The 933,111-nt window shown below is 35.7% G+C and overlaps 3 protein-coding genes across 3 annotated transcripts; 1 reads left to right on the plus strand and 2 right to left on the minus strand.

The window, feature by feature from the left end:
• Nucleotides 1–6,130: 6,130 nt before the first annotated feature.
• On the minus strand, nt 6,131–632,081 carry LOC150105775 (uncharacterized). The gene is made up of 28 exons (XM_090394343.1): nt 631,992–632,081; nt 617,174–617,211; nt 597,041–597,099; nt 548,937–549,035; nt 534,484–534,596; nt 506,304–508,521; nt 486,435–486,538; nt 448,194–448,278; nt 430,104–430,317; nt 393,177–393,447; nt 373,849–373,995; nt 367,184–367,325; nt 361,588–361,844; nt 332,500–332,686; nt 315,239–315,376; nt 292,415–292,590; nt 278,867–279,109; nt 246,168–246,277; nt 231,112–231,191; nt 206,713–206,869; nt 191,997–192,209; nt 157,817–157,994; nt 148,005–148,175; nt 114,164–114,338; nt 70,538–70,641; nt 45,353–45,463; nt 17,066–17,173; nt 6,131–7,630 (listed from the first exon to the last, which is right to left on the minus strand). The coding sequence occupies exons 2-28, from the start codon at nt 617,209–617,211 to the stop codon at nt 7,109–7,111; spliced, it is 6,420 nt and encodes a 2,139-aa protein (XP_090250469.1). The 5' UTR covers nt 631,992–632,081; the 3' UTR covers nt 6,131–7,108.
• Nucleotides 632,082–632,279: 198 nt separating this feature from the next.
• Nucleotides 632,280–793,671, plus strand: LOC150105776 (SLAIN motif-containing protein-like). The gene is made up of 7 exons (XM_090394554.1): nt 632,280–632,884; nt 657,346–657,494; nt 678,247–678,327; nt 717,329–717,565; nt 764,704–764,748; nt 779,142–779,234; nt 793,616–793,671. The coding sequence occupies exons 1-7, from the start codon at nt 632,538–632,540 to the stop codon at nt 793,669–793,671; spliced, it is 1,008 nt and encodes a 335-aa protein (XP_090250680.1). The 5' UTR covers nt 632,280–632,537.
• Nucleotides 793,672–794,210: 539 nt separating this feature from the next.
• Nucleotides 794,211–823,761, minus strand: LOC150105777 (uncharacterized). The gene is made up of 4 exons (XM_090394555.1): nt 823,731–823,761; nt 823,442–823,573; nt 800,843–801,000; nt 794,211–794,291 (listed from the first exon to the last, which is right to left on the minus strand). Exons 1-4 carry the CDS (start codon nt 823,759–823,761, stop codon nt 794,211–794,213), a joined length of 402 nt encoding a protein of 133 aa, XP_090250681.1.
• Between the last annotated feature and the right edge of the window lie 109,350 nt (nt 823,762–933,111).

Genomic DNA, 933,111 nt, shown 5'->3' on the forward strand with positions numbered 1-933,111 from the left:
ACAACTAGTATTTTTTGTCTGTAAGTTGTGTGTGTTCTGAAGGGCCGATTTGTCTGTATGCGGGATGAAAAAACCCTGCTACCTCCGTATGAGATCGGCTAACTCACCTTCGATTGAAATCGTCCAGATAAAGATTCCTCCCGTCGCGACGACAACTACAACTGTCTCCATCACTACACCGAACCTCTACTACCAATCAACGCCATCTACCGCCCACCACCATAACTAGTATTTTTTGTCCATAAATTGCATGTGTTCTGAAGGGACGATTTGTCTGTATTTGAGTGTATGCGGGATGAAAAACCCGAGTTTCCGGGAGAAAAAAACCCTGCCAATCACAAAACATGTTTAAGTAAGTATAATATTGCAAAAAAAGTCAGAATTTGTATTGCAAAAAGAAATAGTCCGAACAAAAACACAATATTATGTATTTTAATAGATATTTGATTGTTTTAATTTAAAATTAACAGTAATCAAAATCCAAAGTAATCAATAGTAATGAGACTTTTGATTTTGCATCTTCTCAGCCAATTTACTTAAATACGGATTATTTGTCGTGCACTTTAATAGTAATTCGGCTTTCAAACTTTCATCAGTCAATTTGTTCCTATACTTATTTTTAATGTAATTCATTGAAGAGAAAAATTGTTCGCAATTGTACATTGAACCGAAAAGAGTCAAAACCCCAAAAGCAAGTCACCTGGCATTTGAATAATTAGTTAGGAAAGAAGTCCAACATTTAAATATAATTTCCTGTGGTGTCTCTTCCATAGTTTCCTCATTTTCTTCTATTTGTGCTACCATTTCCTGAAGTTTTTGTAACCAGATGCTTTTATTCTGAATTTCCAGAAGCTCCGTTTGCAGTTCTGCAATTGATATTCCGGGAAAACCTTCAATATCTATTAATTTTAAATTGCAATTTAACGGATGTAATATAAATTTCATCATCTCCTGATGTTTTATAAAATCCTGAAATCTGCCTGTAAATGAATCTAAAATTACAGTAATCATTTAAGTGAATATTTTGCAATCAACTTTTTCTTGATTTAAATTCAATCTATAATTTTTTAGATTTTCAAAATATATAGATTTTTCTTCAGTAACGTCTTCGAAAAACACTTAGTTTCTTATTAGATATATGAAGAGCCAAAGGCTTCAATTCGGCGACATATGACTTGTTTAAGTTAAGGGATATTACATCCCATATCGTTTCTTAACCGAATATAGTAGAAACTATATAAAGTTCGCCAATTCCAAGAGCAAGCAAATACCTGGATACTGCAGTAACTGACCCTTAAGGTAGTGCAAGCTGAGGCAACTCATGTCTAAGGTGGAGCAAGCTCCGATCACTATTCTTGATATTTATCCATAATGTGAACTTAGCTCCTAGGAGCTGTATTACTGTTCTACTTTATGAGAGAAGGTCACTACCCAGACCGGTTTTGACCTTTATTGAGGTCTCATCAGTGAGTAGGTAGACCTAGTTAATACCAAGTTTGTAGCGAACGGAACTTACAACCCTGTCGTCGAATTGAAGCCTTTAGCTCTTCATATATCTATCTAATAATTTATTAGGACACCTCTCAGCAATACTCATAGAAGGGTTGTAAGTTCCGTTCGCTACAAACTTCGTAAAATGACAAAATGATTATCCAGGGGTTAAAACCTTTTCACCGAAAAATAAAACAACCATAGCCTTATACCATTTTCTTAATGCTGGCCAACGAACTACGTTTTCAGTCTGTAGGCGAGGTCGTTTTAGCCCTAACTTTTGCAGACTGAGTAGACAGTTCAGTCTGCACTGGTAACCAATCAGAGATAGTTGGTCCAAGGCTTTCACTAATTAATCAGTACGCAGTGAAGACGTCGGCTAACAAGTGCCGTCATCTCGTGGTCCCTAACCCTAACACAATATTTTTAATGTCTGAAAATAGTGTGGGTTCGACAGCTTATTTTCTTGAGTTTACGGCATAAAAAAACCTGCTTGCCCGTGCCAAAGATCGACTGACTAGGGAACCGGTCGAGAAAAGGCCTAGAAAATGTTCCTCTAGTTCGGCAACTAAATTAGAACCTTAGTCTTTCGCCGTGCGATCAAGCGTCGTAGAGTGCAAACGCTATTTATACCGAGGCTTCTTTCAGTTGCTATATTATATTTACTTCGGTAGGCAAAAATAGAAAACATGTCGAAAATATCATTATTATTACACAGGAAATCACTTCTGCAGAATATAAAACCCAATCAGAATGGCATTCTACACCACAAACCTTCCTTTACTGCATAATTTACCATCCATCATTCACACTAGGCCAGGAGTCAGGAACCGGCGTCTCTTGGCTGAACAAACATAATTAATACAAACTAAATATTGTTTTTTGATATGGCCTGTTCGTGGCACTAGATACTATGCATGTGACGTGTGTTACTCATGAAATTTTGACATGAACAACCGACAACTACGTTACATTTGAAATCTAGCTAAACGTTAACCCTGTCTAAGGTAACTAGCGCCACGGCTAAAATTTGAACTAATTGATCAGCTGTCCTGTCAAACACACCACGGTTTTCAGATATATACGGATTTGAACTGTCAAAATAAATATTCTGTTAGTTAACTTATTTATTGTGGTACTAAACTGGTGTTTAATTTAGTATCAGGGGTAATATGTTATGCACAAATTAATTTTATTATGTTGAATTTGTGTTTTTAGTAAGAACACAAATAACTGTTTACTTGCAGGTAAATTTGTGATAATAACCCTCCTAATATGAGTTAAAGAAAAAGAAAAAATAATCGAAGAAAAGTGGATTCAATAAAATGTGGATAGAGAAATTTACATTTATAGAAGTAAATGGAAATCCACAATGTTTAATTTGCCATCTATGACTTCAAAATAACAAATCAAGTAATGTCGAACGACATCTTCGAGGAAAACATTTAGACTCCAGTAAAAAATATCCTGAGGGTGATAATAGAAAAAAAGTTATTGAAGAATTACAAAAGAAAACATTGCTTCAGCAAAGAAATTTGTCAACTTGGACGAAATCTTCATCGAATACTACTGAAGCAAGTTTTTTGTTATCCCTTGAAATACAAAAGCGGGAAAACATTTTACCGATGGTGAATTTCTAAAAATTGCATGTATAATGTCTCTGAAATTCTATTGAAGGATATGAAAAATATGGACGAGATATGGGAAAAAAATTAAAGATTTACCTCTTTCGGCTAGAACTGTCAAGGAACGGATTGAAACAATTTCTGCAGAAGTTTCAAATATGCAAATTATGGATATTAATTCTGCCGATTTTATATCTATTACGGTTGATGAATCAAATGATATTTCAGATATGGGCCAATGCTACGTGATGGTTAAATATATCACATTTTCTGGTATTCGAGAAGAACTTCTTGATCTGCTAACACTTAAAGGGCACACTACAGGTCAAGATATTTCAGAAAATCTTCTAACAAGTTTACAGAATAAAAATATAAATATTAATAATATAGTATGCATTGCGACCGATGGCGCAATGCATACTATGATTGAGAAAAATAAGAAGTTTGTTAAATTATTCCACATGGAGTTATTTCATTTCATTGCATTTTGCATCAAGCAGCTGTAGTTGCAAATTCTTTGGGATTATTACCACAACTAAAAGAGTGATGGATGTCGTGCCAATGATCAATTTCATCCGATTTCAGACGCTGAATCACAGACTTTTTAACAACATTTTTATGTTGACTACCTAGTTCCAAAACTAGGTAGTCAACATAAAGATTTAGTGACATTTACATCTGTATGATGGTTATCAAGAGGCAAAGCATTAAAACGTTTTTTCAGTGCTTAAAGTAATAATAGTTTAGTAATAGGTCAAGAGCTATTAGACAGGTCTAATAGCTCTTGACCACTGTTATACATGCCAATTTCTCCATATTTTCTTAAGACATTTGGGATTCCCTGCTATTAATATAGTCAGTTTAATTTTTTGTAGTTCCTCATAAAATTGTTCAGAATCCTATTTCCTACCTTTTGCAGGGGGCATATACTGTTATGATATTTAAGTAGCTTCTATTTGTTTCTAATTTAACTGTTGTAATTCAATCATTTACAAAATTGTACTTTTGTATTCTATTTTTCCATTTATTATTGATTAAAATTGCACACACCACTAGAATCTGATATGTTGCTCCACTCACTATATAACATAGTAAAACTATCTATATCTTTTGTTCCCTTTAATTTCTTTTTTTTTTGTTGATGTTATCACAGCTATATTAATATTTTAAGTTTTAGTTGTTTTACTAATTCTAATTCCTTTGTTGTTAAACTTCGCACATTCCACAGGGACCAGGATGTCTTCAGGTTTGGCAGTTTGTAATAGCCATGAATTTCTCTTAGTCTGACCCATACAGTGCAAGACTGAGAAACTCATGGCTATTACAGATCATTTCTGCATTAAATTTTGCTGTTATGCTGCTTTTGTCTATCTTTGATTCCTACCGTTATCAGTATTTTTTTCCCCTTTTTTAATCTCTGATTAAATCAATCCTATATGGTTATATAGGATTAGATTCAGTTAGTCTTGAGCCAGCTATCTGTGATTAGCTAAGGCTGAGTTTGCTACCTCCACTTTCCAAGTTAGTTAGGGCTAAACCTTGCTCACGTTCCTTTTATTTATATTTGAATTCTCAGTGATTGGAAACTAAAGTAAGAAAATATGAAACATACTAAAAAAAAATGAGGATATGTTTCAATTTAAACCATAATAGCTACATTATGGTCTATGGAAATGATATTTGCATCCATTGCACTAGATCACCTGATGAATGGCTATTATAGGTTCAATTTTAGTTGTCGACTAGAGGAACTTTTTCCTAGGCCTTTTCTCAGCTGGTTCTTAAGATAATCAATCTTTAGTACAGAGAAATTTTATTTAATTAGCTTGATTGAAATGGTAAATTTATTAATGGCTAAATACTAAATTTCACAATTTAGTAAAATTTAGTATTTAGTAGCTCAATCAAGTAAGAAAAAGGAACTATTTTATCATTCTGATTCTCAAAATACAAAATTCTCAAGTCACAAAAAAATTTTTTTTTTTTTTCTTCAACTGCCATGGAACACCTCTCAAAACATTCTGGACTGGATTCTGAACAGATTGGGGATAAATTTTAAGTGCAAGAGTTATTTGGTACAAGCAGTGCATAATTATTCAACCTGATACATTTTTGAAGACTAATATTGGTTCCCTTCATATTTTAAGCTATTATTATAACCCTTGACATCACTCTTTCTAGTGCTGGATTTCCATTGTTACTGTTTTTAATTTCTGATCTTTCAATTTTTATGATCATTGTTGCCTATGTTGATCACTCATTCCCCACACTTTTGAATGCCTCTGGTAATATGAATTGATATGAATTCAATTAAACATTTAAGATCACACAACTAAAAACCTGTAAAAATGATTCTGTTTATTATCTGCCATTAAAACATTTACATTTTTTGCTGAAAACTGACTGAAAATATATACAAATAGTTCAGTTAAAAAATGTACACAAATAACAGCATACAAAAAATAGCAACATACAGAAACACATGTGCACATGTATTATGTGTGAGCACCAAATGAATATGTGCATGTTTCAAGTACATCAGCAATCAGAGACAGAATAACTTACATTTTTTCTGACCATATGTCTTTCATAGAGAGGAGACATTTACATAAATATTCACCATTACAGTTTCTCTATTCCTCTAATGTATAGAGCATATTAATATTTTATTAATAAAATTAACCATGAATTGGTAAAGAAATTTTTATTTACAGTTTTAAAAATCATGAAATCATTTAACATCCTGTTATAACAAAATAGAATGATTTTGTTTATATATTTTTTGTATCTAAATAGTACCTCACACTAATTTTGGGCCCTTTCTATTTAATAAACAAAAAAACAAATTTCCATGTATTTGTGGGTATTAAGTTGACATTTACAAATCATGACTAGCAAAAGAAATTAAATAGAATTAAATTAAATTAAAATTGTATATTCATGAATGAGATAGTTTTCTTTTGAAATACTGAAAAAAAAAAAAAAAAAAAAAAAAAAAAAAAAAAAAACCTGGTTGTGCATATAGAGCATGATATATAACAAATATTAAAGATCACTAGATAGATCTCATTGTTAATGAATTTAGATGATATAATTATTATTTAATTTCCAGAGAAATTAATGCAAAAGAAATATACAAGGAAAAAATATTATAAATATTCATTTAGATATTTTTCTTCTCATTTATTTGATAAGAAGTCAGTTACAACAAAATGAGAACAATCAAAAGTAGAGCATACACAAAGATGATGTTGTTTACATCATCCTTGTATGCTCCATTTTTTTTTTTTTTTTTTTTTGAAAGGAAACAATTGCTTTTCATTGTTTCACACAGCTGATCTGTTTTCATATTTTACTGAAAAACAAAACAGTTAATTATTCCAATTACATACAAATAACGGGAATTCGACAGAGTAAAATGAATGCAAGTTAAGAGAAATGGGAAAACTCCTGATTTTAATCATAATTTATATCATCAGAAATAAAACAATAAATTATTAAGTAAATCTCATTTACTTAGTATTTTCACTATAGAATTTAATTAAGAAAATAAAAAAAAAAGTCTAGTTATTTATTTTATAACCAGAAAGGGCGCAGAAATAAAAACTACCATTCGTTATCCATGTGTGAATTTGAAAACACACACACACACATGTGCACATGCACACAACACTATGGTAATTGGCTGTAGTCTTAATCTTACGAAATGTAATGAACACATAACTCTTTCAGAAAGTCTCATTTTTGCATTTATACAGCTAAATGTAATGTATGACAAATTAATTTTACGAATGTGAAGATAACAAGTCTCCCTCAGTACACGTTTGCAATATAATTACAGTTTAAAATTGGAAGAAAAGAACCACTACATCTCTTCTCTGAATGTATCTTATATAATGTTGAAAACTTTCTTTCCAACATGATGATTTATTTCACAACTTAGCATTACAGTGCTTGATAAAGAAGACAAAAGCCTGAATATAAGGAGGAAATTACTCAATTTCTGTAATTGTGACAGAGGAATGGCTTGCAGGATTACTTGCTGCTGTACCAGATTCTCCTTCCTCGGCTTCTGTAATAATAGGATGCTGCTGTCCCATGCTAGTGGAATTATAATAATAACGTGATTGGCTATTTTGTTGACCACTAACTGTTGAAAATGACTGCCTGTTACTGGCATATATGTTACTATGAATTCCTGCTGTTCTTCCATCTTGTGTTGGTGGAATGATAATAGAGACACCACTGCGATACTGGTTTGTCTGGGGTGGTGGTACAACAGTTGTCTGTCCAGTAGGAGTGATTGTTACATTTCCAATAGTAACACGTTGATTCTGATTTAATTTTTCTATATGTATTTGATTAAGTTGATTTCTTCCCATCTCACTTTTATCTGCATTTGTAGAATAAGTTTTGTAATTATTACTTGCATTAAATTGCTGACTTGTAGCACTATTATAGTAAGCTGGCCTTTGGTACCCTGCTTGCTGGTTAGTAGCTTGTTGGAATAATGGCTGAAAATATAGTGAAATTAAGAAATTAATATCTATTTTTAGAATTTATTTTCTAAATATCTAGGAATATGGAGATTCATCAATGTAAAAACAGTAAACAGATAGAGAAATGAGAACTGACAAACTACAGGGAGGAATTAGGATAGTAAGTGCTTTAGAACTCTTCTAATTTTTCCCCATTGAAAGGAAAATATGCAGAATAATTATAAGAATTCAATACCACCAGTTAATCTGAAAGTTAATCAACATGAAAAAAAAAAAATTAGGATCAATGAAAATGATCAAAATATCCTTTGATAAAAGTTACAAATTATTTCAATATAAAACACATTTTCTTCAAATCTTTGTAAGGACCATATGATGGTAATTCGAAGAAAGATATGATGTGCAAGTGTTTTTGCATAACAATTTGCAGAAATTGAAGGTGTTTTGTGGGGTGCTTAAGGGTCAAAGATATATAACTGAGAGGAGACCTCCACGTAGCCTATAAAGGAATGCGGAGAACCAAGCAGGGCTTCTGACCTAATGTTCAATCCCCCACCTTCTTGTGGTGCACCCTGTTGGGTATCTACCTGGAAACTGAACGAATGAGGATGGGCTGGCAATTTCGGATTTAGCTGACTAAATTGTATTCTTAATGGCTTAAACCAAAATACAAAATGATGGTACAGCATGACAAAATTTCATGCCAGCTGGGGTGTCGCCTGGTTAAACAAGCCCCCTCACCCCATTGTCTTTGTCAGGGAACCAGGGCGAACAGCGAAAAGTCAGCTAATGGAACAAATCTGAAAACACACCCCACCTCAACATCACCAGAGTTAAAGATCGGTACTATCAACATAAGAAGCCTGAATGGCAAAGAAATCAAGCTAGCTGAGGAATTAGATAAGTACCAGATCAACATAATAGGGTGACTAAACAAAAGACAAAAACTGGTGAGATCTTTCTGAGCAATAAATACAAAATGTTATATTCAGGCAATGACAATCAAGGAAAAGAAGAAGTAGCCGTAGTATTCAACACTAAATACGAGGCTAATCTTCTTGAATGGCAGGCAGTCTCAAGTAGAGTGAAATGAGCAAATATGACAGTGGGGAACTGGACAATGAGACTTATTTGTGCCTATGGTCCCACAGAAGGTTCTACTAAGGTAGAAGTGGAGGAATTTTTTGATGATTTAGAGAAAGTAACTGACACAATGAAAAGGGAAAAGTTGGTCCTTGTTGGGGATCTAAATAGCAGAGTAGGAAATGACTGTCAGACATACAAAAATATTTTGGGAAAATTTGGAGAAAAGAGAAAAGCTAATAATAATGGCAAATACCTGTTGGATTTGTGCTCAGGACATGGACTAGTTATTACTAACACCATGTTCCAACATAAAAATGTGCACAAATTCACATGGAGAGAAGAGGCAAGGAATAAGAAAAGTCTCATTGACCATGTTATTGTTGACAGTGATGGTTTCTCCCTGGTGCAGGACACCAGAGTGTACAGAGGATTTGAAATTGGAAGTGATCACTATTTAGTCTTGAGTAGGATAAAATTGAATTTCATATTGAAAAGAATAACATGAGAAAGTTTTAAAGCGAATAAAAGTTGAGCAGCAGACTAAAATACACAAAGATTATTGAAGAAAAAATGAGAGTTTGAGAACACGAACCAAACCTTCGATATTCAGTGGCAAGCCTTGAAGAAAACCCTGATTGATTCAGCTAGAGAGGCATGTGAGGTGAAGTTGTCTGCAAGAACAGAAAAATTATAACTGCATGGTGGACACAGGAAGTTAAAGAGGCAGTGAAGGAAAAGAAGAAAGCATATCAAAAGTTCCTGGCAAATAAGTCAGCTCGTGCTCTTAGAGAATACAGAGACAAATGTAAGAAAACCCAAAACCCTATGTAAAACTAGCTAAACAAAAGTCATGGGAGGACTTTGGCAAGAATACAGAAAAGAAATATCAAGAAGGTGGTAAGATCTTCTGGAGGTTGTTGAAAAAGTTTAGAAATGGAGGAAAGTGTACTGTAAAAGAAGTTAGAGATGATAAAGGTGACATGAAAATGGGAGAAAAAGATATCCTTGAAGTATGGAGTAATTACTTCGAAAAATTGCTAAATAAAACAAGCAGTGATAGCACAGTGGTAAAAAACACTCAACAGGCATACAGTCAGGAATACATATCCATACTTGAAGTAGAAAAAAGCAATCAAAAGCTTGAAATGTGGAAAGGCAGTAGGAGTAGATGATATACGACTAGAAATGCCGAAGTATGGTGGTATAAAAGTCTTACAGTGGCTGTACTGCATAGTCCAGAAAGCCTGGACAGAGGGATGAATTCCCAATGATGGGAGTAGGGCTCTCATGGTCCCCATATATAAAAAGGGAAATAAAACTGAATGTGAGAATTACAGAGGTATTTTCCTACTGAGTATTCCTGGCAAGATTTATGCAAGTATACTTGAGAAGAATAATGGAAGAAAAACTTGGTGAAGAACAAGCTGGATTCAGGCCAAATACAGGCTGTCAGGATCAGATCTTCATTTTACGACAAATAGTTGAGAAAGTATGGGAATATAACAAAGATCTATATTTAAGTTTTGTTGATCTGGAAAAGGCATATTACGAGGTGCCAAGAGAGAAAAACTATTCAATACGCCACAGTTATATGGTGTCAATGGGGCATTATATCAAGCAATACTTAGTCTTTATTTGAGTTGTAAGTCAGCAGTTAGAATTGAAGGAAGTACAGGAAGATGGTTTAATGTTAAATCTGGTGTGAGACAAGGATGTACATTATCCCTTCTGTTATTCATTATTTATATGGATCACATTATGAAGGAAAGTGGTATTAAACATGATATTAAAACTGGCAGTGTTAATGTCAGCTTTTTGCGGACGATGTTATACTTCTAAATAAATCCGCTACAAGTCTGCAAGATTCCCTGACTAAATTGAATAACTGTTGTAATGGAGGTCAGCAATAAAAAGACAAAGGCAATGAAAATAGGAAGAATCGTTGAAAATGTCAACTGCATTGTGAACAGAGAACTTGTGGAACAAGTAAAACATTTCAGCTACTTAGGCATGATTTTTAGTGAAGATGGTAAATTAAATATGGAAATAGACAACAGAATCAACAAATCTGGTATGGTAGAAAGTCAATTGAATAAATTCATATGGAATAAGAGAGAAATTAGTCAGAACACTAAATTAGCTGTATACAAGACAGTGTTTAAACCAGTTTTAACTTATGGATCTGAGAGATGGGTCAGAAGTAAAACACTTGACCAAAGACTAGAGACTGCAGATATGAGGGTCCTGAGAAAGATTAGAGGCGTGAACAGATGGCATCAATGGCAATATCATATTAAAAACGAGGATATTAGGAAAGAACTTGACATTGTCAGCATCCAGGAATGCATTAGCAGAGCTAATCTCAGGTAGTATGGTCACTTAAATAGAATGGGCGAGGAAAGATTAGCAAAACAAGGGTTCTCTGCCAGGTTGGCAGGAAAATGACCCAGATTAAGACCAAGATATAGGTGGATTGATACTGTACAAAGTGCCTTAGACGATAGAAATAAAATATCTGATAATGTTGGAGTCTTGACAAGTAACAGACTGATTTGGAGGAAAATTGTAGATAGGAAGTTAGTAATGATGTAAATTTTTCATGCAGTACTATCATATCCTGTATGCCCCTTGAGGATGCATGGCAGAAATTTGATGATGATGATGATATTTTGCTTTCTCAGAAAGTTTTTTTGTTGAGGTTTGTGTAAGTGTAGTGTATTTTGGTTTCTTTTAGTTGTAATTTATTCATGGGAAGAGTAAATGTACTGAGCAGCTTGTAATTCAAGAAGGAGGCTGCATTCATCTCACTGGATGGGTATTTTGATGGATAAAACTTTGATTCAAATGCTTTGTTCAAACCAATATGATTTGTAAGGAAGTGTAAAAGAGGTAACACAGTTCTTGAGAGTGTCCATTAGAGAAAGAGAGATGAGGAGAATTGTGAGTGTGCTACTGAGGAGAAAGAGAGTGAAATGGTATGATAACTAGGATGTGGAGGGAAAAAAGATGCCATGTAAATATATGGGATAAATTTGAGAGGAGTAAGTACGTGTTGGATATGGTTTGTATCTGGACTACTATGCACAGAAATAGCCTCCTGGTTTCTGAGGTGACACAGATACAGAAGAGAGTGTGCAAAACAAAGTTAAAATGATATTGGGACTATGGAATGGCCATAGATTATGTGAAAAAATTAAGAATTTGTGAACCGCAGACACTAATAGAGAGGGAAAAAAGAGGGGTGATATGATCGAGTCCTACAAACTTCTAAAATGGTCATACAGGATACCAGTGTTATTACAAAACGTGAGCTATTACAAAATATTACCCCCCCACCCCCAGTAAAAAACTCATGCTGTTTATTGCAAAGATTCTCTGTTTACATATTTTTGTACACTAGTTCTTATTAACTTGTTCAAAATATCTATCACTACTCTAGAGATACAGATAGTCGATACTTAGGCATATTTTTCATTTTATGGAGGGTGGAAAGAGGATGAGAAAACATTCACAGAAGCCAAGAATGAATGCACTCAAGAAAGAGGGGGGGGGGAGTTATTTTTTCTCTCAGAGTGGTGCATGACTGAAATGGCTTACCCCTGGAAGTGGTGAGCGCAGGTAATGTGACTGAATTCAAGAAAAAGTGTGAGAAAGCTGGTGTGGGCGATATGCCTCCCTCAATGAGTCTCTGACTTCCTAGAGGTCTGTAGTAATAATAATAATGGGCACTGCATATTTGAAGTGTAGTTTGAAATTAAATTTCCATCACATTTTTATAATACAAATCTGAACTGAAATTTTCTTAAGGAAATTTTGGCTGTAACTTCAGATTGCCATATGAAGATAAAGATATTCTGGATGCATGGAGTAGTTATTTTGAAGTTGTATAAATGAGCACTGACAGAATAGTGGAAGAAAATATTCAAGAAGAATGCAATCAGGAGTGCACATATCAGTATCCGAGGTAGAAGATATATGAACAGAAATGCTCACACACAGAGGTATAAAATTTTTACAGTGTCTGCACTACATAATTCAGAAGGCTAAGTTAGAAAGTTAAATTCTGGATGATTGGAGGGGATGTCCTCATAGTACCTATTTGTAAAAAGGGAAATAAAACTGAATAAAAGGAATTTCCCTACTGAGCATTCATAAGTGCATTTCGAAAGAGGTTAATCACTTAACATATGTACCTGAATATATTCAGGTATGCTCCCTAAGACAAAAATAAAATTTCTTGAGTTCACTCATGTGTCATGTATTTTTTCTTAATTTTAAGAATTTAAATGAAAATATTCATACGGTCAATCCCATTCATTTATTTTATGTTTTAGACATGGCTTAAGATGAAATTTAGATTTTTATTGGTAGGGTGGTGAGGGTGACATGATGCACAGTAGTTGCATGGGTGGGGCAAGGTATGAAGCTATTCAGTATTTGTCTTATTTTATAGAGAGAGTTGGCAGTTATAGTTATATAGTTGTCTCCTTGTGATTTGAAATGAAATGGAAAGATAAATGTGACGTGACTTTCAACAGTTCAATGATCTGAAATAAATGAATATCAACATAAAAACAAAGCTGATGTTACCCTCCACACTATAGCTGATGATGATGTTTGTCTCAATTACTTTGAAAGCTAATTTTCAAAGGCATGCACTATTTGCTATTTGTAATAAAATACTACTGAATATATGTTATCCTTTCTTCTAATAGCCGCAAATAAATTTATAACATCACAACAGGAGCCCAGTTTCACAGATTATATGACTAAATACCTTACTGCTATGCAAAAATAACTAAAGTCCAATGTTTGCAATTCAACATGAAACAAAAAATAATGACATCTATAAATAAAAGAAAAAATAAAGGGGGTGATAGACAACCACAATACATGTTTTGTGCAGTAAGAGTATGAAATGATACTTCAACTTTAAAGTCCAATGCAGGTAAAAGTATATCTCAAATATGCAGTTAATCATGCTTTCTTAATACGTCTAAGACATATTAATTTTGGGAAAAAAAAAAAAAAAAAAAAAAAGAAAAAGATGTAAATGCTTAGTTTATCTCTTAATGTTAAAAATGTAACCATAAAGATTTATATGTAAGAGAAAAATCTAATTATAAATAATGTATATAACACAACTATTTTCATACACATATTGAAAGGCTCAGGTGTTGTTGATTATTCGTAATAGTACTTTGCAGTAAAAATAACACCAAGAAAGGAAAAAATTTACTGCACTTTAAAATTTTAATTAAAAAATTTAACCTTCACAGATTCTGACACCATGGTTGGCCTTGATATTACTTCACTGTTCACCAATATGCCTTGAGCAGAGACCTAGACGCTTTGTTAGGCTGCATTTCCCCTCTCTGATATAATTGAATTATTTATTTCATCATTTATTCCAGTTACTTCTTACAAAAAGGAAAAATACATAAACAGGTGGATGGAACTTCTATGGGGGTTCTCTTCTTTCTCCCACACTAGCCAACTTCTAAACTGAACATTCTAAAAAAACCAAACACTCAAACCAATAGTCTGGCTGAGTTATGTTGATGATGTGTTTACTATTTGGCCTCATGGTTCAGAGACATTGGTTACATTTTAGCATAAATTTCATCAAAATAAATTTCACCATAAAAAAGAAAGCAGCAACTGTCTCTCCTTTCTAGATACACTAGTGACAAGACTTCCTTATGAAAGTCTTGTCACTAGTGTAGTGATGTCCATGTCTGCAAACCACACAGTTTTACATTATCCTTTTTCCATTTACAGAAAAGCCACACATACAGGAAAGTACTTATATAAGCAATCACACCATTACCTTATCCCAACAGTATGATATCCTTGAAACACTTACTAGGCTGGGATTTTTGCTCAAATGATAGTCCTTAAAACTGAGCTCAGTGACCTTCGCAAAACATTTTTAGGCAATGGTCACAGTCCATATAAAATAGACAAAATATTACATGCACCCCCACTCCCCATTTCTTCTGCAAACAATTCCAATTGGATGTTGTGTGCACCACCACCATTGATATGTAGTCACACAGATTTCAGGTGTGTGTGTGTGTGTGCGAAAGCAAAAGGGGACATTTCGTATATTGAGTGCAACTATATGCATGTTATATATGTGGTCTGTATGTGCTGAAAGCTGTAAATGATTTACTGATAGATTAGAGATTTATGCGCAGTATTTATGATTAGACTAGGTAATAGTGGATATCTATTATTTTAAGCATAAAATAATATTGTAAAACAGTTATTTAAAATTAAAAATAATTACTGTTTTATAGTTTTATTGTGTGTAAAAACTAATGAATGTAATAGTTTCAAGACAGTTATGGCAGAAAGAATTCATCACAGATATTCAACAGTTGAGATCAGGGGGTCTCTGTGGGAGCCAGTTAAGTGTGGTGATGTCCATGTCTGCAAACCGCACAGTTACAGAAGCAGACTTATGACATGGGTGCATTGGCTTGAAAGAGACAATGCTTAGTTCTATATAAATGCCACAAAGTAGGAAGTATTGCATTGTCCAGAATGTTCAGATAAATACTTCTCAGAGTTCAATGTTCACGGCACCACAGAGGTTCCGCACTAAACTAGGAAAAACAGGACAATACCACCACAGTGCCACCTCTGAATTTTATAGTTGGGGCTTCATTGCTCCATAACCAAGCTTTCCAAACTTCCACATCCCAACACATACATGCTCTTTGCACAAGTGAAGACAATGCTGAGTGTTGGTCAGGTAATGTGGGGCTTGCATATTACAGTCCAACCATGGAAACACATGTTGTGAGTCTTGGTTCTGAATGCTTTTGTGCAAATTCGTGTTCCAGTCAATGCCAAGTGTCAGCCATTCACTGCAGGTAGAACTTGCAGTTGACTCTGTGCACTTCCATTTCAGATTGTTGACCTGGAATGGCCCAATTTGTTAACAATTTGCCATACAAATAGGCCTGCAACATGGCATCCTATCATAATGCCTCTTTTAAACTCCGTCAGCCGTTTCACCTGGACACAGTTGCACTGATATGGAAGCATCATATTCCTCCAATTTATATTGGCTGTAAACATGTCACTCATTACATGGCAAGATGCACCTTGCCCATTGACTTCTTTCCAAGCAGTATATATATTATACAGAATCCTGCTCTAGAGTCGAAACATGGAATTTTTTCAAGCCACCCCAGTCTTTTATTATGTGGGGTGGTATCTGACACTGGTGATGAATTTCATCTCCAACCTATTGGTTAGAGACCACATATGATATCCAGTTGATCAACCAAGCCAGGAATTGCACCCGTTTTAGTATTTTCGCTAAAACATTAATACTAACATTACCAGAAATGCCTGAGAAAAACAGTAGTATTATAGGACTAGATAAGCCATCCATGAGATCTGATTATGATTGTTGATTATAGAAGCAATTTTAGGAAACACAATATACAGTTTTGATGCCCAAATTGCCAGTCCATTTTCTTTCATTTAGCTTCCAAGTTGAGACATGTTAATGGACTGCAGCATGAGAAAGTGAGTCAGACCTTTACAACTGGCTCTTTGCATTCCTTATAGCATCTAGTTTCAATTCTTAAGCAAACCCCTAGATTAGAACATGCCATCATAAAAAAACAATCTAATGTGCTGGCAGTTGTCATCATCCTGATTACCTGATGAACACTGTAGTCTTATAGGAAAAGATAAGCCATCCACCAAGAGATCTGATTATGTTGCACCATCAAAATGTAGAGCACTTTTAAGCAATCGAATACAGTTTAGTTGCCCAAATTGCCAGTCAATCCTCTTTTATATAGCATCCAAGTAGATATCTACTAATGGACTACATGAGAAAGTGAGTCAGAACTTGTAGTTGGTGCTTTGCATTCCTTATAGTCTAAATGGAGGTCTTTTCCTGGTTGTGTTTAAATTCTTTAAGCAACCCCTAGATTAAAGCATGCCTCATCTCATCTTCCTTTCCCTCTTTTGCCTTGCAGTGTCGAGGGTTTATTAACATCGGACCTCAAACCATTCACAGGATAAGGTGGCCAGCCCTACGCCCCAGTGTATCCTATGGCTGTAGTTTTGAGTTCTCAAGGCTGTTTGCCTGCTTTGCAGGATGAAAAACCCCAGGATAAACTGAGGGGGAAAAACCCTACTGTCCACGCCCAAGACTGGCTAACTTGGCTATAGCTGAAGAAGATTCTTCAGCTCCCCATGTCACCAACGGGAATCGAATCTAGGACACTCCTTCCCCAGGCATATGGTTGCGTAGTTAACACTAGGCTAACCCATGCAGACTTAAAGCATGCCATTATTAAAAAATAAAAACACTCATGAAAAATAACACAGTACCTGATTTCTCAAATTCTGCAGAATTACAGAGGTCTGCTGAAATGTAGCACCTGAGGTTACAATGAGCCTTTCAAGGTCTGGTGGAACAGGTTTATTCTGAGCAATAAGCTGGGGAGAAAAAAAAAAAAAAAAAAAAAAAAAAAAGGATTTCAATAATAAGCAAATACATAGAAACTATTTAAAAAATAATTTGAATTAATAATGATAGTGTTTACAATACACATTTTATGAATTTCCTTTTATTTTTAATAGAAAACAGTTTCATAATTGCCACTATCTAGGAAGTCACACTGTGAAACTCTTCAGGTGTAAACATGGGAGAGCTGCAGCAAACCCAATCATAGCATTAAGGAGCTCTTCATTAGTTCACTGCAAATGAACATTAAAGTCACGATGCCAGTGATAACAACTAGTGATTAAGCTTAACTTATTCATTTCCCTAATGCTTATGCAACCATAAAAAAAGAGTATAGACTGAGAATGCTTCAGTAGTAGCTCTGCAAATTATCCTATATTCTAATGGAAAGTGGTTAGCTTTCTGTCAATCATGGTTATCTGTCTGTTAATCCATTTGTTCGTATGGGAGATAATGAATATATTACTTGATGTGAAAAATGACAGTACTGAGGATGAAATTGAAAAGCAAAACATTTTTGATAATAACAACTACTTTACATTTGTATCATTCAATGCTCAAGGTAATATTCAACTGTACTGAACATAATGTTATTCAGACAATAGAAAAAGAAAGGATTAGTGACAATTACAGTAGACATCTCATAATCAGTAAAAATAAAAACATGAATCGAAAGAACCAACGTAAAGCAAATTTGGTGCAATTAATGCAAAAATGATCAAAATACAGCATGGAGTCTAAAACAAAAACAATTTTATCAATGATATCAAAATTAGGCTCCTATTTTTGAATAATTTGCATGTTGCTGAGGAAATAACATACTCACTGTACAAGTACAAAAGTTTTGATCAAAAGTAAAAGACTAGCAATTTATACAGTTTTTAAAAGTGTAGCTTTTAAATTCAAAAGGCACTGGCTACTGTGAGTATGAGTTTCAGTATCTTTTGAATGATTTGCTTGTTACTCAAACACACCATTTCTTTACTGTTCCTGGGGCAGGAAAAAAATGTTTTCATAATCATTTTAAAAAGTAACAATAAAGCTGTGCAATATGTATCACAATTATGTTATATAAAGGGGGGGGGATATATATTTTAAGTGGTTATCATCCACGAAAAGTTATTACTAAACCTATAGTACAGGATTTTTTTTCAATTTCATATATTTTTACACTTTTGTCTGGAAATAATGCTCTAGAGACCTTTCCTTTATTGTTACACGGTAATCAGCATTCATTTCACACAAATTATGGAGACTACAACCATGATAAAAATAATTATTTTATGACAAATCCCGTAAATACTATGATCAATCTGGCTATTCTGATCATGCCCTGAATACTCTACATAGAACTGACTGGAAGATTGAGATTGTTAGGAAGTCGAGATTGCACAGGTCCCCTTAAAACGTGATATGAACGTAAATTTAAGGGGCCTGTGAAATTCTTATCAACCACCCTAATCTTAACAAAAAATAATGATGGTCTAAAAATCCAAGATACATTATGAACAAGAGAAGGAAATTTGAAGAAAGAGAACTTTTTGCTACTTTATGGTGAAAACAACTCGGATATCATCTGCATGAATTTGGAACAGGTTTCATCATTAGGAAAAAATTGTATTCATCTCTGATCAAAAATATCAATAGCAACCTTATGAGTTTCTCCAAATCTTATTGAGGCTTGTGTCCAATGATGAGTGTTCAATGGCTACGGTGCTTCACAATATAAATGACACCAGAGAACAGAATAAATAAACAACTTATTGAATTACTAATATTTCAGATTTTACTAGTATTTTCAAAACACAAAATTGCAGCTTTGGTAAAATATCAGCAGTCAATTAGATGGTTGCAGAAATAGTTGAGATAGTAACTGAAAAGAAATCATCAATGCCCTGTACAGATAAGGAAATATATAAGGACATATTCTAGTGAAGTATAATACTTCACTAGAATCTTGAGTCTTTTGAGCACTGCAAGGTTTTCTAAATGAAGAAGAGGAATTATAGTGTACTGTCATGAGCAAAGTTATTATTACTATTACTATTACTATTATTACGGGCAACTCCAGGGAGTCATTGGACTCATCGAGGGAGGCCCCAAATCATATTCATCACAACTATTTGACATTCATACAGTATCTATCATACCTCGCCTTAAACTCATTCACTGTCACAGCATCCACCACAGACTCAGGGAGCACATTCCACTCATTCACTACTCTAAAAGTAAAGAACCCAGCTCTAACACCTTTACTAACCACACTTTTGCCCAGTTTCCATGGATGTCCCCTAGTCCTCCCAAAACCAGCCCTGTTCTCAAAAATATCTTCTGAATTAATTTTATAGAAACCCTTCAGTAATTTGAATGTCTCAATCATATCTCCCCTCCTCCGCCTATCAACCAATTTTTGCAACCCACAAATCCTCAACCTGTTCTCATACGGTTCATTCCACAGACCTGCTATCATCTTGGTCACTCGCCTCTGGATCCTCTCCACCTCCTCCCCATCAAGAAGAAACCTAGGTGACCAAATCTGAGCACAGTAGTCTAGATGGGGTCTTATCAAGGCTCGATACAGAGGAACAATAACCTGCTTGTCATCGTATTCTTCAGCAACCAAGTGATTTGATGAGCTGTTTTGGTCACTTTTGCAATGTGTCCCCTAAATTTCAATTCCTTATCTACCAACACTCCTAAATCTCGTGCCTCATCAATTTCCTGGAGCACGGTTCCACCAATGCAGTAAACTGCAGCCAATCTTTTCACCCCAAAATGCATAACCTTACATTTTGCCACATTAAACTGACATCCATTCTCCTTAGCCCAGACCTCCAATCTATCCAAATCATCCTGCAAAATTTTGACGTCATCTGCATTCACTATTGCCCTACCCAACTTCGCATCATCCGCAAACAAATGAACTGTTCCTCTCAGATCATTTCCTATATCATTTATGAACAAATTAAACAGCAGTGGTCCAAGAACAGATCCTTGTGGCACACCACTAGTCACAGGCCGTCTTGTGGACTCTACTCCCGAGTAAACCACCCTCCTATCCATCTCACCAACCCTATGTCCATTCCCATATGCTGCAATTTACTGATTAGAATTCCATGTGGAATCCTGTCAAAGGCCTTGGCAAGGTCCAGTAGAATCACCGTAAACCCATTACCCTTATCCAGTTCAGCCGTCACTGTGTTATAATACGTGAGCAAGTTACTGAGGCATGACCTACCCTTAACAAAACCATGCTGTCCCCGATACAGTATCCCATTTTCTTCTATCCAATCTTGTATTTTCCTCTTGACTATTTTCTCTAAGACCTTGACAATGATTCCTGATATGCTAATCGGTCGGTAATTTACTACAGCAGTCTTGGAACCACCTTTATGCAGTGGAACTATTTTCCCCTCTTTCCACCCGCTCGGGACTAACCCAGACCCGAGACTCAAATTAAACAAAATGGTCAAGGGTACTGACAATTCTTTAGCTGCTTCTCGTATGACACGAGCTGGTATACCATCCAATCCCACGGATGTATTTAAATTGAGGTTATGCAATAGACTACTCACTTCTACTTCATTCACCACAATTCCCGTATAATCTACTGGTTTATTCGTTTCTGCAATGTCACCACCTGGATGATATACTTTTGCAAAGTGCTCACTCAGTAACTCAACTATCTCAACTGATTCAGTTACCTCCCTACCATCGGCATTCTTTAAAATCAATCTGCCATGTACATTTTTCCTTTTACTTGCTACATATCTAAAAAACTGTTTAGGATTCTCTTTAGCCTGCATGGCCAATGTTCTTTCGTAATCCTTTTTTGCTTTTCTTACCACACTCGTCACCCTTCTGACCTGTGCTTTATACCGTTCATGTGCCTGCCGGTCACCCTTCTCCTTAAATTCCCTCCATAGTTGTTTCTTTTTTTGCAACTCAAGCTTAATGGTGTTATTCATCCATTTAACCCCTACTTGATTTATTATTCGGACTCTAGGTATACAGTCAGCCATTGCTTCATGCAAGGACTTCTTAACTACCTCCCATGCACTATCAACTTCTAGTCCTTGCAGTTGTATATGCCATGGCACTGAACCAATCAAACTCCTAAGCTTGTCATACTTTCCAGCCCGATAATTCCACATGTACCCTGTCTTAATTGAAAATTCTACACCTTTAGCCACCTCCCAAGTTAAGACCCTATGATCACTCTCACCGATTGGTGGCAATGTCGTCATATTTGTTACAGCCAAATCCTCAGATGTAATTACTAGGTCAAGCACTCTCTGACCCCTAGTATTTTCCATTACATGCTGTCGCAGATAGTTATCCCTTAATAACCGCATAAAATCCAGTTCCTTCCTCCCGTGTGTCCTCTCCTCACTCCAATCAATGCGACCATAGTTGAAATCTCCCATAATAATCACCCTCCTTCCACCCATATCTTCTATTTGCTTGTGCATATTGTCACCACCATCTTTTCCATCACCTGGTCTATAACAGCACCCAATTGTATATTTAGTTCTGCTAGCCACAATCTCACACCAAATGGCCTCAAATGTGCTCTTTTCTCTATCCTGCAATTCAACTTCTATTCTCCTTGGCTGGAGCTCATCAGCTATCATCAACAATACTCCTCCCCCCATTTTATTCTCTCTGTCATTCCTGAACACACTATACCCATCACATTCAATCCCACTAGTTATATCATCTACAGTCAGCCATGTTTCACTAATACCTATAACCTGTGGTCTGGAAGTGCCAACCATGGCCAAAAACTCTTCCTCCTTGTTCCTAATACTCCTAGTATTAGTGTACATGAATTTAAGACCCCCATTAGCCCCAACCCTACCTTGATGCCTTATATTAACTATCCCACTCAGATTTGTTGTCCTTATTTGCTCTGGCATATCATATTCATTCTTACATTCAACTGCCTCCATAAGGACTGAATCTCTACTCCCCCCCCTTAACAAATCTAGTTTCCCTGAATTTGCACATCCACTACATTCAGCAACACTTTCTCAAGTCTTCTTACACCGTAACCATTCAAATGCAAGCCATCCATCTTATATAGATCCTTTCGCCCATCAAACTCACTCCACACATCCACAAATTCCACACCACTCGTCATACATAACCCACGCATAAAGTCATTTGCAATTATAGCCCTCCTTTTAAACATTTCACTGTCATACCGTGGCAAAAGACTAATCATTCTAACTCTCTCACTCTTTTCTTTTGCTACCTCAAACAATTCATTCAGGTCTTCTATCATTTCCATTTTATCTCCTTTCAAATCATTCGTACCTGCCACAACAATCATTTCTTTCACCCTTTCCTTTTGCTCTCTAATAGACGAAGTTACGTCCTTTATGGTCGCACCAGGTTGGTACGATTTTGTCAAATCCTCTACTAACACACCTCGTACTAACGAGTCTCCATACAGCACTCTATCCTTCATTTTGTTCATGTTCACATTCATACGTCTATTTTTCCTGTCATACCTTTTATTATTGGTTGGTTCATTCAGTCTACTTTTGTTCATGCACTCTAGCTACTGTTTTGCTCTTTCTATCGCACTATTCAACAACGCGATCTCACTCAATGGATCTATCTCATCTTTTTTGTTCTCTAAGAAACCATTTATACTATCATTCACACTTTCTACATTCACACTCTCACAATTTTCATGTACAACCTTGCCGTTTCTTGTCATATCCCTGTTTCCTTCATTCTGAAGGTTGACAAAAATATCACACTCACGATCCGAAATACACTTCAATTCCGCATTCTCCCTACATTTTCTACACACATTCAATCCTTTATTATCATCTAACCACACTCCGACCGCACTCCGCAAAGCGTACATTTCACAGCTAGTACACTGACTCATTTCTTTTATGCTACCGTTCTTTGATAACGATGGCGAACCTTCATTACTGACTGCCATTTTCCTTCGCACAGGTGCCATTACTTATCTGTGACGTGTTTTGTCAAATTATACCCTAATCTTTAATAATTATTCAATTAATAAATAAGAGGAAAAAAAGTACAAACATCAGAACATTTAAGTACTAAATATAATTAAATAAAATGAAATATAACTAAATACAGTAACTTAGCTTCGTTTTGTCTTCCACCGTTACGCGTTCGATTCCGACGGTACCAAAATATATTATATCGTGACAGCAACTAACTTCCAAAAAACAACCACTGAAGTACACTCGTATTCAGAGAAACAATTTAGCACTCAAAAACGTAGAAAAAGGGGAAAAAAGCGGACTATTCACCGATTAAAAATCACTTTCTTCTGCACAGCTCAAATTCACCGCCACGTGCTACGGCGACGCTAGCGTCCAAGTTATGAATAGGATTGGATTGTCATTAAGCAGGGGGCGCACCAGTAGTGTCCTGCGCCTGTGTGCAAAACTTTAGTTGGTGCCTCTATTCCCCCCACCCCCCCAATAAAAAAATCACTTAAAAAAAAAAAACGTTTTTTTAAAGTATTTCCTCCTCTTTGGCACCTGTGTGCATCACACACATTGCTGGCGTGCCCCTATCATTAAGGTCATTAATGCATAGGAGGAAGAATGTAGGTTATATCACAGAGTTAAAGGATACTCCATCTTTGATAGAAAACTTTATGAAGCAAACATGTCACCATGACATGGTGGCATCAGTAACTTCGGCCACTAGAGGGCCATAAGGTGTGTAGTGTTGGTAAGGAACTGCGGAAAAGATGTGTATTTTGAGTAATAATTGGCAATATTGCTTGAATTTTAGTGTTGTATTATTTATTTTTGAGAATGAAGTGTGTCTGCATAATTTATTAATTTGTTAGATTTATTATTTATTAAACAGAACACAATGGGGGTACTCATGAGGTCAACCACACAGGTATCGACCAGTGCGATGGCAAGTGTAAATCAAGTGGCAGTAACAAAATAGACTTTTCAAAATTGATCCGATGTCATGAGTGTAACATGCATGCATGGCAAAGTGTAAGGGATGTGTTTTTTGTGGAGACAATGGATGAAAGATGAGGGGAAAGTATGGATTTGTAGGAAGTGCGATTTATTATTAGACCATGAGGCAATGAATGTGAAACAGACTGAAAAGATAAAAGAATGCAAGAATGTCAAAGAGAAAGTTGGTAAAAGGAAGAATATAAAAGTGAAAGTTATGATAAGGGGGAGTGAAAGAAATGAATGAGGAAATGGAAGTACAGTGCAGCAGAATGAGAAGTTGCAAGACTATGGGAGTGACAGAGAGTAAAACTGTCAGCCTGCAAGATTTGTTGAAACGTTGAAAATGAAATGAGGAATATGCAGAGTGATATGAGACAGTTAGTGGAAACTAATGAAAGTATGCAAAAGAATAGAATGAAAGAATTAGAGCATTAGATAATCAGAGAATCCATATGGTCTGCTATCCAGGAGGGAGAATGAACAGGACAATTCAGGCACTGGACATGAGAAAATGAGCAAGAGAACTAGTGGTAGCAATGGGAACAATTGATTTAAGTGGACACAGGGAGTATGCAAGGGCAAAATATCAGGAGGTTATTGAGAAGCGTGAAAGAAAACACTGTAGTGGGAAAGGTTTTCAGTGTGTTTCTGAGGTATGACAATGAAGAGTTGAGATAGAGAGCTGGAATCATGAATGGTATGCTAGCAGAGCTGTGTGAGGAGAATGGAATAATTACAGTAGACTCTCAACTATCCAGCTTAATGTAGCGGAAGGGCAGGCTGGATAACACAAAAGCCGGAGTTCTAGGCCTACCTTTTCGCACAAATGTGAAAAGGTAGGCCTAAAATGAAAGAGTCAAAACTTAGTTTTTAGTTTTTGAAAAAGTCCTTGATAGATGACTGCTTCACCCTTTTAGCCCTCTTCCAAGACGCAATGTCTCTCCACTTATGCAAGCAGATAATATCAGCTGGCGTTGCTTCATCCTGCTCACTAATGTACTGCAGCGTTGAATCAATCGTCTTGAACCCTTCCAAATGTGGGATGAGATTCTTCCTGTCAACTAAGGATACCTCCTCCTCTTCTTCTCCCTGCTTGTGTCACCATTTCCACAATATCGTTGTCAGTTATTTCATAAACTTCGTTGTTTGACATCCATTCTGTAATGTCCTCTGCATTGACATCGTCACAGCTTGGTACATTTTTGAGCAACGAAACAAGTTTATCGTTTTCATCTTCCACTTCGGTTTCACACACACAGGTTGAAGGTTGAAATGTCCACCTTCATGGTCTAAAAGAATTTTCCAAGACTTTACAAGTGATATGTTTCGAATCTCTTGCCATGCTTCGGCCAACCATCTTATGACATCAAGCAAGTCAATCTTTTTCAGAGTGGTTACGCAGTCTTCGTTATTATCAATCGCTGATATCAATGAACTGAAAAGACGCCGACGATACTTTGTATTATGCACATGGCACGTAGGAGGATTGTAGCAGATGCCCACTTGCAATGCCTTGGCAAAATAAATTACAGTACGTATTCCTCATTTTATCACGGAGAATTACTGTATTATTATAATTCTCCATGATAAAATCCGGGCTCCAGATAGTAGACTCCAGAAGTCTATCCATCATGCCTGTATACAGTAGACTCCAGAAGAGTCTACTGTATACAGGCATGATGGATTGCATTCAAATGGCTTTAGAGTGAGTGTACTGGAGAAAGTGTCGCTAAATGGAAGTACAGCATGTGTGTGCAGCATTGAAAAAGTTCAAAAGTAATAGATGACGGCTCTCCAAAAGTGTACAAAATTGGAATATCGCTATAGTGGATGGAATTAATTCTCCCACACACTTATTATCGAAACACCTTGCCAGTTAACTGAATACAACTGTATTCAGTTCATTCCTTCACGAACAGTTTAAGTTGTTTTGTATCTCTTTTATACACCCTGACGAAGCCAGACAGCTAAGTTGGCGAAACTTGTTGGTGTTTATTACTTAGTATCAATTATTAAAATCCTTCAACCACCACTGGCTTGGGTAGGACTGGTTATAGACCTAAAATGAACTGCTGTGTTTGTTTGTTTACAAATGTCAGAAATAATGGGGATGAAATGGTTTCAGTGATCGAGTTTATTTGTCCCTAAATCATTGGAGTAAGTGAAACATAGTTGAATGAAGATGATGTAAAGTAAATTAATGTTGTTACTGTTATACTTTTTTGTTAGTTATGTTATTATTTTCCTCAATATCTATGTTGTGCCTTTTGTATATTTTTTTTTTGTCTTTATCATTCCATGTCTACCTTACTTCTACTCTGAATCCTTCTGTTAAGTGCTCTTTACCTTGTTCTAATTTAAGCTGATTAATTTAGTCCCCCCTTGTAATCCTTTATACTTCCTACAAGTGCTAGCACTGTTAGTGAAAAGGCCTCTGAAACAGGCAATTCACGTTTACAGTTAACTATCTCCCACACTATGTAATTCCGGGAAATTTATATTATTTTTCGACTGCACCACCCTGAATTAGTTTTATAGCATGAGAAGATTTGTTAAAACACTTATAGAATAGATTACTTTCTAAACCAAACCTTAAACCTTAAACCAAACTAAGCATTTTTTTCTTTTGTTACATAATATGGACAGTTGGCCAACAGACCTAAAATGAAGATTAAAGTCGTTACATTGACTAACGACACAACTATATGGTTCTCCCAAAGTGCACAAAAATGCAATGCCTGTAATTAATTAGAGGTATTCCATTCCATATTCAGTACTCCGTTAGTGGATGTAACGACTTTAATCTTCATTTTAGGTCTGTTGGCCAGCTCTCCATATTATAACAAAAGAAAAAAGAGCTATGTTTAGTTTGAAGAAAAATAGCGAAATTATCATCTAAAAAGCAGATAAAGGTAACTCTACAGTTGTCTTAAACACCAGAGATTACATGAAAAAGATCACAGACTTACTCTCTGACACATCTACCTATCGTGCATTAGATTCAGACCCCACAGGAAAAAATCACAAACAAACAACTTGTTACATAATATGGACAGCTGGTCAACAGACCTAAGACGAAGATTAAAGTTCTTACATCCACTAATTCTGCGACTATATGGCTCTCCAAAAGTGCACAAAAATGGAATACCTCTATGCCCTATAGTGGATTGAATTAATTCTCCCACATACTTATTATCGAAACATCTCGCCAGTGAACCAAATACAACTGCATTCGGTTCATTCCTTCATGAACAGTTCAAGTTGGCGAAACTTGTTTTTTTACTTAGTATCAATTATTAAAATCCTTCGGCCAATACAACCCAGTTTATGTTAATTCTTGCATTCATTAGATGGTCGAAAATAATATAGAATCAATAGAGGAAAATAGTATTTCTGGTTTAGTATAACATGGAAGTTGACAGGAAGATATATTTAGTTGGACTATAGGCTAGGGAATGTGGAGACTGCTGATAAAGAAATGATGAACAACTTAGATTAGTGAACAAAGGAAGGGTAACTATTATGGGCAATTTTAATTATCGTTGTATAGATTGGAATGAATAAATAGCATTTAGGAATAAGGAAAATGAATTTCTTGAGAGATAACTATCTCAGGTAGCATGTCAAGGAGGACATGCAAGGACTGAGAGAGAATCTGCATTACAGGGTTACCTTTTAACTATATCATGGCCACCATTTTATAGTAGCTCAAATACAGCATTTGCTGGTGGTACAGAATTGTTTCTATATTGCAGGATTAATTAATTTTTAGTCTTACCACTGAAAGGTTTTGTTTTCCTCTTGCAATCAAATGCAGAGGTTTTAGTCTCTTTCCTCCTGAGATAATAGTACCAATTCTTCCAAGGGTGTAAACTATAAGAATTTATGCTGTATGGTGGAGGGAAATATTTAATTGTAGTTAAAGAAGTGGAAACAAGAGATAAACTACTATAGGGTTTTGCATTCGAGGATAGCACAGTAATTCTGTAATGGTGGGAAGACAGGTTAAAACAGTCGAGAGTAAAATCGAGAGATTGAACAGTAATAAAATTCTTATCCAGACATTCTCGAAATGGGATAAAATCAGTAACATATGAAAAGGAATATCAGAAAAAGATCAAAACTGGTTTTATGGTGAGATCACCTGTACAATGGATATGAAGATGCCCATACCAAATTTTGTTAACATCGATGCAACTCGAGTTATGGTGAACTATCCCAGAGTACAGAGACAGTGCCTGTGTGGTGCTTCATACAATCAATTGGGTGACAACTGCCCCAAAACTAAATGTTTCAACTGTATAGAAATCAGACATATTGCTACTCAGTGTCTCAAACCCTGTCAGAAATGCTAAAGTTCTGAACATCGCATAACCACCTGTCCTTGCAGAACTTTTGCTGAAAGAGTAGGAGCACCAGTAGAGCCAATTAAAACAGCATATATATTGAAGAGTTCCCAGATCTTCCAATTCAGTATAGTCAAGACAGCACTTTTAAACAAACTATACCTGACAAAATCAGACAAAAATTAGCTCAAATATTTCAGAACTGCAGGAGCCACTTTCCCAGTCAAATATGAATGGAACAGCATTAGTTGAATTTACCAATAATGAATCTAGTACAGCTTAACAGATACAAGACACAATGCAAACAAATGAAACTGTTAAACAAGAAGAAACAGAAAAGCAAGTAAGACATCTGAAAGAACTCAATATGCAGACTAGATCAAAAAGAAAAGGTGAATTAATAAAAAAAATTGAGGATAAACAAAAAAATTAAAAGATGTATCAAAAAAATAAATAAACTAAATCTAAAAGAAGAAGAAATTATAAAAAATGTTGGAAGTTTTTCCCCTCCACTTGGTTAGACTATAATAAATTTAGTTTAATCCTTTATCCAAGTGTAAGCAAACAAAGTTTGTGCCTGAAGTATCTTCAGGACCGAGGCAACTCGTGGTAAAGGTGGACCAAGCTCTCATCACTCCTAGTCTTAGTATCTCTCATAATGCAAAGCACATCTCCTTGCAGACATATATAATGCTCTTGCATTAAGGGAAGGGCCACTACCCAGACCCAGAGGTGGTGATACTAAGGTGGAAGCAATGGAGAAGTCATATTTACCTATATATACAGGTAAATATGTAGGTAATCTACCGTATTTTCTGGTGTATAAGATGCACTTTTTTACCTTAAAAATTCATCTTAAAAATGGGGTGCGTCTTATATAATGAAGGTAAAGATTGTTTCCTTTTTTCAAAGTCATACGCACTTCCTTTTATGTTCCAAGATCTTTGTAGGCGGTTAATGGTGCAATCAAATTGATGCGTGACCTTCACGTGACTTCTAGCGCGTCATTGGCTAAGAACGGGGAGTCCCTATTCAAGTTTCATATCTTATCCGAGTAATCAGTTACCAATGTTTATCAGTATTGAGTTGACATGTTGAGATATTTTGTTTTCAGTTTGATATTTCCCTGTAGATTTTAGTGATGGAAAAAAAACAGGCGACATTCATATACTTCAAGTTACAAATTGCAGGTTGTAAAATATGCGGAAGAACATGGGAATAGGGAGGCTGAAAGACATTTTTGACCTCTGCCCACAGAAAAAGTTTTTTTTTTTAGGTTTTTTCCAGAAAATTGTATTAAATTTCTTGAGTGCATCTTATACACTGGAAAAGACGGTATATAGGTAAATATGACTTCTCCATTGCTTCCACCTTAGTATCACCACATCTGGGTCTGGCTCCCACTGATGAGACCTCAATAAAGATCGAAACTGGTCTGGGTAGTGGCCCTTCCCTTAATGCAAAGCATTATACATTATACTGCAAGGAGATGTACTTTGCATTATGGGGAGATACTAAGACTAGGAGTGATGAGATCTTGGTCCACCTTTACCATGACTTGCCTCAGTCCTGAAGATACTTCAGGTGCAAACTCTGTTTGCTTGCACTTGGATAAAGGATTAAACTAAATTTATTATATAAAAAATATAAAGATGAAGAAGGTGGTGGATCGTCAAATGAAGTCTCTTCAGGCTCAGAAGAGTTTATGGATGATGAGGAACCATCTAATGCTAATAAAGTGGAAGATTCAATTAAAGAAAAAATAATAAAGAAAGTTTTCTCGGTATGATTATCATCTGCATGAAATTGAAATAATGGAAAGCAACTGTAAAAATCTGGAAAACAATTTACAAGAAGCAGGCTACACAAGTGCTCCTTCACAGATTGAAGACCTAATCAGGTTCATCAAAAATCTAGAAGGTAAAGACTTACCAGTGACACTTCAGTAATCATATTATCCCCTTTCTGCATTGCCTCATTAAATGTACAAGGATTCCACACGCAAGTTAAACAAGAAGCTTTATGGAAGCTTATGCTACGCAATAATATCAGGATTTTGTTTCTAAAAGAAATATACTTCTGTATATATAAAAATATAAAAACTAAAGAGGAGTTTCTCCAAATTGGCAACTCTCATCCTTTCACCTAAGGAGGACAGATTCTCTCCTTTATCACATCCAGGAGTCTATGAAGTGCCCTGTTCATGTCATCGAGCCTACTATTGACTGACAGGAAGAATTGTGGACATCTGCCTCAGTGAACACAAAAAATATATCCGGCACTTTCGCTAAGTCGGGTCTGGCAGGCCATGCTTTGGATACCCTAGCACACAGGATCAATTGGAAAAAAAAAAGTACTGCACAGAAGCTTCTACAAGTCAGAGAGATTGTTCTTGGAATCAACAGAAGCCTTAAAACATATTCCAAACCTTAACAAGTATGGCTGTATAAATCTACCAAAGAATTGGGAGACAGTCACCCTAAGACCAAATTAATACCTGCTTTCCCTCTCTTGCCCCCCCCCCCCCCCAACTTAGACGGCACCTAATTAGGACTTTAGTCTATGTTGCACGCTACAATTGTTCATACTAATCCCACTGTTACACTGGACTGTGGTTGTCTCGCTAATGTAACAAACTTTGTTTGTGTGCTCTGAAGTTGCTGGATAGAATACCAGCGAAATATTAGCAATTAAGTCAATAAATAGTTATTTTCTTATGAATCAGCGTTTGCATCTATACCATTAAAATCCAATCAACATGTGTGACGAACACATAAGCCTTTCCACATCTTTGATCAAGTGTTTTATTTCTAACCCAGCTCTCAGATCCATATGTTAAAATTGATTTAAACACTGTCTTGTATATGGCTAATTTAGTGTTTTGACTAATTTCTTTCTATTTCCATATTTAATTTATGATCTTTACTAGACATTGTGCCTAAACAGCTGAAATGTTTTACTTGTTCTATAGTTTAACTATTCAGGATACAGTCGATGTTTTTCATGTTTTCGTCTATATTCATACCAAGTTTATTACAACAGTTATTCAATTGAGTGAGGGAATTTTGCAGACTTGTACTGGATTTATTCAGAAGTATAATATCATCTGCATGAAGTAAAGAGCTAAAATTAACATCACGAATCTTGATATGACACTTAATGCTACTGTCCTTCATAATGTGATCCACATATATATATAAAGCGTCTGTAACTCAGTCAGGACATCTGCATCATGTAGATTGGCATGTCGGAACACGTGTGCATTTAGCAAAAGATCTTGAACTCTGTGTCCACTTTGAATATGATAGTAAAAAACAGGTCAAGCATTGAACTCAATGCAAAGTAATCCGGCGCTATGTCAAAAAAAAAAAAAAAAAAAAAAAAAAAATCAACAATTAAAGAATTTTTTAAATAGACAAATGTAAGTAATTGTAAATTCATTTATTTTTCAGTTACTAAATTTTGTAATCTAGTATGTAGACTCACATACTAGCAGTAAGTCATCTTTTAGCCTTTTTTTAATGTTTTTTTTTTACATTTCTTGCTATTTCCACTTTTTTCCATCAGTCCCCTGAAAAGTGTAAAAAAGGGGTTTTACTGTATATATATATATGTGTATGTATATATATATATATATATATATATATATATATATATATATATATATATATATATATATATACAGGGTGTTCGGGATAAATTTGACAGTTTCGTAAGGAAAAAGAAAATCTTCTTTGTATCTATTAAATTTAATGAATTGACAAAAAAACATTACAGGCAGAGTTAATTACAATACTATCAACAAGATTTACTCAAAATAACCACCATTAGCATCGATCACAGCTTCAATTCTGCTTCGGAACCTCGAACAAGCTGATGCTACAGTCTCCCTGGGAAGGGCCGCAAAAACTGTTTTAATTTTATCCATTAACTGGGCTTTTGTATTACTGGAAGTGCGATTGGTGTCTTTTTCAACTGCGCCCCATACAAAATAATCCATGGGGTTAAGGTCTGGGGAGTTTGGAGGCCAAACATTTGGACTGGTGAAGTCGTAGAAATTTTCAGACAACCATTTTTGACTTTTCCCAGAGGTGTGGCAAGGGGCCGAATCCTGCTGCCATACATACGGCCTACCATTGGCTACCCTTGTTATCCAGGGCTTGACTACAGTTAGCAACTCCACGAACAAAGCCCGAATTCCAATGCCAGGGTTCTTCAACACCTGTTCCTGCAGATTTGCGAGGAATTCTGCTGTACGAACGCAATCAGATCGTCTGCTAGGGATCTTTCTTCTTGCTACATCCTCGTAGTCACCATTGCAAGTCTCTAGTTCATGCCTGATTGTTTTTACTGTATTCAGGGAGCATTGGGCAGCAGTCGTAATATCCTTATTTTGATGGCGGGCACGAATCATCATGATACAAGTTATTCTCTTCCATGATTCAGGTGGGTTCCAGCTATCCATCCTTTCTGACATCTTGTATATGAATGAAGAAGGGTCCAAACTTTTAAATGAAGAGAAGTGTGTGTTAATACATGTAACTTACGGAAAAATATAATTAATTATAAATATGTCAAATTTATCCCGAACACCCTGTATAATGAATAACAGTGGAGACAATGTACACACTTGTCGCACACCTGATTTAACATCAAACCATCTTCCTGTATCTCCTTCAAATTCTAACTGCTCAATTACAGCTTAAACAGAGAACTATGTGTTGAATGTTCCATTTATTATTATTAGGTGACACCTACAGGGAGTCCAAAGACTCATCAAGGGAGGGCACCTACTCTACTACTCTGTCTCCACTCAATCCACCAACTACAACAAACTACAACTACACCAACACCATCTACCAACCACAGACAATCACAAAAATCCATGTGCATGGAGAGCGGATACGTTAACCACTCGGCCAACCAGGCTGACACCATATAACTAGCATTTTGAAGTGCTTTCCTCTTGGTACCTTGTCATATGCCTTCAACATCAAGAAAAACTAAATACTTGTTATATACCCAAGATTACTATTTGTCTTAAAAATGAAAATCTGATTCTGACAACCTCTATTTGACCTGAATCTAGCTTGTTCTTTACCAAGTTTCCATTCCACAATTTTTCTTAGCCATTTCTCATGTATATGTGCATAAATCTTACCAGGAACATTTAGTAGGGAAATACCTTTGTAATTCTCGCATTCAGTTTTATTTCCCTTTTTATAGATGGGTACTATGAGAGGTCTATACCAAGAGCACGAATTGTCTTAAAAGCTTAAAAAGCACATATTTGATTTGACTTGGGGGAGGGAATCAGAACTGGATAGAGTTAATGCACTGTCTCTCTCTCTCTCTCTCTACACCCAACAAGTTGTTAGTTTGAATCCCACTGTCGGTGTTTGGGTTCAGGTTGTAAAATGAATTTCATCGTCCTATGTGACATCACTGCACTGCTTATTGGAAGCCTGAAATTATTGTTTGTCTTGACCAGGCCTTCTGAATTATGCAATGCAGCCATTAAAACTTTTATACCTCCATATTTCAGCATTTCTGGCTGAATTTCATCTACTCAAGCTGCTTTTCCACATTTCAGGTTTTTGATGACTTTTTTCTATTTCAAGTATGGATATATATTTCTGACCTCATTCCTTTTGGGATTTTTCTACATTATGCTGACAATGCTTATTTCATTTAGCAGTCTTTCAAATTACTCCAGACATCTAGAATATCATTAATCTTCAGTTTTCATGTCACCTTTATCATCTCTGATTCCTTTAACAGTACTTTTTCCTCCATTTTTAAGTTTTTTTCAATAGCTTCCAGAATATTTTGCCACCTTTCTGATATTTATTTTCTATGTTTTTACCAAAGTATTCCCAGAACTTTTGTTTAGCTAGTTTTAGAGTTTCACTTTCTTACATTTTTACAAGAGCAAAAGTCAACTTGCTTGTGAAGAAATTTCAATATGCTTTATTCTTTTCCTTACTGTCTCTTTAACTTCCTGAGTCTGCCATGGAGTTCTGATTTTTCTATCCTTACAGACAACCTCACCACATACCTTTCTGGCTGAATCAATCAATGTTTTCTTCAGGATTAGCCAGTGAATCTCCAAAGTTTGGTTCTTGTTTTCAATTTTTCATTTTTTGTTCAATAATGTTTGTGCATTTGAGGCTATAGTTCACCTCTGAAAGCTGCCCAACCTTGATTCATTTTAAAACTTTCTTATACACTCTTCTTTTCAATATGAAATTTAATTTTATCCTGCTCAAAACAAAATAGTGATCACTTCCTCTTTCAAATCCTCTGTATACTCTTGTGTCCTGAACCAGTGGGAAAATATCACTGTTAACTATAACACAGTTAGTGAGATTTGCTGATTTCTTGCATCTTCCCTCCATGTGAATTTATGCACATTTTTATGTTGGAACATAGTATCAGTAATAACTAATCCATATCCCGAACAGAAATCCAGAAGGCATTTACCATTATCATTTGCTTTTCTTTTTTCTCCAAATTTTTCCAGAACATTTCTATATGTCTGGTAATCATATTCTAATTTGTTGTTTAGATCTCCAACGAGGATCCACTTTTCCTTTTTGTTTGAGCCAGCTGTCTTCTTTGATGTCTCAAAAAATTGCTCCACTTCATTCTTGGTAGAATCTTCTGTGGAACCATAATTGCAAATAAGTTTCATTGTCCAGTTCCCTATTCTGATATTTGCCCACATCACACTACTTGATATTGCCTGCCATTCAAGAAGATTATCCTCATATTTAGCATTGAATACTATAGCTGCTCCCTCCCTGATTGTTATTGCTTGAATATAACATTTTGTATTTGCTAAGAAAGATATCACCTGTTTTTGTCTTCTTTGTTTCAGTCATGCCTATTTTGTCAATCTGGTATTTATCCAATTCTTCTGCTAGTTCCATATCTTTTCCATTGATGCTTCTTGTGTTGATAGTACCAATCTTGAATTATGTTGATATCGAATTGGAATATGTTCTGGAATTTGTTCAAGTAACTGACTTTTTGCTGTTTTCCCTGGTTCCCTGATAAAAACATTGGGGTTCTTGTTTAACTGGGCAATGACTCAGACAGCATCAAATTCTGTCATGTTTCACCATCATTTTACATGTGGTTTGAGCCAAGAATACAATTTGGTTGGCTAAATTCCAAATTGCTAGCCCATCCTCATTCATTAGTATCCACATAGATACCTAACAGGGTGCACCATGAGAAGGTGAGGATTGGACATTAGGTTAGAAGCCCCAGTTGGTTCTCTGCATTCCTTAAAAGGCTATGTAAAGGTCTCCTCCCAGTTATACAGCGTTGACCCTTAAGCACACCCCTGCAGATAATGTTATAGTTCTAAATAAATCCAGTAAACTTTGAGGGATTCCTGAAATAAACTGAATAACTTTTGGGGAAAAAAAAAAGTATGAAAACCAGCAATTAAAAGACAAGACAATAAAATAGGCAGAAACAGTGAAAATATTAACTACATTCTGAATGAAGAACCTATAGAACAAGTGAAACATTTCAACTATGTAAGCAGAATTCTTAGGAAAAGTGGCAAATTAAATATGGAATTAGACAATAGAATTAGCAAAGCTGGTATGGTAGGAAGTCGAGTGAATAAATTTATGTGGAATAAGAGGGAAATTAGTCAACCACTCTAATAGCTATATACAAAACAGAGTTCAAACCAATTATAACTTACGGATCTGAAAGGGATTGCTTAGAGGCTAAAGCCAAATAATTGAGAGGAGACCTCCACATCACCTATTGGGAATGTGGAAAACCGAATGGGGCTTCTGACCTAATATCCAATCCTCACCTTCATGTGGTGTGCACTGTTAATAAGTATCTACTGGGTACTGAACAAACAAAGATGGGCTGGCAATTTGGCACTTAACCAAATCATACTCTTAAATGTCCCAGCCAGCCCGAGATTTAATGCCTGCTTTGGGGGGGGGGGGGGTGCCTGGTTAAACAAGGCCACTGCTGTTTTTGTCAAGGAATCAGTTACTGGAAAAAGCTCCAATTCATTATCTAGAAAAAGAAGAATAAACATCAGAAGAACTGAAGTTGAAATCATCAATATAAAAATTAATGGATAGGAAATCAAACTTGCAGAATTGGAAAAGTACCATGTTGACATAATTGGCATTACTGAGACAAAAAAAAAAGACAAATAACAAGTGAGATCTTACTAAATAAAAAGTACAGAATGTTATTTTCAGGCAATAATGATAAAGGAAAGGAAGGAGTAGTGATGGGATTCAGCAATAAGCATGAAGATAAACATCTTGATCAGAAAGCAGTTTCAAGCAGTTATGTGGGCAAACTTCAAAATGAGGAAGTGGACAATGAAACTTATTTGTGCCTGTAGTCGGACAGAAAATTCTTCGAAAGAAGTGGAGGAATTTTTTGAGAACAGGCAGCTCACATAAAGAAAATGGAAAATTGGTCCATGTTGGAGAGCTGAACAGCAGAGTAGGAAATGAATCCCACCATGCATATAGGAATATTTTGAGAAAATTTGGAGAAAAGGGCAAAGCTAATAATAATGGCGAGTATTTACTGGACTTCTGTTCAAAACATGGACTAGTCATTACTAACGCCATGTTTCAACATAACAATGTGCACATGTTTTCAAGGGAGAGAAGATACAAGAAATAAGAAAAGCCTCATTGCCTATATCATTGTTGATAGAGATAACTTCATGCTGGTTCAGGATAGAAGAGTATAAAGAGTATCTGAAATTGGAGGTGACCATCACTTAGTTTTAAGTAGGATAAAACTAAATGTATGTATGTATGTATGTAAGATTACAGTATGTAAGAAAGTTTTAAACAGAATTGCAGACTCAACTACAGAAACATTATTGAAGAAAAAATGAAGCAAATTGAAAAAAAGAACCAAACTTTGGAGTCTCCATGGCAAACTCTAAAGAAGACATTGTTTGATTGCTTAAGAGAGGGAGGTAAGTGGTGGCATGAAAATCAGCAATAAAATGACCAAAGCTATGAAAATAGGCAGGAGTACAGAAAATTTCAGCTGTAATCTGAACGGAGATTCCTATAGAACAAGTAAAATATTTCAGCTATTTATATGGTATGAAAGGACAGAAAAAGAAGAACTCCATGGTGGAAAGAAGTTAAACAAGCAGTCCAGGAAAAGAACAAAGCATAAAAAAAGTTCAAGCAAATAAGTTGGTATATGCCCTAAAACAATGCAGAGCAAAATGTAAGGGAGCTAAGCTATGTGTATAAGTAGCTAAACAAAAGTCATAGGAAAACTTGTAAGAATATTGAACATCAATATCAGAAAGATGGCAAAATGTCTGGAGGCTATTGAAGAAGCTAAGAAATGGAGAAAGAGTACTGTAAAATGAATCAAAGATGATAAAGGTGAGATGAAAACTGAAGATAAGGATGTCCTAGATGTATGGAGTAATTAATATTATTACTATTATTATTTAACACCTCCAGGGAGACCAAAGACTCATCAAGGGAGGGCACCTACTCTACAACTCTTTGTCTCCACTACGCCACCAACGACAACTACCTTCATCATCTACACCAATAACGCCATCTACCGCCGACCACCACCACCACCATTAGTATTTTCACAGATAATCACAAACATCCTTGCCCATGGCAGGATTCTAACCTGCAGCCTTTTGGCTAGAGAGCAGATATGCTAACCACTCAGCAATTACTTTGAAAGACTGTTAAATGAATCAAGCAATGACAGAACTGTACTAGAAAATTTTCAAGAGGGTTGCAAGGAGGATTATATATCAATACTTGAGGTAGAAAAGTCATCACAAACTTGAAATGTGGAAAGGCAGCTGGGAGTAGATGATATTCAACCAGAAATGCTTATGTATGGATATAAAAGTTTTGCAGTAGCTACAAATTCAGAGGGTCTGGCCAGAAGGCTGAATTCCAATGATTGGAGTGAAGCTCTCATAGTACCCATCTATAAAAAAAAAAAAGGAAATAAAGCTGAATGTGAGAATTAAAGAGGAATTTTTGAAAAGAGGTAGAAAGATTGTGGAAGAGAAACCTGAAGAAGAAGAGGGGTTCAAGCCAAATAGAGGTTGTCAAGATCAGATCCCCACTTTAAGACAAATAGTTGATAAATTGTGGGAATATGACAACGATCTATACTTATAACATAGAATAAAAGCCAAAAGGCTATTTTTCTGGCAACCTTAATAATAATGAAGGGGATACAAATCCTTTGATGTTTATCTGCCAGTAAGCGAAACTCTAAGAACTAGGACTAAGATATTGAGTTTCATACCGAAAAACTATCGGCAAATCCAAGTGTAAGTAACCACATGGTAGTACAACACCAAGGCAACTCGTATCAAAGGTGGAGCAAGCTCCCTCACTATCCTTGATATTTTCTCATAATGTAAAAACACAGCCCCTAGGGGATGTAATACTGTAATTACATTATGAGGATAGGTCACTACCCAGACCGGTTTCAACCTTTTTTGAGGTCTCATCAGTGAGTAGGTAGACCTGGAAGATAACAAGGTTTAAGTGAAAAGAACTTACATACCATCACTATATGAAACCGGTCTGGGTAGTGACCTCTCCTCATAATGTAATTACAGTATTACATCCCCTAGGGGCTGTGTTTTTACATTATGAGAAAATATCAAGGATAGTGAGGGAGCTTGGTCCACCTTTGTTACGAGTTGCCTTGGTGTTGTACTACCAAGTGGTTACTTACACTTGGATTTGCCGATAGTTTTTCGGCATGAAGCTCATAGATCTTAGTCCTAGTTCTTAGAGTTTCACTTACTGGCAGATAAACATCAAAGGATTTGTATCCCCTTCATTATGATCTACACTTAGTTTTGCAAATCTGGAAAAGGCATATGACAAGGTGACCAGAGAAAATCTTTTCAGAACACTACAATTATATGGAGTGAATGGAACATTATACAGAGCAACACATAGTCTATATTTAAGTTGTCAGTCGGCAACTTAAATATAGACTATGTGTTGAATGAAGCAATTCAGGAAGATGGTTTGATGTAAATCAGGAGTAAGACAAGAATGCATATTAGCTCACTCTTATTCATCATCTATATGGAGCACATTATGAAAGAAAGTGGTATCAAGCCTCATATTAGAATTGGAGATATCAAACTTAGCTCTTTGCTTTATGCAGATGACGATGTACTCCTAAACACATCCAGTGCAAGTCTACAGGATTCTCGCACTAAATTGAATAACAGCTATAACAAATTTGGCATGAAAATCAGCAATAAAAAAAAACCAAAGCTATGAAAATAGACAGATGCATAGAAAACTTACGCTATATTCTGAATGTAGATCCTGTACAACAAGTAAAATATTTCAGTTATTTAGGCACAGTTTTTAGTGAAGATGGCAGATTAAATCTGGAAATAGACAACAGAATAACCAGAGCTGTTATATGAAGCCAGCTGAATAAATTTATATGGAATAAGAGAGAAATTAGCCAAAACACCAAACTAGCAGTGTAGTGTTTTGGCTAATTATTATAGAAGACAATGTTCAACCCAGTTTTAAGTTATGGATCTGAGAGATGGGTTAGAAATAAAACATGTGATCAAAGACTAGAGACAACAAATATGAGAGTCCTGAGAAAGAATATGGGTGTGAACCGATGTTACTAATAACAGAATCATATTAAAAACAAAGATATTAGGAAGGAACTTGACATTGTTAGCATTCAAGAACGTGTCCGCAGAGCAAATCTACGGTGGTATGGTCACTTAAATAGAATGGATGAGGAAAAGTTAGAAAACCAGGTATTTGATACCTAAATGGCAGGAGAGAGAGAGACCCAGAGGAAGACCAAGGTTTAGGTGGATTGATTCAGTCAGAAGTCTCTTAGAAACCCAAAATGTTAGATATGACAATGGAGTGCTCACAAGTAATATACTGATTTGGAGGAAACTGGTGATAGGAGATTAATATTAATGTAAACTTAATCATGTGGTGTTGTCATTATAACCTGAAAACAACTTAGGGTCACATATCAGAAAATTGATGATGGATCTGACAGCTGGGTTAGAAATAAAACACTTGACTTTAATATGGCAATATCATATTAAAAATGAGGATATTAAGAAAGAACTTGACATTGGTGGCTAAGGAATATGTTTGCAGAGAGTAAATCTCAAGTTGTAGTCATTTAAACAGTGACTGGAAGAATGGGAGAGGAAAGATTAGCAAAACAAGTGTATTATGCCAAGATAGCAGAAAAATGATCTAGAGGAAGACCAAGATCCAGGTGGATAGATACAGTAAAAAATGCCTTAGAGACAGAAATATAAGATCTGATAATATTGGAGTCTTGACAGAAAACAGATTAATTTTGAAGGAAATTGTTGATTGGAAGTCAGTAATGATGTAACTTTTCATGCAGTACTATCAAATATGCTATACATCCCCTTAAGGTACATGTCAGGAATTTGATGATGATGTGTTTAAATAACTTGCTCACATTTAATAATGTTAATCGAGTAGTCAGACAAGGAGAAGCAATACATCACAATACATTTGATGTTTGCTCAGGCTTTGACAGGATACAGCATGAAAAACTTATAAAAGTTAGCTTGGATAAAAGGACTGCTGACTGATAGATATCAAGAAGTGGTATATGGGGGGTTGTGTGCCTGCAAGATTTAAGGTGACTAGTGATATACCCCAGAGATCAGTCCTTGGTCTATGTTATTCAATCTTCATATTAACTGATATTTGTAATAAACAATATTTAGAAGGATTTGACAGGAGACATATGGCTATTTGCTGATGATGCAAAGATATGTAGGGTAATTCGGGAATGCAATACTTGCATCTGGACTCAATTATTTGAATAGGATGGAATTATAGGCATGTGAAAAAAAAAATCAGTTCATCAGTGTGGCATGATGAAATATCAAATGGCATATTATATTGGTAGGATTATGCTAGAAGAAACTGATCAAGTCAGAGACCTCGAAGTGTTAGTAGATAGGAAGTTTAAGTTCAGGGATATATAGCAGAGATTGCAAATAGAACTTAGAGGATAATTGCAATGCAGAAACAAACATTGACATGTAAGGATAAGGAAGTCATCTTGCCTCTTTACAAGGCTTTGATATGACCTCACCTGGACTACTGTATGCAGATCTGATCTCCGTTTCTGAGGTGATGCAAATACAGTGGAGAGGATGCAAAGGAGATTGGTGACAATGATATCAGAACTATGGAATGCTGATTAGGAGGCCAGACTGAGAATTTGTGGACAAAAAAAAAAAAAAAAAAAAAAAAAAAAAAAAAAAAAAAAAACAGTAAGTGGGGGGGGGGGGGAGGTGATATGCTACCAGAGACAAACTTTTAAAATGGTGACACAGGATACCAGTGGATAGAACTGTTCATTTTATCGAATGTGGGGAGTGGAAGAAACAGTATCCATGAAAGATAAGAATGAATGTACTCAAGAAAAGGATGAAAGTGGATTTTTCACACACAGAACTGTGCACTGGCTTGCTTTTGGAGGAGGTGAATGCAGGAAGTATAAATGAATTCAAGTGTGTGGTGTGAGTAATATGTGAGCTTCCTCAATGTTTCCCTGACTTCCTGAAGATTGCTGTTATAATAATAAGAAGAAAAGTCAAAAATACAATTCTAAACATTTCACAAAAGGAAAAAAAAATCAGTGTTTAAAAGCAGAGATCATATTAGGTAAAAAAAAAAAAAAAAATCACAAGATAAAATAATAGATCAGGTGACACAGTTTAATTGTGTAAAGTTACTTGTTTATATTTCTGAGGAAAAAATAAATAAATTGCAGAACATATGTGGAACAATTAAAAGGATGCTAAATTAAAAAAAAAAAAAATAGACAAGACAAGAAGCCAAACTTAAATTTTATAAAGTAATGGCCTCCTCTCTCTTATACGATTCAGAAATATGGAACTAAACTGTTAACAAGCAAGATAAAAAAATATGCAGGTAACAGAAATGACGTTTATAAGAACAATTAAAAGATGAACAAAATTAGAAGAAAGAAATGGAAAGAACATTTATATAGGAAGAAAAAACATTAGCTACCAAAAAAGTAAATAAATACAGACCAAAGGGAAAAAGAAAGAGAGATGAAGACCAGCTACAAGAAGACCAGTAAAGCTGTACAAGCAAATGTTTAATCTTTGTTGAGAAGACAAACATTTTATTAAACATTTTATAAAATAAACATTTTATTTTATTAATGTGCAACATAAAGCTTAGTGGAAATTGAGCTGCCCCTGTATACAACTTAACCCATAAAGATAAGCATTAATTTTTATTTGCTAATTTAATTTTTTTAGAAAGAATACATAAAAAAACATACCTATATTTCTGAATAGTAAAAAAGACTGCATATTTTTTTCTTTTCTTTATGTTGAGCCTATACACGAGAGGTTGGTTAATCTACCTATAGCACGTTAGTATCATGTATGGGTAGTGGGTTGGGAAAGGAGAAACTTCTTTACACTTGATTTAAAAGCTTGTATATTGTATTTCTTGGGAAACACATCAGACTGTTCCATAATGCAGCAGTAGCAGGGATGAAGGAGGAGGATAAGAAATTTGTTCTGTGGGTTTCAAGGTGCACTGTGAAGGGATATTGGACAGCTACATGTGTTCCAATGGACTTAGTACTAAGTGGGGGATTTATTGATGCTATTTCAGATGAATATTTGCCATGGAAATATTTATAGAATACATATAAATACAGAAACCAAGAGCTTGTTCAAATGGGAGGAGTGAGTTGGTAAGAGATGAATTATTAATCAATTTAACTGCTCCCCTCTGTATCGAGTCAAGCATTTTGAGGGAGCTCCTAAGGACACCCACTCCAAATGTCAGAGCAGTATTAAATAGTTGGGCAGATTTGTATAAAGTTAACAGCTGTTCAGAGATGAAGTGATGTCTTGAGCCAAAACCAGCCTTTTGTAGAAGCAAATGCCTTCCAACTTTTCTGCCCAAATCAGAGAAATCTCAGCCTGGTTATAAAGTCACAAAGTCAAATGAAATTAATGCTAGCAATATGTAAGCCATTTGGAAGCACATTCTTCCACATTGTGCACATGATTTTAGAGGCTTTTCAAATGAATCTAAGTTAATTAAATCTCATTCTGAGAAATTCAGTGATTCTGCCCTGCTAAATTTAGATGCATATTCTTCAGGTAGATCCTGAAGAATATGAAGAAAATTTAATCACTGACAAGCTCAAAGAGATCTCACAAAAACAATTTGAAAATATTTTTTTAATACAATCGAAGTTTTACCATTATACCTAACTTCTTGCTTGCCAGTTTCATGGAGTGCACATGCTCACCGAGAAGTTTCATGTGTGATTGACAGCTGACAAGAACAGTGTTCCGTATCAGAGTAACGGGGAGAAAACAAGACAGCATTTGGGAGGAAATAAGAACACAGGCTGGCAGATATTTAGATTCGGAGGAACAGTTAAGAAGTTTATGTGACAGTTGGAGGAAAATTAATAGTAGATTCCGAAAAGGGAATCGTAGAGTTATGAAATTTTAAAGATTTAAGACTGTCAATAAGTGTTAGTGAATAAAAGAAGAAATTGCTATTTACGTTCTAATGGAATGTTTGAGGAAACGCTAATTAGTAGATTCCAAAAAGGAAATCATAGAACTGTGCGTTTTTTTAAAGTGAGTTAAGACTGTCAATAAGCATTAGTGAATAAAAGAAGAAATTGCTATTTACATTCTAAAGGAATGTTCGAGAAAACACTGATTAGGAAGAATTAATGTGTGCTACATGCTATGATATGACAGGATCCTTTCTCATCATATGCTATGATGAGAAAGGATCCTGTGAAAATGAAGAATAAAGTCATATATCTTCAGAAAAGGGCCTTGACAGAGAAAGAAACTGGCTATGAACATTTTGTCATTTTGAAAACAAAGTGTTTAGTCTAGTCTTAAGTGTAAGTTTATTTTTGAAAAGGCCTTGGATCCAATTAAATTTGTAGTTAGTTATGTAATATTTTTTGAAGTGTGTGTGTGTATTGTTTTTGTTTTATTAAATGTGTTTATTTTGTATTTTGGTTATGATTCAATGATTTTTTGGATAATGATTTTCTGAAAGAAATAGTAAAAAAGAGGTCATTGCCTCAATCGGAGTGAACCCTTGTGCAATAAATATATAGGTATACTTGGAAATAGAAAAAAAATAATTGTTGAACAGAGATCATCTCTATGACAGGATTAATATTAAAAAATAATTAAAAATCCTATATTTAAACAATGGCACAGCCAGTAGGATTAATATTATGATAACATCCTCTATATAAAAATCACTAATTATTACACCATCATATCTTTCCTCTTCTCAAAAAAATTGTTTCTATTTTCACCTCACAAAAGTATTCTCTGCCCACCCTTAATAATAATACATATAAAAAAACCTGGGCTGGGTTTTTAGAAAAGATTCACATACCCCTTGCCTCACCAATAATTCTACCACATTGCTCTATCCCCACCTTTTCCGAAATCTCCTTTCAATCATACTCCCGACAAACAGCAGATGAATGCATATTGCCACACGCCAGGATGCTGCTGAATAAGAAAACAGCCAGCAACATCCTACAAAGGTATGTCCGAATCTTCCTCTTATATTCTTCATATTTATCTATGTAACACTTTAGTAATGTCCTAAAACTGAGTAAAAAGCTAATGATGTTATATAAAGGGGCAGCACTCCTAAACAAAAATATGCTAAATAGCCATAAATTTATTATAAAAACAGACCTCATGTTTTGTCTTGGTTGCATCCCAGTAACGCTGTTGATAATAACTTCTTAGAGTTGCTAATGCATTCTGCAGTGATGCTCTCAGTTCTGCCTGACCTATATTAGGATTCTAGATAAAAAGTAAATCATATGCATGAAGATATTTACTCAGTCCTTTAATGTATACATATATAAACAATTAATTTATCATATATATATATGTATATACAGGGTGTTCGGGATAAATTTGACAGTTTCGTAAGGAAAAAGAAAATCTTCTTTGTATCTATTAAATTTAATGAATTGACAAAAAAACATTACAGGCAGAGTTAATTACAATACTATCAACAAGATTTACTCAAAATAACCACCATTAGCATCGATCACAGCTTCAATTCTGCTTCGGAACCTCGAACAAGCTGATGCTACAGTCTCCCTGGGAAGGGCCGCAAAAACTGTTTTAATTTTATCCATTAACTGGGCTTTTGTATTACTGGAAGTGCGATTGGTGTCTTTTTCAACTGCGCCCCATACAAAATAATCCATGGGGTTAAGGTCTGGGGAGTTTGGAGGCCAAACATTTGGACTGGTGAAGTCGTAGAAATTTTCAGACAACCATTTTTGACTTTTCCCAGAGGTGTGGCAAGGGGCCGAATCCTGCTGCCATACATACGGCCTACCATTGGCTACCCTTGTTATCCAGGGCTTGACTACAGTTAGCAACTCCACGAACAAAGCCCGAATTCCAATGCCAGGGTTCTTCAACACCTGTTCCTGCAGATTTGCGAGGAATTCTGCTGTACGAATGCAATCAGATCGTCTGCTAGGGATCTTTCTTCTTGCTACATCCTCGTAGTCACCATTCCAAGTCTCTAGTTCATGCCTGATTGTTTTTACTGTATTCAGGGAGCATTGGGCAGCAGTCGTAATATCCTTATTTTGATGGCGGGCACGAATCATCATGATACAAGTTATTCTCTTCCATGATTCAGGTGGGTTCCAGCTATCCATCCTTTCTGACATCTTGTATATGAATGAAGAAGGGTCCAAACTTTTAAATGAAGAGAAGTGTGTGTTAATACATGTAACTTACGGAAAAATATAATTAATTATAAATATGTCAAATTTATCCCGAACACCCTGTATATAGGAACACCCTGGTCATATGACACGTTACGTTCCAGATCATTGCCATATAGCAAATTTCATAGCAAAGAAAATATATGCTTCGTCCGCCTTCCTGCCACACACTTATAGTTGCAATGGTTTAATAACATTTGTAAGAAGTCATATAATGTGTGTGTAAATGTAAATAAAGCATTTATTTATGTCAGATATATAAACAAAAAATTTCAAATAATTTTCACTATTGAAAAAGTTCTTGTAGATAAGCTTATACATTGATCAGATATACTTCTAATTTTTTACGAAATTACAACATGAAGTAAATTATAAATTATAAAACTCTCAGGGGACCCTGTAAACCCCTAGAGAGCACGTCCCCTGGGTGGCAGATAGGAGAGCCCACCATGTGTGTGTGTGTACATGCGCGAGCGTTTGTGTATATACATATATATGGTGGGGGTAGCCGAATATACTGAATAAGGACTCGTGGACCAACAGGGCCATCATCTTGATTGTAAGGGAAGCGGCACTCCCATGGACCCCTAGCTGGATCTATCCTCACCTTCTCCTACCTTGAGGAAGACCCACTTACTTTAATCTTTCCTATAAGGCCTTGTCAGCCAACTCTTCTTATTTTATGACCCTTATGCTATTAGAGTACTCGAGGACCATGGGGTCTTTTCATTTCTGGCCTTACAACTATGCCCTCTCTATAAACCTTACTATATTTCTTCTATAATCTACTCTTTTCCCTTCAATATACCCTATTCCTCCTATGGGTTTAAATTCGGAAGAAGGCTAGTTCAGAAGCCTTAAGGTAGCAGCCCTACCACTGAAGTATTCCATCGTTAGGCTAGTCCCCTGACATGGAGAACATAATCCTACTTGTAAGCTGACAGAAAAAGATAATCGGATTGAATCTATGGGAAATGACCCTGGAATGGAAAAAGTAAAACGAAAATGGAAACGACAAAATATAATACACATAGCAAACTGGAATGTAAGAGGAATAGCATATAAAGAAATAGAATTAGACCAGTTATTAAATGAAAGAAATTTTAAAATAGCAGTAATCACTGAAACAAAAAAGAAATTAAAAGGAACTATGAGAACTGAAAATTTTAATGTGATATACAGTGGAGTCGACAGAGACCAAAGAGCACAAGCAGGAGTCATGATTTGGATTCATAACTCCCTTTCAAAACAGTTAAAACATTATAAATTATGGAATGAAAGAATAATAGAAGCTAGAATAAAAATAGATAGAGGCTATTTAACAATAATTGGTTTATATGCCCCAGAAAAAGGAAGAGAACAGGATAATATTGATTTTTATAATCAGCTACAAAACATATATAATAAAATAAATAAAAATGATTATATAATTTTAGCAGGAGACTTAAATGCAAGAATTGGAAACACGAAAATTAATAATAATATAGGAATACATGGAGAACACACTCTAAACAGAAATGGTAAAAAATTGATTGACTTTGTAGTTTATAATAACCTAAAAATAATGAATTCCTTCTATAAACATATAGACATACATAAATATACTTGGGCAGCAAGAGGATGGAAATCAATATTAGATTACTTCATATTAAATGAAAAGACATCAAAATTTTCACTAGATGTTAGAGCTCACAGAGGATGTGAAATAATCAGTGACCACTTCCTTGTTAAAATAAAATTAAGATTACCACCTAAATGGCTACAAGTAACAAGAACAGAAAGAAAAATTGAAACATTTGCTTATAAAACTAGACTATTGAATGACACAAATGTACAATGGCTATATGAACAAAGAATTAACCAATATCTAGATAAAATAAAACAAAATGAAGAAAAAGAAATAGAATGGCTTAATATAAAAACGATACTAAATGCAGCAGCAAATGAAAGCTTAGGAAAGGCCAAAAAATTCAATAAAAGAAAAAAACTGAAGATCTGGGATGATACAATCAAAGAAATAATCAAAAAGAAAAAAGAAGCCTATCACAAATGGTTAAGCAGTAAAAGATTAGAAGATGAAATAGAATATAAAAGAATAAGAGCTATAGCTAAAAGAGAAGTGAGAAAAACACACAGAAAATCATGGAATAAATTTATTTCTAATTTAGAACATGATTTATATAAAATAAGACCCAATGTATATAAGATTTTGAAATGCTTTACCAAAGAAAACATAAAATTAAACACTGAATTGAAATTAGAAGAATTTCTAAATTACTACACAGAATTGTGGACAGACAAATATTTTAAAAAAGACAACTGGCAAACAAGTAACGAAAATTAAAAGGAAATAACTGAAGAAGAATTAGAAATCAGCCTGAAAGAAACAAGAAACGGAAAATCACCTGGAGAAGATAAGCTAGGTTCAGAACTATATAAATACACAGGAACAAGATTCTCAAAAGACTCATTATTTTTAAATGAAATTTATTCAACTGGTATCCCCCCAATAGAATGGAAAAAAGCAATTGTGATTCCTATCTTTAAGAAAGCTAATAGAGATGACCCTAAAAACTATAGAGGTATCAGTATACTAAATTCCTATTACAAAATATATAGCAGAATCTTAAATAACAAACTAATGAAATATTCCGAAAACTTTATTCTAGAAGTACAGAATGGATTTGGAAAAGGACGATCATGTATAGACCCAGCCTTTTGCCTAAAATTAATAATAGAGAAAAGAAGAGAATATAATTTAGAAAAACACATATTGCATTTATTGACTTTGAAAAAGCATTTGACAAAGTTAAAAGAAACATATTATTTAACATATTAAAAGAAAGGCAAATACCAAATAATATCCTAAAAGCTATCACAAGTATATATGAAAATAATCAAATACAAATAAGATTAAATTACGAGCTATCATATACAAGAGAGATAAACCAAGGGGTCCGACAGGGATGTCCCCTCTCAGCAACTCTTTTTAATATCTACTTAAATGAAATAATAATAAAATGGAGTAAAAATTTATCAAGGAATTAAACTTTCACCTACAGTTAACTTAAACACTCTCCTCTTTGCGACGACCAAATAATAATTACAAATTCTGAAGATAACTTACAGAAAGCTATTTTAAATCTAAATGAGATATCCAACGATTATGGTATGATAATATCAACGGAAAAATCAAAAACTATGGCCTTTAAAGGACAAGATCCAGCAAGAACTAAAATAGTAATAGATAACAAGATCTTAGAACAGGTGAATTCATTTAACTACCTAGGATGTATGATCACATATGAAAATGAAAAAGATATAAACGAAAAAATTGCAAAATATTTAAAAATAACAGGTGTAGTTAACTCTATATTTAAACCAAACCTAGTTCAAAAACCAGGGCTAAAAGTATACAATACATTAGCCCTACCAGTCTTAATGTATGGAAGCGAAATCTGGACAATAAAACAAAAAGACAAACAAAGATTAACAACAGCAGAAATGAAGTTTATGAGAAAAACTGAAAAGTATACCCTATTTGATCACAAAAGAAACGAAGATATTATGAAAGAATTAAACCAAGAACCAGTAATAGAAAAAATTAAAAAATATAAACATAAATGGATGGAACACATTCAAAGAATGAAAACAGAAAGATTACCAAAACAAGCCTTAAAGTACAAGCCATTAGGAAAAAGAAAACCAGGACGTCCTCTTAAACGATAACTTCTAAGGCTGGAACAGGCCATGCTAGGCCTAAATCCTTGATACGTATGATGATGATGATAAATTATAAAAACCATAAATCACTGTATATTTCTGCATTGTTACACTGCAATATTCAGGGATCGCAAAACAATATGTGCAGGCAGGCACTCACACACTAAGCATATGAGGCTGAAGAAAGGCAAATGAAGTTGATCATAGATTCCTAAAAGATGCCCCCTAGTAGACTAAACTGGATTGTCTTGGCCATTTGGCTGATGATATTAGAATGTATGCTTTCCAAATTTGGGGCAATCTCATGCACCCAAATTTGTTGAGTTTAAGGAAAGTCTGATTCAAGGAATCATTTTTCATGCTTATACTTGCTGTGGTGTGATAAAGTGATCTTCTTCCCGGTGTGTGTCCACTGGACACCCGGTAGACGTCCAATGCATGGTTAGCAAGTCCTGAGTGGCTTTAATGGTGAACCAGATGTTCAGATTCCAAACAGAATGCCAGAAAACTCGAACTACTCCCAAAACATCCTAGATCTGTTCCTCTCCAACAACCTTCCAAATACACAATGAATGTAGGGAGTCATTATTATTATTATGTACTTACTATTATTATTATTATTATGTATTATGTACTTACCAGCTACACCAACGCCATCTATCGCCGACCACTACTAGTATTTCCAAAGACAATCAAAAACATCCATGCCCACGGCGGGATTCGAACCCGCAGCCTTTTGACTGGAGAGCAAATACGCTAACCAGTCATCATCATCAACTTCATCAAATTCCTGATATGTACCCTTCACGGGGTGTACAGGATATGATAGTACTACATGAAAAACTTACACTATTGTAAAAATAATCATAATTAAAATTCTGAATATTTTTACGAATTGTAAAATGTTTATTAGTTTTGTTTTCATAACACGCATTGTCGGCACTTGCGATGTGCCCGTTATGGAAATTGTTTTGTCAAAAGTGATATGTAAAGAAGTGAAAAAATCGATGTACTTACCAGATTTGATATTTGTATTACTTACAAGAATTTCATTGTAATTTAAAATTATCAAAGTTGTGTTTTATGAAGACATTCTCTTGTTGCTAACGGAGACAACGTGCCAGCCATTACACCTAGTTTCTCGCTTGCCATTTTCAAGGAGTGCGCATGCTCGCCGAGAAGTTGGACGTGCGATTGACAGCTGACAAGAAAAGCGTTCGGTATCTGAGTAACGGCTGTAAACAAGATAGCGTTCGGAAGGAATTTAGAACACAGGACGGCAGATATTTAGATTCAGAGGAACTTAAGTTTTATTGTGACAGTCGGAGGAAAATTAATAATATATTCCGAAAAAGGAATCGTGGAACTATTAAGTTTTAATGTGGATAAATAAAATGGAAATATTGCTATAGGCGTTTTAAAAGGAATATTGGAGGAAACGCTAATTGGAAGATTTATAGAATTCCGAAAAAGGGAATCATAGAACTGTATTGGAAGAGTTAAGACTGTCAATATGCATTTAGTGAATAAAAGAAGAATTTGCTATATTTACGTTCAAAACGAAGTTTCGAGAAAATTCTGATTAGGAAGTTTCATCTGTATTAAGGACGCTGGATCTGACTATTATTTCTACTGAAGAAAAGAGACAGAATTAAGTTCGGAAGAATTAATGTGTGCTACATGAGTGACGAAAAAGGATCCTGTGAAAATGAAGAATCTGGCTATGAACATTTTGTCATTGTGAAAACAAAGTGTTTAGTTAAGTGTAAGTTTATTTTTAAAAGGCCTCGGATCCAATTAATTTTTGTAGTTAGTTATGTAATATTTGTTTGAAGTGTATATATATATATTGTTTTTGTTATATTAAATGTGTTTATTTTGTATTTTGGTCTTGAGTCAGTGATTTATTTGGATTCTGAAAGAGTTAAGGTCATTGCACCAATTGGAGTGAACCCTTGTGCATATAAAAATATATAGGTACACTCGGAAATAAATTAAAAATACTTGTTAGAAACGGAGATCATCTTTATAGTAGGATTAATATTATGATAATATCTATGAATATCACCTATATTAAATAAATACCAATTATTAACAATGGCGCAGTCGACGACAAGATTGGTTGTGACTTAACTTTATTTTAGAATCCAGAAAGTAAATCTCGACTCAAGTAAAATGGCTACAGGAGATAGCAATTTTAGTTGTGAAGTTTCTTCAATTAAAGATGAAGAATTTTTTAGGTTAATTAATTCAACTTTAGTAATACCTTCTTTCTCAGGTGATAGTAGTGAAAGTGTAGAAACATTTTTCAGAGATGCAGAAAAAATTGGAGATTTGAGAAAATGGTTAGATTTTCATTTGTTGATTATATTTTGCAGTAAATTATTGGGCAAAGCCAAAACATTCTTAAACACATCTCCTTTACTAAAAGACACTGACAGTTTATGCAACTTTTAAAAGTTTGCTAATATCAGAATTTTCAAGTGTAAGAGAATTAGGGCCTAACATTTGGAAAATTCATCAGTGCATTCAAGGTAATAGGGAGTCTGTTTCAGATTATTATCACAGACTTTGGAGAATTGCTCATGAATTTAATGTTTCATCTGAAGAGAAATCCTCTTTGGAATGGTTGCTGTTTGATCAATTTAGACTTGGCCTTAAAGATAATTTGAAAGAAACAGCATACAAAAAAAAGGTTAAAAATCTTGAACAGTGTTTTGAAATTGTTAAGGATAGGGAAGAGAGACTTGGAGATATATTTCATTCTGAAAATAATAAGCAAAATTCTTTTCAGTATAATCAAACTCATTCTTCTGGTTGCAGATAAAGTGAGAGAAGGAAAGTTTCATAAATTAAAAGATGCTAATAAAAAGAAACAGTCTAAGGAAACTTCTGTGAATTTCACTGAAGATATTCCAGAATCTGACTTCAAGGCAATTACAAGATTTGGGAAATTAGAGGAACTGAAAACATTTCTTAGTGAAGAAATAGAAAGACAACAGAGACCAATAGTACAAGGACAGGAATTTCTGTTTAAAATGAGATCTGATTTGACAATATCCAAGAATCTTACAGATAATCAAACTTTATATCTTGTAAATCTAATGGTATTGACAGGAATAAAGCATCTCATAGGAGATATGTTCCAAAATGCTTTAGATGCAATAAACCGGGTCATTTTGCTAACGACTGTTATGTTAGAGATAAATCTTGTTTTCAAAATAAGAAATCAGAGAATAAAGAAAAATCTGGAAATAGTTATTATTCCAATATCATACTGACAAGGACAGAAATGTCAAACTATTCACTAGACATGGGTAAAGCTAAAGACAGCTCCAACCCTAAAAGAGAGTTTGATGTAGCATTAGCTCCTTATGCTAATGGAGGTAATCCTTTGACAGTTCTACAAGGATTTATTGAAGATGTGCCTTGTGAAATCTTACTTGACACAGGTGCACATATTTCACTCATTTCTTATAGCTTGTTTAACAAAATTAAATCTCTAATTCCAAATGATATTTCAGTTTTAAGCTATCCAATTAAAGGGAATATTTGAATCAGAAATTTCAGCTGATAAAAACATTCATAAAAATCAATGTTTTTATTTCAATCAGCTGATTGAAATAAAAACATTGATTTTTTTTATCAGCTGATAAAAAAATCAATGTTTTTATTTCAATTCCTTGTTTTCCATTGAAAGTTTGTCATCCATTAATAGTTCTTCCAGAATCCTCAAATCCAAATGTACAAGTAATATTTGGAATTGATTTTCTGAAACATCATGGTTTTGCATGTAATTTTGTTGATAATACAGTGTCCTTGTGTGGGACTAGAATGCTGTTTGGACAGGAAATCAAGTGACAATGGAAAAATTAGAGCAGTCTCCAGAAGTTTTTCAAGACACTGATGATAATGATCACGTTTTTGATATTGAGACTCTAAAAAATAAGGAACCTAGTTCACAAATTTGGGAAAAGGATAAGATTGTCCAAGCTCAGAAAGATGATCCCATACTCAAAACTATCTATGAAGCAGTATTGAAGGGTGAAACTCAACTGGATACATTTTTAAACCTGGAAAACTTATATATTGATAAAGATGGGTTACTCTTATCTAGACAAATGGAAGATTGAAAGTGAAAATATTGGCACCAACTCAAATGATTCCTTGGATTATGTACACTTTCCGTGATTCAGACTTGGCAGGACACCAAGGATTTTCTAGAATTTGGGAAAGAATAAAGGATTATGAAGACATACTCACATATGTCAAATCATGCCATAAGTGCCAAATAAGATCCCCTTTCAGAGGAAAAGCTCCATTATAACCATTTCCAATTCCAACTAGACCTTTTCAGGCTGTTGTTATTGATGTGGTAGGTCCACTGCCAATTACTAAAAAAGGCAATAGGTATATTCTAGTAGTCACAGACATGCTAACTAGATTTCATGAAGCAGTGTCAATGACGGATCAAACTGCAAAGACTATTGCAAGAAAGTTTTTGAATATGATTATTTGTGGATATGGAACTCCTCAGACCTTACTTTGAGATCAAGGAGCAAATTTCACATCTGAACAGTTATGTAAATTACTCAACGTTAGGAAGATTTTTACAACACCTTACCACCCGCAGTGTAATGGTATGTGTGAAAGGCTGAATAGAAATATAAAGCAAATACTTTCCAATCTGGCAAACGTTAAAATGAATGATTGGGACACATATATTTTTCAAGCATTATTTGCATGTAGATCTGCTTTTCATTCTGCTATCAAAGAAAAACCATCTTTTGCTTTATATGGCTTTGATCCAATTTTTCCTAATGAACTTGTTTCAGTCATTCCTAATACAGGATATAATGACATAAATGAGTATCTGGGGACAGTTGTTGATAAATTTTCCACTACTCACAGATTAGTAGGCAAAATAAGTAGATTTAGTGCTCAGAAAACTAGGCAGTATATAAATCGTTTTAATAAGTATAAGTCATTTGCACCAGGTGATTTAGTATTGTTAGATGATAAATCTAGTATAAAAAGAGTTGGGAAATTAGGAAGGAAAGCTTTAGGTCCATATAGAATTTTAGACAAATTTTCTCCTGTGAATTTTAGGATTCAAGATATCAAAATCCTAGTAAAATTTTAAGTGTACACTCTGATAGGTTAAAAAGGTACTTTTTAGGGAGCAGAAATTTAGTTACATTAGGAGACAATATGAATAAAATATTGAAAGATGAGCATACTTTTCCTAGTACTAATTGTGCATCTCATTCACAATCAAATAGTAAGAAAGGGAATAGTTTTAAAGCTCATAATTCAAATACACAGCAAAGGAGAAAATTTAATTTGGGTAAAACAAAACCTAATGCAGAAAATTTTAGAAATCCCAGGGTACATAATTCAGACAATGTACAATGTAAGAGTGATGATGATCAAACTGACTCTAACATTGATGAAATAGTAGCAGAATATCATAGGTTAGTTAATTTGGAGTTAAGCTAGAGGAATGTGAAAATACCTCTATTTTAGTTAATAAGGATAAAGAATCTCAGAAACCTGTAGAATTTGATTCTGATAGTGATGATTCTGCAGATTTAGGGCATAATTCAAATAGTTTAAATGAAATATTTGAAAAAATAGAAATGAGGTTTGTAATTATAGTAAATTGAAAGAAGAAAATTCCGAATTATCTCTAGCATCAGATGATTCTGAGAGTGTAAATAATGATCAGCAAGAATCACGTTATTTTTTAAGATCTAGGAATAAGCATTGAAATTTTTGTTTAGATATAGGTTAAATATTTAAAACTTTTTTTAAAAAAAATTTTTCAGAGAAAGATGAAACTGATGTAAAAATAATCATAATTAAAATTATGAATATTTTTATGAATTGTAAAATGTTTATTAGTTTTGTTTTCATAACACGCATTGGCGGCACTTGCGATGTGCCCGTTATGGAAATTGTTTTGTCAAAAGTGATATGTAAAGAAGTGAAAAAATCGATGTACTTACCAGATTTGATATTTGTATTACTTACAAGAATTTCATTGTAATTTAAAATTATCAAGTTGTGTTTTATGAAGACATTCTCTTGTTGCTAACGGAGACAACGTGCCAGCCATTACACCTAGTTTCTCGCTTGCCATTTTCAAGGAGTGCGCATGCTCGCCGAGAAGTTGGACGTGCGATTGACAGCTGACAAGAAAAGCGTTCGGTATCTGAGTAACGGCTGTAAACAAGATAGCGTTCGGAAGGAATTTAGAACACAGGACGGCAGATATTTAGATTCAGAGGAACTTAAGTTTTATTGTGACAGTCGGAGGAAAATTAATAATATATTCCGAAAAAGGAATCGTGGAACTATTAAGTTTTAATGTGGATAAATAAAATGGAAATATTGCTATAGGCGTTTTAAAAGGAATATTGGAGGAAACGCTAATTGGAAGATTTATAGAATTCCGAAAAAGGGAATCGTAGAACTGTATTGGAAGAGTTAAGACTGTCAATATGCATTTAGTGAATAAAAGAAGAATTTGCTATATTTACGTTCAAAACGAAGTTTCGAGAAAATTCTGATTAGGAAGTTTCATCTGTATTAAGGACGCCGGATCTGACTATTATTTCTACTGAAGAAAAGAGACAGAATTAAGTTCGGAAGAATTAATGTGTGCTACATGAGTGACGAAAAAGGATCCTGTGAAAATGAAGAATAGAGTCATATATATCTTCGGAAAAGGGCCGTGACGGAGAAAGAAACTGGCTATGAACATTTTGTCATTGTGAAAACAAAGTGTTTAGTTAAGTGTAAGTTTATTTTTAAAAGGCCTCGGATCCAATTAATTATTGTAGTTAGTTATGTAATATTTGTTTGAAGTGTATATATATATTGTTTTTGTTATATTAAATGTGTTTATTTTGTATTTTGGTCTTGAGTCAGTGATTTATTTGGATTCTGAAAGAGTTAAGGTCATTGCACCAATTGGAGTGAACCCTTGTGCATATAAAAATATATAGGTACACTCGGAAATAAATTAAAAATAATTGTTAGAAACGGAGATCATCTTTATAGTAGGATTAATATTATGATAATATCTATGAATATCACCTATATTAAATAAACACCAATTATTAACACTATCACTAAATTCCTGTCTACAATTTTTCTCCAAATCAATCTGTTAGCCTGTCAAGACACCAACATTATCAGATCTTATGTTTGTACACTTTTTATTGTATCAATCTGCCTATATTTTGGTCTTCCTCTGAGTCTTTTTCCTGCCAACCTGGCAGAGAACACTCGTTTTGCAAATCTTTCCTCTCCCATTCTATTTATGTGACTGTACTACCTGAGATTAGTCTGCTAACACATTCCTGGATACTAAATGTCAAGTTCTTTCCTAATATCCTCGTTTTTAACATGATATTGCCACTGATGCCACCTGTTCATGCTTTTCAGGACTCTCATATCAGTGGTTTCTAGTCTTTGGTCATGTGTTTCATTTCTAACAGCTCTCAGATTCATAAGTTAAAATTGGTTTGAACAATGTCTGTCTTGTATACAGCTAATTTAGTATTTTGACTAATTTCTCTCTTATTCCATATAAATTTATTCTGTTCACTTCCTACCATACCGGCTTTGTTGATTCTGTTATTTCCATATTTAATTTACCATCTTCACTAAAAATCGTGCCTAAGTAGCCGAAATGTTTTACTTGTTCCACAAGTTCTCCATTCACAACACAGTTGACATTTTCAATGATTCTGCCTATTTTCATTGTCTTTTTATTCCTAACCTTCATACCATATCTATTACAACAGTTATTCAATTTAGTCAGGAAATCTTGCAGACTTGTAGCAGATTTATTTAGAAGTATAACATCATCTGCATAGTGTAAAGAGTTGAGATTAACATCTTCAATTTTGATATCCAGTTTAATACCACTTTCTTTCTGAATGTGATCCATATAGATAATAAATAACAGAGGTGATAATGTACATTCTTGTCTGACACTGGGTTTAACATAAAACTATCTTCCTGTACTTTAATTCTAACTGCTGACTTACAACTCAAATAAAGACTAAGCATTGCTTGATATAATGCCCCACTGACACCATATAACTGTAGCGTTTCGAATAGCTTCTCTCATGGCACATTGTCATATGCCTTTTCCAGATCTACATAATTTAAATACAGATCTCTGTTATATTCCCATAATTTCTCAACTATTTGTCATAGATCCTGACAGCCTCTCTATTTGACCTGAATCTAGCTTGTTCTTCACCAAGCTACCCTTCCACAATCCTTCTCAACCATTTCTCAAGTATACCTGCATAAATCTTACCAGGAATACTCAGTAGGGAAATATCTCTGTAATTCTCACATTCAGTTTTATTTCCCTTTTTATATATGGGTACTATGAGAGCTCTACACCAATCATCTGGAACTCGTCCCTCTGTCCAGGCCTTCTGAATTATGCAGTGCAGCCACTGTAAGACTTTTATACCTCCATACTTGAGCATTTCTGGTCTAATATCATCTACCCCCCCCCCCCCCACTATATTTCCACATTTCATTCATTTGATGGCCTTTTCTACTTCAAGTATAGATATGTATTCCTGATTGCTTGCCTTTTTCGTGTTTTTTCCTACTGTGCTGTCACTGATTGTTTCATATAGCAATTTTTCAAAGTATTTACTCCATACTTTAAGAATATCTTTTTCTCACCAATATCAGTTTTCATATCACCTTTATCATCCCTAATTTCTTTTACAGCACTCTTTCCTCCATTTCTGAACTTCTTCAACAACGTCCAGAATATTTTGCCACCTTCTTGATATTTATTTTCTATGTTCTTACCATGACTTTTATTTAGCTAGTTTTACACAGTGTCTAGCTTTCTTACTTTTGTCTCTGTATTCTCTAAGAGCAGAAGCTGACTTATTTGCCAGGAATTTTTGATATACTTTCTTCTTTTCCTTCACTGCCTCTTTAATTTCTTGTGTCCACCATGGAGTTCTGATTTTTCTATCCTTGCAGACAACCTTACCACATGCCTCTGGTGAATCAATTAGTGTTTTCTTCAGGGCTTGCCACTGAATCTCCAAGGTTTGGTTCCTGATCTAAAACTCTTCATTTTTTCTTGAATAATATTTGTGTATTTTAGTCTACAGTTCATATATGAGAGCTGCTCAACTTTTATTCACTTTAAAACTTTCTTACATGTTCTTCTTTTCAATATGAAATTCAATTTTATCCTGCTCAAGACTAAATGGTGATCACTTCCAATTTCAAATCTCTGTACACTCTGGTGTCCTGCACCAGGGAGAAAACATCACTATCAACAATAACAAATTATCTTTGCTCTTTTCTCTAAAGTTTCCCAAAATATTTTTGTATGTCTGACAATCATTTCCTACTCTGCTATTTAGATCCCCAACAAGGACCAACTTTTCCTTTTTCATTGTATCAGTTACTTTCTCTAAAGCATCAAAAAATTCTTCCACTTTTACCTTAGTAGAACCTTCTGCTGGACCATAGGAACAAATAATTTTCATTGTCCAGTTCCCCATTCTGATATTTGCCCAGATCACTGTACTTGATGTTGCTTGCCATTCAAGAAGCGTCAGATTTTGTGTTCAATATTATAGCTACATCTTCTTTCCCCTGATTGTCATTGCCTGAATATAACAGTTTGTATTTATTGCTCAGAAAAATCTCACCAGATTTTGTCTTTTTTGTTTCAGTCACCCCTATTATGTCGATCTGGTACTTATCCAATTCCTCAGCTAGCTCTATTTCTTTGCCATTTAGGCTTCTTATGTTGATAGTACCAATGTTGAACTCTGATGATGTTGAGTTGGATGTATTTCATGATTTGTTCCAGTAGCTGACTTTTCAATGCCCTGGCAAACAGCGAAATGTCAACTACGTGGACCTTGTTCAGCTGGGCTGCGCCCTAGCCAGCATGAAAATCTGTCATGTTGTACCATCATTTTATATTTTGGTTTAAGCCAATAAGAATACAATTTGGTTGGGTAAATCTCAAATTGCCATCCAATCTTTATTCATTCAGTATCCAGGTAGATATCTAACAGGGCACACCACGAGAAGGTGAGGATTGGTCATGTAGTGAGTCCTTCTAGGTAATTCTGACCACAATCTAGGTCATCTCCTACCCGCCCCCCCCACATAAGAATGCTTACTCAGCCACTCATATACAAGAGTAGTTTAAGATTATAACAGTGCCAAGTGGGACAGCTTCCGTGACCTCTATGCCTCATTTCCATGGTTGGACTATTGCTATATTATGGCCTTCAAATCCAAACATATGCACCAATCTTACAACTAAAGTAATCCACACCGGCATAGAAACATCCCCCCCCCCCATCACTACTGTGAACTGCCATTTCCTAACTAAACCCTGGGTCCCCAAAAGATTTGCCAAGGCTGTGCATACAAAAAACCAAACATACCACAACTGGCTCAAATCAAGAACTCCATCCTCCTTTAGAGCTTATACTCAAGCCTGAAATAGATGCAAAAAAAGAATCAATGCTTCCAAAACAGAGTTCAAAAGAGCAAAAAGCAGGAAACTAGCAGCCTGTTCCCCCCCCCCCCCCCCATCATATCCAGATGGCTCCATTGCATCACCAACAGAAAAAGCCAATCTCCTGGCTTCTCACTTTGCTTCCAATGCATGCATAACTGACAATGGTAAATGCTCAACATATACAATGCCCCTATATCTTTTTTTGCTAGAAAGAGATCAGAAAAATAGTGTCCAAATTATACACAAAAAAAGTTTCTTGGCCCTGATGGCATTCCTAGAGTTGTGCACCAGAACAGACTCCTATCCTAAGTCACCTGTATATACTCTCTTAGTCCACTGGTATCTATCCCACTACCTGAAAATTGGTCTATATTCAACCCATTCCCAAGAAGGGCGACAAGTCACTGCCATCCAATTCTCGCTCACCTCAGTCCTGTCTAGAGTAATTGAAACCACCTAATAAACAACTGCCTGTATGGATTCTGTCACTGCTGATCAACAGATCTGCTCACACGTGTTACCCATCTGTGGACAAATGCCATGGAGAAGTTTGGCGAATCTCAAGTGGTTGCACTTGATATCTAAATCTTTTGACCAGGTCTAGCACAAAGGCTTACTAGGCAAACTACCATCAATTGGTCTGTCCCAGGATGTCTGTAGTTGGACTGCCAGCTTTCTGTCTAGACGTACACTATGTGTGTGATGGTGGTGGTGGATGGCTCCTTAACTTCCCACTATTCAACTAATGCTGGGGTTCTACAAGGTTCTGTCCTCTCACCAAACCTCTTCCTGCTGTATATCAATGGCCTACTTCAGTTGACCTCCAACCCAATACACAGTTTTGCAGCTGACATCACATTGCACTCCTCCCCTTTCATTTAATAAACCTCACTCTACACAACTCACCTCAACCTACAGAATACCAACCACTCAATTCTCCAAGCCATCCTCCAGTGGTGTTCAGAAAACCTTATCAACTTCAATGCTAATAAAACCCAGTTCTGTCTTATCTCTCATAAAAAAGAATCATCTTCTCTCAGTATTATTTTTGACAACACCCAAATTTCCAGACAATTTGAGATTTATCTTTTTGGAATTAGTCTGACATCAAGCCTCTCCCGGCATGAATACATCACATCCATTGCATCCTCAGCTTCTAAAAAATTAGGATTTCTCTTTCGCTCAAGACATTACCTCATCACTGAACAGCTGTTAACTTTATACAAATTGGAATTCTGCCCAACTATTGAATACTGCTCTCACATATGGGAGTACTGCTCTCCCTTAAAATGCTTGACTCAATAACAGAGGAGAGCAATTAGACTTATTAATGACCAATCTCTTACCAATTCACTCCTCTCACTTTCACAGAGTGAAAGTGAGAGGAGTGAATCGGTAAGATTTTTTCATCCCACAAGCAGGAAAACCGACCCTGTGAATACACATGAATACAGCCAGGAATACTTAGAGGCATAGGGGTGACCATCCTATCCTCGTACTTCGGTTACGAAATCCAAGCATGCTTGGAAGGTTGGGCCTTAAAGGCTTGTTAAAGCCATTGGGATATGATAGGATATATTTGGGGGGAGGGACACTGCAGCAAGTACAAGTATGAAAGATTATTCCTTGAATCAACTCTGAAATAATTCCCAAAAGTCAACAAATTTGGGTGCATGAGACTGCCCCAAATTTGGGAAGCATACATCCTAAGACTGTCAGCCCAGTGGCCAAGATAACCCAATTTAGCCTACTAGCAGACACCTTTTGGGAATCGAGGACCGACTTCAGTTGCCTTCCTTCAGCCTCATTTGCTTAGTGTGAGTGCCTGCATGCACTATCATTGATTTGTGATCCCTGAAGTTGGCAATGTAACACTGTCGAAATGTAGGTGGTTATTAATTAAAGTTCTTATAATTAATAATTTAGTTTACATTGTTATTTCCTAAAAAATTAGAAGAAACTGTTGGCATGTTCTCTTAAGACAAGTTCTGAATAACTTGTCTTAAAGGAACATGCCAACCAGTTCGGCATCAATCTGCACCATTAAAATTTTTCCATTTCTGCAATAAGACTGTCAAGTTTACAGATAACTGTAGTATTAATTAGCATAGCACTTTTTGTTTCACTAAGAACTTTATCTTTGTTTTAAACAACTGTAACAACAATAATGCGAGATAAGTTTAGCCTGCAGCCTATCTCAGTATTTGATACACCATTGTCAATGAAGTTAATAATTTTAATCTTAGTATATAATGTATCTAACAGGTTTATGTGTTTAGTTTTTCACTGGAAACAACAGCACCCTTACTTTGAAGTTTATCTGCTATTATTCACAACAATAAAATAAAATAATAGTTATAAACTGTTAATAATTCACAGTGAAAGAGCAAACACAAAGAGATGTACTGAGCAACAACGTCATAAAAACTGCATATTGGCTGATACACAGGAGAATCGTGTCACTAAAATCATCATATGAGCAAATGCAGCATCGTATAAATGGGCATGAGTCATATGTCTTATAAACGGATCATTGTAAAGCAAAGCATTATAAAGCAGGGTATCACATATATTAATCTTGTATATGTGTATGATAAGCATGTTTAACCATTCAAGTGACCTTATGGATGAAATACATCAAATAATTTGTTTGATGTATTTCTTAATAAACAGTTCTTAATGTTTGCAATATTTAATATAACAAAACTTAGTGATACAGTATTCATAGCTGCAGAAACAAACATGCAAAGGTATAATATATTATACACATTTCCTAAGAATGTGTGAATGAGTATGTTTGAATTAGAGATTGTAGAACCAAAGTACATTAACATATGGGAGAAAGAAGTTTAAAAAGCAAAAGAGAGAGAGAGAGATAACCTACTGATGCTTCTATTTTCTCTTTTTTTTTTTTTGGAGGTTGTAGTCCTCATGGAACATTATATGACGGAAGTAAGAAAAACTATACCATGGGGGAAGAGAGAGAGAGAGAGAGATGAAATGAAAGAGAAGCTGTCTAGGTGATGGACTGCAAATGGATGTTACTAGCAACTACTTTCATTTTTATAGATTGTAAGAAATGATTTCATTAGAACAATAGAAGAAGCATAAACAAAAACTGAACACCTGTCAGAAAGTGGGTGAAATGATACTGCAGAGAGAAGTGATCAATTAATCACAATACATTATTCTGGATAGCATCAAGAATTTTAAGATTTTTAGTGTACTACCCAAATGTAACAATGGGTATTTTTAGCATTGACAGTGTGACACTGTCAATGCTAAAAAATGAATTGCATAAGTAAAGCAGATATTAGATCCAGCATTATTTCAAAGCCGAATGTAGAAACTATGAAAGTTTCATAAAAATAAATTGACCAGAGAGCTTACAGGAATATACTCACCCGCATTCACGAGTTGCCTTAGTGCAGAATACTTAGAAAACAGAGGCACTGCTCAAGTGTCTATTCGCTTTCTATCAGTCCATTTTGATAAGGTTTCACTGGCCTGACAGCTGTTTTGAACTGGCTGGTTCTCCTCAGAAAACTCTCGTTCAGTACTATGGAACTTGAAATGTCGGAGAGGAGTATTTTTTGTAAGCAAACTCTCAGTCAATGCATAAAAGTATTTACTAAAAGGCTTCAGTTCAGTGATGCAAAATTACGTGCATTCCCGTAAGCTCTCTGGTCAATTAATTTTTACAAAAATTTCATAGTTCCTACATTCAGCTTTGAAATAATTCTGGATCTAATATCTACTTTAGTTATATAATTTTGCATCACCAAACTGAAGCCTTTTGGCTCTTTATTTCAGTGAATTATATACTTATTTATAAATGGCAAGTGTATTTAAGAACATGAGGGAAGGATATGTTCGACTCACTGAATTGATTTGCTTTAAAATCCTTCATATAAGTGAAATATGCTTTTGGATGAGGATGATATACAGTGTTTTCTGGTAAAGCTGTTGTTGTTGTTGACATTTTCATTTTTTATAACACACGAGCAATTATGAATATAATGTGCCAAGTTAATGTTTAAATCATACAATAATGCCTACAGTAAGTGTAGAGCCTGTATTAGTTCTTTTATTTGCAGTCCGAAGGGGATGTGTATGGCAGTCTCTCTCTCTCAAGTATTGTATAATTTTCCCAACAAGGACAAAAAATACTTGTCTATATGAGATGATCTCGCAGGGATTTTATTTTGGTTGCATACTACAAATACAGTTACAGTCCTTTAAACGTGAATGGTGGCTAAGGCTAGGAACAAGTGATGCCTGGAACGCTCCAGTTGCAATTCTAATTCTAATTACTTTTGAGATCCAATCAGCAAGATGTGGTCTCTCAGATAGAAGCATAGATTTGGGACCTATAATTGAGCCGACAGCACCCAAGCTATTCACTTCATTGTTGGAAATGTTATTTAGAGAACTGAACTTGGATAATTATGGTTTAAACATCTGAGGCAAAAATTTAAGCAATCTTAGATTTGCCAATGACATAGCACTCTTCTTCAAAAACAGCTCAGAACCGGAAACAATGATTAGAGATCTAAGTAATAAAATAAAGCATATGGATTAAACATAAATTACAGCAAATATAAACTAATGACTAACCACACAGAAATCCCAATAACTGTTGAAAAGCAGCAAAAGTGTACACAAACAGTCTTATGTAGAGACAATCTGAACATAATGGCAAAAATTCTAGGTGCAGAGGTGGTCAATGGTCAATTTTCTGTTTAAATGTTTTATTGAACTTTATGTGTGTGTGTGATGCATCAACGTCTCAAACTATAACATGCCATAACAAAAGTTAAAACTAAGAAAAATCTACATATAAGAATAAGTTAAAATTGATATATATGAAAAATAAAATTAAGATTAGTAAATCAGAATACATAGTTCTCATATGTTATACAATTACACATAGTTCAATTTCTGGTAAGAATTTAAAAGCAATGAGTATTTATAGTGCATTAGATAGAATCTTCCTGAATGATAAATAACCAGGTTTCAACTCAGAGATTTTTTTTATTAACGCTACATGTATTTCCTTGACTTGTTTCTTTATATGGCTGACTACACCTTCAGGAGGTTATGTAACATAAGTAAGAACCAACAAAAAACTAAACATTTCCCAATAGCTACTATTTCTATAAACTGAAAAGACTGGAATGATAAGTTAATCATGGGTATTATCAGGTATGTTACATGCTGTTTCTACATTGTTGTGTAAACTTTGTATGTGATTGCTGGCATGGCAGAGTTCTTGAATGTTACACATATTAATGTGTAACAAATGGGGAGATTATGAGAATAATCTCAAAAATAACAGGTGACTGCATTCTACCATGCAGCGGCTGAGTAATAGAAGTTATCACTCAGCGTCATCTTCCAACAGGACTCAGCCCCTGTTATTTTTGTTTGTGTATCAGACTATTAACCATTATAATGATACAGAAAACCTATCTGACTGCCAAAAAACAGGTAGACTATGCAGCATTAGGACATAACAAAAGAGTTGAGGTCTGTGAAGGCACATCTCTGCTGTAATCCTGTGAGAATGCAGGAAGTTATGTGAAGTGTACTAACTGATGACCTGTGGGTGAGAGCCTATTGTCGTTCTACTGGACACTTCCTAACACCACAACATACGGCAGAGGGTGATCAAATCAAAGGCCCTTCTCTGGCAGTATGCAAAAAACAGACAGAGATATCCTCTTCACGGATGAGATTTTCACAATGAAGAGTCATTTATCTGCCAAAATGATGTATGCCCTGGATGGTTGCACATCACATGCCATAGCACCATGATTCAGAGAATCATCACTCAGCATCAGTGATGATTTGGTGGGAGATTGATGTTGTCATAGATAAAATTAGGTGTTGTTCAGGGGTCTGGAATCTGTGGTAACAGCCTCCTGAAAAAACACCTAGCTTTACAGTAGGCAGTAGATCTTCCCCTGCACACAAGGTGGGAACCACACAACCTATCTGGAAGTCCTGATCTGAATCTGATGGACTTCAGATTGTGGTCGAAGCTTGAGATAGTAGCCCACAAGAAACGAGCATGCAACGGTAGCGTTTCTGTTGGATTTTGTGCGTGCCACCATCAATATGTGGCCTCATAGACTTCGGGCATGTGTGAAGGCAAAAGGGGAGCATTTTGAAGACTGAGTGTTGCTATATGCAAGTTATACACGTGGTTTATACATGCTGAAAGCTGTAAATGATTTACTGATAGGTTAAAGATTTATTTGCTGTTCAAGTTGTAATGGTATTTATAATTTTATAATTAAAGATATTAATAATAATGTATTTATTGAAATATGATAGAATGAAGCTATACAATAGTAGTAGTGTGTTTAGTATCATCTGTGAGCTGCTAGCATTTATCTAACCTGATGTCTAAAGCTTGCAGTAATGCTTTTATTGAAAAAACTAAAGTATAGAAGTACGACATTAATGTACATACCCCCCCCCCCCCAAAAAAAAAAAACACTACCCATTTGTGTGAATTGGTAAGGATTTATTTTATTCTGGTAGCATATAGTGAGGACAGCTGCTGACATCACAGTGATAAAGGTGGTTCATTTACTTCAACATAAAGACTAAGAATAAGCAACATCCAAAAATGCTCTAGTTGGAGTTTGGATATAATGGATTTGATCCAACCATAGGCTGGAAGATCAGCAACCATCTGCATGGAAGAACATAAAAAGTACATCTGTAATATCATGACTATGGTCAGTCAAGTCTAGCAGATCATGCTTTGGATAATTGATGGGTAAAAACCACAATGCACCATCACAGCAAGTTTAGAAGTGTAAGAATTATTTTTTTTAGAATCTGCAGCTGCCCTTACAAACAGCCAAATCTTACTAAATATGGATGCATTAAACCTCACAAAATATGGAAAAAATTAATTGTAAGGATCTAATATTACAACTGAGACTTTAAAGAGATCTAGCCATTTAGGTCTAGAGTCCAACTTTGTGTGTGTGTGTGTGTGTGTGTGTGTGTGTGTGTGTGTGTGTGTGTGTGTGTGTGTGTGTGTGTGTGTGTGTGTGTGTGTGTTAATTCATACTGTACTTTCTGAAGTTGTTTCTGTAACTGAGGTGAAATATTGGAAGAATTAAACATAGGTTTTAATCCTTTCCTGGTGTTGTTTTCTCTCCATTAAGCCTCTAATGATGTTCATCTTTCTTTGGCATTTATCTGGAAACTGATATATATGAGATAGAAACATCAATTTTCATGTGTCCCAAGAACTGTACTTCTGTTGCAATGGAGATGACGCTACCATCTTTTGTCATTCCTGTAACCGAGTCATGGAAAGACTGCAGGAAGTTTTTGACCATTTTTCAAACTGGGTACTTGTAAATAGGGTTCAGATTTTCACCACAGAAAACTGTCAGCATGCATTTTCACTATAAACATGGTGTCATTCTGATCCAGAACTAAGACAAGGAACTATAAGACAGCAAAAATGCATACAAACAAACAGCTTCCTGCAGTGAAATCCGAAATCCATTTACATGTACGTAGTTAGGAATATCAGCTTGCTGCAGCTCAAGATTTGGTTAGATACCAAGTTTTTATTAAAGAAAGGTGGGTTTCCTATGAGACCAAAGATGTCTAGGTCTTTCAAGACAATCCTCCAGGCTGTGTCATATGCATTAAGAAGCCATTTCTAATGGATGCTTTCAGTCAGATTAAGTAATCAAGAGTAGAATGATATTTTCAGAAGCCAAACTTGAGGCTTGGAAAAAAGGTTGCCTCTCTCCAGAAACCATCTTCTTCTTCAATCCATTGAAGAAGAAGAAGAAGATGGTTTCTGGAGAGAAGGGTCACAACGAATTAATGCAGCTAGCACATCACTCCCCTACAAGCAAGTATTTGTGGCTGTAGATCTGTGTGTTCATTGGGGGCCAGTTTGCCTGTTCTATGGGAGAAAAAACTCTCTACAACCATATGAGATGACTAACCATTTAATTGAAAAGATCTTATAAACGTTCCTCATGTCATAGACAGGATTTGAACCCATTTCTTTCTAACCAAAGGGCTCGTCTATACCAAATGAGCTATGGTGGCTTGTCTAGAACAAACAAACAAAAAAAAAAAGATGAGAATTAAACAATTTTTCCCCCCAAGATCTTGCAGGTGAATAACTGGTCAGAAGAAGAATCAGATAGTAATTTGTTGGTATTTCTAAGTCCTTAGATGGCTGTGGAAAGGCAATAATAATTGCCTTTTGCTAAGATTCCAGAAATTCATTCTCACAAAAAAATTCATTTCAATGAGCAGAGCACTTGATCCATGGAGGATAGTGAAAGAACCATTTCATAATGCATGTTTTATACTCATTCAATCCAGTTCAAGGGATTGAATGAGTGTAAAAAAACAGACTCCACCTGTGTGTGCATTATGACCATAAATATTTTAAAATGAAAACAGGAGAGTTTCAAAGGGTTCATTTTATATGGAGATTAGTTTTATTGCTCACTTACAAGGCATGCTCAAGAAGAGATTGAACTTTTGCTATAAAGACTTTATTGCTAGTTTTACAACATTTTATGCACTATCTCCTTCGAAGTAGTCCCATCTTCTGGCGATACACCGTTCTAATGTATCTTCCCTTGTTAGAATGCACTTTCTGTGATTGGTATGCAGTTCTCTTATTGCATTTTCCTAAATCCTTCTATGGTTTGGAAACCGACATCCTTTCAAAGTGGTTTTAAGTTTGGAAAACAGGAACAAGTCTGCTGGGGCTAATTCCGGAGAACAGGGTGGATGGAGCACAATGGATGTCTGATGTTTTGCCATACAGATAACTGCGCATTGTTGTAGTGCAGCATCATCTGGTTTTCCCACAATTCAAGCCTCTTCCTGCACACAGTATCCCTTGAATGCACAAAAACTTCCTAGTACAACTATTTGTTTACCATCTGACCACATGGTACAAATTCATAATAAACAATGCCTTTCCAATCAAAAAACACAACCAACATCACCTCGATCTTTGACCAACTCATCCATTGATGCTTAAACCACTCATAGCACTGCATTCAGCTCATACAATCCTCCCCCATATGCTTGGTTAAGCAACTGAAATATTTCTGTAAAATCTTTACCAAGTTTGCAGCAAAATTTCACACACACACACACACACACGTTGTTCTTCAAGCTCTTTCATTGTCACTAATCCAATGAACAACTTGTGCTGACTTCAGTGGATATAACTTGATGACTAATGCTCATAGCAGAATGAGGCAAATGGCAATTTGTTGTCAAACCTGCTGCTAGGTGCGCTTAGTGATCGCAGTGCATTCTCTGTGCCAGTTGGCGTGCTATTTAAAAAGTTCGGTCTTTTTTTTTATATGATTTGCGGTTCTAAGAGTAATCCTCAATTTGTGGTCCTTAATACTTGGGCTCCTTCTCTCAGACTGACTATGCAGATGCCACTGACATTTTGCAGTAGGTGATTAAGATATTGCACATCCTGAAAGCAATATAATCAAATTTGGTTCTGTGTGCTACTTAGTGGTTGTTCTACAAAACAACATTACTGAATGGAGTTGCTGGATTTCTTTAGTATATCTGGTATATTATTCAAAGATACTGCTCAAGCTATAAGGAAGATGAAGAGGTGGAGAAGGAGAAAGAAAGTTGGAACCATGCTTTTGAAGCCTTGGCACCAATTATATCTTAACTAGCAAAGTGGTAGCAGTGTCATCACACTGAGTATCAGGATCATCTAGCATCTGAAGTTGTTTATATATATATTAAAAAAATATTTCAGTTTAATGTCAAAGAAATATATTATTTTGATTAGAACTGAAATATATTTACCTTTTGCTTAATATTTGCTATGATCTTTGCGATTTCAGTCTTATAATCGAATATGGGTACATTAAACTGATTTCCTCTCATATGTGAAGTATTAGAATTTAGTTCTGAAATATAACAATATTAAGGAATTGTGAATTTCCCACTTCACAATATGTAACTCATATATAATACTGTTGAAAAGAAAAAATTTAAAGGAAACATATTTCCAAACTCCATCAAAAGGTATATATTTAATATAGGATTATACACAACAGCAATCTAGTATGTATTTTTAATATAAGATTATATATATATATATATATATATATATATGGGTGTATAGCGTGATTGTTGCAAATTGTGCTACGTTTTTTTTTTCTCAGTAACACAAGTGTTCTTCAGTGGTGCTGCATTTGGGCTTTAGTTGTATATTGTGTTATTTTTTGGGTTACTGAGAAGGCGAGGTCAGAGTCAGATGCATCTGAGATGGAAGAGAAGTTTTTGTTATTTAGTATAGTACATATAGTTTGTACTCATAGTATAGCATAAGTAAATTAGCTTACAGGTAGAGTGTATAATATAGTATTTAACATTGAGATGTAGTAGGTCCTCGGCACTAAGTTAATGATGACGGCAGCTGCAGCTCCGATTACAAATGGCATGTCACCAGATCCTCCTTTCATTCAAGGACTCTATTTTGCACAACATAATAAAGGATTTTGTGGCATGTATGCATTGCAGTAGTTGGATATGTGGCAGGTGAAAAAAAAAGGGGGGAATGCGTATATGTGTAAAATGTAGGCAATGGGAGGAGTTCAGTGAGTTAGATGTTATGATATCCGACCAAGTTGCATCAGGAGGTGGAGAATCCCAAGAGACGAGTAGTGTGACAAGTGAGAATAACGAGTGAAATATGAATGACAAAATAAGAGTGGGGAGTGTGCAAGACTTGAATGAATGTGAAATTTACGGAGATGGTCTTGATTGAGAGGATGAAGCAAGTAAGAGTGACTAACTTGCAGAGAGAGAGAGAGAGAGATGAGTTGAAAGAGCAGATGGAATGTCTTCGGAATTAGCTAAGAAGTATGAAAGATGAGAGTAGGCGAATGGAAGTGATGAATGAAAGGCAAAACAGAGGCGGAGTAAGAGAGAGAGAGAGAGAGAGAGCTATGGGAATGATAGAAGAAGAGAATAGAAACAGGTGTTACACCTTTTGGCAACTCGTATAAGTAAATATGACCTCTCCATTGCTTCTGCCTTAGTATCACCAATTCTGGGTCTGGCTTCCACTGACAAGACCTCAATAAAGATCAAAACTAGTCTGGGTAGTAGACCTTCCCTTAATGCAGAGCATTACACATGTCCGCAAGGAGATGTGATTTGCATTATGGGAGATACTGAGACAAGAAGTGATGAGAGCTTGGTCCACCTTTACTACGAGTTGCCTCAGTCCTGAAGATACTTCGGGTGCAAACTCTGTTTGCATATACTTGGATAAAGGATTAAACTAAATTTATTATAGTCTAACCAAGTGGAAAATAAACTTCCAACATCTTTCTCTAAATCCAGAGTAATTTAATAATGTGGTGGTACACCTTTTGGCAACTCGTATAAGTAAATATGACCTCTCCATTGCTTCTGCCTTAGTATCACCAATTGGGTCTGGCTCCCACTGACAAGACCTCAACAAAGGTCAAAACCAGTCTGGGTAGCGGCCCTTCTCTTAATGCACAGCATTATACATGTCCGCAAGGAGATGAGCTTTACATTATGGGAGATACTGAGACAAGGAGTGATGAGAGCTTGGTCCACCTTTACTATGAGTTGCCTAGGTCCTGAAGATACTTCAGGCGCAAATTCTGTTTGCATACACTTGGATAAAGGATTAAACTAAATTTATTATTGTCTAACCAAGTGAAAAATAAACTTCCAACATCTTATTCTAAATCCAGAGTAATTTAATAATGTGGTGGTACACCTTTTGGCAACTCGTATAAGTAAATATGACCTCTCCATTGCTTCTGCCTTAGTATCACCAATTCTGAGTCTGGCTCCCACTGACTAGACCTCAATAAAGGTCGAAACGGGTCTGGGTAGTGGCCCTTCCCTTAATGTATAGCATTATATATGTCCGCAAGGAGATGTGCTTTGCATTATGGGAGAGACAAGGAGTGATGAGAGCTTGGTCCACCTTTACCACAAGTTGCCTCAGTCCTGAAGATACTTCAGGTGCAAACTTGTTTGCATACACATAAAGGATTAAACTAAATTTATTATAGTCTACCAAGTGGAAAATAAACTTCCAAGAAACAGTAGAAGAGAAGCAATGAGATAGAGAGGTATGGGAATGATGATAGAAGAGGAGAGAATAGGAGCAGTAGAAGAGAGGGAATGGGAGAAAGGTATTAAGGATAGAAGAGGAGAGAATAGAAACAGTTATGGGAACAATAGAAGAGGAGAGAATGGAAACAGTCAGAGAGAGAAGAAATGAGAAGAATGCGAGAGAGTGCTGGAACCAGGGATAGAGTAATGTCAGCACAGCAGGTAAGTAAGAGAACACTGAGAGAAAGAGTAGAGGAGGGAGGGAGGGTGAGGGATGCAGGTGAACAATCAAGGAACAGAGTAGTAACAGGTGTGATGTATGGAGACTTGATGATCCATAGTGTGCAAGATAGGATGCCAGAGGAGTGTTTGCCTGGAGGAACAATAGAAAGTGTGGCTATGGCAATTAACCCCTTAACACACTCAACCGAGTTAACTCAGGTCCAAGAAACCGAATTTTTTCCGTTTCATCCCATGTTTTAGAATTTATACTAAATTTTGACTAAAACATTATTATTTTCAAGATTTTTTTGTTGCCTGAAGTAAATGCAGTTTAGTTAACCTTTTTTTTTTTTTTTTTTTTTTTTTTTTTGCAAAAACAGACATTTTTTCTGTTTTTTTCCAAGATTTGTTAATGTTCTTTTGGGTATAAAGAAAAGAAAGAATAACAAAATTGGCTTTCTGATTTTTAATTGGTGCATTAAGGGATTAAGCAGGGTGAAAGGGTGGATGAAATGATTGTGATGTGGGCATGTATGACTTGAGAGGCAGTGTAAATCAAGTGGAAAGAGATCTGAGATTCATGCCTGAGGTTGTATAAAAGAAAATGCAGAGAGGAAAGATAATGCATGTGTTACCCAGGTATGATAATGAGGAGCTTAGCAGAAGAGCAGTAATGATGAATAGCATAATAGTCAGAATGTGTTAGAAGAGAGAATTGTAATATATTTGAATTCTTGGAGGATATATGAGGACAAAAAGGAATATGCAAGAGACCACTTGCATTTGGATGAGGAAAGGACGTAGGCCTCTTGAGAGATTGCTGTTTTCTGAACGAGTCAGTGTGTCAATGCAGGGGGGAAACTAGAGTTCCTAGGTTGTATGGTAGCAGGGGTAGCCTCTTGCGGGAATGGGTGCTTGGGGGGGGGGGAAACATCAGGTAACATTGAGTCCAGTGGGGTCTGGAGGGGATAATGATAAATATAGAAGCAGTGACATTTTTATGCTTTATACTAATGCCAGAAGAATCCGGAATAAAGAAGATGAATTGGTGGCAATGATAGCGTCAGTCTGGCCAAAGATTATTGGGATCACTGAGATGTGGTTGATGGAAGATGATATAATAACAGGAATAGGAGTAGCAGGATACAACATTTTTTTGGAAGGATAGGAGGGTGAAAATGGATTGGTGGTGGGGTATTGCTTATGATAAGTGGTGACTTATGCCTCTAAGAGCGGAGTTTTGGAAGGCAGTGACACTAAAGGTTTTGAAAGCATATGGTGTGAGGTAGAGGTAGGCAAGACAGGATATTTAGTGGGGTGTTGCTACAAGCCAAGGAGCACAGAGGGTGGAAAGCAGAGATGTCTAGGCAGTTGAGCTTGGCATGTGCAAGAAGAATGATTGTTATGAGAGATTTTAACTACAGCAGTATAAGCTGGGAAGATGAAAATGCATATAGTAATAAGGAAATGGAATTTCTAGAATTCTTGAGGGACAAATGTCTTAGGCAACATGTGACAGATGGAACATGAGGTTCAAGAGTTTTTGAATTTGGTCATAGCATCAGAAAAGCTGATAAATGAGATGAAACCCCCCCCCTCACAGTTGGAGAGAGTGACCATGTGCTTTTGACATGGAAGATAAATAGACATGCAGGAGTATAAAACGTATGTGGAATTATTATAAGGCAGGCGATTATAATAGTCTTAGATATCAACTTGGGCAGTTCCATGGGGGAGGGGAATTGGAAGGCTAGGACATCATTAGCTTGGGAAATGGTGAAAGAATATTTGTTATCTGCAATAGTACACTGTATTCTGCACGTGAAGAAGCAAACACAATTTGGTGTAAAGTGGATGACAAACAATATCAAACAGGAACTGCAGGTGAAAAAGAGATTATGGAAGAGATATAAGGAGAGGGGTGGAGAGCAGATGCACAAAGAATATAAGACTCAGGCCAGGAGAGTGACTAGTATGGCGAGGAAAGCAAAACTGGAATACGAGAAGAGATCAGCACTAAGATCCAAAGAAAATCCTATGGAATTTTTTAGCTATGTGGCCAGTAGGAGGAGAAATGATTGTGAGATAAAAATGGGAATAGAGTGACTGATGCAGAGGACACAGTGGAGTTGTTCAATGAGTGCTTTATTGGAGTATTTCATCCTGGAGAAGGCTTTAATACTAGAGGGGTAGGGAAGGTTTAGAGGTGCAAGAGAAGAGTGTGTTCCAAATACTGATTACTCTGGATGTCAGTAAAGCAGTGGGACTGGATAGTATTTCACCATGAGTTTTGAGAGAATGTGCTAAATAACTGATAGCCCCTTTGCCTGGCTTTTCAATGAAAGTCTGGCTACGGGAAGTGTACCCAAGGAATGGAAGGAGGATAAGATAGTGCCATTGCATAAGGGTAGTAGCAAACTGGAAGTGTCTAATTATAGGCCAGTTTGTGTGTCATCAGTAGTTGTTAAGATCTTGGAGAAATTAGTGAAGGACTATATACAGCATTGGGCAGATGAAGGTAATGTTATCTGTGAGAATCAACATGGATTTGTTAAGGGGCACCCGAACCAAGCATCGCTTGTGGCGGCAAAATATAAAGATTTAATATTAAATCTCTGTAACCTTTAAAAGGCACCACAAAGACTTCCCGCTTGGGGCACAAAAATACCTTAAGACGGGCCTGATTATGAGGATCGGCTAAGGGAATGTGGACTGCAGAGTTTGGTGGATAGGAGAAGGGGAGAGGTGATATGATCAAGATTTTTAAACTGTTGAGAGGCAGTTACAGGGTGGATACTGAGGAGTTCTTTCACTTGGTGGAGCAGCGGGAAGGAGTGATGACAAGGGATCATCCCTGGAAGGTAAAAGGAAGCTGTGGGCAACTGGGTGAGGAGAGGTTTCTTTGGATGGAGGGTGGATGAACCATGTAATGCATTACCTGATAGAGTGGTGAGAGCACGAACGGTCAATGAATTCAAGGAGGGGTATGATAGACTTTGTGTTTCCTAGGAGAGATCTCCTGTGATAAGTCTCTTGACTCCATGGAGGACTGAATAATAATAATAATAATATATATATAATGTATTAATCAAGTATGTATCTTTAATACAGGATTTATGCAGGTGTGTCTCACTCATACGATACACTGCTTTCCCCCCATATGTAGATGCATATAATTTTGTAAAATGTATATATCCTTTAATAGCTTTTGTAATATATCCTTGTAATATATTTTCACTATCTTGCTTTTGTCTTTGGTCTCTTCATCATTATTTAACTATCATTAATATGGTCGGCCATCTTAACTTCCAACTGCCACCATGTATATGCTTATAACTATATCTTATCTCTCACGCTCTATAGTTTAGCAAATTTATTTGTTCATCGACTGCACCAGCTAGACTATATGTTGAGTGTGAGAGTATAATGTGGTGGGGGAAAGGACAGGAGGGCATCCTTGGTAGCTGAGAATGAAGGCTACCAAGAAGGGTGTAAGGGCTAGATTTTTCTCTCAGAGAGTGGTGCGTGATTGGAATGGATTGCCATTGGATGTTGTGAGTGCAAGCGTGTGAATGAATTCAAGAATAAGTATGATAGCTGGTGTGTGTAGTATGTGGCCCTCCCTCGATGAGTCTCTGACTCCCTGGAGGTCTCTCTTAATAATAATAATAATAAGACGTTAATCCAAAGACAATGTAGGTATCTTAATCGTATTCTTATTCCCTGCTTTAATTTATTCTATCCTTAAATCAATAGTGGTAAATAAATAAAAGTCATATACCCTTCTCTTACGCAGGTTTGAATTTTGTAGAGAGTGCATTGACCAAGTACAGTTCAGTTTACAACCCATTTATTTAAGCCTAAAAAGTATTTACAATATACACACAAAGTAGATACAAATTTTTTACTACTCTAAACTTGAGTTCTGAGCTAGTTTAAGATCTAAACATAACATTACACAATTATGACACACACACACACACACACACACACACACACACACACACACACACACACACACACACACACTGGTTAAGCCTAATATCATTTCTCATGCAATGTCTTACAAACATATTACATACCTTCAGTAATACAATTACTTACAAATTCCTTTTTGCCGACAGTCCTTCAACATTAATCAAATGTTCCACAAGAATCTATTTTTCTTCACTTACTGTGTTGCTCCTTTCTTAGCATTAATTTCTTTCCCTGCTCATGAAGTCGACTGTCCCTTTCTGTATTACATCCTTGTTATAGCAGTGATATACAGCTTCTTTCTTACCTGACAACTTGGTACAATGTTTCCCTTGTGGCAGCGATCCAAAACAGACGACGGACGAAGCTTCTCTTTCAGTTCCCGACCACAAATAGCAGTATTCTTCAGGTAAGAGAACACCTTGAGATGAACCAATGAAGCTTCTCTTTCACTTCCTGACCACGAATGACAGTGATCTCAGGTAAGAGAAAGCATTGAGAATCCTGAAAATAAAATTGCTTTCTGATGAGGTGCCTTATATAGGCCTAGATTTCTGTTTTGCACATACATGCATTTCTCGAAACTGGTTACGTGCTCACTTTCAGGCATGTCAATGTCACTTTTTGCGTGCTTTTCGAATTTTCTTAGCACCTGTTGACCTTTGGATACAATGATGTCATTCTTTGCAAGTCTCAGTAACTTTCCACTTACTCAGTAACTTACAGTAATCCTCTTAATTCTTTACTAATCTTACTGTTAGACTTGCTGAGTAATACAATTACTTACAAATTCCTTTTTGCCGACAGTCCTTCAACATTAATCAAATGTTCCACAAGAATCTATTTTTCTTCACTTACTGTGTTGCTCCTTTCTTAGCATTAATTTCTTTCCCTGCTCATGAAGTCGACTGTCCCTTTCTGTATTACATCCTTGTTATAGCAGTGATATACAGCTTCTTTCTTACCTGACAACTTGGTACAATGTTTCCCTTGTGGCAGCGATCCAAAACAGACGACGGACGAAGCTTCTCTTTCAGTTCCCGACCACAAATAGCAGTATTCTTCAGGTAAGAGAACACCTTGAGATGAACCAATGAAGCTTCTCTTTCACTTCCTGACCACGAATGACAGTGATCTCAGGTAAGAGAAAGCATTGAGAATCCTGAAAATAAAATTGCTTTCTGATGAGGTGCCTTATATAGGCCTAGATTTCTGTTTTGCACGTACATGCATTTCTCGAAACTGGTTACGTGCTCACTTTCAGGCATGTCAATGTCACTTTTTGCGTGCTTTTCGAATTTTCTTAGCACCTGTTGACCTTTGGATACAATGATGTCATTCTTTGCAAGTCTCAGTAACTTTCCACTTACTCAGTAACTTACAGTAATCCTCTTAATTCTTTACTAATCTTACTGTTAGACTTGCTGAGTAATACAATTACTTACAAATTCCTTTTTGCCGACAGTCCTTCAACATTAATCAAATGTTCCACAAGAATCTATTTTTCTTCACTTACTGTGTTGCTCATTATTGTAATATGAGCAACACAGTAAGTGTTGCTCATATTACAACTCACGTACCACATTATTGTAACAAAGGCTGAATACAACAACTTACTAAAAAAAAAATACTATTTCAATGTTATTTTAGAAGGTTTTTCACTTGGCTATACTATAAATTAAAAATACCAAAAAAATATATACTTGGTTTAATCCTTTATCCAAGTGTAAGCAAACAAAGTTTGCACCTGAAGTATTTTCAGGACTAGGGCAACTCATATAAGGAAGCTAAGACTTCACATCACTTGCCTTAGTATCCCACAATGCAAAGCACATCTCCTTGCAGAAATGTATAATACTATGCATTATGGGAAGGGTCACTACCTAGACTGGTTTCAATCTTTATTGAGGTCTCTTCAGTGGGAGTAAAATCAGAGGTGATACTTAGTCCTTATAAGGACTGGCTTAAAGGGGTGAAGCAAGAATGCTTTTCATCTTCCCCGTTATCTGTAGAGGACAGTGTAGGGATAAGGTGTTATCAAGCCATTAAAGCTCTGATCATGGCAGGAGGGTAACAGCAATAGCCGAGCCTCAGTTAGAACCTCATTGGCTACAGCATTGCCATCCATTATCCTCCCAGGGTTTCCAGGTGAAACAAAGGTCGAATTAATGCAGAAGTTATATTTTCATATACGAGTTATCAAAAGGCGTCACACCTTATTATTAAATTACTCTGGATTAGAGAAAGATGTTAGAAGTTTTTTCACTTGGCTACACTATAAATTAAAAATACCAAAAAATTATATACTTGGTTTAATCCTTTATCCAAGTGTAAGCAAACAAAGTTTGCATCTTGAAGTATTTTCTGGACTAGAGCAACTTTGTTTGCTTGTACTTGGATAAAAGATTAAACTAAGTATATAATTTCTTGGCATTTTGAATTTATTTCAATGTTATATTTCAGTCTTTTTAGTACATTTTCCTGAATTAAAAACCATGTAAAACTGAACATGATAAGTTATGAAATTACTTATCATGAAAGATTTTACAATATAATGGTTTAATAACATTTTTAAGGAAGTGCATAACTGACATAAAAATGCTTTATTTATGTCAGTTAAGCAAACAAAGTTTTGTTTGTTGTTTGCAAAAAACAAAATTTTGTTTTGAATAACCATTACAAAAGTAAAAGTGCAAGTTAAGTTTGGCTTGCACCCTAAGTATTTGATACACCACTGTCACTAAATCCAATAATTATAATCTTAGTATCTAATGTAATAGGTTCATGAGTATCCTTACTCTGATTTTTATGTGCCTTTATTAACAACAATAAAATAAAATAATAGTTATAAAAAGTTTATAATTTAGAGAAAAACACAAAGAGATGTAGCACATAACACTGTCATAAACAAAGTGAGTCCACAAAACCTGTGCATTAGTGGATTCGCATCAGCCATCACATTGTTAAAACCTTTTCCTTTTATTTATTAATGAAATGCCATCATAAAGGAAAATGTCACAAGGCCTTACTGTATATCAATCAAGTAAACTGCAACAGAACAGCACACTTATGCTGTAAGTGATAACAAAGTTAGATGGTGGTCCACAGGCTATGATATTCCTAAGGAGGAATATGCTATTATCTATTCGTATCTAAAATGATGGTAAAAAAAAAAAAAAATCATTATTTTTGCATTCTTATGTTTAGGCTAAGAGGTATATATATCTTTCTCAAATAAGTGCTACCTGCTCTAATTTTTCAAGAGAAAACAAGAGCAAATAAATGTCCTTTATGAAAAACTGGATATCATCATCTCATCAGAATTACAGGAGACAAGGACTTACTAAAAGAGTTAAACACATTTTTAATGGCATATGTTGATATTATTATTATTATTATTGTTCCGGGCAACTCCAAGGAGTCGACAGACTCATCGAGGGAGGCCCTAACATCATGTCAAGAACAACTATTCGACACTGACACAGTATCTATCATACCCTGCCTCGAACTCATTCACTGTCGCAGCACCCACAACAGACTCTGGAAGCTTATTCCACTCATTCACCACTCTCCAAGTAAAAAACCTAGCTCTAACACCCTTGTCAACCACGCTCTTGCCCAGCTTCCACATGGCCCCTAGTCCTCCCACCACCAGTCCTATTCTCAAAAATATCTACTGAATTAATCTTGTAGAAACCTTCAGTAATTTGAATGTCTCAATCATATCACCCCTCGTTCGCCTATTGTCCAATCTCTGCAACCCACAAATCTTCAACCTATTCTCATAAGGTTCATTCCACAGACCTTTCGTCTTGGTCACTCGCCTCTGGATCCTCTCAACCTCCTCCCCATCAAGAAGAAACCCTGATGCCCATATCTGGGCACAGTAGTCCAGATGGGGTCTTATCAAGGGTCGATACAGAGGAACAACAACTTGTTTGTCTCTGCATGTTAAAGTATTTTTCAGAAGCCAAGTGATTTGATGAGCTGATTTAGTCACTTTTGCAATGTGCCCCCTAAACTTCAATTCCCTATCCACCAACACTCCCAAATCCCTGGCCTCATCAATCTCCTGGAGTACGGTTCCATCAATGCGATATACTGCTGCTATTCTTTTCACCCCAAAGTGCATAACCTTACACTTTGCCACATTAAATTCACATCCATTTTTCCTATCCCAGTCCTCCAAACTATCCAAATCATCCTGTAACATTTTGACATCCTGTGCACTCACAATTGTTCTACCCAACTTTGCATCATCAGCAAACAAGTGAACACTTCCTCTCAAATCCTTTCCTATATCATTGATGAACAAACTGAAAAGCAGTGGTCCAAGAACAGAGCCCTGCAGCACACCACTAGTCACAAGCCGTCTTTTAGACTCCACTCCTGCATAAACCACTCTCTGGTATCTTTCCTTCAACCACCCTCCTATCCATCTCACCAACCCTATATCTATCCCCATCTGCTCTAGTTTACTGATTAGGGTTCCATGTGGTATCCTGTCAAAGGCTTTGGCAAGGTCCAGTAGTATCACTGTAAACCCATTACCCCTATCCAGTTCAGCCGTCACTACCCTTCACAAAACCATGTTGTCCCCCATATAACATCCCATTTTCATCTATCCAATCCTGTATTCTTTTCTTGACTAATTTCTCTAAGACCCTGACAATGATTCCTGATATGCTAATTGGTCGGTAATTTACAACAGCAGACTTGGAACCACCTTTATGCAGTGGAACTATTTTCCTCTCTTTCCACCCCCTCGGGACTAACCCAGACCCGAGACTCAAATTAAACAAAATGGTCAAAGGTGCTGACAATTCTTTAGCTGCTTCTCGTATGACACGAGCTGGTATACCATCCAATCCCACGGATGTATTTAAATTGAGGTTATGCAATAGACTACTCACTTCTACTTCATTCACCACAATTCCCGTATAATCTACTGTTTTATTCGTTTCTGCAATGTCACCACCTGGATGATATATACTTGCAAAGTGCTCACTCAGTAACTCAACTATATCAACTGATTCAGTTACCTCCCTACCATCAGCATTCTTTTAAATCATTCTGGCATGTACATTTTTCCTTTTACTTGCTACACATCTAAAAAACTGTTTAGGATTCTCTCTAGCCTGCATGGCCAATGTTCTTTCGTAATCCTTTTTTGCTTTTCTTACCACACTCGTTACCCTTCTGGCCTGTGCTATATACCGTTCGTGTGCCTGCCGGTCACCTTTCTCCTTAAATTCCCTCCATAGTTGTTTCTTTTTTTTTGCAGCTCTAGCTTAATGGTGTTATTCATCCATTTAACCCCTACTTGATTTATTATTCGGACTCTAGGTATATAGTCAGCCATTGCTTCATGCAAACACTTCTTAACTGCCTCCCATGCACTATCAACCTCTAGTCCTTGCAGTTGTACATTCCATGGCACTGAACCAATCAAACTCCTAAGCTTGTCATACTTTCCAGCCCGATAATTCCACATGTACCCTGTCTTAATTGAAAATTCCACACCTTTAGTCACCTCCCAAATCAAGACCCTATGATCACTCTCACCAATTGGTGGCAATGTGGTCATATTTGTTACAGCCAAATCCTCAGATGTAATTACTAGATCAAGCACTCTCTGACCCCTAGTATTTTCCATTACATGCTGTCGCAGATAGCTATCCCTTAATAACCGCATAAAATCCAATTCCTTCCTCCCGTGTGTCCTCTCCTCACTCCAATCAATGCGACCATAGTTGAAATCTCCCATAATAATTATCCTCCTTCCACTCATTTCTTCTATTTGCTTGTATTGTGCATACTGTCACCACCATCTTTTCCATCATCTGGTCTATAGCAGCACCCAATTGTATATTTAGCTCTGCTAGCCACAATCTCACACCAAATGGCCTCAAATGTGCTCTTTTCTCTATCCTGCAATTCAACTTCTATTCTCCTTGGCTGTAGTTCATCAGCTATCATCAACAATACTCCTCCCCCCATTTTATTCTCCCAGTCATTCCTGAACACACTATACCCATCACATTCAATCCCACTAGCTATATCATCTACAGTCAGCCATGATCACTAATACCAATAACCTGTGGTCTGGAAGTGCCAGCCATGGCCAAAAACACTTCTTTCTTGTTCCTAATACTCCTAGCATTAGTGTACATGAATTTAAGACCCCCATTAGCCCCAACCCTACCTTGATGCCTTATATTAACTATCCCACTCTGATTTGTTGTCCTTATTTGCTCAGGCATATTATATTCATTCATACATTCAACTGCCTCCCTAAGGACTGTATATCTACCCCCCCCCCTTAATAAATCTAGTTTCCCTGAATTTGCACATCCTCCCCTCCCCCATTCAACTTCTAGAGATGACTTCTTGTTCTGGTCCTTCCAGCCAAGTGCTGAAATGCCCCCCCCCCCCTGCATCAATCCTCTAAAATCCTTTAAGTAACTTAAATGTTTCTATCATATCCCCTCTTTTTCTCCTATCAACTAACTTTTGCAATCCACACATCCTCAATCTATCTTCACAGGAAACATTCCACAGACCACTCATCATCTTGGTTACTAGCCTCTGAATCTTCTCCACTGCTTCCACATCCCCCAAGAAATCCAGGAGACCAGAGACTTGAGCACAGTAATCCAGATGTGGACATATCAAGGCCTTAGAAATAACAACTTCCTTATTTCTACTTGTAAGTGTTCTTCAATAGCCAAGTACTCTAATGGGATACCTTAGCAATCTGTCCTCTAAACTTAACTCTTCGTCTACTACCACCCCTAAATCTCTAGCTTCCTTTATTTTGTGGAGTACAGTGCTATCAATGTGATACACAGTTTGCAATCTGTTTATCCGAAAATGCATAACTTTACATTTCTCCACGTTGAACTGACACCCAATATCTTTTGCCCATACTGGCAGTCTATCTAAATCTTCCTGCAAGCTCTCCACATCGTGATTAACTAATATTCTACCTAATTTTGCATCATCAGCAAACAACGGAATATTTCCTTTCAAGTTATTTCCTATATCATTTATGTACAAATTAAACTGCAATGGTTCCAGTACTGAACCTTGCTCAGTACTGTTTTCACCTCAATTCTGCTCCCCCCCACCATATACCACTTTTTGATGTTTGTTCAGCGGCCACCCTCTTATCCACTTAACCAGTGTCATATCCATCCCCCATTTGTTCTAATTCGCATAACACTTCCATGTGGGATTCTGTCAAATGCCTTTGCATAATCCAGAAGAATCACCATATAGTTATGATGGTACCTTGATTTGCGAGCATAATTCATTCCGGAAACGTGCTTGTAATCCAAAGCACTTGTATATCAAAGCAAATTTACCCATAAGAAATAATGGAAACTCAGATGATTCGTTCCAAAACTCAAAAATATTCATATAAAAATGATTAATACAAAATACATCTACCTTCGTATATCTTTTTATATTTTAATTATTTAAATGTAATATTCATAAAGTGTAATTTTAAAGTCAGCTCTGTAGTAGTCAGCTCTGCCCAACCCGGGGCAGAGCTGACTACTACCGGGTGCGTCCCCAGGTGGCGGATCGGGGAACAGCCTTCAGATATGGAGGTTAGCTGCGATATAAGCAGCCGTGGACCAATAGCGACTGAGCTATCAGGGCGTGGGGGAGCAGAAGTGGCAACTCTGTCTCACTTAAAACCTCACAAAGCCCAATGACAACTCGGTGACATGGTGAGTAGTGCCACCATTAAATAAGTACCTGCTGGGGTCACCGCCCCTGACATTGGGAAGCAGCATTGTCAGTACTGACACAAGGTTGAAGTCAAATGATGACGGAAAAGCTTGTGATCAGAGATTTGCAGATGGCAATATGATTATATTGTGTACGTCTGTAATACTGCGGAGCAGAAAGCAAATGGAAAAACTACTGCTCTACCTATCTCCAGAACAACCATCATGGCGAGCAAACCCTTACAATTGGCCTCAAGTTCCCGGCGTCCCTTAAATGGGACAGGGGTGCGAAGAATCTCCAGGCTCAAAATGGTGTCCACTTTTAAAATTGCAACTTGGAATGTCAGAACTCTGTATGAAGCTGGCAAATTAAGAAATGCCACAAGAGAAATGAAGAGGCTGGGCATCCGGATTTTGGGAATTTGCGAGACAAGATGGCCAGGATCTGGAAAGTGTCAACAAGATAATATGACAATGTATTACTCTGGGAATGATGAGAACAAACATCGACATGGTGTAGCTGTAATAGTAGATGAAGAAATCAATAAATCAGTAATAAATTGGATTCCATTTTCTGAAAGGATAATGCTGTTACAACTTAAGGGAAACCCCGTTAACATAAATATCATCCAAGCTTATGCACCCACAGCTGACAAAAGTGAAGAAGATGTTGAAGAGTTTTATGAACACCTAAAAGAGATTAAAAACCTAACAAAGAAACATGATATATACATAGTGATGGGTGACTTCAATGCAAAAGTGGGAAGAGGGGGTGATGGAGAAATTGTTGGCGAACTTGGCTTAGGCACCAGAAATGACAGAGGAGATCACCTAGTCCAGTTCTGTCAGGAAGAAGATCTAACAATAGCAAATACCTGGTTTAAACTTCCACCCAGAAGACTATACACTTGGAAATCGCCTCAAGATAACCAACATAATATTGTCAGAAATCAAATTGATTATATACTAATAAATAAAAGATTCCACAGTAGTATAAAGAGTGCAAAGACTTATCCTGGAGCAGATATCTCATCAGACCACAATCCCATAGTTGAAGAAGTACGTCTTAGATTAAAATCAGCTAAAAAATCACAAAAGAAGAAAAAGAAAATTGATGTAGAAAAACTGAAAGACCCGAACATAAATAAAAGTGCCAAGACACAGCTTAACCTGCGATTACAACAGATTAACATAGAAGAAAATAAAAGTGTGGAATCTCTTGGGGGTGCTTAAGGGTCAAAGCTGTATAACTGAGAGGAGACCGCCACATAGCCTTTAAAGGAATGCGGAGAACCTACCAGGGCTTCTGACCTAATGTCCAATCCTCACCTTCTCGTGGTGCACCCTGTTGGGTATCTACTTTGATACTGAACGAACGAGGATGGGCTGGCAATTTGGGATTTAGCCGACCAAATTGTATTCTTATTGGTTAAACCAAAATAAAAAATGATGGTACAACATGACAAAATTTCATGCCGGCTGGGACGTCGCCCGGTTAAACAAGGCCCCCATTGTTTTCGCCAGGGAACCAGGGCGAACAGCGAAAAGTCAGCTACTGGAACAAATCTGAAAACAAACCCCAACTCAACATCACCAGAGTTAAAGATTGGTACTATCAATGTAAGAAGCCTGAATGGCAAAGAAATGGAGCTAGCTGAGGAATTAGATAAGTACCAGATCGACATAATAGGGGTGACTGAAACAAAAAAGACCAAAACTGGTGAGATCTTTCTGAGCAATAAATACAAAATGTTATATTCAGGCAATAACAATCAAGGAAAAGAAGGAGTAGCCATAGTATTCAACACAAAATACGAGGCTAATCTTCTTGAATGGCAGTCAGTCTCAAGTAGAGTAATGTGGGCAAATATGAGAATGGGGAACTGGACAATGAGACTTATTTGTGCCTATGGTCCCACAGAAGGTTCTACTAAGGTAGAAGTGGAGGAATTTTTTGAGGCTTTAGAAAAAGCAACTGACACAATGAAAAAGGAAAAGTTGGTCCTTGTTGGGGATCTAAATAGTAGAGTAGGAAATGATTGTGAGACATACAAAAATATTTTGGGAAAATTTGGAGAAAAGAGCAAAGCTAATAATAATGGCAAATATCTGTTGGATTTCTGCTCAGGACATGGACTGGTTATTACTAACACCATGTTCCAACATAAAAATGTGCACAAATTCACATGGAGAGAAGAGGCTAGGAATAAGAAAAGTCTCATTGACTATGTTATTGTTGATAGTGATGTTTTCTCCCTGGTGCAGGACACCAGAGTGTACAGAGGATTTGAAATTGGAAGTGATCACTATTTAGTCTTGAGCAGGATAAAATTGAATTTCATATTGAAAAGAATAACATGTAAGAAAGTTTTAAAGCGAATAAAAGTTGAGCAGCTCTCAGATGTAAACTGTAGACTAAAATACAGAAATATTATTGAAAAAAAAATGAAAGAGTTTGAGAACAGGAATCAAACCTTGGAGATTCAGTGGCAAACTCTGAAGGAAACATTGATTGATTCTGCCAGAGAGGCATGTGGTGAGGTTGTGTGCAAAGATAAAAAAATCAGAACTCCCTGGTGGACACAGGAAGTTAAAGAGGCAGTGAAGGAAAAGAAGAAAGCATATCAAAAGTTCCTGGCAAATAAGTCAGCTTTTACTCTTACAGAATACAGAGACAAATGTAAGAAAGCTAAACAGTGTGTAAAACTAGCTAAACAAAAGTCATGGGAGGACTTTGGCAAGAATATAGAAAATAAATATCAAGAAGGTGGCAAAATATTCTGGAGGTTGTTGAAGAAGCTTAGGAATGGAGGAAAGAGTGCTGTAAAAGGAATTAGAGATGATAAAGGTGAAATGAAAACAGGAGAAAAAGATATCCTTGAAGTATGGAGTAATTACTTTGAAAAACTGCTAAATGAAACAAGCAGTGATGACAGCACAGTGATAAAAAACACTGACCAGGCATGCAGTCAGGAATACATATCCATACTTGAAGTAGAAAAAGCCATCAAAGGCTTGAAATGTGGAAAGGCAGCAGGAGTAGATGATATTCGACCAGAAATGCTGAAGTATGGTGGTATAAGAGTCTTACAGTGGCTGCACTGCATAGTTCAGAAAGCCTGGACAGAGGGACGAATTCCCGATGATTGGAGTAGAGCTCTCATAGTACCCATACATAAAAAGGGAAATAAAACTGAATGTGAGAATTACAGAGGTATTTCCCTACTGAGTGTTCCTGGCAAGATCTATGCAAGTATACTTGAGAAACGGTTGAGAAGAATTGTGGAAGAAAAGCTTGGTGAAGAACAAGCTGGATTCAGGCCAAATAGAGGCTGTCAGGATCAGATCTTCACTTTACGACAAATAGTCGAGAAAGCATGGGAATATAACAAAGATCTGTATTTAAGTTTTGTCGATTTGGAAAAGGCATATGACAAGGTGCCAAGAGAGAAGCTATTCAATACGCTGCAGTTATATGGTGTCAATGGGGCATTATATCAAGCAATACTTAGTCTTTATTTGAGTTGTGAGTCAGCAGTTAGAATTGAAGGAAGTACAGGAAGATGGTTTAATGTTAAATCTGGTGTGAGACAAGGATGTACATTATCCCCTCTGTTATTCATTATCTATATGGATCACATTATGAAGGAATGTGGTATTAAACCTGATATCAAAATTGGAGATGTTAATGTCAGCTCTTTGCTTTATGCGGATGATGTTATACTTCTAAATAAATCCACTACAAGTCTGCAAGATTCTCTGACTAAATTGAATAGCTGTTGTAATAGATATGGTATGAAGGTCAGCAATAAAAAGACAAAGACAATGAAAATAGGCAGAATCATTGAAAATGTCAACTGTGTTGTGAATGGAGAACCTGTGGAACAAGTAAAACATTTCAGCTACTTAGGCACAATTTTTACTGAAGATGGTAAACTAAATATAGAAATAGACAACAGAATCAGCAAAGCTGGTATCGTGGGAAGTCAATTGAATAAATTCATATGGAATAAGAAAGAAATTAGTCGGAACACTAAATTAGCTGTATACAGCTAATTTAGTGTTCCGACTTAATCAAGTCGGAACACTAAATTGTTCCGAGTGTTCCGAGCTAATCAAGTGTTTTACTTCTGAGAGCTGGGTCAGAAGTAAAACACTTGACCAAAGACTAGAGACCGCAGATATGAGAGTCCTGAGAAAGATTAGAGGCGTGAACAGATGGCATCAATGGCAATATCATATTAAAAATGAGGATATTAGGAAAGAACTTGACATTGTCAGCATCCAGGAATGCGTTAGCAGAGCTAATCTCAGATGGTATGGTCACTTAAATAGAATGGGAGAGGAAAGATTAGCAAAACAAGTGTTCTCTGCCAGGTTGGCAGGAAAACGACCCAGAGGAAGACCAAGATATAGGTGGATTGATACGGTACAAAGTGCCTTACACGATAGAAATATAAGATCTGATAATGTTGGAGTCTTGACAAGTAACAGACTTATTTGGAGGAAAATTGTAGATAGGAAGTTAGTAATGATGTAATTTTTTCATGTAGTACTGTCATATCCTGTACACCCCTTGAGGGTACATGGCAGGAATTTGATGATGATGATGATGATGGAATCTCTTTGGAATAGCTTAAAGAATGCCATCGTAACAACAAGTATTGAAGAAGTAGGTTATGTGAATAATATAAAACAACAGGAATGGATGACAGATGAGATTCTTTCTCTTATTGATACAAGAAGAATGTATAAAAACAAAGACCTAGCCAGGTATACAGAAACACATAACATCATCAAGAAAAAAATAAAAGAAGCCAAGGAAAATTGGATGAAAAATTTATGTACTGAAATTGAACTGCTTCAGAAACAACATGATAATTTCAATCTGTATAAGAAAATCAACGAAATTTCCGGAAAACTGAGGAAAAAGCAAATAGTGTCTCTAAGAGATGAAAATGGAAAAATAGTTCTAGAAGAAGAGAATAAAGCACAGATTTGGATAAAATATGTAACAGAACTTTTCAATGATACTAGACAGAAGCCTATAAATATAAAAGATAACATTCAAGGACCAGCAATCATGAAATGCGAAATAGAGAATGCTATACAAACAAGTAAAACAGGAAAAGTCAGTGGACCAGATGGTGTGCAATCAGAATTTTTAAAATTAATCGAACCAGATAACATCAAACTTCTTGAAAAACTATTTAATAAAATATATGAAAGTGATGAATTTCCATCAGATTGGCTCAAATATACATTTATCACTATCCCAAAGAAACCCAAAGCGAATTCCTGTGGTGACTTCCGACTTATTAGTCTAATGAGCCAAACATTAAAAATATTTTTGAAAGTAATTCAGAATCGCATTTATAGAAAAAGTGAAGAAACTCTAAGTGAAACACAATTCGGCTTTCGGAATGGTTTTGGTACTAGAGAGGCCCTTTTCTGTACCCAAATATTGATACAAAAATGCATAGAAAAACAGAAATCTGTCTTTATGTGTTTCATAGATTTTGAAAAAGCATTCGACAAAGTCAGACACACCAACTTAATAGAAATCCTTCAACAAATAAGGCTAGACGAACAAGACATAAGACTAATAACAAATCTGTATTGGAATCAGTCAGCTACCGTTCAATTAGACAACATTACCACCAGTGATATTAACATCAAAAGAGGAGTGAGACAAGGATGTGTGCTCTCACCACTCCTGTTCAACATATATGCAGAGGTAATCTTTAAAAAAGCATTGGAAGAATGTCCAGAGGGAATCACAATAAATGGAAAGATTGTTAACAACCTACGATATGCAGATGACACCGTGCTAATTGCAGATAACATTATGGATCTCCAAAAACTCATTGACAGAGTATACATAGAAAGCCAAAGAATGGGAATAAATATAAACATCAACAAGACAAAATACATGATCATCAGCAAACATCCAGCCTCATCAATGAAACTGACACTCAATGGGAAAAATATTGATCAAGTGTCAAGATATAAATATCTTGGTTGCTGGCTTAATGAACGGTGGGATCCAGAAATAGATATAAAGACAAGGATTGAAGTTGCACGGCAGTCCTTCATGAAAATGAGAACACTATTCTGCAATAAAGACCTAAACATGGAAGTCAGATGCCGAATGCTGAAATGCTACGTGTGGTCTATTCTGCTCTATGGAGTTGAAACATGGACATTGAAGGCGATAACCATCAAGAAAATCGAAGCCTTTGAGATGTGGCTATACAGAAGAATGCTAAAGATATCATGGACAGAAAAAATTACCAATGAAGATGTCTTAAAATCCATTGGCAAAGCTAAACATCTTGTACAAATAATCAAGAAACGAAAAACATCATATCTTGGACACATCACGAGAAACAGCAAATACCAACTTCTACAAACTATTTTGGTAGGAAGAATTGATGGCAAAGGAACTAGAGGAAGAAAAAGAATATCATGGTTTGACAACATCAAGACGTGGACAGGAAAGAGCAGTGCACAACTGCTCAGATTAGCACAAGAGCCCGGTTTGTTCGCCAAGATGGTCGCTGACCTTCGATAGAAGATAGCACAATAAGAAGAAGAATTCATAAAGTAATTGAATTTATTAATTACGCTACAATTACATATTACAGAAATTGTATTGGGTAGGACGACTGTCATTGTCACTAACGGAATCACTGCTATCTGTTGACTCTTTTTCTTTTTGTGTGACTTTAACAAGGAACCTATCCAATGACACTTGCTTTTGCCTCCTTTTGAGGATTTCACGGAAATATGACATTGCATTAAGTTTAAGGGAGATGGTAAATCCCGTATTATTCTACAGCCGGGTACGAAACTCAGATTGAAATTCTGGAGTTTCATGCCGAAAAAACTATTGGCGAGCCCAAGTGTAAGTAATCACTTGGGTAGTACAACACCAGGGCAACTCGGAGCAAAGGTGGAGCAAGCTCCATGAATGTCCTCAATGTAAAACGCAGCTCCTAGGAGATGTATTACTGTTTTACATTATGAGAAGAGGTCACTATCCAGACCGGTTTCAACCCTTTTTGAGGTCTCATCAGTGAATAGGTAGACCTGGAATATCAAGGTTTTAAGTGAATCGAACTTACATATACCTCTACTAACGAACTGCTAAACTGGTGTACTTATATATTGTTATTACTACTATAACAAGCCAAAAGGCTATTTTACTGGTGACATAAGTTAAGTTTAAGGGAGATGTGCCATTTCCCTTAAACTTAACTTATTCCAGGTCTACCTATTCACTGATGAGACCTCAAAACGGGTTGAAACCGGTCTGGGTAGTGACCTTTTTCTCATAATGTAAAACAGTAATACATCTCCTAGGAGCTGTGTTTTACATTATGAGAGAATATTAAGGACAGTGACGGAGCTCGCCGATAGTTTTTCGGCATGAAACTCCAGATTTCAATCTGAATTTCATACCTGGCTGTAGAATAATACGGGATTTACCATCTCCCTTAAACTTAACTTACGTCGCCGGTAAAATAGCCTTTTGGCTTGTTATAACATTGCATTGTCATTAAACAGATTCATCGCTCACATTGCCACAGCCTTACTCAGGTGTGCTTTTCTACAAAATTTTGCACTGTTTCCCACATTTTACACACCTCCCTAGACTTCTTATAAAATCTTGCGATGGCGGCCACTTCCATACATTGTTCGTGCTTCCTGATGATTTCCTTCTTAACTTCCACTGTAATCATCTCCTTCTTCTTACCGCCTTCCTTTCCAACCCTTTTCTTCATTGGGGCCATCGTCATAGTACAGTTACTAAAGAACAGTCACTACATTTGGACACAAAATAAAAAAATGCTTTACACACATACGTGTCACAACGCTAGCACGAATGTTGACTATACGAATGAGGTATGCCGACTGAGACCGAGCATGCGAGACGATTACCAACAGTCCCGAGCGGCTTGTGATCACGTGAGGCTCGGCAGACAAAGCGTATAGGTAATACTGTACTCATATTGCAAGACCTCGCTCGTTTATCAAGTTAAAATTTATTAAAAATTTTTGCTCATCTTGCAAAACACTCGCAGACCAAGTTACTCGCAATCCAAGGTACCACTGTATTTCCTTTATCCAACTCTGCTGCTACTCTATTATAAAAAGATAGTAAATTACTAAGGAATGACAGACCCTTCACAAAGCCATGTTACCCCTCATACAGTATCATACTTTTATCAGCCCATTCTTGAATTCTCTTTTTGACCAATTTTCCCAGTACTTTTACCACAACACCTGAGATACTGATTGGTCTATAGTGTGCTAGTGCAGTCTTAGAACCCCCCTTATGGAAGGGAATTATTTTGTCCTCTTCTGCCCCCTTGGAACTCTACCAGAGCTAACACTTAAATGTAAGAGCCTAGTAAGAGGCATTGCCAGTTACCTGGCACATGCTCGCAAAACCCAAGCTGATATCCCATTTAATCTCCCATAGCTGTATTTACATTGAGATTCTGCAATATCCTAAGAACCTCCAATTCATCCACCTTTGTTCCCACATAGTAACCTCACTAGGATGATATGCAAAGTGTTCACTCAGTAATCTGACTATTTTATCTGATTCTCTCACGTTGTGACCATCGTCACTCATTAGGTTAATCTTCCATAGCCATTCTTCCTCTTACTTGCCACATAATGAAAGAATTCTTTGGGATTTCCTTTGGCCTGCTCTGCTAGATTCTTCTCATTATCTGATTTTGCCTTCTTTGTCATGCTGGTCAACTTTCTTGTCTGAGCCTTGTAAAGTTTCATGAGTCTGCTGGTCATCATTCTCTTTATATACCCTCCACAGCATTTTCTTCTTCTGCAGCTCATGCTTAATAATGTTACTCATCCATACAACTCCTACCTGATTAACCCTCCTTATCTTAAGTATACAATTTAATATTGCTTCCTCTAGATGACCCTTAACTATCTCTCATGCATTACTAACATCCTTACCCTGCAGTTTTATGCCATGGTACAGATTTAAGCTTCATCTTAAGATTGTCATAATCACCTGACTTGTAGTTCCACATACACCCCCCCCTTCTTGACAGAATATTTCTCATGTTGTACAATCTCCCAAATCAAGGTCACATGGTCATTTCCATCAATTGGAGGCAATGTGATCACATTGGCTATGAATACCTTTTCTCATCCTATGACCATGTCCAATACTTTCACACACACACACACCTAGTTCCCTCCCTTCCCTCCATCACATGCTGCCTCAAGTAATTATCTCTCAGTAGGTGTGCAAATTCTATTTCCTTCCTGCTATATGATCTTTCCCTCCTTCCCAATCTAATTACTCAACCTGTACTCATAGTAATTTGCCAATGCATGTTTTTCAGATCATCCATGGAACTCCCTGGCTTATAGCAACAACAACTATATATTTTGTCGTATTGGCCTCAATCTCAAACCAGACTGCTTCAAATGAACAGCCATTTTCTTGCCTATCTCCTATTATTTTTGGCTGCAATTCATCTGCTATCATCAGTACCCCCCCCCCCCCCCCCATCATCATCATCATCAAATTCTTGACATGTACCCTCCAGGGGTGTACAGGATATTATGATAGTACTACATGAAAAATACACCATTACTAACTTCCTATTCAACAATTTTCCTCCAAATCAATCTGTTATCTGTCAAGACTCCAACACTCAGATCTTATATTTCTTTCTGTCTTCTAAGGCACTTTTTAGTGTATCAGCTCTGTAATAGAAAAATCTAGTCTGAATCCTTTTCTTAACTACACACACACACAAACCTAACTTCCGTGGATATTCCTTGTCCCCTCTCCAGTTTCCATGTAACGAAAAATTCTAACTGGCATCTCATAACAACCTTTCAGAGGTTTAGTAAGTCTTTATCATATCACACTGTCTCATCTGTTCAACAGTGTCTGCAGCCCACATATCCTTATCTGTCCTGATAACCTACAATCCATAATCCTGATATTGCCTTTGTAACTGTTTGCACCTTCTCCACAGTTTCATTATCTCCCTCGGAACCCAGAAAACCAAATATGCTTTTCAAAAGTCAGGTATGATCATATCGAGGCCTTGTAAACAGGAAAGATGAACTCTTTATCCTTACATGTTGATATATATTTTAGCATCACAATTTATCTTCTAAGTTGCATTTGAACTTTTTATATATTGTACTGAAATCCATGGCCAGATCAATTTCTTCCATGCATAATCCCACAAATATACTGTATGTCACTAAAAATCAAAGTGCATAACTTTAACATAAGATTATCATTTGCCCAAAGTTCCAACCTATTCAAGTCATTTTGTTTAGTGCTGCATATTGCCGCCCTTATTTTGCATCACGAGCAAATACTGAAAATCTTCTGTGAGGTCCTTTCTGATATCATTAATGCATAGACTGAACGAACTTGGCCCAAAGACTGATCCCTAGGAAACAACACCAGCCATATTAAATCAGACAGACTTCCCCTTCTGATACCTGTATGTCAGCCATCAATCCATAATCCTATAAATTGCTGATATTGTGGCAATGTGTAGTAGTGTTGGATTCTGATTATGCAGAGATTAGAGTAATTATTATTTGCTTCAGAATCCAACATGATCTTTCATCACAAAGGCTAGACTTGTAAATATTATTTAATGTAAACAACTTATTTTATAATTTAATATTCATATAACTACTTTAATTTTGTCTAATATCTAATTATTTAATCAAAGATATATGTATTAATAGTGAAAATACTGTATTAAATATTATTAAGCTATTTTAGTTATTACTATGTTAATATTATAAGAACTTGTATTTGATAATTTAACTGCGCATTAATTGAAATGTAAATATTCTCTTTTATTCCTATTTGTAGAAGTTTAACGTTATGTAATAGCTCAATTTTATTATGTTTTGTTGTCATGGAGACGCATGTAAGTAAGCGAGCACGTTTTTGGAACAACACGTAAGGAGAAAGCTTATTGAAAACAGTTTTAGTTAAAGAAATTACGAGAAGAATTTAGGCGGGAAGAATGGATATAAAAAGCGATGAACGCTGAGATTAGATTATTAAGAGAGAGAAAAAGGAGAGGATTGACATTAGGTTGGAATCGGGGCATTCAGGAATCACAGTGCGATAATAGCGAGTCAGCAAGTCACTCAAGCAGCTAAATAAAGTCTACTAGTCGAGAGGCAGTTAGCTAATAAGTTGTAGAATAACAATTATAGCTACGGAAGACAGCTGAGTGACTACTAAATAGACTAGCAATACTTGAGTTGATATTTAATTTCAGGGCCGACCTGTCAAGGATACACAGAATCTTGAAATAAAGCATGGAGTTACTAGAATAGTAGAGGCTGTAAAATTGAAGTTTACCATTAGCTGTGTTTAGAATTGTAGTGTCTAAAGAATTAATTGAATGCCGGAAGAGTGAACAATGTGTATGTAAACCTCAAGTTAAGGAATTATTGTGTGTTGCCTTATTTCATGAGTGATCAGTAGTACTTCATGCAAGAATGTTTGTTTATGTGTATTGTGACCAATGATTAATTCAGTTATTGCCTAGAAGATTTATTTTAAGGAGTGCCGTTTATTATTTAAAGTGTTTACAGTTATTAAAAAGTGTATGCACATAAGTAGATGAAGAAAGAAGATTATCGGTAAGAATATTCCAACTATTAATATCCCTGTACAGAGATGTGAGTGTGTTTCTTCCTAGAATTTCTTTATATTAACAGTAACTATTGCAGAGACTAGCTCAAGTGTAAATTTAAAACTGTTTGTTTGTGAAGAGGTCCTACTGCAATTTCATTGTATTTGAAACTTAAGGAACTGTGAGAAAACTGTAATAGAGATAGCAGAATTACCATTGTCTGAGTTTGTATGACTGTATTGTCAGGAAGGCTGAAGTGTTTCTAATAACTTAATTAGTGATTTGAAGTTAAGTGTAAAATTTGTGATTTTAAAATTAAATGTTTGTTTTTGTTAATCAAAAGTTGTATTTTGCCTGAATCTCTTTTACTGCACCATTCATAAAATATTCGAACCAAAGCGGGAGTGATGAATAAGTTAAATATACTCGGCCAGTATAAATATTAAGGAGAAATAGTTGAGGGTTGATTTATCTTCAATTCTTGAACTAATTCAGATATAGAGTAGCGCAGTCTATAAATATAAATTTTGTCTATATTTGTATTAGAAATCAACTAGCAACTATTTTTTAGGTTAAGAACATCGTAATAACTAAATGTCGGATCCAAAGTATAGAATGACAAGAAGTAGGATCCAACAGTAGAACAATAGTGGTTAAGATAAGCAGTTAAGAGAACAGTCAATAGTTTGCTAAAGTATATTGTAATGTAGCTTGTATTTTAGTGTATATATAATAACCTACTATATTTAGGAAGTTAAGTGGCTCCTTGTTGAGCAAGTTGAATTTACATGACTTTGTTAGTGCAGTACTGTGTGAGATGTATTCATTGCAAAAGTTGAATGATTTGTGAAAGGAGAGCAAATCTAGTGAGTGAGTATCTATATATGTATAAAGTGTTTTGAGAGAGAGAGAGAGTGCCATTCATTATGTAGGAATTATGGAGCCAAAAATATGTAGGAGCAATTATTTTACTTAAAACTAAGACAAATTAATGCTCGACTTCTATATAAAGGTCATCATCAGGAATGCATATACAGTAAATTACTATTTGTCCGACCACTTGCTGTTCTGATAACAGTCAGATAAATAAAGTGCAATTACGTGGTCCTGTACCAGAAGTCAGTTGCCATGCAAGGGTAGTTGGTTTGAATGACAGGTAAGCAGTAGATTACTGTATATACACTAAAACACAAGCTATTTTACAATATACTTTAGTAAGCTATAGCATACGGTTGACTTCTGGTGAGGGAAAGAAATAGAGGAAGAGGTAAAAAATAAATAACAAAAAAAAAAAAATAAAAAAAAATATAAAAATAATAAATAAAAAAAGTTTAAAGAATATATATATGTATGTATGTAATAGATTAAAAGTAAAACTAGACCAGTCAAGTTAAAGTTCTCTGCAGTCCTCTTATTATTATTTCCTGCAAGTTTTTTTCTTACGATTATTGCAAAAAAAAAAAAACAAAAAAAAAAAAAAAAACAATAAGCAGTGTCTAATACAAATTTCAAAACATTTAAACTTTGCTATTTTTGAGATGTACCCTAATGAAATTCAAATAATGTTATGGCAAGAAAGTGACAGAAGGAAAAGAAATAGATGAATTACTCAACAATCACTTTGCAAAATATGTATTATTCAGGTGGATATATAGTTTCTGATTTTGTGTGTGTGTGTGAGAGAGAGAGAGAGAGAGAAGGAATTATGAAAATGAGGATTAACAAACTGAAGATGTCTGGATAAGATATTAGTCTGTGTACTACAAAAATGTGCAATGCAAGAGGGGAGCTGGTAGTGCCTCTGATCAAGCTGCTTAATATAACTCTCAGCTCTTTTAATGGCCTGAGTGGAAGGAGGAAAAAATACTTCCATTAGAGATTGGTGCTTTTTTTTTTAATAGTATGCAAGGGGTATGGGAATATCAGCAGCATTATCAACAGTGACATGATATACAAATGTTGAACATTTAGATATTTGTGATATCCAGCATTTTTTATACATTTACCTAGTATGCAGGTAAGCTTAGTTATTTGCTAAAAAAAATTTTTCTATAGCAAATATAAAAATAATTTTTTTTTTTTTTAAAGAGTACTGTGTGCATGGGAAACTTCAGAGAAAAGGGGCAATGCTAATAATAATGGTAAGTATTTGATGGATTTCTGCTCAAGATATGGACTAGTCATTACTAACACTATGTTCAAACATAAAGATGTGCACAAGTTCGTGTGGAGAGAAGACAAGAAATAAGAAAGCCACACTGACCATGTTATTGTAGAGAGTGATATCTTCATGCTGGTCTGGGATATAAGAGTATACAGAGTATTTGAAATTGGAGATGACCATCACTTAGTTTCAAGTAGGAAAAGACTAAAATATCACATTCAAAGAACACATGTGAAAATTTAAAAAAAAAAAAAATTAAAGTTGAGCAGCTTTTACAAATAAGCTGTAGCTATACAAACATTAGTGAAGAAAAAATGAAACAGTTCAAAAACAAGAATTAAACCTTAGAGTCTCAATGGCAAACTCTGAAGAAAATATTCAGCTAGGGAGGCATGTGATGAAGTGAGTATAATATAGAAAAATAAGAATGACATGGTGGACACAAGAAGTTAAAGAAGAAGTCCTAAAAAAAAGAAAAAAAAAGTATACTGAAGGTTCCTAGCAAATAATTTTGCAGATGCCCTAAAAGAATACAGGTAAAAATAAAAGAGAGCAATGGAAAGACTTAAATAAGAATATAGAAGGTAAAATATATCAGAAGGTGGCAAAATGCAGGCTATTGAAAATACTTAGAAATGAAGGAAAATTACTGTAAAAACAATCAAAGATGATAAAGGTGACATGAAAACTGAAGATAAGAATATTCTAGATGTATGGAGTAATTACTTTGAAAGACTTAAATGAAACAAGCAATGACAGAAACAGTGGAAAGCTGTTTCTGTCATTGCTTGACAGAAACAGCTTTCCACTCACACATAGGATTACATATCAGTACCGAAGGTAGAAAAACTCGTGAACAACTTGAAATGTGGAAAGACAGCTGGAGTAGATAGATAATATTCAACCAGAAATGCTCAATTATGGAGATATTAAAGTTTTGCAGTGGCTACATTGCATAATTCAAAGGGCATGGTCAGAAGATCGAATTTCAGATGATTAGGGTAGAGCTCTCATCATTCTCATCTATAAAAAAAAAGGAATAAATGTGAGAATTCGAGAGGAACTTCTCTTTTAAGTGTTCCAGGTAAGATTTATGAAGCATACTTGAATAGAGGCGGAGAAAAACTGGGAAAAGAACAAGCTGGACTCAAGTCATTAGAGGTTGTCAGGATTAGATTTTCACTTCACAAATAGCTGAAAAATCACAAGAGCATGACAAGGATCTGCACTTAAGTTTTGTAGATCTAGAAAAAAGCATACAACAAGGTGACCAGGAAAAAGTTTTTCAAAACACTACCTTTATACGGGATAAATGGAACATTCTACAGGGAAATATAGAGTCTATATTGAAGTTGTAAATCATCTGTTAGACAAGAATGCACATTACCTCCACTCTTATTCATCATTTATATGGTTGACATTATGAAAGAAAGTAGAAGTGGATATATCAAATGGAGCTCTTTGCTTAATACAGATGATGATGTACTCCTAAATGCATCCAGTGCAAAATTCCAGGATTCTCTAACTGAATAGCAGCTGTAACAAATTGGGCATGCAAATCAGGAAGCAACGAAAAGACCAAAACTATAAAAACAAGCAGGAATATAGAAGATTTCAGAGGCATTCTCATTGGAGAGCCTACAGGACAATTAAAATATTTCTGCTATTTAGACACAGTTTTTAGGGAAGATGGCAAATTAAATTTGGAAATAGACAACAGAATAAGCAAAGGTGGTATGTTGAGGAGCTAGTTAAATAAGATTATATAAATAAGAAAAAAATTAGTCAAAACACTAAACTAGCAGTAAACAAGACGGTGTTCACACCAGTTTTAAGATATTGATCTTTGAGAGCTGGGCTAGAAATAAAACACTTGATCACAGATTAGAGACCATAGATATGACAGTTCTTAGAAAAATTATGGGTCTGAACAGGTGGCATCACTAGCAGAATGATATTTAAAAATAAAGACATTAGGAAGGAACATGATATTGCTTGCATTCAAGAATGTGTGTGTGTGAAGGGCTAATCTCAGGTGGTATGATCACTTAAATAGAATGGGAGAGGAAAGGTTAATAAAACAGGTGTTTGATGCCAAGATGGCAGGAAAAAGACCCAAATGACCAAGGTTTAGGTGGAGTGATTCAATCAGAAGTGCCTTTGAAAAATGAAATGTTAGATAAGACAATATTGGAGTGCTAAGAAATAATAGACTAATTTAGAGGAAAATTGCTGATAGGAGATTATTAATAATGTAAACTTAATCATGTAGTGCTGTCAAAATAGCCTGAACACCCCTTGAGGGTATATATCAGGAAATTGATGATTATTATTTATTTTTAGTAAGCATGTTTGCTTTTCACAAGGGCTCACTTTAGTAAGTAAGGGAGCAATGAACTCAAGATACCTGATCCTTACTTCACGTAATATATATAACTGTTAAGTTATCTATAGACTGACTCCTCCTACCATTCTATCCATTTGACTTTTTTTCTTGTTTCTTACTTCCAATACTACTAGAATGTTCAATGTTTTACTATTTCTTTTCATCTAATGCAGTGAGAATCTGCCTTTTTCTCTCTCTCTCTCTCTCTCTCTCTCTCACACACACACACACACAGAGTATTTGCCTCAACTAGTGGGCTGAATTCCCAACCTACCTGGTCAGGATGGGATGAATTGGGACCAAACCTCTCCAGATTGTAGGCATAGGTTTCTTTGGTTAAGCAGTTCACATGCAATGTACAGAGCTATAGATGGGTACTCTTGATACTGTCTGTAAAGACATGGAAAGGTATAGAATTGACATCCTGGGAATTACAGAAACCAGATAGAATGGAGAAGGTCATTTCAGAAGACTGGATGGCAAGTTAGTTGTTTATTTAGGAGGTGATTCAAAGCATCTTGGAGTAGCTGTGGTACTGAGGAAAAATCAAGAGCTATTCTTGGTTATAATCCCATTAATGACAGGATACTTTTTTTTTTTAGACTTAAGATTCATCCTACCGATGTGTCAATTGTGGTTGTTTATGCCTCTCATACTGATAAGCCTGATGTAGAGAGTGAGGAGTTCTATAAAAACCTACAGACTGTTTTCTGTCATCAAACATCAATTAATGCATACTAAGGAGAGAGAGAGAGAGAGAGATGTACTTTTCATCTTAGGGGAATTCAATGCAAAAGTGAGAAAGACTATGAAAATTAGGCCTGGATGTGGAAGGTTTTGTCTGGGAGAAAGTAATGCCCATGGTGAAAGACTATTGGAATTTTCCCATGCTAACAGATTAATTATTACCAATACTCACTTCTTTTGTACACTAGTGAACAGAAGAAACATCAACATGGTTGGATGCTCTGAAAAAGAGTCAAGTTAATAATAGAGGATACTGCAAAGAAGTATCTAGGTCCAATTAGAAGACTAAGCGACCCATAGATTTTAGATTGTGATCTGTTTGAAAGGAGGCAGTTCAAGAAACAAAGAGACACAGGAATTGAATAATATAAGAGGTTAAATAGGGAGGTCAGAAAAGCAATCAGGTATTTAAATAGATAGGACAGGTAAAATATTATGCTAATAAATGTGAAGAGATAGAGTTCCAGATGAGGAGGTACAATTATAAAAGGATGTTTTGTTTAATTCATTACCTTAAGCACACAAGTTTAAGCCCAAATTAACAGAAGTATTAACAGTATTAACAGAAGAAGTGGAAATCAAAAGCAGATGAAAAGAGTACTGTGAGGATATGTAGAGCTAAGAGAATAAGGAAATGGAAGAACCCTCTTACCAGGAAAATTCAGATTTGAAACTACCTACATCATGCATGAAGGTGGTTTCAAATTAGGCATGAGGTTCAAAGAGCAGTTAAAGAGGTAAACAACAATAAGGAACCAAGTACAGATGGAATCCCAGCATAGTTAATTAAGGCCACAGGGGTTGGAGAGATGAGTGTTTCACAGATATGAAGGATTGCAAAATTATAGAGCAATTAGTTTAATCTCACATGCAAGCAAGATTTTATTAAAGATCATACTAAACAGTATTGAGGCCAAAGGAAAACCTGATGTACCTGCTTGTATCAGGTTTTCCTAAAACCTGATGTACAAGCAGGTTTTAGAAAAGACAAGGGTACCAGATATCAGATCCTTTGCCTTAGACAGATCATTGAGAAGTATAAAGACTTTAGACTTCCTTTGGTAATGTGTTCCATAATCCATCTCTTTTGGTAATGTGTTCCATAATCCATCCTAAGCTTTTGATTCAGCATGTGAAATTGTGGGAGGTAATAAAAATAATGGGCTTTCCTCAACATATTATCAGGTTGACAGCTAAAGCCACAATAAGAACAGGTGTTGAATTATCTGATTGACCTCAGGTAGGGAAGGGAGTTAGGCAAAGATGACTACTTTCTTTCCACTTGTTTAGATGCTGCGGACTGAATGCGTGTAACATTGGAATTAGAATAGGGGAAGATGGATAAGTAATCTGAGATACAGTGATGATGCAGTATTCTTTTATAATGAAAAGGAAGAACTAGGACAAATCCTTGACTGCATTAATTAGATCAGCAAGAACTAAGGAAAACTCAACACTAGCATGACAAAGATTACGGTTCTCAAAGGAAATATAGACAGAGAAGCTTTTGAAAAACAAGTGCACTTTAATAGAGAAATAATTGAGGAAATCAGCAAAAACAAGTACCAGGAATCCATCATTAATGTATCACTGTTCAGAAGACATCAGAAGAATAGGAATGGCTAAAACAATAGTCAGACTTGCTTAAAATATGGAAGGATGGATCTATCTACACAGAAACAAAGCTGAGGATTCTGGATGCAACTGTTTTTATTTATTTATTTATGATTATTAGTATTTTTAACAGCAACTTATGGATGTGAAGCATTGATCCTAAAGAAGTCAGATAAGAAAAGGATATTGGTTTTTAAAATGTGGTGTTGCAGGAAACTGTTGAGGATCTCATATTGAAAGGCAGACAAATGGACAGGTGCTAGAAAAGATTGATAGAACTTAAATCTCCTTAAGGGTGCTGACAGAAAAAAGCTCAAATACTTTGAACACATTGAAAGAATGAAGGATGACTTCTCAAAATAGTAAAAGTAGAGAAAGTTCCTGGAAACATAAGTTTCAATTAGGTGAATGGATGATGCATCTGAGTGACTAGTTAGATGTGTTAGAGCTGCAAAACAAGTATGGACTGCATTTCTTATGTGAGCACTTCAAGTATAAATTAGTGTCACAACATCACTCAAAGGATAAGTACTGAATACAAAAGTATTAAGGCATGATATAGTAAAACAAACAAAAGTCAACTTCTAGTTATTCTTACACGTGTATAACATGTGCAGGAATAACAGATTTAGGAAAAAGGTTGGTGTTTTACTTTTAATATACCAATGATTTGGAGACAGCCAAACAAAGCATGCAACAGATACTTCTGTTTAACAAATATATCATTATCAAGTGAAAGCATTTATGAAGTTTTAAATTATACTAAATGATAAAAAAAAATTGCTGTTTTTTTTTTGTTTTGTTTGTTTGTAGGGTAGCAAGGTATTTTGTCAAAATAAATAAATAAATAAAACACAAGTAGTTTGTTGATTTCAAGAAAATATTACTGTTATCATCACATCATCAAATATTAAATTTGATCTTGTGAAAAACTTTTGGACCTGCAATCCAATACCTAACCTTTCAAAAATTTCAGATGAAGGTATATTTGTTGGACCTCAACTGGAAATCATTATGAAAAGCTGTTGAGTGGTTTTTAGGTAACAATAAAGGCAAACATTATAAAGAACTGGTTGATGGATTGAAGGTTCAAAGCTAGACAACTTGAGGGAGATCCTTACATGGCCTGTAAGTTATGTAAAAAATAGACTGGAGCTTCTAATATTAATACTCATCTTCCCATGATGTGTCCCATTACTAGGTATGGGACCTGGATACTGCAAGAATAAGGATGGACTAGCGATTTAAGATCTAGCCAATTAAACTGCTGTCTGTATTGACTAAAATCACACAATTATAAGATGGAACAATATAATCAAATATAACTTATGTTCAGGCTTCACTTCGCTCAATCAAACAAAACTGCTGTTTTCAGTTTTAATTAGGGAGCTAAGACAAACATACTTTACTAATGTACTATAGGTTTACAACCTTTTATTGGTGGGGGTCACATTAAAAATAGACATCAGCTACTGGAACAAACAACAGAATAAGATTAGCCACTGCAAAGAATAAGATGATATACTGCTGGTCTGATTGGCTGAGTAGTTGGACTATCTGCCCTCCACCCAAAAGGCTATGAGTTCGAATCCCGGTGTGGGCATGAATGATTGTGATTGTCTGTGAAATTACTAGTGACGTGCGGTAGATGGAGTTAATGTAGTTGCAGTTCGTTGTAGTTGGTGGATTGAGATAGAGGGCTGTAGCGTAGGTGCCCTCCCTCGATGAGTCTTTGGACTCCTGGAGATGTCACATAATAATAATAATAATAATAATAATAAAAGGATGAATCTGTAGAAGTGAATGCTAAACATGAAGATAAAACTTCTTGAATGGTAATCAATTTTAAGTGATGTGGGAAAATTTCAAAATGAGAATATTTTCCAATGAACCTGTGACATAATCATCAGGTAAATATAAGCAGCAGGAACTAATTATGAGTATGAGTAGTAACAACTAATTATTTAATGATGCATAAAGTGGTACATATCTTGTTTGAATTATTTCCTTTTACATTAAACATGGAGTGAAACTTATAGTCTAGCTTAAGAGTGGAAATGAACAATTCAAACACAACAGAATTTAATCATTTAACAATTAGTTAACTGTTTAAGGCAAGTGGCACACATTAGGTAGAGAAAATTTGACTAAAACATACTGCAGTTGAGAATAAGAATATCCCAATTTCACTTAGATATCATCATTGTGATTTAAATTAGGACAATGCAAAGCTATGGAGTTCTCCTCAAACAAGTGTTCATGCTTAAAATTACTTCTATGGGATTTTGTGTTATGCTGATTTCATGTTCTATGAGACCAAACCTTTGCAATTCCTCATACCAGATATAGCATTGCTAATTTCCTTCTCCACAGAGTGACCAGTTCGTCCAAAATATGAAAGTTGAGTAGTTCAAATTTGATCATCTTTTCCTTGAAACATGTGAAACACTAAGAAATCATCCAAACCTGAACCAATTGGACTGCATGCCAAATATCCAAGTTTTGGGAAGTGATTACTATTAATTGTTCATAAGTTTTTTTTTTTTATTTTCAACCTATGTAACTCTACATTGTTCCTCTGAACTCTAACAGCGCAATATCATATACTTCAGCTGTGACTGACACACAAGCTAATATACATGATTGCAGATCATTTTGATATACATTATTTTGATTCATCTTTTGAATGTAGTTAACGCCTTATTTCCCTGACAATGTCTACATAATGTTGGATGAAATACATTGGAGTTTTTGAATAAATTTTATGTATTTTTTGTTACATGTGTGTAAGGAGTGAAACTTATTTTATTATTACTCTGAGATCCCCCTTATTATTATCCACTGAAATATTAGCTTTTCTTTTATGAAAATTCTAGTTTTTAAAGTGGTAACTATTTTGCTTGTACAACAGTTGGAAAACTTTACATATAAAGCATGTGATTTTGCATGTTGGTGACAAATTTGTGCCTTATTCCTTTCTCTCTTTCAACGAATTGACTCTTATTGGCACATTGCCAGCCAAGGGTCTCGCATCAGTGGTTGGACAGTAACTAGAAATTTAGTTAACAGGTATATATATGCAGGCAAATGGCAAAATTTTCCTCAAAATTCTTGTACCTGCACAAAAATGATAAAAGCATTAAGAGAATGGGAACTCTTCTCTAAACAGTCCATGGTTCCTGCCTTATTTTTAAATGTTCTGCCAATTTGAACTGTTTACTTTTATGCTGAAAATGGACAATATGCTTCATTTGAAATATCTGCGTAATATTTTATGTTTGGTACTATCATGATTATTAATCTAATTCACAAGCTTAGGTGCTGGCATTATTCATAGTTTATTTTAATGGGACAGCAATGGGCTCCCTCCCCTCTTTCCCCTTTAGCTAATTTGTAAGGAACACTTTGAGAACAAAATACTTACTTACAAAGTGTCACCGCCCTTACAAATCCTAAGGGTGGTGACACTTTGCTGATGATGTGTTTGCCATTTGGTCTCACAGACATGACACTTTAGATTCTTTTGTAAACTTACCTTAATAGCCAACACTCCAAGATTTACTTCATAGCAAAAAAAAAAAAATATATATATATATATATATATACTGTTTTCCTTTTCTTGATGTATTAATCACTTGCCTTTCAGATGATTCATTATCTTTTTTTTTTATCATTATCTTCTACTTTCCCCTCCCCAACCACACAAGAACAATACACCACTAAAATATAACCTTCACACAACACGTCAAACTGGCAACTCTGATTCTCTCTCTCTCTCTCCTAAGGACAAACTTCATCCTCTAGCATATCCTGGAGTATGTGAAGTTCCCTGTGACTGTGATTTAACCTACTATGAGCATACTTCTATTAACAACTCAATCATCTTTGCCATACTTTCTCGGGCAATGGCTACAGGTGCTACAAAATAGATAAAATACTGCATGGCCCTTCTACTTTCCCCTCCCCAACCACACAAGAACAATACACCACTAAAATATAACCTTCACACCACACGTCAAACTGGCAACTCTGATTCTCTCTCTCTCCTAAGGACAAACTTCATCCTCTAGCATATCCTGGAGTATGTGAAGTTCCCTGTGACTGTGATTTAACCTACTATGAGCATACTTCTATTAACATCTGCCTTGGAGAACATAAGAAATACATTTGCTACTATTATTATGGCAAGTCTGGACTGCAGATCACGCTTTGTACATCCGTTCACACAGGAGATTAGATAGAAAAAAATCAATGTGCTTTATAAAAAAAAAAATACAAACTTGTTGCCTACATCGGACAAACTTCAAGGAGTTTGGAAATCAGACAAAAAGAACATGTTGGTGATGTAAACCACAACAAAATTCTTCTGGCATAGCACATCATTTCTATACGTCTAACCACATGATAGAGTGGCAAAACAGCTCCATGCCATATCTGGATGACGACTACAGACATCGTTTATTCAAGGAAGCCGCAATAGTGTTAATAACCGGTGGAAACCTCAACAGAAATCAGGGTGCAATCCTAAACAGTTCATGGAAAAACCTGATCCTCTCTCTAAATCCATCTGAACTACAGCTAGTCAGTAATCACATTATACGTTTACAACAAACATGCATGCGTGATAATGAATAAGAACAATAAGTCCTTTCAGTCTCTGTCACGCGAACGTGTAACCTTAGCTACTAGTTTGTTTACAACATTTTTATGTTCCTTTCAATTTGCATTTACAATTTTTTTATGTCTTTCTGTAAACGCCTTGAAAAAGCTAGACAGTTTGCTGGCAAAACTGGTAGGCTATAATGTAAGATGTTTGTAAAATGGTCAGTATTAAATATAGTTTGTATTTTTAATTATTAAACGACCAAATATTTTATAAAGCACTGATTAGTTTAATCAGTGCTTTATAAAAGTTGTTACAAGTCAGAAAGATTATTTTTAGTCAGTCATAGCTATGAAGCATTCTCCTAACTTGAACAAGTATGGTTGCATTAATTTGCCACAAATTTGGGAGAAGACTGTTATCTAAAGATCAACTCATACAAAGCTGTAATACTTCTATTTTACATAGGGCAATTGACAAAAGATCTAAAGTCAGAGGACTTTAGATCTTTTGTCAATTGCAGTTTGAATTGTTTCACTTAATCACTGCTGTACATAAACTGTAACAAGTTTGCTCTGAAGATGCTGAATTGAAATCCAGCAAAATATAATCCAGTTAATAAACACAAATTTTGCACTTTAGTTTGTTTGGCATTGTAATACTGTGTTATTTATGTGTATTCACTTACTCAAAATGGAACAATGGACAATGAGAATTATTTGTGACTACAGCCCCAGAGAAAATTCCACAAGTAGAAGAATTTTTGGGGTCAGTAGCAACAGCAGCAGACATAAAAAAAGTGGTTCTTGCTGACTTCAGAAACAGAGTAATTAATGAATTCCAAACAAATAAAAACGTTTTGGGAAATGTAAGCTAATAAAGTACAGCTGACTCTCACTATAGCAAACACCATTATAGTACACTCACTACAATAAAACTACTGAAAAGTTCCAGCCAAAACCTAATAGATAATATTATAATAAAAGAAATTCATTATAGCAAATTGGCCGCTATAACAAACTATTCCTGCAGTTTCTACAAGTTTGCTACAGTGAATGTGCACTATATTATCAACACTATGTTTACATAAAGATGCTAAAATATGTTGATTATGTTTTTGTTGATATCATCAGACTGGCTCAGAAAACAAATGTATACAATGATTTGATATAAGAAGCAATTACAAATTTTTGAGCAATATAAAAATCAATATCACAGTGAAAATAAAAATATTTAACAAGGTTTGAAAAAAGAATCAAATTGTGTTCAGATGTAAAATGTAAATTAGAAAAAGTGCATGTATTTGAACAGTGAAGCATGTGATGAAGTTGCCTGCAAGAACAGAAAAACCACACAGATATGGTAGACGCAAAAAGTTACAGAAATAGTTTTGGAAAAGAAGACTGTACTGAAAGTTGGAAAGTAAGCCAACTTATAACGAATCAGCTCGATCAATTTATAACAACCTGCCATAAAATGGAGCCAGGATATTACTGAATTCTTCTTTCTTTCTTAATTCTTGTAGCAAAGCCGCTTTCAGTGTGAGCGTGTGTGTGTGTACTTATCCTTGACCTGATATCAAAACTAAGGAAAGTAGATCAACTACAATATAAGCTACTCAAGATTTTGATCTATTCTCAACTGCTTATTTGGGAAATGGATATCTGAAGTTTGTCGCAATGTTTAAGGAACTGTCTGTCAGACTATTATCAAACATGCCTAGCATTTTTCACACTTGTAATTACATGCTACATTGCTGAGAATCTCTTTTAAAGTCAAGATATTTGATGGGGCAGCTGGTTTTTGATTTGCCTGTTACTTGTTCTCTGGTTTTAATATCATCATCATCATCATCAAATTCCTGCCATGTACCCTCAAGGGGTGTACAGGATATGACAGTACTACATGAAAAAATTACATCATTACTAACTTCCTATCTACAATTTTCCTCCAAATCAGTCTGTTACTTGTCAAGACTCCAACATTATCAGATCTTATATTTCTATCATCTAAGGCACTTTGTACCGTATCAATCCACCTATATCTTGGTCTTCCTCTGGGTCGTTTTCCTGACAACCTGGCAGAGAACACTTGTTTTGCTAATCTTTCCTCTCCCATTCTATTTAAGTGACCATACCATCTGAGATTAGCTCTGCTAATGCATTCCTGGATGCTGACAATGTCAAGTTCTTTCCTAATATCCTCATTTTTAATATGATATTGCCATTGATGCCATCTGTTCACGCCTCTAATCTTTCTCAGGACTCTCATTTCTGCGGTCTCTAGTCTTTGGTCAAGTGTTTTACTTCTGACCCAGCTCTCAGATCCATAAGTTAAAATTGGTTTGAACACAGTCTTGTATACAGCTAATTTAGTGTTCCGACTAATTTCTTTCTTATTCCATATGAATTTATTCAATTGACTTCCCACGATACCAGCTTTGCTGATTCTGTTGTCTATTTCTCTATTTAGTTTACCATCTTCAGTAAAAATTGTGCCTAAGTAGCTGAAATGTTTTACTTGTTCCACAGGTTCTCCATTCACAACACAGTTGACATTTTCAATGATTCTGCCTATTTTCATTGTCTTTGTCTTTTTATTGCTGACCTTCATACCATATCTATTACAACAGCTATTCAATTTAGTCAGAGAATCTTGCAGACTTGTAGCGGATTTATTTAGAAGTATAACATCATCCGCATAAAGCAAAGAGTTGACATTAACATCTCCAATTTTGAAATCAGGTTTAATACCACATTCCTTCATAATGTGATCCATATAGATAATGAATAACAGAGGAGATAATGTACATCCTTGTCTCACACCAGATTTAACATTAAACCATCTTCCTGTACTTCCTTCAATTCTAACTGCTGACTCACAACTCAAATAAAGACTAAGTATTGCTTGATATAATGCCCCATTGACACCATATAACTGCAGCGTATTGAATAGCTTCTCTCTTGGCACCTTGTCATATGCCTTTTCCAAATCGAAAAAACTTAAATACAGATCTTTGTTATATTCCCATGCTTTCTCGACTATTTGTCGTAAAGTGAAGATCTGATCCTGACAGCCTCTATTTGGCCTGAATCCAGCTTGTTCTTCACTAAGCTTTTCTTCCACAATTCTTCTCAACCGTTTCTCAAGTATACTTGCATAGATCTTGCCAGGAACACTCAGTAGGGAAATACCTCTGTAATTCTCACATGCAGTTTTATTTCCCTTTTTATATATGGGTACTATGAGTGCTCTACTCCAATCATCGGGAATTCGTTCCTCTGTCCAGGCTTTCTGAACTATGCAGTGCAGCCACTGTAAGACTCTTATACCACCATACTTCAGCATTTCTGGTCGAATATCATCTACTCCTGCTGCCTTTCCACATTTCAAGCCTTTGATGGCTTTTTCTACTTCAAGTATGGATATGTATTCCTGACTGCATGCCTGGTCAGTGTTTTTTATCACTGTGCTGTCATCACTGCTTGTTTCATTTAGCAGTTTTTCAAAGTAATTACTCCATACTTCAAGGATATCTTTTTCTCCTGTTTTCATTTCACCTTTATCATCTCTAATTCCTTTTACAGCACTCTTTCCTCCATTCCTAAGCTTCTTCAACAACCTCCAGAATATTTTGCCACCTACTTTATATTTATTTTCTATATTCTTGCCAAAGTCCTCCCATGACTTTTGTTTAGCTAGTTTTACACACTGTTTAGCTTTCTTACATTTGTCTCTGTATTCTGTAAGAGTAAAAGCTGACTTATTTGCCAGGAACTTTTGATATGCTTTCTTCTTTTCCTTCACTGCCTCTTTAACTTCCTGTGTCCACCAGGGAGTTCTGATTTTTTTTATCCTTGCACACAACCTCACCACATGCCTCTCTGGCAGAATCAATCAATGTTTCCTTCAGAGTTTGCCACTGAATCTCCAAGGTTTGATTCCTGTTCTCAAACTCTTTCATTTTCTTTTCAATAATATTTCTGTATTTTAGTCTACAGTTCACATCTGAGAGCTGCTCAACTTTGATTCGCTTTAAAACTTTCTTACATGTTATTCTTTTCAATATGAAATTCAATTTTATCCTGCTCAAGACTAAATAGTGATCACTTCCAATTTCAAATCCTCTGTACACTCTGGTGTCCTGCACCAGGGAGAAAACATCACTATCAACAATAACATAGTCAATGAGACTTTTCTTATTCCTAGCCTCTTCTCTCCATGTGAATTTGTGCACATTTTTATGTTGGAACATGGTGTTAGTAATAACCAGTCCATGTCCTGAGCAGAAATCCAACAGATATTTGCCATTATTATTAGGTTTGCTCTTTTCTCCAAATTTTACCAAAATATTTTTGTATGTCTCACAATCATTTCCTACTCTACTATTTAGATCCCCAACAAGGACCAACTTTTCCTTTTTCATTGTGTCAGTTGCTTTTTCTAAAGCCTCAAAAAATTCCTCCACTTCTACCTTAGTAGAACCTTCTTTGGGACCATAGGCACAAATAAGTCTCATTGTCCAGTTCCCCATTCTCATATTTGCCCACATGACTCTACTTGAGACTTACTGCCATTCAAGAAGATTAGCCTCGTATTTTGTGTTGAATACTATGGCTACTCCTTCTTTTCCTTGATTGTCATTGCCTGAATATAACATTTTGTATTTATTGCTCAGAAAGATCTCACCAGTTTTGGTCTTTTTTGTTTCAGTCACCCCTATTATGTCGATCTGGTACTTATCTAATTCCTCAGCTAGCTCCATTTCTTTGCCATTCAGGCTTCTTACGTTGATAATACTGATCTTTAACTCTGGTGATGTTGAGTTGGGGTTTGTTTTCAGATTTGTTCCAGTAGCTGACTTTTCGCTGTTCGCCCTGGTTCCCTGGCGAAAACAACGGGGGCCTTGTTTAACCGGGCGACGTCCCAGCCGGCATGAAATTTTGTCATGTTGTACCATCATTTTTTATTTTGGTTTAACCAATAAGAATACAATTTGGTCGGCTAAATCCCAAATTGCCAGCCCATCCTCGTTCGTTCAGTATCAAAGTAGATACCCAACAGGGTGCACCAAGAGAAGGTGAGGATTGGACATTAGGTTCAGAAGCCCTGGTCGGTTCTCCGCATTCCTTTAAAGGCTATGTGGAGGTCTCCTCTCAGTTATACAGCTTTGACCCTTAAGCACCCCTGGTTTTAATATAAGAATGTAAAAATGTAATATTTTGAAACCCTTGATAATGCCAAAGGGACTTTAGCAAAATGTTGACACCTTAGTTTAAATTAAATCAGTTTTTAAAATAAACATAAAGAAATTAGAAAATTTTCACACTTGTAATTACATGCTACATTGCTGAGAATCTCTTTTAAAGTCAAGATATTTGATGGGTCAGCTGGTTTTTGATTTGCCTGTTACTTGTTCTCTGGTTTTAATATAAGAATGTAAAAATGTAATATTTTGAAACCCCTGATAATGCCAAAGAGACTTTAGCAAAATGTTGACACCTTAGTTTAAATTAAATCAGTTTTTAAAATAAAGACCCATAAAGAAAATTAGGGAAATTAGTAACTGGCAGAGCCACATTACAATTGAAAACTGAAAGAACTTCTCTACATTATTATTATTATTATTATTATTATGGATGTATAAACAATTAATCAGAAGTGATGGGATCATTTTAACACCATACATGATGAGTATTATCAAAATAACTCTTTAAAAAAATAACAAGAACAGAAGAAGAAAAAGCAGGTGAAAATTTGAGGCAATGTAATTGAACTATTTTAGTAGAAAGAAGAGCAAGGAATGTTCAAATTAGATACTTAATAATATTCAGAAGAAAATTTCTGGTAAAAACTCATAATGAAGTATCTATTTTTTACATAATACATTTTTGATTGTAATGTATTATAGCATCCTACCTCTCTAGGATAAGCAAGGGTAGTGAGTGATACAATTACAGTGATTTTTCAATTATTCAACCTTTAAATAATTGAATGGATCACTTCAACAAATTCAACACGTGAATGGATCAGTATGTGTCAACAAGATTGTGCTACATCACCATGTAAATACACCTTTAGTTATCTGAGCTTTAAATTATGTGACTGACAAACTGATATTTTCTGCTGCAATCAGAAAAATGACAGATTACTACATCACTGTAAATATATTAACAAGTTAAACAAATAAAACATACCAGCTCCAGCATCTTGAATTATTCCTTCCTTTTCAGCTTCATATTCTGCCCAAGCTGCTCTGCGCTCCTCTTCAGTCAGATCTTCCCCAGGATTATTCTGAAGAAGAGAATCATGCTCATGGTATGTCACAATCCATTCTTTATGACGAATTAGTAATTCTGCCAGCAAACGATCCTAAATATGATTAAAAATTACATATTTACAGATATATATATCTGTAAATTCAGAATATTGTAGTATATATATATATATACATATATATATATACTACAATGCAATGCATCTACTGTAACTCAGAATAGACTTTTACATAATCTATGAGATTCTATAATTTTTCTTTCCTTCCTTCTCACTTTTCAGTTATTTTTTTTATGCTGCATATATAAAAGAATTCCTTTGTTATCTTCATTTACAAATACAGTAACTATTCTGCTCAGCCCAATATAATTTAATGTTGTTTCAATATAGCACACATGATTCCAGAAAGAATTTTTTTAAATGAAAAACAAACATAAAATAAGTAAAACTACACTAAAAAAAAAATTCAAAATTCAAGTAAAAATAATCTCATTTCACTGAATATTTAGAACTCATCCACTCTGCTATCTTTGTTTACACTTACTTGGACCATAAGGTTCAAGCATCTCTTTTTTTTTATGTCATTCCCCACTCTGAAAGCTTGCAGACTTATTTTTTTTCCCCCCAAGGATATTTAATAACAGGAAGTTGAAATTATACACCAAGAAATAAGTGAACATGCACTACTTTTCCACAGTCTCCAAATGTATTGATGCAAATGTCCCAACGACAGATCAGTTTATAAGTACTGAAGAAGTCCATGCCCACACCCAGACTGGGAACCAACATCGCACCACCTGATTAACTTCCTCATCAGTAGTGAAATGCCTTCCGGAAAGGTGTTTCTTAAAGAGGACAAACAAATGGAAGTCTGAAGGTGCTAAGTCTAGGCTGTAGGGAAGGATGTGGTAGAGTTTCCCAATGATTATTAGAGTGCAACCACTCATGAGTAGTATGAGCAGTGTATGTGTGTGTGTGTGGAATAGCACTGTCAAAATAAGAGTGCTTGTCAGGAGTCCTGGTTGTTTGCTTCAAATGTTGGACAAACATGTCACTGGTCATGGAGCCTCGTTTGCTCTCTGGAGTAAAGAGTGATGGCACGTCTCCTGTGATTAGGTGAGCAAGAAAATCCTTGCCTTTGTCACTGTATCATAACAGATTCTCCAAACACATCCAAATGCATGTTGCCTTGTGCTCCACTAACAATTGTAGGACACAGATGAGAGCACACCTTTCAAAAGCCAAGGATATCATGAACAATTTTTCAAACAGTGGACTTACTCAAGGTTCAATTTCACACAGTTGCACTTGCTGGCCTTCAAGAATGATGCCTGTTGGCTGCTTAAACTAATAATCATCATCCTATTCATCCTTACTTCAGTCTTTTATGAATCTAGAAAAATCTATCACATTATCTACCTGATTGCTGATGTTCAAACCAGCTACTGCTTGTTAAAACAATTTTGGGATGCAGAAATTATATGATAGTGCCCTCTCCCATACATGGGATATTCTGCAACCACAGTGGTCATTTACGTTCATATTTGGTTCACTGCATTGTTCACCAGCTTATAAGAGCCAGTGATTTGTGAGCTAAAAAATGCAACAAACCTAACCATGATATGAAGATTATGGCAGGTATATGGAATACTTCTTATGAGAATAGAATGACAGTCTGTGGTCTGTACTATTGTGTGAACAATGGTTAGAGTGGATTTGCCACAAAGGGATCTTTGACTTCATGGAGATGTCCAAGAAATAATAATATTAAAATTTTAGGGTGTTCCGATCTTTTCATCTTAATTTAATTCTTTGCTGCCTACCAAGTCATAATGCATGTTCACATCATTTGCCTCTCAGTGATAGGTGGAACTGAGTATTCTGTACGTGTTGATTAATTTTAACGGTACAGATGAGAACACAGACTGATAAGAAAATAACTATTTATTAACTTATTGCTGATATTTCACTGGTATTCTATCCAGCATCTTCAGAGTATAAAAAGTATGTTATAGTATGTGAGACAACTGCAATCCAATATAACAATGAGACTAGTTTAAACAATTTGTAACATACAACACAAAGCCTAAAGTCCTAATTAGGCACCATCTATGTTGAGGGGAAAAAAAAAAAAAAAAAAAAAAAGTATTAATCTGGTCTTAAGATGATTGTCTCCCAAATCTTTGGCAAATTTATACAGCCATACTTGTTGATTCTAGGATTCCTTTTTTTTTTATCCACCTAAAAATATTTTAGAAACCATACCTTAAAAAGTTCAGACATTATGGTGAGTTTTGATATCATCTCACTATTCACAAATGCAGTATTAACTGAAACCCTTGATTTACTAAAGTCATACTTTCCTCCTGATATATTCCAACTATTTAAATTCACAGTACAGGCAAGGTATTTTACATGGAAAGGGAAAATTTATAAACAATTAGATGGGACAGCAATGGGCTCCCCCCCTTTCTCCCCCCAGCCAACTTCCACATAGAACACTTGGAAAAGTTAACTATCAATACAGCCATGCTCAAACCAAAGCTCTGCTATGCTATGTTGATGATGTGTTTGTAATTTTGACACATGGCCCGACACATTGGATACATTCTTATCATATTTAAACAGCCAACACCCTAAAATCCACTTATAGAAAACCCACACATACAGGGAGATACTTACACAAACAATCACATCATCGCCCATCTCAACAATATGGTATCCTAAAAACACTAACCCACAGAGCTAGAGCGATTTGTTCCAATGATATTACTCTCACTGTTGAACTCACTCACTCATTACATCACACCTTCTTATCTTAATGGCTATAATCCCCATAACATAGACAAAATACTAAATGCTCCCCCAGAAAGCCCCCCCCCCTTATGTCTACCACAGAACACTACAACAAAAACTGCCACCATCCCATATAATAAAGGCACATCTGAAAAGATATCTAGAGTGCTGAATAAACATTGACTACACACAATATTTAAACCGTATGTGAAATTGGCAACCCTCATCCATTCACTCAAGGACAGGATCTCTCCTTTATCACATCCAGGAGTTTATGTGATTGAGCTTACTATGGACACACAGGAAGAGCTTTGGACATCCATCTCAGTGAACATAGAAAATACATCCAGCACTATTGCTATGGTAAGTCAGGTCTAGCAGAATATGCTTTGGATACCTCTGCACACAGGATCGAGTGGAAAAAACAAAAGTACTGCACAGAAGTTTTTATAAGTCAGAGAGGTTGTTCCTGGAATCAACAGAAGCCTTGAAACATACTCCAAACCTCAACAAGTGTGGCTGTATAAATTTGCCAAAGATTTGGGAGACAGTCATCTTAAGACCAGATTAATACCTGCTTTTTTTCTCTCTCTCTCTCTGGATTTTTTTTTTCCCCTTCAACATAGATGGCATCATAATTAGGATAAACTTCAACATAATTAGGACTTTAGTCTTTTGTGCTGTATGTTACAATTGTTCAAACTAATCCCATTGTTATACCGGATTGTGGTTGTCTTGTGTACTGTAACAAACTGTTTTTGTGCTCTGAAGATGCTAGATAGAATACTAGCGAAATATCAGCAATAAGTTAATAAATAGTTATTTTCTTGTCAGTCTTTGTTCTCATCTATACCATTAAAATGAATCAACATGTACGACCAACACATAAGAATTCCTACATGTTTGAGTATTCTGTAAACATGCTTACACTTTCACTCTTTTCTGGTTTCCATATTTATAATATGAAAACCATAAAGGTTATGATATATGAATTCAAGAGTGCAATGTGAGGTTGGGTAATTAACTTCTATTCAGCGTGAAAAAGTATACTGAATAATAATTAAATGTATTTATAGACTTTAAGAATAATGATTTTTGCTGCATTTAAACTGAAATGCATTTCAATATTTTACTTACACTGCTTAAGAAAATAGTTGGTTGGATGGTTTGATGTTTTATGGGGCAAGGACAGATGTGGACATATTGTGCTGGTAAATAATCATAGCAGTATACAAGTTAAAAAATAGTAAAATATTAAATAATTAGATACAGAGAAAAATGTATATAAATGCATTTCTAAGAAGAAGAAAGGTGTAGAAAAACAAGTACAAACAAATGGATAAAAAGCAGTTGTAAAACAGTCAATGAAGAAGTTAAAAAATTCATAAAACATAAATAAAAAAGGTATTAAAAGGGTATACACGAGAAACAACAGCTATAAATAGAAATATTGTAAAGGATCTATATACAGTAAAATATGTTAATTGTTTTAAAAATTTTAAATTTATAGGGCTCAGACAAATTATAAATATGGCCAAAATAATAACTTTGCTCATTCATGAAATGAGGACAGTCATTTAAAATATGACAAATGTTAAGTTTGGCATTATAAAACTCACACACACACATGCATGTTACCACCCCTCAGTAGGAAGGAATGTGCAAAGATTAGACTGACTGCCATCATTTCATTACAGGCTTAGTTTGGTAGGGCTGATTATTAGCCTCTCTCTATTCCAAAATGATTGCCACTAGGATAGAAGTTTGTGTCTGATAATTTGCTGGTAGTCAGTGTATGGGACAGGCAGAAGGTGGATGTTTGAGAAATGAGCAGACCTAACTGCAGCATCTGCAGGCCCTCATTTCCCTCGATCACAACATGGCTTGGAATCCAACAAAAGCATATATCTAAGTGTAGCTTCCATAATTGAAAGAGGTGGCGTTGGATTCAGGAGAGTACTGAATGTTTTTGTAGCTACAGACTTTTTATTATCTGAAGAGAACTTTGTGTCTCAATATAATAGGCACCTTTGTTAGCAATGCAAACTGATGTACTTTAGTGCAAGTTCTATTGTGCACAGATCAGCTGAAAGTTGGCAGAAGATCCCACTAGGTCCTCTAATTTTGAACCATCTGTATTGATAGGAACAAAATCAGAGTATTCAATTTTATTAGCTTCAAAGAGTTGCTGATAGACAACTAGAGAAGTGGAAAATTTTGGTAGCTTACTGAAAGACAAGCTACATGTATGCATTACAACTGCCATGGTGGATTTTTTAATGGTATCTGGGCTATGTTGTTTACTACAATCTTTAGACCTTATAGGAGAGCATAGAAATACATAACATGCAAAATGCTCCAGTTGCTATTTTGACAGCTATCACAGTGTACTCTCAATGGCAAAAGCATAGACTTGGGACCCATAATCAAGTTTTGATCTTATCAATACCCTGTACAAACAAAGCAAAGAACACTTGTCAGCACCCCCAGAAGGTGGAAGACAGGATGCATAAAATGTTCGCTGCTTTATGGATTGTCTCCTAACTGACTTATGTGAGAGAGGAAACTGAGTTTGCTGTTAAAAATCAGTCTCAAGAATCTTGCTTATGGCACAACTGGAATTAATGATTGTCCTAGTCAGAGTTCTGGGTCAGGATGAAGACCACATCCATGGAAAAATACACACAAACTGTCTTAAGCTGTAAAATTCTGAACCCATTTACAAGTGTCCATTTTGAGAGATGGTGAATGGTTCACTGTCACTGTCTTTCTATGATCCTTATATTACATGAATGGCAGTCCCTGACATAGAGGACATTACTTACTATTGGAGAAAATTGTTCTGTAATCAAGTTGACCTTGATTGCAAAAAGCATGACACTAAAACTGAACCTTGTGGGCTTCCTCTTCTTGGTTATAGAAATCAGAAGAGAGCACTTCCTACTCAGACTTGTAAGATTAGATAAGTTCTTGAAAAGAGGGAGATTCTCTTGAAGACCAAAATTATGTAGGTCTTTCAGTATTCCAAATCTCCAAGCAATGTTGTATGCCTATTCAATATCAAAGAAAGCTGATACTGGATTCTCATGTTCCAGGAAGTCATCTCTACTGGATGCCTCCAGTCAGACTAGATAACGAGTAGTAGAATGATATTTTCGGAAGCCAGATTGCATTCTGGAAAAAAAAAAAAAAAGTTGTTTCTCTCCAGAAACCACAAAAGACAAGAGTTAACCATTTTTTCGAGAATCGTGCACAAGCAGGTAGTCAGAGAAATTCCACCCATTTCTCATCTGTCCAGGATGAGTTTCCTGATTAGGGAGTATAGGTTAATTAATGTAAGTCACCTTTCCATTCCTTTGCTGCATACTTCTAGGGATAAGTATTTTATATCTGTAGAAATGTGTGTTCATGGGGTCGTGTCTGTTCTTAGGGATGAACAACCCAAGTTTCAGGGAGAAAAACTCCACTAACTCCATATGAAAGACTGGCTAACTCACCACTTGATTGAAAACTCCTGATAAAGATTCTTCAAGTCACAGATGGGATTAAAACCTGGGTCTTTTCAACCAAAAGGTTCAGCTATACCAACTGAGCTATGGAGGAACATTAGAGCATAACTGAATAGTAGTTATTTGGGAATTTTGGATACTTCCCAGGAGCCAGTCACCGTACTCAATTTTCCATCACTATCTGTGATGGGGTGTATAAGTGCCCATGCAGGAACGTGTATATCACAGGAAAGTGATTACTCCCAAATAAATTCTCATCAGTTTCATACTGGAAGAGTAGGAAAAGGGAGGACAAGCAAACAGTTAAGGCATGAAAGTTAATTTGGGTAGGCATTGTTGGATTCTGAATATATAGAGATTGGAGTAATTATTATTTGCTTCAGAATCCAACATGATCTTCCATCACAAAGACTAGACTTGTAAATATTATTTAATGTAAATAACTTATTTTATAATTTAATATTCATATAACTACCTTAATTTTGTCTAATATTTAATTATTTAATCAAGATATATGTATTGATAATGAAAAGACTGTATTAAATATTATTAAGCTATTTTAATTATTACTATATTAATATTATAAGAACTTGTATTTGATAATTTAACTGCGCATTATTTGAAATGTAAATATTCTCTATTTATTCCTGTTTGTAAAGGCCTCTCAGGGGACCCTGTAACCCCTAGAGAGCGCGTCCCCTGGATGGCGGATAGGGGAGCCCACCATGTGTGTGTGTGTGTGTGTGTGTATATATATGGTGGGGTGGTCCGAATATACTGAATAAGGACTTGTGGACCAACAGGGCCATAAGGGGCAATCATCTTGATTGTAAGGGAAGCGGCACTCCCATGGAACCCTAGCTGGATCTATCCTCTCCTTCTTCTACTTTGAGGAAGACCCACTTACTTTAATCTTTCCTATAAGGCCTTATCAGCCAACTCTTCTTACTTTATGACCCTTGTGCTATTAGAGTACTCGAGGACCATGGGGTCTTTTCATTTCTGGCCTTACAACTATGCCCTCTCTATAAACCTTACTATATTTCTTCTATAATCTACCCTTTCCCCTTCAATATACCCTATTCCTCCTATGGGTTTAAATTCGGAAGAAGGCGAGTTCAGAAGCCTTAAGGTAGCAGCCCTACCACTGAACTATTCCATTGTCAGGCTAGTCCCCTGACATGGAGAACATAACCATACTTGTAAGCTGACAGAAAAAGATAATCGGATTGAATCTATGGGAAACGACCCTGGAATGGAAAATGGAAACGACAAAATATAATACACATAGCAAACTGGAATGTAAGAGGAATAGCATATAAAGAAATAGAATTAGACCAGTTATTAAATGAAAGAAATTTTAAAATAGCAGTAATCACTGAAACAAAAAAGAAATTAAAAGGAACTATGAGAACTGAAAATTTTAATGTGATATACAGTGGAGTCGACAGAGACCAAAGAGCACAAGCAGGAGTCATGATTTGGATTCATAACTCCCTTTCAAAACAGTTAAAACATTATAAATTATGGAATGAAAGAATAATAGAAGCTAGAATAAAAATAGATAGAGACTATTTAACAATAATTGGTTTATATGCCCCAGAAGAAGGAAGAGAACAGGATAATATTGATTTTTATAATCAGCTACAAAACATATATAATAAAATAAATAAAAATGATTACATAATTTTAGCAGGAGACTTAAATGCAAGAATTGGAAACATGAAAATTAATAATAATATAAGAATACATGGAGAACACACTCTAAACAGAAATGGTAAAAAATTGATTGACTTTGTAGTTTATAATAACCTAAAAATAATGAATTCCTTCTATAAACATAAAGACATACATAAATATACTTGGGCAGCAAGAGGATGGAAATCAATATTAGATTACTTCATATTAAATGAAAAGACATCAAAATTTTCACTAGATGTTAGAGTTCACAGAGGATATGAAATAAGCAGTGACCACTTCTTTGTTAAAATAAAATTAAGATTACCACCTAAATGGCTACAAGTAACAAGAACAGAAAGAAAAATTGAAACATTTGTTTATAAAACTAGACTATTGAATGACACAAATGTACGATGGCTATATGAACAAAGAATTAACCAGTATCTAGATAAAATAAAACAAAATGAAGAAATAGAAATAGAATGGCTTAATATAAAAACGATACTAAATGCAGCAGCAAATGAAAGCTTAGGAAAGACCAAAAATTCAATAAAAGAAAAAAACTGAAGATCTGGGATGATACAATCAAAGAAATAATCAAAAAGAAAAAAGAAGCCTATCACAAATGGTTAAGCAGTAAAAGATTAGAAGATGAAATAGAATATAAAAGAATAAGAGCCATAGCTAAAAGAGAAGTCAGAAAAAGACATAGAGAATCATGGAATAAATTTGTTTCTAATTTAGAACATGATTTATATAAAATAAGACCCAATGTATATAAGATTTTGAAACACCTAAATGCAGATACCAAAGAAAACAAAATTAAACACTGAATTGAAATTAGAAGAATTTCTAAATTACTACACAGAACTGTGGACAGACAAATATTTTAAAAAAGACAACTGGCAAACAATTAACGAAAATGAAAAGGAAATAACTGAAGAAGAATTAGAAATCAGCCTGAAAGAAACAAGAAACGGAAAATCACCTGGAGAAGATAAGCTAGGTTCAGAACTATATAAATACGCAGGAACAAGATTCAAAGGAAGACTCTTATTATTTTTAAATAAAATTTACTCAACTGGTATCCCCCCAATAGAATGGGAAAAAGCAATTGTGATTCCTATCTTTAAGAAAGCTAATAGAGATGACCCTAAAAACTATAGAGGTATCAGTATACTAAATTCCTGTTACAAAATATATAGCAGAATCTTAAATAACAAACTAATGAAATATTCCGAAAACTTTATTCTAGAAGTACAGAATGGATTTAGAAAAGGACGATCATGTATAGACCCAGCCTTTTGCCTAAAATTAATAATAGAGAAAAGAAGAGAATATAATTTAGAAACACATATTGCATTTATTGACTTTGAAAAAGCATTTGACAAAGTTAAAAGAAACATATTGAAAGTTTATTTTTCACTTGGTTGGAGTATTATAAATTTAGTTTAATCCTTTATCCAAGTGTGAGCAAACAAAGTTTGCACCTGAAAGTATCTTCAGGACTGGGGTAAGGTGATACAACACCAGGGCAACTCGTTGCAAAGGTGGAGCAAGCTACCAACACTCCTGTCTCAGTATCTCCTATAATGCAAAACACATCTCCTTGCGGATATGTCTAATGTTATGCATTAAGGGAAGGGCCACTACCCAGACTAGTTTTGACCTTTATTGAGGTCTCTTCAGTGGGAGCCAGGCCCAAGCTGAGATACCAGGCAGAAGCATTCGCAGGTCATCTCTACCTATAGGAGTTGCCAAATGGTGTGCCACTCTTTTTTAATAAATTACTCTGGATTTAGAGAAAGATGTTGAAAGTTTATTTTTCACTTGGTTAGAGTATAATAAATTTAGTTTAATCCTTTATCCAAGTGTGAGCAAACAAAGTTTGCGCCTGAAAGTATCTTCAGGACTGGGGTAAGGTGATACAACACCAGGGCAACTCGTTGGTAGCTTGCTCTACTTTTGCAAAGAGTTGCCCTGGTGTTGTATCACCTTACCCCAGTCCTGAAGATACTTTCAGGCACAAACTTTGTTTGCTCACACTTGGATAAAGGATTAAACTAAATTTATTATATTAAAAGAAACATATTATTTAACATATTAAAAGAAAGGCAAATACCAAATAATATCCTAAAAGCTATCACAAGTATATATGAAAATAATCAAATACAAATAAGATTAAATCACGAGCTATCATATACAAGAGAGATAAATCAAGGGGTCCGACAGGGATGTCCCCTCTCAGCAACTCTTTTTAATATCTACTTAAATGAAATAATAATAAAATGGAGTAAAAAATTACATCAAGGAATTAAACTTTCACCTACAGTTAACTTAAACACTCTCCTCTTTGCAGACGACCAAATAATAATTACAAATTCTGAAGATAACTTACAGAAAGCTATTTTAAATCTAAATTAGATATCCAAAGATTATGGTATCATAATATCAACGGAAAAATCAAAAACTATGGCCTTTAAAGGACAAGATCCAGCAAGAACTAAAATAGTATTAGATAACAAGATCTTAGAACAGGTGAATTCATTTAACTACCTAGGATGTATGATCACTTATGAAAATGAAAAAGATATAAACATAAAAATTGCAAAATATTTAAAAATAACAGGAGTAATTAACTCTATATTTAAACCAAACCCAGTTCAAAAACAAACTAGACTAAAAGTATACAATACATTAGCCCTCCCGGTCTTAATGTATGGAAGCGAAATCTGGACAATAAAACAAAAAGACAAACAAAGATTAACAACAGCAGAAATGAAGTTTATGAGAAAAACTGCAAAGTATACCCTAATTGATCACAAAACAAACGAAGATATTATGAAAGAATTAAACCAAGAACCAGTAATTGAAAAAATTAAAAAATATATAAACATAGATGGATGGAACACGTTCAAAGAATGAAAACAGAAAGATTACCAAAACAAGCCTTAAAGTACAAGCCATTAGGAAAAAGAAAACCAGGACGTCCTCTTAAACGATGACTTCTAAGGCCGGAACAAGCCATACTAGGCCTAAAACCTTGATACGTATGATGATGATGATGATGAAAGTTTAACATTATGTAATAGCTCAATTTTATTATGTTTTGTTTTGTTGTCATGGAAACGTATGTTAGTAGCTTGCACGTTTTGGAACACCACGTGAGGAGAAAGCTTATTGAAAAGAGTTTTAGTTAAAGAAATCACGAGAACAATTTAGGCGGGAAGAATGGATATAAAAAGCGATGAACGCTGAAATTATATTATTAAGAGAGAGAAAGGAGAGGATTGGAATTAGGTTGGAATCGGAGCATTCGGGAATCACAGTGCGATAATAGCGAGTCGGCAGGTCACTCAAGCAGCTAATAAAGTCTACTAGTCGAGAGGCGGTTAGCTAATAAATTGTAGAATAACAATTATAGCTACGGAAGACAGCTGAGTGACTACTAAATAGACTAGTGATATCTGAGTTGAGATTTAATTTCAGGGCTGACCTGTCAAGGACACACAGAATCTTGAAATAAAGCACGGAGTTACTAGAATAGTAGAGGCTGTAAAATTGAAGTTTACTTAGCTGTGCTTAGAATTATAGTGCCTAAAGAATTAATTGAATGCCAGAGGAATGAACAACTGTGCATATAAAATCAAAAGTTAAGGAATTATTGTGTATTGCCTTATTTCATGAGTGATCAGTAGTACTTTATGCAACAACGTTTGTTCATGTGTATTGTGACGGATGATTAATTCAGTTATTGCTTAGAAGAATTTATTTAATGAGTGCCGTTTACTTTTTAAAATGTTTACAGTTGTAAAAAGTGTAAATGTATCAGTAGATGAAGATAGAAGATTATCGGTAACATTATTCCAACCATTAATATTCCTATACAGAGAAGTGTGTGAGTTTCATCCTAGAATTTCCTTATATTAACAGTAACTATTGCGGAGAATTAGCTAAAGTGTGTATTTAAAAGTGTTTGTTTGTGAAGAGGTATTACTGCAATTTCTGTTGTATTTGGAACTTAAGGAACTGTGAGAAGACCGTATTATAGAGACAACAGATTTACCATTGTATGAGTTGAATGATTGAATTTACCTGAGGAGTTAAAATGTTTGTGATATCTTAATTACTAATTTAAACTTAAGTGTAAAATTTTGTGATTTTAAAATTAAATGTTTATTTTTGTTTATCTAAAGTTGTATTTTGCCTGAATCTCTTTTACTGCACCATTCATAAAATATTCGAACCAAAGCGGATAAATTAAATAAGTCAAATATACTCGGCCAGTATATATTTTAAGGAGAAATAGTTGAAGGTTGATTTTTCTTCAATTCTTGAACTAATTCAAATATAGAGTGGCGCAGTCTTTAAATATAAATTTTGTCTATATTTGAATTAGAAATCAACTAGCAACTATTTTTTTGGTTAAGGACATCGTAGTGACTAACATGTCGGATGCAAGGTACAGATTAAGAAGAAATAGGATCCAACAAAATGGTGCAGCCGACAGGATTTGAATTCACTGACAAAGACTGTAATATTAAGTATTAAAATTTGTAATAGTAAAAGGAATTTAAAGATAAAATTAAGTGAATCAAGTGAATTGGTTGTAAACTAAATTCAGGCAAACAGAGAAATTATTTTAGGATTCTATTTTTTTAAAAAAAGTTATTGTTAATAGAGTAATATGGCTGTTTCATCTACATCTAAAATGGAAGATAGTGAATTTTTTCGTTCTGTGAACTCACAACAAGTTTTTCCCCAGTTTTCAGGTGAAGAATCAGATAATGTAATGTTTTTTTTGCTTATGTTGAAAAACCTTAGAGAAATAGCAAATTGGACGGATTTTCAACTGTTAATTTTACTCAGAAGTAAATTAATAGGCAAAGCTAGAACATATTTTAACTCATCTCCAATTCTCAAGGATACATTTGATTATCAAATATTTAAGGAAAATCTTATTTCTCAGTTCTCAAAATTAAGAAGTGTTGGCTCAAATTTATGGAAGTTACAGAGAGTCTTACAAAAAGATAAAGAAACTGTTACTGATTTTCACAATCGTTTATTGACACTAGCCAACAGTTTAAATGTGACTAATGAGGATAAACCACACTTAGATTGGGCTGTATTCCAACAATTTAGACAAGGTGTTAGGCAAGAATTAAGAGAAACAGCTTATAAGAAGAAAATTTCCACCTTAGAAGAGTGTCTCAAAAGTGTCAAGGAAAAAGAACAAATGTTAGGAGACCGTTATCCCTCATCCAGTGTAGGTCTTGTTAATGTTGTAAATAAGACTGGTTGTTCCCTGAAACAATCTGAAGTTGAAAAGAAAAATAAGGATGAAAAAGGAAAGGGAAAGAATATTGGAGAAAGTCCAAGTAGTATTAATTGCATAACTGAAGGTAAAGAGCAATTTGACAAAAGGCTGATGACAGAAGTGCAGACCCTAATTCACCAGGAAGTAAATAGGTTAAATCAGCCAATAATGGATAGTCTTAATGAGGTTGTGAGACAATTATCAGCTATTACTTTGAAGTCTTAAGAAAACCAAAACCCCACAACTGATAAAATTAATGAGATAATTAAACATGAAGTGGAAAAACAAAATCAACCCATTTTAACTAGTCTAGATAAGGTAATTCAAGGGCTAGATACTGTTAAACAACGGATGTCTATCATCCCTCAATCTAAGACAGAGACAAAACAAAGAGATCCTCCAAAATGTTATAATTGCAACAAAGTTGGACATTATGCCAGGAATTGTTTCCATAACAAGGGAAACTACTCTAATAGCAGATGGGACTCAAAATTTGGATACATACCTCACAGAAGAAATAATAGAATCCAGAAACACCAAGCACCTAATGAAAGAATGATGAGAATTAGAGGAGATATCCTGGGCTCTAAATGTGACATCTTATTAGATACAGGATGCAATACCTCTACCATTAGAATGGATTATTTCTTAACCCTGAAGAACAAATTATGGAAAAGCACTGCCAAGCTGAGAGAACCTGTAAGAATTAATACTCTCTCTCTGACTCGAGCTTCATTGCATTTGAGAAACTTCATGCAAAGATACAAAGATTTACCTACCAGAATTTGGACTGTGTGTGTGGTAAGATTTACTTGTTGTCCCCACTACATCCAACTTAAGCTCCCACATTATTTTAGGAACAAATTTCTTAGCAAGGTATCAATTCTCCTGTGATTTTTTTAAGAGGGAAGTATCCCTGATGAACAAGAAGAGATGTACCAGAAGAAATGGAAATCATGATTATGATAGAACTAGACACCAGACAAAGCAGTTTAAATTGCCATATGAATTAGAACCATTTAAGGAAAAGTCACCTGTAAGTCAATTAACTAAAAATGATGATGATGTGAATTCTGATGTGTTTTATCAGACTGAAACACTACAAGATACTAATGAGCCATCACAACAACAAATATCCATGCAAAATTCAGATGTTGGCACTAATGATCAACAAATAGTTAAGGCAAATTTTGTCAAGGTGACTGCCTTAAGTAGTAAAATTAGAAATTTGGAAAGTCAGTGGAGATACAAAAGAATGAGTGATCACAGAAGGAGGACTAAAGAAACAAATTACCAAGATGATAGACAACTGTGGATAAATAATAGTGACAGAACTTCTGCCCTGAAAGGACAATATCACATTAAAAGTGTAGCAATCAAAATTCTCCCTATGATAAAAAATGGAGAAGTGCAGAAAGGTAAATGCATAGACTGTAATAAAAAATTTAATCATGTTCAAACAAAGTGCTGTTTAAGATCTTGGAAGGGAGATAAGAAGCCAGTTTTCTCCACTTGTGAGTCTAGTGTGAAAAATTTTTCAAAGGAAGAGTAAGCCTTTGTTGGATTCTGAATATATAGAGATTGGAGTAATTATTATTTGCTTCAGAATCCAACATGATCTTCCACACAAAGACTAGACTTGTAAATATTATTTAATGTAAATAACTGCAAAAGTTCCTGGCAAATAAGTCAGCTTTTACTCTTACAGAATACAGAGACAAATGTAAGAAAGCTAAACAGTGTGTAAAACTAGCTAAACAAAAGTCATGGGAGGACTTTGGCAAGAATATAGAAAATAAATATCAAGAAGGTGGCAAAATATTCTGGAGGTTGTTGAAGAAGCTTAGGAATGGAGGAAAGAGTGCTGTAAAAGGAATTAGAGATGATAAAGGTGAAATGAAAACAGGAGAAAAAGATATCCTTGAAGTATGGAGTAATTACTTTGAAAAACTGCTAAATGAAACAAGCAGTGATGACAGCACAGTGATAAAAAACACTGACCAGGCATGCAGTCAGGAATACATATCCATACTTGAAGTAGAAAAAGCCGTCAAAGGCTTGAAATGTGGAAAGGCAGCAGGAGTAGATGATATTCGACCAGAAATGCTGAAGTATGGTGGTATAAGAGTCTTACAGTGGCTGCACTGCATAGTTCAGAAAGCCTGGACAGAGGGACGAATTCCCGATGATTGGAGTAGAGCTCTCATAGTACCCATATATAAAAAGGGAAATAAAACTGCATGTGAGAATTAGAGAGGTATTTCCCTACTGAGTGTTCCTGGCAAGATCTATGCAAGTATACTTGAGAAACAGTTGAGAAGAATTGTGGAAGAAAAGCTTGGTGAAGAACAAGCTGGATTCAGGCCAAATAGAGGCTGTCAGGATCAGATCTTCACTTTACGACAAATAGTCGAGAAAGCATGGGAATATAACAAAGATCTGTATTTAAGTTTTGTCGATTTGGAAAAGGCATATGACAAGGTGCCAAGAGAGAAGCTATTCAATACGCTGCAGTTATATGGTGTCAATGGGGCATTATATCAAGCAATACTTAGTCTTTATTTGAGTTGTGAGTCAGCAGTTAGAATTGAAGGAAGTACAGGAAGATGGTTTAATGTTAAATCTGGTGTGAGACAAGGATGTACATTATCCCCTCTGTTATTCATTATCTATATGGATCACATTATGAAGGAATGTGGTATTAAACCTGATATCAAAATTGGAAATGTTAATGTCAGCTCTTTGCTTTATGCGGATGATGTTATACTTCTAAATAAATCCGCTGCAAGTCTGCAAGATTCTCTGACTAAATTGAATAGCTGTTGTAATAGATATGGTATGAAGGTCAGCAATAAAAAGACAAAGACAATGAAAATAGGCAGAATCATTGAAAATGTCAACTGTGTTGTGAATGGAGAACCTGTGGAACAAGTAAAACATTTCAGCTACTTAGGCACAATTTTTACTGAAGATGGTAAACTAAATATAGAAATAGACAACAGAATCAGCAAAGCTGGTATCGTGGGAAGTCAATTGAATAAATTCATATGGAATAAGAAAGAAATTAGTCGGAATACTAAATTAGCTGTATACAAGACTGTGTTCAAACCAATTTTAACTTATGGATCTGAGAGCTGGGTCAGAAGTAAAACACTTGACCAAAGACTAGAGACTGCAGATATGAGAGTCCTGAGAAAGATTAGAGGCGTGAACAGATGGCATCAATGGCAATATCATATTAAAAATGAGGATATTAGGAAAGAACTTGACATTGTCAGCATCCAGGAATGCGTTAGCAGAGCTAATCTCAGATGGTATGGTCACTTAAATAGAATGGGAGAGGAAAGATTAGCAAAACAAGTGTTCTCTGCCAGGTTGGCAGGAAAACGACCCAGAGGAAGACCAAGATATAGGTGGATTGATATGGTACAAAGTGCCTTAGACGATAGAAATATAAGATCTGATAATGTTGGAGTCTTGACAAGTAACAGACTGATTTGGAGGAAAATTGTAGATAGGAAGTTAGTAATGATGTAATTTTTTCATGTAGTACTGTCATATCCTGTACACCCCTTGAGGGTACATGGCAGGAATTTGATGATGATGATGATGATGATGATGTAAATAACTTATTTTATAATTTAATATTCATATCATCATCATCAAATTCCTGCCATGTACCCTCAAGGGGTGCAAAGGATATGACAGTACTACATGAAAAATTTACATCATTACTAACTTCCTATCTACAATTTTCCTCCAAATCAGTCTGTTACTTGTCAAGACTCCAACATTACCAGATCTTATATTTCTATCATCTAAGGCACTTTGTACTCTATCAATCCACCTATATCTTGGTCTTCCTCTGGGTCGTTTTCCTGCCAACCTGGCAGAGAACACTTGTTTTGCTAATCTTTCCTCTCCCATTCTATTTAAGTGACCATACCACCTCAGATTAGCTCTGCTAACGCATTCCTGGATGCTGACAATGTCAAGTTCTTTCCTAATATCCTCATTTTTAATATGATATTGCCATTGATGCCATCTGTCCACGCCTCTAATCTTTCTCAGGACTCTCATATCTGCGGCCTACCTTAATTCTGTCTAATATTTAATTATTTAATCAAAATATATGTATTAATAATGAAAAGACTGTATTAAATATTATTAAGCTATTTTAATTATTACTATATTAATATTATAAGAACTTGTATTTGATAATTTAACTGCGCATTATTTGAAATGTAAATATTCTCTATTTATTCCTGTTTGTAAAGTTTAACATTATGTAATAGCTCAATTTTATTATGTTTTGTTGTCATGGAAACGTATGTTAGATAGCTTGCACGTTTTGGAACACCACGTGAGGAGAAAGCTTATTGAAAAGAGTTTTAGTTAAAGAAATCACGAGAACAATTTAGGCGGGAAGAATGGATATAAAAAACGATGAACGCTGAAATTATATTATTAAGAGAGAGAAAGGAGAGGACTGGCATTAGGTTGGAATCGGAGCATTCGGGAATCACAGTGCGATAATAGTGAGTCGGCAGGTCACTCAAGCAACTAATAAACTCTACTAGTCGAGAGGCGGTTAACTAATAAATTGTAGAATAACAATTATAGCTATGGAAGACAGCTGAGTGACTACTAAATAGACTAGCGATATTTGAGTTGCGATTTAATTTCAGGGCCGACCTGTCAAGGACACACAGAATCTTGAAATAAAGCACGGAGTTACTAGAATAGTAGAGGCTGTAAAATTGAAGTTTACCGTTAGCTGTGCTTAGAATTATAGTGCCTAAAGAATTAATCGAATGCCGGAGGAATGAACAACTGTACATATAAAATCAAAAGTTAAGGAATTATTGTGTATTGTCTTATTTCATGAGTGATCAGTAGTACTTTATGCAACAACATTTGTTCATGTGTATTGTGACGGATGATTAATTCAGTTATTGCTTAGAAGAATTTATTTAATGAGTGCCGTTTACTGTTTAAAGTGTTTACAGTTGCAAAAAGTGTAAATGTATAAGTAGATGAAGATAGAAGATTATCGGTAAGATTATTCCAACCATTAATATTCCTATACAGAGAAGTGTGTATTACTGGAATTTTTTTTGTATTTGGAACTTAAGGAACCGTGAGAAGACTGTATTACAGAGACAACAGATTTACCATTGTATGAGTTGAATGATTGAATTTACCTGAGGAGTTAAAATGTTTGTGATATCTTAATTACTAATTTAAACTTAAGTGTAAAATTTGTGATTTTAAAATTAAATGTTTGTTTTTGTTTATCTAAAGTTGTATTTTGCCTGAATCTCTTTTACTGCACCATTCATAAAATATTCGAACCAAAGCGGATAAATTAAATAAGTCAAATATACTCGGCTAGTATATATTTTAAGGAGAAATAGTTGAAGGTTGATTTTTCTTCAATTCTTGAACTAATTCAAATATAGAGTGGCGCAGTCTTTAAATATAAATTTTCTCTATGTTTGAATTAGAAATCAACTAGCATCTATTTTTTTGGTTAAGGACATTGTAGTGACTAACATGTCGGATCCAAGGTACAGATTAAGAAGAAATAGGATCCAACAGCATATGGAAGAAGACGTTGCTTTCTTTGTTTAGGTTGAAGAGATTATTGATGTCAAGATATGTTCAACAATTTGTCCTCTGATGCTTGTTCGAACACTGTGTTGTGTCCATTTAAATCCACCATTAAAAGTAAGGGAATGGCAATTTATCAGTCTTGAATTTTTTTCTTTTTAGAGAATCGAGGACAGCCATTATCCAACATTTCCTCCTCATCAGGAAAAATATCCAAGGTATCATCATACTGTACTCCTTCTAGGGGACTATGTGCATGTATTATTTTATCTTCTTCAGGGACAACAGAAATATCCATGTTATCTGAAGATGGTAATGTACGAGGGTTGGTTGAAAAATTTGGTAAATTTCCAATAGAAGGCAGTGCAATTCATTCATTCATACCAGCGTCAGCACGTATCTTTTTCATGACCCCGTGAAAAACACGTGCGATGCGTAGTTCTCATTTGGCAAACATTTAAAATGACCATGTTCACATTTTTCATAAGAATGTTGAAAAAAACGTTTCGTGTGGTGATAAAACATTTTTATTTGAAGAAATGTATGGCTGTGCAGATCAAAGCCGAGTTGAATGCAGTTCATTAGGAATCTGCAACAGCATTAAAGACGATTTAGTTTTGGATAAATGAGTTTAAATGTGGTCGTAAGTCCATCAAAGATGAAGCATGCTCCGGATGCCAACTGTGGTCATTACAAAGGAAATGATTGACAAAAATCTATGGTATTGTTATGGAAGACCGCCGAGTGAAAGTGTATGAGATTTCTGACATTTGTATATAATATTCTGAGGGTGTATAATATCCTATCCTGCGCGAAAAATTGTACATGAAAAAGTTGTGTGCATGATGGGTGCCGCAATCGTTAACTGTTGATCAAAAACGAATGCGAAAAGACATTTCAATGGAGTGTTTGGAGATGTTTAATTGCAATTCACAGGATTTTTTTGCATTGATTCATGACTGTAGACGAAACTCGGATCCACCACTATACACCTGAGTCCAAGCAGCACTCAAAACAGTGGACAATGCCCAGTGAAAAAGCACCAAAAAAAAAAAAAGCAAAGATAGTTATGTCAGTTGGGAAGATGATGGCCACTGTTTTTGGGATTCCCAAGGAATTATCATGATAGACTATTTGGAAAAGGGTAAGACAATTTGTTTATTTATTTATTCATATGGAGTTTCCTCCCTTTTCCCCCCCATCCCTATTGGGGCGAGTTGAGCCCCCCCTTATGGGGGATTAAGTATTTATGGCTGTAGATCTGTGTGTTCACGAGGCCAGTTTGCCTGCTTTGCAGGATGAAAAATCCCAGAGAAACTGGGGGGGAAAACCCTGCTGTCCATGCCCAAGACCGGCTAACTTGGCTATGGCCGAGGAAGATCCTTGAACTTCTCACGTCGATGCCGGGAATCGAACCCAGGACACTCCTTTCCCAGGCATATGGTTGCGAAGCACAAAGCCACTAGGCTAACCGTGCGGACAGGAGTCTATTATGCATCATTGTTAAAGAAGAACTGAAGGACAAAAATGCCAAGATTGGCACACAAAAAAGTGCTCTTTCATCCAGACAATGCACTGTCCTGCACATTGGCAAAATTGCACAAATTGAGGTTCGAATTGGTTCCACATCCACCGTATTCCAAGGACTTGGTCCCATGTGACTTCTTTTTGTTCCCAAACTTAAAAATTTGTCTTGGTGGGATGTCATCAAGGTGCTGTCAATGACTATTTTGCACAATTTGACAAATCTTACTTTTTAGATGGGATGAAAACATTGGAAACTCTCTGGACCAAATGAGTACACCTTGATGGTGACTATGTTGAGAAATAGAGGCGATTTTTTCCAAAAAAATGTTTAACTTATTTTTTTACCAAAATTTTCAAACAACCCTCATATTAGAGGGTCTTGAGTGAATGTTTATCTTTTTTTGTTAATGGATTTTTGTGTAGCAGGACCATAACTGGTATGTCCTCAGGAGTGAGTCCATACCAACTGATCTCTTTTGTTTGCTCAGAGGAGATGACACGCAAGTCAAATAGTTAACAGATGTTGTAAGTGTAAGAAAGTGGGATTGGCATATGGGTTTGGATCACACTTACACTTTCTGATGGCTACTGCCTCAGCATAAGAGGGATTACCAGATGTTGCTGCCACTTTTGTAGTATACTCTCTTCGTCTCCTAATTTTTAATACTCCTGGCATTTGTAATGCATTCCATTCATTATGAATACCTAGCTCCTACTACCACTCATGCATTAATGCAAATGGCAGTATGGTAGTAGAATCAATCTTTCAAATTAATAATAAAATCACTTTGCACTAATAAAAAAAAAAAAGGTAATAAGTGACTACTGTCAAATTGCTGACCTACTGCCCTCGCCTGTGTCATCAAAAATAATTAAAAAATCATCAATAATTAATGTCTTCAACAACTGCAAAAATGGCAACTAATCAGTGACCACCCACATGTATTTTGTTAAAATTTACAGCAGAGATCCTACTGGATCTCTGCCTTGGCCTATACATCACACACACCTCTGGACACATGCCATGGTAAGGTTTGAAAAAACTTGTACTGTTGTATTTAACATATAGTTTGGCAGAGAGAGCTTCTCAGAAAATGCATGCTTAGACTCAGGTGCCAGCTTACACCCATAATACAATTTAATGGAATAATGACAGCACAAAGAGAAATAATAATAATAATTATTATTATTATAGGGCACCTCAATCGAGTCCAAAGACTCATTGCAGGAGATCCAATCTATCCACACAATCTATCATACCTCTTCTTGAACCCATTAACAGACAAAACACTCACAACTGACTGTGGCAATCCATTCCGCTCATTCACATCTCTCCAAATAAAAAATCTACTCCTCACACCCCTACTAACCACACCTCTATTCAGCTTCCAGGGATGACCCCCCCCCCCTTGTTCTGGTCCCTCTAGCCAAGTGCTGAAACATTTTCCTTGCATCTATCCTATAAAATCCCTTTAAGCAACTTAAATGTTTCTATCATATCCCCTCTTTTTCTCCTATCAACGAACTTCTGTGATCCACACACCTTCAATCTATTCTCATAGGGAACATTCCACAGGCCATTCACAATCTTGGTCATTTGCCTCTGAATCCTCTCCACTGCTTCCTCATTCCCAAGAAACCCAGGGGACCAGGCTTGAGCACAATAGTCCAGATGTGGGTATATCAAAGCCTTATAAAGAGGAATAACAACTTCCTTATCTATACTTGTTGATGTATTCTTCAATAGCTAAATAATCTCATGGGCTACCTTAGCAGCATGTGATCTAAACTTTAACTCTCTGTCTACCACCACCCGTAAATCTCTAGTTTCATCTATTTCTTGGAGTACAGTGCCATCAGTGGTATACACAGCCTGTAATCTGTTTATCCCAAAATGCATAGCATTATATTCCTCCAAATGAAACTGATATCCATTATCTTTTGTCCATACTGAGAGCCTATTTAAATTGTCCTGCAAGCTCTTCACATTGCCTTGATTAACTGCTACTCTGCCTAATTTCATATTATCAGCAAAGAACTGAATATTTCCTTTGACGTTATTTCCTATATCATGTACAAATTAATCAGCAATGGTCCCAGCACTGAACCTTAAGGCACATCACTAGTCACCTGTTTTCACCTCAGTTCTGATTCTCCACTTTTTAATATCTGGTATATTTGATATCTGATGATATTGGAGTCGTGACCAATCTCCTAGAAGCCACAGTCCTTCACAAAAATAGACACATGGACTGGAGCAATGTCATCAATTAGGCAAACACTATGACTCAGCATTCCCCATCTTTTGGTATCATGCAGTTTTTGCAGGATTGAAGCCAATCAAGAGAATTCCCTGGCAATCCCATAAGATTGTTGCCAAGATCTTCTTGGCGGAAAGAGTGACCTTGGCTTTTCTCAGCAGCTCTTTGCCTAGTTTATGCCACTCCATGGATTCCCTTTTGGAAAGAAGACCATAATAAAGGACTATGGTTTCATCCCCAGTGACAATGAATTCCAGTGCTTCTCTCTGATTCCCTTGGCAAAGCTCTTAAAACTTGCAAGAACAGGTCACACGATGCTCTTCTGAACTGAATAGAGAAGTTGGGGCACCCATCTTGCACTAACCTTTGTCATGTGAATGATGCAAAAGACAGCCATTATAGAAAGACCCTACCTTGCTGAGATTTCTTTAAGCTTCACTGGTCTGTCATTGAGCAGTTCCTCCTCAACAAGAGAGACATTTTCTTCAGTTATCATTTCCACAGGGCAACCATCACAAGGATCATATTCGATTTTCTCTCTCTTCCTAGGTGAAACTGTTTAGCCCATTCATTCACAGTGGAATATGAAGGAGAACACCATTCAATTGCTGTTTGGTAGCACTTTGGAGAAAGCCCTTCTTTGGTGAAAAACCTTATCACATTGCAGTATTCAATTTTTAACGTTATAGCCACTTAGCATGCTACACGTTAGTCAAATGAGTGCCTCCAACTGAATGACACAAGCAGAGTTGAAATTGGTACACCAACCTCCTCATACATGATGCTATCTGTTTTAAAATTCAATAGAATTTTAAAATTATGAAGTTTTAAAATTGGTATGAATTTTGTATGTCAGGGAGGAAACTTTTGGAACCTACCTCATAACTTTTTCCTGCAGTACTATGATAATATCCCCCATTCTCAAAGATATTAATTTGATGACAATAATGATTTAATTTTAGAGGTAGCAGTTACATGCATTTAAAATTGTAAGTTTGCAATGTCCTTTCTTTAATAAAAGGACATTGCAGGAATTAGTAAAATTGTCAAGCTATGCAAGAATACCCATTCTGATATTTATAGAATACCACATATGTAAGAATACCACATAAATTACACTGTTTATATTTTCCAAACCCTTATCTAAATAACATTCAAGGAGAAGAAATAAGCATATGCTAGTGTCAGTGTGTTGTTGCCGTGCTGAAAATAAAGTGCTTGTTTTTCTTTCTCAGATAAGTGAGAAAGAAATAACCATTTCAAAAAAAAAAAAAAAAAACTTTATATGAAAATAATCACTCATCAGTACTCTGCAAACAGTTTAAATGTAAGAGAAAAACTTTTAATATTAATTATTATAGCATTAATAGGTTACAATGTAATAAAAGAGAGCAGTCAGACTTTAGGAATGAAAACTATCGGGTAATAACAATGAGAGAGATGAAAGAGTACTTGTAGTATTCAACACTAAATATGAGGCTAATCTTCTTGCATGGCAGGCAATATCAACCAGACTGATGTAGGCAAATATCAGAATGGGGAACTGGACAATGAGACTTATTTGTGCCTAAGGTCACATATGTGCCATTATATGTGCCACAGAAGGTTCTTCTAAGGTACATGGAGTAATTTTTCGAGGCTTTAGAGAAAGCAACTGACACAACGAAAAAGGAAAAGTTGGTCCTTCTTGGAGATCTAAATAGCAGAATAGGAAATGATTGTCAGACATACAGAAATATTTTGGTAAATTTGGAGAATAAACATTATTCTCCAAACTTATTAGCAATAAATTTGGAGTATTTGACATTATTATTAGAAAGCTAATAATAATGTCAAATACCTGTTGGATTTTTGCTCAGGACATGGACTGGATATTACTAACACAACACTGGATATTACTAACACAACATGGATATTACTAACATAAAAATGTGTATAAATTCACATAGAGAGAAGAAGCATGAAATAAGAAAAGTTTCACTGACTATGTTATTGTTGATAGTGATGTTTTCCCCTGGTGCAGGACAATAAGTGTGTACAGAGGATTTGAAATTAGAAGCGATCACTATTTAGTCTTGAGCAGGATAAAATTGAATTTCATATTGAAAAGAATAACATGTAAGAAAGTTTTAAAGCTAATAAAAGTTGAACAGCTCTCAGATGTGAAATATAGATCAAAATACACAAACATTATTCAAGAAAAAATGAAAGAGTTTGAGAACAGGAACCAAACCTTTGAAATTCAGTGACAATCCCTGAAAGAAAACACTGATTGATTCAGCCAGAGAAGCATGTGGTGAGGTTGTCTGCAAGGATAGAAAAATCAGAACTCCATGGTGGACACAGGAAGTTAAAGTGGCATTGAAGAAAAAGAAGGAAGCACATCAAAAGTTTCTGGCAAATAAGTCAGCTTGTGCTCTTAGAGAATACAGAGACTGTAAGAAAGCTAAGCACTGTGTACAACTAGCTAGACAAAAGTCACAGGAAGGTTTGGTAAGAACATACAATAGAAAATAAATATCAGGAAGGTGGCAAAATATTCTGGAGACTGTTGAAAAAGCTCAGAAATGGAGGAAAGAGTGCTCTAAAAAGAATCAGGGAATCTTGCAGACTTCCACCAGATTTATTTAGAAGTAAAACATCGTCGGTTTCGATAGATGTGTAAATAGCCTTTATGCTGGTGATATTTTACTTCTAAATAAATCTGGTAGAAGTCTGCAAGATTCCCTGACTAAATTGAATAACTCTTGTAATAAATATGGTATGAAGATCAGCAATAACAAAACAAAGACAATGACAATAGCCAGAAGTATTGAAAATATTAACTGCATTGTGAATGGAGAACCTACAGAACAAGCAAAAACATTTCAGCTACTTAGGCACGATTTTTAGCAAAGATGGTAAATTAAATATGGAAATAGACAATTGAAAATTTACTTCTAAATAAATCTGGTAGAAGTCAATTGAATAAATTTATAAGTAATTAGAGAGAAATTAGTCAAAACTAGTCTAAATTAGCTGTACATAAAACAGTATTCAAACCTATTTTAACGTACGGATTTGAGAGCTGGGTTAGAAATAAAATGCTTGACCAAAGACTAGAGACCACAGATATGAGAGTCCTGAGAAAGATTAGGGATGTGAACAGAAGGTATCATTGGCAATATCATTAAAAACAAGAATATTATGAAAGAACTTGATGTTGTTAGCATCCAGGAATGTGTCTTTTTCCTTCCATTTTGGAAGGAAAAAGACCGAATGAAGACCAAGATATAGGTGGATTGATATAGTAAAAAGTGCCTTAGAAGACAGAAATGTAAGATCTGATAATGCTGTTGTCTTACAGATAACAGATTGATTTATATGAAAATTGTTGGTAGGAAGTTAGTAATGATCTTCATGTATAACTATCAAAACATTTGGCACACCTCTTGAGGGTACATATCAGGATTTTAATGATGATAATTGAATCTTTCATATGGTATATCACATATAACAAACCAAATAATATGCTTTGTTAATTTCTGCTGACAGGATGACAATTAATTGAAGGTTTTTAGATACTAGACAACGCAATAAACCTTACTGCACTGAATGCTGAACATCACTGACTCTGAACTTAAGTTACACAGTTGTCAGCGTATGTAATATATAGGTGGGGTGATACGAGATTACTCGTAGTTGGTGTATGAAACAAAATCCTGTCTGATAAGTGGGCTACGAGATTACTCGAAGTGAAAGTGCTTGGTGCGAGGTAACAAACTATGCCCGAGGAGCGTGGCAGCGAACGTGTTAAAGCAGTGGTTGAAACAAAAAGAAAAGACAAATGCAGAGCAATGAAGTTTTAGAATCTGCATTAAGTGAATCATATCTGGAGATTTATTTCTACATTGCTATGAAATCTTTTGATATTTCGCCATATTATGGGAATAAGTGAAAATTAAGTCTATTTGTAAACCATGTTATGTAAAATATCTCAATTCATTATTTCTGAATAAGAAATTTAAATTACATTTTAAAGCTTGTATATTAGTTGTTTTTAATTCATATGCAAGGTTTAAATGTAATTTTTAAGTTACATTATGAGGAAGCTATAGAATTTATGAGTTGAATTTTAAAGTTTATGTTAATTGTTTTCCATACTGAAAAATGATGAATTCAGGTAGTGAATGAACTTAGTTACGAGCATACAGAGATAGACTTAGTTTTCCCTTTGATCTATTCTTTTCATTATCCATACAATTTTCTTATTTTTATTAAACCTTCAAATAGTCCCCATCTACCTATTCTATAGGTGAGGGAAGAAGCAGAAGCATATAAACAAACATAAATTTTAGATTAAGACAGCCAAATTAAAATTTGCTCTGAATTCATTATTTGCATTTCTTTTTTGGCCTCTCTGTAAAAGAGGCAAAAGGAGAATGCCTGTGTCAAGTATTCAGAGCAAATGTGTGATTAAGCAGGGTTGCATTTACCATAAGGTGCAAGCTGATGCCTCACTCTCTATGGGGCCACATTTTAAAACCTTACTCGTCACAAAGAACAAAATGAAAAACAACCTAGTTATAGTTGCAAAATAAAATACTTATTTTTAAATATTAAATTCATAATATAAAAACTAGAGGCAGCTGAAAAATTTGTGAGGCCTCCCGCTTCCATTTGAAATACACTGTATTCCGATGTATTCTGCACTACAGCTTGAGGCAATTAGTGTGATTTCTAGGGAAATGTTCTCTCTTGTCTTTCTCAATAGCAGTGAGAGTAATCTAAACCTTTTGCTTTTCCTCCAGCTAAGAGAATTATTATCGAGTATTTCTAAGATGTATTTCAGAAATAGCAACCAGCAGCAGTAGAAGAATTAATATTTAGAATTCTTTTTTTTTTATTTTAAAAAAAGAAACAAGTATAACATTATTCAACTTTCTTTTGTGTGGTATGCATATAAACAATAATATAATTAAAGAAGTTGCAGTTTTATGCAGTTTTACTGAAAATATAGCATAGTATTTCTAAAACTAAGAATAATTTCAGCAGACCACTGAACAATTGATTTTAGATTGCAAAGAAATGGTACAAAATTAGAAGCTTTGACGGTACAACAACATTATTGCTTTATTACTTTTGTCAAAACGGAAAACTGAAGTAATAGATTTTGAATATTGTCTGAAAGCTTTCAAACCAGTAGAAATTTAAAGCAGTTATTTAATTGGGTTCCATGAGAGGAGAAGGTGGTGAGGGAGATGTAGTAGAAAATCTTCAAAATGAGCATAAATTTTGAATCATTCTGTATAGGATATCCTTCATATTATATTTTCAACATATCTACAGTGGTTACGCACTGGATATTATAGTAATGTGCATCCTACAAAAAAAAAAAAAAAAAAAAAAAAAAAAAAAAAAAAATTGCAATATTAAGCAAAAGATAAAGGCAAAGAGTCTCTGCTAAAATATCATTGGGTATAAATTTTTATACTAATAAAAGACTTACAAACGGAAACCCCAAGTAATGCAGTTTAACATCATTTGTTGTTCATAAAAAAAAAAAAATCGTTCCTAATGTGATGATCCATATAATAGTATTTTGCAAGGAAAGAAAGCAAAATGTCATATTTATTTCAATAAATGCTATTTAAAAAATATAAATATTTGACATAATATTTTAAATGAAATAAACATTTGAAAATTAGCGAAAAAAAATTCTATATTGTCAGTAAAGTGAAAGAACATAAAGTTGTCTTGTTCCCTTGCACTGATTTGAAGACTAAAATAAAGCAAATTAGCAAATTTACTACTACCAATTCATTGTAAAGGCGGATCTCTGGTCATTTCAGGGTTGATTATTTTTGCACATGTGAAATTCGTTTTTATTTTTGGGAAGAGAGATAATAAATAAATCGTGCAGAAAAAAAAGGGCAAATATCACAGGACAGTAAAGGAAATTCCAAGTAACACAGTACACGTAAAACAAGTGACACAAAGGTCGCTTAACGTTCCTACCTTGGCTGGTTAGAATGCAACCACATTCGTATGCATGCATAACAACTGATAGTTTAGTTACCATTATTTGGCTAGCATTCTTAAAGCAGTATACAAGTGTTTATAGCTAATTATATGGTTAAAGGTAGTTGTCGCAGTCAGTAAGAATATATTTTTCAATGAATTTATTATTCTTATTTTACTGTTAGTCATTTATTTTAACAAAACCAAGATACTATTGTTTCTAGTTTTGTATTTTTTTAGCTTTTAACATAATTATTTGTTTTATTTATTTATATGCTTATTTTGAATTTAATAAATATTTATTTCGCTTTTGATAGTATAATACATATAATATTGCCAAGAAAGTTTGAATCCGGAGCTAGTAAAAGAAAATGACTCAGAGAAAAGGATAAATAGTCAAAAGGGGACAATTTTGTTTTTCTTATGTTCTTCTGAAAATGAAGGAAGTGAAGAATTTCATAGAACTGAAGTTGTACCTCAAACTTCTTGGAATGAAAGCAAACGAGACGGGAACAGGAGGAGATGAAAGTGAAAATGAAGACATAAAAATAATATGCAAAACATAGAAAGAGAAACAAATCAAGAGGATTTTGAAGAAAATTTTCAATTGGAATCTGTACTTACCAGCAAGCAAACTATCTCTTATCCTGCCGATATACCAGTGTGGCCAATTAGTATTAATGAACAATTTATCGAGCATATTTTAATAAATGTGCCTCAGAATGTTGGGAAAATCTAAAATTTAAAAAAAAAAACAGTAAAAGAATCATATTTTTACTGTAAAAAGGCGAGAGGCATTTAGAGGCAATACAAATGAGAGTGGCTAATTTTTTCAGAAACCAGCAAAACAATTTACTGCTTTGTTTGTAAATTGTTTTTTTAAGTCAAATAATAGCTTAATGAAGGAGAAATGACTGGAGAAATATAACACAAACCTTATGTGATCACGAGCATTCTATTGAACATATACAAGCGATGTGCACACATCACAAAAGAAAATCAAGTTCTGTAAATAGTCAAATTGATTCTGAATTGATGAAACAAATATAATCTGAAGAAAATTATTGGAGAAAGGTTTTAAAAAGAATAATAGCTACCATTAAGTTACTGAGTAAACTAGAGCTAGCATTTAGAGGCAATACAAATGATATATTTTTCTGATTCTTGCAGAAATTATTTATCGTGCTTACATTATTTAAGTGAATTTCATGATTTTTAAAAACATCACATGAAAATGTATGCCAACTGTGGTTCTGGCAGATCAAATTATCTCTCTTACCACACTTGTGATGAATTTATAGCATTGATAGCTCATAAAACAAGAGAAATATTAATATCAAAAATTAAGGAACCCGCTCATTTTGCAATAATACTCAATTCAACGCCACATGTTGCCCATAATGACCAACTAGCTATTATATTTAGGTACATTACTGCAAATTCTGACATTAGAGAAACATTTATTGGGTTTATCAGTATTACACAACATAATTCCTTATATTTAGAAGAGATAGTATTAAAAAAATTAGAATTATCTTTGGAGATAAAAATGTGTAGAGGGCAAAGCTATGAATGCTGCCAATATGAAAGGTGTCTATACAGGTTTACAAGCTATGTTGAAAAAACACAGTCCCTTTGCACATTATATACCATGCTCTAGTCATTCTTAAATTTAATTGGCAACTATGCTGCGGGATCTTGTCCGGAAGCAGTGCAATATTTTTGTTTTATTCAAAATGTATATAATTACTTTTCATCTTCAACAAGAAGATAGAGTATACTCCTTAAACATTAAGGAAAAAATCTTTAACAGTGAAAAGACTAAGTGAAACGAGGTGGTCCGCAAGAGCTGATGCTATATTGACTTTAAAACACGGATATAAACAAATTAAAGAGGCATTACTTGAACTATCTATTTCTCCTCATGAAAAACCTATTTCTAAATTAGAGAGCTCATCATTGGTTGAAAATTTTGACAATTTAGAAACAGCAATTTTAAAAGTTGTGTGGCACAAAATTTTGCAACGAATAAATGCTACTAGTAAATCTCTACAGGATCCTGATATGGATTTGTTGTTAACTAACAATTTGTTACAGTCTTTAGCTGGTTTTATTTTAGATATAAGAAACAGTTCTGCTGCTTTAAATGAAGAAGCAAATTTATTAACAGATGAGACAAAATTTAAAGATGAGAAGGAAAGAGTGAAAAAACAAAAACAAAAAATGTGTGATGAAGTTTCACAATTTAACGATGAGATTATATATTATTATTATTATCTGACCTCCAGGGAGTCCAAAGACTCATCGAGGGAGGGCACTGACTCCACCACTCAAATCCACCAACAAACTACAACTGCACTGATGCCATCTACTGCCCATCACCAACACCACTAGTATTTTCACAGACAATCACAAACATCCATGCCCACAGTGGGATTCAAACCCGCAGCCTTTTGGCTGGATAGCAGATCCGTTAACCACTCGGCAATATTACATGGGAAAGAAAATTCCATTGTTAATACTTTTAACATCATTTGCGATAAGCTAATTTTGAAATTAACGAAAGAGCAAAAAAGCTATTTAGATATATTAGACATGTTTGACATTTTTTTGAAGAAAGATATAGATCAAGACAAGTACAAGACTAGTATTAACAAAATTTTACAAACTTATGGGACTAATATTGACTCAGAAAACTTTATTGATGAAGTTAAGCAATTTTTAATAATGAGAGAGGAAAAAAATTCTTCAATTAAAAATAGTGCACATTTATAAACGATGGGTTAAGGTCTACTTTTCCGAACACAAAAACAATTTTAAAAATATTTTTGATGATGCCTATTTAAAATGCAAGTGCTGAATGCTCATTTTCAGTGTTGAAACGAATAAAAAGTTCACCAAATAAAACAAGCAACCTGTCATTATTATGCATTGAATCAGATTGGACTTGATAATTATGATGACATTATAGATATATTTGTTAAAACCAAAGCCAGAAAAAAAAAACTTTTAGTTTTTTTTTAAAATTTAAATTTGAGCTGATTTATTTTTATAATTTTTTTTAAATGCAAAAATATATGTATGCCAATGTTGTGTTATTTTTATTTTATTAAAATGAGTTATTATGGAAATGTCAACTTTTATTTTCAATAAACTTAAAAAAATGAGTATGAATTTGATTACTGAAAGAGACTTGTTCTTTTGAGGCCTCATAATGATGTTGCACCTAGGGCCTCCAAATGTATAAATGCAGTCCTGTGATTAAGATAATATCTTTTTTTTTATGAGAGTTACATTTTAAAAAAGTAGCTGATTTGTTGCTTTCCCATATCGTCCACAAAATGATTTATTCTGTAATGAGCTAGGGGTACAGAAATATATTTACCAAAACTTATAGGTGATCATATAAAATAACTAATAAAAGTGAATAAGGTTTTAGCAAACCAAGAGATTTAACAAATTTACTAACTTTCCAGGAGATTATGCATAACCACTGTGAATATTATAATTATTGAAAATAATGATATCCTAGATGTCGAGATTAATTATTTTGAAACATGTTAAACGAAACAAGCAGTGACAGAACTATACAGACTAAACAGATTTTCAAGAGGAATACAAAGAAGGGTATAAAATTTTCTATCAGGTATAACCAATATTTGATAGAAAAAGTCATCAAAAACTTGAAATGTGGAAAGGCAGCTGGATTAAATATGGAGGTATAAAAGATTTGCAGTGTAGAAAGAAGGTTGTATTCCAGATGATTGGAGTACAGCTCTCATAGTTCCCATCTATAAAAAAAAAAGGAATAAAGCTGAATATGAAAATTACAGAGGGATTTCTCTACTAAGTGTTCCAGGTAAGATTTATGCAAGCATATTGAAGACAAGTTGAGAATGACTGCAGAAGAGAAATTTGGAGAACAAGCTGGGTTCAAGGTCAAATACAGGTTGTCAAAGTCAGATTTTCAAATACAAATAATTTCCTAAGACAAATAGCTGAGAAATTGTGGGAATATAACAAGAATCTGCACCTAGTTTTGAAGAACTGGACCAGACAAGGTGACCAGAGAAAACAATGCAATTATATGGGGTAAATGGAGCATTATACTGAGTAACACATAGTCTATATTTAAATTACAGCTATTAGAATTGAAGGAAATACAGGATAACGGTTTAATGTTAAATCAGCTGTAAGACAGGAATGTACATTATCTCCACTCCTGTCACTCTTATTCATCATCGATATGGATGACGTTTATGAAAGAAAGCAGCATTAAAGCTGATATTAAAATCGGATATATCAAACTTAACTCTGAACACATTCAGTGTTCAAGCCAATTTTAACTTATGGATCTGAGAGCTAGGTTAGAAATAAAACACTTGAGACTTCTGATATGAGAGTTCTGAGAAAGATTAGTGGGGTGAACAGATGGCACACTCATAATAAAAATGAAGATATTAGAAAAGAATTGACATTGTCAGCATTTAAGAATGTATATGCAGATTAGGTGGTATGGTCACGTAGAATGTGTTAGGAAAGGTTAGCAAAAAAAAGATGTATGATGCCAAGCTGGCAGGGAAGAGACCTAGGGGAAGACCATTGTCCTAAGTGCCTTAGAAATGCACATTTTCCTCCAAATAATAGACTAATTTGGAGGAAAAGTGTTAATAGGAAATAATAATAATGTAAACTTAATCATGTAGTGCTGTCATAGTTGATCTAGGGGAAGACTATTGTCCTAAGTGCCTTAGAAATGCACATTTTCCTCCAAATAATAGACTAATTTGGAGGAAAAGTGTTGATAGGAAATAATAATAAAGTAAACTTAATCATGTAGTGCTGTCATAGTTGCCCAAACACTCCTTGAGGGTAAATATCAGGAACTTGATGATGATCTAAATGTAATGCCCTTGCTATTGAGAAACTAAAATTTTTCACGATTTGATTTAAAGAACTCAGGGTGAAAAAGTAAAATAAAAGTGATGTTTTTTATGGAATAAAGTGTAGCAAAAAAAAAAATGGTCAAAATTTAGGACCAATGAACACAAAAAATTACCTTTGGCACTAATGGTGTAGGCCTTTTGCTTTGCTTTTCAGGATCAAAACTATAAAGTTCTGAAAGATCAGCTGCATTAAAATGTCTTTCAATTTGTTGTTCATCTATAACACGGCGGGATAAAGACTGCTTTGTGACCTGCCGATCATATATTTTTTCTTCCATTGTGCCCTATAATTAGAAAATAATGTAAACATTTTTCACAAGGAGAAAACAATAACTCTGAGAGTATACTTACAGAATCTAGAAAATTCTCTGCATTACAGAATCTAGAAATAAAAGCATGAAAAATATGATACAGTAATCTGCATAATCAAGATACTAAAACATGACATATATATGTCTTTGTCAATATTTTTTTCCCCTTACCATTACAGCAATAGTATTGACATTGTAAGAAAAGACGTTTATTGTTGAGCATAATTATTTTTGTTCATACAAAATAGTAAATGAGCAATGGTCGAATCCTATAACATTCCATTTCACGTACAGTATTCCAACAGGAACTCTGCAATAGGTGGAGTCTATGCTCGTCCCTATGCCGGTCCTTAGCCCGGTTAAAAGAGGAAGGTTGAGCAACGGGCTAATCACCCGTCCTCATAAAAAACCCATGATTACAGAAACCTCGAGTGAAGCAACAAGAAATCCCTGGGCAGAGTGCTAAGACATGTGTTCTCCCAACACACGAAGATTTACAGGAGGGGAGCCAACATCTATTATGCAGGTGGGGCAAAGCCTCATGGAACCCCACTTGCGGATGAAGTCAATCACTCACCCTAAAATTAAACTTAAAATTGAAACATGGAATGTTTGCACAATGTACCAAATTGGAAAAACTAAGCAGATAGTCAATGAGATGAATAAATACGGTCTTGATATCTTAGGAATTGTTGAAACAAGATGGACAGGTTTCAGTGAGATAAGAACAACTGACAAATATTGCATATTGTATTTGGGAAATGATGAAAGACATGAGAAAGGAGTTGCAGTGATTGTAAGTGAGAAAACAAGGAAAAGTCTGATGGAATGGAACCCAATAAATAACTGAATAATTAAAGTTAGATTTTTCTCCAGGTTCATGAAATTGACCATTGTACAAGTATATGCACCCACAAATGTTGCCGAAGAAATGGAGAAAGCACAATTCTATGAACAACTTAAAAAAGTGATTGATAAAGTCCCTAAACATGACTTGTTAATTTTGATGAGAGACATGAATGCTAAAGTAGGAAAAAAAAAAAGACAAAGGATGAACGTGCTATAGGAAACGAAGCAAGTGGTGAGCAAAATGAAAATGGAGAACTTTTTACATCCTTCTGTGAATTAAATAACCTCATTATAGAAGGTAGTATAGTTCGCCCACCGTTTGTAGGTCCCTGCTTCGCGTCTTTCCAAGAATAGTCAATTCATGCTGAAGGGGAGAAAGAAATGAAGGACGTCCGAATTGGTCGCCAACACGCGAAATCACGTGTTTTAAAGGTAAAAATTTCCAACTGTTATACAAGCAACATAGTTAACTACAATAATCATAAAAGAGAAGTTAATTTTCCGACCAGTAATAATAAACAACTCATCCCACTATACGGACTGATTACTCTATTATCAGAATGGATTCTCCTTTTTCTGAGATGCGCAGAAGTGTCGAAGGATCTCTAATCGGTGGGCGAACTATATCTTTAAACATAAGGAAATTCAAACTAACATGGATCTCCCCTGATGGAAAAACAAAAAACCAGATTGATCACAGTGCTATACGTAATACTTTCAAGAGGACGTTACAAGATGTAAGGGTTAAAAGAGGAGCTGATGCAGCTTCAGACCATTTTCTGCTAACTGCAATAGTTAAATTAAAACTAACAAGAAATTCAAAACTAAAAAAGAATAAGAAAATTAATTATAACATTGATAAACTGAAGGAAAATAAAAGAAAAGAGAAATTTACCAATGAACTGAAGAATGGATTCTCAGTTTTGGAAGAATCAAATGAAAATTATGAGGAAAATATGATTGAAGCCAACTGGAAAAAGTGTAAAGAAGCCTTCAATAAAACTGCAGAAGATATTTTAGGAGTGACAAGTGGGAAGTCACACAAAGAATGGATTACAGTAAAGACATTAAAACTAATTCAAGAAAGGAAGAAGATAAAAGAGAAAATAAACAACTGCAAATCAGAAAGATTACATGGAGAATATCAGAAGCAATACCAAGAAGTACATAAGATGGTAAAGCGCTCCGCCAGAAATGACAACAGAAACTACTATCAGCTGTTGGCTGAGGATGTATCCAGTATTATTTGCTCAGAGAGCGAATGATACTGGAAACCTTGGAGAATTTTTGGAAAAGATTTTACATCAAAACTGGTGTTAAGCAAGGTTGTGTCATGTCTGGAATGCTTTTCATCATTGTCATAGATTGGATAATGCGGCATTCCCTGAAAAACCTGAAAACTGAAATAAGATGGAACAGCGACATCACATTAGAAGATTTGGACTATGATGACGACATTGTACTACTATCATCTAGATTTGAAGACACGAAATTAAGACAGCAAAGTTAGAGGAACTGATAAACAAATAGGCTTACACATCAATGAGAAGAAAACCGAAATATTAAAAATGAACAGTAAAAAGAATAACCCAATCTTTATAAATAGTAGAAGTGACAAACACTTTTAATTACCTCAGAGCAACTGTCAACACAGAAGGTGGTACCAATGAAGACATTGCAATAAGAATAAAAAAATCTTGCTATGCATTTAAAACTTGACAGAAAGTTTGGAAATCATCCAATATAAAAACAAAGGTGCAAATTTTTAACTCAACTGTTAAATCTGTATTACTTTATGGAGTGAATCATGGAAATTAACCAAACAACAAGAAAATAAAATAGATGCCTTCCAAACAAAATGTCTTCGCAAAATTCTCAAAATTTACTGGCCAAATAAAATCTCAATACTTAAAATTTACAACAAACCAAAACCAAACCCATTACAATAGAGTTAAATAAACACAGATGGACATGGATAGGCCACGTATTGAGAATGCCAACATCAGAACACATAAGAATAGCATTGACATGCTGCCGGATGGTAATCCAAGAACGAAACAAACTAGGATGGTCGAGCTGGGGGAAAGCATGAGAAGCAGCACTGGACCGAAGAAGATAGCACACTAAACTCGTGGCCTCATGCACCTTATAGGTGTAAAGAGCAATAAGTCAAGTAAGCCATTCCAATAGGAGGGTGCAACCTCTCCAGGAGACTCATTTTGAGGTTCATAGAAATCCCATACGTTTCATGTTCTCTTGATCTTACATCACTTGATACCTTTGTTTGGAGTATGTTGAAGGAATGGGTATTCCACAATGACCCACCTTCAAACCTTGATGAACTAAGGGATAAAATAACACGATATGTTCAACAGATGTCCCAACCCTTGTTCTTCAAGATAACAGAGAACCTTTGCAAGCACTATGAAGCCTGTCTTAAAAGACAAGCTGCCCATTTAAAGCCTGTAATCTACCATCGTTAATAGTTTATTTGAACTAAGATTCCACTGATAGTTGTGAATGTACATATCATGTTGTAAACATATATTTCTTTGTTATTAAACCCAGTTACTCCATAACATATTATTCTCCATAACAGATTGAGACTTTTAAACTGTTGCGAGGGTGGTTACAGAGTCGACAGTGGGGAGTTCTTTCACTTGTTGAACAGCGGGAAGGAGTGATGACAAGAGGCCATCCCTGGAAGTTACGAAAGGAAACTGTGAGCAAGAGGGTGAGGAGTGGTTTCTTTGCATGGAGGGTGGTTGAGCCGTGGAATGCATTACCTGATAGAGTGGTGAGGGCGAGAACGGTCAGTGAGTTTAAGGAGTGGTATGATAGACTTTGTATTTCTTAGGGGGGAACCTCCCCTCGATGAGTCTTGACAGACTTTATGTTCTTAGGAAGGACCTCCCACGATGAGTCTTTTGACTCCATGGAGGCCTGAATAATAATAATAATAATATATCATTGTCGTTATTCAGTACTTTTTTTTTTATTGTACCATACAGTATAACAATCAAAGCATTATGTCATATCCATCTCTAATGAACCATAATGAAACTTCTTCCCCTCTTTCACCATTAAATAGACAATATTCACTCCAATTTAAACAGATAAACAACTAATACTATTAGGACACATTATATTATGCTTGACAAGAAATTATATTCTTTTTTTAGTCCTTCACAAGTAGTCTACTTGTATATAAAGCCTGTTGCTTTTACACCAGTTTTCTCAATGTCTCATAATGCAAACCTCATGGGAACAGTCATCACTACTAAGACTCATTTCGACTTTTATTGAGGTGAAAAAGTAAAGGAGTCAGATGCTTTTTGTATTTAGAAAGAAACATTCCAGCCGATATCAAATTTTTGGCTAGGTGGTGTGGACCACCTACATTATGCAGTAATCACCAAGGGAAGATAAAATTCTGTCTATTTTCACTATTTGAGGTTTTTTAAATTGTTCCATCCTCTTAGTTCAATGTGGTCTTGTTGTCAATTGCAGGGATGACTAGAGAGCAGTCCCAAGCAGAGAAGGCCAACCACCTGAGTAACAGTCATCTTTGTGCTTTAGTTTTTGGTTGTTCATTCATCTGCAGGAAACCAGTGAAAAAGGAAAACTGATAGCCTTTGGCTATATGATGATTTAAAAGAGCTGAGGCCTTTCTCCCTCTCTCTCTTTTTTTCATACTATCTATGTATTTAGGAGAAAGAAAAGACACATAGACAGTATGAGAAAAAGAAAAAGAGGGAGGGAGAAAGGCCTTAGCTCTTTTAAATCGTCGTATAGCCAAAGGCTATCAGTTTTCCTTTTTTTACCAGTCTCATTTAGATGAATGAGCAACCAAAAGACCAAATGAAACTAAAGCGGAAAGATGACTGATACTCAGGTGGTTAGCCAGCCACTGTTTATTATTGATCAGGTACTTATATTTCACAAATGAACAAGGTGCTTTTACTCTCCTCATAAGCATTTTTTTTTAAGATTATACCATCATTATGTCTGGAGTTTATATGATCATATATATGATCACTCCCACCAGCAATTTTAGGACATACATAAAATATCAAAAATGTTAATTATTAATAATTCATTTTCCAGAATGAAAATTTTCTATTCACACCTGCTCTTTCTCTCCCTTATATTTTACATTCTCACATGTATGTATGGCACGTTAATGATAGTTAATATATTTACACTGTGTAGTAATTCAAACATACCAACCAAGTATAGCATTCTCCAATTACTGTTTTCTAATGTCCTAAAATAAACACATTAGTACCCCCCCCTCTGCCCCAACCTTTGGTTACATTCGAAGAACCAACACAATGTGTCATGTATCCACGTGGTATAAGTATGGTGGTATAAAAGTCTTACAGTGGCTGCACTGAACAGTTCAGAGGGACGAATTCCCGATGATTGGAGTAGATCTTTCATAGTAGCCATATATAAAAAAGAAAATAAAGCTGAATGAGAATTACAGAGGTATTTCCATACTGAGCATTCCTGGCAAGATCTATGCAAGTATACTTGAGAAATGGTTGAGAAGAATTGTGTAGGAAAAGCTGGATTCAGGCCAAATAGAGGCTGTCAGGATCAGATCTTCACTTTACGACAAATAGTCGAGAAAGCATGGGAATATAACAAAGACCTGTATTTAAGTTTTGTCGATTTGGAAAAGGCATATGACAAGGTGCCAAGAGAGAAGCTAATCAATATGCTACAGTTATATGGTGTTGTTAAATTCTGACCTTTCTTTTACTTTTCTTTAATTTATATTTTATTGTTGTTCTTCTGCTTATATCACTTATCTTATTCACAGTTTAATCTATCCACACAATTTGGCTAATTCTTAGAAAGATTAAGTATATTAAATAAATTGACAAAGGGTAGACTTTTGAATAGAGCCCGATCCTCAGCAATGATGGTCTGGAGTTACCTCCTATTCAGGTTCTGGTAAATATTTATTTGAGCTGCGCAAGCCAGATCCCTAGGTCTGAAATTCCTCTTAACCAAGGAGTAACCCTTAGAAAATATACGAAGTAAATCAATCTATTAGTTATTCTTTATCTCAATCTTATCTATCTCTCTTAAAATACTTTAGTTTGCAGTCGTGGTCTCTGTCATATAATTCACTCTCGCTCAGATTCAAATATTAGCAAGCGGTGCATTGGATTCAAATCAAGGCACAAAACAGGTTAAGATAATCAAGATACATTTATTAGATTCTAAAGATTACACATTTACAATAAAAAATACCCAGAGTTATCCCAAGTTATAAGGTTAGACATAACAACTGTAATTCACATATAACATCTAAGAATAGGTTCATTTCACTACACAAAATTCTAGCTAGCATCCTTTAAATATCTATACTTATCTTACACATATTCTTGAAATATTCACATCGATAATTCTATAGATCATTACTTATAGCAAATTAACTACTACTCATTCACATAAATACTAAGGAAACAGCCATTAGATTCTAAACACTGGTATCTAAATCTCACTTATAGTCCTTCCTACAAGTTTAGAGTTATATAACCTACCATCTCGTTTCTTCCATAACACATTATTCCATTCTTTCTTAACAAAGGAATTATAAAGGGTTTTACATTACCACATTCCTGTAACTTATTCCGTCTATATAATTTCCCTCCGAATGTTTGATCTCGTCCTTGGTGATTAACTCACGGGCTAGGTTTGGCTTTCATTGTTCTGTCCTTTCATCGCATTCTCGATTGGAAACAGCATGGATTGAATCGATCCACGTGGCGGTCAGTTTCTTCAGGTTTTACTCGGAAAAGTACCTAATATTTCTTTGTCTATTCCTTCCACCCGACATCGCGAAACGACAGCAGAGAATAGCTGCCCGCTATCGACTAGATCTCGAACTGAAACTCTTCCCGACTCAACCTGAAATTCTCCAGCAACTCCAGATGAAAAAACCTAAAAAGCCCTGAACAAGGGGGACAAACCCATTTTATACCTCATATGTCTAGCGCCCCCCCCTTCACTACCAAACCTTTCTGCCCGATACTTTCCTTTTGTGCCCAGCTCCTATTTTCATTTCTATCTTCCTGGAATATTTCGTACGCGTGCCGCGTCTTCCCGGAAAAACACTGCGCGTACCGTAAACATGTAAGCAATTTGCCGTCGGCTATACAATTTATCCGAAGTTGTCATTAATGGACTTTGATCCTTCGTTATTATGCTCTAACATATATCTTATAGAGAAATTTCTTACATTATAATCTTTTTACAAAAAAAATGACATCTTTCACCTTTAATTAATATAACAAAGTTTGTATTAGCATAATTCTATAAAGAAAATTGGTATCTTCACTTATTTACAAGCATTTCCCCTTTTAGTTTTTTTTTTCTTGTTAAATTCTGAATGAGATATTTCTTAGTAAAATTATTTTCATTCAAAATTCAACAGTGTCAATATGGCATTACATCAAGCAATACTTAGTCTTTATTTGAGTTGTAAGTCAGTTAGAATTGAAAGAAGTACAGGAAGATGGTTTAATGTTAAATCTGGTGTATTTCTGGTAAAGAAGGATGTATATTATCCCCTCTGTTATTCATTATCTATATGGATCACATTATGAAGGAAAGTGGTATTAAACATGATAACAAAATTGGAGATGTAAACGTCAGCTCTTTACTTTATGTGGATGATGTTATACTTCCAAATAAATCCGCTACAAGTCTGCAAGATTCTCTGACTAAATTGAATAACTGTTGTAATAGATATGGTATGAAGTTCAGCAATAAAAAGACAAAGACAATGAAAATAGGCAAAATCATTGAAAATGTCAACTGTGTTGTGAATGGAGAACCTGTGGAACAAGTAGACCATTTCAGCTACTTAGGCATGATTTTTAGTGAAGATAGTAAATTAAATATGGAAATAGACAACAGAATCAACAAATCTGGTATTTTAGGAAGTCAACTGAATAAATTCATATGGAATAAGAGAGAAATTAGTCGGAAACTAAATTAGCTGCATACAATAGCTGTATACAAGACAGTGTTCAAACCAGTTTTAACTTATGGATCTGAGAGCTGGGTCAGAAGTAAAACACTTGACCAAAGACTAGAGACCGCAGATATGAGAGTCCTGAGAAAGATTATAGGCATGAACAGATGGCATCAATGGCAATATCATATTAAAAATGAGGATTACGAAAGAACTTGACATTGTCAGCATCCAGGAATGCATTAGCAGAGCTAATCTCAGGTGGTATGATCACTTAAACAGAATAGGTGAAGAAAGATTAGCAAAACAAGTGTTCTCTGCCAGGTTGGCAGCAAAATGACCAAGAGGAAGACCAAGATATATGTGGATTGATACGGTACAAAGTGACTTAGACGATAGAAATATAAGATCTGATAATGTGGGAGTCTTGACAAGTAACAGACTGATTTGGAGGAAAATTGTAGATAGGAAGTTAGTAATGATATAATTTTTTCATGTAGTACTATCATATCCTGTACACCCCTTGAGGGTACATGGCAGGAATTTGATGATGATGATGGTTGGTCTTTGTTTTTTATTGAGGTCTTGTGTAGAATTTTGTAAATAGTGTTTTGGCTGTATCCATTTTTTTGAAAAGTATTGCTGATCACTTTAGATTCATTTTTCAGTGACTGTTCACTGGAGCAGATCTTCAGAGCCCTGTTTTTTTGGGTATTGATGACACCTAGTTATTGTGTTGGTAGGAGTTTATGTGTATATATTGGCCAGTATGTGTTGGTTTTCGGTAAATAGTGAAGGAAAGATTGCCCGAGGGAAGATGTGTGACAAGTGTATCTAGAAACGGCAGTGTGTTATGTTTTTCAATTTCAATTGTGAACTGCATACGTTTGTATTGCTTGTTTAAGTGTCTGGTGGCCATGGAATCAGATCGCGAAAACATCGTCAACGTATCTAAGCCAGACTTTGGGTTTTAAAGGGGAGGAACCTAAAGCAAGTTGTTCTAAATGTTCCATATAAAAGTTAGCAATCGAGGGTGTGTGTGGGGGGGGGATAATGGCGAGCCCATGGCTGTGCCTTCTTTTTTGTAGGTGGAAAGCGTTTTGCCATACAAAATAACCAGAACGTAAAACATGCGCAAAGAGCACCATGATATCTGGAGGAAATTTGGTAAAAGAAGTATTGTGTCATCAATTGGGACATCCATAAAGAGGGCAGAGACATCAAAGACTAATAGATCATCTTTTTCTAATCTTTGATGATGTTTATGAAGTGTTGTGTGTTTTTGATATAGGAGGAATGATCTACCAGCTCCTTGAGTGTTGCCGCTAATTTTTTGGCTAAGTGATAAGTCAGGCTATCAATCCCTTTGACTATAGGTCTTAATGGTGTGTTTTCTTTGTAAATTTTCGCTTAAATTGCCACACACATATACGGTAGAAGCCGAGGAACTATCATGCCATGAATTCTCCTGAATGACTCATGGCATGATAGTTGCCCAGCAGCGAAGAGAAGCGATGTCACATTTCCTTACTACAGGTAGCTTGCCTGTGAGGAAAGGGTTATCTATGTTAACACGAAATCCTCCTGAGTGATTCTTGGCATGATAGTTGCTCATTGGGAACAAGAAGAGAAAGATGTCACAAAGAAAAGCCAAAGGCAATCTAATAAGCTTAATTTCATTAAGAATGAGTATAAGAAAGAATATAACTACTGTAATTAGGCAGACTTAAATATCCGAATAATTAGCATAAATAATAGAATATAAGCTTACTTGTGCTAAGAATCTATATACATAAACAGGTTTCACTTGTCCAAATCTATATACTCTAAAAATAGCCTGAACGTCATGTGTAGGATTCCAGGATGCATCCATAATGATAACTCTATTGGCTCCTACCAGATTAGTTCCTAATGAACCAGCTTTTGTGGAGATCATAAAGAGACGAGCCCTAAACAAAATAGCATTAAAATAAGATTATAAATATATGAAAGAAAATGATACTGTACATAAAACATATAATAAATAAAAATAAAATAAAATGTAATTTTAAATTTTAAACATACACTTTTAAACATAATACTAACTATATTTAGAGTAAAGCAAATAACATAAAATGGTAATGTGTATAAGACTTTAAAAAAAAAATGGACATGATTTATTAGTCCAAATATATGGGCAGGGCCGTGCCAACCCGAGGGTGCACCGCACACGGCCTGCAACATTGATAGGGCAGCATTTTACGTAGCTAATATCTAATTTGGATTATACAATGCAGTATTAGGGGCAGCCGATAAAAGTTTGCCGCCCGGGTGCAAATACCATTGGTATGCCCCCGTATGTGAGTTTGTGGTGATATAAGGTAATATTTATGAATAAATACAAAATAAAGGAAAATAAATAATGAGAACACACATTTAAACTCAAATATAAATAAATGTACACTCTAAGACAAATCCACCATCAATTAACTTGCAATCAGGGAAATGTAAGAAATCCAATTCCATCTGCATTAATTTGAAATCAGGGATTTGTATTGCAACACCAATATAGCAAAAGCAATTGTACTCATATTAAGTCATGGCAGTAAGAAACAAATACTGGGGTGCATCACTGACTATTTTATTACAAGAATAATTAAGATAAGATTTGACCTACTGTAAATGGTTTTAAGTTGACCATCATCATCTGTTTTTTAATATGTTCTAAAATAAACACATTAGTACTCCCCCCCCCACTCCCAATCTTTGGTTACATTCGAAGAACCATCACAATATGCCATGTATCCACATATGCAAGACTGAAATTTCATGGTTCATGTAAAATGTTCAATATTTAATTTTATTTAACAGAGTAGTCAAAAGAACATAGCCTACTAAACTTTAATCATTAAATCCAATTAATCCTCCTTGAAGTGACAAGGAGGCTTGTGTGCACTAAAGACTTCAAGAGCCATTCCAGCAGTTTAACTCTTGAGGTTCTGGGTTAGTGAAAAAAAAAAAAAAAAAAAAAAAAAAAAAAAAAAAAAAGAAGAATATTTTACATATAAGAGATTTTAAATATCTTCACAGGAGATATAAGTAGGTTCATTGCAAAGAAACATTGAGATTCATGAACCCTGAAGGAATTCAGACTAGGACAGAGAAATATATTACTTTTCTCTCTTAATAATAGTAATCAAATACAAATATACAAGTTCTTCAAGTAACTAACCATCATGGAGGTCTGACGAGATTGAATGTCTTCCTTTTCCAGATGTGTCTGCCCTGACTACTGCTTAATGCCAATTCAGTTTAGATCTTGTTTAATATTATCAATCCACCTCATTCAGAGCCTACCACTTTTCTTAATACCTTCTGAATTTCCCAACTGAATATCTGCATTCTGACAACAGCTGAACCATCGTAGTCTTTTCTCCTTCATGCACAGTGCTATGAGGTGGCTGACCACTCTTCTAATGTATCTCATCATTATTCATGAAGTCCAACCATCTTAACCTCAAAATACTCCTTACACATTATTAATTGAAGCAGCAACTCTCCAATTATCACTCTTACACTGTCCACGTCTCAGCTCCATAACACAAAACAGAGAGATCTAAACTATTGTAAATTTTAAGTTTTATTTTTAGTGATGTGTCCGTCTTTCCCAAATAATTTTCTGAACATTTCTGAAGACATTCCTAACATCTCTAATCTTCTATTCCTCACTTCACCAATAACAGAACATTTAACTCATCTACAAAAATAACTGAGGTGAGAGACTTGCACTATAACACATCTTCTAAGAAAGACAAAGGGCTCATTTTTATCACCTGTTTTGTTTACTGATAAGCAAACATAAACGACCCTCAGCATAATCAATTGCAGTAATAAAGGAGCTCATTTTCTCACATTTCTCCTGATATTAATAAGGACAAATCTAAGGACGAATCATCAGCATAATCCAAATAAGATATTCTAAGATTCTTAGACCACTTTTTTTCATCCCTTGTTCCCTTGCAAAGTCTTCTTCATCACAAAATCAATTACAAGGCTAAATAGAAAAGGTGACGGAACACACCCTTGTCTTACTCCAGTTGTTATTTTGAACCATTCACTATATGCTTAATCAACTTTAACACAAACTCACTTCTATCATATAAAGCAATTATAATGCTAATAAGTTTGTCAGGTTTTTCATAAGCCCTTACAATGTTCTATAAAATTTGCCTATCGCTGAAGCAAAAGCCTTTTTGAAGTCAAAAAACATGTAATGACAGGTTTCTGAAATTCTAAACATTTCTCAAGGATCTAATTCAGTAAAACAGGTCTTCTTCTCGTTTTGGCAGCTTCTTCTCTTTTTGAATCCACCTTGCTCATCTCTAAATTTGCTTGTCAACCAGTCCTTTATTCTGTTGAGTATGATAACGCAAATGACTTTACCTGGAATAGACAATAAACTGATTCCTCTATATTCTCACACACTGTACAATCTCCTTTCTTAAAAATGGGCGCTATTATACTTCTAAGTGAAGTTTCTGAGTACTTGACCACTTTGATAGAAAATTACATGATCTCAGCCAGTCAAGTCACTATACTCTCCCTATCTCCTTTTAGCATCTCAGCAGTAATCTCATCATATACTGGTATTTATAAATTTTAATTTACTTATGGCTAATCTGACCACAGATAGTATAATGGGACTGATAATCAAATTGGGCAGTGGAACTAGCCTGTTCACTAAAGATAACTGGATCACAAGACTGAATATTGTTTAAATATCAATGTCAATAATATCAAAATGCCCTGTCCACCTTGGCACGGTGGCATTTTGCCCTTTAATCATGTTCTAATTTTTATATTTTAATGACTTCACTCAATTCTCCCTCTTCCTATGTATCTTATTAATAACTTATAAAATAGTCTACTATTTTATAAGTAATATATAATTATTCTCTCTAGCTGCATTCTATGCTTTCTGTGCCAAGTTGTTAAACCAGGAGTTTATTTTCAACTGTGCTTTTACTTGTTTATCAATTTCCTATGTGTGTGTGTTTGAATGCTGCTTCTGCCGCCTCTTCTACATTCTCTTCTTTCAGAAATTAACTGCATTGCTTCATTGCTCAAAATTATGTTTTTGCTTCTCTCTCTCTCGTCTCCTAAAACAGACAGACTAATTTCATGCAAGGCCTTGAAGTCATACCACACACCCACTTTCTACATGATAATCTTGTTGGCAAGCTCTTTCATAACATCTGAATAACTCATCCTAAATTCTAGCAATATCAGCATGCTCAATGCTTCAGTGTTAAAAGAGACAATGGTGGACATTAGAGTACATTTTGGAAGATTCAACTGCAATGTACTCTTAACAAGGTAGTGGTCAGATCCCATATCTGCATTAATGTATGTTCTAGTGTTCTGCACAGATCTTGCTCATTTACAATTAAGTAGAACATAATCATATTCTTGCAGATAACATCAGGCAAAACCCAAGTGTACTTGTAAATCTTCTGCTGCTTGAAATAGGTGTTGGTTTGTTATATTTGAAAATCAATTGTGCCAATTATGTTATTCTGTCAATCGACTTACATTATGCAATTTCCCACCTTGTCTATATATCCAACCTTTTTTGTCATAATCAATCATGGAGAGTAAGATAACAATATTTATATATAAATTTATTTCTGTTTAGTGATTGGTTAGAATGTTTCATATTTGTATCCATGATGGTGCATTGACTTCAAAGATTAACATATTGTGTATTCTAAAGAATGAAGCTCAAATATATATATAAATAAAAAAATTACACACACACACACATATATATATTTTGATTTCCCATCCATGACATGAGGAACTTTTATCTGGTCTCTTTTGACTAAAAGGTGAATTAACCGGTCTCATACAGAGGTGGATGTTTTTTTTTTTTCCTGGTAACTTGGGTTTTCCATCCCTCAAAACAGGCAAACCGGTCCTGTGAACACATAGCTACAGTCACAAATGCCTATGGTATGGCAAGAAAGGCAATGGGAAACCACCTTGCTACTATAATCACCTCCACAATTATAGTAGCATATTGCTACCCCCACCAAAAGGTTGAAGGGAAAATACAACAGCAAATCCTTGGTATGTCCACATCTGGATTATTGTGCTCAGGTCTGGTCTCCTGGATTTCTTGAGAATGAGGGTAGTAGAGGAGAGGATTCAGAGGTGAGCAACCAAGATGGTGAGTGGCCTGTGGAATGTTCCCCAATAATAGGTTAAGATTAAGGGTGTATACGGAGTGCAAAAGTTGGTCGATAAGTGTAAAAGAGGAGATATGATAGAAACATTTAAAGTTACTTAAGGATTTTATAGGATGGATGTAGAGGATATGTTTCAGCGTTTGGCTGGAGGGAGCAGAAGAAGAAGAGGTTATCCCTGGAAGTTGAGTAAAAGTGAGGTTAGTAGGGAAGTGAGGACTAGATTTTTCACCTGATGAGTTGTGAATGAATGAATGAAATGTGTTGCCAGAGTCAGTTGTTAGTGCTTTGTCTGCGACTTCAAGGAGAGGTATGATAGATTGCGTGGATAGTTTGGGTCTTCTGCGATGAGTTTTTGTTCTCCATGGTGGTACCCATACAATAAAAATATAATAATCTCCTGAACAAAACTTCTTTATGAATTTTGGGGATCCTGCCGATCCTTCTGTATAAAGAATGGTGACATCCCCCCACCCTGTTGAATGTATTATCAAAAAAAAAGTGGTATATTAATTGCAGCTTTGATTTTCCTGCTTCCAATTCTGATTTTCTTTTTGGTGTTTCAATGTGGTTTCATGAGATAGTTGGAGATTGTTAAGGGTTCCTAATAAACAACAGAATGAATGCCTACTCACTGGCAAGTATTGAGTGAGCTTGAGAAGTGAATGCCAAGGCTACCCCATACATTATACAACAGCAAACCTTGTGCCATGTCCCTGGACGATAGGGAAGGAAAATTATCGCAACACACTTGTTCATTGCCTACCATCCAGGCCAGCCCATCTTGCTGAAAAAGAGACCAAAACAATACTAGACTAGACAGTACAGGAATTCTTCTCCATCAGTCGAACTGCATGGTATGGCAAACACAATAGTAAGGCATTATATTCCAGTGATGGTGGTGTGGAAGACAAGGATAGTAAAATAACTTAGGAGTGGTAGAACCAAAGAATATGGGAAGAAAAGCATTGAAAAAGAGCTGGTACCATCATTGGGATGTCCTTTCCACTATGAATAGGTGCTTCACAATGGAGAGATAAGCAAAGAGGTTGAGACATTCCTCATCTGCAGTGATTTGGTACAAATTTTTCATATGCTTACTAGAATACTCAATAATCCTAACTACACACCCATAAGTTCAAGTTCCCTTCCTGACTAGTGATTTCCAAGTATACTTCGAATAATGTTTGTACTTTGGAAATTTCAGGCCACTATTTAGTTGATTTCTTCTCGATGGAGTGACACTCATACAGCCACTCACACTCATGCATTGTCAGGCATTATAAGAATGCCAAATTACTTCTAAGTCTGCCTCATTTCCTTGGTTTGTCGCACTGCACTAAACATACTGAAGCCTGAAATAGCTGCAAGCAAATTATCAACACATCCAAAACTGATTTTGAAAGTGCTAAAGAGAGCAGGAAATTTGCATTATGTCTAAATGGAAGTCATGTTTCCTGTCTTGCCAAATCTGTTGACTGTGACTTTCATGCAATTGTGTTTCGCCTTCTTTTGCACTTGGATGGTTCTATTGCATCAATATCCACAGTAATGCAATTTTGACTTCTCACTTTTCCTCAGATTCTTCCGCAGATGATCTTAGTCACAGTTCTTCTACAATTCCACACAGCCAGGGAAGCAAATCATTGCCATCAAATTATAATTTAAAAGTCATAATCAACTAATCATATCAACATAAAAGCATATCAACTAATAAATGATCCAAATATGGATTTTTTTCACTGTTGTCAACAAGGGATCTTCTTGCTTATGTTACTCACCTTTGGAAAGGAAAAGGTTAGTAGGAAATCTCAAGTGAACGCTCATGATATTTTCATCATCACCAAATTCCTGACATGTACCCTGAAGGGGGTGTATGATAGTACAGGATATGATAGTACTACATGAAAAATTTACACCATTACTAACTTTCTATCTACAATTTTCCTCCAAATCAGTCTATTACTTGTCAAGAGTCCAATATTATCATTATCAGATCTTATATTTCTATTGTCTAAGACACAGTGTACCATATCAATCCACCTATATCTTGGTCTTCCTTTGGGTCGTTTTCCTGCCAACCTGGCAGAGAACAATTCTTTTGCTATTCTTTCCTCGCGCATTCTATTAAAGTAAACATACCACCTGAGATTAGCTCTGCTAACGCATTCTTGGATGCCGACAATGTCAAGTTCTTTCCTAATATCCTCGTCTTTAATATGATATTGCCATTGATGCCATCTGTTCACACCTCTAATCTTTCTCAGAACTCTTATATCTGCGGTCTCTAGTCTTTGGTCAAGTGTTTTACTTCTGACCCAGCTCTCAGATCCATAAAACTGGTTTGAACACAGTCTTGTATACAGCTAATTTAGTGTTCTGACTAATTTCTCTCTTATTCCATATGAATTTATTCAATTGACTTCCTACCATACCAGCTTTACTGATTCTGTTGTCTATTTCTATATTTAATTTACCATCTTCAGCAAAAATCGTGCCTAAGTAGCTGAAATGTTTCACTTGTTCCACAGGTTCTCCATTCACAACACAGTTGACATTTTCAATGATTCTGCCTATTTTCATTGTCTTTGTCTTTTTATTGCTGACAGTCATACCATATCTATTGCAACAGTTATTCAATTTACTCAGAGAATCTTGCAAACTTGTAGTGGATTTATTTAGAAGTATAACATCTGCATAAAGCAAAGAGCTGACATTAACATCTCCAATTCTGATATCATGTTTAATACCACTTTCCTTCATAATGTGATCCATATAGATAATGAATAGCAGAGGGGATAATGAACATCCTTGTCTCACACCAGATTTAACATTAAACCGTCTTCCTGTACTTCCTTCAATTCTAACTGTTGACTAACAACTCAAATAAAGACTAAGTATTGCTTGATATAATGCCCCATTGTCACCATATAACTGTAGCGTATTGAATAGCTTCTCTCTTGGCACATTGTCATGTGCCTTTTCCAGATCGACAAAACTTAGAGACAGATCTTTGTTATATTCCAACGCATTCTCGACTATTTGTTGTAAAGTAAAGATCTGATCCTGACAGCCTCTATTTGGCCTGAATCCAGCTTGTTCTTCACCAAGCTTTTCTTCCACAATTCTTCTCAACCGTTTCTCATGCATAGTTGCATAGATCTTGCCAGGAACACTCAGTAGGGAAATACCTCTGTAATTCTCGCATTCAGTTTTATTTCCCTTTTTATATATGGGCACTATTAGAACTCTACTCTAATCATCAGGGATTTGTCCCTCTGCCCAGGCTTTCTGAACTATGCAGGTCACGTGATATCTCTATCACACAAAGAAATAGCCTCAGGGTAAAGCCAAAATTCAATGTGACAGAGTCCTCGAAGGTTACCTCTCTTAAAATCCCAAGAAATTTTTATTTTTAGACTGCGCCACTTGGAATTATTAGATTAAAGATAATAACTCAATCAAGAAGTAAGTTAGAAGATATACTCATGTGACCTACGGTTGCAATCGTAGCCTTAACCTTACTCAATTAAATTCCCACTCAGATCCGTAATAAGTTTCACATGCGCCCGATATCTAGGCTGGTAATTACCAGCCTAGATATCGGGCGCATGCTTCTGCTGACTTTTTAACGGCATGGTCTGCCGTTACTTTCCGGGAATCTAGGACAGGGTTACCTGCGGTAACATCGCCCTAGTCTACAGGTATCGTTCGGCCATCCCCGAACCAGCTGGTGCTGGTTCGGAAATCCGAGAACTCCACAAGATGAAAAACAACAACAAAAAACAAACAAACAAGAGAATGTGTCGGGAGGGAGGGGTTCCCTAACCCTTTTATATGTTCACCTTATCAGAAAAAACAAACAAACAAAACTTCGCTGTTCATCCAGCACCTCGATTTCTTGTCACTTGACCTCATGACGTCCGTTCTCTCCTGCTTGTTTACCCCACGCACCAAGCACGCGACCGCTTGAGGCAACAGACTGCTTTTCTCCCCGAACTTCGAGCTCATTTTCTTTTTCTTTTACAAGTTATTCTTACATTGAATTTAATATCAACACAAAACATAACTCTCTTAATTTACACTTTATCTCTGGCAAATATGCTTTATACATATTTATCTAAATTCCCTTTTTTTAATTATTATTATAAAATCCTCCTTGAGCTGATTAATTATCTCTTTCTTCTTAAATTAATGTATTCAATATTTTCTAAATTTCACAACGATACCTACTTAGAAACAAGTATGTTTACTTAATTATTTTCCAGGGTTTTTACTTCTTTGCTCGTTATACCATGATAAGTGGAAATTTAACATTCTTAACTTATCAGGGTATAACAAGGGGGGCCTTGTTTAACCAGGCAATGCCCCAGCCGGCATGAAATTTTGTCATGTTGTACCATCATTTTTTATTTTGGTTTAACCAAGAAGAATACAATTTGGTCGGCTAAATCCCAAATTGCCAGCCCATCCTCATCTCGTTCATTCAGTATCCAGGTAGATATCCAACAGGGTGCACCACAAGAAGGTGAGGATTGGACATTAGGTCAGAAGCCCTGGTTGGTTCTCTGCATTCCTTTAAAGGCTATGTGGAGGTCTCCTCTCAGTTATACAGCTTTGACCCTTAAGGACCCCATGATATTTTCAAGATGTGATTATTTTTGAAATAGAGGCTTATTTTAAGTAATCTCCCATCATATGGTGTGACTTCTAACCTCTGCAAATGGGTTGTTATCTTTCTCTGTGATTGCACATTATGTGTGGTGGTGGATGGATATTTATCCTCAAACACTGTAACTAATGGTTGCATTCTGCAAGGCTCTTTCATGTACTCTCTTTTATATATGAATGACCATCTCCAACCTATTGCAAATCCAAATACACAATTTAGCTGATGGCTCAACACTGCAGTTGTTTTAATCAACTAACACACTGAGAAAAAAGAGCACACTACACAGATCATCAAAAATTTCCAGAACATCAGCTTCAATAACATGAATTTTGATCATCAAATTACCATTCAATGGGATTCTGAAAATCTTGTTAATTTTAACACAAATGAGAATCATTTGTGTATCATTTCTAGCAAAAACTTTCTTCCTTCCTTTTTTTGTGGCAGGTGTCCAAAGCATGGTCAGCAGGTCCTGAGTGGCTGGAATGGTGGAAATGGATATAATCCTTATGTTCACGATTTGCTGACCATGCTTTGGACACCCGCCACAAAATATGCTGGAAGAAAGCTACCTTACTTCACCACAGCAAGTATAAATATGAGAGATTATTCCTGGAATCAGCCTCAGCTCTAAAAAAATCTCCAAACTTCAACAAATTTGGATGCATGAGACTACCTCAAATATGGGAAGCTTGCATTCTTAGAACATCAGCCCAAGAGCCAAGATTATGTAATTTAGCCCACTAGGTGGCACCTTTTAGGACTCTAGGACTGACTTCACTTGTTGTCTTCAGCCATATTTCTTCAGTGTTAGTGCCTGCATACACATATCATTAATTTTATGTTCCCTGAAGATGGTAATGTAACATTACCTAAATATAGGAAGTATTAATTAAAGTTTTTTTCAATTAATATAAGAGTATATATTAATTTTTCAATTAATATATACATTGTCTTTCCCTAAAAATTGACAGTTATGTATCACCAGCGTATAAGTTTATCTACAAGAATAACATCTGACAATATTGGATTCCTGACAGACAGCAGATTAATTTGGAGGAAAATTATCAAAAGGAAGGTCCTTTTCATCCATATTACTCTTTTCAATGCTTTTCTTCCCATATTTTATCGCAATAGTCCATCGTTAATTCATCGCAAGTAGTAATAATATACCTTTTTCATATTGTACATCATAAGAACCTGTACACTCCCTGAGAGTTAGATAATGATTGTAACTATTGCTGCATGAACATTCAAATCATTAGCCTCTGTAGAATCAATTAATACAAATGAATAAAAGAAGTTGAAAGAATTGTTTTATTTTTCAAAACATTTCAATCAGTATTTTTTAAATATTAATATAACAGTATTAAAAGAATTTTTTTCCAATACTAGCAAATGAATTAATATATTATGCTGAATTTTGCATTGCAGCTAAAGTTTTTAACAAGTGCTATGAAAATTATTTTAATATGTGACTCCTTTTTCAATAGGGATGGGGATTCATGCAGTCATGTTTTTTTTTTTTTTATATATATATATATTTTTTTAAATGTTGGGCCCATGGTCTATACCTATATAGAACTGTCTAAAAATTCTCATCTTCAATTAAACTTTAAATGCTCCTTGCATCCTAAGTGGATATTTTTAATCATAGTGGTCCTGTATGGATCACATGACTGCATGAACTTTGGAAATGTGGAAAGAAAGTGGCACTCAACCTGATATGAAACTTAGCTCTTTGCTTTATGCAAATCATGACATATATAGTACTTTGTACTATATAAGTTTAGGATTCTCTGAATGAAATAAATAACAGGTGGAGCAACTTTGGCATAAACACTACCAATAAAAAGACTTAAAGTAAAAAAAAAAAAAAACTGACAGGAACAAGGAAAATTTCAACTGCATTCTCAATGGAAAACCTATAGAAAAGGATTGATCACCAAGAAGGTCCCTGGAAAATGGAAAACAGAAATATAAGATCTGACAATACTGGTATGTTGATAAGTAATAATCTAATTTGGAGGAAAATTGTTAATAGAAGATTATGATAACACAAACTTAATCATGTAGTGTCATAAGAAATAAGAAACAAATTAGTATCTGAGAGATACCAAAAGGAAACCTGGAAGACTGGCCTTAAGGTGGGAAGACCAATGATCAAGAAAGGCTCAAGACGGAATAGCTGGACTCTTTACGACCTGCAGTCATGGAGAAATTCTGACTGAAATCACAGGTAATCATGGAGTACTACCAAAGCATCTTGTACACCTCATGAAGGTGCATTTCATGAAATTAATGATGATGGTCATGATATATTTACTATTTCCTTACCATATATCAGTAGAGTTTCATCACAAATAGGTAATTTCAACAAGTCAACATTAGAATCATTTTTAAACTCGTTCACATAGAAAATTTCAGCTGTATGAATGGAGAGCTTGTAGAACAAGTAAAATATTTAAGCTAGGCACAGTTTTTAGGAAGATGGCAAGTTAAATCTGGAAATAGACAACACAATAAGAAACCTGGTATGGTGTGGAGCCAGTTGAATACATTTCTATGGAATAAGAGTGAAATTAGCCAAAACACTAAACCAGCAGTATACAAGAGAGAGTTCAAAGCAGTTTTAAGTTATGGGATCAAAGATTAGCCACAGAAATGAGAGTTCTTAGAAAAATTAAAGGCCTGAACAGATGGTATCAATGGCAGAATCATATTAAAAATGAAGACATTAGGAAGGAACTTGACATAGTTTGCATTCAAGAATGTGTGAGCATGGCTAATCTAGGATGGTATGGCTACTTAAATAGAATTAGTGAGGAAAGATTAGTAAAACAATTGTTGATGCAAGATGGCAGGAAAAAGACCCAGAGGAAGAACAAAATGTTAGATACGACAATATTGGGGTGATGACAAGTAATAGACTAATTTTGAGGAAAATTGTTGATAGGAGATTACTAATAATGTAAAGTTAATCATGTAGTGCTGTCATAATAGTCTGAACACACCCTTTGAGCATACATATCAGGAAATTGATGATGATGTGTCAATGTGAAATTTCATTATGAAACGATTGCATTATCCTTAAGTTACCACAGACAACAGGGTGTGCAGCAGCTAGGTTCTCGTTCCTGCATCCTGTTAGTACCCATTAGGGGAAGCTAAAGCGGCTATCAACCAAATGCAAGTGATCGAGCTAAAATGCTCCCAAATTCCTGCTCTAAAGGATCCCACCTGAAGTCATGCTTAAAAATAATATCATTTAATATTGAAGGTTTCTCACGTGTCAAGCAGGATCTCATTGCAAATATAATGACTGTGATGTGCTCTGACTGCAAGAAACTCACAGAGGGGAAGGTGATGGCAGACGTTACATCCATGGCATGAAACTCATCAAAGAGATACCCATGATAAATATGGTAGTGCAATATTTACTAAAGAAAACTTAATTCCATCATCCATTGACTCAACAAACAACAGAAACATTGAGATTATTACAATCACATTTTTATTCTCCTTCCCTGACATCCTCCTCAATAATAATGCATACATGACGAATGTTGTATTAGGTGACTTTAACAGCCATAGTATTAACTGGGGTTACACAAAGTCCAATGAAGATATGGGCTGAAAACCTTTCTCTAAACCTGATACATAATCCAAAAATCCCTGCATCTTTCAACAGTGGCAGATGGAAGCGAGGCTATAATCCGACCTCATATTTGTTAGCTCAAAAATATCCGACATTTGTGTTAAAAAGGTTTAAAATCTCTTTCCTTTCTTTTAGAGTTACACGGTGATCAGCATTCCTTTTAAAAATTTATGGAATTTACAACCGTGTTAAAAAAACTTTTTTATTATCCTGACGTTTCGATCTTCACATCAAGATCATCATCTGGAGCATACATCAATATACAAGACAAGCTGAATTACATTATTAACTATAAGCTAAAGAAACAATAATTTGATCACATGTTATTCTAATGGCATGACCTCTAGTGAAAAAAAAAATTACATCAAGCTAAATTCTATTTACGATGACAGGAATAAACATTCTTTCAGAAGCAATGATGTCCTATTTTTAGTATTACAATTCTTATTTTTGCTTTTAAGATACTGGATTTTCTACAGTCCCGTTTATAGTTGTTCTTAGTGAGGAACGTTCCCTGGGTCGAATATATACCTTCCACATGTTTGGGATTTTTAGACCATTAGGGAAAACTTACCACCAGGGAAGACTGATACACTTGTCACATGTCTTCCCTCTAGCAATCTTTCCTTCACTGTTTACCTGAAACCGACACATACGGGACAATATATACACATAAACTCCTACCACCACCCAACACAAAAACTAGGTGTCATCAACAAACTAAAAAACAGGGTGCAGACGATCTACTCCAATGAACAGGCACTAAAAGATGAATTTAAAATTATCTTTAATACTTTCCAAAAAAACGGATACAGCCAAAACACTATTAACAAAATTCTCTACAAAACTTCAATGAAAAACAAAGACAAACCAGACTACAGTAAAACTATAACCATTCTATACATTAAAGGAACATCAGACAAAAAAAAAACAGAGTACCATGAAAATACAACCTCAAAGCCACCTTTAAACCTCCTGCAAAATTAAAAAGCTTACTCAACTCATCCAAAGACCCCACTCCCTCCACTAGCCCACCCTGGAGTATACCGGATTTATTGTACTTGCAACATACCATATATAGGAGAAACAGGATGCACAATTCCTATCAGACGAAAAGAACATAAATGACACATTAAATATAATAATTATGGTGAAGCTGGCCTTTCTGATCATGCCCTGAATTCCTTACACAGAATTGACTGGAAAAACACTAGCTGTCTACATCACACTAAAACATGGTATGAACGAAAATTCAAGGAAGGATGTGAGATTATTATCAACCACCCCAATCTGAACAATAATGATGGTCTAAAAATCCCAAACATATGGAAGGTATATATTCGACCCACGGAACATTCCTCACTAAGAACAACTATAAACAGGACTGTAGAAAATCCAGTATCTTAAAAGCAAAAATAAGAATTGTAATACTAAAAATAGGACATTATTGTTTCTGAAAGAAAACCATCTGAAAGAATGTTTATTCCTGTCATTGTAAATAGAATTTAGCTTGATGTAATAAATTTTTTTTTTTTCACTAGAGGTCATGCCAGTAGAATAACATGTGATCAAATCATTGCTTCTTTAGCTTACAGTTAATAATGTAACTCAGCTTGTCTTGTATATTGATGTATGCTTCAGATGATGATGATCTTGATGTGAAGATCGAAATGTCGGGATAATAAAAGTTTTTTTAACACGGAAATTTTAAATCTCATTCCACATACTCCACATAGACCTATAATGCTTCAATGCAACCCAGCCATTATGCCTAACACAGTCCCTTACAGACGACGATTTAATTTCAAAAAAGCTAATTGGAAGGGTTTCATGGAAGATCATGACCGCTGCATAGAACCAGTCCCTGCAAACCCTCGAGAGTATCCCCAATTCATAAAATACTGTGGAAAAATCTCCACCAAACACATTCCCCCCCCCCCCCAGAGGATGCTGCGTAAATTGCATTCCAGGCCTTTCCAGTGACATACAAGCCCAGTATGCTAATTACTTACAACTTTACAACCCCCCCCCCCCCCTTTCTCAGAGGAGACTATCCATGCAGAAGAAAAATTATGCTCCAAGATAGCAGAGGAAAGGCATGGAACTTTATCAACAGAATTAGAAGGATTTCACCAAGCCATATGAGCATCCACAGGTAACAGCTAATCAAATTGCTCACCAGCTGCTGCTGAATGGAAAATTTCCTAAAAAGCACCAAAAAATAAGTTACTTAGAACCCCAAATGAGGAGCAAAATATGATTAACTCAGATTTAACCATCACTTAACTCAATGCTGCCATAAACCTATTAAAACCTGGAAAATCTGCAGGCCTTGATGATATCTGTAATGAACAAATTAAACATTCTGGATCCAGGACTAAAGAGTGGTTATTAAACCTATACAACACTTGCCTCAGAACCATAAGGATACCAACTATCTGGCGGTATGCTAAAGTGGTGGCCTTTTTGAACCCAGGGAAAACTCTAACCGAATCAAAAAATTACATTACAGACCTATATCACTATTCAGCAACCTCGAACAACTTGAGACTATCGCCTTGTCCTCCTGATCCAATCACTCTTGGTAAATAGATGCTTTTTTTTTTTGCACCTGGGAGATAGGAAGAGCAGCTGGCATGCCCCCCCCCCAAGGCTTCCTTCCCCCAGGAAAGTGCGTTATCACTATTACATTTCAAAATCTATGCTAATGATCTCCCCATCTTTCCAGGAACTAGAAATTTTATCTATGCTGATGACCTTGCCATTAGCTACTCAACCAAAAAATTCCAAGTCCATTGAAACTACCCTATCATTTGCCTTAAATAGTCAACCCACATATTATAGCAGTAATCAATTAAAACCAAACCCCTTGAAAACCCAGACTGGTCCTTTCCACTTTAACAATAAGGAAGCCAACAGGAAGCTACGGATTTCTTGGGAAGGCTCTAATCTAGAAAATTCCTGGAGCCCAATCAACCTCAGTATGACTCCCGATCGCACTCTTCATATAAAACACACACAGAAAAAACAAAGGCAAAAGTGAATGTAAGAAACGATATACTAAGAAAGCTTACCTCCTCCAAATGGGGTGCAGACCCTAGCACATTGAGTTCTTCTCTTGGCCCTTTGCTATTCTTCTGTTGGATATGCCTGCCCAGTACGGTCCAGATACTGACATGCTGAAAAACTTGACCCAGCATTGAATGAAAGCTGCTGCTGCTTAATTACAGGATGCCTGAAACCAACACCACTAAGAGACCTGTAAACTTTTGCTGGTAATGCACCCCCACCCCTTCAAATTGAAGATCTGCATTTGCAGCTGACGAAAGAAGCAGAAAAATTAATAATGAACGCCACCCACTATTCAGCCAGACCACAGTGCCCCAAAGACTAAGATCCTGACATAGCTTCCTAGCAACTATTGAACCATCTAAAAACCCTCCAGAGACAAGACTTCAACAATGGCTTGCACTATACCCTAAAAATAATACTGGTATTCCAACAGCAGAACATCTTCCATGTGGTGCCCATTTGGACTGGAATACTTGGAAAAGCCTCAACAGACTTCGAATGATAGGATGCTGCAAACAAAACCTCATCAAATGGGGCTAAGATAATTGTGAGTGTGGGACAACCCAGTCCATGGAACACCTTCTTTCTTGTCCCCCCCTTCTTCAATCACTTTGCACAAAAGACGAACTTATATCCTGCACAGAAAGAGCAGTTGATTGTGCAAGATACTGGAGGAACATCTGACCATATTTATTGTATATAACTTTTGTATACTTTCTTTTTCCTTCATATTTTACTTATCATTCCCTGTATAATTCACCTACCAAATTTAAGCTGTTCTGATTTGTAATGTATCCTAATTTGTTGTAAATAATGTTGTATCACTCGTGTTTGGATACGAAATAAATAAACCACAGACAACAGCATTTAAAAATGTGATAGAATATACTGTACAGAGCGAGCGAGCGAGCAGTATGCTCTTCCTATCAAGGTGGAATTTCCAGCAAAGTTGGCAGTTTGGACTATTATCATGGTGTGAAGCAAATGAAAAACAGAAGTAATGGTTAGACAATAAGAGTTTCAGAACTTGTACTTTTTTCAAAACTTTGGAAGTTGTGAATCTTGTATTTAATAACAGCAGAGAAATGTCATGCACTGGTCAAATCATTCTTCAGATGTTGATATAGAATTCCTACCTAAATGAAAGATTTTATCAGCAAAATTTGCAGAAAACAAAAGTATGGCTATTTTTGAGGACAAAGCTCAACATTTTAATGTTCCAAGGCAATTATCAACTATGGGATAAAATGCTAGTAAAAAGTATGTTCTCAAAAGGCTTGCACATTTTGCAAGTGATTCTAAGAGATAGCTATTGTGATATTTTCCCACATTAAACCAGCTATAACTATTTTAGTTTTCCTATATGCTTCAATTTGTTTTAGTAACAACTGTCTTATTTGGTAATCACTACAACAGTAGTGCAGCATAAAAAGTTAAAGGACAAAAAATTCTAATGTAGAACATTAAATACAAAAAAAAAAAAAAAAAAAAAAAAAAAAAAATAATAATTAAAAATGTAATCATCATCATCATCATCAAATTCCTGACATGTACCCTCAAGGGGAGTACAGGATATGATAGCACTACATGAAAAAGAAAAATTTACACCATTACTAACTTCCTATCTACAATTTTCCTCCAAATCAATCTGTTACCTGTCAAGACTCCAACATTATCAGATCTCATATTTCTATCGTCTAAGGCACTTTGTACCGTATCAATCCACCGATATCTTGATCTTCCTCTGGGAAGATCAAGATATAGGTGGATGGATATCTTGATCAATCCACCTATATCACGTTTTCCTGCCAACCTGGCAGAGAATACTTGTTTTGCTAATCTTTCCTCGCCCATTCCGTTTAAGTGACCATATCACCTGAGATTAGCTCTGCTAATGCATTCCTGGATGCTGACAATGTCAAGATCTTTCCTAATATACTCGTTTTTAATATGATATTGAAATTGATGCCACATGTTCACACCTCTAATCTTTCTCTAGTCTTAATTGTCAGCTTTATAGTTCAACATAAACCCTTTCTTCACAGTGAATTCCACATGTTTGGCAACTTCCCAGAACAAGACTGCATGGTCACTCTCCCTAACTGGAGGCAGAGTGTCCACCCTGATTATGGATATATATATCTTCTGATACTATTATCAGAGCCAGGACTCTCAAATCCCTGTCCCCTCTATAACATGTTGTTTCAGGAAATTATCCCTAAGCAACTATACAAATTTCGCTTTCATCTTTCCATGCTCCATTTTCTCTCTCCAATCTATGTCCCCATGAGTTAAAGTCTCCTATAATAATCCTGTACTCATTGGGCTAATCTGCTTATACATGGCATCTATATCTTCCTGTGGATCCCATTGATCTTTAGCAGCAATCAATAATACATTTTGTCCAACTGGCCTGTATCTCACACCAGAGAGCCTCAAATGAACAATCTTCCTCAGAACTAAAATCCTCTTTAAGTTCTAATTTTGTTGGTTGAAATTCTTCTACAATCATCAGTACCAATATCAACAGTAGCAATACCCCCACATCCTGTCCTGTTCCCTCTGTTCTCCATGAAAATACAATACTCTTTATATTCTATCCCTGTAACTATACCATTTTCTGTGAACCAGGTCTCACTGATGCCTATAAGTTTTGGTCAAGTTGAGCTGACCAATGCTAAAAACTCATCTCCCCTTATTCCTGATACTTCTGGCACTCGTATACATGCATTTCAACATCCTCTTGGATCCACAATTACCCATGTGTAATGTCATTACCAACCCATTTGAATCTGAAAACCTATGAAATTGCATTCGGCATTGCATGATCATTTCTGTAAACATGCTCATTTATCACAAGGATAGCAAGATGCAAGCTTGATTGCATATCCCCTAATATATCTAATGTCCCTGATTTTGCACCTCCAAACTCTCTGTGAACAACACTTTCTCCAAACATCTGACTCCAAAACCGTTTGCATGTAGTCCACCTGGCATATATAAGTTCTTTTGCCCATCAAATTTACTCCATACATTAATAAACTGCACACTATTCCTCCTGCACAATCTTCTTATTGACTCATTAGCAATCATGGCCCTTCTCAACTCTGTCCTATCATACAAAGGCAGCAGACTCACAGTTTTTACTTCCTCAATCTTCATTTTCACTTCTTTCAACAACTCTTTCATATCTTCTCTCATTGCATATTTCTCCCACTTTCAAATCATTTTGTTCCTGCCATAACAATCATCGCTTTCACTTCTTCCTTCTGCAAACTAACAGCTTCACCAACCTCCTTGATTTTCGCACCTGGGAAACATGCTTTTGTCACTTGCTCATTAAGTATGCCTCTTATCATTAAATTCTCATCCTTCCCCCATACCTTCTCCTTATTTTCAGTTTCTTGCACTTTCATATTTCTGAATTCACTTTTTCTTTCATTCTTCCTGCCCGGTGTGCCACATGACAATCATTTCTCCATTTGTTCTAGCTCCCATTTTGTCCTGTGAAGGATGCAACATAAATGCACTATTCAATCCTTACTGTCACTTCATCACTTACATTCCTTTCATACTCTCATTCTGTGCACTACCATTCACTATTTCTGCATTCTCCAGCACACATTCACTATCTTTTTTTTCAATAGTCAATATTCATCACTTCATTTTCCTGCTTTCCACACAACTCACATTTCTTATAGTGGCACACGAAACATTTACAACAAACTCTTTCTCCATTCTTGCTTTTGACCACAACCCGCTCACTCTTGACAATGAACATATTGAACATACACTACATTGTATAAAATCTCTCATGCAAAACGCAGTAAACAAGGAAGCCTTGACCACCATCATTCATTTCTCCATTTGCTCTAGCTCCCATTTTTGTCCTGTGAAGGATGCAACATAAGCGCAATATTTCACTCCTTACTGTCACTTCATGATACATTCCTTTCATACTCACATTCTATGCACTACCATTCACTACTTCTGCATTCACCAGCACACTTATGCTATCTTTTCTTCCATCATCAATATTCATCACTTCATTTTCCTGCTTTCCATATGACTCACATTTTTTGCAGTGGCACACAAAACATTTAACCAATGAATACATTGTATAAAATTTCTCATGCTAAACTCAATAAACAAGGAACCCTTGACCACCATTTTTCTTTATATAGTTATATCTAAAATACGTAAGATATAACTAAAACTGTAGAATATATGCAGCACTGCTTCTGCTCTGTGCTACACTAGTACCACCTCAACCTACCAAAATCCAGAATAATACTACTGTAATAATAATAACAGGAGTAATTTGGAGTGCTTGATTAAGAAATCTTGAATGTTAAGCATTGGGATTCACAAATTTAGCATATCTTTCACTTATCAGAACTCATCTAGTGGAAAGCTTTTAATGAGACATCATATCCCTGGGAACCATTAAATTTGGCACACTGCTTCCTAGTAAATTAAAACTTCTGCATTAGCTGCTTTCCTTACTGAGAAATAATCAAGTTATACAGTATACAGGCAAATTTAGTTTTCTTTTATGCATGATCATCCACCTCTCTCCCAAATTTTATTTCATTTATTTGTTTTTATTAATCTTTCTTTCATTTTTCTAACTTCCTTCAGGAATTCAATAAGTAGAGCAATGGTGTGATGCCAGGCAATGAAAATTACCTGCCACTGAAAACCTTTTAGGAACATCCAAGCCAGAGCAGCATTTTAACTCACAGCCTTTTGGTTGGAAAAGATGTTCAACAGAACAAAAGAATATTGAGTGAAAGGAAAGGAGAATGAAAGTCACGCTTAGAATCAAAAATTTTCAGGAAAGCTTTCGGTGAACTACTCCTAATATGAGAAGAGCATTTCAACGCTGCAAGATTTGGGATCTGTACAGGAGAGAAGTTGTGTCTTGAATGGAAAGATAACTTTTTTTTTTTGCACTATTTCACTCCTTCTGTCACTTCATCACTTACATTCCTTTCATACTTTCATTCTGTGCAATACCATTCACAGAAGTCTATTGATGTGATGTGTTGGTGCAAGGAAAGGAGAAATATAAGTCAAAGAAAAGAAATCTTATACTACCTGGAGATCTGGGTATTATCAAAGGTAAGAGGAAGTGAAAAGTAAGATTTTTCTCTTAAGAAAGCATACAGGACTTTGTTCTTGAAGCACTGAAACTGGCAAGGTTATCTTAACTCAACATTGGAGAATAGCAACAATACCAGGATTTTAATGTATTGTTTATGGAAAAATTTTGAAGCATGAAATATTTCAGAACTACAGAATTTGTTAAATGAAAAGGTGTAATGGAGCATACTGTTATCAGAAAAACAGGAAATTGTTCATGTATATGGGAAAGAGTTTGAACAAAGGCATAGTCCAAACTCTTTCCCATATACATAAATTAATTAATGACCACAGAATTAATCAACTACATACTTATAACTTATAATGGGTGGAGGACGTACAATACAATGGTACTTTGCCAAATAAGTCTCCATGCCAGACCCAACAAATACTCTGAAATGGTGTAAATGCAATATTCTTTTTTATATATAATTTGCTTTTTATTGTAGTTTCTTAGAATAGAAACTAGAGCACTATTCTCTCTGTTCCCTGTAATCTCACTCAGCAACAGTATTACAAAACTGCTAAAACAGGCAATAAAGCAAATAAAAGGTTAATGAATATATTCATGTGCTTCTTTGTTTATAACATTTCAAACTGTCCCCCCCCCTCTCTCTCTACAAAAAAGATACTCAAACTACTTCTACAGTATCAGTTTTGCTTATCGTATTATTAATTTCAAAATTTTACTTACCATCAACATCGATTTTCTGATATGTATCCTCAAGGATACATATCAGATACCAAGAATACATACAAGATACCATAACAGTATTATATGATTAAGTTTACATTATTACTGATGTTCTGTCAACAATTTTCTTCCAAATCATCCACCTATCACTTTTTGGCATCCCATTATTATCAGATCTATGTTCCTTAAAGGTTATGTGGAGTTCTCAACCTAGTTATCTAAATTTGATCCTTAAGCATTCCCATTCTCTAAATATTGGATCTATAGCTGGAATATTTTATTTGTTTTATAGGTTCAACATTCAATTTAATTAAAGATTCTAAAGACTTGTAATGGACATATTCAGAAGCAAAGCATTATCTGGATAAAGTGCACAGCTGAGACTGAATATTTCTAATTATAACTGTGAAGTTTAATGCACTCTTCTTCATACTATAACATACACAGATTATGAATAACACTGGAAATAGTGTGCAACAATGTCCTACACCTGATTATCATCAACTTCCTGATGTGTACTCTCAAGAGGGTGTTCAAGCTACTATTATAGTAACACATGATTAAGTTTACATTATTGTTAATCATCTTTAAACAATTTGACTCCAATCAGTTTATTTCTTGTCAGCACTCCAATAATGTAATATCTAACATTTCGTTTTCCTAAGGCACTTCTGCCTGAATCAGTCCACCTCACATTGGTTTCTTCTAGGATCTTTCTTGCCATCTTAGCATAGAATGCCTGTTTTGCTTAACTTTTACCATTCTATTTAAGTAGTCATACCACCTTAGATTAGCTATGCTCGCACATTCTTGAATGCTAACAATATCAAGATCCTTTCTAATATCTTCATTTTTAATTATGTCATTTATACCATCTGTTCAGGCCTCTAATTTTTCTAGAAACTCTCATATCTTTGATCTCTAGTCTTTGATTAAGTGCTTTATTTCTAATCCAACTCATCATCATCATCATCAAATTCCTGCCATGTACCCTCAAGGGGTGTACAGGATATGATAGTACTACATGAAAAAAATTACATCATTATTAATTTCCTATCTACAATTTTCCTCCAAATCAGTCTGATACTTGTCAACACTCCAATATTATCAGCTCTTATATTTCTATTGTCTAAGGCACTTTGTACCGTATCAATCCGCCTATATCTTGGTCTTCCTCTCGGTCGTTTTCCTGCCAACCTGGCAGAGAACACTTGTTTTGCTAATCTTTCCTCGCCCATTCTGTTTAAGTGACCATACCACCTGAGATTAGCTCTGCTAACGCATTCCTAGATGCTGACAATGTCAAGTTCTTTCCTAATATCCTCGTTTTTAATATGATACTGCCATTGATGCCACCTGTTCACGCCTATAATCTTTCTCAGGACTCTCATATCTGAAGTCTCTAGTCTTTGGTCAAGTGTTTTACTTCTGACCCAGCTCTCAGATCCAAAAGTTAAAACTGGTTTGAACACTGTCTTGTATACAGCTAATTTAGTGTTGCGACTAATTTCTCTCTTATTCCATATGAATTTATTCAATTGACTTCCCACCATACCAGCTTTGCTGATTCTGTTGTCTATTTCTATATTTAATTTACCATCTTCAGTAAAAATCGTGCCTAAATAGCTGAAATGTTTTACTTGTTCCACAGGTTCTCCATTCACAACACAGTTGACATTTTCAATGATTCTGCCTATTTTCATTGTCTTTGTCTTTTTATTGCTGACCTTCATACCATATCTATTACAAGAGCTATTAAATTTAGTCAGAGAATCTTGCAGACTTGTAGCGGATTTATTTAGAAGTATAACATCATCCGCATAAAGCAAAGAGCTGACATTAACATCTCCAATTTCGATATCATGTTTAATACCACTTTCCTTCATAATGCGATCCATATAGATAATGAATAACAGAGGGGATAATGTACATCCTTGTCTCACACCAGATTTAACATTAAACCATCGTCCTGTACTTCCTTCAATTCTAACTGCTGACTTACAACTCAAATAAAGACTAAGTATTGCTTGATATAATGTCCCATTGACACCATATAACAGCAGCGTATTGAATAGCTTCTCTCTTGGCACCTTGTCATATGCCTTTTCCAGATCGACAAAACTTAAATACAGATCTTTGTTATATTCCCATACTTTCTCGACTATTTGTCGTAAAGTGAAGATCTGATCCTGACAGCCTCTATTTGGCCTGAATCCAGCTTGTTCTTCACCAAGTTTTTCTTCCACAATTCTTCTCAACCGTTTCTCAAGTATACTTGCATAGATCTTGCCAGGAACACTCAGTAGGGAAATACCTCTGTAATTCTCACATGCAGTTTTATTTCCCTTTTTATATATGGGTACTATGAGAGCTCTACTCCAATCATTGGGAATTCGTCCCTCTGTCCAGGCTTTCTAAACTATGCAGTGCAGCCACTGCAAGACTCTTATACCACCATACTTCAGCATTTCTGGTCGAATATCATCTACTCCTGTTGCCTTTCCACATTTCAAGCGTTTGATGGCTTTTTCTAATTCAAGTATGGATATGTATTCCTGACTGCATGCCTGGTCAGTGTTTTTTACCACTGTGCTGTCATCACTGCTTGTTTCAGTTAGCAGTTTTTCAAAGTAATTACTCCATACTTCAAGGATATCTTTTTCTCCCGTTTTCATGATACCTTTATCATCTCTAATTCCTTTTATAGCACTCTTTCCTCCATTCCTAAGCTTCTTCAACAACCTCCAGAATATTTTGCCACCTTCTTGATATTTATTTTCTATATTCTTGCCAAAGTCCTCCCATGACTTTTGTTTAGCTAGTTTTACACAGTGTTTAGCATTCTTGCATTTGTCTCTATATTCTCTAAGAGCACAAGCTGACTTATTTGACAGGAACTTTTGGTATGCTTTCTTCTTTTCCTTCACTGCCTCTTTAACCTCCTGTGTCCACCAGGGAGTTCTGATTTTTTTATCCTTACAAACAACCTCACCACATGCCTCTCTGGCAGAATCAATCAATGTTTTCTTCAGAGTTTGCCAATGAATCTCCAAGGTTTGATTCCTGTTCTCAAACTCTTTCATTTTTCCTTCAATAATCTTTGTGTATTTTAGTCTACAGCTCACATCTGAGAGCTGCTCAACTTTTATTCGCTTTAAAACTTTCTTACATGTTATTCTTTTCAATATGAAATTCGATTTTATCCTGCTCAAGACTAAATAGTGATCACTTCCAATTTCAAATCCTCTGTACACTCTGGTGTCCTGCACCAGGGAGAAAACATCACTATCAACAATAACATAGTCAATGAGACTTTTCTTATTCCTAGCCTCTTCTCTCCATGTGAATTTGTGCACATTTTTATGTTGGAACATGGTGTTAGTAATAACCAGTCCATGTCCTGAGCAGAAATCCAACAGATATTTGCCATTATTATTAGCTTTGCTCTTTTCTCCAAATTTTCCCAAAATATTTTTCTATGTCTGAGAATCATTTCCTACTCTACTATTTAGATCCCCAACAAGGACCAACTTTTCATTTTTCATTGTGTCAGTTGCTTTTTCTAAAGCCTCAAAAAATTCCTCCACTTCTACCTTAGTAGAACCTTCTGTGGGACCATAGGCACAAATAAGTCTCATTGTCCAGTTCCCCATTCTCATATTTGCCCACATTACTCTACTTGAGATTGACTGCCATTCAAGAAGATTAGACTCGTATTTTGTGTTGAATACTATGGCTACTCCTTCTTTTCCTTGATTGTCATTGCCTGAATATAACATTCTGTATTTATTGCTCAGAAAGATCTCACCAGTTTTGGTCTTTTTTGTTTCAGTCACCCCTATTATGTCGATCTGGTACTTATCTAATTCCTCAGCTAGCTCCATTTCTTTGCCATTCAGGCTTCTTACGTTGATAGTACCGATCTTTAACTCTGGTGATGTTGAGTTGGGGTTTATTTTCAGATTTGTTCCAGTAGCTGACTTTTCGCTGTTCGCCCTGGTTCCCTGGCGAAAACAACGGCGGCCTTGTTTAACCGGGCGACGCCCCAGCCGGCATGAAATTTTGTCATGTTGTACCATCATTCTATATTTTGGTTTAACCAATAAGAATACAATTTCGTCGGCTAAATCCCAAATTGCCAGCCCATCCTCGTCCGTTCAGTATCCAAGTAGATACCCAACAGGGTGCACCACGAGAAGGTTTGATTTTTTACACAGCTTTGACTCTTTAGCACCCCTCTAATCCAACTCTCAGATCCATAACTTAAAATTGTTACCCAACAGGGTGCACCACGAGAAGGTTTGATTTTTTACACAGCTTTGACTCTTTAGCACCCCTCTAATCCAACTCTCAGATCCATAACTTAAAATTGGTTTGAAAACTGTATAGTATACTGCTAGTTTGGTGTTTTGGCTAATTTATTTCTTCTTATTCCATATCACTTTATTCAACTGTTTAAATTTATTCCCCACCTTACTAGCTTTGCTTATTCTGTTGTTTTACACCTGATTTCATCTCAAAACATCTTCCAATATCTTTTTCAAATCTAGCAGCTAGCTTACAACTTAAGTTAAGGATTTTACACACACACACACACACACACACACACACACACACACACACACACAATTGTAGCATGTTGAATAGCTTTTCACTCAATAACATATGCCTTTTTCCAGATTTAAAAACTTAAATACAGGTATCCTTTGCTTATCACGGCGAAATTAATTGCAGCAATCCCTTGATATACGCGGCAAGAGTTTTGATGAAACGCGCCTTTAACCCTGAGGAGCTCACAGCTGATCTGATAGATACAAGCAAAATACTTAATATAAATATTCTCACCCAATTCAGTGTATAGCTTGGAGGTCATGAGTAGCTGTGCATTCATATGTTGTTAGGAGTGATATTCTGCACTGTTTTTGCTGTCAGTTTGGTTTAACACATGTTATGTAAAGGTTTGTGATATTTGACAGTAAACTATCTGAGAGATACTGCAACACCTCCGATGTCAGTATAGTATGGTTTAGTTTTTTTTTTTTTTTTAATTCTTTGTTCAATAATTTTTAGACTGTAACTGAAAATAAATAAACCATCTTGTATTACAATAGAGAGCCAAAGACTTATTTATCATACATGATCTCTAGGAGATATGCTTTACATTTATACAAAATACTAAGCAAAAGTGATCTGGAGCTTACTCCACCTTTACTACGGTTGCCCATTACGTTGGTTATGTTTGCATCCACCAAAACTTTTAGTTTCTATATATTCAGCACAAAACTCTTGTAGTTTCTATATTCGGCTATGAAATAACGTTGAATTCAATATCCACTTAATTTGTACCATCATGTATTATATTTGCAGTGTTTTTTCTTTAAGATTAATTGCTTGTTTGCCGAGGTCTGGAGAGTCATTTTGCTTGTTATCATAGAATTTATGCCAATAAGAAAAAAAAAACTAAAACTGTTCAAACGACTCTTGATAACTTCTTTTGATAACAAATTGCAGTAAATAATGTAGGTACAAGTACATACTCCTCACCCTTCCTCTCTACATGTCCGAACCACCTCAGCCTACTTTCTTATATCTTCTTGCCAATTGGTCTCACCTTAACCGTCCCTCTGATGTAGTCATTCCTTATCCTGTCCTCCTTTGTCACACCACTCATCCATCTCAACATCCGCATCTCCGCTACCTCCATCTTCCTCTTCTGTGCCTTTGTTATAGGCCACATCTCCGCACCATGGAGCATCGCCTGCCTCACCACCATCTTATACAGCTTTCCTTTCCTCTTACAACTCGCTCTCTTGTTGCACAGGATCCCACTCATCTTCCTCCAATTCATCCAACCGCATGTTATTCGGTGCTGTATTTCCTCATCCAAGTCACCATTCCTCTCAACAACCGACCCAAAGTACTTGAATTTCTTCCCTGAAATTAGCCTTTCACCCTGGAGTCGTATGGCCATATCCTCGTCACTCCCCACTGACATATATTCAGTCTTCACCTGGTTAATTCTCATGCCTCTCTCCTCCAATGCCTTTCTCCACTCTTCCAGGGTATTTTCAAGCTTCTCTCGGGATGATTCGCATAGAACAATGTCGTTGGCAAACAGCATGCTCCATGGTGCCTCCTTCTTAATATCCTCCACTAGTACATCCATGACCAGGTCAAAGAGGTAAGGGGCTCAGAGCTGACCCTTGGTGGAGCCCTTCTGTCATGCCGACACTATACCTGACCCGAGTTTCTGTTCCCTCATACATCTCCTTCACCAACCTCACGCACTTCTCAGACACCCCTTTCTTCCTCATACACCTCCATACCTCCTGCCTGGCCACTCTGTCATATGCCTTCTCCAGGTCTATAAACACCATGTGCAGATCCACTTGCATCTCTCTATATTTCTCCATCTTAGCCTTAGCACAAATATCGCATCCGTTGTCCCTCTTCCTGGCATAAATCCAAACTGCTCCTCACCAATTTTCGTTTCCTGCCGTATCCTTCCTTCAATTACTCTTTCCCATATCTTCAATGTGTGTGTGTGTGACATCAGCTTGATCCCTCTGTAGTTGCCACAGTCTTGAACATCTCCTCTTCCTTTGTAGATTGGGAGGAGAATACTTTTCCTCCATTCCTCTGGTATCTTTTCCTGTTGGGCTATTTTCCTCATCAGATCCCATAGCATATCCACGCCCTCACTGCCCAAACTTTTCCACACTTCCTCAGGTATCTGGTCTGCCCCCACAGCCTTTCCATTCTTCATTTTTCTTAGTACCCAATCCACTTCCTCTCTACTTATGTCTTGCACCAGTCTCTCGTTTGCCTCTCCATCTTCACACCTCTCTCTCGGATTCTCCTCATTTAGTAGTTTATGGAAATATTCTTTCCATCTTCCTCTAATTTTGTCCTCCTCTTGTAATACTACTCCTGAGGCATCCTTTATCTGCTTGACTGATGTTATGTCTTTCGAGGCCTTATCTCTGGCTTTCGCTATTCTCAACAACTGAGCTTCACCACCGTTTCTCTCCAGTTCTTCAAAACCTCATCAACTGCCCTCACTTTCGCCCTTGCCACAATTCTCTCTTTGCATTTTACTTCGCTAATCTATATGCCACCTTGTTGGCTCTAGTTCCAGTCATGTCCCATTTTTTCTTTGCCTCTTTCTTCTCCTTGATCTCCAACCACCTCCTCATTCCACCACCATGCCTCCTTATCCTCAGGCGGTCCACTTCCTGATGTTATACCAAGCACCTCTCTTCTCCAATTTTTCTAATATTCCGACTATTAACGTCCCACCATTCTTCCACATCTTCTGGTAACTTCATTTCTTTCAATACCTTTTCTTTAAACTTATTCCTTGGACCTTCCTCTTCCAATTTCCACCACTTTATTCTCCTCTGTATTTCAGTAGAATTTCTCTACTGAGAAACACTCAGTAGAGGAATTCTACAATTCTAACACTTTTATTTCCCTTTTCACAGATGGGAACTCCAATCCAATCATATTAAATTAAACTTGACCAGGCCCTCCTAAACTGTGCAGTGTAGCTGAAGTAAAAACTTTTACATCTTCATTTCTGAGCATTTGAGATGGAAGATCATCTACTTTGGGTAGTGATATGTACTCTGCAAGTATTTGTTCCTCTTGAATATTTTCTGCATGACTTTAAATCTTTTTAGAACATTTGTACATATTTTATCCTGATAAAACTAAATAGTGATTATTTCATATTTCAAATCCCCTGTATGCATATCCCATTCAGGATGCAATCTCTTGTATCCTGAACCAGTGTGTGAACATATCACTATTTATCAGTGATACACAGTAACACAATAAATAACACTTTTACTAAGTCTCATGTATGCTCTTCACATGAAGTCATGCATATCTATTTTATGTAGAAACATGGAGTTAATAATGACTACTTCACTGTTCTGAAGAGGAATTTAGTAAGTATTGATCATATTATTAGCTCTGCTGTTTTCTCCAAATTTTCCAAAAACGTTTATAAGTCTGGTATTCATTTTGTACCTGTTCAGATATCTCCAACAAGAACCACCTTTAACTTTTTCTTCATGTTGGTTGGTTTCAAAAATGGCTTGAAAAATTCCTCTCCATCCTTATTAATAAATATAAACTCTCAGCTTACCATTATGTCAATCTCACCCATAAAAGAATGCAAATCTGCAAATCCAGAAATCCTGCTCTAGAGATCTAAACAAAGGTTAATAGTTATGATGTTTCTTTCTGTTCTTGCTGAGAAGGAGATTTCCTATTTGGTATATTCAAGGTCAATCAAAGAAATTAAGTGTACCGTATGTTCTTTAAATCTGCAGGACCTATCATTCTCTCTACTGCAAACTGGCTTTCATGTTCTCCTCAGGATAAACTCGATACAATATCCTAGAGAAGCATGTAAGTGCCATGCTCATATGATCTGTCATGGAATAGTTGAAGATTAAAATTATTAAAGATTACCAAGAGCTGACATATCAGTTTGCCACATATGATTTCATCCAGGGGGGTGCTTAAGGGTGAAAGCTGTATAACTGAGAGGAGACCTCCTCATAGCCTTTAAAGGAATATGGAGAACCGACCAGGGCTTCTGACCTAATGTCCAATCCTCACCTTCTCATGGTGCACCCAGTTCGAGTATCTACCTGGATACTGAACGAACGAGACAAGAATGGGCTGGCAATTTGGGATTTAGCCGACCAAATTCTATTCTTATTGGCTTAAACCAATATAGAAAATGATGGTACAACATGACAAAATTTCATGCCGGCTGGGGCGTCGGCAGGTTAAACAAGGCCCCCGTTGTTTTCGCCAGGGAACCAGGGTGAACAGCGAAAAGTCAGCTACTGGAACAAATCTGAAAGCACACCCCAACTCAACATCACCAGAGTTAAAGATCAGTAATATCAACATAAGAAGCCTGAATGGCAAAGAAATGGAGCTAGCTGATGAATTAGATAAGTACCAGATCGATATAATAGGGGTGACTGAAACAAAAAAGACAAAAACTGGTGAGATCTTTCTGAACAATAAATACAAAATGTTATATTCAGGAAATGACAATCAAGGAAAAGGAGTAGCCATAGTATTCAACACAAAATACGAGGCTGATCTTCTTCTTGAATGGCAGGCAGTCACAAGTAGAGTGATGTGGGCAAATATGAGAATGGGGAACTGGACAATGAGACTTATTTGTGCCTATTGTCCAAAAGAAGGTTCTACTAACGTAGAAGTGGAGGAATTTTTTGATGCTTTAGAAAAAGCAATTGACACAATGAAAAAGGAAAAGTTGGTCCTTGTTGGGGATCTAAATAGCAGAGTAGGAAATGACTGTCAGACATACAAAAATATTTTGGGAAAATTTGGAGAAAAGAGCAAAGCTAATAATAACGGCAAATACCTGTTGGATTTCTGCACAGGACATGGACTGGTTATTACTAATACCATGTTCCAACATAAAAATGTGCACAAATTCACATGGAGAGAAGAGGCAAGGAATAAGAAAAGTCTCATTGACTATGTTATTGTTGATAGTGATGTTTTCTCCCTGGTGCAGGACACCAGAGCACACACAGGATTTGAAATTGGAAGTGATCACTATGTAGTCTTGAGCAGGATAAAAGTGAATTTTGTATTGAAAAGAATAACATGTAAGAAAGTTTTAAAGTGAATAAAAGTTGAGCAGCTTTCAGATGTGAACTGTAGACTAAAATACACAAAGATTATTGAAGAAAAAATGAAAGAGTTTGAGAACAGGAACCAAACCTTGGAGATTCAGTGGCAAGCCTTGAAGAAAACCCTGATGGATTCAGCCAGAGAGGCATGTGGTGAGGTTGTCTGCAAGAATAGAAAAATCAGAACTCCATGGTGGACACAGGAAGTTAAAGAGGCAGTGAAGGAAAAGAAGAAAGTATATCAAAAGTTCCTGGCAAATAAGTCAGCTTGTGTTCTTAGAGAATACAGACAAATGTAAGAAAGCCAAACACTGTGTAAAACTAGCTAAACAAAAGTCATGGGAGGATTTTGGTAAGAACATAGAAAATAAATATAAAGAAGGTGGTAAGAATATCTTACCACCTTCTTTATATTTTTGAAGAAGGTTAGAAATGGAGGAAAGAGTGTTGTAAAAGGAGTTAGATATGATAAAGGTGACATGAAAACAGGAGAAAAAGATATCCTTGAAGTATGGAGTAATTACTTTGAAAAATTGCTAAATGAAACAAGCAGTGATGACAGCACAATGATAAAAAACACTGACCAGGCATGCAGTCAGGAATACATATCCATACTTGAAGTAGAAAAAGCCATCAAAGGCTTGAAATGTGGAAAGGCAGCAGGAGTAGATGATATTTGACCAGAAATGCTGAAGTATGGTGGTATAAAAGCCTTGCAGTGGCTGCACTGCATAGTTCAGAAAGCCTGGGGAGAGGGACAAATCCCCGATGATTAGAGTAGAGCTCTAATAGTACCCATATATAAAAAGGGAAATAAAACTGAATGTGAGAATTACAGAGGTATTTCCCTACTGAGTGTTCCTGGCAAGATCTATGCAAGCATAATTGAAAAATGGTTGAGAAGAATTGTGGAAGAAAAGCTTGGTAAAGAACAAGCTGGATTCAGGCCAAATAGAGGCTGTCAGGATCAGATCTTCACTTTATGACAAATAGTTGAGAAAGCATGGGAATATAACAAAGATCTTTATTTAAGTTTTGTCGATTTGGAAAAGGCATATGACAAGGTGCCAAGAGAGAAGCTATTCAATACGCTACAGTTATATGGTGTCAATGGGGCATTGTATCAAGCAATACTTAGTCTGTATTTGAGTTGTAAGTCAGCAGTTAGAATTGAAGGAAGTACAGGAAGATGGTTTAATGTTAAATCTGGTGTGAGACAAGGATGTACATTATCCCCTCTGTTGTTCATTATCTATATGGATCACATTATGAAGGAAAGTGGTATTAAACATGATATCAAAGTTGGAGATGCTAATGTCAGCTCTTTGCTTTATGCGGATGATGCTATACTTCTAAATAAATCTGCTACAAGTTTGCAAGAGTCTCTGCCTAAATTGAATAACTGTTGTAATAGATATGGTATGAAGGTCAGCATTAAAAAGACAAAGACTAATGAAAATAGGTAGAATTGTTGAAAAAGTCAATTGTGTTGTGAACGGAGAACCTGTGGAACAAGTAAAACATTTCAGCTACTTAGGCACGATTTTTACTGAAGATGGTAAATTAGATATGGAAATAGACAACAGAATCAACAAAGCTGGTATGGTAGGAAGTCAATTGAATAAATTCATATGGAATAAGAGAGAAATTAGTCGGAACACTAAATTAGCTGTATACAAAACAGTGTTCAAACCAGTTTTAATTTATGGATTTGAGAGCTGGGTCAGAAGTAAAACACTTGACCAAAGACTAGAGACCGCAGATATGAGAGTCCTGAGAAAGATTATAGGCATGAACAGATTGATGCCATCTGTTCACACCTATCTGTTCATCAATATTATATTAAAAATGAGGATATTAGGAAAGAACTTGACATTGTCGGCATCCAGGAATGCGTTAGCAGAGCTAATCTCAGATGGTATGGTCACTTAAATAGAATGGGCGAGGAAAGAATAGTAAAACACGTGTTCTCTGCCAGGTTGCAGGAAAACGACCCAGAGGAAGACCAAGATATAGGTGGATTGATACGGTACAATGTGCCTTAGACGACAGAAATATAAGATCTGATAATGATAATATTGAAGTCTTGACAAGTATTAGTCTGATTTGGAGGAAAATTGTAGATAGGAAGTTAGTAATGATGTAAATTTTTCATGTAGTACTATCATATCCTGTACACCGCTTGACATGTCAGGAATTTGATGATGATGATTTCATCCAGTCACAGGTTCAGTTTAGTAAAACTGAAATCCTTTCTAAAAACCATTATCTAATAGTAAGACAGTACAGAAAAAAAAGTGAAACTCGACACAAAGTGATTCTGAAGAATAGTAACTGGTTTAAACTTTCCTTTTGGGAGTTACATTTAAAAACAGAACACAAGTCTTATTTAACACATTTAATACTCTTATTCCTAATGTAGTCTAGAATGAGCTCTGCTACTGCAATGTCATGCACGCATGCACACACACACCCACACGTTGCTATATTTTACTCGCCTGCACCATTTGTGTATTCAGCTACGTTTCTGGACAGTCCAGAAATTTGACCATGAATAATTTTGTTAGAAATTTAAAGTGCTAATGTAATTTTTACTGGTTTTGTCTGTTTATCACTTAATATAAACACATAAGAAAAGTGCAGATAATAATTAATGAAGGAAAAGGTCTTTTAAATATAATAATTTAATGCAATTTAATTTAAAGAAGATTTTAAACCAGCATTAAATTTTAATTTCAGTCATTTATGTAGTTGGTATTTCTAATTTTCAGTCACTGAAAGAAAGACAATATACCTCTGATTTTCTGGATCATTAAAAATATCAATCCAGCATTTTCGAAGATCAACACTTGTAGATCCGTCTAAACGAAAATAATCAATTCCTGAATCCCAGTTGCCAAAACCATCTGTTTCAAGATTCTCTGGGTTCTTTTGATTTTCCTGGTCTATATAAGCAAGTAGATCTTCTATGAGATCCAAGGTTAAAAGACTTTGACTAAACAATAAACTGCAATAAAATAAAAAGTGAAAAATGACAAGTATGATATTTGCATTTTATTATGAATTTTACTTCAGTATTATTTTATTTATTAGGAATATTCCTAGCGGAGTAAGCAATAAAGGATACCAGCATTAGTGTAGCTTAGAATTAATATTACAAAAGGTCAAAAGGTTCATTGTACAAACAATATGATGACTGATACCAAATTCACAAAGAATTATATACCTAATAGGTAAATAGTCCTGTATGAATTTTGTCTTGAACAAAAATCATCTATTATCAGCTATCTAGGCAGACTCAAACTTGTGTTCTCTTTGCATGACAGCACATGATTTTCATTTTCAATGCCCAGCTTGAGATCACCTCCATCTTGTTTGTTAGAAGTCTGAAGTAACTTGATCTGATCGCACAGACGTACCAGATATACAAAATATGGATGGTGAACCAGTTACATATGAAGAAATAGAATATGCTCTAAATTAAATGAAAACAGGTAAAACACCAGACCCTGAACAGATCCCTATCAAATTGTTAAAGAAAGTAAATGAAAACACACTTAATGACCTAAAGGTTATTTTTAATAACATCTATGATACCGGATACAATCCCCGATGATCTAAGGAAATCCATCTTTGTCACTATTCCCAAAATTCCAAGAACTTTTGAATGTTCAGAATATAGACCAATAAGTTTAACAAGCCATGTTACAAAATTACCTGAGAATAATCCTAGAAAAAATAAAAGGCACTTTGTTGGTAGAAACCTCAATCAGGTTTTCAAAAAGACAAAGATACAACAGAAGGAATTTTCAATTTGAAAACATTGTGTGAAAGAAGCCTTGATAACCAGAAAAGCATATATCTTTGTTTTATTGATTACACCAAAAGCATTTGATTCAATAGATCACAAGAAATTAACACATACATTTTTGAAAATTATGGAGAAAACTACTGTGTTTGAGTAAAACTTTAGTTTAATATAACTAAACTCTACATTCGATGTTTCAACTTTATATCAAGGTCATCTTCTGGAGCATATGCACTATATACAGAGAACAAGCTACACTACAATCTATCTGGTTTGTTAAAGTCACTGACTAACCGTTAAAACAATTGTTGGCCTGACCTCTAGTGAAAAAAAAAAAGAAATAAAATAGAATATACATCAATGCTAGAATCCTATTATTAATATTATCTGTTGGTTGTAGAATTCCATTGGGTACAACAACAAGTCTATGTATATATATTCTTCTTCTTCTTCTGCAGCTTCTCCCACTTAAGTGGGGTCACTGTTTGTAATGAGTCTCCTCCACACCTTCCTGTCTTGGGCTGTCACCACATCCAAGTTCTTCATCTTCAAGTCCTCTTCTACCAGCTCCCTCCATCTCTTCTTTGGCTGCCCACACTTCCACCTTCCTTGCACGTCCATCTGCATGACCCTTCTTCCCACATATTTGTCCTTCCTCCTCATCACATGACCAAACCATCTCAACCTTGCCTCCTGTATTTTCGCTCCTAAGTTCGTAACTTTCACTGTTCCCCTGACATAGTCATTTCTCAGACGATCCTTTCTGGTCACACCACACATCCACCTAAGCATTCTCATCTCTGCTACTTCCATCCTGCTGATATTATTTTTCCTCAGGGCCACAGTTTCTATAGCATATGTCATAGCTGGCCTCACTACTGTCCTATAAATTTTGCCTTTCAGATTGATCGGCACCCTCTTATCGTATAACACTCCAGCCATCTCCCTCCAGTTCCTCCAACCCGCTTGTATCCTGCATCCCACTTCCTTCTCAGCTCCTCCATCTTCTTCCACTGTTGAACCTAAGTATCTAAAGTCTCTCACCTTCCTGATGACATTTCCTTCCAGCTCCAGATCTGTTTCCTGGCCGCCGCCCACTGTGCAACACATATACTCCGTCTTACTTCTGCTCAGTTTCATACCTCTCTCTTCCAGTACTTTTCTCCATCTTTCCAGTTTAGTTCCTGCTTCTTCTCTTGAATCTACACACAACAAGATGTCATCTGCACACAATTGCAAAACATTGTCCAAGGTGCATCTTCTCTCACCTCCTCTATGCGTGTATGTATATATATATATATATATGATAAATACTAATATTAACTCGGAGTTGGGATATGTTCATTTTTTATATAAACTGACTAAAAATCTGAGAATTATAAGAAATTGAGATTTATTGGATACGTAACATGTTTCGTCGGGGATCAACTTCATCAGGCGTTAAGAACATAGAAAGCTATTAAAAGACACTGAAAAAACATTGAGACACTCTAATGCTACAAATTTGACTGTAAATTACAGTTATTATGAACTTGAGCTATAGTCCGTATTAAAGTTCCATTGTTGTACACCTGTGCGTGTATGGTTCTGAGATCGCCAGTATCTGATAGTAGAGCTGAAAGTCAGGCAAATTATAGCTGAGATTATTGTACATATGAAGGGGGTCCAAGGTAATTTCTTTTAACTCGACAATGCAGCGTTCTACCTCATCGTAGCAAATGTGCAGGTTTGAAGTTGTTGTCCAATTTACTTCATGTTGGCAGCTTTCATTATTTGTGTTTATTGAAAACAGGACATGGCCTGATAGGGCAGTAGCCATGGTTCTCTTGTAAGCAATGTCTCTCTGGTGTTCCTCAAGACATAGGAGGGTAGATTTCTCCGTTTGGCCATAGTAAGGTTTTCCGCACTCACATGTGATTTTGTATACACCTGGGAATTGTAGCAGGTTGTGAGTTTGTTTGTAATTGCTGAAACTTGATCTTATTTTTGGAAGAGTCGAGAAGCATGTTTGAATGTTAAACTTCTTTAAGATTCTACTCAGTTTTTTGGATAGTGTGCTGTTATGACAAAGAGATATAACCTTTGGAGTCGTCCTGTGTCTCTACGTTGACTGTGGAATAATTGTTTGTTAATACTTTTTAAAGAGTAGCCATTGCTTTTAAAGGTCCATTTAAGATGTTGTAGTTCTTTTTTTTAGTTCTTCTTCATCTGACAGTACAGAACTTGCACGATTCGCTAGAGTTGATATAATACCCAACTTCTGCGCTGGATGGTGATGTGAGGATGCATGCAGATATCTGTCCGTGTGTGTTGGCTTTCTAAATATAGAGATTTTTATGGACTCGGGTGTCTTGGTGAGTTTAACATCTAGGAAACAGAGGGAACTATTTTCTTCAATCTCCATGGTCAATTTGATATCTTGATGGAGGTTGTTTAAGTGGTTGAGAAAAATGTGAAGATTCTCAATACCATGTTCCCATATGAGGAATATATCGTCCACATATCTAAGCCAAATTCTTGGTTTTAAACTAGAAGAGGAGATTGCCTTTTGTTCAAAATCCTCGAAAAAAATGTTGGCTAATATAGGAGGAGAGGGGGCTTCCCATTGCTAATCCTTTGACCTGTTTATAAAGTTTACCTTCAAATTCAAAATAGCCAGAGTTTACACAGTGAGATAGTAGAGAGAACATTTTATTTGAAATCTTGTTCTTTAAAATATGGAGAACATCTTGTGTCGGAATGTTGGTAAAGATTGCTACCACGTCAAAGCTCACCATGATGTCAGAAGACTTGAGTTTTAAGTCCTTGATTTTAGAGACAAAATCTGTTGAGTTTTTAATATAAGAAGAAGATTTTCCTGCATAAGCTTTTAACGATGATGCCTGATATTTAGATAACCTGTAGTTGGGTGAATCAATGCTGTCTACTATAGGTCTCAGTGGGAAGTTTTCTTTATGTACTTTAGGGAGACCATATAGCCTTGGAATGAGTGAGTGTAAAGAACGGATGGAAAGACGTGTACATCGCGGAATTTCTGTGGTCTTTTGTAGGAGATTATTGGTTCTATTGTGTATTTCTCTTTCCCCTTATCAGCTTTTAAGATGACGATGTCCTTGTTATTCCTTAGATTTTTAATTGCAAGTCTCTCACCAGGGGATATATATCAGAAGGAGGTTTTGCATTGTTGATTGCAAGAATTGCTTCTATATGAATATGAAGTAAACTTGCTTCTGCGGTAGGAATTAGCGAAGCTGCTTTCTCCAACTTAGTTAAAAGTAGTTCTTTGGGAATGTATTTTGGTGCCAGAACAAAATTAAAACCCTTTCCGAGAATTTGTTCTTCATCAGGACTTAGGACGTGTGACGATTTGTTAATCACCAAATTTTTAAGTTTGGTATGACAATTATTTAGAGTAGACCATTCTTGTGATGACCTGAGTAAGTTGAACTTTCTGATGAGCTTGTGTTTGTTTAAGTTTTTGAGATCATAATGCGTGGTGTGTACTTAATTCTTTAATATAATTCCAAGATTCAAGGTCTAAGCAGGCTGCTAATTGGTTTTCTAATGATGTTTTTTCTGTGAAAATAAAAGATAAATTGCTTTTTGTATCGCTAATCCTCCTCCTCCTCCTACGTCTCGAGGAACATCAGAGAGACATTGCTTACAAGAGAACCAGGACTACTGTTACGTCCCCCCTTTTCTATTGTTGTTATTTCTATTTTATGGTTAAACTAGGTCTCTTTCTTCCCTTATTTCTATTATATCTTATTTTTTTCTCCGTATTTTACTATAAGGATATGGTTCGTGGGTTAAAAGCAAAGAGATTCCCACCAGACAATGGCAATTCCTTTGTTTCCGAGCTAATGCTGGTTCTTACTTCGAACTCAGGGAAAATTTCTATTTAGCTGCGCCACCTTAAATTCTAGATTTTCAAACAGTGAAGAATCAAAGAACCAGTACCGAGCTCTGAACAATATCCTTAATTTATGAATCTTATATAAACTAACTCAAGTCTCAAATTTATCACTATCTTAGTCTGCAGTTGTGACCTCCCTTCCAAAATACCTCCCGCTGTGGTTCGATTTTTATGAGGGGGTGCAGTAGAAAATGATTTCAGGCAAGGCAATTGTTAAATCAAAAGAAAATATTTAATTATGCACTAAACAAATTACAAATCATGAATAATTCAGACATACATTTACTTCAATATCAATTTCAGTTAAATCATAGACACTCAATCTCTCAAATTCTTTCTTGACAAGCTTAGGTAACACTTCCACGTGGCACTCGAACAAAGGTGAAACAAAGGCTAATGTCTCAACACTATTAAGATTAACTGTTTCATGCATTAACTTCAATGTCAATTTCAGATAAAATATATATACTCAATTTCTCTAATTCTATCTTAAACAAGAATAGGTGTCAAGTCCACAATAATTCTCAAATCAAGGTAATGCAAAGATAAATGATACAATTCTACTAAGGTTATGCACTTCACAGACATTCAGGTCATGCTCTAATTTCTACATTCATGTCTTGGAATTTAGTCTGACTCTCTAAACTAGGTTTCTAGAGTCCTTATGCGAAATCACAATATTCTAGTCTTAAACGTTCTATTAAGGTTACAATCACTCTTCTGCACACTTTCATTGAACAAAGAAAAGGTTTCTACATTACCACTCAGTTGGGAACTGCTGGATCATCATACGCATCTCGATACAGCTTCACCTTCAGATTTGTTTCTGGTTCCGTTTCGACCTACAGTTTCCTTCTCGTCAGATTCGGGCTTGCCTTTCACTGGTTACCAGGTTTAAGCAAAGCTCGACTGTCTATACTGTATACTGGACCTCAGCTCCACTGAATGAATTTTCTATCGGCAGATTCTCAAGGACTGCTCGGCATTCTTTCCTCGCTTGTGGCTTGATGCTTTGCCCAAGAAACTGGAATGAACATCGGAGCACGGAGAGACTGGCTGGCAAGGGATTCTGGCTGGAGATCCGACGAACGAAAGAAAAAAGCCCCGATCCGGCTCTGCGTTGCCTTTTTAAACTCACCTGCCCCTACACTTCCAAACTACGTCATATCCTTTTCCTTCCTTGCTCACTTCAAAGTACAACTCCCTTCACTAGCGCCACATTCTCTCCTAGTAATCACTTTGGTGGTAGTGGGGGGGGGGGGGGGTTAGTCGCATGCCTTCCCTTCACGGTCAATGCGTACTCTGGCGCACATGCATTGCCTCTGGTAATCGATCTTTGATCTATTAGATCTTCACTCAGTGGTGCACAAACACATGTTATTTTTAACAAAGCTTAGGCAGTGGACTTAATTACAACAAAATACAATATAATATTAAGGGATAAATAACAGAATTCTAAAATTACTAAATTGTCTGGCAGCTTTACATTAAATTTAACCTGCTTGACATATCAGTATGTGCAAAGCTTAAAAGTGCATGTTAAGTTCTGAAGAAATTACAAGTTAACTACTTTTAGTTTTATTCAGAACTTAACACCACTGCCCTATCAGGCCATGTACTGTTTTCAATAAACACAAATAATGAAAGCCACCAACATGAAGTAAATTGGACAACAACTTCAAACCTGCACATTTGCCACGATGAGGTAGAAAGTCGCATTGTCGAGTCAAAAGAAATTACCTTGGACCCTCTTCATATGAACAATAATCTCAGCTATAATTTGCCTGACTCTTTCAGCTCTACTATCAGATACTGGTGATCTCGTGGATCCACACAGGCACAGGTGTACAACAACAGAACTTTAACAGTTATTATGAACTTGGACTATAGCTCAAGTTCATAATAACTGTAATTTACAGTTGAATTTATAGCTTTAGAGTGTCTCAATGTTTTTTTCAGTGTCTTTTAATAGCTTTCTATGTTCTTAACGCCTGATGAAGTCAATCCTGACGAAACATGTTGTGTATCCAATAAATCTCAATTTGTTATAATTCTCGGATTTTTAGTCAGTTTATATAAAAAATGAATATGTGTGTATATGTACACACACACACACACACACACACACACACACACACACACACACACACATTTACAATATGATTATACATATACATTCCAATCAGTTGGTATGGAATGGTTTCTAATAGTAGCTAGAAGTTGGCTAGAGTCCTGACTTATGCTGGATCTTATGTATTAGGTAGGCTGAATGTGTGCCATCCAGATTCTTGGAATGTTCATGCTGCCATTGTTGTTGATATTTGGGTGGTTTATCAGAATTTCGTAAGCTTGCTCAAATTTCCTTTCGTACCAGGTTTTTTTTTTTTTTTTGAAAAGAGCGATGCTTTTCCAGTCGATTTGATGTAGGGTGTTGAGCGCTTGATCTGAGAGGCCTGCTTCACCAAAATGGTTATATTTAATGTGTCTTATGTGTTCTTTCTTATGTATAGGGATTGTATGTCCTGTTTCAATAATGTACAGTAAGTTACCGGTGCAGTGGACGCAACAGACTCCAGGATGTGCCAAGGGAAGGAGAGGATCCTTAAAAGAGTTGATACGGTTTTAAGTTTAGTAGGTGACATTGAGGTTATAATAGTGTAGGATTCTGTTGAATTTTTCTGATAACCCTTTAATGTATGGGATGGTTATGGTTTTACTATAATCTAGATTCTTTTTTTTTTAAGGTTTTATGAAGTATCTTATTGATAGTATTTTTGTTATAGCCATTATTTATGAATGTGTCGCTGATGATTTTTAGTTCTTGCTTCAGGGCTTGCTGGTTAGAGCAAATTGTTATGAGCCCTGTTTTTGACTCCATATTTTTGTGATGGGTGGTGGTATGAATTAGCATGTATGCATTGATCTGTGTGTGTGTTGGTTTTCGGCAGACCGCGAAGGATAGGCTGCCTGAGGGGAGACATGTGACTAGGAACGGGAGTGAGTTCTGATTTTCATTTTCGATGCTAAATTGCATGCGTTCATGTTGTTTGTTCAGGTGGCTAAGGAATGTATTTAGCGTTTGTCGCCCATGCGGCCAGATAGCAAACACATCGTCAACATATCTAAGCCATATTGTAGGTTTTATAGTGGCGGAATCAAGAGCCCTTTGCTCAAATGTTTCCATGTAAAAGTTAGTGATGGGGGGGGGGGGGGGGATAGTGGGAAGCCCATGACCGTACCTTCTTTTTGTAGGTAAAATTTGTTTTGCCACAAGAAGTAACCGGACTGTAGTACATGGGCAAAGAGGGCTGTAATGTCGGGGGGAAATTTGTTCTGTAGTAAGAGAATTGTAGTTGTGTTCATTGATGAGAATTTTTGTGAAAAGGGCAGAAACGTCAAAATTGACTAATAAGTCGTCTTTGTTGAGTGTTATGTTTTTAATTTTGTTTATAAAGTGTTGTTATTCTTTATGTAGGAAGGGAAATGACCTACCAACTCCTCGACGCTAATTTCTTGGCTAACTGGTAACTAGGGCTATTTATTCTTTCCATAATAGGTCAGAGCAGCACATTCTGTTTGTGTATTTTGGGGACACCATATATTCTGAGGGGCGGGTGTAGTGGGGTATGAGTTTTTTTAATTGTGTCTGGCGGCCAAGAAGTGACGGACTTGAGTAGTTTCTCTGTTTTATTTTTTATCCTGTTTGTTAGGTTATAGTTTACCAGCTTGTAATAATCGGCTACTAGTTGATTCATCTGACGTGTGTAAGTTGACCTGTCAAGGACGACAGTGGCATTGCCTTTATCCAATTTCGTTATTATTATGTCTTGGTTGGCTTTTAACGACTTTATTGCTGCTAGTTCCATTTTTGTGAGATTGTTATCTATGGTTTTCTTATTGTTCAGGACATTACTGGTTTGTAATTGTATTTTATCGGATATATTGTTGGGTAGAGACCCAATGCCTCTTTCAATGTGGTAAATGAAATCCAATGATCACATGGTTCTTGCTTACTGGTGGTTGGTCGCTCCATGTCTCCCTAGTTTGCTGTTCATTGTTGGAGGTGTTTACCTCGGGGCGGAGATCTTCTGATTGGTTGGATTCTTGTGATTGGCAGCCATATTTTGCAGTTGTTTCAAACTGTGAAATTTGGCCTTGAGTTTTTTTTTTTTATTATTATTATTTTCTAGGGTATACGTGGCCAAATTGTCAGTAATTCTTTCCAGTATTTGTAGAATATCTGGATTTATATAGCTCGATAGTTCAGATTGCAATTTTTAAACTAAATTTTGAGTTAGTGCTAGGTTTTGGCAGGCTGTTTGTATCTGTTCTCTAAGCATTGCTTTCTCTGTGCGGTCATATATGCAGAGTGCTTTAGCGGATGTAAATCTCTTTTTCAACTTGATGCAGATAGGAATAAGGTTATTATCTCTTGTACAAAAGGAAATTTAAGGAAGCCTGTGAAATTCTGATAAACCACCCAAATATCAACAACAATGGCGGCACGAACATTCCAAGAATCTGGATGGCACACATTCAGCCTACCTAATACATAAGTCAGGACTCTAGCTAACTTCTAGCTAGTATTAGAAACCATTCCATACCAACTGGTTGGAATGTACATGTATAATCATATTGTAAATATGTGTGTGTGTGTGTGTGTGTGTGTGTGTGTGTGTGTGTATACACATACACACACACACACACACACACATAGCTTTTTGTTGTTGTGCCCAATGTAATTCTACAACAAACAGATAATATTAATAATAGGACTCTAGCATTGATGTATATTCTATTTTAGTTATTTATTTATTATTTTTTTTTCACTAGAGGTCAGGCCAACAATTGTTGTAACGGTTGGTCAGTAACTTTAACAAACCAGATAGATTGTAGTGTAGCTTGTTCTCTGTATATAGTGCATATGCTCCAGAAGATGACTTTGATATAAAGGTCGAATGTAGAGCTTAGTTATATTAAACTAAAGTTTTACTCAAACATGGTAGTTGTCTCCATAATTTTCAAAAATGTACTTGGATCACCGTGCAAGCCTAAAAGAAAAAAAAAAATTAATACATACCCTACAGAATAACAGGAAGGACAAGATCTACGTATAACTACAAATATATACTGGAATCAAATGGCTCAATAAGATATAAAAATGCATATTCTGACAACTTTGAAATCAAAAAAGGAGTAAGACAAGGATGTGTCTTATCACCCTTACTGTACAATATATATACAGGGTGTTCGGGATAAATTTGACAGTTTCGTAAGGAAAAAGAAAATCTTCTTTGTATCTATTAAATTTAATGAATTGACAAAAAAACATTACAGGCAGAGTTAATTACAATACTATCAACAAGATTTACTCAAAATAACCACCATTAGCATCGATCACAGCTTCAATTCTGCTTCGGAACCTCGAACAAGCTGATGCTACAGTCTCCCTGGGAAGGGCCGCAAAAACTGTTTTAATTTTATCCATTAACTGGGCTTTTGTATTACTGGAAGTGCGATTGGTGTCTTTTTCAACTGCGCCCCATACAAAATAATCCATGAGGTTAAGGTCTGGGGAGTTTGGAGGCCAAACATTTGGACTGGTGAAGTCGTAGAAATTTTCAGACAACCATTTTTGACTTTTCCCAGAGGTGTGGCAAGGGGCCGAATCCTGCTGCCATACATACGGCCTACCATTGCCTACCCTTGTTATCCAGGGCTTGACTACAGTTAGCAACTCCACGAACAAAGCCCGAATTCCAATGCCAGGGTTCTTCAACACCTGTTCCTGCAGATTTGCGAGGAATTCTGCTGTACGAATGCAATCAGATCGTCTGCTAGGGATCTTTCTTCTTGCTACATCCTCGTAGTCACCATTGCAAGTCTCTAGTTCATGCCTGATTGTTTTTACTGTATTCAGGGAGCATTGGGCAGCAGTCGTAATATCCTTATTTTGATGGCGGGCACAAATCATCATGATACAAGTTATTCTCTTCCATGATTCAGGTGGGTTCCAGCTATCCATCCTTTCTGACATCTTGTATATGAATGAAGAAGGGTCCAAACTTTTAAATGAAGAGAAGTGTGTGTTAATACATGTAACTTACGGAAAAATATAATTAATTATAAATATGTCAAATTTATCCCGAACACCCTGTATATAAATATATATATAGTGAGCAAGTTTTTAAAAATATTTCAGAACTGAAGGGTGTAAAAGTGGGGAGTAGGAACTTCAACAACTTCGGGTATGCAGATGACACAGTCCTTATAGCTGAATCTGAAGATGATCTTGAAAACTCAGTCACAGAAATTTACAACAGAAGCTTAGAATGGAATTAATTATTAGCCTAAAGAAAACAAAATGCATGATTATATAAAAAAAAACCAATAATAAGAAACTAAACATAACTGTAAACAAAAAAAAAATTAAACAGGTTCAGTCTTTTATATATTTGGGACAAACATTTACAAACAGAGGAAATTCCCTTTAAAGAAATAAAAAGAATAGAAACAAGAAAAGCCTTTATTGATATGAAAACTGTTCTAACATCTAGAGACATTGAAACTTGGACTCTAAATAAAGAAGCAGAGAAAAAATTAGAAGCTTTCGAAATGTGGACCATCAGAAGAATGTTGAAAATACCATGGACAGAGAAAACGAAAAATGAAGATGTTTTAAAGAAAGCAAAAATGAAAAGAACATTAATGAAAATAATTAAAGAACAAAAACCTAAATATTTTGGACATCTAACTAGGCAAGAAGGCATTCAAAAATTAATATTAGAAGGGGAAACTAGATGAAAAAAGAGGGAGAGGTAGACCCAGGAGAATTTGGTTTGAAGACATTAAGGAATGAACTGGCTTAAATGTTGCAGAACAGCAAAAGAAAGAAAACGATTCTGTGACATGGTTGCTAACCTCTTTCTAGGGGATCCTTCTTCATTTTTTTTTTTCCAAGTTACTTCTTCTTCTTCAAGAAGAAGAAGTAACTTGAAAATGTTTCCATGTTTGTTCTATAGAGCAGGGTTCTTGATTATCTAACCTGTAGACCCTGTCCTAATAAGCATACTATATGTTTAAATCTTTCATTTCTATAAATTTTGCTAAGTATTGCTATGTTTTTCTTTAGAAATTACCAAAAAAAAAAAAAGTGTCAGAAAGAACACATCAGAAATATAGTACTCTATAAATTCAACAAAAGGAAAACACTAATGCAACCACACAAACAATAAAAAGTTTTTAGCGAGAAAGTTATAGAAATTTAGGGACTGGTTTACAGCTTAACTGACATATTCAAGCTGGGCTGTTCATTTCAAAACAAATGATAATTTCTCACTAGGTCTGCAGAATTAATATGAGTTATTTCATCATTCATCTGCCACTTATAATTGGCACGAAACATTATCCCAACTTAACTGGATTTTTTGTACATTTTGTTTCACACAATCATAGTCTAATAATCATGTATGTGCACTTCATGTATAATTTATGAAATGACTCATTACAGATGAGAAATGGTAGTCTTGAACAATATTAGGCATTAATAAATTAAAGACTTAATTCTGTATGTTAGTCAAGTAAATAATAGTTTAATATCTGACGTTTCACCAACTGATATCTGTCAGCATTTTCAAAGGATACACTGGTAAGCAATAGAAAGTAAAAAACTAGGAAACTAACCGACAATTCTAAAAATTATATAAAGTTATCACTGTGCGTGATACAATGATATAAAACGCGTGTCGCATGTGCAACGTTTTATTTGTTGAGAAATAAAACCCACGAACACATGCATCTGCAGACACAGGACACTCTGTGAGGCATAGGGCTAACCACCTCATCCATGACTTATGGTTAAGAAATCCAAAAATAGTTGGAAGGTCGTGGGCACTTAAGTGCCTGTTAGAACCATTGATAGAATTAGTATCAGTGTTGCTGCTGATATGAACACACAAAATTTTCATTGTGTTTCCCTTCTTATTTTTGTCTTTTGATGTTGGAGTACTTACATGAAAAAACATAATAGTTATCTACATCAGTAATTCCCAACCTATTTCCACTTTTATACCCATTTATACCCATTTCTATAAATTGTACCCCTTGTTTTTAAAATAGCTGTTTTTAAATGCTGACACTTTTGTTCAGTGTCTACTTAATGTAAAATAATGGAAATGAGGTAATAATAATAATAAAATAATAACTGAAACTATGCTAATATTAAATAAAAAAAACTGCTTGAAAAGAATTGCAAAGACAATGCACTTACTTATACTCAGTCAATCAAACTGAACCGATCAAACAGTTTGGCTACGGATGTATTTATATTTTTGGAGAAGTTCTAGAAATGTCACAAATGGAAGTTAGTGGAAGGTTTGTTATTGCAAAGGTCATTTCTTAGTAATACACGATTGTTCTGGAAAGGAGGATAGGTGACAAAAGTGATGCATGAACTGTGCGTAATTATTGGTAGAAGAGTGGTTCTCATATTAGAGAATCATCATTCTCTAATATGAGCTAGTTTTTGGAGTGCTTGTTTTTCTGCCATTACTAATTATGTTTCGTGTACCCCTGGACATAGCCCCAGGTGGTACGTGTACCACCAGTTGGGAACCAATGATCTACATCATTACAACTATTAAGGATTATATCACATTCGAAATATTGAAAACGTGAAGTGAATTGAATGTGTATCGAATAAGCACCAAGAAGGTACCATATTTGCTGGCATATAAGACGCACCCCCTTTTTTGTACACATTTTTTAGGAAAAACTTTATCACTGAATATTATAATGAATTTACAGTATTACAAATATAAAGTAATAAGTAGGTATACTTTCAACAAATACCTAATCTTCTTTGTCAAAACTCTGAAATTCATCTCCAGAGCTAAATGAAGAGACACTTGAAACCTCTTCTAAATCAGAATCTGAGTCCTCATACAACAAATTGTCCTCTGTACCATCCAGTGCATTACTAATGCCACACTTCTGATTGCCAGGCAGTCTTTTATCACGTTTATCAGTGAGAAAAATGTAGTCAGGAATTGTAATATGTCTTTGTGGGGGTGTGGCGAGTTTCTTGTAGAGCAACGATGTCTATTTTGTGGCCTGGGAAGGATATTATTTAGTACCTCTGATTTTGATCTAGTGAATCCCCCTCAATATTCAACTGGAAGATAGTCAGGCAATTCCTGATGCTCTTGTTTGGTTGTGTTCATTCATTTTTAAGGTGACTGAAATGATTTGGAGACTACAGTGAACTTTTCGAAAATAACCCTCTGCCTAAGTCATGGACACAAACCTTGTTGACTAGGGCAACGTTCGAGCTGGTATGCCTACTTTAATACTGTGTTCTCATTTCTTATAGTGTCCAGGATACCATAATTAGCATTTATATCCCAAAGCGAGTTATTACTCAGAAGTTGCTACTTTCTTGCCAATGGCCGCTGCAGGCTGGAATCAATCCCTGAAACAGAGGCTCTTCCTGTCTTGGAGCAGATGCATGTGCAGCTGCACCTTATTTAGTGGACAGTTGCTGCAGTTGATCGTTGGTTACCTCCCCAGGGGCATGCTTATTTAATGGCAGCATAGGGTGACCTATCACAATATCATCTTAGGGTTCTGTGTAATGTGTGTTTTGAGATATAAGTGTATATGTGAGTATATGCATTCAGACATAAGCATGTGCACAAACATACTTTCTTACACACCTTTATGAGAATTTTACATTTTATTTGAAATTAATTATAAATATACTTAGAATTAAACAAAACACCTACTTACACTTTGTCACCAATAGTTGCACATTCTTTTAAAATATCAAAAAGAAGAACAATTTTCCCACTCAACTCCAATTTGGTAGCATCTTCATCTGCAACAAACTGATGATACCACTGTTTTTTTTCTTCTTTCTGTGGTAATTCTATAAGTTCAGCTTCACCTATTATTTGTGCATAAAATAATTACATATAATTTTTCATCCAGATAAATTAAATTTAACCAGCATTTTAAGTACACCCCTTAAGAATAAATGTCAGAAATCAATAATGAATATTTAATTCTTTTCATCTGATATAAATATTGCTTCAGTGAACTACTGAGAAAATTCTTTAATTAATACTTTCCATCCATTCTACCCCACCCAACATAAACAACAGAAATGTTCTGAAAAATCTGAGGTTGAATTCCATTAACATTAAAGTAATTAAACTACCAGAATCCTGATATTATAGGTATATGAACCTAATATTACACGAGTAAATGACACAAACAGAATTTTCCTAGTTATTTTAATTTTTTTATATTTGGAGAGTAGAATTGTGTTAACCTTTGATTTATATTTCAAATTAGAAAAAAACTAGAAATCATGATACAGAATTAGCAATTATTTCTCACAATTCTCTTGCTGCTTTTCAAAATACACATGCAGTTTTTGACATGAAACTTTTATATGAATTAACTGATTTCATGAAAATAAATATTTATTATGGTTCTCTATATTGAATACAACATTTAATATATACATATATATATGTGTGTGTGTGTGTGAATGATACATATCTCAAATGGGTTAATAAACAGAAAGCACACTTCATTTAAAAAAATAAACAAAGAAAGAAATGGTTAAATTAATTGGTGAAATAACCAACCATGGCAATAAATTCACAGACAGAACTAAAGATTTAACTGATTTAACTGCTGATCATCTAACTTTGTTCTTCCTGCACAAGAGAGGTTACAGCTGTATTTAATCTGGTATCCCCTGAGTAAGCCAAAGGGAAGAAGGGATTATTGGATAAGCTAAATAAACTGTTTAATTTCTTGGAGAGATGGAGGGGCAGGGGAGGGGTTGTTGTTTAAACTGCATTTGTAAAGAACCCCCAATTTAAACATTAGATAAAAAGGGGTTATCTGAATTTAAACTGTATACTTAATAAGACTGTCGGTAGTTTAAACAACTACCGACTGCCTTATTAGGTATACAGTTCACAAAATGCTTTAGCACTTATTAGATTTGCTTTGTTTATCTGATCTTTGTTAATAGTATTTGGTGGCCACAAAGACTAATTTAAGTAACTGAATTATTTAATTTTTAATGGTTAACACTGAGGCAGCGACTATTTTCAACTCTAGGTTGAAATGAGCTCTTAATTTATAGTTCAGACTTCAAAATCCATTTATATCTGCAATCAAAAGGAAAAATAGGACTATAGTCTATTCCAAGTTCACTACTCTTATACTCATAAATCCCCTCCAGTCACTTGGGTTGTCAAAGTTCTAGCTATTTAATTTATCAACCTGATTAGTTGATGCAATCTTTTTATTTACTTTATTTTGCTGGAGACTAGGCTACAATTATCAGTTGAATAAATCAATTAGCACATACAGATTTTTCTGTAGTGAGTAGTAGTTTAGCTTGTTGAGTATATATTTCAGTTAATTATCTTGATGTTGATGATAATTAATGCAATTAAATAAGCAACTAAGATATGAGGCCAGCAGATTATGTCTGTTAAAGACACACGTTCTCCAGCTAGTTAGTCTGCTTTTGTAAGATGAAAAATCCGAGTTGTACAGAGGAAAACTCTACCACATCAATATGAGAATGAGGTGGTAGGGATTTCTGTTAAAAAGCTTTTATAAAGGTTTTCTTATATCTTATTGATACAGTTACTGAAATGTCCTTAAAACTGCAATATAGAGGCACTGAAAACCTTGAGATGAAGGTTAGCATTTTGAGTAACAAAGATGATTTCAAATCACTCGGTATTCCACAATCCCAATATCATTTTTAACACTCTCCTTTGCACTTCCTCCGTACTGTATCAGAATCACCATAAAAACCAGGAAACCAGACTTGCATGCAATAGCCCAAGTGAGGTTTTATCAAAGCAGGGGTGGATTAAGCTGAATCGGGGCCCCCAGCAGTAAAAAAAAAAATTATGGGGTCCCTAAAAATGTCCACATTTGGAAAAGTTGACATTTCTCTTGCAGCCTGGTACACTTGGTTGCACTGAATTTGTCTTCTTTTAAAAATAGTAGATGTTCCAATTCATCATCAAAATGCATAATATCAGTATCATTCATATTATAGATCTCTTTTAATTTTTCCAATTAGCTTGGGGGGTGGGGGGGCTGGCGGCCACCTGGTCCAATACCCACTTGATCCACCTCTGTATCAAAGCTTTGTAAAGAGGTAAAAATGACTTTCTTATATTTACACATCGAGGTTTGTTTCAGCATTGCAATTATTTTCTAAGTTGTATTTGCAATCTTTGCTAAATGATTCTTGAACTTCAACTTCCTATCTACTAAAACTCCAAAGATTCCTAGCCTTATCATTTTCTTCTAGCATAATTCCACCAATATAATACAACATTGGATATTTAATCACACCAAACTTCATGATTTTATGTTTAGTACATTGAACTGATAGCCATTTTCACATGCCCACAATTTCAGCCTATTGAAATCATTCAGCAACGATAGGTCTTAGCGGGGTGTTTTCTTTATGAATTTTTGGTAGCCCGTAAATGGCTACCAAACATGGCCCGAAGATACAATAAAAAAACTGTTCCCTCATTACGCGCGCTCCCCTAGAATTTATGGGCTACCAAAAATTCATAAAGAAAACACCCTGCTAAGACCTATCGTTGAAGGAATTGATAGCCCGAAGTATCACTTAGCCAAAAAATTAGCAGCAACACTCAAGGAGTTGGTAGGTCATTCCCCCTCCTATATCAAAAACACACAACACTTCATAAACATCATCAAAGACATTACATTAGAAAAAGATGATTTATTAGTCAGTTTTGACGTCTCTGCCCTCTTTACGAATGTCCCAATCAACGACACAATCCTTCTCCTACAAAACAAATTCCCTCCAGATATCACGGCGCTTTTTGCGCATGTATTACGGTCGGGTTATTTTGTATGGCAAATCGCCTTCTACTTACAAAAAGAAGGCACAGCCATGGGATCGCCATTATCTCCCCTATTGCTAACTTTTACATGGAACATTTTGAGCAACTTGCTCTAGATTCCTCCCCTCTAAAACCCAAAGTCTGGCTTAGATATGTTGACAATGTTTTCGCGATCTGGTCCCATGGCCGCCAGACATTAGACACATTCCTTAGCCACCTAAACAAACAACACAAACGCATACAGTTCACAATTGAAATTGAAAAACACAACACACTTCCATTTCTAGATACACTTGTCACACGTCTTCCCTCGGGCAATCTTTCCTTCACTGTTTACCGAAAACCGACACATACGGGACAATATATACACATAAACTCCTACCACCACCAAACACAAAAACTAGGTGTCATCAACACGCTAAAAAACAGAGCTCAGATGATTTGTTCCAGTGAACAGGCACTGAAAGACGAGTTTAAAATTATCAGTAATAACCTACAGAAAAACGGATACAGCCAAAATACTATAAACAAAATTCTCTACAAAACCACAATAAAAAACAAAGACAAACCAGACTACAGTAAAACTATAACCATTCCCTACATTAAAGGAATATCAGACAAAATAAACAGAGTACTACAAAAGTACAACCTCAAAGCCACCTTTAAACCTCCTGCAAAATTAAAAAACTTACTCAACTCATACTTACTCAACACTGTCAAAAAACAGAGCTCAGATGATTTGTTCCAGTGAACAGGCACTGAAAGACGAGTTTAAAATTATCAGTAATAACCTACAGAAAAACGGATACAGCCAAAATACTATAAACAAAATTCTCTACAAAACCACAATAAAAAACAAAGACAAACCAGACTACAGTAAAACTATAACCATTCCCTACATTAAAGGAATATCAGACAAAATAAACAGAGTACTACAAAAGTACAACCTCAAAGCCACCTTTAAACCTCCTGCAAAATTAAAAAACTTACTCAACTCATCCAAAGACCCACTCCCTCCACTAGCTCACCCTGGAGTATACCGAATTTACTGTACTTGCAACATACCATATATAGGAGAAACAGGACGCACTATTCCTATTAGATAAAAAGAACATAAATGACACATTAAATATAATAATTATGGTGAAGCTGGCCTTTCTGATCATGCCCTGAATACCTTACACAGAATTGACTGGAAAACCACCAGCTGTCTACATCACAAAGAGCATGGTATGAACGGAAATTCAAGGAAGCCTGCGAGATTATCAGCAACCACTCCAATCTGAACAACAATGATGGTTTAAACATCCCAAACATATGGAAGGCATATATTCGACCTTCCTCACCAAGAACAACTATTAACAGGACTGTAAAAAATCCAGTATTGTAAATCAAAAATAGGAATTGTAATACTAAAAATAGGACACCAATTGTTTCTGAAAGAAAACCATCTAAAAGAATGTTTATTTCATTGTAAAAATAGAATTTAGCTTGATGTAAAAAAAAAAGTTTTATTTTATTTTATTTTATTTTATTTTTATTATTATTATTATTTTTTTTATTCACCAGAGGTCACGCCAGTAGAATAACATGTGATCAAATCATTATTTCTCTAGCTTACAGTTAATGATGTAACTCAGCTTGTTCTGTATACTTATGTACGCTCCAGATGATGATCTTGATGTGAATATCGAGACGTCGGGATAATAAAAAAGTTTTTTTAACACGGTTGTAAATTCCATAAAAATTAAAAAAAAAAAAAAAAAAATCAGCAAATAGATGTATGTCACATGTCAAATCCTTTCCAGTGTTATTAATGTACAGATTGAATAACAATCGACAAAGTCTTTCATGCTGTATTCTGTCAAAAGCCTTAGCAAAATCTAAAAGTATCATGGGCATATTCATTACTCTTGTCTAACTCAATAGTAACATTATTATAGACTGTGAGCAAGTTACTCAAATATGAACTTCCCTTGGTAAACCCATGCTGTTCATTGCAAAGTACAGTCTCTCTGTCAATCCATTTCTGTATGTGAGCTCTAACCAACTTTTCCAAAATCTTCACCACCACTCTAGAGATACTGATAGGTCAACAGCTGGATACACCAGCCTTTGCACCACTCTTGTACAATGGGATTATCATACATTCTTTCCACTCCTGTGAAATCCTCCCTGTTCTAAGACTGAAATGAAATTCATAGCCTGGTCAAAGGAATAGCCAGTTTGGCTGAACACTCTTTTAGCATCCATGCTGATATCCCATCATTCCTTATTGTGGAATTCTTATTCAGTTTGTGCAACAACTCTAATTCTGCCTCATACACCTGCAATTCTTCATCCAGTGAAGAGGTAGCAATGAGTACAATGTTGTACACATCATGCTGATATCTTTTTAGCAAAAACAAACCCCTCGTTAGTTGAACAACCTCTTCTGCATTGGTTACCCTTACATCACCTGCATTCACCATTCATATTACAGAGTTATTCATTCACATGTTTGGAAAATTAATGTTTCTCATTATGATTACTCTTTTTACACCCATCATGTTTACTTGGTGATGTATTTCGTCTCTAGCAACTGATCCACTAGGTCTGTAACAACATCCCACTATGAATTTGATCTTGTTAGACTACGCCTTACATCAGATGACTTCAAATATGAAAAACTGTTACTAGTATTGCAGTTATGGATCTCAACTCTAACTGGATTCATGTCATCTAATATCATTAGTAGCACACCCTGTCCTCTCCTATCCTGTCTATCCTTTGTAAAAATACTGTACTGAATTCCGCTCTGAATACTGTTTTCACTTGATTGCAGTATGTGGGCTTTTCATAGCCAGGTCTCACTAATGCCTACAATATGAGGCTGCAATGTAGTGACCAAGGCAACAAACTCTACCCGTTTGTTTCTGATACTCCTAGCATTTGTGTACACAGTGACGTAATAAGTTTTTTTTTTTTTTTTTTAAATAATAGTCTGCCTGACACAGTTGGACAACTTGCAGATCTTTGTTCTATCTAGTCTTATTTATGCATGCATCTTTGCACATGATAAATAGGTCTGATTGGATGAACACAAGACTGTTCTCTCCTAATAATCATTTCGATAATAATACTCATTCCCTTCATTAACACAGTTACATAACACCGTCACTCTTACACACAGATTCTCACTATTCCTGCCATCATAATTCACTTTCTTCTGACTATCTGTGTTAGGTCTCATACTAATTAATAATTTTTCAAGACTCCTGATACCAAACACATTCAAGTGTAGACCATCCCCCTCTTATAAAAATCCATTCTTCCCTGAAACTCACTCCACACATCCAAAAACTCATATCCATTCTTTCTACACAGAATAGACATCAAATCATTTGCCTTTATTCTTAATTCCTTTGTATCATATCTAGGTAATACACTTACAATTTTCACTTTTTCTCTCTTCCCTCTTGCTTCTTCCAACAACCTTCTCATATCCTCTCTCATATTGAATTTATCGCTAGTTAAGTCTTTCGTACCTAAGAGAATTATGATCTCTTTTGCTCTTCTTTTCTGTTTTTTCCCCCCACTTGCATATGCTATATTTTTAATTTGTTCTCAGGGAAAATTGGAAGTTATAACCCGCTCACTCATCAAGGCATGTTTTATGATAAAGCTGGCATACCAAATAACGTCCTTCTTATTACAATCACATTACTTATCTGGTATTTGTTACACATGCTAAGTTACTTGATTCCGTGTGTTGATCGCTTTTACTGCTTAACTTTCTTATTCTCCCTGTGTTTCTCTGAATGCTGCTCAAATTCCTGCATCATTTGTCTCTAGTAATGCAATTTAACCTTGTAATATCGTCTTAGCATGAAAAGCCTTCTTGTTCTCTACTTCGCTGTTCTTGATAGCATTCTGTGTTAGTTTCATCTGTGTTTTAAGTGTCATTTTACAGATGAATTTAATATTGCCATATCACAATAAAAATATGTTAAAAAACTATTCTAAAATCTACTCTAATTTTCTAAGGGAAAAAAAAAACACAATAAAACAAATAAAAATCACCAATTTTACACAAGCATTAAATACATCCAAATTAGATTAGATTATTTTATTTTGTAACAATTCAGAACCAGAGTGAATATATCACTGTCGATAGCAATGTTTTGTCTTAACGTAATATGCATATCTTTATATTGGAACATGGTGTTAGTAATTATTAGTTTGCATCTTGAATGATAATTGATCAAGTTCTTCCATTATTATTAGCTTTGCACTCTTCTTCAAAACCTTTGTTTTTCCTTTTTAATGTACATGTGCCCACAGAAGCTACACAAGTGGAAATAAAAGCTGGATTCTATGAAAAACTGATACTAATTCCTGAAAAAATTCCATGACAGGATATAATCATTTTATGAGGAAATTTTTCATGCAAAAATTGGAAAAGAATATATAAAGAAATTATTGGAAAACAAAGCCTTCATGAAGAGAGAAATATTAATGAGAAAATATTGATTAATTTTGAAGCATCAAGAAATTTAATAATAAGCAGCTCTATGTTTATGAGGAAGAGTATACACAAAAAAAAATATGGAAATCTCATGATGTATATACATTCCATCAAACAGTCCATACCATTATCAGTAAAAGATAATAAGAATTGCATTCAGAATAGATGAGCTGAGTGTGATAGTGACCATTTTCTAACTGGTGCTATCCTTAAGGTTAAAATAAACAGTATATATTTTGCAACACATACAAATCATCTGAGATACAATATTAAGGAAAAACTAGATAAAACTGAAGAGAGAAGAAATATGAGGGTGAATTAAAACAAAATTTGAAAAAATATGCAGCTGAATTCAAAGTAAAATATAGTGTAAAAAATGGTTTAAAGAAGAATGTGAACTGGCAGTAAAGAAAAAGATAGAAGCATTTGGATTAATAACCCAACTGATATTCATGCTGCTCAGAGATACAAAGCAAGCAGCAAGGAAGCCAATAAAATAATCAGACAACAGAAAAGAACATTTTTACATAAACAGATTGAAGAAATTCAGAAATACACTCAAATGGACAAAACATTAGAGATACTTACCTAATAGCTTGTCAGTCCTCCTCTAGTGCAAATAACAGCCTGTAGTCTCTGAGGCACTGACTCCACCAGATACCAGAGGTAATTCCAGCCATGCCTGTTGCAGCATTGTCCACAACTGTGCTTTAGACGTCGGCCTCGGATAAGTGGATCTGATGTCTCGTTCTATGGCATCCCAGTGGGGAAGTGCATTGTCGTGCAGAAACACATCATCAGCTGCAGGATGTGCCAAGGCCATGAAAGTGTGTAGATTAGAAAGATTAACCAGCACATTCTGGTAAATCGCAACATTTAAGGACCTCTCCAGGCTCATTAAGGGACCTAATGTGCCACATGAGAAGCCCCCCTCCCCCAACCATCACAGAGCCGACACGACAGAACAATGGCCTCATGCAGTCAATGTCACCCACTTGTCAGCTTGGTACAACTGATGGCGGGATTCACCAGACCACTCTGCAGAGGTCGAGTTTTGATGGTCCCGACACAGGGCAAGGTGCAATGCCTAATGACGACCTGTCAACAGTGGTACACAATTAGGGTGTCAGCTCCTGTAGCCCATGGTATGCCATATCATTAGCTTGCTGATGCTGCTTGGACCACTGACATTGAAACTGGATGTGATTTGTGCTGCCATTACCCTGTGGTTGATCTGTACATGCCTGGACATTCTACGTTGATCCCATTCATCAGTGGCATGTGGTTGGTCAGTAATTGCTCACTGGATGCTGGTATGCCTGTTGATGGTATACTCATGGTAGACCCTTGGTACGGTTGCCCTCAAGAACTCTAGGGTTCTTACCACATGGGCAATACAATGACCCATCTGTTTTGCACCAATAATACATTCATGATCAAAGTTGCTAAGATCTTCACATTTACCCATGTTCGTCGATTGTGAAACACTGTTGGGAAGCTGCCTATTTACCATCTACATTCAGTTTGGGTACATTTCACTTTGCATAGAGGAGCCAGTGTCAACTTCTCATTACCCATATCTCTAATGTTTTGTTCCACTGAGTGTACTTTACAGCAAATAATCCTAAAAAAATTTTCTATGATATTAGAAATCAATAAAGCAACAGTAACAAACAATATTAATGGACAACACTACCCACAAGAGATGAAATAGTAAACAGGTGGAGAGAGTACTTTAACAAATTACTAAACTGTAATGAACTTGCTGAGACATCGGGTACCTTTTGGGTGGTAATTTAGAATTTGTTTATGTATTCTGCTTCTATTCATTCTCAGTACATGTTCTTTTCATTTTTCTCTATAGCATATAACTGTTTCATTTAGGGAGTTTGTAATTCCAAGTTTATTTCTGATTTCGCTGTTTTTCATTTTATTTATTATTGTGACTCCTTCAGTTCTGCTTAGAAATTTCATTTCGGATGATTCAATTCTTCTTTCATCTGCTTTTTTTGTTGTCCATATCTCATTGCCATAGCCATAAAGTAAGGTAGGTTTAGCTACTATCTTGTAGATTCTTATTCGTGTGTTTTTGTACATAATTGGGTTTAAAGACTTTATTTATAATGCCTGTCATTTTTAAAGGTTTTGATAGCTTCAGTTCTATATCAGCTTCATTTTCATAACATTGTGTGTCCTAAATATTTGAATATATTTACTTGCTCCATTATTTTGTTGTTTATTACTATTTTGCTTCTTATTGAATTAACACCTTTGAAGGCCATGACTTTTGTTTTGTCTGTTGATATTTCCATACCATATGTTTTTATCAGATTATTTAGACTGCATAATGATTTTTGTAGTTCATCTTCACTGTTTCCAAGGAATATTTGGTAATCAGCAAAACGAAGAATAGCTAATCTGTTATTATGGTTTATCTTGAATCCTCCTATATTAGTTATCTTCCATTCGTTTATGATTTTATCTATGTATATATTAATTAAAACCTGTGTGAGAGTGCAACCCTGACATACTTCTCTATTTATTGGTTTCCAGCTTGATGTAAATTATTGTGCTTCACAGATATTTTCTTATTTTGGTATATATCAAATAAGACTCTAAAGAGTTGGTTTGGTATTTCATATTCTTCGAGGATTTCCCATATTTTCTCTGATAATTTTATCAAATGCTTTGGTGTAATCTATAAAAGCTGTGTGTGTTTCTATTTTCATTTCTCAGTGTTTGTTGATTAGTAATTTTAACATAAATACTTATCATACGTATCACCAAAAAATATTTAATCTTTCACTACCTGAAGTAGAATAAATTATAAAGTAGCTCAAAGACAACAAAGCAATCAGGTACTGATGAAATAGTAGCCAAATTCATCAAATTTGGGAGCCTCTACAGCTCAGTTCAGTTTTGATGATGTCTGGGAAAGACCTGTGTTTGTCTAGGATGTAAAGAACCTTTATTGGGCATTTTCAATTGAAGGTGAATTAGCTGGTCTCATATGGAGGAAAGGTAGAAGTGGAGATGTATGTGGCGAACATGGACTGGGAACAAGAAATGAGAGAGGACTAAAAAAAAAAAAAAGAGCAAATAATCACAAACACATGGTTTAAGCTACCATCCCAAAGGCTGTATACTTGGCAATCACCACAGGATAATAATGGGAATATAGCCAGAAACCAAATTGATTATTTGCTAATTAATCAATGATTTTGAAGCTCTATAAAGAGTACAAAAACCTATCCTAGTGCAGATATTGCTTCTGATCATAACCTACTGGTGGCAGAGTTAAAACTTGGACTGAAAGCTATACTTAAGAAACATCAACAAGAAAGGTTTGATTTAGGAAAATTAAAAAACACAGAGATAAGACACAAATTGAGTCAAGATCTGAATCAAGTGCTAGCACTTATCAAGAATGATGACATCATGAGGGTTGATGAATCATGGGACAAATTAAAATCTGTCTTCATAGAGAAATGTACCAATACCTTGTGTCCTAATAGAGCAGTAAAAAAGAAAGATTGGATAACTGATGAAATTCTTTCTCTCATGGATCAATGTGGATCATATAAAAATCATAGTCCAACAAAATATAAAGAGGTTCAGAAAATTATTAAACATAAGATCAAAGAAGCAAAAGAAATCTGGATGAATGAAAAATGTAAAGAAATAGAAATTCTACAGGAAAAGCATGATAATTTTAATCTACACAAAAAGCTGAAAGAGACCTCAGGTATATTTAAGAAAAAGCAATTCTGTATCCTTCGAAACAAAAAGGGAGAAATAATATCCGAAAAGATTACAAAACACAAGAATGGATGAAATATATAGAAGAACTCTTTACTGATAACAGACAGAACCCAGAAAATACTTATGAACATATGGAAGGTCCAAGCATTCTAAGATCAGAGGCAGAATGTGCACTAAACTCAGCTAAAAATGGTAAAGCCTTAGGCCTGGATAGAATACCAGCAGAAATAGTCAAGTTATTAGAAGGTGACAACATTATATATTAGTAAAGCTATTTAATAAGATCTACGATACAAGCATAATCCCTCAAGACTGGTTATAGTCGACCTTCATCATGCTACCTAAAAAAAAAAAGCAAATGCAAAAACTTGTAATGACTATAGAATGATCAGCTTAATGAGTCATGTTCTCAAAATGTTTTTGAAAATAATTCAAAAAAGAATATACGGAAAATGTGAAGACACCATCAGTAATACCCAATTCGGCTTTAGAAATGGTTTGGGAACAAGAGAGGCTCTTTTCTGTTCTCAGATCTTATTCCAAAAATGTATTGACCAAAACAAGGAAATACTCATAGAATAAAAGCCAAAAGGCTATTTTTCTGGCAACCTTAATAATAATGAAGGGGATACAAATCCTTTGATGTTTATCTGCCAGTAACATTTTTTCGGTATGAAACTCATAGATCTTAGTCCTAGTTCTTAGAGTTTCACTTACTGGCAGATAAACATCAAAGGATTTGTATCCCCCTTCATTATTACGGAAATACTCATTTGCTTCAAGAAAGCATTTGACAAAGTCCAACATTCTAAAATGATTGCACTACTAAAAAGAATTGGATTAGATGGTAAAGACATCAGGATCATTGAAAACTTATATTGGAACCAAAAGGCATCTGTTCAAGTTGATGACATTATTACAGACTCCATTAACATCAAATGAGGAGTAAGGCAAGGATGTGTGCAGTCACCTCTTCTTTTTAACATATACTCAGAAGCCACATTTCAAAAAGTCTTGAAAGGAAGGGATTAGTGTAAATGGTGAAATGATCAGTAACATCCGATATGCTGATGACACATAATATTCAGGATCTTCAAAATCTTTTGGAACTAGTGAATGAAGAGAGTGAAAAAATGTGATTAAAAATAAATATCACCAAAACTAAATTCATGGTCATAAGCAAGAAACCAATTCTTAATTCAGCACTTTCTTTAAATGGGAAACAAATAGAAAGAGTGGAGAAGTTTAAATATCTCAGATGCTGGTTAAATGAAGATTGCAATCCAGAAATGAAAAAAAAAAATTTTTTTTTTCTCTTGATGAAATCAACACTGTGTAACCGCAGTTTAAATTTATAGCTTAGAGTACGCATGGTTAAATGATATGTATGGTCTGTACTGCTGTACAGTGCAGAAACTTGGACCTTGAAAACAACATCAATAAAAAGACTTGAAGCCTTTGAGATGTGATTACAGACGAATGCTAAAAATCCCATGGATAGCAAAAACGTCCAATCAGGAAGTACTGGAACAAATGGGGAAATCACGTGAACTTTTAGATACCATAAAAAGAAGGAAAATTACATATCTTGGTCACCTACTTCCTAATGAAAAATATAAGATACATCAATTATTTATAAAAGGGAAGATAAATGGAAGAAGAGGACAAGGAAGACAAATAAAATCTTGGCTGGCAGACATCAGACAGTGGACTGGCACGAACTCTGAGAGACTGCTCAGAGTGGATGAGACGCGCTCAAAATTTGCCAAGGTGGTTGCTGACCTCCGATAGGAGATGGCACTCAAAGAAGAAGATATGGAGGTATAAATTTATTTAGTTTAATCCTTTATCCAAGTGCAAGCAAACAAAATATGCACCTGAAGTATTTTCAGGACTGGGGGGAAACTCATGGTAAAGGTGGTATGACTTCACATCACTTGCCTTAGTATCCCATAATGCAATGCACATCTTGCAGATATGTATAATGCTATGCATTATGGGAAGGGTCACTACCTAGACCAGTTTCGACTTTTATTGAGGTCTCTTCAGTGGGAGCCACACCCAGAAATGATATTAAGGTTGAAGTAATGCAGAAGTCATATTTTCATATACCAGTTGCCAAAAGGTGTCACACCTTATTATAAAATTATTCTGGATTAGAGATAAATGTTGAAAGTTTTCCCACTTGGCTATACTATAAATTAAAAATTCCAAGAAATTATGACTTCGCATCACTTGCCTTAGTATCCTTTCTCCAATCCAACAATCTAATCTTGAGGAATGAATCATATACATAAACATAAACTTACATTTACTTGTTCTATAGGTTCTCTACTGAGAGTGCAGCTGAAGTTTTCTATATTCCTACCTATATTTTCAGGTTTTCTTTTAACTGCTGATTTTCATACCAAATTTATTATAGCAGTTATTCAATTTAGTTAGGGAATCTTGCAGACTTATACTGAATTTATTTAGAAGTATAACATAATTGAGCCTCCATAGCTCAGCCAGTATAAACAAAACCCTTTGGTCAGAAAGACCTAGGTTCGATTTCCATCCATGACACGAGCAACTTTAATCTGGTCTCTTTCGACTAACGATGAGTTAGCCAGTCTCATATGGAAGTAGTGGCTTTTTTCACTGGAAACTTGGGTTTTCCATCACTCAGAACAGGCAAACTGGCCCCCACGAACACAGAACATACATGGATCCATGAATACTTACAACAACGTGGAAGAGAGAGAGAGAGAGCGTCCTCAACATAATCCTTATGCCCGTAGTTGATTTTCCATTAGGAAATTAACCATGAGTTAACCATGAGTCACATCGCGGTAGTAAACCTTCTGGATGGGGATGATGCATAATGATGATGACAACATCATTTGCATAAAGTAAAGAGCTTAGATTAACATCTCCAATTTTGATGTCAGGTTTAACACCACTTTCCTTCATATGGAATCCATACAGATGATGAGTAACAGTGGAGAGTATATCCTTCTCTCTCAGCTAATTTAACATTAAATCATCCTCATGTACTTCTTTTAATTTAAACTGATGACTTACATCTGAAATACAGACTAAGTATTGCTTGATGTAATGTCCCATTTATGCCATACAACTGTGGTGTGCTGAACAGCTTTCCTCGTGGTATCTTGTAATATGCCTATACATAATAAATAACGGAAAAACTCACGTAGAAATATTATTTAATAGTATAATTTTCGCCTGTGTGTCACAGGCATCTTCAGTACAATTAAGCTCAAAATTAAACACTAACTGACAATTCCAAAAAGCGCCACCTAAGTAGCTGGTGTAAGATAACTAAAAAGGTCAATAACTTTCCTAAAAAAAAAAAAAAAAAAAATTAATACAATAAAAAGTTAGGAAAGATTAGCTGATTTGTAAAGTACTATCTCCCATAAAGGGGATAGACGTAAGCCGTCGGATCTGTTTAAGTTAGGAGAATGAAGTAGAGTTTCACATGCTTCTTTATAAAGGCGTTCCATGAGAAACTGACTTTTGTGAAGAACTCTTGTCTTTCTCCAATGAACTCTGTGTCTAGTGAAGATGGCATGTTCTGCAAGTCCAGACTTTTCAGGTTTATAGTATTCAATATAAGATTGGTGTTCTTCTAGCCGAATGGAGGCAGATCTTCCCGTTTGTCCGAAATAACATAATCCACAAGAGCACGGAATCTGGTAGACACCTGGATGATTAAGATGTGGAAGCTTGTCCTTTGGAGAAGCAAGAAAGGTGGAGATTTTTCTAAACGGTCGAAAGGCAACAAAAATATTCAGTGGTTTTAAAATTTTTGCTATACGTTCACTGATGCCTTGTATATAAGGGATAGTAATGCGCGTTATTTCCTCTGTGTTTGAAGAGGGAGACATATTAAATCTACTCAAAGTTCTTTTAATGAAGCAATTCTTATAGCCATTAGATAGAAAGGAAGAAGTTATATATCGTATTTCTTTCTGTAAAAGATCGTCTGTAGAACAAAAGGAGTGTGCCCGATGAACCAGTGTTTTAATAGTTCCTGCCTTTTGACTGGGATGGTGATGAGATTCCGCATGGATATAATGGCCTGTATGAGTCTTCTTTCTATAAACTGAGAAATGTAGGTTACCATCTGGTTGGCGAAGAATTAGAAGATCTAAAAAGGCTAACTGCTTATTTGATTCTACTTCTAGGGTAAACTTGATCCTAGGATGAAATGCGTTTAACTTATTGAGAAATTGTTGAAGTTCATCAGAAGAGCCATTCCATACAGCAAAAATGTCATCGACATATCTGAACCAATGAGTAGGTCTGGGAGAAATATTGTCAAAGATACGTTGTTCAAAATGTTCCATAAAGAAATTGGAGATAGCAGGAGAGAGAGGATTACCCATTGCTGTTCCTTCAATTTGTTGATACAACTTATTTTTAAAAGAAAAATAACCAGAATTTATTACAAAATCAAATAAGTTTACAATGTCTGAAGGAAATTCCTGTTGTAGTAATTCAATACTTTCCGAAAGAGGCACATTTGAAGTTTACAATGTCTGAAGGAATTTCCTTCAGACATTGTAAACTTATTTGATTTTGTAATAAATTCTGGTTATTTTTCTTTTAAAAATAAGTTGTATCAACAAATTGAAGGAACAGCAATGGGTAATCCTCTCTCTCCTGCTATCTCCAATTTCTTTATGGAACATTTTGAACAACGTATCTTTGACAATATTTCTCCCAGACCTACTCATTGGTTCAGATATGTCGATGACATTTTTGCTGTATGGAATGGCTCTTCTGATGAACTTCAACAATTTCTCAATAAGTTAAACGCATTTCATCCTAGGATCAAGTTTACCCTAGAAGTAGAATCAAATAAGCAGTTAGCCTTTTTAGATCTTCTAATTCTTCGCCAACCAGATGGTAACCTACATTTCTCAGTTTATAGAAAGAAGACTCATACAGGCCATTATATCCATGCGGAATCTCATCACCATCCCAGTCAAAAGGCAGGAACTATTAAAACACTGGTTCATCGGGCCCACTCCTTTTGTTCTACAGACGATCTTTTACAGAAAGAAATACGATATATAACTTCTTCCTTTCTATCTAATGGCTATAAGAATTGCTTCATTAAAAGAACTTTGAGTAGATTTAATATGTCTCCCTCTTCAAACACAGAGGAAATAACGCGCATTACTATCCCTTATATACAAGGCATCAGTGAACGTATAGCAAAAAATTTTAAAACCACTGAATATTTTTGTTGCCTTTCGACCATTTAGAAAAATCTCCACCTTTCTCGCTTCTCCAAAGGACAAGCTTCCACATCTTAATCATCCAGGTGTCTACCAGATTCCGTGCTCTTGTGGATTATGTTATTTCGGACAAACGGGAAGATCTGCCTCCATTCGGCTAGAAGAACACCAATCTTATATTGAATACTTTAAACCTGAAAAGTCTGGACTTGCAGAACATGCCATCTTCACTAGACACAGAGTTCATTGGAGAAAGACAAGAGTTCTTCACAAAAGTCAGTTTCTCATGGAACGCCTTTATAAAGAAGCATGTGAAACTCTACTTTATTCTCCTAACTTAAACAGATCCGACGGCTTACGTCTATCCCCTTTATGGGAGATAGTACTTTACAAATCAGCTAATCTTTCCTAACTTTTTATTGTATTAATTTTTTTTTTTTTTTTTTTAGGAAAGTTATTGACCTTTTTAGTTATCTTACACCAGCTACTTAGGTGGCGCTTTTTGGAATTGTCAGTTAGTGTTTAATTTTGAGCTTAATTGTACTGAAGATGCCTGTGACACACAGGCGAAAATTATACTATTAAATAATATTTCTACGTGAGTTTTTCCATTATTTATTATGTATAGTTATGTCTACTCACGGTTTACCTCTTTTAAAACTTATTGTAATATGCCTTTTTCAGCTATATATATATATATATATATATCCGATTCTCGCCGATATATTTCTCAACGATTTTGAAGAAAAAGCTATTAACTCCTTTCACTTTAAACCAAAAGTCTGGTACCGCTATATTGATGATATTTTCCTCATCTGGGAAGACGGTGTCAATAACCTCTATTTATTTTTAGACCATCTAAACAAGTGCCATGAAACAATCTCCTTCACCTTTGAATTGGAATCAGATGACTGCCTTCCCTTTTTAGACCTCAAACTTACCTGATGTGCTGAGAGCATTAAAATCTCAATTTTTAGAAAGCCTACTCATACTGATAGATACCTTCATGCTTTCTCCCATCACTATCGCCCACAAAAATGTGGTATTATTTCCACCTTAGCTCACCGAGCCAAATCATTACTTACAGAAGAAACAGAAATCGAAAATGAACTCCTTTTTCTTAAAAAAACTTTTATTAACAATGGTTTCTCTCCAAAGAAAATTGACAAATTTCTTTCCCCCAGGCACTCAACTACTTCTGAAGATCCCTCTTCCCCAAGAGCTGTCATCTCCTTGCCTTACATCAGCTCTCTCTCACCAAAACTGGCCAAGATTCTCAAGAAATTTAACTTCGAAACTTGCTTCACTACGCTTCCAAAACTTCATTCATTACTTAGCAAACATAAACAGAAACATCTTCCTACTCAGTTTCCAGGAGTGTACAAGATTTTGTGTGATTGTGGAAAGCCATACTATGGGCAGACTGCCAAATCCACCCTTCTACGTTTGGATGAACACCGTAGAGATATCTCCTATAACAGGACTAGAGCTAGCGCTCTCTCTAGCCACATTCTCTTTTCAGCTAACTCAGACGAAGGCCGCCAACACATTGTAAACTGGACTCAAACTTCTAACATCCATGTGTGCTACGATGAACTTGAAAGAAAGATTGTCGAATCCAGGGAAATTTCTCTAGATTCCTCTCATATCAACAACAGCTTGAGTTACAATCTCTCTGATGCACACGTTGCTTCTGTTCAGTACTGGCGCACTCGTGACAGCGCGTAGTATATGTTTGTTTGGAACTCATACTCGCATTTGTGTTTCAAACATGCTACTGTCTTTTTATACTTGTTCTGTTATTACAATTTTAAGTCTCTGTAATTTTTTTATATATTTCTTTGATTGTGATACCTGAGGATGTTGATCTATTCAACGAAACTAGTAAACTAGTAGTATCTTTTTAAATATATCTTGTCATCTTTTTATCTCTCGATAACAGTCATTAAAGATTTATCATCATCATATATATATATATATATATATATATATACACACACACACACATACACGGTATATATCCTTGTTATATTCCCATGATTTCTTAATTATCTGTCTTAATGTGAAAATCTCATCTCGACAACCTCTATTTTGCCTGAATCCAACTTGTTTTTCTCCAAGCTTCCTTTTCATAATTTTTGTTAGCTGTTTCTCCAGTACACTTGCATAAATATTACCAGGAACACCCAGTACTACCCATACATGGTACTAGGATACTATAGCTTGATTAATCAACCTCTAATGTGTTCTTAGAAAATACATAGAAAAATGTACCTCTGAAATTCTCACATACAGTTTTATTTCCTTTTTCATTGATAGGTACTATGAGAGCTCTACTACAATCATTTCGAATTTGACCTTCTGATCAGGTCTTCTGAATTCCACAATTCAATTACTGTAAAACTTTTCTACTTCCATATTTGAGGATTTCTGGTCAAATACCATCTACTCCAGCTGCCTTTCCACATTTCAGGTTTTTGATGGCTTTTTCTAATTCAAGTATTAATATCTATTCCTGACTATGTTTACTACCGCCATGCTGTCACTGCTTGTTTATCTAGCAGTCTTTCAAAGTAATTAATCCAGATATCTAGATTATCTTTGTCTTCAGTTTTCAAGTCATCTTTATCATCTCGGACTCCTTTTTACAGTGCTCTTTTCTTCATACCCAAGCTTTTTCAACAGCCTCCAGAATATTTTGCCACCTTTCTGATATTTATTTTCTATGTTCTTACCAAAGTCTTCTTCTCATGACTTTTGTTAACTAGTTTTACAGAGTGCTTCATTTTCTTACATTTTTCTATGTATTTTCTAAAAGCACAATAGAGGTTGGTTAATGTATTATAGGTAGTCTTTCCCCTTATGTTTTTCTCAAATAGTTTACATTTGCCTATATATTGTATTTGTTAGGAAACACATAAGGGGAAGATTGTTCCACAATACAGCAGCAGTAGTAGAGATGGAGGAGGAAAAGAAACTTGTTCTGTGAGTTTTAAGGTGTACTATGAAGGGATGTTGGGTAGTAGCTGCACATATTCCAACAGAATTAGTGCTAAGTGGGGGAATTATCGATGCTATTTCATACGAACATTTGCCATGGAAATTTTTATAGAATACACATATCGCAGATAATAAACATGAACTGCTGTCAATGTTGTTATTATCATATCAGAAAATGTAGGAATTATGGATGCTAGTTCATTGTTATTACTGTGAAAGTACTATTGAAAAGACAATGTAGAAACAGATCACTGGAGATAGTAGTTAGAGTGAGTCTGTGAAAGAAAGATTATCACTGAGCATGTTAATATTCTCTTCAGGACAACCATCAAAAAATTTTGGGAGGATTTTAGTTATTCATCACTCCAAATATGACAATATTATTCCGAGGATGGATTGATTTGGGATTTGTTTGGAGTTACTAGCTGACAAGAGCCAAGTAATAAACTGAGAAAAGAAAAAAAGTTGTCTGGAAAGTGAGAAAGGTATGGTGTGGCGTGGTGTGAGGTACTGTCAGCAAAATTCTATAGTTTTGCTGACAGGGTAGGAGAGTAAGCTTTCCCCAGATATATATAGGGGAAAGCTTGCTCTCTTTTTCCTATATGTATTCTCTCACTGACTTATAATAGTCCGTGCGGTTAGCCTAGTGGCTATGCGCTTCGCAACCATATGCCTGGGGAAGGAGTGTCCTAGGTTCGATTCCCGTCGGTGACGTGAGGAGCTGAAGGATCTTCCTCAGCCATAGCCAAGTTAGCCAGTCTTGGGCATGGACAGCAGGGTTTTTTCCCCAGTTTATTCTGGGGTTTTTCATCCTGCAAAGCAGGCAAACTGGCCTTGAGAACTCAACACTACAGGCCATAGGATACACCGGTGCATAAGGCTGACCACCTTATCCTGTAAACGGAGTGAGGTCCGATGATCAATGAACCCTCGACACCGCAAGGTAAAAGAGGGTATAAGGAAGATGATGATGATGACTTAAAATCCTATCTACAGTTTTGCTGACAGTGTACCATTCCCCCTATTCACCTAACAAATCCTTAGCACCTAAAAAAAACAACAAAACTAGTTACCTTTAGTGCTCCCAAAATTCTTGCTTTCTTTCTCAGGACAAAGATGAACAGAGTCAGGGGTACACTTGCATTTGTGGAGAAATTATTTATGATGAATGAATTTTCAGAGTGTTGTCTTCAATTAAAGCACTATGATATTCGCAGTTCATCAAATAGTCAGCTGTGCTTGTTGACATTTAATTTGATTATGTTTAACTTTGATTATTTTATTGTATTTCCATCTTTGTTATAATTTGTTCAGCATTTGTAGTAAAAAATTTATTGAGTCTGCTGACATACACGAAAGCAATAACTAAATTAAACTTGGCTGGAATTACAGAAATTAAATAAAGCTGATAAACTACAATTTCTGAATGCCAATTGTCATCATAGGACAGAACAGATAAAAAGAAAAATACATATTTTTTTAAAGTTGTAAAAAGAAGTAATCTTTCAGGCATGAGCTGTGGACTAAAGAATACAAATATCTCTGGAGATTAAAAATATAAATAAATAATAATAAAATTAATGATTGTGCTAGGGAAGCAAGGGGTGAAGTTGGATAAAATAGACATAGCAGACTTTTACTTAGTACTTGCAATTTACAGATATAGTGTATTATATCTGTAAACTGCAAGTACTCTATGCTGATTTGCCTGTTTGAAGGTTAAAAATTGAACATACTTTTACTACTTGTAAAATGGGAAATATGACTTCTGTACTGATTTAACCTCAGCATCTTCGTGGGTCTAGCTCACTCTGAGAAGATCTCAATAAAGGTTGAAACAGAATTTGGTAGTGTTCCTTCCCATAATGAACAAAATATACATGTCCAAAAGGAAGTGCCCTTTATTTTAATGAGATATTAAGACAACTGAAGTGAAGTCAACAGTCTCTGTATGCAAGTAGCCTAGTTGTGAAGATACTTAATGCACAAACTTTGTTTGTTTACACTTGGCTATAGGATTAAAATGAATGAGAATATAATTGAACATCTATTATAATTTATTCCAATTTACTCGAAAACCTGACTTTCCAGAAAAGAAAACCCCTGTTATCATAACATGGAACTAGCTAACCCACTGTCACCTGAAGAGTCTTTATAAAGGTTCTTCATAACATCCTAGATGGTTGAATTGAGGTCTTTCCAACCTAAGGTTAGATATTCGATATTGATAGTACCTAAGGGTACTATCAATATCGAATAATGTACAGAGGCTCTAGTTTATATACAGGGTGGCCATAAAATAACTTTCCCTCTTTGGAGGTCTGTAGCTAAAACTAATAAACAGAATGAGATCAAATTTTATAGTGAGACTTTCGAAAGCATGGGGAAATGATTTCCGCGAAAACAAGATTTAGTACCAAAAGTCGCCAATAGGGGAAATTTTGGCACTGGTGGAGCCGAAAGCAGTCAAATATTTGCAGTAAACGTAGGTAAAAAGGATTATGCAAATTTTACTGTGCATATGTGACAGCAGCACCACCAATTCTACATAAAAAGGGATTAGGAACGTTCAGGCAGCTATTTGAATGACTGATGAACTGTGCTCAATATGTGTCCTACCTTGCCTCAGCATGCTTTACTTGCTAAGTTGTTTTACCTTAAACAGTGCAATGCTGTAGCGATCCTTCGGGAATTTAGAAGGCTTCATAACCTGCGTACAGGTCCTATGTCAGCTGTAGCACTGAGAGCTATGATTAAGAAGTTTGAAGAAACTAGATCACTAGGAGTTAAACCTGGCAGAGGACAGAAAGCAGTGCAAGAAGAGACAGAAACAGATGTTGCTACTGCGCTGTTTGACGACAAAGGGACCAGTACTGGTCCAAGCACTCGTAAACTTGATATGGCTTATGGTACAGTCTGAAAAATCTTACGAAAAATGTTTCACTTCTATCCATATTATCATTGTAACGTGCCACATATCGAGCTGGAAGGAGTGACCATTGAAATGTTATCATCCCATTTTATCTGCCTTTAATGTAATTATCTGCTGTTTTCAGATCCACCAGCGCCAAAAATTCCCCTATCAGCGACTTTTGGTACTAAACCTTTTTTCGTGGACATCATCTCCCCATGCCTTCAAAAGTCTCAATATAAAATTTGGTCTCATTCTGTTTATTGGCTTTAGCTATAGATGCCTCGAAAGAGGGAAAGTTATTTTATGGCCACCCTGTATATATATATATGTAGAAAGTTTTTTTACCTTGGGTATAATATATGTTAAAGATACCAAGTTATTTAAACCTGGTTTTTACTCCATTTCCCAAGTAAGCAAACAGACAAATAAGTCATTGAAAGTTTATTTTTCACTTGGTTAGACTATAATAAATTTTGTTTAATCCTTTATCCGAGTATGAGCAAACAAACTTTGCACCTGAAAGTATCTTCAGGACTGGGGTAAGGTAGTACAACATCGAGCAATTCGTTGCAAAGGTGGAGCAAGCTAACATCACTCCTATCTCGGTATTTCCCGTAATGCAAAACACATCTCCTTGCAGATATGTATAATGTTATGCATTAAGGGAAGGGCCACTACCCAGACTAGTTTCGACCTTTATTGAAGTCTCTTCAGTGGGAGCCAGGCCCAAGTGGAGATACCAGGCAGAAGCATTAGCAAGGTCATCTCTACCTATAGGAGTTGCCAAAAGGTGTGCCACCTTTTTATTAAATTACTCCGGATTTAGAGAAAGATGTTGAAAGTTTATTTTTCACTTGGTTAGACTATAATAAATTTTGTTTAATCCTTTATCCGAGTGTGAGCAAACAAAGTTTGCGCCTGAAAGTATCTTCAGGACTGGGGTAAGGTAGTACAACATCGGGCAACTCGTTGCAAAGGTGGAGCAAGCTAACATCACTCCTATCTCAGTATCTTCCATAATGCAAAACACATCTCCTTGCAGATATGTATAATGTTATGCATTAAGGGAAGGGCCACTATCCAGACTAAAAATAAACTTTCAACATCTTTCTCTAAATCTGGAGTAATTTAATAAAAAGGTGGCACACCGTTTGGCAACTCCTATAGGTAGAGATGACCGTGCTAATGCTTCTGCCTGGTATCTCCACTTGGGCCTGGCTCCCACTGAAGAGACCTCATTAAAGGTCGAAACTAGTCTGGGTAGTGGCCCTTCCCTTAATACACAACATTATACATATCTGCAAGGAGATGTGTTTTGCATTATGGGAGATACTGAGATAGGAGTGATGTTAGCTTGCTCCACCTTTGCAACGAGTTGCCTGATGTTGTACTACCTTACCCCAGTCCTGTACTTTCAGGTGCAAACTTTGTTTGTTCACACTCGGAAAAAGGATTAAACAAAACTTATTATAGACAAATAAGTCAAGTTTGCGCTTGCATGTAATGCAAGTCTAACTGACCCGTAAAGTAGTACAAATCTAGGCAACTCGTGGTAAAGTTGGAATAAGCTCTGATCACTATTCTTAATATTTACCCTTAATGCAAAGCTCATCTCCATAATACTTTTCCTAAAATAATTTTAAACTATAATTATGGCAGTGTTACTAGGATATGACTGACAATGTTCTTGTGTTACAACATAAATATGTATTCAGACATCATTTGTTTATGGAAAATAATTTCATGCATGTATCAACAACAACTGATTGTAGAATATTCTTATATTAATAATGTTCTATACAAAAGTCAGATGTAAAATTTCCTTACCTAGTCTGGTTCTGCTTCTTGTTGTCCAAGTTTTGACAACTTCTTCACCATCTGAACTATCACCATCTTTAGTTTTATTTCTATGAGATAAATTTTAATTAAATTACTAAACTCCAAATATTTCTATATGCATTACACTATGAAGCCATATTTCTAGATACAGCAGACACATACTATAGCAAACAGAATATAACAAACCATGGAAAAATCCCAGTCAAAGTCCAAAGCCAAAAAAAAAAAAAAAAAAATCGTAAGAATAAATGAGAGAAAGAGGTAAGCAGATAATTTTTTATGGCGATTCTATGATAAAGAGAATGCTTTATGAAAGAGCTACTGGCATGGAAATTGATATTAGTAATACAAAGCAGAAAGGAAAGGTGAAATAATTGATTAACTTGGCTGGAACCAATAACATAAGAGGTAAGAAGTATTGTATGATGGAGGATGTGAAAAAGAACAGTGAGAGGCTGAAGTTTGTGAGTCTGCTACCATTCTATGATAGAGGCTAAATGAGAAAGGATGATGATAGCTAATCAATCAATATGCAGGTTGTGCAGAAGGAATGATGTAGAGTTTGTGGACCTATGGCCTGAGTTTGATGGACAGAAAGATTTGTACAATTCCGATGGACTGAACTTAAATGGATTCAGAGTCAGGTGTCTAGCAAAAGCTTTGTTTGCTGAGAGTGTGGAAGTGCAACGTCTGGAAAACTAAAGAAATTAAGGGCAGATGAGTGAGTATGAAAGCATCCTTGAAGTGAACGAGTGCGCGAATGAACAAATAATGTGGAATCTAGTTTCTCACGCAGCAATATTGAATGGGGTAGTCAATTCAGGATGTAAAGGTGGTTGAGGGAACTGCACTACAAGAAACTGATGATGATTTGGGAGCAGTAGTAGATAGAGAGTCGAAGTTTAGAGGACATATTGCTAAAGTAGCCAGCGTGGCTCACAGGATTACTTGGTTATTGAAAAACATGCGAACAAGCAGAGATGGGGGGGGGGTTATCAATTCTCTTCATAAAGTCTTGATATGACCACATCTAGATTACTGTACTGAGATCTGTCATCAGGGTTTCTTGGGGGGGGGGGGGATGAGGAAATAATGGTGGAGAGGATCCAAGGTGAGTGGTCTGTGGAATGTTTCCTATCAGGATAGACTGATATTGCTATTATTGGACGTTATTATTGTTATTGTACAGACACATCCATGAACAAGAGGTCATCCTGGAAGGTTGGTAGGAGTGTCGTTAGCAAAGTCACAAGGACTAGATTTTTCACTTGGAGAGTGGTGAATGAATATTGTCGTGCTTTGTCTGTGAATGGTTTCAAGGAGAGGTACGATAGACACTGTGTTGATAGCTTGGTTTCCCATGATGAGTCTTAGGACTCCATGGATGTGTCTGTACAATAACAATAATAACGTCCAATAATAGCAATACTATTTTAAGCTAAGCTCAAAATCCTCACAAGAATGAGTTTGAATTTCTGAAACTCTCAGAAAATGATGTCACAATCAGTAGACAAAAGGAAGCACAGGAAAAACACTAAAAACAACACAATTTTTGTGTATGGCAGGAACAAAAGAAACTTTCTAACAGGAAACAGAACAAATGGAATCAAGGGAAATAAAAGGAATGGCAGGAAATCATACACCGATGACAGAACAGAAAGGATGGACAGTAAAACATAAAAACAATATACTAATAAGTAGAAATCCAAACAATAATGGGCAACATAAAATAAAGAAGAGTATGAAATTATGAAAATGCAGAAATAATGTTACATTTTGAAGTTTTACGTTGGTTTAAATTAAGGCCACTTATCTGAAATCTTCACACTGAACTAAATGTTCAGACTGTACCATTAAAAACAAAAATTCTAAATCAGAATACTTTACCCCATAGATAAAGACTCTTTCAAACACAAAATGAGCTGTTACACTGCATATTTTGTAAAATTTTTTAAATTTCAGTTCTAAGAGAACAGTATAGATTTGTCAGCTGTCCATCAGTGGGTCTCTCTTCAGTCTGAAAGCAGACATGTTCACACCAGCTATGACAATCCTCCCCCCCCACACACAATCCCTTTAGCTGATTAATGCTGACTAATATTCATCATCTCTACTTCCTTCCCTCTTTGTAATTGGAGATGACAATAACAAAGTTGACACATTGCATAATTTTCAAGTTATTTTTGAATGCAGGTGGTAAATTTGATTGTAGTGATAAAGACTGTGCATATTTAGTTCATTATGAAGAATTGAATAATGCCAGATAAGTGACATTAATTTTTAAATTGCTCTCACTTATCTGAAATATTAATTTAATATTACTAAATAGCATTTCAAAATGTAAACATTAACTCCATATTTCATTTTTCATAATTTTATACTCATATTGTCTTTCTATATACAGGGCAATTCAGAACTCTTGGGCCAAACTATAAGAAGTGATAGAACACACCTAAACAAGCAATTTTCATCATACAATGCATGGTCCGATCTCAAGTGGCGAAGCACTAGGGGGTTAGCAAATGAAGTCACTACTGTGTCAGGAAATGAAGAAACACAAGAATGACAGAGGAGATTTGAAACAATTGCAGAAATTACAGAACATAAATTAAAGAAATTTATTGAACAAATTAAAGAAATTTATTGAACAAATTACAGAAACTGCTCAAAAGGATGACCGTCAACATTAATGCAAGCTTCATACCTTCGACATAGTGATTGGCATACATTGGTGAAAACACCAGGCATTTCTCGTACAGCAGCGGCAGCAATAGAAATCCTGGCAATAAGGTCAACATTGGAATTGATAGGGCTATCACGGATCAGGCCTTTCATATGGCCCCCATAGGAAAAAGTCCAGACATGAGAGATCGGGTGATCGTGGCGGCCAAGCGATGGGACCACCCCGACCAATCCATCATCCTGGAAATGTTGCATCCAAGGTGTTCCGCATATTCATGCTGAAATGGGATGGCGCTCCATCAAGTTGGAACCACATGTGTGTTTGAATGTTTTCTGGAATAGGGTTCAGTAATTCTGGCAAGACCTCTTGTAAAAATATGAGATACATTCTCCCATTCAGTCGTGCTGGTAGAAGGTATAGGCCAATCAAATGGTCATGTAGGATTCCAGCCCAAACATTTATGGAGAAACGGCACTGTTACGAATGTGGACATGTGGCATGCAGATTTCTGCTCACCCACACATGATAATTGTATAATTGTGGGTATTAAAAATGTCCTCATGTGTAAAGTTGCATTCATCAGTGAATAAGATGTGTGCATCAAAGTCCAGCTGCACTGCAGTCTGCTGCAGGAACCACTGTGCAAAATCCACAGGTGTCAAGCGTGCACCCTCTGTGCATGGTAGGGGTGTAATTGTTCATCTCATAGAACTTGCCACACCGTCGATTGGGACGAGTTCTATGGCATGGGAAATTGCTCGCATGCTATATTTGGGATGATCGGCAACGTTACGTAGAATTTCCTCCGTAATACGTGCTGTCCTCACACACACACTCCTTGCATGCCCTGTATCCTGCATGTCGCAGACAAAGGAGCCCATTTCGCACAGATACCAGTGCAATTGCTGAAAGGTTTTACAATCAAGCACGTGTCTGGTTGGAAAGCGCTCTAGATACAGTCTTTGGGGCTTCCCTCGCATTCCCGTCTGCAGCTCCGCAAATGAAATGCATGTCAGCTTTCTCCTGATTTGTAAAAGAATCCATCCTTTTTGCACTCCACAGTAGAAATAACGACCACTGCAAAAAACCAGCGCTTATAAGTGTTCACTGGAAAGCACCCTCTAGAGCTTCACCACTTGAGTTCGGACCATGCATTGTATGACGAAAAGTGCTTGTTTAGGTGTGTTCTATCACCCCTTAAAGTTTGGTCCAAGAGTTCTGAATCACCCTGTATATATACTCGTATATCCCCAATTATTGTTTCATTACTGTTTGCATTTGTACTTTTCATATCATTTTCTGTGCTTTATATAGGGCTCATGCCAATCGTTTGTGTTCTATTGTCAATGTACAATTTTTCATCCATTTATTTTGTTATTACAAGCAATTTAATTTTTTGTATTTCTTGTAATTTTCCCTGTGTATTTTCTGCAATTTCGTTTGTTTAGGTATGAGTTCTGCCATATAAACACAGTTCTATTATCCATATATGATTTTCTATCATTTATCTGCATTGTATTTTCTGTTTTTCATGGGAAAAGAATGTCAGATCAATCTTTTTTCCACAAATTTGCTATGATGAACCTTGCTATGATGAATCTCTCATTCCAAGGAGTTCGCTACAGCAAGTCTACAGTATACTATCTGTAGATGATACTGTAAACAAGAATAACAAGAATTGATGTCCTGATATTAATCAATAATCAAGAAGTTTTATTTATATATTACTTTTTTTTAAATTACTGAAATGAATATTTATTTTGTACACATACTGATCATGAAGGTATAAACTGAATTCTATTTTAACTATATAGCATGGAACAAGAGTAGGATTAGAAATAAAGCAACTGATCCTAGAGTACACACCGCAGATATGAGGATTCTGAGAAAAATCAAGAGAATGAACAGATAGCACCAGTGACAGAATCATATGAAAATACAGTAAACTCTCATTATGGCAAATACCATTATAGATCATTTTCTCACTGTAACAAACTACTGATGAGTCCAACAAAAACCCCCATAGGCAATAAATTATGAAGAAATTCACTACAGCAACTATTCCAGTGGTGGTCCCTACCAGTTTTCTAAGTGAGAGTTGATGGTAGTAAGAAGGATCTTGCTATTGTCAGCTTTCAAATGAATAAACAGAGAGATAATGTAATGTGGTAAGGTCACTTAAACAGAATTAGATAGGAATAGTTAGGAAAATAGGTGTTTGATCACATGACAACAGGAAAATGACCTGCAATTACATAAAAGAAATAGGAAAAATGATGCATTTAAAAGAGCCTTGGAAAACCAAAATATGACTTGACAATAGTCATCATGACAAATAAGAGAGTAATGTGGAGAAAAACTACCGATTGAAAGTTGGCCATGATGTAAACTTGATCATGTAGTGATCAAGAGTACATATCAGGAATTCGATGATATTAATAAACAAGAAACTACGTTATGTGTTGAAGGATGTTAGTACATAATGTTGATGACAGAGCAACACAGCAAGAGAGAGAGAGATGGGGGGGGGGGGAGTTTAATAGCTCCAACTTTTCTGACTTTAGATTAAACAAACTTCTTGTACATCCTTCAATTCTAACTACCTGAATTACAATTTAAGTACAGGCTACAATATTACTCTATATTATGAACATCTTTACTCTTGGCATCAAATCATATACCTTTTCAAGAGATATAGAACTCAAATAAAATGGCCTATAGTGGAATAAATGAAGGAATGCACAGCAGCTTGTTTTCTTGATATATCTAAAGCATTCGACTGTGTTCATGACCTATTGCTATTGAAAATGTCCAAATACGGCATTAGGGGAATTACTAATGACTGGTTCAGATCCTATCTTAATAATAGAAAACAATATACCAGCTATGATATATTTAAAAGCACAACAAACATAATAAAATACGGAGTCCCACAAGGGTCAGTACTAGGACCCATCCTATTTATAATAAATGTTAAATGATCTATGTAAATACAAACTTTTTGGCAAAACGATATCCTTTGCTGACAATACAGCTTTAGTATACACCGAAACAACCCTCGAAGATCTAAAAAATTGGATTAATAGCGATATGTTAAAACTAAGTATATGGTTTAGCAACAACGGATTTAACATTAATACCGACAAACGAGATATATGTACTTTACATTAACAGACAAATTAGATCACAGTATAACTATAAAATGGCATGAAAGGAAATGTAGTGATACTCTAAATTGTAAATGTAGCTTAATCAAAAAAACAAAAACCTTCAGGTATTTGGAGGTCTTCATATCGACAGCAATTTGAAGTGGAACTCCCACATCACTTTCTTAACAAATAAGTTTAGGTTCATAATTAACAAAATATATACATTAAAAAATTTGTAAGTGCAGCATTCTTAAGATGTTTATACTATTCTTGGGTAAATTCTTCACTGCAATATGGCATTATCTGTTGGGGTGGAGACTATTATAACAATCTGCTTCCATTAATAAGAATACAAAACAGAATAATTAGAGCCATAACTACTACCGACTTCACACACTCAATCAATGATCTGTATATCATTCATAATATTCTACCATTTCAGAAACTATATCTCTATGGTTGTCTGTTATATGCAAAAAGAAACACTGAAAGTTTCTTGTATATAATGTAGACTATGGATTGCACTGCAGTCGAAACACGCTGGAAGTACCTAAGGCTAACAAAGAAATTTTTGATAAATCTTTCGAGTACATTGCGACGAGTAGCTATAATAAACTTCCGAATGAAATTAAATCTATAACCTCAGAATATGTATTCAGAAAAAGATTGAGAAATGATCTTATGGGATTAAAGAATGTTGACAATTATTTTAAACGTATAGTATAAGAGATCATTATAACTCATATATCATAACCAATTAAGGTATTGATTTACAAATTGGTTCATTCAATTAGGTATTAAAATATCAACAAGTACATTATTATAAATGGTAAGGAAGCCCTCTTAGATGCAGTCCCCTGGACTCTCAGTGTCTGATTTGAGCTAATTACTTTTCTAGTAACCAGTATGGCTATGGCCCTTGGTTACACATATTTGCATTAACTAACTTACATTACTCTAAACCAGTTACTTATCATAACTATGAAACCATTTGAAATATATTATATTCTACTTGCATATATGAGAAAACTTTTTATTAACCATAATAAAATAATAGCCAAAATAAGTGTTAGTACCAACAGAATATGATAGTAATACTTGAACTTTATTTTGTAACATTGTACTGTGAAATATTGTCATAATTATACAAGTTGAATAGTATAATATGTATAATTTGTATACGTGATGTGAATAATAAAAACTGTTAAATACAGGTCAATGCTATATTCTCACAACTTAGTATCCCATAATGCAAAGCACACATCCTATCAGATGTGTATAATGCTATGCATTATCGGAAGGGCTACTATCCAGCCCGGTTTTGACCTTTATTGAGGTCTCATCAGTGGGAGCCAGATCCAGAAGTGATATGCATTATGGGAAGGGTCACTACCAAGACCAATTTTGACCTTTATTGAGGTCTCATCAGTGGGAGCCAGACCCAGAAGTGATACCAAGTTGAAGATACATAAGTTATGACTATTCAATTATTTAAGGAATTTGCAACGTATACTGGAATATTAATTAAAAGAAACTTTAATAAATACTTCCTATATTTCAGCCATGTCACATTGCCATCTTCATGGGAACATACAACTATGACATGTGCACGCAGGAACTACAAAAAGCAAATGAGGCAGAAGATAAGAAACTACTGTTGTTCCTAAAGTCCTAATGGTGCCCCCTAGGTGGCTATATTGCATTGTCTTGGCCATTGGGCTGATGTTCGCATGATGTAAATCTCCCAAATTTGGGGCAGTCTCATGCACCCAAATTTATTAAGATGTGGAACGTTTTTTAGAGCTGAGGCTGATTCTATGAATAATCTTTCGTACTTGAACTTGCTGCGGTGTATTACTTTGGTTTTTCTTCCAACGTATTCTGTGGCGGGTATCCAGAGCATCGTCTGCAAGCACAGAGTGGCTGTACTGGTGAAAACAGATGTAGTCTTGGTGTTCTGAAATCCTGATATTCGCTGTCCTGCCTGTCTGGCAAAATTAGAACAGTTTACAGCTGCAAGGGACCTAGTATCCCCCCCCCCCAGGTAGGTGCAGTGGAAGTGGTTGATCTTTGGTAGAGTGAATAAGGGATGACAACTTTTTATATGGTTTGTAACAAGAAGTTAGGTCACATTTTTTAAGGATTTTAGTTATTTTTTCAGAGGTGCCTCAGATGTAGGGAATGGTGATAGATTTAATGTAATCTTTATTGTGTGTGTGTGTGTGTGGGGGGGTTACTGGTTTTAATATTTTTTGGATTTTTTGAGGGGTTGTAGCCATTGGCTAAGAAAGTATTAAGGATGTGATTCAGTTCCGTAGTTAGGGCATTGTCATCTGAACAGATTTTGCCCTGTTATAGAGTGTTTTAATAACCCCATATTGTTGTGAGGGGGGGGGTGAGATTGCTGGAGAATGTGTCTGCCTGTATGGGTGGGTTTTGTATAAACAGAGAAAGCCAAGGATTCATCAGGCTGGCGAGTAATTAGAGTGTCTAGGAAAGGGAGGCTGTTGTTTTACTTTTTCCAAGGTGAACAGGATTCTGGGGTGTTGGTTGTTTAAGTGTGTTAAGAACGAGTGGAGTGTATCTGAGCCATGTGGTCAAATAGCAAACACATCATCCATGTAACAAAGCCAAATAGTGGGTTTTGTGGGGCAGAGTTTAAGGCTTTCTCTTCAAAAGTCTCCATAAAGAATTTGGCCAAGGGTGGGGAAAGCGGTGAACCCATAGCTGTCCCCTCTATCTGTTTGTAGAATTTTCCTTGCCAAACAAAATAGCCTGAGTTCATTGTGAACTGAAATAGGGCTGAGATATCGAGAGGAAATTTGGTTTGGATGAGCTCTAAAGTTTCCTTCAGTGGGACATTTGTGAATAGGGAGGAGGCATCAAAACTGACCATTATGTCAGTATGTTGGAGTGAGAGGTTTTCTATACTGGATTGAAGTGGGCCGAGTTTTTTATGTGTGATGGTGTGTTGCCAGTATAGTGTATGAGCGCTTTGGCTAATTTATATGTGGTTGAATCAATGCCATCCACTATGGGACGTAATGGCACATTTAGTTTATGTATTTTTGGAAGTTCATATAATCGGGGGGGGGGGGGGGGGGGGGTCTAGAGTTAAAAGGTTTTAGTTTGTTGGTAACTTCACAGGCCAAGAAGAGACCTTCTTAAGGAGCCTATGGAATGTTCTAATTTGAGAGCTGGTAGGATTATATTCAATAAAGAGGTAGGTAGTCCGATCTAATAATAAAGTATAAACTTACCTGTATAGTCCTTTTGGTTGAAAATCACAGTGGCATTTCCCTTATCCACTTTGGTTATTACTATTTCCTTGTTTTTCTTCATTTCTAGTAGAGCTGTATATTCATCTTTGGATATGTTGGCTTTTGGTGGTCTTGCTTTGGTGAGAACACCGGCTACATCCAGTCTGACATCATTGGGGATATGGTTTGGAAGGTTGGGGATACCACGTTCTATTTGGATCATTATTTCCTCAGCAGGTATTTTATTTAGGAGATAAGGCAAAATTGTGGCTGCATGCAAGAGCGGTGAGTGCTTCAAGCTTCAAAACAATGGAAGAGAGGTTGGACTACAGTGTTGAGTGGTTGCTGTGGTAAGGAGGTAGAGTTCTTTTTCAAATTATCAAATTTCTTGATGTGCCGACTACGTATTTTATCAAATTCTTTTGTTGCTGAAGCGCACGAGACATCATAGAGAATCGTCCAAAGGTCGTGGTTCAGCGTGCTTGAAAGCTCTACATCTAGTGCCCATAAAGCTTTATTGTCGTCAGCTTGTAAAACATGTGTAGCATTAATTTGTTCTCGTAGCGGGGCGAAGCTAGCGCGGTTATAAATCCGAAGAGCCTTCTATGAAGAGAAACAGTGCTTAAATTTAACACAATATGGGATTACCTCATTATCCCCGCAGTGTTTTAGGAAGGTCAAACGATTTAGTTGTCTAGATATTTATAAAACTCATAAAATGAGTTTTGATCTTCCATTTTTTTTCCTCTTCATTTGTAATAAAGAAAATGAAGGAATTATCACATTTCGAATGAAAAATAAATTAGATTTTATTTTTCTACTCAACAGAAGTTATTTTTTATACTACTGAGATAACCCGGGCAAATTTCCTATAGAAAAACGATTAATTTATAAATATGTAAAACAAAATAAAATTAGCTAACAGGAATTTGTTTTTCTAAACAAACACCATTTAAGGCAAAATAAAAAAAACACGAATAAATTTATTGCCTGTATATGGGAATTAAAGCAGAAGTCACAGATAGTTGAAGAATGTTTTTCCACTTGGTTAAAATTAAATTAAACTTTTCAAGAAATTATATTCTTGTTTAATCCTTTATCCAGGTGTAAGCAAACAAAATTTGTATGTGAAGTATCGTCACAAGTATGCTACTTGTATAGAGGCTGATGACTTCACATCAAAGGATTAAATATCATCATCATCATCATCATCATCATCATCAAATTCCTGCCATGTACCCTCAAGGGGTGTACAGGATATGACAGTACTACATGAAAAAATTACATCATTACTAACTTCCTATGTACAATTTTCCTCCAAATCAGTCTGTTACTTGTCAAGACTTCAACATTATCAGATCTTATATTTCTATCGTCTAAGGCACTTTGTACCGCATCAATCCACCTATATCTTGGTCTTCCTCTGGGTCGTTTTCCTGCCAACCTGGCAGAGAACACTTGTTTTGCTAATCTTTCCTCTCCCATTCTATATAAGTGACCATACCATCTGAGATTAGCTCTGCTAACGCATTCCTGGATGCTGACAATGTCAAGTTCTTTCCTAATATCCTCCTTTTTAATATGATATTGCCATTGATGCCATCTGTTCACGCCTCTAATCTTTCTCAGGACTCTCATATCTGCGGTCTCTAGTCTTTGGTCAAGTGTTTTACTTCTGACCCAGCTCTCAGATCCATAAGTTAAAATTGGTTTGAACACAGTCTTGTATACAGCTAATTTAGTGTTCCGACTAATTTCTTTCTTATTCCATATGAATTTATTCAATTGACTTCCCACGATACCAGCTTTGCTGATTCTGTTGTCTATTTCTATATTTAGTTTACCATCTTCAGTAAAAATTGTGCCTAAGTAGCTGAAATGTTTTACTTGTTCCACAGGTTCTCCATTCACAACACAGTTGACATTTTCAATGATTCTGCCTATTTTCATTGTCATTGTCTTTTTATTGCTGACCTTCATACCATATCTATTACAACAGCTATTCAATTTAGTCAGAGAATCTTGCAGACTTGTAGCAGATTTATTTAGAAGTATAACATCATCCGCATAAAGCAAAGAGCTGACATTAACATCTCCAGTTTTGATATCAGGTTTAATACCACATTCCTTCATAATGTGATCCATATAGATAATGAATAAGAGAGGGGATAACGTACATCCTTGTCTCACACCAGATTTAACATTAAACCATCTTCCTGTACTTCCTTCAATTCTAACTGCTGACTCACAACTCAAATAAAGACTAAGTATTGCTTGATATAATGCCCCATTGACACCATATAACTGCAACGTATTAAATAGCTTCTCTCTTGGCACCTTGTCATATGCCTTTTCCAAATCGACAAAACTTAAATACAGATCTTTGTTATATTCCCATGCTTTCTCGACTATTTGTCGTAAAGTGAAGATCTGATCCTGACAGCCTCTATTTGGCCTGAATCCAGCTTGTTCTTCACCAAGCTTTTCTTCCACAATTCTTCTCAACCGTTTCTCAAGTATACTTGCATAGATCTTGCCAGGAACACTCAATAAGGAAATACCTCTGTAATTCTCACATTCAGTTTTATTTCCCTTTTTATATATGGGTACTATGAGAGCTCTACTCCAATCATCGGGAATTCGTCCCTCTGTCCAGACTTTCTGAACTATGCAGTGCAGCCACTGTAAGACTCTTATACCACCATACTTCAGCATTTCTGGTCGAATATCATCTACTCCTGCTGCCTTTCCACATTTCAAGCCTTTGATGGCTTTTTCTACTTCAAGTATAGATATGTATTCCTGACTGCATGCCTGGTCAGTGTTTTTTATCACTGTGCTGTCATCACTGCTTGTTTCATTTAGCAGTTTTTCAAAGTAATTACTCCATACTTCAAGGATATCTTTTTCTCCTGTTTTCATTTCACCTTTATCATCTCTAATTCCTTTTACAGCACTCTTTCCTCCATTCCTAAGCTTCTTCAACAACCTCCAGAATATTTTGCCACCTTCTTGATATTTATTTTCTATATTCTTGCCAAAGTCCTCCCATGACTTTTGTTTAGCTAGTTTTACACACTGTTTAGCTTTCTTACATTTGTCTCTGTATTCTGTAAGAGTAAAGGCTGACTTATTTGCCAGGAACTTTTGATATGCTTTCTTCTTTTCCTTCACTGCCTCTTTAACTTCCTGTGTCCACCAGGGAGTTCTGATTTTTTTATCCTTGCACACAACCTCACCACATGCCTTTCTGGCAGAATCAATCAATGTTTCCTTCAGAGATTGCCACTGAATCTCCAAGGTTTGATTCCTGTTCTCAAACTCTTTCATTTTCTTTTCAATAATATTTCTGTATTTTAGTCTACAGTTCACATCTGAGAGCTGCTCAACTTTTATTCGCTTTAAAACTTTCTTACATGTTATTCTTTTCAATATGAAATTCAATTTTATCCTTCTCAAGACTAGTGATCACTTCCAATTTCAAATCCTCTGTACACTCTGGTGTCCTGCACCAGGGAGAAAACATCACTATCAACAATAACATAGTCAATGAGACTTTTCTTATTCCTAGCCTCTTCTCTCCATGTGAATTTGTGCACATTTTTATGTTGGAACATGGTGTTAGTAATAACCAGTCCATGTCCTGAGCAGAAATCCAACAGATATTTGCCATTATTATTAGCTTTGCTCTTTTCTCCAAATTTTCCCAAAATATTTTTGTATGTCTCACAATCATTTCCTACTCTACTATTTAGATACCCAACAAGGACCAACTTTTCCTTTTTCATTGTGTCAGTTGCTTTTTCTAAAGCCTCAAAAAATTCCTCCACTTCTACCTTAGTAGAACCTTCTGTGGGACCATAGGCACAAATAAGTCTCATTGTCCAGTTCCCCATTCTCATATTTGCCCACATTACTCTACTTGAGACTGACTGCCATTCAAGAAGATTAGCCTCGTATTTTGTGTTGAATACTATGGCTACTCCTTCTTTTCCTTGATTGTCATTGCCTGAATATAACATTTTGTATTTATTGCTCAGAAAGATCTCACCAGTTTTGGTCTTTTTTGTTTCAGTCACCCCTATTATGTCGATCTGGTACTCATCTAATTCCTCAGCTAGCTCCATTTCTTTGCCATTCAGGCTTCTTACGTTGATAGTACCGATCTTTAACTCTGGTGATGTTGAGTTGGGGTTTGTTTTCAGATTTGTTCCAGTAGCTGACTTTTCGCTGTTCGCCCTGGTTCCCTGGCGAAAACAACGGGGGCCTTGTTTAACCGGGCGACGCCCCAGCCGGCATGAAATTTTGTCATGTTGTACCATCATTTTTTATTTTGGTTTAACCAATAAGAATACAATTTGGTCGGCTAAATCCCAAATTGCCAGCCCATCCTCGTTCGTTCAGTATCAAAGTAGATACCCAACAGGGTGCACCACGAGAAGGTGAGGATTGGACATTAACATAAGGATTAAACAAGAATATAATTTCTTGGCAAGTTTAATTTCCAAACAAGTGCAAAAAGTTTACATCTCTCTCTCTCTCTCTCTCTCTCTCTGATTACAGTGTATTTTAATAATAAGGTGATACACATTTTACTACCTGTTATGTGAAATATATGATTTCTGCACTGATTCAGCCTTGGAATCTTTCTGGGTCTGGCTTCATGGATGGCCTCCCCCCCCCCCTTTCCTCAGTGGAGTGGTGGGGGCCTTGTGCAATGTAAGTTTGTTTGCTGCCATGTAGAAATGATGATGATTGGCATCATGTAGTGGGTTCTCACCTACTGCTGTGTACAGATGTAGCTTGGTGTTGTGGGAGACTTGCATGTAGCTGTGTGGCTTGAGATTCTGCTCAGGGTTTTGAAAGATGTTAAGAGACTATTGAGATTTTTAAGAGCTTTTTTTTTGAGTAATGTGTGAGATATTTTTTTATTTTTAGGTCACCTATGAGTTGTTGTAATCCCAAGGATACTGAATAAATGAAACCCTGAATAAACATTGAGCCCAGTATGGATAGAAGCCCTTATCATAATGCATAGCAATATTCACTTCTGAAGGAAGTGTGCCTTGCATTATTGGATACTAAGTCACCATCTTCTACATAAAAATACCCAGTCATGATACTTCACAAGCAACTTTACTTGCTTACACTTGAAGAAAGGATTAAAAAAAAAAAAAAAAAAAACATTTATTTGCAAGTATTATTTACTTCATAACTGTGAAAAATCTTTCTATGTTCAATATGTGGAAAAGAAGTAAAAACCCAAATCTTCTTTATCATATAACCAAAAAAGATCAAGTATTTTGGAAGAAGACAGAAAAGACATATGTAGACCATAACTGGTTTAAATTTGTTAGAAAACTGACAGAAGCTTCAAAAATACTACAAACATTTACTGAATGCAATAAGAACCAAGGTATCATCCTGGTTATTGCTCATCAAATATTTCATGAATATTATGTTGAAAATGTGATAATCCTATCTTGACATACATCAATTGTTAAACCATTTTCAACAATTGATTCCATTACAGTTAGCTATGATACAGTAAATGTCTGTTGTAATTTAACTTATCAACAAGCTCTCTTGTAGGAGTGTACAAAAAGGTATACCAAACAAAGACAGAATTGTAGAACTAATTAAGTTTTGTTATGTAATCATGTCATGTAATCAGAGAATTAGTCACATGTTCCTTAAACTGGAACTCTCAAGAATTTTAACATAACCAAAAAAATCCAAGAAGTTAATCAAATCTTTTATTTTGTGGTCAAGAATAAGCTTTTAAGGTGAAATGCTTTGAAACGGTATTGCTTCAATTTTAATAATAATTTGTAAAAAAAAAATAAAAACTCAAGTAGTTAAAATATGATGAATGCTTACACTAGTATACCATACACTTATGTGTTTGTGTGTTTTTAATTTTAATTATTTTTATTTTTATTTTTTTTTTACCCTTTGCTAGTGCTGGGCTGTGGATTATCAAGACAGGTAACTTCTTCATCTGACTCATTGTCATCAATAAATGAAGACATAGAAGAATCTTCATCATCAACAAAATTCCTCTGCAAAATAATAAATAATTAATGCAAATACAATAAGGAGGTATTAATAATAATACCATAAATAATAATCAAATACAACAAGCATCTTAATAGCAAATTTGTTGATTTCCGAGTTGATTAAGATTAAGCCTAAGAAAAATAAAAGTTTTAAAACTATCATCACCATCATATTCTGATATATATCTCCATTATATATATATATATATATATATATGTGTGTGTGTGTGTGTGTGTGTGTGTGTGTGTGTGTGTGTGTGTTTGAATGTTGACCACACACATGAAAAGTCACAAGACCTATAATGCTATGCCACGTGTGGGCAAGTGATTAAGGAAAAAAATGTAGCCTGTTGAATGTTTCTTAAAGAGTGGGAGGTTATACTCAGAGAGAAAAACAGTATGGGGAGATGATGATCTCCCCATACTGTTTTTCCCTCTGAGATGATAGGTACTATATCATCATCAAAAGATGATGATATAGTACCTATAGAACATGCACAGTGCTGAAACAGAACACCTATGATAAAGCGACTGAAAGAAATCTGTGAGGGAAGAGGGTTGTCTATTAAGCAGTTGCCCTCTTCTGAATATCATCAATATTTCTTAGTGAAGTCTTGAATGTTCCACTTAAAATGTGGGAAGAGTACTTCAAAATTGGATGGATCTGAGACTTAAAAAGTTTTAGGAGATGAGAGTAAGAGAAGTAATGTTTAGAAATGAAAAGAACATCAAGTTTTTTAGAGGCTAAGGAGGCTATGTAAGTAATATGTTTGTACCAGGATAAACTAGATGTGACAGACAACCCAAGAAGAGAAAGTTGATCTTGAAAGGAAATGTAAACATTATCAAAAATAAAAAGGGACGAGGTAGGATTTTTCTTGGAAGTAATCAGGCAGGCTTGAGATTTTTTAGCATTGAAATTAACTAAGTTGTCTTCACTCAATTTCAGGATGTTGAGAAGGTCAGTGTTCATGTCACTGGTTACAGAAGATCTTGAGGTACCTGACATTAGGGTACTACAGGATTTATTGAATGAGGAAGAGTATTGTCATTGATGACACTAAGAATAAGATTTGAAGTCAAAGAAAGATCATTGATGTAAAGAAAGAAGAGTGTGAGTGAGAGCCCAGAACCCCGAGGCACTGATGGGGAAATCTGATTAGAGGAAACCATCCACAATGACATACAATAAACTACTAGTGAGGTAGCTGGGATCATTACATGATTTAGTTTGCATTATTACTAGCTTTTGATTATTTTCTTTCCAGATGAATCTGTTATTTATCAGATCTGCAATTCTGTTAAGTCTAACATTTTTGTCTTTCTTCAAAAGCACTAACCAGAATTAACTGATTGATATGTGGTTTTATGGAGCAAGGACAGCAAAGGTAATACTGTGCAAGGACACACGTTACCACAGTACACCAGGTGCCGTTAGATAAATAAAGAAAGGAATAATTAAACAGAATAATATAAAATATATGTCCAAAGTTTAGTATCTATAATGTGATAGCTACATAAACAAATCCATAATCAAATGTCTTTGAATAAATTAATGTTTTGTAAAACTCTAAAAATATAGAATCTCTCTAAGTCCGATAACATCTGGCTGAATGTATAGGGTTAGATAGGTTTATTACATAAACACTTCCATGTGATTGGTAGTTCCTCATCTCCCTTGTTTGTGGTTCACTACTACTAGATTGACATGCCATGGAAGAGATATCCTGATTGGTTGTATTTATATGTTTGGTATTCAAAATTTTCCATTGTTTTAATATATGAAATTTAGCTATAAGTTTTTCTTTATTACATTCAAGAATAACTTTCCACAATACTATGGAGAACAACATTTAAATCAAAATGGAAACAAATTGAGGGATTTGTCATTATTTTATGAATTAAAAATCACAAACACATTTTTCAGAAAAAAGATATCCATAAATATACTTGGAATGTCAGAGGACTATAATCATTAATAGACTATATAATTGTTAACAAAAAAGCTATCTTCACAAGTAAGAGACAACAGTTTGTCGAGGGGCAATGATATATATTCAGCTCATTATCTGGTAGTCTCCAAAATAGCAATACAAGGAAAATGGAAATCACAAAAACTATGAGAATCTAAAGAAAAGAAAAATGTAGGGAAAAAAAAAACTATAAAAATTACATACTCCACGAAGACAGTATTAGGAATCTATATCAAAATCGACCGACTCAATACTCATCTCAAATTCTTGTTTCTTCTGACATAAATGAAGAATGGATAAATATAAGCAAACTGATAAAGCCAACATCAGAAGAGGTTCTTGGAACAAAAAGAAAGACCAGAATTAAAAGGACTGAAAATCAGAAATGATGAAACAGCTATAGAAAAAAAAAAAAAAAAAACTCACAAGCTACACACTTGCAGAAAAATAAACTAGAAGCTTCAGCAAAAGCTTACAGAAATAAAAGAAATATTGCAAAAAACATTGTAAGGAAAGTTCATCAAAAGAAAAGCTCAAACACTGCCTCCACATAGCCTTTAAAGAATCTTGGGATAAATCTATCCCAAGATTCTTGGGATAGATTTATCAGTAATATTGAAAATGATTCACATAGCCACCAAACACATTGCTTATAAATTAAGGAATACTTGAATAAATCAAAAAAAAAAAATGTAGCTAAATTTTTGGGAATCTCAGAAGAAGAAGAATGGATACAACATTACAAACAGCTATAGTACAATCCATCCCTAAGTAATGAAGAAACAGAAAATAAAAATGTAAGTAATACAGAAATAGACCTATTGGAGATGATGGCATTAGAAGAAGCTTCAACAACAAAAAATAGAAAAGTAGCAGGGACAGATGTAATTAGCTCAGAGTTAATTAAACATAGTGATATTTATTGATATATATTCATGAATATATTGATTTTAGTGTGAATACATTGATTATGTAATCAATGTAATTTTTTTTTTGAGTAAAACTACTCAAAAAAAAAAGATGAGAATTTAATTTACAGACTCAACTAGCATTCATAGATTATGAAAATGCCTTGGACTGAGTTAACAGAAAAAAAAATTATATATATATATAGAGAGTGAAAGATGATCTAATAAGGAAGTGTAGTAAACTCAGGAATAAACATCAATCAACATACAACAGTAAACACAATACTTTTTGCAGATTATCAAGTAATTATACCAAAATCAGAAGATGATTTAAAGAGATTTGCTCACCATCTAAAGCATTTAATTAGTGAATACAATTTACAAATCTCATTACAGAAAACTAAAACTACGGCATTTTGGGGTAAATATCCCACACAAAACAAAAATAGTAATTGAAAACCAAACACTAGAACAAGTAATGCATTTTCAATATTTAGGATATGACATAACATTTCATATAGATAATGAATATGAACAAGTTACACTATTTCGAAGTAATCTGTAGTACTATAAGATGAACAACAAAAGGCAAAACAAGGAAGAACACAATTAAAATTTTATAAAGTCATGGCATTATCAACAATACTTTATGGTTCAAAAAGTTTGACACAGAGGGGGAAAAAAAAGCTAAAAGTAGAATAAAAGCAGTCGAAATGAAATTTTTTAGAGCAGCTAAAGGCTATACAAGAATGGATAGATTATGAAATTGGAAAGGAATTACAAATACAAGTAATAAATGATAAAATAAAACAACACCAAGCAAATTAAAGAGAACATATACAAAGAATGGGGGAGGGCTACCAAAAGAAGTAACAAAATATAAACCAAAGGAGAAAAGAGACACAGAAAGACCTAGAAGGAGAATTAAAATATAGATCTTAGGATTCCAAAAAAGGATTTTAGCCTACATATCTTGAAAGGGGGTGCTTAAGGGACAAAGCAATATAACTGAGAGGAGACCTACACATAGCCTTTAAAGGAAGAATGCAGAGAACCGAACAGGGCTTCTGACCTAATGTCCAATCCTCACCTTCTCATGGTGCTAGGTACCTACATGGATACTGAACGAACGAGGATGGCTGGCAATTTGGAATATATCCGACAAAACAGCATTCTCGTTGGCTTAAAGCAAATCATAAATGATGGTACAACATGACAGAATTTCATGCCAGATGGGGAGTCACCCAATTAAACAAGGCTCCTGTTGTTTTTGCCAGAGAACCAGGGCAAATAGCGAAAAGTCAGCTACCGGAACAAATCTGAAAACACGTCCCGACTCAACATCACCAGTGTTAAAGATCAGTACTATCAACATAAGAAGCCTGAATGGCAAAGAAATGGAGTTAGCTGAGGAATTAGATAATTACCAGATCGACATAAAAGGGGCAACTGAAACAAAAAAAAAAAGAGAAAAACTGGTGAGATCTTTCTGAGCAATAAATACAAAATGTTACATTCAGGCAATGACAATCAAGGAAAAGAAGGAGTAGCCATAGTATTCAACATGAAATACTTTTCATATTGCAAAGAATAACATGTAAGAAAGTTTTAAAGTGAATAAAAGTTGAGCAGCTCTCAGATGTGACTTGTACACTAAAACACACAGATTATTGAAGAAAAATTACAGAGTTTGAGAACAAGAACCAAATCTATGAGATTCAGTGGAAGTCTTGAAAAAAAAAAACTCTGATTAATTCAGCCAGGGGGGGGGGGGGGCATGTGGTGAGGTTGTTTGCAAGGATAGAAAAATCAGAACTCCATGGTGGACACAAGAAGATAAAGAGGCAGTGAAAGAAAAGAAAAAAGCATATCAAAAGTTCTTGGCAAATAAGTCAGCGTGTGCTCTTAGATAATACAGAGACAAATGTAAGAAAGCCAAACACTGTGTAAAACTAGCTAAACAAAACTCATGGGAGGATTTTGGTAGGAACAGGAGCCTTGTTCAAGAAGGTAGCAATATATTCTACAGGTTGTTGAAGAAGCTCAGAAATGGAGGAAAGAGAGTTGTAAACGGAATTAGAGTGATAGAAGCGACATGAAAACTGGAGAAAAAGATATCATTGAAGTATGGAGTAATTACTTTGAAAAATTGCTAAATGAAACAAGCAGTGATGACAGCTCAGTGATAAAAAACACACAACAGGCATACAGTCAGGAATACATATCCATACTCATCATCATCATCAAATTCCTGCCATGTACCCTCAAGGGGTGTACAGGATATGATAGTACTACATGAAAAAAAATACATCATTATTAATTTCCTACCTACAATTTTCCTCCAAATCAGTCTGTTACTTGTCAAGATTCCAACATTATCAGATCTTATATTTCTATCGTCTGAGGCACTTTGTACCGCATCAATCCACCTATATCTTGGTCTTCCTCTGGGTCGTTTTCCTGCCAACCTGGCAGAGAACACTTGTTTCGCTAATCTTTCCTCGCCCATTCTGTTCAAGTGACCACACCACCTGAGATTAGCTCTGCTAATGCATTCCTGGATGCTGACAATGTCAAGTTCTTTCCTAATATCCTTGTTTTTAATATGATATTGCCATTGATGCCATCTGTTCACACCTATAATCTTTCTCAGGACTCTCATATCCGTGGTCTCTAGTCTTTGGTCAAGTGTTTTACTTCTGACCCAGCTCTCAGATCCATAAGTTAAAACTGGTTTGAACACTGTCTTGTATACAGCTAATTTAGTGTTCCGACTAATTTCTCTCTTATTCCATATGAATTTATTCAATTGACTTCCCACCATACCAGCTTTGCCGATTCTGTTGTCTATTTCTATATTTAATTTACCATCTTCAGTAAAAATCTTGCCTAAATAGCTGAAATGTTTTACTTATTCCACAGGTTCTCCATTCACAACACAGTTGACATTTTCAATGATTCTGCCTATTTTTATTGTCTTTGTCTTTTTATTGCTGACCTTCATACCATATCTGTTACAACAGCTATTCAATTTAGTCAGAGAATCATGAAGACTTGTAGCAGACTTATTTAGAAGTATAACATCATCCGCATAAAGCAAAGAGCTGACACTAACATCTCCAATTTTGATATAATGTTTAATACCACTTTCCTTCATAATGTGATAAATATCTCACACCAGATTTAACATTAAACCATCTTCCTGTACTTCCTTCAATTCTAACTGCTGACTTACAACTCAAATAAAGACTTAAGTATTGCTTGATATAATGCCCCATTGACACCATATAACTGCAGCGTATTGAATAGCTTCTCTCTTGGCACCTTGTCATATGCCTTTTCCAGATCGACAAAACTTAAATACAGATCTTTGTTATATTCCCATGCTTTCTCGACTATTTGTCGTAAAGTGAAGATCTGATCCTGACAGCCTCTATTTGGCCTGAATCCAGCTTGTTCTTCACCAAGCTTTTCTTCTACAATTCTTCTTAACCGTTTGTCAAGTATACTTGCATAGATCTTGCCAAGAACACTCAGTAGGGAAATACCTCTGTAATTCTCACATTCAGTTTTATTTCCCTTTTTATATATGGGTACTATGAGAGCTCTACTCCAATCATCGGGAATTCATTCCTCTGTCCAGGCTTTCTGAACTATGCAGTGCAGCCACTGTAAGACTCTTATACCACCATACTTAAGCATTTCTGGTCGAATATCATCTACTCCTACTGCCTTTCCACATTTAAAGCCTTTGATGGCTTTTTCTACTTCAAGTATGGATATATATTCCTGACTGCATGCCTGGTCAGTGTTTTTACCACTGTGCTGTCATCACTGCTTGTTTCATTTAGCAGTTTTTCAAAGTAATTACTCCATATTTCAAGGATATCTTTTTCTCCCGTTTTCATGTCACCTTTATCATCTCTAATTCCTTTTACAGCACTCTTTCCTCCATTCCTAAGCTTCTCCAACAACCTCCAGAATATTTTGTCACCTTCTTGATATTTATTTTCTATATTCTTACCAAAGTCCTCCCATGACTTTTGTTTAGCTAGTTTTACATAGTGTTTCGCATTCTTGCATTTGTCTCTATATTGTCTAAGAGCACAAGCTGACTTATTTGACAGGAACTTTTCATATGCATTCTTCTTTTCCTTCACTGCCTCTTTAACTTCCTGTGTCCACCAGGGAGTCTTGATTTTTTTATCCTTACAGACAACTTCACCACATTCCTCTCTAGCTGAATCAATCAGAGTTTTCTTCAAGGCTTGCCACTGAATCTCCAAGGTTTGATTCCTGTTCTCAAACTCTTTCATTTTTTCTTCAATAATCTTTGTGTATTTTAGTCTACAGTTCACATCTGAGAGCTGCTCAACTTTTATTCGCTTTAAAACTTTCTTACATGTTATTCTTTTCAAAATGAAATTCAATTTTATCCTGCTCAAGACTAAATAGTGATCACTTCCAATTTCAAATCCTCGGTACACTCTGGTATCCTGCACCAGGGAGAAAACATCACTATCAACAATAACATAGTCAATGAGACTTTTCTTATTCCTTGCCTCTTCTCTCCATGTGAATTTGTGCACATTTTTATGTTGGAACATGGTGTTAATAATAACCTGTCTATGTGCTGAGCAGAAATCCAACAGATATTTGCCATTATTAATAGCTTTGCTCTTTTCTCCAAATTTTCCCAAAATATTTTTGTATGTCTCACAATCATTTCCTACTCTGCTATTTAGATCCCCAACAAGGACCAACTTTTCATTTTTCATTGTGTCAGTTGCTTTCTCTAAAGCATCAAAAAATTCCTCCACTTCTACTTTAGCAGAACCTTCTGTGGGACCATAGGCACAAATAAGTCTCATTGTCCAGTTCTCCATCTCATATTTGCCCACATTACTCTACTTGAGACTGACTGCCATTCAAGAAGATTAGCCTCGTATTTTGTGTTGAATACTATGGCTACTCCTTCTTTTTCTCGATTGTCATTGCCTGAATATAAAATTTTGTATTTATTGCTCAGAACGATCTCACCAGTTTTTGTCTTTTTTGTTTCAGTCACCCCTATTATGTCGATCTGGTACTTATCTAATTCCTCAGCTAGCTCCATTTCTTTGCCATTCAGGCTTCTTACGTTGATAGTACCGATCTTTAACTCTGGTGATGTTGAGTTAGGGTTTGTTTTCAGATTTGTTCCAGTAGCTGACTTTTCGCTGTTCACCCTGGTTCCCTGGCGAAAACAACGGGGGCCTTCTTTAACCGGGTGACGCCCCAGCCGGCATGAAATTTTGTCATGTTGTACCATAATTTTTTATTTTGGTTTAACCAATAAGAATACAATTTGGTTGGCTAAATCCCAAATTGCCAGCCCATCCTCGTTTGTTCAGTATCCAAGTAGATACCAAGTAAAGACCAGTGCTTCTGACCTAATGTCCAATCCTCACCTTCTCGTGGTGCACCCTGTTGGGTATCTACTTGGATACTGAACGAACAAGGATGGGCTGGCAATTTGGGATTTAGCCAACCAAATTGTATTCTTATTGGTTAAACCAAAATAAAAAATGATGGTACAACATGACAAAATTTCATGCCGGCTGGGGCGGCGCCAGGTTAAACAAGGCCCCCGTTGTTTTCGCCAGGGAACTAGGGTGAACAGCAAAAAGTCAGCTACTGGAACAAATCTGAAAACAAACCCCAACTCAACATCACCAGAGTTAACGATCAGTACTATCAACGTAAGAAGCCTGAATGGCAAAGAAATGGAGCTAGCTGAGGAATTAGATAAGTACCAGATCGACATAATAGGGGTGACTGAAACAAAAAAGACAAAAACTGGTGAGATCTTTCTGAGCAATAAATACAAAATATTATATTCAGGCAATGACAATCAAGGAAAAGAAGGAGTAGCCATAGTATTCAACACAAAATATCAAGGCTAATCTTCTTGAATGGCAGTCAGTCTCAAGTAGAGTAATGTGGGCAAATATGAGATTGGGGAACTGGACAATGAGACTTATTTGTGCCTATGGTCCCACAGAAGGTTCTGCTAAAGTAGAAGTGGAGGAATTTTTGATGCTTTAGAGAAAGCAACTGACACAATTAAAAATGAAAAGTTGGTCCTTGTTGGGGATCAAAATAGCAGAGTAGGAAATGATTGTGAGACATACAAAAATATTTTGGGAAAATTTGGAAAAAAGAGCAAAGCTAATAATAATGGCAAATATCTGTTGGATTTCTGCTCAGGACATGGACTGGTTATTACTAACACCATGTTCCAACATAAATATGTGCACAAATTCACATGGAGAGAAGAGGCTAAGAATAAGAAAAGTCTCATTGACTATGTTATTGTTGATAGTGATGTTTTCTCCCTGGTGCAGGACACCAGAGTGTACAGAGGATTTGAAATTGGAAGTGATCACTATTTAGTCTTGAGCAGGATAAAATTGAATTTCATATTGAAAAGAATAACATGTAAGAAAGTTTTAAAGTGAATAAAAGTTGAGCAGCTCTCAGATGTGAACTGTAGACTAAAATACACAAAGATTATTGAAGAAAAAATGAAAGAGTTTGAGAACAGGAATCAAACCTTGGAGATTCAGTGGCAAGCCTTCAAGAAAACATTGATTGATTCAGCCAGAGAGGCATGTAGTGAGGTTGTCTGCAAGGATAGAAAAATCAGAACTCCCTGGTGGACACAGGAAGTTAAAGAGGCAGTGAACGAAATGAAGAAAGCATATGAAAAATTCCTGTCAAATAAGTCAGCTTTTGCTCTTAGAGAATATAGAGACAAATGCCAGAATGCTAAACACTGTGTAAAACTAGCTAAACAAAAGTCATAGGAGGACTTTGCAAGAATATAGAAAATAAATATCAAGAAGGTGACACAATATTCTGGAGGTTGTTGGAGAAGCTTAGGAATGGAGGAAAGAGTGCTGTAAAAGGAGTGAGAGATGATAAAGGTGACATGAAAACTGGAATAAAATATATCCTTGAAGTATGGAGTAATTACTTTGAAAAACTGCTAAATGAAACAAGAAGTGATGACAGCACAGTGGCAAAAAACACTGACCAGGCATGCAGGCAGGAATACATATCCATACTTGAAGTAGAAAAAGCCATCAAAGGCTTTAAATTTGGAAAGGCAGCAGGAGTAGATGATATTCGACCAGAAATGCTTAAGTATGGTGGTATAAGAGTCTTACAGTGGCTGCACTGTATAGTTCAGAAAGTCTGGACAGAGGGACGAATTCCCGATGATTGGAGTAGAGCTCTCATAGTACCCATATATAAAAAGGAAAATAAAACTGAATGTGAGAATTACAGAGGTATTTCCCTACTGAGTGTTCCTGGCAAAATCTATGCAAGTATACTTGACAAACGGTTAAGAAGAATTGTGGAAGAAAAGCTTGGTGAAGAACAAGCTGGATTCAGGCCAAACTGAGGCTGTCAGGATCAGATCTTCACTTTATGACAAATAGTTGAGAAAGCATGGGAATATAACAAAGACCTGTATTTAAGTTTTGTCGATTTGGAAAAGGCATATGATAAGGTGCTAAGAGAGAATCTATTCAATACGCTGCAGTTATATGGTATCAATGGGGCATTATATCAAGCAATACTTAGTTGTAAGTCAGCAGTGAGAATTGAAGGAAGTACAGGAAGATGGTTTAATGTTAAATCTGGTGTGAGACAAGGATGTACATTATCCCCTCTGTTATTCATTATCTACAGGGTGTTCGGGATAAATTTGACATATTTATAATTAATTATATTTTTCCGTAAGTTACATGTATTAACACACACTTCTCTTCATTTAAAAGTTTGGACCCTTCTTCATTCATATACAAGATGTCAGAAAGGATGGATAGCTGGAACCCACCTGAATCATGGAAGAGAATAACTTGTATCATGATGATTCGTGCCCGCCATCAAAATAAGGATATTACGACTGCTGCCCAATGCTCCCTGAATACAGTAAAAACAATCAGGCATGAACTAGAGACTTGCAATGGTGACTACGAGGATGTAGCAAGAAGAAAGATCCCTAGCAGACGATCTGATTGCATTCGTACAGCAGAATTCCTCGCAAATCTGCAGGAACAGGTGTTGAAGAACCCTGGCATTGGAATTCGGGCTTTGTTCGTGGAGTTGCTAACTGTAGTCAAGCCCTGGATAACAAGGGTAGCCAATGGTAGGCCGTATGTATGGCAGCAGGATTCGGCCCCTTGCCACACCTCTGGGAAAAGTCAAAAATGGTTGTCTGAAAATTTCTACGACTTCACCAGTCCAAATGTTTGGCCTCCAAACTCCCCAGACCTTAACCCCATGGATTATTTTGTATGGGGCGCAGTTGAAAAAGACACCAATCGCACTTCCAGTAATACAAAAGCCCAGTTAATGGATAAAATTAAAACAGTTTTTGCGGCCCTTCCCAGGGAGACTGTAGCATCAGCTTGTTCGAGGTTCCGAAGCAGAATTGAAGCTGTGATCGATGCTAATGGTGGTTATTTTGAGTAAATCTTGTTGATAGTATTGTAATTAACTCTGCCTGTAATGTTTTTTTGTCAATTCATTAAATTTAATAGATACAAAGAAGATTTTCTTTTTCCTTACGAAACTGTCAAATTTATCCCGAACACCCTGTATATGGATCACATTATGAAAGAAAGTGGTATTAAACATGATATAAAAATTGGAGATGTTAATGTCAGCTCTTTGCTTTATGCGGATGATGTTATACTTCTAAATAAATCCGCTACAAGTCTGCAAGATTCTCTGACTAAATTGAATAGCTGTTGTAATAGGTATGAAGGCCAGCAATAAAAAGACAAAGACAATGAAAATAGGCAGAATCATTGAAAATGTCAACTGTGTTGTGAATGGAGAACCTGTGGAACAAGTAAAACATTTCAGCTACTTAGGCACCATTTTTACTGAAGATGGTAAATTAAATATAGAAATAGACAACAGAATCAGCAAAGCTGGTATGGTGGGAAGTCAACTGAATAAATTCTTATGGAATAAGAGAGAAATTAGTCGGAACACTAAATTAGCTGTATACAAGACAGTGTTTCAGTTTTAACTTATGGATCCGAGAGATGATCAGAAGTAAAACACTTGACCAAAGATTAGAGACCACAGATATGAGAGTCCTGAGAAAGATTATAAGTGTGAACAGATGGCATCAATGGCAATATCATATTAAAAACCAGGATATTAGGAAAGAACTTGGCATTGTCTGCATCCAGGAATGCGTTAGCAGAGCTAATCTTAGGTGGTATGGTCACCTAAACAGAATGGGCGAGGAATGATTAGCAAAACAAGTGTTCTCTGCCAGGTTGGCAGCAAAACGACCCAGAGGAAGACCAAGATATAGGTGGATTGATACGGTACAAAGTGCTTTAGACGATAGAAATATAAGAGCTGATAATGTTGGAGTCTTGACACGTAACAGACTGATTTGGAGGAAAATTGTAGATAGGAAGTTAGTAATGATATAATTTTTTCATGTAGTATTATCATATCCTGTACACCCCTTGTGGGTACATGGCAGGAATTTGATGATGATGATGACAACAGAATCAACAAAGCTGGTATGGTAGGAAGTCAATTGAATAATTTCATACGGAATAAGAGAAATTAGTCGGAACACTAAATTAGCTGTATACAAGACAGTGTTCAAACTAGTTTTATCTTATGGATCTGAGAGCTGGAAAAGAAGTAAAACACTTGATCAAAGACTTGAGACTGCAGATATGAGAGTCCTGAGAAATATTAGAGGCACGAATAGATGGCATCAATGGCAATATCATATCAAAAATGAGGGTATTAGGAAAGAACTTGCCATTGTCAGCATCCAGGAATGCTAACGCATTCCTAGATGCTGACAAATCAAGTGTTCTCTGCCAGGTTAGCAGGAAAACGACCCAGAGGAAGACCAAGATATAGGTGGATTGATACTCTACAAAGTGCCTTAGATGATAAAAATAAAAGATCTGATAATGATGGAGCCTTGACAAGTAACAGACTGATTTGGAGGAAAATTGTAGATAGTAAGTTAGTAATGATGTAAATTTTTCATGTAGTACTATGATATCCTGTACATCCCTTGAGGGTACATGGCAGGAATTTGATGATGATGATATCTTGAAAGAAGATGTTTCCAGAATATGTTCTGAGTTATTAATGATCCTTTCAAGAACATTTCAAATATCAGGATTCCAATAACTAGAGAGTTTAGACTGCAAATTTAAAACTTGATTTTGGGCGATTGCTAGGTTTCTCTAAGCTATTTGTATTTACTCCATAAGTATTGCTTTCTCTGAACAGACATAGATTCGAAGTGCTTTGACAGAAGCAAATTTCTTTTTCAGCTTCATGCAATTACGAATATTATTGCTGCCTCTGTATCTTTAGCTTTCCATAATAATTGCAACCCTTGTGAGTAACATCTCCATGAATTATGAAAATCATTTCCTTCATAGTAACAAAGTGATTAGCACGCATTATTAAAAAATTATAGAAACAACTACCACATATTTTAATTTTTTAGAAAATGACAATGTATACTAGAATATTAATTAAAAACTTTAATCAATATTCTAGTATTAATAACTAGAATAAATATTCTAGTATACGTTGTCATTTCCTGAAAAATTAAAAGCTATGTATTATTACTATTACTATTATTACGGGCAACTCCAGGGAGTCATTGGACTCATCGAGGGAGGCCCCAAATCATATTCATCACAACTATTTGACATTCATACAGTATCTATCATACCTCGCCTTAAACTCATTCACTGTCACCGTATCCACCACAAACTCAGGGAGCGCATTCCACTCATTCACTACTCTAAAAGTAAAGAACCCAGATCTAACACCTTTACTAACCACACTTTTGCCCAGTTTCCATGGATGTCCCCTAGTCCTCCCACAACCAGCCCTGTTCTCAAAAATATCTTCTGAATTAATTTTATAGAAACCCTTCAGTAATTTGAATGTCTCAATCATATCTCCCCTCCTCCGCCTATGTATAATCAACATATAAGTTTATCTACAAGAACTACCATATAATATAATCACTCGATGTTTAGACCTCCATATCAAGATCACACATGTATAAAGAAACAAGCTAGGTTACAATCCATGGTATGCTAAAGTCACAGAATTTGGTCAACTGTTAACACTACTGAACTGACCTCTGGAGAGGAAAAAAAAAAATCAAATTCTCACTTTAGTTCTCTAAGCAATAATTTCAAATCATATCGGCCATCAACTATCCTGTTTTGTTCTAATTATGTGAGAGAATGTTGTCTCTAGCTAATATATCTCTTAATGATTTCTAACCAAACAGATGCTAATAATAATAACAGGGCTCTAGCTTTGATGTAGTAAGGTATTCTCCCACCAGAGGTTAGGCTAGTAGTGTTAATGGTTGACCAAATTACTGTAACTAATATACCATGTAGATTGTAACATAGCTTGTTTCTTTATATATATGAGTGTACTCCAGATGATAAACGTGATACAAAAGTTGAAATTCCTAGTCCAAATGGACCCACGTGTGTGTAGATGTTCTCTTTGATCCAACTTTTGCATTCCAGTCACCCATAGCACAAATAACTCAATCTTTCTTGCCTCCGACTTCCTTTATACACCATTCTATTTCATCATACATGATATCTATTTCTGCTTCCTCATTCTGTTCTGTAGGAGCATATATTTGAATGATTAGCATATCTCTGGTTTAGATTTCACTAGAATTGCCATTTACTCTATCTGATTTGTTGATTATATGGATAATGTTTTTATTAGTTTTCTTCTCTACAATAAATGCTACACACCTCTTCTTGATATTTCACCACCTGATGTATATATTTTATATATTTTGCCATTTGGAAGTTTCGACTCAAAATCTGATGATTCTTTTCAAAAAGTTTCACTTATTCCTAGAATACTGATATTCAATCTCTCTCATCACATTAGTCAATTTCCTGCATTTATTCAATTCACTTACATTCCAAGTGGCAATATTATTGTCTATATTTCACAATTTAAAATAGAACTTCGGTTAATATTTTATTTTGTTATTTGAGTGAAATAAGGGCAATATTTTTTCTGATATTTCTGCTATATTGTTTTTTTAAATAAATGGTCCCAATAAAATTAAATGGAAGTTTTATTACACTGAAATGAAGGTTATTATGGGATTATTGCTCACTGTGCTACAGATGCATCTTTGTTTTTTGTTTTTTTTGATCATGAATTAGACTGCAATTTTGCTTAAGATATTTAAATGAAGATCTGTGGATAAACAACAAGGAAATTCAAAATGAATAACATTAGGCGACTTCTATTAATTATGCACAATTATTCTCTGGTTCCATTCTGAACTAATGAGAAGTGGTAGGTGAACAGAATGCTGACCATTTTGTCTACTCTCTCTCTCTCTCTCTCAATCAATACACACGCTCTGTTTTGTTTATGCATATGAGCCTGTCTCTTCATACTTTGTTACTGTTATTGCTTAATTGTTTTTCTTAAAAAAAAAAAGAAAGAAGAACAACAAACCAAGTGAAAAGACTAACAAAGTATGAAATTCTGAAGCACTTTGAATGAATGAAAGAACGTGATATCAGGCATGATACAGGCATAAATGAGACAACACAGTGAATAATTAGAAGAAATGCTGAGAAAATAAAAAACAATTCCCGATGATTGGAGTAGAGCTCTCATAGTACCCATATATAAAAAGGGAAATAAAACTGAATGTGAGAATTACAGAGGTATTTCCCTACTGAGTGTTCCTGGCAAGATCTATGCAAGTATACTTGAGAAACGGTTGAGAAGAATTGTGGAAGAAAAGCTTGGCGAAGAACAAGCTGGATTCAGGCCAAATAGAGGCTGTCAGGATCAGATCTTCACTTTACGACAAATAGTCGAGAAAGCATGGGAATATAACAAAGATCTGTATTTAAGTTTTGTCGATTTGGAAAAGGCATATGACAAGGTGCCAAGAGAGAAGCTATTCAATACGCTGCAGTTATATGGTGTCAATGGGGCATTATATCAAGCAATACTTAGTCTTTATTTGAGTTGTGAGTCAGCAGTTAGAATTGAAGGAAGTACAGGAAGATGGTTTAATGTTAAATCTGGTGTGAGACAAGGATGTACATTATCCCCTCTGTTATTCATTATCTATATGGGTCACATTATGAAGGAATGTGGTATTAAACCTGATATCAAAATTGGAGATGTTAATGTCAGCTCTTTGCTTTATGCGGATAATGTTATACTTCTAAATAAATCCACTACAAGTCTGCAAGATTCTCTGACTAAATTGAATAGCTGTTGTAATAGATATGGTATGAAGGTCAGCAATAAAAAGACAAAGACAATGAAAATAGGCAGAATCATTGAAAATGTCAACTGTGTTGTGAATGGAGAACCTGTGGAACAAGTAAAACATTTCAGCTACTTAGGCACAATTTTTACTGAAGATGGTAAACTAAATATAGAAATAGACAACAGAATCAGCAAAGCTGGTATCGTGGGAAGTCAATTGAATAAATTCATATGGAATAAGAAAGAAATTAGTCGGAACACTAAATTAGCTGTATACAAGACTGTGTTCAAACCAATTTTAACTTATGGATCTGAGAGCTGGGTCAGAAGTAAAACACTTGACCAAAGACTAGAGACCGCAGATATGAGAGTCCTGAGAAAGATTAGAGGCGTGAACAGATGGCATCAATGACAATATCATATTAAAAATGAGGATATTAGGAACGAACTTGACATTATCAGCATCCAGGAATGCGTTAGCAGAGCTAATCTCAGATGGTATGGTCACTTAAATAGAATGGGAGAGGAAAGATTAGCAAAACAAGTGTTCTCTGCCAGGTTGGCAGGAAAACGACCCAGAGGAAGACCAAGATATAGGTGGATTGATACGGTACAAAGTGCCTTAGACGATAGAAATATAAGATCTGATAATGTTGGAGTCTTGACAAGTAACAGACTGATTTGGAGGAAAATTGTAGATAGGAAGTTAGTAATGATGTAATTTTTTCATGTAGTACTGTCATATCCTGTACACCCCTTGAGGGTACATGGCAGGAATTTGATGATGATGATGATCTTTAGTATACTTAAATGTTTTGTTTGTATTTGTTTGTACTTTTACTCATACACTTATACTCCCGTATACTTATTTAGCATTTAGTTGTAATAGTTCCTCGACACTATTTTGAATAATGGCAGCAGTGGCAGTTAAAATTGCAAATGGCATATCGCCAAGTCTTCCCCTAATTTAAGGACTCCATTTTGCATGATATCATATGGGATTTTGTAGCATGCGGGACTTGCAGAATGTATGTGTGGCAGGTGACAGAATGGGAAATACATATATGTGCAAAATGCAGGCAACGGGAGGAACTTGGTGAGTTAAAGATGACAATAACTGACCTCAATGAGACTATAACTAACCTCGTTGAATCAGAGGTGGGTGATTCTCCACGTAGAGAAAGAGATGAGTGGTATGATAGAGGGTGAGAATGGAGAGAAATATGAATAAAATAATGAAAGTGGGGAGTATGGAAAGTTTGAAGGATTGTGAAGTTTTCAATTGAGAGGATGAATGGCAAATAAGAGTAGCTGACTTGTAAAGAAAGATAGATGAGCTGAAAGAGCAGGTAAATGAACTAGGGAATGAGATAAGAAGTGTGAAAAATGAGATTAGGTGAATGGAAGAGACGAATGAGGCGAATCAGAGTAGGAGTGAGAGAGAGTTATGGAAATGATAAAGGAGGAGAGAATAGGAACAGTAAAAGAGAGGGAATGAGAGAGAGTTATGGGAATGGTAGAGGAGGAGAGAATAGGAACAGTAGAAGAGAGGGAATGAGAGAGAGTTATGCGAATGGTAGAAGAGGAGAGAATAGGAACAATAGAACAGAAGAAATGAGAGAGTTATGGGAATGGTAGAAGAGGAGAGAATAGGAACAATAGAACAGAAGAAATGAGAGAGTTATGAGAAAGATAGAATGAGAAGAATGAAAGGGAGCACTGGTACCAAGGATAGTGATGTCAGGAAGGAAGGTAAGTAGGGGAACACAGAGAGAGAGTGTTAGAGGAGAGAGAGAGAGAGAGAGAGAGAGAGAGTGAGGGATGCATGTGAGCAATCAAGGAATGGGGTGGTAAGAGGTGTAATGATTGAACACAATGATCCGTGGTGTTCAAGATAGGATGAGTGAGGAGTGTTTGCCTGGACGAATGATAGAAAGTGTGGGTATGGCAATTAAGAGAGATGAAAGGGCGGATGAGATGATTGTGATGGTAGGAACAAATGACTTGAGAGGTAATGTAAATTGGGCAGCGAGGGATATGAGATTCTTACTTCAGGCTGTACAAAAGAAGACGCAGAGAGGAAAGATGTTGTGTGCGCTGCCTAGGTATGATAGTGATGAGCTGAGCAGAAGAGCAGTAATATTGAATAACATAATAGCTGGAATGTGTCAGAAAAGAGGACTGGAATATGTGGATGGTTGGAGGGCATTTGAAGACAGAAAGGAAATGTATGCAAGAGACTGCTTGCATTTGAATGAGGAAGGATGTCGGCATCTGGAGAGATTGTTGTTCTGAACGAATCGGTGTGTCAATGCAGGGAAACTAGAATGCCCAGGGTGGATGGTAGCAAGGGGGGGGTGGCCTCTTGTGGGAATGAGTAGGGGGACAACATCAGGTAATGCTGAGCCCAGTGGGGTCTAGAGGGAATAATGCTGGGTATAGAAAGAGTGGCATTTTTATGCTTTATACTAATGCTAAGAGTATCCAGAATAAAGGAGAGGAATTGGTAGTGCTGATAGCATCAGCCTGGTCAAAGATTATTGGAATCACTGAGACGTGGTTGACAGAAAAGGATATAACAACAGGAATAGAAGTAGCAGGGTACAGCATTTTTTGGCAGGATAGGAAGGAGAAAGCATGGTAGTGGAGTACTGCTTATGATAAGTGATGACTTATATCCTCTAAAAGTGGAGGCTTTGGAAGGCAGTGACACTAATGATTTTGAAAGCATATGGTGTGAGGAAGAGATAGGCAAGACGGGATATTTAGTGGGGGTGTTGCTACAAACCAAGGAGCACAGAGGGGTGGGGACCAGGAGATGTTTAGACAGTTGAGCTTGGCAAGTGCAAGAAGAATGATTGGTATGGGAGATTTTAACTACAGCAGTATAAATTGGGGAGAGGAAGATGCATGTAGCAATAAGGGAATTTCTAGAATTCTTGAGGGGCAAATGTCTTAGGCAACATGTAATAGAGGGAAAAAGAGGTTCCAGAGTTTTGGATTTGGTCATAGCATCAGAACAGTTGATAATAATTGAGATGACATCTCTCCCACCAATTGGAGAGAGAGTGACCATGTGATTTTGACTTGGAAGATGAACAGACATGATATGGGAATGTATCATGTCTATTCATCAAAGATACGGGAACGTATGTGGAATTATAAGGCAGGTGATTATAATAGTCTTAGACATCAACTTAGGGAAGTTTCATGGAGGGAGGAATTGGAAGGCTGGGATATCATCAGTGCTTGGGAAATTGTGAAGGAATTTTGTTTGTAAGCAGCAATAGTAAGCAGTATTCCACAAGTGAAGAAGATAGCACAATTTGGAGGAAAGTGGATGACAAACAATATTAAACAGGAACTGCATGCAAAAAAAAAGAGATATAAGGAGACAGGTGAAGAGTAGATGCATGAAGAATATAAGATGGGCCAGGAGAGTGACTAGTATAGTAAGGAAGGCAAAACTGGAATATGAGAAGAGATCGGCACTAAGATCCAAAGAAAATCCTAGGGAATTTTTTAGCTATGTGGCCAGTAGGAGGAGAAATGATTGTGGAAGAATGACACTATGGGATAAAAATGGGAATAGAGTGACTGATGCAGAAAACATAGTGGAATTGTTCAATGAACACTTTATTGGAATATTTCATCCTGGAGGAGTCAATTTGAATACTAGAGGGATAGGGCAGGTTCGAGGTTTAGAGGTGCAAGAGGAGAGTGTGTTCAGTACTCTCGCCAGTAAAGTTGTGGGAATGGATGGTATTTAACCATGGATTTTGAGAAAATATGCTAAAGAACTGACAGCTCTGTTGACCTAGCTTTTCAATGAAAGTTTGGCTATGAGAAAGGTACCCAAGGAATGGAATGAAGGTAAGATAGTGCCATTGCATAAGGGCGGAAGCAGACTGGAAGTGTCTAATTATAGGCCAGTTTGTGTCATCAGTAGTTGTTAAGATCTTGGAAAAATTAGAGGGACTATATAAAGGGGCACTCTTGCTTAAGTAATATGATTGCCTTTTATAATAAAGTTACAAGAGCAGTAGATGAGGGGAAAGGCATATACTGCCATTTTAATCTCAGCTCTTTGCATATGATGTTATACTTCTAAATAAATCCAGTAGAAGTCTTCAAGATTCCCTGACTAAATTGAATAACTGTTGTAATAAATTTGGTATGAAAATCAGCAATAACAAGACAAAGACAATGAAAATAGGTAGAAACACTAAAAATATCAACTGCATCATGAATGGAGAACCTATAGAACAAGTAAAACATTTCAGCTACTTAGGCACACTTTTTAGTGAAGATGGTAAATTAAATATGGAAATAGACAACAGAATCAACAAAGCCAGTATGGTAGGAATTCAACTGAATAAATTTATATGGAATAAGAGAGAAGTTATGTGAAACATTAAATTCACTGAATACAAGACAGTGTTCAAACCAATTTTAACTTATGGATCTCAATGCTGGGTTAGAAATAAAACTTGACCAAACACTAGAGACCACAGATATAAGAGTCCTGAGAAAGATTAGGGGCATGATCAGATGGCATCAATCATATTAAAAATGCAGATATTAGGAACTTGACATTTTCAGCATCCAGTAATGCGTTAGCAGAGCTAATCTCAGGTGGTATGGTGTCACTTAAACAGAATGGGAGAGGAAAGATTAGCAAAACAAGTGTTCTCTGAGCCTTTTCCCTGCCAGGTTGACATGGAAAAGACTCAGAGGAAGACTATGATATAGGTGGATTGATAATGTAAAAAGTGCCTTAGAAGATAGAAATATAAGATCTGATAATGTTCGAGTCTTGACAGATAACAAATTGATTTGGAGGAAAATTGTTTATAAGAAGTTATAAGTTTGACATGTAGTACTATCATAATATCCTGTATCCCCCCCCCCCTCCCTGCCTTGAGGATGCAAGTCAGGAATTTGATGATGATGATGACTTAACACAACAGATATTTGGATTATAAGACCACAGGTTTAATACATATGTACAAATTCGTCAACTAGTTTCGCTAGCAAAACTGACTAGCTTTTCAAGACTAAACGGTGCAAAAACTAATAAATGCAAAAAAAACTAAGGAATGCAGTAATGGTTTACAACGGTTAGACAACAAAATTGGAAGGCACCACGTGACATGGTATGCATGAAGCGATATACTTCAGTCATTATTATAAATATGCGTTACATAGTTTTTAGCATACTGTAGTTCCACTAAACTTAATGAGTTAATAAGATTAAGCTATCCAAGACAAACATAATGGCAAGTCTTGATGTTGTATCCTTGTTTACAAACGTACCAGTTCAGGAAGTCATAGACATTATAAAAGATCTCTTTCCTAATGATATCACACAACTTTTTATTCACTGTCTTAAGTCTAATTTCTTTAAAGTCAACAACATTATATATCAACAATTAGAAGGCCTAACAATGGGCAGTCTCCTTTCACCACCATGTGCGGACTTGTTTATTGAGAAATTAGAAAAAGATATTCTAGCTAACATTACTCCAAAACCAACAGTCTGGTGGAGATAAGTTTATGACGTGTTTATTATCTGGAGAGAAAAAATAGAAAGCTTATATGAGTTCTTAGAAAAAAATCAACTCTTTTCAAAATAAAATTTACTCTAGAGTTAGAATGCAATCATCAATTACTTTTTTGGATATTCTTGTCAAAAGACTAGAGAATGAAGATATTAAACTTACTATATATAAGGAACCCACTGATACTGGATGGTATCTCCATTATTCTTCAAATCATCATCATACACAAAAATGCAGCATCATCCATATGCTACAAAACAGAGCCCACAACATAGTCACATTCTCGTAGACAGGCTTATACGTTGGATATGCATTTCTAAATCACATAGGGAATTGAACAACATAGATCCGAATATAAATTAAATTATACTTTAATAAATATTTCCGATATTCCGGCAACGTCACGTTGCCATTTTCAAAAGCAATTTACAAAAAAGGCACGTGCATGCAGGCACTACAACACAGTAACTGAGAATGAAGATATGAAGCTATCATTCTCCTAGAAGTCCTGATGGTGCCCTCTAGCGGGCTAAGTAGGTGTTCTTGGCCATTGGGCTGAAGTTCTGCTGATGTATGCCTCCCAAATTTGGAGCAGTCACATACAACCAAATTTGTTGAGGTTTGGGGAGTTTCTTAGGGCTGAGGCTGATTCCATAAATAGTCTTTCAAATTTGTATTTGCTACAGTGTATTACTGTAGCTTTCTTCCACCGTATTCTGTGGCGTGTATCCAGAGCATGGTCTGCAAGACCAGAATAGCTGTACTTGTGAAACCGGATGTAGTCCTTGTGTTCAGAAATTCTGATATTCGCTGTCCTTCCTGTTTGGCCGAAGTAGGACAGCTTACAGCTGCAAGGGACCTGGTACCCCCCCCCCCCCCCCAAAAAAATCCAAAAAATATTAAACCTACAAACCACAGCCCCCTCCACAACAAAGATTACTCTAAATCAATCACCATTCCCTACATCCGAGGCACCCCGGAAAAAATTACCAAAATTTTAAAAAAACATAACCTCACCTCCTGTTACAGGCCTTACAGAAAATTGGCATCCCTTATCCGTTCCACCAAAGACCAACCACTTCCCCTAGACGTACCTGGTGTATACCAGGTCCCTTGCAGTTGTAAACTGTTGTACTTTGGCGAAACAGGAAGGACAGCGAATATCAGAATTTCTGAACACAAGGACTACATCCGGTTTCACAAGTACAGCCATTCTGGTCTTGCAGACCATGCTCTGGATGCACGCCACAGAATACGGTGGAAGAAAGCTACAGTAATACACTGTAGCAAATACAAATTTGAAAGACTATTTATGGAATCAGCCTCAGCCCTAAGAAACTCCCCAAACCTCAACAAATTTGGTTGTATGCGACTGCCCCAAATTTGGGAGGCATACATCAGCAGACCTTCAGCCCAACGGCCAAGAACACTTGCTTAGCCCGCTAGAGGGCACCATCAGGACTTCTAGGAGAACGATAGCTTCATATCTTCATTCTCAGTTACTGTGTTGTAGTGCCTGCGTGCACGTGCCTTTTTTGTAAGTTCCTTTTGAAAATGGCAACGTGACGTTGCCGAAATATCGGAAATATTTATTAAAGTATAATTTAATTTATATTCGGATCTACGTTGTTCAATTCCCTAAGTGATTTAGAAAAGAAAAAACATAGTCACAGACGAAGAAAACCTATGTACAGAACTCTCTCACATCTCCAAATCTCTTTCTCAAAATGGGTATCCTCTAAACTTAATTAATAAAATGCTCTATAAAAACAACCTTCAGCAACAACGTATAGCAACTCAGTATATATATCAAAGTCTCCAATAAAATAGCTAGAATTTTAAAATCTTATAACATCAGAGTGGTGTTTAAACAGACCGCTACCACTAGACAGTTTTTAAGATCCCCTAAAGACAGTGTACCTTTTTTCAAATATGATATGCAGGTGTCTACCTTGTACATGTGGACTATCATACATAGGCCAAACTTTGAGAAGCTTAGAAATTAGACAGAAGGAACATGTCGGAGACGTTAATCATAACAGAACAGACACCTCAGGTTTGGCACATCACTTCTCAACTTCAAACCATGCTATAGATTGGGATAACAGCTCAATGCCATACATGGAGGATGATTACAGATGTCGAATATTTAAAGAAGCTGCAGTGGTCCTACGAACAGGAAATAATAGAAACCAAGGAGTAATATTAAAGGGTATATGGAAAAATCTTATTAACTCATTAAGTTTAGCGAAACTACAGTACGCCAAAAACTATATAACACGTATTTATAATAATGACTGAAGTATGTCGCTTCACGCATACCATGTCACGCAGTGCCTTCCAATTTTGTTGTCTAACCGTTGCAAACCATTACTGCATTCCTTTGTTTTTTTGTATTTATTAGTTTTTTTCACCGTTTAGTCTTGACAAAGCTAGTCAGTTTTCCTAGCGAAACTAATCAACGAATTTGTACATATATGTATTAAACCTATGATGATGACTTATTATCCAATATTTAACTGAAGTCAAATTATCATCGTCAGGGATTATTACACTTATATTAGACATGTGCACCCAGGAACACTTCAGAAATAAAGAAAAACAGAATTTTCTATAAAAAAAATAAAGAATACAGCATAACTGTAGGACTTTAGGTCTTCCTGTACCTCTCCAGTTTTTCTTCTTTATTACTCAAGTGTGCCTGTGCGCACATGCCTAACACAAATGTATTAATCTCTTATGATGCTGATTTGACTTCTGCAAAATACAGGATAATAAGTAAATAAGTTTATTTACTTATCCTAATTTTTCCTGTTTATTTTTGATTACCCTACCTATCTTTGCATCATCAGCAAATACCTGTATGTTACCTGTCAAATTCTTCTTGATGTCATTAACGTACAGATTAAATAACTATAGACCAAGCACTGATCCTTGTGGTACACCACTGGTTAATTTAATTTTAAAAATCATCGCACTGAAAAAAACACATGAATCAAGTGACATAGAAGATGAATGGGAAAATTTGAAACAAATTCTCACAAAAGCAGCAACAGAAACCTTAGGAATAAAGCACAAATGGATTAGAAAAAGAGGACTAGACTACGAGACTGGAATAAAGAAATAGAAAATATAATAAAAACCAAAAAGAACAGTTACCAGAAATGGCTAAACTCCAAAACAATAGAAGCAGAAATAGAGTATAAAAGAAATAGTGCAATTGCAAAACGAGAAGTAAGGAAAAAACATAGAGAAAGATGGAACAATTTCGTAACAGAACTAGAAAAGGATTTATTTAAGCCACAACCCAAAACCTATAAAGTAATAAAATACATGAATAAAGAAATAAAAGAAAAGATAAAAATACAAACAATAGATTTAGAAAAATGGGTGACCTATTTCCAAAATCTCTGGACAGATGAGAACAATGAATTAAAATTTTATAAGACAAAGAATGACCTAATAGAAAATATCACAATGTTAGAACTGAAAAATATAATAAAGAAGATGAAAAATAGGAAAACGCCAGGAGAAGACAATATAAATATAGAACTATACAAAAATGCAAGTGAAAAATTTAATGAAAGACTTCTGAAATTTTTTAATATGGTTTGGATGTCTGGAAAAACCCCTAACTCTTGGAAAAAAGTACTGGTCATCCCAATCTATAAAAAAGGAAATAAAGACAATTGCAATAATTATAGGGGAATTAGCCTGCTGAATACAGGATATAAAATATATGCAGGAATATTAAAAGAGAAATTAAGCAGCATTGTAGAAAACAAATTACTAGAAGAACAAAATGGCTTCCGAAAAGGCCGATCCTGCATAGATCCAATTTTTACTTTAAAATTATTAATAGAAAAGAGAAGAGAATTTCAAAAAGAAACACATGTGGCATTTATTGATTATGAAAAAGCGTTTGACAAAATTAGTCGACAAAAATTGTTTAAAATATTAACCGATTTAAACATACCAAACCAACTTTTACAATCTATTCAAGAAATATATACAGGAAATAAAATAGCAGTTAAATTAGAACACACCTCAGAATGGAAAGATATATCAAGAGGAGTACGACAAGGATGTACTCTCATACTTCTGCTTTTCAATATATATATAAATGAAATATTAACAATCTGGAAACAGCATAACCCATTTGGTATACAAATGACCCCGCAAATGAAGATAGATACACTACTATTTGCAGATGATCAAATAGTATTAGCTACATCAGAAGATGACTTACAAAGATCATTAAAATCATTAAATGATATCTCAAAGCAATATAATATGACAATATCCAAAGAAAAAACAAAAATAATGGCATTCAAAGGAGAAAACCCAATAAAAAGTGCAATAATGATAGATAATAAAATACTAGAACAAGTAAACACTTTCAGATACTTGGGATGTGATCTATCATACGAAGAAGAAAAAGACATAGACACTAAAATATCAAATTTGTCAAAGTAAATAGCATAATAAATAGTATATTTAAGCCATCCCTGGTACAAAAACACACTAGAATCAGACTATATAATGTCTTGTCAAAACCAACTCTACTATACGGAAGTGAAACATGGACCATGAAAAGGAAAGATGAAAAATGAATTCAAACAGCAGAAATGAAGTTCCTCAGAAAAACAGCTGGATATACCAAGTGGGACCACAAAACAAATGAAGAAATCTTACAATCCCTAAAAATCAAACCAATTAATTACTACATAAGACAGTATAAACAAAAATGGCTAGAACATTTAAATCGAATGGACAACAACAGACTACCAAAAATATTATACAGATACAAAATAAGTGGAAAAAGAAGAATCGGAAGACCAAGAAAGAGATGGCATGAGACCGGAACAGGCCACATGGCCTATATTCCATGATAGGAAGAAGAAGAAGTAGAAGAAAAATCATCGCACTGAAATGCAGTGCTACATACTATAGTCTACTAGAGCAATAGGCCAAAAAAGGGCAAAGCCAAAATATATCAAGATCTATCCCAAGCCAGTAACAGATATTTTGGAAATCATTTATTGGTAACGCCAAGCCACCTGTGTGCCCTGCAAAGCTCTAAGCGACAAGACTTTAATGCTGAAGTAATGCCTATAGAAGTCAAGTCACTGTAACTCTCATTGCACCATACACCATGAAGGGAGATGGTAGCACTAGTGAAACGAGGAGCTGCTGCAAACTCCTCTTCAATCTGTAGAGCAAGATCTATATTCTGCCAATAATATGAGACCTTGTATCTATGACTAACAACAAGTGGGTGCCCAGTACCCACTATCTGTGCATCAATAACCCAAAGAACTCTTTCATCCTTCTTTACAATTAAATCGGACTTTCTAATACCAGCTGTAGTCTCCTAACCTTTGTTTTTCAACCCGTTATTTAATAAGGAGACGGCATCGTGCCACTTCACCTGAATATCACGAGTTCAAAAACAACATTGGGCAATATGAGAAAGGATTTCAGTGTAGCGGCAACCTGCCCTACACTTAAGTCACCTCTGTGGCTGCGAGTTGTGCAGGCCCTCATGAGCAGGGCAATGCTCCTAGCCCTGATTAAGGAGTAGTACCTTCCCATACCCATTGATGCTGGGGAGGCACTAGATTAGATTGATAAAGTGATGCACCATCAACAGAGCTATATATCTGAGTAGTCCATTTCTTATGCTCTGCCGATACAGTCTCTATCAGTTGACCTTGATACTTGGTCTGCCATATACTACATCAAAGGTCTTCCTGGATAACAGGACAATGAAATGCATCTGTGCAAATTTGAGAAGTAGATATTTCTAATTTCTTAATTCTATTATAACGGAGGCATGGGATAAGCCAGCGGAGGGAAGGAATACCAAGTCTACCTCCTTCACCATGGCATGAAGATACGCAACAGGAGTATCTAAAGGAAGCCTAAGCCAAGAATAAACAACAGAGCAAATAGCCCTATCCATACAGGAGAGTACTGAGACATAGGTAAGTCTGAGTATCAACTCATGATAGTACCTAGGGAGCAAATAATTTGAAAGGAGGAAAAGCCTTTGCTGGGGTTTGAGAGGAGCTTTTCTTAAAGATGACAAAGCATTTTTTAATGAGAAGGGTACAGAAGACCGTCCTTTTGGTGTAAAGAAGATACCAAGGTATCTCCATTTCTCCAGGATAGTAAGGCAATGCAATGGCCTATCATGCAGGAAAAACTCAAGATTTTCAATCTTTAACTTCTTGTCATGCCCCAAAGGGACAAGTGCTAATGAGCAGGACTTCTCTACATTTATGGTAAGGCCTCTAACATGAAAGAAGTCGACTGCCTGGTCAAGAGTTCCTGCAGGTCTACCTTAGTGAAGGCCATGAGAATAAGGTCGACTGCAAAGGCCATAGCATTAAAAGAAGAAGCATCAAGAGAGAATCAATATGGTTAGATATAGAATGAAGAAACTCATCAGTGATGCAGCTGAAGAAAAAAGGGGATAGAGGGTCACCTTGGTGAACACACTGAACTGCAGGAACAGAAGTCGCACAGGCTCCAATATTAATAGTTAAAGAATTATTAGGGTATAATTCTGAAACATATGGAAGAAAAGAATCTGGACAGCCTGCAATAGATAGTGCTCTTAAAATAGCAGGAAGAGAAAACTATCAAAGGCTTTCTGAAGGTCCAGGGAAGCCATAAACAAAGGCTTAAGAATTCGGCGGGAATTGGAAAGGAGGGCAGAAAGAATATAGATGTTCTCAGCACAGTCATCCGAAGGGACAAAGGCTCTCTACCGAACGTCATGTTGAATATACTTTTGCAGTCTCTTGACTAACACTTTATAATAAAGTTAAAGAAGAACAGAAGAAACTGTAACAGGCCTGTAATTTGCAACACTAGTTCTGTAAATAAGGTGGAATAACTTTAGTTGATAGGAAAATGTTCTGAAGATCTTGAAGGATCTCAATGGGTACTTTCCTTAAATGTGACATTGGAAAGCCATCAGGGCCAGAAGCTGATACAATTTCTTCATGTGATACTGGAGAATAAATGGCTGATTCAGGAACAGACCCAAGCACACAAGGCTAGTTTTGATCAGGTAAATGCGGTGGTGGAGTGGAGAAGACAGTACTCCAAAATTCCACAAAATCTTTGTGCTGATCTTCGGAGGGAGGTGGAGATACCCCATCTAGTATAGTCTTTGCACACATCCCACAATTCTTCTTATATAAGGCCTGCATTTCTGCATAAGCTTTCTTCCTCAATCGCCTACATGAAGGCAAACTTCAAGGCTGGGTTGTTGAGGTTGATGCTGCTGCTCAGAAAATATATTTTGGATATAATCCTGAAGTTTGCTAGTGATATCATGCCCATTTAAATGAGCATGAATAATGTCTTTAAGAGTTGTATTATTATATTCTGTTAAAGGTCGACGGTTTAAAGCTGATGCTAACTTGGAAATCAGAGCCTCTGTTGCTAAAATTGGTTGTTGAAAATCAACTTGATGTTGAGTAGGAACAGAAGGCGGGGTGCGAGGTATGGAGTATTACCCATCAAGCCATTTCTAGAAAGTTCTGTAAGCTCATTAACAAGATATCTGTAGCCTGCTAGTCTTCGATGATTTTTAATATGAAAAGTACGATGAGGCAGCACATCAGTCAAAGTTCCTAACACCTGCTGCCACCAAGTGAACTTCATGGATATCAAGAATATGTTCATCCTCCAGCATGCTTTAATGTACTCAGTGCAGATAGCAGAGTTCGTCTCAACAGGATGTTTAGAAGAACGATGCACTCCAAGTCTAACAGAAGAAGTAAAGGCATGATTACATTCAGGGCAGATAAAATTATGAATGTCAGAAATTGCCAACCTGCTAGAACATTGATGATTTGTACCAGTAGAAATTAGTTTATAACAATTCTTGCAGGCACATCTATGATGTTTAGAAACGTTGAAGGGATGGGAGACAGGCACATCATCAAACAAATCCCGAACATCATAATCAATCTTCAGGTTTCCTGAATCTAACCAATCAGAGTCAGACTGGCTAGTTTCTTGATTATTGCAAGTGAGAAAACTACCCCATCCTGGGGTGCTAGCTCGAGATGGGAGGAATAGCATAATGAGCCAGTTAGTCACCCGAAGGTGTCCAGGGTATGCCACGAGGAGGCCGCTCATTTCCACACTTGTCTGGCATCTTGGACCAAAAGGTGTGCAACCAATTCTACTAAGCTTCAGAACACCCAAATCTTGCAAACTCACATCCCCTATATACCACTTTTTTTTTGACGTCTGTCAGTCAGCCATCCTCTTATCCACACTAATATTTTATAATCAAAACCCACATTCTCCAATTTGTATTCTGTGTGTAAAAAAATTCTAAAAGTATCATGCTGTATCCATTCACCTTGTCTAGCTAAATGGTAACATTATTATAGATTGTGAGCAAGTTGCTAAAACATGACCTTCCCTTATTAAAAACCCATGCTGTTCATTGCAAAGTAGAGATTCTCTGTCAACCCAATTCTGGATGCAAGCCGTAACCAAGCTTTTCAAAATCTTCACCACCACCCCTGAGATAATGATTGGTCGATAGTTGGATTATTGGTCTATGCACTACCCTTGTGTAATGGGATTACCATGCATTCTTTCCACTCCTGCAGAATCTTCCTTGTTCTGAGACTCAAATTATATAGCCTGGTTAAAGGAATAACCAGTTCAGCTGAACACTCTTTAGCATCCATGCTGATATCCCATCAATCCCTATTGCTGAATTCTTATTCAGTTTGTGCAACAGCTCTAATACCTCCTCTTCACACACCTGAGTTTCTTCATCCACTGAAGAGGTAGCAGCAAACTCAATATTGTATACACCAGCTTGATAGCTTTTAGCAAAATGCACATTCATTAGATGAACAATCTCTTTTGCATCTATCACCCTAACACCATCTGCATTCGGTACAGTTATTATTTTCTTTTACTTGCAGCACATCAACAAATTCTCTGCAGTTATCTTTAGATTGCACAACCAGTTTCTTTTCATACTCAGACATATCTCATTCATGGTGTCTTGATTTCAATTAGTTTTTATCACTTACAGACGCCTTAGTGTGCAAGCCTGTAGTTATATTTTACATTTTAAATTTCATATTTTCCTTGAATATCACAAAAGAACATCCATTTTAGCATGTACTGGTCCACACCAAATTTGATCTAATGGACCATGATACAATAAATTTCCATGTTAACAAAAGGCAATTAACATTGCCTCTATTACAGCCACAGAAATACAACAACATATTTAAAATGAGAATACAACTGAAATGAATACTGGAACGCTTCATTTATTATGTTCCTGTGTTCATTGGAGATGTGAATAATTTATGAATATTGCTATTCATAAATTATGTCCAGGTTTTTATTAAGAACCATGCCTTACAGGATAATAAAACTCAGTGAAACTCATTACAGGATAAGATAATGAAACAACAAATTGAAATATCGAGTCTGATATTTGCTGTCTCCATGTTTTTATGTGAACAGTACATTCTGTTTCTTTAATGGATCCATTTCTGAGTGAGTACACAGACAAAAACATGTATGCACAGAGAAATACAAGATATAATAGACTAGCTCTTACAAATGAGTACAGCTCTCATTATTGTCATCTCAGATAAGTAGTGTAAAACAACATAACTGCTTACACATTATCAGTTTTTCCCCACACATATTTTGATAAAAAATTAGATATGTAATACATGTCTGTGAAAGAGATTTATATTCAAATTCCATATGGGATGACAGGAATTTTATGTATGCTAGTTTCTTGAATATATATACACTATTCTTAGAGAAAGAAGCAGGATTTTCCTCCAATGCGAAACAGCCAACCTTGTTTCATTTACACATTTACAGACATAATGAAGAAAATATGCCATTGATATTCTGGAAAGAGTGCTTAAAAATATTAAAAAGATCACCAATAAACAGATGCTAACCCAACAACAGCTAAGTTAACACTGATTTTATAGAGTGACAAGGCAGATGATGATTAATATATAAAACACATAAATAAAATAAAACAATTTATGAAAGGAATGCAATTTGTGTATTTTTTTAAATATGACAATTCCATCCAAAAAAAAAAAAAAAAAGCTGCAAAACTATTACACATTTAGCATTTCATGTGAGCTAATAGTCAAGCCATCTAATAAGTGGTGATCTCATACAAGGTGATGAAAAGTAACTGCCACCTAGACATTCACAAATCCATGCCACAGCAGGATTTGAGTCCATGACCTGGAGGTTGAAAAATGTGGATACTATCCACTTAGATTACCATGTCAGAATTCAGCACAAATTTCTCTCTTTGGGATGAAACATTTTGGAAGAAAGAAGATATATGTAATGTGTCTTCTATATAATGAGTCCTTCAGAATGAAGGATTCATTATATAGTGAATCCTTCATTATATAATAAAGAATTCACTATATAATCCTTCATTATATAACAAATCCTTCTATATAATGAATCCTTCAGAATGAAGGATTCATTATATGAATCCTTCTGAAGATCCCTTGATACTAGGGCAAAAATTTTATATTAATAAATATATACATAAGTTAAATCTGTTTTATCTTATTTATTAAGAAAGAAAATATGAAAAGGTGAGAAACAAACTAGATAGTTAAAACAACCTACTTTCAAAGTTTCATTCAGTTAGGAGACAGATATATATAAATGCAATTTATTATCACATATCATTTATGGTGTTTAAAATGTAATATTACTTCTTTTTTTTTTATTACTTACCATTGCTTTATTATCTAATCGAACTTGATTAAGATACAGCGAATATGGATGAGTCCAAATAAGTTTCAGCATATTGAAGTCTGCAAAGAGTTGCCTCCCAACATAGCCATTAGCAGTACGTCCACGTGCAAGATTATCAAGGTAATATCGATATAATTTAATCTGAACATCAGAAAGCTTAATGCTGATAACATATTCTTGTTTTGTAGGCAGGAAAGTTGTTAAGCAGGCATAATCACATCTCTAAGAAAATAAAAACTTAATTATTCAATTATAGTGTAAAACAGCAATTATGAATCCCAACAATAATATAATTTAAAAAACAACAAAATGCTATTATAATGTCTAAATGTTGAAATAGTGAGACTGCTCTGGAGTAAATAACTATTAAAGATATTAACTAAATGAATATGTTTTATGTTAAAAACAACATATTAAATAAACATTTTCAAATCAGTCTGACAACTTAGTGGACATTTTAAACTGCTTTTTGCTTTATGTCCTTTTATACTTTTTTACTAGCATTATATCACTATGAATTAGGACAGGAATGTGTTCCTGTCTCTGTTGTGAAGTTCATTTTTACATTTTTTTTTTTTTTTTTTGGGATGAAACTTGTTTTAACTTTTATTTCTTTTTTTCCTATGGATTTATATTCAAATATTATTATTGGATATCTTTTCCCTGGACATTTTCTTATTCACTTATGAAAAATACACTCTCTGATTGCTTTGGTATTAAATGATAGTTTTTGCTCTCTTAAGGTTTCTGCCTGGTCTGAGAAAAGAACCAAGTAGTTTGAAACAGCTATTAGGCTAGTGAAAATCATTATCAAATACACTAATAAAGGGTGAATATATACGTATTCAATGAGATAGTTTTTGCTTTCTTCAGCTTTCAGTCTAGTCTCTGAAGAGAACAGTAGGCTTATGCACTCTAGTAGTTTGCCTGCTGCTTTGACAAGCCAAGGCTTGTCTTGGTGGTAGTACTTGCTTCTGGTTGTGCAGGACTGAAGTTTGGCTCAGTGATCAGATGGAGCACAGAGATTCATAACAGATCCAGTTTTGGAGCTACTTGAGAGAGAGAAATGATCTTTTAGGTCACTCACAACCTAAAATGTGCTATAAAAGTGGCATTATATAATACTTTATAAACAAACTGAATTGCCTGTTCTCTGAAGAGAACCAACTAGTTCAAAACAGCTGTCAGGTCAATGAAACCTTTATCAAATGCAGTCATAAAGGTCAAATATATATAGATGCATAGACAGCACGCATGTCTTTTAAGTAGTGCAAGCTAAAGCAACTCTGATGATGAGTATTATATTCTCATAAGCTCTCTGGTCAAAATTACAAAACTTCCAGTTTCTATATATATTCAGCTCGGAAATAAGGTTGGATCTTTAATATTCCCTATTATTGCTATATAATTTATATCACTGAAATGAAGCCATATGGCTCTTTCTTTGACAATAGTTCTTTTTTTATATTTCTTTACTTTGTTTATAATTGCAGTCACAATACATTATATATATATATATATATATATATATATATTAGGGTTACCAAGTAATTTTAAAAACTTGGTTATTTTATAAGTTATATAAAACACACACACACACACACACACACATATATATGCGTGTGTGTGTGTGTGGTTTAATAAAATGGTTCAAGAGAATGAAACTCTTGAACCATTTTATTAAACCTTTAGTTGATCTGATTACTGGAATCAAAGAAAGTTATGGCTGTTTTACTCCAGTGAGTGGGATAGGAGAGGAAAAACCATGGTAATTCATTAAAAGTTTAGTCCATGACTTCCTAGAGATCTCTCTTAATATTCGTCTAATTTGGCATATAAGAGAATTGTGACAAATTTCTTGTTGGATTGATCTTCAATATGTGAAGGGTATTTCTTGTACTGTAGTTTTTTAACGTTGCCATTTCAAATTCAACACATTTGTACAGTCACTCAAATTTAAATAAATTTGGGATTCTTTTTCACTTTAATGTTGACAATGACATTTTCAGGGTTTAACACAGTAAAATCACCAATGTAATATTTCTCATATTAATGTTGTCCATTTTTTTTTTTTTTTTTTTTTTTTTTGTTTAGCTATAACTTATAAAACTGTAAGCACTAAATTAATTCCCACAAATCTGCTACAAAAATTCATGACTGTTTGCACAAATTCAAGTGACTGCTATATCTTTATAGTAGATACTAAAAATATTATTATTATTATTATTACATGACATCTCCAGGAAGTCCAAAGACTCAATGAGGGAGGGCACTTGCTCTACAACTCTCTATCTCCACCACTCAAATCCACCAATTACACCAATTACAACTAGCTGCAATGCCGTCTACTGCCCATCACCACCACCACTAGTATTTCCACAGACAATCACAAACATTCATGCCCATGGCAGGATTCAAACCTAGTCTTTTGGCTGGAGAGAATGAATACGCTAACCACTTGGCCAACCAGGCATATGTCTCTGCAACTTGCTGATATCAGCATCAGTACATCCATACGGTGAAGCCTAACAGTAACTAATTAGATCATATAATTCAAAAATGATTAACTCTAAGTTAGAAATTCAAAAAGCAAAAGTTTTGTACATGCAGTTACTAGCATTTTTGACTGATATGTGTGTGAGAACATGTGTACGTGCACATGCACGCATGCACACACACACACACACACAGTTTAGAAGGAACATTGGTCATAACCATGACCATCTATCCTTTGTTTTGAGATAGAAACCTTCATTCAACAGTGGAATTACAACTACCTTTTATATAATAATTACAGGTAACCCTCGTATAATGCAGATGTTAGGTTCAATAGAAATGCCGCGTTATATAAATCATGTTATACGAGACTTAGATCACTTAGAAAAAGTAGGGTTAGGTTCCGAAATCGTATTTTTTTTTAATTATATAAACAACAATGACATATCCAACAAAACAATATTTTTATTTAATTCAGATAATTCATGTAAGTTAAGAAAACATAAACTATGTATACAAGCTGAATTTTGTTTTACACAAGACAGCAGCTATAAAGACGTGAATATGATTGGTGCGGTATTAACAAAAGATCGCACAACCCAAAGACAAAAGCAACCGACAAGTGTTGAGTTGAAATGCTAATTCTCTTCAATCGAATTCCATAACATCTGAAACTGTCATAACAATATTCACTATTAGTTTTAAATTCACAACAGGGTGTCATTTATCGTTCCGATAGAACTTCTAATTACTGACTGGCTCAATTCACACAAATGTTTCAACCCTTGGATGAATTTTATGGCTTCTTAGCAGGCGAACTCACACATTCATTATATGGCATGTTTAAATTCTTGGTAGTCTTTTATTTTAAGTTAGCCTTTGTGATCTGTCATAATGACATAGAGAATTTCAAATGCAATAAAACAAACACTTATTTCATAATTGAAAATTTGGACAATAGTTTTTATTATTATTATTATTATTTCGTATCCAAACACAAGTAGTACAGTAGTAAGTAAGTGGTACAACATGATTTACAACAAATTAGGATACATTACAATGAGATCAGCTAAGATTTGGTAGGTGACTTATACAAGGAATAGTAATTAAATATGAAAAAAAGGAAACTACAGATAACTTATATACAATAAACATGGTCAAATGTTCCTCCAGTATCTTGCACAATCAAATGCTCTTTCTGTGTATGATATAAAGTCTTCTTTTGCACAAGGCGATGGAAGAAAGGGACAAGAATGAAGGTGTTCAATGGACTGGGTTGTCCCATACTCACAACTGTCTGGGCCAGTGAGGTAGCCCCATTTGATGAGGTTTTCTTTCCAACGCCCTGTCATCCGGAGTCTGTCGAGGCTTTTCCAAGTATTCCAGTCCAAGTGGGCACCACGTGGAAGATGTTCGGCTGTTGGAATACCAGTATTATTTTCAGGATATAATGCAAGCCATTGTTGAAGTCTTGTCTCTGGGAGGTTTTTAGGTGGTCCACCAGTTGTCAGGAAGCTATGACGAGAGCTTAGTCTTCGGGGTACTGCGGTCTGGTCAAATAGTGGGTGGCGTTCATCATTCATTTGTCCGCTTCTTTCATCAGCTGAGAATGCAGATCTTCGAATTGAAGGGGGGGGGGTGCAATACCAGCCAAAGTATACAGGTCTTTTAGTGGTGTTGGTTTCAGGCATCCTGTAATTAAGCGGCAGCTTTCATTCAATGCTGCATCAAGTTTTTCAGTATGGCAGTATCTGGACCATATCGGGCAGGCATATTCAGCAGAAGAATAGCAAAGGGTCAAGGCCCTAGCACACTGAGAAATCTCAGTGTGCTAGGGTCTGCACCCCATTTGGAGGAGATGAGCTTTCTTAGTATATTGTTTCTTGCATTCACTTTTGCCTTTGTTTTTTCTATGTAGATTTTATATGAGAGGGTGCGATCAAGAGTCACACCGAGGTAGATTGGGTTCCAGGAATTTTCTAATTAGAGCCTTCCAAAGAAATCTGTAGCTTCCTCGTTGTTAGCAGTAGTTTATAGTTATATACCATGTTTCAGTGCAACATATGGTTTTGCTTAAGGCTATACAGCATAGTTTCTCTGAGAGGGGACGTGATTTATTAGGTAGCGCCATTTTTATTCCATCTGTCTCTAATTGCACTATGTGTTGAGAATGACACAGACTGCAAAAGCCTCTGTATAGTATCTTATTCAGTGATACAAAAATTCGATACTTATAACTACTTGCGCAATACGGGCAGACACAAATTTAACGAAGGTAAAATTTGATTTTTAAGTCTCACGGATAAAAAATATGAAAAAAATAAAGGGTTACTAGAAATTGTAGACTGTTATACGAGGGTTACCTGTACTACTTTCTTTGGGTGCAACTCATCAGCCATCATCAACAGTAGCCCCCCACCCCCCTTTCTTTCTTCTCTATCCTCCCTGAAAATACTGTATCCAACACATTCAATTCCAGTAACCACATCTTCTACTGATAGTCTAGTTTCACTAATGCCTACAACTTTTGGTGAGATTGCACTGACTAATGCCAAAAATTGCAGATTCCTTTTAGTTCTTTACCAGCTTTAGAACTGATATACATTCTACCTAATTTCAGTAGTCCCATGCCAATTTTTATCCACTCTATTCTTCAAATTATTCTGCAAAAAGATCAACAAATATACATTCAATGCATAAGTTTCTCCCTCTTACACTCAGCCTTTTCAATTTGTTTCCCTGCCCAATTACTTCAACTTGTTCAGAAAACAGTAACTTCTTCAAATGCTTATGATCTTCCATGTTCAGATGCAACCCATCTCTTGCATACAGCTGTCTTTTGTCTTCAGACACACACTCCAGACACCAACAAATTCCAGATCTCTATTTTTGCACATTCTTGCAATCATATCATTCATTATCATTGCTCGTCTACTTAACTAATAATTGTCAAAATGAGGCAACACATACACACACACTATCCTCCCTTTGACACTTTTCTTCTACATGATATCTAACAATGTTCTTAAATCTTTTGCTACACGATTAATACTGCTACCACGCAGGTCATTTGTACCCACCATAACTATCATCTTTTCTGCATCATGCCCTCTCTTTATTGCTAAAGTCCCTCTCTCTATTGTTCTGCCAGACAAGCACTCCTCAGGCATACCTCTCTCCATACCCTTAATCATTGAATCACCATATATTATACCACTCAATAACTTCATTCAAACCCAAACAAGTGTCACTCACGGCCTCATTTTCTACACTATTCAGCATGAATCTCCCAGTTTCATTACTTTCCTTTCAACACTCTTTCACTTACTCCCTCACTTTCACAACATCTCATTTCTTCTAGACTGCTTGTGCTTTCATTCTGTTGACTCCCTGTCAACAGAATGAAACAGCTGGAACAGATTCTTAGGCCTCCTGCCTAACACAGCTAAGGCAAGCCAACAGTACCCACAGAGGGTACCCTTCGTAGAACTTCAGGTTTCAGTCTAATCTTTTTCACTTACTGTTTTGTGCAAATTTGTGTAGGTTTTTGCAATTTTAATATTGTTTTCCTCAAAATGTCTCAGTGATTAAGATGAAATATAGAAGTGATGAAAAACTATTATTCAAGACAAGGAGAGGAACTGAATTCAAATAATGAAGTTTTGTTTACAGAACTGTAAAGCAGAGAGTTCATCTAAGTATTTTCTCTTCATGTTAAACTTTCTGGAGCAGGAAACTTGAGAATTATTTAAACTGAAGCTACAGAGTTATGATGACATTCTTTGTTTGCAGAGTGTTAACTTTTGAGCCACAGTGAGAACTATCAAAACTGACTATACTATAGCTGTTTGATACTAGAGAGTATTAGTAAAGGAATCTTTTCCTTTGTTTGTTGTTAGAGGATTTTTTTTTTTTTAAATTCTTGAAATAAAATGGGCGAGTGTGAGGGAAAAAGTGTATATTTTATAATTTAGTAAATGTCAATTATTATATTTATATATATTTGTAATAATTAAACTTTTTTTTTTGTATTAAACAATTCTCTTGTTTTATTTAAGAGATACAGATATGTGAATGTAATATATCACAATAAATGATAACTCAGGAGGGTATAAACCTAACCAAGTTCCAAGTATATACCATTTATATATAATAATATAACTACTTAATATTTAATACTTAAATTTATATGGAATATGAGAGAAATTGGTCAAAACACTAAATTAGCTGTATACAACACAGTGTTCAAACCAATTTTAACTTATGGATCTGAGAGCTGTGTTAGAAATAAAAACACCTAGACCAAAGACTAGAGACCACTGATATGCGAGTCCTGAGAAGGATTAGAGGAATGAACAGATGGCATCAGTGGCAATAACATATTAAAAATGAGGATATTAGGAAAGAACTTAACATTGTTAGCATCCAGGAATGTGTTAACAGAGTGTTACGACATTGTTTTCTCTAAAAAATTTTAATGCTTTCCTTAATGTAATTTCCTTGCCTATGCTGTGATCTATCCCTTCCAGAATTTTCTAACCTTAAACTCCAAATCACCCCTTTGTAATTTCCTTATGAAGGGGAAAATTAGCCACCAACTAAGAGTGAATTCTCTAGACCTTCTTTCTGGGACCATCTCCTTTTCAGACACTGACAAATTTGTTTTTTAAAGCTACACCAGTCAGAGTCCTAGGACAGAAGAATCCTTGTTCAGGGAGACCTTCCCAGAATTTTAATGCTTATTTTATCTTACTAAAGTTCTACAGCATCTGTAGAATTCTTAGCTTGCAGTCGTGACTCTAACGTTCTAAATTCCCCTTTCTTATTCCTTTCGTATAGGTTCAGATTTTATGAGTGGTAAGTTGGTCTCATGCTCAGGTAACACTCAGGTTTACATAACAAAACATGTTTATTAGGATCTTAGAGTACTTACAATTAGATTCAAATACACACAAGAATTTAATCAATTAAACACTAAATCGAACTGGCGAATACAAGTGAACATTCTAATAAATAATCAACAACTCTAGCCTCTAAGTTAATCAATGATACACATAACATTCACAAAAATTGCAAAAATTTCTAATCAGGTTCTATCTACAATTCTAGCTCCTCACATTAATTTGGTCACACACATGAGCATAAGTTTTCAGACAACCAGTCCAATGAAAACACCTATCAATTGCTAAGAATATTAGTCATTCAAAGTTCCCTAAGTATCTGTCCATAATTTCCTTTCCACTAGAAACTGATTTGCCTTTCCTTCTAATACTATTGGAAAATAAGTAAAAAAGTTCTGTACGTTACCATCACTGTGTCTGATTACCATCTCCGCCTGGTCTGTCTCCTTTTGTTGGATAAGACCCTACATTTCCATCGGCTTGCATCCACGTGGAGGTCATGTTGTTCTCTGCACTTGGCGATGCTAGAGTTCGTCTCGATCTTTTGTGGGTCACTATGGTCAGCATTCCTGCCTTTGGGAACTAACTTTCCACTGCCTCATTCAGGTAGGATTTCTATCGACGGCCCGAGACAGCAGACGCCGACATCTTGCATACTGCCCTGGTACTCAAGCATTCACGGGGAAGAGCTCGCTGCCCGACATCGTAGCACTTTCTTCTATTGGTCAGCAACCTCAGGTTCACACGAGAACAGGAACAAAACTCGAGAGAGAATGAAACTCGTGCGAATCCTCCTTTATTCTATCTCCGTTATGCCCTCTTTTCTGCTGCAGAAATCTTCACACAGCACTTTCCCTTGTGCCCTTAAGCTGTTTCATCATAACTCTTCTCCTCGAGGAGCGCTCTTTTCAGGGAACCCAAGCTCAATTTACCTTCCGCGTAAGCCTTCACCACAGGCATTACGCTAAACTGGGTGGCTAGCATGCGACCCTAGAACTTTTGTTTCATTTCACATAGAATACATTTTGATCGCTATAACTTACAAAACGGAATTTCTATTTAGACAAACAAACCTCAATTTTTATTTTGTACTTCACATTAAAGTTATTCATTTATGCTCCCTTTCACAATTTGTTTCCTTACTATAGTACAAGTATCTCTTAGTTGTTATTTTATTCTTGTTAATTCTTGAATGAAATAATTTTTTTAATGAAAATTTCTCATTCAAGATCTAACAAGAGCTAATATCAGGTGGTATGGTCACTTAAACAGAATGAGAAAGGAAAGATTTGCAAAACAAGTGTTCTCTGCCAGGTTGGCAGGAAAAAGACCAAGACCCAGAGGAAGACCAAGATATAGGTAGATTGATACAGTAAAAAGTGTCTTAGAAGATAGAAATATAAGATCTGATAATGTTGGAGTCTTGACAGGTAATAGATTGATTTGGAGGAAAATTGTAGACAGGAAGTTAGTAATGACGTCAGTTTTTCATGTAGTACTATAATATCCTGTACACCCTTTGAGGGTACGTATCAAGAATTTGATGATGAGGTTTTTATAGGTGCAGGCAATCAGCCTGCACCTATAAAAACCTTATTATTTTCACATTATCACATTATTTCATTATTATCACACACACACATTATTTTAACAGAACAAAGAGAAAAACTTCATGCTACGCAAAACAAGACTGATGTAGTTTTATATGCCAAATACAATTTATGTTCGGAGATCCATTTCTCACCTAAACAGCTAGTCTGTTAGAAGCAAGAGGATGCATAGGCATACAAGTGAGTTTATTTTTAAGATAATGCGTTAAATGGCAGATTTTCTGGTAGGTTTGGAAGTGACAACTTGGTGGAACTTTTTGAGAATCCTGGTAATATGTTTAGAGACATCTTACACATCAGGATTAGGGATTATACATATTTCATTGATATGGCAGATAAGTTTGACTGCTTTATGAACATCAAGGATAGTAACACTTTGTCGCTGTTGTTGATGGGCTTTTATTGTTTCATTTTTGAAGATACACTTAATTGTGGAATAAAGACAGCTGATTTTCTAAAGAAATATTTGTAGAATCTCATCAACCAGTACATCTTTAACAAGAAATCTTAATACTTAAGCAAACAATGTCCTTAAATGGGTATGATCCAAAAGTCATAAAAAAAAAAAAAGAACATTTCTCTTCTCATTTGCCAAATTCATTATGCGATTGGTACCGTATGCCCACAGATGCGAGACCCTTCAACACTTCTGCGCATGTCAAAAGAAGGAGAATCCATTCCAATATTACAGTAATCGATGCGTTTCATGGGATGATTGTTTATTATTATACATTGGAAAATTAGCTTTTCTTTTATGAAAATTCTAGATCTTAAAGTGGTAACTATTTTGCTTATACAACAGTTGGAAAATTTATGCATAAAGAGCGTGACTTCACGTGTTCATACATCCTTTATTTCTTTCTTCCCTTCAGCATGAATTGACTCTTCTTAGCATGTTGCCAAGGTCAGCTTTATGAAGTGCAAGCATACAGTACTTTCAAATATAGTAAAAATTTGTAAGTTCTAACTGATTGCTGCTTCACAACCTATCAACAAAAACTTCCAATTATTGCCTCTGTTAAAGAGTGAGCAATAAAAATGAAAGACTGGCCAAAGATCTTTCAAGAAACAATCTTTGAAGTTTGAAGAAACAGATCTCTGAACATCAGAGATTATATTTATCTTAAAAAAAAAAAAATCAAATAAAACCCTAGGGGAAATTGAAAATTTTAAGTGTATAGAATACTCCCCACCCTTCTTTTAATGCCTTTAAATACTTTCAGTTTCCATAGCTTCTAATGTTCCAGTTTTAAGTTAGTACACACAAATAGCCAATTATATAGAGACAGTTAAAATCGGTTGATTTTTTAATTTCTAGCTGTTCTCAGTACATTTAGAATGATGATATTCTCATATTAAAATGTCTGCTAACAACTAAAAGTTCAACTCGCATATTTGCATTAAAATTTATGGAAAACCACAGGTTTTCTAAGTCAATATTGTTATGAAAGAATGGGATGTCACAGAGTCAGCACTGATCGTGTAAATATAGTAAAGTTTTGGAATGATGACTTTAAAAAAGCTTTTAGAAAATTGTTCTTGAACTGACTTAATAGAGTCATGTATGTATGTATGGCCAATTAAAACATGATTTCCCAAACCGAACCTTTCAAAAATCTTTTCCATATTCATATTTCAGAACAAAATCAAAATGCTTTATATATTACATTACTGCATTTAAAGTTAACAGTAAATTCACTCATTGTAACAACATCTAAAAATGTTTTGGCCAAGTAACAATGCTTCAATAAAGGAAATTTGTCCTTATCAGACCATTCATGATTTAAAAACCTATTCCACTGGTCCCTACCACTTTCTGGTGAGATCTGTCTATTATCTAATAAAATTCATCATTATTAATAATTTCAAATGAATGTATGATGGCTATACAAAGATTTCCATTCACTGCAAACTTGAGAGCAAGCGTGCCAAGTGACTTTTCTTTTAAAATGATTCATCTTGATAACAAACAGTAGTTGAATCAAGAGAACTGCTACATATCTTAACTTCATTCATCATTGAAAGGATGAAAACAAACTGTCAAGACAGATAGTATGGTATCCCCCTCTCACTTTTTTTAATGTATATCTCACACACCAAAGGCTGAAACCTATACTACATTAATATCATGTATTATGGGTGGAGAAACACTTAGGTAATCTGGAAATCCTGCTTTAGAGACCAAATGCAGAACTTCTTCAAGCCACTTCAGGTTTCTAACAAGTAGAGTGGGAGTGGTCACACAGAGGACAATGAAATTTATTTACTATCTAAAGGCATTCAAAAACAGTTATGTCTACAGTAAGATTCAAGTTTACATGCTTTTGGGCCAAAAGCAGACATGATGCTCACGCTCACTAGATCAATTGGCTTGCAGGTGGAGAAAAAAAATTTTTTTTCCTTCTTTTTTATGTTATAACTGTTATCTCAACTAAAAGCATCTAATCATCTGAAACACGAGCCTAGTAATGTCTACCCCTAAATAAGTTAAGTTACAAATTTAATTCAACTTTTAATTGCTAAAGTACAGAGAGAAAAAGCGAGAAGCCAAAAGAGTTGTTGCACATGCGAAGGCCATGGCATATCAAGACCTTTATGATCAATTAAAAACAAAGGAAGGACAGAGAAAGATTTATTGATTGGCAAAATGTAGAAATAAGGCATCAATGGACATTGTACATGTGAGGCAGATCAAAGACTCTGGAGGAAGGGTATTAAGGAAGGATGTGGATATAAGAAACAGATGGAGAATATACTTTGAAGGGCTTTTGAATTAAGAAAATGCAAGGACTCACAGAGAAGATGGGCAGCCTAATCAGGGGATGGTGCAGAACATTAGTAGAGTGGAAGTGAAGGAAGCCATAAAGAGGATGAAGAATAGAAAATCAGTAGGCCCTGACAGAATCCCAGTGGAGGCATGGAAGGCACTAGGAAAAGAGGGAATTGACTTGCTGTGGGACCTGTTAATAAAAGTTTGTCAATAGGAAAATGTATCTGAGGAATGGAGGGAAAGTACTCCTGTCCCCATCTACAAGAGTAAAGGAGATGCCCAAGACTGTAAGAATTACAGAGGAATAAAGTTGATGTCCCACACAATGAAGATCCTAGAGAGGGTTCTTGATGGAAGACTGACGAAGGAGGTGGAGATTGCAAAGGAGCAATTTGGCTTCATGCCTGGTCGATCGACGACAGATGATGGAAAAGTTTCGAGAGAAGCAACGGGAGCTACATCTGGTTTTTACTGAGCTGGAGAAAGCTTATGATAGAGTGCCCAAGGCAAAGTCTGCAAGTGTTTGAGGGAGAAGAAGGTACCGGAAAAATATGTCAGGTTGGTGCAGGAGATGTACAGAAATGTGAAGTCAAGAGTTTGAAACTGCCTGGGAGAGACAGAAAGTTTTCCAGTGACAGTTGGTTTGCATCAAGGGTCAGCATTAAGTCTGTTCCTGTTTAATACTATGATGGAGGTGGTGACAGAGGAGGTGAGAAAAGACGTGCCTTGGACTATGTTGTATGCAGATGACATCATGCTGTGTGCAGAAGAAGTGGCAGCTATACTGGAAAAGAGAGGTATGAGACTGAGCAGAGGTAAGATAGAGTATATGTGTTGCAAAGTGGTTGGCAGCCAGGAGCCAGATCTAGAGCTGGAAAGAAATAGCATCAGGATGATCAGTGACTTTAGATACTTAGATTCAACAATGAAAGAGGATGGCGAGGCTGAGAAGGAAGCGGGATGCAGGATACAAGCAGGATGGAGGAACTAGAGAGAGAGATGGCTGGAGTGCTATGCAATAAGAGGGTACCGATCAATCTTAAAGGCAAAATCTACAGGACAGTAGTGAGACCAGCTATGACGTATGCTATGGAAACTGGGGCTCTGAGGAAAAGTAACATCAGCAGGTGGAGGTAGCGGAGATGAGAATGCTTAGGTGGATGTGCGGTGTGACCAGAAAGGATCGTCTGAGAAATGATTATGCAAGGGGAACGGTGAAAGTTACGAACTTAGGAGCAAAGATACAGGAGGCAAGGTTGAGATGGTTTGGTCATGTGATGAGGAGGGAGGAAGAGTATGTGGGAAGAAAGGTCATGCAGACAGATTGCAGGGGAAGAGGAAGCATGAAGGGCCATAGAAGAGATGGAGGAAGATGGTGGAGGACTTGAGGATGAAGAATTTGGATGTGGCTACAGCCCAAGACAGGAGGTTGTGGAGGAGACTCACCACAAACAGCAACCCTACTTAAGTGGGAAAAGCTGCAGAAGGAGAAGAAGACTGATCTGCTAAAGCAAGTTTGACCAAACTGCTAAACTAGATAAACTTCCTATTAGTTTACTGATAGATAACTTAGCAGAAACTTCACTTTAAATACCTAATAAAGATTTCTAGAAACTATCTCAATAAAATAGAAGCTTGGCAAGGTTAGAAAATGTTTTAATTTCTTATCCAGCTACAATTTACAAGTGTTGCTTAAAAGTAGGATTCATTAATTTCTAAAATAATACTTGCTTTCAGATAAGTTACTGACCTGAACACAACCTTCCAATAATTTATGTAAGATATGAACTCTTTTTTTCATCAGTTTTACATCATATGCTGTTGAATCAGCACACTGACCATTACTAATAGGATTAATGAATCTATTTCTAAATTCATTCCTTGTGCCTAACAGATGTGGCTTCACAAAATGCAACATACAGTGATCTGTGAATGCAAGAAAGAGAGAAAAAAATGAGTAAAAAAAAAACATTCAGCAACAGTAAGCTTTTTTTAATAACAAAATATTACTATAATGAATTATATTCATTCATGGTTCAGAAATTTAACATTGATACAAGTCCTTAAAAACATTTCTAAGTTTACAAAATGTGCATCCTGACAATGAAGGTGAGTATCCAACATGCCAGAAACAATTATTTATTTGTTTCTGGAAAATCTTAATATAGGCAGCAAGGAAAAAAAAAAAAACATGATTCCTACTCAGATCATGTCTGCAATTATGGTTGGCTTTAATCAGACAATTTATGTTTGTTGAGGGCAAACTTCTGTTTAGTAGCTTGACTAACATTTTTTTTTTTTTTTCCAAATTATAAGACCAATATGACTAAAGTATAAACATATAATAACAGTTTTAATATTAACATTTAATATCTTTCTGTATTTCTTTATTGCAATAATATTTCCCAATGTATAAAATGTATTAATTCTCTAATAGTGACATGAGAATCACATATTATTACATAGTTATAAAATACAAGGCAGGTTCCATTTCTGGCCTGATATATAAAATTCGTGCCAATTTTAAAACAGCATGACAGACAGCACCATCTATAGGGAGCTAGTGTACCAGTTTCAACTCTCTACCTGATTCATTCAGTTGGAGGCACTCGTTTGACTTACACGTGGCAAGCCAAGTGGATGTAATGTTAAAAATTAAGTACTGTGCTGTGATCAAGTTTTTCACCAAAGAAGAGCTTTCTCCAAGCGAAATCAAACAGCAATTGGATGGTGTTTATTGGGAAGCTTCTCCTTCATATTCTGCCATGAAGGAATGGGCTAAACAGTTTCGTCTAGGAAGAGAGAGAGAGAGAGAGAGAGAGCATCAGAGATGATTCTTGCGATGGTCAGCCTGTGGAATTGATGACTGAGGAAAATGTCTCTCTTGTTGAGGAGGAACAGCTCAATGATAGACAGCTGAAGCTGAAACAAATCTCAGCAAGGTTGGAGCTTTCTTTAACAACCATCTTTTGCATCATCATGAGAAGCTTCACACGATGAAGGTGTATGCCCCCCCCCCCCCCGACTGCGCTCTTCAATTCAGAAGGAAGGTATAGCATATGACCTGTTTCCACAAGTTTGTAGAGCTTTGCCAAGGGAATTAGAGAGAAGTGCTGGAATCCATTGTCATTGGGAATAAAACCATGGTCCTTTATTATGATCTTCTTTCCAAAAGGGAATCCATGGAGTGGTGCACATCATCAAGAAAGCCAAGGTCACTCAGTCCACCAAGAAGATTATGGTAACAATCTTTTGGGATTGCTGGGGAATTCTCTTGTTCGAATTCAAGGAAAGAAATACCACTATGAATGCATCATTATTTAACATCATACCATCTGCCTGTACTTCCTTCAATTCTAACTGCTCACTTATAGCTCAAAGGTGATAAATTTTTTATGAGAGAGGACTTGAAAGTATTGTTAAAGGTAGCGAAAGAAAAGAGTGACAGAGTTAGAATGGTGAGTCTGTTACCGCGGTATGACAGAGAGGAGTTTAGAAGGAGGGCCATAATCGCAAATGATATTATGCGCAGGTTATGCGGACGGTGTGGTGTGGAATTTGTGGACGTGTGGAATGAGTTTGATGGGCGAAAGGACTTATACAAGATGGATGGACTGCATTTGAATGGACTTGGTGTGCGGAGACTGGAAAAAGTGTTGCTGAATGAAGTGAAAATGGATGTGCAGAACCAGGGAAACTAGAACTACCAAGGAGGGGGGGAAGTGGATATCCAGACATCAGTGAGACAGTTGAGTGTAAAAATGTATATAATGTACCTGAGCCAGCAATAAGGACAAAAAATGGGAATGGGATATTTAGAATAACGCATCAAGATAGGGGTGGGACAAAGGGAACACTGCAATTCATGTATACTAATGCCAGGAGTATTAGGAACAAGAAGGAAGAATTTTTGGCCTTGATTGGATCTTCCTGGCCACAGGTTATTGGCATTAGTGAAACATGGCTGACGGAAGATGATACAGTTAGTGGGATAGAATGTGTAGGTTATAGTATGTTTAGGAGGGACAGAGAGAATAAAATTGGGGGAGGGGTGTTATTGATGATAGCTGATGAACTGCAGCCAAGGAGAATTGAAGTATTGCAGGCTAGTGAAAGGAGCTCATTTGAGGCTATTTGGTGTGAGATTGATATTGGCAGAATAAAATATACAGTTGGGTGCTGCTATAGACCAGGTGATGGAATAGATGGAGATGGTATACATAAACAAATTGATGAAATGAGTGGAAGGAGGGTAATTATTATGGGGGATTTCAACTATGGTAACATTGATTGGAAGGAGGAGAGGACACATGTGAGGAAGGAAATGGATTTTATTCAATTATTAAGGGATAACTATCTGAAACAGCATGTAATTGAAAATACTAGGGGTGTGAGAGTGCTTGACCTGGTAATAGTATCTGAGAATTTGACTGTAATGAATATGACCATGTTGCCACCTATTGGTGAGAGTGATCATAAGGTCTTGACCTGGGAGGTGGCTAAAGGTGTGAAATTTGTGATTAAGACAGGGTATATGTGGAATTACCGTGCTGGCAAGTATGACAAGCTTAGTAGATTGCTTGGATCAGTGCCATGGCATGTACAACTGCAAGGGCTGGACGTCGATAGAGCATGGGAAGTGATCAAAGAGCATTTACAGGAGGTTATGGCTGATTGTATACCTAAGGTCCGAATAGTGAAACAAGGAGGGGTTAAATGGATGAATAACACCATTAAGCTTGAGCTGCAAAAAAAGAAACAACTATGGAAGGAATTTAAAGAAAGGGGTGACCTGCAGGCACACGAACGGTATAAAGTACAGGCTAGAAGGGCAACGAGTGTGGTAAAAACAGCAAAAGCCGATTATGAAAGGAAACTAGCTATGCAAGCAAAAGAGAATCCCAAACAGTTCTTTCAATATGCTGCAAGCAAGAAAAAAACTGTACATGGCAAAATGATTTTAAGGAATGACGATGGTAAAGAGTTCACTGAACCAGTCGATATAGTGGAGTTACTGAGCGCGCACTTTGCAAAAGTATATCATACAGGTGGTGACGTTGAAAAAATGAAGGAACCATTAGTTTATATGGGAATTGTGATGAATGAAGTGGAGGTGAATAGTCTATTACAGAACCTTAATGTGAATACATCTGTGGGATTGGATGGTATATCGGCACGGGTCTTGCATGAAGCGGCTAATGAATTATCAGTGCCCTTGACCATGTTGTTTAATCTGAGTCTCAGGTCTGGCTTAGTCCCGAAGGCGTGGAAAGAGGGGAAAATAGTTCCACTGCATAAAGGAGGATCCAAAACTATGGTTGCAAATTACCGACCGATCAGCATATCAGGAGTCGTTGTCAAGGTCTTAGAGAAAGTAGTCAAGGGAAAAATACAGGAATGGATTGATGAAAATGAGATACTGTACAGAGGACAGCATGGCTTTGTGAAGGGTAGATCATGCCTCAGTAACTTGCTCAAGTTTCATAACAAGGTGACGGCTGAACTGGATAAGGGAAATGGGTTTACAGTGATACTGCTGGACCTGGCAAAGGCGTTTGACAGGATACCACATGGAATTCTAATCCGTAAACTACAACATATGGGAATGGATATAGGGTTGGTGAGATGAATAGCTGGGTGGTTGATGGAGAGATATCAAAGAGTAGTTTATTCAGGAGTAGAGTCCAAAAAACGGCCTGTGACTAGTGGTGTGCCACAGGGTTCTGTTCTTGGACCACTGCTGTTTAATCTGTTCATTAACGATATAGGGAATGGTCTAAGTGGGACAGTTCATTTGTTCGCTGATGATGCAAAGTTGGGTAGGGCGATAGTGAATGCAGAAGATGTCAAAGTCTTGCAAGATGACTTAGATAGATTGGAGTTCTGGACTAAGGAGAATGGATGTCAATTTAATGTGACAAAATGTAAGGTTATGCATTTCGGAGTGAAAAGATTAGCAGCAGTATACCACATTGGTGGAACTGTACTCCAAGAGATTGATGAGGCCAGGGACTTGGGAGTGTTGGTGGATAGGGAGATGAAGTTTAGGGGGCACATTGCGAAAGTAGCTAAATCAGCTCATCAACTCACTTGGTTGTTGAAAAATACCTTGACGAGCAGAGAAAAACAAGTTATTGTACCTCTGTACCGAGCCCTGATAAGACCTTATCTCGACTACTGTGCCCAGATTTGGTCACCTCGGTTCCTTCTTGATGTGGAGGAGGTGGAGAGGATCCAGAGGCGAGTGACTAAGATGATAGCAGGTCTATGGAATGAACCATATGAGAACAGGTTGAAGATTTGTGGGTTGCAGAAACTAGTTGATAGGCGAAAAAGGGGAGATATGATTGAGACATTCAAATTGCTAAAAGGATTCTATAGGATTAATTCAGATGATATTTTTGAGATCAGGACTGGTGGTGGGAGAACTAGGGGACACCCATGGAAGCTGGGCAAGAGCGTGGTTAGCAGGGGTGTTAGAGCTGGGTTCTTTACTTTTAGAGTGGTAAATGAGTGGAATAAGCTGCCAGAGTCTGTTGTGGGTGCTATGACAGTGAGCGAGTTCAAGGCAAGGTATGATAGATACTGTGAGAATGTTGAACAGCTGTGTGAACATGATGTTTAGGGCCTCCCTCGATGAGTCTAAGGACTCCTGGAGTAGCCCGTGGTAATAATAATAATAATAATAATAATAATAAAAATAGAGACTACATATTGCTCAATATATTGTCCCAGTGTTTTCAAGAGCTATCCTTTTGGCACCTTGTAATATGCCTTTTCCAGATCTACAAAACTTAAATATAGAACCCTGTTATATTCTCACAAGTTCTAAATTATTAATATTAAAGTGAAAATCTGATCCTGACAGTCTCTATTTGCCCTGAACCCAGATGGTTCTTCTCCAAGGATCCCCTTTCACAATTTTTCTTAGTCTTTCTCAACAATACTTACATAAATCTTACCAGGGATACTCATCATGGAAATTCCTCTAGAATTTTCATACTCAGTTTTGTTTCTCTTTTTTATAGATGGGTAATACAAGAGCTCTACTCTATTCATCTGAAATTCAACCTTCTGAATTACGTAGTGCAACCACTGTAAAAGCTTTATACCTTCATATCCATTGTCAATAGGCATTTAAGGCTGAATATCATCTATTCCAGCTATCGTTCCACATTTCAGAATTTTGATCGTTATTTTTATTTCAAATATTGGCAAGGCTCCAGAGATACAACTTAAATCTACTAGGCACAAAAATAATTCACTTGTTTAAAGTATCAGTCACCTTTATACAAATATTGTTATAAGTGATGTTTTAAAAATTAAAATTTTTAAAAAATTAAAAAAAAAGTAGTATATTCTTTAATTTTCATTGTACATTACATGTAATTATTTATAGAGAAATATCATCATCATCATCATCAAATTCCTGCCATGTAAACTCAAGGGGTGTACAGGATATGATAGTACTACATGAAAAAAATTACATCATTACTAACTTCCTATCTACAATTTTCCTCCAGATCAGTCTGTAACTTGTCAAGCCTCCAACATTATCAGATCTTATATTTCTATCTTCTAAGACACTTTTTACTGTATCAATCTACCTATATCTTGGTCTTCCTCTGGGTCTTGGTCTTTTTCCTGCCAACCTGGCAGAGAACACTTGTTTTGCTAATCTTTCCTTTCCCATTCTGTTTAAGTGACCATACCACCTGAGATTAGCTCTGCTAACGCATTCCTGGATGCTAACAATGTCAAGTTCTTTCCTAATATCCTCGTTTTTAATATGATATTGCAATTGATGCCACCTGTTCACACCTCTAATCTTTCTCAGGATTCTTATATCTGTGGTCTCTAGTTTTTGTTTGGTCAAGTGTTTTACTTCTGACCCAGCTCTCAGATCCATAAGTTAAAACTAGTTTGAACACTATCTTGTATACAGCTAATTTAGTGTTCCGACTAATTTCTCTCTTATTCCATATGAATTTATCAATTGATTCCTACCATACCAGTTTTGTTGATTCTGTTGTCAATTTCCTTATTTAATTTAAAATCTTCACTAAAAATGGTGCCTAAGTAGGTGAAATGTTTTACTTGTTCCACAGGTTCTCCGTTCACAATGCAGTTGACATTTTCAACGATTCTGCCAATTTTCATTGTCTTTGTCTTTTTATTGCTGACCTTCATACCATATCTATTACATCAGTTATTCAATGTAGTCAGGGAATCTTGCAGACATGTAGCAGATATATTGATAAGTATAACATCGTCCACATAAAGCAAAGAGCTGACATTAACATCTCCAACTTTGATATCATGTCTAATACCACTTTCCTTCATAATGTGATTCATATAGATAATGAATAACAGAGGGGATAATGTACATCCTTATCTCACACAAGATTTAACACTAAACAATCTTCCTGTAATTCCTTCAATCTAACTGCTGACTTACAACTTAAATAAAGATTAAGTATTGCTTGATATAATGCTCCATTGACACTATATAACTGTAGCATAATTGAATAGCTTCACTCTTGGCACCTTGTCATATGCCTTTTCCAGATCTACAAAACTTAAATACAGATCTTTGTAATATTCCCATGATTTCTCAACTATTTGTTGTAAAGTGAAGATCTGATCCTGACAGTCTGTATTTGGCCTGAATCCAGCTTGTTCTTCACCAAGCTTTTCTTCCACAATTCTTCTTAACCGTTTCTCAAGTATACTTGCATAGATCTTGCCAGGAACACTCAGTACGGAAATACCTCTGCAATTCTCACATTCAGTTTTATTTCCCTTTTTATATATGAGTACTATGAGAGCTCTACTCCAATCATTGGGAATTTGTCCCTCTGTCCAGGCTTTCTGAACTATGCAGTGCAGCCACTGTAAGACTTTTATACCACCATACTTCAGCATTTCTGGTCGAATATCATCTACTCCAGCTGCCTTTCCACATTTCAAGCCTTTGATGGCTTTTTCTACATCAAGTATGGATATGTATTCCTGACTGCATGCCTGGTCAGTGTTTTTTTATCACTGTGCTGTCATCACTGCTTGTTTCATTTAGCAGTTTTTCAAAGTAATTACTCCATACTTCAAGGATATCTTTTTCTCCTGTTTTCATGTCACCTTTATCATCTCTAACTCCTTTTACAGCACTCTTTCCTCCATTCCTAAGCTTTTTCAACAACCTCCAGAATATTTTGCCACCTTCTTGATATTTATTTTCTATATTCTTGCCAAAGTGCTCCCATGACTTTTGTTTAGCTAGTTTTACACAGTGTTTAGCATTCTTACATTTGTCTCTGTATTCTGTAAGAGTAAAAGCTGACTTATTTGACAGGAACTTTTGATATGCTTTCTTCTTTTCCTTCAGTGCCTCTTTAACTTCCTGTGTCCACCAGGGAGTTCTGATTTTTTTATCCTTGCACACAACCTCACCACATGCCTCTCTGGCAGATCAATCAATGTTTTCTTCAGAGTTTGCCACTGAATCTCCAAGGTTTGATTCCTGTTCTCAAACTCTTTCTGTATTTTAGTCTACAGTTCACATCTGAGAGCTGCTCGACTTTTATTCGCTTTAAAACTTTCTTACATGTTATTCTTTTCAATATGAAATTCAATTTTATCCTGCTCAAGACTAAATAGTGATCACTTCCAATTTCAAGTCTTCTCTATACTCTTTATATCCTAAACCAGCATGAAGATATCACTATCAACAATAATATAGTCAAAGAAGCTTTCTTATTCCTTGCCTCTCCATGTGAATTTGTGCACATTTTTATGTTGGAACATGGTGTTAGTCATAACCAGTCCATGTCCTGAGCAGAATTCCAATAGGTATTTGCCATTATTATCAGCTTTGCTCTTTTCTCCAAATTTTCCCAAAATATTTTTGTATGTCTGACAATCATTTCCTACTCTGCTATTTAGATCCCCAGCAAGTAACAACATTTCCTTCTTCAATGTGTCAGCTGGTACTTGCTGGGGATCTCTAAATACTTTCTCTAAATACTCAAAAAATTCCTCCACTTCTACCTTAGTAGAACCTTTTGTGGGTCCATAGGTACAAATATGTCTCATTGTCCAGTTTTCCCCATTCTGATATTTGCCAACATCACTCTACTTGAGATTGCCTGCCATTCAAGAAGATTAGCCTCGTATTTAGTGTTGAATACTATGGGTACTCCTTTTCCTTGATTGTCATTGCCTAAATATAACATTTTGTATTTATTGTTCAGAAAGATCTCACCAGTTTTTGTCTTTTGTTTTAGTCACCCTATTATGTTGATCTGGTACTTATCTAATTCCTCAGCTAGCTTCATTTCTTTGCCATTCAGGCTTCTTATGTTGATAGTACCGATCTTTAACTCTAGTGATCTTGAGTTGGGGTGTGCTTTCAGATTTGTTTCAGTAGCTGACTTTTCACTGTTCGCCCTGGTTCCCTGGCGAAAACAACTGGGGGCATTGTTTAACCAAGCGATTCCCCAGCCGGCATAAAATTTTGTCATATTGTACCATCATTTGTATTTTGGTTTAAGCCAATATGAATACATTTTGGTCGGCTAAATCCCAAATTGCCAGCCCATCCTCATTCGTTCAGTATTCAGGTAGATACCCAACAGGGTGCATCACAGGAAGGTGAGGATTGGACATTAGGTCAGAAGCTCTGGTCGGTTCTCTGCATTCCTTTAAAGGCTATGTGGAGGTCTCCTCTCAGTTATATAGTTTTGATCCTTAATCACCCCCTTTTTAACTATGTTAAGAATTGTTGAGTTAAGGATATTCAAATCTTGCAGCACTTGTGCATTTGGCTTATGTTCTGTTGAATGAGTTCTGTTAATTTTCATGGAGTATATCATCTCAAAAGCCAACAGTATCCTCTCTGCTTCTTTTTTTTAAGATACAAGTTTCTGCCCCCAGACAGCTATTGGTAGTATTATACTTATGTATAATTTTTTTTTAGAGTTGTAGGAATTTTATTGTTTTTCCACATTTTATTCAGTTTCATCATACTATGATATGGAGAGTCTGTTTTATTGTTGTATTATTTGTAGTCAAATATGCTCCTAGGTAATTAAAACCATTAACTTGCTCTATGGTTTCCTGATTAAGTATATCTGTATATCTTCTTGGTGTCTTCCAATTCATCATCTTAGTTACTAAGAATTCATGTTGGGAGCTGTGAAAAACAGCTTTCGACAAAACTATATTAATATAATTGTGCACCTACTTAAGGTGTTGGAAGAATCAAATATATAGATGTACTACAGTATTTAATTAGTTGTTAAAATTTCGATTTTTTGCATTTATAATTGGTTTATTTCGGTAATGAAATTATTTTGTGAGAAAAGTAAAATTTTATTTATTTTTTAAAATAATAGATTGTCTATTACACACGTCATGCTTATTGTATATAAAGTTAATATTGAACTCAATGAATGCACTGATTTGTTTAAAAATTTCTTTATTGGAAATTATAACTAATTTAGTTTAAATGTATTCATAATATGAAAAACTTACATGTTTTCTTACACACTTGAAGTGTGCGAGATTTACTGTTTATGTGGTTCCCATCCACAAAAGGTGCATTTGTAAACCTATAGTACATTCAAAACAATGAATGGGCCAAGGTTTTTTTTTCTTTCTTTTTTTACCAGTTTTAAATTTTTTTTTTGTATTTTTATTCATTTTTCACATAATCCAGAAACCCAACTCTAGCAACCAAACATTGAACTTTTTCAAGCCACTTCAGGCCTCCAATAAATGGGGGCTGTGTCGCACACTAGGCAATGAAATTCATCTCCCACCTAAAGACAATCACAAACATCCATGCCTGTGGTGGGATTCAAATCCATAGACTGATTACAGGTTTATTTCTTGACTGAAACAAAAACCACAAGTGTGACATGTAATGGAGAATGTGTGGAATGAAAAGAATACTATAAAACTATAATTATAATCTTCAATGTGAGAGAACTGAGGAGATTTTTCGAACCCAATAGTGGATATTTATGAAATTTTACATTTAACAGTTACTAACTGTTATATTATGACAATGATGACAGAATATGAGGAAGAAGATGCAGCAGGTTGAGTTATTTTATTACTGTTTGCTTTTCCTAGACTTTGATGTAGAAAGTAAAATAAAGTTTCGAACCTTAAATAAAAGGATGGAAGAAAGTGAAGATGAATGGTTTACATTATGTCCTTTAGAGAAAAACAGGAACCAAAATAGCAAATGTGATTCTTTAAAAAGGAACTGTGTACTGTTCAAATTATGAATTTTAGATCCAGAATTTTATTTCCAATACTCTAGAAATAAAACCTTTAATAAATTCATTGACAGCCACCTATGATCAATAACTTGATGTTGAATGAGATGATGTTTCAAAATTTAACAAAAAGTACATTATGTAAAATAAAAATAATAATGAAATATATTTTGAATGCAATTAAAATGAGGCTGAAAATTCACTTGCCACCTGTCTGTGGTCAAATGGATTTCCAGAGCCTGAGTATTGATATGTATTCATGATTGCATTCCTGTAGTGTTTTCTACCATTATGTAGTCACTGTTTGTTTCATTTAGTAATCTTTCAAAGTATCTACTCCAGACATCTAGAATATCATACAAATTAAGTGGATATTGAATCCAACATTATCTCAAAGCCAAAAAAGAAACCCTAAGATAGAAAATCGAAGAGTTTCAAGCTGAATGTACAGAAACTACAAACGTTTCGGCAGATCCAAGCATAAGCTTGGATCCGCTGAAACGTTTGTAGTTTCTGTACATTCTGTACAATAATTACTGAGATAACCAGAGACCTGGTTATCTCAGTAATTATTGGTGCACCTTTCGGCAACTCGTATGGTAAAGAATAACTTCTGCATCACTTCAACCTCAGTATTTACATTCTGGGTCTACCTACTCCCTGATGAGACCTCAAGAAAGGTCAAAACTGGTCTGGGTAGTGACCTTCCCTCCATAATGTATAGTGTCATACATGGCCGTAAGAAGATGTGCTTTACATGATGGAAAATACTAAGGATAGTGATCAGAACTTACTCCACCTTTACTGCAAGTTGCCCCAGCCTGAACCAGGTGTTGGCTTATGCTTGGATCCGTTGAAACTTTTGTAGTTTCTATACATTTGGCTTGAAACTCTTAGAATTTCTATCTTAGAGTTTCTTTTTCGGCTTTGAAATAATGTTGGATTCAATATCCACTTAATTTATATAATTTTGCATCACCGAAGTGAAGCCTTTTTGGCTCTTTATCTCAGTATCTAGAATATCTTTTTCAGTTTTCATGTCACCAACATTAACTTTAATTCCTTTTATATAGAACTGTCCTTGCATTTAAAAAGCTTTTTTCAATAGTTTCCAGATTATTTTGCCACCTTGATATTTATTTTCTGTGTTCATATCAAAGTCTTCCCAATGACTTCTGTTTAGCTAGTTTTACATAATGCTTCATTTTCATACATTTTCACTGTATTCTCTGAGAGCACATGCTGATTTATTTGGAAGATACTTTCAATGCACTCTAACTTCTTTAACTGCCTCTTTAACTTTTCGAGTCCACCATGAAATTCTTATTTTCCTATCATTACATACAACCTCACTGGATGCCTTTATGGCTGAATCAATGTTTTTGTTTTCAAATGCTTTCATTTTTTCCTGAATAATGTTTGTGTATTTGAGTCTACAGTTCATCTCTAAAAGCTGTTCAACTGTAATTCATTTTAAAACTTGAAAATTTTAAAGTGAATTAAAACACATTCTTCTTTTCGATATGATATTCAATTTTATCCTGCTCAAAACTAAATAGTGATCATTTCATATTTCAAATCCTCTGTATGCTCCTGTTGTAAAAATAATCATAATTTAAAATTCTGAATATTTTTACAAATTGTTTATATTAGTACATTTATTAGTTTTGGTTTCATAATACGTATTGTCTGCACTTGCGATGTGCACGTTATTGATGTTATTTTGTCAAAATGAAATGTAAAGCAGTCAAAAATTTATGTACTTACTGGATTTGGAGAGCTGTGTTACTTTCAGCAATTTTTATTGTAGTTTAAAATATTAAGTGTTGTATTTTGTGAAGACATTCTCTTGTCGCTAACGGAGACAATGTGTCAGCCATTATACTTAGCTTCTCACTTGCCACTTTCATGAGGTGTGCATGCTCGCAGAGGAGTTTGATGGGTGATTGACAGCTGTTAGAGAAAGGGTTCAGTATCGAGGTAATGGGAAAAACAAGAGAGTGTTTGGGGAGAAAGGAGAACGATGGCTGGCAGATATTTAGGTTAGGAGGAACTTAAGTTTTTATGCGACAGTTGGAGGAAAAGTAATAGTAGATTTCGAAAAGGGAATCGTAAATTTATGAGTTTTTAAAGATTTAAGACTGTCAACAAGTGTTGGTAAATAAAGGAAGATATTGCAATTGACGTTCTAAAGGAATGTTCGAAGAAACACTGGTTGGAAGATTAATAGCAGATTCCGAAAAGGGAATTGTAGAACTGAGTTTTTAGGTGGAAGACTGTCAATAAGTATTCGTAAATAAAAGAAGATATTGTTAATGACGTTCTAAAGGAATGTTCGAAGAAACACTGATTGGAAAGAAATTGCATGAAGTGAAAGTGTTTATACTTAGGTGAATTCAGAATATCTAAACTTCAGTGTCAAGAAGAATTAGTGTGAATCAATTAATGTCTTCAGAGTTTGTCACTGAGACTCCAGGGTTCAGTTCTTTTTTCAAACTGCTTCAAATTTTCTTCAATAATATTTGTTTGGTCAAGTCTACAGTTTACCTGTAAAAGCTGCTCAACTTTAATTCTTTTTATGACTTTCTTACATACTGTAAGAAAAATCTGTTAAAAAACTGTAATATCCATTTTTATCCTGCTGAGCACTAAGTAATCATCACTTCCAATTTCAAATCCTCTCTACACTCTTGTATCCTAAACCAGCATGAAGATATCACTATCGACAATGGCATAGTAAATGAAGCTTTCTTATTTCTTGCATATTATCTCCATGTGAACTTGTGCACATCTTTATGGTGGATCATGGTGTTAGTAATGACTAGTCCATATCCTGAGCAGAAATCCAGCAGATACTTACCATTATTATTAGCTTTGCCCTTTTCTCTAAATTTTCTCAAAATGTTCCTATATGCCTGATGAGATTCAGTTCCTACTCTGTTAGATCTCCAACAAGGACCAACCTTTTCCATTTTCGCTGTGTTGGCTGCCTGCTCACTTTCACCTTAGGAGAATCTTCTGTAGGACTATAGGCACAAATAAGTTTCACTGTCTACCCCCCCCCCCCCATTCAATTTCAATTGAAGTTTGCCCACATGACTCCAATTGAAATTGCCTTCCAATCAGGAAGTTTATCTTTGTGTTTGGTATTGAATGTTATTGCTATTCCTCTCTTTCCTTGATCATTATTGCCCGAATATAACATCTTATACTTATTATTTAGTAAGATCTCGCCTGTTTTTGTCTTCTTTGTCTCAGTAATGCCAGTTATATCCATATGATACTTTCCCATTTCTTCTGAAAGTTTGATTTTCTTTCCATTAATACTCCTTATACTGATGATTCCTATCTTTAGTTCCTCTGATGTTTGGTTTATTTATCTTCTTATAGATGATGAGTCAAAGTTTATTCGAGTGACTTACTTTTCACTATTTGCCCTGATTCCCTAAAGTAAACAGCAGGGGCTTTGTTTAACTGGGCAATGCTCCAGCCAGCATGTAATCTCATCATACTGTACCATCATGTGTGTGTGTGTGTGTGTGTGTGTATACGTATTTCTATTGGTTTAAGCCAATAGAAGTACAGTTTGGTCAGCTAGGTCCCAAATTGCTAGCCCATCCCTATTCATTCAGTATCCAGTGGATACTTATTAATAGGGTGCACCACATGAAGGTGAGACTGGATATTAGGTCAGAAGCCCTAGTCAGTTCTCCACATTACTTAAAGGTGATGTGGAGGTCTCCTTCCAGTTATTCGGCTTTGACTCTTAAACAGTCCCTTTTATAATTTCATACGCTTTAATTCTGTATTGTTATTTTCATTTGTATACCATTTTTCATGTGTCGTTTTATGATTGCTATATTTGTTTCTGCCAATCCTTTGTATCCCCATTCCCTTTGTTTTTATGTATGATTCCTGCTATATGTACAAATTCAGTTCACTACTATGAAGATCAAGCTTGAGCTTTGAATATTTATAACAGTGAGTTTAAAATAGCATTGGCTGTAACTGACTTTTCCATGATTCATTATAGTGGTGGGGTGTTAGCTATAGTGCAAGTCTACTGTCCTTTGACAAGATTTTCTCACCCCATTAAAGAAGAGCATGAAGATCAGTGTTTCAGGTTGGTTGTGAATGAGCTTGATGCTTGGAACATTTAAGCACTGCAAGACTTGTCAAATAAGAGAGGAGTAATAGAGTATCTGTAAGAAGTAGAACCACAAAAAAGATTTTAGTTCAAGAGAGCATGTGACACAAAACAGCCTTGTGCTACTGTGGATTTGCAATAAGCATCCTGTGAGGAAACTGAATGCCGAAATACAACTGGGTCAAAAGATACTGAAATGTCAGGAGCAGCTGTATGAGTTGCTGATCTTTCTGTGACAGAAATACAGAGATGGATTACTTAATCAAGGAAATTAAATGGACTGAAACTGGTGGAATCAACTTTGCTGGTCACTGAAAAACTGAAATGATTTCATGTAGTGAAAGAAAGTTTACTGCTGATGACCCATTATTTTTAAAAGGACTGAAGGGAAGATGATAGGACAATGGTTCATCCATCCACCTTCCCTTTCATATTAGGTTTAAGGGCCTGTCAACTACCAAAAATGTTAAGATCTTGGAAAGATGATTGCTGCTTATGATAAGGTAGTTAATTCAATTTGAATTCTCTGTCATGTCTATAAGAGTGTGTGTGTGTGTGTGTGTGTGTGTGTGTGTGTGTGTGTGTGTGTGTGTGTGTGTGTGTGTGTTCTGGCTGGCTGCCTTACTGTTCTGCAAGATAAAAAAAACTGAATTTTCAGGAGGAAAAAAAATCCTGCCACCTTCATATGAACTTCAGTAGAAAAAAGGCTCTTTTTTTTTTTTTTTTTTTTTTTCCCCAACTGAGACTAGTCTTGATGATGAATGACAATATCAATATTGACTTAACTATGGAGGTTCTGACAATAGTTCATTAGAAACATCTCTCTCTCTCTCTCTCTCTCTTTTTTTTTTTTTTTGCTAGTTTCTGAGCTGCAGGATGGATGACAGAATATGAGATTTGTGGAGAAAAGACTGCTGATCATGCAGGTAGGGAGTCTGTAATGGGTATATATTCTTTCTCTAGTTAATGTGTCTATGGAGTAAAGAGAATGAGCTTAATGGATGATTTTTGACACATGAAGATGACAATGAGCAGGAATCTAACTTCCAGTGTACATCCTTTTCTGAAAATCTGAAGTCCTTCACCTGGCTGGCAAAGAATGAAGAGATACAAGAAGGAGATAATTACTTAATTTCGGATAAAAATCTCCAAGTCCAGTTACTGAACTTTGCTATAATGGAAAAAAAACATGAACCTATCTGTACTCGTGATGCCATGGAACGAATGCTGTAGAAATTGTATAAATTTCTCTATGATGGAGCTGGCAATTCCAAGAAAGAGGACATGCCACCCTGTCCCTTCTACTTGTAAGATACACTGCTGGAAGTGTTTCTTGCCTCAGCAATTCCAATGGTTCTTCCAAAGGTATGCTAATGAATAAAGAAATGGTATCCAGGCTAATCAGTATATCAATAGATATAAGTGAAGTTCAGACATTTTGTAATAAAAAAATCCACTTTTTATATATATAGGAGGTGTGCCTATAAAAGCAGACAGTAAGATGAACAGTTGTTTAGCAAGCTTGTAATCAGGATAGCCAATACTAAAACTTAAAGGAATGCTTCGTTATGAATAGGCTATACCAGGGGGTGTCAACTAATGTTTGCATAAGATCTACATTGCCCATACAGATATACCTGCGATCTATCTTTTTCAAAATTGGAGTATAAGGTATAAGATTTCTAATTTATGTTTAGACAAAGAAAAAATTATCGTAATATTATTTGTTATTATTACAATATATTATTATAATTATCGTAATATTAATTAGTTATAATGCTTAAAAGAATATTGCAGCTTTTTAACCACACTGATTAAAATAAACATTTCGTTTGAACTTCCTGATGAACCAGCATTACTTATTCTACACTGCAACAAGTTCACAATTTTTGAGTAATCTGGTGTGTAATTAGTCAATGCATTTGTCAAACATGACTCCAAATGCTCGAATGTTAATGTGGTACGATATTTTGACTTAATAATGTTTATTTGTGAAAATGCCGATTCGTACAAGTATGTCAAACCAAAACAAGCATAAATATTTTCCGCACATTTTCTTAAATTGGGATACTTGTATTGAGTTAATATTTCCAAAATCTCTTTTCGTGTGCTCTTGCTTCGACGTAAACATCATTTCTTATTGTTATTTTTCTTCTTCTAGCATAACAATATGCATATCAAAAATAGAGGAAAGGTTTTCTGCTATTATTTCTGGCTTTATGTTAGTACTCATGAAGAGAATTACATTCTCAAGTTTCTTGAAATCCTGAAAGCAGTCGTCAAATTCTGCAATTACTTTCCGAATTTCACCAATATATTTATTTCCGTTGAGATTAGCAAAAGCAGAACTACTTAATTGTGCAGTCATATTTGGAAAATTACATAAATTGTTATCTTCAAGCTTCACTATCAGTTGATTCAATTTTTCTTTAAAAGCACTGATAGAACTAATCATATCAGAATTTGTTTTTCCAGGACCCTAAAGTTTCTAGGTTTAATTCATTTAATTTACTGGTTATGTCGGTCAAAAAAGCTAAATCCAATAGCCAAATATCACATTTTAACTGTTCGTATTCGTCACCCCTATCGGCAAGAAACTGTTTAATTTTTTCAATTAAATCAATAAATCTTTGAAGAAATTTGCCCTCGCTTAACCATCTGACATCAGTATGCATAAGCAGCTCAGAAGGTCCATCATTATCACTTTCTTCCATTTGCAATTTAAAAAGGCACCTTTTGCAGAGGTTTTGTCCGAATTGAATTGGAAATCTTGAAAGCTATGTTCATAATTTCTTTCATATTTAAAACTTTAGCACACAGCACTTGTTGATGTATAATACAATGATACTGTAAGAAATTAGGAAAATCTTCATCATGCCTACATAGCATGATAAAACCGTTGCGATGACCTGTTAAAGCTGGTGCTCCGTCTGTGGTAATTGACACTAGTTTATAAAGAGGCAGTTGAATGGTCTTGCTGTAACTCTTAAAACTGGTAAATATATCTTCATCCCATGTTTTCCCCTTTAATGGAATGATAGTAAGTAATTCTTTTTTAGTAGAAAAGTCTTTAAAAACCATTCTAATAAAAATAATCATCAGACAGTGGAGAATGTACAAACTAGTTCTGATCTTGCGATGTGATTAATGAATTAAGGTGTTAAGAAGAAGTTGGTTTGAGAGTAACTGGAATTAAATTGTATTTTTATTTATTGCCATGAGGGTAAGATCAGATAGGATATTTTTTGTGTTTATATCATACTGATCTTTCTTGCAGCAACTGCATTCAGAGCAAGGTAATTTGTTTGCATTTTCTTTGAGGTCATTGGCCATCTCAATCTGAGAGAATTATTCGACTGTAATGCATGTAGCAATATTTCAGCTGGATTTTTGTTTATATTGTTTTAATTTTTATTTTAAACTCTGCAGCAGAATGTAAACAGTGAGATATAGAAATATTTTTAATCATGGGTAATGTTCAATTACATCTGATTTTATAGAATGGATGGTGAATCTAATGTAAGCAATGGTGAAGCTGGATTAGAAGTAAATTTATATATAACATCATTCATGATAACATGTCACATGATGTTGATCCACTTTTATGTTTTAATAAGCTCTCTAGTTTACTACTAGAAGTGAAGGCAATTTTATACTTAGAAAATTTTAAGATATGGCTGATGGTTTTGTAAATATTTTGGACATAGAGTAATTTTAAAGTTATAAATGTTTTGGATATTTTATTCTGGAAGGAGGGAGACACAATTTTGTCTGGCACAGTTTATTAGATGTAAGGCATGTCATTTCTTGGTTTAGAGAAACGATGGATGATGAGTATTTGTATATGCTGATTAATTGATATTATAATATGACAGATTTTTTTTTATATAGTAAGGGCAATGAAAATAAAAGTGCAAATAGCTGCCATTATTTCCATCATTTCTAGATTTGCGGTATAGTGTTAACTCCTTGCCTAAAACTTGATGCTCCTAATACATTCATTATAATTTCATGATTACTCATTTTTGATAATTTATATTTATTAATCTGTTTTAAATATAGCCTATCATTCTTATACACGAAGAGGACCCCAATCCTAGTTAAATAAGTTTCACGTTTCACTATGAATATTTTTATTATGGCACTTAATGAAATGATAAATATATATTTTTTTTCATTATGCAAAAGTGAAAACATTCCAGGATTTACAAAGCCTATTAGAATAAAAATCTACATGTAATTTCTTCTGAACCAAAGTCATTTTTGGTTTTCCTGTTAACTTTGCTGGCAGGAATTCTTGGTTCATAACTGGTATCATAATTTTCCAAACTTTTCAGACTGGAGTCTTTTTAAGTTTGTAATACTTTGTATTATTAAAGGTAGGGTAGGAGGATTTTTTTTTTTATTTTTATTTTTATTTTTTTTTAAATGTCCCTTGATGGTAGGCTTATTTTGATTTCAGTTCAGCAATTCATTTACATCTTCAATAGAAACTTCTGAAACAAATCTGAAAACACACCCCAACTCAACATCACCACAGTTAAAGATCGGTACTATCAACATATGAAGTCTGAATGGCAAAGAAATGGAGCTAGCTGAGGAATTAGATAAGTACCAGATCAACATTATAGGGGTAACTCAAACAAAAAAGACAAAAAAATTGGTGAGATCTTTCTGAGCAATAAATACAAAATGTTATATTCAGGCAATGACAATTGAGGAAAAGAAGGAGTAGCCATAGTATTCAACACAAAATGCGAGGCTAATCTTCTTGAATGGCAGGCTGTCTCAAGTAGAGTGATGTGGGCCAATATGAGAATGGGGAACTGGACAATGAGACTTATTTGTGCCTATGGTCCCACAGAAGGTTCTACTAAGGTAGAAGTGGATGAATTTTTTGATGCTTTAGAAGAAGCAACTGACACAATGAAAAAGGAAAAGTTGGTCCTTGTTGGGGATCTGAATAGCAGAGTAGGAAATGATTGTGAGACATACAAAAATATTTTGGGAAAATTTGGAGAAAAGAGCAAACCTATAATAATGGGAAATACTTGTTGGATTTCTGCTCAGGACATGGACTGGTTATTACTAACACCATGTTCCAGCATAAAAATGTGCACAAATTCACATGGAGAAGAGGCAAGGAATAAGAAACATCACATTGACTATGTTATTGTTGATAGAGATGTTTTCTCCCTAGTGCAGGACACCAGAGTGTACAGAGGATTTGAAATTGGAAGTGATCAGTATTTAGTCCTGAGTAGGATAAAATTGAATTTCATATTGAAAAGAATAACATGTAAGAAAGTTCTAAAGTGAATAAAAGTTGAGCAGCTCTCAGATGTGAACTGTAGACTAAAATACACAAAGATTATTGAAGAAAAAATTAGAGTTTGAGAACAGGAACCAAACCTCGGATATTCAGTGGCAAGCCTTGAAGAAAACCCTGATTGATTCAGCTAGAGAGGCATGTGGTGAAGTTGTCTGCAAGAACAGAAAAATTATAACTCCATGGTGGACACAGGAAGTTAAAGAGGCAGTGAAGGAAAAGAAGAAAGCATATCAAAAGTTCCTGGCAAATAAGTCAGCTTGTGCTCTTAGAGAATACACAGACAAATGTAAAATCTAAACACTGTAAAATTAGCTAAACAAAAGTCATGGTTAGACTTTGGTAAGAACACAGAAAATAAATATCAAGAGGGTGGCAAAATATTCTGGATGTTTTTGAAGAAGCTTAGAAATGGAGGAAAGAGTGCTGTAAAAGGAGTTAGAGATGATAAAGGTGACATGAAAATGGGAGAAAAATGTATCCTTGAAGTAAGGAGTAATTACTTCGAAAAATTGCTAAATGAAACAAGCAGTGATAGCACAGTGGTAAAAAACACTCAACAGGCATACAGTCAGGAATACATATTCATACTTGAAGTAGAAAAAGCCATTAAAGTCTTGAAATGTGGAAAGGCAGGAGTAGATGATATTCGACCAGAAATGCTGAAGTATGGTGGTATAAAAGTCTTACAGTGGCTGCACTGCATAGTTCAGAATGCCTGGACGGAGGGACAAATTCCCTATGATTGGAGTGGAGCTCTCATAGTACCCATGTATAAAAATGGAAATAAAACCGAATGTGAGAATTACAGAGGTATTTCCCTACTGAGTGTTCCTGGTAAGATTTATGCAAGTATACTTGAGAAAGGATCGAGAAGAATTGTAGAAGAAAAGCTTTGTGAAGAACAAGCTGGATTCAGGTCAAATAGAGGCTGTCAAGATCAGATCTTCACTTTACGACAAATATTGGAGAATTCATGCGAATATAACAAAGATCTGTATTTACATTTTGTTGATTTGGAAAAGGCATATGAAAAGGTGCCAAGAGAGAAGCTATTCAATACGGTACAGTTATATTTTGTCAATGTGGCATTATATCAAGCAATACTTAGTCTTTATTTGAGTTATAAGTCAGCAGTTAGAATTGAAGGAAGTACAGGAAGATGGTTTACTGTTAAATCTGGTCACAGACAAGGATGTACATTATCCCCTCTGTTATTCATTATCTATATGGATCACATTATGAAGGAAAGTGGTATTAAACATGACATCAAAATTGGAGAGGTTAATGTCGACTCTTTGCTTTATGCGGAAGATGTTACACTTCTAAATAAATCCGTTACAAGTCTGCAAGAGTCTTTAACCAAATTGAATAACTGTTGTAATAGATATGGTATGAAGGTCAGCAATAAAAAGACAAAGACAAAGGTAGAATCATTGAAAACATGAAATGCATTGTGAACAGAGAACCTGGGAACAAGTAAAACATTTCAGCTACTTAGGCACAATTTTTAGTGAAGATAGTAAATTAAATATAGAAATAGATAATAGAATCAACAAAGCTGGTATGGTAGGAAGTCAATTGAATAAATTCATATGGAATAAGAGAGAAATTAGTCGGAACACTAAATTAGCTGTATACAAGACAGTGTTCAAACCAATTTTAACTTATGGATCTGAGAGCTGCTCAGAAGTAAAACACTTGACCTACGACTAGAGACCACAGATATGAGAGTCCTGAGAAAGATTAGAGGCGTGAACAGATGGCATCAATGGCAATATCACATTAAAAACAAGGATATTATTAAAGAACTTGACATTGCCAGCATTCAGGAATGCGTTAGCAGAGCTAATCTCAGGTGATATGTTCACTTAAACAGATTGGGGGTGAAGAAAGATTAGCAAAACAAGTGTTCTCTGCCAGGTTGGCAGGAAAACGACCCATAGGAAGACCAAGATATAGGTGGATTGATACGGTACAAAGTGCCTTAAACGATAGAAATATAAGATCTAACAATGTTCGAGTCTTGACAAGTAACAGACTGATTTGGAGGAAAATTGTAGATAGGAAGTTAGTAATGATGTAAATTTTTCACGTAGTGCTATCATATCCTGTACACCCCCTTTGAGGGTACATGGCAGGAATTTGATGATGATGATGATGATGACAGAAACTTCTGGAGTTGACCAATTTGCTATCTCAACCATAGTTATTGTTGTCTTTTCCAAAGAAAATTCAAAACCTTGGGAGTCTTCAATTAACTCTTAGTACAGTTCTTCCAAATTCTTTTGAAGTTGGATCTGACAACTTTATCCGAAGCATCCCTAATAGTTTTTATAGCACCAAAAAATGCTAATTTTTCACTAAAACTAATGGATCTTTGAGCTTTTTTCTTCTGCATTGACTGCCTTTGTCAGGTTTTCAAATGGCCTGAGAAGATAATGTCTTGAAGAAAGCAATACTGCCTTAATCCATTTGCTGAAGAAATAAAGTCACATTTGAAGGAAAGAAAATATCTTTATGTTAGGATGAGTATGTCGAATGATCAAAAGGATACCTTATATGTTATCCAAAAGTTAAAAAAAAAAAATTTAAAGGAAAAACAATCGAATAATAGAAAATTCATACCAGCCATAAAAGGGTAGGTTGTAAAGCAAGTAGTTGTAAATTGGGGGAGATACAATGTGTGTATCCTAGCTATGTTAATGGGAGCAAAAGAAATGAAACTGGATTAACCATTTTAATGGCTTTACTTTTTTTAAATGTATACTATACTATACGCTATACATGAATATCATCAAAAACCTGCCTTACATTCTTCCAACCTATTCTGAAGTGGTGTTCCAGTAAGAACAACACGCCGCTTGCTCCTGATTTGATTTGTAGCTTTAGATAATACACTAGACTCATTTTTGAGAACATGACCTTCATCACAGATTACGATATCAGGACCTACATCACAGCACAAAAAAAAAAAATATTTTAAACTAGATCTTTTATATCAGAATATTCAAAACTAATATATATTCATTACAAAAACATTCTTAGATGTATTTTATTACCTTTCATATTTAAATAAACGTTAATGAAGTTGCACACTATTATTTAGAGCCACTCAACATTCAAGGTCTCCTCGCTATCAAGTATCATACCAATCTCCAAGCAAAAAACCTGCTACCCCCACCCACCCACTCACAACTTTCTTATACCACTTCAAGGGATGATCCCTCACCTTCTTCTAAGTAAACTCTCTACTACATCAATGTGATGATACATATCTTCACTACCAAGCTCTGTAGACATCACTCTCTCATTGTCATACCCAACATTTCACAGATATGCCACTTCCTTAGTTGCTCTTCTATGAAACCTTTCCAGAATCTTTTCATCTCTTCAAAAGTGGATACATAATTTATCAGCAAATGTGGCTGATAAATAATGTATCCAAGTCTACCATCACCTTTAGGTTTCTTATCATATTTTCCTTACCTTCAATATATTTGAACAGAAACATATCATCCTTTCAAAGCCTTATACTTTGCAATATCGAACTAGCAGCCTAGCTAGGCAGTTTATTCAATAACAGTCTCATTTTGAAGATAATTTCCAATACCGACGTTTGACTGCATGCATGTTGTGCCTATGACTACCACATACTGGTCACACTGGTTATAATGTCAGAGAATTTTATTTTATTTTTTATGTAATCACTGGCATGATTGGTAGAGTAGTTAGCATATTCACACTCCAACCAACATGATGCAGTTAGAATCCTTTAGGTGGAAGATGAATTTCATCAACCAGTGTGAAACCACCACCGCACTTACCAGCAGCCTGAAGTCACAGGAAAAAGTTCCATGTTTGGTCTCTAGAGCAGGGTTTCCATATTCTCTAAAAAATAAATAAAAATACAAAGAATATAAAATTAACAGAACACAGGTGAAAAAAATCCTTTTCCTAATCCATGCACAATGCAAATGTAATATAGGTTTACAAAAGTCTTTTGTGGGTGGGAGAGTTAAGATTAAAAACATGAAAGTCAATTTTGTTTTTTGGGCATTTTCCCAGTCAAAAAAAAACTAAATGTAAAACATTTAGTGTTTTTTTTTTTTTTTTTTTTTTTTTTTTACATTTAACATGAATAAACTTAAAAATCGGACAAATATGTGAATTTAGAAAAATAAAATAAAAAACAACAGAAATAAAAAAAAGAGATAAAATGCAAAAAAAATAAATAATTTAAAATGCAATTCTGAGAAAATTTAAAACACAAGAATGAAGAATAATTCTTTCAGCAGGTATGAAAAGCCAATGAAATCTGCAAATCAACTGGACAAGCATGACTAATTGATGACGACTACTACTACTACTATTTCTTTTTATGGCTTCTACAGCCCGAATCGAGTTTTGATATCCTGGATTTGTTTCTTCAACCCTGTCTGTCTGTCAAAAAAAAAACTGGACTTTTCCACATATCCAAGTGTAAGCAAACAAAGTTTGCATGCAAAGTAATTTCATGACTGGGCTACCTGTATATAGAGGCTAATGACTTCACATTAATTGTCTCAGCATCCCATAATGTAATGCACATATGCTTACAGACATGTATAATGCTATGCATTATGGGAAGAGCTACTACCCAGAAGACCAAGTTTGAGGTAATGCAAAAGTCATATTTCCATATACAAGTAGTCAAAAGGTAATAAGGTGTGATACCTGTTGACTACTTGTATATGGAAATATGACTTTTGCATTATTTCAATCTTGGTATGAGTTTCTGGGTCTGCCTCGCACTGATGAGACCTCAATAAAGGTCGAAAAAGGTTGAGTAGTGGTTCTTCCCATAATGCACAGCATTATACATGTTTGTAAGGATATGTGCATTGCATTATGGGATACTAAGGCAACTGATGTGAAGTCTTAGCTTCCTTATATGAGTTGCCCAGCCATGAAATTACTTTATGTGCAAACTTTGTTTGCTTATATGACCAAAAATGTAATTTCTTGGCATCTTTAATTTATGGATTTCTCCAGTTTTGTTACGCTGTTGCTATCTTGACAAATTGTGTCTATCCATCTTGTTCTAGAATTTCCTTTTTGGTCTTTTAGTAATAATTTTACTACCGATTGTCTTCATAAGAATACTTCATAAGGAAATAAGAATGCCATTTTCCATTCGAAAACCACATCCTGCCCACTGCAACTTTTTGAACTTGATTACAATATTGTGGGATCTTTGTGAAGTCAATATAACTCATGCTTGTATTGGTTCTCCAGAGATCTGGTGTCATTCACTGGTCCAAATATAATTTTTCTAAGGATTTTCCTTTTAAAAACTAAAATCAAATTCTTCACTCATGCCAGTAGGTAACAACTGGAATTATTGATTTATATATTACTTTAGTATTCCAATAAATATCTTTTGAACTGAGTATGCATGAGAGAGAGAGAATAGAAAGTCTAATTATGTCTCTTTATTCAATTCTGCACCTCCACCATCTCATTTGGTTGGCTAGTGATCATTACTCCTAAATATTTAAATTGTTTCACTTTTTTTGATTTCAAGTTTCCCAATTTTCACATTTGTATCAGTTAACTGATTCTGCCCAGTATTAATCATTTTTTTTTTTTTTGATTAATTTTTAGTCCTATTTCTTGTGCTAATTTTTCTAGTTCCAAATATGTTTCTTCTGATTTCAGTTTGGTTCTTGATATGATGTTAATGTCATCTGCTTATGCTGCAATCTGCACTGAAGTGTTTATTAATGTCTTTAATATCTTTTGGCAATGATCAAATAACATATTCCAAAGCTAAGTTATAAAGTATTGGAGGAAGAGGATGTGTTAAATCATTTTGTATTTTAACCTGTGCTTCCAAATTTTCCATTATTAACCAAATAAGTTTTATTTTGAATAAGTTATTTGGTATTCTAAGGTGTATCCTAATCTCATATAATTTTCCTTTGTTAATGCTGTCATATGTTTGTTAGAAATCAGCAAAAATTTGATGAATACTTATATCAAATTCCCAAAACTTCTCTAATAATTGTTTAACTATATGTATCTGATGAATTGTGAATTTGCCTTTCCAGAAACCTCTAGAAGATAATTGGTAGACACCAACTGTCTTCTCCATAAATGGGTTTAATCTGTTCTTCAACACAGAGGTAAATACTTTATACGATGTATATAATAAAAAAACACCGCTATAATTTTCCCAGACTGTTTTATCATTCTTCTTATGCATCAGACAGAAAGAGAAAAAATGCCAAAAGAATGGAGAAAGAGCCTGATCTGACCAATCTATTAGCTAGCTCTAATTCAATAAGTGAAAGGGGAGACAGAGTATTGCATGCATTCATCTTTATATATCAACCACTTATGTTTATATTTAATGACATTATACAATATCACAAGAACAAATTAAATAAGATATTTATTTAGCAGCTGATATTTATATGATCTTTGATTCTTCATTTGGTTTTCTAGTTTGGTCATCATATGGAAATGCTTAATTAAATATTATTGTTGCTGAAAATAGAATTGTTTTTTGCTTCCAACTTCATTTCTAAGTGTTTTTTACGCATAGCCTCCAGAATATTTGTTTTGCTGTCTTTGTGATAGAAGAAGATTTTACAAATTTCAAATGTGCATTTTAAGAGTACAAAACAACTTCACAATATAAAAACAATGGCAGTCAGTGTTTGAAACATTTCATATTGTAACAGATTAAATAACTAAGTCCTAATTTGGATAAATTATGCAGAGGTTTCCAGGTGTACCCCATATACAAGAGATAAGAATAGTTGTGTGTGTGTGTGTGGAGGGAGGAAATGTTACTACTTTATCTGTTTTATAGAAGTTGTAGCCATTAGAAAAAGTAACAGAATTCTGAATCAAGATGAACGGACTAAGGAATTGAAGTCCTAATATGGTGCTTTCTAATGTTGATTAAACAAGAAGTTTACAGAGTAATTTTCAGGTATACAACAGATACAAAAAATATGAATATATGTGTTTCAATATTGTATGTCTGGATGTGTGTTGTGTGTGTGTGCGTGTGTGTGTGGGGGGGGTTAATTGTTTTGAAGAGGTTATATCCTTTAGCAAAGGGTAAGTGAAATCTGAGGCAAGAGCTGTGTCATCAGAACAAAGAGCCCTAGTTCTATGATTTCACGTTAATGATCCCATGCTGTTCAGCTGGTGTGACAAGAAGATTATTTATGTAACTATCTTCCAGCTTTCTATAAACAGAAGAAAATATAATAAACATTTTATTTATTTCATTCTTGAAGTGTTGGTAAATACTATTAAACATAAGATGAATAGCTACTAATACCTAAGCCTGACTAAAAGTATTCCATATACAAAAACTCCTTGATATAATATGATGAAATAACAGAAGAAAACTGGATATTTCTATAAAGTTTATTTTATTTTTATTTAAGTGCTGACTGAAACTGATTTCCAATAGTGTTTTTAACACTAAAACAGTTATCTATGTTAAGGAATTGCCTGCATATCCAATAATGCTCATAAATGCCCTGATCTAAAGTACAATTACTGATTCATGTTGCTTGAAGGTTCCCACTAAGCTGAGGCTTTGTAGTTAGAGTTAATTATTATAGTTCTGACATTACCTTATCATCATCATCATCATTACTGACGTCAGTAATGATGACGACGACCAATGTTTATCTTTTGCAAATTTCAAAAACTTTCATGGGGTTCATTTCATATTAAACAAATGCCTCAAAATGGGGAAAAAAAAAAAAAAAAAAAAACAACGAGGAAATCAACCAGCAAGTTTCTGAAAAGTAAATTAGGACCTTTAATCACCTAAATGGCTTTACGGATAAAATACATAGAATAATTTATGCTTCATATCCACATGATTTCAATAATATCCAAATCACATTTCAATGGCTACTTTACATACATGCCAATAAATACATCCATGTATTTTGTGGCATGTAAACACAGCACGAACAGTATAGTCATTAAAGAACATGGAAAAAATGGAGGGAAGATAACACATGTCATGAAAAGACTCTGAGAAGCATGCAAAAGATAAACATCACAAAGACAGCAAAACAAATATTCTGGAGGCTATGCGTAAAAAACACTTAGAAATGAAGTTGGAAGCAAAAAACAATTCTATTTTCAGCAACAATAATATTTAATTAAGCGTTTCCATATGATGACCAAACTAGAAAAACAAACGAAGAATCAAAGATCATATAAATGATATTAGAATTAGAGATAGGATACTACTGATAACTAGATTCAAATACTTTCCAGTTTTTTATTTAATAATTATTGAATGAGGTAACTAACAATATGTGATAATATATTGTTAGTTACCTCATTCAACGATTTTGAACACACCTATATATTTCAGAACTGTATAAAAAATAATAAAAAAAGAAATTAAAAAAAAAAATTGTAAAGCTAAAATATGTCAAGACAACTGGAGAAGATGACCAGCTCTGAAACACTAACTTAATGAAGGAATACAAGTTTTACAGTATTTATACTGTATATTCAGAAGACTTGGTCAGCAATTTGAATCTCAGATGATCTAGAGTACTGGTGTCATTGCATCAAATTATAAAAACTAAAATAAAATTGAGTGTTCCAGATAAGTGTGTATTTATTTATTTTTAAATTTCAATCCCACCCATGAAAGATTGGTAACCCAAAGTACATTTTGTGTTGTGAATACAGATTAAATTATCTGGGGAGTCAATTTCTAGAAACCAAACATTAAACCCGTTTTTTTTTTTCCTTTCAAGCCATTTTGGCCTTCCAATAGGGAGAGTGGTAATCTCACACCAAACAATTAAAATTATCTACTATGTCAAGCCTTTCACAGCCATCTATGCCAAAGCAGAATTTGAATCCAAAACCATTTAGAGTAGAAATGCTATCTATTGGCCAACCAGGCCAGCAAGATGCTAAAAAAATTATCTTCAAGAATAAAAGCTAGACTCAAGATTATAAGAATAGATTTGTACTTTAAAATGACTGCCAAGAAATTGAAAAAGATCAAACTACCTATTTTAGGTTTGGTGGATCTTGGAGAGGAATATGTATGTGAGAGTGTGTGTGTGTGTGTGTGGTGGTAGGGGCTGTTCAAAATACAAACCTATATACATAGTGTAAATGTAAGTGGAGTTTACATAATCTGAAAATCCTGCAACTGTTGCAGGCCTCCATTAATCATCACAGTGGTCTCATACTGAATGATGAAATTCATTTCACACTTTAAAATAATAAAAAAAACAACAACCATGCCTGCACTGGGATTCAAACTGAAGCCTGTTGACTGGAGAAGGTATGGCCAACCAGGCTAGTATGACTAGCTAGCAATAGTGATTATCGTGACATTAATTAAAAACTTCTGGAGGTAAAGCTGTGAGCCATAATCCAATGCTGGTCTGACAATAAATTTGCATAAAAGACTCTACTTTCATTTCCTGCACAGTATTATTTTAATTAAACACCAATCTGCTGAACTTTAGCAATTGTTTTAAAAACAGAGAAATCATCGAGGTAATGCTATTTGAATTTGGTATCAGTGAAGCACCAAAAGAAATGGGCCTGAGACACTGGCTGAATGAAGCAAAGGAAACATGGATAAGGTTATGGTGGCAGTTACAGAAAACTAACAACAACAATGTATTTGGAGAGAGAGAGAGCTAGATGAGTCCTAAGTGTTCGAAGAATGGTGAAGGTGTTATTTCTATTGGTGGATGGACAGTTTGTGTTAGATCATTACTACTATCAAATACTTCATTGCAGATCAAACTAGAAGAAATGCTGAAATATTTGATAGAAATAATGATCTAAAACAAACTGCTCATCCACCAACAAATATCGCTACCATTCTCCCCATACCGAGGGAAGCCAGCATGAATTATGAAGCCTCCAAGGAAGTTAGTTAATCTTACTTTTTTGAGTAATTACATTATAGAAAATCAACCTTCAAAGACAAGTAATCAAACAAATCAGAGTGATTATAAGAATTAGGAGAGTAATAAAAGCAAGAAATTAACACAACAAAGTGACTAGAAAATTTTGAGCCAGAGAAGATAATAAAGATGGTATTTGGATTTTAGGAATCTCTAGCATGGAATGCCCGATCTCTCAAACTATATATGTAATGCCTTTCTTGAAGAAAGAATCATGCAAAATGTAGTTTGGATAGCAGAAAGTTGTCGTTCGATAATTCTCAGAAATAATAGATCAAGTTTTGATGCATGTCAGTATTTATTTTGAATCCATGAATATTAGTGAAGTGGATGTGAAAGTTCTACCAACCCTATGAGATTATTTTTTGTATTTTTGGCTTTTGCGAGATTTTTTTGGATCACAGTGTGATTTTTTTATGATGATAGTTGGTAATTTTTCCATCTTACAAAGCAAGAGCCTACAGTGGGATTGAAAGGCTTATTAACATGATTCCCGCAAAGGGAGTACTCAGTCTCCTGTCCACATGGCTTCTGTACTACTATACTTACAGTGACCATACGTCCTTTATTTAAGAGGACAGCCCTTTATTTCACTGCTCTGTCCTTTAAATTTATTTATTTTTTTTCTAAAATGGCTTTTTGTTCTTTATTTTGTGAATTGAAATAGAAATTTGAATATTGGCATGCAGCACATGGCCCATTAAAACATGAAACTGTCATTTCACTGGCACTTGCTAGCGGAGTGACATATATTGCTGCATCATTGATGTGTATGTGTACATATTGTACTTAACTGTGTGTGTGGTGTAGAAGCTGTGGTAGGAATGAGTGGATGTCTTGAAGTTGCGACATTGCATGTTACTGGTGTACTTTGGCTCAAAAAAATCTTTAAAAATCATTGAATTTTGCTAATGTCTCCCTGGATCTAATGCCCCCACTGAACGAGTATCTTCATTAGAAAACAATATCTGAACCAGTGAAAAAACCAAATTAAAAATCGAAACATTGAAGGCATACATTTATACTAAATGCAACTTTGACATGAATTGTATACAGTTTTATGAATTTTTAAAACAGAAATCTGATTTATTAAAAAAAGTTCATTCTTGTGAAAAGTATCAAAATTAAATTTTTTAAAGTAATAATATGACTGTTTCAAATGTTATGTATATGCTTATATTTTATAATAAATATTATAAAGCTTTTTAATTTCAGTGAAACAAATAAACACACAACCTGCTTTTTTATTATGAAACAATTTCTGATTTGTCCTTTATTTTCTCCAAAAAAAAAATATGGTCCCTGTAAGTCTATACTCAGACCCTCCACCCCCAGCATGATCATACAGCAAAATTATTCACTAGCTTCTTGAGAAACCATCTGATGATAAATAATGCAATATTATTATACAAAGAAACCTGTGGAGAATTCATGACTAAACAAACACACGTAATAACCACAGTAATAAGTTTTAGTAAGTAAATATTTCATCCTAAGTATCTTAGGACATCGTCAGTACAGTCAACTGTACTTTACTTATTTACTTATTAAAACTTATTACTCTGGTTATTACATGTGTTTGTTTAGTCATAATGCAATATTAGTTTTGCAGCCTCTTGCAAATGGAAGAGAGAGAGAGAGAGGATCCTTGAATTCATTAACTTTTAATGTCAATTCATCTAGTTACATCCATTTAATGATTTGTTGTCAAATTATGTGTGCATTTGTTCACACAAAATTATAAATTTTACTGCCATATTGACTTTCAACCTTCTCTTTTAAACTGTAAAAGAGCTAAAGTCATCTGAACAATTCGTTAAAATTTTTAACCAAATTCACATATCTAACAAAAGAGAGAATTGATACTCCTAATATATCACTCTAAATCATTTATGAATATATTATCCCAGCATTTGGTGCCTTATTGGGCATCAAATACTGGGAGATATCACTAACCACCTATTCAATGCATTTTAATCAACACATAATAACCACAGAATTATACAAAATAGATTAAAAAACACCTATGAAGAAAGAAGAAATGATAGGTATAGAACAAGTTGGTTTCCGAGGAAACTATTCAACGATAGACCAGATTTTCACATTGCACCAACTAGCAGAGCTCAGCTGGGAAGACCATAAAGAACTATACTGTTGTTTTGTGGACTTTAAACAAGCTTTCAATAGCATCAACAGAGAAATCCTTCTTAAAGTTCTACTAGAAAAGCAATAGACAAATATGTAACACAATTTCCGATAAAACATTACACTAAGACAAATGCAATAATTAAAAAGGACACACTCACAATAGAACCCATAGAGATCCAAAAAGGAGTAATGCAAGGATGCCCATTATCCCCATGCCTATTCAACATATTACTAGATGAAGTTGTAAAGAAGGCAATAGATTGCCTTCTTTACAACTTAGACAATGAGCCTGGAATCGATGTCAATGGTTTAAACATAAATAATATCAAATATGCGGATGATCCCATCCTTATTGTAAGAACTCCAAATGAACTACAAAAGTTGATAAACAAGCTAAACAAAACCTGTAAAACATATGACATGACAATAAATATACAAAAGACAAAAGTGATGAAAATAGGGAGGAACAGAACTACCATCTCAGCCACCTTAAATGGAGAACAAATAGAACAGGCAGACAACTTTATATATCTTGGATCAAAACTAACAGAAACAATAGATGAACTCAAAACAATTAAACATAGAATAGCGATAGGATGAACCACCATGGGAAAATTACAGAAAATATGGAAAACAAACAAGATATCTAAGTAAGCTAAAATCAAATTATATGAATCAATAATTATGCCAACAGTCATCTATGGAGCAGAAGCGTGGACAAACATCACAGTCAGACAAGAATTATTGTATAAAAAGACAATAATAGAAAAAATTAGAAAACAACAACTGAAATGTAGAAAGTATTTTTACCTTGGGTATAAATATGTTAAAGATACCAAGCAATTTTAAACCTGGTTTTACTCCATTTCCCAAGTAAGCAAACAGACTAAAAGTCAAGTTTGCGCCTGCAATTGATGCAAGTCTAACTGATCCCACAGGTAATGCAGGACCAGGACAACTCGTGGCAAAGGTGGAACAAGCTCCAATCACTAATCTTAATATTTACCCTTAATGCCAAAACACATCTCCAAGAAGGGGATGCATGATGTTTTGTATTAAAGGCAAGGGGCCACTACCCAGACCGGTTTCGACCTTTATTGAGGTATCGTCAGTGGGAGCTAGGCTTAGAAATACCAAGATTTAGTAATATACAGAGCTTGTAAGTATTTTGCCAAAACAAGTTACCATAAGGTGTTTTAACCTTATTAAATAAAAATCTCTGGAGGAGATATAAATGTAGAAAGTATTTTTACCTTGGGTATAAATATGTTAAAGATACCAAGCAATTTTAAACCTGGTTTTACTCCATTTCCCAAGTAAGCAAACAGACTAAAAGTCAAGTTTGCGCCTGCAATTGATGCAAGTCTAACTGATCCCACAGGTAATGCAGGACCAGGGCAACTCGTGGCAAAGGTGGAACAAGCTCCGATCACTAATCTTAATATTTACCCTTAATGCCTATCCAGAGATTTTTATTTAATAAGGTTAAAACACCTTATGGTAACTTGTTTTGGCAAAATACTTACAAGCTCTGTATATTACTAAATCTTGGTATTTCTAAGCCTAGCTCCCACTGACGAGACCTCAATAAAGGTCGAAACCGGTCTGGGTAGTGGCCCCTTGCCTTTAATACAAAACATCATGCATCCCCTTCTTGGAGATGTGTTTTGGCATTAAGGGTAAATATTAAGATTAGTGATCGGAGCTTGTTCCACCTTTGCCACGAGTTGCCCTGGTCCTGCATTACCTGTGGGATCAGTTAGACTTGCATCAATTGCAGGCGCAAACTTGACTTTTAGTCTGTTTGCTTACTTGGGAAATGGAGTAAAACCAGGTTTAAAATTGCTTGGTATCTTTAACAACTGAAATGGTTTGGCCACACTTACGCATGGACGCAGACTGACTTCCTAACGTCCTAATCAATACTTTTCCAACTGAAAAAAGAAGACCTGGAAGACCAAGAATTACTTGGTTGAAATTAATAAAGAACATCTCGGGATGCAAAACATATAAGGAACTTTTTTGAACAGCAAGGAATAGAGAAGACTGGAAGATCCTGCTCAAGAGAAGACTCAAACCTGTCTTAGACATAAGAGAAGAAGACGAGGAAGAATTCTTATATGTAATACTATCCAAGACTTTGATGAAATCCAAATAAATCACATCTCCTCATTACATAAACACACACAAAAAAAAAAAGTAAGCATATATGTCATAATCAATAACTCTGGAGATGAGTCCACCAAATATCCCGAACGCAATTCCTAACTGAAAAAAGCATATCTAAAACACTAATCAGACTAAATGATCTTTAATTCTCTGCTTTATGTAATTGACAACCCATGTGAACTGGAATCATCCTAACGAATTTCTAATCAGAAGGTATCCTTTCCAACTTCAATGATTCACTTAAGACAAATGAAAGTAGACAGACTAACTCTAATTTTCCATCTCTACCTTTAACCATATTAATTAGTAAATCATTTCAGATATCAAATTCCTACTCCTGTGTTATGTCATTAAGTAACTCTTTCCTCTTAAACATAACCTCCTCTTCAAACTCAAATTATTTCCACTTTAAACTGTTAGTGTATATGTTGAATATCTCATGCCAGGCAATAAATTTTATCGTCCAATGTGAAACAATTATCGTGATTATTGGAAGCCTGAAGCAGCTTGAAAAAGTTAGTCCACGTTTGGTCTCTAGAACAGGTTCCAGATGATCTACCCTTCAGCCCAACCACACTGCTAAAGTACAAGAGGTATATGAGTGGAATTCACATATAAAGCTCACTCACTCACTCACTCACACACACACACACACACACACACACACACACACACACACACACACACACACACACACACACACACACACACACACAAACAAAATACTTATTAAATTCTTCCACAATCCTTGCTTGTTTATTCAGAAATATCCCTCATTCTGCTTAATTAATTTCGATAAAAGATTTACATATATTTTACATATATGTAAATCTTTTGAGATTAATTTTAGCAATGCCAGCTAGATGTAATTCTAATGTTTAACTAGCAATTTGGATAACAGTAGTAGTTGTAACTGATATCTTATAACTATCATCTATCCATAACTAACAAATGATTTATACCATTTCTATTCATGCTAGAGATTTTACTTTCAATGTATATTGTTGAAAAAATGACTGTTAATCCAGCTGATTCCAGATTTATTATGAAATTTAATGTCTAAGTTTATTCCTTTGTTGGAATAAACTTTGACACTAAATTACATAAAATTCTTTATCAATGCTTTTGTACCCCCCCTCCCCCCCACACACAATTCTATACTCTCACCCATACTCGTCATTCCTAGTTTTGCTGGTAATAGTACTTTCCATTTCTCTTCTTTATTCAAAAAAAAAATAAATAAATAAAAAATCATGTAGCACTCAAAGAAGCTTCAAGATCTTCCTTAACTAATGACATAAATAGTGATCTCCTCTTCAACCTCAAATGGAGTGAAGACACTTTGTGAACATCAATGCAACTGAAACTCTGGTCTGTCTTATTACCTGCAATAAAGATCTTACTGCACTCCCACTTCTTTTGATAATTTTTCAATATCCTTTCAAGATCAGTTAGGCTAAGTGTCAACATCCAGCTTATCCTGGCAGCAAAATATATCAATAGCATCCCTAAAGAGGTGTTCAGTCTCTAAAAAAATTGAATTATTTTTTGTCTAGAACTTTTCTAATCAATTCCTAACACTTCAAAAGTCTCAGATCCAACCAACCTTGTAACTGGGGTAGTTCACTCAAAACCTCCTTAAGCAGTCTTGATGATATACAGAAGAGGGTGGTCCTTTCCCCATATTCCCTTCAGTCACTTTCCAATAGCTGCTCTGTTTCTTCACTATGTCTTTTCTATAGTTACTTTCATGGATTGTTCTGGTGAACTTGCCACTACCATTCCTCCACAATCTTCTAATCATGTAAGAACTAGAATAACAGTTGGTCAGCAGCCATACACCATCCAAGTCCAAATATAGCAAACCAACTTCTCATATATTCCTTCATTTCATCCATCTCTGTTTTTTGGACACCCCCCCCCCCCCCCAACACACACAGAGTTTTTCCTGATGTGTATAATCCATGTTAGAGGTTTAATAGAATATTAACAGCACCGAGAAAGGATTAAAACTAATTTTAATACTTCCAATATTTCGTCTCCGCCACAGAGACATCTTCAGGGATTACAAAAACTTTTTTGTAACAACACACACACAAATACAATACGAAGTGAAACTAAAGTCCTATCTAGGTGTGTGTTGTTACAAAAAGTTTTTGTAATCCCCGAAGATGTCTCTGTGACGGAGACGAAATATTGGAAGTATTAAAATTAGTTTTAATCCTTTCTCAGTGCTGCTAATATTCCATTAAACCTCTAACATGAATTCTTCACAGTACTTAAGCCTCAACACACGTATGTGTATAATCCCTAACACTTGAAGATACATTAATAGATTACCTCTTTCTCCTTAATCACTTACCCACACATGGCACTGTTGGGTTAGAGGTTCTGTGACCTTTCATGTGTAAATCATTATTAAAAACAGAATAAAATAAATACATGTCAACAATCTTAAAAAACATACAACAATAGGCTTGCACTTTACTCCTCATTTTGTTAAACAGGATAGTTTTACTTTATACTACTTAGTTTTCCACTGTATCTGGCTTCATTTAGATTTCTGTGCACAGATCTGATCATCTGGCTATAAGAAAACACTGGAGAGATTGCACAAGTTGCATAACTAAGACTGACTCAGGACTTGGGAATATTCCCTTAATCTGTTCAGTATGAGGACAGATTAAGGCAATGCAGTCTATAGAGCTTGGGAGATATGGATGATATGATCAAGATATACAAGTTGGTGAGAGAAGATAGATAGATAGAGAGGATGATGAAAGAATGAGAGACCATCCATAACTGTTCAAAGGTCATGTGAGTAAAAAAAATCAAAAATCAGCCAACACCTTTTATTCCCCTATGGAGAGAAAGCAAAGCTGTTTTAGCCCTATCTAAATTTGAGAGACTGAGGGGGGGGGAGCAGTTCAATCTCCACCAGTAGCTAATCAAAGATAGCTGGCCCAAGACCCATCACTAATTATACATGACAACGGGTCAAGAGAGATGGCTGACAAGTGCAGCATGTTGTGGTTCCTAATCCTACCATCACTATATTTTAGTCTCTTTCTTTTAAGGTTACACGGTGATCAGCATTCATATTTATGAATTTAGGGACACAAAACATATGTGTTGAAAAGATTATTTTACTGATTAATAATAAAATAATAACCTGATGTTTCGACTCCTGTATTGAGGTCATCATCAGAAGGATACATGTGTATAAGAACCAAGCTACATGCTGTTGCACTCTATACAGGTAAATTACATCTACGTTGTTAACTAATCTTTTTTTCTTAGCCTGCCCTCTAATGATTAAAAAAAAAAAACTCTGCTAATGTCCTCACGTACTAGGATTCTTCTGGAATTATACAAGTTCACATTAGTAACTTCTCAATTATGTTAGAGAATTATGACTAATGTTAACACTTCTTAATTCTTAAAACATGAGTATTTCTTTCACATATTTCTCTCTATCCAAATAGATGAATCAAATCATAAATATATTAGCTTAGTTCAAGGTATTAAGAATAATTACAATCCATTAACTATCAAACATTCACTTTTCAGTTCATTATGCTCAGTCAATCAAATTGAAAATAGTTCTTAAAAGTTTAACTTTCCAAATGTTACAATAACTGATCTTATGATAGACTTCTCTATATTCTCTCTCAGTCAGCTAACACTTAATAGAACAACATAGCACTTATCACTTCGAGGGGAAACTACTTCAGTACATCTTACATCCGACCATTAATTAATATACTACCACAGCTTAGGTCAAAATATATCTGACGGAGTTAACTGTTATTGCCTCACACAGGTTATAGAAAGGACAACTCTTACCAGGTTACAGCTTCTACACATCGAATTCGCATAGGCACATTTGAAATTCTTGTTGACTTTTACCTTATGGCAACACAATTCAAAAGAAATCTTCCACTATAATAACTGAATTATAGACACAGAAATACACAAGTCTTGATGCACTTGGTTTAAGTTATCTACTAATTCCTTATTTTCTTCTATGTATCAACTTCAGTTCTGTACTATTCTTCCACTAAACATTTGGAATTAATCGTAGTATCAGAACTCCCATAGAAATAATTTGAAATGCCTATTAATTCCCGGTCCTTTCCTAGTTGATTTACGGCATACATAAATTCCCCTTCTGCCACTCGCTACCGATCTCTATGCTGTCTCCCAGGATTCTCTCTATATCTTACTTTCTTTTTCGAATTAACTCTGTTCTCCTCTTTCCCGCCAAAACCCGGTTCTGACCAGTTCAGCTCATAACAACTCGCTTCTCCCTTTGTATACAGTATTCCATGCTCCAATCACATGCTACCTAAAAATAACTCTGTTTCCTTGACAGTGACCAATCAAATCTCATTAGCAGAATTTCTTAAATTTACTTTCACTTTCATTTACAATAAATAAAATGCATATATTACAGTCCATTTAGGATACATTTACAAATTATATAAAGAATTTATACAGAATAAATAACTAAAAAAAATTACAATTATTATTTCAATAAAAAAATAACAGTAAGTATTTAAATTAGAATTTACTTAGGAGTAAAATTAGCTCAGGATATGCAATTTATGTTAAATCATGAATGAAGTATTAATAATCATAAAATTCTTGATTCGCAATTTAACAATATGAACTGTATAATGCCAGAAGAATCCTAGTACGCGAGGACATTAGCAGAGTTTATTGTAGTTTTTATCGGTATTTTTTTTTTTATCACTAGAGGGCAGGCTAAGGGAAAAAAAAGATTAGTTAACAACATAGATGTAATTTACCTGTATAGAGTGCAACAGCATGTAGCTTGGTTCTTATACACATGTATCCTTCTGATGATGACCTCAATACAGGGTCAAAACGTCAAGTTATTAAATATGAACTATGTTTTAGTGTCTGAAAGTAGTGTGGATTCTATGGTTAATTTTCTTGAATTCATGGGATGAAAAACCTAAGTTTCCAAGAGAAAAAAACCGGCTGTCTGTGACAGATCAACTAACTCAAGAAATGGTTGGAAAAAGTTCTTCCAAAAGAAAGTCGATGACTAGAACTGAACTTACAATGTTCTTCTTTCAGGCGGCCTAACACCATGGGCAGCACACACACGCACCACTTAGCTACACAGGCTTTGTCATGTGAAAAAAAAAAAAAAAGTGAATGAGTAATGAGTGGAATGCACTGCCAGAGTGGGAGTTAAGTGCTACAATGCTGAATGTCTTCAAGACAAGGTATGATACTTATTCAGAATGTGAGTGTTTGACCTCTCATGATAAGTCTTTGGACTCCATAGAAGCAATACTAATGCTACAAATGATTAATCTTCTTGAGGAACTGTTTTATTTTTCAAGAAAATTAGTCGAAATATTTTTTAATTTTATTACTTAAAAGTTATCTACTGCTACCTTTCAAAATAAATAAATAATACATAATACCTTGGGGCATACAACACTTATTACTGAGTAATTCAATAATTCCCTAAAATCTAAATAACAGGGAAATTACTAACACTTTTCATTGAGGGGAAAAAAAAGGGATGTTAAAAAAAATACTACAGTTTATAGTAGAGAAATGAAAATGCATATATTTTTAATCAAATGACAGTAATGTTTTAATATAATTTGGAAAATCAGGTAGTACAAATTTAGCAATATTTTACAGTAATAAAATAATATTTTTAATTACATACAAGACAAACAATTATAATACTGAATACTGAAAATTAAAATATGTCAAGAATTCAAAACTGATTATAACCTGGATCAACAAGGTTAGATAGAAATGTTTCTCTTAATTTTTTTGGTAATTTTCTTCCTCTGCCTTTTTCTTGAGTCAAAAGTCGAAACATATCATACCCAAGAATCATTATTCCACCTTCTTCATGCCATTCAGTCAACTGAGCAGATCTAGAATAATTGTCTTTGACATTGGATATCTGATATACCTGAAAGAAAACAGATACATCTGATTCTAAAATAGTAAGTAGTGGATAAAAAAAAAATGCTATTAAAATAAAAATTTAAAACACCAAGAGTATCTGGACTGCTACAGTTCACATGGATGTCTCACTGGAGAAACCTTAGACATATGACAATTTGCCTCTGTCTCTCTAATAATGAATTAATAATGAATGTCAGCCTGGTTGGCTGAGTGGTTAGCATATATCTACTCTCCAGCCAAAAGGCTGCAGGTTCAAATCCTGCCGAGGGCATGGATGCTTGTGATTGTCTGTGAAAATAGTTGTAGTAATCAGTGGTAGATGGTGTTGGTGTGGATGAAGGTAGTTGCAGTTGGTGGAGTGGTGGAAATGGAGAGTTGTAGAGTAGGTAACCTCCCTCGATGAGTCTTTGGACTCCCTGGAGGTGCTACGTAATAATAATGATGATGATGATTTCAGGAATTTAAAAAAAAAAAATTCTAGTTTAAGATAAATATACATCCAACCAGGATATTTGTTGTTAACATACTGCTAAGTCAACAGTATGTTAACGAATTATTTATACCAACCTGGTTTCTGACTGGAAACAACTCTGCTCTACAGTCAACAGACATGGGTTCAAATATCATGGCATGGATGCTTGTGAATGTCATTAGGAAGTAAATGCTTTTCATCAGATGGCATGAAATCCATCCTGTTTACTGAAGGTATGAAGTAGCTTAAAAAAAACAACAACAAAAGTTCCATGTTTGTCTTCTATATGATGAAAACTATTACCTAATCCTTAGCCTGTCCAACAATGGCTAAATTAACGATACATTTATTACTTAAACATATATCATATTTCTAAGTATCAAACAATGATTAAAGATTAGACTTATTTCTGTGTGTATCATAATTTAGAATATATAAGACAATATATAAGCCAATAAAATTCTTATATTTTAAATTCTTATAGGAATGTGGAATATATAAAGAAAATTGTACTAGACAAGAAATTATATTCTTGTTTTTAACCCTTTGCTCAAATATAAGCAAATAAAAATTTGCATCAATTATCTTTACAACTAGATATGAGGTTGTAGACTTCATATAATTTTTTTTTTCATATTTATTATTAATCCTATATATGAGTGGCAGAGAAACCTTTAGCACATAAGTGCCATCTGTGGGCTACATGTGAGAGCTAGGAAAGGGGAAAAAAATTGGTGTTTGCTGTTGGATTAAAATGGGAGATGATGGGAAGCTGCTGCTCACATTTTGACAGGACCAACAGCACAATGATTTGCCAATTCACTGGAGCAGGGAACATGAAAGCACTTACAGAAAAGATACAAAGCTGAAACACTGCCTCTGCAAGATAGGGGTTGAAGTGATTCAGTGAGGGAGGGATCATCTATCACTCGAACTACTTTCCTTTAGAGCGCATCAAGAATTTTTAGAATTTTTGTGTACCACTTGATATATGTGAACAGAATTCTAATGATAGGTGGGTTGTACAATGCTTAGTAACTGAACTCATGAGAAGTAGTATCTAGTGTTGAAATTAATATCTAGTTTTTATTTTATTTTATTTTATTTTTATCTGATCTTGTCTGGTAATTGTGTATTAACAAGGATAAGGATAGGTGAGATGAGATTCCTTTTGTGAGAGAAACGGCAAGACTGCATTCAGGAAGCACCAAGAATGAAGAGATTATTTTTGCTCCCATTGAAGGATGTTCATGAAGCTTAGGATGTCCGAGCATTGCATGGTGTGTCATATGAGGCTGAAAGAAGTGTACTATCATCACAAAAGCCGTGGATAGGTTCGTTTGTTTGGTGTTTTATAGTGCAAGGATGGCTCTGTCATACTGCACCAGTAAATGATCAAAAGCAGTATGCAAGTTAAAAAAATAGTAAAAATGGCATAAACGGATATAAATAAGAATGCATATAAATGTAATTCTAAAAAGAACAGTTAGAAAAACAAGTATAAAAAAAAGATGGATATAAAGCAGGTTTGTAAAAGATCAAAGGGGAAAAAAGTGTAAAAAAAATTCATAAAACATATAAAAGAAAACAAGGTAATAAAGAGTATATATAAGAGACAATACTGCACAATTAAAAATAGTGCAAATGATCTATATATATATATATATTAAAAGATATTAATTATTCATAAAAATTTAAAAACAAAAGCAACATTTGTTGAGTCTGATAAAATCTGCTGAGTGTATAAGGCTCAGACTAATTGTGAATTTTTTTTTTATTGCTGACCTTCATACCATATCTATTACAACAGTTATTCAATTTAGTCAGGGAATATTGCAAACTTGTAGCGGATTTATTTAGAAGTATAATATCGTCCGTATAAAGCAAAGAGCTGACATTAACATCTCCAATTCTGATATCATGTTTAATACCACTTTCCTTCATAATGTGATCCATATAGATAATGAATAACAGAGGGGATAATGTACATCATTGTCTCACACCAGATTTAACATTTAAACCATCTTCCTGTACTTCCTTCAATTCTAACTGCTGACTTACAACTCAAATAAAAACTAAGCATTGTTTTTAATTTCCAGATCGACAAAACTTAAATACAGATCTTTGTTATATTCCCATGCTTTCTCGACTATTTGTCGTAAAGTGAAGATCTGATCCTGACAGCCTCTATTTGGCCTGAATCCAGCTTGTTCTTCACCTAGCTTTTCTTTCACAATTCTTCTCAACCGTTTTTCAAGTATATTGGCATAAATCTCACCTGGAACACTCAGTTGGAATATACCTCTGTAATTCTCACATTTCAGTTTTATTTCCCTTCTTATATATGGGTACTATTAGAGCTCCACTCCAATCATCAGGAATTCATCCCAATGTCCAGGCATTCTGAACTATGCAGTGCAGCCACTGTAAGACTTTTATACCACCATACTTCAGCATTTCTGATCGAATATCATCTACTCCTGCTGCCTTTCCACATTTCAAGCCTTTGATGGCTTTGTTTAATTCAAGTATGGATATGTGTTCCTGACTGTATGCCTGTTGAGTGTTTTTTTACTACTGTGCTATTGCTGCTTGTTTCATTTAGCAATTTTTCAAAGTAATTACTCCATACTTCAAGAATATATTTTTCTCCTGTTTTCATGTCACCTTTATCATCTTTAACTCCTTTTACAGCACTCTTTCCTCCATTTCTAAGCTTCTTCAACAAAAAAACCTCCAGAATATGCTGTTGATTTAGATGATTGATAGTAGAGGTGTAGTGGTGGAGACAGTTGTATAGTGAGTGTCCTCCCGCGATGAGTACTCAAACTCCTTGGAGGTGTCACGAATAATAATAATAATAATATCTTATCACCTTCTTGATATTTATTTTCTATGTTCTTGCAAAAGTCCTCCAATGACTTTTGTTTTGCTAGTTTTACACAGCATTTAGCTTTCTTACATTTATCTCTGTATTCTCTAAGAGCACAAGCTGACTTATTTGCCAGGAACTTTCGATATGCTTTCTTCTTTTCCTTCACTCTTCTTTAACTTCCTGTGCCTGCCATGGAGTTCTGATTTTTCTATTCTTGCAGACAACCTCACCACATGCCTCTCTGGCTGAATCGATCAGGGTTTTCTTCAGGGTTTGCCACTTGAATCTCCAAGCTTTCTTCAATAATCTTTGTGTATTTTAGTCTACAGTTCACATCTGAGAGATGCTCAACTTTTATTTGCTTTAAAATTTCTTACATGTCATTCTTTTCAATATGAAATTCCAATTTTATCCTGCTCAAGACTAAATAGTGATCACTTCCAATTTCAAATCCTCTTTGCACTCTGGTGTCCTGCACCAGGGAGAAAACAGAAAAAGATTAGGGGCATGAACAGATGGCATCAAAGGCAATATCATATTAAAAACGAGGATATTAGGAAAGAACTTGACATTGTCAGCATCTAGGAATGTGTTAGCAGAGCTAATCTCAGGTGGTATGGTCACGTAAACAGAATGGGTGAGGAAAGATTAGCAAAAGAAGTGTTCTCTGCCAGGTTGGTAGGAAAATGACCCAGAGGAAGACCAAGATATAGGTGGATTGATATGGTACAAAGTGCCTTAGACGATAGAAATATAAGATCTGATAATGTTGGAGTCTTGACAAGTAACAGACTGATTTGGAGAAAAATTGTAGATAGGAAGTTAGTAATGATGTACATTTTTCATGTAGTACTATCATATCCTGTACACCACTTGAGGGTACATGTCAGGAATTTGATGATGATGATAATGATGATTGTGAATATGCCTAAAATAATTATTACACTCATTCATGAAATCAGGGCAGTCAATTAAAAATGACTAATGGCATGTCATCGCTCCTCAATACGAAGGAGTGTTTGAGTTAACTAAGACCTATGCAGAGTCAAGGGAGAACAACTCCCTCTCTCTTCAAACTCTGTGCAGACTAGACTGCCATAATTTAATTTCAGGCTTCATTTGATAGAGCTTATTATTAGTCTCGATTCAAGATCACTCCCACTGGGATAAAAGTTTGTGTCTGATAATCTTCCAGTAATCAGGGTATGGTACAGGTAGATAGTGGATGCTTGAGAAACAAGCTGACCTAGATGCAGTATCTGCAGCCTTGTTTCCTCTGATCCCAACAGGGCCAGGAATTAAATGGAAGTATATATCTTCCATAAATGAGAGAGGAGTGTTGAATTTGGGAGATCTCTGTATTTTTCTGTAGCTCAAACTTTTATTGCATGAAGAGAGCTTTGCAGTCTGATGTATTTTAATGCAAGCTCTATTGCATACAGCTCAGCTGTAAAGTTTTTATACTGAATGGGATTTGTGCAGATATAATGGTGTCTGGAAAGAAAGCAAAAGATCTCACTAGGTCCTTTGGTTTTAAACTGTCTGTGTAGATGGGCACAAAATTAGAGTATACCCTTCTGTGTGCTTGAACGAGCTGCTGATACACAACAGCAGGGGTGGAATATACTGGTAGCTCTTACAGAAAGAAAAGCTGCATGTTAGTATGTGCCAAAGCAGTAGCGTATTTGGTGATATAAAATAAAAGCTCTCTTATAAGCACCAGAGATATTGAGGTAGAGACAACATAACAGATATCACCAAGGCAGTTGCATATTTGGTGATATCTGTGTTATGTTGTCTACCTCAATATCTCCAGTGCTTATAAGAGAGCTTTTATTTGATAAGCAAAGGGATGGTAGTCTATGAAGTGTTGTACATATTCCCCCACTGTGGAATGAAAAACAGTTTGCTAAGTAGGAGTCTGAGAGGGATTTCATTTTTGTAGCGATAACAGAGACAGCTGTTGCCTTCTAAGTGACAAAGGTGTTTCATTTTCCTCAACATACAGACTAGAAATAAGTGAAGCTTGAAATATTCCAGTTGCAATTTTGTGACTTGCTGATGAACAGCATCTAGCCATTGTCAAGTACTATCTGGTAGAAGTAGACCCATAATCAAATTTTGATCTAATCAGTACAATCTGTGCAATCAAAGTAAAAATCAGTTGGATTGCTGAAGGAGGAAGACAGGGTTTGAAGAACATTTGTTGCTTTACTGCACTTATCTTGAAACTATCTTATGTGAGGAATGAAGAAAAGTTTATTTTCAAAATGAGTTCTGGGTCAGGAGGAAGACCATGTCAGTGGACAAAGTGCACACGAACCATCTTCTGCAGCTACTTTTTCAGGATCCTCATATTACATGAATAACAGAAGATGATAAAGTCATTCACATAAAGGACATTATTGTTGAAAGAAGATGTTCTGTTATCAAGCTGATCTTGATTACTAAAAGCATGACAGTTAAAACTGAACCTTGCGAGACTATCTCTACTTGGGTACAGTAGGAATACAGCAGTTCCTACTTGGATTTGGAAGATTAGGTTCAATAGAAAGTCCTTTATAAAAAGAGGGAGACTTCCTCTGAGACCAAAATTGTGTAGTTCTTCAATATTCCAAATCTTTAACCAGTGTCATATGGTTTTTCCATATCAAAGAAAACTGATGCCAAATGCTTGCATTTTAGTAAGGCATCTCTAACGAATGCCTCCAGTTGGACTAGACTTATATTTTCGGAAACCAGATTGTGTTCTATAAAAAAAAAAGGTACCATTTGCCAGGTATCCAGAAATATACTTTCACAGAAAATTCAGTTGTAGAGGTGCAGAAGATGATCCATGCATGATGGCAACAGATGTTTTACCATCTCATAATGAATATTATCAGGTCCAACAGAAGTTGGATGGCACTTAAGTAAAACAGCTTTCATTTCTTCTTTAGCAAATGACTTGTTGCAATCTTTGGTGCCATTCAAAGAAAAGAGAATTTGTTGTTTCTCTGCTTTGCCTTATTTTATTATTTTTTTGGGGGGGGGGGGGTAAAAAACTCAAGGCAATAAGAAAATATTCCTGATGTTTTAACAAGCCTCCTTGAGAGTGTTGGCTATTGCTGTTTGATTGGTAATTGTTCATCCACTGTATTCTAGGACAGAGGAATGGTGAGAGATATATCTATGCTTAATTTTCTGGATTTTTTTAACAGACTTGTTTACTGTTGGTTGTACTTATTATGGAAGATGTGTATTAGATGTAGGATTCCTTTTGACTCTGATGCCAGTTGTGCCGAATACCATTTTCCCATACTTTCTCAGATTAAAAAAAGCAAACATGAAAATAAAAAAAAATAAAAAAAACACACAGATAAAGAGATTGCTGAATTAACAAATGTTATTATTCAGATTAAACTTGAACTAGACTGAAAATCATATCAAATGTCAGATACATGGCTCATTGTTGCAGTGTGCTATATAAGCTCTTTCATAGACTAATTCATTAATATGCTGGTCTTTTATATACACTACCCACAGCTGACTTAACATGAGACCTTGATTTTTATCACATTGAGTAGGACATTGAATCATTTCACTCACTTCTTTACATCTACATATATATAACTGCTGAATTCTATGTACAGCAATTTAGTGAGTTGCCAGTCCTGATTAATCTGACATTTTTTTTCTCGTCACTGACATATTCTTTTTGAAGGATTTCTCCAGATCAACCCATCTATCCAATATAGCAGATTTTGAAGATTCCTGGTGATTTAAGACAGATGAGGTTTCAACAATCTTAACATGATGGATATTTTGTAGTGGTTTGAAAGGCAACTTTTAAGTTGTATTGTTTTAAAACTTTTGCTATTTTATCTGTAACATTTTTAATGGAAGATAAAGAAACAGTACCTTTGTAGTTGTCTTGTTGTATATGCTTTGGAATATGTGATGCCTACTAGATGCCACTGATAGTCTGAGAGTAAATCCGGTTCTTAGAATGTTTTTAAGATATGACATTTTTCTTTTTTTGTTATCGTCATCATTTGATATTACAATGACCTTGTCTTTCAGAGTTTTTATTATGCTTTGTTTTTGTTTAAAGACTTTCACAGTATCAGGTGGGAAAATATCTTCTAGAATTTATATGGCGTCTTCTCTTGGAACATTGGTAAATAGGCTTGTAACATCTAAACTTCCCATTATGTTTGTGGAATTGAGTTTAATGTTTACATATTTAATGAAGGCTTTGGAGTTTTTTTTTTTTTTTTTTTTTTTAATATATATACAGTGATGTTTTCTCTACATATGGAGACAAAAGAGTGGATAAATATTCACAGAGGTAATATGTTGGTGAATATCCAGTAAGTGGAATACACTCGTGTATTTTTGGAGCTCCATAAATATGTGGGATAACAGGATGTTTTGAAGTGATTTGTTCTTTGATTTCCTTAGGCTAGTCAAAAACACCACACCTGCAGCAAAAATGCACAAAAACAGTCTTCCTCATTCACTATTGTCCATTTTGAGAGATGATCAATGGTTGGCTGCAGCTGTCTTTCTATGACCCTCATATTACATGAATGACAGAAGACAGTAAAGCCATCTATATACAGAGGACATTACATATATTTGGAGGAGGATGTTTGGTTATCAAGTTAATCTTGATTGCAGAAAGTGTGACACTTAACTGAACCTTGTGGGACTCCCCTCTTCTTGGGTATATGGTTGGGGGAGAGAGAGAGAGAGAAGTTCCTGGTAAGACTAAGAAGGTTTGGTTGGTTAAAATGTTCTTGATGAAGAGAGGGAGATTCCCTCTGATACCAAAGAAGTTGTGTAGGTCTTTCAATATTCCAAACTCCAGACAGTGTCATATGCTTTTTCCATATCAAAGAAAACCAATACTAAGTGTTCACATTTTAGGAAAGCATCTCTAATGGATGTTTCCAGCCAGACTAGGTTAACCAAATAACCAAACAACCTCCTCCAAATATAAGTAATGTCCTCTTTGTGGATGACTTGAAATTTTTTGGAAAAAGGATGGTTTCTCAACATAAATAACACAAGACAAGAGTTAACCATTTTCTCCAAAATCTTGAGAGAGCTGGTCAGAGCAACTGGATGAGAGTTTATTGGGGATTTCATATCCTTCACTCACTAAGGAAAGGTAATAATGATAACAGCCTTTTGCCAGATATCCTGAAACTCATTCTCACATGCTGAAAGGGTACAGCAATTGATCCATGGCTGATGGCCATAGATGTTATCTGGCAAAAACAGTAGCTGGATGAAGTTTAAGCAAAGCAGCTTTCACCTCTTCTTTCATGAATGGCTTATCATATATTTCTATACCACTCAAAGAAAAGAGAATTTGTTGTTTTCCTGCTTTTGATTTCTGGGCAAGGAACTCGGTGTGTGGGTGGATGGTGAGGAGGGAGGGAAGACTGCCAATGTTTTAGCAAAAAATCTCATGAGTTTGTCAGTAATTGCTGTTGGGTCGACAACTGTGCATCCATTATGTTCAAGGAGACGCGACAACTGGTGGTGGGTAGTGTATAAAAAAAAAAAATTTAAAAAAAAATAAATAAATAAAAAAAACTTTAATTCCCCCAATTTCTGTATTATCTCAGACTTCTTTAATGTTGGTTGTGCTTGTTATGTGCATTGGATCCAGGATTCCTTTGGCTCTGACAATGGACATGTCTGGCTTGAGCATGTTTGAAAGAAATAAGGTTTCTGCAGAAGATACTCCATGCCTTCTTCTGAGCTTCCTCGACTGCAATGCAATTGTCATCCCACCATGGCTTAAGGAAACATGGAAACAGGCTAAAGGTTTCCACATTTTAGAATTTACAGTTGTGGCAGCTTGTGTAATATACTGTCACATGATTCACTGTATCACTGATGGAAGAGGAGCTGATCAATGCAGAATCAAATTCTGCTAGTGGTGTGAATGTAGGCCAGTCAGCATGCTCAATTTTACATTGTGATATTTATGATAAAGCAGGGTTATGCATGTGTAGAATAAAAGTGGTTATCACGAGAAAGTGATCACTCCCAAACAAGTTCTTGTCAGCTTCTCGCTTAAAAGAGTGGGAAAACGGAGGGTGAGCAAATAGTAAAGTCGATGGCAGCAAATGTTTGTGTAGGCATATGGAAGATGGTGTTGCAGCCTGTGGTTTCAGAGAAGAGATTATTGTTGTTGCCAAGCATACATTCAACAACTCTTCCTCTGATGATTGATTGGGCATTGTGTCCATTTAAATCCCTATTAAAAGTAAGTGGATGGTAACTCCAATATGATGCCATCAAGGTTGCCTTGATGGCATCATATTGCAGATGCAGCATACTGTTATTGGAGTTCAGATTGAGAGTCAGATTTTTTTTTTCATTTTCATTTTTTTTATGTGGTTCTCATCCTCCACAAAATGTTATTAGTAAATCTACAATAATTTGTACCATGGGTGGGCAAAGGATTTCTTTACCCCATTTTTATCTATGCTTTTTTTTAGTCTATCTCTGGCACAGGCAAGCAGATTTTTTATCCCGTAAACTCAAGAAAATCAATCCTAGAACCCGCACAATTTCAGACCACAAAATAGTGTTAGGATTAGGGACCATGAGATGGCAGCACTTGTCAGCCACCTCTCTTCACCAGTTAGTGTGCATAATTAGTAATAGTCTTGGGCCAGCTATCTCATTGGCTACCAGCAGAGATTGAACTTCTCCCCTCAGTCTCTGAAGGTTAGCTAAGGCCACAGGAGAATAAAAGAGCAGATTTTTTTTTAATCAATTATATATATTTTTATTTATTTTTACGTAGCCTAGAAACTCTGCTCTAGACTTTTCCCACTCTAGGTGCCACCTTTTCCAATAAGTGGGCTGGTGGCATCCAGTAATGAAATTCAACTCCCACCCAAAAACAATCACAGCCTTCTATGCCCACAGCAGATTCGAACCAGTTGGTTGGAGAGCGGATACACTAACCACTTGATCATAGCAGCTAAAGATAGCAACTGCTTCTACATTGGTATTAAATGGGACTTGCTGGACAGGAGTATGGTTGTCCACAATGGTGATACCTACATAGGCAGATCTATTCCATGTCTTTTCCAGTTCTCACAAATGATGGCTACATTTCACAATGCAAGATCATCACTTTGCTTCAGGTATGTTTCCTGCAGGCAGAAACATTTATACTTCTGCAAGACAGCCTCAATGTCATTGAAGTTTTGAGAGGATCTAAGACAATTACATTGTAGGAATGTTTTCATTATTTCTTTTTGGTGAGATTATCTGGTTTCTGATTTTCTGAGATTTTAATTCTCATTCTCCTTGGATTTTTTTCTTTTTATAAAACTATGAATGGCCAGTGTCAATCATTTCTTCTTCATCAGGAAAAATATCCAAGACATTGCAAAACTGGAATCCCTTTATGGTACTAGGTATATTAATTGTTTAATGTTCTTCTGGGGGAGACCAAAGTAATCCATGCCATCTGATGACAGGCTACTATTAAAGAGGCTGGAGATATTTCTTTAATTATTTTTTAATTACTGGATTCTCATATAGTGGAACCATTTTTGGCATGTGTGCACATATTGATTTTTGAGTTTTATGTGCTTTAAAGAGATAGCTCTAGCTCCCACTGATGACACTACTCTGGGTTGGGAATTCTTCCTATAGGAAATGTTTACTACTATCCAGATGTTCAAAAAGAGGCGAGCTGTGGATTATGGGATAATGAAGAAACTGGTGTGAAGTCAACAGCCTCTGTTTACAAGATACCATGTTGTGAATATTCCACATGCAAACTTTTGTTTACTTATACCTGATTAAAGAATATACAACGTACTATCTAAGTAAGCAAAAAAAACTTTCTATATAATAATGGCTGAAGTCAATTAAACCAAACAGTCATTTATTTTGAAAATGAATTTTTGTATACTTTTTTAAACAAAATGTATTCCAAAACATCTACATTACAAATGCATACACTAATTTAATAAGTTGATGTAGGCTTGTGGAAATGGTGATAGGCAGTGTGAATAAAGACTAAGTTTGATTCTAGTCGCCGACTAGATGAACTTCTTTGGGAATGGATATGAAATTGGTGATATAGATAAAAGGGTGAATCATGGATAGATACCAAAGCATAGTATATGGAGGAACAGAATCCAGGAGAAGACAGGTGACTAGTGCTGTGCTACAGGGCTCTGTACTTAGACCACTGCTAATTTGTACATAAATGATATAGGAAATAATTTGAAGGGAGATATTCAATTGTTTGCTGATGATGTAAAGTTGGGTAGGGTAATATTTAATTTGAATAAGCTGACATATGGGCAAAACATAATGGATATCAGTTTAATATGGATAAAATGTAAAGTTATGCATCCTGGGATACAAAGATTACAAGCTGTGTACCACACCGAGGGAACTATACTCCAGGAAATTGATGTAGCTAGAGATCTTGGGGTGGTAGTAGTAGTAGTAGACAGACAGCTGAAGTTTAGAGGGCATATTGTTAAAGTAGCCAGGGTAGCTCACAGGATTACTTGGTTATTGAAGAACACACCAACAAGCAGAGATAAGGGAGTTATCATTCCTCTTTATAAAGCCTTGATATGATCACATCTAGATTATTATGCTCAGGTCTGGTCACCTGGGTTGCTTGGGGATGAGGAAGTGGTAGAGAGAATCCAAAGGCAAATGGTCTGTGGAATGAAGATAGAGATTGAGAGTAGGTGGATTGCAAACATTGGCTGATGGGGAAAAAAAAGGAGGTGGGGGATATGATAGAACCATTTAAGTTACTTAAAGGATTTTATAAGATTGGCAGGGGAAATGTTTCAGCACTTAGCTAAAGGGAGCAGGATAGAGGTCACCCTAGAAGTTGAATAAAGGTGTTGCTAGTAGGTGAAAAAGAGGGGATATGATAGAAACATTTAAGGTACTTAAAGGATTTTATAGGATTGATGTAGGGGGAAATGTTTGTGTTCTGCTCCAACACTTGGCTAGAGGGAGCAGAACAAGAGGTCTTCCCTGGAAGTTGGGTAGGGGTGTGGTTAGGAAAGGCACAGGAACTAGATTTTTCACTTGGAGAGTGGTGAATGAATGGAATGGGTTGCCTGAGTCAGTTTTACGTGCTTTGTCTGTTAATGGTTTCAAGGAGAGGTACAACGGATATTATGATGCCAGTTTGGGTCTCGCACAATGAGTTTTAGGACTTGATAGAGGTGCCAATACAATAATAATTGTTTTCAGCAAAACATTCATATATCTCTCCAACAGATGTGTAAGAAGCTGAAAAAAATTGTATTTTTATTGCTCCAGTTAATGCTTTTCCAATAAAGAATACTGTATTAATATTGTACAGATTTTTGACAGAACCACAAAATATTGCTCTTCAGTACTTATTGCTTGAAGTGAGTTCTATTCCATACAAATTTATCATAAACACAATATTGTCTTTCCATTTGAGGGAATTATTATACACTTTTATTGCTGTGAAGAGTTTCCAACATATGTATATAATTATCATAAGATAATCATTATCCTATGTTATCCTCTCAATCATTAAGAATAATATATGCTAGTGGCCATCATATTCAATCAACTGTTTATCCCTGTCTAAAGAAAATTCATGCATTCTCACATCACATCACTTTTCACAATATCAATCATTTAATGATAGCACTGAAGACTGCATTGGAGCTGTTTCAGTTATCTGAAATTTAGAGGACATATAGCAAAACTAACCAAAAAAGCACATCAGATTACACGGTTGTTAAAAATAGAGTATCATATTCCTATCTCCTCAGTTCTGAATTGTGTCTTTCACCAATTTCTCCAGTAACTTAACCACTGCTCTTTTCTGTAATAAGCAGGGATAGGGGGTTATTGTTACCCTACATAGGGCCACATCTGGACTCATGGATTCCATGGGGAGGAAGAACTTGTGGAGAATCCAGAGGAAAGTGACAAAGATTGTGGCAGGTCTGTGGAATACTCTCTATAAGAATAGACTGATGGTCTATAGGCTTCAAAAAATTAGCTGATAGGCAGAAAAGAAGAGACCTGATTTTTTTAATTGATGGTTCCTACCCATGAAAGATTATTATACACCTAAAGTACATTTTGCATGATGCACCGGTGGGCTAATGTTTTTTTTTTTTTTTTTTGCCATTTTTATCAATTTTATTATATATACAGTAAAACCCCCGAAGTTACGTGGTAGGTGGGACCAACAAAAAGCGCAAGTTGAATTTATGTAACTCGGGGTATAATTTTGCATGTAATTTATATATGCAAACATACAATTGGGAAAGGTTTACAAAAACACCTATATTTTTTAAGAAATATAATCATAAATGTAGTTTTTCGTACATACAAAAGAGAAAGTTATTTCAATGTTGATGGTTTCATAAAATCTAATAGATTCGTCTGATGGCATAATGTCTTTTTCTTGTCATGCAAAATTTCTTCATAGCAAGCTAATGATTTTTTTTATTCCTTGCCTTGTGGCTACAATTTGTTCCTCGTTAGAATCTATGTCCTCCTAAATCTGTAAACCTTTCTTTTATGATTGTTCTTACTGTAGATTCCTATAGATCGAACTTCTTTTCTAGCTCACAAATTTTCATCCACCTTTAAAATTCATAATAATGTTGAGTTTTGTTTCCAAAGTCAATGTTTTTTCTTTTCTTGCTATCTGTAGAAGAATCGGACTTGCTTCTTTTGGATGACATTATTATTTTTTATGTGATAAAATTTTTATCAAGAACATAACATAAAACAATTGCAAGGTTGAAAGAAAGAAAATATCATAGAAAAACATTTCAATCAACACGAAAATCTTTCATAATAAATTTTTTAAATAAACAAAATTCAGCTGATTTTTTTTTTTTAGCTTGCATGATACGAAACCAGAGGTGAGCAATACTTTATGAAGAGAAAAACAAAACTGGATTATTAAATATTAAGTCATTTCCTTTTGTTAATGTTCAAATACTCTGCTAATAAAAAGCTGGAGATCGTGACATCGTTGTTTGTAGACTATAAAAATCGTGTATGAATGGAGACCACGCAAAACACGTCAGTGCTTGTTCACAGCATGTGCGACACTGCGAATGTGGCCGGCGCCTGAAAGATACGACTAGTGGTGAGGTGCGAAGCAGGATGGGAATACGTACATATAAAAACCGCGTGTCTCCGGATTCGCGTAAGTCGGAGAATGACTGTATATATATTTTGAAATTTTTTTAGGTATTTTAACAGTTCAAAAACCCTACTCTAGATTAAATATTGAATTTTTTCAAGCCACTTCAGGACTCCAATAAGTGGAGTGATGGTCTAACACTGGGTGATGAAATTCATCTCCCACTTAAAGCCAATCACAAACATCCATGCCGATGGTGATTCAAACCTGTGACCTGTTTGTTGGTTGGAGAGCAGGTTAGCTGACCACTCAACTGAGTGATGATAGAAATATTTAAATTAAATAAATTAAAGAAGGGAGAGAACAAGAGTTCACCAGTGGAAGGTGTAAGAGTATAGTTAGCAATGGTGTTAGGACATCTTTTGCTTGGAGGGTGGTGAATGTGTTGCCAGAGTAAGATGTGGATGCTTCATCAGTGAATGAGCTTAAGGAGTGGTATGACAGGCATAAGTGTACATAAACATGATTTTCTTTTGAAAACTGGAATCTATTACTAAGAGCCCATGAACAGATATGACTGACTGTTGTTGAAGTTACTTTTCAATAACTCTAATGTTATGAGAATGCCAGAAAACTGTGAAGTGGTTAACATTCAGAGCACTGCCAACTTTGTTTTGGGAGGAAGTTCTTCAGTGATAGAGTTAATTTTCATAGCAAAGAGTATCACACTTAATACAGAGCCTTGGGAACACCTACTTCTTGATGATAAAGCTAAGATGATGTACTTCCCACTCAGACTTGGAAGAGTCAGCTACGCAGAAGCTTATTATAAAAACAGGAAGATGCCCCTGAGACCTAGATTATAAAGATCTTTTAATATCTCAAAGCTGTGGTATAAATTTTTTTCCATGTCAAAGAAAAATGACACCAAATTTTGACACCAAGGTTTCAGGAATGCATCTCCAATAATTTGATAAAGTGGATAGACTTAAAAAAATTGTTTGTGTATGGAAAGGTGAGTAAGGTAAAAGAGAATAAAAAAATTAGAAATGCAAGATGAGGGAAACGAGGAGACTGAATGATCAAGAAACACAGTGTAAGGAACAAACAAAGGCATTTGATCGGGTGTGGCACAGAGGTCTGCTTAACAAACTGCCATCCTATGGTTTGCTTTCCACACTCTGCAACTGGATTGCCAATTTTCTCACTGGTTGCTCACTGCATGTAATGCCAGATGGTTTCCTCTCCTCAGATTTCCACACCAATACAGGAGTACCCCAAGGTTCTGTTCTTTTACACACTCTCTTCCTCTTGTATATAAATGACCTGCTCTCGTAGACATCCAATCCTATCCATAGCTTTGCTGAGGACAGTACACTCCAATTTCAAAATTATTTTTATTTTTCAACATCCAGCAATGCTCAAGCGCCATTATCCCATCCCTGCAGTGGTTCTAAGTGAGATCTGCAAAATATCCCCTCTACAGCTGCAATCACTTCTTGATTCAAAGAAATATGCTGACCAGCGAGGAAGAGTTTTAGTTTTGGGAAGAGATAGAAGTCAGAGGGAGCCAAATCTTGCAAATAAGATGGATGTTCCAACAACACATAGTGCAAATCCCTTAATTTTCCCATTGCCAAAACACTTCATGGGCAACTGCATTATCCTGATGAAAGATGATTTTTTTCTTCTGCAAACTGGGTCTTTTCTCACAAATTTTTTCATCTAGTCTGGTTAAAAAATCAGAATATTCCCTGGTTATTGTTTTACCCTTTTCAAGATAATTAATAAACAAAATGCCTTTAGTATCCCAAAACAGTCGATTACATCATCAGAAAAGGTCACGGCATCGCCGTGACCTTTTCTGATGATGTAATCGACTTTGTCTCCTTTGGCGCTGAACAACCAGCTTCTGGTGACTGTTTTGACTGGGTTTGGATTCTGGTGTGTTATGGCGAATCCAAGTCTCACCCATAGTAATAAATTGACATAAAAATCAGTTTTATTCTTGTTAAAACGCTCCAAGCACTGTTCAGAGATTTTCATGCAAGTGCATTTTTTTGATCTGCTGTGAGCAAGCGCAGCACCCATCTTGCAGAAAGCTTTTTCATATGCAATTCTTCATGCAAAATATATCCTGCACATTCTTTTGAAATGCGTATAGTCTCAGCAATTTCACACACTTTGACTCGCCAGTTATCTAATACCATATCGTGCACTTGATCAATGACTTCTGGTGTTGTTACACTTTTTGGACGTCCTCTTGATCCTCTGACTCGGCAGACCATTTCTTAATTGTCAAAAACAAAGGAGAAGAGTGCCCATAAACTTTTATGAACTTCGAATGAATTTCTTCTGGCGTTATACCTTCTTTTACAAAGAATTTTATAACCACACGATACTCAATTTTATCCATTTTGAGGGATACAGACACTGTTTGCTTCAGACAGCTGTATAAAACAAACTATTTGATAGAATGATTTGCAATTTCACATGGATGCTTATGACAGATGTACCAACTTAGAAAAAAAAATCTTGTCGACAGTGTTGCCATCTATGGTCGAAGCTGACAACTTTTCAGACCACCCTCGTAAAGTTCAACGCTACCAAAACTCAGTCGTGCCTGATCTCTCATAAGAAAGAGCTCACATTGCTCCTCCCCTTACCTTCAGTAATACTGAGATATCCAAACACAATCAGATTTCTCTATTCAGAGACCTGTGCCTCCAATCTTTCCTGGCACAAACTCGTTTTACCTATAGCTTCCGCAGCCACCAAAAAACTTGTCATTTTTTGCACAAGACTGTTTCACACCTTCACAGCTACTAATTCTATACAAAGCCCAAATCTGCTCAGTCATAGAACATTGCTTGCATATTTGGGGTTGAGCCCAAAATCCTCTCTAAGATTGCTTGATTCTATCCAGAAACTGGCCATCTGGTGAATTAATGATCCCTCTCTCACAGAGGTTCAATTTCTGCCTTGTGTCTCTTCTGCAGATACATTCATGGACAGTGCTCTGCTGAATTAGCTGCTTTTATTCCTCCACTCTTCTCCAAAATCAATAAAAAAAAGAGCCACTGATAACCAACACCCCTTTCACAGTGCATCTTGAAACTCAAGAACTAACTTTACTGCCTCCTCTTTCATTCCATCTACTTCTGTCCATTGGAGCAGTCTCTCCCACTCTGCCTTCCCCAAATATTACAACCCTCAGCTGTTCAAGTAAAATATGAACAGATTTTTACTTGAATCTAGCCCTCTTGCCCACACATACATGACACTAATGTGCTATAGGTCTTGTTGCCTTTTGTGCATGGATCATATATATATACATATATATAAAATCCATTGAACTATTAATAATGTTGACTCAATATTGCCTAGGCACAGCATGAGTGCATTCTTTTTTTGCAGCTCCCGCTTTATATTGCAACTCATCCATTTAATTCGTATCCTGCTGACCCCAGGTCAGAGGTACTGCTGCTACACTCTGATACTGCCTCACTCAATCTCTGACAGCTTCCCATACCATGGCATTGCACCAAATTGGCTCCTAAGTTTGTCATAATCACCAGCTTTGTAGTTCCACATAAACCCTTTCTTGACTGAAATTGAAATTTCCACATATTGTGCAACCTCCCAGGACAAGACTGCATGGTGACTTTCCCCAATCAGAGGTAGGGTTGCTACTATAGTTATAGATCTTCTGATGCTGTAACCAGAAATACTCCTTCCTATTATCTGTACACCAGTTTTTTGGTTATTAAAAAACCTGGAATGTTCAATAACTTCAAATAACAGAGATGTCTGGACAATTATTGGTAGAAAGTGCACTTGTCCTTAGGAAATGCAGCAGAGAGTGATGAGTTGGCTGTATTAATTCATCACAAACCCTTCATTAGGAGACTCTAACCATCCTAAGGGACAGATGAGAAAGGAATCTACCTGCAATTTGTATTGGGGGGGGGGGACAAGCAAATAATAGCATATTAGGGAATGAGCTGACACGGTACAGCATTGTTTCCTTTGATCCCAACAAGGCTTGAGATACAACATAGGCAAACATCAAACTGGAGCATTCTTATCTGATAGAGCAAACAAATGTTGGATCAAGCAGAGCACTAGATGGTCATAGTAGACTTCCTGAAGAGAGCTTACTGAAAGTATAAACAATATGCCTTTAGTAGTGTTTCAGTTTTATGTAATTTAATATAAGCTCTACTTGCATAGAGCTCAACAGTATAGGTGATAGATATAAGTGTGATCTGATTAGATATTATGCTGTCTTAGAAGACAGATACAGACTTCCACTAGAGACTGTCTGTAAAGACAAGTATTCCATTCTTACCTGTCTGCCAGCAGCTCTTTCAAACACACAGAACAGAATACTCTAATTTTGTACTTGTAACATTAAATTTTTGTAACATTAAACTGACAGCCATTTTCATTTGCCCAGATTTCCAGTCTATTCAAATCATTTTGTAATTGCTGAATATCAGTAGCATCACTGATTGCCCTGCCTATCTTCGTATCATCAGTAAATAATTGCAAATCTGATGATAGACCCTGATTGATGTTTAATGTATAGATTCAACAATAATGCCACAAGGACTGAACCCTGAGGTACACTACTGGTTACCTAAAATCTGGCAGATTCACATTCACTGTATACCGCTTTTTTGATATCTGTCTGTCAACCATCCCCTGATCCAAGTCAATAGATTATATGCTAATCCCATATTCTCTGGTTTACCAACAGCCTATCATGTGGTATACTATCAAATGCCTTAGAAAAATCCAACATTATCATAGTGTATCAATTCCCTTTACCCAACTCGGCCATAATATTGTAGTTAAGGTAGCCAAAATATAGAATGATGGTACAACATGACAAAATTTCATGCTGGCTGGGGCGTCGCCGGGTAAAACAAGGACCCAGTTGTTTTCGACAGGGAACCACAGCGAACAGCGAAAAGTCAGCTACTGGAACAAATCTGAAAATAAACCCCAACTCAACATCACCAGAGTTAAAGATCGGTACTATCAACGTAAGAAGCCTGAATGGCAAAGAAATGGAGCTAGCTGAGGAATTAGATAAGTACCAGATCGACATAATAGGGGTGACTGAAACAAAAAAGAAAAACTGGTGAGATCGTTCTGAGCAATAAATACAAAATGTTATATTCAGGCAATGACAAACAAGGAAAAGAAGGATTAGCCATGGTATTCAACACAAAATACGAGGCTAATCTTCTTGAATGGCAGTCAGTCTCAAGTAGAGTAATGTGGGCAAATATGAGAATGGGGAACTGGACAATGAGACTTATTTGTGATTATGGTCCCACAGAAGGTTCTACTAAGGTAGAAGTGGAGGAATTTTTTGACGTTTTAGAGAAAGCAACTGACACAATGAAAAATGAAAAGTTGGTCCTTGTTTGGGATCTAAATAGCAGAGTAGGAAATGACTGTGAGACATACAAAAATATTTTGGGAAAATTTGGAGAAAAGAGCAAAGCTAATAATAATGGCAAATATCTGTTGGATTTCTGCTCAGGACATGGACTGGTTATTACTAACACCATGTTCCAACATAAAAATGTGCACAAATTCACATGGAGAGAAGAGGCTAGGAATAAGAAAAGTCTCATTGACCATGTTATTGTTGATAGTGATGTTTTCTCCCTGGTGCAGGACACCAGAGTGTACAGAGGATTTGAAATTGGAAGTGATCACTATTTAGTCTTGAGCAGGATAAAATTGAATTTCATATTGAAAAGAACAACATGTAAGAAACTTTAAAAGCGAATAAAAGTTGAGCAGCTCTCAGATGTAAACTGTAGACTAAAATACACAAAGATTATTGAAGAAAAAATGAAAGAGTTTGAGAACAGGAATCAAACCTTGGAGATTCAGTGGCAAACTCTGAAGAAAACATTGATTGATTCTGCCAGAGAGGCATGTGGTGAAGTTGTTTGTAAGGATAAAAAAATCAGAACTCCCTGGTGGACACAGGAAGTTAAAGAGGCAGTGAACGAAATGAAGAAAGCATATCAAAAGTTCTTGTCAAATAAGTCAGCTTGTACTCTTAGAGAATATAGAGACAAATGCAAGAATGCTAAACACTGTGTAAAACTAGCTAAACAAAATTCATGGGAGGACTTTGGCATGAATATAGAAAATAAATATCAAGAAGGTGGCATAATATTTTGGAGGTTGTTGAAGAAGCTTAAGAATGGAGGAAAGAGTGCTGTAAAAGGAATTAGAGAGGATAAGGTAAAGGTGACATGAAAACGGGAGAAAAAGATATCCTTGAAGTATGGATAGGAATTGTAGATAGGAAATTAATAATGATGTAATTTTTTTTCATGTAGTACTATCATATCCTGTACACCCCTTGAGGGTACATGGCAGGAATTTGATGATGATGAGGTAGTTAAGCACATCACATATGCAAGTAGACTAGTTGTAAAGTTACTTCAAGCTTACCTTTAAGTTTGGGCATATCATTAAAACTAGAATATAATTTCTTATCAAGTATAACATGCATTGTAACTAAATGAAAATCTTTCCACAACTATCTCTCATCCATAATATTTAATAATAAGTGGATACTTTGTCTTTTTTTACTTGTATATGCAAAATATATATCTGCAGTTTGGCTCCCACTGATGAGTCCTAAGTTAGTAATGGGAAGAGAATTCTGATATAAAATTTATAATGAATGAACTAAAATATCATTTATAGAAAGTCAGGAAAAAACATAATTCTGAAACTGGCAATATGACATATAAATGTTTTACAATATTGTGTTGTGGACATTTTATTGTTCAGTCCAATAATTTTATATTTAGAAGGTAGCACTCTAGAAGATACCAAATTTTTGGCTAGGTGGTATAGATCACCCACATCATGCAATAATCACCGGGGGGGGGGGGGGGATATAAAATTTTGTTTATTTTTATCATGTGAGGTTTTTCACACGGGTCTATCTTCTTAGTTTGCTGTGGTCTGTATGGTCAGCTTGAGGAATGACTGGAGAGCAATTCCAGTTAGAGAAGGCTAAAGCATTTAACTTAGAAATGGCTAACTACCTAGGTCTTTTGGTTGTTCAGCTGCATGAGACCGGTGAAAACGAAAAATACTTTTTTCTATCTCTGCTACTACACATCTGGCTTGTTCTCTTAATACTATCAGGTTCTCTTACATCCCTATACTACTCGAGGTCTATGATGAACACCCCCTTTTATTTATTTTTTTTTCTCAATAAAGGCCGAAACTTGTCTCATAGTGAACCTTCACATAATATTTTTTGAATGCTAAGGTATTAATGTGAAGTCAACAGCCTCTGTATGCAAGTAGACAATTTGTAAAGTTACTTCATATTAATGCCCTAGGTATAGGATTAAAACAAGAATATAAGTTCTTGTCAACTATAATATGCAAAGCAGAAGAACATCAAATGCTCTTCACTTCAGATGTGTGGAAGATTACAACAGGCCACTCAAGAAAGACGACCTGAATTCTGTTTTGCTTCAGTATTAACCAGTTGCTGTAAGACCAGATGACATTTATTTTGAGATGATTAAACATCTGTTACATCCTTTATGGATGAACTGTTCTGCATATTCAGCTGAATTTTTTGTGAGAATGAATTTCTAGAATCTTCGCAAAGGGCAATTATTATTGCCAGACCACCATCTGGAAATTCGACCCTATTTATGGTTCTTTCAACACTCAAACTCTATCTTCAGACTCTCATATTGATTTCCTGTTTCGAGAACTGCAAAATGTAAAGTTTGAAGTTCTTGCTATTTGAGAAACCAAAAGAAGTACTATATTAACAGCAAAATGGAACAGTGGCAACTAAATCTTCCTAGAAGCTTCAGATAATGCTCCAAGGGTTGGAGGAGCTGGATTCATCATAAACGAAAAGCTAACAAAAAATATTTCCTGTACAATCCATTTTGAACAACTAGGAAAACTAAAATTTAAAATAGGAGAATCAGTAACGATAAAAATAATAGTAGCCTATGCACCTACTTCAACAGCTGACAAAAAAAGGAATAGAAAACTTCTATGAACACCTACGAGAAACATTACAGAAGTAAACAACATGCACTATAGTGTGTGTGTGTGTGGGGGGGGGGGGACTTCAATGCAAAGATCGCTACAGGATCTAGTGAACAAACATACATTGGACCATGGGGGAAAGAAATGAATGAGGGGAACTGCTAGCAGAATGGCTTTACATTGTGAATAGCTTTTTTTTAAAAAAAGAGAACTGGAAAAAGATGGACTTGGCAATCTCCAAACAGAGAGACAAGAAATGAAACTGATTTCATTCTAACAAATTGAAAGAATAGTAAAAAATTCCAAAAAATTATTGGAAAAACCTACTGTGATATTCATTCAGACCACCATCCAATAAGAACCGCCCTGAGAAATGCATAGAAAAAATGAAGAATATACAAGCATATAAAAATATAAGAACATACAAGCACAGTCCAACCATAAAAAATGCTCAAAACAGATAAATTCAGAAGAATTTAGAAAAAATGTGGAAGAAACTAACAGGAAATTAAAAAATGACATTGACGAAGATTTAATAAATTTTAATAATCATTTACTGAATTGCAAAGAAAGTCTCCTGTGAACTTCCTCCTATCACCTAATCTCTTCACATCTACTCTGGACAGCATCATTCAAAAAACTGACATGAAAGGTGGAATAAATATTGATGGTGAAACGTTAAATATTCTATTATTTGCCAATGATGTGGTATTAATATCTCACTTCCCGTAACTCCTAGAATTAGTGCTGAATGACATAAGCTAAAATTGCCAAAAAATTGGATTGGAAATACAACTGGATAAAACAAGATGGATGAAAAATTAATACTGTAAAGATTATACAGTCACTTCAGAATCCCACACCATTGAAAAAGTTGAAGATTACATCTACCTCGGACAGTCCATAAAAATGAATGACGACATATCAAATGAAATAACAAGGAGAAAAAGAGCTGCTTGGATGGCCTTCAACAAAATAAAATCAACAATTACCAACCAAACCATAGATATAGAAATAAGAGCCAATCTTTTCAATAGCCACATCCTACCAGAAAATTAACTTATGGCAGTGAAACATGGAACACAACTTTAAATGAAGATCCAAGCTTAATAACAACTCAACGTGCAATAGAAAGAAGAAGAATGTGCAATATAAATAAAATAGACTGCATTAGAAATCAGGAAGAAGTCTGGACTCAAAGATCTAATAAAAGCAATCTACAACAGCAAAAGTAGATATAAAGGACATCTTGCCAGAATGAGAGATAGTCAAAGTAACAAATTGGTATCTGAGCGATACCTAAGGGAAACCTGGAAGACCAGCCTTAAGGTGGAAAGACCCAGTGATCAAGAAAGTTGGAAGAAAATGGAGAAGAATGGCTGAAGACCGGAATAGCTGGACTCTTTACGACCTGCAGTCATGGAGAAATCCTAACTGAAATCACAGGTCCATCAAGATAATCAAGGTAATTCAGAAAAACAAAACAACAAATCTGACCCATATACATCAGTTGCAAGATTAATGCTAAAGAAAGATGAACATATCCCTTAACCTAGCTGCCATCTCTTGGAGTGCAGACAAATATTCATTGCACTGTTTATATAGAGCACAGATTACAATACATGAAGACTCAATTATGATTTCAAGTCTATGCTTTTTTTTTGTAAAAGACAGTCCACTTCAATGGCATTCAGTCCACCATCAGGATATTGGAATTAGAGTGTGAGCATTTTGAACATTATCTATTCGTAGCCTTTATGTTAATGTATTATGGACCACCTTTGTCATTTTAATGTCAGCAACTTGCCTTACTATATGTGACCAGAATTAAATCCTTGCCAGAACATCCTATGTTGCCAATTATTTTTTATCCATGGTGGGAAAATTTGTATAATGTATGTCATATTGTCATAAATCTCTTTGATGTGTAAATAAAAGAATTACTACAAGTTTTAGTTATAAGGATAGCCAACACTGAATGGACACCATTGTCACATCAGTATTCCATCCATACCTCTGTCTGCCAGCAGCTCTTTCAAACATACAGAACAGAATACTCTGATTTTGTACTTGTAACATTAAATTTTTGTAACATTAAACTGACAGAACAGTTTGGTTAGTAAGTGTATAGTTATGCACTTTGTCATGATTAGAGTTCCAGCAGCATATTATATTAACAGGGTTATGCTATAAGAAACTGAAGAGGCAAAGGATCTTGGTGTATTGGTGGATAAGAATTTAAAGTTCAAAGGTCACATAGCAAAAGTTGCAAATATACCACAAAGGATAATTACTATGTTGAAGTAAACCTTGACATGTAAGGATAAGGAAGTAATTTTGCCTCTTTATAAGGCTTTGATAAGACCACACCTGGATTACTGTGTGCAGATTTGGTCTCCCGGGTTCCAAGGGGATAAAGAAGCTGTGGAAAGGGTGCAAAGAAGAGTTACATAGATTATATCCAGATTATGGGATTTAGATTACGAGGAAAGATTGTGAATATGTGGATTGCAGACTTTGGTTAACAGGAGAAAGAGAAGTGATATGATAGATGTCTATAAACTTTTGAATGGATGTTATAGCATTTCAAATGATGAAATTTTTCATTATATGGAAGGCAGGAAGAGAAAACGTGGGGGGGGGGGGTCCATTATTGAATTTAAAGTTGTTCTCAGCCAAGAAAGGGGTAAGAGCTAGGTTTTTCTTCCAGAGAGCAGTGGGTGAGCGGAATTGTTTACCCTTAGGGGTAGTGAGTGCATCTAGTGTAAATGAATTTAAGGGAAGCTATGATAGCTGGGTCGGATAATTTACAGCCTCCCTTGATGAGTCCTTGACTCCCTAGAGGTCTCAGAAAATAATAATAATAATATAGAGGGTGTTAAATTCACATCAAATGGCTTAGTATCCCATAATGCAAAAACATTATAGGATTATATTGGTTTCAACAATATCAGTTTCAACCTGATGCAATGTCAACAGTCTCTATATACAGGTAGACTAGTTGTGAAGTTACTTCATGCTTATGCTTGGATATAGGATTGAAACAAGGATATAATTTCTTGTCAATGTTCTTTTGCTTTGCTTTTTAGAACTGCTACTAAAGATGTCACCTGCTACTTCCCATTTAAACAATGGAAAGAGAAATAGTGAACAAATTATTAGGGCTGATAGCAGCAAACGTTCAGATATTTCTACTGGAGAAAGGTATTACTTCTAGTGTTTATGAGGGAAAGATTATTGTTGTGAGGTATGCACTCCATAACTCTTCCCATGATGTGTGCAATACCCACTGGCTAATGTAGTCATTCAAATTTTCCAATAAGAGTATCGGGGAGGAGGGGGGGGGAACATCTATAATGAGGGTTAGGGTACACTTTAAAAAGAGATCCTTCTGAGAGATGAATGGCAACTTCTCCATAAGTGTATCCATCTCCTACGGATTACACAAGGAATATAGAAACTTACGATCCTCATCAGTCATCAAATATGTCTCTTGCATACAGAAGCTGAGTAGATAGCATATCTGCTCTGTAACCAACAGGCTGTGGGATTGAATCCCAATGTGGACACTAATATCTTTATATTAGTGTCCATGATTATCTTTAGGTGGGAGATTAATTTCACTGCCTAGAATGAGAGTACCATCTGATTACTAAAGGTCTGGAAGTGAGAGACCTCCTCCTAGGATATCTAGATTACCAAAAAATTCATAAAGTTAACATTTCACTGAAACTAGTGGTAAAATGCCTCAAATGTATAACATAAAAGCTAGTAAAACAACTGTTTTTAGCCCTCTTGGGATTTACAGGAATTCCTTCTTTCCTGTTATACCAAAAATACAAACTATTTCAAAAACAAGACAGCAAATCTTCATTTACCTCCTTTAGACATTACAGCCTACTCACATTTCACTGATGATATTTTAAATGTAGTGACTTAAAATTTTCCTCAGGATATTAACACTATCTGGATTTGCTCGCAACACAGGGTATTTCAACTGTTAATGCAATTATACAAATTAGTGGAAGGCATGGTGATAGGTTTGATATTTCATACTCCCAACAAAATGCATGCAGAACTTTAGGCAAAATATCCTTTGATTCCATCATTTCTTCATTTCTGTGTTTATTAGAAAGAAAACTAACAGAAAGACATCAATAAGAAGTTCCATTATCATTTTATCCAAAAAGTTGGGCATCATCAAAACAATAATTCATTACAGCCCTCTCAACATACAGATTGCAGTAAGATTAGTACTATTCTATACATCTACCTAAAGAAAATAATAAATAAATAAAAGTCTGAACCCTGTAAAGAAATATAATTTCTGTATTGCATTCAAATCTCATATCAAGCCTGGCCATAAAATAAGATTAATTCATAATTTTTATCATGCTTCCTTTGCTCCTCAGTCATTAGACTATATACAACAAGAGTTAGAATTCATCATATCCACATTTCTTTCTAATCATTATGGCAGTCATTTCATATAAAATCATAAAAAATGCTGATCTCCATTCTCTACATTTTTAAGGAAATGTACAACAAGGTCTCTATTCCACTTGTTCAAGGTGATTCATAGATAACAGCCAGACTTCTGCACTCTAAAAGCTTAACAAAATTCATTAAGTGGCAAGCAAGCTTCTTTGTTACATTCTCCAAAGGCCAAGTTAGATCCAATGCATTTCATAAACTCTCATGATGGAGTTTACTAGATGCTTCATGTTGACAGTTGATGCTGAACTATCATACTTTAGATCAGGGTTTCTCAAACTTTTTCTACGACGGAACACTTCACAAATCCTGAAATTTTCATGGAACACTTTGGTTATTTTGTAATGCATTAATTAACAATTAATTGGTAATTTAGCCGATTTTTAGTATTAATTAATAATGGATAATTAATTATTAATTAAATTAATTTGCGCTGATATTCATTGACATATCCCATTCTGATCACCAAATATATTTATATTATTATAAGTACTTATGAGTGAATGCAGACTTTTTCTCCTGTGTGCTGGTAGTTTCCCCTCCTTTTGTACATCCTGGAGATCTTTGTAGGCTTGAGGTGGATGACTCATTATCTGTTCCGTCACAAACACCTTCAATAAGAGATTTCTTAATACAAAATTAAACAAAGTGCCTTGTCTCTTATTCATATTCGAATTTAAATCTGTATTCCTATTACTTTTAAAAAAATCACGGCACTCCAGTTTCAGAAAAAGAACTTACACACTGCAATACGAACTTGAGAAGAAAGTATTCAGTATTAATAGATTTCAGAACCGGATACAGGCTACCTTGATCTTCGATTTCAGTGGAAAAATTTTCTTTATACTTCCTTGCTGATTGGTCACTGACATTTGCAACACAGATGTTATTTTGTTCAGTTTTGAGAACACGCTGCCCATTGTTTTAATCGGCTTGCAGGCAATTTTTATGATCAGTCATAAACGGCGGTATTCTCTTTCCTAATTGTTGAAAGATTTCAATGTGTGAAAATTAACGATAATTCATGAATAATTCCATGTTTAAAAATATGCCACTTGGTCACTGACATTTGCTACACAGATGTCATTTCCTTCAGTTTTGAGAACAGAGGATATGTCACCAATTATTATAATCCGCTTGGAAGCAATTTTTATGACCCATCATAAACAGCGGTATTCCCTTTCCCAAATGTTGAAAGGTTTCGATGTGTGAAAATTAAATACACAGATGTTATTAGGCATTCTGGGTCTGAGCTTTTCGACATATTCACGGATATTATTCTCCTCAGAATATTTCTACTATAAAATATTTATTCATGAAAAATGCTTAGAAAACTCAAATGACAAAGTCCAGAACTTCTCGTGGAACACAGTTTGAGAAACCCTGCTTTAGATAAACAAGAAGGATCTAAACAAACAAACATTTTTCTAAATGGACAAGGACCATTTGTCGATTCCAAGGAAAATAAGATTACAAGAGGTATGATGATAGGTCTTCTTACTTAATATGCAATTCCTGGCCTTTTCAATGAATATAAAGTAGACAAAGAAATTTTTTTTGTGAACCATGGTCCAAATGGAGCAAACTTGAATGTGCTTGCAGGTAGTTATTATGCTATAACAAATTACTGAAAAGTCCCCAACCAAATCTCTATAAGTAATCATACATTCCAGAAAGAAATTCACTATAGCAAATCATCCTGTGATTCTTTCAAGTTTTTTATAACCAGAGTCAAAATGTTCTAAGCAATTAATACCAATCATTATGATGCATAATATTTTCTTGAACACTGAATTATGATATAATAATGGCAAATCTAGAAAGAAAAAAAGAAATGCTTACATTCATTTCGAGTTCCTCATCATCCAACCATATTTCAAACTCTTTAACCCAGTTCAGTACTGTATTATAAGGACATATTATTAAGGCAGTATGTAAATGCTTTCTTGTGTGCTCATTCATCAATGCTGTATGCAGATAAACAATAACCTGAAGAGTTTTACCTAGTCCCATGCAGTGAGCTAAGATGCAACCAGAACCATCAGTTGTTTCAAGTCGTTTTAAAGATTCAATGGTACATTCCCACATAAATTTTACTCCTGGAAAAGAAAATGAAACAAGTATTAATGAAAAATAACAACTAATTAAACATAATTAAATTTATCAAAAATAATCACACAAGAATGCATTTTTGCAACAGTAACCTCTTTATAGTAACATAATTCATTATTACAAGAAGCAAATCTAGAGATGCTTTTCGATACCATAGAAAGTTTATTGTCATCCATGACATAGTTTTGTATTTTTTTTTTTTTCATTAAAAGTAATCAAAAAAAAAAACTGAAAGTGACATGACTTTTCAATATCCTCTCATAAATGCTATTTAATTTCTTTAGGAGAGCTTCTGACATTAATATAATGTATTTGAACATTAAACAAGTACTTATGCTTCTTTAATGTTCAATTTACTTTTGAGTCCATATGTATTTCTTTCTTTATTATATATATATATATATATATCAAATCCAACATGAGAGAGAGAGAGTTGCCATGTATGTGAGGGGATGGGTGTGATTAGGGAGGAAGAAAGAATCTGTTGATGTGTTTCTAGGGTGACAGTATACTCAGTAAAATGGTATAGAAATGGCTATTCCAAAGAACAGTAATTAGAATGAAAGAGGCTGAGAAGTTGGTCTTATAAGTCTAAAGATGAAGCATGCATGGATGTGCTGATCAGCAACTTTTCCTATTCTTATGTCTAAACATGTAAAACAAAGAAAGTCAAGGAAAGGTGGTGGTCAGTTTATTGAATCAACACTGCACCGATGAAAATATCTATAGAAAAGACATAAAGCAGACATCTACAGCAAAGTGAATGGAAGCCTGAGAAAGTAGAGACCATCTATTGAGCAGATTGCCTCGTTTTGGATAACATCAAGCATTCTAAAGGAAGTTTTTGGCATGCTAATCTAAATGTAAGAGGAGTATTCTGGGTCTGGACAGATTTGGAATTTACACAGTATTAATGCATCTCCCGAATTATTCTCAAACATTGTGATCCAGAATTAACATCATTCCTGCATCATTTCTATAATTTATTATACACATATGGTACTTATCCCAATGCAAAGAAGCAATCCCATATCCATCCTATTCCAAAAAAGGGTGATAGAAGTCTACCATCAAATTACTGACCAACTGCCATCACCTCTGTCCTTCCTTCTCCAAAATAATGGAAAAAGTCATCATTAGCAAACTCCTCCACTACTTAGAGGCTGATGAATTTAATCAGTGACCACCAGTATGAATTCCACCATTCAAGATCCACAGCTGACCTTGTAGCTTACATCACCCACCACTGGACATGTACATGGAAAGGTTCAGAAAAACTTGTGCTGACACCCTTCACATTTCCAAAGCTTTTGACCATGTGTGGTATCGAGACATGCTAAACAAATTGCCATCCTTGGGTCTCACTGCCACCATCTTTAATTGGATAGCCAGCTTTCTCTCTGGTCATTGCGAGTCATGGTAGGTGGCTCCCTCTCTCTTTGAGCTTCACCACCAATGCTGGAGTGGCTGAAGACTCTGATTTATCACCTACTCTTTTTCCCCTGTACATAAATGACCTACTCACAAGAATCACTAATCCCATCCACAGCTTTACAGATGATAGTACTCTGGCATCTCAGGATACAAGATACGATGGTGAAAAGTGTTGATATTATTGATGAATGCTTGTAGATCTGTATGGGACCCATACCAACTGCGAAAACATCACCATCAACGCTATTCAGTGAAGCAAAAAAGAACACACTCTCTTTGCTCCTCTGAATTGCAGCTCTCCCAAGTCCATCTTGAACCATAAGGATGGCTTAGGAAGGATGCTATTTAGTAGAGAGTGTTCAAATCTTTCCATAAGGGCATGTCAATGGGTAGTCTTTTCCCCAAACTAGCTAACTACATAAAAAGATTTGAACGATGCATACTGCATGGCATCCTTCCTAAGTAGTTCTCATGGTACAGGTATGCTGATGACAATGTTTTTGTGGTTTGGTATGGGTCCCATAGAGACCTACAAGAGTTCATCGATAAGATCAACACTTTAGAACAATGTATTCAGGTCACTCTTGAGTTAGAAAGCAATCGGGCTACCTTTTCAGATCTCCTATTATTTCGTCAACCAGAAGGTTGCTTTCACTTCTAAGCATTCAGAAAGAAAACAATACTGGACTTTAAATTCATCCTCTTTCACATCATCATAATCACCATTCTCTATGTTAACAGCATCTCAAAAAAAAGGTATAGCCAAACTTCTTAGATCTGTTGGCCTATAAGTGTCCTTCAGTTCTATCAACAAGACATCTACTTTTTTACTCTCAGAAAGTATGCATTGTGATGAACATTTAGATTATGTTAAGTTCCATGAGCCAGAGAAATCGGGACTTGCAAAGTATTCTATCACCATTAGGCATTGCATTCTTTGGAAGAAATTAAGGTTTTCCATAAAAGTAATAATTTCCTGAAACATCTATAAAAAGAGAGTTGCTAGATCTTGGTACATCAACTGAATTTAAATAGCAATGATGGACTTAAATTATCTCTCTTATGGGACTATTACTTTGTATTTGTAGGACAGTTAGTCCTACAAAGTAGGACTAACTGTATTACTTTGGCAAAACAGGCAGGACAGTAAATGTCAGGATTTCGGAACACAAACACTACATCCGGTTCCACCAGTACAGCCACTCTGGGCTTGCAGACCATGTTCTGGATACCCACCACAGAATACATTGGAAAAAAGCCACATTAATACACTGCAGCAAATTTAAATATGAAAGATTATTCATGGAATCAGCCTCAGCTCTAAAAAACTTTCCAAACCTCAACAAATTTGGGTGCATGAGATTGCCCCAAATTTGGGAAGCTTGCATCTTGAGAACAGCCAACAGTCCAATAGCAAAAGATAATCTAATGTAGCCCGCTAGGGGGGACACCTTTAGGACTCTAGGAACAACAATAGTTTTCTCTCTTCTGCTTCATTTGTTTTTTGTGCCTGCATGCACATGTCTTAGTTGTATGTTCCCATGAAGATGGCAATGTGACATTGCCGAAATATAGGAAGTATTTATTAAAGTTTCTTTTAATTGTTAATTGCTATACCAGTATATGTTGTAAATTTCTTAAATAATTTAATAGTCATGTGTTACCAACATATAAGCCTATCTACAAGAATCTCTCTTAAATATAGGAAGTATTTATTAAAGTTTCTTTTAATTGTTAATTGCTATACCAGTATATGTTGTAAATTTCTTAAATAATTTAATAGTCATGTGTTACCAACATATAAGCCTATCTACAAGAATCTCTCTTGAGAACAGTTTTTTTTTTCTCACAAATTCTAGAATTAACCTAAATTTAATTATTTAGTTTTTATATTTTTACTATTTAATTATATTTTTTATTTGTTATTAAATCTTGTTAAACTTATTTTTACTATAACCTTAATATAATTGGACCATGACACTCTACATCATGTATGTGCAGTTTGCACGTGTCATTGTTGAATATACCAGTTTCTGTTCATTCATGTTGTTTAATTTACAAGTCACACTGAAGATATCCTTGTCACTAGAGCAGAAATCTTATACTAATATATATATACATAAGTAATCCATTTTATTATTTATTTTATTTATTCTTATGGCAAAAGGAATACAGAACAGCTGCAGGTCAATGTCCAGTCTGGAAAGCCAATCCAAGGCCTCATATGTCACCAATGTGGATGTTTTGGCGCCTTGGGCAGTCATTCACAATATAAGTAATCATCTGAGCCACAGGAGAACAATCACAATAACGGTGGCCTAACAGCCTCCATTTATTTATTTATTAATTCGACCTTATGATTATGATCTATAGCCAATGCAAAACTTTAATATCACCTTATTTCAGCATGTCCATTTGTTTGTTTTTTAATTCAATTTAATTTGAATTTTTAACCCTCACATATCTAAATATATATATATATATATTCCTGAATGCATCCCTCCAGGATATTTTTTTGCCACAGACCATTCATCCATTTACCCTGATTAACAAGTTTTGCAAGTAATTACTCTGGACATCCAGAATTTCATTCTGTCATTCTTTATCACTTTTATGATTTTTGATTCCTTTAAATCTTCTTCATTTCTAAAACATTCTGCAACTTTGATGATATGTGCAGAAAAGCTATGTTTCGACAATAACTCATACAAACTTTTAACAGTAATGATTCAGAGCACCACATAAAAAAGATGATAAGTTTTTCAGATATTTAAAAACTTATAATCTTCTGATATATTGTTGGATTTCAAACCTGTATTTACAGGGGTAAAAAATCTTGTCATTGAAACAAACAGCATTACAAGCAATAAATTATGAAAGACTAAAATTTGAATGAACAAAGGAACTAAGATAATAATTTCTAATGTTGAATGTAAGCTAGGCCGAAGGTGATCTGTCATACTCAATAATTAATGCAGCCATACTTGGTGAGGTTTGGGAAGTTCTTCATTATGATCTAACTAAATAAATTAATTAATTAATTTAAAAAAATAAACCCTCTTGAGTTGAGCATCTCTCTACAGAATATTAAATGGAAGAAAATTGCATACAAGATGAGTCAGATAAACAATGCCTACTATTTTGGACTTGGCATAATGATAGCAGTATAAGGTTATACTGCTATCATTATGAAAAGTCAAATTTAACATCTACTTCAAGGTAAATGTCAATAGTTCATCTTTTGTCCCCAGATCTTAGTTGTATGTGGTATAAAGATTATATTTATTTAGCATTTTCACTATCTTTTCACACATCTCTTGATTTTTATATGATACAAATAGGAACATCAACAAACAAACATCATACATGTCCACTAGGAGATGTGTTTTACATTATGGGAAATAATACGGATAGTGATCGGAGCTTACTCCATTTTTACTACGAGTTGCCCATGTCATGAAAGGTTGGTTTATGCTTAGATCTGCAGAAACCTTTATAGTTTCTATTTCTACATTCAGCACGAAACTCTTGTAGTTTCTCTATTCGGCATTGAAATAATGTTGGATTCAATATCCACTGAATTTGAATAATGATACAAATAGTTTTGCATGATGTTTTATGTCACTGATGGGACAGGGTGCCCTATTTTATTCATTTTACATAGGTTGTAGCAACTGGGTAAAAAGCATGGCATTTATAATTAAGTTTTTTAAATGCAAGAACTAACAAACAAATAGTCTGATCCTTTACCATATATTCAAGTTTAACAATTGAAAAAAAAAAAAAAAAAAAAAAAAAAAACAGATTCTAATACAAATTACAAGCAGTTTTTAGTATATAGCTATATAATTTGAATATTATAACTTATTTGCCAAGGAAAATTTCAATTAACCTTCAACTTGATGTGGTTTTAACTTAGGAATTAGAAGTGGATGTATTTCTACTAATTCTTCTTTACTTTCTGGATGAATCTCCAAAACCAATTTTCTTGTTACTTCACCTATGTCATCATCCTTTTCCACTATTTGATTGTACTAATAAAATAAACAGAAAATTAAATTTATCATTAGATATTATGTCTATTTTAGCATGGATTTTCATTAAAAATCTATCAAGGAATTCAAAGTTTACAAATATAATAAAAGCTGATGGAACAGATTATATTACAGTGGAAGGAATTAGTGACTCAAATGAACAGCCACATATGCACTATCATGCATAGTACTCACTCAAAAGAAATAAGGAAACAAAACTAAAACACACACATGTATAGTAGGATTATCTAATGCCTAATCTGCAGCCATGATACTAAGATGCCGACATTTTATGAGAAATAAAATAAAATGTCAGGATTTAATTTGAAATTCAAACATGGTGGTAACATCAAGTTTTCAATATATAATTCTAAAAGTAATTATTATCCTAGACTTTGATACAAAATATAAGTAACTTTCATGACGCTAGACTGGCAGAAAGAGGTTGTTATACGAAGGTGTGGTAAAAAGTTGTGATTGTCACCATGAAGGAATTGAGGTATAACCGTGCAACTTACACATTAATCTACATATTTCCCACTAAGTGTTATTTGGTACAATGATGCTGCATCATTTGTAATCCTCTGAGAAAAAAGTCTTTCCCTTATTGCACAAACCAGTCCTCAGCTGCACATGTGGTAATATTTTGTTCCTTTTAAGTCTTTCTTTAAATTTGGGAATAGGAAACAGTCAGATGGGGCCAGGTCTGGCAAATATGGTGGGTCAGGAAGACACTGAAAGTCCAGGTTGTGTATTGTCTGTTGGGTTTCATGAGCAGTGTGAGCAGGTACGTTGTCCTGCAAAAGCGACATGCCTATGTTCAGTTTCCTGTGGCATTTTTCCTTCAGAGCTTTTAATAAACTGCTGCTGTAACAGTTTTTTGAGGTACTTGGTAAAGATTACATCATCCATATCCCAAAAGACAATGGCAAGTACCTTCCCTGCTGACTTTTGGGTTCAGAACTTCTTTGGCCATAGAGAAACTTTGTGTCTCCACTCCAATGACTGTTCTTTGGTTTCTTGGTCATAGTAATAAAGCCATGTTTCATCAACAGTCACAATACGAGCTAAAGAATTTGCACCCGATTTCTCAAAATGATCCAAAATCCCTTGAGAAGACAGCACACGTTCTCTTTATTTTGGTTCAGTATTCAAACATTTGAGGACCCACTTTGCTGATAGCTTCTGCATGTCCAGATGTTAGTGGATAATGACCCCAACTCATTCCCTGGATATCCCCAGAGTCTTTGTAATGTTTTTGGCTGGGCTATCATTCATCTGTCATCACGAATCATGGCATGCATTGCATCGACGTTTTCAGGTATGATCACTGTGGAAGGTCTTCCTGACCTGGAAGCACCTGTTGTCTCAGGATGCCAAGTTTTAAAACTTGGCTACCCCATCTGGAACTGTTGGATATGCTAGGGAACAGTCCCCTAAAGTCTCACACAAAGAATGTCAGTTACAGACTTTTCTTGCAGCATGAAAATCTTGATGATGGCTCACACCTCTGTCTCTTCAAAACCTCTGACATGTCTCTTATACATCCTAAAAGAAAAAGAACAAATTATTACAATTTGGTGAGGGTTAAATGGTTTTAAGATATGTTCTTTCTTGTGGTTATATCAGTTGCTTTAATATCATTTTTGTTCCAGGTGTTTATCAGAACTCTTCAGCCCTCCCCACAGATTTAATTCGTCACTGACAAGATGAGATGACTATTTTTTCTTACTCACTCCCAATGACTGACATCTTTGTGTTTTTTTTTTTTTTTTTCAAACATATTTTGTGAGGATCCAGAAACTGTTTTTAACCTCAAAACTCAATAAATCAGCCAGAGAAAAAAATATTTCATATCTTAATAGCAGGTAAGACTAGGAACGTGCACGTGTGTGTGTGTGAGAGAGAGAGAGAGAGAGAGAGAGAGAGAGAGAGAGAGCAGTTGTTTGGCATACTCTTATCACCTGTAAGTCTTAAGTATAATAATTTCTATTGCAATTAGGATCATTCCTTAGCTTCAGCTATTTCTTTAAAAATAAAATATCTCAAATTTAAATTGTTCTTTGAGGATTAGAGCTATATATTTTTTAACATCTGTTTTAAAAATGTAATGTAACTTCTATGTTCATGTAATATAAAAAAATATCCTTTTTTGCCTGATTAAGGAATTTACACTTACAAATACTCTATACCTACCTGAAAAAAGTATGCCAGGATTTTCCTATAAAAGAATTATCAAGTCAAACCTTTATAGGACACAAAAATGCAAAAGATCATTATGGGATACTTTAAAGTGCTTTAAAGCTACATAGATCTATGTGCAAGGGCATCTGAAGTAATTATCAAAGGATATGTTTTAAGGGATAAAAAATATATACATGGCATTTTATTAAAACTTCACAGATAACCATTCAGAAACAGTCAGTGTTCCTGATGTTGAATTTCTTTAGAACATCATAATAACAATTACTATGATTAACTGAAATAAACTATTATATGCATGGTGTAGGTTTATAATAATATGGACCAATTAATAAAATATACCTCATTCGTATTATAGCTAAAGTATACATGGTCTTGCTTAAATCAAAGTCTCTTAACTATAGCAAGTGTTTTTGTCTCCAGTAAGTTGGTATATTTTCAATTATCAGAAACTTCAGATGAAATGACCAAGTAGCTTATAACATATCCAAGACCACAATAAACATATCCTTAAAATGTGATGTAAAATAATTGATACTAGGTTTTATTAGGCCATAATAGTACAGGTGATTATACCAACTAGTTTTACCACACATGCTAGTGGCTTCTTCTGAGTTAGGAAAAACAAACAAACAAACAAAAATTACAATAAATAGAATTTAGAATAAAATAGAGAATTTGCTCCTCATACCAGTCTCTTACACAACCTCTTGGGATGTCCTCTAATTCCTCTTCCATCTAATCTATGTATAATCCCTTCCACTCATATCATATCACTTCTATTCTGCCTATCCAATAAATTTTAATTTACATTTCTTCATCTCTTTCTCTCTCTCTCATAACCAATATAACAGAGTCTAGATATTGCTTTAGTCATATATTTCAGGATCTCTTTAGAATGATTTCATCACAAAGGAAATGAGGTTACTATATCCAAACAATAGTTCATATGTGTGGTCTATATCATGCATTGAACAGTGGTACAACCACATCCTTCTATCGACACACCAGTGTTCTCTTTATCATAAGAGTAATATGCTGTGTGGTTCATACAACTCTTGGAATATGCTCTTTGTGTGCACTTCCACCAATACAGCACACCTCTGCATCCCATCATCAAATTCCTGACATGTACCCTCAAGGGGGTGTACAGGATATGATAGTACTAAATGAAACTTGCATCAATACTAATATTCTATCTACAATTTTCCTCCAAATCAACCTGTTACCTGTCAAGACTCCAATATTATCAGATCTTATATTTCTATCTTCTAAAGCACTTTTTACTGTATCAATCTACCTATATCCTCTGCATTCAAATCACTTTCAATAATAACATAATCAATAAGACATTTCTAATTACTTATGTCTTTCCACGTAAACTTATGTATATCTTTATGTTAGAACTTTTTATATTAGTAATGGCTGGTCTGTGTCCCATTTAAAAAGGTAGCAGGAACTTACCATGATTATTAGCTTTGCTTTTTTCTTTTATGACTGGGATTAATTTCCTACTATGATGTTTAGGTCTAAAAACCATTTCCTTGTATTCTTCATGTCAGCTGCCTTGAAATATTCTTCTATTTCTTCCCTAGAATGTTTTCTGTGGGACTACATGAGAGGTGAGGAAAACATCATGATATTTCTAATTCCATCACTCACTGCACTTTGTGATGCTTCTTATGATGAACTGTGTCTAACTGAGTTTCACATTTTCCAGTAGTTGATTTTTGAGTGTTAAACGGATGATTCCTCAGCCAGCATGATATTCAATCATGTTATATTATCATATTTCCATGTGATTTATCATTTAATCATTGTAGTTCATCATATTATCATTTAATTCTGAGATCCTAATTAATTAGAATTTAATTGATGATGGCCAAGTTTAAAAGCCATTGTTAATGCAAACAATTAAATTATAACGATGTTATAACAAAGCAAATTACTACAACAGAATATTTCAATTTAAATGTATAATAATAGTAAAATGTGAAGTAAAAGTGAAGCTTGATACATGTAAAGTGAAAAATGACAAAATATGCCTCAAATACTATTTGTATTTAACAGGAATAAAAGAGATCAAAGAAAGATGAAACATATTTATTTGAAAACACAAAGAAATTAGCATTAATAATGTTGGAGATTTATAAGAATTGCTTCCCCTTCACAAAATGGAATGTTGATGCAGTTATTTCTGTTTAAATTCAGTCTCTGGAGGAGAGGTTGACGGCAAATCTCTCTCTCTGTGTATTTACTTCAGTAAGAAACAGTTTTTATGGAGGACTTTTGTTTTGTCCACTGAAACATTATGACTAAGAGATCACATATCACACAACATAATGCATCCAGTAAACATCAGTATGAAATGACCTCTGTTAACTTGCCTTTTTGAAAAAAAAAAGCTAACTGCAAATTAAGCAAAAAGATGACTTGGAAACGTTAAGAATGTAGAAATCTTCTCTCAGACACCATGTACATATGAAACAGACTATGGGAATGATTTTAGTTTGTTAGCATTATTATGATATTTATTTATTTTGTTTAGGAGATAGCCACAATATAGATTAGAACAAAGGGACTGGAAGTATTAGAATAAAGGGAAAAGGAGTATGGGCATGAATTTTATTAATTATTATTATTTTTTTTTTAATCCTACAAACAAGAGGTACAAGAACCCAAAGCATATCAGTGCAGTGCATGAAGTGCAGATAAGGAATGAAAGAAGAAATCTACTGATATTTTTCTTATAGAATTGGAGATTGAAGTTGTTGGGAAACACATTATGAGCTGCTCCAGTAGACAGAGGTAGATGGTATAAAAATGGAAGATAAGCAGATTCAATGCATTTGCAGTTGTAATGAAAAAGAATGCTGGGCAGCAGCTGTTGTTGTTTTAACAGGCACAACAGCAAGTAGAGAAATGTTCGCCAATTTACTGAAGCAGTGATCATAGGCGTCAGCCTCCCCCCGTATGAATATAAGATAAATGTGAAATTAATGAGTTTTCTCATGACAATAGACAATACATAATACAACACTACATAATAATAAACAATGGAAAATTCATCAGTATTGCACTGTATGTATATTGTTTTATCCTCAAGTATAACTGTATTATTTTTTCTATCTACATTTCATTTTCTAGTATTGTCTAGTACTGATGATTAAATAAAATCCAACTGAAATTTCCTTAATTAACTTTATTACTTTTTTTTTTTTGTGTGTGTGTGTGTGTGTGTGTGTGTGTGTGTGTGTGTGTTTTCAATAATTATTGTTACTATTAACTCTTACTAGTCCATAATGCTATTAAACAAATGAATGATGTGCTATGGAGTCGAGACATTCAGCAGGAAACTCCAAAGTGATACTCCAAATGACAGTAGAGAGAAAGGTCTTATTTATGGGGAAGAAGGATGGACTTTGAATGCAAAGCAGAAGAGCTGTAGAGATGGATGGCCTACACCGAAGTATGTGTACATCTCACCTTCAAAGAGGTCAGAATCAGACCATCATGGAGAGACTGAATTTGGAACAATGATCTTTACAGTAGTACAGACCTATTCAGTGGAAGCCACAAGACAGATGGCCTTGACTTGCATAGAGAGGAGGAGCTGTGGAGATAATTTCAAGCCAGAGGGTTGGAAGAAGGTTCCTGGAATGACTGTTTACAGTGGAAAAGGAAAATGGAAACACCTGTAAAAGTAAAGGTTAATATTTTTTTTTTCTTATATTTTAATTATCATTCTTTATTATTATTATTTTTTTAATAATGCTGTTTGCTACAATAAGAGTCGACAGGATTTTTTTTCCCCTTTAAGACGCCAAGGGAAGATTCTGAGTATTGCCATCGTCGTTATACCTCTGGCATTTGCTAAATGAGTCCTTGGAAGTGTTACATAATAATAATGACAGTAGCAACATCTTTAATAGCTGGAAAGAGTTCAGGATATTCTCAAGTTACTAAACAATTTTACTAAACCAATCTCAGAGAAGTTTAGAAGGTATTGAGAGAAGATGCTAAAAAATACGACAAAAGAAAAATTTAACATGAAAAAGTAGAAATTAAAAAAACAAACAAAAAAACAGTACAGTGATTAGAAAGTTTAAAGAAAATTATAATCCAAAATATAGCGTCAAATAATATTATTAAGTGACAATAGCTTAAATGATCATCATAAGATAATTTATGCTAAAAAATAAAAATATGAAATAATGATTTTAAATGGGAGGGAGGGGGAATTATGCTAACTAACATCAATGCAATACACACTTGAAAATAACAGTAATATTTCCCTGAAATACGATATATTTATACTCACTAATTTTTGTCTTTCAGCAACACGCCGTCTTCTTTCTTTTTCATCTTGAGTTGCTTTTTTTGTTGCATCCTCAACCTTTTTATTAGACATTACTTTACGAATATTTTTCCTTCCACCCTTTGAAGTTGGGGTATCAGCATCCTTATCCTGTGAAAATAGTTAAAATAAAATTAGAAATATTTCTCTAAACAATGCAAATACAAACTGTATTTATAAAGTAAATATTAATGATATTATTTTTTAATATTTCAAAAATCCCAAAACATAAGAACTGAGCGTATATGAATTAAAGGACATGGGTTGTTTTACAATAATTTACAGTATATAAAATAAAAAAAATTATCTAGTAAGCATATTATTTTTATAGTATAGTGTTTTTTTTTTTTTTTTTTTTCCAGTCTTCATAGAGACTTTGTTCTTTCAGGAATGAGTTCAATGCTATCTGGGAAATATCCACTCAGAAACAAGTAATGACTGCACATGGGAGAGTAACTTCAGAGCTACCCTGGATTATATGGACTATACTAGCACCACAGCAAGCCTATGGCCTGATCTCAGATCATGTGGTGGGAGGCAACTTATATACTATGCTATACGAGTTGTCCAAAATGGTGCACCCATTAAGTTACTTAAATATAAAGATAAAGAGCCAACAGGCTTCATTTCGGCGATATAAACATTAATTAAATAAAGGGGATATTAGATCCCACATTGTTTTAAAACCAAATAAGAAACTCAAAGATTGAAATGATGAAGCCTCAATAAAGGCTGAAACCGGTCTGGGTAGTGACCTCCCACCATAATGTAATAACAGCATACATTTCCTAGGAAATGTGTTTTACATTATGGAAAATACCAAGCATAGCGATCAGAACTTGACCACCTTTGCTGCGAGTTGCCCGAGTTTGTACTACGTACTTGGACTACTTGCATTAGCTCACGCTAGTAGTCGCCGATACTTTTATAGTTTATTATACTATATTCGGCATGAAACTATCTGATCCCAATCTTTTGAGTTTCTTATTCGGTTTTAAAACAATGTGGGATCTAATATCCCCTTAATTTAAATAATTGTTGGAAAGTTTTTATTGAACTTAACATGTCAATTAAATTTTTATCTCTACCTTGTAACTCTAAATTTAAATTGCTTAATTCCGTACAGAAATCTACTAAAAATGATAAGTGCAACAACCATCTTTTATCACTCAATTGTGGATAAATATCTCCTTTTTCATCAAGAAAATTTTTTATATCGTTAATTAACACAAGAAATCTTTCTAAAAAATTGACTTCTGCTGAGCCAGCGAACATTATTGTACAACAGAAGTTCCCTATCATCATCTGCCTGTAATTTAAATAACCACCGTTGCAGGGCTTTTCCTCGAACAGAATTTACAATTTTAAATGTAATATCCAAAACATGTTTTGTGTTTAATCTTTTACTACACAGTACTTGGTATGTTAAAAAATCTGGATATTTGTCATTTTGAAATAATGAATAGAAGCCTGATTTATTACCTATCACTGCAGGAGCACCATCAGTAGAAATAGATGATAAGTTTAAAAAGCAGAAGTTTGTGTTGTTTCACAAATTCATCAAATGCTGAAAAAATGTCTTCTCCCCTAGTCCATCCCGATAACGGTATAATTTTCAAAAGTTCTTCTTTACTTGAATAATCTTGAAATACCATGTGAATAAATACCATTAACTGAGCAATATCAGTGAAGTTGTTTGATTCATCAAATTGTAATGAAAACGCAACACACTGGTGAATGTCTGACATTAACCTGGCCTGGAAACTTTTCTCCGGCAATTGGAATCCTTGTCTGTGGCCTAGACGTTGTCTCTCTCTCTAGCGAAGTCTCGAACTGAGAAGCTCCTTTTTGGAAGCGGGAAACTCCTCTCTCAAGCAACGTGGATCCAGGCAGCCTCTCTATCGGCAACTCTGGACTGGGCAGCCTCCTCTCTGACAGCAATTCTGGAACCGGGACCCCTTCTGCTTGCTTCACTCCCTTTTTATTATGCCTCCTCTGAGACCTTGCATGAAGTTTGGCAACCCCCAAAGAATCGGTATGAGTCTTTCATCTTAAGTTTCAAGTTCAGCACACCTTTTGTTCTCCTCCGCTTTCTTTTGATTGTAAGTTGCTGGCCATCAGAAAGTTGTTTGAACTCTTTCTGACTGATTTCGGAGATGTTTACATTTAGAGCCTGCAAGCCTTTCTCATACATACAAGTTTCAATAACAATCTTTCTATTGCAGCCATGTACAGCTTTGGCAACAAAAACATTGCCTTTGTTTTTAACTAACATATTCTTATTAAAGCAGTATATACAGTTAGCTTCAAAAGAGTTATTTACAAAAACATCTAATACAAACTATACCGAGACAAACAAAGTTCATTTTTTTACAATATTCACATGGGACTTAACATAAGTAAAAAATCAATGTAATGTGCTTTGGAATAATTAATATTTAAGCTCGAGTTTTTACACTTTGCTTATAATCATATTCACTCGGCTCGCTGTTTGACTTCCACTGATCCAAATTAATTCATTTACCCGGACTTATAAGAAAATTACTGATTTGACAATTTTAACGAAAAATAAATAAACAATAGCAATACACTTTGAAGCGAATTAAAAATAATACAAAATAATGATAAATTAAATATTATGTTTTCAGTTTTAATTAAATTTGTAAGTAAGGAGGAATACACAAGAGATCGGCCAAAAATCGCTCCGCGATCGACAGGTTGAACACCCCTGCCCTAAACAATCTATATAATGTTTCATTTGCAGCAGTGATCTTCAATTTTTCACCTCCCGAGGACTGCATTCACAACTGGAAAGACAGAATGCAGAAAAAATCTGTTGTCCATTAGAGTGAGTTAGTCAGATTATACCCTCAGTACGAGAGATGGAGGTAGGACAAAATACTTGAAAATGAATCAGGAAACAGTAAAATTTAGAGTAAATGGATAAATCGCATCCATATAAAGTTTACGATGGTCGATAGATATACACAATAAAAAAATAACGAAATATCAGTGCTAGTCAAAAGATAAAATTAAACTTATGAGATTAATATTTAATTTCATTCAATGCAATATGTGAGGCTGCAAATTATCAGAAAGTTTATTAATATTACTTCAAGGTTCATGACACACAATCTTAAAATATTACGCAAACAATCATTTGAAAGTCACGTTCTACACTTTGATTTCACTGTTTTCATTTCAAAAATGACACAGACATGGACAGTGCAAATCTCTTTAGGTTAACAAATGTATCAGGTAATACTGAACAGAAATTTAAGACTGTTTTCTTTGTAAGCATCCTTCAAAGCATAAGCAGCTTGCTGATTCAATAAATTCCATCTGAAATATTTGAGAAGAGTCTTCTAATCCACTCACATTTTATTCTACACAATTCTACTGACAAGAGGGTCAAGTGCTTTAGTTACATTTTTTTTTTGTAGTCAAAAGAGAAACCATTATTTTGTAATATTTGAGATCCTTCCAGAAAGAAAAGCACGAAAAATTATCTTAATTAAACTGTTTTGCCAAAATGTTCAACTTCTCCTCAAATGCTTTTACCTGAGAATACGTGTCTGGCATATAATGCACTGACATATTTGTCAATGTATTATAAAAATCATCTGCCATCTCTTCCAAATGCCTTGTAATAGTAGATGAGGATAAATTCACATTCTGAATACAGTGTGATTTGTCAGGACACATTTCCTCCATTACTTTTAACATACATTTCAAATTAGTAAAGAATTGTAATTCTTTACAAATTGTAAAGAATTACAATTCTTCACAAACTCACCATCACTGAACAGTCTCCTGTTCTCAGAAATATATTTAGCCATGTGGTGACTAGCATAGACAGCAGACAAGTTTTCTTTCACAACATTAAAAAAAAAAAAAATTAAATTTCTTAAGGGAATTACATTTGTTTGTTCATACATCTCCTTGAAACAATGAGTACTCTTTTTTTTAATGAGATTTCTAGTGCCTCTTGATATTGAACAATTTAAAACTCTTAATGCTTTTATGACATATTAGACAAAGTGCTTTCTCATCGTTATAAACAAACAAACATATATATATAAACAATAATCATTTGCCACTGATCATTCAAATGATGGCTTTTGTCTACTATTTTTTTTAATTCAAATTTAATGAAGTCATCTAATTAAAGGGGACTTTATTTTAGAATTATAAATTTTTAAAATCAATCTGAAAAGAAAAAATCTCTATTGACTAATTAAGTAATAATAATTTATAATAATGTAAAAAAAGTGATTAACATATCACACATTGAATCCACGACTTTTTTTATTCTCTGACTCGCGACGCAAGCGCACATATGGAAAACCTTTTCTCGTGCTACAATTATGTGATCATAAAATAATACCTTTTAGAAACAAGGATTTGTTAAACACCAAAACTAAGCTTCTGCTGCTGATATAGAACCAACTGCAAAAGCAATTTTACATAATATGACATAATGACTATGATAAGATTATTGTTCTACTATGGTGAGTTTTTTTTATGTCTCAATATCACAGATGTTGAGAGTTTATTTTTCACTTGGTTAGACTATAATAAGTTTAGTTTAATCCTTTATCCAAGTGTGAGCAAACAAAGTTTGCACCCGAAAATATCTTCAGGACTGGGGTAAGGTAGTGCAACACCAGGCAACTCGTTGCAAAGGTGGAGAAAGCTTCCATCACTTCTATCTCAGTATCTCCCATAATGCAAAGCACATTCCTTACGGATATGTGTAATGCTATGCATTAAGGCAAGGGCCACTACCCATACCGGTTTTGACCTTTATTGAGGTCTCGTTAGTGGGAGCCAGGCCCAGTAGTGGAGATACAAAGGCAAAAGCAATGAGAGATCATCCTAACCTATAGGAGTTGCCAAAGGGTGTGCAACCTTATTATTAAATTACTCCAGATTCAGAGAAAGATGTTGAGAGTTTATTTTTCACTTGGTTAGACTATAATAAGTTTAGTTTAATCCTTTATCCAAGTGTGAGCAAACAAAGTTTGCGCCTGAAAGTATCTTCAGGACTGGGGCAAGGTAGTGCAACACCAGGCAACTCGTTGCAAAGGTGGAAAAAGCTTCCATCACTCCTATGCTCCCACTGACGAGACCTCAATAAAGGTCGAAACCGGTATGGGTAGTGGCCCTTGCCTTAATGCATAGCATTACACATATCTGCAAGGAGATGTGCTTTGCATTATGGGATAGGAGATAGGAGTGATGGAAGCTTTCTCCATCACTCCTATCTCACTCCTTTGCAACGAGTTGCCTGGTGTTGCACTACCTTACCCCAGTCCTGAAGATACTTTCAGGTGCAAACTTCGTTTGCTCACACTTGGATAAAGGATTAAACTAAACTTATTATAGTCTAACCAAGTGAAAAATAAACTCTCAACATCTTTCTCTGAATCCGGAGTAATTTAATAATAAGGTTGCACACCCTTTGGCAACTCCTATAGGTTAGGATGACCTCTCATTGCTTCTGCCTTTGTATCTCCACTATTGGGCCTGGCTCCCACTGACAAGACCTCAATAAAGGTCGAAACCGGTATGGGTAGTGGCCCTTGCCTTAATGCATAGCATTACACATATCCACAAGGAGATGTGCTTTGCATTATGGGAGATACTGAGTAGGAGTAATGGAAGCTTTCTCCACCTTTGCAACGAGTTGCCTGGTGTTGCACTACCTTATCCCAGTCCTGAAGATACTTTCAGGCACAAACTTTGTTTGCTCACACTTGGATAAAGGATTAAACTAAACTTATTATATCAATATCACAGAGCATACTGACCAAGAATTTCATAGAGCATGATATATCATAGACATCTATTATTTACCAAACTGTCTATAATCTCTTTATCAGCAGATACACTTCAGAATTAACTGATAAAAGTAACAACAACAAAATCATCCACACCTGGACACAAGACACTAGGTAGGAACTCAAATATTTTGACAAACTTATCTGGCAAATAGAGTACTAATAATTTGGATGAATTTGCACTTATACTCAGCTTCATTCAGCAGGTCTTGACATGTCTCAAAATTGGTTGTTCTCAATTTTACCTTTACCTCCTCCAATCTCCATAACGGTTATATACTGAAAAGCTACCATCTGTTTCCTTTAAATGATGTTAGTGACCAACAGTCCATGTCTGTAGCTTGGAGGACTTCGAGGGAAATTTAATATAAATGATTTTAATGATCATTTATTTGCATAGGATTACTAAAAGCTGATACTGATAAACATATATAAAAATTTGAACGAAGGTAAACTTTCTGGGAGACCAAGGGTTGCATTGAATTGCTCCAGGAACTGCGGATTGGGGACTCCTGATTAATAGCATATAATTATTGATTTGAAAGGGCTTGTTGGCATTTATTATATGCCTGTCCCAGATCTTCACAACTTTATACAAATCCTTGTTATATTCCCATAATTTTGTTGACTATTTATAATGAGCATGTATTTTCTTGATCACAGAACTAATGTAAATAACTATTTGGGACCATTGATCAAGTGTAAATGGATAAGTATTTTAATACCGACTAGTTTCACCAAACTTAAGCTGTTGGCATCATCAGAGTACAAGCACTCAGGTTAAAACATATCATAAAATAGATCTTAACTGTATATTCTAAAAATTACAGTTACAAACTAAAATAGCATTGAACGTGAATAATACATGTATTGTGTATACATGATTTACTAGTTGTTGCTAATGAACTTTAATGCTATAGTTAGCATTAAAGTTCATTTCTTGTGTGTTCAGAGATCTAATTAGGGTTTTCCATATCTCTGGAAATATTAAACCTTGGTTCCTGTTAAGGTTATCTGTAATGTGTGCGACTGTGGCTGCTTCTTTAAACATTCAAGAGCGGTAGTCTTCCTCTATGTAAGGGGTACAACTTTTGTCCCACTCAATGATATGGTTTGTTATGGAGAAATGCGATGACAGGCCTGATATGTCTTGTCTGTTATTTTTAACATAACCAATGTGTTCCTTCTGCTTAATCTCAAGGCTTCTCGAAGTCTGGCCGATGTAACTTGAACCACACGAGCATGGGATATTATAGACTCCAGCATGCTTATAGAAAGGATTGATATCTTTTGGAGATCGTAGTAGTACGAATTGTTTCTATAGGTTTGAATGTCACTCTTATTTTGTGTGTTTTGAGAAGATTAGCGAGCTTGTTAGAGATACTGCTCACATATGGAATGGCGATTGTTGTAATATATTGAGTGTCTTCTCGTTCTCTTTGTGGTGGCTCAGAGAAAAGGATTTTGTTGATGAGTCTTCGTGGGTAGCCATTCAAAGTGAGGTTATTAGATATCAATGTTAATTCATCTTGGTGGTCCTTTTCATATGTTGTAATGCGGACAGCTCTTTTCTTTAGTATGTGTACTATGCTGAGTTTGTGAGAAATGTGGTGTGAGGAGCTGAAATGTAGATAACATCCTGTATTCGTAGGCTTCTTGTAGACCGATAGATTCAGAAGGCCATTAACTTGCTTCTTAATTAAGATGTCCAAGAATGGTAGTTGTTTGTCTTTTTCAAGTTCTAGAGTAAATTTAATAGAATGGTGAAAGGAGTTGATTTTATTGAGAAAATCAATTAAGTCATCTTTGTTGTGGTTCCATACAATGAAGATATCTTTTGATATCTCCACCAAATTATTGGTTTAGGATTTATTTGAGATAGAATTTTATTTTCGAGATCCTCCATAAATAGGTCAGCACAAGAAGATGAAAGGGGGCTACCCATTGCTAGGCCAGTCAATTGTTGGTAAATAGTTTTCTTCCAAGAAAAACAGTTTGAATTTAGGCAATGATTGTACACTGAGATTATATCTTGTGAAAATAAAGTGCCTAAGATGTTGATAACTTCCGCCACAGGAACGTTTGTAAAAAGAGAAGTGACATCTAAGCTTGCAAGTAGATCATTTTCAGACATAGTAATGTTTTTTTAATTTATCCACAAAATGTTATGAATTTCGGACATAACTCTCGGAGTTATGGATATGCTGTTGTAAGAGTTTAGAGAGAGAGAGAGATGCTTAGACAATAGGTAGGTGAGTTAATGCCATCTACAATGGGACATAAAGGAATACCATCTTTGTGAACTTTTGACTATTTGTCTAAAAATAAAATCGGGTACTGAAAACCTCTATTTGTTCTTCCACAGGTTTCTCATAAATGCTTTTTCTTACCTTCTCAAAGGTAAGAAAAAATTTCTCTAAGTTTTATTTCCCTGTTTTTTTTTTTTATATAGATGGCCATTAGGAATGTACTACTATCATTAGATGTTAACTTTCTGACTACAGCTTCAATATTATGCATTCTAACCACCATCTAAAATTGAGAATCTAACATTTGTTCAATCAACTCCATATTTGAGCATTACTGATGGAATTTATCTACTTCAACAGGATGGGGTTCGAATCCTGCTATAGGCATGGATATCTGTGAATATCTTTAGATGGTAGATGATTCTACTCTCATCACCCAATAAGACAACATTATCCTACTTATTGTAAGCCTAAAGTGGCTTCTAAAAACAATTTCATGTCTCTAGTGTTTCCAGAGTATCTTAACTTATAGCCTCCTACTGGGGTGGTGCATCCATAACCTCTCTAATTCTTTACTATACACTAAAGAGGGCAATCTATTTAACAGGTAACCCCCCCCCCCCCTTTTCGCACAGACTCCCTTGTCACATCCACACGTCTTTTCTATAGGTACTTAAATGGGCACTACTGTGGTGCCATTACTATTCCTTTGCTTTCTTCTCATCACAGGAACTAAGACCTAGGCAGCCACTGCTCAAAATCCATACACTGTCCAATTCCAAACATAATGAACCAACTTCTCATCATCTTCATTTATTTATCCACCTCTAAATTAAAGATGCCAAGAAATTATATTCTTGGTTTAATCCTTTATTCAAGTGCAAGCAAACAAAGTTTGCATATGAAGAAACTTCACGACTGGTCAACTAAAATATAGAGGCTAATGACTTCACATCAAGGGTGCTTAAGGATCAAAGCTGTATAACTGAGAGGAGACATTCACATAGTATTAAAAGGAATATGGAGAATCGATCAGGTCTTCTGACCTAATGTCCAATACTCACCTTCTAGTGGTACACCCTGTTAGGTATCTACCTAGATACTGAATGAACGAGGATTGGCTAGCAATTTGGGATTCAGCCGACCAAACTGTATTCTTATTGGCTTAAACCACAATATAAAAATTATGGTACAACATGACAGAATTTCATGCCAGCTGGGGCATAACATGGTTAAAGAAGAGCCCCCTTCTTTAAAGATGTTAAAGAGGCAGTGAAGGGAAAAGAACAAAGCATATCAAAAGTTCCTGGTAATTGTCAGCTTGCGCTCTTAGAGAATACAGACAAACATAAGAAAGCTAAACGCTGTGTAAAACTTGCTAAATAAAAGTCATAGGAAGACTTCAGTCAGAACATAGAAAATACATATCAAGAAGGTGGAAAGATATTCTGCAAGTTGTTGAAGAAATTCAGAAATAGAGGAAAGAGTGCTGTAAAAGGAATTAGAGATAATAAAGTTGATGTGAAAAAGAGAAAAAGATATCCTAGAAGTATGGAGTGATTACTTCGAAAAATTGCTAAATGAAACAAGTAGTGATAGCACAGTGGTGAAAAACACTCAACAGGCATGCAGTCAGGAATACATATTCATACTTGAAGTAGAAAAAGCCATCAAAGGCCTGAACTGTGGAAAGACAGCAGGAGTAGGTGATATTCCACCAGAAATGATCAAACATGGAGGTATAAAAATCTTACAGTGGCTGCACTGCATTGTTCAGAAGGCCTGGACAGAGGGACGAATATTCCAGATGATTGGAGCAGAGCGCTCAAAGTACCCATATATATATATAAAGGGAAATAAAACTGAATGCGAGAATTACAGAGGTATTTTTCTACTGAGTGTTATGATAAGATATATGCAAGTATACTTGAGACACAGTTGAGAAGAATTGGGGAAGAGGAGCTTGGTGAAGAAAAAGCTGGATTCAGGCCAAATAGAGGCTGTCAGGATCAGATCTTCACTTTACGACAGATAGTTGAGAATTCATGGGAATATAACAAAGATCAGTATTTAAGTTTTGTAGATCTGGAAAAGGCATATGCCAAGAGAGAAGCTATTCAATATGCTACAGTTATATGGTGTCAATGGGGCATTATATCAAGCAATACTTAGTCTTTATTTGAGTTGTAAGTCAGCAGTTAGAATTGAAGGAAGTAAAGGAAAGTGGCTTAATGTTAAATCTGTTGTCAGACAAGGATGTATACATTACCCCCCCCCCTCTGTTATTCATTATCTATATGGATCACATTATGAAGGAAAGTGGTATTAAATCTGATATCAAAATTGGAGATCTCAGCTCTTTGCTTTATGCAGATGATGTTATACTTCTAAATAAATCCGCCACAAGTCTGCAAGAATCCCTGCCTAAATTGAATAACTGTTGTAAGAGATATGGTATAAAGGTCAGCATTAAAAAGACAAAGACAATGAAAATAGGCAGAAATATTGAAAATATCTACTGCATTGGGAATGGAGAACTTATAGAACAAGAAAACATTTCAGCTACTTAGGCACAATTTTTATTGAAGATGGTAAGTTAAATATGGAAATAGACAGAATCAACAAAGCTGGTATGATAGGAAGTCAACTGAATAAATTTATATGGAATAAGAGAGAAATTAGCCAAAACACTAAATTAGTGTTTTGGCTAATTTCACAAGACAGTATTCAAACCAATTTTAACTTATGGATCTGAGAGGTTGGTCAGAAGTAAAACATTTGACCAAAGACTAGGGTCCGCAGATATGAGTCCTGAAGAAGATTAGGGGCATGAACAGATGGCATCAACGTCAATATCATATTAAAAACGAGAATATTACGAAAGAACTTCACATTGTCAGCATCCAGGAATGCATTAGCAGAGCTAATCTCAGGTCGTATGGTCACTTAAACAGAATGGGACAAGAAAGATTCGCAAAACAAGTGTTCTCTGTGAGGTTGGAAGGAAAAGACCCAGAGGAAGACCAAGATATCGGGGGATTGATATGGTAAAAAGTGCCTTAGACAATAGAAATGTAAGATCTGATACTGTTGGAATCTTGACAAGTAACAGACTGATTTGGAGGAAAATTATAGACAGGAAGTTAGTAATGATGTAAATTTTTCATGTACAGGAATACCTCGATTATCACGGTTATTGTTGCCACGAAAAATACCGCAATAATCGGGATAAATAATGCATATAAAATGGGAGATCATTGCCAAAGGTTTTTCAAATCTATTAAATTAAATTTTATATATGAAGTAAAAAAGAAATGTGTTAAACGTGTTAAGTAAAAAAATGAAGGTTCATTTAGAAAAACAAGATTATTCTTTAATCTTTATATATATATATATAAGGAGTACATACAATTATTCTTTCTTGGATAAAAATCGATGTAGAGTTGTCTGGTGGAATTTTTTCTTTCTTTTTCTTCATATAAACCTCGGTAGCAACGGATGGAATTTTCAATTTTCTGACGAACTTTCATTGATTGCTCGAGATTAGGATTGCCATTCAAGTTTTTCTTTAAATTTTCAGCAATTCTAAACATTTCGTCCATTTCTTTGAGGGTAAATTCCTTCGGTGACACATCAATTTGTTCGTCATTATCATTGATTTGAGCATCGTAAGCAAGTTTTCTCTCTCTCTCTCTCGAGGTTAATTAGGTCTTGATCATCCAGCTCCTTATCATGTGACTGAAGCAGGTCCTGAACATCACCATTTTCAATTTCTTTTACTCCTAGATCGAAGCCAAGCTTAATTATGCCATTGATAACATGGGTTACTTCATTTTCAAATCCTTTAAAATCATTTGCACAATGAGGAATAATCTTTTGCTACTCTGCTCTCAGGTTGCTAGACGTTACTTCACTCCATGCTTCCTTGACATTCTCAATGCAATTTTTGATATTCAATGCCTTCCAGAATTCTGTCAAAGTCATAGCTTCATCTCCTGTAGTCTTTTCTATTGCTTGTGAAAAAGTTCTTCGTAAGTAATATGCCTTAAAGGATGTGATTACACCTTGATCCATTGGCTGGATGATGGAAGTGATATTAGGTGGTAAATAAAAAACTTTTATGTTTTTGCACATATCATTCAGTGCTGTTGGATGACTAGGTGCATTATTTGATATCAACAAGATTTTAAAATCAAGATTTAATGACTTGCAGTAACTTTCAGCTCAGGACAAAAACAGTTTTTAAACCAATCCTCAAAAATAGTTTTTTGTCATCCAAGCTTTTCTATTGAATTGCCAATGAACAGGGTGAAAATTTTTATCTAAACTTCTAACCAAGCAAGGATTCTGTGAACGATAAATAAAGAGCGGCTTCATCTTGTAATCTCCAGAAGCATTGCCACATAGTAAAAGTGTTACATGCTCCTTCGAAACTTGTAGACAGGCTGTGATTTTTCATTTTTTGCTAAAAATGTTTTAGTGGGCATTTTTTTCCATAATAAGCCTGTTTCATTAGCATTAAATATCTGATCACTGGTATAATTTCCTTCTTCAATGATCTGTTGCAATTCACCAGGAAAACTAGCTGCTGCTTTTTCATCAGCAATTGCAACTTCACCTTGTACACGAACACTACGAATGCTCGATCGCTTTTTGAACCGATCAAACCACCCTGAATTTGCAGAGAAAGTTTCTTCCACTACTGACGCCGAATCATTTTCGCTTTCTAATTGTTTTCTTTTTAAAGTTTCAAACAAATTCAATGCTTTCGTTTTTATAGTCATTTGACTAAGAGGAATTCTCTTTTGGTTACAATCTTCTATCCACACTGACAATAGCGTTTCCATTTCAATCATAAGATGGTTTCTGTTTCTCGTAGTTTGGGACCCATATGAGGTCGATGCACTTTGTCCTACTTGCTTATAGTTTGCAGTCTGGTCTAAACTATGGCGAACAGCTGATTCATTTAGAACGTGCTCTCTTACAATTTTGGCTTTGGTTATGCCTGCTTCATACTTATTTATCATATGCAACTTATCTTCTAAGCTGATCACTCTACATTCTTCTTCTTGATAGCTGTATACTTGATATCATCCTTGTTTCTTTTAGCATTCATTGTAGGGGTAAATAAGAAGAGAAATAAATATCCATATGTACTTCAGGCAAAGGCGGACAGTTACTAATGAGCAGGCAGCATCGGATAAAAACGAAGCACTACAAGAGAGCGATACCTACATCTCACAGCTGTGATAATTCAAATTTGGAGTGCAATAATTAGAATTTTGGTATCAAATTATAAACTGCAATAAATCGAGAATCGCAATAATTGAAACCACGTTAATCGAGGAATTCCTGTAGTACCATCATATCCTGTACACCCCTTGAGGGTACATGGCAGGAATTTGATGATGATACAGTAAAAAGTGCCTTAGAAGATAGAAATATAAGATCTGACAATATTGAAGTCTTGACAGGTAACATATTGATTTGGAGGAAAATTGTAGGTAGGAAGTTAGTAATAGTGTAAGCTTTTCATGCAGTACTATCATATCATGTACACCCTTGAGTGTACATATCAGGAATTTGATGATGATGATGATTTCACATCACTTGCCTTAGTATCTCGTAATGCAGAGCACATATCCTTATCGACATGTATAATGCTATGCATTATACAAAGGGTCACTACCTTTCAATACAATTTCTTGGCATCTTTAATTTATGATATAACCAAGTGGAAAAACTTTTAACATCTATCTCTAATGCACAGTATTTTAATAAAAAGGTTAAGCCTCTATATCTATATATAAGTTGCCCAGTCATGAAGTGACTTCAGGTGCAAACTTTGTTTGCTTACACTCGATAAAGGATTAAACCAATAATATAATTTATTGGCATCTTTAATTTCTACTATAACTAAGTGGAAAAACATTCAACATTTATCCACCTTTTGTTCTTTGAAAAAGCTCACCCATATACTATTTTTCCCAGAAAAACTCTTTGCTCATCAATAGATTACTTCTTTCTCCTTAATTACTTACCCATATATGCCACCCAAATCACGCACTTTTTGGATGTTAACTTCGCTCAGTGCAGTTTTTGGACAGCCCAGCTTTTCGTCGTTCTCAAGCGTCTCACAATCACTTTAAATTGCTTAAACCGCTCGTAAACTTGAGTATGGGATAAGCGTTCATCACCGTATGCTTTTTGAAGCATTTGATGTGCTTCGGTAAAACTTTTACCAAGTTTTACACAAAAGTCAATTGCAGCGCTCTGTTTGAAACTCATTTTCCGATCGTTCGTCAAAACACACTGTCACTCTAGGCATTATAACTCGGCTTCTAATAAAACAAATGTCATAAACAGTTGACACAACACTAAAGAAGGTTGCCGCTTTCAACAACAAAAAGATACAACAGGTGGTACCACTAGTTTCTTCTATTTTCGAAAAGTTGGGTTTCTTTTTGGACAGGGAATGTATTATGATTTTTCTATCCTGCCACAGCACTTAATGACATTCTTTGCTGCAGGGTAGCATATCATGGTTAAAATCTAGGAGATTCTAGCTTGGACACTCTTTAGCATATTATGAGTGAAAAACATGCATAAACACCAAATTAGAGGCAAAAAGGAGTCATAGAGTGTGTAAGAGGGAAAGCTGAGATAAGTAATGCTTGAGGAGATTGAAATTTGAGTTTCTGTCAGGAAAAGTATGAGGTTATGCAGACTACAGAAGGTAATGAACAACAATGAGTTTGGATCTGCCACTATGTTTCTTATGTGAAGTAAATTCAGAGGGGTCTGAGAGGTTTACAGCTGACTACATGGGTTGCACACACTACCTATGAAGTGTTTAAGTTTAGGTTTCCAAGCTAGCTATTAGCAGCATTTGATTTTTGCAGTATTTATTCCTTTTATACAGTTGTCTTCCCATGCTCTACACCTCCATTTCGGTGTTTTTCTGACTGTTCTTGTCATTATCAAGTCAGTTTTTAATGGCACTTGCGACATTTGTCTAATAACACAGGCCTGCAAAATTCGAGTCATGAAAAGTTGTCTGGAAAACTGTTTCCGATTTATTTTTGACTGCTGATTTCAAATATCTCTTCCATTTTTCGGAAGCATATAAGGATTTTTCAAAAAATGGATCTCAATATTACAGTAAAATAGCTTTAAAACGCATTTCAATAAGTAAAATAACAGTATTCAAAATTTTTCGTAAACATTTTTGGAATGAAAGTATCAGAAAAAAATGTTTTAATTAAAGTAATTAAAGATTAATTTTTAGTACATACTTTATATTTCATTGTGGTGTCTTTTTCTTTTTACTTCAAAGCTTCTTTTTGAACTTTTTCTGTGAAATTCTTTCCATGGGTCATCTCTGTGCAACATCCAGCAATAGTCCACCATCATGTTGACATTCCACCTGCACCGATACCTTCTTTCCATCTCCTTAATGTTTTGGTGGAATCGCTCTCCTTGCTCTTCGCTGACAGTTCCTAGAATCTCAGGAAAGTAGTCTAAATGAGAGTTGAGAAAGTGCCCTTTTAAGCTCATGGAACATCCCAAATCCTTGAATTTCTGTAGCATGTCTTCCACAATCATTTTATAGTTGGGGTCCTTATGATTTCCTAAAAATTTGGTCACCACCTCTTTCAAAGGCTTCCATGCTTCTTTTTCAACAGCTGCCATTTTTTCTTCAAACAGTTTATCCTTCATAAGTTTCCTGATGTCTGGACCAATAAAAATACCTTCTTCCAATTTTGTTGTGGATAATCCCAGAAATTTTGCACATATGTATTTAAAACACTCTCCTTTTTTCGACAAAGCCTTGACAAATTGCCTCATCAATCCCAACTTTATGTGAAGCAGGGGTAAAAGAATATTTTCCTGAGCAACCAAAGTTTCATATAAAATATTTTTACTTCCAGGTTCTAATGTAACTCTTTCTGGCCATTCCTTCTTGATCCAATGTTGTTCTCGATCTCGGCAGTCCAACTCAGCCAGAAAGCACGGGTATTTGGTGTATCCACTTTGTTGTCCCAAAATCATAGATATGACATTAAGATCACTGAAACCTGTCCATCCATGATAATTGTACTTAAGTTTGCTGAGAATGAAGACTAAATTTTTGTATCGTTCTTTCAAATGCATGGAATGTGCTATTGGTACTGGAGCATACTCATTGTAATTATGGAGAAGCACACAGCTTTGAGGCTTCTTTTGTGAGGAATCAGTAAACAACCTCCAATCGGTGATTTCAATTTTACGTTGAATTTGCTTATGAGTCAGGGAATATCGCTACAGTAAACTAAATCACCTTCCTCTGAAAAGTAAGGAAGAAAATCACTTTTTTCTTAGAAAATATGCTACCTTTCAGATATATGATAACCTTAGTAGTCAATGACTAAAGTTCAACTAAAGAATCACACAGAAAATATAAGTGTCTGTGATTCATCCGTTATCTCGGTGAATCAGAATCAAAGTAGCCACCTGCACTTTTATTTGCATCTTAAGAATGAGAAGTTTCACGGAAATTTCTTTATTTAATATATAAAATATATTAAATAAATGCCTTTTCATATTTATATAAAAAGCACTTCAAAAAAGCACTTATACAACTAATTAGCTGTAAATAAAGGAGAATGAAAATAAATATCAATGAGCTGAATTTAAATCAAAATACTACTAATAAAATAATAAAATTAGAAATTGGGTAAAATTGGTGGGTGATGAAATTTTTTTTACTATTTTTTCTGAACTCAGCATCTAAAAATCTATAAGAATCAATTATTACTTCTTAGACTTTTCCATCGCAGGCCTGTGTAATCCTTGTGTGTGTGTGTGGGGGGGGGATTTGTTGTTTATGATTGTTATTAACTCAAATCAAAAACAAAAAATGATGAGCATACTGCAGGTCTTTTTTATTTTATCAATAACACAAAGTTCGTTCCATCTCTTTCTCTTATATTCACAGACCTCCAAAGTAGTGATAACCTGAAAATTTTACTGGAATCAAAGTAACATTCTTTGGTCAGTTTTCAAATGATGTCATTTAGCACCACATTTTTAAAATATATAAAATATAATTATATATATATATATATATATATATATACATGGACTTCTCATAAAAAAGTTAGGAATAATAACAGTCAAATCTGAACTGGTGTAAGCATATAAGGTCAAGGGTGAGGCGTTAGTGAGTGAAAAATATCCCGAGAGTGCCAGAACTGAATTACTGAGCTGTGCGAGTCAGGTAAGCTATAACTTAAATTGCTGTTCATGTGTGAGGGGTCCAGAACTATTTCTTTTGATTCTAAGATGCACCTTTCTAGTTTGTTAGTGCATTTATGGATATTAGTAGTAAGATTCCAGTCTCTCTGGTGTTGACGCTCTTCTAAATTAGAGTTGGCAGAAAAAAGGACATTGGAGAGGACGCTTGCATGGGTTCTGTTGTAAGAGATATCACGTTGATGCTCTTCGAGACATAGTGAGACCGACTTATCCGTTTGCCCATAATATGGTTTTCCGCAACTGCAGATGATTTTATAAACACCTGGGAACTGAAGTTGGTTATGTTTTGGGCTGGGTTGACTTAGGAAAGAAGGAAGTTTTGGAAGGGTAATAAAGTAAGTTCTAATGTTAAATTTCTTCAAAATTATCGCCAATTTTGGTGATAGAGAACTTTTACGGTAATTGAATGTGTGCAATAGGATTGGAGTCATCTTCTTGCTGAGTTGGCATATGTGGGTCTAGACGGTTTGCAATGCTTTTGACGTTTGCAAAGTGGTATCCGTTCTTTAGGAAGTTGTTTTTGAGCTGGTTAAGTTCTATTTGAAGATCTTCTTCTTCTTCTGAAATTACAGATCTCGCTCGAAGGGCCAGAGTGGAAATACTGAGTTTCTGCAGAGGGAAGCAATGAGAGGAGGCATGTAAGTATCTATCTGTGTGAGTTGTTTTTCAAAAAATCGAAAATTTGAGACCATCAGGCATCCTAGTGATCTTTAAATCTAAAAAGGCGAGGAGGCCGTTCACCTCGAGTTCCGATGTGAATTTGATGTTCAGTATGTTCAGCATATTCACTACCCATCCACCACCACAGCACAGTAATTCAATTCTGGCACTCTCGATATAGTTCCCACTCACTAATACCTCATGCTAGACCTGCCATGCGGACGACAGTTCAAATTTGACTGTTGTTATTCCTAACTTTTTTATGAGAAGTCCATGTTTTATAGTGCTATTTTTCAGTTTGTGATAATTTGTACACCTGAAGAAGTCGGCTTTCTGACGAAACTAGTTATGTTTTAATTAAAGTTTTTATTTTGCCTTATCTCGGTGTTCCTAGTCAGTAAAATTATGATTTTAAAATGTCTACAATCTGAGTAAATACCACTCATTAACGCCTCACACTAGACCTGTCACGCAGATGACAGTTCAAATTTGACTGTTGTTATTCCTAACTTTTTTATGAGAAGTCCATGTTTTATCTTGCTATTTTTCAGTTTGTGATAATTTGTACACCTGAAGAAATCTGCTTTCTGATGAAACTAGTTGTGTTTTAATTAAAGTTTTTATTTTACTTTATCACGGTGTTCCTAGTCAGTAAAATTATGATTTTAAAATGTCTATAATCGGAGTAAATGCCAGTTACAATATATATATATATATATATATATATATATATATATATTGTTTGTTTGTTTACCCTCAATCATATCACAGTCTGATGAGACAATGAGGGTGAGAAGCTTGCTAGTGTTTTCAGTGAAAGGCATGTTATCATTGTAATACTGATCACGAATTCCTTCCAAGATTTTTCTTTCCATTGAATCGATTTTGCGAGATGAAGTCTCATTAGGTGTGATAACATGCTATTCAAAGTTAATAATTGTGCATACCAAGGTTTTACTGATGAGAGGCAAGAGACAGAAAACCACAATATCTAGGATTCCACCTATACCATATTTGTTTTTAAAGTGTATTTTTGCCAATATACTCCTGAAATAGACCAAAATTTTGGGAAAACAATCGATAAATATATACATTATGCGTGCATTCTAAGTATATATTTTGTATAAATAAATAAATAAAATAATACTAATAATAATTATTATTAGGATGGTTTTTATCAAATTATACCCACAAAAACAGTAACAAAGAAATTTTTAATAATATAATAAACTCATAACAATACCTTCCCTGAATCATGTTTGCTTTTAGTTACTGACTCATCAGATGAACTTGAAAGTGCTTTAATCCGTTTTCGTTTGGTCACTCGTTCATATCTCTTCTGTTGTTTTCCAACATCTTGTCTTTTGCGTTTTCTTGATTTCTTAGCAGTACTATCAGATGAGGAAGAACTACTATGGCTATTAGAGGAAGATTCACTATCTGTGTTGTGATTAACTTCCTTCTTCTCATGTTCTTCATCTGAAGACAATATTTTCCTTTTCGCTTTTCGTTTCCTAAATCCAACAAAAATTTTAAATCAGAGCTGGCATCAGTTTAGCACAGCAAAATTTAACTGGGACTTAAAGCAAATTCTATTCTTTTTTTAACCATTCTCTATTTTTTGTTTGTCTTTTTACATACTTAAAAAATTAACGATGCACTGTATACACTGGTGTCCAAAAGCTAAGGACTATTTTTAACTTATTTTACCTGTATATGAAAAAATTTTCAGATTACAGCCAAATGTGGACAAAATTTATTGCCAGCATAATAATAAATTATATTACACAAAAAATGTGTTATAAAATTTCGTAAAATTAAATTGCAATACGTTTTTGGCAAAAGTTACAAATTTCCCAAGGATGTAGCTAAGGAATTTAACAGACAAGCTTAGGTGTTAAGCGTTATTCATAACTTATTTTTAATTACAACACCAAACAAACTATTTTATAAAAAAAGATGTTTATTAACTGGCTTATAGTTCAGTGAATTTTAAATCAGCATGTATATGTGACAATGAGCAAGTGAAACAATTCAAATTGTAACGGATAAGAGATCAAAAGTTCTAATTTGGTACCATCTAATGTTGTAAAGTCAATCATAAAATAATGGTCTCCCAAAAAATTAATGCAACCATATTTGTTCAGAATAGGAGAATTCTTCATGTCCATGGCTGACTCTAAAAATAATCTTTCTGATCTGCAATGATTTCTAAACAGCACATTGGTTTTCTTCCATCTAATCCTGTCTGAAGAAGTGTCCAAAGTGTGGTCTGCCAGTCCTGGCTTGCCATAATAATGGTAGCGAATGTATTTTTTTACGTTCTCCAAGATGAATCCTAACAGATCTTCCTGTCTGCTCATAGCAGGCCAAGTCACAGTCACAAGGAACTTCATATACTCCAGAACATGTTAGAGGATGGAGTTTATCGAAAAGCAGATCGGAGTTGATGATTTAACATGCAGTTTGAATGCCATGTTTTATTAGTACTTTAGCAATCTTTCCTGATATACCTCTGACTGAGGGAATAGGAATAGTAATGTTTTGTTCCTGTGTATTAGAGGAAGAAGAAGTAATGGGGGCCATGTAGTATTTTATCTATTTCACAGGAATTGTAGCCACTGGTAAAGAAGGTATGGCAGAGATATTTAAGTTATGTGGAAAGAGCTGTATGATTAGAACAAATGGCTCTGTATGTCAGTGTTTTTTTAACAGTTGACTGACATCGGAGGGGGGGGGGTCAACAAGTCCAATTCCAGACGACATGATCTGCAAACTACTTTATTCAATAGGAAAATGAAGAATTGCGATGCTTTTTGTGATAAAATTATTATTATTATTTTTATTTTTTGGAAAAAAAAAAAAAAAAAAACCGCTTGAGTTATCTCATAGTTGGCATTCTGAAAGAAGTACTTCTGTACACCGACTACAAATTATCTCGTATTGCCATTTCCACTGGTTCTACTTGTCACTGGGTCTTGTTTCACTGAGGCAGGTTGTGCGAACTAGTTGATTCAGTCTAGATATCATTCAGTTTTGGAGATAAAATGCCCAAGACAAACAACAATATATTTACAAATCCTGAAAATTTCCATTACCTGGAGGCCATACCACCGACTGAAAAAAAAATCATGACTAACTTAATCTTGCTGTGTTTGTATGACTAAAAAATGCCGGCAAGAAACAAGATATTGTTATCAAATTTGTGAATAAAAACCCACCTTATGTGTGGAAGAATGTTTCATGAACTTCCACGCATAAACATATTTTATATACCTTGTTTTTTGCTACTAGAAAATTTTTAGTTGAAAATGTGAATTTTTTTTTATTTTCAGAATAAATTCATTTTTATTAATGACTTGTTTCATTTCCTGCCGCTATCAAGGTTTTGAATGGACTTGCCATAGATACCCAATACGTATCGTCTTCTTTTTCAAGTAGCTTTCAGTGAGAGGGTGCGGCACCATTTCCTTCCAGTTCTGTCTGTTGGTGGCTTTCCTTTTTGTTTCTGCATAGCCATTGATCCTGTCCATGATCTTATATCTTCAATCCGTGTCCTTCGTTTTTTACCTCTTGATCTTTTTCCCATAATTTTTCCTTCTAAAACTTAATATCCTCTGTCCTGCTGAACCTTTCAGTACATGTCCTGCCAATCTCATCTTTCTCTGGATCATTTCCTGTAATAAAGACCTCTGTGTTCTCATTCTCTGTAGGACATCCCTATTTGTTGCATAATCTGTCCATGAGATTTTCAGAGCTCTCCTACAGCACCACATTTCAAAGGCCATTATCTGTTGTCTTCTTCTTCTTCTTGAATACCCAGGTCTTGCTCTTCCATACGTGAAAGGCACACTAATGTTATTATCATTCTTTTATTTATCTCGATACCCACAGAACTTCTGAGCAGATCTTTAGTTTTTCAGAAGGCATCTTTGGCTATGGCTGTTCTTATTTTTATTTCTTTATCTTACTTTCCATCTGCAGTAAAGTAGGTGCCTAAATATTTGTATTCTGTAGCATGTTCAATTTTCATATTGTTTATGAATATTTCTGGCTCAGATCTGTTTTCTTTTGAGATTTTCATAAATTTGGTATTTTTTGCATTTATATCTAATCCAAATTCTTTACCTTCTTCAATTAGTAGCTGCAGTAATTTGATTAATTTGTTTCTGTTTTCTGCTATTAGAATGGTATCATCAGTATATTTAAGATTGTTGTATTTTATATCATTGATACTAATTTCTATTTTTTGTTTTTAAGTCTTTTTCATCACTGTCTCACTATAGATATTAAATAGATTTAGTGAAAGGATACAACCTTTCTAACTCCTCTTTTTATTTTCACTTCAGTCTCAGAGTTGCACTTACTGTTTGGTGTAAATCATTTTTATAATCTTAAGTACATGATCTTCTATGTCTAATTTATCTAATATATAGAACATTTTATTATGTTTTACCCAGTCAAAGGCTCTCTGAAAGTCTATAAAGCATATGTATATGTTCCTATTTCTTTCAAGTGATCTTTCTATTAGTATTTTTAGTTCCAGGATAGCATTAATGGTTCCCATTCCTCTTCTGAAGCCTTTCTATTGTTCACTCAAATAACTGATTAAATCTCTTTCAATTTCTTTTTTAACAATGGTTAAAATAATTTTAGATGTATGGGATATTAGGCTCACAGTTCTGAAATCCTCACAAATTTTGTGCAATTATTTTTCTTTGGAATTGGTATGCAGATAGATGTTATCAAAACTTCAGGTAATTCTACTGTTTTATAGATGTCCTGAATGGATTCCACTAAATAATTATTATAGCCAATCAACACTTTCAGCAGCTCAGCTGAGATATTATCACACCAAGGAGATTTATTATTAGGAAGATTCTCAAGTATCTGTTGCATCTCCTTTCTTGTCGGTAAAGTGGTACCTGCTGCTATGTTTAACTTAAGGTGTTACCATTAACATCATCATAGAGAACGGATAAGTATTCCACCCATCCTCCATTTATCTTTTCCTTATCAATGATTATGTTCCCATCTTTGTCCTTGATGTTATTAGACTGTGTACGTTTTGCTTTTCCATTAAGTTCTTTCATTTCAGGAATGCTTCTCTGGTTTAGTTCTTATTTTGTAATTCTTCTATCTCGGAGCACTGCCTATTTATCCAGTTTTCTTTCAATCCCCTGCGTAAATGTTTCATTCTTTTATCCGATGTTTTATATATTAATCTTTCTGCTTCATTTGCTCCTCTATTCCAGGTTCTTCTTTCATCGATAAAGTCAATTACTTCTTGTGTTATCCATGGTTTTTCTTTCTTTCTTCATGTTTATTGATGTGGTTTTTTTTACAGATGTTATGATAGCTGCTTGTAGTTTATTCCACTGAGAGGGTTCATTTTCATTTTGCAACTGTTTGCACAGTTGCAAAACATTTTCATTAAATTTTGATTTTACTATTGAATTTTGTACCATCTGCAGATCCCATTTTAGGGGTTGTTTTCTTTTAATTTTTATTGTTTTTAGGCAAATATTCATCTTCATTAAGACCAGTCTATGATGATCCACAGTCAGCATTTGGTATCACCTTTGAGTTACGTATTCCAATGAAGTAACGTTTACTAACCACGATATAGTCTAATTGATTTTTGTATCCTCCATCTGGACTTTCGCATGTGTATCTTGCTGTTGCTTTTTGTTCAAAATAAGTATTAGTTATGATGAGACGTATAGTTAGCACGTATTTGTTACAAGATAATCGCAGCTGGCATCACAAATCATGCTGGCCACCAGTGGCGGCTCGTGGCTTGAAATCGTGGTGGGGATGGGGTGCAACTTTCAAAATATACATACACACCGTGTATGTGTTTGGATTAAATATCAAAATTATGGTGAAAATTTTAAAAAAAATTAAAAATGAAATATTGTTTATTATCGATAAAATTATACATCATCATCATCATCAAATTCCTGCCATGTACCCTCAAAAGGTGTACAGGATATGACAGTACTACATGAAAAAATTACATCATTACTAACTTCCTATCTACAATTTTCCTCCAAATCAGTCTGTTACTTGTCAAGACTCCAACATTATCAGATCTTATATTTCTATCGTCTAAGGCACTTTGTACCGTATCAATCCACCTATATCTTGGTCTTCCTCTGGGTCATTTTCCTGCCAACCTGGCAGAGAACACTTGTTTTGCTATATTTAATTTTATCATCAACAGTCTTATACAATTCTCTTATTTTGTATAAAAAATAATTTTAAAATTTGTAAAAAAAATAAAATTATACAGGTTAGTATAATTCAAAGTTACTTAAAAATAAAATCCATTCCTTTAATTGTAATTAAAGGAATGGATTTACAACATTACTTATGGACATTACTTATGTCCATAAGTAATGATGTGATTACTTATGGACATAACAATTAAATCCTTTAATTGTAATGTCCAAATATTTACAGATACAGAGTCAACACGAGAAGCACTACGAACACTCTACTACAGGCACAAACTGCATATAAACAACACTGGAACTGCGCAACATACAGTGTCGCATTACACTAATGGCTCGCATCTCACTACGACGTACATATGCTTGCGCGCGTAGCAATATGACACTGTGGTAAACAAAGTGCTGCTAGCATCCTTCACCCTCCTAAGTGCTACAAGATGGATTTTTATTATTTTTTATACAAAATAAGAGAATTGTATAGGACTGTTGATGATAAAATTAAATATTACAAGCAAATATAAATAAATTAATAAATATATTTATATATCGAGAAAAACTGGAGATGTTGCAGTTCCACAGTGCTTATGCACGAGCCACCCCTGCTGGTCACTATAATATAACTCATAGTGGCTGTCCAGCAGCAGCAGACCGCCAACTGCGAGATAACTTGTAGGGTTGGATGGATGATGTGATTGTTGGGCTGGATGATGATGTGATTACTTATGGATTGCTTACGCAGATTTCTTTGTGTGTGTGTGTGTGTTTTGGCTTTCTGTAAATGTAAAAAGATAGCAATCCATCTGAAAGGTGGGTGACTAATGTTTCAAGGAAAGGCAAACAGTTATTAGATTCTTTTTCTGCTGCGAAGCGAATTTTGGGGTGCTGGCTGTTTGGGTAGGTAACAAAAGCAACCAAAAATTTGGGAGACTATTATCTGAAAATAGACTCCTACACACCTGTATTACTTTTTTTTTTTTACAACATTAGTGGGTGCCAAATTAGAACTTTAGATCTTTGTCCATTATAATTTGAATTGTTTTACTTTGTGTTCTGAAGATGCTGATTTGAAATTCAGTGAAATATAAGCAAGTTAATAAATATCTTTTTTCCCTTATAAAATAGTTCATTTGGTGTTGTTAATACCATGAAAAATAAGTTATGAATAGTTAAGAAATTAATGTACAATGCTTACACAAAATGTTGTGGAGAATATTTCAGTATGGAAAATGTCCACCACTGTGAGACAGCTCTCAACAATGCTTAGCACATCTTGCAGCAAACTGGCCCCAATGCTCCTTCAGAGAAAGGCCTTGTTTTTTTCTGAAGGGGAAATTTCAAGCAGCAACGTCGTCCCCTCTATTCCATCCTATATGTGTTCTATGGGATGAAATCTGGGGAGCATGCTAGCCACTCAACTTGATTAATATCTTCAGTCTCCAGAAGCATCTCCACTGCTCATGTACAATGTGGTGTAGCACTGTCATTCATAAAAATGAATTCTTCACCTACAGCACCACAGAACAATGGAACATGATATTAAAGAACTTCTTTGCAATATCGTTCACCAGTCATAGTAGACCCTTTTTCCAGGACTTTTAGCTTAGTGTATCCATTATACATAATGTCTCCCCAAAGCATGATCCCAGTACTACCATACTATCCCTTGCAAGAACATTCTTGCGATGATGATCAAGAACTGGAGGAAAATTGGGATTTTGGAGGGTTCTGATTTGTTTGGGTTAGTAATGAAATTACACAAGGGTAACTATGGGTACAAAGGAACACTGAAATGCATGTACACAGATGCAAAAAGTATCAGGAATAAGTATGAGGAGTTTTTGGAATTGGTAAGCTCAACTTGGTTAAGTTGAACTTACCAATGCTGCTATACACCAGGGATCCACAGGAAGATGTATATGACATGTATTGACAGATTAGCACAACAAGTGTAGGCTGGACAATTATTATGGGAGACTAACTATGGGGAGACATCAATTAGAGGGAAGAAAGGGGGGGGCATGGTAAGATGGATGTGGGATTTATACAGTTGCTAAGGGATAATTACATGAAACAACATATTATAGAGGGGACAAAGGGTTTGAGGATGTTGGATCTGATAACAGCATTAAAAAAAGTATCCATAAGCAAGTAGCTCTACCTCCAATTAGGGAGAGTGAACAAGTGGTCTTATTCTAGGAAGTTACCCATACATGTGGAGTTCTCTATCAAGAAGGGGTTTATATTTGACTATATGGCTGGTGATTATGAGAGACTCAGAAGTCATCTTGGAACAGTGCCATGGCTTGAGAAGCTACAAGAAAAGAAAATGCATTGGTCAGAGACTACTTGAGAATAACACTATCAGACTGCATACTCAAAGCAAAAGAAAGCGAACAGCTACATTTGTTATCAGTAATATCACAACTAATGCCACTTTCTTTCATAGTGCAATCCATGCAGACAAACGAATAAAATGGAGATAGTGTGTACCATTGTCATATTTATACATCAAACCATCTTCCTGTACTGCTAACCTACAACTTCAATATAGACTATATACTGCTCCATATAATTGTAACATTTTGACAGGCTTTTCTCATGTCATTTTTTTTTTCAACTGCTTTTTAAATCTAAAAAATTAAGTAAGTAACAAATGCTTGTTGAATTCCCATTTCTTATGGAAGAAGACCATGAACTATTAGAGGAAAAAAAAAAAAAAGTGACGAAGTTGAATCACAGACTACAAAAAAGGAATATTAATGCAGAAATCAAGTGCTATGCAGATATGAAAGACAAAAACAATAAAATTGACTCTACCAATCAAGCTCAGAGCAGTCTGAGCTTGATTTTCAGTGATTTGATTTTGCAACAGAGAAAGAGTTTCATTAATAGTGATGAGCCACTACTCTAGGCTATTGACATTATTGCCGTAGTTCAAGAGTCATTTATCATGAAGGCAGGCACAGCATACACAAGATAGTCTGGTTCACATTGGTTTAATGTGGTGATTTGTCTATATTTGCTCAGAAAGCATGAAACCACTGAAACAACAGAAATCACACATAAAACTCTTTTGGTGTCGATGATGTCTAATATGCAAATATAGCACTTTTTTTATTTTTATTTTTTATGTTGGGGGCCCATATACGAGAAGTTGGCTGGTCAACCTATAGTACTTTAGTACCGTATATGGATAGCAAGATGGGAAAGGAGAAACTTGTTGACATTCGATTTAAAAGCTTGTATATTGTATTCCTTGGGAAATACATCAGGGGGAGACTGTCCCACAGTACAGCAGTAGCAGGGATGAAGGAGGAGGAAAAGAAACTTGTTCTGTGGTTTTCAAGGTGTACTGTGAAGGGATGTTGGGAGGTGGCTGTACGTGTTCCAATGGGTTCAGTATAGAGTGGGGGTTTATTGATGCTGTTTCAGATGAGCATTTTCCATGAAATTATTTGTAGAATATACAAACTGCAAAGACTAAATGCCTATGTGAGAGTGGGGGAGTGAGTTGGTAAGAGATGGATCATTTATCAGTCTAATTGCTCTCCTCTGTATTGAGTCAAGCATTTTGAGGGAGCTTTTAGGAGCCCCACTCCAAATCTGGGAACAGTATTCAATAGCTGGGCAGATTTGCAATTTGTATAAGGTTAACAGCTGTTTTGAAGCGAAGTAATGTCTTGAGTGGAAGAGAAAGCCTAGTTTTTGGAAGCTGAGGATGCAATGGTTGTGATGTGTTTATGCCAGGAGAGGCCTGATGTCATGGTAATTCCGAGAAGAGAAATTTCATCTTGTCTGGGAATTTGAGTGTTATCAAAAATAATACTGGGGGAAAATGGTTCTTTTTTGTAGGAAATAAGGCAGGACTGGGTTTTACTAGCATTGAAGTTGATGAGGTTATCTGAGTCCCATCGGAGAATGTCTTGGAGGTCTGAATTAAGGGAAGTTGTGGTTGATGTCCTGCAGGTTGAAGTGACTTGTGTAGGGTAAGGTTTATCAAATGAAAGGGAGGAGTGCAATGTGCTGTCACCTGCAAAACTGTGTATTGAGTTGGAGGTCAACTGAAGTAGGTCACTGATGTACAGAAGGAAGAGGGTCGGTGAGAGAACTGAACCTTGTGGAGGACTACAGCATTCGTTGGATAGTGGGAGGATAGGGAGCCATCTACCATTACACATAGTGTGCGTCCAGACTGGAAGTTGGCAATCCATCGGCAGAAATCATGAGACAGTCCAAATGATGGAAGTTTGCTTAGTAAGCCTTTGTGCCAGACCCGATCAAAGGGTTTAGAGATATCAAGTGCAACTACTTGGAATTCGCCAAATTTTTCCATGGCACATGTCCAGAGATGGTGTTACACCCTGATAACCTAAGAATGTGAAAATTTCAGTTATCATGATGTAACAGGAGAAGAAATAAAATCCCTGTATAAATAACTAAGTAAGCAAGCTTGTTCCTAAGCAGATATCGTTAAGAGCCTTTCAAAGTAACAAATACATAAAATTAAAAGAAAGAAAAATATGCTTGCATCCAAATGAAAAATATAGCTGAGATTGTTTGTTGAACTAAATAAAAAAAAAAAAAAAAAAGAGGGGGAGGAAATTTATTACAGTTGTGATATGATAAAATAAGGTTAAGTAAAGCAAAGAAGATTAGTCATAGGATTTTGAATGAGAGGCTAGTTTTTACATATGAAATAAGAGATTAAAGATTCGAGTTAATTCTTAGAAAATTTTGGAAAGAAGATTAACTTAGATTAACTCAAGGGCATAATTCCCAAATTGAGTCTTCGTCACATGTCAGTCGCATGCACACGGACCACAGGATATTTTGGCATAAAAATGCCACTCTAATTGGTCAGTGTAATCGACTCCAGGAAAGGGGAAAGAAAAGAAATTGAAGAAGGTGCCGCTAGAGTCATCGTATAAAAGGGTTAGGACCCCCCCCCCCCCCCATGAGGCCTTTTTTTCCCTCCGAGTTTTCTTCACAAGTCTTTGTATAGGTTTCACGTGGTTTTCCTGAGCGATGGGTTAGAAGTTTCTCTGTCTGACACAATAAGGAAACAAAGTGTGCGGGATTTCGATTCCGTGTTCCTATTGTAAGAAATGAGGGACACCGTTTAGTTAAAAGAAAGGAGATAATGTCAGTGTGTTTCATCATCCAGTGAGAGTAATGAGAGAAAGAAATCTATACAGAAGTCAGTGTCCACGTGGTGAGTTTTACAGCCATAGAATAGACGATCCTATGTATGTCCTTGATTGAAGCACGTTAAGTAAAGATCGTGAAAGCCCATCTTAATGCCAAAGGAACTTAGGAGTGATAAGTTATAGAAGAGTTCGATCTAGGAAGGTACAATCGGAAAAGGGTAGAAACCACTGTAGAAGACCCAAGTAAAATGGTACTGTAAGAATCTCGTATCAATTCAAATCATATGTAACTGTAATCACTGTTCAATACCAGAACAGTTGAAGGGATTAATGAGAATTATACTAGGATTTTAGTACATGTCAGACTAGAATGAGAATAAGCTTTTTACTATTAATTAATAAGTATTCATGTGCATACAGATTTATGCATGTACATTGTATTACATTTAAGAGTTTTAAAGGTCAAAAGTGTGTATTAAGCTGAGCGAAAGGATAAATTTAATCCATATTGTCATAGTAAGAAAATTAGAGTAACTGATTATATATGTCCTAGAAAGTACAGAATTATAGCGTGATCAGACCAGTAAGGGATTAGATAAAGTCAACTAGTTCTAGGACTATATATGTTTGTTTGTATAGAATCTGTTATGGCGGATCACAATCCCCAATATAGGATTTAGCCTAATACTTGTGTTTAGCTAGTTTAATTTGTATTATCTATTCTTAGTGTTGAATTGAGTTTTATTTGATAAAGAATGAATTGTACCATGTTTAAGTGTTCAATAAACTTTTCTTTAACGATAATACAGTTGTCTGAGATTGCCACTCAAAGCACCACTTGTAACAATGTACAATCCTAATCACGAGGGGGGGGGGGATTTTGTTAAATTACCAGGTAACGGTCACGATTGCATATTAGTATTCACACGGAGACATATTTTGGTAATTGCTCCTTGTTTTTGAATTTTATATCTTAAACTAAATGTCCTGAAAGGCGCAGTATAAAATAAATATTTAGGGACACTAAGGGGAGAAGAAACTTGAATATTTGTATTTGGGTGATATCTCATATATAGATAAGATCTGGATAAAAACAAGTGGAGTTTAACATGTAAGGATAGTTGAAAGCATAATAATTGTAAATTGGGACACAACAATAGGTGATATATGAGAGCAGGTCACCTGTTGATCGGCATCGACGAAAACCGAATTGGTGGTCGCTTAATAGCCGGGTACCTTCAAGGTAGAGTAGGAGTTGAGAATTATTGGTTTTCTCCATCACTTTAGATAGGATTGAGGTGAGAGAGATAGGGCAGTAGTTAGAAGGCAACAATTTTCACCCTTTTTGGGAATGGGCTGAATATAGGCTGAATTTCCAGGCTTTGGGATATATACACCAGTGGAGTAAGAGAGTGTGTACAGACGGCACAGGGTAGGAGTCAGTTCTGTTGCACAGACTTTCAGGACAATTGGAGGAATGCCATCAGGGCCAGGAGCTTTTTTTTGTGTCTAATTTTGACAACAGGTTTATGATCTCTTTCTGGTAAAAGGATACGGGAAGGGGGGGGGGCATTTGCCATTGTCAGTTATGTGTGCATTGGAGACAAAGTGTGAAGCCAGGAGATTAGCTTTTTCTGTGGGTGATGTTGCAATTGAGCCATCTGGATATGATGGGGGGGGGGGAGAGTAGTGTAGAGCAAAAGTTGCGATCAATTGCTTTGGCAAGAGACCAAAAGGCATGGCTGCCGCTAGGACAGGCTGTAAGTTTCTTGCTTTTTTGCCTGTTCAAATTTTGTTTTGGAATCATTGATAATTTTTTTGCATCTGTTTCAGGCTTCAGTATAGGCACTGAAGGAGGATGGAGTTCTTAATTTCAGTCAGTTGTGGTATGCCTGATTTTTCATTTGTACAGCCTTGGCACATCTTTTGGAGAACCAGGATTTGGATAAGGGATGGCAGTTCAGAGAAGTATGGGGAATGTATGTTATCATGCCAGTGAGGATTACTTTGGTGATATTTTCGGTGCATATGTTTGGATTGGAAGACTGCAAACAATAGTCCAACCATGGGAATGAAGCATAGTAGTCTTGGAAGCTGTCCCATTTGGCACAACAGTTATAATGCCAAACTACTCTTGTGCAGGTGTGACTGTGTAAGCTTTGTTGCATGGGGCAGGAGATGAGCATAGGTTATGGTCAGAATTACCGGGGGGGGGGGGGGGAATCACTACATTCATTGTATATTTGAAAGGGTCATTGGTAAGGGGGAGATCTAGGGTATTTGGGGAGTGATTTGGGCTATCTGTTATTCTTGTCAGCTTGTGAACAATTTGTGTAAGGTCGTTGGTGATGGCAAATATTTCAGCGTCTCTGCCTGCAGGATCTGTACAACTGGAAGAGGAAAGCCAGTTGGTGTTATGGACATTAAAATCACCTAGGAGGATGATTTCACTATTAGGAGAGTGGGCCTGGAGGAAATCAACTTTTGAAGAGAGGAAATTAAAGAGCTTGGAGTGACTGGTGGTATAAGGGGAGCGATAGAGACAGCAGATGAATTTGACTGAGTGGCGGAGGGATATTTTTAACCAAAGAAGGTCAAAGTTAGGCTATTCTAGGTTAGGTGCTCTCTGGCAGGGTATGTCAGAGCGGATATATGTGCACACACCACCCTTGGGTTGAAAAGAGTTAAATAGTGTATAGTTTGGATGGTTGAGATGGATAGTGCTGGGGGAAGGTGAAATTTGAGTTTCTATTAAGAAGAGTAGGTGGGATTTGGTTGACTGCAGATGATAGTGAACACTATTAAGTTGGAGTTGAGACCACGGATGTTGGTGTAGTCGATATGCAAGGGTCTGTGGGGCATGGCGTTGACCTGAAGGGTCTTGTACATTTCCTATGCAATGCCTGCATACTTATCTCCTTGGTGGCTACTAGTGGCGTCACTTGGTTTTTGCACTAGTTTGGTTTGTTTGTAGTCTATGGTCCAGCTGTTGTCTCAATTTTGGCATTTTTCTTCTAGCTGTCTTTGGAGTTGGTGTCTTTGTTCCCTTTGTGCAAAGGTTGTCAGGTCGAGCACTTACATGCAATTGGGGGCAACTGTCCTTTAGCTTGCTATTTATCACCGTTATTAATTTGGATGTGTTTGTCGGTGTATCACAGATCACTTTCACGAGACATGAAAAGTTCGTTCCGTTCTTTCTTTTGTTTATGGGTCTGAAAGTTGCATTCACCCGCTAGTTTGCTAACGTCTTCTTTTAAAGATTTACCATTTTCCTCTGGAAAGTTCAGAATAATGGCATTGAGTCTCTTGTTTTTGGCCTCGAGTGACGCGTGTACCATTGATGTGATTAAATCGCGGAGTTCGTTGGTGGGTATAGATGCACTTGCCATCGAGTATCTCGAGCTTTGTTTTCAACTTTCGGATTTTGGATGAGAAAGTATCGATCGTGTTATTAAGGTGTTGTTTGAGATTTTCGACTTGTTTGCATAGGTTCAGCAGAAAGAAGGCACATTGAACAGAAAAAAGGCTGGTTCAGTTCGATAAAAAGCTCGAGTGCCAATTCATCTATTTTCGTGCAGGAAGTATGTAGCTAGTTGCAACAGAAATCACATGATATACATTTTTTCCCTTTCAGTAACTTCAGTTTCGCAACTGCAACACTTCGTATTGTCTTTCGGTTTGTTGGCTATCAGCTGCGCTACACTGATGGGACTCAAAGTAATTTTTCATTGTTGGCCTTTGTTGCCGCCATCTTTACTTTGTACGATAGGCATATCGGGCGCTTTCAAGTGTCTGTTTTTTTTTAATTGTAAAAATAACTGATATGAAGGACTATGGGTACTTACGATTTGTGTAGAAGTAATTGGCTCCTTAGTACCCTCTGTATTCCATTTGCTGGTTATTTTGCACAAAAAAGATACTTGCAATTACGATAAAATTCAGGCGCACAAGTTTAACGAAACTTATTCAGGCGCCGCCTCCTTTGCATTAACGTTAGTGCACGAATGCACTGTGCTGGCAAAAGCAATGCACTCTGACATCACTGAATATTGTTACTGCCATCATTGCTTTGTGCAGTAGGTAGAGCAAGTAACTGATTATGTGAATACGTGAAATATGTGAAAATGACTATGTGAAACTCAGAAAAAATAACTATTTTCAGCACTCAAAGCACAGTTGAGACTTTAGGATACACAGTTGAGATTTAGTTTGGTGATATTGGAGAAAAATACTTTTGAAAGCAATAAAACCAATATAACCAAGCAGCAAGATGAATATTATTTACTAGGATCACTTGTTTTTAGTCTTCTTTGTCTCAGCAACACTAATTATCTCCATGTGGCACTTTTTTAGTTCTTTGGCCAGTTCAATTTCCTTTCTATTGATATTGCTTATGTTTAGGTGCCTATCTCCAATTCTTCTGACATTGTATATGTTGCAGTAGCTTTTTCTTGCTACTCCTGATGAAACTTGTGTGATCCTGTTTAATTGGTAGCACTCTTGCCAGCATGAAATTTCGTCATCTTGGACAATCATGTTTGTTTCTGATTTAAGCCAATACAGAATACAGTTTGGTCAGCTAAGACATGAACTGCAAGCTAATCTTCATTAATGTTGTGCCTCCTAAATGGGCACAACATATGATGTAAAAGTGAGCACGTGTCTTTATTTTAAGTTCCTGTGAAAATGGCAACGTCACGTTGCCATTTTCACAGGAACTTAAAATAAAGACACATGCACGCAGGCACTACACACAGTAACTGAGAACGAAGCAGGAAGCTGTTGTCTCTCCTAAAACTCCTGATGGTGCCCCCTAGAGGTCTATGTAAGTATTCTTGGCCTTTGGGCTGAAGGTCTTCTGATGTAAGTCTCCAAAATTTGGGACAGTCTCATGTAACCAAATTTGTTGAGGTTTGACACGTTTCTTAGGGCTGAGGCTGATTCCATGAATAGCCTTTCAAATTTGAATTTACTACGGTGTATAACCGTGACTTTCTTCTGCCATATTCTGTGGCAAGTATCCAGAGCATGGTCTGCAAGACAGGATGTACTGGTGAAAATGGATGTAGTCCTCGTGTTTGAAATTCAAATTCTGGTATTCGCTGTCCTGCCTGTTTGGCCAAAATAGGCCAGCTTACAGCTGCAAGGGACCTGGTATACACCAGGTCCTTGTTTGTTTCCTTGCCAGGTAGGTCTAAGGAAGGTCTATAACAAGAGGTCAAGTTATGTTTTTTTTTAGGATTTTAGTAATTTTTTCCGAGGTGCCTCGGATATAGGGAATGGTGATGGATTTAGAATAATCCTTCTTGTGAAAGGGGAGAGGGTTGTGGTTGACTGGTGTCAACATTTTATGGATTTTTTTTTTTTTTTTTTTGGGGGGGGGGGGGGTAGCCAATTGGCTGAGAAAGTGTTGAGGATGTGGTTCAGTTCAGTGGTAAGGGCACTATCATTTGAACAGATAAGTTTAGTCCTGTTGTGTAGTGTCTTAATAACTCCATATTGTTGTGTATGTGTGTGTGTGAGGGGGGGGAATTGTTGGTGAATGTATCTGCCTGTATGGGTGGGTTTCCTATAAACTGAGAAAACCAAGGTTCCATCAGGCTGACGGGTAACTAGTGTGTCTAAAACCTGAAAGGAAGGCTGTTGTTTTTCTCCTTTTCTAGGGTGAACTTGATTCTGGGGGTGTTGGTTGTTTAAGTGTGTTAGGAAGGAGAGGAGTGTATCAGAGTCATGTGGCCAAATAGTGAACACATCATCAATGTAGCGAAGCCATATGGTTGGTTTCTGTGGGACAGAGTTTGAGGCTTTCTCTTCAAAAGTCTGCATAAAAAATTTGGCCAAGGGTGGGGAGAGTGGTGAACCCATGGCTGTCCCCTCTATTTGTTTGTTTCCTTGCCAAACGAAATAGCCAGAGTTCATAGGACTGAACTGAAATAGGGCTGAGATATTGGGAGGAAATTTAGCTTGGATTAGCTCTAAGGTTTCTTTCAGTAGGGCATTTGTGAATAAGGAGGAGATGTCAAAACTGACCATTATATCAGTATGTTGGAGTGTGAGGTTTTCTATGCTGGCTTTGAAATGGGCTGATTTTTTATGTGTGATGGTGTATTGCTAGTATAGTGTATGAGCACTTTGGTCAAATGTTTAGCTAATTTGTATGTGGAGGAATCAATGCCATCCACCACTATGGGACGTAATGGCACATTTTCTTCATGTATTTTTGGGAGTCCACATATATATATGGGGGGGGGGGGGGAAATGGAATTAAATGGTTTTAACTTGTTAGTGACTTCTACAGGCCAAGAAGTGACTTTCTTAAGGAGAGCCTGTGGAGTTTTCTTGTTTTTGGTGGTCTAGCTTTGGTGAGAACGCAAGCTACATCCAATCTAATATCGTTGGCCACGTGGTTTGGAAGGTGGCGGATTCGGCGTTCAATTTGGATCATTATATCCTCAGCAGTTAATTTTCTGGGAGCAATGGCAAAGTTGTGGCTATGTGAGAGAGCACTGACTGCTTCAGGCTTTAAATTAACTGAAGAAAGGTTGACCACAGTCAGTAGGAAGTTTTGGTTCGGAGGTCGAGTTCTTTTTTGATTTCTCAAACTTCTTGATATGTCGACCTCATACTTTTTTAAATTCTTTATCAGCAGCAGTGCATGAGATGTCATATATGATTGACCAAAGCTCGCGGTTTAACATGCCAGAACCTAGCAGGGTGCTAGGTTCTGGCATGTTAAACCGCGAGAAGTGCTAGAAGTTCGAAGATCTTCTTCGAGCACCCTGCGTGCATGTGTCTTTATTTTAAGTTCCTGTGAAAATATTAGAATATAGATTAAAGTTTAATTTTTATTTATATCATTTGTATGCTGTAAATTCCTTAAGTAACTTAATAAGAATGTATAACCAACGTCTAAGCCTTTCTACGAGAATTGCTATCATCCACGGGGATTCCATCGCATGCAAGGCCCGCCACTACGGTAAAATGAAGCTGAAGCCATCAAGACAATTGAACCCTCTGACCTTCCTAAAACGCTGCCGGGATAATCAGGTAATCCCAAATTGTGTCAAATTCAAGCCCCATTTCTTGTCACGAATTTATAACCGAGCCAGCCAGGCTTTGCTACGAGAACAAATCGCCACTCGCGCTGTCTCCTAGCTAACACTAACTTAGCTATACGGTTTCTCGAAGAAGAGCTTTCTAGTACATTAAACCACGAGAATTGGTCAATCTTATACGACATCTCGTGCACTGCTGCTGCTGATAAAGAATTTAAAAAAGTACAAGGTCGACATATCAAGAAGTTTGAGAAATTAAAAAAGAACTTGACCTCCGAACCAAAACTTCCTACCGACAGTGTGGTCAACCTTTCTTCAGTTAATTTGAAGCCTGAAGCAGTCAACACTCTCTCACGTGGCCACAACTTCACCATTGCTCTGAAAAAACTACCGGCTGAGGATATAATGATCCAAATTGAATGCGGAATCTGCCACCTTCCAAGCCACGTGGCCAATGATATTAGATTGGATGTAGTTTACGTTCTCACCAAAGCTAGACCACCAAAAACTAACATATCCAATAAGGAATATAAATCGCTGCAAGAATTAAAGAAAAACAAAGAAATAATAATCACCAAAGCGGATAAAGGTAACGCCACAGTAGTACTTAACTGAACGGACTACACAGGTAAGCTTAGAGCTCTATTATTAGATCAAACTACTTACCTCCCTATTGAGTACAAACCCACCAACTCACAAATGAGAAAATTCCACAGGCTCCTTAAGAAGTCACTAACAAATTAAAACTGTTTAACTCCATACCCCCCCCCCCCCGTATATACGGACTCCCAAAAAATACATAAAGAAAATGTGCCATTACGTCCCATAGTGGATGGCATTGTTTTTTGTTTTTTTAAGTTCCTGTGAAAATGGCAACGTGACATTGCCGAAATAGAATATAGATTAAAGTTTAATTTTAATTTATATCATTGTACATTGTAAATTCCTTGAGTAATTTAATACGCATGGAAATCTTGAAGAAGGCCACAGAATTACTGATATTGCCAGAGAGTTTGAAATATCAGATAGTATTGTATCCAAGCTCTGAGTAGCATTTCAAACCAATAGAATGTGTTTCAGACATCTGCTAAGAGGTCATCCTCACTCTACAAGAGCATGAGGACAGATTTTTGGTTATAACAGCAAAATGTAATTGACAAATCATGTCAGGTCAGCTTGCAGGTTGGCTCCATTCAAGCACAGGTACATATATATCTTGACAAACTTTGGCAAGACATCTGTGACAACTAAGCCTATATGCCCGAAGCCATGTAGTCTGCAACCCTTTATCCACAGCACATCATAGAGCATGTTTTCAGCGGTGTTACATCTATATAAAAATTGGACAAGACACTAATGGGCTAATGTACTCATTACAGATGATAGTTGTTTCAGCCTTTCCTCCAATTCTAGATGACACTTGATATGGCATGAAAATGGTAGTGCTTACCATCGCAAGGATCTTCTTGAATGGCATCAATATAGTGATGTGGAATCATGGTATGAGGTGGGATTATGATTAATGGATGCACCAAGCTACAAGTGCTGGAAAAAGGAACTATGAGAGTGAATGATATTACAAGTTCTTCTATGTCATGTTCAATTATTCTGTGGTGCTGTAGGTGAAGAATTCATTTTTATGGATGATGATGCCACACCACATTGTACACGAGCTATTGTACAGTGGAGATATTTCTGAAGACCAAGGATACTAATCGAATCGAGTGGCCAGCATGCTCACCAGAGCTCAACTTCATAGAACAGTTTTGGACACAATAGGGAGATATACTCAAATATAAAGAGCCAACAAGCTTCATTTCGGCGATATAAACATTATTTAAATTAAGGGGATATTAAATCCCACACTGTTTTGAAACCGAATAAGAAACTCAAAGATTGGAATCAGAGAGTTTCATGCCGAATATAGTAAACCATAAAGTATCAGCGATCACCAGCGCGAACCAATGCAAGTGACCCTATATACTGCTGCTTAAAATTCCCCTTTAGAAAAAAAAAAAAAAAATAAGGCCTTATCTTTGCTCTGAAGTAGGAGTGTACCAGTTTACTCAAGAACTCCTGAATCACTTGGTGCTGAACATGGTATGACATTGCAGTTCAGGATGGATACCGAAATGTCTCTCCACATTTTTTGTGTAATATAATTTATTATTATGCTGGCAATAAATTTATGTCCTCATTTGGCTGTAGTTATGAAATTTTTTCATAACTACAGTAGTTCGTCCTTAGCATTTGGACAGCAATGTATAACCTACATGGAATCACAAATATCAATGCAATTTTTGAAGTAATTTTTGTACCAAACAAATTTAATTTCACTAATTGTTGGGATGTTTCAGTCTACCTTTTTTTCTATCTACTTTATCCCTTCACTGACATCTTGGAGCAGTGCCATTGCTTGAGAAACTATAAGGAAAGCATGGGAAGCAGTTTCAGGCTGCACACCCACAGCCAGGAGGATTAACCAAGCAGGGGTTACGTGGATGAGTAAGGATATAAAAGAAAACACTGCAGATGGAATATAAAGAAACAGGTAATCAGCATACTCATGACCAATACAAAATGTAAACAAGAATGGTAACTAATATGGAAGAGAGGCCAAATCTGATTCTGAGAAAAAATTAGCTAAGCAGGCCAAATTAAATCCAACAGTTTTCTCATTATGTAGCAAGTAAGAGGAAAAATGACTATGGAAGGATGACTTTAATTAATGATGATGGCAGAAAGGTGACAGAAGGGAAAGAAATAGTTGAGCTGCTGAGTGATCACTTTGCAAGTGTGTATCATCCAGGTGAAGGTTTTGCAGTTGCTGATGTAGCTGAATCTTATGTCAGTTTGAGGAAGACAAAATGGAGATGCTCAGCATACTGAAAAATATTAATATGAATACAGCACATGAAAATATCATATTCATATTGAAAATATCAATATGAATACTGGATGGCATGTCGGCCCATGTGCTACAAAAATATACAAAATTGGCATGTACATCTGATGAAGCTGTTCAATCTAAGTATTAGCTCTGGCAAGATTTCCAAGAAGTAAAAAGAGTGTAAGATAGTTCAATCACATAAAGGTGGCTCCAAGACAGAAATAGAAAACTACAGACTAATTTATATATCAGGAGTTTATTTTTTAACGTATTGGAAAAGTTGATTACAGGTAAAATCCAATAGTGGATAGATAGGGATATGATACAGTTTTGTAAAGGGTGGGTCCTGTCATAGTAATTTATACACATTTTATAATAAAGTGACAGAGGATTTGGATAAGATACTTCACGGAAAACCATTACAAAAGTTAGAGCTAATGGGAATGGATATGAAGCTGAAAGATGGATGGGGTGGGATGACTGACAGACAGACACTAGGTGGTATATGGTGGAGTGGAATCTGGAATGCGGGTGACTAGGAGAGTACCTCAGGGTTCTGTACTAGGGCCACTACTCTGATTTGTATATCAATGATATAGGGAAAAATTTAAGAGAGATACTGAACTGTTTGCTGATGATGCAAAATTAGGGAGGACAATAATTGATAAAAGTGATGTAGATATCCTGAAGGATGATTTAAATAAACTGACATTCTGGACAAAAGATAATAATTATCAATTTAATGTTGCAAAATGTAAGGTTATACATGTCGGGTAGAAAAGGTTACATATTGAGTATCACATTGATGGTAATGGAATGCAGGAAATTGTTGATGCTAGAGACTTGGGAACAATGGTGGACAGAGTTGAAGTTCAGAGGCCACATTGCAAAAAGTTGGCAAAATAGTTCAAAGGATCAATTGGATATTGAAAAGCATGCTAACAAGTAAAGACAGGGAGTTTGTTACCCCCTCTTTATAATGCTATGATTCGGCTGCATCTTGAATACTATGTACAGATTTGGTCATCTAGATTCCTTGGGAATCAGGAGGTGATTCAGAGACAAATGACTAAGCTAGTGACAGGAATGCTCCCTACAAGGATAGTTGAAACAGTGTGGGTTGCATGACAGAAATGTATTAGTTAATAAACAGGTTCATTAAGACTGATAGAAAGGGCATTTTTCAATACATAACAAATAGAGAAGGAACTAGAGGTTCCCCCCCCCGGTGGTTAGTAAGAGTGTGCAGACTAGATTTTTTTTTCTTGGAAAGTGGCAAGTGGAAATGATTGAAGAATTAGATGTAAGTGCCCTGAATGTGAAAAATTTAAGGAGACGTATGAGAGGTATTGTGTGTAAAATCATTAGTGCAAGTCTTCCAATTGCATGGAGATACCTATATAGTAATAATAATTATTATTATTTCCATTTTTCTTTTACTTATTTACTAGAAAAGTTTGTAAAAATCCTTTGGAGGATTCACATAATAAAGAAACAAAACAGCATGAATTTTAAATTGTAAATGGGATATCTACACTAAAAAATATGTGTGTATTATGGAAAGTATAAACTTCTAGTTTAAATAAACGATTATGTGGGAAGCAGTTGATGCTTAAAATCATGGCTTTAAACACCACTTGCAGTGTACTTTGGTTTAGTCTTGTACTAAACCAGTGGTCGCCAAAGTGGTCGATATCGACCCCCAGGGGTCGATTCGGGCTCAGGGGTTGATTGAAAATATATAAAACATCATTGGACGGATAATATTTAATTCGGTTAACTTGGATTACCTCCATCCTGAATGACAATGCAATTAAGAGTGAATCATAAGAACAGTGACATGAATAGGACCAGTGAGATGGAGCAAGGTCATGAAAATATGAAAATTTGAAAACATGCACATTCCAGATTAGGTTATCACTCCATTTTCTGCAGATATTGAAAATATCTGCAGAAAATGGAGTGATAACCCAATCACTCCATTCGGGCTCAGGGGTTGATTGAAAATATATAAAACATCATTGGACGGATAATATTTAATTCGGTTAACTTGGATTACCTCCATCCTGAATGACAACGCAATTAAGAGTGAATCATAAGAACAGTGACATGAATAGGACCAGTGAGATGGAGCAAGGTCATGAAAATATGAAAATTTGAAAACATGCACATTCCAGATTGGGTTATCACTCCATTTTCTGCAGATATTGAAAATATCAAATGTAACTTACAAGATGAACTTATTGAATTGTCAGTTGATCTTGAAGCTAAGATGCTTTTTAAAAATAGGACTTTAAGTTACTTTTGGACGAATATAAATGTTGTAGAAAAATATCCAAAACTTTCTGAAGTGGTACTCCCCTTTTTGCTTGCATTTCCATGGTATATGGTTGAAGCTGGTTTCAGCCATGTTAATTCCATTTTAACAAAACAAAGAAATAAGCTAGATATAGAATTCTGTGGCAATATAAGGCTGAAACTTACTAATTTTGAACCCAACATTGCTAATCTTGTCAAGAGTCACGAAGCACACCCTTCACGTTGACAACGTTAGTAAATTCTATACTAAGTTAATAAAAGTCTTATTTTCATATATATAAGGAAGATTTAGATTGTATTATTGTTATTTTGTTATCTAAATTAAATTTTATATTTTATATATTATTTATCCCTCCTATCAAATATGTAATGTTAAGAAGGACGTCAAAAACAAAAACGTATCCCTTTGACGTTAAGCCAATATAAAATGGCGGTGTTGCATTGATTTGATCGTCGGCTTGTCGAGAGCTCCTGAAAAGATTAGTAGTATTGTTTGCTTTTTGTTTCTTGGTGTGTCTGTGCAATTTTTGTGTGTTTTCTGTTATTTTAAGTATTATTTTTAAGATAAGATGGCGTACATATGGCACCGATAAAGAAAAAATGGCGGCCAGGTCGCCATGTTTGTTTAAGAGTTTGATGTAAACAAATTTATGCAATGTGCTGTCTGTGAGATGTATGCTTTGCGAAGAGCGGTGGGAGCCTGGTTAGAGGGTGATAGTGGAATTAATATGTGCAGAAAGTGTAAGGAGAATGAGGATCTCAAGCGTGTTTCAGGTGGCAAGAGTGATATCGTTAACGATAGTCAGAATGTAGAAAATGGCGATGTGATAGAGAATTCGCGGTAGTGCCAGATAGCTGTGAGAGCGTCGTTGAAAGTGTAAATGAAGGTAGAAATACATAACGAATGGATGATTTGATTGATAATGAAAATGGTGAGATGCGAGTAGTGAAATTGCGTGTTTGAACGGTGCGATACACAGAGCGAAAAGGCAACTGGAGCGTATGGAAAAATGTGTGCTGAACGTACCGACTAATAACCGGCGTAAGTCTGTGATGACAAAAAATAGAATGTTCATAAACGTCAATAAAATGAAGGAGCGGGTGCTGTGTGGGGATTCACTATTAAGAGGTGTGATAGTTGAGAGTTTGACGAAGTTGTACCAGCCGGGTGCGACCATAAAGGACATCAGCGAATCTATTTGAGTGCAAAAACAGAGGGTGAAAGAGATGATAATCATGGCAGGAACAAATGATTTGAAAGAGGACAAAATGGAAATGATAGAGGATGTGAGGGAATTACTTGAGATAGCAAAAGACAAGAGTGAGAGAGTTAGGATAGTGAGTATTTTACCGTGGTATGACAGTGAAGTGTTTAGAAGGAGGGCCATAATTGCCAATGACTTTATGCGTGGATTATGCATGGAGAGTGGTGTGGAATTTGTGGATGTGTGGAATGAGTTCGATGGGCAAAAGGACTTATATAAGATGGATGGGTTACATTTGAATGGAGTTGGTGTACGGAGGCTTGAAAAAGCGTTGATGAATGATGTGGAAGTGGATGTACAGACTCAGGGAAACTAGATTTATTAAGAGGCAGGGGGAGTGGATATGCAGACTTTAGGGAGGCAGTTGAGTGTATGAATGAGTATATTATACCCGAGCGAGTACGAAGGACAACAAATCAGAATGGGATGGTTAGTAAAAGACATCAAAGTAGGGATGGGACAAATGGGCTTCTGCAATTCATGTACACTAATGCCAGGAGTATTAGGAACAAGAAGGAAGAGTTTTTGGCCTTGGTTGGCACTTCCAGACCACAGGTTGTTGGTATTAGTGAAACATGGCTGACAGAAGATGATAAAGCTAGTGGGATTGAATGCGACGGGTATAGCGTGTTCAGGAGTGACAGGGTGAATAAAAAGGGGGAAGGAGTGTTATTGATGATAGCTGATGAGTTGCAGCCAAGGAGTATAGAAGTTGAACTGCAGGATAGAATAAAACAAAATATACAATTGGGTGCTGCTATAGACCAGGGTGATGGAATCGATGGTGGGGATAGTATGCATAGGCAAATAGAAGAAATGAGTGGAAGAAGGGAAATTATTATGGGTGATTTCAATTATGGTAACATTGACTGGAAAGAGGAGAGGGCACATGGGAGGAAGGAACTGGATTTTATGCAGTTATTAAGGGACAACTATCTGCGGCAGCATGTAGTGGAAAATACCAGGGGGCAGAGAGTGCTTGACCTAGTAATTGCAAGTGAGAATGTGGCTGTAATGAACATGACCATGTTGCCACCAATTGGTGAGAGTGACCATAAGGTCATGACTTGGGAGGTGGCTAAAGGAGTGGAATTTACAATTAAGACAGGGTACATATCGAATTACAAGGCTGGTAAGTATGACAAGCTTAGGTGTGTGTGCTTGGTTCGGTGCCATGGCATGTAAAACTTCAAGGGCTGGATGTTGATAGTGCATGGGAGGTGGTTAAGAAGTGTTTGCAGGAGGCAATTGTTGAATGTATACCAAGAGTCCGAATAATAAATCAAGTAGGGGTTAAATGGATGAATAACACTATTAAGCTTGAGCTGCAAAAAAAGAAACAATTGTGGAGGGAATTTAAGGAGAAAGGTGACCAGCAGGCGCAGGAACAGTATAAAGCTCAGGCCAGGATGGTAACAAGGGTGTTAAGAAAAGCAAAAGCGGATTACGAAAGGAAATTGGCCATGCAGGCTAAAGAGAATCCTAAACAGTTTTTTCAATATGTTGCAAGTAAAAGGAAAAATGTTCATGGTAGAATGATCTTAAAAAATGCTGAGGGTAGGGAGGTAACCGAAACAGTCGATATAGTGGAATTACTGAGCGAGCACTTTGCAAGAGTATATCATCCAGGTGGTAACATTGCAGGAATGCAATGAAGTAGAGGTAACTAGTCTATTACAGAACCTCAATGTCAATACATCTGTGGGATTGGATGGTATACCAGCTCGTGTCATACGTGAAGCGGCTAAAGAATTGCCAGTGCCCTTGACCATTTTGTTTAATTTGAGCCTCGGGTCGGGGTCAGTCCCAAGGGGGTGGAAAGAGGGGAAAATAGTTCCGCTGCATAAAGGTGGTTCCAAGGCTGCTGTTGAAAATTACCGGCCAATCAGCATAACAGGAATCATTATCAAGATCTTGGAGAAAATAGTCAAGAGGAAAATACAAGATTGGATAGAAGAAAATGAGATACTGTATCAGGGACAGCATGGTTTTGTGAAGGGTAGGTCATGCCTCAGTAACTTGGTCACGTATTATAACACAGTGACGGCTGAACTGGATAAGAGTAATGGGTTTACAGTGATTCTACTGGACCTTGCTAAGGCCTTTGACAGGATACCAATGGAATTCTAATCAGTAAATTGCAGCATATGGGGATGGATATAGGGTTGGTCAGATGGATAGCAGGGTGGTTGACAGAGAGATATCAGAGAGTGGTTTATTCAGGAGTAGAATCCACAAGACGGCCTGTGACTAGTGGTGTGCCACAAGGATCTGTACTTGGACCACTGCTGTTTAATTTGTTCATTAATGATATAGGAAAGGATCTGAGAGGAACAGTTCATTTGTTTGCAGATGATGCAAAGCTGGGTAGGGCAATAGTGAATGCAGATGACGTCAAATTTTTGCAAGATGATTTGGATAGATTGGAGGTCTGGGCTAAGGTAAATGGATGTCAATTTAATGTGGCAAAATGTAAGGTTATACATTTTGGGATGAAAAGATTAGCAGCAGATTACTACATTTGTGGAACTGTACTCCAGGAAATTGATGAGGCACGAGATTTAGGCATGTTGGTGGATAAGGAGTTGAAGTTTAGGACGCACATTGCAAAAGTGGCCAAATCAGCTCATCAAATCACTTAGTTGCTGAAGAATACGTTGACAAGCAGAGACAAGCAGGTTATTGTTCCTCTGTATCGAGCCTTGATACAGAGGAACAATAACATCTCGACTACTGTGCCCAGATTTGGTCACCTAGGTTTCTTCTTGATGGGGAGGAGGGGGAGAGGATCCAGAGGCGAGTGACCAAGATGATAGCAGGTCTGTGGAATGAACCTTATGAGAACAGGTTGAAGATTTGTGGGTTGCAAAAATTGGTTGATAGGAGGAGGAGGGCAGATATGATTGAGACATTCAAATTACTGAAGGGTTTCTATAAAATTAATTCAGAAGATATTTTTGAGAACAGGGCTGGTTGTGGGAGGACTAGGGGACATCCATGGAAACTGGGCAAAAGTGTGGTTAGTAAAGGTGTTAGAGCTGGGTTCTTTACTTGCAGAGTGGTGAATGAGTGGAATGCGCTCCCAGAGTCTGTGGTGGATGCTGTGACAGTGAATGAGTTTAAGGCGTGGTATGATAGATACTGTATGAATATAGAATAGCTGTGATGAATATGATTTGGGGCCTCCCTCGATGAGTCTAATGACTCCCTGGAGTTGCCCTTAATAATAATAATAATAATAATAATAATAATATATATAGTATATTAAGACATACAAGAAAAACTGTAACTATAAAATAAACAATCTAAAAACTCCCATAAGCATATTTTTTCCTTGTCCTATTATAATTATGTAATAGTAAAATAGAGGGGGTCGATAAAAAGTCAAGAAACTCTTGAAGAGGGGTCGACGGTCAAAGAAGTTTGGTGACCCCTGTACTAAACCAAATACAAGAGAACACTAATTCTACACAACTTACCAAGCAAATCAAGTGGCAACTGAACATCTTGAGTGGAAAAAAATAATAATAATAATTACATACAGAATGCTGTAATGCATTTTCAAATCACTACAGTTCATATCACCAAAAAAAAAAAAAAAAAATCATAGCAACTGAAACGTGTTGCAGAAGAGAAGGAAATCCAGTTAAGATCGATACTCATTCATGGAGATTACTCCAATCATTTCTCATGTGCATTCTCTTCCTCTATTATGTCTTTTCTATAAGTATTTTCATAGCAGTACTTCGCCCAAGTGAAGTTCCTCATTTCTCCATCTTCACCAAACTTGTAAAAGCATGAGCAGCAACATATCAAGCAGAAAGTCATGATACTTTGCAACTTCATAGGGTTTCTGCAGTATTAATGATTATTACAACAGGTCATGGATCACGAAAAATGGAGAGGTGGTGGGCCTTTTTCAATCATGGATAATATGCAACTAAACAAACTACATAAAGTAAATATGTGTTGAAACACATCTTTGGATTTCATCACAAAATTAAAAAAAAAACTTTTTTAATTTAATTCACTTATTAGTACATCAATCAGCACCATGCAAACATCACAAACAAATATGATTCTATTTTGAGGGGAACTGTTGCCAGAAAAAGTTATTTTTCTTATTAATTAATGCTTGAATTTCAATTATAACTGTAATAATATCTGCAATTATTCAGTAATAATTAAGAAAAGGATAAAAGGTTATTTAATTTTTTAAAAAAAAGGTTCTAAATTCAAACATGTTATCTGACATTAAAAATTTATGATCTTTGGATCTTTTCAATAAAGTTTCACCCTTTGAAGTAAGCTGAGTGATTTGGTATTACTCCCAATCCTCCATGGAGCCTGAAGACACATCAAAGGAAGAGGAAGATGAACACTCATAGACCACAATAACTATCATAACAATGCTATTAAAACTAAATCCCTTTGACAAAACTTACTAATCTGGATATGTATACACTTACAGTTTAAAATACAGTCATACCCCGACTTACCCGAATCCAGAGTTACGTGGTTTCTTATATGTACGTATTCCCGCCTCGCTTCAAGCCTCACCACTAGTCGTATCTTTCAGGTGCCGGCAACATTCGCCAGTGTCGCACATGCTGTGAACAAGCACTGATGTGTTTCGCGCGTCTCCATTCATACACGATTTTTATAGTCTACAAACCTTGCGAATGTTTAATGTTATGTTCTTAATAAAAATTTTATCACATAAAAAATAATAACGTCATCCAAAAGAAGCAAGTCCAATTCTTCTACAGTTAGCAAGAAAAGAAAAACATTGACTTTGGAAACAAAACTCAACATTATTAGGAATTTGAAGGAGGAATGAAAATTTGTGAGCTAGCAAAGAAGTTCGATCTACAGGAATCCACAGTAAGAACAATCATAAAAGAAAGGTTTACAGATTTTGGAGGACATAGATTCTAACGAATCTATTGTAGCCACAAGGCAAGGAATAAAAAAATCATTAGCTTGCTATGAAGAAATTTTGTGTGACAAGAAAAAGACATTATGCCGTCAGACGAATCTATTAGATTTTATGAAACCATCGACATCGAAATAACCTTTTTTTTTATGTACGAAAAACTACAATTATGATTATATTTCTTAAAAAATATAGGTTTTTGTAAACCTTTGGTTCCAAATGTATGTTTGTATATATATATAAATTACATGCAAAATTATACCCCGAGTTATGCAAACTCGACTTACGCGCTTTTCGTTGGTCCCACCTACTGCGTAACTTCAGGGTTTTACTGTACTTCAAGCCTCCAAGGGATCTGAGGATTAATTGTGTAAAGTCAAACACTCATAACTCACAATAAATCATATTTTGCTTTGAATATATTCAATGTTGGACACTCACTACCCACTCTGGCAATGCATTCCACTCATTCACCACTTACCAAGCAAAACATCTTTTCAATGACTTACTCAAATGACTACAGTTTCGAGGGATGACCTCTCCTTGCATCACCTATTATCTTATACAATAATTCCCCTGTATCTATATCAGAGGCTCCTCTCACTAACTTATATGTTTCAATGATATCAATCTTCTTTCTCCTGTGTGATCGAAAATGCCATATTTGCCAGATTTAGCTTCCACAGATGTTTTCTTCATCCCAAGAAAGGGGAGTGCTTTAGCAACATTGAGGACATCCAACACTGAAGGAGGCTCCAACTTCCATCATGCCTTCAAACACTTGTATGACAGATGTAATAGGCTGTGTGGAATTGGAGGGGGATTATTTTGAATCTGTGTAATTGACAATCCCAAATATAGTTCTTTGTTTTGATATAATAATTGCCTCATTACTTAACAAGCACACTGCGTAGCTCACAGTGTGGAGGGAGATATTCGGCTGATTTGCCATGATTTGAAGACCAAATCCCTTCAATTAGTTCTCATATTGCATAATCCTCACACAGTGTTAGTTATTTGCCTCTGCACTCTCTCCAAAGTGTACTTATAGCCAAGTGACCAGATCTGCGCACGGAAATCCAAATGAGATCTAATTAGTGCCTTATAGAGTTGGACTATCACCTCCTTATCCATACAATCAATTTAGTTTAATCCTTTATCCAAATGTAAGCAAACAAAGTTTGCGTCTGAAGTATCTTCAGGACTGAGGCAACTCATGGTAAAGGTGGACCAGCTCTCATCACTCCTTGTCTTAGTATCTCCTATAATGCAAAGCACATCTTGCAGACATGTATCGTATAGGTAAAAATGACTTCTCTATTGCTTCCACCTTGGTATCACCACCTCTGGGTCTGGCTCCCACTGACGAGACCTCAATAAAGGTCAAAACTGGTCTGGGTAGTGGCCCTTCCCTTAATGTATAGCATTATACATGTCCACAAGGAGATGTGCTTTGCATTATGGGAGATACTAAGACAAGTGATGAGAGCTTAGTCCACCTTTACCAACAGTTGCCTCAGTCCTGAAGATACTTCTGGTGCAAACTTTGTTTGCTTACACTTGGATAAAGAATTAAACTAAATTTATTATAGTCTAATCAAGTGGAAATAAACTTCAATCATCTTTCTCTAAATCTAGAGTAATTTAATAATAAGGTGAGACACCTTTTGGCAACTCGTATAAGTAAAGATGACTTCTGCATTGCTGAAACCTTGGTATCACCACCTCTGGATCTGGCTCCCACTGACGAGACCTCAATAAAGGTTGAAACAGATCTGGGTAGTGACTCTTCCCTTAATGCATAGCATTATACATGTCTGCAAGGAGATGTGTGTTGCATTATGGGAGATACTAAGACAAGGAGTGATGAGAGCTTGGTCCAACTTTACCATGAGTTTCCCCAGTCCTGAAGATACTTCAGGTGCAAACTTTGTTTGCTTACACTTGGATAAAGGATTAAACTAAATTTATTATAGTCTAACCAAGCGGGAAAAAACTTCCGACATCTTTCTCTAAATCCAGAGAAATTTAATAATAAGGTGAGACACCTTTTGGCAACTCGTATAGGTAAAGATGACTTCTCCATTGCTTCCACCTTGGTATCACCACCTCTGGATATGGTTGCCACTGACGAGACCTCAATGAAGGTCGAAATCGGTCTGGGTAGTGGCCTTCCCTTAATGCATAGCATTATACATGTCTGCAAGGAGATGTGTTTTGCATTATGGGAGATACTAAGACAAGGAGTGATGAGAGTTTGGTCCACCTTTACCACAAGTTGCCTCGGTCCTGAAGATACTTCAGGAGCAAACTTTGTTTGCTTATACTTGGATAAAGGATTAAACTAAATCTATTAGGCTAACCAAGTGGGAAAAAACTTCCAACATCTTTCTGTGTAATCCTTACAACTTTCACATGCCCCCCCCCCCCAAATTGCAGAGCCCCTATCCACCAAGATCATCGGATCGTTGGTCTCCTCTACTTCCTGAAGTAAAGTTCCTCCAACATAGCAATCCTCATTCTATCATCTCTGGCCAAACGGCATAACTTCATATTTGGTAGCATTGAAATGAATCCCCATTCTTTAGCCCAAAGAATTCAACAACATTCAACAAACCATTCAACAACAACAACAAATTAGAACTTCCTGACATTGCTCTTCCTAATTCAGTTTTATCAGGAAACAACTGAATATCTTCCTCCACACTGTGAGCTACAAAATGTGCCCGTTAAGTAATGAGACAATTATTATATCAAAACAAAGAACTATATTCGAGATTGTCAATTACACAGATTCAAAATAATCCCCCTCCAATTCCACACAACCTATTACATCTGCCATACAGGTGTTTGAAGGCATGATGGAAGTCAGAGCCTCCTTCAGTGTCTGGATCACAGCATGTTGAATATCCTCTATGTTGCTAAAGCACACCCCTTTCTTGGGAAGAAGAAAACATCTGTGGGAGCTAAATCTGGCAAATAGGGCATTTTCGATTACACAGATTGACTTTGAAGCCAGAAACTGCTTCACACATAGTGCACAGCTCTTTGCTCCACGATGCAGTCAACCAGTTCTGAATCAACTATTAATGAGAATGATGCAAAAATCCTGAAGGATGACTAAAACCGAGCAAGGGCAAAGGGTAACATGTGGGTCAAGTAAAATGTGCTTTGGGATGAAGAGATCATGAGCTGTACTTCACTGATGGAACTGTACTACAAGAAATTGATCACACCACAAAACTGAAGTTAAGAGTACATTTTGAAAATATGGCCAAACAATAGCTGATTAGATTATTTGAATGTAGAAGAACACACAACAAGAAAGGATAGGGAGTTTAATATTCCTTGTTTATAAGGCTGCCTCTGAACTATTGTACAGAAATATGGCCACTTGGATTTAATAGTGGATGAGTCAATGGTGGAAAGGGTTCAGACAAGATTGACCAAGACTGTGACAGATCAATAAAATAGAACAGAACTCTATGAGGATAGACTGAAGGTCTGTGGATTACAAAGTTTAGTAGATGGAAATGAGGGGATATGATAACATATAAGTTATTAAAGTTTTTGTTTTTTTTGTGGATTGACACGAAAGAGTATTTTTCAATACATGGCAGGGAGGGAGAAAACAAGGAGTCATACCTGGAAAGCATGTAACACAGTGGTTAGCAAGGATGTGAGAACTAGAATGTTGCTTGGAGTGTTTCGAGTGGATGGGATGGGTTGAAAGAAGCAATTATTGAGTGCTTTGTCAGTGAACAAGATGATGTATGAAAAAAATTATGTGAATAATGATTGTTGAAACTTCTTACAGCAAATCTTTAACTTCATAGAGATGGCTGAGAAATTAATAATAATGATAATAACCAAGTATGTTTTAATGATATATTTAATTTAATTATAAAGTATTGCTTATTCATTGCCCCAGGAATGCTGCTTTCCAGCATTAGGGAGCACACATCATCTCCATCTAACAGTCCTTCAGAAATGTTATTAAAAAAAAAATCAAAGTTCCCAATATGACTAAATAAACAGTAAATTATATCACATAAAGACTGAAGCCTATTATTAAATATTTAACTTTAATTGTCATGTGTTTAGTCAAGTAACAGTAAATAAAAGTTTTGCATTATGAAATAAGGGGGGGGGGGAAAGAACTTTGTGCACTATAGAACTTTCCATGCCAGAGCAAAAAATAGATGTTCTTGTACAGTGTCAGTATATTAACTTGTGCAAGTACAGAAACTACCAAAATACTTCAGATAGAAGCACATAATATTTCTTAACAAAATAATAGCAATAAAAAGTTAATACTGTAAAAGGGGTATTTTCAGAAGGCAAGAATTGACATTATGTATGTACTGATGCATAATATTATGTCAATTTAAATTTCACAGAAATTAATAAAAATTTATTTTATTTACTGTTGCCTATGTTATTCACTTTTAATGTAATTTTAATAGAACTGGAAAAAAAAAGTTCTTTTCTGAATGTGATGATGATGATATTTTTTAACTACCAAGTCATGATTACTTTCTGTAATTTCTTCATTATTTGTTTGATGTTGTATTACTGTTTAGCACATTTTGAGAAATAAAAGTACATCATAATATTTTTTTTTGCTGAATGAGTCCAACACTTATCACTGTAAGCACTTGTGCAGTAGGAAATAAATTCACAAGTCAACCACACATTATTACTAAGAGCATAAACAGCTTGTGTTGCAAGAGACATTTTTACAGAAATGACTTTGATATACAAAACAGGATGATCTGAAAAACCTTTTCCAAAGTTCATTTGACATAAAGACAACCATATTTTCAAAATTAATATCACTATTAGGAGTCTCTATAGCTCATTCAGTTTCAAACAATGCTCTTTGGTTGGAAAGACCTAAGTTTAAATTTCATCTAGGAAATAAAGAACCTATATATGGTTTTTAGCTGAAAGTGAGTTAGACCAGTCGTTCTTAACCTTTCAATAGTCGTGGCTCCCTAAGTATCCGAAAATATTTTTGCAGTCCCCTAGTTTGTAGTAACATAATAATACTAATTAAACTTCTTTTTTTTTTTTTTTTTTTTTTTTTTTTTTTTTTTTTTTAAATAGTGGTTTTACATACTGATTATAATGACAAAAAAAAAAAAAAATCAGAAAACAGAATTCAACTTTACTTAAATATATTTTAATGAGGACCTCTGTTGTTGAACACTCTCTACTAATTTGTCTATTCTTGCTTCAATTGTGTTACTCAATAATATTCGTATGCAGAAGTCTATTCAGAGTTGATTTTGTTGTCTGTTTTGTTTTAGTATTTACCATTGTGGAAAATCCCTTTTCACACAAATATGTAGAAACAAAAGGCAACAAATTCTGAATGACAATGGCGCAGGTGTGTATATTCCCTCCAGATATGTATTCAAACTAGGACCAAACTTTTCTTCCTGAAAACAAAACTTCCAAACAGTTCCTTGCAATATTAATCATGCATGGCTTCAATAAACTTTCACCTATCATTAACAGTTTCTTTGATTTCACAATGGGCAAAGCTGTTATAAACGAAGTTTTAACTAATGATTTATTTCTAACAGTTATTGCATTCATGAAAGACTTCTAATTTTTCAGTTCATTCTTTTTTCTTATAAAAAAATCTTCTGGTGTATCTTTATATTACTGATGCTTCTTTTCTAAATGCCTTCTTAATTTATTTGATTTCAGAGATTCATTTGAGAGGACTATACCGCAAACAACACATTGTAGTTTTTACTTATTTTACTTATTTTTTTTACATTTACAACTGGCATTATTTGATGTTTCACATGTGTTTACATCATCCCTGAATTATCACTACTTTCACGTGTTCTTTTTGAACTACCAGGTGTATTTATATTTAGGAAATCAAATAATCTTCTTTGTTTGCTCATTTTATAAGGGGGCAAATTTTAAGAAATAACAAATCGGTATTACAGTATTGAAAGTTTCGAAAAGTAATTGCACATCTGTACTAGTATTGGTTAAAACTTCAGAGAATAACTTCTATCACATGTTCACATGTCCAACAGGCAGATGTCATGACTGGCAGTGTTGCCAGCAGTGAAAAGTCGACTTGTCGCACCACCACAAAAGAAACTACTGCATTAAACAGCATAATTCAGATTACTAATACAAAATGATACAAGTTTCAAACAAAGTAAAATAAAAAGCAAAAAATAATTATTTTAAAAAATTTCAAAATTTTAAAACTTAGAAACATTCTATACCCCCCCCCCCAGTTAAGAATCACTAAGTTAGATTATCTCATACAGAGATGGCAGAGTTTTCTTCATGAGAACTCTGCTTTTTCATCTCACAAAACAGGCAAAGAATTAATAGCCATAATATACTATGCATATAGGATTAAAACAGAGCATTATTAATTAGATTTCAAAGAAGCCAAATTACTTGACAAAGACAGGCCCTTGAGCCTAATATACAAAAACAGTGGAGGAAGAATGTTAGCCAGTTCACTGGAGCAGTGAAAATGAGTGCATGAAACAATGTATCTGTGAGGTAGAAGATGAAGGGTCAGCTGTAAGTTGCATAGCTCTGTGGTGGATAGTATCAAGAATTTTTACAGAGGTTTTAGGTGCACCACCCAAAATGTGTGAGTGGTATTCTAAGGATTGGAGGATTCAGGATTTGTATTGGGTTAGTATGTGTGGGTGTAAAATACTATTTGAATGGAAAACAATGCCTGGTTGTTTAAAGACTGAGGATGTGATGACTGATTTAAATGAGTTTAAAGACTGATTGATGTGATGTGTTTAGGCCAGGAGATGTTAGAGATAAATCAGTCCAATTAGAGAAATGATCATCCTGTCTGCTTATGATTAGTGTATTACTAAGGGTAAGGGAGAGTGAGCTGAAATTTTAGTGGTACTGAAGGTGGCCAGGTTTTCAGTGCCCATCCTTCAGAATAAGATGGTATGGAGATTAATGTGTAAGGCATTGGTTGCAGATAATCTTGAAGCTTCAAATGTCTGAGAAGCATATGGACTGCTGAAAGAGTAGGATGAATGGCGTATGCTACTGTCAGCAAAACTGCATACAGGATTAGTGGTGACTGCAAGTAGGATGATCATTCATGTATAGGATAAAGAGGGTAGGTGACAGAATGGAGCACTAAGGCACTCCTGCACTGGAACAGAGCTCAAAGAGAAGGTCTGGCCAGCATTACACACAGTGAATGATTAGAGGAAACGCTGGCTATCCAGTTAGAGAGGGTTGCAGACCCTCTCTAACTGGATAGCCAGTTAAAGAGGGTCTGCAGGGGGGAGGGCATGTGGCATCAATGGTAATATCATATTAAAACAAGGATATTAGGAAAGAACTTAACATTGTTAGCATTCAGGAATGTGTTAGCAGAGCTAATCTCAGTTTTTCATATGTCAGGAATTTGATGATGTGTTCTCCTAGGTAGTTAAAACCATTAACTTTTTGATGATTTCCTTATTAAGTGTTATCTGTATGTCTTCTGAGTACCTTCCAATTTTCATTATCTATGTTTGGTTTGAATTAATAGTCATCTTTTTGGCAAGGTCCGATGACGATACACGATCGAAACGGCTCGCACCCCGTTAACGCTCTTCCCCCAGCCCTGTTTTCCATAAATCCCTTCCTTTTTCCCAAAGAAGTGCTCTTAAATATAATAATAATATATATATATGTTTTCTAATTTAATCTTCCCACCATGCTCAAACAACCCTCCCCATGTTTCCTACCTCCCCCCCCTTTATTGGCCTAACAGCAGAAGTATGGAGAACGAAGACACCCTAACATCCAAACAAGGTATGTGCAAAATTTCTTCCTCTATTAGTCTGCAGATATTTACCTCTAAAATACACTTATAATAGCCTAAAAAATTCTTGAGTAAAAAGCCAATGTATTTAAAATAAGTTGCTTCACTACAAAAACCTTGTTCAATGGGGAATTTTAACGGCCCTCACACTGTCACATAACAAAAACTGGATTACTGCACACTGCAATACTCCCTCCAAAATGCTTGTAAAAGAGTCATCCATTGTGTAGGCCAATAACACAAGAAATACAACTCTTCAATAATATGCTACTGCATACTAAACTGCAGTGGAGAGATGAAGAAACAAAACAAGTATAACATGCACATTTTGAGGCCATTCACACTAAGTGCTGTGCACAAGCAAACATCATTTGTGGAATGACTCTCATATAATAAGCTCAACAAAACAAACTATAGTGACAAAATATATTTCATTCTCAGTAAATAATTTATTAATAAAGACATATTTAAAGGAAGATATATACCATTTGCCTTTATTCTCACTATCTGAGTCAGAAATACGAGCTGCTAAGAGTTTGTCATATTTACGCTTTTTTTTTAATGGAGATTTAACGTCATCAGAACCACTGTCATCTTCAGAAGTACTGCATGCCTGCTTTGAATCATTTTCATCTTTTTTTGCAGATTTTACAGTCTTCATTTTGCTTTCTTTTGAAATGGTAATATCATCATCTGATTCTAAAGAAACATAAAAACCAACATAATTCAATTCTTTTATATATAATAATACTTGAAAAAAATGGTTTAACACATGTAAGGAAAATCAAAATTTATTAACAAATCCTATATATTTCACTCAGTAACACATGAACATCATTTATGAGGAGTCGTTAATAAATTTTGATAAATAAATAATATAAAGTAATTAAATAAACGGGTGGAAAGTGGCTAAACAGGTACAAGCTTCACAGAACAAAAGAGATGTGTGGGATTACAGAGTTAAGGACTATGGTAAATTAAGGAAACAGATTGGTGATATGCAGTGGTTAATTAGTTGAAGGGAAGAGAAATCAGCAATGCCTGGAACTTGGTCCAGAATCAAATAGTTATAGCAATAACAGATTATATTCTTAAGATTTGAAGGATAAATAAATCAGGAGAAAAATAGATGAATCTTGATATTATGCAGCAGCTTTTGAGAAAGAGGATGTTATAAAGGAGATATAAAGAACAGGATATCCATCAGCAGCCTGAGGAGTATAAGGTGCAGACTATTTCGACTATTTCTACCTGCTGTAGAAATAGTCGCAGCACACGGAAAATTCTACAAAACTAGAAAGACTGCCAACCCAATCTGTGCTGCATTTTTACATAAATTATTAGGTTTTAGGCAGTCTTAATGTTATAATCAATCAGCACAAGATCATCTGCAGAACAGACTGCTTATGTGGGTTTCTCCTGCCAAATCTTCAGGAGCTGCTCCATTTCCTGTGTGTCTGAATATATAATCAAGGGTAATAATAAAAAGATATAGTGTCAAAGAGTCTCTATGAAGAACTGTGATGGAAGCAGGAAAAGTTCTAAGTCATCTCTCCACTAACCATTACTCTTGCATGATAATTCTATTCTACTTCTGCTTTGATTATTTTCAAGGGTATGCCATAATAACCGAGAATTTTGAACTTCCTTAGTCTACTGACTGAATCAAAGGCTTTTGAGAAATCTATGAAGTTTAAGATTTTATCTCTTGCTCCTTCTAGCGAACCTTTTAAGGCAGTGGATGTGTTCAATAGTGAATAGACATATCTGAACCATATGTCGATGACATTTTTGCTGTATGGAATGGCTCTTCTGATGAACTTCAACAATTTCTCACTAAGTTAAATGCATTTCATCCTAGGATCAAGTTTACCCTAGAAGTAGAATCAAATAAGCAGTTAGCCTTTTTAGATCTTCTAATTCTTCGCCAACCAGATGGTAACCTACATTTCTTAGTTTATAGAAAGAAGACTCATACAGGCCATTATATCCATGCGGAATCTCATCACCATCCCAGTCAAAAGGCAGGAATTATTAAAACACTGGTTCATCGGGCCCACTCCTTTTGTTCTACAGATGATCTTTTACAGAAAGAACTACAATACATAACTTCTTCCTTTCTATCTAATGGTTATAAGAATTGCTTCATTAAAAGAACTTTGAGTAGTTTTAATATGTCTTCCTCTTCAAACACAGAGGAAATAACACGCATTACTATCCCTTATGTACAAGGCATCAGTGAACGTACAGCAAAAGTTTTAAAACCACTGAATATTTTTGTTGCCTTTCGACCGTTTCGAAAAATCTCCACCTTTCTCACTTCTCCTAAAGACAAGCTTCCACATCTTAATCATCCAGGTGTCTACCAGATTCCGTGCTCTTGTGGATTATCTTATTTCGGACAAACGGGAAGATCTGCCTCTATTCAGCTAGAAGAACACCAATCTTATATTGAATACTTTAAACCTGAAAAGTCTGGACTTTCTGAACATGCCATCTTCACTAGACACAGAGTTCATTGGAGAAAGACAAGAGTTCTTCACAAAATTCAGTTTCTCATGGAATGCCTTTATAAAGAAACATGTGAAACTCTACTTCATTCTCCTAACTTAAACAGATCCGACGGCTTACGTCTATCCCCTTTATGGGAGATAGTACTTTACAAATCAGCTAATCTTTCCTAACTTTTTATTGTATTAATTTTTGTTATTTTTTTTTATTTTTAGCAAAGTTATTGACCTTTTTAGTTATCTTACAGCAGCTACTTAGGTGGTGCTTTTTGGAATTGTCAGTTAGTGTTTAATTTTGAGCTTAATGTAATGAAGATGCCTGTGACACACAGGCGAAAATTATACTAATAAATAATCTTTCTACGTGAGTTTTTTTCCGTTATTTATTGTGTACCAATGGATCCAGTGACATCAGCAGGTAGTACAGTTTCCTGCAGTTGGTGAGAAGAAGTGTGAAAGGAGTTCTATAAGCACAGGTGGCAAGGATGATCCTTTTAGCATAGGATATAGTCTTGGTCTTTCCAATGTTGGAGAGCATCTCAATAAAGGTTTGACAGTTGGAAAGGTATTAATGTGACAGTGATTCTGAGAATTGTGGAGAGCTAAAGACTTCTGGGTTTTTTTTAAGAATATATTCTACAGAAGGTGAATAGATGTGTTTCATCTAAAAGAACTTGAAGAACAAGATTTTTAATGAATGGTTCCATCAACGTTTTGTTCCAGAAGTCAAATGCTATTTGATGGAAAAAAAAAAAATTTTTCTAAAGTAAGTAATCATGTATATTAAAGATACCAACCTATTTTAAACCTGGTTTTACTCCATTTCCCAAGTAAGCAAACAGACAAATAAGTCAAGTTTGCACCTGCACATAATGATTTACCTTGGTCTTGCACTACCTGCAGGGTCAGCTAGACTTGCATTATGTGCAGGCGCAAACTTGACTTATTTGTCTGTTTGCTTACTTGGGAAATGGAGTAAAACCAGGTTTAAAATAGCTTGGTTCTTTAATATACTATATACCCAAGGTAAAATACTTTCTACGTAAGTAATCATGGTTTTCATTGAGACTACCAATGACTCTCTGTGGAGTGGCTTGAAGAGTGCCGAGTAGGATTTTCAATTTGTTTTGTTCTATAGGAAACATGTAATGGATGATTTAATACTGTGGAGGAAGTCTTCAAGTAGTGTAAGAATTCTGAGAGTGTGCCAGACTACTGAGTGTCATCTGGTTTATGATGACTGCTCTTCTTCTAAGTGAAGAGGATGCTTATACATTGTACCATTTGTTGAAGTGGTTGTGTGGTTCTGTCCAGTGCAGCACGTTATTTAAAACTGCATTTATATAGAGGATCAGTTCGGGATTTCTAGTTCCCTTGTTGGATCCTACTTGTTCTTAATCTGTACCTTGGATCCGACATTTAGTTATTACGATGTTCTTAACCTAAAAAATAGTTGCTAGTTGATTTCTAATACAAATATAGAGAAAATTTATATTTATAGACTGTGCCACTCTATATCTGAATTAGTTCAAGAATTGAAGATAAATCAACCCTCAACTATTTCTCCTTAATATTTATACTGGCCGAGTATATTTAACTTATTTATCACTCCCGCTTTGGTTCGAATATTTTATGAATGGTGCAGTAAAAGAGATTCAGGCAAAATACAACTTTTGATTAACAAAAACAAATATTTAATTTTAAAATCACAAATTTTACACTTAAATTCAAATCAGTAATTAAGATATTACAAACGCTTTAGCTCTTCTGATAATACAGTCATACAAACTCAGGTATTGGTCAGTTATCTGAAATACAGTCTTCACACAGTTCAATTAACACCTAATAAAGCTTAATGTCATAAAATTCCTTAGTGATCATTCCCATTAACATCTCATAGTTTTTTGTTAGTTTCAAATACAATTTATTGGTGGCAATACCTTTTCACAAGCTTACACTTTTAAATCTACGCTTCAGCTAACCTCCGCAACAGTTACTGTTAGTATAGGGATATTCTAGGAAGAAACACACTCATATCTCTGCATAGGAATATTAATGGTTGGAATATTCTTACCGCCAATTTTCCTTCTTCATATACTTATGTGGGAACACTTTTTGTAACTGTATACACTTTAATCAATTAACGGCACTCATTTAAAAGAAAATCTTCTTAGAAATAACTGGATTAATTAACGGTCACAATACACACAATGAAACGTTCTTGCATAGATCAAACTGCTTGCACTACATCTGACATCACTTAACTAATTCAGTGTTCTACTAACAACTCTTGTACTAAGGTAACACACAATAATTTCTTAACTTGAAGTTTAATATGCACAGTTGCCTACTCCTTCGACATCAATTTAATCCTTTAGGTACCATAATTCTTAACACCGCTATCATTAAACTCAACTTTGTTGCCTCTAATTATTCCCTAGTTACTTCGTGCTATGCTTCAAGTTTCCGTGTGTCCTTGAAAGGTAGGCCCTGAAATTAAATCTCAACTCAAGTATTACTAGTCTATTTAGAAGTCTCTCAGCTATTTTCCCGTAGCCATAACTGTTATTCTACAATTTATTAGCAAACCGCCTCTCGACTAGTAGACTTTATTTAGCTGCTTGAGTGACTTGCCGACTCGCTATTATCGCACTGTGATTCCCGAATGCTCCGATTCCAACCTAATGCCAATCTCTCTCTCTCTCTCTCTCTCTTATAAATCTCTAATAAATAAATAATTTCAGTGTTCTTCCCTTTTTATATCCATTCTTCCCGCCTAAATTCTTCTCGTGATTTCTTTCTAAAACTCTTTTCAATAAACCTCACGTGGTGTTCCAAAACGTGCTCGCTCACTTACATGTTTCCATGACAACAAAACAAAATATAATAAAATTGAGCTATTACATAATGTTAAACTTTACAAGCAGGAATAAATAGAGAATATTTACATTTCAAATAATGCGCAGTTAAATTATCAAATACAAGGTCTTATAATATTAACATAGTAATAATTAAAATAGCTTAATAATATTTAATACAGTCTTTTCATTATTAATACATATATCTTGATTAAATAATTAAATATTAGACAAAATTAAGGTAGTTATACGAATATTAAATTATAAAATAAGTTATTTACATTAAATAATTACAAGTTTAGCTTATGTGATGGAAGATCCTCGTGGAAAGGATTATACGTTGGTTATGCATTTTCACTATATTATTTCAGGAAATTACAACGTACTAGGATATACATTAAAATAAATTTTAATATATTTCTATATTTCAGCAACGTCACGCTGCCATTTTCAAGAACTTAGGTACAAGATATGTGTACGCAGGCACAGCAAAACAATAAATGAGCAAGAAGTATGAAGCTATTCTTTCTCCTAAAGTCCTGATGGTGCCCTCTAGCGGGCAATGTTGGTATTCTTGGGCGATTGGGCTGAAGGTCTTCTGATGTAGGTCTCCCAAATTTGAGGAAGTCTCATGCAGCCAAATTTGTTGAGGTTTGGCTCGTTTCTTAAGGCTGAAGCTGATTCTATGAAAAGCCTTTCATATCTGTATTTGCTACGGTGTATTATCATGGCTTTTTTCCACCGTATTCTATGGCAGGTATCCAGAGCATGGTCAGCAAGACCAGAGTGGCTGTATTGGTGAAACCGGATGTAGTCCTTGTGTTCTGAAATTCTGATATTTGCTGTCCTGCCTGTTTGGCTGAAGTAGGACAGCTTACAGCTGCAAGGGACCTGGTACACTCCAGGTAGGTCTAGTGGGGGAGGTTGGTCTTTTGTTGAGCGGATAAGGGATGCCAATTTTTTGTAAGGTTTGTAACAAGAAGTTAAGTTATGTTTCTTTAAGATTTTTGTGATTTTTTCTGAGGTGGCTCGGATATAGGGTATGGTGATGGATTTAGAGTAATCCTTGTTGTGAGGGGGAAGGGGGGGGTTGTGGTTTATTGGTTTTAATATTTTTTGGATTTTTTTTTTTTGGGGGGGGGGGGTAGCCATTGGCTAAGAACATGTTGTGGATGTGATTTAGTTCTGTGGTTAGGGCATTGTCATTCGAGCAGATAAGTTTAGCCCTGTTGTGTAGTGTCTTAATGACTCCATATTGTTGTGAGAGGGGGGGGGGGATTGTTGGTGAATGTATCTGACTGTATGGGTGGGTTTTCTATATACTGAGAAAACCAAGGTTCCATCAGGCTGGCAGGTGACTAGTGTGTCTAAGAACAGAATGCAGTTGTTTTTTTCTTCTTCCAGGGTGAATTTGATTCTGGGGTGTTGGTTGTTTAAGTGTGTTAGGAAGGAGAGGAGTGCATTGGAGCCATGTGGCCAAATAGCGAATACATCATCTACATAGCGAAGCCAAATGGTTGGTTTTTGTGGGGCAGAGTTCAAGGCTTGCACTTCAAAAGTCTCCATATAAAAGTTGGCCAAGGGTGGGGAGAGTGGAGAACCCATGGCTGTCCCCTCTATTTGTTTGTAGAATTTTCCTTGCCAAACAAAATAGCCCGAGTTCATTGTGAACTGAAATAGGGCTGTGATATTGGGAGGAAATTTAGCTTGGATTAGCTCTAAGGATTCTTTGAGTGGGACATTCGTAAATAAGGAGGAGACATCAAAACTGACCATTATGTCGGAGTGTTTGAGTGTAAGGTTTTCTATGCTGGCTTTGAAGTGGGCTGAGTTTTTTATGTATGAAGGTGTGTTGCCAGTATAGTGTGAGAGAGCTTTGGCCAAATGTTTTGCTAGTTTGTATGTGGGGGAATCAATGCCATCCACTATGGGATGTAATGGCACATTTTCCTTGTGAATTTTTGGGAGTCCATAAATACGGGGGGGGGGGGTATGGAGTTATATGGTTTTAGTTTGTTGGTGATTTCCACTGGCCAAGAAGTGACCTTCTTAAGGAGCCTGTGGAGTTTTCTAATTTGTGAGTTGGTGGGATTGTATTCAATAGGGAGGAAAGTGGCACGATCTAACAATAGAGATTTCAGCTTACCTGTGTAATCTTTTTGGTTCAGCAATACTGTGGCATTCCCTTTGTCAGCTTTGGTGATTATTATTTTCTTGTTTTTCTTTAATTCTAATAGAGATTTAATTTCTTTACTGGGGATGTTGGTTTTAGGTGGTTTGGCTTTGGTCAGAACGCAAGCTACATCCAGTCTAATATCGTTGGCGACATGGCTTGGGAGGTGTCGGATCCCGCGTTCAATCCGTATCATGATATCCTCAGCAGGTATTCTTTTGGGCACAATGGCGAAGTTGGAGCCACGTGCGAGGGCGTCGAGTGCTTCAGGTTTCATACTTAGTGACGACAGATTCACTACCGTATTGGTAGGAAGTTGCGGTTTCAAGATCGCGACCTTTTTTAAATTTTCGAATTTTTTGATGTGTCGATCTCGGACTAATCTAAACTCTTTCTCCGGTGCAGTGCATGAGATGTCGTGTAAAATCGACCAAATTTCGTGGCTTAAGGTGCTTGAAAGGTCATCTTCGAGTGCCTTTATAGCTGAGTTAGCTTCACTCAGGAAACGGCGAGTGGCGGCAATTTGTTCTCTGAGTAAGGCTTGGCTGGCACGGTTATACATACGAAGTGCTTTTTGCGAAGAGAAACAGTGCTTGAATTTCACACAGTTAGGGATTACCTGGTTATCCCGGCAGCGCTTCAGTTGTCCAAATTAATCCCAGAATTCCTGGACAGACTCTGAAGGATATCCATCCATGTCTGGTGATTAGTTTTTCAGTAGGGAGTTAAATACTGTTTTTAACTCTCTAAGGTAATTGGTTTTCCTGCTTTTTCTGGGTGGCTGCCAGTATTTTTTTGGTTTCTCTCAGAAATTCTCAAATCGATTCTTGGAAGTTTCTGTAAAGATGTATGTGGGCTGGTAGTATTTTAATATTTTAGATATGATTTCATTTCGGTCTTCTGTGACTGCCATTTTGCAAAAGGATGGCTGAGTGATTGTTTAACCATGGCATTTTGCTTCTAGAGAAATGAAGTACAGCTAATATTTTTTACATGGCTTTTTTTTATATGATTTCGAAAACAAAAGCAATTCTATTTTTACACTGTATATTTTGATTTAACATGGTTCAAATGGTACTTATTTTCAAAATTTCTGTTTGAATCCAATTCTGTTAAAAAAGGGTTTTCCATTATAATTATCATTTCAAGTTTAAGTACATATGTACTTAAACTTGAATTTTGGGAAACCACCTCACTGTATCAAATATCAGGGATTTCTCTATGCTACAGAATTTAGACAAATGCCAAGTAGAACTTATATAGAAAGGGTGGCCACAACATGGCTCTTCACTGTCTACCAGAAAAAAATAAACAAAATGAGAAGAGTTGTCAACAAAAAAGAGAAACACAAGAAAAAAAAAAGAAGAGGGAGAGAAAAACAGGATTAATAAAAATTTCTGCAATATAAAAGTTTAATCCGAAACACATTAAATGAAGTTTACTTAAACAATTAGAAAAATTTTAAAGTCGAAACAATAATTTTAGTTACTTATTTACTAGTATAGGCCTTCCTTGTATCCATTTGCTTAGCAAGTTCCTTAAAATTAGGTGTGTAATTAGTCAAACCAGTTGTTGGTGAGCACCGGAAGTGTAATTAACGTGATTTGGCAGGAAGGCATAGCTTCTACACACCCATCTCCCACCTCGCCATGCACGCTCACTTACTCCCGTACCATCACATCGGTCAAAGGTTGCGGCTCTTCTAATTCTTACTGGAATTGTTTTGGCTCCAAAAGGACACGTAGTTGGCCACCAGTTATATAGCGATATCACAAAAACGTGTTGGTGGCTTTAAAGCAGCTAATGGTTGTGTGACTCTATTATTTTGCAGCAATCATTCAGGAGATTGCATATTAAAACCATTACTCATTAATTGATCCCTTAAGACTGCAATGCAATGAAAGGTCTGGATTTTAACACATTACCAGTGCAATGGAAGGCAAATAAAAAAGGTTGGGTTACAAAAGAAATTTTTAATGAATGGTTCCATCAATGTTTTGTTCCAGAAGTCAAACACTATTTGATGGAAAAAAAAAAAATCTGGACTTTAAAATTTTATTGATTATAGACAATGTGCTTGTCCATCCTGTTTTAGAGCACCCGAAGGTGGAATTTTGTTTTCTGCCACTTAATACAACCACTAGACCAAGGTGTGATCGCTACCTTCAAAACTTACTACATAAGAAGAACATTTCAATACATTTTGGATAAACTAGATAAGGATAATTTACAGACAGTTATTGATGTGGGGAAGAAATTTTCTATTTTGGATTGCATCAAATTTGCTAAGCTGGCATTATCAGAATTGAAATCATCAAATTTAAATGCATGCTGGAAAGCTACTGGCCAGAATGTGTAAAAAAGAAAAACCTTGTACCTTTGCATACAACCGAACATCCCAACATCAACAAATTAACACATGCAGTTGGTGGAGAAGGATTTGATGTATTTTTCATCTGCAGATATTGAAGAATTGATGGCTGACAAGGCTGTTAGTGATGAAAAAATAATAGCTGTCCTTGAGAATCTCAATGAAAAAGAAAAAAAGTTATGATGATGAGATTCTACTCACTGCAGGATTAATTAAAGAAGGGCTTCAAATAGCTAGTAAAATTGCAAAGTCATTTTCTTACGCATGATCCAAATAGTGAATGAGGTGAAGAGTTTAAATGTGAACTGAAGTCATGTATGGTGCAATATGAAAAATTATACAAAGATCTACTCAAAACAGGATTTCAACGATTAATTACAGAGTTCGTGGTTAAAAAAAAAAATCAACCTTCAGAATTATTGGAAATTAGTACTAATTTAGTTCCTTTTGCTGAAGAAAATGTTTCGCCATTGCAATATGAACAGGAGACAGCCAAAGTGTTTCAAGTGATGGAAGTGATTTAATTCCATCAGAAAGTGACAGTGAATAAAATTTAACTACTATCATCGGTGTATTTGGACCAAATACGCAGGTTTATTTGGACCTTTCCGAATTTCTGTTTTATTAGTGACACACTATTTACTTTAAGATATATATATATATATATATATATATATATACACACACACACACATATATGTTTTGTTTGAAAATAACTTGCTGTTCGTATCATATTTTCACATCTGGAACCATTCTTCTATTTTTTCATGTGTACTGTATTCTTTTTTACATGGTTTTCATTTACATGATTTTTTCTGGAACCAATCTACCATGTAAATGGAGAATTGGGTGTATTCAATAGGAGAGTCTAATAAATTTATAGTTGTGTGCTGCATGCAGAGCACATTCCTTTGCTGTGTATTCTGGTTATTAATCTATCATCATATTATTCTATCCTGGATTGGGCTAACCCAATCCAAGATAGAATAATATGATAGACTTTCTTGTAGCAGTTGTTGCATAAGTTGTTTGATTTTGATGTGCCTCTGTTGATTGCAGAGTTCTTTGAAAGACTTTAGTTGAGATTTCAACTAGGCCATCATGGGTTCTATCATGTCACTGGATTCGGCTAGCCCTGAGATTAAAGATTGTAGACAGGCTACAAATCTGCATCTTGCAGTAGGGTATTGTTGAACATCCAGTAGGCACTTCTCTTTTGTGGTTTGGAGAGGATGGAGAGCTGCAGTTTAACAATGAAGTGATTTGAAATGAAGAAAGGTATATGGAAGATTCCTCGAATGAGAGAAACAGTATGTTAGGATATGTATTACCTGTCCAGTCAAGCCTAATATTGTGATCTACCATCTATTTTTGTGAATTGATCTCCAGGAAAAACCTATTCTCTGCATACTGGTGCAATAAACAACTAATTCATGGTTGATGACTAAGGCTGTGGGGCTGTTGATCAGTATGTTGCGATGTTCAGCACATCAAAATTTGTCTATTTTGTCGTGGAAGGTGCAGATGAAATCACCTCCTATGTTTCAAGTCAATTGCAGAGAGATGATTCTACATGAATTCCAGAATTTTTGTTGCCAAGACATCCTGCTATGGTATGTAGATGTTGAAGATGTAGAGAATGTTGTGATTTAGCATTTCTAGATGAGCATAAATGGAATGACCTGGTACATCATCAATTAACTTAAGTTTGCATAGAGATCCATGATGGATGCCTAAGCCAACCTCGATGGTTGGATTGAGGAATGTTTCAATTCATAAGGCCATTCCCTTCATCTTGCTAGTTTAGGGTGGCATTGGATCTGCTGAGGAACTAGCTTGTTTCATATTTCATAGAGGAGAAACATATCCTCTTGCATTTAAAGGCAGGATGCATAATGTCATGACTAGTTTCATGGACAGGGAGTGCAAAGTTTGGTTTTTCTAGACTTTTTTTGGATTTCGGTGCTATTTTTCCAAACCATGGATAAGGTAGTATATTCTCCTAGCTCTACTAAACCTCTGCTTTATTCTTTTCACACTTTAGTTTGGAAATAGGTCTTCGGACTGTGATAAGCATGCAGGTCTTTATATGAACTTGAGGGCTACTAACAATTTGTGAGGAAATTCCACTGCTTAAAAAAAAAAAAAAAAAAATTCTAGTGATAAGAGGATGGATGTGTAAGGGAATTCACTTTTGGCTTCTTCGCTCTGTTCAAGTATGCTTTTTCCCCCCCTGCATATTAAAAGCTTCTGTTTGTTGCTCATCTGGTCCAACCCTGTTGAAGGAGGCTCTGCTTACAGACACCATGTTGGCTGTCTTATTGTGCTGTGTGGATCATCACTAGAAATATTATTCTTGTTAGTAGGCAGGTATTCCTACTCAGCATGATCCTCATAAGTGTTTTTCTGCTTTTAATTTGTAAAATTGGCCCTGGGTGGAATATTATTCCACCCGGGACACTGTTGAATTTCATTGACTACTCATTTCATTTTGTTCATTTGAACTTTCAGCAATTTATTTTAATTCGTTAGTTCTGTGTTTTCACTGGATAACTCCTTGATAAGTTTTTCATTGCATTCAGCTTTATTCTTGAAATCATGAACGCATGCAAAGCTGTACTCCTCCAGTGATGACTTTAAATCATTTATTTCAGGTTTAAATAATTCTTCCAATTCCCTTCTTACAGTGGAGTTATCTCCTTTAATTTCCTTAATAGCATTTAAATTTTCTAATATCTGATCCAGTGGTGTCATGTGCCTATTTTGGTTGGGTTGCTGCTGTGGCTTATGCAACCTGCACTACAAAATTCTTGTCAGTTTGACAATGTGACTGCATTTTTATCAATATATGAAAATTTTAAGAGTGCATAGCATATCAATACTCATCTTAATTGGTTTAATGCAATTAATTGTAAGATAACTTTGAATACTTTAATTTATCAATTAATTGTACCAAATCTGTGCAGAGTGGGGGACAATGTGTTTGTTTTAAGATACTGTATATTAGAAAACAATAATGAAGGAGAATGCTATATTTGATATATTTGAATTACTCAAAGGTGTAAAATTTGGAAGAGGTGGATGAGGTTTACCTCCTTTGACTACAATACCATTTCCCATTGTACATATGGGCAAACAAGTTATAAAATTATCAAAAATTATATATAAAAATGTGCCTTCCACATCAGTTCACACTTCATGCATGCAAAATCGATGAAACTCAGGAAACAGAATCACAACTCATGACAAATGATACTGGTCAATTGGATTGGTTGACACAATAACCAATCACAGCCAGTAGGTCCTATTGTCTCAGAGCTCACCCTGCCTCGCTGTCTGAGCTGTTTAAAATTACTACTAGAACGCTAAGAGTTTGACCCACTACACCATCTGTACATCTTTTCAAAGGGCTCAACGGTGCATGTATTATGAATGCACACCGGGGCTATTAACGTGAATGTGATGCAATGTTTATGCATCAAAAAGTGTCCTCTTCATAAAGCATTAGTATATTGTGTTTACTTTTTATGAATCACACGAAATCTGGAAAACAATTAGGGGAATCTTTAACAGAAATAAATGCAAAAATATAATATCGATGATACTGCTATTCAGTGGATAAGCACCGCACATCTAGCACACCTGAAATATTTGCTGCTGATCTCATCCCTGAAGTTTCTTAGAAAAACCTTCATGTCTGAAACCACTTCACTGTTATCTTTACTTAAAGCTTTAGTTAAACTGCTGCTGCTAGTATTTAGTCTATTTATAGCTTTGATGTCATTTCTGGGAGAATGATTATGACAACTATGGCATTTCCATTTTAATTTCTTCTCCTTTGAAATTTTTCTAAAATTAGATTCTGTAATATCTATACATGCAAGATGATAATATTTGTAGCATTCCAAAGAACATGGTAGTAAGTTGCTTTTGTCTATCTTACCTTTGCATTTTTTGCAGTTTATGGAGGACTTGGATAGGGACTCTGAAGAGGATTATTAGTCAGGTACCATTTGGGTAAAGTTGGCAATGTCATTGCAGCATGTGGATTTTAAGCATTATACTGCGTTAGTGGCTATGGCCTTTGTTCTTCTGGTGCAACATGGCAATGTGAATTTTGAAACATTAGTTTTTCAGAAACCACTGAATCAATTTTAATGATTAAAATGTCAGCTTTATAGATTAGCAGGTGAGCACATTTTAAAAGTAGTTATAATAAGGTGATTACTTAGATTTAAGTATGAAGCAGAAACACACACCAGTATCATATGTTCCCTGTCCAAAAGATACTCAGTGAAAGAACTTTCCAGCAGAAGGTTTGAACTTTCTGACTGTTGATGAGAAAGGATAGCAATATTTGAGAGACAACAATTTATGTGTTCAACTTTCATCTCCAGTTTTAAGAAGATTTTAAGAAGAAAAGCATTTTCTTCCCTTTGGTAAATTATTGTTCGCAACAAACTTGCAGCCTAGTCTGATTCATTTTACTAGTCAACTGATGCAGAACTCAGCGTGTATGTGTGTACAAATCTCACATAATTGTAATTTATTTGTGTTTATTTTTTTATAATATTATATATACTGAGTGAAAATTTCATCAATCATATTTAAGTTTTGTTATATATGATAAAATAATCTAAAAATTTATAGATGTATTTGTTTGCGTTTATTAATGCAGTTGTACACTTAGTATTACCACAACTGCCATGTAGTCAAGTGGCAGTAATCAAGGTGATTTAAATGTATTTAAGTAGTAAATTTGCTTAAAGTAAGTTGTAATCCTTAAGGATTTACATAAAAATTGTATATTATTGAGTATTTGTTTATATTGTGTTTATGCCATGCACTTTTTACAACATGCAACACTGTAGTAATGGCAGCCATGCTGTTACTAGAGTTCAACTTTGAATCTCAGTAACGAACATGTACATTACTTGGAATTTTTTTAGAACAGCTGTCACTGGGTAATGAAAATGCTAACAAAGAGAAGTAAGTTGATGAGTTAAATTCTGTGATCTCTGAAAAGTTTTTATATGCATCTTTATCTCTTCTATTAAGTAAACAGTTCTCTTTATACAATATGAATTTTGAGGGTAGTTTTTGGCATGCCACCACAAATAATATTTTAAGGTTGGATGGATTTTTAGATTTAAAATGTTTTAGGAGATGACAAAAATAGAAGTGTGGTTCAGCATGAAAAAGAAGTGCAATCTTTTTGGAAGCTGAAGGTGCTATGAATATGGTGGGTTAAGCAAGCATAGGCTACATGTAAAAGTCAACCCAAGAAGAGAAAAACTAATCTTGGCTAGCAAATAGAATGTTAACAAAATGAGAGAGAGAGGGTGAGCATGGTATAAAGAAATAAGATAGGATTGTATTTTGGTAGCATTAAAATTCGCTAGATTATCTTCATCCCACTTGAGAATGGCAAGCAGATGTTTAAGATAGACAAGCAGGGGAAGTGTTTAAGACATTGTTTACAGAATATCTTGAACCTTGAATTATTTGAACATAACAAAGTTCTGTAAATGAATAAGAGGAATGGAGCATACTATCATCAGCAACATTACGAATAGGACTGGATGATACTGAGAGAAGATCATTCACGTATATTAGGAAGAGTGTGGGTGAAAGCAGAGCCTTAGGGTACTCCAGTGTTGATAAAATTTGATGAGAGGAAACAATTCACATGGCATGCAATGAACATCCAGAGAGGAACTGGCAATTCATTCAAAAGGACAGAAGAAAAACAATAAGATGATAGCTTGGTAAGAATGCCACACCAACCAAATACCTTGAAAATATGAAGAATGAGCACTTCAGTTTCTCAGAACTTTCCCATGGCTTGTGTCCAAAGGTGGATAAGGTTAGCTAAGAGATCTGCATAAAGCATGAATAGCAGAATCCATACTGGTGAATAATAATTATTAGCTCATCAAGTGCCATTAATGACCTTTTTCCATTATTTTCAAGAGCAATGAAGTGAGAGAGCAATAAGGGAATAGTTAGACAGTTTTAGAAAAAAAGGCAGGATGACAGATGAGCATAATTGCTTGCAAAGGTGATACACAATGGATATTAGTTATAGAGCACAAGATTTTTGTATAACTTGAGAGGTGCCAAATGGGCCAGGATCTTGTTTGTTTCATGGCTATTCAGTATTTTTTTTTTTTATGTCATTCTGGCAAAAGATCAGAAGATGCAATATTTCATTAAATAGAGGCTTCATATTATCCAGCCTTGTCTTTTGGATATAATATCCACCATACTATCAAAAAGAAACATAGAAAGGAATAAGTTGTATCCAACTTCTGCCCTTCCATGTTCAGCAGCCATGGTGAGAGACCAGAAGGCTCAAATAACATTTGAGCAGGACATTCAAATGACATTTGGCCCTTACAAAGTCTGCTTTTGATCTGTTTATTTTATTTTAATTTTTACAGTTGTTATGGACTGTAGCATATGCTGTGGTTATTAACATTTTTAGAAGATAAGTCATGTCCACAAGTCCGTCATCTGTAAAACATGCTCTTACTCTTTTCCCAATATTCCACTATGTTGAAAGACACGATAAAAATTACAGTGTTACTGTAGCTTAAAAAACAATTACACGCATGTAAAAAATCCAACAAAACAACAAAAACTGCATATAAAAAAAAAAAAACACTTCCATGCAGACTTTACCAACATTAATAATATATTCCACCACTTACAGACATCCAAACCTGAAATCAGCAAGTATCCTTTATGATTACAGCTCACTTAAAGAACTTTCCACATCATGCATAATGCCTTCCTTCTGTAAGAAGAATGGAAGATGCACTTTTATCAGGTCTGACATCCCACCAAAGATTATCAGATGGAATATCTTCCATATGATCAGCTTTGGCTTGAAATTTCCTTGCCTCATTTTGTTGCCTTTACCAATCTCCTAATTTTGGTTACTATATTGCTGAAAGTTGATCATATATGGTCTAATAACCGAAACAGTACACTAATCATCCTTGGAGATTTAATAAACATCTATAATTCTGAGTGGTCCTCAGCCTCCCTTCTCTAACTTCACAGAACAACCTGGAAGAGAACCTCAACCTTTTTTAGGACCTTTTTTGAATCATCTCTCCTTTCAAATACACTGTAGATGTTAGTTCTCCTTTTGATAAGTCTGATGTGGCAAGCATGTTTCTTGGAAATGTGCTTCTACTGTCTTGTAGAAGCATCAAAAAATCATAGGAAATGAAATGCGGTGGTAGCTGCTTCATGCCTCCAGTAAGCGAATAGCAGTGATTTACCTAAGTTACATTTCCTCCAAACTAGGAAAGATATGTTTTTAAGGCAGCAATACTTGCCTTGCCATAAGTCCCATTTGTGGAAACAGGCCATACCACAGGAAAGCAAGGATGACTTAGTTTGAAGCAAATATCTATATATTGTGTATCACGAGAATTTTTATTCAACAAAGAATTACATAAACACTAAAAGTATTGGGTAACAATAAGGACAACAATAACAACAAGCAATAAAATACAAACACAATTAAACAAACTACATCCAAAAATTTATACTGGATATAATAAATTGATCATTTTAATTTTGACATTAATTTTACTCACTAATTTCTTTACCTACTGACATCTTGCTCCTAATTATTCCTGGACATAACAGATCCAGGATGTAGGGTGTCATGTAAAGTGTTTAGATAACATAAACAGAATGAAAGATTAGCAAAATAGGAGTTTTAAGGTCTGCAGAAGCAGTCCTTTCATTCCAATGAGTTATCTAGATACCTTTTTATCTAAGGTTCTTATTACAGTCCCTAATCCAGGTTCCTGATTTTTGTTCTGCACCAGGATTGAGCTTACAATCTTCCTTAGACTATTCCAGCAAACTCCATAGTTTCAGACCACCTATAGCAGGCCTCAATGTTCTTGTATGACTATATTCGCTTACCCATTGATATAATGAAAAATGCTGCCCATTCCAGATGAGTGCAGCTAAACTCACATTTGGTCAAAAAGCTTTTTTCTGAAAGGAAATTACTCATAGCAATAAAAAGTGAATAAATAAGCCCTTTTAGAACAAATAGTTGTCAATCATCTGATTGCATTAGAGGCATTACCATGGGTGGATTAAGAATAACGTTGTTCCAGAATATCAGCTCTAGGGAATCAGAATGGAACTTTTTCAAGCAGCAGACGCTTCCAATCATCAGAGTGGCAGTCTCATGTTAGATGATGAAATTCATTTCCCACTTAAACATAAACATCCATACCTATAGGCAGAATCTGAGAATTTGAAATCCATAGCCTGTTGGCTGGATAGTAGGAATGCTATCCACTCAGCCAACCAGTTGAGAAAGTGCTAGGTGTTTGTTTCATTAATAAAATACAAATACATATGGATTTACAACTAGTAGGACCAAAAAGAATTGTTCATTACAGCGATTTAAAAAAAAAAAAAAAACAATGCTAGCACTGGCCTTGGGCTGAGACTTCATTACATTGTTACAGCACATGAATGAGTGAATAACTGACACCATTATATTGAATGAGTTCAATATAATGATTTCAGTTAATAAGAATTTTATTCTGATAAATAACACAGAAATAGATGAGTATTGTTGTTTAGATAACTACCATAACATATTTAGATAAAAACCATACCAGAGCTATTTGATGATTCCAAAATCTCAGCGAGTACACTGTCCTTTGCAAACTCATTCCAAGATTTGTCCTTTTCTGTTTCATTCTAAGTTAATAATAATTTTAATTAAAAGTTAATAAAAACTGGAGTGTCATAAATTATTAGTTTTGATTGTACCTGAGAACAAATTTCTCAATACTTACAAATATCCTTACTATTTTTGTTATATTATAAATTATACATAGCAACTGATTTGTTATCCAGAATTTTCATTTATTTATTATTTAATTTAATTTATTTATTTCAATAATTAGTTTCAAGAATAGAATAAATTAATCTGGAAAAAGTGCTGATATATGTGGTCAACAAGTCATGAAAATTATAGCTTTGTGCATTATTATCTAATTAACTGGAATTGTATTGTCATTCCAAATCACGAAAAAGAATAATATACAGTAATTAAAATAATCAGTCCCCAGATTTGTATGTAACTCGGATCCCTGATGAACAGGCACATATGCGGTAATAATAACAATGCTATAATGGCTTATATGTGACAATAATAATACAGTGTAATACTGCAATAATAATATCCTTTATTATTATTATTGTAATAATAGGTTACAGAAACTATTCTGCTTTTTCTTTTAATTCAAACAAACAGAACATAAAAACAAACTCATACAAAAAGTTTAGATGGGAAAATTTTCTAAAAAGAATAGTAAAGGTTGCATCAATGTCTTGCTTACTAGAAGAGACATTTCTGAGGCAAGAAGGTAGACTAACATTAATCAGAAGATGATAATGGAGATAGTGCTGGAGAATCAGGATTTGATTCTGTGTCTGGAGGAAGGGAGCTTACCACTGAAGTCGGTTTCTTGAAAAAGGTATCTAGGGTTGTTTGCACAACCTTTTTCTTTTTTCATCATAAATGGTAGGAGCTTATGTTCTCACTAACTGCAAGGTAAACCTTTGTAAACCGCTGAATGTTAGGATCTTGCTCCTCAAGCTTAGCAAATCCTGCTTCAATGAGACGAAAGGCTTCAGCTAATTCTTTTGTCATAAATTTCTTGGATCTGGATCTTCTGATTCTTCATGTTCTTGTGTTTCTATCAGATGCTTCTCTATCTCCATAAGGTCTTCATTGGTTAATTCTTGTGAATGGGACTCTAGTAAGTCAATGACATCATTTCCATTGATGTTCAATTGTAGAGCACTGCAGCTATCCACCGCAGCTTTTCTAATTTCGGCGATGTCTTCTGTGAAGCCAGAAAAATCATCACAGAATTGAGGGCACAGTTAGTTCCACAACCCCTTTAAATTTTCATTGGTCCACATCCTACCAAGAATCAGCAATGTTTTTGATGACATCATGAATGTTATAATTCTTTCAGAACTCTCTCAAGGTCATCACCATTTTCCATACCTCTGATTGCGAGTGGAAATGTACACTGTAAGTAATAAGCCTTAAATGCAGAAATGACTCCCTGTCCATTGGCTGTAGTAACGATGTACTGTTGGTTGGTAAAAATACGACCGTTGCATTAGGGTGAAGGTCATCCAAAGATTTTTGGATGTCCAGGAGCACTGTCCAGCACAACAGTTCAAGAACCAATCTTCAAACATGGCAAGTGTGACCCAGACCATTAAATTTGACTTCCAAATAACAGGAAGAGCTGCTTTAATAATGAGGCGAAGTGTGGGTTTGTTTACATGTGCGAAAGAAACTAGTTCCCGAATTATTAATTTAATTATTTAGTTATTAATTATCTTTATGGGAAGCCCATTCATCAGTACAGAACGCCATAAGTCAGGATGTCCATAACCCAGGGACTTCCTGTATTTCACTACTTAATAAGATGCAGCATCTTAATAATAATAACAGGAAATTAGGAAAATAATTATTAAACAAATATAGACGCAGTACATAACAATGAAGGACAAGATGAAACTATTCACATTACACATATTAAATTATCCTTCACATGATATAATGTATGCAGCATTGCCAACCAGTGATGACTGTTGGAATAGTCATCATCATCAGCATTTCCTGATATGTACCCTCAAGAAGTACAGAATACGATGACAGTAAAACATAATTAGGCTTACATTATTATCGGATTCCTACTGACAATTTTCTTCCACATTAATCTGTTGTCAGTTCCCTAACATGATCAAATATTATATTTTAGTCCTCTAAGGTACTATTAACTGCAGCTAGAACATGGTTTTCCTAAGTTTTTTTCCCTGCAATCTTATCATCAAACAAAGCTGTTTTCCTAACCTTTCCTCTCATTTAGTGTTCAAATGACCATATATTACCTCAGAGTTTACCTTAACCTTCCTACCAGCCACAACATGTTATCATATTAACCAAAATGTGGATATGAAGCATATGACAGAGTGAGAGAGACATAGATACAAAATGCTAGCCATCAATTATCTCCATTAAGAGGCATCATAATCCTTCACACTCAGAAGAATGCGTAACTCATTGCTGCAATTTTAAATAGAGGTGCAGACTAATGGTATACAATATATTTTTATATCTCTAGCCTTTTTATTATATAATTATAATTTATTGTTAATGGCAGGACAAAGTAAATGAAAAAATTCCACCACCACACTGAATTTTTTTTAAGTGAGAGTAGAGAAGCCATTAACTTCTATGGAAAAATGGTTGTAATCAATTACTTCACATAAATCTTGTATTGGTCTAGACCAGAGGTCGGCAACCTTTTTGGAGTGAAGAGCCATTTTTAAAATTATATCTGTTAAAAAATAATTTAGGGAGCCGCACGCAGTAATGAGCAACCAATGGTCCATGGGCTGCATGCGGCCCTCTCAGGTTTTTTATGCGGTCCACGGTGTTTGTTTTGTACGCAGAATTAGTATATTTCAATTGAAAATCTATTTTATGAATGTTGATTTTTACATGTCGATTCATTTGTGCAGGTTAAAAAATTAAAATATACCTAAATAATGGAAAATAAATTAATACTTTCTTATCAAAGAAAAAGAAAATATTCTTTAATCAGATCAAACCGAGTATTTGATTTATTATTTAATTGCTCATCACTGCTTTAAATTTAGAAACTACATTGAAAAATATTATAACAGAATTATTTATTCAGGTTTTTATTTTTTATAGTAACACGTTATTATACTTGTAAAACATAGGATCATGTCACACGAAATTATATGATATTTTTAAATATTAAATAATAAAACAAACATTTCCTCCTCCTTACAAAAACATATGTATAAAATCCAATAACATACCTATTTTTTTAATATAAAATATCTGCTTAGTGCGACTTTTGCTGTTGAACTTCTTGGGACAGTTTCTCATTTGCGGCGAATACACCATAATTTTAATTTTCAAACATAACGAAAGACTCACGTTGTTTAGTTGGTTTTTCAACTTATTTTTAATAAAATTCATATTAGAAAATATTTGCTCGCAGAAATATGTCGATCTGAAAATTGATAGAAGTCCAAATGCAAATGTTTTTAGCTGAATGTAAGTGTCCGGTAAACAATTCCACGTGTCAAATACAATCTGATCTTGCTTTTTAAGATCTTTTATTTCAGACCACTTATTGCAAGGGTAGATTTTTGTCTTTCCAACTCCTCCAAGTCAGCTTCAAGATTTCTAAATTTTGAATTCCACAAATCCTTGGTTTTCAGGTCCTCTAACTCAAGTTGAAATTCAGCCTCATCAATTCCAGAAAAAGGTGAAAAATTTAATTCGGCAGGATTAATTTCAAGTGGTCACAATAAAAATGACATAGTTGCCTTGTTCTTTTTAAACTCCTGAAATTTCCCATCAAATGCAGATTGCATATTTACCACAATTTCTTTGAAAAAGGTTAAATTTATGGAATTATTATCAGCTTGTTCTTGTTGATATTTCTTCAACATAGGAAAATGTAATAATGTTCCTTTCTCTAAGTCTGTTGCAAAAAAATATAATTTTTGTTCAAACAAAATCACTTCTTCTAAAAGCAAAACTGCTGTATTTCCCTTTCCCTGTAGTTTCTTATTTAGTGTGTTTAAATGGGAAGTCATATCCACCATAAAGTAGAATTTTTGTAACCAATGAGTATCTTCCAACTGTGCATATTCAAGATCTTTTTGTCTTAGAAACAAAATCACATCAACACCTCACCTCTGGGAAGCCATCTTATTCTGTTATGCAAAAGAAGATTGGAATATTCGCAATTGATTTCTTTAAGAAGTTCACAAAATTGCCGATGATGTAGCGGTCTTGCCATTATTTTGTTAATAATTTCTACAACCAAATCCATCACTACTGTTATCTCTTTTGGGAAAGTTTGTACACAAAGTATCACTTGATGGATTATGCAGTGAAAGATGTCATGCAAAATTTTTTTTTTTAAATAAAGAAACAAAACCGTTTTTTGTACCTTTCATGCTCAGCGCCCCATCGGTCGCAATAGATATTATTTTGTTAATATTAATACCCTTACTTTTCAAGCAAGCGGTAAGAGCAGATTCAATGTCTTCTCCCCGAGTACCTGTAAGTGGCAGTATATTGAGTAATTCTTCCTGAGGTCCTTGAAAGTTTACGTATTTACAAATAAGTACAATCTGTGCAATGTCATCCATATTGCATGATTCGTCACAGGCAATGGAGAATCCTGGTGTTGAATTTAGATCTGTAACCTGCTGATTTGTTATATCTTCTGTCATTCGTATAGTTCTGTCCCTTACGATCTTAGCAGATAATGGCGTGTCTTTTATTTTTGTAATCATTTCCACTTTGTTTTTAAAATCGCAGAAAAGAAATTCGGATATTTTAATAAAACATTCTTTCACATATTCGCCGTCCGTAAAAGGTTTTCCTCGTTTAACATCATCTTGAGCGGCCACAAAACTAGCAATAGTTGTATTTCTTAATGCTTTTATCCATTAGGAAAAGGAACATTTAGTTAGGTTTACTTTGCATTGCAGCTCTTCTACTGCCTTTTTTTCTTTCATCTCCCCCATGGATATGCTTTATCAAATGTATCGTGTTTATTTAAAAAATGTCTTTCTATATTTCATTTTTTATTGTTTGAAAGCTTTTCATGGCATATTAAACACATTGGAAATCCTACTGTATTTGCTACAAATACGTAGGTTTCAGTCCATACACTTTTAAACTCCTGATTTTCTTGTTCTATCTTTCTCTTCTTTGCTGACATTTTAAATACTATAAAAATATTTTTATTTTGTTAATATTTAATTTAATGTTGAAATAGTCACGTTACCTAACACACCAGTAAATGAAAGCACTGCAACGTCCGCTACAAAACCTTTACTTATTTTAACAAAGTGAGCAGATTTACAGACCACACCTGCACTATATACGAAGACAATGGGGACCGTTCAGACAGGCAAGTGCTACCGTAGCGCTACATGTGCTAGCCTAGCGTGACGTATTTGGTTTAATAAATTAAAAAAAACATAAAACATAACTTAAGTTTAATTATTTAATTAAAACTCATGATTTTGTATTGCAAGTGTTATGTTTCTCATCGTATTCATAAAATAATCAACACAGTCCATCGTAGTAATTCTTCCTACCACATTATGAATCAAATCAGGAAGATTATTTCTTTCCATTCCCGAAGACAAAACCTCTCTCACATAAGATTTTATCTTCGAAAAAATGTTTTCTATGGGATTAAGCATGTATGAATATGGTGAAAGTAATTCTAAATGGCATGAATAATTAAAACAAATATTTGAAAAATCAGTGGATTTATGAATTCTTGCATTATCCATGATAATCCAAGATGAATGTAAATGAGGATTATTGCGTATGATTTCAAAGAGTTCAAACATGAAAGTATTAAAAATTTCAGCATCGCATGTACTATTTTCAATTGTAAAATAGCCTTGATTAAATATAAAATGTCCTGAATTTATTGCAAATGCTATATTTAGGGTTTTTATTTTCTAATTTAATAAATAACATTCATTTTGCATTATTCAAAAATAGATTGTTTAATAACGAAAAGAACCGTAATTATTCATTCAAAGAGCCGTATGCAGATCCCCACGTTAAGGGCCGCATAACATGATTTCCCTTAACATGATTTTGTGTGGCCCGCGGCAGGATAAAAACTATATTAAATTATATATATTATCAATTTCGCTATTAGTTTCGACCGCAGATTTTCTGATAGATATACTAGTTATATTCATTATTTCTGATGATGGAAATTTATATTCTGAACACTGTATCAATATTGCTTTAAAAAGATTACTCAATTTATAAAATCTACTGCTTTTCTGTGCAAGTTGTATTAGTGGAAGTGGTAGATTTCTATGAGCTCCTTAGTAACGCATCACTGAAAGTCACTTACTCTGCTCTGGTTATAGTGATCAGTTTCAGAGACTCAGTTTAACGGTTAACAGTGTTATTATTGCAGTTTGTGTTCTCTGGTCCGTTACTTCAGCCTTTGTGTACTATGAGTAAGAAACGTAAGATCTGTGAAGAAAACAGGTCATTTGAGTTTTTTTTTCTGTTTATAAACAGAAATGATAAACAATAATGACAACAAAACACAGTGTCTTGTGTGTTTGCAAGTATTGTTTATGCACAAGGAATATAACCTCAAATGCCAATACATATAGCACCATGCCGCTAAATACCAAGAATAAGAATACGTTGGACAAGTATGCTAAAATTGTACGTAATTTGAAGAGAAAGGTTAGTGCTCAGAAATTTATTTTTACTAAATCAACATCAATACAAAAAGCTCACTCTTGGCATCGTTTGTTGTAAGCGCAGCGATAGCAAAAGCAAAAAAATCATTATTTGATGGTGAATTTGTAAAACACTGTAAAAATGGCACATGCATTTGGGGAAGAGAAAATTGCCAGCGAGTTTGAAAGCATCCCACTATCAAAACAAACTGTAACAAAAAGAGTCGAGGAAATAGGTTCTCACATATTAAATAAATTAAAAAGTGTTATTACAGATTCAGCTTACTTCTCAGTGGCTCTGGATGAATCAACTGACATAACAGATACAGCCGAACTTCTAATTTTCATTTGAACTGTTTCCAAAGACTTTGTTATTAATGAAGAGCTACTAGCATTAGATTCATTGCATAACACAGCCAAAGGTCAAGACATTTATGATGCAGTTATGAAGGTTGTAAATGGTACTGGTGACATCAACTATCTTACAGCTATTGTGACAGATGGCGGCAAATCAATGCGTGGTACTCAATCATCCTTAGCTGACTCACTAAGGAAGACTGGAATCAATTGCCCTGTATTGCACTGCATTATACATCAGGAGGCTCTGTGTGGTAAAATTCTGGAGATAGAGGATGTTATGAAAACTGTAATGAAGTGTGTGAATCTAATTAAAGCAGAAATCGGGCATTGACACACTGCAAATTTCTTTCTTTTCTAAGAGAAATGGAGGCAGAATATTCCCTCTGCTTAGCCAACGTACACAGAAGTATGTTGGCTAAGCAGAGGGAACTGTTTGAAAGGTTTTTTTTTCGTTGAGAAAGGAAATAAAACAGTTTTTAGAGGAACACGAAAAGACACACAGAGAACTAAACACAAAACTATGTGATCCTCATTTTAACAGCTCGCCTTTCTAACAGACATTATACACCATATGTGAAGTTACAGGGACGTAACCAAACCATCTCAGATTTAGTTGGACATCTAGGTGGGTTCATAAGTTGAGTGAAGGTTTTTAAATTCACCCTAATCAGAGGAAACTTGGTACATTTCCCTTCCTGCAAGGAGTTGATGGAGGAGAGTTTTCAAGACTTCAAGTTTTCTGTGCCAATGTTAGACCAACTTTTGGAGCAATTCAGTAAGCGATTTTCTGACTTCAGTGACATTTGGCCACAACCGACATTATTTAACAACCCAATGAAATGCGACATTTCAGACCAGCATGACACTATTCAATTGGAGTTGTATGACCTTCAAAGTGACCCCCTTTTCCAGTCAAGGATGAGATAAGCATTGACTTTTGGAAACTGGTACCAAGAGAAAAAATATCCTGCATTGAGTGATTTCAACTTGAGAATTGTATCTATGTGTGGAAGCACATACATATGTGAATGTACTTTCTCAACTATGAGGGCAGTTAAATCGTCACAAAGCCAACTAACTGATGACCACCTTCAGGATTTGTTATGAATGTCGTCGTCATCGTTGAAAATCGACTTTGTTAAACTTGTTGCCACACAGGAACGCCCACAGTGTTCTCATTAAATTGTGTTACATGCAAGAGTGTAGTCTTAAAAGAAATAGTGCCAGGGCTCTACCTGGGAAACAAAAATCCAGAGCATGAAGTGTGGCATTATTATTATTGTGACGGCTATATGGCAGAGAGAGTGCCTTGTTTTCTGAAATGAAAATGACAAGAGAGGCAAGCTGCTATTTTTTGACTGAAAGTTGGAAATGCATTATAAGTCTTATTATTATAATTCTTATTATTATAATGAATTTAAAAATTTTGATAGTTTTAAAAAAGTACCAGGCCGTCGCCCTGCCCCGACTACACCCCTGATTTCATGTAAAAAAAACCAGAAATATGTAATTAAATTTAATTTAAATCAATCAAGTATTTTATATTGTTCTCCCAGTAGTAAAATGATTCAACAAATATGGTAATTCAATACATATAACTATTGCCTTGAAAAAAATGCAGTTTATTTTTATTTAAGTTCTATCTAAAATTGTGCGGCCCGTGACGCTACCACTCATCATATATTGGCCCTCGTATAGAATGAAGTTGGCCATGCCTAGCCTAGACAAACAAATACCAGATTTTGTTTGTTTGTTAATTTTGCCCCTAATTACACTTTGATCACCATGCATTTTTTTTTTCTATTTTTCAAGCACTTTATTGAGGATAATTACTTCAATGAAACAATTATTTTATAAAATAATTGCAAAGGTACTTATTAAAATTCAGCTACTTCTAAATTAAATCTTGTTTATTTTTTATTCATATTTCCGGTTAGAAATAACTTCACAGATTGTTCAATTTCTGCACTTGTACTATTTTGATTCATAGAAAACAAACTACAACATTTATAATACATGTTAAGCATGTAGATTTTTCAACCAAAAAAAAACGAATGTGACACATGATAACTAACACTGGGTTTAATATTTCTGTAATAGATTTCACGATTTCATATGAACACAGATGATTAAGAAAATAACTATTTATTAATTTAAAAGCTAATATTTCGCTGGTATTATATCCACCAAATATTAAATCTACCAAAGATTTGGGAGACAGTCATCTTAAGACCAAATTAATATTTATTACTTTTATTTTATTTCATTTTTTCAAACTTTCTAAGACTATTATTTGGACTACTATTTCAAAACTTTGAATTTTTTTTTTTTTTTTTTAACCTAGATGGCGCCATATTAGGACTTTAGTCTTGTGTTGCACGCTGCAATTACTTTTACTAGCCCCACTGTTACACCGGATTGTGGGTGTTTTGCATTTGTAACAAACTTTGTGTTGTGTGCTCTGAAGATGCTGGATATAATACCAGCGAAATATTAGCTTTTAAGTTAATAAATAGTTATTTTCTTAATCATCTGTGTTCATATCAAACTTGTTTGAATACCAGATCTTTGTTTTACTAATTATGTAATTAGTGCCTTCTTGTTAGTGGTATTGGACTTTCATCCACCAAAACCAGAGAAAGTTGTATTCATTACAGTCATAATTAGAGCAGTTTCAGTATCTTTCCACCACTCTAGCTATCACTTGTACCTTAGGTTGCCATCTTGTTTCTTGAGTACTGACATTGTCTGCATGTTTTTTAGGTTGTAATCAACTCTTACAGGAACAGGTCTTTTGTTCCTGTGGCAGGGTTGACAGTCTCTTATGAAGCTATGGCCATAAGAGAGAAGACAGGAAAGATGAAGTGAGTGGTCTGTCCTGAAGGAGATTGGGGGGTTGAATAATTATAGATCATATAGGATTTTCCTATTTAATTTTACTTTTAAGGGACTCTCTCCAGTTTTGGGGGACAGTTTCCCAAAAGTGGATTCTGGCAACTCAGTGGACTAGACAGTTTTGTCTTTTTTAATTTGTTTGGTGTTTTTCCTTACTGTTAAATGTTTTTGCCTATGTTATATAATTTTATTTTAAGTTATTTTAATTTATTTTTATATATTTAGTTTTTATTTTGATTTTTTATTAATTTTTTTAATTATTTAATTAAATTTATTTAATAATTATTTAATCATTAATTTTGGTTAAGGGATAATGATAACTAGCTTTTTTTCTCTGCATCCAGAGAGTTGCTCAGAAATTGGTTATTTGGGAATTTTGAATTATTTGGGATTTTTGAATCAGAGGTATGGGAATGAATTATTTTCATTCCCATACCTCTGCATTAACATTGATTATTAGGTGTATGTCAGAGGCTTGGGGAAAACACTTCTCTGAAAGTGATAGAGATATTGGTGTGCTTGTTAGCCTGGTTAACATATGCTCTGGTGGCATTATTTAAGAGTATAGTACCATAGGCTTTAAGTAAATAATGAACCTAAGAGGTTGATTAAACCTGAGCATGGGGGCAGGCTAACATAAAGATCTGTTTAGGATTAAATTATAATCAATTGTAAAAGTGAGAATTTTTGGGGATAACAAAAAATAAAAAATAATAATAATAATAATAATAGTAAAAAAATGAAATAAATAAAATAAATAAAAATAAGTAAAAAAAATGAGGGTTGTTGGGGCCATTTTGTTTACTTTTCTTGGAATTGATCATGGGAGTTTCAGAATGATGCTGCCTTCAGATAGGTAGCATAATGCAGGTGGGGCACTCCATCTTTTCCTGAAAAAAGTTTGTCCTAGTTCTGCTAACTGTAGTCTCAGGTAGTTTTTGATTGAGGCTCTTGAACTTCTTTTAACATCCTCTATTGTTTTCTTTTGTTTTTGATATGTTACAATATTCCTAATTTTCCAAATGTGATATTTAATTTCAATCAGTAGGTAGAGTAGTTGATTTTTCAAGCTTCCTTTCCCTGGTAGGTCTTGCAGGTATAGTGCTTGTTCCTTCCTGAGTGTGGGGATGTTGAAGGTGCTGCTTACATTAGCCCATATTTGTGTTGCCACTGCGCATTCATAGAACAGGTGTTCTTGGGTTTCTTGTAGGGTGCAAAAGGCACAATTTGCACTTTGAAGTATTCTCCATTTCAGGAGTTTTGCGTTTACTGGTAAGATGTTGTGTAACATCCTCCAGTTAAAATTGTGTCTGGATGGGTAAGTGTACTTGAAGTAACAGTGTTTCCATTTTTCCTTTTCTTGGGGGAGAGTGTGTCTGTTGGAATGTTACTAATTACCTGTAATATGTCCTCTTTTTTTAGTTCTTGAAGGTGCTGTTTGCTCTTCTTTGTGGTGATGATTCTTGCTCGTCTAGATATGGTTCTGTAGTATTCTGATGAAATTTTTGCCTTTTCACCACTGTGGGTTTGGCCTGTGAACATTTTGTACTTTACTCCTAGCCCGTACTGGCACATTTCATGGGAAGGGTGTGCAGTTTGCATAATCTTAATTACCTGCATAATTTTCTCTATTGAAAGCATGTCTGTTATTCTTGGGATGTTCAGACCCTCTTGTTCCTTTCTTTGGGCCAATTTGTCTTTACTGACCTTTGCCTTTTTATTGTTCCAGAAAAAGCTGTAGATAATGTCTTCCAGTCTTTTAGTTTGTAGTTTGCTGAGTGGAAATGGAGTTGTGTAGTAATTTATCAAGAGGATCATTAACTGTTTGATGATTTGTGCTTTTCCAGTGGCAGTTAGGAGTACAGATTGCCAGGTTTCTTTTATACAGATGCTGGATGTTGTTGGTGCTGGATGTTGTGTTGCACCAGCTCCTAATACTTTTATTTTTGATTTGTTAATCTGAGATCCTGCTATTCTGTTGTACTTTTCTGTTGTCTGGAAGAGAGTTTTAAGGGCAGTGTTGTTGGTTATGATGCAAGTGACATCATCAGCATGTAAAACACATTTTATTTCATGTTTCTTTGTTGGTGTTATAAATCCTCTAATTTCTGAGTTCTGTCTGATCATTTTTGCAAGCACTCAATTTGTGTTACATATAAAGCTGGTGAAACAGGGCAACCTTGCCTTACACCTTGCATTATGTTGATGTCTTCAGAGAGGTTACCGTTGATGCATATTTTGCTAATTATGTTCTTGTATAGACAGTACGTAGGAAGTGTGGGCCATAGTTATGTGCTGTTAGAGTTGCTGTTAAGAGTTCATGGTTAACTCTGTCAAAAGCTTTGCTTTGGTCAAGGGAAACCAATGTTGCATTTATTTTTTTTTTCTTGGGTGTACTGGATGATATCTCTGATTAAACTAGTTGTCTGGAAGATGTGTCTGCCTGGTATAGCACAGGTTTAATTTGTGTGTATTACTGTTTTTAGTGTTGGGCTCAGTCTGTTGGTTATTATTTTGGCTAATATTTTGTAGTCAGTGTTCAGCAAGGTGATAGGCTTCCAATTGCTGACCTGAAATATGTCTGTCTTAGGCTTTGGGATTAGGGTTATAATTCCTAGTTTCTGTGAAGGTGCTAATTCACCATCTTTGATGAGTGTGTTGTAGACTTGTGTCAGGACGGGAGCTAGATTGTTTTTAAATGTTTTGTAAAAGGTGCTCCCAAGTCCATCTGAGCCTGGTGATTTATTTACTTTCAGTGGGGAGATTGCCTGCTTTACTTCTATTTCTGTAATTTCTCTTTCCAAGTGAAATCATTTCTCCCATTCCTCCCATTCCTTCTTGTTTGATTGTTTTGTGGCATGTAGTTCTCTGTAGTAAGTTGTGAAGATTTTACTTATTTCTATAGAATCTGTAACTGTTAAGCCTAGGTGCTGTATTTCCTCTATTGCCTGTTCCTGTCGTTTTTTAATTTGGTTGTAGAAGGGCTTGGTGAATTTTATCTCTGCTGTTATGTTGGTCAACCTGCTTTTTAACTGTAGGGTGTTTAGTTGTGTTTCTTTGATTCTTTCCATTTCTGATTCATACTTTTTGATCAGGTCCTTCATTCTGGACATGTTGTGGTTGTTTGAGCCGGCTTTTAGTATATTGATTTTCTTGTAGAGTGTGGAAGTCATCTGTCTTTGTTCTTTCTTTTTGTTTTTTTCCCATTCCATTATTATTGTACGACATTTTCCCTTAAGGTTTTCCCACACTTCCATTAGGGGCTGTCTCTTCCAGTGTTGCTAGTAGATCTGGCTCTTTCATTAGAAATGGGTTCATGTGCCAGAATCCAGGCCCATGATTTGGTGGTTTGTAATTTATGTTGATGATTACCATCATGTGGTCTGATAGATTTTTACTGTTATTCACTGAGACTGTATCTGTTGAGTCTAGGAGGTGATGTAGAGTTTTACTGAGGTAAAGCCTGTCTATTCTTGTGGATACTCTTCCATTGGTCCAAGTGGGTGGGGGTTGGGTTGTATTTAGGATTTTGTGTGTTCTTCCAGGCTGTATTTCACACATACAGTGTTTAAGTCGGTTCTGCCTTGTATTCCTCTATGGGTGTTGCCTCCTATTTTACCCGATTCATCTGTTAAGCAGTTGAAGTCACCTCCAAATATGTGCTCATGGGGCCCTTCATTTTTAAGTGTCAAGGTTCTTAAAGAAAAGTGATCTTTGGTGTCCACTGTTGGGTGCATATATATTTGTGAAGTTTACTCTTTGGTTTCCCAGTTTGGTTATTACAGATATTATTCTTCCTTCTTGGTCTCGTGTGCTGGAGATGGTTTTTCCTGGAAAGTTTGCTGCCAGGATTATGGCTGTTCCCCTGGCAATATTGCTTCCTCCACTCCAGTACACTGTGATGTTGTGTATTTTTTCAATTTTTTTGATTTCTGTGAGTTTGGTGATATGGGTTTCCTGAAGGAAAAGCACATGGATGCCTTTTATTTTCATTTGGTTGATTATTTCCCCTTGTTTTTGTGGAGTTATGCAGCCCCTTGTGTTTAAGGTGCCTATTCTGAGAAGTGTTCTAACCATTGTTGAGTTTTAGGTTTTTTTTTTGTTTTTTTTTCTTCCCTATTTTGATCTGGTTCCTTTTCCTTTCACTTTCCTGTTGTTTTCTTTGGTCTTTTCATTGACGGCAGTGGAGTTGCTGTGACATACTGTTTCAAAAGGCATATCTAGAATATCAATTTCTGCTATATTTTCTCTGTTTGTTGGGCAGTTTTTTTGCCTTTTTTTGTTTCTGAAAAGGTTTCTGTTGTACTATTAGTTTTAGTGTGATCCTTGGTTTCTTGGTTTGAAGGTTGCTCAACATTCTGTGTTGCTCTATTCTGTGTCTTTGTATGGTGAACCAGGGTTGCTTTTGGGTTTGGGCATGCCTCTGTTCTGCTTTTAGTTGTATTATTTTGTTTTGAGGCTTCTCTTAGCTTGCTCTTGATCGAACTAATCTGTACCTTGGGAGTAGTTGATGAGTTGGAATGTGGGGTAGGCAGTGATTGTGTTCCACTGCTTCTCTTGGTTTTGATTTTATCATCAAGTGGGATACTTCCCCTTTTTTTCCCATCAGTGTTATTGTCTTCAATTGATTCCAGAATTATTAGCTGCTTAGGGGTATTTATAACATTTCCTACTGTAGGATCCACCTTATGTTCAATTTCTCTGGTATTTGTTATTGGCGTCCCTTCTTCTGAATTTGGTTGTTGGTCTGATTCTTTACATTGGGTGATAGTGTTTGTAGTTTTAGAAGGTGCTGGAGGGTTTGGGGTTGTTGAGTGTCTTGCATTTCCCTGTATTGAAAAATGTTGCATTCTCTTTCTGAGTTACAGTGATGAAATTGCATCTGTGTTATTGAGGTTTCCTGACTTGTGGTTGTCTCTGTTTTCTCATTTTCTGTAGGTGGGTGTGTAGTACTTCTTGTATCTTTTCCATTTAGTGTCTCCTGTGTTTCAACACTTTTTGTTGGGGTAGAATTTGGTTTGCCATTTTCAATTTTGTTATCTCTGGGTGTCTCTTTTCCTATTATGTTTGCCAGAGGTGTGCTTAAATTCTTTTTATTCACAGTGGTTGATTTCTTGCTGATTGCATCAGCAAATGTTTGGATTTGACACTGATATGCCCTATGGTCTTGAGTGCCACATTTCCTGCATGGGGCAGTGCATGTTGGCTGGGTGTGGCCAATGAGAGAGCTGTGGGAACTGCTCTCTCATTGGCACAGTTCACATGAATTAGGGCAGTCTTTTGTGAGATGGCCTTCTTCGTAGCATCTACTACATAATTTAGTCATTCCTGGGTAAGTTATCATTGGATGTCTAAAAGGTTTAGTCATTGGATGTCCAAAGCCTTGGATGTCTAAAAAGTTGGGTACCATTTTTAACATTTTAATTTTTATGTGTACAATGCCATTTTCTACTGTGGGAAAATTCTTGAACACTAGCCTCTTAATGAGTACCTGTCCATACTTTTGGAAGACAGTTTGCAGATTATCATCAGTAATTTCTACTGGAAGTCTTCTAATTGTCATGGTTATTATGTTTGATCCGACTGAGTTGACGGAATAATTTTTCTGATCGGAATAATTTTTCTGAATTAAAGATGCCAAGAAATTATATTCTTGGTTTAATCCTTTATCCAAAGGTCTGGCTCCCACTGACATGTTCCAATCATATCAAACCATGAAATCTATTACAAAAATGTCTGACGAACACATTAGCCTATCGACTGGGTTTGATAGGTAGTGATAATACAGATAGTTAAACCAACTAGTTTTGCCACACATGCTAGTGGCTTCTTTTGGGTTAGGAAAAACAAAAATATGCAATAAACGGTAAACATGAACCATTATATAACTAAAACCGAACATGTAGGAACCCATCACCAGAATGTAATAGCATCAGTTAAACTATCTACTCATCAGTGGGAGCCAGACCTTTGGATAAAGGATTAAACCAAGAATATAATTTCTTGGCATCTTTAATTTATAGTATAACCAAATGAAAAAAATTTCAAACATCTTCCTCTAATCCAGAGTATTTTACTAATAAGGTATGACACATTTTGACTACTTGTATATGGAAATATGACTTATGCATTACTTCACATTGGTATCACTTATTTGGTATTTGGTATAAAGAAATCTTTAATCTCTTTCACTGCAAAGTTCTATAGTTAGATACTGACAACAATATTTGTTTCATAACTTGTTGAAGTTTCAAGGATACTCTAACAGAAGGGATCTTGCTTGGAGAATTGCATATGACATTTCAATACCATGAAATGGAGGTACTTTAAGATTATGTAATGTGTTGGGCACATTTTTTTTTTTTTTTTCTGAAGTATCCACCACCTGTCAGCAATGGGAAGAGAATTTTGATATTTATAATTATTAATTAAAATACCATTTAGTTTACCATTAAAATAACCAAGGTTAGAAAGAAACATGGATTTGAAAACCAGCAATATGACATCCAAATGCCTTATAATATTGTATTGTGGAAATTTTATTGTTCAGTCAGATGATTTTTGTATTTAGAAAGCAGCATTCTAGGAGATATCTTGACTAGATGGTGCAGGCCACACACATTATGCAATATTCACAAGAGGGAGATAAAAATTTGTTCATTTTTGCTGTGAGAGGTTTTTTAAATGGTTCCATCCTCTTGATTCAATGTGATCTTATAGTCAATTGTAGGGATGGCTGGAGAGCAATCCCTAGCAGAGAAGACCAACTCAAGGCGGTTAATTCAGATAAGGTAACCACCTAGGTACCCATCATCTTTGCATTTCATTTTCAATTGGTCTTTTGATTCTTCATCTTTATGAGATTGGTGAAAAAGTAAAACTGATAGCATTGGACTATATGATATAAAAGAGCTGAGGCCTTTTCTCTATCTCTCATACTATCTATCTGCCTTTTCTTTTTCCTAATACTATCAGGCCATCTTACACCCCTATAGTAACTACTCTAGGCCTTTGATGAGCACCTCTTTAATTTTGTACCCCAATAAAGATAGAAACCAGTCTGGGTAGTGGCCTTTCCCATAATGCATAGCATTATACATGTCCATAAGGATGTGTGTTGCATTATGGGATACTAAGGCAATTAATGTGAAGTCATTAGCCTCCATATACAAATAGTCCAGTCATGATATTACTTCATGCACAAATTTTTATTTGCATATACTTGGATAAAGGATTAAACCAAGAATATAATTTCTTGGCATCTTTAATTTAAGTGAAGATGTCGAAAAATTTTACATCTTCACTTCATCTACTCGAATAAGTAGTAAACGGTATTGATAAAAACAGACTTTCTGTTGATATTAGGTGATTGAAATGCAAAAGTGAGAGAAAAAGAAGAACAAGCTATCACTGAAAATATGGTTTATGACTGAGGAATGAAGCAGGAAAAAAGAAGTTGGAGTTGTGTCAAGAACAGTTTCTTTATTGCAAACACATTCAATAACATAATTGTACACAAGGACTTAGTACTGTGGAGAGCATAAAACAAGGGAGTTATACAAAATGATCAGAACCATTAGTAGAAACTGGCAACCAAAACAGACCACAATTAAAGATTGATCAATTCATTGTTTCTCTAGCTTACTGTATATAATGTAACTTAGCTTGTCCTGTATATTTGTATATGCTCCAGATGATGATGATCTTACTATGAAGATCGAAACATCAGAATATTAAAAGAGTTAGGAAAGCAATGCTATCCAAGCAGCAAAAACACTATGCAGACTGTGGAAGAGTTCATGAATTATTAATAGCTAAAGCTAAATTGAAATTAAGAGCTAAGAAGAAACAAAATGACAGAATCAAATTTGATTTAAATCATGTAAATTAAGAATTTAAACAAAAGGTTAGAAAGAAATTAAAATGTGGAGATGAAAGGAAGAGAATTAGAAGAACTGCAGGAAGCAACAAAGTGTACAGTAATAGAAGAAGCAAAGAAGATTCTAAGTAATTCAACAAGAAAGGAAAATTGTAAATGGCTGTCAGAAGAAGCTATTCAAACAGTAGAAGAAGAAAAATGAAACTTCAGAAAAACAATGAAAAGGTTAGACAACTGAGTGCAGATTTCTAGAGACAGGCTAGGAAAGATAAGAAAAACATCTAAACTAAGGGTGCAAGGAAATTGAAGAAAGTAACATTACATGTAGACAAGAGATGTATTTCGAAAGATAAACAAAGTTACGGTGAAGTTTATCCCTAGATCAATAGATGCAAAAAGTAATTCAGGAAAAAGTTTGATAGAAGAAGCAATGAAAAAAAAAAAAAAATGGAAAGAGTATATCAAGGATTTGTACAAGAAAGATATTAATATTGAAGGAGAATTTTAAAGTAAAGAAATTGTTGAGAAATCCATGATAATGAAAAGTGATATCAAATATGCTCGATTGTTGAAATATGACATCAACAATGGAACAGCTTCCAAAAGAAAAATCTCTTGGAGCTGATGAAGTGTCAATGGAATTATTGAGAGCAGTTGGGAATGAGGCAGTGAATATGTTAACTGAAATTTGTCAACAGGTTTGGAAGAAAATACATTAGCCTAGAGATTGGAAAATATGAATATTCATCCCAATTCCAAAAAAAAAAAAAAAATCAAATCCCAGAGATTATGAGAATTACAGAACCATCATTTTAATTTCACATGCAAGTAAAGTTATGCTGAAAGTGAAGTCAAATGAATAAATTTACATGGAATAAGAAAGAAATTAGCTGTATACAAGACAGTGTTCAAATCAATTTTAACTTATGGATCTGAGAAATGGATTAGCAATAAAACCCTTCACCAAAGACTAGAGACCATAGATATGAGAGTTCTGAGAAAGATTAAGGAAGTGAACAGATGCCATCAATGGCAATATCATATTAAAAATGAGGATAGTAGGAAATACCTTGCCATTGTTAGTATTCAGGGATGTGTTAGCAGACCTAATCTCAGGTGGTACAGTCACTTAAACAGAATGGGAGAGGAAAGAAAACAGGTATTCTTTGCTAGGCTGGCAGTAAAAAGATCCAGAGGAAGACCAAGATCTACGTTGACTGATACAGTAAAAAATGCCTTAGAAGACAAAAGCATGAGATGTGATAATAATGGTGTCTTGACAGATAACAGAAGTTGGTAGTATTATAATAATTCTGTGAGAACATGTCAGGAATTTGATGATGCTTTCAAAGTGATTTAGGTTTTTAGTTCTCTTGTGAAGAGTTTCAAAATAAACTATAACCGCAAATATCTGCAGTTTGAATAGAAAGTAAATACCCCCCCCCCCCAAAATAAAAAAGTTAATTGCCTATATAACACAGTTGCCCCCCTTTCAAATCATTATTTTTTTTCCAAGATGACTGTATCAGTCATCTGATATAATTTATATTGAGGCAGAGATGACTGAGGTACAAACAGGTAAGGTAAGGGTACCAGATATCGGACCCTTTGCCTCAGACAGATCACTGAGAAGCATAAAGAGGTTAGACTCCCTTTGGTAATGTGTTTTGTAGTCCATCCTAAAGCTTTCAATTCAGTATGTGATATTCTAGGAGGTAACGAATATAATGGGTTTTCCTCATCACATTATCAGGTTGATAGCTAACTTGTACAGTGAGCAGCCACCATAAGAACAGGTGTTGGATTGGCTTCAGGTAAGCAGGAGAGATAAACAAGGATGCCTACCTTCTCCTTACTTGTTTAGTATCTATGTTGATAACATCAATAATGTAGCGCTGGATAAGCTTAAGATAAGAATCAGGATAGGTAGCAGATGGATCAGTAATCTGAGATACACTAATGATACAGTACTCCTTTGTAATGACAAGGAAGAACTAGTTCAAATCTTTAATAGCATTAATAAGATCAGCAAGAACAGAGGACTTAAACTCAATCCTTGGATGACAAAGATTATGGTTCTCAAAGGAAATACAGACAGGGAAGCACCTGAAAACTAAGTGCATCTTAATGGATAGATAACTGAGGAACTTTCAGCAATTTTGAATATACCAGGGATCCATCATTTTTGTGAAATATTGCTGTACAGAAGACATCAGAAAAAGATTAGGAATGGCTGAAATAACAGGAAGAGACTTATCTATAAAATTTAGAACTGGATCTATCTTCGCAAGAACAAAATTGAGAATTTTGGATGCAGCTGCTTTTTCATGGATGTGAAACTTGGAATCTAAAGAAGTCTGTAGGAAAAGAATAGCTAATTTTGAAATGTAGTGTTACAGGAGGCTGTTGAGGATCTCATATACTGAAAGAAGAATGGATGAGCTCTAGAAACAATCAGTAGAACTTGGATAGATGGTGTGTGTGTGTGTGTCTGGATTAACACACCATCCATTTAAGTCTTCAGAGGAGCATTCACTTGTGAGAGTGGTGTGGTGTGGCACATCACCGAAGAGCAGAGTGACCATACAGCATTTGATGATGCCGTCAATGAATCTATGGATAGATGGATATTGTTCATAAAAACGAAAAATACCATGGCTAAAACTAAAGCATGATGAAACACATATTTTACAAAGAAAAAAAAAAAAGTTTTTTTTTTCAGTATTGTTATCTATAAATATTTATTATAATTTTGAATGCAAGCATCTGAAAATAGGGCAAGAATAATTTTTTAAGTGCCACCAGAAAGAACAAATTATCTTGTTCCATAGCACTGATTTGAAAAATAAGAGATGGCAAATTTACTTTTATTAATATATTCATTTCTAAGACAAATTAATCTCTTGTAACATTTCAAAATAGATAATTTATACTTTTATTTTCACACCCATGCAATTCATGATTATCCTTACAAACAAAATAAATAAATTATAAAGATAAAAGTTGAAATACTAAAGGAAAATTTTTGATTAAAAAAATTCCAAGTACAACAGTATACTTTAATTCAAATAAACACGATTCATTTATTACTTGTAGAAGTTAATGGCTCTACAATCACTATTAAGGGATTAATGTCAAAGTAGTATAATCAACACACACATATAGATATATATATATATATAAAGCAAAGTCTGTTTTCAATGTTAGCTTATAAGTTGAGCACAAATTAAAGCAAAGCCTGTTTTCATTGCTAGCTTATAAGTTGAGAACGAATTGATTGATTTTGATGATGTCTTCACCAATGGATAGAGGCTATTCCAAAGATGGTTTATATGCATTGTCATTGATACATACTTCCAGATTATGGTGCACAGATTAATTTTTTTTTTTTTTTTAACCTCCTTCCATGGCCTGTACTGCAGTTTAACAATATCTGGCCACAAAATAGTGGCCAGATATTGTTAAATTCTATTGTTAGTTATTGTGATATTAAGATCTTTTGTTATTACCTGTAACCAGATATTGTTCAATTCTATTTTAGAATGTTATCTATTATTTTGTTGAATAGCAAACTGATTACCAACATGATATCACGCAGGCAGATTCAACTTGCCCATAGCTAGTGAAGAAGCGATTGTCATTACTGGGCAAGAATTTAACTGCACATAAATTTACATGGTCGCAATGATAGACTTAAACAGATATGCAAAACGCATAGAGTCCATGATGCACTCCAATATTCATTTTTATTTTTCAGAGGAGAGAGGATGGATATTACATTGATTTACCACAAATGAATCCAGGAAATAGAGAACCTAAAAGTAAAAAAACCATTTCAACAATGAATTTTTATGTTATTACATGATGGTATGGATGGAAAATTTAAATCCACTACATAGATATGGTCAACTCATCAATCGATACTGGGTTGACATGTATGCTAAAATTGAGTCCAAGGTCTCACACACAGGAGAAAGGTGACAGGCAGGCACATGAACAGTATAAAGCGCAGGCCAGAAGGGTAACGAGTGTGGTAAGAAAAGCAAAAAAGATTACAAAAGAACATTGGCCATGCAGGCTAAAGAGAATCCTAAAGAGTTTTTTCGATATGTTGCAAGTAAAAGAAAAAATGTATATGGCAGAATGATTTTAAAGAATGCCAATGGTAGGGAGGTAACCGAATCAGTTGATACAGTTGAGTTACTGAGCGAGAACTTTGCAAGAATATATCATCCAGGTGGTGACATTGCAGAAATGAATGAACCAATAGACTATATGGGAATTGTGGTGAATGAAGTGGAGGTGAGTAGTCTATTGCAAAACCTCAACGTCAATACATCTGTGGGATTGGATGGTATACCGGCTCGTGTTGTACGTGAACTTGACCATTTTGTTTAATTTGAGTCTCGGGTCTGGGTTAGTGCCGAAGGGGAGGGGGGGGAATAGTTCCACTGCATAAAGGTGGTTCCAAGACTGCTGTTGTAAATTACCAACCGATTAGCATATCAGGAATCGTTGTAAAGGTCTTGGAGAAATTAGTCAAGAAAAGAATTCAGGATTGGATAGATGAAAATGGGATATTATATGGGGGACAACATGGTTTTGTGAAGGGTAGATCATGCCTCAGTAACTTGCTCACGTTTTATAACACAGTGACGGCTGAACTGGATAAGGGTAATGGATTTACAGTGATTCTACTGGACCTTGCCAAGGCCTTTGACAGGATACCACATGGAACTCTAATCAGTAAACTGGAGCAGATGGGGATGGATATAGAGTTGGTGAGATGGATAGCAGGGTGGTTGACAGAGAGATATCAGAGAGTGGTTTATTCAGGAGTAGAATCCACAAGACGGCCTGTGACTAGTGGTGTGCCACAAGGATCTGTACTTGGACCATTACTTTTCAATTTGTTCATCAATGATATAGGAAAGGATTTGAGAGGAAGTATTCACTTGTTTGCTGATGATGCAAAGTTGGGTAGAGCAATTGTGAGTGCACAGGATGTCAAAATTTTGCAGGATGATTTGGATAGTTTGGAGGACTGGGCTAGGGAAAATGGATGTCAATTTAATGTTGAAAAGTGTAAGGTTTTGCATTTTGGGGTGAAAAGATTAGCAGCAGTATATCACATTGGTGGAACTGTACTCCAGGAGATTGATGAGGCCAGGGATTTGGGAGTGTTGGTGGATAGGGAATTGAAGTTTAAGGGGCACATTGCAAAAGTGGCTAAATCAGCTCATCAAATCACTTGGCTTCTGAAAAATACTTTAGCAAGCAGAGACAAACAAGTTATTGTTCTTCTGTATCGAGCCTTGATAAGACCTCATCTAAACTACTGTGCCCAGATATGGGCACCAGGGTTTCTTCTTGATGGAGAGGAGGTGGAGAGGATCCAGAGACGAGTGACCAAGATGATAGCAGGTATGTGGAACGAACCTTATAAGAACAGCTTGAAGATTTGTGGGTTGCAAAAACTGGTCGATAGGCAGAAAAGGGGTGATATGATTGAGACATTCAAATTACTGAAGGGTTTCTATAAGATTAATCCAGAAGATATTTTTGAGAATAGGACTGGTGGTGGGAGGACTAGGGGGCCATACATGGAAGCTGGACAAGAATGTGGTTAGCAGGGGTGTTAGAGCTAGGTTTTTTACTTGGAGAGTGGTGAATGAGTGGAATAAGCTGCCAGAGTCTGTTGTGGGTGCTATGACCGTGAATGAGTTCAAGGCGAGGTATGATAGATACTGTGTGAATGTCGAATAGTTGTTCTTTACATGATGTTAGGACCTCCCTCGATGAATCTGTCGACTCCTTGGAGTTGCCCGGAATAATAATAATACATGTATTTAAACCAAAGTAATCTTCAGGTAAAAAATTATATACATCTTCGTGATGCATTGTGCACTGATGAAAATGCTTCAATCATTGTCTTCTTCTTTCATGGAAAGCCTCTGTTATTTCCACGAAAAAGACTCAGGATGCAATGGTCTATGTTAGAGTGTATGGTGGCACTGACCATTTCATTACCTTCATGTGCAACAGTAACTGGGCAGAGATTTTGGAAAATTTGCTACTCAGTAATAAGACTTATTACAGGCATGACATCGTTGCAAGTGTTTTTCACAGTAGGCTGATGAATCTCATCACAAAGAAAGAGATTTTTAGAGTGTGGAGGTGCTATATGTATCCAGTAGAATAGAAAAAGGGGATTGGCACATGTTCGCATATTGATTTGGCTTAAAGATAAAATCAGAAGTCATGAAATCGATTCCATTATAAGTGCTAAGATACTTTCTCTTCAATATGACAAAGAACTATTTGATTTCATAACAAAAACATATGATGCACGGTCTATGCAGACCTGTTCATACAAACTCACAGTGCATGAAGTCAGGAATATGCATGAAAAGATATCCAAGATCATTTATCAATGAAACTCAAACAGGTGAGGATGGATATCCATGAAATTGTCAATGTGCTCCTTCAGATGGTGGGTGGATTGCTACCATATATAATAGCCAAGGAACATTTGAAATTGATAATCGCCATATAGCACCTTATAATTCGGTTTTGTCGCAAACCTTTAATAAATGCATAAATGTTGAAATCTGCAGTTCAATTAAATTCATCAAATATGTATGCAAGTGTATCAACAAGGGCCCAGACCAAGCTACGTTTTGTTTGCAAAATGAATGCATGTAAAGCAATTTGATAGTAGATGATTCTCACTGGTCTGATTGTCTTGGCAATGCAATAATCTCAAACTCATCATCATCTTTGCACCTTTTTATCATTATGCAGTTGGTTCACTACAACATGACTGACCCTCTATCGCTATTGTTGACTTATAAGAATCATTTTTTCAGAAGATATCTTACACCAAGAATGTTCTACTAATTCTCAGGCTCAGTTTAATGAAGCAATATATAATGAGGCATTACTGAGACTTGAATCAATTGTGAGAACTGAATCAATAAGTGACAAAAGTGTTAAAGATTTTGATCTTCCAATACCGAACAACCCTTTGCTTCTAGATACAGATTTAATCTGGGAAACCACATGCAATCTCAAAACTTCAGAATTTATTAAGTGGGCACGAACAGTCACTAACTTTAGATCAAGCTGAAGTTTTTTACGATATGTTTAACGAGCTGTGAAAATGAATTAGGGAAACTGTTTTTCTTGGCTTCTCCAACTGGGAAAACATTTTTACTAAATTTGTTATTAACTAAGTTGAGAAGCCAAGGTAAAATCACTCTGGCTGTGGCATCCTCTGCTACTCTATTGCAAGATGGTCAAACTGCTCATTCTACTTTCAAAGTACCTTACAAATGTGACTATAGTATAATTATGTGCAATATATCAAAACAAAGTAATTTGTCGAAATTATTGCAAAAGGTTTCTTTGATTGTTTGGGATGAATGCACAATGTTCCATAAAATATCTGTTGAAGTGGTCGACAGAATACTGAAGGATATCAGATCAGACGATGAAATAATGGACGGAATAACTGTTTTACTTTCCAGTGATTTTTGACAAACATTGCTCGTCAGATCCCACAGAACCAGAGCAGAACCGAATGCCTGCCTTAAGAAGTTGTCACTATGTCATGATATAGAAAAGTTTTCTCTCAAAACCAATATGCATGTCCACCTACATGGAGACTAGAATGCACATTCCTTCTCTTCAAAATTGTTAAAAATTAGCAATGGTGAAGTATAGCAAAGAGACAGAAAAATTATATTAACACACCCAAATATTGGGAAAACTATCTGAACTGCTGATGAACTGTTGTGCAGTATCTACCCATCTATTGAGAACAAAACAGAAAAGTCATCTTCTTAGTTCAGGGAGAACAACTATCCTCGCACCTCAAAATGATGCTATGTAAATAATGAATGAGTTGATTCTTAAAAGGGTTAATGGATCTGTTACTGTTTATAAATCAGTAGATTCTCCTGTGGATGTAGATGTAGTTCATTTAATCATGGAATTTTTAAATTTGTTTAATCCACCTGGAATGCCTGGTCATGAAATTCAATTGAAAATAGGTGTTTATTCTGCTACTCCAAAATCTGCCCACCCTAAACAAAATCCTTGCAATGAAACTAGGCTTCAAGTGAAATCACTGAAACAGAATATGATAGAAGCTGTGATATTTACAGGTCCTGATATCGGAGAAATTATCTTCATTCCTTTAGAATATTCATTTGCATTCAAACAGTTACAATTTCCGATAAGAATTTGCTTTGCATTGATGATTAATAAAGCCCAAGGACAGATCCTTAGATATGCTAGTTTAGATTTAAGAGGTGAACATTTCAGACATGTTCTCGAGTTAGCAGTTCTGAGAATTAAATTATTTTTGTCTAGGATGATGAAACTTCTAATATTGTTTACAAAGAAGTGTTATAATGCTCCCCATTCTACACAATGATGAAGCACCAACACCAACTACTCAAGTAAATAACCTGAAGTGAACCACTGGTGGCATAAGCTCACCTTGGCAAAGCAAGAGGGCTTAGCTAGTTATATGATAAAAGGCAGAAAGCCAGTCATGCTATCCTTGAAAAACCCTAAAGTGGTGTGAGTATTTCATCCATTTTGGCCAGTAGGGAGGTTAAGGCAAATATCAAAAATTATATCATGATTAGAACGTTTGGTTATAAGGATAGGCAGAATGAATGTAATCAGCAGTTTGGCAGATAGATATTTAAAGAGTGATACGACTCATACATTTAAGCTGTTAAGAAATATTTATTGGCTGAACACTACGCTAAGGTCAAAGGAAAGGGACATTGGCCATCTCTCTTGAAGAAGCTTTTTTTTTTTGCATGGAGTGGCTGAAGCATGGAAAGCACTGCTGAGAGGGTAGTGAGAGTGAAAACAGTGAAGACATTTATAAGACACATATTCACAAGAATAAAGAGTAATAATTTTTATTATTTCAAAAATAAAGGCCGTCATCAGCATAATCATAGGTGAAGCTAGAACCAAGAACATTAATCTTATTTACAGAGCTGAGTCATGTTCAGCAGTGCCATCATACATTGGTTAAAAATTAAAATAAGATAGCAATTAAGATTAAAATTAAAATAATTTTGAAATTCAAAAAATAACAAAATTTTGATAAATAAAGTGACTAAACGATGGAACATTATATTAACAAAAAAGGGATGGTGAAGAGGGAAACAAAGGAAAGTATGCTATCGTCTGGTACAATACTCTTTTTACATCAGTATTGGTTTAGGTATCAGCTAAACCAATTATTTAAAGAGAGTGCTGAAACAGTCTACACCACCTAAACTTAAATTGGAAACTGTCATTATTGATTGACTGATTTGTGATTTTATGGTACAAGGACAGCGAAGGTCATAATGAGCCAGGACACAGGTTAAAGCAGTCCACAGGATGTTGATAGATAAATAAATAAACAAATAGTTACAAGGAGATAAATTAGTGAATAATATAAAATATATGTACAAAGTAATAAGAAGATAAATGAGTAAATAAATTGTACGTACAAGTTTAGTATCTATAATGTGGTATCTACATATAAGCAAATGTCTTTGAATAAATTAATGTTTTGTAAAAAACTAAAAACATCATGCAATCTGTCTGAGTCTGATAATATCTGGCTGAGTGTATAGGGCTTGGCCAGATAAGTAAAAATGTCATTTCTCAATCATGAAGTGCTCAGACTCCACCAGAATATGACTAATGGTAAGACAGATGTCGCATTTCTCACACATAGGCAGGTCATCAGCCCTTGGTAAATATAAATGTGTGTGATAACTGTGACTTATGTGGAGCATAGCAATAACTTCCTCTCTTCTGTTCCTACACTGACTAGACTGCCAGTGTTTATTTTCAGACTTAATATCATGCAATTTGTTCATCAGTGCTTCCTGCCATATTCCTCTTGCCTACAGAGAATAGCAGAAAGAAGTAATCTAATCACATTTGGCTTGAACAGCTGACGGTTGTAATCGGTGGGGAAGACTGTTCCAAAGAACAGAGGTAGATGGAATGAAAGAGAATTAAGTTGGTTCGGTGAGTTTCAAGATAGACTGGAAAAGGATGTTGGTTAGCAATGTCGCTTGTTTTAATGATTTTGGAAAAGAGTACAGGAATAATAGTGGCCAATTCAGCAGAGCCCTGTCCACAAAAGGATCTGTAGAAGAGGTCCAAGGCAGAAATTGAATATCTGTGTGAAAGAGAGGGAGTGAAGTGAATATGTGAGAGAGGGATCGTTAATTATAGCCAAACTGCCTCTTTTCAATAGAATCAAGAAATCATAGGGAGGATTCTGGTGCACCACCCCAAATATGGGAGCAATATTCCAGGCTGTGTAGATTTGGGATTTATATAGAGTTAGCAGCTGTGAAGGTGTGTGTTGTGTGAAAAAGTCACAACAAGTTTTTTGGCAGCTGCAAAAGCTATAGTTGAGACAGGAAAGATGAGAGGTGCAAGCCAGTCCAAGAAGAGAAATCAGATCATGTTTGGATATCTCAGTATTACTGAAGACAAGGGGGAGGGATGTAAGCTCTTTCTTGTGAGAGATGAACTGAAAACTGGAACAGTTCAACAAATTTTTGTAAAAGGCTTAAATACCATATTGAAATTAAATTCATCCCATATGACTGGTGTGTAGAGCTTCTGTAGTTCACTGGAAGTTTTTCCACTTGATTATACTACAAATTAAAGATACCAAGGAATTATAAACTTGGTTTAATCCTTTATTCAACAAGTTTGCGACTGAACTATTTTCAGGACTGGGGCAACTCGTATAAAGAAGCTAAGACTTCACATTGCTTGCCTTAGTATCCCAAAATGCAAAGCACATATCCTTACAGATATATATGCATTAAGGGAAGGGTCACTACCCGAACTGAAACACATATACTGACTGAAAGGATATCCCTTTCAATCAGTATATTTAAAAAAAAAAAAAAAATTGCCACACACATCTACATAACATATATAAAGAGAATATCATGCTAAACTTCAATTACATCACAAGTTAATCCATTAAAATCTGCAGTTCTTTTTTGATAAATACATTTCACTTAAAATGTCTTATAATTCATTTTACCACAAACTGTTCACTCAATGACATGTAGTTTCCATGAATTGTGATTTTTTGATAAATTGCCTTGCAGTAAATTGCGTTTCCGATTAATTGCTGTTTGATTAATTGCTTTTTCGAGGAACTGCCTTTCAATTAACTATGTGCATAACTGTACTGTGACATTCAGTGCTTCTTTGTACTTACCAGTAAAACATATATACAAGGATCTGCATTTAAGTTTTATTAGAGAGCTAAATTAATTAACACACAATACAAGACAGTATTCAAGCCATTCTTAATTTATTATTATTAAATTGGTATCTCCATGGGGTCCAGACACTCGCTGTTGGAGACCCACACTAAATTTAATACACACAAAACCAATCATACCTATTTTTAAACTGATGTACTGTCAGGGCACTAACAACTAATTCTGGCAATCCATTCCACTCCTTCACCCCTCTCCATCCAAAAAATCTAGTCCACACACCCTTACTAACCACACTCTTACACACCTTTCAATCTAGATCTCTCACTATTTGTAATATAATGAAAAATTTTTCCTTTGCATCAATTTTGTAAAATCCCTTTAATATCTTAAAAGTTTCTATTCTGTCCCCTCTTTTCTTCCTATCAATTAAACTTTGATAACCATGGTATCACCAAAATCAAAGTTTAATTGATGTAAGAGTGTGGTTAGTAAGGGTGTGTGGACTAGATTGCCTGAATTAGTTGTGAGTGCCCTGACAGTGCATCAGTTTAAAAATAGGTATGATTGGTTTTGTGTGTATTAAATTTAGTGTGGGTCTCCAACAATGAGTCTCTGGACCCCATGGAGATACCAAATTAATAATAATAAATTAAGAATGGATTGAATACTGTCTAGTAGTGTGTGTTAATTAATTTATCTCTCTAATAAAACTTAAATACAGATCCTTTAATATATGCTTTACTGGTAAGTACAGAGAGGCACTGAATGTCACAGTACAGTAATGCGCACAGTAAATTTATGTTTTCAGTTATAAATGGTTAAAATTATTTCACTCTAAACAAAGAGTAAAATTAGTTAAAAATATAACCAAAAAAAAAAAAAAAAGGACCGACACATATTATAATTTAGGCATGTTAATTATTAACATGCTTTTTATCATGTTGATAACTAATGAAGAAACCATGGTAAGCAAAGGTGTAGGATTAACTGACTAGCTTCAAATAGGCAGAGTGCCTACCTTCTCCTCACTTGTTGAGCAGAAGGTAGGCATCTCTGTTAATGAGATCAGCAAGGACAGATGATTTAAACTCAACCCCAGCAAGACAAAGATTAAGTTCTCAAAGGAAAAAGAAAAAATTGAGGAAGTCAGCACATTCATCATCATCGTCAAATTCCTGCCATGTACCCTGAAGGGTATCAAGTATTAAATGAAAAATTTACATCATTACTAACTTCTTAGTTACAACTTTCCTCCAAATCAGTCTGTTACTTGTCAAGACTCCAACATTCTCTGATCTTATATTTCTATCGTCTAAGGCACTTTGTACCGTATCAATCCACGCATATCTTGGTCTTCCTCTGGGTCATTTTCCTACAAACCTGGCAGAGAACACTTGTTTTGCTAATCTTTCCCCGAACCATTCTGTTTAAGTGACCATACCACCTGAGATTAGCTTTGCTAACGCATTCCTGGATGCTGACAATATCAAGTTCTTGACTAATATCCTCATTTTTAATATGATATTGCCATTGATGCCATCTGTTCACACCCCTAATCTTTCTCAGGCTCATATCTATGGTCTCTACTCTTTGGTCAATTGTTTTACTTCTGACTCAGCTCTCAGGTAAATAAGTTAAAATGGTTTGAACACTGTCTTGTATACAGCTAATTTAGTGTTTTGACTAATTTCTCTCTTATTCCATATACAGCAATTCCTAGATTATATGCGCCTCCAATTAGTGTGTCATTTTTTTTCTATACCAAAATTTGAGTAGTGCGCCTCTAAAAATCGATTAGTTTAGTGCACCTATATACATTTTAAAAATAATTGATACAGATTTTAAAAATTTTCTATCTATATATTTTTTATGGCTAACTATTTTAAAAAATCACTTGGAATATTCCATACTTCAAGGATATCTTTTTCTGCCATTTTTCATGTCACCTTTATCATCTCTAACTAATTTTACAGCACTCTTTCCTCCATTTCTAAGCTTCTTCAACAATCTCCAGAATATTTTGCCACCTTCTTGATATTTATTTTCTATGTTCTTACCAAAGATCTCCCATGACTTTTATTTAGCTAGTGTTACAGTGTTTGGATTTCTTACATTTGTCTCTCTATTCTCTAAGAGCACAAGCTGGCTTATTTGCCAGGAACTTTTGATATGCTTTCTTCTTCTTTTCCTTCACTGCCTCTAACTTCCTGTGACCACCATGGAGTTCTGATTTTTCTATCCTTACAGACAACCTCACCACATGCCTCTCTGGCAGAATCAATCAATGTTTCTTCAGAGTTTGCCACTGAATCTCCAAGGTTTGATTCCTGTTCTCAAACTCTTTCCATTTTCCTGGAATAATGTTTATGTACTTTAGTCTACAGCTCATATCTGAGAGCTGCTCAACTTTTATTCACTTTAAAACTTTCTTATATGTTCTTCTTTTCAATATGAATTTCAATTTTATCCTGCTGAAGAGCGAATGGTGATCACTTCCAATTTCAAATCCTCTGTACACTCTGGTGTCCTGCACCAGGGAGAAAACATCACCAACAATAACACAGTCAATGAGACTTTTCTTATTCCTTGCCTCTTCTCTTCATGTGAATTTGTGCATATTTTAATGTTAGTAATAACCAGTCCTGAGCAGAAATCCAACAGGTATTTGCCATTATTATTATTAGATTTGCGCAATCTTTCTCCAAATTTTTCCAAAATATTTTCGTATGTCTAACAATCATTTCCTACTCTGCTATTTAGATCCCCAACAAGGACCAACATTTCCTTTTTCATTGTGCCAGTTGCTTTTTCTAAAGCCTCAAAAAATTCCTCCACTTCTACCTTAGTAGAACCTTCTGTGGGACCATAGGCACAAATAAGTCTCATTGTCCAGTTCCACATTCTCATCTTTGCCCACATCGTTCTATTTTAAATTGCCTGTCATTCAAGAAGATTAGCCTCATATTCAGTGTTGAATACTATGAATACTCCTTCTTTTCCTTCATTGCCCAAATATAACATTTTGTATTTATTGCTCAGAAAGATTTCACCAGTTTTTGTCATTTTTGTTTCTGTCACCCCTATTATGTCGAACTGGTACTTATCTAATTCCTCAGCTAGCTCCATTTCTTTGTCATTCAGATCATCCAGAGTTCAAGATCAGTACTATCGTTGTTGATAGTACTGATCTTGAACTCTGGTGATGTTGTTTTTTTTGTTTGTTTGTTTTTTAAATTTGTTCTAGTCGCTCACTTTTCATTGTTTTCCCTGGTTCCCCTGGCGAAAGCAATGGGGGGCTTCGTTTAACTGGGCGACGCCTCAGCCGGCATGAAATTCTGACATGCTGTACCATCATTTTATATTTGGTTTAAGCCAATAAGAATACAATTTGGTCTGCTAAATCCCAAATTGCTAGCTCATCCTCGTTCGTTCAGTATCCAGGTAGATACCTAACAGGGTGCACCACAAGAAGGTGAGGATTGGATGTTAGGTCAGAAGCCCTGGTCGGTTCTCTGCATTCCTTTAAAGACTAAGTGGAGGTCTCCTCTCAGTTATACAGCTTTGAGACTCTTAAGCACCCTGTCAGCACATTCAAGTGGCTCAAATACATCATTAATGTAAAGAACTGATATTCAGAAGACATTAGAAGATTAGAAATGGCTAAAACAATAATCAGAAACTTGTCTAAAATTTGGAAGGACAGATCTATCCTTACAGGAACGTATCTGAGAATTCTGTATGCAGCTGTTTTATGAATCGCAACTTTTGTATATGAAACTTGGAACCTAAAGAAGTCTGAAAGGAATGCTGGTTTTTGAGGTGTAGTGTTAGAGGATTGAAGATCTCGTATACTGAAAAACAGAATGGATGAGCTCTAAAAAGGATCAGTAGACTGACTTCTTAAGGATATTGACAGAAGAATGCTGAAATACTTTGACACATTGAAAGGATGGAAGGACTCCTCAAAACAGTAACAGAAGGTAAAGTTCCTGGAAAGGACTCAATGAGATGTCTAGACTGTATGTCTGGAGCAGCTGGTCTTCAGAAAGTAGAAGCTTTCAAAAGAGCATTTTTAACAGGAGGATGACCTAGTGAGGAGTGGAGTGACCATACAACATCTGATGATGCCCAATGAATCTACAAATAGATGAATTGTTAACATATCCTCATGGTTGATACAGCGATTTCCAACTTATGACCAATTCAACTTAATTGGTCGTAAGTTGAGGATGGACTGAAAATTTATTCAACTGGCAGGCTTTGCTTTTTCTGTTTAATTTAATTTGCTATCATCACTAGAAACTGTGCCTAAATAGCTGAAATATTTTATGTATTCTATAGCTTCTCCAATGAGAATGAGTACAAATAGTCTATGTTCCAGCCAATTTTCATAGTTTTGGTCTTTTTATTGCTGATTTTCATGCAAATTTTGTTAGAGCTGTTATTCAATTTAGTTAAAAATCCTGGAAACGTGCAGTGGATTTGCTCAGATGTATAAGATCATCTGCATAAAGAAAAGAGCTAAGTTTGATATCTCCAATTCTAATATCAGGTTTAATGCCATTTTCATTCATAATGCGATCCACATAAGATGAATAAGAGTGGAGATAGTGTGCACCGTTTTCCTTCACTTGATTTTATATCAATGCATCTCTTTTCTTTTCAAATATAAAATCCATTTTTATTCTGCCAAAAACTAAACTATCACTTCCTATTTCAAATTCTTCTGAAGAAGGTCCTGAATGAGTATGAAGATACACCAACAACAACATAATCAATAATTCTTTTCTTATTTCTTATATCTTCTCTTCATGTGGATATGTGCACATCTTTATGCTGGAACATAGTATGGACTAGTCCATGTTCTGATCAAAAATCCATCCTTTTCTAAAAATTTTCCAAAAACATTAATAAATAACTAATAAATTAATAAGTATTTAGTCAATAAATACCTTATAAAAAGGAAGTGGATATTAGATCCAACATTTTTAGTAAATAAATATCTTATTTATTTTGGTGCTGTTAGATGCCATAAAATATTAAGGAGTGAGTAACTGATTTTTTGCATGTGATTAGGTGTGTCAAATCAGTGAAGTCATCTTTCCCAGTGATTTCAATATCCCCAACATATCCAACTGGCTTACCTATTCCAATTCCACTAACCAAGTTGGAAGAGGATGTTGAAGTATTTGATTACAGCAAAAAGTTCTGCATCTATGCTGTGAATTATCACATACTGCACTTCTACCAACCTGTATATCTGATGACCCTCTCCACTCTCCCAAAATACCCTTCATATCCTTTTTTAACTAGTTCTTTTTCCCAGTATACTGTAAAAGTCACTTCCTAACTTACACCATAATCTTCTGAAGGTTTCCTCTGCTATAGAATGCCCTGTAACCTCATTCCATCTGATACTACAATATTGCTAAGTTAGATAACTGGAACTTCTACTCTTACTTTTTGTGCTCTTAGAACAACTTCCAATCTTCTAATCCAAACGTGTTACAGAAATTATTCTATTCAGCATGAAGGCCTTCATTCCACACTCCACTCAAAATTCACACCCACTTTCTAAGCCTGATTTAATAACAAATGTACCAAGTCAATTCAAGGAACAAATTCAGCATACCAAACTTGCAACAAAAATATCAGCTCCATAGTATATTCAGCCTGCAATGAAGCATGCAACAAATACAAAACAACCATCAGCAGTCCAAAACTGACTTTAAAAGGGCCAACCTCTACTTTCTTCCTTTTTAAATGGCAGACATGCCTTTTGGTCTTTTATAAAGGTGATTAAATGTGACTTATTCTTACCTTTCTCTCTCTCTCATCCAGATGGTACCACTTTTAAAGCACCTAAAGATAAAGCTGACCTGGCATTATTCTTCTCCTTCAACTCCTGCACAGATGACTGTGGCAGATCACAACTTACCATATCAAATAGTATGCTGCATACCTCCTGACAAGAATCATTAACAACCTAATACAAAAAAAAAAGTTCTGTTTCAGTTGATACCCATCCAACTGTGCTTAAGAGATCTGCTTGTGAACTGACTACTATCTTTATCATCTTTACAGTCTTTTATGTTCATCTGGCATTTACCCCAATATATAGAAACAGTAAACAGATATCCAACCTATTCAAAAAAAAAGGGAGATAAAAGTGTGCCATCAAACTAATGACTCAACATCCTCCCCTCTTCTTCTTTTCCAAAATAACCGAGGTCATCAATAAACAACTTCTTCACTACTAAGAGGATCAATAGATTCTGTCCCTACACATCTGCAACAAATCTGTTTGGCAACAGCATCCATACAGGACACATGCAGTGAAAAAGTCAGGTGAAATGCTGGAAATGCTCTCAACATTTCTAGAGAATTTGATTGTGTCTGACATTGAGACTTACTCGTTAAACTGTAATTCTTTGATCTACAAACTCATTGGCATCAGGTAGCCAGGTTTCTCTCTATGTCATGGTAAATGTCTGCCTGACCAATGTAGGAGTACCACCAATACAGTTTTGCTAATGACAGTACACTTCATTCCTCATTAATTCAATAAAACCTGAGGTGTTTCAAACATCCCAGGCTTCAAGATCTTCTACAACCAGTGCCTTAAAACACTGATCTCCACTATTCAATAGAATAAGCATAATTAGCCATCTTCAATGCTACCCAAATGCTTATTCCTTTTCCTACAAAAAAAGGATCTCAATTCCCTTAGACAGGATCAATTCTCTTTCTAGCATTTATCACAGCCTTTCCACATAAACACATCGATAACTTCCTTGGCCTCTAAAAAAAAAACAAGCTTTCTTTTCTGCAAAAGATGCTACTTTTCAATTATCCAGCAGACTCAGTACATCAAAATTTATCCACACTTACGATGTTTGAGGTGATGCACCAAAAGCCTCTCCAAAACTTCTTGATACTGTCAAGATTAGAGTAATTCAGCTAATAATATGTTCCATATACAACCTATGGTTTTTCAAGAAGAATGTCAATAAATTCCTTCTTTCCTTATTCTTGCCTGCATGCGATGTATAGGTTCTTCCACCTCTCTCCTTGTGAGAGTGATATAAAAAAATAAAATAATAATAATAATTAATAAAAGACATTACAGCTTTAGAGGAAGGTCGCAGACATGCAGACAGTAAATGTTGACAATAAAGAGAGTAAAAATGTAGTATAATCAATTTTGTAGTACATACCTCCCATGAATGTCTTGACTCCAAGGAAGCTAAGTTACTGTAATAGAGGTAACCCTCATATAACGTGGATGTTAGGCTCCATAGAATGCCGCGTTATATGAATCGCATTATGTGACACTCAGATCACATAGAAAAAGTAGGGTTATGTTCCGCAATCGTTTTTTTTTTTTTTTTAATTATATAAACAATAATGACATATCCAACAAAAATACATTTTATTTCATTCAGGAAATTCATGTACATTAAGAATATATAAACCATGAAACAAATACACAGTATAAACTTATAAAAATGACATATTGTACACAAACTTCATTGCAAATAAGGCATAAATGTTTTAGGCAAAATAAAATAAGGCGCATATTTTAATTGTTATCACTATCTTCAAAACTAACATTTCGTAGATGTTCTTTATTTGAGTGGCCAGATGTCGTCATCACTTGAAATATCTTGGACATCATTAGTCTAATTCTCATTGCGTACTTCGGTTGCTTTAGTTATCAAGAAGTCAGTAATAAGACCTTGCTTACCACTATGCTGAAATTTTTTATTAAGTTCATAATATGGAGCTAAAGAAATATCCCGTTGTCTCATGAATTTTCTGGAGCGCTCCATTGAGGATTCCTTATCAGAACTTTCTTGTCAAGTTCAATCCTTCTGCTAATTTCTTTAAACTGAATTCTTTAACAGATTTATCACAATCAAAATCTTCGGCAGAACATTCCCCGTTGTATGGTTCGACGTCATCTAGTAATTGTACCAGTTCCTCCTAATTTAAATCTATTTCTCCATGAATTAATTCACTAATTTCATTTTCAACCATATCAAAAGTCCTCTAAGTGGCCATTACTATAAAAATAACTTTTTACGTAAAAAACATTACATATGTATGTAACTCACCAGAAAATAAAGTGCTCAGATTGAGATTAACACACTTATGATTTTTAATGCGCTTTCCTGGCAGAAATTAGACAATTTTCAACAATAAACATTTTATACAATAAACAATTGACGTACATGCATGCTAAAGGGTATTTCCCCTAATGTAAATTGCTACTTATAACTACATGCTCAACACAGGCAAAAGCAAATTTAACTAAGATAAAATTTGATTTTTAAGTCGCATGATAAAAAATATATGAAAAGATAAAGGGTTACTACAATTTGTAGACTACGTTATACGAGGGTTACCTGTACTCATAATAATTACTGTGCAATAATAATGATAACTAATGTGTAACAAGAATTTCTAACCAGAGTCCAAATTCAAATTGCTTCTAGTCCTCTTTAATCTCATCTATCTTATTTCCCCAACCTATCCTTCCTTACCAAGAGATTATCCCAGAAATCGCTTTGTGTGAAAGGCAGTTTCAGGAATCAACAATAGGTTCTCTTTTAACCCTCAATGAAGGGCATAAAGGTATATTACCGGTTCTGCATTCTTGAATGCATGGGACTTCTGTTCACTGGAAAAGCCTTCATGAGCCTTCTTTCCTCAAAGATTATCATTTGTGAGGAAGGCTGTTCCAGATACAGCCTGCAGTTTTTCAAAAAACTAGCATATTATCAAAAAATAATATGGTTAGCTTGATCATAACAACATTCAAAAGAGATTCTAGTTATTATAGCACATGTTATAAACGTATATGATAAACATCTAAAATTGTAACACCAGCTATTTATCGATCCATACTTCTCTAAGTTTAATTCAATTCTTTTTTATTTTCAGTGGAAATGAATGTTTTGAGAAGAATGAACATTACAGTAGTTTATACAAAAGATCCATACCCTGCTAATATACTATAGATTTACAAGTGTTTGTTGGTGGGAGTCACATAAAAACAAAATAAATAAAATAAAAAAGAAAATGAAGAAGAAACTTTAAGAAGGTAACTAACTTACATGCCACGTTGATAGTAATGGTGATTTCTCTTCAGAAACCTCAGAATCTGATTCAGATACTATTGAAGATGATTTCTTTTCTTGCTTTAGTAATTTTTGCTTCCCTAAAATGACACAGGAAAGAAAAACTGAATAGTCAATATTAAGTAGTAGTTACAAAAAAAAAAAAAAAAAAAAAAAACTTGCTAAAATTCAAATTCCTTCAATTCTTGTTTGTAACGTACATGGGCTATGACACAGTGTAAAACAAAATATAGAAAAATGTGTCAAATAGCTACAATATTTTCTAAAATCTCATCAGGACTCAATCTATTACACAGCTCTCGGTGTCAGATAAGGGTCAACTTTAAAGAGTAAACATTAAATGATTAGTGGCCCCATCATTTAAAACTGATGGGGCCACTAATGAACTGGCAAACAATATACAGCCAAGCTGCTCTGAGTTGAGTCAAGTCAAGCCAACCAAACCCATATGTTTGGCTTATCTCAAAAATGGGACTTAACTTATGCAAACACTGCTTACAAGAAGCATACCTCCCCAAAATTGAAGGAAACGCTAACTAGATCCTTATGTGATATATGACTTGACTCAACTCAGAGCAACTTGGCTGTATATTGTTTGCCAGTAATAATGCTTCATTACTGCTAAATGAAGCATTATCACCATGGAAGTCTAAAGTAGAATATCTGGTCTCCAGAGCAAGGTTGCAGTTTCTGCTTGGCCTGACTTCTTGCAAATGTATGTATAAGTGAAGTAGTATAGCAATAACATGGTAATCCATGTTAGATACTAGAAGCAGCCACAGGAAACCTGTGGCTGATTCTAGTATTCCAATAAAGCCTACTGATACATGGTAATGCATCAGGAGGCTTTATTGATAAGCAACTTAATAATCTAGATGCCACTTGAACTCTCAAAGGGCTAAATTATACCTGGAGGGAATCCAAATACAGTAAAATATAGGGTATAGTCCGACCACATAAGCGAAAGCTGTTGTTGACACTGCCAAGAAGAGTCAATTCATGTTGAAGGAGAGAAAGAAATAAGGCGATGTACGAATTGGTCACCAACATGCGAAATCACGTGCTTTATACGTAAAATTTTCCAACTGTTATGCAAGCAAAATAGTTACTACTTTAAAAAACTACAATGATCATAAAAGAGAAGTTAATTTCCCGACGTGTAATAATAAACGCTCATCCCACAATATGGATTGAATACCGTATTATCGGAATGGATTCTCCTTCTTTTGACATGCGCAGAAGCGTCAAAGGGTCTCTTATCTGTGGACATACTATACTGTACAAGGCAACATAATAGATGAGAGATGGCTCAAAATATCACTATCTCATTCAGATGAACTCACTTACTGTTTCTATTGCTTTTCATATTCAGATAACCACTCTGGATCTCTTTGATTATTTAACTTTTGAAACAAGATTTTTTTTTTTTTGCAGTCCAAAATACTTAAAATAGTAGGGATGGCTTCTTCAGCTACTTCCCAACTCAGACTGGCCTCAAAATTACAGTGAAAATAAAATATTTTCTTTCAGCAATGATCTTTCACAAATACACTATCTGATCAAAAGTATCCAGACACCCCTCTGTAATTCATAAACTGACATCTAGATGTCACTACAACCTCACTTACTGGTATAAAAGGAAGCAAGGAGCTGTGTGCTGTTCAGTGATAAGAAGTATGAGCAGAATGGGTAGGTCGAGGGAGCTCAGTGACTTAGAACATGGACTAGTTATTAGTTGCCACATCAGTAAGAAATCAGTCAGAGACATTTCAACATCCCTCAAGTTGCTGAAGTCAACAGTTGGTGACGTGTTGTGAAGTGGAAATGTGAAGGCACAACCACAACAAAACCATGGTTGGGTAGGCCATGTTTAATAACAGACATGGACCATTGAGCGTCGAAGAAGGTGGTTCATGGAAATAGCCAGACACTGAGCGAAACAATCACCTGGAAGTTCAGCAGTGCTACTAACTGTCCATCCAGCACCATGACTGTACGTTGAGAGAGAGTTAAGAGGAATGGGATTCCATAGCTAAGAAGCTGCCCATAAACCAAACATTTCTCCTGTGAATGCTAAGCGCCACCTGCAGTGGTGTAAAGAGCAATGCCACTGGACAGTGAACAGTGGAAATGTGTGATTTCGAGTGATGAATCGTGCTTTACCATGTGGCAGTCTGATGGGAGGGTGTGGGTGTGGTAAATGACCAGAGAACAATTCCTACAAAAGTATATAGTGCCAACAGTGAAATTTGGAGGAGGTGGCGTTACAGTGTGGGATGTTTTTCATGGAATGAACTTGGCCCTCTTGTAACACTATACAGAAATCTAAATATGGAAGGATACAAGGACATTTTGACCCATTGCATACTGTCTATGGTAGAAGATCAATTCAGTGATGGCTATTCTATATCAGCATGACAATGCTACCTGCCATAAAGCAAGATCTGTGAGGGAATGGTTTGTGGACAATAACGTTTCAGAAATGGACTGGCCAGCCCAGAGCCGAATCCCACAGAACACTTTGGGATGAATTAGAATGCCGACTTCGCTCCAGACTAAAACGGCCCACATCATGAACTGCTCTGGCCACAGCTCTTCAGGAAGAATGGGCTGCCATTCTGGAAGAATGGCAGCCCATTCTTCCTGAAGATTTTCTTCCATTTTTTTTCTTTTCTGAATATTTTCTTCCATTTTTCCTGAGACTTTCTGCCATTCCTCCAGAATGGCAGAAAGTCTCTCCGGCAGAGTTAGAGCTATCATAGAAGCAAAAGGTGGACCCACTATTAATGTCCACTACTAGAAAGTGTGTCACAGGGAAAGTCTGATTACAGTTTCGAGTAGGTGTCCGGATACTTTTGATCAGGTAGTGTATCTATCTACTCATCAGAGTACAAGATAAACCTCTCCACTGTTTCAGTTCTTGTCTCTTCTTAATCAGTTCTCCTTCTGTGGATATCAGCATTTCTCTTGATAACGCAGATGATAACCACATCCAAACTTCCTTTTTTATGAAGGTCTTTAACTGGCTGGTCTCTCATTTGTATATCTTTTGGCACTACAATGATGCAAAATGAGTTGGGTTCCATGGAGTTATTTCTAATCTTTTCTTTAAAGGTGCTTTCCCTCTTTTGATCCAAACACCTACTCTGAGTGAATAACTGAAATAATTCTTACTGGAATGAAGTGCCTCCCCCTGTGTCCAATCAAAACACTGGACCATTATCATCCAAGACTTTGTTTTTCCAATAACTCAGGCCCATGAAAAAGCAATCTTGGCTCAAGACCAAACTTCCAGCTTTACACTCAGCCTAACTAATATTGCAGATTGAAACAGCCACAGAAAAACATGGTCATCAGCAAATCCAAATCAGATTTTGAAAGGACCAAGTGTAGGAAATATTCATGTAGTGAACAGTTCTCTGTTCACTATATGAGGTGATGAGATGTGAAGAAAGGAAGCCATTTACCATTATGTGTTATGATGTATGGCTTCCTCTCTTCACACTTCATGCCCAATGCTGGGCTATCCCAAGGCTGCATACGCTTGCCACAATTTTCCTGTTATATGTAAATTATCTTTTCTCATTAAACTCAATTATCCATAACTCTACTAATGAGAGAACACTCCATTCCTCTATTTCATTTGACAAATCCTGTAGTACTCAAATATCAAAAGCTACAAGATCCTCCATAAGCAATGCCTTAAGAACTGATCTCTTGCTATATTCCTGTGTGACAAGGCCAACCTTATCAACTTCAATCCTACTAAACACAATCCTCTTATTTCCCAAAAACACTTCACTTACTCACACTTTTGTTTACACTCAGATCTCTTTCATGGAGATCTGAGTGTAAACAAAATTTTATTTATAGGATGTTTGCCAGTAAAGACTAGAGGTGGAAGTAACTCCAAGAAGAAAGATTAGAGTTACTTCCACCTCTAGTCTTTACTGGCAAACATCCTATAAATAAACCATGTTTACTTTTCCACTTAGGACATCACTTCTCACCTGTATAATGTATGAGTATAAATCCCAAATCTGGTCCAACTCAGAATGGGATAGTTCTCAAATTAGGGGTAGTGGATCAGAAAGCTCCCTAAAAATACTTGATGCTATTCAGAAGGGGACAATCTGGTTAACAGACATGCAGCTGGTTCATGACAGTGATCATGTAGTACTCACTTGGGAAGTAGCTAAGTTTGTGAATGTTCCACTCAGAAAAAGTTGAATGCTAAACTACAAAGCAGGAAATCATGACCACCTGAGGAGTATATCGAGTTCCATGCCATTGTATGAGCTGTTGGATGGGGAGGCTATTAATCACACATGGGAAGTGATTAAAAATACTTAAATGATGCAATATCATAATGTGTCCATAGACTTCAAAGAATAAATAGGCTAGGAGTGAAATGGATATGTAATCTAATTAAGCAAAAGATTCATAAGAAAAAAGGTGAGAAGAAAAACTGATCCATGAGGAAGAAATGAGAAAGAGAGTTAGTGAGGTTTGTGTGGGACAAATGATCTAAGTGGCCATAAGGAGCATGTCAGGGCAAATATTAGGAGGTTATTGAGAAGAGTGAAAGATAACAATGTAGTAGGAAAGGTTGTTACTGTGCAGCCAAGGTATGACAATGACGAGTTGAGACAGAGAACCAAAATCATGAATGGTATGCTAGCAGAACTGTGTGAGAAGGAAATGGTACAGTTTGTAGATGTATGGCATGTGTTTGAGGGAAGAATTGAATTATACAGGCATAATGAGTTGCATTTGAATAGCTTTGGTATGAGTGTACTGAAGAAAGTGTTGCTAGATGGAAGTACAGCAATCCCTCGATTAATGTGCCTAATCAAATATAATAACCTATGGGAAAAAGTATAATTCATTCCTCAAATTTCTTTTTTGCCCCTTAATTTTTTTTTATAAAAGAATTAGGGTATACTTCAGCACTACTTAAAGGAAAACCATGAGGCTGAGAGGCAATAAAACATTTAAGAAGAGGCAATAAAACATTTAAGCAATAAAACATTTAATAAATATAAATTTATTATTCTATTTCTTAAAGAATTGAGCTAACGTAGTTTGGTGAGCATTCTGTTTCTTTATTTTCATACAAATAACAGTATGGCCCTATTGCCTCTTCTATTACTTCTGCAAAAATTTGCAGAAGTAATAAAAGAGGCAATAAATTTTACTGCCTCTCTCTTCATCAGAATCATCCTCTAAGCATTGCTGCTTAAAAACTTTGATTGCACGAAAAATATTTTCAAATTGTTTCTTTCTCTTTGGGCTTGTCAGTGATTAAATTTTCTTCATATTCTTCAGGATCTTCCCGCTGTTCATCTAAATTTAGCAGGTCGGAATCACTCAATTTCTCAGAATGAGATTTAATTAGCTTAGATTCATTTAAAAAGCCTCTAAGATCATTTGCACAATGTGCTTCCAAATGGCTCGCATATTGCTAGTAATTTTATTCGACTTTGCGACATTATAACCAGGCCAAGATTTCTCTGATTTGGCCAGAAGTCTTGGAAGGCTTCCAAAAAAGGCTGGTTTCATCGACATTAAATATTTGTTGGTCACAATAGCCCCCCCCCCCCCCCCACACACACACACTTCTTCCACAATTTTCTTCAAAATCTCTGGATAATTTGTGGCCACCTCCTTAACTGCACTTGCAGCTTTGCCTGTGATTTAAACATTTGTGTAGGCTATTTCTCTTTCTGAAATGCTCAAACCACCCAGCAATAGCATGGAATTCTTCTTTTTCATCATTGATAGTGCTTTCTTTCAAGATTGCAATGAAACTTAATGCTTTTAATTTAATCAGGTCAGTGCTTACCAAAATTCGTTTTTGGTGACAATCTTCGATCGATGTAGAAAGAAGTCTCTCTGATTCAATCATTATAATACTTTGATTTCAAGTGGTCTGAATGCATGATGAACTTGAAGCAGCTTTACCTTTCTCTTTGTATTCAGCAGCTTTGCTTAAAATTGCTCTTATAATTGATGAGATTACTTTTTGAATCTTTTTCACACTTCCACTTTTTTGCTCACCAATTCTTTTACTGATGATTAAAGGTTTCTTTAAAATAAAAAAGTAAGGAATGCAATTGCAAAGGAGGCATGAGATATGATCAGCAAAATGCTATGTAATTAGCAGACATAAATTTTGGCAGTAAATTTGGAACATAGTGGATATGAAAATAGCATAGTATGCAATTAACTTTGTAAAATGTTTTAAATCGGTAACTAAATTATTTCATCATGGTGAATGATTTTTTAAAATCTGTAACATCTATTTTTATGATGTATATAGGTGGCACACTAATCAAATTTTAGAGGCACATTAATTGTATTTGGATATAGAAAAAAATGATGCACTAAATGAAAATGCATTAATCAAGGGATTGCTGTATATTAATCACACTGCACAAGAGTGGTGCAAATATGTATCCACCTATCAACATCTCTAGAGTGGTGGTGGAAATTTTGGAAAAGTTGGTCAGGGCTTCCATACATACAAAAATGCGTTGGCAGAGAAACTATACTGTGCAATGAACAGCATGAGTGTACTAAGGGAAAGGTAATGCTTGAGTAACTTGCACACATTCAATAATAATGTTACCATTGAGATACCTTTCAACAGTTACACAGTGATCAGACTTCATCATAAAAATTATGGAAACAACTACCATGTTAGAGTAAAACTTCAGTTTAATATAAATCAAAATAATCACTCAACATTTCAACCTTCACATTAAGGTCATCATCTGGAATATGCACATATATACAAAGAAACAAGCTGCACTACAATTCACATGGTATGTTAAAGTTACATTGATTTAGTCAACCATTAAAACTATTGGGCTGACCTCTGGTGAAAACAATAGTCTTGTTATTATTCTTATCTATTTGGTTAAAAATATATTAAGCTAGAGAGCAACATGTTCACACAAAGTTACTCATATAAATATACATATCAATTAAAACAAAACAGTATGGATAGTGGCCAATAAACGCTGAAATAACTGCTTAGAGTCCTAAAGTCAGGGTTTGCTGGAAAACTTGAAGAACTAAGTGGAGTGAATGTGTGCCATCCAAATTTTTGGAATTTTTATGCCACCAATCCTGTTAAGATTAGGATGGTTGATCAAAATTTCACAGGCTTCTTTAAATTTCCATTCATATCAAGTTTTTGTATGATGTAAAGAACAATCAATTTGGTGTAGGATGTTAAGAGTGTGATCTGAGGGGTCTGCATCACCAATATTGTTAAATTTAATGTGTCATTTGTATTATTTTTTTTACACATAAGGATTGTACACCCAGTTTCACCAATATAAGGTAAGTTACAGGAACAATAGACACGATGAATTCCAGGGTGAGAAAATGGGGGGGAGAGGATCCTTAGAGGAGTTGGATATGTTTCTTAATTTAATAAGTGGTTTAAAATTGGTGTTAAGATTACGTTATAGAATTTTTTTTTTTTCCTGATAACCCTTTATTGTATTGGATAGCTATCGTTTTAATGTAATCTATATCATATGTACTGTATTTGTCGGCGTATGAGATGCACTTTTTTTCTTTGAAAATAGATCTGAAAAATTGGGTGCGTCTTATATGCCGATACTCAGTGTTTTATTATTTTCATTTCTGGAAATTTTCTCTGTTCCGAGTTTGCGATTTCTTTCTTGCTTCCTTGCAGTGTGTGTGAGAGCATTCCAGTTACTCAGTGGATGTGCATGCGCTGCCATCAACGATCACAGCTATGTTGCTGTTCGTTTAAACTTTCCGATTGTTGTCGCGGGGTGAACGGTGATAAATTTCTGCCGTTAAATTTTCTCTAAATTTTTTGGCAAATTATGGCTGAAAAACATCAGCATTGGTACAATATTGCATACAAGCTATGTGTGATTGCATATGCTAAAGAACATGGAAACAGGGGCTGCAGAGAGTCATTTTGGACCCCCCTCCCCCAACTGAGAAAATGATAAGAACTTGGCAGAATCAGGAAGAGGATCTAAAAAATGCAACTCACAGTAAACATAATCTACAAAGTGGAACTGTAAAATGGCCAGAACTTGAGGACATTAGTAATGCACTGGATGGTACAGAGGACAATTTGTTGTATGAGGATTCAGATTCTGATTTAGAAGAGGTTTCAAGTGTCTCTTATTTAGCTCTGGAGATGAATTTCTGGGTTTTGATGAAGAAGATTAAAAGGTGGGTACTCTTTCCTAGTTAGATTAGGTATTTGTTGAAAGTAGACCTACTTATTACCTTATATCTGAAATACTGTAAATTCATTATAATATTCAGTGATAAAGTTTTTTTTCCTAAAAAACATGTACAGAAAAGAGGGCATGTCTTATACGCTGGCAAATATGGTATTTTTTGAAGTTTTATGAAGAACTTTATTGATAGTATTTTTGTTATAGCCATTACTATCAATAAAGTTCTTCATAAAACTTCATCATAGAATAAACCGAATTTTATTTATTCTATCCCCAATTTCTCTTCCACAATCTTTTTAGCATCTTTTCAAATACAGCTACATAAATTTTACCTGGAACAACCAATAGGGAAATTGCTCTGTAATTCTCCCGTTCAGTTTGATTTCCTTTTATCATTTTTTAATAGATGGGTACTAATAATAGCAATCATCTGAGATTCATCTTCCTGACAAGAAACTTGAATTATGCAGTATAGCCACTGTAAAACTGTTACACTTTCATGTTTGGGCATTTCTGGATGAACATCATCTACTCTTTTTATATTTCTGAAGTTTTTAACTACTTCAAGTACTGATATGCACTCCTGATACCACTGTCCTATCATGCTTATTCAACAATTTTTCAAAGTAATTTATATATATATATATATATATATATATATATATATATATATATATATATATATATATAAATTACTTTTATAATGTCACCTGATGAAGGCTGTTATAAGCCAAAACTAGTCGTGTTTTGCTATTAAACTTTTTTACTTAACTCTCGGTTTAAGTTATTCAACTCTATTTTTAAAATATGTATTTCAACCGAGTCAATGAATCTCCATACATCTATAGCCTTCATGACGAAACTTCTATTACTAATATAAAAAGAAACTTTAAAAAAACACTGAAGAGGACAGGACTAAGCATCAACAGGTTAGTGTTCCTAAAACGTTGCAAATTCCACGTTGTCTTTCCTAAATTTATTTCCTTTAAAGAGAATATAACAACAGAATGTGCGAGAAGAGTCTATCATAAAGCTAAATTAGACCTACTGGCTGAAAGAATCTCCGATACAAAACGTACTCTTGCTTTTCTGTTCACCAAAAAGAGAACTTTAGCTCAAATACTAGAAGAATCTCTAGATAATGAGAGTTGGCATATCTTTAATATAAACTGTGAATCTCAAGCAGCTCAAATACAATATGATAACAAAATAATAGAAACTTCTCAAAACCCCACATAAACTTTGAGAAAGCCGTAATTAACAAACCTTCTCATATACTTTCAGACGAAGAAAAAAGCATCCTTAGTAGAGGTCTAAATTTTATTCCTTCTCCAAAATTTATCCCAAAAGAATCACTCCTTACCAAAATAGAAAAAGCTACTTCATTCCTCCCTTCACAAGATGCAAAACTTCTGCATATTGAATCCATCTTTATTATCAATAACGCAAAACCACCCGCAGATAACATTTCTTCAACAGAACGCAAAGCAATTAAGAGTTTAAAAAATAACAGAGATATTAATTATTCTTCCTGCAGATAAAGGCAATGCAATAGTTATCCTCAACTCTGAAGATTACCAAAATAAGATGCTTGAATTACTATAAAGTGATACCTACTCAATACTTGAGAGAGATCGAACTCGAGAACTTCAAAATCGTACCAACACGTTATTAAAAACAACCACTGAACTGTTTTAAAAACGTTCGCCTGTCTCTATGCTCTCTCCATCCTCTTATTCCATGCATATATGGAGTTCCAAAAATCCATAAGGAAAACACCGCACTACGTCCCATTGTGGAAGGTATTGATTCTCCAACATACAAACTTTCTAAACATCTTGCAAAATACCTCAAATGCTTTTCAGGCAAGTCTTCATCCTTTATCAATAACACAGCTGACTTTGTTTCGTACATTAAGGATGTGACAGTTAATGAAGATGAAATCATGGCTAGCTTTGACATAGTTTCCTAATTCACTAATGTCCCAACAGACGAAGTCCTAACATTACTCAAAGACAAATTATCCAAAAAAATGTTGGCTTTACTTACCCATTGCATCAAATCCGGTTACTTTAGATTCCAAGATACTATATACAAGCAAAATCATGGTCTGGTGATGAGTAATCCTTTATCCCCTGTTCTTGCAAATATTTACTTGGAGGATTTTGAAGCCAAGGCTATCTCTTTGCTTTAACACCCAAGGTTTGGAAATGTTATGTGGATGACATTTTCCTCATTTGGAGCCATGGACATGATTCCCTTAATGATTTCCTTAAACATCTCAATAGTTGACATCCAAGTATAAAGTTCACAGCTGAGCTTGAAACTGATAGTTCCCTGCCTTTTCTAGATATAAAACTGACCCACTCTTCTGGTAAACTTAAAATTTCGATGTATAGAAAGCCTACACAGACACTAACAGGTATCTTCATAGTCAGTCCCATCACTTCCCTCTCCAAAAACTTGGAATAATTTCTACCTTGGAACATAGAGCTCGCTCTCTTCTTGATGACCCAGATGAACTTCACAAAGAAATCAACTATCTCAAAACTACTTTCTTACTTAATGGATATTCTAAAAGAATTATTGAAAAATTCCTTCTTAATCCTCCTAGTCATCACACAGAAGAAATAAATACATTTAAAGGCAATATATCTATTCCTTACATAAGTTCAGTTTCACAAAAATTAGCCAAGGTTCTAAGAAAATATAATATAGAACTTTGTTCACTCCACTTCCAAGAATCTGCTCCTTAATAAGCCACCCAAAACCTTGTCATCATCATCTTAAATATCCTGGTGTGTACAAAATATGGTGTGATTGTGATATTCCTTATTTTGGCCAGACGGACAAATCTATTGAATTGCGTATGGAGGAACACATGAGGGACATTGCTTACAAGAGACAGTGAGCCAGTGCCTTATCAAGCCATATCCTTTTCTTGGCTGATCCTAATGATGAAAGCCCAAGTCATAGAGTCCGCTGGGACAGATCTACCAACATTTTCATTGCCATGATGAAATGGAGAGAAATATCGTAGAATCTAGGGAAATCATCCTCAACCCTGAACATCTAAATAGTAACTTGAGCTACAACCTCCCATATAGCCATTCAGCAGTAATCAGGTACTGGTGTTCATGTGATGCTGCAAGCACGCACTCTCCCAACAATACAACAAACGAAAGAACAGCTTTAAATACAACTACAACATTTTCGTACTAATTATGTATAGAGACTCTCTATGTTGTTCATAGTTTCTTTAAATTTCAGTGTTTAGTGTTTTTTCTTTTCTTTTATAATGTCACCTGATGAAGGCTGTTATAAGCCGAAACTAGTCGTGTTTTACTATTAAACCTTTTTTTACTTACTATTAAACCTGTTTTACTATTAAACCTTTTTTTACTTAACTCTCGGTTTAAGTCATTCAACTCTATTTTTACAATATATATACAGGGTGTTCGGGATAAATTTGACATATTTATAATTAATTATATTTTTCCGTAAGTTACATGTATTAACACACACTTCTCTTCATTTAAAAGTTTGGACCCTTCTTCATTCATATACAAGATGTCAGAAAGGATGGGTAGCTGGAACCCACCTGAATCATGGAAGAGAATAACTTGTATCATGATGATTCGTGCCCGCCATCAAAATAAGGATATTACGACTGCTGCCCAATGCTCCCTGAATACAGTAAAAACAATCAGGCATGAACTAGAGACTTGCAATGGTGACTACGAGGATGTAGCAAGAAGAAAGATCCCTAGCAGACGATCTGATTGCGTTCGTACAGCAGAATTCCTCGCAAATCTGCAGGAACAGGTGTTGAAGAACCCTGACATTGGAATTCGGGCTTTGTTCGTGGAGTTGCTAACTGTAGTCAAGCCCTGGATAACAAGGGTAGCCAATGGTAGGCCGTATGTATGGCAGCAGGATTCGGCCCCTTGCCACACCTCTGGGAAAAGTCAAAAATGGTTGTCTGAAAATTTCTACGACTTCACCAGTCCAAATGTTTGGCCTCCAAACTCCCCAGACCTTAACCCCATGGATTATTTTGTATGGGGCGCAGTTGAAAAAGACACCAATCGCACTTCCAGTAATACAAAAGCCCAGTTAATGGATAAAATTAAAACAGTTTTTGCGGCCCTTCCCAGGGAGACTGTAGCATCAGCTTGTTCGAGGTTCCGAAGCAGAATTGAAGCTGTGATCGATGCTAATGGTGGTTATTTTGAGTAAATCTTGTTGATAGTATTGTAATTAACTCTGCCTGTAATGTTTTTTTGTCAATTCATTAAATATAATAGATACAAAGAAGATTTTCTTTTTCATTACGAAACTGTCAAATTTATCCCGAACACCCTGTATATATATATATATATATATATATCGCCACTTAAGCTAGTGGCTTCATTTGGGTTAAGGATGAACACAAAAATAAACAACAAGCATTAAATATGAATCATTACATAACTAATGTTAATTATTTTTTATTAGTTTTTTTTTTTTGGTCACAAAAATCAACATACTCATTTTCACCTTCAGTTTTTATGTTACCTTTGATTTTTCTCTGATTCCTTTTACAGTACTCTTTCCTCAATTTCTGAGTTTTTTTCAATAGCCTTCAGAATAAGCAAATTGGTTTGGCAAGTGATCATTGTGGAGGACTTCAACTATAGCAATATAAATTACTGGCAGAGGAGAGAGCATGCAGTAATAAGGGAACTGAATTTTTAGATTTTTTAAGGGACAACTGCCTTAGGCAGCATGTGGTAAAGGGGACATGACGATCAAGAGTTTTGGATTTGGTCAGGGCATAAGAGAATCTGACTGAGATGATATACCTGCCCCCAGTTCATGAGAGTAACCAAGTAGTCCTAACTTGGAGAATGAATAGGCATGTGAAGGTAATTCAGGCAGAAGGAATTTATGTGGAATTATAAAACATATAACTATAATACATTTAGTTTATTATAAGTGTATTAAAGTGGATGAAAGAATTTGAAGGAAGAGAGGACAGTAGTGCATAGGAGATACTTAAGAAAAAAATGTTGATAGCGATGGCAGATTGTATACGTCAAATGAAGAAGATAAAGCAATTTTTAATCAAATAGATGACAAGAGAAATAAAAGGGGAATTGCAGATGAAAATGATATTATGAAAGACATATAAGCAGAAAGGTGTAGAACAGTTGCATGAAGAATATAAGGACTCAGGCTAGGACAGTGACTATTATTGTAAGGAGAGAAAAATTATAAAAATTAAAAATTAAAAATGAGGGGTGCTTAAGAGTCAAAGCTATATAACTGAGAGAAGACCTCCACATAGCCTTTAAAGGAATGCAGAAAACCGACCAGGACTTCTGACCTAATGTCCAATCCTCACCTTCTCGTGGTGCACCCTGTTGGGTATCTACTTTGATACTGAACGAACGAGGATGGGCTGGCAATTTGGGATTTAGCCGACCAAATTGTATTCTTAATGGTTAAACCAAAATAAAAAAAAATGATGGTACAACATGAAAAAATTTCATGTCGGCTGGGGCGACGCCTGGTTAAACAAGGCCCCCGTTGTTTTCGCCAGGGAACCAGGGCGAACAGCGAAAAGTCAGCTACTGGAACAAATCTGAAAACAAACCCCAACTCAACATCACCAGAGTTAAAGATCGGTACTATCAACGTAAGAAGCCTGAATGGCAAAGAAATGGAGCTAGAAAAAGCGTCAAAAAATTTCTCCACTTCTACCTTAGTAGAACCTTCTGTAGGACCATAATCACAAATAAGTCTCATTGTCCAGTTCCCCATTCTCATATTTGCCCACATTAGTCTACTTGAGACTGACTGCCATTCAAGAAGATTAGCCTCGTATTCTGTGTTGAATACTATTTCTACTCCTTCTTTTCCTTGATTGTCATTGCCTGAATATAACATTTTGTGTTTATTGCTCAGAAAGATCTCCTGATTGCCATTCAAGAAGATTAGCCTCGTATTCTGTGTTGAATACTATTTCTACTCCTTCTTTTCCTTGATTGTCATTGCCTGAATATAACATTTTGTATTTATTGCTCAGAAAGATCTCACCAGTTTTGGTCTTTTTTGTTTCAGTCACCCCTATTATGTCGATCTGGTACTTATCTAATATCTTTTTCTTATGTCACACAATAACTTATGTCACTAAAATCATTACACAGCCATTAACTTGGCTGTTTAATGATTTTTACAATGGGACAAGTTCCTGGAGAGTGGAAGGAGAGTAAGATAGTTCTATTGCAAAAAAATAGAATAACAGTATCTAATTAGAGGCTCATTTGCATTTCTCCTGGAGGTGTTATTATTTTCAATAAATTGGGCAGATGACGCAATATTATTTATGCAGGCCAGCATAGATTTGTTAGTGCTCTTGTTTTAGTAATCCAGTAATCTTTTACAATAGAGTAATAAGAGCAGTGGATGAGGGTGAGACATACACACTGCCATTTTTTTTTTTTTCGTACAAAAATCCAAGGCACTAGATTTCATGCCGCATGAAAAGTTGTTTTTTAAGTTGAAACATAGGAGTTTGGATATCAGTTTCATGGATTGGATTGGTGACTGGCTTTCTGATAGATATCAGAGAGTTGTATATTGGAGAGCAATATCAGGAAGTACAAAAGTTATAAGTGAAATTCCAGAGTTCAGTATTGATGTCAATAATACACAATAACTTATGTCAATGATATTGTCACATGGCAACAGGGAGATGTTCAGTTCTTTGTCATCATCATCATCTAATTCTTGTCATATACCCTCAAGGGTTGTACAAACATATACCTTCCAATCAACAATTTTCCTCCAAATCATTCTGTTACCAGTCAAGACTTCAACATTATCAGATCTTATATTTTTATCTTCTAAGGCACTTTTTACATTAGCAATCCACTTATATGTTGGTCTTCCACTAGGTCTTTTTCTGGCTAACCTGCCAGAGAACACTTGTCTTTGTCAATCTTTCCTCTCCCGTTCTAATTAAGTGACTTGAGATTAGCTCTGTTAACACAATCCTGGATGCTAAAGATGTAAGTTCTTTCCTAATATCTTTGTTTTAATATGATAATGCCATTGATGCCATCTGTTCATGCCTCTAATCTTTCGCAGGAGTCTCATATCTGTGGTCTCTAGTCTTTGGTCAAGTGTTTAATTTCTAACCCAGCTCTCAGATCCATAATTTAAAATTGATTTGAACACCGTCTTGTACACAGCTAATTTAGTGTTTTGACTAATTTCTCTCTCATTCCATATAAATTTATTCAGTTGACTACCTACCATACCAGCTTTGTTGATTCTGTTGTCTATTTCCATATTTAACTTACTGCCTTCACTAAAAATCATGCCTAAGTAGCTGAAATGTTTTAATTGTTCTATAAGTTCTCCATTCACAATGCAGTTGATATTTTCAATGTCTTTGCCTATTTTATTGTCTTTGTCATGTTATTGCTGATTTTCATACCAAATTTATTATGACAGTTAATCAATTTAGTCAGGAATCTTGCAGACTTGCACTGGATTTATTTAAAAGTACATAATCTGCATAAAGCAAAGATCAACATCTCCAATTTTGATATCAGGTTTAATGCTGCTTTCCTTCATAATGTGATCCATATAGATAATGAATAACAGAGCAGATAATGTACATCCTTGTCTGATACTAGATTTAACTTCAAACCATCTTCCTGTACTTCCTTAATTCTAACTACTGACTTTGTTTGATATAATGTCCCACTGACACCATTTAACTATAGCATTTTGAATAGATTTTCTCTTGGCACCTTGTCATATGTCTACAAAATGTAATTACAAATCTTTGTTATATATTACTAAACAATTTCTCAACTATTTGTCGTAAAGTGAAAATCTGATCCTGACAGCCTCTATTTGGCCTGAATCCAGCTTGTTCTTCACCAAGCTTCCTTTCATCCTTCTCAACTGTTTCTCAATAATACATGAGAAATCTTACCAGGAACATTCAGTAGAGAAATACCTCTGTAATTCTTGCATTCAGTTTTATATCCCTTTTTGCATATGGGAACTATGAGAGCTACTACAATCATCCATATGTCCAGGCTTTCTGAACTATGCAGGGCAGCCACTACAACACTTTTATACCTTCATACTTGAGAATTTCTGGTCAAATATCATCTACTCCTGCTGCCTTTCCACCTTTCAGAATTTTGATGGCTTTTTCAAATATGGATATCTAATTCTGATTGCATGACTATTGAGTGTTTTTTTTTACTACTATCACTTCTTATTTCATTATTATTACCCAGGACCCCATGAAATTAAAGATTCATCTGAGAGGTCCTTTTTATCTCTCTCTCTCACACACACACACACACACACACACAGTTCATCATACCATGCTTTAAACACACTCAAATTCTCTGCAGACACCAGAGAATTTGAGTGGAGGACACTACAAGTCAGTGTCCTCTGCATCATTCCCAGAATTTAGCAATTTTTTGAAGTACTTACTCCACACTTTCGATATGATTTTTCTATCACTCTCAGGTGAGGCATTCCAATCATTAACAAATCTGCATGAAAAAAATCTGCTTCTCACTCCCCTACTCACACTCTTCATACAGTTTCCAGGGATGACCTCTGGTTCTCCCCCGACCTCCCACTATTTTCTAAAGAAAATAGTGGGAGGTGAGGGGAGAACCAGACTCCCCAACATTGATCCTATAACAACCCCTTAATAAATTGTAGATCTGTTTCATATCCCCCCCCCCATCCTCCTATCCACGAGATTCTGTAAATTGCATCTTCTCAATCTTTCCTCATATTTAATATTCCAGAGGTCAGAAACTACCTTAGTCAGTTGCCTTTGGATCCTTTCCAACATATCTTTGTCCTTCTGAAAACCAGGTGACCAAATCTAGGCACAATAGTCCATGTGTGGCCTAATAAAGCCTTAAACAATGGAACATGAATCTCCCTACTTCTACAAGTCAGTGTCCTCCACATTATTCCCAGAAGTTAGCAATTTTTTGAAGCACTTACTCCATACATCAAGGATATCTTTTTTGACCAGTTTGTACGTCACCTTTATTATCTGTAATTGTTTTTGGAGCAACTTTTCTGCCATTTTTTGAGCTTTTTCAATAGCCTCCGCCACCTTCCTGATATTTATATTCTATGTTCTTAACAAAGACTTATCATGACTTTTTTAGCTAGTTTTACACAGTGTTCTGCTTTCTTGCATTTGTCTCTGTATTCCCTAAGAGCACAGGCTGACTTATTTGCTAAGAACTTTTGATATGCTTTCTTCTTCTTTTCCTTCATTCCCTCTTTAACTTCCTGTATTCACCATGGAGTTCTGATTTTTCTATCCTTGCAGACAACCTCACCACATGCCTCTCTGGCCGAATCAATCAATGTTTTCGTCAGGGCTTGCCACTGAATCTCCAAGGTTTGGTTACTGTCCACAAACTTTTTCATTGTTTCGAGAATAATGTTTGTGTATTTTAGTCTACAGTTTACATCTGAGAGCTGTTCAACTTTATTTGCTTGAAAACTTTCTTACATGTTCATCTTTTCAATGTGAAATTCAATTTTATTCCTGCTAAAGACTAAATGGTGATCATTATCAATTTCAAATCCTCTTTACACTCAGTTGTTTGTAGATGGTGTAAAGCTTAAGAGAGTTATTAGCAATAGTGCTGATGTTTTGGCTCTTCAGATTAATGCAACTAAATATTATGAGGTTTTAAAATTTGGAATCCGCATATGGGATGCTTCATATTTTAGTTATACTAGAAGTGGAGGAAGAAGGCAATCTTGGGTTATTGTGGATAGTTTTCAAGTTCCGAGGACATACAAAGAGTGTGAACACATCTCAGAGAATTGCTGCAATGTTGAGGAGAACACTGACCATAAGAGATAAAGGCCTGGTGGTCCCATCATATAAAGCTTTGATCAGACCACATCGGGATTTCTGTGCTCAGATCTGGTTACCGGGATTTGAAGGGAATGAAGTAACCTTGGAGAGGGTGCAGAGACATGTAACAAAAATGATATTAAGACTGTACAATATTGATTGTGAGGACACACTGAGGGAATACAGACTGCAGAGTTTGGTGAACCAAAGATTAGGGGGGGGTATATCATTAAGACATTTAAGCTGTTAAAGATTTATTATTGTATTAATACTGAGCAGGTTTTTCATATGGTAGAATGATGGAAAAGGACAAGGAGCTATCCCTGGAAGTTACAAAGGAAGTACTGAGTAATAAGATAAGAAGTAAATTTTTTGCATGGAAGGCGATCGAAGCATGGAATGTATTGCCTGAGAGCATGGTGAAAGTGCAAATGGACGAGTTTAAGGAGTGGCATGATACGACTCATATTGACCTCTCATGATAAGTCTTGCGACTCCATGGAGATCAAGAAAATAATAATAATAATAATAATATCAGTCCTTTCATCCATCACATCAAATTCACCTCATACATCTACAAACTGCACATCCTTCCTTCTACAAGTTGTCCATTTGTAAATACAACCCTCTTTCTAGATTCACTTCCACCAGATATTGACAATAGATTTACAATCTCAACAATTTCACTCTTCTTTTTTCTTCCAATAAATTTTCATGTCTTTACTCATTCCATACTGGTCACTTTTCAAATCACTTTACATACCCACCAAAACAGCATACTTGACTAAGTAGATAGCCAATTTGGCTGAGCTTGTCTGGTTAGTTATCCAACCAATAAGCTGTAGGTTCAAATCCCAGCGTGGACACAGATATTTGTGAATATCATAACAGATGATGTTCACCAACTGGTGTGATATCGCCACACCACACAAAATTCAGAAAGACTTTCTGAATTATCTAATATTCAGTCACCTCTGTTACTAATGTACTATAAGTTGATAATCTTTCATGGGCAGGATTCCCATTTACAAAAATCTTTCACCTTTTCACATTGCATATTTAACAGTATCACTGGCATCCTTTATCTTTGCACCTGAAAAATGTGACTGTCATGCTCTCCTCACATATACCTCTTATCATGGAATACCCATTCCCCTCCTTGCTCACTCTCTTTCACTTTATTTAACTTTCTTTCTAGTATTTGCTATATTGCTCACTAGACATTCCAATCAGTCAAGGACTTTCTCTTGTGAAAGACTCCATATAAGCATACTATCTCTCTCTCTCTCTCACTTGCTCATTAAAACCACATCATTATTTCCCCGATTTTCAACTACAGCTTTCATGTCATTATTCATATTTAGTCACTTTCGGCCACTCCATCATTCCTATCTACATTCTAAACTTCTCTCCAACATTTCTGTTGGAGAGAGGTTTATAAGTCAAGATATGACACTAAATAATGCAGAGATATTGAAAACTTCATTATTTTCTTATAGCAGATTGGTCTAAATTTTAATTTACATAATATAATGGCTTTTAGACCGATTTATTAGAAGCAAATAATGAATTGCATTTTTACAAAATTAAGATATATTCAGGAATTTAAACTTTCAAATATATTTTTGTGAACTTTTATAAAATAATAAAAAGAGGAAAAGTGATCCACAAAAACAAATAACTTACTTGTATTTGCACCATTACATAACTTAGTTATTTTTTTTTCTTCATCGAAGTCACTCTCATCATTTGATGATATGGAAATTTTTTTTTTTTCAAATCTAGGAAGCTTCGAAAGTCTTAAGAATTCTTTATCAGAATTATCTGAAGAAAGAGAATTTTTCTTTTTCTCTCTATTTTTTTTTTTGGATTGATGACTTTCATAAGTCTCATCAGAAACAGTAGACTCATTCAAATATTTTGAGACAAATTCAACTCTGTGATTTAGAATTTCACCACAGACATTTTCAATACAATTTATTTTTTCTATCACAACACGCACTTCACTCTTTAATTTTGGATCACTATAAATATGCTGAGTAGTTTTCATTTTTGAGTTTTCAGAAGAATCTGAACTACTTGATTCTTTATAAGAATGTTTGCCACTGCGCCTTATCTTTTTATGTTTTTTTTTCAATCTAGATAAAGGTGTATCAACATCTGAAAGTGAATCCTCTTCCTCTGATGAAAATGAAGACAATGAAGAAAAAGATGATGATGATGTATTCATCAGCTCTAAAAACATCTTTTTAGCTTTTTCATTTTCAACTGCTTCTGCAGAAATAGGATGTTTCTTCATTTCTGAACCAATCTTCTCTTCATTACTGATTATGGTATTTTTTAAATCATTTAAAAGAGACTGTACAACTAGAAATGCTTCGTCTTCACCTTTATCTATTTTAGAACTAGCTTCCATCAATTTATTATTTACATCAATCTTGTCATAAACAGAATTTATAGCAGATTTATTTATGTTTGATTTTTCAACATTTGTACCATTTCCAATTATCTCAAACTCATTAGGAATATTACATATTTTATTATCTTCTAAACCAGTAAGTTTTAAATCTTGATCTAGTGTAGTTAATACTTTTTCTTTTTCATTATAATATTTCATCTCACAATGTTCAGGAAGATTTACTTTCATATTCATTTCAATACATGCATCATTTTCATTAATTTCATGCTTATTAACACTATTTTGGATGTTATTACTAAGAGAAGCATCCACTTTTGAAAAAAATTCTGAACTTTTATTTTTTTCAGTTTCATTTTCACTATGTATATTCTGTAATTCAGGATTTCCCAAAAGTTCTGCATCCGATACTGAATGATAAAGAACTGTTTCATTCAAATCATTAGAAGGGTTTTCTCCTTTGATGAACATATCTGGTTGAGTTTTGTATGTATTAAGCACTGTATCTATCTTATCTTCATTTATGTTGCTACAATCTTCACTTATAACATTCTGAGGTTTTTCTGTTAATCTCACACCAGAGAAATCTGTCGGAAGGACATATTCTGGAGATGAATTTCCATTAGCCTTTGGAGCTTCAATTTCAGAGCTGACTTCCTCATTTATACATTTTACTAGCGAACTCTGGTGCTGATTATTTCTACCACTATTACATGAAGTTTCTGTACATACTGTATCATTTTTTTCATAAATTTTATTTGTGGTTTTTGATTGACAAAAAGTATTTTGTATGTCTGTAATTCGTTTAGTTATATCATCTTCAGAAATATCACTGCTATTATTTTTTAATGGGTGTTTTACAATGTCTATGCAATTCTGCTTCAGAGTTTCAGCTTTTAACCTTTCTCGTTGATTGTACTTATGCTTGTCAACAATACTATTAACAATTAATTTAGTTCCTTTTGAATGTTTCCGCAAAACATCCTCTAATTTGCTGACAACTTCACGTAATTCTTTTGAATTTGTTATGCTTTTCATCTGCAATTTTTTAATTCTTCGTGTTGTTTTTTCCAATAATTTCAAACAGTCATTTATGTCATCTTCCAACCACTTGAAATTCTTGAATTTTGTTACTCTGAAATCACTGTCACTATCATTTATGGTATTTAAATCAGTTCTCAAAGGACCAGCGCGCACATATTCTTTCTTTTTACTTTTCTGTTTTTTCTTTATATACTCTAAAATCATGGTACAAAATGCAATTTTACCAAACAGGGGTTCAGGATTGCATTTGTAGCATTTCCACTTAATGTTCTGAATATTTCGAACTTCACCTCTTCCAAAATTTCGACGAATACAGTCATTACAGAATGCATTACAGCAATAATCACATCCATTTAGTTTACCTCCTTGGGCACACCATCGACAGTATTTATCACCAGTCTCATCTTGTGAAAAATTTCCATCTCCATAAAATTTTGCACAATCCTACAAGATAAAACATAGTAAATGTTAATTTTTTTAATCACATAAGAGAGATAGTCAAAAAATAACTTTATTTTTCAATAATTAAGCTCAAAGAACTTCAAATTAGTAACAAGAAAAACAGTTCAGAAAAGCTCAACTTTTCAACTGGAACCCTACTCAACCTTCAATAATTGTAAAAAAAAATGTATTATAACCAAAACTATTGTTAATTTAAAACTTTATAATATAATAAAAAATAAATTTTTATAGCTACATTTATTAACTTTGGGTGTTCTAAGTAGTCTATATTTTTGTTTAATTACAAAATTTTATATTTAAATCAGTTAAATTTTAATAGGCAACTTCATATAATCTTAGAAGGGCATTTTATGGAATTGTGACAGTTTAAAACAGTATCATGACTTTTGTCTGAATGTTCTCTCAAAAATTTCACAAGAGTTAAAATATTTGATATGAGACTTAAGAAGCATATTAGCTTCTTATCATCTTAGGTCTCACTATCTGCTGTTATTATAATAGTAGCAGATAATGAATACAACCTGTCCCAGTAACTTCAAGTTCAATAGGAGGTCCACACATGATCAGTGGTGATACATCTGAGATTTTTAATGCTAAAAAGATTTTTTGTAAAGGTATTTTTTATTAAACAAAAAAAAATGTATATGTAATGTATAAAATGTAATATAGTTTATGTAATATGCTTATTTTGATTTGAAACTGGAAGAGTTTCATGAAAAACTTCGGTACTATATCATCTGGAAAAAAAAAACATTTTATCGAGCCTGCAGCTACTCGTAATTGGCAAGTGCATTTGTCAACTTTGTGTGTGTGCGTGTGTGTGTGTGTGTGTGTTTATAGTAAATGTTAATTTTTTATAGATATTATTTCTGGAAAATTTTCCATGTTACTCTGCTACATAAATAATAACTTTTATGGCTATTTTGCCTATTTTTCTTTAGGTGTATCCCTTTTATGATGTCATTGGCTTTTTATTCTAAATTAAAGATACCAAGAAATTATATATTTGGTTTAATCTTTTATTAAAGTGTAAGCAAACAAGTTTGTGCCTGAACTATTTTCAGGACTGGGGGCAGCTCGTATATAGAAGCTTATGACTTCACATCACTTGCCTTAGTATCCTATAATGCAAAGCACATAATGCCAATGATGATCACTTCTTACTCAAATCCCCTGTACATAAGATTCTGTATCTTTGATCAATCTAAACACATCACAATTAAAAATAACGTAATCAATAAGATTTTGTCTGTGCGGTTAGCCTAGTGGCTGTATGCTTCCTAACCATGTGCCTGGGGAAGGAGTGTCCTAGGTTCGATTCCCATCGGTGACGTGAGGAGCTGAAGGATCTTCCTCAACCATAGCCAAGTTAGCCGGTCTTGGGCGTGGACAGGATTTTTTCCCCAGTTTATCCTGAGGTTTTTCATCCCGCAGAGCAGGCAAACCGGCCTTGAGAACTCAATACTACAAACATAGGATACACTGGAGTGTAGGGCTGACCACCTTATCCTGTGAACGGCTTGGGGTCCGATGATTAATAAACCCTCGACACCCCACAAGGTAAAAGAGGGAAAGGAAGATGAGATTATTATTATTATTGTTAGTCACCTCCAGGGAGTCCAAAGACTCATCAAGGGAGGGCATCTACTCTACAACTCTGCTTCCACCAGTCACAATCCACCAATTGACTGCAACTACACCATCTACCACCGACCACCACCACTGGTATTTCCACAGACAATCACAAACATCCATGCCCACAGTGGGATTTGAACCTGCAGCCTCTTGATTGAAGAGCAGACATGCCAACCCTCCTCGGCCAGCCAGGCTAGCAAAAAAACTGAGATGAGATAAGATTTTTCTTGTTTTGTGTATATTCTCTCATGTGAATTTATGTACAATTTTAAGTCAGATCACCAAAATTTGTCATTAATGACTAGTCTGTATTGAGCAGAAATCCTGCAGATACCTTATTATTAGCTTTACCCTTTTCTGTAAATTCTTCCAAAATATGGGGATCAGGAAGTGATAGAGAGGATTCAGAATACGTGACTAAGCTGGTAACAAGTCTGTGGAATGCTCCCTTATGAGGATAGGTTGAAGGCATGTCAGTTACAAAGTTATTTGATAGGTAGAAAAGAGGAAACACCATAGAAACTTATAAGATTAATTTAAAGGGGTTTTATAAAATTGATACAAAGGAAATTTTCCAATACATCAAAAATAGTAAACTAGGTGTCATCTGTGTAAGAGTGTGGTAAGAGGGCAGACTAGTTTTTTGCATGGCGAGTGGTGAACGAGTGGAATGGATTGCCAAAATTAGTTAAGAGTGAATGAGTTCAAGGAGAGGTATGACAGATTTTGTGTGTATAAACATTAGTGTGTGTCTCCCACGATGGGTCTCTGAACTCCATGAAGAAAATGTATAATAATAATAAGAAGAAGAATTTCTATATGTTTAGGAACTAAAATTTAGGTTAGGTTAGTCCTAACAAGGACTAGGCATTCCTTCTACTTTATGTCAGCTGCCCTTTCTAACAGGCTACCACGGCATAGCTCTGCAAACAAACCACACGCGTGCTCTCCACCCCCCCCAAATGCCAATTGGACTGATGTCTTTCACACCATTCCTGGACCATAGATGATTGAAAAAGGGATTCTGTGTAGTAATGAATCAGGCTTCCAAAATGTGTCACTGTGATGGATCATGGAGATTAAATTTGGACACAACCATTGGTGGATGTGCCAAAAACATGATGTCTGATGGCTACCTGGACATCCTGCACAACTTCATGCTTCCTAGACTGTGAAAGTACTTCAGCAGTAACTTTTGCATGTTTTAGCATGACAATGCTCCATATCATACCGTACTACATGTCTGAGATTGCTTTCCACAAAACAACGTTGAAGAGTTGGACTGGCCAGCTCAGAGTTCAGACCTCAACTCCATTGAACACCTTTGGGATGAAGTAGATGCTAAATTCATTCCAGACCTTAGCAGCTGTCATCAGTATCAGAAATGGGGATAGTTTTTTGCAAGCATGCCCTAAAGAGTAGTAGTAGTTGTCATTCAGGCCAAAGGTGGTGGTCCCACTCGATAACAGAAATGTAATTAAATCAACTTTTGGTCACAATTGGGTGTCTAAATACTTTTGTTAACATAGTGTATGTTACAATGGAATTATCAAACCAACTGAACACTGGCTTAATGACTCGACAAAAGTGCAGTGCAAAAATGTGGCAAGTGAGTTAGCAATCAAGGAGGTGAGGGGATGACAGTTGACTGATTTGTTTTGAGAATTTCAAATCCTACAAGGTTATATAAGGTTATAAACATCTTTCTGTTATCCAACAATTAAAGCACTTCTATTAGTGTTTTCCAGTATGCTTAAGGACAGAAACCTAAAAATTTTTGTTGTCTGTTTACTGGGAAGTTTCATACATTTTTATTTATTTATTTATTTAACTTCAATTTTTTTTTTTTTTTTCCTATGTTCTTTTGGGTGGATTTTTGCTGCTCTTCCAATTTGCAGAAACATGATATGAACTAAGGGAAGTGAAGAAAAATGAGGATATAAATAGAACCTTAGGAATGATAGCTTTGGCATGGTGCATGAAAGCTATATGGAGATTTGGAGATCATTTCTTTTAAAGTCTTGGCTATTTTTTTGTATTCATGTATCTGGAATAAGAATTGTGATTTAAAGTTTTTGATAATACATAAGATAAAAAAAAAATTTATATCTTTTACTGAAAATGTGAGAATTTACGGTTTTCAAGTAAAGCACCACAATGAAAACATATAATGGCAGCCCCTTCTCTCACTTTATAACTGACACAGATACCAGAGGTATCGCATGTAATAGAGCATGCATGAGCGAAAAGAACACAGTAACTAGGAAAATAGTACATTGAAAAAAATACGGAGAATTTTGGAAGTGATAATGGAGATAGTAACCGTGAAATATTTCTTATAGAAAGGAAAAAGTTAAAAGTTATCATGTCACAAAGCATAACTAGAAAAACAGCTGTTATAGAAATAACAGCAGTTTTTGAATGTGATAGTGGATAATTCTGTATGAAGTCTTTCATTTAAGATAAGACAATTAAAGAACCTTAGATTTATCTTTTGCTTAAATAACTAAAATAATTTCGATCCAGTTAAAAGCTTTATTTATTTTTAAGTCTTACAATGAGATACTTGAATATTAAAAGAGAAATATACAGCTTGCAATCCTTGCAAGCTGTATATTTCTCTTTTAATTAATATACCTTGGCATTATTAAACTATTTTCTTTTTGGTATTCAGAAATGTGAAGACTCAATTTTCTTAATTATTGAAGATATAAGATTGTTTTAAGAATAGAACAGAATTATCATTAGCAATATATATACATCAGGAAAAAAAAACCCGAGTCCTTTGATTTCAGTAACAGAAACCACTCACAGTCAGCAGAACAACTTTCGCAGTGAAAAGAAAACACACCATCGTGTGATAAAATTTTTTCAGATGCTATGTTGATGAGGAGAAGGAAGGGAGGTGATGAGACTGCTTGTGGATGTGTCAGTCTTATGAGTAGGATTTCTGTATACTGTAAATATCCACATGCCTGGCTGGTGAGTAGACAGTGTTTTCACTCTCCAACCTAGTAGACAGTCCTTGCTCTCCAACCAATAGGCTGTGGGGTCAAATCCATGGCATAGAGCACTTATGTATATTTAGGTAACAGATGGTCTTCATTATGCAGTGTGAAACCACTAGCCAGTTTACTGGAGATAAACAGTTTTTCCAAATGCTTGGGAAAAAAATTCCATTTTTCATCTCTGAATTATCTAACCATTAGATCAATCACAGTACTAATGCATTATAGATTTATAACTTGGTAACTTGGGAAGAAAACAGTTCTGTAGATAGAACTGAAAAAACATATTTTCTAAATAATGTACCGTCAAAATGAGCATAATTCCCCAAAATATATTGTACAATTTGGTCAGTTAAATCCTTAAAATATCCATATAGATATCCCTATGTATATGACAAATACTGCATTGCCCTCTATTTAGAAAGAAAAATGGTGGAAGCAATGTAGTAAGTTCAGTATTATATAAAAATACTAAGCAACATTTTCACTAAAACATGTGCTATAATTTTGATTAATCTTGATTTGAAACAAATTGCCCAAACTTTTGCATGGTATTATTTAATTACAAAAAAAAAAAAAAAAGAAAAGAAAAGAAAAGAAAAAAACATAAAAATAAGTTCACAGGAAGAGTTTGTCTGGCTACTGTTTTCTCAGAAGATACTCTTTTCAGTCTATACAGAGCCAACTCTCACTGCAGCAAACAACACTATAACAAACTCACACACAATAACAAAATACTGAAAAGCTAAGATTGTACCCCAAAAAAAGTGAAGCAAATAGCCCACTATGACAACTATTCTTGTGGTCCTTGTGAATTTGATATAGTAAGAGAATCAACTGTATCTAGCTTTTAATGAGATCTCTACTAATCACAACATAAGTATTTTGTCTCAAGAACTAAATTCACTTGTTTGATTATAGATTTTAGAGTCCAAAATGAAATCACAGCAATGGAGTAAAAACTACACAGATATTTTCTGTTGTGATGAAAATATCTGTGTAGTTTTTTCAGAGCTTTTAATTCTGATTTAGATTAAGAGGCATCTCTACTACCTCTTTTTAAAGAAAGGGATCACAATTGCTTTTTTCCATTCTATTGAGGGTTGGGGGGGTTTCTAGATGAATAGATTTTATTTTAAAATAATAGAAGTCTTTCTTTGAACCTTATTCCTGCATATCTATATAATTCTGAACCTAACTTATCTTCTCCAGGTGATTTTCTGTTTCTTGTTTCTTTCAGGGTGATTTCTATATTATGTATGAATTCTAAATAAGGAACTGGATTTTAAGCAACTGAAAATTTATAAACTGGCCTCATTCAGAAATGCTATAATACGAGGGTGGTCTGTAAAGTTCTTGGCCTAACAATGAAAAAACGAATTTATAATTTCAAAATTATTTTTATTTTTCAACATAATCTCCCTCAAGACTAATACATTTATTCCAGCAATGCTCAAGTGCCATTATCCCATACCTGTAGCGGTTCTCAGTAAAATCTGCAAAATATCCCTCTACACACCATTCCCCAGATTTGGCTCCCTCTTGATTCAAAGAAAAATGCTGATCAGCGAGGAAGAGTTTTAGTTTTGGGAAGAGATAGAAGTCAGAGGGAGCCAAATCTGGGGAAATAGGTGGATGTTCCAAAAATTCATAGTGCAGATCCCTTAATTTTCCCATTGCCAAAACACCTTTGTGGGCTGGTGCATTGTTATGAAGAAAGATGACTTTTTTTCTTCTGCAAACCGGGTCTTTTCTCATGAATTTGTTCGTCTACTCTGGTTAAAAGATTAGAATAATATTTCCAGGTTATTGCTCTACCCTTTTAAAGATTAATAAACAAAATGCCTTTAGTATCCCAAAACACTGATGCCATGACCTTTCCTGGTGATGGAACAGACTTTGTCTTCTTTGGCACTGAACAACAGGCTTCTGTCCACTGTTCTGACTGCTGTTTGGATTCTGGTGTGTAAATGGTGAACCTAAGTCTCATCCATAGTAATAAATTGATGCACAAAATCAGTTTTATTCTTGTTAAAATGCTCCAAGCACTGTCAAGAGATTTTAATGAGAGTGCGTTTTTGTCTGCTGTGAGCAAGCGCAGCACCCATCTTGCGCAAAGCTTTTTCATTTGCAATTCTTCATGCAAAATATATCCTACATGTTCTTTTAATAATGCCTATAGTCTCAGCAATTTCATGCACTTTGACTTGCCGGTCATCCAATACGATATCGTGCACTTGATCAATTGTTTCAGGTGTTGTTACACTTTTTGGACATCCTTCACATGGATCATCTTCTGAAAAGGGAATATTCTTGTAGGCTGGTACAGCCACGTTTAAACTTGGCAGCCCATTTCTTAATTGTCAAAAATGAAGGAGAAGAGTACTCAAACTTTTATGAACTTTGAATGAATTTCTTTTGCTGTTAAACCTACTTTTACAAAATTTCATTTTAGAAATTATGGACTTTACAACCGCATTATAAATAACTATTTTAATTTCCGACGTTTCGACCTTCATATTAAGGTCATCATCTGGAGTATATACAAATATAAAAGGACAAGCTGAGTTACATTTCACACAGTAAGCTACAGAAACAATGATTTGATCACCCGTTATTCTACTGGCATGACCTCTAGTGAAGAACAAAAAAAAAACACAGATAACATTACAAATTAATTAATTATTTAGAAACTACATCAAAGCTAAATTCTATTTAAGATAACATGAGAGAAACATTCTTTCTTATAGATAGTTTTCTTACAGTAACAATGATGTCCTATTTTTAACATTATATTATATTAGATTTAGGATTCTGATTATCTACAGTCCTGTTAATAGTTAACTTTTAGGGAGAAAGGTTCCGTGAGTAGAATATGTGCCTTCCATATGCATGGGATTTTTAGACCATCATTATTGTTCAGACTGGGGTAGTTTAATCTCACAGGCTTCCTTAAATTAGCATTCATAACATGTTTTGGTGTGATGTAAACAACTGGTGCCTTTCCAGTCAATTCCATGTCAAGTGTTCAGGGCATGATCAAAAAGGCCAGCTTCACCATAGTTATTATATTTAATGTGTCATTTATGTTCCTTTTGTCTGATAGGAATTGTGCATCCTGTTTCCCCTATATATGGTAGATTACAGGTGCAATAAATACAGTATACTCCAGGGTGGGCCAGCAGAGGGAATGGGTCTTTGGATGAGTTGAGTAAGCTTTTTAATTTTGCAGGAGGTTTAAAGGTGGCTTTGATGTTGTATTTCTGTAGTATTCTGTTTATTTTATCTGATGTCCCTTTAATGTAAAGAATGGTTATAGTTTTATTGTAGTCTGGTTTATCTTTGTTTTTTATTGAGGTCTTGTTTTGGCTGGGGGGAAATAAGAGCCAGCTGGTGGCTGTGCCTTCTTTTTGCACATGAGAAGCATTTTTCCCCAAACAAAATAACATAGTACATGGGCAAAGGGCACTATGATATTGGGGAATGTCATGTCATTCACTGGGACATTCATGAAAACAGACCTGGGACATTGATTAAGCCACCACTATTACTAAAAGTATTAATATGACTTTGTTTTCTAACTATGTTATAAATTGGATATAGCTTTGATTACACATAGAAAGGATGGAAGGGGGACTTCTCAGAACAGTAATAGAAGGTAAAGTTCCTGGAAAAAGAGGAAGGGGTAGACCATCAATGAGATGGATGGATGGTGTGTGTGTGGAGTGACTGATCTTCAGAGAGTTGAGGCCGCCAGAAAAGCATACAACAGGACTACATGGCGAGGCCTAGTGTGGCACATCACCAAGCATCGGAGTGATCATATGGCAGAACCAGCAGTTTCTTAATTAACGATGCTATATACCATCTTTGGTATACAGCATCATTAATTATCATCTTTGATTATCATGGACAACCTCAGTAACACTGAAGAGAATTATGATTTACTATGTTGAGATGAAATAATTGATTACATAAATGGAAACAGATTAATACTTCAAATTGTGCCTGTGCAAAGTACATTTAGTTTGATATACACTATAGCAGGGATTCCCAAAGTGTAGGTTGCAAGCTGATTTTGGGTGGGTTAGGTTAAATATTAAAATATCAGAGTAGTTTACATGTTCATTAGAGAGTTTTACTCATCGAGAAACGTCAGATGAACAACTCAAAGTCGATTCAGTTAAAGATCACACGAGAATTACTACTTCTGTCCAGTTTCTCTCAGATTGCAGATCTATAATCAACTCTCGACAGCAATTACACTTCATTATTGTGCATAGCTCAAAAATGGAGGCGAGTAGACAAACAGGTCAAGATATGCTCGATCGAACAAATCTGTGACAACATGTCATGACGTACTTAGTATAGCTGCATGTTGTCACAGGTTAAAGTAACAGGTGCATTGATGCAAGTTAGTTGTTTGTAATTGCAACTGTTTGTAATCGCAAATAAAATTAAAGTATTTTCTTAATTTAATAATTAGTGTTATGTAAATAATAAGTGTTTCTCTAATTATTATTTTTTAATATTTACTGTAATAATGAACGAGTGGTTGATAAGCAATCTGGCAAAAATGCAAGTCGCTGTAAAGGAAACCTAAAAAGAAGGATCAGCAGAAGACGAAATGTACAATTGAAGAAAAATTGATGAAAATCCTTCAACAACTATCAAAACGACGAAAAGTAGTAAGAAAATAGGATTCTAACTACTTAAAATTTGAATTTATGTGGAATGGTGACAAAGGAGATCCATGTCTGCAGTGTGTTATTTGCTGTGAAATTCTCATGAACGAGAGTATGCGACCAAACAAATTACTTCGACATACTGGGACAAAGCATGTAGATTTGAAAAACAAGCTGCTTCATTTTTTTGAAAGCAAACTAAAAGAATTGAATATTCCAAAAAATATGCTTTCTCATTACACCAGTATTAATGAAAAAAACTATGCATGCCTCATACCTCATTAGTTTGTAAATTGCACAATCTGGTAAGTCCTCACACCATTGGCAAGTCATTAGTACTCCAAGCGATAAAAGATGCTGTTTTAGTTATGTGTGATGACAAGAGCATTTAAAGAGATTGAATTAATTCCACTTTCCAATGACACATTTGCACGCAGAATCGATGAAATGTCCGAGTGGGTAGAAGATCAGCTTATAAACAGAGTTAAGGCGAGTAAATTTTTTTCTCTGCAACTGGATGAGCCAACAGATATACAAGGTTTGTCCCAATTGATTGTTTTTATCTGTTTTATATGGAACAATGAGCTGCATGAAGATATACTATTTTGTAAACAAATCATTCAGGAAATTTTCAGAACTCTTGACACTTATGTAAAATCGAAGGAACTGTACTGTATGAACTGTGTTCGTATATCTATGGACACTGCATAGGAAATGTGTGGTAAAAACAGTGGTATTGTAATTTGGCATTGTGGTAAAAATAGTGGTATTGTAATGTTCTTAAACTAAGTCTAAATGCATCATGGGCTCACTGTAGTCTTCATAAAGAAACATCAGTATCTAAAATGATATCACACAATTTGTAAAACATTTTAAACACTGCCATGAAAATCATAAAGTTCATCAAGAGTTCATCCATTACAGTCATGCTTATTTGAAAAATGCATTACACAAAATCTTTGCATGATGAGAGATTTGTTTTAAAGTTCACTTCTTTTGGTAGATATATTTGCAAAATTAAACAAACTAAATTTATACTTACAAGAAAACGACAGAGCTGATATATTTGCAGTACATGATAAAATTCGAGATTTTACCAAAAAACTTTATTTATGGCAAAAAAAATATTAAGGACCGAAAGTATGATGTTTCGAGACATTCGAAACTTTTATCATTGAAAATGAAGTGACACCAGCTGATGACTTAATCTCTGTAATAGTTACACATCTAGACTCATTGAAAGAAAGTTTTATTATTTCAGAGAAGAAATGAAAAATTGTGAGAAAAACACCTGGATTGTGAATCCATATTGAAGTGATGATGTGGCTACTGGTATATCTATGAAGGTAGATATAGACACTTAGCCCGAAGACACTTCATTGAAAATGAATTTTGATTAAAAAATTGATACAGTTTTGGCTATCAGTTCAAAACACACACATTCAACTCTTTCTACCGCAGCAGCTTTAAAAGTTTATTTTTCACTTGGTTAGAGTATAATAAATTTAGTTTAATCCTTTATCCAAGTGTGAGCAAACAAAGTTTGCGCCTGAAAGTATCTTCAGGAATGGGGTAAGGTGGTACAACACCAGGGCACTCCTTGCAAAGGTGGAGCAAGCTACCAACACTCCTATCTCAGTATCTCCCATAATGCAAAACACATTTCCTTGCGGATATGTCTAATGTTATGCATTAAGGGAAGGGCCACAACCCAGACTAGTTTCGACCTTTATTGAGGTCTCTTCAGCGGGAGCCAGGCCCAAGTGGAGATACCAGGCAGAAGCATTAGCAGGTCATCTCTACCTATAGGAGTTGCCAAATGGTGTGCCACCCTTTTTTAATAAATTACTCTGGATAGAGAAAGATGTTGAAAGTTTATTTTTCACTTGGTTAGAGTATAATAAATTTAGTTTAATCCTTTATCCAAGTGTGAGCAAACAAAGTTTGCGCCTGAAAGTAATTTATCCAGAGTAATTTATAAAAAGGGTGGCACACCATTTGGCAGAAGCATTAGCAGGTCATCTCTACCTATAGGAGTTGCCAAATGGTGTGCCACCCTTTTTTAATAAATTACTCTGGATAAATTACTTTTATCCAGAGTAAACCACTTGGGCCTGGCTCCCACTGAAGAGACCTCAATAAAGGTCAAAACTAGTGTGGGTTGTGGCCCTTTTTTTTTAGACACAGTACTTTTCTAATTCTGCTACCAGATCCACTTCTTTTCCATTGATACTTATGTTGATGATGCCTAATCTTGAATTCTACCGATGTTATGTTGGAACCTGTTTTGGTACTTTTCACTGTTCACACCGGTTCTTGATGAAAACAGGGAGTTTGTTAAACCAGGAGATGGCTCAGCTGCATGACATTTCATCTTGTTGTATCATCATTGTCTTTTAGTTTAAAACCAATCTGGAATACCATTTGGCTGGCTAAATTCCAAATTGCCAACTCATCCTCATTCATTCGGTATCTAGATAGATACCTAATAACAGGATGAACTACAAAAAGGTAAAGATTGGGCAATTAGGTCTCAGAAATATTAGTTATTCTTTGCATTCCTTAAAAGGCTGGGGGGGGGGGAGAGTTCCTCCTAGTTATATACCTTTCAGCCTTTTTAAAAGGGATTTATGTAAAAAATTTTAAAAAGTTTAAATTAATATTTTTTAAATATTTAATTTTTTTCACATATTTTTTAAAAGAGGAACATACAGGGTGTTCGGGATAAATTTGACATATTTATAATTAATTATATTTTTCCGTAAGTTACATGTATTAACACACACTTCTCTTCATTTAAAAGTTTGGACCCTTCTTCATTCATATACAAGATGTCAGAAAGGATGGATAGCTGGAACCCACCTGAATCATGGAAGAGAATAACTTGTATCATGATGATTCGTGCCCGCCATCAAAATAAGGATATTACGACTGCTGCCCAATGCTCCCTGAATACAGTAAAAACAATCAGGCATGAACTAGAGACTTGCAATGGTGACTACGAGGATGTAGCAAGAAGAAAGATCCCTAGCAGACGATCTGATTGCGTTCGTACAGCAGAATTCCTCGCAAATCTGCAGGAACAGGTGTTGAAGAACCCTGGCATTGGAATTCGGGCTTTGTTCGTGGAGTTGCTAACTGTAGTCAAGCCCTGGATAACAAGGGTAGCCAATGGTAGGCCGTATGTATGGCAGCAGGATTCGGCCCCTTGCCACACCTCTGGGAAAAGTCAAAAATGGTTGTCTGAAAATTTCTACGACTTCACCAGTCCAAATGTTTGGCCTCCAAACTCCCCAGACCTTAACCCCATGGATTATTTTGTATGGGGCGCAGTTGAAAAAGACACCAATCGCACTTCCAGTAATACAAAAGCCCAGTTAATGGATAAAATTAAAACAGTTTTTGCGGCCCTTCCCAGGGAGACTGTAGCATCAGCTTGTTCGAGGTTCCGAAGCAGAATTGAAGCTGTGATCGATGCTAATGGTGGTTATTTTGAGTAAATCTTGTTGATAGTATTGTAATTAACTCTGCCTGTAATGTTTTTTTGTCAATTCATTAAATTTAATAGATACAAAGAAGATTTTCTTTTTCCTTACGAAACTGTCAAATTTATCCCGAACACCCTGTATATATGGTGGGTGATCCGAATATACTGAATAAGGACTCGCTGACCAATAGGGCCATAACGGGCAATCATCTTGACTATAAGGGAAGTGGCACTCCCTTAGCTGGATTTATCCTCTTCATCCTCTACTTTGAGGAAGATCCACTCACTTTAATCTTTCCTATAAGGCCTTATCAACCAACTCTTCTTATTTTATGTCCCTTATGCTATTATAGGTACTTGAGGCCATGGGGGTCTTTCCATTTCTGGCTTTATATCTATGTCTCCACTATAAACTTCTACTATAATCTACTCTTTCCCCTTCAATATACCCTATTCCTCCTATGGGTTTAAATTTGGAGGAACTCTTTCAGAAGTATTAAAGTAGCAGTCCCCTACCATTGGACTATCCATTGGAAGGCTAATCAACTGACATGGAGAACGTTATTCTATTTTTAAGCAGAGAGAAAAAGGTAATCAGAATGAATCTGAAAAACGACCCTGAAACGGAAAAGGTAAAACAAAAATGGAAACGACAAAATATAATACATATAGCAAACTGGAATGTAAGAGGAATAGCATATAAAGAAATAGAATAAGACCAAATATTAAATGAAAGAAATTAAAAGGACCAATGAGAACTGAAAATTTTTCTGTGATAAATATAGTGGATATATGGGGGAAGATTAGCTGTGTTCTTCTACTAGGACCTTGGCTGACTAGCCATCAGTCATGCTTGTAGCATGTTGAGCACAGTTAAGCCTGGGATGGATTTCCGTGGTGGGCTGGCAACCTACAACATGGTCAAATCCTGATGGAAGTGATGTCTGTGCCAATATTTCTGTGAAGTCTGGAGGGCCATACCCAGGAAGTCTTAGTATCATGCCTCCACGTGGATTCCCCCCCCCCCCCCGGAAACATGGTGTCGTAATGAGCCATGACAAAGTTGATATTGAGCAAAGAGCTGGCAGAAAGCTATAAAATGCATCTCCCAAGACGTCATATGGCCAGCGTGGGAGATTAGGCCACAACCCCTCCACTACAATGCCAAGAAAAAGAAAGAAAGGCAGTAAAGTCCATGGCCAGAATGGGCAAACACTGGATGTGACTAAATTTCCCCAACTATATGACTACTATGATCGAAACCATTTATGGAAACCGGAGCATGATGCGGTGGGGAAGCTTTCCCAAATAATAAGCAATACTGGAATAGCCCAAAGAATTCATAAACATAACAGGAATCAATACAACTCTTTTCCTCCATATAGGAACATTTAATTGTCGAACATTTAAAGAAGAGGAAGACCTTACCATCTTACAGCAAGAACTAAAACACATTAAATGGGACATCACAGGTTTAAGTAAAGTTCGCAGGCAAGATGAACATTTAATAATACTAAAAAATGGAGACTACTTATACTATTATGGGAAAACTAAAGGACAATACGGAGTTGGATTTCTAATTAAGAAAACAATTGCACACCTTATAGAAGAATTCAATTATACAGATAAAAGAATAATAGAAATTACACTTAAAATAAACTCCAAACTTAAAATCAGAATCATCCAAATATATGCTCCCATCTCATCCCATACTGAAGAGATAGAAGTATTTTATGACTCACTGCAGCACACTCTAGACAAAAAAAAAAAGAAATAGAAATCAAAACTACTATAGTAATGGATGATTTTAACTCCAAAGTAGGTCATTCCCATTCACCAAATAAAAACACAATAGCACCATACATATATGATATAAGCAGCAACTCAGGAATGGCTCTTGCAGAATTCTCTATCAGTAACAAGCTCTACATTATGAACACATTTTTTTAAGAAAACTCTCAAAAGAAAATGGACATGGAGAAGACCAAATGGAGAAATAAAATAGAAATTACACTTAAAATAAACTCCAAACTTAAAATCAGAATCATCCAAATATATGCTCCCATCTCATCCCATACTGAAGAGATAGAAGTATTTTATGAAATAATTATATACTGTGTAACAATAAAGAAATAGTTGAAAATACATCAGTACTAAATCAAGTAAAAACAGGAAATGACCACCGAATGGTGAGAGCCAAAATTAAAATAAACCCCAAATTGGAAAGAATAAAATGGCTAAACAACAAAAATTCAAGAAGTTTTGACTTAAAACTTATTGAAAACAAGAAGAAGGATTACGAAGAAAAACTCAATCAAAAACTAGACTTAATAAATATATTTGAAGTAGAAGACATAAATAAAATAAGCAAAAACCTAACGGAAGTAATAATCTCAGCAGCCAACGCATTCAAAAGCAACAAACAACAAAAACACCATAAACTTTCAGAGGAAACCTTACAACTACTAAAAAAGAGACGAAATATGAAACAAGACAAAAACTTAATTTCTAAAATAGAATATGCAGAACAATAATGAAAAAGATAAGAAATGAAATAAAATCTTATAACACTAAAAAAATAAAAAAATAAAATAAAAATTGAAAACAATAAAAATATGAGAATACTAAGAAAACATTTATCAGTTGGCAAAAGTCAAATAACTGCAATAAAAGACAAGAATGGAACTATAATAATGAACCAAAACAAATCCTAAGCAGACGAGAAGAATTTTATAAAGAACTTTATAGTGATCCTTTAATAGATAAATCAAATACAAATAACTCCTTTCCATCGCATATAGAATTCATCCTCCATTCACTTCAGATAAAACAAAACAAGCATTAAAATAAATGAAAAATGTTCTGGTGAAGATCTAATTCACACAGAATTAATTAAATGAAGAGGAAATAATATCATTCACCATGTCACAAACTTACTATTATCTATGCCTAGAAGAGGGGAATATTCCAATAAACTGGAAAAATGCTACTCTGATACTGTTATTTAAAAAAGGGGACAATGAAGTAGTAAAGAACTATAGACCAAGTAGTAGTCTCTCCAATCTGTACAAAATTCTCATAAAAGTAATACAAACAGGTTAACCCCCTCTTCTAGACCCAAATCAACCAGTAGAACAAGCAGGATTCCACAGTTGATCGTATTCATGCAGTAAAACAAATAATAGAAAACGCAGGAGAAAACCAATTGCCTCTCTGTCTAGCCTTTTTGATTATGAAAGGCATTCCATCCCATCAAAATTAATGCAATAATCAGAGCACTCCAGAATCACGGAGTTACTGGAGAATATATCGACCTCCTCCAGGAAATATACCTCACTGCAACAGCAACAATCCAACTTCACACGAGTAGCAATAAAATATCAATTGAAAAAGATGTCCGACAAGGAGACTCTCTATCACCCAAAATCTTCACAACAGTCCTTCAAGAAATATTTAATAATACAAACTGGACAAACCTTGGTATAAAAATTAATAACAGAAACTTAACACACCTAAGATATGCAGATGATATCATAATTTTTGCAAACACTCCAGAAGACCTTAATAGAATGATAGAAGATCTATATCATGAAAGCAGAAAAGTCGGTCTAAAAATAAATATAGAAAAAATTAAAATCATGTTTAATCATTTTGTAACACCAAAAAACAAAATAATAGAAAACAATTTCTTGGAAAGAGTCTCTTCATATGCATACTTAGGTCATCTCATTAATCTAAACTGTGGACTCCAAAAGGAAATAAATAGGAGAGTTCAACCTGCCTGGGGTGCATTCAGAAAATTGAAAAGCATTTTTCAAAACAATGATGTCCGACTCTGTTTAAAAAGGAAGACATTTAACCAGTGTATACTTCTAGTCATCACATATGGCTGAGAAACTTGGTTGCTGGCAAATAAACTAACAACAACTCAAAAAAAAAAATGGAGAAGTTGATGCTAGGCATCACATTAAAAGATAAGAAGCGAAACACCTGAATAACAAGCCACTCACATCACTGACATCATTCTTCACCATAAGCGACTAAAATGGAAATGGACTGGAGATCTATCAGGGCGAGAAGATGCACGATGGACCATTATAGTAACGAACTGGATCCCAAAAGAAGGGAAATGAGGCGGAGGATGTCCTAAAAGAAGGTGGAGTGATGAACTGTCAAAATTTGTTGGGAAAAATTGGTCAACGATTGCCAAGAACAGAGCAAGGTGGAAAGAACTGGAGGAAGCCTTAGTACAGCAGTGGACAGAAAATGGCTGAAAAGAAAAAAATGAAGATATAGTGGAGTTGACAGAGATCAAAGAGCACAAGCAGGTGTTATGATTTGGATTCATAACTCCCTCTCAAAACAGTTAAAACATTATAAATTATGGAATGAAAGAATAATAGAAACTAGAATAAAAATAGACAGAAGTTAATTAACAATAATTGGTTTAGAGGCCCAAGAAGGAAGAAAACAGGATAATACTGAATTTTATCATCAGTTACAAAATATATATAAGTAAAATAAATAAAAAGTATTATGTAATATTAGCAGGAAACTTAAATGCAAGAATTGGAAACACGAAAATTAATAACAATATAGGAATATATGGAGAACATGTCCACGCAGTTAGCCGAGTGGCTATGCACATCGCAACCATATGCCTGGGAAAGGAGTGTCCTAGGTTTGATTCATGTTGTTGACACGAGGAGCTTAAGGATCTTTCTCAGCCATAGCCAAGTTAGCTGGTCGTGGGTGTGGACAGTAGGGTTTTTCTCCCCAGTTTATCTGGAGTTTTTCATCCCGCAAAGCAGGCAAACCGTCCTTGAGAACTCAATACCACTATAGACATAGAATACACAAGGGCATAGGGCTGACCACCTTATCCTGTGAATGGTTTAGGTCCAATGATTAATAAAACCCTCAACACTGCAAGGTAAAAGAGGGAAAAGGAAAATGAGATGAAATGGAGAACATACTCTAAACAGGAATGGTTAAAAAATTGATCGACTTTGTAGTTTATAATAACCTTAAAATAATGCATTTTTTCTATAAACATAAAGACATGCATAATTATACTTGGGCAGCAAGAGGATTGAAATCAATATTAGATTATTTTATCTTAAATGAAAAGACAAAGTTCTCTTTAGATTTTAGTTCACAGAGGATATAAAATAAGTAGTGACCACTTCCTCGTTAAAATAAAATTAAGATTACCACCTAAATGGCTACAAATAACAAGAACAGAAAGAAAATTTAAAACATTTGTTTTTAAACTAGGTTATTAAATGACACAAATACACAATGGGCATATAAAAAAAGAATTAACCACTATTTAGATAAAATAAAACAAAATGAAGAAATAGAATGGCTTAATATAAAAACGATACTAAATACAGCAGCAAATGAAAGCTTAGGAAAGACCAAAAAATTCAATAAAAGAAAAAACTGAAGATATGCAGTGATACAATGAAAGAAATAATCAAAATGAAAAAAAAAAAGGAGCATATCATAAATGGTTAAGTAGTAAAAGATAAGAAGATGAAATAGAACATAAAAGAATAAGAGCCATAGTTAAAAGAGAAATCAGAAAAAGACAGAGAATCATCAAACAAACTTGTTATCAATTTAGAACATGATTTATATAAAATAAGACCCGATGTACATAAGATTAATCATCATCATCAAATTCCTCACATGTACCCTCAAGGGATGTAAAAGATATGATTGTACTACATGAAAAATTTACATCATTACTAACTTCATGTTAAAAAATTTTCTCCAAATCAGTCTGTTACTTGTCAAGATTCCAACATTATCAGATCTTATATTTCTATCGTCTAAGGCACTTTGTACCATATCAATCCACCTATATCTTGGTCTCCCTCTGGGTCGTTTTCCTGCCAACCTGGCAGAGAACACTTGTTTTGCCAATCTTTCCTCGCCCATTCTATTTAAGCCCATACCACCTGAGATTAGCTCTGCTAACACATTCCAGGATGTTGACAATGTCAAAATCTTTCCTAATATCCTGGGTTTTTAATATGATATTGCCATTGATGCCATCTGTTCACACCTCTAATCTTTCTCAGGCCTCTCATATCTGCGGTCTCTAGTCCTTGGTCAAGTGTTTTACTTCTGACCCAGCTCTCAAATCCATAAGTTAAAATCGGTTTGAACACTGTATTGTATAATTTAGTGTTCCGAATAATTCTCTCTTATTCCATATGAATTTATTCAATTGACTTCCTACCATACCAGCTTTGTTGATTCTGTTGTCAATTTCCATATTTAATTTACCATCTTCACTAAAAATCGTGCCAAAGTAGCTGAAATGTTTTATTTCTTCCCCATGTTCTCCGTTCACAATGCAGTTGACATTTTCAATGATTCTACCTATTTTCATTGTCTTTGTCTTTTTACTGCTGACCTTCATACCATATCTATTATAACAGTTATTCAATTTAGTCAGGGGAATCTTGCAAACTGGTAGCGGATTTATTTAGAAGTTTAACATAGTCATCATAAAGCAAAGAGCTCACATTAACTGCAGACTTACAACTCAAATAAAGACTAAGTATTGCTTGATATAATGCCCCATTGACACCATATAACTGTACCGTATTGAATAGCTTCTCTCTTGGTACCTTGTCATATGCCTTTTTCAGATCGACAAAACTTAAATACAGATCTTTGTTATATTCCCATGCTTTCTTGACTATTTGTCGTAAAGTGAAGATTTGATTCTGACAGCCTCTATTTAGCCTGAATCCCGCTTATTCTTCACCCAGCTTTTCTTCCACAATTCTTCTCAACCGTTTCTCAAGTATACTTCCATAGATCTTGCCAGGAACACTTAGTAGGGAAATACCTCTGCAATTCTCACATTCAGTTTTATTTCCCTTTTTATATATGGATACTATGAGAGCTCTACTCCAATCATCGGAAATTCGTCCCTGTGTCCAGACCACCTGAACTATGCAGTGCAGCCACTGTAAGACTTTTATACCACCATACTGGTCGAATATCATCTACTCCTGCTGCCTTTCCACACTTCAACCCTTTCATGGCTTTTTCTACTTCAAGTATGCATATGTATTCCTGTCTGAATGCCTGTTGAGTGTTTTTCACCACTGTGCTATCACTGCTTGGGTAATTTAGCAATTTTTCAAAGTAATTACTACATACTTCAAGGATATCTTTTTCTCCTGTTTTCATGTCACCTTTATCATCTGTAACTCCTTTTATAGTACTCATTTTCCTGCATTTCTAAGCTACTTCAAACTCCTTTTACAGCACACATTCCTCCATTTCTAAGCAACTTCAACAATCTCCAAAATATCTTACCAAGTTGATATTTATTTTCTTTGTCCTCCCATGACATTTGTTTAGCAAGTTTTACACAGTGTATAGCTTTCTTACATTTGTCTCTGTATTCTCTAAGAGCAAAAGCCGATTTATCTGCCAGGAACTTTTGATATGCTTTCTTCTTTTCCTTCACCATGGAGTTCTGATTTTTCTATCCTTGCAGACAACTTCACTACATGCCTCTCTGGCTGAATCGATCAGCGTTTTCTTCAAGGCTTGCCACTGAATCTCCAAGGTTTGGTTCCTGTTCCCAAACTCTTTCATTTTTTCTTCACTAATCTTTCTGTATTTTAGTCTACAGCTCACATCTGAGAGAGCTGCTCAACTTTTATTCGCTTTAAAACTTTCTTACATGTTATTCTTTTCAATATGAAATTCAATTTAACCTGCTCAAGACTAAATAGTGATCACTTCCAATTTCAAATCCTCTGTACACTCTGGTGTCCTGCACCAGGGAGAAAACATCACTATCAACAATAACATAGTCAATGAGACTTTTCTTATTCTTAGCCTCTTCTCTCCATGTGAATTTGTGCACATATTTATGTTGGAACATGGTGTTAGTAATAACCAGTCCATGTCCTGAGCAGAAATCCAACAGATATTTGCCATTATTATTAGCTTTGCTCTTTTTTCCAAATTTTCCCAAAATATTTTTGTATGTCTCACAATCATTTCCTACTCTGCTATTTTGATCCCCAACAAGGACCAACTTTTCATTTTTAATTGTGTCAGTTGCTTTCTCTAAAGCATCAAAAATTCCTCCACTTCTACTTTAGCAGAACCTTCTGTGGGACCATAGGCACAAATAAGTCTCATTGTCCAGTTCCCCAATCTCATATTTGCCCACATTACTCTACTTGAGACTGACTGCCATTCAAGAAGATTAGCCTTGATATTTTGTGTTGAATACTATGGCTACTCCTTCTTTTCCTTGATTGTCATTGCCTGAATATAATATTTTGTATTTATTGCTCAGAAAGATCTCACCAGTTTTTGTCTTTTTTGTTTCAGTCACCCCTATTATGTCGATCTGGTACTTATCTAATTCCTCAGCTAGCTCCATTTCTTTGCCATTCAGGCTTCTTACGTTGATAGTACTGATCGTTAACTCTGGTGATGTTGAGTTGGGGTTTGTTTTCAGATTTGTTCCAGTAGCTGACTTTTTGCTGTTCACCCTGGTTCCCTGGCAAAAACAACCAGGGCCTTATTTAATCAGGAGATGCCCCGGCTGGCATGAAATTTTGTCATGTTGTTCCATCATTTTGTATATTGGTTTAAGTCAATGAGAATGCAATTTGGTCAGCTGAATCCCAAACAGCCAGCCTATCCTTGTTCATTCAGCATCTAGGTAGATACCCAATGGAGTGCACCATGAGAAGCTGAAAATTGGACATTAGGTCAGAAGCCCTGGTCGGTACTCTGCATTCCTTTAAAGGCTATGTGGAGGTCTCCTCTCAGTTATACAGCTTTGATCCTTATGCACCCCGTATATAAAATTTTGAACATTTAAGTACTGATTGCTAAAGAAAACATAAAATTAAACACTGAATTGAAATTAGAGGAATTTCTATACAGAATTGTGGACAGATAAATATTTAAAAAAAAAAAAGATAACTGGCAAACAGTTAATAAAAATGAAAAAACTAAAGAAGAATTAAAAATCAGCCTGAAAGAAACAAGAAACGGAAAGTCACCTGGAGAAGATAAGCTAGGTTCAGAAGTATATAAATATGCAGGAACAAGGTTCAAAGAAAGACTCCTATTATTTTTAAATTAAATCTATTCAAATGGTTACTCCCCAATAGAATGGAAAAAAGCAATTGTGATTCCTATCTTTAAAAAAAGGTAGTAGAGATGACCCTTAAAACTATAGAGCATAAGTATACTAAATTCCTGTTACAAAATATATAGCAGAATTTTAAATAACAAACTAATAAAATATTCTGAAAACTATTTTAGAAGTGGAGAATGGATTTAGAAATGGACGTCATGTATAGACCCAGCCTTTTGCCTAAAATTAATAATAGAGAAAAGCAGAGAATACAATTAGAAACACACATTACATTTATTGACTTTGAAAAAGCATTCAACAAAATTAAAAGAAGCATTTTTTTTAACATATTAAAAGAAAGACAAATACCAAATAATATCCTAAAAGCCATCATAAGTATATATGAAAATAATCAAATACAAATAAGATTAAATCATGAGCTATCATATACAAGAGAGATAAACCAAGGAGTCCAACAGGGATGTCCCCTCTCAGCAACTTTTTTAATATTTACCTAAATGAAATAATAATAAAATGGAATAAAAATTTCCATCAAGGTATTAAACTTTCTCCTACTGTGAACATAAATGCTCTCCTTTTTGCTGAGAACCAAATAATAATTACCAATTCTGAAGATAACTTACAGAAAGATATTTTAAATTTAAATGAGATAACCAAAGATTATGGAATGATAATATTAACAGAAAAAATGATGGCCTTTAAAGGACAAGATCCAGTAAGAACTAAAATAGTATTAGATAACAAGATCTTAGAACAGGTGAATTCATTTAATTACCTAGGATGTATGATTACATATGAAAATGAAAAAGATATAAACGTAAAAATTGTGAAATATTTAAAAATAACAGGTATAATTAACTTTATATTTAAACCAAACCTAGTTCAAAACAAACAGACTGAAAGTATACAATACATTAGCCCTACCAGTCCTATTGTATGGAAGTGAAATCTGGAAAATAAAACAAAAAGATAAACAAAGATTAATAACAGCTGAAATGAAGTTTATGCAAAAAAAACTGCAAAGTATACTCTATTTAATCACAAAAGAAGCGAAGAAATTATGAAAGAATAAAACCAGTAATAAGTAATAAAAAAATTTAAAAATATAAACATAAATGGATGGAACACATTCAAAGAATGAAAACAGAAAAATTACCAAAACAAGCCTTAAAGTACAAGTCATTAGGAAAAAGAAAACCAGGACATCCTCATAAAAGATTCAACGATGACTTCTAATGCCAGAACAGGCCACTCAAGGCCTAAATCTTTGATAGGCATGATGATGATATATTGATTAAGATTATTCAATGAAAAATGTAACAGTAGTAAAGCGATATTTTTTATTCAAACCCCCCCCCCTTTTAAAAGATGCATTACAAGTGTGGGTTACGAAAAATTATCATTTTCAAAAGTTGGTCTCGAACCATAAAACTTTGGGAAGCCCTGCACTACAGGATAGTATACAGATTAGGGATTCCTTAATACAGTGGATTAATGTGTTCGATGCTGTGATCTACATTATTATTCTATGTACATAATTTTAATTTTTATTGTGTACATATTATGTTTTATGATGTAGCAATGCCATAAGAGTACCTAATAAGATTAAATAAGGACACTAGTCAGATAGTGTAAAAATATAAATAAAGTATATAGATAAAAATATATATAAAGCACAGATAAAGTATAAATAAACAAAGTAAAAATAAAGTAAAATAAAGTAAAAAAAATCTGCTACAAGTCTGCAAGATTCTTTGACTGAATTGAATAACTGTTGTAATAGATATGGTATGAAGGTCAGCAATAAAAAGACAAAGACAATGAAAATAGGCAGAATCATTGAAAATGTCAACTGTGTTGTGAATGGAGAACCTCAAACATTTTAGCTACTTAGGCACGATTTTTAGTGAAGATGGTAAATTAAATATAGAAATAGACAACAGAATCAACAAAGCTGGTATGGTAAGAAGTCAGTTGAATAATTACATATGGAATAAGAGAAAAATTAGTCGGAACACTAAATTGGCTGTATATAAGACAGTGTTCAAACCAGCTTTAACTTATGGATCTGAGAACTGGGTCAGAAGTAAAACACTTGACCAAAGAGTAGTGACCTCAGATATGAGAGTCCTGAGAAAGATTAGAGATGTGAACAGATGGCATCAATGGTATCATATTAAAAATTAGGATATTAGGTAAGAACTTGACATTGTCAGCATCCAGGAATGCGTTAGCAGAGCTAATCTCAGATGGTATAGTCATTTAAACAGAATGGGCTAGGAAAGATTGGCAAAACAAGTGTTCTCTGCCATGTTGGCAGGAAAACGACCCAGAGGAAGACCAAGATATAGGTGGATTGATACGGTAAAAAGTGCCTTAGAGGACAGAAATATAAGATCTGATAATGTTGGAGTCTTGACAAGTAACAGACTGATTTGGAGGAAAATTGTAGATAGGAAGTTAGTAATGATGTAAATTTTTCATGTAGTACTATCATATCCTGTACACCCCTTGAGCATGGCAGGAATTTGATGATGAAGTAAAAATAAAGTAAAAATATGGATAAAGTATAAATAAACACTATTGTTTACTATTTGGGAATAACTTAATCTAGTACCAACATACACTTATATATATGTATATATCTATATACATAATATATGTATGTATATAGATCCAACAAAGGCTGGAGCTATATGTGAATAGAAAACTGCCACAAGAACAGGAAAGCTTTAGGAGAGGAACTGGAGACCAAATAGTAAACATGAGATGGATTATGGAAAGAAGCAAGAGAATTTAAGAAAGAAGTATTCATCTGTTTTATTGATTGTATGAATCACAGCAGACTACAATCCATGCAATCACAGTCTCTGGAGAAACAGACAGTGTTCGAGTGGAAAAAGGGATGTGTTAGGGTTGCATACTGTCACTATCTTTTTAATATTTATAGTAAATATATTATGAGAATGGTTAACTTAGACAAAGATTCAGCTTGAATTAAGATTGGTGGCAGAAAAATAATTTAAGAAATGTAAACGATACAACCCTCACAGCAGAAACTAAAGATATGAAGCAGTTAATTCTATTGGTTAAGAGGGAAAGTAACAAAGCCGGGCTTAATTTAAACATCAGCAAAACAAAAGTGATGGCATCTGACAGTTTAAATGAATTTATAATAGAGGGAGATAAAATAGGAATTGTTGAAAGTTATGATTTACTGGGGTCCAGAATCAGAAATGCTGGTAAATGCGAAGATGAAATTAAAAGGATAGATTTTTTTGTTTAAAAAAAAAAATAAATAAAATATATTAAACCTGACGAAAATTATGAAAGATAGAGGTGCGAGTAAGACCACAAAAGTTAGAATTGTCAAAGCAATGGTATTTCATGTAGTGATGTATGGATGTGAAAGCTGGATTATTAAGAAGAGGGACAGAAAATGAATTGATTCATTTGAATTATGGATGTGGAGGAGACTATTAAGAATCACATGGACTGTAAGAATGGCCAATAAGAAGGTTTCAGAGAGTATAAAGACAGAATGTTACTTGGAGGCGATGATCGCTAAACAAAAGTTGATGTATTTTGGACATATTATGTGAGTTGATGAATCATTGGAAAAGGCAGTTATGTTGGGGAAGATTGAGGGGAATGAGAAGAAGGGGAAGACCACAAAAGAGTTGGATGGAGAAAATAAAAAAACTTACCAACTTGAACTTACAATTGCTGAAAGAAAGGACAAGAGGCCTAGTGGGATGAAGAGTCTTTGTTCACAGGATCACCAAGAGTCAAAAACAACTGGATGGCATATAACAACAACAACAACAATATAGATATTATGTGCATGTTTATACATACTTGCAAAATAAGAATTATCTCTAACACTTGTTAGCTTGAATTAGAGAATTCACTTACAAATCAATTTCAACACATTTTCAAATATATATTACTGTTTAATGAGCTACTTACACTGCAAACCAAAACGCCAAGATGATGATGTCGGTGTGCATTTTTTTGCCTATGATGATTAATTTGTTTTCCACATGATGTACATTTGATAATCAAATTTTGAATATCCTCATCTGCACAAAAAAATAAAATAAATAAACAAACAAACAAATAAATTTCACTGTTCTTATCAATTTTTTCAACTTTTAAACATGCACACACAATGTTGGAATCAGCATTGAGACAGCACTAGATTTCAGAGAAACCAAAACTGTAGGATCCTGAATAGAGTGTGAGCCATTCTATAGCCCAGATCATACTATTCACTCTTTTGAAAATATTTTCTGGTAATAGTGATAAGTATTTTGGACCATTCTAACTTCAAAAAGACCAACATTTCAGTCACCATTGTTGGATGTAGTGGCACTGGTCCAGCCCACATCAAAGATTCCAGTTCGTTCCAAAGATGCTCATGGTTTCAGATTGGTCTCTATATAAATATAACAAGTTTCTCCATGCTTTCCTCAAACCATATCACAATAGTCCCTAGAGTATGAACTGGTGCTATAATTTTAAAAGAGCCACAACTGTGTTTCATAAAACTGGCATAGTTTAGGAAGCTTTGCATTATCCCAAAGTGCTGTATATCCATTGGCATTCATTCTTCCAAAATCTACAACCAAAATTCTGTCCTACAACAAGAAACAATTCTGGACCATTAAACCTTTGGTATCAAACTTGGCAGCTGGGATGATGCACTCAGAAATAAGGGGTTCCCTAGACATCAGCCACATTCACATTTACCATTCCCTATCGCAGCCTTCCAAATAGTCAATGGACAAATCATGTTCTTTATACTACAGTTAGATTCTGTGTGACTACTGAATTTCCAATACCACTCTTCTGAGCAAATTCTTGGATTCCTTCACATTTTATTATCTTCAAATTTTCATTGTCAGGGAATTGTTGTCTATTGTTAATTTGGGGAATGTAGTCTTTTACCAGTGTCAAGAATGAAGCATATTAGTTCCTCTACATATGTTATTAAAAAAATACAAAAGTGTAGTTCCTCATCATTTCAACTTTTTTTTTAACCCTGCCAGGAGGAAATTTATATTAAATTTACATTTACATTTTTGAATCAATATTCATATTTACATTTATATTTTGACATCTATATGTACGCATTCCTATATCTACATCCATATTTATATTTTTATATCTACTTATATTTACACTATATAATCCAAACATTATGAAGTAGTTTATATTATTGCATTACAATGAATACAAGTTGATCCTATTGGCAAAATTAAATAATTCTGAGTAATACTTTTGGATAAGTCTCTGTTTTGACTCTGGATACTAGTCTCTCCAGAAGTGATGATATGTTGCATTAGGGGGCATCCGAAAGGAGTCCAGTAGCTGACAGTCATACAGTAAGTGATTGAAAGTCTGTTAAAGGTGTGGACAACAAATGCATAATAGCAATTCCAGAATATGGAATCTGCATAGGTAGTAACTTAATTTTCAATATCCTGTTAGTAGTGTGGCTAAACTTGGGGAGAAAGAAAGAGAGAGAGAGAGAGAGAGAGAGAGAGAGAGAGATGGAGTGTATTTTCAGTCAGAGACTGGTACTGATACTTGAAAAGAATTCTTTTGTTGTTGAACTGTTTTTAGATGTTTTCCATTTTTTCTTTTCACGAGCTTATTTCTTGCAAGTGTTTTTATAGCACATTTTGAGTACTTTTGGTAATTTATTTCTAACCAAACTTACAGCTTTTTTTTTTTTTTTTAAGCCAGCTAATCCACATTCTCTTTTCCTGCTATCCCAGTATATACCATGACCTAGCAGAACTTAATTTCTCGTCCATCTAGAGTGTAATTCATTACACAGACCTTGTCTGCTCTATTAAAGCTAAGTGGTTGTTCTGGTTTTTTATGCTGTCTTTAGATTAAAGGGCGTAGAGTTCTAATTCCCAGATATATGTAAGCAAATAAACTACAGCAAGTTGTTCTGCTTGGTTGTTAGCACAAGGAATGCGATCAAAAGCAGTGTTCTTGTATAAAGGACTGTCTGTAATATACTATAAAAGAACAACTGATGTTTCCTTCTGCTTTGCTCCTGTCAGTGCATATATGGTATTTGACATGTTCAGGACTTACCTTCTCCTTAATATATGTTTTCTTTAATGAATGAGGCCACCTACTGTAGTGAAGCAGAAGTTCATAGCAGTTTGGATCAATGTTGGCATTTCCATTATATCTTCCAAAAGTAACTTCATAATATAAGACAGAATTCTTGCATTTTCAGGAAAATTAGTGTTAGACCAGCAATAACGCAAGCTGACTTAAAAGATATTGTCCTGTAGTCGTTAATTATTTGTTTAATTAATTAATTAATTATTTGCAGCCAGCATGAAATTCTGTCATGTTGTACCATCATTTGAAATTTTGATTTAAGCCAATAAGAATATAATTTGGTCGGCTAAATACCACATTGCCGGCCCATACTCATTTGTTCAGTATCCAGGTAGATATCTAACAGGGTGCACCACAAGAAATTGGGGATTGGACGTTAGGTCAGAAGCCTAGTCAGTTCTCTGCATTCCTTTAAACGCTTTGTGAAGGCCTCAGTTATACAGCTTTGGCCCTTAAGCACCCTGTTAAATTTGTTGTCTATCATTAATCTTAGGTATTTTAGCTCACTGGCTACCTCTAGAACCTTCCCATATAGGAAGATCATCATCATCATAGGTTCTTTTGATTTTCTACTTGAGATGTGGAACACTTCAGATTTGGTGCTAATGAGAGTAAATTTCTTTTAAGGTGCCCACTCTGCAATTTTAAAGAGTTCTTCATTGGCCGTTATTTCTAACTGTAAGCTGTCACGTCCTCAAATCATCATCATCATGCTATCGGTGAAAGCTATGACTTTCGTTTCCGTAGTGAAAGGAAGTAATAATGAGTTGTATTTTTCAGAAACTAGTCCATAACCAGAATCTTATGGAAAGCCTCATTTGACTTATTTTGTTACAGTTGTGGTTTTCATTGTTATGGTTGCTCTTTTATCTCTAAGACAATTTTTTGTAAGGCACAGTAAGGTTTTTGGGCATTTGAAATCTCTTAATAGAGTAATTATGACTGGTCACCACAGATATAAACAAAAATATTTTGGTTTATATCAAACTGAAGTTATTACTCTAACATGGTAGTTGTCTTCATAATTTATTACAATAAATGCTGATCACCATGCAAACATGAAAGAATGGATTGCAACAGTTAGCCTTGGTATGTTTTTTTATGATACCATACTAACCTAGTATGGATGCTTGTATGTTGATTATCACTCAAATTAATGATGAGTGGAGAAAACACAGACCTAGAGATAATAATAACTAACTAAATTTATTTAGCCAATTAGATTATTAAGCCAATATTTAAAGGCATATCTTCATGGACACACAGAAATATACTAAGTAAAGGGACACCGGCAAACACAAACTGAGTGTGAAATGTGGGATCCTACAGTCCTAACTCATGCTCTTTATGAGTGTAATGACAGAATCTTGCTGAAAGTCTCAATATGATCTCCCAGATTTTTGGTAAGTTGAGGCAGCCAAATTCGTTAAAATTTGGAAAATGTTCTAATGCTATGGCAGATTCCATAAACAGTCTTGCTGATTTATATCTACTTCTATATAAAAAGGAGGTTTTCTCCCCACTGAATTCAATTATCTGTATCCAAGTTATCTGTATCCATAGTCATCTACTCCAGAACATCTGTAGCACAAATAATACACATAGTTACTATGTTAATCCAGACAGATTGCTGCTGCTCTCCTAGTTTGTAGAAGCAAGGAATACCACAGATACTAGGATGATTGAAATCTTCTGAAAAGGCATTAGCAAATAACTGGAAAAACACAAAAGTACTACACAGAAGCTCTTACAAGTCAGAGAGATTGTTCTTAGAGGCGACAGAAGACCTGAAACACACTCCAAATCTCAACAAATATGGCTGTATTAACTTGTCTAAGATCTGGGAGACAGTCATCTTAAGAAAAAACTAGTACTTTTTTTTTTTTTTTTTTTTAAGGACTCTAGTCTTATGTGATACCTGCAATTTTTTTTTTTTTCCCTTCAGATAGAGGGCACCAAAAATCAGGGCTCTAGTCTTTGTGTTGCTGCTACAATTTTGTTTAACTAGTCCGTTGATTACACCATGTTGTTATAATCTCGCGTATTGTGACAAACTGTGTTTTTGTGCTCTAAAGATGCTGGTTATAACACCAGTGAAATATCAGCAATAAGTTAATAAATTAATTATTTACTTAGTTTCTGTGTTCTAACATAGTTAAAAAATAAACAACATGTTCGAAGAACACATCAGTCTGTCCACATGTTTAAAGATATAAGTTAATGAAATTTTTCAATATATGGAAAGTAGGGAAGAAGACAAGGGACATCCATGGAAGATGGGATTGTGTGTGCTTAAGAAAGGTGGGAGTTACAGTTTTCTCACTGAGCAGTCAGCAAGTGGGAACAGTTTGCTTGTTGAAGTGATTAGTGCATCTAGTGTGAATAAGTTTAACGGAAGGTATGACAGCTGTTGTGGGTAATGCTTGACCTTCTTTGAGGTCTGATGACAATAATATTATACTATCATATATAATAATAACAAAATCCAATAATTCTGTACTAATTTCACTGGCACATTTACAATAGGTCCTAATGCAGCAATACACTCTCAACATCTCCTCTTTACTTCTATAACTGGGTAAGGATGCAGAGAATACATTCCTACACTTTTTTTTCTTTGTAAATGTTAAGATAGATGTACCAAGTTAAGCACCATCATTATTGTAAACATTATAATCTGAATTTTGACAAGTGAAGAAAATAGGTTCATGAAAAATGTAAAAGTAAATAATACAGAAAATTTAAAAATTCTAGATTGGAATCTAGAATTTTGAAAGCTATTCATTTATACATTAACTCCACACACACACACACACATACTGATAAAACCTATAGCAGATCAGTACCCAATATATTTTTGAGCTCGAGAACGAATTGCACGAGTCTATTGAACAGCGGGGGAATTTATAATCATGAGGGTATTCTATATCAAAAATTGTTGGTGTTAAATACAAAATGAATTTACTGAATTTACAGCATCAAAAATTATTCTGACTTAGAGAAATTCTACTTTATGGAATGTGAATTTCGAATGAGGGAGTAAATGAGATGGTGTAATAGTGATGCATGCTAGGAGAAATTAAAGTATAAAGTATAAATGGAATTGTTGACATGCAAGAATGATAATGGAGTGAGAGAGGTAAAAGTGTGCATGAAAGATGATGCAGAAGCAGTAGGAAACAAGAAGAAATGAACAATGGGAAGAAGTAAAGGAAGATACAAGAAAGCAAAAACAGACAAAAAAAAGTATGATGATTTACAGTGATTACACAAGCAACAAAACCATGTTTTCAGGAGATGACTGTCTTGGTCAGAACAAATGACTGAAAGGAGAAGAGTTTGGTAGAAAATAGAACATACAAAAATATTTTGGAAAAATTTGGTGAAAAGAGCAAAGCTAATAATAACGGCAAATACCTGTTGGATTTCTGCTCAGGATATGGACTCGTTATTAGTAACACAATGTTCCACCATAAAAATGTGCACAAATTCACATGGAAAGAAGAGGCAAGGAATAAGAAAAGTCTCATGGACTATGTTATTGTTGATGGTGATGTTCTCCCTGATACAGGACACCAGAGTGTACAGAGGATTTGAAATTGGAAGTGATCACCATTTAGTCTTGAGCAGGATGAAATTGAATTTCATATTGAAAAGAAGAACATGTAAGAAAGTTTTTAAAGAAAATGCAAGTTGAGCAGCTCTCAGAAGTGAACTGTAGACTAAAATACACAAATATCATTCAAGAAAAAATGAAAGAGTTTGAGAATAGGAATCAAGCCTTGGAGATTCAGTACCAAGCCCTAAAGAAAACACTGATTGATTCAGCCACACAGGCATGTGGTGAGGTCTGCAAGGATAGAAAAATCAAAACTCCATGGTAGACACAGGAAGTTAAAGAGGCAGTGAACGAAATGAAGAAAGCATATCAAAAGTTCTTGGCAAATAAGTCAGCTTGTGCTCTTAGGGAATACAGAGACAAATGTAAGAAAGCTAAACACTGTATAAAACTAGCTAAACAAAAATCATGGGAGGACTTTGGTAAAAACATGGAAAATAAATATCAAGAAGGTGGCAAGATATTTTGGAGGTTGTTGAAGAAGCTCAGAAATGGGGGAAAGAGTGTTGTAAAAGGAATTAGAGATGATAAAGGTGATGTTCTCTCCTGGTACAGGACACCAGAGTGTACAGAGGATTTGAAATTGGAAGTGATCACTATTTAGTCTTGAGCAGAATGAAATTGAATTTGATATTGAAAAGAAGAATATGTAAGAAAGTTTTAAAGAGAATACAAGTTGAGCAGCTCTCAGGTGTGAACTGTAGAATAAAATACACAAATATTATTCATGATATTCCTGACATGAAAACAGGAGAAAAAGATATCCTTGAAGTATGGAATAACTACTTTGAAAAATTGCTAAATGAAACAAGCAGTGATGACAGCACAGTGGTAAAAAACACTGGCCAGACATGCAGTCAGGAATATATATCCATACTTGAAGAAGGAAAAAAAAAACCATCAAAAAGCCTCAAATGAGGAAAGGCAGCAGGAGTAGATGATATTCGACCAGAAATGCTCAAGTATGGAGGTATAAAAGTCTTACAGTGCTGCACTGCACAGTAAAGAAGGTCTGGACAGAGGGATGAATTCCAGATGATTGGAGTAGAGCTCTCATAGTACCCATATATAAAAAGAAAAATAAAACTGAATGTGAGAATTACAGAGGTATTTCATTACTGAGTGTTTCTGGAAAGATATATATGCAAGTATACTTTGGAAACGGTTGTGAAGGATTGTGGAAGAGAAGCTTGGTGAAGAACAAGCTGGATTTAGGCCAAATCAAGGCTGTCAGGATCAGATTTTCACTTTACGAGAGATAGCTGAGAAATCATGGGAATATAACAAAGTTCTGTATTTAAATTTTGTAGATCTAGGAAAGGCATATGACAAGGTGCCAATAGAGAAGCTATTGAAAATGCTACAGTTATATGGTGTTAATGGGACATTATATCAAACAGTACTTTATTTGAGTTGTAAGTCAGCAGTTAGAATTGAAGTAAGTACAGGAAGATGGTTTAATGTTAAATCTGGTGTCAAACAAGGATGTACATTATCCCCTCTGTTATTTATTATCTATATGGATCACATTATGAAGGAAGGTAGTATTAAACCTGATATCAAAAGTGGAGATTTTAATGCCAGTTCTTTCCTTTATGCAGATTATGTTATACTTCTAAATACATCTGCTACAAGTCTGCAAGATTCCCTGACTAAAGTGGATAACTGTTGTAATAGATATGGTATGAAGGTCAGCATTAAAAAGACAAAGACAATGAAAATAGGCAGAAACATTGAAAATATCAACTGCATTGTGAATGGAGAACCTATAAAACAAGTAAAACATTTCAGCTACTTAGGCACAATTTTTAGTGAAGATAGTAAATTAAAAAGTCAACTGAATAAATTTATATGGAATAAGAGAGAAATTATCCAAAACACTAAATTAGCTGTATACAAGACAGTGTTCAAACCAATTTTAACTTATAGATCTGAAAGGTGGGTCAGAAGTAAAACACTTGACCAAAGACTACAGACTGCAGATATGAGAGTCCTGAGAAAGATTAGGGGCATGAACAGATAATATCAGTGGCAATATAATATTAAAAATGAGGATATTAGTAAAGAACTTGACATTGTCAGCATCCAGGAATGCATTAGCAGAGCTAATCTCAGGTGATATGCTCACTTAAACAGAATGGGAAAAGAAAGCTTAGCAAAACAAGTGTTTTCTGGCAGGTTTTCCCAGAGACCCAGAGGAAGACCAAGATATAAAATCTGATAATATTGGAATCTTGACAGGTAACAGACTGATTTGGAGGAAAATTATAGATAGGAAGTTAGTAATGATGTAAATTTTTCATGTAGTATTATCATATATATCCTGTATACTCCTTGAGGTTATATATCAGGAATTTGATGATGATGTTGATGAGTTTGGTAGATGAGAAAATAGCCGAATTGTTGAATGAGGCAAAAAAAAAAAAAAGAGCATAAGAGTCAAACTTATTGTCATGATCCTCTATAGAGGATTGCAAGGTTTTCTAAAGGATAAATCAGCAATCTGCTCTTATTCTAAAGTCATTTCACTACAGCAAACTCATAGGTATAACACAAATAGGTTGTTGTAGTGAATTTCTTTTAGTACAGCATTATATGAGAGTAGACTGTAAAATGGAGTAACAACAGAGCAGGAAAAAGAAAATAGATATACCCAATACTTCTGGATTCTACCAAGGCAACTGACAGGATTCATCATCATGATGTCATACATATTTAAATAAATGGGTATGTAAAACAGACTTGTGACAAGGATAGCAGAGTGGCTGACTGACAGGTATCAGAAAGTAATGTATGGATGTGCTGAATCTTAGAGAAAGTGAGTGACCATTGGATACTGTATTTGCACCACTGTTCTTCATCATCATCATCATCATCATCAAATTCCTGCCATGTACCCTCAAGGGGTGTACAGGATATGACAGTACTACATGAAAAAATTACATCATTACTAACTTCCTATCCACAATTTTCCTCCAAATCAGTCTGTTACTTGTCAAGACTCCAACATTATCAGATCTTATATTTCTATCGTCTAAGGCACTTTGTACCGTATCAATCCACCTATATCTTGGTCTTCCTCTGGGTCGTTTTCCTGCCAACCTGGCAGAGAACACTTGTTTTGCTAATCTTTCCTCTCCCATTCTATTTAAGTGACCATACCATCTGAGATTAGCTCTGCTAACGCATTCATGGATGCTGACAATGTCAAGTTCTTTCCTAATATCCTCATTTTTAATATGATATTGCCATTGATGCCATCTGTTCACGCCTCTAATCTTTCTCAGGACTCTCATATCTGCGGTCTCTAGTCTTTGGTCAAGTGTTTTACTTCTGACCCAGCTTTCAGATCCATAAGTTAAAATTGGTTTGAACACAGTCTTGTATACAGCTAATTTAGTGTTCCGACTAATTTCTTTCTTATTCCATATGAATTTATTCAATTGACTTCCCACCATACCAGCTTTGCTGATTCTGTTGTCTATTTCTATATTTAGTTTACCATCTTCAGTAAAAATTGTGCCTAAGTAGCTGAAATGTTTTACTTGTTCCACAGGTTCTCCATTCACAACACAGTTGACATTTTCAATGATTCTGCCTATTTTCATTGTCTTTGTCTTTTTATTGCTGACCTTCATACCATATCTATTACAACAGCTATTCAATTTAGTCAGAGAATCTTGCAGACTTGTAGCGGATTTATTTAGAAGTATAACATCATCCGCATAAAGCAAAGAGCTGACATTAACATCTCCAATTTTGATATCAGGTTTAATGCCACATTCCTTCATAATGTGATCCATATATATAATGAATAACAGAGGGGATAACGTACATCCTTGTCTCACACCAGATTTAACATTAAACCATCTTCCTGTACTTCCTTCAATTCTAACTGCTGACTCACAACTCAAATAAAGACTAAGTATTGCTTGATATAATGCCCCATTGACACCATATAACTGCAGTGTATTGAATAGCTTCTCTCTTGGCACCTTGTCATATGCCTTTTCCAAATCGACAAAACTTAAATACAGATCTTTGTTATATTCCCATGCTTTCTCGACTATTTGTCGTAAAGTGAAGATCTGATCCTGACAGCCTCTATTTGGCCTGAATCCAGCTTGTTCTTCACCAAGCTTTTCTTCCACAATTCCTCTCAACCGTTTCTCAAGTATACTTGCATAGATCTTGCCAGGAACACTCAGTAGGGAAATACCTCTGTAATTCTCACATTCAGTTTTATTTCCCTTTTTATATATGGGTACTATGAGAGCTCTACTCCAATCATCGGGAATTCGTCCCTCTGTCCAGGCTTTCTGAACTATGCAGTGCAGCCACTGTAAGACTCTTATACCACCATACTTCAGCATTTCTGGTCGAATATCATCTACTCCTGCTGCCTTTCCACATTTCAAACCTTTGATGGCTTTTTCTACTTCAAGTATGGATATGTATTCCTGACTGCATGCCTGGTCAGTGTTTTTTATCACTGTGCTGTCATCACTGCTTGTTTCATTTAGCAGTTTTTCAAAGTAATTACTCCATACTTCAAGGATATCTTTTTCTCCTGTTTTCATTTCACCTTTATCATCTCTAATTCCTTTTACAGCACTCTTTCCTCCATTCCTAAGCTTCTTCAACAACCTCCAGAATATTTTGCCACCTTCTTGATATTTATTTTCTATATTCTTGCCAAAGTCCTCCCATGACTTTTGTTTAGCTAGTTTTACACACTGTTTAGCTTTCTTACATTTGCCTCTGTATTCTGTAAGAGTAAAAGCTGACTTATTTGCCAGGAACTTTTGATATGCTTTCTTCTTTTCCTTCACTGCCTCTTTAACTTCCTGTGTCCACCAGGGAGTTCTGATTTTTTTATCCTTGCACACAACCTCACCACATGCCTCTCTGGCAGAATCAATCAATGTTTCCTTCAGAGTTTGCCACTGAATCTCCAAGGTTTGATTCCTGTTCTCAAACTCTTTCATTTTCTTTTCAATAATATTTCTGTATTTTAGTCTACAGTTCACATCTGAGAGCTGCTCAACTTTTATTCGCTTTAAAACTTTCTTACATGTTATTCTTTTCAATATGAAATTCAATTTTATCCTGCTCAAGACTAAATAGTGATCACTTCCAATTTCAAATCCTCTGTACACTCTGGTGTCCTGCACCAGGGAGAAAACATCACTATCAACAATAACATAGTCAATGAGACTTTTCTTATTCCTAGCCTCTTCTCTCCATGTGAATTTGTGCACATTTTTATGTTGGAACATGGTGTTAGTAATAACCAGTCCATGTCCTGAGCAGAAATCCAACAGATATTTGCCATTATTATTAGCTTTGCTCTTTTCTCCAAATTTTCCCAAAATATTTTTGTATGTCTCACAATCATTTCCTACTCTACTATTTAGATCCCCAACAAGGACCAACTTTTCCTTTTTCATTGTGTCAGTTGCTTTTTCTAAAGCCTCAAAAAATTCCTCCACTTCTACCTTAGTAGAACCTTCTGTGGGACCATAGGCACAAATAAGTCTCATTGTCCAGTTCCCCATTCTCATATTTGCCCACATTACTCTACTTGAGAGTGCCTGCCATTCAAGAAGATTAGCCTCGTATTTTGTGTTGAATACTATGGCTACTCCTTCTTTTCCTTGATTGTCATTGCCTGAATATAACATTTTGTATTTATTGCTCAGAAAGATCTCACCAGTTTTGGTCTTTTTTGTTTCAGTCACCCCTATTATGTCGATCTGGTACTTATCTAATTCCTCAGCTAGCTCCATTTCTTTGCCATTCAGGCTTCTTACGTTGATAGTACCGATCTTTAACTCTGGTGATGTTGAGTTGGGGTTTGTTTTCAGATTTGTTCCAGTAGCTGACTTTTCGCTGTTCGCCCTGGTTCCCTGGCGAAAACAACGGGGGCCTTGTTTAACCGGGCGACGCCCCAGCCGGCATGAAATTTTGTCATGTTGTACCATCATTTTTTATTTTGGTTTAACCAATAAGAATACAATTTGGTCGGCTAAATCCCAAATTGCCAGCCCATCCTCGTTCGTTCAGTATCAAAGTAGATACCCAACAGGGTGCACCACGAGAAGGTGAGGATTGGACATTAGGTCAGAAGCCCTGGTCGGTTCTCCGCATTCCTTTAAAGGCTATGTGGAGGTCTCCTCTCAGTTATACAGCTTTGACCCTTAAGCACCCCACCACTGTTCTTTAAATTATATATTAATGATACTGGGGATGGTTAACATCCAGTTATTTACTGATGATGCCAAGTTGTAAAAAGGAAATATTTGATACAGAATCTCTGCAGGATGAACTTGAGACTAATTCTATGGACAAATGAGTGTCATTGTTTAATGTTCTAAATGCAAGGTTATGCATTTTGAATTGGGAAGATTATAGGTAAAGTGTTATATTAATGGGAATATGCTGCAAATAGTCAATGAAGTTAAGAACCTGGGAGTTAATAGTAGATAGACAATTAAAAGTTATAGAGCAATGCTGCTAAGATGGTGATGGCAATACATTGCACTGGATAACTGTAATGCTGAAGAGACCACACTGCCTTGAGAAAAAGAAATTATTCTCCCTCATTTGAACTACTGTGCACAAAATATCATCACCTAAGTTCCAAAAAGATGGAAAGACAGCAAAAATTCAGGGTCAGATAATCTAGTTGATCATTTGAGGTATGTGGTCACCAAAGTTTCAGAAAGAGGAGAGGAGATATGATATAAGATTTTCCTGCTTATGGCAGGCAGGCTAGAACTTGGAGTCATTGCTAGAGGAGGAGGACTAAGGGTTTGGTCAGGAAGTTGTGAGGTCTCTCTCTTGCATGTGCAGATGATATTCTTCATCTGCATAAAGGAATTCCTGCACTTCAGGAATAAAAACAAGGAGTTTTTAGCATTGTAGAAGGCACTGTCTGAGACAATCTGGTGTGAGAGAGAGCCCAACGAGACAATGTATACTGTTACATAAGATGTGCATAACATGCAACAAAAAATCAGCGCAATGAGCAGAGGCCAAGTAATTACATCCTCCTCCTCCACCACAAATTATATGTGTAGTAGAAGAGGATACTTCAACTACAGGAACAAACTAGAAACAGAAAAAAATATATACAGAGGAAAGAAAACGGAATTTATACAGATACTCAGATATGATTACTTGAAACAACTTGGATTTGGGGGAAAACTCTGGATTTAAAAAAGCTGGATCTGTCGGTAATCAAGATAGATACCTTTCCTCTGAAGGAAGATAGCAATCACATGGTCTTGACTTTGGAGGTTGCTAAATGTAGAATTTTCAGTTAAGAAGATATAAGAGAACTACAGGACAAGTGATTGTGACGAACTTAGGAGGCAGTGAGAAGCAATGACACGGCAAAGGAAGAATTAGGCAATGCATATGAGATAGTGAAGGAGTGTCTGAAGAAAGCATTATCAGACTCTATACCCAAAGTAAGGATGATAAATCAGGTAGAAGTTAGAGGAATGAGTAGTGTCATTAAGTAGGAGGTGCAAGAAAAAGAAAATACTGTGAAGGGTTCATAAAGAAAAAAGTTATCAGCACACTCAAGAAGCAGTTGTGCACAGGCAAAAAGGGTGACCAGAATTAAGGAAGGCAAAATCAGATTATGAGAGGAAATTTGCTGAGTAGGCTCAAGAAAATCCCAAAGAGTTCTGTCACTACTATGTGGTAAGTAAAAGAAAGAATGAGAATGGAAGGATAATCTTAATGAAGATATTTAAAATATTATAGTGACAGATGTGACAAGAACTGATGTGGGAATAGAGATTAATGAATTCAAAGTACTTAGGATATGGTAGAATCTCAATGTAAATGCTACCAGGGGATTAGATAGGATATTTGCCAACATATTACAAGAATGTATAAAGGAATTGGCATTCCATTTGATTGAAGTTCCAGATCTGGTAAAATCCCTAGGGAACCGAAGGAGGGAAAAATAGTTACACTACATAAAGGATAATCCAAGACTGATGGAAATTATAGACCAGTAAGTATCTCAGGAGTAATAGTAAAGGTACCAGAGAAGTTGATTGGAGTAAAACTTCAGGAATGAGTGGATAAAAATATGATAGTCTATGGAAGATGGCATAGTTTTGTGAAGAAAATAATGGCTTAATTTACCCACTTTTTTTATACGACAATTGAGTTGAATCAAGGGAATGCTCAACACCAATACTGCTGGTTCCGAAGGTGTCTGATGGGATATGCAGAATTCTGTCACACAAATTAAGCAAATGGGAATAGATATAAAGCTGGTGATATGAGGATGGTTGACAAATACCAAAGAGCAGTACATATATGAGTAGAATCCAGGAAAAGGTATGTGACTAGCAGTGTGCTGTAGCTAAGTCCTTGGGCTACTACTAATAAATTTGTAGATTAATTTGTAATGAATCAATTTATTTATTTAATACAGTGAATTACATGACATCTGACTTCAATGGGTCAAATTAATCAAATTCCAAAATGAACACTTTCAAAGCCAGAACTAGCAACAACTCCACACAGCAATGGATGAAGGATGAAAGGAAGGTTAGGTTGGTGGTAACTCATTGTAGCACTTAAAAATAGTGATGAATCTTATCCTAAATGTATTTTCTATAGTTACCTGAAATCTTTGATCGCTGGATGCAAGAACGCGCTGTACCTACATCAATTACATGCTTAGGTTTATCTTGAAACAGATCATGAAATGGGTCAACTCGATCTACCAATAAGAAAAATAAAAAATCAAGTATTTATTGCAGTCCTCACAAAATATGTCACAGTAATGGATCATGAAATGATCAAAGCACAATTTGTGAGTCAAATATTCTTAATCAAAAAATAAATAAATAAAATGCTGACCTGGTTGGCCAAGTAGTTAATGTATGCACTCCAACCAACAGGCAAGAGATTAAAATCGAATTGTGAGCATAGAAGCTTGTGATTGTCATTAAGAGGGAGATGACTTTCATTGTCCAATGGGAGACCACTATCAAACCTAATGGAGATCTGTTGTAAAAGTTTTTTTGACTTGGTTATAAATTAAATTAAACTTGCAAAGAAATTATATTCTTGTTTAACCTTTATCCAAGTGCACACAAATAAAGTTTGCATAAAGTATTTTCATGACCAGGCTACTTGTATGTAAAAATCTTATTATTATTCATTAAATTGTGGCACTGTAATATCGTATGATTTTTCTTTTTCTAATTTATATGTATTATGTTATTATTACTTCTCATACTACACCATTGTAAATTCTTTATTGTTCTTATATTTCCTTATATTATCATTCCATTGACTACACCAGTTTAAAGAAAAATTAGTTTACGATATGTTTAGCTCACGAAGCTTCTCTACCTTAAATTTTGTTCCCCTCTTTTCTTCTTGCCCTTTATTTCTACCACATATAAAGCAGACTAATTTTCTAATTTATATGTATTATGTTATTATTATTATTAATACTTCTCATACTACACCATTGTAAATTCTTTATTGTTCTTATATTTCCTTATATTATCATTCCAATGACTACACTAGTTTGAAGAAAAATTAGTTTATGATATGTTTAGCTCACAGAGCTTCTCTACCTTAAATTTTGTTCCTCTCTTTTCTTCTTGCCCTTTATTCCTACCACATATAAAGCAGACTAATTTTCGCTATCACTGGCTATACGATTGTGATATATTCAATATCTCACATTCTTCGGCCTGACAAATTTATTTGATTTACCACTGCGCCAGCCAGGCAGAGTAATAGAGAGTGACAAATTAAATTAAAGAATTGGAATAGAGGCAAAATCTAATCAGAATTTTCTTAACCATGCAGCAAGTAGTGGCAATATCTAATTAACACACAGATCTTTTTTTTTCTCTTTCTTTTTTAAGATAGTGCATTGGCAATGATCACATCAAATTTTTGTTCAAACAAAGCATTTTATTATAAAAAGCTAAATGGTTATTTTTCTGATGAAGTTAATTAAATTAAGGGGATAAAAATCCATTATTTTACAGCCAGTAAGCGAAATTCTGAGATCGAAAACTACGATCTAAGAGTTTCATGTCGAAGAACTATCGGCAAATCCAAGTGTAAGTGAACATCTGATAGTACAACACCAAGGCAGCTCGAAGCAAAGGTGGAGCAAGTTCCCTCACTATCCTTAATATTTTCTCATAACGTAAAACACAGCTCCTAAGAGATATAATACTGCCTTACATTATGAGGAAAGGTCACTACCCAGACCGGTTTCAACCTTTTTTGAGGTCTCATCAGTGAGTAGGTAGACCTGGATGATATCAAAGTTTAAGTGAAAAGAACTTACATACCTTCACTATACGAATGCCAGATAGGTGTGCCCATATATTATAACTAAGATAAAAAGCCAAACAGCTATTTTTTCTGGCAAAGTTAATTAAATTAAGGGGATAAAAATCCCTTATTATTTTACAGCCAGTATGCGAAACTTTGAGATTGAAAACTACGATCTATAAGTTTCATGCCGAAGAACTATCGGCAAATCCAAGCGTAAGTGAACACCTGGTAGTACAACACCAAGGCAACTCGAAGCAAAGGTGGAGCAAGCTCCCTCACTATCCTTGATATGTTCTCATAATGTAAAGCACAGCTCCTAGGAGATGTAATACTGCCTTACATTATTACCAGAAACCGATCTGGGTTTCAACCTTTTTTGAGGTCTCATCAGTGAGTTTTTCTGGAGTTAGCTGTGCTGGGAGAAACACTTATTCCCCACTATTTGTCTAGTTTGTAATATCAATTTTTTTAGTTAGAATAAAATGCTTTAAATTAAGGGGATAAAAATCCCTTATTATTTTACAGTCAGTATGCAAAACTCTGAGATCAAAAACTACGATCTAAGAGTTTCATGCTGAAGAACTATTGGTGAATCCAAGCATAAGTGAACACCTGGTAGTACAGCACCAAGGTGTTGTACTACCTTTTAATTGTGTAATGCATAAAATACATTACACAATTAAAACATACACATTCTACATTCACGAAATCCTAACACACTACTTAGTATTATACAATATATACTAGACAAATAGTTGGGAATAACTATTTCTCCCGCATAGTTAACTTCAGAACTTTACCTTGTACAAATATAATATGTATATTTATGCCACTCTACTCAGTATTTTACAAAATTTAGCACAGACACTTGCTTTATACACTTACATACAATTTTTTTACATATCTACAATCCAGGAAACATCGATATGATGTGCTTACTCACAGTTCTTTATAAACAGTCCTTTACCACAAACAAAGTTTCTGCCAGGACATCTCAAATCTTTGCTTTGATCTGGATACTTCTTTAACTAGAACGTTTCTGTACTATATACACCATCGCAGTTGTTTGAGCATGAGTAGCAAACGACATCCTTCCTTCTTTCTTCTACAGCTGGCAGCTGCCTGTTGATAACAGTAGTAAGCAACTGGAGAAACACTGATTTTTGCCTTCAACATTTATCCATAGGACCCCAAACAGTCATTCTTGATTCCTTGCAGAATCAAGAACGACTGACACATGGCTGACATGCCTTGGAAACTGCCTGGAGAACTTCAGGCAGACTCACCGTCAACAAAGCTCTGATGCTAAACCATCAGGGGCCACAAGATAAGAACTACCAAACCTGCAACCAAGAACTCCTAGTCATTGCCTCTTCTGTACAGCCGGAAAGCCGGAAAAAAGACCAAAAGCCAGACTCCCCCCCCCCCCCCCCTCAGCCTCTTAAATATTCTCCATGTTCTTTGTTCCCGCTCTGAAGTGTCCGCAACCACAGTGATTCTCTCTTGAAAAAATCTTTGTTTTAGGTACTTACTCTGTTTGCAAGTTGTTGTAAACCTGTCTGTTATATTTCTTGCTGACTCACTATATTAATAAGGCATAATCCCTTTCCTCTATTTTTTCCACTGTAGTTACGCAGGTAATATCTAATACATTTCACAAAGTAGTTAATTTACTTTCAAAGAACATTTATACATTGCATTTTCTATATTATTTTTTTTACCTGTAAAGGACTTAGCATCCAGCTAAAAAAAAAAAAGCTAGTGAAAACACACATATGGAGCATTGCATTATATGGTTGTGAGGCCTGGACTCTAACAAAACAAGACATAAAAAAGTTGGAGGCATTTGAACTTTGGTGCTGGAGAAAGATGATGAAAATTAGTTGGACAGAAAAGAAAAGTAATGAAGAAGTTCTGAATATAGTTCATGAAGAGCGATCATTAATGAAACGCATTAATAAGAGAAGAAAAAGCCTAATTGGACACCATTTGAGGCATGAGGGACTGATTACAGAAATAATGGAAGGGACTGTAGAAGGAAAGAGGCCACGAGGCAGACCAACAATTTCATATATAAATAACATAATGATGCTAACTGGCGCTAAGAGTTATGAAGAGATAAAAAGGAAGTCACAAGACAGGATGTTGTGATGTGCTGCTATATTTACCAATTTTCAGATTGATGCACCAAAGAAGAGAGATATTATTTTTGATTTGACACCCTTGTAAAATCGAGCTCGACAAGTTAACTAAATTAACTTAGCGTGCGAGATTTCACAAAGGCTCAATCTTTCCTAAAAAAAAAAAAAAAACTTTTTTTCCCTTTTCCCTCATTTTCAGGAGAGGTTCATCATTTCCTTTACCATAATCTTTTTCACTTCTCACTAGGTTTGTTTTACTCTCATAAGTTATTGATATGTCTAGATTTGAGTGCCTCGCATTTTTGTTTACAACAACCCTCATTTTATATCTCTTGAATCTTGTGTGACTAATAATTAAACAAAACTCCTTCCTTGATTGCTGATCAGTCATCCAGTCAGTCTCATTCCTTCTATCCTTTTTCCTTTCTTTCCTCTGAATGTCTAGTTATGCATCATCTTGATCCATATGAAACCTTTGATTAGACTTCCTTATGGAGGTTTTCATCCATGGAAGGACTCAGGGATGATTCGGATCCTTTTGTTTGATTAATGTCTTCATTCTCTTTCCTTTGCTCATTGATTTTTTTCTTTCTATTCTTTTTAAATCATTTTCCTTTCACAACTAACAATTTGCTCTTTCATTTTCAGCTTCCAGAGTTAGTAATACTTGATCCATGCTTTTAATTGGGTCACACTTTTCTGCCATTAGGGAAATTTTGCTGTTCTGGAAGTCACAGGAAAATTGACATCTCTCTAAGAAATCTAGTCCAAGAATTATTTGGAAGTTTCGATTTGAGGTCTTGAGGGAAAAATAATTAATTCATGAGGAATGCTCAAAGAGAAACCTGGTAGTTTGATTTCTACTTTTACCTTTTGTGGTGTGCATATTTCAGCCTCCAAAATTTCCATTAAAACGATTGGTTCATCAAACTGGATAACGTTATCCAATATTCGGCTACCCACTTTATCAAAGAATGACGAATGATCATGTTATCACAGAGGCTTTGGATCCTGTGTCCATCAGAACTTCACAAGATATCTTTTCAACTAAGTCTTATATGATTGTTAATGATTTGCCAGGTCTCGTCTTGTCATTAATTTCTTGATATTTGAGCATACTTTATGCTCATGATATTTGAGTCATACTTTATTCCCCTCAAGGTGTATTTCCTTTGTTTATAACAGTTTCTGGAAAAAGTGCACTACCTTGATATAGTTGTAACATTGTGGGTTTTCCCTTCTCTCATCCTTTCTTTGTTCTCAACCTTGTTGTATGGCTTATTATGAGAATTGCCAAGTTTTAGTTCTTCCAATAGCTTAATTATTTTTTCCTGGCCTTCAATTATCAGTTGTTGTTGTCTTTCCACTTACTGTCTGATAAATTTCTTTAACGATTATAAGTTTAGAGAGTCTGTTGACCCAGGTTTAGCTTTTGCCCCTTCGCTGTGAACCAGGTTCTCTAGATTCCTTTTTCTTTCTTCCTCATTTCTTGTGAATCTATCTTTTTGCGTATTGTTTTGTTTTTGACGTTACTAGCTGTGACATTTATCTGTTCCACAGAGTGCACTTGCTTGGAATTAGAGAAGGGATGAATATCTCCAATTTCTTCCTCTCTTTCTCTAACTAAATGGTAGCACTCATCCAAGTCTTTTATCCTTTTCTTATATGCCACCTCTCTTAACTCATCTCTTAACCATAACCTAAAATTGGTAAAAAACTGCTTAGTCTAAATGTGGCTTTTCATCCTTAGAGATACTCAGACTACTAGCTAGAGTCAGTGACCTATTTTAAAATTCTGATACACTCTCTTTGTTCCCTTGCATGCACTCATATAGTTTACACAAGTTCTTAACCTTGGAATATTCTGCTATTAAGGTAACCTTGAATTTTGTATATCCCAAAGTGTCTCTCAGTATGGGGGAAGAATTTAGAAAATTCTTGGCCCTTACCTATTAGTTTATTTCTGAGAAGTATTAACAACTGAAAGTCAGACCATTTCCACCATCCTTAATTCTTCTATAAACCTGAAATAAGAGTCTATGTCATCATGATCATCTCCAGAAAATGATGGAATTACAAGATGAAGGTTTACAGTGCTGAAAAATTCCTTGTCTTCCATCATACTAGAACTAATTAAGTCACTATCATTAGTATCTACATTCATTATTTCAAAATTTATATAACAACACTCTGATCTTTTTTGCCAAAACTATCCCAATCCACGTTTCTCAAGAATAATTGTGGATTTAATCCTGTCAACTACTGTAGCATTGTAAAATTTCATATTATTATTCACTAAACTGCACAATTGTAATATCATATGATTTTTCTTTTTCTAATTTATGTGTATTATATTATTATTATTATTATTACTGTTCATACCGTGACATTGTAAATTCTTTATTTTTCTTATATTTCCTTATATTATCATCCACTGACTATGCAAGTTTAAAGAAAAATTTGTTTACAATATGTTTAGTTCACGAAGCTTCTCTATCTTCAATTTTGATCCCTCCTTTTCTTCCTACCCTTGCCCTTTGTTCCTACCGCACATAAAACAGACTCTAATTTTAGCTATCGCCGGCTATATGATTGAGGTATATTCAATATCTCACACTCTTTGGCCTGACAAATTTATTTGATTTACAACTGCGCCAGTCAGGCAGAGTAATAGAGAGTGCAAATTAAATTAAAGAATTGGAATAGAGGCAAAATCTAATCATAATTTTCTTAACCCTGCAGCAAGTCGCATCACTATATAATTAACACACACAGGTCCATAATTTTTTTTTTTTTTTTTAAGATAGTGCATTGTCAATGATCAGATCAAATTGCTGTTCAAACAAAACATTTTATTTTAATTAAAAAAATTGAGATTACAAACTAGACAAATAGTGGGGAATAACTGTTTCTCCTAGCATTGCTAACTCCCAGCACAGCCGCCATACAGAATTAAAACATACACATTCTGCATTCACGCAATCCTAACAACTATCTAGTATTATACAATACATACTAGACAAATAGTGGGGATAAAATCAGTATTTTATAAAATTTAACACAGACACTTGCTTGACATACTTATACACAATTTTTTTATATACCTACAATCCAGGAAACATCGATATGATGTGCTAACTCACAGTTTTTTCTCTTTATAAACAGTCCTTTATTACAAACAAAGTTTCCATCGGAAACTTTGCCTTGATTTGGATACTTCTTTAACTTGAATGTTTCTGTACTCTGTATATATCACTGCGGTTGTTTTGGCTTCAATAATAAAGGATATCCTTCCTTCTCTCTTCTGCAGCTGCCGGCTGCCTGTTGATTACACTAGTAGGCAAATGGAGAAACTCTGATTTCGCCTTCAGCGTATATCCATTGGATACATTGGTGGACTTGCCTCGGAAACTACCCGGAAAACTACAGGGAGACTCGCCATTGATGAAACACCAATAATAAGTCATCAGGGTCATGAGGTAAGAACTACCAAACCTCCAGCCACGAGGTCATAGTCATCGCCCGTTCTCTTCTCTTCCAGTACAGTCAAAAAAAAACTTAGCAGCCAGCCTTTTATCTCCCCCTTTCAGGCCCTTAAAAATCCTCCTCGTTCTTTGTTCCTACTCCGAAGTGTCCGTTATTACCCTCCAGCATGATGATGTCAACCAGGTTCTCTCTTGCCGAAAGATTTGTTTTAGGTGCTTAATTTGTTCGCAAGTTGTTGTGAACCTTTCTTTTATATTTCTTGCTGACTCACTACATTAATAAGGCATAATCCCTTTCTTCTATTTTTAAACACTATAGTTACACAGGTAATATCTGATACATTTCACAAAGTAGTTAATTTACATTCAAAGAATATTTATACATCTTATTTTCCATATTATTTTGATTTGACATTCATGTAAAGTCGAGCTCGACAAGTTAACTAAATTAACTTATTGTGAGATTTTACAAAATTTAGCCTTGATTTACCAAACTACCAAACCAGCAACCACGAGCTCCTAGTCATTGCCTCCAAGAAATCTAGTCCAATAATTATTTGGAAGTTTGAATTTAAGATATTGGGGAGAAAGGGGTGAGATTTTACAAAGTTTATGCATAAAGTATTTTCATGACCAGGCTATTTGTATATAGAGATGGATGACTTCATAATTGGCTTATTATTCCACAGTGCAAAGCATACTTCCTTTCAGAAGTGTATACTGGTATGCATTATGGGAAGGGTGATATGAAGTCATCAACCTCTATATACAAGTAGCCTGCTCATGAAGGTAATTCATGCACAAACTTTGTTTACTTAGAGTTGGATAAAGGATTAATCAAGAATATAATTTATTGGCAAGTTGAATTGAATTTCTGACTAAACAGAAAAACTTTCTAAAACTATCTCTGAATCATCTACAGTTTCTGAATAATAAATAATAGGATACATCTTTTTACTACTTATATATGAGAAATATATGACAGGCATTATTTCAGCCTTAGTGTGTCTTTTGCATCTGGCTGATGATACCTCAAAATTGTGGCAAGATAATTACTATGGTTTTCTTTCCTTTTTTTTCACTCTGATATTTTAATTTTATTTTGCTGGTGCTAGTGGTAGTTCCGGCCCCACAAGCACTGGATATTTAAGTAAATATTAAGATTGCTGCACACTACCATATCATAGTATTATATTATATAACTGGTAGTGCAGTTACATAATTATAACTGCACTACCAGTTAATATATCTGCATTAGGAGATTACTTTTGACCATATCATGGCTGTCATTTATAACAACTCAGCTACAGCATTTTCTGTACACTACCTCTATACTTTCTGTATATATACATGTCTATACTGACTGAGACTCCGTAGCTCAGTCAGTATAGACGAAGCCCCTTTGGTCGGAAAGACCTTGGTTCAATTCCCGTCAATGATGTAAGGAACCTTTATCTGGTTTCTATTGACGAAAGGTGAGTTAGCTGGTCTCATACGGAGACAGGGAGTTCTTTCACCTGGAAACTCAAGTTTTTCACCCCCAAAAAGGCAAACTGGCCCCATGAACACACGTGGATTACAGTCATGAATAAGCTCCAGCCATATGCGGGTCCCCAAGTGCAGATAAAATTTGGGAAGTGGGGATATTATTATTATTATATCATACAGGCACCTCCATGGAGTCCAAAGACTCTTCGCAGGAGACCCAATCCAACCACACAAGCAATCACACCTCTCCTTGAACCCATTAACAGAAAAAGCACTCACAACCATTCCACTCATTCACCACTCTCCAAGCAAAAAAACTTAGTTCTCCCATCCTTACTAACCACACCTTTATTCAACTTCCAGGGATGACCCCGTGTTCGTCCCTCTAGTGAAGTACTGAAACATTTTTCCCTACATCTATCCTATAAAATCCTTTAAGCAACTTAAATATTTCTATCATATCCCCCTCTTTTTCTCCTATCAACCAACTTCTACAGTTCACACACATTCAATCTATCCTCATAAGGAACATTCCACAAGCCACTCACCACCTTGGTCACTTGTCTCTGAATCCTCTCCACTGCTTCCTCATCCCCAAGAAATCCACGGGGGCCCAGACGAGCACAGTAATCCAGATATGGGCATATCGAGGCCTTATTAAGAGGAATTACAACTTCCATACCTCTGCTTGTTAATGTGTTCTTTAATAACCAAGTAACCTTATGGGCTACCTTAGAAATATGTCCTCTAAACTTTAATTCTCTGTCTACCATCAACCCTAAATCTCTAGCTTCATCTATTTCCTGGAGTACAGTGCCATCAATGTGATACACAGTTTTTAATCTATTTATCCCAAAATGCATAACTCTACATTTCTCAACATTAAACTGACACCCTATTTAAATCATCCTGCAAGCTCTTCATATTGCCTTGATTAACTATTACTCTACCTAATTTTTCATCATCAACAAACAACTGAACGATTCAGGTTTTTTCCTATATCATTTATGTACAAATTAAACAGCAACGTTCCCAGCACTGAACCTTGTGGTACACCACTAGTCACCTGTTTTCACCTTGATTCAGCCCTTCATATACCATTTTTTGATATCTGTCCAGCAGCCACCCTCTTGTCCACTTAACCAGTGTCATATCCATCCCCATTTGTTCTAATTTGTGTAACAGTGTTCCATGTGGTATTCTGTCAAATACCTTTGCAAAATCATCATGTATCCATTTCCCTTATCCAACTCATCTGTTACTCTATTATAAAAAGTTAGTAAATTACTAAGGCAGGCATGACTGACCCTTCAAAAAGCCATGTTGACCCTCATACAGTATCATATTTTTTATCTACCCATTCTTGAATTTCTCTTTTTTACCAATTTTTCTAGTACTTTTACCACCACACCTGAGATACTGATTGGTCTATAATTTGCTAGTGTAGTCTTAGAACCTCCCTTATGCAAAGGAATAATTTTGCCCTCTTTCTACTCCCTTGGAACTCTACCAGAGCTGAGACTTTACATTGAGATTCTGCAATATCCTGAGAATCTCCAATTCATCCACCTCTGTTCCCACATTAGTGTCTGTCACATAGGTTAAAGCACTAACCTCACTAGGAAGATATATGCTTGCAAAGTGGTTACTCAGTAACTCAACTATTTTATCCACTTCTGTCTCCTCATGACCATCATCACTCATTAAGGTTAACCTTCCATAGTCATTCTTCCTCTTACTTGCCACATAACGAAAGAATTCTTTGGGATTTCCTTTGGCCTGCTCAGCTAACTTCTTCTCATAATCCGATTTTGCCTTCCTTGCCTGAGCCTTGCACTGTTCATGAGTTTGCTAGTCACCTTTCTCTTTATATACTCTCCACAGAATTTTCTTCTTCTGCAGTTCAGCTTAATGATATTAGTCATCCATCTAACTCCTACCCGATTAACCCTCCTTAACCTAGGTCCTAAGTACACAATTTAATACTGCTTCCTCTAGATGACCCTTAACTATATCCTATGCACTACTATTATCCTTACCCTGCAGTGTTTTATGTCATGGTATAGATTTAAGCATTTTCCCTAAGCATGTCATAATCACCTACCTTGTAGTTTCACAAATACTCCTTAATAGAATATTCCTCATGTTTTACAATCTCCCAAGTCAAGACCACATGGTCACTTTCACCAATTGGAGGCAACATTCTCACCTTGGTTATGGATAGCTCTTCTGATCCTATGACTAGGTCATATACTCTCCTATCCCTAGTCTCCTTGAACACATGCTTCCTTAAGTAATTATCTCTGAGCAGGTGCATAAATTCTATTTCCTTTCTGCCATATGATCTTTCTTCCTTCCAGTCTATATCTCCATAGTTTAAGTCCTCCATAATAATCACTTGACCTGTACTCATTGTACTAATTTGCCGATGCAAATCTTCCAGATCTTCTGTAGAACTCCCTGGCCTATAGCAACAACCAACTGTATATTTTGTCTTGTTGGTCTTAATCTAACACCAGATTGCTTCAAATAAACACTACTCACCCCCCCCCCCCCAAATCCTATCTTCTCTATTTTCCCTGAAACCCTTCACATTCAATCCCTGTAACTACATCATTTGCTGGGATTTAGCCAAGTCTCATTAATCCTTATAACTTTTGGGTGCCTTGGCACAAACTCACTTGATTTCCCCCTAATTGCTTAAGTTTCCCTGAATTTGCACGTCAGCATGCTCGATGAACAAAGATCTCTCCAGACACCAAACACCATAAACCATTCAGAGGCAGTCCATCCACATTGTACAAATGCTTCTTTCCATCAAACAGAGACCACAAATTCTAAATCATTCCTTTTGCACCGTCTATCTACATATAGACTTACTGGCTATTAATGCCCTCCTCCTCAGTTCACCTCTATCATAGCGTGGTAGAGACTTACAATCTTCACCTTCATGCTCTTCAATTCTGCCTCTTCTAACAACTCCTTTACATCCACCCTCATAGAATATTTCTCACCTCTCAAATCATTGGTACCAACCAAGACAATCGTTTTTTTTTCAACTAACCTTTTTGCATCTGGATGGCGTAGCTAATATCGTGAATTTTTGCTCCCAGGAAACACAATTTTGTCATACTTTTGTTAAGTACTCCCCTGATTATTGAGTCTCCATACATAATTTTCTTTGTTTTTCTTGTTGGGGTAGGGGGAAAGCAATGCAATGGTGAACTACCCTGTAAAAAATCTCACCAGGAACAGTTTGTGGGCAATGCCTACAAAGTCACCTAGGGTTGGAAACGACCGAAATGGAAAAGACACCACCACCAACAGTTGTTTCTATATCACAGGATTATTTACTTTTTAGTGTAATGACTGGAAGGTTTCCCTTATAATCCAACACAGAGGTTTTAGGCCCCCCCCCCAGAGATAATGGCACCAATTTCTCTAAGGGTGCATACTTCAGGAATTGAAATTTCAGGATGTAAAGAATTCTTTGGGATTTCCTTTGGCCTGCTCAGCTAACTTCTTCTCATAATCCGATTTTGCCTTCCTTGCCTGAGCCTTGCACTGTTCATGAGTTTGCTAGTCACCTTTCTCTTTATATACTCTCCACAGAATTTTCTTCTTCTGCAATTCAGCTTAATGATATTAGTCATCCATCTAACAAGACAAATGACTAAGGCTTTAAAAGAGATAGTAGGGACAGCAAGATTTATTCTTTCATACCATATGGCAGAGGGAAATATTTAATTGTAGTTAAAGATGTGGAAACCATGAATAAACTACTACAAGGTTTTAATGTTCTAAGATAGTAAAATAATTCCTGTAATGGTAAAAAGCAAGGTTAAAACAGTAAAAATCACAAAATTTCAAATAGAATATATAGAAAACAATAATGAAATTCTAATTAAGATATTCTCAAAATGGGATAAAATCAGTATCATATGAAAGGGTATATCATGCAAAGATCCAAATTGGTTTTCTGGTGAGGTTACATTCACACTAGATATGAAGATGCCTATAACAAATTTTGTCAACAGTGGTACAACTCCAGTTATGATGAACTATTTCAAAGTACATAGGCAATGCCTGTATTGTCATTCATATGATCACTCTGGTGGCAGCTGCGCCAAGGCTAGGTGTTTTAACTGTATGGAGATCTGGCATATCACTAATCAGTGTCTCAACCGAAATGCAAAAGTTCTGAACACTGCATTACTATCAATCCGAATGGATCTCCATTAATTTCCAAAAGAGTGGAAGCACTGGTAGAGTCAATTAGAACAGCATATGTGTCAGAGATTGTTTGATAGCACACTAATAAATAGAGTGCTTTGGAGTTTCACACCAAGCAGTAGAATTTAATCTGTTTCTACTATGTGATCAACTCCACCTAGTTAACATGAAAAACAGCCAATGGCAGTGCTATAAGTGGACCTCACTCAAGCATTTGATAATGTCTTGGAGAAAGTAGTCAAGGGAAAAATACAGGAATGGATTGATGAAAAGGAGATACCGTACAGAGGACAGCATGGCTTTGTGAAGGGTAGATCATGCCTCAGTAACTTGCTCAAGTTTTATAACAAGGTGAAGGCTGAACTGGATAAGGAAAATGGGTTTACAGTGATACTGCTGGACCTGGCAAAGGCGTCTGACAGGATACCACATGGAATTCTAATCAGTAAACTACAACATATGGGAATGGATATAGGGTTGGTGAGATGGATAGCTGGGTGGTTGATGGAGAGATATCAAAGAGTAGTTTATTCAGGAGTAGAGTCCAAAAGACTGCCTGTGACTAGTGGTGTGCCACAGGGTTCTGCTCTTGGACCACTGCTGTTTAATCTGTTCATTAACGATATAGGGAAGGGTCTAAGTGGAACAGTTCATTTGTTCGCTGATGATGCAAAGTTGGGTAGGGCAATAGTGAATGCAGAAGATGTCAAAGTCTTGCAAGATGACTTAGATCGATTGGAGTTCTGGACTAAGGAGAATGGATGTCAATTTAATGTGACAAAATGTAAGGTTATGCATTTCGGAGTGAAAAGATTAGCAGCAGTATACCACATTGGTGGTATACTGCTGCTAATCTGTACTCCAAGAGATTGATGAGGCCAGGGACTTGGGAGTGTTGGTGGATAGGGAGATGAAATTTAGGGAGCACATTGTAAAAGTAGCTAAATCAGCTCATCAACTCACTTGGTTGTTGAAAAATACCTTGACGAGCAGAGACAAGCAAGTTATTGTACCTCTGTACCGAGCCCTGATAAGACCTTATCTCGACTACTGTGCCCAGATTTGGTCACCTCGGTTCCTTCTTGATGTGGAGGAGGTGGAGAGGATCCAGAGGCGAGTGACTAAGATGATAGCAGGTCTATGGAATGAACCATATGAGAACAGGTTGAAGATTTGTGGGTTGCAGAAACTAGTTGATAGGCGGAAAAGGGGAGATATGATTGAGACATTCAAATTGCTAAAAGGATTCTATAGGATTAATTCAGAGGATATTTTTGAGATCAGGACTGGTGGTGGGAGAACTAGGGGACACCCATGGAAGCTGGGCAAGAGTATGGTTAGCAGGGGTGTTAGAGCTGGGTTCTTTACTTTTAGAGTGTTAAACGAGTGGAATAAGCTGCCAGAGTCTGTTGTGGGTGCTATGACAGTGAGTGAGTTCAAGGCAAGGTATGATCAACTGATATAGGGCGATAGTGAGAATGTTGAAAACTGTTCAACATTCTTACTATCCATAGATACTGTGAGAATGTTGAACAGTTGTGTGAACATGATGTTTAGGGCCTCCCTCGATGAGTCTAAGGACTCCCTGGAGTAGCCCGTAGTAATAATAATAATCCCTTTCTTTACCAGATTCTCCAACAAATTGGTATGGGCAAAAGGCTGTCCATTATTTAAAGTATGTCACTTCAACTACCTGTCTTCTAATTAAAGAGTTCCCATCAGACTAAGTCAAAACTGAAAAAGGAATCAAGAAAGATTGCCCTCTTAGTCCACCGCTCTTTGCATTGACTCTTGAACCTTTCTTGCAGGAAGCTTACAATACACATGCTGTGCAAGGGATAACAGTTTCCTCAACTATGAAGGAAAATAAGCATATGCCAATGATATCGTGGGCACTATGATTAATGATTCCACATATATCTTTTTTGGTATTTTGGAAAAACTCAGCAAAATCAGTGTATTAACTGACAAGGCAATTTAAATAGCTTTTGGAAAGTGGGATCTTGGAAGCATCCCCTCTGGACTGACCTCTATGAGAGAACCTCTCACTATACTTGGAATTGTCTTCTACACTTACCCAATATTACCAGTTCAAGAACTTATATAGAAAACAGTGAAACCTTAGAAGACTGGAAAATTAGGCCACTTTCCTTTTCTTGCAAAGTCATAGTATTTAGAAATAATCTTCCCTGCTTAGTTGTACATAATAAATATTACAAACATTACAGAAGCTAAGAAAAGCAATTATATATTAAACCTGTGCAATTTTTTCTTTGGTCCAGCCAATACCAAGAAGTTAAAAAAGGAATTTCTTCAACTATCAAAGAAGCATGGTGGCTTTCAGCTTCCATTTATAAAATACTGCTATTTAAGCAATACAGCTTGAAAAATCCATAAAATGTTGCATGCCAATCACATATGTGCACACCTTCTCCAGTACTACATCGAATTTCATCTCATGCTATTTGGAATAAATGATTATAAAGGCACAAAAGCTGAGACTGTTCCTAAATACTACAGCATTTTGTGCTAACTCTAAGATTGTTACAACATTCCAGTAATAAAAGCAAAACTTGGTATAATGAAATCTTTAACCTCTTTCACCACAAAGTTTCACAGTTGGGTACTGACAATAATACTTTGTTTCATAACTTACTGAAGTTCCAAGAATACCTTTACAGGAGAGATCCTGCTTGGAGAATTGCATATGATTACCTTCCAGTAAATGCCATCAAATGGAGGTACACAGGTGTATCTCGATCCAGAGATCCAATTTGTGACATCAGTTACAGATGGACGCAGTAGAACATGTATTCTATGGATGCCCTCTTGCTCTGCATATTTAGAACAGATTATGTAATATAGTGGGCATTTCATTATTTACAACAACAGAACGGGTTCTTTTTTTTGCAGTACTGACCCACCTGTCAGCAATGGGAAGAAAATTTTGATGTTTATAATTAATTACTGTATTTGCTAGCATATAAGATGCACTTTTTTTTTCTTTGACCATATTATTCTTTGACCACATTTTTTCTTTTTCAGCTCAAGGAATTGAAAACTCAATTATCTGTAATTCCAGGAGGTCTAACTAGTCAGCTTCAACCTTCAGATGTCTGTATTAATAAATTTAAGGGATTTATGAAGGACAAGTGGAACAGCTGGATGCTGTCTTCAGATTTTGAGGTTATGCCACCAGGAAGAAGCCTAGCATTTCGCAAGTTTGAGAGTGGGCCAAAGCTTCATGGGATGCTGTGAAAACTGAGACAGTGGTTAAATCATTTAAGAAGTGTGGCATTAATAATGCACTGGATGGTACAGAGGACAATTTGTTGTATGAGGACTCAGATTCTGATTTAAAAGAGGTTTCAAGTATCTCTTCATTTAGTTCTGGACATGAATTTCTGGGTTTTGATGAAGACGATTAAAAGGTGGGTACTCTTTCCTAGATAGATTAGGTATTTGTTGAAAGTAGACCTACTTATTACTTCATCATCATCATCAAATTCCTGACATGTACCCTCAAGGGGTGTACAGGATATGATAGTACTACATGAAAAAATTACAATTTTTTCATGTAGTACTAAACTTCCTATTTACAATTTTCCTCCAAATCAGTCTGTTACTTGTCAAGACTCCAACATTCATGTAGTACTAAACTTCCTATTTACAATTTTCCTCCAAATCAGTCTGTTACTTGTCAAGACTCCAACATTATCAGATCTTATATTTCTATCATCTAAGGCATTTTGTACCATATCAATCCACTTATATTTTGGTCTTCCTCTGGGTCGTTTTCCTGCCAACCTGGCAGAGAACACTTGTTTTGCAAATCTTTTCTCTCCCATCCTATTTAAGTGACCATACCACCTGAGATTAGCTCTGCTAACGCATTCCTGGATGATGACAATGTCAAGTTCTTTCCTAATATCCTCATTTTTAATATGATATTGCCATTGATGCCATCTGTTCATGCATCTAATCTTTCTCAGGACTCTCATATCTGCAGTCTCTAGTCTTTGGTCAAGTGTTTAACTTCTGACCCAGCTCTCAGCTCCATAATTTAAAACTGGTTTGAACACTGTCTTGTATACAGCTAATTTAGTGTTCCGACTAATTTCTCTCTTATTCCATATAAATTTATTCAATTGACTTCCCACCATACCAGCTTTGCTGATTCTATTGTCTATTTCTATATTGAATTTACCATCTTCACTAAAAATCGTGCCTAAGTAGCTAAAATGTTTTACTTGTTCCACAGGTTCTCCATTCACAACACAGTTGACATTTTCAATGATTCTGCCTATTTTCATTGTCTTTGTCTTTTTATTGCTGACCTTCATACCATATCTATTACAACAGTTATTCAATTTAGTCAGAGAATCTTGCGAACTTGTAGCGGATTTATTTAGAAGTATAACAACGTCTACATAAAGCAAAGAGCTGACATTAACATCTCCAATTTTGATATCAGGTTTAATACCACTTTCCTTCATAACGTGATCCATAAGAATAATGAATAACAGAGGAGATAATGTACATCCTTGTCTCATATAAGATTTAACATTAAACCATCTTCCTGTACTTCCTTCAATTCTAACTGCTCACTTACAACTCAAATAAAGACAAAGTATTGCTTGATATAATGCCCAATTGTCACCATATAACTGTACCGTATTGAATAGCATCTCTCTTGGCACCTTGTCATATGCCTTTTCCAAATCGACAAAACTTAAATACAGATCTTTGTTATATTCTCATGCTTTCTCGACTATTTGTCGTAAAGTGAAGATCTGATCCTGACAGCCTCTATTTGGCCTGAATCCCGCTTGTTCTTCACCCAGCTTTTCTTCCACAATTCTTCTCAATCATTTCTCAAGTATACTTCCATAGATCTTGCCAGGAACACTTAGTAGGGAAATACCTCTGTAATTCTCACATTCAGTTTTATTTCCCTTTTTATATATGGGTACTATGAGAGCTCTACTCCAATCATCGGGAATTCGTCCCTCTGTCCAGGCTTTCTGAACTATGCAGTGCAGACACTGTAAGACTTTTATACCACCATACTTCAGCATTTCTGGTCGAATATCATCTACTTCTGCTGCCTTTCCACATTTTAAGCCTTTGATGGCTTTTTCTACTTCAAGTATGGATATGTATTCCTGACTGCATGCCTGGTCAGTGTTTTCTACCGCTGTGCTGTCATCACTGCTTGTTTCATTTAGCAGTTTTTCAAAGTAATTACTCCATACTTCAAGGATATCTTTTTCTTCTGTTTTCATGTCACCCTCATCATCTCTACCTCCTTTTACAGCACTCTTTCCTCCATTCCTAAACTTCTTCAACAACCTCCAGAATATTTTGCCACCTTCTTGATATTTATTTTCTATATTCTTGCCAAAGTCATACCATGACTTTTGTTTAGCTAGTTTTACAAAGTGTTTAGCATCTTGTATTTGTCTCTGTATTCTCTAAGAGCACAAGCTGACTTATTTGCCAGGAACTTTTGATATGCTTTTTTCTTTTCCTTCACTGCCTCTTTAACTTCCTGTCTCCACCATGGAGTTCTGATTTTTCTATCCTTGCAGACAACTTCACCACATGCCTCTCTAGCTGAGTCAATCAGTTCTTTCTTCAAGGATTGCAACTGAATCTCCAAGGTTTGATTCCTGTTCTCAAACTCTTTCATTTTTTTTTCAATAATCTTTGTGTATTTTAGTCTACAGTTCACATCTGAGAGCTGCTCAACTTTTATTCACTTTAAAAAGTTTCTTACATGTTATTCTTTTCAATATGAAATTCAATTTTAACCTGCTCAAGACTAAATAGTGATCACTTCCAATTTCAAATCCTCTGTACACTCTGGTGTCCTGCACCAGGGAGAAAACATCACTGTCAACAATAACATAGTCAATGAGACTTTTCTTATTCCTTGCCTCTTCACTCCATGTGGATTTGTGCACATTTTTATGTTGGAACATGGTGTTAGTAATAACCAGTCCATGTCCTGAGCAGAAATCCAACAGATATTTGCCATTATTATTAGCTTTGCTCTTTTCTCCAAATTTTCCCAAAATATTTTTGTATGTCTCACAATCATTTCCTACTCTGCTATTTAGATCCCCAATAAGGACCAACTTTTCCTTTTTCATTGTGCCAGTTGCTTTCTCTAAAGCGTCGAAAAATTCCTCCACTTCTACCTTAGTAGAACCTTCTGTGGGACCATAGGCACAAATAAGTCTCATTGTCCAGTTCCCCATTCTCATATTTGCCCACATTACTCTACTTGAGACTGACTGCCATTCAAGAAGATTAGCCTCGTATTCTGTTTTGAATACTATGGCTACTCTTTCTTTTCCTTGATTGTCATTGCCTGAATATAACATTTTGTATTTATTGCTCAGAAAGATGTCACCAGTTTTGGTCTTTTTTGTTTCAGTCAACCCTATTATGTCGGTCTGGTACTTATCTAATTCCTCAACTAGCTCCATTTCTTTGCCATTCAGGCTTCTTATGTTGATAGTACCAATCTTTAACTCTGGTGATGTTGAGTTGGGGTGTGTTTTCAGATTTGTTCCAGTAGCTGACTTTTCGCTGTTTGCCCTGGTTCGCTGGCAAAAACAACAGGGGCCTTGTTTAACCGGGCGACACCCCAGCCAGCATGAAATTTTGCATTTTGTACCATCATGTTTTATTTTGGTTTAACCAATAAGAATACAATTTGGTCCGCTAAATCCCAAATTTCCAGCCCATCCTCGTTTGTTCAGTATCAAAGTAGATACCCAACAGGGTGCACCACGAGAAGGTGAGGATTGGACATTAGGTCAGAAGTCCTGGTCGGTTCTCTGCATTCCTTTAAAGGCTATGTGGAGGTCTCCTCTCAGTTATACAGCTTTGACCCTTTCAGTGATAAAGTTTTTTTCCTAAAAAAATGTGTATAAAAATGGGGGTGCGTCTTATAGGCCGTCAAATACGGTAATTAAAATATCATTTATGGAAAGTTAGGGGGGAAAATGGATGTGAAAATGAGTAATATGACATAAATGTTTTACAATATTGTATTACAGAAATTTTATTGTTCAGTCAGATAATTTTATTTTTAGAAAGAAGCATTCTAGGAGATATCAAATTTTTGTTAGGTGGTGTAGATCCACATTATGCAATATTCACTAAGGAGATAAAAATTCTGTCTACTTTTACTATCTTAGTTCACTGTGGTCTTATGGTCAATTGCATGGATGACTGGAGAGTAATTACAGGCAGAGAGGGCAGTTAACTTCGATAAGGTTAACCACCTAGGTATCAATCATCTATGATTGGAGAGCAATTACAGGCAGAGAAGGCAGTTAACTTAGATAAGGCTAAACACCTAGGTATCATTCATTTTTGTACTTAGGTTTCAATTGATCTTTTGGTAGTTCAGTTGCATGAGACTGATGAAAAAGAAAAAATGATAGCCTTTGGTTACATGATGATGATATAAAAGAGCTTAGTTCTTTTTTCTCTCTCTCTCATACTATCCCTCTATCTTTTCCTTCTCCTAATACTATCAGGCTCTCTTGCACCCATATACTAACCATACTAGGCCTACAATGAATTCCCTCTGACTTTTTCACTTTAGTAAAAGTCGAATCTGGTCTGGGTAGTGATCCTTCCCATAACACAGAGCAATATACAATTCTGAAAAGAAGTGTGGCTTTGCATTGTGGGATATTAAGGCAACTGATGCACAAGTAGCCTGGTTGTGAAGATACTTCACATAGAAACTTTGTTTGCTTACACTTGGATAAAGGATTAAATGATATAATTTCTTGGCAAGTTCAATATAATGAAGACCTGAAGTGGCTTGAATAAATTCTATGTTTCGTCTCTAGAACAGAGCTTCCAGATTATATATAAAAACAAAAATAACTTTAAAAAAAAGAATAAATTAAAAAATAATAACAAAAATCCATTGTACTAATACACTATAGATTTTGAATCTTTTGTGGGTGGAATTTACATAAAAAAAATAATAATAACTGCTCTAATCAAAAAAGATGAAACTGAATAAAACAACTAAAATGCTGTCAAAAAAATTTGGCACAAAGTTTATTTGAGAAAAATAAAAAAAGGTATTATTATTGGAGAGATGCAAATTAAGCTTCAAGTTAATCATCAATTATATTAATGAAAGGAAAACAGGTACTAAACAAGTATGAAAAATAATTTTATTATATTCCAACAGCAGAAAACTTTTGTCACAAAGATGTTACAAAAAAAAAAATTGGTGATTTGGTGGTGAAATGACAAGGCTATATATGAAGATGAGAAGGAATAGTTAAATAGTTATTATCTGATTAATCACAAAACTGGAAGAATGCACAATCTGAAAAATAAAATCTAAGCAGATTCCATTTTTCGGTTCATGCATCAGTACAATGGCTAAGGTTTTTTTTGTTTTTTTTTTTGCAATTTAGTCTAATGCTAGCAGTTCTTCTGATTTGGCTAATATAATTGAATTATTCAATTAGAAACCAAAAAAGACTGAATCCTCCAAGGAACCCTAAGATCAGGGATTCTCAACCTATGGTACGCATACCACTGGTGGTATGTGAGCCACTGTCTTACTGGTACATCTAATTTCTTGAATTAAATATAGTGGTATGCCACTGAAAAAGGTTGAGAATCCCTGCTAAGATGATTCAAGTTTGAATGATGTAAGAGAAAATCTTTATGACTGGTGAACAATCTCATGCTACTTGATTACATGATAATAATGATAGATAATATTTTTTTTTATTTATTACGCACGGTTAGCCTAGTGGCTATGCACTTTGCAACCATATGCCTGGGGAAGGAGTGTCCTAGGTTCGATTCCTGTCAATGTGAGAAGCCATATCCAAGTTAGCTGGTTTTGAGTGTGAACAGCAGGGTCCCCCCTCCTCCCCCAGTTTATCTGGGATTTTTCATCCCAGTGAATACACATGGATGTGAATATCGTTATTTGCCACTCCTCTGCTATATCCCCTTAGGGGATATAGCAGAGGAGTGGCAAACCTGCTGTATTAATAAGCCAGTAACCCCCTCATTAGGAGGGGGGACACAACCCATCCTATAGGATAGGATAGAATTCAAGACAAACAAAAAATTCCTATGTTGGAAGTGACTGTTTGTTGTATATACTATAAATATATGCCTAAGGATGAAGGAGGTCAAAATGCTGAGTAATAATTAAATTTATTTATTCTTTAAAATGGGAACATGACAAATTAAATATGACTGACATATGATATTGCCATCTTCACTAAAAATAGCACCTAAAAAGCTAAAACGTTTTAATTATAAGTTCTCCATTGATAGATCTCTTTCATAGCCAGGTGAAACACCACTATTTTGTAGACTAAGAACTTGAAGTGGTTTATACCCAAAGCAAGAGCTCCAGTTTCCAGCACCCCTTTCTCCCCCTTCTCTTCTCACATGCAGTATGGGTAATATGCTTGAGGATGCTTTACCCTTTTTCGAGGGTAAAGCAGTAAAATAGTCTGCAGGCCAGCTACTAGTTAGGGCAAAGAACCAAACCTGATAATAATGAATGCAGAGATTCCCAATCAATTAATGCTAAATCCTGCTGTCACTTTAGTCACAGTTAATGACTGAAGGGAGACCAAGTATGGTGATATGCAGGAAAAACACCATGTTCATAAAACATTTATTGACAGGAGCCTGGTTCCCTCTGTGTGAGCTATGTAAGTGCGTCATCTCTTACTGGATGCCCATATCCTTATGTTCCTCTCCACATATAATGAACTGCTACTCAACGAAATAAGTTTTACTGTGAATCATAAAAAATCTCCCACCTGCAACGAGAACATCCTTCTTGGGGACTTCAACATTCGCAAGTCAAATTGGTTTCCCCTTCTCTAGTTTCAGTGATCAAGCCAGAATTCCAAAGTTTTTACCATTAGCAATAACCTAACACAGAGATTCAATCTCCCTGCCAGAATACCAAATAACTCCCATCAACCTGGCAACGTATTTGACCTCTTCTTAACAAGCTTTTTTTCCAAATACACTGTGAATGTCCATTCTCCTCTTTTGCAACCCAGATCACAACCTCATACAAGTCTTCATTGCCATGGAAGAACTTTCACCCAATAATTCTCAGGCTCATATCCTTTGGCTCTATAAGGGTGCCAAATGGGATGACCTCCATGACTTCTACTCTTCGTTTCCATGGTCTGACTACTGCTTCTGTTTTTCCCAATCCAAACACCTGCTCAGACTGAATAACAGTAATCCCTCACTGGAATGAAGGCCTTCCTTCTTCATTCCACCCAAAATTCCCTGCCACTATCCAAGCCTTAAATTTTGAACAACTGTGCAGTATAAGAAAAAAAAAAAAAAAAATTCAACATACTAAACCTGGCTCAAGACCAAATCTCCACTTATTGATGTCACAGCTCACATCTATACAAAAATCATCAACAAATCCAAATCCAATTTTGAAAAAGCCACATGCTACAAAACTGCCTCCTATCTAAATGGCAGATGAATCTTTTGGTCCCATGTGAAAAGCACTGAGGACAACTTTTGCCTATCCATGTTTAAATCATTCTCACATCCAGATGGTTATAATAATAACATCATCCAAAGACCAGGCAGATTCACTGAAATCACTGTCTTCAATTCTGGAAATGATGACAAGGTAAAATTCTCCCCCACTTTTCCAAGCACTGCTCTCTATATATTGGTCTTCTGCCAAAAAGAAATCAGAAAAATCCTTAATAACTTCGACACAAACAAGGCATCTGGTCCTGATGAAATTCCACTTATTGTCTAAAAGACTTGTGCTTCAGAATTAATACCTATCCTATACTGCCTCTTCAATCTATGCTATTCAGTTGGCATCTACTCTACAGCATGGAACCAGGCCTACATCCAATCAATTCCACAGAAAGATGACAACAAACCACTATCCAATTACTTTCATTTCCGTTCTTTCAAAATTATGGAAAAGATCATCAAACTCTAACCTCTACATCACCTGGAAGTTTACCAGCTAATTACTGTCCAAAAATATTGATTCTGTCACACATGATCTACAAATAATCTTCTACATTCATTCACTTAAGCCATGGAAAGGTTTGGAGAAATACACATGGTTGCTCTTGACATTTCTAAGACATATGACTGAGTAGGGCAAAGAATTCTGCTCAGCAAAACTACCATCCTATGATTTGCTTTCAACCCTTTACAACTGGGTCACCAGCTGTTCATGGAAGATGTTTCCACTCCTCAGATTTCCCAACCAAAGCAAGAGTACCCCACGGATCTGTACTTAATTCCACTCTCTTCCTCCTGTATATAAGTTAACTGCTCTCGCTGACTTCAAATCATATCCATAGCTTCACTGATGACAGTTGCCATTCCTCCTTTTCATTTGACAAAACCAGCCCAAGTGTTAGAAACCTCAAGATTTACCACCAATGTCCTAAACTCATCCCCTTAGCTTACCAGCTAATTACTGTCAAAAAAACATCGATTCTGTCACACTTGATCTACAAATTATCTTCTACATTCATCAGCTGCCTCTATACCAGTGTTTCTCAACCTTTTTTGGATCATACCCCACATCGTCTCAAATATTTTGATGCCCCCCCCTCTAGCATAATAGCCCACCAAATTCTGAAAAAGTATAATATAAATATGTACATGTACATCTAAATGCCCCTCCTGTGGGGCTTATGCTCTCACGTTGAGAAACACTGCAGTCTATACTCAAACCATGGAAAGGTTTGGAGAAATACACGTAGTTGCTCTTTCAGTGGGGGGTGAAAGCAATCTTGTAGACTTCAACACCATCACAACTCAGTTGTCCTGTCTAATCTCTTGCAAAAAAAAAAAAAAAATCTCACATCCCTTACTTTAGAATGTCCAGAACATCCAAGAACAATCAGATTTCCCTTCTTGTACTGACCTAGACTTCTACCTTTTCTGGCACAAACACATCTCAGCCATATCTCCGGCAGCTGGAAAAACCAAAAAAAAAAAATGTGTATTTTTCCATTCAAGCTGTGTACAAATCCCAAATTTGCCCAACCCTGGAATACTGCTTACACATTTGGGATGGGTCCCCGAAAATCCTCTCTAAAATTGCTTGATGCCATCCAGAAGAGAACAATGTGGTTATATGATGACTGCTCTCTCTCTCTCTCTCCCACACAGATCCACTCCAATCTTTTTCAAAGACATTTAGTTTCTGCCACATATCTATTCTATACACGACTTATACAAGATAGATGGTTTGAATCTGAACAGATTTGGTGTGAGGAGACTAGAAAAAATGTTGCTATTAGGGCGTGGGGGGGAGTGGATATGCAGACATCAGTGAGGCAGTTGAGTGTAAGAATATGTATTATGTATAATATGCCCGAGCTAGTACGAAGGACAACAAATCAGAATGGGATAGTTAGTATAAGGCATCAAGATAGGGTGGGACTAACGGGCTTCTGCACTTCATGTATACTAACGCCAGGAGTATTAGGAACAAGAAGGAAGAATTTTTAGCTTTGGTTAGCTCTTCCTGGCCACAGGTTATTGGCATTAGTGAGACAAGGCTGACAGAAGATGATATAGCTAGTGGGATAGAATGTGAAGGGTATAATGTGTTCAGTAGGGACTGAGAGAAAAAAATGGGCGAGGAGTGTTATTGATGATAGCTGATAAACTGCAGCCAAGGAGAATAGAAGTTGAACTGCAGGTTAGTGAATAACAAAATATACAGTTGGGTGCTGCTATAGACCAGGTGATGGAATAGATGGTGGAGATAGTATTCATAAGCAAATACATGCAATGAGTGGAAGGAGGGGTAATTATTATGGGGGATTTCAACTATGGTAATATTATTGGAAGGAGGAAAGGACACATGGGAGGAAGGAACTGGATTTTATGCAGTTATTAAGGGATAACTATCTGAGACAGCATGTAATGGAAAACACTAGGGGTTCGGGAGTCCTTGACCTAGAAATTGCATCTGAGAATTTGAATATGACAACATTGCCACCAATTGGCGAGAGTGATCATAAGGTCTTGACCTGGGAGGTGGCTAAATGTGTGGAATTTTCAATTAAGACAGGAATTACCGGGCTGATAAGTATGACAAGCTTAGGAGGTTGCTTGGTTAAGTGCCATGGCATGTAAAACTGCAAGGGCTGGATGTTGATAATGCATGGGAGGTGATTAAGGAGTGTTTGCAGGAGGCAATGGCTGACTGTACACCTAAAGTCCGAATAGTAAATCAAGTAGGGGTTAAATGGATGAATAACACCATTAAGCTTGAGCTGCAAAAAAAGAAACAACTATAGAGAGAATTTAAGGAGAAAGGCGACCTGCAGGCACACAAACGGTATAAAGCGCAGGCCAGAAGGGTAACAAGTGTGGTAAGAAAAGCAAAAGCAAATTATGAAAGGGAATTAGCCATGCAAGCTAAAGAGAATCCCAAACAGTTTTTTCACTATGCTGCAAGTAAAAGAAAAATGTATATGGAAGAATGATTTTAAGGAACGCCGATGGCAGGAAGGTAACTGAATCAGTTGATATAGTGGAATTACCAAGCGAACACTTTGCAAGAGTATATCATCCAGGTGGTGATATTGCAGGAATGAAGGAACCAATAGCTTATATGGGAATTGAGGTGAATGAAATGGAGGTGAATAGTATATTAAAAAACCTTAATGTGAATACAGCTGTGGGATTGGATGGTATATACCAGCTCGGGTCTTAAGTGAAGTGGCTAAAGAATTGTCAGTACCCTTGACCATTTTGTTTAATTTGAGTCTCGGGTCTGGGTTAGTCCAGAGGGGTGGGGGGTGGAAAGAGGGGAAAATAGTTCCACTGCATAAAGGAGTTTCCAAATCTGCTGTTGCAAATTACCGACTGATAAGCATATCAGGAGTCGTTGTCAAGGTTTTGGAGAAAGTAGTCAAGAGAAAAATACAGGAATGGATAGATAAAAATGGGATACTGTATGGGGATCAGCATGGTTTGTGAAGGGTAGATCATGCCTCAGTAACTTGCTCACGTTTTATAACACAGTGATAGCTGAACTGGATAAGGGTAATGGGTTTACAGTGATATGATTGACCTTGCTAAGGCCTTTGACAGGATACCACATGGAATTCTAATCAGTAAACTACAGCATATGGGGATGGATATAGAGTTGGTGAGATGGATAGGAGGGTGGTTGATGGTGAGATAGAGATTAGTTTATTCAGGAGTAGAGTCCAAAAGATGGCCTGTGACTAGTGGTGTGCCACAGGGTTCTGTTCTTGGACCACTACTATTTAATTTGTTCATTAACGATATAGGAAAGGATCTGAGAGGAACTGTTCATTTGTTTGCTGATGATGCAAAGTTGGGTAGAGCAATAGTGAATGCACATGTCAAAATTTTGCAGGATGATTTGGATAGATTGGAGGACTGGGCTATGGAGAATGGATGTCAATTTAATGTGACAAAGTGTAAGGTTATGCATTTTGGGGTGAAAAGATTAGCAGCAGTATACTACATTGGTGGAACTGTACTCCAGGAGATTGACGAGGCCAGGGATTTGGGAGTGTTGGTGGATAGGGAGTTGAAGTTTATGGGGGGCACATTGCAAAAGCGGCTAAATCAGCTATCAAAATCACTTGGCTACTGAAGAATACTTTGACAAGCAGAGATAAGCAAGTTATTGTTCCTTTGTATCGAGCCTTGATAAAACCCCCCATTTTGACTACTGTGACCAGATCTGGGTGCCAGGGTTTCTTCTTGATGGGGGAGGAGGTGGAAAGGATCCAGAGGCAAGTGACCAAGATGATAGCAAGTCTATGGAATGAACCTTATGAGAACAGGTTGAAGATTTGTGGGTTGCAGAAATTGGTCGATAGGCAGAAAAGGGGTGATATGATTGAGACGTTCAAATTACTGAAAGGTTTCTATAAGATTAATTCAGAGGATATTTTTCAGAACAGGACTGGTGATGGGAGGACTAGGGGCCATCCATGGAAACGGGCAAGAGTGTGATTAGCAAGGGTGTTAGAACTAAGTTTTTTACTTGGATAGGCGGGAATGAGTGGAATAAGCTGCCAGATTCTGTTGTGGGCGCCATGACTGTGAATGAGTTCAAGGCAAAGTATGATAGATACTGTGTGAATATTGAATAGTTGTTTTTGACATGATGTTTAGGGCCTTCCTCAATGAGGCTAAGGACTCCTTGGAGTTGCCTGTAATAATAATAATAAACTTTCACACCATCTCTGCTGAACTACCCACTATTGTTCCTCCCTTTCATCACAACAAGAACAAGAGCAGTAGCAGGTGAACACCACCCATTTAGAGTCCACCTCCAAAACTGCTGAATCATTTGCCTCCTCTTTCTTTCCATCTGCCTCTATTGTTTGCAACAAGCTTTCTCACTCTATCTTCTACAAAGACCTTCAGCTGTTTGAAATATAAAAATGTCAACAGATTTCTCCTTTCTTCTAATCCTCTTGTCTGCATACAGCACTGATATGTTATGGTTCTTGCATGGCCTTTTGTATGTGGATCAGATGATACATATATAAAAAATAAAATAAATTAAGAATGCATTTGAAGTTTTCTGTTTAATTGGGTATTTCCAGAATGTTTGTCTTTTTTTTTTTTTTAATTATGATTTTCATATCATCTCTTTTAAAAGTTAATTCATTTAGTTAAATGAATTAACTTTTAATCTTGAAAATCAGCCTATAGACAATTCAGTTAACAGTAACATCATCTGCATAGAATAAAGCATTTAGCAAAACAACACTTCAGTTGTTTGAGGAGTTAGACAACATACTAACCCACACAAGGATTGGTTAAATGAAGGTAGAATAATTGAGAGATCAATATACTTATACAGATTATGTATGTGTGAATGTACCATTTTCATTTTAAAATGAAAAGATTTATTTCTAATTATGATATGGAATACTGTTTGGTCTCTAGCTACAAATGTCCATTTGATAATATTACAGCAGTGCAAAGTTCAGAAATCATTTAGCTAATGAGGAGAAAATATTTAAATTAATTCAAAGTGTTAGTATAATTAATTATCAGCATCCACAGCAGATTTGTCTAATACCGCCTCCAAGGTTTTGCTACGCTGATGACATTGCTCTAGCCACTAGACACACCAATTTTACTAAAATGAAAGATATACTAACAAACAACCTGCAGTCCCAGATGAATACTTCAGCAAATGGAGATTACACCCAAATCCTAGCAAAACAGAAGTTTCATGCTTCCACCTGAACAATAACCAAGCTAACAAAGAACTCATGGTCTACTTCAACCACAAACTGCTAACTACAACAGATTCCCGAAATATCTGGGCGTCACTCAAGATAGAACACTATCTTTTAAACCACATCTCATTAACACAGCATCCAAGTTAAAAACAAGAAACAATATACAGGAATATCTTGTGTAGTGTGCGGTTAATTGGTTCCAAGAAGAGTCTGCGCTATGCAAAACTGCGTTGTTCGAGGTCTATTTATAAAGGTTTTCAATTTAATTTGTTTATTACAAAAATTTAGGATAATAAAAATCTTTAAAAATGAAACAAAAAATGTTATTTTTATTAAGTATAGTTTCTGGGAAATTCCCATGCTACTCCTCTTAAACACTATTAATATAATTAATGGCTATTTAGCCTGTTTTTGTTTAGGAGTGTCCCTTATATTTAATACATTGGGTAACATAACTCAAAAAGGGGGTATATATATATATATTTTAGGGCATTATGGGCGAGTATAGAAAGCAATTATGGCAGAATAAAAAATGTGGAAAAATTTGTACATACCTTGTGTTTGGTTTAAAGATGCCTTCTAAATCCAAGCTCTTCCTGAAAGGTTGTATGTAAACGGGGGGGAGAGAACATGGGGATGTGTTTGAGACACGGGAAATAAGTTTGGAAACCCAGGTTACTATTAATAATATATATATATTATTTTGTTGTGAGGAGAGGGAAGGAGAGGGGGAAAAAACGAAGGGGAAGGGTATCCTTATGTGGAAACTGGGGCAAGGGTTTACGGGGTGTGGACCGTTTCGGTCATCGTCTGACCATCGTCGGAACTTTGTGGGAAAGGCTGCAAGTTGCATCTGCTAAATTTGGGCATTTGTTGTCGCTAAATGGCCGGAGGCGTGGCTTAATTTGTAAGTTTTGGAACGTCCAACATTCGGAAATTAGGTAGGGCTGTGGACGTTGATAGAATTTCCATCGCATTTTATGGCAATAGTTTCGGATATTCTAAGCATTGTTTCGTTTTCTTGTTTGTCAATGATTATGGCTTTGTCAATTTGGGGGATGTGTTTTAGTTCAAGGGCGTGAGCTGCAATTTCTGTCTTCCCCGTATTCTGTGGTTTGTTTTTCTTTTTGATGTTGCGATGTTTTTTTGCGTTCAGATATTCTGGAATGGGAATATTGCAATCCCTGAAGTGCTCTTGTAGTCTAGTCCATAACGACCTAATTGTAGAGCCCGTGTAGGTGGACGTCACAGTCTTTTTGACAAGGAAATTTGTAGACTACGTTGTGGTGTTCGAATATTTCTTTGTGAGTGAGAGATTTAGTAGGTTTTAGGAGAGTTGCTAATTTTTGGTTTGTGGTGAATACTAGCTTATAGTCCGTGTTTTTGAAAATGTATTTCTAAGCCTTGTATGTGTTTTGGATGTATGGCAATTTGATGACCATACGTGTCAGGAAGTCTGCTTTTGTTGTATTATTGTTAAGACGAGATTTTGCCGTATAGTTCGTGTAATTTATTAGATGTGTGAGGTAGTTGCGATTTTTAAAAACCTGTGTTAAATACTTGAGTTCTGTGCTAAGAAAATTGCTGTTGGTTGAGAATTTGTAAGCATTGATAAATCGTGATAGGATGATTGATTTTTTAACGGAACATGGGTGGTATGAATTGAAATGGAGGTAGTTTCCGACGTGTGGGTTTGTGGAATATCTTCGTGGCTATTCTGTTATGGCTTCTGATTAATGTAAGATTTAAGAAATTGATGGATTTGTTCTGTTTCCATGGTGAATTGTAGTCTGTTGCTAAAATCGTTGAGGGAATGTTTGTAAGGCGGAGATGTGTGAGGGTTTGCCAATGCCAATATCCGAAACTATTGCCATAAAATGCGATGCAAATTCTATCAACGTCCACCGCCCCTACCTAATTTCCGAATGTTGGACGTTCCAAAACTTATAAGCCACGCCTCCGGCCATTTAGCGACAACAAATGTCCAAATTTAGCAGATGCAACTTGCAGCCTTGACATAGCCCTACAGTCATTCCCACAAAGTTCCGACGATGACCGAAACGGTGCACACCCCGTAAACCCTTGCCCCAGTTTCCACATAAGAATACCCTTCCCCTTCGTTTTTCCCCCCTCCCCTCTCCCCACAACAAAATAATATATATATATATTTATATATACATCATCATCATCAAATTCCTGCCATGTACCCTCAAGGGGTGTACAGGCTTATATTATACATACATACATACATACATATATATACATTAATATATAAATAATAGTAACCCGGGTTTCCAAATTTATTTCCCGTGTCTCAAACACATCCCTATGTTCCCCCCCCCCCCCCCCCCCGTTTACATACAACCTTTCAGCAAGAGCCTGGATTTAGAAGGCATCTTTAAACCAAAAACAAGGTATGTACAAATTTTTCCACATTTTTTATTCTGCCATAATTGCTTTCTATACTCACCCATAATGCCCTAAAATATATATATACCCCCTTTTTGAGTTATGTTAGCCAATGTATTAAATATAAGGGACACTCTTAAACAAAAACAGGCTAAATAGCCATTAATTATATTAATAGTTATTTTTATTAACTGAATAACAAATAAATCCTTTTAAACCGATATAAAAGTTGTAGAAAACAAACATTGCTTCAATTTTAGCATACAGTAATTTACTTTTTACTAAAGTAGTCTTTTAGTGTTCGTTGAACCATCCTTGTCTTCTTTGTCTCTTCAAGTACTAGATCTCTGTAGCATTTGATGGCATTATTGAGACTTTGTCTCACTTTGATGCTTCTTTCCAAATTCGGGTCGGCATTTATGAGAAAGTCGAGTGACCAAGATGATAGCAGGTCTGTGGAATGAACCGCATGAGAACAGGTTGAGGATTTGTGGGTTGCAAAAATTGGTTGATAGGCGGAGGAGGGGAGATATGATTGAGACATTCAAATTACTGAAGGGTTTCTATAAAATTAATTCAGAAGATATTTTTGAGAACAGGGCTGGTTGTGGGAGGACTAGGGGACATCCATGGAAACTGGGCAAAAGTGTGGTTAGTAAAGGTGTTAGAGCTGGGTTCTTTACTTTTAGAGTAGTGAATGAGTGGAATGTGCTCCCTGAGTCTGTGGTGGATGCTGTGACAGTGAATGAGTTTAAGGTATGATAGATACTGTATGAATGTCAAATAGTTGTGATGAATATGATTTGGGGCCTCCCTCGATGAGTCTAATGACTCCCTGGAGTTGCCCGTAATAATAGTAATAAGGTCGGAAGCTTAGTCGATTTTTCTCACAAAAGTTGAAAGGTCAGAAAAGGAAAATTCTTCAACCATGACATCAGTAGGGTCATCTTCGTCTTCTTCTGCTTCGTAGGCTCGTTGTTGTTCCAAATCCAAAAGGGTTTCATCATCCAGATAATTTGAATGAGAATGAATACATTTGTTCACATTGTAACGATCGAAACTTGTAAAACCAAGATCTTTGCCCATCTGCACAATTTCTGTTGAGATTTCTGTGTTACAAAAGCAACAAAGTCCTTTGAACAATGCGGCAAGATATTATGCCATACAGCTCTAATGTTGCTTTGAGTCACTTCTTGCCAAGATTCATAAATATTTTGAATGGCATCTTTTATGTTAAATTTCTTCCAAAATTCACTCAAAGTCCAAGAATCTTCTTCTGCTGCATCTTTAATAGCTTGAGCAAAAGTTCGTCTTAAATAGTAAGCCTTGAAAGTGGAGATAACGCTTTGATCCATTGGCTGCAGAATTGATGTTGTGTTTGGAGGGAAAAAATTAATCTTGACATTTTCATCTAAGTCAGTCAATAGAGTTGAATGGTCTGGTGCATTGTCTAATAAAAGAAAAAATTTAAAAGGATTTATTTAAGTTAAGGAATATTACATCCCATATTGTTTCATAGCCAAATAAGAAACTCAAAGAGTTTCATGCCGAATATAGTAAATATATAAAGTCCGGCGACATAAATAAGTTTATGTCGCCGAATTGAAGCCTTTGGCTCTTCATATAATTAATAACTTATTAGGACACCTTCTTGGCAATTCTCATAGTAGTGTATATGTAAGTTCTGTTTGCTACAAACTTGGTATTTCTAGGTCTACCTACTCACTGATGAAACCTCAATAAAAGTTGAAACCGGTCTGGGTAGTGACCTTCTCTCACTCATAATGTAGAACAGTAATACAGCTCCTAGGAGCTGGGTTTCACATTATGGGGAAATATCAAGAATAGTGATCGGAGCTTGCTCCACCCTTACCATGAGTTGCTTCAGTGTTGCACTCCCTAATGGGTCAGTTGTAACACCATCCATGTATTTGCTTATGCTTGGACCCACCGAACTTTATATATTTACTATATTCGGCATGAAACTCTTTGAGTTTCTTATTCGGCTATGAAACAATATGGAATGTAATATCCCTTAACTTAAATAAGTTTATGTCGCCGAATTGAAGCCTTTGGCTCTTCACATAACTAATAATTTAAAAGGAATTATTTTTACAAAAGCTTTTAACTTCAGCATAAAAACAAGTTTTAAACCAGTCTTCGAAAATTGAATGAGTCATCCACGCTTTTTTTATCCAAACGCCAATGAACAGGTAAATTGTTCTTTGTAAAGCCCTTAAGAGCGCTTGGGTTTTCCGCTCTGTACACTAGCAGTGGCTTCAATTTTGAATCACCTGATGCATTACCTCCTAGTAAAAGTGTCAATCGGTCTTTTGAAATTTTTTCCCCCAGCTTGTGTTTTTTCCTTCTCTGCTAGAAATGTTCACGATGGCATTCTTTTCCAGAACAAGCCAGTCTTGTCAGCGTTAAAAATTTGATAAAAAATCTGTGTAGCCTTCCTTCTCAATAAGCTTCTTCAATGCATTGGGAAATAATTCTGCAGTTTTAGTGTTAGGACTTGTGCTTTCACCTTGGATTATTACGTTATGGAATACCATACACTTTTTGAAATTGTAGAACCACCCGCGACTTGCTATATAAGTTTCACTGGTTGTACCTCATTCATTTTCGCTTTCATTTTCTTTTATTTTGTCTTATAGACTTGTTGCTTTTGCGTGGATTATCATTTGACTTAAAGGAATCTTTTTTTTGATTACAATCTTCAATCCAGATCATTAAAAGGAATTCCATATTTTCCAGTGTAGAAGATCGATTTCTCGTGATCACTTTTGACATATAAGAAGCAGTGCTCATTCCATGTTGTTTAATCTTCTCTTTGCTCTGAATAATTGTTTGTACAGATGACTCATTCATTGAATTCTCACATGCTATTTTAGCAAACAAAGTGCCATTCTCGTAACATTCTATAATTTCAAGTTTCTTCTCTAATGTTAACCACTTGCATTTTTTTGTTACTCCAACAGTGTCTTGTTTGTTATGTCTCTTTTCACTCATACTTAAATAATAAAAAAATATTAAATACTAATATTAATGTAAATAATGTAATGCCGTGAGGAAAGAACATGTCTACGTGAGAGCCAATCGAATAACTACTGCATAAACGTGGCTCTCAACTGTCACTTGCAGCAACCGGGAGTCGCCGGTCAGTGTTGACAATGTTAGTGTATGTAATAATAAAAACCGCGTTGTTCAAAACCACGCTATACAAGGTATTACTGTACTACAAAAACTATGTAGAATAACTTGGGAGTGCCTCAGCAACAAAGCTTCGCTGCGCTGCACTTTTCATTTTCATATGTGATCATACATCCTAGGTAGTTAAATGAATTCACCTGTTCTAAGATCTTTTTATCTATTACTATTTTAGTTCTTGCTGGATCTTGTCCTTTAAAGGCCATAGTTTTTGATTTTTCTGCTAATATTATCATAACATAATCTTTGGATATCTCATTTAGATTTAAAATAGCTTTCTGTAAGTTATCTTCAGAATTTGTAATTATTATTTGGTCGTCTGCAAAGAGGAGAGTGTTTAAGTTAACTGTAGGTGAAAGTTTAATTCCTTGGTGTAAATTTTTACTCCATTTTATTATTATTTCATTTAAGTAGATATTAAAAAGAGTTGCTATGAGGGGACATCCCTGTCGGACCCCTTGGTTTATCTCTCTTGTATATGATAGCTCGTGATTCAATCTTATTTGTATTTGATTATTTTCATATATACTTGTGATAGCTTTTAGGATATTATTTGATATTTGTCTTTCTTTTAATATGTTAAATAATATGTTTCTTTTAACTTTGTCAAATGCTTTTTCAAAGTCAATAAATGCAATATGTGTTTCCAAATTATATTCTCTTCTTTTCTCTACTATTAATTTTAGGCAAAAGGCTGGGTCTATACATGATCGTCCTTTTCTAAATCCATTCTGTACCTCTAGAATAAAGTTTTCGGAATATTTCATTAGTTTGTTATTTAAGATTCTGCTATATATTTTGTAACAGGAATTTAGTATACTGATACCTCTATAGTTTTTAGGGTCATCTCTATTACCTTTTTTAAAGATAGAAATCACAATTGCTTTCTTCCATTCTATTGGGGGGATACCAGTTGAGTAAATTTTATTTAAAAATAATAAGTCTTTTTTTGAATCTTGTTCCTGCGTATTTATATAGTTCTGAACCTAGCTTATCTTCTCCAAGTGATTTTCCGTATCTTTCAGGCTGATTTCTAATTCTTGTTCAGTTATTTCCTTTTCATTTTCGTTAATTGTTTGCCAGTTGTCTTTTTTAAAATATTTGTCTGTCCACAGTTCTGTGTAGTAATTTAGAAATTCTTCTAATTTTAATTCAGTGTTTAATTTTATGTTTTCTTTGGTATCTGCATTTAGGTGTTTCAAAATCTTATATACATTGGGTCTTATTTTATATAAATCATGTTCTAAATTAGAAACAAATTTATTCCATGATTCTCTATGTCTTTTTCTGACTTCTCTTTTAGCTATGGCTCTTATTCTTTTATATTCTATTTCATCTTCTAATCTTTTACTGCTTAACCATTTGTGATAGGCTTCTTTTTTCTTTTTAATTATTTCTTTGATTGTATCATCCCAGATCTTCAGTTTTTTTCTTTTATTGAATTTTTTGGCCTTTCCTAAGCTTTCATTTGCTGCTGCATTTAGTATCGTTTTTATATTAAGCCATTCTATTTCTTTTTCTTCATTTTGTTTTATTTTATCTAGATGTTGGTTAATTCTTTGTTCATATAGCCATTGTACATTTGTGTCATTCAATAGTCTAGTTTTATAAGCAAATGTTTCAATTTTTCTTTCTGTTCTTGTTACTTGTAGCCATTTAGGTGGTAATCTTAATTTTATTTTAACAAGGAAGTGGTCACTGATTATTTCACATCCTCTGTGAACTCTAACATCTAGTGAAAAATTTGATGTCTTTTCATTTAATATGAAGTAATCTAATATTGATTTCCATCCTCTTGCTGCCCAAGTATATTTATGTATGTCTTTATGTTTATAGAAGGAATTCATTATTTTTAGGTTATTATAAACTACAAAGTCAATCAATTTTTTACCATTTCTGTTTAGAGTGTGTTCTCCATGTATTCCTATATTATTATTAATTTTTGTGTTTCATCATCATCATCATCTCATCAAATTCCTGACATTTACCCTCAAGGAGTGTACAGGATATGACAGTACTACATGAAAAATTTACATCAATACTAACTTCCTACATACAATTTTCTGTCAAATCAATCTGTTACTTGTCAAAGCTACAATATTGTCAGATCTTATATTTATATATCTATCTTCTAAGGCACTTTTCGCCGTATCAGTCCACCTATATCTTGGTCTTCCTCTGGGACTTTTTCCTGACAACCTGGCAGAGAACACTTGTTTGGCTAATCTTTCCTCGCCCATTCTGTATAAGTGAATGGCTAATCTTTCCTCGCCCATTCTGTATAATCATACCACCTGAGATTAGCTCTGCTAACGCATTCCTGGATGCTGACAATATCAAGTTCTTTCCTAATATCGTCATTTAAATATGATATTGCCATTGATGCCATCTGTTCATGCCCGTAATCTTTCTCAGGACTCTCATATCTGCAGTCTCTAGTCTTTGGTCAAGTGTTTTACTTCTGACCCAGCTCTCAGATCCATAAGTTAAAATTGGTTTGAACACTGTCTTGTATACAGCTAATTTAGTGTTTTGACTAATTTCTCTCTTATTTCATATAAATTTATTCAGTTGACTTCCTACCATACCAGCTTTGTTAATTCTGTTATTTATTTCCATATTTAATTTACCATCTTCACTAAAAATCATGCCTAAGTAGCTGAAATGTTTTACTTGTTCTATAGGTTCTCCATTCACAATTCAGCTGATATTTTCAATGGTTCTGCCTATTTTCATTATCTTTGTCTTGTTATTGCTGACCTTCATACCATATCTATCACAACAGTTATTCAATTTAGTCAAGGAATCTTGCAGGCTTGTAGCGGATTTATTTAGAAGTATAACATCATCCACATAAAGCAAGGAGCTTATATTAACATCTCCAATTTTGATATCAGGTTTAATACCACTTTCCTTCATAATGTAATCCATATAGATAATAAATAACAGAGGTGATAATGTACATCCTCATCTGACACCAGATTTAACATTAAACCATCTTCCTGAACTTCCTTCAATTCTAACTGCTGACTTACAACTCAAATAAAGACGAAGTTTTATTTGATATAATGATCAACTGACAGAATACAACTGGTTGACTAGCTTCTCTCTTGGCACCTTGTCATATGCTGTTTCCAGATCTACAAAACTTAAATACAGATCTTTGTTATATTCTCATGACTTTCAACCATTTTTTCGTAAAGTGAATATCTGATCCTGACAGCCTCTATTTGGCCTGAATCCAGCTTGTTCCTCACCAAGCTTCTCTTCCACAATCCTTCTCAACCGTTTTTCATGTTGGAGGCTTAATGGATTGTATACAGCACTCAGAAAGGATTAAAACCAGAATTTAATTCATCCTATATTTCGTCTCAGTCAATGAGACATCTTCAGGGATTACAAAAAAACGAATGTAACATAAAAACAAATAACAAACAATACTAAGCCCAACCACGTGGGAGACACTAAAGTCCTATCTAGGTGCAGCGCCCTCTAAGAGCGGTTGTAGGTGGCCTGGAATGTAAAGTGGGACCTCTAGTGATAAGCATTTCTCAAATCTTAGGAAGCTTAATGTAACCATATTTTTTAAGATTTGGTTGATTCCCGAGAGCTGCTGCTGATTCTAAGAATAGTCTTTCTCTTTTGAATTTGCTGTGGTGGAACATGGTGGTTTTTTTCCATGAGATCCTGTGGGTAGTATCCAAAACATGGTCAGCCAGGCCTGACTGACCATAGTCGTGCTTGCAGATGTATGACTTATGTTCTTCCAGGCAGATAGTAGCTGATCTGCCTGTCTGTCCAAAGTACGGCAGTTTACAGAAACAGGGTACTTTCTTTGTAGAGTGGATGAGGGTAGCAAGTTTGCAGTGGGGCTTGAATGCTGTGTGTAGGTTGTATTTTTTTAAAATCTTGGCTATTTTTTCAGATGCGCCACGGATGTAGGGTATGGTGAAGCCATTTCTAAACTCTTTTTGAAGAGAAAACTGGGGAATGGGGGAGGAACTGATTATTTTTCTAATGCTGTGATCATCACTGTAGCCATTGGAGAAGAAAGTGTTATGTATGTGGTCAAGCTCAGTTGTAAGGGCAGTTCCACTGGAACAAAGACTGTGGGCTCTCTTGGTAAGAGTTTTAATAATATCATATTGTTGAGCAGGGTGGTGGTGAGAGTGTTTGTGGATGTATCTGCCTGTGTGCGTGGGTTTTCTATATACCGTGAACGAAAGTGTACCGTTGAGGAGGTGTGTAACTAAGGTGTCTAGGAAGGGTAAGCAATTGTTTGTTTCCTTTTCCATCGTGAATTGGATTCTTGGATGTAGGCTATTGAGGTGACTGAGGAAGGCTTCTAATGTGTCTGGGCCATGAGGCCAAATAGAGAACACATCATCTACATATCTTAACCAGATGGAAGGTTTGAGAGGGGCTGAGTCTATGGCTCGTTTTTCAAAATCTTCCATATAAAAATTGGTGGGCGGGCGTGGGGGGGGGGGTGAGAGGGGGAAACCCATGACGGTTCATTCTATCTGCTTATAGATTTTGTTCTTCCCCAGAATAGATGGCAAATGAAAAGCGATCTAAGATGTTAGAAGGAAAAACGTTTTTTAAGAGTGTTAAGGATCAATTAAGCAGATATTTGTAAACAATGACGAGATGTCAAAGCTTACGAATATGTCTGTGTTATTTAAGGTTAAATTTTCAATGAGTTTTTCATATAGAATGTGGAAAGTCCAGTGAGGGGGGTCAGAGAGTTGGCCAGCTGTTTTGACAGTTTGTAGCAAGGTGAGTTAGTGGCATCTACTATAGGTCTTAGTGAAGAATTGAATTTGTGGATTTTTGGTAAACCATATATTCGGGGGGGGGGGGGGGGGGGGGGGAACAGAAAGGTTTGAGGTTTTTTTGTGATTTCCGGGGGGCCAGGAAGACACTTCTTTAAGTAAGTTTTTTAACTTGTGCTTTTGTGGGGTTGTGTTCTAGCAGGGTGTAGGTAGAGCGATCCTGGAGGATAATCTCCATTTTTCGATTGTATTCCATGGCATTAAGAACGATTGTGGCATTGCCAAATTAATGCCAATTAATGACTCTCATATCTGTGGTCTCTAGCCTTTGGTCAAGTCTGGTCATTTCTGAGCGAGCTCTCAGATCCATAAGTTAAAACTGGTCTGAACACTGTGTTGTATACAGCTAATTTAGTGTTCCGACTAATTTCTCTCTTATTCCATATGAATTATTCAATAGACTTCTAGCTTTATTGATTCTGTTGTCTATTTCCATATTTAATTTACTATCTTCACTAAAAAACGAGAACGCAGTTGGCATTTTCAACGATTCTGCCTATTTTCATTGTCTTTGTCTTTTTATTGCTGACTTTCATACCACATATTGAATAAATATTGAATATAAACTGAATATATCAATTATTCAATTTAGTCAGGGAATCATGCAGACTTGTAACGGATTTATTTAGAAATATAACAACGTCTGCATAAAGCAAAGAGCTGACATTAACATCTCCAATTTTGATATCAGGTTTAATACCACTTTCCTTCATAATTTCCTTTGAATAACAGAGGGGATAATGTACATCCTTGTCTCACACCAGATTTAACATTAAACCAACTTCCTGTACTTCTTTCAATTCTAACTGCTGACTTTCAACTCAAATAAAGACTAAGTATTGCTTGATATAATGCCCAAATGACACCATATAACTGTAGCGTATTGAATAGCTTCTCTCTTGGCACCTTGTCATATGCCTTTTCCAGATCGATAAAACTTAAATACAGATCTTTGTTATATTCCCATGCTTTCTCAACTATTTGTCGTAAAGTGAAGATCTGATCCTGACAGCCTGTATTTGGCCTGAATCCAGCTTGTTCTTCACCAAGCTTTTCTTCCACAATTCTTCTCAACCGTTTCTCAAGTATACTTGTATAGATCTTGCCAGGAACACTCAGTAGGAAAATACCTCTGTAATTCTCACATTCAGTTTTATTTCCCTTTTTATATATGGATACTATTAGAGCTCTACTCAAATCATCGAGAATTCGTCCCTCTGTCCAGGCTTTCTGAATTATGCAGTGCAGCCACTGTAAGACTCTTATACCACCATACTTCAGCATTTCTGGTCGAATATCATCTACTCCTGCTGCCTTTCCACATTTCAAGCCTTTGATGGCTTTTTCTACTTCAAGTATGGATATGTATTCCTCACTGCATGGCTGGTCAGTGTTTTTTACCACTGTGCTGTCATCACTGCTTGTTTCATTTAGCAATTTTTCGAAGTAATTACTCCATACTTCAAGAATATCTTTTTCTCCCGTTTTCATGTCACCTTTATCATCTCTAACTCCTTTTACAGCACTCTTTCCTACATTTCTAAACTTCTCAACAACCTCCAAAATATCTTCTAACCTTCTTAATATTTACAACGATAATAAGCCGAAAGGCTATTTTACCGGCGAATTTGTTATTAAGAGGGAGATGTTAAATCCCTTTTTATTTTATAGCCGGGTACGAAACTCAGGTCGAATTCCATTGACATCCATAGAGTTTCAATGCCGAAAAAAACTATCGGCAGAACCAAGTGTAAATGATCACTTGGATAGTACAACACCAGGGCAACTCCATGCAAAGGTGGAGCAAGCTCCGTCACTAACTTTAATATTCTCTCATAAAGGGCTTCATGCCAGTGAGAATAACTTCTATAACTCAGTGTAGGATTGCAAAATGGAAACATTATCTGATCACAGAAAGGAGGAGTGGAAGTTCCACAGGTCATTCTACTTAACACCCTTGTATTTTTAAGGGGCATAAAGTTGAGATTGGGAAGGGCATTTTGTCGTGAGAGCTCTGCACAAGGTTATGATCTGAGTTACCAAGAGTGTTTTCTACTATATATCTGATAATACTAGTTAAGAAAAGATTCAGGAGCATGGAAAGAGTAGAGTGTTATAATTTATTTGGTTTGGTAGATGTAATATTTGCATTAAATGAGCTTAGAGCAAATAAATATTGAAAAATAAATTATTAAATAAAATGAAGAGATGCTTGTAAATAAAGAATACAGTGCAATTGGAAGATGGTACATTGTGCCCTTGATTGGAAAGACTTGAGTTTGATTCTTGTTGTGATGGGAGGAATTTTTATATAGCCTGTTTCAATTGAAGGTGAGTTAGCTAAACTCATACTACTAAGGTAGTATTTTTTTTCCTCTCAGGAATTGTTTTCATTCTGCATGCATGCAAATCAACCAAAGAATGCATGAAATTTAACACACACACACACACACACACGTATGCGTGGTACATATTTGTATCTTTCTTATTTTACCTAAATAAATAAATATATATATAAGGGGTGATTAAGGGTCAAAGCTGTATAACTGAGAGGAGACCTCCACATAGCCTTTAAAGGAATGCGGAAAACCGACCAGGGCTTCTGACCTAATATCCAATCCTCACCTTCTCGTGGTGCACCCTGTTGGGTATCTACCTGGATACTGAATGAATGAGGATGGGCTGGCAATTTGGGATTTAGCAGACCAAATTGTATTCTTATTTTTGATATTGGCTTAAACCAATATAGAAAATGATGGTACAACATGACAAAATTTCATGCCAACTGGGGCGTCGCCCAGTTAAACAAGGCCCCCGCTGTTTTCACCAGGGAACCAGAGCAAACAGTGAAAAGTCAGCTACTGGAACAAATCTGAAAGCACATCCCAACTCAACATCACCCGAGTTAAAGATCGGTACTATCAACATAAGAAGCCTGAATGGCAAAGAAATTGAACTAGCTGAGGAATTAGATAAGTACCAGATCGACATAATAGGGGTGACTGAAACAAAAAAGACCAAAACTGGTGAGATCTTTCTGAGCAATAAATATAAAATGTTATATTCAGGCAATGACATTCAAGGAAAAGATGGAGTAGCCATAGTATTCAACATAAAATACGAGGCTAAATCTTGAATGGCAAGCAGTCTCAAGTAGAGTGATGTGGGCAAATATCAGAATGGGAAATTGGACAATGAGACTTATTTGTGCCTATGGTCCCACAGAAGGTTCTACTAAGATAGAAGTGGAGGAATTTTTTGATGCTTTAGAAAAAGCAACTGACACAATGAAAAAGGAAAAGTTGGTCCTTATTGGGGATCTAAATAGCAGAGTAGGAAATAATTGTCAGATATACAAAAATATTTTGAGAAAATTTGGAGAAAAGAACAAAGCTAATAATAATGGCAAATACTTGTTGGATTTCAGCTCAGGACATGGAATGGTTATTACTAACACCATGTTCCAACATAAAAATGTGCACAAATTCACATGAAGAGAAGAGGCAAGGCATAAGAAAAGTCTCATTGACTAAGTTATTGTTGATAATGATGTTTACTCCCTGGTGCAGGACACCAGAGTGTAGAGGATTTGAAATTGGAAGCGATCACTATTTAGACTTAAGCAGGATAAAATTGAATTTCATATTGAAAAGAAGAACATGTAAGAAAGTTTTAAAGCGAATAAAAGTTGAGCAGCTCTCAAATGTGAACTGTAGACTAAAATACACAAAGATTATTGAAGAAAAAATGAAAGAGTTTGAGAACAGGAACTAAACCTTGGAGGTTATCTTCAAGGCTTGCCACTGAATCTCTTGTCATTGAGAGGCATGTGGCGAGGTTGTCTGCAAGGATAGAAAAATCACAACTCCATGGTGGACACAGGAAGTTAAAGAGGCAGTGAAGGAAAAGAAGAAAGCATATCAAAAGTTCCTGGCAAATAAGTCAGCTTGTGCTCTAAGAGAATACAGAGACAAATGTAAAAAAGTGAAACACTGTGTAAAACTAGCTAAACAAAAGTCATGGGAGGACTTTGGCAAGAACTTAGAAAATAAATATCAAGAAGGTGGTAAGATATTCTGGAGGTTGTTGAAGAAGCTTAGAAATGGAGGAAAGAGTGCTGTAAAAGGAGTTAGAGATGATAAAGGTGACACGAAAACAGGAGAAAAAGATATCCTTGAAGTATGGAATAATTACTTTGAAAAATTGCTAAATGACACAAGCAGTGATAGCACAGTGGTAAAAAACATTCAACGGGCATACAGGCAGGAATACATATACTTGAAGTACAAAAAGCCATCAAAGGCTTGAAGTGTGGAAAGGCGGCAGGAGTAGATGATATTCGACCAGAAATGCTGAAGTATGGTGGTATAAAAGTCATACAGTGGCTGCACTGCATAGTTCAGAAAGTCTGGACAGAGGGACGAATTCCCGATGATAAAACTGTGAGAATTACAGAGGTATTTTCCTACTGAGTGTTCCTGGGAAGATCTATGCAAGTATACTTGAGTAACGGTTGAGAAGAATTGTGGAAACAAAAGCTGGTTTCAGGCCAATTGGAGACTGTCAGGATCAGATCTTGACTTTACGACAAATAGTGGAGAAATCATAGGAATATAACAAAGATCTGTATTTAAGTTTTGTTGATTTGGAAAAGGCATATGACAAGATGCTAAGAGAGAAGCTGTTGAATACGCCACAGTTATATGGTATCAATTGGGCATTAAATCGAGCAATACTTGGTCTTTATTTAAGTTGTAAGTCAGCAGTTAAAATTGAAGGAAGTACAGGACGATGGTTTAATGTAAAATCTAGTGTGAGACAAGGATGTACATTATCTATATGGATCACATTATGAAGGAAAGTGGTATTAAACTGATATATGAAAATTGGAGATGTTAATGATGTTAAAAATGGAGATCGTGCTTTATTCGCACAATGTCATACTTCTAAATAAATATTTAATAAATAAATAAATAAATATAGAAATAGACAACAGAATCAACAAAGCTGGTATGGTAAGAAGTCAGTTGAATAATTACATATGGAATAAGAGAGAAATTAGTCGGAACACTAAATTAGCTGTATACTATACAGTGTTCAAACGAGTTTTAACTTATCGATCTGAGAGCTTGCTCAGAAATAAAACGCTTAACCAAAGACTAGAGACCCCAGATATGAGAGTCCTGAGAAAAATTACAGGCATGAACAGATGGCATCAATGGCAATATCATATTTAAATGAGAATATTAGGAAAGAACTTGAATTGTCAGCATCCAGGAATGCATTAGCAGAGGTAATCTCAGGTGGTATAGTCACTTAAACAGAATGGGCAAGGAAAGATTAGCAAAACAAGTGTTCTCTGCCTGGTTGGCAGGAAAACGACCCAGAAGAAGACCAAGATATAGGTGGATTGATATGGTAAAAAGTGCCTTAGACGATAGAAATATAAGATCTGATAATGTTGGAGTCTTGACAAGTAACAGACTGATTTGGAGGAAAATTGTAGATAGGAAGTTAGTAATGATGTAAATATTTCATGCAGTACTATCATATCCTGTACACCCCTTGAGGGTACATGGCAGGAATTTGATCTTGATGATGATGAGTATTAAAAATTAACTACCTGCATATGTATTTTTTGAGGAAAGAGACGGTACCATATTTGATACTCGACATGACTGAGCCAAAAATATGCAACTTGAAAAAATAATGAGGATGGAGAACAAATATAAGAGCACAGAAATATACATCCAGTAACTGAAATGAAATGTAAATAGAACCAATAACAAAGAGGATAGACTGTGGATTTTTAAAAAAGTAAAAAAAATTATATCGATATATAGATTTAGATATAAAATTAAAGAACAAAAAGGAACAAAAAAACATGCAATATATGCCAGAACATGACCATGTGCTGGCTGTTTCATGGCAATTAACATCAGATTTTACACGGAGAAAAGTAACTACAAACTTGCGACATGGTTCAAGAAATTATGTGTTAAAAAGAGTGATTACTTCGAGGGTAACAGAAAGTAATTTATCTTGTTCTATTTACACAAATGTGAGATTAGATAGATTGTTTTTATTTTAACTGCATACTAGTTGGTTCTTATTGACTGAGATACAGAGCAATGTAGTTTGGTTTCATTATCTTGGAAATCAATAATGGTAAACTTCAATTTCATGGGTTTTGTGTCCTAAAAGTTTGGTCTTGTTTTAAAACATTTTTCTCAATTATCATCATCATCAAATTTCTAATATGTACCCTCAGGGGGTGTAGGATAATTATGATAGTACTACATGAAAAAAAAAAGTTATAACATTACTAACTTCCAATCAACAATTTTCCTCCAAATTAATCTATTATCTGTCAAGATTCCAATATCAGATCATATAATTTTGTCTTCTAAGGAACTTTTTATTGTATCAAACCATCTACATCTTGATCTTTCTCTGAGTCTTTTCTTTGCCAAAGAAGAGTTGTTTAGCTAATCTTTCCTACTTTGTTGGAAGTTTTTTTCACTTGGTTAGACTAAAAATTATATATTTAGTTCAATCAGTTATCCAAGTGTAATTGGATAACTGACTGAACTAAATTTGCATCTGAAGTATCTTCAGACGCAAACTTTTGGCAACTGGTATATGGAAATGTGACTTCTACATTGCATTATTTTTCATTATTATTAAATGACTAATACGTGTAAAGTTGAGCTTGATCATTCACCTAAATACAGCGTTCTCTCAATATTTGTGGGGATGCATTCCAAGACTTACCACAAATAACGAAAATCTGCAGATAATTGTTGCCCCTTCCCAGGTTACTCTCTCTCCTCTCAGAAAAACTTTTTTTTTAAAAGTAGATGTACAACCAACTGTTTCCATCCACACACTCAGCACTCTTTTCATTTTACTTAACCCTTTATCACATACATTGAACTTTGTCCTCTTTGGCATACTAGCCCCAAAACTTCATTTTCCTTATCCTTTTCATAAATGTACCACACTGTAGACTCAGTAATGCTATATATCTTCCCTACAACCATGAAAGATTTCAGATCTTTAAATCTTAATGAAAGTTCCACTTTCTTTATCAGTGTGAAAACTTTTTCTCCTTCTCTTGGTTTCACAAAAATTGTCACATTTTGAAGAAGACAACATGTGAACACAAATGTCACAGTAAAAATACTGCAACTAACAAAAAAATTTGACTAGACCAATGTGTGCCAGTGCCTCACCAACAATGACAGTCGCACATATACAGCTGCATGTGCATGAACACAGCTAGCACAGAGTATACATAGGAAACAGACTAGACATATGACTTATACAAGCCAGATCCAGAGCAAATACACATGGGTGGTGGGACTTCTGTGAATAATTCAAACCGCAAAAAAAAGTAAGGGATCACTATTCAAAGACCCCCCCCCCCCATTACCACAAGAATATAGTCTCTCAAATGGATTAATTACCTTTGTTGTTGAAAACTTTAAGATCGTAATTGCATATTTTAGTTTGTCAGCATTTTTCATCATTTTTCTTATAGAAGATGCTAAGTTTACAGAAGAATCTAAACCAACTTGATCTTCACTTGCTTCTAACTGCCTTAACACTTGCAATTTTATAGCAAGCAAATTGCTTTTCTTTACATCTTTGATTATTCATGCTCACTATTTTTTCTAAACATTATGGCCCAAAAACAGAAATTATTTTTTAACGTTCAACCACTACTGTATGTACAATTTAATAACTCAATGCATGTATTTCATACGAAGCGCATTGAAATACTAAGAGAGTCTGTATTATTGCTTGAAGTTGGATAACTGGGAATTATGTATTGTCAGAGAATTTGAAGTATGAAGTATCATTAGATAATGATACCACATAAAAGCTGTGAGTTTTGGGAATTATCATTTTACTGAGCATTTGCAAAAGAGCACTATAATGAAACAGAAAACTGAATGTGGTAACATTAACTAGGATCACACTGTACTAAATAATCACCACTATGATCTTTTGTTGAGAAGTCTTCATATAGTTATTTGGATATTTCATGTGCAGGTGTGAACTGAAAAAGTAATTTTCTCATTCATCAGGTTAAATGAATTTTAATTACTGACTAAGATTCTTCTCTAGTCAAGTTTTGTCTTAATAATGTACTGTGAAAAACTAAGAATACTAAAACCTTTATGGTGGTTTAAAATTTTTTCATTTAATTTTAATTTTTTTTTTTTAATTAACGTGATGCAAAATATGCAAGAGCTAAGAAAGAAGTAAGAAACAGTTATAGTTATTATTAATGACTTTAAAGTTTTCTTACCTTCATCATCAGAAATTTTAATAAATGGACACTGTTTGAAAGTTTTTGATTCCTGAAGGCTACAAATAAATGGAATTTGATGTCTCATTTCACAAAATTTTTTAAGAACTATTAATGCACTTATACAAAAAATTTTTTATGAAATAGTAATGTTTATTTGAACATAAAATAAATTATTAAAAGATACAACAATGATGATAATAGAGACAGCTAACATATTTCCACCAACTGTGATGGAGGAAATTGTTTATAGATTGCATTCATTCAATAGATTCTAATAAAATACATCATATATAATTACATATAATTACATTATAAATACATCATCATCATCAATTTCCTGATATGTACCCCAAGAGTTGTTCAGGCAGCCACTATGACAGCACTACGTTATTAAGTTTACATTATTATTAACCTCTTGTCAACAATTTTCCTCCAAATTAGTCTATTACTTGTCACCTCTCCAATACTGTTGCATATAACATTTATTCTTCTAAGGCTCTTCTGACTAAATCAATTCACCTAGACTTGTCTTCTCTTTGCCATCTTGGCAACAAGCACCTGTTTTAGTAACCTTTCCTCTCCCATTCTGTTTAGGTGACCATACCACCTTAGATTGGCCCTGCTCACACAATCTTGAATGCAAATAATATTGCCAAGTTCTTTCCCAATGTCTTCATTTTTAATATGACTACCATTGATGCCATCTGTTCATGCCCCTACCAGCTATTTCCAGATTAAACTCGCCATCTTCACTAAAAACTTCCTAAATAGCTAAAAGATTTCACTTGTTCTACAGGCACTCGATTCAGAATGCAGCTGAAGTTTTCTGTGTTCCAGCCTATTTTCATAGTTTTAGTCTTTTTTTTTATTGCTGCTAATTTTCATGTCAAATTTGTTATTCTTAATTTTAATTTAAAAATATTTTGTAACAACTTCTGATATCCTTAAGCTAGAAACAGATCAACAATTGAAAATAACCAGCCTCTTCCAATAATCACACTAAAAACGGAACTGTAAATGAACTTGACATTGCTTCCACGATTTACTAAGGAAACCAACTGCGATGTTTCATATTAATTTCAGATTGTTATTAGTACAATATTATTTAATATACCAAATATGCACCATTATTTTTATGTATTTAGTGGGGGGGGGGGCTATTCCCCCTGGTGCCCCCCCCCCATGTTTCCAACTGGTAGGCCGGTTCTCCTTGAATTCTGATGACTCGAAAGGGGGTTGCCCCCCCCCCCCCCCCGGTGCCTACGATTTACCGAGGAATCCAACTGCGATGTTTCATATTAATTTCAGATTATTATTAGTACAATATTATTTAATATACCAAATATGCACCATTATTTTTATGTATTTAGTAGGGGGGGCTATGCCCCCCTGGTGCCTACACTGCCCAACCCCCTGGTGCCTATGGTGCCCCACCGTAGGCACCGCGAGATGAAATGACAATAGATTTATGTTAAGAATCCAGAAACCCTTATGCAGTATGTATTTTGTTGTACAGGAAAAGAAGATCCATAGAAGATGATGGAATTGTTTTATCATCTCATAATGATCAGGACCTACTGCACTGACATGACAGAGTAGAAGAGCTCTTTTTAATTCCTCTTTAATGAAAGAAAGTTGTACAGATGTACAAATTGATTGTACAACAATTTAAAAGTTTAGCTGCTGTTTCACAAATTCAGGATGATACAGGAAGCTGTTGCTGAGATTCTGGCAAAATTATCTCCCAAAAGTGCCTGCAATACCTATAGGATCAGCAATAACATCAATTATGTTCCAAGATAGACAAATGGTGTTTTCTATTATCTACCTTTCATTTGCTGGATTTTATCCCATACAATATTTGCACTGATGGTTTAATTAATCAAAGACGTAAATTGGATCCAAGATTGTTTTTGATTCTGACATCTAACCTATTGTGTACTGGCCTGAGCACATTTAAATGGTTATTAAGTTTGATGTGGTAGTTCATCTACAAAATATACCCCATGTTCTGTCTTGATCTTTTTTGGCTGCTTGACATTATGAATTCCACTACAGTTTGGACAGCGTGAAAATTGAGATGATGTTTTTGGAAATGTGGACATTACTGCCTGGAAGAAGGGAGTGGTCATGATTGTCAAGCATTTGCTCAATGATATGACCTCATCCATTCGTGTTGGCATTACCCCAATGAGTGTTGCCTCGCTTAAAGTCACCCACGAGAAGTATGAGCTGAGGCAGTTGCAACATCAGATTATCAAGTTTAATCTCATTTAACTCATAACCTAGTAGTAAATAAATGGAACATACATACCGTAATAAGAAATTCCACAAATAGCTAAATTGCTACTGCTTCCAGAGCAATATTAAGATGGAGATGTTTGAAAGGAATATGACTGTCCACTAGGAAAGCTACTCCAGAATGAGCTGGACCATCTCCAGTTCTGTCCTTATGAACAACATACAGTAAAATTACTTTAGGTTGGATCCTCATTGGGTTTTAAATATGTTTGCTGCAGACAGAAACAGAAAGGTTTGTGTTTCTGCAGCAGAACTTGATGTCATCAATTATTATGGCAAAACTCATGACAGTTACACTGTAGAAAATTTTCTATTGTTTTACCTTTGTAGGCTTATTAAATTTCTGAGATGCTGAGGGCTTACCTTCAGTGAGGCTTATATTTATCTATTGATTTAGCAAAGTATGGATGGTCAGTATTTATCTCTTCTTCTTCTTTAAAAATGTTTAATACATCAACTAATGGGTCAGGATCATTTAGCGAGTTTAGCTTACTTTCAAAAGTGGATACAGAAGTATCCATTTTTTCTATGGGGGGGGGAGTGTCAGGGAGTTTATCTTTATGTGAGATCCTTCCCATAATGTTCTTGACAAGTGAGGTCTCATCAATGGGATCATTTCTGGAGTTCTTTCAGGAGTCACATCATAGGTGATACAACTAATGCACTGCACAGAGAAGCACTCACGAATAAAGTTCAGGTATGAGGAAATCATCAGGTGATGGAAGAGATGAGGCTTTGAGTTACTATTGATATTTTCTTAATTGTCACATTTTCAGCACAAGAAGATTTTAGGATAGATATCATGATGGCTAGCTCCTTCTTTGCATCCTGATATGATATATTTTCTTCTGCTTTTTATCTTTTGTATTTCTTTTTCATCCTTCCATCTCTGGAATGCACAGGAGTAGGCTGGATGATCTGCCTGACAGATTTAGATTCCTTTGAAGAGCCAGATTTATTATTATACTCTTTACCACCACACTGGGTTAAGATTATAGAGCCACAACAGGCAGTTTGGGAATGCCTGTATTTCTAACATTTAAAGCATCTCAGGGATGTGCAGTTTAATAGGGCAACTAAGATACCCTGTTTTTTTTTGTTTGTTTGTTAGTTTTTTTTTACAGATGTTGGAGGTTTAGCTATATCAAAAAGTAATGAATCAAAAAAAGCAAATCCTGATACATAGAGATGATCACCTGGTCAGAACCAGGTGATCATCTCTATGTATCAGGATGTGCCTCATATCAGTCACTTCTTGATCTTTAAGTTCTGAATATATTTCCTCATCAGGAACATCACAAAGATCCCATTCTGATATTACTCCTCTAGAAGAGTTTAGACATTTATAAGGTGTTAGTGTAATTGGTATTGCATCCATTGATGTTGCAATGAGTGATTTCCTGAGCATTGCTGACATGATATTTCCACAAGGATACCACCAGATTATAGTTTTTTTTTTTTAACTGTTCTGGGAGATCCTTCCAATCCTAAACCCTTTTGAATAAAGAAGGGTGACATTTTCCATATTGGCTTTTCATCTGTACTGATAAACTGGTACGTATCACATTCTTTTTGTTGTTGTTGTTTATTTCCTTATGTAATCAAGTGATGTATCTACAGTATCAGTACTTGTTTGTGAACTCGTGAGGGGTCCTTGAAAAATCTGGATAATCATCTGAGAATGAAAAATTCATGCTCAAACAATTTTTTGTTCAGTGCAAAAGCTTCCTGCCCACCATGGATGCCCTCCCATCCATGCAAGCAATGACTGTGCTCAGGAAAGGAATGCCAGGGCTACCCTGGACGCTATACCAGCACACGCCAAGCATTAAGCCTTGACCCAGACCAGATGGGTGGCAGATTAACTACAACACCTTGCAGAAAAGCCCACCACCTGGCTGATCTAGGCTGAGCCAACTAGGAGTGCCCATCTTGTCAAATTAGTGCAAGACTACCAGGATCGCTCTTTCCAGATGTCCATGTCACACTCCATAGCAAACACAACAACAGGCTGTTTGCCGAGCAGTGTGACCCACAGACATCCAGAAAGGGGGGGGGGTGAAATCCTGTTAGTCTTAAACAAAGAGGGAAAGTGTCTGAAGACAGAGAAGGATGCTATTGATAAAGGAATAAGTGCAGCTGTGAAAAGTTTAATGTATAATTCAGGGTATGCAGATTAGAACATTAGAGGAGTGTTTGTCTGGAAAACATAATAGAGTGCAACTATGGCAATAAAGCAAGGTCAGACTGTGGATGAGATGCTAGTGATGGTAAGTAAAAATGATCTGAAAAGTGTGAATCAGACAACAAAATATTTGAGATTGATATTGATATAAGAAAATATAGTGCAGCAAAAATCGGTGACAGGAAGACAGCCTATGTACAATAATAGGAAGCTGAGAAGACGAGTAGTGATAATGAATGGCATGAATGAGAATATGTAGGAAAAAAAGGTCTGGATATCTGGATATGCTCATGGTTGGAGTGTATGTGATGACAGAGAGTAGATACACCTACCAAGAAATTTCTTGGTCTGTTTAATATATTTTACACCCAAGATAAAAAACTTTCAGCATCTTTATCTCAAGAAGGTCAAGTACCTTTTGTCTACTTGTATATGAGTTATATATGACTTCTGCATTATTTCAACCTTGGTATCTCTCCCAGATCTGGCTTCCACTGCAGAGTCCTCAATAAAGGTTGAAATCGGTCTGGTTAGTTGCCCTTCCCATTATGTATAATGCAATGCATAATGGCCCTACCCATTATGCACTGCATTATACATGCCTTAAATGGGGGGAGTGTTCTTTGCATTATGGGATACATACTAAGGAAAGTGATATGAAGTCATTAGCCTCTATATACAAGTAGCTCAGACGTGAATATATTTCACATGCAAAATTTTGTTTTGGTTACTTGGGAAAAGGATTAAAACCAAATATAAAATTTCTTGGTAGGTTTAATGTGTTTTACACCCAAGGTAAAAAACTTTCAACATATATATCTATACATATATAATCATCATCAAATTCTTGCCATGTACCCTCAAGGGGTGTACAGGATATGACAGTACTACATGAAAAATTTACTTCATTAGTAACTTCCTATCTACAATTTTCCTCCAAATCAGTCTGTTACTTGTCAAGACTCCAACATTATCAGATCTTATATTTCTATCGTCTAAGGCACTTTGTACCGTATCAATCCACCTATATCTTGGTCTTCCTCTGGGTCGTTTTCCTGCCAACCTGGCAGAGAAAACTTGTTTTGCTAATCTTTCCTCTCCCATTCTATTTAAGTGACCATACCACCTGAGATTAGCTCTGCTAACGCATTCCTGGATGCTGACAATGTCAAGTTCTTTCCTAATATCCTCATTTTTAATATGATATTGCCATTGATGCCATCTGTTCACGTCTCTAATCTTTCTCAGGACTCTCATATCTGCGGTCTCTAGTCTTTGGTCAAGTGTTTTACTTCTGACCCAGGTCTCAGATCCATAAGTTAAAACTGGTTTGAACACTGTCTTGTATACAGCTAATTTAGTGTTCCGACTAATTTCTCTCTTATTCCATATGAATTCATTCAATTGACTTCCCACCATACCAGCTTTACTGATTCTGTTGTCTATTTCTATATTTAATTTACCATCTTCAGTAAAAATCGTGCCTAAGTAACTGAAATGTTTTACTTGTTCCACAGGTTCTCCATTCACAACACAGTTGACATTTTCAATGATTCTGCCTATTTTCATTGTCTTTGTCTTTTTATTGCTGACCTTCATACCATCTCTATTACAACAGCTATTCAATTTAGTCAGAGAATCTTGCAGACTTGTAGCGGATTTATTTAGAAGTATAACATCATCCGCATAAAGCAAAGAGCTGACATTAATATCTCCAATTTTGATATCAGGTTTAATAGCACTTTCCTTCATAATGTGATCCATATAGATAATGAATAACAGAGGGGATAATGTACATCCTTGTCTCACACCAGATTTAACATTAAACCATCTTCCCGTACTTCCTTCAATTCTAACTGCTGACTTACAACTCAAATAAAGACTAAGTATTGCTTGATATAATGCCCCATTGACACCATATAACTGCAGCGTATTGAATAGCTTCTCTCTTGGCACCTTGTCATATGCCTTTTCCAAATCGACAAAACTTAAATACAGATCTTTGTTATATTCCCATGCTTTCTCGACTATTTGTCGTAAAGTGAAGATCTGATCCTGACAGCCTCTATTTGGCCTGAATCCAGCTTGTTCTTCACCAAGCTTTTCTTCCACAATTCTTCTCAACCGTTTCTCAAGTATACTTGCATAGATCTTGCCAGGAACACTCAGTAGGGAAATACCTCTGTAATTCTCACATTCAGTTTTATTTCCCTTTTTATATATGGGTACTATTAGAGCTCTACTCCAATCATCAGGAATTCGTCCCTCAGTCCAGGCTTTCTGAACTATGCAGTGCAGCCACTGTAAGCCTTTTATACCACCATACTTCAGCATTTCTGGTCGAATATCATCTACTCCTGCTGCCTTTCCACATTTCAAGCCTTTGATGACTTTTTCTACTTCAAGTATGGATATGTATTCCTGACTGCATGCCTGGTCAGTGTTTTTTTATCATTGTGCTGTCATCACTGCTTGTTTCATTTAGCAATTTTTCAAAGTAATTACTCCATACTTCAAGGATATCTTTTTCTCCTGTTTTCATGTCACCTTTATCATCTCTAACTCCTTTTACAGCAATCTTTCCTCCATTCCTAAGCTTCTTCAACAACCTCCAGAATATTTTGCCACTTCTTGATATTTATTTTCTATATTCTTGCCAAAGTCCTCCCATGACTTTTGTTTAGCTAGTTTTACACACTGTTTAGCTTTCTTACATTTGTCTCTGTATTCTGTAAGAGTAAAAGCTGACTTATTTGCCAGGAACTTTTGATATGCTTTCTTCTTTTCCTTCACTGCCTCTTTAACTTCCTGTGTCCACCAGGGAGTTCTGATTTTTTTTATCCTTGCACACAACCTCACCCCATGCCTCTCTGGCAGAATCAATCAATATTTTCTTCAGAGTTTGACACTGAATCTCCAAGGTTTGATTCCTGTTCTCAAACTCTTTCATTTTCTTTTCAATAATCTTTCTGTATTTTAGTCTACAGTTCACATCTGAGAGCTGCTCAACTTTTATTCGCTTTAAAACTTTCTTACATGTTATTCTTTTCAATATGAAATTCAATTTTATCCTGCTCAAGACTAAATAGTGATCACTTCCAATTTCAAATCCTCTGTACATTCTGGTGTCCTGCACCAGGGAGAAAACATCACTATCAACAATAACATATTCAATGAGACTTTTCTTATTCCTGGCCTCTTCTCTCCATGTGAATTTGTGCACATTTTTATGTTGGAACATGGTGTTAGTAATAACCAGTCCATGTCCTGAGCAGAAATCCAACAGATATTTGCCATTATTATTAGCTTTGCTCTTTTCTCCAAATTTTCCCAAAATATTTTTATATGTCTCACAATCATTTCCTACTCTGCTATTTAGATCCCCAACAAGGACCAACTTTTCCTTTTTCATTGTCAGTTGCTTTTTCTAAAGCGTCAAAAAATTCCTCCACTTCTACCTTAGTAGAACCTTCTGTGGGACCATAGGCACAAATAAGTCTCATTGTCCAGTTCCCCATTCTCATATTTGCCCACATTACTCTACTTGAGACTGACTGCCATTCAAGAAGATTAGCCTCATATTTTGTGTTGAATACTATGGCTACTCCTTCTTTTCCTTGATTGTCATTGCCTGAATATAACATTTTGTATTTATTGCTCAGAAAGATCTCGCCAGTTTTGGTCTTTTTTGTTTCAGTCACCCCTATTATGTCGATCTGGTACTTATCTAATTCCTCAGCTAGCTCCATTTCTTTGCCATTCAGGCTTCTTATGTTGATAGTACCAATCTTTAACTCTGGTGATGTTGAGTTGGGGTTTGTTTTCAGATTTGTTCCAGTAGCTGACTTTTCGCTGTTCGCCCTGGTTCCCTGGCGAAAACAACGGGGACCTTGTTTAACCGGGCGACGCCCCAGCCGGCATGAAATTTTGTCATGTTGTACCATCATTTTTTATGTTGGTTTAACCAATAAGAATACAATTTGGTCGGCTAAATCCCAAATTGCCAGCCCATCCTCGTTCGTTCAGTATCAAAGTAGATACCCAACAGGGTGCACCAAGAGAAGGTGAGGATTGGACATTAGGTCAGAAGCCCTGGTCGGTTCTCCGCATTCCTTTAAAGGCTATGTGGAGGTCTCCTCTCAATTATACAGCTTTGATCCTTAAGCACCCCATATATAAAAGTAATTTAATGCATATACATATATAAATTTAATACATATATAAAAGAAATTTAATGACTTGAAGCTGAGAGATACCAAAATAGAAAAAACTATTTATTATTTGAACACACAACTAGTTTTGTCTTCTTCTCATCGGATATGTAACATCAAAAGAGAAATACAAAAATATACAAGAGAAACAAAGCTATAAATTAACTTGCAAAAGTATTGCTGATATTTGAAGGTATTCTAGAAAATAGTAGTGTTGGTAATGTTCACGTAGGCATGATCTTCTAAACACCAAAGCTAGATAGCTGAAGAGTGATAATCAGATAGGTTATAGCTAAGATTAGTATTAAGATGGACTAAATTGAGGACAATTTCTGTTGCTTCCATAATCATAGTATAGTACGCCCACAGATTCGAGACCCTTCAACACTTCTGCGCATGTCAACAGGAGGAGAATCCATTCTCCATTCCGATAATGGGGTAATCAGTCCGTATTGTGGGATGAATTCTTTATTATTACACATCGGAAAATTAACTTTTTTATGATCATTGTAGTTAACTATGTTGCTTGTATAACAGTTTGAAAATTTTACCTATAAATCACGTGATTTCACGTGTTGACGACCAATTCGTACATCCTTCATTTCTTTCTCCCCTTCAGAATGAATCAACTATTCTTGGCAAGATGCCAAGCAGAGATCTACAAACTGTGGACGAACTATAGTATCTAAAATTGTTTTCCAATTTGTTTCAGATCACTGGATGAATGACAGAACCTTCATCATTAGGACGAGCAGAATTGAGAATGTGATTAGATAGTGCACTGGCTCTAGTTCTGCCAAATGTAATGTCTCTCACACGTTCTTCCATACACAACTCAATGGATTTCTCTGTCTGACCAAAATAGGGCATATTGCAGTTACACCAAAGACAATAAACTCCTGGATACTTTAATGTTGGAGGTTTAATGGATTTTTTACAACACTAAGAAAGGATTAAAAAGAATTTAATACTTCCTATATTTCGTCCTAGTCACTAGGACATCTACGGCGATTACAAAAATAACTAATGTAACATAACACAAATATCATACAATACTAAGCCCAACCACGTGGGTGACACTAAAGTCCTATCTAGGTGGAGTGCCCTCTAAGGGCGGTTGTAGGTGGCCTGGAATATAAAGTAGAACCTCTGGTGATGAGTGTTTCCCAAATTTTCGGAAGCTTAATGCAACCGTATTTATTAAGATTTGGTTGATTTCTAAGAGCTGCTGCTGTTCTAAGAATAGTCTCTCTTTCTTGAATTTGCTGTGATGGAGCATGGTGGCTTTCTTCCATGATACCCTGTGGGTGGTGTCCAAGACATGGTCAGCCAAGCCTGAATGACCATAGTTGTGTTTACAGATGTAAGACTTGTGTTTCTCTAGGCGGATGGATGCTGATCTGCCTGTCTGTCCAAAGTACGCCAGCTTACAGGAACAAGGTACTTTGTAAACTCCAGGCAGAGAGAGAGAGGAGGGAGCTGATCTTTTGTAGAACAGATAAGGGTAGTAAGTTTGCGGTGGGGTTTATATGCTGTGTGTAGGTTGTACTTTTTTTTTAGAATCTTGGCTATTTTTTAGGATGTGCCACGGATGTAAGGTATGGTGATGGCATTTTTAAATTCTTGTTGACGAGAAGGACCGGGAATGGGAGAGGAACTAATTATTTTTTTGATACTGTGATCACTGTAGCCATTGGAGAGGAAAGTGTTGTGTATGTAGTTAAGCTCAGTAGTGAGGGCGGTTCCACTGGAACAAAGATTGTGGGCTCTCTTGGTAAGAGTTTTAATAATGCCATATTGTTGAGAGGGGTGGTGGTGGTGTGAGAGTTTGTGAATGTATCTGCCTGTGTGTGTGTGTGTGGATTTTCTGTATACAGTGAAGGCAAGTGTATCATTAGGCAGGCGTGTGACTAAGGTGTCTAGGAAGGGTAAACAATTGTTCTTTTCCTTTTCCATAGTAAATTGGATTCTTGGATGTAGGCTATTGAGATGACTGAGGAAGGAGTCTAATGTGTCTGGGCCATGAGGCCAAATAGAGAACACATCATCTACATATCTTAGCCAGATAGAAGGTTTGAGTGGGACTGAGTCTATGGCTCGTTTTTCAAAATCTTCCATATAGAAATTAGCAAGGGGGAGAGAGAGAGAGGGGGGAACCCATGGCAGTTCCCTCTATCTGCTTGTAGATTTTGTTCTTCCAAGAAAAATACTCAGAGTTAATGGCAAAGGAAAAGAAATCTAAGATGTCAGAAGGGAAAACTTTTTGTAAGAGAGATAAGGTGTCAGTTAAGGGAATATTAGTAAATAAAGAAGAGATATCAAAGCTTACCAATATGTCTGCTTTATTCAAGGTTAAATTTTCTATGAGGGCTTTAAAGTGGGTTGAGTTTTTTTATATAGGAAGTGGACCTTCCAGTGAGGGGGGTCAGAGAGTTGGCCAGCTGTTTAGACAGTCTGTAGCAAGGTGCATTGGTGGCATCTACTGTAGGTCTGAGTGGGGAATTGGGTTTGTGGATTTTTTAATCCTTTCTTAGTGTTGTAAAAAATCCATTAAACCTCCAACATTATGTCTTCATAGCACTTAAGCCTCTATACACGAACTGGATACTTTAGGATGTCATATTTCAGTTAAAGAGTACCAAATAAGGAATGGAGTTAGGAAAGAAGAGTAAAAGTAGTGTGGCTTTTAAATTTTGTGAGAATTTTAACTAACTTTGGTGAAATGGAGCTGATATATGGTAGAGATGTAAAGTCTTTTACATCAATACTATCTTCAATACAGTGAGCAGGTGGTTTAAATAGTTTTTTTGATTATAGTATCTCTTGGTTTCCAGTCATTAAATTTCTTTAATTATGTCATATAGCCAAGTAAATCCATTACATTAAATATATATATATATATTTGATGTAATGTATATATATATATATGTATATATATATATAGATAGATGGTAAGCAGCCGAATGAGGAATATAAGGATCAAGCGAGGAAAATGATGACCACTACAGAAAAGAAGACACATTTTTAATTTGAGAGAGGATATACCAAATCCGGCATATATCCCAAAACCAGGAAACTGGCCTATATTCAACCCATTCCTAAAAAGGGTGACAAATCACTGCCACCTAACTACTGCCATATCTCACTCACTTCAGTCCTATCTAAAGTAATAGAGAAAATCATCAACTCCTAATCTACCTTAAAGGTACCCGGCTATTAAGCGACCACCAGTATGGATTCTGTCGAGGCCATTCAACAGGAAATCTACTCGTATACATCACCCATCACTGGACAAACGCCATGGAGAAATTCAGTGAATCCCAAGTAGTTGCACTTGATATCTTCAAAGCCTTTGACTGAGTCTGGCACAAAGGCTTAATAAGCAAACTCCCATCATTTGGACTGCCTCAGGACTTCTGCAGCTGGATTTGCCAGCTTCCTGTCCGGACGCACACTGTGTGATGGTAGATGGCTCCTATCCTCTCACCATCCAACTAATGCTGAGGTCCCACAAGGTTCAGTTCTCTCACCGACCCTGTTCCTTCTATATATCAATGACCTACTTCAGTTGACTTCTAACCCAATACACAGTTTTGCAGATGACAGCACATTACATTCCTCCCTTTCATTTGACAAACTCTACTCTACATAACTCACCTCAACCCACAGAACATCAACCACCACTGCCCTTAATTTCGACCTCTAAGCCATCTGCCAATGGGGCTCAGATAACCTCGTCAACTTCAACACTAGTAAAACCTAGTTCTGTCTTATTACTCACAAAAATGAACCATTTTCCCCCAGCATTATTTTCGATAACACTCAAATTCTCAGACAAGATGAAATTTCTCTTCTCGGAATTACCTTGACATGAAGCCTCTCCTGGCATAAACACATCACAACCATTGCATCCTCAGCTTCCAAAAAACTAGGTTTTCTCTTTCGCTCAAGATGCTACTTCACCTCTAAACAGCTGTTGACACTATACAAGTCACAAATCCGCCCAGCTCTCGAATACTGCTCTCACATCTGGAGTGCGTCCGGACAGGGTCCCTCATCAACTCACTCTCCCCACTTTCACATAGACGCTTGGTCTCTGCTATCTGTATATTCTATAAATATTTCCATGGGAAATGTTCATCTGAAACAGCATCAATAATTCCCCCCACCCTGTACTAAGCCCATTGGAACACGTACAACTGCTGCCCAACATCTCTTTACAGTACACCTTGAAAACCACAGAACAAGTTTCTTTTCCTCCTCATTCATCCCTGCTACTGCAGTATTGTGGAACAGTCTTCCCCCAGACATATTTCCCAAGGAATACAACATACAGGCATTCAAATCAAATGTAAACAAGTTTCTCCTTTTGCAGCCCATGCCCACCACCCATATACGGTACTAACGTACTATAGGATGACCAGATAACCTCCTGTATATGGGCCCAACATAAAAAAAAAAGCACTATAATCCAAGGAGAATCCTTGGATTGTAGTGCTGGATAAGCTGAATACAAAGCGACTAGCAAAGCTATTAATGTTCTTTTTATTAGAGTATTTCATCCTGGTTTTATTCCGAGAGATATGGGAGGAAGAGATTATAGGGTGTATTTAGAATTAACAGCTCTAGACATCAGTAAGGCAGTGAGAAATTTGGATGAGCTTTTGCCATGTTTTAAGGAAGATGCTAAAGAACTAACAATAACTGTTCAACAAGTCTTGTAACCAGAAGTCTCTAAAAAAAGATTGTAAAATAACTACATGAAGATGGTGACAGAATGGAGACCTGAAACTATAGTCTGTATTTCATTTGTGAATCTGAAGATTTTACAGAAAACTAAAAACTCGTATAGTTTAATAACAACTCAAACATATATATATATATAGAAATGAGGAAATTAGGGTAATATTATTTATGAATACCAGAATGAATCTGTTAAGAGGTTTTCAGTAATCTAGTTGACTTTTATAGATATAAGGGATGTACTGGATGAAAGAACGATTAAAACATGATATCATGAAGATCCATGATATCGCTGAGGCTATCTGTGTGTGTGTGTGTGTGTGTGTGCACGCGCGCATACTTTTGAACTTTCACTAACCAACACTTTCTGAAAACTACTGAGACCAAATCCATTAAGATGCAAGCCATCCACCTTATATAAATCCTTCCTTCCAAACTTACACTACACATCAACAAATTCCACACCATTCTTCCTGCACAATTTACACACTGATCCATTTGAAATCACAGCTTTGTCTCACCTCTATCATACCATGCAACAGACTCACACTTTTACTTTCTCACTGTTCTTTTTTGCATGTGCTAGTACCTCTGCATATCTTCTTGCATACCACACCTGTCATGTGCTAAACATTTTGTACCAGCCAAAATAAACATATCTTCCACCTTCACTTTCTGCACCCTTACAAAATCACTAACATCCTTAATCTTGGCACCAGGAAGACACAATTTCATCACACTCTCTTCAAGCACTCCTCTTATCAACAAATCACGATAAAAATTCAATCCTTATTCTCACACTTTCACTCTTTCATACTGTTTTCTCTCCCTTTACATCTTCCCCTTCTTTCGCTTCTGTGTCATACCATCTGCAAGGATCTCACATTTTGTTCTGTGGAGAACGCGACATACGTGCACTATCTTTTCTATTACTATCTCATCATTTTTCCACTGTTTCATACTTGCAGTCACTCACCCAGCTTGCAACATTAACTTCACCAATCGCATTTTCACGCATTTCATCTTTCAACTCACTGCTATCATTCTTCTTACTCTTCTATTTTGTTTCGTGTTTTGAGCTAAAAATATATGTATGTCATGTAAATGGATTTTCAGATATCTGATTATTAGATATTTTGTAACTTACTCAATATGTAACTTGCACATAAACAAGTAAGCTATGAGGACCTGATTCATGCAGGTATATAAGGTATCTTTGATTTGCCAAAAACACAGCCTATATTCATATAATGTAATTATGCTCTTCTCTAAATGTTATCCTTTTTGTCATGTTCATCTTTTGATTTCTATCACTACTACTACTGTTCTTAATCAAATATGACTGGATAAAGAATCTGACTGAGGTAATGAGTTTCGACTCATTAATCAAGTAAAATTTGGAAAGCTGCAAACTGATCAAAACTGGCCATTTTTTGTTTGCACTTCCATAAGTAAATGTGTGTTTAGGCTTAGGTGCTAGTTTAATGGAATAGCTACAGCACAAAGAGATATAACTAAACAGCATATTTCACCTCTGTCACGGAGACATCTTCTACAATACAATGTTATTATTATTATTATTATTATTATTACCACGGGCTACTCCAGGAGTCCTTAGACTCATCGAGGGAGGCCCCCTAAACATCATGTTCACGCAGCTGTTCAACATTCTCACAGTATCTATCATACCTTACCTTGAACTCGCTCACTGTCATAGCACCCACAACAGACTCTGGCAGCTTATTCCACTCATTTACCACTCTAAAAGTAAAGAACCCAGCTCTAACACCCCTGCTAACCACGCTCTTGCCCAGCTTCCATGGGTGTCCCCTAGTTCTCCCACCACCAGTCCTGATCTCAAAAATATCCTCTGAATTAATCCTATAGAATCCTTTTAGCAATTTGAATGTCTCAATCATATCTCCCCTTTTCCGCCTATCAACTAGTTTCTGCAACCCACAAATCTTCAACCTGTTCTCATATGGTTCATTCCATAGACCTGCTATCATCTTAGTCACTCGCCTCTGGATCCTCTCAACCTCCTCCCCATCAAGAAGGAACCGAGGTGACCAAATCTGGGCACAGTAGTCGAGATAAGGTCTTATCAGGGCTCGGTACAGAGGTACAATAACTTGTTTTTCTCTGCTCGTCAAGGTATTTTTCAACAACCAAGTGAGTTGATGAGCTGATTTAGCTACTTTCGCAATGTGCCCCCTAAACTTCATCTCCCTATCCACCAACACACCCAAGTCCCTGGCCTCATCAATCTCTTGGAGTACAGTTCTAACAATGTGGTATACTGCTGCTAATCTTTTCACCCCAAAATGCATAACCATACATTTTGTCACATTAAATTGACATCCATTCTCCTTAGTCCAGAACTCCAATCTATCTAAGTCATCTTGCAAGACTTTGACATCTTCTGCATTCACTATCGCCCTACCCAACTTTGCATAATCAGCAAACAAATGAACTGTCCCACTTAGACCCTTCCCTATATCGTTAATGAACAGCTTAAACAGCAGTGGTCCAAGAACAGAACCCTGTGGCACACCACTAGTCACAGGCCGTTTTTTGGACTCTACTCCTGAATAAACTACTCTTTGATATCTCTCCATCAACCACCCAGCTATCCATCTCACCAACCCTATATCCATTCCCATATGTTGTAGTTTACGGATTAGAATTCCATGTGGTATCCTGTCAAACGCCTTTGCCAGGTCCAGCAATATCACTGTAAACCCATTTCCCTTATCCAGTTCAGCCGTCACCTTGTTATAAAACTTGAGCAGGTTACTGAGGCATGATCTACCCTTCACAAAGCCATGCTGTCCTCTGTACAGTATCTCATTTTCATCAATCCATTCCTGTATTTTTCCCTTGACTACTTTCTCCAAGACCCTGACAACGACTCCTGATATGCTGATCGGTCGGTAATTTGCAACCATAGTCTTGGATCCTTCTTTATGCAGTGAAACTATTTTCCCCTCTTTCCACGCCTTCGGGACTAAGCCAGACCTGAGACTCAGATTAAACAACATGGTCAAGGGCACTGATAATTCATTAGCCGCTTCATGCAAGACCCGTGCCGGTATACCATCCAATCCCACAGATGTATTCACATTAAGGTTCTGTAATAGACTATTCACCTCCACTTCATTCATCACAATTCCCATATAAACTAATGGTTCCTTCATTTTTTCAACGTCACCACCTGTATGATATACTTTTGCAAAGTGCGCGCTCAGTAACTCCACTATATCGACTGGTTCAGTGAACTCTTTACCATCGTCATTCCTTAAAATCATTTTGCCATGTACAGTTTTTTTCTTGCTTGCAGCATATTGAAAGAACTGTTTGGGATTCTCTTTTGCTTGCATAGCTAGTTTCCTTTCATAATCGGCTTTTGCTGTTTTTACCACACTCGTTACCCTTCTGGCCTGTACTTTATACCGTTCGTGTGCCTGCAGGTCACCCCTTTCTTTAAATTCCCTCCATAGTTGTTTCTTTTTTTGCAGCTCAAGCTTAATGGTGTTATTCATCCATTTAACCCCTCCTTGTTTCACTATTCGGACCTTAGGTATACAATCAGCCATAACCTCCTGTAAATGCTCTTTGATCACATCCCATGCTCTATCGACGTCCAGCCCTTGCAGTTGTACATGCCATGGCACTGATCCAAGCAATCTCCTAAGCTTGTCATACTTGCCAGCACGGTAATTCCACATATACCCTGTCTTAATCACAAATTTCACACCTTTAGCCACCTCCCAGGTCAAGACCTTATGATCACTCTCACCAATAGGTGGCAACATGGTCATATTCATTACAGTCAAATTCTCAGATACTATTACCAGGTCAAGCACTCTCACACCCCTAGTATTTTCAATTACATGCTGTTTCAGATAGTTATCCCTTAATAATTGAATAAAATCCATTTCCTTCCTCACATGTGTCCTCTCCTCCTTCCAATCAATGTTACCATAGTTGAAATTCCCCATAATAATTACCCTCCTTCCACTCATTTCATCAATTTGTTTATGCATACCATCTCCACCATCTATTCCATCACCTGGTCTATAGCAGCACCCAACTGTATATTTTATTCTGCCAGTATCAATCTCACACCAAATAGCCTCAAATGAGCTCCTCTCACTATCCTGCAATACTTCAATTCTCCTTGGCTGCAGTTCATCAGCTATCATCAATAACACCCCTTCCCCAATTTTATTCTCTCTGTCCCTCCTAAACATACTATAACCCACACATTCTATCCCACTAACTATATCATCTTCCGTCAGCCATGTTTCACTAATGCCAATAACCTGTGGCCAGGAAGAGCCAATCAAGGCCAAAAATTCTTCCTTCTTGTTCCTAATACTCCTGGCATTAGTATACATGAATTGCAGTGTTCCCTTTGTCCCACCGCTATCTTGATGCGTTATTCTAAATATCCCATTCCCATTTTTTGTCCTTATTGCTGGCTTAGGTACATTATATACATTTTTACACTCAACTGTCTCACTGATGTCTGGATATCCACTTCCCCCCTTCCTTGGTAGTTCTAGTTTCCCTGGTTCTGCACATCCATTTTCACTTCATTCAGCAACACTTTTTCCAGTCTCCGCACACCAAGTCCATTCAAATGCAGGCCATCCATCTTGTATAAGTCCTTTCGCCCATCAAACTCATTCCACACGTCCACAAATTCCACACCACACCGTCCGCATAACCTGCGCATAATATCATTTGCGATTATGGCCCTCCTTCTAAACTCCTCTCTGTCATACTGTGGTAACAGACTCACCATTCTAACTCTGTCACTCTTTTCTTTCGCTACCTTTAACAATACTTTCAAGTCCTCTCTCATAAAAAATTTATCACCTTTCAATTCATTCGTACCAGCCACAATTGTTATTTCTTTCACCCTCTGTTTTTGCACTCTAATGCTCTCACTTACATCCTTAAATTTCGCACCCGGTAAGTACGATTTAGTTACACTCCCATCTATTACTCATCTTAATAACGAGTTACCATACAACACTCTCCTTCATTTCGGAAACTCGCCCACGCTGTTTATTTACGTTAGCCGAATCACTCTGGAAAGAGTTTTGCAGGTGCTCTAATTGCCGCTGCGCATCTTGTATCACTGCGCGCAGCCTAGCGATCTCACTTCCTACAAATAATTCCTCATTTTTTTTATCATTCAAACCATTTTCTCTTTCTGTATAATTGCTCTCGCTCTTTCTTAGATCACCGCTCACATTGCCATCTTGTACACCACAATTCCCTATCAATCCACTATTTTCACTCGCATTCTGGCTTTCTTCAACCATAACTGTCTCACAACCTGACACATACTTCGACTCCTCACTTTGCATACACTTTCTACAGATTCTCCCACCACTATCACTTTCAATCCATACTCCAGCCTCATTCGGGAATGCATACATTCCACACACATCACATTGGACAAATTCTCTCACATTATAGTTTTTGAACAATGCCGTCGTATTTTTGGACGCCATTATCTTACGTCGCATTGGCGCCATATTCAAATATATGAAACGTATTGTTAAAGACTAAATTAATTTACGGAATTTACACCAAAATCATACAGACACAACAAGCTACCAAATTTAGACAATATTACGTTATGATTTTTAACATATATTCTAATTTCCATTCAAAATTGTACTTAGCTTTCGGGAGCTCCCTGAAAACACGACCGTTCCCCTTGCCCTCTAGCGGCGAATCATGTTAAAATTATATTCTTGATATCTTCTATATAATTTCATTTCTTCCACAATAAGTGAAAGAAATGAAATTAGACTAGACTAAAAAATAAATAAATAAATAAAGACTAAAGTCTTATAAGGATACATCCTCTGTGGATGCTGTTGGCTAGCCCTAGCTGTTGGGCAGGGAGGTCTAAGAATTAACGTTTCACAAATCTCAGGAAGTTTAATACAACCATATTTATGAAGATTAGGCAAGGTTTTTTTTTTTTTAAATAAAATAAAATAAAATCTGCTACTGATTCTAAAAAGAGTCTTTCAAGGTTGTATTTATTGTGATGGAGCATAATATTGTCTGCAACAATTATTATGCTGTAGTGGACTGACTGACCATGCCTACAGCATAATAAACTTTAATAAACTTTAATTCTTAGGCCTCCCATCCAACAATAGCCAATAACACCCATAGAGGTCACACCTCATGACTAGTCTTTATATAGTCCAATTTGATTTCTTCCACTTATTGTTTCTTGTGTTATTACAATTTTAACTTTTTTTTTCCTGAAGTTGTCTCTGTGACAGAGATGAAATACTGAAACAATTAAACCTGCTGTTTAATTATTTCTCCTTGTGCCGTAGCTATTCCATTAAATTGTATTATGAGATTTAACTTTTATTTCTTGCTGTGTAGCAACAGAATATGATAAGCTCAGACAGAATTTATTGATATTGTTACATTATTAAATAACTGTCTTCTAGGTAATCAGTAACAAAGTTTTAACTAAGATATTTAATTGCCAAAAGTGCACAAAGAACATGATTTTAATTCTACAAGAGCATATAATAATTCTATTCAAAATTTCTCAATGGTTAAGTAATCTATGTTTTATTTATTATAGAGTACTTTAATAAAACTTTAACTTAAAAGCTATCTGAAAAAAATAGCTATTACCATTCAACATCACATTCCAGGGTGTTGTTTTCTTCCATCTGAAAATAAATAAATAAATAAATAAATAAATAAATATATATATATATAATATACATTTTTTTAAATCTGCAAGTAATCCTTGCAATAAATAAAGAACACTAATTTTTCCATCTGAGACCAGCTAAAATTTGCCATTCAAGTGCTTCATCTATGTCATCCAAGAATCTGTGAAAAAATACATTTAATAAAACTGAAGATGCTGCTGAATTATTGTTCTAATTTGTAGGACTCTTATATTTATGTTGTTGTTTATTATTATTTGATAGCTTGGTTGAAAAATAAATATGTACTTACTTTCCAAACAAATAAGTTGTGGGTTGGAATCTCATAAGAGGATGGATTTGGAAAAGTTTTTAGGCAGTATAAATGATTTTCATCACCCCAGGTGATAGCAATACCTTGGGTGATGAGCTTGGTAGAAGTGACAGATGGCTAGAAAAAGTAAATATTGGTCTACAGGGCAGGGGTGGGGGGGGGAACTAGATAATTTGGCCCACAGCCCTTTGAGGGTGGACTTCACATAAAAAAAAAAAAAAAAAAATGCAGGCTTCTTCTCTAGGGAGTCCAAGGATTCTTTAAAGGAGGAGCCCATTCTGGTTTGCATAATGCCTATCACATATTGCTTCTCAAATACATTCACCAAATATCACTAACACCAACATAAGCAGAACCGGGACTTTACACCAGATTCCCCCCCCCTCCACACACACACATGCCATGATGCAAGTGTGTGTGTGTGATCCTGGCTTCTTCCTCTGCTGAACTCACCATCTGCCAATGAGACAAAATTTCCCTTCTCCTATTTCTCAAATATTGTTGACTCCATTATTGCTATTTGCAAGTGGATCCTTATCTTCAGTACTCTCTCTCTCTCTTTCTGTCTTCCTCCTCTCTCAACCTGTCCTAAGGGATGGTGGTGGAAAGGGAGGGAACCCCACACAAATAAAAAATAAAAAAAATTAAAAAAAAAAACTATTACTCTCCCAGGTTTTGCATCATCAGCAAATAACTAAATATCCCCTCTTAAGTCTTTTCCTGTACCACTGATATACACAGTGTGTCTGTTAAGTAACAAGATTGATTTTTCACAGGACAGCCCTTCGAATAAAAGTAACAAACATATTGATAGTTTTGACTGCTAGAGTGTGTTGTAATTGCAAGTGCAACTTTTGAGTCAGGTGACACAGCAGTTTTCGTGTGGCAACATTGAAGTAAGGGTGTGTGAGTATAATGTGTCAGAAGTTGCATCATAGAGCAAAGGGCTGTGATAAAATTTTACTGTACTGCTATAGAAGTGTACCAAGACCTAAAAACAGGTTTACAGTGATGATTATCTGAGCCATGCACAGACATTCCACTGGTTTTCAACATTTAAAGAGGGCAAGAAGTCCCTGGAGGATGAACCATGCTATTAACGGTTTTTTTGATGCTGTTGGAATTATCCACTGCAAATTTGTTATTAATGGCACCACAGTAATGATCAGTATTATTTAGAAGTGATGCAATGCATCAGAAAAGAACTGTTCCACAACAACAATTATTTCTGTTGCATAAGAAGGAGCCTGCGCACTGCCCGTGAAGCAGTTTCTAGCTTTGAAGTTGATATGTGTGATCAAACCCCCCCCCTTTCAATCACCAGATTTGGCTCCAACAGACTTTTCCTCTTCCCAAAAGATGAAATGTCTTGAAAGGGTGAGTGCTTCAGCGACATTAAGGAAATTCAACGCAGCGTGACCCAGACACCAAAGAAGGTTCCTGTTCAGGACTTCCACCTTGACTTCGAACACCTGTACGACAGATGTAAACATTGTTCTGTGGAGTGGGAGGGAGATTATTTTGAATCTGTATAACTGACAATTCCAAATATTGGTCTTTGTTTTGATATAATAATTGTTGTCTCATTATTTAAGGGGCACACTTTGTACAAATTAAACAGTAGTGGCCCTAGTATAGAACCCCGAGGTACTCAGCTAGTCCTCCTCATGTTCTCCCAGAATCCATCCACTATATACTACTCTCTGGTGTCTGTCTGTCTTTCAGCTGTCCCATCCATGCTACTAGCTTCATATTCATTCCCACATGCTCCAACTTTTGTAAGTCTTCCATGTGGTATTCTGTCAAAACCCTTGCAAAGTCCAGCAATATCATGGTGTAGCCATTTCCTTTATCCAATTCTGCTGTCATGTTGTTATAAAATGTGAATAAATTACAAAGCCTTGCTGCACACTACAGAGTATCACATCCTTAGCCACTCAATGTTGGGTGGCTAAGGATGTGATACTCTGTAGTGTGCAGCAAGGCTTTGTAATTTATTCACATTTTATATCCTATATGACCTTTTCAGAAGTTTGTAAGTCTCAATCATGCTACTTTGAAAATTGAAAATTTCAGTCTAGAAATTTTAAATGCCTTCACAGTCAGTATTCCACAATCCTAATATCATTTTTAATACCCTCTCCACTGTATCAGAATCACCTCAGAAACCATGAGACCAGACCTGTGCACGATAGTCCAAGTGAGGTCATATCAAGGCCTAGTAAAGAGCCAAAATGACTTTCTTATCTTTATATGTTGGTGTTTTTTTTTTTTTTTTTTCAGCATTGCAATTATCCTCCGAATTGTATTTGCAAGCTTTGCTATATGGTCCTTGAACTTCAAATTCCTATCTAAAACTCCAAGATCCAGTGATCCATTGTTATTCAGTCTTTATATTAATGACATTAGGAAGATTTTGGTAAGTGACATACAGCTATTTGCTGATGATACAAAGATAAGCATTGTATTCAGGAATGTGGCTATATGGTATGCAGCACTTGCAGAATGATTTGAATAGGCTGGAATTGTGGACATGTGAAAATTGACGTTAGCAGTGTTAGTAAATGTGAAGTCATGCACTTAGGTGTGATCAGTTTATGCTAGTCAACTCCCTCAAATATGACAATGGATATCTCATCACACCTAAGTGCATGACTTCACATTTACTAACAGTGCTAACATCAATTTTCACATGTCCCCAATTCCAGCCTATTCAAATCATTCTGCAAGTGCTGCATACCATATAGCCGCATTCTTGAATACAATGCTTATCTTTGTATCATTAGCAAAAAGCTGTATGTCGCTTACCAATTCTTCCTAATGTCATTAATGTAAAGACTGAATAACAATGGATCACTGATTACCCTTAAATCTTGCAGAATGACAATAACCATATACCACTTTTTGAAATGTGTCAGTCAGCCATCTTATCTATGCCAATATTTTATAATCAATGCCATATTCTCCACTTTATGCAACAGTCTTCCATTCTGCATTCTGTCAAAAGCCTGTGCAAAATGCGAAAGTATCATGGTGTAGCAATTCCTCTTGTTTAACTCAATGGTAACATTATAGAATATGAACAATTTGCTGTTTTAAGGATACTTGTGACATAAGACTGAATGATAAATGCACATAAACACAAGAAAGATATTTAATTAACCAAATATTTCGGTCTGGAAATAGCAGACCATCTTCAGTGGTATTTTTAACGATCTATTGTTAGTATTCTAGCTTGTATTTTTTAAAACTGTTCTTGTAATACCACTGAAGATGGTCTGCTATTTCCAGACCAAAATATTTGGTTAATTAAATATCTTTCTTGTGTTTATGTGCATTTATCATTCAGAATACGAACAAGTTGCTCACACATGACCTTCCATTAGTAAACCCATGCCGTTAATTGCAAAGAATAGATTCTTTGTCAATCCATTTCTGTATGCAAGTCACAACCAACTTTCCAAAAATATCGTTAGTGTATACATTAAACAATAATGGTCTAAGTACAGAACCTTTACTTGGACCATAATTGTAATTCAATATTTTGTAATTAACTCAGTAATTAATTCTCTCTGGTCACAACTGAATATCACTGGAAATGGCTTTTGCTTCAAATTTCTCTACCAATTTAGGAGCTCCTAGGTCTACATTCCATGCTATAATCTTGCTCATATATATGTAGGCTGTTCATTAAGTTATAAGACTATATTTATACAGAAAATAGATTACCTTTAATCATCATCATCATTTACATGGTCTTTTTCGAAGTAACTACCGTGAGACGCGATTAGTCCACCTTCTTAAACACATGTGAAGGTCCGTTTTTTGAGAGGTTCTTTCAAAACTGCCTAAGCAGCTTTTACACATGCTTTGTTGCTTTTGAAATGGTGGCCTCTTAGTGGTTTCTTGAGCAGAGGAAACAGCCAGAAATCGCATGGTGCGAGATCAGGACTGTATGGAGGGTGTGGTAGGATATCTATGTTTGTTCTTCTGCAAAACGTCCACTACACCACCAGCAATATGTGGCCTTGCATTATCGTGGTGCAATAAGAAGCCATTCTTCAGCAATGGACGCTTCCTTTTGACGTGCTGTACCATTGTCCGTAAAACATCCACATAGCATGAGCCGTTTACAGTATTCCCAGGTTCTACAGCGTGTTGGTAAACAATGCCTTCGTAGTCAAAAAACATTATGGTCATAACTTTACCAGCCGATTTTACAGTTTTTGCTTTCTTGGGGATAGGCGAAGACGGATGCTTCCATTCACTACTTTGTTGTTTCATTGTAGTCATAGTGATACAACCAAGCTTCATCTACTGTAATGATGCGTTTTAAGAAGTTGCCGCCTTCTTGTTCCAGTCTTTCTTTCCATTCTGTGCACACATCCACTCGATGCTGCATTTGCTCCGGTGTCAAGAGTTTGGGAATCCATCGGGCACAAACACGTTTCAGTCCCAAATGTTCAGCCATGATTGAGTGAACACTTCACACAGAAATATTCAGGACAACATGCAGCTGGCGTACTGTAATTCTGCAATCCTCCTTGATGATAATCGCTGCTGTGTTGATCATTGTCTCTGTGATGAACGTTGAAGGTCTTCCCCTCACGTTCAAGATCGTCCACATTTTGCCTTCCTTCCTTAAAAGTTTTATGCCAGCAAAAAACACTTGCCCTCGACATTGCTTCATCGTGGAAAGCTTCACGTATCATGTTAAAAGTGTCCAATGCCGATTTTTGCAAACGCACACAAAATTTAATCGCATAACGCTGTTCCAAGGACGCTTCCATTTCAACGACTGGTCGTGGCTCGTAGGCGCGCTGAAACAAGCTTGCATTTAGTCACGTGACACTCTGGCACATCAGCCTGTATATGTCATCTATCAACCTCTTTTGTTAATACAGAACATAATAAAACATCTTTATTCCACAGAAATTAATATTGTGATGAGTGGTTTCGCGACAGTAAAATTAGCCTTATTACTTATTGAAGAGCCCTCGTATAAATGATCTTCACACTTCAAACCATATGCATGTGGCCAGTAGATGGCATTGATGTAGGTGATTGATAGTAGAAGTTCTGTGTAGTAGTAGAGACGGGGAGTTGTACAGTAGGTGTCCTCCCACGACGAGTCTTCGGACTCCTTGGAGGTGTCACGAATAATAATAATAATAATATGCATAGTTTGCTGTTCGTGATAAGTACATTTTATTATTCCTATTTATTATTATTATTACTATGCCTTATTCCTCCCAGGCATTTGTATTTGACAAACACTGCAATGCTCTAGCATTCCAAGCCTCAAGATATTCTAGAACTAATCCTTAAACAGTGATCTCCAGAGCATTTTTCAATGGGATGAAGGTAATTTTCTTACTTTCAATACTTAAAAGTCATCTATTTTTGCATGCAAAAAAAGGAAAAAAAAATCTTAGATCATAATTTCTCACTTTTCATAATATCCAGGTCTCTACACACCACCACGTATGTTCTTTTGGGGTTGGCACTTGTCTCTAGTAATTCTTGATACAAATACACCACAAGAAACTTCCTCAGACTACGATAAAACTGACATATTTTTCTGGGATGAACAGGATGTAGTTGAGTCTGAAGAGATGGATAAGTTAAGTGGTGATAAAGGCAACTGAGATGGTTAAGCGTGGGGGAAATCACAATCTACAAGTTGCATGGGCAGGCCCAATTAGAGACCTAAAAGTGAACTGATGTGTTTATTTACAAATGCCAGAAGCAACGTAATAAAAGAGATGAAGTGGTTTCGTTGACTGAGTTTGCCAAGAATTATTGGAATAAGCGAAACATGGTTGGATAACAATGATATTCTGACAGGAGAAAGAGAGGTGATAAGATTGAGACTTACAAACTTCTGAAAGGGTCATACAGGATTTCAATTAATGGAATTTTTCAATTTATAGAGGGTGGGAAAAGGACGAGAGGGTATCCTTGGAAGTTGAGAATGAAGGCAGCCAAGAAGGGTGTGAAGGCTAGATTTTTTCCTCAGAGGGTGGTGTGTGATTGGAATGGACTGCCATTGGATGTTGTGAGTGCAAGCAGTGTGAATGAATTCAAGAATAAGTATGATAGCTGGTGTTGTGTGTGTCTGTGTAGTATGTGGCCTCCCTTGATGAGTCTCTGACTGCCTGGAGGTGTCTCTTAATAATAATATATAATATTTTATTTTCTTTATAATATTTATTTATATATAAATTTATAATATTATTCAGTGTATATTTATGCATTGTAACTCACCAAAGAAATCAGCTGAGCAGGGGAAGCTCAACTTGTCGGCGAAATGCTTACCGTATTCACTCGAATATGACTTGCCCTCGGGTATAACTCGCACCACTGATTTTACTTTACGAAAAAAGACATCAAAATATTACCTCGCACATGAAAAATGTTTAAACACGTTCACTTCGAGGTGATAGTAACTCGTTCTCCACTCGGTTAAAAACACGCCCTCCCCAAAGCCATTATACTGCAGATGCAAGAAAAACAAGTGTAGTTTAATTGTATCCCTGAATAAGGTACAGAGACCTTTGCAGTCTATGTAATATATTTCTCAACAAACAGTGTGATTCATTAGTTAGCGCCGTTTTTATTCCAGCTGTCTCAATTGCACTATTATTGCCCCCTTCCACAGAAACTATGCTGTACAGACTCAAGTCAGCAACTGTGTTTCATTGCAACCATATGTTGCACCAGAAACACAGTATCTAACTAAAAACTATTGTCCAATTTTTCAATTACATGAAATAAGTGTTTATTTTATTGCATTTGAAATTCTCGATGTCATTATAATGACAGATCACAATCACAAAAACTAACTTGAAATAAAATTCTACCAAGAATTTAAACATGCCATATAATTACGATGACTATACATCCTTTATTTAAGAGGACAGTCCTTTATATTTATTTATTTTAGGTTATTCATTGTAGGTTATAGTGTGTTTAGGAGGGACAGAGAAAATAAAATGGGGGGGGGGGGTGTTATTGATGATAGCTGATGAACTGCAGCCAAGGAGAATTGAAGTCGTATTGCAGGATAGTGAAAGGAGCTCATTTGAGGCTATTTGGTGTGAGATTGAGACTGGCAGAATAAAATATACAGTGGGTGCTGCTATAGACCAGGTGATGGAATAGATGGTGGAGATAGTATGCATAAACAAACTGATGAAATGAGTGGAAGGAGGATAATTATTATGGGGGATTTCAACTATGGTAACACTGATTGGAAGGAGGAGAGGACACACGTGAGGAAGGAAATGGATTTTATTAAATTATTAAGGGATAACTATCTGAGACAGCATGTAATTGAAAATACTAGGGGTGTGAGAGTGCTTGACCTGGTAATAGCATCTCACAATTTGACTGTAATGAATATGACCATGTTGCCACCTATTGGTGAGAGTGATCATAAGGTCTTGACCTGGGAGGTGGCTAAAGGTGTGGAATTTTTGATTAAGACAGGGTATATGTGGAATTACCATGCTGGGAAGTATGACAAGCTTAGGAGATTACTTGGATCAGTGCCATGGCATGTACAACTCCAAGGGCTGGACGTCGATAGAGCATGGGAAGTGGTCAAGGAGAATTTACAGGAGGTTACGGCTGATTGCATACCTAGGATCCAAATAGTAAAACAAGTAGGAGTTAAATGGATGAATAACACCATTAAGCTTGAGCTGCAAAAAAAAGAAACAACTGTGGAGGGAATTTAAAGAAAGGGGTGACCTGCAGGCACACGAACGGTATAAAGTGCAGGCCAGAAGGGTAACGAGTGTGGTAAAAACAGCAAAAGCCGATTATGAAAGGAAACTAGCTATGCAAGCAAAAGAGAATCCCAAACAGTTCTTTCAATATCCTGCAAGCAAGAAAAAAATGTACATGGCAAAATGATTTTAAGGAATGACGATGGTAAGGAGGTCACTGAACCAGTCGATATAGTGGAGTTACTGAGCGCGCACTTTGCAAAAGTATATCATCCAGGTGGTGACATTGAAAAATTGAAGGAACCATTAGTTTATATGGGAATTGTGATGAATGAAGTGGAGGTGAATAGTCTATTACAGAAACTTAATGTGAATACATCTGTGGGATTGGATGGTATACCAGCACGGGTCTTGCGTGAAGTGGATAAGTAATTATCAGTGCCCTTGACCATGTTGTTTAATCTGAGTTTCGGATCTGGTTTAGTCCCGAAGCTATGGAAAGAGGGGGAAAATAGTTTCACTGCATAAAGGAGGATCCAAGACTATGGTTGCAAATTACCGACCGATCAGCATATCAGGAGTCGTTGTCAAGGTCTTGGAGAAAGTAGTCAAGCGAAAAATACAGGAATGGATTGATGAAAATGAGATACTGTACAGGGGACAGCATGGCTTTGTGAAGGGTAGATCATGCCTCAGAAACTTGCTCAAGTTTTATAACAGGGTGACGGCTGAACTGGATAAGGGAAATGGGTTTACAGTGACACTGCTGGACCTGGCAAAGGTGTTTGACAGGATAGCACATGGAATTCTAATCCGTAAACTACAACACATGGGAATGGATATAGGGTTGGTCAGATGGATGGTTCATGGAGAGATATCAAAGAGTAGTTTATTCAGGAGTAGGCGGCCTGTGACTAGTGGTGTGCCACAGGGTTCTGTTCTTGGACTACTGCTGTTTAATCTGTTCATTAACGATATAGGGAAGGATCTAAGTGGAACAGTTCATTTGTTCACTGATGATGCAAAGTTGGGTAGGGCGATAGTGAATGCAGAAGATGTCAAAGTCTTGCAGGATGACTTAGATAGATTGGAGTTCTGGACTAAGGAGAATGGATGTCAATTTAATGTGACAAAATGTAAGGTTATGCATTTTGGGGTGAAAAGATTAGCAGCAGTATACCACATTGGTAAAACTGTACTCCAAGAGATTGATGAGGCCAGGGACTTGGGAGTGTTGGTGGATAGGGGGATGAAGTTTAGGGGCCACATTGCGAAAGTAACTAAATCAGCTCATCAACTCACTTGGTTGTTGAAAAATACCTTGCCATGCAGAGACAAGCAAGTTATTGTACCTCTGTACTGAGCCCCGATAAGACGTCATCTCAACTACTGTGCCCAGATTTGGTCACCTCGGTTCCTTCTTGATGGGGAGGAAGTGGAGAGGATCCAGAGGCGAGTGACTAAGATGATAACAGGTCTATGGAATGAACCATATGAGAACAGGTTGAAGATTTGTGGGTTGCAGAAACTAGTTGATAGGCAGAAAAGGGGAGATATGATTGAGACATTCAAATTGCTAAAAGGATTCTATAGGATTAATACAGAGGATATTTTTGAGATCAGGACTGGTGGTGGGAGAACTAGGGAATACCCATGGAAGCTGGGCAAGAGCGTGGTTAGCAGGGGTGTTAGAGCTGGGTTCTTTACTTTTAGAGTGGTAAATGAGTGGAATAAGCTGCCAGAGTCTGTTATGGGTGCTATGACAGTGAGCGAGCTCAAGGCAAGGTATGATAGATACTGTGAGAATGTCGAATAGTTGTGTGGACATGATGTTTAGGGCCTCCCTTGATGAGTCTAAGGACTCCCAGGAGTAGCCCGAAATAATAATAATAATAATAATAATATTTATTTTCTAAAATGGCCATTTTGTCCTTTGTTTTGTGAATTGAAATAGTAAATTGAATATTAATGCCAACATATTTAAAGATGCAAGTCATAAATTTTACCAAACTTGCATTGATTATTTAAATAACTGGGACAGCTGTTTCATGGAAATGGAAGTATTTGAATGGGTCTTAATACGAGAAATCCCTCTGCGGTGAAGTTCGAGGAAAGGGTTTTGTTCATTTCCAGTCACTGGAACTTAAACATAAACGACGGCGAACTATTTGATGAAGTTTCGTGTATTAAAAGTTATTTCACCAGTGAAAAGATCAAAGAATGGCATTAAAATGACGTAGTAGGGTTGACTATTTTAAATATTTCGCAGATAAATATGTATCTGTTAAAAACATTTTAAAAATCATTGAATTTTGCTTATGTCTCCCTGGATCTAATGACCCCACTGAACAAGTATTTTCTTTAGTGAACAATATGTGGACCAGTGGAAAAAACCCAATTAAAAATTGAAACATTGAAAGTATGAATTTATACCAAATGGAACTTTGACATGAATTAAATACAGTTTTATGAATTTTTAAAACACAAACCTGATTTATTAAAAAAAAAGTTCATTCTTGTGTAAAGTATCAAAATTAAAATTTTTTAAGTAATAATATGATTGTTTAAAATGCTATGTATATGCTTATATTTTACAATAAACATTATAAAGTTTTTTAGTTTTAGTGAAACAAAACTAATTTTTTCACTAAATTTGTTTCAAATTTAGTGATTTGTCATTTGTTTTCTCCAAAAAAATATAGTTACTGTACATATAATGCGTGTGTGAGCTTGCCTGCCAGCTCAACCCAAACAAGCAGGAATAAAATTCAACAAAGGGTTGAAACTTTGTGTGAGTTGATCCCGCTGATAATGAGAAGTTCCGTCAGAACGATAAACGTCACCCATCATTAATGTGTTAAAACTAGAAAATATATAGCGAATGTTGTTATGACAGTTCAGATGTTATGGAATTCGGTTGAAGAGAATTAGCATTTCAACTCAGCAATTGTAGGTTGTCTTTGGGTCGCGTGATCTTTTGTTCATATCGCACCAATCATATGCACATCTTCATAGCTGCTCTCTCATGTAAAACAAAATTTAACTTGTACGTATTGTAATAATTAAAAAACAGTTGAATAATTTATAAGTGTATAAAAGAATATCACCTGTAAATCATTGACGTGCCATAGGTTCGTCATCTATGGCCTACATCATGCACATCTGGACCCATTCCATGAAAATGTTTGGAGAAACCTATGTTGTTGGTCTTGACATCTTCAAGGCTTTTGATAAGGTCTGGTATCAAGGGCTTCTCAACAAGTTACCATCATTTGGATTGCCAGTTTTCTCTCAGACAGATCCCTACATGTAATGGTGGATAGTGTTCTTTCTTCACACATTCCTGTTAATACCAGTGTCCCTCAGGGCTCTGTCATTTCTCCCACCCTCTTCCTGATTTATGAATAGTTTTGCTAATTTTTCTAATACACATGGGGCCTGATTTACACCTTATGTGCTGGAACCATTACCTCTACTTCTACATATCAAGGTCCTCCTCATTACCATAATCCATTCTGATGTTTTCACAACTTTAGCAAAGTGAGTCCCAAATTTCAGATCCCTATTCACCACTACTTGCTGATTTCTCATCTCCTCCAACTTTCTTCAAAATTTCCCCCATAATTGTATACTCTGCATGCCCTCTTGTCTAGCAAATTTCAAAATCAAACACTTCACAAGATTGAATTTGCAGCCCTACTTGTTGGATCACTCACACACAGTCTATTCAAATCCTCCTGGACCACTACATCTGCTCTGTTCCTCATAGTTCTCACCAATTTTGCATCATCTGAAAATAACTGAATATCATCAGTTAAACCACTATCAAACGTCATTAATATACACTTTACACAGTAATCCTCCTGATACAGATCCTTGTGGTTTTCCTTTTCTTGGATACTGTTCCAGCACCTTGCTGAATTACGCAACCCCATCCAATTCAATTCCATTGTCAACTTGTAATGCATAAAGATATAAATAAGAATATTTTATATGATGATTATGTAGATAATAGTGTTTATTTGAGAAAGAGATTTTGAAAAAAAATTTTTTTTTCTTCAAAATTTTTCAATATGTGTGAAATACACACATGTAATATGTAAATCTTAAATTATAAATCATGTATAATAACAGATCATGCAACAATAAATAAAAATAAATATTAGAAAACTGCAAATGCAACAACAAAATGAAATTAATTAAGAAAATTCACAATAAGGAATACAAATACAAATTATAAGCAACAGCAAGTAATAGCAGCAAATATATTAAACAAGAACACAGCACCAAAGTATTTAATAGTGTGTGTAGTTGGAAGATTAAGTAGGAAAGAGAGAAAGTTGTCTGTAGTCTATCCTCCCACAGTGGGTACTTAAGACTTCTTAGAGGTATCATGTAATAATAATAATAATCATATCCACTTAATTTTGAATAAGTTTACTTCGCCAAAGTGAAGCTGTTGGCTCTTTTCTCAGTAATAATAATCATACTTAAAGGTGGCAGGATACTGTACTAAACAGAGATAAGAATAAATTGTGAATGCAAAATTTAAAGTGGTGTAATCCAAGGATCAGTCCTTGGTCTACTGTTATGTAATCATTACATTAATGATTACATAACAGTAGACCAAGGACATAAAATCATTACATTAATAATTCATTAATGAATCATTAATGTAATGATTCATTAATGATGATGCAAAAATAGGTTAGATAATCAGGAATTCAACTGATATACAGCAGTTGCAAAATGATTTGAATAGATAAGAACTGTGGTCATACGAAAATGGATATCAGTTCAATGTCAGTAAAGTTATGCAATAAATTCAAGATGCCAAGAAATTATATTCTTGGTTTAATCCTTTATGCAAGCGTAAACAAAGTTTGGAGGTGAAGTATCTTCACAACTGAATTAATTTATGCTATACAAGTAGCCCAGTCATGAAGTTACTTCAGGTGCAAATTTTGTTTGCTTGCACTTGGATAGATTAAAGCAAGAATATAATTTCCTGGCATCTTTAATTTATAGTATAACCAAGTGAAAAAACTTTCAACATGTAAAATTATGCACTTTTGATGTGATGAAATATCCAATGGTTACACCAGCAGGTTGAGGCTTAAAGAAGCTAACAAGGCTAGAGATATTGATGTTTCGAAGTTTAGGAGCCATATAGCAACTCAGAAGACAATTGCAGCTCATGTTGCAATCCGTACATATCACTTACTTATCCTTGCATGACATATCATGGACTGACATGTAAGGTTAAACAACTGCCGCTTAACCTTACATGTAAGGAGAAAGTTATCCTTACGTGACATGTCAATGAAACAAATACTGATAAGCATAAAGAAATCATTTTGATTCTTTACAAGGCCTTAAAATGAACTCACCTGGACCACTGTGTGCATATGAATCTTTATATGGGCTTTTTCAGTTGAAGGTGAGTGAAGCTGATCCCATACAAAGACAGTATGGGTTTTTTTTTCCCTGTAATGTTGGATTTTTCATCCCGCATACAGGCAAATCAACCATGAGAATACTGCAATTTGCAGACAGAAATAATATTTGTGGTGTAATATCAGTGTTGTGTGTTGGATGAGTGAGTGGAGAAGAGAGTAAGTTAGATGTAGTGGGATGATGTGTCCTCCAGCAATGGGTCCTTTCGCTTCCTGGGGGGGGGGGGGTCGTGATATGTCTGGTCTCCCAGTTTTCAAGGTGATGTAGATACAGTGGAAAGCACGCTAAAGATGATATCAGGACTGAAATGTAGATTATAAGGAATAAATTGAGAATTTACAGACTGCAAACACTAGCAAACTGGAGAAAGATGGGGGGGGGGAGCGATATGATAGAAACCATCAAACTTCTAAAAGGGTTATTTAGGATACCACTAGTCGAACATATATTTTTTTTTTTTTATGGAGGTGGGGGATGAGGACATCCATAGAGGCTGAGAATGAATGCGGTCAAAAATGATGTAAGCTAGATTTTGATCTCATAAAGGCTTGCCTTTTGAGGTGGTGAGCGCAGGTAGTTTGAATAAATTCAGGAAAAAGAAAGTATGACATTTGATGAGGATGATATGTGGTCACCCACAAATTTCCCAGTCTTGCTAACAGAACTGCATATTAATATTTTAGTATTATTTTTATTGGAGGGGGAGAAGTGAGGTAAACCATTAGTATGCCGGTTTGTACCATAACAAACGACTTAATAGTTTTTGCTCTTGCGTGTGTGTGTGGCTGTGTTCACAATTACTGCATGGACTAAATGCCCAGACTAAACCTGATTAGAAAAGGTTTTTTTCTTTTTTTTTAAAGCAAGCACACTTTGGGTTTCAGTACTACAAAATATTTACTATCTCTGATATACATATGACAGTGAAATAATAATACACTTCTGTATATTACAGTTATCATTTCGGTATAACAGGTTTTGTGGAAATAACAAAATCGGAACACATGATATATTCAAACTGTTATATTTGCTTATCATATCCATTTAAATTCGCTACATAACCATTTCTTAATAATAATAATAACAAGATGAGAATTACACCAACAATCGCAATTTTGACTTGATATATACACATGTCATTACAATGGCAAATAGCATAAAACCAATCACTGCCTTTTCATAGAAATCCTGTTATCACCTTTAGGGCATAAATCTTGTTACGAAAATATCGGTAATAATTCAATCAAGAAAATTATACATAAACAATACTTTACCGTTAATTTCGCTGACTTCACGTCTCATACCCAATACATAAATCCGGTTGCGATTCCATCGTCCACTAACAGATAAGGCGCCATTTCTTGATATGATAGTAATAGGAAATTTTATAATACGCTATTCTCGTTTATATTATTCGAAAACTAAATGAATATTTAAATTTTGTGATAGAATATATATAATGACAGTATTTATATTTATATACTAAAATAAGTATATAAATAAATAATAATATTTTCGCTTTAGTTGATTTTGTTATACACCACCTTTTCTTAGGACTTCAGATGTTAAAGTAATTTTTACCTTTATGGTGTTCACCTGTGCCTTTCTAAGCTGTTATGTGTTTGACGTGATATTTGTTTAGACTGGGGGGGAAAATGTTGTCTCATTATATATTATTTACGTGATTTATGTTTAGAGGTAAAAATTAGTATTGATTACAATGAAAATATAATACTTCATTTTATTAAGTGAGAAACTCCGATTGTTTAAACATATGAGTAGAGACGATCATTGTACATTAACTTTCTGAGTAGTAAGTCATGAGTCTCATTATGGACGAAATGAAAACTACTGTTAATCTTGAAGAAATGAAAAAACTTCAAGATTTAGTTAGGACATTGGAAATTCAGAATCAGCAGCTCCGTAATAAGCAAAACAAGTTCTCAAAGTTAAGTAGGGAAAAGCATTCAATACATAGCAAAAATTCCACAACTATCATTATTAAGTCCAACAAGGATACCTTTACTCCAGAAGGAGGTTTTGTTTTCGACAATAAATTGCAAGCGGAAAAGTACAGACGTGCAGATAGACGTGATAAGCATATTACTCTTGACGACATTGATATGATAAACCTTGATGAACTGGAACTATCCGACGAAGAATCGTGGTAGGTACTCACATTTTTATGTTCTAGTACTATTATTACTAGTTAGCCACTTTCAGGATCTCCGTGAAATCAGACGCCTAGTCGAAAGAGGCTACACTCCAAAAGATCATATATATATGCCATGCCTTGCCTTTAAAACAGCATTGGAACATTCACCATCCACTCTGACGTTCCACACTTTTACCTTTTCAGGGTTTACCTCTCATTCTTCAATATCCTATGCAGTTTCTCCCATTTGATAAGCGTTTCTTAACCATTATGTCGTAATGATATCATCCCTTCCTATCCTATCTACTTTCCCATAAACTGGCTTTGTCCTATAGTTGCTAGCACCTGAACTCACTCTAATCTTACCTCATCACAATATCCAGATGACTAGATTATGTTCACAGAAATTTAGATAAAATCTGATTTGTGCCTTATTAGGTAGAACTATTACATCCTTTTCTCTTACTTGTCAATATCCCTATTATGGTGGCAACCTTGACAACTTTGTAATACATCCCCTGAAGCTCCCCATTCACCAGCACTTCCATTTATCTTGCTTCCACATTCTGGATCAAAGTTCTTCCAGAATGAGTCAGTAGTTCCTTTGCTCCAGGAACTTTTGACTGTATGGAGCCTAAATATTTGGCCAAAATGCATGACTTAGCAACATCGAACACATCCTTATTTATCTGCCTGAAGTACTAACTCCTCTCTTGTAACAACACATCAGCCCTTCCTGGAATTGCTTTTTGCAATTTACCTACCATTAGAAACAACTGAATAACACCTCTCATGTTCTGACTTCTTCACTGATATATAGATTAAATAATAGCAATAACAGAACTCTGTGGTGTCCTGATTGTCACCTTGTCCTTTCAAGACATTGCCCCCTCCTATCAGCCAATCATCCTTATAACTAAAGCTATCAGCTGATGTTAGTCCTCATTCTGCTCAGTTTCAACAGTAGCTTGTCATGTAGTATTCTTTTACAGCCTTTGCATAATCTAGGAAAATTACCATATAAGTATCTCCCCCTGACACACTCATCACTTTATTGTGAAATATAACTAAGTTTTACTGTTTTCAACACTGTTTTCTTCTGGAATAATTCATGTTGCCAGACTCTTGGCAACTCTTGACTGACCGAACAGCCAAATCAAGGGTATTGCTAGCTCCTTTACACAATTCCTTAGTAGACATGGTGATATTCCATCCAGTCTCACTGCTGATACTCCTCATTTCTTCCCCACTGTTATTCAACACTACTTCGAATCTCTCAACTTAAAATATGACTAAATAAACAATTAAGAAATCAGCATATGTGACTAAAACAAATTAAGAGACAGATTCACTTATGTTTAGAATATTTAATATGAAAATAGCAGGGTTTTCTCTCAGGAACTTTCATCTAGCTTTCATGTAATACTAATCTTTTTCATTTTGAACCCCGTGATTACTGAGACCTCTTGTGGGATTCATTTTATCATAATTGCATATCTAGATGTATTCACTCAGTGTGTGAGACCACTGGCCCACTTACTGGAGGCCTGAGGTGACTCGAAAAAGTTTCATGTTAGGTCTCTAGAGCAGGGTTTTTTAGAGTTTTTAAATTTTTATAGTGAATTTTATATTTATTTTCAGATAAGAGTTCTGTTAGTTTTGTAATACTTTATAAGACCTACCTGTTGACTTTAATTCGATTAAAATATTATTGGTATTTTGTTGTCAAATTAAACATATAAACTTTCTTAATATTGCCGAAATTACTTTTATTTGAGAAAATAATAAAAAAGCAAACACTAAGTCATATAAGCTATACAACGTAAAAAATCCAATCGTCTATTAGAGATGTAATTTTGTACAATATTTGAAATACTTTGTTTTAACGAAATGTACCTACAACGTCCTAGGTTTCATTGACCAGTTAAATGCTGCAAATAGTTTGTATGTTCGACAGCTCAGGAACAACACTTATAGACAACCTCTATTCAAAAATTTCCAGTTGGATGGGAACACTGAAAGAGCGACTGAAGTCCATAGTGCCATCCTTTGATACAATTTGTAGTTCTAGTTATACAGTTGGCTGCAGAGTGTCAATGGTTCCAAGTAGAAATATTGAATAGAGGTTGTCTATAAGTGTTGTTCCTGAGCTGTCGACCTCGAATATATGTACGTTCGAAGTAAAGGAGAACTTGCTCGATTTGTTCATTATATTCGTCTAAATTAGAGAACAGATCAGCAACTTCTAAAAATGTTCCTAACACTTCTTCTGGTAAAAGTGCAAGTGATTGTAACATTTTAATGTGTACTGCAAATGACTGATTGGATTCATATAGAGATTTTAGTCCACATTCATTTACTTGCGTATAATAGAGTGTGATAAGTGGAAAAAACAGCCACCAATTTCGATGTTTTCAAACATGGTACAGAAAGCATTGATTGCTGCTGTTTCAAAATCGGTCAAAATTTTTCGTGGTTGAGCTTGAGGAATTTTCTCCAGTAACATGTTCAGCATATTCATGTATATTTCTTCCTTTTTCCCTGGTAGAAGAGCCAGTAGACAAGGAAAAGTGATGCCTGAATCATATTGGACATGGATACTGTATAACTGATAATATATTTCTGGAACCACTTTAAATGTACCATCACTTTAAGTTGATCTAGAAAAGTCTTGTGACCAATTAGTATTATATGTTCTGGATCTTCTGCCCCAGAATCATGAATAATCCATTTAGAGTACTTCTCTGGTATTTCAAAATTTTTGTTATCTGGATTTGACAGACCGTTTCTGATTGTTTTAGCTTTGGATCTATTTAATTGCCTCATCATGGAGCTCTTCTTTGGTAGGCACATTTTTAATCCGTCTGATACAGTCACTAAACTGTTGGCTATAATTGCATGAGCCGTTGCGCCTGGATTCGACATTTTCTTTTCATTTGATTTGCAAGTTGTTGAGCTTCAGATTCAAAAGTCTAATCTTGGCATGGATAATCTTGTTAACATGACAGTGTCCTGAAGACGCATGGATAATCTTGTTTTCTCTTGTGGAGCAGCGATTGACAATGTAAAGTTCTAATCCACCTGATACAGTCACTAACCTGTTAGCTATAATTGCACGAGCCATTGCGCCTGGATTCGACATTTTCTTTTCATTTGATTTGCAAGTTAATGGGCTTCAGATTCAAAAGTCTTATTAACATAACAGTGATCTGAAGACCCACAGATAATCTTGTTGTCTCTGGTATGGAACAGCGATTGACAATGCAAAGTTCTAAACTTCGCACAATGCCAATAAATAGTTCCGATAGCAATTTCACGGTGACGAACAAACTCAAATCCTTTGTAAATTATAATTTGATTACCTTTTTGAGGAAAAAAGGAAGAAAATAAGACATCCAAGAGAGAATGAGATAGAAAATATACTTGTTGCAACTTAGAATGTAAGAACAATATTAAGAGCTGGTAAATTAGAGAACTTGAAGAAGAAATTGGATGTGGTTGGTCTAAGTGAAGTCAGATGGGAAGATATAGGAGATTTTGAAAGTGATGGTTATAGAATTATATATTCCTATAGAACACGGGGAAAAAATGGAGTAGCATTTGTTTTGAATGAAAAGATTAAAAATTTCAGTAGAAAAAATAATATATAAAAGTGACAGGGTGATTATGATTAAACTGAAGGCAAAGCCTGTGGACATAATGATTATACAGATATATATGCCCACAAGTGACCATGATGAAAATGAAGTAGAAGAGATGTATAATCAAATAGAAGAGATAATGGAAGAAGACAAAACTAAAAGGTGTACCATCTGGATGGGAGACTGGAATGCAGTGGTAGGTGAAAAGGTAGAGGAAAGGAATAACAGGAAGATACGACCTTGGAAAAAGGAATGAGAGAGTGAAAGACTTATACAGTTTTGTAAAAGACACAAACTAATCATTGGTAATACAGTCATACCCCGACTTATGCGAATCCGGAGTTACACGGTTTCTTATATGTACGTATTCCCATCTCACTTCACACCTCACCACTAGTCGTATCTTTCCGGCACCGGCTGCGTTTGCCAGTGTCGCACATGCTGTGAACAAGCACTGACGTGTTTCGCACAGTCTTCATTCATACACGATTTTTATAGTCTACAAACCTTGCGATTGTTTAATGTTATGCTCTTGATAAAAATTTTATCGCATGAAAATTAATAATGTCATCCAAAAGAAGCAAGTCCGATTCTTCTACTGCTAGCAAGAAAAGAAAAACATTGACTTTGGAAGCAAAACTCAACATTATTAAGGATTTTGAAGGCGGAATGAAAATTTGTGAGCTAGCAAAGAAGTTTAATCTACAGGAATCCACAGTAAGAACAATCATAAAAGAAAGGTTTACAGATTTAGGAGGACATAGATTCTAATGAGGAACGAATTGTAGCCACAAGGCAAGGAATAAAAAAATCATTAGCTTGCTATGAAGAAATTTTGTGTGACAAGAAAAAGACATTATGCCGTCAGACGAATCTATTAGATTTTATGAAACCATCGACATCGAAATAACTTTCCTTTTTAAGTACGAAAAACTACAATTATGATTATATTTCTTAAAAAATATAGATGTTTTTGTAAACCTTTGGTCCCAATTAACTAATATTTTTTATGCTTGTATATATAAATTACATTCGAAATTATACCCCGAGTTATGCATATTCGACTTATGCGCTTTTTGTTGGTCCCACCTACCACATAACTTTGGGGTATGACTGTACTTGGTTTAAACTTCCAAAGAGAAGAAGATATATATGGTGTTGAGAGTTTATTTTTCACTTGGTTAGACTATAATAAGTTTAGTTTAATCCTTTATCCAAGCGTGAGCAAACCAAGTTTGCACCTGAAAGTATCTTCAGGACTGGGGTAAGGTAGTATCCCAGTCCTGAAGATACTTTCAGGCGCAAACTTGGTTTGCTCACTTGGATGAAGGATTAAACTTAACTTATTATAAGATATACATGGAAAATGCCAGGTGATATCGCAAGATACCAGATTGATTATATGTTAATACAAAACAGGTGCAGAAACAGTCTAAAAAGGATAACAACATATCCAAGAGCTGATGTTGACTCAGACCATAATTTGCTTATTATGGAATTAAGAATACGATATAAGAAGATAAACAAAGATAAAAGCAAGAAAAGGTGGAACCTAGAAAAACTCAAAGGAGATGCAGGTAGGAAATTCAGAGAAGAACTGGAAAATAAAATAAAGAACAAAGAGAATATATCTGAAAAAACTATGGATGTTAATGCAAAATGGAATCAACTGAAAAACTGGATATATGAAACAGCTGCTGAAGAGATAGGTTTTGTGGAAGGGAAAAGAATTAAAAAGCCATGGATTACAAATGAAATGATAAGAAAAATGGAAGAAAGAAGATGAAAAAATTTAAACACTGAAGAGGGAAGAAGAAAATATAAAGTATTAAATAATGAACTGAGAAGAGAAACTGATAAAGCAAGAGAGGAATGGTTAAAAACAGAATGTAAAGAAATTGAAGAAATGGAAAAAAGGGGACGATATGATAAAATGTTTGAAAAAGCAAAAGAAATTACAAATATTAAAAAAAGCATAAGAAATCTGCCATTAGAAGATAGCAATATAAGCAAGGAAAACTGATTTATGATATTGAAATACAGGGTGAAAGATGGAAGGAATACATCGAAGAACTTACGCAAAAAATGAAAGACCAACAAAAATTGAATTGGAAGAGCAAAATGAAATCTCAACAGAAGAAAGAAGTCCTGAAATACTAAAGAGAGAAGTAGAAACAGCAATTTAGGAATTAAAAAGTGGAAAGATGGAAGGAGTGGATGGAATACCTAGTGAAATCCTAAAACAGCTGGAGAACAAAGGTATAACAGAAACATGGAAACTCTGCAACCTCGTTTACAAAACAGGAGTATGACCTAAAGATTTCACAGAGAGTATTCTTATACCAATTGAAAAGAAAAGCAATCCTGCTAAGTGCAGTGACTACAGAACTATAAGCATACTCTCGCATGCCTCTAAAGTACTGCTAAGAATATTAAATCAAAGATTGTATAATAGAGTGGAGTATTTTCTGGGGGATGATCAATTTGGATTTAGAAAAGACAGAGGAACCAGAGATGCAATTGGAGTAATGAGGACCATATGTGAAAGGAATATAGAAGTAAATAAAGAAGTTTATATATGTTTCATCGACCTTGAAAAAGCATTTGACATGGTGAAATGGGAAAATCTGATGGAAATATTATGCAAAATAGGTTTAGATTGGAGAGACCGAAGGTTAATAACTGAATTATATATGAACCAGATGGCCATAATAAAGACAAAAGTAGGAAAAACTAAAAAATGTGCGATTGGCAGAGGTGTAAGACAAGGATGCTGCCTGTCACCGACGCTCTTGAATATATTTGTAGAAGAAATGATAAAAGAAGCATTTGATGAAGAGAAAAGAGGAATCACTATTGGAGGAAGAACAATACAAAATATTTGATTTGCAGATGATCAAGCAATATTAGCTAATACCGAAGATGAACTACAGCACCTAATGCAAAAATTTGAAAATATATGCAAGAAATATGGTATGAAAATTAACGCAAAGAAAGCAAAAGTGATGAGAGTCTCCAGGAAAGCAGGAAGTATCAAGGTGATGATGAATGGAGAAAGTGTAGAGCAAGTGAGACAATACCTTGGTAGTATAATATAAGAAAATGAAAAATGTGACATAGAAATAAAAGAAAGAATTAACAAAGGAAAATATGCCTTTTATAGCAAGAAAAATTTGTTTATTAATAAAATGAATAAAAATCTAAAGAAAAGGCTTATTAAGTGCTATATTTGGAGTATGACCTTATGGGTCAGAAACATGAACAATTAGGAAGAAAGAAGCTAAAATGTTGGAGGCATTTGAAATGTGGTTATGGAGAAAATAAAGTGGACTGAAAAAATCACCATTGAAGAAGTATTACAAAGAGATGAAGAAGAAGGGAATTTACTAAAGACCATAATAAGAAGAAAGTATAACTGGATAGGACATGTATTAAGAGGAGACAGCCTACTGAAAAGAATGATAGAAGGGAAAATTGAAGGAAAGCGACCAAGAGAAAGAAGATGACTAATGATGCTTGATGATATAATGGGAACAAGAAAATATCAGGAAACGAAGGAGGAAGCCAGAGACGGAGGAAATTGGAGGAATAGAATCTGCTGAGTTATACCATTGGACCAGTCAAGAGACAGAACACTAATGATGATGATTACTAATGCCATACTCAAAATCAGCCATGGGTAAATTAAAAATTAATTTTAAAAAATTAATCACGAAATTTATTACGTCGCACGTTATACACTAGTTGTATTACGAGTCACTAAACTAGAACTGAAGAGTGCTGATGTTTTAGCTCTACTAACAGATTTCAATAAGCTGAAAAATTGGGTCAATGAATGGGGATTTTGGTTTAATGCAAGAGATTTGAGATCTTGAAATTTTGATTCACAGATGGGATGCTGAATATTGGTGGATCTGTACTAGAAGAAGTGAATAAGATAAAGGATTTTAGGATGATTGCCAGTAAAAATTTGAAGTTTAGGGCACATATCGCAAAGATGGTGAAGGTCACCAATAAGAGTGATGATTCCATTCTGTGATGGCCATATCTGAATTATTGTGCCTAGATCTGAACACCAGGAATTGAAGAGAATAAATAAACCTGGGAGAAGTTACATATGCTGATAACTAAAATGATATCAAGATGTGGATAGATTGAAGATGTGAAACTACAGAGTTTGGTCGATAGAAGGCAAAAGGGTGAAATGATTAAGATATTTATTATTATAAGTAACATCAATAAAATAATAGAACAGATAAATACTTTTATTATCTTGGATGTGAAATATATGAAGGAGAAAATGACATAAAATTAAAAACTTCAAAATTTTAACAGATTATACACCTGATAAATAGAACACTCAATCCAAATATTGCACAAAAAGAAACACACTTGAAAATATATAATACTTTAGCAGTGTCCACATTATTATATGGGAGCAAAATTTAGACAATAAACAAACAAGATAAACAAAAATAAAAACAAGTGAAATGAGATTCATGAGAAGAGCTGCAAAATACACATTGTTAGACCAAAAAAAGGAACTAAGATATTTTAAAAGAACTAAAAATAAAGTCAATTGAAGAAAAACTAAACAGTTATAAAGAAAATTGGATAGAATATGTAAACCAAATAGCCAACACTGATATCTTAAAAAAATAAGAAAATATAAACTAATTAGAAAGAGAAGGCCGGATAGACCTCAAAAGAAGATATTAGATGGATAATGAGACTGGAATAGACCAATATGGTCGATATCAGCATTATGGTGATGATTATTATTAACATCAGATCCCCATGGAGCCAAAAGACTCATCGCATGTCCACACTCATGCAAAGAGATCATCTAACCCTGCCTTAAATCTATTCACAAATGACATAAGTTCCTGCACTCACCAAACCTTCAGGCAATGCACTTTATAAACCAGCTACTGTCCATCCAAAGAACCTGCTTCTCACTCCATGAGTGAGATATTGCCAAATATATTTTTATTTTGTGTTCATTGTGGACATCCAGCACTATCGCTATGGCAAGTCGGGTCTAGCAGACCATGGTTTGGATACCCCTGCACACAGGATCAATTGGAAAAAAAAACAAAAGTGCTACACAGAAGTCAGAGAGATAGTTCTTGGAATCAACAGAAGCCTTGAAACATATCCAAACCTCGACAAGTATGGCAATATAAATTTTTGCCAAAGATTTGGAGACAGTTCTTAAGACCTAAATAATACCTGCTTTCTGTCTTTGTTTTCTGTTTTTTTTTCCCTTCAATGTAGATGGCACCTAATTAGGACTTTAGTCATTGTGTTGACTGTGTTGAGCATGTGAAACAGTGGGAAGTAATGAAAATAATGGGTTTTCCTCAACACACTATCAGGTTGATAGCCAACCAATACAGGGAGCAAGAAGCCATGGTAAGAACAGGTGTTGGATTGACTGGCTGGCTTCACGTTGGAAAAGGAGTTAGGCTGTTTACTTTCTCCTCACTTGTTTAGTATATATATGCAGAGGACATCATGCATGAATCATTGGATAAGCTCAAGACAGGAATTAGGATATTTTGTTAGATTGATCAGTAATCTGAGGTATGCTGATGATACAGTACTCCTTTGTAATGACATGTAAGAACTAGGACAAATTCTTGACATAATTAACAAGATCAGTAATAACAGAACACCTCAACTAAATCCTAGCAAGACAAAGATTATGGTTCTCAATGAACACAAACAGAGAAGCTCTTCAGAAACAAATGTACCTTAATGGAGAAAGAATTGGGGAAGTCAGCAAGTTTGAGTACCTGGGATCCATTATTAATGTGAAGAATTGCTGTTCAGAAAATCACAGAAGAAGGTTTGGTATGGCTAAAACAACAGTCAGAGACCTGTCTAAAATCTGGAAGGATGGATCTATCTGTCCCCATGGGAACAAAGTTGAGGGGTTTGGATGCAGTTATTTTTCCAACAGCGACTTATGGATGTGAGCCTTGGAACCTAAAGAAGTCAGATGAGAAACGAATATCTGCTTTTGAGATGTGGTGTTACAGAAGGCTGTTGAGGATATCATATACTGAAAGATGTGCAAATGAATGGGTGTTAGAAAAGATCAGTAGAACTTTAAGGTTCCTTAAGTATGGAAGGGGGACTTCTCAGAACAGTAATAGAAGGTAAAGTTCTTGGAAAAAGAGGAAGGATAGACCATCAATGAGATGATGGATGGATGGATGGACGGACGGACGGACCTACCTACCGACCGACCGTTGAGGCCTCCAGAAAAGCAAACAACAGGACTACATGGCGAGACCTGGGTGGCACATCACCACACGGCATCTATGGATGCCCAGTGAACATATAGATAGACAGTCTTTGTGTTGTGCATTACAGTTGTTCAAAATAGTCCCATTGTTATACTGAATTGTTGTTGTCTCGTGTAGTGTGAAAAACTGTTTTTGTACTCTGAAGATGCTGGATAGAATATCAGCAATAAGTTAATAAATAGTTATTTTCTTATCAGTCTATGTTTTCATCTATACCGTTAAAATTAATCAACATTAAAACATAGTCCTGCCTGATCTCTCACAAGAAAAAGTTTACATCACTCCCAGTAATACTGAAATATCAAAACATTATAGATTTCTCTTCTTGGACTGACCTTCACCTCCGATCTTTCCTGGCACAACAACACTTCAACTATAGCTTCCACATCCACCAGATAAACTTGGTGTACTTTTTTTGTACAAGACGTTGCTTTACACCTTCACGGCTGTTAACTCTATACAAAGCCCAAATCTGCCAGCCATGAAATATTGCTGACATATTTGGGATGGAGCCCCAAAATCCTCTCTAAGATTGCTTGATTCTATCCAGAAGAGGACAATCCTGCTAATTAATGATCTCTCTCTCTCTCACACAGATGTTCAGTTTCTGCCTTGTGCCTCTTCTACAGATACTTTCATAGACAGTGCTCTGCTGAATTGGCCACTATTATTCCTCTACTCTCCTCCAAAATCATTAAAACAAGAGCCACTGCTAACCAACACGTCTTTTACAGTCCATCTTGAAACTCACCTCCTCTTTCATCCCATTTACTTCTGTCCTTTGGAACAGGCTCCCCCAGTCTGCCTTCCCCAAAGATTACAATCCTCAGCTGTTCAAGCAAAATGTGAACAGATCACTCCTCTCTTTTATCTGCTCCACACACGGCACTAATGTGCTATAGGTTGTGTGGACCAGATAAAAAAATGAATAATTTAAAATAATTTATTCTAATTAATTAAATACTGTTCTACTTAGTTCCCTCATGAAAAGAAATAAAATTCACTATATGTAACTTACTACATGTCAGATAGAAAGGTATTATTTTCTTATTAATTAATACTTTTGTACTAATTACATATTTTTACAATAAAAGCTTATTGTAAAAAATGCGTAATTGGAAAAGAATTGAATTTTTTCACTTTTTTTTATAAATTTCTTATTACATCTCTCTCTCTTAATGCCTTTTACAATGTAGATTTTGATTTTGAATCAAATGGTTAGACAGCATTCTGTTTATTTGACAAGATTTCCTCTTTACAAATCACGAGCAAACTTTGTTTGCTTACACCTGTATAAAGCATTAAATGAATAATATAATATATAATGTTTATAATTTACATGGGGCGTATGGAGAGGTAGCTCCTTAGTATCGATGTCAGCCGCTGATCTCAGGGTCAGGATGTTGGGCTCTGGTCTTCACATACACTCAACTCTCACTTATGGCTCCAAGAAGTTGGTAGTGCACACCCTGGTAAACCGTCTTGGCTGGTGGACTAAACTAAGTGAGGGTATCAGCAATATAGAATGCTGTAAATAGGGAATGTCACCTTATGTGCACGGTCTGGAATGGCCAAGATGGCAGAAGAATCAACACTGACTGATCAAGGGCATGACAGCAAGATGTGCGGCACATTGAGAGCACACTCCTGACATCCAAGGGACTTGGGGCCAGCCATCGTGGAAGAGATCGGAGCCTCGCCCAGTATTTATCCATTTGTCAACCATGAAACACACCATGTCACAATATGAAGTTACAGATCTGGTTGAAACCCCTGCAACCATCAGCTCTTATAGCTACAGGGAAGAAGAGTTTGAAACTGGGAATTGTAAGACAAGAACTGCTAAGGTAGTGTATGAAGATAATATCTGAAACACTCCAGGGAGGATATTCTCAGATATCCCTTGTCTGAAAACCAGGAGCAATCTCTAGAAAATAGTAACACGGAACTTCAGAACACTCTACGAGGCAGGCAAATTAGATAACCTACTCCAGGAATTAGAAATGATGAAGGCCGATATTGCAGGTATCAGTGAAGTGAGGTGGACAGATACAGGCATAATAAGAAGAAAAAATCACTATAATCTACTCTGGTAGTGACTTACACCTTAATGGAGTAGCGCTTGTCCTAAGTAATAGAATTGCAAAATCTCTACAGGGATATTGGCCCATAAATGACAGAATCATAACAGCCAAAATAACTGCACAACCATTCAACCTGTATATTATCCAAGCATATTATCCAACCCAAGATCACCCCAGATGAAGAGCTGGAACAATTTTATGAAGACATCCAAACTGCAATCTCCAGTGCTAAGTCAGATGATGTTATCATACTGATGGGCGACCTAAATGCAAAAGTTGGCTCGGAAAACTCATTTTGCATGGGAAACCAAGGGCTTGGAATCAGAAATGAAAGAGGCGAAAGATTAATTCAATTCTGTGAAACCAATGACCTAATAATTGCCAACACACTGTTTAAACATCCTCCCAGAAGACTATATACCCGGACAAGCCCTTGGGACATCTATAGAAACCAAATTGACTATATAATAGTAAGCAAAAGATTCCGAAATGCAATAACACAAACAAAAACATATCCTGGAGCAGACATAGGATCTGACCACAACCCAGTGATTGCAAAAATCAAAATAAAACTTAAGATACCAAGCCAACCATTCATAAGAAAAACTTATAATTCAGACTCACTTAACAACCAAGAAGTTAAAGACTGCTTTGTAAAAGAATTCACAAAATCCCTTAACAAGTCTGACACCACAACTCACACAGAAAATAGAATGCCAGTTGATGAAATTAACATGAACTGGCAAACATTCAAGAATAGCATCAATGAAGCAGCCAAAAATACACTCCCACAATTAAAAAGGAAAAGGAATAAACCTTGGATGAATGAAAAAATACTGACATTGATGGAACAAAGATAAAAGTTAAAGAACAAACCTGAATATAAAAGCATGAATAAATTACTGATTATAATGAAGAGCCAAAGGCTTCAATTCAGCGACATGAACATATTTAAGTTAAGGGATATTATCCCATATTGTTTCTTAGCCGAATAAGAAACTCAAAGAGTTTCATGCCGAATATAAAAACTATATAAAGTTCGGCGATTCCAAGCATAAGCAAATACCTGGATGGTGCAGCAGCAACTGACTCTTGAAGGTAGTGCAAGCTGAGGCAACTCATACAAAGGGTGGAGCATGAATAAAGAAATAAAAAAAGAATGCAGGAAAGCCAAAGAGGAATGGATTAAATATAAATGTATAGATATAGAAAACCTTGATAGAAAACACAGAAGCAGAGAAATTCATGAAAAGATCAGAGAAATGACAAGCAGGACAAATACAGCAAACCACGCAAGTGTCATTAGAGACTCAAGAGACCATATTCTAATGGGTAAAAAAGAAATCATGGAAAGATGGATTAAATACACAAGGAAATTATATGAACAACAAAGAAATGATATACCTGAACAGACTGATTTAGAAGGACCATCCATTTTACTCTGTGAAGTTGAAAATGCCGTCAGAAAACTAAAACCACATAAAGCTGCAGGAATAGATAACATCTTGGCAGAATGGTTGAGGGCTCGATGAAGGAGGACTGAAATTTCAAACAAAATTATGCAATAAAATATACGAGACTGGATTTCTACCCAAAGATATTAATCACTTCATTTTCATTCCAATTCCCAAAAAAACAAAAGCTACAAGATGTGAAGAGTTCAGGACAATCAGCCTAATCAGTCAAGTATGAAAAGTCTTCTTATACGTTATTCTTGAAAGAAATAAAAGAAAAATAAACATAGAAATAAATGATACACAAAGTGGCTTCAAGGAAAATGTAGCTACAAGAGAAGGTTTTTTCAACGTCAGAACCAGAGCCGGTGCTAGGGTCCTTGCCGCCCGCATGCAATTTCTATTTAAGCACCTCTGTAACGATCCGGGGGCGTGTGGTTCTTTTACGATAATAAAAATTTAAATTATTTGAAATTTCTTAAATAAATATTGACAGAACAGCCACATGTTGGTTTGCTAAATGTAACGAACCGGGGGTGTTGACTAGGCAATCGTTAAAAACCCGAATGTTCAAAAAATTTTCGAAAGTTGAAGCAAATTTTGATAAAGCCACTTCACTTTAATCGTTTAATATAATGATACAGGGATTATAGCCTTCTCACCGACCCGAATCACTAACAAAATTAAAATGAATTTTAATTAAAGTTAAAATTTATTTGAACTAAAGTTTAAAAAATGCTTGCATTTTACAAGTTACTAAATTCTTAATAACTTGTAAAAAATATTTAATAATTTTTATAAGTGGAACTATCTTTTAGGAAAATAAAAGAAACTCAAGATATGATGAGAAAATAAGAAAATAATTCAGAAATACTTAGAACATTTAATATAAGTATTCAAAAAAAACATCTTTTCAGAATAACAGAAAATAAATTAAATTACATAAATATACTTGAAATTTTTTAAATTAAAATTTTAAGGTTTTTGATTTCATATTCACAAAATTAGAAATAATGGTCTTAACATCTAATTCCGCACATATATCATTTTCAATAGCTATTAGCGCCAAACTAACAAGCCTTTTTTGTGATATACTTGTGCTTGAGTAGGTTTTAAACAATTTTCAACTTGGAAAAGGAACGTTCACCGCTCACTACACTAATAGGTAAGGTTAATAGTATTCTTAAAGCAATTGAAAAGTTAGGGAAAGATAAATTATTGGACACAATAAAATTAAGAATATCAAAAGGGCTTTTGAATATTTAAATTATCCTTCCAAAAAATATCCCAGAAAGCGCAGAACTCTTCATATAGTTCTATTGCATTTACGTCTTTATTGTCGCAGTCCTTCAGGAGAATCTCTAAATCATCACAATTTCTTCATAAATCTTCGTTATTAATTTGTAGTAATCTATACAAGAAATTGAAATTATCATAATGGTTTTAGTTGTTCAAAACGTTCTATTAACAAACACATTGCAACGTCTAGAAGTGTATAAAACACATTCACTCTAAATTTATCTTCTGGCAATTGGGGCATTTCGTCATGATGCTTGTAGTCCAATTGTCATGTCTTCTTTCGTTGTCGAACTTCCGTACCAGTTTTAAATTCTTGCTCTCCATCCACCTCTTCATTCAGTTATTTTGCCGTGTTTAGAACTTCTTTAAAATTTGTATCTGATCAATACTCTTGTAAGAATATTTTTAAGTTTTCGATAGATTCTAAAGCAAATGTAATGTTCATATTTTTGTCTTGAAGCATTTTACTCACAGGGTTTATTTTGTTAAGTAAATCATGCCAAGTTATAAGAGAGCAAATAACTTTGTAGTCCTTTATTTTAGCACATAATGTTTTTGCTTCATGCTGAGTTTCTTTATTAAAATTTTCATTATTTAAAATTTCAAAAAGTGCATCATAAATTTCTCCTAACTGATATCGTAGAGGGCGGATTGCAATAATTTTACTTTCCCATCGCGTTTCTTTTACGAACTTTAAAAGGATTGCCCAATGTTTGTAAGAGAATGAAAATAAATTTTATATTTCTTGAATAATTGCAAAGAAACTAATTGTATCTGCATTTACTTTGGCTGCATCGTTAATGATTAAATTTAGAGTATGAGCAGCACGTCACATAAAAAGCTCGAGGATTTTTGTTCGAAAGCAAATTTTGGAGCCCATATTTTTTCTTTTTCATATTTGCCCCATTGTCATATCCTTGACCTCGCATGTCTTCAATGGGAATGTTTCATTTTTCCAGTTGTTCCATTATTCTTGCACATAAACCACGTCCTGTGGAATCTGATATATCTGCAAAACCTAAAAAGTTTTCTCTGATCTTGACAATTCCATTGTCACAGGAAACAAAGCGAATGATAAAGGTCATTTGTTCTGTTTTACTTGCATGAGGTATGCAGTCTAAAATTATGGAATAATATTTAGATTTGCGCATTAATAATAAAATTGTATCCCTGATTGCATTACTTAAAGTTTCCAATATTTCGTTTTGACTGTCTTTACTCAAATAGTGTACCCTATTGGTTCGTTGTACGGCACTTTCAACATGATTTTCCATAATGGGATCAAACATAGCAAACAGTTCGACTAATTTTAAAAAATTGCCGTTATTCCTTTCATATAATTTATCAGATGATCTGCGAAAAGCTAAATTTTGACTACAAGGAATTTTATAATTTCAATCAGGCGTTCTAAAACACTCAACCATTGTTTCTTTTCCATTTCATACATGCTTTGAGTCTGGAAATCAATAGTAGTTTTTTTTTTTTTTTTTTTTTTTTTTTTTTTTTTTTTTTTTTTTTTTTTTAATCAAGTTCCTTCCATTTTAAGAAATTTTTCATGTGAGTTAAACTAGTCTCATGTTTATGGAAAGTTGTACTTACATTTCTCCAATCGTTATAACCTTCTACAAGACTTAGTAGGTGATTCAGTAGGTGCAACAAAAGCAAAAAACAGAATTTAAAGTTTCTGAATAAATGAGCCATGGTCTTGGCAAGAGCTCCCGTTTTCCAGTTTTCTATTATAATATGTGTCACCAAATTTACGACCATATGTATCTGTGGGATATATTATATTTTTATTTTGGACAGGCCCCATTTCAATTAAAACAACTCGTAATTTTTCATCAGTATTTCCCCATTCACCTGGATCTTCTAAATTTACAGGCACTAACAATGTGTTAGTTTCGTGGTCAACTAAATCATGTTGTAGTTGACTAAATCCTGACTATTTTTCACTTAAATCATGTTCAATTATCTTGTTCAATAGTTGCAATAGCATTTTCATGCAAACTGGATGATGTGCACGGTTCTTCGACTCTGATTTCTGATGTATCGAGTTGGTTACAATCTGCATCAGAATATTTTAATATTTTAACAAATTTATTAAGAGCCCCAGTTTGTTTCTTAATATCTGCTTCTTTTGCAGCATGACGCTTACGATTTTGTGCACCGAATAACTTTTTTTTAATTTTTGATTCCATTTTATATAGTCGGCACTGCGCTACTGTCAGTAGCCTACTGAGATGTGTACCATATGACTGGCTAACGAGCAACAATTGTTTTGTACGAAAATTCGTTTCTGTGCATGAAAACCATTCGCCATTTCACTTTAGATAGATTGCAGTAGACACAACATTCTGCAGGCAAGCATTTAGCCTGCTCTAGCTGCAAAATTGTAAACAGCTGGCTGATCAAACAGGCGGCAATATACTTTTTTTTTTAATTTTTATTCGGTGTATCTGGCCTTATTTATTTTAATATTGATCATTCTAAGAATTTTTTGTTTTTATGATAAAAATTTTGTTTCTTAAAAATTAACTTATGAACCGTTCCCTGGTGGCGGCGCCCCCATCGTAGTGGCGCCTGCATGCTCTGCATGCCTGCTTCCGCTGGCCCTGGTCAGAACCATCATAGAAAGATATCTAGAAAATCAAAAAGATGTGTACCTCTGCTTCATAGATTACAAAAAGGCATTCGACAATGTACAGCATGAACAATTAATTGAAATCCTTTCAAAAATAGGCATGGATGGAAAAGACATTAGGCTATTAACTAATCTTTACTGGGAACAGACTGCATCTTTGAGAATAAATAGAGAGACCTCAGAAGAATTCCCAGTTCAGAAAGGTGTGAGACAAGGCTGTGTCTTTTCTCCGATTCTCTTTAACCTATACACAGAAGAAATATTTAATAAAATTAGTAGCCTCAAAGGAATCACTGTAGGGAACAGAAATATTAATAACCTAAGATATGCAGATGACATGGTTCTTCTATCTGAAAACAAATGTGACCTCAAAACTCTTATAGATGAAACCTTCAAGTATAGTGAACAGTATGGCCTCAGTTTCAACTTGAAAAAGACAAAAATCATGATAATTTCAAGAGAAAAGAAAATACCAAAAATATGCATTGATATAAAAGGAAATAAATTAGAACAGGTGCAAAAATACATATACCTCGGACACTTGATCACAGAGAATGGCAGGACAGAAGATGAAATTAGAAAAAGAATTGAAATCGCAATGTCAACTTTCAACAGTATTAAAAATCTACTAACATCTAGAGAATTAAATCTGAAAACAAGACTAAGAATCTCCAAATGCTACATATGGTCTACATTATTATATGGAGTAGAGACATGGACACTCTCCAATCTGAGTGTGAAAAAACTGGAGGCCTTTGAAATGCTGCGAAGAATTATGAGAATATCATGGAAAGAAAAAAAGACAAATGAAGAGGTACTAGAGATGGCAGGCATCAACAGGAGCCTGATGAAAGAAATTAAAAAGAGAAAAGTCAGATATTTTGGACATATTCAGACATAACTGCCTACAAATGACACTTCTCGAAGGAACTGTTGAGGAAAAGAGGAAGACAAAGACTGGAGTGGATGAAAAATATAGAAGGCTGAACCTATCTCTCATATGAGGAATGCAGCAGAGAGGGACAGAATAGGACATGATGGAGACACATGGTAGTCAATCTCCTGGAGGGAGAAGACACACAGGATATTTACATATACCGTTCTGTTTTTTATTACCCTTGGAATACATGTACACTATTAGAAATTAAAGATGCCAAGAAATTCTTGGTTTAATGCTTTATCCAGGTGTAAGCAAACAAAGTTTGCTCATTTAATGTGCAATTCTTCATGTTTTCAGATTTTGTTTGCTTGCATTTGGATTTGAATTAAAGGATTAAACCAAGAATATAGTTTCTTGGCATCTTTTATACTCTGACGAAATGGAAAAACTTCAGCTTGCACGCTATTAACATGTGGAATACATTCAGCAACTGGAGAAATTCAATATGTCATAGAAAGGTGTAGGAATTACCAGACTAAACATTTTCCATTGTTCATCATAACATATTGGTGAACTTCAAGCAATATAAAACATTCTCATCCAAGAGTTGTAACAAACAGACTCCTCCAAGTGTTGCAAGAGTCTGTTTGTTACATGAATATAGAATGGCAATGTTCATAAATAAAAATTGTTCATATCTCAAAATTTCATAAGTAGTAAGTTAAACAGCAGGAGACCAAGAACGGAATCCTGAGACGTGCCACAGGTTACCTTCCATTTTTGAGACATTGCTCCATCATACACAACGTGCTAGTGTTGTTCAGATGTGACTCGAGCACCATCTACAGCAACTCTAAGTCAGCCTTATATATTCACCCTTTCTTCTGCTAGCCACATAATTGGTAAAATTCCTAGGCTTTTGTTTTTATGTCTCAGGCAGTCTCCATTTTTACCTATCATTACTTTTCTAGTCTTTGTCCCTGTCTCTTATACTCTTCTTGCTATAAGAATCTCCCAAACTTTTGGGGGGAAGAGAGAGAGAGAGACAATCATTTCAATTCAAATTTGGCCGATGTAAAAGGGCTTCGCAACTTTCTTTGAAAAGGCGTTCATATTTAAACTTGCATCTGTGGAGAAGACAAGCTTTATCCCACCGGATATTGTGTTTAGATGCAAGTTTAAATATGAAAGCCTTTTCAAAGAAAGTTGCGAAGCTTTTTTACATCGGCCAAATTTGAATCGAAATGATTCTCTCTTTCTGTCAAAAGTTTGGGAGATTCTTATCTTATGTAACCATCAAAGAAATAGTTTTCAAGAAACTCAAAGATCGGAATCAGAGTTTCATGCCGAATATAGTAACTATAAAAGTATCGGCGACTTCTAGCATACGCTGAAGCACGTAGTTCAAGTATGTAGTACAAACTAGGGCAACTCGCAGCAAAGGTGGAGAAAGTTCTGATCGCTATTCTTAGTATTTCACATAATGTAAAACCCATCTCCTAGGAGATGTATGATGTTATACATTATGTTATGGTGGGACGTCACTACCCAGGCCAGTTTTGATCTTTATTGAGATCTCATCAGTGAGTAGTTAGACCAAATATGATATTTGGTCTAGCTACTCACTGATGAGATCTGAATCAAGATCGGAACCAGTCTGTATCGTGATATACATATTATTATCATTTTCTTGATCTCTAAGGAGTCACAAGACTAATCATGGGAGGTCAAGGCAAAGTCTATTATACCACTCCTTAAACTCATGCATTTCATGCTCCTGCAACTCTCCATGTAAAAAACTTACTTCTTACCTTTTACTCACCACTCCCTTTTTGCAACTTCCAGAAACGGCCCCTTGTCTTTGCCTCCTTTCCCTTGTTCTTCCATATGAAAAATCTCTTCAGTGTTAACACGATGATAACCCTTCAGTGGCTTAAATGTTTTGGTCATATCCTCCCTTTATCTTCTGTCCACCAAACTCTGCAGTCTGCATTCCCTAAGTCTATCCTCATAATCAGTATTGGACAGTCTTAATATAATTTTTGTCATCCATCTCTGCATCCTCTCCAAGGTTACTTCATTCTCTTCAAATCCTGGTGACCAGATCTGAGCACAGAAATCCAGATGTGGTCTGATCATACTTTATACAATGCGACTACCATGCTTTTTATCTCTCAGGGTCAATGTTCTCCTCAACATTGCAACAATTCTCTGAGATGTCTTCACAACTTTTGCAGTATGTCCTCAGAACTTGAAATCTCTATCTACAATCACTCCAAGATCCCTTGCTTCCTCCGCTTCTAGTATAACTCCACTAAGTGAGTATGAAGTATCCCATCTGTGGATCCCAGATGGAATACTTCTCTTTTAAAACCTTATATTTAGTTGCATCAATCTGACATCCCCATTACTTTGTCTGACATCCCCTATTCAAATCCTCTTGAAGAGCCAAAACATCAGCGCTATTGCCCAAGTTTCACATCATCTGTAAGCAATTGAACATCTCCCTTGTTCTTTGACACTATCATTGACAAAGATTGAACAGCAATGTTCCCAGTACTGAATCTTGTGGAACTCCACTTGTAACCTTAATACTCCCTGATACTGCTTCCCCATATACAACGCTCGGATATCTACCAAAGAACTTATCACTAATCCAATCTACTAACCGGATATCCAAACCCATATGTTGCAACGTAAAAATCAACTTGTCATGTGGCACCCTGTCAAATGTCTTTTGAAAAATCCAAAAAAAATGACAGTGTATTCCTTACCCTCATCCATTTGTTATTCTTTTGTCATTTGCTCTTGTTATTCTGTTGTAAAAGGTTATCAGATTACTGAAACAAGAGCACCCTTTAACAGATCTATGCTTCCCTGCATAAATAATATTGCCCTCATCTTCCCAATTCTGTATACGAGCTCTTACAACTTCTCCAAAATCTTAAGAACTACAGAAGAAATACAAACAGACTTATAGTTTACCTCAATTCTACTGCCAATCCCTTATGCAATGGTACTATCTTCCACTCTCCAGGAACCCGTTCCCTTGCAAGACTTTCATTAACCAGCTAACAACACAGTCAGTTCCTTGACACATTCATGTGAAACACATGGTGAAATTTCATCTAGTCTCCTGTTTTATTAACATTTAGCATACTCAGTATTCGGAATACATCAGAGCCTCAGTAATTCAGTTGGTATAAACAAAGTCCTTTGGTCAGAAAGACCTGGGTTCGATTCCCATCAATGACATGGGGAACCCTTATCTGGTCTCTTTGACTAAAGGTGAGTTAGCTGGTCTCATAACAGAGGTAAAGGATTTTTTGTCCCTTAGAACAGGCTAACCAGTCCTGTGAACACATGCTGCTACAATCAAAAATACATCCCCCCCCCCTGCAACCAATGGCAGGCTCAGTGACAGGCCAGTTGGGAGGAGGTTGTACTAGAAAAGGTCAAAAGTCGCATCAAAATGTAACATGCAGACCCTGCATTGGAAGTGGGACAAACATGCAGAGCCTTAGAAATATATTTCTATATTTTTAGAAATATAGCCTACTGTACCAGGATAAAACACTATAATAAAGTAAAGTGATCATTAAATAGTTCAACTATGTCATCTGCTCTGGTCAATTGATTCCCATCTCCATCCAGCATGGTAATCCATCCACTATCATTTTTCCTCCTACTCGCCACATAGCCAAAAAACTCCTTGGATTGCAGCATTAGTGTTCTGTCATGTTCTAATTTTTCTTTCTTTACAATACCAGCCTTTCCTAGCTTGAGCCCTATGTTCCTCATGCAGCTGTTCTCCACCTCTCTCTTTATTTGTCTCCAATAATCTGTTTTCCTTCAGCAATTCCCCTTTTATTTCTCTTGTCAGCCATTGGACTTCTTCACTCAAGGTATACAATCTGCCATTGCTGTCAGCAAATTTTTCTGAAGTATCTCCTATGCACTAATGTCCCTCTTCTTCAAAGCCAGCCTGGTTGGTTGAATGGTTACATATCCACTCTCCTGCCAAGAGGTTGCGGGTTTGAATCCTGCCAGAGGCATGGACGTTTGTGATTATTCTACCAACCATTTACCAGAATGTCCTGGCGCATTATGATCTTTGTTGTCTTTACACCTAAAAATCAAAAATAACTAACTTCCTTCACTGCTGGCTTCTAAGTGTATGATAGTTGCCTATCTTATAAATCCATGTAAATTCTTTCAGCGTGATACCTCCACATACCTATTCATTCTCCATGGGAGGACTACATGGTCACTCTCACCATTGGGAGGCAAGTATGACATCGCAGTCACAATCAGATCCTCTGATGTTATAACCAAATCCCAAACTCTTGATCCTTATGTTTCCTTCACCACATGCTGCCTAAGACAGTTGTACCTCAAGAAATCCAAAAATTTACTTCTCTTATGGCTGCGTGTTGTCTCCTTTCCCCAGTTTATATCGCTATAGTTGAAGTCCCCCATAATGATCACTCACTTTGCATATGCCAAACTAATTTGGTTAAACATTTCCTGCTCATCACTTGTTATATTCCCTGATCTGTAGCAACATCCCACAAAATATCTTCTTGCATAAGCATCTATCTCATATACTCTCAAAGCCATCAGTGTTATCTCCACTGATTCTCTACACTGAGAGGACACAATTCATCTCTTATCATAACACTAGACCATCATGTTTGTCCTCCCTATTCCTGCAAAAATATGCTCTACCCTTCAATTTCTATCCCTACTAGAACAATCTCCTCAGTTAACCAAGTTTCACTGATACCAACAACCTTTAGAGAGGCTGAGTCAATCAATGCTACAAACTCATTCTCTTTATTTCTAATGCTCCTAGCATTTGCATACAGAAAAACCAGTGCATTGTCAGTATTCTTATAACCATTATTACTCCCCCTCATACTTCACCTGGCTCTATAATATAGTGTACACCCTCTCATTTTTCAAGCCACTATACCCACACGAGGCCATATCTGCTATATTTCACCTGTGCAGTTTTCTAGTTTCCATGCCCCAGTGCACACACTTGCCAAAACAAGTTTCTCCAAATGCCTGCACCCCTCTGCATTCAAATGTAATCAATCTCTTACATATAATTCTTGCTGATTCTTGTGACACTTCTTTCTTTAAGCCATCAAATAATTCTGCGGTCCTACTCATGTCTCAAATTGTATCCAGTGAATAGTAATTGTAAGAGTGTAGTTAGCAATGATCTGAAGAACTAGATTTTTTGCTTGGAAAGTGCTAAATGGATGCAACAGGCTGCCACAGTCCGTCATAATCATGGTTGGGGGGGGCTTTGTTGATGAATGAGCTCAAGAAGATGCATGTAAGTATTGTGTTCTTAATGATTAGTATGAGCCTCCCAGAGTCTGGACTCCATGGAATGCTTGAGAAATAATAACCATCTTCAATAAAACTGTTTGTCAGATGAAAAATTTGAAAACATCTCTCAGTCCAAAAACAACTTTCATTGATGAATTTCTCAACAACATTCTCCTGACAGCCAATTAGGAATGATCCCAGTCCTCTGCCTCTTTTAGCTGAGGTTGCATATGGCTCTGATGCCATCCTCATTGACATTTCGACTTTTTTTTTTTTTTAAAGAAGGAAGCATAGATTCAACACTTGCTTTACAATCTAGATTTTTTGTTTAGAAATTTCGAAATGCAGATAGCAAACTAGTTGATTTTAAAGTTTCCCTGCTTATAGCCCATTGTTTTATAAAAGTGATAACAAATAAGTGACAATTATCAGGGCATCTCTATTATCAGTTGCTGGTAAGAGTTTTGCTTATATTCTTGCTTTCTCTTACTGGGGAGAGGAGAAAAAATTTCCACTTTTCATGGCCTTTATTGATCTAACCAATCTTTTGGCTCTGTCAAACAGGAAGTTTTTTGGAAAATTCTGTTAAAAATTAGTATCCAAAATTTATTTCTGTTTGTATAGACTGACATTTTGTGTTTAATGATATTGTGTCTAAATTTTATGGTGGCTGGATCATGTTGATACACCCTCACATTATGTAAGTCAGGAACACTTGACTCTATGTAAATATTTTTGAATATGCTGTTAAATTTTTTGCTATCTGTATTTCACTTTTAACAATTGGCAGGTTACTTAATCACATTTATTTATATAGGTTGTTTGCCTCACCTAAAGAAATTTCTTCAGAACAAAAATCTCTTAACTCATATAAGTGGCTCAGAAAAGATTTAGAGGATCCTGAAAATAAAGAACTGCAGTTAGCAAGGAAAGCACTTGTAAATAAATTGGATGAGCTAGAAATACGTAAGTTCATTACATGAAAATTGTGATTACTGTATTTCATGCCAAAACATTGTCTTGCTTCTTTGGGTAAAGGATTAAAAACAAGTACACTTGGTTGTCGACTTACAACCGGCTTCCGTTCTGGCTGACAGGTCATAAGTCCAACTGGTCGTGCGGCCATATATTTATTAACAGTATTCTTTAACCTTTCTAATCTTTTTATCATCTTTATAATTTATTTTTATAATCTTTTAAATTTATAATTCTGTATATTGTACATGATGTGAAAAATAATACTGTACATACTGTTCTATAAACACAAAAATACAATCTAAAATTAATGTAAAAATTAATAGAAATGAAATTTACAAAATCAATTTTTAATCTTTGCTTGTGCTGGGTTGTGGATCATCAGAGTCATGTTCTTGGGTTGAGTTAGGAGATGTTCTCTTGGTGAGGTACATGCTGAGCTTTGTTTGAACAGTTTGTTTCTTTTTTTCTTCATATATTTCACGATAACAACACACAGCATCTTAAATGATACGTTCAACCTTTGTGAATCATTCGACATTAGGGTCCATTGCTTCGAAACTGGTGAGAGCTTTATTCAGTTGCAAAAAAGAATCTGATAAACTCTTTGCAGTGAATTTCTTTTCTGGCTCCTCTTCTTCCTCTCTCGCTTTTTCTTCTGACATTCTCTGTGCTTCCAATTCAATCAACTCTTCATCCGAAAGTTCTTTTATTGCACAATCTAGCAACTCTTCTATGTCTTCTATTTCACATTCTAATTTAAGATTTTTTGCAAGTTTAACTATTTTTTCTGTAATCACTTCCAGTTCCTCTCCTCTTTCAAATCCTTCAAATGTATTCGCATAACATTTTAGACATGTTTTCCAAATTTCCGACATACAATTCTTTGTTACACATTGCCATGCGGTCGAAATATTCTTGATACACTGAAGAATGTTGTACTGCTTCCAGAAGTCTCGCAAAGATAAATCAGCATCTATCGCTTCGATGGCTTGTGTGAATGTCGTTCTGAGGTAGTGAGCCTTGAATGCTGAAATAGCACCCTGATCCATTGGTTGAATGAGAGCGGTTGTGTTAGGTGGCATAAAAACCACTCTAACATCATGTTGAAGGTCATCCAGATGAGGAGGGTGGCCAGGGGCATTGTCCATAATCAATAAAATCTTCAAAGGGATACCTCTCTCCGCACAATATTCACGAGCCTGGGGAATAAAGCAGTTCATGAACCAGTCTTCGAACAGTGCTTGAGTCATCCAAGCTTTAGGGTTTGAATGGTAGTAAACGGTCAGTGTGCGTGCTTGTTGATGTGCTTAAATGCACGAGGGTTTTCTGAATGATAAATGAGAAAAGGCTTCAGCTTAAAACTCGCGGCATTCCCACCAAGCAACAAGGTCAACCGATCCTTAAAAGCTTTGAATCCTGGCATCCTTTTTGCTTCTTGGTGTATGTAACATACAATTAGGCATGCATTTCCATTGCAAGCCGGTTTCATCTACATTAAATATTTGTTCCAGTAGATAACCTTCTTCTTTGATTAAAGAGTCGAAACTATCAACGAATTTTTGGGCTTCGTGTTCATCTGCACTTCCTGCTTCTCCTGTGACACGTACATTATGCAAAGCAAATCTTTTTTTAAAACGCTTAAACCATCCAGTACTATCCTGAAAATCCTCTGCATAATCATCTCCAGCACATGAGTTTAAACTCTGAAACAGACTTCTAGCCTTCGCTTGCACTGTGCAAAGGCTCATGGGTGAATTTTTCTGTATTAAATCTTCCATCCATATAAACAACAATTTCTCCATTTCATGGATAGGTCCCTGTCGTTGTTTGGTTAAAATTGTAGACTTCATAGGTGCAGAACCTTTCACAGCTTTCCCAAATTCTTTCTTTGTCCTTAAGTATCGTCGAACTGTGGAATGTGATAACTTCAAGTCACGTGCTGTCGTATTCACTTTCTTTCCACTTTCATTTTACACCCTAAATCAATAGTTTTCCTTGACTTCTTAGCTGGCTTATCTGTAGGTGAAGGCATTTTCCTTTTACTAGATATTTTATGGGTAGTATTTCAGTAGAATTTTAATTAATACACCACACGCAACAGATGTTTGAAAGCGACTGAGTGTATGTGAGAGATAGTTATCATATGCGGGTTATCGTACGGTAACTATTGTATCTCATAATTATCGTTAATCATAATTAATAATAAATCAAGCAGCTGCCTGATTTATTATTAATTTATTCTTTTTTTTTTTTTTTTTGTGGTCGTAAGTCGACGACCAGGCATATATAATTTCTTGGCATCTTTAATGTATAATAGAACCAAGGTAAAAAACTTTCTACATCTTTCTCTCAATCAGAGATTTTTATCAATAAGGTCTAGCATCTTTTGGCTATTATATGAGATATACATTTGACCCTTGAACAAAGCGAGGGTTAGAGGCACCAACTCCCTCTGCAGTTTGAAAATCTGCATACAACTTGACTCTCCAAAAACTTAACTACTAAGAGCCTACTGTTGACTGGAAGCTTTACAGGTAACATAAACAGTCGATTAACACATATTTTGTATGTTATATATATTATATACTATATTCTTACAATAAAGTAAGTTCACCATCATAGTTTATTTACAATTTCTAAATAGGGAAACAAACTAAGTACATAGGAATAAGAAAACGTTAATTAATATATAAAGCTTTCCAGGCATCTCTGTTTTGAGCTATTTCAGTTATTTCTCGTGGGGAGAGAGTATCTGTGCTGATAAGGTGGTTAATATAATGCCAGAATTGTTTAGTTGATCTCCCTTTCCGTCTTTGTCCATTTGAAGGAGCATATAAAACTAAGATGTCCAAGTATAGAGAAGGAGGATGTCTGAGTTGATGTCCAAGCCAATCAAGTTGACGTCTGTGTTATGTTTCAATTAAAGGTTTTTGGTTTATCTCTTCTAAAATAGTGGAATTACAAATATGATCCTTCCATGAGTAACTGAGTCTAACAATCAGGTTGTATTAAAGACATGAATGATTTAATTGCTTTTTGGGTAGAAATGTTCCATGTTTCTCCACCATATAAGAAAATAGCCTGAGATGCTTTTTAAAGTCTAATTTTTGTTTCCAAGGTGTATTTTCCCCTGATTTCCATCGGGAAAATATTCCGGGGGGGGGGTGCGGTGCTCATCCACCATATAGCAATATCACCAATATTGTTTCCAGACTTTGCGTGATTCCTAAAAGTAAACACAATATACTAATACTTCATAAAGAGGGCACTTTGATGATTGAACATTGCATCACATTCGCATTAACAGCCCTAGTGTGTGCGTTCAAAATATATACACCTTTGAAAAGATGTACAGATGGTGCAGCGGGTCAAATTCTTAGTGTTCTAGTAGTTTTGAACCACTCAGAAGGCAAGGCAGGGTGAGCTCAGAGACAGTAGCACCTGGAAGCTGTGATAAGTTATTGTGTCAACCAATCCAATTGAATGTTGTCGTGAGTTGCTGTTTTTGTTTTCTGAGTTTCATCTGTTTTCCGTCTGTGAAGTGTGAACTGACGTGGTAGGCAAGTAATATAGACAAGTTTTTAATATATAATTTTAAATAAATTTATAACTTTTTTGCCTATATTTCCAATGAGAAACAGTATTGTAATCGAAGGAGGTAAGTCTCGTCCTCCTCTTCCAAATTGTACACCTTTGAGTAATTCAAATATACCAAACCAAATATATCATTCTCCATCATTGTTTTATTCTACAATTAATTATTATTTATAAGTTATTCTACAATTAATTGCATTTAATTGTAGAATAATTATTGTGATGGAGGTGGTGAGAGAAGGTGCGCCTTGGACTATGTTGTATGCAGATGACATCGTGCTGTGTGCAGAATCAAGAGAAGAAGTGGCAGCTAAACTGAAAAGTACTGGAAGAGAGGGGCATGAAACTGAGCAGAGGTAAGACAGAGTATATGTGTTGCAAAGTGGATGGCAGCCAGGAGACAGATCTAGAGCTGGAAGGAAATGTCATCAGGATGGTCAGTGACTTTAGATACTTAGGTTCAACAATGAAAGAGGATGGTGAGGTTGAGAAGGAAGTGGGATGCAGGATACAAGCAGGATGGAGGAACTGGAGAGAGAAAGATGGCTGGAGTGCTATGCAATAAGAGGGTACAGATCAATCTTAAAGGCAAAATCTACAGGACAGTAGTGAGACCAGCTATGACGTATGCTATGGAAACTGTGGCCCTGAGGAAAAATAAACATCAGCAGGATGGAGGTAGCGGAGATGAGAATGCTTAGGTGGATGTGCAGTGTGACCAGAAAGGATCGTCTGAGAAATGATTATTAAGGGGGAATGGTGAAAGTTACGAACTTGAACCGTGCGGTTAGGCCTAGTGGCTTTGCGCTTCGCAACCATATGCCTGGGGAAGGAGTGTCCCAGGTTCGATTCCCGTTGTAGACGTGAGGAATTTGAGGATCTTCCTCAGGCATAGCCAAGTTAGCCGGTCTTGGGCACAGTCAGTAGGGTTTTTTCCGCCAGTTTATCTGGCATTTTTCATCCCGCAAACCGGCCCCGTGAACATACGCCTCTACAGTCAAAAATATATTCCCCCCCAGCGGCAGACCAGGCTACGGGTCGGTTGGGAATAGTACTAACAAGAAGTCGCATCTAAAGTAACACGCGGACCCTGCATAGGAAGCGGGAATAACGCGTAGTAGAAGAAGAAGAGGTGAAAGTTACGAACTTAGAAGCAAAGATACAGGAGGCAAGGATGGCCAAAGAAGAGATGGAGGGAGATGGTGGAGGAGGACTTGAGGATGAAGAACTTGGATGTGGCTACAGCCCAAGACAGGAGGTTGTGGAGGAGACTCACCACAAACAGCGACCCTACTTAAGTGGGAAAAGCTGCAGTAGAAGAAGTAGAAGATTCTACAGTTAATTGCATTGGACCAAGTAAGATGAGCACTGATGTACAGTACACTCTTAAAATTGTCATACATACATCGATAAAAAATGCAATCATACTTTCAAAGTGATGTGAATTTTGTAGTGCGAGTTAAGCACTGATGTACTATACACTCTTAAAATTGTCATACATCGATGTATATCATACATACATCGATAAAAATGCAATCATACTTTCAAAGTGATGTGAATTTTGTAGTGCGAGTTGCATAAGCCATGACAGCACACTCAACTGAAATGGGTTCCTGACACCACTGATTTCCATATATATCTTAGATTCTTGTGTTGATTGAGCGTTTTATATTTTCTTAATATTGTCATTTACAGTATATATTTGAACCTAAGTATTGGAAGTCTTCAACTTTTTCTAATAGTTGGTTGTATTCTTTAATGATGGGACCTTGTACTATATTTGTGAGTATTTTAGTTTTATTTGAGTTCATTGTGAATCCAAATATTTTTGCAGCTTGACATAGTTTGTCAAAGTGTTGTTTAGCCTTGGATAAAGATGAATCTATTAATACTATATCGTCTGCATAGCTGGGGTCACTGAGACAGAGGTGTTTATTGTTGACTGTTAGCATTGCACTGAATCCATCCTCAACCATCCTGAAAATGTAGTCTAGGGTTATCATAAAGAGGAAGGGAGCCAAGGTGTCTCCTTGTAGAACTCCTGTTGTTATAGGAAATTTTTCTATCATTTCTCTATTGACAAGAACACATGCTTAAAAATCTTGATAAGGTGCTGCAATTGCTTCAATCATTTTGTTGGGAATACCATAAGAATAAAGAATACTAAGCATGTTAATTCTACTAATGGAATCAAATGCCTTTGTGAAGTCTATGAAATTAAGGATAAGAGGAATATTCTTGTCTTTGGAACCTTTCAGCAATCTTCTTACACTGTGAATGTGTTATAATGTGCTTCTGTTCTTTAGGAATCCTGCTTGATTTTTTTCTTACTAGTGAGGAAATATAAGGTTCTGTATGATTAGGAATCAATTTATTTTAATTTTGAGATCTACAAGTAATAGAGTTATTCTATGGCAGTTTTTCGGTTTATTTAGGTTTCCCTTTTTTTGGTATCGGGATAATTATACTTTCTTTTCGATGGGAAGGTATTTTCCCTGTCCTGAGTGCATTATTGCATGTATTGCAGAAATTATTCTGTAGTTGGATGCCACTGTGGAGTATGGCTTCGAGTGTGATCCCATCAGTTCCTCTGGCTTTACCTGTTTTTTTTTTTTTTTTTGCTTGCTGAGTGTTATTTTGAGTTTATCAAGAACGAAGTTGTTGCAATTTCAGTATCTCAAGGGAGATATGGAAAATAAAATGGGTGGACCCTGATATCAGTGCCATACTATTGTAAATTAGTGCCCAAGGCAGAGATCAGAACTAGTTCCTTAATTTAAAAAAAAAAAAAAAAAGCTTCATGATCCCAAATGGCACTCCTTAGATCACTGCTCTCACTATAGCAATTTCCTTATATTAATTGAAACTTTTTTTCTCTCACTTGTTCTACATATTCATTTTTTGGTTGGTCATTTGTATGTGGTAATCAAAAACAATAGCAGACATGGCAATGAAAGTTATAAGTAGAACACATTCAAAAGGCTTACTTCTGCTTTAGGGATTGTTTCTACATTTTTAAATCTAATCCTCAAAAATATACAACAATGCTCTATGTGTGATAGTTGATTGGATTAGGGAGAAAGAGGAGATATGTTGATGTATATCTCAACCAGCTGTAGGTCATAGTTACAAAACAATTGGTAAGGGAAGACCCTTCTGAATAATAGAGGTAGATGGAGTGTTAGCGGATTTAGAGGATTGCTTTTTTTTTTTTTTTAAATCAAACCCCTCAAATAAAAGGCTCAGAAATCTATAATACACACTCAACTAATTGATTATGTATTTTATTATATTATAATAATATATAATAATAATACACAATAATATAGTATATTATTGTATATTTCTCTCTAATCAACAACTTGATTAGAGAGAAAGAAGGAATGACATGGCAAATAAGGGAAGGCCCTTCCAAATAATAGAGCAGAATGAGAAGTTGATTCATGCTTCAAGTTGAATATGGATGCTGATCAGCAGCTGCTTGCTATTTTACAGGTTTAGAGTAAAATGGGGAAATCATAACAGATAGTTTATTGGAGCAATCATAAAAATACCTATAGAAAGGGCTTAAAACAGAACCAGAACATGTATTAAAAAGGGGATAGGAATGAATCTACAAAAGAAAGGAAGGTATTGTCTTCTAGATAGTATCAAGCAATTTTAGGTAAGTTTTTAATGCAGCACCAAATGTAAGAACAGTATTCCATGGTTGAGCAGATTTGGAATGTACAGGCAAAATTAGAAGACTCCTTTGGAGGCTCTGAACACTATGGCTGTAATGTGTTTCTACAAGAGAATGCTAAAGATATAGGTCAGTCCAAAAAAGAGAAGTATGGGAAATAACACAAGGCTGATTTTTGTAATTCTTTTCTTCCCTTAGTCTTTGCTCTACTTCTCCCCCCCCCCCCTCTTTCTCTCTCTCAAACCACAAACATAACCGTGATTTAATGCCATATTTGTCATGTGATGCAAGTTCACATATGTCAAGAAAGGATATGTTGCTGTTCATTCTTTTTTTTTTTTTTTTAAATCTGTGCAAACCTTTGCAATTGTTCCTCTGAACTCTAATAGCATAATTCTGTCGACCCAGCTGCATCCAAGACATTAGCTAGTAAGCACATGTTTTGAATCTAGTTAGGTGTCTTTCTCTCTGATAATGTCCATGTTATACTGGAATAAATATATCCAAGTTTTTTGAATAAAATTCTATTTTTTTTTTCATATGTGTAAGCCATATAAGTATCTATAAGTCTTAGTAATTGTAGCAAGGATAGGGACTTCAGTTGAAAGAGGAAGGGACTATAGATGTAATTTGCATCAAGAATGCCTAGAGTTGTAAGTCAATCCAAGAAGTGAGTAAGTGAACTGTGATCCTTCTTGCAGGACTCTGTATGTTGTTAGTATTGAAATTGATGATGCTCCTCATTCCATTGAAATATGCTAAGTAGATTTGGCTTTTAAGGAATTAGTTTGGAGGATATCATAGCTTAGGATATTTGAGTACCACAAGGTATGTTAAATAAAAAAGAATAGATTGTACTGTTATGAGAAACTGGATAGGTTTGGAGGTTAGTAAGATGTTATGTATGTTTAGGAAGAAGAGCAACAAAAGTACACATCTAAATAAAATCACTCTCATCAATGCCGAAGTAAAGAAATGCAAAGAAAGGAAGGGATTCATTACAGTACATAGTGAATAGCTTACTAGTCACTAAAACCAGAGAGCATATTGACAATTCAATGGAAAGAGTGAGTAGTAGACCTATGTTATGGACTTGGTCATATAACCTGGAAATATCAGGAGTGACCACATTAGTGTCTTCAAACTTTTTGTGGCAGCTTGTATCCAAAGATGAGTAATGTTGGTAAGGAGATCTGCTGTGGATAGAGTGGCAGAATCCATATTGGTAGTTACTAATTAATTGGAGGGCCTCCAGACGATGGTGAAAAAGTTGATGATGTTTCCATTATTTAAAAAAAAAATTTTAAAAAAATGAAGTGAAGTGAAAGTAGATGTTCAGTGGTTCAGTTTTTGGAATGAAATGACAAGTATGAAGGTTTTTAAAAATGATGCAACTTAATTGCTAATTTTGGGAATAACACCAGAAGACTTGTTGGTGTCCAAGCTATGTCTGATCTTTCTGACAAAAGTTCAGAGGATTGGGAGAGGTATTCCTCGTTTTATCATTGGTAAAATGAGTGATACTTGCCTTGATCATCTAAGCAGAAGTTCAAGGCAGAAGTTCTTTGGGGTTTACAACCCTTGATAATGAACGAGTCTAGGTAGTCAGCCTTATCTCTTTGGATAATGTTACAACAGCACCATCTGGATGTGAAATGAAAGGGCAAAAGTTGTGTTCTGGAGTTTTGGTAAAGGACATTGAAGCTTGACGACCTTTCCTCCATTTTTTTTATATGACTCCTCCCCTCAAAAGGTTGTAAACCTTTAGTTCATTAAACAGTAGGTATGAGGTTCTTTTATTATTTGTGTATTTTTATTTAATATTTTTTATAGGTTTACAACACCAATCTCCTTCCCAAAAACCAATATATAAATGAAAAACCATGTGATTAATGTTTACTGAAGTTTTTTTTTTTTTTTTTTTACTGAATTTACTTTGATTTTTTTTTTTTTTTCATGGTTTTTCTTAGTGGTGTTTCTTGAAGAAAATGTGGTATTGGGTGTTGTGGTGTAAAACTCGATGTGGCTTAGAAATACCAAAGCGTTTTACATCGATTTTTACAGAGGTCAAGTCTCATGAGAACTGTTACAAAAATAACCTTGTTTGTCTCTATGTATTTTATGTTAAATATAAATATTAAATATAAATAACCCTATGGGAATTGATTGTATTTATTGTTTTAACTAAAATTTCTACAATATCAAAAACAAAGGCAATGCTTTGTCATTGGAAGTTTTTTATAATAACTATGTATAAGAGCACAAGAAAGTTGCTTACGATTAAGTGTGTGAGAAAGTTGTTTGCGAGCTCTGCGCATGAACACCTTCAAAGCTAGTATCAAAGAGATCTGCTAGTTTCAGAGAAGTTCTGCTGCCCAACAAGACAAAAAAAAAAAAAAAAAGAGTACACAGAGGAGAAGAAAGAAGGGTTCAGCCTTAACAGAAAGATCAAGGAGAACTGCCGATTTCTTTGGGATTTACAACCCTTGGTGCAAGATCCCAAGAAGGCGAAAATAAAAGGGGGACTGAGCCAAACATCAAGAGGAGAGTCCAGGTCCAGTTGCTGAAGGAGGAGAGGTGAGATCCAGTTGCCGAGAGAGCAGAGGCGAGGTCCAGTTACCGAAGAAAGGAGAGGCGAGGTGCAGTTATCAAGAAGGGAGACAAGCTGCAGTTACCAAGAGGAGAGGCAAAGCGCTGTTACCGAAGAGAGCCAGAAGCAGCTGGACCCAGGGGACCAGACTTTACGGTGAACCCATGCCAGAGGAAAATATGGAGAACAGCCAATGCCAAGTGCCGGTCGGATGTCCTAGTGCTGTGGGAACTCAACCGAAGCCAAAAACTGCAGAGTGATCTTCAAGCCTGTATGCTGAAACTTTTTGCCTGAGCTTTTCAGTACCAGGAAGATTACAGTCCAAGATCCGCTGATATTCTGACGGAACACCCCCTGAAACAAGACTCTCCGGATGGAAACCTAAGACCTAAGATGATAGAAAAACCATAGAGACTTTGATGCAGGACTTTTGGAAGGTGTCATGACAAAGAGCCTCTGTGAGTGTATTACATTCTTTTTGCAATCTAGGAGATATGCCATAGATGGACTGATAAGAGATAGTAATAAGAAATATCTATAAGAGAGTCCTCTGATTTGTTGTTAACTGGAATATAAATTTTAAGATAACTTGCCATAGCTAGCTAATCTCTTTATGAGTAAACTAATCTCGGCAATTTGGTTTTTTATAGGCAGAGAAGTAACAGAGTAATTACATTTAATATTGAAAAGGGAACGTTTGTTTCTTTATACCAAAAGTATAAGGATAGGTAGAGAGACAGTAACCTCCCTATCACTTATTTAATGTATTTTGTTTTTTTTTTATGTAAATAAATGTGTTTTAATTATTTGTCAATAGAGTGCCGCCTGATTGTTTATTTTACAATGCACCGTTCCTAAATGAATGCGAACTTAAGAGTGGGAAACTAGACCACAACTGTTTGTGTAAAGTCTTACTGAAGGAATTTGTGTTAGAGAAGAAAAGTCAACCAGTCATATTACTGAGTTTTATGCCAATTAAAAGATACTGGTGGCGCAGTCTTATCAAATAAATTTTCTAGTATCCATAGGCATGAAACTTGTAGTGCAAAAGGTAGACAAACTAAGTGTGCAATAGTAAGATGGAATAGTGAGAATAAGAAAGGAATAAATTAAAATAACAGTGGCTTATAAATAGCAATTAATAGCATACAAGTTTACAGTGGCTAGTTTTTTTGTTTTTTTTTCAGCTGTGGATTAAGCCATTTGGAAGCCCCTAAAAAAAGTGTTTATATATGTATATGCTATAAAGAGAACTAGGGCTTCACTATAACAAAAAATTAAACACACATAATTTGTCATTTAATATTTTTATTTCAGAACAATGCAATACATTTTTTTTCATAACTTCAGGCATGAAATATATAAAAATTAAAATTATAACAAAAGAATAAAATATTTTAAGAAAAAAAAGAAGAAATATATTTAAGCTAGAGTAAAAAGTTAAATAAATTTTTTCCTTGATTTTTCTCTAGCAAATTCATCAATTATTTTTCGAAGTATTGATGTTATTTAATACTTACTTCTTGTTCCATATACAATAGCATTGTACTGTTAAACCTTTCTTTGGACATTGCACTTCTTAGGTAGTTTTTTACCCTTTTTAAGATCCTGATGAATTGGAAATAGGAATAGTCAAAAATTTTTTTTTCATTTCTACATTTGGAAAAGTTGATGCTCAGGATTCCCTTCGAGCTCAGGGCTCCTTGCAACTGCCAGGTCCGACCCTTGCTTGATCTGCCTCTGTTTCTTGGGGAAAGCATTTCTGGTATTGGATTTTTCATGTTTTTATTTAGGTGTTTTTGTTGGGGGTGACGATTTTCACTAACTTTAAGTGGTTATATCAGGTTAGCTCTCAATGGCTAAATATCTTGAAATGTTTGCTAAATTTCATGAAATGCTTTTTAACAACTAAAATCACTGAGTATGAACAGGGATTTTGTATTGGTCACCAGTTTGAAACTTATGCCATCTAGTTTCGCTCATATGAAAACAAAATAAATTCATCATAAACATGTTCCGTTGTATAAGTCTCTGATCAGACCACATTTAGACTATTGTTCTCAGATTTGGTCCCCAGGATTTAGGAGATAAATTAACTGTGGAAAGGATGCAAAGATGGTTTCAGGACTGTACAAGGATAGTTATGAGGATCGGCTGAGGGAATGTGGACTGCAGAGTTTGGTGGATAGAAGGAGGAGAAGTGATATGATTGAGACTTTTAAACTGTTGAGAGGTGGTTACAGGGTTGATACTGAGGAGTTCTTTCGCTTGGTTGAACAGCGGGAAGGAGTGATGACAAGAGGCCATCCCTGGAAGTTACGGAAGGAAACTGTGAGCAAGAGGGTGAGGAGTGGTTTCTTTGTGTGGAGGGTGGTTTAACTGTGGAATGCATTGCTTGATGGAGTGGTGAGAGCAAGAACGGTCAATGAGTTTAAGGAGTGGTATGATAGACTTTGTTTCTTAAGGGGGGACCTCCCCTCGATGAATCTTGACAGACTTTATGTTCTTAGGAAGGACCTCCCACGATGAGTCTTTTGACTCCACGGAGGTCTGAATAATAATAATAATAAAAAAAAACAAGAATGCAAAGGTGCGTGGCATTTGTTAGCTGTCATCAGTAAAGACTGGAGATGATTGTTGGCAAAATTAAACTCAGAGATGCTAAAAGATTTAATGAGAGATTTCTAAATGTCATTTAATATAAATCCTTGGTTTCTGTGGCAAGATTCTTGTGAATGGGCAACTGTAATGGATTCTTTTAGAAGTCTAGAATAAAAGATATTTTTCTGAACACAGCATGGTTGAAATATCCCACTCTGCTGTATGGCGAGCCAGACCAGTTCTATCTATTCTCTTATGCTGAACATCTCAAATATGTCCTTTCTTTCTCTCCTCAGCTTGTCTGCCAGACTGCATTGGCATGGTATTTGATAGACTTCCTGGTGTTTGTAAAAGGGAATGCTGTCCTTAGGAGATGTGAGAAGGCTATGATCAGTTTGAATCAGCTTGAAAGTCGTTCCAATGTTATGATCTTTGAAAAGAGAAGCATATATTCCATACATTAGCAATCTATCCTAATGAATAGATTGCTAATGTATGGAATGGCAATTGAATCCCTGAACTAGACTTACTGACTTAAGGCCTGCATGCCCTTTACATCAACAATTCAACTCATTTTATCTCATACCTGTCTAATATAGGCATATCTTCTGAAATCATTGTAAGTTTTATAACATAGTATCCCTATTGCTCTGGTGGATGATGTGTGCTAGACCTTGTTGAAATTTTTTTTTCCACTAGGCATCACCAAATTGAACTGCCTCCAGTCTAATTTCTTTCGTTGGAATAATGTTTTTAACAAACAGCAATTTGAACTATCAGTGGGCAGCCTCTTATCTCCTCTATCAGCTGATCTCTTCATAGAGGATTTTGAAAAAGGTTTTTCTAGCTCAAACTACTTTGAAACCAGCTGTATGGTGGAGATACAGTGATGATATCTTCATTATTTGGAAACATGACCTCTCAAATCTACAACTATTTCTTCATTCTGTCAGTTCATTTAAACCTACAATTTATATTAGAAACTAGAAAAGAATAGTAAACTTCCCTTCCTAGATGTCCTCATCACAAAGAAACCTGACATTGGTTTTTCCCTTGAGGTATATCATAAACCTACTCACACAGGAAGCTATCTTCATGTTTCATCCCTTCACCATTCTTCTCAAAAGCTAGGTATCATCCACATCCTTGTTAAATTTTACAAAAGGAAAATCATCTGAAGATAGAACATTAGGCTCTCTCTCTCTCATTTATTTGTTCTTAATAGTTATCTCAAAAAAAGCAGTTGACACGATTTTATTTTCAAACCATTTTTCTCTTCATAATGAGATTGTTCAGTACAGGGATTCAATGATCATTCCATACATTGGCTATCGATCCATTAGATTGCTTGGCTTTTCAAAGATCATAACATCGAAGCAATTTTACAGCTGATTCAAACTGTTTTTGCATCCTTCTCAGGTCTCCTAAGGACAGCACCCCCCCCCTACCTTTTACAAACATGCAAAAGTCCAGAATTACATTCTTGTGCAGTCTGACCTACATAGTGCAGACAAGCTATGGATTTGAGATGAGAAAGAATAACATGTTGGAGATGTTGAGCATAAAAGAAAAGATAGGGTCTGATCCACCATACGTAAACTACTAACAATACATTAGACCTAGGATATTTCTACCATATTTAGAAGAAAACTTTTATTCCAGACTCCTAAAAAAAAAGAATTACAGTTATCCATTCACATGGATCATGGATCTCCCAAGAAACAAAGTACTTGTGTGTGTGTGTGTGTGTGTGTGTGTGTGTGTGTGTGTGTGTGTGTGTGTGTGTGTGTGTGTGTGTGTGTGTGTGTGTGTGTGTGTGTGAGTGAGTGAGTGAGTGAGTGACATCTAAAAATCTCTCATATGAATAAAATTTTTCTTAATTATGTTGGAATTGTAGCCATTAGATAAAATCTGGTGAATGTAGTTATATTCAGCTGTAAGAGAAACCTGTTTAGAATAGAAGTTGATAACACTTTTAAATTACAGGACTTTAAGGGGACATGACTGTCTCCACGTTTTGGTATGGCTATGTTCAACATTCAAATGCAGGGGGTCAGATTTCTTAGCACAAAAAAATGTGCCTGAATTGTGGGCTAAAATACACAGTTTCTTCTCACAGTGCATATATATTTTTCAATTTTTTTTATTTTTAATATTTATCCCAAACCCAAGAGGTACAAGAACCTATAACACATCAATGTGGTGGGTGATGTGTAGATGAGGATTGAGAAAGAAGAAACCAGCTGACATTCTTCTTAAAGATCTGTAGGTTGAAATTGTTGGGAAACACATAACGAGGAAAGCTGTTCCAGATGACAGAGGTAGATGGAATAAATGAGGAAGATGAGAAGCAGGTTTGATGAGTTTGTACTGTAAAGGAGGTGTTGGGCAGCAGCTGCTCGTTTTAAGAGGCCTAACAGCAAGTGGAAGAATGATGTTTGCCAATTCACTGGAGTGGTAACTATTGAATTACCTGTAGAAGAGACACAGGGCCAAAACATTGCATCTGTGATACAGAAGTTGAAGTGAGTCTGTGAGGGAAGAGTCATCTATGAGCCGAATTGGTCACCTCTGGATAACATCAAGAATTTTAGATGCACCACCTCAAATATGTTCATATCATATTTTAGACTGAAAATAAAAATAATTTTTAGATACAAAAATAGTCTGCGCGGTTAGCCTAGTGGCTGTCTGCTTCACAACCATATGCCTTGGGAAGGAGTGTCCTAGGTTCGATTCCTGTCGGTGACGTGAGGAGCTGAAGGATTTTCCTCGGCCATACCCAAGTTAGCTTGTCTTGGGCATGGACAGTAGAGTTTTCCCCAGTTTATCTTGGGGGGGGGGGGGGTTTCTTCCTGCAAAGCAGGCAAACCGGCCTTGAGAACTCAACACTACGGACATAGGATACACCTAGGCATGGAGCTGACCACCCTATTCTTTGCAACGGTTTGAGATCCGATGATTAATAAACCCTCGACACCGCAAGGTAAAAGGAAGATGAGATGAGATGAGAGATACAAAAATATTTATTAATTCTTTTACATATTGCAACTTGCAAAGAGTTAAGTTAAACAGCTTTACTTAGTCTTACTCGTTTTTGGCAAAATTAGTTATGTCCTAAAATTTACATTTTTAGCTATTTTATTTTTAATCAATACAATTACAAGTGATGACAAATGGTCTTGAAAAATGCAAGATCATAAATAATTTTGGTACAAAAATATATGCATATAAAGCAGTGTTTGTCTAAACAAGCAACTGATGATGTTGATACCAGTCTGAGAGCACTTATTAAATCTTCATTATTGCATAACTTGAACCCCCAACAGCTGTAACTGCCATCACTCAAAATCGCTGCACATTTGCTTTGTAAAAAAAATTACCTAATATAATGACTTCATGAATTTTTCACATTTATGTTGTGTACCAAGCACAGGACCCCCCCCCCCCTGTAATTGTGGAGCACTATTTTACTGCACAGGGCATACACCCATTAAGCCACTCTGAAAAGGGAGGGGATGGGAAAGTTTGTGAATATAATTGCATGTGTAAGTCAGTGAGTGCCTTGTATACTATGAAAGAAAGTGTATTTCTAAGCAGACTTTTGATTAATAACTATTAATTTCTTTTGCTGTTGTGAACTGGATTCTTGGTGTGGCAATTGAGGTGAAAGAAGAATCCTTCTAATGTGTGTGTCTGAGCTATATAGCCAAATGGAGAATGCATCATCAGTATATCTTAACCAGATAAAAGGTTTAAGACTGGCAGTGTTAGTGTCAGGATCAAAATGTTCTATGTAGAAATGGTAAGGGAAGATGACAGGAAAGAACCCCTAATTGGATCCTTTATCTGTTTATATATATTTGTTCTTCCAAATTAAATACAGTGGTACCTTGGATTGTGAGTATCTTGGTCTGCGAGTGTTTTGCAAAACAAGCAAACATTTTTAATAAATTTTAACTTGATAAATGAGCGATGTCTTGCAATACGAGTATTACCTATATGTTTGTCTGCCGAGCATCACATGATCACAAGAACTCGGGATTGTGGGTAATCATCTTGCATGCTCGGTCTCAGTCGGCATACCCCTATTCGTATAGTCAACATTCGTGCTAGCTTTGTGACCACGTGTGTGTGTGTGTGCGTAAAGCTTTTTTTTTTTTTTTTTTTTTTTTTGTGTCCAAACGTAGTGACTGTTCTTTATTAACTGTACTACGACAATAGCCCCAATGAAGAAAAGGGGTGAGAAGGAAGGCGGTAAGCAGAAGGAGATATTACGGTGGAAGTTAAGAAGGAAGCACGAACAAGGTATGCAAGTGGCTGCCATCGCAAGATTTTATAAGAAGTCTACATCAACGATTTGCACAGTATTAAAGAAGAAAGAAGAACTGGGGGGGGGGGGGGCTAGATGTAGCAAAAGGAGTCACGAGAGTATCAAAGCAATGGCCACGTATTCTGGAAGATGTAGAAAAGTTGCTTTTGGTGTGGATAAACGAGAAGCAACAAGCAGGTGATACTGTGACCGAGAACTTGATCTGTGAGAAGGGAAAGGCCTTGTATGCTGACCTCATAAATTAACTGCCAGGTACGTCTACAGAAAACGAAGAAGGCTTCAAGGTGAGCAGGGGAATGATTTGATAACTTTAAGAGGAGAAATGGCATCCATATTGTTGTGAGGCACGGAGAGGCTGCGAGTTCGGATGCAAAGGCAACTGAGGCATTTGTTGCCGAGTTCCAGAAGCTCATGGTTTCCGAATGTTACCTGTTGCAGCAAGTTTTTAATTACAATGAGACGGGGCTTTTTTCGAAAAAGATGCCAAAGAGGACCTACATTACAGCAGAAGAGAATACAATGCTCGGTCAGAAGCCCATGAAAGACCGTCTCACCTTCTGTTGTGTGCTAATGCAAGTGGTGATTTCAAAGTCAAGCCCCTGCTCGTGTATCATTCTGAGAATCCACAAGCCTTTAAGAAATGCAAGTTGCAGAAGAGCCAATTAAACGTTATCTTACTGTTGGAGGTCCAACAGCAAGGCTTGGGTCACTCGTATCTTGTTCGTTGAGTGGATTTACGAGGTCTTCAGTCCTGCAGTGAAGAAAAAATTGCCACTCAAAGTCTTGCTGGTTATGGATAATGTTCCTGCTCATCCTCCAGGCCTTGAGGACGACTTCCTGGAAGAATTCGAGTTCATTAAGGTCAAGTTCATTCCTCCCAACACTACTCCATTACTCCAGCCCATGGATCAGCAGGTCATTTCGAACTTTAAAAAGCTTTACACCAAGGCACTATTTCAGTGATGCTTCGAGGTGACCGAAGGAACTAACCTTACCCTCCAAGAGTTTTGGAAAAATCATTTCCACATCGTAAACTGCGTCAAGATCATCGATAAAGCCTGGAATGGGGGGGGTCACCAAGAGAACCCTTAATTCTGTTGGAGAAAACTGTCATCTGATTGCGTCGAGAGGTTTGCTCATGAACAGGAGCTGCCAGTTGTCGATGAAATTGTGTCCTTGGGGAAGACCATGGGACTGGAGGTGAATGAGGACGACATTCAAGAGCTGGTGGAGGAACATGGCCAGCAGTTTACCACCTGCAAACTGACGGATCTGCATCATGAGTAACAGCAAGAGGTTATGGAGGAGATCTCATCTGAGGAGGAGAAAAAGACAGAGACATCCCTCTCTTCAAACGAGATTAGGTAGGTGTGGGAAACAGTGCAAAATTTTGTAGAAAAGCGCCACCTGAGTAAGGCTGTGGCAGTGCGAGCAATGAATCTGTTTAACGACAATGCAATGTCATATTTCTGTGAAATCCTGAAAAAGAGGCAAAAGCAAGTGTCATTGGATAGGTTCCTTGTTAAAGTCGCACAAAAAGAAAAAGAGTCAACAGATAGCAGTGATTCCATTAGTGACAATGAAAGTCGTCCTACCCAATACAATTACTGTAATATGTAATTGTAATGTAATTAATAAATTCGATTACTTTATGTATATTACATTTAAATAATAAAAATATAAAAAGGTGTGCATATATAAGGTATATGAATATTTTTGAGTTTTGGAACGAATCATCTGAGTTTTCATTATTTCTTATGGGGAAATTCGCTTTGATATACGAGTGTTTTGGATTACAAGCATGTTTCCAGAATGAATTATGCTCTCAAACCAAAGTACCATTGTAATTAGCATGGTTGGCAGAATTGTAGAGATCCGTGATGCCGGTGAAGGTGGGAGGGTGGGGAACATTTTAAAATAATAATAGTAGCTGAGATAAAGACAGTGATTGGAGCTTACTCCACCTTTACTACGAGTTACCCCAGCATGTACCAGGTGTTGGCTTACGCTTGGACTCGCTGAACTTTTATAGTTTTCTATATTCAGCATGAAACTGCTTATATTTTCTATCTTTGAGTTTCTTATTCGGCTAAGAAATAATGTTGGATTCAATATCCACTTAATTTGAATAAATTTACCTCGCCGAAGTGAAGCCTATTGGCTCTTTATCTCAGTAATTTAGTAGTGCACCTTTTGGCGACTCGTACAGTAAAGAAATAAGCTCTGCACTACTGCAACCTCAGTATTTACATCTGGGTCTACTTACTCACTGATGAGACCTCAACATACATCTCCTTGGAGTTGTGTTTTACATTATGGGAAAATACTAAGGACACTGATCGGAGTTTACTCCACCTTTACTACGAGTTGCCCCAGCATGTACCAAGTGTTGGCTTACGCTTGGACTTGCTGAACTTTTATAGTTTTCTATATTTGACATGAAACTCTTGGATTTTCTATCTTTGAGTTTCTTATTTGGCTAAAAAATGATGTTGGATTCAATATCCACTTAATTTGAATAATAATAAGTAGTCCTTTTGAGGTTATTGTTGATGAGAGTAATATCAATACTGGGTGCTATCAGAATTATTTAAAATTAAATTTTTGTTCTGAGATTTAAAATTTTGCTGAAACTTTTTTCACTTAGTTATATTATAAATTTAATTGCCATGAAATTATATTCTTAGTTTAATCCTTTATCCAATCGTAAGCAAACGAAGTTTACACGTAAAATATCTTCAGGACTGGACTACTTGTATATAAAGGCTAATAATGTCTTCACATCAGTTGCCTTCGTATTCCATAATGCAAAGTACATTTCCTTTCAGATATATATAAAGCTATGCATTGTGGAAAGGGTCACTACCTAGACCAGTTTCGACCTTTATTGAGGTCTCATCATTGGAAGCCAGACCGAGAAGAGAAACCAAGGTTGAAGTAATGCAGAAGTCGTATATTTCCCATATATAAGTAGTGAAACCAAGTGAAAAAACTTTCAGCATCTATCTCTGATCGAGAGGAATTTAATAATAGGGTGGTACACCTTTTCATAATTGTATATGAGAAATATATGACTTCTGCATTACTTGAACCTTGGTATCTCTTCTGGGTCTGGTTCCCATTGATGAGATTCGGACTAGTTTTGACCTCAATAAAGGTCAAAACTAGTCTGAAGGAGGAGGAGGTGAGCTTTTGCATTATGGGACACTAAGCAATTGATGTGAAGTCACTGGCCTCTATATACAAGAAGCCTAGTTATAAGTACACGAACTTTGTGTACTTACACTTGGATAAAGTATTAAACCAAAATATAATTTCTTAGCATCTTTAATTTATAATTTAAATATTTGAAATGGTTAGAATTTCTGTATAAGAAGAGGTATAGACCGTAAGGCAGGTTGATTTAATTGCTTAGCTAATCTGAAAGACAAGAGGAATCTGTCATATCTTACTGTTGATAGGAGATGATTATAAGATTTTGGGTAATCCGTATGTGTTGGATATGAGAAACAAAAGGTTTGAGTTTTTTGTAAATCATTTTCCTCAAACCACATAGCAGTAGCTCTTGCAGTATATAACATGGCATATTGTTATATTGAAAGAGGTCCACTTATCTTTAAAACTGCCGCAATTTAGAAAAAATCATTACATTTTTCTCCATCAGTATTCATCCTTTCAGACCATTATTCGCCCCTTCCTTTCCACATATGCCGAGCTTCACAACTGGAGTGATGCAATCAGTCAAATGCTACAGGTATTTATGTTATGCTTATTTGGCAGTTCAAACTATGTGTACGATGATACTTGTTTCACCATTATGTCTATACATATACCAAAAAGTTTAATTGAAAGAGTTTACATTTAATAAGTGGGAATAACAACTGTTTCAATTTTTGTGTTCTTTACTTTTTTGAGTATTAATTTCATGTTAAAATTTCAGTATCACCAACAAAACCAGAAGTGCAGCTATCAAGATTACAAAGTCCTCAGAAAGTTAAACCTGCAGGTAAACAGTTTTCGGGTAAATACATTTTCTCTTCTTTTCTCAAATTATATTTACATGAGTAACTTTGTAAGTTTTTGAGAAGATTCAACAGACATTTCATTTTAATTTCTTTTCAGTATTATTTTTCATTGCAACAGTTTTACTTTTTTTTTGAGAAGAAATCAGTGTTACCATCCCACAGATATACAGTTAAAAATGGAATTGAGAACAAGAACTGCATTATTAATAGTAAATAATTTGTTTGAATATTTTTGTTAATTGCTACCATTATCAATGTATTATCATACTCTTCTTCTTCTTCTGCAGCTTCTCCCACTTAAGTGGGGTCACTGTTTCTTATGAGTCTCCTCCACACCTTCCTGTCTTGGGCTGTCACCACATCCAAGTTCTTCATCTTCAAGTCCTCTTCTACCAGCTCCCTCCATCTCTTCTTTGGCCGCCCACGCTTCCGCCTTCCTTGCACATCCATCTGCATGACCCTTCTTCCCACATATTCGTCCTCCCTCCTCATCACATGACCAAACCATCTCAACCTTGCCTCCTGTATTTTCGCTCCTAAGTTCGTAACTTTCACTGTTCCCCTGACATAGTCATTTCTCAGATGATCCTTTCTGGTCACACCGCACATCCACCTAAGCATTCTCATCTCTGCTACTTCCATCCTGCTAATGTTATTTTTCCTCAGGGCCACAGTTTCTATAGCATATGTCATAGCTGGCCTCACTACTGTCCTATAAATTTTGCCTTTCAGATTGATCGGCACCCTCTTATCACATAACACTCCAGCCATCTCCCTCCAGTTCCTCCAACCTGCTTGTATCCTGCATCCCACTTCCTTCTCACCTCCTCCATCTTCTTCCACTGTCGAACCTAAGTATCTAAAGTCTCTCACCTTCCTGATGACATTTCCTTCCAGCTCCAGGTCTGTCTCCTGGCCACCGCCCACTGCGCAACACATATACTCTGTCTTACTTCTGCTCAGTCTCATACCTCTCTCTTCCAGTACTTTTCTCCATCTTTCCAGTTTAGTTTCCGCTTCTTTTCTTGAATCTACACACAGCAAGATGTCATCTGCATACAGCATTGTCCAAGGTGCATCTTCTCTCACCTCCTCTGTTACCACCTCCATCACAATATTAAACAGAAAAGGACTTAATGCTGACCCTTGATGCAAGCCAACTGTTACTTGAAAACTTTCTGTCTGTCCCAAACAGGTCCGAACACTTGTCTTCACATTTCTGTACATTTCCTGCACCAACCTGACATATTTCTCTGGCACCTTCTTCTCCCTCAGACACCTCCAGACTTCTTGCCTTGGCACTCTACCGTATGCTTTCTCCAGATCAATAAATACCAGATGTAGCTCCCTTTGTTTCTCTCGATATTTTTCCATCATCTGTATTATCATACTGCCAATTGCAATTATAATAGCTATTAGAAAAAATTGAAATGAAATGAGATAAATATATCTGGAGATGTGTAATCTCCAGATATATTTATCTGGCATGATCTGACATGGTGGGGGGGGGGTATGTAATATATAATAATAATAAAAGTTTCTATTAAAGAAGACTGTATCTTTCAGGTGATCCTTTATTCATAAAATAGACTTAGAATCAATTTATTAAGATTCGTTTAAAGAAATTTTGAAGATTCTTTGAACAATTTTTGAAACTAGAAAGAACTGTACAAAAAACCATCAGATTGTTCCATTAAATCATGTGATCTATTGGGAACTTACTTGCTGACGAAACCAAATATAGTCTGTTTATTCTTTCCCTACTTCTTATTTCAGCAGTTTGTGTGTCCATAATAGCCTTGTCCAAGAACATAGAATCCTTTCAACTCCTAAGTGAGGTACTATTAATGAATGAATGTTCTCTTTTTGGCATGTCCTCCATTCCTTTGCCTCTCATTGGAGAGGACAATCTGGTGAATCTGACAGGTGTGTGAAGTCTTCACATATCCTTCAGATAATATTCAGAAGATCCTGGATATTCTCAAATATAAGTGTCTAGGTGTGTATTTCTGTAAGAAATAGACTTTATAATTGTATTCTGACTAAAACCATTAATTTGAAGTGTTGACATAATGCATCATTTTATTTCATCAAGCAATTATTATTAGAGCAAATATATTAGCTCTGTAGACTAGTGTTATGATAATGCTAAGCTTTTCATTATTAGATTGATATAAGTTTTATTATTGTCCTGTGGAATTTTCTGTAAACAAAGAATCGTGATCCATCCAGAATCTTGTTTGATAAAGTATTCTAAAAAAGGAGAAGAATGAATATGATCATTCCAGAAATGCTTGAAACTCAGTTTATTCTGAGGATTGATGACCAGATTGGCAAACACAACAAATCTATACCAACAAAGAGAAAGATGTTAACGAATAGTTATGATCAAAATGTATTGTGCAGAAATTTGCCATTTTTAAAGAATAGAGGAAATTGATGACAGCCTAATGTATTTGCTTGTGCATGAATTAGGAAATCAGAGCTGTGATAATTTCAGGTTAGAACTTTTCTTCAAGAGCCCTATATATATATATATCTTGTAGAGAGATATATGGGCTTGAAATTGATGACCGTCGTTTTCCAGCTGCTTTGAGGAAGTCTAATTGTGCATTGTGTAAATGAAAATAACTGATGTTTAAAATGAAAGTTAACATTGATTTTTAGTAAACTGTTCGTTACCTGACTATTCTTAATTGCCTATATTTTGAGTTGATAGAATGGCTTCTTAGTTATTCCAGCTTGGGCTTCTGTTCAGTATATAAATGAACAGATGTGGTATAAAATCAGAGATGTCGAAACACTAAACTAGCTGTACACAAGACAGTGTTCAAACCAGTTCTCACTTATGAATCTGAGAGCTGATTAGAAAATGAAACTCTTGATCAAAGACTGGAGATCACAGATATGAGAATCCTGAGAAAGATTAGTGGAGTGAACAGATGGCAGCATCACATTAAAAATGAGAATATTAGAAAAGAACCTGACATTGGTAGCATTCAGGAATGTGTTAGCAGAGGCTAATCTCAGGTGATATGGCCACTTAAACAGAATGGGAGATGAAAGATTAGCTAAGCAAGTGTTCTTTGCGAAATTGGTAGGAAAAAAGACCAATATGTAGGTGGATTGATACAGTAAAAAGTGCCTTAGAAGACAAAATAAGATCTGATAATATTGGAATGTTGATAAATAACAGGCTAATCTGAAGGGAAATTGTTTGTAATGATGTACCTTTTCATGTACTACTATCATGAGATCATGTACACTCCCCTGAAGATATATGTCAGGAATTTGATTATGATGATGATGTACGTTCTCATAATTTTGGATGGACTAGAAAAAAATGCTCTGCTTGGAACACACTTTAATAGGTTGCAAACTATATTCAAACATAATCAAAAAAAAATTTAATGAAAATAATTTAATTTTTTGGGTCAATTTTGGTCAATATTTTTGATTGTCATAAATAAGACAAATTGTCAGAAGAGCAGGAACAAAATAAATATATTAAAACCTCAACATCGGAACACATGAGAAACAACTAAAAAGTCTAGACCAAAGTTCCATAAACAGAATTCTCTGCTAAAGGAAATTCACTATAGCAAACTATTTACCACATATGTGATATAAAAGTAATGAGACTGAATTCAAATAAGCAGAAATTTGGATTAGGAAAATTCTTCTTCTGTGATGATATTTACTTCTGAAGTCACATTCTTCTAAGTGTTATGAATGCTTCAAATTAACCTGCTTAATCTCAATTTAAACTTGGAAAAACAGAAACCCATCTGCTAAATCAAAGGGAGTGGCTGAGCACTGCTTGTGAGCCAGAAATGTTAGTATGTTGATTGCTGTGTGAACAAATGCACCATGATGTAGCTGCCAACCAGACTGGTCTGGTTGGTAGGTTCATTACAAGTTCTTGCTAATGAACTTTTCAATTGGTACTGCTAGTAACAGACCTTATTCCACAGTATTGTACTAATAAGATGATATACCTATTTAATATTTGTATATTGGAAATATGTGATTTCTACATTAATTCCAAATTGGTATCTCTTCAGTGTCTGGCTCCTACTGATGAGACCTCAGTAAAGGTCATAACCAGTCTGGATAGTGACTCTTCCCATAATGCATGACATTATACATATCCATAAAGGGGATGTGCTTTGCATTATGGAATACTAAGACAATTGATATGAAACATTGTTTCATAACAATTCTTCACATGCAAACTTTGATTCTTACACTTGGATAAAGGATTTAACAAGAGCGTAAGTTCTTGGCATTTTTAATTTAATTTATAACTATGAGGGTGGTCTGAAAGGTTCTCGGCCTAACAATGAAAAAACGAATTTATATTTTCAAAATTATTTTTATTTTTCAACACAATCTCCCTTAAGACTAATACATTTATTCCAGCGATGCTCCATCACCATTATTCCGTCCCTGCAGTGGTTCTCAGTAAAATCTGCAAAATACCCCTCTACATCTGCAATCACCTCTTGATTCGAAGGAAAACACTGACCAGCGAGGAAGAGTTCTAGTTTACACCCTATTCTCCAAATCTGGAGAATACGGTGGATGTTCCAACAATTCATAGTGCAGATTCCTTAATTTTCCCATTGCCAAACTGATGAAAGATGATTTTTTTCTTCTGCAAACTGGGTCTTTTCTCACGAATTTTTTCATCTAGTCTGGTTAAAAGATTCGAATAATATTCTCCCAGTTATTGTTTTACCCTTTTCAAGATAATTAATAAACAAAACACCGATGTCATGACCTTTCCAGCTGATGGAATCGACTTTGTCTTCTTTGATGCTTAACAACCAGCTTCTGTCCACTGCTTTGACTTCTGTTTGGATTCTGGTGTGTAATGGTGAATCCAAGTCTCATCCATAGTAATAAATCGATGTACAAAATCAGCTTTATTCTTGTTAAAATGCTCCAAGCACTGTTCAGAGATTTTCATGCGAGTTCTTTTTTGATCTGCTGAGCAAGCATGGCACCTGTTTTGCCCAAAGCTTTTTCTTTTTCATTTGAAATTCTTCAGGCAAAATATATCCTACACATTCTTTTGAAATGCCCATAGTCTCAGCAATTTCAGGCACTTTGACTCACTGGTCATCAATGATTTCTGGTGCTACACTTTTTGGACATCCTTCACATAGTTCATCTTCAAGGCTGGTACAGCCATGTTTAAACTCGGCAGCCCATTTCTTAATTGTCGAAAACAAAGGAAGAGTGACCATAAACTTTTATGAACTTCGAATGAATTTCTTTTGCCGTTAAACCTTCTTTTACAAAGAATTTTATAACCGCATTATACTCAATTTTATTCATTTCAAGGGATACAGGCAACACTTTTGCTTCAGACAGTTATATAAAGCAAGCTACTTGATAGAATGACTTGCAATTTCACATGGATGCTTATGACAGATGTGCCAACTTATAAAAAAAAAAAAAAAAAATCTCTTACCATTATTATTGCCATCTATGATCGAGGCCGAGAACTTATCAGACCACCCTCATAAGTAAAAAAAAAAAAAAAACCCTTTCTATATAAAGAAAAGGGCTGTCTATGTAGTAATTTGTTTCTATGTGGAAAATATTTAATATCCCTAAAAGACACCATATTTCTAAATAATTGTTAAGGTCTATATGTTGCTTATGGCCAAAGGGTTAATTCTGATTACCCAATGATTTCCAAATCCTTATTACAGTTGATTCGCTCTTTCTCACTAAAGCAATGCTATTATAACAAACTCCCTCTCAGAAAAGTCCTGACCGATGTGACAATGCTCTAAGGGAAATTCAATGGTTCCCCTTACAGGCATGAGAAAGGCTATTACGTTTCCTAAATTGCTCCTTGGCAAGGAACATTTTAGGGATTGTTCCACTTTGTCCCATTACGCGTCATTCATATGCTGGCTCTATAACTTTCTCCCTAGTTGTGAAAATCCCTCTGACTTCTTTGACTTCTTATCACTGAAGCTTCATTTAATCTGGTCCAACTACCCAAACAGTGACGTCATCTTTCTTTTGCACTTTAATGTCTATAGTTCCAACTTCCTGTAAATGTACAAGACTTAATTTTCTTGGCATATACTAATGCCATGTGCAAACCACAGTATTCTGAGGCTTGACAGGTTTTAGCAGCCATACCTTAAGCAGTTATGCAGCTTCCTATTAAAAGCCAGTACTGCATGGTATACAGATGGATGTTAAGTATGTGATTATAATGATTTAATACAGTTGGATTACACTATGATGTTTTCTTAATTGCTTCTAATTGTCTTTGCTATTAGTGCCTAGATGATGATGATGATAGCTAATAATGCTAACAGTTTACCTAATATTTTATCTTAAATATATTATCAGAAAAGAAATTCTGGAAACCAGATATGTTAATTTGGACTTCAAACATTAATTTCTGAGCATTGATTGGCTTAAACCAAATTATAAAATGATGATACAACATGACAAAATTTCATGCCGGCTGGGGCATCTCCTGGTTAAACAAGGCCCCCATTGTTTTTACCAGAGAACCAGGGTGAACAGCGAAAAGTCAGCTACTGGAACAAATCTGAAAAAACACCACAACTCAACATCACCAGAGTTAAAGATCGTTACTATCGAAATAAGAAGCCTGAATGGCAAAGAAATGGAGCTAGCTGAGGAATTAGATAAGTACTAGATCGACATAATAGGGATGACTGAAACAAAAAAGACAAAACTGGTGAGATCTTTCTGAGCAATAAATACAAAATGTTATATTCAGGCAATGACAATCAAGGAAAAGAAGGAGTAGCCATTGTATTCAACACTAAATACGAGGCTAATCTTCTTGAATGGCAGGCAGTCTCAAGTAGAGTGATGTGGGCAAATATCAGAATGGGGGGACTGGACAATGAGACTTATTTGTGCCTATGATCCCACAGAAGGTTCTACTCAATTGAATAACTGTTGTAATAGATATGGTATGAAGGTCAGCAATAAAAAGATAAAGACAATGAAAATAGGCAGAATTGTTGAAAATGTCAACTGCATTGTGAGCGGAGAACCTGTTGAACAAGTAAAATATTTCACCTACTTAGGCACAATTTTTAGTGAAGATGGTAAATTAAATATGGAAATGAACAACAGAATCAATAAAACTGGTATAGTAAGAAGTCAATTGAATAAATTCATATGGAATAAGAGAGAAATTAGTCGGAACACTTAATACAAGACAGTGTTCAAACCAGTTTTAACTTATGGATCTGAGAGCTGGGTCAGAAGTAAAACACTTGACCAAAGACTAGAGACCGCAGATATGAGAGTCCTGAGAAAGATTCGAGGTGTGAACAGATGGCATCAATGGCAATATCATATTAAAAATGAGGATATTAGGAAAGAACTTGACATTGTCAGCATCCAGGAATGCATTAGCAGAGCTAATCTCAGGTGGTATGGTCACTTAAATAGAATGGGAGAGGAAAGATTAGCAAAACAAGTGTTCTCTGCCAGGTTGGCAGGAAAACGACCCAGAGGAAGACCAAGATATAGGTGGTTTGATAGGGTTCAAAGTGCCTTAGACGACAGAAATATAAGATCTGATAATATTGGAGTCTTGACAAGTAACAGACTAATCTGGAGGAAAATTGTAGATAGGAAGTTAGTAATGATGTAAATTTTTCATGTAGTACTATCATATCCTGTACATCCCTTGAGAGTACATGGCAGGAATTTGATGATGATGATTTTTTGCATTCTAAATACTATCATTGAGGACATCTTAGTTATTTCACTACATAATCCATCTGGCTTCTTTTTTCCAATTCCATTTGCCTGCATGGTTGGCTGGTGGGTTTTGCAACCAATGTGGTGGGTTGAAATCCCACTTTGAATATGAATGTTTTAGGGTGAATGTGTTTAAGTGGGAAATCAATTTTATCATCCAGTATTAAGACCACCACCTTATTTTGGAGTCTCTTAAAAAAGGTTCCATGTTTGGTTTCTAGAGAAGAGTTTCTAGATTATCTTAACCCTTAACCCACCTTCAGTACGATTACTAAGGCGTTAGCTGATTTTTTTTTTTTTTTAATAATCTTTCATGGCTGAGATCGATGTTAAAAAGAATTGTTATAGTGATCTAATGGATATTAACCATTTCTCCATCAGAATACCAAATAAATCACTTCAATATTCTTACACTTGAAATTATCTTAACCACTTTTCATTCCATGCACACTACAGATTGCATCTCTTCTGGGTAATTCAGACCATAATTGATTTTCTTCTCTCACAAAATGTTATTTCCTCATAGGGTGAATGTGTTTAGGTGGGAAATCAATTTTATCATCCAGTATTGAGACCGCCACCTTATTTTGGAGTGTCTTAAAAAAGGTTCCATGTTTGGTTTCTAGAGAAGAGTTTCTAGATTATCTTAACCCTTAACCCACCTTCAGTACTATTACTAATGGCTAATAATCTTTCATGGCTGAGATCGATGTTAAATAGAATTGTTATAGTGATCTAATGCATATTAACCATTTCTCCATCGGAATACCAAATAAATCACTTCAATATTCTTACACTTGAAATTATCTTAACCACTTTTCATTCCATGCACGCTAGAGATTGCATCTCCTTTGGGTAATTCAGACCATAATTGATTTTCTTCTCTCACAAAATGTTATTTCCTCATACCTTACAAAATCATTTAATTTGGCACTACCACACTACACTAAGTGGAATGATCTCTGAAACTTCTTTTCTCTGGAGCACAATATGCACCCTTTCCTGGTGCATAAGTCAGCCCAGCCTTCTTGAAGTTTGTTCCATTTCTGTCAAAAGGATTCCTGCATTCTCAGTTAGTATTTCTGCAGTCAGAAGATGGCTTACTTCCCCCCCCCCCCCAACTTTGATCACCTAGTGAAACACTACTACCTTACTGATTAGGGATGTGAAGCAAATAATGCAGTTTCAGTCCCACGAACATGGGTTCCAATTCCCCCCCCCCACACACACACACACACTTCAAACATACAGTGTGAGTGATATCTTTCGAGAGAATGCTAAACACACAGTAGAGATCTGGAGGGAGACCCTTCCAGTTTTCAGGGAGATAAAGTAGAAATGTGTCTTTGAAGGCCAGCTTCCGGAATACGACTGAAGCTGATGACAATACATTAGGAAGCTTTCTGATCAGCTGGCACATGATCCTGCTACCATCTACATTGCTAGGTTTTACCTGGAGAGGTGTTGTTATGGGATCCCTGTCAAAGCCATGTTATAACGAGGCTGGATGATTCCTTCCTTTATGGGTAATGGGTTTAAGAGTCTATCCTCTCAGCTGCATGTCCTCCTACTCATTATTTACCTTTAAAATACCACCATGATAGTAAATTCATTGTGGTATTTTAAGGGTGAAATAATGAGTATGGACATATGCAGCTTAGAGAAGATAGACTCTTAAACACATCTTCTTCACCTTCACTGTGGTTAAAATAAACAAACAGACCTCCTATTTTTGACTGAACCCAAATAGCTACACCAACCGTGACCCATAAGTATCCAAATTATGCTCTATACCAGGGGTGTTCAACCCGTTGATCGCAGAACGATTTTTGGTCAATCTCTTGTGTATTCCTCCTTACTTACAAATTTAATTAAAACTGAAAACATATTATTTTATTTATCATTATTTTGTATTATTTGTAATTCGCTTTCAGTGTATTGCTATTGTTTATTTATTTTTCATTAAAATTGACAAATCAGTAATTTTCTTATAAGTCTGGGTAAATGAATTAATTTGGATCACTGGAAGTCAAACAGCGAGCCGAGTGAATACGATTATAAGCAGAGTGTAAAAACTCGATTGTAGCTTAAATATTAATTATTCCAAAGCACATTACATCAATTTTTTACTTATGTTAAGTCCCATGTGAATATTATAATAAAATAAACTTTGTTTGTCTCGGTATAGTTTGTATTAGATAATTTTGTAAATAACTCTTTTGAAGCTAACTGTATATACTGCTTTAATAAGAATATGTTAGAGTGTTAAAAACAAAGGCAATGTTTTTTGTTGCCAAAGCTGAACATGGTGGCAATAGAAAGATTGTTATTGAAACTTTTATGTATGTATGAGAAAGGCTTGCAGGCTCTAAGTGTAAAATCTCCGAATCCGAAGTCAGTCAGAAAGAGTTCAAACAACTTTCTGATGGCCGGCAACTTACAATCAAAAGAAAGTGGAGGAGAACAAAAGGCGTGCTGAACTTTGAAACTTAAGATGAGAGACTCATACCGATTCTTTGGGGGTTGCCAAACTTCTTGTGAGGTCTCAGAGGAGGCCTAATAAAAAGGGACTGAAGCAAGCAGAAGGAGTCCCTGTTCCAGAATTGCTATCAGAGAGGAGGCCGCCCAGTCCAGAGTCGCCGTCAGAGAGGCTACCCGGATCCACGTTGCTTGAGAGAGGAGTTTCCCGCTTCCAGAAAGGAGCTTCTCAGTTTCAGGCATCGCTAGAGAGAGAGAGAGACTACTTCTAGGCTGCAGACAAGGTTTCAAATTGCCAAAAGGAAGAATTCCAATTGCCGCAGAAAAGTTTCCAGGCCAGGTTAATGTCAGACATTCACCAGTGTGTTGCATTTTCATTACAATTTGATGAATCAAATGACTTCACTGATATTGCTCAGTTAATGGTATTTATTTGCATGGTATTTCAAGATTATTCAAGTGGAGAAGAACTTTTGAAAAGTATACCATTATTGGGAAGGACTAGGGAAAAAGACATTTTTTTCGGCATTTGATAAATTTGTGAAACACCACAAAGTTCCGCTTTTTAAACTTGTGTCTGTTACTACTGATGGTGCTCCTGTAATGATAGGTAATAAAACAGGCTTCATTTCATTATGTAAAAATGATGACAAATATCCAGATTTTTTAAAGTCAGTTTTTAGAAGGATTTCTTGTATTAATTAACGATATAAAAATTTTTCTTGATTAAAAAGGAGATATTTATCCGCAATTGAGTGATAAAAGATGGTTGTTATACATAATTTTTAGTAGATTTCTGTACAAAATTAAGCAATTTAAATTTAGAGTTACAAGGTAGAGATAAAAATTTAATTGACATGTTAAGTTCAATAAAAACTTTCCAACAATACTTACTTTTATTAAAGAAAATATAAATGATCGTGAATTTAGACATCTCCCATATTTATTCAAATTTTTTGAACAAAATCAAGAAATGCTTCCCTATAATTTAAAAGAATTTATTCGTGAAATAGAATTAGTTGAGGAAGAAATAAATTCAAGATTTAAAGATTTTAATAAAACTGAAATGATTGTATCTTTTATCAATAATCCATTTCAAGAAAACTTGAACATCACAGAAATTTCAAATAAAATTAGTGGGCTGTTTGATATAAACCAAGCTGAAGTAGAACTTGAAATAATAAACATTCAGAATAGTTTCCATTTAAAATCAATAAACAATGAAGTCATTTGGAAGTATGTATATGAAAAATTCTTAATATTAACTGATATTTTGCGAAAAATTCTGTTGTGTTTCGGATCGTCATGCTTGTCAGAATCCACTTTTTCCAAATATGACTGTCAGAAAAAATCAATTAAGAAACCAAATTACAAATGATCATTTGGATGATTGTCTGCGATTGGCCACTTCTTCATATCAACTTGACTATGAAAATATTGCAAGGTCTAAACAATGCCAAATTTAACATTAACTTTTTTTCTTTTCTTTTTTTTTTTAATCAACCAGCGTTTTCTGTAACTTGTGAGTTTGTAATAAATCTGTTGTTTTTTTCTAACTTTGGTTTTCCAAAATAGAGAAATGAATATTTTATTCCAATGTATATATATATATTTTTTTTTTTTATTGTATTAAAAATAATTAAAAGAGATAAATAAATTTTTAAATACACAAATAAAGTTTTTAGTTGTTTATTTGTGCATAATCAGATATCAGGTTGGGGGAATGTGATCTATATAAGATAGTAGATCGCCGAATAACTTTTTATAGAAAAGTAGCTCACGTAGTAAAAAAGGTTGAACACCACTGCTCTATACCATGCTTTCTGTCATAAGGATAGCATGTGATTTTTTGCAGTCTGATATTTCTTGTCAAAGGATGCCAAAACTAGAATCCCTTATTTTTGTTTTGCTCTGGCATAAGGATTCTTTGTACCATTATATGAGGGTGGTCTGAAAAGTTGTCTGCCTCGATCATAGATGGCAACGCTATTGGTAAGATTTTTTTTTTTAAGTTGGTACACCTGTCATAAACATCCGTGTGAAATTGCAAGTCATTCTATCAAGTAATTTGTTTTATACAGCTGTCTGAAGCAAGGGTGTTGTCTGTATCCCTTGAAAGGGATAAAATTGAGTATTGTGCAGTTATAAAATTCTTTGTAAAAGAAGGTTTAACGACAAAAGAAATTCATTCAAAGTTCATAAAAGTTTATGGGCATTCTTCTCCTTCATTTTCAACAATTAAGAAATGCTGCCGAGTTTAAACATGGCCGTACCAGCCTTGAAGATGATCCATGTGAAGGATGTCCAAAAAGTATAACACCAACAGATATCAATGACCAACTACGTGAAATTGTTGAGACTATAGTATGTCAAAAGAATGTGTAAGATATAATTTGCATGAAGAATTGTGAATGATAAAGCTTTGCGCAAGATGGGTGCCATACTTGCCCCAGCAGATCAAAAACGCACTGCATGAAAATCTTTGAACAGTGATTGGAGCGTTTTAACAAGAATAAAACTGATTTTGTATGTCGATTTATTACTATGAATGAGACATGAATTCACTGTTACACACCAGAATCCAAACGGCAGTCAAAACAGTGGACAGAAGCCGGTTGTTCAGCACCAAAGAAGACAAAGTCAATTCCATCAGCAGGAAAGGTCATGACATTGGCGTTTTGTTTATTAATTATCTTGAAAAGGGTAAAACAATAACTGGGAAATATTATTCCAATCTTTTAACCAGACTTGACAAAAAAAAAATTCGTGAGAAAAGACCCAGTTTGCAGAAGAAAAAAATCGTCTTTCATCAGGACAATTCACCTGCCCACAAAGGTGTTTTGGCAAGGGGAAAATTAAGGGATCTGCACTATGAATTGTTGGAACATCCACTCTCTTCCTTGCTCATCAGCATTTTTCTTTCAATCAAGAGGTGATTGCAGCTGTAGAGGGGCATTTCGCAGATCTTACTGAGAATCACTACAGCAACAGGATAATGATGCTGGAGCATCGCTGGAATAAATGTATAAATCTGAAAGGAGATGTTAAAAAATAAAAATAATTTTGAAATTATAAATTCGTTTTTTCATTGTTAGGCCGAGAACTTTTCAGACTACCCTTGTATATCATTCATTTGTTGTCTCTACCACTTCTTCCTATTTCTGAAAATCCCTCTGGCTTCCTTGACCTCTTGTCAATGAAGCTTCATTTCCTGGGGTCTAATAAGCCAAACAGTGAAGTCATTTTTTTGGTCACTTTAATGTACATAATTTAAACTAACTTCCTTTTATTTTATTTTATTTTTTTAAACAAACCGGAAGAGATGCTGTAATATTCATTGTAAGCAGTAATATAAAGCAAATTGTTCATCTTCAAACCAGAATACCAGGCAACTTGCTCCATTCCTCAACCCAGTACACTGGCTTTTCTTTACCTGTTTTCCTTCTATGTAACCCTTCTTTTCAACCTCATCTCTTTTATCATTACAATACTAAATGGGAGGATCTCCTAACTTCTGCTTCTCCTTTCCATGTTTCTGTTTTCCAAATCCTGATGCTTATGGTGGTCATGTTACAGATTTTATTATTTATGTTAGAATGAAGGCCTTATTCCTCACTCCATTCAAAATTCCCACCTAATAAAGAGTCCTGTTTTTTTTTTTCCCAAGAATTGTGTCAAAGCAGTTAAAGGGAAAAAACAGCAGATCACAAATTGGTTGAGACAAAAACTCGGGACTTTTCTTTTTTTCTCAGCTTACACAAATCCTGCAGCAATTGCAAAGTATCCACTAACAAATCTAATCTTGAAAGAAATGAATACTCAAAATTTGCCTCTTTCACAAATGGCAGTTATATGTTCTGTTTCCATGAAAAGGAAGTCGAGCACAATTTCAGAGAGAGAAAGGCACAATGAAATTGTGCCTTACTCTCTCTGTCTCTCTCTCTCTTGCTTATGTTCAAAAGCTGATCTGAATCATTTTACTCTGCCAATCCTTGCATAAGATGATCGTGTCGGATCATACCCAGCTATAAAGGCAACAACATGCTGCATGTCTCCTATATGTAGGAGACATGCAGCATGTTTGATATCTTCTGATGCCTTCTACCCAAAAGACATCAGAAGATATCAAAAAGACTTCTGATCACAATGGTATTCCTTCTCCGTAATTTACTTAAAAGATGTTCTCCTGAACTAACCTCTGTTGTACACACTTGATGCATCATCATCATCAAATTCCTGCCATGTACCCTCAAGGGGTGTATAGGATATGATAGTACTACATGAAAAATTTACATCGTTACTAACTTCCTATTTACTATTTTAGTCCAAATCAGTCTGTTACTTGTCAAGACTCCAACATTATCAGATCTTATATTTCTATCGTCTAAGGCACTTTGTACCGTATCAATCCACCTATATCTTGGTCTTCCTCTGGGTCGTTTTCCTGCCAACCTGGCAGAGAACACTTGTTTTGCCAATCTTTCCTCACCCATTCTGTTTAAGTGACCATACCACCTAAGATTAGCTCTGCTAACGCATTCCTGGATGCTGACAATGTCAAGTTCTTTCCTAATATCCTCGTTTTTAATATGATATCGCCATTGATGCCATCTGTTCGTGCCTCTGATTCTTCTCAGGACACTCATATCTGCGGTCTCTAGTCTTTGGTCAACTGTTTTACTTCTGATCCAGCTCTCAGATTAAAAGTTAAAACTGGTTTGAACACTGTCTTGTATACAGTAATTTAGTGTTCTGACTAATTTCTCTCTTATTCCATATGAATTTATTCAATTGACTTCCCACCATACCAGCTTTGTTGATTCTGTTGTCTATTTCCATATTTAATTTACCATCTTCACTAAAAATTGTGCCTAAGTAGTTGAAATGTTTTACTTGTTCCACAGGTTCTCCATTCACAACACAGTTGGCATTTTCAATGATTCTGCCAATTTTCATTGTCTTTGTCTTTTTATTGCTGACCTTCATACCATATCTATTACAACAGTTATTCAATTTAGTCAGTGAATCTTGCAGACTTGTAGTGGATTTATTTAGAAGTATAACATCGTCCCCATAAAGCGAAGAGCTGATATTAACATCTCCGATTTTGATATCATGTTTAATACCATTTCATAATGTGATTCATATAGATAATGAATAACAGAGGGGATAATGTACATCCTTCTCTCACACCAGATTTAACATTAAACCATCTTCCTGTACTTCTTTCAATTCTAACTGCTGACTTACAACTCAAATAAAGACTAAGTATTGCTTGATATAATGTCCCATCGACACCATATAACTGTAGTGTATTGAATAGCTTGTCTCTTGGCACCTTTTCTTATGTCTTTTCCAGATCGACAGAAATTAAATATTTGTCACAAAGTGAAGATCTGAACCTGACTGCCTCTATTTGACCTGAATCCAGCTTGTTCTTTACCAAGCTTTTCTTCCACAATTCTTCTCAACCATTTCTCAAGTATACTTGCATAGATCTCAAGGAATAGTCAGTAGGGAAATAGCTCTGTAATTCTCACATTCAGTTTTATTTCCCTTTTTATATATGGGTACTCTTAGAGCTCTACTCCAATCATTGGGAATTCATCACTCTATCCAGGCTTTCTGAACTATGCAGTGCAGCCACTATAAGACTTTTATACCACCATGCTTCAGCATTTCTGGTCAAATATCATCTACTCCTGCTACCTTTCCACATTTCAAGCCTTTGATGGCTTTTTCTACTTCAAGTATGGATATGTATTCCTGACTGCATGCCTGGTCAGTGTTTTTTTACCACTGTGCTGTCATCACTGCTTGTTTTTAAGACTATCATTTGGAATACTATTTCAAAACTTCGAACTTTTTTTTTTTTAAACCTGGGTGGCACCATATTAGGACTTGAGTCTTGTGTTGCACGCTGCAATTACTTATACTAGCCCAACTGTTACACCGGATTGTGGTTATCTTGCTTTTGTAACAAACTTTGTGTTGTGTGCTCTGAAGATGCTGGATATAATACCAGCGAAATATTAGCTTCTAAGTTAATAAATAGTTATTTTCTTATCGATCTGTGTTCATATCATACCGTGAAATCTATTACAACAACACTGCTTGTTTCATTTAGCAGTTTTTCAAAGTAATTACTCCATACTTCAAGGATATCTTTTACTCCCATTTTCATGTCACCTTTATCATCTCTAACTCCTTTTACAGCACTCTTTCCTATATTCCTAAGCTTCTTCAACAATCTCCAGAATATTTTGCCACCTTCTTGATATTTATTTTCTATGTTCCTGCCAAAGTTCTCCCATTACTTTTGTTTAGTTAGTTTTACAGAGTGTTTAGCATTCTTGCATTTGTCTCTATATTCTCTAAGAGCACAAGCTGATTTATTTGCCAGGAACTTTCGATATGCTTTCTTCTTTTCCTTCACTGCCTCTTTAACTTCCTGTGTCCACCATGGAGTTCTGATTTTTCTATCCTTGCAGACAACTTCACTACATGCCTCTCTCTCTCTAGCTGAATCAGTCAGGGTTTTCTTCAAGGCTTGCCACTGAATCTCCAAGGTTTGGTTCCTGTTCTCCAACTCTCATTTTTTCTTCAATAATCTTTGTGTATTTTAGTCTACAGTTCACATCTGAGAGCTGCTCAACTTTTATTCGCTTTAAAACTTTCTTACATGTTATTCTTTTCAATATGAAATTCAATTTTATCCTGCTCAAGACTAAATATTGATCACTTCCAATTTCAAATCTTGTGTACTCTCTGATGTCCTGCACCAGGGAGAAAACATCACTATCAACAATAACATAGTCATTGAGACTTTTCCTATTCCTTGTCTCTTCTCTCCATGTGGATTTGTGCACATTTTTATGTTGGAACATGTGGTGTTAGTAATAACCAGTCCATGTCCTGAGCAGAATTCCAATAGGTATTTGCCATTATTATTAGCTTTGCTCTTTTCTCCAAATTTGCCCAAAATATTTTTGTATGTCACACAATCACTTCCTACTCTGCTATTTAGATCCCCAACAAGGACCAACTTTTCCTTTTTCATTGTGTCAGTTGCGCTTTCTAAAGCCCTCAAAAAATTCCTCCACTTCTACCTTTGTAGAACCTTCTGTGGGACCATAGGCACAAATAAGTCTCATTGTCCAGTTTCCCCCTTCTCATATTTACCCACATTACTCTACTTGAGATTGCCTGCCATTCAAGAATATTAGCCTCGTATTTAGTGTTGAATACAATGGCTACTCCTTCTTTTCCTTGATTGTCATTGCCTGAATATAACATTTTGTATTTATTGCTCAGAAAGATCTCACCAGTTTTGGTCTTTTTTGTTTCAGTCACCCCTATTATGTCGATCTGGTACTTATCTAATTCCTCAGCTAGCTCCATTTCTTTGCCATTCAGGCTTCTTACATTGATAGTACCGATCTTTAACTCTGGTGATGTTGAGTTGGGGTTTGTTTTCAGATTTGTTCCAGTAGCTGACTTTTCGTTGTTCGCCCTTGTTCCCTGGCGAAAACAACGGGGGCCTTGTTTAACCGGGTGACGCCCCAGCCGGCATGAAATTTTGTCATGTTGTACCATCATTTTTTATTTTGGTTTAACCAATAAGAATACAATTTGGTCCGGCTAAATCCGAAATTGGCAGCCCATCCTCGTTCATTCAGTATCAAAGTAGATACCCAACAGGGTGCACCACGAGAAGATGAGGATTGGACATTAGGTCAAATGCCCTCGGTTCTCTGCATTCCTTTAAAGGCTATGTGGAGGTCTCCTGTCAGTTATACAGCTTTGACCCTTAAGCACCCCACTTGATGCAATTCTATCAAATGCATCAATATCTTTGTTTTCTTACTGTGTCACAAATTATTATTTTGTGACACCTCCAGGGAGTCCAAGGACTCATCGCAGGAGGGCATGCTATTTTGCTAAATACATCTCACCCTCTCCACTATACTACTTAATTCTCCTACTATGATACTACTGCCTTCAATGCCATCTACCAACCATCATCAGCAACAACAGTATTTTTTGTTTGTAAATTGCATGTGTTTTGATGTCTGATTTGTCTGTATGTGGGATGAAAAACCCAAGTTTCCATGAGAAAAAACCCTGCTACATATTAGATTGGCTAACTGACTTTCAATTTATAAGGCCCATATAAGGATTCCCCTCATCATGATGAGAATCGAACCCAGGTCTTTTCCAATCAAAGGGTGCAATATTCTGCTATTCTTTCAGTTGCGCTACTGAAGCACCAGGTTCATATCTTATTTATTTAATAAGACTAAACAAAGGTATAAGCAATGTAAACTTTTAAATTAATAAATAGAAAATATACAATATTTTGGATCCAAAGCCTCTTGATTACTAAAATTTACTATCCTTGAGATTTCCTCTTTATAATTATTGAAGATTCACTGACTCACACTATTACTGAATTATTTTACAAATGAATAAATATTATTAATATTATTATTATTAACTGTCTGTCTACCAGATTGAATATCTTATATTTGGACAGCAATTCACAAAGAATAATTGTTCTTTAGAATGATTTTTTCATCAGGTCTTTTTATGAAACAGCTACAGTTGGGTATGGATATTGTCTTATTTCAGATAAGCTAAGAATAGGATGTGTAATCAAAAATTCTGTTTTACCAGTGAATACAATTTTTCGTGATATCTTACAAATAGAATGCATTGGAAAAACAAGCTCTTCTTCATTTCCAAAAACATTAAAAGCAGAATAAAGGAAAAAGCTGTACAATAGAAAATTTTTCCTTCTATTACAAGATCAAACCACTTACTAGGAAATTGCTCTGAACCCCTCCAATAGCCAAATCAACAAACAAAATTTTTGGCTCACCTGGGACAAAGATACTATCATAAAACTGAAACCCATTTTGAGAGAATCCTACATTTCTATGGCCTACCAAAATTTACAAAGTGGATTTTTGGTAGGCCATAGAAAAATATCAGGAAATTAATCTTCACCAGGAAATTATCTTTCTTACTCTGGCTAGTAGTTGCATGGAGCATTTTGAGCATGCTGCTAAAAATACTCCATGTTTAACTAAAAAACCAGAAGTATCAAAAGGTGTGTATCTCTTGACACTCCCGGTTTTTCAGTTTAGATGTTTTTCTCCAAAGAAATTAACTCTATTTATCATAGAATCATATTCATTCTAGAACCAGAAACCATTAACCCTTTTTTATGTGTGTGCCTATCATGAGATAGTTGGATGGTAATTCACAGTTTTTCAGTATATATAGAAAGAAAACTGACAAGATATGTTGATACTGTTTCCCATTGTTATCCTTTTCAAGAGTCTGGACTATCATAGCCTTTGCTCATCATGCACCTGGTATTCCACTGATTTTTTTTTTTTTTTTTTTTTTTAACAGAACTGCTGCATATTATTATTATCATCATGTTTGTCAAGGAATTAGGACTAGAATAGCCTGTTCCGGAGAAGTCATCGTTGAATCTTTTCAGGGGGACGTCCTGGTTTTCTTTTTCCTAGTGGTTTGTAATTTAAAGCTTGTTTTGGTAATCTTTCTGTTTTCGTTCTTTCAATGTGTTCCATTCCTTTATCTTTATTTTTAATTATTTCTATTACTGATTCCTGGTTTAATTCTTTCATAATTTCTTCTTTTCTTTTGTGATCGAATAGCGTATACTTTACAGTTTTTCTCATAAACTTCATTTCAGTTGTTATTAATCTTTGTCTTTTTGTTTTATTGTCCAGATTTCACTTCCATACAATAGGACTGGTAGGGCTAATGTATTGTATACTTTTAGTCTGGTTTGTTTCTGGACTAGGTTTGGTTTAAATATACAGTTAATTACACCTGTTGTTTTAAAATATTTTGTACTTTTTAAGTTTATATCTTTTTTATTTTCATATGTAATTATACATCCTAGGTAGTTAAATTAATTCACCTGTTCTAAAATCTTGTTATCTATTACTATTTTAGTTCTTACTGGATCTTGCCCTTTAAAGGCCATCATTTTTGATTTTTCTGTTGATATTATCATTCCATAATCTTTGGTTATCTCATTTAAATTTAAAATATCTTTCTGTAAGTTATCTTCAGAATTTGTAATTATTATTTGGTCAGCAGCAATAAGGAGATTGTTTAAGTTCACAGTAGGAGAAAGTTTAATACCTTGATGGAAATTTTTATTCCATTTTATTATTATTTCATTTAGATAAATATTAAAAAGCGTTGCTGAAAGGGAACATCCCTGTCATTCTCCTTGGTTTTTCTCTCTCGTACATGATAGTTCATAATTTAATCTTACTTGTATTTGATTATTATCATATATGCTTATTATAACTTTTAGAATATTATTTGGTATTTGTCTTTCTTTTAATATGTTAAATAAAATGCTTCTTTTAACTTTGTCAAATGCTTTTTCACTGTCAATAAATGTAATATGTGTTTCTAAATTTCATTCTCTTCTTTTCTCTATTATTAATTTTAGACAAATGGCCAGGTCTATACATGATCGTCCTTTTCTAAATCCATTCTGTACTTCTAAATTAAAGTTTTCAGAATATTTTATTAGTTTGTTATTTAAAATTCTGCTATGTATTTTGTAACAGGAATTTAGAATACTTATACCTATATAATTTTTAGGGTCATCTGTAATACTTTTTTTAAAGATAGGGATCACAATTGCTTTTTCCCATTCTATTGGTGGGTTACTTGTTGAATAGATTTTATTTTAAAATAATAGGAGTCTTTCTTTAAACCTTATTCCTGCATATTTGTATAATTCTGAACCTAACTTATCTTCTCCAGGTGATTTTTCATTTCTTGTTTCTTTCAGGCTGATTTCTAATTATTCTTTAGTTATTTCCTTTTCACTTTCATTAAATGTTTGCCAGTTATCTTTTTTAAAATATTTATCTGTCCACAATTCTCAATAGAAATTTAGAAATTCTTCCAATTTAAATTCTGTGTTTAATTTTATGGTTTCTTTAGTATCTATACTTCAAAATCTTATATACGATAGGTCTTATTTTATATAAATCATGTTCTAAATTAGAAACAAATTTGTTCCATGTTTCTATGCCTTTTTTTTTTTTTCTGTCTCTTTTAGCTATTGCTCTTATTCCTTTATATTGTATTTCATCTTCTATTCTTTTACTGCTTAACCATTTTTAGTGTGCTTCTTTTTTTATTTTGATTATTTCTTTGATTGTATCATCTCATATCTTCAGTTTTTCTTTTTATTGAATTTTTTGGTCTTTCCTAAGCTTTGATTAGCTGCTATCAGTAGTATCAATTTTATATTGATAAGTTTTAAAAGAGGTATACCGTGAGTAGACATATCGATACAAAATTAATTATGGAAAAAACTCGTGTACAAAGATTATTTAATAGTATAATTTTCGCCTGTGTGTCACAGGCATCTTCAGTACATATTAAGCTCAAATTAAACAATAACTGACAATTCCAAAAAAGCACCACCTAAGTAGCTGGTGTAAGATAACTAAAAAGGTCAATAAATTTTCTAAAAAAAAAAAAAAAAAAAATCAATACAATAAAAAGTTAGGAAAGATTAGCTGATTTGTAAAGTACTATCTCCCATAAAGGGGGATAGACGTAAGCCGTCGGATCTGTTTAAGTTAGGAGAATGAAGTAGAGTTTCACATGTTTCTTTATAAAGGCGTTCCATGAGGAACTGACTTTTGTGAAGAACTCTTGTCTTTCTCCAATCTTACTTAAAAGGTACTTAGTCTCGTTTAAATAATCAGCTACATGAAGCTAAAAAATCTCTTGCCCTCCCTCTTAAATAGAGAAATTATGGACATAAAAAAAATGCTCTGGAATCTGTTTTAATGGTTGGAACTTTTAATACTATAATGCGCATATCTTCGAGTTCATACCTAAAGGTCTTTAATGATTCTCGTGACAAGCTAAAATGCAAATTTGAATCGCTGGTCAGCCTACCTAGATCCAGTAATAATACTATTGATATAGATAAAGTAGTTATAAATGTTTCCGGACGTCCACTAACAGACTGTGAACGTTTTGTTTTATCAAAAGGACATGATTTCGCCGTTATGCCAAATAAGGTGCCACTTATGGATTTTTTTCATAACATACAGGGGTATTCGATCCTTATCCCAAAAACAGCCAACAGATTACATTTTGAATGTGCAAAAATTCTTTTTAATGCCAAGCCTCCTCATCCTAATCTTTCTTACTCTGAGTTTAAAGCATTGAAATCACTGAAGAATAACAATAGTTTAATTATTACAAAAGCTGATAAGGGGAAGGCTGTAGTGATTCAAGATAGGAAGGAATATGAGAGAAAAATGTCTCTTTTACTTCGCGACTGTTCAACTTATAGGCCTCTTACATCAGATCCTACCCGGAGCCAATTGAAGAGACGTAATTCTCTTATAGATAATGTATCTACATGGAATGAAGATCAAAAGAAAAAACTTAAAACCTTCTTCGGTCATCCACCTAGATTGTATGGTCTTCCAAAAGTTCATAAACCACTCATTCCATTAAGACCAGTCGTAGAGTGCATAGATTGCTCCACTTACAAAATCTCAAAATTTTTATCAAATTTACTCTCCTCTTCAACTAGAAGAACTGATACTTATATAAAAAATACTTTGGATTTCAAAAATTTCAGATCTTCATTTGGACGTTTCTGATGTCATGATCAGTTTAGATGTTGTTTCTTTATTTAAAAATGTGCCTCTTTCTGAAAGCATTGAATTACTACAACAGGAATTTCCTTCAGACATTGTAAACATATTTGATTTTACAGAATTAACAACGCATATAAAGTATATTAATTAAAGGTAACTGTAATGAATAACTTCTATATTTCGGCAACGTCACGTTGCCATCTTCAGGAACATAAAGATATGGTATGTGCACGCAGGCACTAACAAAAGCAAATGAGGAAGAAAGCAAGAAACTAATATTGTTCCTAAAGTCCTAATGGTGCCCTCTGGTGGGCTAATTTGGTTGGCTTGGCAGTTGGGCTGAAGTTCTCATAATGTAAGTCTCCCAAATTTGGGGTAGTTTCATGCACCCAAATTTGTTGAGGTTAGGAACGTTTTTTAGAGCTGTTGATGATTCCTTGAATAATCTTTCTTGTTTAAACTTGCTGCGGTGTATTATTTTTGTTTTCTTCCAACGAATTCTATGGTGGATATCTAACGCATGGTCTGCCAGCCCAGAGCAACTGTACTGGTGAAACCAGATGTAGTCTTTGTGTTCTAAAATCCTGATATTTGTTGTTCTGCCTGTTTGGCCAAAGTAGGACAATTTGCAGCTGCAAGGGACCTGGTATACACCAGGTAGGTCTAGGGGAAGTGGTTGGTCTTTGGTAGAGCGGATAAGGGATGCCAACTTTTTATATGGTCTGTAACAAGAAGTAAGGTCATATTTTTTGAGGATATTGGTTATTTTCTCAGAGGTGCCCTGGATGTAGGGGACGGTGATAGATTTGGTGTAATCTTTATTGTGGGAGGGAGGGGGGGTTGTGGTTTACTGGTTTTAGCATTTTTTGGATTTTTTGGGGGGTTATAGCCATTGGCTAAGAAAGTGTTGAGGATGTGGTTTAGTTCAGTAGTTAGGGCCTTATCATCTGAGCAGATTGATTTTGCCCTGTTATATAGTGTTTTTATAACCCCATATTGTTGTGAATGGGGGGGGGGGGGATTGCTGGTGAATGTTTCTGCCAGTATGGGTGGGTTTTCTGTAAACAGAGAAAACCAAAGATCCATCAAGCTGGCGAGTGATTAAAGTGTCTAGGAAGGGGAGGGTGTTGTTTTCCTCTTTTTCTAAGGTGAACTGGACTATTCGGTGTTGGTTGTTTAAGTGTGTTAGGAAGGAGTGGAATGAGTCTGAGCCATGTGGCCAAATAGCGAACACATCATCCACGTAACGAAGCCAAATAGTGGGTTTTTGTGGGGCGGAGTTTAAGGCTTTCTCTTCAAAGGTCTCCATAAAGAAATTGGCCAAGGGTGGGGAAAGTGGTGGACCCATGGCTCTCCCCTCTATCTGTTTGTAGAACTTTCCTTGCCAAACGAAATAGCTTGAGTTCATTGTGAACGTTTGGCAAGGAAACTGCCAAGACAACCAAATTAGCTACCAGAGGGCACCATAAGGACTTTATGAACAATATTAGTTTCTTCCTCATTTGCTTTTGTTAGTGCCTGCACATACCATATCTTTATGTTCCTGAAGATGGCAATGTGATGTTGCCGAAATATAGAAGTTATTCATTAAAGTTTCCTTTAATTAATATACTTTATATGCATTGTTAATTCCGTAAACTAATTACCACTTATGTATGACCAACGTATAAGTCTTGCTACTAGAATATTTGATTTTGTAATACATTCTGGTTATTTTTCCTTTAAAAATAAGTTGTATCAACAAATTGAAGGAACAGCAATGGGCAATCCTCTTTCTCCTGCTATCCCCAATTTCTTTATGGAACATTTTGAGCGATATGTCGATGACATTTTTGCTGTATGGAATGGCTCTTCGGATGAACTTCAACAATTTCTCACTAAGTTAAATGCACTTCATCCTAGGATCAAGTTTACCCTAGAAGTAGAATCAAATATGCAGTTAGCCTTTTTAGATCTTCTAATTCTTCGCCAACCAGATGGTAACCTACATTTCTCGGTTTATAGAAAGAAGACTTATACAGGCCATTATATCCATGCGGAATCTCATCACCATCCCAGTCAAAAGGCAGGAATTATTAAAACACTGGTTCATCGGGCCTACTCCTTTTGTTCTTCAGATGATCTTTTACAGAAAGAACTACAATATATAACTTCTTCCTTTCTATCTAATGGTTATAAAAATTGCTTCATTAAAAGAACTTTGAGTAGTTTTAATATGGCTTCCTCTTCAAACACAGAAGAAATAACACACATTCCTATCCCTTATATACAAGGCATCATTGAACGTATAGCAAAAGTTTTAAAACCACTGAATATTTTTGTTGCCTTTCGACCGTTTAGAAAAATCTCCACCTTTCTCACTTCTCCTAAAGACAAGCTTCCACGTCTTAATCATCCAGGTGTCTACCAAATTCCGTGCTCTTGTGGATTATCTTATTTCAGACAAACGGGAAGATCTGCCTCTATTTGGCTAGAAGAACACCAATCTTATATTGAATACTTTAAACCTGCAAAGTCTGGACTTGCATAACATACCATCTTCACTTGACATAGAGTTCATTGGAGAAAGATAAGAATTCTTCACAAAAGTCAGTTCCTCGTGGAACGCTTTTATAAAGAAACATGTGAAACTCTACTTCATTCTCCTAACTTAAACAGATCCAACGGCTTATGTCTATCCCCTTTATGGGAGATAGTACTTTACAAATCAGCTAATCTTTCCTAACTTTTTATTGTATTGATTTTTTTTTTAAAGGAAATTTATTGACCTTTTTAGTTATCTTACACCAGCTACTTAGTGGTGCTTTTTGGAATTGTCAGTTATTGTTTAATTTGAGCTTAATATGTACTGAAGATGCCTGTGACACAGGCGAAAATTATACTATTTAATAATCTTTGTATGCGAGTTTTTTCCGTTATTAATTTTGTATCAATTTTATATTGAGCCATTCTATTCCTGTTTGTTCATATGACCATTGTATATTTGTCATTTAATAATCTAGTTTTATAAACAAATGTTTTAAATTTTCTTCTGGTCTTGTTATTTGTAGCCATTTATATGGTAGTCTTTATTTTATTTTATCAAGGAAGTGGTCAATACTTATTTCATATCCATGTATCAACGAAATTCAGCCAATTTATGCAAAACGGTCATGGAAAATTTCTTTCATTTAATATTTGGTCTAATTCTATTTCTTTATATGCTATTCCTCTTATGTTTCAGTTTGCTATATGTATTATATTTTGTTGTTTCCATTTTCGTTTTACCTTTTCCATTCCAGGGTTGTTTTCCATGGAGTCATTTCGATTACCTTTCTCTGTTGGCGTAAAAATAGATTAATGTTCTCCATGGCGACGGATAGTCCAGTGGTATGGCTGCTACCTTAAGGCTTCTGAACTAGCCTTCTTCCAAATTTAAACCCACAGGAGTAATAGGGGTATACTGCAGGTGGGAAAGATTGGTTTATAGAGGGGGCATATAGTCCAGAAATTGAAAGATCCATAGCCCTTGAGTACTCTAATAGCATAGCTTACAGGAAAGATTAAAGCGAGTAGATCGTCCTCAAAGCAGAGGTAGAAAAGGATAGATCCAGCTAGGGAACCATGGGAGTGCCACTTCCCTTACAATCAAGATGATTGGCCCTGTTGGTCCACGAGTACTTTTTCAACATATTCGGACCACCCCACCATATCTGGTGGCTCCCCTATCCTCTACCCAGGGAACACTCTCTCTAGAAGTTACAGGGACCCCCCCCTGCGAATAAGACTTCATATTAAATCCACTTTATTTTCTAATAGGTATAACTCAGATCTTATTTCTAAGATAATAAACAACCATGGCTGCACTTATCTTTCTCCTGAGAAGTACATTTTTAGGGATGTTCTTATATTGACACCCATGAGGTTGGTTACAAAATTTATAATACAATAGGGCCATATCTGGGCAGGTGGTTAAGGACAAAGAAGAAATCTATTAACAAACAAGTTTATAGAAGAAAAGGTTGGTGTTGCGTATTTATTGGGGGGAAAACAATATCAGGAAGGCCATTCCAAAGAATAGTGGTAAATAGGATGAAGGAAGATGAGAAGGTGGTTCAATATGTATACGGTTGGGTCTCTTTTTATGTGGTAGATACATTCTACAGAAAACTGCATATAAAAAATTGCACAAAAAAGACTTAACTTAGGTGGAAAAATTAGGGATATGTTCCATAATTTTCTAAAACCACATAAAACTGAAGCAATGAATTAAAATAAACCTAACATCACATAAAGAAGTTTATAAAAATTCAAGAAAATAAGAATGCCTAAGTTTGTTTTAAAGCTTTATTCATTTAATTTTATTCAAGGGTAACATTTTTTTTTACATTTTTTCATCAGAATTATCATCACTATTAGACAATATTCAGCAATGTTTGCAAACTGGTGCGAAATCACTTTCATCACCAGAAGAGATAGTCAGCGTATGAGATCTGTATGGTAAAGGCAATGATTTTTGACAAACAGAATTAGCTTCACCCTCCTTCTGTGGTGAATTTTTTTCTGACAATGCAATCAGTGATTAAACTTTGCGATGATGATTTTACTAATTTTTTATACAGCTCGCAATATCCAGACATACAGTTCTTCAGCTCGTGTTGGAATTTTAAGGTTCGTTCAGAATTTGTGTCATTAACAAGAAAATGATTTTCCTAGTTATTGCACAGTTCAAGACCTCGAATTATATTTGTAGTCAGGGGGGGAACAGGTTTTTCTTCTGCTTCACTATCATTTTCTGGATCTTCGACGATATCTAAAGTTAAGCGATATCCAATAATATTATCTTCACTTAAGGCATTATCCACAAGCAATTCATCCACATTATGCTGGCTAAATGTATCAAAATCTTCTCCACCAATTTCATGTGCCAAAGTAATGATTTCAGCTGATAATATACAGGGTGTCCCAAAATTCACGCAAGAAGTAATTTTGATAGAAAACACAGGTTTTTAATTAAAAATTGTAATTTCTTATTGATTCATAAAGTATACAGTATAGGGTTATGCATGGAATAGCATATCGGGTAAATGGCCTCCACGGCTTTGCTGGCACATATGCACTCTTTTGTCGAAATTTTCCATGACCGTTTTGCATAAATGTGGCTGAATTTCGTTGATACAGTGCTCGATTTCCTCCTTCAAGGCGTGGGTGGTCGTGGGCTTGTTGGCATAAACCTTAAAGGAAAAAGTCCAACGGCATTAAGTCACATGATCTGGGCCGCCAATTCTGATTGCCAAAACGGGAAATTACACGACCAGGAAATGACTCATGTAGTAATTGAATTGTTTCTTGGGCTGTATGGCATGTGGCACCGTCTTGTTGAAACCACATGTCGTCCACATCCATATCTTGCAATTTAGGCACAAAAAACTGGATTATCATGTCGCGATAGCGAGCACCATTAACTGTTATTGCCTTACCAGCTGCATTTTCGAAGAAGAATGGACCGATGATGCCATCCCAAAATCCGCACCAAACAGTGACACATTGTGGATGCATTTGTTTCTCAACAATCACTCGTGGATTTTCTGAACCCCAAATGCGACAATTTTGTCGATTAACAAAGCCATCAAGATGAAAATGAGCCTCATCGCTGAAGATGATTTTGTTCGAAAAATAAGCATCCACTTGTTGTTGTTCCATAATCCATTCAACAAACTCTCTTTGCTGTGTGTGGTCAGTAGGCTTCAGTTCTTGAGTCAATTGAACTTTGTAAGCATAAAGATGCAAATCTTTCGTGAGAATACGCTGTAGAGAGCTTCTCGAAATGCCCAATTCAAGATCACGGTGCCGAATTGATGTTCCTGGACTCTCAGCAACATTCTCACGAACTGCTTCGATGTTTTCTGTTGAACGACTTGTTGAAGGACGGCCAGAGTGTATAAGATCACTAATTGATCCAGTTTCTGGTACATACATACATACATAGCCCATGGCAAAAACTTGATGTTAAAAAAGAGTATCATGATGTCATTATTCTTGTAGAGAGGCTTATATGCTGGTTAGACATGATAACTAATAATTAAGGAATTGACAGCGTACACTAGAAATATAAATTAAATAAACTTTAATATATACTTTCCGATATTTCGGCAAACATCACGTTGCCATCTTCTTGGGAACTTAATACAAAGACAAATGCACACAAGTACTACATAACAGCAAATGAGAACCAAAGCTAGAAAGTTAACGTTTTCCTAAAGTCCTGGTGGCACCCCCTGGCAGGCTATATTGGTAGTTCTTTGCCTTTGGGCTGAAGTTCTCCTGATAAATGTTTCCCAAATTTGGGGTAGTCTCATGCATCCAAATTTGTTGAGGTTTGGCATGTTCCTAAGGGCTGAGGCGGATTCCATGAATAGTCTTTCATATTTGAACTTGCTGCGGTGTATTACTGTGGCCTTCTTCCATCTTATTCTGTGGCGAGTATCCAGAGCGTGGTCTGCAAGCCCAGAGTGACTGTACTGGTGAAATCGGATGTAATCCTTGTGTTCTGAGATTCTGATATTTGCTGTCCTGCCTGTTTGACTAAAGTAAGTACAGCTGCAAGGTCATTATAATGGTCAGTTTTGACGTCTCCTCCTTATTCACAAATGTCCCCCCCTCAAAGAAACAGAGCTAATCCAAGCTAAATTTCCTCTCAATATCTCAGCCCTATTTCAGTTTACAATGAACTCAGGCCATTTCGTTTGGCAGGAAAAATTATACAAACGGATAGAGGGGACAGCCATGGGTTCACCACTTTTCCCACCCTTGGCCAACTTTTATATGGAGACTTTTGAAGAGAAAGCCTTAAATTCTGCCCCACAAAAACCAACCATTTGGCTTTAATCAAAGGAGCACTACCACCTAGTTTCCTAAGAAGGCTCCAAGCTTTTCAGCTGGAATGAGTAAAGTCTATACCTTCAACTGTATTTACCCATTTTTTCCTTCGGGATATATCCAAGTTTACTAGGAGTTCGTCTGCTGTTTTTGGGTCATTGTTTATCTGATATTCATTATAAAGTATATAGTTATGTCCTCTAGGAATACTTTACTACTTATTGGAGATATCCAGTGAATACATTTGTCAAGTTCATTTGCGTATTTATTCCAGTCAGCCTTTTTAAAATTCCAGCATGGGATAGGCTTTGATCTTACAAATGGAATGGAAATGACAATGTCAATTAATACCTGTCTATGTTGACTATGAGGAAAGTCAGTTAAGACCCTTCTCAGATTTTGCATAGGGTGACCTGAATTATTTTTGCTCACAAGACATAAATCAGGGTTATAGTCTCTTTTCCAGGCCGCCGATCTAAAAGTGCCTTTGTCTTTGGCATCAAAGACTAAGTGAAGATTATTTAGTTCGATCCAATCAACAAGTTTTTCGCCACATTCGTTGTTTCGAGCATAATTCCACTGTTCATGGTGACTATTAAAGTCCCCAATATAGATTGCGGGATGTTCAGCAATAGTAATAATTTTTTCCGGCCAAGGTGATCCGGGTGATTTCATTATAAATATTCATAATTGTAATATCTTTAACTTTTCTCACTACTGTATGTATGTTTTCTTCAATATTTTGAGATAGAAGAAACTTCTTTAAGATAATGTTGCACCAATAGCAGTGTAACCTAGAATGTGACCTCTTTTAAGGAGCTGTTCAGGATCAGCAGCATGTGTTTCCTGGACAGCAATCACATCAACATTGTTGGTTAACAATAATTTCGATAAATAATCGCATTTGGCTTTGCTAATAGATTCAATATTTAATTGACAAATACGTAATGTAGGGCCAATGTTTCTAAATTCTGGTTTCTGGAAATCACTATATTCAATAAATTCAGTAGACATCATGAAATTGGCCAGGAGATCCTTAGGATGGACTGGCTGCCTATCGCTGTTGCTCATTTAGCGCCACCCAGAGGACACATACAGCTTTAGGATCACTATGGATGCGAGCAACTTGTCCCCCACTTCTGGTAAAAAGTAATTATTAAACCACTCATTAAATACAGAAGTTATTACCCAGGCCTTTGTATTAGCCATCCAGTATACCGCAGCTGTTTTAGATCTTTGCCTTTCACTAGAGATCGATTTATTAGGAGGGATTTCAACATTCAATCACCTGATGCATTGCTACAAAGTAACAGTGTTACTCGATCTTTGCTTGCTTTAAACCCATCTTTTTTCTCAGGCTTTGCAATGTTAGTTTGACTAGGCATTTTATTCCAAAACAATCCTGTTTCGTCAGCATTAAACACTTGATTGGGAAAATATCCATCATCTTCAGTCATTTTGGCTAACTTCTCTTGAAAATTTTTGGCTGCTGCTGCAGCCTCGCCTGTAATGAAGTGCATTCCTTTTTAAAAATCCGGTTAACCATCCTTTGCTAGTTCTTTCGAAAATTCTTTAGCAGCCTGGGAAACAGAAGTAGATGGCTCCAATTGCTTCATCTGTTCATAGAATCAAAGAGCTTTTTGTTTAATTAAATAACCACTCATAGGAATTATCCTTTGAGTTAATTCTTCAATCCAAATTTCGAATGCTCGTTTTCCATTTTTTCTAATAAAGCATCTCTTGAGTATGATGATAATTTGGCACTTAGTTTTGCACCAGAAATGACAGATTTTCTTATTGTGACTTCATTCTTTTTGATTGCTCTTATAAGTAGATTCGCCTAAATTAAAATGTTTACAAATTGCCGTGGATCCCTCTCCTTTTGCTAAGTGATCTAAAATTGCAATTTTCATTTCCAAAGAAATTGCTTTTATTTATTTATTTTTTTTTTTTTTTCTCCATTGGGACAAATTAAATCTTTAAAAAAAATTAGCAAAATATAGACTTACAATAATGAAACAACAAACACTTACTCACATACAAAATTAAACTTCATGGATACTCACTGCTTACACATTATGCCAGAATGTGCTGCAACACATTGTTCATTATGTACAAGGGGGAAATCCCAAATTTGCGTGAAATATGCACTGCATAACATAAGAACCTTATAAAAAGAGACCCAACTGTACTGTTGAAGTGTGTGTGTGTGGATACTGATGGTTGCTCATAATCTTATGTGCTTAGAGGAAGGAAAGCAGAAAACAAGAATGGTAATGACCATTCATTTGAGCAATGCCCACTACTTATCATTGGAGTCTTTGAGAGAGAGAGAGGGGGGTCACCTCTTAGGCAGATTGCCGCCTCTTCTGTCTTACGGAGGTTCTGGTTGCATCATTACAAAATACAAAGTGATTCTAAATTATTGTCAGGGTTTCTGTGACCTATAATTTTCAAGCCACAAAACAACAACAAAATAAAACTGCTTACAAAATATGAAAGTGTAACTCCAAAAAGTTTTATTACCTATAGAATCAGTGCTGCAGAATGCTAAACAACTTCAACATGCATGCCTTTTGTGGCACCTAAGATGTCCAAGTGATAATCAGTTTCACCTCCAAGTTACATTTCTCCATCATTTGTGGAGTAACTGTTTCTATTGCAGCAACAATTCTGGTCTTCAGTTCATCGTGGGAGGTCAAAGGGGTCTGGTAAATACACGTATCCCAACAGGAAGAAATCAAGAGATGTAATATTGGGTGAGTGCAGAGGCCACAGAAATGGTCCACCACACCCAACCCAGGAAAATGCATGTCAAGAAATTCTCAGACAATAAGAGCGAATGTGGTGGTGTTCCGGCAAGATGGAGCAACTGGGGCAACAGATACAGCTGTAGCATGTCCAGTTAGTTCATTACTGTCACTGTTTTTTCTGCATAAAGGACCCCAAAACTTTGAAACATGACAAAACACACCAGACATTTATCTTTGGACTATCTTTTTGCGAATACTCTAATTCTATGAGGGTTTTCTGATCCTCATATTCTGCAGTTATGACTATTTACAGTCCCTGATACACAAAACATTGCTTCATCACTAAATATCCATCTCTGAAGGTAATTTTCATCAGCTTCAACTTTTGACAAAATGTCTTGGGCAAATTGGAAATGGCAAGGTTTATGTTCAGCTATAAAGCCTGCACAATCTGCACTTTGTAAGCACGGAGTTGAAGGTGGTTATGAACAACCTTCAAACAGTCGTTTGTGGTATACCTAACTGCAAAAAAAAAACTCATCTAGTTGATTTTTATGAGTATCAATAAAATGCTTCCTGGAGTCGATTCCTTTTCTGCAATTTCAAGAGACTACCAGTTGAACTACCTACTTGAAATTGCTTTAACCAAAATTGGATAGCATTATCCAAAGGTGGATATTTTCCATCCTGGGTTCTGTAATGATGATGGTGTGTTGTGATAACAGACTTTGTTTCGAAAAACCAAAGTACACACATTGATTTCTCTTGAACTGTCACCATTTTGAAGCATGACATCATATTTTCTCCCAGACATCAATGCGGTGAGTACAGTGTTGTCAAATAAAACTTTTTGAGTTACACTTTCATATTCTATAAGCAGTTTTATTTTTGTTTTCAGTTTGCAAATTATAGACTATGGAAATCCCAACAATAATTTAGAATCACCCTGTGTTTTAAGGTTGGTTGGATTTGAGATTTATGAAATGTTGAGTAAGTGAGAAGTAGAATTTTCAAAAAATAAATAAATAAAAATACAAAATTTTTGGAGGCTGGAGAAGCTGGTTGTGTGATATGTTTATGCTAGATTAAGCTAGACGTGTAAGTCACTCAAGAAGAAAAAACTGATCTTGACTGGAAGTCTGAACATTATCAAAAATAAGAGGGCATGGAGTAGAATCTATCTTCTGGATGATAAAACACAACTATGTTTTTATAGCATCAAAATTCGCCAGATTGAGAAAGGTGAGAAAATTACTGTTTTAAGACATTGGTTATGGAAGATCAGAAAGCTTGGATCATTTGAGTATGAAATGGTTTCTCAAACAAAGAAGATGAATGGAGTGCTGTCATCAAAACAATGGACAGGATTTGAAGTTAGAGAGACAAGGTCATTGTATAGGATGAAGAACTTGGGTGGGAGTACAGAACCCTGGAGTGCTCCAGCATTGATACAGAAATCTAAGAAAAGGAAACCATCCACCTTGACATGCAGTGAATGACCAGAAAGAAAGCTGTCAATCCAATCACAAAGGACACAAGAGAAATCATAAGATGGCAACTTGTAAAGACCTCAGTACAGACAATGTCAAGTGCTTTAGAAATATCCAGAGCAACCAAATGAGTTTCTCCAAATCTTTCCATAGCTTGTATGAAAAGGTTGATAAGGTTATCATGGATGTCTGCTGCAGAATAGAATGGAAGATCCATATTGCTGATTGCTAATTAACTGATGTGTCTCTAGGTATTGAAAATGAGGTTTTCAGTTGTTGATTGATTGCTATCGTCTCAACACTGTATCGCTTTTGAGAGTGTTGAGACGATAGCAGTGGGATTTTCACCCTTCTCTCTCTCTCTCTCTCTCTCTCTCTCTTTTTAGGGATTGGCTGCTGGCTTGATTCCCAGTTGTTTATATAGGTGATACAGGAGGGTGTTAATACGGCAGCACTAGTGTTGAGCACAGCTGAGGATTTTTCTGATACCCTTCTGGCAAAAGACCAAGTGATTTACCAAAAGTCCCATCACTGATGTCAAGCAGTGCTTTATCATTGAATGATGTTACCATTGGTTTTTTTTTATATGTGGTTTTTGTTTTTTGTTGTTTCTGTGGGGGAGTTTTCATTATCATTCATGATTGAGTTAATGCAGAAAACTTAGAATAGCAGCATGCAGCAATGGTGAAGGACTTATGCACATAGGGAATTCCCATACTACGCTGGTGAGTGTTATTAATAAAGGAATGATATAAAAATTATAAATTATGGAACAAAGAGAAAAATCAAAAAAACTTGGGTGGGGAAAAAGAAAATAATACATCATGAAGGGGGGGGGGGGGCTGTATGCTAGGCGACCAATATGCATATCTCTATCCCCTACACCATGGGACTTGAAATGGACCAGACCCCATGTCAACTGAACTCGAGACCAATGGGGCTAGTATTGTTTACAGGCGAGTTCCAGTTTGCTCTACAAAACGATATTACAGTAGCGAACAAATTAATCCGAACAATTTTTTAAAAAAAATTTAATTTTGCAAGAAAATAAGTACAAAAATTAAACTCCAACTTTTCCTAATAATTTGTATGTGCTCCTCTGCTCCTAATAGGTTCAGTAATTCGCTTAGGCATGGACTCTACCAATGTAGAACACACTTTTCTTATTTCTGCATCTCGAAACTATACTTTTATAATGGATTGTATTAAGTATCTTTTGTATCACAATGTAATTTTCCAATTCTCGATTTCACTGTGGCCACAAATTTTCTATTGTGTCAGGAGAGTTACCTGGCCACTGAAGCAATTGGATGTTGTCATTTTTGAGGAACTCTTTCACTTTTTTTGAAGTGTGGCATGGAGCTAGATCCTATTGAAAGGTGAGTTCTTTGTCTCTCTGGATCTGTGGGACCCTTTTCTCCAATTTTTTATGTATTGGTCACTTTTCATCATATTGTCAACAGGCACAAGTGATCCTGGACTATCATGTGTAAAACAACCCCAAGACATCTTTTTTAGCTGGGTGTTTAGAAGCTTGTTGAAAGTGGGCATGAGAAGTCTTCTCAGCTATTGATTTGTGAACATAGGATGCTCGCTCTCTAATCTTTGTACACTTTTTCTACATAGCCTTCATCAACCGTTGTTTCTTTTTTGGTCTGTGGGCAGCCCTCTCTGCTTCCAGCAATCTTCGACGGACTGTCATGTCAGATACATTAATCTCACTTGCTTTCAAGTCTCTATTTAAGTCTACAGCAGACAATCTTGGGTTCATTTTCCTTTTCCTGACTAGTAAACGATCATCTTCAATAAGATGATCGCTAAGCATAGTTTTCCTTTTCTGTCAGGAGAGAAGGTACCTGTCACCCTAAACTTCTTTAAAATCACATTAACAGTACCCAAACCAACACCACACTCATTGCAATTTATCTTGGAGTCATGGATATGTGCTGAGAAAGAGTACATATTTTTGAATGCTTTCTTGTAACATTTCTTGGAGATGGATAAATTTTATAACTACACAAAATGAATAAAACAGTACAGTTGTCAACTTGTTTACACAGTTAAAACACACAGCACTCAACCAAAATAGAGAAGTAAAACCTGAACAAAATCCAATTCACTTAATGAAGATTCAGCTTGTTCGGATTAATTTGTTTGCTACTGTAGGTGTGCTCTGATCAGGAGAGAACCAGGAACATGCTATCATCCCTCCAATATCCATGAAAGGTACACTTATGGTTTGAGGGAGGCATTTTGTTGGGTGGATGCACTGTGTATGTGCTTTCTAATGGAAACATGAATTCTGCAACTTATAAAGATGAGGTCCTAGGCCTCTATGATTGTCTGCATGTGGGTGTGATAGGGTAGACTTTTATCCTACAAGACAATAATTCTCATCTTCATTGAGTGTAGCTCTACAAGTTACACTCAATGAAGACGAGCATTACTCCAATATCTTCACAGAGAGACTCGTATATATGGACTGGCCAGCCAGGTCTACTGAATTAATCTTATTGGGCATGCTTGGGATGCTCTAAGTGGATGTGTTGCTTCTCTCAACCCCCCTCCGGAAAACCTTAAAGGACTTAGGAGAGCTTCGCAGGAGCAGTGGTTATTACCAACTGAGCTCCTGGTCACCATTATAAACAGTATGAAACATTATTATGAGCACTGCTGTGAGGGGGGGGGCACATTCCCTATTGAGGCACTTTGATAATCTCATTCTGACCTCTTGTTCTTGACCATTACCTTCAATACCCATTTTATTGAATTAAAGTATTTGTTTACAATTTTTGTAGGTGGTTTTCTCTCATACTCACACCATACTGCTTTTTTTGGAGATATTCTGATTTTTCTTTTTGTTCTTTAATTTATGGAAACACTTACCGCTTACTCTATAATATGGTTTCTTACCTCCTCTCCAACAGAGGAGGTAAGAAACTCTCTAATTATGTTGAGCATATCCAGTAAGGTGATCACCTGTAATGCAATGTTTGTGAGGGGAAAAAAGGAAGTCTGAGACTAGGGAACTCTTTTTGAGGACCCTAGAACAAGACAGTAGCCACTTTACACCTCTATTTAACAGGACAGTGTTGTTTCACCAGCCAGTAAAAGTCGTCATAACTTAGAGGGTTAGTTGACATATCATCCAACTATGGAAGATACTTATAAGATAGCAATAATCACCTTGTCATGGCGCCATTTTTGGAAACAGGTCATACCACTGGAAGGTAGTATTGACTTGACTGGAGAGGCTATATATTGCACATCACCATATCATCAATGGCCTAAAGTTCTTGTGTTAAGGATTATCAGAAAAGCTATCTAGACTCCTTCATACCTCAAATATACAGGTTTCCTTCCAACCAGTTCATAAGCTTATGATATTTCTATGCTTTATGGAGATTTTTTTTTTTTTCTGTGCTATCTAGGAATATGTTAGGTTCCTTACTTTGGTGGCTTTTATGCAGATGTCAGATCTGCATTGGTATGCTTTGAAGAGCACCATTACAATTCATTTCCATGTGTGGAACAAATCTAGTCTTGCACATTATTCTTCTAGACACAGTCTACTGGGAAAAAAAAAAATGAAGTGCTATATAAAAACTTCATTATATAAAATAAAAAAAAAACATTTGCAAATGCTCATACCATCAAATGCATGACCTGTAAGTTTGAGAGAAGAGACAGACTTAGTCTACCAAGCCATAAATACTAATTAATTTGTTAAAAAGCTTCTGCTTGTTGTGTAAGGTATGCTATAATATATATATATATATATATATGTGACCTGCACAAATGTGATAATAAAAAATGTAGCTTTTTTGTAAACTTTTCTGGCACCAAAATATAATATAAATTTAATTCTATAATTATTCTACAAAATATTTTTTGCATTAAAATATGAATAAATTAGAATCCATGTGTAGAAGCTTAAGTGCTATGAGGACATCATGTTGAAGGCTTAATGGATTGTATACAGCATTCAGTAAGGATTAAAACAGAATTTAATACTGCCTATATTTCATCTCAGTCACTGAGACATTTTCGGGGATTACACAAAAAATTAATGTAACATGCACACAAATATCACACAATACTAAGCTCAACCGCATGAGTGACTCTAAAGTCCTATCTAGGTGGAACAGTTGTAAGTGGCTGGAATGTAAGGTGGGACCTCTGATGATAAGTGTTTCCCAAATCTTAGGAAGCTTAATGTAACCATATTTATTAAGATTTGGTTCATTTCTGAGAGCTGCTGATTCTAAAAATAGTCTCTCTTTTTTGAATTTGCTGTGGTGGAGCATGGTGGTTTTTTTCCATGAGATCCTGTGGCTTGTATCCAAGACATGGTCAGCTAGGCCTGACTGACCATAGTCGTGGTTGCAGATGTATGACTTGTGTTCCTCTAGACCCAGCTGACTATGTCTTGAATACAACCCACAGGATCTCATGGAAAAAAACCACCATGTCTGCCACAGCAAATTCAAAAAAGAGAAACTATTTTTAGAATCAGCAGCAGCTCTCAGAAATCAACCAAATCTTAATAAATACAGTTGCATTAAGCTTCCTAAGATTTAGGAAACACTTATCATCAGAGATCCCACCTTACATTCCAGACCATCTACAACCATCCTTAGAGGGCGCTCCACCTAGATAGGACTTTAGAGTCACTCATGGTTGAGCTTAGTATTATGTGATATTCATGTGCATGTTACATTAATTTTTATGTGTAATCCCTGAAGATGTCTCAGTGACTGAGATGAAATATAGGCAGTATTAAATTCTGTTTCAATCCTTTCTGAGTGCTGTACACAATCCATTAAGCCTCCAACATGATGAATAAATTAAAATAGTAAAATAGCTCTAATTTTACTATTTTCATTTTAAATTAGAATCTTTTTCTTCTTCCCTCTTTTTAATAATTTCATTATTTTATAGATCATGAACAACATAGAATTATAGATACACGTACTTTTTCTCGTTCAAAAAAGAAAAGGGGTCCTGGGGAAGAAGAAATAAGTGTAGATTCACTTCCAGTGATAGATTCTCCAGATGACGATGATACTAATAATAACAATAAAGACATATCAACAAATGAGAGTATGTCACAATCTGATATCGGTCATGTAGCTGATGTTATTAATGTCAAAGAGATTGCAAGGATGCAAGAAGAAAGTAAGTTTAATTTAAATACTACTAATAATGAATATGTTGGAAAATGCCTTGCAGATAGGATCCTTTATTTTAATCCAATTTATCTTTTAAGTATCACCTTTAACAAGGAAGCAAACAGACTACACTAAATGTAAGGGTAACATATTTGAAAAAATTGATAATATGTAACATTGATGCTATGAAAAGTCAGTGAGGTGTTTTAGTTAACTTTCTTGATATTGTGCTGAAGGTATCAGTCATAAATATTCATGCAATATGACACCTGAAAGAATTTATTGCAGGTGGTATTAATAATATATATATATAAAACATTAACAGTAATTTGGTGAATTAAAAAAAGAATAGCCTCCCAAAACTAAGAGAGTTATAATTCAATGATTATTAAATTACTTAAGGAATTCACAATGTAAACTGGAATATAAATTAAAATAAACTTTAATATATACTTCCTATATTTCGGCAACATCACGTTGCCATCTTCATGCGAACTTAAGATTAAGGTACATGCAACACAGGCAACTAAAACAGCAAATGAGCTTGAAGAGAGAAAACTACTGTTTTTCCTGAAGTCCTGATGGTGACCCCTAGCAGGCTATATTAGGTGTTCTTGGCCATTGGGGTGATGTTCTGATGATGTACGTCTCCCAAATTTGTTGAGTTTGGCATGTTTTTTAGGGCTGAGGCGGATTCTATGAATAGGCTTTCAAATTTAAACTTGCTGCAGTGTATTACTGTGGCTTTCTTCCAATGTATTCTGGGGCGAGTATCCAGAGCACGGTCTGCAAGCCCAGAGTGGCTGTACTGGTGAAACTGGATGTAGTCCTTTTGTTCTGATATTCGCTGTCCTGTCTGTTTGGCCAAAGTAGGACAGCTTACAGTTGCAAGGGACCTGGTATACACCAGGTAGGTCTAGGGAAAGTGGTAGGTCTTTTGTGGAGCAGATAAGGGATGCCAATTTTCTATATGGTTTGTAACAAGAGATCAGGCCATATTTTTTTAGGATTTTTGGTTATTTTTTCAGACGTGCCCTGGATGTAGGGAATAGTGATTGATTTAGAGTAATCTTTTTTTACTGAATAATTTAAGGAAATTACAACATCAACTAGGATATACATTAAAATAAATTTTAATATACTTAAATATTTCAGCAACGTCACGTTGCCATTTTCAAGAAACTTAAGAACAAGACACGTGCATGCAGGCACAACAAACAGTAAGTGAGGAAAAAACAGGAAGCTATTATTTCTCCAAAAGTCCTGATGGTGCCCCCTAGTAGGCAATGTTGGTATTCTTGGGCGATTGGGCTGAAGGTCTTCTGATGTAAGTTTCCCAAATTTGAGGCAGTCTCATGCAGCCAAATTTGTTGAGGTTTGGATTGTTTCTTAAGGCTGAATCTGATTCCATGAAAAGCCTTTCATATTTGTATTTACTACGGTGTATTATCGTGGCTTCCTTCCACCGTATTCTATGGCAGGTATCCAGTGCATGGTCAGCAAGACCAGAATTGCTGTATTGGTGAAACGGGATGTAGTCCTTGTGTTCTGAAAATCTGATATTTGCTGTCCTGCCTGTTTGGCCAAAGTAGGACAGCTTACAGCTGCAAGGGACCTGGTATACACCAGGTAAGTCTAGGGGAGGGGGGATTGGTCTTTAGTAGAGGGGATAAGGGATGCCAATTTTTTATATGGTCTGTAACAAGAAGTTAAGTCATGTTTTTTTAGGATTTTTGTAATTTTTTCCGAGGTACCTCGGATATAGGGTATGGTGATGGATTCAGAACAATCCTTGTGTGTGTGTGGGGGGGGGGGGGGCATTGGCTGAGAAAGTGTTGAGAATGTGGTTTAGTTCTGTGGTTAGGGCACTGTCATTTGAACAGATAAGTTTAGCCCTGTTGTGTAGTGTCTTAATGACTCCATATTGTTGCAAGGAGGGGTGGTGGGATCGTTGATGAATGTATCTGCCTGTATGGGTGGGTTTTCTATAGACTGAGAAAACCAAGTTTCCATCAGGCTGGCAGGTGACTAGTATGTCTAAGAAAGGAAGGCAGTTGTTTTTTTCTTCTTCCAGGGTGAATTTGATTCGGGTGTTGGTTGTTTAAGTGTGTTAGGAAGGAGAGGAGTGCATCGGAGCCATGTGGCCAAATTGCAAACACATCATCAACATAGCGAAGCCAAATGGTTGGTTTTTGTGGGGCAAAGTTTAAGGCTTTCTCTTCAAAAGTCTCCATATAAAAGTTGGCCAAGGGTGGGGGAGAGTGGAGAACCCATGGCTGTCCCCTCTATTTGTTTGTAGAATTTTCCTTGCCAAACAAAATAGCCTGAGTTCATTTGTGAACTGAAATAGGGCTTAGATATCGGGAGGGAATTTGGCTTGGATAAGCTCTAAGGTTTTCTTGAGTGGGACATTTATGAATAGGGAGGAGACGTCAAAACTGACCATTATATCAGTATTTTGGAGTGTAAGATTTTCTATGCTGCCTTTGAAGTGGGGTGAGTTTTTTATGTGTGAAGGTGTGTTGCCAGTATCGTGTGTGAGCTCTTTGGCTAAATGTTTGGCTAATTTGTACGTGGGAGAATCAATGCCATCCACTATGGGATGTAATGACACATTTTGTTTGTGTATTTTTGGAAGTCCATATATACGGGTGGGTCTAGAGTTAAAAAGGTTTTAGTTTGTTGGTAACTCACAGGCCAAGAAGTGACCTTCTTAAGGAGTCTATGGAGTTTTCTGATTTGTGAGTTGGTGGGATTATATTCAATAGGGAGGTAGGTAGCCCGATCTAATTAAAGAGCATTAAGCTTACCCGTGTAGTCAGTTTGGTTGAGAAGTGGCGTTCCCCCTTATCCGCTTTGGTGATTACTATTTCTTTGTTTTTCTTCATTTCCTGTAGAGCTTTGTATTCACTATTGGATATGTTTGTTTTTGGTGGTCTTGCTTTGGTGAGAACACATCTATATCCAGTCTAATATTGTTGGCGATGTGGTTTGGAAGGTGGCAGATACCGCGTTCGATCTGGATCATTATTTCTTCGACCAGTATTTTTCTCGGAGCAATGGCGAAATTGTGGCCATATGTAAGAACGTTGAGTGCCTCAGGCTTCAAATCCATGGAAGAAAGGTTGACTACAGTGTTGAGTGGTAGTTTTGGTCGGAGGTCGAGTTCTTTTAGTTTTAGTGCTTGCGTACATGTGTCTTAATCTTAAGTTCCCATGAAGATGGCGACGTGACTTTGCCGAAATATAGGATGTGTATATTAAAGTTTATTTTAATTTATATTCCAGTTTACGTTGTGAATTCCTTAAGTAATTTAATAATCATGTACAGCCAATATATAAACCTTTTTACAAGAATTACAATTCAGTGATTCTTCAGTATTCTTTGTTTGAATAGTAATTAAAATAAGAATTGTCATCTATGGATTACTTCACTGATGTCATATATTATTAATGCTGTTAAAACAAGTATTGCCACCCTGATTGTTCAAGTGGATAGTATAATGCTCTTGAACCAATAGTTTTGAATCCCACTAAAGATATGGATTTTTTCAAAAGCCTGCTCTGCCAAATGCCTTGTCTTTTCAACCAAAAAAAAAAAAAAAAAGTCTGTTATTTAAATAAGAAAGTTAGGCCTTGAAAATTTCATATACTCCAAGCTAGTAACAGCTCAATTTGGAACAATGTTGAATGTTGCATCCATGTTGCTCATTTTCTAATCTGTAAATTCAGTGTAGCTGTTAGCTAAAATGGATAGAGAGGTGTGTTGGGGGTGGGTGAGTGAAAGTTCATATTAAGTTTCTTATATATAATGGTTTTATATCACAAGACAAAAATAAGAAAATAAATGATATGATGAGTATGTAGATTTTTCGACCAAAAAATGAATGTGACAAATGATAACTAACACTGGGTTTAATAGGTCATGATAATATAGATGGTTAAATCGGCTAGTTTTGCCACATATGCTAGTAGTCTCTTCGGGTTAGGATGAACAAAAAAATATAATAAGGAGTAAACATGAACTGAACCATTACATAACTAAAACCGAACTTGTAGGAACCCATTACACAAAAGTAAAAGACGAACACGTGGAGCATAGAAGCTGGTACGGGTTAGTCATTGTTCAGTAGATATGCATAATAGTTGGCAGAAAAGTTTAGTCTGACATGTGGAAAGATCTAATAAGTGACTTTGGAACTTCACATAAATCTGTTGGTTTCTGTTTGAGCGCTGTATGAGTGGATAACCATCATACTCTCTTTGCTATAGTTGCCTTCTATATAAGGCATGTAGCTCTTGTCCTATTCAATATTGTTGTGAGTGTGAAAGAAGTGGAAAGCTAGGCCTGAGCTGTGTCACGGTTGTTATTAATGTCTCCAACATGCTCTTTTTGTATAATTTCCAAACTTTTAGATGTTTGCCCTATTTAAGAAAGGCCACAAGAACGTGGAATATTGTAAACTCCAGGATGTTTGTTGAAATGGTTGTGGTCCTTAGGTGAATGTAACAGAGCTTGTATAGTCACAGTGGGCTTGAAAGCCATTCTTATGTCATGAGATTTCAGGAGATTGGCGATTTTGAGAGAAAGTTTGCTAATATAAGGAATGGAAACCGAGCCTCTGTAGTTAAATGTCAGGGATCTGTTGTGGAGCAGGAATAGAGAATAATATCCTTTGTATCATTTTCTTAGAATATCCATTGCTCAGAAATAGTTGAAGAGAATTACATTCTCTTCTACTGTTGGAGGAGAGAATATAATTCCCTTCTCCAACTCTCAAGGGGTGTTCAGGCTATTATGACAGCACTACGTGATTAAGTTTACATTATTATTATTATTGATCTTCTATCCACAATTTTCTTCCAATGGCAGCACTACAGTGTTAAGTTATCTAATATCTTCATTTTTAATACGATTCTGCCATTGATGCCATCTGTTCACTTCCCTAAGTTTTTGCAAAAACCTTCATATCTATGGTCTCTTGGTCTCTGATAGATTGCTTTATTTCTAACCCAAATTTCAGATCTATAACTTAAAACTTGTTTGAACCACTGTCTTGCATAGTGGTTTTGGACTAGTTTGGTGTTTCAGCTGATTTCTCTCTTATTCCATGTACATTTATTCAGCTGGACACCCAACATTCCAGTTTTGCTTATTCTGTTATCTAATTCTAGATTTAACTTGTCATCTTCACTAAAAACCATGCTTAAAAAGTGCTGATTCCTGTCATCGTCCCCATGATTTCTCAACTGTTTGTCCTAAAGTGAAAATCCGATCCTGAAAACCTCTATTTTATCCAACTTGTTCTTCTCCAAGTTTCTCTTCCACAATATTTCTCAATTTCTTTCCACGTATGCTTGCATAAAACATAACTAAAACACTTAGTGGAAAAATTTCTCTGTAATTCTCACAATCAGCTTTATTCCCTTTTTTTTATCATCATTATCATCAACAACCGTGGGTCCAATGCCCGTAGGTGTCTGCTGCCATCTTGATATGATTCTTCCATTGCATTCTATTTTGTGCAAGATGATTCAATTTGTGTATAGAGTTTCTGCACCATTTGATGATGTCATCACCCCGTTCTCTGTTTGGTCTTCCTCTTTTGTTCTTTCCTTCAATTATTCCAAAAAGCAACGTTTTTAGTTTTCTCTCATCATTCATTCTACATATATGGCCAAATAGATGTAGTTTCCTTTTGATTATTTTCAGGATCAAGTTTTCTTTTGGTTGTGTTCATCTGTAGATTTCCTCATTGTTCACTTTCTGTATCCAGCTTATTCTCAAGATCTTTCTATAGCACTTCCTCTCAAATGCCAATATCCTCCTTTCAGATTCTCTCAGGAGTACTCAGGCCTCGCATCCATAGAGCATACTGCTGAAGATACAGGTTTCTACAATTTGCAGTTTAGTTTCCATCTTTATAGCTCGGCTCTTCCATATTTTGTCCATGGCTTTTAAAATAGTTGTTGCTCTGGCTATTCTAATTTTTATCTCTCTTTTGGGGTCCAAGTCATGTGGCATCCAAGATATGTGAAGTGTTCCACATTTTCCAGTTGAAATCTGTCTATCGTAACTCTGTTCAGTAACTCCGTCTGAATATCATTGTTTTAGTTTTTTCAAAGTTGACATTTAGTCCATATCTTTTTCCTTCTGTGTATAGTGTTTGCAATGTCTGTTCCAGCCTTTCTACATCTTCTTGAATCAGGACGATGTCATCTGCAAAGCAGACGTAGTTTATTCTCATGCCATTTGAAATGCCTCCACCTTCTTCTTTAATCTTATCTAGTGTTCTTCCCAGATGTGTGATGAAGATGATTGGTGATATTGGATCCTCTTGTCTTGTGCCAAACCAATCTCCAGTCTCACCTGCTGTCCTGATTTTTGCTTGTGCTTGGCTGTTTATGTCTCTCAACAGGCGGATCAATTTATTGTCCACACCATAGGATTCCAAGACAGCCCATGTTATATTTTGGTCAATATTATCAAATGCTTTTTGGAAGTCCATGAAACAGCAATATATCATTTTGTTCTTTCTTTGAGCTTTCTCTGCTATTAGTCTTAGTGCGAGTATTTGTTGTGATCGTGTCGAAATCCGGCTTGCTCGTCCGGAAGATGTGCCTCCATATGCCCCCTTCAGCCATTCTGTTAATATTTTCATCAGCACTTTGCCAAGATGACTCATTAATGCAATAGTTCTGTAATTGGTGCATTCTAAAGCACTGCCTTTCTTATGAAGAACAACCAAGACTGATTTTTTCCACTCTTTGGGGGCATATCCTGATCTCCATATTTCATTACATAGCTGATGTATTTCTTTTACAACTTTTTCTCCCCCCATATTTTAGCATCTCGCCTATTATGTTGTCATTTGCAGGACTCTTGTTGTTCTTGAGATGTTTTATAGCCTTATTCACCTCCTCTTCCAAGGTGTTATTTTCAAATATCTCTGCTGGTGGAGAGATTGCTTTTAGTTCTTTGATTACTTCTGTTGCAGTATCATTTAGTTGATTTTTTTATATAGTTCGCTGCAGTATCTTGTCCATCCATGTATGATTTCTGTCTTGTCCATCAATACTTATAAGTTTGTAGACCTCTCTAGTTTTGTGTTCTCCATAGTACTGTTCAATGTCTTTGCACTGGTCCTCCAACCATTTAGCTTTATCAGATCTTGCTGCTTTCTGTACTTCATTGCATTTTTGACGGTATAACTCATCTGCTGCCTCTGAATTCTCTCTTTTAAGTTTCAGTTCTCTTTTCTCTTGTACCAATTTTAGGGTTTCCTGAGTTATTCATTTCTTGTTGATCTTTTCTCTTTCAGGAATTACTTCCTCTACTGCCTTTTTTTAGCACTGCACTCAGTCTTTCTGCTCTTGTATTTATATTTTGTTTTTCACTTGCGGTCTTAAGCTTAGTTTCCAATATGTTTTGATATGCTGTTCTTAGCCTGTCTTCATTTAGTTTTGAGATGTCTCTACTTTTTTGGAACTTTCTTTTGTACTTCTGTTTCAGTTTTAGTCTTATATTCGCAATCACTAACCTGTGGTCCGAATCAATATCAGCTCCTTGGAATGATCTGCACTGTTGAACTGAGGTTCTCCATTTCTGGTCTATTAATATCAGGTCGATCATATTCCTGTGTTTGCCATCGAAGGAGCGCCATGTCCATTTACAACAATCTTTTTGTTGGAATTTGGTATTGCAAATCATCAAGTTGTTATCTGTGGCAAATTCCAGAAGCATCTCTCCACGTTCATTTCTTTCTCCATATCCAAAATTTCCCATAACATTTTCCCATCCTGTGTTATTTTTGCCAATCTTTGCATTCCAGTCTCCTCCAACGATGAGTATATCCTGCTTCAGCACCTCATCAATTACTAGTTGTAGATCCCTGTAAAATTTCTCAATGTTTTCATCTGCACTCTCTGCAGAGGGTGCATATATTTGAATGGTTGTGATATTAAATGGTTGGGCACTGAATCTTGCAACCATTATTCTTTCACTAACTGGTTTGTATCCTATCATTGCCTGACAGGCCTTGTTACTTAGCAGGAAACCTACACCTGCTTCATGCTTACTTTCATTTCCTGACCGGAGAACTCTTCCACCATTTGATTCCCCTGACAATGTCCATCTCATTTCTGAAATACCTGATATTTCACATCTGTATTTCTTCATTTCTTCTTGAAGCAACTGCAATTTTCCATTTGCCCAGAGTGTATGGACATTCCATGTGCCAATTGATATTCCATCGTTTACAGGCCTGAGGTTGATTTTTTTGTGTTTGTTTTCAGTAACTGATTTTTCGATCCAACTCTGATTACTCGATTGGGAACATGGACCTTGTTTGACCGGGCGACGTTCGAGCCGGCTTGAGTCTTTTTTCTTGTACTTTGGCATCAGATTTCAATTGTATTTTCTTTTTACTGTCAGCACATCGACACTTATCTGACAAACCCTTAGTCTTCCTTGAAGAGCTTGGGAGAGAATCAGGAGAATATAGATTTAGGCTTAAGGCGGCCTAAGCTCGCCTTATCGCAGTGCTGTCATTGGACCTTTGTGGCATTTTATAGAGTTACTGGAGTTGTCCACTAACCCACCACGTCCTGTTAGTATTGCTGCTTCTTGTCTGGGACTGCTTATTGGCTATTCGCAGTTAGCCACCATCTCTGGTGGCCATTTCCCGATCTGCAACCTGGGGATCCGTCCGGTGGCATGTAGCTTTGCCTCTGGGGGAAAGATCCCAGACTGGATATTTTTTTTTTTTTTATAGATGAGAACTATTAGAGCTCTACTCCAACATCTGAAATTTGACCTTCTGACCAGGTCCTCTGAATTATGCAGTGTAGCCAATGTAGAACTTTATACTTCCATACTTAAGCATTTCTGGTCACATATTATTTATTCCAGCTGCCTTTTTTTTTGCATTTCAAGTTTTTGATAGGTTTTTCTACTCGAGTATTGATATGTTGTTAAATTGTGAATGAAGAATTTTATAATTATTAATACTTCATTCATGATTTAATATTAATTGCATTTCCTGAGCTAAGTTTACTCCTAAATAAATTGTAATTTAAACACTTACTGTTATTTGTTCATTGAAATAATAATTGTAATTTTTTTTTAGTTATTTTATCTTGTATAAATTATTAATATAACTTGTAAATGTAAGTGAACTGTAATATATGCATTTTATTTGTTGTTACGGAAAGTGAAAGTATTCCTAACGGACTCTGCTAATGTTATTTGATTGGCTGCTGTCAGAAAACTAAGTTATTTCATGATAGCACGTGCCTTAGCATTGAGAACTGTACAATGATCACGTGATAATTTCATAGTTTGGGTGAGAAAAAGAGAGAGGATTTATGAGACAGAGGAAGAAGGAACCAGAAGGAAAATGGAGTGAGTGTAGATGGGTAGTGAGACGTAACCTAACTTGAGATCGAACGTCGCAACAAAGATTTGGAAGCTTGTTCCGATTTTAATGAATCTTACTTCGAAGTCATAATTATTTATAGTTTCCTGTCACCTTGTAAAGGAATTTACCTGAGTGAATGGCTAATAATAATACGATGAGATTTATCATAAGACAAGTTATTACGAGCAAGAAAATATCTCTTCCAGTCTTGGCAAATAAGTTGTTGAACTCAGGGATGCTACAAATTTTGTGTCGTCTAAAGTGGAAGATTATCGAGTGCCTAGAAGTGATGTAAGAATTTTCCATAATGTGCAAGCTATGATGATCATACTGCTAAGAATATCTATTCTATAACTAACGTGTGATAGTGTTGCTTGTGTCCAGAGAACTTGGTAAAATTTCATGTTGCTGAAGCCAGCTAGTCCAGCTTGGTTGAGTGATATTATAAAACATTTCCTTGTGAAACAAAATGTGAGAAACTTTATTAAAGAAATCGCTCGTGTTTGAATGTGTTATCTCACAATGCATATGTATATTTAAGACTGAGCCTTTTAAGAACTATTTTAATCCTCTGATAGATATTGAAGTTGCCAGTTAAGTGTTGATAAAATTGAAGTTTATGATTATTCTTTGAGACTGAAAAGAATTAAATTTCAAGAGTTTAGCTGAACATTGATGTTGTTTAAAGTGAAACTAAGTTGAAATCATAATGGATGAGAATTGTGGAACCCTTATACATAAGTTCTAGCAGTAAATGATATACTCAGCTGAGTAGAATCTAATTTCTTTATAGAATGCATAAATGGTTATCTAATTGTATTGATCTTAATAGAGTTCTTGTTTCTTATGTAAGAATAATTTTGTGAGAGAATTAAATATCTTGTTTAACTTGATTCTTATGCTTGCCTAATTTCAGTTTCATTGCACCGCTCATTAAAATACGAATCTTGCAGGAAACCCTATATATAAGTATGACAAATTCAGCCTGTAGTGGGTTCTCATAGCTGTGGTGCTAATTGTTGCTTGATTCCCTCACAAAAATTGTGTGATTTCAAACATAGAGTGGCGCAATATAATAAAAATTTTCTTTATGTTTGCAAGTGGGGTCAAACAACAGCTAGCAAATATAAGGTTGGATGAAAGACAAACTCAACAATTTACTCTTTGCATTCCTCTTTTAAATGATCTAGTATGGATCTCTCACTGCTTGTTTCATTTAACAGTCTTTCAAAGTAATTACGCTAGACATCTAGGATATCATTATCTTCAGGTTTCATGTCACCTTTATCATCTGATACCTTTTACAATATTCTTTCCTCCATTTCCAAGCTTTTCTCAATAGCCTCCAGAACATTTTACCACCTTTCTAATTTTTTTATGAACAGACATGTAGAATCATGTCTGTTCATAAAAAAGTTTTTATATATATTATTAAATATATTATTTTATATATATATTTTATATATATTTATTATAGTCTAACCAAAAAGTTGGTTAGACTATAATAAATTTAGTTTAATACTTTATCCAAGTGTGAGCAAACAAAGTTTGTGCCTAAAAATATCTTCAGGACTGGGATAAGGTAGTACAACACCGGGAAACTCATAGCAAAGGTGGACCAAGCTAATATCACTCCTATCTCAGTATCCTCCCATAATGCAAAACACATCTCCTTGTGGATATGTATAATGTTATGCATTAAGGGAAGAGCCACTACCACTAGGTAAAGATGACCTCGCCATTGCTTCTGCCTGGTATCTCCACTTCTGGGCCTGCCTCCCACTGAAGAGATCTCAATAAAGGTCGAAACTAGTCTGGGTAGTGGCCCTTCCCTTAATGCATAACATTATACATATCTGCAAGGAGATGTGCTTTGCATTATGGGAGATGCTGAGATAGGAGTGATGTTAGCTTGGTCCACCTTTGCTACGAGTTTCCCGGTGTTGTACTACCTTACCCCAGTCCTGAAGATATTTTCAGGTGCAAACTTTGTTTGCTCGCACTTGGATAAAGGATTAAACTAAATCTATTACTGTCCTACAGAATAGCAGTACAGGTATCCTTTGCTTAACACTGTTTTGCTTAGTGCACAATTTGATTAATGCAGCGAAATTAATTGTGACATCCCTTTATATAGATGGCAAGAGTTTTAATTAACACTCCTTTAAATTTACTATGCAAAAACATGTAATCCTCGAGGAGTGTCATGAACATGATGATGTCATTCCTCCCATTAATCATTAAGAGTGGATATATTACAAGCTCCAATTGTTCTGCTGTATTTACAAATTACGTTCTTCGTAAGTTTTACAGCCTCTTAATCATATTGAAGAATAAGAGCAATCCCTCGACCAGGTCATTAAGTGAAAAAAAGAGGAGGAAAGTAATTACCGTAGATACAAAACTTGATATAATTAAAAGATTTCAACGTGGTGAAAGTAAAAGTAAGATTGGAAGCGAATTTGGTTTTAATGAGTCTACAATACGCCGTGATATAATATCACGGCCTAAGCTCTAAGCCTCTTTTCAAGACTTGAAGAGACTAAATATAAAGAAGACAATTCAAAATTCACAGCTAGCAACAGCTGACTTGAAAATTTTAAATCTAGGACTGGACTAAAGAATGTGAAAATAACAGGTGAAGCTGCAAGTGCTGATGAAGATGCTGCATCTACATTTCCTACTGAGCTGCAGAAAACTATTGAAGAAAATGATTATGATTACTGCCAAATTTTCAATGTAAATGAAACTGGCCTCTATTGGGAAAAAAATGCCATCTAGAATTTTTTATCAAAAACACAAGCAGTGCAGTCTTGCTATAAAGTATCAAAAGATCGCTTAACTGTTATGCTCGGAGGGAATGCTAATGGAGATTTTAAATTTTTGCAAGAGAAATAACATAGCTTTTAAAGCTCTTTTGCTAGATAAAGCACCTGGTCATCCAAATTCTCTTAATGATCTGTGTGAGAATGTGAAAGTTTTATTTTTTTACACCAAATACAACATCATTGCTACAACCCATGGACATGGGTGTCATTACAACTTTCAAAGCCTATTTTCTTAAAAACACATTCGCCTAGACAGTAGAAAAAACAATGGGAGAAAATGCAATTACACTCCAAGAATTTCGGGAAAATTTTAACATTAAACATGCAATTGAAAACTTTCATGACTCGTGGGAGCGAGTGTCTTCTAGCTGGAGCTGTTTGGAAAAACCTTTTGCCAGAATGTACTAATGGCTTAGGTGGTTTTCAAAATCCTGTGAACAACATGGTTGAAGAAAACTTTGCAATCTGCGAAGACCTTGATTTTGATGTGTTGATGCAGAAGATGTTAAAGAATTATTTGATTCAAATTAAAAAGATTTCAGTGTCAATGATCTTCTTGAAATTGAACAACCACGCATGTATGAAGACAACGAACAAATGAAATGTGAAGATGAGGTTTCAAAGGAGATAACAATCAAAGAACTGGATGGAATATTTCGTAGTTTAGAATCACTTAAGCAACAAGTATTGGATATGAATCCAGATGTTACTCGAAGGTTTACCATTCACAATGCAGTTGACATTTTCAATGCATCTACCTATTTTCATTGTCTTTGTCTTGTTATGGCTGACCTTCATACTATATCTATTACAACAGTTATTCAATTTAGTCAGGGAATCTTCAGACTTCTAGCAGATTTATCATCATCATCATCATCATATTCCTGACATGTACCCTTAAGGGGTGTACAGGATATGATAGTGCTACATGAAAAATTTATGTCATTACTAACTTCCTATCTACAATTTTCCTCCAAATCAGTCTGTTACTTGTCAAGACTCCAACATTATCAGATCTTATATTTCTACAATCTAAGGCACTTTTTACTGCATCAATCCACCTGTATCTTGATCTTCCTCTGGGTCGTTTTCCTGCCAACCAGGCAGAGAAAACTTGTTTTGCTAATCTTTCCTCGCCCATTCTATTTAAGTGACCATACCACCTGAGATTAGCTCTGCGAACGCATTCCTAGATGCTGACAATGTCAAGTTCTTTTCTAATATCCTCATTTTTAATATGATATTGCCATTGATGCCATCTGTTCACGCCTGTAATCTTTCTCAGGACACTCATATTTGCGGACTTTAGTCTTTGGTCAAGTGTTTTACTTCTGACCCAGCTCTCAGATCCATAAGTTAAAACTGGTTTGAACACTGTCTTGTATACAGATAATTTAGTGTTCTGACTAATTTCTCTCTTATTCCATATGAATTTATTCAGTTGACTTCCTATCATACCAGCTTTGTTGATTCTGTTGTCTATTTCTATATTTAACTTACCATCTTCACTAAAAATCATGACTGAGTATCTTAAATGTTTTACTTGTTCCACAGGTTCTCCATTCACAACACAGTTGACATTTTCAATGATTCTGCCTATTTTCATTGTCATTGTCTTTTTATTGCTGACCTTCATACCATATCTATCACAACAGTTATTCAATTTAGTCAGAGAATCTTGCAGATTTGTAGCGGATTTATTTAGACGTATAACATTGGCTGCATAAAGCAAAGAGCTGACATTAACATCTCCAATTTTGATATCATGTTTGATACCACTTTCCTTCATGATGTGATTCATATAGATAATCAATAGCAGAGGGGATAATGTACATCTTGTCTCGCACCAGATTTAACATTAAACCACCTTCCTGTACTTCCTTCAATTCTGACTGCTGACTTACAACTCAAATAAAGACTAAGCATTCCTTGATATAATGGCCCATTGACACCATAGAATTGTAGCATATTAAATTGCTTCTCTCTCTTGGCACCTTGTCATATGCCTTTTCCAAATCGACAAAACTTAAATACAGATCTTTGTTATATTCCCATGATTTCTCTACTATTTGTCGTAAAGTGAAGATTTGATCCTGACAGCCTCTATTTGATCTGAATCCAGCTTGTTCTTCACCAAGCTTTTCTTCCCCAATTCTTCTCAACCGTTTCTCAAGTACACTTCTGTATATCTTACCATGAACACTCAGTAGGGAAATACCTCTGTAATTCTCACAGTCAGTTTTATTTCCCTTTTTTATATATGGGTACTATGAGAGCTCTACTCCAATCATTGGCAATTTGTCCCGCTGTCCAGGCATTCTGAACAATGCAGTGCAGCCACTGTAAGACTTTTATACCACCATACTTTAGCATTTCTGGTCGAATATCATCTACTCCTGCTGCCTTTCCACATTTCAAGCCTTTGATGGCTTTTTCTACTTCAAGTATGGATATGTATTCCTGACTGCATGCCTGGTCAGTGTTTTTTACCACTGTGCTGTCATCACTGCTTGTTTCATTCAGCAGTTTTCAAAGTAATTACTCCATACTTCAAGGATATCTTTTTCTCCCGTTTCATATCACCGTTATCATCTCTAACTCCTTTCACAGCACTCTTTCCTCCATTCCTAACCTACTTCAACAACCTCCAGAATATTTTGCCACCTTCTCGATATTTATTTTCTATGTTCCTGCCAAAGTCCTCCCATGACCTTTGTTTAGCTAGTTTTACACAGTGTTTAACTTTCTTACATTTGTCTCTGTATTCTCTAAGAGCACAAGCTGACTTCTTTGCCAGGAACTTTTGATATGCTTTCTTCTTTTCCTTCACTGCCTCTTTACCTTCCTGTGTCCACCATGGAGTTCTAATTTTTCTATCCTTGCAGACAACTTTCCCATATGCCTCTCTAGCTGAATCAATCAAGGGTTTTCTTCAAGGCTTGCAATTGAATCCCCAAGGTTTGGTTCCTGTTCTCAAACTCTTTCATTTTTTATATTCTTTGTGTATTTCAGTCTACAGTTCACATCTGAGAGCTGTTCAACTTTTATTCGCTTTCTTACATATTATTCTTTTCAATATGAAATTCAATTTTATCCTGCTCAAGACTAAATAGTGATCGCTTCCAATTTCAAATCCTCTGTACACTCTGGTGTCCTGCACCGCGGAGAAAACATCACTATCAACAATAACATAGTCATTGAGACTTTTCTTATTCCTTGCCTCTTCTCTCCATGTGAATTTGTTCACATTTTTATGTTGGAACATGGTGTTAGTAATAACCAGTCCATGTCCTGAGCAGAAATCCAACAGATATTTGCCATTATTATTAGCTTTGCTCTTTTCTCCAAATTTTCCCAAAATATTTTTGTATGTCTGATAATCACTTCCTACTCTGCTATTTAGATCCCCAAGGACCAACTTTTCCTTTTTCATTGTGTCAGGTGCTTTTTCTAAAGCCTCAAAAAAATTCCTCCACTTCTACCTTAGTAGAACCTTCTGTGGGACCATAGGCAACAAGTCTCATTGTCCAGTTCTCCATTTTCATATTTGCCCATATTACTCTATTTGAGATTGCCTGCGTTCAAGAAGATTAGCCTCGTATTTTGTGTTGAATAGTATGGCTATTCCTTTTTTTCCTTGATTGTCATTGTCTGAATATAATATTTTATATTTATTGCTCAGAAAGATCTTACCGGTTTTTGTCTTTTTTGTTTCAGTCACCCGTATTATGTCGATCTGGTACTTATCTAATTCCTCAGCTAGCTCCATTTCTTTGCCATTCAGGCTTCTTATGTTGATAGTACCTATCTTTAACTGTGGTGATGTTAATTTGGAATGTATTTTAGGATTTGTTCCAGTCGCTGACTTTTCAATGTTTGCTCTGGTTCCCCTGGCAAAAACAACGGGTGCCTTGTTTAACCGGGCGATACCCCCAGCAAGCATCAAATTCTGTCATTGTACCATCATTCTATATTTTGTTTTAAGCCGAAGAATGCAATTTGGTCGTTTAAATCCTAAATGCCTTCTTCAGAACGAGGATGGGCATCCAGCTGTCCTCATTCGTTCACCCTGTTAGGTATCTACCTGGATACTGAACGAATGAGGGCAAGCTGGAGGAGAAAACTTTCACCAGGAGAAAGTGAGGATTTGACATTTGTTCATCGGCTGTCCTCATTCCTTTGAAAGCTATGTGGAGGTCTTCTCTCAGTTAGAGATCTTTGTCCTTTAAGCACCCCTTTTATGATAATAAGATAAAAACTAAAATTGTTCAAATGACTCTTGATAACTTTTTTTGATAATAAAATTGCAGCAACTATTGCAGTTACAAGCATTTTTTAAACATTTACTTTGCATTTATTTTTATCTTTCCTAAAAGAGTACCATATAAAAGGAATTATTAATACAGTAATCGATTATTGACGAATTAATTTTTACCTTTGATTATTATATTTGATTAACTCGATTTTGATATACATGGTAACATGGAGTGATTAATTAATCTCGTTAATCAAGGGATATCTGTATTCATTGTTGATATCCATATTTCTAGGAATATGTGGATTTTTAAGGGAATAAGCTGATGAAGCTGGTAGAAAAAGGACATAGCACAAATTATTCTTCTCTCACCAGAATAATGATAGATAATCCTCACCATCCACCCAGGCCTTTTCTTAATCAGTTGTTCTTTGATAGACTGAAGATGTCAGCTCTTTTCTTGGTAACTCGGACTTATCAGTATTCCCTATTCTATTTTATACTGCTCGGAAAGAAGTCAACAGACACCACTGTGTGAGGAACAAACAGCCATTACACCCTCCCTAATAAAATGTTGGATCTCCTTTCTCTGTGATCACTAGCTACGCTTGTGGAAAGTATGTCCCATAGGATTGCTGCAGTAATCCTATGGGACATACATTGCTGCAGTAATCCTGAAATCAGGGGTCTGCGGAAGCCAGTCAAGAGTGGTGACATTCATGTGTATGAACCAAGCAGTTATTTGTGCATTGTCTTGCTGAAAGAGGTGTCTCTACCAAACATTGGTCAGTTTGGTAGAGACACCTCAAAGTAGGAAGCATTGTCCAGAATGTTCAGATCCCTCTCAGAGTTGTGTTTGTGGCACCAGAAACAAAAGTCTGAGGCCAAACCAAGAAAACCAAGACCACATCACACCACCACCACCTCCTCTGAATTTTATATTTGGGAGTTCTGGTAAGAGACGTTCACTGGGCATCTGCCACGACTACACCCATCCATCTGCTCGATAGAGGGGTAGTGTGTTTCATCACTCTATAGCACAGTTTTCCATGTCGCACTGTACACGCTCTTTGCACCACTGAAGATGACTCATGTGGGGGTGTGCTGATGTTCCATTCTGTGCCGGGAAATCCGCATTCAATGTGTTGTCCAACAAATAACGGTTTTTAAATATTATCCTTCGTAGTATCCTATGGTCACATTCAATGAGTGTGGTGGGTCATCCGCTGCAGGCAGTACTTGCAGTTGACTCTTACATTTCCGTCTCAGTATGGTATCACTGATTGTTGACCTGTGGTGATCCAATTTGCCGAAAATTTAGACCTTCCACATGGAATCCTATCATAATGCCTCTGTAAAACTCTATCAGTTCCCTTCTCACAGCTGTTTCTTTTGGACATTGTTGCACTGAACTTGGGAGCATCATATTTCTCCAATTTATACTGGCTATAAACACATGACTTGTTATTTGATATGATGCAATTTGCCCATGGGAGTGTCTGTTGACTTCTTTCCAAGCAGTGTATAAAATTCTTTTATCCAGCCATTCTCATATGTCCAGAAATTACTAACTCTCAAATGCCCTCTATGCGATTTGCTTTAGCTCAAGATTTCTTTGTCTCATTTTGTTTCTTTCGTGTACTGCCTTTACCATGCTCCTAATTCTGATGACCACACTGACTTATGAAGATTGTTTCATACAGTCTAATTACTCAAATATTAAAAGAATCTTCTTAGAGATTTCTATATTCTAATTCAAACTGTTTTCCATTCTCTAACTAAACATAGTAAGCTTAAAGAAAAGCTGAATTATTTACTGCCAGTAATGATCTGATACAAATTGTTCACTTAACTACTTACCAACCAGAATACTGGATAAACCTTCCATTCTTCCAGGCACCCAGAACCTTTTCTTACTAGCTATCCCATCAAATATGCTACAGCTATTAGCTCTCCTCTTGGCATCTCTAATCATAATCTTCTCACATTTTCCTTTCTGCAGATCTGCCTTTCTCTAGCCAGTCTCAATGTGTGTTTTGTCACTAAACCAATGCCATTTGAGGAATGATGATAATGAATAAGACAAATGTATGGGCAGTAATCCTTGCCATAATGAGGACCTGCATCCCAAGCTTTGGTTCTGCAACAAGTATGCCAAGTGCAGTCCAAAATTAAAATTGATATACCTCAAGTATCTCAAAGGGAAATGTTGCTTTGCACTAACCTGCACTGTGCTGCAGGCTGCAATATCTGTAAAAATTATCAGCAAGTTCACATCCAATTGTGAAAGTCTAGATTCAGAAGACTTCCTACTTAGTCAAATATCATTTTTGCCTTCTGGGTCCCTTACAAAAGCTTTTCAACAGGACTTGCAAATCTGCTATACATTTGTCTTATTCACACATTCAGATAGTATCAACAAAACATCACCCAAATTAACCTTCTGGCATTATTCTTCTTTTCTAGTTTAGACTTGTTTAGACAAACTATGCAAATAGAATTTTTCAGTGTTATGCATTGGAACAATAACAACCTTACTTCTCCATGCCGATGTCCTCTGCATCATTGCCATAATCTTCTATACTGTCTTGATAATTTTGTGAATGTATTCCCAAAATTTTACATCCTTTTCCACTATCTCTCCAGATCTCTCATCTTTTCTAAGATATCTCTACTAATTGCATACTCATCTTTGCATCTATATTTCTTGAAATTTAAAACCTCATGCTTGGCAACATTGAACTACCAACCCCCAATTGTTTGTCCATTTAGCCAATCTGTTCAAGTCCTCTTGCATCTACTCCTCATAGTTCTTTCCAAGTTTGTATCATCATCTAGAAATGACTGCATATTACCATTCAAACCTTCCCCAATATCATTAACATACAAATTAAACAGCAGCAACCACAAAAACAGACCCCCCCCCCCTTGAATAAGCTACTAGTGACTTCTCCCCATTCTGGGATATCATTCCCTTCAGCACTACCAAACACAAGGGCGGTCTGAAAAGTTGTCGGCTTCAACCATAGATGCCAACACTATTGGCAAGATTTTATTTTTCCTAAGTTGGCATCTGTCATAAGCATCCATTTGAAATTGCAAGTAGTTTCTTTTATACAGCTGTCTGAAGCAAAAGTGTTATCTGAATCCCTTGAAATGGATAAAATTGAGTATCATGCGGTTATAAAATTTTTTGTGAAAGTAGATTTAAGGGGAAAAGAAATTCATTTGAAGTTCATAAAAGTTTCAGGGCACTCTTCTCCTTCATTATCGACAGTTAAGAAATGGGCTACAGAGTTTCAACAAGGCCATACTACCCTTGAAGATGATCCACATGAAGGATGTCCAAAAAGTGTAACAACACCAGACATCATTGATCAAGTGCACGATATGGTATTGGATGACTTGCGAGTCAAAGTACGTGAAATTGCTGAGACTATAGGTATTTCAAAAGAACGTGTAGGATATATTTTGCATGAAGAATTGTAAATGAAAAAGCTTTGCATTAGATGGGTGCTGCAGTTGCTCACAGCAGATCAGAAACGCACTCATATGAAAATCTCTGAACAGTGCTTGGAGCATTTTAACAAGAATAAAACTGATTTTGTGTGTCAATTTATTACTATGGATGAGACTTGGATTCACTATTACACACCAGAATCTAAACAGCGGTCAAAACAGTGGACAGAAGCAGGTTGTTCAGCGCCAAAGTAGACAAAGTCGGTTCCATCAGCAGGAAAGGTCATGGCATCGGTGTTTTGGAGTGCTAAAGGCATTTTATTTATTAATTATCTTGAAAAGGGTAAAACAATAACCGAAGAATATTATTCCGATCTTTAACTAGACTGGACAAAAAAATTCGTGAGAAAAACCCAGTTTGCGGAAGAAAAAAAAATCATCTTTCATCAGAACAATTCACCTGCCCACAAAGGTGTTTTGGCAATGGGAAAATTAAGGCATCTGCACTATGAATTGTTGGAACATCCACCCTATTCCCCAGATTTGACTCCCTCTGACTTCTGTCTCTTCCCAAAACTAAAACTCTTCCTCGCTGGTCAGCGTTTTTCTTCGAATCAAGAGGTGATTGCAGCTGTAGAGGGGTATTTTGCAGATCTTACTGAGAACCACTATCTTGTCAGATGCCATTTCCTTCCAGGAGGTTGACTACCGTGAGCTTCCACCATGCAGTTTTGTGCTTCTCTTTTGCATTCTTCATGGGACAAAAAGGTCCAGTCCTTAATATTTCCCATCCATTCTGTTCTTGTCTTCCTCTTCTTCTTTTTCCTTGTATCATTCCTTCTAGAAGTGTTTTTTGTAGGGATTCATGCCTTAGTATGTGCCCAAGGTAGGTGGTTTTCCTTTTCTTAATGGTTTACAACAGATTCCTATCTTCTCCAGTCATCTCTAATATTTCTAAATTAGTTTTTTAGGCAGTCCATGGAGACTCTAAGAATTCTTCTGAGGATCCACATCTCAAAGGCATTTAGTTTATTTTCACTATATTTTGATATGGTCCAGGTTTCTTCTCCATATAGCGGTGTTGACCATACGTAGCATTTGGACAGCCTAATTCTTGTTTTAGTGTGAATTTCCCTTGAGGTCAGAATGTTTTTCATGCTAATGATGGTTGATCTAGCAATTTCTATTCTTCTTAATATTTCCTTATCACACTTTCCATTCTCTGTAATTAGTTGACCCAAATATATATAACTCTACTTGATCTAAAGTGCTTCTTTTGATCTTCATATTTATGTTGGGTATTTTCCCTTTTTCTCTTGTTACCAGCATGGTTTTGGTTTTTTTGAAGTTGAAATTAAGTCCATATTTTTCACTTAGCTTTAGTGTCTCTTCTAGTAGGTTTTGAAGATCTTTTTTATTTTCAGCTAGCAGTACTGTATCATCTGCATGTCTCAAGTTGTTTATATTCCTGCCTCCTATGCTGACTCCTTTAAATTCTTCTAATTGCTGGAAGATATTTTCAGTATAGAGGTTAAACAATATAGGAGAAAGAACACAGCCTTGTCTGACACCATTCTTTACCACTATAAGGACAGGATAATGGTGCTGGAGCATCGCTGGAATAAATATATTAATCTTAAGGGAAATTATGTTGAAAAATAAAAACAATTTTGAAATTATAAATTCATTTTTTTATTGTTAGGCCAAGAACTTTTCAGACCACTCTCATACAACATGCTGAAGGGAATGTTAACCAATCTCCACTCCAGTGCACTAATTTGCTATTCAATCCCATCGATTTGATTTTAATTAATACCTTATCATATGGAAATCTATCAAAGGCTTTGCAAAATAAAAATATACCACTGTGTATGCATCTCCCTTGTGCATTGCATTTGTCCCCTTGTTATATTTAAGGAAGTTGCTTAAACATGATCTTTCTTTAGCAAACCCATGCTGTTCATCAAAAAGAATGCTGTTGTCAGTCCAGTTCTGAATGTTTGTCCTCACCTCTCTGGCACTGAAGCCACAGCTTCACGCACACAAATTGGCATATAATTTGCAGCCTTAGTCTTATCACCTCCCATATGAAGCAAAACAATTTTGACCTTTTTTTTCTTCTCCTTTAGAACTTGGCCTAATCTGAGACTCGTGTTAAAAGGATATGTCAATACTGCTGTTATTTCCCTGGAACATTCTCCCGAAACATACAGTAATATATCATCAAGCTCTATGTTCATTTCTTTTACTCATTTCTTCATATATCTCCAAATCGCTTACTCACTCATCCTCAGTGCCTCTCTCTAGTGTACTGAAGTTCTGCATGATGTCACATTCATGAGGATGAAATACCTTTTTGAATTTTTCATTTGGCATGTAGTTGTTATTCTATCACTTTCATTATCCAATATCATCCTTCCAATAATCATTCTGCTTTTATTGACTACATATCAAATGAACTCCCAGGATTTTTTTTTTTTTTTTTTAAGCTTCATTAGCTAAATACTGCTCTTCTGCTACCCTTATCAAGTGAATCACCTTTCTTGCCTGTTCTTCATGCAGCTGATTATTTCCACTCATCTTATGCTGCCTCCATAATGCCTTCTAGATTGAATGTATCACCTCTTCATCATACCTTCTTTAATATTTATTTTCTAACTTTGCCCTGAAACAGTGTTACATGCTATGGTCTCACATGTAGGACCAGAAGAGGCTTCGGCACTAACAATACCCTGTGCTATCCAACTCCAGACCTGGGGATTTGAGAAGTCATTCTGTGGTAAAGTCCTTTATGCCACTAGTGCCCTGCAAGGCATGCAAAGAGAGCATCTTAAAATCAGCCTGAAAGAGTCCAAAGCATAGTAAGTCCATATAACTCTGCTGACACCGTACACCTTTAAATGATACAGTTGCAGAGATAAATTTTGGTATGATGTGGTGTTCTTTCTGAAGTAGCCATTCCAAGTCTTGGAAGCTTTCTCATGATGGAGGTAGTGAGTGGTTGCCTAGCACCCACAACTTATATATCAATGACTAACTCATCTCCTCTCTTTCTACAAAGTCAGGTTTCTTAATCCAATGTTAGTCCTTATAGTGGGGTTCTACTGCTGTTATCCAACCTTTTTTTATTCAGCGTATTCTGCATTGTGTCTTCTGAGACATACTCCATGTGTATGATAACAACATGAGCCAAAGTATACTTCAGACAGACATTTAAAGTTGAGAACTCAAAGTTCTCACCTTTCAGTTTTTTGTGTCTGTCTGAGGGGACCAAAGAAATCATAGTCAACTTTGTCAAATTGATGGTTAAGCCTTGCACTTGAAAAAAGAAGGCGACTGCTTGGCTGAGTTCTTGTAATCCTTCAAATAGAGCATAAGGTAATCAGCAAATGTCATAGCATTAACAGTAGTTGTGTCAAGAGAGTAGCAATGTGGCTTGGAAGAGAGCAAAGAAACTCATTGACACAATTGAAAAAAATAGGAGAGAAAGAGAGAGTCTCTCTCTCTCTCTCTCTCTCTCTCTCTCTCTCTCTGTCTGTCTGTCTGTCTGTCTGTCTGTATACTCCCCTAAGTGCTGGGATGGTTATCAATTTGGAGCCAAGGTAATAATGGAATTTACAGAGTAAATCTCCAAATATGTAGATGAGAAAAGGTTTTGAACATCCTGCAAAAGACAGAGTTCAAAATATAGCTTGAATGGAACACTGTCAAAGGCCTTTTGACAGTTCAGATATGCCATAAAGAGAGGCCAAAGTTGGCATCAGAATTCAGAAAGAAGAAAGGAAAGAATGAAGATATTCTCAGCAGTGCCAACCATAGGGATGAAGGCACTCTGCCTAAATCATGTTAGGTGCAGATGTTTAGCTAACACTTTATGAAAGAGGTGTAAGAGAACAGTAACAACTGTAATTAGACAGTAGTCAGAGGATAGAGATGCATCTTTCTTCTTTGGAATGAACACTGCTTTTGACTGGTGAAGATACAATGGTAGGCATTTGGTAAACAGAAGTAGATCAATTAAATCTTGCAAGATAGGCAGAGGAACTGTTGATTCTCTGCAGCAATAAAGCCATCTTGTCCCACAGCTGATGAACTAGTCAGAAGTGAAGTGAAGATGGATGGGAAAGCTCTGCTTCCAGAATGGACCTTGAAATGGAAGGACTTAATCAGATAGGAATGGTGGTAGTAGTAGTGGGGTGGTAAACACATTCTTCCAAAATCAGACAAACTCATGCTTGATGATGATGTAATTTGTACTTTTTTTTAAATTTATTTATTACGTGACATCTCCAAGGAGTTCAAAGACTCATCGAGGGAGGGCACCCACTCCACAACTCTCCTCTCCACCACTCAACCACCAACTACAGTGAACCGCAACTACCATCATCATACATCATCGCCATCTACTGGACACCACCACCACTAGTATTTTCACAGACAATCACAAACATCCATGCCCACAGCAGGATTCTAACTCGCAGCCTTTTGGCTGGAGAGCGGATAGGCTAACCACTCGGCCAACAAGGCTATTTACTCACTGCATTGATCCTGCACAAAATTCATACCAGATTATAAGTGAACACAAAAATTTATAATCTTTAATTTTCAAAGCTAATGTTTTTGCTTCATATTTTGTACTATGGTCATCAATTTGAATATTATCATAAATTTCCACAAAATAATCTAAAACTTCTCCAATATTATATCTAAGCAAACGAAGAGCATCAATCCTCACTTCCCGTCTAGTATCAGATGAAGTTTTAAGTGCAGTTTTGGTGTACTTTTTTAGTACATCCCATGATTTCGTCAAAGCACTAAAGAAATTATAAATTTCTCGTATACTACTAAAAAAAGTCACTGTTTCAATATTAACTTGAGCAGCATCAGCAATCACCAAATTTAATGCATGTGTTGCACACGGGACAAAGAGTGTGCGAGGGTTAATATTTGATAAGTGTCTCTGAATGCCGCTGTGTTTTCCTTTCATGTTCGCCCCGTTATCATATCCTCGTCTCCGCAGATTTTTAATATCTAAATTTAAATCTTTTAATTTATCTAAGAGGTATGTGGATAAACCTTCAGACATTTTGAGAAATTTAGTTAGCTGTCCTTTCTGTTTCTCTTTTTCAAGTTCTTTTGCTGCTTTTTTTTTTTATTTTATTTTTTTTTATTTGCAGCTCTGGATAATTTTTTCGTCTCCATTATGCCCAAATTTATTCTGAAGTAAAAAATCTATTGAACAAAAAATTCAGTAAAACATAAAATATAAATGTAACTAAAAAATGAAAATAAACACTTAAAGAAATGGATAAATTTTTCTCTGATGTGTAAAGGCTTAGGTTAAATTTTGAATCTACTTACCTCAGTTTGAATTAACTACGCATTCACTGGGTGTTTAGCAATCAACAGTTTGATTAATTAAATTAAGGGGATATTAGATCCTACATCATTTTAAAACCGAATAAGAAACTCAAAGATTGGAATCAGAGAGTTTCATGCCGAATATAGTATAAAAAAACCATAAAAGTATCGGCAAATACTAGCGTGAGCTAAATGCATGTAGTCCTAGAACATAGTACAAACGGGCAACTCGTTGCAAAGGTGGGGAAAGTTCTGATCGCTCTTCTTGATATTTTCCATAATGTAAAAACACATTTCCTAGGAAATATATGCTGTTATTACATTATGGTGGGAGGTCACTACCCAGACCGGTTTCAGCCTTTATTGAGGTTTCATCACTGAGTAGCTAGACCAATTAATACCAAAGGATATAGCGAAAAGAACTTATATACTCTGCTATACGAGTTGTCCAAAAGGTGCACCCATTAAGTTACTTAAATATAAAGAGCCAACAGGCCTCATTTCAGCGATATAAACATTAATTAAAAACTGAATTCGGTTTTAAAACGATGTGGGATCTAATATCCTCTTAATTTAATTAATGTTTATATCGCCGAAATGAGTCCTGTTGGCTCTTTATATTTAAGTAACAGTTTGATTATTTATTTACAAACAGCGCATGAGGCCTGTTCCACAAAAAATGCCCAAATGTCACTTCATAATAGAGGTTAAGGCAGATACATGAGTGGGCTTCACGTCCTAACTGACGAATGCAATCTGCATGTAAAAAAGAAAGTCGGTAGTGTATGGCGCCCCAGACGAGTGCTCGGCTTGTTTAGTGCTTCTGCCAGCTCTGTACCACACATAGCGAAAAACAAATTGAAGATTTTGCTAAATGTTATTAAAAGTTGTAGTATTTATTACAATACAGGTATCCCTTGCTTAATGCAGCGAAATTAATTGCTGCAGTCCCTTTATATACGCGGCAAGAGTTTTAATTAACGCACTTTTAAATTTACCAAAATTCCACCAAATACGACATCATTGCTACAACTCATGGACATTTGCATCATTGCAATTTTCAAAGCCTATTTTCTTAAAAAGACATTCTTAAGGGCAGTAGAAATAACAACGAAAGAAAATACGATTAAGCTCCAAGAATTTGGGAAAATTTTTAACATTAAACACGCAATTGAAAACATTCATGATTCGTGGGAGCAAGTGTCTTCTGGCTGCATGAGAGCTGTTTGGAAAACCTTTTGCAGAATGCGCTAATCACTTAAGTGGTTTTCAAAATCCTGTGAACAACATAGTTGAAGAAATCATTGCAGACCTTGGTTTTGATGATGTTGATACAGAAGATGTTAAAGAATTATTGGATTCAAATTCAAAAGATTTCAGTGACAACGATCTTCTTGAAATTGAACAACAATGCACATATGAAGACAATGAACAAATGGAATGTGAAGATGAGGTTCCAAAGGAGATAACAATCAAAGAACTGGATGGAATATTTCACAGATTAGAATCGCTTAAGCAGCAAGTAATGGATATAGATCCAGATGTTAATCGAAGAATGCTTGTTTGCCAAGGTCTAGAGCAGTGGTTCTCAAACTGGGTGCCATGTCACCCTAGGGTGCCGCAAAATTTTGAATCGTTTATTTGAAAAAAGCCAAATATTCAATTGCCACAAATAACTAAATCAAAAACAAAAAAATTATATATTTTGATTTTAATGGATGAAGCGTATATAAAAATTATCATTTTTTGTATCACTCTTATATTATATCCTGGGATTTCATTAAATCACCACATGTCGTAGTAACTAGATATGTGACGGCACATAAATACTGGGGAAAATGAACTAATGAATGGTTAGTTGTCCTGCTGTCTGTTTTAGTATTTCTCTGTTCATGTGACAAGTATTATACATGATCATTTCCCCTAAACAAAAATCATGAGGCTTTTGTCATCGGTGAGAATAAACGAAGTACGAGATTAAAGTCGTTAAATTCAGTGAGTAGAGGTTTTTCTTATTGTTATATATTCCAGCTATAACGAGAGACATCGTAAACAAATGTTTTTCCTTTTTCCATCCGGGAAAAAAATTATTTACTTGAAATAAATTTTAAAATAAAATATTAAAATTACATATGCTCTTCAAAATCATGAATAATTTTTTCCTTAAAAAAAGAAGTGAAGGTTCTGACGATCAAGAAATGTCTACTTGTAGTAAAGTTAACGAACCAATTCGCACTAATAAATTATCAAAAACTGATACTTGCATTAATGAAGATTTGACTATTTTTAATGTTCAGCAACAAAAAAGCAGTAATGAAACAACAGAAACGGAAAGAATAAGTTCATGTAAAAAGGGAACAATGAAAAAGAACGTAAAAACTCGTTTATATCAAGAGAGCTATCTAAAAATGGGATTTACGTGGTGTAGTGATAAATTAATTCCCAGACTTAAGTGTATCTTGTGTGGTTTGGTTCTATCAAATGAGGTTATGGTTCCTAGCAAATTATTGCGACATTTCTCCACAAAACATGACAACTTGTCAAATAAAAATCCTGAATATTTCAAATAAGATTACAAGAAAAACAAAGTAAAAGTTTTGTAAGAAAGTTTACAATTTCCGACCGAGTTTAAGAAGAGAGTTATTTAGTAGCTGAAATAATTGCAAAGAAAATGAAGTCTCATACTATCGGCGAAACCTTGATTCGTCCGGCCTGTTCAGCAATTGTGAGAACAATTTTTGGTACTGAGGCAGAAGAAGAAATAAAGAAGATTCCATTATCAAATGATACTATGAGTAGACATATTAATGATCTGTCAGTCGATATTGAAAAGTCAGTTATAACCAAAATAATTGAATCAAAATTTTTCAGTTTGCAGTTAGATGAGTCAACTGATATCAGTGGTAAAGCACACTTACTTGTTTTTACTCGATTCATTGAAGATGATAAAATTATCTAAGAATTTCTATGCTGCAAGGAATTTGAAAAAACTACGACGGGAAAAGATGTTTTTGATATAATGAACACATATTTTAATACAAATGGTCTATCTTGGAAAACTTGTGTGGGTATATGTACAGATGGTGCACCTTCCATGGTTGGAATTACAAAAGGATTTGTTTCCTTTGCTAGAAAAGAAAATCAGAACATTATAACGACTCATTGCTTCATTCATCGTGAATCATTGGTGGCAAAGACGATAGGCTTGGAATTAAAAAGTATATTAGAAGAAAACATTCAGATGGTTAATTATATCAAGGCCAGCCCATTAAAATCTAGAATATTTGCAGGACTATGTGAAGAGATGCAATCTCATTACAAGAATCTTCTTCTTCATACTGAAGTAAGATGGCTTTCAAAAGGTCGCATATTGGATCGTTTTTTTGAACTTAAAGAAGAAATATTAATGTTTTTCCAAAATGAAGACAAACCAGAATTCTATAAATTATTACAAGATGATTTTTGGTGTTCCAAACTAGCCTATTTAACAGACATATCCGATCATCTGAACAAACTGAACTCCAACATGCAAGAAAGAAATTAGAATATTTTGACATCTACAGATAAAATTAAAGCTTTTAAAGATAAAATAAAAATGTGGAATATAAAATTAAGCACCAACAATGTAGAAATGTTCCTTAAAGTTGCCTCCAGAAAATGTAAGAACACTGATCTGCAAAAATTTATTTAGTCATTTAACATTGTTAGAAGAAAAAATTGACCATTATTTTCCAGACATTTCAGTCAATTTATACGATTGGATTCGAAATCCATTTGTAGAGTCAACATCATGAGCGAGTTAAGTCTTATAGAAGCCGAAGAATTAATTGATATAAGTAACGATCGTACGTTGAGATTGAAGCATTCAGAAATGTGTCTGAATTCATTTTGGATAACAACTATGAAGGAGTACCCCAATATAGGATTCAAAGCACTAAACATCTTATTGCAATTTTCTACATCTTATTTGTGTGAACTGGGTTTTTCTGCACTTGTAAATATTAAAACAAAGAAGAGAGAAAGACTAAAGGCCCTTGAAAATGAGATGAGAATGTCTCTCAAAAACAAGGCCTAATTTCAAAGAAATATGCAAACAACACCAGGCACATACTTCACATTAAGCTCATATTTTATTATCTGAACCTTTATAATAGCTTTTGTTTTGTATGTTTTTGAGTTGTTTGAAAATAAACTTGAAAATAAATGCTAAATATTAAAACAAAGAAGAGAGAAAGACTAAAGGCCCTTGAAAATGAGATGAGAATGTCTCTCAAAAACAAGGCCTAATTTCAAAGAAATATGCAAACAACACCAGGCACATACTTCACATTAAGCTCATATTTTATTATCTGAACCTTTATAATAGCTTTTGTTTTGTATGTTTTTGAGTTGTTTGAAAATAAACCAATTTAGTTTAAATAAAATCTGTTTTCTTTTAAACATACTTTCCTTCATTTCTTTAGTATCTGTAATATCAATTTATTTATGGATTATATATGCGAGTCTTTCAGAATCAATTAATCGGCACTTTACTCTATAAAAAGCAAATAATACTAGGGGTGCCGTGAAATTTATTTATTGATTTTAGTGTGCCACCAGACAAAAAAGTTTGAGAACCACTGGTCTAGAGAGTCATTTTGCTTGTTATCATAGAATTTATGCTGATAGGAAAAAAAAATTAAAACTGTTCAAACGACTTCTGATAACTTTTTTTTGATAAAAAATTGCAGTAACTAATGTAGGTACAAGCATCTATTAAACATTTACTTTGCATTCATTTTTTATCTTTCCTAAAAGAGTACCGTATAAAACAAATTATTATTACAGAAATCGATGATGGACGAATTATAATTTTTACCATTGATTATTATATTTGATTAATGTGACTTTGATATACGCGGTAACATCGAGGGATTAACCTCCCAACCGGCCGGTGTGGATTAAATATTCAACTCTCCCTAGCTTTTTTCATGGATCAAAACTTCTTCGGCATTCTACCTTTTATCATGCCATTACCTTCCTCCGCCGTTAATCTTGTTACGGCTATTCTATAGCATTAGTGGATTAACTGTTGCTGAGTGACCTTTGTCTCCCCTCCCCCTGTCTTTACGTCTGTTGTGTTGCTTAGAATTTCATTTACTGTCCTAAGTTAGTTGACCTTTCTTGCCTCTAAAATGATTTATTGTGTCTCTTCCCAAAAATTGAAACCAATTTCACATATGCAAAAAAAAATCAATCCTGAAATGCCCACTGATCAGCTTTTGCAATGAATCTATTTAGTGATAGTGAATTTGGTTTATTTTATTCTACAAATCAGTGCACCGGAAGAGATGCACTGATTGTTATTTCACTTTACGTATAATAAATGAATAATTTTTTTTTCGAATTTTAAAATTTTCAAATGTTTGCTTTGAAAATATTATGTCAAATATTTATATTTTTAAATAATATTTATTGAAATAAATATGTCCTTTTTCTTTCGTTTCTAGCGAAATAGCATTATATGGATCATCACATTTCAGATTTAGAAACGATTTTTTGTTATTCATAAAGACAAAATAAAAAAAAAATGTTAAAATGCTAAATTGCCTTACTCGGTTTCCGACTGTGTCTTTTTGTATCAAAAATTTATATCCAATGATATTTTAGCAGTGATTCTTCCCCTTCGTCATTTATTTATTTATTTGTATTATGCATATTACGATAATATCTAGTGCATAACTTCGTAGATATGTTGAAAATATAATGTGAAAAATATCATATACGGAATGATTCAACATTTTTGCTCATTTTGAAGATTTTCTAATGCTTTCCCCCACTCCTTATTCTCTCCTGGAACTGAATTGCATACCTACTCTAAATTTCTATACAGGTTTGAAAGCTTTTCCTGACAGCATTCAAAATCAATTACTTAATTTTACCATTTTGACAAAAGATATACGGCAATCAGATTGTATCGTGAAGCTCCTAAATCTGTTCTATTTATTTGCAATCTAAAACCAGCTGTTCTACTGCCCGCTGAAATTATGTGAAATTTTAGAAATGATATGCTATATTTTCACCATGCGAAATTGTTTATATGCATACCACACAAAAGAAAGTTCAGTAGTATTATTTGTGTTTGTTTTTCTTTTAAAAAAATCTAAATATTACTTCTTCTGCCGCTGGAAGCTATTTCTGAAATAATCTACGTCTTATAAATACTTGATAATTCTCCAAATCAGTGAACTGGAAGAGTTGCACTGATTGATCTTTCACTTTACGTATAATAATTGAATATTTTTTTTTCGAATTTCAGAATTTTCAAATGTTTGCTTTGAAAATATTATGTCAAATATTTATATTTTTAAACAATATTTATTGAAATAAATATGTCCCTTTTCTTTCGTTTCTAGCGAAATAGCATTATATGGATCATCTCATTTCAGTTTTAGAAACGATTTTTTTTTATTCATAAAGACGAAATAAAAAAAAAATGTTAAAATGCTAAATTGCATTACTCGGTTTCCGATTGTGTGTCTTTTTGGTATCAAAAATTTATATCCAATGATATTTTAGCAGTGATTCTTCGCCTTCGTCATTTATTTATTTATTTATTTGTATTATGCATATTACGATAATATCTAGTGCACATCCTCGTAGATATGTTGAAAATATAATGGGAAAAATATCATATACGGAATGATTCAAATTCTTTTTCATTTTGAAGATTTTCTAATGCTTCCCCCCCCCCCCTCCTTATCCTCTCCTAGAACTCACAGGTTTGAAAGGTTTTCTAGACAGCATTCAATGTAAAACCAGCTGTTCTACTGCCCGCTGAAATTATGTGAAATTTTAGAAATAATATGCTATATTTTCACCATGCAAAATTGTTTATATGCATACCACACAAAAGAAAGTTCGGTAGTATTATTTTTGTTTGTTTTTCTTTAAAAAAATCTAAATATTACTTCTGCTGTTGGAAGCTATTTCTGAAGTAATCTACGTCTTATAAATACTTGGTATATATCCTCTTAGCTGGAGGAAAAGCTGAAGGCTTATTGCTCTCAGTGCTATTGAGAAAGAAAGGGGAGAACACTAAAGTCGCCCTAAATTGCCTCAAGCTGTAGTGCAGAATACACCAAGAATGTCTTGTTTTCTTTTCGATTGTTGATTACCGATATCCTAACAGAAATGCTGACATTTCGTTTACATGCTTATACATTATTTATGCCAAAATAATTTCTTAATATATAATAATCAATTTCACTTTTATTATCAAAAAATTATAAATTATTTCGTACAATTATCTTGAAAAAGAGGATTTGAATTATTTTAAAAGAAAAGGTGCAATGCGTTTCATAATCTTCTTTTTTTGGGGGGAGGGGGGGGTATATACCTAATCAATCTGCGGATATTTCAGATAATTTATTTCATAAATCGTTCGTAAGACAACTGTTACAAACGTAAATCACTTGGGGAACATACCCATTCATTTTAGTGTAAAATAGTAGCAAAGGTTCAGTTACCTTAGATATCTAATCTAGAAGAAAATGTTGTCTGCTGAGATTAGAATCTTACGTGAATATTTTTTCTGACATGATTTCTCTATTCGTTATAATGTCACCAATTTCCAGATTTTTTCCCTCCTACAGACTTCATGTTTATGCAATGATTTCTTCTTTGTACTACAAGAAAAAAAATCAGATAATAGAAGAAAAATATGTAGTATTTTCTTTTCCACTGGCTGAATTTACAATGTTCTTTCTTTGTGTTTTGAAGAGAAAGTGCAAATGACTTTTTTCTTACTATTTTTGCCATTATAACATCTCATATAATTATAAGAGTGACATTTTACTGTTTTTCTCCCACACGAGAAACAGAAATAAGGTAGTAATAATATTGTTGATTCTGCCAAACTCCATTGTAGCAGAAATTTTTATTACAAAACTTTGTAATATATATATATATATATATATATATCTCAAACAAGAAATTTGGAACCCATATCACATCAATGTTGAGTGTTGGCAAGGTGAAAATGTTCCCGTTATTATTTATATATTTCATTTATTAACTAGGGGGCTATACCCCCCCTGTGTTCCGGTATGGTAGGCCAGTTCTCCTTCAATTGTGATAACTCGAAAGGGGGTCCCGCCCCTGAATTCTGATGACTCGAATTTTGAAGACTCGACACTCACGGTAGCCCCTGACTTTCAAAACGTTTCGAAAAACATGACATAAAAAGGCTTATCATTTTATATATATATATATATATATATATATATATTAGGATAACCAAGTTATTTTATAAACTTGGTTATTTTTACCAAGTTTATAAAATAACGACTTTCCCTCGCTGCTAAGCTCGGATTTCTCCCTTCGATAGCTTTCCTGAAGCCAGATCTGGAGGCATATCTCGCCTTTCCAGTTATTTTGAAATTTATAACCAAGTTTATAAAATAACTTGGTTATCCTAATATACAATATCCCCAAGTTTAAAAAAAAAAAAAAAAGTTATTACATCTATCTATCTATCTATCTATATATATATATAGGGTAGATTTTATTTCATTATTTTTTATTGTTTTGGTGAAATACTTTACCTGGAATACTCTTTCCAGTTCCTCTTATATTTTATTCCTTCGAAAATATCATTCTGTGTCATAAAAAAGTACTTAAAAATTAGCCTTCAAGATGAAAAAAGAAACAGTACATTCGGGTATCCCTCTATCAATATTTGTAGTCCTGAAAAGGACTGTTTTGATGGCCTTGAAAACAAACATTCTTTATTTCATACTGTTCAGAATTTAAAATTCTTGAACAGTGTGGAACATCTTGAAGCAAGGATAAACACACAAAGCAGTTTTACACTCAGGGCACCAGATTTTTGTTTCCTTTCTGATATTTTTTTTATTACATACATAGCATTTGCGTGCAGGTTTTTTTTTATTAGCCGTTGGTGGTAGATTTTCCGGATAATGGTTGGAGTTAGCAGCGTTCAACCTCAGATGTCTGGCAGGATTTCCTGATTTTCTGCTTGCTGAAGAAGGCGCATGTGCATGCAGCAATGCTTTCGCAATTTCTATTCTGTATTCTAGATATGTTATGGTAGACAAACATTTTTTCTTGTGCAGGAGGAAACTGTTCCAAATAACAAAATCTAATACATGTCCAAACACTTTTTTGTAATATTTTTTATGCTGTTTCCTCATTACAGAGTAGAATGATAGCTGCTGATCGCACCTGTCGACTCCACCCATAGTGTCGTTGTATGCACACACAGCAATAGGTTTTTCTTTCTTCAAACCATGCTTCTCCACGGATTCCGTTGATGGATTGTGCAGGGAAGACAGCAGAAAAACATCTCTTTTGTCTTTCCAACGTAGTGCAAAGACTTTCCCTCGCTGATAAGCTCGGATTTCCCCCTTCGATAGCTTTCCTGGAGCCAGATCTGGAGGCATATCTCGCCTTTTTGCATTTACAGTACCATAACTATCTGTACGATGCTGTAAAAGCAAATCAGCGAGTTCAGGACACATATAATAATTATCCATTGTAATGCAGTAACCTTTCCCCAGTAAAGGGTCTAGTAACTGCATTACTGCACGCATCGACAAGGGGAGATCCGAATATTTATCATGCTCGATTACAGTTTGCTTTCCCGTATAAGGTTTGAAATCCCAAAGATATCCACTTTCGGATTCGCAAAGCATAAAAAATTTTACTCCATACTTCGCTTTCTTTTTGGGAATATACTGCTTACATTTCAGTCTACCTTTGAATGGCATAAGGCTTTCATCGATACTCAAGTCTCTCTCAGGAATGTAGAGTGATCTACATTTCTGACGGATTTTCATCAGAAAATCATAAATTTTGTTGAGGACTGGGCAAGGATGTGTTGCCTGATCGTATTCCTCGTTATTCTGAAAATGCAAATACTTCATGATGAGACTGAACTGTTTTTCAGTCATAACATCACGAAACATTGGCGTGTTCAGAATCCAGTCTGTAGACCAATACATTTCGAGAGCGGGCTTTTTCACGATACCTTGCACAATCAAGAGTGCTATAAATGTAAGGAGCATGTTGATATCTATTGGGCTCCAAAGTTTACTGCGAGAATGCGGACTGTACTCAACTTGCTGATGTTGTTGGCAAGCATAAAGGTTAGTCTGTTCCACTATGAAGGAAAGAATATCATCGTCTAAAAATAGACGGAAAGAACTTAAAATATTACTGGAGTCAAAGTCTTCAGTAATTCCTGGCTTACCTATGAAGGGAAACCGTGGACAAGCTGGTGTGCGTTCAGTGGCGATCACCCATTTTCTGCACGAAGACATATCTAAAGTACAGGCAGAATCGCTATCTTCAGAGCTAGAAAGATTTCTCTCCTCATCAGTAGAACAAGAGCTGCTCGAAAGGCGAAGGCTCCAACTTTTCTGCATCCCACAGAGTTTTCTTTTCTTACCATGAGTGTCACTGCTACTGCTGCTGCTTGCCATCTTGTAAATGAATTGTGTCTTGAATATACTTACTAATTATTCTTTTCTGCCCAGTAGTTCCTTTCTGCCCAGCTCAAAGCTAATGGAGATTACTAACCCCCCAGTGAAAAACAGAACAATAGAACATGCAGCACACTAAAGAGCCTCAAGCAATATCTGAATATTTTACAGGCAGAAATTTTTTGTTTGGTTTTTCACTTTATTCTGATAATGCATTTGAAGGATGACAGTGCTTTCAAATATTAATTTCACCTATATCCGAATATCACATAATTTCCTGATTTATAATAATGAGGAAATAATATGTATATTTTCTGATTTATAATTTGCTAATTTATAATAATCACCACATAGTTTCAGTATCGAAAAATTAAAGTTATGTGGAACAATTACTAGAGAAAAATAACGAATTAAATAAAAACTGTACCTATGTTTCATAACAGTTTTCGGGTGTGTGATAGTGATACAACGGGTGGGGGGGGGGTTAAACTATCGGAGGCGAAATAAAGTTCAATTCTATTGTGAAAGGAAGTGAAATTTCACATTTGATCTACATATTTTGAATGATAAAAATAAGCAAATGTATCACTTACTTTAAAAATTGGTGAATAAAATATCTGAATTATGCAGAAAATATTAATCATAACTGTTAATTTCATTTTGTAATGACCAATTCTACAAGGAAACCAAGATTGTGTACAAAGAACAATAAATTACTATACAACATGAAGAAAAAATTTAGGGTTATGATTAAACAATTTCATGTTATTCTCTATAAAGCAAAGTTGCTCCAGCATGTCCTAAAGAAAATCTGTGAAGTATTATTCGCTTTCGATGGTTTTGTGCAAAAATAAAAATAATATAAACTGGAACGTCGGCAGCCGGTTTTATTTTCTTTTTTTTATTAAAGAATATTTCAAATAATTATCGTGAATTAATTTCTTCGAGAACAAAGAAAAATCATTTGACTAGTAAGCGATTAGAAAAAAATTCGCGCAAAAATATTAAAAAATTAAATTGGTTCTCCAAGGTAAGGCAATATTTAAGTGAAGAAATTATGCAAGATCTTTATTTTGCCCAGACATTAAAATTGTATTATAGAATAAAAAGAGAAAACAAAAATATAAATAATTTCTCTATTTTATTCTATCCTATATAACTAAAATCCAGTTATCCAGCATGGAAAAAGGAAGTGCGTTTCTTGTTATAGGCAACTGCAGCTACGAACGCGAGATAATCCGATTAACCGTTCTCTTCAGCGTGAGGGTTTATCACACTTTCTAATGGACATGACAGTCAAATTGCACTTCTTATCCAGGTTCTTTCAACAGGTGGGCTGAATCTTATCCAGATTTAGTTGGACGTCTATAGACGTCCTAGCCGGTAGGAAGGTTAATTAATCATGTTAATCAAGGGATACTTGTATATTTAGTGAACATCTACATTTAATAAATGCTAATATTAAAAGGTGTTTTTATTTTTTCTATTCCCTTCAGTACCCCAATGCGATGCATCGCATTCTACCATTAACAGCATGTTAAGCCAGCCCTACAGACATTGCCTCTGTCAGATAGTTTCTGAGTAAGGTCCAAGCAACATTGATTTCTTTTCCATTCACTTCCTCATTTCATGATATAACTGCAGGCTCTCTAAGTTTGCTATAATCACTACCTTCACTTCACACCATACTGCCTCAAAACCACTACTGGTCCCTTGCATTTCTACCTTGATTGGACATGACTCCTTTGCTACCATTAACAGCACTCCTCCTCCCATTCTGCCCTGTCTGTCTTTATGAAAAACATATATTTTCATCTCTATTACTGTCAGGATGTCAGCTCATCCAGCTGCATCTCACTCCAAGTTTTGGACAGACAGACTCAATCAAAATTACAATTTGTTCCCATTATTTTAGATACTTCTGGCATTTGTATACAAACATAGCATTTCATTTCCTTATATCCTCCTCAGGGTCTTTTTTCCTGTCATCTTGGCAGCAAAGACTTCCTTTGCCAACCTTTCTTCTTTCATTCTGTTTAAGTGACCATACTCTTTGAGATTAGCCCTGCTCACATTCCTGAATGCTAACAATGTCGGGTTCCTTTTGAAACAAGATCCCCCCCCCCCCTCACACACACACACGCTACTGTTTTAATCTGGGGAGCTATGACATCTACGCTGATTTGACATTGATTTCTATTCAAATGAAGGTTCTTTAAATAGTCTGAATTATGTTCATTGAACTGACATCACTCATAATTTGAATGGGGTTGGTGGATTATGTTTTTTAGTCTCTGCATCCAGTAATCTATTTTTATATAAGTTTCGCTCATAAAACATTATAAACTTATTGTACCTTGGTTCTATGAGTGTGCTGTGAATTAGATTATCTAGAAACTCTGCTCTAGAAACTAAACTTTTTCAAGCCTCTAACAATCAAGCTGGTGGTTATACATTACTCAATGTATAACTGATGGTTATACATTGAGTAATGAAATTCATCTGCCAAACATTTGCAAACATCCATATCAAAACAGGATTTGACTCCACAGCTTATTGTTTAAGAATGGAAATTCATCTTCCATTTAAAGACATTCTCATATATCTATTGCTCATAGTAGGATATGAACCCAGAGCTACTTGGTTAGTGAAGTGGTATATTTTCTTTACTGTTGAACAGGCCAGCACATGTGAGCATCAGATGAGAACTATGCAGCAAGCTTTCTATTGGTTCAACATATAAACAAAATATATTTTTGAAGATTGAAATTTTCCCAATAATATGAGAAAAGCCTGCACTGCGATCAGTGGCGTAGCTAGTGCTTTTGCCGCCCTTCTCAATACACACCAAAAATACTACAAAAAATTCAAAAGACGTATAGCATTTTTGATAATCTGAGGCTTAGTCACCGTCACCACTGGTCAGACTAGCGGGCATTTTCGCCACTGCTTCCTGATCACCATAAACTCCCAAATATGCCACAATATGATGGATTTGTTTAAATCTAGACTCTAGACCAGGGGTGGGCAACTTTTTTAAGTGTCCGTGTCAAAATCGCCAAATCTTTGATGCAAAATTTTCTCACGTGTCAACCGAAATTTTGGGGAACATATTATTATTTGGTGTCTTTTAAGTATGGGAAGACCTTTTCAAATAATCAAAAATCACACTGGAATGGTAAAATCAAAGAATATTGTAAGAGTGATTATTGAAAGTCATGTAAGAATGAATGTAAAAATTAGTGACAGAATTTTTATTTAAAAGTAACAGGGTAGAAAGTAAAAAATTTTACTTTCTACCCTGTTGAATAGCTTGAATATTTTTTATTTGCATTTAAGTGTAATTCTAGCTGCACAATTTAAAGATGCAATTTTTAATATCAGCAAGAGTAAACAATAATTCTGAATTTTTTTTTTTTTTTAGATCAGTCAGACATAAGTTTTTTTCAAGTTTTTCCAATATATTGCAGTGCACAATCTCATAATTGTTTTACTTGACTAAAGCACAATAAAAGAAAAGAAAATTAAAGATATAATTTTATTACTTCTTAATCCCTTACGAGTAATACATGAAAATTACAGACAAAATAAATTGTTATTTTACCTACATAATATATTAAACAGAAATTAATCTTTACCATTTTTAGCAGAAATCAAATCAAAACTAGAGAAAGAAAAATAGTGGACATTTTATTTATTTAACATCAGTGAGACTTCTGCTGCATCACTAATGGCAGATAATTTATATCAGATTTATATTTTGTAACCTGTAGATATGCATGTGCTACTAGTTTCATCTGCAAGGCTTCTCCTGTTACGGGACTTAACAAAGTTCATCACCGAGACCAATGATTCACAAGAATATGTAGATGCAAAAATGGATAATAATGCTGTTGCAAGGGTTTTTAAACATACAAAAGTTTTGGGAATAGCATTCCAAGTTCTTAGCACCACTTTTTTCGCACTTTTCTCTGTTACTCCCGTCTCTAATCGCTCCTTTTCAATATTTTCCATGTCAACTCTGAGATCAACAAATTTCTGCCTCCAAATTGAGCTACTTTGAAAATTAATAAATTGCATTTCAAAATCATCCATATTTATCCTTGAAAACATGCAAGTTTATTTGAAGATGTTTTCTTGACCTATAGTTTGAGGTTCAGGTCATTTAAATGTTCGCAAAAATCTGCAAAAGACACCAGTTTACAAACCCACATGATGTCATACATTTCTTTATAACACATTTGTTGATTAGTCAAAAAGAGATTTATCTCATCCAGGCATTCAACAAAACAAACCGTTTCTGAACAAGACCTCGATTAAGTCAACGAACATTGTTGTACATTATTAGCCCTTTGTACACCAAATCCACCTCATTCAATAGATTCTGAAATTGTCTTTTATTCAAAGCACGTGCAAAAATGTAATTAACAACCTTGGTTATTGTTTGTTTGCATCACTTCTTGAAGTTCCTTTAGGCCAGCATTTGCACATAAATTCTCCTCATGCAGGATGCAATGAAAACCTATCAGTGGATGACCATCATATTTTGCAAACAGATTTACATATCCTGCTTCCTTATCAAGCATGCTGGGCACACTATCTGTTGTGATGGAGACCACTTTTGAAATATCAATTTGCCAAATAGATAATTTGTTCATAACTGCTTTACATATTTCAACCCCACTGATATGCTCAGGTAGTGTTACAAGGTTAATCCTCTCTTCGCATACTTCCTCATCCCTACAAAATCAAGCAAAGATTGCTAACCTAGCTGATGATGATGTAATGTCTGTGCTCTCATCAACACAAATAGAAAAGAACTTACATGAAGCCAAATCTTTTGTTTGTTCTGCTGTACTCCCTTCCAACTTAAGTATCCTATCCTTAATTGTTTTTCTACTCAGACAATTCTTTAATGTGCTGAATAATTTTTACCTTTTCTGAAAGATTGTCAAAATGGAAAGGAGCACATGCTAGCTATGCTTCTTTAATATACTCCCCATCACTGAGTGATTTTCCATGTTGGGCAATAACTTTTGAAACCTCAAAACTAGCAACAACTAAGTTGGAACTAGGCCTACCTGAAATAAATTTCATCAACGTATCAGACTGTTTTTTTTTTGTCTTGCTCAGTTCATGAGAAATTAATTCTCTCTGTTCTTGCTCACTTTTATTACTTAATTTCTTATGAACAGTTTCAAAATGTCTCTTTACAGAAGAAGTCTTACAAACAACTGATTCGGAACATAAAATGCATAATGCTTTATTATCTTTCTTAATCATGCCAAATTTTTCAGTCCAGTATTCTTTGTTTCTTTGCTGGTGGTTGTGACATTCTGCTCAATCTGTAAAGAGCAGGAAGCAAATAAATAAATAAATAAGAAAGCATTTAAATAATTGTTTTCTTCATAGAGCTTTTAACTTGAATGAAAATCGGATTATGGGGTGTAAAAATGTGGACAGAGACATATAGATACTGATAAAAATTATAATTTGGACTCAGAAAATCTCATCATAATCACTCTCTGCATATACCAACCAATTTTAAACAAACCAAAAATTAGTACAATTATAAGCCGACCTACACACATGCAAATGAAAGAGAAGGGTACGCATGCAATCTAATCACATGCTGATAACACTTCATAATTCTGAAGATTGATAATACATTTCACATAGCTTTAAAAATAATTTAACATATTAGTCGAATATAACTCGCATCCCTGATTTTACTTTACTTTACGAAAAAAAAAAGAAATTGAAAAGTTTCGCGTATACCTCACACAGGAAAAAAAAAAAGGTTAAAAACGTTTCAGGGTGATAGTAACTCGCTTCCTGTAGTAGTAAATCACGTGCCCTCTCCAGTAGCCAATAGTGTCTGCAGACAGAAGTAAAAACAGGTCGTTTTATTGTATCACTGAATAAGGTACAGAGACATTTTCAGTCTGTGTAATATATTTCTCAACAAATAGTGCAATTAGAGACAATTGGGATAAAAATGGCACTAACTAATGAATCACATGTTCCCTTCCCACAGAAACTATGCTATTTAGATAGTGATGGATACCATGTTTAGTTCGATACCATGTTGCACCAGCAAACATGGTATCTAACTAAAAACTAGATGTGCAAGAGTCTGTCCCCACAGTTCAGAGGCAGCAATAAAAATAAACGGAAAGTGTTAAAATTCATAAACATGTTAAATCTAAGAAATATATAGTGAATATTTTTATGGCAGTTTCAGATATCGAATATGGTTGAAGGGAATTAGCATTTTTTCAAAAATTGTTGGCTTGCTTTTATGTTTGACTCGCGTGATCATAGCTGCTAAAGCTTTACTGGCATAGTACCTTAGCTGTCTGTTCATTAGTCATTCGTGAAGGATTGTTCGTTAAGTATCTCAAGTCTTGTAAATTACTGGTAATTTTTTCTTGAAATAATGGGAAAGAAGATTGTGCTATTTGGGTAGGATGCACACAAGGAAACTGCTCTCTAGGCAAAAAATAACAATAGCAACCATGGTGTGAGATATATATGGGGATTTTACGAAAAAAACTGAAAATTTAGTTTCCGAAAACCCCCACATATATCTCACACCACGATTTTTAGCTTTAATTTTGAGGGAGGAAAAAAGTGCGAGTTATATTCAAGTAAATACGGTATGTGTATGGCAATGTAAAGGAAATTTGCTTTTATATCTAATAAGTTAAACATATTAATTGACAATAAATACTTCCAATCCATATTTTAATGACTTACAATTTAATAAAATCCAAATCCACATATATACACACTTTAGAAAACGGATGTGTTCTTTACAAAACACGAAAAGATATATCAAATGATGGTAAAGGAGTCACGGCATGTCTGGCCCTGATGAATGATGCAACAACTGAACTGGACGAAACTTGTACATCAATATATCGCGGAGATTGGTAGGGTTTGCTTCTTTATTGCATTTTTATTTAGTATCGCTGTACTAAGTACAGCGATTAAGTTAAAATATACAAGTCAGCGAAGATGTTTAAAATGTATTTATTTATTTAATTATTTTTTAAGGTGAGCCCCCTGGGTTGCATGCCGGAAAAAAGTTCGTTGGGTGCCACGTTTGGCATGCATGCCAAGGGTTACCCCACCCCTGCTCTAGACTAACCATAGATAAAGAATACAATAAATATATTTTTAGCGGTTTCAATAACGATCCAAATGATATAAATGTGTAACAGATTAAAAAAAAACTAATGATGAATCAGGCATTGTAGCATTTTTTAAGGTTAAAAAGGAATCATGCTTGTTAATTTTTATACACGCATCAAAAGGGTTAAGCAAAAACCTAATATAATAGGAAATCGCAGAAATATTACTGGGACCCTAAAACCCTGTCGATGGCCTTAGTTATATGCAAAAATAGAAGAAGGGGAAAAAAATATATATATGTTTTCACAAATGTGTACTGACTGTGTGGTGCCTGCTGCTGAGACTCAGCGACCACGGTATAAGCAATAACCAATAAAGCCTTACCATGGGTTTTATTGTTTATTTTTAAGAATTAGAATTATAGTATGATAGGGAAATGTAACAATTTTGTTATATTTATATTTTGTTTATTTTAGTTGTAAGTATAGTTGTTAAAAACTAATTATTAATTAGTTTTTAATAAAAAGAGTAATAAAAATTACAAATTTAACATAAATGAAAGAACAAATAAAATTGTGTCTCACGTAAAACTCCCCCAAAAAAGTGCTTCCCGGGGCGGACCCCCCCCCCCTAGCTAAATCCTTGAGTGGTATGAGTGAGAATTTACCACTTTTCAAGATCTGGTGATTAGGTGAGTGCAGCACATGCAAAACATGTTGTTCCTGTCAGCATGAAAAGCATTTAAAAATCATGTCGTTTGGTGTTCTAGGACAAAAGGAAAATAATAGTAATAATAAAATAAAATCGCATATCCTCTAAGTAGATCAGAGCATGGCTATCCAGTTCTTTAAGTTGAGGTGACAGAAGTACCATGGTTAATTGCGTTGGTATGGAGTAATCTAGCAGTAGACTTTATTGCTTAAATTACTCAAACAACCATTGAGGAATATGTACAAGATTAGTATGTAATATATGAAAAAATGGTAGGTGACAACATTTTTTGCTGTTATTTATCATTTGGATAGTGGAATACTATAATAATCCAAATTGAGCATATATTATTTTATTGTTTTTTTTTTATCCTCTCCAACTAGTTTATACTCATTGTCTACAGAATAACACAGTAGTTTTTCTCTAGAATTGTCACACAGGATAAGATAAGATGCTTAGTCTGCAATGGAGTTTTTTTTTTTTAAATGAGGCAATCTAGATTATACTAATCATTGATATAAATATTGATAAATGCATGAATATAGATTGAAAACATACATCATTATCATCATCAAATTCCTGACATGTACCCTCAAGGGGTGTACAGGATATGATATTACTACATGAAAAATTTACATCATTACTAACTTCCTATCTACAATTTTCCTCCAAATCAGTCTGTTACTTGTCAAGACTCCAACATTATCAGATCTTATATTTCTATCGCCTAAGGCACTTTGTACCGTATCAATCCACCTATATCTTGGTCTTCCTCTGTGTTGTTTTCCTGCCAACCTGGCAGAGAACACTTGTTTTGTTAATCTTTCCTTGCCCATTCTGTTTAAGTGACCATACCACCTGAGATTAGCTCTGCGAACGCATTCCTATTCCATATGAATTTATTCAATTGACTGCCTACAATGCCAGCTTTGTTGATTCTATTGTCTATTTCCATATTTAATTTACCATCTTCAGTAAAAATCGTGCCTAAGTAGCTGAAATGTTTTACTTGTTCCACAGGTTCCCCTTTCACAACACAGTTGACATTTTCAACAATTCTACCTATTTTCATTGTCTTTGTCTTTTTATTGCTGACCTTCATACCATATCTATTACAACAATTATTCAGTTTAGTCAGAGAATCTTGCAGACATGTAGCAGATTTATTTAGAAGTATAACATTGTCCGCATAAAGCAAAGAGCTGACATTAACATCTCCAATTCTGATATCATGTTTCATACCACTTTCCTTCATAATGTGATCCATAAGAATAATGAATAACAGAGAGGATAATGTACATCCCTGTCTCACACCAGATTTAACATTAAATCATCTTCCTGTACTTCCTTCAATTCTAACTGCTGACTGACAACTCAAATAAAGACAAAGTATTGCTTGATATAATGCCCAATTGACACCATATAACTGTAGCGTATTGAATAGCTTCTCTCTTGACACCTTGTCATATGCCTTTTCCAGATCGATAAAACTTAAATACAGATCTTTGTTATATTCCCGTGCTTTCTCAACTATTTGTCATAAAGTGAAGATCTGATCCTGACAGCCTCTATTTGGCCTGAATCCAGCTTGTTCTTCACCAAGCTTTTCTTCCACAATTCTTCTCAACCGTTTCTCAAATATACTTCTATATATCTTACCAGGAACACTCAGTAGGGAAATACCTCTGTAATTCTCACATTCAGTTTTATTTCCCTTTTTTATATATCGGTACTATGAGAGCTCTACTCCAATCATTGGGAATTCGTCACTCTATCCAGGCTTTCTGAACTTTGCAGTGCAGCCACTATAAGACTTTTATACCACCATGCTTCAGCATTTCTGGTCAAATATTATCTACTCCTGCTACCTTTCCACATTTCAAGCCTTTGATGGATTTTTCTACTTCAAGTATGGATATGTATTCCTGACTGCATGCCTGGTCAGTGTTTTTTACCACTGTGCTGTCATCACTGCTTGTTTCATTTAGCAATTTTTTGAAGTAATTACTCCATACTTCAAGGATATTTTTCTACTGTTTTCATGTCACCTTTATCATCTCTAACTCCTTTTACAGCACTGTTTCCTCCATTTTTAAGCTTCTTCAATAACCTCCAGAATATCTCACCACTTTCTTGATATTTATTTTCTATGTTCTTGCCAAAGTCCTCCCATGACTTTTGTTTAGCTAGTTTTACACAGCGTTTTGCTTTCTTACATTTGTCTCTGTATTCTCTAAGAGCAAAAGCTGAGTTATTTGCCAGGAACTTTTGATATGCTCACTTCTTTTCCTTCACTTCCTCTTTAACTTCCTGTGTCCGCCATGGAGTTCTGATTTTTCTATCCTTGCAGACAACCTCACCACATTCCTCTCTAGCTGAATCAATCAGGCTTTTCTTCAAGGCTTGCCACTGAATCTCCAAGGTTTGGTTCCTGTTCTCAAACTTTCATTTTTTCTTCAATGATCTTTGTGTATTTTTGTCTACATTTCACATCTGAGAGCTGCTTAACTTTTATTCGCTTTAAAACTTTCTTACATGTTATTCTTTCTAATATGAAATTCAGTTTTATCCTGCTCAAAACTAAATAGTGATCACTTCCAATTTCAAATCCTCTGTACACTCTGGTGTCCTGCACTAGGGAGAAAACATCACTATCAATAATAACATAGTCAATGAGACTTTTCTTATTCCTTGCCTCTTCTCTCCATGTGAATTTGTGCAATTTTTATGTTGGAACATGGTGTTAGTAATAACCAGTCCATGTCCTGAGCAGAAATCCAACAAATATTTGCCATGATTATTAGCTTTGCTCTTTTCTCCAAATTTTCCCAAAATATTTTTGTATGTCTGACAATCATTTCCTACTCTTCTATTTAGATCCCCAACAAGGACTAATTTTTCCTTTTTCATTGTGTCAGTTGCTTTTATTAAAGCCTCAAGAAATTTCTCCACTTCTACCTTAGTAGAACCTTCTGTGGGACCATAGGCACAAATAAGTATCATTGTCCAATTCCCCATTCTGATATTTGCCTACATCATTCTACTTGAGACTGCCTGCCATTCAAGAAGATTAGCCTCGTATTTTGTGTTGAATACTATGGCTACTCCTTCTTTTCCTTGATTTTCATTTCCTGAATATAACATTTTGTATTTATTGCTCAGAATGATCTCACCGGTTTTTGTCTTTTTTGTTTCAGTCACCCCTATTATGTCGATCTGGTACTTATCTAATTCTTCAGCTAGCTGTATTTCTTTGTCATTCAGGCTTCTTATGTTGATAGTACCAATCTTTAACTCTAGTGATGTTGAGTTTGGGTGTTTGAAATTGTAAAAAAATAATATAAAACTGGGGGGGGGAGGGGACTAGTAGTACATGGGGAAATGTTCTCTATATGCTATTAATTGTTGATTTTTAGTATACTGTATGGTATTGAGAATAAGCTTTTTTCCAGGCAATTTCAGAGTGTTTAAAGGATAATTTTATCTTTATAGGTCTGCGACAGAGTTCTCCAATTTCAGCCTCTAGACGACAGTCCAGTAAGTGTGGCTATTTGTCTTTCATCTCAGATTCTTACATATTTCATTAACTTTAAAAAAACTAATTGATCAGGAAAGAGTTTAATCTCAGCTATTATTTTGGTTATTTTGTTTTCCTTAGTGTTGAAATATTCATAATATTAGCTGAAATATTTAAAAAGATGTTTGATTTTTGTTTTTATTATTAGCTCATTTTTGTTTCTAGTTGTTGATGCTGAGACTCCTCATTTTCTTTTTTTAATTTATTTAATTAAATGAAATATGCAGTAAAAAATAATGACAGAAAATATTCAGAAAGAATGCACTCATGAGTACATTTTGGTATTTGTCATAGAAATACCTATCTGAAATCTGAAATATCAAAAGACAGCTAGAATAAATGTTCAACACCAGAAATTGCCCAAATATGAATATAAAAGATTTATGATGGTTACTTTATTGCATAATTCAAAGGTCAAATTCCTGGTGACAAACTCTTGTAATATGGTCTTTAAGAAAAGGAAGTGAAACCAATTTTAGAATCACTGAAAAATTTCCCTTCCAGGTAAGTATTATACAAATTTACTTGAGAAGAAGCCAAAAAAAAGTTGTGTAATAGAAGAAAAGAAAAAATGAGTCAGGCCATTTAATGAATGTCAGCAACAGAATTTTGCTCTCCCCCCCCCCCCCACACACACAACTGGCCATGATGTCTATAGGTCAATCTGGATACAATTCTGTAACACCCATTGAATAACATGGATAAGAAGTGCAATTTTATCTCACTATTTCATCCACCTTGGCTGTGGTAGGGAGGTTAATACAAATTGTTGAGAAATCATGGATCTGTATTTAATTTGTTGATATGAAAAAGGCATATGATAAGATGCCATGAGAAAAGCTGTGCAAAATCCTACAGTTAATGATGTAAATGGGATCTTACACAGAACAATATATAGCCTATAATTAAATTGTAAGTAGTTAGAATGTAAAATGTAATGTAAGACAGAAGTACATGCTATCTTCCACTGTTATTCATTATCTACATTTGACTTGCACTATGACAAACTGAAAGCTTTAACCTAAGCCCGGAGGTACATTGCTGTGCTAAACGAAATTCCCTATAGAAAACTATATCCCTTTTAAAAAAGCTATTCTTGTGGTCTCAACAAGTTCACCATAGTGAGAAAATAGGTGGATGACATTATTAAGGAAAGTGGCATTAAACTTGATATCAAAATTGGAGATATTCTATTCAGATTCTTTAATGTAATTAAATTTCCAGTTAATAAATCTTCAGCTAAGAGCCTTCGGGTTTGAATTCTACCATGGATGTCGATGTTCATGATTGTCTTTAAGTGGGAAATGAATTTTCATTGGCAAGTGGGAGAGACAGCCATGCTTATTGGAGATCTAAAGTGGCTTAAAAAAAGTTCTATGTTTGGTCTCAGATATAATTAATAAAAGAATAGGAAAAAATCCTTGGTCCACCCACAATACCAATGTATTATAGATTTACAAAAAAAAAAAAATTATCATCATCATTTCCTATATGTACTCTCAAGGGAGTTCAGGCTAATATGACAGCAATACATGATTAACTTTACATTATTATTAATCTTATCAACAGTTTTCTTCCAAATTAGTCTATTACTTGTCAGCACTGACATATTGTCATATCTAACATTTCATTCTTTTAAAACGCTTTGGACTAAATCATTCCACCTGGATCTTTTTCGTACCATCTCAGCATCAAACACCCACTTTGCTTATCTTCTCCCATTCTATTTAAGTTACCATACTACTTTAGCCTGATCACTCATTCTTGAGCAAGCCTCTGTAGCTGTGTCAGTTTCAACAATGCCCTTTGGTTGGAAAGACCTGGGTTCGAATCCCTTCTAGGATGCAAAGAACCTTTATTAGGGCTTTTCAACTGAAGATAAGTTAGCTGGTCTCACATGGAAATAGAGTTTTTCTCCCAGAAACTTTTTTTTTTTTTCCCGCCCCTTAGAACAGACAAACTGGCCATTAGAACACACACAATTAACATACATAATATACTGGCCTTAGAGCACGAGTTGCTTCGGCCATAAATCTAAATAAACCAAACTAAACACATTCTTGAATGCAAACAATGTCAAGTTCCTTCTTATATCTTCATTTTAAATATGATTCTGCCATTGATGCCATCTGTTCAGGTCCCTAATTTTTCCAAGAACTTTCATATCTATGGTCTGAAATCTTTGATCAAATGCTTCATTTCTAACCCAACTCTACAATCCATGACTTAAAACATATTTGAACACTGTCTTGTATACTACTAGACAGTGTTCAAATATGTCTTAAGTTTAGTCTTTTGGCTAATTTCTCTCTTATTCCATATAAATTTATTCAACTGACTACCCACCATACCAGCTTTGCTTATTCTGTGTGTATTTCCAGATTTAACTTGCCATCTTCACTAAAAACTGTACCTAAATGGCTGAAGTATTTTACTTCTTCAGTAGGCTCTCCATTCCGAATGCAGCTGAAGATTTTTTTTCAGCAACAAAGACTAAAACTATTTTCATAGTTTTAGTCTTTGTTGCTGATATTCTTGCCAAATTTGTTACAGCTTTATTCAGTTTATTCACTTAGAGAATCCTGGAAACTTGCCTTGGGTGTGTTTAGGAGTACAACATCATCTGCATAAAACAATGAGCTGAGTTTGATATGATTTTGATATCAGGTTTAATATCACTTTCTTTCATAATGGGATTAATATATATTATGAATGAGAGTAGGGATAATGTGCATCTCATCCTTGTCTTTCACCTGATTTTCTATCAAACCCTTATTATTTTTATTATTATTATTTATATCAGTACTCCTTGGAGTCATATGACTCATCTGAAGGGATCCACTCTATCCATTAACACATAATCTATCATACATCTCCTTAATCCTATTCACTGTTGAGGCACCCACAACCACCTCTGGCAATTCATTTCACTCATTCACCACTCTTCAAGTAAAGAAGCTAATCTGCGCACCCTTACTAAACAACTTTCAAGTGTGATCCCTTGTTTCCCCTTACTCTCCATGAAAAATTTCTTTTCTGTCAATCTTATAGAATCACTTTTGTAATTTATAAGTTTCACCATATCCCCTATGCTATGCATGTCAGTTAAACTCTGTAACCTACACACACACACCTCATCAGTCTATTGTCATTCCACAGACTTGTCACCAGCTGTTACTAATCTCTATAAGTTACTAACCTCCTGATCCTCAAGAAATGCAGGTGACCAAATCTGTACACAGTGGTCAACATGTGACAAAATGAAAGCCTTATAAAGAGGAATGATAATCTTCCTGTATTTCCTTCAATTCTAACTGCTGACTGACAACTTACATAAAAAGTATGCTATTTCACTGTATATCCATTTACCCTATATAATTGCATCGTTTTGTAAAGCTTTTCTCTGGCCATCTTGTCATATGCCTTTCCTAGATCTACAAAACTAAATGTAGAGATCCTTGTTAGATTCCCAAGATTTCTCAATTATTTGTCTTAAAGTGAAAATCTTATTTGACAACCTCTATTTCACCTGACCATAAGTTGTTCTTCTCCAAGTTTCTCTTCCACAATTTTTCTCAACCTCTTTACAAGCATGCTTGCATAAATCGTACCAGGGACACTTAGCAGAAAAATTCCTCTGTAATTCTGACATTCAGTTTTATTCCCTTTTTTTCATAAATGGAGACTACGAGAGCTCTACTCCAGTTGTCTGGAATTCAATCTTCTGATCAGACCCTCTGAATTATGCAGCATAGTCACTGCAAAACTTTTATATCTCCATATTTTAGCATTTCTGGTTGAATATCATCTACTTCATGTGCCTTTCCACATTTCAGTTTTTTGATAGCTTTTTCTACCTCAAGTATTGATATGTACTCCTCTTTGCATTCCTCTTGAAAATATTCTAGTATGGTTCTCTCACTGCTTTGTTTCATTTAAGTCTTTCAGTAGATATCTAGGATATCTTCATTTTCAGTTTTCATGTTACCTTTATCATCTTTAATTTCTTTTACAGTATTCTTTCCTCGATTTCTAAGCTTTTCCCATAGCCTCCAGAAATCAGAAGAGCCATCAAGCAGGACAGGGAAAAGTTCTATACTAATAAATGTGAAGAGATAGAGATCCAGATGAGGAGGCTCAATTATAAAAGGATGTTTTATTTAGTTTGTGACTTAAAGCAAAATTTTAAACCCAAATTGAATGTCATCAAAGACAGGAATGGAGCATTACTAACAGAAGAAATAGAAATCAAAAACAGATGGAAAGAATACTGTGAGGAACTGTACAGTAGAGTAGATAAAGAAATTGTGGAGGACCCCTCTCACCAGGAAAATTTTGATTTGGAACCTCCTCCACTTAGGCATGAAGTTGAAAGAGCAGTTAAGCAGCTTAACAGCGATAAGGCACCAGGTGCAGATAAAATCCCCAGCAGAGTTAATTAAGGCCACAGGGTATGGAGGTATAAGAGTGTTTCATAGATTGATTGATTACAAGGATATGGGAGACAGGATCGCCTAGAGAACTGGAAGAAATCTGTTCTCATACCACAACATAAGACAGGAGATATGAAAGCTTGCAACAGCTATAGAACTATTAGTTTAGTATCTCATGCTAGCAAAATTTTATTGAAGATCATGCTAAATAGGATCGAGGCCAAAGTTGAGGCGGAGATGCCCGAGGAACAAGCAGGTTTTAGGAAAGATAAGGGCACCAGAGATCAGATCCTTTGCCTTAGACAAATCATAGTAAAATATAAAGAATTCAGACGCCCCCTGGTAATGTGTTTCTTAGACTACTCTAAAGCTTTTGACTGTGTTGAGCATGTGAAACTGTGGGAAGTAATGAAAAGAATGGGTTTTCCTCAACACACTATCAGGTTGATAGCCAACTTGTATAAGCAGCAAGAAGCCACGGTAAGAACAGGTGTTGGATTGACTGCCTGGCTTCAAGTTGGACAAGGAGTTAGGCAAGGATGTTTACTTTCTCCTCACTTGTTTAGTATATATGTGGAGGACATCATGCGTAATGCATTGGATGAGCTCAGGATAGGAGCTCATCCATCAGCATACCTCAGATTGATCAGTAATCTGAGGTATGCTGATGATACAGTACTCCTTTGTAAGAACTAGTTGACAAAGTTAACAAGATCAGTAATAACAGAGGACCTAAACTCAATCCTAGCAAGACAAAGATTATGGTTCTCAAAGGAAACACAGAGAAGCTCTTCAGAAACAAGTGCACCTTAATGGAGAAAGAATTGAGGAAGTCAGCAAGTTTGAGTTCCTGGGCTCCATTATTAATGTGAAGAATTGCTGTTCAAAACACATCAGGAAAAGGTTAGGAATGGCTAAAACAACAGTCAGAGACCTGCCTAAAAATCTCGAAGAATGGATCTATCTCCATGGGAACAAAGTTGAGGATTTTGGATGCAGTTGTTTTTCCCAACAGCGACTTATGGAAGTGAGACTTGGAACCTAAAGAAGTCAGATAAGAAACGAATATCTGCTTTGGAGATGTGGTGTTTCAGTAGGAGGTTGAGGATATCATATACTGAAAGGCATACAAATGAATGGATGTTAGAAAAGATCAGTAGAACTTTAATACTCCATAAGGATATTGACAAAATAAATTTAAAATATTTTGGACACATAGAAAGGATGGAAGGGGGACTTCTCAGAACAGTAATAGAAGGTAAAGTTTCTTTGTGGAAGGTAATGTGCCTTTCCACATTTCAAGCCTTTGATGGCTTTTTCTACTTCAAGTATCGATATGTATTCCTGACAGCATGCCTGGTCAGTGTTTTTTGCCACTGTGCTGTCATCACTGCTTGTTTCGTTTAGCAGTTTTTCAAAGTAATTACTCCATACTTCAAGGATTTCTTTTTCTCCCGTTTTTCATATCACCTTTATCATTTCTAACTCCTTTTACAGCACTCTTTCCTATATTCCTAAGTTTCTTCAACAACCTCCACAATATTTTGCCACCTTCTTCATATTTATTTTCTAAGTTCTTGCCAAAGTCCTCCTATGACTTTTGTTTAGCTAGTTTTACAGAGTGTTTAGCTTTCTTACATTTGTCTCTGTATTCTCTAAGAACACAAGCTGACTTATTTGCCAGAAACTTTCAATAAGCTTTCTTCTTTTCCTTCACTGCCTCTTTAACTTCCTGTTTCCACCATGGAGTTCTAATTTTTCTATCCTTGCAGACAACTTTACCACATGCCTCTCTAGCTGAATCAATCAGGGTTTTCTTCAAGGCTTGCCACTGAATCTCCAAGGTTTGGTTCCTGTTCTCAAACTCTTTCATTTTTTCTTCAATGATCTTTGTGTATATTTTTGTCTACATTTCACATCTGAGAGCTGCTTAACTTTTATTCGCTTTAAACTTTCTTACATGTTATTCTTTTCAATATGAAATTCAATTTTATCCTGCTCAAGACTAAATAGTGATCACTTCCAATTTCAAATCTTGTGTACGCTCTGGTGTCCTGCACTAGGGAGAAAACATCACTATCAATAATAACATAGTCAATGAGACTTTTCTTATTCCTTGCCTCTTCTCTCCATGTGAATTTGTGCAATTTTTATGTTGGAACATGGTGTTAGTAATAACCAGTCCATGTCCTGAGCAGAAATCCAACAAATATTTGCCATGATTATTATCTTTGCTCTTTTCTCCAAATTTTCCCAAAATATTTTTGAATGACTGACAGTTATATCCTACTCTGCTATTTAGATCCCCAACAAGAACCAACTTTTCCTTTTTCATTGTGTCAGTTGCTTTTTCTAAAGCCTCAAAAAACTCCTCCACTTCTACCTTAGTAGAACCTTCTGTGGGACCATAGGCACAAATAAGTCTCATTGTCCACTTCCCCATTCTCATATTTGCCCACATTACTCTACTTGAGACTGCTTGCCATTCAAGAAGATTAGCCTCATATTTCGTGTTGAATACTATGGCTACTTCTTCTTTTCCTTGATTGTCATTTCTTGAATACAATATTTTGTATTTATTGCTCAGAATGATCTCACCAGTTTTGGTCTTTTTTGTTTCAGTCACCCCTATTATGTCGATCTGGTACTTATCTAATTCCTCAGCTAGCTCCATTTCTTTGCCATTCAGGATTCTTATGTTGATAGTACTGATCTTTAACTCTGGTGATGTCGAGTTGGGGTGTTTTTTCAGATTTGTTCCAGTAGCTGACTTTTCGCTGTTCATTTCCCTGGGGAAAACAATGGAGGCTTTGTTTAACCTGGGCGATGCCCTAGCCAGCATGAAATTTTGTCATGTTGTACCATCATTTTGTATTTTGGTTTAACCAGTAAGAATGCAATTTGGTCAGCTAAATCCCAAATTGCCAGCCCATCCTCTTTCGTTCAGTATCCAGGTAGATACCGAATAGGGTGCACCACGAGAAAGTGAGGATTGGACATTAGGTCAGAAACCCTGGTCGGTTCTCCACATTACTTTAAAAGCTATGTGGAGGTCTCCTTTCAGTTATACAGCTTTGATCCTTAAGCACCCCTGATGGTTGCTTCCCATTTCAAATCCTCTGTACTGTCTTGTATCCTGAACCAGCATGAAGGTATCACTATCAACAAAAACATAGTTAGTGAGGCTTTTCTTATTTCTTCTATCATCTCTCCACATGAACTTGTGCATATCTTTATGTTGGAACATGGTATTAGTAATGACTAGTCCATAGACTGAGCAGAAATACAGTAGATACTAACCATTATTATTATTAGCCTTCCTATTTTGTCCAAAATTTCCAAAACATTTCAAAAACATTTCTGCTGTTTACACGAATATAACTCGCACGTTTTTTTTTTTCCCAAATTTGAAGTTAAAAAATCGTGATGCGAGATATATGCACGGCTTTTTGGAAACTAATGTTTTTCAGGAAAAATTAAATTGGCATTTATATTTAAATCCTCAGTATTCATTATAATTTATAATTGCTTACATTATTTATAAAATGAATTCATTTAAATTTTAATTATCGACATTATTTACGTGATCATCCCTCACCTTCATCATGTGATATATTTGAATCTTTAGCATCAATGCTTCTGTAATGAAATTAAAACAAACAGTTTCATTATTGCTTGTGCTTTTATCATTTCAGAATCATAAGATCACCTGATTTAAAAAATACTGAAGATGGGGTATGGCTTACCAACAATCTCCTATTTGCTATTGCTACGTCCTGTCTCAAGAACGGTTTCCTACTGGCTGGACTGATTGCGTCAATCTCTATGCATATGATTGGGGCAGTATTAACAAAAGATTCCCCAACTCAACGACAAAGGCAAGCCGACAATTGTTGAGTTGAAATGCTGATTCTCTTTAACCAAATTTCAAAATATTTGAAACTGCAATAATACGAAAAAATCAGGGGTGTGAGATATACGTGAGGGCGGGTTATATTCTAATAAATACAGTATATGATTGGTGGAATTCACTTCCTACTCTGTTGTTTAGATCTTCAACAAGTACTGCTTTTCCCATTTTCTTTATGTCAGCTGCCTGCTCAAGTGACTCGAAAAATTACTCAACTTTATCCTTAGATCTTTCTGTGGGACCATATAACACAAACAAGTTTCATTGTCCATTTTGCAATTTCCCTATATAACTCTACTTGAAATTGCATTTCAATCATGAAGTTAGTGTTTAGTATTAAGTTTAGAAATTAGTTGTTTAGTGTTAAGTACTCCTTCCTTTCCTTGATCATTATTTGAATATAACTTCTTATACTTATTATTTAGTATGTCTCACCTGTTGTGGTATTCTTTGTTTTCAGTGATGCCGTGATATTTTTCCAGATCATCACAAATAAATTTGTCATGAAAATCAATAATAAAATAGACAAAAAAACACCAGGTCCATTATCAGTATAGGGCTAATTGAAAATATAAAATATTTCAGCTATTTTGGTGCAATTTGTAGTGTCTAGACTGCAAATTAAATTTGGAAAATAGTTAATAGAATAAGGAAAGCTGCTGTGTGGGAGCTATTGACTAAACGTGTAGGTTTAGGAAAAATTTGGAGTACAGAGTAAAGCTAATAATAATGATAGGTACCTGCTGGATTTCTGTTCAGAACATGGACTAATTATTACTAGCATCAGATTAGCAAAACAAGTGTTCTCTGCCAGGTTGGCAGGAAAACGACCCAGAGGAAGACCAAGATATAGGTGGATTGATACGGTACAAAGTGCCTTAGACGATAGAAATATAAGATCTGATAATGTTGGAGTCTTGACAAGTAACAGACTGATTTGGAGGAAAATTGTAGAGGAAGTTAGAAATGATGTAATTTTTTCATGTAGTACTGTCATATCCTGTACACCCCTTGAGGGCACATGGCAGGAATTTGATGATGATGTTCCAGCATAAATTCATGGAGAGTAGACATGAGAAATTAGAAGAGTTTCATTGACTATGTTATTGTTTATAGCAATATTGGCATGCTTGTTCAGGGAATAAGACTATACAGAGGATTTGAAATCAGAAGCAATCACCATTTAGTTGTGAGCAGGATAAAATTGAATATCATATTGAAATGAAAAGTGAGTAAAAATGTTTTGAAATTAATCAAAGTTGAACAGCTTTCAGAGTTGAAATGTAGACTCAAATACACACGAACACTGTTAAAGAAAATAAATGAAAGAGGTTGAAAACAATGACAAAAACCAAACCTTGGAAATTCATTGACCCTAAAGAAAATGTTGATTGATTCAGCCAGAGAGACATATGGTGAAATTGTCTTCAAGAATAGTAAAATTGGAACTTCATCATGGACTCAGGAACGGACCAATTAAGGAAAAGAAGAAAGTGTATTAAAAGTTCCTGGCAAGTAAACCATCTGATCTGAGAAAATATAAGAAAGTGAAGAACTGTGTTAAATTAGCGAAACAAAAGTCATGGAAAGACCTTGGTGAGAACTTAGAAAATATTCTGGAGGTTATTGAGAAAGGTTAAAAATGGAAGAAAGCTTTATAAGAGAAATCAGAGATGATAAAGGCAACAGGAAAGATATTCCAGATTTTTGGATTGATTGCTTTGAAAGACTGCTAAATGAAACAAGCAGTGACATCATTGTGGTAGGAAAGAGTAGCTATCCTAGTGGGCAGTTATATTCTGTTCCATCATGTCCAACTTAATACCTCTGGAAGCAGTAGTGATACACCTCTCCGTAGGATTTCTTATTACAGTATGTTCAATTTATTTACCACAGAGTGCTGAGTTAAATGAAATTGATCTTGATAACCTTATCTTGCAACTTCCTGAACCCCCATACTTTTGATGGGTGACTTTAATAGTCACAATACTCAGTGGGGTAGCGCCAACACTAATAGACGAGGTCGAATTGAAAGAATCCTTGATAATGATCTGTCCCTTTTGAATAATAGACACGATACTTTCTTCCATATGTCTACCCACTCATATTCTGCAATTGATCTTACAATCTGCTCACCTTCCATTCTTCTTCTGCCCACATGGGACATTAAAGAGAACATATATGGAAGTGATCACTTTCTTGTTCTTTGCACAATTACTTCATAGGAACGGTGTTCACCCACACTGATGCCCATATGGAAAATGGACCAATTTTTCTCATCTTGCAAAATTTAATGCTGATACAATCGGTCAAACACCTATCAATGAAGCAGTAAAGTATATAACAGAGTGCATTGTCCAGGCAGCAACAGCCTCTATCCCAAAAACATCATCTCGATTTCCACTCTATCCATAGCCTTGATGGAGCCCAAAATGCCATACAGCTAAAAAAAAAAAAAAAAAGATCAACATAGAGCATGGGGTATATTTCATAGATACCCCACCATATCGAACTTAATAGCTTTTAAGTGTATTCAGACCGAAGCACGATATGTGATATGTCAGAGTCAAAAACAATTATGGATCCAATTTACCACATCAATTCATCAAATGACCACTCCAAAAAATTATATGGGATAAAATCCGGTAAATGAAAGGCATATATAGAACACACCATTTGTCTACCTTAGACCATAATGGAAGTGTTATTGCTGATCCCAAAGCTATTGTAGACACTTTGGGAGAAAATTTCGCCAGAATCTCAACAACAGCTTCATATCCTCTTGAATTTTTAATACTGAAAGAGCAGCAAGAGAAACAAAGGCTAAATTTTTCGAGCAGTATGCTTGAGCCATACTATCAGCCATTTGTTAAGGAGTAACTAAAAGAGCTCTTCTACTATCTCACCCTAGTGCAGTAGGATGAGAAGACATTCATTATGAAATGATAAAACATCTACCATCATCTTCTATAGCTCTCCTTCTCTTAATATACAACAGAATAAGGGTTTCCAGATTCTTGGCATAAGTCATTTGTCATTGCTATCCCAAAACCAGGAAAGAATCCAACACTAGCAAATAATTATTGACCTATTGCTCTGACCAGCTGTCTTTGTGAGATACCAGAGAAAATGGTTAAAGCCAGACTTCTCTGGTATTTAGAAAACAACAATCTTCTCTCTAAATTATATATTTAGTTTAATTCTTTATCCAAGTGTAAGCAAACAAAGTTTGCGCCTGAAGTATTTTCAGGACTGAGGCAACTCGTGGCAATGGTGTACAAACTTCACATCACTTGCCTTAGTATCCCATAATACAAAGCACATATCCTTGCAGACATGTATAATGCTATGCATTATGGGAAGGGTCACTATCCAGACTGGGTTTCGCCCTTTATTGAGGTCTCTTCAGTGGGATCCAGACCCAGAGGTGATAAAGGTTGAAGCAATGCAGAGGTCACATTTACCTATACAAGTTACCAAAAGGTGTCACACCTTATTATTAAATTACTCTATTAATAACAGTTTGTCACATTCTTAATTCAGGATTTAGATGAAGAGTGCGTTTTCGACAGAAGCATACATAGACGTAGCTACAGAAGCCAAGTTCTTGGGAATCTCATCTTTGACAGAAAACTTACATATCTAGCACACATTCGTCAATCAAGAGAAAAGTGCAAGAGAGCATTGAGCCTCCTTTGCACTATATCTTCTAATGACTAGGGTGCTGATTGATCTTTATTTTGCACTTATATGTTCAAAGCTGGATTATTGGTCTCGAGGCTATGGTTCTGCACTACAGGGTAACCTGCAATTGTTGGATTCCATCCATCATCAGCGTATATGGATAGCTACTAATGCCTTTCGCACATCACCCACTCAAAATCTTCATGTTGAAGCAAATGAACCGGCTCTATCACTCAGACAGAAACAGTTGTCTCTTAATTATACCCTGAAGATAAAGTCTCTCTCAGATCATCCTACATGGACTAGTCTCTTTTCTCTGCATTGGGAAGCTCAATATATGTCCTTTTGGTATGCATGTTAAAGAGACTGTGATATGAATATTGTTGGTAAGCTGTTGGTATGAATGAATGTTGACAACATTGCCTACACTAAACATGACAGCATCCCTCCATGGTAGGTTTGCACTCCATCCTGCAACCTCATTTTGTCAGCTATAGAAGTCTCATACTCCATCATCTGCCTACCTGCAATTGTTTAATGCACTCAGTGCAGTCCACTCTGATTTCTTGCTCATCTATACTGATGGTTCAAGAACTGATATCTCTGTTGGCTGTGCTTCCTGACATTATTATCTCCAACCAGATCCTGCCTGATTGCAGCAATTATACAATAGAGTTGCATGCTATTCAGCTTGCACTTGTGCATATAAATGAAAACTGATATTCAAAGTGTATAATTTTTATAGATTTATACAGATTCTCATTTAGCTCTTTACAGGCTATTTTCTCTTCTATATATAACCCACATCCAGTGCTGTATGAGGTGTTACACCTGTTTTGTACAAAATGAAATCCTTAATTTTGATGTTCAGTTGTGCTGAATTCCCAACCACATTTGAATTAAGGAAAATGAGGCTGCAACTGCTAAATCAGCTCATACTTTCTCTATGTACTGTTTGACAGTACCATATATGGACTACAGACAGTTTATAAGTGAAATGTAATTGTTCAGTTGCTTAATGTCAGTCATCATGGTAGGAAGCATTGACCAACAAATTATATGATTAAGCCTGAAATTAAGCATTGGCATTCTAGTCAACGTATTAACAGAAGAGATGAAGTTGTTCTTGCTATGCTCTGCATAGGTCATGGTAATTTTACACATTCTTATTTACTGAGGGCTGATAACCTCCCATGTGTGAAAAATGCAATACATGTCTTACTGTTTGTCATATTCTGGTGGAGTGCCAGATGTGCTGGCACTCCACCAGAATATGACAAAGAGAGAGAATTTCATTCTTCTCTCTGAAATTTCATTCAGAGAGAAGAATGAAATTTTTGCTTATCTAGCCAAGCCACATAAACTCAGATAGATGCTAGCAGACTCAGGCAGATTGCATGATGTTTTTAACTTTCTACAAAGAATTAATTTGTACAAACACATTTGACTGTATATATATATATTTTTTATATATATATATATATATATATGCAGATCCCCCCTTCGGGGGGCAGGGATTGAATATAAATTTGTTTTGAATTAACATTCCATATCATAAGAAGAAGTTGTCATAAGGCAGCACGTGTTTCATGGGTAATCCTTTAACCTACATTTCTGCATATTTTTCTGTAAAAATGTAAGTTAAGAGATTATTCACTAAATGTGTTGCCAAATAACCCATTCCATATCATATTATCACCTCTTGCAAGGGATAATGTATCCATTGCAGGAGGTGATCCAGTGTCATGGTCATATTGCTTGTTGTACTAAAAGTATGCTTGCCATATGAAAACATCAAGATGTCAGTAGATAGCAAAATGCTGATAAGATTTCAACAGCACACAAAAAAATAATAAAAGTTCCTCCATAAACACTGTTTTATAAGTTTTTCAGATGTTCTATTCTACTTTGATTGTTATTATTCCATCTAAATAACAGTTATCTTGTCCTGACTATGGCTATAAGACTTTACCAAAACTTTTGCAGAAATAGTTTTTGTAAATCATAGTCAGTTTAGTGTTATGTTACAGATCACCGTTGCTGTTTGTCTGTCAGCATCCACATATTTAGTGGATAATCCTTTGAACCACATTTCTGCATATTTTTGTGTAAAAGTATAGATCAGTACTCACTAAATATACTGTAAATGAGTTCTAATAGTGCATTTTGATGATATGCAAAGTATAATATTTTAAATGAAATAAAATCTTTTTTAATTTATAGATATTATTTCTGGAAAATTACTCCTAAACCAAAATAGGCAAAAATAGCCATAAAAATTAATAACTTTTTAATTTATTTGAATGAATTTTTTTTTATTGTATAGCAAGCAGTTTGTCTAGTCGAAGATGTTCTGGATCTTCATTATCAGATACTGAAAACCAAGACTCCCCTGTGTTTGTTAGTTCACCACTGGAAAGTAAGTATAGTTCACATTTGTATCCTTGAAATATACTCTGCATGTGTTCCCCCTCCTACTGACCAATGCAAATAACATAGTTTATTTAAAACTTTATAATTGTTTTAAAATATGAAAATAATTTTGTGTTCTAAACATAATTGTTTTGTATACAGAATCCAGATTATTCACTTAAGAGCCAAAGAGGTCTTACATGCAACACCTCCGCAAAGAAATGCAGGCAAATGTCTAACTGGCTTCTGAGTCAGTATCCGCTCCTCCCCCCCACCCCCCCCCCCCCCCACCCCCCCCCCCCCCCACCCCCCCCCCCCCCCACCCCCCCCCCCCCCCACCCCCCCCCCCCCCCACCCCCCCCCCCCCCCACCCCCCCCCCCCCCCACCCCCCCCCCCCCCCACCCCCCCCCCCCCCCACCCCCCCCCCCCCCCACCCCCCCCCCCCCCCACCCCCCCCCCCCCCCACCCCCCCCCCCCCCCACCCCCCCCCCCCCCCACCCCCCCCCCCCCCCACCCCCCCCCCCCCCCACCCCCCCCCCCCCCCACCCCCCCCCCCCCCCACCCCCCCCCCCCCCCACCCCCCCCCCCCCCCACCCCCCCCCCCCCCCACCCCCCCCCCCCCCCACCCCCCCCCCCCCCCACCCCCCCCCCCCCCCACCCCCCCCCCCCCCCACCCCCCCCCCCCCCCACCCCCCCCCCCCCCCACCCCCCCCCCCCCCCACCCCCCCCCCCCCCCACCCCCCCCCCCCCCCACCCCCCCCCCCAGGGTCCTGTATTTGATCGTTGACAAATCCATTACAAGTTTAAGAGTGTTTCGCAAAAATAAATAATTGCTATGATAAATTTGGTGAGAAAATCACCAATAAAAAGACTAAAACTGTGAAAAGATATATGCTGATAAACAAACTGAACTGCATTTTCAATAGCGAAACTATAGCATACATTATGCATTTTAAGTATTTATGCATCGTTTTTAGTAAAGTGACAAATTAATAGCTGGAAATCAGTTATAAAAAATATTTATATAAACAAGAAAGAAAACAGCAATTTGAGATTTCTATAGTGAATGGATGTATATGAATAGCAAAACTAGATTAAAAATGAGGCTTTATAAAAGAACTTTGAGTATCAATAAATCAATCAATTCAAGTATCAAATATCAATATCAGCATTTATGTAAGATGGTATGGTCACTTAAACAGAATGAGAGATGAATGATAAGTAAAATGAGAGAGAATATACTGAGAGGAAGACCAAAATAGAGAGCGGTTAATGCCATTATCAGACAGGAGAATAAGCAAGCCAGATCTGCTAACTTTGTGATTTTAATGCACCATGTACAGAATTATGCAGAAAGAAAACCAAAATTTTAAGCAGAAATAATTTTAGTAAGGAAGTATTAAATAAATCCAAAAAGTTACTAACAAACAGATCCACTTATAATAACATGGAATATACATTGATCTAGCTTTGGGAGTCTGTTCTCCAAATTTACATGCAATAACCAGCTATAGCATGCAATAATACAAACTGCAGCAATAACGGCCAACATCAGTTTTTACAACTACTTACATGCATGCTTTACTTAAATCAGTGCCGTAACCATGGGGCACAGGCTTATAAATGTTAGCACTTCATAAAAGACAATGCCACCTCTATATTCCCAGACTATATAAATAGCTAAAAGGTAGACACAGGAGACCTTTTGGCTACTTTTCATGTTGATCATCTGCACATACATAGTTGTGTGTGCATGCATGTACATACACAAATCGACATGATAATAGAACAGATATGACATGCAAACATAAAACTGCTGCTCTACTAGAGTGTTCATACATAACAGAATCACAAGTGCACTGAGAATTTTCAACAAACAGCCCAGAGAAGACTGCATGTAATTGTGAGAGGCTAATGTTAATTACAACTGTTATGGAGTCTAACAGAGACTCCACATTATAAAAATGTCTAAATTCATTTAAACATAACTAGTTTATGTTTACCTAACGTCTACAGACACATTTTTATTACCAGATTAATTATGCCCATTATATTTTTAAACTGCCCTGTCAGAATAATATTCTATTAATGTATTACAAAGAAAATGAAGCAGCAATGCTTTTTGCTTCATTATCAGCAGAAAATTAGCAAAAACACGAAGCCTACCTATACCTAAATATCAACAACACAATGACGGAAAACAAAATTTAGTTCCCAAATTAAGAAAAAAATGGTGTAGTGTACTTATTTTATCACATCTGAAACTTAAAGCATTGTAGATGATAAAAAGTATCAAGTAAATATGATGATTTCATTTTGACTCTGTTCTGATAAATGTACATTGTCTGCAATGAATAAACTGCAATCTACTAGCTGTTTGTAGTACCCAAATGTTGTTAGGTACTACAAACAGCTAATGATCATCTGAATTAAAAAAAAAAAAAAGAGAAATAAGAAAGGAGCACAATGAAAGTATACTACAGTAAAAAAAGATCTAAAAGCCATTAAAGGTTACAGCTCTAAAATAAAGGGAACATGCTGTTCATCCATCTCATTGATGGTCTACCCCTGCCTCCTTTTCCAGGAACTTTACCTTCTATTACTGTTCTGAGAAGCCCCCCCTTCCATCCTTTCTATGTGTCCAAAATATTTTAACTTTCTTCTGTCAATATCCTTAAGGAGCCTTAAAGTTCTACTGATCTTTTCTAACACCCATTCATTTGTACGCCTTTCAGTATATGATATCCTCAACAGCCTTCTGTAACACCACAACTCAAAAGCAGATATCCGTTTCTTATCTTAATTCGAAGTCTCGCATCCATAAGTCGCTTTTGGAAAAACAACTGCATTCAAAATCCTCAACTTTGTTTCCATCCTTCAGATTTTAGACAGGTATCTGACTGTTGTTTTAGTCATTCCTAACCTTTTTCTGACATCTTCTGAACAGCAATTCTTCACATTAATAATTGAGTACATTATTCCCAGGTATTCAAACTTACTGACTTCCTCAATTCTTTCTCCATTAAGGTACACTTGTTTCTCAAGAGCTTCTCTGTTTGTGTTTCCTTTGAGAACATTAATCTTTGTCTTCCTAGGATTGAGTTGAGGTCCTCTGTTATTACTGATCTTGTTAACTTTGTCAAGAATTAGTCCTAGTTCTTCCATGTCATTACAAAGGAGTACTGTATCATCAGCATACCTCAGATTACTGATCAATCTACCTCCTATCCTAATTCCTGTCCTGAGCTCATCCAATGCTTCACGCATGATGTCCTCCGCATATATACTAAACAAGTGAGGAGAAAGTAAACAACCTTGCGTAACTCCTTTTTCAACTTGAAGCCAGGCAGTCAATCCAACACCTGTTCTTACCATGGCTTCTTGCTCCTTATTCAAGTTGGCTATCAACCAACACACTGATAGTGTGTTGAGGAAAACCCATTCTTTTCATTACTTACCACAGTTTTACATACTCAACACAGTCAAAAGCTTTAGAGTAGTCGAAGAAACACATCACCAGAGGGAATCTGAATTCTTTATATTTTGCTATGATCTGTCTAAGGCAAAGGATCTGATCTCTGGTGCTCTTATCTTTCCTAAAACCTGCTTGTTCCTTGGGCATCTCTGCCTCAACTTTGGCCTCAATCCTATTTAGCATGATCTTTAATAAAATTTTGCTTGCATGAGATATCAAACTAATAGTTCTATAATTCTTGCATACCTTCATATCACCTACATCCAGTTTCACAAGTACAGCCATTCTGGTCTTGCAGACCATACTCTGGATACACACCACAAAATACGGTGGAAGAAAGCTACAGTAATACACTGTAGCAAATACAAATTCGAAAGACTATTTATGGAATCAGCCTCAGCCGTAAGAAACTCCCCAAACCTCAACAAATTTGGTTGTATGTGACTGCCCCAAATTTGGGAGGCATACATCAGCAGACTTTCAGCCCAACGGCCAAGAACATCTACTTAGCCCGCTAGTGGGCACCATCAGGATTTCTAGAAGAATGATAGCTTCATATCTTCATTCTCAGTTACTGTGTTGTAGTGCCTGCGTGCACGTGCCTTTTTGTAAATTCCTTTTGAAAATGGCAACGTGACGTTGCCGAAATATCGGAAATATTTATCAAAGTATAATTTAATTTATATTCGGATCTATGTTGTTCAATTCCCTAAGTAATTTAGAAAAGAGATGGAGACTAAAAAAAAAAAAAAAAAAAAAAAAAAAAAAAAAATTACAAAAAAGCAGTATGATGAACAACTAAAACTGCTGCCTATTTATGTAAGTGATCACTTGAGCAATCTTAATAAGCAACTGCTTTATCAGGTATAAAAGTGAGCAAGTACAATGTGGAGAAGAGAGAGTAAACTGTTCATAAAGGATGACACTACAAAGATGATCCATAAGGATAAAGATACTGGATGACCTCAATGAACACAATCAAAGAAATGAATAACTGAATGTGTTATCTAACTGCAAACAATTGAAGCAAGCTGGCTCATATGAATATGAGAGAGCACTTGTAAAACCTGGTAAAACATAACCTCTGCAAAATATTTTTTTTTTGATACCACTTAAAACTTATCTAAAAACAAACCTATGGCATGTAAATATTAAGGTCAAATTTTAAGTTAATGTTGCTATTCTCAGAAATTATGCAGATATATACTAGTGAAGTATATCTGCATAATTATCTCAGGGCTCATTTTAGTGAGTATGGGCATGGCAAACCCGAGGTACCTGATGCTGGACCATGTCTTACTTCATGTAATATACATCTGCTATATTATCTGTAGACTGGTCCCTCCCCTTCCTTCTTTCTTTCTTCTTGCTCCTTCCCCTGAGTGCTATTAGACTATTCGAGGGCTAGGGGTGAATCTTTCCTATTTTGCTGTGTTATTTTGTCTTATGCAAACAGGGTAGTACCAAACATTATAACAAGGTCAGGTCATCAAACAATGGTCATACCGCATCGTCCATCGCACGGGTTACCAAGGGCTATGGGTGAATCTTTCCTATTTTGCTGTGTTATTTTGTCTTATGCAAACATGGTAGTGCTAACAGGGCATCACCAAACACTATAACATGGTCAGGTCATCAAACAATGGTCATACTGCATCGTCCATCACACAGTTACCAAGGGATGTGTTCGGGTTTTAGGCAGAGGGACCCATTTGAAAAATATGTTACAATCTCCCTTAGAGGAAACTCCATCAATGGGCCTGCTACCTGTTTGGGGAGGTGTTTAGGGGAAGCACAAAGAAATGGTTCTGCAAAAGGACGGAAATGGCAATGACAACGGCACCAGACTATGGCTTTAGGCAACTGGAACATTTTCTCTCTGACAGGGAAGGAGAAAGAACTGGTCAAGGAAGCCAAGCGCTACCAACAAGATTTAGTTGGATTTTCTTCGACCAAGAGGAGAGGCTCTGTAACTGTTGACCTGGATGGGGGATGGGTGGAAACTCTACTACTCTGGTGTGAGCCCAACAATGTCTGCTCAGGTGGGTGTGGGGATACTCACAAGCCCCTGGCTGTCAGACTGTGTTGCTGGGTGGATCTCATTGGGGGAGGTATGTGATGGGTATGTGTGTGTGTGTTAAGACTCCAGATGAAAAACCATGACTTGGTTGTGGTGCAAGCCTATGCACCTAATCTGGAGTCAGAATACTCTGCCTTCCTAGAGGAAGTGGATGCTGCTTTTGACAGGGTGGCAGACATGGAATCAGTCCTGCTAATGGGAGACTTCAATGCACATGTTGGAAAAGATGACCAGACGTGGAGGGGTGTGTGTTTGGGAGGAACGGAGACCCTGACCTTAATGCAAATGGGTTGAAATTATCGGACTTCTGCTGTACTAACAGCTTGTCCATAATGAATACCTTCTTCCACCACGGAGAAGTCCATAAGTATACCTGGTACAGGGATACACTTAGACAAAGGTCTTTGATTGACTTATTTATAGTCTCAGCAGACCTATTTTCCTCAGTGCAGGATGTTCGTGTGAAGAGAGGGACAGAACTGTCAACTGACCTCCACCTTATTGTCTGCACTCTACGGCTTCAGAAACCAGATGCTGCCATCAATGTTGGTAGGTCTAAGCAGCTATACTGCGTGAAATTGGAGGCATTGGAAAATGAGGCTGTGAGGAAGAATTTTGCAGATGACATTTCCTCCAGGTTCAAAGAGATTCCCAGGCATACTGCAGATGTTGAGGAGGAGTGGGAGCTGTTCAGAACTGCTACCACTGCCTCTGCACTCTCATGCTGTGGCAGAAAGTGGCTTGGCATGGCAATGGACAGTGAGAAAAGGACACCTTAGTGTAACCAAGAGGTTCAAAAATGACCCGAACATGGCTTAGGGTCAGGTCACCTGAGATGCGTTTCCAGTACATTGAGGCACGAAAAGATGCTGCTGAGGCAGTAAAGACAGCAAAGCAGAATCCTTTGAAGAAAGGTTAGACTCATCCTATGCAAATGCAAACAAAAAAGGATATCCTCCACAGATGGAGGGAATACTTTGAGAGCCTTCTTAACCCAGGTCGCCCAGCAGTTGTGGACATCCAAGATGTGCAGATCGAGGCGATGACTAGTCTCACAGCAGAAGAGGTCCATTTAGCAATAAAATCACTAAACTCGGGCAAGGCTGGTGGTGATGATGAAATTTGGTCCGAAATGCTTGGATATCCTTAAATCGAGACAGCGTTCTTTGGCTGTCTCGATTTAAGGATATCCAAGCAATGGCAGACAGGCATAATAGTAATACCAGTCTTAAAGAAGGGAGACCAGAGAGATTGCAGCAACTATTGTGGCATCTCTCTGCTCAGCCTGCCTGGGAAAGTATATGCTAGGTGCTTGGAAAGAAGGTGCAGGAGCATGGTTGAGTCAAAGTTACAGGAAGAAAACAATGTGGCTTTTGTCCTGGGAAGCACAACTGACCAAATCTTCACTTTAAGGCAAGTCTTCGAGAAATCTTGGGAATATGCCAAGAAAGTCTACACATGTTTTGTGGACTTGGAGAAGGCATATGACCGGGTTCCTCGGGATAAGCTTTGGCAAGTAGTACAGGAGAATGGAGTGGATGGCCAACTATTAGCTGCCATCAAGTCCCTGTATGAATGCCCGGAGTTTTGTGTCAGGGTAAACAGCACAAAGTCTGAACCTTTCACAGTCTCTGTTGGCCTCCGCCAAGGGTGTGTGTTCTGTCACCCCTCCTTTCCATAATATTTATGGACTGGATTGATAGGCACAGTCAAGGTAGTGAGTGTGTCAGAATTGGAAGATGTAGCATTGAACGTCTGCTTTTTGCAGATGACCTCCAGTGGATCCTGGATAGGTTTGTTGCTGTTTGAGGGAAAACAGCACAAAGTCTGAACCTTTCACAGCCTCTGATGGCCTCCGCTAAGGGTGTGTTCTGTTACTCACGAGGCAGTGAGTGTGTCAGAATTGGAAGATGTAGCATTGAACGTCTGCTTTTTGCAGATGACCTAGTTCTGCTTAGCTTCCATAGATGACCTCCAGCAGACCCTGAAATAGGTTTGTAGCTGTTTGTGTCAGGGTAAACAGCGCAAAGTCTGAACCTTTCACAGTCTCTGTTGGCCTGGAATGAATCTGCAAAAAGCAGAACTAGGTCATCTGCTTTTTGCAGATGACCTAGTTCTGCTTAGCTTCCATAGATGACCTCCAGCAGACCCTGAATAGGTTTGTAGATGTTTGTGTCAGGGTAAACAGCGCAAAGTCTGAACCTTTCACAGTCTCTGTTGGCCTCCACCAAGGGTGTGTTCTGTCACCCCGCCTTTTCATAATATTTGTGGACTGGATTGATAGGCACAGCTGAGGCAGTGAGTGTGTCAGAATTGGAAGATGTAGCATTGAACATCTGCTTTTTGCAGATGACCTAGTTCTGCATAGCTCTTCCACAGATGACCTCCAGTGGACCCTGGATAGGTTTGTAGCTGTTTGTGCAGAAGCTGGAATGAAGATCAGTGTGGCCAAAACTGAAACATATGTGGTCTCAAGACAACCATCCAAGTGCACTCTACATGTGAGTGGAGTCCCACTGAGGCAGGTGGAGAAGTTTAAATCCCTTGGGTCCATATTCATGAGTGATGGAAAGTGGGACATAGCGCTAGATACTCGGATTGGCTCAGCAAGCGTAATATTGTGGGAGCTTGGCCGTTTGGTAGTATTTAAGCAGGAGTTAAGCCAGAAGGCAAAGCTGGCTGTCTTCAATACAGTTGTAAAAGTTCGATGCAGCAGAAATTTTCGTCCGCCTAGTGCATCGACCTTTTACTGAAGGTCAAACCTAGAGAACGTGTAAATATGTTTATTGTATTATCTCTTAGTGTTGTTTATAGAATATGTACAACCCAACAGGAATTAGTTTACTCCTTACAAAAACAAAGCATGTAAAACTGAAAATGCCAATGGCAACACGGTGCAGTCAGGAAGCCGTTTGATTCCCGTTTGCATAGTCAGTCGCAGGTGGCCTTCAAGGTCAGAGCAGAAAGGAACAAGTGAAATCAAACAGGAGTTCCGCAAGCTGACAGAATGGGATTAAGAACATAAGAGAGGATAGTGGCGAAAGTTCCAGAATCCACTATCAGATTAGTAACATGAAAGGAGATAACGGCAAAAGTTCAAGAAACCACCAATCACGTGATATTGTAAGGGGGGGATCCAAAACTGAACCCAAAGCATGGAATATGAAGGAGATATAAGTGAGGAATTGGGGAGTGATAAGAATCGACACCCAGAGAGAGATAGTCACCTAGTGAGTGAACCAGGAGGAGTTGCTGCCCAGAAGTGGAGGGAATCTGATGGAAGGAATCCAGAGGTCAATCTGCCATAAAGCCGTTCAAGTCTAAAAGCAAGGATGTCCCGAGGTGAACAAAGAGGAAGAACGAAATGTCCAGATGCGATTCTGCTCCTATAGTCTGTGAAAAGCCAACAATCGAAATCTCACCTGAGTTTTCCACACCGGAAAGTTGTCCCTCGCACCATACTTGCTGACCCGACGAAGCCGCTGGTACTCTGTGAACTTCGAGGTTAAGGATCCTAAAGCCCGGAGCGAAAAATAGGAACATCAGGCACCGTGACTGATAGAAATAGCCGATGATCAATAGAAGAACATTTCACGTGAGTGTGATTATCATTTGTTATAACTTACGTGTGCTGTAAGAAAGATATAATAACTGACTGTTGAGATTTTATAGGATAGCCAGAGAATAACTAATGCGCTCCTTGTCACAGAAATTAATAGTTATGTGTAGAGTGGAGTATAGCTAATTCCTGAAGAATTACATGGATTTTAAGAGTGATCTGTAACTTGTAAATAGTTAAGTCTGTGTTTTGATATAATGGATAAATTAATGTCTATGTTCTGATAATATAGATGAAGTTTAAACTAAGGTACTAAAATTCATGTGATAAATTAAGTAACATAAGTTAACTGAGTGACTGGAAAGGATTGACATGTATTTTAATCAATCAGGATATTTACTATTTGTATCTTGTTATTGTTGTGATACCAGAAGATTTGACGTGTGAGATATTAGCTTAGAAAAGTTTTATCAATTAACGGAATAGTCAGAACAATGTTTGTTATAAGAGGTATTTAGATAAACTGCATGAATTTGATTGATTTGAGATTTAACAGAGGATAGTTCCCCTGTACCTTTTGTATTGTATATTTCTTACTTAGCATTCATTAAATAAGTCCTTTGAATTTTTACAAAAATTTGTGGACTGATCTTATTTCATCGCAATGCATTGATCTGAAATAAACCGAGCCTATAAGCGGGTAATCACTAGAATCAAACTAGAGAGAGAGAGAGAGATGCCACAACTGTTAGGATTTTTGAGATTATGAATTTTTGATTAAATCATAGTTTGCCGGAAGTTTTCATAATTTCTTGTACCAATCTTGGGACATGGAGGCGCAGTCAGAAATTAATATAAATATCCATGGTCCTCAGGTATAAGAAGTACTGAATCACTGAAGGTAGTATAAGTAAAGGGACCACGAGTGAATTGTAAGAAAAAGATTATGAATGGAAAGGATACAGAAAAATAGAAAAAATAACTAATATAAAACAACAAACAAAGATAAAATATTACACAGTCTATGTCCCCATCCTCATCTATGGTCATGAGAGTTGGGTAATGACTGAAAGAAAGTGGACACGAAGGAAACCCTCAATACTCAACCGTTGCTTCTCGTTGAGAGATCGCAGTTACGTTGGTACAGGCACCTGGTCAGAATGCCACAAGAAAGGCGCCCCCCAGCAGGCCCTCTTTGCCAAGCCAAGAACTCGCTGGATAGATTATATCCAAAACCTTGGGTGAACACGTTTGGGAGTTCCACCAGAACACCTGAGTTTGGCGGCGGAGGTTCGTAACCATTGGAAGTTCCTCTTGCAACTTCTGCCCCCACAACCTAATTAGGAAAGGTGAGCCTTGAAGATGTATGTATGTACCAGTGAAGTATGGATCAAACAACTATAATCAATATTCTCTTATTAATTATGCATTGTTTCACGAATCTCGGTATTATACTCATTCGGATGGATAAATCCTATGATAAGAAAAATAGCTTACATCTCAACAAACTGATGTTAAATATGTGCTGTGATGATTTAATTTATGATATAATAATGGATATACTTATGGAGCATTCAGAGGATCAGATTTCTAACACCATTTTTCCTCAACTTCATATTTGGCTATGTTTTGTAGACGATATCTTTGTAATCTAGTCTCACTATGAAAGAGAACTAGAACTTAATTTCTAGATAAAATTAACTTCTTATATACAAGCATCAAGTTCACTATTGAGCATGAATCAACAACAGTCTCCCTTTATGGATACTTTAACACACCATAATTCTGTTGGTAATATTGAATTTTCTCTTTACAGGAAGCCATCCTTTACAGGCAGATATCCATGTATTTTTATATCATCATCCTTCACAAAAAACAGATATTATCAAAAGCCTTGTGCACCAAGCATGTACAATTTATTCTTCTGCATTCTCTTCTATTACAAGAATAAAATAAAATAAAACTTACCCTGTTGCTTAATGAATACAACGATACAGAAAATATTTGATAATTATCGTCCCTCTCTCAAATTGCAATCTCATGTTAAAAGGATCTGCATACCCTACCTTAAAGGAATATCTGAACAAACAGTAAGGATCTTTCACAGATATAATTTGTATACCACCTTAACCAGTGTTGGATTCTGATTAAGGAGAAATTTAAATTATTAATATTCCTTACAGAATCCAACTTAATCCACCATACCAAAGTCTATACTTGTAAAAAATTATTTGATATTAATCCCATGATTGTAAATTATTATTCATGTAATTGCCTTGAGTTTATTTATTAAAGTTTATTAATTAATCTAAAATATGTGTTAGCAATGATAGGACCTTGTATTGAAATATTATTCTGTCTATTTTGATTATTCCTAATTTAATATTATGAGGAATTGTATATATGTTAAATATGCCTTATGCGAACTATAATATTTTGATTTTTATTTATCGCTACCAGTATGTAAAGGTATAATGTTATGCAATATTTCTGTTTTTATTTTATTTTGTTTGTTACTATGGGGACGGGCTAGAAATAGCTAGCGCGTGCATGGATCGCGAGATATGGTATTCAACTGCAGAGAAGGAATTGACATAAGAGAGCGTGAGAAACAATTTTTTTGGGGAAAAGGAAGGGAGGTATATAAGCTGAGAGCGGAGAAAACCGGGCCTCTTCTCCTTTTCAGGACTGACCATTCTGGGACATGAGAGCATCGAGTATAGCACAGATAGAGACGAGGAGAATACTAAGGGCAGCAAAGTGAATGTAAAGGATTGCTGTGTCTAGAACTTTGGTGCTGTAATTGGACTATTTGAGGACCGGGAAAGTAATAGGCAACTGAGAATAATTCTAGAAGTTAAAGAATTACTACGTATTCCATTAGTTTCATGGAACTTTAACAGAGAAATGAAATTGGTCGAACAGTGTTAAAGAAGGAATGAGCATTTTCCTTTATCCAAGTACGTCTATACACGTGAAGTGCGACCATTAATAGTTCAGTTATCATTGAGAAGATTGATTCTAAATAGTGTTGCCATACTGTGCTAAGTAAATATAGTTATAAAGTGTATCCATAGTGAAATTGCTGAGCAAAGGGTTTATCCGGTAAGAACTGTCCAATTTTATGTTACTTCAATGCAGAGATATATGTGTAATTAGTCCTGTTATTCCTCACATTAACCATAACGTTTTTTGCTGAAATCAACCGGAGTATGAAGTATGAAAGTGTATACTCATGAAGCAGTTGTTGCCACCATTAATGTATTGAGACTTTACTGACTGTGTGATAATAGTAAAATTTTTTACTAAGAGATTTTGTGATATTGAACTCTATTAAAAGTTATTTTAATATTGTGAAAGCTATAAGTCTGATAGCAGAATGCCCATAGACTGAATCTGTAAGATGTTGTGACCAGTTAAGCTAAGACATTTATATTATCTTTTTCTCAGAATTGAATTTATATGTATAATATGTAATCCAGAATTAAAATTTTTGTTTTGATGATTTTAAATTTGTGTTTGCCTGAATCTCCTTTACTGCACCGTTTTGAAATTATCGGACCTAGCAGGAGCTTCAAACATAAGAGATAAACTCAGCCTACTAAAGAAATAATATTGATATCAAATTAGTTGATGGTTGGTTTCACTACATTTCATTAGACTAGTCTAGATATAGAGTGGCGCAGTCTAAAAATATAAATTTCTCTATATTTAATTTAGTAATCAACCAGCAACTTATTACTTGTTTAAGAACAGAGTTAAAACAAGATGGCAGATCAAAAAACAAGGAAGTACGATCCAACACCAGCCTGGAAGTTGTCATCTTTCTGAATGCCTATCAAAGATACTTCATCACCTCTATCCTTGTCCTGTGTTTATCAAATATCCTGTTCTTGTTATCTTTGCTATTTTGGACAGACTACCCATTCTGCTGTGATAGGAATCTAATAACATCAAGATTATATTAGATTTTTGGAATATGAAAGTTCAGGCCTTGCTTCTCATGTCATCAACTAGAGACATATAGAGTTCACTGGAAGCGCATAGCCACTAGACATGATTCTAGTGGCTATGCGCTTCACAACCATATGCCTAGGGAAGGAGTGTAATAGGTTCAATTCCCATCAATGACATGAGGAGCTTAAGGATCTTCCTCAGCCAAAGCCAAGTTAGCCAGTCTTGGACAGCAGGGTTTTCTCCCCAGTTTATCTGGGTTTTTTTTATCCAGCAAGCAGGCAAACTGGCCCCGTGAACACACACACGGATACAGTCAGGAATACTTAAGACAATCCTCCAGCCATAGGTCTGAATTGTCAGATATGCCGGTCCCGAGCCTGGATAAAAATAGGGGGATTGAGGTGGTTCCATACCTCCCCATAAAAGGGGCTCACGGCCGTTGAATCATCATACAAAATGAATGAAGTGGAATCATACCAAGATGTTATACTATAGTAAGTTCAAATCTAATTGTGTATTTTTTGAATCATGTGAAGCCCTACATCAGTCTTAATCTTAATTGGACAAATAAGGATGCTTATTTGTAAACCCTATAGTATATTCGTACTATAGGTAGGCTAAGGATTTTTTTTTTCTATTTTTTATTTGTTTGTAATTTTTTAAATATTTTTTTACATAGTCTAGAAACCCTGCTCTAGAGACCAAATGGAAAATTTTCAAGCCATTTCAGGGCATTCAATAAGTGAGATGGTGGTCTTGCACCAGGCAATGAGATTCACAACTAACCTAAAAATAATCCCAAACATCTATGCCTGGCGGGATTTGTCCTTGCAACCTGTTGGTTGGACAGTGGATATGCCAATTGGCCAACCAGGCCAGCAAATATAATTGGCATTAAAAAAGCAGCAAAAATGCATTCCCAGAGGCCACTGTAGTGACGGCATTGCTCTCCGAGTTGTAATTTGATCCTACAGAGAGGCCAAAGTATGTGAATCACCTCCAGAAGACAAATAAATCCTCCGAACATCTAAATGCAGTAAATGAGGATGAGATAAAGAGTGTAGTAGTAATCAGTTAAAAAAAAAAATTCAGGAATACAATATATAACAACACACAGAATAATAAATGTGAAGAAATTAGACTATTTTAAGACTAAAGTCTTATGAGGGGACACCCCTCTATGGGTGTTGTTGGCTAGGTGGCCTAAGAATTAAAGTTTTCATAATCACATTTATTTAGATCAGATTGTTTTTTAAATCTGCTCATGATACTAAAATTTGAAACACGTTTTTTTTTTTTTTTTTTTTTTCTGTTAGAATCTGAAGCAGATTTAAAAAGCCAGTCTAATCTAAATAAACATGGTTGTGTTTAACTTTTAAAGATTTGGGAAACTTTGATTCTTAAGCCTCTCATCCAACAGCTAAGGCTAGCCAGCAGCACCCATAGAGGGCACCCCTCATAGGACTTTAGCCTTAAAATAGTCTAATCTCTTCCAATTATTATTGTGTGTTATTATTACAATTTTAATGTTGTATTCCTGAAGATGTCTCTGTGACAGAGAAGAAATATCAAAATAATTAAACCTCTTATTTATTTACTTCACAGTGCAATATTCATTCCATTAAATTAATTATGAGTACCAAGGTATAACTTAAAACCATCAACACTGGAAATTACTTGCATCCCTCCTCCTATCACCATAAATGCATCAAACGATCGATCATATTAACACAATTCATCAATGCTTACAAAAATATCTTCAATCACAGTTTTAAACCAAGAAATCACATGTCTAAAAGACATCTGTTCTTGTCAATATTCCTAAATAAGTAATAAATAATGCAATTTACTCAGCTTAAAATCATGTGTCTTCTTCCAAAACTTATCTAATTCCTATCTGTTTTATAACTCTTATATATCCAAAACATCTACAAAGCCACCAAATTTTGTAATTCTAATTACAAAACTGTCATCACAAACACCAGCAACAAGCTATAAAACTCAATAAAAAAAAAAAAAAAAAAAAAAAAAAAAATCAGCTAATGCCTTTTATTCCTGTATAGGGAGTAGACGAGGTCATTTTTAAGCCATATCTAACGTTTGGAGACTGAGTGGGCAATTCAATCTCCAATGGTACCCAATCAGATATGGCTGGCCCAAGGCTATCACTAATTAAGCAGCATGCAGCGAAGAGAGACGGCTCAACAAGTGCCGCCATCTCGTGGTACCTAACCCTAACACAATATATTTAATGTCTGAAATAGTGTGGGTTCGATGGTCAATTTTCTTGAGTTTACAGGACGAAAAACCCCGCTTGGCCGTGCCAGAGATTGACTAACTCGGGAACCGGTCGAAAATAGGCTTAGAAAAATTTCCTCTAGTCACCGACTAGATTCGAAACCAAGAAGTCTTCCTTCGTGGGGTCAAGCGCTGTGGTATGCAACCGCTACATCCACTGAGCTATACAGACTCTTTTTTTTTAAAAAATCAGCTGACACCTTTTATTCCTGTACAGGGAGTAGACGAGGCCATTTTTAAGCCCTATCTAACTTTTGGAGACTGAGTGGGCAGTTCAATCTCCACTCTCTAAAAGATTAAACCATAATAGCTCAGACAGAATTGTACTATGTTATAATGTAATACACAAGCTTAACTGTCAATCCAGATGAAATACCTGCATATATTGGAACCACTTTTTGTTTTTTAAAGTCACATTTAAATGAACATTAACAAGACTGCAATATTCCTATAGCAGACTATTGACATTCCACCATTAAAAAATACACTAATGATATCAACAAAAGTCTCAGTACTGAAATATCATTGTCTGCAATGCAATTAAAGTACATCCCCTGAAATCCAAATGGTTATGCTTATTGATTTCCAAGAAAACAAAATCACATTTCTCTAAATTTCTAATGATAAGAACCAACTCAAAGGTAATTAAATAAGACAAATTACTCTGCATTACTTTCAAACCAATCAGACTTCTTTTAATATGTAATTTCTTGAACCACAGGGCAAGATCATAGCTTTCTTCTAAAATCTGATGAAGATCTCACAAAATGGCTAATACAACATCATGCTGCTGGTTTTGTACATACTGCAAGTTTCTTTATTCCTTTTCGTTCTATACATTTTTAGTACTCAAACTTTTTAGTTTTCAACTTTACATAGACTATTTAACTGATTTTCTTCATTACTGGTTCTATTCATGTTTGATTTTGGCTACTATATATCTATATAGTAGCCAAAATCAAACATCTATATATTTCAATGCTACCATATCTGTTCTTCATCCTCATCATTTTCATCAACTCAATAAGTCAAGAGACAAATGAAGTGCCATTACTTTCTTCAAAATACACATATCCAGGTGTGTCTTTTTCATCATCAATTTCAAAAATAAAAAAAATGAAATTAGTCTGAACTTAATTTTAGCCTCAGGTTGGAACACGGGTAGCTCTATTATCATAAAATCTTTGCTATTTTTTATTCATTGCCTATATTTATATATTTTTCTACTAACCAGCATGGCTATGGTCTTTGATTACATTATTTGTATTATATTTGTAGTATTCTTTGTACAATATTCTATTATTTCTTGGATTACTATAATACTTGTTGCATCACTATTTTTTTTTTTTTTTTACAATTATATCATCACTTGTACTACTTCTTCAGTCTTAATAGCTTTCAATTTAAAAAAAATGTAAATGGAAAAAATTACTTTTATAAAATGAGGAATGGAAATATGGATATTAGTTTTGTGTGTTATTAGTGAAGTCGATAACTTATATGAATGCATTACTTTATTGTTAATAAATATAATGAGAACTTTTATACCTGAATGAATAAAGAAAACAACACAATGACTTTCAAAAAACTGTGTTCTGGATTTATTATTCTACAATCATAATTTAAGAAAATGGTAATCGCCGTCCCTAAGAATTGATAAACAGAGACATGTTTTCATAAGTGAAAACTGTGGAAGGGAAACATAGAAAAGAACAATCTGGGTTTAGATGGATTGATGCAGAAAAAAATGCTCTAGAAGAGAGAAATATGAGATCTGACAACACTGGAGTCCTGGCAAATAACAGACTAATATGTAAGAAATTTGTTGATGGGAGGTTAGTAACAATATAAACCTAACTGTGCAGTTCTATCATAGCATCCTGTTCACTCTTCAGGGTAAAGATAAGTACTTAGATGGTAATATACAATTTTAATAATAAAACAGTAAAAGTTCAATCTAATTTTATTTAGGTGCTCATCATCATCAAATTCCTGCCATGTACCCACAAGGGGGGGGGGGGATGTACAGGATGTGATAGTACTACATGAAAAATTTACATCATTACTAACTTCCTATCTACGATTTTCCTCCAAATCAGTCTGTTACTTGTCAAGACTCTAACATTATCAGATCTTATATTTCTATCGTCTAAGGCACTTTGTACTGTATCAATCCACCTATATCTTGGTCTTCTCTCTGAGTCATTTTCCTGACAACCTAGCAGAGAACACTTGTTTTGCTAATCTTTCCTCGCCCATTCTGTTTAAGTGACCATACCACCTGAGATTAGCTCTGATAAAACATTCCTGGATACTGACAATGTCAAGTTCTTTCCTAATATCCTCCTTTTTAATACAATATATTGCCATTGATGCCATCTGTTCATGCCTATAATCTTTCTCAAGACTCTCATAAATGCGGTCTCTAGTCTTTGGTCAAGTGTTTCACTTCTGACCCAGTTCTCAGATCCATAAGTTAAAACTGGTTTGAACATTGTCTTGTATACAACTAATTTAGTGTTACGACTAATTTCTCTCTTATTCCACATGAATTTATTCAATTGACATCCTACCATATCAGCTTTGTTGAATATGTTGTCTATTTCCATATTTAATTTACCATCTTCATTAAAAATCGTTCCTAAGTAGCTGAAATGTTTTACTTGTTCAACAGGTTCTCCATTCACAACGCAGTTGAAATTTTCAATGATTCTGCCTATTTTCATTGTCTTTGTCTTTTCATTGCTGACCGTCATACTATATCTATTACAACAGTTATTCAATTTAGTCAGAGAATCTTGCAGACTTGTAGCGGATTTATTTAGAAGTATAACATTGTCCACATAAAGCAAAGAGCTGACATTAACATCTCCAATTTTGATATCAGGTTTAATACCACTTTTCTTCATAATGTGATCCATATAGATAATGAATAACAGAGGGGAGAATTTACATCCTTGTCTGACATCAGATTTAATAGTAAACAATTTTCTTGTACTTCCTTCAATTCTAACAGCTGACTTACAACTCAAATAAAGACTAAGTATTGCTTGATATAATGCCCAATGACACCACACAACTATAGGGTTTTGAATAGCTTCTCTCTTGCCATCTTGTCATAGGCCTTTTCCAGATCTACAAAACTTAAATACAGATCTTTGTTATATTCCCATGATTTCTCAAACTTTTTGTTGCAAAGTGAAAATCTGATCCTGACAGCCTCTATTTGGCCTGAATCCAGCTCGTTCTTCACAAAGCTTTTCTTCCACAATTCTTCTCAACCGTTTCTCAAGTATACTTGCATAAATCTTACCAGGAACACCAGTAGGGATATACCTCTAATTCTTACATTCAGTTTTATTTCCCTTTTTATATACGGGTACTATGAGAGCTCTACTCCAATCATCGGGAATTCGTCCCTCTGTCCAGGACTTCTGAACTATGCAGTTAAGCCACTGTAAGACTTTTATACCACCATACTTCAGCACTTCTGGTCAAATATCATCTCCTGCTGCCTTTCCACATTTCAAGCCTTTGATAGCTTTTTCTACTTCAAGTATGGATATGTATTCCTGACTGTATGCCTGTTGAGTATTTTTTACCACTGTGCTACCACTGCTTGTTTCATTTAGCAATTTTTCAAAGTAATTACCCCATACTTCAAGGATATCTTTTTCTCCCGTTTTCATGTCACCTTTATAATCTCTAACTCCTTTTACAGCACCCTTTCCTCCATTTTTAAGCTTCTTCAACAATCGCCAGAATATTTGCCACCTTCTTGATATTTATTTTCTATGTTCCTGCCAAAGTCCTCCCACGACTTTTGTTTAGCTAGTTTTACACAGTGTTTCGCTTTCTTACATTTGTCTCAGTATTCCCTAAGAGCACAAGCTGACTTATTTGCCAGGAACTTTTGATATGCTTTCTTCTTTTCCTTCACTGTCTCTTTAACTTCTCGTGTCCACCATGGAATTCTAATTTTTCTCTCCTTGCAGACAACTTCACCACATGCCTCTCTCTAGCTGAACCAGTCAAGGTTTTCTTCAAGGCTTGCCACTGAATCTCCAAGATTTGGTTCCTGTTCTCAAACTCTTTCATTTTTTCTTCAATAATCTTTATGTATTTTAGTTTACAGTTCACATCTGAGAGCTGCTCAACTTTTATTTGCTTTAAAACTTTCTTACATGTTATTCTTTTCAATATGAAATTCAATTTTATCCTGCTCAAGACTAAATAGTATCACTTCTAATTTCAAATCCTCTGTACACTCTGGTGTCCTGAACCAAGGAGAAAACATCACTATCAACAATAACATAGTCAATGAGACTTTTTTTATTCCTTGCCTCTTCTCTCCATGTGAATTTGTGCACATTTTTATGTTGGAGCATGGTGTTAGTAATAACCAGTCCATGTCCTGAGCAGAAATCCAACAGAGTATTTGCCATTATTATTAGCTTTGCTCTTTTCTCTCCAAATTCTCCCAAAATATTTTTGTATGTCTGACAATCATTTCCTACTCTGCTATTTAGATCCCCCAACAAGGACCAAGTTTTCCTTTTCCATTGTGTCAGTTGCTTTCTCTAAAGCCTGAAAAAATTCCCCCTCTTCTAACTTAGTAGAACCTACTGTGGGATCATAGGCACAAATAAGTCTCGTTGTCCAGTTCCCCATTCTCATATTTGCCTACATCACTCTACTTGGGACTGCCTGCCATTCAAGAAGATTAGCCTCATATTTAGTTGAATACTATGGCTACTCCATCTTTTCCTTGATTGTCATTGCCTGAATATAATATTTTGTATTTATTGCTCAGAAAGATCTCACCAGTTTTTTGTTTTGTTTTGTTTCAGTCACCCCTATTATGTCAATCTGGTACTTATCTAATTCCTCAGTTAGCTCCATTTCTTTGCCATTCAGGCTTCTTATGTTGATAGTACCAATCTTTAACTCTGGTGATGTTGAGTTGGTGTGTGTTTTCAGATTTATTCCAGTAGCTGACTTTTCGCCTTTTGATCTGGTTCCCTGGCAAAAACAACGGGGGCCTTGTTTACCAGGGTGATACCCCATTAGGCATGAAATTTTGTAATGTTGGATCATCATTTTGTATTTTGGTTTAAGCCAATAAGAATACAATTTGGTAGGCTAAATCCCAAATTGCCAGCCCATCCTCGTCCGTTCAGTATCCAGGTAGATGGTGCACCATGAGAAGGTGAGGATTGGATATTAGGTCAGAAGCCCTGGTCAGTTCTTTGCATTCCTTTAAAGGCTATGTGGAGGTCTCCTCTCAGTTATACAGTTTTGACCTGCTCATTTGAAACTTAATTCTAGGTTTCAAATGAGCATCTATTGACATACCGAATAAACAGTCCTGGGGTAAACACTGTTTAGACAAGGATAAGGCCTTCTTTTTCATAACATTTCTGGGAGAGATAGGAGAAAGAATTAAATTTTGGCACAGCTAGACAGGATTATAAACACTTCTGTTGCAGTTGATAGTAATTAAAATACCTTAATCTGTGAAATGGATACTGAATCTTGTGGAATAAATGCACAACATAATAGACCCCCCCCCCTATTACAAATGAATTCAGCATATCTTGTGAAATTTCTATTTCTGTCAGCTAAAAACCAATGGATGTGAGCACAAATACTAGACATCTGAAGAATTAAAAAACACCTAGCTAAGCAAATCCCAATTCCAATTATACCATGCTAACAGCAGAGCCAAGTTTGGTTGCAGCAGGCAATCAATAGATCCATCAGACTACACGACAACAATATAGGCTGGTGTAAGGAAGTATTTGTTTGACGCGTTTGTCTAATATTGGTGGCATAAACTTTGAATACCACAGCACACGTAAATACTGTTGCCAACCAGGTGTATCTCTTCTCATGCCCTCATTTAAATCATTTGAAGTAGTTTCAGGAGACAAAGGAGTCTTCATCATGCTTCATTCGCATGCCAATCACTAGATTTTAACCCAAAGGAGCACCAATGCAATGAGTTATTGATGACAGAGATCTACTAATTGGGCCGACATATAGTGGAATGCTTTCGGCACTTCATGAAATGTGCATTCTGCCAAGACTATTCTAAAGACTTAAGAATGCCAGTGCCTCATTTTAATGCATGAATTATTTTTCTAGAATAGGCACTGAAGGCATAAATATATAACTTTTATTTATTTATTTATATTTTATGGATATTGAGAAAACGAGAAAAGAAATTAAAAAAAAAAAAATACCTTTGAAGGATAATGCAACTTTGATTCTACATTGTGAGATTTTGTTCCCATTTGAAAGCGCATATGGCTTTGAGGTTTGGAATCCCTTAAGTATTTGCCTTTGGAAATCTCTGGGCCATATCCTTTGGCCAAATTTGGAAAGCTATGTCTCAGTCGCTCTAAAATAAAATAAAAAATGCATACAAAATTTATAATAACAGTATTGTATACTGTTTTTATATAAAAAAACAAAAACAACAAAAAAAGTCCCCCAAAAATTATGCATCTTAACAGAAATTCTGCAGAATTTCAGCTTCCCCGCTGTGCTATATTACATGAGAATTTTAAGTGGAACAGGGAGATACATATTTCCATTTCTATAAGAATTATTTCTAGAAAGTGTTTAATGCTAGATAAGCAAATTAACAAAGCTGGTATGGTGGGAAGTCAAATTAATAAATTTATATAGAATAAGAGAGAAATTAGTCAAAGTACTAAACGAGCTGTGTTCAAATCAATTTTAACTTATGGATCACATTATGAAAAAAAAGTGGCATCAAGTCTGATATTATGATTGGAGATGTCAAACTTAGCTTTGCTTTATGCAGATGATGTTGTGCTCCTAAACATACCCAGTTCAAGTCTCCAGAATTCTCTAATTAATTTGCATAACAGGTCTAACAAATTTGGCATGAAAATCAGCAATATACAAAGATCAAAGCTAGGAAAATAGGCAGGAATATAGAAAACTTCAGCTGTATTCTCAATGGAGAATCTATAGAACAAGTAAAATATTTCAGCTATTCAGGGAGCTTTCAATGAAGATGGCTGGTTAAAATCTAGAAATAGGCAACAGAATAAGCAAAGCTGGAATAGTGGGTAGTCAGCTGAATAAATTTATATGGAATAACAGAGAAATTAGCCAAAACACCAAACTAGCAGTATACAAGACAGTGTTTAAACCAGTTTTAAGTTATGGATCTGAGAGTTGGGTTAGAAATAAAGCACTTGATCAAAGACTAGAGACCACAGATATGAGGGTTCTGAGAAAAATTAGGGGAGTGAACAGATGGCATCAATGGCAGAATCATATTAAAAATGAAGATATCAGAATGGAATTTGAGATTATTAGCAATCAGAACTGGAACCAATTTGTGCAAGGATCAAATGATAGCAAATGGTGCTGTTGCAGCATAATTATCCATGGAATCAGAACTAATCTAAGGTGGTATGGCCACTTAAATAGAATAGGTGAGGAACGGTTAGCAAAACAGACGTTTGATGCCAAGATGGTAGGAAAGAGACTCAGAGGAAGACCAAGGTCTAGGTGGATTGATTCTGTCAGAAGTGCCTTAGAAGCACAATATGTTAGATATGATAATATTGGAGTGTTCATGAGTAATAGATTGATTTGGAGGAAAATTGTTGATAGAAGATAAATAATAACGTAAACTTAATTATGTAGTGCTGTCATAGTAACCTGATCACCCCTTGGGGATGAATATCAGGAAATTGATGATGATGGATCTGAGAGCTGGGTTAGAAATTAAACCCTTGATCAAAGACTGGAGACCAATATGAGACTGCTGAGAAAGATTAAGAGAGTTAAGAAATGGCAAAAATGACAGAATCATATTAAAAATTAGGATATTAAGGAGCATGACATTGTTAGCAGAGCTAATCTCAGGTATGGTAGTATGGTAGAGGAAAGATTATCAAAACAGGTGTTCTTTACCAGGTTGGTAAGAAAAACACTAAAAGGAAGACCAAGATATAGTAAAAAGTGCCTTAGAAGACAGAAATATTAGATTTGATAATACTGGAGTCTTGACAGATTAATTTGGAGGAAAATTGTCAATTGGAAGTTAGGAATGATGTAACTTTTTCACGTAATACTATCATAACATTCTGTACACCAACCCCCAGTTGTTACATATCAGGAATTTGATGATGATGATAATGATGAAGGGTTTAACGTAAATATTTAAATCAGAAGACTGGCAACGATGACCGAATTTAGTGAATTTCTTCTCTCAGTGGGAGAGGAAATCAAAAACTACGATTGTTGAAATAAAACAGAGTGTCTGGAAGGTACTCAAGATTTTCAAGTATTGGAACCATTTTCAAGCACTGGAACCAATTTGTGCAAGGATCAAATGATAGTAAATGGTGCTGTTGCAGCATAATTATCCATGGAATCAGCATAGTTGGAGCTATGAAATCTTCGAAGGGTGATGATTTGATATTCAGGAAAGTTGGATTGGAGAAAATCAGGATTACTGGGAGCAACTTGAATGAATGAGATAAAAAGATAATTCACTTGCTGATCACGCTCAGAGCTCCATGATTTGATAATCTCAGCAAACTCTCAATCTTGTGCAAATGGAAAGGGAAGAAAACATTTTCTTGAGTCGGGCAGCACATTTTTGATTAATGACTGAAGCGTTCCATCTAAACCTGCAACACTGAGTGATGTGATGGTAGACTCTGCAGGTTTGTGATAGAAGACCCAGGTGTCCCATTTCTTCAAAATCAAAGAGCAAGTTTATATATATATATATATATATATATATATATATAAATTATTTTAAATGACTGATAACGAGATGACATGGTCTATTTAAAAAGATACTACTAGTTTCATTGAATGGATTAACTTCTTCAGGTATCACAATCAAAGAAATATACAAAAAATAACAGACTTAAAAATTGCATTAACAGTACTAGTCCAAAAAAAACATTAGTACATTTTGAAAACAGTAATGTGAGCTTGAGTTCCAAATAAAAGCTGACTACGTACTGCCACGAGTGCGCCAGTATTGAACAGAGGCAATGTGCGCATCAGAAAGATTGAAACTTAGGGAGTTATTGATATGGGAAGAATCAAATGCAATTTCTCTGGACTCGGCAATCTTTCTTTCCAGTTCATCATAGCACACACAGATATTAGAAGTTTGTGTCAAGTCCACAATGTGTTGGCGGCCTTCATCTGAGTTAATGGAGAAAAGAACATGGCTAGAGAGAGCGCTGGCTCTAGTCCTTTTGTAGGAAATATCTCTACAGTGTTCTTCCAGACGAAGAAGGATGGATTTAGCAGTTTGGCCATAGGTATAGCTTTCCACAATCACATAAGATCTTGTAGACTCCTGGAAACTGAGTTGCAAGATGTTTCTCTTTAGGTTTACTAAGTATGGATCGAAGTTTTAGGAGCATAGTGAAACAAGTTCTGAAGTTAAATTTCTTGAGAATTTTAGCTAGTTTTGGTGAAAGAGAACTGATGTAAGGCAAAGAAATAAAGGCTCTGGGGGAAGAGGGATCTTCAGAAGCAGTTGAGTGACGGAGAGAAAGAAAATTTTCAATCTTATTAGGAGAGAAACCATTATTGATAAAGGTCTTTTTAAGAAAAAGGAGTTCATTTTCAATTTCTGTTTCTTGTGTTAGTTAAGATTTGGTCTGGTGTGCTAAGGTAGAAATAATACCATGTGTGCTATGATGAAGAAATAATACCATGTGTGCTATTATTACACCAGATCATAGAGGTTAAATTCATATATTTTATACAGTACCTTTCTTGGGTTGTTATAAAGTTAACATTTGGAAATATTCATACAATTTAATAAAAGCATTGGTGATGCTTCCTTGATGTTAGACGTTTTGCAGATGGGGAAGACTTTTATGCCATTGCTAAACTTTAAACTTGAAGTTGATGCTAGCTCCTGGTTTTTCTGCTGAATACCAGTGGTGAGTCCTGGAGAATCATTCTTTTTGTTTTCTTTTTGGGTGGTTTTAAAAAGATTGAAATATGTGGTATCACTGGATGTTACAGCCATTTTTGCTACTTCATCTGCAGTTCATTTCCCTTTAATCCCACATGGGATGGGATCCATTGGAAAATTATTTCAGAATCCTTATGTAGTTTGTTTATTGTTTTTGCTATGTCTCTAAGTATTTCTTGATGGCTAATGTAGCAGTTCTTAATAGCTTGAAGGGCTGATAAGGAATCTATGAAAAATATAAACTCCTTTGGGTTTTGTTTATCCAAATGTTGCAGTGCTGTGTTAATGGCTATTAATTCTGCATGGTATGAGTTGCATCCAATACTGTTAGTTGTTTTTAGTTCTATATTTTGAGAGCCATAGATGAGTATGCTATGCCCAGAATTGCCATTTGGATTTTTGGAGCCATCTGTGTAGATCTTTATCGAGTCAGGTCCATATTCCATTATTTTTGAAAGAGCTAATGATCTTAAGATTTCAGGGTTTTCTAGGCTATTTTTCTCATGTTTCCCTATTTCCAAGTTGATAATAATATTTTTCCTGTCTTGATTTGGAGGAAATGGTGGGTAGTTGGCTATTTTATTTGGACAATCTAAGGGAATTTTATTTTCCATGATTTCATGCACTGTTGATTTTTTCTTTATTCTGTTTGTTGGTTGCCAATCTTTAAAAAGTTCACTTGTTCTATGATGTGCTAGGTTGGCTCTTTTTTCTACAAATTTAGTAAGATTTTCTTGCCACCTAATTTTTTAAAAGGAACAAGGTTGGATTTGAATTCTGCTATTTTGCTAGGAGTTGCATTCCTTCGTCCACATATGATTCTAGCTGCATTTTTCAGAATTTTTATAAGCTTGTCTAAACTGGTTTGTGATGGCTGCATCCAGATAAGCAAAGCATATTCAATTATGGGTTGGATAATAGAGGTGTATGTGACTTTTAAGGTTTTAGCATTGGCTCCCCACTTTTGAGTGGTTTTCTCAGATACTTTTTTCAGATACCTGAGATACTTTTCGTGATATATAGTATTCTTTTTTGCTCTGACAGCAACATTGTTGATATGTTTATTGAAGCTTAGTGATGGATCTAGAGTAACTTGGGGTTTTCATTAAAGGTAATTAGTTGACTGTTTAGCTTAATCTTTGGCCTCCACTTTCTGAGGTGGTTATTAATGGTAAATACACAAATTTCTGATTTAGTAGGGTTAATTTATATTTTTTGTTTTTCACAGTATGAAGATAAACTTTCAATGGCTTTGTTTAAGTGATCTCCTGTTTCTAGGTTGTTGTGAGCTGAGAATAGGACCAAATCATCAGCAAACATAGCCATCTTTGTTTCTTTATTTATATTTTTATCTAAGTCGTTTAAGTAGATGGAAAAAAGGAATGGGCTCAAAATGCTGCCTTGAGGGAGTCCCTGTCTTATTTTCACTTTCTTGGAAAAAGTATTATTTATTCTAACTTGAATTGTTCTATTTCTTAGAAAGTCATAAATCCAGTTTAGAACTTTCACTTCTGTTCCAATATGACAAAGTTTGGAAAAGAGTTTCTGCCTCCACACCTTGTCAAAGGCATTTGCTAAAATCTATAAAAGCTACAATGGTGGATTTGGTAGGTTTGGTCTGGGTTAAGTAGAAAACATGGCCTCCATTTGGCCTCATGGCCTAGACACATTAGATTCCTTCCTCAGTCACCTCAATAGTCTACATCCAAGAATCCAGTTTACGATGGAAAAGGAAAATAACGAAGGTGTGTTACAAAGACACCTTAGTAACACGCCTTCCTAATGGTAGCCTTTCTTTCTCTGTATATAGAAAACCTACTCATACAGGCAGATACATTCACAAACTCTCCCACCACCACTCCTCTCAGCAATATGGCATTATTAGAACTCTTACCAATAGAGCCCACAATCTTTGTTCCAGTGAAACTGCCCTTTCAAACCAACTCAAAAACATACACAACACCTTCCTTTCCAATGGCTACAGTGACTACAGAATTAAAAAAAAATAATCAAGTCCTTTCCCATTCCTCGACCATCTCTTCAGAAATGCCATCACCATTCCTTACATCCATGGTACATCAGAAAATATAGCCAGATCATTAAAAAAGTACAACCTTCATACAGCTTTCAAGCCCCACCGTAAACTTGCTACCCTTATCCTTTCCACCAAAGACCAGTTCCCTCCTCTCTCAGTGCCTGGAGTATATAGAGTACCTTGTGCCTGTAAACTGGCTTACTTCGGACAGACAGGTAGATCAGCAACCATCCGGTTAGAAGAATACAAGTCATACATCTGCAGTCACGATTATGGTCAATCTGGCCTTGCAGACCATGTTTTGGATACAAACCACAGAATCTCCTGGGAAAAAACCACCATGCTCCACCATAGTAAATTCAAAAAAGAAAGACTATTCTTTGAATCTGCATCTGTATTCAGGAATCAACCGAATTTAAACAAATACAGTTGAATTAAACTTCCCAAAATTTGGTAAACATTAATTATCAGAGATCCCTCTTTACATCCTAGGCCACCTGCAAATGCCCATAGTGGGCGCACCACCTAGATAGGACTTTAGTTTCACTCACTATTGTATTATTTGTGTATGTTGTCACAAAAAGTTTTTTTGTAATCCCCGAAGATGTCTCTGTGACGGAAACGAAACATCGGAAGTATTAAAGTATTTTTAATCCTTTCTCAGTGCTGATAATATTCCATTAAACCTCAAACATGAATTTTTCACAGCATGAACACAAGGTTAAGTAGAAAACTTGATCAGTTTGTTGAGTGATTTCTTCTAAAAGCAGCCTGAAAATGTGGTTGTATACTATTTTTGTTTAGATAGTAATTCAAACGTTGGAGTATCATTTTTTCCATCAATTTGCTTGGAATTGAAGTCAGTGAAATTGGTCTATAACTTTCTGGTTGGTCTTGAGGTTTGTTAGGCTTTAAGATTGGTATGATTGTGGCTGTCTTCCAGTCTTTTGGAGCTTTTCCTTGTTTTAGGCTATTGTTGTATAGGCGAAGTAGCCAATCTAGGGCTAGGGAAGGAAGATGTTTGATTATAATTCCTTGTATGTTATCTGGTCCACACTGCACCTCTCAATTCAGAGATTGTAAATGGATCCCAGAATAATTTGTTTTTATATTTTGGGGAATTTGCAGCATTTTTCTCCTGTCGAGCCTGTTTTGATATTTGATGATCTTTCCTAGTATTCATCTCTAGTTTGCTTTTATTTTGAAAATGAAAGACCAATGTATTTGTGATCTCCCTGTCTCCTATTTTGATATTTCCATCTGGATCTTTTAGCGTGTTAGACTCACTTGCCTTTGATAGGCCTCTTTGTAAATTAGCAGTCAGTTTCCAAAGTTTGGTATCTTAAGTGTTTGGATTTAAGCAGTGGCAAAATTCTTGCCACCTAGTTCTTTGTAATATATTATATTTTTGTTAAATTTCAGCATTTATCTTGTTGTACTCGATCCTGGTTTCTGGAGAGCTTCCAATTTTTAAAATGTTAAATAATTCATTTCATTTAGTTATTTTACTGGCAAGTTCAAAGGTTCACCTGGAACTTGTAGTAGTTTGTTGGTAGTTTGAAATTGCCTTTTCTCCTGTAGCCCTTTGGGATACTTTGCTGCATTTAGGATAGTATTCTTTCAAGTTATGTAGTTTTTGACTAAGTCATGATGGTATGTGTGATCATTCAGCATTTTACTTACTTCATCCTTCTATTTCTTCCAATTTGCCTTCTGGAAGTTCCAATGATATTATCTTTCTTGGGTTCAGATTGATTAATACTGGGGGTATGGTTATTTCCTACTGGTTCCAAAACAGACCAAATAGCTTTGTTGTGAAGAGACACCGCATTAATATCTAGGGCATCTTTTGTACCATAAGAATGAGACAGGTAAGTGGGTTCTGCATTGTTAAGAGTTATTAGTCCTGTTTCATCTAAGAAATTACTCAGGTTTTCTCCTCTTGGGTTTATTTCCTCAGAACCCCATAAGAGGTGTTTGCTATTCATGTCTCCTAAGATAATGGAGTTTTCTTCAATGAGATGGAATAGGCTGGAGAGATTTGGTCCAGGTTTGTCGCAAGGATGATAACAATTGAACATGTTTAATGGCTTTTTACTTGGTTCCAGTATTTGGATTCCTTGTATTTCAGTTTCTTCTGCTACTATGTCTAGCTCAACAACTTTATATGACAAGTTTCGGATTAGTGTCTGAAGTCATCCTCCATTTTAGTCGGTAGGCCTGTCTTGTATGATGTTATAGTTTTTAATGTTTAGTCTGCTGGTTTATCGAAGTTTGGTTTCCTGGATGCAGATAATAGCATCATGTTTGTCAGCTACTAGTAATAGTTTGTTTAGTTTTTCTTTGTTTACTGTAGTAACAATACCATTTAAATTACATTGGATGATATTAATATTTTTTGTAATGGGTAGAATGATTTGCTCATTTCTCAACTCTGACATCATTTCCAAATCAAGAGTCGCATTGGCTGCCCCATCCGAGGTAGCATAGGTATAATCACCGAAATTTGTCTCCATGATGGGAAAAAAAAATGCTGCTGTCATTAATCATCCAGAGGGCACCATGAAGAGGTGACAGTCAGACTTTGCCCTCCTTTTTGAAAATTACATGACTGGATACCGAGGGTAAAATCTCTCGGTATCCAGTCATTTAATTTTTAAAAAACATGTCTCTTCACCGAGTAAACCAGTCTTGCCACACACATACACACACACACACTAGGGGGCTCTGCCCCCTAGTGTGTGTGTGTGTGTGGTTGGGTAAATTAAGTTGGGTAATAGTTCATCTTGATGAACTATCACCCAACCTAACTTTGCATCAAGCAAATAACTCAATATCTCACTTCAAATTATTTCCTATAGTGTTTATTTATATACAAAATAAACAGAAGTGGTCCAGGCAGAAAGCCTTGCGGCACACCAATGGTCACCTGCTTTCTCCTGGATTCTGTTACTCCATATACTACTTTTTGGTATCTGTCCACCAGCCACCTTTGTATCCATATCACCAGTTTCATATCCATTCTCAACTGTTTCAGTTTGTGTAACAGAGTTCCATGTAGTATTCTTATGTTTTGCAAACACCTTTGCAAAATTCAGCAGCGTTATCATGTAGCCATTCCCTTTATTTAACTCAGCTGTCACTCTGTTATAAAGTTAGTAAATTTCTAATGAATGGCTGTCCCTCACAAATCCATGCTCCTCCACATAGAATTCTGAATGCTATGGGGGGGGGGGAGAAGACAAAGTGTCCCCCTCATAGCATTCGGAATTCAGGAGGACACTAGACACAGATTTCATTCTCCAATGAACTCTGTGTCTAGTGAAGATGGCATGTTCTGCAAGTCCAGACTTTTCAGGTCTCAAGTATTCAATATAAGATTGGTGTTCTTCTAGCCGAATAGAGGCAGATCTTCCCGTTTGTCTGAAATAAGATAATCCACAAGAGCACGGAATCTGGTAGACACCTGGATGATTAAGATGTGGAAGCTTGTCCTTAGGAGAAGTGAGAAAGGTGGAGATTTTTCTAAACGGTCAAAAGGCAACAAAAATATTCATCCAACTGGAGAGAGTGAATGTGCTGTCTTGACCTAAAAAGTAGCTAAACATGGAATTTTCAGTTAAGAGGAGGTATATGTGAAATTACAGAAATGGTTATTGAAACGACTTGGAGACTGCTCCAAGCGGTCTATCCCTAATGTACAAGGCATCAGTGAAAGTATAGCAAAAGTTTTAAAACCACTGAATATATATATATTTTTTTTTATTTAGGAAAAAATGATGGTACAACATGACAAAATTTTCATGCAGGCTGGGGCGTCGCACGGTTAAATGAGGCCCCCCGTTGTTTTCACCAGGGAACCAGGGCGAACAGCGAAAAGTCAGCTACTGGAACAAATCTGAAAACAAACCCCCAACTCAATATCACCAGAACTAAAGAGCAGTACTATCAACATAAGAAGCCTGAATGACAAAGAAATGGAGCTAGCTGAGGAATTAGATAAGTACCAGATCGACATAATAGGGGTGACTGAAACAAAAAAGACAAAAGCACAACACACATGTAAACGCGACAGTGAGTGAAACAATATAATTGCAGAAAGACAAAAGATCTAAAGTCCTATTTTTGGCGCCCTCTAACAGAAAAAAAAAAAAAAAAAAAAAAAAAAAAAAAAAGCAGCAGTTATCCAGGAGTTTTTCTTAGGATAACCGTCTCCCAAATTTTTGGCAAATTAATGCAACCATATTTGTTAAGGTTGGGAGAATTCTTCAAAGCCATTGCTGACTCAAAAAATAGTCTTTCAGATCTATAACGACTCCTAAATAGCACATTCGTTTTTCTCCATCTAATCCTGTGTGAAGGAGTGTCCAAAGCGTGGTCTGCCAGTCCCGACTTGCCATAGTAATAGTAGCGAATGTATCTTTCATGTTCTTCCAGGCGGATGTTCACTGATCTTCCTGTTTGCCCATAATAGGCCAAGTCACAGTCACATGGAACTTCATACACTCCTGGGTGTGCTAAAGGGTGAAGTTTATCCTTTGGTGAGCGGATCAGAGTTGCCAGCTTGACATGAGGCTTGAAGGTGGTGCGAAGGCCATGTTTCACCAATACTTCGGCTATCTTTTCCGATGTACCTCTGATATAGGGAATAGAAATGGTCATGTTGTATTCTTGTGTAATGGGGGGGGGGGGGCAAAGTAATGGGCCTATGTAGTATTTTTTCTATTTTGTAGGGCCATGTTTAAACTTGGCAGCCCATTTCTTAATTGTCGAAAATGAAGGTGAAGAATGCCTATAAACTTTTATGAACTTCGAATGAATTTTTTTGGTGTTAAACCTTCTTTTACAAAAAATTTTATAACCGCACGATACTAAATTTTATCCATTTCAACAACAACGCAAACAACACTTTTGCTTTAAACAGCAGAATAAAAAAACTACTTGATCAAATGACTTGCAATTTCACATGGTCTCCAGAACAAGGTTCCAGACTAATCTGGTAGACCCCTGGATGATTAAGATGTGGAAGCTTGTCCTTAGGAGAAGGTTGTTAAGGTTGACAGTAGAATGGGCGTTCTACTGTCAACCTTAACAGAAATCAAGGCCTAATACTCCCAGAGATATGGAAAACCCTAATCAGAACCTTAAAAACGGAAGAAATGAACTTTAATACAAACTACAGAAAGTTCCTCAGCAACATCTTGCTGATCTTGTACACGCAATACATGTTTCACTCACGTTCGAAACTATTTTATTTGTAATTATTCTAGTCAGTTTTTTATAGTTATTCTTGTCAGTTTGCAGTTACGCATAATTGTGAGATTGTTTAAACCTCTATGTAAGCCCTGAAGATGCCTACAGATAAGTGTGGCGAAACTAGTTGGTTCAGTTAATAAAATTGATCAACACTTGATCGGTAAACCAAAAAATATTATTATTTAACAAAACTGTATTGTTATTTCTGTTATCTGATTAAAAAGATGGCCGCAAGGTAGCATTGGTTATTAACGCTGCTGAAAGATAAGTCATTTTTTTCATAATTTAGCTAATAATGATTGGTTTTATAGTGGTCTGTAATAGACAGAGTTATTTAGGTTTAAGTAAACCTTGTATCTTTGTTTAAATTCGATACTGTGCATGGTAGAACAATGATGCAAAGATGTTATTGTTGGGTGAATTGAATTTGCATGATTTTGTTCAATGTAGTGTGTGTGACAGATGAATTTGCAAGAAAGTTGAAGGATTTATGAAGGAGAGCAAGTGTGTAGTAAGTGTCTTGAGAGTGCCAGTTGGGAATGAAGCATGTGTTAGCAGAGAAGACAATATTGACAGTAGACTGGAAAATGATAATGTTGGAATTAATGTTAAATGTATGGTGGGGGAAGTTCAGGAGAAAGAAGTAAACTTTAATAAAGAAACAGTGCATTCGCATATTATTCTTCAAAGAATAAACTGTGAAATTGAAAATTGCAGAAATGTCAAGAGATTAGCAAGAAGTCTGAAGTAAGATTCAAGATCATGTGAATAAAGAAATCGAGAAAGAAGATAAGAAGAAAATTTTGCATGGAGATTCTATAACTCAATGAAAGTGTAACAAAATCTTGTTTTCCCAGCACAAAAATTAATATTAGTGATGTTGTTACATCCTGAAAGTGAGCGGGATTTATTCCGTACTTCCTATGTAAGAAGTGAGGAATGCCATATATTCAAAGAAAAGAAAGCATATTCTTTGTGTTTCAACTCCAGTGTCAACTATGAGAAAGGGAAAGAAGTAAAGAAATCGATGTCCACGTCGCGAGTTGTACAGCCGTTATATAGATGATTCAAAGTGTGTCCTAAGTTACGAGAGGTTAAGACCACGTAAGCATAGTTCAATTCCAAAAGGAACGTAGGAGAAACAGATTATTGGAGAGGGTATACCAAGATAGTTCGATCAGAAAAAGGTAGAGGCCCATATGGAAAATTCAAGAAAGAAAGGTACTGTAAAATATATCTCGTGTTAACTAAGATTCGCCTGTATTAGTTATCATTATTCTAATACTGAACTGTTGAAGTGACCAGGACTTTAGTATATGATAGAATATAATGAAAGTAAGCTTACTAATGTTAATATTATATGAGTAATTAAGTGTCCTGAGAATTTTGCATGTCTAATATATTGTATAAGAAAGTTTAAATGTCATAGTTATGTGTCAGTGCAGTAAATGGTTTAGTTAATCTACTTAAGTTTGGATAGTTAAATAGTGTGAATTAATCTTATATGTTCGTGTCAAATGAATTTATGTGTTGAATGTGTATGGCGGCATGATCGTAATACCCATTATAGGATCATAGCTTAATTATTTATGATATGCTAATGTCAGTTTGTAAATATTTAGTATAGCATTGAATTGAGTAATAACTAATATTTGAATTGTACCATGTTAAGGAATTTAATAAACCTTTTGTCCAATGATAAAAACAGTTGTCTGAAATTGCTGTCCAATGCACCACTTGAAAAATTACGAACCTAATCACGCGGGAAATTAATGTGTTAAGAAACGAGATAAAGTGTCACAACTGCAACATAGTTACACTTTCTGACATATTTTAGTTCTTTCTCCTTGTTTTTGCATATAATATCTTAAACTAAATATCCCAAAAGGCGCAGCATAATACAAATATTAGGGATACTAAGGAGAGAAATAACTTAGATATTAGTAAAAATTTTGGTGATATCTCGAGCATAGATAATAGTGGAACATAGATGAGAGGAAATTACTAGTTAGAATAAAAATCATAAAATGGGACACAACAATGTATCAGAATACAGAAAAGTAAGGTGAAAGAAGAAGTTGTCTTGGTTAGCACTAATGACCTGAGAGGTATTCTATGAGAGAGAGAATGTGAAGGAGTTGTTGGACAAAGCACAAAAGAAGAGCAAGAAAGAAAGACTGCAAAACTCCTGCTATGAAAGAGGCAAACTGAGGAGGAGGGCATTGCTGGCAAACAAATCAATATGCAGATTGTGCAGAAGGAATGATGTAAGGTCTGTGAAGTTTTGGTCTGAGCTTCTGTCCTTGATGGAAAGAAGGATTTGCATAATGCTGATGGATGATTTGTATAATGCTGCATTTAAATGGTTTTGGTGTTAGGTGTCTAGAAAGAGCGTTGCTCACTGAGAGTGCTGAAACACAAAGTCAGGAAATCTTAAGCAATTAAATAGGATAGATGCAGGTGAGAATGTGTGTGTTTGTGTGAGAATGGCCAACAAATGTGAAATGTAGTCGTTAAAGCAACATTATTCAATAGGGTAGTCAATTAAGGAAGTAAAAGTGGTTAGGGGACTAAAAGGATGCTACAGTTTCTATGTATGCCAGAAGTATCAGGAACAAGAGGGAGGAGTTTTTGCCATTGGTTAATGCAACCTACTCCAAAAGTTACAGTCATTAGTGAGATTTGGCTAAGAGTAGATGATGTAGTTACAGGGCCAGAATGGGAAGGGTTTAGTATTTTTAAGGAATATATACAGAAGATAGGATGGGGAGGGGGGGGGAAGGAGGAGTACACTAAATGAATTGCAGACAAAAAGAATATGAGAAGAAGGAGGAGGAGGATGGCTGTTCTTTTGAAGCAGTCTTGGTAGGAGATTAAGAACAATAAGACAAAATATATGGTTGGTTGTTGCTACAGATCAAGAGGATTCAGGGATGATACGGAAGACATGCATCAGCAAAATGAGTATAATGAGTATAATTGAGTAATTATTAGGAGATCCCGGTATGGAGATAAAGATTGGAAAGAAGAAAGATTACATGACGGAAAGGAAATGGAATTTATACACTTACTGAGAGAATATTGGAGCAAGAGTATTGGATAAGGTCAGAGGATCTGAAGAGCTATTCATAACTAATTTGTTTATTATTTTAACGGTATAATAGAACACAGAAACTAAGTAAATAATTAATTTATTAACTTGATGCTGATATTTCGCTGGTATTATAACCAGCATCTTCAGAGCACAAAAACACTGTTTGTCACAATACGCGAGACTAAAACAACATGGTGTACATTAACAAAATTGTAGCAGCAACACAAAGACTAGAGTCCTGATTTTGGCGCCCTCTATCTGAAAAAAAAAAAAAAAAAAAAAAAAACGCTATCATATATTGCTAGAGTCCTAGAAAAGTGCTAGTTTTTCCTTAATATGACTGTCTCCCAGATCTTCGGCAAGTTAATACAGCCATATTTGTTGAGATTTGGGGTGTGTTTTAGGGCTTCTGTCGCCTCTAAGAACAATCTCTCTGATTTATATGGGTTTCTGTGTAGTACTTTTGTGTTTTTCCAGTTGATCCTGTGTGCAGGGGTATCCAGAGCATGGTCTGCTAGGCCCGACTTCCCATAATGATATTTCCGGACGTATCGTTTATGTTCGCTGATGCGGATATTCACAGTTCTTCCTGTTTGACCGTAGTAGGCTTGATTGCATGAGCAGGGTACTTGGTAGACTCCTGGATGTGATAAAGGAGGAATGCTGTCCTTGGGTGAGCGGATGAGGGTGGCTAATTTGCTACATGGTCTGAATGTAGTGCGTAGTTTATGTTTAATGAGAATTCTTGAGATCTTTTCGGATGTGCCTTTAATGTAAGGGATGGTGACTGTTTTGTTGTAGTTCTCTGTGGTGGATGGTGGGAGGGGTTTCTTAGGAGTGTTTAGTATTTTGTTTATTTTTTGTGGATTGTAGCCGTTGGCCAAGAAGGTGTGGCGTAAGTGAGTCAGTTCAGCAGTAAGAGCCTTGTCATTTGAACAGATTGCTCTCGCTCTATGGGTTAGCGTTTTTAAAATGCCATATTGTTGAGAAGGATGATGGTGTGATTGTTTGTGTAAGTATCTGCCTGTATGTGTGGGTTTTCTGAAAACTGAAAATGATAAGGAACCATCTGGGAGACGTGTAATGAGTGTATCCAGGAAGGGCAGACAGTTGTTGGCTTCCGGTTCCATAGTAAAGTGGATTTTTGGGTGTTGGCTATTTAAATGTGCTAGGAATGTTTTCAATGTCTCAGGGCCATGTGGCCAAATGGCAAGCACATCATCAACATAGCGTAGCCAAAGTGTTGGTTTGAGAGTGGCTGTATTGATTGCTTGTTTTTCCAGGTGTTCTATGTAAAAGTTGGCTAGGGGGGGGAGCCCATGGCTGTCCCATCAATTTGTTTGTATATTTTCCCTTTCCATGTGAAATATCCTGCATGTATTGTGAATTTGAATAGTTCAAATATATCAGGGGGGAAGTGTGACTTCAGTAGATTGAGGGTTTCTATTAGTGGTACATTTGTGAATAGTGAAGTGATGTCAAAGCTTACTATTAAGTCTGAGCTTTTTAGGGTGAGGTGTTGTAAGATGCTTTTTAGGTGTGCTGAATTTTTGATAAAGGAGGGAGAATTGTTAGTGAGAGTGGCTAGTAGCTTTGCTAAATGTCTAGCCAGTTTGTATGTGGGACTATTTATACTGTCCACAATTGGGCGTAGGGGTGTGCCTGGTTTGTGAATTTTTGGTGATCCATAGATCCTCGGTGTTCTAACATGGAAGGGTTTGAGTTTGTTAACTGTGTCTTTGGGCCAGGAAGTGACTTTTTTTAATAATTTTCGTGCCTTATTCTTTTGTGTGTTGGTGGGATTGCGATCTATAATTTTGTATGTTGACTGATCTTGTAATAGTGTGTGCATTTTGTTTTCATATTCAGTTGTGTCCATCACCACGGTTGCATTTCCTTTGTCTGCTTTTGTTATGGTAATCTGGCTGTTGTTGTGTAGCTCTTTTATAGCCATGAATTCCTTATGTGGGATATTACTTTTTGGAGGCTTGGACTTGATTAGGATGTTGGCCACATCTAAACGTATGTTGTTAGCTATTGTTGGAGGCAGGTCGTAAATTCCTCGTTCGATGGACGCCATTATTTCGGCTTTTGGAACTTGCTTGGGAGTTATGGCAAAGTTGTGCCCTCGACTTAAAGCAGTTGTGGCTTCTTTGCTTAAGGTGAGTGACGATAGATTCACAACGACGAGGTCTTGTTGTAATTGCGGTCGTTGTATGGTGTTCCGTTGTTGTAGATTTTCGAACTTCTTTTGGTGCCGGTTTTTGACTCTGTCGAATTCTTTTTTTGCCGTTGCGTCGGTGATGTTCTCTAAGATCTGCCAAAGTTCCGTATTTAGAATATTATGCAGTGATTCTCGTAATGCGCTGATGGTTGTATTTGCTTGTGCTAATTCCAGGCGAGTGGTGTTAATTTGTTCGCGTAAAAGCGCTACACTCGCTCGTTTATAATGACTAATAATGGCGTCCATCGAACGAGGAATTTACGACCTGCCTCCAACAATAGCTAACAACATACGTTTAGATGTGGCCAACATCCTAATCAAGTCCAAGCCTCCAAAAAGTAATATCCCACATAAGGAATTCATGGCTATAAAAGAGCTACACAACAACAGCCAGATTACCATAACAAAAGCAGACAAAGGAAATGCAACCGTGGTGATGGACACAACTGAATATGAAAACAAAATGCACACACTATTACAAGATCAGTCAACATACAAAATTATAGATCGCAATCCCACCAACACACAAAAGAATAAGGCACGAAAATTATTAAAAAAAGTCACTTCCTGGCCCAAAGACACAGTTAACAAACTCAAACCCTTCCATGTTAGAACACCGAGGATCTATGGATCACCAAAAATTCACAAACCAGGCACACCCCTACGCCCAATTGTGGACAGTATAAATAGTCCCACATACAAACTGGCTAGACATTTAGCAAAGCTACTAGCCACTCTCACTAACAATTCTCCCTCCTTTATCAAAAATTCAGCACACCTAAAAAGCATCTTACAACACCTCACCCTAAAAAGCTCAGACTTAATAGTAAGCTTTGACATCACTTCACTATTCACAAATGTACCACTAATAGAAACCCTCAATCTACTGAAGTCACACTTCCCCCCTGATATATTTGAACTATTCAAATTCACAATACATGCAGGATATTTCACATGGAAAGGGAAAATATACAAACAAATTGATGGGACAGCCATGGGCTCCCCCCCCTAGCCAACTTTTACATAGAACACCTGGAAAAACAAGCAATCAATACAGCCACTCTCAAACCAACACTTTGGCTACGCTATGTTGATGATGTGCTTGCCATTTGGCCACATGGCCCTGAGACATTGAAAACATTCCTAGCACATTTAAATAGCCAACACCCAAAAATCCACTTTACTATGGAACCGGAAGCCAACAACTGTCTGCCCTTCCTGGATACACTCATTACACGTCTCCCAGATGGTTCCTTATCATTTTCAGTTTTCAGAAAACCCACACATACAGGCAGATACTTACACAAACAATCACACCATCATCCTTCTCAACAATATGGCATTTTAAAAACGCTAACCCATAGAGCGAGAGCAATCTGTTCAAATGACAAGGCTCTTACTGCTGAACTGACTCACTTACGCCACACCTTCTTGGCCAACGGCTACAATCCACAAAAAATAAACAAAATACTAAACACTCCTAAGAAACCCCTCCCACCATCCACCACAGAGAACTACAACAAAACAGTCACCATCCCTTACATTAAAGGCACATCCGAAAAGATCTCAAGAATTCTCATTAAACATAAACTACGCACTACATTCAGACCATGTAGCAAATTAGCCACCCTCATCCGCTCACCCAAGGACAGCATTCCTCCTTTATCACATCCAGGAGTCTACCAAGTACCCTGCTCATGCAATCAAGCCTACTACGGTCAAACAGGAAGAACTGTGAATATCCGCATCAGCGAACATAAACGATACGTCCGGAAATATCATTATGGGAAGTCGGGCCTAGCAGACCATGCTCTGGATACCCCTGCACACAGGATCAACTGGAAAAACACAAAAGTACTACACAGAAACCCATATAAATCAGAGAGATTGTCTTAGAGGCGACAGAAGCCCTAAAACACACCCCAAATCTCAACAAATATGGCTGTATTAACTTGCCGAAGATCTGGGAGACAGTCATATTAAGGAAAAACTAGCACTTTTCTAGGACTCTAGCAATATATGATAGCGTTTTTTTTTTTTTTTTTTTTTTTTTCAGATAGAGGGCGCCAAAATCAGGACTCTAGTCTTTGTGTTGCTGCTACAATTTTGTTAATGTACACCATGTTGTTTTAGTCTCGCGTATTGTGACAAACAGTGTTTTTGTGCTCTGAAGATGCTGGTTATAATACCAGCGAAATATCAGCATCAAGTTAATAAATTAATTATTTACTTAGTTTCTGTGTTCTATTATACCGTTAAAATAATAAACAACATGTTCGACGAACACATAAGTCTGTCCACACGTTTATTCATAACCAAGTCGGCACCATTGCTTGAATGAGGAGAGTGACCATGTGGTCTTGACTTGGGAGGTTATAAAACATGATGAATATTGTCAAGTAGTATATGTGAAACTACAAGAAGGAAGCTTGAAGATGTGCATTGTGACCGGCATGGTAGGGAAAGCAAAATCAGATTATGAGAAGAAACTACTTGAGCAGGCCAAAGGAAATCCAAACAAGTACTTTTGTTAAGTGGTAAGTAAGAGGAAGAATAACTATGGAAGGATAACCTTAAGGAGCATAGATGGTAGCAATGTACAGAAGCAGATAAAATAGTTGAGTTACTGAGTGACCACTTTGCAAGGGTATACCATCCAAGTGAGGTTACTGCTGTGAAACTGATGTGGTGAATAAATCAGGTTCTTAGGCTATAGAAAAGTCCCAAGGGAGTGGAAGGAAGGCAAAATAATTCCTTTGCACAAAGAAGGATCTGAGGTAACAAATTCTAAACCAATTAGTAGCTCAGGAGAGGTGGTAAAAGTACTAGAAAAATTGGTCAAAAAGAGAATCCAGGAATGGGTGGATAAGAATATGATACTCTATGATGGGCAGCATGATTTTGTAAAGAGTTGGTCATGAGTTAGTAATCTCCTAACTTTTTATAATAGTGACAGCTAATATGGATAAAGGGATGACTAACGATGATTCTGCTGGATTTTGCAAAAGCATTTGGCAGAATGGACAGACCAAAAGTGGCACATGGAGGAGTAGGATCCAGGAACAAGCATGCAATTAGTGGTGTGTCACCAGGTTCTGTGCAATTTATACATAACTGACATAGGAAATAATCTAAAGGAAAATATTAAGTTGTTTGCTGATGACACAAAATTGGGTAGAGTAATAGTAAAGCAATATGGTGAGCTTACAGGATGTGTAAAACAAGCTATCAGTATGAGCAAAAGATGATGGGTACCAGTTCAATGTGGAGAAACGCCTATATCGATTTTACATGGGCCATAAAATACATATAATTAGAACTGCATGTAACCTACTGTAATGTAATAAAATTTGTGATTATAATGTTAGAATAACTGAAAGTAGAACCACAAGCAATTGTAACTAAAAATATCACAGGATTAGGCTAGTAAACTGAAGGTCATCAGCCTCAAAGGACACCGGATTATATTAGTTTTGCCACCAAACCTAACGTAAGTGTCAGTGATAAGGGTACCTCCAGTAAATCTGGGAAGTTTTGGAAGGAAGGCCAAGGGACGGCAAATGATATAAAAGGCAGAGATTGAGGGGCAAAAGCTCTCTTATTTTTTGTTCCCGTGGCAAGCTTTTCGAGGAGGAGAAGAGTCGGGGGTCCCGCGAGCAGTAGTTCTGGAGATCACGGAGTGAAATATAGCCTTTTCTGCCACAAAACTGGCAGAAAAGGCTATATTTCAAGATATCCTTCCATAAAAATTCTTCAATGAATGTCCAGATCCACGTGCATGCTGATTTGTCGCAGCCAAACCCGTTCTTGACATCGCCAAAGAAATGCAGTACTGTTACAAGGGAGGAAATTGTCAGACAACTACCGTCGGATTAGTGCCCAATCACAAGTTTAAGAAAGGAGCCAGCGGAATTCAACCTTAATCATTTTGATTCAGGACTGTACAATGATATAGTGAGCTTGTAAGTAGATTGCTGTCATATTAATAGCCTAGATTGTGTGTACAGACGGTAGATGTTGATTCTGTTTAACTAATGGCATAATGTGTTGAAGAGGTCAGAAAGCCCAATGTGAGTTTGAATGTGTTTAAAAGAGCACTGTAGACTTGAATAGTGTTTGTGTTATCTAATGCTTGGAACGTGTATAGCATAATTTTGCCTTATATTATTTGTAATGAGAGTAAGGTTATGTGTGCTAAAATCCATCCATGTGTCTAATAAATTGAGTGTAAATAATTTTTTATTATTATCACGTAACACCTCCAGGGAGTCCAAGGACTCATCGAGGGAGGGCACCTAATTACAACTCTCTCTCTCTCTCCACCAATCGCAACTATCACCAACGCCATCTACCGCCGACCACCATTCTCACAAACAATCACGCCCACGGCGGGATTCGAACCCTCAGCCTTTTGGCTGGAGAGCGGATACGCTAACCACTCGGCCAACCAGGCCGAATTTCTTTGTCTAATGCTTTAAGTGAATTATTTTAATGAATGTGTGGAGAATCAGGCATGTGATATGTCCTATTTCCTTTGTATATTAATTGTCTTCGTTAGAATAAACATATTTGGTTTTGTTAATAGCTTGCCTGATCTTCGTTAGCCAATGCACTGTCTCACAAAAACTAATCGAACCTGTGTGCCTAAGTAAACTAACAGCCACAACTGAGTAATTCATGAGATAAAATTGATTTAAGGGTTATTATACGTGCTTAGCTAAATTATTCTCTTGTATGTAAAGGAAAAATAGAAAATTCTTTTACATGATCCTTAATGGCGCAGTCGTTAACAAAAATAAATTTTTAAGGATTAATACATTTGAATTATAGCTACGTAGCTATAATTCAAATGTATTAATCAAATGGATTAATACATTTGAATTATAGCTACGTAGATTAAGGATTCGGTCCCAGCCAGAGGCTTTTCCTAAGTCTACGATACTAGAATGAGTGAGAGTATACTTAACGGCATTGAAAGGGGAGGGGGGGGGGATGTAAAGCTAAGGAGATTACAAAAGGACTAAAGTGTCAAATAATAGTATTATACGTGAGTTAGAGATTAGAGCATATAGGCATTTTGTACAAGCTCAAGCAACCACGAAAGTAACGAAGAAAGAGCAGAAATACATAGAGTAAAAAGGTAACGTCATAAAATAATATAATGGCACGCAAAAAGTTAAGCAAGTTTGAACGACGCAGTTAGTAGTTGGAAGGGACAACTCATTAGATGCTGCTGGTACACTCTCCCTCGATGAGTCTTTAGACTCCCTGGAGGTGTCACATAATAACAATAATAATAATAATAATAAATTACAAAATATTACAAATGGTGCAGTTCGACATAATAAAATAATAAGTAATAAATTTTACAATGCATCTTGTGATGAACAGATTACAAGCTCTATACCACACTGATGGAAATGTACTCCAGGAAATAAATTAAGCTAGGGATTTAGGGATGGTAGAGAGAGTTGAAGTTTAGACGGCATACTGCTAAGGTAGCAAAGGTAGTTCTTAGGATTACTTAGCTATTGAAGAACACACTAATAAATAGAGATAAGGAAGTTGTTATTCCTCTTTGTAAGGCCTCTTGATTTGTTTGATATATCCACGTGGATTACTGTGTTCAGGGCTGGTCGCCTGAGTTTCTTGGGAATGAAAGTAGTTGAAAGTAGTGGAGAGGATTCAGATGTGGTTGACCAAGATGGTAAGTGGTCTGTGGAATGCTTCTTATGAGACTATCCTCATAGAGAGCATTCAATCTATATTTAGGATCTGTGGGTTGCAGAAGGTGGATGATAGATGAAAATGATGAGATATGATTGAAATATTTTAATTTCTTCAAGGGTTTTATAGGATGAATGAGGGAGAGGTGTTTCAGCTCTTTACTAGAGGAGCTGCAACCAGAGGTCAACCCTGGAAGTTGAGTAAACGTGTGGTTAATAGGGGGTATGTGGTCTAGATTTTTCACTTGGAGAGTGGGAAATGAATGGAATGGATTGATGGAGTTGGATATGAGTGATCTGTCTGTTAACGAGTGTGTAGGTAGTTTGGATCTCCTGCGATGATTTTTTGGACTCCAAGGAGTTGCTGTACAGTAATAATAATATTTCTGTATGATAACAAGATTGCTGATAAACACACTGATTTTTGCTTACATAAACATGTCAACAGATCAAATAATGTATCAACAAGAAAATGAAAACAGAGAATGAAGAATTATCAACATACGTACCACTGCTATTTCGTGAATGACTCAAAGATACATTAGAACCAAAAGGACTGGAAGGCGGACTCAAATTCTTTATACTGTCTGAAGAACTAATGCGAGTACTTAATGGAGTACTAGTTTTAGGTCTGGATATATCTGAAATATATAAAAATGGAAGCAATCAACAGAAGAAAATATTAATTTTCAGTTTGAGTTCAATGCAACTAGAATACATTTTTGAGACAGGTGTTTTATTAGGAAGCTTGAACAAATAAAAAAAAAAAAAAAATAATAATAAATTGCGTCTATGGACTTATTTGACTTAGAAAGTCATATAAATCCATAGTATTTAACCATGAAATCAAGATGCATATCTTGATTTCATATATATAATTCAGGGAACAAAAAAACAGTACACCACCCCCCCCCCCCCCCACCCCCCCCCCCCCCCACCCCCCCCCCCCCCCACCCCCCCCCCCCCCCACCCCCCCCCCCCCCCACCCCCCCCCCCCCCCACCCCCCCCCCCCCCCACCCCCCCCCCCCCCCACCCCCCCCCCCCCCCACCCCCCCCCCCCCCCACCCCCCCCCCCCCCCACCCCCCCCCCCCCCCACCCCCCCCCCCCCCCACCCCCCCCCCCCCCCACCCCCCCCCCCCCCCACCCCCCCCCCCCCCCACCCCCCCCCCCCCCCACCCCCCCCCCCCCCCACCCCCCCCCCCCCCCACCCCCCCCCCCCCCCACCCCCCCCCCCCCCCACCCCCCCCCCCCCCCACCCCCCCCCCCCCCCACCCCCCCCCCCCCCCACCCCCCCCCCCCCCCACCCCCCCCCCCCCCCACCCCCCCCCCCCCCCACCCCCCCCCCCCCCCACCCCCCCCCCCCCCCACCCCCCCCCCCCCCCACCCCCCCCCCCCCCCACAAACACCAATATTGAACAACTGCAGCATGGCTATCTGGGATGTTACAATTTTCCTCTCAAACTCATCATCACAGCGAAAGATATTTTCTGATCTATTCCAGCAAACGGAGTGACTTTGTTGGTTATCATTAGGATTATTTGAAAAAAGAATATGACTGGATAACGGCGTTGCATGAGATCTTTTGTAAGAGATATCTCTCTTATGCTCTTCTATTCTTTGTTCAATAGATTTGTTTATTTGTCCAAAGTATGGGATATTGCAATCGCACCACAATTTATATACTCCAGGGTACTTAAGGTTGTGATGAGTAGGTTTTGGATGGCTGATTAGAGAACGGATTTTAGGAAGTGTGGTGAAGAAGGTCCTGATATTATATTTTTTAAGGACTTTAGCTATTTTTTTGGAGACTGTGCTAAAGTATGGAATGGAGATGCTACCTTTAAAATTAATAGTCTCTGTTGTGCACTGTCTAGGAGGATCCAGAAGAAATTTCTTAATTGTTTTTTCAGAGTATCCATTTTGTTTAAAAGTAAGAGTGAGGTGATTCATTTCTTTTTGTAGTTCATCTTGTTCATTTAAGAGAGAACGTGCTCTGTGTCCCAAGGTTTATATATATATTGGGATAGGAGAAAGTTACATTAATCATTGGCTATATTAAGATTTCCATTGTGTGTGTATGTGTGTATATATAATTGAAATTTAATAACTAGAAATCAAGGGATAACAAAATTTCTTCAATTATGTGATATAGCCAAATAAATCCATTGCATCAGATATATATTATAAGTTTTTACTTGTAATTTTCAGAAAGTGTTAAATATTTGACTAGTTATATTCTTGTGCATAAAACATGACATGAATGCATGCATGCATGCATGCTCTTTTTTTTGTCTTATTCTCGTACTGCACTGTTTCTGCTGTTATTGTAGATTGTGCTCTTATATTGTAAGTTGATGTTAACATCAGAATTTACTACACTGCAGCAATTATTTTTCTGTAAATCTTATAACCATTATGAAATGTATATAAAATCATTAAAATGTTGCAGTACCAGAATTCTTCCATTCAGCATAAATTATATTTAAAATTTTCTGCAAAGAAAGCATATATTGTGGTCTTTTTTTTTTCCCCCTCTAGAGAGGAAGATTATCACTCTCTCCATCACAGTCACATGTGAAATCTGTAGAAACTCAACATTCCTTAACTTCACAGCTTAGGTCTCCAGGAACCCTGCCTTCTGTGATAAATCACTCCAGTCCATCACAAGTAACACATTCCCATGCTATAATACGTAAAACTATTAAAAGTGGCCTTCCACGTCCAGCTAAAGTCCATTCTTCATGTAAAGTAAAGTAAGTGTTTCATATACATATGGATTAATGCATTGATATATTGTATATATATATATATATATAATAACACACAGACAGAGTGATCCACATGGCACCCACCCAACAGATCGGTGGGGGGGGCATGGTCAACAGTTTAGAGTATTTGCCGGCACACACTTATTTTTCATTGAAAATATGTCTGAAAAACTGGGTACATCTTATACATCAATACTCAGTTTTTATTATTTCATTTCTGGAAATTTTCTCTGTTCCGAGTTACGCGATTTCTTTCTTGCTTCCTTGCGGTGTGCGAGAGCATTCCAGTTACGTAGAGTTCAGTGGATGCGCATGCTCTGTCATCGATGATCACAGCTGTGTTCCTGTTCATTTAAACTTTCCAATTGTTATCGCGGTTGTTGTGAACGGTGATAAATTTCTGCCGTTAAATTTTCTCTAAATTTCTTGGCAAATTATGTCTGAAAAACGGCATTGCTACAATATTGCATACAAGCTACATGTGATTGCGTATGCTAAAGAACATGGAAACAGGGCTGCAGAGTGGCATTTCGAGCCATCTCCAACTGAGAAAATCATAATAATTTGGTGGAATCAGGAAGAGGATCTAAAAAATGTGTACAAAAAAGGGGTGCATCTTTATATGCCAGCAAATACAGTAAATGATGTTCAATCCAGATATTCAAATAATCTGTAAAACTGCAAATAATAGACATGCAGCAATTGATTTTTCAGACTTTTCCAGTGTAGTGTTATAGTAGTCTGATATTCAGGTAATGTTTAAAACTACAATGTGACATCACAGTGATTGATCAATTTTTGGGACACTTTTTCATATGTAAGGCAAGGATTAGAGGTTCATATAATCTGTCAAGTTACAAATAATGGACAATTAAATAATTCAGTTTCAGATGTTAGGTTGGAATTTGAAAACAGTCAAATGTCCTTATTCATTATTTATAATTTTGACAAAAAAAAAAAAAGATTAACTGATTGCAAAAGGTAATATTTTCCATAACTTTCACATTTTATATATATATATATATATATATATATATATATATATATATATATATATATATATATATATGAATAATTGACAAAAAAAATTTATTCTCTGGTGTACATTTTTTAAAACGTGTATGTGTACAAGATATGGACAAATAGTCCGTAGCTTTGTTTTATCTGTTGCCAGGTATGCTTCCCTAACTTATGTCAGAAGCAACTCATGAAATTAAGATACTTTGCATCATATATTTCAAATTATATTTCACAGAAGAACAGCAAACTTTAATGATTACTGTGTAGGTATTGATTCTGTGTTAAAAGAGGGATTTTTTGGGGTAAGAAACTATTAAAGATCTCATAGTTTTAGTTTTGCAAAGTCACAAATTAATCTTTTTGAAAGTGCAGAACATTCAGAAGCATGATGAAGTATTAAAATGAATCCAGTATTTCCATGCCCAAAGAAAGCTACAAGTTCATTTTTGATAACAAAAGAATGTTGATCGTATTTTTTCAACAATAATGCAGTTGTGTTTCAAGAATTTATTATGTGCACTATTAATTTATTTATAAATTTATTAACTACACCGTGATTGAATATATCTGCATAGGAGTTTTCAGTTATCTACAATCTTGAGTAATTGTAGATATTATTAATCACTTCTTTTTTCCATTTTTGTCGAACTGCACCGTTCGTAAATATTATTAATTATTTACTTTGTTTTCTAGTTACTCTTATCTTTAATGAATTCCCCCCCCCCCCCTTTACATTGATATCAGTGTCTGCTTGAGTTTATGTTAAATTCCTTCGGAGACGGTAACCTCTATCTTTGCCTAAAATGTTCTAATCTTAAAACTTGTCTGATACTATTATTTGACCTTAGTCTGCTTGCAATCTGCTTAACTTACCCCCCCCCCCCCCAGTATCGTAAGATATACCCTTATACGTGCTAATATTGTAAAATAAGGAAAAACCTCTGGCTAAGGGCAAATCCTGAATTTAGGTTGCTAATGCTCATGTTTATTAGTTAACGACTGCGCCATCAAAGACTGTAAATTTTATATTCTTTACAAACATGAGAATTTATCACCTAAGCACACATAAGAGCCCTTTGTTCATTAATCTCAAGCAACTCTGAATTGTACAGTCGTGTCATCACACAGGTCCGATTAGTTTTTGTGAGACAGTGCATTGGTTAACAAAGATCAGGCAAGCTATTTACAAAACAAAACATGTTTATTTTAACTAATACAATAATTTTTCAAACAGCAGTGGGCATATCACTATTAAAAAAGACAAATATGCTCTGAAACCTATGACATGTTAAAAGAGGTATTTTTGGGGGTAAGAAACTATTAAAGATCTGAAAGTTTTAGTTTTGCAAAGTTACAAATTAATCTTTTTTAAGGTGCAGAAAATTGTGATTCAATTTTTGAAGTAAACTAATCACTAGAGACATTAAACAAAAAAATCTCACACTCAACTTATTTATCACGTGAAAGGTCCTTAGCCCACAAAGCCTTGCATTGAGTTGAATTGAGTTAACACAAGCAACATACAAACTTATACCATTCATTTATGCACATACAAATTAACGCTCGGCTCTCTAACTTCTTTGCTACTTACTACAATTGATTAAACAGGACTAGCATTGATTATCTACACAATCAATCTAGGTCATTAACATAGAGCAATCTACTTACTAGCTCTCAGTATCTTGCAAAGTCCTAGGGTTTTCGAGGGGTATGGGTGAGTTCTGCTGGCTCCTTCCTCATTCTTGCAAAATGGCTGCGATCGGGCACTATTCAACAGTTGTCATCTTGCAAGTTCTCTCCTTTGGAAAAGTAATACAGTTCTTCGGCAATGTTAAGAACCACTCCGGTTGCAGCATATCAGCATGCACATGAATCGATACTTTCATCGAAGAACATCTCGGAAGGTTCCTTTGAATACGGCCTTCCCTGACTCCCCTCTTGCACTGGGATCACCTACCAGTGAACTACCCAAGATCTCCCAGACAACTCCTCGAGGGACTCCCTACTCTTCTCCTCCCAAGACTCCAGAAAAATTAGAAGAAAAAAGCCCCTTCGCCTGCCAATCATGGCCTTTTATATCGTTTGCCATCCCTTGTCTTACCATTAAAACTTCCCGGATTTTTTCTTGAATTTGAAGCACCCTGACGTCACTTACGCATACTTTAGGTTTTGGCAGCAAAACTCCTATATTTCAGTGACCTTAGAGATTATTGTTTACCTCCAGCTCACTAGCATAATTCTGTCTAATCCTTTTAGTTACATATACTTTGTAGTTCTACATTCAGTCATTTTCGCAATATAATACGAAGTTTAATACATTAAAGCAAGTTATATACACTTCTGATTTTATATATTTTATGACCTATGTAAAATCGATATAGGTGAAACAAAATTTTTCTTTATTTCACCATAAGAGAGTTTACGTAATAACACATTGGTTGGCATCCTGGATGACTGACTTGTTTCACTAAGTGAATAGCACTTCCATGCTCCAACCAGTAGGTCATAGGTTTGAATCCCACTGCAGGCATAGATGTTTGTGAATGTCTTTAGACAGTAAATGATTTTCATTGCCCTGTGTGAGGCTAGTACTACTACTCTGTTTATTTGAAGTCTTAGCTTGTAAAAGTTCCATATTTGGTCTCTAGAACAAGGTTTCAGGATTATCTATTCCTCAGCCCAGTAGTCAAGAAGAAAGCGTATCACTGTTTTTATCTAGTGATTGATTATTGATTAACTTAAGGAATTCACAATGTACACTAGAATATAAATTAAATTAAACTTTAATATATATTTCCAATGTTTCGGCAACGCCACGTTGCAATCTTCTAAGGAACTTAAAATAAAGACGTGCATGCAGCCACTACACATAGTAAATGAGGATGAAGCGAGGAGGCTATTGTTTCTCCTAAAAGTCCTGATGGTGTCCCCTAGCGGGCTATGTAGGTACTCTTTGCCGTTGGGCTGAAGGTTTCCTGGTGTACGTCTCCCAAATTTGAGGCATTCTCATGCAACCAAATTTGTTGAGGTTTGGCATGTTTCTTAGGGTTGAGGTTGATTCCATGAAAAGTCTTTCAAATTTGAACTTGCTAAGGTGTATTATTGTGGCTTTCTTCCACCGTATTCTGTGGCATGTATCCAGAGCATGGTCTGCAAGACTAGAGTGGCTATACTGGTGAAAAACGGTTGTAGTCCTTGTATTCTGAAATTCTGATATTCGCTGCCCTGCTTGTTTGGCCAAAGTAGGACATCTTAGAGCTGCAAGGGACCTGGTATACACCAGGTAGGTCTTTAGTGGAGAGGATAACGGATGCCAATTTTCTATATGGTCTGTAACAAGAGGTCAAGTTGTGTTTTTTTACAATTTTGGTAATTTTTTCCGAGGTACCTCGGATGTAGGAAATGGTGATGGATTTAGAGTAATCCTTGTTGTGAAGGGACGGGAGAGTTGTGGTTTACTGGTTTCAATATTTTTTTTTTTTTTTTTTTTTTAAGGAGGGGGGATAGTCATTGGGCTGAGATGACTCCCCCCCCCCCCAAGGATGTAATTTAGTTCAGTGGTTATAGCATTGTCATTTGAACAGATTAGTTTAGCCCTGTTGTGTAGTGTCTTAATAACTCCATATTGTTGTGTGTGTGTGTTGGGGGGGGGGGGGGGTTGTTGGTGAATGTATCTTCCTGTATTGGTATAGGTGGATTTTTCTATAAACTGAGAAAGCCAAGGTTCCATCAGACTGCGGGTAAGTAGTGTGTCTAGGAAACGAAGGCTATTGTTTTCCTCTTTTTCCAGGGTGAACTTGATTCTGGGGTGTTCATTGTTTAACTGTGTTAAGAAGGAGAGAAGTGTATCAGAGCCATGTGGCCAAATTGCGAACACAACATCAATGTAGCGAAGCCATATGGTTGGTTTTTGTGGGGCAGAGTTTAAGGCTTTCTCTTCAAAAGTCTCCATAAAGAAGTTGGCCGGGGGGGGGGGGGGAGTGGTGAACCCATGGCTCTTCCCCTCTGTTTGTTTGTAGAATTTTCCCTGCCAAACAAAATAGCCTGAGTTCATTGTGAACTGAAATAGGGCTGAGATATCGGGAGGAAATTTAGCTTGAATTAGCTCTAAGTTTCCTTGAGTGGGACATTTGTGAATAAGGAGGAGACGTCAAAACTGACCATTATGTCAGTATGTTGGAGTGTAAGATTTTCTATGCTGGCTTTGAAGTGGGCTGAGATTTTTATGTGTGATGGTGTGTTGGCAGTATAGTTTGTGAGCACTTTGGCCAAATGTTTAGCTAATTTGTATGTGGGGGAATCAATGCCATCCACTATGGGACGTAATGGCTCATTTTCTTTATGTATTTTTGGGAGTCCATATATACGGTTGGGTATAGAGTTAAAAGGTTTTAATTTGTTAGTAACTTCTACAGGCCAAGAAGTGACCTTCTTAAGGAGTCTATGGAGTTTTCTGATTTGTGAGTTGGTGGGATTGTATTCAATAGGGAGGTAAGTAGCCCGATCTAATAATAGAGCATTAAGCTTACCTGTGTAGTCCGTTTGGTTGAGTACTACGGTGGCGTTTCCCTTATCCGCTTTGGAGATTACTATTTCTTTGTTTTTCTTCATTTCCTGTAGAGCTTTATATTCACTATTGGATATGTTGGTTTTTGGTGGTCTTGCTTTGGTGAGAACTTGAGAACACAAGCTGCATCCAGTCTAATATTGTTTGCGATGTGGTTTTTGGAAGGTGGCGGATCCAGCTTTCAATCTGGATCATTATATCCTCGGCCGGTATTTATCTGGGAGCAATTGCGAAGTTGTGGCCACGTGAAAGAACAATGAGTGATGCAGGCTTCAACGTAACTGAAGAAAGATTGACTACAGTGTTGGTTGGAAGTTTTGGTTCGGAGGTTGAGTTCTTTTTTGATTTCTCAAATTTCTTGATATGTCGATCCTGTATTTTCTTTATTTGCCGCAGTGAGTGTTGGTTGGAAGTTTTGGTTCGGAGGTCAAGTTCTTTTTTAATTTCTCAAATTTCTTGATATGTCGATCCGTATTTTCTCAATTCTTTATCTGCCGCAGTGCACGATACGTCATGTAAAATTGACCAAAGCTCGTGATTTAACATGTTGGAAAGCTCTTCTTCAAGTGCCCGAATAGCTTTGTTTGCATCACTTAGGAGAATACGCGTGGCAGCAATTTTTTCCCGTAGCAGAGCATAGCTGGCGTGGTTATAAATTCGGAGAGCCTTTTGTGAAAAGAAACGGTGCTTAAATTCCACATAATTTGGGATTACCTGATTATCCAAGCAGCATTTTAGGAAGGTCAGACGATTCACTTGTCTTGATAACGTCAGCTTCATTTTACCGTATTGGTGGGCCTTGCGTGCGATGGAATCTCCGTGGATGATAGTAATTCTCGTAGAAAGGCTTATACGTTGATTATACATGATTAATAATTAACTTAAGGAATTCACACTTACTTTGGCCAAACAAGCAGGACAGCGAATATCAGAATTTCAGAACACAAGGACTACATCCGTTTTCATTGGTATAGCCACTTTGGTCTTCAAGGCCAAATCTTCTGTGGAAGAAAGCCATATTATGGCTTTCTTCTACAGAATACAGTGGAAGAAAGCCATAATAATACACCTTAGAAGATTCAAATTTGAAAGACTTTTCATGGAATCAGCCTCAGCCCTAAGAAACATGCCAAACCTCAACAAATTTGGTTGCATGAGACTGCCCCAAATTTGGGAGATGTACATCAGGAGTCCTTCAGCCCAATGGCCAGGAATACCTACATAAGTTTAATTTAATTTATATTCTAGTGTACATTGTGAATTCCTTAAGTTAATTATTAATCATGTATAATCAATGTATAAGCCTTTCTATGAGAATTACTATCATCCACGGAGATTCCATCGCACGCAAGGCCCACCAATACGGTAAAATGAAGCTGATGTTATCAAGACAACTGAATCGTCTGACCTTCCTAAAATGCTGCTTGGATAATCAGGTAATCCCAAATTGTGTGGAATTTATAACCACGCCAGCTATGCTCTGCTACGGGAACAAATTGCTGCCACGCGTGTTCTCCTAACTGACGCAAACAAAGCTATTCGGGCACTTGAAGAAGAGCTTTCCAACACATTAAATCACGAGCTTTGGTCAATTTTACATGACGTATCGTGCACTGCAGCAGATAAACAATTGAGAAAATACGGATCGACATATCAAGAAATTTGAGAAATTAAAAAAGAACTTGACCTCCGAACCAAAACTTCCAACCAACACTCACTGCGGCAAATAAAGAATTGAGAAATTCAGGATCCACATATCAAGAAATTTGAGAAATCAAAAAAGAACTCAACCTCCGAACCAAAACTTCCAACCAACACTGTAGTCGATCTTCTTCAGTTACGTTGAAGCCTGCATCACTCATTGCTCTTTCACGTGGCCACAACTTCGCAATTGCTCCCAGATAAATACCGGCCGAGGATATAATGATCCAGATTGAACGCTGGATCAGCCACCTTCCAAACCACATCGCAAACAATATTAGACTGGATGTAGCTTGTGTTCTCACCAAAGCAAGACCACCAAAAACCAACATATCCAATAGTGAATATAAAGCTCTGCAGGAAATGAAGAAAAACAAAGAAATAGTAATCTCCAAAGCGGATAAGGGAAACGCCACCATAGTACTCAACCAAACGGACTACACAAGTAAGCTTAATGCTCTATTATTAGATCGGGCTACTTACCTCCCTATTGAATACAATCTCACCAACTCACAAATTAGAAAACTCCATAGACCCCTTAAGAAGGTCACTTCTTGGCCTGTAGAAGTTACTAACAAATTAAAACCTTTTAACTCTATACCCAACCGTATATATGGACTCCCAAAAATACATAAAGAAAATGTGCCATTACATCCCATAGTGGATGGCATTGATTCCCCCACATACAAATTAGCTAAACATTTGGCCAAAGTGCTCACACACTATACTGCCAACACACCATCACACATAAAAAACTCAGTCCACTTCAAAGCCAGCATAGAAAACCTTACACTCCAACATACTGACATAATGGTCAGTTTTGACGTCTCCTCCTTATTCACAAATGTCCCACTCAAGGAAACTTAGAGCTAATTCAAGCCAAATTTCCTCCCGATATCTCAGCCCTATTTTAGTTCACAATGAACTCAGGCTATTTTGTTTGGCAGAAAAAATTCTACAAAGAAACAGAGGGGGACAGCCATGGGTTCACCACTCTCCCCACCCTTCGCCAACGTCTTTATGGAGACTTCTGATGAGAAAGCTGTAAACTTTGCCCCACAAAAACCAACCATATGGCTTTGCTACATTGATGATGTGTTCGCTTTGGCCACATGGCTCTGATATTCTCCTCTCCTTCTTAATACACTTAAACAACCAACAGAATCAAGTTCACCCTGGAAAAAATAGGAAAACAACAGCCTCCTTTTCCTAGACGCACTGTTCACCCCACCAGCCTGATGGAATCTTAGTTTTCTCAGTTTATAGAAAACCCACCCATACAGGCAGATACATCCACCAACAATCCCCCCCCCCCCCCGCTCACAACAATATGGAGTTATTAAGACACTACACAACATTGCTAAACTAATCTGTTTAAATGACAATGTCCTAACCACTGAACTCATCATCATCATCATCATGCATATCAAGGATTTAGGCCTAGCATGGCCTGTTCCGGCCTTAGAAGTCATCGTTTAAGAGGACGTCCTGGTTTTCTTTTTCCTAATGGCTTGTATTTTAAGGCTTGTTTTGGTAATCTTTCTGTTTTCATTCTTTGAACGTGTTCCATCCATTTATGTTTATATTTTTTAATTTTTTCTATTACTGTTGAAAGTTTATTTTTCAATTGGTTAGAATATAATAAGTTTAGTTTAATCCTTTATCCATGTGTGAGCAAACAAATTTTTCGCCTGAAAGTATCTTCAGGACTGGGGTAAGGTGGTGCAACACCAAGGCGACTCCTTGCAAAGGTGGAGCAAGCTACTATCACTCCTATCTAAGTATCTCCCATAATGCAAAACACATCTCCTTGTGAATATGTCTGATGTTATGCATTAAGGGAAGGGCCACTACCCAGACTAGTTTCGACCTTTATTGGGGTCTCTTCGGTGGGAGCCAGGCCCAAGTGGAGATACCAGCTAGAAGCATTAGCAAGGTCATCTCTACCTATAGGAGCTGCCAAATGGTGTGCCACCTTTTTAATAAATTACTCTGGATTTAGAGAAAGATGTTGAAAGTTTATTTTTCACTTGGTTAGAATATAATAAGTTTAGTTTAATCCTTTATCCAAGTGTGAGCAAACAAAGTTTGCACCTGAAAGTATCATCAGGACTGGAGATAGGAGTGATAGTAGCTTGCTTCATCTTTGCAAGGAGTCGCACTGTGTTGCACCAACTTACCCCAATCCTGAAGATACTTTCAGGTGCAAACTTTGTTTGCTCACACTTGGATAAAGGATTAAACTACACTTATTATATTCTAACCAAGTGAAAATTAAACTTTCAACATCTTTCTCTAAATCCAGAGTAATTTATTAAAAAGGTGGTGCACCATTTGGCAGGTCCTATAGGTAGAGATGACCTTGCTAATGCTTCTGGCTGGTATCTCCACTTGGGCCTGGCTCCCACATGCAATCAGGAATACATATCCTTACTTGAAGTAGAAAAAGCCATCAAAAGCCTGACAGCAGGAGTAGATGATATTCGACCAGAAATGCGGAGGTATAAAAGTCTTATAGTGGTTGCACTGCATAGTTCAGAAGGCTTTGGAGGGACGAATTCCAGGTGATTGGAGTAGAACTCTCATATTACCCATATATAAAAAGGGAATAAAATTGAATGTGAGAATTACAGAGGTATTTCTACTGAGTGTGCCTGGTAAGATATATGCAAGTATACTTTGGAAACAGTTGAGAAGGAATGTGGAAGGGAAGCTTGGTGAAGAACAAGCTGGATTCAGACCAAATAGAGGCTGTCAGGATCAGATTTTCACTGTACAAAAAAAAGTTGAGAAATCATGGGAATATAACAAAAATCTGTATTTAAGTTTTGTAGATCTGGAAAAAGCATATGACAAGGTGCCGAGAGAGAGAGAGAGAAACTATTCAAAACCCTATAGTTATATGGTGTCAATGGGCATTATATCAAGCAATGCAATACTTAGTCTTTATTTGAGTTGTAAGTCAGCAATTAGAATTGAAAGGAGGACAGGAAGATGGTTTAATATTAAATCTGGTGTCAGACAAGGATTTGCATTCTCCCCTCTGTTATTCATTTATATGGATCACATTATGAAGAAAAGTGGTATTAAGCATGATATCGAAATTGGTGATGTCAGCTCTTTGCTTTATGCTAATGATGTTATACTTCTAAATAAATCTGCTACAAGTCTGCAAGGTTCCTGACTAAAGTTAATAATTGTTTTTCAGCATTAAAAAGACAATGAAAATATCATCTGCATTGTGAATGGAGTACCTATAGAAGAAGTAAAACATTTCAGCTACTTCTGCACAATTTTTAGTGAAGATGGTAAATTAAATATGGAAATAGACAGCAGAATTAACAAAGCTGGCATGAACTGAATAAAATTATATGGAATAAGAGAGAAATTAGCCAAAACACTAAATTAACTGTATACAAGACAGTATTCAAGCCAATTTTAATTTATGGATCTGAGAGCTGTGTCAGAAGTAAAACACTTAACCAAGAGAGTCCTGAGAAAGATTAGAGGCGTGAACAGATGGCATCAATGGCAATATCATATTAAAAACGAGGATATTAGGAAAGAACTTGACATTGTCAGCATCCAAGAATGCATTAGCAGAACTAATCTCAGGTGGTATGGTCACTTAAACAGAATAGGAGAGGAAAGATTAGCAAAACAAGTGTTGTCTGTCAGGTTGATATTGTTGGAGTCTTGACAGGTAACAGACTGATTTGGAGGAAAATTGTAGATAGGAAGTTAGTAATGATGTAATTTTTCATAGTACTATCATATCCTGATATATATATATATATATATATATATATATATACACACACACACTTGAGGGTATATATCAGAAATTTGAAGAAGATATGGTAGATAGCAGTTGAATAAATTTATATAGAATAAGAGAGCAATTAGCCAAAACACAAACTAGCAATATACAAGACAGTGTTTAAATCAGCTTTAAGTTCTTAATCTGAGACTTGAGTTAGAAATAAAGCACTTCATTGAAGACTAGAGACTCCAAATATGAGGGTTGTGAGAAAAATTAGGGGAGTGAACGAGTGGTATCAATGGCAGAATCATATTAAAAATGAAAATATTAGAAAGGAACTTGACATTGTTCATATTCAAGAATGTGTGAGCAGGGCTAATTAAGGTGGTATTGCTATCTACTTAAATAGAATGGACAAGGGAAAAGTTATCAAACCAGGTATTTGATGGCAGGAAGGAGACCCAGAGGAAGACCAAATCTAGGTGGATTGATTTAGTCAAAAGTACCTTAAAAGAACAAAATTTTAAATATGACAATATTGGAGTGCTCACAAGTAATAGATTGATTTGGAGGAAAATTGTTGTTGGGAGATTATCAGGAAATTGATGATTATTTCCTGATAATTAGTGTAAATTTATGGTATTACCTTAACAGTATGTGGGTGTACAATGTTTGTGTTTTGCAAACATTATATACAAATTTTCATTATAAATAAAATCTTATCTCCTAAAGAGAAAAGGATCCACAATCTTAACAACAGAGTTAAAGAATAACCACCACACACTAGATTTCATGTCTTCTCTTCAAAATCACAGGAATTTATGGGAATATACAAACTTATAAGGCACAGTTTCTTCTGCTCTAAACAGTAACCATAGAAATCTGATTAGCTTATGCCTGATTTTCTTTGAAATCAAAAAGATAATTTGTGTGCAGCTTTTATTAAGAACGAATGCATTTCTTCTTTCATGCGTGGGTGGTCTGAAAAGTTCTCTCCCTAACAATGAAAAAACGAATTTATAATTTCAAAATGATTTTTATTTTTCAACATATCCTGGGGTGCTTAAGGGTCAAAGCTGTATAACTAGTGGAGACCTCCACATTGCCTTTAAAGGAATGTGGAGAACCGAGCAGGGCTTCTGACCTGATATCCAATCCTCACCTTCTCATGGTGCACCATCTACCTGGATACTGAACGGACGAGGATGGGCTGGCAATTTGGGATTTAGTCTACAAAATTTTATTCTTATTGGCTTAAACCAAAATACAAAATTTCATGCCTGCTAGGGCGTTGCCTGGTTAAACAAACCCCCGTTGTTTTCACCACGAAACCAGGGTGAACAGCAAAAACTCAGCTACTGGAACAAATCTGAAAACACACCCAAACTCAACATCACCAGAGTAGTTAAAGAGCGGTACTATCGACATAAGAAGCCTGAATGGCAAAGAAATTGAACTAGCTGAAAGAAATATTGAAAAGAAGAACATGTAAAAATGTTTTAAAGCGAATAAAAGTTGAGCAGCTCTCAGATGTGAACTGTAGACTAAAATAAACAAGCACGATTGAAGAAAAAATGAAAGAGCTTAAGAACAAGAACCTAACCTTGGAGATTCAGTGGCAAGCCTTTAAGAAAACCCTGATTAATTCAGGCAGAGAGGCATGTGGTTAGGTTGTCTGCAAGGATAGAAAAATCCGAACTCCATGGTGGACACAGGAAGTTAAAGAGGCAGTGAAGGAAAAGAAGAAAGCATATCAAAAGTTCCTGGCAAATATGTCAGCTTGTACTCTTAGAGAATACAAAAACAAATGTAAGAAAAGCTAAACAGAAGTCATGGGAGGACTTTGGCAAGAACATAGAAATAAATATCAAGAAGATGGCAAAATATTCTGTAGGTTCTTGAAGAAGCTTGGAAATGGAGGAAAGAGTGTTGTAAAAGGAGTTAGAGATGATAAAGGTGACATGAGAACAGGAGAAAAAGATATCCTTGAAGTATGGAGTAATTACTTTGAAAAATTGCTAAATTAAACAAGCAATGATAGCACAGTGGTAAAAAACACTTAACAGGCATACAGTCAGGTATACATATCCATACTTGAAGTAGAAAAAGTCATCAAAGGCTTGAAATGTGGAAAGGCAGCAGGAATAGATGATATTCAACCATAAGTGCTGAAGTATAGTGGTATAAAAGTCTTACAGTGGCTGCACTGCATAGTTCAGAAGGCCTGAACAGAGGGTCGAATTCCCGATGATTGGAATAGAGCTCTCATAGTACCCAATATATAAAAAGGGAAATAAAACTGAATGAGAATTACAGAGGTATTTCCCTACTGAGTGTTCCTGGTAAGATTTATGCAAGTATAGTTGAGAAATGGTTGAGAAAAATTGTGAAAGAAAAGCTTAGTGAAGAACTAGTTATATATCAGGCCAAATAGAGGCTGTCAGAATCAGATGTTCACGTTATTACAGATAGTTGTGAAATCATGGGAATATAACAAAGATGTGTATTTAAGTTTTGTTGATCTGGAAAAGGCATATGACAAGGTGCCAAGAGTGAAGCTATTCAATACGCTACAGTTATATGGTGTCAATGGGGCATTATAACAAGCAATACTTAGTCTTTATTTGAGTTGTAAGTCAGCAGTTAGAATTGAAGGAAGTACAGGAAGATGGTTTAATGTTAAATCTGGTGTGAGACAGGGATGTACATTATCCCCTCTGTTATTTATTATCTATATGGATCACAGTATGAAGGAAAGTGGTAATAAACATGATATCAAAATTGGAGATATTAATGTCAGCTGTTTGCTTTATGCGAAAGACATTATACTTTTAAATAAATCTGCTACAAGTGTGCAAGATTCCCTCACTAAATTGAATAACTGTTGTAATAGATATGGTATGAAGGTCAGCAATAAAAAGACAAAGACCATGAAAATGGGTAGAATTCTTGAAAATTGTCAACTGTGTTGTGAACTGTGAACCTAGTACAATAATAGACATCAGAATCAACAAAGCTGGTATGGTAGGAAGTCAACTGAATAAATTTATATGGAATAAGATAGAAATTAGCCAAAACACTAAATTAGCTGTATACATGACAGAGTGTTCAAACCAGGTTTGATTTATGGATCTGATAGCTGGGTCAGAAGTAAAACACTTGACCAAAGACTAGAGGCCGTAGCTATGAGAGTCCTGAGAAAGATTAGAGGCACGAAGATGGCATCAATGGCAATATCATATTGAAAACGAGGATATTAGGAAAGAACTTGGCATTGTCAGTATCCAGGAATGTATTAGCAGAGCTAATCTCAGGTGGTATGGTCACTTAAACAGAATGGGCAAGGAAAGATTAGCAAAACAAGTATTCTCTGCCAGGTTGGAGGAAAACGACACAGAGGAAGACCAAGATATAGGTAGATTGATACGGTACAAAGTGCTTAGACAATAGAAATATAAGATCTGATACTCTTGAAGTCTTGACAAGTAACATACTGATTTGGAAGAAAATTGTAGATGGGAAGTTAAAGTTAAACATATTTGGTCATTTGAAAATTAAAGATACAAACTTATTGTTGTAATACTTACCATATTGTAATGCATACAAACATCTTACATTCTTTGCCAACCAGTTTCGCTAGCAAACTGTCTAGCTTTTTCAAGGTGTTCTCGGAAAAGCATAAAAACACCAATAAGTCCTCTCAGTCTCTGTCACGCGAACGTGTAACCTTAGCTACTAGACTGTTTACAACCATTTTATGTTCCTTTCAGTTTGCATTTACTAGTATTTTTATGCTTTTCCATCAACGCCTTAAAAAAGCTAGACAGTTTGCTAGCGAAACTGGTAAGCAAAGAATGTAAGATGTTTGTATGCATTACAATAGTCAGTATTAAAACAATAAGTTTGTATGTTTAATTTTCAAACGACCAAATATGTTTAACTTAAACAGTTTAATGAAACACAAAGTTCGGTGCATGGAAAGAGAAAAATGCAGAAGGCCAAACTTTTGAACCACCTAACATTCCTTAAACATTGCAGGGAATTCTCCATCATTCCAAAGTTCCTCATAGTCAGAGGTCATATCAACTCTATATCAGCTAAAAAAATTTATCTACGCACTTCATTGGCACTTGTAAGTGAAAGGATTCAACACACGAGGTACAAACTGAATGAAAGTGATATTAATTGCCATAGGTTCTTCGATGACATTTCTAACAATTTAGAATATATATCATATGGAAACAAATAGATCAAATGATACAATGCAGTTATGAAAAAACTTTCAAACTTTATAAAGACAAACAAATTAAGAAATTCAATTAACTTTACAAGAAAAAATATCGGACACAGAACAATCCCCTGGACGACAAAGTGATCTTTAATTTGTCGAATCATAGTCTCGCAAAAAATGAATCCGACATTCTCAAAAAAGGTTTTAGCTTTGCGATTATGCCCAAACGCATTCCTAAAATGGATTTCATCTGTGGAATTGAAAAAGACCTATATCCACTACTGCAAACGTAGACAACACTATTAGATTCAAAAGTACCATAATTCTAGCCAAAGCCAAACAGCCTATTCTCAGGACGTCTCCTTATGATAGAAAGGCAATCCTCAACTTGAAGAAAAACAAAGATATCATCATTACTAAAGCCGATAAGGGAAATTCAACAGTTATCCTTAACTGTAAAGACTATCATGATAAATTAAACGTATTACTATCAGACAACTCTACCTATAAGATCCTAGACAGAGACCCCACCATAAAAAATCATAATGAAACAAACCAACTAATCAGAAATTGTAACATTTAGCCAGAAAAAGTGAAGAGAACACCAAAATCCCACATCCCATCACTCCCAGACTATATGAGACACCTAAAATCATAAAAAGGATATATCTCTTCGTCCAATCGTTGATGGAAGGTCATCCCCAACTTACCTTTTGGCCAAGCATCTTGCAAACTTATTAAATAATAAAATAAGATCAACAGAATTCTTTATCAAGAATAATCAGCACTTTGTAAATAAATTCCAAACCATTAAGATTGCACCAACAGACATGTTAGCCAGTCTAGATGTTGTATCCCTTTTTCACCAGTGTGTACTAGTAGAAGAGGTAATAAACATCATTCAGGACCTCTTTCCTCTAGACATCACACAGATGTTTAGACACTGCCTTCAGTCTAATTTCTTCAAGGTTAACAACACTATATACCAACAATTAGAAGGCCTAGCAATGGAAAGCCTGCTATCACCATCTTGTGCAGACCTTTTCATGGAAAAACTTGAAAAAGAAATTCTCTCCACAAACTCCCCTAAACCATCTATATGTTGGAGATATGTAGATGATATTTTCATTATATGTCAAGACAGCTTAAAAAAAACTAAAATCATTTGTGAATAAAATCAACTCAATACTGTAAAGAAAGCCTATTGAGAAAGCCTACAGACACTGGAAGATATCTTCATTATACTTCAAACCATCACAGGACACACAAACTGAGCATTTTCCATATGTTGAAAAATAGAGCCCAAAAGTTTATATCAGAAGAGGAGGATACACAGACTGAACTCTCACTAATAGCCAACACATTATCACAAAATGGATATCCTCCAAACATCATCAAAAAATATCTATACTGTGACAACCCCAGACAAGAAGAATCAAGCTCCCAGCACATTTCTACTGTAGTGATCCCTTCATCAGGTCAATTTCTTATCAAATTGCCAGAATACTAAAAGCCTACAACATCAGAGTAGTCTTCAAACCACTTGCATCAGACAGGTTTTAGGATTCCCAAAAGATAAGGTACCATTCTACAAAGATCCAGGAGTATATTACATTCCTTGCTCCTGTGGTCTTGCCTACATCGGACAAACTTCGCGGAGTTTAGAGATCAGACAGAGAACATGTTGGTGATGTAAACCACAACAGAAGTATTTCTTCCGGCTTAGCACATCATTTCTGTAATGATGTGCTAACCACACAATAGAGTGGCTAAACAGCTCCATGCCATATTTGGATGACGACTACAGACATCATTTATTCAAAGAAGCCACAATAGTGTTAATAACTGGCAGAAACCTCAACAGAAATCAGGGTACTATTCTGAACAGTTCGTGGAAAAACCTGATCCTTTCTCTAAATCCATCTGAACTACAGCTAGCCAGTAATCACATTACGCGTTTACAACAAACAAGCATGCATGCATGATAATGAATAAGAACAATAAATCCTCTCAGTCTCTGTCACGTGAATGTGTAACCTTAGCTACTAGATTGTTTACAACGTTTTTATGTTCCTTTCAATTTGCATTTACTAGTATTTTTATACTTTTCCGTCAGCACCTTGAAAAAGCTAGACAGTTTGCTAGCGAAACTGGTAGGCAAAGAATGTAAGATGCTTGTACGCATTAAAATATGGTCAGTATTAAAACAATAAGTTTGTATGTTTAGATAGGAAGTTAGTAATGATGTAAATTTTTCATGTAGTACTATCATATTCTGTACATCCCTCGAGGATACTTGGCAGGAATTTGATGATGATGATGAACATAATCTCCTTTAAGACACATTTATTCACATCACATTTATTCCAGTGATGCTATAGCACCATTATCCTGTCCCTGTAGTTGTTCTCAGTACGATCTGCAAAATATCCCTGTACAGCTGCAGTTGCTTCTTGATTCAAAGAAAAATGCTCACCAGCAAGAAAGATTTTTAGTTTTGGGAAGAGACTGAAGTCAGAGGGAGTCATATCTGTGGGAATATTGTGGATGTTCCACAATTCATAGTGCAGATCCCTTATTTTTCCCATTGCCAAAACACCTTTGTGGGTAGGTGTATTGTCCTGATGAAAGATGAATTTTTTTCTTCCGCAAACCAGGTTTTTTTCATGAATTTTTTTGTCCAGGCTGGTTAAAAGATCGGAATAATATTCTCCGGTTATTGTTTTACCTTTTTCAAGATAATTAATAAACAAAACGCCAATGTCTTGACCTTTCCTGCTGATGGAATCGACTTTGGCACTGAACAACCGACTTCTGTCCACTGTTTTGACTGCTGTTTGGATTCTGGTGTGTACTGGTGAATCTAAGTCTCATAGTAGTAATAAATCGACATACAAAATCTGTTTTATTCTTGTTAAAATGCTCCAAGCACTGTTCAGAAATTTTCATGCAAGTGCGTTTTTGATCTGCATGGCACCTGTCTAGCACACAGCTTTTTCATTTGCAATTCTTCATGCAAAATGTATCTTACACGTTCTTTTGAAATGCCTATAGTCTCAGCAATTTCACGCTCTACGACTCGCCAGTCATCCAATACCATATCGTGCGCTGATCAATGATTTTTAGTGTTGTTACACTTTTTGGATGTCCTTGACATGGATCATCCTCAAGGCTGGTATGCCCATGTTTGAACTTCTTTTGTCATTAAATCTTCTTTTACAAAGAATTTTATAACCGCACAATACTCAATTTTATCCATTTCAAGGTATGCAGACAACACTTTGGCTTTTGACAGCTGTATAAAAAAAAAAACTTGATGGAATGACTTGCAATTTCACATTGATGCTTATGACAGATGTATAGTATGCTCACAGTGCGAGGCCCTTCGACACTTCTGCACATGTCACAAGAAGGAGAATCTATTCTGATAATAAGGTAATCAATCTGTCTTCTGGGATGAGTTTGTTTATTATTACAGGTCTGAAAATTTAGCTTTTCTTTTACGAACATTGTAGTTTTTAAAGTGGTAACTATTTTGCTTGTATAACAGTTGGAAAAAATGTACGTATAGTATTAACAAAATGAAAAAAGGTATAACATAAAATAAAAATTTAGCGAAATTTATTTTTAAGAAAGTTTCGTATAAAATAAAAATAATTATACAGAAAAACAGAAATTTTTTTCAAAAGAACTTAGATATTCTAAACTTACAGTTGAGAGAACTGAGACACTTTAATGTCCTAAACCGATTAATTATTTATGACTTGTTGTGACTCTTTAACAAAACCATGCAAAAAAAAACACCATTATCAAATCCTTTTAATCTTCATAGTCATCTGAATCGGTGTCCGAATCGTCATCACTTTCACTTAAATTGATTTGGCAATTTTTCACTTCTTGCCAAACATACTGAATAGCATTAATTCACAAAATTCCTTCAGTTACTATGTTTGTGCAGTATATACTGAAAAATGATTCTATGGTTTCGAGATTATTGAGGCTACCACAATGATATGGTGGTAGCCTCAAAGCTAGGAATCCACTGAAAGATTTAACACTAGAACTTGTAGACTGTACTGGATCCATCATACAAATAATAATAAAAAAATTAATACAAAAAAGCGACAACAAAAATCAAGCTGCTGCTACTACTACTAGTACACCGACAGACAAGAAAGCACATGATTTCGCGTGTTGGCAACCAATTCGTACATCCTTCATTTCTTTCTCCCCTTCAGCATGAATCAACTATTCTTGGCAAGTTGCCAGGCGAAGCTCTTGCAAGTGTGGGCGTACTATACCAACTTAGAAAAAAAAAATCTTGAAAAAATTAATCTCTTTCAGATTTACAGCACTTAATTAGAATATGTTTGCTGCATAGTGTATGAAAAGGAACTATCCATTGCTTTGAGAAAAAATATATGTATACATATCATTTTATTTACGCTACAATTCAACTTGCAAAATGTGATTTAAACCAGGAAAGAGTGATAACCAGCATGTAGGACTATGATATAACAATTGCCTGTATTTGACTTCCACAAATTCACAAAATTCCTTCAGTTACTTTGTTTGTGCAGTATATACTGAAAAATGATTCTATGGTTTCGAGATTATTGATTGGACATCAAAAATCAACACCTCTAACCCTAGTTTTGCAGTATTGTATATAACATGTACGTAGCCAATACCAATTAAATCCATGTGCATTTCGGTTTTTAATAAACTGTACACATTTTCTGTACTAGCTCTCCTCTCTCTTCCAAAATTTGTATTATAATTGTCAACAGAAAAAAGCAATGCATTTATCAACCAAGTTAAATTTTTTAATAGTTTTCATTATTAATGTACATATGGTTTGTGCTTTTTCATTTGGTAAAGTTTCCAAACTGAGCATTTTTAAGCAGATGCCTTCATTAATGGTAAAGTACTGAATCAATACTAGAAACATTTTTTCCAAACCACAGTTACTTGCATCAGTAGACACTGTTATGAAAGGAATATTATACATAGATTTAGTAGCATTACTGATGCAGTAGGAAGCAATAACATTTGTTGCAATCTATGTTGTTTTGGTTCTGGCAGATGACAAACAGTTTTCAATTTCCAATTCTTCAAACATATGTTTCAATAAGCCTGTTATACAGTTAGATGAGTTAAACTCCTGTGGTGCTTTAAAATATGAAATGCTAAAGTTGCTTCGGCTGCTACCACTTTCTCCAATTTTTAAAATTTGGAAAATCTAATTTACACAAGGGTGAGGCTTCCTTTGACCTATAAATGATTGATGCTTCTTTGATTGGTTGTGTTGTTGCAGATTGTATTTTCCTTTGTTTCCAACAGAAACTGTAGTCTTATAGTGTAGAAAGTGTTAACACTTTCAAAACATTTATATTTATCTTTCAATTCAAGAAAATGTGCATTTCTTTTACTCATCACTGTAAAATATAAAATATTTTAATAAATAGTATAATATATATATTATCCTATTTATTAAAAACAATTTTTCACATAAAAATTTATGTACTAATATTACAACTACAATTGTTCACCACCTAATCTTACAGACAAACACAAGAAGAAATTTGGGATTCGTCAGTGTAAAAGTAGAGAGAGAAATCTTTACATACTACTCTCAGTCAAAGACAATAAGAAATGAAGAGATAGAAATAACAGATGTTTGCAAAATAACAATTTTTCAAACTTCTCTACTGAAAATATTACATACCTTTTAATATTTGTTTCATTGTTGCTTGCAACTTTGTTCAAACATATGCAATTCTGTCCAATTTCAATTTATTTTACAATCACTGATATCAACAAAAGCACTGTATAGTCAACATGGCCATTATTCCTCAATCGTGGTGTCTGGCTGTCCTCCCTTGCACTTTGGTGTTGCTTTTTATCAACATTGTTGCTTGGGTTGCCAGCATGTTGATTTTGATTGAAAAAAGAGAACAATATGATTAAAAAAAAAAAGAAATGACAGAGAAAAAGATCCAAACAAAAAAGGAAAACATGTTCTCTTTAAAAGAGATGTGCTGGCAACTCTAGTACCATTTGAATTTAAGAAAGAGATGGAAATATGGATGGGCAGAATTTTTGCCCAGTAGCCTCAGGAAAAGAAAAAAACCCAGAAGACTTGTCTTTTGAACAGGGTGAGTGTCTTCTGCACTTGGCATTTTCAAAGTTAAATTTGGATTTGAATAATCTTCAGGGTGCATAAAGAAGGTTATTCATTATATTCTATAATTGATTATACTATCCTAGTTACCATCTTGCTAAATATCTTTCTAGTCTCCTTCAAAACCATTACTGGTCACATTAGTTCTTACATTAAAAACAGCATTTAATTCAAAGATAAACATAAAAAAAAAAATCTGTGGATACTGTACAATAAAACTGTGCTTTCTTTTGATGTAGTTTCCTTTTCACTAATATACCACTCCAAGAAACTTTTCAATTCATACATGCTGATTTCCCTGAAGATATTAATTTCATGTATAAAAGCAAATTAAGAGAACCATGAACAGTCATATCTTACCAGCTTGGGCAAATTATTTTAGGGAACATCTGGAAAGTTGATTCTTTAGTATAATTTTTTTCAACCTCGTATTTGGCTTTACTTCTTAGATGATATCTTTGCAGTTTGGTCACACTCAGAGACTATATAGGATAACTACAATTCCTGGATAAAATTAACTTCATCTGTTGCCACATCAAGTTCATTATTGAATGCAAATCTAACAACTGCCTTCCAGATAACAGGCACAGTGCAGCTATTGTTTAAAAATAATTCTGTAAGCTATGCCATAATAACCACAAATTCCATAAATTATCTCATTATCTCTTTGTTTGAAAAATGAATGATGCAAAATTACACAAGACATCTTTTAAGTTATAAGTATGAATCGTATACCAACTTTGGTGATCTTAGCTCTTGTGAGTTAGGTAAAACTGCCAGTAATTCTTTGGACACCTGAGTGAGGAAGGTTGAAGAAGCTTTATAGTGATGTTTCTTTTATCTTTCAGGAACTCGTGATCTCTCTCTCTAAACACACACACACACACACACACACACACACACACACACACACACACACAGTACTTTGAAATAGTGGATTTATTATTATTATAGTATAAATACTTGGAAACTTTGGAAGCTTTGCAAAGAACAAGCTAGATGCAGGTCAAATAGAAGTCATCAGGATCATATTTTCATTTGAACACAAATAGTTGGGAAATCTTAGGAATATTACATGGATTTGTATTTGTGTTTTGTAAATCTCAAACAGGTACATTACAAGTATCTAAGTCCTTGAAAAAGGTAGGGAATTCTGAACAATTTTATGAAGCACTGCAGAAACAACTATACAAATGCAATAAAAATTAGTATATATTGATATTAGAAGATCCTATTGATGGAGTTAGAAATAATCCCCTTAAATATCATCATTATCAATTTCCTAATATGTACCCTCAAGGAGTGTTCAGGTTACTATACAGCACTACATGATTCAGTTTACTTTATTATTACTCTCCTATCAACAATTTTCCTCCAAATCAGTCTATTCTTGTGAGCACTCCAATATTGTCATATTTAAAATTTTGTTCTTTTAAAGCACTTTTGACTGAATCAATCCACCTAGACCTTGGTCTTCCTCTAGGCTCCTTCTTGTAGCTATCTTGGCATCAGACACCTGGTTTGCTAACCTTTCCTTGTCCATCCTATTTTTAAGTGTCCATACCACTTTAATTAGCCCTGCTCACACATTCTTGAATGAGAACAATGTCAAGTTCCTTTCTAATATCTTCATTTTTAATATGATTCTGCCATTGATTCCATCTGTTCACTCACTAATTTTTCTCAGAATGCTCATATCTGTGATTTTTAGTCTTTGATCAAGTGCCTTATTATCATCAGATCCATAACTTAAAACTGGTTTGAACACTGTCTTATATATTGCTAATTTGGTGTTTTGGCTAATTTCTCTATTATTCCATATAAATTTATTAAACTGGTTCCCTGTACTAACTTTGCTTATTCTGTTGTCTATTTCTAAATTTAATGCCATCTTTGCTAAAAACTGTGCTAAATAGCTGAAATATTTTACTTGTTCTCCATTGAGAATACAGCTGTAGTTTTCTATATTCCTGCCTATTTTCATAGTTTTTATCTTTGTATTGCTGATTTTTATGCCAGATGTGTTGGAACTGTTATGCAAATTACTTAGAGAATCCTGGAGACTTGAACTGGGTGTGTTTAGGAGGACAATATTATCTGCATAAAGCAAAGAACTAAGTTTGATATCTTCAATATTGATATAAGGTTTCATTCCACTTTCTTTCATAATATGACCCATGTATGTGATGAATAAGAGTGGAGAAAGTGTGCATCCTTCTCTTAAACCTGATTTTTACATCAGTCCACCTCCCTGTATTTTCTTCAATTCTAACTGCTGACTGTCAGCTCACATACATACTATGTATTGCTCTATATAATGTTTCATTTAACCACAGTGTTTGACAAACTTTTCTCTGGAGACTTTGACATATGCCCTTTCCACATGTACAAAACTTAAGTACACATCCTTGTTATATTCCCAACATTTCTCAACTATTTGTCTTAAAGTGAAAATCTGATTTTTAGAACCTCTATTTGGCCTGAACCTAGCTTATTCTTTTCCAAGTTTCTTTTCCACAATTTTTCTCATCCTCTTTTCAAGTAGGCTTGCATAAATCTGATCTTGAACACTTAGTAGAAAAATTCCTCTGTAATTCTCACATTCAGCTTTATTCCCTTTTTTTATAAATGGGACTATGTGAGCTCTACTCCAAACATCTGGAATTTGGCTTTCTGACCTGGCTTTCTGAATTAAGCAGTGTAACCAAAACTACATTGCAAAACTTTTATGCATTTCTGGTTGAATATCATCTACTCCAGCTGACTTTCCACATTTCAGGTTTTTGGATTACTTTTTTTTATCTCAAGTATTGATATGCATATTTTGTTTGCATTCCTCTTGAAAATTTTCTATTACTGTTCTGTCAATGCTTGTTTCATTTAACAATCTTTCAAAAGAATCACTTCAGACATCCAGGATATTCTTAAGTTTTCAGATCAACATGATCATCTTTGATTCCTTTTACAATACCCTTTCCTCCATTTCTAAGCATTTTAACACATTCCTGATATTTATTTCCTATATTCTTACCGAATCCTTCCAATGACTTTTGTTTAGCTACTTTTACACAGTGCTTTGTTCTCATATACTTTTCTCTTGATTCTTTTAGGACATCTGCCGACTTATTTGCTAGAAACTTACAGTATGCTCTCTTTTTTTTTTTTTTCTTTTTTTTTTCCCCCAGGCTTCTTTAACCTCTGGATCTTGGGTCCACCATGGTGTTCTTATTGTCTATCTTTGCAGGCAACTTCTCCATATACCTCCTGGCCGAATCAATCACTGCTTTCTTCAGAGTTTGCAATTATTAAGACTCCACGGTTCGGTTCTTATTTCCAAACTGTTTCATTTTTAATTCAATAATGTTGGTATAATTAAGTCTACAGTTTGCTTGCAAAAGCTGCTCAACTTTAATTATTTTTCATTCCATCTGTGATGAGTCAATGCATAGATTATTCAGGAAGGATGATGTGGAATTTGTGGATTTGGGGAGTTAGTTTGATGGATGAACAGGCTTATAGAAGAAAGATGGTTTACATCTTAATGGATTTGGTGTTCAGAGTCAGAAAAAAAAAAAATGTTTAATGAAGTAAAAGTGGATGTGCAGAATGAGGGAAACTAGAGCTTTTAGGGATAAGCTGTTGAGCAGGGTGATGTGAGACAATTTAGTGTAAGAATGTGCATAAAATGCCAAAATTAGTACCTTTGATAACAAACCAGAATGTGATAGTTAGTATAAAACATCAGGATAATGGCGAGCCTAAGGGATTTTTGCACTTTATGTACATTAATGCCAGGAGCATTCAGAAAAGGGAGGGAGGAGCTTTTGGCATTGGTTATTTCATCCTGGCCAAAGGTTATTGGCAATACTGAGACCTGGCTGACAGAAAATGATATCATTATTTGGATAGAATGTGAAGGGTATAATATGTTCAGGGGGATAGAGAGAAAAGAATAGGGAGAGCAGTGTTATTGATGACAGCTGATGAACTAAAACCAAAGTTCAACTGCAGGCCAGTGAAAATAGCATATTTGAGGCCTTTTTTAAATATTGATTTCATACACAAGAGGTCGAGAGAGAGTGAGAGAGAGAGAGAGAGAGATGTATAGAAACATCATTGCCACTCATGATAAATATTAATAGTTTTTCAAGTTGTGTCTACATTCAACTTTACAGTAATGATGATCCACAATACATGAAGAGAAATATTAGTAATAATTAATTCAACTTAAATAATTTTTTCAGTGTTATGTGTTACTTTTGTAGAATAACATCTGATTGATATTATTAGTTGTTTTATATATATATATATATATATATATATCAGGGGCGAATATTCTGGGTGTGCGGTGCTCATCCATGAAATATCAGTATCACCAATATTATATTTTTGCATTTATTCCTGTTAAAGACTCCCCAAATTGTTTGCAGACTTAAAATTGAACACAATATACTAATTCTTCATTCTCCTCTTCAGGAGGGTAATAAAGCATTAGTGCTTCATGAAGAGGGCACTTTTCGCCACGTAAACATTGCGTCACATTTGCATTAATAGCCCGGGTGTGCTTTCAAAATGCATACACCTTTGAGCTTTTCGGAAAGATGTAGAGAGGGCGCAGCAGGTCAAATTCTTAGCTTTCTAGTATTTTTAAACTGCTGAGAAGGCGTGGCTGGGTGAGCTAACATTTTGAGCTCACCTAGCATCTGTGATTGTGTCAACCAATCCAGAGCATTGTCGCTTGTCACGAGTTGAGCGCTTTTCTGTATCCAATAGCTGTATTACAAACAGCTGTTACACATAACTAAGATGAAAAGCCAAACGGTTATTTTTTATCCCCCTTAGCTGTTACACATGTTTTCTGGAACTGAAAATTTGAAAGTGGATGTTAGGAGAAAAAATTTAATTGGTTTTTTCTTTTGCTTGTGCAGAATAGCATTTGTTGAGTTTGCAAAGTTTTTTAACAGTATAGAGACATTTTTATTCTAGTCTTCAGAAACAACAGACAGTAAAAAATATCTATTCCTGAATAAAAATGAATATTCTGCGTATTATAAGACATTGTTGATCTACAACAAAATACCAGCATATGTGATATTGATAAGACAGAAGAACTGCTGACACTAAAAAAAAAAAACTAATCAATGTAGGATTCCCGAAAGTGTGGATAATTCCAATAATGATCGGATGTTATGTATACTGAGTCTCAGTAAACAAATTAAAATCCTTGGAAAACGGAGCAAAATATACACTAACCAGAGAAATGCACATAACATGTGCAACAAATTTTACGAGATGATTTGCTGCTCCATCAAACCATATTTATTCCTGCTATACTCTCTATCTTCATAATTTTTTTTTTTTTTTAATTATGGCATCATAAATTCACTTATTCATGTTTAGACTTTAGATCTTGCTAATCGCTCTACCCAGCAACTTATAGGACATGCATATCATAAATAATAATTATTAATAATTCATTTACCATTAATGGAAGTGTTTCTACTCACACTTATTCTTTCCTATTCTTACATGTCTTATAAATGATGGTCCACATATTTTCATCTTTGAGTATTTCAAATATACCAACCAAATATAGCTTTCTCCTTCATTGTTGTCAAATAAATCTAAAAACAGATATTTCTCCTGCTCTGTGCAGAAGTATTCAAAATTATCCTGCAATTAGTTGCATTGGACCAATTAAGATAAGCACTGATGCACTATGCCCTCTCAAAACTTTCATACATCAATAAAAATGCAATCACATGGTCATGGACATCTGCAGGGTGGGGGGGAGGTAAAGGTGGCACTTACCCCCAGGATTGATTAAAAAATTCCACAAATTATAATCGTAAAATTGATTGAGATATGTAATCTTACACCCTCAACCCTGGGAAGCTTTGTCTGTCTTAAAATTTTATTATGGGTTGCCCTGTTTCGGCCCATGGTGGGGTAGCCATAGAACATGTGTTTTATTGCAGCAATAAAACGTGTTCCTGTTTTGGGTTCATCTTTTTCTGATTTCTGAACAGTGACTAGTTTGCCCTCTGTCTAGTGAGTCACTGAGTGAAGTGTGAATTTATAGTGAAACAAATTTAAACAGAAAAATACATTTTTAAAAGGTAAGTGTATGTAATTTAATATTATTTTACTTGTTAGTTTTTATGATTTTTTTTGCTTTTAAACTGATTTATAATTTAATTTAGTATTAATAATTAGTTGATTTTTAATAAAATATGCCAGTCAATTTTTTTATATATGAAATTGTGCTAAATACTATTAATTCTGAATACTTTTTTTTTCCAAGAATTAAAGATCATTAAAATCGATGCAAAATGAAAATAATGTATTTATAGTTGTTGTTTTTTTTTTTATGGACAGATAATTACATCAAATAAAAAAAAAAAGCTAAAAACGTTTATTGATGTAATTATCTGTCTCCAAGCTTTGCCCCCCCGGAAAATTTTCCGAGGGCGCACGCCCATGCATACGGTCTAATTGACGTGAAATTTGTAGCGTGGGTTGCATAACCCACACGGCAGCACACCCAACCAAAATGTGCACGCGACGTCACTGACATCCCATAAATGAGAGTATAAGACACCTATAAGCATGTTAGTGTCATGTGTAGGCGCAGATAATGACTGAGATAGAAAGTGGTTTTTTTTTAAGACTTGCAGATTGTAGTTATTTGGGATTTCTTCTTAAGGGAGGCTGTTCCAGAAGACAGAGGTGAATGGAATAAAAGAAGATAAATATAAGCAGGTTCAGCGTGTTTGCAGTTGCACATTAAAGGATGATGTGTGGCTGTACCTCATGTATTAACAGGTGCAACAGAAAGTGGAGGAATGATGATTGCAAATTCACTGGAGCAGTGACCATGGAAGTTCCTGTAGAATAGACACACTTCTGAAGCACTGTGCCCATGAGGTAGAGGTTGAAGTAAATCCATAAGAGAGGGATCATCTATGAACCTAATTGCCACCTGTGGATGCCATCAAGAATTTTAAAGGAAGTTTTAGATGCACCACCCAAAACATGTGAGTAGTATTCTAAGCATGGAAAGATTTGGGATTTGTAAAATAGCCTTTTGAACGAAAGAGAATGCCTAGTTACTTGGATGCTGGCTATTGATATGATGTGTTTATGCTAGGAGAGACTGGGGTTAAATGTTAGTCCAAACAGAGATATCTGCTCTTGTCTGGTGATTTTTGTATTTACTGAGAGTAAGGGTAGATGAGCTAAGATCTGTTTTGCATGAGAAAAAACAAGTCTTTGTGTTGGTGGCTTTGAACATGACAAGGTTGTCCTTACCCCATTGGAGGACAGTATTTAGATCAGTGTTTAAGCCACTAGCTGTAGATGATCTTGTAGCCTGGGATATCAGAGTACTGCATAGTTTGTTAAATGAGTAGGATCAGTGGTGAATGGAATTGGTGGTTATTGTAAGCAGGTCATTTATGTACAGGAAAAAGGGGAGTGGGTGATAGAACAGAGTCTTGAGGCACTCCAGCATTGGTAGTGAAGTTCGAAGAGAGGGGAACCATCTACCCTGACTCACAGAAAACAACCAGAAAGAAAGCTGGATAGCCAATTACAGAGGGTGGCAGGGAGAGCAAAGGATGGCAATTTGTTTAGTAGGCCTCAATGCCACACATGGTCAAAAACTTTGAAAATGTCAAGGGAACAGCACAAGTTTCTCCGAACCTTTCCATTGTACATGTCCAGTGGTGGGTGATGTGGATCTTGAATGTCAGAATCTGTACTGGTGGTCGCCTCTAGTGGAAGAGTTGGCTAATGAGCACTTTCTCCATTATTTTGGAGAGGACAGAAGTGATGGCAATTGGTCAGTAGTTTGATGGCATACTTCTATCACCCTTTTTTGGAATAGGATGGATATGAGATTGCTTCCATGCATTGGGATAAGTACCAGATTTGTATATAAATTATAGAGATGATGCCATCAGGACCAGAAGACTTTTTAGTGTCCAAGTTATTCGGTAGTTTTCTGATGATTATTTGTCGCAAAACTATAGGATCCATACTTTGCTTGGATTCCAGTATGATAGGAGATGATTTAATGGTCATCTATGCAGGAATTTGAGGGAAAGAGTGATGCCACGAGGTCAGCTTTATTTTTGGGTGAAGTAACAGCGGTGCCATCATCATCATCATCAAGTCTTTCACATAAGGCTGCATTTTTTGTTTCCATCCAGATTTACAGTTTCCGTAATCAGATAATTTTTACGGGGGGGGATTAACCTTTCGCTCAACCCCCGAAGGGGACCCCGCTATACCCACGGGGAACTGGGTCTCCATTTCTTGCCTCTTACGATACGCAGGAGTTTGGGATATTCTACTACCCACCCCAACATGGGGAAGTGGTGCCATCAGGATGAGACAAAAGTGGAAGTGCAGGAGAGCAGAAGTTGCATCTAACAGCCTTAGCAAGTGACCAGAAGGCACTGCTTCCTTTTGGACAGAAGGTGAGTTTTGTTGACTGATTTGCATATGTTTGATGCTTTTGGTATATCAAGCTGGAGCTCTTGATGCGAGCCATGTGTGGTAAGCTGAATTTTTTTCTTTTTCTCTTTGACACTTTGCATTAGAACTAGGGCTTGGAAAGTGGGAATACCAGTGAGAATAATTTCTGTGACTTGTTCACAGCATGTGCTATGGTCAAGTGAATGGAAGCAATAGTCAATCCAAGAAAAAGAGGAGTAAAATTTCCAGAGGTCACCCCGGTGAGGCCCTTTGTAGTGCCAGAGGATACGAGTTCAGGAATGGTTGGAGCAGGGGCATTCTGAAAGAGGAGACTTGTACAAGATTATGATCTGAGTTGCCAAGAGGAGAGATAACCTCTGTGGTATATCTGGAAAGGGAACTCATAAAAAGAGATCCAGAGTATTTGGAAAGTGAAGAGGGTTATATTGGTCAAATTTCATGGAAAAGAATGTGAAGAGATCTGAGTGGTTATTAATGTAAATACAGCAAATAAAAGTTACAAAATGGGGAAAGGTAACCTTGAGCCAGAGAAAGTCAAAAGCAGAGGAGTCAAAATTAACCATTTTCTGGCAGGCTATGTCAGATTTCATAGAGGCACAGGTTGTAGTGAAAAGAATTGTGAAGTGTGTAGTTTGGGCACCGGAGGTGGACAGTAGTAGATGTAGCTGCAGTCTGGGTTTCTGTCACTAATAAGATATCTGGTCTTGGAAGACTGCAGGTGATGGTGGACGTCATTTTTTTTTTTTTTTTTTATTAATGACACAGATGTTAGTAAAGTAGATGTGAAAATGTGTGTCTAGTGAAGAGATTCTAGTATTTGTATGTTGTGGCTGGTCGTGATGTGACTTTTTTTATAAGATTAGTTTATGAGGGATATTCACTTTTGTCGCAATGTGACTTACCATTTGTTAGAAGCTTCATTGGTTTGATTAGATGGAAGGATATTTAACTGCTGTACTACCCTCAAAATGGAGGAATTTTTTGGGTCTCTAAGTATGTTTTTCATGGCCTTCAAGGATATCACTCACACTAAAAATAGAAGGGGGGGGGGGAATAGAAACCAGAATCCCTTCTCTGGACACCAAACATGGCATTTGCCACTTCAGACCTCCAATAAGCTGGAACGATTAATATCTAATACCTAGTAAATCTGGTGTGAGATAGTGGCCAGCAGAACAAAATATGCAGTTGAATGAGTTACTAGTTGTTTAATAGAAACATGTGCATTAGACATAATGATTTTTGAATAACATCTTCATACATATAAGCAAAAAATAATTATAATTTATTATTCCTATATATTTCGCTCATTATTTCAAAAGCTTCTTTCAGAAAGAAGGTAAAAGAACAGGTTACAACATTTAAATTCTGAATACAAGAATGAGAGTCATGATACATGATCATAGGTACGTATAGTATGACATGTTTTGGTCACAACTGTACAATAGGAGGAAACACTATTAGAGTTCAGAGACTTTAGAATAGATTTATAATTAATATTAATTTAAAAATAAATAAAAAAATATAAAAAATTAACATTAATCACTTCCCAAAACTTAAAAATAGTCATACAGTCTATCCAATTAAGATTAGTAAGATGATATATGGCTTCACATGATTTAAAAAATAGATGATCAAATTTGAACCTACCGTAGTATAGCATCTTGGTACAGTTTCAGTAAGCTCTGTGTAGTGTTGATGGCATGAGAAGCAGGGTCTGAACCTTTACAATCTAAAATTCATATAAAATCTTGATTTTTCTTCAATTCTTATAGAAGCAGAATGGTCAGTCTGTCCAAAATAGCAGAGATGAGAAGAACAGGGTATTTGATAAACACGGGGCAAGGATAGAGGTGATAATGTATCTTTAATAGATGATAAGAAAGATGAAAACTTTCAGGCTGGTTTGAAAGTGGTACAAATTATATCTGGAAAGGCTCCTTGCTGTTTGTTCAGATGTTCCTTTAAGGTAGGGGTATTCTGATCCTTTTAACATCAAATTGCAATCTGGAAGAGAGATTATAAATGTTGGATGCTTCTATAGACCAGGAGATGCAAAGGATGATGGAGATAATATGCATTGGCAAATAAGCTCACAATGAGTGGAGTGCAAGTAATTATTAAGGGGGGAAACTATGGGTACAAGGGAGAAAGGAAATGGAATTTATGCAGTTACTAAGGAATAATTACCTGAGGCAGGATGCAATGGAAAATGGAATGTACTAGGGGGTTTGGGAGTGAAAGATCTAGTACATTGGCACTAGTCAGTGAGAGTGATTATCTTGACTTGGGAGGGGGGCTTATGCAGAATTACAAGGCTGATAAGCATTGACAAGCTTGGGAGATTGCTTGGATCGGTGCCATGGCATGTGAAAGTGCAAGAGCTGGATGTTGATAGTGCATGGAAAGTAGTAAAGGAGTGTTTGAGGGAAGTAATAGCAGATTGCATACCTAGAGTCAGAAAAAAATTAAAGATGCCAAGAAATTATATACTTGGTTTAATCCATTATCCAAGTGTAAGCAAACAACGTTTGCACCTGAAGTATCTTTCAGGACTGGGGCAACTCGTGGCAAAGGTGGTATGACTTCACATCACTTGCCTTAGTATCCCATAAATGCAAAGCACATCTCCTGCAGACATATATAATGCTATGCATTATAGGAAGGATCACTATCCAGACCGGTTTCGACCTTTATTGAGGTCTCACCAGTGGGAGCCTCAATAGACCTCAATAAAGGTCAAAACCGGTCTGGGTAGGTGACTCTTCCCATAATGCATAACATTATACATGTCTGCAAGGAGATGTGCTTTGCATTATGGGATACTAAGACATTTTCTTTGTCAGTATCTTGTTTTACTGTTGTCATTGATTGTTCGGAAGTAGTGAGCGGACTTCGCGGTGATTTCTGGGTAATGTGAAGAGAAATAATATACTGTTTTCTAAATACCACTTTCATACTGGCACTTAATGTATGAAGTTGTTAAATTTTAAAGTACATTTTAAAGAATTAACTGCCTGGATAAAATCTTTTAAATTCTGACACAATAACAGTAAGAAATCTGGAATCAAACTTTCTTATATTCTAGTACATTTCTTTAAGATCTACCTGTTAATGTGATATGATAAGTCATTGTCTCTATTTCTGCTGTTGAGGAACTTCTGTTCAATCAGTAATATGACTCATTGAACTGCTTTTTCTTTGCATTCTGGGTTTTGGAATTATTCATTAAGTAGGTATAATAATGTTAATGGAGTTGAGTTGATGGATATTTACGTAATATTATTAGCAATTTCAATAATATTAATAAAAAGATTTTTTTCGTAAAAAAGTATTTTGTAAAAATGTGGTATGACTTCACATCACTTTATGTGATGTGAAGTCATACCACCTTTGCCACGAGTTGCCCCAGTCCTGAAAGATACTTCAGGTACAAACTTTGTTTACTTACACTTGGATAATGAATTAAACCAAGTATATAATTTCTTGGTATCTTTAATTTATAATATAACCAAGTGAAAATCTCTCAACAACTGAATTTTTGAAAATTTGTGAGCCAGTTAAAAGGACACTGGGGAAAAAAAAAGGGAGAAACCAAATTTTTATAATAAAGTAACTCTCAATCTTGGAAGTTTTTTTTTCCACTTGGTTAGACTATAATAAATTTAGTTTAATCCTTTATCCAAATGTAAGCAAACAAAGTTTGCACCTGAAGTATCTTCAGGACTGAGACAACTCGTGGTAAGGGTAGACCAAGCTCTCATCACTCCTACTCTTGCTTTGCATTATGGGAGATACTAAGAGTAGGAGTGATGAGAGCTTGGTCCACCTTTACCATGAGTTCCCTCAGTTCTGAAGATACTTCAGGCACAAACTTTGTTTGCTTACACTTGGATAAAGTATTAAACTAAATTTATTATAACTCTCAGTCTGCTATTTTTCAGCAGATGTTTTTTATAAATTTAAAAAAAAATGAAGATATTAAAAGAGAATTAGGTATTTATAGCTTAAATGAACAGATGAAGGAAAATAGAGAGAAATGGAAAGAGCATTTATATAGGATCAAAAGATATCAGCTACTAAAAGACCAGTGAAGCTGGAACAGATATGTGCTTAATCCTTGATGATAAGAAGAAGAAGAATTAAGTATCTTAAGATTATGTGTTTTAAGGATGAAGAAATGCTTGCATAACCTTGTGGCAATGTTTCCAAGGTACTCTGTCTTTGTCACAAACAAAAAACTTTTTTCTCCTGGAAATTCAGACATTTATTCCCCACTGCTCTGAAAAATTGACATGGAACTTGCATCTTACACTGTTTCATAAAGCAATATGAAATCTACTAGTCTCATTCTGATACCTTCAGAATCATTAGTAGCCATGAGCTCAGCTATTGGTGATCGCTAGGATAAAAATTGGCTCTCCACTGATGTCCTACTCCCTTTGGCAAATTAAAAGGTATCATGATTTGTTTATTTTAGGACAGAAAGAAGCAAGCTCTATTTGACCGTATTTTTATTGCACAGTTGATTAAACCCTTGAACATGCACACATTATCAGCAGCTTTATGTATGGTTCATCTCCATTCACTCTCTCTCTACTGAAAACTATCACAAGAATAGATCCAAATTTCATGGCATATGGCACCTTTATGTTCCCTTGCTGTATGGGATACCTCTGTAGGTTATCTTCTAGTAGCTGACTAGCCAGTATTGACTATAGGTCTTGCTATTATGCCTTGCAGCTTCTTAGGTGTGTGTGTGTGTGTGTGTGTGTGTGTGTGTGTGTGTGTGTGTGTGTGTGTGTGTGTGTGTGTGTGTGTGTGTAGTGATATAAAAGAAAAGACCCAGCTTATTACCACATGGATTTAATCTTTTGTTTCTTCTCCTCGTACACACACACACACGCACTCATCATTTCCCTGTAACTTGTTCTTGTTTAATCTATCCTTGGCACTTACTCTTCCCTTCTGTGTACGATTTCTCTCTCTCTCTCACAGCTCACCGTAGATAACTGACAGACTAGAAAGAGTGCAGGTCTGCCACAGAGCAGCCGTCCTATTTTGCTATCCCTACCAACAGATCTTATTTCAGTGTATTCTTATTCATCTTCAAACTACAATCCCTCTTCTTTTATTAACCCCCCTCTTGTTTCATTATCTGTTTATTGGGTGGGGGGGGGTTACTGTTCAGTTCTCATACTCTTGCTACCATCTCCATGATCAACATAGAGTAAATGAGTCCGACCTATTAAACTTAGTTCATCACTCTAATCAGGAAGAGAGAAATCTCAGTTGCATTGTGAATCATCTTTTTGTTTGTTAATTTATACTATACAGACTTTCAAAATCAAATCTAGTGGAATAAGATGGTTAGCCTTTATTCCTGCTGTTTACTCTGCTAATTGCACATATGCTGCTGAGCCAAATTTATTTGTCTGTAAGAAACTTCCAAAGTATGCACTCCTTTCCAGAATTGTTTGTCACTTTTGAAGCAAAATGTTTTCTAGGTTGTGGTTTTTCCTCCATCATATTGCATGAAGGATATTAACAACATGGTTTGCTAGTTTGCTTTTTCCATATTGATTCATGAACATGCAGTTTGGGTTTTCTTGTCAGATTGACCATAATAGACAAGTTTATTGGTGGTAGATCCTTTATGGTACTGACAATGGGTGGATTTCACCTTTAGCTGATAAGGAAAGCTCATGTGAATACTGGTTTAGAGATGGTTTATTCTTGATATCTATTAACTTTTTTATTATTATTATTATTCTTTTAGAAGTTCCCCTAAAAGTAAGGGATTACTCCTATTTTGGAGGGGTAGCTTATTAATTTTTTCATTCAAGTATGATGTCATTGAAGTCTATGGCACTAGCTCTGTGTGCTGATATTTTTTTATGTTGTTTCTCTGCAGGGTGGTGGTGTGAATTAATGTTTAGGTATCTATCTGTAAGTGTGTGCAAATCTTCTGTAGATAGCATAAGAGAGTGGCATTCTGAGAGTCTGTGACTAAAGTACCTATAAATGGTAAGCAGTGGTTGTTTTCAGTTTCTACTGTAAATTTTATGTTATGGTTTAAGCTAAGTGCATTAAAAACATCTTGACTTCTGGATTTGTGTCCAAGTAATAGTAAAGAAGTCTTCAATATACCACAGCCATTGGAAGGGTTTTAGAGAAATAGTTTAACACTTTTCCTCAAACTGCATTTAAAAAGGAGAAGTGTGTGTGTGAGAGTGTGAGTGAGTGAGTGAAATGAATGGCTTGCACCTGAGTCTGTAGCCATGTCTAATTGGAGATAATTTTTCATGCTATGTGAAATAATCTAAATGCATTACTGATTTAAACAGCCTGGTGTGGTGAAGGCAGGTAGAAATTTTTTGACTTATGATTAATGTTTCTGGGATATTCTTGTATAATGCGATTGAAGCTCTCTGGTAGGTTGGAAATTATTTCGTTTACTTTCTCTGTTAATGATTTGAAATGGATTGAGTTTTTAATTAAGTGTATGTGTCGTGTCACCATTTTTACATGAATATTTGTCTAAATTATACATAAAGCTATTTGTATTATCAATTAATTGGCATATATGGTATATATTATTTTTTATGGATTTTACTAATCCATATATATGAGGAGTATGTGAGTAATGTGAATGTAATCTGTCTGACCACCATCCCTTTTGTGTTAGGCTTAGTGGCCTATTACAGCCAATTAACATGGCTTTTTAGAAAACTGGTACTGCCTACATTTTCTGCTATAGCTGTAAATTCTGTGTATTCTGCTGATATGCCATTTTTTCAGAAAGAAAACCCCAAATGTTCAGAGGAAACAACACCACTGCCATATGAGACCAGCTAACTCACCTTTGTTGCGTCTTACTTTCTACTCATATAACTATTCTTTAGTCTTTGGTCTTTTCCCCATTAAGATTCCATACAGGTATCACATGGTACCTCTGAGGGACAATGGAATTTCCTCGAGATCGAGGCAACATCAGAGTGTCTGAGATCTACCTCTCATAAAACGCCAAGAAAATTTATATTTCGCTCCACCACTTAGCGCTATTAGATTAACAATATTATCAATCAAGAGGTGATCTCAGGACAGTACTTAAATGATACCTAGTAACTTTGCAGATGTGGCCAAACTTTACTTTTCTCTAGTCTCCTGCATAGATTCATATTATTTTTATAAGAGGTGCATCGGATTCCAGAAATCACAGATAGTCTTAGTTAGATACAAAAGCAAGGTTTATTATATATCAAAAATATGTACATTCAATACTATTAGCTTAATTCCCATTTTAAGAAAGTTCCTGACAGTCAGGATAGAGTTAAAATATTACAATACTACAAATGTGCTTATAACTGATTATGCTGTAATTCTCTAAAGTAAGAATCTTATTTATGCTCTTAAATACCTTAATCATGCATGATTATCACAATCTTTCTATTTCTCAGTAGTTCTGTCAAACCACACAAGGTAGCATTTATATCTTTTACAATCCCTTTATAAATTAGCAATTCCTCACTCTAGACATATTCGTAACTTCTTATAACATATTAAGGAACTTTATCACAGTGGTAGACAGTAAGATTTAAGGGCAACCCTCTCTAAACAATAGCAACACATTCTTAATCAATATCATTAATGTTCCCTTTTCTGCTTTATCAACGTGGCACAAATCTCTCATTCACATTCGGTGAATTACAAATAAAGTCTACTTATCTGCCCTTTGGTTCTGTATCGCATCAATGGTCTACTGGAATCTGCCTCTCCTTAAATGAAATGTCCACATGCTTCAATCTGGCTTTCTATGGACTGCCGGGCTTATTTCTTCCGTGGAGATACGACCGCCGAGTTCCGCTGCTGCCTTTATCGGAATCCTCCGGTATGGAGGCACTGCCACCCTTCACCACTGCGAGACGAACACTAGGAGATCCAGGAACAAAAAAAAAGCCCTTTTTTTTTTTTTTTTTTTTCAGGGGTGCATGACCCTTATATTTCCCTCTTTTTTCTCAGTGTTTCTTGCATTTTGCAATGTCCAGCCAGCACCTCCCTCCATAATGTAATAACAGCATACATTTCTTAGGAAATGTGTTTTTACATTATGGAAAATACCTAAGAATAGCGATCAGAACTTTACACCTTTGCAACGAGCTGCCCGGTATCGTACTACGTACTAGGATCACTTGCATTGGCTAACGCTAGTGTCGCCGATACTTTATAGTTTACTATATTCGGCAAGAAACTCTCTGATTCTGATCTTTGAGTTTCTTATTCAGTTTTAAAACTATGCGGGATTTAATATCCCCTTAATTTAAATAAATAATCAATCCTGAAATGACCATAGATCAGCCTTTGCAACGAATATACTTTAGTAATAGTTAATTTCCTCCACTTTACTGACAGTATAGATTTTTTTTTCGTGAATTTTCAAATGTTTGTTTACGTTTAAAATATTTTGTCAAATATTTATATTTTTAAATAACATTTAGTGAAATAAATATGACATTTTTCTTTCTTTCATTGCAAAATACCTTTATATGGATTGTCACATTTCAATTTCAGGAACGATTGTTTTTTTTTTTTTTTTTTTTTTTTTAATGAACAACAAACGATTATAAACTGCGTTACTTGGTTTCCGATATTGTATCTTTTTTAGTATCAAAAATTTATACCTAATGGTATTTTATCAGAGACGCTTCGCCTTCTTCTTTTGCTGAAAATTGCAACAGAGTTTTTTTGTTTTGTTTTGTTTTTGTTTTTTTTTGTAGGATGCACATTACTAAAATATCCAGTGCTTAACCACTGTAGATATGTTGAAAATATAATAGGAAAGATATCCTGTATGGAATGATTAAAAATTTATGCTCATTTTTAGGATTTTTTACTGCAAACCCCCCCCCCCTCCTGTCGTGGAACTGAGTTGCATAACTACTTTAAATTTCTATAGCTTTGAAAGCTTTCAGACGGTATTCAAAATCTCTTATTTTAGTTTACCGTTTTGACAAAAGAAATAAAGCAATAATATTGTTGTATATCAAAGCTTCTAATTCTGTACTCTTTCTTTGAATCTGAAATCAGCAGTCTGCTGAAATTATTCTAAGATTTAGAAATGCCATGCTGTATTTTCAACATGTAAAACCCACACAAAGAAATTTCAATTGTGTTATTTCTGTTTCTTTTATTTTTTCAAAAAAAATCTAAATATTACTACTTCTATTTCTGCTGATTGCTATTTCTGAAATACGTCTTAGAAATGCTGGATAATAATCCTCTTACCTAGAGGAAAAGCTAAAAGTCTTAGATTACTCTTTCGAGATACACAAAACAGAAAGTTTCCTAGAAGTCGCACTAAATTGCCTCAAGCAAGAATGTTTTGTTTCGTTTTCTGTTGTTCAGATATCCTAATACAGTAAAACTGATATTTCTTTTATAGGCTGATGAAGTATTTATGCCAAAAATGATTTCTTTATTTATAGTGATCAGTTTCACTTTTATTATCTTGAAAAAAAATTACTGCTATTGCTGCTCTTGCTTGCCATCTCACAAATGAATTGTATACTGGGTATACTTTCTAATATTCCTTTCTGCTCAGTAACAAGTTGTAGACTAACGGAGATTACCAACTCCCCCCTCCCCCCCCTCCCCCCCACACACACACTACTGGGAACCAGATCAAAAGAACATGCCCAGAAGGCAGCACACTAAAGTACCTCATGCAATAACTGAATATTTTACAGGCAGAAATTCCTTGTTCTGTTTTTCCATCTTTCTGATTCATTAGCAGACATTCGAAGCATATTCTGATATTGCATTTGTAGGATGACAGTGTTTTTAAATATTAATTTCCCTTATTAGCCAACGTCACATAACTTCCTGATTTATAATAATAGGGAAATAATATGTATATTTTCTTATTTATAATTTGCAAATTTATAATAATCAAAACTTAGTTTCTGTGTCGAAAAAATTAAACGTTATGTGGAACAATTATTATGGAAAAATCACGAATGAAATAAAAACTGTACTTATGTTTCATAACAGCTTTCGGGTGTCTGGTAATGTTGCAACGGGAGGGGGGGGGGTGATGCTATCAAAGTCGAAATAAAGTTCATTTGTATTGTGAAAGGAAATGAAATTTCACATTTGATGCATTTGATATACATATTTTGAATGATAAAAATAAGCAAATGTATCGCTTACTTTAAAAATTGGAGAATAAAATATCCGAATTATGCAGTAAATATCTATAACTGTTAATTTCATTTTGTAATGACCAATTATACAGGGAAACCAAGAAAGTGAAAGTACGAAGAACAGTAGATTACTATATAATATAAAGAAAAAATTTAGTGATATGATTAAAGAATTTCACGTTATTCTCTATAAAGCAAAGTTGCTCCAGCATGTCCTAAAGGAAATCTGTGAAGTATTATTTGATTTCGATGGTTTTGTACAAAAATAAAAATAATATAATCTGGAACGTTGGCAGCCGGTTTTCTTTTCTTTTTTTAAAAGAATATTTCAAATAATTATTGTGAATTAATTTCTTTGAGAACAAAGAATAATGTTTTGTCTAGAAAGCGATTAGAAAAAAATTATCGCAAAAAAATTAAAAATGAAATTGGTTCTCCAAGGTAAGGCAATATTTAAGTGAAGAAATTATGCAAGACCTTTATTTTGTCCAGAAATTAAAATTGTATTGTACAATAAAAAGAGAAAACAAAAATATAAATAATTTCTCTATTTTTAGTCTATCCTATATAACTAAAATCCAGTTGACCAGCACAGAACAAGGATGTGCCTTTCTTGTTATAGGCAACTGAGAGGTAGCTACGAACGTGAGATAATCCGATTAACCGTTCTCTTCAGCGTGAGGGTTTATCACACCTTCTAATGGACAGGATGGTCAAATTGTACTTCTTATCCTGGTTCTTTAAACAGGTGGGCTAAATCATATCCAGATTTAGTTGGAAGTCTATAGACGTCCTGGCCATTTGGAAGGTTAATCACCTCCCATGCGCTATCAACATCCAGCCCTTGCAGTTTTACATGCCATGGCACTGAACCAAGCAATCTCCTAAGCTTGTCATACTTACCAGCCCAGTAATTCCTGTCTTAATTGAAAATTCCACACATTTAGCCAACTCCCAGGTCAAGACCTTATGATCACTCTCACCAATTGGTGGTAACGTGGTCATATTCATTACAGTCAAATTCTCAGATGCAATTACTAGGTCAAGTACTCTCAAACCCCTAGCGTTTTCCATTACATGCTGTCTCAGATAGTTATCCCTTAATAACTGCATAAAATCCAATTCCTTCCTGCCATGTGTCCTCTCCTCCTTCCAATCAATGTTACCTAGTTTAAATCCCGCATAATAATTACCCTCCTTCTACTCATTGCATCTATTTGCTTATGCATATTATCTCCACCATCTATTCCATCACCTGGTCTATAACAGCATTCAACTGTATATTTTGTTCTGCTAGTCTCAATCTCACTCCAAATTGCCTCAAATGTGCTCTGTTCACTATCCTGCAGTTCAACTTCTATTCTCCTTGGCTGCAGTTCATCAGCTATCATCAATAACACTCCTCCCTCCATTTTTTTTCTCTCTGTCCCTCCTGAGCATACTATACCCTTCACATTCTATCCCACTAGCTCTATCATCTTCTGTCAGCCTTGTTTCACTAATGCCATTAACCTGTGGCTAGGAAGAGCCAACCAAGGCCAAAAATTCTTCCTTCTCGTACCTAATACTCCTGCCGTTAGTATACATGAAGTGCAGAAGCCCATTAGTCCCACCCCTATCTTGATGCCTTATACTAACTATCCCATTCTGATCTGTTGTCCTTCGTACTGGCTCGGGCATATTATACATATTCTTACACTCAACTGCATACCCCCCCCCCAATAGCTCTAGTTTCCTTGATTCTGCACATCCACTTTCACTTCATTCAACAACACTTTTTCTAGTCTCCGCACATCAAATCCATTCAGATGCAAACCATCCATCTTGTATAAATCCTTTCGACCATCAAACTCACTCCACATGTCCACAAACTCCACACCACTCCTCCTGCATAACCTGCGCATAGAGTCATTTGCTATTATGCCCCTCTTTCTCAACTCTTCTCTGTCATACCCAGGCAACAGTTATATGAAGAACTCTATCAATAGTAATTTTGCTATAGCCATTATTTATAAATGTATTGTTAACAATTTGTATGGAGCCTCCATAGCTCAGTCAGTACAGACGAAGCCCTTTTCAGAAGGAGACCTGGGTTCGATTTCCATCAGTGACGTGAGGAATCTTTTTCTGGTCTCTTTTGACTAAAGGTGAGTTAGCTGGTCTCATACGGAGGTAGGAGGGTTTTTCACCCAGAAACTCAGGTTTTACATCTCCCAGAACATAAGCCAACTGGCCCATGAATGAACAAACACACACATAGTTTATAGATCAGTTTTTGAGGGTGTTAATGACTCCAAGTTTCTTCAAAGAATGGTGATATGAGTTAGCATGTTTATATATATATTGGCTGGTATGTGTAGTCTTGAGGTAAACAGTGAAGGATAGACTGCCTGAGGGAAGACCTGTGACCAGTGTATTCAGGGAAGGAAGTGAGTTCTGATTTTCAAATTCAATAGTAAATTGTATGCACTCATGTTGTTTTTTCAGGTAGCTGAGAAGGTGTTTAATGTTTGGAACTAATGAAGCATTTTTTTTCATTAGCAATTAGAGCTAATGAAGCACAACTTTATTTTTTTAAGGAAACTACAATGCAGACTAAATATTAATTAGAATAAATTTAATATTGCCAATATTTCAGCAAAGTCAGATTACCATCATCAGCAAACACAGCACAATTTGATACATGGATGCATGCACTAGGTAAATGAGGCTGAGGCATGGCAACCGAATTATGCCTGAAGTGCTAAATAGTGACTCCTAGTGGACTAAAATGGGTATTCTTGGTTGTTGAACTGAAGTTCTGAGGATGACTGCTTCCCAAAAATGAGGCAGTTTCAATCAGTTCTATGATACCATCTCCAAAAGATAAAATTACACTTCTGCTGCTACCTGGAGTGTATGTAACTAGTTATTCTACTTTGGACAAACTGGCTAATTTATTTCTATTAGATATTTCAGAACACCAATCCTACACTATGTCCAAGAATCGCAAAAACATTGTTAGGTTCAGTAAACATGGGATTATTAATACTAGTCTTTGGAATGACACCAAATTATTACACTATGTTCCCATAAATATCAGTATATCTTTAAAAGAACACAGAACCTCAATAGCTTATTCAGTATATACAATGTCCTTTGGTTGGAAAGACCTGCATTTGAATGCAATTTAGGATGTAAACAACCTTATATCTGAACTTTTCAACTAAAGGTGTTGGATTGTGATAGAGTGGAATTTTAGGAACTCCTATCTTATAACAATCTAACATGCATTTCCAAACAAAAAAGGAATATAAATATAGGTGATTGCCTCTGAGTATAAAATTATTGCTATGTAAATATATCAAGCAAATTTTACTATGAGAAATTAAATAAATGTGTATTTAGTACCACTCACAAAAGAGTTAAAATCAATAATGGAAGTGTAAACCTTTAGTAGAGTTTACCACCTTTGCAACGAGCTGCCCGGTATTGTACTACGTACTAGGATCACTTGCATTGGCTAACGCTAGTGTCGCCGATACTTTATAGTTTACTATATTCGGCAAGAAACTCTCTGATTCTGATCTTTGAGTTTCTTATTCGGTTTTAAAACTATGCGGGATTTAATATCCCCTTAATTTAAGTGATGTTTTCATTGCCGAAATGAAGCTTATTAGCTCTTTATTCTTAAGTTGATTATTTATTTTGGCAGTGTGAAACTTCTATTTTTGGAAAGAGACACAAGAAATAAATTGTTCAAAAAAAAAAAAAACCGATCAAATATCGTACAGTGAAGAAAATTCGAAGTAACAGAGTACATGTAAAGACAAGTGACACAAAAGTCGCTTGACCACACTTAATCCGCTAATGGCTCTCAAGTCGCCGTTAAGGGATTAACAGCGGAGGAGGGTAAATACTTGATAAAAGATAGAATGCCGATGAAGTTTTGATCCATGAAAAAGTCTGGGGTATGGGGGTAGTCTTGCTATTTCATCCACCTTGGCCAGTAGGAGGGTTAAGGAGTATTTGCAGGAGGCAATGGCTGACTGTATACCTAAAGTCCAAATAGTAAATCAAGTAGGGGTTAAATGGATGAATAACACCATTAAGCTTGAGCTGCAAAAAAAGAAACAACTGTGGAGGGAATTTAAGGAGAAAGGTTACCTTCAGGCACACGAATGGTATAAAGCGCTGGCCAGAAGGGTAACGAGTGTGGTAAGAAAAGCAAAAGCAGATCATGAAAGGTAATTAGCCATGCAAGCTAAAGAAAATCCCAAACAGTTTTTTTGATATGCTGCAAGTAAAAGAAAAAATGCATACTTCAGAATGATTTTAAGGAATGCCGATGGTAGGGAGGTAACTGAATCAGTTGATATAGTGAAATTACTGAGCAAGCACTTTGCAAAAGTATATCATCCAGGTGATATTGCAGGAATGAAGAAACCAATAGCTTATACGGGAATTGTGGTGAATGAAGTGGAGGTGAATAGTCTATTACAAAACCTTAATGTGAATACATCTGTGGGATTGGATGGTATACTAGCTCGGGTCTTACGTGAAGTGGCTAATGAATTGTCAATGCCTTGACCATTTTGTTTAATTTGAGTCTCGGGTCTGGGTTAGTCCCGAGGGGGTGGAAAGAGGGGAAAATAGTTCCACTGCATAAAGGAGGTTCCAAGATTGCTTTTGCAAATTACCACCCAATCAGCATATCAGGAGTCGTTGTCTTGGACCACTACTAGTTGATTTGTTCATTAACGATATAGGAAAGAATCTGAGAGGAACTGTTCGTTTGTTTGCTGGTGATGCAAAGCTGGGTAGAGCAATAATGAATGCACATGATATCAAAATTTTGCAGGATGATTTAGATAGATTGGAGGACTGGGCTAAGGAGAATGGATGTCATTTTAATGTGGCAAAATGTAAGGTTATGCATTTTGGGGTGAAAAGATTAGCAGCAGTATACCATATTGGTGGAACTGTACTCCATGAGATTGATGAGGCCAGGGATTTGGGAGCATTGGTGGATAGGGAGTTGAAGTTTAGGGGCACATTGCAAAAGTGGCTAAATCAGCTCATCAAATTGCTTAGTTACTGAAGAATATTTTGACGAGCAGAGACAAGTAAGTTATTGTTCCTCTGTATCGAGCCTTGATAAGACTCCCATCGTGACTACTGTGCCCAGATTTGGGCACCAGGGTTTCTTCTTGATGGGGAGGAGGTGGAGAGGATCCAGAGGCGAGTGTCCAAGATGATAGCAGGTCTGTGGAATGAACCGTATGAGAACAGGTTGAGGATTTGTGGGTTGCAGAAATTGGTTGATAGGCAGAAAAGGGGTGATATGATTGAGACATTCAAATTACTGAAAGGTTTCTATAAGATTAATTCAGAGGATATTTTTGAGAACAGGACTGGTGGTGGGAGGACTAGGGGCCATCCATGGAAACTGGGCAAGAATGTGGTTAGCAAGGGTGTTAGAGCTAGGTTTTTTACTTGGAGAGTGGTAAATGAGTGGAATAAGCTGCCAGAGTCTGTTATGGGTGCCATGACTGTGAATGAGTTCAAGGCAAAGTATGATAGATACTGTGTGAATGTTGAATAGTTGTTCTTGATATGATTTTAGGGCCTCCCTCGATGAGTCCAAGAACTCCTTGGAGTTGTCCATAATAATAATAACTTCATCAAAAAATACACATAATATAGATTACAGTAATACCATAGCTATCCCATACATTAAAGGTTTATCAGAAAAAATAAATAGAATTCTACACCATTTTTATTAATTAATGCCACTTTTAAACCAGCTATAAAATTAAAAAACATATTCAGCTCCTCTAAGGATCCTTTTCCACTCCCATTGGCTAACCTTGGAGTTTATCATACCTATTACACCTGTAACTTACCTTGTATTGGTGAAACTGGGCATACAATGCCTATCTGTTTAAAAAAAAAAAAAAAAATTAAATTTAACAATTTTGGTGAAGCAGGCCTCTCAGATCATGCTCTTAATACCCTACACCAAATTGATTGGAAAAATACATGTTCTTTACATCATACAAAAACTTAGTATGAACAGAAATTTATTAAAGAAGCCTGTGAAATTTTGATTAACCATCCTAATCTTAACAATAATAGTGGCATAAAAATTCCAGGAATTTGGATGGCATACGCGCACTTAGTTCTTCAAGTTTTCCAGCAAATCCTGACTTTAGGACTCTAAGCAATTATTTCAGTTTTATTGGCCACCATCCATACTATTTTGTTTTAATTTACTTATATTAGTAACTTTGTGTGAACATGTTGCTCTTTAGCTTAATTTATTTTAGTAACCAAATAGATAATAATAATAACAGGACTCTAGCATTGATGTAGTAAGGTTGTTGTTTTTTTGTTTTTTTTTCACCAGTGGTCAGGCCAATAGATTTCATGGTTGACCACATCAACCATTAACATACTATGTAGATTGTTGTGCAGCTTGTTTCTTGGTATATACGTGTGTACTCCAGATGATGACCTTAATGTTAAGGTCTAAACGTCAAGTGATTATTTTGGTTTATATTAAACTGAAGGTTTACTCTAACACAATAATTGTTTCCATAATTTTTATAATGAATTCTTATCACCGTGTAACTATGAAATAAAAGATATCGTTGTCATTTAACTGAAATTTGTAGAAAGATTGTCATAAGAATCTTATATAAAATTCTTATTATTATTAGGAGAGACCTCCAGGGAATCAGAGACTTATTGAGAGAGGCAACATACTACTGCACCAGCTGTTATGCCTGTTCTTGAATTCATTCACACTGCTTGCACGCACCATTCTATGATAGAAATATCTAGCTTTCACGTACTTTGGAAGTTGAGAATGAATATGTCATAAAGTACGTGAAAGCTAGATATTTCTATCATACCTTTATAGGTATGATAGAAATATCTAGCCTGTTCTTTCTTATCCTTATGTTTTTCTTTCTCCCATGGCTCATTAAAGATGGTTCACGAATTTTACACTTTTTAATAATTCAAATATACCAACCAGATGAGATATAACATTCTCCTTATATTCTTCTAATATATAATAAAACAAATACATTATTCCCACACAGATTTGGTTACAGTTGAAGAACTGTCATGATAAGTGGTGTATTTGCCAATGTGCAAGCACAAAATTGCCACGGGGCATGGTGTTTTCTCTCACTTTAAATTTTCTCTCATGTTAAATTATTTCTTTATAATTTTTCAATAACAGTGTAATAAAAATGAGGACATGCTTTTCCATTTAATTATTCTCAGTTAATATCATGTTTAGAAATTCATAAGCATTCATTTGAAGTTAGAATAAGAAAATGAAAAGGTTTTGACTTGATTTTAATTAAGAAAAAAATGAATTATTTATTTACAAAAAATGAATCATATCTACAAATAATTTTCTTCATGGATGTGATTTACCTCTACCTCAAAGGTCTAGAACACTATCTCACAGAATAGCAATTTTTCAATATGGCTAGAAGAATAATCTTTAAGCATTAATTTTTCATATTTACTGTCAATTTTCGCTGCAGATAGATTAATGTTAAACATGGCCAACTTCTGAAAGAAAGGATATCTTAGATAGTGCTCTATACCTCCTACTTCTAATTTTTTGGGAAATGACAAAATAAACTATATTCTTAATTATAAAACTTTAATTAATAACTACCTATATTTTGTCAATGTTACATTGCCATCTCTGGGGATCACAAAACAATGATATGTGCACGCAAGCACTAACACTGAACAAATGAGACTGAAGAAAGGCAAATGAAGTCAGTCCTAAAGGTGCCCTCTAGTGGACTAAATTACAGTGTCTGGTCTCAGGATGCAAGCTTCCCAAATTTGTTGAGGCTTGGGAAGTTTTTCAGAGCTGAGGCTGATTCAAGGAATTATCTTTCATACTTGTACTTTGCCTCTGTGTAATAAAGTGGCCTTCTTCCAGCATAGTGTGGTGGGTGTCCAATGCAGGTCATTAAGTCCTGAATGCCTGTATTGGGGAAACCGGGTGTAGTTCTTGTGTTCAGATATCCTGATAGTGGAACAGTTTGTAACTGCAAGGGACCTGGTATACTCCAGGTAGGTCTAGGGGAAGTGGCTAATCTTTGGTGGAGCGGATAAAAGATGCCAGTTTCTTATGTGGTTTGTAACTAGTTGTGAGATCTTACTTTTTTAGAATTTTTGTTAGTTTTTCAGAAGTACCCGGGTATAAGGAATGATGATAGATTTAGAGTAATCTCTGTTATGAAGGGGGGAATGGGGTTGTGGTTAACTGGTTTTAATATTTTTGGGGGATTGTAGCCAAAGACTAAGACAGATGGTGTTAAAGATATGGTTAAGTTAAGTAGTTAAGACATTGTTATCTGAATTGATTAATTTTGCCCTGTTATGTAGGGTTTTTATAATCCCATTTTGTTGGGAGTGGGGGGGGAGGCAAATTTGACTGCTAGTAAATGTATCTACCTGTATATGTAGGTTTTCTGTAAACAGAGAAAGGCAGGGATCGATGAGGATGGCTTGTAATCAGGGTGTCTAGGAAAGGGAGACTGTTGTTGTTTTCCTTTTCCAAGGTAAACTGGATCCAGGGGTGTCGATTGTTTAAGTGTGTTGAGAAATTGTGGAGTGTAGCACAGCCAAACAGTGAGTTTATGTGAGGCAGAGTTTAAGGATTTTTCTTCAAAGGTCTCCATAAAGAAGTTGGCCAAGAGTGGAGAACCTATGGCTGTCCTCTCTATCTGTTTGTAGAATTTTCCTTGCCAAACAAAATAGCCTAAGTTCATGGTGAACTGAAATAGGGCTGAGATATTGAGAGGAAATTTGGTTTTGGTGAGATCTAAGGTATCTTTGAGTGGGGCATTGGTGAATAAGGAGGTGACATCAAAACTGACCATTATGTCAGTGTGTTGGAGTGAGAGGTTTTCTATACTGGCTTTAAAGTGGGCAGAGGTTTTTTTTTTTTTTTTTTTATGTGTGGGGGAAGTGAGTTGGTAAGAGATGGGTCATCAGTAAGTCTAATTGCTCTCCTCTGTATTGAGTCAAGCATTTTGAGGGAGCTTTTAGGAGTCCCCCCCCCCATCCCACATGTGAGAGCAATATTTAATAGCTGGGTGGATTTGTGATTTGTATAATGTTAACAGCTGTTCAGGGGTGAAGTAACGTCCTGAGTGAAAGAGAAATCCTAGTTTTTTTTTTGAAGCTGAGGATGCCAGGAGAGGTTTGATGTCAGGGTAATTCTAAGAAGAGAGATCTCAAATTGTCTGGAAATTTGGGCATTGTCAAAAAGAATACTGGGAAAAAATGTTTTTTTTTAATGATAAATAAGATAGAACTGGGTTTTATTAGTATTGAAATTGAAGAGGTTATCTGAACCCCATTGGAGGATGGCCCAGAGATCAGAATTGAGGGCGGTGGTGGTTGATGTTCTGTAGGTTTAGGTGAGTTGTGTAGAGTTAGGTTTATCAAATGAAAGGGAGGAGTGTAATGTGCTATCATCTGCAAAACTGTGTATTAGGTTGGAGGTCACCTGAAGTAGGTCATTGATATATAGCAGGAAGAGGATCAGTGAGAGGTTAAGGAACCATCCATCATAACACACAGTGTGTGTGTGTGTCCAGACAGAAAGTTGGCAATCCAACTACAGAAGTCCTGAGACAGACCAAATATTGGTAGTTTGCTTAGTAAGCCTTTGTGCCAGACCCTGATCAAAAGCTTTGGAGATATCAAGTGCAACCACTTGAGATTTGCCAAACTTCTCCATGGCATTTATCCAGTGATGGGTGACATATGTGAGTAGATCTCCTGTTGATCAGCAGTGATGGAATCCATACCAGCAGTCGTTTATTAGGTGGGCACCTTCAGGGTAGTGTAGGAGTTGGGAATTGATTTTTTCCATTACTTTAGACAGGACTGAGGTAAGCGAGATAGGGCAGTAGTTGGATGGCAGTGACTTGTCGTCCTTCTTCCACATCTGTAATTTTACATGGCACATGTATATCTCTTAAACAACAATAACTAGTCCATGTCTTGAACTAAAATCCAGAGGTACTTACCATTATTATTTCCTTTGATCTTTTCTTCAAATTTTCCCAGAACATTTCTATATGTCTAATAATCATTTCCTACTCTGCTGTTTAGATCTCCCACATGGACCAACTTTTCCTTTTTCATTGTGTCAGCTGTCCTCTTTAATGACTCAAAAAATTCCTCTACTTCCTTTAGTTGAACCTTCTGTGGGACCATAGACACAAATAAGTCTCATTGTTCAATTCCCCATTGTGATATTTGCTCATCGCTGTACTTGATATTGCCTGTCATTCAAGAAGATTATCCTCATATTTAGTGTTGAATACTATAGTTACTCCCTCTTTTTACCTGATTGTTATTTCAATATAACATCTTTGGTTTGTTGTTTAGAAAGTCCTCACCTGTTTTTATCTTCTTTGTTTCACTAATCTCTTATATCTATCTAGTACTTATCCAGTTCTTCTGATTTTTCCATTGATGTTTCCCATCTTGAACTCTGGTGATGTTGAGTTGGGTTGACTTTACTGTAGTCCAGTAGTTGACTTTACACTATTTGTCCTCATCCCCCCTGATACAATTGAGATCTTGTTTAACAGGGTGACACCCGAGCTAGCATGAAATTCTGTCATGTTATGGCATAACATGACAGAACTTCATGTATTTGCATTATGGTTATGGTTATCTAATTGTATTCTTGCAGTTATCCCACATAGTCAGCCTGTTCTGATTGATTCACAATCCATGTTGATACCTAACAGGGTTCACTATGAGAAGGTGAGTATTGGAAATTAAGTCATGACCCCTGGTTGGTTCTCTGCATTGCTTTAAAGGCTACATGTAGATCACCTCCCGGTTATCCAGGGTCAAGCTAAATAACTGGGAGGAGATCTCCACATTTCTTTTAAGGAATGCTGAGAACTGACTGGGGGGGGGGGGGGGGGCTTCTGACCTGATGTTCAATCCTCACCTTTGTATAGTGTTCCCCATTAGTTGGTATTCACTGGATACCAACAAACAAGGATGGGCAAGCAATTTGGGACTTAGCCAGCCAAACAGTACTCCTCTAAATTGTCTTACACCACAAGTACATATTATGGTACAACATGAGATTTCATGCTGGCTGGGGCATCTTTCTCTCTCTCTCTCTCAGTTAACCCCCCCCCTCCTCAGTGTTTTTCAGGGAAACAGCGTGAATATTGAAAAATCAGCTACTGAAACAGACTCTAACTTAATATCTAGAAGAAACAAAATAAAGCCAACATCAGAAAAAGTACCACACAGATATAATTGGCATTACTGAGACAAAGAAGAAAAAAACAGGTGAAATGTTACTAATTAATAATATAGAATGTTGTAATCAGACAATTATGATCAAGGAAAAGAAGGAATAGCAATTGCATTTAACACTTTATACTGGAAGATTTGGAGAAATGGACAACGACTACTCGTTACTATCACCATGATCCTGTATAAAGATGTGCACAAGTTCACCTGGAAAGAAGATGCAAGAAATAAGAAAAGCCTCATTGATTATGTCATTGTTGATAGTGATATTTTCAAATTGGTTCAGGATACAAAAGTGCACAGAGAATTTGAAATTGGAAGTGACCATCACTTAGTTCTAAGTAGGATAAAAAGCAATTTCACATTTATGCAAGAAAGTTTTAAAAAGAATTAAAGTTGAGCGGCATTTTACAAGTAAAATGTAGACTCATCTAAAGCTTGAAGGCTCAGTGTTAAACGCTGAATAAAACATTGATTCATTCAGCTAGAGAGGTAAGTAGTGAAGTTGTCTGTAAGAATAGAAAAATAAGAATGCCATGGTGGATACAAGACATTAAAGAAGCAGTTCTAGATAAGAAGTATACCATGAGTTCCTAGTAAATAAGTCAGCAAATACCATAAAAGAAACAGAAAAAAATGAAAGAGAGCTAAGGTTTGTAAAAGTAGCTAAACAAAAGTTGTGCAAAGACTTTGGTAAGAATATAGAAAATAAATATCAGGAAGGTGGCAAAATGTTCTGGAGGATATGGAAAAATCTTGAGAATGGAGGAAAGAGAACTGTAAAAGGAATCAAAGATGATAAAGGTGACATGAAAACTGAAGATAAGGATAGCCTAGATGTCTGGAATAATTACTTTGAAAGACTGTCAAACAAAACAAGCAGTGACAGAACCATACTAGAACATTTTCAAGAGGAAATGCAAAAGGGAGTACATATCAATACTTGAGGTAGAAAAAGTCACCAAAAACTTGAAATGTGAAAAGACAGCTGGAGTAGATGATATTTGACAAAAAATGCTTAAGTATGGGGATATAAAAGTTTTGCAGTGACTCCTGGTTAGAAGGTTGAATTCTAGATGATTAGAATAGAGCTCTAATAGTTCCTATCTATAAAAAAAAAATGGAATAAAACTGAATGGGAGAATTACAGAGCAATTTCTCTACTAAATGTTCCATGTAAAATTTATTTATGCATGCTTTAAAAGAGGGTGAGTTAAATGTAGAAGTACAAACTGAGTTTAGGCCAAAGAGAGGTTGTCGAGATCAGATTTTCACTTTATGACAGATAGTTGAGAAATCTTGGGGACATGTAACCAGGATCTTTACTTAAATTTGTAGATTTGAAAAAGGCATATGACAAGGCACCTGAAGAAAAGATTTTCAAAACAATACAATTATATGGGATAATTGGAACATTTTACAGAGTATCATATAGTCTATATTTATGTTGTAAGTTGGCAGTTAGAATTGAAAGAAATGTGGGAAAATGGTTTGATGTGAAATCAGGCATAAAACAGGGATGCACATTCTTTTCACTCTTATTCATCATCTATATGGATAACATTATGAAAGAAAGTGGCATTAAACCTGGTGTCAAAATTTGAGCTATCTTACTTAGCTCTTTGCTTTACGCTTGCAAATTGAATAAAAGCTGTAATAAATTTGACATGAAAATCAGCAATAAAAAGACCAAAACTATGAAAATAGAAAATTTCATTTACATTCTCGATGTAGAACCTATATAACAAATAAAATTTCAGCTATTTAGGCACTTTTTTTTTAGTGAAGATGTCAAATTAAATTTGGACATAGACAACAGAATAAGCAAAATTGGTATAATAGGGAATCAGTTGAATAATTTATATGAAATAAGAGAGAAATTACTCAAATTACCAAACTAGTAGTATACAAGACAGTTTTCAAACCAGTATTAAGTTATGGATCTTAGATTTGGGTTAAAAATAAAGCACCTGACGAAAGACTAAAGGCCATAGATATGTGAGTTTTGAGAATAATTAGGGGATTGAATAGATAGCATCAATGACAGAATCATATTAAAATTGAAGATGTTAGGAATTTCACATTATTAACTTTCAAGAATGTGTGAGCTGAGGTAATGTAAGGTGGTGTGTGACCACTTAAGCAAAATGGTACAGGAAAGGTTAGCAGAACAGATATTTGATACCAAGATGGCAGGAAAGGGAGTCAGGGTTAGACTAAGCTCTAAGTGGATTGATTCAGTAAAAGTTGGCTTGGAAAAACAAAATGTTAGATATGGCAATATCGGAATGCTGACAAGTAATAGACTAATTTGGAGTAGAATTCAATAGAAGATTAATAATAATGTAAACTTAATTATGTAGTGCTGCCATAGTAGCTTGTACACTTTCTGAGGATACGCACAGACACAGTATTTATACTAAACAAATTAGGAAAGATTAGCAGATTGATAAAATAAAGGAGATAAATATAGATCATTTGTTCTATTCAGTGGTGTGCTATAACTAACGGCATTCGGACGATAGTCATGTATATTATTACATGGAAAATTCAGATGTGGTGCACTTATTTCAATGCCCTTTGTTCTTACCTTCCCCTGCCATGTTTCCTACGTAGGCACCTGTGTAGAGATTATGTTTGCTAGTAATATTACAGGAATATTATTTTTCAACTAACATCTGCTTAAATTTGCCTGGGCTGCTGCTGCTTATGATAATGACATTCCCATGCTTTTGACTCTGTCAAAAATTTTATATTTCTGGAATTGTCGTTAACATAATAAGGTTGTTACTCTAAAAAGAATCAGCCTAGGCAAAATGGCTCTTATGCAGGATTTTAATATTATTTCAGAGTACCTTGTCCTTAGTAGAGATGACAGGTTTAAGAAGCCTAGCTTGTTTAGACTCATGGTGCAGGATGTAAGACTCGTGTTTTCACAATAGATAAAAGTTTTCTATTTTAAAACAGATTATCCCTGCATTCATGAACACGTTAATGTTTTACTGACCTTACAGCTATTTGAAACAGTTGGTTCTCATCAGAGACTAGGTTAGGCAAAAACCTTCTTTTCAGTACTGTAGCAGGACTATTTATATCAGAAAGTTCTATTTTTCATGGAGACAGATAATTGCAGAGTAGTTGTCCTCCCTTGATGAGTCTTTGGACTCCTTGGAGGTGTTATGAAATAATAATAAATAAATAGTAGGTAAACTCTCAGTCAGTGTGTAATTTTAATAACTGAAATGAAGGACTTAAGGATTCTGTTTGGTTTGATGAAAACCAACTGTTCAAAACAGTTTTCTGGCCAGTAAAATCATAATCAGATGCATTAATAAAAGGCAAACATCCTAGGCAAAGGCTGTGTTTTTTAAGTAATGTAATGACAAGGCAACTACAATTCCAAAGGTTGTATTCTCCTAAGCTCTGTGGTCCGTTTTGATAGTTTAAAATATTTAAACATTATTTTTTATTTTAGGGAATTTATTTATTAAAAAATAAATTCCTTAATGTCTTTTATTCCTTGTAGGGAGTAGACAAGACTGTTTTAGCCCTATTTAACTTTTTTAGAGACTGAGTGGGCAGTATGATGGATTTCTGTTTTCCTCTATTTCTATAAATTTATATTGTCAAATTGAAAACTTCTATGCTTTTTCTTCGAGTATTAATGCATTAGTATTTGATATATAATACTAACGATATGTATTAACAAAAAAATTCATGTAATATCAGATGATAAGAAATAATGGTTTATTTTAGGTCTGGAATACCAGTGCCTTCAAAGGAACCTTTGTCCAAACATAGTTTAGCTGAAGAATCCTGGAGTGATGGGTGCTACTGAAACATTTTTGTTATCTGCTTATGATATAAAATCAGGATTCCGAATTTTTGTTTAACACCAACCAATTCACACTAATTTATGCATGTTATTACTGATAATTGTATATTTAGGGATTGGACAATTTATTATAGGGTGCTGCTCAACTAAGGCTGAAATGACAGAGGATTCTTCTTAATATAACAAATCAAATGAACAGTAACTGCCGCAGCTCTTGTTATTTGGTCCACATTGCCTGTCTTGTGATTGTTGCTCAGTTTCTATAATTATATGTAAACTGTGACAATCATGTACATATTCAAATAGGAAATTACTCAGTAAATTTCTTATTATTGAATTCTGCACATATGAGTTATTTTTATGCTGTGTATCTAAGATCTCTTGCAGACTGCATCATTTAAAGATTTCTAAGAGACGACATAATATAGAATCACCTTTTTTATTTGACACTGTTAAAGATAGTCTGAGACTTTTCCTCTTGAAAGTAGAGGTAATCAGAAAGACTAACTAAACATATTGTATAGAAACATCATCATGAAACAGTAAGAAAATAGCAAGAAAAATTCACAGCATGGATTAATAAAAAAAAATAATTGTAAACTAATATAAGAAATTTTACAAGTATGTAATGAATGAACTTTATCATTTCCTTGTTTTATTCATGTGATATCTGATAAGAAAAAATCTTGTCTACTCTTCTAGTAAAAATACAATCACATAAAGTATGGTATGCACTCTGTTCCAGAAGCAGATTTCTTGTGTGAAATCTGCCGTCTGTGATAGCAAATTTCACACAAGAAATTAAAATGCTGAATGGTGTTAAGAAATTGAAAGAAAATCTTCTGGATCTTAGCTGCTGAATTAATTCTGAATGTTAAAACTCAAATCAATATATAACTCTTGAAGTATAATGCTATTTCTTTGTTAAAATAATTTTTTAAGCTGTTTAATGAGTTGGAAAGATATGTATGTGAATTATGAAGGAACAAATGTATACTTCTTTAAGACATAGTCTTTCTAGTAAAATCCACTCCAGTTAAAATTCAATCTTTAAAATGATTTTTCTGTAAATGCTGTTTTAGAACTATGAAATTATCTGCTTTCCTGTGACATCTTGGTATTGAAAAGTGATAAAATGATGTAAGTTGTGTGGTAAAGTGTTTAACAATATTAACTCACAACATCGTATAAGAACAAAATAAACATTTTTTAAGAAATAAATATATTAAACTCCTAGCATTTCACTGAATTCAAACTAGCATTTGTGGAACTCAAAAAATAAAAATATACTTGTTGCGGAACACAGGATACTACAATCATTTATTGGAAACAGAATTAGAATAACAGAAGGGAGGAACTCGAGTAAAGTCTCACAATTTGGGGGGGGGGGATTAATGCAACTATATTTGTTGATAAAAGGAAGATTTGTGGCTAATACTGACTCTATAATTATAATGTTCATAAGTTGTCATCAGTATTCCAAGTCAGGACTAGTAACCTCATGTTGAACATCCTTCACACATTAAATGGGGAAAAACAACAGTACTAAGTGTTGCATATCTGAGGGGTAATTTTTGGAGCTATCCTCAGTCATGAAGTACTCCCTTAATTTAACAAGTATTGCTGCATTAATATGTCCAAATATGAGGACGTCCTAAGACCAATTTCAGCCTGTTGCCAAAGGCTAGAGGTCTGGATGTTGATCTTAAGCCTTAATGTGCACTTCTAGAATCATATCTAAGAGAGTACACTGGGAATTCTCTCTCTCTCTCTCTCCCTCCCCCATTATAATTTGAATTGTTTCCACCAGGTGTGCTTGATTGTAGTTCTCTGCAACAAGTGCATTTGAGCTAGAAATTCAGGTTTGAATTCAGTGAAATATCAGCTGCTTAATAAATAAATTTTCATAGTTTGTTTGGTTCTTATACAGTATTGTGAATTAATATCATTAAAGGGTAGAGGGAATAAAAGGAAAGGTGTTTTTCTTGAAGCATTTAGTAATACAGGGGGGACAAAAAATAATATACATAATCAGGATTCAACAAATTATGCAAAAACTACTCTCCATGCAAAAAATGTGCTCATCCAAGATCTCCCATCTGTCATTTTTTTAATGATATGTCTCAGTAAGTCAATAGGAGTTTTCCTTAAAGTGATTAGTGGTGCTGCATCTGTGTTTTCTTAAAGTTAAGATTTTGTTTGCAGTTATTTTTTATTAAATAAAAAAAAAATTCTATTTTGTCTAGTAGGTGAGCAGTTTGTTGAGTCCTGTATATATTGAAAGAATATAACATTCTTGTGAATTTGTTTAGAAGAAAAAATTAACTGTTTTATTTCTTTATAAATTGGTACATTATATAATACACAAAGTATGTGGAAAGTAAATAAAAAATAAAAATTGTGATGATTATCTTTTTATATGAAAATAATGTTTTTCATACAACACAGGTATTTATCTATCTCCTTTAATGAACAGCTATCATGAACTTGATTATTGTAGCATAAGTTTTGTTATGCTACAGTAGATGTTATATAGCTGATTATTATTATGGATGTAATGTAGCCCTACTTGAGCATATTTGTTATATACACTGTTCACATAATATAGAACAAGCTAAAATTTTTGCATGTACAGATTATATTGTCCTAAATATTACAACCATACATAACCAAATCATTTATTCTGATTTGGTTATGTATGGTTGTAGTAATTTGCATATTTTGAATATTGTATTGTAGAAATATCTGTCATAATCTTACTTAGTAATACTTGTATAAATGACAACTACACTTATGTATGTCTGAATTTCACATAACTATACACGTACATAGTGACTTGTTATTAATATTTAACTTTTGTAATAATTGAAATGAATTTGTGAATGAAATTTGAAAATGAACTTAAATGATGCTGAATTATATAAAGCTTTTATGAATCAATTATTATAATACCATAAAGACTTTTTCTGTTTTGGGATTCTGAATAGTATTTAGCCTGTTTTATATTATGCTACTTCCAATAAGTTGTCCAATCACTGTATGCATATATAAATTAGATCCTAGTTTGAATGCCCATAGTATACACACATTACCTGTATTTAGTAAGGGATTCTATCATATTTGTTGAAACCCTTACTAAACACCTTTGTGTGTATATGCATTTGTTTCTAAATGTTTTGTAAATATATTAAATACAATAATTTACAGCAATATTAATTTTAAATGGTGAATTATTATAATGAAAATAATTATCATTAAATTCATTTTAATTTTAAGCCTCTTTAAGGAAGACAATTTGGAAAACTAATAATAAATTTTGTATTCCATTGTTACTCTAAAGTTACTGATATCTCTATTGCTATGAAATAAACTTTACTAAGTGTACACTAAAATTTTTATAGTATATCTTTGTTTTGCAAATATTCATTTTTTATATATAATTTATTTATATATATTGAATATATAAGTGTTGCAGTGATTCTGGATATTCAAAATTTGATATTTATTTAAAATATTTAGTCTTATATTTCAGTATGATTTACAGATTATAACCTAGCAAGTTTATTTCTTTATATCTTGTTTTCCATGCCTGCTTTTGTTAGAACAATCATATTTTGTTAGTTGCATTCCTAAAGACAAGAGGTTTTCTTTGTATATTGTTACTCCTGGTGACTTCTGTTGTTGCAGTATTTTTCATTTTTAAATACTATCAGAAGTAAGAGATTTCTTTTTATGTCAAGGCATTTAAGTTGTGTGTAAAGGTATTTGTTAAACAATCAGCCTTTCCAACTTTACCTTAAACTACAGTCAACATTCACTATATCAAATGCCAATATAATAAACTGTCAAAAAGCTCAGTGCAAAGGCCCATAATAACAATACTGTTTTAAAGGACATTCACTGTATCATACTTTTCACTGTAACCAGTACCCTTGGTTCCTCTGAGTTTACATTAGTGAAAGTTGACTGTGCACCTTCAGCTTTTATTCAAGATTATAAATTCTACTTTGCATAAAAAAAATATAAAAAAATAAAAAAAAAACATTTTCCATTTGAAATATATATTTTTTATCCTTAGTAGGTTTAGGTACTTAATTTTTAAAAGTAAAATTGTTTATTGTTTGTTCATGATTTGTACATATCATTTGGGGAAATTGCCTAACTTATCAGGTTTGTAAGTTGACCAATATTTATCACATTCGCTATTTTTTGTATCAGTTTTACATTAGCAAATAAGTTAATAAGTTTGGATTTTTTTTTCTTTCCTAACAATTTGAATTATTCTATAACTATTTGATTTCATATTTGTGAATATGAATCAAAATTCTTATTACTGTCAAACACCTGTTAGAACTTTATATGTAGAAGGGCATTTTATTAACATATCAGTGTAAGGGAAAACTTATTAAGAATGTTTAACTCGTATTTATTTATGATTCCTGCAAATTGAAACAAATATTAACATCAGAATTGTTTTGGTTGATGTGGTTTGAAAGAATTCCAGATTGCTTTTTACATAAAAACATTATTTTCTCTTGTTGCTCTTCTACTTGTCATGCTTGTTTTAGGTATGGATGAGTGTGATTATATTTCATAGACATTTTTGATATGAAAGGTGCCAAAATAGTTTTTTTAATGAATCTCTCTCTTCTACATCTTTTTCTTTCTGCTTTTTTTCTTCATATTTCATTATTAATCAAAATCTTAAGCATGATGGACACTTTTTTTTAATTGTACTGAACTTACACTGGATGGAAATCCAAGTTTCTATGCAGAAATTCTAAGAAAATAAGGGTACAATGCTTTATATATCTTACAATATATTTATTATGAATGAAAAAACTTTGTAGATAATGCTGTATTTGTTTTGTGTATATTATTCCTGGGGAGTTATTGAGATTAAAATTTATTCCTTGTAAACTAGGAATTGTTGAATGTAGGGGATAAAAGTTTATGCTACTGTTAAAAATAGCCTTTCACAGTGCAGTGTTTCTATCTCAGTAAATAATTGGTGTTCCACATCAATAATTAACTATAGTGCAAATATTTATTAATATAAGCTATTTTGTATTTAATACTGTGTTTCTTTGTGACTGAAAATGAATTATTTCTTGTTACTGAATTGAGCTGTGATAAATGTTATCAATAAGCAGTTTGACTTACTGTATGTTATATCATTAGCTGTTGAAATCTAGCCTCTCTCTCTCTATCTATCTATCTGAACTGTTTAAGATTTTTCCAAGCTGCAAATAATTTACATACCTGAATTCAAAAAAAAAAAAAAAAAAGAAAGAAAGAAAGAAAATTTGAAGAAAACTTTGATACTGTAATTTAGTTGAACTGCTTAAAATGACTCTTTCATTTAATTAATAATTGTTAATCTTTAATTGAATTTTTGTAATATTACTTTATATTTATATATATATAATTGGATTTCTTTTATTTCTATCAATTAAACAGAGCAGAATGTAAGTATCAAATTTATTATGCAGTGAAGAAACTTAAAGTACACTTAAATGCAGTAGAGTGATATTTATATGATACAACACTAAGGCAACGTGATAGACAAGTAGCATAGTTGTGACGATACTACACTGTAAACTTTGTATGCTTACACTTTGGATAAAGGATTAAACAAGAGTATAATTTACTGGAAGAGATAATTAATTAACTGTAATTAATTTTACAAATATTTATGTTTACATTTCTTAAACCACCATCAGTTGACGGAGCAGACTGAAAAATTCAAAACCAACAATGTAGATGCATGGAGAGTGACATCATATATATATATATAATATATAAATAATGATAATTTCCCGGTTTTTTTTTTTTTTTTTTTTGGTCTTTTCAACATTCAGTCATTGAGGTCAATGTTTGTATGGGAGGACCTCAGCACTTTCAAAAGATATTCAAATTTCTGGGAGCACCTTTCCAATAATTTAGCATTATCCGAGAAGTTAACAATATTAGTCACAGGCTGGTATTGTTAATATCATTTCAGCAAGACTGTTTTTTTTGTATTCTAGGATTGGCTTGTTTGGCTGAAGTAAGATAACGTGCAATTAATTACATGGATTCAATAAACTTCAGGTAGCAGCAAAGGTTGTACTTAAACCTTTGGGGATAGCAACAAAGAATTGAATGCAAGAAACATGTTCAGAAGTATCTCTGATATCAAGGATTGAGATTTTGTTCTAGTTGTGGAAACAGGAGAAAATCAGCTGGTGATTTTCTCAATAATTTTTGAGTTGTAGCCATTGAGAGAAGTTCGTTTGATGGTTGAAGTTCCTTTCTGAAGTAATTTGATTGAAGAACAGACAGCATGAGCTCTTCATAGTAAGCATTTAATGATACCAAATATTTGCAGATGTTCCAAGAAGAATTATGCAAGCGTCAGGGAAATTGGGGAGTCCATCACTGTTCCTTCAATTTGTCATTTAAAGCTTTCCATTTCAGGTGAAGTATCTAGAGTTCATGATAAACTTTAAGGGGTCCACAATGTCTGATAGAAATTTAAAAGAAAAAGTTCCAAGGCATCATTTAAAAGAATGTTGTGAAGAACAATGCAATTAATGTTAAAACTGACCATTAAATTGGAAATATTCTTTATATAAGAGAAAGAATGACTGACGAAAGGAGTGAGGAGATTTGAGAAAAATTTTGAAATTTTGTAAGCACAACTATAGAGTCCTCCAGACTTGTGAAGTTTAGAAAGACAATAAATTCTGGATGGTTTTGCATAAGTTCTAAGCTTTTAAACAGTATCTGCATCAAGTAAAACTACATTATTTATAAAGTTTTAAGTTTGTACAGCTGGCTATTGACTGAATCCCCACTGACTATGACATAGATGTTTCAATCTCATAAGGGAATATCTATTTTATGCTTATGTTCAGCAGAGTCTAATACAACAATAATATTGCATTTGTTGGATTTTGTAATGTGAAGATTTTTGTTGTTACAACATTATGAAGAACTTTTAATTCTGAGATTGGGATATTAAGAAATGGGGAGAGGGGTTGAACAATAAATAATTTTGGAAACCTGAAAGCATAATTTATTTCCATAGAAAGTTTTTGCTTTGTTATGAAGTAAGTTATAATAGATTGGAAATTATGTTCTTGTTTAATCATATACCCAAGCTATATAAGTAAACGAAGTTGGTGTGTAAAGTATTTTCACAACCATATTTATTTATTTCTATTCTCATAGGAAAAGATGAGAGAGAGATGATGCAGAAAATCCAGATGGGGAAACATTTTGAAACAGTTACATATATGTGAGCTTGATCTGGGCATTAAGCTTTCATCCTCTTAGAGGACAATTGGATGGACAACAATCTACTTATTATGAGGGAGTTTGCCTGAACAAGGCAATCATTATTTGAGGTTTTCAGATTTGCTGTTGAGATGATATGTATATATGTCTGTGAAAAAGCAGAACTTCAGGACTTGTTTGGAGATGCTTATAATTAAATTCAGCCATTCTTCATTAAGGATGTTGAATAAATCATATTCATTAGTCAAAGAGTATGTCCTATTTGCATTAAATCATTAAATGCATTTCTGAAAACCATCCCTATACTGAATCCAAAAAATGTTACAAATCTGGCTTTGCTGAAGGAATTATCGGTACCAACCACACAAGATCCCCTGGGATGATACTAAATTACTTCACAGGTGCTCCTGAACATCTTATTAAAGAAAGTGCTGAAGTCCTTCTTCCCCCCCAAGATCTCAACCTTAGTGGCAATGTACCTGTGTCCAAAATTGGAAATATAGTATTATATTTCCCTCTCTCCTATGACTGTACATGAAAAAAAGATTCCATTCTTTTCTTCTTTTTTTTTAATTTCTCATTTCTAATCCGTTGCATGAATGATAATTAAAAATTAAACCAAAATATTTGTATAATTAATAACAGTTAACTAAATATCTCTACTATGTTCACATGTATTTCATGTTTCTTCTGGAGATTCAGCACAGTTACCTCTTTGTTGTAGAATTATTATGCAGCGATTTTGATGAAATATGTAAATTGAGAATTGTGTGTTTTAATGAAGTGATTAACTCACAAGGTTAAGGGGTAACAATTGCAAACAGTTTAATTTTGAATTTATATTATATACTGGTTTTAGCTGTTTTGCATAAAATTATACTTTGAAAATAGATATTCAATGAAAATTTTACATTTTAGAATGTTCTTTATATTCCTATATCCGAGACAGACTGTTTTAATAAAGAAAGTAATATCTGGATAATAAAATGACATCACTAAACTGTTGAGACAAAATATAATTTAAGATGGCATTTTGGCCTCACCTTAAAATGTGTATAACATATAAAAGTCTCTGCATCTCTCTCCTACCAACACGGTCATAGGGGATCGAAGGTTAAGTTTATGTTTATATGGTTGTGGATTTTCTTCGCGGTAGAATGTGTTAATCAAATATGAGAAACTTTGGTTTTGTAGTGTAGCAGCTAGATTAACTAGCAGAGACATGATTAAAGTTATTAAATTACAGATTATACTGTATTTTAAAAACAGCAGCAAAGGTAAGTGGACTGTAATTGTAATGAGGGCGATTCGTTAGGCCTAACAGCCGTTAGAATCACCATTGTTAGCATATCTATTTCAGATCCATATACTTGCAGGATTTACTTGCGTTTATACACAAATCGTTAATGATGAATGTGTTAGATTTGGACGCCCTCACAGATTCTCTGGATGAACAGACAGCACTTATTCTTGTAAATAAACTTCAAAGGAAGTTTAAGCTCAAATGGCCATCAAACATGATAGATCCTGACATCATTATAGACTCTAGATAAAGGACTGGCTTTCAGCTTCATAAAGAAACTCCTTAAGAAGTTCGAGCTTGAATGGCCCGGCTTCCTAAATTTTTACTCTTTACCTGAGACTGATGAAGATCAAAATGAAGATGCTCCTCAAATGGAGGAAAAATTAAATCTAGTAATCTCTGCCTCTACTCATTCAGATCAAGGAGAGAGAGGCGTGTGCGCAAAAAATGCAAAACTCTCACCTCGGAGTCAGCAGACGAAAATGGCATGGATGAAGATGCCCCCAACAGATTCCTCTGCCTCCACCAATGAAAAGGTGCCTCCAGTCATTCTTAGGGAAAAGCAGAGATGGACAGCTTTAAGAACCACCATGGCCAACCTGCAGATAAATTACTCCACTGCCAAGAACACAGAGGAGGGCATCAAAATTCAGCCCACTACAGTGACTGACTATAGAAATTTAACCAAGGAGTTGGATGTAAGAGGTATACAATACCATGCCTTCACACTTACCTTGGAGAAAAATTTAAAAGTGGTACTCTGAGGAGTATCTGAAGACATTGAAACAGCTGAAATAGCTGCTGACCTCAACATGCAAGATCTGCCTCCCATAAAGGTCAGCAGAAATGTACAGATCAAACAAGACCCCTATGCCTCTGGTATTGGTGGAAATACACAATATCTATAAAAATATTTATAACTTGAAGACAATCTGTGGGCTTAAGGGCTCACCGGAGCCACTTAGGAAGAGGGCCTCTTCTGGGCAGTGCCATAGATGCCAAAAATTTGGTCATGCCCAGAAGTTGTGCAAAGCTCAATACAGATGTTTAAAATGTGGTGACACCCGCCCCACACACAGCTGCTCCAAGCCAAAAACCACCCTGGCTAAGTGCGCTAATTGTGGTGGCCCCCACCCTGCAAATTACAGAGGGTGCATTTGCCACCCAAAAAACAGGCAAACTGAGTTAATCAGTCAATCTACCTCTCTATCAGAAACGAGAGTCCCAGAAGCTCAAGTTCATCAGGCTCCTATTAGTTTGAACAAGATGACAGGTGTTCACCCACCATCAACTGAGCCCCCCCAAGAAAATAAATCTTCAACACCAAGCAAGAACATATGCTGATGTGGCCTGCCCCAAAAAAGCAGTCCATGACCAGAATATGCCAAATCCACATTCAAATATAACAGCCATCATCACCTCTTCTTTTGTAAATATGTTACAGGATTTCAATAACGCAAATCCATCACTAAGCACTACAAAAAGTTTTTTGCAGCAAACACAGTCCATTTTATCTGCACTCTCCAATGCATAGGAAAAAATTTATCCAAGATTCTCTAATGATGATTGCATGGAATCCCAACGGCCTTAAAAATAAAATACTAGAAGTGCAGGAATTCAATGACAGATATAATCCGGATATATTATTAATTAATGAAACTCACCTGAGACCTGCTGACAATCCTAAATTCAAAGAATATCGACTCTACAGGAATGATAGGCTGGATTACAGAGGTGGTGGTACAGCCATCCTCATCAAAAATCACATCACCCATCATGCTGTAGCCATTCCTACAACCACTAATCTCGAAGTCACAGGTATCAATGTCATCACAAACTCTGTCGGAAACATAAAAATCTATGCTGCTTATAACCCACCATCAAAAACATTGCTGACCACAGATCTGGATGCTATCCTTGGCGTTAAACCGGTTATTATTGCCGGAGATTTAAATGCAAAGCATCGCGCCTGGAGTAGTAGGTCTATAAATAGAAATGGCTGCATCCTCTTTAACTACACAAGCTCAAATTGCGCAACTGTGGCTGGTCCCTCAGTGACAACTCACCACAGTTCCACTGGCTCAGACGTCTTGGATATAGCTGTCCTTCAGAATGTCAACCTACAGTACACCCTGGAATCATTGAATGAATTATCATCAGACCACAATCCTATTCTGCTCCAACTGGGTTATCAGAGGGGACTTCCCCCTTCGCCTCACACCTTCATTCCCTGGGGAAAACTATCCAAAATGCTTCCAAACTACATTGATCCCATCCCTCATATTAATTCCAAGGAAGAAATTGATTCTGCAGTCAATAAACTTACTGATCAAATCAACACAGCCATAGCATCTATCACCTCAAATTCAATTGCTTTCAAGCCTAAACGACTACCAGATGACATAATGAACTTAATCACGGAAAAAATAAAGCAAGAAAAAGATACCACAACACCAGACCACCCCAAGACAAAAAATATCTCAACAAAATGAACAGTGCAGTGAGGGATGCACTTAAAGTCCACAGAAACAAACTATGGGAAGACAAATTAGCCTCCATATCACCTGGTGATCAAACCGTTTGGAAGTTCCTGAGAAACATCAAAAACAAAAACAAATCTCTTCCTCCTCTCAAATCTGACCTGAACATTGTTTACACAGATGCAGAAAAAGCCGAAACTATAGCTAAAAATTTAGAAAAACAGTGTAGCCCTTCATATAATAATCCAAATTTCAATCATATTTACAAAGTCCACCGCCACGTCAGACACGTGTTAAAACGCCTGATACCTGTACCAGCCAACTCACACCTACTTCCCCATCTGAAATTTATGACATGATAAAGAATTTAAAGAATAAAAAAGCTCCAGGGCCTGACGGCATATCTAACAAAGTTATTAAACTGCTACCCCGAAAGGCCATCGTATATCTTACAACAATAATAAATGGTATGTTCAGGTTTAAGTACTTTCTCTCTGCATGGTAGTTGGCAGACGTAGTTCCTATATACAAGCCTGGCAAGGGTCCTCAGCAGCCTCAAAGTTATCGTTCCATAAGTCTTATCTGCTAATTTGTGCAAAATAGCAGAAAAACTATCCTTTCCAGAATTCAACTTTCAGTAAAAAAATTAAACATCCTTCCTTCAGAACAGTTAGGTTTTTGCCAATTTCACCGTACCACCCAACAAATTCATAGACTAATCGAATTCATTATCACAAGTTACAATTGGCACCAATACACCGGAGCAGTTTTTCTTGACTTAGAAAAGGCGTTCGACAAATTATGGCACTTTGGACTACTATACAAGTTGATTTTAGCTGGCATTCCATTAGATCTAGTCCAAATTATAAAGTCATTTCTTAGTGACAGACGAATGCAAGTCAAACTAAATGATATATTATCTACCCAGCAACGCATCTTGGCAGGAGTTCCTCAAAGGTCCCTACTGGCAGCGATACTTTTTCACGATTTACATGGTGGACATTCCTCAAAATCCAATGTCATCCGTCATTGCCCTATACGCAGACGACACTGCTATACTAACCAGATCTATTAAACCACACCTTGTCACCAAGAAATTGCAAGAAAACCTGCAGAGATTAGAGCACTGGTTCTCAGAATGGAGATTGCAAGTAAACCCTCAGAAGAGTATCGCCATGTTCTTTACTAAAAACTCAATATCTCCCAAAGATGACATCTTCCTATTTAATACCAAGATTCCCTGGAAAGCAGAAGCCAAATATCTGGGTGTACTGCTGGACAGAAAACTAACCTTCAGTTCACATATAAAAGCATCAAGAGTCATTTTGCACAGCTGTACCCTCTTATCAATAGGAATAGCAAGCTGGATACCAAAATAAAACTGCTCCTTTATCAGTTGATGATTCAACCCATTATTACTTATGCGTCCCCAGCCTGGAGCCACACCTCAAGTACAAATATCCTCAAACTACAGAGAGTGCAAAACAAATGTCTACGCATGATCTTAAACGCATGGTATATCAGAAATGTCTAACTACAACTGGATACAAATATCCCCTACATCTACTCTTTCCTGCGGTCTTCAGCAGTTAAAGTTCTTCTCAGCATCCTCTTCACATCCAAATGAATTAGTGCAACAAGCAGCAAATTATGATGAAACAGACTTCTCCAAATATAGGAGACCCCAAGGCCATCCTACTTCCAAATGAAGATCTTTAAATCGCACCCACTCAGGCAGAGCACTTAGCTCATAAACTTTTCTTCACACAGCAACCTTATCAGATAGCAGGGATTATAAAAGCATTTTGCTTCACCCTTATAGTTAGCAACGTCTTGCCTACCAACACACAGTTTGTCTCAAACTTGTAAATTGTATTTACAAGTTTGAGACAAACATGAATGTGCAACATCAGCTATGAATGCACTAAAGCAGCGCTTCCCAAACTGTGGGCCGCGGCCTCCTTGAGGGGCCATTGGTTTTGTTGAGGGGGCCGTGAAATAATGAAAACAAATTTAAAATGTTTTAAGACTAAGTAGATTTTTTTTATTTTAAAAGAAACGTATTTAACTTTTATTATTTTTTTTGTTATTTTTTATATTTTAATGGAAAAATTCACACATTGGTGTTGGTTCACAAACTTTGCTTCCTGCGTATTTTGGTGCTTAATGAATATTAGTAAATATTGCTTATTCATGTTTCATTTCAAAGCAGTGGTTAATTGTATTTACTTTGAATGCTCTCAAGGGAAGCTCCAAATCTCCTGTCCCTTTCATCACGCGTTCGTAATCAGGGACTGTTGATATTGACTTTATATACATATCAAAACTCGTTTTATATTATCACTGTCATCCAAGTTAGTTTTCTGTTACCAATAAAAGTTTTGCATATACTTCACACATGAAAAAAAGCTTAAACAAGTTCATGTGGGGGAGATAGTAACTCACTTGCAGTGGTAAACAACAAGCCCTCCCTAACAGCCACTATACTGCAGAGGCAATAGTGAATAAGGTATGAGGAGTCTGTGTAATATATTTCTCAACAAATAGTGCAATTAGAGACAACTGGGATAAAAACACACTAATTAATGAATCACATGTCCCCTCATACAGAAACTATGCTGTACAGACTGAAACAAAACCATATGTTGCATGGGCAAACACAGTATCTAACTAAAAACTATTATTTAATTAGTTGTGCGTGAGTTCGATTTCCCAAGGCAGCAAAACCGAACATGTTAAAATTCGTAAAAGTGTTAAAACTAAGTAATATATATATATATATATATATAATGAATGTTATGGCAGTTTCACATATGGAATTCGGTTGAAAAGAGTTAGCATTTCAACTCAATTGTCAGCTATGCTTTTATCTTTCGATTGTGCAATCTTTTGTTAATACCGCACCAATCATATGCACGTTTTAATAACCTGCCTTTGCTGTCTGTTTCGTGTTAGGCTTAATAACCGTAAAGGGAGAAAAGTCACAAAAGAGAAAAATGTTCCTGGTCCAGGGATTCCCTTATTCAGGTAATATTCACTAATTTCATGTTATCAGTGTGCGGTGTGCCAGTATATCAGTAAGTCGTGATATTATTTGATCTATTCTACATTAAAAATTTTAACCCTGAGATGGATAAGTGGCTGATAAAAAATTTTAAAAAATTTCCGTGAACAATCAGAAGAAGCAGAAACAGACTCAAAAAAAAAAATGGACAGTATTTCATATTTTACCAGAACAGCTCGCATCGTCTTCAGAGGCAAAAAATGTAATATATGCATTTGATTTTTGCAATATTCGCTGTGTATGTTTTGCATTGAATATAAATATTATAATAATATATCTCTCTATTACGATTTTTTTTCGAGGGGGCCGTGAAATATTTTAATTTTTGCAAATGGGGCCCTGACATCCAGAAGTTTGGGAAGCACTGCACTAAAGGATATATTTTATCTATATACAGATAAAGTCTGATTGGCCATGTGCTCAGCTTTAGTAGCCTCAATAATTTTCAGTTTGAAATATCAGAAGTTGTGAAAAAATACCAAATATTACTGGAGTTAACAAATCAGTTCTGCCATTTTTAGTGTTAGTAATGTAGTTATAATTCCTAGATGAAAATTCAATAAGGATAATAAAAAAAAATCTGCTAATGTCTTTTATTTCCCAAGCAAGGCTGTTTAGACCTCACACTGGATTGCAGCCAGTCTCATCCGTTTGTCAATCACAGATAAATGCCAAGACTATCAATGCTTGTAAATTACATCCATAGAAATAAGTATCCAGACAACTGCTGCTAACACTAACACTGTTATTGTCTGAAATAGTGAGTTGGATGATCATTTTTCTTTAGTTGTGAGATTAAAAATCCAAGCTTCCTGTGGAAACAATTTTGTCCATGGCAGAGATTAAATAACTCGGGCACCAGTTGAAGAAAGGCTTAGTAAAACTTCTAGTCAGTGACTACAATTGAAATTTCAATGCTCTTTCTTCAGCTTGCCTAGCACTATTTAGCACCTAAAACCTCATAAATTTAGATGGCCCTTTTTGATCATGCTTTTTACATAATATCCAGTTATTTCATCACATCAAGTAGTTATATGAAAGCAAAAAAAAAAAAAAGAAGCTTGCAAAACTTACCTCCTCAATATCTGTAGACATGGTGGCCAAATATATCTAGGATTTTGGCATGTTCATCCAGTTCTTCCCTCCCTTTTAATCATAACCTTAAAGCTAACATAAGATAATCCCTCTTACCAGGCTACTATATTGTTTTGTGAAGTTTCAAGTGAATTCCAAATATATATAGGATCTCCCTCTCTTTTACTTTTCTCAACCCACAATTGTGGCTATTTCACAGTGATTTAGGTGCTCCAGATTTTAGAAACATGTACTAAGGACTCTTATGAAGCTAGATCAGTAACTGAAATAGTTAAACTTTAATTTCAGAGCTTCAGACTCACTATATTACACAATGCAACCTGCAAACCATCAGATGTAATACTCATATACTCACTTCCCTTCACATCACTCACTTCCCTTCAAAATACAAACTTTCCAAAGTCCTATCTGTGGAACAGGAACTAACTAATACTTTTGAATGGCTGGTTGTTTTCAGTTATAGAGAAGTCAGAATTAAAAATAATGCATACAGAAATAAAGAATAAATCTGCTAATGCCCATTATTCCATGTAGGGAGTAGATGAGGCTGTTTTACCCCTGTCTAAACTTGGAAGCTAATAGGACCTGTGTAATCTCCATCAATAGCCAGTCAGAAATAGCTGGCCCAAGGCCATCACTAATTATTAACTGCATCTGTTGAAAGATAGATGCACCCATCTCGTTATCCCTAACCTATTATTGCCTAAAATAGTGTGGGTTCTGCTATCAATTTTTGTGATTTTATGTGATGAATAACTCAAATTTCTGGGGGAGGGAGGGGGGCATATACTCATTGCCCGTGATCAGCTAACTCTAGAACTGGTCAAATAAAGGATCAGAAAAAGTTCCTCTTTTCTGATGTTCCTCTATTTTCTGAAAAAAGCTGTTCTTAGTTTGAATATAATGACTATATTCAAACTAAGAACAGCTTTTTTCAGAAGGCCTAGCCCTATAGGTGCAGACACCACTTTCACAAGGCTGTGTATCTTGTCTTTGTATTTGAAATTTACTGATATTTAATCACTGTGGAAGTGTTTAATATAATCAAGGATTTTGTTTGTTAGACTATTATTTGCTTGGCTCCTTGTATATTTCCTGAGAATAATCATATAATGGACAAAACAATGAGTATAATATTAAAACATTCACTCAAGTTGTGTTGGCACACACACAAATGTAAGGTACAGGATAACACATTTACCCATGTAAATGTGTTATTTTATAAAATAGTGCACAACCTAATAAATGAGTTGTGTTCAGTGGCAAAAATTGTTTATGGATAGAAAAGATAATTCATCCCTCACTAGCAAAATCAATTTCTGGTAGTAATGCATTTAGAATGTAGGCTTGCTTGCATAACCATTTAACTTTCATTGTTCTGTCAGAACACTTCAAAACTTGAACTTATTCTTATATGCATCAGCTTTTCTTCCAACATAATAATGCATGGAATGAGACAATGATCCTGCAGTCTAATAAACTAATCATACAGCCTTATCTTGGAAGGCAATAAAAAATGTATAATTTTCACTTAAGAAAGGGATGTATGTGGAACTAGACAGTTCCTGCAGCACACTTTGGGAACATCTTTGAAAGTGCCATGACATAAAGAGCTACAATTTACAATGTTAAAATGTTAGTAGTGCATAGGAAATATACATAAGGCATTCAAGGGATATCCAAAGCCAACATAATGCATGAGCTAAATGAATGATTAGCATTGTTAAGCATGAGTGGGGGAAAAAAAAGTATAGAGGGAATAGGAAGATCATGCTCGTGACCACAGTCTGGAAGGGTGCGTGCATGGACGGGAAAGAAAAATCATGTTATGCAAGAAAATTAACCAAGAAGGCTAAATGAAATCCTAGATTTTTCTGTAGAGAGTAAGAGGAAGAATTTTGGAATCCTTCCATATCCTTATGGAAGCATAAAATAAGCAAATATATAACATGGAGTGAATATGAAGATCGTCTTCTTCATGAAAGGAAGAATTATGGAGAGAATAACTTTTAATGAGGCTATCATGAAATGACAATAGTCCATGGTAGCCTCCGATTCTTAAGCAGTTGGGAAGGATGAAAAATTTTATTGAATGGTAGAAAGACAATGAAATAGGTTTCTAAGTGATCACTTTGCAAAGGTGTATAATCTAGATGAAGATTTGGCAATTTCCATTGTGACAGAGACCAGCATGAGAATAAAAATAACACATGATGCTGAGCATGCTGCAAGATATCAATATGAATATGGCCATGGGATCAAATGAAATGTTGGCCCGTGTGTTACAAGAATGTGCAAGAATTAAATTAAACTCAGTCCTCTGACCGAGTCTAATTTAAATCTCATCTCTAGCAAGATTCCAAGGGTCGAAGGAAGGTAGTTCCATTACACAAAGAAGATTTGAGACAGGTGGTAATAACAAATTACAGGCCTATTAAGTTCATAAGATTAAGGTTGAAAAAGCTCCTTAAAAGAGATTAAAATGCTATCCCTAAACAGGGATAGCATGCTTTGTAAAGGATAGGCCTATCTTAGCAAGTTGCTATGGATAAAGTTTAAATCTCGTCTCTAGCAGGGTTCGAAAGGTTGAAGGAAGGTAGTTGCATTACATAAAGAAGATTTGAGACAGATGGTAGAAATTACATCCTTTTTAAGTTCACGAGATTAGGGTGTTTGAAAAGCTGCTTAAAACAGGATTTAGGAATAGCATGCTGTATGAAGGATAGGCCTGCTTTAGCAAGTTGCTCTAGATAAAGAAAATGACTATGCCATTCTGGACTTTGCAGAGACATTCAGAAGGATAATGTGCATAAATATGATACATAAACTGGAGAAAATAGTAAATGGATAGCTTAGGTAACAGGAGAATGATTAACCAGTGCCGTACCACATGACTGTACTGAATTAAACATCAGCCACTGCTGATGTTTAATTTTTATGTTAGTGATGGAATGGATCCAGAAGCGAGTGATGATGATGGGACAGGTCTATGGACCACTTCATGTGAGCATGACTTGAAGTTGTGCAGGATGTCAAGTGTGGCTGATAGGTGGAAAAGATGTGATATGATAGAAACATTTATATAATTAATTTATTAAAAGGCTTTTATAAGATTGATTGATGCAGAATTTTTTTTCTGTGTATGACAATGTGGGAATTAAATTTTATTTTAAAAAAATCTGCTAATGCATTTGATTCCCCTTTTAGCTTTTTTTTTTGAGTGATGACAGTGCTCTTCTTTACACTTGTCAACATTGAAATTACATCACCATTTTTCAGCTCACAACAGCAACCTATTTAAATCCTCTTGTAACTATCACATCAATCTCAGGAAGTTCCAATGTGATGATGTTACATCACATCAGGACTTCATGAGACTGCTCTTCCAAAGAAGGTTCTGTTCTGGGACCATTGTATCCAGAACAGAACCTTGTGGTGACTGACTCACTAGTCATTTCCTTTTCACGATACTGCACTACCATACACAACTCACTCCAATCAATTAAGTTTCATGGGGCACTGTTTGTGGTGGAAGGGACCTGCAGTGATGGTGCTGGCCCATTTCATTCTTTTTTTTGTCTTTTTCTTCATTTTTCATCCTATATTCCAGTGTTTCTCAAACTTCAGATATCCATGTACCCCTTCTTAAATTTTCATTATTACCAAGTACCCCCTTATCAAATAATAAATAAAGTATATTTCATTGAAAATGTCTATTTTATTTGAATTTATATGTCATAAACAAAAAATTATTTATTTTTAATGGAACAAATTTTGGAATACTCGTGGAAAGGCTTAGACGTTGGTTATGCATTTTCACTATATTATTTCAGGAAATTACAACGTACTAGGATTTACATTAAAATAAATGTTAATATATTTCGGCAACGTCACGCTGCCATTTTCAAGAACTTAGGTACAAGATACGTGCACGCAGGCACAGCAAAGCAATAAATGAGCAAGAAGTATGAAGCTACTTGGGCGATTGGGCTGAAGGTCTTCTGATGTAGGTTTCCCAAATTTGAGGAAGTCTCATGCAGCCAAATTTGTTGAGGTTTGGCTCGTTTCTTAAGGCTGAAGCTGATTCTATGAAAAGCCTTTCATATCTGTATTTGCTACAGTGTATTATCCTGGCTTTTTACCACCGTATTCTATGGCAGGTATCCAGAGCATGGTCAGCAAGACCAGAGTGGCTGTATTGGTGGAACCGGATGTAGTCCTTGTGTTCTGAAATTCTGATATTTGCTGTCCTGCCTGTTTGGCCGAAGTAGGACAGCTTACAGCTGCAAGGGACCTGGTACACACCAGGTAGGTCTAGGGGGGAGGTTGGTATTTTGTTGAGCGGATAAGGGACGCCAATTTTTTATAAGGTTTGTAACAAGAAGTTAAGTTATGTTTTTTTAAGATTTTTGTGATTTTTTCTGAGGTGCCTCGGATATAGGGTATGGTGATGGATTTAGAGTAATCCTTGTTGTGAGGGGGATGGGGGGGTTACTGGTTTTAATATTTTTTGGATTTTTTGGGGGGGGGTAGCCATTGGCTGAGAACATGTTGAGGATGTGGTTTAGTTCTGTGGTTAGGGCATTGTCAATCGAGCAGATAAGTTTAGCCCTGTTGTGTAGTGTCTTAATGACTCCATATTGTTGTGAGGGGGGGGGGGGGGGATTGTTGGTGAATGTATCTGCCTGTATGGGTGGGTTTTTATATACTGAGAAAACCAAGGTTCTATCAGGCTGGCGGTTGACTAGTGTGTCTAAGAACAGAATGCAGTTGTTTTTTTTTCTTCTTCCAGGGTGAATTTGATTCTGGGGTGTTGGTTGTTTAAGTGTGTTAAGAAGGAGAGGAGTGCATCGGAGTCATGTGGCCAAATAGCGAATACATCATCTACATAGCGAAGCCAAATGGTTGGTTTTTGTGGGGCAGAGTTCAAGGCTTGCTCTTCAAAAGTCTCCATATAAAAGTTGGCCAAGGGTGGGGAGAGTGGAGAACCCATGGCTGTCCCCTCTATTTGTTTGTAGAATTTTCCTTGCCAAACAAAATAGCCTGAGTTCATTGTGAACTGAAATAGGGCTGTGATATCGGGAGGAAATTTAGCTTGGATTAGCTCTAAGGATTCTTTGAGTGGGACATTCGTAAATAAGGAGGAGACATCAAAACTGACCATTATGTCAGTGTGTTTGAGTGTAAGGTTTTCTATGCTGGCTTTGAAGTGGGCTGAGTTTTTTTATGTATGAAGGTGTGTTGCCAGTATAGTGTGAGAGAGCTTTGGCCAAATGTTTTGCTAGTTTGTATGTGGGGGAATCAATGCCATCCACTAGGGGACGTAATGGCACATTTTCCTTGTGGATTTTTGGGAGTCCATAAATACGGGGGGGGGGGGGGTATGGAGTTATATGGTTTTAGTTTGTTGGTGATTTCCACTGGCCAAGAAGTGACCTTAAGGAGCCTGTGGAGTTTTCTAATTTGCGAGTTGGTGGGATTGTATTCGATAGGGAGGTAAGTGGCACGATCTAACAATAGACTTTTCAGCTTACCTATGTAATCTTTTTGGTTCAGCAATACTGTGGCATTCCCTTTGTCAGCTTTGGTGATTACTATTTTCTTGTTTTTCTTTAATTCTAATAGAGATTTAATTTCTTTACTGGGCATGTTGGTTTTAGGTGGTTTGGCTTTGCTCAGAACACAAACTACATCCAGTCTAATATCGTTGGCGACATGGCTTGGGAGGTGTTGGATCCCGCGTTCAATTTCAAGCACCTTATGCCACGAAATTTGGTCGATTTTACGCGACATCTCGTGCACTGCAGCGGAGAAAGAGTTTAGATTAGTCCGAGATCGACACATCAAAAAATTCGAAAATTTAAGAAAGGTCGCGATCTCGAAACCGCAACTTCCTACCAATACGGTAGTGAATCTGTCGTCACTAAGTGTGAAACCTGAAGCACTCGACGCCCTCGCACGTGGCCACAACTTCGCCATTGCGCCCAAAAGAATACCTGCTGAGGATATCATGATACGGATTGAACGCGGGATCCGACACCTCCCAAGCCACGTTTCAGTTCACAATGAACTCAGGCTATTTTGTTTGGCAAGGAAAATTCTACAAACAAATAGAGGGGACAGCCATGGGTTCTCCACTCTCCCCCACCCTTGGCCAACTTTTATATGGAGACTTTTGAAGAGCAAGCCTTGAACTCTGCCCCACAAAAACCAACCATTTGGCTTCGCTATGTAAGATGATGTATTCGCTATTTGGCCACATGGCTCCGATGCACTCCTCTCCTTCTTAACACACTTAAACAACCAACACCTCAGAATCAAATTCACCCTGGAAGAAGAAAAAAAACAACTGCATTCTGTTCTTAGACACTAGTCACCCGCCAGCCTTGGTTTTTCTCAGTATATAGAAAACCCACCCATACAGGCAGATACATTCACCAACAATCCCACCCCCCACCCTCACAACAATAAATATGGAGTCATTAAGACACTACACAACAGGGCTAAACTTATCTGCTCGATTGACAATGCCCTAACCACAGAACCAAACCACATCCTCAACACGTTCTCAGCCAATGGCTACCCCCCCCCAAAAAATCCAAAAAATATTAAAACAAGTAAACCACAACCCCCCCATCCCCCTCACAACAAGGATTACTCTAAATCCATCACCATACCCTATATCCGAGGCACCTCAGAAAAAATTGCAAAAATATTAAAAAAACATAACTTCTTGTTACAAACCTTATAAAAAATTGGCATCCCTTATCCGCTCAACAAAAGACCAACCTCCCCCCTAGACCTACCTGGTGTGTACCAGGTCCCTTGCAGCTGTAAGCTGTCCTACTTCGGCCAAACAGGCAGGACAGCAAATATCAGAATTTCAGAACACAAGGACTACATCTGGTTCCACCAATACAGCCACTCTGGTCTTGCTGACCATGCTCTGGATACCTGCCATAGAATACGGTGGAAAAAAAGCCAGGATAATACACCGTAGCAAATACAGATATGAAAGGTTTTCATAGAATCAGTTTCAGCCTTAAGAAACGAGCCAAACCTCAACAAATTTAGGAAACCTACATCAGAAGACCTTCAGCCCAATCGCCCAAGAATACCAACATTGCCTGCTAGAGGGCACCATTAGGACTTGAGGAGAAATGATAGCTTCATACTTCTTGCTCATTTATTGCTTTGCTGTGCCTGCGTGCACGTATCTTGTACCTAAGTTCTTGAAAATGGCAGCGTGACGTTGCCCAAATATAGAAATATATTAACATTTATTTTAATGTAAATCCTAGTACGTTGTAATAATTTCCTGAAATAATATAGTGAAAATTTTGGAATAGTTTTCCTCTTCTTCCTAGTTTGTTCTTTAGAGATGTCAGATGACACACCAATATCAATTTGATCCAGATGCCATATTAACATTATCTTGTTGCTTACAGCTGCTTGTATTTGTGGGTTTTATAAATCCAATCTAACAAATGGTCCATACTTAAGAATTTGAAATCTAAAAAAAAAAAATAAAAATAAATTTAACGTATTTACTCGAATATAACTCGCAGTTTCCCAAAATTAAAGCTAAAATATCGTGGTGCGAGATAATGCGGGGGTTTTCGGAAACTAAAAGTTTTCAGAAAAAAACTGAAAATGGTACGACTTACCAAGAAGCTCCTACTCGCTGTCGCTACTTTTGGCATCGAGAACGGTTCCTTGTGTACATCGTCAAAGTCATCTACCCAAATAGCTTCATCTTCTTTCCTATTATTTCAAGCAAAAATTACCTCAAGTCTTGTAAATCAGTAATTTACAAGACTTGAGATACGTAAAGAAGCTATGAAGTGCATATGATTGGTGTGGTATTGACAGAAGGTTGCGCAAACCAGACAAATTAGCATTTCAAGTTGAGTTGAAATGCTAATTCTCTTCAACCGAATTCCATAATATCTGAAACACATTCACTATATGGGTATATATTTCTTAGTTTTAACACGTTTCGCATCGGGGTGGTGTCACGCAAAACCATATGGGTGTACCGACAACATAAGGTTTTGCTTGAGTCTATACAGCAGTTTCTGTTGGCAGGGAGAGTGATTCATTAGTTTGTGCTATTTTTATCTCACTTGTCTCTAATTGCACTATTTGTTGAGAAATATATTGATTCCATGCGTTAATGATGCATAGCCAAAAATTGCCACGTACCTCCCGGGGGGGGGGTATGCGTCCCACACTTTGAGAAACACTGCCATATTCTTTGCCCTACTTCTGAGTCTTTTTTACTATCCTGCCTTTCAGACCACCATCACTAGGATCCAACTCCCTGCCACTGTGAACATACTGAAAGGGGATCCTGGAAGTCTTGCACTACTTTTAGACTGCTTTTGACAAGGCAGGAGGTCCTGGATAGCCCAGCTAGGATTTAATCTCTTATACAGATTCATTGAGATCTTCACAGGCTATTTCCTCTCCTTTGCACAATATACATCCAGTGATTTGCTAGGTTCTGCAGCTGTTGTACAGCATAAAGGCCCTTAATTTTGATGTTGCTTTGTACTGGATTCTCCTCTACCACATGGGATTTAAGAGAAATGATGCAGATTCTAGTTCAGCTCATACTGTTTGACAATTCCATATACAGACTACAAACAGTTAATAGGATCAAAGCTATGGCGGTCATCATAGCAGTAAGAATTCACAAATTGCACGAGATTAAACATTGGCAACATAGAAAGGGAAGAGAAGCTGTTCTTGCTAGGCTCTGCATAGGTCAGTTACCTTACATATTCTTATTTACTGAGGGGACATGACCCACGTCTGGAAAATGAAGCAGACATTTCACACCAGTAGCGCACAATTTGAGAATACTATGCATCGCATACGACCTAAGACTGAGCATCTGCAATGATTGCTAATTCATAAGTAATATAGAAATAGAAGACACAACACAACATAAAGTTTAAAAAATGAATTTTATTAATTGGGAAAAGATTTCTGGAAAATCTTTTGGTATTTTTTCCCTTTTTCTTTGGGGGAAGGTCCCCCTGGGTGTGGCACTGTCTCACACCACTTGTTATATACTGATGAGATGCCAGTATGTTACATGCGAGAGGAATGAAATTTTAATGTGGTCAGCCATTATACTCCTTAGAGAGAAATCAACAGATCCCCATAAGCAAGGTGCATCGTACTGTCACATTTTTTAACCGGTATAAATTGTAGGAATATGATGCTTCCAAATCAGAGCAACTGTGTCTGGGTGAAATGGCACACTCGTAAGAAAGGAACCAACAATTCGTAAAAGGCATTGTGATACAATGTCATGTTGCAGGCATATCTTTTTGGCAAATTGGGCCATTCCAGGTCAATTTGATACCATACTAAGATGGAAGTGCAGAGAGTCAACTGCAAGTGCTACCCACAGTAGATGACCCACTGAATGTGATCATTGGGTGCTATGAAGGATAATATGCATAGACTGCCATTTGTTGGCTGACTCATTGAATGTGGAGTTCCAGGCAGTGACTAAAACAAGAATCTGCACAAAAACAGAGGCTCATAATATGGGTTTCCATTGTTGTGCCACAATACACAAGCCCACATTACTCAAACCAGTATGCAACGTCATCTTAAGTGGTGCAAAGAACATATAAAGTGGGAAGTGGAAGCTTGGAAAATTGTGTTGTGGAGTGATGAATGTGTGTAGGTGTGGCAGATGCCTCTTGAACATCTCTTACCAAAGTGCACAACAACTTTGAAATTTGGAACTGTTGGAGATGGTATGGTCTGATGTGGCCTCAGACTTCTGTTTGTTGTACCATGAACGTTGAACTCTTAGAGGTATCTCAACATTCTAGACAATGGTCAGTTCCTGCTTTGTGGCATTTCTACAGAACTGACTATTCTGTCTTAAGGTTGCTGCTGTCACTGGGTGGGTTGTGGACATGAACATCACCACACTTGACGGGCTTCCACAGAGCCCTGATCTCAACCCTATTGAACATCTGTAGGATCAACTGGAACATTGAGTTAGGTTTGGGTAAAATTCCCATTCATCACTATCGTATGCTTCTGGAAAGTATGCCCCTTATGATTGCTGCCTTCATCGCAGCAAAAGGAGGTCCTGCATCTTATTAAGGTTAGTGGCATGGCTGCTTGTTCATCACACTATGGTGTCTGTTGACCTCTTTTGAACCAGTGTATATATCCATGGCTTCTGATTGCTCAGGTTTAGCAGGCCATGCCTTACTTCACACCACAGGGTCCACTGGGAAAAGTTTGCCTTATTCCATTGTAGTATAAATGTGGCTTCGAGCTCTCTGGCACTCAGTGCCATGAACATGTATTTCAAGCTCAACAGGTAGCACTGTTTAGGACTAGACCTCCCAGTGATTTTCTCTTTTCTGTGCATGTCTATATTATTGTATGGTGTATTCCCTGATGATGTCAATTTAACTCTCATGAAATATTGGAATTAATAATTAAAAACTTAGTTATTAAATCCACATTGTCATTTCCTGTAACAATTACTCGATTCATCTATTATTTATAATTCTGTCTCTTTAAGTCTTAGCTCTGGTAGAGTTCCACTGGAGCAGAAAGAGGAAAAAATAATTATTTTGCATACGGGAGGTTCTAAGACTGCAGTAGCAAATTATAGACTAATCAATATCTCAGGTGTAGTAGTAAAAGTACTATGAAAATTGGTCAAAAAGAGAATTCAAGAATGAATAGATAAAAATGATACTGTATAAAAGTCGCATGGCTTTGTGAAGGGTCAGTTATGCCTTAGTAATTTTCTAACTTTTTAATAATAGATAACAGCTGAGCTGGATAAAAGAAATGGCTACAGGATGATTTTTGCAGAATACCGCATGGAACTGTTATGCAAGTCAGAACAAATGGGGATGGATATGACACCGGTTAAGTGGATAAGAATGTGACTACTGGACAGAAAACAAAAAGTGATATATATATATATATATATATATGGAGGTAAAGAATCGAGGCGAAAACAGGTGACTAGTGGTGTGCCAAAAGGTTCAGTGTTGGGATCATTGCTGTTTAATTTGTACATAAAGGATATAGGAAATAATTTGATGGGAGATATTCAGTTTGCGGATGATGTGAAAATAAGAGTAAGTTAATCAAGGTGATGTGAAGAGCTTGCGGGATAATTTAAATAGGCTGTCATTATGGGAAAAAGTTAATGGATGTCAGTTTAATGTTGAGAAATGTAACGTTATACATTTTGGGATAAGTAGATTACAAGCCGTGTATCATTGATGACAGTGTACTCCAGGAAATAGATTATGCTAGAGATTTAGAGATCGTGGTAGACAGAGTTAAAGTTTATGGTACATATTGCTAAGGTAGCCCATAAGATTACTTGGCTATTGAAGAACACTTTAACAAGTAGAGATTAGAAAGTCGTTCCTCTTTATAAGGCCTTGATACACCCACATCTGGATTGCTGTGTTCAAGTCTGGTCCCCTGGGTTTTTTGGGGGGATGAGGAAGTGGTAGAGAGGATTCATGCGATTGGCCTGTGGAATGTTCCCTATGAGGATAGATTGAAGGTGCGTGGATTGCAGAAGTTGGTTGATAGGAGAAAAAGAGGGGATATGATAGAAACATTTAAGTTGCTTAATGGAGTTTATATATATATATATATATATATATATATATATATATATATATATATATATATATATATATATATATATATATATATAAGAGATGCAGGGGAAATGTTTCAGCACTTGGCTAGAGGGACCAGAGCAAGGGGTCATACCTGGAAGTTGAATAAAGGTGTGGTTAGTAGGGATGTGACGACTAGATTTTTTGCTTGAAGAGCTGAGAACGAGTGGGTTGCCAGAGTTAGATGTGAGTGCTTTGTCTGTTAATGTGTTCAAAGAGAGAGGCATGATAGATTGGGTCTTCTTTTGCATTGAGTTTTTGGACTCCCTGTACAACACTACTGCGTTTGTTCCAGATCACTGCTTTTTTAAAAAAAACTTGTGGATATGTGTAATGGTTTAATAACATTTTAAGCAGTCATGTGTGCATGGATAACATAAATAAAGAATTAATTTACGTCAGTTACTAAACGAAAAATTTAGAATATTTTTCGCAAATGTAATGTTAGTGAAGCTGTAAGTTTGCAGAAGTGAACAAGTTAATTCTTTTGGCAGGCACAAGTGAGAGAAGATATGAAATAGTTGTTAGAGGAAGCAAAATGATGAGGAAGCAAAATAAATACTCTGCTGAGAAGGGTAATGATTGCACAGGAGGAATGGTGCACAGTTTATAGATGTGTCGAGTGAATTTCATGGATGTAAGGACTTGTATATATATGCCTGATGGACTGCATTTAAAGCTTTTAAATGCTAGAGATATTAATTAAGGGTAAACAATCGCATGTGTCTAACCACCCTTTGGACAAATGAGTGTGCATGAATAATTGTGAAGAGATTGAGAGGTTTCGAATGTCAGTGGGGCAGGTAATGACATTATATAAGAATAAGTGTGGGTTATTGAATGGTGAAATGCATGAACTATCAGAAATAAAAGTGAGGAGTTATTGCCATTGGTCAGCTTGCTTGGCCAAAACAATATTGGCATCAGTGAGACCTGGGTGTAAGAGATTGGTGTAGTGACAGGGATAGAATCTTGGGCCAGCTATCTCTGATTGGCAGCCAGTGGACATTGAACTGCTCACTTAGTTTCCAAAAGTTAGATAGGGCTAAACCGCCTCACCTACTCCCTATACGGAAATAAAAAGGCAGCTGATTTTTTTTTTTTTTTTTTTTTGGCTTAAAGGAACATGACACCCAGTTTGGTTATCTGTCTGTCTATACTATTAAAAGTTTTTCCATTTCAGCAATAAGATCGTAGCTTTGACAGATAACTATTATTAACCACTGTACTACTTTTCACTTTATCTTTGTTGTTAACAATGGTAGTGAGAAATCGGATACATCACTAAATTTCATAATTTTAATCCTAATATCTAATGTACATAGCTCAGTGGAAGCGTTGTTTGCCCTCAACCGCTTGCCTTGTGTGATTCTTTTATCTTCTTTTTTTTTTCCTTCAAACCAACTATCTAATGTACATAGCTCAGTGGAAGCGTTGTTTGCCCTCAACCGCTTGCCTTGTGTGATTCTTTTATCTTCTTTTTTTTTCCTTCAAACCAACTAAACGTCCAACGTAATTACCTTCATTCAAATTAATTGCTAATTTTTAAACCCTTTTTACTTATAACTCTGTTTATGAGTAAAAATGATTTAATAATTAGCATTTCTTGAGCTCCTTTTTTTTTGTCAACAACAATACAGTCATTTGCAAAATGGTTGCGATTTTGACATTGATGCTAATTCCATAGTCTTGCCATGAGACATTCCTAAAGCATTGTGTAAAATTAGCTAAACAGTCATGTTAAAACTCGTATGAACAAAGAAAATAAATATCAGGGACGTAATTATTAAAATATTTTGGAAGCTATTGTAAAAGCTCAAAAATAGAGGATAGAGTATTGCAAAGGAATTAGAGATGATAAAAAGACAAAAACTGAAAATAAAAATATTCTTGATGTATAGAGTAATTACTTGGAAAGATTGCTAAATGAAACAAGCGCTGACAGCATGGTAGAAAACATTCAACAGGAATGTCATCTGAAATATATATAAGGGTGCTCTGATGCCTACGGTGCCCAACCCCCGAGTTCCGGGCTGGTAAGCCGGTTCTCCATTGTTTTGAAACGTCCAACAAATTGTTGTCTCATGAAAGCAAACACACTGTTGGACGTTTCAAAGCAATGAACAGAAAAAACGTTTCAAATTTCAGCTTATCTTTTTATATATTATATATATATATATATATATCTGTACTCGAAGTAGAACAAGCTATCTTAAACTTGAAATGTGGAAACAGCTGGATTAGATAATATTCAACCAGAAATACTAAAATATGGGGGGGAGGTATAAATAAATTTTTAACAGTGGCTACACTGCCTAATTAGGTCTGGTCACAGGGTCTAATTCCAGATGATTGGAGTAGTAGAGCACTCGTACCCATCTATAAAATGAAACTGAATGTGAGAATTACAGAGGTATTCATCTACATGAGTGTACCTGGTAAGATTGCTGCAAGTATTCTTTAGAAATGGTTAAGAATAATTTGGAGGAGAAAAATATGCTGGGTTCATGCCAAATAGAGGCTCTCAGGATCCGATTTTCACTTTAAGTCAAATAGTTGAAAAATCATGGGAATATAACAAGCATGTGTATTTAGGTTTTATAGATCTGGAAAAGGCATATGACAAGGTGCCAAGAGTGAAGGTCTTCACAACGCTACAATTATATTGTGTTAATGGGATATTATATCAAGCAATACATGGTGTCTATTTGAGTGGTAAATCAGCAGAATTCAAAGAGGTTACTTGAAGATGGTTTGATGTTAAGTCGGGTGTGCACCAAGAGTATATATTATCTTGGCTCAATGATTCTTTCAAATGCCTGTTATTGTAGGTATTCCTCGGCACCTTGTTATTTCACCCATCCTCTTCTTCATATACATAAATAACCCTGCTTTTAACTAGCCTCAAACTATTCAGTTTAACTGATGACAGCATTCTTCTATGATTCTCCTGGAATGGATATTAAAAAACTAGTCACTGTTACTGCTTCCAAAACATTTTTTTTAAATACCAAAGTGCTTTTCTTCCCTTACCTTTGACAATACTGAACAGTCAAGAACGATTTCTCTCTACTCTAACTCGTACACCTACCTAGCCTTTCCTGGCATAATGACATCAATTCTACAGCGTCTTCAACTTAAAAAATACTTAGCATCTGACTTCACAGAAGAGAACAGTTCAGCTGATCAATGATTCCTCTCTCAGACTCTCTTCACCCACTACCTCACAAATTGACAATCTCTTCATAGTGTCTCTTCTACAGATATTTTCATAGACGCTGATCAGTACAACTGGCATCCATTATGGCATGCCCCCAATTTCTGCTAAACCTACAGCAATACAAACAACAGCTTCCTGACATCCTTCACTGCTGACTCATCAAAACCATCTACTTCAGTTCTGTGGAAGGAACGGTCTTCCCCATGAGTTCAAGACTACAACCTTTCGTTCTTTAAGAGGAATAGCAACTGATGAATCTGCTCTTTGATCCCAACTCACAGATGGCATTTATTTCCTATAGGTTTCACAGTGTCTCTTGTGTGGAAGATACAGGGTGTCCCATAAATTTCTAAATATTTCAATAATTTATAACAATTGGAAAAATTGTTAGAGTGCGGTTTGTACAAAAGAATCACAAAGGATGGTTTTTTTTTTTTTTTTTTTTGCAGGGAAAAAAACGAATTCAAATTTTCACCAATAGGGGACGCTCTACCACATTCCTCATGCACCGCTAGCAGCTCGTAATGAACGCATGCGAATTCCCAGTCATTAGCGCGAACAGAAATATTTAGGCATGTTACTGTGATGCTGATATTGGTAGATAAAGCATTGTTTGTGCACTTTTACGTAAGCAGGAATTCGGCAGTGGAAGCTTGACGAAAGTTTCGAACGCAGAAGAGAATGAAGAAAGGTCGAGGTCCTAACACTCCGACGTTCTGGGTTAACTGGAAGTTTGCATAGCGCATAGTGTGCTGAATTTTTATCCATACAAGGTTCGATCTTTTCATAGCTGTTACCAAGTGATACCACTAAGTAGGAGGAATTCGCAATGTTGGATTTGACAAAAGTCGCAGAAGAACCACAATGCTCGGACAACATATTGTGGATAGACGAAGCGCATTTTTCGTTGCATGGGACAGTTAATACGAATAAGTGTCGAATTTGGGCGCAGGACACAAAGGAACCCTTGCATTTATCGCTACCCACTGTTTGGTACAGCTTCACTGCATCCATCATTATGGGTCCCTTTTTCTTTGAAGAGCCATGTACAACAAGGGGGTGGAAAACGTGCTAAGTAAATGTACAGCACTATTTGCAACTGCTATGCGAAAACGTGGTACCATGCTTGTGAGAAAAAAAAATGTTCTTCACTCACACAGTCATGTTTATGCAAGATGAGGTGCAACCTCATATTGCATCTCCCATAAAGCAGCAGATTTGGTCAAGAACGACATTCAGCCATAATTGCAACTCTGCATGGGCTCCCTCGGTCCCGACTTAACACTAATGGAAGTCCCGAGCAGCCCATTTTTCTTAGCAGATTTAAAAGATGCCATTCACCGCAAAGTTTCTTGGATATACTCCGCGCTTCTGTAAATAGTGTTCTCACCTGCTTGCTTGTGTCAGGAGATAAGTTGAACAGTAACTATAGTGATATTCAATGGGTTTCCTGCATATGAATAAATAAAGAAATTGCAATGCCATTCTGATTGTCATCAATGGGAGGTCGCCCTCTGTGGGATAGATTAAATTTTTGATACCTAAGTGAGGAATTAATATGGTCATTGAGATCTTTTTGTCCCCATCTGGTTTTAACATCAGATATGATAATTACGTGATGTGTTTCTGTTTGTTACTATTAAAATTAAAACATACTATAAAATTGCTTCTAAAATGGACATCGTATAATTTGGAAGATTATGTCATTTGGAAAAAAAAAAAGTACGTTTAAAAGTTGAGTAGCAGTTAATTTTACTATCTATCTAAATAAAATTGGTTAAAACAGAACAAAATTTTATATGCACTACTGCAAACTAGTAGAACTCCCTGCACAAACCCTAGCGATATGAAATTACTTTAAACTCATAGCTAAGTTATTGGTAATAACTTAAAATGCTGTATTTTTTATGTTTTACTTTGCTTTTACATTAATGCTAGGGACACAGCATTAATGTGAAAATTAAATAATTACTCGTTAAACTCCCCCATGTAATTGTATTATTACAGTATGGTGCAAAAAACTATTGAATAACCACAACGATATACAAATAATGGACAAAAAAAATGGAAACAGAGACACATTTCGATTAATATGGCATTGGTCCGCTGTGGGCGTCTAGTACAGCTTAAATTCTTCGAGGAAGAGATTCTGAACATGGAATTCGGCAGCAGGAATTTTACACCATTCGTCCTACAGAAATGGATCAATTAGACCTTTGTTCTTTGTATGGGGAAAATGTTGCCTCAGAGCTCGCTCCAAAATGTCCTGTAAATGTTCTATAGGAATTAAGTCTGGCGATTGGGATGGCCATGGCAGACAGGGCAAGTCACTGAATGACCGCATTTGCTAGGTGAATGGGAGCATTTCCCTGTTGCAACGTGACTGGCTGAGTAGGAAGAAATTGTGTCGCCATGGAATGAGGATGATCACTTATGACTGAAAGATAATGTACAGCATCAACTTTGCCTTACATACAACAAAGGGACCAAAACCATGGCATTAGAATGTGCCACAAACCATTACAGAACCACCGAAACCTTTCGCAGTTAGAAACAAGCTGGCTGGTAAGCTTCCTTTAGCTGACGCCAGCACCTATTCGTCCGTTTGTAGCAAAAAAAGTGTGAAACGTGGATTCTTTGGACCATATCACATTCGTCCGCTGTTTTGTAGTCCACTGCCTATGATCTTTGCACAACTGGACGCGATTAAGTGCGTTAACGGGAGTGATCATTTTTTGTTGAACTGGTTTTCTGTTCATGATGGATGCTGAATATTTCACACAATTGTTCAACAAGAGCTTGCCTATTTTTCGTGCTACAAGGCACTAATGCTCGAACCCCTCTCTTGCAGTAAGCGCTTTCGTCTACTATTGTATTTCGCTGATGTTTGTCCTGTTGACTGCCATGCTCACAACTTTAGAGACCATTCCTCGACTAAAACATGCTGCAATTTCGGCTGTTTTGGTCACAGATGCACATGCCAGCCTGGCTTCATCAATCATCCCCCTTTTCAACGTTACTCAGGCTCTCTCTCTCCTGATTCCATTCTAACATGCAATAAACGCAACCCATATTTTGCATACAGCTTTCTTATACCATCAAATGCACTCCAAATATAACATATTCCAAACTTTTCCTATCTGCGCCTGTGCATTGTCAAAGGCGAGTACACACACTACAGTATCTCTCACTGTCCTGTTGCACAGTCTCTAACATTGCTCAGATTCTTTGCCACTCGATTAATGCTGCCCCTCAAATCATTATTACCAGGAATTACTATCATCTCCTCCATAATCTGACCATTCTTCATTGCTAAACTCACCCTCTCCATTGGTTCACCAGAAAAGCACCCTTCGAACATGTTACTCTGCGCACCCTGAATCATGGAATCGCCATATATTATACCCAGTGATGAGCTTTAGAAATTTTAACAGAGGGCTCGCATCGTCCAGCAAAAAAAATAAAAAATAAAAAGCTGTATTTCACACAAAATCTTTTATTAATACAGCTTGTGTACAAATTCCAATCAAAAAGTATGAGAGGAAAATCAACCTCTAAAGACTATCATTTTTAAACAAATATTTCATGATCTACATATGAAATATTTGCACACAATCAACTGTGTTAATTTATCTTACATTAGAAAAACATTTTTTAACTATCAAAATATAATAAGAATGAATCTTTTATAATCTTTTATGAAGCATTTGATTGACTACTGGTTTTACCCTACGATTGGCTACCAGAAGGGAGAAGGGTAAAGATAGCGCATGCGCTTATTTTATTTTCAAACTTGGACGTATTCGTTATAGACGAGTTGAAACAGCAATTCTAAGTAATCTATACACTGCCGAATAGACTAATTTTTGTTAGGCTACCGTTTAAGTTTGTCGCTTAATATGTTTAAAAAATTTGTTTTTTTTTTTTTTGAAAAAATAAAGTAAAGAAGAGCAAGGGGGTCGCAAATTTGATAAAAATTTAACAATGGGCTCGCGCGAGCCCCTTATAGCTCACCACTGATTATACCTGTCATGGCTTCATTACTACTCGCACTAGCATCCTTCACTCTCTTTTCCCACACTCTCTCTCTCTCTTATTACTCTCGCACTTTCATTCCTTCTCTTTATCATGCTTTCCTTTTCTTCTGCACTTTCACGGCATTCTCACATTATTTTTTTTTCCCAAATGTTCTTTCATTCTTTCGACTTCGTGTCACTTCCGCTCTCTCCCTTGTGCTCACATTCGCCTGACTCTCTTTCTCTCTCCAACCCATTCTTGTTCTTGTCGAGTCAACTAAACTATTCTCAAGAGTCCTAATGTTTCGATTGATTATCCTCAATTCAGCTCTCATACCTTCTGCTTCCTTTCTGACTACATCATCCGTTTCTCTCGAAGCGTCGCAATTGAAATATTTTAAGTCCAGAAATAAATGGTGGGCCATTTTTACAGGACTAGATCTGCAGCAACTTGAATTTGACATTTTGAACTATCAGTATTAGATGGATGGGTAACTGAAACAGCTCCACTCTGACGTAGTAAGTGGATCTGACACTAGAAATGATTGGGTATTGAGTCCGGAGGCTTCTTTCTTCTCTTTGCTAGAATAAGACTCCTTCCAAACGCCTTTTATAGTCTCCTCTAACAGGTTTCTCTTTAACTAACCGATCATTACTTTAACTAGGAATAACAGGCGCCCCAGATGCAACCATATAACTTACCAGAATTACTATCGTCATGTTGGACAGCCTCCTATCTATCAACAGATAGAATATCAGAAGATATACTATCTGTTGTCGTAATCTGTGATATTGGAGGTAATCCTATATCGGTTATTGTATCGTCTGCAGATCGCATTCCTTCTACCATTTAGGAAACTGAACATTGGAAAATAATGTCTGAATGACACCACTCTTTACATATGAATGAGGACGGGAAACTTGAGGTATTCGAGAGTCAAGTGATGAAAACTGTGATCTTTCTTGTCTTGTGATTGGCACTGCCCACTCATTAATATTATGGAGCACCTCTGTTGTCATCAGGTCTATTGGTTTTCGCATCTTTCTTTATACATTTATTAATTGATTTATTAATTGATTTACTGAATCATTTCATGACTTGAGTTAATACAAATAAATTTATTTGTAATTTTTACATATATAAATTTATTCCCTTAAAGGCAATGGGTGAGGCCTTTTAACTCCATCTAGCTTTTAGAGACTGAGCAGATCGTTTAATCTCCATGGGTTGCCAATCAGAGATAGCTGATTGGCTACCCCTGGAGATTAAACTGTAACACATCACTAATTGTAGTCAGAAAACCGACGAAGAGACGGGCAAGCAAGTGCTGCTATCTAATGGTAACTAATCCTAACAGAATGTATTACTGTCTGAAATAATGTGGGTTCTTCGGTCGATTTTCTTGAGTTTCTGGGAGTAAAAAACTAGTTTGCCAGTGCCAGAGACCGACTAACTTGGGAACTGGTCGAAGAAAGGCTTAGAAAAAGTTCCTCCAGTTAGCGATTACACTTGAACTTAAGTCTATCTTCGGGCAGCTTAGTGCAGAGGATGCAAGCGTCACTTCCACTGAGCTACACGATAAAACAGTCAGCTATTTAAAAAGGAAAATAAATGTACTATAAAACATACAACTCAACTGAATGGTTGGTGGGAATAGCAATGTTACTGAACTAGGGAATAATTAGATAACAAGATGGTTTCCAGTTGTCTTTCTTATCTGTATGCCTGCAGTTATGTGTTCATGGGACCGTTTTGCAAGATCAAACGCCAGTTTATGGGGGGTTCAAAACCTTGTCATCTCCATATGAGACCTGATAAGTCATAACTCACCATCAGCTGAAACTGACAAATAAAAATACTTCACGTCATGCTTGGGATTGGAACTCATGTCTAACTAAAGGAATCTGTTTATATCTGAACTATGGAGGCTCCATTATTATGATTAGTAATAGTAGTACAGTCATCCCTCGACTTACATCCGTTCGAGTTATGTCCTTTCCAAGACACGTCTGTGTTCCCATAATGGAATAAACAACGTTCTCGACACTTTGGAACAAGACTTAAGCGAGCGTAAAGTAAAAAGGTTTTTATTTAGTGACAACAGCGCATTCAGCGGCAACCTCCCTCGGCAGTAGGCACTTGGCTTCAACAGTTCCTCTGTTGATTGTGTTTGAAAAATATGTTATTTGTCGTTAAATATTTCGGATATTTTGTGGAACGTGGCCCCTACACGCCGAATTAAAAAACCTGGTGAAGAACCACAGAAAAAGAGGCAAGCAAATGATCTTGAAATGAAGTTGCAAGTTCAACGATAGTGCCGATGCAATGACAAGGTCCTATCAGTGATTGGAAAAGCTACTTGCATCATGGACAGAGGACCTGAACCAAAAGCGCATACCTCTTAGCATATAACCATAACCGCTAATGTACTAAGTCTCCTCAACATGTTGAAGGAAAAAAAGCAGGATCCGATTACGACTACGAATTCAACGCTTCTTCCATTTGGTTCATGAGATTTAAGCAGCGTTTTGCACTGCATAATATGAAAATATATGGTGAATCTGCAAGTGCTGATGAGAAGGCCTTCCAAGGAGTTTGTGTAGAAATTGGATAAAATGATTACGTAGGAAAATTATTTGCCACAGCAAATATTTAATATGGATGAGACCTCCTTGTATCGGGAAAACATGCCCGAGAGGTCAATTCATCCACAAAAAGCTAAAATCTGCCTGTTGCAAAGCTCTTTAAGACTGTGTTACGATTCTGTTTGGGGGGGGGGGGGAGTAATGTGGCTGGATATAAACTGAAACCATTTGTAATATGGCACAGTGAGAGTCCGCGAGCCTTCAAAAGCATTAGGAAGCATTCTCTTTCAGTTCATTAGTGGAAATATTGGATCATCCACGATGATTCAATATTTGAATCATCGTCGATGATTCAAAAATTGTTTGCGGATGTCTTAATCAACTTTCATGCGAGTGAAATGGAAAGCTGTTGTGTGAAAGAAAATGTAGAATTTAAAATTTTATTAATTCTAGATAATGCTCCAAGTCATCTGTCTTATATCGGTGATCTTCAGCAAGTTCAAGATCATGTTTTCCCTCCAAACACTACTTCAAGGAGTTCTAGTAGTGTTTAAGGTTTATTATCTACGGAGAACTTTTTCACAAGCCATTTCTACTAATGAAGGAAACGACCAGACTCATGCAATTCTGGAAAGCGTTCAATATTTATCACGCTATTAAAAATATTGCTATAGTTTATGACGAAGTGATCTCTCAATGTATGAGTGGCATATGGAAAATGACATTAAAAAGGCTTGTGCACGATTTTGGAAGTTTTGAAAAAAATGAAGACCTTTTTAAATTGAGTGAAGAAATACTGGACCTAGCAAACGAGCTGAATTTTGAAGTGAATGATGACGACATAGTTCAACTCATAGGAAGTGCCCCTAAAAAGTTGACCAATGAAGAATTGATCGAACTGGAAGAACAACATATTGCAGAAGAGGACGACCTAGAAAAGGAATTGGAAAAAGAGAAACAAGGAGAGGCAGTTAAACAATTCAGAGTGAAGGGTCTTACAGAATTGTTCTCTGCAGTTAACGATGTTCTCGAAATGACTGAAGAGAAGGGCCCCCATTGTGGAACGCTACTTATTAGTAGAAAGGAAAATACATGATGTGTTTGCTTGCTATAAACAAATTTATGATGAAAAGAAGAAGAGGAATAAGACCGCAGAAGAGTCTCAGCGTGGTCCTTCACATAGGAACGGTAATGAAGTCGTGATTGGGAGGAAGGTGATTATTCTTCTGTTTTATAGTGGCAGTAACGCACAGTACAGTTTTATAATAAGGTTTAAAAATTAAAACGAGAGTATACTTATTAAGTCCCTAACCCCTATAACTCTGTCGATTTAATGTATCGACTTACGTCTGAACCGACTTACTTCCAGCATGATGGAACGGAACCCCGACGTCAGTTTTGGGATGGCTGTATTAGTATGTGACGTCCGTGCACGCACACACACACACACACACACACACACCACTTATATGGGAAGAATTTTACTCTGATTTGGAATTTGAACGAACCACTCCAGTTTTCAGTTCAACTATATTCGGGGTTACAGATGGACATGTTGAAATTATGCATTGCAATAACTTTCTGACTTAGTGGAATACGCACAAATGTTTGAATTTGTAAAAGAAGTCTGTATGGTTGTTTTAGTTCCAACCAGATCAGTTTTATCAGAAAAGTCTGGTAAAATTTCGAAATGATATTAATAATTCCTCTAGCTGGATGAAATTTAATAATTAAGATCTATATTAAAATTTGACAGTACGAACTTTTTTGTCTAGATATATATCACTATTTACACACTGAAGCAGTAGGTACGCTTACAGAATAATCTAAAAAATAACAAAATAATTATATCTCAATGACCACCTAGATATGTTGTTTACATCTTGAGTGGCGTTAGGAATTCTTACTGAACATTTTAAAACAATAGTTTTAAAGAAAACGGTCTTTCAATTTACAGTTTTCGATGAGTTTTAGTGAACCTCAGAGACAGTATGTAAGAGGTATGTAAAAGTATGTAAAAGACAGAGGGCACGAGGAATTAAAGTCTTGGATTTGATCATCTCACCAGAGGATGTTCTTATTATAAATAAGGTCAAATCTCCCTTCAGTTGGTGAGAGTGATTATGAAGTGTTTACTTGGGTGTTTGTCACCCATATGAGAAAAAGGTGTATGTGGAACTACAGGCCAGTTGATTATGACCGTTTGCTTGTGGGAAACAGCTTGCAGCTGTAGCATGTAATGAGGAATTGGGTGGAAAGGAGATGAATGCTGTTTCGGTGATATTCAAAAACTATGTGGTAGGAGCAATGTCTAAATGTATTGAAAGGGTCAAAAGGTTAAATAAGGTAGATATGAAATGGATGAATGAAGAGATTAAGCATTTAATACAGAGAAAGAATGCATTATATATGACAGCTGCAAGGAGGATGGCTTATTAAGGGTAGCAAAACTCTACTATGAGCAGCAGTTATCTGCTGCTCATAGTAGAGTTGTATAGCTATATATCATTTTGATATATAGCCAGGAATAAAAAGGTTATGGTAGGATGACTCCGATTAAAGAAAATGATATAAGGAAAATGTGACATCATGGAGACTTTGAGAGCAGTAGATGAGAACTGACTGACTGAGTGACTAAGAAGTATATGTGGAATTGAGCAAACGTTATGTTCATAAGGCCATGGGACTTGATATCTACATTAGCATATTTCTTTAATATCACTCTTAGATTGGGTCAAGTTCCAAAGGAGTGGAAAGAAAGCAAGACTGCACCTCTTCATAAGGGAGGTGTCAGAATTTAATCATCAAATTATAGGCCAATCTGTGTGTCGGATATTGTGGTTAATGTGTTGGAGAGGATATGATCAATGCTCGATAAATCAGGTGAGCGTGGGGCCATGCGATGGGACCACCACGTCCAATCCATCGAGCCCCAAAGGACCTGTCCAAATACTGATGCACAGAAATGCAAAAATGGACTGGAGCTCCATCCTGTTGGAACCACACTGTCGATGCACAGTCATTGGAACATTGTTCAGTAAATTCGACAGAACTTCTTCCAGAAAGGCCCGATACTTTTGGGAGTCCAGTCGGGGTGGTAACAGGTATGGGCCGACTAAACAGTCAGCGATGATACCTGCCCATACATTAATGGCGAAGCGTTGTTGTGCAGCATGCGATCGCACAGCGTGTGGGTTCTCATGGGCCAACACATGAGCATTGTGGTGATTGAAGACCCCCTTCGCGGGTAAATGAAGCTTCATCCGTGAACAAAACATAAGTTGGAAAATGTTTTGTTCATGGATGAAGTTCCCGGGTCTATGGTACTTTTCTGCAGAAACCACTGCGCGATTTCCACACGTCGAGGATAATCTTCGGCTATCAGTAACTGGACCCGTTGCAGATGAAATGGATGTAAGGACTCAGAGTGCAAAACGCGCAATACACTGAATCGAGATACTCCTATAGCAGAGGCAAGCTTGTCTCTGGATTATTGTCCATCGCATGCAACACCCCCTCTTTCATGGCGAAATTTCGCGTCGATCGTGGTCGCCTACTATGATGCCTGCGATCCATAATATGGTTTGATCCATAGTCACACAAATTCTGATGGAAATACGCAAACATTTTGTGATGCGGTACACGTCTGTTTGGGTACCTTTCGCGATATATTCGTACAGCGGCTCGTCTATTACAGTCAGCTAACCCGTAAACGAGGTGCATGTCTGCCATCTCAGCATTCGTAAATCGACGCATGTTCTTCGAACGACATCGAAAGCTTGAATGAGGAAACCTTAATTGCTCACCGCGAGCGCTGGCGAACAGCGCCACCTATTACTTTCTGGTGGCGTTTTCGGTCATACTTTCCTATGTGATATGGTTGACATTGATGTTCTCTGCCACCCCTCAAAATTTGTACGTGGAATTTTGAACTCCCCCCGTACATGTGTGTGTGTGTATTTTTTAATTAAGAATTTGTTGACTGCTTGCTGTCTTATTTATATTGTAGCGCACGTTTTAAAATACTCTTGTTATCTGCATTTTAATTGTGTTCAATTGTCAATGTACTGAAAATGCATTAGATACTTAGGCAACAACTTTACACTATCAAATTTATTTTCATGTAAGTTTTAGCTCTGACTTTACTTTAAATAAACATAACAGCTTATGTATCTATTCTGAAAAAATTATATTATCTATTAAATGTGTGTTTGCTCTTCAGCTGATGTGCATGTTTTGTGTGGGGGAGGGACCAATATTCCAGAAGAGAAAACCCTGTTAACGCATTCTCAACTGAAAAACTCTTTGGCTCCTATCAATTTAAATGATATTTAATTCACGTCTTTCCAACTTCTTGCCAGTGTGCTATGGACGCCAAGCAAAAAAAAAAAAAAAAAAAAAAAAAAAAAAAAGATAAATCAGGTGGGAGTTAAATGGAGGAGTACCATCATAACAACGAAAATGTAATGGCCCATATGTGGCAATAATAATATATTGTAATAATAATAATAATACCCCTGTACTGTAATAATAAGTTACAGAAACTATTGTGCTCTTTCTTTTCAAACAAACAGGATTTGATTCTGATGTTGAAGGAGGGGAGCTTACCACTGAAGTCAGTTTCTTGGAAAAGGTACCTAGGTTGTTTACACAGCCTTTTTCTTTTTTTCATCATAAATGGCCTTGTAGCAGCTGATCTTCTTACTAACTGCAGGTAAACCTTTGTCTTTTTCTTTCTAACATGGATTTTAGGCCAAGTGGCCTGCTGCGGTCTCATGCTATCTTTCTTGATCTTCCGATTCTTCTTTTTCCACTTATTTTGTATCTGTATAATATTTTTGGTAGTCTTCTGTTGTCCATTCGATTTAAATGTTCTAGCCATTTTTGTTTATACTGTCTCATGTAATAATTAATTGGTTTTATTTTCGGGAATTGTAAGATTTCTTCATTTATTTTATGGTCCCACTTGGGATATCCAGCTGTTTTTCTGAGAAACTTCCGTTCTGCTGTTTGAATTCGTCTTTCATCTTTCCTTGTACTGTCTATACAAAATAAAAAATTATTATTTTCCTAATCACTAACCAATAAATAAATCTACAGATTTATTAATCTGTATTAATAAATCTGTAGATTTATTAATAGATTAATAATAAATTAATAAATAAATCTACAGATTTATTTATTAATAAATTGGTTACTAATTAGAAAAAAAAAAGAATTTTTTTTATTTTATTTTGTAGAGGCAGCACCCCACTTAAACTTTCACTGGACGCCACTGCTTTTTATGGTCAATGTTTCACTTCCGTATAGTAGAATTGGTCTTGACAAGACATTATATAATCTGATTCTAGTGTGTTTTTGTACTAGAGATGGCTTAAATATATTATGCCATTTACTTTGATATTTTGGTGTCTATGTCATTTTCTTTGGAGCCTGTGTAGCTAAGTGAATGTGACATTTGCACGCCACGGCGCTTGACCGTACGAAGGAAGACTTGCTTTCGAATCTAGTCGGCGGCTAGAGGAAATTTTTCTAAGCCTTTTTTCGACCGGTTCCCGAGTTAGTCGATCTCTGGCACGGGCAAGCAGGTTTTTTTGTTCCGTAAATTGAAGAAAATCGACCGTAGAACCCACACTATTTTCAGACATTAAAAATATTGTTAGGAACCACTAGGTGGTACTTGTTGAGCCTCTTCTTCACTACGTGCCCTTTTAATTAGTGATAGCCTTGGGCCATCTCTCTCTGATTGGCTGCCAGTGGAGATTGAACTGCCCACCCAGTCTCCAAAAGGTAGATAAGGTAAACGACCCGCCTACTCCCTATACGGGAGCAAAAAAAAAGGCATTAGCTGATTTTTTTTCTTTTTTTCTTTTTCTTCTTCATATATGATAAATCACATCCCAAGTATTTGAAAGTATTTACTTGTTCTAATATTTTATTATCTATCACTATTTTACTTCTTATTGGGTTTTCTCCTTTGAATGCAATTATTTTTGTTTTTCTTTAGATATTGTCATATTTTATTGTTTTGAGATATCATTTAATAATTTTAATGATCTTTGTAAATCATCTTCTGATGTAGCTAATACTACTTGATCATCTGCAAATAGTAATGTACCTATCTTCATTTGTGGGAATATTTGTATACCAAATAGGTTATACTGTTTTCAGATTGTTATAATTTTATATATATATATATATATATAAGTTAGAGGTGAGAGGGGTATATCCTTGTTGTACTCCTCTTGATATATCTTTCCATTCTGAGATGCGTTCTAATTTAACTATTTTATTTCCTGTATATATATTTCTTGAATGGATTGTAAAAGTTGGTTTGGTATGTTTAAATCAGTTAATATTTTAAACAATTTTTGTCTACTAATTTTGCCAATAGCTTTTTCATAATCACTAAAGGTCATGTGTGTTTCTTTTTGAAATTCTCTTCTTTTCTATTAATAATTTTAAAGTAAAAATTGGATCTCTGCAGGATCGGTCTTTACGGAAACCATTTTGTTCTTCTAGTAGTTTGTCCTCTACAATACTGCTTAGTTTCTCTTTTAATATTCTTGCATATATTTTATATCCTGTAATTCAGAGACTAATTCCCCTATAGTTATTGCAATCTTCTTTATTTCCTTTTGTATACCTGCATTTTTGTATAGTTCTATATTTATAGTCTTCTCCTGGTGTTTTCCTATTTTTCATCTTCTTTATTGTATTTTTCAGTTCTATCATTGTGATATTTTCTATTAGGTCATTCTTTGTTTTATAAAATTTTATTCCATTGTTCTCATCTATCCAGAGATTTTGGAAATAGGTCACCCAGATAATTGTTAAAGACTTTCTCCGTTTTTTCAATAAAAAAAACTTTGATGAGTGGGATGATAATTGAATGATTTTCTTTGAAATCAGTTGGATATAGTCTTGTTTTCATGGTAAAGAGTAGATGCCAGATTTGAATAAAAAGACTAAGATAATAAAAGCCATATTTTATTATCTTATAGTCTTATAGATAGATACAATCAGGAATGGAAGATGTGTTTGTATCCAAGCTATTCAAGGATTCTTTGGGTGTCTAATAAGAGATTAGAAGTCATGCAGTGTGAAGTAGTCACAGGAGGTCAACCTTGTCTTTGTGTTATATTACAAATGGTATACAATCTGAATAAGAGAGAGAGAGATGGACACAGACGAGCAAGAGTTTTGGCAAGAGCCTTTACAAGTGATCAGAAGACTTGATTGCCATTTGAGAGAGATGAGTTTTTTTCACTTAACCTCTCAGTCTTTTTTTTTTTTTTTTTTTTTTTTTTTTCAATTGCTGCATTCTTCCTTGCAGGCTGAGCAAGATGTTGGAGTTTTGTTTTCAAACTACTTATATGTAAAATTCTTTTCTTGAACTGCTTTGGCAACTTGCTAGAAAATGAAGGTTTGGATAGTGATCTGGGATTTGGGACAGAATGGGGAATGAAAGTAGTCATTCTATTAAAAATTATTTTAGTTATTTGAATGCAGGCGTCTGAATCCAAAGGGCAAACACAGCAGTATTAAAGCAGGTCAATGGCCTGGTTGGCCAAGTGGTTAGCATGTCCGCTCTACAATCAACAGGCTGCGAATCCAGCCATGGGCATGGATGTTGGTGAATGCCTTTAGGTGGAAGATGAATTTCATTGCCTTGTGTAAAACCACTGCCCTGCTTTGTTGGAGGCCTGAAGTGGCTTAAAATAGTTTCATGTTTGGTCTATAAAGCAGGGTTTCCAGACCTGGTAAAAAAAAAAAAAAATAATAATAATAAATAAATAAAATAAAAAAATAGGAGAAAAAATCCTTAACTCACCCACAGTATAGATATACTATAGGTTCGCAAATAAACTTTTGGTGGGTGGGCCACATGAAAAAGAGAAGTACAAATTTGCAGGCTATCTAATTTGATACTTCAATGGTGCCAAAGGACATGAGATGGAAAGTTACTGGATGTAGAGTGTCACAAGAAAGAAGAATACTATATAGCATTTGGTTTACAGATAGTACATAGGTAAATGAACTGGAGACAACTAAGGTCTTGATGTAAAGTGCAAGAGAATCAGCTGCACCACCAGGCTGTCTCAGCTCTGGTAGGTTCCCAACAGAGTGAAAAGAAAGCAAGATAGTTGTTCTATTACATAAAGGAAAGTGGCAACTGAGAGAATTAATTGGAAATGGCTATACCATGATAATGATGTACTTCACAAAGGTACCTGACAGAATAATGCCGAAAAATCTATTATGTAAACTGAAGCAAACAGGGATGGATGTGAAGCTAGTGAGTTGGATGACAGGATGGCTAATGACTGATGGGTATCAAAGAGCAGCATATGGTGAAACAGAATTAAGGATACTTTAAAAATACTGTTTGTGTGCCATTACTTTTTTTATTTTGTATGTTAATAACATGGAAGATTATTTGGGGGATTGGGATATAAGTTGTTCTACAGATGATACTAAACTGGAGAGGGCAATGGATAATGTAGAAAAGTGATGCAGAATTACCTGAATAGATGGATATTTTGTTGTTTATGTCTCTGTAAAGAGACTGTTTTTGTACCGAGTACTAAGTAAATTTTACAACTGTTCAATCCAATTGGTGCAATGACTTATTTCTTTTTAGAATCTAGGAAATAGACTCAAGACCAAATAAAAAAAATACATATTTAATGAAACTAAATAAAACTATATACATCATAAATAAAATTAATTTCAGAACTATAAAAACTATGAAATCATTTGGATCCAAATTCTTCTAAATTAAACTAAATTAAAGCTAAAACTAAGGATAAATTCATTCACTCTCTGACTATTATATTAATGGTTTGCTTCATATGCATTTAATTGGCCTATCAGACTGAACATTTTTGTTTTCACAACAAATTTCCACAAACAATAAATGTTCATCAGAGTCGGTTTTCCATTCGGTTTTTATCTAAAAATTTATTTCTTATTAAATGGAAGATTATCTGGGGAATTGGGATATAAGTTGTCTACAGATGGTACTAAACTGGAGAGGGCAACAGTAAGAAAAAGTGATGCAGAATTACCTGAATAGATTGATAATTTTTTTTGTTTATATCTCTGTAAAAAGACTTCCCTGTGACTATGGTGTTTCTTTATTTAGCATATAATGTTCCAATCATCCTCACTGTTACACCGAGTTTAAATAATATTCTTACCTCAGACCATTTAATTTCAAGAAGCACAAATCACCAATTCTTTACCATACAAGGGGGGGGGTCTTATTTTATAAACAACAATGTATCAAACCAGAGATTTTCATTAAGGCAACTTAACAGTTTCAGATTCCTCAAGGGCTCACTTTAGTGAGTATGGGCATGGCAAACCCGAGGTACCTGATGCTGGACCATGCCTTACTTCATGTAATATATATCTGTTATATTATTCTGTAGACGGCTCCCTCCTCTTCTTTCTTTGTTTCTTTCTCCTCTCCTTGCTCCTTCCCCCTGATGCTATTAGAGTATTCGAGGGCTAGAGGCGAGTCTTTCCTATCTTGCTAAGTCATTTCGTCTTATGCAGCCACCGAAGGAGGCAAGCTAGCCTCAATAGGTGCCGGTCCCAAGCTCGGATAAATGTGAGGGTTGATGTCAGGAAGGGTATCCGATTGGAAAACTTCAGTGCCAACTCAAACTATGATTATGAGTCGAAGAGAAAATGATATAATGGGCTAGGGCGTACCCCTTAAGCGACGCGCAGCCACATCGCCCTACAGCTGTGAGAAGTGGACGAGGGCTACCGCATCAAAGGCGGGTGCAGTTAAAGAAGCGAGCCCAGCAGGTGGAGAGGATGCTGTGAGTGGGAACACTGAATGTTGGAAGCATGACTGGAAGGGGAAGAGAGGTGGCAGACATGATGAGGAAGAGGAAGTTGGACATTTTGTGTGTGCAGGAGACAAGGTGGAAAGGGGGAAAGGCAAAGGAACTGGGAGATGGATATAAATTGTTCTACTCTGGAGCGAATAATGAGGGAAGAAATGGTGTAGGAATTATGGTGTGTGGCAGAATGAAGGGTGAAGTGCTGGACGTGGGTAGAAGGAATGACAGGATCATGCGAATGAAATTGGATCTTGGAGAAGAGCAGGTGGTGGTATTATGTGTATATGTCCCGCAAGTTGGTTGTACAGCAGAGGAAAAAGATGAGTTCTGGAACGTGTTAGATGAAGAAATGAGGGAATTGGAAGAAAATGAGATGGTGATTGTCGGAGGAGACTCGAACGGGCACATAGGAAGACAGAATAGAGACTGTGAAAGGGTGCATGGTGGCCACGGAGTGGGAATGATGAACCAGGAAGGAGAGAGGATTGTGGACTTTGCAGTAGCGTTTGATCTGGCAATTGTGAACTTGTTTTTCTTCAAGAGGGAAGAACATTTGATAACATTTAGAAGTGGTAACAACAGCTCACAAATTGACTACATTTTGACTAGAAGCAAACATCTTAAGGTTGTGACAAATTGTAAAGTAATTCCAACAGATCAAGTAGCACAACAACACCGACTGCTGTGCGCAGACTTTAAAATAAGATCGAAGATAAGAACTTCTGGTTGCCATGGGATGAAGACAATTAAGTGGTTTCGCTTAAAAGAGGAGAGTGTGAGGAATCGTTTTAGGGAGAGAGTGTTAGAGAGAATTTCGGATGGACTGGAAAGTGTACAAGATTGGTGGAAACATAATTCAAAAGTAATCCTGAGCTGTGCAATTGAGGTGCTTGGTGAGACATCTGGAAAGATTAGAGAGCAGAAAGAGGGTTGGTAGTGGAATAATGATGTACAAGTGGCAGTGACAGCTAAGAGGAAGGCAAAGCAGAAGTGGGATGAGTCAAGAGTGGAAGAGGACAGAGAGGTGTACAAAGAGAGAAAGCAAGAAGCCAAGAGAGTTGTGGCACAGGCGAAGGCCATGGCATATCAAGATCTGTATGATCAATTAGAAACAAAGGAAGGACAGAGAAAAATTTACCAACTAGCGAAATGTAGAAATAAAGCAGCTAAGGACATCTTACATGTGAGGCAGATCAAAGATGCTGAAGGAAGAGTATTATGGAGGGATGTGGACGTAAGAAACAGATGGAAAATATACTTTGAGGGACTTTTGAATGAGGAAAATGCAAGGACTCACAGAGGAGATGGGCAGCCTTCTGAGGGGATGGTGCAGAACATCAGTAGAATGGAAGTGACGGAGGCCATGAAGAGGATAAGGAATGGAAAAGTGGTGGGCCCCCGACAGAATTCCAGTGGAGGCATGGAAGGCACTGGGGGAAGAGGGAATTGACCTGCTGTGGGACCTGTTCATGAAAGTTTGCCAATAGGAAAATATACCCGAGGAATGGAGGGAGAGTACTCTTGTTCCCATCTACAAGGGTAAAGGGGATGCACAAGACTGTAAAAATTACAGAGGAATAAAGTTGATGTCCCACACAATGAAGATCCTAGAAAGGGTTCTTGATGGTAGATTGAGGGAGGAGGAGGTGGAGATTGCAAAGGAACAATTTGGCTTCATGCCTGGTAGATCAACAACAGATGCTATCTTTGGGTTACAACAGATGATGGAAAAATATCGAGAGAAACAAAGGGAGCTACATCTGGTATTTATTGATCTGGAGAAAGCATACGATAGAGTGCCAAGGCAAGAAGTCTGGATGTGTCTGAGGGAGAAGAAGGTGCCGGAGAAATATGTCAGGCTGGTGCGGGAAATGTACAGAAATATGAAGACAAGTGTTAGGACCTGTTTGGGACAGACAGAAAGTTTTCAAGTAACAGTTGGCTTGCATCAAGGGTCAGCATTAAGTCCGTTTCTGTTTAATATTGTGATGGAGGTGGTAACAGAGGAGGTGAGAGAAGATGCACCTTGGACAATGTTGTATGCAGATGACATCTTGCTGTGTGTAGATTCAAGAGAAGAAGCGGAAACTAAACTGGAAAGATGGAGAAAAGTACTGGAAGAGAGAGGTATGAGACTGAGCAGAAGTAAGACAGAGTATATGTGTTGCGCAGTGGGCGGTGGCCAGGAGACAGATCTGGAGCTGGAAGGAAATGTCATCAGGAAGGTGAGAGACTTTAGATACTTAGGTTCAACAGTGGAAGAAGATGGAGGAGCTGAGAAGGAAGTGGGATGCAGGATACAAGCGGGTTGGAGGAACTGGAGGGAGATGGCTGGAGTGTTATGCGATAAAAGGGTGCCGATCAATCTGAAAGGCAAAATTTATAGGACAGTAGTGAGGTCAGCTATGACATATGCTATAGAAACTGTGGCCCTGAGGAAAAATAACATCAGCAGGATGGAAGGAGCAGAGATGAGAATGCTTAGGTGGATGTGCGGTGTGACCAGAAAAGATCATCTGAGAAATGAATATGTCAGGGGAACAGTGAAAGTTATGAACTTAGGAGCGAAAATACAGAAGGCAAGGTTGAGATGGTTTGGTCATGTGATGAGGAGGGAGGACGAATATGTGGGAAGAAGGGTCATGCAGATGGATGTGCAAGGAAGGCGGAAGCGTGGGCGGCCAAAGATGAGATGGAGTGAGCTGGTAGAAGAGGACTTGAAGATGAAGAACTTGGATGTGGTGACAGCCCAAGACAGGAAGGTGTGGAGGAGACTCATAACAAACAGTGACCCCACTTAAGTGGGAGAAGCTGTAGAAGAAGAAGAACAGTTTCAGATTACACTAATTATGTCACTTATTCCAAGAAAATAATTGGTATCACTGGTGTCCTTGAGACAGAAGATGAAACTTTCCATTTTTGTTTTTCTTTGAATGTTGAAATATGTCTATTTAATACCTCTTTATTTACTATTCACTTGTTCAACAGTATCAACTTTTCCAGTCAAAGGATCCACCTTGCTAAGATTCTCTTTTCAGAATCCTCTATTAATATTTTTCACCTGTCAAGTTTTTCGAAAACTTCCTAAAAAAATGCTCTGGTTTGCATTCTCGAACTTTCAGTAATACTACAGTTCTTAATCTTGTTTCTCAAATTACCCAGATACTGAACACTACCTGGTCATCTACTGCTACTGGAACAAATCCTGTCATTTAACCACCAATCTCCTCAGTGAGCATGTTCAACTAAGCGGCAAGCGAAAAGTCAATAATGGCTGACATTTTATCATTGTTAGCGAAAAGTGAATGCCTTTATGATGAATAAATTTGGGTAGGTGTTGCACTGATATGATCGTCAGCTTGTCGAGAGCTCATGAAACGATCAGTAGTATTTTATGTTATCATTGGCAATTTTACTAGAATTTTACATAGTATTGTTCGCTTTTCGTATCTTAGTGTGTCTGTGCGATTTTTGTGTGTTTTCTGTGTTATTTCAATTATTATTTTTAAGATACGATAGCGTTCACATGGCACCGATGAAAAAAAAATGGCAGCCAGGCGCCATGTTTGTTTAAGAATTTGGATATAAAAGAGTTTATGCAATGCGCTGTCTGTGAGATGTAGGTTTTGCAGAGAGCGGTTGGAGTCTGGTTAGCTGGTGATAGTGGTGTGAATATGTGCAGAAAATGTAAGGAGAATGAGGATCTAAAGCGTGTTTCGGGTGGCGACAGTGATATCGTTAAAGAAAGTCAGAATATAGAAAATAGTGATGTGATAAGAAATTGCGAGGTAGTACCAGATAGGTGTGAGAGCGACGTTGAAAGTGTAATTGAAGGCAAAAATACAGAACAAATGGATGATTTAAATGATAATGAAAATGGTGAGATAGATGCGAGTAGTGAGATCGCATGGTTGAGCAGAGCGATACGTAGAGCAAAGCAGCAGCTGGAGCATAAGCAAAAATGTGTACCGAACGTACCAACTAATAAACGGCGAAAGTATGATACGAAAAATAAGAGAATGTTCGTAAACGTAAACAAAATGAAGCAGCGAGTGCTGTACAGAGATTTTTTATTAAGAGGTGTGATAGTTGAGAGTTCCAACCGGGTGCAAACATTAAGGATGTTAGCTAGTCTATTAGAGTGCAAAAACAGAGGGTGAAAGAAACGATAGTCGTGGCAGGAACAAATGATTTGAAAGAAGACAAAATGGAAATGATAGAGGATGTGAGGGAATTACTTGAGGTAGCAAAAGAGAAGAGTGAGAGAGTTAGGATGGTGAGTATTTTGCCAAGGTATGATATAGCGAAGTGTAGAAGGAGGACCATAATTGCCAACGACTTTATGCATGGAGAGTGGTGTAGAATTTGTGGATGTGCGGAGTGAGTTTGATGGGCGAAAGGATTTATATAAGATGGATGGTTTACATTTGAATGGATTTGGTGTAACGGAGGCTTGAAAAAGTGTTGATGAATGAAGTGGATGTACAGACTCAGGGAAACTAGATTTATTGAGGGGGGGTGTGAAGTAGATATGCAGATTTTGGGAGACAGTTGAGTGTATGAATGAGTATAATATGCCTGAGCGAGTACAAAGGACAACAAATCAGAATGGGATAGTTAGTATAAGGCATCAAAGTAGAGATGGGACTAACAGGCTTCTGCAATTCATGTACACTAATGACAGGAGTATTAGGAACAAGGAGGAAGAGTTTTTGGCCTTGGTTGGCACTTCCAGGCCACAGGTTGTTGGTATTAGTGAAACATGGCTGACAGAAGATGATAAAGCTAGTGGGATTGAATATGACGGATATAGCGTGTTCAGGAGTGATAGGGAGAATAAAAAGGGAGGAGGTATCTTATTGATGATAGTTGATGAGTTGCAGCCAAAGAGTATAGAAATTGAACTGCAGGATAGAGAAAAGAGCCATTTGAGACTATTTGGTGCGAGATAGAGGTTAGCAGAACAAAATATACAATTAGGTGCTGCTGTAGACCAGGTGATAGTATGCATATGCAAATAGAAGACATGAGTGGAAGGAGGGTAATTATTATGGGGGATTTCAATTATGGTAACATTGACTGGAAGGAGGAGAGGGCACATGGAAGGAATTGGATTTTATGCGGTTATTAAGGGACAACTATCTGCGACAGCATGTAATGGAAAATATTAGGGAGCAGAGAGTGCTTGACCTAGTAATCGTATCTGAGAATGGCTGTAACGAACATGACCATGTTGCCACCAATTGGTGAGAGTGATCATAAGGTCATGACTTGGGAGGTGGCTAAAGGAGTGGAATATACAATTAAGACAGGGTACATGTGGAATTACCAGGCTGGTAAGTATGACAAGCTTAGGAGTGTGCTAGGCTCAGTGCCATGGCATGTAAAACTGCAAGGGCTGGATGTTGATAGTGCATGGGAGGTGGTTAAGAAGTGTTTGCAGGAGGCAATGGTTGACCAAGAGTCCGAATAATAAATCAA

This window comes from Typopeltis vanoorti, chromosome 6, assembly GCF_054136105.1.
Source record: "Typopeltis vanoorti isolate ZY-2024b chromosome 6, IOZ_Tvanoo_1.0, whole genome shotgun sequence".
NCBI classification, from domain to species: domain Eukaryota; kingdom Metazoa; phylum Arthropoda; class Arachnida; order Uropygi; family Thelyphonidae; genus Typopeltis; species Typopeltis vanoorti.

What these genes read in the sequence shown, in the direction of transcription:
- LOC150105776 (XM_090394554.1), top strand. Translation starts at nt 632,538, where the DNA reads ATGAGTCTCATTATGGACGAAATGAAAACTACTGTTAATCTTGAAGAA. An exon ending in CTATCCGACGAAGAATCGTG is followed by an intron (nt 632,885 to 657,345) that starts GTAGGTACTCAC and finishes TTATTTATATAG; the next exon opens with GTTGTTTGCCTCACCTAAAG. An exon ending in TGCAGGTAAACAGTTTTCGG is followed by an intron (nt 678,328 to 717,328) that starts GTAAATACATTT and finishes ATTATTTTATAG; the next exon opens with ATCATGAACAACATAGAATT.
- LOC150105775 (XM_090394343.1), bottom strand. Translation starts at nt 617,211, where the DNA reads ATGGAAGAAAACAACACCCTGGAATGTGATGTTGAATG. An exon ending in TTGGCGTTTTGGTTTGCAGT is followed by an intron (nt 508,522 to 534,483) that starts GTAAGTAGCTCA and finishes TTTATCTTGTAG; the next exon opens with GATTGTGCAAAATTTTATGG. An exon ending in GATTAGATAATAAAGCAATG is followed by an intron (nt 246,278 to 278,866) that starts GTAAGTAATAAA and finishes ATTATTTTGCAG; the next exon opens with AGGAATTTTGTTGATGATGA.
- LOC150105777 (XM_090394555.1), bottom strand. Translation starts at nt 823,761, where the DNA reads ATGGATTTATATGACTTTCTAAGTCAAATAA. An exon ending in TCATTCACGAAATAGCAGTG is followed by an intron (nt 801,001 to 823,441) that starts GTACGTATGTTG and finishes ATTTTATTTTAG; the next exon opens with AGCGACTGAGACATAGCTTT. An exon ending in AGTTGCATTATCCTTCAAAG is followed by an intron (nt 794,292 to 800,842) that starts GTATTTTTTTTT and finishes TGAGTTTTATAG; the next exon opens with CTTGTTGCTGGTGTTTGTGA.